The 1,101,529-nt window shown below is 41.5% G+C and overlaps 5 protein-coding genes and 6 long non-coding RNA genes across 29 annotated transcripts; 3 read left to right on the top strand and 8 right to left on the bottom strand.

Moving 5' to 3' along the window:
- The first annotated feature begins 321 nt into the window (after nt 1–321).
- On the top strand, nt 322–49,611 carry CRACR2B (calcium release activated channel regulator 2B). The gene is made up of 18 exons (XM_072985621.2): nt 322–379; nt 13,405–13,655; nt 14,737–14,848; nt 21,045–21,204; nt 21,905–22,051; nt 24,040–24,130; nt 24,307–24,399; nt 26,659–26,846; nt 28,439–28,510; nt 29,231–29,285; nt 39,360–39,442; nt 40,660–40,957; nt 41,628–41,763; nt 43,028–43,109; nt 45,775–45,889; nt 46,707–46,814; nt 47,946–48,022; nt 49,147–49,611. The coding sequence occupies exons 1-18, from the start codon at nt 343–345 to the stop codon at nt 49,232–49,234; spliced, it is 2,193 nt and encodes a 730-aa protein (XP_072841722.2). The 5' UTR covers nt 322–342; the 3' UTR covers nt 49,235–49,611.
- Nucleotides 49,612–63,033: 13,422 nt separating this feature from the next.
- On the top strand, nt 63,034–111,820 carry CD151 (CD151 molecule (Raph blood group)). 6 transcript variants are annotated; one of them, XM_078383663.1, is made up of 10 exons: nt 63,361–63,433; nt 77,276–77,418; nt 89,963–90,064; nt 91,335–91,526; nt 96,562–96,636; nt 99,328–99,348; nt 101,232–101,336; nt 103,427–103,585; nt 105,959–106,045; nt 109,441–111,820. In XM_078383663.1, exons 3-10 carry the CDS (start codon nt 89,981–89,983, stop codon nt 109,498–109,500), a joined length of 783 nt encoding a protein of 260 aa, XP_078239789.1. In that variant the 5' UTR covers nt 63,361–63,433; nt 77,276–77,418; nt 89,963–89,980; the 3' UTR covers nt 109,501–111,820. The 6 variants fall into 6 exon arrangements, with proteins under 6 accessions (XP_078239787.1, XP_020639800.2, XP_078239788.1 ...); XM_078383661.1 differs by lacking the exons at nt 63,361–63,433; nt 77,276–77,418 and adding an exon at nt 63,034–63,173; XM_078383662.1 differs by lacking the exon at nt 77,276–77,418 and having other exon boundaries at nt 63,292–63,433.
- Nucleotides 111,821–177,065: 65,245 nt separating this feature from the next.
- POLR2L (RNA polymerase II, I and III subunit L) lies at nt 177,066–187,743 on the bottom strand. The gene is made up of 3 exons (XM_020784074.3): nt 187,608–187,743; nt 184,890–184,991; nt 177,066–177,780 (listed from the first exon to the last, which is right to left on the bottom strand). Exons 2-3 carry the CDS (start codon nt 184,982–184,984, stop codon nt 177,672–177,674), a joined length of 204 nt encoding a protein of 67 aa, XP_020639733.1. The 5' UTR covers nt 184,985–184,991; nt 187,608–187,743; the 3' UTR covers nt 177,066–177,671.
- Nucleotides 187,744–188,001: 258 nt separating this feature from the next.
- TSPAN4 (tetraspanin 4) lies at nt 188,002–932,386 on the top strand. Of its 9 annotated transcripts, none has more exons than XM_072985627.2 (10): nt 188,002–188,106; nt 334,159–334,236; nt 460,986–461,045; nt 611,842–611,921; nt 809,428–809,619; nt 838,861–838,935; nt 914,148–914,249; nt 919,835–919,966; nt 923,702–923,785; nt 925,557–925,922. In XM_072985627.2, the coding sequence occupies exons 4-10, from the start codon at nt 611,859–611,861 to the stop codon at nt 925,623–925,625; spliced, it is 717 nt and encodes a 238-aa protein (XP_072841728.1). In that variant the 5' UTR covers nt 188,002–188,106; nt 334,159–334,236; nt 460,986–461,045; nt 611,842–611,858; the 3' UTR covers nt 925,626–925,922. The 9 variants fall into 9 exon arrangements, with proteins under 9 accessions (XP_072841728.1, XP_078239794.1, XP_072841727.1 ...); XM_072985626.2 differs by lacking the exon at nt 188,002–188,106 and adding an exon at nt 288,417–288,514; XM_078383668.1 differs by lacking the exon at nt 460,986–461,045 and having other exon boundaries at nt 188,009–188,106.
- Nucleotides 296,699–300,375, bottom strand: LOC144586046 (uncharacterized). The gene is made up of 2 exons (XR_013540750.1): nt 298,134–300,375; nt 296,699–297,536 (listed from the first exon to the last, which is right to left on the bottom strand). It is a non-coding gene; the product is annotated as an uncharacterized LOC144586046 (long non-coding RNA).
- Nucleotides 508,054–524,168, bottom strand: LOC140703081 (uncharacterized). Its single transcript, XR_012082394.2, has 3 exons — nt 524,010–524,168; nt 521,421–521,570; nt 508,054–510,558 (listed from the first exon to the last, which is right to left on the bottom strand). It is a non-coding gene; the product is annotated as an uncharacterized LOC140703081 (long non-coding RNA).
- On the bottom strand, nt 601,867–610,583 carry LOC140703082 (uncharacterized). Its single transcript, XR_012082395.2, has 2 exons — nt 609,985–610,583; nt 601,867–606,822 (listed from the first exon to the last, which is right to left on the bottom strand). It is a non-coding gene; the product is annotated as an uncharacterized LOC140703082 (long non-coding RNA).
- LOC144586047 (uncharacterized) lies at nt 804,405–820,073 on the bottom strand. Its single transcript, XR_013540751.1, has 2 exons — nt 815,686–820,073; nt 804,405–815,621 (listed from the first exon to the last, which is right to left on the bottom strand). It is a non-coding gene; the product is annotated as an uncharacterized LOC144586047 (long non-coding RNA).
- Nucleotides 856,927–912,209, bottom strand: LOC144586049 (uncharacterized). Its single transcript, XR_013540753.1, has 2 exons — nt 898,328–912,209; nt 856,927–858,009 (listed from the first exon to the last, which is right to left on the bottom strand). It is a non-coding gene; the product is annotated as an uncharacterized LOC144586049 (long non-coding RNA).
- Nucleotides 915,201–929,104, bottom strand: LOC144586048 (uncharacterized). The gene is made up of 2 exons (XR_013540752.1): nt 928,836–929,104; nt 915,201–920,398 (listed from the first exon to the last, which is right to left on the bottom strand). It is a non-coding gene; the product is annotated as an uncharacterized LOC144586048 (long non-coding RNA).
- A 28,069-nt stretch (nt 932,387–960,455) lies between the features above and the next one.
- Nucleotides 960,456–1,091,799, bottom strand: CHID1 (chitinase domain containing 1). Of its 6 annotated transcripts, XM_078383669.1 has the most exons (14): nt 1,091,578–1,091,743; nt 1,091,008–1,091,177; nt 1,087,795–1,087,941; nt 1,085,164–1,085,313; nt 1,084,868–1,085,000; nt 1,082,419–1,082,463; nt 1,081,716–1,081,822; nt 1,080,009–1,080,070; nt 1,059,458–1,059,550; nt 1,023,474–1,023,575; nt 1,021,861–1,022,016; nt 961,949–962,029; nt 961,152–961,194; nt 960,456–960,682 (listed from the first exon to the last, which is right to left on the bottom strand). In XM_078383669.1, the coding sequence occupies exons 3-14, from the start codon at nt 1,087,906–1,087,908 to the stop codon at nt 960,584–960,586; spliced, it is 1,185 nt and encodes a 394-aa protein (XP_078239795.1). In that variant the 5' UTR covers nt 1,087,909–1,087,941; nt 1,091,008–1,091,177; nt 1,091,578–1,091,743; the 3' UTR covers nt 960,456–960,583. The 6 variants fall into 6 exon arrangements, with proteins under 6 accessions (XP_078239795.1, XP_072841731.2, XP_072841732.2 ...); XM_072985630.2 differs by lacking the exon at nt 1,091,008–1,091,177 and having other exon boundaries at nt 1,091,675–1,091,799; XM_072985631.2 differs by lacking the exon at nt 1,091,008–1,091,177 and having other exon boundaries at nt 1,091,578–1,091,746.
- Nucleotides 1,091,800–1,101,529: the final 9,730 nt, after the last annotated feature.

Raw genomic sequence — 1,101,529 nt, forward strand, 5'->3', positions numbered from 1 at the left:
GTGTTCCTTGAACTGTTGGAATAAAGGACATAGATGTTGTTTCTCTCTTCTCTTGATAAGGGAACCCAGTTGCTTCAATTCCATGTTGAAAGGCATATCCTCCTGCCCTCTGTCAATTCCATTAAGGAAACATTACAAAAACCTCTGCCATACATCAAAAGGGTCTCTGGCAGGAAATTGAGTTATCTGTGCTTTGATGCTTTGATGCTTCCTTTCAGCTTCAAATAGTAGATGGATGTACACTATAGACATGCTTTTATTATTCATATCTATGGCATTTTAGTATGCAAACTGAGTGGGAGAAATGCTGTGTGTAGTGATTATGATTACATCACAACTCTGATGAATGATGGTCCCTCAAAAATCCAAGTGTTTCCAGGTACGTAGAGTAGTTGTTTTCAACTATTTCCTTAAAGGGCTGGGCAAGATACCCCAAGAAATTCAAAAGCTTGCCTGGTAGGTGAATTTCACTGCAATTAATACCTAGGATGTCTGCGATCTAGGATATACTCCCTTAGGACAGGAGGTTTGACTAAATCTCCTACCCATACTATAGAAACAACAACAGCTTTTATGTGTTGTTGGGAACTTAGTTCATGCAGGCAAGGGTTGGTAACCTTGGATTGCTTCTGTATGGTAGATACTTCTTCAAACTGGGGAAGGGTGTACAGTCAATTGCTTCTATATGGAAAGTCACCTACTGTGCTAGCATAGCATAACAGGGAAAATACTGGGCTGGAATCTGTTCTCTACCCCATCTATTTTTTAAAAAAATAATGTCCAGGGAGTCCTTTTTGTAAAAAAAACAAACAAAAAAGCAAAAAAACCTCTCAACCATATAATCCACTGCCTGGTTTGCTGTTTGTGTGAACAAGGCTTGAATAGCATTGGTTTTCATGACTCATTCTGCCATATAGGGCTCAGAGCCTTTTTCTTTTGCAATGCCACGTGGTGTGGAACAAAAATTCAGAGTGTTGTGCATCCAGGTGCTTTGATGGCTGGTGTAAATGTAAATGGGATAAATATACCTGACTACCCTGCTCAGGGCAAATGTGACATTTCTATGATTTTGGAGTAGCCAAAGAGAAGAATTTGGGTAAGTCGTCTCCAATATCTACATGATTTCCTTGCCAGCACAAGTGACTGTTCTTTGCCATCCTTGTTTCTGGAATTTGAGAATTTATTCCGTGGAGAATAACTAATTGCTGTCACTCTTCCACTGGGGCCATGCCTGATCCCAGTCTGTTTTTTGTGACTGATAGGGAGGTTGCAGCTCTAGAACAGGACGCAGTATGTGCGCAAACACTTTTTCTCTTGTCGCTGAAGCTGGGTGTTCTGGGGGGGGGGTAAAGTCTGTGTATTTTCCAAATATGTTTCTGAGAGTTTGGTTTGTTTCTATATTACTGCTCTAATCATGAATGCCAATCGCTGGTGTGAGCATGGGCCAAATGGCTCATGTTTAGGAAATCCTTATTAATATGGATCATGTACATCTTCTAGAGATCTTGTATTATCTCTGCCATTTGCACAAATAATGTCAGCCCTCAGATATATTGACAGTAAGAGAAAACTTGTAAAAGTGATTAGCTTTGTTTGCAGCAGCTGGTGAAAGATGCAAATTTGGCCAGACTTCATTGGCAAGCAATGTGTTTTGCATATTGTATATATCCCCATGAAAAGTGGTGTGGATTCATGCAAAAAATGAAGATGAAAATGAATACATTGATTCTGTGAGCGCTGAAAGTAAAGTATCCCTTTTTTTGTTTTTTCTTTTAATTGGGCCATTCATTTGTAGTCCTTTAGTCTCTGAAATAGGGTTCAGGAGAAAGTTTTCTTTTCAGCTTTTTGAAGATAAAGCCAGGAAGAGGAAAGATCAAGCTCCTATAAACTCCTGTTCTGAAGAGTAGTAAACCTTGATTCATGCTTAAAACCTTTTGCAAGTCAGAATAGTTGTATTTAGTTGTAATTTTGGCCACTTCCATTCCTGAACTGTGTACCCTTTGCATACTGCTTTTGCTGGTTCTGATGAAAAGAAAAGCCAAAAAGAAGTTCCGATAAATTACTACAGTACTCTTGCTGTGTGTATTCAGGACCAGACTGAGTCCCTGATGAACTCGGACCATTTAACACAATCAGATGATGGAGAAATTTGAAAGGAAAAGGATATGGACACTGACTATTGGTCTACAACCTGATTGTAAACGGCAGCAAAGTCCCTGCAGTTTCATTTAAGAGTAGCAGAGAAAGACAAGCAGTAAAAATGTAAGACTGGTTCCCTTTTTAAAGACTGGACAGAACAGTGTGTTCCAAGATTAATAATAATAGAATACCTTCAAGTCAATTCTAATGGCAAACCCTCCTACGATTTTCTGCCTTGTGAGTAGTACTCAGAAGTGGTTTGGTATTCCCTTCTTCTGGTGATGTTCTGAGGCTGTGCAGCTTGCCTAAGACTTAATAGGCTCGCCCAGCACCTAGGAGGCACAATCACAGGCTATAGCAGAGATTGGAAATGAGTCCAAATCATATGAAACCCAGTTTTCCTAAAAGAGTATTTTCTTGTAGTGTTTTTCAAATATTTGTATGTGAAGGGATTGTTTAAACGCTGGAATGATATGGTCTGCAACTGGAAGCTTAACAAGTTTCATTTTAAATGTCCTGCCTCAGAGTTTGAAAATTTCCTTTTACAAAGGTTGAATTTAATGTATGCTAAGGTTATCCACAACTGAGCAGGATAAGATGATGCTCTGGGATCCAGTATATTCCTGTCATAGGACTTCAGTCTGTCATTATATTTGTAATTCAGATGCCTTCCAAATTCTGCCTCCCACTACCCTCTCTCTGTGGCTCATGTTTACCCTAATTTTGATTCACATTTTTGTATGTGACTCTGCTTATCAGTTGATCAGTACTGTGATATGCAAACCTTGCTCAAAGCTGGTAAAGCTATTATTAGAGATGGGGAAGTGGCCCATCTACTCAAGCATCCTGGCGCTGCCAAGGTCCCACTCTTCCCATCAATTGTGGCAGTAGCTCTGCCATCTCTCTGCTTGGCTGGCCACTCAGCAGCCATGAGGAGAGACTCAGCCTCCCACCCTCAAGCAGGGAGACGGCAGAGCTCCTGCCACAATTGGTGGGAAGAGCAGGATGCTGGCGGTGCCAGGAGGCATGAGTGGACAGGCTGTTTCCAGCGGCCAGACCCACATTAGCTGCAGCTGGGACGGGGACATCCTCATTTCTTGCTATTGTATCATGTGGAAGATATTAAGGGTGTAACCTTTGATAAGACTACCAGCTTCCTATTTAACTTAGAAGTGTGTGTTTCTATTGTACATCTCATGAGATCCCTGATCGTTACAACAATAACAGAAATTTGCAGTATCTAAGTGGTATCTTGCCACACTTCCAGTCTCTTCTGTTACTCTAATGGTTTTCCTAAGAACCCACTGAAGTTATAGTCAAACTTCTGGGCAAACGTATTGTGAAGGAGGAAATAAAATCCCCAAGTTACCTGGGCACTCCTACCCAAGTGCATATTTTTCCTTGTATTTATATATTACCGTTTGTTTTTGCTAGGTAAATATTGTCTTTGAGGGTTGCTTTCGAGACCTGGCAGTGACCAGCTGGGGAAGTTAAGGCCATTAGACAATGCTGCGTAGCTCTCCTGTGAAACCAGTCCCTGAAGAGTTACCTTCCTTGAAATACAACTCCCAGAAGACCTCAGCATAGGCGCTGGGAGACTCTTGAGTTATAGTCAAAAAAGTAACTTTTCTAACCACTAGGTGAACCCATTGAGGAGCTGCTGTGTAGTTGTTACATTTTTGTGGTAAGGTGGCCAGGGGTGACTTTGCCTTGGCTAGCCCTTCTGAGCCCGGCGTTTTTCAGAGTGGACAATCTGTTGACATTTCCAACAGAGAGAGCATGAGACTACGGGCTGCTTCATTTCTGAGCTAGAAGGAAAGCACTAAAAAGTGAGGGCATGCCATTGGGCAATTATAAGACATTGTGAAACAGGGATTGTTGCAATTAACTATCAAAACTACTCCAGGAATATGTGCAAAAAATATTTTTGCAAGGGGCAAAGACAATTAATTCATTGTAAAACCAAGCAAAACTGGTACACATATTCTTCCCACTTCCTTGTTCCTGTGCTGGTTTCTCACACGGGATCACATCATGTAATTCTGTCATTGCCAACCAAGCAAAAAGGGTGCAGCAGCTTGTTCAGCCTATGTGAAAGATGAGATTTCGAGAGTGTTACCTTATGCATGTAAATTCAGTCCTGCTGAATTCAGTGGGGCTTACCCAAAGGTCAGTGACAGAGGACTGATTGCACGTGGATTATTCTAGGCCTAGGGGAGGAATTGCTCCTAGTGACTTAAAGGGCATTGTTAGAACACAGCCTAATGCCAAATGGGTGGATATTTTAGAAACAATAGGAAATCAGCCCAGAGGTCCTTTTACTTCAAGGGACTGCTTACTAACTAGGCAAACAAGTAATTGGAGAAGAGGACACTGAGCAGGAAGAGTCAAGGCCCTGGGTACCCAACACCTGCCACACTGTAAGTTCCTACCAATCCAACAAGCACGTGTTGCTGTGCACATGCATTAGATGACCACAGGGCAAACTCTACCCCTGAAGCAGAATGAAACCACCTGCTGCACTGGCAGTTGCTGAGGGGGCTGGCCTCCCACTGCTTCCTAGTCTTGGGTATCCTAAACCAAGTTGGTGTTATGGAGGGCACTATTTCACTGCAAGTTCTCAGGCAAGATGTCACTTGGCATGCCAACCAGTGTCTTTATATGGGATGAAAGGGTGAGGTGCCACCTTATTCTTTGCTTAGGCAGCCGAATGACTTTGGCTGGCAGTGATTCATCATGGCTCCATTTTGAATATACATATGGTGCATTTTCAATAATTGCTCTGAATGGCCCAGCACACTTAGAACTGCTCTAGGGTAGTTATGAGAATTTAAAAACATACTGGGGAAGCCTTTAGAAACAAGGAGGAGGTTTAATGGCTTTCTTTCTTTCTTTCTTTCTTTCTTTCTTTCTTTCTTTCTTTCTTTCTTTCTTTCTTTCTTTCTGAAAACCCATTAGATTCCTTTCACATACTGTATATTGATTCAAAGATTTCCATGTCTGGTGGTAATTTGCCAATACCACCGTTTGGAGAAAGGACTCTGCATCCATCAGTGTACTTTTTCTGTATTTCTGTCCAAATGTGACTGATAATGTTTGCATATATAGAGCAGAGCCGGCTGGATAGCTTAGTGACACGCACGCACGCGCACGCGCATGCGCACGCGCGCGCGCGCGCGCACACACACACACACACACGGCATAAAAAGATTCAGATTATTTTCTGATAGTTCATAAGCTCACGGACTAAACCAGTCCTCAGCCTCACTTCCCAGTGGAAGAATGAGTGAATAAAGCTGGTTTTTATGATGATTAAGGCTCTGCAACTATTTCAACCAAATCCCAAACCAAATCAAGTTGATTTAGACCAATCTGCTTTGGCTTTGCTTTTGATAGATCCACATTGGATCAGATGGGTCCAATTGCATTCACACTGATCAAAACTGAATTAAGGGGTCCTTGTATAACCTTACAAAGGTGGGGGATAATGTGTGTGCTTAGAAAATGGAAGTTTGTATTGACAGTGGTGAGCAGCAGCTGATGGCCATTGTGGCTGATGGAGTGGAAGGCACAGCAGCCAATGGTGCACACAGCTGGTGCAAAAATGGCTATTTACGTACACATAGAGGCACCCATAGAGAAGAGGCAAGCATTCGCTCGTACAGAAACTTTCTGCCTCCACTAAGGAGGCAAGAAGGGATGAGATGACTGGAGGTTGTCTGAGCCTGACGGGAGGGGGCACCTCACAGCACCACCTCCATCCCTAATGGACAAGCTTGATGGTGGTGGAGGTGGTGCAGGGAAGCATCCTTGCATAAACTCAGAGTGCTTTGGTTTGTCTTGATTGTGAAACTTCTGAGTTGCATATAACACTATCTGTACAGTATATAGTGACAACCCAAAGGAGCCATGGCAGAGCCCACATGTTGTTTGCCAAAGGTCCCAGGTTTTATCCCTGGCTTCTCCAAGTTGGGCTATGAAGGGCTCCTTTGCACACTAACAGTCTGACTCCTTATAAGGCAGCTTCCCACCTTCCTGCCCGTGAGCGCAGGCTGGGAAAGAAGCCTTACTCTCTGGGTGGCTATTACCACAGAATCCAAACCAGGTGGCCTCTGACATGCTTGACTGTTCAAGGCAGGGGTTCATTATACACTGGTTTCTGATCAGATATCCCATAAATGGGAAAAGCCAGAAGATTAATCTCCAGGGTGTGGAGGAGCTGTGGATAAGCCTCACCTGGACAAACCTGACTGTGTTTTGTTATTGCATCTGAATTAAAAGATTAATCTTTTGAGAGGCTTTTAATCTCCCTGAAAGGTTGAGGTTGATACAGGAGCAAGTCCAAGGTGAGTGAGAAGGGTGGCTGTTATTCAAAATCTCTATCCTTCCTGTTTTAATTACATCAGGCATGTCCATGACCTTTTGAAAACCATCTTTTACGGAAGATTATGAATAGGGAGTTTAAAGATTGTCTTAAGCATTGGCCTGCCCTTTATCCTTTTCTCCTGCCTCCTTCCTTCCACCTACACAAACAAAGGCCGGGAAAATATTAAAAATGCCCCTTTCAAACATGGCTTTGAAATCTGGATTTGACTTTACTGGGGAATATTAGTTTGAATAGACTTCGGGTTTTCATCCTCCCCCTAAGCTTCTCCATTCTCTTCTGACTCATGGTGGATAGATGCTGTGGCTCTTTCACGGACAGGACAGTTCTCCGATTGATTGATTAATTAATTAATTGCTGTGCTGACAACAGAACAGAATGCCCCGTACTAAACATCTCCTCTTCTAGAAGGGAGGGGGTGAGAGAGGATGGGCCTCTTCAGATGCAGTAAAGTTGCTGTGCTGTTACTAGGTTCCCATAGTTGTGTTGTTTGTGTTGTAATTCCACACTCTAGATCCGTCGCTTAGGGACTGGCCTTAGGGAGAGTGACGCAACTCTCTCAAGCAGGAGATGCTGGTGTGAGGGCTGGGGGGGGGCAGCAGCAGCAGCTGTTTTTCACAAACCCCTTGTTATCTCTGTTGGTATTTGCCACACAGTTTACCTCAGGGCCCCTAAACTACCCTGCTTCCCCAAAGTATGACAGAGGGCACTATCCCCTTGCAAGTATTAAATTAAGGTTTAGTTGCCAGTACAGTTTGCCTATACCAAAAGCAGCAACATTGCTTGGGGTAGCCTTGCTTAAGGCCCTCCTTAGACCTAGGTTTAAAATCTTTTCAGATTCAGGCTTTTAGATAACAATCTCTCTGCCTCGCTCACAGGAGGTGAACTAGAGATGGTTTTGTTGCTGGAAGGGTGTGCCACTATTTAGCAGTCTTCCTATGTTTTCCCCTGGTTTCTTTGGTTTTTCCGTTGTCATTTTTAAATCACAACGAATACTTTTGAGTTCAAGGCATTCTGAAGCTAGTTATTCTCTCCCTTAGCAGCTTTTCTATAAGAAGAAGAAAGATAAAAGCAGCAATAGGAGAATACAGGAAAGTCACATGTGGCAGACCATATTCTCTAGACCACCACCATACTAAATTCCATGAATGAGCCCATGGTAATGATGATGAATGAGTACATGGTAGGAACTTTCCTAAAGCACTGTGAGATGGCTATCATGAGTGCTTGGTTCTTGATTATTTCTATACTTTTTAAAAACCACAGTATGAAAAATGTATCTATAGAAATATCAACAGAATAAAAAAGGAAACAAAAAAAAAAACCCAAAAATCTTCTTTGGATCCTCTTTAAAATGCTGAGAAAGCAGTTATTCCTTCCTAGGATGGGATATATGTAAATGGTGTGACTGCTAATGTAGGGTATAGACTCTTGGACCCTAATTGTATCTACACTATACAGTGACAACGTTTTGACACCACTGTAATTGTGCTCCAAGAACTCAAGTGATGGAAATCAAGTGCAATGATTTTGTCTCATGGCTGCTTAACGAGTACTGTAATAGTCTGCAGTCATTCTCTTCTATAAAAGATATTGTGTGGGAAACTGAACCAATTTTTGCTTTGATGTCTATAAATTACTTCATGTATAGGCTGATCCCTTTCTTACCATTTGGATGGGCTCTTTAGCAAGTCTAGGTTCAAGAATCAATTTAAATCAGTCACATATATTGTGTGCATCCATCTGTTCAAAACGTGTATAAATAATCGGTGGCGTATGTTTTCAAGTATCAGCTTGAGGATAATTGTATTGTATTTATTTTCATACATATATATTTTTGTGTTGGATACATTTATAGGTACACTGTGTGGTGTAGCAGTTAAGAGTGATAAATTAGTAGATCTGGGTCTGAATTCCTGCTCAACCATGGAAACGCACAGAGGGAAGAGGTCACAAATAAAACCAGTGCTTAAATCTCTCACCTTGAAAATTCTGTTAGAGTCACTGTAAATCAGATGCGACTTGATGGCAGATAACACAAATAAATGTATGCATTAGGAAGATGAACAGAGCATTGCATTATGTTATACATTATATAATCTGATCAGAATAAAATAAGGGGAAGATGGAAACAATGTGCTGAAGAACTACACAAAAGAATACTGACACATGTCTTCAAAGAAAAATCTTTGATGGAGAATGTGCCATTTTTGAAAATGAAGTGAAATCTTATCTCAAAGTAATTGGAATACGCAAATCACTAAGAGTAGATGCTAATGGAATTATTTCAAGCTACAGAGACTGAATCTATTTAAATCTTAAGAATATATTAAACCAACAAAGATGGAAAATAAAACAATGGTCTAAAGATTGGAAATGTTGCCATATATACCCCAGTCCCAAAGAGAAGAAAACAACAAGGACTGCATTAGTTGTAGGACCATTGTGTTTATTTCCTATGGAAGCAAAGTGATACTCAATGTTTTACTGCAAAGATTTTTACCATATATGAGACAAAATCCTCCTCCACCACTTTGCATCTTGTCAGCTGGATGATTTCATCATCCAGGGCCAGTAATATTTAATTTAAATGAATCAAAAGCTTCCTTCCCCCCCCCCCCCCAGTTCCAAGGCTCTCTAGGACTCATTCTTGCCATGAGGAAGCCTTTGGGAGCCTCCTGACTGGGATGGGGGAAGCCCTTAATAGCCAAAAAGCACCATCAAGGTTGGGACAGTGGGCAGCAATTTTTGACTATTAAAGACTCTCCCTGCCCATCCTCCCAAAGGTTTCCCTAGAGTAAAAAGAAGCTAGAGGGAGCCTGGGAATAAGAAACTTTCCATTCATTTAAATTAAATATTCCTGGTACTGAATGATGGTGTCATCTGGCTTGCATGGCTTCAAGTGGTGCAAGAGGATTCATGCAAGAGGATTTTGCATAAATTTAGACCAATAGGATTTTGGCCATGGAATGGGAAATGTCAGCTGCTCAAGCGGGATTCAGAAAAGGAGGAGATACTAGGGGACACATCAAGCCGATTCTGTTTAAATTACATTGGTTACCAGTTGCTGCCCGGGCCCAATTCAAAGTGCTTGTTTTGACATATAAAGCCCTAAAAGGCTTGGGCCCTGGAAACCTGAAGGACCGCCTCCTTCCATATGAACCTACCGGGCAGTTAAGATCTAGCCAGGGGGGCCTTTTGAAAGAGCCATCCCTTAAGGAGTTAAGAGGGATGGCTTGTAGACAGAGGGCCTTTTTGGCAGCTGCCCCAGACTATGGAACGCCATCCCAATTGAGATTCGTCTGGCGTCAACGCTGATGACATTTCGGCACCAGGTCAAAACCTTCCTGTTCCAGAAGGCTTTTAACTGAAATAATATCAACTGTGGGTCCTGGTGTCAATTTTTAGACTATATATTTTAATTGTATTTTAATTGCCTTATGTTTTTATTGTATTTTAATTGTTGTAAGCCACCCAGAGACCTTTGGGTAGTGTGGGCAGCACATAAGTTAAACAAACAAATAAACAAATAAACAAACAAACAAACAAACAAATAATAATAATAAAATGAAATGAAATAAAATAAAATATTATTATATTGTAAATATACATTGGTTACTTGACCATACCAAATAATTTCAAAGGAAATTCAGTTTGTTCTTCATAGATTGCAGCAAAACCTTTAATTATGGAGGTTATGAGAAGCTGTGACTGTTCTGAAAGAAATGGAAGTGCCATGACATTTGATTGCCTGATGTGTGAAATGTGTTCTGGATAAGCAGCTGATGTTAGAATGGAATATGGAAAAATAGGATGATTTCCAAATGGTTCAGGTATCAGGGGAGGTTGCATTTTATCCCGTTTTCTGTTCAATCTGTACACAGAACAAATCATATGGATATATGGATTTGATTCAGATGAAGTGGAATGAAAACTGTTGAAAGAAACACCAACAGTTTAAGATTTGCAGGTGACTCTGTATGACTGCCAGGAAATAGCAATGACTTAAAACAACTACTGATAAGGAAAAAGCAAATGCAAGATGAGCACCACAGTGTATATAATTGTCACTGCTCCTTAACCCTTTATGATCCTCGAAGATTGGTATATACCTACAGTAACAGGATATTTTCTTGTTTGCTCCAGGACTTCCTTATCCCAGTATAATGTATCTAACTACTTGTATCTACAGAAACTGTTTTAATTAATACTGTCAGGATCTGCCAAGATTTCGCTCTGATTTGTTCCACTGATTGATCATCAGTAAATATTGTGACAGTAGGGTGAATACAGCCTGCCACCTTACCTTTGAGTGCTAATCCTCTTCTTCTTCGTAGCATACACAACTAAGGTTTCACACAGGTCTGTCCTGTTATATTTTAAGAGGATCTGAAAAAGTAAACTTTAATGGGCTAGAAAGAGGAACAGATATTACAGGTGCCTGTATCTTCTGCGCTACTCTGTCATTTTCCTTTCCTGACCTTAAATAGTATATGTTGCCACTTCTTAACTCCATTATGAATTCCAGAGATGTTTCTCTCCTTAGGCCTTTGAGTAAAAAAGTGACAATATCTTTCCCATTTGTGCAACAGTGTTCAGAATCATATTGCTTATGCACACTGATGTAAATGTAACACGTAAGTCATAGAAGAGAATTGCTACTGGCTAAGGGCTTGATGCTTGAGCTCCTCATTGCATTCCAGGTCACGTGACTGGCATGTAATAAGTAATATAGCCAGTGACTCCCTAACTAGCAGCAAGTCATCATTGTGATTTACACTATTGCACTTATGCAGGCATATGTGAGCAATAGGATTCTGCCAATGTGTTGTAACAGTTAAGTTACCCAGTTCATGAGCAGTTGGCAAAAAACCTTGGCTTCTATGAATGGCATATGATTCATGGTCTGACATTCTGAGCCTTTGGAACAATTCTGAAAGTTTTGGAATTACCGCACCCACATAAATGTGCTTTACCTCTTTACAAGATGGAATTTCCAAACATCCAGAGACAAAACAATGTATCTATAGCCTAGCCAATGGAAACCTAATCAAGAGAGATTATGTTTTCAAAGAGATGAAGTAAAGTCCCTGGTCTATTTGTGCAATTGGCATTTGCGTTAGTTTTGGCGTCTTGAAATAATATATTATCTTCTGGCACTAAAGCTAATACAAACACTTTTTATCTTCCATTGTATACATGTCATGCAGGATTTATGGGCAGAGTTACATCTAGTAATTTATATCTAGAAGCCTGCAAAATAAAATTCTGCAGAATGTGTGTGTTAAATCATTCTGTACCTAGACTGTATCACAGTTCTCTGCCTGTCTTCTCAGAAGTATGTCCCAGTGAGTTCAATGGTTTTACATCCAGTTTAAGTGTATTTAAGCCTTAATGTGAGTTTTTGGGCTCTGAGCACTTTATGGAAGGAAATCATAAGCAGATCTGAACAAGTCAGGGTAAAAATTTGTGTCATTGTCAGGAATTGAATTCACATTGAACCCCAAAGAGGTTCAATTGAACCCCAAAGAGGGGTATCTTAAGCACAATTTAAAAAACACAAAGAAAATTAAAAATGAGAGTCTACTGTGTTTTTGCTATAGCTTGACCGTTCCATGTGCCATCTCCTCTTAATTTAATGCTGTTTTTAGAATCATAAAATAATGGAGTTGGAAGAGGTCATTGAGACCATCCCCCTGCTCAGTGCAGGAATACAAATCAAAGGATATCTGACAGATGGTTTTCTAATTTTCTCTTGAATGCTTTCCACATTGGAGTGCTCACTACCTCCCAAAGTAATAATAACATCATCTTGAGAACAGTTCTTCCCATGGCAGCACACAGTTGCCAGCAAATAATCTGATTTCACACAAAATAAGTATAAATATTATTGGGGGTGGGGAGGATGAGGAATGGGAATGGTCGTCTGCACATGGTGGTCAAGGGTACTCAGACGTGTTCTTCAAATAATGTGGTCATCCCTACTTTGGTTTTCTCCTTCTGTAAGGGAATGACAACTTTATTTTACTGTTGTACATCTTTTTGCCTTCACTTTATTTTACTTCATTAATAGAGACAGAATATTTTTATTACTTTGTTACATGATTAGCTAGGAGTGTTTAATGAAAATGTGTTTGAGAAGCCATGTAATTGAACATAATAAGTTCAGACTATTCTAAGGCCTGTTGGAAATGTGATAAAGAAATTGGCATGTATTATTATATGTGGTGGGTGTGTAAATTGATTCAGAAATTTTGGAAATTGATTTAAATTTATTTAAATCAATTTATTTAAGGAAATATGTGATATATTTGAAAAAGATATTGAATTTAACTCTAAAATTGCTTTGTTGTCAATTTTTTATAAGATAGAACTTGATCATTGCTCAAAGGAATTGATTTCTAATTTTATGACAAGTGCTAGAATATTAGTAGCTAGATACTGGAAAGACAAACATGATATTAAATTAGAAGACTGGTATAACAAAGTATGGGACGTTGTGTTAAATGACAAATTGACTACTGAACTTAAGATGAAAAAAGGGGAAATAAGTTAAAATATTTTTATGCTATTCGGGGTAGATTTATTGAATTTGTATTAGTGAAAGGAAAGGGGAAAGTCTCTAAGCAACAATCAATACAATTTTGGAAAGGAGGTTTGTAGTAAAAGAATTGCTCCAAAGGGTCGCGTGGGTATGGGGGGTACACTGTGTCTTAGATTGTTAGTAAGTATTTTGTATTGTTGTATTTATATTGGAAAAATAAAAAATATTTTTTAAAAAGGAAAAAAAGGAATGTTTAATGAGAATGTGTTTGAGAAGCCATGTAACTCTATTCAACTGCATTTTTAAAAACAATTAAAGGGTTTATCTTTGAAATTAGATGCTCCCCAGCCCCAGTGCAGAAAGAGTTGTGAAGCCACGGAAAGCCCTGAGCAAGGAGAGCTTTCTGAAATGTCCCATCAAGAAGACAAGGAAGAGGACAAGATACCTTCTGGTGTCTCATCTTCTCCGCCTGCCCTTTGCTTGCATGAAGTGGAAAACATGCAGGTAGAGATGCTGGAGAAGGCCAGGGAGCTCTTCAGACTCTGTGACAAAGAGGAGAAGGGCTTTATTACCAAGCTTGACATGCAGGTAAGTAGAAGAGATGACTCTGCTTCCTGCTTTAGATTGGGCCAAAGGTCTCACTGCACGCCCCTTATTGCTTTGGTTTTTGAACATTGCCAGACTCCATTCAGTGGGTAGGGAAACTTGGGGGCAGGGATCTCAGTGACACCTGCATAAAATCCACATTGATCCCCACCAGAAGGCAATAGTCCAAACTGTTTTCCAAATAAGAAAGGAAGTTCTCTTTCTCCCGAGTTATTGTCCATGAGCTCTGTTGTGCCATTGATGAATTTGGAAAACAGTAGCGCTTTCTGTGGCATCTAAAGTACTAGCAAGTCTTTTAGGGCACTAGCAAACTGACTTCTGCTAATTTTCCTATGGGTTATGTACCATTAAGGTCACGTTGGGATTTGTACCCTGTTCAATTCAGCCTGTTATATGCTAGTTAGAGGAATAGGCTATGTTTATTAAAAAAGAGATGGCTTAGCCATAGTTATTTGGTAATAAATTAAACAGTATTGGATATCATGTGAGTTTTGCCTTCTGGTAGAGATTGATGTAGATTTTGCACAGGTGTCACTGAGACCCCTCCAAGTTTCCCTACTGTTCAAAAATTCCACAAGAGGTCCCACTTTCCCAGCTGTGAGTGGAGACGTCCCTCCACTTTGACCCCTGATCTGGGTTAGACTGGAAGGCACTGTGAAGGTTTGCCAAAGCAAGCAAGTAAGCAGGCAAATAAGTAAACAAGACGTCCAGCTTGGACAGTTGGAATGTGGCCACTTGACAACTTTAGGCACAGTAGAGAAAGTTTGGAAAATGGAATGAGATGAGTTTATTTGTTTACTGATTTGATTTATATACTGTATTGTCTTTCTTCCAAAAGTGGGATTCATGGGGTTTCACAATGAGATTAACTTTTTTTAAAAAGTCCAGATAAAATCATACACATAAATATTAAAGCACAGTTAAGGAACTCATAATGAAATCAATTGAATCAAAAGCAATTAAAAGTATAGTGCCTACTCATGTCTCCACTTCTTCTGTTCGTCACAAACCAATGTCTGGACCTGATCTTCCCTTTCTAATTTGTTTTTCTTTTTGTCCATAGCGGCTGCAAAATGAACTGCCCCTCACGACTGAACAACTAGAAGCTGTTTTTGACAGCCTGGAGCAAGATAATAATGGCTATCTCACCCCAGTGGAGTTCAGTATGGGGCTGGGTAAGAGAAGGATTGGAGTCTAGGGTGTTAGAGATGGTATATGAAAATAATTATGGTAACTATTGTGTAAGATCTATGGAAACCAATGGTGGGGAATGTGTAGTATTCTAAGTGTTGGACTACGAGACCTGGGCAGTATAGCCAATGCTGAGGAATGTTGAGAGTTGTCACTCAGCAACATCTGAAGGGCCACATGTTTCTCATCCCTGATGCAGGCAAAGAGTGCATGGAATTAAGTTTCTCCATCCTAGACTATGTTTAGCTTACATTATGTGGTCATGAACCAAAGTGTAGAGAACTCAGAAGTGTTCCAAGCTTTGTGGCCACAAGATATGAGTGGAGGGAATTCAAACTAGTGAAATATTTATCCATCCCAAATATTTGTGTGGAAGAAGATGGGTTGTGTCTTTTTGCTTGATACAAAAAAACAAAAACAAAAACAAAACACTTTGTGTAAATGCTGTGGACCTTCTGTCTTTGTTGTTAGAAGTTGATTCGAAATCATGGCAGCCATAATATGGTTTTCAAGGTATGTGAGATGTTCAAGGAATGGGTTACCATCGCTAGCCAGTGAATTTCCATAGCCAGGTGGCAATTTGAATTTGTCTACCATACTAGCTACTAAGCCATACTGCCTTTCGTCTTTGCCTCCTTCCTGAGCCTTGACTTCGTGTATCTCTGAGCCTTTTCCACAAGTGCCATTCTCAGGATGGGTGAATTCCTATATACTGTGTCACATTTCATGCTTGTAGGATGTGATTGCCGAACACACAGGTAAGTGAGTAATATTGAGATGGGATCATTGTGTGCAACCAACATATTGCCTTGAATATGCTGATCTCATCTAATTGTGGAAGCTTAGCTGGGCTGGAACTGGTTAGTGTTTGGATGAAAGACCATTATGAGATACTAGAAACTCTCCAGATAGTGCTTGGATATTGTTGTTGTTTAGTCGTGTCCGACTCTTTGTGACCCCATGGACCAGAGCACGCCAATCCCCCCTGTCCTCCACTGCCTCCTGGAGTTGGGTCAAATTCATGTTGGTAGCTTCGATGACACTGTCCAACCATCTCGTCCTCTGTCGTCCCCTTCTCCTCTTGCCCTCTCACTTTCCTAACATCAGGGTCTTTTCCAGGGAGTCTTCTCATGAGATGGCCAAAGTATTGGCCATCCGTCGTACTTTGATCCTGATGACTTTGAGCCCGACCCACGCTCCTACCCAGGGGCCTACAGATTCGACCCGTACTATCGTTGTTGTTACTATCATCCCTATTCCCCTTTGCTGTTGCCTTCTCCCCCTCAGTATCGGTGTTCCGAGGATTGCCCTGCAGGTACTGAGGGCAATTTCTATCCTCCTCCACCACCATGGCCTCATAAGAGGCATCTGCCTCTAGATTATGCTCCTGCGGTCAATGTGAGCTTATCGTCTGGTATTGGACCCTGAGAGCATGCAGGTGGCTCCAGAGCAGCTTCAGTCTCCAGCCCAGACCCCTTCTAGAGGAGATGTAGGTAGGCTGGTAGCCTGAGTTGATACTGTTGCCTACCATCTGCTGCCCGGTTGGGGAGATTTACTGGCCTCAGACGGAGAGGAAGGCTCACCTCCCAATGTTCCCACACCTGGTTCTGATGTCATGGAGAATCATCCTCTCTCTCCATCTGAGGACTATACTTCTTAGTCCCAGCTTATTCTTCACATTGCGAAGGTTTTGGACCTGGCCGTGGAGCAACCTATAGCAAAGAAAGCTTACAAACTATATGAGGATATAGTGACCAGACCCCACCTCTTTGGCTTGGTTTTATACCATCATTATCAGACCTTATGAGAGAGTCTTGGGCTAAACCTTCCTCATCCTATCAGATCCCCAGAAGGGTGGAGAACCTTTATAAGATCTATGGGGAGAATATGGACTTTCTTTTGAAGCATCCTGTCCCAAACTCCTTTGTGATTGATACCACGCAAAATAGGGTAGGAATTGTTCATCTTCAACACCAAACAACAGGAAGGCCACAAGCTGGATGTTATCACCCAATGGATGTATTCTTTGGCCTCCCTCATCCTGAAAATAGCCAACTACTTGGCCCACATGGGGGCCTACTATCTCCACCTATGGAATTCGGTGCCATGCATCCTAGAGGTGGCACTTGAAGATGTCCGGGCTCAGGGCCTGGCTTTTCATCACAAGGCTATGGGCCTGGCTCACCAGGAACGTATTGTGGCTAGGCACATTTTGGATGCGGTCTCTAAACAACTGGCTGCAGACATTTCCCTGTGTCGCCATGCCTGGCTCAGCTCGGCGGGAATTTCTGAGGATGTGAGGGCAAGAATTGAGGACCCGCTGTTTGACGGCATCAGCCAGTTTGATGGGGGAAAAAAGATGAAATTCTTGATAACCTCTTAAAACTTGGTCAGGCCCTGTTCTAGCCAGCACTACCACCCCAGGGGCACCTGGCGCTGACCCTATTCTTCAAGAACCTTCCCAGACACCAGAGACAGCAGCAGACCTCAGGATTTATGTCCTCATCCTCTTGGCAATTTGGCAGGCAGTGCCCCCATCAGCAGGCATGCCGTCCGGACCAGAAGGCCAGGCAAACTCTTTGACACATCTCCTTTACCAGCAGCAGTAGACCCCTCAGTCCGTCTTCCCCCCTTCCTTCACTCGTGGTGCACTTCAGACTCCTGGGTCCTCTCCATTGTAGCCAGGGACAACGCCTTTGAATTTAACACTTCACTTCTCACGGGCCACCTTAAAACTACCGCCCCCTCTCCTCCTTTGGAAGACGAAATATGAGCCCTTCTTCAGAAGGATGCCATTGTCCATCTGCAGCATCCTGATGTTTCACTTGGGTTTTATTCACGATATTTTACAATTCCAAAAAAGGACGGGGGACTTCGTCCCATCCTTGACCTCCGCAATTTGAACTCCTATATCACTCCCTGGCAGTTTTGTATGGTCTCTTTGAATGCCACCATCCAGATGCTTAGGCAAGGTGACTGGTTCACAGTTATAGATCTGAAGGACACCTATTTTCATATCAGCATTCGATCAGATCGCTGCCGGCTTTTTAGATTTTCAGTCAGGGGAGTGACATACGAATTCAAAGCCCTCTCCTCCTTGTCAACCACCCCACGGGTGTTCATGAAGTGCTTAACCTCCATGGCAGCACATTTGCATCTCCAAAGTGTTACCGTTTTTTCTTACTTGGATGACTGGCTGCTGGTAGCGCCATCTGAGGCCCAGGCCAAGCGAGATACAGCACTAACTTTATCTCTGCTATGGACCCTAGGTCTGAAGGTCGATTTGGAGAAGTTGACATTGCATCCCACTCAATGAGATGCTTATATCAGGGCTGTTCTGGATGCTTTGTTGGGTCAAGCCTCACTACCTTTGGGCAGGATTTCAAAGATCCAATTCATGCTACACTCGTTCCTCCAGGAAGCTTGGGAACCAGCCCTTCAAGTTCAGCAGCTGCTTGGCCTCATGCTGTCTAACACAGCCGTGGTACAGCATGCCTCTTTGAAAATGAGGTCGCTTCAAGCGTGGTACCTCTCCCTGTTCACTGTAGTGCTCAATCCTCCAACCAAGCTTCTGCATGTCACTGTTGAACTGGCCACTCAGTTATCCTGGTGCGACCTTCTACCTAATCTGACAGTAAGAAGGTCCTTCGGCCAGTTGCCCCCCACTATTCAACTAACCACGGCTGCCAGCCCAACAGGTTGAGGTGCACACTTGGAGTCCCTCACGATCCATGGTCTTTGGTCCTTGGCAGAAGCACACCTCCACATCAATCATCTTGAGCTCCTGGCAATTACCAAAGCTTTTCGAGCTTTCAAGCGTTTCCTAACCGGTCAAGTGGTCCGGGTTGCAATGGACAATGATAGTATTCTATATCAACAAGCAGGGGGTGCACCCACTCAGTCCCACTGCTCTATGTAGCCATCAATTTCTGGGAGTGGTATTTCGTCCGCCACATCTACCCGGTGGTGGTTCATGTGCCAGCCCGGGGGAATGCCCTGGTGCACCACCTCAGCAGGCTCCAGTCCTGTTCTCATGAATGGACCCTATATGACACCATCTTTCATTGGCTATGCCATTGGTAGGGCACCCTGCAAGGATGTCTTTGCATCATGGGACAACAAGAATTGCAGCCGCTACTGCTCCTGGTCAGTGGTGCGCCAACTCTCCATGGGGGATGCCTTCATGATCGGCTGGTGCTCAGACCTGCTCTACATGTTCCCTCCAATCCTGGTTCTGCAGAGAACCATTATCAAGATCTGGCAGGAAAACGCAAATGTCATCCTCATAGCCCCCTGGTGGCCTTGCCAGCCGTGGTTCTTTGTGCTCTGCGACAGGGCGTCAGAATACATTTGTCTGACATCCATTCTCCACCTGTTGACCCGGGACCACGGCAAAATCTTCCATCCAGCCTTGGACTCTCTCCACCTGACGGCATGGAGGCTTCCCTCTCTATAGCTGAAGTTCTCAGTTATGCGCGTAAGTGCTCCACCTCCTTGACATATGCGTATACAAGTAAGTGGAAAGCTTTCTGCAAGTTTGTGTTGTCCTGCCACTTACCTGTAAGCCCAGCATCCCCAACGCGGTCCTCCAGTTCCTGCTTCACCTGCTTCGGCGTGGTCTCCCACTGGACTCTACAGGTGTATATAGCCGCTATAGTGGCCCATCAGCCACCCTCTTCTCACACAGCCTCTCTTTTTCAACACTCCACCTTGAAACAGTTTTTTGTGGGGGCTGAAGAATATGCACCCAGCCTGTAGGCCTCTCACTCTGCAATGGTCGCTCCTTCTTGTCCTGAATTGAGCGATGAAGCCTCCTTTTGAGCCCTTGGCCACAACATTGGTCCATCTTCTGACCCTGACGACTGCCTTTGTCCTCGCCATCACTTCAGCATGGTGGGCAGGGGAAATAGCGGCCCTGAGAGTGGACCTTTCCTTCCTCAAATTCCATCCTGACAAGGTGACTCTCTACCCAGACCTCTCCATCCTTCCCAAGGTATCGTCTTATTTTCATTCAAACCAGCCAATTGTCCTGCCCACTTTTTCCCCCAGCACCTACCTCACCTCTAGAGTGAACACTGCATTCCCTGGATATTAAATGGGCTCTCTCCTATTATGTTGCTTGCACCTCGCCTTTCCGCACCTCAGAGAGACTCTTTGTGGCCTTCCAAGGCACTTCTAAGGGTGCACCGGTCAGCTCCCAGACCATCTCCAGATGGATCGTTTCTGCCATACACCTCGCATACCAACTGGCTGAGGTACCACTACCAGATACAGTTAAAGCCCACTCGATGAGAGCCATGGCCTCTTCAATGGCATTCCTCAGAGGAGTGGACCTTGCTGACATCTGCAGAACCTCCACCTGGGCTACACTGTCAACCTTTGCATCTCACTACCATCTTGATGTGCAAGCCAAGGCTGAAGCTACAGTGGGTCAGGCTTTCCTGGCCTCTGTTCTCTTGTGACGTCCCTCTTCTGGGTAAGTCAGCTTGCTAGTCACCTATTAGTGTGCATTCACAGAGAACTCTGATTCTTCGAATGGTCATCTGTGAATTCACACTCCCCGCCTTTCCTCCCCGCTGTCCGTCATGTGAGCCTTTCACGTGCTGTGCGGCGGCAGATGGTTCTAAGGAACTGAGGCACTCGGTGCAGGGGGTGGGGTTAAGGGCAGCATGTGGGAGGTCCCGGCACCATGTGCTTGAGCTCTGGAATATTCCAAGGCTGCTACACGCAAGCGCAGATTAACCCATTAGTGTGAATTCACAGATGACCACTCGAAGAACCAGAGTTACAGGTAACTGAGAGGCAGTGGAAGACAGGAGGGCCTGGCGTGCTCTGGTCCATGGGGTCACGAAGAGTCGGACATGACTAAACGACTAAACAACAACCACTTTTTCTGAGCATGTTGCAAGTTCCTTTCTCTCACTGCAGAATAACTACAGCTCAGTGCTCAAACAGGGAGGGGACGGCCCCTTTAGGTCCTCTCCTTTGGACGCTGAATAAAACTGGAAAGAGTAGTTGGAGATGCTGCTTGCAGGCTTCATTAAGGTCCTCCTAGTTTGCCCCTGCCCTGCTCCCAATAAGCCACAAAGCCATGCCTGCAAGTGAGGAGGAAATCCAGTACATTTGGGTTCTGTCCTTCCTGTATTGTAGGCTGATTTCGTACTTTTATTTCTCTCATAGGGAAGTTCATAGGATTTGAGCAATACCAAAGTTCTGGAAGCCTCAGGCATGAGGAGACATTTGAGTCCAGCTGGTCAGATGACTTGGACCAGGCAGATGAGGAGGAGAAGCGGTTTTGCACCTTGCTGGAACAACTTGAAACATCCCAGGTTTTTGAAGAGTAGGTTAGAATTCTCTGGCTTGTGCTGCTTCCTCTTAATCCTGATAACAAACATTGCTGCCATCTTTAATGAACCCACCTTCAGATACACTGCTCTGGTGTTCTGAATTGATGTCACCTTTATTTAGTTCATGGTCTGTTCTCCTGTAATAGAGCTGAGAAGTCCTTAGCGGTCCAAATGATATGGATTTCAATTCTCAGGAGCCACAGATGCCATTGTCATGGATGAGAAACTGTGAAAGTAATGGTATAAAATCTGGGGAAGATGGACCAGCTGGAGGGCCAAAGGTTCTCCATCCTCTGGTGGAAGGTTGCAAGCTACTGTTCATAATGCACTCCACCCCCCCCCCCAATGGTTTCTTAGTGAATGAATGCAAAACCTGAAAATCATGGTGCAGGTTGAACGATGAGAAAGAGAGGATTTGAGCCATTAACTTGATATGGCTAAAAATACAAAAGGAAAAGAAAAAACACATTGAAGAGAGTTTTTGAAACAGAGATTGCATGTTCAGAAAAACCTTGAGCCAAAGGATACAAATCGTTTCTTCAGCCCCTTGACGAATCACTTCTGTTCTTGTTGCCTGAATTTTCCTGGCAATGTGTGTGCACGTGCACGCACTCTCTCAAAAATTAATCGTAGGAATTTATTTTTGAAAACACTATATAAGTATTTAAATTCTGTTGCTTATTTTTCCTCCAGTCAGAGCGAGATCCAGGAATTTTGGGCCCGTCTCCGGAAAGAGCAGCCAGAACTCCTGGCTAGTTTTGAAGAATTCCTCTTCCGCATTTCCTCATACATCAGAGACATACACCAAGAGAAGGAATCCATGGAGCTGGCATTAAAACGGTAGGAAATATAACTGCCTTCACATAACCTTTTATGGCCTGCATTCATTTCCTCAAAGGCAGCCTCATACCTTTTGACTTTCTGTCTCCTTACATTCCTCTCCCCTGTACACTGAGTGCCTGCTGGGCGGTTTATATTACTTTATGGTGGAGAACAGGAGACAGATCATTTTATTAGGGTTGGCAAAGGACATTTTGCTGTCTGAATTAGATCAGTAAAAGGCATTGGCTTCCCTCGTCATCTGCTGAAATCAAGGTGTGCCATACATAAGCCAGCTAATTTATTTAATCATATGAGGTAGGAAAACCTGCAAGATCTTATTCCCCACCTGGCCAAAAAAATAAAAAGTACTAACAAATATAAAAACTAATAATTTGCTGCCTCAGGTGGCCACTTCATTTCACCTAATGATAGATCCAACTCTGCATTTCAGCAAAACGGTTATGACACTGGCTGCTCTTGAATAGTCCTTAAGACCAACAGAAGCTGAGGATGGGATGGAAAGGATGTATAGGCATAAACAGATCTGTGGACTGAGAAGATGGATATGATGGTATCAGCACTGAAAACATTAGTATTAATTTACTATTTAGTACTTACCATTAGAGATGGGGGTATCCGTATACAAATATCCCTCACAGGTGCAGACAGCGAGGGTTTGGCCTCCTGGGGCCAGAATGACCACTCACCGTTCCGCCACTGCCGTGAGCTGCGCAGTCCCTTCCTATCACTCCGTTGCTCGCGATGGATTAGCCACTCCTGGCAGGAGGCGGGATGACGAGCCTCTCTGCCACGTCAAAGAGTGGCTAATCCCCCACGAGCTCTGGAGCAATAAGAAGGGACCATGGAGCTCACGGCAGTGGCGGGAACCCTCCTTATCTGCACCTGTGAGGGGATATTTGTATTCGTATGCAAATACGAATAGCCCCATCTCTACTTACCATCTTTCCCTTGTTTCCTTGTGGTAAGTATGGGAGGTAACAGAAGATTGCTACAGTAAAGGAATTGTTGGATTAAGGTATGGCCTTTTGGAACTGACATCAACATTGATTAGTTAACTTTTTGGTGAAAGACTATAGATTAAAATGTTAACATTCATTCAGAAATGGTGTTCCCATGTCAAGTTTTTCAATATTGAACTTGAAATGGAGCCAAATGGAAACTGACACAATTTATTTGCAGACAAAGTAGATTGAGCCTATTACATTATGGGTATTGTATATATGATCATATTCTTTAAAATGCTATACTTATGGGAAGGTTGCTTAAAGTCTGTCCTGAAACAATATTATGCACACTAATAGCTGCTATCAATGAGTTACTTTTCCAAAAATGCTCTCTATGTAGCAGTTGTTTGAACCCTGCTGGTGTTTTGTAGTGCCAGTAAATTGCTATATCTGCTAGTGTTTCTGAAGACATACTTCATGGTAGTTGTGATGCATGTATTTTTTTCAGTATTGTAGCTATGCATTTTATGTTATTTGATTTGAGCTTCTTAATGTATTGATGTTGTTTTATTTTGTTATTTGTTGTTCTGTCTAGTTGTTGTAAACCACCCAGAGTGGCTTTGGCTGCCACATGAGCTGTGTGTGTGTGTGTGTGTGTGTGTGAATGAATGAATGAATGAATGAATACATGTTAGCAAAAACAACAGAAAGGTTATGGCATCAAAAATATGAACACTTAAATTTAGGTGGATTGCACACTGCTTGTTTAGCTTAACTAATTTTTAGCTTAGTAGGTAGGTGGGAGCTGTATGGAGAGAGAAATTCAAATAGTATGAAGCTACACTTCATGCATTTAATGAAATAAGTTATACACCACAAAAGCTTATGTGAATTAAAATGTGGTGGTCTTCAAGGCACCATAGGACTCTGCTATATTGAAAGAGGGAGGTTTTTCTTTCCTTTTGCTTTCCCTACGCATCTTTTCCTTACTCTTTCTACATGTATTTTTCACTCCCTGTTCTCTTTGCTCTGTGCTTCCAGGAGGGAGGCAGACCATGACAGAGAAATCAGGTGCCTTTATGAAGAAATGGAGCAACAAATTAAAGCTGAAAGGGAACAGCTGCTCTGCCAGGTAAACTTTCCTTCACACTCAGGAATGGGGATCTTGAGGAGGTCACTTACAGCTCAATTACTGAATCATTGAGCCACATCCTGGATTACTCCTGCAAAGTTTCCAAAATCCTGGGGACTTGCTGCTTTGAAGACCCCGGAGGAAGAACATAAAACCCATTCATCTGCTTTTTGCAGGAATCAGTGAGGCATGACAAGAGCAGCCTGCTTCAGAAAGAGCTCCGGAGCAAAGAACAAGAATTTGAGAAATTGCTCTACCATCAGAAAAAGGTGATTTGGGGCTGATCTTTGTACCTCTCACTTGCAAGTAGATTTATCCCTTTCAGTGAGGGGAGAGCTATCAATACTAAAAGCCACAGGTGGCCAAAGTGTGGCCCTCCAGGTGTTTTAGGACAGCTGCTTCCGTAATCCTTCACCATGGACTGTGCTGGCTAGGACCGATAGGAGCTGTGGTCCAGCAGCAGCTGGAGGGCTCTAGACTTTACCCTATGCTGCAGTAAGATGTTGGCTTGAGCCCCACAGGGGAAATGAGTCCACATACAGAGGAGGGGTCCTTGTGTGCACAGCTGATGCAGATGGGCACTGTGCCCATCTGCCCATCTGGATCCCGTTCAGCTGGCTGACCATAACCCATAGATGAACTGCTTCAGGGGATGGCAAGAGGTTTCTTTGTTCTTTCCATTGTACAGGCACCAGAGGAGTGGGCATGAGCTGTTAGGTCAGAGCTAGGACCGCTTTAATCTTCTGAAGATTATGTTCCTTCAAAGTAATCTCTGAGGGAAGTACATACCACCAGTGGTTGGGGACAGCAATCCACAAATAAGCAGAACTCCTCCATCAACTCTCTATCCAGCCAGTTAGCAAGGGAAGGACAGAGCACTGTTCCTAGAGATATGAACTAATCTCTTGCAGAAAGCTTTTAAGATGAGGCCAAGAACTGTAGATCGCCCACAAGGAAAGATTTTTATTGTGTGGGTAGCAAATAATTGCTCTGAGAGGTTCCTTGCCCTGGGTTGGAGATGCCTGTAACTATAAACTCCTGATTGTTCACTGGCTTCCTGAGAATTAAGCGTCTGCATGGCATCGTGCTTCTGACTCTTCTGTACAGATTGGATGCAGCAAGTTTCTTAAAATGTTCCTGTACTGTGCTGTGTCAGGCTCCTTCAAGGTTTGAAGATTTATCTGCGAAGCTTCTTTTGAATTAAACATGCCTAATGTCCTGATTTAACCTCCAAACTCATAAGTTAAGAATATTTCCAACAGCACTCTCAATGTTTTAGTTCCAGCCAGGTGGGTCCATTGCTATCCTGAAAGAGAAGCCTCTCAGCTTCTGTTTATACATCTCATTATCTCAGGGTTACATCCTCCCAAAAGAACGCAAGGAGAGATAAAGCAATGCCCTTTGCTTTATCAGTGTTGCCTGGCTCACTCTTAAGTCAGTATTTGCTCAGGGTTGTTCAAAAGTTAAAGGGCATTTATGTTAGGGTAAAACATCAGAGAGGAGATTAAGCAATCTATATGGAGAGTTTTCTCAATTCATGACTGAGTTTTCCTTATACTCTTAACTCTTCTTCATTGCTGAGGGCGGGAGGAGAAGAGGGATTCTTTCATCCACTTCTGACTTGAGAATGATGAAACCCTTAAATTATGAATTTATTTGATACCCCTGAGCTATTCCTGGTCTCAGTCTTAGTTCCCCAGTCAAACTGTTGGGAGGTGACAGGATGTGACAGGAGTTATGGTGGAAACATCTGGAGACCTCCAGGTTGGAGAAGATTATTCAAAAGGCAATGATTTCAGAGCATGGCAGTAACTAGTTTAAAATCATGGTTTGCTTATCAGTGGAGATTTGGTAAGTCAACTCCTCCATGAGTGCCATTGATTCAAATGGGCCTACTCTTATTACAACCTAACTACATTAAGCAATGGGACAGCAAAACACTGTTTTAACCATGTTTAGGTATAATGGCAATTAAATATTTGGGAGGTCTTGGAACTATAAGTGTAACTGATTACTTCTAAAAAGTAATGTTCTAAGATCTGCAACTAGTCCACTAGAATTGTGGTAGTTATATCTCATGTGTTTCTAGATACTGTATTATGTTGTTTTGCTGGAAGAAGTCTGCTATGGCTCTCCTAGCTTCAAAAGAAAACTTCCAGTTGAGGTGGGTGTTTGCTCCTATGTTCACTTCAAAGGACTGATGGCTCTGGTTGGCTCTAAGCTTGAAACGACGCCTGCTGGCTTATCTGAAGAAAGAACTCTGTATTTGGGAATTTCTGTGTCCTGTAAGACACAGTGTGCTACACTGATAACTTGCCTTGTCTCTGTAAAAGAGGTGTTTTTCTGTGTCCCCTCTGGGAGCTTCTTCTCGTTTTTTTAAATACTTTTACTTTTAATAATGTTTATTCTCCCTCAACACAGCTTGAGGCTGCATTACGATTATGGTTTGTGACCTCTTTGTGCTATTGATTTTAATTATAATTTTTTCTCTCTCTCAACCTCTTCCACACCACACATACATATTCTAGCTGGAACATCAGTTACAGTCCCAGACATCTGAGCAGCTGGAGATGCGGGTACAAAATGAGAGGCTCCGGATTGTGAATGAAAATCTCCTGGACCAGCTGGAGAGAAGCAAGTGGGAGCTGGAGATAGCCCGAAGTCACCTGCAGCAGCTACAGAAAGCAGCCCAGCAGGAGCAGGAGCAGAAGGACAGGCATGTTAGGGTGGGGCTGGAGAACCTGCAGTCAGAAGCATCACTGTATTGTGGCACAGAGCTGGTTTATGCCAGTGACTTAAATGGGTGTGTATCCTGAAATGTGGGAAGTAATTGCTGTGACCTGTGGCTGCCGCAAATGGATACAGTCTGTAAGCACAAGTATCTTCCAGCAGCTTATGAGAGTTCCTGAGTTAGAGCCTTTGCTGTTTTTCTTTCTTTGTCACAATCTAATGGTTGCACAGGGAGTAATACATTTTCCTACCACTAGTAATGAAAATCTGTTCAAGTTATATTCTCTAAAAGGCGCTGAAGAAATTGGCTTGGATAGTAAGCACTGCAGCACTTGAATTTAAAACTCTTGAATTGTCAAAACCTACAGTCCATAGCAGTCCTGGAGCAAAACAGTGCTGGAAATGCCAAGTGTTTACCGTATCTCAAAAGCCATCAACCAGGTTAATGGTTCAAAAGTGTATGACAGCGTTTGAAACAAGTCACAGCTACAGTTCAATTAATCCTGAAATTTGCTTTCTTGGATAGAGTACAAGAAAGAAAAAAAACCTTGGATAGTTTGTTTGTTTTTTTGTACTGGGTTAGCCAAAACCTGTCTTCAGTCATAAATAGACATTTAGCCCTAACGGTTTATATAATAACAGCTAGAGCATGAAAAAGTTACTTTTTTGTAATGTAGCTCCCTGCGACCATGTAGAGCTCATGTACCTTAACTGCTAGTTAAGCCCCTAGACCAAGTTGGATTGTTCCTGTCACCTACCAAGGCAAAGAACCAGTGTTTTCTTTTACACTTCTGTTAGAACTGTGCCCGAGCTAAAGGTTTACTTCACACAGCCCTTGTGAAAGTGTGAATGCTTTTGGTGAAACAGCCTTATTTCCTTTATTGATATTACACAAACCATGTGTCTTAGCACTGGCCAGCAATGTACATGGTATTACTCCTTATGGTTTCTGTTTATAAAATAATTAGGAAGGTTTATAAAGCAAATGCAAATGCAAAAAAATTAAAAATAAAATAAAAACATGAAGCAAAAAGTGGGTTCAGTGAACAGAGAATAAAATACAAGAAAAAGTTTTCAGGGTGCCAATTTTATCAGAATCTCTTTAGCTGGGAACCTCAAGCCCAATCAGCTTGCAGTTTCATTCAAAAACATTCTTGTACACTTCCCAACTGTCATAACACATCCCACATACAATTAATGGGCCCAGGCGCTTAACATGCAAGCAAACCAGTAAACAAATATATGTGCTATACAAAATTGTCATGCACTGTGACTAGTAGGCATTTTGGCAGAAGATTCTTAGAGAGGTTGTCAAACAAGTAATAACTGTTCCAAGCTCTGAACAGTGTTTCAGTAAATAGCGAAAGAGATCTTGTATTAGGCCACTGCAAAGTAGGACCAAAATCTGCCCTTAATATCAGAATCTGCCCCTAAAACTTGTTAATTTATTTAGACAAGACCCCAGACCCCATTGGTGCCAGGAGATTTAGCACTTTGGTCATATTATCAGTATTTTCAAAGGACAAACATATCATCCTTAATTTTCTACGATTTCCTCCTTTCTTCCTGTTAACCCAGGGATGTATTTCGAGTCTCTAAAAACATGCAAAAAGAAAAACAAAGCCTCTTGCGACAACTGGAACTGCTCAGGTGAGGAGACCATCTGCAAGATTCTTTCGATGTCTGTGAGGATATGTTTGTTTGTTTAGTGAGGTAGATATCGGAATAAGGAAGCCCAGATGTTAGTTCAGTTTGGGGACAATTAGATACAATACTAGGTAGCAACAGACCTGCAATTGAATTTCCCACAAAAAGAGAAAAAGAAAAAAAAAGGGAGGGTGGGGCTGAACTGTGTGGCTTTGAATTGAAAGTATGATGCTGGGGCGACACCTCCCCCCATGCTTTTTCTTAGGAAAACCTATTTTTTTTCCTTCCCAGCAGAACAAATAGTATCTTTGAAAGCAGGGGTTTAACCTCGGGGAGAGGGGAGTGAGACAGTGAGAAACAGTTAAATCTTCACTCTGCAATGCTGCAGTCTCAGTCTGAATATGAGAAGGGCAATAAAAACAAGGAAGCAACTTGTACAGTAATTCTCCTACAAGGAAAAGTTACCATGTTTGGGGCTGTTTATCTTTAAAGTTGGGTAAAAATTACGGTAGTGGTACAATGTATCGGAAATAATGCATGATATGAGGAAAGCTGACATAGAGAAGCTTTTCTCCTTTTTATTAATACCAGAAGCTGAGGGTGAATGGTGGACGATTCAGGTCTGAGAAAAAGAAATACTTCTTAACTGTGGAATTTGTCATTAAAATGTTTAAGGTGACTGCCACAAATTACTTATCTGTGTTTCGTTTTCCTCTCGAACAGGGAGATGAACAAGAAGCTGCGAGATGAGCGAGATGCCTTTGAAGCCAAGAAGCTGGTTAGTCTGAGAAAGAAAATCCTAATTCCCAGTCACTTCTCCTTTGCTTGCTGCTGTTGCTGCCATCACCTGGGGTCATTTCATTTCCATGGGGGACATTGACTCAGGTGTCTTGTGTTGCTTAGTTCCTGCTCATGGACATGTTTTGTATCTCTGACTGAGAAAAAAAAACCCCACCTCTGTAGGTATCTCTAAACTGAGAGGAAGCAGGCCATTACAGGGAGCTACTAGAGGTTGCCTGCTCCTGAGGACTGTACAGGAAAGAGTCAGTAACTGTTCATTCCTTGGGCCTGGAGGGCAGGGAGACTCTTTGCCACATTTGAAGCCTCATGCGCTAGGGATGGCATACAGAGGAAGCTTATTTGGATCTCAGTGCTCAAAGCTGCATTGTGGTCATTTAGCTCTGGGAATGCTGTGTGGTATTCTTTTTCCTCCTATCCCTACCTCCGCAAGAACCCATTTCTGCAAGGCCCATGCCTCAAACTGGCCTGTGGACACCAGTTGTGCCTTCCAGTTCTTTCCCCATAGCAGCCTGTCAGCAGGGAGTCCTTCCAGGTTGCAGGTGCTTAATGGGAGAAAGAATTCAACAAGGTGTTGGAGGGCAGATCTATGTGTGTCACTTGGCAGGTCCTACGCCCTCTCCAGTGGCCCCCTTCTGTCTTCAGATGCAGAGGAAGATGCTGTCCCATCATTAGTGCTGAAGTGAGATTCTACTACCAATCATACCAGCTTTGGGGCACAGTGTTGTGACTGGCATCAGAAATGTTTTGGGCTAGCTCTGCTTGTGGATATACTTTGGGTTTCCACTATCACTTAGCCCACCATTTCAAAAATAAAATTATCCCTGTCTGTCTCTTTCTTGGACCTATGCCTGCAATGGGATTCACCTCCCCTTAACAACAAATACGTAGGCATGTACAAGGTGGACTAGGCAATAAGATGTAATGTCTGTAAAATGTACTGTGTAGTAGAGTCCAGTACTGTATAAAAATGTGCCCAAAATGTGAAGGTGAGCCAAAAGGAGACATCTTTGTTTCCACTGAAGGATATGCTTCTTGCTGCTGATTAGCCTGGCTCATGAATGAAGAACAATAATAAAATATAAAAGCAAGGAACTGCTTTTTTTAAAAAAACTAAGAGTTCTAGTCTGTTACTCTGTATAAGAACAAGCTTCAAGCATCTTGTGGAAACTTGGTGATTTATTCGAGCTGCAAAGTAAGCATTTTTGTGTGTATGAAAGGATATTTCCAACGTAATGTATTGTTTTATGTGTGACTGTGTGATGGAGCAATCCTTTGTATATTTGAATGTACCACTCCTCAATTCTGTGATTACAAAGCCTGTGAATGCATCTCCAGATAAACTTCAGTGAGGGGAGACAAATGTGTAACCTTCCCATACACAGCTTGAACATTTTACTTTTGTTTATTTGATTCCCCCCCCTTTATTTGCTATAACTTTCAGAGTGTCCCAAAGGGGATTCTAAGAGTTCTGGTTGAAAACAGCAAGTGCCCAAATGTTGTTCCTATAGTAAATATAGATTGCAAGCTGTCTCTTTTTCTGCTTTTGGGATTTTTCCATGTGATCATAGCCTGCCAGGGCACTGTAATCATCTGCCCATTCAAAACGGGTGCCAAAACATTAAATCCAAGGTTCCTAAAATAGACCTGCTGAAATCAGTGGAGTTTTAAGCTGAGACTAGGAAATTGGGATGTCCCATTCATTTCAATAGGTCTAATTTAGGTACAACTACAGTTGGATTTATCCACAGTTCTTGTGAGCTTAAATCAGGGCATGCCCAGACAAGGGATGAATAGAATCATGCACATGTGAGCTTCAGTAACCTACTCCCAAATCAATGTAATGATCCTTAGAAAATGGTGATACTGTCACATGCTCCCTCTTTGTCCTTGCTCATGGGTTAAACCGAAAACGGTTACGCTGGAATGGCCCAGAGGAAAATAGAGAGAGAATGAAGAAGGGCAACAGTTCTTGGAAGTGCTTGGCAACACCTTGTTATCCACTCTCCTCCCCCCCTCGCCGCCACTTCAGCCCAGCTGCTGCTCTCTTCATTTTGTGAAGTGCTCATTTGTGCACACAATTACATGAGGTATGGCAAAGAGAACTTTGGAAGGAGTAGGACGTTTACTGTCAATGGTCTTAGACTGGGGATCAGCTCCTCTAGCAGCTATTCTTCAGTAATCCAGTGGCAGCTGTCAATAACTTTTAGTTTTGGTGGCTAATTAATGAGCTAAACCCAGTATTTGTCCTCCTTATAGTTGATTCATTGGGCAAAATCCTGTTTTGTAAATTTACACAGTCATAAACTTGATCTAGGCACCAGATATAATTGAAGTTAATTAAAAGCTTCTTATCCTCCCCTGTGCTGCAGGGTCAGAAGCCCAGCAGTCGTAAGATCGAATCCACGCGATGGAATGAGCTCCTGTTGCTTTGTCCCAGCTCCTCGCCAACCTAGCAGTTTGAAAGCATGAAAATGCGAGTAGATAAATAGGTACCACCTTGGTGGGAAGGTAAAACAGCGTTCCCTAGTCACGCTGGCCACGTGACAATGGAAACTGTCTTTGGACAAGCGCTGGCTCTACGGCTTAAAAACAGGATGAACACTGCCCCCTAAAGTTGGACACGACTGGACTAAGAATGTCAAGGGGAACCTTTACCTTTACCTTTATCCTCCCCTTCCAGGTTCTGAGGCTCCTAGGGCTCATTTTGCCCTCAGGAAGCCTTTGGGAGCTTTGGGATGTGGGGAGAAGAAGCCTTTCATAGTCAGAAATTGCTGTCAGATCACCATCATGTAACTGATCCTGTTGTAGCTGCAGAATCAGTCACGCCATGAACAACCTGGCAAAGGATAGAACCACTTGCATGGTTATCATTGGCTGTTGAAATCAGTGGGACTTAAATTAGATATGTCACGAGTAGTTTAAGTTTTATTGATTTCAATCAAACTAACATAACTAATTTCCTTAAGATGCAGCCCATTTTAGTATCTCTTTTATTTTTGTTTGCACCAATTTTACTGCCTTGTGTATTTGCAGTTGGATGCTTCCTTGATCCCGGAAGAGACGCGGTACAAATGTTTTTATAGTAAATAAATGATACATGTGCATAGAATCTGCCCTAAATGAGCTTAACCTTTTATTTCGTGAGCTGGATGCAGCCACAATGTGTATGTGTGTATGTGTTTTAAGCTGAGCTGTCTTCCAAAAGACATGGTTGTTTTTGCTACAGTAACTGAAGCCCCCCCCCCATAGGTACTTTCCTGTAGGAACTCCAGCCGCATGGAAGAAATGGCTATATTGACCATTGCAAATAAATGTTAAAACATTATGATATCTCTAGCTGAAGTACACAAGAGCAGGAAGCCAAGTCAGAAAGGTGAAAAATCAAGATGACAACAACTGGTTTATCTCAACCTATATATCTGTACACCTCTTTGCCTATCAACACACATCCTATTGACACCTGATTGTGTCATCATGTGATATACAAGGATACTTTCACAAAAAGAATACATAGAAAGTATGTTCGGTGAAGAAGGAAATGGATAATGTACAGTTGATGATGCTACTTGGTAAAGAAAAGTGCCTGAAAGTTGTTCCAGCCGCATTAAACAGGAAGTAAAGAAGGAAGAAATGTCTGCTGGTGCAGCAACACACCTGTGATTCACAAAAGCCTCTGTCTAAAAACATTTATGTTTCTTTCACTCTCTCTCTCTTTTCCAAGATTGCAATGCTGGCGCATGAGTCTTTTGCCTCTATTTCTGCAGCTCTTTAAAGCAGTTGACAGCACTAGATAGCTCTTCCAAACTTACCCCCATGACAAGCATCTGTACGCTCTTCTAAACTTCTGCAAATAAGAACAGAGATCTTTGTACCCATTTAAAAAAGGGAGTGCATCAATATGTCCACCACCTACAGTCCAGTAGTCATCTGAGCTGAAGTGAACCAGAGCTTAGCAAAGATATAGAATCATAGAATAATGGATTTGGAAGGGGGCTATAAGGCCATTGGGTCCAACTCCCTGTTCAATGGAGGAATCCAAATCAAAGCAGATCTGACAAGACAGTTGTTTTACTTTCTCTTGAATGCCTCTAGCAGTGAAGTGGTAACCACTTCCCATAGTAATTGGTTCCATTGCTGTACTGCTCTAACAGCTAGGATGTTTTCCCTGATATTCTGCCCAAGTCTGGCTTTCTGTAGCTTGAGCCCATTATTACATGTTCGGAACTATAGCTCCCAGTGTCCGCCAGTGATTCAGGGAGCTGTATGCAAAAGCAGTAGCTTCCCACCTCTGCACTGAACTGACCAGATGTATCTTATGACAGAGTAGGGGTGAATGTTCTTTTCTGGTATGTTGCTGCTCCTCTAAAATGTGCAGTGTTATCATTAATTTTTTTTTTCTTTAATTCAACCCTGGATATATAAGAGAATGGCGGAAAAGTGTGCTGGTCACTTTTATTGTATTTTAATGGATGTTTCCTGGCATACATTATTTGGATACAGCACTGGTGAGCCTTTTGGTGTATAACTTGTCAAATATCTCTCACGGTAGCAGATTTCCAGCTGTGTTGCTTGTTAGCCAAAGAGTCCTGTCTGGTAGCCATTTTTGATCTCATTTCTCTTGTGGTATAATAACAGAACAATAGATGTGCATGGTTTACTAGTTTGACTGTCATTTTGTTGGAAATACCTATTATGTTCTTGCCTGTAGCTTTATTTTAAAAGCTACAGGCTTGTTGAAGCTATTGCAGAAACTGTTGCAAGCATTTTAAGTACAGTATACAAAACCTATTTTAAGTGTATGGCCCAGAGATTGCAACCTTTTAATTAAAAACAAAATCATGTTCGTCCGTTGAATGATACACTGTGGACAGGAGGATTGAGTGGGATGAAATGTTGGAGAGTTTGGTCTGGATTTTTCATATTTAAATTGTTTTTTTAAAGTCATGGGGAGGAGGAGCACGTTGTCCCAGGACTATAGCGTTGGGTGAGAGGAGAGTGCAACTTACCTATAACACAAGTTGCTATCCTCTGAAGAATTACCTGGAAGCAAGCACTGTTGGCCACGGTGGGACTTCTGAATCAGCAGACACAAGCTGCAGGGTCTGTTTCTGCTAATAGGTAAACAGCAGCTTTGTGGGAGATTGGTGACAGACATATGGGAAAGAATTCACCTCTCTTTCCCCAGTTCCCAAGGCCTGCTCCAGTTTCCTTATAGCTGTTTCTAGCAACATGTCTTGAAAAAAGACGAGAAACCTAAACTTTCCTATATTTCATTGTGCAAGGCCTTGAACTGCTGGCTGTAGAATCGCAGGATTAGCACAGGACCATACAATTTGACATGGAAAAATTTAGTTAACTTGGTTAAGAGCTCCAATGCAGCAGATGAGGTTGCACGTCGTGTGTGTGTGTGTTTAGTCGTTTAGTCGTGTCCGACTCTTCGTGACCCCATGGACCAGAGCACGCCAGGCCCTCCTGTCTTCTACTGCCTCCCAGAGTTGTGTCAGGTTCATGTTGGTTGCTTCGCAGACACTGTCCAGCCATCTCATCCTCGGTCGTCCCCTTCTCCTCTTGCCATCACACCTTCCTAACATCAAGGTTTTTTCCAAGGACTCTTTTCTTCTCATGAGATGGCCAAAGTACTGGAGCCTCAGCTTCAGGATCTGTCCTTCCAGTGAGCACTCAGGGTTGATTTCCTTTAGAACTGATAGGTTTGTTCTCCTTGCAGTCCAGGGGATTCTCAAGAGCCTCCTCCAGCACCACAATTCAAAGGCATCAATTCTTCGGCGGTCTGCTTTCTTTATGGTCCAGCTCTCACTTCCATACATCATGACAGGAAAAACCATAGCTTTGACTATTCGGACTTTTGTTGGCAAGGTGATGTCTCTGCTTTTCAAGATGCTGTCAAGATTTGTCATCGCTTTCCTCCCAAGAAGAAGGCGTCTTTTAATTTCAGGGCTGCTGTCTCCATCTGCAGTGATCATGGAGCCCAGGAAGATAAAATTTGACACTGCCTCCATATCTTCCCCTTCTATTTCCCAGGAGGTGATGGGACCGGTGGCCATGATCTTAGTTTTTTTGATGTTGAGTTTCAGACCGTTTTTTGCACTTTCCTCTTTCACTCTCATTACAAGGTTCTTTAATTCCTCCTCACTTTCTGCCATCAGAGTGGTATCATCTGCATATCGGAGGTTGTTGATATTTCTTCCGGCAATCTTAATTCCGGCTTGGGTTTCTTCCAGTCCAGCCTTCCGCATGATGTATTCTGCATATAAGTTAAATAAGATGGGGGACAGTATACAGCCTTGCCGTACTCCTTTCCCAATTTTGAACCACTCAGTTGTTCCATGACCAGTTCTGACTGTTGCTTCCTGTCCCACATATAGGTTTTTCAGGAGACAGATAAAGTGGTCAGGCACTCCCATTTCTTTAAGAACTTGCCATAGTTTGTTGTGGTCCACACAGTCAAAGGCTTTCACTGCATATTCTGTTCCTCCCTGATCATCTACCTTCTTTCTTCTCAATGCTTTGGGGTGAAACTGGACTCCAGCCTACTAGAGCAAAGTGGAGGGCCAATCTGCAGGGAAGGGTGCAGGAAGCATAGTGGTTGCATTGTGATACTCTGGGACCTTTCTAGCCACATTTCCTGGTCTGGCTTCTCCTTTCACAGTCTGAGTGTATACATGGTTCTCCAGACATCCATGAGAAATCGGTAGAAGATTGACGCCTTGGTGGCCAATTTTTGTCATCCTACTTTTCTCAGTCTAGGGGCCCATCATAATCTTAAGGGGGCTGCTACAATCCACAGAGAGGATCCTTCCTTTAACACTGAAAGATATAATGGAAATTTAACATGAAATAGTGAGTGTGTGTTGCTAGATAAGACTTTTTGGTGCCATTATCCTGCCTCATTTGTGGAATTTTTCAAAGACAATTAAGATAACATTGCCTTACAGTTTTAATTCTCACATATTTCTTCACTATTCTTTCCATGTTCCCCACCCTACACACTTACCTTAAAAAAATCTGTGAAGGAGAGAAAACAAAGTGCTCAGTGCCTTTTGATTGTTATGTCATGAAGCTGTCTAACCCCACCTAAAAAGAATTATTTTGCAACATTTGATGGATTAGGTGATGGTGGAGGTAGAGGTCCCATTGTGCAAGGCCTGTCCTACCGTTAGGCAGAGTGAGGCAACCACCTCTAGTGACAGATGCGGTGTATATGGGGTGGGGATGGGGTGGAGTTTCTAGCTTTCTAGCTGTTTTTCATTAATTTTCATTTCCCTTCTGTATATGGCACAAAACCTGTCTTAAATCCCATAAACTAATCTGCTAAACTACATTTGATGGGAAATGCCATCCACTGCCAGTGGCAAAGTAAGATTCAGTTGTCTGGTGTCTGTACTTAGACTGGGGAGTGGGCACCCCTTTGTTCTTCATCTCAGATAGCAAAATGTCACAGCTCTGTCCTGCCATTGTGCCCACAGATTCTTCCTACAAAGGGCCCAGAATGTTAAAAAGCAAACAAATAAACACTCCCTCCAGTGTTCAACATACCATATTTTTCCGTGTATAAGACACCCCCATGTATAAGACGACCCCCACTTTTCTAATCCAAAATTAAGAAATCTAAGTGGGGGTTAGGAAGTGTAGGGGGAAAGGGATAAAAGCTCTGCAGAATCGCTTTGATCCCTGCTTCCCCTCCACTTGTTTTTGTTCTCTCCTCAGCTTACTTCCATGCATAAGACAACCCTCAATTTTTAGTATAAAGATTTTAGACAAAAGTATAGTCGTATATATGGAAAAATACTAGGTTGCTACGGCAACAATCTTTAAATTAATTTTGAAATTCCAACATTTAAAATTGTAGTATAAAAATCTTATTTGTTATTATTTATACTGTCTTTTAATGATGTAAACTACCTTGAGTCCTTTTTAAGGAGAAAAAGTGGGGTAAAATATTTTAAATAAATAAAAAATAGAATTTGTTTATTTTCCTGGGAAAATTTGTTTTTTAAATAAACAAAAAAATTGTTTATTTTTTGGGTGTGTGTGTGTTGTATTGCTATCATGTTCAGAAACAGATTTTTTTGTAGGGTCAATGTTGTAAAGGAGAGTCAGGTTTCAAAATAATTATTATTCCAGCTAATTCTCCCCTTACATTCTTTAAAGAGTTTGCAGGGAGTGTAATCCATGTGATCTGGTCATTTCTGCTCCTTTAATGGTAATCCCACATGCTCTTACGTACTGTCAAGTCACATGTGCTTTAAATGGCGATCCTAATAGGGTTTTCAAGGTATGTGAGATGCTTAAGGATTAATTTTACTACTGCCATTGTGCCAGCACCATAAGGTGCTATAGTGAGTTTGAATTGCCAAGTGGAGATTTGAACCTGGATCTCTCGAGTCGTAGTCTGACACTCTATGCACTACACCAGTGGTCCCCAACCTTGGGCCTCCAGATGTTCTTGGACTTCAACTCCCAGAAATCCTGGCCAGCAGATGTGGTGGTGAAAGCTTCTGGGAGTTGTAGTCCAAGAACATCTGGAGGCCCAAGGTTGGGGACCTCTGCACTACACCACACTGGCCTTCACATGTGGGGAGTTATAAAGTAAATTATCAGGAATAACTTCATGATTTACAAACTAGCATGAGCTGGTATTTTCTCAACCTTCTCACCGATGAGGATTTTCGGGGAAAATATTTGTTACCAAAAACTCAGATTTCAGATAAATGGTTGTGTCTGTGATTGTAGAGGAAGTTGATTCCCCTAGCTTCCCCAGGAGACCTTGCCTCTAACCTATTGTGCTCCCTAGTTAAGTCAACTGAGGTTGACATGGATGATTCAGTGAAGTATTGGATCCATCTCCACGTACATCCCACTCATTGTGGAATCCTGTTACCTCTGTCTCTGGACCTGGTATGTGTTTGTTATAGGCTTTGCAATGTGAGAATGCTGAAGACATTCTATTGTTGTTAGAATGTGAGCCTGTGACCCAGACATCTACAATAAAATATCATGTCCTTTGTTAATCATATTGTTATGTTTCTGTATTCTATTACTGCACTACTATGTTTGTTTCTTTATCATTTATTTAAATGTCAAAATTACAGTGAGCCAATAAAAGCTGGCTAGAATCTGTGATCTGTCTTTGTGCTCATACTCCACTGGATAAAGCATGTTCCTTTTCTGTGTGTTGTCTCCATTTTAGCTGATTATTTTAACAGATGTTTTAAGACAGGGCTGCATTTTAACAAATGCTTTGAGATGGAGCTATGAGTCTGTCTGAGAGGCACGCATGCTAAGAAAATATGCTCAAAAGAAACAACTAATCATTATGCAAATAATATTTAGACCCATTGTGGTTTCCTTCCAATATGGCTAAATATTTTGTATAAACCCAAACAGTTTTCAGCACAATAAATGTTTATTTATTTCTCATCTGTTGTGTATGATTCACGTAGGATTGGGAGTAATGTGATGTTTCTTTTGAAAAAGCATTTTATTTACTGAGCTATATTTTAAATCTGGAAGATTATACTTGTCTGGGGAGTGCCAAAATTGCTATCAGGGCTAACTGGTGCAATATGATCTACTTGAATCTCACAAGTACCTGCTAGATATTTCCCCTAGCAATCATACTAGATCATGCATACAACCACATGTAAACTTATCCCATTTCCTGAACTCTTTCTTCCCCCTCTCCTTTTAAAAAAATATTACTTTTATTTGGGATTGTGCAGCTTCCAATAAACTATCTCATTTATACCACCTAAAAATGGAGTGCATGTGCTGTCTTGTACTCTTCATCTCTGGATGTTATGGATGGGATGGTTTATTGGAAGCTGTGCTGAGGCACTCAGTAGTGGAAAAAGACCCCGTCCAACATAATAAACGGAGCTCTCAAATGCACTGAGAACATCCATTTTGCTGATTTAGAGTAACTGCAAGAGTCTCTACCAAACCAGGGGAGCACAGCTCTTACAAACCTTTGGACAGTTTTTTTCTCAATGATTTGGATGATGATTTCTAATCAGCTCTTTCTAATTTTCAGGCACCTGCTGAGAGAAAATGGCCCTTGCTGAAGAAGGGGTCAGTGGTAGGCAAATACCTAGTGGAGGACAAGCCAGTCAAACGGTTAGATTGGTTGTGTTGTGTTCGTGTTCTTCCACTATGTGGTGTCAGTCCACAGTTGTACAACTGATCTGTCCAGTCAGACTGTTATCTCCATTTCACTCCTTGAACTAAACTGATGTTGGGCACTAACTCTTGGTTGGTTGTTCCTTGTTAAGCAGGACAGTCTATGACAGATGGGGCACTGGTGGTGGCATGGACAGGTTAGGTGAGCCGTGGAGTCTTGTTTTGATCACAGAGTGTTATATCCAGCACACGGGTACACTCCATTGCTTCCTGTTATTAGAAGAAGAAGATAAGACTTCTGTATCTTTCTTAGTTGTATAGGAGAGGGATGTTCTGTAGGTGTGCCTATAACATGATCTTGGGAAATTGAGGGAAGAAGTAAGAGGATAGACCTGGAATTACATACAAACACCATATCATTTAAAACTTGTTGCACAAGATGTTTGTGGCCCGTGGCAGCTCCCTTTGGGATTGTGCCTGAAGGAGCAAAGATAATCTATAAGTGTGGCTAGAGAGGGAACTTCGGTAATCAAGATGGCTGGCCAGAACTCACAGGAATTGCTGCAGTTGTGGTGATGGCTAACACTATCAAGCTGGCCTAAGATGTTTCACAACCTGAAATGAGAAATGGGATGGTGGAAGCTATGAATGGCATGCTTCCACCCCACAAGTCAGCATGAATAGTAGTCAAATCCAGATAACTTGTTCTGGCAAATGAAGTAGAAAATTCTACAAGCACTTCTCCTTTTCTTAGAAATACAAAGACCATTAATTATGTATTAAGTATTTGCTGCTTCATGACACCCCAAATTGGTTGCCTGAGGAGACTTGTCTCACCTTGCCTAATGATAAAGCTGTCTATATATGTAAAGTGTCTGTTCGGGGGGGGGGGGAGGGACACAGTCCTTGCTTCTTTGAGCCTCACTCACAGGTGCACAATTCTGAATGCTCCTTGATGGGGGGGGGGGAGGGAATTGAGCCACAATACCAGCTGCCATACGTTTGTAATGTACAGATGTCTTAAGGAACCCATAGTATGTCTGCTGTTCCTCTTTTCCTCCCTCCTTACATTTAAAGTTGTTTTTTTCTTTGTTTTGGTGTTCATCAGAATATTCATGTTACATGGAATTTTGCGGATAAAGTTTCTTTAAATGTTAGTGGTGTTCGCTTTGACCCTTCTGGACGTTTCTTCCTATCATTGGGCTTGGGCACAGGCAGCTTTTTCCTGGAGATTTTCCTCTAGTTCTCCCAGAAGATGATACTTTGGAAGAACCTACACAGAAAAATGGTAAATTCTTCCTCACTGACGTAGCCAGCTTGAAGGAAGGAAGAGGAATTAATTCATCCATGGAGGAACATGCAGTCCCTAGGAGAACTGAGAGGCAGGAAGCAGCACGAACCAGCAGGAAGTCAAGATCTCTGAAGAGCAACACAAACTGGAGCGAAATGATGCACGAGCCAATTGATCATCTTTTGCCTCCAAAAGGGAGACTTATAGGCAATGACCCTGAGGTGAGTCTAGCCATTAGAGTCAATTTCCTAGTCTAATTAATTGATTTTTTAAAAACTATTGTTCCCAGAATCATTGGTGGCTTCCTGCTTCTTGTAGTGTCCTGTCCCAAACTCAAGCAGGAGCCCACAGGTACAGTTGGGTTAAAGGCTGAATTTTGTTGAAGTTACAGGACCTTCAAAATTTCTTAAAGCATGTCTTGCTTTCAAGGAAGCTTCAAGGGCAGTTTTGGCTTTGGTTTAAAAACTCCAGCTGCTTAGCTTGTGTCCTCTGCTTGAGGGTGGAATGGCCTAGTACATCAGATACTAATGTGTGGTGGGTATTTCTCTCTAACAACATCTGAAGAGCCTTACATTCTCCAACCGGTTGTAGATTGTTAATGCTAATGGCAATTATATTTCCTGTTTATTACTGGCATTTCTCACTGGAATTTTGATCTAAATACAAGAAAACTACCAGCAGAACTTTCTAGAGCTTCCATTTGTTTACCTGCTCAATCTGTTTGACCTAACATTATAAAGTTAGTAGGTGTTTTCTGAAATGGTACTGAATGTTTATTTTGCAACAGCTGATGAAGAATGAGAATGGTTTCAGGGATCCTGAACGTAATAGCCTTTCTTTATAAACCTTTTCTAAAACTTCCCATCTCTGGATTGCTATTTCTGATTTCAGACAAATGAACAAATTGGTTCTTCTCCTGGTCGGGTGTTCAAAGTGGTGTTTCTTGGTAACTCTGGAGTTGGCAAGAGCTCCTTCATCCATCGCTTTTGCTATAATAGATTCCTTGCTGAGATCAACTCCACCATTGGTAAATGAAAGATCTCCAAAATATTGAAGCAAAGGATAGCAGGGTGTGGAGGTAATCTCCAGAGCTTGTTTTAGAAGTAGCTTTATTTATTTCCAGCGAAAGGGAACAGCAAAAAGCAATGCCCAGGTATTCCAAGTGTAAGGCATTTTTATAGCCATTTGTCTACTTATGCACATTTAGGTTGTTTACTTTTAGAGAAAAGTAAAGGCCATTCATGCTCATGGTCAATTCAGTTCTTGTTAAATTTTGTGATTTCTTTATCTTGACTCTCCGAAGGCCTTCAACTGCCCCAATTCACTTTCCCCTTATACATTTCACATAATTTACAGTTGCTTCTGCAGCTGATAGCTGCCCAAGTTAATTTTTCTTACTCAAGGGACGTTTTGAAGATTTTAAATTATCCTTATGCAATTTGTTCGATGTATTCAGAACAGGAATACCTAGGACTGCTTATCCCATTTACTGTGTCAGAATAAACTTGGGCGATTTTAGTCTTCAGTATATCACAGTACGTATACCTTGCTTGAACAAAGGTTACTGAATGTTATTGTTATAGCTAGCATGTTAGTATTGGTATTCCTTTGAAAATTAGTCCATTAATGTTAATATTAGTTTATCTTAATCAATTGTAAATGTTAACAATACTTTTTAATTTTAAAAATCAACCAATTTGCTGACAACTACCCTCCAAAAGCAATTGTTTAAAGGAACATGAAACATAATGTTACTTTTAATTATTTTAATGCTGACAACACTAAAAGTATAATGAATTTTAGGTAAGAAATTAATTCTGTGACCCAGCTGGGAAGCAGACATGGTGGCTAGATGCTATATTGGTACTGTATGTTAAATCTTCTTACTGACCAGTTTGAACTGCCATAATAGATTAGATGTCCTAAGTGCTCTCTGAGCAGACAAGATGTTAGTCCTCAACCTAACTGATGTTTTCTTTCACTCTGTGCAAATTATTAAGTAAGAGCTTTTTTTTAAAAAAAAAAACCAAGCAGCCTTACTGCTGTAAATGGTTTTATGTAGCATTTTTCATATGTGATTTGGCTTTCCAGTCTGCCTTGTGTGTTGTCCTCAAGACAAGCCCCCAAGATAATTGGCTATTATCTGCATCTTACCAATGAGAACGGAGGCTAAAAAAATCTGATTGCCTGAAGCAATCAAAGTGTATTAATATCAGATCAAAGGACAATGCTCCGTCCTCTGGGCCCGGATTCATCCTGAAATCAATGTTTCCTCTTTGTTCTCCTTCCAGGCATTGATTACCAGGTGAAGAGTTTGGTGGTTGACAACACACAAGTGGTTTTGCAGCTATGGGATACTGCAGGGCAGGAAAGGTAAAATAATTTTGTTCTATCTGGTTCAAAGTGTCCTAAAGGCACATAATGGCCAAAATCCTTTTGCACAGCTAAGCTGACAGAATACCAACGGTATAACTTCTGTAGGCAAATTGCCTCCACTTAAGAAATAACCACAGACAGTACCTATTGTTCTCTAAGCTACATGACAGCAGCTTAGAGAACAGCAGATAATATCTATAGTGATTCCTTAGCTTGAGGAAATTTGCCTCCAACCATTACGCCATCTGGTTATGCTGGTATAACTGTGCAAGAGGATTATCTTCAGTGATAGTGAAGATAAAAAAAACAGGCCACAGTCATCTTCCCAGTTGCCAGATCTTTTTTAAAGTCTCCTGGGGCAAATGGTTAGTGTAACATCACATGGCCTAGTACTCTTCCCACACAGAAGACTCTGGAATATGTGGCCACTTCACACATCAGGATGAAGGAGGAGGATGTGCGATCCAAGCCCTGGAGCTAGACTCAAAGAGTTGCCAGTGTGCGTCTGTTCCCTGTGACTTGTGTGCACAGAGATCCCAGCCTCAGACGGATTTCAGGCTCAGGGGGTCTGTGTTTACCCCAGTGATGCTTGGATCTGGTGTCTCCTTTGCTGGCACTACTGACTCTTCAAGTTCTAAGTCTAGGTCCAAGCATTTCACCTTTTAATTGTTATTATTTATTGGTATATTAATAATACAGTCATTTTTATATTCCTCTAGTCATCATAAAAGAATCCCAGAGAGGACATAAAATGCAGTGTATTCCAATTAAAATTCAGTTAAAATACACTACAGCCAGTCAGTATCGGGTATCATATACATTGCCCTTCAACTCTTCTGCTCTCAGATGTCAGCCTACCTTTCATTAACACTAATCTAACTTCTGAGATGAGAACAGAGGATTCTATAGCCTGGATGCCACCACCAAGAAACCCCTAGTATGAGTTCCAGTTATCTGGATTCTATGTCATGATGATATCACCATCATGACACAGGAGTGGGAGGACAATAGACGGAGAGATAGTATTTTCAGTGCATGTACATTTTAAATGGAAGAAAATATGTATATAATGAATATATTTGTTAACTTTTAGGCTATATACTGCATTGCAAGGCTTTATGGTGAGTCATCAAAGGTTGTTTTGACCCAGGCAGATATGAGTAAGCCAAGGAGAAAAACAACATTGATATATGAGAGTTGCTGCTAAATGTCAGAACCATATTTTAATTATTACTATTACTGAGGCCTCTTTTTTAAAACATATTTTCTCCAACTCATTTTAACAGAAAGCCATCTCCCTATAAGGTGAACAAGGCCCTTCCTGCTAGTATTGCCTCTTCTGTCTTCCTGGGTTAAACAGTGCTTTACAAACCTATCCTAGTATTGGTAGGACCTCCACAAATGAGGCGTCTACTGAAAAGCCTAGGGGTTGAGTGATGCTGGGAGTTGTAGTCAAAACAGGTGATGCTTCCAAGCTCTGCTTTCTTGATGATGATGATGATGATGATGATGATGATGATGATGATGATGATGATGATGATGATAATAATAATAATAATAATAATAATAATAATAATAATAATAATAATAATAATAATAATAATAATAATAATAATAATAATAATAATAATAATAATAATAATAATAATAATAAGGGGTGGGGGATGCATTTGACATTTCCAAGCTATGTGTGACAACACTATTTCCCGGAGGGTGGTCTCACAGCAGCAGGATGTAGGCAAGTGACTCTGCAAAGGTTTTACAGAACCAGAGCTTGGGAAAGTTAGTGTGTTTTGAACAATGACTCTCAGCATCCCCCAGCCAGCTTGGCCATCTGACCTGCTAATAGGTGGATTCTGGGAGTTGGAGTCGAACGTATGTTTTCCAAATGGTAACAATAACACCTGCTGAAGTAGCAGCAAACCTTTATTCTAGTTACAGGAAAACAAGGTTAGATTCTTTGTCTCTTCACCCCAGTATTGTTCAATTTGACTAGCAGCGGCTTCCTGGGATGTCACGTAGTAGGCTGCCCCCTGAGCTTTTAAAAAAACCAGAAATGCCAAAACTGAATCTGGGTCTTCCTGCCTCCAAAGCCTCTGTTACGCCCAGAGAGTGAGGGCCCCTCTGTCTGTGATACTTCCAGCTTGGGCATGACGATCATCTCAGGTCTCATGGAGCTGTTTTCTTGATTTTTTTCCAAAGGGCCCACCTGGTGTTTATTTATTTTAATAGCTGTATTTTTAAATAGATAACGTTTCTCCCAAAGTGCTCAAGGTGACTTGCTCACCTTCCTGACTTTGTATTCCCAACAACTGCAAAATGAATACCCAGCTCACGGGGCTGGGAGGGGGGTGGAGGCAATGTGTAGCCTGCATAATTAATGTGTAAACTGCCCGAAGAATGTTTTAAGCGCTATGGGGTGACATATAAGCAACACTTACCCAAGATCACTCTATAAGTTTTATGAGTCAGTGAGGATTAAACCCAATACTCTTATCACTACATCACACTGCCTCACAGGGGAATCTGCCCCATACATCATTTTATGAATGGAGACAGCGATTAGACTTGATAACTGCATGCTACAAACAGTATGAAAACTCTGCAGAACATTGTTATTTTATTAATATTTTCATGGTTCTTGGGTTTTTCTTGGCATTAGGTTCCAGAGTCTCACCAAGCAGTATTTCCGAAAAGTAGATGGCATCCTCGTCATGTATGACATCACGGCTGAGGGTTCCTTCATGGCGGTCCGAAATTGGATGGCATGTGTTCAGGTTAGAAGAGAGTGCAATGAGATGCAGATGTTCTGATGCTTGTGAAACCGTAATATCCTTGTTTTGGTCCTGCAGCCTTTGCAAATGGGCTCTGCTTGTAGGTGGGTGAGCCAAACTCTAGCCTATCAGAGATGGAAAAGAGGACCCCGAGAGGTGTGTAGTGGCAAGACTGGAAAACTGGTCTGCAGTGATGTAGTGGCAGGATGAGCATTCTCTGGTGACCTCCCCACAGCAGGACAACAAAGGAAAATGCTGAGAGTCAGAAATGTTGTAGGGCTTTAGGGTGGAGGTAGCATATCACCCTCTCCAGAATAAAGCAGAGGAGGTGTCCTCAAAGACTCTGCACCACAGAAGAGGAGAGGAAGGAAGCGGACACTAGAAAAAAGAGTTCCCTTTGAGATGAGCTGTATCTGTTTGGCAGATGACTCAACTTCACTAGTCTTTGAGTCAAGTATTGGTTTAATTTTATTTTGGTCACTTGATTGATTAGACTCCTCTTTTGAAGAAAACGTTGATTGCTCATCTTTCCTCTCCCTCAACCTTTTTACTTTGTTGCTCTGTTAGAAGAGGTAAACTACTCAGATAATCAGGTTCCTATGAACACAAATCAAATTGATTTTCCTGAGTTCCCATTTCTCCTTGTTTGAGAACCTTGGTGAACCACCGTTTGAAGCCAATGTGTTCTAACACCTTTTATAGATGTGTCCCCTAACCTTAGTTTGGGACAGAGTGAAGCTCCCCATTAACCTCCTTGTCCTAAAACATGAGAACAGGCTGCTTTGGCACAACATCTTGCAGCTTTGTTCTTGTTGTATAGGAGGGGATTGAAGATGGTGCAGCGGTGTTTCTGCTTGGAAACAAGTTGGATACAGTGGACAAAGAGGAAACCAAAATACCCAGGACTGAAGGGGAAAAGCTGGCAAAGGTACGGTTCTCATGTCATCAGTGTAGTGAAATTAAGACTGATAGTATATTTTTTAAACACTGACTAGACATCATGTTGCTTGCTTATTCATGTTATTTTATTTTTATCCCAACTAACTATTATTAGTCTTGACAACTAATAATAACAAGAATAAAATAGGTAGATTTTTAAAAACATAAAACAGATCAATTAAAATAATTGCTGTTAAAAGCAATTTAAAGAATATTAAAAACTTGTGTAACAGCAGTTTAAAAAGCATCATCCATCTAGACTAATAATAATAAAAGTTAGGTGCCATCAAATTGATTCTGAATTATGGCAGCCCATTCCTAAGCACTGAACATGCATCAGCCAACAGATGGTTTACATTAGTTAATTACGCTGCCTATTACCAGGATTTTCATGTAATCAACACTTTAAAAGTTCATTACTATACTATTGTTACTTTGCAAGTCATTGCATGCATCTGTATCGCTTTTCACTTATTTTCTACTCCCATAATCACAGTATTTGTGTTGTGTATAAAAACTTGTGTAAATGTTGTACTCCATGACTGAAATCCTGTTATTTAGTGTAGTAACATGCAGTAGAGTAGACCTATTGAATCAGTGGAGAATAGATGAATCAACTCCTCTGTAAGTTCCATTGATTCCAATGGGTCTACTCTTGTATCTGAAGAAGTAGATTTTAAATCACAAAATCTCATGCTAAAATAAATAAATATGCTTCTACTCAAAAGATGCCACAATGTTTTTGTATTTATATTTGTTTTGGTTATACAAAACAATGGCATGCTCTGGTCAATGGGGTCACAAAGAGTCGGACATGACTAAACGACTAAACAGCAACAACAACAACAATACAAAACAATGTTTTTAATTATGGAGGGCTTCTTCAGCATGAAGGTTGTTTCAGCATGCAAAACCAAAAAAAATACAAATTTTAAAAATTGTGGCACCTTTTGATTAACAGGATCAGCCCATCTCCCGTCACCTGCAGTTCTTCTAAAAACACAAAAGTTGCCCTTCATGAATAGATGTTTCACTTTACTGATTCTCAAAGAGCACCGCTGTTAGGCTGTTTCAGTGTGCTGTCTGGCTGATTATGACTTTCCTCTCTTTTTTTTTACAGGAATACAAGGCTGTTTTCTATGAGTGCAGTGCAAGGACAGGTTTTAACATCCTGGAGCCTATGCTGCACATGGCCAGGTGTGTTGCAACCGTCCACCATTTAAAAAGGAACAGAAACCCTGCTTCCCCAGCCAGTTGTAGCAAAATGTCCTAAATCTAGACCAATATTAAGAGGGCAATTGGCAGTATTTAGAGGTGATGTTAATCCTCATAGGGTGCCTCTATTCAAAGAATAAGGATCCCTAGGCATGGATGTTCACGTGATCATTTTCTTCCTCTGTGTTTGACATTGCCTAATGTATTTGGAGAGGACTGCCACACTCTAAGTCAGTGACAGAAATTACATCTGTTTGACTGTACTTCCCATCAATCCTTAAAATCATTTATGGTGGCTTGGGCTGTTAGGAGTTGTAGTTCACCACCATCTGGAGGGGCAGATGTTCCCCACCCCTGCAGCAAATGGGAGTTAAATCTGTGCTTCCCCAATTAAGCAGAATTTAGAACTAATATTGTCCAAATCGATGTACTGATACTATTGTGTTAAAGACTTTGAGATGCTGCAGTGCCACACCAAGTCCTCATGAGATAGCATGTGAGTACTGTCTTTCAGTGTCTGGGTTATGGGAAGACAAGGTTTATGATCATCAGCCATTTTATTAAGAAATGAATTGGGTTTAAAGTGATGCACAACCCAAGATTCACACATCTATTCTCGGAGGTAAATCCACCTGAGTTCAGATGTCTGAAGAACTGGACTTGTTCACAAAAGCTTATAGTAAAATACAGTAGTTAGTCTTTAAGGTGCCACATTTTTGTCTTCTTTATTTTTATTTTATTTATTTATTTGCATGACTTGCTCCAATTGATGGCTAAAGCAAATATTTGAGCATCTTCCTGATCTAAAAACTTTAAATCAAAGGGCTTCTCTTTTTCATGTATATAAATATGCAAAAGATACACCCTTTGATTTCAAGATGATACTGTCATATTCACATTAGCAAATCAGAATGCTGAAATACTCACCTTAGGCTACATGGAATGAGCAGAAAGTTACATTTGTGTTCTGAACTGCGAGAGAGTTCAAATGCAGCATGCACCTTTCATTCTAACATTGTGGCTGAAATCCTCTTTGTCCTCCACCCCAACACTTAACCTTCTCTCCCCTTCTTTTCTGATGCTGACCTACCATGTGTTTGTTCCAGACTGCTGGCAGCACATGAGGACAAGCAGAGACAGTGGGCATCATTGCACATGGAGGAATCCAACAAGAAAAAAGGATGCTGTTTGTAGCAGACGGTCATTCAAGAATACATCAGAAAATAAAAAAGAGACCAAGAAACAGACAGAAAAGGCCATCTCTGAGCAAGATTAAGACCGCTGCTGGTGTCACTGTTGAAACTGGAAGAAAATTCAAGTTCTTTCTTCTCAAAAAAACGAGTGACGTGACATGATTCAAAGCTGCAAATCACCCATGTATTTGCTGCCTTGCTCCTGATGTTAAGCTGAATTCTAACTCAGGAACATACGTAGCATTTATCATTTTCTCTGTAAAACAAAATGTTTGTTTAACAAGGTTGTACAAATATGCTCACCAGCACCAGGAAATATAAATGGCCAAACGATTGCACTGGATTCATTTAATAATAAAGAGATCAAATTATTGCAAACCAGCACCCATTTATTTATTTATATGAGTCCAAGGAACTGTTTTACATTGGCTTGTGTTACAGGGCTGCCGATTCAGCCTGGATCTGCCTACTCTGACCGCAAGAGCTCTGCAAGGTCTCAGGCAGAGCCAGCTATGCTACATGTCCAAAGATAATCTGCTGCTTAAAGCAGAGCCCATACAGTGAGCTTAATAGTGCATCCAAGGCTTTTCAAAATGTTAGTCCTGGCATTTGGAGAGAGAGGCTGCATGATTAAGACATCCATTCTGGCTCGTTATCCAGTCAGTCATCACCTCTTAGTGCCACCTGCAATAGATCTTTTCAGCCATCTGCAGGGCAGGGGTGGTGGTATCTCTGTATCCTTTTCAAGGCAGATGCCTGCAATGATTTTAGGGCCTTCTGCCTGAAAAGCCTCTACTTTTCTACCCCTGTGTTATGGGTTCTCTTCAAGGACATATCAGAAGCAGCAAGGCAGGCCCTCAAAAGCCATGCCCAGTGTTTCAGTAAGCAAACATATCCAGCTTCTTAATTGTTTGTTTTCATTTTGAAGAAAACAATGGAACATCTTTGAAAGGTATCCCATAGCTATTTTTACATCAAACTAATCAGTTGAAGCATAATTAATTTACTTCTTTAAAATGGCCAAAAGCTTTGCCCAAAATTTAGTTAAGTTTGACTATGTGTTCGGGGCAACCATGCAAGTAGTTTTTTGTTTGTCTGTTTGTTTTGCATTTGTCACTTGTCTGGCATGTTGTTTGCACAACTAGGGTCTGACTGAGTATACAACCAATAGTAGGCACAATTGTTAGCACTGATTGTGCAATTCCCAGTCCATGGTCATGTAATCCAACAGGATTCTGGCCCTTGCTTATCATAGCAAGTGGATTAGCTGTGAGTCTTGCACTACAGACGTATGCATTAACATGCCATTTGTTTTAAATATGCCTTGCAGACTTTGTCCCAATGAGAAGTACTTCCAGATGAAAGGATTCTAGTGGTATGAGCTGAAAGGGCCTTGTGTAGTGATTACTTCCTTTTGGAGGGATGGGGGAGGAAAGAAGAAGCAGTATGAAAACACTGGAGAGTAACAGAACAGAAAACTACATTTTCTGTTATGGAGACCCCCTAAATTCCATGTATGGGGGAAGGCTAAGGAGCAATTAAAGCCTCACCTCAAAGCATCCGGAGTTAGGATTTAGTCAGCAGGAGTTAAACTCTATGGTTACAATTTTCAGACGAGGATCAGTTCCACTTTCAGATGGGAAATGCAAGCTGAAGCTTCATCAATACGCTGTGCTTTAGCACTAGAAAAAATGTCTTCAGTCAAGTAGACCTTTTTGAAGGTAGGCTGCCCATTGATATCGCAGAATGATAAACAGCAGTGAAGAGATGGGAACTCTGTATGTAACAAATGCAGCATCCTATTATTTTAATTACTCCTAGTGTTGATCTAACAAAAAAAGCCTATGATGCAGGCAAAGTTTAATTTATTTTAATTTAGTTTATTTAATTAAGCATGAACAGAAAGACAATTGTTCTTTTTCAGAAATGAAGACTTTAATGTCGTGTTTTGAGGAGCATTTATACAAAATTTGTTTTCTGATATTTCTACAATGTCTGCAGGCTGTTTGGTATAAACCTGCTAACTGAAGGAGAAATGGTGCAGCATATTTTTCTGTCTAAGCAGACAGAGTTCTACCCCACATCCAAGAAAATTCTCTTTCCTGCAAATGCAATTCAGTGAACCCTTGTTCTTCTGGATAATATACCAACATACACGGACACCTTGCCTCCTTTTATTTGAATGTCTGCTTCTCTGTGTCTCATTACATTTTTTCCTGCAAAACTTGAAACGTAAGTCTCGGCTTGGTGACAAGGATGAAGAATAGCCAGAGACCAACATCCCTGGGCATTTCTGACATGAACAATTTAATATCAAAGGGGGCAGTCATTTCAGAGGACTGCCAATGGCAAAGTTATAGGTCATGTATCGTTCCCATTCACTTCAAAGGCGCTAGCCCACTGACCAAAGAGCCTTTAGTTGTGTGACAAAAGGCTGAATCAATATACAGAAGAAAACAATTTGTCGCCCACTGAGGTCTGAGAATCCGACATCTGAACATTCCCCTAGGGACCATACAGAACTTTACAGATCTCTAGGGAAAAATCAGAAGGCTGTGTTTATCACTGCTGGCATTGATCCCAAAAATGAGTTAATTTCAGAATGAAATCAGACAGTCTTTCCCAATCATATCAATTTTCATCTGGGTATAAAGATATGAGTCTTTTCATTGTTGCAATAATTCGAGGCAACATCAACTGGTCTATTTCTACAAGCGTTATTCACTTACCTTGCTTCTCTGTTCCATAATCACAAATATATTTCAAAGTTTGAAAACTTCAAAAACTTCAAAAACTCTGTCGGAAAAACTATAGGCACAAATGCTTGAAAAATATATAAAAGCTAAATTTAAGTTGCATGCAAATATTTGAGTCAGAATTCAATCCAAAATGCAAGAGCATGTATTTCAAGAGTAAAAAGAACAATCAGAATGTTTCAACTACATTCTAAAAACTGCCTCCTTCCATATGAGCCTACCCGGCAGTTAAGATCTAGCCAGGGGGCCTTTTTGAAAAAGCCGCCCCTCAAGGAGTTAAGAGGGATGGCTTGTAGATAAAGGGCCTTTTCGGCAGCTGCCTCCAGACTATGGAACGCCATCTAAACTGAAATTCATCTGGTGTGATGTTGATGACATTTAAGCACCAGGTCAAAACCTTCCTGTTCCAAAACCTTCCTGTCCCAGAAGGCTTGTAATTGAAATAATATCAACTGTTGGTCCTGATGGCAATTTTTAGAGTATATATTTTAATTGTTTTATTTTTTTACTGTATTTAAATTGTGTAAGCCACCCAGAGACCTTTGGGAAGTGTGAGCAGCATATAAGCTAAATAAATAAATAAATAAATAAATAAATAAATAAATAAATTGATGATGATGATGATGATGATGATGATGATGATGATGATGATGATGATGATGATGATGATAATAATAATAATAATAATAATAATAATAATAATAATAATAATAATAATAATAATAATAATAATAATAATAATAATAATAATAATAATAATAAATAAAATGCAAGAGCTCACAGCTAAAAAAGGCACAATCATAAAGAAAATAACACACCTCTAAATTATCTAAGGCCTTAAAAGTAAGAATTTGTTTTTCTTAATGATTTTCTTAGCCTTTATGTATACTACTGCTGCTGCTGCTATGAGCCACCAATTCTTAGAGACCCTTTTCAGGGCCTTCTAGGTAAAGAGTACTCATAAGTGGTTTACCATTCCCTTCTGCTGGGAGCATCTTGAAACCATGCATCTTGCCCAAGGCCTCACCAGCTGGCTCTACTTGCAGAAGGCTGAATGGGGAATTTAACTCCCAGCCTCTGACTCCATGGCCAGATACCTAAACGACTGAGCCAACTAAGTGTATTACTACACACAGAGAAAATTATTTTAAGTGCTCACCCAGCCAAACCAGTATGAATTTATGGAAGAAAAGCCATGTCTGCTGTGGCTGCCACTATTACATGATGCTGTTCTTTGGTATCTGTGTTCTGGTGTCTGGTGTGTGTTTGTGTGTTGTGGAGTTTCATTGTTTTGTAACATTGTGTTGAAGAAAGGAATATAACATTTTATTTTATTTTTAAAAGGTAAGGTGTATAGACTCTCCCTTATTTTGTATAAATGTCTGTTCACCTTGGCATCACATCCATGTAGCTACGAAGATGTAAGTCAGCTGAACCTTGTTAGTCTTTGAGGTATTTCAGGACACTTCAATCTTTTTTTACTGCATCCTGCTCATGATTAGCACAGCCACCCTGTGGACATTTCAGGAAGGGCATGGGGTGCTTCTTTGCTTTCCCATTGCACCCACCTGCATTCCTGGATTCAGAGCCCACGGCCCTGTCTACAGGTGCAGCAATGGCTAGCAATTCTGCCCACCCCCAGATGTACATTGATGCTCAGTCTCTTCATGATGGTTGTCTGCTGGGACAACATGTAATTCATTTGGTAAAATGAGTTTCACGGTAAGTGCATTTCTTTGAAGCATTGTTACCATTGAGGATTTAAGTCCTGCCTCTTATCCCGATTCATGAGGCAGCTAATGGCATAAAATCACAATTAAAAAAACAGCAATTAAAACAAGCTAGCCTTTTATACTCTTTTGCTATTGGTTTTTATACCCAGACTGAACACATATATCCTGCCCTGAGATCTTTTGATAGTGGGGTGTAAATATTTTACTGAATGAAATTAATAATAAATAGATAAAAGACCAATTTCCTACATATTTGTGTCTTCCTTGCTTCCACATTTGCTATTAATGCAAGTGGCCACCAGGTGGTGGTCTTTTATCTCTAACACTTGCAAGTGTCAGATGTTAGCAAAAGCGGTCAAGTCTTTGCAGACCTTAGTATTTGGCATAAATATATAGAAAGAAGGCACTTGAGATAGCAGTCTTCCCAGCAATTCACCAACATTCCATCATGTTTATGCCATATACTTTTCAATCAAGTTGCCTTTAAGACAACGTTTAACATTGGGCACAACGGAGTCACCTCACTTCCCCTATGGTTTCATTTGTCAGTACTAACTTGACACACAGACCATTCCAAATTTTACAAAAAGATACCTGCATTTGCAGTTTTTTTATTTCTGAGTTCTTTCATTTTGTTTATATGGATTTTATTCATGTTCTATGCTAGGTAATGAGCAATTGGCTACATAGCCCAGGAGAATGACCATCTCAGGTCTCAATAGACAAGCGTCATAAATGGGCAGACATTCCATTTTCAGGATTCTGGTCAGTAAAATGGCACAATGGGCCGTAGAAGGGTGTCCCCCTCAGGAGATTCTCAATAGGATGTTGACCAGTAATTTTGCTGAATATAGGAGTCTATTTTGTTTTTCTTTTAATTAAAATAAAAAGCAAGTGTAGAGACAATTTGAATTGCAGCACAGGACTAGATACAAGGTTTTCACCACCACAGGGGGGCCAGACTAAAAAGACCACAGGAACAAGGTGCCCTGAGTTGTGGGCGGGTGTCCATAAATCCTGCCCACTCAAGCTGGAGATAGTGAGAAGACCTTCTGCCTCCAGGGTTGAGTAGGAGTGTGTGCCTGTTTCTGGTTCAAAATTGCAACACTCAGAATTTGCCTGCCCCCTTGATGGGGAAAGTTAGGCGCATTTGCTGCTGGATACCCATCTCCAGCCTAAGACATGATGCTGTCTGAAGCTAAAGACAGAATGATACCCAACCCAACCACCCACCCACCCACACTCCCCATTTTCCATGCTAAAGGTAGCCAAACTGGCCATTGAAGCTTGTCTGATTATTGACACCGAGCTATGGCAGGGAACCAACTAATAGTGGAGAGAAGAAAACCATGTCTACTGCTTTTTCTTATTGATCTTTCAGTGCTAGGCAAATCCAATGCTATTCCCACCCTCACCACATGTTTTATATTCCAGCCATAGTTTGTATTTTATAATTTGCAATCTGAACTTGTGTTGTGAGCTCACTTTTGTGACGGCTTCAGAGCCTTGGGTTTTGTTTTGTTTTTCCTATTTGCTACCGTGTCGCTGTTTCAGCCTCTGCTTTTGGAAAACATTCATTTATGTTTTTGCCGCTCCATTTTATTGTGAGTCTGCCTTTTGGAGTTACTGGTTTTATTGATTTTACTGTTTGCTTTATTGTGTATGTTGCTCAGGGAGCCTAGGCTAGTGGGCAACTCACAAATTTAATCACCAAAAACAAATCTTTAAACCAAGTAGACATTTGAAAGAGGAAGCCATTCATATATACAGTAGAACTCTCATGCATCTAGGTCAGCTGTGGACTGGGTGAAGTGAAGCCATGCAAATCCACCATTGAAGTACTGGAAAGGTGCTTTTACATGGTGCTTCCTTAATCTCTGGAAGCTAAGAGCCATTGGCTAGATTGTCCAATGAGTTGAAGCATCTGGCCGCAGAATCGGGAGTTTGATTCCCAGAAGATGGGCGAGACTGGGCAAGCCTTGGGCAAATTGTAAGGTCCCAGAGCATGCTAAGAAGGAGGTAATGTTATACCACATCTGAGCACTCTACATGTAGGGAACACTGAGGAGCATCTCTATGAATCGGAATCAACTTGATATCCAATAGTAATAATAATGAATAATAATAGGTAAAATTAATCAGAGCACTGGGCATCAAAATGTCACCCAGGATCCTAAGAACTGACATTTAAAAGGGCCGCTCCATGCTCCCTCTGCCTCTCTTTTAAACAGAAAGCCTTCTTGTATGACATTCAGTGTCTGGCATGATACTTTTAAAAAGTAATCAGCTCATTTACTTGTTACAATGTTTAAAAGTAATGCCTCACTGTTACTTTCAACCATCATAAAAAGTAACTGCTGATATTACTAGTTATGTTACTTGGTATCCTTTTCACCTGTGTTTTTTTTTTAATGGGACGGTAGGGTTGACAAGCAAATCACACAAAACCTGGAAAACTCCTGTCAAAGTCCTCTTCAAAATGCCCTTAAAAGGTAACAACTTCAAAGTCACTAGAAAATGACTCTTGATTGCACCAATAAAGTAACTTCATGTCTACTCTTTATAATACTTTTAAAATGTAACTCTGTTTTGTACCCATTATAACAGCAAAACACCAACTTATGACAAGTAAACAAATATGTGACCTGCTATTTCGCCCAGTGAGAACTTCTGGAAGGACTCCAAGGGTCTACATGTTTGTAACCGATCAGTGATCTAATACAGGCATCATCCAACAGAATCTTTTTGCTCATGCAGGTACAGCTTCCGTTTCTGTTTTCATTCAAGAATGACTCAGACGTCTGTGACACTGTGCCAGCTTTGTTCTGCTGTTTCTAAGGAAGAGGGAAAGCTGTCTGAAGGGTGCGGCATGTTTCCGTGTAAACATTCCGGCGGGTATTTGGAAATGCAGCACTAAAGCAAACGGAATCTGTGGATTTCAAGGCAGCCAGCCACGTTTCCTCTGGGTCTCAATTCCTTCATAATGTCCATACATGGAAGCGTGAGTGTGATTAGGACAGGGGAATTGTCACAAAGAGTTGTCATTTTGTCAACTTTGTCATCTCACCTGTCAGGAAATATGCAATATGTAAAATTACAGGCTAGAACATACCAACAGTACAGGACATAATTCATATTAGCTGAGGGAGGGAAAGATGCACATTTTCAATGCAGCTTCCCCACCACCACCAGTGTGAATGAAAGAGTTCACACTTTCATTTTTATAACCCAATGAAAGCAAGACCAAATTGCACTGTTACAAAGCAAGGATCACAGACAGAGATTTTGCACCAATGGATCACCAGATATCCAGCATTTTGCAATGGAGGCAGGTGCTATGTTCAATTGGAAGTGATCAAATGGTGACTATATTAATGTCTGAACCAACCCTATAAAGCTGTGCTCATGGCAGCTTTGGCTAGAGAACATCTTCTAAGGGCTCTTCCTCTAGTAGATGAACTCTAGGGATGACACCCCAACTGGTCACCTCATAGGATGCTTTCATAATCTCACCGGGGGGGGGGGGGGGATCCACTCAGGTCATTTGCTGGTTTCTGTTTATATGTATATTAATGTCAATACCAGGGATCAACATGGTCAAGCAACTGCCGACTTGCCCAGGCCTCTCAGTTGTGCCAACCGCACAGCTCAGGTGAGGCTTTGTGGGCAAGGGCAGTTTGGAAGGAGCTGCTAAGCCATTTGGCTCAAAGTTTGCAAACTCCATTTACTCTAAATGCTGAGCTGAACCTGGAACCCAAATTAGGCTAGGGGTTATATTTGGGACCATCCAAAATGACAAGTGGCCGGTGCAGAGCAAATGGTGGCTGCACTCCTATGCAGAAAAGAACTTGGAAAAGTTGCTTTTTCTGGAATATAATGCCGAAGGCAGCACTTTATTTATCTCTCCAGCTGTCCCTTGAGAAGTTTTCTCAAAAGGCGGTAGTGCTTCTGAAAGGCTGCCATCTCTGTTCTCAGTCAGAAGTGCTGCCACTGGCTGTCCAGAAAAACACTCTTTTTTGCTGAGGTCTGAGTGATGTGCTGGGAGGAGAAGTGATGCTGGAGGAGAATTTGGAATGTTGTTGTCACGCTATCCCATCCTATACCTTCCTGTGACTTTTACTTTATTCTAGGAATGAGGAATATTTTGTCGGCCTGGGGCAAATTCTACTGTAGAATTTGCCCAAGGAATCTGGAGGTGGGTGGGTGCATTCTGCTAGCATGCAAGACTAAAAGCACAAGGTGGTGCCAAGAGTAGGTAGGGCCAAAGCAAAGCTGGAGGGATCTGACATAATTCTTCCCATTCTGGACATTCTCCAATAAAACATAAAAAGCACAACCCAAAGCAAACGTGATGTTAATAGTGCACTGTTATGCCCACCCCCAGATCTTTGCTACAGTAGAATTTGCCCAAGGCCAACAAAATATTCCTCATCCCTAGAATAAAGTAAACATGGTGGCACTGTTGGCTAAACCACAGAAGCCTGTGCTGCAGGGTAAGAAGACCAAGCAGTCGTAAGATCGAATCCACATGACGGAGTGAGCGCCCATCACTTGTCCCAGCTCCTGCCAACTTAGCGGTTCGAAAGCATGCAAATGCGAGTAGATAAATAGGGACCACCTGAGTGGGAAGGTAACAGTGTCCCTTGTCTAAGTCACACTGGCCATGTGACCACGGAAGATTGTCTTCGGACAAAACGCTGGCTCTACGGCTTGAAAACAGGGATGAGCACCGCCCCCTAGAGTTGAACACGACTGGACAAAAATTGTCAAGGGGAACCTTTACCTTTACCTTTATGCATGTTGACTCAGAAGTAAGCCTCACTGAGGAAGTAAGTTTATTCCTCAGTAAGTGAGTAAAGGGAGGGGTACTGAAGTGTAGTGGATAGCACTAGGATTTGGGACACCTGGGTTCAAATACCCACTTGGCCATGGAAATTGAATGGGGGTAGCCATGGCAAACCATTCGTTGAACATTTTATATACAAGCAGGAAGCACTTGGTGGCACATAACAAGGAAAATAAAGAACTGAAGCTTGAATGCACCTTTTTAATTTAATATGCCAATTTTTAAAAAAGGCATCTAGCACCAGTTGAGGGAATTATTGATAATTATGAGACAGTAGCACGAGTGGAGTATTTATTCCCAATACAAATACGTAGCATCTTCTGTCAGAGTAAATTTTTTTCCTTAGGATTACAGCAGGAAAGGAAAGTCTTATATTGCTCCTCCATGTCTGTTGCAATATCAGAGGATCATCAGATACTCACCCACCCAGCCGGGCACCACACACTGAATGGAAAAACTTAATAGATACTTAAGTCATGTATACTTTAGCCCTCAGTTGTGCTTACGTAAGCCTGCATACATTCCCTCTGGACAGCACAAAATAGGAAAACGATGATTCACTTCCCATTCTAAAAAGAGGCATTCCCAAGGAGGAAGTGGTTTCTCCACAACTATCACACCCTAGCATGCTTTGTGCCTGACAGCATCATTATAGGCAACTGGACACTGAGGTGGGACAGTATCAGTGAGACAGAGCAGAGGCTCATTGGACTTCAATTATGTATTAAAGTGTACTTCTACAAGCAGGTTATTTGTTAATTGGTTGACAGAGGATGAAGGGCTAAAATTGGGCAAATGCTTTTGTGTGTTTATGTTGCTACAGGCCAGTTAAAATCTTCCACAGTCAGCTGTACTGAATTTGTGGGTGTGGAGTCCCAGGATCTTACAGTCAATGTATTTTAGTATTTCATAGTTTAACTCTTGCTTGGATCCTGTGTACTCCTGTACACTCTTTCCTTATTCCCCCCCCCCCCCCCGGCCAGTCTATATACTCAGTTCTTCAACTGGTGGCCCATTAGAAGAGCTGCTCATGAGAAAGATGGATGGCTGAGTTGGTTCCTCTGAACACAGAGATGCATGTAAGGCTGCCACCATCTTTTTGTTTTGTAGGTTCCTTGTATATCATGCAATTGATGCCCTACAAGATGAAGAGCAATTTGTGAAAGCGTAGTACAACATGAATCCTGATGTGAAGTGTGTGGGCTGTGCTTGTTTCTAGTTGTGTGATGAAAACACCAACCAACGTGCACACAAGGAATTAGACAGCTGATTTTATTTATTTATTTATTTATTTATTGGACTTATATACCGCCCCATAGCGCTACAAGCACTCTCCGGGCGGTTTACAATTTTAATTATACAGGCTACACATTCTGCCAGTTTTCCATTATCTTTCTCCCCCTTCATTATCTCTTTGATTCTCTCTCTTTTTTTTTTTTCAATTCAGCACCACACACATCCAGGACATTTTTCAAAAACCCTTTCAGGATCAGACATAATCAGACAGGACAGCTGTGTATCTCTCAGGAGGCAGTTCCACAGGACAGGGAAGACTCAATGTATAAAGGTCTCCAAACCCTGTCTCATCTGTTTGAGCAATAATTGTGCACTATCAAATCAATTCTGATTTACAATCCTTCTCAGGATTTCCTAGGTAAACAGTATTCGGAAATGGTTTACTATTCCCTTCTTGAGGTTGGGGGTTTTCTGTAGGCAAGAATGGGTCTCCCACCAAGAGCTGGGGAGAATGAAGTGTTATTGTCCAAGATGGGCTAGAGATCACTTAAAATGCATGTGAATGGTCTCAGTTGTGGACTGAAAGTGACAACTAGTGAGATTCTGTCATTTTTATTTTCTGGGTCTGTCCTGCAATAGGTTGCTCCTTGGGGATTTGTCTTGCTTTGTTGATTTGTTCCTTAATCATATTGGGTGGTATTGTAATCTGAGGAATGCACTTTGTGGATCCTTGAGTTTTGAGTCTCTATCTCGTGGGTTCAAGCAGATGTGATTATATCTGAGGGTTTGGCTGTAAACAATGGATTTTGGTATGTGTTCAAGATGGAAGCATGCAAGTAAGTATATCAGTTGGTGAGCTTTTAGTACAGTGAGGTGCTGGGATATCCATGTTGCACTTTTACAGTGGTGTCTACAAAATGCACCTGCTGCATAGATTGTTTCAGGGTGAGGTTGATGTTTGGGTGAAAGTTATTGAAATCCTGGTGGGATTTTTGTAGGGATTCCTTTCCATGGGTCCAGATCAGAAAAATGTCATCAATGTACCTTAAATAGAGGAGTGGCTTTTGGGTGCAGTAGTTAAGAAAGTGTTGTTCTAGGTCCACCGTGAATATGTTTGCATATTGTGGGGCTGTTGTGGCCCAGCCCCACATGACCCAGAAAAGGAAATGCACCTGTTGTGTAGATTGTTTCAAGGTGAGGCTGATGTTTGGATGAACCAGAATCGTTTTCCAGGTTGAACTTGCCTTTGTTTCTGAAACATTTATTGATATATTGCATCATTATCCACTTTACTGCCATCATGTTAGTATAATTCCAGAAATTATAAGTATAATTCCAGAAATATCTTGAAGTATAATTCCAGAAAGACCTTTAGGTAGCTATCTTACTTTCTATTAACTCTTATTACAAATATTGGCAAGATTTTAGAGGGGGGGGAAAAAGAGAAAAGGACAAAATATTGTCTAATAGGCACTTCAAAGACTTACACTTTTTTCAGTGTGAGATTTCATGCATCAAAATCCACTTCTTCAGACACTGGACTTTGATCCATGGGAGCTCACACGGTGTAATTCATTCATTTTTTAAAGTGTTACAATATTTTTTCCTTGCCCTTTTCCTTTCCCCCGCTTGCCCCATTCATTTTGCCAACATGCTGAGACAGAATAAGGGTGAGACTGCACAGTGAGAGAAATATGCATTCATTCACTCTGAAGCGGCACCAGGGAATGCAGGTCTGTTCAATTTAAATTGAACTGCAGGCTGTTCCTCTTACAAAACAAGAGTCTTAGGACAGAGGCTTTGCTGAGCACAGTGTGTGGTGGTGCTGCCCTGTGTATGTGTGTGTACGCACATGCATGTGTGTTTTTGTTACACACACACACAGAGACACACAAACCTACAGAAAAATTACTTAACTTTAATATCTAAAATGAAAAAAAAACCCAAAATTGTTAAAGGTGTTCAAACCTTAGTTCAATAATAAATTAAAATGGAGACTTCAATCAAGAAATCAGCCAATTTAGACTAAGAATGACAAGCATAAATTGAAGACTACTTAATTTTACAGTTGTACATGACAGTAACAGTGATTTTATTTTTTTTTAAATCACTGAACTACTGAAAAATATGTTGGTTTATAGTGGATAATGTTCCTTTTAGTTTATGGTGAAAATAAATTTCTCTGCCATGTGCTGTCAAGTCCCCCTTGACTTATAGCAACCCATGACTGAGCAATCTCCAAAATCTCCTGTCCTCAACAGCCAGGCTCAGTTCTCCTAAACTCAAGCCTTACGTTTTCTTTAGGGAGTCAACCCATCTCCTCTTTGAGCTTCCTGTTTTCCTGCAGCCTTCAACCTTTCCTAGCGTTACTGTCTTTTCCAGAGAATCTTGTCTTCTCATGATGTGCCCAAAATAGGACAAGCTCAGTTTCGACATTCTTGCCTCCAGAGATCATCCAGGCTTGATTTGCTCTAGGGTCCACTTGTTCTGTACGCACAGGCCTGGCTAATAATATATGAATGAGAACAGACAAGGCGTGGCCTTTTTCACATTCTCCTTCAGGGCGATTTTTTCACTTATCAACACAAGCCAAGCAATCCCGCCCCCCCTTGGCGGCTTGAAATAAGGAAGAGCTTTATAGTGCTAGCACGGTGTGGTCACTCACGGTACATTTTGGTGGAGGGGAGGTATATAAAAGGGTGGGGTGGGCAAAGCTGGTTTATTATTATTTTTTTCTTATTGCATTTTCTATCACCAGCTAGATCTGCTTCTTGGGCCAAAACCACTTCAACTACGATGCGCTTTGAGGTCCGAGGAGCCTCCATGGGCTGTTCCGCCTCCAGCAGGAACACATCTTGATCTGACCCTACTGAATGTACTCTGTCTTACTAGACCGGGTCACACCTCCTCGACGCGCCCAGTCCTTCCGAAGGGAGAAACCCGAAGAAGAGGAGGAGCCATCTTTCCTTCCCCAGATATCATTCGTGGGTGTCTGGCATGCCGGTGGGCAAACCCCCTTTTTAAAAAGTCTGCTCGACCGTACAAACCCTTTCCCTGAGACCCAAGCCTCCTTCTCGCTTGCTTTCCCCCCTCCATCCCTCCCTCCTTCCCTCCCGGCCTCCCTCTCTTTCTTTTTCTCTTTCGGAGAGGTCATGACCGCCCTCGGCCGCTAGGCGTCCCCGAGCGCGGCGAGCGTGAAAGAGCGGAGTTTCTCCTCCAACAGGGAAAAAAAAACCATTAAAGCCGCTGCCGGAGCCGAGAGCCGCGGGAGGGGGCTTGGGTGTCCGAGGGCCTTCTTCGCTGCTCCGCTTCGGCCCTGAGATATTCCCGGCCCGTCGCGAGGACCACCCGGAGCGGAAGGCGCGGCAGGTAAAGCGGGCGCGGGATGGGCGCCCCCGGGGCCAGGTTTTCTTGGCTCGTGGGCGCGTCCTCCGGGCTGCCGGGTTGGCTGCACGCTGGAGGCGGGGGGGGGGGGGGAAGAGAGAAGGCCACCCAGGGGTGGGCAGGCGGGCAGGCAGGCAGGAAGCGGAGCTACCTGGACCCGCCGCAACAAAGGAAGTCCTCGCCTTCTGCATGGCGGAGCTGAGCCGCGGAGGGAGCACCCGCCCGGTCCCGCGTTTTCATCTGCGGTGAGTTTAGTGAGGGGAAGAAGAGCAAAGAACCAGCCTGGTCTCGAGAGGCCGGCCCCCCGCTTCTTACTTGGGTAGCCCCGCACGTCTTCGGCTTATACACGAGGGAGTTCGATTCCCCCACGGTGCCTCCCTGACGGGACGGACTCGGCGACCCATATAGGGTCCCTTCCGGCTCTGCAGTCCTGAAACTAAGATTATAAAGCGAAGAGGGATGGGTGGGCGGGCTTCGGGACAGCGGACAGAGTGGGACGGTGGATTTTCACAAGGGAAGCGGTCTTCTTTTGGGGCACTAAAGTAACAGAGGGCGCTGGGAGGGCATCTTAAAAGAATTTTCTTGTCGCATGAGCTGTTGCGGCCACCCGGCCAACGGAAACGTCCTGATAACTCGGGGGGGGGGGCATGGCGAGAATGCTGAAGGGGAAGAGGGTGCGGGAAGGTTACGTTTGTTTTGCTTGCAAGGGGAATTTGCCCAGACTTCTGGTGCCCTGTGTGGGTTAAGAGCGCCTTTTGATTTAAGAATCCACGTGGGAGGTTGAAATTCCTTTCTCAGGGTGTGATTCCCGCCCGCTCCCCCACATCCCCCCCCCGGTTCTCTTTCCGTGAAACTGTAACTATATTGCTGTGATTATGGGCTGTCAAATTGCTGTCTATGACTTCCCAAAGGACCTGCGGTCAACAACCCTGCTCAGGTCTTGCAAACAAAAGGCTAGGACGAACCTGCCTCACTCAAGTCTGGTGGGATAGATTAACACGCTTTATTTATTTATTTTTTAAAATACAAACCCTCTTTCTCGCCCTTGTACAAACTTCTGTGGATCCAGGTTTTGCAATATTGATCACAACAACTTCTCATAAACCCTGTAATCTGGGGCATGCTGCTTTTTTGCACAAGTCACAAAAATGTGGAAAATTTTTAAATATTTTAAATTTATATGCATGGGGAGGAGTGCTTTCCTTATCAGCTCTTTGTGGGTGTTTCTACAAGGAGTGAATTGCTTTCCTGTGATGTGTTTGGTTCCTTCCAGTGCTGAGATTAAGAATTTAGCAACATGAAATCCAAATTTTAGATTAATAAATCTGAGACAGACATGTTTGCTTAGGTGGGGTTTAACAATGTGTACAGGCGATTTCAGAGACTTGAAAGACATTGAGATTGTGCTATTTTTGCCCCTCAATCCTATTTGGCAGGTTTTTATATTACTTCAGGACCTTGCAAAATGTGTTGGGCCAGAGTACATGGCATAACAAGATGGAAAATTTGATTATATGAGAAATAGATGACCTACGGTATGACTTTAAAATGTGCTTACAATTTAAAAAAAATTATTAGTTATCAATTGTATATATGCCTTACATCTCCTCCAAGGAGCCCAGGGCATACATCCTCCATCTTGCCGTTTTTGTCCTCACAACCATCCTGTGAGGCAGGCTAGACAGAGGGGGAGCAGCTGCACCAAAGCCACCCAGGAAGCCAAGTATGAGTTTGGCCCTCGGCATCCACAGTCCTTGAACACACTAACCACTAGACTGTGCAGGCTCTCTCTAGAAGCAAGTTGACTTACTTTTGTCAGTCTTCCATCTGCAGGTAACAATTTTTTTTCCACTTTTAGAAACCAGTAGTTGAAACTTTGAAATGTAAAATAAACATTATGGAAGCAAGGCCTTTGAACAACCGAGTTCCCTAATGCTGTTGTCTTTGGTTTCTGTGAACATGGTTTGTGTAATGGCATGGCATTACAATCACAGAAGTCTTTTTTTGCAGCAATCAGAGCTGACAAGTAAAAGGACAGCTAACTAATAGCACTTCTTAGTTATCTATTTAATGTGGGCTTCTTAAACCAGGTAGTTTCTGATTATCCTCCCTCACTCCTCACCAATGTACATGCTGGCTGATGGAAATTATAGCCCAAAACATCTGGGAGAGCATCATGTTGAGGAAGGCTGATCTGATAATGCACTGAAAACATTTGCATCAAGGGAGATAGTCTTTTTGCATGATTTCTCTCTGTCCTTGGTGGTTAGGAGAGAGCATGTATTTTGAGCATAAGTCTTTGTGTGTTCCAGGCTGAAGAGAATGGAACAGGCAGGTCGTCTAGCAAGAGGAGATGCAAAGGGTGGATGAGTTAAGCAAATGCAAGGGAAGAATGAAAAACAAAGTGCAGACCTAAAGCGGCCAATCAGACCTGGAGGCAGTTCTGGAAAGCTGTATCCAGGATCTCCGGAACAAACAAAGCTGAAAGCTGGATGCTATGGAATTTGCTGGCACTGGCTAGAAAGGGCTGCAACCCAACCTTAAAGGTGCAAAGTCCAGTTTTAAACTTGCAAACTATAGGAGAGCCATATTTACCTGTCCAAGATTTTAAATTATGTATCATGGTCTATACTTAGTTTACTGAGGGTTTGGTGGTGGGACATAACACTCAAGAACATATTAGTTTCAGGGCTAGAGTATAAATCTCTGTGGAAGAGTGTGCGGGTGGGTAGTCAAGTTTCTTTGTGAGTTTGGAAGGTTCTGTGCTGCGTTATCCCTATGCAGGATGACATATACCTAACCTACTGGCTGAGTGGGTTTAATCTGACCTAAATTTGAATCAGACTGCAGCCATAATGAATATAGCAGAATAAGTCCCACCCATTTGAATAGAACTTTTCCCCAAATACACCTGCATAGGATTGCAGCATTCTGTCTCTGACACTGACCATTGCCCAGTAGAAAATGTAAATTATAATGCTTGGAAAGAGCACTTTGCTAGGCTGGAAATATTTGCAGCTGGGCTGAAGGTGGCCTGAAATTTGAGTGGCAGGTGAGGAATACAGCTTGACAGAGTTACATTCCCACCTTGGTACGCCATTGTTTCTTCTATGGATTCAAATTCAGATGCCAGTTGTGACAATCTAGACTTCACTTATTGTGTGGTTGAAATATTTTAGCTTTCTGCATTTCAAAGACATCGTGGTTTCTTGGTTGGCTTCTATGTTTACTCATTGATGATTCTCTTCTTGATCAAGAAATTCTTGGTTTCTTACAATAAACCCACAATTCAAGTGTTTCTGTCTTTTTAAATAGTTGCCTCTGTAAAGGCTGTTGATTCTGTGGTGTACGGTAGAACCAAGAACATAGATATCATCTATGTACTAACCCATAATCTATGGTATTTTTCTCACCCTTTCATTTGTTACATCAAAGTTGCTTGGAAGTAATGGAGCAGAGTAGGTGGATGTACATAGGGAGCCTGTACTGTATGCAGTATTCTAAAAAAAGTTTATCCAAAACAAATTCAGTATGTTTTAACAGGAAAGCAGTGCCTGCCATTTTATGCTTCTCATTGCCTTCACCTGGAATGTATAATGAATAGTTTGCTTTTAGCAAATCAAATGTGTAAAGGTAGTACAGTCTATTTTGAAGGGGAAAACAATCAATCAAAAGACTCTACTTCTCCCTCTTGGTCTGAAGTTTTTATTAAAGAATAGATACAGGCTCTCTAGTGGAGTAAACATGTACCTTGTGCCAGCATTTCTGACATACCATTGGCCAAGCTGCATCACAGAGGTGCCAGGAGTGTGTGTGTGTGTGTGTGTGTGTGTGTGTGTGTGTGTGTGTGTGTGTGTGTGTGTGTGTGTGTGTGTGTGTGTGTGTGTGTGTGTGCGCACGCGTATGTGTAGGAGTCACTGTTTCTCATCCTATCTTATTTTTGGTTTGGCACTTTGGGCAAGGAAATATCCAAAAGCCTATTCCTTCAAATGAAGCTGATCTTTAAAAAAAATGATGTGCAAGTGGGTGGGTGACTGAGCAAGGGAAGGAAGAAAGGTTAGAAGCAGTCAAGGGTATTCCCTCTGGAAATGGACAGATTCTGCAGCCCTTGTTGTTGCCAGTGCAGCTGAATGCCTGGGAGGAGCTGCTTTTCCATTCTGGGCCTCCAAAATGCCTGGTCCTCTGACTCAGTAATATTGTTCCCTTTTGTTCTTAAAGGAGACATGTTTCCTGAGAATAGCAGAGTCCACCTTCCACAGTCTGTGCTGGGTGTTGCCTTCAAATAGAGTGTGGGCCTCCTGTAATGGAAACAAAGCCGGCATTGATTTCTGTTCCAGAGGAACTGCTTCTGCTGGCAGAAGTAAACAGTGTTGCTAGACTTGGAAATCTCAGGGAGTTTGCTACAGCAGATGCCATTTAAAATTGTACGTGGCAAGAAGGGGCCCGCCGTTTCTAGTTGACCTCCGAACCTAGCATCTCCTGCAGGAATCCAAACCTGCAGCCATTCCCTTTGGTGGCACATTGCAAAGGTTTTTTTTAACTGTTTGTTGCAATCTTTCCTGCAACAACACCCTTTTCACCTCACAGAAATTTCCAAAGAGGTGGTTGTAGTAGTAGCAAAAAGCAACAAATAGTCTCATGGTACCTTAAAGACTAGGAAGTGTTATTAAGCACAAGATATCATGGACAGTAGCATGTTTCTTCAGATGCATAAAGAAGGAGATGCGTGTGTTTGAAATAATCAGTCCTAGTTCATGAGAACTTAAAACTTGTTCATTTTTGTGATGTGACAAGAATATTTGTTTTTGCTGCAATCATTTAATCTTAGTTCGCTTCATGACAATATCTGGCTGTGTTTTGTCTTTCTACTTCAAATGGGTTCTATTGCTCCCTCTCACTCTCTTCTTAGTTTTAGAGCCCAAATACTACTGATGTCTGATCGACTGTTCTTTCTTCCTGTTCATAACCTTTAAGCAGATGCTTCTCTTTTTATTTCAAGCACATCTTCAGCTTTTCCTCTGGATTGCAGATCTTGTACTAGATTTGTAGAACTAAGGGCTGTTCCAGATAGAACAAAAGTACCACTCTCCAGTTGGTTGCAGGTCTCAAGGAGGAATGGAGGTCACCAGAATTTACATCCCCACTAAATTTGTTAAAACCATCTGTGACAAACCCAGACCTACTGGGATCTGCCACACGTTAACTAAGCTGCCACCAACCATTCCCTATAAGAAGTCACACAGACCAGGGATGGATTTTCAACAAATAAAAGAATAAGGTTTATTTAATACAACACACAGGGAAAATAAAATGCTCAGGTGAATAAGATATAGTAACGTGGCTTAGTCTCATTCATACATGCATACAGTTTGGTTCACACAGAACACTTAACTTGAAGCACAGACCCTGAACCTATCAGTTCTGGCTAACCCACAGACACCTGAACCTATCAGGTTGGTACTCTGACACACAGTAGTACCCTGTCTGACACACAGACTCCCACACCAGCTTCTTCTTCCCAGCTGCTGCTTCTTCACATCCCAGCGTCTAAACTTCTCCACACACGCTTCACATATATATACAGTACAGCCCCTCCTCCTGATGTCCCGCCTTCCACTCCCCATAGGATGGAACTTTCCCTCCAAACCCATGACAGACAGGTAACATCAGTGCTGTATGTAACACCTCCCCTCTTTATAAGTTGTTTTGTAGGGGGAAAGCTAACGTGCTTTTCTCCAAAAAACAACCTGGATCCAAAACATACAAAAACATTTATACAATAATATACAATACCATACTTACTTATACTTACATTCTAAGTTAACCATATCAATTAGGCATTTAACCATTTACCATATACATTACATCCATTTACCTTTATTCATACAAACCCAAATTCAAAAAAAACAGGTACATTTAACCTTTTGTCATCAATATATATACATAGTCCATGTTTCTTTCGCCGTCTTCATTCTTCAGGTCTTCTTGACAAGGCGTCAGCAACACAGTTCACTGACCCTCTGACCACCTTCACTTCAAAGTCATAGTCCTGTAGGTTTAAAGCCCACCTCATAAGTTTGCTATTGTGGGTTTTCATTGTCTTTAACCATTGCAGTGGTGAATGGTCAGTGCACAGAACAAAATGTCTTCCCCAGATGTAAGGCTTGGCCTTCTGGATCGCGTAGACTATGGCCAAACACTCCTTCTCCACGGTTGCCAAATGTCTCTCACCTTTTTGAAGTTTCCTACTCAGGTAGGACACTGGATGCTGGTCACCATTCTCATCCTCCTGGCACAGAACTGCTCCTACCCCGCTGTTAGACGCATCGGTGTAGATGATGAACTCCCGGTCGAAGTCTGGAGCCCGCAGCACTGGATAGTTGATGAGCGCCTGCTTCAACCTCTGGAACGCCTCCTCACAGTCGCTGGTCCACGGGATGCGGTCATCAGCCTTCTTCCTCGTCAGATCGGTCAGCGGAGCCGCAATCTCGCTAAACCTCGGGATGAACTTTCTGTAGTAGCCCACCAACCCAAGAAATGATTTGACTTTTTTCTTGGTGTTGGGTCTGGGCCAATCACGAACAGCTTCTATTTTGGCCTCCAGGGGTTTTATCACTCCTCCCCCTACTATGTGACCCAAGCACTTTACTTCTGGGCTACCCAGCTGCAGTTTGTTTTCTTTGCAGAGCCTAGGCCAAAGCACTCCCTCCCCTGGGTTAAAGTGCCTCTCCCCGGCTTTCTGGTCATCCCAAACTTTCTTTCTGACCTTTTGAGCTTGCAGGGTCTCTGCTGCTAGCTCTAGGTTTCTCTTTAGGTCCTTCCTTAAAGAGTCTATATATGTCACAACGTCTTGTGGGTCATCCTGGGTGATCTGCTCCCAATTTTGTTTGATCAAATCAAGGGGCCCTTTCACCCTTCTCCCAAATAAAAGTTCAAATGGACTGAACCCGGTACTGGCTTGTGGCACTGATCGATAAGCAAACAAAAGGGATTGCAGCTTCTGGTCCCAATTGTTTGGATTCTCTGCCAAGTAAGCCCTAATCATGCGCATTAGAGTCCCATTGAACTTCTCAGTTAACCCATTACTTTCAGGATGATAGGCAGTAGTTTCCTTGTGCTTAATTCCACAGATTTGCCATAAGCGTTTCATGAGCTTTGATGTGAACGATGCGCCCAAATCTGTGATTATTTCTGAGGCAAATCCCATCCGGGACATATACCCCACCAAGGCATCTGCCACTGTGTTAGTTTCAATGTTAGTCAAGGGTATGGCTTCAGGGTACCTCGTGGCATGGTCCACAATGGTGAGAATGAACCTGTTCCCCCTCTTTGTGGCCTTGGGCAAAGGTCCCACTATATCCACCCCTATGCATTTGAACGGAGTGTCAATCACAGGCAAAGGGCACAACTTTGCTTTGGTCCTGTCGCGGCTATTCCCCTGCCTTTGACACACATCACATTGTTTACAGAACTCCCTGATCTGCTTCCCTATGTCAGGCCAGTAAAAATTCTGTGTGATTCTCTGCTGTGTTTTGTTCACCCCTAAGTGTGCAGCAAACATGTCAGAGTGCCCCCTTTGTAAGATCATGGGGCGATACTTTTCAGGTACCACTAGCTGACTTCTGATCCCATCTCCCCCTTTTGAGATATTCCTCAGGGTCTCTCTATATAAAATCCCCTTTTTCTCCAGAAATCTCACTGGGGTTTCAGGTGTTAGCTGGGCGTCAGTCACCTGTTCAAAACACTTTTGGAGAGTGGCGTCTGCCTTTTGCTCTTGTCCAAATCTGCTGTCTGTGGTTAAGGTTTCCACCACAGCTTCTGAACTCCCCCCACCTGCTTCCGTCTCTGGCTCATCATTACCCCCCTGAACTGTCCCCGTGGTGGCTTGTGAGCGTGTAATCACTAGCACCCTTTTCACATGTTCAGCCAGGTCATTTCCCACGAGCACGGCTGCTGGCAGAGTCGATGAAATCGCTAGCCGCCAAACTCCCCTCCAGCCTTGAAAGTTGACAGGTACCTCCGCGACTGGGAGTGAGATTATCTGCCCCTCAATCCCTGCTACCTTTATGCTCTCATTCGGGATTACATACTCCCTAGGAATAATATCTGGATGGCACAGGGTCACCTGGGAACAAGTGTCCCGCAGCCCCCGATACTGATGGCCAAGTATTCCTACGTCCACCCCTGCTGTCTCAAACAACTGAGAATCTGTTCTCACCAACAGGCAGCGCCTGACCTCTACAAGAGGACCATTTTCCTCAGCCTGATCAGCAGATGTAGCTGTTCCAGATTGAGTAGCCATGGCAACAGGCTCCCTCAGTGACAATGAGCCTTGCTCTTTCTGGACACAGAACACAGCTTTTGGCTTGGTTCCACTCGAATCCTGAGGCACCATTCCTTTTAGCTGCTTTAATTTCTCACACTCTGAGATTAGATGGCCCTTTCCCTGACAGAAATAACATTTTCTGGTGTATTTTGATTCTCTCTCATCTTGTTTTGGTTTTCCCTCCAAAATCTGAGGTCTTGGTTTCATGTCTGAGGGCTTCCCTTCACCATGGGCCCCTCCCCCTTGCTGGCTTTTCCCTTTTATTCTCAAATCCAGCTCCTTTTGCTTGGCCTCAAACTCAGCCCTGATCTGTAAAATTTCTTCCTCAGCCCTAGCTTTTATCTCTTTTACTTTTTCTTCAGTCTTATCTCTGATTTCTTTTAATTTAATGTCTTTTTGCTGATTATATTTTTCAAGATCTTGCTCACTTTGTCTGGCCTGAGCCTCATACTTTTCTCTTTCCGCAATTTCTTCAACTGATAAGTTGTTATTTTTCTTATTTAGGAATGTTAATTTTAATTGTGCCATTCTAACTCTGTGTTCCAGTTCCATCTCTTCTATCCTCATGGCCATTCCCCTTTTCTTGGCATCTGCCTCTGCCTGACTGATTTCAGCTCTTTCTCTGGCCTCCCTATCCAATTGTCTCATTCTAAATTCATGCTGTTGGGCTAGGAGCATTTTTCTGAGTTCTAAGGTCTGTTCTCCCGTGCTGTCACCCTGCACTGAGCCCAATTCATCCTCAGAACCTTGGTCTACCTGGGGGTCTTTCACTTCACCCATTTCTGCCATTTGGCTTCGAGTCAAGGGCATACTCCCCCCCAGAACAGGCTGCTTTCCAAAAGTCAAGCCTCAAAATAAAGCGACCACTTTTTTTTTCTTTTGCCTCAGAACCAGCTTTCCCTATAGATTGCTGCTGTCCTTCAGCACTACTTGCAACTGTAGCGAGTTAGAGCCTACCCCCCTCTGCTGGGCCTCTCAGCAGGCAGGCTAAATCACTTCTACTTTACAGTTTTGCCTCAGCTTTTTTCCCGCCAAAAACAGGCTGCCTCAGAGCACCCTAATCTAGTCTCCCCAGTTGGCACGTTCTTCCACTAGCGCACCTCCCCGTGAGGTACACCTAGAAGATTACCTACGCGCCTCAGATTGTCCCTGACTAGACCCCCCTTGCTCTGGGCACACGTGCCAAGGCTTTGCTGGACCACTGGACAACTGGACCAGTCGTATCCCACACGCTGGACACCAATCAATGTGACAAACCCAGACCTACTGGGATCTGCCACACGTTAACTAAGCTGCCACCAACCATTCCCTATAAGAAGTCACACAGACCAGGGATGGATTTTCAACAAATAAAAGAATAAGGTTTATTTAATACAACACACAGGGAAAATAAAATGCTCAGGTGAATAAGATATAGTAACGTGGCTTAGTCTCATTCATACATGCATACAGTTTGGTTCACACAGAACACTTAACTTGAAGCACAGACCCTGAACCTATCAGTTCTGGCTAACCCACAGACACCTGAACCTATCAGGTTGGTACTCTGACACACAGTAGTACCCTGTCTGACACACAGACTCCCACACCAGCTTCTTCTTCCCAGCTGCTGCTTCTTCACATCCCAGCGTCTAAACTTCTCCACACACGCTTCACATATATATACAGTACAGCCCCTCCTCCTGATGTCCCGCCTTCCACTCCCCATAGGATGGAACTTTCCCTCCAAACCCATGACAGACAGGTAACATCAGTGCTGTATGTAACACCATCTTTCCAGAAATGTTTGCCTCTGCGAGATATTTGAAATAGTTCCTTGAAATCCACTTATCTGCTGTGCTGTCTTCTCTGGAGCTGGTTTCAAAAACAAACTTGCAATGAAATAGTAAGGGACATGGTGGTGCTGAGGGTTAAACCACAGAAGCCTCTGTCCTGCAGGGTCCATGCGACAGAGTGAGCTCCCGTTGCTTGTCCCAGCTCTCGCCAACCTAGCAGTTCGAAAGCATGCAAATGCGAGCAGATAATAGGTACCACCTCGGTGGGAAGGAAACATTGTTCTGTGTCTAGTCACGCTGGCCACGTGACCACAGAAACTCTACAGACAAATGCTGGCTCTGTGGGTTGGAGATGGGGATGAGCACCGTGCCCTAGAGTCGGACACGACTGGACTAAATGTCAAGGGGAAACCTAATGAAGTAGTATGCATTAGCATTAAAAGGTTCCAATTAGGAGATGTTCTGATGTGGAAGTGAATTCCATAGGAAGCACAAAACTCTACCCTCTGAACACACAAAATAAGCCACAAAGGCAGCAAGGACTAAAACCACAGGAAAGCATGGATTTTGTCACTCTTTTCATTGTGTCAAATATTATATCATGTAAATGGAGGGGAAAATACCAATCCATGAGGGATAAACCATAGTTGAACTGAGAAACTGTTTGGTGTGAATGAAGGAATTGCATCTCTCACTTCTCTCACACATCTCACACACAAAAAAGCAGAAGAAAAGTCAAATCTGATACAATCCCACACAGAAACCCAAAAATGCACTGGCCAAAATTATTGGCACCCTTAATTTAATACAGTATTTGTTTTGTTCCAACGCAAACTAAAGAACTGAACATGTAAGTACCAAAACATTTGCAACTGGAGCAATTTTCTAAGAGAAGGGTTGCATTTTTTGATAGAATTGTAAGGGTGCCAATACTTTTGGCCATGACTGTAAGGATTTGGATACAGTAACATGTGGAAAGACTGAAATTATTCTTACTTGTGTAGTGAAATGCATGTTCTGTTCTTGTAGCAGAGGTTTCCAGTTTGGAAGAAAGTGATGGTTTGTCATTCTGGGAAAAAAAATTGTCATTCCAGTAGATAGGAAGTCATGTTAGATGGGGTGAGGGTGTGGGAGACAGGCCCACTGAGCAAACAGAAATATGCTTATGCTGTTGAATTCCTCTTCAAATAGAACATTGAGCCCTCTGGGAAGGGGAAACACTGATTTGCTTAAAGGTTCTCAGAAATAGAAAACATTACTTTTTTTTTTACAGCCTTCTTAGCAGTGACCATGATAAATTATTTCCCCCGTTTTATGAATATCTGTGGTTGTGACATTTTGGATAAACAAGTTCCAGACAAATGGTTTCTTAGACAGATTTCTATAACTGGAGAAAAGTATGGATAATAGTTTTTGTTGGCATGCAGGAGCAGACGGCACCTTCATGTAGTCACTCGTCTGCATTCAGAGTCAGCCTGGTGTTCAACTGAGCAGATGTGCTGGTGCGTGATGAAGGGCACCAGAGTTTCAGAAGATCAGGCTATGTTTCATAAACCACCTTGGATCCTTTTAAGGAGAAAGGTGGAGTAAAAATATTTTAAATGTTTCAATGAAGAAATTGAAATAATGAGAGATTTTGTATCTCTTGGTTCAATCATCAATCCAAATAGAGACTGCAGCCAAGAAATCAGAAAACGGAGACAAGGAAGGGTGGCAATGAAGGAATTAGAAAAGATCATCAAGTGTAAGGATGTGTCACTGCAGACTAAGGCCAAGATCATCCACACCCTTATATTTCTGCTCACTTTGTACAATGCAAAAGCTGGACTGTAAAGAAAGCTGACAGGAAAAAAAAATCACTTCGGATGAACTATGTTGTTAGAGGATAATTTTATGGGTACCCTGAACTGCCAGAAAGATGAACAGTCTTTCTGGCAGTCTTTGGGGTCCTAGAGCATGTCAAGCCTGCACTATTTCTGGAGGCAAACATGATGAAACTGAGGCTTTTGTATTTGGTGCACATCTTAAGAACTTAGGCTAGATTTTCTGGAAAAGATAATAATGCTGGGAAAGATGGAAGGCGGGAGAAAAAGAGGAAGACCAAATATGAGATGGGACTGACTCCCCAAAGAAAGCCACAAGCTCGAGTTTACAAAATGTCAAGCAAGGCAGCTGAGGACCAGGGCATTTTGGAGATCACTCACTCATATGATCTACATAAGCCAGAGGTGCCTTGAGAGCGCATAATAAAAGCAACAAAAGCTTTCTTAAGAAGGAGTTAATTGTTAAACATATACAGTCTTATAACTGGTGAAAAGTATATTTTCTTATAAGGGAAGTTATGGAAAAGATTTGGCCAACGAAATGATAAGGACACAATGGATATGTCTATTTTTTTTTTTTTTTAGTTTGTGTGATTTTCCCTTTTCCATGTATCTGAGGTAGAAACAGGACAAGCTGAAGCATCTATTTAATTGAAAGTCATTAAACAGCACAGGCTTGGGAGTGTGGGAGAGCTAATTATCACCTTTCCCAGTTCATGTTACAGCAGGCCCCTTCCGTTGGCCCTGACGATGCTTACATGATTGCACGCTACCTGGCAACATGTGTGCTGCATTTTCCAAATATAAAATACTGCATTTTAAATGCTTAGGAGAATGCAGGATTTTTTGTCTTTTCACAGATATGCATATGTAGATGCATAATGCTAAAGAAAAGGTTTTGTGTGACACTGAGTATGTATATTATGTGGTGGTGGTGGAGAACTGGTCACATGGAAGAGCTCTGGGCCTGATGCTAGCTGGCAGCAGGAGTCTCCACTTTCAGAGCTTTATGCACCTGACCTACAGTGTCTGTTCAGTTGCTACCCTGTTTCCCCAAAAATAAGACCTGACCTGGAAAATAAGCCCTAGTATGATTTTTCAGGATGCTCGTAATATAAGACTTACCCCCCAAAATAAGCCCCAGTTAAGTGGAACCTCGCCCTCCACCATTGTGCAGCAACCAGAAGAAGATGACGACTGTATCTGAATAAATGTCCATTGTTGTACATGAAAAAAATAAAACATCCCCTGAAAATAAGCCCTAATGCATTTTGGAGCAAAACACTTATTTGGGGGGAAACACAGTATATAAATTATATACAGTATATATAAAATTATATATATATAATTTTGTGAACAATGGCTAGATATCACAGGGAGCACTGATAAGAGGTGTTTTACTCCCCCACCAAATGCTAATACTAAAAAAATCACACCATTGTTTATGTCAACGGACTAATGGATTTATTTGTGATTACTGTAGATCTCTTTTGTGGCCTTCTTGAGAATTTTTGCAGATTGCTTTACTATAGTTATGGATTTGCTGTGGGAGTAGCAGCTGGCTTGGTTGTGCAATATTCCAGAGAAGTGTGTTTTTCACGGCTTAGTTGTTCTGCCTTCTCTCCCCGGATCCTTTCCAATATTGGCACCTGGCCAACTGTAAAGTGCTCAGAAACTGCCTTGGCCTTTCTCCTTCTTTGGACTGAACTGATTGCTTTTGATGTTTACTGGCTGCTCTTCAGATCTGTTGAACAAAGATTCCGGTTAGTCTTCCCCAAATGGTGTGTGATGTTGAGAATGTGGGAAGGAGAGAGAGAGAGTGTGTGTATGTGTTTAGCAACAGAGGATGTTAATTTTGGATCTCTAGAGGATTGGTTTCCAGATATGGTTTAGTTGGTGGTCTGTGTTGCTGCTGTAGCAACAGAGAAGGGGAGTGAAGTTCAGTTGGGGAGATCCCACCCCAAGGACTGGCTGCCTGTTCCTAAATATTTTTATTCTGAAGTTAAATCCAGCTCAGTTCACCATGTTTGCACCCAGGTAATGCATGGGAATTGCAGTCCTTAAGGTTGACTAGGGCAGCAATTTCTTCCCCCCCCCCCCTCGAGAATGTTTCCTCCTCCTTCTCTGATGAATGATTGAATTAGATTTCCTCTTTATTAATAGTGACAAGCATGCCTGGATTTCAAGCAAGGAGGGCTGAGAAATTTGAGCAAATCTGTGCACAACTTGCTATAGGAGGGTGTGAAGGAGCAGAAGGGGTAACCCGATGCCTTGAAAAAGGCTGGTGGATTGGCATGCTGCAGTAGGTGAGCATCACCTTTGGAAATTGTGTCTGAGTTGTGTCCTGGGTTAGGTGACTGATATGAACTGCTGTATAGCTTTAGGTATTTGGCTGCAGAGCGTATAGTTGGGAGTTCAATTCCCCATTATGCCTCCTTGACAAATGATGATATTGATGATGATTATCATAGGGTAACCAGATTTACTTCTACAGATAATTCATCTTGCTTTACGTTTGTGTGCAAGATCGTAATTGTCCGTGATTTGGGTGTTGTGGGTGTCCCTTATGGATTTAAATTACAATTGTTTCATACCTCCAGTATTGGATACTTGGTGTAGCCAGTTTTTCACCTGATGGCCAACATTTCAGAATGAGCTTGGCTGTATTTAACTCAATTGATCCTAGGATGGTAGACATGCTGTCTGCCTCCAACAGCTATACAGTGGTGCCTCGCTTAACGGCGATAATCCGTTCCAGGAAAATCGCTGTTAAGCAAAAACGTCGTAAAACAAAAATAAAAAGCCCATTGAAACACATTGAAAACCGTTCAATGAGTTCCAATGGGCTAAAAACTCACTGTCCAGCGAAGATCATACAGGAGCCATTTTCGGTGCCTGTATAGCGAGGAATCTGTCCCTAAGCACAGCGAGGAGCCATTTTAAGCACCCGGTGGCCATTTTGAAAACCTGACGACCAGCTGTAAAGATCGTCGTAATGCAAAGAATCAGTTCCCGAAGCAGGGAACCGGTCATTGCAAAGCGAAATTCCCCCATTTAGACCATCATTTTGTGATCGCAAAAGCATCGTTGTGAAGTGGATTCGTCGTAATGCGGGGTAATCGTAAAGCGGGGCACGACTGTACTCAAAGCTTCAGTGGCTTAGTAGAACCAGCTACAGCATGTGCTTTGCTGAGATGGCCTTCAAGAGCTGAGGTTAAGCATCCCACTGTGACAAAAGAGTAGGAGCGTCTATTTCTCATGGAGCATGTACAGTCACATGAAAATGAAAGTACATACTCTTTGAATTCTATGGTTTTACATATCAGAACATAATAAAAATAATCTGGTCTTTAGCAGGTTGGAAAATTAGGTAAATGCAACCTCAGATGAACAACATGTGACAAACTCCATGTCATGATTTGTTTTTCAAAAATAAAGCAACAATGGAGAAGCCATGGAGGGGGGCATGCACAGGAAGTAGATGTTTTTGATCTTGGTCTTGAGCCATGTAGGGGTTGTCTTAGGGATCCTGCCGGGCTGCTCTGTTCTGTGCTGTGTCTTTGTGAGAATGTGAAATGTGTCCTTGCAAACTAGCAAGAACATCTGTATCCCAATCAGCAAAATCCTAATTGCGCTATAAATTGAGTCAACGTTCTTATTCTTTTCTTTCTCTTCATCATGCCTTCTTTGCTCATCATCAGCTACCCATCCTCTTTCTTTCTGTGTCCTCCTTCTTTGACTTGGAAGTGTTTTAGCTTCCCCTCTATCGCTGAGAGCTCTTCCCTCGCAACAGTCTTTTCTCTCTGTTCATCAGTATCTTCAGGACGTGTTTGTATTTTGCTACACCTGTGATTCACTTTCTCCATTCTTTCTCTTTCCCCATCATTTTCTTTGGTTCATTTCAGTTCTTACATAGTAGTCTTGCAGACAGTCTCCATTAATCATTTTTAGTAGTTAAGACAAAGAACCCCTTTATTTTGTCATGACATGTTATTACAAATTGTTCCAAGTCTTCTCCTGAAATTGGTATTTGATCCAGTGTCAAAAAGGTCTAAAATTGTATTCCCTACCCAAAAAAGCAGCACTACAAAGTACTAAGCTGGGAATCTATAGCAAGAAATTAGCTTTTTAAATTAAATCATTTGCAGCTAGGTAGGGTTCAGTAAGGCTCTGTTCTAGGACTCTGGTCTTGACACTTCTTTCTTTCTTTGCCATTGTTCCCCTACTTTCGTCTCAATGGCTGTTGAAGTGACTTTTGTATATCAATAGGTCAAAGTACTTTTAGAATGAAAGGAGCTTTATTTAATTCGATGATGTCCTGTATAGTGGTGCTTCCATCAATCACCCTTTTAGTGCTGTATTGCAGGCTGCCTTCCTGATAAACACAACAGAGCTGACTGTGTATTTCAAGGGTTCTGTTGCTCTTGCTATAGGATAGTCTTACTAGAGTGCATTTGGCACACACAAAATGTCATCTCTCTCTCTCTCTCTCTAATGCATAGAAAGCTTTGAGAAAAATAAATGTTAAGGTTTTATCCTCAATTGTCTTGATTTTTTTTTTAAAAAAAAAAACTTATATTCTTACTAGCTGAGCAGGGCCCAATGCAGCTGAAGGGTGAATGTGAAATGCATTTCTTATTGTTGCTGCACCATGGCTTGTGTATTTATAGTAGAGGTCAACAATTGGCAGCCCCAGGACTCAGTCTGGCTGGCTGAGGGGTACAATGTGGCCTTCTAGTTTCTAATATGGAAATGAGAGAAAGTAACATCTGTGCCAGCAGGGCCTGCAGGCTGGTCATGTTGATTATAGGAGCAGGACTTTGTTTATAGCCTCCTAATTCCATTAATTAGGACGTTTGATAAGGAATTACCTGCTAATCCAGGAGTTCTGAACAAGGACCATTTCTGGAGCTAGATGTGTTTGTGTGGAATCTTGATGTTCCATCCACTCCACCCTCCCTCAGCAGTGGGTCATTGTTCAATGGCCATCAGGTAGGTTCAGTTGCTCATGGGACAGATCTTGGGGATACCTAGCCTTTATGGGTTTTCCCCCTTATTCTAATCATTGTCATAATCTGAAAACTGCTGAGCAGGAAGGAACCCTATAATCATCAAGCCGAGTCCTGTTGAGGAGGCACCATGGGGAACTGAACTCCCAATGTCTAGCTCTGCAGCCAGATACCTAAACCACTGGGCTATCCAGTAGTTTCTATGCTATCTTCTTGTGCATGGATGGTATCATTTTGACTACATAAAGAATTGCTTTTGTTATATTCAGAGAGTGATAAAGTTTTTTGTCACGCTTACGTATTGATGCTTTAGTAATCCCATGGTTTATGATTTTTGGTGTGTGGTTTTTTTTTTGTTTGTTTGCTTTTATTTTGCTATTTATTATCTTCTTTTGTTATATGTACACTTTTCCTCTTCTTTTCTATCCACTATCACTTGGATTTTGCCACATGTTATTGAAAAGCAAATTGTGTAGGGATGTAAGGGAGCATGATGGACACAAACAGTTCAAGTGAGAGTGCCCATCGTAGTAGGAGCACAGAACTGATGCTTCTAACCTTGAGCTTGTTTGCACCTTTCTGCATGATACCAGGGGATTATTTAGACATATGAACGTCCAGTTTGTAGCATTAGATTATATAATGACACTTTCATTTCTGCATTGTATGAAGTCATCACTTCATACAGTTTTGACGTGCAGCATGTCCTAATTTGAAGGGAGGGAATGACTTGAAGGAAATGAATAATTAAAGTTAACTTATATGTACCCTGAAGCACAGAGTCGTGGTACTGCTTGAATGTGTTTATGTTATAATACTGTATCTTGTGTCTGAACAAGTAGCTGAGCTCACATGTCCCTGTGCATTGACAGTGGCAGCGCGTGTATGCACAAGGTTCCCAGGCATTTCCCTCTGTATGACGGATCAAGTATCAAAAGCATTCTAAGATAATCTCTCAAGGGAAGCTTCTTTCATCGTGCAGATTTGCTCTGGTGGGAAGACGTAATGTGAAAACACTACTGGCCAAGACGTAAAGGGGGAGCAGCAAGATCTTGCATGTCTAGATATGAAAGGGGAATGGTATGAGTTAGCTTTTAAAAAAAAGTATATTGTTGACCTTGTGTGGTGGATGGCGATGGCGATGCCTGGGGCATGTGCATGTCTACAACACAATTTATTTTCTGAGTCACTGGGCTGGTATAAGCTCAGGATTTGTCCTCACAACATGAATCTTCTTCTTTTTTGGAATGCTGTGATAACCAGTTGTCTTACATCATGGCAATGGCGTGTAGTGGCGATTGTTTTTAGTGGTGGTTTATCATTGTCGTCATGTGCCATCAAGTGAATTTTGACTTACAGCAATTCTTTTCAGGGTTTTCCAGTTCGAGAGTCCTCAGAAGTGGTTTGCCATTCCCTCCTTCTGCGGGTGCCCTGGGACTGTGCAGCTGGCCCAAAGCCACTCAGGCTGACCCTTCTCCCAAGTTTGTAGCTACCTTGAAATAAATGGCAATAGCTTACTGGCAACTCCTTGATAGCTATTTAAAACCATGCCCTATAGTTTTATTAATCTTTTTAAAACTGTCTCCCTCTGCAAGAAGCACAGGCATAAAAAAAGATGGAGAGCTCTGTCCACCCCCCCCAAACCTTTCTCTCTAACAAGTATAAATTGATTTCTGAATGTGTTTATTATACACTTGCCAGACTGCTTAATGAATGTGACTGATTTAAACATGTTTATGTCCTATTTTTTCTTAAAGAAAATCAGGACAGTAAACCGTAAACGTAAAGCATTAAAATGATTATTGTAACAATTTTAAAAGTTATATTCCAAATTGAAGTATTTATAAATATCTGCTCTTGTATGTGATTTGTGCACTGATTAATTTGGAGGAAGATTAATTCCTGGTCCTTAGACCAAATCTGGCCTGCAGAAATTCCTTGGTTGCCTTTCCTCAAAGCCTCCCACCCAGGGGAACCTTGTGGACAGACACTTCCTCTGCACATGTTGAGAGGTGTCCCCTTGCCCTGCTCACAAGCTATCTATGACTTCATTCATTAGGGGAGGCAGGCAGGGCAAGCTGGCAGATCTTCATGGCCAGGAGCCAGCTTCAGTCTTGCTCTGCCCTTCATATGTGAGGAAAGAAAAGCATTTGGCTGGTGGTTTGAGAACCGAGTGAACTCCAACCTCATTATTGAGATGTCCTTAAGTACCAGCTAAGAGATACTTGCTCTCCATCTGCCTCCTACACCAGAAAAGAGAGCAGGGAATGAAGTACACCCAGGCAGTACATGTCAGTCCGAATGTATGCACAATTATAGCACTTTGATACCTCAGGATCACCACACCCTTTGGAATCCTGAGATTTTTAGTTTAATGAGGTACTTGGATATTTCTATCAGAGAGCCTACATAGTTAAAGCCAAAAATTCCAAGCAACTCTCCAAATATATTCTATTTAAGTTTTTGGCAGAATACATACAGGGCTGAAAGGGGTTGAGGATCTGTGTGCACAGGTAAGCCACACCCTTGCACAGCACCATGCCCTGCAACATCCTTGACATGTGAAGGTCTGCAGATGATTCTGTAACTTCAGTCAGCTGAAGCTTGTTGTAGAACTTCTGTGATCAGTCCCAGCTCCCACCAACCTAGCGGTTTGAAAGCATGCAAATGGGAGTAGAGAAATAGGGACCACCTCGGTGGGAAGGTAACAGCGTTCCATGTCTATGTCGCACTGGCCATGTGACCACGGAAGATTGTTTTCAGACAAACGCTGGCTCTATGGCTTGGAAACGGGGAAGAGCACCGCCCCCTAGAGTTGAATACGACTTGGACAGAAATTGTCAAGGTTTACCTAATGTCAAGCTTGGCTAAGAAGAAATACTTAAGGACCTGATTTTGGGAATTACATGATTATCTGAGGATGTGACTTAGTGAAGTTGGTGCATGTGTATATTAATTGGCAAGGGGTCCCTCACGTATGAGTTACGGAGCAGTCCAGTTGACAGAGGGCTGGTTCAAAGTCTGTCCTATTTCTCTGCATGTGTGGCCTTAGACGAATTGCTCTCTCTTTACTGTGACCACCTATTTCTTAGTATCCACAAAGGATGAAAACATTCTAAAAGTCAAACATCTGTATAGGCACAATGTATAACATAAAATCCAAATAGTAACTCTTCTCACTACCCATGAGAACTCTTTTAAAGGAGAAAGGTGGAGTAAAGATTTTTTTAAACAAACTAACTTCAGAAGAGGGACCTTAGTTTAGAAGTTTTACCACCCCTTTATGTCTGTGATACTGAATTATTGCACTGCTGCTTCCAGAAACGTTCTCTCTTAACCTTGATCAGCTGGTGAATTAAGACCTCTGTGTTTCATTAGTAAGAGAACTCAACATCAGTAGGTATAATGAGCAGAGCTGGTCTATCTGTTTCGCAGTTTCTGTGGACACAGTTCTGAATAACCAAAAGAGAGAGAGAGAGAGATGATGGCAGGATTTTTGTAGTCATGATGTTAAGGCACCCTTTGTGGTATATATAAACATTCCTCCAGAGGAATCTGCATGTTGCACTTTGCTTGATTTTGTGCTGCCTAGTTGATAACTCAACCTATGTAAGACATGGTAGAATAGATATACTTCTGGAAAGCTCAGTGGTTTAAGTTTGGGAGTTCGATTCCCCATTGTGCCTCCTGGACAGGAACAGGACTCTATAATCCCTAGGGTCCGTTCCAGCTCTACTAAAATGATGATTAATATTTTAAAAGGAAGTACAGATTATCAAGGTGGGGCAACGTTCAGAGCTCCCTTGATTTCCAGACATTTCCCAAGTCCGCTGGAGCGATTTGCCCCTGTCTTGTTTGTTTTAAATGGGGTACCGTCTTGATATAGAATGAGTAGGCTGATCCCTTTGGTGGCAGGACTGGTCTTCCTCAGCATGTGTGTGTGTGTGTGTGTGTGTGTGTGTGTGTGTGTGTGTGTGTGTGTGTGTGTGTGTGTGTGTGTGTGTGTGTGTGTGTGTGTGTGTGTGTGTGTGTGTGTGTTTATTTAAAATGTTTTTACTCTGTCTTTCTCTTTGAAGGGACCAAAGGCAGCTAGACCAGCTTAGAGTAAGCCCAGTTGGTCTTCTTAGTCATCTGTCTCAACTCTGATTTCCTTTCCCCTTGTACCTCAAGCTTGAAGGCAGAGAGCGTGACTCAGGCCTAGAGTTGAGCTGAGGCTTGCATGAAAAGAAGCAGTACCTTCAGCTTCTCAGGAATCAAGGACTGTTGGGGAGAAGGGCAGTGGTGTTTGTCCAGCCTGGAATAGTTTAGATTAAAGAACGAACCACTTCACCTTCTGTAGAAATAGCTTCCCTTTTCTTCCTAGTGCAGAGATGGGCAGAAGAGTGGCCCTCCTTGGACTGCAGCATCACTAATCCTTCACCCTTGGCTGTTGGGAGCTGTAGCCTAACAACACCTGAAGGGCTGCAGTTTTGTCTCTGGGTCCTATTGCCAGCTCTGCCCTCAGCTCCCTTTCCTTCTGCATTTGGAAGCAGGCTGGCGAGATAATTCTCCTTGTCTTCTGATTTCCTCCCCTGGAGCACACTGAACTGCCAAAGGATAAAGGAAGTTTCTCCTTAGGTCCAGAGTTTAAAGATGCGAGTTTCAACCAAACCTCCCCTCTTCTTTTCAGCTAAGTACAGGCTCATTTATGGGTCTGATTGACCCAACCAGATTGGTGCAGTGTTGAGACTCTCTCTCTCTCTCTATGGTATAAGGAGCTGTGTATTAATCTGATCCTGCAAGTGGCAGTTAGCACACACAATCAGTGCATCAGCGCCTTTCCCAATATTGTGCAGGCTTCAGTGGCAAGATCACTGCAGGTTAAATAAGGATAAGGACTGAGAATAAAGCCATTGCACTGTTGCTAGCTGAAGAGTCACCAAGGATATAGCCAATATGCATTCTCAGCTAATATAATTCTTGATACACGAATTAAGTGGGTGTCGTGCCTATTACACAGTCACCTTGATTCCAAAGGAGGAGCGTTTGTTGAGGATATTAAGCTTGTAGTCTTCTGTAGACTTCCTGAGTCGGTAGGCCTAAACTTATGTGCTATCTTTCCACTGTTGTTTGGTAGCGCTGTGAATTGCAGCAAATTTTGCTCTTGCTTGGGTCACTCATGAAATGTTAGGCTAGTCTATGTGCATACTTCACTGTGGTACACATTAGTAGAATTTTCTGCTGAGTGGCATATTCACCATCTCACCCTTTTTGACATGAATGCCAGCTTCAAGTGGGCAAGAAACATAGTGAGCTGTATAAGCCCAATGTGGGTGGGCTTAGTCAGATTTCTAGTGGCTGAGATAAACTTCTCCTCGCCTCTCTTGAGAAAGCAAAATAAAATGTGCTAAACAATATAGTCTTTTGCTTTGTTTGTGTAATTTGTATAGGCTGCACTTCAGAATCTCAGTTTATTTGGCAAATTAACCTTGATGCAAAATTATGGGGTTGGAATTTGGTATAGTTGGATGCACAGGTATAGAGCAAGAAAGCCTGCTTCTAGGAGATGCATTGACATTGCACCTCCACACCAGAATGCTCCCCACCAAAAAAGAATATACATGCAGTGATAATAGTGGGATTTGCATAGGATGTTTAATTTCCTGGAATATTCTTCTCAACCTGCCAATTTAAATGCAAGAACACCCTTTTTTTTTGTTTTTTGTTTTTGTTTTTTTGTTGTTGTTTATACTGTTTCTGGCCAGGACAACTGGAGATTGTAATGATTGTTCTGTGATTCATTGGCCATCAGCCCTGCATAAATCTCCATGCTTCACGAACCTCCTGCTGCTCTCTGCTTACAATAAACAAAACTATAGTCTGATGCATTTAGAAACTTTTATTATAAGAGCAAACATAACATCCTGTGCAATCGTAAGGCATTGGCAGTTGATCATGTGATAAAAGGAACTGGCCAATATATTAGATTAATGTGCATCATTAAAATGTAGAAGAATGAAGGTGTAGCTACTTCGTGTCATGCACACAAATCTAGCCAAGCTATTTATGTCTGGTACGCATGTAGGAATACAATAATTACATTCTATCAAGCCAGTTCTGACTTGTGGCAACACTTTGAAGGGTTTTATAGGTATAAAGTACTGTACTCACAAATGGTGTACCACTCCCTTCTTCTGGGGTGTGTATATGTGTGCTCTTGGACTGTGCAGCTTGTCCAAGACTACATAGGCTCTCTATTCTGAGGGGCACAGAGGGGAATTCAACTCCCAACCTTGGTCTCTACTCATTGAGCCATCCAATCTAGACCCTTTTTAATCTGAAAAGCGAATGTGATTTTGTGGGTAGAGTTATAGACTAGGGTTCAGGAAACATCAGTTCAAAACTCTGCTTGGCCATGAAAATTCAGATGAGGAGAGTAGCCTTGGTAAAACCCACTCCTTGAGCACCTCATACGTTGAAAACCCTATCAGAGCATGATGTTAGATGTGACTTGACGGCACTCGTAATAGTAACAATTGAACAGTTGCCCTTCAACCGAGCAGAGAAAATATCAGATAATTATGAATTCATTCATTTAATTGGGTGGTTTGGTTTTAAGGTGGTAATATAACATTTTGTTGGAGGGACGTGGTGGCGCTGCGGGCTAAACCGCAGAAGCCTTTGTGTGCTGCAGGGTCAGAAGACCAGCCCTCATAAGATTGAATCCACGCGACGGAGTGAGCTCACATTGCTTTGTCCCAGCTCCTCACCATCCTAGCAGTTCGAAAGCATGTAAATGCGAGTAGATAAATAGGTACCATCTCGGTCAAACTGTCAAACCTACAGTTCAATGCATTCCAATGGGGGAAGAAAAAAAATTCACCAAAAATTAACGAAGACTCAGAACAAAGCCAAATTAAGTTTGCAAAGGTTTTACAAGTTGCACTAACAATCCCAAGCATTTAAAACAGTTTTTGAACATTTTAAGACACTTTAAAAATAGTGAAAACGGACATCACAAAACCATTGGAATGCATTGAATAGGCTTCACTGCATTCCAATGGGGGAAACATTGTTTCGCTTAGCGATGTTTCCTATGGCGATTTTCGCTTAAGGACGGTAATCTGTTCCCATTGGAATGGATTAACCGGTTTTCAATGCATTCCAATGGGAAATGGTGTTGCGCTTAGCAATGTTTTCCCATAGCGATGTTTTTTTGGGAACCAATTAACATCATTAAGCGAGGCACCACTGTAGCTGGATACTGTGTACCCTTGGATGGCCTTTACTGCAAATTATCCAACCCATTACACAAGTAGGGACAAACTTTTTTCAGCAGTGGTGATCCATACAGGGGCTGCAAAGAGGGACAAAGTTGTGAGTTTTCTGTGTCTTAGAATGGTGCATAGACGTGGCATCCGTTCATCAAACCCTATTCTTTCCTAGGAAGATGAGAGTAGAAGATGAGGGTTGTGACACATTACAGGAGATAGAAGAAGACAGTGGTGGGCAGGGTGATAGAAAACTGGTGGCAAAGCTATGCTTGCAAATCATTTTCTTGTGCTCTTATATTAAATACCTTGGATCAGGTTAGCTTTAGTAAAGCAGAATACAGTAGTATCTTATACTAAGAAGTAGACAGAATGTGGATCTGGATTTGCTGGTAAGTCTCTGGATGGTTAATCACAAGGATTTCTGACTTCTAGTTATTTAGCAATAGGAGCAACAGAATGTTCTTAGGCATCCTTCAGTCTTGAAAGACTATGGTAACATGCTCTGAATAGAGGTCTTGGAACAGCATCTAGTGTGGCTGAGGAGGCCAATTCAAGAGTGACAATCCCTTCCACACTGAAGACAAATACAAGCTGTCCCCTGTCCAGCTCCCTGATTTTGCTGCTTCCGGGACTGAATAAGCCAAATTATAATGCCATAATGGAGAAAGTTTTGGAGCAGGCGGGAGCAAATTTTTTGTGGAAGGTCTCTGGCCTAGGTCCAGTTCTTGTAGTCAAAACCAAATCCTGGGCACAGGACTTTTTGATTCTGTTGGCAGATGTGGAGCGTGAGGGGTCCATGTGCAGAATGCTTTGCATTTGGCCCAGCCATCTCTGGCTTAAAAATAGTAGGGCTTCTCACTTGTGCAAAGGATTAGTGAATTCTTTCTTGTGCAACTAGTACTAAAAAGGCAACCATCTGTGCAATGGGCTGTTGTGTGTGAAGAAAATGAACAGGATAGTGGAGCGTGGCACCTGTGTTTTGCACCTGGCTCTCGGTGGTGGTAAAATGAATCTCCCTGGCAGTTCTGGAGGGGGAAAACTAGATGGATGCAGAATCTTTCTGTCTATGTTGTCTGAGCTCTTCCTGCAGGTCAAAGTCATGGTCCCCAAAATTACTGTGTGCCTTTCTGCCTCTTGACACTGAGCATCCTAGTGGCGGTTAACTTCTGGTTTGTTTTGTGTTCTACAATGAAGAAAATTTTCCTCAGAATTCAGTTTGTAACCATTCTTCTCAACATTACCACATAAATGAAACTTTCTGAACTCTTACCTTTTCTCCCTAAACAAGAAACTTTTCCGTATTGAAAATGCATGTTTGGATAGATGACATTATGAGAAGTTATAAGGAAACTAATCATCTGTATTTCAGTACTGTTGTCTTCCCATTTTTATTTTTAGATTGTCCTGGAAGTTGTTACAAATGTAAGGTTTTCAAACATAGCACCCATGTTTTCTGACTGACCCTAATTATGACACTACATTTGGACTAGAAACTTAAATCCATGTGTTATGACCAGATGTGTTCCTCATATCTTTGTGTTCTGACAGGTTTCAAACTATTAGGCAACATGTACGTTGCACATTTTGGACAGTTTTCAGTCCAAGATTTCTGGCTTAGTTTTTAGGAACACTTACCTAAAGAACTGTGGTTTTGGGAACTGTCAGTACCTTTTATTTTTAAAACCCTAATTCCCAAGCTTCTGTGTGGAAGAAAAGAACTATGATAGTAAAATTAGTTTATTTTTGTTAGCCCAGAAGTACCCGTATGGTGGCTGATGCCACTATGTAATCCGTTCTGTGGATAAACAAAAGGCTGTTTCTGTTCTAGGAACAGTAAAACCCTCATCTTTTCCAAGCATTAAATAATCCCGCAGGGGAAAAAAACTGAGGGGGAGGTGACACATTTGAGATCCCAAACGGATGCATCTGACCAGTGTGGAAATTTTTCATGATGACTCCTGGTCTGACAGGAAGCCAAGAGAGGAGCCTGGCTGGTCTCTCCCTGATACTATCTTGGATGTATGTTCTCATCCTGTTCCCTTGCTTGTAAAGAACCGCAGCCAACTATGCTGTCACATCTTCTTAAAAAAGAATTGTGTGTGTGTGTAACAGGGTGAAAGAGACAGATTGAGATACATCAGTCCTAGAGATGCGCACGGCTTGGGAAAGTTACTTTTTTAAAAACTAAGGATCCTACAATGCCAGTAGCTGTCCTCGCTGGGATGTTCTAGGAGTTGTAGTAAAAAAAAAATCATAACTTTTTCATGGTCTGGTGGTGGACGTATTTGCTTCCTGGGATCCCTCTCTTCCCATGTCATCTCAGTTCCTAAGGATGCGGTTGCCAAGTGTGGGAGAGTCAAAAGGAAATTCTTTTGTACTGCAAATTCCTGTTTGTCTAGTAAATCCAGGGATTGCTTACTATTTCAAATTCACCACCATCAGGAGAAATATGAACAAGATCAGTTTTTGTGTGTTCAGTCTGACTTCTGGAGGCATACAATTTTAGTTGGTGGTGCTGCATAGTAACTGATAAATAGATTAGATTCTAACAGAATCAATCTCTCCCTGCCCCTTTTGCTTTCCCACAGTTCTGATAAGCTGTGACAATGCGTGAATACAATGAAAACAAAGAGACATGTGGGACCATCTGTCTCAAATACCTGCTCTTCATCTTCAACTTCTTTTTCTGGGTAAGGAGCCAATTCATTCCATTTGTGTCCCTTGTTGCGATAAATTCAGGCTCTGTGTATGGCAAAGAGGCAATTGGGATAGGATTGTTGATCTTCCGTGTGTTTTTAAAGTTAATGATTAATCTCCCCCAAATAAGCTGATGTAAAAGGAGCACCATTCAGACAATTGATGCCCAGTTTCTGATTTCACAAAAAGCATACCTCTCCTAGTGCAGTTTCTTGTTTTATTGCGTTACCCAAGTGAAACATACCCTGCAGATAGAAAACTGGAACCCTGCAGAGAATGTTAGATTAGAACTCTTCTTCCTAATGTCCTAGTTTTAGAGGGATAGAGGAATATTTATTTGATTTTTGAAGTGACAGACATCCAAGAAGGCTAAATTGATTTCCCCCCTCCCCACATACTATGGGTATATTTGGCCTTTATATTATTATTCGTACAGTTCCCATTAAGGGTGACCAGGGAGACTCTTTTCAACATTTCCCCTCCTGTAGCCCTCGGACATGTGCATTCTTTTCTGCCCATGAGCAGTGAAAAGTGAAAAGATGATTGCTTTGGACTTGGGTCCACCCTGAAATTGGCAGAAGCCTCAGTGTCAAGGGATTCCATCGGGGGGCTAGGATGCACCTCAGCTGACAAGGAAATGCAGGGTCCTGCTTGACGAGGGGTTGGGAGACCTCAGGCTCTGCAGCCTGAATCTGTCCTTCTTGGGTTCCCCAGAAGGCCATATCCCTCTCAGCCAGGCTCCATCACTGGGTAGCCTCCCAGTCTCTGTGTGGTTCCCCTCCTCATATTAAAAATTCCCAAGGTCTTTCCTATGGCTTAGCAATTGGCAGCGAGAGCTTCAAGGTAAGATATACTTTGGTTTCGGGTCCCATACTTTGTTTTTTTCCCCCTACCCATTGCTGGAATCTCTCTCTCTCTCTCTCTCTCTCTCTCTCTCTCTCTCTCTCTCTCTCTCTCTCTCACACACACACACACACACACACACACACACACACACACACACACACACACACACACACACACACACACACACACACACACACACACACACACACACACACACACACAGAGAGAGAGAGAGAGAGAGAGAGAGAGAGAGAGAGAGAGAGAGAGAGAGAGAGAAGAATGTCTCTGAAATTGTATCTGGCCCTCAAGATGAAAAATGTTCCCCATCCTTCCACTTGTTATCGCTGTGTTATGTGGGAGGGTGGTGGAGGAAGAGGGAACAAGTTGAATTTTATTCATATTAACTTTCTCTTTAAGCTGGCAGGTGGAGCCGTGATGGCAGTGGGCATCTGGACCCTGGCTGAGAAGAGTGACTACATCAGCCTCCTGCAGTCTAATACATACATGGCAACAGCTTACATCCTGGTGGTGGCCGGTGTTGTTGTCATGATCACTGGCATCCTGGGCTGCTGTGCGACATTCAGAGAGCAGCGGAGCCTGCTGAGGGTGGTGAGTTTCCTCAGAAGTAATAGAAAGCACCTCTGTGACCTCCTGCTATTGTTCAGTCCTGTATGGGCATTTGTGTCTTTGGTGTCCAAAGCGTCTTAAAATGTCATGTTGAGATGGCAGGATGAGACGGCGGTTCTGCTCCTATTAAATTGTCAGTGGGGAAAAGCAGGCATGTTTTTTCCACACAGTGCTGGGAAAAGCGGGGTCTCAAATAGCTTGCTTTGCTTTGGCCTCAGTACATCTACAGCAAACACTACTGAACTGTAAGGTGAAAAGCACGTTGATGATATTTGCACACTGCTTCTCATGGCTAGTGATGAGACCGGAGCTAAGATAGTTTGTAGACCCTACTGCTGTTTTGGCATGCATAGAATAGCCTGTTGTGCTGAAGAGTCCTCTCTTTTCTGTTTCTCTTCTTCCGAGCCAGGAATTACAGATGAAAAAATTGGTACAATGCTTTTTGTTGTTTTGCTGCACAAAATTAATTATTGTCTCTTTGGGGACAAAAGATTCTTTTGTTCCTGTCTTCCCGCCTCTGAGTGGCTGGTTGTGACAGATCTATTGTCTCCTGTCACTTGGACTCGAGTTCAGACGGCCTTAAGCAAATATGCACAACAAATACTTTGTAGTCAGCCAGACTGAGTTAGGTGAAAAGCCATTGCCAACTGTGAGATCAGCCCTATGTCCCCTTTGCAGGAAGGGTAAAGGGCTTCTGTCTGAGCAAATCACAGTTTCTTTCCCTCATGAGATGTGTTATGACTCCAAATAGGCATGATTGTTTGTGAACTCCAGTGGTGAATTAAAGTCAGAGAGCTTATATCTCTCTTGCAGTGTTAGTGCTTCAAAAGCCAGAAGATGTTCCTTTATAAAAATGAGCTGACCTCTGCATTAGCCAGCCTGTGGTCTGGATGCTGTTAGATTGAAGCTCCCTTTATTTGTTTAATCTTGTCTCATTTCTGTGCCACATTTCTCCTGGCGGTGGGACTCCCTTACCATCAATTGGGCTGACTGGGTTGCCTGACCTTGTCTCATCAAATGGTTCAAGTTCAAAAAGGATTTCCCTTTCTCCACCTCGGATTATGTTTTACTACTTCCTCAAACCCCCACTGCTACATCACATGCTGCTCTACCAAGATACAAGACGGTGGTGAATACTTGTGGTCCCTGTTAACTTTTCTTTAGAAGTTACTCCTGGGGGATGATGTTAGTAAAACTGATTAACCTGTCTCCTGATAAAAGAAAAAAAATAGTATTTGGTCTTGTTCTATCTCAGACTCAAAGACTGTGGAGTCTTTGGTCGTCTGTCCAAGCAGGCTGATGGTCTAAGACGTCTGCAGAACGTACGGGGTATGGGGTGAGAGTGGCATAGATTGCCAGCCAGTCTTGACTATGGGAGCACTAAGAAATATTTCAAGCATTTTTATTTAATTCATTTGGTTTTTGGCCTTCAGTAGAATGTGTCTTTCCAGGGCAGCTAAAAAAAAGTCTTATACATACATTCTCTCTTTTTCTCAGCTCAGAATTTGAAAGGCAACTATTTTGCAGAATAAGAACAAAAGCAGAGTAGAAGATTAGGCATAAAGATGATATATTTTAAGACTGGTGCCTAATTCAATGTAGAAACCAGTAAGAACATAAAGAGCCCTTCACCTTATTCTGGGAAGACATAAAGTTGGACACCAGGCAAGCTTCCTTAAGGACTGCATTCCATTGATGGGACACCAAAGCTATGTAGGCCTCAGTCACTCCCCGCTCTTATCGAAGATGGTGGACAGAGGGCCTCTGTAGGTGGTATAAGTATTCAGGCAGGTTGATGTTTCAGAAAGCAAATTCATTGGGTAAAGACATTGCAAACCATGCAGAGCTTTGGAGGGGAGCACTAGCACTTTGAATTATGTTTGGAACCTGATTGGAAGCTGGTAGTGCTTTTTTAAAGCAGTGGTGAGACCTGTTCCTAGAGCCTGGTCCCATTTGGTTTGACACAGAGTAGGCAATTTTCAAGCACTCTTCAAAGGCAGTTACGTATGCAACATATTGTAGGAATCTTACCTGGAGGTCCTCAGTCAGAGTAAATCTGGCCACTCTGTTGCTTTGCTCAGGAGATACCATGCCTGGGATGCCAGGTTGATGTGCTGGAAGGTGCTCTGTGTTAGGGAGACTACTTCTGGCTCTGCTTGAGAAGCTCAGAGACCACCCAGATTTTTGGGGTGGTGTACATTCCCACCCAACATCAAAAAAAACTAAGATCATGGCCACTGGTCCCATCACCTGCTGGGAAATTGAAGGGGAAGATATCGAGGCAGTGACAGATTTTACTTTCTTGGGCTCCATGATCACTGCAGATGGAGACAGCAGCCACGAAATTAAAAGACTCCTGCTTCTTGGGAGGAAAGCGATGACAAACCTTGAAAGCAACTTAAAAAAGCAGAGACATCACCTTGCCAACAAAAGTCTGAATGGTCAAATCTATGGTTTTTCTTGTCGTGATGTATGGAAGTGAGAGCTGGACCATAAAGAAAGCAGACGGCCGAAGAATTGATGCTTTTGAATTGTGGTGCTGGAGGAGGCTCTTGAGAGTCCCCTGGACTGCAAGGAGAACAAACCTATCCATTCTAAAGGAAATCAAGCCTGAGTGCTCATTGGAAGGACAGATCCTGAAGCTGAGGCTCCAATACTTTGGCCATCTCATGAGAAGAGAAGACTCCTTGGAAAAGAACTTGATGTTAGGAAAGTGTGAAGGCAAGAGGAGAAGGGGACGACAGAGGATGAGATGGCTGGACAGTGTCTGCGAAGCAACCAACATGAATTTGACCAAACTCCGGGAGGCAGTGGAAGATAGGAGGGCCTGGCGTGCTCTGGTCCATGGGGTCACAAAGAGTCAGACACGACTAAACGAGACATTCCCATGAAGAACTAGGAGGATGCCACTTCCCTGAACGAATAGACTCTCCATTTTATGAGGAGTGACCTGCCTCCCCTCTTGCCCAGAGACTATATTCAGGAGAAACCGAGAAGGAGCTTCTGATGCAGGAATATCTTTACTATTAAAGAGCAGGGTCACTGATTGCTGCGATGAATTTGTGTGAATATTTCTCCTGTGGGAGGTCAATCATTTGGAGTCACAAATTTTGCCTCCTTGCTTGTTAGATATCTATGTCCTCTTCCCCAAACTGCCTCATAAAGGTCCATCCAGTAATTAAATTCTTCCCCTTTTTAACATTAAAGGAAATGTGTGTTAACTAGTCTTTAGTAAGGACATCGTATATGGATAGAGGAGGGTTAAACCTTCCTGTACATCTGATTTCTATTTCAAAACTTCGCACCTTCATGTGGGTGCAAAAAACTGGTGGAAAAGTGTGACATTTCTAGGTGTTATGTTTCATGGACGTCCATTGCTAGCTGGACACATTAAAAACAGCTATGATAAATTTGCTGGTATGGGGCCTGGTGGAATCCAAAAGATATAGAACCACTTCCTAGTTCAAGTAGTGGAATGATGGTTGTTTGAATACTCTTATTTCTGAAAGGTCTCTTTCTTAGCAGCTTTCACTCATTTTCCCCCCTCATTTGAAGCAGCTGCCTAACAGTTCGGCCTGCAATGAAGACTGTTTTTCTTGTGCTGCTGTAACCACGTTGTTGACTTTTGTTAGGGTGGGAGCTCTCAGAAGCCCAGCTATTCCAAATGCCTCTCCCTGCCCTTAGTAATTAAGCATTCCACTGTCACCTAACAAGCTTGTGATGAGCTTCTAATGATGTCCGTTGAAAAGGTTGCATTTCAAGACAAGTGGCATTGGCAAGAGAGCAGCTGTTGAGGAGGATGGCCACAGTTCATGGGTAGGGCACATGCTTTACATGCTGAAAGTCCAAAGTTCAATCCCCAGGCTGTGCTTTTAAAAGAATTTCATGCAGCAAAGCTGAGAAGGGCCTCTTGCCTTGTCATTTTGAAGAGCCCTTGCCAGTTAGAGGGGATGGTATTTGCCTACATGAGTCTCTATAGAGGAGCTTTATATATTCACTTCATTTTGTTGTTATATCTAACAATATTTGTGCACTGACCACTATATCAGACATGGCTTGTGCAACGTACACTAACCTTGTAATACCAGTGTAGAATGTTATGGAGGAAAGGTAGCAGCAAAGAAAGGTAGAGACTAATTTGGAACATAGTTGAGACCTGTGAAATAATCTTGTTTATTCTGGAGATCTGCAGATTGACATAATGCCCGTATTGTATTTGTTCCCCTTGGTTACACTACAGAAATACTTCCTTTTCCCTGTCCGCTCAATATACAGTATAAACAAAACTGTTGGATCCAATTTGCAAAAAGGCAAGAAAAACAGGAATTCAGTCTTTTTCTAAGCAAGAATAGTAATGTAGAACGTGGTGCAGTCTGTCTTACAGGATGATCTATGTCTGCAAATTCCCATGTACAATTTTTGTCCTTTTAATTCTCCTCTCTTTTGGCAGTTCTCATTCAATAAAGAGCTGTGTTCTAGGAGTATTTATTTATTTAGCTTTTTAAAGGCCTCATTTGGGTAGAGTTGTTGGTAACCTTTCCCCTTCTGCGTACTGCATCTCCCTGAAATAGTCATTTGGGCTGTTCCTATTCAGATCTGACTAGACTAGTTTGAATGAGTGAGTGGAGGTCAAAGGGATTTCCCCACTCGTGACCTGCCTTTTTTTCCTGAAGAGTTCATGGAGTAATTCAATTCAAACAGTAAGAAACATAGAGCAAAATATCTTAATTTTATAGAATGGCTGGAACCCCTGAAATAAATCCGAATAATCCAACAGTTGCATCTTCATTCGAGCTTTGGATCACAGCCGCCATCTCTCTTCTGTCCTGCTCAGTTTTCTGTATCGTTCAGCACTGGCACTTCTTTCTTCTCCCAACACCATATTTTTAGGGAGAGGGAAGTGTGGATTTATTTGTTATCTTTGAGCATTTCTGCATGGCTTTAAGCAGAGTTTCCAAGTTTGTCTTTTGCCAGTGACATTATGTTCTAGTTTAACTGGTTTGTTTTTCTTTTGCAGTATTTCTTTTTGCTGCTGTGCATTTTCCTCCTTGAGATAATTGCTGGAATATTGGCCTACATCTATTACCAGCAGGTAAGAACAGTTATTAACAAGTAGAAGCTCATTGGTAGGACAGGCTGTAGTTTCAATGCTGAATGCACAATAGCTTTCCCCTCTTGCAGGACTTTCCCCAGTGCTCTTCACCAAGATATGAGTACTCAGTTTTCCATCTAGAAAGTTAACTCTGTTCTTCTGCCATGCCTTCTCTCTATGTCCTCAATGCCTCATGCCGATCAGCACTGCCTTCACACTATGACTGTGGAGAGGAGGCCATTAAGAGTGGAGCTCCTCCTTACACTGCCTTGCTTAAGCATGTATGTTGTGCATGCCACCTCCAATAGAAGAGAGTGGTGCATTACATCAAAAGCACAGTCTGACAAAGTGATTGGTATTCTCCACACTGTATATTGAAAGAGGATCATAATTCAGTTGCTGGTGGAGTTTGATAAGGGTCCTTGTCTTCCTATTCCCTTCCCAGTGTTTTCTTTTATATAGAAGAGAAGAGACTTAAAATGTGTTTCACTTCAAGCTACATTTATATGCATTTATGTAGGGCAATTTGCCTAAATAGGTTTGTTTTGTGATATTGCAAATTTTAGTAAATCGAAGCATGAAGAGAGCAGCAAGAACAAAAATCTATGTTTATAGCATATAGTATGATTTTAAAAGCAAAACACAACAAAATGATACTTGCTTGCCAACCACCTTAATATTCTGTGTTTGCCATTTTTAATATAAGCATGAAAACTGATCAGCACTGAGATGATCGGGAGCCAGTTTCATGATCTATGAAAGTACCTTCTAAAAAGGCATCTGACTGGCTGCATCTGTGCTTAGAATACCAATTTCCTGTATGTTGCTCTATTCCCCTTGATAGAGAAGAATGAAATGGAATGACTAACAATCCAATTGCATGTAATGTAGAGTAGTAGCCTAATCATTTTTTCTTACTAGCAAAATGTTATCTGTTTGCATCACTGTGTAATCTGAAAATACCTCCTGCGAAGCCCCAAGATCTCACGGAGGGCAGGAGATGTGATCTAGAATGGATGGCATGGACCTCTTTGAGATCGTTAGTGTTTCATTGTGATTGTGATTCAACTGCAAGTGCACAACTCTGGTCACTCTGTAGGAAGATGTATGTCTGATTATGACAAAACATTAATTCCCTGGGCTTTATCTCAGGCTGTTGGGTTCTAGTCTCCACAGCAAAAAGCAACCTTGGATAGTAATTCAAAGGCGGCAGATTATCCGGGTGGAGCTTGGAACTCTTATCCTCAACATTTCTCTCTGTGTTGGGCCCTTCTGACCCTTTAAACTCAGGTGGAAGACATTAGAATTTCCAGTATCACACATTCTGTCTGATGTTGTCAGCCTATTTTGAGGCCATTACTACCCTCAGATGGGCGGAAATTACAAGTCTGTTAGAACATTTCATGTGTAAGAGACATTTAAGCATGGAAAATGATAGAAGTATCAGCATTAAAATGAGCAAACAATGTTAGAGAATTAATTATACCAATCAAGAGATGTGTAATAGTCCTTGACAAATAAAAAAAAAGTCTTTGACAGCTGGTAGAGGACAACAGGGCTAGGGAACAGGAGTCCGAATCCCCACTGTGGCTCAAGGCAAAAGGATTAGCGGAGATCTCTCTTGGCATGTGTAGCTCATGGGAGTATGTGCCCTGCTACCTGTGCAGCCTTGGGCAAGCCGTATGGTCCCAGAGCACCTCCAGCGGGAGAGACTGGGAAATCACTTCTGATGACTTTCGTAAGTTGGAATCAACTTGACCGCACCTAGTTATTACTATTCCCTGGTGTCAGGCAAGCTTCTCTGGGAGGGAACATGCCACTATTGGGGTGTTGTGGCCAAGGAGACCCGTCTGGCTTCAGTAGACAGAGACATTCAAAGGAAATCCTGTGTCAAAAATCACAATGTGAGGATAACTGTGTGAATGCCCAGCTCCTAATCATATGTTATTTATTTGATCTGTGTCCTGCCTTCATTGTAGTATTCTTGGCATCTTACAGTGAAGCAAAATAATTACAATTAAATCAGAGAATGAGTAAAGACAAAAATTATACGACGAGAAGATCTGATCTTCCAAATATTGTGGCAAGCTGTGTTTACACCGCCAACCAGATGGTGGAGGGTGTGTGAAAGGGGAGGATAGGGGTAGACTGTAAGCCTGTGGCAAGTCCCAAATAGTCAAGCCTGGCTGGGACTGGTAGTGCTTGGCAAAGACATAATAAAAGGCTCGATGAATTCTGCGACCTAGGAGAGGTGCTGTGTTCCAAGGGGTTGCACAAAGTGCATAACATGGAATTAGACACAGTATTGCCCACGTTTCAGTTATAAGAATCAGTTACAAAAATCTGTTACATTGCAAAATCAATAGATTTCAGAATATAATGCACCTGAAAACTGACAGGAGAGTACAATTCAAGAATAGGGAATTTAGTGGCATCATTTTTGAGGGCAACAGGGATGGGGTGATGGCATGCTGAGATTTGAACTCGGGGATGGACGCAGATGGCTGTGTGAATCATCTCTGCATTGCATGCTGCCCCTCCTTTTGCAAGCCCTCCCTTTCCCTCATTCCTGGGGCTCAAAATGTCTTATCTTTTGCGGTGCTTCTTCTTGTTTATTCCCTTGCTGTCTCATCCTCCCAATGTGCATATAAACTGTGTGTTTGTTTTTGCTGCTTTTGTTACACGCTGCAGTTCTTCCCTATGAACCCACAGGTAATTGCTTTTGTTTCTCCTGACAGTTATCTACTGATTGAGTGTCTCTCTTTAATGTTTTGCTTTTGGTGCCAGCATGCTTTTCTCCTCTTGTAGTTATGCTGACGGTTGCCCTCTAAAGCTTCACTCTCTTTCGTCTTCCAGGCTTACATCAAAGAAGTTGTTGACATAAGCAAATGCCCCTCCAGTCCCTGCTACAACAGGCCACCCTGTTATGAAAGTGGCATTTTAAGGATTTGCTTAAATTTGTATTTAATGTATAAAGAAATACATTACCCAGCTTTGTTTTGATTAGGCAATTCTTTTTCTCCAAGTGTCTCTGTGATAAACCTAAGGCTCCCAGGTGAAGTTCCTGGCATTCACCCAATGACACCCAGATGATGGGGGTGAGAAAGTAAGACCCTACGGGTGCTATAAGCAAGGTCATCGGTCTGTCTCCAAATAAGGCAGCTCCTTATTTCTATATCCATTTTAGGAAAAAGCGTATTCACCTTGTTCAGTAATAGTGAAATGCATACCTTGGGAGGGATAGCCTCTAGTTCATGAAGACCCCATAGAATCTCTGTTTCTGAAACCACTGGGGCTAGTGACAGCCTGTCCCACAAACCCAGTTAAGCTGGAGTAGTTGAACCTTGGGCACTTTAGATGTATTTTCTGTAGAAGTAAATCTGATTATCCCCTGACAATCATAATCAACATCATCATTTTAGAACTGTAGAGATGGATGGGGCCCTATGGATCATGGAGTTTAACCCCTGTCAAGGAGGCACAGTGGGGAATCGAGCTCCTAACCTCTGGCTCCACACCCAGTTACCTAAACCACTGAGCCATCCAGTCATTCTCGCAGTTATAACCTTAAATTCAAGCATTCTAGCTCTGTTCAGGCATTGCTTGCCTGAACAGAATCACTATATATAGATGAGAACACCCAGTCGTCCCCCAACTCCATTTCTTTTTCCTAGGAAAGCCTACACATATCAAGAGGCAGATGTTCTGCTTGCATGTAAGGAGTTTCTCCTCTGCAGATACACTGTTTTCCACATGAAAATTTTTTTATTTTATTTATGTAGGTAATACCTGAGTAGCTGGCCAATTAGTTCAGTGAGCTAGAGCAGTGGTCCCCCACCTTTTCCAAACTGTGGACCGGTTGGGGTGGGGGTTGGGTCCGTGGATGGGTGGATGGGGCACATGTGCATGCATGTGTGGGGCACCCATGTGTGCATGTGGGGGGCTGTGTGTATATGCGTGCATGGAGGGGGTGTGGGGGGTGGGAGATCTGTCTCCGTGGCCCAGTTCTGCCAAGGCCACAGCTTGGTACCGGGCTACGGACCAGGGTTGGGGACCCCGGAGCTAGAGAACCAGGAATTGGGAGTTTGGTTCCACACTGTACTTTGTAGGAGGAGAGCCGACCGACATGGTCTTGGGCAAGCTACGTGGTCCTAGAGCACAACCAGAAGAAGGGCAGGGTAAGCCACTGCAGTGTACTCTATGGCAAGAAAACCCTAGAACAGGTTGCCATAAGTCTAAATCAACTTGACACCACACAATGAATTGTTATTGTAATGCTGGAACGTGTGCTCCTGTCTTAGACGGTTTGTAATGTAGAGTGCCTTGTTGCGCGGACATCATTTAAAAGGAACCGTAGGAAATCCTGTTCTAGACTTTTGTTTTTGACTGGGATGGTTATGGGTGGCGATGGAGACATAATTCGTGCTCAATTCGTGTCTTTCAAAATTGGACTTACGATCCACTGACTCACTCTGATTGCCAGTTCACATTGAATGAAAATAGCCTTGGAGCAAAGCTGGTTGCAATGATTACCCAGAGAACTTAATACAAGAAGAGTAGTCTCTGTATTGACTTTTCATCCCCATTCTGTGTAGCTGAATGCAGAGCTGAAGCAAAATCTGAAGGACACAATGACCAAGAAATACCAGAAGGAGGGAGAAGAGGGTGTGACCAGCGCAGTGGACAAGCTGCAGCAGGAGGTAAGTTGAGGAAATTCGGAAGGTTATGGGGGATGTACGATTTTCATTTTTAAAAAAAGTATCTTCTTGAGTCTCTGGAGGCCCACCCCAAGAGATGTAGGAGCCTTCCTCTACTTTCCCAGTTCGGGCAGTGGCATCAACAATCCCACTCTGATCTGAGGTGGAGGTGCTGAGGCTGGGAGGGATGTTAAAGTAAAAGCTCTGCAACATTCTCTCTATGAGCTCACCTGGAGGTGGTGTACTAATTCCTGCAGTTGCAAAGAGATGCCAGTCCTGCTCAAGCGTTAGTCCAGGAGAGGGAATTCCCATTTCTGTTGGGAGGTGCAAGGGCATGTGCGCTAGCTCTGTCTCATGCTCGCCCCCCCCAGTGTTCCCTCTATGCAGTCACAACAGTTCCAACACAACAGGGTGTTTCTATACATACTTTGCTGACCATATTTTGGAACCTCAACATGATACGAAATACATTCAGCTGAAAGCATATAGAAACTTTCATAGGTGTTGGATCTTCCTCCTCAAGATGGACAGGTTGAGGGGGAGTGGGCGAGGATGTTCAGTGCCTCCTCTGCATGCTGGAATTCTCTGTTTTGGCTCTTGGATGTTGCGGAGCTGATGGAAGGTTGCGCTCTTGCTTGTAAGTTGTTCAGAAGAGGAAAGGGAGGACCTCCGTCTCAGGCAGCCGGTTCAGAGAGGCAGAGACAGTGTTTGTCCTCATTTGTCTCCTGAAAATGTACTTGGCACTTCCTCCTCAGTAATTATTCTTACTGCTCTTTTCCTTGTATTGATTAGATTATTCATAATGGACAGAAACCTATTGGTGGTAAGGTTTGCAGAACTTCTTGCAGCTAATTGACAAGGTCATGTACCTACTTGGTCATGTGCCTCATTGTGCAGCCAAGATGACTGTGCACCAGCACTTCACCAGTTAGATTCAGTTAGCCCCATCAGATGCACAGAATTTGTACTAACACCAGTATGATTCTGGCCAATGTTTTAAATCGTTTTTAATATTTAATCATGAATCATTAATACAGTACTTCAAATGGCTTTTGAATTGTTCTGTGTTCAGTTCTAATCCGGCGATCTTACAATAGCAATTAGAAGACAAATATTATAATGTAAACAAATATTTTTTTAAAAAAAAATTGAATGTTTCAGTTTTTGTTTTTCAAAAGATTGCCTTATGTTTACTTTTGATGTACCCTGCTGGGGGGAGGCTCATGATACCAAGAAATATATGCATGTTATAACATGTTGAAAGATAATAAGTTTTCTGGGGAGATTTAAGAAGAGGAGGGAGGCATAAGTACGGTCACGTGGGTAACATGAAACAGTGGCTACTGACGTGCAGTGTGAACCAAGCATAAGAGCCCTGGTTTTCTAGAAATAATGATGTTTGAAGTTAGCTTTACATTTGCAAAACACTTCTAGATCTCTCATTTGGACTGTCTATGGGTCATTACTTTCCCATGCTTTCTGTTTTAGAATATCTGACCAAGAGATGCTGGACAGGGAGTATATTTTTAGTATTGTTGGCCTCATTCCTGAAGCAGGAATTTGTAAAAGAGAAGCATATGGTTAAACTAACAGACAAATTCAGTGATACCTCTTTTTTTCCTCTAAAGGTATTGGCTTTTAAAAAAAGTTTTAAATGGTGTCAGCCATTATACGTTTTTGAAATTTTTATTTTTCTGACTTTCTTAGGGTATATTCAACTCTCTATCCACCCATCTCCTAACTGTGTTGATATATCCACTTTTCTGTCTATGGAGAATTTAAGAACTCTATTTAGAATTGTGTAGGCAATCTGAGTTCTTGCATTGCAGAAGTGCCAGCACAGTCAAATGCACTACTGATAAGAAATGTGCTTAGCTACATATGGTAGCTGCTAAGACCTTCAATAAGCCTCTTGTTTATTGTCTGACTGGCGAGTTGTATTTTGCCTCAGGGAGCATTGAGTAGTACAGGCCAGAGGCAGAGGGAGCAAGATGTATGGTTTTGTCATAAACAAAGGAGTGTTGTAACTTCTTTTGGGGAAAGGAAGGTGCAAATTTGGCTCACCCATATTACATTTTTGTTTGCATGCTCAGTTCAAATGCTGTGGAAGCCACAATTATACAGATTGGAGTGACAGTGATTGGATCAGGTCTGCTGAAGGTAAAGGGAGGAAGGTCCCAGACAGCTGCTGCAAGACAATAACGAAAAATTGCGGTGATAGAGATCATCCTTCAAATATCTACAAAGAAGAGGTAAAAATAAAATCCAAATGTAAGCTGCCTCCCCTACTGACAAGATAAATGGTCAGAAGTACTTTGGTGTTGTTGTTATGTGCTGCCAAATTGCATTCAATGTGTGGTGGCACTGATAGAGTTTTTGATGTCTGTGAGATATTTTAGGAGTAATTTTGCTGTTACCACCACACCCGTAAGTTTCCATGGCTAAGCAAGGATTTTAATCCAGGTCTCCTCAATCTTAGTCTGAGGCTGTATCCAATATACCATGCTGGGTCTCTTATGTACTTTTATCGGTAGTCGTTTCATACAAATCAATGACCAAACAAGGCATCAAATGCAATAAAACTCAGACTGTGGTTCATATTGCATTACTGTGCCTGATGTTGTTGATCTAAATTAGGGGATGGGCAAAATGGCAGCCTTCCAGATGTTGCTGGGTGGCATTTCCCCAACATCCCTAAGCAGTAGTTGTGCACTAGGCTGGGTCTGTTGGAAGCTGTAGTCCACTAACAGGCTAGAACATTAAATAAATATATAAAAAAAGGAAGCATTCAGATTCCTTTGTAGTGATGGCCTAATCCACTTTGACAACCAAGACTGACCTGTGCTGCTGCCATTTTGTTCTTTTTGAGGTTCCAGATATGAAACGGGAGAAATGTGGGCTTGGTACACAATGGATTGAACTTATGAGCCCTAAACATGTTTTGTTTAAAAAGTATCCCCTCTTCCACTCAAAAATGCCTCAAAGGGTTTTTTAACCATAAAATTCCAATTTCCAGCCTATCAGTCTGCAGAGTGTTCTGCCAGAAGAAAATGATGACAAAGCAATCATTTTCATTGGGGCTCAAAGGGGGATTAGATGATATGAGGAGCATGAATAACGTCTGCAGCTCAGCTTGATTTGGTCAGGCAGAGACAGACTTAGTCTTGTGCCTTTGGTCATGCTTGCTAGCTGCTGAACCCAGGTTAAAAAAAATTAAAAATCACAGCTACTTTTTAAAATTGTGCATGAGTGAAGCACTGAGGGGGAAAAAGAAGGGAGACCACACCACTTTCCTCAGTTTTTAGTTTTTTCTTTCCTCAGTTTTCCTGTGCCTCCGTCCAATACCACTCTTTCTCCTCCCCATTGTCTTGCTTTTCTCTTTTTGCATTGTGAGCCTTTGGGGGGCAGGGTCATTTAAAATGTCATTCCAATTGATATTTAAACAACTTTAGACTCTATTTGTTTCTACAAAGTTGGAAGTATCAGTGAAATTTCCTACCCTCTTACATTTCCTTTCATTCTGCTTTTGAAGCTTGACCGGCCCATGATACTGGCTGTTGTTACACTGTTTTCAGACAGTATTTTTTGTTGTTGAAAAGAACTTTGTGGAACATTGTTCCAGAAATATAAGGCAGTCTATAAATATGTAGAGCAGATGAAACCACCATAATCAAGATGATATACTCCAGAGTTCACCTAGAGTAAATGGTGAAAATGGTGTCTCCCAATTTCAGACAATTGCAGTCAATAGAATGGGATGTGGACTGTAACAAATCTTCTGTAGTCACAAATCTTTAAAAAGTTCAATGAGGAGCACGTCATGTTGAGAAGCTGTAGGAGTCAAGGAGGGTATGTCCCAGTGGAGCTTCATTCTGAAGATGGCAGGCTTTGAATTTGCATCTCTTTGCCACTGTCTCTACTAGGTCTTAGTCTGATCCTTGTAAGACCTGCACCCATGTTTCGCTCCTTTGGAATGCTACCATAATGTGAGGATCAATGTTTGTAATGCTGGTGCCACTGTTCTACGCATGTAAGAGCAAGAAGGCCTTGGTTCAAATCCCCAGTGTGCCATGAATTACAGCGGGGGGACCTTGGGGCCGGTCACCCTTTCTCATTCTGACCTACCTCACAGGGTAAGATCAAGTGAGAAGGAAAAATATTACCTATGCAGCACTGAGTTCACAGGTGGAACGATTAATATACATGTAGTTCAAAGATAAGTGCCGAACAGTCTCTCCACCTTACAATAGTTGCCTTGCAGCCCAGCTGTTGCTTCTCTTTCTGCAGTGATCTGGCAAGGCTGAGGAAGGAGCAGGCAGGAAGCCAAAGGCAACATTTTCGAGATGAGGCAGTCAGTTATTAATCTTCCCAAACACTGTGCTTGGCTTCATCTCTTTGTGGTGCCAGCTATTCCAGGTTTAAAGGTGAATGCTGCTGCTCCAGAGAGCCAAGCCTCCAGTTCTGACCAGACAGCATTCTCTTCATGTATACCAGCCTGTATTTATTTATTTTTTGCTGCTTGTGCATCATAATTGATATCAATATGAACATCTTAACAGCAGCAGAAGAAAAAATGCAGGATAAGAATGCATGGTTTAAACTTGAAATTGTCATTTTCTTCCCAGGGTGGTTGCATCACTAAGCTGGAGAACTTTATCCAGGAACACCTGAAAATTATTGGAGCCGTGGGACTTGGCATTGCTTTTGTGCAGGTATGTGCTTTATGGCATGGAAGACTGAATTATGCAAGTGCAAGGCCTGAGGAGACGAGGATATAGCACTTTTCCTGAGTTTATTGTTAGATGGCTGGTTAAGAACTTGTCCCTTCAAGTAGAAAGTACATCGCTGATCTGCAAGCTCTTAACAGCAAAACTGCAGAAGACAGATATGTAATCAACCCCAGAAGAAGAAAAAGAAAATTGTAAACTCCCTTTCCCTCTTTCATAAAAATACCCTGAATGGTGTTTTTTTCTCCAGATGTGGCTGGACAGGAGGTGGGAGTTTCTTAGCAGTTTTACATAGGTTGGCCAGCTGCCAACTACTCTGTTATGCAAGAAAAAAACAACCAGTTTCTATCAGCCATTGTCTGTGTAAATATGGTCTGATTTAAACAGATGTATAGCACTGCAGGATTCTGCAAACATTTTGGTGTGGGAGAAGACCCTGGCAGGAAGGTGTCATAGGTTTTAAACCTTTTAAGGTGGAGTTTATTTGACTCACTGCTGCTTTCTGTGTGTGTGGTTGTTTTTTTTTTAATTTGATCAAGCCAAATCTTGCTGCATCTAAGTGATAAACTTTAGTTTTGGCCCTGCAACCAAAAATGGCAACCTAGATGGCAGGTGATAGCTCTAGCTCAGCAAATACCTGCCCTTGGAGCCAAACTGTGGAGCCAGTTTTAGGCAATGCTAGTATTAGACCCCATATTTATATCTAAGGCCTTTAAAAGGCTCCACTGCAAGAGGGCAATGTTGAAATTGCCTTCCGGTGGCTGCACAAAATCCGCCAGGAAACCAAATCCTCAGTTCTCAAGCATTACGGGACAGAGAGCTTGATATATGAATGAGCTTTCTGTGGCATTATAATGCAGGAAAAAAATGGAAATATAAAGCCCACAGTGGCTGCCAAAATCACTACATCTCAGCTAAAACTGCTGCATGTTCATCCTTTTGAATCACAATAGTAAAGTTGCTCCGGATGCCACTCTAGAAGAAGAAATCTTTACCATTTCCTTTCAGGTGTTTTATTTTTTAACTGTGATTCCACAACCATTTTAACCAAGTCATTTAATAACTATTTCATTTCCCTGAAGTTTTGAGAGCATCTAAGCCAAACAAACAAAAAAACTTCAAGTGCATTTATTGCCACTTATAACCCGCAGAAGACCAGCAGTTGTAAGATTGAATCCATGTGACGGACTGAGCTCCCCTCACTTGTTCCAAATCCTGCCAACCTAGCAGTTCGAAAGCATGTAAAAATGCAAGTAGATAAATAGGTACCACCACAGTGGGAAGGTAACAGCATTCAGTGTCTAGTCACGCTGGCCACGTGACCACAGAAACTGTCTTTGGACAAATGCTGGCTCTACGGCTTGGAAACAGGGATGAGCACTGCGCCCTAGAGTCAGACATGACTGGACTAAATGTCAAGGGGGAGAACCTTTACCTTTATTGCTCTATAATGAATGCACTTAGTTATGTGGCAGATTTTGAGGCATTATTTTGGTTTTGGGCCAATGCCGGAGTGTATTCCTTAGATTTGGGCAAGATACCTGGACAAATTGCCCTCAAAAAGGCTTGAAGGATCTCTCTGACAGCAATGCTCTATTTCTAGGCCATAAACGAGTCCTAGAAATAAATGGCAGCTCTGACCTTGCTTCCCTGTAACCCACAAATACTTAGAGTTGTATTTCTTATGCATGGAAATGTTCCTGCCTCTGTGTGTCTCATTTCAAAGCAAGATATTTCTGTCCACATGATGTGTGGCTGTCATGTTTTCTTGGAATATATTGGTTATCATAAAAGATACCCTAGAAACTTCTCAGAGATCAGTTAAACAAACAGCAGTGCCTATATTCTCTAAATTTATGTGTGTCATTAATCATTAGTGACTTAAAAGGTTGCACTCTCTTTCAGCCTTTTTTGTTGGGAGATGGTTCCTGCCAGTGTGAGTAGATGTTTACAAGCCTGATTCAAACCATAGAGAGATTAGGAAGCAGTAATGGAAGCAATTGTTGCTTCAATATGTGGGTGGATGTGTGTGTGTGTGTGTGTGTATTTGTTCTGCACGTAATTTTACATTTCACCATGAAATTCAGGGACTCTTGATTTATCCCCATTACTGCTCATTGTTGTTTAGTCCTTAAGTCGTGTCTGACTCTTTGTGACCCGATGGACCAGAGCATGCCAGGCCCTCCTGTCTTCCACTGCCTCCCGGAGTTTGGTCAAATTTGGTCAAAAAGTGCTTGTTTTGACACTTCGGTGACACTTCGGTGACATATACTGCTCATACTTTTCACTTAATATGTAAATGGAAGGCCTGGTATCTAATGTTGAGGGGGAAGAAATGTTATGGTTGGGATGCTTCTAAATATTTGTGGTCACTTGGATATGGATGAGTGGGTAAACATTTTGTACTGTTGATTAAGAAAAGGATTGGTGTGGAAAAACAGAAGACACCGGCTCATGTTGTCAGAAGGCATCCTCTAGTGGTAATGCAGTACAACAGCAGCTGTTCAGAGAGGGTTCTAAGCGGCTTCTTTTGCATTTCTAAGCAGCACTGAAAATACCCCACAGTGACTATTACGTCATGAACATTCTAGTTATAATTGCTACTTTGCTGTGGCTGCATGTGCCTCTTTTTTCCTACCCATTCGCAGACTAAATTCTGCAAATGCTCTTTCCCCTTTTGCTAAAAAGAAATGAAATGAAATCTGAATGCTAGAAAAGAGCAACCCTCAAAAACAGTGCCCCTGACCTTTCCACATGCTCTTAGATCTGCTCTCTTGAAACACAGTTCACTCAAGACTGACCCTTTTGTATCGACTTTGTGTATTTGCATGCTCTCTCTCTCTCTCTCTCTCTCTCTCTCTCTCTCTCTCTCTCTCTCTCTCTCTCTCTCTCTCTCTCTCTCTCTCTCTCTCTCTCTCTCTCTCTCTCATATCTATTATGAAAGACAAGGATGCAAGAAGAAATGCCCCTATGGCAATTATTACTGGTTTCCTAGTACAGACTAATTGTGCTCCTGCTCAGTTTGTCCCTTTGCTTTCAGTAAGTCATGAATTGGGAGACGTTGGCATTCTAGACGTGGGAGCCTCCATCAGCCATCCTCAGTCTGGTTCAGAGGCTTGGGGGCTGTGGTCCAAAACATCTAGAGGGCCAAAGGTTTCCTCCATGCTCAAAAGCAAGCCAAGGATTAAATGTGTGGTTCAGACCCTTTCCTCTGCATCCACCCTGGGCGCTCTGCACTTCTGACTTGAAAGCATGGTGTTACTCGAACTGCAGAGGAGCCAAGGTGCTTCCCTTCAGGATCCGGCTGAAGAGGTGCTCAGAATGTTGCCTTAGGGCTGAAATTGTGCCCATGCCTTACCTGTGTTGTGTCTGCCTTCCAGATCTTTGGGATGATCTTCACCTGCTGTTTGTATAGGAGCTTGAAATCAGAACCTTACTAGGAGCTTCAAGACTACCCACCTACTCAACTCCACCACATTTCATCCCATCAACCTACTTTCCGTCTGGCAGCTTGGAAAAATCAGCATTTCAAGGACTTCTGCTACTTCATGAAATTTATTCTTCTATCACCCAGTGTGCCTCTGCCCGAGAGAGCAGCCTTCCCTTTTCATATAAAACAGGGAAGGCCCCGCATTCCTCCCTTTCATTTCTTTGCAGTCCAAAGTAATGGAGTTGTAGAATCCTGTCTGCAGAAAACTTTTACGTGCCAGGCCCAGCGTGCAACCTGAAAGAGAGATCATTCAAGGGCTGCTAGCGGCTCAGAGGTTCCAGGTATGGCCTTTTAATGAATGGCTCTCTGATCTCTGAGGGATGACAACTGGCCACAAGGATGTATGGGGTATATGCAGGTTGCGGGTTTAAATGCTCTCTTCCTGAACCCAGAAACAGTAGCTTTCTGGACCTATGGAAGTTCTGATGACTGTTCTGCCCCATCCTTGAATGGCGCTGTCTCTGCCCACTTCTCCCCCTGCTGGGTTATTATCTCTTCTCTGGTTCTCTTTGTGGATACACTGGAGAGATGGATGGACTTAGGTTAACTAGTCAGCAGCTTCTTCCTCCGGGCCTCCCTTCTCCTTAGAAAGCAGGCCCTCTTAAGAAGAGAGAAGCCTTGTGCCTTTCAAATCAGGTGCCAGAGGGCATTCTCGTGTTCTCTTAATTAGAAGCCTTAGTCTGTCCTTCAAGAAGATGAAACTTTGTGGGTTTCAGTTAAAATGGTTCCCTGCCTATAGAATGCTGTCAAGATAAGCTCACTTTGTGAAGCAGGCACTCTTCACACGAGTTAAAATTCCTTTCCCAGACTGACACCTCATTTAGTTGGGGAGGAAATATGCCACAAGCATTTGTATCCATCTTCAAGGTCTCATTAACCAGTGAGGTGTTATCTGACTGCGAGGAGACCCAGAACTCTCCCCTTTTCTCATTAATTTACTGAGTGTGCTTCATTTAAAAATATATATCGAGCTGGGGAGGGGGTGTCCTTTGTTAAAAATCAGCAGTAATCGATAAAGCAAAGAGCATTATTTGGTGCCTTCAGCACCCACAGTGCCTACTTCCTCTCTTGTAGAGGAGGTTGTCCTAGCAGTAGCTCTTGCTGCTGAATTTGCTAGGCTTCCCATAAGTGCATATGTACTAAAGGTCTTCATGGAACTTGTCCCTGGTCATGGATTTTTTGCCTCTTTATGGGTGCCCAGATCCTATTGGTATAGCTCATGACAAAATGTTTTATGTTTTCCTATTTGACCACAGCCTCAAACATTCTTCAGTTAACACCTGTTCCCATACCTCATTTGTATGTTCAATGCAGCAGCAGCTGGAAGATGGGGAGTTAAAATTTACTTCTCATACTGTTGAGTTGCTGTGATAGCAGCCTGCGTGCTGCCATCCTATTCAGATTCAGTTGTATAAATGATGGTATAACTATTCAGTTGTATAACTGATGCTTCCTTGCCTTTTCAAGACTTAATCTCAAGAGAATTCCTATGGTCTAACACACGTGGTCCCCCCCCCCCCAACCCAGTGTCAGCCTATATGATCTCAATCACAAATCCAAATCTGGCCATCCCTTGCCACCCAATAATTTCTACTGCTGTCTTGATGTGCCTTTCCTCCAGCAGAATATCTGAACGAATGAATGCAATTCCTCTAATAATAGATTAGTTGTTTGCAATTTTTAGCCATGGGTGGACCCTGGCAGGCCAATCCTTCATGTAAACACACTTTCGTAGCATTAATTTCTGCACAGCAGGTTGCGTTTTCACAGGCGTGTTCAAATAGGGGAGTGCCCTTTTGGCTTTGGCCATGAAATTCCAGCCTGTAGAGTGTTTGGAAGGCAACTGTGGAAATAAAAGGGGTGGTAAAGTTTCTGTCATGAGTGCGTATAGAGGTTTATGCAGGAGAGAGATTTTGAGACATTCTGATGGTAGAGGAGGACAGTTATCTCTATTACTGCAAGATAGATAGTGAAATTATTTCTTGATTCCCCCCTACGGTGCTTTCTTTGTGAGAAATGTATTATTAACTAAAAGAGAAACTACTGACTACAACTTCTTGGAACAGTATTTGACTACTGAAGTATACTGCTGAGAGTATGACTTGCTTTCTTTTCCTTCCTCATCCCTAGGGAACCACATTGCGCTGTGGTAAGAGAGGAGCAGTTGTGTCACTTAGCAATCTGTGCCTGCTCTTCTGTTTTCCTCATACAATAACCATCTTTTAAATGCAGTTTGATGTTGCTGGCCAATAAAGCTAATGTTATCTGTATTGTGTTCTCCGTAATTCTGATGTGGTAACGTGGGCAGTTGGGAAACAGTAGAACACATATATATGGAAAAGGTGATCTCCTAATTCACACAATGCAGTCCCACTCTGGAAATAATGTTATAATGAACAGCATTCCCTGTAATGCATTAGTTCTTGTGATACCAAAAGTGTAATAATGTTCATTTTGCAAAAGATTAGCATTGTAACTCTATAAACATAGTACTGAAAATCCTCTTACCTAGTTACACTAGGTAACGTCTGTGGTAATTTCTTGGGGCAGTTTGCTCCCAAAAGTTATGCCATTTGTGTAGCAATAGAAGAGGATTTTGGCCAACTGTTACATTTCCGTTTTGGGAAGCAGGATGCTTTGGGGAACATTCTGAGGCATTTTCCTTCTCAGAATTTAAATCTTTTTTTTAAAAAATTGATGGCTTTTTCAAAAGGACTAAAAAGCTACAATATTACCATTATGCAACAGTAATAAGGTATGCAGCGTGTGCCATAATGAATTCATTTTAAAAATAGCTTTCCAAACCCTGCCTACTTCTCAACTTAAACACATTTGTCTTGATGTAATGAGAACAGGTCACAGCACCACCAACATTGATATGCGTCAGAAGCTTTTGCATTCTAGAAACCCTGTTGGACAGGTGAACCCAGTCTCCATGACTGGGTCATTTGGCAGTCTGTGAAAGTGGAGCTACAGTGCAGCACTGTATTAACTTTTTAAAAAAGTAAAAACAACAGGAAAATCCCCCAACATCTGCCTTGGAGTTGTCATACAGGGGAAAGTACAGTCTTTAATTATTTTTACATGAGTTTTATTTGATTTATATCTCACCTTTTCTCCATAGCGGGATGTAACAAGGATCAGAAAACATTAAATTAAATTTAGGTTAAACTAAATATAAGAGTAAAACAGATACAGATACGAACATGTAAAGAGGAAACAAAGTGTTATTATATGTAATTAAACTGCATTTTAACATGATTCCAAGATTTGAATGAATGAAAAACAATTTAAAGCAAATGCATTAAAAACATATCAGTACAACAGAAGTCCATTAAAGTGCTTTCCTTGAACAGCTAAAGGAAATTATTGGTGGAATTTTTTTTTAAAAAAAAGATTTTGCTTGCTAACAGAAGAACAGGGATAATGTTTATGTGCAATACTTATTAGTTTTCTAGTGATACAGTATGAAGTAGCTCACCTGTTCATTATTATAGCTCATACTTATTAATTTCCTTAGTCAAAAGGTGATGAAGATAGTAACCATATAAAGTGCCGAGACAGTCTTATTTTGTCAGATCAGTTTATGGAAAACAACTGCTAGTCTTGCAACACAATTCACTTGACAGTAAACGAACATCACATAGCAGTTTGTTGTAGATTCCAATCCAAAGTTACCAAAGTACAGTTCAAAGGCTCTTTGAGTCCCCCCCCCCAAGAAATTTCCCAGAAAAGGAAAAAAAGTGAAATGCTATTCCTGGATGCTTCTAGGAACTGTGATAAACCTGTGTCCCCACACCATTTAACTCGCATACGCCCCAAAACCAAGGGGAACAGTGGCCTTCTCGTTTTTAGTCTTCGACAGCTCCAGAGCATCTGAGGAACAGATTAGACAGAATGGTGCACACAGGTGGATGGGAGTGTGCCCAGTTAAATGTAGCAGCATTTGCTTTTCACCAGCCATATGTAGCGTTGTACTGTTAATATGTCTGGGTATGCCCTCAGTGTAGATAGGAAAAGCTGATAGAAATGTGAAAAGTTAGAGGTACGGAGATTTGTGTTCTGGAACTACAATTCCCAGAATTCTCCACAGCATAGATGCCTGAGGAATTCTGAGAGTCACAGTCCAAAAAACATGAATTTGTACACCTCTGCAGAGGACTGAGTTGATGTTACACCCATTTCATGGGAGCACAGAGGATTATTGTAGTCCTTAAAATATTCTTTCTTTTTCCTTTCTCCTCATTGACAATTGTGAGAGGGAGGGGGCGTGGGGTGGGGTGGGGGAAAGACTTGCAATGCTCATGAGCAATTGCACAAACTATTTCCAATAGGAGATTGGAACACTTGTGGGGTCCCATGTCAAGAGACGCTTATCCAGAGTAAGAAATGTGGCACCAAACCTTTGCTTATTAATAAATATGATATTAAATTATATATTCTGTTGGGTAGTGGGACTCGTTAGCCTGGGAAGGCAGCCCATCTAGGAGAAGGAAAACTCCGATTCCAAACCTCCACTGCCTTGTGGCTATGTCTATTGATGGAAAAGGCTTCAGGCATTAACCTCGAGGCAAAAACCGGAGCCAGAGTCCCGGAGGCAGTTCGTGTCATTCTGGTAACTTCTGCGATGTCACTGGAACCAGTTGCATTGGCTCTTGCATTTCCATTGGACTATTTCAGTGATGTGGAGAGGGGGGATTTGCTGCTTGGGTAACAGCCTATCCTCCATATTATTTTACCCAGGCTTCGTGCTCTGGAGTGGACACTCCAGCTTCACATACACTGTCAAAGTCCTCCATATAGAGCATATTACCATAGTCTCTTGAGACTGAAGGATGCCTATGATGATGATTATTCTGTTGAAAGTAGATCAATGCTGTAGATGAAAATCAGCTAGATGGCTGCCAATCTCTCTCTCCGTCTCTGTCTCTCTCTGTGTGTGTGTGTGTGTGTGTGTGTGTGTGTGTGTGTGTGTGCGCGTGCGCGCGCATTCATGCACGCAATGCATGCACCAGCAAGGTGAAACAAACTGCTCAAAACCTTGCTTTTGTAGTTAAGTCATCTGTCTTGCACGACTACTGATCAGTGCCTGATTTTACCACGTGCTCCTGGCTAGGAGATAAGCAGCCACACTGCTTTTGTCCTTTAGACAAACTCTCTGTTTCTGTCTTGAGGTCTACAGTGGAGAGAGGCATCCTTGGGCAAGGGTACCATGGTACAATCTGAATGACCCCTCTGCTCTTGTCGAAAGCCAGACAAGAGGCTGGCCCCTCTCTCCTCCTTGCCTGCCAAGACAACTGCACTAGACACGCTGACTGTCTCCAAACAAATGTGTAAAAACAAACAGGATTGGCTATCAGGGTATTTCTAAGGTGATCCAGGATGAAACAAAGAGCCCAGAGGGTTAAGAGAATAGAGCAACACACTGACAAATCCTTTGTATTATATCTGGCATTCACACACAGCAGTTAGAAAGGGAGAAAGAAAAACTCAAGAAAACCAAAGAGGGCATGTTCTTTGCCTTACGAGAAATGAATCTTATTGACTTTTCATCTCTGAAGTCAGTGGTCAAATCATGAAGGACACAACAGATCTCCATTTGGGATGATTGGCTTTCAAAGCCACTATGGGCTTTCTCCTGACAGCTGGAGGGAAAAACAGAGAGAGAAAATAAAGATAAAACAGAATGCCCAGGTCTGCAAGTCTACTGTGATTGACAGCATTTCTGTCTTGCCTGCACCATTCAGTCTACAATTTGGCCCCCACTTACTGGAACAGGGGCTTTAAAGTGAAATGGAAACAAACAACTGTCGTCATAGACTTTGACCAAGGATTGCATTAACTAGCCCTATTTTGTGCATGCTTTCTTATTTATGCCTGCATATCCACAGTCTGCAGATATTCAGGGCTGCAAATCCTGAACTGAAAGATGAAATCAACAGCATTACTTTGTTTACCCAATTTAGAGTTGTGACTTGTTTACCCCAGAAGTTTGACTACATTACTTACTATACCAGTTCCAGTCCATGGTTTGGAGTAAATACCAGACTTTTTAAAGGGCCAACATGTGCATTAATAGGATTTTTAAAATATATATATGGAGTATGATAAGCATTATGATCAAGATTCTTGTCTTCATAATATCCTTATGAGAAGGGCCAGAGTAATTTTAATTTCACATGCCAGGGGAGGGGTATGAAGCTGAATCAACAGTTTCCTCCCCAAGAACACACACAGCATTGAAACGACATGTGGACTCATGCCTCCCTAGGTTCAAAAGTTCATCCAGAGGTTCCCATTATCGTTGCAAATGTCAAGTGGAAAATTCCATTGGCAATTATGATTCAACTGAATGGATAGTTCAGTGAGTTATTTATTTGTTTGTTTATTCATTAGATTTATATACAGTGGGGTCTTGACTTGAGAACTTAATCTGTATTGGAAGGCGGTTCTCAAGTCAAAAAGTTCTCAGGTCAAATCTGCATTTCCCATAGGAATGGGTTCAGGGAAGGCAGGGAAAAGACAGTCCAGGCAGTACCAGGCAGTCTGAAGGCTGTCTCCCAATCCACTCTCTAAATGCTGGGAGGAGCGAGGAAGCAGACAGGCACCCTTTTCACTGGCCAACAGTTAACTGAAAGTTCAAATTTTGCACTTTCCCTGCCTCCCACGTAGTTTTTTTTCAGTTCTTAACTCAAATCTAAGTATGTAAGTCAAGTCAATATTTTCCTATGAGAGTGGTTCTTAAGTCAAAATGTTCTTAACTCAAGCCGTTCTTAAGTCAAGACCCCACTGTACCACCCATCTAGAACATGTCTACTCTGGGTGGTTTACATATAACATAAAAATAAACTAAGGTAAAATCCAAATTAATCACAGAGTCCAAGATGGGGAAAGGAAGAGAAGAAGAAAGAGAAGAAAAAGAGAAACAAAAAAAAAAGTAGGAGATAGGCTAGGTAATAGTTGGAGGGAAAGCCTGCCTGTATAGCCATGTCTTCAAGTTAGTCTTGAAGGCCCTCAGCAAGGGGGCCAGGTGGATCTCTACAGGCAAGTTGTTCTATAGGCAAGGGGCCACTGCCGAGAAGGCCTGATTTTTAGTTTTTTCCCACCAGACCTCTCTTGGCATTAGGCCCTTCAGCCACCCGGCCTGACTGGAGTGAGTGATACGGATAGAACTGGGCGGAAGAAGGCACTCTGCCAGGTATCAAGGGCCTAAACCGTTAAGGGCTTTATATGCAATGGTTAGCAACTTAAAACCAATGCAGAAGCAGATAGGTAGCCAGTGTAAGGCGGCAAGGGTGGGGGAAATATGGTAAAATCTTTTCATCCCTGTTAATAGCCTGGCTGCTATGTTCTGGACCATCTGGAGCTTCCGCATCAGTCTCAAAGGAAGTAGAGAGTGTTACAGTAGTCTATTCTTGAGACTATGAGCACATGGACCAGCATAATGAGCACCCCCAAGTCTAGATAGGGATGCAGCTGGGCAATCCGCCAAAGATGTAAATGGGCAGACTGAACCACGGACACTATCTGAGTCTCCATGGTAAGCGGTGGGTCAAGATGGACCTCTAGACTGTGAACTGTTTGTGTGAGAGTCACCCGCCCAAAAGAGAGGGAGTTCCCCAAACCACTGACATTGGGGCCACCCACCCGCAAGACCTCCGTCTTATCGGGGTTCAACCTTAGTCCATTAGACTGCATTCATTGTAGAACGGCCTCCAGGCATCACCCAAGGGACGGAATGGCATTCACTGCAAATGGAAAAAAGGAGATGTAGAGCTGGGTGTCATCAGCATATTGGTGACAGGAAGCTCAACATCCAGGGAGATGACCCCCCCAATGGCCTCATATACAGTAGATCTTAAACAGTATTGGGGAGATGATCAAACCCTGTGGGACCCCACAGGGCCGATGACCAAACCCTGCGGGACCACAGGGCTGATACATTCTCCCCAAGCTGAACTCTCTGGAGACTACCCTCCAAGAAGGACCAGAGCCAAGTGAGAGGAAGGCCACCCATCCCCAACTCGGAGAGCCTCTCCAGGAGGACACCGTAGTCAACAGTATCAAAAATGGCTGAGATATCAAGGAGGACGAGCAAGGGCATTTTGCCCCTGTTGGCCTCCCTAAGTAGGTCATCCAGCAGGGTGACCAATGCTGTTTCCATGCCATGGCACAGTCTGAAGCCTGACTGAAATGGATCCAGGACATCAGTTTCATCCAAGAGAGCTTGAAGCTGGTCGGCCACCACCCTCTCAACTACCTTGCTAAGGAAAGAAACATTGGTGACAGGCCTATAATTGCCAATGTTGTCTGCTGCCAAGCTTGGTTTCTTCCTAATGGGTCTAATGAGTGTTTTCTTAACCTCAAGAAGAGACCCATTTATTATTTCAGTAGCCCATTCAGTTATCACCAGCCTGGCAGTTTTGATTAGCCAGGCTGTGCAAGGGTCAAGGGAGGAGGAGGCTCAATAGCGATCAAGATCTTGTCCACCTCTGTGGATGTCACAGGCTGAAACTGAGTAATTCTCAATGGACAAATGGACGTCTCAGCTCAATCCACTGTTTTCAAATAGGGTGCAAGATCCTGGCAGATGAATTCCACTTTTGATTTTAAAAATGCTGCAAATTAGTCACAAGAAATAATAGATGGAGGCCAATCATTGTGGCCAGTTCCGAATAGGTTGCATACTATACGGAAAAAATCTTCCTGCTGATTGGATGCTTCGTTTATCCGAACAATGAAGCAAGCTTTTCTAGCAGCCTCTATCTTAGCAAGGTAGAGGTTAGACGTGACCTTGGCAGTTTTTAAGTTATTTTCCGTTGGGTTCTGCCTCCAGACACTCTCTAGCCTTTTCCTATTCCACTTCATAGCCGACAGCTGCTGGTTAAACCAAGGTGCTGGTCGGGCTCTGCGGTGGAGAGGGCGTTTAGGAGCGATCATGTCTACAGCCCTGGCAGTGGCAGCATACCAGCCATCCACCAGGGCTTTGACAGGAGCACCAGCCAGGTGAGTCGGAATCCTACACATGGTATCCTGGAATCCAGTAGGATCCAATAGCCTGTGAGGGTGGACCATGAAAATAGGTCTCTGCTCCCCACAGGGAGAGAGGGCCACCATAAGATTGCACTTTATCAGGTGGTGGTCCAACCATGAAAAGTGGACCAAATGATGGTCAGTCACCATTGATGCGCCACACTCTCTCTGCTTATGAGAGACGTAAGAGTAAGTACACAATAATAAACAGTAACATAATTAACATAAGCAAAATAAATTAAACACTGTTAATTAAATTAGAATCAATAAAAGTAAGCAAAGCATTAATACAATTTAAATAATTATTGCAACTTAGGGTAGGGTAAACTAGTTCGTATAGTTAAAGAAAAGCCCATCCGCCCACCCCACTAAGTGTAAGTGTATAAGTTTGTTTAAGACGAGTAATTGTTTAATAAAGATGAATAAGGACAAAAGAACCAGAGTGAACTGAAATGGAATGAAATAAAATAGAGTAAAAATAGAAACATTTAAAGCCAGGATGTCCCTCACCCACCCAGGTCTTGTCCTGTTGCAATTGGGCTGTCGATCTTGTGTTTTCCAAGGAGGCTGTTGGAATTAAGTTAATGGGGGCAGTGATTGCAAGTGAAACTTTGTCCGATGATCAGAAGGTGGAATAAAGGTAGCAGGAGAGTTGAAAGAAAATAGGCGCCGTTGTTGCCATTCTCCATGGTGGTAGGTCAGATGAAAAACCCTCACAAAGCATGCCACATGAAGAAGTGAGGGAGAGTGATTTCTATGGCTATTGTTGATGATGGAACCACAGAACTCACAGAGCAAAACATTTGGGAGACTATTAAGTGGATAACAGTGCCGCCGCCTCAGCTCACTCTGCCTCCACCATTGCCACCATTCCCAATGCCGTTTGGAACCATTAACCGCACAGCTGGCATAGTTTTACAATGCAGGGCTCCGATGAGCCTCTCCAACTTCCAACAAGCCACTCAGCCTTTCAGTGCCGGGCTCACCAAGCTTCACGGGGTCGGGTTCTTCCAAGCCTCGCAGTGCAGGGCTCCAAACAAGCCTTGTAGCACCAGGCTCTGCCTCGCAGCATTAGTCCCACCGAGCAAGCTCTCATCCTTGTCCTCCAGAACAGCCTCCAGAACAGCACAGCAACCACTAGGACGCTCACCAGATGAGGGAGACCAAACAGTTCAAAGGAGTAAATGAAGCAAAGCAACCAAAAGAGGTTGAGACAAACAAGGTAAATCAAGATAGAGATCAAGCAAGAATAAAACAAAAGCAAGAGAAAAAGGAAAGAGAACAGACCAAAGTGACAGGAGAAATGCTCCTGCCCGACTATCGGGACGCCATCTTGGACTACATATGCAACATCGCCTTGCATTGTATTGGCTACAGAGCCAGGGGTTGGCTCTGAATAGACCCAACCCAAGCTGCACAGTCCCAGGACACCCCCAGAAGAAGGGAATAGTAAACCACTTCTGAGTGTTTTCTACCTATAAAACCCTGAAAAGGGTCACCAGAAGCCGGAACTGACTTGACAGCACAAGATTATTATTTATTAGGAATAAGGGCCGGAACTGTATACTTATAAAGCTACTGACCCCCATGGTGGTTTAGGTCACTGTTCATAACCTTAAATTGGGAGTAGACAACCTGAGACCTGATCTAGGGTCTGAACTTATTTGGTTCCTGACCAATCTTCAGAAACCCTCTGCAACTTCCAATTGTTCTATCAAAAGAAAAGAGGAAGACCGTTAAACATACCAGACAGAAGAGGAAGTAGAGAAACCAAAGAAATGGTTTGGATGGGGACTTCCCTCCTTTTAGCTTAGGTTCCACCAAGATCTTGGCAATACGGTATTATTTTTTTGGACTACAGCTTCCAGAATCCCTTAGCCAATGTGGCCAGTGACTATGCTGGCCGGGGGCTTGGGGGAGATTTATCCAGAATTACTTATGACAAGGTCTGAACCTGCCCAATACTTGTTTCAGCCATGCCTATTGCTGGCATGCAGTCTCGTTCAGCTTATCCCAAGTGGATTTCTCTTTAGAAGGAAAAGGTTTTCCATTTCTGCCATAAATACAGTACTTGTTTACCTTGATGCTATGATGGGCAGAAGGATGCTTACACTGGTGTCAATAGAGGCTAGTGGCAGTGCAAAGGATTTATGCTGTTTTCTGTTAACCAAAAGAAGGTTAAGGCCATGAGCGATCATTGTTGGCTTTCCTGCAGGTGCTCAGGCGGCATAATCACTGGTGAGGCAATGAGATGCTTTCCCATGCACTGCTCCTGGCAAAGGACTACTTCTCAAAGATTAGCATCCCTTCCTGCCCCAAATGAAGCACTTTTGGCAGCATTTTCCATTTAATCAGTGATAACTACCTTTCCATAACTCTGGTTAATTATGCCATTGCTCTTCCACATGCGGTCATTAACAGAACAGACTGTTGAGCCAACTCATTTTGTTGTGCTTTGTGCTGCCTGTTGTCCAGTGCCAGTGAAATACAGCTGGCACTTTCCCCCTCCTAGCAGATGTATGGATCTTTTTAAAGGACAGGCAGATACTCAACAATTGCAGCTCCTCCTGGCAGAGGCAACACTGAGGTTACAAGAAGTAAAGTAGCACCCATACAACAAAATAAGGCAAGAGCTGCAGCAGCCACAGGCATAGCTGGGTCTCTTACACCAACTTCACCCCACACACACCGTTGAGCCCTTCCTGATACACAGAAAACGTGTGTTGTTCCTTAGTTAACACACTTCAACTTCCATCACAAAGTTTGGAAAGGTAACTTTTGTTTTAAGTAGTCACTCCCGTAATTTGTAACAGACCCCTACTCTGAGTAATAGGTGACTGTAAATGATACAGTTTTAAAAAATTTGGTAACTTGTTGTCCTACTCATTGTTCTAATGTGCTGTGAAGTCGCTTCCAACTCGGCAGCAACCTTATGAGTTAATAACCTCGAAAAGAACTTATTCCACATTATGTACTTAAAAAAAATATATCCTCAACCTTATGGTCAATAAGAGAACACACATAGAAACTGAAAGATTCTACTCTGAATGTATCCAAAAACATCTTTTATCTTTTAAAATTTATTAGTAAATGTTACTCAATACACCCCTTCTTTATGCCCATTCATCACATTATTTGCAAAATGTAACTCTCACCCGCCTTATAAAAAACACCTGATCTGTTGAAGATATGTTAACGGTGACTATTTATTCTGTGTTGTGCTCCTCTGCTTCTCAGCAATTAAGCAGCCATATGCTCCCAAATCTTTTCCCTCAGCCAATAAAGCTGTGATGATCATAGAATCATAGAATATTGAAATGGGGAGAAGCCTAGACCAAATCCAATACCCTGCTCCATGCAGGAATACAGATCAAAGGATATCTGCCAGGTGATTGTCTAAGTTTCTCTTCAATGCCTCCAGTGTTGATGTAATGAATACAGTAATTCCAGATAAATCATTAGCCCTCAGAACCTAGAAGGAAATGAGAAAGGAGCCCCTATCCTCTGGGTATGATGTCTTCCTGTCCTCCCTTAGGAATGCCCACTTTGAACTGCAAGATTTTTCATAGTTTGATTTATCGGCATGAATTAACAGCATTCCTATATGATCTTCTCTATAAATATTTCCTAATTGGGTGGGAAAACCCTTGCAGTATAGCTGTTGTCTATTGTATCTGAATTAAAAACTCAGCATGGAAAACAAACATACCACTAAAACCACATTTGGTTGTTATTTCCCCTATTACATTTGGGAAGTCAATGTCAGTCTCCAAAAAAGTGTAAGTCTCACTGCCCTTAGCTAATACAACAGTATCACTTTCCCACATCCTTGGCTTGTAGCCCAAAGCCAGAAAACTGCCCATTCATTCAAATTCTCTCTTAACATTCTTTGCAAACTCTTTATCTGCCTGCAGATTATGTCGTTCTTAGTCTTCGATGCCAGTACACAGTTTTCACTTCTCTGGAAAAGAATGTACTCCTATTCTGTCCTTGGTCAAAGCCGATGCCTCTGTTGTCCATGGCCCGTGTTCCTTCTAAAACTTCAGGGCTGTTCCCAAGTGCAAATTAAAGGGTGCTAACACCTCATCGAGCAAAATGCAGGATGGTAAAATGTTTTGAAACACAGAAACAAAGCCAGGTTCCTTGCTCTTCAGTTCTGTTAAAGTCAGGCCAGTTGCCAATCTTTTAATCAATAATATCTATCCTATCCTCCGAGTAAGGAAAATGACATTCTTTCTTTAGAGAGGTACTCATGCCTGCTTAGATATTTCCATATTTTAATCTTGGAGTGATTAGATTCCACTGTCAGCCATGCCGGAACAATGATATATCGAGGATAGGGGGCCCCAAGACATCACACTGATGAAGTGCATCCAACATTATACTGCCCTGTGAAAATTTCTCCACCTACTGTAGTGTTCAGAAAGCCTGACTTATTGTGAGGTCACTGTTGGTATCAGAGGAAGGCAAACGGAGGCCCTGCACGGCAACTGCCCTCAGGCCTAGCCAGCATATCCCCTCATCAAGAATGCTGGGAGCCGCAGTCCACTACCATCTCCCTTTAGTGAACCACGTTATGTATTGCAAATATTTCTAGTCATAAAGTCCATGCAATTTCACCCTGTTGAAGGGAAAAATAGGAAAAAGTTCAAACTAAACTTTTTACACATTATTTATACATTTCACCACCTGCAAAGTGGCAACATCAATATAACATTGTTGCTTCAGCCCACATACAGTTTTTTTTACCATTCTGTGACAATACTGTATATGCAGAATTGTTTTATGGGAATAATACCAATGGAATAATGTGTAATACAAAACAATTAATTTAGAAGTGCACTTCTTACATTAAGGAGGAGACTTAGCAAGGTTTAGAGGTGAGCTGGCATGCATAGGAAACTTATTCAAGTTCTCAAATTAGTTCTTCCTCTCAGAACACTTCTGTTTCCTGTAAAATCAAAAATCAAGGCAATAAGAAATGCATAATAACAAAAGACACAACAAGCATATAATCTTTCAGCTCTATCAAAACGTTTTGGACTGCTTATTCCCTCAGAAGGCCTTTCTCGGTTGGCGAATCTCTCTTAATGTGGAAGTAACTGTAACTTTCCCAACAGTATCTCCAGGCAAGAATTCTACTAGTCCCTATCTGAGACTTTGAGCAACTCACAGTGCTTTCACAAGACTTACACTTTTTGGAGACTGACATTGACTTCCCCAAATGTACGTAATAGGGGAAATAACAACCAAATGTGGTTTTAGTCTGTCTGTCTGTCTGTCTGTCTGTCTAAAATATTTATATGCTGCCTTTCTCCTAAAGATTGCCAGGTCTTCTATTTTGGCCCTGTGATTCAGGTTTTGGGGTCTTGGGATCTCAGGCTTTGGACCAGAAATCTCAGAGAGTCAGATCCTACACCAGGTGGCTCATTCTAATGGCAGGTCATTAAGACATGTTCGGAAGCATCCAGGTCTTTTCCCCATTATTTTCTGTGCTCCAGAGCTGCAGCTGCACCCGCTTGCTAAAATCCACACCTTGGCAGCAGGAGGCCCCCCCCCTTCTCATTCTATGCTGCTAAATCCCAGGGAATGGGATGCTGGTAACCTGGCAATCTTAAGTGCGACTGTCCCAGGAATTAGAACAAGCTGTCTAACTGTGATTAGACATCAGCACTGCAAAGGATATTGCATAAATGCAACAGCTAGACCGGTAGTTCCCAACCTTTTTCAAGTCATGCCCCCTTTTATAATACCAAGTAACCTGCGACACCCCTTGCCACATTGGCATAAAAAGGCATTTTTATGAGGTAAAGATATCCCTTCTCAGAAAGCAAAGGCTTCTTTCTCTCCCCAAGGGCCTATTTCTCATACATACGCACACATGCTAACTTTAATATCGTGCTCTGAAAGGTCAAGGAAGAAATCATTAAACAAGGGCTACAACGCATATAAGACAACCCGCGATGCTCCCAGAAAACACTTTCCGACCCCCTTTGGGCATCACGAACTCCAGGCTGAGAAATGCTGAGCTAGACACTGTGCAAATATAGCTTCATGCTCTGTGCCAGTGGGAAGCGGTGTCTGGCCATGAAGGAGAACAAGCAGAAAGGAAAGTTCTGCAGACACCAATGCATGGCCCAAGAGGAGAAGGTGGTGCTGCAACAGGGCAAAGAAGAGCAGGCAGGGTGCCAGGCAAGCTCTGGGAAAATATTGAAGCAGCACAACAAAGGGTCTGCATGCATTCGTTCCTGCAGTCAAAACCCAGTGCAAGTGCCAAGTTCAAGATCACTGAGAGAATATAGCTAAGGACACAAAGGAGACAAGAGGATTATTCAGTTGTGCTCTATTCAGAGAAGCCGTACACACTTCAAGGGGAATACCTTGCTCCTCCTTTCTTTGATGTTGCTTTCCATGTGGAAGGCAAGACGCTACCGAGAAGACATTCCAGGTCACAACTGGGCTTTCCACATGAGCAAGAAGCCTAGAATTTTAACCTCCAGACACACATTCTTTCAAAGCTACTGTACCTGTACAATCAACTTGCAAACATACCCTCATTACGAATCACAAGGGGTGGAGGGGGAAGAGGAAGAAGCTAATTTGCAACTTGCAATGTGGAGGAAACCTTGGCTTGACATAATCAAATGTTTTTAAATATATGTAACGAAGCTCTGCTTCTAATTGTAAAGCTGCCCTGTCATATAGTGTGACTCAAAGAGTGCTACTAGGGAGTGATCCTGGAAGCAGTGTGTAGCTGACTGCTGTCCTCTTCTAGTTCAGTGCTCTGACAATCTCTGTGTGTATATGCATATGTATATGTGCGCTCACACTTGCTTGCATGCACTTGCATCTATTTGAGCCTAGATATTTCTCATAAAGTGGCCAAGGTACTGAATATTTGGTGAAAGCATAATTACTCTCTAAACACCAAGTCATCAAGGCAAACCAATTCCTCCATCCTTCAGTCACAAAAGAAGCAAAAATAGATCAAACACCCATGGAGTCCAGTTTCAGAGATGGGGAAGGGAAAGAGGTGAGGAGGCTATTATCTCAAATGAACTGAAATCACAGAACCAGCGAGGATAGCAGGTCCCCAGGGCGTAGAGTGGATCCGTTCTACAGCCACTCTGGCTTGTTTAGGTAATAAGGATTTTAAAAAAGCTCCATGCTTTGCTGTAGGAATAGCACACCATTTCTCTCTCTCTCTCTCTTTCGCTCTCTCTCTCTCTCTCTCTCTCTCTCCCTCCCTCCCTCCCTCCCTCTCTCTCTCTCACACACACACACACAGAAATGCAGCTATTAGAGGCTACAAGAGCCGCTATTAGGGGTTACAGCTCAACTTTTTCTCTTTCCTAATCACTCTGGTTGCAGACAAAAAAGATCTTTCCCAGCCGGGCACTTTTGAGCAGCAAGGAGCACATTCTCTTGCTGCAATAAAAGATTCCTACTTGGCTGAGATAATGATCTCTCCAATTTAAAGAGTCTTCCTCCCTCTAACCTGCTGCCACCATTCTGTCAGAACACTGGACGAGAAGAACATTTTCCCTTTTGCCTTAAAAACAAGACATTCTTATCTCTTATCAGAAAAAAAATGAAAATACAAAACAAATAAAACAGGCAAAAGCAATGCCACAGCTACCACTTCCTCTCATTGATACGACACATGATTACAAGTGTGGTTCTTTTTTTCATGAGGAGGAGATTCTCAAAGCACATCTGTAGAAGTCATTCAACTCTCCTAAAAATCAATGGGAGCCTTGCTGTTGTTTTGTCTAGAGCAGAGCCTGCTGTGCAAAACTCATGTTTTATTATTTTTGATGCAACTGATGGTGCTGTTGACCTTCTGCTTTGCAAGGGCCATTTCACTGTGCATGGAAAATGCTTCTATCTTCCCTACCTCACTCAGAAACAGGGAGGGAGGATTTATGGCCCTCCAGATGTTACTGGACTGCAGTCCCCATTATTCCTCCCTATTGCCAAAGCTGATGGGAGTCGGAGTCCAATAACGTCTGGAGGGTCTCATGTTGGGGTTTATGGAGAAAGGTAGACATTGGAAAATGTACCTTGGGGGATTAGAGCTGCTGCTCCCAGAATGCTGAGTTTAGATTTACTGGAATGGTTGATTGATAGTTCATGCCAGTTCATTTTTCAACACTTCCCAGTCCCACCTCATCTCACAGGAACCCACACTACACCCCTGCATGAAGAGACAACCAGACATCAGAAAGAAAACTATGTTAGTTGAATCTTTTTCCCCTTCTGAATTTTTTTGTCTATTGATTTTTCTCCTCTGATACAAGAGTGTTCAAATACAAAACTTTCATTCCCACAACCTGAAATGGCCTTGTACTGTCTGTTTTTACTTCTTACTGCTTCTGATTGTGTAACTTGGTTTCTGGATTTTGGATGGAGAGGCCCAGGTTCCTAGTCAACACTATAAAGCTTACCAGGTACCCTTAGGCAAGTCATTCTCAATCCTGCCCTTTTCATGGTTTTTTGTGGGGCTAGATGCTCCTTTCCTATCCTGCATGCAGTTCTTTAAAGGAGAAATGAGCTACAAATGTATAATCAACACATGAAATGGAAGTTTTTTCTACCTTGCACCTGTCCTGCATTGCTGTGTCTTGTTAGGCTCGTGGGACATGCTCTTGTCCTTTCGGACTTTGCTGTCATATCCTAAGAAAGACAGAAAGGAGCTGAGCTGATAAGAAGAGATTAACAACATCAAGGGAAGCTCTGTGGTTCCCAGAAGCAAATTACATAATTAACATATGTTGTTGATACCGTGCTGTTTAAATTATAGCTGTTCACCTGCAAGGGAATTTTAATCCCAGTATTATCATAGATTCCCTCCCTGCCAAGCACCAGGATTGTAAGCAAATGTCAAGACTTGAGTATTGCTTAGTGCTGCTTCAGGAAAAGGCCAGGTGAGACCATGAATCAATTCTTTCTCCTTCCAGATCCCCTGGCTGGAGAATTGCCAGCATTTGGGACAGCTGTTTGGAGATCTGTGTCCATACATTCTGAAGTGGGGATATCGCTCAGTCTGCTGGGCTTTTTTTTCAATTGCCTCTGAACCATTTTGGGATGATTGCATTATTGTTTATCATATTGTATCCTAGTTCTGGTATCCACGAGGAAGGCCAGTCTAAAATTATCTTAAATAGGAAATGATGTCCATCCGTAATTCGACTTATAAAGCCATATACAATTCAGGACTTGATGGTGACCTCACCATGCCTGTTCTCCTCTGGCTTTCCATTTGACAAAGACACAAAGACAGGTTTCCTCGGATACGCAATGAGATAGCCTCCATGTTTCACACATTTCATTTCTGTTTACACACTACACTGAAGACTCTGTGATACTCATGGACACTGTCCTTCATAGTTATTATCAGCATGTTCCTTTCCAGTTCCAGCCAATCCTTTTTCTGTATTGCCTACAGACAAGGTAATACTCTTTCATTATGCATTCTCATGCTGGATGCTGTTATAGAGTACTTTGCATTTACTGTATCTAAATTAAATCGCATCCCATTTATACTCATCCATTTGGCGGAGGTCTCTCCATCACTAAGTGATTCCATTTATCTGCTGTTTTCACAAGCACTTCTTGTCTGATCCACAAATGCGATCGATACGGCAATGTATTTTTTTGCCTCCAAAACCACTAATGAAGATTTTAGAGAGTAATAGTCAGCTTGAGACTGACCAGGTGCCTCTTGGCCTTGATACATCACGCCTGGTTGCAGAGGTGCTCTACATAATTGATTTGTTGATGGTTTGTCAGCTTGCTCTCCAGTCACATCCGACAATATTCTCAAAGGGAACATGCCAGTGATTTGTCACAATTTCAGAGTTAGCAATCTTGAGTCAAGCAGAATGAACCCTTTAAATTTCCTTTTTAGCTGTCCTACCTTACGGCTAGAAGGCTTGACATACAGTTTACAGCCACCTTTTGCTCTTCTTTAAGGGTTGTGAGAACCAGGAGGTTGGTTTTTTCTTGTGAACGTGCATGTAGATCTGCATGACAACAAGGGGTGGGGAATATCACCATGAATGCAAGCAAGCAAGAAAGGAAGGATGCAAAACCTGGTGCCAAAGGAGATGAGTTTAATTGCTAATGATAAGCAGCTGACATGTTCCAAAGTGAAATATTGTTTCTTTTGTGAGCTGAGTTTTTAGAGAAACTCAGCACCAAATGTGTAAGACTTTCCTGCTATATCACTTCCTAAAATGATAAAAAGCTCCCTCCAATCAACTTTCATCAAAAGGAAGTATTTCTTCTTCTGTTTGATTTGTTAGCTGTGTCAGGTTTATTATTTATTTATTTATTTAATTTATATGCCGCCCACTCTACCCAGAGGTCTCTGGGTGGCTTACAACAATTAAAATTAAATACAATAAGAGATAAAATGATTAAAATACAATTAAAATACAATTAAAATTGCCATCAGGACCCACAGTTGATGTTATTTCAATTAAAAGCCTTCTGGAACAGGAAGGTTTCGACCTGGCGCCGAAATGTCATCAACATCGGCGCCAGACGAATTTCAGTTAGGAGGGCGTTCCATAGTCTGGGGGCAGCAGCCAAGAAGGCCCTTTGTCTACAAACCATCCCTCTTACCTCCTTGAGGGACGGCTCTTTCAAAAGGGCCCCCTGGCTAGATCCTAACTGCCGGGTAGGCTCATATGGAAAGAGGCGGTCCTTCAAGTATCCAGGGCCCAAGCCATTTAGGGCTTTATACGTCAGAACAAGCACTTTGAATTGGGCCCAGGCAGCAACTGGTAACCAATGTAACTTATACAGAATCGGCTTGATGTGCTCTCTAGCGGCCCCACCACTCACCAGCCACGCAGCTCGATTCTGGACCAGTTGCAGTCGCCGGACCATCTTCAAAAGCGGCCCCATGTAAAGCACATTGCAGTTGATGAGTTCTACAGTACATTTGGAAGAGGGTTTGCACTACGGGGCCCTATGGCTTGGGAATCAGATTCAATGTTAAGGCAAATGTTTATTTCCTCCTCTTACAACAGTCCTTTTCCAGATAGGCGAGTCTTTCAGCACTGGATGTCTGAGATATCAGAAATGCAAACAGAGCCATATGGACCATTCAATCTTATTGTGAAATACCAAAGGGGAAAGGGGACTCACGCAAGCGGTTGTTTCAATTTTCTGGTTGTCTGTCCTGTGACAGTGTGTGCAACAGGGTGCACAACCAAGTGTGTGGCCTGGATACATCTGACCACTTGACAGATGGCTGGAACAATTGCACGCATCGGTTACACATTTTTCAGTTGGTGCTCTGCAACTGCAAGAAGTTCTTGGCCCTTGTCTTCCAGTCGACCAATTACATGTCAAAAACAAGCTTATTTGCCAAATGTGGATCGAGCCAAACGCGGATTGCCTAATTTGGTTCTAAGACCTTGAGAATGGTAGAAAATTGGAAATAATAATGGTTAATGAGGATAGGGCATTGTAGCAGTCTTCTCATCCAGTTACAGTATTTCCTAAGAGTGCTGCACTGCCTTTGCACAATGCCAAAGGTACAAATGTTTTCACGTGGCATAATCTGCTCTGGCACCCCCTTCTTCTAGAGACAGCTGGAGGCCTCCTGGGAAGAAAGTCTTCTGGCAAGCACTTCTGCCAGCAAGTAAGAAAGATTAAGTTCTGGAAGAAGAGTGACACTAGAAAGTGATGTGGGGAAGGGAAAGAGTGACCTCTTTTGAGCAACTGGCTGCTTTTAGTTAAAGACCAGATCTTCTCATTCCATCCATTTCTCTTCCTTCCCCAAATGTACTACTATTTTGCCACTGCTGAAGAAACAGCAGCAGCGGGTGGCAGAGGAGGCTCTAAGCCCAGTGGAAACCAAACAAATGGGCAATTCAGATCTTTTCACTTGGGACTGTCTTGCACTCTTGAACAAGGTATCCAAAAGCTTACTGGCATTCAGTGTTAACAACTCTGGAAATGACTAGCCCTATCCCCTTCCTTGTGAACTGGATGTTTTGGACAAGAGTCCATTGTTTCCTGATTTTAAAGGCATTGGAAAATCAGAAGGAGGGTCTGATCAGCACTTCACTACTCTTTAGCTATCTTGGCAGGGAAGATAAACCCTTTCCTTGCTGCTCTTGCTTGCCATACTCTGCAGTCTTCATAAACAAACAAACACACACACACACACACACACACACACACACACACACACACACACACACACACACACACACACACACACACACACACACACACAGAGAGAGAGAGAGAGAGAGAGAGAGAGAGAGAGAGAGAGAGAGAGAGAGAGAGAGAGAGACTGCTCTTTAGCCCCTGGACTGCTTTCTTAACCTGCTCGACTAATTTTAACCACACAAATTCACTCTTCTGTCTGTTTCCCCGACTCTTTCCTTACTATTCTTACCCATCCAGCTCTGCCTTTCTGCTCCTCCACTAGTTCTAATCACCAAAATGATCTCTTTCCCACTTGATTCTCTGTATCTCCACTTCCTCATTCTGCCTGCCTAGTTGTGTTTTCATCCCTCACCTTTTACAACTCCTGTGCCTTTACTGCCCCATTCAAATAAAAAGAAAAGGTGATTAGCTTCATCTTCTGGATGGGTGGCAGGCATTGATTGGGTCCAGAATGCAATATCCACTTTGCCCTGCATGGACCTGCTTTTCCCCATCTGCCACAGAGCTGCTGCTTTAGCCTCAGGCAGGGGTCGTCAACCGTGGGCTGGTCCGTGGGCTTCCTTTAACTGGTCCGTGGACACGGATCTCCACCGCCCGCATGCACGCACGGAGGGGGACGTCACGATTGTGGAGGGGCGTGTCATGCTCATGAGTGGGCGTGTTGTGCTTGCAGAGAGGCATGTCGCACTTGTGCACATGTGCACAAGTGCAACACAGCCACCCGCAAGCGCAACACGCCCCCCACTCTCAAAATCTGCCTGGCTTCTAATTTCAGCCCAACCTGGATTGGGAGCAGCAGCAGCAGCACCTACGTGGCGAGCGCGGGGCTTCCTCCCCACCTTGTAGGGGCTGGGTCCTGCCTGCCCCCCCAAAGTGCCCATGTGCCCAGAAGGGGAGCCCTCTCCCTGCCCAGCAGTCTTTTCCCTCAGGGGTTTCTACTACTGGCTTCTACTTTTAGCTCTCACTCTCTTCCCCTCCGCTCTTTGTGGGTCACCTAGCGAGGCTGCTGCTGCTGTCGCCTCATCCCCTCTGCGGCTGAGGTGAAGGAGGGGCCCTGCTCGCAACCTGGCCATGCGCTTCTCCTTCCTCCCGCCTGGCGCTTCTCCACTCCCTGCCCAGATGTGCTGCAGGAACGGGTGATGCCAAGTGAACAGCCTTCTCACACATGCTCACCTCCCCCATCTCCTTTTGCAGTCTGCCGTGGAGAGCTCATGCCCGTCTGTCCATCCTGACAGTCTGTTGCTCGTTCCCTCCCTCTCCCTTCCTTTCTTTTTCCTTTCCTGCTGCTTCTTGTTTGCTGCTGCTACCGGGGCCAAAGAGCTGGGGCTAACAAGGAACAAACAAAAAGCTATCCGGACCAATAATTGATTATTCCTCCTGCACTGCTTCTTCCATTCATTTTACCTTTTACTTGTATGATCAGTGGTAACAATCTGTCACAGATTGCTACAAATACCATCTCTCTCTGCAGCTCTTGGAAACTTCTGTTTAAAATTTATAACGGTCCAACCCTTGGATCTCTAATCCTTCAGGATCAAGAGAAAGAGGAGAGTTTTTTTTCCCTTATGTCCAAATGGGAATGCCACTTATTTGATGTTTTCTGGATAAATCAGCAATGCTGATCATGTGAGCCCTGTCTCTCTGATCATGTGAGCCCTGTCTCGGTAATTCACTTCTTGTGTGATTTTATTTGTTTATTTGTTTATTTGTTTATTTAATTTATATGCCATCCACTCTACCCAGAGGTCTCTGGTCTGTGATAAGAGGCAGAATCAGTAGGAAATCAGTATAATGTCAGGCTTGTGATTATTTTTGTGGATATGCTACATTTGGAGGAGTGGGAGATGGAACTTTGCTAGTGCTTTTGGGATGAACTCTGGAGCTGTTGAAAAAGAATGCAAAAGAGAAAATGTAGAGGAGACATGTAAACTGTCTGGAAAGCATTTGAGAATTGTTGTAGTTAAGATATTCTGCTGTGGTCCCTTGTTGACTATTGACACTTTGGAATATACAATAATACAGTAATTTCCAAAACACTGTAGATTTATTCACATGATATTTTAAAGTTCATGAAATTAATATTCAATGTTTTCCTCCACCACTGTTATTTAATCTCTGTGCACCCACTCCCGAAATACAGCTCCAGAAATACAGAGATGGACTCAAGTGTTGGAGTTAACTAGGAACACACTTAACTGATTTTAACCCCTCTATTGAGGGGTGGGTTTGTGGGGGGCATGTTATAAATGGTGCGAGGGATTGGTTAGGGCTGTTGGGCATGTGGGGCATGGACGGGATGAGGGGAGTGCATAGTGTGATGCATTTTGTCCATGTGGGGCAAGGGAGTCATCATGTGGCATGGTGTGGGATTAGGAGGGGAGGATCTCCTGTAGGGGAGAAGGTGGAGTGTGTATGTAGGAGAGGGGGGTTGGGTGGGTCTAGAGGTGATAGGTTTTTTGAAAAAGTAATAGTACGTCTGAGTATGTGCATATGAAGAACAATGATGTGGGATTGTGGGTTGGAGGAGAAGAGACATGTTATGTCAGTTGCTGGAGGGAGGGAGGTGTGGGGAGGGCAGGCCAATGTGATAGTGGATGAATTCAGATATAGGGATGGGTGTGTGTGAAGATTTGACTAAGGAGTGGGATGGAGACGAAATGTGTGAAGTATATATGGGAGAAAGCAGGTCTGAATAAGACCTCGTGTTCCTCCCTAACATTTATTTACTTCTCCTGCCAACAACCTATTTTGTTGTTTAGTCGTTAAGTCATGTCTGACTATTCGTGACCCCATGGACCAGAGCACGACAGGCCCTCCTGTCTTCCACTGCCTCCTGGAGTTGGGTCAAATTCATGTTTAGCTTCAATGACACTGTCCAACCATCTCATCTTCTGCTGTCCCCTTCTCCTCTTGCCTTCACACTTTCCCAACATCAGGTTTTTTTCCAGGGAGTCTTCTCTTCTCATGAGATGGCCAAAGTATTGGAGCCTCACTTCAGGATCTGTCTTTCCAGTGAGCACTCAAGATTGATTTCCTTTAGAATGGATAGGTTTGTTCTCCTTGCAGTCCAGGGGACTTTCAAGAGTCTCCTCCAGCACCACAATTCAAAAAAGCATAAATTCTTCAGCAGTCAGCCTTCTTTATGGTCCAGCTCTCACTTCCATACATCGCAACAGGAATAACCATAGCTTTGATTATGTGGACCTTTGTTGGCAAGGTGAGGTCTCTGCTTTTCAAGATGATGTCTAGGTATGTCATCGCTTTCCTCCCAGGAAGCAGGCATCTTTTAATTCCGTGGCTGCTATCACCATCTGCAGTGATCACGGAGCCCAAGAAAGTAAAATCTGTCACTACCTGCATATCTTCCCCTTCTATTTGCAAGGAAGTGATGGAACCAGTGGCCATGATCTTAGTTTTTTGATGTTGAGATTCAGAACATTTTATGCACTCTCCTCTTTCACCCTCATTAATAGGCTCTTTAATTCCTCCTCACTTTCTGTCATCAGAATGGTATCATCTGCATATCTCAGGCTGTTGATATTTCTTCCGGCAATCTTAATTCCGGTTTGGGATTCATCCAATTCAGCCTTTTGCATGATGTATTCTGCATATAAGTTAAATAAGCAGGGAGGCAATATACAGCCTTGTCGTACGCCTTTCTCAATTTTGAACCAATCAGTTGTTCCATATCCAGTTCTAAATGTTGCTTCCTGTCCCACATATAGATTTCTCAAGAGATAGATAAGGTGGTCAAGCACTTCATTTCTTTAAGAACTTGCCATAGTTTGTTGTGGTCCACACAGTCAAAGGTTTTTGCGTAGTCAATGAAGCAGAAGTAGATGTTTTTTTGGAACTCTCTAGCTTTCTCCATAATCCAGCGCATGTTAGCAATTTGGTCTGTAGTTCCTCTGCCCCTTCGAAATCCACCTTGTACTTCTGGGAGTTCTCGGTCCACATACTGCTGAAGTCTACCTTGTAGGATTTTGAGCATAACCTTGCTAGCATGTGAAATGAGTGAAATTGTATGGTATTTGGAGCATTCTTTGGCACTGCCCTTCTTTGTGACTGGGATTTAGACTGATCTTTTCCAATCCTCTGGCCACTGCTGAGTTTTCCAAATTTGCTGACATATTGAGTGTAGCACCTTAACAGCGTCATCTTTTAAGATTTTAAATAGTTTGACTGAAATGCCATCACCTCCACTGGCCTTGTTGTTAGCCATGCTTTCTAAGGCCCACTTGACTTCACTCTCCAGGATGTCTGGCTCAAGGTCAGCAACCACACTACAGTGGTGCCGTGACTTTTGACCATAATCCATTCTAGAAGATGTACATAACTCGAAATGGTCGTAAGTTGAAGCACCATTTCCCATAGGAATACATAGAAACCCCATTAATCCATTCTGGCCGGAAAAAACCCCAAAATAAATAAAATCAAAATAAAACACTGGAAGCCCCATAGGAGTGCGCTGGGGCCAAAAACAAACACACCAAAACAAACAAACACAGCCAGCCCCAGTGGAATGCGATGGGGCTGGAAAAAAACATAACTCCCCCACACAGCCAGCCTCAGCTGAATGCTATGGGGCTGGGAAAAGACACTCAACACAAATCCCCCTGAGGCAGCCCCAGCGGAATGTGATGGGACTGGGGGGAAAAACACAACGCACACACACACACAGCCAGCCCCAGCAGAACACCATGGGGCTGGAAAAAAACATTAAAAAAAACCCCCACATACACACAGCCAGCCCGAACATGATGGGGCTCGGAAAAAAGCCACATCAAAACACACACAAAAAATCACAGCACAGGAGGGAAGGCAGTAAAACTGGAAAAAATAAACCAAAATCAGTTTTGATCTCTTACCTGGTCAGTGTCTTGGGCTGTATAAAGAGGGAAGGTGGTAAAAATGCAAAAAAACACACACAAAAAAGAAAAAAAAAGCAAAAAAACAAAAAATAAAATCAGTTTTGATCCCTTACCTGGTCAATGTCTTCACCTGCATAAGGAGGGAAGGTTGTGAAAATGGAAAAAATAAACCAAAATTAGATTCGATCTCTTACCTGGTTGGTATCTTTTTCTGTATAAGGAGGGAAGGTGGTAAAACTGGTAAAAATAAACCAAAATTAGGTTTGATCTCCTACCTGGTTGGTGTCTTTACCTGTATAAGGAGGGAAGGTGGTAAAAATGAAACAAAACAAAACAAAACAAAACAAAATCCAACCAAAATTAGTTTTCATCTCTTACTTTCTCAGTGTCTTTACCTGAATAAGGACGGAAGGCAGTTAAGATGGAAAAAATAAACACAAATTGGTTGTGATTCCTTACCTGGTCAATGTCTTCACCTGCATAAAGAGGGAAGGTTGTGAAAATGGAAAAAATAAACCAAAATTAGATTCGATCTCTTACTTGGTTGGTATCTTGGCCTGTATGAGAAGGGAAGGTAGTAAAAAATAAATAAATCTAAATTGAGTTTTGATGCCTTACATGGTCAGTGCCTAACCATAAGATATGTTGTTTTACCAAGAAGATAGTTATGTGATACGTATTAACATTTGTAAGACACTATCTCTTTAAATTTTGAGCAAGTAATTAACACTATGAATATGGAAATAAATACAAGAGAAATCAACCCAGAAAGAGAACAATTAAGCTGAACAAGTCAATAGATCCTGACATATTAACATATTAAATAAGTAAATATTTCAGACACAATAATCTTTGGAACCCTTCAGACTCGGAAACAATATGTAAAGAGGTCTGTTGTTCATTTCTGAACAACATAAAAAAACTTTTTTCTAATTATGGTTACTAAGGAAGGAGATTCATCATAGGCATCCTTCAGTCTTGAGAGACTATGGTAACATGCTCTGTAGCGAGAAGTGTCCTCTCCAGAGCATGAAGCCTGGGTAAAGTAGTATGGAGGATAGGCTGTTACCCAAACAGCAAATCCACCCTCTCCACGTTGCTGAAATGGTCCAATGGAAAGGCAAGAGCCAATACAACTGGTTCCAGCAACGTCGCAGGAGTTGGCAGAACAACACGAACTGTCTTCGGGACTCCAACTCTGGATTTTGCCTCTAGATTAACTCCTGCAGCCTTTTCCATGAGTGGATATAGCCACAAGGCAATGGAGGTTTGAAATGGGAGTTTTCCTTCTCCTAGGTGGGCTGCCTTCCATGGCTGACAAGCCCCACCTACCCGGCCTGCTCTCTAATAGTGCGGAAGTATGATCCGTCCCTTAAAACTTTCCTGCCTCCCAGGTGCATGCAATGCTAATTGGCTTTCCTATTTACCATATTAGGATCAGAGACAGAGTCAGAAAATTTGAGGATTTCATGCACCGTTAGGTGCGCGGTCCTGGCACACCCTCATTTAAGGAGGGAAAGCCCTACCTCCTAGGCCATGCGGTGTGTGGGGGAAACAAAAGAAATCCCAGCAAAAACAAACTCTTCAGCAAAATGTCCAAGGAAGGAGATTAACGGGATACAATCTAATGAATCCTAGGGATCAAATACACGGATTAATCATTCAGAATGGGCAAATGTTTCAGAAATGAAACATTTCTGTTTCATTTCCAACAACTACACACACCGCTCCACCAGAAAGGGGGTACCCAGAAAAGGCTCCCCACAAATGCTATTCTTTCCCATCTGTGTGGGAAGTCTTTTATTGAAATCCAGCTTACATCTGGCTGCCCCCTAACAAACCCATTTATCTCCATTAAAAAACAACAGCAACCTCTCAAAAGTACCACATCAGCTGGCCTGCCAGACCTCACCAACTTAAACCTACACTACCCAGGCAACGCCTTAATGTAGTTTCCAGAGCTATAAACAAAACAGGAAGCAATCCTATCCATTGATACAGAGTACATCTCTACAAACTATGAACCTGAATGACTGAGAAAATCCATGGTTAAGCCCGGATGAAAGATAAATGTAAGTAATTTTGAAAAGCCAAGGTCTCTCTAACTCACTGCTCCCAATGTACTATGTCGAGGCAGGAAAGCAGCAAGTGGGCAAAGACCAACTGTCAAGAACTTAGAGCACTGTTGCTCCAGCAATCATATGACCTCAGAGGTCATGTGACACCTCTCATTATGTCCTCAGTGATATGTCAATAGTTATTTAAATGTCTCTCACACTCTTAAGCCCAACCAGGCTGCTTGCGGGAGTGAAATAAAAGTCTTGTCCTGTGGATCATAAATACTTCTGCATGGGCTGCTGTCGGGCTGTTTTGTTTTTGTTTTTCTTATAAGCTCATAAATGATAAGTAATATCTCCAAATGAGCATCCATTAACTATCTTAGTTAATGACGTGGAACTATTTACCTATTCCTTTTTAGGTCAATAATCAAGAATGAAATATTAGAAGATGTTGCAGAACTAATTGCCAATCAAAGCACTATTTATGTCAGAACCCTGGTCCAAATTCAGAAAATGTTAGCACTAAAATAAATCTTTCTTTTTCTCATCCTGACTTAGGGCACAATCCTAACTAGCCAGGTTGGCCTTAGGATGGCTGAACCATACTCTCACAATTAAGAGGGAGATGCCTGTTAAAGGTACAGTATGCTATCCCCCCCCCCCGGGTTCATGATTGGGGAGCAATTTGAATCCCTCCCACCCTCGCCTCTTGGCTCATGATTGGTGGGGCCAGCTTGTATCCATTCCAGTGATATCTTGCCCACCCCTACCTCCTGACTGATGATTAGGGCACCAGCCTGTATCCATGCCAGTGTCTTCCCAGCCCCCTCACCCTCATGAGTCATCACATTCACACAGCTTATGACTGGCAAACCATGCATTCCTTCCCACCCTTCCCATCATTATCAATGAAAATAGGGTTTGTGTCCCTCCCTTTTTCCTGCAATATCCTTCCCTAGGAGCATGGCCCTGAGCTACCTTGTCTAATAAAGGAACTTGACTCAGAGTTGTTGTACATAGCATTTTATTGAGCAGGTATCTCTCCTCAGAAGCACCCTTGTATCTTAGACAATGAGTAGACAGATAGCAGAGAGACATGTGCAAAGTGCTTTTGTGTAGCTGTGCTACAGCTGATGTAAAGCTGTCTGACCAGACCGGCTGCAGGACTTGGGCACTTCAGTGGCTGCAGTCACACATGGCTGGGTGCTTTTGGAGCACAGCTGGCTGTTGATTCCAAATCCAGAGCAAGGTGAGTATACCAGCGAAAACCATCCTTGAGCCTCGTCAGGAATTCATTTGGGGATTCTGTGGGTTTTTTTAAACAATCTCTTATACTCTGTGAAGATTTCACAGCCTTTGGTACTCCTAGTTTGAGACCATGAATTACAGCATTTCTTGCTGCTTTCAGCAGGCGGGCCCCAGCAAGCTTATTAGGATTGGGATCAATAACTCGGGTTATGAGGGCTGCTGCTTCAGGCCAATCAACTGTTCCATTGCTATCGGCTATTTGTTGAACCCTATGAGGAGTATACCAAGCGTAGGTTTAAGCAAGAGCCTGGAATTTCTTATCTTCTCTTAGGAGGCTGCTCAGAAAAGTGGTGAGTAGTAATGATGCATTGGATCAAGTCCAGGTACTTCTGAAAGGCCTCTCGATATGGTGGAAGATCTTGTTTCCAGATAAATAAATCAGCAGTGCGGAATGGGGTATGGGCCAGAACTAATTCCTTTCCCATTGGAAGCTTCATTAAGGGGGAACTTTCTCCACAGGTTTAGGTGTAAAGCGATCTGGGGGCGCTCCCTGTGTGGTTTGTTCTCAGGTATTATAACAGAGGGAGAGAGACTTGGTTCTCCTGCCAGCCTCAATTTCTTCCTGCCTTGCCACCCTCTGATAGCCAGCATGCAAGCTGTGCTTGGCTCTGCGTATACGGCAGCCAATCACTCCCACCAAGCTTCACCCTTTTCCCCTTTGCCTGGAGCCCCCTTGTAGTGCTACTCCCTAACCTGCCTTCTGGAGCAGGGGGTCCCTTTGTCCCCTTCTAGATCTGGCACTGCCTTGGTGGGGCCTTCAGAACTGGCTGCTCTTTTAAAAGGGTGACTCTAACATCTGCAGTTTTCCAGCTCCATTTCGCTTTATGTGTGCCGTATTAATATGTATCTCCGCAGCACTTTGGTAGGGAAAACTCCGATACTTTCTGATTAGAAAAGATGTTTCATGAGAGACGCTGCCTAAAGCCTTTTGGTATCTAGTGATATTAAATTCCCTTTGTCAGCTAAATCTGCAATTTTCTCAGAGAAGGCTGTTGGGTCTGCCTGGCACTATCTGTTCTTTATGAACCCAAGTTGCTTATCACTCAGCGCGTTGTTCTTTCATAAGGGCTGACATATTGATTGTCATGCTACATTAGCCTAGCTTGAAAACAGTGGCTTACCACTAGTGAGTGAAATTGACAAGCTGGGTAACAAAAGCACATTTTTCCCAAGCAGAGTGGAGGGAAATGACTCTCCTTGCTTCCCCTGCCCCCGTCTCCCAGCAGGGTGTTGCAAGGCCATCTAAGCCACCTAGGACAAACACATTCGGATAGGCTCGTATCCTGTATATCTTAAATGGAATACCTTGAAGAGCTGTAATTGCATCAGTGCATATAATTCTCCCATCAATACAGATCAGCATTATTTCATTCTGCTGTTGTGTTTATAGCAGCTGAGGCCAATTTTGTATGCAGAGGCCAGCATTTGTGTGATAAGCTTCCCTCTTTGGAGATGGGTTGGTCTTCAGATGGCTGGCATGCAGCCTGCTACTAGTACTCATGGCCTCTTCTGCTTGACAGAATCTGCCAGGGCACAGACTTCCAGAACCCAGACAAACCTCTACAGTATGATGAGACAATAGAGCAGAGCTTGCAAGTAACTAGCTACAAGTAATGCAGTTAAATAAAACTAGTTACTTTCCAGGCAATAAGTAATGGAACAGTTACAAAGTTACAGTAAAAGTAATATGGCAAGTAGTTACAAATTGACTCAAGTACTATGTTCTGGTTATTTGCAAATGCTATTTCAATGACATTCTAAACATTTTAGAGGCACTGTGGCAGGAATCTTTCAGGTTTTATCCATATTCTTATCTATCCTAAGTCTCAAGAGAAGTATTCTTTGGTTTTGTATTTTTGCAAAGATTTGCAAGGTGCAATATCAGATTTGGCCACTGTAGGGAATCTGAGAGTAGTCCCCTGTATTTCTCTGGCTTACCATCAATTACAAGACAATGAATTAACAGATAACACAATGAATTAATTGTGTGTGGTTCTAATGATAATGGCAATGCGACTGTTCAGTCTCCTCATTGAATGCAACGAGTTCCTTTTCCTCTCTAGAAGAGCAGGGTTTTGCTTTCTGTGAGCCAAAATAGGCTTCTAGCCTGCACACAATAACCAAAACAGCAGCGCACATCCGTCCAGGGCGGGATGCAGAAGTAGAGCTTTTATGGGAGAAGCCATGCAGGCTGGGACATCAGAACTGCAGAGATGTGCTGCACTCCACAAAGCTTTCCCCAGTGAAGCCTCATTCCCTTCTCTCCTTTCATGTGTAGGGTGAGAGAAAAGGTTGACCCTCCCTGTGGTTACAAGAGGCAAAGGGCAGCAAAGTAGGTTACACCAAGGGCTACAGTCTAATGTGGTTTGACCCTAAACCTTCTACTCACTGTCTAAGAGAGGTCCTGTTTGTCACTGTTTCAGGACTGGTTTGCTGCTGCACTCTCTCAATGCACGCCTCATGTCCCCCAGGGGTATATACCAAAGAGGAATCTTTGGGGACAGGGTGTGGGTCGTGGGGTTGCTTTGACCCAATATGAACTTGGGTAACAGCCCAGCATGGAGCTGTTTTTTGAAAGGAAGGAGCAAGGATCAAAGTAAAATTCATTCTGAGTCCTGTCCCCACTTTGTATGGCTAAATAGAGAGGGAAAGCAAGCTTGTGTGCAATTGCAACAAGTAGTTGTCCGATGGGAAAAGGAGAAACATTTCTGAACCACTTCCTGATAGTCTCTCCCAATTAGGTGAGACACTTCTAATCTTGCTTCATCTATGTGGCTCTGTCACACTTATCCCAGTCCTTGGTGGAATAATGTTCTTCATTTCCCTTATAATACTAAAATAGAAGCTGTGGGAACCTGTGTGTGTGTGTGTGTGTGTGTGTGTGTGTGTGTGTGTGTGTGTGTGTGTGTGTGTGTGTGTGTGTGTGTGTGTGTGTGTGTGTGTGTGTGTGTGTGTGTGTGTGTGTGTGTGTGTGTGTGTGTGTGTGTGTGTGTGTGTGTGTGTGTGTGTGTGATAAGACCCAGTGGAAGAAACTTCAGATCTTTAAAAAGTTAACATGTTGGACTACACATTCCAAAATCCTGTAACTATCATGACAACTCCTTAAACTGGTTGTGAAATTTTTGGAGCTGTAGTCTGCAGAGAACTAGGGGACTTGTGTGTGCCTCAGGTGTGTAAAGGAAAGGAAGCAATAGGGTTTCTTTGGTGAGTATTTTAACACCAAGTTTTGTTGGTTTGGTTATCTCTACAGCCTAGGCTGCCCTTTAGAGTGCATGAAGAATGGCTTTACGTTGTCCATTTTATGGCCTTTGTAGGCAATGAATACTCAAACCTCTGCCATTTAAATCTGACCACAAAAAAAATGCTGCTGGCATTTTTCTTTAGAATATTTTATTACGTTCAAACAAGCATCAACAATGGATACTGGTGTTGTGACATTAATAACTCTTGTTAAAGTTTACTGATTTAAAAGAACCAAGAATGTTTACTGAATATAGGTTCTTTGCATTGCAGATTTATGCTAGCTGCAGAGGGGACAAGGGCATTGTGCTTTGCTTTGTTTTTAGATGGGAGGGGATTATCTGAAAGGGTTAAATGGCTGTTCTTGGGTATATTTCAGTGTTAGCTGTTAGCATACAGTATGCCAAAATTTGCTTTATGTGGGTCTGACTTTAAAGAAGACCTGGAAATTCAACTGGTACAGAATGCAGCTGATGCATCCTCATTATGACCAAATGGTTAGAAGATATTGCACCAATTCTCTACCAGTTGCACTGGTAGCCAATGTATTTCAGTGTCCAATTCAAAGGACATTGTGTTTGATCTTTAAAACCCTAATAGTGTGGGGGCAAATTATTTGAAAGACCATTTGTGCCAGCACGAACTTCCTTATTTAAGATCATGGTTTTACTCAGCTTGCTGTTAAGATCAGGTAGATTAGTGGGCAGTGGGAAAAGGGCTTTATTTTGTTTATTTTTTAATTTTAATTTTTTTTTTTTTTTTGCAGTGGCCTCTGCCTTTTGGAACTCCTTCTCAAGGGTTATTCAATCCCCCCAATACAGTATTTTAAAAGACTCTAAAAACCCAAAGAAGGGTGTTAATTAGTGTATTTCATTGCATCTAAATGAAAGTGAACATGTTGAGGGTTATTCTACACAAGAAAAAAAAGTAAAAGAAAACTGTTCTGAGCAGAGACTTACAACTGATCCTGCATGAGGCTGCCTTCTTCCTGAAGAGCCAAGTGGAGGATTTGGGAAGTGTTTAGGTATCACCAGGAACTGGCCAAGCTCAGCAGGCATGCTAGCTAACAAGGCTTTATAGCAAGTTGCTCCAGTTTGCCAACACAGCCCAATCTGGAGAGAACAGACATTGCCTCAATGGTTTATCCGCTGGAGAGATAATGGACTGAAACAGGATAATTGCAGTCAGACAACTACAAAGTGTTCTACTCTGGAAATGACAAACTCAGAAGAAACAGAGTGGCTCTAATACTGAGGCAAGATGTGGCATTGGCATTTAGGGGCTACAATGTGAGGTCTGACCAAATAATATCAATCAGACTCTGTGGAAAACTTATCAACATCAGTTGAGGAAAGGCTACAGCATTTGGGGCTCTTTAGTCTAGAGAAAAGGTGGCTGAGGAGGGACGTGATTGAGATGTATAAAATTATGCAGGCGATGGATAAAGTGGATAGAGGGAAGCTCTTTTCCATCCGCCACAATACTAGAACCAGGGGACATTCACCCCAGCATGTTGTTAGTCTGTGGAACCCCTTGCCACAGGATGTGGTGATGGCATCTGGCCTACAGTAGATGCCTTGAAAAGGGGATTGGACAGATTCCTGTAGGAAAAGTCCATCACAGGTTACAACCCATGATGGGAATGTATAATCTCCAGGCTTAAAAGGAAGGTACCTCCAAATGCCAGATGCAGGGGAAGGGTATCAGTAGACAGGTATCTAGTTGTCTCGTGTGCTCACAGAGGCATCTGGTGGGGCCACTGTGAGATACAGGAAGTTGGGCTAGATTGGCTCTTGGCCTGATTCAGCAGGGCTCTTATTTAACATAAGTCTGTGCTTCAACTATACATGCTGAAGAAGATAAACTGTAAGATTTTAAGCAAGTGTTCAAGAGGAAATCGATCACAAACCAAAACAAGACATGCTTATAATCAGAGGTGAGTGGAACACAAAAGTAGGAAACAAAAAAGAACTAAATGCTACTGAAAAATCTGGTCAAGGGATTAGAAACAAAGGAGAATAACTCCTAGAGTTCTGTGAAGCCAATCTGTTTATTGCAAATACATGCAACTGAACAAATGACTGTACACATGGGACATAATCAGATGGTCAATATAGACTACACAAGAAGCTACTGTTAGGACTGAATATGAAGAGACCCCTATAGGTAAAGAGATCAGAAGGGTGTACTTTATCCCCTTATCTGTTCAATCTGTACACAGACAATATCATACATAAAGCCAGGCTAGATTCCGATAAAGGAGGAGTGAAAATTGAGGGGAAGATATCACTAAATTAAGATATGCAGATAACACCCTTTTACTGCCAGGTGACCTGATTGGCATATAACAACAACAAAAATGGTCTCGATCAGAGGCTGACTTTAAAAGATTGTTTAGAAATTCCACCCACTGTATAATGTAGTTGCATGAAGTTTGATGGAATCTAGGTGGTCAGCTCATGTGACACCCGTATTGAACCACTTGCCTTGGTTGCCAGCATGTTTCCAGATGCAATTTAGTGCTCTTAACCTTTACATCCTTAAACAATTTAGAACAGCAGAATTGAAAGAACTCCCTTCACCTGTAACAGCCAGGCTGTACTTTGGAGCAATGAGCAGAACATGTAGAAGGAAAATGGCAAAGAAGATTAGGAATGCAAAGAGAAGCTGAAAAGTAGGATTGAAATGGAACTCACTACTCTATTCCCTTCTTGCCATCTCTGTTTCTTTCTTTATTTCCTGGGGGAAAGGGCCAGTCATTAAAGTCTAGAGAGAGAAAAAGGTTTTCACTGGTAGAAAGGAAGGTCTTTGTGTAGACTGAATTGCCATGGTGGGAAGCTGGGGCGTGGAGTTGTCAGGTTGCAGCAATCGTACCTTACTGCAGTTCCCCCTGAGAACTATCCTTGCCCAGGCAATTCAGGTTTGGGAGAAATTCTGCTGGTACCAATGGATACTCAGTGCTTGGGTAAGAGTTTCTGAGCTGGGTCTCTGTGGCTCATTAGAACAAAGCATCCCTTATCCTGAGACAGGTCATTGGTCCATTTAGCCTACCATTGATGATTGACATTGACTGGCAGTGGCTCTCCAGAGTTTCAGCTATCAGTTTCTGTAGTCCAAGGCGGAGATGCCCTGGACTGAATCAGGGACAACCCTGCATTTGAAGCAGCTGCTTTTACACTAAGTCACACCTCAAATGGCCCCCTGTTATTCATATCTTAACAATTAGTGTGTGATGGATGTGACTTCACTGTCATTCTACCACCATCTGTATCACACTAGGAATAGTTACACTAGGAATTGTGCTGAACCTTGGCAGTTGGATGGTTCAACTACATTGCAATATACTCTCCCAGTTACTCCATATTTAGCACAATACAAATCACTGCATATTTGCAGATGACACAGAATTGGGTGTAATAGCTGATACCTTGAAAGACAAGGACAAAATTCAAAAAGATCTTAATAGGCTTGGGCACTGGGCTGAAAACAATAGAATGAAATATAACAGGGATAACTGCAAAGTTCTGCAGCTGTGGGGGGGAGGGGAATCAAATGCACAGTTAAAAGATGGGGGATACTTGGCTCAGTATTACTACAAATGAGTAAAATCTTGGAATTGCTGTAGATCACAAGCTGAATATGAGCCAACAGTGTGATGTACCTGCAAAAAAAAATGGCTGTGAGTAGCTCCTGTACCCCCCCCAATTACAACACAGCAAGTATTTGCAGAAACAGCCACCCTTATTAGAGCAACCAATTCTATGAAGACTTACAACACCTTCTAGAACTGACACCAAAGAAAGATGTTCTTGTCATTATAGGGGACTGGAATGCTAAAGTAGGGAGTCAAGAGATAATGTAAGTTTGGCCTTGGAGTTCAAAACAAAGCAGGGCAAAGGCTAATAGAGTTTTGTCAAGAGAACAAGCTGGCCATCACAAACACTCTTTTCCAACAACACAAGAGGTGACTCTACACATGGACATCACCAGACGGGCAATACCGAAATCAGATTGATTATATTCTCTGCAGCCAAAGATGGAGAAGCTCTCTACAGTCAGCAAAAACAAGACCTGGATTGTGGCTCTGATCATCAGCTTCTCATAGCAAAATTCAAGCTTAAACTGAAGAGAGTAGGAAAAACCACTGGGCTACTCAGGTATAATCTAAACCAAATCCCTTATGAATGCACAGTGGAAGTGAAGAACAGATTTAAGGAACTAGATTTGGTGGACAGAGTGCCAGAAGAACTATGGATGGAGGCTCGTAACATGGTACAGGAGGCAGCAACAAAAACCATCCCAAAGAAAAGGAAGTGCAAGAAGCAAAGTGGCTGTCCAATGCGATCCCCTGCACTCAATCAACCCAGTTTAATTCAGGCAGTCCCAGGAGGATGGGGGCACAACACAAAGAGCACATGACACAAATCAGTACAATAATATCCTGAGACAGGTCTCAGATTGTTTTAGGCAATGCAGTCATACCCTAATGTTATAGGTCAGTGACCTGTACATTTTCTATTGGGATTGTTCCAAGTCCTTGTGGAAAAGAGATTCAGTGCCTGAAGATTCTCCCATAAAAGGAGTCCCTATAGCATCTTGAGGACAACAAGCTATTCCTTCCCATAACCTTTCAAAAACAAGCAGAGAACAGAAAGAATATGTGAGCAGATCACTGGGCAATTTTCCTGCAAACCCACAGAGAGCTTTTTGCTCCGGCTCTGAGACGATGGGCTTAGACAGGATTGCCAAAAGCAACTGGAAAGTGATTGTGTCTTCAGCAGTTAAGCTTTGGCTCATTAGGTTGCACACTGCAAGTGTGTGATTTTTCTTTAAGTCATATCTAATGCCCAGCTAAAGCTATGCCTCTGGATTAAGGCACTTTGGGAAAAGCTATAAATCTTCATGTCTTCTGCTCCTGGAACTGCCTTAACTTTCTTGCTCTTTGAATTTACACACAGTCTCTCTTTCTCTCCCCCCCCCTTGAAGACAAACCTGAGCTATGCTTTACAGTTGAATCAGTGGCTCAACAAATAGACTAATCATGTAAGCGGCCTGTCCTCCAGCTTCCATTATATATCATTCTCTAGCTTCCTTTGTTGCCTTCTTGGTTTATAGGAGGATGTCAACAGCTAATCCATTGCTTTTTTTCTCTCTCCCCCTCCTGTAGCCCTTAGTACTATCTCTGCCATTCATGCTGCCCCTTTCCACTGTCAGGATAAATGTTTGTGACACAGGTGTTTTTCTTTTTAAAAAACTTTCCTGTATCTTTCCTGATTGAGAACTCCATGGAAAGCTACTTTGGATTATTTTAAAGTCAAGAATCAAGACCCATAACAATTAACACTGGCCTCCACATCCCATGAAATGCAGTGCAAATGAGGCAACTTCTTTATTTGCTTGTCTCATGTTCAAAATGCTGAGAGTAAAATGACACCTCTGTGTGCAAGGCGCATGTATCCCAATGACTGTAGAATGGAAGGGGAGCGGGGACTTTGTGTTTCACTTTTAGACATTTTATTTGTGAGGATGTTGGTACTTCAGGAGCATAGGGTCAAATGAATTCAGCCTTGAAAGAAAGCTGTAATGCTGTATAAAACAGCATGCTACAATGAAAAGATTTCTACAGCTCATCAGTAAAGATGTCAGGGATGCCACCCAATAGGTTCCAGCATAAGTTGTTACTTATGCAGCACATCAAGTGCTTTTGATCTGGGCTGAATACTTCCATTGGGCAGAGTTAGGATTCAGGTGGTGAAGTACAATGAGCAACAAATCATGTATCCCATGGAGTGTGATTCCATGATTACTGATTTCGACAGCTTAACTGGCTAAAACAGCAGGTCGGTGCTCCCCATAGAGATGCCCAGGATGAAATGCTTGTCTCCAGGACCTGACCAGTTACATGGTTAGTTCTGACCCAGCCTTTCCCTCTCTGTCTCGTTTCTGAAGTGAAACACAGGATAGGTGAGGGTGGCCCTTTTCTCTCCAGTGGTGGGAGAACTCAGGCTGCTTCTGTTGGGGTTTTTGCAGCCTCACATGCTGCCTTCAGTAGATTTGACTGGGCTCAGCACTATTCAGCACTAACCTATAATTCATCCCCAGCCTCTGACTTCAAAGAAAGCCCTGCCTCTCTGCTCCATGTTCCTTTTCCTCCTTTTTAGTTTGTTAAAGTCTGTTGTTGAAGGCAGTCATGTTTGCCAGTTTGCCATTCAATTATAAGTAATGAAACCTTTTATTTTTTTTCTACTACTACTGTCTCAGAGTAAGTTATTGATACTATATATGCCACTTAATGAGAAAAAGGGATGAACTACTCTCGGGAATTCTAGCTGCTAAGTGTTTGGGGTGTGCCATTTTCCACATAAACACAATGCATTTTCAATTTACCAGGTCTCTTCAGCTGCCTGATGTGGATCCCCACAAAAAAGATGTCCAAATGCTAACATTGTCTCATAATTTCAGAACAGAAATATCCTGGTTTAGAGGAGGTTGTTCCCCACTAACCCCGAAAGAAGCCAAAATGAGATGTTTACTATATAAAGAGCAATCAACTGTATTCATCTTTAAGTGTGCTTGCTTGCCAGAAGAGAAGGAGTGACCTCTAGATCATTCCAATTAAAAAAAACCATTTCAATTGAGTATTATTCAAATTAAAAACAGCGGTCTCTTGCATTACACAACATCTCTGACATATTAAAAAGTTTGATTGGTTATTTTGCAGAAAGCATGTTTGAAACACCTTTCTGCCGACTTAAAAAAGGAACCCATCGAGCTAGGAACAAAGTGTGCATTTCCATGCTTCTCTTGTGAAGGCTGGCTAAGGCACAACAGCTATTGCCAATCAGGAAGATCAATTAGGCATAAATCCCACAGCTGCCTCTAGAGAGGCCCATTATCCTCATCAGCCAGGCTTGCCCATGGTGCTCAAAAAAGGTTCCCCTGTTTCATTGGTGTTGCTGGCTTGTGGCATGATATCCTGACAGGTGAAATCTGTCTTACCAGCAATGGTCTCTTCTCCAAAGCCCATTCTTTATGTTACAGTAAGGAACTTCCTTTGCACAAACTAATGAAAAAGAAAGGAAGAAAAAAGAATTGTATGGACCTGGTCCCTCCCTTATGTTTATTTACCTATATGGAAATGTATCTGTATCTACATTTACGTAGCTGAGTATTGATTTAAAACTAATTTATTATTTAGATATGCCAATATCTACATTTAATGGCTTTGCTGCTCTCTCACCAATAAATGTTCCCTAAGGCAGATACTACAGAGTAATAAAACAATTTATGCGGTAATAATGATAAAATCAAGCAACACAACATTAAAGCCAACACAAAGCTACTGTAGTCAAGATATTTGCAAGGTATAAAAAGCCTGGGGAGGATATGAGTTTGCTCAGTCCAGTTCTAGAACGGTGGAGCCAGCCCTGACAATACCCTCTGCTTAGCTCAAGCCAGCCTCAGCACTGACAGTGGCATCCAGACCCTGGGATGTAGGGCATTGTAGAGCTCAGACCATTACATGGAAACACACTGCTGAGGAATGCCAGCCAGAAGGAATGACTGCTGTAGGTCGATTCTCTATTTTTCACTTAAAAAAAAGGAGAGATCTGCTTATGAGTTACTTTACATTTCATTGCTGTGGGGAAAGTGAGATATAAATGATTTTTTTTTAAAAAAAGTACATACATATACGTATGTACACCTGGCCTTGATGGATGACCAGTTGTCACACTTCAAAGCAGCTGGCAATTCCAAACTGTATTCAAGGACAGATCTGCTTATGGTGGTCAAATAAACAAGTGCTAGAACATGGAGGAGCTATCTACCCTATACAGCTACCGTCGTTTGATACTACTTTATCTTTTATGGTTATGTGCTGTGGGATAGTGGGGTTTGTAGTTTGATGAGGAACATAGAATTCCCTGTCAGAGAGCTTTAACACCCTCCTATGAAGGACAACATTTTTAGTATCTCACAAAACTCCAGATCCCAGGATGCCACAGTATGGAACCATAGCAGTTAAAGAGGTGTCATGCTGCTGTTAACTGACAGGTGCAGACACTGTTGTAGAGGACTTGCTATCATGTTATTCCCCCACCTACATCTATTTCTACATTGTCCCTGTCAGAGGAGAGTGAGCTGAGGCATATTGGAGTATAAAATTGGAAAAGAGGTTGTGCATTAAATTCAGCAGCACTAGCCTGTTGTTAGTATGTTATGCCAGCAGAACTTCAGTGCCAACAACTGAATTCAGAGAAGCTGCAGTGGCTTGCCAGTCCTTCTGTTCCTCAGCATTTGTCCCAATATGTGAGCCTTGTTCGTCCCAGTATCACTGTGCAAAAAAATAAAATAAAATAAAATAATTAAAAATCCAGTTTTACTATAAGGCTGTGCAATGCCGACTGTAGCTCATGCACACATTAATGAAGTAAAGCCCTTTGAGTTGCATACCATTTTCTGTTTGATTTGCCGATTATAGAACTAGATTATTTTGTTGTACAAATCCGTTGGACAATGCTGAAATGAATTCCACAGTGCTGGAAGCTGAAGTGGAGTGGAGATGCTTAGCCCCTACTAATAGATGTTAGCAAAACCTTTGGGAAAAGAAAAAAAATCTGGCCAGATCTATTCACTAACTGAATTCTACCATCAGAAGCAAGTGAAGACACAAATGTAGATTACAATCCACAGATGGGGAAGATTTGGTCAAAATCCAGAAGCACTGAAGGAGCCAAACCAGGTTTACAGTGGAGAATCCATTGCTTACAATGTCAGACCTCTTCATACTGTTGGATTGCCAGCTGGCAATGCAACACTAAGACAGCAAGCAGATCTTGTGTTCCCCACATGCTTTAAATAAGCTGGATGATAGTTTTGTTTTGTAGCAGGCAGCAGAGAAAGATGATCAAAGGATGGAGGAACAGGCCAGAAGGTGCCAGTGGCTGCATCTGGTGCTCCTGCTTTGGAGTTTTTAATGGGGAAAAGTGTGATCTCAAGGTTAGGTAAAGGTAAAGGTTCCCCTTGACAATTTTTGTCCAGTCGTGTTCGACTCTAGGGGGCGGTGCTCATCCCCATTTCCAAGCCATAGAGCCAGCGCTTTTTCCGAAGACAATCTTCCGTGGTCACATGGCCAGTGCGACTTAGACACGGAACACTGTTACCTTCCCACCGAGGTGGTCCCTATTGATCTACTTGCATTTGCATGCTTTCGAACCGCTAGGTTGGTGGGAGCTGGGACAAGTGATGGGAGCTCACTCCGTCGCATGGATTCGATCTTAGGACTGCTGGTCTTCTGACCCTGCAGCACAGAGGCTTCTGCAGTTTAGCCCACAGCGCCACCACATCCCTTGATCTCAAGGTTGGTAACTGGCAATTTTAACATTCCCTATATTGTTCTGTATTGTAATGAATGTTTGGTTACAAGTAGAGATGGGGTATTTGTATTTGTATTCGGATACGAATATCTCTGCACAGGTAGCAATAACGAGGGTCCAGCCCCATGGGGCCAGATGGTCCATTCACTGATCCACCACTGCTGCGGATGCCGTGATTCTTCCAATGGTTTTGCAAATTGTGATCAGCTAGCCATTCCTGGCAGGAGGTGGGAGGACAAGCCTCACTGCAAGGTTGAAGAGTGGCTTGCAGATCGCGATCTGCAGAGCCATTGGAAGAATTGCAACATCCGCAGCAGTGGTGGATAGGTGAGTAGATCTTCATTATCACCACCCATGTGGGGATATTTGTGTTCATACAATGACTACCCCATCTCTAGGTACAAACTTTGAAATGTTAGCATCTACGCTAACACATTAATGCTTAAGCATTGTTGTAAAATCAATTTGCTAACATTAAAACATCAGTAAAATGCTATGTAATTTGATTCATTGGCTAAAATCCTGTTGTTCAGCATAGTAGGTTGCAATTAGGATAGGCCCATTGAATCCATAGAACTTAATGGAGACAATGATTTCCCCAATCCCTACTGATTCAATAGGCTTGCTCTTACTATGTTAAACAACAGTATTTCCGCCATTGAGTAGTCATTTAGTAAAATCATCAAATTAAAAACTGATCTGCAATTGCTAAAAAGGATAGCAGTGAATTAAAGAGACAAGAATGAATAACCAAAATAGTAATGCCATTTGTGTTAAGGATTAAAATTAAGGATGTGTGTTGCCCTTCTGAATCGCTCTGTGCCTGAATAAGGGCACACAGGTAGTGTTTGCCCTGCGCCCTTCTAGAGGCGCTCCAGTTTGATTCTTGTATGGGTCTGTTCTAGCTTTTATGGGTTACCAGTTCTCTGGGAAGCCATTCCCGTCAATGGGGATGTGCAAACAGCAAGGCCAAAGGACAGACTGAATTGTGTTGGCAGATCCTGCAGAGCTGGGCACTCGTGTTTTTTAATTTTTACTCTTATCACCTTCCTAAGGCAGTCATAGGGAAGAGAATGAGTGAGGCATTTCAAAAAGGCAATTGTCATGAGTTCAGCTGAAGAAGATCTGGAATCTGAGGGGTTAATTACAGCTGAGGAAAATGCTGGCAATTAGAAGCACAGACAGCTGAATTACCACTAGATTCTCCTTCCCCAGTAGCCAGGGTGAGGGCTAAGCTTCAGCAAAGATTCATGATGCGAAGGTCAGAGGATCGCATGAATGCTTCCCATAGGAACATCAAGTTGACCAGCCCTGAGTTTTAGCAGGATGAAGTGTTTAAATGACTGCTGCTGCTATAAAATCTGCACCCAGAGGCTCGGAAGTAACAAGTCAACACTCTGGCTCTCATCCACGCTCCTGCTTATCTTGGACCTTGTTCTCTGGACCCTTGGCTTTGGACTCTGACTTCCAACTATAGTTTGTGTTTTGGCTTTGGCATTTTAATATCTGCTTTGCATCTTCTGGACTTTTGATATTGGACTGGTTTATTGGACTTTGCCTGTTGAAATCCCCTGGGAATGTGACAGCAATGTATAAAGGCTATCATTTCTGTTTCCTGGATCTGAAATTAATGATGCTGAGACGCCACTACATATTTACAAAATTTAATCAATGACTTTATTCCAGATAGGCTGGTTCATCTCTAAGGTAGTATACTCTCCTTCTCCTTTGCCACCAATTCACCAAGTTCCTGAATTTGTCTTTCTATTTCCCCACTTAACCACAATAGTGAATGCTGGTTTTGATACAAATGATCTGTGGATGAGCCACTGTGTCCCATGGATGTCTCTTGGCTCTTTTTCTTCCCTGTGATCACCCCCCAAAATGCACAAACCTCTCTGATTCTGTTTGTTTTTGCATACTTCTCACGGTAAAGGTTGCCCTTGACATTTAGTCCAGTCGTGTCGGACTCTAGGGTGCAATGCTCAACCCTGTCTCCAAGCCGTAGAGCAAGCGTTTGTCCATAGACATTTTCCGTGGTCATGTGGCCTGTGTGACACAGAATGCTCTTACCTTCCCACCGTGGTGGTACCTATTTATCTACTTGCATTTTTTACATGCTTTCGAACTGCTAGGTTGGCAGGAGCTACTTCTCACAAGATATCCCTAATTAGAATATTTGTTTTTTTTTAAAAAAGGTTCAAAATGTTAAAGAGTTAGGGACAACATATTAATTTCAAAAAACTCTTTTAAAGTTGTGCTGTCAAAAAATTGCATTCTTTTGAGTTTGCTGCTTCTCTTCTTTCCTACCATTGTTTGTATTTTCTTATCACCTGGCCTTGGAACTTCTGAGAGAGTAGCAATGACCCATATTTCATTTTCCTACTAGTACAGGAGGGATGTGAGGCTCAATCCCCTCTCAAAGTGGCTTCTTCTAGTGACACTGTAAGGCAATCAATGATATGACTTTAATGCCACTCTTTTAAATATGCATTTGTTTCCTGTAAGCTCTTGAGTATGGCCAAGTCCTTTTTATATTGAAATTCAAGAACTTCATAACTTTTTATGAGGTTTGCTATTTTGGGGGCCACCGTTACTTTATTATGAGCAAAGTACATAACATTTCATGATAGGAAATCATTACAGGTACCACAGAGTTCATTACGACGGCATTTCAGTGTATTAAGAAGAAATCAATAGCACATACTAATATGGCAGCAGGATACCGAGCTGAAGTTATGAATAGTGTGCCTAGAAATAGACACAGTATTCTCTGGGCCTTTGCCTACTTCTTTTCCAATATGTTACCCTATTGTTTTCTCCCAGGTGCTGGGATGGGTTTACATCTATGATCTGACCATTTGTTTCAAGTTGTACCAGCATTCCATCCGGGTTGCCCACTGGTAACCACAATTTCTGGTAAAGTGGTTTAAGTCTGGCAAAAAGGACTCCAAGCTTTGAAAAGCTGCCTTCTGTGCTGCTCCTAGAATTTCTCCACCACCAAAGAAGAAGCTTTACCAAGCTCTGCCAGAACCAAGCTTTGAAACTGCAAGGACCTTCGTACCAACTTTGCTTAACCTGCTTTCTTCTAGATATTTTTTGACAACAATTCCTGTTCTTATCCCCAGTTGGGAACAGTTGTTCTACAGAAACCTTTATTGACCTGGGTATAGGGGAAAATTGTTTACAGTTAAATTCTATACATGTCTTTAAAACTGTCTGCTCAGGTAAGTGCCATTAAATGTGTTAAAGTTATTCCCAAGTAAAATATGTAAGTATTTAAATAATTCATTACAGCAACACATAAGTCACTGAATTATTGATCGATTGCATTTCTATAGCACTTTTCCATCAAAAATGATTCCTTGGTTCAAAAGAAAGTCATTGTAGTACAGCTAAACCCTACAAAACAAGAAATACATCCTTCTTTTAAAAGCAGCAATTAAGCAGTTTAGAAACTCAGAACTAAAAAAAACCCAGGGAGAATGAAAAGACCATTACAAAATATATTATGAGCTGGACAGTGGCAGAGCCTTTGTGACTTGGAAGAGAGTTCCTCAAACAGAAAATTGCCACAGAAAAAAGCCTGCTCCTCAAAGATCTCCAAGTCATCTTAGGGTCAACCTAGATAACACACATACCATGCTTTTTTTACATGAAGTGGTCCCTCAGAGTGCTGAAAGATGTCTGTTTGTCAAAGCATGTGGATTTTTCCAATCTCTCTATGTTCCCTTCATGCGCTTTGTTTCATTGGAAGGGAAAAATGGGCTTAATTTGCTGAAATAGGTAGCTCTGAGGAAATCCTGTTGTGGGAGAGAACGAGAGGACATCGATAAGCACAGTCCATACACATCCACGTTAACAGAGTGATATGCATTCTATAGCCCATAGGCCACAGGTGCCCCCGCCCATTTATAAAACAGCAAAACTTTTTTAAAATCTGTTTTGGGAAGCTTCTAGGAGCAATGCTTTTTCTCCCAGTTTGGTAGAAGACACGCTAAATGACAGTGGGAGCAGTTCTGCTATGTTTCGAAGCCCCTTCAGCACCTCTCTCTTCTCCATTTTTTAAAATATAGTTTCAACTACTAAAAGGCAGAAATAGTTTTTTCTAGTTTTTTTTTTTAAGTTTGTATTTCTATTTTATTTCCATGTTTTCTTGACATGGGAGGGTGGAAGCAGGTGCAGCCCTTGAACTTCAGGGATGGGTGCGCCTGGTCCCCAGGCTTCTGAACATTGACTGCCTATATATACCTGGCCCAGAGTGGCTTTGGAAGAAATCTTTGCTTGTGCACCATGATGTCTCATGCCCAGAGCCTCTGTTCTTCTCCTCACTGGTGAGAAGGGGTTTCAAGAGGCCTTCGTCCATGCTCTGCCTTACCTGGAAAAGAAGCATGAGAGATGGAATGGAGAGGTGGGGAGCAAGGTAGATAGAGAGAGAGGTGGGGGGAGAGAGGGAGGTTGAGATTGGGACAATGATTAATTTGTTGTGCAAAGTAGTGTTGGGGTTTGCACTTTTTGGAAAATTCAACCCCTTTTAAATAAAAGCCCTGCTCCTTGATCTTTGCTTCATGGGATTTCTGTTATTATTCAAGGATGGAAAAAAAAGTCTGCTTGAGGCATTTTAGATATACATTGGATTGAACTTGTAACTGAAAGAGGCTGTGGGGTTGAGCCCTGCACTGAGCTCCAGCATTGATTAGAAATGATTGTGCCAGAGCTCTGATGGGAAGCCTACCGTTGCCTACACCACATGTATGCAAAGGGCTACAATGTTAGGATGCTCCTCCTATTTAAGTGATAGCCCATACTCCTGGTTTTCTGCACATGTCTCTTTTTATGAAGGACACAGGAGATCAAGGAGGTGAAAGAACCAAAATGGCCTTTTTAAAGTGAGGTGAAGGCTAGTGGTAATAATTACAGTCAGCCTCTTGGGTCTATCTCTTGAAGAGAGGGCTACAATATATTGATTATTGATTTAACCTTTATTAGAAGGCAGAATTATCCAAGTGTTCTGACTGATACAGGAGGACCTTTTTTCACCTTGCGTAGTTCACAAATTAGTTCACACTGTTTTGTGATTGGAAACAAAATCAGGTTTTGTTTCCATGTCTGATTTCTCAATAAGGTCTACTTGAATAATGTTTCTGGAACACTAAGAGATTTCCGCTAATGATGAGCTATCTGTAATGTTTAGTTTGGCCCTGTGAGAAATGAATGAGAAGCAATCTACTCATGCCTCCTTTCAGATATGATCTATGCACTGAAAGAGATGACTGAATGAAGTAAATCTAAGTTACTGTATTCACACACACTTTATTTATCTTCCTTTCAACCTATGGAATCATAGGTGCCTTCTTGGCCTATAATCCTATATCAATTTACCTAAGAGGGCCCATCCAAACAAGTTGTGTGGCTTGGATCAATGTGGCTTGGAACCTTTGTCTCTTTCCTCCATTGATCCAGATTTAACTTCTGTACCTGTTGTCAGTTTCTCCCCCCAATGTAAATCAAATAAGGAGTTTCCATACCATTACACTTTCCTTCCTTTCCTCTACCTTCCTCCTCATCTCCCTCCTTGTCTTTCATGCTTCCCTCTCTCCTATCTCCACCCCTTGTCTCTTTCTTTCCGTTGATGTTGCCTGATTTGGTAGTGGGAGTTTCTATTTTGTGAAGAAGCAGGCACTAATTTCCTCCTAACATGGAAAAAAAAGTACACATAGTGTGAAATAGACCTTGGAGTACGTAATTAGCGCTCTCTTTTTCTTTTTAGTAAAACAGTACGTTATATATTGCTCCTACCAAGCATGAGGCAGAAGGTGAAAGACAGCTGTCCTGGGAGGAAAAATCCCACTTCCTCACCACTGTTTAGAGAAGCAGCCCTCCTCCATGCTGGGGAAGGCACTGCCACAGCTGATATAACAGCTGATGTCAGTGGTTCTAATTTTACATGCACCAATGGGACCTGTCCTTGTTTAAGAGAAAGGAATGGACAGGGATAACAGATCTGGAAAAACCTGGACTAAACAACAACAACAACAAAAACAGTTCCAAGTGATGGAAAATAATCTTGCTATGGAAGGAGTTGATTTGAGACTGCAGTAATGGTACATTGTGCATGGATCTGTTGAACTACTGCAAACCAATGGGCAACTGGACTCTCTCTCTTAAACAGGAGCAAACAGAACCTGTGGATAGGCTCTAAGACACGGTGGGGCTTAATTCTGAGAAGGCATGTATAACGTTATACGTACTCTGATTCTAGTAATTATTATTTTCTATTCATGCTGTGCATATTGCAGTAGCATTCTTTACTTAATGGTAACATAGTTCATACACGGATTTGGAAACCTTTCTTTTCTCATGAATTTTATTTACCTGTCTTTTGAGACATAACTACAGTATTTCTACCCAGTGCTGTAACTTAGAAATACAAACAAACATTCTCACCGTACTAGACCCATCTTCTATTCCTTCCTTCCTTCCTCAGTTTCATATTCTGCTAGGAGTAATGCTGCAAGGATAAATAAACAGACTCTGAGATAGTTTTATTGTTGGTTAATTTTGTTTTGTTTTGCTTGAAGAAGAATAATTTAGTGCTAGAAGTTAATTATGATAGTCCTGGAAATTATGCACCATGGAGAAGAGTATCCATTTATCAAGGTTGCACTTACTAACAACGAAACCCTTTTTTTCTGACTCAGCTGACAATAAGAAAAAAATAAATTTACTGATGGCTTGAGCCCTAGGCCTTCTCTGGTAATAATGTGAAGCACTCAAGCCATTATTAGCTTAATGGTTTAATTTAATAGATCTCTCCTGGAGGTAGAATTTATAGTGCAAACAGACAGAGTTAGAAAAAGTAAAGTTAATAATAGCTTGAGCTGCAGAGATCGTTACGGGAATTGGCCTTCAGTGCTAATTATGTTTTGATTTTTAAATTTTAAGAAACACCTCTTGCTTGATTATTTCATGTCACCAGCTTGGATGTTTGGCATTTCATTATCATTTGTTACACTTTCTGAAATGTATTAAAGAGGCAGAGAGCAGCAAGCCCCTCTGGTTAAAATCCACCTGCTTCCCAGTTACGTTTGCATATCACTGTGTAGCATAATATAATAGTTGGTCAGGGAAAGCATAAGCTTTTGATAAAATTATTACAATTTGCTTCTGACTTATTCAGACTAAGAGGAAAAATACAGGTTGCCCTTCCTTCCTGATCAATAAACATACCACATTTCCCCCCCCCCCCCTATATTTTTACAAGCACTGCACCTGTGCCTTTGAAAAGCGATCACAAGAAGCTGCAGCTAGGCTGGCAATGAATAGGGTTGGCATGTAATGATTTTAAACAGCTCTTCTTGCTGGGCCTTTATATACAGGTCCAAATACTGTACAGGCATTTATAAAGTAAATCACGGGTGTGGGCAAACTGCCCCCCTACAAATATTGAATTGCAACTCCCAGCATTCCTGAGATGTGAACTGCCCTGGCTAGGGCTGATGGGATTTGCAGTCCAACCACATCTAATTGTTGCCTGTGGCTGAAGTAGGGCTGCTGACAACTAGTACTGGGTTTAGGGCAGGGAGTGGGAGAGGAGCTCCCACACACACACACACACATATACACCTGCTGCTACCAACTCATCTCAGCTGAGCTTTCCTTCCTGTGTTGAGTAACTCATCACCTGATTTTGGAATGTGACTTCTTCCTTCCAAGCCCTGAGCAGCAGGTATGTTAGTGAGTGATAAAGACTTGCACCTAATAAGTGTATTCTAGCAATAATCAGATGGTGCTGAGAAGTTACAACTGTGAAGCAAGCAAGTGCAAGTACTTTTTAAAAAATTAATTACAGATATACGTACATTTCTCCAAGGCACTCATAGTTCTTCTCTTCCCAACTTTATCTCTATAACAAGCATGGGAGTTGGCTCAGGACTAGAAGAGAGTCAACAGCCCAGGGTCACTTGATGAATTCTCATGACTCAGTGGAGATGAGAATGTGGATCTCAGTCCAAGCCCCAGTCCACAACTCTAGCCACTGAACCACACTGTCTCAAATTTTATCTATTTATTTATTAACTGTATATACCACCCATCTAGAACATGTTTACAGCTTATTGTGTAGATAGTTCTCATAGAAGTGTCAATGTCACTTTAGTGGATGGTGTTTTGGGGGGCATGTTGTCCAAAATATATGGTTATTTTCATACATTTTGGACACTTGGGAAGCTTTCCTTTTTGGGTTTTATTCTTTAAAGATTCCCCATCCTCTACCATCCTATCCACAGAAGCTGTGCTTTCACAAGCAATACTGGGCCAATCTTAACCTGTTAAGTCAAGCTTGGAAACAATACTTTTAAAAACTGCAGCAATTATGGGTAATCTGGAATTTTAAATGTTAAATTTTGTATAGTTTCTAATCTCTAGAACTGCAAAGTTATTGCTACAAATTGCTCATTGTTACGCCTCTACCAGATACATGCACCTCTGCTAGATGTATGCAGCATCACTGATATGGAAAGCCCACTCTAAGCTGGAAGGACCTAAAGTGAGCTTGCCCAATTCTGATAAATAAATCCTCTTGCAGGTAATTATTTAGTGGGGCCACAGAAGAATTAATGAAGAGGTGTTAGCTGGTTATAACATGTAGCTCTTGGGCTCCATTGTATGCTGATGTTGCATGTGTCCCTTCATAGTGGGAGAGATCCTGCTTTTGCTTCCATTTCAAAAGCTATTGTTGATCTTGCTGATCAGGCCAACTGACTAGAGAAACATGAGCTGGTGATGAAATTCGTTCTTTCTCTGGAGGCAGCTGCATTAGAAGGATGAGACGTGAGCTACCTACTGGTGACTTAACCTATAATTAGTAGGGAGACACTGGGAAACATTATTCCTTTGGAAAACACGTCTCAGAATCCAATAACTGGCTGTGGGATTTGAGGAGCTATATTCCAAAAAAGCTTTCCCCATCTTTGTTGGTAGGTTAGGGGAGGTATTGAAAAGACTAGAAGACGTTTGGAGCAATAAACACAACAGTTCTACACAAGTAACACTAACAGTGGGCACAAGCTTAGAAAAGCGAGAGGGAGCTCCAAAAACTGTTCATCAATTCTCATGCAGAATCATCTTGCATGGTGAAGCGCTGTGTAATACAGGCAGAAGAATAATTAGCCAAATACCAGCCAGTCCTGTGGTTAGCAGTTTATTATGTTTGTAATCTGGCCTGCTTTTACATTTTTACAGGATCTTGATGAACAAATCCCATGGCATACTGGCTTTACTATTATGTACCAACTATTATGTATCAACTATTATGCTGATTAAGAGTAGGAAAATATTAGCATCTGTATTTAAATGGACTCTTAGCCATTTGCATCCCTATCCATTTAAATGTTGTTCTGTGGCTCCCCACCCCACCTCCAACATGGTGCTTTTAATTCAAGAGAGTCTTGCTTGTTTTGCAAAGAGAGAGAAAGCAAACAATTAACTATCTGGGGGAGCTGACTGTTGGCAAGAAAACTACTGGTAAAGCCTGCAAGGGAGTTGTTGGCTATTGTGTCAAGGTGACTGATGATGCAATAAGAAGGATCTCAAGGAAAAACCCTAGAAGAATATTTGACATGAGCAGCAGAGCTTTGATTGCAGCAGCTATAGTTTAAAAAAAAGGTTGGATATCTCTGTGAGTTGAAACACTCGGTCAGGAGTTTATTTATTTATTTATTTATTCAATTTTTACCCCGCCCTGCTAGACAATGTCTACTCGGGGCGACTTACAAAGATTAAAACACATTAAAACAACATAAAATACCGAGCATAGTGCAATTATTATAATTAATACTATCCAAGATGGCAAAATTAAGAACCAGAAGAAAAGGAAAGAAAAGACCTTAGGTGACGGGGGGGGGGGGAGGCCTGTCTGAATAACCAAGTTTTTAATTGGTTTTTGAACACACCCAGCGAGGGTGCCAGCCGAATTTCAGCAGGGAGTGTGTTCCACAGCCGAGGGGTGACCGCCGAGAAGGCCCGGTTTCTTGCTTTCTCCTTCCGGGCCTCCCTCGGCGTCAGTCTCCTCAGCCACCCCTGCTGGCTATGTCCGGTGATTCGGGTAGATCTGGGTGGGAGGAGGCGATCTGCCAAATATTGAGGTCCCAAACCGTTTAGGGCTTTATATGTAATCATTAACACTTTGAAGTCGATGAGGAAATGAATAGGTAACCAGTGCAGTGCAGCCAGAGTGAGGGAGATGTGATGAAATTTTCTCACCGCACTAAGAAGCCTGGCTGTTGCATTCTGGACCATCTGAAGTTTCCACATGAGCCTCAAAGGCAGCCCCACGTAGAGTGCATTACAATGGTCTAATCTCGAGATTACGAGCGCATGGACTAGAGGAGTGAGGGCCCCCCGATCAAGATATGGCCGCAGCTGGGCAAACCGCCATAGATTAAAATAGGTGGAGCGGACCACGGACGTCACTTGGGTTTCCATGGTAAGTGCTGGGTCCAGATGTATCCCCAAGCTGCGGACCTCACTCTTTGCGGCAAGGGTCGTCCCTCCAAAAGAAAGGGAGTCACCTATGCCACTGACGGGAGGGCCACCCACCCTCAAGACCTCCGTCTTGTCCGGGTTCAGCCTCAATCCATTTGACTGCCTCTATTCCAGTACGGTCTCCAGGCAGCGCTGGAGGGACTGGACGGCATCCACTGAAGTTGGAGTAAAAGAGATGTAGAGCTGTGTGTCATCAGCGTACTGGTGACACAATGCCCCACACCCTCTGATGACCCCGCCCAGCGGCCTCATGAAGATGTTAAACAGCATTGGGGAGCTAATCGACCCCTGTGGAACCCCACAATTGAGATTCCACGGGGCTGAGACCCTCTCCCCAAGCTGTACTCTCTGGGGGCGGTCCTCCAGGAAGGAGCAGAGCCAGGCAAGTGCAAGGCCGCCAACTCCCAGCTCGGAGAGCCTCCCCAGGAGGATACCGTGGTCAACGGTATCAAAGGCAGCTGAGATGTCGAGGAGGACCAATAAGGACACATTGCCCCCATCGGCCTCCCTCAACAGGTCATCCAGCAGTGCGACCAGTGCCGTCTCTGTACCATAGCACGGCCTGAAGCCCGACTGAAATGGGTCTAGAGCATTGGTTTCGTCTAAGAGCGCCTGAAGCTGATCTGCCACCACCCTCTCAACCACTTTGCTGAGGAAGGAAACACTGGCGACGGGCCTATAATTGCCAATTTCGTCCGCCGCCAGATTTGGTTTCTTCCTAATGGGCCTAATGAGTGTCTCCTTGAGGGCAAGGGGTACCTTGCCCTCCCAGAGAGACTCATTAATTATTGCAGTGGCCCATTCAGTTGCTTTGATTAGCCAGGCCGGGCAAGGGTCGAGAGAAGAAGTGGTGGCCCGACAGCGATCAAGCGCCTTGTCTACCAACTCTGATGTTACAGGCTGAAAAGAATCGAGAATTACCGGGCAGGACGGAGCGCTGGACATCTCTGCTCGATACATTGTATTTAAAAAAGGCGAAAGGTCATGGCGATGGCCTCCACTTTAGATTTTAAAAACGCTGCAAATTGGTCAGGTGAGATGATAGTAGGAGGCCCTTCACCCTGGCCAATTCCGGATAGATCGCAAACTATACCGAAAAGTTCCGCCTGCCGGTTGGAAGCTTCGCTTATCCGGTCAGCAACGTAAGCTCTTCTAGCAGCCTTTACCTTGGCAAGGTAACGGTTAGTTGCGACCCTGACAGCAATCTTATTGTAAGCTGTCGGTTCCTTCCTCCAAGTGCACTCTAGCCGTCTCCTTATTCGCTTCATCGCTCGTAGATCCTGGGTATACCAGGGTCCTGGCCGAGCTCTGCTCCGGAGAGGGTGTTTGGGTGCGATCGTGTCAACAGCCCTAGTGGCGGCGGTGAACCAACCATCAACCAGGACTTCGACAGGAGCGCCAGACAGTGCCGCTGGAATCCCTCTCATGGTATCCTGGAATCTCATTAGATCCAGTAACCTTCGAGGGCAGACCATCAAAATAGGTCCCTGCTCCCTGTGGGGGGGGGGGAAGCGCCATTGCGAGGTTACATTTTATCAGGTAATGGTCTGACCATGACAAGGGAACTGACACAAGGTCAGTCACCATCAGACCACGCTCATTACACTCGGTGGAAAAGACCAGATCAAGCATTTATTTATTTATTTATTTATTTATTTATTTATTTATTTATTTATTTATTTATTTTTATTTTATATCCCGCCTATCTAGTCGATTAAGACCACCCATGTGTGTGGGGCCATTGACATGTTGGGACAAGTTCAAGAAAGCCATGGTTTCCAAGAACTCAAGAGCTGGCCCGGATATCTCCGCCTCCGCATGGATGTTGAAGTCACCCAGGACCAAAAGTGTCGGGGACTCCAACAGTGCCGTGGAGACGAAGTCCGCCAGCTCCAGTAGGGAGGTGGCTGCTTCGCGGAGAGCACGGTAACTCAGCAAGATCCCAATACCATCCCTAGCCCCAATCCACACATGGAGAGCCTCCAGGCCCGGCCTCACAACCGAGGAGCGCCTAGTAACCTCTAGAGATTTTCTATAAACAATGGCAACTATTCCTCATTGTGCCTCTTGGGGAGAAAAGCCAGCCTGTGTGGCTTTAGACAACCCACATGGTTCCAGTGCACTCCCAGAAGAAGGTAGTGTAACCATACCTGGAAACCCCTGAGAAGGGTCGCCATAAATTCACTTGATTTGATGGCACAAAATTGTTGTTTTTAGAGGGTCACTGTCAGTTATAAACAAGGACATTGTGTGGGTAAAGGTGTATTTGAGTAAGGGACTTATAGGTTAGGAAAACAGGACTCGGTTTAAATGGTTCCCTCTGTGCAGTTGTAGCAAAACTGCAAAATCTTGCATCATGAGTCCACTTCTTAGTCTTTAAGAAGTTTTCTTTGCCACATCTTTTCACAGAGAGCAGTCCACTTCTCCAGATGCATGGAGTGTAGCCTCGGTTGATGGGCATCTATTCACACATGTAGGTGGGAGGGAATGTGAAATGTGATAGAAATGCAAACATTTCAGGATGAAATGGTAGAAAAGAACAAAAGGTCTCTTTAGGAGCCAGCATAGCTGTGGTTTTTTGCTGCAACAGATTAAGCCAGCTAGATCTTTGGAAATTCCCTAGAAATTGTGTTCTGATATCAGAAGGTTGCAAAGCTGGGGGTGGGGAAAAGAAGTGGAGTGTAAAGAAATAAGGCAAAGAGAAAGAGGTAAGGGGGGAAACTTTTTTGTGGCCTACAACTCCAGAATCCTATACCAAGCATGAGGCCTGCAGAACGATTTATAAAAGTTGGCAATTGGGGGGTGCTGCAATTTTAGACAAAACAAAATAATATTATTTATTGTTATTATGAAATAATATTATTTATAAATAATTAGAAAGCACTTCCTCAAATCAGGATTGTTTCATCTGTGTAGCCACACTTAGGGAACAATTTTTGTTTTATAATTTTAAAAAAATTATAACGTTTTAGTTGAAGGCAAGAAAATTAACACACATGTACACACTAAAACCCTCCACAATAAAATGTTCTGCAAAGCAGATATTTATGAACGATACCAGTCATTCTTTTCCAAAGGGCAGAGCTGCCTAGCTTATTAAAATACTTGCTGTCGTATTTGGGGTGGGGATAAACACAGGATTTTCTTGCATATATATCTCTAATTCAGCTTTGAGATAGCATTATGATTATATGCAGCATAGTGATGGCATGAGTGGGTGCAAGAAAAATGGGTCAGGCATTGGAAATCTGTGCATTGCCAAGGCAGAAAAAGCTAGACTTTTCCAGGACATTAATGCACAAGCTGAATCCGGTTGCTTCCATTGTAAGTTGTAACTAAAGTAGGCTCACTGAATCAGTGAGGATTTGGTGAGTCATGTCTTCCATAAGTTCCACTGTTTCAGTGGGACTATAGTTGCAATGTGGTATACTCAGCAATGGGATCTGAGCCACAGAGTATATGTTAAAAGCATCTGCTGTTTGGCTAATCAAGGTTTTCACTACCTTGTTATTGCTGGGAGTGATGGAAAAGACTGATATAAGTTCTTTCTTTCTTTCTTTCTTTCTTTCTTTCTTTCTTTCTTTCTTTCTTTCTTCAATTAATTAAAATGTCTCTAACCAGAATCCTACTGATTAGTTACACCGTGTGTTGCATTGGCAAATTGTCACTAGTAGTGCCACTTGTTTCCCTTGTCATCGCAGGCCACCTCCACGGAGTGGTGCACGATGAGGAATACATATGGTGGTTTGTTAACTAGTGACAATTTGCTGCTGCAGCTTATACAGTTGCACTTATACCAACAGAATTAGCCAGTAGGATTCTGGCTTCTATTTTTGAAGGGAACCTGTGGGAAGGATTTGTATCTAATTTTCCCTCATGTCAAAACCCTAACCCAAATCAACCCACCCCAAATAGCTATTGGCTCCACATGGGTAAAGCTGTTTGGGATTTTTTGCCACGTGGCTGAGAACAATGCATGTAAGATCTAGACAGCACTGCGACAGGATGTTGGAAACTAATTGAGGAAAGGGACATGCCTGGAAGTGAGAAACGATCATTTGCTTCAGTAAGGGAAGGGAAGAGCAACGAAGCTGATTGGTATGACCACAAGACAGATTTTTGTGGGCTTATGCAATTTGGGAAGGGCAGTTATGCAAATGCTTTCCCTGGTCTAGGTGAGCTCTCCTTCATGCCACAGGTCACACACTAGATGCGAATTTGGGCATGTGACCACTTGCATGATTGATTGCATGAAGGAGGGAGGGCTCATGGGGAGGGAAAACCATTGCATTGTTTTCTTTGCATGCATAGATTTTCTAGATAGGGTTTTGGTCATCGAATCATAACAGTTAGAAATAACTTAAGAGGTCATACAATCTAACCCTCTGCTCAATGGAGGATGGAAATACAGCCTCCCCGAGAGACCTCTGTCAAACCTCTTTATGAATACCTCTAGTAAAGGAAAGCTCCTCCTCTCCTAAGGCTGACTGTGTCTCTGTTATGTAGCTCCTAGCACTGGGAAATTTCTCCTGTATTTCAGTCAACATCTATTTCCCACATATTAGTTCTTGGCCTTCACTCTACTGTAAAAGTAGCAAAGACTACGTTATCTTTTGCACGACAGTGCTTCAGCCATTTAGAAGCAGCCATGTTTTCTTTCTGGAATATTCTCCAAATGAAACGTCCATCTTGCTGTTCAGAACTTCACTGGTCCACCGAGGGACTGCTTTTCTCCACAAGGCTGAATGAAAGAGATTTCAGAAAATGGTAAAAAAATGTATGATATGACTGTTCAAAAACTGGAGAAAAAAGATTTTCAAAATGAGTTGATTTTGCTGTACCTGTAGCAATTTTTATCAGCACAGTCTGAAATTTGGCACGACTGTAAAGCTCATCATGCAGCTAGCTCCTGGATGCCAAGTTTCATGTTAACAGCTGTTATTTGGAGGCTTATTAGAGATGGAATCACTCTCTTTCTTTCTCTCTGTTGAGGCCTTTGCCTTAGCTATGTGTGTGTTAAGTCTTATTTTAATGAATTCATTTTTTGAACAGTTTCCAATTATATATATAAAATTTAAGATACAGAACTAGATGCGGTATTAGATATTGCCCTGTGTTTTTCTTTAGAGGGACATGTAGAATTCTTTCTGGGTATTTGTGGCTGTGATGTTTTCAGCTACAATCTTTCTTAACTTTTCTGATGGAGAGAGATCTCATCAGACTTTTCAAATTTGCTCAAGGAAGGTCTCAAAGTTTACAGAGGATCAAAAGGTGTTGGCTAGATAGAATTGAAAGTATACACATCCACACTGCTAATGTCCCCAGACAAGCATTTATCGGGTGACTGCTTAGTTTGCTTTATTGTGGGTTGCCGGCAGTATGTCAGGGAGCACCTTTAGTGAGTACAAGGGCAATAAATTATAACATGTTAGCAGAAATGCATATCTTATTTAGCTATTCATAAGGGGCTTATTTTCTATAGCATTTTCTGCAGTGATGGCAGTATTTTAAAATATTGTCTATCCTTTTTGGAGACTTCAGTTTCAGGACTGATCCAGAAAACTGGAGATTAATTATACAGTAAATGGCGCAAATGGCCAGTGGAGGAGGAACAGCTGACTAGGAGAAACACTGGGATTCCGAAGTTACTAGAATACCAAAAAAGGAAAAACAAAGCAAAACAAAACAAAACAAAACAACAAATCACAGATGGCTATTTTGTGGCAAAAGCACTGCAGTTGGAGGAAACGTAGGGGGGACTGCTTTTGTTCTGTCTTGTCAGGTCTGACTTATAGCGACACCAATTTGGTTTTTGAGGTATATGAGTTAGTCAAGGAGTTGTACCATTGCTGCCCAGGACTAGTGAGTTACCCATAGCCAAGCAGGCACCAAAATCAGGCCCTGTCCTGATTTTGGATTTTACCCATGGGACTCTGTGTTTCCTTTGCTGAAAAGCATGGCCACAAACGTTTTCAGAGAAGGCCTGATTTATTTTACAGGGCTTCAAATGGCATTGTTCTTTATGCACAACCTTCTTTTTCCACTGTCTTTCTCCTAATGGAAAAAGTCTGCCAAGGTGAAAAAGATGGACTAGTTGTACATTGCTTTCTGACTGCTTCTATGACTTGTTCTTGGTCTGGGCATGATCGTACTCTGTATCTAAGCCATCGGCTTTCCATTCTAAATGCATTTACTCAAACTTTTTTAAAAAAACACTCACTCTCAAAGATTTCAGACTTTTTTTCTAACCATTGAGCAGGCAAAAGATTACATTTGGCTTTGACAAATTATTCCCCCCCCCTTTTTTTTGCTATGGGGAGCAGCATAATTTCCAGCTTCTTGAACATTCCCTAATTCTCCTCTCTTGGTAGTGGAGAAGGGGAGAAAGACTCAGCAACTTCTAGTACTACGCTGCAAAGGATGATTGCCCATCTCGCAGGAAGAAAAACAGAACCCATGAAATACCTGTCATAGTCTCCATGATATGAGAGAAATGTTATATATACAGAGCAAAAAAAATGTGGTGGGTGACAGATAACAAAGAAGGCAGCAAGCTCTTACTTATGAGATGTGCCTAACTGTCAGCTACAAATGTGGGCTTTATAAAATATAATTTACAAATCCATTGTGTATAGTGAATTCCCTGTATTTTCTGTTGCCAGCCTTTCTGTTGCGCACAAACATCTGCTCATCCCTAAATTTAAAAGCTTTGATCCTTAATTCAAATGGGCAGTTTTAGGGGTAGATACATTAATATACCATTTACAAATGGGGATGGGTAAAACAATTCACCTTTCATGAAGGGATTCCATAGTCATTGGCTTCCTAAGATTTTCTGGGACCAATTTTAGCTTATTGGTCCATATCACATATCTCACCAAGTTGGAATTACAATTGAGAGCCTATGGGCTGAAGCCAGCTCACTGGCGTGGATTATTTACCTCAGCGACCATGTTCTCTCCCTTCCTCAGAACAGGACTTCTTGAGGAAGCTTAGAGGGACAGAGGGAACATGTCACTAGATGGAGGCCTCTTATTAGAATTAGAAGGAATTGTGACATTTTGCAGCAATTTGTTTTTTTCCCCTACCTAATGGATTTTTTTTTCTAAGGGAAAAAGATAGAAGCAGCAGCAGGAAATCACAAGAGGGCTACAAGTGGAAGACATAATCATCTAGGCCTCTCATTAAATGTCATGAGTGAGGCAAGTACAATAATGATGTTTATGATGGCACAATAAAAAGCTTGTATAGAAGCATCTGGAGTCTTGAGCATGAAACCCTCCTTTTTTACAGTTGCAATTTGGGCCTTTTCTTCCCCCTGATAAAGGTGGAATGAAAGTAAGTATGGGAGTCCCTCTACGTTTTATGCTCCAGATGTGCCATTTTTTGCCTTCTCCCCTTTTGAAAAAGATTAGGAGATGAGGGTATGAAATGATGAGTATAGGGATTGGCAGGCCATTTTTAGATCTCTCTGCCCCAAAACTCTATAGAAATGACACTCAGATTAAAACAATTACTGTCAGTTTGGATTCTGAAGACCAGAGCCTTAGAGTTTGGAACAGGTCCTAGAATCTCTCAGCCAGGATGGGCATCCCATACTGAGGGGAATTCTGGGGGGTAGGAGTTAAAAAAAAAAGAGGAACCTTTCAAAGCTCTGCTCCATGATATCTTGCCAAGCATCTTCTTGCATCGGATACTGTTTCGTTGTGTTATTCACATACAACATCTGTATTCTTCCCATACAAGGGGAAGAAGCCCCAATATCCTGCCACTGCAGGAAATTCATGGCTAAAGGAACCCTAATAAATGGCTCCCCAGCCTCTGTTTGAAAACCTCCAGTGCAGAAGTATTTTCCATTTCTGAAGGTCTCTGCTTTACTGTAAAACGGCTCTTATGAGCTGGAAGTTCTTCCTAATATTCAGGCAAAATCTATTTTTTCTAAGTTGAATCTATTAACCTGTCTTACCCTCTGGTGCCACAGAAGACAGACTTGCTTCACCCTTTAGGCGAAAAGTCTTCAAATATTTGAAGGTTATTACCATATCACCGATCCATTTTTCTTCAAGCTAAACATACCCATTTCCCTCAGCCATTCCCCACATGGCTTGGATTTTACACCCTTTATTCATAATAAGCCCCAGAAATTGACACAGAGCTCTAGGAAAGGTCTATAAAAAGCAAAGACAGAATGGTATTGCTGTGTCCTTTCGTCTGCTTACTATATCTCTGTTGATGCAGCATTTGTTTCTCCTGATGCTGTCATCACACTGCGAACTCACATTTTAGTTTGTGGTCTAGCCAGTCCCCCAGAGCCTTCTCAAGTACATTACTGCCAAACCAGTTGTTGTCTATGTTTTTCAGTTTTTCCTGCTTTAATGTAGAAAAATATACTGTACTGTATTTCCCTTTTGTGGAGTAGATGATGTTTAACCCTGTTGCAATTCATTTTGCTTGTTTGGGGTCAGTTTTCCGATTTGTTAAGTCATCCTGAATCCCAGTTTTATCTTCTGAGGTATGAACTACTCTTCTTCACATGGTTGGGATGCTGCTGTTAGAGAGCGGTGAGCAATGTATCCTACTTTATCCTCACAACAACACAGAGAAATACATTAAGCTAGGAGAGACCATGGTTTGCTGAAAGCCAAACTCAGTGCACAAAAAAGCATTTCATATGGCTACTTGTGAGCTCTGGGATTCTTTCCTTGCTATTTTGAGAGAGATTTTGCCAGTACTGTATTTCTGTGTTGGTTGCCCAGCCTGGAAATGCTCTCAAGCCTGCTTGACATGAAAATATCGGACACACATCTGCAAAGAGAATATTATTTACCACCTGCAAGAACTGTATTGCCATGTCCCACACAGTGTCCACATGCTATAGGGATTCCAGAGTCCCTGAGTGGTGTGTACACACAACTAAAAGTGCTTTTCCTGTTGTTATTCGATCAGATGACAAGCTATAAGGGGGATGTCATTCCTCTAATGCAGTGGTTCTTAACGTGGGCAATAATGCCCCCCAGGGGGCGATTTCATTTTTCAGGCGGGCGGTAGAACGAAAAGGGGCGGTGTGGGGGCGAAAGAACAGAAGGGGGCGGTAGGGGGGTGCTGGAGTGAGCCAAACCTGTGCAGACGACTGCAGCTGCAGTGCTGGCAGTAGATCCAGTGCTGCTGCTGCCGCCAGATGATCCAGCTCTTTCTACCTGCCACATCTCGCCTTTCTCCTTTAGGGGAGCACTGAGTGTGGATCGGGTGGAAGGAAAGGGTCTCTTGGGTTCTCATCCTCACCCCGTGAAGCACTGCCTTGCACCCGGGTGGGGAGGTAGACTAGGTAGGTAGGTAGGTAAGATATCATCACCTCCGGGAGGGGGGCGATGATAACTTCCTCAATGGCTCAAGGGGGCGTTTCTTTCAAAAAGGTTAAGAACCACTGCTCTAATGGACACATTTTTATGCCATTTTGCTAATGTAGCTATTGTCACAATATAGATTTTGATTTTTCTCTCAGCAATAAAGCAACCTGTTGTTTGTATCATAATGTGTGAAGCAGCCCTCTGTAGTTATGTGAATGACTTCTACACGCCACAGCTACACAGGGCATAGCTTATGTTTTTCCTTTTGTGAGGCAAGTGAAATTTCATTCCGTTGGACAATTTCAGTTCACAGGACAAAATTTGGTGCCTGCAAGACAACTGTTTTCATTCGATGGTGACGGTAAAATATTCATCGTAAACATGTCCTTCCAGATTTTTCAATGTTTTACAAATTAAAATCCTGACACTGTACAGGAGAGAGTAAACAAATACTGGCAATATATGCTTATTGACAATTCTTGCACCCCTTTAAAAAGAAACAGGAACAGGTCCTTCACACTAATTACTTCCACAGCTTAATTGCTGGAACGGAAGCACTCTCCTATGCCTATTAACATATTTTAAATTCACAGGGTCAAATTCTCTTCTTGGTAGCAAGGAATGATAACATGGACGGATTTATCACACTTCATTTCTCAGGTACACATACTATTAGATGAGTTAATTTTACAGCCCAGACATAAATATGCAGAAAAGTCTTATTTTGCCACGCTGGAGGCCAGCTGTCTCTTGTGACTATATTGACTTCACTAAGAAAAAGTGAATGCCAGCAAAGATGGTGATGCTGCTGCTATCTCTGGCTCACTTTCAAAAGCTGATTCCTGTCTCTCTTGACTCAAACTATCCTTGTTTCTTGTACTCCAAGAGATCTTTCTTGCCAGGGCGCTTTAGTTTTTTGGAAGCTCAACAAATGCTTCCCACTACAGCACAGCTTGTGTCGGGGCAAAGTAAGAACATGTCAACTTGCCTCAGGGATTTTGTCTCAGATATGATTGGGAGAAATATCAGGTCCTACAGCTAGGCAGAAAAAATGAACTGCACAGATATAGGATGGAAGACCCCTGGCTAAACAACAGCACCTGTGAAAGGGATCTAGGAGTCTTGGTAGACCAGAAGATGAACATGAGTCAGCAGTGTGATGCAGCTTCCAAGAAAGTCAATGCAATTCTTGGTTGTATCAATAGGAGTATAGTGTCTAGTTCAAGGGGAAGTGATAGTACCACTCTCTTCTGCTTTGGTCAGATCTCACCTGGAGTATTGTGTCCAGTTCTGGGCACCTCAATTCAAGAAGGATGTTGACAACCTGGAACGTGTCTAAAGGAGGGCGACTAATATGGTCAAAAGTCTGGAAGCATTGTCCTACGAGGAGCAGCTTAGGGAGCTGGGAATGTTTAGCCTTATAAAAAGGTTAAGAGGGGACATGATAGCCATGTTTAAATATTTGAAGGGATGCCATGTTGAGGAAGGTATAGGTTTGTTTTCCATGGCTCCAGACACTAGGACAAGGAGCAATGGTTTCAAACTACAGGAAAAGAGATTCCACCTGCATCTCAGGAAGAACTTCCTGACAGTCAGAGCTGGTCGGCAGTGGAATATGCTGCCTCGGAGTGTGGTGGAGTCTCCTCCTTTGGAGGTTTTTAAGCAGAGGCTGGATGGCCATCTGTCGGGAGTGCTTTGATGGAGTTCCTGCATGGCAGGGCATTGGACTCGATAGCCCCTGTGATCTTTTCCAACTCTGTGATTCTATGATGTCTCCAAGTTTGAGAGGGGATAATACATTTTCACCCCATGGCACATGGCTGCCACCACATCTTCAAAGACACTAATTCAGCTAAATTCAGATTTGCAGGCTTCTCTGTGTCAACTTCCTCCCCAAGGTTCTACATCAGGATCACTATAGTTTGCTGTGCAACCTGACTTGGAAAACTGGTTGTTATTCCTAGACATGGCTTTGCTTCTATACCTGAAAAATAAAGTTTTTGATCTGATTCTGCTCTGGAACTGGTAAGCACAAACTAAAAAGTAGAGGAAATCAGCAGCATATGCAAGGACTAGACGAAGGGACATGTATGAACCTACATTATATTTCTGATGGTCAAACAGTAATGTTTCTATGACGGAACTAGGCAGAGTTGGATGTAACAAGAAATATGGTACAATATCTGTGTTGTTGAAATGTTCTTCTTTAGAGCAATGTGTAAACACAGATATGGTGGCATCACTTCATGTGTTTTCTTGTTTTCCTGCTACCAGTAATTCATTACTTTGGGAAAAACACAAGATGATGATATATCATGTTCGGTATTGTTCTTTATCACTAGACAAATACAGAGCAACAACAGTTCTCTCTTCCCTGTAGCTGCTAGTTCGTCCCTAAAGCTACTGGCTCAGATGAAATCTATTCTACAGAAATGAATGTATTTTTAGTAACAGTTAAGTCTACTATAAACAGTCACTTCAGCTGAAACTCAATTTGAAATTGGGGTGGAAAAACATGTCCTCAAAGCCATCTAGCCATCAAATAATATACGTTGGAGGTGGGCAACATCCAGAATTCTGGGAACTATTTATGCCAGTCCCTGGCTTTTGGAGGGCTACACCCACTGCTGTGACTTCCATATTTTTTTCTTTTTTTAAAAAAAAGGTGTCTTGTGTCTTTAGTGGCCAATTTCTTAAAAATCATTTAAAAATAGCAAGGAACCTTCCAATATGACCCATTTATCTTCAGGGCATAAAGGGACTTGGGAGTCATTCTCCATTCCCAATTTTTGGGGGGTACCCTGGGATGCCACATTCAACTAACAAGCCACATGTTCCTACCCCAGTTAGAAGCTTCTGCTGCTCCCAACAGTGGTTCACAATAATCTGTATGGCAAGAATGGGCAGACTTCAGGATGGTGGAATTTATTTGCTTTTGCTAGAAACCAGAGGTCCAGTAATCAAAATGTTAGGGAAGGGAGTGCAGTGGGCCCAGTTACTCACGGTACATCAGCCATATGCTGCATATACCTGCCTATACAAATGTATAGCCGAGCAAATATGCTGATGGACAAACCTCCAAGTGGTCATTAGAGTTGCACAAAGATCTCAACAAAAGCAACTAAGAGGAACAATATCATGATGGAGATATTGTATATATATATATATGACACTGTGGCTGTTGTGGAGATTTTATTACTGTTGTCATACCTTCCATCTTTCCTTCCTAAATGATCCAATTTCCCTGGTTTGTTTTGGTGCAAAATGGCTGCAGTGGCCACTAAAGGTTGTACATGCAGGTGCAACAATGGTGCCTTCTTTTATCTGCCTGTACTTGCACAGACACAAAACTGACTGGCTTGTACCCATCCTGGTGGGATAAAGGCCGAGTTGTAAAATCAGCAAGGATAAAAACCAGCCCATCTGCTAGGGTTAATGAATGCAGAAAGGAAACTAATATAAAAGTTTGCTGCTTGACTAAAGCTGGCATCCCGGAGCAGGAAAATTATTCCCTGAAGATGGCACTTGGGATGGACAAAAGCAAAGAAGGGTAACTTATGCACTCCAGAAACATATAGCTTGAAACAGAACGTTGTTTTTCCAGGCATTTTCCTAGATAATGTGGCAGGCGTACAACACATAAGCTCTCCAACCAACTGTGAAACACAAATGCCAGAATTAATCACTTAATGCCCTTTGCATTAGGATAAAGCATGTGGTTTAAAATACAACAGAGCACTTTTAAATGAGGAACTGCTGAATGCTGGGGGGGAAAGAGCAATCTCTTGCATCCCAGCAATAAATGAAAAAGGAAGCTTAACTTGTAAAGATTCGTAGAACTGATGAGAATAATAATGGGTAGTAGTTTAATAATGTTCCAAAATCAGCCTTTTATATATATGTAAAAAAAGAAGGAAATTGATAAAACCCAATTAAAGGCAACTTGGCAGAAGCTGACCCCTGTACAGGAGAGGAGAGTCACTCTACAGCTAGCAGTTACAGTAACATGTATTTGCAGCTTGTCTTCCCTATATCTCCTCTTCGCATATATGCAAAGACAACAACAAAGCTGCTACTTCTTATCTAGAGGCCAAACCACACTGAGAGGTCTGATCTGGCCACAGTGACACATGCCCATCTCGGTTGGATGACTGTAACACACTCTATGTGGGGCTGCCTTTGGAAAGTGTTAGGATACTCCGAAGGGTCCAAAATTCTGCAGCCAGATTGTTAACTGGAGCTGGTTAATCTGTTTCCGGGCACAATTCAAACCTACAAAGCCCTAAATAGCTTGGGTCCAAAGAATTTAAAAGACTGCATCTCCCTCTATGAGCCTGCCTGGGCATTGAGATCATCAGGGGAGGCCTTTCTCAGTCCTACCACCCTCGCAGGTGCACTTAATGGAGATACAGGAGAGGGCCTTCTCTGTCGCTGCTCCCAGACTCTGGAATGACCTTCCATGGGAAGCTAGGCTGGAACCATCATTGCTGTCCTTCCACAGACAGGCAGGCCTTTCCTTAATGACCAGTGGTCTGAGAGGGATTTTAAATAGACTGTTGAGTGCTGTTGTTTCAAATGTGTTTTGATATTGATCTTAGTTACCATTTTAATATAGTACTTGTTTAATCCTTTTTAAATACAGCGGTGCCTCGCATTACATTAATTCGTTCCAGCGAAATCGCTGTAGAAAAACATCGTAATGCGAAAATAAAAAGCCCATTGAAACGCCTTGAAACCCCTTCAATGCGTTCCAATGAGCCGGAAACTCACCATCCAGTGAAGATCCTCTATAGGGCGGCCATTTTTGGTGGCTGTCTTGTAGGAATCCATCCCAGAAAACAGCAGGGAGCCTTTTTATTTACCCAGTGGCCATTTTGAAACCGCTGATCAGCTGTCCGAAAATCATCGTTTTGTGAAGAATCGGTTCCCGAAGCAGGGAACCAATCATCACAAAGCGAAAAACCCCTATTCAGACCATCGTTTAAAAGATTATCGTAATGCGGTTTCATCGTAATACAGGGCAATCGTAAAGCGAGGCACCACTGTATTTGTATACTTACTGTTTGAGCTTTAAATATTATTTTAGTAATGTGAGCTGCCTTGGGTCCTTTTGGGGAGAAAGGTGGCATAGAAATATTTTAAATAAATAAATAGTAACTCATATTCTCCCCAAAGTGCTCATGTTATCCCATTTATAATAATTGCACTCAGTTTTCTTCCATGTTGATGTGCTGCAGTATAGATTTGCTTCCCTGAAAGTCATCCGTTCAAGGCACAACTCAGGCCCAAATGCTCCCTTAGCATCTAAGTATTTGGCCCTCACTTTGCATTTCTGAAGCTGTGCCCTCTCAACTTTTAGAGCTTTTACAGCAGCTCAGGAAAACTGACTTCCAGTTTTGCAATGTGACATGTAAGAAGAATGGAAGGAAGAAGAGAGTGTTAGCAATATTCACTGTAGCTCTGACGATATTCCTTCTTTTAGCACACAAGATTGAGTTTGATTGATAATGCCCCTTCCACCATTTTTAAGTCACAGACCTGCTTTTCTAAGCAAAGAAAATCCATCTTCCATTTTTATTATTAGTTTTTCACATGACAACTCATGGCACCTAACGCTCAGCTGGATCTCAAGCCTTTAAGATAACTTCATATCATACAGTAGTGAGGAAGCACATTGCAGAGGTGATTTTCCCTCCTTAACACTGATAGATGCCAGGAATAAACAATCTGGAAGCAGTTAGCATGCCGTTAGCGCTTTCTACTTTCCTGAACGAGACTTAGAATAATAATAATAATAAAATAAATGAAAGGGAAGAGGAAGGACAGACAAACATTCCAATATCCGAAACCAGCTATAGTTGTCAGTTAATTTTTTTTAAAAAATCAACATTTTCAAAATCCACGCATTTCTGCGGAACCTTCACCCCTATTTCAATTAAAACAATAGTCTCCAACTGTGTGCAAGTGGATTGCAGCTTTCAGCAGTTTTCTTTGCAGAGGTTAGTGGTTGGTACAATAGTATGCCCAGATAATAAAATCCCTAATACAGAATGATGTGCATGTGAAACCCTAGCAGTTTACAGCTTGAGGATTTCTAGCAGTACTCTGGCTTGTATGACTCTATAATGCTACACAGTCTTCTAGCCATTTATTTCTCCAGAGGGGCGTAGTTCAGGAGCTTCTCAATCAGATCAACATGGGCAAGCAGCATTCGCCGACAACAGTATCTCTTTAGACCCAGAGCATCCAACGCATCACTAAAAACAAAGAGAAATAGGAGAGGTTTTACAGAACGGCAGCACACTAGGAGCAGAATCCAAGGCCTTGCCCATAAAGCAGGAAAATGAAACATGCAGGGAATGGGGGTCTAGAGCCCCAGTAACACTAGACAGAGGGTCTGAGCTACACCGAGTTTTATTTTATTTTGTTTTTTTTAAGAAAAAGAGAGAATGCAGCTGTAAGTGAGTCTGCCTGGTTTGTATTTCAGTTATTGGTTTTACAGATTTGTTAGTTTTAAAAAAAGTAAAAATGTATCTCAAAACGTACATTGATTACATTTTTAAAAACCACATTTTATTAAAATAAAAATACAAGCAACAAAAAAGGTGATAAAAAAATCTTAATAACTCAAAATCCCATAAACAATACAGCAATACATAATGTGTTCTCCCCTGTGCTGGGACCTTTTGGAAATTTAACAATTTTTCTTCCATTTACAGAGTCCCATTCCCTTGATACAAATGATTATGTGCCAAAACTGCCTTGACTCTTGCAAATGTGCACAACTCTTTCTCTGATAAGAGGTATTTTAGGACAAACCTCTATACTTAATTATTTCATTTATCTCCTTGAACACCAACTGCCAAAATGTCAATATATTCTCACATTCCCTCCACATATATAAGTACGTATTTTCTGACATCCTTTCCAACATAACTTAGAATAATTAGCATCAATTGATTGCACTCATTGCATCTTTACCGTCTGGAATTTCCCCACTTCCTGTTCTCTCCCAGTCCTGAAGAAACATCTTGGCAGTCTGTCTTAATAAAGCATGATAAACCAAGAAATGAAAGTATCCGTTTCTATCATCTCATGTGAGAATGAGAAACCATATTTTTTCCATCACTTCCAAAATATTGTATGTCAGTCTGAACATGAGATTTCTTACTCATAAAAGATTTTTGCACAGATTAAAAAATTTGCACAACATGTGAAAAATTGTGTAAAACCATGGACTTTGCTCCAAGCAAACAAGAAGGATGGGTGAGTTGTTTGTGTGGTCCTAATCAATCAGCAAGATCTTATGTGCTTCCTATGCGTGTCTGCTTTGCTCCATAAAGCGAAAGAAACAAAGTTTTGTGCAGAGCCATTTTGTGCAAAGTATAGGAGCCCCAATGAATAAACTCTCTCAAATCTTTGTCTCATTCTTGTGCCAGAGGGGGCAAGTCTCATGATGCTGAATGAACTCTTGACAGACTGTCTCACCATGTTTAGATAGCTTAGCAGTGATGGCGAACCTATGGCACCCGTGCCACAGCTGGCATGCGAAGCCCTTTCTTCTGGTACGTGACAAACCTTTTGAAGTGGCTGCAGCTGGGATTCCCCCTTTCTCTTCCTGTTCTGGGTCCTTTAACTTCCTGCCCGTCCCCATGATTCCCCCTTTAACTTCCTGCCCGTCCCCATGATTCCCCCTTTAACTTCCTGTCTGTCGCCATGCTTCCTCCTTTTAACTTCCTGTCCATCCCCATGATTCCCCCTGAAACTACCACTTCCTGTTCCGTTTCTGGTCTTCCTGGCGGCACAGCAACCACTGGTTTCTTCCCCACCCACCCATTTTGGGCACTTGAGCTGAAAAAGGTTTGCCTCCACTGGCTTACAGTTTATAAATAAGAATTCATCACCTCCTTATAGTACACATATAATTGCTCCCACTATAAAACCAGAAACCCAAGCAAAGAATGGTTTCTCAGTTTCAGGTAGACATTTTTTTGTGTTTAGACTCCAAAGGAATATGGGACTACATATCTTTGAAACAACCACCTGTGCAGCAGCAGAATAGATTCTTCCAATGTATTAACAAAATATATTTTTAAAAACTTTCTGAATTACCATTTATTCTTCTTTACTCAAGCAGAATTATTTAGAGGCTGCATTTCAAGTACTATGTCCAATTCAGGGTGCCATATATTAAATATGGTATTAAAAATGAATCGTGTAAACATATGGGTTATCAGGATGGCAAAAGGTCTGGAAACCAAGTATTATTTATTTATTTATTTATTTATTTGATTTATACCCCGCCTATCTGGTCCAAACGGACCACTCTAGGCGGCTAACAACCATAAAGATAATATAAACAACGAAGACAGACAATTCTAAAAAAAGAAGGCACTACATTAAATCATATAATATACAAAACAGAAAACAAAAACAAAAGAAAAGGGGGTCAAGAGGAGTATGATGGAAAGGCCTGCCGGAACAACCAAGTCTTCAATTGCTTCTTGAAGGCACCCAGCGAGGGAGACCTGCGGATCACAGGAGGTAAGTTGTTCCAGAGGCGAGGAGCCACCGCCGAGAAGGCCCGATTTCTTGTCTTCTCCTTCCGGGCCTCCCTCGGCGTAAGGCTCCTCAACCTCACCTCCTGGCTCGCACGAGTGACACGGGTAGATCTTGGCGGGAGAAGGCGTTCCGCCAAGTATCGAGGCCCTAAAGTACTATGAGGAACAGTTGAAACAGTTAACTACATTGGTAAAAAAAAGATATGATAGAGCCCTTCAAACAGCTGAAGTGTGTCATGCAGAACAGAGATCAAAATTATTCTCTGTTGCTCCATAAGGGAAGGATAGAGTAGTAATGGCAGAAAAGCAGATTTTGGCTAAATCTCAAGATAAACATCCTAATGGTGAAAAATCTTCACCTGTGGAACAGCATGGCTTAGGATGAGTGAGTTCTTTGCTGCAGACACTGGAGAGCTGCATCCTACAGTACATACAGCAGAGGGTTGGAACTGATGATCCCTAATATTCTAACTCTATGACTGTATTGTATATTTCATGCATCTTTCAAAACCTACTACTTCAAATACACAGATACCATTTCATTTTTACAGCTTATGCAGGGGATAAAGCAAATGGATCCTTGACTAAAGCAGCTTGTAATCTAAATATAGAGAACAGAATCTGAAAAAAGAAACAAAAATATGCAACTGATATAAAAACCAAGAGACTCCAGAAACTAACTAAAGAATTAGCAAAATGGCTGATTACCAAAACATACAACAGAAATGCAGAATAAAGACTTGAGTCTTTATTTATCACCACATGTTAGTAAAGCAGTCCTGAGAGAAAGACAATAAACACTAGGTTCAAAAGGGTCAAAGAGAATCAGCACTAAAAAAATTCAAGAAAGCAGAAGAAATCAACCTGTTAAAAATTCTAGAGGGAGACCAAAGAGGAAATATTAGATGACTGCCAGACTGGCAAGATGTATGGAAGTTTTGTTTCTTTTAAAGAAACAATGATAATATGGTTTACCAGTTGCAATATATACAGCCATCGCAGTGTACATTGTTTATGATGAATGCACATGTGTAGGGAGGGCTTTTGTCCAAGATCATCGTCATGCAGAAAAAAGTGTGACTGACATTCTTCTATTAGGAGAACCCTGTTTGTATGCATGTCAGAGGGAGAATACTTTTTCCTGTGCTGAAACGTCCTCAAGGACAGCACTTCATTTCTTTCCTCCAGCGGTATGTGAGAGAAAATAAAAGTATGCATTCAGTCAACTCTGGGTATGGGCTAAATTTCCTCCTAGTGCCTCTAAACATTAAGGATAGCCTGATTTTCTCTGCCCAGCATGACTATGAGTTTCTTGATCATTCTGGAGCATGTGGTGAAATGTTTGGCAAACGTAATAGTAAGCTGGGTGCTGGAGCTGGAGCGATTCTTGCATTAGGGCACAGTTGATCCTCAAGATCAGACCCTGCTACTCAGCCTCTGTCTTACAAAGGCAGTTCCTCTCGTCTCAGCCCTAACCTTTAAATCAGTGTTCTGTTATTTTCTAGCTTTTAGCAAAGAGTAATTAGCTAGGGCTTGTATAGCAGGGCTGCTGGCCCACTGGACCAACGACATTTAATAGACAAACTGAGATTTTCCAAGATTTATTAAAGCATATTTTGGTATGTAAGGAGAGTACACTCTACACTAGAAAATTCTGCTCATGATTTGTGCCCAGTGGCAGTCACAGGGAGAGTGAACTTCCATTTCCATAATGGGTATCAAGCAATTAACATTCACTTTGTGATGTGGCGACTCAGAGATCAAGTAGGTTAAGGCTGTAAAACAGAAGTAGGGAACCAATGAACATAAGATAAGGTCTCTTGACCTTACAGGCCTCCAGCACAGGCACCAGCATAAATATAAGGTAGAATTCCCCATACAATATATGAGCTCACAAGTTGTTCAACTGATAACAAAGATGAGTCTGTTAAAGGTTTTAATAGCAATTCATTTTTTACAGTGATTTCCATCAATCCCCAATCTGGTTTTTAGAAACTTTATAGATGATACACATTAAGCCAGACTATCAAGTAGAACTGAATGTGCTCTTTATGATTTATCTTCTCATATTCTACCACAGGAGCCATTCTCAACCTTTTTTTTGGCCACAGCCATAAACACAATATGAAAGAAATATAGGCCGAATCAGGATTGTATACGTCACATTATGAACCTTATAAGGGTGTGTGTAAATAATTGTTTCCAGTCTGTATCCCCCTTCAAATGTGCCAGACCTCTCCCAGGGGGCCACATGGCTCCCATTGAGAATGGCTCTGCTAGATGATAGCCTAAAGAAACTCAATGCAAGTAAAAAGAAGCACTTCCAAATGCTACCTAACCTCTGGATACCCAGACAAGCAGATTATTCAGTTTATTTAGCCCAGTTTTTGCAACAAGGAATGATTTTAATAATATCTGACACATAGATCTATTCTGAACGTTGACAGAAAGTGGATAGCGGAAATAGACAGCTCCTAAGAGAAACTCAAATGCGTTGTGTGCTCTTGTGGTTAATGTAAAAAAAAATTAACACAATAAACTGCATGAGAATCAGATTTCTGTTTAAGGTCTACACTCATTCAGGTGATTTATTACAGAAATAATTTACAAGAACATTATATAATCTGAAATTTTATACAGTATATACAGTATACATACACACACACACACAGACACACACACACCCCTCAGTTCTTCATTTGCAATGAAAAGCAGCAGATTTTCACAACAGGTATGATTAGCCTGAAACCAGAAGCAACACCATTAAGGGTAGATGGTAGATACAGCATCAAAGCAAGATATAGACCAGGCTTGTCCAACCTGCGGCCCGATGCAATTTTTTTATTTTTAAAGAAATCCCAAAGTTTCAAGTTACACTGCTGGCGCTTGCGGCCGGAATGCGGCTGGGGCACGTCACAACGGTGGGCGGGGGAGAGGGAAGGGGTGGGAGGGGAGGGGAGAGGGGGGCTGTGTGACTGCATTGTGCCGTCCCTGTCAATAGGGACGGCACCATAAAGCCACTGGAGTCGAAGCTGGCAGCCTCTGCTGTGTGAGATCGCAGCTGTCTGTAAGCGCACTTGGAGCAGGGCTGTGGAGGCCAATGGGTAGGGCTGCCCCACCCCATGCGGCCCAAACCAAATTTATGTGCGGCCCAAACCAAATTTTCATCTTCTAATATGGCCCAGGGAAGGTGAAAGGTTGGACACCCCTGATATAGATTGTCTCCAAATTCTAGCTAAACAAGCATGGAACCATTTCGCAAACCTTTTCTGCTGTATAATTTTTGCTTGATATCATCTGACCCCCACAAGTTATTCACTAGTTACCGTGTTCCCCCGAAAATAAGACAGGCTCGTATATTAATTTTTGTCCAAAAATGCATTAGGTCTTATTTTCAGGGGATGTTTTATTTTAGTTATGTCATCTTCTTCTGGTTGCTGTACAATGGTGGAGGGTGGGGTCGCACTTAACTGGGACTTATTTTTGGGGTAGGGCTTATATTACTGTACAAGCATCCTGAAAAATCATACCAGGGCTTATTTTCAGACTAGGTCTCATTTTCAGGGAAACAGGGTACTAAAATTAGAAAAATAATTCTACACAGCTTCCAAAACATGAATTATACATTATCTATATACAAAATAGCTGTCTGGATAGTTCAGTGAGATGGAGTACCTGGCTCTGTAGCCAGGGGTTTGGAGTTTGATTCCTCACTATGTTTCCTGGAAGAAAAAGAAGAGCCAGCCTGTATGGCCTTGGGCAATCTAAATGGTACCTGTGCCTAAGCACCCCCAGAAAGAATAGTAAACGACTTCTGAGTATTCTGTACCTATAGAACCTTGGAAAGGGTCACCGTAAGTCAAAATCGACTTGATGGCATGTAAAAGGATATATATTTAGCCATTTTTAAAAAAGGAAAACATATAGAAGGAATTAAAACACTGATCTACAAAAACAAACCAAAGAAACTGACAGACCAGCTCCTCCTCCTCCTCTCCTGAGCTATTTCATATTAAAACTGACTATTATAAGAACAAGGATCTAGTTTACTTTTTTCCTCCTTTTTCCTTCCCACATTTCTTTCTTTGTGTCCTGACTTCCCAGCTGTTAGGTCCAGGATAGGGACTATCTCTATTAATTGTACACAGGCTGCTCTGATTTTCAACCAAACAACAAATATAACATTTTAAAGGTTCAGGCCCTATTACAGTTCATAGGCATTGAAAATTCCTTTAACTCACATTTCTCACCATGAAACTCATTAGATGTAGCTAATAACTGTTGACTGTGGCATATTATCTTCCTCAAAATTGGTATTTGAAGTTCTTCCTTTAGTCCTGTTTTAATTCTGTTGTTTGAACAGGGAAGGAGTATATCTCTTGGGCTGACTTTATCTTTCACATACTATAGTTTTATGTTGATAACATTGTTATTTGGGGGGAAAACCCTTACTGCCAATTCACATGATACAAAAAATAATTGTGGGCTATACCTTTCTTTTATATTCTCAGTGTAGTATAGTGGAAAGAGCGATGGACTAGGATTCTAGAGAACAGGGTTTGAATCCTCACTCATCCATGGAAACTCACTGGGGGAATGGAACTAGCAAAGCCACTTCTTAAATACCTCACTCGCCTTGAAAATCTTATTAGGGTTGCTATAAGTCAGTTCTGACTTGACAGCACAGAACACATACACACTCCTTTGTGGCAATAAGCTCAGTGTTTCTGTAAATGCTAATAGGGACTTCTCTTATTTAAAAAAAAGTTGCAAGGACACAAGTGTGCAACAAGAAGAATGCATACCCTTCTGTATATTCTGCTTGCAGAAGGCCAAGATACGCTTCCCATTTGTTTCCAACTATTTTACCACAAGTGAAACATCTCACAGGTATAATCATTTTGCACCTAGGAAAAAGAGGAAAATTAAGCAGAAAGTATGTGAATTGATGGATGTAGAACACAGTCTACCAAGCAAAGCATTTATGCCCTAATAATTTCCAAGGGATTAAAGTGCATTATTTATTTTGTAACTGAAATCATTTTGCCACTTCTGTCCTATAGACTATGAAGAGTTATTTTAATCATATGGATATAGCCCAGGCCTAAATGCAGGATCACTGGAAGCCCCAAGTAACCAGGACCAATGTGCAGTAAATGTCTGAGTGCAATAGGCCTGAGCAGGGTACTGTAGTGTGTCTGCTGACATATTTACTAGTGCTTTAAGGCTATGCACACTTACCTGAGATAGAGCTTTTTAAAATCACACTATATATATTCATAGGCTTATTGAGTACCATATATCAGAAAGGTCAGTATACTGTAAATAATGTAATTGTCACTATTAATTACAGTACATATGGGGGTATTCATATTTGTATACAAATATCCCCCCACAGGTGGAAATAATGAGGGTCCGGCCCCATGGGGCCAGCCTGTCCAATCACCATTCCGCCATAGACGCAAGCTCGGTGGAGCCTTCCTATCACACTGTTATCCGCAATGGATTAGCCACTCTGCAACCTGGCAGAGAGGCTTGTCATCCCACCTCCTGCCAGGAGTGGCTAATAACTCTCATTATCTCCACCTGTGGGACATATTACTATACAAATACCCCCATCTCTACTAGTAATACTTTCTGTATCTAACTTCCCTCTCACCTGTCTACAACCCCAACCATGTAAAATGTTTGCTTGAAATTCTGGACGCTGCGTGCATCTGATGAAGTGCAATGTGAAAGGTTATGCCATAATACATTTGTATTATGCCCATAACAAGTAAAATTAGCAAGGGTTCACTGCATAGCCTTCAAGTTTTAATGCCCAAAATTTTATATCTTTTTAAAGTAAAGACTTGGTTGTTGACCCCATAGTTTGTGAAGAAAAACAGATATCCATTAATGGAAGTAATGACAGTACATCTCATTCTTATGGAAAAGGGCAGATTTTAAAGGAAATTAATTAGTTTTTCTTCCTTTTCAATTTTGATTTGGGATATCTCATTAGGTTCTAGTATGTTTTTCTACATCTGTATGCATTCACATTTTAACAGTTGAATTTTGTTCAATTCATGTGGCAGCTTCAAGCAAGAAGATAAACCATAGATTGCAGGAAACTGAGTATTTTATATATTAGAACAGTTTTAAAACATGTAGCAAAGTTAGCCTCTCTCAGCATCTATAAGAAAAAAAAAATAAAAGTAAAAGGTTTATTTCACTGCAAGCTTTCATGGATTAAAGTTCTATTTCATAAGACAGGTGGAGTGAAATATGCAGCCAGCAACTTTATACAGAAGTATACATTGTAAGAGTTGGGGCTTAATGAAAACAGAAAATGACATTTCAAAGTAACAATAGCATTAGAGTTTTGGACTGTAAACCAATAACGTTCCCTTTGAAAGACATCTGGTAACTTTTAAGGTATTACAATACTTTTGGTTTTTATTCTGGTTCTGCATGAACATCAAAAGACATTGCTTAGGGAAGGTCAGCATGTAGGACTGGGCAACTGTGGTGTCAACAGCCAGAGTGCCCATACTTACGCCACGGATGCCACTACATGGCTATCAATAAAAGCAATTGGGCTATTATGAAGATAGCATAGAAAAATTCAAGACTATGGCAACACATGCATATAACCTTGGGTGAAAAATCCAGAAAAAGGATTTACACACAGGGTGGAGTAGCTTTGCTTTCTTGCAAATATGTGCAAGAAAGCATATTTGCAAGAAAGCATCCTGAGAGACTCTTCCCATCCTGCTTATAATTTTTTTGAACTGTTACCATCTGGCAGAAGATATAGAACAATTAAGACTCGGACCACACGTTTTCTCAATAGTTTTTATCCCAGAGCTATAATTGCAATTAATAATGAGCTTAAAGACCACCAGTAGTGAATAATTAGTTGGATTGTGTTACTTGGCCTCCGGTGTAGATGTTTGTATTTTCAGTGGGGGATTTTTAGTGGGTGGGGAGTGTTTGGGGAATTTTATGTGTGTGCATGTGTCTGGTCTCTGGGTGTCTGTGAATTTCGTTGTATGGGTATACTGTGTATATACTTACAATGACAATAAATTATTATTATATAGTATGTATGTATGTATGTATGTATGTATGTATGTATGTATGTATGTATGTATGTATGTATGTATGTATGTATGTATGTATGCGTGCGCACGTGCGCACACACACAGAATAGAGAGAGGGGTGTGTGTCTACGCACGCACCCTCGGAGGAGCAGATTGGCTTGCTTGTTGCAGACCCATGGGAGAGGGAGGTGAACACCTGCACACCCTCCCGGGAGCTGAAAGCGGCTTAAAGGGTTGGAAGCGGCTTCGCTCGGCTACCCATTTCTCACACAGGGATGGCGGTACGACCAGCCGCGCACCCCTCTCTCCTCCGGCCAGTGCGTCTTTTGAGGTGAGGAGAGACAGAGGCAAAAGGAGGGCGAAACGCCGGAGGGGCTCCTGCTTCCACTCCCGAAAGAAAAGAGGGACCCTTCCGCCTCTGAGCAACAACGGACCCACCTTAGAGACGCCCCGAGTCTCCGGCGTCGCCTCCACGTTTTCCGAACGGCGCTCCCGCCTTTGCGCCCACTTTCAAACACCACGCCCCCCTCACCGGCTGTACCACTCTACATAATAGATAGGGGGGGGAGAGAGATGCAGTTTCTGGTTTCTAGCGTTCACCTTCTTTTCGCCCCGAGTTAAAGTATAACCGAGCTACGCATCTATAAAGCAACGGAGTTGTGCAGTGTAGGTGGGGAAAATATGCTGTTACTTTTTTTTTAAGTGCGTGTTTTTTTTCCACCGGAGTAACACGAAATGGTACGTTCCGCTCACTACGGCGTCGCGGTTGGCTCAAGACAGTTGCGTCGGGCGAGAGCTTCGCGATTCTCGTGCGCGCGGCGTTCGGCGGATTGCAGAGCGCTGGCTTCGGGTAGCAGCAGCAGCAGCAGGGAGGAGCGGAGCAGAGCTTCCTTGGGAAGCAGCAGCAGCGGCGGCGGCAGCGGCAGCTGAGCGTCAGGTAGCGATCTCCGGGTTCGCCTGGCTTTGCCATCGCGCACTTTCTTTGGCGTGACACTTGTTGCAAGAGTTCTTCCGAGGGAGCGCTGGGTTTTTTTTCCCCCAAAGGGAGGAAAGTGTTCCTTCCTCCCCCTCCATTGACATCGGTAAAATATGAATGGAGGGTTAGGAACCCGCGCTGCGGGTTGGAAAGTGCAACTGGTGGGGTTGGAGAGGAAGGCGAGCAAGTTTTCCCTGGATGATGATGATGCGGAGCAACCTCGGGAATTGGAAAAAGAAATATTTTTTTTAAAAAAAGGTGGGGGAGAAAGAAAGCAGCAGGAGGGAAGCGCCGTTTCTTGCCGCGGCGAATTGATGTCGCTTTGCGTCGGGCGCCCGGCGGGTCTGTGGCACCGGCATCACGCCGCGATTTCCCGCCGCGCTGTCCAAACGCGGGCAAGTTCGGCGCAGTTGGCGGGCTGTGCGTTGTTAGGGAGGGGAAAGATGCCTGGAAGGTTGGATGGGTGGGGAGGAAGCCTTTCATTTTTAACAGGGAGTCAGAACCTGTGGAGAAGAAAGAGAGACAATTTGAAGAGACCCAGGGCAGCCTCTGAGTCATTAATCCGAATTGATTCCTTCCTCCCACCTCAGCTCCCTAATAGCTCCCCTGCCTTGGCAGTTCTCAGGAAAACGCCTTTCTGTATTTCTCTGTCTTTTGGTTGTTGGGTTTATTTCGACGGAGGGACTCTTCCCGTCTTCTAATTGCGTGTGAACTTGATGGATCCGGTGCTGGCGGCGCCTGGTGTCACGCGAAAACTTGCCCAAGATAGATTTTGGATCCAGAGGCGCCGCTTTGCAAAACCTCCGGGGGCGGGACGCGAGGCAGCGCAGTTTTTCGGGTGGGGGTGGAAGAGATCGCCTTTTTCCCCGGGGCGGGCGGCTGGCCTCGCACTGTCTTCGCGCTGACGGCTAGGGTCGCAGCCCCCGACCTAGCTAGTGTTGGCTTACTCGAAAGCAGATTCCTATACTGCCAGCTGGATCTCTCCCGGGACGAGTGCCCAGGTTCTGAAACCTGATGGGGCTTGCCTGGGAATATTATTAACACAGACGTTTTTCTCGACATCGGCAGAATCGCAGCCCAGTTGGTGTAGAAGTTCCGCTGATTTCAGTGGGTCTTATTTTCGAGTAAAGAATTTCCGTGTAGAAGATCAAATGGCATACGGTTAAAACAACAACAACAGAACAGCCGGTGCTTATTTTATTTTTTATGCCACTCTCCTTCCAGCGAGCTCCAAGCGTTATAGACAGTCATTCTCCTTTTATCCTCCAAACACGATTGGGAGGTAGATCAGTTTGGAAGGTTTTCACTGCCCCTACCAAAGTGATCTGGTGAAAGCTTTAAGGGTGAGAAACACCTTGAACGTGGACTGGCTCGGAAGTCCCCATAAAAGGAGAATTATTAGTAGCTAAATCATAATTGTTATGGATAATTGCACTGCATAGTTAATGTTTTGTGAGCAGACTGAAGTTGAATCAGTTGTGTGCTGTCAATTGGAAAATAAAGGCGGGGAATCTAGTTTACTGAGGGATCACACAGTCTCAGTAACTGGGATTTATTCATGCTGTATAGTTTGATGATTATAGTCTGGGTTCTTGCTCCACGACCTAGCAGAACTTTTTGGCCGCTCTTACTCTGGCTGAACTGAAAGGGTGTGGTCTGTTTGACTCTTCTTTTTTTTTTCCTTGAGTAACTTTGGCTTGCATCTTTTCTGGCCACATGTTGTGTTGTGGTTCCTTGCCAGTTGTTTTTAAACGGGTGAGATTTATTCACAAGTGTATTTAGAACAAAATGTCCCAGCTTCAGCAGGATTAGTGTGTAATGTTTGTAGGATTGTGTCCAAGGGCAACGTTTTTGCTGGTGAGGAAGAGCTTTCAAGTGGGGGGAGGGAGAGGGGAGGAAGCAGAACAAATGAATATGATACCAGGTTTGTGTTTTGCACGGCTCTGTCCTTTGCCAAACTACTTCTGTGTCTGAGGGAAACACCAAAGGAAAGCCTATCATTTTACTTGATCTCTCTGCTTTGGGTCTCCTGGGTATATTTGGTATTTTGAAACCACTGGGACAGAGTTTGGACGCATTACTTTTTGACTGCAACTCCCATATCTCCTAGCGAGCAGGCTGGCACAGGGAATTTGGGAACTGTAGTTCCTTAAAGTAATATTTCCAAGTTCTGCAGTGGGATTGTTTTGGGTTTTTATTTTACAAATGCTTATCTGGGGTTGTAATCATGTGAAGCACACTCTACTGGCCAAGAGGTCTCCTTGACCAGCGGAGGCTGACCATTAAGGTTCTGGGGGGGAACAGGACACTGCCCCACCTTGGGCCTTGGGCCTTCCTATCCCTAGCCAGCCTGCACCTACCTGTCTCTTTGCCAGCCTTTCTGTGTGAATGCAGGTGGGGAGGGGCAGAGAAAGAAATAAAGAGAATGAATGTGACTATATAAGGCACCTGCTCAGCTTTGAATGTAAGATGTATTCTTCTGCTCCTCTGTTGAGTGTGTGTGTGTGTGTGTGAGAGTGAGTGAGTGAGTGAGTGAGTGAGTGAGTGAGTGAGTGTGTGTGTGTGTGTGTGTGTGTGAGAGAGAGAGAAGGAATATCTCAGGAAATGCTTGCTTGTCTCTCTGTGTGTGAGCGAGCGAGAATACCCACACATACTCCTGGCTTTGTTAATCTCTCCTGGCTCTGCCCACCATTGGTTGCTGTGCCGTCTGCTCCACCAGCCACAATGGGCCCTCATGGCCGCTGCCTTCCCATGAAGGATGTTATTTCTGAGTAAAGATGCAATGGTATTGGGCTGTGTTACTTAGTTGCTACTGCTGTTTGCTACAGGCTTCTTTAAATTGGCATGTTGTTTTCTGGGGGGGAAAGAAAGGTTGGGGTTGGGCACCTTAAGTAAGAAAAGTGAACTCTGTCCTATTAGGTGAATTTCAGTGACATTCCTACTCCCACCCTACTCCAGCTGGTCTACTTTGCCATTCTGGACTCGGTTTGAATCTCTGGTGTATGGGCGTAGCATGGATGAATTGGAGCATCACTGGGAAGAGGAACCTACAGGAGCTTCCCCCTATTTCACCCCTGGAAGGGAGGTGTTGTGGTGGTATTTGCCTTGGATTGAGTGAGAGAGCAGAGATCATTGCTAAACTTTCTGAGAGGTGTATAAAACCAGTAGCTCTGAGAAGTTGCTCTGCACAGACCTAGCCTGCATAGTCAGTGACTGTGGTGATGGGAATTGTAGTCTGGGACTATCCAGAGGCTGGCATGCCTGTTTTCAAGACTCACTTGTTAGCTCGATCAGGAAAAAGTGAATATTTCTCAGCTGTTTTTCCCCAAGCTTAGTGGAGGTTGCTGAGACATTTGGACAACGACTCTTTCCACACCTTCTATCGCTTCCTCTTCACATACACAACGGGAGACCTGCAGCTTGTATGATGAGGGTGGAAGACAGTATACTAAATATGTACTAATTGATAAGCAGGGGATCCAGGAATGTGGGAACTTGTACTCTTCCCGCCTTCCTCTTGTCTAACACATTGTTAACATTCGTAACAACTTCCACAAACATCTTGTTTTCCTGTTATGGAAACCAGGAAGCTAGCCTAGATAGATCTTTGCTTTGATGCAATCGAATTCTTATTTTCTTCATTTGGAAGGGTTTGTCTGATTCCTCATGTTGGAGTATTAGCATCAACAGATCATTAATGCCAGGGATTTCCAAGCTTGGTGTTCTTGGACTGTAACTCCCAGGAGCCTTCACCGCTAGGTATGTTAGCTGGGGTTTCTGGGAGTTGCAGTCCAAAAACACTTGGGTTACTCAAGGTTGGGAACCACTGATTTATTCTATAAGCTTTTGTGGATGGCATGCATGTGTATGAACATTTTGCAGTCATGTACATATATAGCAGATACAAACATAAATCATAAGTTGGCCCTGTAATTTCTGAATGGTGTCAAGAAAGATAAAATAGGCAATTAATAGGCAAAGCATCTGTGACAGTCTTACATCAGTCTTATAGCAAAGATTTGTCCTAGTACTGTTCCTTAGAGGGCCAGAATGACGCTATCCCTGCACAAGGAAGTACCGATATCTGTAAAGCTTGGGGCAGCCTCCAGGTTTGCAAAATGGAGGGGGGCTATTTGGGGAGGAAAGATTATAAAATATAAAAAGGGAGGTGTACAAATTAGACCAGAGGATGGAACAGGTTCAGTTCAGTGGTTACTGTTCACAGAAATCTGTTGTGGAAAGAGACTCTTGCAGAGCAGTGTTTGAGTGTAAACAGAATGAAGTGTCCTAGAAAATGACAAGGCTGCTCTGGATCATAGAGGAGGAACACTCAGCACTGGCAGCTTTTCATTGTAAGTCCCGTCCCGCTTAATGTAACCAAAGGGACCATTCTTTTGTTGTCCAACAGCATTCCCATTTTGCCATGTAGATCATACAGGGAGATAGGAAACAAATGTCTCTGTTTAAGCCTAAGTAGCATGTATACACATAAAATATGTAAAGTAAAATTCCAATTGAGCTATTTCATGCCGTACTCATCCTGTTGCAATCCATTTCTTGGAGAATGGCAAATTTCAGAATAGGAGCAAGATGGTCAGGGTCTAGGAGATACTACTAATGATATTTTATTTTAGGCTTTTGGCATATAATAGCGCTTCCTTAATAAGCGACCGGATCTTAAACTTTTTCTCCTGGGCTGATTGAAAATTGCTGTGTCTCAGCAGACTGCTTTTCTGTTCTGCAAACCAATGCACGTCTACTCGTATTTTAAAACATAATTTTAGGATCAAGATGATTGTCAAAAGCAATGCTTAAAGTGATTGTTAGCCCATGTGGCAATTTTTAAAGGAAAAATTACGCTACTGTATGAACACAGTGACTGGAATTCAGTTGCACACATAACTTGAAGTTGCACCAACCATTGCTAAATTTGCAGAAATGCAGGAGTCATATCCAGAAAACAATTCCACAGGTAGAGTTGTGTGGTTTGTTGCACAATCAGACACACAGACAGCCTGGGCATAACTTCTTGTAAACTTCTGTAGGTGTAACTTTATTCTATGCCAAGTATACAGGGTCTCAGCTAACCTTGTTTGGTCAGACAGCATTGATCTCTGAAATAAGTCAGGTAAGTGCAGGATCAAGTACAGATGTTCCCATCTGTTCCAATTTTTTTTTTTTTTTTTGCAAAACACTAGAGTATTGCTCAGTAGCCAGTTAGCTGGTGATCTACAGACACAGTTTGCGAATCTCTGCCTTAAGCAATTCCTTCTTCAGAACTAACCTTGAAATTGATCACTTGCCAAAGTAGGTATGGAAAAGCCTGGGCCAATTAAAGTCACTTTTTCCATTTTTTTGACCTTTCATTTCTTATATTTGTGTTTATATGTGTTAGTGTTCAGGCTCATCTTCCCCAAACTTAGGCTTGTGCCAGAAGTGTTGGACTAGAGCAGTGGTTCTTAACCTTTGTTGCTCGGATGCTTTTGAACTGCAACTCCCAGAAACTGCAGTCAGGACAGCTGGTGGTGAAGGCTTCTGGGAGTTGCAGTCCAAAACTCCTGAGTAACCCAAGGTTAAGAACCGGTGGATTAGAGTTGCTGTCATCTGGAGGGATTATGGGGGGGTTTCGTCCAACACATCTGGAGCATGCCAGTTAAAAGGGCCAAAGTAAATCAACAGGCTAGCACTGTGATAAGCAGTCAAGAAACCATCCATACATTCTGTTGCCATAACTCAGGCCTGGGAAATCACGGCCTCCCAAATATTATTGGACTCTTAATTATCATTGCTCCTAATAGGGATAGGAAATGCTGAAGACTGAATTTGTTTTAAATATTTTATAACTCTGGGCTAATCTATAATTTCTTGAAGCGGATAATGTCCCATTGCAGCAGTTGTGGAATGGCAGACCTGTTGAATTGTAGGTCGTTGAATGAGCTCTAAAGTAATCAGTGGTGTACTCAGTCATTGTCCAGGGGATCATAGTGTTGCCCTGTGCGGTTTGCACTCTTTCACTGCAGAGGCCGCCTTGGCACTTGCCTGGGGATGGCTTGCTGTTGAATCAGATTTAGATACTGCTGGCAAAGGCAAAAGTTTGTTTGTTTGTTTGTGCCCCACCTTTCTCCTTAACAAGGACCCAGAGCAGCTTACATCATTAAAAGACAGTATTTAAAGCTAACAACAGTGAACATACAAACACAGAAAAAGATCAAATGAATACCATGAATGCTAAAAGACATAAGCAAATCTGAGGAGAGCCAGCATTAAAAAGCCATCACACCCAGTGAGCTCTATCTCTTGCCCTGAACAGGGAAGTTAGATACAGAGCTTTTCCCTCACCCTCTGAATTCAGCTTCTTCTGTAATCCCTTATTCATGGGACAGATGCAGTGCTTATCGCAGCATGAAGTATGAATTAGAAACAAACCAGGGGGAAAATAAGAGAAAATAAATGAAAGGCATGTGGAGGTACTGCTGATGTTCAATAGTTTCTTGGAGTTGTCAAATGAATAGAAGTAGGAGTAAAGAAAGAGACACATAAGCATGATCTTCTTGGTCCATACCTTGGCCTAGTTGTCTCAAACAGGCTTCAGTTTTGTCATCTATGATTGTATGTTAACAACCCAATCAAGTTGCTAAACCCACCTAGAGAAGACCCAAGGAATAAATAGCACTTGTTAATGTAAACATTTAATATACATTGTGTTGATTCACTACAACTACTCTGGTTGAGATTTACAATTTTGTTTAGCTGAAGGGTTGTTATATCATGTATACTCTTAATAGGACCAATTTCTGAGTAGACATGCATGGAACTGGACAGCAGGTCAGGTTTTCAAAGCAGTCCAGAGAAGCCTAAATATATTCCTGTATTAGCTGAAACCTGTGGTTTTCAATTTTACAAACACTTTTTCTACCTGGAAGCCATGTGAAGTAGGAAAGTGGCTATTGGGAGCACTGCATGAAGCCCTTTTAAAGCAGAGCCGGGCTACTGTTCCCATGGGCCAGATCTGGTGCTTGACTTCATTTTATTCTCTTTCCCACCCCCATCCTGCCTATCCATTTTTGATCAAAGGTTAGAGAAATAGCTGTCCCCAGTTTTGCCCCCCCCCCCAATGAACTATTGGAGAGAGTGAGAGACACCCTGCCCTCCATGATTTCTTCCTGGGTATCCTATGTTGGACCTTCTCATTATGAAGCCTTTCTTAGCTCAGTAATGCTAACCTTATTGTTCAGCCTTTCTGGAAGAGCTCCTGTTTGGGACTGGAACTCCCAGAATCTCCCAGCCAGTTAGGAGATGTTGAAAGTTGTTGTTAAAAAAAAAGGAGAGAGAGAAATGTTTCCAGTTTCTTTTGAGCCCGACTTCTTATTAGCCCTGCTATATTTTTTTAAAATTAAAATTAGAGACATTTAGGATGAGAAGGTTTGATCAATAGTTATGTTTCCATGCATGCATGACAAAATTTCATCTTTACATTTCTGCTTATCAAGCTGTTGTTAGAGAGAAAGGGGGATTATTTTTAATTTTTAAAATTCGGCATCTACAGTATACTATATAAGGAATATACATGGGTTATATTGAAAATCAGGGTTTGAACCCATGCTATGAACAGCACCCAAAAGTGCAGAAATTGGTGCCCCTGTTTTAAAGTGGTGGGACTTTGCACATGGCTTACAGGTGGACATTTCAACCCTTTTAGAAACAGGTACATTGGTTGTAGGATCTAAAATGAGTTGCACATTCAACCTGAGTCCTTTTCTAAGGTCGTCTCTTAACAGTTATTCATGTTGTTTCTAAGTAGTACACACGACTATTAACATTCAAGACTTGCACATCCCATTCTTGATTCATTTCCTTGTGTCTAGTCGTCTAGTTAATGTTAGGCTATTGTATCCGTAAAAAGGTCCTGCGCTACCTAGGGCAAACGCCTAGAAATAAAGATTTATTTCTCTCTTTTTTTCTTTCCAGGAGTTGAGAATAAGCAAGCCAAGAAGCTTCTTGCTCCGTGCCAAGTCATCAGACCGATGTTTGTTGCATTTCTGCAAACACTTGAGTGCATACTCAGATTCACTTTCGTGATTTTTTTTTCTGAGTTGGAAGGAGAAGGGAGCAAAGCTCCCACAAGTGCAAATCTGTAGATATACCTGGAGATATAGCTCTCTGGGTTTGAGTCCAGAGGTCATTGTGTTTCGGCACCTATTGAGAGCCAAGAGACTTGAGAGTCCCACTATTATCTCTGCCATTATTGGGCCTCACGTGTACGTAGCACTGCTGCTCCATAGTGTTTCCAATAAGAAACATGGGAAAGATCAAAATCATCTTCCTTTTCTATATTAATTTCTTTTTTAGTGGAAAGGCAGGATATAGACAAAACAAAGAAGTGACCTAATTGTTATGATGCAGATGATGTTCCAGGATATCAGTTCTGATCAAGGTTCCCTCTAAGGTGTGCGACTGATCCTCATGGTGCAGTGGTTAAACTGCTGTACTGCAGCCAAAAAACTGTGCTCACGACCTGGGGTTCAATCCCAGGTAGCGGCTCAAGGTTGACTCAGCCTTCTATCCTTCTGAGGTCGGTAAAATGAGTACCCAGCTCACTGGGGGGGGGGGGGAAGCGGGGGCAAAGTGTAGCCTGCAGAATTAACTTGTAAACCACCCAGAGAGTGCTTGAAGTGCAATGGGGTGGTATATAAGCAGCATGCTTTTTGTATGCCCCTCTGTGCAGGGCTCCTCCTGCTCACACCCACAGTGAACCTTTCCAGCCCCTTTGGTTCTGGTCTTGATGGAACCCCACATGGGGGGAAAATTAGAGGGAATGTTGGTCCTGATGTACCCCTGGCAATCTCATGCAGAAGCTTTCTCTTTTGGGGTAAAGCGAAGCACTGGCTTAGCTTCCATAAAAATGCAGTCCTGCTGGCCACTGCTATTCTAGCATGTCTCTGGAGAGGAAGGAGCTAAGTGATTAGTGGCAACAGTACGGGGCTTGGATTGTGGTGTCAGGTAGCAGGGCCAGGCTGCTGTTGGGTAAAGGTCTGCTACTAGTGCCATACCATACTAGTATCCATTACATATGCATATGAATGTACGAGACCCTTTCTTCCAGTCCTCGGTGGTTAAAGGGTGCTTGGGGTGGAAGTGAAGGGAATCCTGCTTTAACTGTGCTATGCTTTCTGCTAAACAAGACATAAGAAGGAAGTGCCTTTGCAACCCTTTCCAGGGACAAATCGTTCCAGAGATGACCCACTTTGAGGCTTGTGTGCAAAAAGAGAAAGATTGTGGTTGCAGTCAGAGGTTAAAGTGGGGCTTGCTGGAACAGGGTAAAGGTCCATCTAGAGGAGGATCCTGTTCCTCTCTTAGATGGAGCAACATGGGCTGATAGTGGGGTACACACACACACACACACACACACACACACACACACACACACACACACACACACACACACACACACACACACACACACACACACACACACACACACACACACACACACACACACACACACACACACACACACACACACCATCACCACCACCACCACCACACCACACCACCCACACCCCGAGTGCACAAGTGAAGGTTGCCTTTTCTATATCCCCTCCCTGGTTTATTGGAGAGCAGTGCATCATTCCACCACAGTCATTTCTCTCTTGACAGACCTCTGTCCCATAACCAGTTCTTGGACAGTTAAGTCTACCCTGGCTAGGATCTGCTAATTACCAGTTTGATAGATCCATTCTTGTGTTTAAAAACATTGTAACTTTGTCTGTTCTCGGTATCCTCATGTAGCTGCAACACTTCTGAATACAGTATCTGTATGCAGGTAAGAATATCAATAAGAATATCAACTTAAAATATAAATTTAAACAAACAAACAAACAAATAAAGTAGGTGCAGTGTTTTTGACATCTGTGTAACACAATTACGTCTGCTGGAATTCCTTGGCAGTCACCGATCCACTTGTGTATCTCTGCACCCAGCTGACATATGTGTGATTTCTAAGAACCTCATTCAGCATATTCTGGGTCACAGCTTCTGTGCCAAATAGAATGTGAAACGAAGTACTTATCCTAAAACATATCTAGGAAATGGAACTCTGTTCATTGCATTTTGCCACACAGTTGCTAACAGATTTTGTTGAAGTGCCTTTTCTTCTCATTGTACAACTAGGAGTAGAAAAAAGGAAGGGAGGGAGGGAGGGAAGGAAGGAAGGAAGGAAGGAAGGAAGGAAGGAAGGAAGGAAGGAAGGAAGGAAGAGAAAGAAAGAAAGAAAAGAAAGAAAGAGGAAGGAAGGTGTTCCTTGGCCATCCTTGTTATATGTTAGTCTTGTCTGTCTTTTATTAAAGTGCTGGTTTTTCCTATATTAGAATTTCTGCTGCCCCAACATGAGAGCTGCTACAAACCATTACTGCCCTGTGTGTATAAATAATTGTGTCGTAATGCACAGCTTATGTTAATGCATCTTTCGTGACTATTTTTTGAAAACATGGATTATTGACCTGATGTGCAGAAGCTCCAGCCTCAGCATGAACTGTGGAGAAGCACACATTTCCCAAAATAAGCCCTGAGGTTTTGAGATAGTTCAGGCATTATTTGTATTGCTACAAGTGCTGTCTTTAGCTGTGAACAGAATAGAACAAGCATCAACCACGGGAGCAACTGCTATGTACTATGTCTTTGTAAAAAGTGATATGTGCAAACATGTGTCTGGGCGATAACGATCTTAAAATACATGCAGTGTTCTGAAATGATTTTCTTAGAAGTCAGTGTGAAAAGGGAGAGAGAATTTAATGTTCCAGTCCTGAATAGTCTATATAGGGGATAAGTCCAGTTGAATACAGTAGAATTCGTTCTAAGCAGAGAGATAGACAATTGTGCTGTAACGATGTTTCAAGTATTCCTCCTTTTTTAAGTGTGGTGGAAGTCCAAACAATGCTGTAGAATCTACTGTATATACTTGAGTATAAGCCAACGCGAATATAAGCTGAGGCACCCAATTTTGCCACAAAAACTGGGAAAACTTATTGACTTGAGTATAAGCCGAGTAGCAGCAGCTACTGGTAAATTTCAAAAATAAAAATAGATACCAATAAAATTACATTAATTGAGGCATCAGTAGGTTAAATTTTTTTGAAGATACTGCCCTTCTGAGCTGTGAGACACACTTCAGTGCCTGTGGAGGGAGGACTCATACCAGATGCACTGCTCTACTGCTGCGTAACAAGATGGAGGGAGGCGGAGGTGGGAGGAGGAAGGTGAGTACAAAGAATATGCAGAAGGAGGTGGATGGGAGTGTCCTGGAAGCGGAAATGCAGTGTACTTAACCTGGGTCATTGGACCACACACAGAGGCTGCAGGCGCCCGTAGATGAGTGAGGGAGTCCGGAGAACACCTGCACTGCAGGGAACATGTAATTTTGACACTGACTCGAGTATAAGCCGAGGGGGGTGCTTTTTCCAGAAAAACAATGTGCTGAAAAACTAGGCTTATACTCGAGTATATACAGTATTTCCTTTTGCATATGAGAAGGAGAGGGCAGTTGGTGATGTCTTGGTAATATTTGTTCATTTGCAAGTATACAAGCAAAACTTGGTGGAAGTGGATCAACTTCTATGGCAGAGAGCATAGCTGTTAATTTTGTATTAGTTTCCCAAGCAGAACAATTGTGTTCCAATATGTTTTACCTTCTGCCTGCTAACAGCTGCCTTACGACGTCCATGCCCAAATTCATACTGCAAAAACTCCTGGTTTCCTTCTGTAAAATGCAGAGATAGTTGCTTGAAAGAGGACTTTGTTTTTCTAAAATGTTCTAATTTTAATGGAAATGAGAGGTATAAGTGCAGGGAATAAAGAAATCATCTAATGATATAATATCAACTGTGGGTCCTGATGGCAATTTTTAGAGTATATATTTTAATTGTTTTATCTTTTTTACTGTATTTAAATTGTTGTAAGCCGCCCAGAAACCTTTGGGTACTGTGGGCGGCATATAAGTTAAATAAATAAATAAATAAATAAAATAATGATTTGTTATGGCATGATGTGGCATTATGATGTTTCTGCAGGATTCCACCACCGATTGAAGGGTGGAAAACCTTTTGTCTCCTGGATGTTTTGGATTTTAGCTTCCATCAGCTTCACTCAGCTTGGCCACTGGTAAGGGATTATGGAAGTACATGTTAAAAACATCTGGAAGGATAAAGACTCTCAATTAGGGCTCTAGTCTTACTTTACATTCTAAATCTAGAATCATCAAAGGACATTCAGTCCTTATAGATCTCAGTCTTTCATGATGAACAATGTGTATAAGCAGCTCACAGGTTTCCAATTATGTCAATTCATTTCAATTGTTAAAATAGTCCAAACTTTCTATGGCTATCTTCGTCAAGGAAGGCAAAATACCAACTCAAACAAAGCTAACCTTTAATACCTCCAGATACAATCAAAACCAGCTGTGTGGACATTCAGACCCAGCTCCTTCAGATGAACACTAAAGAGTCAAGCCCCCACATTGGGCAACCTGCCAAATCTGTCCAGTTTAATAAATAAAAGGCTTCCAGTGAACACTAAAAGTAACACCACTATCTCTGTTGATGGAATGTGGCTCGAATTTTATCAAGAGAGACTCAATAAACGTTTTATCCCAAAATTGACTGGTTTGGGCCAATACTTGTACCCCATTCCATTGGGGCTGATGACCATATTTGAGACAATGCTCAGCCGGTCCAGATTTTTCAAGCTGTTATAATCTAATATATTGTGAATGTCCAGATATTCTCTCTGTAACAAATCTTCCAGTCTGGCCAATATATGCTTGACCACAGCAACACAATACTTGATAAATGCCTGGGACTCTTGAGTCCCAAAGAGTCTTTAACTGGATGGGCCAATTGTTTGATTTTGTTAGTAGGATGGAAAACAGGTTTGAAATGAAGCTTGTGAGCCAATCTTCCTATCTTTGATGAAACTTGTCTGTGAAAAGAAACAATGACCACTCCTTTTATTTCTTCTTCATCATCTTCCCTTTGTCACACTTTTCTGTTGTTATAACCCAACACCCAATGAATGTCCCTAGTGGAATATTTATTTTCTTTAAAGATGGACCCTAACAATTGGAGCTCATCATAAGAATCTATATCCAGCACCCCATATGCTCTATGAACCAAAGTACAAAAGACCGATCTTTTCTGGTTAGGATGATGCTGACTGAGGGCATTCAGATATTGGTTAATGTGAGTAGCCTTTCTATAGACTTTATGACCTTGTGTCCCATTCAGTCCCTCTGTTGTGCCTGAGTTCTGGCTCATTTGGAAAGTTTGTCAGGCAAAGCTGTACAGTACTTACGTTGGTCATGATATTTAAATTAACGGACACTGCCCTTGTAACTTTATACTTCAGCAGTGTCACTTGAGTCTGATCAAGCTTTTCCTGATTGTCAGAAAACGATATTGATATTGGTGTGACCTGATTGTGTGGATATTTACTGGGGAATAAGTCCTATTGAAGGCCAGCTAGTTGGATAGCTCAGTGAGATTGACCACAGAGCTGGAGTGGGAATTTAATTCCCTACTGTGCCTTGTAGGAGAAGAGCCAGCCTGCATGCTCTTGGGCAATTTGTGTATTTCCAGAGTGCCCCCAGAAGAAGGGAATGGTAAGCCATTTTTGCGTACTGCATGCCTAGGAAACTGGCAATGGTCGCCATTAGTTGGAATTGACTTGACAACATGTAATTGTGATGATGAAGTTTTGTTGAACTCAGTGGGATTTGTTCACTGGTAAGTTCACATACTTAGGCAAAAATCATTGAGAATAATCTTTGCTACATATGATGGCTATTAGTAACCACCTGCCTTTTTCAGTGTCTGATTCATTCACATATGGCCTTTAGTGCGCAATGGAAGGTCCAAGGTTTTCTGCTGCATTATGTTTTAATGTTTTAATGTTTTAATTTAATTTTTAAATCATATATTGTTTAATTTATCTTTTAATATTTAACTTATTGTGTTTTTAAATTGTGTGAATTTTAATGTGAGCCACTTTGGGTCCCATGCTGGGAGAAATGTGGACTAACAACTACAACAACAACAACAACAACAACAACTACTACTACTACTGCTACTGCTACTGCTACTGCTACTGCTACTACTACTACTACTACTACTACTACTACTACTACTACTTTCTGCCGCCCTCTGAGACATGGGAGTACAAGTGACATAATATAAGCATCCAGAACCAATCAGTGATTTAAATCACTCATCAGAAACTCAGTTTAATCATGTGATCTTTTCTCCTAAAAAGTGCTTGCTTGCTTGTTGCAAATTTAATACACATTTTCCACAAGTCCTTTGTCCATATTGACTCTACCAGCGATAATCCTCTATTTATTGAAAGTCTACACTTTCAGAGATCCAGTTAATTACCTAACAGAATGTGAAATGCTTATGTTTCGGTGGGTTGTGAACCACCCAGAAAGTGTTTACACTGATGGGGTGGTATAGAAATTGAAAATTAATTAATTAATTTGCAGAGGGACAGTAGCAAGGGTTGCCATTCTAGAAGAATCTGCATCACTCATGGAAACTATAGAAAGCAATTATGGGAATTTTAGCAGGGTTTCTTAGAATTTCTGACATTGTGGAATCCTGAGAGAGAGAGAGAGAGAGAGCTCCAAAAATAATTTAAGAGTTGGAAAATAGGGATGACCGGGTCTGTTATTTCTCACTTCTATGTACAGTATTGCTGTTAACCGGGCAGTCTATCTGGAGAGACAAGCCCAGTTTGGGAACGTTTGGTGGTACGTATTAGAGTGGCTGACTGGATACCTCAGTGGGCTGGAGCCCTTCAGGAATTTGATTCCCCACTGTGCGTCCTGAGAGAAAGGCCAACCTGTGTGGCCTTGAGCAAGTTGCATGGTTCTGGAGTACTACTAGGAGGAGAAACTGGCAAATTATTTTTCTGTGCTGTATCCTTACAAGGGGAGCTTGCCATAAGTCAGAATCATCTTGATGGCACATAATTACGAATTGTATATTAGACTGAGAATTAAAATGGAAAGGAAGATTAACCTAAATCTAAGGATCTGGGACCTCATAAAATTGAGTATCCAGTTCAACATCTATTGGAATCTATATATTAAACCTTTTTTTAAAAAAAAAATGGATACACTGTTTTCTGCTATAAAATTCATATTCAACTTTCTTTCCTCATGGCACAGTGGTTAAACTGGTGTATTGCAGACAAAACTGCTCATGACATGAGGTTCAATCCCAGGCAGCTCAAGGTTTACTCAGCCTTCCATTCTTCCGAGGTCAGTAAAATTTACCCAGCTAGCTGGGGTGTGTGTGTGCAGCATGTAGTCTGCATAATTTAACTTGTAAACTGCCCGGAGAGTGCTTTAAGTACTAAGGGGCTATATATAAGTAGCACACTTTTTTCTTTTTGGCTTTTGTTCCATGATGGAACCAGTGTAGTGTAATCGATAAAGTGTCAGATTAGGGTTTAGCAGATTTGAGTTCAAATCTCTGCTCAGCCATGGAAACTCTGAGAGTTAATGTCAATGCTTAACCTCTCCTTTCTCATCCTGCATACTCCAAAAACCCTGCTGGAGAAGCCATAAATTGGAAGCAGCTTGGTGGCCCATCATTCCATATGTATTTGAGCTATGAAACACTTGAAATGTAAACTCTAGGGTATGAGGGTGATGCACTGGCTGTCCCTGGTGGGTTGTCTGCCCTCACCCTGCACCCTCTGGTGGACCTGACGGAGACGCTGGCAGCAGGAAAGTGCCGAGAGGGACAATGAGCTCCCAGTTGGGAGGAAGGAAGTGGAGGCCTATGAGGCGCACCTCATCGATGCATGGATACTGTGCTGAGTTGGCAGGTCTTCAACTTAAAGGAGGAGGAAGAGGAGAGGGACTCATTGCCCATGGCAGATTCAGAAGGAACCAACTGGTCAGAGGTGGTGTAGGAACTGGACCCCATATTTTGTGCCCTCAGTGATTGAGAACCCTTGGACTGGGGAAACTGGTCCAGTTCCATCCTGCTAAGAGATGAGAGAGCAGAGAAGGCTTTCATCTGCCTCTGACTCCCTTGTGACCGAGGAGACCCACTGAGCATCCAGGCCCAACCCGAACCCAGAAGAGATGCTGGCAAAGGAAGTGTCAGAAGGAGTGCCTTTGGCAGAAGGATACAGGAGCCTCAAACCAGCTGACCGGTGGCTGGGATGAGAAAGGAAAACTAGACCCCAGCCATGGAGTATGGACAGTACCAGCCCAGTGACAGGAACTCAGACTCGGGCAAGGGCTAACCCTGACTCAGCACCACCCCCACCCCTGCAGACTGTTGGGACTGCGCGTCCCAGGGACCCAAGCAACCCTGGTATCCTGCTCCCCCAGCTTAATAAAGCTGAGTTCCAGCAGCAGCAAGAGCTTGACTTCATGGACCTTATGGGCAATGAAGCTCTTCCTGTTAACCCTACCCTGAGCAAGAGTGATGGTGGTCACATAGGCCTTTTGCTTTTTTGAAAGCACGTTTTAATAAAAAAATAAAACTGGTTTAAATGACAAGCCTATTTATTTATTTAATAATTACTTGGGGGGGGGTTCTTGCATTTTTGCTACTGGGTAGATCACATTTCTTGTTTTCCTTTTTTCTTTCTTGCTCATTAGTATAGTGGTAAGTATTCCTGCCTGTCATGTGGGGGACCGGTGTTTGATTCCCCAATGGAGAGGCTCGTATTCCTTTTTTCTTCCAACATAATCCAGCAACCTTAAGGTGTTTTTTAATCGTGTTCTTCGTTTGAAGGGGAGATATATGTGTCCTTGTCCCTGACATACTTTTGTTGCTTCCACTGCAGGGTGGTGTTGGAGTGTTCCTGTCTTTATTAGTCAATCAACAGCAACTTATGCTTGGGGGGAAAAAACCCTGCCATCATGAAAGTACAGTACCATAAATGTCACTGAGGCGGGGGAGCAAATGTATATGTTCTACCATATGCTTAAGGTAGGAAGGTAGAATAAAAATCATTTTCTGTAGTGGGCAAAATTGCTTTAGGTGTCAGTGCTTCCCCCTGCTGGCAGTTAGCAGGAATTGAATACATTTTGTTCTATAGGTACCTTCCCACTTCCCCATCTTTTCCTTTGTGAGTAAAGAGTGTATGTTGGTAGATATGTACAGCTAAAGTGCTCTGACTTATCTGTTTTTGCCCATTGGCAGGAGATGTAAGTAAGCAAGCTCATTGAGTGTGTGTGTGTGTGTGTGTGTGTGTGTGTGTGTGTGTGTGTGTGTGTGTGTGTGTTTCTTTTGCTTGTGATAGAACAGCAGTGATGAAATAAAGTTCAAAATGACCTCTACTTAATTTTGAAGTGGTTGCAGTCTCTTGTGTTTTCACAAGAATGTTGCTTACGGTTTCATCCTTTCTAGGAAGACAGTCACTTGAGACATAGAGGGGGAGACGTTTGGTGTGTATATACAGTGAAGCCCGCAATTTTTTTTTGGGCTCTCTGCTCTTTCCTGACCCTATAGGGAGGTGTGGAGAGATTAGGGAGAGAAAAAATCCAGAAGAATGTGAGGTGCCTTAAAAATACAGTGTGCTGAAAGTGAAAGAGGTTTCTAGGGATTGGACTGAGACTGAGGGGGAAAATGCATTATTAAAGGTGGTATATCATTATTTTTCTGTAACAAAAACAGAGTTTGCAAAGCTTTATGGGCAGTGTGTGTAGCTTCTCAAGCAGAAAGAGGCTCCTCAAGTGCAAGGCCAAAATGTCTGTGTTCCCCTGAGAGCCACTGCCACGGCCATTTCCTCCCCAACCAGCTCTTCCTCCCTGTTCGTTAAAGGTGTAAAGGCTCAGGGGGAGGCCTCTGATGCCCCACTTAGATGAAGCGTGGACTGGCCATCTCACTTTACAATAGCTTTTAATATTGCAGCACCGAGAACAGGAATAAGAGATTGAGCTGGAATAGAATGGAATGAATAGCCTATTATTCACTAATAAATGCATTAAAGGAAAAAATTGGAAAATGTATGCACCTTCCTGCCCACTACTTGTTTAGGTACCTGAGCTGAAGCTGGAGAGGGAGTAGTTTTTCTTAAGAATAGAGGCACTGTTGCTTGTGGGGTACATGTTCATTCCACTCTCTTTTTACTGGTTTTCCTAAGAAGAACCTGTACAGGGGACAGTCTCCTGCCTCTTAAGTGTCTGTCGGCAGAATTCTGCTTATGAGATGTTTTGACTAGTGGAAATTGGGGGAGGCAGTTTGATGATTCCCCCCCCCCCTCTGTAAGCACAAGCCAGAATTCAAGTGTGCTTTTCATGTACAGCTGGAAATGGTGGAGGAAAGGACAACCAAACTAATATACAGGGTTGGAGCAGCTTTCCTATGGGAGTTAGTTACAAAGTTTGGACTTTTAAAGCTTGGGCCAGAAAGAAACATTATAGATAGCCCATGATTAGAAGATAAACTTTTTATACTGTTGACATTTTATATTTTGCAACACCCAGAGCCCCCAGAATTCTAGCTGAGGTAATTCTAGAAGATTTCTGGATGTTGTAGTTCAGAAAATACGAAAATCTCATCCCTAGTAGTTTGCAGTGGAGTTTGCTTTGTTTTGCAGTTGGTCTTCAGGATTAAACTGTAGGGTCCCTCTGGAGGCTGATTCCTCAAACCAAGAAGACTGCCTGAATCAACTCTCTCCAAAATTAACTTACTATTTGACGTAATTGTGAGCTGACTATAACATTTGCTTCTGCCCTTAAAGAAAAGGGTGGTGTAGAGGAGACAGGATAGAGGTGTATGAAACGACACATGTTTGGAGAAAGTGGATAGAAGACTTTCTCCTTTTCTCCTAATATTAGAACTTAGAATTGGGGCTGAAGTTGAATTAGGAGGAGATTCCAGACAGATCACAGGAAGTACTGCACTACTCAGTGCAGAGTGGATTTCTGCAGTTCAGTGGCACCAAAATTAGCAGTGGCTTTGATCTTAAATGACTTTTCAAAGAGATTACACAGATTCATGGAGGCTGAAACTATCGATGGCAATGAGGCATGATGGATGCATCCTCACCAGTACCAAAGGCAATGCTTCCCTGTTTATAAGTTGCCCAGGAGCAGGAGCAGGAAATGCTGGGTGCCATGACACCCACCTCCTGCTTGGCCACTGGCTAACTACTATAGGAACAGAGGGCTAGACTAGATGAGACAGTGGCCTGATCTAGTATGACTCCTCTTATGGGCTTACGCTTGTCTCTGGCTTTAATAAAGCAAATTTGGAAATGGCTGAAGCAAAACAAATTATGCCCTGGAGTGAGGCTGGAGATGTCACAGTTAATACTTGCTAACTTCATACCCCTGATTTCATTAAATGCAATGCATACAGTTTGCTCCTGGAAAAAAAAAAGTTTGGATAAACTTGTTATGTTAGGTGCGATGGAGAACAGCTGTGGAATAAATGCATATATAATATCCATTGCCAATTTGGAAAGCTACACCAAGACCTTGATTTGTTCAAAAGGGGGAAGGCAGGTGGCAGGCTGTTTATTTTATTTTACAGTTTGTTAATTGCTGTTGCTGATTTAGTTCTCAGCATTAGGCTTGGTAATCGGGGAAGAATTACCTCATTTTTACATGCACCAGCTTTGCTAGTGAGGCCTGAGAGAGGTTTTAGCATATTTTTCCACTGGGCATTAAACACTTGTGTTTGTAAACTTGAGATGCTTCTGTCAGCATTATGAAGCCAGGAGCATGGAACAATTCAAGGTAGACCTAATGTGTGCTGTAGCACATTTCTCTGTGCTGAAACAATTAAATTCCCCAAACTTTTGTACTGTTTTCCACATAGATAGTATTGATAAAGTCTGCTTTTTTGTGGAAACAAAAATATTTCTTGGAAGCTGAATGCAGTACTCATTTGTGAGCAAAAACCCTATATTTAATGCTCTTCAGAATTTTCATAAATCTCTTTTATGATGGTCAAGAGTTGTGCTGTTTGGTAGCCAGTGGGCTACTGGAAGTTGATTTAATATTTGTATCTGCAGAATTACATCCTTTCTTGACTTTTTTGACTTTCTGGACCTGGGATTATAAAAAGGGCTGCAGAGCACACTCAGCCGCCTGTGCATGGCCCTGACACGCAGCTGTGTACTGCACCTGTTGGTTCAAAATGTTGCGCTTGCACTTTTGTCCTTTGCTTCCTAAAATCTCCAAAGAGTTGTACTGAGCAAAGAAATAAATAAATACTGAAATAGTCTATATCACTGAATTTCTGTACCTGGAATGACCAGGAATTATATTCTTTTGCATAATTTTTTAATTTGTGGAAAAGGGAATTGTTCCAAATGCCGTTTCTCTCAGATTTTTATGTTGATCACTTTCTTTATTTAACTTTCTGTTTATTGGTCACACAGCTGATCTGTGGTGTGACACCTGCTCCCTCTGGTGGGTGCCCACTCAGAGACAGTGCCCAGAGAAGGCAGGGCAGGGAAGCTGCTTCCGAGTGGGTGCCCATTGGAGGGGAGGAGGCACCAAAGTGGATCAACTGTGTGGTTCGTGCCCATTTCTACTCGGGAATCCTTCTCCTCTTGTATATCTTGTCGCTTGGTTTATTGCCGATACTGCCTGAGTTTGGAAATAGATTACAGTATCTCCCTGCACCCTCAGTTCTGCTCTAGATTAGGATGGTTCTGTTCCTACTTTGGGGGAATACTTTTGCCAGGATTAGCAAAGCACATGGGGAACATTAGGAAGATAGGAACACTTTTCCTTCCTTCCTTCCTTCCTTCCTTCCTTCCTTCCTTCCTTCCTTCCTTCCTTCCTTCCTTCCTTCCTTCCTTCCTTCCTTCCTTCCTTCCTTCCTTCCCTCCCTCCCTCCCTCCCTCCCTCCCTCCCACCAGGCATAATTTTTCCTTAATAAAAAGCTTAGGGAAAGTACAGTACTGTGTAAATACTGAGTGAAAATAATACAGTACTTGGTTTCCCTTGCTCTCTTGCTTTTGTTCTGTTGTCATCCCAAAGATTTCACTCTCCCGAAGTAGTTACAATGGGTTCCCATAATTTTTCTTTTCTTTTATGAGGGAGGGAAGCCAGAAACATTCAACATGGAACACTGGCTTCTATCTTCCCACTGGATTTATGTGCTCTTGGTTATCCAGTGTTTGTGTGTCTGTGTACCTATGTGTCTGTTTGCTACCTACCTACCTACCTACCTACCTACCTACCTACCTGCCTGCCTGCCTGCCTGCCTGCCTGCCTGCCTGCCTGCCTGCCTGCCTGCCTGCCTGCCTGCCTGCCTGCCTACCTACCAACCAACCAACCAACCAACCAACCAACCAACCAACCAACCAACCAATCAATTTCCTGGGTAAGAGAGAAAATATCAGCAGCACATTAAGCCTTAATTACACATTCAAACATCATGCTAGGACTGAAGAGGCTGCCACTCAGCAATGGAACTGACTGGATGATCTCTAACCTTTTACCATCTCTCAGTCTAATGTATTGTTGTAAAGATAAAAACGTAGTAATCGAAAATCTACTTAATATCAAGGCATGGGTATAGCATCAATTGTACGCCAGTGCAGAACAGTTTTGCCTGTGCCACAGTTTGTCTTAAAAACAAAAACAGTCCTAGGATACTGGATTTGAAAGCTCTGTTTTTTGCACCAGAGTACAAGGAAAGTTAGTAGGAAGATAAAATGGTAAATAGTATCTATCGTACTCCTGTTGCTGCACAGGGTACCACAACATAAATTATAGCTGCAGTGTATGGATACCTGGGGAATCTTGCTGATTCTTGACCCCACCTGCTGGTTGGATCAGAAGTACACCAACCTGGATAATTGTGCAAAGGCTGAAATCTCAATGCCTCCAAGGCAGGCGTAATGTGTTCAGTTCACATAATAGATTAGGGAATGGGCTGGATGGATTGGGGAAAGGAAGGAGACCTTTCTGTAAGGATAATTTTGGTACTGTTTATTGCACTATTGCCGGAGAGAAGGAATGTGAAGCAGATAAATAGGGCTTTTTTAAAAAAGAAAAGCTTGGTTGAAAGAGAGAGGCAGCTCTCTGGGAGATAGAAAGGAATGCTGTTGCTGTTACTGTTGTTATTATTAGAAATCTTTCCATTCTGCCACTCATTTGCATAAATCCCAAAACAAGGCAATCAAACAATTCAATAAAAACACAATGTTACAATCCACAAGAAAGTTCAAAGCATCTCACAGCTGGGGGAAAAAAGCAAAAGTGAGAAGATACTTTCTAAATAAATGCTTGAAACACACTAGCATTTTGGCATCTCTTACTGCAGAGGGCAAACCGTTCTACAAGGTGGGTGCCTTGACAAGAAAAGCTGTCTTCAGGTTGCCATCAAACAGAATGCCATAGGCTGCAGGACGAACGACAGGCTCTAGGTGTGTAGGTGCCTGAGAAGTTAGCTTTGGGAGATGCTACCAGTGTTAATTTAAAAAAATGCTAGCAGAGCATTACTGTGTGTAGATGGTATATCAGGGCAGTGCCCAACCTTAAAATATTTTTTCAGTAATAAAAATGAAGAGAAGGAAGATTTGAGTTGTGTTGCTCACCACAACTAACGGCAAAACATCTGTTTGATCATTTTAGAAAATACCATATAGAAGCTAAGTGTTCAGTCATCTGGACTGAGTAAAAGAACCTCTTTGCAGAATTGGTTTGGAATTGATATCTTGAGCAATTTCTGCCAGACCCTTTTGACATTTATGGCCTTGCATCTTGCAAGGTGCCATCTTGTCTCCAATCCTTTTTGATGTCTGTGTAGAGCTGCTGGGTGAGGTCACTGAGAGATTAGGAGTGAGATGCAGTTTGTATACTACTGACATTTGCTTCTGTTTCTCCATGTGATCTGACTCAGGTGAACTTGCAGAAACATTGAGGCAGCCTCCTGAATCTTTGATCTACCAAAAGAAGCCTGGTAAACCCTAACTCAATTTCAGCGTCCTGGATTTGCGGTGAATAGATGGCATTGAACAGTTTTGCTCCTTGCCTGCAGAATCTGATTTGCAGCTTGAAGGTTTTCTGGGACCTAGCTTTTTCCCTGGAAACTCAAATAGCCTAAGCTCTTCAGGATCTCTTGCATGGGTTTATTCCTAAAGAAGGTGTTCTGGCCACAGTTATTATTGCCTAAATCCAGTTTCTTCTTCTAACTAGAGTAGACCCACATAGTCCATTCCTGAATGGTATGTCAACACTAAGTTCCAGTGATTCAATAGATCTATTCAAGTTGTAATAACCAATTTGATTCAGGACTGTTTATCGAAGAGTTTGAACTAAGAAGTTACAACTAATGCCATTATCTGTAATTAGTTACTTTTTAGCTAACATATATGCAGTGGTTATATGTAAAAAGTAAGATCCAAGTTACCTCTTTTGTGCAGTGACAAGCATTTTGTAGTTACTTCTAAAAATTACTATAAAATGACGTGTTAAGGAATTTTAGAGGCATTTTCAGGACTTTTCTTGAATGTTGTACAGTTCACTTGCTGATTCTTCTCTTCCCCCAAGTAGCAGAAAAATAACAGGCAGTACAGAAGTAGAGTAACAAGTTACTTTTTCAACATTGCAAAAACGAATGACAACAGGTTATTTTTAAAACACTGTAGCAAATAAAGGGAAAAAATTACTTTAAAAATGACTTTCTGGGCTTGGTTAATGTATTTATATACCACTTTCCTTCCAGTTACTCTTCTCCTCACCATTGAATCCTTACAACAACCCTGTGAGGAATGTCTGGCTGAGGGAGTGTCATTGGCCTAAATTCACCCAATGAGTTTCATGACTCAGCAGGGACTTGAACCTGTATCTCCCAAGTCTCCACCCAGCTGAGCTCTAGAAACTTCTTTATAGGATAGCTGCAATGAGTTGGTATGTGCAGTTACTTTGGAAGACAAACTGGTAATTTCAGGCAATGCACAATACACCTGCCAGCATTTTGACTGGTACAGCTCTCTCTCTTCGTGTGTTTTTGTTTGTGTGCATTATATCTCCTATTATTATTTTTTCTAGGCTCTGGGGCATTTTAAACTCTTAACTATCTGCTGTTTTATTCTGCTGATTTTCTTTTAAAAATACTTAATTTGATGTGGTCTTATTTTTCCTGATACTTTAATTGTAGAAACTGCCCTGGAACCAATTATAATGAAAGGCAGTATACTGTATAAATATTTCATATCAATAAGCTTCTCTTGAGGAGTAAACATACAGTCAACAACAGGAAGGCTACAACTTTGATACCTGCTGACAAAATTAATTAGACTAACAGCAAAGTGCAAGTGAACTGTACTTGCAACAGGCCACAGTCTAGGGCAGTGATTTCCAGTCTTGGGTTCCCAATTGCTGGATTTTAGCTCTCAGAAGCCCCAGTCAGCATAGTCAATAGCTAAGCATTCTGGGAGCGATCGTTCAGGAAGTTTGGAGGGGCAGGCTTTACAAACTGCTGGCCTAGAGCTCCATCTAATCTGACTCTTTTATGACCTGCCTTTTCTTCTCAAGGAGTTCAGGGTTTGGATACCTGCATTTGTCCTCAGAAAGCTTTGATTTCTGTCAAGTCAGGATTGGTAGGGGAGAGGTGGATTAAGGATATGAAGGTTGCAGGGCCCAAGCTAAGCTAGAATGGGTGGGCCCTCGCTATTGCCATTCCTAGTGCCCCTTTGGCAGGTGCGTTTTCTTATGTGTTGCTGGCTGGCAGAACGAAGGGTAGCAGCATAGCAGTAGGCTTTCTGGATGCTGAATAGCCTCTAAGCTGGCTTTGGAAGCTTGGATGGCTGCCATTTTTGGAAACCCACATTACAATGTTTTGTAATATTATTGCATTAGAGGACATAACAATTCCAGCTTCCAGCTCTACAATGGAGGTTGGAAGTTAAGCTCTGTTCCAACCAGTTGAATTGCTCCAAGCAGACAAATCAATTGTGAGAAGAGGAGAAGGCTGTGTTTTGGCTGGAAGCCCCGAATGATGGCGGAAGCCCAGTCCTGTTTGGCCTTTGATGTGAGTCCTGGCAGTCCTTCCTGAGCCAGGAAGTATTATTGAATCTGGAGGTAATTTTTATATGCCCAGCGCTTAACTCATCCCCCAGCCCCACTTAATAGGGTTGCTGTGTCTCAGAACACCAGGTAAAATCTCACAAAATTGCTGTGCTTCTCTAAGCCGCCAAGTGGGGAAACATGTTACTTCATTGCAGCTAGTGTCAGATTTCACCGGCTTAGCACAGATCTATTTGTATGTGTGGTGTGCTTGTGTAGGGTCAACAACCAGGAAGGCAGAGAGTGTCAGTGGGTATGTGCACTTGGGCCCGGTGTGCATTTTGAAGCATGGTAGGGAGTTCAGCACAGCTTGTGAGGACTCTTGTTGCTTAAGCTGTGGGGAAAAGTCTCCTGTGAGTTGGAGATGCACCTCCTACAAGTCCAAGCATTTACCCTATTACCAGATCACCCAGCTGTTGTCCATATTTTGGGTCCACTTATTCTTTATGCCCAGTTCTAACCTGGAAGCAGTTCTCCCCCCCCCCAAAAAAAATCCATTGTCTGCCCCGATATTACGACCTTCCTCTTGTTTTGGCCTTGAAATATCAAGCAAATCGATGTTGCTGACTTGGCAACCTTATCACATAATGAAAGGGGCTTTGGTAAATTGGAACCCAGACTGTGATTTTATCTGGTGATAACTCGAGATTATGGATAGATGGCCATTTGAGAAGCTTAGAGCTATACTTCAAAACCCACGTTTCAAGGGTAGGTTGGCATTTGTTTCTGTGTGACATAATTTAGTCTGATTTGTAGGGAGAAAATATAATTTTCACAAGAGCTCCAAAGAATGCCTAATGACAATTTTTACTGATACGTTTGGGCTTTATTTTAAATCAGAGGTGCTACTTTGACTTTTCTGTGGCTAAATTATACTGGGCTGCCTGACATACGCCTTGAAACAGAAAGGCTGCTATTATGCCAGTATGTTGTAGACACAGTGTGACTACAGTGTGCACACATACCAATCCTTGAAGAAGAAGAAGAAGAAGAAGAAGAATTAAAAATGCCTCTCTGAGGCCTCATTTAAATCAATAACACCAAAAGAGTTTTGCTGGCTGCTGTCTCTTTCCCTCTCTGCTTTATGTTGCAATCTCCTCCTCCTGCAGGGCCCGCCTTGGGGTTAACTAAAAGAAAGTAGCTAAGCCTGTCTATTGTGTTGTTCCGCAAAAGGGATAAAGGTGCTTATGAAAATCTATAGTCTTTCCTGTCAGGTGAGGCCTGCACGATGAGCAAGCAGGCCTGGTCTCTTCAAAGCTTAAAGCAGCTCCCTGGATAGCTGTACTGCCAGGCCAACAGGAAAGAGTTCAGTAACAAAAAAGGGGGATGGCACAGAACAACAAATGTATATATAAAATCTCTGCCTAAAGTAGGGAAGGCAAAGGGCAGCACTCCAGAGACTGTTAAACTGTAACGTCCATGAGCCCTGATCCACATAAGGATCGCTTACATATTGAGCTAATAGTACTTCTGCTTTGACTGGTCCTGACCTCTGAAAAGTGTAGTTTGGTGAGGAAAAGTTAGAGTGTTCTAAGAGCTTAGTTTAGCATCCTCCCCAGCTGAGGGTTTCCATGGAAACCCTTTAAATCCATAAACAATCATATAAATACGGGCATAGAAAATATGCAGAGCAATGGAGACACCACAGATCCTTGTGTTCCTTCTTGAGGTAAACATGTTTGTGAAAGACGGATTTGCAGCCTCTTAAAAATTTTTCAGCCTTCCAAGTATTGTTGAACTACTGTTACCTCCATCATTAACAAGGATACCTACCAGTTGGTCAAGGATGATGGGGATGGTATTCCATTGACGTCTTGTGGCCCACACGTTCTCCTCAGCTGACCGTGAGAAAGAGAAGCCAAAAGTTCTGACTGGGTCCAGGTTCCCCTTGTAGGAAGGATGGTGTGGATCAATTTGTATAGAGCGAAGGAGGTGCAGCTGAGCTGCTGTCATTTGCCTGTGCTCTGACAAGGGGCAGGTAGTCCTTTTGCAAGCACAACCAGATCCTGGAATTGGATGAAGTTCCCTTTCATCAACCTTCACTAGAATTTTAATTGCAGCAAAGGTGGGCAAGGGAGAAATCTAGGTGGGGGAGGGGTGGGGTAGACGCCATTTGACCTGAGAGGTCATATGAAGTAAATCTACAGCTGTAAGGTGATCGGAAGGTATTCTCTTAATACTTCCATTCTGTTTTTAGATTTTCATTAAAGGTAAAGTGGTTCTGAGGGCCTGGAGAATGTGCCTGTTAATTTGGGCTTTCAAAATGGGCAGAGCCCTTGGGGGGAAAACAGTGGTTAGGCTTCTGACTGGGAGTTCTAGAAACTCATTTTAAAAAAGTAATTTTCCCCTCAAAATTTTCAAAATGATTTCTGGAACAGAGGGTTCAGGATGAGCTAATATTACTTCTGTGGAAGACAGGATTAGATGAGGGAAGGAGATGGTTGCCCTTCTACAGCCTATCATTTACAGAGAAATTTTTGGAGCCATTTTGAAAATGCATCCTGGCAGCTGTACTCCTTAGCTGCTCAGAGCAGTGAATACTCTTAACGGTAAAGCTGGGGGGAAAAACAGATAAAAAGAATATGGATGGATTGAAAAGCCCTATCTTGGATGGCTGTAAGCGTACTAAACACCTATCCACTCACATGGTGGAACCTGCTCATTTTAGTATCACTTCCCGAAACACCAGTTGTTTGTCTGGACCAATAAATCACATCAGCGTTGCCGGTTTCAACTTTTGCCAGGGTGAGGGATAAGAATCAAAGGGTAAATCATCAAACCAAAAGGGGTTGGACTGAGGCCAGGCTGGCTATGTATCTGGAAGAAATGTGCCTGTGTCATTTTCCTCCATTAGATTTGTTATTTTAGTGGCTGGTTCCTCACCCACCTATCCCTCACTTCTTTTTAGTTTAAGAACAAATAAAAAACAAAAGTCTCAATGCTTCACACAGTATTAATGAGCAGCGCATTGGCTTCTCTTGACAGATTAGGCAACTCACTTTGACTGCCCTTAGGGTGACTGGCTCAGCACAGCGTGGTGGGTTCTCTCTCCTTACGTGTGCATTAAAGTGACATGCTTGGCCTCGCAAGAGATACTGAAGCAATAGCTCTGCAGATCCAGTTAACCACAGGGGTCCTGCGGTTAAAGCACTACTTTTAATATGACCCTTCTCCTTCTCTCATGCTTTCTCCCTCCCTCCTTCTCTTTCTTGAAATGGGGTACTTTCCAGACTCTTCAGGTGTCAGAGCAACTGCTGTGCAGTGCCTGGTAACAGCATTGGAAAAGGTTTTCTATTACAGTGTTTAGGATAAACTATTACATGCTAATGGATAAATAGGAGGAAAGCCCTTAAGCCTGTCCATTTCCTTTATAACTATGGATTTCAGTTCTTTTGTAACTCTTGGTTCTGTGTTTCATTAATGTGCCTCAGCTATAATTTATTTGCAGCACACTGAGTGAGAGGGCCGGTGCAGGTGAGGAGGTCTGCTGACTGAATGGCGTGTGTTGTGCCCAAATATTCCAGAAGAGTTCATGAAGAAGGCTAAAATAGATTTGTGAGGTGTGTTTATCAAAAAATATTAGGGAGTAAATTAATTTAGGGAGTGATAAGGTTTTGTAACGGTTTGGCAAAGGTTTTGTAAAGCTCTTGGGTGTGCAAAGAGCTTCAGACAAAGCAGTATTGTCTTGGGCTTTTAAATTATGGTTTCGGAGGCAGTTATTGTCACATCGTGGAAGCCATTTTACCTCACACCTGTAAACTTTGCTTCACATATTGCCCACCACCACCAAAGCACATGGAAAGTGGGGGAAAGTGATGGGGGTGGAGAATAGGTAATGTGGGGAATTTGCTAAACTGACTTTCCCTTGCTTGATGGCTCCACATATATTGAACTATATATCCCATCTGGGGATATTAAATTCACCACCTCTCATTACGCTGCCTGAAGCTAAACCATAAAATAACCCTTCACTCACTGAAGATGCGTAGTTGCCAAATCTAGCCAAGTTATTTTGGCATACGAGTTGGAAAATGCCACAAGCACTTCCCCTTGTTGCTTGTAGAAAAAAATACAACATTGTCAAAGAAAATAGATATGTTTGTATGCTTTCATGACACCCTGGATTTTGCACCTGAGGCAGCTGTCTTATTTACCTAATGATAGGGCTGGTTTTGTTCGAACATATTCAGAGGCCCCTAGGTTGGGAACACTTTTACTGACATCTTAAAAATCAGTGAGATTCACTTTCTTGTACGGAAGCTTGAAAATTCTGAGAATTATTCCTCTGCCAAAGTAACTTGTTGAATGAAATCAGAAACAGCTAATTTTTCATTTCCCAGGTTTTTTGTTTTGCGGGGAGAATGGTATTTGCAGGTATAAAACAGTGCAAGAGGAGACTGCAACCTATGAAATAGTGAATGGCCACTCATGTAGTGTGCATATTAGCCTTTACTGGGGAAAGACTGGGGCCTGGAGGAGTATCCAAGGGAAGGGGGAGAGCACATACCACCGCATAGCTGTATTTTGGTGCCCCTTAGCTAGATGGTGAAAAATAGGGAAAAAGCATGGAAGTCAAAATATGTGACTGGGTGTTCCAAGCCATGAAGAACTGCAGTCATCACCAGTCATACTTTGGGAATGTGGGGCTTGAGTCAGAGAGTCATTGAGGCTGATAGAACTGTGCATGGCATGTTATTTGGATGGAAAACATGGGCATTTGATGAATGAAACTGCATAGAAACTTCATGATTGCATACTTGGAAGTAAACCTCACAGTGCTAATGTTTCAGAGTGACATGTTTTAAATCTCCTTGCTTTACATAATTCTTGCAGATTGTGTGTGTGTGCATTTTTTTTAAAAAAAATCTTGACTGTCGACAACAGGGTGTGCCATTTCTCTAAGCCCAGTAAAATTAGTGGTATGTGTGGCATGTTGGTACTCTGGGGCTCCTAGGGCAGATGATTAAATCACGTTGCCTGGCACATCAGGGAATAGTTATTTAGGAGTTTGTTCTGAAGGGCAGCCGCTACTTTTTCTGATCTGATATGCAGCTGCGGCTATGCTTTCCTGTGGAGAGTGGGAATAGTAAAATAATGTTCTGAAAAGAAGGTCACATTATAAAAAGCTTTGTGATGATTGAGAACTCCTTTGATAGATTGATGGCTATGAGGAGCTGTGCACTGAAAGTGATTATTTTGAGTTCAATGGCTTTTTTTTATGCCAGTGAAGGATTTGTATATGTGTGTTTAGTTCTGAACAAACATCTGATCAAAGTGTCAGACTTAAATCCTAGATTTTCCTTGCCACTGGCCATCCAAAAACATACGCAAGTATTGCCCCTTGCCTACCAAGATTACTTTTTGCCCCTCTTTTTTTTAGATGAGAAACCCCATCCAGTTTTCAAATATAGAATATTTAAAATTTCCTGAAAATTTCTAGGTTGTACAAATGTATTCATCCCCTCTTGGTTAGTTGTGTGCTAATTGCCATTTTCACTTAATAACCTGAATTTGGAAAATAGGTAGCATCAGTTATCCCAAAATGATAAATTTGTCATAGGAGTCTAGTTCAGGGAGGAGTGAGAATACAGGTGATGCTGAGGGGGCATGAAGGAGGTCAGAGAGAGGTTTTTAAACAACAGCAGCACCCACTCACCCAGTGATGTCCTGTTGTTTTTTTCAGTTCTGATGAAATGGCGGGTCAGGACATTACGGTAATATGCATCTCTTCCAATTTCCTTTATGTCTTTTTCAATCTACCCCTTTCTTTTCTTGACTGGTAAGTGGTCAGAGTTGCATACGCAGCTGACAGGGTATCATCCTCACTTTGTCCACAGGAGTTTGCATCAACTTTGTTTTGGTTGCTGTGCATAAATAGCAAGCATTTTTGTCCCTTGCATTTTACTGATACTTCTGCCATCAAGTGAACTCTCTTCCACTCATTGTGAGTTCTTAACAAGAATACATTTCAAATTGAGGGCCGGGGGGGGGGGGAGTCCTACTGTTAGATAAGTGATGTGGCTGTCCTAGATTTTTCTTTCTGAGAGAATAGCAAATTGTTAGCTGTTTAATTTATCAAGATAATATTTTACTGCTTAGTAAGAGTATTGATATTTGTGAAATTTCTCACAACTCTGTAGAGAAGGAGATGGGTTATTTCTGTTGCAGAGTTTTAAATTGTGGTTAATTTCCTCTAGCTGGGCAGCAGAATCGCAGGGATTCACAGAGAAAAATAGCTTCAAATTCCCCAGAGTAGTCCACCTCTTTTCTCATCAGCTGGCACTTAGAGTCTCAATAACTCACTCTGAGACATTTGAAGTAGAAAGAATAAAAGTTTCATTTACTTGCAATGAACAGATAATAACAGTCTAACAACATGGCTGACTGCAGCAACAGGCCTCAACAGACTCACTGACTTCCAACAAACTCTAGAGACGGGGAAAAAAAACTCTTAGCTGAGAAGCATGGATCTCTTTGAATTCATAGGCAGGAAAGGAACATAGACTGATAGTCAATCCAGCCCAGAAAGATCCCTCCCAACCAAACCTAATAAAGGCAGGTGTGAGGTTGCAATAACTCCAACGATTTTGACCTTGTGCACTTGTAGAAGGGATTGAGTGTGAAAAGAGTGGAGAGGATTCCTTGGTGGTTCCTCGGACTCCTCAGCATATGTGGGCAGTGTGCAGCTCTGGAGCCTATATGGTCATTTTCTCCTCCCCTTTATGGAGATCTTCTCTCCCTGACAGCCTTCACCTTCTATGCTCAGGCCTTGCAGTTGTGGCCTGCTCAAGAAACTGAAAGAGGGAGCTGCTTGGATTGAGTATTTTCTGAGGAAGGATAGGTTTAATCTGTAAGAAGAGAGTAAAATGTAGTATTATAAATCCTGTTACTTAATCAATGGATTTAATCGCCATAACTAAAGGAAATGTTCTGTCTATCAAAACACCCCCTGCCAATTCTCATGTCATGTAATTATCAGATTCAATGATTTTGTTTAAGACCTCATACATTATACAATGGAAAGGGCTTAGTATTGTAATGTAAATGCGGTGTGGTGGGGAGAAATTAATAGTTTTCTGGAATTCTGCAGAAAGCTGGAGAATATGAAAATTTTGGGGTAGCCTTCCTTGAACTAATGTCTTACAGATGTCATGAATTACAACTGGCATCTTCCCTAAACAGCATGGCTGATCTGGGTATAAAAATACATTTAAAGTGTTTAACTTGAAGCTCACCACAGATCTAGGAGAGAGCCACAGATTACCAAGGAACCTGCGCCCGGATAGGGGACCTCTAGTTTCCTGATGTCAGTGGTGTTTTTTCTCCCCACAGTCCTGTGTTTTCTTAGTAACATTAGCATTGTGTTGACTTGTAGTTAGTGCTGTGCCCTGTGTGGATTGTTAATCAATTACCTGTTTCTTCTTCTTCTTCCTTTTTTTAAACTACAGGCTTCAGAGGATGCTGTGACTGTAACTATTTCTGATTATTAGTGCTTTATATCTGGCATTCTTAATACAATATTGCTGCTGAAGTATGATTTTACCCTGGAGAAAGAGGCAATAGGAAATGCCGCCGTCCAAGCTTGTCAATAGCCCAAAGAAGCATTAGGAGGTTGAATGTCAGGTTGCACTGTGGCAGAGTGGCTTTCGTTGGTTCTTCCCTTTCGTGCTTAGGAACCCTATGGGATTTCATCCATAATGTTGAGCTCTTAGTCTTTTCCACATTAAATGTGTATTGGTTTCCTGTTTGTATACATCTTGTCACCCCACAAGATAGTTCTCATGTTGACAAAGATGTTCCAGTCTCTCCACATTTAAAAACAGATATTGGGCAATGCTACTAGAGAGGATATTTGTTGTGCAGCTGCCTTTTGGAAATGCTTAGTGGAGGCCTAGACAATGTTCTCTCCCCTTGATGACATTCCCCCCTCCCTGGTTCCCACTGCTAATTCTCTCTCTCTCTCTCTCTCTCTCTCTCAATCTCTCTCTTTTGCCGTACCAGAGGAAATCTGTCAAAGGAGAGGGAACTGGGGTAATTCAGATTTTATGGATGGTACTGAGAGGTGTCCATCTGGAAGTACCCTGAGTTGAAACCAGGGCTTTTCTTCAGCATTAGGAGGACTCCCTGTATAAAGCTCCCCTCAGGACATTTGAGAGAGTGAGTAAGAAGAGGTGGCAGTGGTACTTTTCTCTGGTTTCCTTCACCCATCAGCATCTCCTTGCCATTTTCCGTGTTGTTTAGCATTACGTGGGTGGATAAGGATCCCTCTAGAGACGATTTGGGAGGAGCACTTGGGCTGAAAGGAGGGGAAAAATCTTTTTACAAATCTTCCTTTAATTAAATTCAGATTTCCTTTTTTTTTAAAAAAATATATATATCTTAAAATGGAAACATTATCAAGTACTGAGTTGAACACTACTTTTTATGTGAGAGAACTGTGGGTGGAAAGATCTGGTTTTTGAGATTTAAGCATTATAAATTACACAATAAGCCATTTGCTGTATTATTATAGGATTACTACTGTATCCAGAGACTAGTGAGCCATTATAGGCACTGGACTCTGGGAGACGCTTTCTTTTCTCTCACCAGGACTATCGACTGGGCCGGTCTTCTGCAACCTGACATTCTCCAGATATTTTGGATTGTAATGCCCATCGTTTCTTGCCATCTTCATGCCGGCGGTCAGATGAGAACAAACATTTCTTACAAACGTTAAATAATAAAAGGGCTTTTAAAATGTTTTGTTGTTTACTGATACAGTATTGATTTTTATTGGGTGTGTGTGTTTGTGTGTGTGCATATTTTAGAGTGTTTTTTTAACAGTTTGTGGCTTAATTTGTTTTTAGTAGTGATGTTAGTGAAACCCGGTATGGTGTAGTGGATAGAGTGATGGACTAGGACTCAGGAGGCCAGAGTTCAGTTCCCTGCTCAGGCATGGAAACTCACTGGAGGTGGAACTGGTAAAGCCATTTCTTAAATTACCTCACTTACCTTGAAAGCCCTATTAGTGTCGCTATAAGTCGGTTCCAACTTGATAACACATAACACAGCGATAGTAGTCACCCTGAATGCAGCTTGGACAGATGGGATAGAAGACAAATTTATTTATATATATATATTTTAAATGTGAGTAGGGAAGGAAAAAAAATACACCTAATATCAACTCTGGTTTGGCTGCACATATAAATTTGCTGTACAAAAGGCACAGGAAGTGACTAGCTGAAGGTTTTGAATTATGTTCCTAGGATGCATAAATGCTCTGGTTAGCTGGATCATAAAAGTGCTTAAGGTGATAGCAGCCAGTTCTTAGACATGCTTTTTCAGAAAATGTGTGTATCTCTAAATGGAGGAAATAGATTTTTTTTTAAAAAAAAAAACCCTCAGTGATCTAAATTAGTATCTTTGCTTGATTATTTAAATTGCCATGATTTTATTTCAAACCAATCTACCACTAACTCAGGAACATATGGAAAAGCCAAGATAATTTTCTGTACAATGTAACCTCCATGTTTAAGGTGTGAGCAACCAGTGGCTTCTTCCCAAGTCTAGGGATGTCTGTCCAGATGTGTTGGACTGCAGCTCCCAGTGTCCGTGCTGGCTGGGAGGTTATGGAAGTTGTAGTTCAGTACATATGAAGAGCAGTAGATTGGGGAAAGCTATCCTAAGTCAAGGATGGGAGAATGGCCCTCCACCTGGCGTGCTTCATCTATAGTTATCTTTGATTATTAAGTGTAGAATAATATATTTGCAAACTTGCCTTATCTGTCTGAAAGTTGTTGTGTATGAAAAGCATAGTTTTGAGGTGAGATTCTATACTTAATGGGAAAATGTTTCCACTGAATAAGAATTATGTCACCTTGTCTCTTCAGTCCCATCTTGGAATATAGCCCCCCCCCCAGCTTTGACCTGTGGCAAACAACAACCACCACCACAACAAACAACTCCTTACTCTTTTCCTAGAAGCTTATAAGAAGGATTTGTATAATCTTTCTAAATTCTTGGTAATATGACTGGTATGTTGCAGTGAAGCCAGTTGAATAAACAAATCAAACAGTTCAGATTTTTCACAGTAACTGAAAAGTTAAGCAATCAAAATATCATTCAAATCTCCTTACATATTTTCGAGCTGTCTGATCTAGATGATGATTTACTTGACTGAAGCATCAACTCTAAAAGCAACAGGTTTAATCGAATGTTCAGCCATACCTGGAAGAGGTCCTTTGCAGGAAAGATGATTTGTTAATCTTGACTAATTTAAGTCCCATTAATTATGATAGGGCCACTCTAAAGAGGACTGTAATTGGATTTAGTCCAGTCATAGTATTTGTATCAAGAGGCTGAGGAGAATGTCACCATCACTAAACACCTTTTATGGGAAAGGTAAAATTAAAATCTGGTTTTAAGGCACAGTTTAAATCTGTTGCTAACAAAATAATCAGTTCTTTGTGTTGCAGTCTTCTGGCCTACAGGGTTGCTTCTTGACATATAGGAAGTAAATGAAAGGAGCAGAGGAGAATTTGGCAGGTAAACTTGTTTTTAGAAGAGTTGAGTGGTTGTGATAATGAAGGCACTAGGTAAAGGTAAAGTTTTCCCTTGACATTTAGTCCAGTCGTCTCTGATTGTAGGATGCGGTGCTCATCCCCGTCTCCAAGCCATAGAGCTGGCGTTTGTCCGTAGACAGTTTCAGTGGTCACGTGGCCAGCATGTGACACAGAACACAGAACACCATTACCTTCCCACCTAGGCGGTACCTATTTATCTACTCACTTTTGCATGCTTTCAAACTGCTAGGTTGGCAAGAGCTGGGACAAGCGACGGGAGCTCACTCCATTGTGTGGACTCGATCTTACGACTGCTGGCCTTCTGACCTTGCAGCACAGAGGCTTCTGCGGTTTTAACCCTCAGTGCCACTACATCCCTGTAAGGAAGGCATTATCAAAGGACAATTCCTTAGTGTTACTTTTTACAGAACTGAATTTTACAATCCTGATTGTCAACCAATATCTAGCAAGATGTTAGCTCTGACTGTTTTGAAAAATACTCTGAAATAGTGCTCCCCTCTTTCTTTGTCTTCTATAAATGGACATTGCTGAAGAAACAAAATGTTTTCTTCCTACTGAGATGACAGATGGGAGGGATGGAGTGGTTGAGTATTTCATTCTTAACATGGACATGAATCCTTTCCTTCTGCCTCAGTTCTGATGAAAGTTCCTTCTTATGCATGCAGCGTGACAGGATCACAGTTGTCTTTAATTAAAGAAGGTGGCGTTTTTGCCCTGACACTGCTAATGGAAAATAGGAGAGTGATGCTACACATGTTTCACTCTGGCCTGGAGACATTTTCAATCCTGCCAGCTGTTCCTCCTTAAACTTGTTTTTGTTCATTTTGGTTTGAAAGGAAATACCCATTTTTCCAAATTATCTGGAATGGGATAGGGAGCTGGTTTGCCATGTGATCTTGACACCAGCTTTATTATTGCCTCCTCTCTTCCTAGTTATGTTGAGCTGTACTGGCAGTCATGAAAAGTGCACAGTAAAAGCCTTAATTAATTCACAGAATTTCCAAGGGAAGCTTTTAAAGGTAGAAATAGAGATGTGTTTCAAATGTGGTGATGTCACGGCCAGAGCCACACAGAATCTCTTAACACATCTAGTTGAAAGGCTCAGCCTAAAATTGTATGTAGATTTTGAGCACTGAATTTTCACTCAGGAATATTTTTTCCTCCACTTCAGTTACTGTGCGTTGATGCATTGTCCAGAAGTTATCTCTGCCACTCTCACTGACATTTCCCCTCCAACTATCATGGATATAGGATACTCTTCTTCCTGCTTTTTACTGATCTCCTTCCCCCATTCCCATGATTGGTACTACTCTGTCTTTATCCTGTTGCAGTCTGCTGAATTCCTTCATAGGTTTTTTTTGTTGTTGCATCTTCTCGCATTTTGCTTCCCAGCTGTTCAGTGCTGTCTCCCTGTTTTTAACAGCCTTTGCATTCTCCACTTGCAAACATTAGAAATACAGATACATATGATAAAGGAGATATTTCCTCACTGTAGAGTGAACGGGCATGCTCATCCATGTCTAAGCGAATGAAAATAATCTTGAATTGGGAGGCATGTGGGAAAGATTGATTCAAGACTCCAGTAATGTCATGTGGATTTATTAAGCTAATTTGAATCAATGGACAGTTGAACTCCCCTATTGAAGAGAGCAAATAGAATGTGTGGATAGGTCCTTTGTATAGGTCTTATGACTTGTTTGTGGGGTTTTTTGACATTGAAAACCACCCACTTCACAGAAATTCACAAAGGTTATATTAAGATAAGACATGTGGCACTGGGATGATGAAGTGTTTCATGGCATGCCTTTATGTGAAAACTAGGAGTGTGAAACCCCATTCTTGCCTCCTTCCCTTTATACAATGGTACCTCAACTTACGAACTTAATCAGTATTGGAACGGTGTTCGTACGTCGAAAAGTTCATAAGTCGAGGCACACATTTCCATAGGAATGCATTGAAAACCATTTAATCCATTCAGGCTGTTTTTCATTCGTATGTTGAGGCGCTGTTCGTAGGTAGAGACATTAGTTCCCATAGGAACTAATGCAAAGCTGGTTAATCCGTACTCTACCACTAGGGGGTGCATTTTTTATTTTTCTTCTTTTGACCTAAGATGAACTTAGGTCAAAAAAAGGGCAGGAAAGATTTTTCTTTTTTTTTGTTCGTAGGTCGAGGTTCCATTCGCAAGTCGAAGCAACTTTTTGTGAACAGAGCCGTTCGTAACTTGAATCATTCTCAAGTGGAGACGTTCATAAGTCAAGGTACCACTGTACTCTCTCCATCCTTTCAGAAGTAGCAACAGCAGTGGTAGCCAAGGTAAAATGATTATGTTTTTCCCAAATTGGTGATACTGTTACCAGGTTTGTCTATCATTTTGATTTTTACAGGTTAACGGAAAAAGTGACACTGAAGAAAATCTGGCCCATTGAAATCTCCAAGTATTTTCCCAGTAAAGAATGTTCTGATTTGTATTGTTGTAGAAAAATGGTAAACAAATACATTTAATAAATATGTGATAGTAGTAATAGTAGTTGTAGTAGTAGTAATAGAAAGAAGAAAAGCTCTTTGTGAGCTAGAGTCCAGCTGTTTATAACTGGAATGATCTGTGCTTTTGGAATCTGATAGTACACAGATGGAAGGTTTCGGCCATCCTGAGACTGTGAGCTGGGGGAAAGGTGTGCATTTGTGTGTAGGATGTGTGTGTTTCAGAGTGACAGACTCCACATAATACTATCTCGAAATGTCAACAAAACAGGCTTAAAAATGGGCAACAGTAGATCAGGACATAAGCTGGATCATTGGAGGAAAAAGAACAGAATTTGACTTGTAATTCTAACTCAGTTGCCTTGGATAGCCAATAATTGGTTTTTAACTATCTGATGAAGTACATTGTGAAGCTATTTGGTCTGCCTTTTACATGTGAAGAAGAGAGAAGAGAGAACTCAAAATTACTTTAAAAGGCAGTTTTTAATCTTTTTAATATATGGGTTATTAGCACACATTCAAGAAACTATACAGTATTGGTAAAATGACCATAATATTTCTTCTTTGATCCTATTAAAGAATGATTTCAAAGGAGCACCTCTTTGCCTAATTATAACAAAGGCAGATGTACCTCTGCTTAATTTGTGTTACTTTTGAACAAAATAACTTAGAGAGTGTGTGATGCAAATATTCTGTTTGTAGTTTTTAACTCTATGTGAGATAAATGAGACAAATGTAACAGAATCCAGAATGCCAAGGTGCTTAATATATTGGCATAAACTTGCATTCCTGCTAGAGAACTTGTGTTTCTTGAAGCCTGGACTTTCATGTTTTGGTCTGTGTTTCATGATTTAAACGGGTAGCTGAAAAAGATACGAGGTTTAGGTATTGCTTATAGTTTCAGAGGCTGTCAAATGAGACCATGTCTTGTTTTATTCTGTTTTGGCAGTATTCATAGAACCATTTTATAGCACTGTATCTATATCAGGGCTTGAAAAAGTTACTTTTCTAAATGGCAGGTCCTACAATCATTCTGTACTGTAGTTTCTATGGACGGAAAAGAGCAGATACGGATTAAATGGTTTTCAATGCATTCCTATGGGAAATGCAGATTCAACATAAGAACTTTTCAACTTGAGAACCACCTTCCAATATGGATTAAGTTCTTAAGTAGAGACCCCACTGTATAGTGAGTGTTTTTCCTAACCTCTGATCTGTATCCAGATGTGGATAGGAGAGACATCCTTCTGTCAATTTAATCAAATAGGAATGTGAAATTGATAAGATTCCCTTCCATTAAAAAAACCTTCTGTTCCTGGCAATTGTAGCGCTAGAAATAAGGAACTCCACACCATGCAGAAGCAGAAGCCAATGAGGTTGCCAGAGATGCAGCACTGATAGCCTCATCGCTTTGCTTAGAAATAAAAAATTCAGCAAACTTTTTTACGGCTTGAAAGGGGGTGTCGAGTCTTTAAAGATGCATACTTGGATGCAGGGAAGGACACACAGAACAGCTGGAGCTGTACATGTGAAGTGTTTCCAAAGCTACCAAAATCTCATATATATGCTGTGTAGTTGTAGTTGACTAGAGGTGCCGTCCTGAAAACTCTCACAGGATTTTAATCTTTTTGAAAGTTGTCCATGTAAGCAGCCAAAGGCTAATGGATTGCAGATGGAACTGTTTGCCCCGTGATCTAATAAGTCTGCATCTTCTAAGGTATGCAAAAAAGACTTTTCAGAGTTTGCTCTGGGGAGACCCCAAAAGATGAAAACCTGCACATCACATTGGAACCCCATGCTGGAAAGGAGGCATTTCCAAGAGATGGGCTGCTTCATAGGGGTGCACCCTGTGGATAGTACTTGGAGATGAAAGAAAAGATGGTAGAAGCTTGAATCAGGAGGAAAAAATATGTTTGTTATTTATTTTTGCTAGAGCACAGAAAAAAAAACAAATGTTGGCACTTATTTGGTGTGGGGGGAAAGCAATTTTGGAATTTAGAAGAAGGGGATTAATTTTGGGGATGAGAAAGTGAGGTCATGAAGATAATTATTTGGGAAAGACAGGAATGTTTCCTGTTGGTATTTATTTATTTATTTATTTATTTAAAACTTTTCTACTTTGCCTTTCTGCCCCAAAAGGGTTCCTTAAAGTGATTTCCAAATGCACACATGTGTACAATATCAAATTATGCAAATCCAGCCAACCATTTCAAACAAATATAAGCAGAGAGCATTAAATACCATCAATTAAACAGCAGCAAGCAGAGAGCATAAAACTGGGTCAGTTAGAAATGAAACTACCAACAGCAGGAGGAAAAAAAACTCAGGGCAAATTAAAAACTTGGCAAATTAAATCTGTTTTCAAAGCCTGCCTAGAACAAAACAAAGGAGAAGGAGCCAGATGAAATTCTCACATGGGAGCAAAGAAGAAGGTAACTGGCTCCTTGTCTAAGGCAGGCAGGCAGACAGGGAGGGCTAGGGCTAGCCTGAAGGCTACTTATTTTAAATTAGAGATGGGTGTGAATTAAAAAATTCACCTTTCCCTCCCCCAAATCACTAATTTGTTGATTTGTATTTGTATGAATCAATGCCCCCTGATGAATATTAATAAATGAATGTTCAGCAATTTTTGAGTCATCAATTTGTTGGGCTATAAAACAGCCCCCCAGGAACCTAGAGACATCAAAATTGCACAGAATCTTCCTTTGACTCTTCTCTACAGTCTCTCCAAGTTTGTTCAAAAATTGGATTTCAGATGTCCAAGTTATACACCCACAAAGAGCACCCCCCAAAAGGTTTCCCCTAGGCACCTAGAACCACCAAAATTACAGAGAAGCTTCCCATGACACTTCTCTTCGTTTGGTGAAGATTTGGTTTCCCCAAGCCAGCTGCGAAGGCCACTTTCCTGGGGGAGACCCACTTTGTGGGTGTGTAAATTGGCCGTCTGAAACCCAGTCTTCACTAAACTTGTGAATCTCTGTGATTCATGAATCAAAATGAATCACCATCTTTCTGATTCATGTCCATCTCTATTCTTAATCCATCCAGACACAGCCTGGATGAAACAGGATGATCTTGCATTTGTAGTTAACCTTTCTTCTGGTGACCTCAGGGGCTCAAGTGAGTCTCCTTCCCACTTTATCCTCACAGCAAGCTTGTAAAGCACAAAGAGTGATAAATGTAAGGCCACTCTGAAGATTGCATGGCTCAGTGGGGAACTAGAACCTGGATTTCCCAGGTTCCCATCCAGCACTCTAATTGCTATATGAGACGGGTCTGTCGGTGTTGTTGGACTGCATCATTGTAGGATTACTTAATATGATTGCCAGGGCTCACGGGAGCCCAATGGATGACTACATATTCCCCATCCTGCTCTACCATCTAATGTAGAGGCAAAATATTTTCCATTTCATTCAGCTGTCATGGCTGATAGCTGTAGATAGGTTTGCCGTCCAGGCTTAAGAAGCTGCCTTAAAGTGTATCAGACCACTGGTCCATCTTGCTCAGTATTGGCTTCTCCAGTCCTCTCCAATGTGTGTCCCTTGTGTTATTTTGGCCCACAACTTCCATCATCTGTAGCCAGTGTGGAAAACAAACATGCTTGTAGCTTGTCCTCATAAAGTGAAAGGTCTTTTGCATCAGACCATGAAAGTTCCATTGAGCCAGCATGACCAAACTTCTATCCTAGAAGGAGCCATTTTGGAAACCAGAATGACATATAAAATAAAATCTGATGTTTGCTTTTCACTGATATGTCATTCAGGTTTCTAAAATGGCACCTTCTAGGACAGTCAGTAGTCTGGTGCCACAAAACATTGCTGACTTCTCTGTTTTTTTGTTTTTTTACTTGTCTGCTTTCGCCTCTGGGTGCATGACATTTTAAATCCAATGAGATGTCTTACAGAGTGAGAACTGGAGTATGAATGTGAATCCTACTTTGGGCCACATTTTGCCTGAATTTAATTGTTCTGGTTGAGAGTCAAAAAGGTGCATGTTTTAGAAAATCCTCAGTTGTCTTTACCGCACCCATCCCTGTCTTCTTTCGCTGACCAGTTCTGGCATCTGCATAGGCATATTTTTGTCTGTGTGGTTCTCTTGTCCCTTTAGCACTAGATGTATTTAGAGGAAAGTAGAAACTTGAAACCATGTAGTACTCAGGTGTTAGCACTTGTGTGTTTTCAAACAGGGTTTCTTCCTGACTTTTCCTGGTACTGGGGAAATGGATATTTGAAATGTAGAATAGATATGTGTAAGCTAAGGAATCACAGTTCATTTACATAATTATCCTGTGCAGTGGTGGCTCGACTTATGAATGTCCCGACATACGACCATTTCAAGTTATGACCAGCTCCGGCCGCAAAATTTTGCTTTGACTTGTGGTCGGAGCTTTGAGTTGCAACCGAAAAAAGGTGGGGAATTCAAATTGCTAACCATTGGTAGGCGAAGAGGCTGCTTCTTTGTATCTCTTTCACCCCAATGGTTAGAGTGTGTGCAATTGGAAGAGCCTTCAGACTGCCTGATAAGGTAAGGTGCAGCTTTCTGCTTTTTAAAAACTGTTCTGGGTGGGTTTTGCAGTGTGGTTTTGGGCTGGGTAGTGGTATTATGTTTCTATGCTGTGATGGGTCTTGGATTTTTTTTTAGTTTTTCCCCCATTTCCGATGGGACTTGGGGGGGTTTGCTTGGTTTTTGGTTCCCCCCATTTCCGATGGGTCTTAGGGGTTTGCTTGCTTTTTGGGGTTTCCTCCCCCATTTCTGATGGGTCTTGGGGGATTTGGTTGCTTTTTGCTTTGCTTTTTTGCATTTCCAATGGGTCTTGCATGGCTTGCTTGCTTTCTGCTTTACTTTTTTTGCATTTCTGATGAGTCTTGGGGGGTTTGCTTGCTTTTTGCTTTGTTTTCTATGCATTTCTGATGGGTCTTGCGCGGTTTGTTTGCTTTCTGCTTTGCTTTTTTTTTGCATTTCCAATGCAAGAGCCTCGTGGCGCAGTAAGAGCCTCGTGGCGCAGTGGTTAAACTTCTGTACTACAGCTAAAACTGTGCTCACAACCCGGGGTTCAATCCCAGGTAGCTGGTTCACAGTTGACTCAGCCTTCTGTCCTTCTGAGGTCGGTAAAATGAGTACCCAGCTTGCTGGGCGGCAATGTGTAGCCTGCCTAATTAACTTGTAAACCGCCCAGAGAGTGCTTGAAGCGCAATGGGGCAGTATATAAGCAGCAAGCAGCATGATGGGTCTTGCATGGTTTGCTTGCTTTCCGCTTTGCTTTTTTGCATTTTCGATGAGTCGTGGGGGGTTTGCTTGCTTTCTACTTTGCTTTTTTTGCATTTCTGATGGGTCTTGCACAGTTTGTTTGCTTTTGTCCCCCCCCCCCCCCCCCGGTTCGGCCAGAACTGATTAATCACGTTTCCAATGGGTCTTGCATTGTGTGTGTTTTTTTTGGTTGTTGGTGATTTTTTTCTTCGGCCGGAACAGATTAATTGCATTTCAGTGCATTCCTATGGGAAATGGTGCTTTGACTTGTGACCATTTCAAGTTACAACCATCTTCCAGAGTGGGTTAACTTTGTAAGTCGAGGTACCACAGTATCTTTTTTGAATGAAGGAGTGTGACTGTCACAGAGGGAGAGGGGAGTGTATCATTACAGATTTGCTGGTCCAGTGGGAAACAGAAAGAACTTTTCGCAGCTGCCATCTGTACATTTCCTTAAATATACACAAAATCTCCTGCCAGATCCTTTAGTCGTGCATAGAGATGTATGGAATGCTGATGGCTTCTGTATTTGTTCCTAAAGCATCTGCCTTTTGCATAAAGCCTGCTACCTGTGAAATAATATTAAGGATTGGTTCAAGGATTTTCATCCACAGGTGTGATTTAGCGGTGTGGCTATGTATAGAGAGCTTATAGAAAGGAATCTTTTCAAACTGGCCTACTATTTAGAAGGTGGCAGGATGTGGTAAGGTGTCAGCCAACAGATTTGTGTGTGCAGGCTAGGCTGTTATGGGTCTATTAAGCTAGCAAGCTAACTGCCCTCAGTTACGATGGAGGATGCATCAGCAGAGCTGAAATATGCTTCAGCTGCTAGTCTGGTCATGGCAAGTTAGTGCTAGTTAGGGAGGTGCCTGAGGCAGCAAAATGTCTTGCAGCTGCCTTGCTTTAGAACTGCAGACCCACACGTGTTTCCTAGGAAAGTACAATGAGAAGAACATTAGATTCCTGCTGACCCCTTGCCCTTCTTTCCGGGAGAAACACCCCCACCAAGCTTCTTCTCCTGTGCAGCTCTAAACAGATAATGATAGCCATGTGTATGGACCCTGACACATGGCTCAATTCCTCATTTTGTTTTTCTAGATTACCCAGAAGAAAAGGTGGCTGGCTCATTTGACTGGCAGTGGAAAGTTGCCTGGCATGTAGACATCTTATCCTCTTGATCTTAAAAGCACCATAGTGGGGAATAATGTTTTTATTTGAGGATGCCTCAATGAGTTTTGCCCATTTAAGGCATGCAATGGACAATGTCTGACATCTAATTTAAAATGTGGGGAGGGAGGGAAGAGGAAAGAGCAGAATGTATTGTTTCTGACATGTCCTGTTTTGCACCCACCAAATTGTTTCCACACTGTGGGTATGTCCCTGTGATACCTCACAGTATTAGATGCGTGTTTTTAGAGAGAGACAAAAGCTGTTGACACAATTTCATTTTCCCATTGTTCCCATGCGCCTTCATCACCAACTGTGCTGGCTGAAGTTTCTGGGAGTTGCAGTCCAAGAACACCTGGGTTACGTAAGATTGGGAGCCACTGCACTACAAGGTGCTGCTGCTGTTTTACTTGGTTGCCATAGATAATGTCCCTCTTGGTGCCTGGTGGCTGCTGTTTCTTAGAGATACAACAGTAAGCTCCAAGGCTTGGCCCATGTATTATGGCATAAATTTCATGGACTAGAGTCGACTTCCTTAGATGTATCGGAGGATATGGCTCTGCTCTGACAAAAATTGACAAGAAACCACTTTAGCTGGCTTTATAAATAAGCCTGCAAAAATTACTAGCCTGCATAAAATAAAATAAAATTTACAAGCTCAATGGAGGCTAGAAGAAGAGAGATTATCTGTGCTATTCTGTGCTTGTGAAGATAGATAGGCTTCCCTCTTCAGCCTAGAAGCCTGGTATTTTTTTTTCTTTTGAGCACAGAGAAGGATAGAGCCCTTTGTCCCTCCACCAGCCAGGAATCCTTCTTGCATGACGTTCAGTGTGTTTGTCTACCTGCACTTCCTTGTTTCTTATGGCTACTAAGATAGTGCCTGCAGTCAATATTGACTTTAAAACTATGAAGCAGGATGGAAATAGATGTTATAGATAGCTCATGATTAGAAGAAGAAAATACTTAAAGACTAATTCTATGTGAATGTCACAGCAGGAACTTCTGTCACCTCCTGGGTTTGGCAGATTTACCTTGCTTTATTTTATTATTGGTCTTTAGAACTTGGGCGTGGGTTTCCTTTGAAGTCTGATTTCAAAAACATGAAGCTCTTTCTGAACCGTGTCTCTCCAACATGAACATGTTTTCATCTCTAAAAAACAGGCATGCAGTAGTGTCTGTTTCTGTCAGCAGTTGGGTCTCAACTGGAGATTTGTGTCTGAAGTACAAAGATGGAAGTGGTTTGAGACAAAGCATCTTGCTTGATTCTGGATCCCAGGTTGCTAGATGTTATGGAGTACACTCAGGCATAGTCTTCTGTCTAGAAGTGGATATTTAACCTCGCTGGGTAGTTTAGGGATCTGGCTACTGAGCCAGAGTTTGGGTGTTCAATTCCCCACTGTGCCTCTTGGAGGTAGAGCCAGCCTGTGAGGCCTTGGACAAACTGCACAGACCCAGGGCACCCCAAGAAGAAGGCAAATCACTTCTGAGCGCCCTCTACCTAGAAAACCCTGAAAAGGGTTGCGATATGTCAGAATTGACTTCACAACACACGCACGCACGCACACACACACACACACACACACACACACACACACACACACACACACACACACACACACACACACACACACACACACACACATCCATAAAAAAGCATGAGAAGAATCTCATCAATTGTTTGGTTTATAGATTGTAAAACTGTAATGAAGACTTCCAGCTGTCCATTTTCTCCCTGTTCTCCTGCCAGGTATTGTAGAGATGGAGGAATAATTCAAGTAGCCACTTACATGCAAACTAGAGATGGGGGTATTCGTATAGGAATATCCCTCCACAGGTAGACACAACGAGGGTCCACTCACCATTCCGCCGCTGACGCAAGCTCAACGGAGACTTCCCATCACACCGTTGTCCTCAGTAGATTAGCCATTCCTGGCAGGAGGTGGGATGACAAACCTCTCTGCCAGGTCACAGAGTGGCTAATCTATACGATTACAAATACCCCCATCTCTGCTCCTTAACAAAGTAAGGGGTGGGTGTATACATAGAAAACCCAGGAAGGGGCTCATCATAAGTTCAAATTGATTTTATGGCTTGTTGTTAGTAACTGACATTTGGCCTGCCAAAACCATTCAGTATTTTATTTCTGATAGATGGTGGTACTCTCTTGATAGATAGCATGCAGCAGGTTCTGTTATTTGACAGCTGCCAGGCAGTTGTATATAGTATCTGACAGGATTCAATAGGAAATTTCCCCTGTAACAAGAGATAAGATGCAACAATCACAGTTTGAGTGTTGGCACCAGAATGTGAATTTTAATGCTAATATTTCCAGTTTAATTCAATTTTTAGTTTTTAAAATGCATTTTGAAGCTTTTTTGCAATTTTAAATGTAATACCTCTAAGTGTGTCCTTCTGGTCTGGAAGCAGGTATGAGGATTTGGCATGAGAGAATGTTCTTTCTGTGTGTCTTGAGTATACTGAGCAATGTCTGTTGTACCCAGTCTGCCCTCTCTTTTAAAAAACAGAGTGGGATAACCAGGTCACCTCATGGTGATCATGTGATCAGAATATACTATACCAGGTGAGACTTGAGAGAAACCATATAGTGGGGATTTCATGGATCTCTATTTCTTTGTTCCACAATTTAAAATTATGGGTTTATATGAAATGTACAAATTAAAATGGTGAAATAGACTATTTTTGATCAGAAATTGACTACTTTAATAGAGTTATCTCAGGTATTTGCTAGATCTTCTTTTGTACACATGGTAGGATATAAATTGCATACACATAAGTTCTGCATTGATTGAATTTCTCCACAGTCACAGAAAATTTGTCCTGTATCCAAGTACCCCATTTTACTTGATTATTCTTTGATTTTCCTACTTTGTTTCAAGTTTATTGACTTCTAGGTGGTTCAGCTAGCCTCTTATCTGGATGACAGACATTCTTCAGCATTCATCCATCTGGCAAGGTGGTTTTTGTTGTTGTTGTTGTTGTTCTCCATAGGTTTAGCTTGAACTCTTCTGGTTTAATATTTAGAGACTGAGATGTGTATAGAAAACTTTCCCTCATTTTTAGCCATCTAGGGGGTTGGTGTCCATTAAGTGGATGAATTTGATGTTCTGTTACTTCATTTCATTCCTTTTTTGCTAGCACATACTTCTGGAGGGGCAGTGTCAGCCAAATAATAGACCTTTTCAGTGGGTGTAGGTTTTAGGCAGCCAGAAATAATGTTGCATGATTCATTAAGAGTTACCCTCACTTGTTTGGCATGTGCTGATTTATGCCATATGGCATGAGCATATTCTGCTATGAAGCAGCTCATGGGCAAAGCTTTTGTTGTTATTGTTTGTGGGTGTGCACCTCAGACCAGCCAGTTTCCTAGTATATTATTTTTGATGGCAATTTTCAGTGTGATGTTTAGACGATGTTGTATTTTTTTCTCTTTTTTCTAAGTTTAATTGATTAAGGTAAAAGTTTCCCTTAACATTTAGTCCAGTCGTGTCTGACTCTAGGGCACAGTGCTCATCCCTGTCTCCAAGCCATAGAGCCAGCGTTTGTCCATAGACAGTTTCTGTGATCAGTTGGCCAGCGCGACTAGACACGGAACACTGTTACCTTCCCACTGTGGTGGTACCTATTTATCTACTCGCATTTTTACATGCTTTCAAACAGCTAGGTTGGCAGGAGCTGGGACAAGCGACGGGAGCGCACTCCATCGTGTGGATTCGATCTTACGACTGCTGGTCTTCTGACCTTGTAGCACAGAGGCTTCTTAATTGATTACTATATGCTTATTTTCATTTTTATATTATTGTGATATTTTTGTGTTTTTTGAGTTTAGTGCTTTATTTTGTTGTAAAACACCCAGAGTGGCCTTGGCAGTATACAAATTAAACAGACAATGTATTTTATAAGTCAGAGTTCGATCCAGAAAGAAACCCAAATTCTTTGGGGTATGGCAGTGTTCCAAAATGTTGTCTTCCTAGCTAACTTGGAGCTTCTTCTCTGCTTCTCTGTTCTTAAAGGAAGGTCTGGAAGGCACAGACCTGTGTTTTTAATGGATTTTGTTTCAACTGGATGTCTTCATAATATAAGGAAAGATCTTCTAATGCAGAGGTTAGCTGGTGCTCAATGGCCTCAGAGGTTTTCCCCTGGATGGTCAAAGCAAGATCATCAGCATAGATGAAACTCCTGGAATATGGGAGTGTTGGTCCATCATTTGTGTACATGTTCAAAAGCAGTAGTGCCATGATGTTATCCTGTGAGAGACTATTCTTTTGATTTCTCCAGTGACTGTGCCTTCCTTGAAATTCAACAAAGAATCTTTGATTTTGAAGTGGAACAATGACCATTTCTATGAGTCCAAGATCTTTAGTAAGGAGGTAGAGCTTTTTGAGCAGCAATTAGTAGACAGTATCATATGCTGCTGTAAGGTCATCAAATGCTGCTCCAATTATTTTATGTGTTTCAAAACCATCGTCTACAGACTGGGTTGGATTTAAGATTTGAGCCTCACAGCTCCTGCCAGGTTTAAAGCCTACTTATAGGGAATATGGCATAATAAAAGCAGCATTTTTGGGGGGGTTTGCATGTTCCCTCATCCCATTTCCCACTTAGCTTCAATTGCTTCCTGGCTACTTCAAATCACAGTTTGCTGTTTCAGCAGCAGCAGCAGCTAAATGGTGGTGTGCCCCTTCCCCTTGTAAAACAGGATCACCCATGGTCAAAAGATGACATAGTTTGAACTGACCTGGTTTCTTCTACTTCAGTGAACATGTCAGTGCCAAAAGAGAAGAGATGGATTTACATTTCAGGTGAACATTTTATGCTTCTGCACTAGTCTTTCCGTATCCCCCAGATCATATAAACAATGTGCTTGAGTAACCCCATAATGAATAATCAGCTTTCGGGCTCCTGCTTGTTTAAGCTGTGTGGCTGCTGATTTTAAATCCAGACACACACACACACACACCCCTTGACATGAAGACCTCTGACTCAATGTGGGTTGCATCTGGAACAAGGCAATTGCTTTTTAAAGCTCCTGGTGTGGCTAGTCCTTCATGCTGAATCTGTCTGTGGCAACTGGAGGAAGTGTTCTGGTGAACTGTTAGCAGAGCACAGAGGAACAGAATGGAGCCATTCTGGTATTTTAGTTTAATTGGAGAGTGGCAGCAGATGCTATATTGAAGTCAGGGGCTGCTTGATTCAGCACTACACACTCCAGGAATGTACAACCTTTCCAAAGGGATGTCTTAATAAATAAATAGATACAGATCTCTCTCATATGCATGTATTTACGTTGATCCTTCTTGTTACAGCATTCTCACCTTATTTTGATTCTAAGTCTATTGTTTTTGTGGTTTTGTGTGTGTGAAAGAGAGAGAGAGAGCACTTTCTCATTTTTTTTCTGCCATGGACTGTGTATAATTTGCTTGGTGCCTTACTGTATCCAAGAGGATCCTGTACACAAGGGCTTGCATGGTGAACAAAACAAAGCGGTGGCATTTGCCAGGGTAGATAAAGCAAGATCAGGATAGAACTCTGATTGCAGTTGCTAGAGTTGTACTTCATCCTCTCATTTACATTCTCTTCCAGAAAGGCAGGCTCATTTCCTATGAGCCATGATAGAGTATGTTGGGTGAGTACTGTTTTTCTCTCTTGGAGCCTGGCTGGATAGTTCTCTTGGAGCCTCTGGATAATCTGATGGCTGATTGTGAGGATCTGTTTGCACAGTGGAGTGCTCCAGGAAAATGTCAGAGAATTTACAATCCGCAACGAGGTATAACAAGAGTAAAAAATAAATAAGGCTGTAAAGTAATTGCTTGCCTTTTTACAACCTGGGACTTCATCCATTGGCCTTGTTGACATTCCATGTGGGGAAAGTTTAGAAGAACTGTGTTTACAATCACCCTCCCACTGAGATGTCTAGAACAGCAGAAAGCAGTGGAAATGGATTGGTTGAAATTACTGAAATTCCTTGTAAGCTTTTTCATGTACTCTGGGAGCTAGCCAACACTGATGCTTGAAAGAGTCTCGGGATGATAGCCCATGGCTTATTTAGCTATAGAAAAACTGGATAAATTCTACGTAGCCTTTTGGCCTGTGCTTAATTATGGTAAGTTTCCTTTGAAAAGCAGCGGGAACCAGTGTGGCTTGCACTGCTCTGTCTGGTCCAGTTTGAAAATAAGAGGCGAGCTTTAGTGTGCCTTAACTGTCTCCAAGATCTTGTTTTATTAATTGATTGTGACTTGAATTCATCATATAGCTTTTGATATGTGATTTACAAATAAATCCATATAATTGAAGCTAAGGCATTGTGCTATGACATCTAAAACAGTGCCTACGTATGCTACTTTAGCCTGCACAACACTGTTGAATCTCATCCGTGCTATAAGGAGTTGGAGTGGGGAGGACTTTGTTAGCCGTTTTATTTTTGTAAAGTTCTGGGAAGCACTAGCTTTGCATTACTCAGATTTTCTCAGGTTAACAATGTCTCCCAGAGGGAAGATGTTTTTCAGTTGTAGAGAGATGTCTAACCAGACAGTGCCATCTGGAAACAGCACTCCTGATCCTTGCTGTTCAGAGCCAGGTAAAAGTTCCTTGATGTCAGCTGTCAGACTTTGCCTTCCGATTTCCAGAGATCATTCTCATGCTTTTTGGAAGAGAAGTTGATGCATATGCAGGTGAATTGTCGGGTCAGGTGGGATTTCAAGTGGAACTTCGGTGTTCACTCAAGTAAAGGCTGCAAATCTCTTCTTTCCTTTCCAGTCTTGCTCCTTAACGAGGTAGCTGGAGAAGGGGCTGGATTTCAGAATACTGCTTAGACTTTGGGATTTGGATAGAACAGAATGGTTGCCACTTGCATGTGGCTTCAGCCCTAAAACAGAACCGTTGGACTTGATGGCCCTCGCATGGATCAGACTACGATTCTCATTGCCCTGTAAAAAGAGGGTCTATTCACTTGAAATATCAGTCTGTGGTGTGATGTGGGGCACTGGGAAAAGGAGGCTTAGAGAACAGTTTGCCCTCAAGTAGAAGGTCTTATTTCTAGGATATGACATGGCAAAGGGTGCCAAGGAAAAAGTTTCAAGCTTGAGCTGGCTGGTTTCTGCATGGCATGAGTCTAGTAAAATATTAGAAGCTTTTGATCTGTATTCCCCACCCCACCCCCACTTAGAATGTACAAGTAAAGACTATTGGTTGCAAGCTAGAAATAAAAAGCTCTTTGGTTATGTTTTCCCTTTAAAACATACCAAAAGGAGGTAGTCACCATCACATGCCTAGGGTTTATATCTGTGGTGTCAAAAGGTTCTTTGTGCTTCTTTTGAGTGATGCAAACTTGTCAGTGATGTTAGAGGAACACATAAACTTGTTGCCTTAGTGGTCTGTCTAGTCCTGTGCTGTGTGTATTCATGGGCTAAAGTTCTCAGTAGCTTCTTTCTAGGTTTGGCTCAAGAGACCCATTAAACTTGAGATGCAAGGATAGAACCTAGGCTAATGCGCAGACATGCGCTTTAACAAGGTGTGACTCTACATCTATTGGTGAAACTGAAGATCACACTTTTTGGATTAGACCTTCCAGAAACCCCACCGCCCTGGTAGCTGGGTAGTTAGGTTGGATGGTGGATTCTGGAAGTTGTAGTCAGACCTGTGCTGATGCAAGAAAACATACATGCTCAACTCAGTAAGCAATACCATATAGCTTCTCCAATATACCCTGTTGGGTTTGTAATCCTTATCGGTGTTACCTAAATTTCATGTTTAAGCTATTAGACAGCAAAACAAAACAGGCCTTCTTTCCCGCCCAGATGGCTGGCTACAAAGTGAAAACCAACATATTGGTTGGAATCCTGTAGTAGGTTGCAACTAGAGTAGGCCCATTAAATCAGTGGGAAGTAGGTGAGTCTATTTCTTCTGTAAGTTTCACTGATTCAATGGGTATCCTCTAGTTATGAGACTTACTACTGGATTTCAGCCTTTAATTGAACAGACTCTTCAGAATTACTTGGAAAGATAGTTTGGTCAAACTAATTTAGTCTGAAAGACTACTCTGTTGTCAGCAGTAAAATTCAAAATAACTTTGTGTGTCTCTTTTGAGTTAGAGCAGCTTTACAAATGAGTTCATTAAAGTCAGTCGGCCATGAGATTCTTCCTGTCCCGCTTCTTCATATTTTTGTGCTGTGACCTTAATCCAGTTAGTATTCACAGTTAGAGCAGGCCCACACTGGATCAGTGGGAATTACCATTCAGCAATTGATTTAATAAGGCTACTCTAGCTGAGGCCAGCGTACTTAATCCATATCTGTGTGGGTTGTCTTTGTGCTGAATGGAAATCTCCCTCTGTTTTTCCCCTCTCACTTCCTCTCTGAGCTGCTGCCTGGTCTTCATTGTTTTGGAGACACTACAGATCACCAATGAGTGGATGAGTCACTATTTGAAAAGTGAAATCAGGGGCAGACTGGCTTGGAAGGGAATTTTTCACTGACATGGACCTTCTCCCACCATCTGTTGTCTCTAATCTGGACCATCTATAAGTGACAGTTTGGGAACAGGATGGTAAAGGACCGCATCTCCCTTTATGAACCTGCTTGTGTGTTGAGATCATCAGGAGATGCCTTTCTCTTGGTTCTGCCTCATTCACAGGTGCATTTTGTTGGGAAATGGAATAAGGCCTTCTCTGTTGCTGCTCTCAGTCTTTGGAACTCCTTCCCACAGGAGGCCAGGCTGGCCCCATCTTTGTTGTCTTTTTGTAAAAAGACAAAACCCTACCAGCACCCAGCCATACCATGCCGTGCCCCCTCTGGAAGCATTGAGATCACTTTGGTTTTGTGATGAATCCAGATCAGCTGTCTCAGTTCCTCCTCCATCCAGCTCCTGTTTTTCTTTAATATTTAATTAATTAATTAATCAATACCCCGCTTATCTGGTCACTAGGTACTATGATCCTGGGAGTTCATAGAAAGAAATTTTCCAGTCTCTGGGTAAGGTTCCAGGCAGAGAAGTGTTAACAATGCACTATGGTGCCATTGCCTGTTCTGGTATCAAATGTTCTTGTTGAGTGCAAAGTGTACTTATCCCCTTGTGCTCCATCACTAGGCTTCCCCATTGTGAGTCCCTAGTGTGCATTATAGAGCCCAGGAGGAGAGGAGGGGGGATATCCATGTTATATGCACCCTGACATCTTGAGCTGGGTGTCCTTTTGTAAGATTCATAGAGTGGTGGTGGTCTGAGGCTGGGTGCTGAGTATTAGTAAATTATGAAATGCAGGAGCTCAAAAGGACAACTGCCTTAACCATCCTTCCAAGAAGAGTCCAAAGCGCAGGCTGGAGTCCATGCTTGTCTCCTAGCGAAATTTTGGAAAGATACAGAGAAACGCATAAAACAATCAATGTTAAAGCCCTAAAATCAAAACATGATGCAATAAAAAATAATGAACAAGGAAATTGCCAAAAAAAGAGAGAGTGCAAACACGATCCTATACATATCCTACCCGCCTCCCAAATACAGTTCAAAAACTGCAACAAATAATATCAGAATCAAACACAACTTGGAATGTTACAATTAAAAACTAACATTGTTTTACTTATTACTCTGAGGCAGGCAGGTTTTCAGTGTTGTTATCCTTGCTGGGCCAGTAAAGTTGTTGGCATGGTCATGTTGGTACCACCTTGACATGGGAAAAACTTGCAGGGTAAAACTATTTGATTCCCTCTAGTGGCCAATGTTTTCATTACATCTTGATTGAAGGAAGGGAGGGAGGGAGGGAGGGAGGGAGGGAGGGAGGATAATAAAAATAATACTCCCAATTGTAGTTCCCTTGGCACTTAGGACTGATTAAAATAGCGGCATAAGCCTTGAACATTTTCAGACAAATTTTCTTTTTAAAACTTTAAAGTGTCTTTAAAAGGAACTTCTGAAAGGAACTGAAAAAGCCAGTTGTTATACTGATTCATTTTGCAACTGCTTGTTGCAATATTTTAGAAATATAACTTAGTTAGATCCTCCTTCCCAGAAGGCAGCTAGTTATAGTATTATGTTACTTGTAACAATTTTTTTTGTATTTTATTTTTTAACAAAGGGTAACAGGAAGGAAAAAGGTATTGAGGTCAAAGGGAAGAGGAGAAACAATGACATACTAATATCCATTCTATACATATTGCCATCTCAAAATTCCAAATTGCTCTTTTTATTATTTTCTGCCTTCCAGTTTTAAGTTCTCATTTTACTGAGCCTCGTGGTGCAGTGGTTAAACTGCTGTACTGCAGCCAAAACTGTGCTCACGACCTGGGGTTCAATCCCATGTAGCTGGCTCAAGGTTGACTCAGCCTTCTATCCTTCTAAACCGCCCAGAAAGTGCTTGAAGTGCTATGGGGCGATATATAAGCAGCACACTTTGCTTTGCTTTTGCTAATGCATGTTCTTCAAGCAATGTCTGATGACTCAAACCATTTGTAGAATAAGTCCCATCTTTCAGTTGCCTTTTGTAGAGGACAGTCCTTCATCACTTCTGATAAAATGTCCATTTCCGCTGTTTCCCGTATGTTCTCTATAAGATCTTGTTTCGGTACCGTTGGACTTTTCCAGTTTTTGGCATAAAGAATTCTAGCTGCAGTGACTATATATATATTGCCTTATCTATATTATCGGGTATCATACTCAATAAAAACAGTTCTGGTGTTAATGGAACCTTACAAAGCAATATTTGTTGCAGCACAGCATGTAGTCTTTCGCTACTCTACATGACCACCACATATGATAATAGCTTCCCACATGTGCTTCACATTTCCAACACACATTTGATACATCTGTATACATCTTCAACAATTTTTCTGGAGTCATATGTCACCTGTAAAACATCTTATATATATTCTCTTTGAAATTAACCAATCTTGTAAGCTTTATATTATTTTGCCATATTTTCAACCATTGATCAATCTCAATATTATGCCCTATGTTTTGTGCCCAACTTGTAACTATTAATGTCCAAGTTGCCAGAGCCCAGTCTCTCCCCTCACCTTCAAGTACTTGCTCTGTTACAGTACTGTACTGACTACATCATAGCCTAGATTTCATTGTGATGAAGGTGTGAGTGGGTCAGATTTCAATGCATGGGTGGGTATTTTTAAATTTCTTTCCTCTCATTGTAGTAAAGAGAAAGCAAAACCTTTGCACTCTTCATGAGGCTGTTGTAAAGTACGTGCTGTCAGAGGGGGTCTGGCAATGGTCTGTAAGGATATCAGATACTGTATAGCATGTGTACTTCTTCCCTTCGCTGTCCCCATTCCATCCTAAACCCCACCTGGTCTTGTATTTCATGCCTTCATAACTTTTGAGGCCCAAATTATGTGCTACAGATAGCCCACATTTAGAAGAGAGAATTTCTGAAATGAAAAGAACATCACAATCACACGTCATATGTTGCAAACTGGCTCTGTCTGATTTGTCGGTCATTAAGAGGTAAACACAGGCTTCATTTGCAAGTCTGATGGCTCTGTCATAAAAGTTTGCCTGATTCATGCTATGCAAACACCATAATGGGTTTCAACTTACAATGCATTCTTAATGTAAAGCTTGGTCCTGAATTGATAGATATTTGTCATGGTAGCAGAGTATCTCATATTCTGCTGTTTGAACATGCTTTTGCCAGAATGTATGATCCCTTTGCTGGTGTATCTTGATTTAAGAAGTATGCCCTGATGATGCACCCCCACACACAGTAATTGGGATTGAAAATACATGAACAGCATACAGATCATCTGATATCCCAGGATGTCTCTAAATTTGCAATCCATATGGAGCAATAGGTGAACCCCAACTTCAAACTGGAGCTATCTGGACTCCTGTCAAGTTCCTGAGTGGGAAGACTGTTTGAGACAAAAGGTAAACCTGTTCCCTGTCAAACGTCAGGCTATGGTGACAGGCAGGACGAACTGGGGATGGTTAACATCTTTCTTAAATGTCAAACTGTCTGTCCCCAAGGTGGGTAGAAAATCAGTGGTGTATGATACTCTACTGAATCATTTCTGGACAGCTTGCTGAACCGCCAGGAAGCTAGAAGGCAAAGAGTCGGCATCCCACATCATTTTATATACGCCATTTTAAAGCCCATGATGTTTGTAATGGTTTGTCATAGAAGAGGGGTAGCACCCTCTTCCCAGCCCTGCTATTCCTTTCTAACAAGTGCTTTCTTTGTTCAATCTGTCATGAGTCTCATATGCATAATAATGTTCAGGATTATTGCAGCCTGACTCTTGGAAATGCAGCATCTCCTTTTTCATGATGCGCCAGCAGGTATACTTATTTCTGGAGGTTGTGGTTGGATTTTTATTTTTTATGACTTAAATCATTTTTTTCTTCTATCCCCTGTCCCACATGTAAAGGGTCATAATATGGCTGTAGATCTCTAAAGTGCGAGGGGTGCCTGATGCTTTTGTTGGGACTGTCTAATATGGCTTCCTATCTGGCAACTCTGAACCTTTGGCGGATCACAGCTGATTTCCCCCTCTCTGCTATGCTCTCCTCATGATCTTTTTGTAACAGTACAAATAAGTCTGTGCTCAGGGAGCTAATCTTTGATTAAGGGAAGGTCTGTCTAGCTGTTGGATAAAAACCAATTTATTTTTTAAAAGGCGATGGTTTTTTTTAAAAAAAATGAAATTGGATTTTAAAGAAATTTTTTATTGGTAAAATGCTTTGAGAAAAGCCCTATGTGATGTTAGCTTTAATTCAGGATGTGTTATAGCTCAGAGGTCTCATTGTGGAATACTGATCATAAATTTTAATTCTATAGTAAGAAACAGTGCATATAGTCTTTTAGTAGGAGGGAATCCAACAATCCCTGGATCAGGGCTTCACTTTACTGAGATCCTATAGGCTTCTATGTAATGTACTTAGGTTAATATTTCTGTCTCCCCTACCACCATGCAGTCTAGTACACAGAAAAAAAAATCAGTTTTCAAACTGGCTTTGTGTCTCCAGAGACTAGCAGCAATGTACAGTGATGAAAAATAACAGTCTTGTTTTCTACTGCTAACTGAGGTTATTCCTGGAGTTATTTTTCACCCCTCTTGACATCCTCATCCTCATTATGTCGGGATGGGAAATCAAGGAGCAGGACTTGCTGTCAAGTCACATTTGAGTCGTACTGGTGACTTGAGTCAGACTCTACTTGAGTCCCCCCCCCCCCCAATGACCTGGTCTCAAGTCATGACTTGTAATCCATCCACACCTCCCTTTTTTTCTGGAGGAAAAAAATGTTTTTAATAGAGACTCAAACTTGGGGTTTGGGACTCAGAAGTAGTTTCCCATTCCCTCCTTCTGGGGGCTCTCTTGAATTGTGCAGTTTGCCCAAGGCCACACAGGCTGACTCTACTCATGGGAGGCACAGTCAGGAATCAAGCTCCCAGTTCTTTGGTTTCTGCATCCAGATACATAAAATACTGAGCTATCCAGGCAGCCTCGACATAATGCAGTTTGGAAATTCTTAGAAGCCCTACTAAAATATCTAGAATTGTTTTCAATAGTCTTCCAAAGATCTTCCTAATTCCTTTAGAGTGGCAAACCCTCACTATTGTCCCTCTACAAATTCATATTGTCAGATCAAGCCCTTATTTTTCTTAAAGTAGACACAAGACACTAATAAGGTCCATGAATATAGGATTTATTGGAGGCAGAATTACTGCAGAAAGGAAGATAGTGAAAAATATGTATTGGGGTATATTAAGCAAAATTACAACTTTTAATATAAAAAAATCACATTAATTAAACTGATTCTTTCTGAAGATTAAAATTGAATCTTTTTGATTTGATTTGTATCTGTTTCTTTCCTTAATGTGTGTGGCATCTCCCTGTCCTCTTTTCCATCTTTTAGCTTTTTTAAAAAGCTCTAACTTTGCAGTAGGTATAAACCTATTTTTCATGGTGCTGCCAGGTTTTTATACGGTGGTTCCCCTGCAATGTACATATGGAGGCTTCCTGTTTCCTTCAGAACAGCGAGGGTGGCTGAAAAGGCTCATTCTCTAAAGTGCCGGTCACACTGAGAGAAGATTTCAAGCCTGTCAGCCTCCGTCTCCCTCCATGACAGTTTCCCTTGAAACTCCTGTTGGCCTCAGCTGGTGCTACAGTTGTCCGTGTGTGTCTTTTTTCCTTTAAAAGAGCTGCTTTCAAGACTGCACAAATGAGAAATCCAGTATCTCACACGTGGTGAGACTTTTGCCACAGAGTTTTATAGTAGGCCATAATGTTCTGTTTAAACCTTTTTAATGACTTTAAAAATTTATTAGGGATAAAAAGACGCTTGCCATTATTTGCAGTGTGTCAAGGGGAAATAGGGGCACCAAGAAGCAAAGTGTCTCGCACAGCAATGTAGGGGATCAGCTAAGATTTAGAAATACTGTGTATATTTATCTTTACCATTTTGGTGTTGACTTACAATGCTGAGAATAGGAATAGGCAGCTGGCAAGGGTCCAGTAGGACCAGGCTCACTGCACTTTTAACTGCTATGAACCTCAACAAACCTCAGCCACTTCCCCTGCGCAAATTTTCACTGTCGCATTGCAGAAATGGAGGTTCACATGGACTCATAAGATGTGGATGAACCAGACAACCTTCTTCTTTCTCCATGTGAGAAGCAATCCAATAGTGCTTCAGGAATGGAAGGATCAGCCGACATAGGATGTTGTTGCCCAGGGGATGCCCAAATAGGCTGATCTGCAAGGCTGCTGGTGATGCTACTTGGTACTGCTTTTGTTTTCATTTCTGACTCTTTGAAGGCACTGTGTTCGGAACTAGTAAAACGACATCGCATTCTGTCAGCATAACTGCAGATTTCTAGCTGTTCCTCAACATTTCTTAATGGCATCTGTGGGGCAATGGCACTCTCAAGCTGATTGCATATGCAAGTGAGCGATGGGATGGTAAGAACAGCAGTGCCATCCCTGCACAGTATACAAGAGGGTGGGGCTTCAGTTCCCGCATCTGAATTCACATTTGGTGATCCTGTAAGTATCTGGCTGAAAGCATTTAAATAGCTGTCTGCTATGGTGCAGAATTTCTGAATGAAGGGAGCTTTGCAAATACATTCAGTGGAATGATTTTACAACCCGCTACCACTGATTTCACATTGGAGGCACACTGTGTGTTGTCAGAGCTGACAAAGAGGTTCTTTTGGATTCAGAGATAATGGACACACCAGTGAAGAAAAAGGTACAAAACTTTATTAACGATACAGTAGAACAGAAAGCATCAGCAGTGAAACAGTAGAGAGGTACCTCACACTCTTTCTGCTCACAAGGTGCCTCTGAAAGAAAGCCGGTGGGCAACCCCTGGAATGAGTTAAATCCACAGCACCTCATGGGATCAAAGTGTGTGCTGAAGTAACTTGAAGGGTGGCATTTCCTTATATCCTTTTTACACCCAAGCAGAAGATGCACCTGTTCATTAAGCATATCAAGGTGCTGCCAACCTTCTGGGTCTTTACATTTCACTAATTGGTACAATGATAACAGAGCATCTCACTAATGATAACAGAACCAGATGTCAAAGGATAGCAGAAATAAACATCAAAGCATGAGCACCCCTTGGAACTGCCTAGTACTTGTAGAAACTCAGAGAATGTCTGGGTAAACAATCTATGCTTTCTCAAATGACCTCTGGACATATATCATCAGGTGGAATTGGTTTCTACCAGTTGGTTCTTTCTTTGAGTTCCTTCTGAGGTCTGTCAGTGTCTGGCAAAAGTTTCAACGTTGGGCACAGAGAGGAATATTGCTGCACATCACACTAAACATCTTCCAGGATGTTGGGAACAGGGCTTTCATATGCATCCATGACATATCCCCAGTTTTAGCCCTCACGTCTTTTTTTTTAAAGCCTGTGCAGAGCTCTAAGCTTTGTTTAATCATGGGAAACCTTGTTTTGTACAAACCATAGTTCACCATCAAACCTGCTCTCCATATCAATGGTTGGGATACTACTTCGATGCCCCAGATATGATTTGTTTCATACGAGGATGTGTCTAATCTGCTCCCCTTGTTTGTGAAGAAAGGGTGAAAGAGAGCATCAGGCTTGCTGCTTCTCTTTTTTGAGCAACACATTATGCCGTTAAAATTAACCCTCAGTGTATTGATTTTTTTCAGGCTGGGGCTCAGGCTATATGCGATGACTTACACACCTTTTGCTTGATCATCTGATTGGGACATTTTGGTCTCCCAGTCACATTTCACTGAATACTCCACCTGGAAATCAGATGCCAGTGAAGGCATTCAGCAGCATCCTCACCTGATCTTTGGTAGATAGAAATGCCATTTTTCAGTCAGCCAAGATGTAATAAATCACTTCTCCCTAGTTTTGGTCCCTTTCAGGTTATATTTGGGCCCAGCAAATATAAGAGATGTATTTCTGCTACCCTGAACCACAACCCTAATTTTATGGCTAACCCTCGATACACTGGAATTCTCATTGGCTTGGGAAAATATCGTGCAAGGCTAGAATGAAAGGGGCTGTTGAAAGCTGTTTTAATTTTTTAATTTTTTAAAAAAGTGAAGCACTAGAAAGCTATTCTGGAAGGTTATTTTTTGTTTAGTTTGATGCCTATTGTTGGAACAAGCTGTTGCAGAAATAATGTTTGCCAGCTGTGATCTCCAAAGATGTCATTTGGGAGTTGTATGTATAAAAATTTCTCTCTCTCTCTCTCTGCAGCCATTGTTTGCATCTTTGTGGTCTCTCCTGCTTATTCTCTTAAAGGTGGCAAAGTACCAGCTTTATTCTAAAGTTTCACTGGTCTAATAATTCAGCTTGTGCTTTCCTACATTGAAAATGAATGGAGTCTTTGAATGGCATTAGATTGACATTCCCCGGGAGATGCTGACTTTCTAATTTGATGGTACAGGCTTAGTATGGGCAAGAGCCATGAACATTCCCCAGTGTGACTCTTTTGAAAGTGTTTGGATTTGGAAACTAAATGAAGGCACATGTGCAGTGACAGTTTCCAGTTCCTTGTGCCCCCCCACTTTGCATGGTGAAACTGGAGTGGGAGATAATTGTTTTTAGAAAGTAAGTGGCAGAATGTGGAGAAACTGGATGCAACCTTGTCCTCTGTGCTGCCACAAAAAACATGTGTGTTACCCAGACTGTCTTTAGCTTTAAAGGAGACCTCATTTGTTGCTATGGCTCTCCCTGCCTGTGTTTTTGGACTCTATTTTTTGGGGCATGCTTGGTTACGGGGGAATTATCACAATGAGTACCTTCCTTTCCAGATTTACTGTTACACCCCTGATGGTTCCAAGATAAGACCATTGAACTGTATCAACCTCGTCAATGACAGTTTCCTCCCATGGCCTTAAGTCATCGGCCTGTACTTGTTCACAGACAGCACCTAGTCTCCTACAGCCACTCAGTAATAACAACAAGCCGTGCGGTAAACAAACACCAGAACTGGGCCCTGTGGCAGACCCAGATGCCAATTCTGCCCTCTATCTTCTCTGACAGTACTATCGCAGAACTGAATAACGTGACCCACAGCATGATCAACTCATCCTTGAATGGGATATATTCTGCCATTTCTCAGGATTGCCCTGCTGCATTCCTTGTAAGGCAAATAGGAGGGGAATCTCTGCACAGAAGAATAAATGGGCACAAATCTGGTGTTTAAAAAAAAAACAGGCAGTAGTCATAAACTGCTTGGAGAAACGTCTCCCAGGATGTGCTGCGTCAGGCCTCAAGGTATCTGTTTTTTAAAAAATGAAATTGGAAGACAGATTTCCATGGGAAACAGCTAAACAAAAATTCATCAAAAGTTTCAGCTCCATGTTCTGTAACTGGAGACTATGAAAGCAATTACAACGGTCAGTGCTCTCTCCATGTCAGTTACCAGTACTGGTTTGCAGTGCCCCATGCCAGGTGTGTAATTTACACCTGCCAGTTAAGGTTGTCTCATGAGATCATTTGCATCAACAGAAACTGATACTGGTGAGTCCAGGAGCTAATTTGGGGATCTGTTAACTGGCTGCACTCCTTGATGCTGCAACACCCCTGAATTTTGGTAGCAAACCTGAAAAAGCCCTTAAGACACCCAGGGAATGTTTGTTTTAATCGGGCTTCCCCAGTTTGCTCAGTAAACCACACATACGCACATGCACATATACAAACAAAAAACTTTTGAAAACAAATGTTTCCTGTTTACTTAGTGGTTTACAGCTCATGGGCTGTACCTTGCATTGCCCTCATCTATAAAGTGCTACAAAATTGTAGTCTTTTTCTGCAGGACACTATTATGGCTACCCTTCTAGAAATTAGAACCTGAGCAGAATATCAACTTCAGTGTTTGCTCGAGGACCTCAAGACTGTGGGAGGGTGTTCCCTCCTTCCCATTCCTGCTTGCTATGGTCACACTTATCAGAGCTGCTATGAACAGTCTCACAAGGACATGCTCTTTAGAAGGAAATGAGGAAGGATAATTTGAAAGTACAAAGTAAGGCAGAGTTGTTGCTGTTCCTGCTGTAAAACCACTTAAAAACAAACAAGGAATCCTCTTAAGTCATTAAAATGTAAACCACGCCATAGAAGTGTAAACCAGAAACAGTAAATCAATAGAACTCCACTAAATTTTACTCTCCTTCATGGATTGCTGCCTTGTCGTGGTGAAAGGGCTTGAGTAATTCAGAGAAGCTATAGGCTATGCCATGCAGGGACACCCAAGACAGACAGGTCATAGTGGAGAGTTCCGACTAAACGTAATCCACCTGGAGTAGGAAATGGCAATGCCACTCCAGTATCTTTGCCAAGCATACCCCATGATCAGAAACAAAAGGCTAAAAAATATGATGCTGGAAGATGGGCCCCTCAGGTCGGAAGGCGTGCAACATGGCCTGCCAGGGCGTGGACTCACCTCCCTCTGTTACCATCTCCACGCAAGAATTGGAGGTTGTTCCTGACTTTGTGTACCTTGATCTGCACCCACACTTGCCAATTCTCGGCACAGTTCAGAGTGTCAGTGGATTCTAGGTGCCCGGTAGATCACTTTCTTCTGTATCAGAACTTGTTAGGACCAGAAGGAGCAGAAGAGCCATTGAAACAATGCACTTGCAGAGGCATAGTACTTACGCGGCCTGTTAAACTTGACAAAAAGTCCCTGTATCCAGCCTTGCCTTTTCAGTGGCTGCAGAACACTTTGCTCCCTGACATTTAGGTGGCTCCCTCTTGGGTTGCCTCTTACTGATCCGTAATTTCCTTTTCATTCTGGCAGGCTCCTGGCTTGTAAAGTTCTGAATTTTATTTGTAAGCTTGTGTTTTTATCCAGGGCTGCTTCTTCCTCTGTTGTGTTTTTGATGGGTTTTGTTTTACGATATTGTGAGCTCACATGATTGTTAGTTGCCATGAGTAGTGCTTAGGAACTAGAAAGGTGGGACAGAAATTTCTCTACAGAAGAAAGTAACAGGTGTAGGTAACTGACCTCATTGGACATAATACAGGGGCATGTTATAATTCTGTCATTCTACAGAATTAGGTAATCAGCTGTTAACATTGTTCCATTTCCTTTTAGTGTATGGTGGTTATGAATTTCTGATTCCATGCTGTTCTGTGTGTGTGTTATGTGCCGACAAATTGGAGCTGACATATAGCAATCCTAAGAGGAAGATGTTTAAGCAGTGGTTTTTAGCAGTGCCACCTCCTCAGTGAGTTTCCATAGCCAGGGGTTTGAACCAAGGTCTCCTGGGTCCTAGTGGATCAGTCTATCTACTATGTCACATTGGGTATCCCCTGTACTACTGCACACATAGGTATTGCTACAAATGCAAAGATGGACAGCCTCCTATTTTTCTTTTTGCATCTCCTATAGACAGGATGGCTGACTTTGTATTGTTGCCCAGTAAGATGTTGCAAAGGAAGGTGGTATGCATGCCCCCAATATCTCAAAAGGCAGAGGGATATCAAATAGTCCCCACAAATCCTGACATAAGAGTGGAAGTCTGGAATACAGTTCAGTTCAACTTTATTAACACTGCAACATAAAAAGGTCTCAATTGGTTGTAGACCTCCAGCCTTCCTCCAGGGTTCAACCTTGTGCCCAGGTCTCAGAGTGGGGAGTGGTTATTTCACCTTACCCTAATGCCCATAGACTATTTATTTGTCTCAAGTATTTTCATTCCACCTTTCTCTTTAAAAATGAGCCAAGATAACTTACATAAGTAAAAGACAATATTTAAAGCTAAAATCAGTAAGTAGATACATAGTTGTTACATGTTGTCAAGTCAGAACCAACTTGTAGTGAAACCAAGGGGGTTTTCAAGACAAGTGAGATATTTAAGGAGTGGCTTTAGCAGTTCCACTCCCCCAGTCAGTTTTCATGGCTGAGTGGGGTTTCAGACACTGTTATCCAGTAGCCTAGTCCTCCCCTCTCTCTACTACACCACACTGGGAATACTAGAAAGGGTCAAATGCCACACTACAACATAGTAAACAAAAACAACACCAAAAAGGCATTCAAAGCAGTAAGGCGCAACAATCCATTTAACAACCCCACTAAGGCAGCCAGTCACTGAGGGAAAGCTTGCTTGAAGAGAAAGGGCTTTGCCTGCTTGTGGAAGGATAGCAAAGACGGGGCCCGCCGGGCCTCTTGTGGGAGGGGGTTCTAAAGTCTGGGAGCAGCAACTGAGATGGGCCTCTCCCATGTCCCTGTCAAATGTACCCGTGAAGATGGTGGAACCAAGAGAAATGCCTCTCCTGATGATCTTATCTCTCAAGCAGGCTCATAATGGGAGGCATAGTCTTTGAGATAGGTTGGACTCAAGCCACATACGGCTTTATAGGTTAGAAGCAGGTCTTTGAATTGTGCCTGGAAACAGGTCAGCAACCAGTGAAACTGCTGTTATTGGGGGGGGGATTTGATCCTTGTAACCAACCTCAGTTGACTATGTATCTGCTTTGGATCCACTGAAGCTTCTGGACACTTTCCATAGGCAGGCCTATATAGAGTTCATTACAGTAATCCAGCTGGGATGTAACAAAGGTATGCGCCTCTCCAGGCATGGGTGCAGCTAGTATAGTAATTTTAATTGAACGAATGCACTCCTGGCCACTGCCAAATTTTGGGCATCCAGGTTCAGAGACTAATCCACAGGAGCACCCTCACGTGCTGCAGACCTGTGTTTTCAGAGGGAGCGTAACCCCATCCAGCACAGGCTGCATCCCTGTTTCTTGATCTGCTTTTCAATTGACCAGGAGCACATCTGTATTGCCTTGATTAAGTTTCAATTTATCCATCCTCATCCAGTCCATTACTAACACCAGCCACTGATCTAGAGTCAAAACAGCTTCCTTGGATTTTGATGGAACAGAGAGAGACAGACCTGGGTGTCATCCGCATACTGATGACACCAAACCCCAAATCTCCAGACAACCTCTTCTAGCAGTTTCATGTAGATGTTAAATAACTGAGGGACCCCACAGGCCTACAGCCAGGGTGGCAAATTACATACTATCTAGCACCACCTGAGTTCTCCCCTCCAGAAACGACCAGAGCCACTGTAAAACTGTGCCTATGGGCCCCATTCCAGAGAGACTAAGCCTTACTATTGTCCTGGCTACATTATGCTGTCAACAGGTCCCAAATGGCTAGCCCACCAGCTTACAGGCATTAGAGTGTTCAAATTCCCTCTGTCTTCTTCACTTCATTCCATTGGAGTGGTGGTCTTTGTTTCTGGGACTTCTTAATTTTAAATTTCAAGATAAGGATGCACAGTTCAAACACTGGAAAGAAATTAAAATTTATAGGATTAGAGATTTATTTATAAGAGGAAAACCAATTTCAATTGGACAGTTAAAGGGGAAAAAACTACTCAAAAACTAATTGTCTTCAGTTAATTCAAATAATTTTTAAACCCAGTTGAATAATACCTCAGGTTCTATCAGAGTGCTCACAATATTAGAAAACAATTGTATAGAAGATGATTTTAATAAAAAAGAGGATTAATCTCAGCAATTTATAAAAACCTTTTTAATGAGCAGTATGGTAATTATATGAGAGTTAAGACAATTTGAGAAACAAACCTAAATATTAATATATCAGAAGAATCTTGGGGAAAAACTATGGACTATGCAGCCTTATAAAATTGGTATTGGCCTGGTCTTGGGAAATGTTATCAGTTTAGAGATGGCCTCTGTGTCTTATAAGCTTCATGAAATTAATAAGGAGATACCAGGCATATGTTAGAGAAATTGTGATTCCAGAGCATCATTGGAACATCTGTGGATCTCCTGTCTGAAGATAAAATCATTCTGGCATGATGTAATAGAGCGGTTTGGTGAGTTAATGCAGCAAAGGGTAGTCCCTAATGAAACTTTATTATTGTTCTCATTATTTACTGGAGATAATAAGAATCTAGTAGATAAAGAGCTGGTAGTGATTCTTGTATGGGCTGCCTGAACATGGAAAAATGCTCAAGGACTTTCCTTCCAAAAATATTTAGATAGAATAAGAGCAATAAGTCTAATGGCAAAATTGACTACTCATTTTAGTCTGCTTAGAGGAGAAATAAAAGAAGATAATTCCATTACAAATTGTCACCCTTTGTTAGTTTTTGGTTTGGAATTGAATAGAGAGGATATTTTGAGAAGATTACTGGAATATTGGCCTGTTGTCTTTTTTTGTTTGTTTGTTTGTTTTTTTTTTGTTTGTTTTTTTTGGACTTATATACCGCCCCATAGCGCTACAAGCACTCTCTGGGCGGTTTACAATTTTAATTATACAGGCTACACATTGCCCCCCCCCCCCAGCAAGCTGGGTACTCATTTTACCGACCTCGGAAGGATGGAAGGCTGAGTCAACCTTGAGCCGGCTACCTGGGATTTGAACCCCAGGTCATGTCACTATAGGAATGGATTGTATAATTTGTACTGGTAAATATATTTCGGAGTATGTGACTGTATTGGTAATTGGATTCGAAAATAAAATGAAACTTGCATTAAAAAAAGTTGTTGGTTGTGCTGCGATTTCACTGTGGTGTCCCTTGGCCAACCAAAACACAAAGCCCGAAGGCTTCTTTGTGTGGTTCTTGTTTGGGCTACTCTGGAACCTCCATTTTAGTCTCTCAGTCGTCGTCTTCTACGTCTACATGTTGTCTGCCACCAGATGCCTTTATCTCTTCTCCACTTTGCCCTCTGACTGTTGCTCTCTGTTCTTTATACCTTTGTTCCCCCTTTCCTCCCTTCTAAACCCTCTAACCCACCTTGCCTTGTCCTTCCACAAACCCCTGAAGTGCCACTGCTTCTGGGAGTTTCCTCATTCTTCAGACACACAGGACAAGCACCTCTTGAAGCTGTATCTTTCTCCTTTTCCATGGCTGGTATGATGACCTGCACATGCTTGCTAATGCTGTATAATCTGTTTTAGTCATGTAGGGTTTCTTTTACATTTTTTTACAAGGATATGGGCAATGGCAAGAAGGTTATACAGGGCCCAAATCCTGTTTGTTTCACCTATGTATGTAACACAAACAGCGAACATTTAGAAGCAAATTGCCTCAAGTGAAGAAATCACCCAAGATGTGACCTGTTGTGTACTGAGCCACATAATTCAGTGTGTAACAGGTCATGCCTGTGATGATGTCTTCACTGGAGGCAATTTACTTCTAAAAGTTATGACATTTGAATTATGCTGGTGTAAAATCCCATGAAGATTTTAGTCATAGACAGGTGGACTGTAGGGGCAACGAGGTAATTAGTTGCTGTGTTGCAGGATTGGACCTTTTTGTGGAGTGGATTGAAAGAAGGATGGATCTTTGTGGGGCATCATAGCTTCTCGGAACTTTCTCTGTCATTTTATCTATCTATCTATCTATCTATCTATCTATCTATCTATCTATCTATCTATCTATCTATCTATCTATCTATCTATCTATCTATCTATCTATCTATCTATCTATCTATCTATCTATCTATCTATCTATCTATCCATCTATCCATCCATCCATCCATCCATCCATCCATCCATCCATCCATCCATCCATCCATCCATCCATCCATCCATCCATCCATCCATCCATCCATCCATCCATCCATCCATCCATCCATCCATCCATCCATCCATCCAAGTATTGCCTACATGTTTTTGATATATTCTCCTTAATGATAAGAACTGGAAGTATGACCCCCAATGAAATGAAAACTAAGAATCACAAGTGCTGGATGATGATCTGCCCCTGTTTGCACATGTGTGTTTTCATCCTCCCACCCACCCCGCCTGCCAGAAATATCCCTCCCTGAGTAGGAAGGCAAGAGAGACACCAGGAATAGTTACAGCTTCTCAGCATTCAGGAAGCAAAATGACACAGAAGTCGCTTCTCCCTTAAGGGTGACAAAAAAAGGGTATATGATCTGTCATCCGGACGCTGCTGTGGAGGTGATCTAGCGTGGCTTTGGGAATATGTGCTTGCTAGGGGAATTATGAAGCTGCAAAGGGTTGGTTGAGCAGTTAAAATAGACAGTTGGTGCTTCTCTTAAACTAAATAGTAATCTCACAATTCTGTAATAGTAATAGTAATATTAGAGCTTGTGATGTATACTATTGGATCAAGTGGAGCCAAGGGAAAAATGACACTGAATGCAGTGTTCTAGAAAATATCTCTTTGTTGAAAGGCTGCACTAATTCACAAGCAAACAAATAATTTAAAAAGTATCCCCCCCCCCCAATTCTCTTGCATGCAGGGCCAGTCCTACTAGTGGGCAAAATATGATCGCTACCTTGACAGCGAAATTCGGATGTCATAAAAGGAATTCAAATTAATAGCTATTTACTTTGTCATTACTATATTTTATTTATTGCCAACAACAAGGAGGAGTGTTTGTGGCACATTCTCCTTCATATACCAAAATACGTTGGCTAGCTTTGGGTACGATGCATGATAGTCTTGCTTGCATACATGTGAAAGTTGTTGGTGAGTTTTAATTCCTCCCCCCGCCCCCAAACTTACTTTCAACCATAGGTGTTTTTTTTATCAGAGGCTATAATTCAGTGCTCTGCTCTGGTAAAGTTGCTTATTATAGACCTGCTCCTTGTAGAGTCAGCGGTGTGGTCTGACACTTTGCTTTATTTCCTTGAAGAGGGTGCTGACCACATCATTCTTGCATATACCATGGATGATGGAAGCTGGCACCTGAGTTGGACACAAAAGGCAGTCTCTCCCCTAGAGAAGCATGTCTTATCATCATTCGATCAAAAATCCGATTTGGGAGAAATTGCTTGCATGGTCTGCAATCCAAATATAAAATACAAAGTTGGGGATCAGCATAGGGAGGAATTACTATCTTGCAGAAAATAATTCTCCAGTCAAATAATGTATTTTTCTTTCTTGCAATATTTTTCTTCCCCGTTTGAGCAACATCACGATCACCTTCTCTTCTCTTTTCTTATTCTTCCACCAGACAGTGGGCAGTAATCATTATTTCTCTGTCTCTCTGTCTCTGTCTCTCTCCTCCTTCTCCTCCTCCTCCTCATGATAAAAACAGGAACAGAGATAGTCATAGCTGTTATAGAAGGTCATGGGTTTACTGCTAGTAGAGGACCTCAACCTGGTAGGTCAAAAGCTAGCTTTACAGGTGCGGGCTTCCCAGTTGTGGCATTTGCTAAAATAATGTTGGAGTGACACCTATGCCAACTGTTCTACATATGTGGAAACAGGACCATGGCAGTGTCATTTATGAGTTGAAAAACTACATGGCATTAGAATGTGAATGTGAGTAGGATTTCTGATTGGAACTACTACTTTCAGAACAATAGATGTGCTGAGGGAGGAGGACCAGACACTACAGAAAGGTATTTCCAGTCCACCGATTTCATCCATAGATTTCAGCTATATAAACACAGGATTTTGAAAATGAAATAACAGCAAGAGTTGTGTTCCATGTTGACTCAGAATTGTGTCCCAAGAAAAGCTAAATCAGAAAACCTCCGAAATGACAAGGGTTAATGTATATTTTCTTCATGAATGGTTTTCCTTAGTTAGAGTGTGTCAGGAGGCTTCATTATGAGTCTAGATGCCCAGCAGGGTCATCTAGGCTAGAATCTGAGTTACCAGATGAAATGTACCTATATCCTTCAGAAATTAATTGTGACATCAGCAGAAGAGAATTTGATACTTCCAGTGGTGGTGGTGGTGAGTGGTGGAGAGGTTCTTGAAAGGCAGCAGCAGAAATGGTGGAGGACCTTTCATTGATGACATTCAAGGTAACTCCTGGTAGTACTGTCCAGAAGGAGACAGTGCAACATTTCTGAATATTTATGCTTCAAGAACATAAAATGAGACGAAATAGTGCTGGAAGATTAGACATTTAAGTCAGATATCAATTAACTACAGGAGAAAAAGCAAAGAATGAGCTGAAAAAGTGTTGTCACTAATGAAGTAAATGGTTTAAATCTCAAAAAATATCTTGTTATTGATGTGTTTGATGGTACTGCTATGACAATAATCTGTCTTTTGGAATTTAACAAATGCCGTCTTCTAATTACATGCTGCTCAATGACATGCTATTGCTTTTTTAGCTCAGTGTTTTCCCAAAGCACAGACTATGACTCAGACAGATGTGGAGTTCAAGTGGAGGGGACAAGATTGCAGTTGGAGATTGATAAACAAATAGTCAAGGAATACCTCACTATGTTGAACAAGTTCAAATTTCCAGGGGCGGATAAACTGCATTCAAGAGTATTGGAGGAGATGACTGAAGAGCTCTCAGAACCACTATTCATTATTTTCTTGAAATCATGGGAAATGAGTGAGATGTCAGATGATGGGAGGAGGGCTAATGTTGTCCCTATCTTCAAAAAGGGCAAAAAGGAGGAACCTGGGAATTGCAGAGCAGTCAGCCTGATATCAATCTCAGGGAAAATTCTGGAACAGATTATAAAGCAGTCACTATGCAAGCACCTAGAAAACAATGCAGTAATAACTAGAAGCCAGCACAGATTTGACAATAACAAATCCTGCCAGACTAATCTAATTTCATTTTTTGATTGGATAACCTCCTTGATAGACAGAGGGAATGTTGTAGACGTGGTATATCTTGACTTCAGTAGATCTTTTGACAAAGTGCCCCATGATATTCTGATTAGTAAACTGAGATGCAGGCTGGATAGAACAACTGTCAGGTGGATACAGTTGGTTACAGAATCGTACTTAGAGGGTGATGATTAATACCTCCTTCTCAAACTGGGTGGAGGAAACAAGTGGGGTACCCTGGGGCTCAGTCTTGGGCCCAGTGCTCTTCAACATTTTTATTAATGACCTGAATCAGGGGTTGCAGGGAATAATAATCAAATTTGTAAATAACACAAAATTGAGTGGAATAGCTAATACCCTGGAAGACAGAAATAAAATTCTAAATGAACTAGACAGGCTTGAGTATTTGGTTGAAAACAACAGAATAAAATTCAACAGGAATAATTGCAAAGTGATGCACGTAAGAAAAGGAAACCAGACATACAGTTACAAGATGGAGGATACAGATATCCCCCAGCAATACTACAAACAATGGAATCATTGAAGATCAGAAGCTGAATATTTGTCAACAGTGTTATGTGGCTACAAAAAGGGTAAATATTATTTTAGGATGCATTAACAGAAGTATAGTCTCCAAATCTGCAAGGTGCTAGTTCCTCTCTATTAGGACTGGTTAGATCTTGCGTACTGTGTCCAGTTCTGGACACCACACTTTCAGAAGGATGCTGACACATTAGAACAAGTTCAGAGGATGCTCAGGGGGCTGGAAGCCAAGCCATATGAGGAAAGACTGAAAGAACTAGGCCTGTTTAGCTGAGGGGAGATATGATAGCACTTTATTGAAAAGCTGTCATACAGAGGAGGAGCAGGATCTGTCCTTCATCATCCCAGGGTGCAGGGCATGCAACAATGGGCTCAAGTTACAGGAAGCCAGATTTCAGTTGAATATCAAGAAAATTTTCTTAACTGTTAAAGCAGTATGACAGTGGAACCAGTTACGTCAGAAGTTGGCGAGTGCTCCAACACTGGAGGCATTCGAAAGAAATTTAGACAACCATCAGGCAGATATCCTTTGATTTGTATTCCTGCATTGAGCAGGGGGTTGGACCCATTGGCCTTATAGGCCTCTTCCATCTTTATGATTTGATGACTTTATATTGCTCAATCCTTTTGCATAGCATTACAAAAGTTGTAATTTTCCGTCTGTTCCTTGCTGGCAAATAAAGAGGACCAAGTGTGATTTTTCAGGAGTTCCTAAGCATGCCAATCCAACATGTGTGCACACTTCCAAGAATGGCCTTTCATTGCTTGCTTGCTTTACACAAGAGGATTTCAACTGCTATCTGTAATAAACAGTTTGATTCTAAAGGTGTTAGATTTCCTGCTTGCATGCTTAGATTATTGTGGCATAACAACAACAACAACAACAACAACAACAACAACAACAACAACAACAACAACAACAACAACAACAACAACAACAACAACAAATGGAAGACCATTCATTCATCATCACTGCAAGGCACCTTTCTTCAGTCTTGGTGAGCATAGTATTCTTGCAAACAAACATTCACTAGCTCTCTGATAAAAACTAAATTTCCTGCTGAATTGGATCTCACATTATGTTCACAGTATTTTGTCATAAGACATAAAACTGCAGGTGGAAACATCCAGGCTTTGACTAGAACTCTTGAGGACAAGCGGCATAAGGTGATACTTTAGGTTTGTCAACAAAATTTGTAAAAATGGCCCGCTCACTGCCTCATACAAGAAGTTAACATCTGCCTTGTGAATATAAGGGCCAATAATGCAATTATTCTATCACAAATATAAAGTGGGAGTAGAGAAAGAGGGCTTTGCGGTGACAGCTGAAAAACCAAGCTAGTTTTAGAACATGGGATCCAAGATACTTAAGGGCCAAATTGGTTCTGATGTTAGCTGCATGAATTGCATGAAGGCAATTAACGTTCCTTTTATTTTCCTCTCCATGTCAGTCTTGCCTTTGGACACCTGAACAGCCTCGGGATTAATAGGAAGGGGTATTTAATTCTCTCCTTGGTGCCCCTCTAGCAGTGTATAATCAGTGCAGAAATGGTGTAGATGTGTAGCATGAAGCTTAATCTTCAAATTAAGAACCATCGCTTCAGAACCACTGCTATCACCTGGTGCTCCACTTACTCCCTAGAAGCCCTGCAGAGTATTCTACCATTTTCCCATGCCTCTGTGCCTAGACTCTCGTTCTTTACTATGAAAAAAGAATGATGATATATTAAGATTTATGTATTTTAAGGCTGAATTATCCCTTGTGGCACTTTTGAATTCTAACCTCTACTGCATTGGCCAAAAAGGAATTGTTTTAATTCCAATAATTGGCCAACAGTTTTTTTTGTGGGTTTTTTTTTTTTTTTGGATAAACAAAATTATCCTGGGAAAAAAATGGCCGCAAGATACTCTTGTTTTGATGGTGCTGCTATTTCTAATAATGTAGAAACAACTAGAAATAGGCAGTTTTTAAATGTTCTGCAATTTCTGGGCACCTATTTAAGGAAAATAAAAAAAAATCTGGGTAGTCAACTTGCCTGAGGTTACATCCAAATGAACACAGTTGGAGTTACTATTGAACAATCATGTGGTGTGTCACTTAGCCAGCTAGCTTCTGAGGGTTACTACTACAATGCATAAAATGCAAGCAGAAAATAGTTATGTTTTATTAGCATCTGATCGGTCATTTGTTATCTCAGTCAGAAGATAACAGACCATCAGGAGTTCTAGGAGGAAGGGCTTTGTCTTATTCAACAAGCACATTATCAGACACTGTTCATGTTTAGAGCTTGCATCTATTGTTTCTTTACACTGCAGTTCTTAAAATGGATGGATCTACATGCAGTACTGAAATGAATTTTATTTCCTTTACATTCCCCTCTTGCAGTGGTACGTTTCTCATTTTAATAACATTTTAAAACTGCCTGGCTTAAGGATTTTCACTTGAAAGATCAGCTGAAAATCCTGGCTTATGTGGAAAATCTATTACATTGAAGATATGATCTAAAATTTCATCAAACTCTTAAGATTTATTGTATCTCATCTGACTCTAGGCATAACTGCAAAGGTAAGAATGATGAAATCTGGAGCCCTGAAGCAAAGGTGGATTTTTTTTAAAAAAAAGAAAGGGGAGAGGGTGGCAGGAAGGATATGGGGTAAAGAAAACAATCTATGCTTGCTAGCTGGAAAACATTTACTTATTTTAAAAATGTCTTAATCACCTACCAACCAAATTAGGAGCCTAAGGCAGTGTACAGAAATGAAATGCAAAGGAATGTAATAACAAAAGAGGGGAGGTTTAGCAGCTTCCTCAGCCTTTCACTCAGCCAGACTGGAATTAATGCTTCTGGGCATGTAGTTTTTGAGATCTGCAGCCTTGGGAGGTAGTTGTGTTGGCAAAGCTTGTTGTCAAGATTCATAATATTTTTACTGACCCTGCTTCAGTTAAGCAAGAAGCAGACCTTTTTTTCTAACATGGAAATAAAGTGATCAAAGGGGGAAGTTACTAGCTTAATTTCTTTGCCTCTAGTTTAAAGAACAGTATTTTTTTTTAAAGTGAAGGGAGCCAACAGCACTGTTGGGTTGGTGCTGAGTTTTTGTACATCCCTGAAAAATTACATTTTAAGTTTCAGAAACACTCATCTGGAGTGTGAATGTGGGAGGATATTCTTAAGAGTGATGGTGAAGCTGAGTAACTGTTTCTGCTCTGTCGTGCTTTGTCTTGGCATAAGACTGGAAGATGAAATCTGATTGCTATTAATCATACCGTATACATTTGTGTGGTGATATTTCATACTCTGCCAATCAATCAAGATTAATATACCTTTCAACATTTAACAGATAGTAATAGGAACACTTTCGTATAATTGGAATCTCTTATGAACCCAACAGATGCGTGTGTGAAGAAAGCTGTATAGCATGAGGTGTCCTCTTAGCCAGGACACCCTTACCTTCTCCCTTGCGGGGCTAGTCCGAAGGGAAGAGCCTGCTCTTTACCCTACCACTGTGGAAATTAAGAATGATAGAGAGTGGCTAACTCAATTCCCCTCATGTAAGGATCCCAATAGTTCTCATGTGGATGACCTGGAAGAACAACCATGTGGCCAGAACATCTTGGTTATTTGACCCAGACATTTTTCTCTGCTCCACCCTCATATTTGATTTGGGTATGGGGTACTTCCAGGGAAGCCTGGCTTGTTGCTCCATTGGTATGAATCACAAAGACAGAACCTGTATAGATACTAAAAGTCTGGGTTGCATAATAATTTTATTCAATTGTTAAAAAGTGAATTATTTAATTTATTTTATTAGATTTCTACCTCGCCCATCTAGACCAAAGGTCTACTCTTAATTTAGTTAATAAAGAGGGCGAGCTTTTGACTTCCTCAGAACTCTTCATTAGTCATGCATTTCATAAATTAGATGATTGTGCATGTGTGTGCACGCGTATGTGTTGAAGAAAAAGCAAAAAGTAAAAAAAAATCAGCCTAGTGGGAGCGGCCATTGTATTTGAAAGCAGACTGCTGACTGAGCAAGTTGGAGATACCATGAGATCTTGCTAATTCTGTGAACAACTTTACTTGAATAGGCTTGTAACCCACCTTGGAGACCTCCATGTTTCAAAAGTAAGATGATGTAAAAATCAGGATGATGCTTGTCTAATCACTGATGGATACACCTTTTCTCCCAACAGCATTCCATGTTTTCTGCCCAAACTGAAAGGCTATAATCAATTCCTCATGAAAGTCTTTAAAATATAAGTCGTTTTACAGCCATGTGGTCCTTCATATGTAGAGGTGTTCCACCTCAAATTCTTTTTGAAATAACACAGTTGGATATCTAAATGCATATTTGGGGTGTGCTCTTGGTTTGCAGTCTCCGGCTCACAAAATCTACATGCCTGTACACCCCCCTCCCCAGCTTTTGAGCTGTTCAACTGTACCATCAGCTTCTACTTCCTATTATTGATTTGCCAAAACGAACAAAAAACAAAGGAGGGGTGCTGTGGTTTTTCCTGGGAGTTGTATCTTTTGGGGGAGGTGCCTTTTATAGAGCCTAATCGGCAGCAAGACTGGGACTCCCAGAAAGCACCACAGCAGCTTTCTTTATTCTTTTCTTTTTCACGAATTAACAACAGGAAGCAAAGCCCAAGAGGTGCAAATAAATAACTCAGAAGTCCTTCAGGGGTGTATGGGGGGAGGAACCTATAAGTTTGCTGATTTAGTGGGTAGTAATTCCTGGAATTATTGGAGAATTACACTAATGTTTTACTGTCTGCTGTACTGAGAAATCAGTAGACACAGCACGAGTCTGATCATTTGACTTGAAGGCATGTCGCTGCCTGCACTACAAAGTCGTAGCAGTTTTTTTTTAATTGTCATGGTTCCATGTTATGGAGTCCAGAGATCTTTAGTATGATGAGGGACTTAGACTTACTTACCAGAGAAACCTAATGGATTCCCCTGGACTGTACAGAGAGTTCCAAGTCTTGCCAAATGATAAATCTCAGGAATCTTTAACACAGTTAACGTGGCTTCAGATTACTGTGATTTTGTACTGTAGATATGCCCTTAAAGACATGTAAAATGTTGTTCCTTAGATAAAGGTAGGTTAGAAAAGTCACAATTGAAATGTTGCTCATTGTTTTATGATATCTGTTTGGTTCTGATAAAGATATTGCCCCGCTGTCATTTTGGAAAGTTCCATTATGGAGCATTAGACTTCACTTTGCTTTCCATAGTACTGTATCTTGTTATAGTTAACACTTAAAATGAGTCTCCTCAACTGCAGCATGTAAAGTGGATGCTGCTGTTATAGTATTCATGGCAGTCAATTTGCTTGGATGTGCACAACTCCTTACAGCTCTGCAAGCTAGAAATGTGGGGGAAGAGACAAGAAAGGTTAAAAATAGCAACTCTATTCCATGTGTATAGTAGCGCCGAGTCAAAAACAGGAGTTAAGTGCGTTGGTTCATATTTTGGGTCAAATGTGATCCCTGAAAGGAAAACATCTGGGAATTATCTTTCCAAAAGGCAAAAAAAAAAAAAGAATGTAACTGATCATAGATAGAAAAAGCATTGCTCCCAGGAAAGCTTACATCTGGAACTTATTTGACTGCAATCCTTATTGGCATTTATCTGAGTGTAAGTTCCATGAAACACAGTGGGATTTTGTGCAGAAATGACTAGAATTGCAGTGTAAATGGTAAGTCATTCCCTGGGAGGGTTTCTATGAGCACAAGAGATTATTTATTTATTCATTGTGTTAGCTTTCCTATAGCTCTCAGGGTAATATAATTACAAAATAAAACACAATAAGGTTTTTTAAAAATACGGTTGATTTCAACAACAAAAACTAAGAGCAGCCAGTTTTGAGCATCAGAGCCAAGAAGTGCTAAAAGTTTGTGAAATAACCACTGAAATAAATAGATACAAATGGGTACATCTGTCTTTGATGCCTAGTTGGAATTTTTTAAAAGCCGTTTCCTTTGAAAATATATGGACAGAAGGAAGTACATTCTTTCCAGTTACCTTTTTCTTTTCTTCTGGTAGAGGTTGACTTTGAGGATCTGGTTCATGTGGCTTGGATTTCCCAGACAGATGGTGCCTTCCTTTGTGATACAGCCAAGCAGGTGCATGGTGGTAAATAGTCCAAAAGGTGTTAAAGAAAAAAAAAGAGCAAAATCATCAGCATCTTCTTTGTCACGAATTGGGAAGTGAAAGCTTATAACCTAGTATAGTATCACAGCAAGCCAAAATTACAATCTAGATAGGAACACTCTCCTCGAGTTCCTATCTAGATTGGCATCTAATATTCTAGTTACTGTCTGAATGAATAGGCAAGAGTGTTGTTTATAGTGATATCGGTCTTATTGTCAAAGCAAAAGATGGTGGTTGAAAATCTTCATGATCTCTAATCAAATAAGACAATTTGGGAGGTACACTCTGCTTCCATGTCTTAAACTCTCGACAAAACGTTCTGGTTTTTTTTTGGTATGAAACTTATTTATATACTGTAATTGAATGCACTGGGAAAGGAAAAAGAAAAACCCATTATGTGACACATGGAATCCATACCTATCTTGTCTTGTCCAACAGATGTACAAAAATGTAGCTACTTAGCTTTTAACCTGGAGGATTGCATGTATTTGGACTAGCCTCTCCTACATTTTTCTCAAGCAAGATTCTGCCATACTGCAGTGAGGGCAGGGTCTCCTTGAGTTTTGAGCTCTCACCTGCTTTCTTAGCAGGTGGAAACACAGGCGCTTTGCAAAGTGGAGTGGAATGCTGAGTCCTGAGCTGAATTTTGTCTCACTTCTTCCCTGCCAGGCAGAAGAACTTTCCCACATCCTGTCTTGACATCATTACCGGTTGCAATTCTCTGCCAGTGGCAGCCAATTATATGGTGCAGTAACCGGGAGACAAAGTGTGCGATAGCTTCAGGACAAGATAAAAGTTTTTGTCCAGTTTTTGGTAAGAAAGTTTTTGTCACTGAACTGTTTTTCACAGCAGCACCAAAGAAAGCCCCTCATCCCTGAAGTGCATCACCAGGGCAACTGTGTCAGACAAGAAACAAAATGAAACAAACACAAAGACATTGTGGCACATTAAAGACTAAATGCTGTATTTTAATGTGAGCTTTTGTGGGTCAAGTCCACTTCCTCAGACATCCGACTGAAATGATAATCATTGATACAATGGCCCCATGATGAAGTGAGGTACAGAAGGACGAAAGGACAATTGCTGGTTAGTATAGTAGACACAAGCTGCAAATTGTGTGAGTCAATGTGGCCTTTCACACTTGGGGGAGGGGGAATGACTTAAAACCTCTGATTGACATTTAGTCCTTTAAAGTGGGTTTCTGTGCCTTTGAAGTCTTGTTCTCTACAAAGTGATAATGGTTTGTTGGTGAAGCAACACCAAGCTATGGATAACAAGAGCAGAGTTGGCACAATTGCTGTATCACTTCACACTGGGAAATGACCCCTAGCATCCTTGCATATTTTACCTTAGCTATTTCCCCTTGAAGGATTGTTTTGTAATGTTTCTTTTCCAGGGTCATGACTTTCTGATCTTGTTAAGTAAGTCTGGGTAGATTGAAATGTTCTGAAACCCATTTCCATGTACTGTATTGCCATTCCTGATGTCTGGTTTATGTCCATTCATTATTTTGTGTAGAGGTTGTCCTGTTTGTTCTATGCAGAGTGTGGAGGGTCATTGTGGACAAAAGGATGGCATAGATCACAGTGGCAGAGGAACAAGTAAATGTGCCCCTGATATTGTGTGTGACTTTGTTGGGGCCTTTACGTGTGTTGCCAGAGTAGATACAAGGACAATGCTGGAAACTGGGTTTTTATTGGGGTTTAGTTCCCATCTCTGTATCAGTGTTGTGTAGGCCATTGTGTGTCAATAGTTGTTTCAGACTGGGGGACTGACTGTACACAAGTATAACTCTGCCACCAAGGACTTGGAAGAATGAAGTATCCTTGTTAATAATGGGTCGAAGATAAGTTAATGATGCATATAAGTGGTCTCAGTTGTGAGCTGAAGGGGACAACTAGTAGTGTTGGGTTGTTTCTCTTCCGAATGTGTCTTGCAGTACATTCTTCTGGGTGTTCATCTTCCCTGGTTAATTTTATCCTTAACCATACTGGAGGGGTATTGTGGTCTAAGGAATGTGTTTTATTGTGCGTTGAGAACTGAAGGAAGGATGTTGTCACATAACTGGAGTCACAGCAGCTCAAGACTGGCCATGAAGTTACTGCTCGACAGGATTTGTTCAGTGGAAAAAAGTACCAACGTGATACAGTTAAACTCATCTTGCTGGAATGACTACAGTTCTCTCATGTGCCACAGGCCATTCTGCATGTCATCTCTGTTCTCTATGTCCATGGTGATTGACAGGTTTTATTAGTGTTTCTGAGCAATATCAACTGGCTGTCCTCCTTCTGAGACTTCTTGAAATATTGGGAGCAAGGCGCTGGTTAAATAATTCTCCTGAATTTGCAATAAAGCTAGTACACTATGAGGCTCATAATGTCTTAGTTGCTGGTCCTGGTGCTGCTGCAGCACACAAATTACAGTACACCTATGCATCCTATGCATAAGCATTTTTGTAAAACAATAGCAGAGGTAGTATAGTGGAGCTGATTCCTTCCAATCTAACTTTTCTTCTTTGTGCCTGATGTCTCAAGTAACTGGACAAGCAAAACTCACATGCAGTTTTATGCCAAGATGGGCAAGGGATGTTAGCATTGGCTCTGTGGGTTGAAGGTCCTTTCTTTGCCCATCACTATTTTATGTTATACACATTCAGACAGGGAAAGAAGGGTTTCTTTTTTGCATGACTTTCATAAATTTCATTTTTTTAAAAAAAGAAAAGGTTGAGAAGTTCTATTGTCTTTCTGTTCTCACAGATTAAATATCTATGGAACTGGTACAAAGGTGGAATTTACGAGCATCATTTTTGCAGATTATTTTTCCTACCGTCCCTTCTAGAAGCCAGACCTGGTCCTTTGCTTTACAAGCCAATCCTACCAGCTATCTCTGGGCTCTCATAGCACAGTAGTTAAACTGCAATACTGCAGCCAAAACTCTGTTCATAACCTGGATTCAATCCCAGGTAGCCAGCTTGAGGTTCACTCACCCTTCAATCCTTCCGAGTGCCCAGCTTGTTGGGGTTGGGCATTTGTAGCCTGCATATTTGAATAGTAAACCACCCAGAAAGTAATTTAAGTGCAGTGGGGTGGTATATATATATGTAGCATGCTTTGCACACTTTGCATTTTTTGCACAAGAAAATTGCTGGCTTTGTTTTACTGGAGCTGTTAAGCAAGTAGCTTTAATATTTCCCATTAAATTAAATGAGGGTACCAGACAGATTTTTTAGCAGAGTGATAAAGTAGACCATTCTTTTTCTGGTGTGTGTATGAAGATGGCATGGAAACAGCAAAAATATAGTTGTCTCGAAAACTCAAGTGTGGGAACATAATGTTTAATGTTTTAAACAGCCTGGTCTGTGCTGTGATTACAAATGAATCCTTTGTATCTCTTACTGTGATACTACCTTCTAAGATCTCAGTTTTTACTAGGTATTACTAATCTTTCTCGATCAGCAGAGTACAATCTTCTCCAAGCCAAAGTCAAATGTGCCCTCAGAAAGTATATACTGGTTTTGGGACTGTACGTATATGCTCATATGCATACACCCATCAACTCACATCAGTTCTTTTCTTCCCTTTGGGAAGGGAGCAGAGAGTCTTCTCTCCCTCTTCTTTCTCCTTAGCTATATGTATGAAGATATCTGGATAAGGGGATGAAGAGCCTTTTCTCTCTATTGCAACCTCCCCCGGCCAAATCCAGGCACAAAGATCACTTCTAGAAACAGCAGGGAATTAACAATTTGTATGAAAACTGGAAGGAATGCCATAGGCAGCAAACTGCATGTGGGTTCACAGGAAACAATTGTCCCTTACACCCACAGATGAAATGATACCACCAGGCTGCTAGTTTTCAAGAACTGATTTTGTTGTTCAGCAAAAAAAAGTTCAATTTTTTTTCTAACTAGAAACTACTCGTCTCATTTGCAAATTTGAGTCCCCATGATAATACACGTATCTCTTCGTTCTGCTTTGTTCATTTCAGAAAAACCACAGTACCATGAATATGTATATCAGATAATTTAGGCCTAGTAATGGGCAAAATCAAGACCATTTGGGGCAGTTGACACCAAGTCTTCCACGGTACCTGTTGAGGGGCAAAGAAGATTGATTGATTGATTGATTGATTGATTGATTGATTGATTGATTGATTGATTGATTCAGTTTGATGTACCACAACCACAAACATTTCACCATGCAAAAACAGAGGGTGTCACATCATTAGTAAAAACTGTATAGAAACAGAAAAAATAATAACAAAATACAGCTCCACTAGGTTCAGAGTGGAAGGCCTCCCTGAGGAGCCATGTCTTTAATTGTCTCTTAAATGTTGCCAGGGAGGCAGCCAGGTGGAGCTCCTCCGGGAGCTGATTCCACAAAGCTCGAGCCACTGCAAAGGAGGCCCTTCCTCTCACAGATTTATGAGCCTCTCTAGAGGTGACTACCTGGAGGAGCCTTGTCTGCAATGACCTGGTGGGTCAGGCAATTGACATTGGGGCAAGATGTTCTGACAGGTAATGTGGACCTAAATCATAGAGGGTTCTGTATGTGAGAGTCAAGACACTAACATAGGTGTGAAGTTGCCTGTTCTTCTCTGTACAGTACTTGGAAAGGACTGTTTCAGTGTGGAAACCCAGTTTTCTTAGGTTCGTTTTGGTTCTGCCATTTCCAGTCTGTCGCCTATTACTGTATGTGATTTCCGAGTAAACTAGTTTTCTGTATGACCAGACTTTCTGATATTCCATCACTTGAAGAGATCGGTAGTTCTTTCCACACTGAAGTTGGGTCAATCAATCAATCAATCAATCAATCAATCAATCAATCAATCAATCAATCAATCAATCAATCAATCAATCAATCAATCAATCAAATCTAACAGGTCCAGGAAAGGCACTGAACTTAGCACCTCTTTCATGCAGGATGTGTGCTCTATCACTGTTACAGCTTGATATTTATTATTAAAATTTAATCATGCTTTGTGCATTCATCTAACTCTTCCTGCTCATTCAGTGGCAGGATCAAGACAAGCATACACACAAATTCATGGGTGATTTCCATATTGCTGTATATGCTGTCTTAAATAGCAAAATCTTCAAAACTAGACAAGACTAAATCTACGTACACCATTAATACTCTGTTTCTCCCTTGTGTTTGGTCTTGATGCTCCAGTGCAAGTGTCCCACTAAAACGAACAGAGAAGGCCAGATGGCCAACCTAATTGATGAAGCAAACTTATTTTCCCTCCTCTTCCTGGGAAACAATTCAGAACGAGATTTAAATCTTAGCTGATTAATTAGCAAGCTGAATGAGCTAATATTTTAGAAACAGAAGAATGTAACTCAAATTATGGTTAGCTGAAATAAATAGATGTGTTTTTGTTAAATGCATTAAGATACTTCGGGCCAAATGACACACAATTGAATAGCATTGTGTGTACTGTTTGTTTTAAGAGGAGATACAGCTGCAGACAACTGCCAATATGTTTGGAACAATGTCAGCTCAAAAGGGCTGTTAAAGCCATTTTATTCCCCTATGCTGTTTTCACAATAAAAAGTGTGACCATACGTATGTTCTGGCTGTCGTTTGGCTCTAGTTGGAAAACACAATATAGCTGTATTTTCCTTCCCACAGGTATGCAGCTTTGGGATGTTTGTCTCTGTGTACATGCTTTTGACAGGAAATCAGCACAAGGGGGAAACATCCTCTCTCCCCACCACCATTCTAAATAATTTGTCAACCCCTTCCCCTCTTGCCAGATGCATTCTGAAAAAACAAAACCCCTGGTATATCTGATCTTTGTTGAATGTAGTGTGTAGTTTGATCTTGAATTTGTATCCTGAGAATGCATGGTTGGCAACAGTGGCATTCTCAAACGGGCTTCTGATCCTGATCATTTTTAACTAGTTGGACAAGGGTTTGGAAGACTCTGTGTACTGCCTTCTTCCTCTTCTTTCCTCTGAAATTTAAGCATTTTTGGCACATGGAGCAAGCACTGCTGTCACCTGCCCGTTCTGCCCTGAGGCCTAGGCATAGGTCCCTGCGAGAAGAAGGTGGCGGAGAATATGATGTCTCCTCCTCAGAAGGCAGAATATGCATTTTGCTGCCACACCAGACAGTGACAGAGGACAACTGTGGTGCCACACTATTCTCTTTTCTTTCTTTAAAAGCATAAACATTCATTTTCTTTGGCAGTGGTGGTGGGGGAAGTGATTTGGGCTATCCCTGTGGAGACGTTCTCTTAAAATGAGTTAGACCAAGAGGTGTCACTGCATGTTTTCCTTATGGTCACCAGTGGAGTCGTGTCTACACCATGTGTTTGAGTATTCAGATACTGTTGCAGTTCCTATCTCTGCCCACTCTTCTTAGCAAAGTGAGAACTTGGGTTTAGTAAAGAATCTTATCCCCTGTGATCTTTCACCAGATGTTTAAGGTGAAGTTGTGCTAATGTTTGGTGAAGATTTAGGTTGAGAGACATCCAACCCCCCTCCAATTGCAACTCCCACCAATTGTTGGAAAATATACTACGGTTGACTTGTGGAGAGCAAATGGTGCTACAGCTATAGCCAACTGTTGGCTGTGTTTTTTTCCGTAGGAGTATCTGTCACGAACATGTGTAGTTCTTTGTTTTCAAGCCCACTTCATTTGATTTATATACTAAAGAAGCTTGTTTTAGCCTGCAAAAGAAATAATGATTTGCAAACATTTAAAATAGTTCCTTCAGAAGCCATTGGAAATATGTGGTATGAGTCATAGAGCAGTAGTGAAAATGGGCCTGTGAGTGGCGGGAGGAGAGAACACTTCACTCCTTGAGCCTCAAAGTATATGAAACTGACAAATGTTGTAGTGATTGGCACAGAGGCTATCCTGGCATGCTTTAAAGCAAAGCAAAGCGTGCTGCTTATATACCGCCCCATAGCGCTTCAAGCATTCTCTGGGCGGTTTATAAGTTAATTATGCACATTGCCCCCCCCCCCCAAGCGAGCTGGGTACTCATTTTACTGATCTCAGAAGGATAGGAGGCTGAGTCAACCTTGAGCCGGCTACCTGGGATTGAACACCAGGTCGTGGGCACAGTTTTGGCTGCAGTACAACGGTTTAACCACTGCACCACGAGGCTCTTTCTGTTGCCAAACTCACAGCATGGTGAAGATTTTGTTTTTGGAAGCTTTTATTTTACCAAGATTTTTAATATAAGCAGCCTGAACAATGTGTTGGCTTCTGAGAAAAGCTGGTGCAATTCATTCCTGAGTCTGCTTATCACTCTGTCTTTGTCTATTACTCTTTGGAAGGCCTTTCTAGTTGTCATGGCAACAGGAGATAGGGACAGAGGAAATTGTAAGCTGGCTTTTACTCCAGTACAATATTGCCAGTGGGCTGAAGCACATCCCAGTCTAGTCTTTTAACCTGGCCAAAAGAGTTTAAGGCATTTTTGTCCAAGGGTTGCTAGGAAGCAGTATCCATTTAGCTGAAGTTTTCAGGACAACTTTGTGGGGATGATTTTGGTCATTGGCAAAGAACAGTGATCATGAAGACCCAAGCAGAGCTTCCGTGGGTGTCCTTTGGCTTGACTGTGCCTCAGGACCACAGTTCAGCTACCGGTACTGGTGCTCGTGTGGGACAAATAATGTCATACGTGGGCTAGAATGAGAGTTTGCCAAGAGTCCAGCAACTCAGAAAGGTTCTTCACGAATCCTGCTAATTCTGCTTTCATACCCATGACATTGTGCCACCATCCATAATGTGGTGGCTGCTGCTTGCCCTCATTCTACGTCCTCTCCCTTGGACATGTTTATTTATTTATTGTATCCAAATATTTCCATTCTGCCTGATAGCTGTCTCAGGCAAGGCGTACCCAATAAAATATATTAAAACAAATTAAAGCAATTTAAAACAATTCAACAATATTGAAACAAGCTTTAATAGCCAGGTTTTAGCTTGGTGGTGTAATGAGGGCAGTATCAATTAGTCTAGAAGATAGAGAGCATTCATCAGCAAGAATGCGATAGTTGAGCAGTCTGTCTTTGGTCTGCTGCTAACAGTGGGAGCCAGAGGAGCAGCCCCCCCCCCCAGCAGTTGGGCAGATACAGAGGGGCCCTGTCAAGTGTTGAATTTCTAAGCCATTTAGGGATTTCAGAATGACAATTATTCAGGATACCAAGTCTCAGTTTGCCTTTGAGATGGCAGCTGCCATGTTAGTTCTCCAGAGGAACTGCTCAGTTATTTAACATTGTATTCTGCTTTAGGGAATGTTATAGGGCAGCGATGGCGAACCTATGGCACGCGTGCCACAGCTGGCACACAGAGCCCTCTCTGTGGGCACACGAGCCATAAGTCACCATCGAGAAACACTTTCCCGTCCTCCAGTCCTGGGTTTTGGCACTCCCCTCTGCTGGTGCAGTGGTCCAGCGGAGGGGTGCAATGGGAGATTGGAGGACCAGTAAGTCTTTATTTGTTATTACTGCCCATTGGGGGTGGGGGTGGGAAACAAGCATTTAATCCTTGCAGTGCAGGAGCAGTTGTTTTTTCTAAACTAAAACCTCAGCATTCGGGTTTTAATTGCAGTATCAGCACTTTGAAATAAATAAGCTGATTTTGTGTTGTAGTTTGGGCACTTGGGCTCAAAAAGGTTCACCAACACTGTTATAGGGTATCTGACCACTGTGGAGCCAAGCCAGCACTTCGTACCAATGGCTGGAGTAAACAAGTGGGGTGAGCAACCGACTGGCAGGACTCACTCTAGACCAGACACGCCAGGTTTGCATTCACTCTTGAGCAGAGACAAAGTAATATGTGGCAGTGGGCAGGAATCCTGGGGGAAATGTTGGTTGTGTGCTATAATTGTCATTGTTGCTTGCTTCTTTAAGATAAAGCCATATACTGTATTATTGATTTAAATACTAGCATTTCTTTGGAATTGAAGGTGAGGCAAAACTTAGTTCTGACCTATGTTGGCTGCTTACTATGTAAGATTAACCAAAATGCTGTACCTGCTTGATGTCAAGTTAGGCATTTCATTTTGAATAATTTTTAACCAGTTTAGTTGTTGCCACAAATGATTATTAGCTTTACTTACATGTGAAAACAGTGGTGCGAGGGAAGAGAATGATAGGTCCCATTGAGAGCAGGACAGGAGAAAGCTGTGGGGTTGGTTATGTTAGGTCTTCCTCAGCCTACAAAAGGTCCTCAGCAGTTGCCTCCACTGTGGTAGCCTTTGATGGCAGGCGTTGTGGAGGTACATGATGTATGGATGCTGCCAGATGCTGCCTTAGGAGCATGATGCTTTGTGCAAACGTTTTTCTGCCAGAACCCAAGTATATTGACATTTGAGAAATGCTGCAAAGCGTTTCTGCTTACCCAGCTGGTTGACATTTAATTGATTTTCATGAACCATTTGACTGGTATTATGGTATTTTATAGTAAGGTATGTTTTTATATTGAGCTGTGGGTTGTTAACTTTTGTTATAAACCACTGCAAGCTTATGTAGAAGGGGCCATAAAAACTTTAATAAATTTGTATGGCTTGCTCAGTTTGGTCCCATCATGTTGGCTTCATTCCTTCATTTCTCTCCATTCCTCTTTGTGGTTCAGCTGTTGCCTTTAGGATTGCTCTCTGCTGAGACGATATCATGCCGTGTTTTCAACAAGCAGCCGCCTAGATCTCCTGTTGTTTCTTTGAGTCTAGACCTGCAGATTGCCCCTGGAATATTAATCCTCCATTGAGCTCAGGGAAATGAACCTTTTTGTATGGGGATGCTGGATGGGTACGCTGAAGTCTGAAAGCAAGCAAGGGCAGTAGCTCGGTGACACAGATGGCACATGCTTTGCACACAAAAAGCCTCAGGGTTCAAGCAATGGGTTCTCTAAGGAAGGTTGGGAAACACATAGTTGGTGTGTCAGTGCTGCTCACCATGGCCAGCTGTCGGCTAGATGAGCCAATGTTCTGAGGCTGGATAAAACAGGATCATTCTGAGAAGGGCTGTTGTTGGCTGGAAAGCTCTTGGTCCCTAAGTCTGAACTCCTTTTCTTTTCTTGGGAGTTTTTAAAAATGAATTTTGCTAGGCAACAAGTCCCAGATCACATGATTGGTAGCAGTGTTGGCTTGGGTAATTCGAAGTTCTGTTGTCTGAAAATCAAATCACTTTTGCAAACTTTCTTTGCTTCCCCTGTCCTTTCCTAAATAATGCCCTATTCCCCGAAAATAAGACAGGGACTTATATTAAATTTTGTTCCAAAAAAACGCAATAGGTCTTATTTTCAAGGGATGTCTTATTTTTTTCATGTACGGCAATCTACATTGATTCAAATACAGTCCTGTCATCTTCTGGTTGCTGCACAATAGTGGAGGCCGGGGTTTCACTCAACTGGGGCTTATTTTTGGGGTAGGGCTTATATTACGAGCATCCTGAAAAATCATACTACGGCTTATTTTCAGGTTAGGTCTTATTTTCAGGGAAACAGGGTAGCAAGTGAGTCTGGCTGCAAGAACACACTTTGCACTTTGTTGATGTGAAAGAAAGAAAAACAGATGTAGGAGTACAGCGATATGATGCACTCCAGGGCCACTTGAACGTGTTTCTTGATGCTGCTCCAGGGAATTTTCACCCACCACTGCAGGGTGGTCTCACCAGTGGTGTTTGGGTTGTCTCGCATGATACTCATCCTCCATATCAGGGGTAGAAGGCAAACAGAGAACATAACGATGTGAATAGCTGTTCCTGCGCTGGCCATGGAGTTGCCATGCAAGCTGTGGACTTACTGTCTGATACTTTATATGTGGATTTGGTTTAAATATTACTTCAATGATCTGTTTGTCAGTGCACCACAGGTGCTCCAACAATGTTCTGATGAATGTACAAAGCTCCTACCCCATCTGGCTATTGTCGAATCTGCATTTATTCATCACATGTACAAGATCAGCTGTGTGGACAGGCATTCTGCAAATATTTGGAACTGCAGTTCCCATAAGCCCCAGCCAGCATAGCCAGTGGTATATGATAATAGGTATTCAAAAACATCTAGTGCGCACTAAGTTGCCTATCCCAGTTTTCCATATCAGGCTCTTCATGCTACTACAGCAGTGGTTGTCAATCGTGGGTAATCCTGGGGTTCTTTGACTGCAATTCCCAGAAGCCTTTACCACCAGCTGTGCTTCCTGGGGTTTCTGGGAGGAAACCCCTGTACTAGAGCATTGTGGGAGTAATTGCAGGGTGTATGCTTGTGTGTCTGTCTGTGTATGTTTGCTTTGGAAAGGTCACCAGATGGTATGGATAGACTGGTGTTTTATGATTAGGATAACATATAATACTGGAAACAATTCTTTTGCAATTTGGCTTTTAGAGAAAAGTTAAGAAAATGCATGGAGATAATTTCTGCCAATCTGCAGCAGTGTGCTCTGAAAGATCTTTCCAGAAGGCCAGGGGCCACTCTTGAAAAAAATGTTGAGTGGGAACAGGAACTTTTTTCCTTTTGTGATCCTAAGTCTTTTGCTCTTTAGGGATTAATGTTAGATCTAGGAGAAAGCACTGCTATATTGTGGACAGATGATTAGATTTACATCCCATAGGCCGAATCCGATGTTAAACACTTCTCCCTTCAACAACGCTGGCATTAGGGGTACCAGAACGCCCCGCCCCCCCCGTTTAGTTAAAAAATCTGTGTTGAACTCTTATGGCCCCAAAAATGTAACTACAAATCATAAACAGTTGATTCACACATGCACGCACACACGCACGTACGCACGCACACACACATCCCAATTCTCTCTATCAAGGTTCTCCTCCAGAGCATTGACAATCTTTTCCATAAAGAACTGTGTGTGATGAGCCTTATGAACCCATGATCTAGAGGCCGAATTAGAGATGTTGAGTTTGGGGGCAAGTAGACCAATTTGATGTCTTCCGTGTTGAACTCGTGGAGTTTTGGGTAACCAGGGGCATAATATTAATTGAATATTTATTTATTGAATATTTATTTGTTTATTTTATTGAAAAAAATCCATATTTAATCAAAACTGTGCTGTTCAGACCCATGCTATTCAAGGGAGAAATGTTCTTAGTACACTGTTAGAAGCGGGGGAGAAACTCCTTAGTATTTAAGCCACACAGCTCTTTTTAGGTATTGTTGTTGGGTGTGAGCAATCAGAATGCAATCCAAGCCTTTGCTTATGTCCTGATGACCAACCATGAAACCATCACAATCATCCTGATGACCAATCACAAACTAATTTTCAGGTTATAGGAGGTCAGAAAAGTTTGTGGGATTATGATCAGACAGCTTTTAAGATGTAAGGAGTTGCTGCTTCTTACAGGAAGCTCTCCGTAATTGAGCCTTCAGGTACCACTGGATTGGTTCTAAATTTGAGCAAACCTTTTCAGACTTCAGTGAGCAGCCACAGCAGGCAGAAACATTGTTTGATTTATCTGTCATTGTTCAAACAAGGGAAAGGTTATGATGTTGACAAAACAAATTAATTGAAACAATTTCTGACCTGTAGATTGATTGCAGTGTGGTACTTTACACTGTGGCTTTACAGCCTGGGTCAGTAATATCAGAGCAGACTTTCTCCAGCTCACAGGAGAGCCGTACCTACCTGGATAAATAATTGATTGCACTAAATGGGTGTGTAAGTTTTTATACAGGCAGCCAAGTATATTGATTTTAAGCTTTTGATCCCAATCAGGTGTCCTCTGGGCAACAACATCACCCTGTTGGTTTTCTCATGACATGAGTAAAGATCTAGTTTAGAAAAGTTAGAAATGGGTATTCAGTTTGAATGAATCTGGAACTGAATGGGGCTGATTTGGAGAGATTTAGTATTTGTCCAAAGCAAAACAAGGCCCGTCATATCATCTTGGAACTAATCTGGTTTCTCCTGGTGCTTCTTGAATGATTTGGAGATACATAGGGATATCACAGTCTATAGGCAAACATTACAACATTTCTTCCCAAGCTTCCCATATGGGGAAGGTGCCAGGCCATGGGGAAGGGGGACTGGAGAGTAGTTTATGTTTCCTCAGAAACTAAAAATGGAAGAAGTTGCTTAGCAGGCCATCACATAAGATATGGGCTGGGGTAAGTGTGGGGCTATGAGATTGCTAAGACGGTGCCCTGATCCTAATAAAATTATCTTGTATCCAGTTTCCCAGTATCAGCAACAAAAGGAAGGTACATAAAACATGAGACAACACAGATGTTGCAAAACCACTGCTCTTTTGCGTATACTTGTGTGTGTAAGACTAGGGTTGCCAGATACATGGGTTCCAAAAGGAGGACATAGAAAGGCAAAAAAGAGGACAGAGGAGGAAGTACTGAATGTTTCATCTGAATCGTTCTGGATTAAACCCGCAATCAATAATACAATTTTATTACAATAGCTGCCAATAAAGGTCTCTTAATGAACCGACCAAGAAACAGTCATGTTAAAAAATAAAAATAAATTCAATTGAGGCTTTTTTCAACATACAAGAAACATTATTTAAACAGCCAATTGTACCCGAACCCACCTCAGCCCGGCTGCGGGATCACCCGGCCACTCGCACTCTGCACAGGCTCAGAGCCAACCTTGCTAGTCTGGACTACCCAAACAAGGCTCTGGCGCAAACAGGGGGAAAGTGGTGCCGGGCAAAGCCGAACGAGGCAGCCTCCCCTCCCCCGAGGGCCATAACTTTGAGGCTCCATGTGGGCTGGGCAGGCATGGTGGATCGCCGAGCAGCCGCGGCAGTGACAGGAGAGGGCAAGGGCTGCGTTCCGATGCTGGTGGCAGGTAACAGGGGGCAGGCGGGCGGGAGGGGGTGGGGAAAGACAGGGGGAGGGGGTCCTTCCACCTCTCCCCTTCCCATCCAAAATTATAACATAAAATATACAAGAGCCTGACATTTTAAAGGTTTTTATCTTTGCCTGCTAGACGGAGGACATTAGGCTAGGGTTGCCTGATGTCTGGCAGCCCTATGTAAGACTAGCATTTGGGAGATGCCTTCTTCAGGAGCAACCTGTGTTAGTAAAACCAGCACTTCTTAATGTACCTGGTCTATCATTGTTTCTGCACTTCTTTACTGCTGCCATTTAAAACTTTGGGACACGTACAATTCACCGACCTATGTATTTAATGCAGGCCTTGTAAAAGTTACTTTTGGGGGACTGCCTCTCTGGGAATGTCCCAGCTCATATGGCTTGCACAGCCAAGCTGGCTTGGAGATTCCAAAAGTTGTAGCTGAAATTTTCACAAGCTTTGATTTAATGTAGTGGGTTCTTTGGATTATCATAGTTATTCCTGGTGGAGATGTGAATTCTGCCATGCCCAGTGGATTCTCCATCAGTCACAATTTTGGGTCAGTTTATTTTTGGTGTTGTTCCTCTTGAAATCCGTTTTCTCATTTCTAACCCTTTGACACTTTTGGTGACAATTTTGTTCAGTTGAATGCTTCCTTCCCTACAAAACGCACATAAGAATGATTGCTTTTATCTTTTCCATCCTAAGAGTAGAAGTCCAGTAACATTGTCTCAGCAGCGTGTCAATTTTTGAATGACTGCTTGAGAACATATTTTGATTGCCGGTTAATGTTTCACCACACAGCTGTCATTCTCCTTTCTTCCACACTTGGATGCTTTCCCTTATCAAGTTATTTCATACATTTATTTTGTTCAGAGGACTGAATAAAGTTGATTTAGATTTCCTGTTCACTGAGGAAACCTTATATCTTGGGAATACGTAGGGGCTTTCTACACTCTGATTTCAATCTACAGTATAATAAAATTCAGTTTCTGGCATTTGTATCTGCACCTCTGTTTACCTGTGAATCTGTCTACCTTGGCTTCATCTCATGCAGGTATCACCAGTGGTACATGGTATTAGAATTGTCTTCACAGAGTTCCACAGAATTCCATACACTGGCCCTAATCTTCCAGGGTTAAAGTTATGTGGGGAGGCCTTACTGATGGAGGAGAATCTTCCCTTCACAGGCTGGTCCCCTGTGTGCAGAAGGCAATGGGGGTGGGCCCACTATGTTTTCCTTCCTTGCGCATCAATGCTAGGAGTCTTCTAGGTGTTGGACGGCACGTGACATAAAGTCCGCGATGCAGCTGCCTTGCTGGTGTCAAACAGCCAGGTTCCCTTATCAATTTCTGGAGGTGGAATCCATTTTTGAATTCACTATCTGTTGCTTTAGCAATAAGGGGGGAAAAAGATGATAATTAAACATGTAATTTGCAAATAAAGAAACAGTTTCCACTGTTCTAGTCTCTTGCTACATGTCAGACCAGCTTTCTCCAACCTGGTGCACTCTAGGTGTTTTGAACTACAACTTCCCCAGTCCCTGGCCCTTGGCTATACTGCTTATAGCTGATGGAAGTTGTAGCCTGAGACATTTGAAAGGAACCCAGGTTGGGGAAAGCTGTGATAAATAGATAAATAAGCATGGGGAAATGAGTTCAAGCCTGACAGTGGCCAAAATCATCTTGAAATTTTATTCTGGATTAAGTGAAATCATGTAAATTGTGGGTGTGAACTGCAGCTAATTAAAAAGCTATCTGATCATGTGCCTAGTTCTATGCCTGATCATGTGACTGTCTTCACTTAGCATGTGTCCACCACCTCATTAATCAGCTGCAATTTTTTACCATAGTTTATGTGATTCCACTTACTCTGGAGTAAAATCTCAATAGCTTAATCTGGAGTAAAATCTCAATAGGATTGTGCCCAGTGAGTGGTAAATTTATTTCTGAAAAAGTAGTTGTTGCAAACAGTTCAGGGAAGTCCCACAATTCCTACTACTACTTTTTCAGTAGTAAATTTGCAACTACCACAGAACTTTTTCAGAAATAAATTTACTACTCACTGGGCACAATCCTATTGAGATTTTTCAGTAGTAAATTTACTACTGAAAAAGTAGTAGTGGCCATTGTGGGACTTCCGTGAACAGTTTGCAACTCACAACAAGAGAGAGTGGGTTCACATGGTTCCATTTACCAACACCTTCCAGGTCTCTGTCACAGGCTGCCCTGAGCAAACCATCTTGCTTAACTGGAATACCACCTGACTTCCTCTTTGTTTGAAAGTACTATAAGCTGCCTTTTGTCTTAAAGGCACATCAACTGGTTCCTTACTTGTTCTCCATTACTTAAAACCTATGGAGAGTAGCTCAGAAGCCCCCTTTTTAAGGCTAGTGGATGTGGGAAGCATTTCTTGCTTCCCTGGCTGCTCCTAAAAGGCTATGTGTGATGGTCATACTTTGGTTATATAGGAGACTCTGGTAACAGCTGGGACATCATTTTATTTGGTTGGACACCAAGAATGCTTCAGTTTTCCGCACATTTCCTTCCTTCCTTCCTTCGTCTTTTAAAAGGCATATGTGAAGAACATGAATTCAATTGTGGCAGTAGGAAATTGATCAATTTTGAATTGTATTAAGGAAGGACTAAGAAAGGAAGAAGAAACAAGCAAGCAAAAAAAAAAACCCGCCCCCAAACACCACAACATGCAAATAGTGCTCCCAGCTGCTTTCTTTGATTGGGATCTTCACCTGATTGAGGAGGGAGAGACAGAAGGGGGTCTGCTGTTTTAATTGGCCTTTTACTGGAGTTCCATGTCAGTCTCTCTACTCCATCTTGATTTCCTAGAGGTGGGAGGATGCCATCCAGACAGCTTGCCTTCTCTTTCTCCAAAGTCCAATTGCCCAAAGAGAAGCTCAGCACAGCATCTTATTTAGACAAAGTGAAACAACAGAAGCCATTGAAGTGGAGCCCACTGCTTCTGCAGGTAAGGTAAAGGTTGTCACGATTTTGGCGACAGTAGAAATACGCAGAATTATTGAAGACACTTACAAGTTCTTCTTTTGTTGCAAGACGGTTGTATTTACAAGTATTTACAGATATTTACAGGCAGGCATGGCAGGAACTCTTTATACAATCGGGCATAATGCATGGCAGCAAGTGGTAGAGGAGGAAGAGAAAGACACAAAGACGCTGTCCACTTATATACATGTACATGGCATTTTTAGTCCAATCAGAAGACAGATGACTTCATCCTTTGCACCTGGTCTTCTTCTGGTTTCAAGACATTGCATCATCTCCAGAGTGATTCAGCATTCTCACATCTGTGCACAATGGCAGCTCATTAATGAAACACTTATACATGTTCAGGCCTACAAAATTTCTATATTCTGACAAAGTTTCCCCTTGACATTTAGTCCAGTCGTGTCCAACTCTAGGGTGCTGTGCTCATCCCCATCTCCAAGCCGTAGAGCCAGCATTTGTCCGTAGACAGTTTCCGTGGTCACGTGGCCAGCATGACTAGACATGGAATGCCGTTACCTTCCCACCGAGGTGGTACCTATTTATCTACTCGCGTTTTTACATGCTTTCGAACTGCTAGGTTCTGGAGGTGGAAAAGAAAGAAAGTGGAAAAGGGAAGGGCCAAGTATATTCTCCTTGTACACCAGTGGTTCCCAGCCTTGGGCCCCCAGATGCTTTTAGACTAAAACTCCCAGAAGCCTCCACCACTAGCTCTGCTGGCCAGGATTTCTGGGAGGTGTAGTCCAAGAACATCTGGGGACTCAAGCAATGTTCCCTCTATGTTACAGGGGTGAACAGATGCACAGCACTGTATTGGTGCCACACACCTCAAGTCAGTGTTGTCGCTCATTTGGTTCCAGTGACACACATAGGATGGGGTTTCTGCTCAGTGCTAGTGGAAATTATAGGGAACATTGGATCCAAGGTTGGGAACTATTGTCCTACACAATATAAACCTATGGGGCTAGTTAGTCACTTGCGTGTCCATCAGCATGACACTATTCAACCTTAACCACTCATCTCTTTTCCTACACCAAATCTAATAGAAGTTGTCATCTTAAAAAATAAAGTATACATAAATATAGAGAGAGACGTACTAAAAAAAATCAGCAGTGATGTTTTGGCTGAGCAGTTAAATCAATTTTTCAGCCATTTTGAGGTGGAAACAGGAACAACCATTATTCCAGCACCTACTGTCTATAATACATCACTAGAATCTACCATCGACAGACAACCACTAGTACTGCAGATTTCAGATGTGAGACACGCTTTCCAGAATATTAACGTTCGAAAGGCTGCTGGACCAGATGGACTCATGGGACGAGTTGTTAGGGGCTGTGCTGCAGAATTACCTGGAGTTTTTACGGATATTTTCAATCTATCCTTGTTGCAGTGTTCTGTCCCCACTTGCCTGAAGACATCTATTATAGTGCCAGTCCCCAAGCAGTCAGCTGTGGTATCTCTCAATGATTATAGACCAGTAGCTTTAACATCTGTTGTTATGAAATGTTTTGAGAGATTGGTGCTGGATTACATTAAGGCTAGTCTTCCACCTTCTTTGGACCCATGGCAATTTGCATACAGGAGAAATAGATCTCTTGATACTGCTGTGTCCATTGTACTCCATACTGTATTGAGCCACTTAGAACAACAGGGAACTTACGCGAGGCTGTTGTTTGTGGATTATAGCTCTGCTTTTAATACCATTCTACCAAATAGGTTGTTTTTTAAAATGATCAACCTGGGATTACCTCAGGAGATCTGCGTGTGGATAAAGGATTTTCTGACAGATAGGCCACAGTCAGTAAGGATGGGATCTCACCATTCTTCTACCCTGGTACTAAGTACAGGAGCTCCCCAGGGCTGTGTGCTAAGTCCCTTCCTCTATTCCCTGTACACACATGATTTCACCCCACTGTATAACACCAATGCAATTATTAAATTTTCAGATGATACGACAGTGGTGGGGCTCATAAATAAGAACAATGAGTCTGCTTGTAGAAAGGAAATACAAAGGTTGATACTTTGGTGTAAAGAAAATCATCTCACACTTAACATCAAAAAAACTAAAGAACTCATAATTGATTTTAGGAGGAAGAGAAATGTACATTTACCACTGTACATAAACGGTGAGGAAGTGGAGAGAGTTGGTAGTTTTAAATTTCTGGGTACTTACATCTCAGAGGACCTCTCATGGACTATAAATGCCAACATGCTAATGAAGAAGGCACAGAAGAGGCTGTATTTCCTGAGAATGCTCGGCAAGTTAAATTTATCTCAGCATTTACTTCTGTCATACTATCGTAGCACCATTGAGAGTGTCCTAACCTATGGCATTCTGGCATGGTTTGGGAGTAGCTCTGTAGCGGACAGAAAAGCTCTACAGAGAACCATTAAAATTGCCCAGAATATCATCGGGCTCCAGCTACCAACCCTGGATGACATCTTCATATCCCGCTGTCTGAGGAAGTCACACAGCATCCTGAGAGACTCTTCCCATCCTGCTTATAACTTTTTTGAACTGTTGCCGTCTGGCAGAAGATATAGAACAATTAAGACTCGGACCACACGTTTTCTCAATAGTTTTTATCCCAGAGCTATAATTGCAATTAATAATGAGCTTAAAGACCACCAGTAGTGAATAATTAGTTGGACTGTGTTACTTGGCCTGCGGTGTAGATGTTTGTATTTTTAGTGGGGGACTTTTAGTGGGTGGGGAGTGTTTGGGGAATTTTATGTGTGTGCATGTGTCTGGTCTCTGGGTGTCTGTGAATTTCGTTGTATGGGTATACTGTGTATATACTTACAATTATTATTATTATTATTATTATTATTATTATTATTATTATTATTATTATTATTATTATTATTATTATTATTATTATTATTATTATTATTATTATTATTATTTATTTATTTATTTATTTATTTATTTATTTATTTATTTATTTATTTATTTATTTATTTATTATTTATCCATTTTCCATTTCTTCTTTGTTATTTTTCTGCTTCACTAGTTGTACAAGAATACCATATCTCAGTACTTGCCACCAGAGAACATGGAGGGAGCTCCCCAAAGAGTGCAAGGACTGTGAACACTTTTATGCATCCCCTGGGCATTGACAACCCTGTTGTTTGAGCCTTCCACTCTTTAAGCACCACTGGATTGATTCTGACATGAATGAAAAATTATCCTAGTTGCCCATTTCATGGCTGGCTCTAGACAGTCCTGTTATTCTGGACATGGCTGAGGCAGAGCTAAGCTTGCTTCTAGACTTTGTCTGAAGGAGAAAATGAGTCAAATGCTTCATGAAGAGGAGCAGTGAGGCAGTAGAACCATACAAGGATAATTAGCATTGTTGGTCACCTGTAACTGTGACAAGGAACATGAGGAGTGAGTGGAGCCACTATGGTGAAGGGGAGAGTTTGGAGAGAGGCCGGCAAGCTCAATAGAGAGTACAGGCAGAGTGCCTCAAGCCTGTAGGCCAGAAGTTAACCATCTCTGTTTTGAAGAGTCACTTTGGAGTGCTCTAAGATTCAGCCTTATCCTTGATGCCCAGTGACATCTGGAATATTTAACAACTTCTGCAGGAGGGAGCTAGCATGCCAGTGACACTTTGCTCAAGCAAAAATTACCTGACCATGGTTGCCTTTATCCTCATCTGTTTGAACTAGTGCTCTTGTGTTGGATTTCAAGACCGCTTGGAAACATTCTCAATTTCAAATACAGCAGCTCAATTGTTGGAACAGTATGTGCATTGAGCATATCATTCCAGTTTTGAAACCATGATGCTTCCAGTCAACCTTCTTATTTTAACTAGAGATGGGTATGCTGGTTTGGCGGTTTGTACCAGTTCCACAGACGACCGAACACGTACCCCGTGGTTCAGTGCACCATCCCTTCCAGATGGTACCCACTTTGAAGCAGTATCCTGGCTTCCCTGCCCCACCTCCTCTGGGCACTGCCTTTGAGTGGGTGCCCACTGGAGGGGATGGGTTGCTATACTGCAGAACACCTGTTTGGCTGTTTGACAAACTAGCGCCTGTCTCTAATCTGCCGATTTCTAATCTCAGTCTTTCAGAAATCTTGGAGAGCTTTGGATCTTGGTACCTTGAGAATCCTTACCTTACACAGGAACCTGCCTAAATAGTGAAGTATTCCTCTAAGGACCTTCTTGAAAATTCCTCCCACCTTCATAGGTAGAGTGGACAGGGACTGGGAAGAAGGTTCTTGTAGTTTTGTGGCATGCTGGTTCTGAAAAGTTCTTCCAGAACCAGGCCAGTCTTTTAAACCCCAGGTAAACACCTTCTTGTTTGCCCTGTTTTTGAAAGAGCTTCAGACCTATTTTCTGTAATATTCAATACGCTACTGCACTCCTTGACTTACCTACTATTTATTGGTTTACTTGTTTATTTTGTCAATTTATGATGCCTTAGTAGGAGTCTTTGGGAGGTTTTTGGGGAGGGAAGACAAAGTACCAAACAATTACCTCAATAAATTTAAAGTACTATGTGTGGTAGTCTGCTGCTTTCAGTTTGCGCGACTGCTAGGTTTCAAGTTCATAAAGCCACATAAAATACCAGGAAATAACGTTTTCAATGTTCAGTGTGTTGCTCAAGATGCATGTACCATGCTTTGAAGTATTGTTCACTTGGCATTCTTAAAGGTCATCCTTTCAGATGAAGATGGTGGATGGGTAATTACCCAACTGAGCACTCTGTTTTAATGACATCTAAAAGAAAAAGCCAGGCTTCTTTCAGAGAGTAGTTCAGAGATCTGGTGTGAGCAGGTAAGTAGGACTGCAGGTTTTGCAAAGTATTTAAAAGCATATCTCAGTTGTGCTTGGAGAAATATGTGAGAAAAATTAATGCATGCAATTGGTTATTTAGATATTCATTTGTTTATCTGTAAAGTGTTTCTGTTTTTTTGGCATTTTTGTTTTTGGTTCTCACCCAAGTTTACAAAATAGAAAATTCAGCAAAATTGAACAGTAACAAAAATAACAGTGTTTTAGTTTAGCCCGGGATACTTGTCTCTTTCAGGGGGACAAGGATACATCTGCATATATTCATCTCTCTGTATGTAAGTTTTATCAGTGGTAGCAATGAAACAGAGTAATAGTTATTTCTTAAAGTTGTTCCTTCTTGAGAAGAACTGGGCATAATTTTGGCTCACCGGAGAAAGCCATGTTCTAACAGTGGTAGGTCATCTATCCCTTTAAGAGACCTGAAGGAAGGGACATGGAGCAGGTGCAGCTTTTCCCACACAGCATCAGGACAAGAAAAGCTGCATCTGTGCCTTCAGTCTCTCTAGGATCTCTTCGGACAGAAAGCCTACAGTAGCTCAACTTCACTTTAAATTGTTTTGTGAAGGTTTGTGTATTTTTCTAAAATAACAAGAGGTAAGCAGATGAGAAGCTGTATTTTCAGGCCAAGCTGATCCAATATGCTAAGCCTACTTTTATAAGGAGAATATGCTAAGCCTACTCTGGAACTGACGTTTTTGTTTTGTAATTTTCAAACTTACATAATAGCCTTTATTAGCATTTATGTTAAAATATCAATGTTTTGGACTCATAGAAACAATATACATGCGTATAAAGTTTCAGTATATTGATTTTTCTGCCGTTTAAAATTGCTGCTTGATAAGATACAGATGTGCTCACAAGAATAAGAAACCATGCATCTGTTGGATTTTTCTGGTTAAATTATCATTGTCTCGGGCATAGAATTTGAAAGGAAGTTGAATATTGCTTGTTTCTGTTGGCAAATAAGTAGTTTTTGCAACTATCCTCCTAAAGGTATAGAAGATTTATTCCTGGTGACTGGTTAACTTGGGAGTACACCCCTTTGAATTCAGTGTCTTGTGTCTGAATAGATACCTATATAACTTTTGTGTGTCAGTGAAATTTATTTTATTCCAGAAAGTTGGCTGCATTAAACTTGTATCTGAAAACACATGAGGGCAATTATTCTGTATACATACAAGCGATGTTTATTAATGAACAGTCAGTGTACCTAATGATGGATGGTGCAGACAATCAATTCTAGTTTCTTATATTACTGCTAGATAGCTTCCTTTGCTGTCAGCAGGAAGTGAGGCTACAAAGAAATAGAGCCAGATTATATGTTATACTCTTTCTACCACCTGCAGTTTGGATAGAATTGTTGCTTTAATCTCCCCCCTCTCTCTCTTTTTTAAAATTTTTATTGGCTTTTTTAATTTAAGTTTTTATTATTAATTACAACAATAATTCAACATAAAAATATTTTACATACACATACTTTAAAAAGTCTACACAGTTAAAAAAAAACTTAAGTAATATTAGCGCACCCACCACTGGGACCAGTAGAGATAGAAATATACTTCTTACGATGTACCATAACCCTTCCAGCATAACATCACGTCATGTTTAGGCAAACAACGTGTTGTGTGCGTGTGTAGCAGCATAGAAATATATAATATAATATGTTGTTGTTTAGTCGTTAAGTCATGTCCAACTTTTCATAATCCCATGGACCAGAGCACACCGGGCCCTCCTGTCTTCCACTGGCTCCAGGAATTTGGTCAAATTCATGCTGGTAGCTTCGGTGACACTGTCCAACCATATCGTCCTCTGTCATGCCCTTCTCCTCTTGCCTTCACATTTTCCCAACATCAGGATCTTTTCCGGGGAGTCTTCTCTTCTCACAAGATGGCCAAAGTATTGGAGCCTCAGCTTCAGGATCTGTCCTTCCAGTGAGCATATAATATAATATAATATTTCTATGTTGCCTTTCTCCTCAAAAGGACCCAAGGCAACTTACATCACTAAAACAGTATTTAAAAGCTAAAATAGTAAGTATACAAATATTTAAAAGGAATTAAACAAGTACTGTATTAAAACGTCGTGAGAATGGTTGATGATTAGATTCCAATAGGTCTCCTGTATGGAGAGTTAGTGCAGGGAAATCGCCCCAGAGGGAGATGATGGCTGCAGTACAGGGATATCTGCAAGTGGGATCTGAATGCCTTAGGAATGGACCTCCACAGATGGGAAACTCTGACATCTGAGCGTTCAGCCTGGAGGCAGGCGGTGCTTCTCCCATTTTGAAGAGACCCTTATCCAGCAGGCCGAGGCAAAGAGGCAGTCCCGAAACCAGCAAAACCAGGGAGCTGGACAGGGGACAGATTGGATTTGTCTTCAGTGAGGAAGGGATTGTCACTCTCGAATTGGCCTTCTCAGCCACACTAGATGCTGTTCCAAGACCTCTATTCAAAGCACATTACCATAGTCTCTCGAGACTGAAGGATGCCTAATCTTAATATTAAAATGGTAACTAAGATCTACATTAAAAGACATTTGAAACAACAGAGCACAACAGTCCATTTAAAGCGCCTCTCAGACCACCAGTCATTAACGAAAAGCTTACCTGAAGAGAAAAGTCTTTACTTGCCTGCGGAAGGACAGCCTAGCTTCTCATGGGAGGAAGTTCCAGAGTCTGGGAGCAGCAACAGAGAAGGCCATCTCTCATGCCCCCACCAAGGGCACCTGTGAGGGTGGTGGGACTGAGGGAAAGGCCTCCTCTGATCATCTTAATGCCCAGGCGGCCTCATAGAGGGAGATGCAGTCTTTTAGATAGCTTGGACTCAAGCCATTTAGGGCATTGTAGGTTAAAAGCAGCTCTTTGAACTGTGCCGGGAAACGGATCAGCAGCCAGTGGAGCTGCTTTAACAGGGATGTTACATGTTCCCTGTAACCAGCCACAGTTAACAGTCTGGCTGTGGAATTTTGGACCTTTTGGACGTTCCAAACACTTTCTAAAGGCAGCCACACATAGAGTGTGTTACAGTCATCCAACCGAGATGTAACTAGGGCATGTGTCACTATGGCCTTTCAGGAAACAGCCACAGCTGGTGCACTAGTTGTAACTGTGCAAATGCCCTCCTGGCCATTGTTGAAACCTGGGCATCCAGGTTGAATCCAAGAGCACCCTCAAGCTGCATGCCTGCATTTTCAATCTTATTCCTTTATCTGGTGTTCGAAGGACCAGGAACACCGCTGTCTTGTCTGGATTAAGTCTCAATTTATTCACCCTCATCTAATCCATTACTGACACCAGACACTGATTTAGAATTGAGACAGCTTCCTTGGATTTAGATGGTGAGGAGAGATAGAGTTGGGTGTCATCAGTGTACTGGTGATACTGAACCCCAAAACTCGGGTCAGCCTCTCCCACTGGTTTCATGTAAATATTAAATAGCATCAGAGACAAAACAGATCCCTGAGAAACGCCAAAGGCCAAGCTGTTGAACAGGAGTAGACCTCTGCTGTCCAGAGTAGACCTTTGGTCTAGATGGGAGAGGTAGAAATCTAATAAAATAAAGGAGTCTCCTAGTACCACCCTCTGGGTTCTCCCTCCAGGAAGGACCGCAGGCACCACAAAACTGTGCCTCCAAGTCCCATCCCAGAGAAACGGCCCAGAAAGATACCATGGTTGATGGTATCGAAGGCCGCTGAGAGGTCCAGCAGAACCAACAGGAACACAGTCCCCCTTTCCCATTCCCAGCATAGGCCATCCACCAAGATGACTAAAGCAGTTTCTGTCCCAATGCCAGACCTGAAGTCAGATTGAAACTCATAATTTTAAAGCATGGTTCAAAAAGTCTTACCATATGTCAACAAACTTATTCTCTTTTAACAATCCCCTTTTACATTTTATATCCCATGTCAACTTATTGTGAACAGCTATTTCCCAAAGTTCACTGTACGATTCAGTTAATTGATATACATACTTCACTTTCCAATTTCTCACAATCATTACTTTAGCAGCTATTACCATAGTTAAAATTGACTCTTTTTTCAGCCCAACCATACTGTTCTTCTTTAAAAATAAACAATAATGCAGCATATTGGGAAACTTCTATGTTTAAATGTAATCTCGCTCCCCATTTTTTAAATACAGTTTTCCAACTTTTCAATACTACTACAAAGTGGTGCTTCAGCCTCTCCACATTTTGTTTTGTACTAAGTTGGGGATATCAGGCTGAAAAAAACAGGAACCCCCTGAGAGTAGTTTGCAGCTGTTTAGCTTGTTTTGTACATTATAAGGCAGCAAATCTGGACACTTACTCTAATACACAAAACGTGCTTATTGGGCTGAGTATCAGGCTAGAAAGCGGGATACGGTGTGGGAGGAAGGAAGGTCCAATCTGGGCACTCAGGGGAGAGGGACTAATCTCTCCTTGAAACATCTCGCACACCTTGAAAACATTAGGGTTGCCGCAAATTGGAAAAGAGTTTGTCTCATAGAATGACAATAGTGAAATTTGGTTTATCGTAATTGCTCACTGCAATCCCTTTTAGTACAGCTACATAATACATTTTTGCCACAAGCACACATTGTGACCCAAGTCCAGTGGATAGTCCCAGTTACAGTAGACTACTTAAATCTATTGTTGTGTCAACGTCTCATTGATTTATGAGCCCACTCTTCATTAGAACTATCAATTTATTCATTCTTTTTTTCCCCTCCAAAGTAAAGGCACTGATGGTGGTTTGCAGAATATTTAAAAGATAAATCCACTGTACACATCAGATTTAGGACTGTATTTTAGGTATTATACTAATATATAAAGTGTTTTTCATTGTGCCTCTAGTAGGGTGTCTATGAAATAACTCACATGACTCTCTGGATCATGTTGATGATGTGTAGGGAATTTCTGATTTAGATATAATCTTAGAATTTAACGCATGCTTGGGGCTCTGAGAAAATTTGCCCAGGACTCCCCCACTTTATGTATTATTGACAGTAAGTGTGAATAACATTAATTTATAGCATGTACATACTAAACTCCTGCTAAGAAAAGTTGCATTAGATATATATTTTTAAATATTGTATTTAATATTTATTATTAAACATGGCTATTGTGTTTTGCATATATTGGTTCCAGAAAGATAACCCTCTTGTTGTGTTATGGCTTCTTGGGGCTGACAAACTGTGTTCTTAATAATTTTTCTTTTACTTATTATTTATAGACTTGATCACTGTAGGTAAGGAGAATGCTTATCAAAAGATAAAGTGACTGAAAGGAAATAATTTCCATTGAAATGTCTACAGTTAGTTAGTGATATTGTTCCTGATATTTTGCTTTATTGTATCTTTCTTCATAGAGTGAAATTACAATCTTTGCGCCAACTGTAGAAATGAATACTTAGCTTGGCCAGGATATACAGCACATAATTAAAGGAAGAAGAGACTTTTATGGGTGTTTCAGTTCAATGAAGTTCTAATCTGTATGTGTGGTGGCCATCCTTTTCTTTTCCTTTCTCCCCCCACCCACTTTTTTCGGAAGCAGGGCACAAGAGTTTCTGTGACCATGCCTTGCAGGTACATAGTTCTATGACTTGTTGACAGTCACAATGTTGTTTTCCTTTATCTTCATAGAAGACTCTTAAACACCTCTCCTATGTCTGCCCTGTCTTTGGTCCTGCAAGAAAGCCACATCTGATGTTACTCTAAATATATGTTTAGCGCTAGTTGTTTGAGTAACTAGCTGGATAGCTTATCTGACTGCAGAGCCAGATGTTGGGAGTTAAGTTCCCCATTGTGTCTCCTGGAAGAAGTCAGGCTGTGTGGCCTTTGGTAAGCTGTACATACAGTCTCAAGATGCTCGCAGTAGAAAGGAATGGCAAGCCACTTCTGAGTACTCTGTACCTAGAAGACCCTGAAAAGGGTCACCATAAGTCAGAATTGACCTGGTGCTACACAGTTGTTATTACGTAGTTGTTTGAGTGTAGTAGAAGCTAGGCAAATAATAGCGATAAAGTAGATATTTGCTTGATCAGTGATTGAGTGAGCAACTGGCTGGTAATCTATTGAAGGCTTCCCAACTGCATAGTGGGAACGAAAGGTAATAATATATAAACTTGTTTATTTTTATTCATGAGTGCATCCTTCATATATCTGAGCTTAACCATTACAGCTGTTGTGATATTAGGAATCCTCTAATTTACAGCCTAATAGAATTTTTGAGCTTCCCGTCCTCCATGTCCAATGTGTGGATTATGTTGAAACAAGAGGCTAAATCCTGGTATTGTGGGGATATTTTAAAGAGTCCAGTGCAGAGCACAGTAGACGTCAAGGCATGTGTGATACAACTCAGTCAGTTTTTTATTAACTCATAGGCCATGGAAAAGACCCTGATGTTGGGAAAGTGCGAGGGCAAGAGGAGAAGGGGACGACAGAGGACGAGATGGTTGGACAGTGTCATCGAAGCTACCAACATGAATTTGACCCAACTCCAGGAGGTAGTGGAAGACAGGAGGTCCTGGCATGCTCTGATCCATGGAGTCATGAAAAGTTGGACACGACTTAACGACTAAACAACAACAACAAATAGGCCCATAACCTTCTCAGCTGTGTAGCTACCACTGGATTCTTCTTCGTGGCCTCTGTGAATGCACACTAATGGGTTAAATCTGCACTTGTGCAGAGGCCTCGGAATATTCTAGAGCTTAAAATAACACTTTTGGCTCCGCCCCCCAGGACCTCATGGTCCGCCCGTCCTAACAGTTACCTCAGTTCCATTTTTTCCGCTGCTGCAGTTAGGTCTCCTGGCTAGAGCTCCGTGAAATTATTGGAAATTCTTGGAAAATATTTGGCTCCTGTTCGATTCTTCATTAAGGAAAGTACAAAGACTTTATTATTTAGGAGGGGAGGTGTGCGTTTTGGCCCTTTGCGAGGGTTTCCCCTCTTTCCCTCTCCCTTCCCCCCCTCCCCCCCCTTGGACTGTTCCCAGGCCTCCAAGGCTTCCTCATCTCCCAGGGTTACTTTTAAAAGCTGCATTGCCTTGGAGAGTCGCACAAAAATCTTTGTGTATGCATCGAAGCGGCCTCTGCGTCCGCAGAACCCGACCCTTTACCTCATATATAACCTAGGGAAAAGAGTAAAGCCTCTAAAACTAAGGCCAAACCCTTAGTTTTATAACCACCAACCCCTCATTCTTCGGCTATTCCTAGCCTGCCACCACAGGTTTCCCCGTCCTTGCCTGTCCTCACTCCTCAGTCTCCTGTTGAGTTTCTTTCCTAGGGCTCTTCACCTCCATCTTCACCGCCGTCGTCGGTCCCGCTTCCTCCTACTCCGGAATTATCCCTGCAACATCCTCTCCGAAAAACAAGAAGGTGAAAGCGAAGCATTTGGTGCCATCTTTAGAGATTCCCGGTCTCCGAGCCACTCGGGACCGAAGGTCTCACCCCACGGGGCTCGACATCTTCGCCCCAATAAAGCGAAGAAGCATGCGCCTAAAGAGGACTTGCGAAAAACAAGAAGGCGAAAACGAAGCATTTCGCGCCATCTTTTAGAGATTCCCGGTCTCCGAGCCACTCGGGACCGAAGGTCTCACCCCACGGGGCTTGACATCTTCGCCCCAATGAAGCTAAAGAGCATGCGCCTAAAGAGGACTTGCAACCGCTCAAGCTTTCTAAGAGCTATTTGAGACGTTGGAGGCAGCAAATGCAAAAGCTGTATTATCCGCGTCTGCTATACAGCCTTGCTGCGGAAACTTCATCCTCTGAGTCCTCCTCGTCCTCATCGGAATCCTCCAATGAGAGTTCGACATTGTCGGTACCATCCTTCCCTGATATCAGGAGGAAGAGGCACCGATCGGTACCGAGGGAACCTCCGTTACTGGAGATGCCCGAACATCGATGGACCTCCCAGGTCCCGATACTCCCGTGGGCTCCGGTACCGAAGAAAGAGATCATCTCCTGATACCAAAAGACATAAGAAGAGATGGTACCATGAAGCCTCCCTGGTACAGGAGGTTAAAACATGCTGGTACCATGCCTTGGTACCAAGCAGAAGGCTAAAACATGCTGGTACCAGGAGGTCAAAACATGCTGGTACCATGCCTTGGTACCAAGCGGAAGGCTAAAACATGCTGGTACCAGGGGATTAAAACATGCTGGTACCATGCCTTGGTACCAAGCGGAAGGCTAAAACATGCTGGTACCAGGGGATTAAAACATGCTGGTACCATGCCTTGGTACCAAGCGGAAGGTTAAAACAGGCTGGTACCAGGAGGTTAAAACATGCTGGTACCATGCCTTGGTACCAAGCGGAAGGCTAAAACTTGCTGGTACCAGGGGATTAAAACATGCTGGTACCATGCCTTGGTACCAAGGGGAAGGTTAAAACATGCTGGTACCAGGAGGTCAAAACATGCTGGTACCATGCCTTGATACCAAGTGGAAGGCTAAAACTTGCTGGTACCAGGAGGTCAAAACATGCTGGTACCATGCCTTGGTACCAAGCGGAAGGCTAAAACTTGCTGGTACCAGGGGATTAAAACATGCTGGTACCATGCCTTGGTACCAAGCGGAAGGCTAAAACTTGCTGGTATCAGGAGGTTAAAACATGCTGGTACCATGCCACGGTACCAAGCGGAAGACTAAAACAATATATGCCCATAAGAAATGCCTGGTACTGAGGAAGTATTCTTAAGGAAGATACTGAATACTGATGATATGAGGAAGGATACTGAAAAAGAAACCAGAAGTCCTTTTTCACTTCTGATGCTCCACTTTCTTCTACTTCCCATGACTCTGACTCTGAATCTTCCGACTCCATGGCACCAGACCACTCCTAACCTGACCCTGCCAGACTCTGATATTTGTGATGGCTTTCCTCCATCCCTCATTTCCGAATTTCATTCATGTTCTAACATGATACAGAGAATCGATAAGGCTCTTGATTTAACAGTACATCAACTGCAAACAGATTCTGATAAGGTTTATGCAGATATTGATGAGGAATCAGTGCCTTCCCTGTGCTTGTCCCTTATCCCATCTTTATTCTGCTTGCTTCAGTAGACCTGGGAAAAGCCCTTCTCTGTCCCTAAAATGTCCAGGCTTGTAGAAAATCTGTACAAGACCTATGGTACCAATACAGATTTTTAACTAGGCATCCTCCTCCTTATGTGGATGTGGACGCCACACAAGCCAGATCACGCTCGAGATCTACTACCACACCAAGCAGCGAGGAGGTTAGAAAGCTCATCTACATGGCAGCTATGGGCGCCTACCATATCAGCCTCTCTAACTGTGCACTACCCTCTCTTCAGGCAGCCCCAGCAGCATTTAATCTGAAAGGGCTTGCTCTCCATTAAGACACCATGTCCCTCACTCAGCAAGAGAGTGTGATAGCGCATCACATTATCGAGGCCACCTCCAAACAACTCATGACTGGGGTAACCTTGCAAAGACACGATTGGCTAAGGTCAGCCAACATTTCTGATTATGTCAGATTTGGAATAGGGGACTTGCTCTTTGATGGCTCTAGGTTATTCGATCCCTAGATGGCCTTCAAAGAATGAGGAAAACAGCATGGTCGTACAACGTTCAGCCTTATAGATCTCAAAAATTCCCATTGATGCATCAGTACTCTTATAGTGTATACAGACCTTATACTTCTCAACGAAGATATCTCCCTCAACAGTTGGCTCAGTACCACAATCCAATCAACGCGACCATCCCCACCATTCCTATAGGAAGTTGACAAAAAAATCCAACAGACACTGTGACTCCCTCCCGCTTACCACCGCTCGATTCTGCGTCACATGTTCAGTATGCTTGCTCCCTTCTTTCTGCATGGACCCACATCACCTCGGATGCCTGGGCTCTTTCCATTGTCACCTATGGGTACACCATAGAGTTTTGGGATACACCGGCTCAGCGGGTGATTTACACTCACTCTTCTGCCACTCTATGAGACAAGGTAAAGATCCTTTTTGGAAAATCAGACATATCTCCTGCCACTCCAGGTGGGGGCAGATCACTACGCCCCATTTTAGACCTAAAGGACCTGATTTTTCTTCATCAGCCAGTGCCGTTTTTGCATGGTGACCTTGGAACATATCCTTCCACTAATTCGACAAGGAGATTGGTTTACTTTGATAGACTTGAGTGACGCCTGCTCCCACATCTCCATCAGAAGTGATCATTGCGAATACCTCCATTCTCTCTAGGAAGGCCCATTTTAGAGTTCAGCGCCTTGCCATTCAGCTCTCGACGGCGCCTCGAGTATTCACATAGGGGCCGTATTGGAATCTTGGCCGGCAAGAGCTTTTCCTTTCCCAGAATGGCATGGTCTAAATTTGTTCCCTGATATGTCGCTCCCCTCCGTTGTCTTGGATCACAGCCCATCAGGCCCAAAATCTTCGGGGACTCATGATTTCCACCACATCTGTCATAAAGCCGGCGAGGCTCAAGAGGCAGTCCCTACAGGCCTGGCATCTGCCCTGTTTAACCCCATGAAAAATACGCCCTACATATGCCTCCAGATTACTCATGAGCTTGCACACCAACCCTGCTGGTAATCAACCCAGAAGACTTGGCCCTGGAAAGACTGTTTGCTCCACTTCTACCTACCTCGAGAATCATGACAGACTCCAGTCTGGTCGGATGGGGACCCCACTGTACCAGTCTTCATATCTACGACACCTGGTCAGTGAAGTAAAACTTTATCTTTTTTAAAAAAATCTGGAATTGCTGGCCATCTTCAAAGCATTTCAGGCGCTCCTAACTCTCAACCTAGGCATGGCTATCCAAGTTACTACGGATAATGCGACAGCAATGTACTACATCAACAAACAGGGAGGCACCCATTCTCTTCCTCTACTGTACCTGACTGTTCAGTTTTGGGAGTAGTGTCTAGAATTCCACATCTTTCTGTCTGTTGTGCACATCTCCGCCCAGGACTTCACATGGGCAGACCATCTGAGCAGGCGAACATACCAAATACACGAGTGATCTCTGGATCATTGCACATTCATCAGAATCTGCAAGAGATTTTTTTTTTGTTCCTCCCTGCCATAGATGCCCTTGCAATTGAGGTGAACAGCTAGTGTGCCATCTATCTTTCACGGCCTGGACTAGGGGTAAACTCCCATGGTGCCCTGGAAGGGCTGCTTCATGTACATGTTCCCTTCAGTGCCTCTCCTACTGTGCATAATAGTGAAGATATGACATGACAATGCCACCGTGATCCTCATAGCTCCATACTGACCCATACGGCTGTGGTTCACAACACTGCTGACAATGTCGTCAGGCTCCCTGAGACCCCCGTCTATTCCTCATCTTCTGACCCAGAATCAAGGGAAAACGTACCGTCCAGGTCTACAAGCTCTTCACCTCATGGCATGGAGAATTCCTCCTCAATAAACTCCATATTATCACACTCCAGGAAGCCCTCTACCAATCAATTCTATTTCTGCAATTGGCTGGCATTTACCAAAATTACTACTCGCTACCCTAAATGAAGAGATTTTCCCGTGGTACGGCAAACCTTTACCCTCCACGGGGCCAGTCTATACCACAGTGGACTCTTCACACTGTCCTGAGTGCCTCTCGCATTCATCGTTTGAGCCACTGACCACAATTGCTGGACATTTGTTGACTTTCAAGGCTATTTCTTAGTTGCAGTTACTTCCAGTAGCACTTCAGGTGGATCCTCCCTTCCTACTTTGCCACCTGGACAAAGTTATACTGTTCCCAGATGTCTCCTTCATACCTAAAGTTTCTACTGAGTTTCATATCAGTCTGCCCACTTTCTTTCCTAACTGCCTACAGATGTAGAGAGGTCTCTTCACCTGCTAGATGTTCGCAGAGCATTATCGTTCTATGTTTGCAGGACTGTTTTTTCCCTCGCAAGTCTAATCGCCTGCGCCCGGTGAACGCTCACTTTACCAGAACTTTGGCTACTTCTACAGCTTTTCCTCAAGGGTGTCCCGCTGTCAGACACCTGCACAGCTGACATTTGGCCCACTCTGTCAGCCTTCATCTTTCACTATTGCCTGAATCTGCGGGCCAAGGAGGATGTCATTTTTGGACGCGCGGTCCTGTCTGCTGTTTTGCCGTGACGTCCCTCCTCCTATCAGAGGCAAGCTTGCTAATCACCCATTAGTGTGCATTCACAGAGGCCACGAAGAAGAAAGAAAGGTTACTTACCTGTAACTCTGGTTCTTCGAGTGGTCCTCTGTGAATTCACACGTCCCGCCCGTCCTCCCCTCTTTCCGTCACGGCTGTCTCACCTTAGAGCAGCAGCGGAATTTGGGGAACTGAGGTAACTGTTAGGACGGGCGGACCATGAGGTCCTGGGGGGCGGAGCCAAAAGTGTTACTTTAAGCTCTAGAATATTCCGAGGCCTCTGCACAAGTGCAGATTTAACCCATTAGTGTGAATTCACAGAGGACCACTCGAACAACCAGAGTTACAGGTAAGTAACCTTTCTTTCTTGTTTAAAAGCTTGACTTTATTTCAGCAACTGCTGACCTCTTAGGTATCTTGTCCAGTAACAACATAATTCATCTTATCATTGCAGATTAACACAAACTTCTAAACAGGGCCATGCCATTTTATAGTAAGAGCAACCTTCTGTCTTATTTTCCACCAATGCTAGGCAGGGCCCTGCCTTGCGTGGGGTGTGTGTGTGTGTGTTTCCAAATGGGCAGCAATACTGGCTATAGGTGCATTGCAGCACTGCGCAGCTGCCCACTCGCACAGCTTTGAGGGAACATTGAGTCAACTGCTTCAAAGCTGAATCTTTCAAAATAAGATGTTTTGGACCCATGTTGCCCTTTGACATGCCATCAGGCTGTATCCTACTGCCATTATTGGTGCCCCTTTCCTTTGGAGGAGGATAATGTGGGTGCCGGAGAAAATGTGTACATCAGAAGCCGGGTTGGAAAAAATAGAGCTGGCAGTGAAAGAGAATCTGAGTACAGCTGCTAGTTCACATTGCACAACTGTGATGAGTACGTATGTGTCTGGGGGTCTGTGTGCTCTGTCAGTGACACTGAGCCGTGTTGGTGACCTTTCCTGCGTTAAACAGGCTCCCAACTCTTCACAGTACCTCTGCTACCAGCTTCATTATTGGTCTTCCATCTGTACCTTTTCTCGTCACTTTTTCAACCAAGAGTCAAACTAGACAAGATGGCAGCTTTGCAGTTAGAAGCTGATGGCACATTTCTTCTCCAGTGGTAAGATTCTTCAGAGCTTCACGCCTCAGGAGCCAGACTTTCAAAGGAAGCCTATATTTATCTTTCAATGACAAATTCAAAAATAAAAGCAATCTAATTTGCAACTTGAGGAATAGAGGGAAGCTCATCCTAGAACAAACATACCTTTTTTTTTTTACTTCTTGAAGAGGTGCTTCTTTGCTGACATAATGAGAATAAATGAAGTGTGAAGGAGGTGACTGGGCTTAAGCCAGGACCTTGCACATTTTTTACAGTCCTTCACCAGCAACGTGCCAGAAGGACCAGAGTTTTCCAAGTAGAACATTTGAAATACGGGGTCTCTTATTCTGGTTTTGAAGGGTGAAGTGAGGCTCTAAACCCACAAGAGCCAGCATCCCTGGGTATTTTATGATATTAGGAATACAGTGGTATAAAGGCTGTATCTCCCTCCCTTTTGTAATGGAAAAAATAGTGGTGTTCATTTTTTGTTTGTTCTCAGGGGAGGTGAAATATTTCCATAAATTCAAAAATTATGGCATAATGGAGACCATTTTACCTGTCAGCCTGCAGTACAGGTTCATCAGTGGAACTTGTAGCACAATTGTGTGACACTCCTAGACAAAAGCAGGAATTGTGCTGCTGTTGGTGAGATGTTTGCTAAAAAAAAGTTTGCACTCCTTTTTCCCCCCTGTGCTGGACTCATTATTGCTCCCCAATTTAGTAGATTAGAGACAACCCATAGTAATGCCCATTTGCTGCACATTTGACAGTAGCATGTGAAATATTCTATGCCTTTTTAAAGGAAGTTTACCAAGAAGATTGGTTGCTTCTGATTTAGATAAATCCGTGCTATACATACTGCCTGGTGATGCCTATATCAAGCTCAGCAGTACATTTCTGCAAGACTCAGATCTAGCAGCAGACTCTGTAAATTAAGTGATTTTCCTCATACAGTAACGTCTCAGCAAGTTCAGTAGCATATGCGTATGTTTTGGTTAAGTGTCAAATATTTCTGCTGTTAAGGATGTCTAAATGCTTTACTGAAGGTAGTACATGCTTGGGTAATTGCAAAACCACTATTGGCATCTAGACCTCATTGTGCTGCCAGAAGAAACCGCCATGTGGAAGAATTAAGATGAAGCAGTTGAGGCTGCATTACGTGCCAGCTCACATCAATCCTGGATGAGGGAGCCAGATTTGAGACTCCTGGTGCATATAACTTCCAAACAGGGAGAATTTTGCAGTGTGAGGGATATTTCAGAAGAGTTAGGTGTTATATAGGGAAAGCCAGTCTTCATATTCTTGGCCATTCTGCATCTTGCCTATGTATACGTAGCCCCAACTGGAGAAGAGCTTGAGTCTTCTTGTTCATCTGTTCCTGAGGACCTAAAAGTTGGATGCACTTCAGCAGACAGTACACATCTGCTGCTGGTAATCAAATGGAAAGCAGTACAGTTCTTTTTTGTACTGTATACTCTTTTTGATTGTTTAGTGTTTTGCTGGCTTATGACAGATGTGCAGTTTTCATATTTAAATAGGATGTCCGTACTGGCTATGTCTAGGCAGATACCTCTGTGATACCTCAAGGTAGACATGATGGCAATAGTACCTTCCAAACAACACCAAGAGGCATGGTGCATCGAAGGTAATGTACAATAATTATGACTACTAGTATCTGTTGATAGCCTCACACTCCATTAATTTGTCTGATCTTCTTTTAAAGCTGTCTAAATTGGTGGCCCTCACTACATCTTGTGGTTAGTGAATATTAGATAGTTGTGTGTTGTGTGAAGCAAGTCCTTTCTTTTAGTGGTATTGTTGAATTCAGTCACCAGGAATCATTGGATGCCTCTATTTAGTTGAATGAATGAATGTTACCCTAGTACTGTATGGCCACTCTCTGTCCCTGTTTCAGTAGCCATTCTTCTCTCTTGTTTTTTCCCTAGCACAGAGGTGGTAGTGGTGGAGATTAAGATTAATTCCTGTTAGTATTAATGCAGGTGTTAATTATGCCAGTTTCTAGTTGGGAATGATAAACATAACTATTCTGCTTTGTATCACTGAGCCTGGCTTCTTCTTTGCAGTCTTAGATCAAGCTTCTCATTCTATTTGAGTTAGGGGTTACCTAAGTTAGGGGTTACATAGGTAGGCTATGTCACTCAGCCCAAGGTCCGAACTGTCATTTGTTTGGCAGCCAGGCAGTGACATGCCACCTAAAACCCCTTGGAGAAAAGCCCACCACCATGCCAAAGAAACTGGCAGTGTGAACTACCACCAGAAAGATGAGCTTATTTTTCTGGCTTATTTACAGAACAGTGCATACATAAAAAAATTGGATACAGTAAGCCAGATCCATATCCAGATTACATAAACATTTGGAATGTTTCTTAACCTTAATTTTCTTGATTCAGTTAGGAAATGTTGTATCAGACTGTGCCTGTTTGATTGACTTCTGGTCAGAAACCGGAAAGTCCTTAGAGTTTTATACTCCCTCAGACTATTGTTTAATTTATGATAAAACCCATCAATTTACATAAAAAGGATTGCTCAAAACAAGATGTAAATGCGAGGTGTAAGCAAGGTGGACCAATTGTAAAATAGATACACGTAATCCACCATCCGGTTTTTGGATGGTGGATTATGACACAGTGTTTTGGTCTAGAAGATCTTTAAAAAGGTAATATTCGGAGGTTCTTATGGTGAAAAACTTGGTGTGGGGTTGCTTGTGATCATGCCACCCCATTCCACATTTTGGCTTTACTATTGAGAGTAACTTAGTTACTGTTTAGGAAGAAACCTCTCTAAGGTACAATACTAGAAGTAGGACATTTTTACAAATGACCATATGCAGAACATAATTCCTAGACCCTGAGGGATAAAACTAAAAAAGTAAATATTGCAAGAATACTGGTTGGGACAAAAATTTATTACTGTAATACAGAGAGTGATAAGCCAGCTGTGTAACCATGTTTTTGGGTGGTGGAGAGCATCAGTTCATTCTCAGATTGCATTTTCAAATAATAAAATAAAATAAAAATATAATCTGTAAACTAGCAGAAGGAAGGGATCTAGTAATGTTTCAGCTGTGTTCCTGCACTGTTATAAGATTTGATACTAAACCTAAGGTTCCTGTATAATGAACTAGTTCTACTTCCCCACATACTCTTACCACCCATTAAGGGTTGTTTTGGATCTTGTTTTGTTCTTGTTTACTGCAAGGTACAGTTGAATACATAATACCCACATCGTGCTCTGTTACGACTCCTGCACAGTTGCACTGATGTTTTCTTCAGGGCTGTTAGATCTCCAAAACAATTGGGAAACATGTGGTGCTTATTAAAGATTTCTCAATAGGTCAGCACCATTAGGGGCTCTCAAAGATGCAAAGATGGAGAATGTGTCAACATGGCTGCCGGATTCGAACAGCATGGAAGCTGGCCACCTTTGGATTAATGCTTTGAGGACATTTTTTAAAAAAATAGTAAAGATCATGCAATGCAGAGCTTTTAAAAAGATTTTTTTAGTGGTGGTTCAGGGAATAAACGAATAGAATTTTCTGCAACTGAATGGGGTTTGTGATAATTTGTGCAGCAAAATGTTTTAAATGTCCAATTCATAGTATTTATTTAACTTACCTTAGGAAGTTTAATTTAAAAAGCTCCTCCTGTTCCAATATACTTCCAGCGTTGTTTCTGTGAATATAAAAATGTCAAAGGTATCACCCACTGTTCCATTTATGTAATCTTAAAGGACCACATGGCCTTTTCCTAATTCTTTGTTGAAATGTGGTTAGGCATGGCTACCTCTAACGCGCTAAAATAGTACTATAAGATTAGTTGTGGTTGAAGAGAATTTGATTTGGTGCAGAACAGTTAAGTTGAAAGGTTGGTGCCTGTGTGACCGAGAGGGAGGACCAGCTCACTTTGTGAACATCACAAAGAGAGCAGTGCTTAAGACAATTGCCATGGCTCAGAGTTGGAAGAGGAGTTGAAGTCAGATGATTCCGAGACAGCTTTGTTACTGGCTCGGAGCATAACTGAGCTCTTGATGTTGAGTCTGATGGTTCGGAATCTGCTGAACCTGATAACCAGGAGACCAAAGCCTGAGAATTAGATCAAGGAATCTCAGACCAGAACTCTTAAAACCTAGGAAAGACCATAGGTTGGAACCACTTCATAAAAAGGAAACCACAGAAAAGGAGAAATGGAACGTACTCTGGTACATTTCCTAAGTTAGCTTCAACTTGCATAAGGGAAACACGGCATCGTATTGAAGCACAGGATTTGCCTTAGAGGAGAGCAGCTGTGATTCCTCAGACAAAGAAAGATGAAAGCTAAGCAAAAATCAGAAATGCTCCCAGTGTTCTAGGAATTGTTGCAATTAGTCGGGGAAAAACAAATATCCAATTGACATATGATAGAAGTGTATGTGATTTCCCTCCTCTGATGTTCACCTCAAAATTTGGTGCTTAGCATTTGAAGGAAAGGGAAGTGAAGGCAAGAACTGAAGTACCTTTTGTCGCATATCCTCCACCTCCTTGTAAGAACTGAGATGGGTGTTTCTGTTTAATGCATTTTCCCTTTGTCATACATTTTTTTAAGCCCAGAATAGAGATAAGTGGCACCTAAGCAAATCTGTCAACCTCTAGGGAGATATGAGAGGTCTGTACCTGTATCGGTAATTATTAATTGTTACATTAATGGTTCATCTCAAGGAGAAACATTATACAAGGGTTAATGACTGGCAACAATGTTAAATGTCCTGTGAGACATCAACATTCATGTTATAACATAGGCTGGAGGAATTAATCATGACTAAACAGTTATTTTGTAATCATTGCTGAAAGCAAATTCATTACTGATGCTGATAAACAGCATGCTACTAATTTGGGTGATGAGTCCAAACTCTATATGCTTCTTTAAGTTTTATAAAATTTGTTCAAGCTGTTGTGCCAATTTGTATTTTTCTCATATGAGGATTTTCTTGAATACTTTTTGAGGAAGTAGATATAAAATCCAGCTGCCTGCCAAGAGCCACTGATTCTCTCTATCATTTCAAGATGCAATTCAAAATGTGTTTAATTCAGGAATGTGGGAGGTTTTCATGCTATGGAAAGGAATATGTATCAGACTGCAGATTCCAATTAAAGTAGCAGTGTGGGTAGCTACGACACATATACATTTAAATGTGTGTTTGCATGTTCATCAGAAAAGCCATCAAGATAAAATTGTGCACACATACTGGAAACGGTGTGTTTTCTATTGCACAAAATTGCCTGTTTATGTAGTTTAGTGGGGCGAAGTAGAATTGTGCAAACAAATAGCAGTGGGGGGAAAAAGCAACACAGCAACGTGTACTAGGCTCAATTATGAAATTAATTTCGGAAATTGTATGGGAACAATGGGAAGGCAAATAAATTAGAACGCTGGATGCAGCAATTCTGTAGAACAACCAACAGAATGGGAGACAGTCCAGTTTTTAGTTTAGACAGAACAGCAGCTATGACTGAGATTATAGTTATGCGCCAATATGCTAGGTCTTTGGTTCTCTTTCCAGCAGTAACTCACACTTCAATCTTTACCATTTAAACTATTTTCCTCATTCAGTGTGGTTACTTGATTAATTTTATTAAAGTCAGCTTCTTATATGGGCTCACTCTGGCCAACAGTTTATTTAAAGCACACATTTGAAATATACAATCAGATACTTGAAGCTACAATTAGCACATACCTAGGACTCGGGAGACCTGTGTTTGAATTCCCACTCAGCCAAAGAAGCTCATTGGGGGTGTGGAACTGGTAAAAGCACTCTTTAAATATCTCACTTACCTTGAGAGCACTATTAGGGTTGTTATAAGTCAGTTCTGACTTGATGGCACATAATGTTGCAAATATTACTAATTAGAAATTAGCTAAAATACAATAGAAACAAATTACAATCAAAGACAAATTACGGTAAACACCTATTCCCAGAAAGTTTGTACGAATACATATGATTTTAACTTGCACGAGAAAAATTAAAATATGGGAATTGATATCTGATGAGAGGGAGAATTCCAAACATTTGGGTGCCACCACTGAGAAAGTCCTGCTCCATGTGACAGCCCATTGAGCCACACAACTCTGGGGCAGCATGAGATTTCATGTGTCAGCAGTACTTTTTCTTTCATTCCTCTTAACAATACAAATGAGAAATCTATTTATTTAAAATACTTTTACCCCACCTTTCTCCTTAAAAAAGAACCAAGGTGGCTTACATCATTAAAAGACAAAGTTTAAAGCTAACAACAGTGATTGCACAAATACTAAGAAGGATCAAACAAAGGACATACCATATTTTTCTGTGTATAAGACTATATTTTTGTATAAAATTTTTAGACTAAAAATTGAGGGTCTTATACATGGAAGTAGGCTGAGGAGAGTACAAAAACAAATGAAGGGGAAAGCAGGAATGAAGTTGTTCCAGCAGGGCTTCTTTCCCTTCCAGTTGCTAATCCTTAGCAAAAGGAAAGCAGGCATCAAAGCGCTGCAGGATCGCTTTGAATCCTGCTTTCCCCTCTGCTTGCTAAGCCCCATGGGGCTTAACAAAAGGGGGGGGAAGAATCAAAGCAGTCCCGTGGCTGTATAAGGGGTAAAGGGATCAAAACGATCATGCAGTTGCGGGATTGCTTTGATCCCTTTCCCCCTACACTTGCTAAGCCCCACTTAGATTTCTTAATTTTGGGTTAGTAAAGTGGGGGGGCGTCTTATACATGGGGGCATCTTATACATGGAAAATACGTTATTTAAAAAAAAATATAAGCAACACTTATGAACAGAAACATGAACAGACATTCTTTGCAGGAGTTTTCCAAATCTGCAAACATTATTCCAGGGTCTTTCTCACAGAAACACAACTGTGTGTAACTACAAAATGTAAGCGCTCCAAATGCCATGCATATGTCCTTAACCATTTAACCAGTGGGCTGGAAATGAGAAAACTGCTAGGAACTTTTTTTCTCTGCTGCCTGTTTGAGCATCTTTCTGAAAACAGAGACTGCTGACTTTCTACGCATTTCCCTGCTGATGTCCAACAGATTTATATTGTAATACAGTAGAAATCTCAGAACCACCTGTGCTGCTAAAATGGCTTCTGAAGATAAAATCTATTATGCCTCTTGAAAGGCCATTTCGGTCCCCAGAGGAAAAAGGCAATTTTGACTTGACTGGGACCTTGTGTATTGATCTTACACAGGAGGTGTTAACAGAAGAGAAAGATTAATCTGAGAATGGAGATGTTCTCTCTGTCTTATGGAACATACCCCAGAATGGTTCTAACAAAGTGAAAAGCTGAATGGTAATTCAGTGTGTGTGTGATTGAAAGACATGAATGTTCGAGGGAACGTGCACTTCATTGTTAAGCCTTTCAAAATGTCAGGTATTCACAGACTTTTTTTTAAGGTTCACAGAGCATTGGGCTGGCAGGCTTAAAATAATTTAATACAAGGATGGGCAACTTTATATGTCACCAGTAGTCTTTAGTTCCCATTTATGAGGTCTGAAATAATCAAATACTGGTGGTGCTTGGATGATCCATGTTCTATAACCAGATCTAACTCAAACAGGACTAACTTAACTGGCAGCAAAGAGAGACCTGTTCAAGCAGAGAAGGGCCAGGCAAAGTAAATTGTCAGCAGCAATTTACAAAGTTTCCCTTTGACTCTTGCAGCCCTAAACAGCAAGCTTACCAAATGCTTTCAAAATCTTAACTCTTATGGTCAGGTCCAAAACCACCTAGGAAATTGCTGAGAAAAGGGAAGATTCATTTATCTATCATCCGCATCATATTCTACTTTCACCTCAAAGATTTCTGCCCCACAGCCCTGCCCCAGATGATTGGTTAAGGCAGAAAGAGGGAAAGGATCAAAGTCCTTGCTTGTCTTGTTCTCACACGTGAGGGTGAGAAGCAGCAAAAATGAGGGGCCAAAGTATTTTGTTGAGTGTTCCCAAGGAGAAAAAAAATAATACTGAAAGCAATTTTTGTGCAGTTTATGTGAAAGTGCACAAAGAATGCTGTAACAAGCGCTTGTGGGCAGAAGAATGTTTTAAGTGACTTGTGCTTGACTGTGAGAATAAAAGAAGTGAGGATTTACATCCACATTCCCCCGTACACTGTTATAATGGAATAATCTTCTGAGGGGTGAAAACATGAGAACATCCTTGTGTTTACTTTCTGAAAACAATAACAAAGCATGCTAAATTCAGAAAGTAGATGCGGGAAATAGTATGCTGTGATAAACAGATGTCTTGCAACAAGAAGCACTTCTTAAAAAGTGCTAAGCATATAATCTAGTTTTACCCTTCAGTTTCTCTTAAAGCTTCAGGTGATCCTGGCCTGTCTGCTTTCTAACCAGACACAGTCTCCGGAATGATCAGATGGGCCATTGTTTGGTTTGGTTTGGGGCTGGACTGGTTTGCTTATTTTTATGGCAACTACACAACCTAAAGGTCATTGCGTACCAGCCCAGCCTTGATAGATGTCTACTTGCCTTTTTTCCCATCCCTTTCAGGGGCTATGTTGTTGGTAGGATCACTCCGTTTTGGTTTGTTCCAGTATGTATGATTGGTGAGGTTAAATGCTGGATGGGGTTACGCTTCCTCTGAAAACAGGCACACAGCTTGAAGGTGTTCCTGGATTCATCTCTGAGCCTGCGTGTCCAGGTTTCAGTGATGACCAGCAGTGCCTTTGCACAGTTAAAACGAGTGTGCCAGCTGCATCCATTTCTTGAAAGGTCTGGCCTGGCCATGGTGACACATGCCCTAGTTACATTTCAGTTGGACTACTGTAACACACTCTGCATGGGGTTTATTCTGGAAACCCCAAAGAGTCCAAACTGCCACAGCCTGATTGTTAACTGTGGCTGGTTACAGGGAACATATAACTCCCCTTTTAAAGCATCTCCACTGGCTGCTGATCCGTTTCCAGGCACAGTTCAAAGTGCTGGTTTTAACCTACAATGGCTTAAAGATCATGCTAAACAAGGTCACTTGAAATGGGGTATGATAGATCCTTGTACTAGGTGCAAGGATCACCCCAAATGACATGCCACAACTTAAAACAACTCTGCATCGTATGATCCAGACTGATTAAGGCTGGGATAATTGGGCTTCATTATAAAAACACTTATCATAATAGTCTCCATCATAAAGACACTAGAGTAGTTTGCTTTCAACCTCCTACAGCAATTCTTGAAAGTCTGTTGCTGCTCATCATGTAATAATCTGCATGCAATCCATTTAAAACATGTCTGTGTACATTCAGTACAACTTGAGGAGCTCTAATTGGTCCCCCATCAATACTAACATTTTTCTTAAAGGGTACACACTTTGCAATCTACATGCACACACACAAACCTTCCCTCCCTTGTCATGGGTGCATGTCCTGCTATCTGTCAAATAGAAATAATTAATCTGGATTTAATAACCATTGGATCAAATTTGGGGCAATTTTACATCTCTGTGTTTAGTCCAAAGAGCCACTCAACAGAGCTTGTAGCCATGATGAAAATGGTATTGTTTGTGGATTTTGTTTTCTTCTGTTAACATTGCTAATCTGGTGAAGAACGTGTGTGTATTTGTTGTCCTCAAAAAGTCTTGCTAAGCTTTCCTTTATTATTTGCATATACTGATTACATTTCTCCTGGGGTTGGTTAGTTTATATCCTGTCTTTCTCCCTTGTGGGAAGAAGTAGAAAGGTCTGCTGGTGATTAAGTGGTTATAGTTTGCTGTGCATAGTTTAAGTAGCATTTCACAGAGAACAGAATGGTTGAAAGGCAATATTTCCCCACTTCATTGGTGCTTCTTTATTTGTGTAGTGTTAGAAAAATTGCCAAAAGGCATGTGTTGTTGCATGCAGCACTACCTCTACTGTTGATTCTTCCTGCAGTGGCTGATGCCATGCATAGGGCTAGCAATTTACTGAAAATTACATCCCACAGTTTAATGAATCTGATTTCAGAGTGGCACTTAAAAGATTGCCACCTTGGCTATTTGCACATATGACCCCATTTAAAAGTGTCTTAGAGCTATAGAAACCTAAAGAGGATGTCTGTAGAAAAAACACAATTTCATTAGACATACTGCCAATGCATTACTATTAGCAGAAATGTAAATAATACTTCAGTGTCATCTTCAAAGACAAAAGGAGCTAGCGATCTGAACAATACTCCCACGATACATTATTGGAAGATGCTTGAGGCAAAAAGCGTAGTTACATATTTCAAGGACTATAACAATTTTAGAAAGCAGCTTGTAGCCCAAATTGTGCTTGTGATGATCGTCATCTCTCTTATCACTAAGAAATCCTATAATTAAATTGGCAAGCCTGTTCTGATCTATGACTTTACTTCTAAGAGTGGAACTTCTGGATAGCTCACAGGTATAAACATCTGGCTGCGGCTGCCAGAGGTTGGGAGTTCAATTTCGCATTGTACCTCCTTGACAGGGGCTGGACTTGATGATCCCTAGGGTCTCTTCCAGCTCCACAGTTCTAAGATGATGATGATGATGATTCCTTAGCTGATAGATGTCAAGAGGATTCAGACTGAGAAATGGCCACTGAGAAACAGGAGGGAGCTATTGGCATGTTTGAGGGAATCCTACATTTACAGAAGTACTCAAGAATAAAAATAAAAACGGAAAACCAAAATAAAAATTTTGGGTGGGGGTGGGGGAGAATTGCAAAGAAATCCTGCTTTCATATAAACACTAGTGATGGGCACAAATTAAAAAAATTAATCTCCAAATTCATTTTAAAAAACACTGATTCATTTTTAGAAAATTTGCTAAGTAAGAGCCTCATGGCGCAGTGGTTAAACTGCTGTACTGCAGCCAAAACTGTGCTCACAAACCAGGGTTCAATCCCAGGTAACTGGCTCAAGGTTGACTCAGCCTTCTATCCTTCTGAGGTTGGTAAAATGAGTACCCTGCTGGTGGGGGTAATGTGTAGCCTACATAATTGATTTGTAAATTGCCCAAATAGTGCTTGAAGTACTATGGGGTGGTATATAAGCCGCATGCTTTGCTTTTTGCTTTTTAATTTATTGATTAGTATTCATATGAATTAATGCCCTGAGGAAACACGAATCAATGAATTTTAGTGATTTTTTGATTTGTTGATTTGTTTGGCTATAACATTCCCCTCAAGGCACCTAGGGACACCAAGATTGCAGAGAAGCTTCCTCGGACACTCCTCTACAATCCTTCCAAATTTGGTGAAGATTTAGTTTCAGATGTTTGAGTTATACACCCACAAAGAGCCCCCTCGGAAAGTTCCCCCAAGAATTTAGAGACACCAAAATACAGAGAAGCTTTCCGTGACTCTCCTCTACAATCCCTCTACGTTTGGTGAAGTTTGAGTTTCCCCAAGCCAGCTGCTAAAGGGCAGTTTCCTGGGGGAACCCAGTTTGTGGGTGTATAACTTGGATGTCTGAAACCCAATCTTCACCAGTCATGGAGGGACTGTAGAGGACAGTCAGCAGAATCTTCTCTGTGATTTTGGTGTCTTTAGGTGCCTGGGGGAACTTTCTTGGGTGGGTTAAACTTGCAGATGTATAACTTGGAAATCCTAAACCCAAATGTCACCAAACTTGTAGGGTTTGTAGAGGAGAACCAGGGAAACCTGTGTAATTTTGATGTGTCTGGGCACCTGCAGTGAGGTGTTTTATAGGGTTTTAAAGTAAAAAATGAATTGGCAAATCAGTTCATCAATTTGTCAGAAAAAATCATAAATTCGTAATTGATGATTTGTCGATCTTGACAAATAATGAATCAAAATGAATCACCATTGCCAATCTCTAATAAACAACAATGAAATGGGTGTGTTTAGTGGACAAAGAATATGTAACACTGGTGAGAAAGATTAAAACTGGGAAGTGTAATGAGGAGTGTTTCAGAAGAGACAATGTGGCAGATCCTTGCAGGATCACTACTGTACTCCCCTCTTGCATGTATATTTGTCTTGCATTTCTACACATACCTTGCTAGCCCTTTCATTTATTTGACTCTTTGAACTGCAGAGCTGGAAGGAACACTTTTGATTCATCGAATTCAGCCCCTGTCAAGAAGGCCTAGTGGGAATTCGAACTCACACAGCTGGAGACCTAAACCATGGAGCTATCCAGCTGTTTATATGGCAGTGTTTAGCCCAAACCAGCAGTTGTAGAAATAATACTTTGTGCAAGCATGTGGCAGTCAATGGTAATAATGGTAATCAATGCGTACTTTCTCTTTCTGATATAGTCCATTGGTAAAGTTAGTAGAAGTTCCACAATTCTTGTTTGCCACTGATATGAATCTGCAAAGTATTATTGCAGTGGAAATTGTACTTTTCCTAACGCTTGACAACAGCTGTCATATCATGCAGATTGCAAGTTCTGATTGTGATCTACTTGACATGTTCTCCGTTACTTACTAGAGAAATGTTTCTATATTTATTAAGGATTAATGAACATAAATTGAATTACATCCCATCAGTGGGACCTTCAGGTCTTAACTAGAATCTTACTCTAGTTGTTTATGCTCCACGAAGCACCCTGAGTTTGCAAACTCTGTTAAGAATATTTTGCGCTGAACTCCATAGTAATTCTTTGAGTTAGTTTCTCACATTCTGAATGTCTTACTGAACCCAATAAATGTTGGTTTGAAATACTGTACGTTAGTTGGAACTATGAGGAGCGATAGAAGGCATCTACTGAAAAGAATGAGCAAATGAATTGTTCATCAGTTCACATTTTTAGAAGACAGAATACTCTAGTGTTCTTATGATGAAGACTATTTCTGACATGTAGAAGTAGGCACAGAGCAGCCAAGCATGGGGAGGGAAGCTTAGTGCTGGTGCAAACTCCCACACTGCTTGAGGCAGGAAAAGAAATGCTGCTACGCCTTGTCCCAGCAGCACTCACTGGAGAGGAGAGGAGACAAGAGGTACTCTCTTCCTTGCTTCTCATCTGTCTTCATAGTCTGACCTCAGCTGACGTTGAGAATAATGATGTGACACTTGAGGTGAACATCCCTCCCCCTGTGCTTCTGCACAGCCCCTGTCTTGGCCAAACTCTCTTTCTCCCCCCAATAATAACTTTAATTTCAAGGTTAAGGTATTATTCCTAGACATGTCTGAGGAGCTGCAGTGAGAATGTCATCACCATTGCCCTCCCCTTCCTCCCACTGCTGGTGAGTGTTGTACCAGAGGGAACTCTTTGGCCAGGGTCATAGAGTCATAGATTTGTAGGAGACCACTGAGGCCATCCAGTCCAACCCCTTCCCATGTGGAAACATCCATCAAAGTACTCCCAACAGTTGGCCATCCAGCCTCTGCTTTAAAACCTCCAAAGAAGAAGACTCCACCACCAGGGAATGCAGACAGCTGACAGCAAAGTCAAATGATGGTGGACCTCAGTTTTCTTATCATCTAGAGCAACTTCCTTAGTAATGGTAACTGGTGGATTGACCATGGGAAAGACACACTTTATTGGGGCCTGAAATAAAGGCAGCAGCTTTGTTTTTGTGAAAGGAAAAAAAACAACAACCCTGAGGTTCAATCAATTGTAGACCAAGCGTAATGGTATTTAGGGGAACTGGTATTGTCCTGTCTCTGCCTCTTGCTTACATCTTGATGGAGCAAATCAGAAGCAACGTTAGAACAGATCAAGCAGCAATCTGCACAGAGGGTCACTGAAATAGGGCCTCCCCTAGAATAGAGACAGTGTAGTACTACAGATCAATGTCTAACTTCGAGAGGGAGAAAGAGGGGCTCATTTCTCACACAATTTCTTCATAGAACTTGCACTTTACTGTTAAGAAGTCAATCTGGGAACAGACTTCAATATCTTTTCCTTGAAATCAGTAGCAATTCAGAACAGGGTTAAATCTTTCTGACATAGGCCGATGCAGGCAAGTATCAGAAACATGTGATTGCAACTGACTTGCATAAAGATGAATTCATGTATCCTACCATTTAATGGTATACTGAATTTTCTCCCCAGATTTTGTGGCAGGTACTGATTGATGCTGAGCAACATGAAGCCGTGCTTTTTATGGCCATTCTGAAAGCATATCCCGTTCTTGTAAAATACTGGAAGGCATTTTGTTTTCATTAGGGTTGTGTGAGTAGGTTTTAACAAGCAAGTATTAACCAAGCAATTTGAAGATATGTTTGAAACACAGCGGAGTGCTCGCAGTACCAATTTAATAGCAGCAATTGTCCCAAAATCTTGGAGCTGTTTCAGTGCAAAAAGGAAAAAAAGAAACTGACGCTGACAATGGAGTGGGCGGCAGTGAGAGAAGCTGGGTGGTACCTGAAGCATCAGTTCCTAGGAACAACATCTGCAGTGTTTATTGGGATAGTCTTACCACTAAGGTTGCATTCCTATGCCGATTTACGTGGCTCTGTGTCATGGAAGTCAGCAGGGTTTGCTCCTAAGGAGACAAATAGATGAGATTGCACTGTTTAGAGGTTCAGGAGCTATTGTACACATGCATATTGGTACAGATTCATTTCCCCATTGGATCGTTTTCAGAACAGTAAATATCCAGTAAATATGAAAAAAGGCTCACAATAATTTTTGGCCCCAAGATTCACATGCGATGCTGAATCGGGGGCTGATCACATATGTGCGCATGAATGAACCCATTTCAGTCATTGATCTTTTTTCTCCACCTCTTCTTCAACTATCCATATGAAGATTTCTATGGAAGGATTTGTTCCATGTTGTCAAAGCAGAATTAGGATTTTCCATACACACTCCCCCCCCTCTTTTTTTAACTGGAAATCAGCAAATTCTTTGATTCTGAGTGATAGTTTTCCAACTCGGCTACCTTAAGCAACATTTTTGACCTTGAACTGTGAACATTGCCCCAACAGTTGTTTTCAAACACCTCAAAACATACTTTGTATCTTTGCTGGAGAATCAGTGCTGCCATTCATTTATATTTTCCAGATTTTTAATTGCTTATGTTGTATTTTCTGCTTTGTGTTTGATTATATTTTTTACTCTACAAGGGAGATGAGCTAGCCTTTTTCCAGTAATCTTTCTCAGTCCTTCCACCCATATTCACTAAGGTAGTTTGTATTCCAAAATTCATGATGTGAGAGTAAAACATGACCAATACAAAAGGCTCAGTTATGCTAATGTGGGGAGCCTCAGATAAGCATGCCTTTTCTTAAAGAACTGTGCCTGCTTCTAAGTTAGCTGGCAAAAGTCAAATCAGAAAGCAAGTTGTTTCTGTGGAGGAAAGTCTATACTCTGGTTCCAGTTCTTGCTATATACCCTGTCAAGTTGGTTCTAACTGTGGCAAACCAGTGAAGTAGTAGCCTCAAAAAGGTCCTATCCTTCACAGCCCTGCTCAGGTCTTGCAAACATAGGTTGTGACTTCCTTTATGGATTGAGTTGTAGAAGTTGTTAGTCTGTGCAAGCATTATAGACAAAAGCAAAATAAAAAAAATTAAAAATAAAAACAAAAATGTGGTGGCACCTTAAAGACTAACTTTTGTGAGCTTTTGTGGACAAGTCCACTTCATCAGCCATAAGCAGAGATAAGGTAAAGGTAAAGCTTCCCCTTGACATTTAGTCCACTTGTGTCCAACTCTAGGGGGCGGTGCTCATCCCCATCTCCAAGCCATAGAGCCAGTATTTGTCTGTAGATAGTTTCTGTGGTCACATGGCCAGCGCGACTAGACACGGAGCGCTATTACCTTCCTACTGTGGTGGTACCTATTTATCTACTTGCATTTACATGCTTTTGAACTGCTAGGTTAGCAGGAACTGGGACAAGTGACAGGAGCTCACTCCGTCTCATGGATTCGATCTTACAACTGCTGGTCTTCTGACCCTGCAGCACAGAGGCGTCTGCGGTTTAACCCACAGCGCCACCACATCCCGATAAAGCGGAGATATAACATGGCAAATATTTATACATGGCATAAATATTTATGGATCCAATAAATGTTTATCAATCCAATCTATCTCATGTTTCCTCTTCCTCATTTCCTGCTGCCTTCAAATTTTCCCAGCATTATTGCTTTTTCCAATGAGTCTTGTCTTCTCATGATGTGCCCAGAATGTGACAACCTCAGATTAGTGTTTTTTTTTCCTTCAGATTTCAGATTTGAATTGATCTGGCACCCGTTTATTTGTCTTTCTGGTGGTCCATGGTATTGTTAAACCTCACTTCCAACATCATATTTCAAATAAATCAGTTTTTTTTTCCGCTGACATTTTTCTTCATTATCTAGCTTTCACAGCCACACAGAGTAATCAGGAATAGCACAGTATGGATGATCTTTGCCCTGTTCTCCAGTGATACATTTCTGGACCTGAGGATCTTTCTAGTTCTTTCAGGGCTCCTCTATCAATTCTCATGTTCTCTTGTTCTTGCAATACTTCTCATACCTCTGTTGTACTGATTGTACAGTCACATGGTATATATACCAGGGTGAATGTGCCACGAACGTTTAGCAGTAACGATTTATTTCTTCCAATTTGAATCATTATGGGTGGCTACACCATGGTACTTAATTTCTCTCTTGCTTCAAAGGACATTCAGCCCCTTGATTTATATATATTTTAAAAAAATATTTATTGATAAATCAATATAATTGGAAGGGGTTTCCATTTGGGAATATGTCCTCTGTTACACTGGCTGCTCCTGCAGATTCGCCTTAGTCCCCACCATTCAGCTTGATCTGCCATTTCCTTCCCCTTTGCAAACCCCCCCCCCCCGGTGACTGTTTCCTTACAATTATGGCAAAAATAGTGTGCCAAAATGCTGGTACTACAGCAATGGTTCAGATTGTTCTGTGGCATACTTTTACCAATGTATCAATGTACTGGCTATGAAAAAAAAAGAGCATGCGACAATAATGGCAGCCACCTTCCTGACTTTGATTCTGAAAAGAAGCAAGGCAAGTCATGCATGCAGGCAATTCTGGTAAGGAATGCACAGATACAACAGAAGTACAAAATAACACAGTCTTTCAAGGGAGTGGAAAATAAATTGCACTGATGGGGAAAATGTTTTGATCTTGACTGAGTGTCATGTAATCGGGGGAGGGTGAAGCAACAATCTAACTGGAGGATATCTAGAGACCATTTCCCTTGTGTGATCAGGGCCTCAGCTTTCTTCTGATTTCTTGGTTTCAGCCTCCATTTAGACTGATGATTGAATCAAGGTAGAGAAAATATTTACATTTCTTTAGTTTTTTAGAATGCAAAGTACCCTTTTGTTGTTATCTTTGGGAGAGGTTTTTTTCTCTCCTCTCCCTCTGTTATTTTTTTCAGTGTCAAAAATTAAATATTGAGCTCCTTGAGACGAGGAGTTTACGTTTACTTACATTACCTTTCTAAAGTATTCATTGATTTATAAATGATAATGCCTCCAGTTATTAGATGAGATGATTACTCTGTGATCATGTATTCTTCCACAGGCCATACTTATGTTGTCTACCGGCAATAATAATTTCTGTGGCATTTTGCTATGTAAATATTCCTGCAAGGGATAGCAGGAGTAATACCTCCATTATATGCACAGATGATCAGAGTGTCTTCCAAATCGTGGCTGGATATATTAGAGATTTTTGTTAATCTTTATGGTTTTTTTCTTGCTCTTATCATATCAACTTCCTGGCTGAGGCTTAATGTGTGTTGAGTAAGTTTCAGAAATGGAAAAGCAAATGAAAAAAAGGCAATGTAACATGTTATTTGCCTGTTACACTGAATTGTTTGAAAGACATTTCTGCTTGCTTTACTCTAGCATTTTATGTACTTATAAATGCCACAGGAAGTACCTTTCTTGTCAACACAATCCATTGAAATTGAGTTTTCTTTTCTTCTTCCCAGCTAATAATGACTTTTTAATTAGTACTGTAAGAGTGTCTGGATTTGCCAGGTGAGATCAAAATTTCTTTGCTTGGGGGTATGCATAAAATAAGCATAGGATGAGAGTCTCTGTATGCAGTAGCCCGTGCTAGACATAGTTAAGGCAAACAGCACAAACAAAATAAAATTTAAAAAGCAAAAAACTAAGCTTTATTATATAATAATAATGTTAAAACTGCAGGGCTGGAAGGGACCCTATGGATCATCCAGTCCAGCCCCTGTCAAGGGGGCACAGTGGGGGAATTGAACTCCCAACTGTACCTAGACTACTGAGTTATCCAGAAGTTGTTTGCCTTTTTGTACTTTCTGATCCACAGGATCGTGATCTGTTAGTCTTAAGCACAAATATGACGAGCTTTCTGCTTCAAGATATAATAGACAGTTTCTATTTATTCAAGAGTGACAGTGATGTTGTCTTTAAACATATTGCACAAGTAGCTCCTTCATATGGTATTTTAAGCAATTGTTTGGGTTAACAAATGTACTTTCAATAATTTTGTCCTAAGATTTTACAGTGGTAGCTTTTTAAATCCAACAAATTGTTTCAGTAATCTGGAATACAGTTTTCAAAGTTTCCTACGGTACAAAAAGCATGTTACATGGTACAATGTTCCACATTTTCATTCTCCGTGATAGTTATGGGTGTGCCACTGTCTACAGAACAGCAACTGCCAGGATGATCTTGCTCCCTCTCTGGATCTCAATGGTTTGGCGAGTTGTTTGATAACTGTTGGACTATCAAAGTGACCAAAGTCCAAGCTTTCCAATGGAATGTGAGATTCTGATAAAGTCATTACCTGTGGCAGGAGCTGTTAGAACATTTGGGTAGCAGCCTAGCACATGGAGGAGAGAGATTCTTCTTTGCTGTCAATAAATGCATGTGCAGTTGATAGTGTGATAACAAACAGAGGTCTTCTTTGGAAACATTTCTTTTTATTAGGCTCCACCATGGCTTTTTGCAGCTGGAGTGATTTCTCTTTGCTTATGAAGTAACTGTAATTCAAAGAAAATGAAGACCGATCCAGTTTTCACTTGATCGTGGTAATAATTCCTGCTTAGGAATGGGATTTCTGATACTGCTTCTAGCTTAATGGTGGTAAAATGGTGCTACATACAGTCCCTTCTCCCAGAATGTGCAACACTCCACAGATGTTTATAATAATGCATCACAAACATCCCAAAGAAAAGGAAATGCAAGAAAGCAAAGTGGCTGTCCAACGAGGCCTTAGAAATAGCAGAGAGGAGAAGGGAAGCAAAATGCAAGGGAGATAGGGAAAGTTACAGAAACTTGAATGCAGACTTCCAAAGAATAGCAAGGAGAGACAAGAGGGCCTTCTTAAATGAACAATGCAAAGAAATAGAGGAAGATAACAGAAAAGGAAAGACCAGAGATCTGTTCAGGAAAATTGGACATATTAGAGGAACATTTTGCGCAAAGATGAACATGATAAAAGACAAAAATGGGAAGGACCTAACAGAAGCAGAAGATGTCAAGACGAGGTGGCAAGAATACACAGAGGAATTATATCAGAAAGATTTGGATATCCCGGACAACCCAGATAGTCTGGTTGCTGACCTAGAGCCAGACATCCTGGAGAGCGAAGTCAAGTGGGCCTTAGAAAGCCTGGCTAACAACAAGGCCAGTGGAGGTGATGGCATTCCAGTTGAACTATTTAAAATCTTGAAAGATGATGCTGTTAAGGTGCTACATTCAATATGCCAGCAAGTTTGGAAAACTCAACAGTGGCCAGAGGATTGGAAAAGATCAGTCTACATCCCAATCCCAAAGAAAGGCAGTGCCAAAGAATGCTCCAACTACCGTACAATTGCACTCATTTCGCACGCTAGCAAGGTTATGCTCAAAATCCTCCAAGGTAGGCTTCAGCAGTATGTGGACCGAGAACTCCCAGAAGTACAAGCTGGATTCCGAAGAGGCAGAGGAACTCGAGACCAAATTGCTAACTTGCGCTGGATTATGGAGAAAGCCAGAGAGTTCCAGAAAAATATCTACTTCTGCTTCATTGACTATGCGAAAGCCTTTGACTGTGTGGACCACAGCAAACTATGGCAAGTTCTTAAAGAAATGGGAGTGCCTGACCACTTTATCTGTCTCCTGAGAAACCTATATGTGGGACAGGAAGCAACAGTTAGAACTGGTCATGGAACAACTGAGTGGTTCAAAATTGGGAAAGGAGTACGACAAGGCTGTATATTGTCCCCCTGCTTATTCAACTTATATGCAGAACACATCATGCGGAAGGCTGGACTGGAAGAAACCCAAGCCGGAATTAAGATTGCCGGAAGAAATATCAACAACCTCCGATATGCAGATGATACCACTCTGATGGCAGAAAGTGAGGAGGAATTAAAGAACCTTGTAATGAGGGTGAAAGAGGAGAGTGCAAAAAACGGCCTGAAACTCAACATCAAAAAAACTAAGATCATGGCCACTGGTCCCATCACCTCCTGGGAAATAGAAGGGGAAGATATGGAGGCAGTGTCAAATTTTATCTTCCTGGGCTCCATGATCACTGCAGATGGAGACAGCAGCCCTGAAATTAAAAGGCGCCTTCTTCTTGGGAGGAAAGCGATGACAAATCTTGACAGCATCTTGAAAAGCAGAGACATCACCTTGCCAACAAAAATCCGAATAGTCAAAGCTATGGTTTTTCCTGTCGTGATGTATGGAAGTGAGAGCTGGACCATAAAGAAAGCAGACCGCCGAAGAATTGATGCCTTTGAACTGTGGTGCTGGAGGAGGCTCTTGAGAATCCCCTGGACTGCAAGGAGAACAAACCTATCAGTTCTAAAGGAAATCAACCCTGAATGCTCACTTGAAGGACAGATCCTGAAGCTGAGGCTCCAGTACTTTGGCCATCTCATGAGAAGAAAAGAGTCCTTGGAAAAAACCTTGATGTTAGGAAGGTGTGATGGCAAGAGGAGAAGGGGACGACCGAGGATGAGATGGCTGGACAGTGTCTGCGAAGCAACCAACATGAACCTGACACAACTCCGGGAGGCAGTAGAAGACAGGAGGGCCTGGCGTGCTCTGGTCCATGGGGTCACGAAGAGTCGGACACGACTAAACGACTAAACACACATCACAAACAAGCCTTTGAAGTGGGAAAATTCTTTTCCTATTTCATGAGCTGGAAAACAGACCCGGTTGAAGTGGTTCTGATATCTGCTCTCAGAACTGTTAATTGTTTACTTTTACCCAAGAAGAACAAAATGAGTGAACATCACTAGGAGGTTCTGCAGCAGTACAGCACAAGCATAGAAACACATTGTGCTTGATTTTATATGAGAGCCTCAACAGGGGGTGTTGGAATGCTCTCTTATTCTGCTCTGGAGTAAGAATAGAATGAATATTGTTCTCCCATTTGCTCATTTGTCTTGTATAGCAGTGGTCCCCAACCTTTTTAATGCCAGGGACCGGTTTTGTTGAAGACCATTCTTCCAAGAACCGGGGTGTGGGGGGGGCTGCTGCCACTGCCATCTGTGAATGGGGGTGTGGGGGGGATGTCTATGCATGGGGGTACTTGTTATGCAGTAGGTTGTTGGAGGATAGCTATGAATCAAACACATTACATGTATTGTGTCCTTTGTCCCCAACCCCCACCCCAGAATATTAGGGCCACACTTTATTAACTTTAATTCTTGTTGTTCCCAAGCGGGGGGGGGGGCGCTATGGTAAAAAACAAAACAAAATAAAAATACGTAAACATAGCAAGTTCCATGCTGGGACTGCAAAAACAAAAACCCACCAAAAAACAAAACACCGACCCTCAATCCTCCCCCCCACAAAACAAAAGCGACCCAATTTTTTTTTTAAATCAGCACCTTACCGGTCCCAAGCCTCCTCAGCCTCCTGGGGACCACCTTTTCTCCCCTGCTTTTTGAAGGGGGGGGGGGGAGAAGGAACTGGCCCTCCAGTGTGTGCCAGCGTGCAGGAGTCCTCCACTCCCCCTTCCATGCCAGCCTGCGGCCGTCGAGGTGCACCTTCCTCCATGCTTTTAAATCCAGAACACGGATCCTGCCTTGCAACACCTCAGGAGTAGTAGTAGTCATAATAGTAGCGGGGACATCGTGCTGAGCTGCGCCCTTGGGCGCCTGCCCTGTGTGCCCAGGCGGCCTCTTGCCTGGCCAAGGTCCCAAGAGGCCAGCGCTACCAGCCTCCGGCCACCTCCAAGCTCCAAAAGGGGGGCCCTGCTGCTGCCCCTCCCCACCCAAGCTGGGCTCTCTCCCAGCAGGGCCGGCGTGGTGTGGCCTGCAGGTGGAAGGGCCGCCCAGGGAGAGCGGAGGGGAGGTGATGGTGTGGAATGGGAGGTCGATGCAGGATTAGGCCTGACACGCTGGGGTTCCCCCTTGCTTCCTCTTCCCACTCCGCCAAGGATCCCAGGGCAACGGGGCGGAGGTGCACCGGGTTCCTCTTCCCCTTCCCAGGGATGGCAACACGGGGGGGGGGGGGAGCCGAGGACGGATCCGCCTCCAAGCTCTGAAGGGGGGGCCCTGCCGCTGCCTCTCCCTGTCCTAGCCAGGCTCTCTCCCAGAAGGGCCGGTATCCTTCATTCCTTCTTCAGGGCAGTGGTGGCCCAGACTCACTTCAGCGTGGGTGGGTGGCCATGCCGCCACCACAAGTGTAGGAGCGAGGCTTGGACAGGAGGCCCCAGAAGGCGGAAGTTCTGCGGACAAGCAGCAGCATCCCATGCGATCCGGCCCGGCCCACATCTTCCCGGGAAGGGTTGGCCAGGCAGAAAGCAGTAGGATCGCTGGCGCTCACTCTTGCCCATCCACTTGCCCTGGGTGGGGTGGCACTGAGCCCTATGGCTGGCTGTTGGCACTTCCCATGCGGACTGCCCCACAAGGGGCATTGGGGGAATGGTTACTACGAGCAAGTGAGACACGCCCACCTATGTGGGTGACATGTCCCCCCCGAGTGGGGGGGAGATCCGTGTCCGTGGCCCAGTTCCAGCCAGCCCGTGGACCGGCAGTGGGCCACGGACCGGGTGTTGATGACCCCTGTTGTATAGAAAACAGCACTCCAAAGGCACGGAGTGGTTCTGTAACCATGGCTGGATCATAGGAAAAATGTTTTTTTGTCCAGCCTATAGCTTTTTTAACAGAGCATAGGTCCATGGTTTAGTTAGCTAAAATAGAATTAACAGCAAATGGGACATAATAGTGCAAAGCTGATATTAGGTAGTGGGGCAAATGCTGGAGAAGTGTGCGGGAGTGTGCAAGGAAGTCTGTTGTAAAACTGTGAATGAAAGCCCCAAGCACTACAGACTCCTTTGCTTCAGGAAACATCCATAGAGTACATTGGTGGACATGCTGCATGCTTTTAAATGTACCCCCTACTCCCACCCTCAAATTCTGTCCCAATGCCAGCAGTTTGTTGGAAACTATTAAGAACCCTGTACCTGGCTGTAACAGAAGGGGAGAATGGCTGTCTATGGACACACTGCCCTTCTGTGCTCTGCCTGTCAGTGTGCTTGCTTCTATGAACAGAGATGTTAACAACAACACTGAGGAAATTATAGTTTTCATGACAGACCTGAGCCTGCCTTCTTGTATCCTTAAACTTTTCCTGTCATTGGAACTCCCACTTATAGTTAGGGAACCAGAGAGGATAAAAATACTAAAAGGCACTTAATACCAAAGGCTTGAGCACTGGCTGTGCTCTTGTGTCTAAATGGAAGGCTAAAAATGTCTAAAGGACACTTTGAATTGGTAGCACACCAGATTTTTATGCCAGTCCTAGAACAGATGTAAGGCAAAATAAGGTTTAGAATTATTTATACATATATGCATTAAAACGTACTGTTTGCAAAGAGTATTCAGTGAGAGGGTCTGAAATGTTAGAGAATACCCGCCTGCATGTTCCTTGCAGGTTCTTTTTGAAGAACAAATTCCTTTTGAAGAATTAGTAATTTTGAATTGTTTCAAGGGAGCCTGGGTTTTCTGGGAGCTTGCCTAGAGTTTCTAATTGTCCACATTAATAATGGCAGATTATTTTCCCTCAAAGATAACTAGTTGTCCTCCATCTTCTCTGATTATTTATGGATCAAATACTGGTACAGATCTGTAGTTCTCCCAGAGTGACAATGAAGTGGAAGAGGCCTAAAGAGCAGCAACCTAAATTTGATTGAGTAGGTGACTCAGAGGCTTAGTCTTCAGCGACACAGAGGGTATTATTTTTAAACAGGGAAATGTTAAAACATGCAGGGAATGTTTTAAGCAGGCAAATACATGTGGAAAGGATTGAGTTTCTGCTGCAATTAATGCTATAAAATGCTGAGATTTTAGTGATTTTTATTTTATTTTTATGAGTCACTAAGACCCAGAGTACCAGTGTTTGGCAGTTTTGCTGGACTGTGAAAAAAAAAATCAGAAAATTACTTAGCAGCCACCCCCACCTTCCGGATTGTCTTAAACCTGTACCTCAGAAGAATAAGCCAGTTTGAACTACACATGTTATTGTTTGAAAGAGTTTAAGTTTTGATGCATCATTGGAGAAGAAAACAATGAGAGAAGTAATTCAGGGTTTCAGGCAGGGGCAAATTACCTTACAATTCATTAGTAATTTCAGGTACACTTCTGAGCTATATCCAAATGTGCAGATGGATCATCACAGACCAATGTTGCTCTTGTTGTACCTAGAGTGCACCTTTTCTTTTTAATGTGTGAGCAGAACAGACGATTTTTAGCAAGAAATGGCAGTGGGCGAGGAGAAAGTAAGTTAATTAAGCAGACTGCCCCCACCCTCCCGGGGTGTGTGTGTATATCTATATATCAGGACCACACACCAGAAAGACCACTGTTAATGACTGTTAATGACCCATGACAATGGGTGGAGAAAGACTGCAGAGATGGGATTATCCCTCACCCCCAGTCCATTGTCCATCTAACAAGTCTATTCAGACCAGGGGGAAGAGAAACTAATGTGGAGGATATATCAGATGTCTCCTCCCAACTCTCCTCAAACTGAAGAAGCTACTTGGATGAGTAGCAAAATGTTTCAACCTAATAAGAAAGAAGTCCAGTTGCCATGACTCAACTTCCAGATAACCTCAGCTGGATGACTGAGAATTTTCACTGGTATATTGGGTGAGATAATACAGTGCTTGGAGGTTTTTCCTCACTGCCAACCCAGCAACACTTTCCCTCTTAAAATGTACATGCATTTATGTGTGTGAACATGTTTGTCCTTATTCTAGTATATATACTGAATTAAGAAATTAAGATTTGTGTCTTCCACTGAACCAACACAGCCTGTGATCGCTCTTCTTGTAAACACAGTCTGTGTCATCATCAGCATGTTTTTATTTCGGCATGTTAAGTGTGATGTTCGTGCGCTCCCAGAGCAGCATCTTCTTGAAACACCATGGATGGAAGGGTAAATAGAATTGGGAAATGTTCCTGCTTCAGCTGTAGAGTGTGAAATGTATAAGGAAGATAGGGTTGGGGTGGGTGGGTCTTGAATATGCCCTGTTGCAAGTGGAACACACAGATAATTTATGAATCAATAAAGATAGCTGTCTGTGAGTTTAGACATTCAGTCTTTTGTCTTGAGTGGAAGTCAATAGTGATGACTCTTCCATCACCATGATGCAGCGGATATTGATGGGATAGGTTAAAGACAGAGACATATTGCATGTCTTAACCTTGTGCTCTAGGACAGAAGGGGAAGAATACTTGAGACAAGGATACTGCTGCTGATCAAATACGCACATTGCTGCAGTCTTCCTCAGCATTTATTTTGTTTAAATCCATGCAAACTCAGTTTCCAGACCCACTGTTTTGCCACCATCTATTGTAGGTAGAAAGATATTCCAAAATTCACAGAGTATCGGTGATAAAAAATCAAAGTAGTCTGGGGCAAGGCTCTGAAAGGCTTGTGTGAGCAGCTACATTTTGAGTTGTTTTCTGAGGCCAAGGAAGAAAAGGGCTAGTTGCACCTCTTTTGGGAGAAAGTTCCATAATGATATGAGTCCTACAGAGAAAGCTTGGTTTTGTGTTGTTGATTTCCAGGCCTCCCTCAGGGTGGCCTCGTGTAACATCCCAGTATATGAGGTGCAGGTGGGGCGGGTTGTTCTGATGAAGAGGCACTCAGACAAGTTGGCACCTGCATTCCAGAAGCTTGGTTAAGATGCTTCATAGTCAGGTGTTGGTATGGAATCTCTCAGTCCTTACCCGAGTTTTGCTCTAACACATGGGAAGGATTTCTATTATGACTGCTTTTGCTAAATGACATTCAGTGAAGCAGTGGATGGCTAGTGGCCTGGTCTTTCCCTTTCCTTCTTCCTCAGTACTATCAAGCAGAAGAGTTGGTCTTTCCTTCTCCACCTCAGGCTGCAAATATGCAGACACATGCATGTGTCAGATCTCTGAGTAGTTTACCTTTTAGGGCTACAGCTCTCAGACTCTCCCAACTAGGGTGGCAAGTTGCTGTGCTGATTGGTGAATTTAGAAGACTGTGATTCCAAAACAAAACAAAACAACAAAAACCCCATAACATTTTAAAACGCTGGTTATATGTTTTGTCTGTGTCTAAGAATTCTTGTTGCTTGCATTAATGGTTATGTACAGTGTGTATTTTTTAACAATCTCATTTTCCACTCATGCAAAGCACACGATTATTTCCTTGCTTTGACTGAGATAACGTGTTACTATAGGTAGATTTGAAGGAAACTAGAATAATGTCAGTCCTGACATTTTGGGGATCATTAGTGCACCTGGTTTCCAACGTTTCAAAAGAAAGCAAGTGTCAGTAGCAATGATGCTGGGGGAAGGGAACCCTGTGGGTTGGATTGCAGAGGAAAGAAGTAAAAAAAGACCCAAATAGGAGATACGTTTAGTTTGCTGTGGTGTGTGTTTTTTTTTTTAAAGAGGAAGCAAGAAGGCAGACAAGGTAGCAAATTGTTTCATTCTGTCTTTTCTAGTATCTTGATCCATGGACAACTGTATTGCTAGTGATGCCTCAGTAATCGGCTTCCAAAATTCAGCTGCCCATGTGAAAATCACCATGTTAAGTTCTAGAAAGTGCCCTGAAATTGAGTCAGTATGTGAGGTAAAAGAGCAGCCAAATGTTGAAGTCTGATGCTGTAAAGTGCCTCGAAGGGGCCTCTTCATTGTCGAGAGTAGCATGTTATAAAAGAAAAAAAGAACAGCATGCAAAGTCACAAAGAATTAATAGAAAAGCACAGGTTTATGCAAGAGTTGTGTAAAGTGAATGTGTCATTGGAGAAACCTGTAAAGGTAACATGAGATACTGCCTACTTGGTTTACTTTTTAATTTCTGTTGTCACAGCTTGTCACAGTAAGTTTTGTGGGCTCCAGTCAGTCGGCAAAAGCTTTTTACAGAAACCAAAACAAACCAAAACAAAAGAATTTGATTTTCTTTCAGGTGCCAAAATACTGTTTTCTTATATCAGTGAAATAGAAAGCTAAGTTAACACTCTTCTTTGCATTATACATTGTTATCCAAATGGTTATACAGAGGGGCTGGGTGGGGGGTGAGTCTGGCGACACAAGAACATATTTCACCTGTTCTCCCTTCACTTAACTGTAAACAACTAAATGATGAGAGTTTGTGAATGGCAAACTGCTTCCAGTCTCCTTAAAGAGAGTGGAGATGTGCAAGGGACGAACTACAGTTCCATCTGGGTTCCCAGAGAGCCCTACATGCTGCCCCAATATTTAGTTTTTGTTTTTGTTTTGCAGAAACAAATATTTTATTCCCCCTGGAGGCCTATAGGAATTATGGATTTTGCTTTAATTTGATTGGATTGAATTGTCAAGGTACTTCTCCTTTTGATTTCTAATTGCTTCTTTCTGCCCGTTTTCAGGCCCAGTTCAGTCTGTGGCTAGAGCTGGAGGTGAAAAGTCTGCTTGCTGTTTTTGGCCACTCCTACCTACCTTATAAGGATAATAATCGCTGAAGTCCTCTAGGTTCTTGTGAGTTGAAATCAAGAATTCTAGTAGAACATGGTCACTCCCGTGCAGCGTTCCCCTTATTGTCAGTTCTTCCACCAAGTAGTTTCTGTTGGTTAGAATGAAGTCAAGCTTCCATGGCAAGAAATCCTAACAAGAAAAGGAATCCAAGAAGGATGGAAGTTTCTAAAATGGAAATTCTAAATGCACTAATACGAACAATTTCAAAAGAAAAAAAGGGGGAGGGAGACAGCAAAAAAGGCTGGTGTAACTTCACAAAGAGCTTTCAGAGTACCTGAAAACAAAACAAAACAAAAACAGACACATATAGGAAGTGGAAGGAAGGCCAGGCCACAAAGGGAGAGTATAGACAAGTATTGCAGGGATCATATTAGAAGGGCAAAAGCTGAGAATGAGCAGAGGCTAGCTAGAGAAACTAAAAGCAACAAAAAAGAATTCTTCAGGTACATGCGTAGCAAAAGACAAAAGAAACAGTGGGTCAGCTACTCGATGGAGATGGGAAAAGGATATCAGAAGACAAAGAAAAGGCAGACGTGCTCTGTTCCTATTTTAGCTCAGTCTTTTCCCAAAGGACTGATTATGACCCTCCAGACAATTGCGAAGTGATTGTTTGGTAGGTATTGATCTCAGGCAATAATAATGACTCCAATGACTCTAAAACATTATTGTCTGTGCATGGCCAAAAAACTGGAAGATGGGAGGAAAGTTGAGGATTATGCATATCTCATATCTAGACTGGAGTACTCAAAACAGCTCATAGTATTTCTACACTTGGCAAGCGATATATTGAAAACCACACATTTAAGACAATACTGATCCACCTGGATCTTTCTGCCTGCCTGCCTGCCATCCTGGCTTTTCCCTTCCTGGGTATATGGTGGTAGATGAGGAGGGTCTTGCAATGTGGGAGAGGACACTTCAGCAGCAGGCACCATACATAGAGGAAAGGTTTTTAAGCAGTTCTGCAGTTAAGGTGGACATGTCAATTTGCAGCCTGTTGTTTTTCTCAAAGCAACATTTATCTTCTTTCAGTCTCAACAGCAAGAAACATGTTCACTGTCTGTGCAACATTGATTTGAACCGTGATTTTATTGTGTAACCACAGAACGAGCATGTATGGCTTGACACAGATAACCTTGGTAGTGTGAATAAGCTCCTGACATCTGTTCAGTTGGCTTCAGTGGGCTTTGTTGCAGAATTTACATTAATTCTATGAAAAGAGTAATCTGTTCTTGGGCCTAACATAGCTTTAAAGGCTGGGATAAAGACTATCCTTCAATCTCCCCATGCCAGAGCCAAATTTAGCCTAGTCTGTTTTTAAGCTAAAACTATTCTCCAAAAGCAGAGAAATACAATCTGCAGATTTATACTAGCAGGTCAGTGGTATTAAGGATGGCATGAACAGGGAGAAGAGGACAGAGAGATCTCTCTTTTTTTGGCATTTCCATCTCCCAAACCTTTTCCTCACTTCTATTAATTTATTTTCTCAAAGGTGTCACTGTGTTATGAGCTGATGTATTTAAAACTGAGAGTTGGTTTCAGCTGATTTCTGCCTTATACGGTGATTCTACTCATGGTATTTAGCACAAAGACTTTACCCTTTCTCTCCAAAAGGGCTTAAGAATTTGCCGGACAGCTTCGTCTTCTCAGGAAACACTCACATTACATTTCGACATGAAATAAAGATAGTTATGGAATAGTTTACTAACCTTTCTTGGTGCTAGTCTGATATATGGGCTGGCAAAACATGGCAGAGACAATACTACAGCTTCATATGATTCAGGTCTCGGAACGTCCTGGTACCAGCTTTTTTATCTTGGTTTCCTGACCCCTTGAGAAATGTTACAATTTAACACTGAAAACTGCTGGTACAAACAGAGCATAATCTGAGTGTAGGGCAATTTGGTGCACTTGACAATTTTATTGAGTAATTAGATTTTTTTCCAACTTGCCTTAACTACCCTTATTAGGTAATTTACTAACTCAAATGTAACAAATATGTCAAGATAATATTTATTATAGCCTTAATTAAAAATACTTATTTGCATTGTTAAAACAACACAATATTAATGGCATGAAAAACAGCATCAAATACAATAGCTGCAAAAAACGTGGAATTACCTAGATGTGTAGTGGACCTTTAGTGGGGGAAAAAGTCCTTATGGTGTACCTAAACGCCAGCTTTCAAATTTCAGCATAAGCAGTCGTTCCAAATAATGCATTTGGGTGGAATGTGTACAACTGCAAGGATATCAGTCTTTTGCGTATTTGGAAAAAGTGCAAGATAGCATGTCAAGTGTAAGCAAAATTCCTCCCTAGTCATTATAAGTAGAGATGGGCCTTTGTGTCAACATGAAAGACTAAAAACACGAAAGAAGCTCTCGTTCATGTAATTAATATTCTTTTATTAACTACCAAATGTGAATTCTCTAAATTACTGGTTTCCAGATGTTCTTGGACTAAAACTCCTAGAAGGCTTCTTCACAAGCATAATGAGAGAGGGGCTGTGTGTGTGTGTGTGTGTGTGTGAGTGAGTGAGTGAGTGAGTGAGTGAGTGAGTGAGTGAGTGAGAGAGAGATCCCCCCATATATGAGAGTGGGGTGGGTGGTTTACCTGTTTGATTGGGTTTATTAAAAAGTGCTATTTGGTTAAAATACTGTGGATTTATTCTGTTAAATTTATGTATTTTGATGGGTGCTTTGGTAAACTGTTCTGTTTGCTTCTTTGGAGGTGGGCAGGCTGGGGGATGGACTCATTCTGTCAATTTGTTTGCACTTGTTGGTTGGGCACAGCTAGGGGCATTTCAGTCTTGTCCTTGGTGTTGTGCTGTAGATTTGGTGAGTGGGTGTCTCTGCTTCCCAGGCCGTGGGGCTTAGCTGTCTTCTCCATTGCCTTTTTTTTCTGTTGTGTTGGTTTACTGCTTCCATCCCTTTTTCCTGTTGGGTCTGTTGTGCTAGATGGGTGGCACTGGATTCACATTGCAGTTTTCTCTTTTCTAATACAGTATTTGGATGTTTTACTGCATTTTAAATTGGTGGGTGAGTGAATGAGGTATAATATGGTCTGTGTGTAGGATTGGTGTTGGTGGGTGCTTGCATTTGGTCTAATTATTTTTCTTACTCATGTATAGTTGCCTGCTTTTTGGAATAGGTTGATTCTCTGTTGCCTTGTCTTTGCTTTTTTTTTTTTTTTGAGTTAATTTCAAATAGTTGTTTAGGGCTTTTGGAGTGCCAGAAAACACAAATCATCAAACACAAGTAGGAAACCTAAAAGAGTCTTTCCCTTTTATGTAAAACAAAAGGACAAGTATACAGAAAATAGAAAAATGAAAGAGACACCTACCCAAAAGAACCTGAAAGAAATGTGAAAAAATTTGATGAGCACATCAGTGTTTATCTGTGTATGCAACATGGTAATATCTCCTCTCTTCTTTTGACTTGTTCCTGTTTTGTGGACCATTGCTGCAGTTTTAGAGTCAAAATAAACATATAGGTAGCAAAGTGTTAGAAGGTTCAGTGATTAGATTCCTCAGAGTTTTCATGCAAGAGCAATCAGCTTTTTTTTTTTTTTAAAGCCCACTTTTTCCTCTTAATGATTCATCACAAAGCAAAACAAATATGCAAGATACTGGGAGATGTGAAAAAACATGCGGTGATACTTGTACATTTTTCAGCAGTTAAAGCATTCTGAATTCTAGCAATATTTTACATGAATCACCTGGTTTGACCCTTAATGCCAATGGTATTACACTAGTGATTTTTGATCGTCCACTTAGAGCTGTTGCTGTATTACCTATGATGCATAAAAACATTTTGATTCTGTTTCTAAAATGAAAATTCAATGACAGAATGGTGTTTTCCATGCTAGGCCCAATTTGCAGATTCAGGCACAATGTAAACTGCTGGTAACACTGAAATCTGAGTTAGGTTGAAAAAGTGGGTTTATTTTAGATACAACGTTCCAGTGATAATAGCAGCACAGGACAGCCAATAGGGTAATGGCAAACTGAAATTGAATGGCTATAAAGCTGGCAGGCAGGGAAATTAGATCATATCCAGTTGTAAGTTAGTTGCATGATCATGTGTTTCTACTGATATTCAGTGATCATTATTTTCCTCAGGGAGTAGCCTTATTTATTTATTTATTTATTTATTTATTTATTTATTTATTTATTTATTTATTTATTTATTTATTTATTCATTCTATTGTTACCACACGTTTCTCCTTAAAAAGAACCCAGGGTGGCTCATATCACTAGAAGACAATATTTAAAGCTAAACATGCTGAGTATACAAATATTAAAAAGGATCAAATATCACATTAAAAAACAGTAAACAAAAGCAACACGAAAACTGCATTCAAAGCAATAAGGCACACCAATCCATTTAAACCCCCCACTCAGGCAGCCAGTCACTGAGGGAAAGCTTGCCTGAAGAAAAAGGCCTTTGCCTGCTTGTGAAAGGTTGTTCTAAAGTCTGGGAGCAGAGAAGGTCCTGTCCCGTGTCCTCATCAGATGCACCTGTGAAAGTGGTGGGACCGAGAGAAAGGCTTCTCCTGATGATTTTAACACGTGGGCAGGCTCATAGAGGGAGACCCAGTCATTGAGATAACTTCGATCCAAGCTATTTGGGCTTTATATCTCTAAGTATGGAATAGAACTTTATTTGTGTTTTGAAACGAGTAAAGCTTAGGATAGCCTTATTTATTTAAAATATTTTAACCCCATCTTTCTCATTAAAAGGGACCCAAGGTGGTTTACATCATTAAAAAGACATATGCCTTAAGAAGCTGTGAACTTCTGATGTGCACATACATTTTGCTCTTTCACTTTAAGATGCAAATTAGAATTCTGCATTTGTTAATTATCCATTCACAAGATAATAAAATTATTCTAAAAGTGGGCGCAAGTAAAAATATCCATAAACCGTAATGTGCACAGCTGCCCTTTTTCTTAGAGTTGCTTTGCCGTGTCTTATAAGAAATATATTGTAGTTCTAGAAAAGGCCTACAAGTAGAGTGGAAAGCAAATTGAAAGACAAGTAAAAACATTAGATGCATCAAAGTGCTGTGTTAGAGAAATAGCTGCAGTGAAATCCTTTATCATTCTTTCATAACCCACTTTCCCCCTTTCTCCCCCCCCTCTCTCAACAGTTGTACAAGAAAAGTCAATTATTATTTTGGACCACTGAGAGCGGTTTCTGACATCAACAAACTCCTGTGCTTGTTCTAGTAAGTTTATACATCTTAATAATTTTAAAAATGGCTGTGGTATTTCTAAATGGAGAAGTTTTCTTACTGCTTAATTTCACCCCCAGTAAACACTCCTTATGCTTTAATTAAACAGTCTGAAAGGACCAGTTGTGGAATTCTAGTTTGCTGCCTTGAATCTCTTAGTTATAATGTGTTCTAGCAGCTTTTAAATTGAGGCCATTTATGTATGGATATGTTTGATCTTTCTTTGAACAAAGCCTGTGTTCATAATGATACCTTTAATCTGAAGAGAGTATTGTCATTCTTTACATGTGATTACCATTCATCTGCATAAAACAGGGGAAAAACTAAGGCAGGTGGGATGGAAACTGAACATTTATGATTAGAAATCACAACCCTTATAGGTATTAAAACAATATTAGACAAAGAAAAAAGAGTGAAACAGTATGGGAATAGTCCTGTTATGACCTTAGTATAGTTGACATTTAATAGATATTTTCCATCCATCATTTCTATTCTATGGAGTAATCTTCAAAATTTGTATGCTTTGATTCCCTTCCCCTCAACCTTTTACTGCTTCTTAGATGTTCTATGAGTTTCAGTGTCTGATCTGTCCTCCTTTGAGAATGCTAAGGAAATAATTTTTTTGAAGACCATATGAAACTGCTCATTGACCTTTGTCAGTCTTCTGATCTCTCCAAACCAGGAAATCCATGGAATATTCACAGCTACTATTAAATAGTAAACCTTTCGAAATGCAGTTTAGTCAGACATTTGTGTCTCTTGTGTTCTATTTCCATCTGAGTTAGTTTCAAAAACACCTGTGAGTTGCAGTGTTCTAGGATTTGAATCCATCAGTGTTCATCTTCCAAACATCTCTGCAATGTAAGGATCAACTATTTTCATTTTATGCCTGGGAGCAGAACCATGGAATATGTAAATCTTAAGATCACCACTCATTCTGCAGGTATAGGAAACAGAAAATCCATCTTTGAAGTTATAGTTCAATCTCCTAAGTGTAGTACAACCCTGCCATATTTGCTGAGAATCTAGAGAGCTTATTTGTGTGCACATAAATGAAGATATGTTTGTTGCAAGAAAGACGTTTGTAGTCCATAGTGTGACTGAACCCTCCTTTGTTACTTGTCATCTGTCCTTTTGTGGTATCCATCTCCAGACAGGTATCATATAATGCAGTAGCTTCTTTAGTTGGAAGCCATATGTCACATTGCTGATTTATGGAAGTTTAAGGACTCATCAGTAATCACCCTCTGAGTACGATTCTGTAGCCGATTGTGTATCCACCTGACCCTTGATCTATCCAGCCCACACCTAGTTAGCTTTTTAATCAGGATATAATGGGGCACTTTGTCAAAAGCTTTGCTGAAGTCAAGATATATTACGTCTAGAGCATTCCCTCTGTCTGTCAGGGGGTGACATGATCAAAAAACGAGATCAAATTAGTTTGGCAGTTTCTTGACAAATCCGTGTTGGCTTCTAGTTATTACTGCTTTGTTTCCTAGGTGCCTGCACAATGACCGCTTTACGATCTGTTCCAGAATTTTTCCTGGGATTGATGTCAGACTGACTGGCCTGTAGTTCCCAGGTTCCTTTTTTTGCCCTTTTTGAAGATAGGGACAACACTGGCCCTCCTCCAATCCTCTGGCACCTCCCCCGTTTCCCAGGATTTTTTTTTAAAAAATGGATAGTGGTTTTTCCTTTCTTTGCTGTCTTTGTTGATGGAAATCCGCACCCCCCTCCCAACTGTGAAATTCAGTTGCTTTGAGCAATTTCCATGGGTAAGGCATCTTTTAACTAGCCCATTAAGGCATATGACAGCAGCTTCCTTCTATCTTTTTCACACCATCATATCACCAGTGATGTTTGATTACTTTGATTATATTGAGAGTGTTGTGGAGCTCATTTGAATTCCACTAAATGCACAGCAGGAAGCGCCAGCCGGTTGGGCAGAATTAGCTAGAAGTTTCCTTTTGTATACCCGCCCCTCACCAAACACTAGCACTTAAAATAACACTCAGGAGGCATTTTTTTGTATAAAAGAAAGAAATCTATATCCTACTCACATAGATAAGCATTCAGAAGGTTTCAGGTAGATACAGAAAGAGAAAAGTAGCAAAACAATGTTCTTCTCCTTGGCCCACATGGCTGGAAAGGTATCCAGGCTCAGAGAGCCAGGGTGGAGGTGTTACATCTTGAAAAGCGTGTGCAAGAATGGTGACCAACAATGGTGGTTCAATCACCTCATGGCCAGGAGGGCCGGAAACAGGGATGGAGCCTCCCTACCCGGGAACAACAAACTCCCACTAATTGGTCAACATGCAAACAAACAAGCAAACAAGTTAGTTTGTGTTGCAGGCCCTTCCCCTTTGAAATTTACATCTAGATTGCTTGACCATCCAACAGATTATGAACCTCATGCCCTTCATAAGTTATTTCCAATTGTGATACAAGTGGTGATTTCTAGAAGATGCCTTAAAAACTAGATTTTGTTTCAAATACTCTGTGAATATCCATAATCTTGGAAATGTTTTTGTTATTAGACATTCTTTTACAACAGGTAACAGCAACTTGCATGTATAACATGGTTTAAACAAAGAAGAAGGAAATGAAGGATAGATTTCCAGATGTCTGGTAAAAAGGGCTCAGCTTAAACTACAACCGGGATACCTAATGTGGTATTGTGGGCAGAGTGATGGACTAGGACTCAGGAGGCCTTCATTTAAATCCCCATTCAGTCATGGAAGCTCACCTGGTGTCAGAACTGGTAAAACCACTCCTTAAACATCTCACTCACCTTGAAAGTCCTGTTAGGGTTGCTATAAGCCAGTTCCTACTTGAAGGCCCATAAGAATGACAAGACTATAACTACAAAATGTACGTTTCACTTTGATCACTGTCGCTAGATCACAAAGTTTATTTGGAGCAGCCAGAAATGTAAGAGGTATTACTGAGAGAAGACAGATTTTAAGAAGACAGCATTGTACTCCTCATGAAATTAAAAGGAATGGAAACCAATATTTTAATAGAGAAACAGGCCAAGTAAATGCAGCTCCTTTGCTGCCAGGATCCTTTCATATGTCCAGGGGAAAAACCCCAGGATGCCAAGATTTTGAAGCTTACTTGAACATGAAGAGTGTGAAAATGTAGATGGCTCATTTTCTGTGCTTCATTTAAAGTCAGATAGTTGCACTTTCCTTGAGTCTGTATTGAACAGAAGTTAATTACCTTGATTTAGAAGAAGATTTGAAAAGGTGCCTGTCTTTTCAGGCAGATAAAACAAAAGTAGGAGCCTTTGCTGTGTATGTTCTTCTTGTTGGCTTTGCCTATGCAGTGTCTTGTATAAATGGAGCTTTTTATTCTTCCCTATTTAATCTCAGAGAGTCTAGACTTTTGTTGTTGCAGAGACATCACTTCCTAAGGAGCATAGATTAAAGCATGCCCATTAATTAAACCTTAGGTCACATAAACATCTGGTCCATAAACAAGGTCAGAAATATTTCCTGTATCAATAAGATAACATTTTCAGTACCCTTAACTTGCTTTCTTTGTTTACTCTGAATGAAATCTTATGACCCTAGGTTATTTAATTGATACATGCAGGAAAAATCTGATTCATTAATCTTTGACAGTACCTTAGAAGTAGAGTTTCATTGTATTTTACATGCAAATATTTTTGATTCCTACATTTCAAGCTAAGAGATTTGATCTTCTAATTTGAAATAAAGGGGAACTGTGTGGTCAATACAAAATAAATTGCAAATGCAAGAAATAAGTGATACCTCTATAGATCACTAAAAATCATTGTGCGGTATGTGAGCTTTCATGGATAAAAACACTTCATCAGGCTAGTACCAGTGGGAAGAACTTAAAAGTCCAAAAGTCCGTGGCAAGATGGATTTTGCCAGGCATGCCTTTCTTAGATGTAAGTCAGGAGAAGTTCAGGAAGTAGAATAGTTGCTATTTTAAGGTTACAGTTGAGGCAGCTGTGAATATCACACCCCAGGTTTTCAAACAAAGAAGCACAGGTCATGCGACATTTGACATTTCTTTGTAACAGACATGTTTCTGCTTGGCTGGGGATTGGGGGGATGTCATAGAAAACTTGAGTCATCCATCTGGGAACTGGGCTGATAATTTAGTGAAATCACTTGTAGCTTTCCTGGCCAAATCTATCCTGCCATGAATTTTTGGACTATTAAGTTCTTCACACTGGTACTAGCCTGATGAAGTGGTGTTTTATCTACAAAAGCTAATTGTATGATGATTCTTTTAGCAATCTGATATAAAGGGATCTTTTAATTTGGTCACCCAGTAAAATAAAAATCAGTTTGTGTATTGATATTGTTGTGGTCTTGGTTTGAATCTTTAATGAGAAGAGGAAGTGAAGAAATTGATAAATTGATCTTGTGTGAAGCTAGATGGTTGTGCATCCTGTTTGTAAGAGTTGCAGAGTCCATAATACATCCATTGTTGTGCATTCTGGTGAGTCATTATTTAATGCTTGCAAACTGACATGATGATCAGAACTGCCTGTTCACCTGCTGAACTTTCTGGGATTGTGCCTGATAATTTAACCATTGCAGGTGCTATTAATGAAGCAGGTTGGTTTTAGAATTATATATTAAGATGCAAGGTCCATGTGTGATAATCAGAATTGCTAAGGCACTTCTGCACATTAAAAACAGAAATTTGATATGTATATAATCCAAGTCACCTTGATTGACAACATGATTACCAGAAAATTTTAAAAGAGGAATTTTTATTTGAGAAACTTGGAGAGGCAAAGAAAATATTTTTCTAAAAAGATTTTTCCCCATATCTGATGTATTCTTAAATACAAAAAAATCCCTACTTCCCTGCCCTCTGCTGAGCACAGGAAGTGATTAATTTGCCTTTTTTTTTGAAGCAACAGAAATAGTTTTTCAGGAGGGATTGGTGCAGCCAACAAAAGCTCCAGGGATTTGTGAGAAATAGCCTTGAGGCCCTCTGAAATTGCTCACCTCTGCTTGCAGGCCTATTCATGTATTCATGCATTCCGTGGAGGTTGTATGGGTTTCAAACTGTTGTGGGACTGTGGTGCATATACAAGCCCTTCCCTCATAGCTCCTAAATGTACTGTCTTCAGTCCCAACATTCATGCATTTGCTGTGAAAGTCTGAAACAGGATTTTGAGTGTGTTCGACTGATGGATGTGCATAGATTCCTCCCAGAACCCTGTTAACTGGTATTTCCAGTCACAGGGAATGGCTTTTAAATTCTCTTTTCAGAGTCTTGTATTAAATGCATGAAGGAACTAACACATGCCCTTCTTCGATTCAGTGTTGGAGGCACTGCTTTGCATGCAGAAGCGCTAAATTTAACCACTTGTCATTCCAGTTTCATGAATTACAAGATGTAGGTCTGGAAATACTACCCCACACCCCATCATAGCTGAGACTCTGGAAAGCTGCTGCTAGTTAGAGGTCTATATATTGAGCTGAATGGACTCATTGATTTTTGTAGTGTTCTCTTGTTCTGAAATACAACTAGAGAGTCCTTTGTTAATATTAAAACAATTAGTTTCGTATTGCATCTTTGAGTCCTTGAAGAAAACAGAGCTGAAAAGCATAAAACACCTTCTGTCACTTCTTGTTTCTCTCCTTGAATTCACTCAGTCTTTGCTATTTTCTCCTGGAGGTAATACTGGCCCACTGTTTTGGAGTGGGCTTAACTTGAGTGTTTTTAGATAACGATGTCTCTGTTTTCAGCTTCTGAGAGAAGCACAAAAATTGACAGCTGTGTTTTGCATATGCCTGCCTAGTGAGGCACCAGAAAAAGCAACACCCCACGTCTGTGGTCACATTGGACTTAGATGTTGTTCATGCCAGCAGACCTTAATGAAGCTCTTGCAATTGATTAGAATTCAGGCGCCTTCTGGCTTGTCAGGCATATTGATCCTCCAAGTGAGGGGGAAGTACGTACTGAGAGAAAATAGGGTTTAGAAAATGTGGAAAGCTATAGTATTTCATACACTTTTAGATTACCCAATAATTGGAGTTCTCTGAGAGATTTATAAGTAAATTAAATACTTATACAGAAAATACAAATCTAAAACAATGATGAAATAGCATATATGAAAGTCAGGATAAAGCCTGCGGCAAAGATTAAAAGCACTACATCACTCAAACCCAAAGAAAAAACACCAAGAAAAGCAAAACAGTACAAATCTTTAAAAATATTTTAAACTTTTTTTTTAAAAAAAGTTGGGGAGCTCTTCCCTTGCCATTAAAAAAGATAATAACATGACTGTTATCTGGAAAGCATTTTTCGGACATGGTGCCACCACTGAAAGGGCCTCCTGTTTTGCAGCCATTTCCTTCACTTCAGGTTTTGAGGCACACCTTGGATAATTGGCCTTGAAGGCTTGGGAGGTAGATGTGGAAGGAGATGTTTCTCAAGGTAACCCGCGGCCAAACTGTTTAAAAATGAAAGACAGCAGTTCGAGATGGTCATTGGAATAAACTGAAAACCAGTGAAAATGGCAAAAGTGCTATTTTATTATGATTTTATTAACCAAGTCTTAATTAACAATCTGTGTGTGTTCAGTTGTTTAGTCGTGTCCGACTCTTCGTGACCCCATGGACCAGAGCACGCCAGGCCCTCCTATCCTCCACCGCCTCCCGGAGTTGTGTCAAATTCATGTTGGTTGCTTCGATGACACTGTCCAACCATCCCATCCTCGGTCGTCCCCTTCTCCTCTTGCCTTCACACTTTCCCAACATCAAAATCTTTTCCAGGAGTCTTCTCTTCTCATGAGATGGCCAAAGTACTGGAGCCTCAGCTTCAGGATCTGTCATTCCAATGAGCACTCGGGGTTGATTTCCTTTAGAATTGATAGGTTTGTTCTCTTTGCAGTCCAGGGAACTCTCAAGAGTCTCCTCCAGCACCACAATTCAAAGACATCAATTCTTCGGCGGTCAGCTTTCTTTATGGTCCAGCTCTCACTTCCATACAACACTACAGGAAAAACCATAGCTTTGACTATTCGGACTTTTGTTGGCAAGGTGATGTCTCTGCTTTTTAAGATGCTGTCAAGGTTTGTCATTGCTTTCCTCCCAAGAAGCAGGCGTCTTTTAATTTCGGGGCTGCTGTCTCCATCTGCAGTGATCATGGAGCCCAAGAAAGTAAAATCTGTCACTGCCTCCATATCTTCCCCTTCTATTTCCCAGGAGGTGATGGGACCAGTGGCCATGATCTTAGTTTTTTTGATGTTGAGTTTCAGACCGTTTTTGGCACTCTCATCTTTCACCCTCATTACAAGGTTCTTTAGTTCCTCCTCACTTTCCGCCATCAGAGTGGTATCATCTGCATATCGGAGGTTGTTGATATTTCTTCCGGCAATTTTAATTCCAGCTTGGGATTCCTCCAGTCCAGCCTTCCGCATGATGTATTCTGCATATAAGTTAAATAAGCAGGGTGACAATATACAGCCTTGTCGTACTCCTTTCCCAATTTTGAACCAATCCGTTGTTCCATATCCAGTTCTAACTGTTGCTTCCTGTCCCACATATAGGTTTCTCAGGACATGGATAAGGTGGTCAGGCACGCCCATTTCTTTTAGGACTTGCCATAGTTTGCTGTGGTCCACACAGTCAAAGGCTTTCGCATAGTCAATGAAGCAGAAGTAGATGTTTTTCTGGAACTCTCTGGCTTTCTCCATAATCCAGCGCATGTTGGCAATTTGGTCTCGAGTTCCTCTTCCCCTTCAGAATCCCGCTTGTACTTCTGGGAGTTCTCGGTCCACATACTGCTGAAGCCTACCTTGTATGATTTTGAGCATAACCTTGCTGGCGTGTGAGATGAATGCAATTGTCCGGTAGTTGGAGCATTCTTTGGCACTTCCCTTCTTTGGTATTGGGATGTAGACTGATCTTTTCTAGTCCTCTGGCCACTGTTGAGTTTTCCAAACTTGTTGGCGTATTAAATATAGCACCTTAACAACATCATCCTTTAGGATTTTAAATAGTTCGACTGGAATGCCATCACCTCCACTGGCCTTGTTGTTAGCCAGGCTTTCTAAGGCCCACTTGACCTCACTCTCCAGGATGTCTGGCTCAAGGTCAGCAAACACACTATCTGGGTTGTCTGGGACATCTAGATCTTTCTGGTATAATTCCTCTGTGTATTCTTGCCACCTCTTCTTGATGTCTTCTGCTTCTGTGAGGTTCCTCCCATTTTTGTCTTTTATCATGTCCATCTTTGCACAAAATTTTCCTCTAATATCTCCAATTTTCCTGAACAGATCTCTGGTTTTTCCTTTTCTGTTATTTTCCTCTATTTCTTTGCATTGTTCATTTAAGAAGGCCCTCTTGTCTCTCCTTGCTATTCTTTGGAAGTCTGCATTCAATTTTCTGTAACTTTCCCTATCTCCCCTGCATTTTGTTTCCCTTCTCTTCTCTGCTATTTGTAAGGCCTCATTGGACAGCCACTTTGCTTTCTTGCATTTCCTTTTCTTTGGGATGGTTTTTGTTGCTGCCTCCTGTACAATGTTACGAGCCTCTATCCAAAGTTCTTCAGGCACTCTGTCCACCAAATCTAGTTCCTTAAATCTGTTCTTCACTTCTACTGTGTATTCGTAAGGGATTTGGTTTAGATTATACCTGAGTGGCCCAGTGGTTTTTCCTACTCTCTTCAGTTTAAGCTTGAATTTTGCTATGAGAAGCTGATGATCAGAGCCACAATCAGCTCCAGGTCTTGGTTTTGCTGACTGTATAGAGCTTCTCCATCTTTGGCTGCAGAGAATATAATCAATCTGATTTTGATATTGCCCATCTGGTGATTTTCATGTGTAGAGTTGCCTCTTGTGTTGTTGGAAAAGGGTGTTTGTGATGACCAGCTTGTTCTCTTGACAAAACTCTATTAGCCTTTGCCCTGCTTCGTTTCGAACTCCAAGGCCAAACTTCCCTGTTGTTCCTTTTATCTCTTGACTCCCTACCTTAGCATTCCAGTCCCCCAGAATGAGAAGAACATCCTTCTTCGGTGTCAGTTCTAGAAGGTGTAAATCTTCATAAAATTGTTCAATTTCAGTCTCCTCATCAATGGAGATTGGTGCATAAACTTGGATTATTGTGATGTTGAAAGGTCTGCCTTGGATACGTATTGACATCATTCTATCATTTTTGAGATTATATCCCATTACGGCTTTTCCCACTCTTTTGTTGACTATGAGGGCTACTCCATTCCTTCTACGGGATTCTTGCCCACAATAGTAGACATGATAATCATCTGAGTTGAAATCACCCATTCCCATCCATTTTAGTTCACTGATGCCCAGAATGTCGATGTTTATTCTTGCCATCTCCTGTTTGACCACCTCCAGTTTCCCAAGGTTCATAGATCTTACATTCCAGGTTCCTATGCAGTATTTTTCTTTCCAGCATCGGACTTTCCTTTCACTTCCAGGCACGTCCACAGCTGAGCGTCCTTTCGGCTTTGGCCCATCCACTTCATCAGCTCTGGAGCTACTTGTACTTGTCCTCCGCTCTTCCTCAGTAGCATGTTGGACGCCTTTTGACCTGAGGGTCCCATCTTCCAGCGTCATATCTTTTAGCCTTTTGTTTCTGATCATGGGGCATTCTTGGCAAAGATACTGGAGTGGAATTGCTGGTTCCTACCCCAGGTGGATTGCGTTTAGTCGGAACTCTCCACTATGACCTATCTGTCTTTGGTGTCCCTGCACGGCATAGCCCATAGCTTCTCTGAGTTACTCAAGCCCCCTCGCCACGACAAGGCAGCAATCCATGAAGGGAATTAACAATCTAGCTCATGTTTTTTTGTACTAGATAGTATTTCTGGGCAGTTTTCAAAGGAAGCCCCATATATTGCAGTAGTCCAAATGAGAGATTATCTGAGTGGGAATAACTGTCGTAAAGCTAGCATTGTCATGTGGAGAATGTAGCTGCTATATCACCTTGAACTGCTGAAAACCTTTTTGAGCCCCTGAGGCCACCTGAGCTTCTAGTAACAATGATGGCTCCAAGAGCCCCTGCACCCTCACCCCCCCCCCCCAAATTGTGAACTTGATCATTTCAGTGGAATTCCAGAATAAGATAAGCACCTTTTTTTTAACTGAACGGGCAAGCCACCTCAGACACTGTCTTCATTTTTCAGTGTACTGACCCTTATCCAGGTTATTACTTTGCCCGACCATTGGTTTAAAACATTAGCTGCCTCACTTTTATTAATGGAAAACTGAGGTAATGTCAGGTGCTATTTGCATATTGGTGACCCCTCAACTGATATCCTCATATCAACTGATAACATCTCCCCTTAAATTCATTTTGATGTTGAAAAACAAGGGGAAATAAAATGAGGTCCCAAGGAATCCTGTAGCATAACTGCCACAGGGCAGAAGAGTAATTCTCCAGCACTGTGTCCATAGATAATAATTCCTTCTGAATTCGTGTAGATAAAGGTAAGGATGGTGGGTAATATGAAGTCCCTGAAGTACTCTACAGGGCAGAATCCTTAGCGTTACATTTTGGAATCAATTATCAACAGCAGACCCGAGCCAGTGTAGACATGCTCCCATATCCCAGCTTGGGCAGCCTAAAAAATAAACTGTGGTTGGTAGAAATGAATGTTTTTGAGAGATTCAAAAATGGTGATGCTTGCCTTAACGCTCTTGTAGCCTAGGCCATCTCACAAAGCAACCAAGGCCATTTCTACTCCCGTACCAGATTTGAAGCTGGATTGCAGTGCATTTAGCAAACCGGTTTCATCCCAGAGTTGATGAACTTAATTTTAGAAGCTTTTTAAAGAAATGAACATGGAGTTTTGAAAAGTAAGGAGGAGAGTTGGAAGCTTAGAAGATATCTGTAAGGGGTGGAGGAATGAGAGCAGTTCTCAATATGACTAGCCAAATAATCTCCATGAACAAATTCCATTTAAATGTAAATTACCTAAAGTGATGGTTTTTGGAAGTATTGTCAGAAAGAGCACAATCATTTCAACTCCTCAGTTCAGATACATGATTCAGGCATCAGCACATAGCTAAAAATGATTCGCAGACTCCCTTCCACCTACTATGAGGTTCTTTGCATTGGGCTTTTCCAAGCTCATCCCTAGAGCAATGCCTTGGGGTGCTGACAGGTGCGATGCGTGCTTCAGTTGCCATGGCCCTGTTGGTGCCAATTAGAATCCCAGTGACTGGCATATATCATACCTGCAGTGCTCTGTGCTTTCTCGTTGAGTTGCCACCCATTTGGAGCCCTTCTCTTCTCTTGTGACCTTTCTCAGATCTCTGAACCTCACAAAGAGCTGTTGGGACATAAGAAAATATTAGATTTCCTGCATTTCATTTTCAGTAGAAAGCCCAGACAGAATGCTTCCTTCAGGCTGAAGAAGAGAAAAGTAGACAGGTGTATTGGGAAGAGGGAAGAAACAGGTTCTTAGATGCTTCCAGTGACACTTAATAAAGACTCAATTGGCTATCTGTTCTGCTTGTGTGAATGAGTGCAATTGAGTTTTGTTTCAGTGGTGCTCGGCAGCTCATGTGTGACACTTCACCCACAGAATTGTTGACAGTCTCATTTTAGAGATAAATCTAGTTGTAGATTTTAGTTTTCTAAATCTGCTTTCTCTGTCTGTAAAATACGTTTGGCTAGATTCTTCACATGTTGGTCAAACCTCAGGCCGACAGAAGTTGGTGGGGCTTACATTAGTCATATTGCAACAATCTGAATTTGATTAAATCATAACCAATTTATTTTGACTCAGTAACATTTAATTAATTTCTTAGAGGTTGCAGCTAGTTCACCTTGCCAGGATTTTGAGCTTAGTTTAGGGTGAAATTGCTTTAAAGAAATCATGTAACAGTTTGCATTGCCCCTTTCCTAATCTTAACAAGATGCTGCGTAATAACATCACCTGTATCTCCTATTTAGTTCATGGTCTAATAAAGCAAATAGTTATCCTATTCTTGCATCTTTGTCTCACTTTTGCTTGATTAATTCAATTTTTTGTTGGAATGACATCTGCAATTATTAACTCACATTTTCACTCATTGCCAGCTTGGCACATAGCACATTCTAATTATTTTCTGTTGAACTGATTGCAAAAACTGGCTACTTTTACTAACTGTGCTTATTTTTGTAGAAGATATAGTCATAATTTTTTCTGAGGATAATTTGGCATTTCTCTAGTGAGTCTTCTTCATGGATGTATATGCAGACTATTAAATGTAACATTTTCAGTGTCAATGGATTCAAGCTGCAAACATGCAGACTGCTGAACAAACCACGCAGTTACTTTTGTGTGAGCGGTTCCTGACTCTGGTGCCACCTGAGCTTAAAATTACCTTACTAGAAAAGCATTTGCCTAATGTTCACTTAGCTGGCTTTGGCCGCGGATGAACTTTGGGCGTTTCGTAAAGATGACAAGCAAAAAGCCAAGCCAACCTTAGAAGCCGCTAAAAGGTCATTAGAATTTAAAAAGGCAGTGAGTGACGCCAGGAGGCCAGCCATTTTGGGTCCCCCTTTGAAGTGTTATTTGTGTGCCTAAAACCCCAGCCAAGACGCCAATCCCTGCGTGCACACGGCAGATGCCCAGGCTGAAATTCCTCAGTTACTTGGAGGAAGTTGGAGGCCCTCCCAGCGATGAGAGACTCCCACCAGAAGGAATCCTAGCAGCATACTCAGTCTACCAGGCTTCACCAGCAGCAGCCTCCCAACAAGGAGGTAGTCCCTTACAAGACCAGAGGTGAAGGACTAGTTTATGCCCCTCTTGTCCTGATAAATGTGAGCTATAAGGGTTGGACTGGCCAAATCTATGCCCTAGTGCAGTGGTGGCAAACCTTTTTGGGCTTGTGTGCCCAAACTGGAAAAAAACAATCATTGGGTGCCATGCTGTTGCCATAGTGGCAGCGGAACCAGAAGTGGCGGTGGTGGAACAGGGAACGGTGGTTGAAGGGGGAATCCTGGCACAGAGTGCCTCAAGACCCCACTCTGGATCCACTGCCAGCACCAGCTGCTCCAGATCCATCTGCCAAAGCTGCAGCCGCCTTCTCAGGTTTGGCTCTGTGTGTGTGTGTGTGTGTGTGTGTGTGTGTGTGTGTGTGTGTGTGTGTGTGTGTGTGTGTGTGTGTGAGAGAGAGAGATAGATAGAGAGAGAGAGAGAGAGAGAGAGAGTAGCGATCTGGTGACTTATGGCTTGCGTGCCAGCAGAAAGGTCTCCATGTGCCAGCTGTGGCAAGCGTGCCATAGGTTCGCCATCTCTGCCCTAGTGTATAGCCAGAGTTCCCCTTCATTTTAATTGGGAATGACTTAGAATTTGAGGTATTCAAGAAACAAAAGGAGCCTGCAATTAATGTAATTATCCGCTTGCAAGCCAAGTTGCTTCTGCGTCCCCTCAGTGACGTTTCAGAGGCGCAGTATACCAATCCACTCAGGTGGAGTCAAAGTCTACCCGCACTAACTTCACAGGAACAACTAGTAGGCTTAACAGATGACTCAGAGCCCCCTTAGACAGAGCAGCCCCTCCTTTCTAAACCAGTTTTGCCAGCTGAAAAGAAACCTCCATTGCCCGAGTAACTGCAAGCTGTTCCTTCATGCATTGACAGCTCAGAAGGGGGCTAGATTGTACAGATGAGTTCAAAAGACTCCAAGAAGAGGACCCTTCTTTAACAGCCCTATGTTCACAGGCTGACCAGCCGCAATTGCTGAGTTGAGACAAGCCCATAAGTTATTTTTTCTGGGGCCAAAATGGTCTGCTGTATTGCCAATTTGATCAAGATTCTAGAGTGGATGTAGAACCATGCAAACAACTAGTTGTGCCTCAAGAGTACAGACAGCGGGTCTTAGAATTGGCACACAATTCCCCTTTCTCAGGACATCAGGGATGTAAAAAAGACTTTGCAGAGAATTACTCAGCATTACTGGCCAAATGTAGCGAAAAATGTGAAAGACTTTGTTTCTTCCTGTGACATATGCCACAGAGTGGGGCACCAAACTGATAAAACTAAAGCAAGTTCAACCAACTCCTGTTGTAGGTGAAGTTTTTAACTGCCTTCAAATTGACATTTTGGGACCTTTCTTGCCTTCTAAATCACAGAAACATTATCACATTTGTCTGTCAAGCCAGCCGGTGGGTTGAGGCTTACCCTATCGCCACCATCTCTGCGAATTCCATTGCTAAAGTGTTTCTGGAAATTTGTGCAAGGATTGGAATTGCATCTGTGTTAATTTATGACAGAGGTGGTGCTTTTAGAAGTGAGATGATGAGAAAAGTCTGTGAAATTAGTAAAACAAAAATGAATTTCAGCATCGCGTATCATCCAGTATCTCACGGGTTGGTAGAGTGCACTCAGCAGACACTGCTCAAGATGATTAAAACTTTTGTTCAGGAATTTGAGAGGGGATGGGACGAAGTTCTCCCTCTGTTCCTCCTGGCTTACCGAAGCGCATCTCATGAGGCCTTAGGCAGACTGAGGCCAAGTGAGGTAGTGTATGGAAAAAATTTGCATGGACCTTTGGATTTGTTGAGAGCTGGCTGGGAAGGTGCTATCCAGTTCAGTGCCTTTTGCTGATTTTGTGTATAATTTTACAACTGAAGCTGAAAGCTATTCAGGAAATGGCTGAAGAAAATATCCAGCACACCCAGGCTAAGCAAAATTATTTTCATGGTCTTAAATCAAGGCACAGAGAATTTGAAGTAGGAGACTCTGGTCTCATCTTAAACCCACTTAGACCAAATAAACTGGAGTTTTCCTGGGAAGGCCCAGGCAAAGTTTTGTAACATATTGGAACTGTGAATTATCTTGTCCAAATACCTGGTTCTGGGAGAAAGCCCACCATTTATCATGCCAACAGTCTGAAACCCTATCAGAACAGAGCAGCTGTAATTCTGAGGTGTCAAGCTGCTTGTGTTAGACTGGAACAGGGGCCTATGGACATTTTGTCTGATTTGGAATGTGCTGGAAATTGGCTGGACAATTTTGTTCTTTCAGGTACTCCCTAACAATTTTTAGCCCTGATTTTGCCACACACATGTCTCACATTGTGTTGTATAAATTACAAAATGCTGGTCTGATAGTCAAAGCAAGTGTCAGTGGATAAAAGGGAAGGTTTTGTATTTGGGTCATTTGACTGGGCAGGGGGAAATTCAACCCTTGGAGGCCAAGATAGACACCATTCAGAAGTGGCCTATTCCTACTTCAAAGAAACAAGTTCAATCATTTTTAGGCCTGGTTGGTTACTATAGAAAATTCATTCCTAATTTCAGTTATTTGGCTACACCTTTGACAGAGCTTACTAAAAAAAGGATGCCTATCAAGATAAATTGGACACAGGAGGCTTTTGATGCTTTGAAAGCTAATATTGTTTCTGCTCCTATTTTGAAATCACCTGATTTTGACAAGCCTTTTGTGTTGCAGACTGATGCTTCTGATTGGGGATTAAGGGCTGTGTTGTTGCAAAAAGGGGATGATGGGATTTGTCATCCAATTTCTTATTTCAGTAAGAAGTTAGCGCCCTGTGAAAGAAATTACTCTGTATTGGAAAAAGAAGCCTATTCTATTGTTTGGTCACTTCAGCATTTATGCCCATACCTTTGGGGACGCAGATTTATCCTGAAAACTGACCATTGTGCGTTAGTCTGGTTGCAAAAGATGAAATCTCATAACCAAAAGTTGTTGCGTTGGAGTTTAAATTTACAGGATTTTGATTTTGAGGTTCAGCACATTCCTGGGAAGCTGAATGTTGTCACAGACAGCCTGTCCAGGATGCACTGTGGAATTTCTGATGTGGCAGATGTTTGAAGAAGTTTTTTATGATTTAATGGTTTCTGAGCATAACCAGAGTGTGATTCTGTTTTACTACTAACACGACTGTTTTCTATTTTTCAGAATCCAAGAAATGCTTAACCCCAGAGTTCTATATTCAAATGTTGCTGTTAGAACTTTTTTTACCTCAATGCTTTGCTGAGTAGTCTCTATACAGGAAAGCCTGGAGAGGGTCACCACAAGTCTAAATCAGCTTGGCTTATTTTGGGAAACCTGGTTCAAAACCCTTTTGTGTAAAAGTATGTAAACTAAGTGTCTACCAGGATGAATGGACTCAGAGTGACAATAGAGGATTGTGCCAGGACTATTTGGGACACCTCCATTGGGGCAGATAAAAGAGAACTAAAGTGTAAAATAGTATTAGGTATTTAAGAAACAAGCAAGTGTTTTGTGGTAATTTGAAGGCTTACAGTAAAATGGCACAGGTTTTTAGGGAATGTATCCCATTGTATAAAGGTGTTAATCTTTAATAGTGCAGTCCTATACATATCTACTCCAAAGCAAGTCCTGTTGACTTCAGGAAAGTGTATATAAGGTAGCAGCCTAAGGTACCAAAAAATTCTCTTACTCCTATCCTGCACAATTTCTTACTCAAAATATTAACAGAGTTACCCTGTCTGGAAATTATTCACTGACAATTTTATTTAAAACAATTTCACTTCTTTTCTGGCATTAAAATTAGTTTTTCTGAGCAAACGGAAGAAGCAAAAACAAAACAAAAACCTTCACCTATTGTCTTTTCCCCAATTACCATGATTTTTGAGAAGGCTTTGAGAAGCTTTATCAATCCAATCCATCTCTTTATATCTTTGGGGTTTTTTTTGCAGATTCCTTGATGTTCTCACAAATCCCTTAACTTGAATTCCTGAGACCTGTAATTCATTGTTACAGTGACGTTGTTGTCTTTTATCCATCTCTTTCTAACATGATTTACTGATAAAAAAGGTTTGGGTTGAATGATTGTGAAAAATTTTGGTATTGCTTGAACGAGTATCATATGACAAACATTTTGTTTATTGGAGAAGTAGCTTTTCTTTTCTCATGACAGTGTCTCTCAAATCCCTCCTTTATCTCTGAAACTCCTTGAAGCTGAAATTCTTGATTTCAGCCCAGCTATAAGCTTTATTGTAGATTCTCTGATTTGGAACTACATGTGTTTCCACGTAAAAATAACTACCTGCACCAGCAATTCAAATACTTGTGTTCCATATACAGCCATGTGAAAAAAGAAAGTACACTCTTGGTTGTTGTGGGTTTTTCGGACTCTTTGGCCGTGTTCTGAAGATTGTTCTTCCTAACGTTTCGCCAGTCTCTGTGGCCGGCATCTTCAGAGGATAGCAGTCTGAAGACCAGAGCACAGAGTGCTATCCTCTGAAGATGCCGGCCACAGAAACTGGCGAAACGTTAGGAAGAACAATCTTCAGAACACGGCCAAAGAGTCCGAAAAACCCACAACAACCACTAGATCCCGGCCATGAAAGCCTTCGCGAATATAAAGTACACTCTTTTTGAATTCTGATTTTACTATTAGGACATAATAACAACCTAGTCTTTAAGCAGGTCTGAAAATTAGGTAGATACAAATGAACAATAACATGACATATTATACAGTGTCGTGATTTATTTAACAAAATATGTAGATGATTTTTGTTATGTCCCAATACATACAACCATAGAATTTGTTGTACAATTTATTAAACATTAGTGTATCTACAGTAATTTAAGCTTCCTTTCACTAGCTGTACACAGTTATGAGAGGAGTGATAATACCAATGCATTTATTTCATTATTAGGAATGATCATAGCATGTAACCTCCTTCATGGAGGCTGCCTTGTTGTAGCGAAGGGGCTTGAGTAATTCAGAGAAGCTATGGGCTATGCCATTCAGGGGCACCCAAGACCGACAGGTTATAATGGAGAGTTCTGACTAAACGCGATCCACCTGGAGCAGGAACTAGCAAGCCACTCCAGTATCTTTGCCAGTAAAACCCCATGAACAGAAACAAAAGGCTAAAAGATATGACGCTGGATGATGGGCCCCTCAGGCCGGAAGGCATCCAACATGCTACTGAAGAAGAGCGGAGGTCAAGGACAAGTAGCTCCAGTGCTAATGAAGTAGTTGGGCCAAAGCTGAAAGGACGCTCAGCTGTGGACATGCCTGGAAGTGAAAGGAAAATCTGATGCTGCAAAGAAAAATACTGCATAGGAACCTGGAATGTAAGATCTATGAACCTTGGTAAGTTGGATGTGGTCAAACAGGAGATGGCAAAAATAAACATTGACATCCTGGGCATCAGTGAACTAAAATGGATGAGAATGGGCAAATTCAATTCAGACGATTATCATATCTACTATTGTGGGCAAGAATCCCGTAGAAGAAATGAAGTAGCCCTCTTAGTCAACAAAAGAGTGGGAAAAGATGTACTGGGATATAATCTCAAAAACGATAGAATGATTTCAATACGAATCCAAGGCAGTAGTTTCAACATCACAGTCATCCATGTTTATGCACCAACCATCAATGCCGAAGAGGATGAAATTGACCAATTCTATGAAGACCTACAATACCTTCTAGAACTGACACCAAAGAAAGATGTTCTTGTCATTATAAGGGATTGGAATGCTAAAGTAGGGAGTCAAGAGATAAAAGGAACAACAGGTAAGTTTGGCCTTGGAGTTCAAAATTAAGCAGGGCAAAGGCTAATAGAGTTTTGTCAAGAGAACAAGCTGGTCATCATAGACACTGTTTTCCAGCAACACAAGAGACAATTCTACATATCGACATCATCAGATGGGCAGTACCGAAATCAGATTGATTATATTCTCTGCAGCCAAAGATGGAGAAGCTCTATGCAGTCAGCAGAAACAAGACCTGGAGCTGATTGTGGCTGTGATCATCAGCTTCTCATAGCAAAATTCAAGCTTAAACTGAAAAAATTAGGAAAAACCACTGGGCTTGTCAGGTATATTATAAATCAAATCCCTTATGAATACACAGTGGAAGTGAAGAACAGATTTAAGGAACTAGATTTGGTGGACAGAGTGCCTGAAGAACTATGAATGGAAGCTTGTAACAGTGTACAAGAGGCAGCAACAAAAAACATCCCAAAGAAAAGGAAATGCAAGAAAGCAAAGAGACTGTCCAATGAGGCCTTACAAACAGTAGAGTAGAGAAGGGAAACAAAATGCAAGGGAGATAGGGAAAGTTACAGAAAATTGAATGTGGATTTCCAAAGAATAGCAAAAAGAGACAAGAGGACCTTCTTAAATGAACAGTGCAAAGAAATAAAGGAAAATAATAGAAAGGGGAAAACCTGAGATCTGTTCAAAAAAATTTGAGATATTCAAGGGACATTTTGTGCAAAGATGGACATGATAAAGGACAAAAATGGGAGGAACCTCACAGAAGGAGAAGACATCAAGAAGAGGTGGCAAGAATACACAGAGGAATTATACCAGAAAGATCTAGATGTCCCCGACAACCCAGATAGTGTGTTTGCTGACCTTGAGCCAGACATCCTGGAGAGTGAAGTCAAGTGAGCCTTAGAAAGCCTGGCTAACAACAAGGCCAGTGGAGGTGATGGCATTCCAGTTGAACTATTTAAAATCCTAAAGGATGATGCTGTTAAGGTGCTATACTCAATATGCCAGCAAGTTTGGAAAACTCAGCAGTGGCCAGAGGATTGGAAAAGATCAGTCTACGTCCCAATCCCAAAGAAGGGCAGTACCAAAGAATGCTTCAAATACAATACAATTGCACTCATTTCACACGCTAGCAAGGTTGTGCTCAAAATCCTCCAAGGTAGGCTTCAGCACTATGTGGACCGAGAACTCCGAGAAGTACAAGCTGGATTTCGAAGGGGCAGAGGAACTAGAGACCAAATTGCTAACATGCACTGGATTATGAAGAAAGCCAATGAGTTCCAGAAAAACATCTACTTCTGCTTCATTGACTACGCAAAAGCCTTTGACTGTGTGGACCACAACAAACTATGGCAAGTCCTTAAAGAAATGGGAGTGCCTGACCACCTTATCTATCTCTTGAGAAATCTATATGTAGGACAGGAAGCAACAGTTAGAACTGGATATGGAACAACGGATTGGTTCAAAATTGGGAAAGGCGTACGACAAGGCTGTATATTGTCTCCCTGCTTATTTAACTTATATGCAGAATACGTTATGCAAAAGGCTGGACTGGAGGAATCCCAAGATGGAATTAAGATTGCTGGAAGAAATATCAGGAACCTCAGATATGCAGATGATACCACTCTGATGGCAGAAATTGAGGAGGACTTAAAGAATCTCTTAATGAGGGTGAAAGAGGAGAATGCAAAAAATGGTCTGAAGCTCAACATCAAAAAAACTAAGATCATGGCCACTGGCCCCATCACCTCCTGGGAAATAGAAGGGGAAGATATGGAGGCAGTGACAGATTTTACTTTCTCGGGCTTCATGATCACTGCAGATGGTGCTTCTTGGGAGGAAAGCAATGACAAACCTAGACAGCATCTTAAAAATGGAGACATCAACTTGCCAATAAAGGTCGGCATAGTCAAAGCTATGGTTTTTTCAGTTGCAATGTATGGAAGTGAGAGCTGGACCATAAAGAAGGCTGACAGCCATAGAATGGATGCTTTTGAATGATGGTGCTGGAGGAGACTCGTGAGAGTCCCCTGGACTGCAAAGAGAACAAACCTATCAATTTTGAAGGAAATCAACCCTGAGTGCTCACTGGAAGGACAGATCCTGAAGCTGAGGCTCCAATGCTTTGGCCATCTCTTGAGAAGAGAAGACTCCCTGGAAAAGACCCTGAAAATGTGAAGGCAAGAGGAGAAGGGGACGACAGAGGAAGAGATGTTTGGACAGTGTCATCAAAGCTACCAACATGAATTTGACTCAACTCTGGTCGATAGTGGAAGACAGGAGGGCCTGGAGTGCTCTGGTCCATAGGGTCACGAATAGTTGGACAGGACTTAACAACTAAACAACAACAAGAACAACAGTATGTAACATCAAAAGCAAAGTATGCATGTGTGTGATTAAGAAAACAACAACACAGAAAATGTTACAACTTGAAATACAGTGATTTAACTCAAGAGATAATGCCACCTCAAGCAAAAACTTTAATAACACTTCCTGAAAATTTTCTGGATCTGGTGAACCTTTAGGAAGAAGCACTATGCAGTACTTTACTATGGATCAGCCATATTAATTCCTTTTCTCTATTGTATTTGAGTACTTTCTCATTAGAGCTAGGAAGTGGCTGAGGATAGGCTTATTAAAATTGGATACAGACGAGATAGAGGAATTAAAATTTTCAGATTTTGTGAAACAGAATGTTACATTGGTACAGGTTAGACTTCAGTAATCATAGACAAATAGAGTTTACCTTAACCATCAAGATCTAACTGGTACTTGAAATCTTTCTCATCAAGTCCTTCTAGAGAGAAAACTCTCTGCTTTTGTTTTATTGAATGAGGGTATTTTCAGAAAAGGTTTCTATTGTGCAGTTTTCCTGCCACATTCCAAGAATTTGATTGAGGGGCATCTAGGTTCTGACATTATTATTTTCCACTCATAACATTCTCATGTTTTCTCATAGGTTTTTCTTCTAACAAAAAATCCATTGTGGAGGGAAAGATTGAATAGCCACCCAATATCTTTTGATTGGTAGAGTTAAGAATGCTCTGTCTTGAAGTAGCTTAGACTCTGGAAGCATAATATTGATTCATTTATTTGATTTTCTCCCAGAACTGGGGCTCAAAGTGGCTCATGGCATAATTAAAAGAAATCTTGATTGCAATTTCTAAAATATATAATGGTATGTATATATTATGTATATACATACTAATATACTGTGTATATGATTTCCAGTGTAGTGTAGTGGATAGAGTGATTAACTAAGATCCTGGAGAACAAGGTTCAAATCCCCACTCAGCCATGGAAACTCACTGGGAGAGAGGAACTGGTAAAACCAATCTTTAAATATCTCACCTTGAAAGTCCTATTAGAATTACTACGAGTCAGTTCTGATTTAATGACACATCACACACACACACACACACACACACACACACACAAATGTATATACGCTACACACTAAAAGCATTTTTTTGCTCCTATTTCTTTGTCCACAAAAATAATGTGTTTTTGGATCAGTGGCTTTTCCATTGGGGGATGGGTTTCAGACTTCCTCCAAAGCACAGTAACCCTCTCCCCAATTAAAAAATAATAATGGCAAGTCCAGAAGAAGAGAATGATAAACCACTTCTAACTAGTCTGTACCAAGAAAATCCTGAAAATAGTCACTATAAAACAGAATCTACTTGATGTTCTTGCTGCTGCTGCTGCTATTATTGCTACCATACTATCATAAGTTGGCTCTCTCTGGAAAGTCAGGGAAATAGAAATTGGTCAGGGAGAATCAGGAGGACTGGTCAGAAGTCAGGAAAAATCAGTGAAATTGAAAGATAAACTTGCAGGGAAGATTTTTGACAAGAGGACAATCTTTTCTTGTGGCAGTTGGTGTACAGAAGTAGCAGAATACAAGCACACTCCAATTCCTTTCCTTTCTCTCGACATTTCCAGATCCACTTCTGTTGCCCTGGCAATTAGCCTACTGCCCTTGTTGAGCTCTTTCCCTGCATGATTTGCAAGGTCAGTTGTAGCTTTTGCAACAGTTTGAATGTTTAGAGCAACATAAAGACTTCAAACATTTAGCTGTTTTCATCCCTGGCTGCTAGTATTTATGTTTAGCTTACATTCAAAGATAAACATGTGTTGGGGTCATGTTTGTGTATGGAATGCTGGGTTTGCCTCTTCCTAAATCCAGAACTAATTTGCAGATTCATTTGATATTACTGGATTTCACAGGCAACCATCATTAACCCCTCCACTATGCAACGTAAAGTTGGTAAATGGGATTGGTTGTTTCTGCTTGAGTTTTACAGAGAACCATTTATCTTGCCCTCTTCCGTGACCTCCTCCATGCTTCGAGATGACAATTGTATGTTTCTCCTAGATTGCACAAATGATATACAAGCATTTGAATTCCACCTCCTTTCCTGCTGCTCATTACACTTTCTGGAACCTAGAATTTAGGTATCAAACAGGTGCTTTTTGTATGCAGGAAAAAAAGTGTTCTTTATTGTAGGTTAGAGAGGATTAAAGCAGAGCCATCTTCATGTAGCTATAGGCAAACATTTGCAAGAAAACACAAAACTCATCAGAGAGAAAAGTTTTTCACTCATGGTCAGGGAAATACAAGCAAGGTATATTTATACCTTCCATTTTTTTGATAAAGCTTTGAATAAGGTTGTTCAAAAGGGACAGATGAGTTTAGTGGTTAATTTTTACAATGAATACAGTCATAAAGTTTCTACATATGATCTAAACAGTGTTTTTTTTTTCCAAATGGCTGTTGCTTGACGTCTCAAAATGGCATGACTTTGGTATCACTTGAAAAATTATTATTACCTGTTAGTATGGTTGGCCAAATGTAAATCACCTTTTCCTGAAAGAAATGAAGGTAATGAAATGAAAAGAAACAGAAGAACCTGAAAGAAGCAATGAAATGAATGGAAAAGAGAAGAAAAAATGGTTGACTTTAGAACTTGTAGCCTTCATGGATCTTTTAAAACAAGGTTGCAGACAGTGAAATGGGACATTAATTCAATCCTGGGCAACATGTATTATCTGTTCAAAGATTTCCCAGCGGGGAGGGAGTCATACACTGCTATGACTGGAAGCACAAAATTTCCTCAGAGGTTTTGCTTCCCTAGGTGGTTAAAGAGTGTTAAATGCCTTGATAGGGGTGTTGCTGTTCGTGACCACATCAAGAAGTTTGTGGAAGAAGCAAAACTGCTCCTCAGTAAACCAGCAAGATGCATATAATTGGCAATGGAAGATCCAATCATGAAGTGCAAAATGGGTTTCATGAAAACTATTGATGGGTATTATCAGCTGTTTCTGCAGCAGTTTCAGACAGAAACTATTGGTTCCTTTCTGGTAGGAAGAGTTTTATAATTTAATCCAGATGCTAATGAGCGATTGTATAAAATCCAAAAAGTTGTAAAATGTGTCTCCTGGTTCCCATTCTAACAATTGACATGAAACTGTTTGAGAACTTGCTTGACAGAAGCAAGGTTGATACTGGCATCTCCAGCAAAGAATCTGCTGAAAAAAAACAAACCAAGAGAATGTCAGGTGGCCAAGTCTTAGGATGCTAAACTATGGCAGCTAAACTGTTGCTGAAAAGTTGATTGAGTGAAGTCCTTTGCAGTTTGGTTGGTTCATGGCTTATTAACATTAATTCTACTGTCACTATATATCAGCTAAATTTTGGAATGTCCAGAATTGGGTCTGTACTTACAGCTCTACAGGCAGTAAAATGAGTCAATGGGGGGGGGGAATCAAGGTAAAAAAACACTGCTTTAACCACAGCTGGCCACGATGTGTTCAAAGCTCACTTTTCAAGTGTATGTTGTGTACCAAAATGATGAAGCTGGACTGAATACATTTTGTAGTGGCAGTTGTATTCTAGTGGCCAACAAGAGAGTCTCAGACTTGGGGAATGTTGTCAAAATGTGCCCTTTCCTGTCTCATGGAAATACTTCTGTCGAAAGTGGGTTTTCAGCTAGTAAGTCAATGTTAACAGAGGGTTTTTATGAAGAAACGGTTGTCTGGAAACATCTGGAGGGCTCAAATCTATTGTAATTGATAGGAATGCATTGCAGAGAGGCAGACATGCTCATATGTGCTAAACAGAACACTTGGAGGATAAATACTACAAGCAACAAGAAGCTCAGAACATCATGGAACTGCTAAAAAAGACAGAAGAAATCAAGACTGAAGAGGAAGCGAGTGATCAGAAATTAAAAGAGCTGCAAAACAAAAAGAAAACTGTCAACATGATAGCTTTGTATCTTAAATATTTAATTAGAAAAAGAACACTTGTACTCTAATGTCTATCTTGATTTTGTATTGCATTCTCAAATCTATGACTTTTGTAATGTGGTTTCAGTTACCACTTTGAACAGAAAATTCAAGGAAATTTGTTTTTATTTAATTTCTATTGTTCCTTTAAATTGAGACCAGAAATGATACGTTGCTTGTTATCGTTCAGAGAGTACATAAATTGAAGTTTCTATCCTGGTGTAATGTTTAATGCAATTTCAAAACAGATGTTTCTGCAGATAATAATGTTTAAAGAGGCTCATATTAAATCTCTTGACAAATGTTTTTGCATTTGAGATTTCAGTAGCCTTAGAGTAGACAAAAGTTGGTCAGGGGAACAGAATTCATGGCAGTGCTGATTGTCTTTTGCCTCTGGCAGTCATGGGAGACTGCACAATGGCTTTGAGAGCTGCATGTGGCCTGCAGATCACACATTCCTCACCCTGATCTAGAGAATCTCATTCTAGAATACTCGGAGCTGAGAGGTTACAAAACACTCCAAGACCTTACCCAATAATAGAATTCTATGCTGGTGTTCCAGTTTGCACTGATTGTAATACTATGTTTCTGGTATGGCAGCCATATGTTTGTTGATAATTAAAAGAGTCTTAATTTTCTTAAAAGCCACTTCTCTATATCCCTCTGTGAACTGCAGTGACAGAATGCTGATAATGCAATTGTATGTATCAAAGGCATGTTCTGTAGTAAATAGTACTTCCTTTTCTCAAATTCACCAGATCCAGAACATTTTCAGGAAATGTTATTGAAACTACTCTTCTATTTGGAATTACACTGCTTGTAAGTTATTTCAGTTGAGAAAATCTTCCACTCTTATCTTCCACTTTTCTACTTTGGTTTGGATACAACATTCTTTCAGTATTTCTAATGCTGAAATACTGTAAATGGATGAATTAGTATTGCCAGCCCTCTGATAACTTTGTACAGCCAGTGACAGCAAGACTGATTTGGATGAAATGGTTTAATAAACTGAACAGTACAATTTTCATAAATATGCAGCATGTTCTGTATTCTATTCTTTTGCAATGGCCAACTTCTCAGTTAAGAAAAAAATATCAATTACTAATGAATGGAAACAAGCTTTATGTCTTCTCCTAGAACATCTGCCATTCCAATTGATTATGCAAAGGTTATAAATAAATATTTTAAACATATTTTGTTCATGCAGCAGTGATATTAAGATGAATGATAAATTGCCTTAGACTAGAAAGTGTACTCTCTCTCAGTGTCAAGATGGATTATAATCTTAAAGGTGACCTGCTTGAAATAAAATGTGTTGGCTTTATGCGTTTGTTCTGTTTTGTATAAACATAACCTTTGAATTTATTTGCCTTTTATCTTGCAAAATTCAAATAATGTCATATCTGCAGAGTCCTGCAAGTATCTGAAGAACTAATTCAAGAGAAAAGATGCCAGCACATGAGTTAGAGATTATTCACATATTCTTAAAATGTAGAATATACATTTTTATATATTTCTTCCTCAGTGTGATCTTCAGATTCCTACAGACAGGCAGTAGTTTTTAAGAGAAATGATTACAGTATGGTAGGGGGATAAGTACTTGTATTGTATAACCCACCCACCCCCATCCTGTTGTCATTCTTGATCAGACTGGCCTGCAGATTTTTGGACCAGTATCAAAAATTGTAAATCTGTTAATTAGGAAGAAGGAGCACACTATATTCTAATTAACTAATAATATATTATATATTTATTATATTATAGACCCCCATTGTTTGAGTGCCAAAAATACCACTCACAGTGATTATCTTCTCCAAATTGTTCTCAGCCTTCAGAGGGAAACTTTGACTGTTTCTCTCTGTTCCAGGTTATTTTCTACTTATAGCTGGGAAGAAGATTATTCTGAGCATAGACCTGCTTTTTTCTGATTATGAAATACCACATTTATCTGTTTAGAAATATTGTTCACCATCTAAAGGTCCTACAGACCATAGTTGTCCAAGCAGGTGGGGTGTGTACAGTGGGGTCTCTACTTAAGAACTTAATCCGTATTGGAAGGTGGTTCTCAAGTTGAAAAGTTCTTATGTTGAATCTGTATTTCCCATAGGAATGCATTGAAAACCATTTAATCCGTATCTGCTCTTTTCCATCCATAGAAACTACAGTGGAACCTCTACTTAAGAACTTAATCCGTTTTGGAATGGTGTTTTTAAGTTGAAACGTTCTTAAGTTGAAGCAAAATTTCCCATAGGAATGGACTGAAAACCAATTAATCTGTTCTGGCTGTTTTTTGTTATGTAGAGGTGCGTTCGTACATTGAAGCATTAGTTCCCATAGTAACTAATGCAAAGCTGGTTAATACGTACTCTACCACTAGGGGGAGATTTTTTTTTTTAACCTAAGATGACCTAAGGTTAAAAAAAGAGCAGGAAAGTTTTTTTCCCTGTTCTTATCTTGGATTTCTGTTCTCAAGTAGAAGCAAAATTTAGCAAATGGAGCTGTTCTTAAGTTGGATTGTTCTTAAGTAGGGACGTTCTTAAGTAGAGACCCCACTGTATTGGGCAATCCTTAAATATTTTGCCTTATATCCCTTGAACAGTGTTTACCAACTCCTGTTGAGTCATGGCTCCCTTGATTCCATCCTGGAGCCTCCTCAATGCAAAAAGGGCACTGGTGCTGCCATCACCACCTCATCTCCTGCACAGGTGGGCATCAGGGGACATGGGCGCAGCTCACCACAGGGTCTGTGCCTAGGCATGGGCAGGGCATTGGGAACAATCTTGGCCAGCAGGCAGGGAGACCCACCACCCAAGGAGAGGGAGGCAATGACAACGGAGAAGATTCCATGGTGCCCCTGGCTGAGTTCCGTGGTGCACTGGGGCACTGAAGCACACAGTTTGGGAACCACTGCCCTCGAGTCTAGAAAACTTTTTTGTGCTGGAAGGATTGACTAAGGATCAGCTAAAACAATAAATGCTATTATTTACATTTACTTTCCTTTAACAAAGGTAAAGGTTCCCCTTGACAATTTTTGTCCAGTTGTGTTCGACTCTAGGGGGCGGTGCTCATCCCTGTTTCCAAGCCATAGAGTCTGTGTTTTGTCCGAAGACAATCTTCTGTGGTCACGTGGCCAGTGCGACTTAGACACGGAATGCTGTTACCTTCCCACCGAGGTGGTCCTTATTTATCTACTCGCATTTGCATGCTTTCGAACCACTGGGTTGGCGGGAGCTGGGACAAGCGACGGGCGCTCACTCCATCACGTGGATTCGATCTTACAGCTGAAGAGCTACAGACCTTACAGCACAGAGGCTTCTGTGGTTTCACCCGCAGTGCCACCACGTCTTACACATGTGTAGTAACAACCAATGTTACAATAGATTTCATGGGAATTTTGAAACTTAAAACAACTTAAAATGGCTAGCTTGGAAAACTTCTAAAATAACAAAATACAAACTCAAAAGAAGCAAAATCGCATGGCTGAGAGAATGCTGAAATTCAGGCTGCACTGCAAAGGTCTGCAATACTTCAGCAGACTATTTATAGAGGTACTGCTACAATAAGAAAGAAAGAGTCTCCTTCTTCCCATGTACGCACAGAGTGTTGAAACTCCAGCTGGAACAATGTGGGGATGTTCCTTGAGAGATAGCAAAAAAAGACAAAACCTCAATAACATATACAAGCTTGCCTCCCTGTAAAACCATAAAAATCACCAAAATAGTTTTAAAAAATTTAAAACATTAACATTATGAAGGATGCAGGTTAAAAACAGCATTGTGGGAGTAGGTTAAACATCAAATGCCTCTTTAAAAAGATGTGTTTTTACTCACATGAGTTGGCCCATGATTAATAAAGGGCCAACTCAGTTGCAAGTTCAGTTCTGCAGGCTGCGAACAAATATCAGTATCATCCTTGAAATACTTTTGTTACTTTAAAAGTTCTCCAAGCTAGCGATTTTAAAAACTGTTGTTTTTTAAAGTGGCCTGGCAGGGAGTGACTAAGTTCATAGTGTCATTTTAGTTTGTTTTCAGAAATGTAGTGAGTCACTTCTATTTTCACTTCAGGTAGGAAGGATTAATATCAGAATCTAGTTGGATACTGGAGTCTGTGTTAAATCTATCACAGATGGGAAAGTTATATTACAGCATTTTTTGCATTTCCCTGAAAGATTGGTACGAAAGAGATGAAACCCCATCCTGTCCCTTTTCTGGTTAATTATTTTAGTTTTTCTATATGAAGTGTGTATAGTTATTTTCTTTTCATATGCTGTTTCCAAAGGGTTTTTATCAAGTTATTGTTTTCGAAATTCCTGTGTATGTGAATGGCATTTGGATCGGGCTCAAATTATTATCTGCAAGTCTATGATTGATACATGACTCCATGCACAGCATAAGTGTTTGAGTCCTTCTGGTGTTTGGGATGTGGTGGCGCTGCGGGTTAAACCACAGAAGCCTCTGTGCTGCAAGGTCAAAAGACCAGCAGTCGTAAGATTGAATCCACGCGACGGAGTGAGCTCCCGTTACTTGTTCCAGCTCCTGCCAACCTAGCAGTTCGAAAGCATGTAAATGCGAGTAGATAAATAGGTACCACCATGGTGGGAAGGTAATAGAGCTCCGTGTCTAGTTGCGCTGGCCATGTGACCATGGAAACTGTCTATGGACGAACGCTGGCTCTACGGCTTGGAAACAGGGATGAGCACCGTGCCCTAGAGTCGAACATAACTGGACTAAATGTCAAGGGGAACTTTTACCTAGTGTTTGGATAATTTTAGATCCATCATTTGTGGGGGAAGATAAACCTTTAACTCCAGTGGTGTCTGGGAGGTGAGAGCAAATGAGAAAAGTGCTTTTCCTTCCAACTTGTGATTGGTTTCGACCATTTTACTTACTGTGGTCAATTGGACTTGTTTCTCATTGCATGTATGATAGACATGGCCTTAAACCTGGAAGTTAAAAAACAAGAGGCTTCACCTTTCATGTTTTTGTTAGAGGGTCAGTGATGAAGGATGAGAGTGCATGTTTTTCACAGGGAAAAATGATTTCAGTGCTATTAGTATTCATTCTCACACTCGCACTCTCTCACACACATGGATGCATACAGATGATTGTTAATTTTTTTGGCAGAGTGAATAATGGGAAAAGCTGTGATTCCCTTAGAGAACATGAAACAAACAAGCATTTATTGGAAGTGAACATGAAAAGCTATATTGGAGGCACTGTATATAGCTTTGTTTATATGCACAAGGCAGAACAAGTTGGAGGAGTTACCTGCATTTGATATATGCTGGCAAAATTAGAGGAACTGAAAATGCAATTTTGATATTAGCCATATGTTCCCATAATTTAGCCATGTGATAGGCAAACTGCTTTATTTTGCTAGGTTTCTTAATATGGTTTGGTTCGTTTATTTGGAAAGTGAAGTATGGATTTGAGAAATGGCAGAAAAGTAGGCATTTAGGAAAGGAGAAAACCTTGTCCGTTGCTCTTACTGCAGGGCTGTCCAAGGAAATACAAAGACTCAGGAAAGCTTGGTGGGACTGTCTCTCCATGTTTATCTTGACTTTGAGCCTGGCTCAAACCTCTTCTGCTTGTGTACTTGATCAGTAGGGACCTTTCCCAGTGTCCCCTGGGAAATTTCTAAGTACATCTAGTATACATTTAAGCACCTGGCAACATATCTTTCCTTTTTGAAAATGGCAACGTGCTGCATTTCCATTTAACTTCATGTCTTTAAAACATGAGTAAATTGGTTAGCAATTGCATCTGTAATCTGAGAACTCATGCTTTAAGTATATTCATGGATTTTTTTTTTAAATAGCAAAATACGTCAGCTGAGATATGAAGCTGTTTTGAGGAAAAGATTGAGTTTTCCTGACAGTATTACTTTTAAGTTAGTAATACACTCATATAGCAATAGAATTTCCATTACACCCATATGAACCTGTTCTTTTCAGACCTCCTGTTTTGAACGACGTTTTCTCATATTGCCTTGCCTGCAGGGAGGTGGTAGTCTCTTGCAGAGTGTTCTAAGTATGCCGTACCCAGGTAATGTGGTGGGACTGGCCAGACCAGTTGTCCCTCATGTCCTTCTGTGTAAAGGGATAGTGGTTGGTCCAACAGCTATGAAATGCTGTTCCATAGTAAGGGAGCTTAAAAGGGCTATGAAGGCTTCTTTTTCATAGTTGTTGATATAACTAGAAATGGCTTCTGTGGATCAAAACAGCTTTACTATAGTAGCCATGCACCTTTTGGATGTGCCTATGTGTCTATTGTATCTTATATTATCCCACTTGTGTACATTGCATTGTACATATGTTTTCAGAGTGTGGTGCTCTAAAAAGTGACATTGAGAAACAAACAAACAAACAGGTTCATCACTTCCGTGAAGCTGTAGAATGCAGTAGTACTAGGTAAGCCATCTTTTTTAGGCTATTGTTTGTCATTACAGTATTGATTTTGAAAAGCACTATGGAACTTCTGGTGGTTCTTCTTCGTGGTCTCTGTGAACGCACACTAATGGGTTAATCTGCGCCTGCGCAAAGCAGCCTCGGAACTTTCCAGAGCTCAAGCACATGGTGCTGGGACCTCCCTCACGCTGGCTATAGCCCCGCCCCTGGCAAAAAGTGCCTCAGTTCCTTTCTTGCCACCACTGCAGCAGCTTCTTCTAGGAATTTCCATGCATTTGCAAACTTCTTACCTTACCTTCTCTTTGATCTCCCTGGCTTCGTTTTCGACCGTTGACCATTCTTCTTTGCCATGAGTCTTTGCCTAAATGAATAAAAATGGACTGTTAGTTGTATTAACCAGCTGCAGAGTTGATGGCCTCGCCAGGCCTCTTCAAGAGGTGCTTACTTTGTTTCAGGGAAGAACACCAACTGGCCTTAGATACATTTTGTAAAATGCTTTACCAAGCCGGCCCTGAAACTGAGGCTTCAACACCTGCTCTCCTTTCTTCGGGAGAAGTCCCTCTCTCCATCTCAGGGAGCCTCCATATATCACCTGCAGGTTCAGCAACAGCCCTCAGTTGTGGGATCTCCACCTGCCTCTAAGGGCCAAGGGGGTGCTAAGATGGCGGCCAAATCTAAGACATCCTCCTTGGGCTCGAGGTCGACCGCCATGGCATTGACACCTAAGCTGCTCTCGATATTGATCCCGAGGAAAAAGAGGGCTCCAAAATCAGCACAGGCAGCAGACACATCAGCACCAATGCTGGAGGCATCCCAGTGACATTCGGTATGCCTCAGCTTGTCTTCGGGGGATGAGGACATGCTGCCACCGGTGCTGGAGGCCCCGCCATCCTCGTATGTCAGTGATTATCCTGACTGGGTAACACGTCTCTCCAGGTGGCATAGGCTAGCCCGTGATCATCTCAGGGCTCGATTATGCAGCAGGCTTCCATCTCGCCACCGGAATCTATACAAGTAGAGGCGCCGTGAAAGAGAACCCACAAGGCTAGGCATTTGGAGCTGCCTGTGGATCCTGAGCCTTACAGGCCCCCATTGATGCCGGCTCGTGATCCTACTTGCTATGCAAGGTGGTATTATTATGACTACCCTCTGTATTTGGGATCAGAGGATTTTGGGCCCAATCTGCGACTTTACTCAAGGGCCTACAGATATGACCCGTACCATCAGTATCAATGTTATTGGCCCTATTTGCCTTCTCTCTCTCTGTCTTCCCCTCAGCACTCACGGTTCAACGACTACCATGCAGGGGCTGATGGTGATTTTTATCTTCTGCTTACACCTTGGCCCTGCAAGAGGCATCTGCCTCTAGACCTTGCTACTGCTGAGGATGCTAAGCAGCTATCTTGACTGTTGTTGGACCCAGATCGCGACAGACAATACAATGGCAGTATTTTATAGCAACAAACAGGGGGCACCCACTCAATCCAGATGCTCTACCTTGCTGTCGATCTCTGGGAGTGGTGCTTCATCCACTACATCTACCCAGTGGTAGTCTATGTGACAGCCGAGGGGAATGCTTTGACAGACCAGCTCAGCAGACTCCAGTACTGTTCCCATGAGTGGACCATAGGCAGCACCAGCTTTCATCAACTCTGCCATGGATGGGACACTCCTTAGCTGAATGTCTTTACATCTCTACACAACAGGAAGTGCAGGAGTTACTGCTCCAGGGCTGGAGTAGGCCACCTCTTTCGGGGGGTGCCTTTATGATAAGTTAGACCTCAGGCCTGCTCTACATGTTTCCTCCCATTCTCCTTCTAAAGAGAAACATTATAAAGATCTGTTAAGACAACGCAAAAAACCATCCTTATAGCCCCCTGGTGGCCCTGCCAGCCACTGTTCTCAGGCTCCATGACATGGCATCAGATTATGTCTGGCTGGCATCCGTTCCCCTTCCGTTGACTCAGAACCAAGGCAAGATCTTCCATCTGGATCTCGATTCTCTCCACCTGACGGTGTGGAGGTTTACCCGTTTATAACAGAGGTTTTCAGTTTTGTGTGTAAGCGCTTCACCTCCTTGTCTTATGCCTATAAGTGGAAATCTTTCTGCAACGTTACGATGTCTCATCAGTGACCTGTCAGCCCAACAACCTTCAACACAGTCCTTCAATTTCTGCTTCACTTGTTTCAGCATGATCTTTCCACTTGACCTTAAGTGTATACAGTGGTGTCTCGCTTAACTAGCGCACCATTTAACGACAAATCCGCATAGCGACGCGTTTTTTGCGATCGCTAATGCGATCGCATTGTGATGTTTTAGGTGGCAAAACATTGCATTGTGATGATCGGTAAGCGTTTCGCTTGCCAATCTTCGCATTGCAATGTTAGAGAAACAGCTGATCAGTGGTTCCAAAATGGCCACCGGGTGCAGAAAATGGCCGCTCACAGTGTTTTCGCGCCCTGACCTCGCTTACCGAGGCGGCGAAAATGGCAGCCGGATGTGGAATCTTCGCTTACCGGTGAATTTCCCCCCCATAGGAAAGGTTCCTATGGGGTTTTCCTTTCCGTATAGCGATGTTTCCGGATAGCGACGTTAATCCTGGAACGGATGAATATCGCTATGCGGGGCACCACTGTATACGGCTGCTATAGTGGCCCATCAACCTTCTTCTTCTTATGCAGTTACCCCACCTTGAAACAATTTTTGCGAGGACTAAGGAATGTGCGACCAGCCTACAGGCCTCTCATGCCACAGTGGTCGCTCCAGCTTGTCCTGAATCAGCTTATGAATCCTCAATTTGAACCCTTAGCTTCAGCATCAGACTGCCTTTTGACCTTGAAGACCATGTTTACCTCGGCTCAAAGGGCAGGAGATGTGGCTGCCTTAAGGGTGGACCCTCTCTTCCTCCAGTTTCACCCTGACAAGGTGACCCTATACCCGGATCTCTCCTTCCTTCCCAAGGTGTCATCGTATTTTCATTTGAGCCATCCAGTTGTGCTGCCCTTCTTTTTCCCAGCACTTACCTCACCACTAGAGAGAGTGTTACACTCCTTAGACATTAAGTGGGCTCTCTCTTATTATAGTCATCGTACTGCCATCTTCCGCACATTGAAGGGACTCTTTGTAGCCTTCCATGGCCCCTCTAAAGGGGCACCAGCCACCTCTCAGACCATCCCCAGATGGATTGTGGCGGCCATATGCCTTGCGTACCAGCTGGCTCAGGCTCCTCTCCCAGACACAGTTAAGGCTCACTCAAAAAGAGTGGTAGCCTCTTCAGCTGATTTCTTCGAGGGGTGAACATAGCGGACATGTATAGAGCTGCCACATGGGCCATGCTATCCACCTTCATGTGCCACTACTGTCTTGATGTCTGGGCCAAGTCTGAGGGTGCGGTGGGTCATGCTGTCCTGGTTTCTGTGCTCCCGTGATGTCCCTCTTCCGGGTAAGTCAGCTTGGTAGTCACCCATTAGTGTGCATTCACAAAGACTGTGAAGAAGATAAAGAAGTTACTTGCCTGTAACTCCGGTTCTTCAAGTGGTCATCTGTGAACTCACACTCCCCACCCTTCCTCCCCGCTGTCTGTCACAGGTGCTATTTGCATGCTGTGGAGCGGCAGCGGTTCAAAGGAACTGAGGCACTTGGTGCAGGGGGCAAGGTTAAGGGCAGTGTGAGGGAGGTCCCAGTACCATGTGCTTGAGCTCTGAAAAGTTCCGAAGCTGCTCTGCGCAGGTGCAGATTAACCCATTAGTGTGCATTCACAGATGACCACTCAAAGAACCAGAGTTACAGGTAAGTAACCTCTTTTTCCTATGTCTTTCCAGAACACAGTTTGATTGTGACAGATATCCCTCTAATTACCTACCTGAAAAACCTTCCCATTCTTCAAATATCTCTGTCTAATTATTTCTTTTCCCAGTCTGTTTCCCTTTTTTATGTCTCTCCTTTCTCATTCATAAAATCTGCCAAAAATATCACATCATGGTCAAATATATCACATCATTTAATCACTTGAGTTTCTCAAGTGATTAAATGGTTTATTGCTTATAATATTGACATCTGGTATAAGAAGTTGGCACCTTCTAGGTTTTTGTCCAGGAGGGTTTAAAGTGTTTTTCTTTTTCAGGTTCTTTTTTTTTTTAGCTAAGTATCAGCTTTATGATTAAGCTTGAAAACGTTCCACCCCTTATTAGAAATATGGTGCTTCTCACAAATTCAAATTCCCCATTCAGAATTATTATTAATTTCCAAAATCCTGTTTATACATTTTGTTTTTAATCAGCATGGCTTACCAAACACAAGGAGCACAAAGTCTCATGAGTACACAGTCTGGACAACCTCTTTTCTTGTCCTACATTGTTTCCATGTGACAAACATCTTGTCTGAATCATTATAGACCCATTTTCCAATTTGGTGTGCTGCCATAAGCCTCTGTAATGCACACTGAGCCAGTGAGATGCCAAATTACCATTGTTCTGCTTGTAATAAATGAGCCAAAGTGCCATAGGAATGCTACGGACCAGACTCGGGGGGGGGGGAGGCGCATATATCTGATTTACATAATAGTAGTGTGTATTAATCTTTAAATACGCTACACTAATGGCACCTTTTGTGAAGGTGTGAAATGGGCAGTTTCTTCTTCTGTATTTGAGTTAAAGATAGATCATGCAGTGGGACATCCAAATTCATGGAAGTAGTGGCAGCTGCTGCTTTTTAGTGACCTGAGTGTAAATTGAATGGTAAATTAGCTGTATATTTGTAAATTCCCATATGAATGGTAAGTTGACCTTGACGTTTCTTCACTCACAGGGTACCTTAAGGTTTTTGAAACAGTGTCTGCTTTTTAAGAGAGTAGAGCAGTCCTGCAAATAAGGATGTGATCAGTTGGCAATTTAGCTCACCTCTTGGATTGCCTGTGGCAAAGTCTGGTTCAATTTATTTTATGGCCACCAGACAATGTACAGGAGATCATGAACCAGCCCAACCCCTTTCTGTGGCCAATCTGGACCTTTTTGGTCCAGGGACAGGGCTACTCTTTGTTTAGAGTTGGACTGCAGTGATCAAAACTAGATTACGTTTGCATGGAAGAGCCACTTTAAAGACCACACCGAGTGAGATGATGCTTTCCAGTGCAATCCTAGTAATCTGGAATGAGTAATCTGCAAGTGCTACTTATTCCACACTGTTTTACACTGATTCACCATCCTGAATGTGCTTATCTGACTAGTTTGTGATCTAAAACAAAGAGAAAATCTTTTGTAAGCATCCAGTTGACTGGGCAAGTGGTTATTTATGAATTAAAAGATCAAAGTTAACTGGAAAGTTATGGCTTTTACTTTCTCTTCTATCAGGATGGACAAAATGCTGGTCCAGGACAGCTTCCAGGATTCCTGTGCTGCCTAATAGCCCCAGCCCATCTCCCCACCATTCCTTCTCTCTCCCCCCTCCCATTTTACCTAATAAGGCCCCTCATACCTTCTTAGGGGGACAATCCAGGGGACAATCTCATGTTCTCACTGACATCTCTGGAGTGCCCCCCCCTCAACTGAGAGTGTTTTGGAACCAAAGGATGAAGAAAAGGATATGTCTGAACAGTCGGATGGGAGCATAGTGAAATTGTCTCTGTATCACCTGGAGGATGTTGTTGTTTAGTTGTTAAGTCGTGTCTGACTCTTCGTGACCCCATGGAGAAGTATACAGGGATTTTAAAAGGTGAAATGGAAACAAATGGGGAAAGTAAAATGAAATAATTGAGGAGATGCAGCGGGCATAGGGATGGGAGTCTAGCTGTGGGTTTATGCATCCCACGGATCTCTTGAATTGCTTATCTCTGTATTGTATGGTACTTGTGTGTGTGTGTGCGTGTGTGTGTGTGTGTGTGAGAGAGAGAGAGACACACAGAGAAATTATTGTATGCTATGTGCTGTCAAGTGGCTTCTGGCAGCCTTTGCAGGATTTTTGAGGGAAGTGAAATGTTCAAGGAGTGTTTTTCACAGTGCCACCCCTCCCATGAGTTTCCATGACCACATGGAGATTTGAACCCCAGGTCTCTTGGTTCCTAGTCTGACAATCTATCTACCACACTACATTGGCTTTTGATTATATATTACAGGATTATTTTGACTGTTTTCATATATGAATTGAATGCACTTCAAATGTATAGTTCCATTTTATGCTCAGTGTTATTTAATATTTGTGTGAGGCCATTGGAAGTAGTCATCAGGAGATTTGGAATGAAGAGTCATCAGAGTGCTGATGCTTCCTAGCTCTCTTTCTTTGCAACATCTAAGACGCTTTCTTTTCCTTTGTACAGTGGGGTCTTGACTTGAGAACTTAATCCATATTGGAAGGCGGTTCTCAAGTCAAAAAGTTCTCAGGTCAAATCTGCATTTCCCATAGGAATGCATTGAAAACCATTTGATCCGTATCTGCTCTTTTCCGTCCATAGAAACTAATGGGAAGCTGCTATTCTGCCTTCGACCACTAGAGGGGGATATTTTGTTTCTTTTTTTCTTAGGTCAAGAAAGGTTCAGGGAAGGCAGGGAAAATACAGTCCAGGCAGTACAGTACCAGGCAGTCTGAAGACTGTCTCCCAATCCACCCTCTAAACGCTGGGAGGAGTGAGGAAGCAGACAGGCACCCTTTTCACTGGCCAACAGTTAACTGAAAGTTCAAATTTTGCACTTTCCCTGCCTCCCACGTGGTTTTTTTTCCAGTTCTTAACTCAAATCTAAGTACTTAAGTCAAGTCAATATTTTCCTATCAGAGTGGTTCTTAAGTCAAAATGTTCTTAACTCGAGTCGTTCTTAAGTCAAGACCCCACTGTAATCATATTTGCTCTTTGGAGTTATCTGAAAAGAAACAATACTGAGAGATAATTCGGAGCAGAATGTTTAGCATGGTGGTGGCACGCTCTTCCCTCTGATTATCGGCACATTCGAACAATCTCCGTTCTTTCAATAATTTTGAAATTGTTGAGTTCTAGTGAAAATTTGTGCATTTTTTCAGAGTCTTCTTTGAGTAGTCCAATTTATATTTTAAGGACACATTAAATAATGCATTTTAATTCTGTGGAGAGGTATATGGTTTAATTATGTGGAAAGGTATATGATTATTATTATGATTGCTTACTACTTGGAAATCTTCAGTTCTCAGGCATTTATAAATATAAATAATTTATAAATATTTTCAAACAAAATAAAAAATATGCAAACATATTTCTAGATATTAAAAAATATTGAACATGCTAAAGCTAATGAGGCAATGAGGTCCAAAATACAGTATCTGAGATGAATACAGTATAGGCAATACAACTTGTTCCTGGGTTTCACGTGGATGCCACTTTTTGGCATATTTAACACCATGATCAAGCATGATCACACACCAGAATCTATGGTAATGATAAAACTAAAATGTTTGTTTCAGGAGTTGCTAAAATCAAATTCATGGCAGGATTAACAAGAGTAGGTAGAAGGTAGGCCATACTTTTTTTTAAAACCCACCAAACCTTCCTTAATCCAGTGTAAATCTGACTGGTCGTCCTATTGGGCGCTGGATAGGAATTTTTGACCTGCTACCTTAATTGGCATATGTGGTCATGGGGATTTTTCACTTATCCCACACTGGCGTGGGGTTGCGTGTTGCCCCTAAACAGTAATGTTTACTGTGTTAATATCTTAGGTCACGCGGCAGGTAGTGTGGAAGGAAATGGAATCAGCGAATGGCCATAGAGTACAATGCAGGGGATAGCATGTCCAGCCTCAAGGTACTGTGGATCATGAAATGAATTAGACCCAGTCCTTTTAACTGAAAATTATGATTAGTGGTCTGAAGCATAGATTAGGACAATCATTGGGGTGGGAGAAGGTGGTACTACAAAACTCCTAATCCCTAAATGCAGTTGTTTAGAGATGCTGTTGTGATGGTGAGGATGAAGATACTTATTTGGAATTGAAGGAGGGAAGGGAAGTCAATGGTCATTTGTATCATCGGTTGCCATTTATGCAACTCATGTGGTGATGTGTGAGTTTGACAGTGCTTCTCAGCACCACTGACACCTTTAGCTATCTTCATCTCTGTTCATTCAACCATGTTTTCTTCCCTTTCTGATAAAAAATGAAGAGGTAAATTTTTTCCCCTGAAGAAAGCTACATGCTACCACTGTTGCCACTGCCATGCTGTCCAGTCTGAACTGTGCAAAGTCTGGACCCAGGCCAAGGTGAAGGTTCAAATGTAGGATGGTTCTCTCGAATGGTGGCGTAAAGGTCGCACTAGGTGGGTCTGAGCCTGACATGTGCTTAGGATAAATGGTAAGCATACTTCATAACTGGGCTCTCTTACCACAGTTATGTTTTGCTTTAATTGGCAAGACTTTCTGAATATGTATTCTTGTTTTCTGAATTAAAAACACATCAAGGAACTACAGGGTTTCCCATTTGTTTGTTTTTAAAGTTCACCAGATAATACTGGTTAATATGCTCCTGAGTTTTGAGATAGTTCTTGCTATCCTGTTTTGGTTTGAGAAGGTGTTACTAATTCATACTATCTCTTTAGCCTAGAATACTTTTGTATATTTTGTCTCTTTCCACTTTGGCGGTTTTTAGCCCAAGGTATTTTCCTCAGTGGGACTTCAAAGAGAAGGGGATGAAGACAGAACAAAATGCAGTAATAGGGATTGCCACTAGTTGTCACTCTATTACCATTTAAAAGATGAAATATGTTTGTGAGAGAATGCATGCAGCTGCCCTGGACGGTAACAGGCAGCATTGTTTTTATGTTTGGAATATAGAAAGTATTGTGTTCAGAATCTTCCAACTGCTGCTGACTTGTGACTGTGATATTTACTTCAATTCCTAAGTGTGTGAGAGTGTGTATACATTTTAAAAAACAATCTTCTTCTTTTGTTGTCAATCTAGTGGACCATATATATGGTCTATTTCAACAAAACTTTCCAATAGATAAGGTAAAAACTATTTAGCATATTTTAATATATTTGACACAGTTTTAAAATGTCAATTGTGAGAATAGCTTTTATATTCAGGAAGATTAAGAAGACAATCAAGAAAGTGGAAAAAATATGTGGGTTAAGCAATGAAGGCGAGACAGACAGACAGCATGGGACTTTTAAGATAATTCTGTTTGAGGTGGGATTGGAGGAGAGCTTCAGTTAAGCAAATAGGTTTGGACAGTAAATCTATTAAGATAAATGTAATAGGATGCCTGTCAAACTGCTGTGTCCTTATGGACTTAGGGATGTTTATAAAGCCCACTGACCCAGCAAGCTGCTACATCAGACTTTTTTAAAGACTTGTAAAAAGGTGGGAAGCTTGAGTGCATGGAAACTTTGATGAAGACTTAATCTAAATGCTGGTTATGGGAGACCCCACTCATTTCAGTTTCTATTTCAGAGCATACATCCCCAAATATTTATGCCTATTATTACTACTGTGGCTTTAACAACAGCTGCTTCCTGAGTGTTTGAGAGATACTTCACAATGTTGTTATGTGCCATCAAACCAGAACTGACTATAGCAGCCCTAATAGGGCTTTCAAGGTAAGTGAGATGTTAAAGGAGTGGTTTTACCAGTTCCACTCCCTCAGTGATCTACCACTGCTGAGCAGGGATTCAAACCCAGGCCTGAGATTCCTAGTCCCTCACTCTATCCACAGTATCACACTGGGCATCCTATACTTAATATCCTTTAAATATTAGAAAAGTTCTTGCGCCAGCTGGACACAAACAAATTTTCAAAGGATATGCTTGCATGGATCCTGGCTCCTTTCTGTAGTTTCATCTCAATAAGTATGTTGGGTTCAAGAAAAGTGTATCCTTCTAAAACATATTAAGTTATCCAGCTGCTACAAAATCCTTTTACTATCATGAACCTGCATTTTAGCCATTCATATTTGTTGTATGTGTAATATGTATACTGGAGATTGCCACACCAAGACCTTGATTGTGGTTAAGAGATATACCTTCACAAAATAGGAAGTATGCATCAAAAGTAAATAATGAAAATAGACTGTGAAGGATTTAAAAACAACAGCCAGGTATGGCTTCTGTGTATGTGTGGTGGATATTGCTTAGGAAGCCTGCCAGTGGTGGGAGCTCCAGTACTACTTCCTAGAGATGAAAAACTGTCGCTAAACAACAAAATATAACAGCAACTACAAACACAGCCTTGAAAATTATCCTTGATGCACTTATTAAGGTGTGTGTTAATGGAGGCAACTGTCAGCCACTGTTCCATTGGGTGGACAGTGTTTATTGTTAGTGCTATATATTTCTATAGTGTTTGCATTAAGAAGGCACTGTGCATAAATCACATAGGACAGAGGTGCTTTACTCAGGCTTGTAATTTAAAGATTATTCATAAGAAATGGGAAATGAAAGGAAGAGTTAGAAAATAAGCTGTTCAGTTTGGCAATGCCAGAGATAAGTGTTGTCCGTGTATTGTTGAAGCCAGATTGATACTCATACTGAGGTGGCACCACTCTTCTATGCCCTCCTCCTTCTGGTGAGGGTCAGGGGCCAGAGTGGGTGCTGGCCTTTGCTCCTGCCTTTGCAGAGCAGGTGCTGGTTGGAAGATGACGCTGAAGTATCACTTTCAAGGATCATTTACACAGAGTTTACAGACTATTAACCTATGTGAAACTGAAGGAGCGGCTGGAGTGTAGTGGATAGAGTGTTGAACTAAGGCAAACCATTGAGATCTCCACTCAGGCAGAGGGCTCACTGGGTGATTGTGTGAAGTGGCAAAACATTTACACCGAGGAGCTCCTTAGGGGAGCACAAGATTTTAAAGAATCCAACAGAGTAAATCAGGACAGTGTCTGTCATGGCAGGGATAACAGAGCAGAATAGGGACAATGTGAAAAGATACATATGTAAGTAAAGTGTAAGTAAAGTATATGCTTGTGTGTGAGAGAGGAGAAGAGGCAGGCATATGGTACAAGCAGCAAAATGGCGACTCTGGTTGCTTCCAAAGGCTGAGCTGATGTAGCAAGTAGTGACTGTAGGGCTAAAATGAGATTACAGAGACAGTTTGCACTAATCTGTTGTAAGAGGACACTGTGGGAAAGTCGTGTTTCCTACATATCAGGCTCTAATATCCGTGTTCTGGCAGAGCTTCTCCCCAGAAGACTAAAATGGCCGTTGTTATGTATGCACGTATTTGGATTCTGCATTGTGACTGATATGCTCAGAGGGACCCAGGACAGCTATAAACTTCAGTGGGCATGTTAAAGCCATGTCCTTAAGAGAGAACCAGAGCAGCGAAAGCGAATGCTTGCTGTTGGACTTGTTTCCCTTTTCCTCTTGTCTTTGTCCACAGGAGAGTGGGAAAAGGATGGGCCTGCAGAGTTGTGAGAAAGCTGTTGCGCATGATGATGTTTCACGCAGCTGCCAAGAGCGTCTGAAAGGTTCTTAGTACAGAATGCTGGTCCAGACACATGCAGCACTTGTGCTCTGTTGCCCCCCCAGTGCCTGGGCTTGTGGAACAGGCACAGAGAAAGAAGCCCTTTACCAGTGAATGCAGCTGACGGCTTTATGATGGTGCTACACTTGAGAAGTATCAGCCTCTTTAGTTTAAAGCCTGTTCTGGATCTGGGGCTTGGAAGTTTCTCAAGCCTGTATCTTTGGTGGGTAAGGAATCTACCCTCAAGAGAAATTGTTTTGGCTCAACAGGTTTGGAGATCGATTGGCAGTCAGAACAGTTCTTCCGTGCAAGCTCTGGAGGGTAACTGTTTCTGTATGTAGTCGCTGCCTTGTTGATGGGTGCATCTTTCTCCATATCCTGAGTGTAGATGCAGAAAGAGGGAGGATGAAGGCAGATATTTTAATCTGTTTAATACTGAATTGTCTTCCGCACTGGTGAACAAAACAGTGTGGTTTGCAAAGCTAAGCACTTGCCAGAATTCATCTGAAAGCCAATAATACAGTTTATTCTGCTCTTTTACAGGTTGCTTTCTGTTAAAAATGTACGCTGCTTTACTCATAAATCTGTCACAAAATTCCTTTGTTTTCTTTTTCTCGTGACATTTTTACTGCTTGCCATTTACTGCACCAACACTGATTTTTTTGGTTTTTGCATTTTCAGAGAAAATCAGAATTAAAAAAAAATTCCAGTGGGAAATTGCAGTGAGAAATTAAAGAATCATAAAACCTTAAAATGACTTTCTAAGGAAAGAAAGAGCCAGAGGCCCTGACTCTTAATTGTCTTTAAATTCTTGGCACATAATTAAATCATAATATATATTTTAGAAGCTTGTTCCACAATGGATTTTTCCTTCAAGTAGTATCCACTGCTTTGACAAAGCAGTTTTACTATGCCAGTGAATGTCATTTGCACTAGAGTTTCCTGGAATCAACAGTTGTACAGCTCTTGACCACTAGTACTGTCCCTGGAAATGCTTTTCAGTGCTTCTATGTTCCTAAGATGTCAAAATTAAAAAGAGGCCCATGCACCTCTGTTTCTGGTGAGTACAGTCTTATACTCATGACTGAAGAGATGAGTTTTCAACTGTCAGTGGAAGGGAGGGGGCCAACCTAACCCCTCAAAGGAGAGCATTCTGCAACCCGGGAGCAGCCACAGGCTTTTAATAATCCTAACCAAATTCTGATTTTTAATATTACATTTGTTTTTCAAATTTTAATTTTTTAAAAATAATTCAATGCATTTGAATTACTATTTCCATGTGGTATTTTGCAGTGTGGTGTTAACAATCACAACTTTACAACTCTTTGACCAAACATCCCCAGATTTGGTACAGAGCAAGACCAGGTGGTCAAGTACTATTATAGCACATTTGGTGCTGATCTGAAACCCCCTTGAAAGTGGTTTTTGTTGAGCTGCCCCTCTTTTAGTAATAGCTTACAAAATGTTGTTTGACACTGCTGCACAATATCATATTTATTGTTCCAGGAACTCTTTTTATGGGGATAACCAGCCACTATCTCACAAAACAGGTCTTATTACAAATTTGTCAATAGAAAGTAATAAACAATGACTGGATCAGTATGCAGTAAAAGAGCTATCTATTAGCTTTCTATCCCTATGCATACGCACGCATGCCATTAACTAAACTGTTATCATGTCACAGTTGTCAGAGCTGGGCCAACATATGGGCTTTAGAGGTACAGAAGCAATTGACTTTATGTTTTGGAGCTGTGATTGTTGCATCCCTGTGATTAGCTCTCTTATAAATAACATTGTCTGCACATAAACATTGGACTAGAGTCCATGTGGATGATGTCACTACTTCCTATTGTCATTAGTCCAGTGTGGCATAGAAGCACATTGCATACGTAGATAAAACAAAGATTCTTATGCATATTAAAGGCTGTTTTATTTGACATAGGTTTTCATGGACTATATTCTACTTCTTAAATTGTATTTAAGGTGCCACAGGACTTTCTGTTAGGTTTGCTACAATAGGCATCAGAGGACTGTGTTCTTTGCCCCACTGGAAATTATTGCAAAGGTAATGTATAAGCTTAGTGGTTTAGATATCTGGCTAAGCCAGGAGCCAGAGGTTGGGCGTTTGATTCTCCACTGTGCCTCCTTGACAAGGGCTGGACTGATCCATAGCATCCCTTCCAGCTTTTCAGTTCTAAGATGATGATGATGATTAAACAGGACAGACCCCACAGAGTTTTGAATGATGGGATGAATGTAGTGGATGTGAAGTCAAATAGAAGCCTAAAGAGATGGAGGAGGTGTGTCAGAGAAGGCGAAAAGACAGACCAGTGAGAACACTAAGGAGAGTGAAAGGATGTAGTTGATAAATATGTGGTTAAGTATGAAGGTGAAAGCCAAGAGTGCACAGGAGGAGGAGGAGCACTTGAAATGTATGTATGTGAGTGGCCCACAGTGACATTGATGAGCAGGAATGGTGTTGCTATGGTTGTTTGGATGTAAATTCGCAACAACAAGCTATTGGTTCTTAGCCATTTATAGCTTATTTAGATGGAAATGAGGGTCAGGTCTGTGAGTTCCCCTTTATCTGAAACCACTACTCCTGGGCACCCTTGGCTTTCATTTTCCGAGTGTGTGATCTGTGCTGTTAAGTTGAAATTGACTTATACATCACTTATAAGTGATGTATTTTACTAGTGCCACTCTCTCAGTAAATTTCCATGGCCAAGTAGGGATTCAAACCCTGTTATCCGGAGTCCTAGTCCGTCACTGTATCCACTATACCATACTGGGAATCAAGTGTAGTGTCCTTTAATAAGTTCAATGTTTAATTTTAAACAATACATTTAAGAAAGTTCAATGTTTTCCCATTACATCTGAAAAGGGAAATACTTCTAGAGTTAATTTATTACCTAGGATTAGAGATGGGGATGTTCATGTTTGTAAAGCAGGGAGATGGCAGAGCTGCTGCCACAATTGGTGGGAAGAGCGGGACCTTGGCAGCGCTGGAATGCGTGAGTGGTTGGGCTGGTCTTGGGGGCTGGACCCGCATTAGGTGTAGCTAGGACGAGAATATTCGTATTTGCTTATGACTACGGATATCCCCATCTCTATCTAGCATATGAAACCATGGTCTGATCCTGGTTTGAGATTGCAGTTAACTAATACTTGCTGTTCAAATGCTATTGTGGGGAATTATAGTTTATGATGTCAAGATTGAAACACTGAGATCAATGTCTTGGGGAGGGGGTTGGGGTTCAGAACTCCCACTACTGTCCCCAGCAGTCTTCACAGTACTATTGAGTGAAATACTTCTCAGTGATTTTGGCAAACCAGAAGCAAAAGAAAAGTAAAACAAACAATCCCACAAAATGTTGTGTTCCTCTATTGATGAAGCATTCATATTTCAGAGGCTTTCCTTCAGAAACTTCTTAACTGTTAGAGCTGTATGACAATGGAACCAATTACCTTGGGAGGTGGTGAGCCCTCCAACGCTGGAGGCATTCAAGATAAAATTAGACAACCATCTGTCAGATACGAGTATATACTGATCTGGATTCCTGCTTTGGCCAGGGAGTTGAACTTGATGGCCTTTCGGGCCCCTTCCAACTCCATTATTCTGTGATTCTCTCAATGAATCACACTGTCTGGAATAGTGCACAGATTCTCATCAAGCCCCTGTAAATGCTGTGAATCTCAACATTTACCCTCAGGAATTAGCAGTCGATTTATTGTGTCTCATAATTGTGTTTGCAGTCATTTGAAGGCACAAGAAATTATTTGGAGTCTATGACTGGAGTTATTCAGAGTAACTGTTTAAAACACTAGGCCTTTGGGAACTGTGTTGATTAAGAAAGGAGTGCCAGATGTCTCAGGTATGCTAGGTGTCAAGAAGGGATTAATTAATATTTTGAACAAATATTAATTTTCACTGCACAAGTTGCAGGCTTCACTTAACAAAGGTTAGAAGCCACTGCCAACATGCTTGATGAGAAACTACGAGAAAAAAGTGACCCTTTTTTTTGGTGTTGCTCCTTAAATCAGTTTTTCTTAATCGTGTACAGTAGTGCCTCCACTTACAGTGGACCCTCTACTTGAATTAATCTGTATTGGAACGGTGGCTGCAGGTCGAAAAGTCTGTAGGTCGAGTCTCCATTGACCTACAATGCACTGAAAACCAATTAATCCGTAACCGGCCATTTTTGTTCCGTTCTGGTTTTTTTCTGGTCTGTAAGTCGATTCTCTGGCTGCAAGTCGAACCTAAATTTTGCAGCCAGAGAAGTCTGTAACTCGAAAAGTCTGTAAGTCGAGCCATCTGTAAGTTGAGGGTCCACTGTATGAACATCCCGACATATGACCATTTCGAGTTACGACCAGCTCTGGGTGCAAAATTTTGCTTCTACTTGCGACCAGAGCTTCCAGTTACAACCAGAAGAAGGCAGGGGGGAAAGACGGGAAATTCAAATTGCTAACCGTTGGTGGTGAAGAAGCTGCTTCTTTGTAGCTCTTTTGCCCCAGCAGTTGGAGAGTGTGTGATCGGAGAAGGCTTCGGACTGCCTGATAAGGTGCTGCTTTCTACTTGTTAAAAACTGTTCTGGGTAGGTTTTGCAGCATGGTTTTGGGCTGGGTGGTGGGATTATGTTTCTATGTTGTGATGGGTCTTGCAGGATTTCTTTGATTTCTGCTTTTTTTTTTTTTGCATTTCCAAAAGGTCTTGCACAGTTTGTTTGCTTTCCGCTTTGCTTTTTTTGCATTTCCGAAGCGTATGTGAAGATTAAGGGAGTTTAAGAGTGTGTAGAGAGAAAGAGATAGTGTAATAGAGAGTGTAGTTTGGGAAATTTAGATGTGATTAACTACAAAAGATATTATGAATCAATCTATGTAATCAATAAACTAAAGTTTTATTTAAAAGAACTTGAAGTGTGGACCTGAATCTTTCTGAAGTAATGGTGATGTAGAGATCACCTGGTGGCAGCAAGTGTAAAAGGAGAGTGTGTTTGCCTTCGTGTGATCTGAGGCTTGAAGGTCAAGCAAAGGGGCACGAGGGCGGACGCCACAATGTTGCTTTGACTTACGACCATTTTGAGTTACGACCAGAGTTCCGGAACCAATTAAGTTCGTAAATTGAGGCACCTCTGTCCTGGGAATGTGATTACCAAGTCTTCTAACCTGTTGCACAGCATTACTTTTTCTCTCACCAGTTTCTTGCTTGGAAATCATGAATCAAGCTTTATTCTTCAACCTCAGAAATATAAAACAACCATGTTTGTCCTAAGATACACTGTGCTGTACATTTGTGTATGTGTGTATGTACACTTATAGAATTGTGTGTGTGTGTGTGTGTGTGTGTGTGTGTGTGTGTGTGTGTATGTATAGATCCCCCACAGACTTATACAAATATATGCGTGCAAGTATTTATGTGCATTTGTCCACAGAACTTTGCACCAACCTTGTTGATCATTCAGCACCCAAGACTTATTGTTGGGAGGCCTCATAAAAATTGTAACATGGCTCACCTTCCACAACCCCTTTTCCCATGTATACAGCCAGATCTGCTTGAACCCATAAGGTGGAAATTGTCTGTTTGGGGACTTAAATTATACTTTGTGCACACTGGTGAATCCAGGTTTAAGCTAATTTTTCTGGCCAGTGGAAACCTAAGCGAAATTGTTGTTAGTGTTGCTTTCAGGTTTCAGACTTGGAATAACAGTGAATTTCTGAGAAGGTCTATGGAGCTGCTGAGCAAGAAGAGGAAAGAAGAAAAGGGAGAGTCTGATCATATATTGCATTTGGGGATTTGAAGGCAGAGGTAGTATAGGGGAATACTACTCTCTGACCCCATAAGACTTTGGTCTGTGGCTTTATTGCAGTATGGATCACACATTTCCAAGGTTATCTTCAATAATAAAGACAAGAAATATAAGTTTAAAATTAGATATGTGATTACCTGGGTGCTAGTTGGCACAAGATAAAGCAGCTAAATAAACATTTGGATGTGTGTCTTTATTCAAGTAGGTCATTCAAGGGCAGAGTGGAATTTTCTCTTACTGCATAATAGTAGCTTTACAACTACTGGTCCTGCTGCCATATCAGGACCACCACCAGCAATCTGGTGGCAATTTTCCAAATTTAAAGTTTTCCTCCACCACCCTGAGGTCCCTAAAGACTTCTTCATCGCAAAATGGATCCTTAGGGGTCCTTGGAACCTGAATAGGAAGATTAGAAATTTTGAAAAGAAATTAAAATAAACATTAATGGTGCTAGGAAATGAAATCATAACATTCACATAGCATGGTTGAACTAACTGGATTTCAGCCATTGTGTACATTGTAGTAATAGAGCATTAATAACTAAAATACCTATTCTGTCTGGTTATAAATTACCTTTTATGTAGAAATGAATACTTGATAAGTGATTTAAGATGAATCTTAATTATGCACAGGGGTATATATATGTTTGTTGAAACTATGCATATCCATCATTAGAGAAAAGTAGTCATTCAGTTAATTTTCTCTTGTTTTTCTAGAACCACAGAGTTATTTTGTAAGATGCCATCTTAAAGTCCAATCATGCTCCCCCTGCCGTCCCCCAAGTAAAAACATTAGAAAGCTGGAGATTCCATATGACAGTATGTTTTTTGTACTCGTAAACTGAGGTTGCAGTTTCTGGACTAATCCCTCACTCTTTAAAAAAATTGATTCTCTAGCAGAGCCTTTTGGCTTAATTCATATAGGGAAGAGTGTAGGTGACCAAGTATGCTAAGATTTGGAGAAAGAGCGTATGTTAAATCAAAACAAGATGAAGAACATGTCAGCGAAATGGAGTATCACTGGGAGATAATTTCCCTGTTGCTAGATAAAGGCTATTATAAATCCTCAATGCTTTTAAGTGATATTGGATATGTGAAATCTGTGACAGTGTTCTTTCAAAGATGGCTTCTTTCCCTGTTTCACTAAATGACAGGTTACATTTGTATTCAATTCATCTCATGAATAGGAGTGCTCCCTAGGAAGCCTGCCCAGGATGTCTTTGATTCACTATATCTTGAGAAAGGTTGAAAACAAACTTCATTTAGTGACAATCTGATGATGTAAAGTGTATTTTTCAGCACTGGTTTGAATTCCTGTAAGAATACAATTAATTAGCATTTTGTTGGTTTTACTCTCAGTGATTTATAAAACTGTTGCTTGGTTATATTGTTCTAGAGATGGCAGGGATATTTTCCATCATTCATACATCAACTTACTAGTGGGACTTTATTTTATCCTGCATTATTTAGAACTGTGCACGCTTTTTAAATAGGACATTGGCAGACTGGATTTAGTCCCTGAACTGAAAAGTCAGAGTCAGTACATTCTGGAAACTCTTTGGGCAAAAATATGTGAAAGAACTGGGGCCATCCCTAAGAAGGCCCTGTTATGTACCCTTCCCCCCCTGAAAACTATACAAAATGTTCTTTGTAAATGTCAAATGGTAAATAGGTCTCTGTGAAAGGGAGGACACTAGAACTGAACAAATTACTTTATTGCAAAAGCTAATTACTTTATTGCACAGTTGATACAGAATAGGTAATGTCTTTTCACCAAATACCCCTTAGGAAGCTGATGCACCTCATTGTCCATTCTATGCAACTTTGGATTATACTATTAAGTAATCATCCAAAATGTGGGGTTTAAGTACAGTAGATGATTATTGATAGATGACTGAGCTGACAAAAAGTTGAAGCTTAATGTTAAGATGGAACTGAAAAGGTGCTTGGTTGCAGGCAGATGCTAGCTGGGATGACAGGAGTACAGCAAGCTGCTGTGTAAGAGATGGCAAGATCCATCAGCAGTGGACAATCCAATGTTTGTACCTTATGGATAGGGAGAGGATCAGTCACCAAGCTTTCTGCCTTGTTCAGATTGTGTTTCAGTCCATTAAAGACAAGAAACTTGATGAAAATGGCCAGCTGTTAGTTCACAATGGATGCTACAGCTCAGTAGTCTGAGAAAAATAGAAAATGACTAATTCCTTGTACATCACTGATAAAGAGGAACTTTGTGGGACATTGCAAAATAGAACATTTAAGGAAGGATCAAAAACAAAAATTTCCACCAAGTTATCCTTGATGCAGCTCTTGTTACTCATACCATCTTTATGTAAGAAGGTACTTATCTGTTTACAGCATCTTTTCTGCTAAAAGACACAAATTTGTATCTGTCTGATTACTTTCCCCATTAAATCAAGAAAAAGTAATGTAGTCTATAATTTAAATATAAATTACAAATCAGATGTCTCTCTTAAGAAAAAAAAACATACTACCTTTCACTTCCATTTTGGAATTCACTATAATTTTTGTTATAGATTTTAATCCCATTATATCTACTATCTCTTTAAAATTCAGTTGTGAACTTCAAGCGTTCAAACTCTCCTGAATAAGTAGACATTCTACTTTGACATTCTGTTCTTGAAACACCCCCTCCTTTACCCAGGGTGCAACTAGATGGCTGAATTTTCCCAGGCCGCTTTGGGCTGGATCATCCAAAACAGTGTCACCTTCAGGTGCAGTATGACATCTGGGTTGATCCCTGTATCCACATGTGAGGATTGGGTCATTTCAGAGCAGGAATCCACACTGCACTTCAAACAATTCTATTTGAAAGAAAGAAAAGAGATTCCCCTCCTGTCTCCTCCTCCACTGGGAAGCAGGGGAAAGCTTTCTGTTTTTGTTTTTTTTAAATTACCTCCAAGTGGCACAGCATTGCATTTACTTGCCAAGAAACTGGTTCATTGCTGCCTTACGAGGGCTTAAAACAAACAAATAAATTTTTTGGGGCATCCTCTCTGTCTCCCTCTGCAAAGGAGTGGGAGAAAACGTTCAATTTCCCAAGATCATCTAGCAGCTTAAGCAAAGTAACAGCTTAAGCTCTTTGCTTTGATTCAGTCCTAGAAGTCATTTATGTTGGAACTGAACTAAAACAAGTGATCCTACTTGTACCAAAACCACGTGGTTGTGCACATACACACACACACGAATTAGGCCCTGAGAGGGTCCCCAAAATTGCAGGTAGGCACGAATCAGGATGGATCTGAATCAGCCAGCACATTGTGTGGTCACTGGGAAAAGGAACAAACCAGTGCATACCCAAATTGCACAATTAATGCCTTTCTGATTGCACCCTCAGTCAGTATGTTTTCTGCAAATGCTGTCGCAATTCACAGTCTTCTGTTAATGTGGTTCCCTCATTTTGCAAACTTGTGATTTGCCCATTTCTAGGTACAGTATTATTTATTTACTAACTTGGTTGCTTATTTTATTACATTTTTATACAGACTTTGAACCAAGAAATAGCGTTGAAAGTGGCTGGCCAACATCATTAAAAGCAAAAGAAATTAGACTGTAAAACTACTAAAGTACAGCAATATTCAGAACCATAAAATCATCACATCACATGGTAAACATCAAAGCAATTTCAAAGGGCAGTCTGTAAATACTGTATGTGTTTTCACACCATTCCTGCAAGCAGAGAAAGTGAGAATTAATTGCAGTTCTGGGGGGAGTGCATTCTGTAATGTAAGCATCTGCCTGTCAAGCAGTTGATGCTGTCAGTATTTTCAACAGGGCCTCTCCTGAAGATCTTATCATCCAAGCACATTGATAATTTGACAGTTGACCTCTTGAATAGCCAGATCCCAATCTGATTAATAAAGTACTGTACTGTATGTGGGTTGATATCTTTGTTGGCTGTAACAAGCATGGAACTAATATTATGGAAGCAGCTCAGCAGTTTGGTGAGTTGATGGAGGACTGCCACACAACCAGTGTCTTGCTCAATAGCTTCTAGTACTTCAGCTTTGTGTGAGGTGAACACTGGCCATGGAGTGGTTACAGAAGATATTTGTAGTAATAAGCTTGTAAGCTAATGCTTGTACAAAAAACAGTACTGCAGCTTAAAGACATTTATAAAGAACAAGCTTCTATGGATTAGATTCTGTTTCTTCAGAATTGTGTAGTCTTCAGGTGGCAATAGTGTCACATATATATAAAGGTGTGTGAAGGAATGAGGGTCATCCCCCCTCAATTCAACTGACATATAAATGTTTTCCAAATAAATAAACAAACTATATTCACATCAATATTTTTGATGACCAAATCATCTTTGCATTCCTAAGCTTAACTCCTGTCATGGGACAAGGAACTGTAATTTGCATTCATCCCTAAATGAAATGTCTTGATAAATGGAAGTACTGTAGTTTTGTGTTGGGTTCTTTGGAATTTAGGATTAAAGCTTATGAGGACGAATAGACTACTGTTCTCTTGTAGTAAGTCTGTGGCAATCTTGAACTAGGAACATCACTTTCTAGTTGCTGTGGGAATTCTCTATTCCAGTCATTTTATTGAGCATACTATGGTGAAGTATTATTTCTGTGTTTTTTGGTCATTACTATACATTGATCATCTTGTAAACAACGGGAGATTAATTATACAGAAAGTACAGACTTATTTTATTGATAATTTATGTGAAATAGTTGTTGATTTCTTTGGATTAGATATTGTATGGGAACTTTACACTTTGTGTCACATATGTCCTTTATGACCTTGTATAAATTCCTTGAAGCAACTTTCCGTAAATGAAATTCATTTTAAGCTGACTTAATCATGTTGATAATTAGGGGGAAAATTGCCTGTGATTTGTGAATCATGCCAAGTAGCACTCAATGTCTTGCTTTCTCATTCATGAAATGGTGAGTGACATGTTTTTAACAGGTGAATTGTCAGTATTAATGAGTGTAGGTGCTGTTCTTGGATGCTGTAGTGTGGTGGCCATCTGTGCATCTAGATGGATGATATGGTGCTCTTGAATCAATAATTGAGAGCTGGCAAGGAAAAACCCTATTCCTGAATGGTATCGGTGTGCTAAAGTGTAAGAGAAATAGGAACAAGCTCTTTAGTGTTATTTCCTGTTACACACAAGTAACCCCTGGCCTACAGGCTGCCAGATAGTTTCTGTGCCAGGCTCAACATATTGTTTTTACATTGTAAGGCTCTGAATAAGTCGAGGCCAGGTTATTTGAGCTGCCTCCCATGTCACTTTAGCTGGTGGGAGCAATAGCCCTGATTACTGTGCTGTGGCTTGGTCTTCTCCATTATAGTGGAGACTGGTCTTCTCCATTATGGCACTTATTACATGGAATGGCCTCCCAGTTGTCATCTGTGAGCTGCAAATGCACAATATTTCTTGTGCTAATCAAAGACTTGTTTCTACAGCCAGGTATTTTGCTGACTGCTAATCTACTCATTTACTCTAGTTATTGTAATTATTTTTTTTACTGTTTTGTCACCTGATTTTAATGTAGCTTCCCATTTTTTAAGGGTGCAAAATACTTTGGCTGAACAGAATTTTACAGAACATTTATTTAGCATTTTTGCTCAAGTTGGTTTGAGTGGTTCAGTTATATGGTGTCAGAGCAGCTTGAATGCCTAGCATTACACAGCCTGGTATGGGCTGGTAGAGCTTCTCCTATCTTTTACTTAGCAAAGGACAGCCCTGTAATCTTTCCCAGAGTCCAGATGTTTTTTCATTCTCTACATAAGAGTCAGTTTTGTTAATCACGCTCAGACTGATGCCTTTGCTCTTAAATCTAGATGAAGACCTATTACAAGGTTTGTCTGCTGGTTTCATTAGCATCTACTTTCTGTTCGAGGCACAACCTCTCCCCCCCTCCCCACGCACACTTCTTTCTTGAAAGCAGCAACCATGTTAACAGGTCAGTTGCCAGCTCATTTTTATATTTATCATCAGTCTGTATTGGTGAATGAGTCAACAGTGACTCTTGGTGGCTAAACATGTTCAGTGCTGTTAGTTTAATAGCACACAACTGCCTGCCTTTGCACGTGCCACATGCAAAAAGTTTTGCTCCACTTGGCTACCTAAAAACAGTGCAGGGGTTTGTTTTTGAGTCTGAAAGTGAGAACATGTTCTCATCATGAAGCAGGCTCTTTAAATTAGTGATATAAATGATATATGTGTGGATATGGTTATTACTGCTTTTATTTAAATAGTCCAGCTGCTAATTTCAACATAGTTTGTAATAACTGTGGGCTCATAGCCAGATCTGTTCAGTTTAAAATGTTCACTACTGCATAAAAAAAGAGAAATTACATCAGTGTCCTGTTTTTGCTCATCCAATTCTCTCCCATGATCAGAAGATGTTTTTAAAGCCCACATTTGACATTAGCATCATTTATAATATAGTCTTAAGAATGATGATGAAAGTCATTTTTTATTCACTTATGTGCTTAAATTTTCTGGGCTGTGCCTCACAATAGGTTTAAAGGAATCACCACCTGTTTATGTTTTAGCAAAACAATCTGTTTCTCCCTGTTTATGTCTGTTTATGTTTTTAATTGTAAAAATGAGTTGACAGGAATGTGTTTTTCTGGCACCTAATTTCTGCCTTACTTTCTGGCCAAATTATATACAGTATCTTCATGCCTTCCTTGTTTTGTCACCAGCTGCTCTTCATAACTGATTGACAGGATATTTCCACAAACTAAATGAAGCTTTCTCAAAGTCCAGAGTCCTATTGGATATTTATGCCACTATAAGTGCGATGATGTAAATTGCAACAGGGTATCTCCTCACGTTATAGCAAGTGGTTGCTTGCATTTCTCATTGTGTGCCAGTCATGTGACTTGGTTCACTATGAGAAATACAAGTGGAAACTAACTGATGAGCAACACGTAGGATTTTGTTGGTGTAAATATACAGCGCTGGTGTAAATAAACTGGTGTAAATAAATTGTAAGATTCTGGCCAATGTTTAAGATGATATAATTGTCATTATCAAGAGCTGCATGATAAGCTCATAAAGACCTGATCCTTTCTTGCTGTCTCAGATTCCCAAACATTTGCATGTAAATAAAGGTAGCTCAGTGAGTTGGAACACTTGGCTGCAGATCCAGGGGTCAGGAATTTGATTCCGCACTGTGCCTTTTAGGAAAAAAAGCTAGCTTTTGTGGTGTTGGGCAAGCTAAACGATCCCAGGGTGCCTCAAGAAGAAGGGAATGGTAAACCACTTCTGAATACTCTATACCTAGAAAATCCTAGAAAGGGTCAACTTGATAGTACATAATTATTAATTAATGTTCCTTTGCGTAATATATTTTGCTGCATAAGCTCGTAAAGGTAAAGGTTCCCCTTGACATTTAGTCCAGTCGTGTCTGACTCTAGTGGGCGGTGCTCAACCCCGTTTCCAAGCGGTAGAGCCAGGGTTTGTCCGAAGACAGTTTCTGTGGTCACGTGGCCAGCGCGACTAGACATGGAACGCTGTTACCTTCCCACCATGGTGGTACCTATTTATCTACTTGCATTTTTACATGCTTTCGAACTGCTAGGTTGGTAGGAGCTGGGACAAGTGATGGGAGCTCAATCCGTTGCGTGTATTCGATCTTATTGTGACAAACCCAGACCTACTGGGATCTGCCACACTTTAACTAGGCTGCCACCAACCATTCCCTATAAGAAGTCACACAGACCAGGGATGGATTTTTAACCAATAAAAGAACAAGGTTTATTTAAATCACACACAGGGAAAATAAAATGATCAACTGAATAAGATATAGTAACGTGGCTTAGTTTCACTCATACATACACACAGTTTGGTTCACACAGAACCCTTAACTTGAAGCACAGACCCTGAACCTATCAGTTCTGGCTAACCAACAGACACCTGAACCTATCAGGTTGGTACTCTGACACACAGTAGTACCCTGTCTGACACACAGACTCCCACACCAGCTTCTTCTTCCCAGCTGCTGCTTCTTCTCCCAGCGTCTGCTAGCATCTCTACACACGCTCCACATATATATACAGTACAGCCCCTCCTCCTGATGTCCCGCCTTCCACTCCCCATAGGATGGAACTTTCCCTCCAAACCCATGACAGACAGGTAACATCAGTGCTGTATGTAACACCTCCCCTCTTTATAAGTTGTTTTGTAGGGGGAAAGCTAAGGTGCTTTTTCCCAAAAAACAACCTGAATAAAACACACAACAGCAGTTATACATACCATATCATACTTACTTATACTTACATTCTAAGTTAACCATAGCAATTAGGCATTTAAACATTTACCATATACATTACATCAATTTACCTTTATTCATACAAACCAAGTTCAAAAAACAGGTACATTTAACTTTTTGTCATCAATATATATACATAGTCCATGTTTCTTTCGCCGTCTTCATTCTTCAGGTCTTCTTGACAAGGCGTCAGCAACACAGTTCACTGACCCTCTGACCACCTTCACTTCAAAGTCATAGTCCTGTAGGTTTAAAGCCCACCTCATAAGTTTGCTATTGTGGGTTTTCATTGTCTTTAACCATTGCAGTGGTGAATGGTCAGTGCACAGAACAAAATGTCTTCCCCAGATGTAAGGCTTGGCCTTCTGGATCGCGTAGACTATGGCCAGACACTCCTTCTCCACGGTTGCCAAATGTCTCTCACCTTTCTGGAGTTTCCTACTCAGGTAGGACACTGGATGCTGGTCACCATTCTCATCCTCCTGGCACAGAACTGCTCCTACCCCGCTGTTAGACGCATCGGTGTAGATGATGAACTCCCGGTCGAAGTCTGGAGCACGCAGCACTGGATACTGGACGAGCGCCTCCTTCAACCTCTGGAACGCCGCCTCACAGTCGCGGGTCCACGGGATGCGGTCATCAGTCTTCTTCCTCGTCAGATCGGTCAGCGGAGCCGCAATCTCGCTAAACCTCGGGATGAACTTTCTGTAGTAGCCCACCAACCCAAGAAATGATTTGACTTTTTTCTTGGTGCTGGGTCTGGGCCAATCACGAACAGCTTCTATTTTGGCCTCCAGGGGTTTTATCACTCCTCCCCCTACCATGTGACCCAAGTATTTTATTTCTGGGCTACCCAGCTGCAGTTTGTTCTCTTTGCAGGGCCTGGGCCAAAGCACTCCCTCCCCTGGGTCAAAGTGCCTCTCACTGGCTCTCTGGTCATCCTAAGCTTTCTTTCTGACCTTTTGAGCTTGCAGGGTCTCTGCTGCTAGCTCTAGGTTTCTCTTTAGGTCCTTCCTTAAAGAGTCTCTATATGTCACAACGTCTTGTGGGTCATCCTGGGTGATCTGCTCCCAATTTTGTTTGATCAAATCAAGGGGCCCTTTCACCCTTCTCCCAAATAAAAGTTCAAATGGACTGAACCCGGTACTGGCTTGTGGCACTGATCGATAAGCAAATAAAAGGGATTGCAGCTTCTGGTCCCAATTGTTTGGATTCTCTGCCAAGTAAGCCCTAATCATGCGCATTAGAGTCCCATTGAACTTCTCAGTTAACCCATTACTTTCAGGATGATAGGCAGTGGTTTCCTTGTGCTTAATTCCACAGATTTGCCATAACCGTTTCATGAGCTTCGATGTGAACGATGCTCCCAAATCTGTGATTATTTCTGAGGCAAATCCCATCCTGGACATATACCCCACCAAGGCATCTGCCACTGTGTTAGTTTCAATGTTAGTCAAGGGTATGGCTTCAGGGTACCTCGTGGCATGGTCCACAATGGTGAGAATGAACCTGTTCCCCCTCTTTGTGGCCTTGGGCAAAGGTCCCACAATATCCACCCCTATGCATTTGAACGGAGTGTCAATCACAGGCAAAGGGCACAACTTTGCTTTGGTCCTGTCGCGGTTATTCCCCTGCCTTTGACACACATCACATTGTTTACAGAACTCTTTGATCTGCTTCCCTATTTCAGGCCAGTAAAAATTCTGTGTGATTCTCTGCTGTGTTTTGTTCACCCCTAAGTGCGCAGCAAACATGTCAGAGTGCCCCCTTTGTAAGATCATGGGGCGATACTTTTCAGGTACCACTAGCTGACTTCGGATCCCATCTCCCCCTTTTGAGATATTCCTCAGGGTCTCTCTATACAAAATCCCCTTTTTCTCCAGAAATCTCACTGGGGTTTCAGGTGTTAGCTAGGCGTCAGTCACCTGTTCAAAACACTTTTGGAGAGTGGCGTCTGCCTTTTGCTCCTGTCCAAATCTGCTGTCTGTGGTTAAGGTTTCCACCACAGCTTCTGAACTCCCCTCTGCTTCCGTCTCTGGCTCATCATTACCCCCCTGAACTGTCCCCGTGGTGGCTTGTGAACGTGTAATCACTAGCACCCTTTTCACATGTTCAGCCAGGTCATTTCCCACGAGCACGGCTGCTGGCAGAGTCGATGAAATTGCTAGCCGCCAAACTCCCCTCCAGCCTTGAAAGTTCACAGGTACCTCCGTGACTGGCAGTGAGATTACCTGCCCCTCAATCCCTGCCACCTTCATGCTCTCATTTGGGATTACATACTCCCTAGGAATAATATCTGGATGGCACAGGGTCACCTGGGAACAAGTGTCCCGCAGCCCCCTATACTGATGGTCAAGTATTCCTACGTCCACCCCTGCTGTTTCAAACAACTGAGAATCTGTTCTCACCAGTAAGCATCGCTTGACCTCCACAAGAGGACCATTTTCCTCAGCCTGATCAGCAGATGTCACTGTTCCAGATTGAGTAGCCATGGCAACAGGCTCCCTCAGTGACAATGAGCCTTGCTCTTTCTGGACACAGAACACAGCTTTTGGCTTGGTTCCACTCGAATCCTGAGGCACCATTCCTTTTAGCTGCTTTAATTTCTCACACTCTGAGATTAGATGGCCCTTTCCCTGACAGAAATAACATTTTCTGCTATATTTTGAGTCTTTCTCATCTTGTTTTGGTTTTCCCTCCAAAATCTGAGGTCTTGGTTTCATGTCTGAGGGCTTCCCTTCACCATGGGCCCCTCCCCCTTGCTGGCTTTTCCCTGGTCCCTGAGAGTACTTGCTGTAGGTTTCTTTAGGTTTCCCCATAGCTTTCCCCTCCCCCAAGGGCTTTCTTATCTGGTAAATAAAATCTGCGATCTCTGCTGCTTCGGCCACAGATTTTGGTTTCCTTTCCCTCACCTGGAATTTCAGTTCCCCATGCAGGACTGAATAGAACTGTTCCAGCGCTATTAAGTCTTTGAGCTGCTGAAAGGTTTCTGTCCCCTCCTGAGATAGCCATTTCTCAAGCAGCCTCACCAATTGGGCCCCCACTTGGGTAAAAGTCTGCTCTGGTTTCTTTGTGAGGGACCTGAATCTTTGCCTCAGCTGTTCCGCATTTATCCCATGTCTTGCAAACACCAGTTTTTTAAACTCTGCAAAATCTCTCATCAGTTCCTGTGGCATCTCTGAATAAACCTCAGCCAGGCTACCACTGATTAAAGATCGCATGATGGTCATCTTCTCAGTTTCCCTCACTGAGAAGTCCACAAATGCTCTTTCCACTAAGGAAAAGAACACCTCAGGACAATCTCCCTTGTGGTACACAGGGAATTTCTTCAGGTCAGCCTTAGACAATTGGCCTCCCTCAGAATCCCTATTGTTATTATTGTTCTGATTCATCAGTTCCAATTTTCTTAATTCAAACGCCATTTTCTCTCTCTGCAATTCCATTTCAAATTGTCTTTGTTTCTCCCTTTCCCTTTCCTCCCTTTTTTCTCTCTCTAATCTTTCCTCCATTTCAAATTGCCTCATCCTCAGTTCATGCTGTTGGGCTATGAGCAATTTTCTGAGTTCTGGGTTCTGCTCTCCTGTGCTGTCACCTTGCACTGAGCCAAATTCATCCTCAGAACCTTGGTCTACCTGGGGGTCTTTCACTTCACCCATTTCTGCCATTTGGCTTCGAGTCAAGGGCATAATCCCCCCCCAGCACAGGCTGCTTCAAAAAGTCAAGCCTCAAAATAAAACGACCACTTTTTTTTTTCCTTTTGCCTCAGAACCAGCTTTCCCTATAGATTGCTGCTGTCCTTCAGCACTACTTGCAACAGTTGCGAGCTAGAGTCTACCCCCCTCTGCTGGGCCTCTCAGCAGACAAGCTAGCTCACTGCTATTTCACAGTTTTGCCTCAGCTTTTTCCCGCCAAAACAGGCTGCCTCAGAGCTCCCTAATCTAGCCCCCAATCTGAGGTTACACGTTCTTCTACTAGTGCACCCCCCCGTGAGGCACACCTAGAAGATTACCTACGCGCTCTCAGATTGTCCCTGACTAGACCCCCCTTGCTCTGGGCACACTTGCCAAGGCTTTGCTGGACCGCTGGACAACTGGACCAGTCGTATCCCACACGCTGGACACCAATCAATGTGACAAACCCAGACCTACTGGGATCTGCCACACGTTAACTAGGCTGCCACCAACCATTCCCTATAAGAAGTCACACAGACCAGGGATGGATTTTTAACCAATAAAAGAACAAGGTTTATTTAAATCACACACAGGGGAAATAAAATGATCAACTGAATAAGATATAGTAACGTGGCTTAGTTTCACTCATACATACACACAGTTTGGTTCACACAGAACCCTTAACTTGAAGCACAGACCCTGAACCTATCAGTTCTGGCTAACCAACAGACACCTGAACCTATCAGGTTGGTACTCTGACACACAGTAGTACCCTGTCTGACACACAGACTCCCACACCAGCTTCTTCTTCCCAGCTGCTGCTTCTTCTCCCAGCGTCTGCTAGCATCTCTACACACGCTCCACATATATATACAGTACAGCCCCTCCTCCTGATGTCCCGCCTTCCACTCCCCATAGGATGGAACTTTCCCTCCAAACCCATGACAGACAGGTAACATCAGTGCTGTATGTAACACTTATGACTGCTGGTCTTCCAACCTTGCAGCACAGAGGCTTCTGCGGTTTAACCCGCAGCACCACCACTCTTGTTTTGGAGAAAACCATGTACCTGCTAATATGTGAATGGTGAATGAAATACCTCTTTTCTTTCAAGTACACATTTGAGAAAGCTGGCAAAACCTCAGTGGAACTGAAATCCTGGGATTTCACTGGAACTTGCTATGCAGATAATGAGAAAGATCTACTCTTAAATCACGTCTTTTCAGACGATGTTCTTGGCTTTTACTACCAATAGCTCTCATGCAAGTTAGATTTGGGACTGGCACATCTGAACATTCTTTCTCCTCTGTGCTTTGGCTTGCTTCTGTACTGTGATTGCTATGAATGCAATCCTGAATGCATTTACGGTGTGTGTGGGTGTTGTTATACTTATGTGCCGAATTTCTATTTCTGCCACTTCCATTGCCACTAAAACATTTTGCCTCATTTCTGGAAAATGTTCAGGCTCTGTCAAACCTCTGCCTTCCAAAAAGCAGTAGGGATCGGGTAAAACATGGGAAGCAACACCTCACAATTCTTCTCCTCTGTGAACCTACTGAAGGCCCTGTTGATTCCTATAAGTGACTATGCTCTTGGAATGGACTTGAGCTTGGATAGTGTTTAATAGAGATTACAGGCTTGCGTCATCTCTTTGAATATGGTATGAATAATCACCCATTAATTAAAATTTAGATATGAGGCAAAAACATTGGAAACATTCCCCCCCCCCTGAAATGTTTGTGTGCATTTACACTGGAGATGTTTGAATATCTCTGTGTTGGAACTTTTTTGGTGGGTGGGGGAGAGGAGTGCTGTAGACCTAAGGTATGTCCACTGCCAAGACACATTTAGGTAATCTGTACCACTCCCTCTCTGTAAAACTGAGCTACAGGAAAACATAAGTCATGCTGGAAGAAATCATAATGTGGTTTGGGAAGACCAAATGGAAGGAAGTAAACAATTGGATTGTCCTCTGTCACTGTAATCATCCTCTGTCACTAGGATTGCCAAAGGACACTGGTCCATGGCTCTCTTGTTGGTGAGTCTGGCTCAAAGCAGGCTTTGATGTGCATGTCAGATCTCTCTGGGGGAGTTCCTGCCTGCCTGAGGGTATGGCAGTTGGTTCTAAGGGATAAATCTCCATTAAGGAATCAATCCGTTCACCTGAGAAACACTTCAAAGTGTTAGCAGTAATGGCAGATACTCAATGCATCTGTAACTCCAAGATTTGGTCTGTACAAAGATGCCTGAGAAAACATCATCATCATCATAGAACTGCAGAGCTGGAAGAGATTTTATGGTTCACCACGTCCCTTTTATTGAGTCCAGCCCCTGTCAAAGAGGCACAGTGGGGAATTAAATGTCCAACTTCTGGTTCCGCAGCCAGATACCTAAACCACTGAGCTATCCATCATGCAGGACAAGAAGGGAAAAGGCAGCATCTTCATGTCAGGAGTAAACTCCATCTCTCCAGATTGGGTCTGTCTACACAAGAGTAGAGTATATTCAGGTAACAGCTTGAGTTAGGAATAAGTAAGATTTAGTTTAGCAAGCACTTTCTTATTTTCCAAAGTGTGTGCATTCTTTAAAAAGATCCTAGATTGATTTTATAATATATGATTTATTTCTATTTTACCAAGAAGCTTTTGAGTAACTTTCACCTTTTTGTTCTTTGTAACCTTTGTATCCTTTTTTTAAAAAGTATTTCTTTTCTTTTTAATAAAGTACATAAAATCCTATCCAGGTGTTTGTTGAATTTTGTGTGCAGAGAAAATATGTGTACTAATTTCTAGTATCTTGACCATTTGCTAAGCTGCATGGGTTTGAGGCAAGAAGAATGTGTGTGGGGATGATGGCAGATAATGTAGCACTGATGGGTAATACTTCTTAAATGGCGCAACCACAGAAGGGGGGGGTTGTGTGCCAGGGAGTGGAGATGTTCCAAGTTGAGCTCGATCGGTTCTCTTGCTCCTTGCACCCCTCCCCCTTGGGTTTCCTCATCTCCAGATGGAAAAGTGCTGAGGCACTCCCAAACTCTGGACAAACTGTCCTAGAAGTTTCATGTATATGTTAAATAGTGTGGGGGACAGAATTGAACCTTGAGAGACCACTAGGTTAATGGCCAGATGTATGAGTCCCCAGGCCCTCCATAGGCATCAGGAAATTGAAAGGCTCTGTGGCTGTCACAGAGTCCACACCGGGCTAATTGAACACAAAATGTTATTCCTTAAGTATATACAATTGAATCTAGCAGTCTTCCTGGTCACTTCCCTTTAGTATAAATGCCTCCCGCAGTCCCACCTGTCCAACTAGGGTGATTCCCTTCACCTTCCAGTCCAGTGGTTCCCAACCTTGGGTAACCCAGATGTTCTTGGGCTTCTCCTCCCAGAAGCCTTCATCACTATCTGTGCTGGCCAGGATTTCTGGGAGTTGTAGTCCAAAAACGCCTGGGTTATGCAAGGTTTTGAACCAAAGTTCTAGTCCATTGTTTGGGATCAGTTCGGAGGCTGGGCAATGGTAGATTGTGGTCCCTTAGCGATTCTTTTTCTGTTTCTCTTGTACTCAGAGCCTCTTTTTCAGCTGACAGAGATGCTGGAACTGGCACTGCCTCCACCAGCACCACGGCTGAGCAGGGTTTGGCATGGGCAGCTCAGCAGGATCAGCAGCTGGTTCCTGCTTGGGGATCGCCAACAATCCATGCCCTACTCCAGCTTTTTTTTTAATAAAAAAATATTTCTTGAAGAATATTTGGCTCAGCCCTCATAAAAGCTGATAAAGCTGAATTATGGCCCATATTTTTCTTCTAAACCATGACAAGGCACTGAGCTTTCTTCTGAACATTAAATCCACAGCATAGTCTTCCTGTATAAAACTAATTTGTTTGACGCCTCTGTGGCAAATGAGGCCATTAGGATTACATTCTGAGTAGGAAAGGCCCTTGTTGTAGCTTTGTTGTTTTGGGAGTTGTCACATCTACCAGATCAGTGAGTGAAAGTTCTTTTATATCTGCCAGTTTTCTTTCTTGATCCCTGCATTAAAAAAAAGATTCTGAGAAGGGGAATTTCAAAAGTCATGGAAGGTTGCATTGCATTTAATTCATGTGAATTCCCTACAGTAGCGCTAGATTTATTGTTTCTGGGTTCTCACGGAGAGAGTGTAAGTCAGAGCAAGGTTGCAGAAGACAAATAAATCAATTTGTGACACTGGGATTTATGGTCCACCACGTAAAACAGAATGGGAACCATGATTTATATATTTATTTACTTTAATAAATTTTAAAAAATAAAGTGTGGCATTATTTATTGTTGGCTATGGCAGTGAACAATGACAGTTCAATTTGTTTTTGTCTGTGTGGTCGACATGTCTTTCCCTGGAAGAAGGTCTTGAGCGGTGGGCAGTAGTTTATGAATACAGAGTGTCTGCTCATTGGTCTGTTTCTGAAAATGGCATGTTCAGGACTTAGAACAAGAAGATTGAGGTTTGTACACAAGCTCAGATAGCATCCATTGACAAGTGGTCTGTTAGAATGGATAACCATGTTTGCCGTCTTTCCTTCTGCACTGTCTCTCCAGGCTGGGAATAAGATAAAATGGTTTCTTAGGCACTTCTGTTATCTTTCCTAACCTTTCTTTTCTTAGCAATGGCATTGGATTTCAAATGATACTGCTGGTTAACATGAGACTGATAAACTGAAAAAGCAGGTGAAAAGACTGACACCGCCCCAGCTTCCTCTGTTATGAATTTTTGTCATCCATCATTTTGGCCCCGTCCAGTGAGTCTGCAGTGGCGTTTTACCACTCTTGCTCACTGAAATAGCTACCCACCAAAACGAAGAACATTTGTAGAGTGAGGGGCTAATCATTTGGCACTTAGTCAAATCATGAGCTCACTTGAGCTCCAGTGGACTTGGGGCGCTAAAGGAGAGGTTTTCATTAGAGGTTTGAGTAGCATATTCAACAGAGAGCCTCCAGATTTGTTTGATGATGTGCAAAAAAAAAAGGTACAAAATCTGAGCAGCACTGTTAAGCTACTGTAGATGTTTCTGCAACAAGGACTGGCTGCAATTGCTAATGGCTCCAAAATAAAACTATATTTTCAAGCCATTAGCCTTGGAAGTGTACCGGATTATACTCATGTTGAGGTGCTTCTTCCAGACAGGCTTCAAGCTGCTGAAATCTGTATGTGTAATTAAAATGCACATACTTCCCGGATTTATCCCTTCCTCCAATAATGTATCCCTTTGGTAAATTTAGACCATGTATCATTTGGGTGTGTGTGTGTGTGGAACTTTAATACTTTTGTAGAACATTGTGTACTTTAATGGACTATAGATAATATAAATATTGAAAATAGTTAAAGCCAGCTCTTAAACCAAAGGCAACCACTTCTTACCGGAGTAATGAAAAGAGAAAATCCCCTCCTGAGTTTTTCCCCATTTCTTTCCACAACCTGTAAAAAGTATTTCTCCTTGGGGTATGTTTACAGAGAGATAATACAGTGTAATGTAGAGCTCTCACAGGCCTCCAAATGCTAATACTTGCTGACATGGTTCAATGACTAGCTGTGCAGATAAAATTCTAAGTCTTCTCCTGCATTGAGAAGAAGCAATAGGGGAACTGTAGCTGTCAATTAGCAACCAAAAGGTCTAGACTGATACTTGGAGAATAGATGAGGTTCTGGAAGGGGCTTCCTTTGACTCTGATTCCTATTAAATGGCTACGATGTGGGCATCATTGTTTCGTTATGTGTTTAAATTTTCCTCATTTGTTTGCCACTCAAATTCACATGGCAGTTTACTAGGAGGATAAACGCGTATTTAGAATACACACAGTGAAATAGTCCAAATATTTGCTATGTCTATCCAGGCATAACATTACTTTTTTTTCCCCTGCCCACCCCTTTTTGTTACATTTATACCACACTTTCTTTCCAGTGAGCTCAAGGTAGCATACAGTACTTGGTTCTCCTCCTCCTCAATTTATTATCAAAATAAAGCCTGCTTCTTTCTGCAGAGCATTCAGGGCAGAAACACAGCAACTAGTCTTATGGCCTGGACAGTCTTTGTGTCTACTAGTCACCACCATCCTTCTTTATTACGGTTGCAGACCAGCAAGATTATAAAAAAGACAGAACTAGGCAAGTAAGTGGAAGGATGTCAGTTCTTCCACATTATTAGCTGTGCAAAAAGCTGGGGTGTGTGAATGCAATATTATAGTGTGTCCGTTTCTGCTGTAATGAAGACTTGCCATTCCATTTGAGGACCTGTGTTATATAAAGATTAAACACTGAAATTATTTTTAAAAATACAAATGAGGAATAAATTTTGAGTGTGAATTTACTTTTGGACAGTGAAAAGAAATGCTAAGAAAAAAGTGCTTTTGAGGATGTGCAATGTGTTTCCCCATTATTATTGGTTTGACAGGAAAGGGAACCACTGAACATTGTTTGCTTAAGCAAAATTAATTGGTGGGGGCCTTTGTGGAAATCATAAGCTAAGGAAATAATTAAATAGATAGCATTATCATATGGCAATTCTTGTGATGGACCTTTTTGCATGTCAGAGGCAAACAAATGAATTTTCTTGTGAATGCAGCAATTTTATGTTGAAGTAATTGTAATATAGATGAATTTTAAAGGAGACACTGGTTGTCCTTGTTGGTTTGAGTTTTGAAAAGCCTTCCTAGATTGTACCGGCCCTCCTGTTAGTGATAGTTTTACCTTCACAGTTGTGTGTTCCTTTTCCACAGGCAAAATTGCTGAGACGGAACAGGAATTAAGGCACTACATACTTCACTGAAAATATGTCACAAGGACCCACTTATTTCAGCTCCCATCAGTCTAATCCCATTTGTGTTTACTGAGGATTATATCCCACAGAATTCATTAGAACATGCTTCCAAATACATTTATTCAGGATTGCTGATTCACTTCTGTGTAATATTTTAGTGCCAGTTTCTTCAAGGTTATTATGTTGTTCTTTCTCATGACAAGTATCACTTCAAAGTTCATTGCTACGGAAAAAAAAACACCCACTGTGAAGTTGTACTTTCCCCAAGTAAAACATTTGCCTCTGGAGTAGTTTTCCTTTCATGTCCTTATCTGCTATCTGTGCAACTTTTGTCTTTGCAAAGTGATGCCAGTGACAACTGAACAGCCACTGGAGTGGCATTTTGTTAATCTTTCTGCTAGAGGCAGGCTCGCTACTCACTCCTTTGAGTAAAAGAAAAATGATGATAGCATTTGTCTGGGAGAAAAACTAAATTTCATGCTTCTGCAGGTTTCTTTCTGGTAATGTGTTTTCTTGCCTGTTTAGACTGTGAATGTGAACAAATACCTAAGAGGCCCACTTTCCCCAAAAGGGGGGTGGATTAAAACATATGTGTGTGCGCACATGCACACACACACTCATGCACTGTTTTTCCACAAAAAATGTTTCAGTAGATTGGGTGGATAATTATGATAATTGTCCTGCTGGTATTTTCCTGAGTTTTCCTGGCTTTTATACCCATGCAGGTTCTTCTTTAAAATCATAATGAATCTGCCTTTTGTACTTTTGAAAGCCAATGTGGAAATGATTTCTTCTCTGTAAACTTTGGATGCTCACTTGAGAGTACCTGATAGCAGAAGGATGAGGGACGGATCAGAGTGGGTGGACATAATGAAACTTATTGAAAAGACAGGTCAAAAATATCAATGGCAAGGCTATTGAAATGGAAAGGTTGTATTTGAAATAGATAACTTGTTTTCCCATCCATTGAGCATTAAGGTCCAGGGGCCTGGAAGGTATTGTGTGTTTACCTAATTGGATTTTAAGAACAGAAATGTTGAAGGCTGGCCAGAATTACAATTGTAATGATTAATCAATGTCTGATAATCCAAGGTATGGGCAAAATCTTGTTGACAAAGATATGCTGATGTAAACTGAATCTGGCTGCCAGAAATGATTAAATTAACTGAAAACTTCTCCTCCCCTTGTCTTAGGCTCCAACGTTCCCTAGGATTCCTTTTTTCCCTGGGGAAGCCTTTGGAAGCCTCAGGAATGGAGCCTTTAATAATAATAATAATAATAATAATAATAATAATAATAATAATAATAATAATAAGGCAGTCCTAATCCCAGTGCAGCTATCTGATGACTATGTGAAATCCTGTTTGTGTTGTTACAGAGAAACTCAGAAACGGTGTGCCTTTCTGTTCACTCAGTTTTTGTCTCATCTCTTACTAGCATTATTATGGCTTGTTGAGTAAAAAAAAATCTACTTGTTCTGAGAAAAGCAGGAAGAGCAATAAACTTGGAGATTACCAAGAATGAGAGTTTGCAATGGTAGCAGCAGACCTGTTACCTACAGGGGCTCTTTGCTGATTCATTTACAAAGAGGTGCCTTCAGGGAATTCAACATACATCTAGAGGCCCATTTAATTATCAAGTCAGCACTCGATTTATGATTGGATACCTTAACATTGGCTACTTCAGGGACTTGGTTGGAAAGATGAGCAAATCCTGAAGCTTCCTCACCCCAGATAGAACAGTTAGTAAATCAGGTAGGTACTCTCTATATTTGGTTGTTTATAATGAGCAGATAAATAAATTGACAGAAAATTAACACATCTCTGAGGATTGTCCTGACTTGGTTCTCAAGCCCAGTCAATTTATTCCCCACCCACCTTTGCACTCTGTGCTCTACTGTGCTGCCTAGACCATTTTACAAGGGCTCATTTATTTTCTTTTATTCTGTATTCATTTCTTTCCTTGCATACTTGTTATACACATATATCTTGCTTTAGTTTCACTGAGTTCAAGGCTTAGGATTCTCCTCAGTCATTAATTTATCTTCATCATAACCCTGTGGAGATAAAACTTTCTTCATACTGCATGCGAATGTGAATGACTGTTAACACTTTCCCCTTCTGCTCAGTGTTGTTTTCCTGTGTTTTTCAGGCACTGCAAATGAAATAATCTGTCTTTTGATTTCAAAGAGGACTTAAATATGGTTAACAGTCTTCTTTTATATTCTTGGAGATGAGGGGTTTTTTTGCCACAAACAATGCATTTATTCTTCTTATGAAGTGCTAGATAGCTTGAGAGGAGAGGCTAAAAAATTCATCCCATCTTAATCTTCTGCCCTTTTTGGTTGTGAGAATATTCCATCAGGGTGTTCCATGTGATAGGAAAATTGGTAGATGTGACTTGAAGTACCTGTTGAAGAGAGAGAGAGAGAGAGAGCTGGGATTTTTCCTGTACTTTCTACAATAACTTCTCTAATGTTTTGCTAAAGAAATCTGCATCAAAGTGGTCAAAGAGTTGTTGGATCTGTATAGACCAATGGCTCCCAGGCTGTGATGCTCATGCACTTTTGAATGATACTTCTGAGAAGGCCTGGCCCTTGTCTATGTGGGAGCTGTGCTATGTATACACATATGCCCTCTGGAGAAGGCATAGCAACAAATAGCAACGTTTGAGAACTAAAACATCATTCTTTTTATTTTTAAACCATTCATCTTTAAGTATTATATTTATTTTTAAGTGTTAGTGCTAACACATTAAAATCAGCACATTATTTTCAAAGTCAGGGATAGTTATGGTAAAAAAGAATTTGTAGTGTTGATTATTCATAGTTATCCTTGGGCTATTTCCTCTTTCTCCAAATACCTGTTTCCTTTTTCTTCTCTTTCCTTTTTTCATTTTTTGGATCCTCATTTTGGCCACACCTCTGTAAAAATGGCCTTTGTTTTCCTTTCATCATTACACACACACACACACACACACACACACACACACACACACACACACGAGGGTTCATGTGCATATGTGAGTTGAAAATGCATGTTAATAGTATATCAGGCCAAAAAAAAAAAAAAATAAAGAAGACAAAAATATTGTGGCACCTTAAAGACTAACTTCTATATTTTAATGTGAGCTTTTGTAGACAAGTCCATGTCCTCAAACAGAGAGTGGGACTACATTGTAAACATTTATTCATCTATAAAATGGCCCCAAATCAGAGATTGTAGTGATTATTTATGCTAGCACAGACTAACACAGCTATCTCTTCTAAAACTACAACATGTTAATAGTGTTGCTGGGATGTCACTCCTTCTTTGTCCAATGTGACATGTAGGCATCCTTCAGTCTCGCAAGACTATGGTAATGTAGAGGCTATGGTAATCTCTGAATAGAGGTCTTGGAACAGCATCTAGTGTGGCTGAGAAGGCCAATTCGAGAGTGACAATCCCTTCCACACTGAAGACAAATACGACTGTCCCCTGTCCAGCTCCCTAATTTTGCTGCTTTCGAAACTGCCTCTTTGCCTCGGCCTGCTGGACAAGGGTCTCTTCAAACTGGGAGAGGCCGTGATGCACCGCCTGCCTCCAGGCTGAACACTCAGATGTCAAGGTTTCCCATCTGTTGAGGTCCATTTCCAAGGCCTTCAGATCCCGCTTGCAGGTAGCCTTGTATCGCAGCTGTGGTCTCCCTTTGACGCGCTTTCCCTGCACTAATTCTCCATACAGGAATCCAGCCGTCAGCCATTCTCACGACATGCCCGAGCCAATGTAGACTTTGCTGTTTCCATAATGTATACATGCTAAAAATTCCAGCTCGTTCTAGGACTACTCTATTTGGAACTTTATCCTGCCAGGTGATGCCAAAAATGCGTCAGAGACAACGCATATGGAACGTTTCCTGCTTCCTGTCCTGCTGTGCACAAATGGTCCAGGACTCACTGCAGTACAGGAGTGTTACTGAGAGGTCAGTCCCTCTCTGTCCAATGGGACTTGGTCCCTAGGTAATTGTTGCATAGGACTGCTGCTTTGGTTTTGGTAAATTCTGTTGTCTCCCCATCAATAAGGAAATACTATGGCTTGGTATGCTAGGAGTTAATGAGGTAATGTTGGCATTGTGGCCAGTGTTGTCTTGCTGTTAGCGGTTAGAACCCTGACTCAATGGGATTTATGTAAATATTGACTTAAAATTCCATCAGTTTATTCTTACCTGAGGCTAACAATAGGACACTGACCCAAATGTGCTATGTTTATTTCTTGCTCCTCTTCTGAAGTATCAGGGGAATGGTGCCTGCTGCAGTGTAATCTTTCATCAAACTGGTTGTATCAAAAATATAGAATAATATGGCTAAATAAAAACAAGTTTGAAAAGAAGATCACTATGTTTGCATCATAGTGCATTAAAAGGGGTTTGTGTGAAACAATGGAATATTCAAGAGCACATGTACATCAGGTGAAGATGCATTGTATGGCAGAATGTTTGATAGCAATCCATGTAATTAATCCATGCAATTTTGAACACATATTTCTTCTCTAATACACAGCAGATAGCTGCTAAGAACATGATAGGAAAGAATAAAATTAGCCTTGCTTGACATCCATATGCAATGATTGCAATCACAGATTAGTCCATGGCATACATGTGTGTGATCTGCAAATGCCGGGGGAATGGTGGTCTTGGCTGTTGTGCATTGGGATTCAAAACTGGACTTCCAGATGTTGCAGATGGATGATCTGCAGTGATGAACTGAAGCCCTTGAGATACAAGGCTGAGTAGACTAGAGTGACCTTAACTGACATAAGAAAGAAGCCTTGTCTGTCTGAGAGGGGATATTCAGTTTGTCAACCTCTGTCATGTGATTCAAGAAAACAAGGACTCGGGAGAGTGTTCCCAGGTACAAGTTGGCATTCTGGGAAACAGTTATGTGAATACTCTGCCAAGCATCTAGTCTTAATCTGTAGCTTTAAAAGTATGAAGTGTTGCCTAACAGCTTGTTTTAGCAGGGGTAAGCCTGCACATTATTTACTTATACAGCTTGTGTTTTATTGCTCCTTTGCCTGGCACTTCTCTAAAACTCAGAAATTAGAAATCTATTTGTGAATGATGAAGTGAAAGTTTGTTTTTAAAGGAAGTTAAATGGCAAAGCCTTTCTTACTGACCATACTGATCCAGTCTAATCTGTCTAACACAACTAAAAGTGGTTAATAGCTATTTGATACAATTTTACCATAGTTAAACAAACAAAATTATAAAAATGTTTCTTTATCCTTACAAAAATAGATTTCAGTATGCTTATACCCCATATATTTTTCCAAACGCTTGTACTTATGTATTTTCCCAAATCATATTTCTACGATTTTTAAAGCAAATCACATTGATCCTCTGTCTCCAATAATATTTTATAAATTTTACTGGTCATCCCTTTCATTACCTTATTTTCATCTACACTTTCCTTTTGTAGTACAATTTCCACTTCTTCAAATTTCAAATGTTCCGTGCATTTAACATTTTGTTTTACTTGGTCTTTCGTCCATTGCTTTAATTGGATAAGATTAAAGCAAGCTATTCTCTCTATTACAGTATTCCTTTTTTAAAATTTGCTCTTTATTCCCTGATTTTTCTAACCAATCTTTTATCCTAATAGGTTGTTTCCTTCTTAATAATTTCTCCATATTTCATTCCAAATTCCTTGGAATTTCTCCAACTCTAACACTCAATTTATTTTTATTTCTTTCTTTAAAATATTTTTATCCCAGCTTTCTTAAAAAGAACCCAAAGCTACCAGACGTAATGGAGAAATAGATGAGATTTTTCTATACCTGTTCCAAATGAAAAGCATATTTTTAAGAAAGAGCTTTGTTGTTGTTGTTTTTTAAACTATGCTCTTATGTTGCATATAAATGTGATTCTTGTGATTCCACCTTCAACCATATTATTTTACAAAAATTGGGGCTTGAGTTGCAGGTCAGACTTAAGTCACATCAGTGACTCAACTAGCGTTCCCCCCCCCAAAAAAAAAGACTTGGACGCAACTCACAACTCCGAACCTACCCATCCCTCCCTTTTGTCTTATGAAAAAAGCTTTTTTAAAAAATATGGACTTGGACTTTGTACCAAAAACTTGGAGTTAGACCCAAAGACTTGCCAATATCCTTGTTGATGTATTGGACTGAGATATAATATCAAGTGAATATCTTATTTGATTGGCTATATAATATACCTTAAATTAGAAAATGTCAAACCCCCCCCATTTTTGAATTTTATATCATTTTAAAAATTAATCCTTGCTTTTTTATCTCTTTAAAAAAATTATCAATTATGTTTTGTCAGTCTTTTAACTCTTTTTCAATTATCTTTATCGGTAATGTCGTAAGTAAAAAATTATCTGAGGTAAAATCTTCATTTTGCATACTGCCATTCTATCAAACCATGAAAGTCCAATTTTCTAAAATCATCTAACTTTTAATTTCTTGCTTCAATTTTTTTAAAATTTCCTCTTTCAATCTTTCTAAATTAATTGGAATATTTATACCTAACTAATTTATAGACTTGCAGATATTGATATGCTATTTTTGAATATTAATATCATTTTTATAATTATCTCTCTTTCATCCTTATTGTAATTAAGCATAATTTCTGATTTATGCCAGTTTGTCTGTAACCCCATTATATCTCCAAATTCTTTTAAATGTGTTTTTACCCTGTCCGTAATCATTAATGGATTTTCTTTTGCTTATAATTACATTATTGATAATGGAATCCATTTTTTCAAGGACTAACTGATTTCACAGGCTGAAAAATTAATTATCTAGAGGTGTGTCCCTCACCAATTAGATTTCAGAATTGAACCTCTATTTCTCTTCAAATAGCCATCCACAAAATAAAACACGACTAAATCCATGATATGAAGTTGTGACAGCCTTATCCAGATGTTTTTGGCACTTTGGAAAGCAGTTCTTTAAAAAACATGTTAAGTATGATGTCTGGTTTTAGCGAACATTGTGAGGTTTTGCTAGCTTTTTAAAAAAAGTTCATATACTTCAGCTGAATTTCAGTGAAATTCAGGTAAAACTGTCTTCAAAATTATGCCCCTTAGTAGCAAGCAGTCTTTTAGATTTTTCTTACCACAGCTGTTCAGGGGAGGTACAATGTGAAAACAAAACAAAAGAAGACAATGTGCCTTCTCCTGGAGGTTCATTAAGGCATGGGAGAAGAGATTTAAGATGGCAATGGTCAAATCTTGCCATTTGACAGGCAGTTTCAGATTGCATGCTGACCTTTCAAATTGGCTGTTCCATAGTGTAACAGAGTAGGCTGCAATTTCATTTCTTTTAATAAGGTGGGTTTCTAGCTTTGTCGTGGAGGTGACTTAAGGCAGAGCATGTCACATCTTGCATTTTAAGCTACTAGCATCCAGTCCAGGAAAAGAAGTATCTTAGAACTGACAATTGACTTTAAGACATATGTGGGTCTGTACAGTAAACGTCTTTGTCTATAAATCCAGATATAATCACAGAGGCATAGCAACTGGTCCCCTGGAACTTGTAGTAGTCCATATATCTTCATTTCCTGCTTTTGCATTTAATTTGTTTTTATACCCAGAAATTGTGTCAGGGTACATGCACATGTTGTTTATAATGAACTTAATAGAAAATTAAGTGCCTTCTCTACCTTGGGTAGTAAATCGGAAGAAATATTTTGTTGTTGTTACAGGCTGTCATGTGGCTTCCAACTTATAGTGACTCTAATAGAGTTTATGAGATGTGAGATGTTTAAATGTGAGATGGTTTTCTATTTCTGCTCTTCAGTGAGTTTCCATGGCCATGTAAACAATGGAAAAATCAGGGATGTGATTCAGCAAGGGGGTGGATATAGAATGATAGCCTTGAATAAGCAGCTCTCTTTCCTATACTGTTTCAGAATCACTGTATAGAGCTGCATATAATACTAGAGTGCTGTATGCATGGCTGTTGAACTGATATTCTGTGCTGTCTGCAGTGCCCACTTACTGGGCAGAAGGTGACCTTCCTTGTGTCCTCCTTCAGTACCTGACAGACCTGATAATTTGTCCAGTAAGGGAAGTGGTGTCTTTGTATACACTAGCAGCTGAAGAGTCACCTACTGTATCCAGAATTCTCCGGACTAGCATTAAGTATCACATTAGAATATAAATTATGGACATGGACACTGCCATCTTGAAATAAGACAGTAGGAGTGGTTTTGTGATAGGAAATGCCTTCAGGCACAGTGGTTCTGAGAAGCCTCATCTAGTCTCCGTTTCCTTTGTTGTTTTCCCTTACATGCCTTCATGCTCATCTTTAGATTGGACTATTGGTCCTTCAAGCCAGCATCGCTTCAGAAGGCCCTTTAATTAGAGTTCAACCCATTCAGTAGGCCTAGTCCTCCATTGCCCCTCTTTTTTCAGCAAGAATTTGTTTTTTCAAACTATTAACAAACTCCTTGGGCAAGGGAGGTGGTAGAGTATGCCATTTTTGTTGAGCCAAACAAGTGTGAATTATCTTTTTTGGGCGTATCCTGCACTTTGCACTAGAGGACCTTTGTCCACACCTGAGATGATATTCATAATATGTGCCTAAAATCAGTTCTGAATGGGAGTAGGAAACAGGGGGGGAATAAAAGAGCTATAGAGGTTTGTTGTAGGATAACCTGGATCACAGGGACAGCATTTTCCAGTGACCTGATTATGAAAGCCTTGCTGAAGAACTAACTTATTCTTCTTTCGTTATTTACTCAACTAACACATGGTAGCTGACAGAAGCAATCATACCAAAGGAAAATGTATTTGTGCATATACATACTTTGGAGCCTGTAATCATGCAATAGGTAGATCAAATACTGTATGTTGAATTTACATGGCTCACCGCTTAATGCAAGCTCTTGTTTTCTTCTTTGCTGCTACTGCGAATTCAGGTTCTCCATGACAGAGCTTAGATGTATGCAGTACTTTCCCTACAGGATGTTAGTTTACATCTGGAATAGTTGCTGTTTCTTCCCATATACTAAAAGTAGAAAGTAGTTCATTACTTTCTTGCTGTTTCCTCCCCCCTGATTTAGTAAACTGTTTCTAGCCATTTATACATGCCTCCAGATTTTCCATGGCTCTGTGTGTGTGTGTGTGTGTGTGTGTGTGTGTGTGTGTGTGTGTGTGTGTGTGTGTGTGTGTGGAAGAGACCCACAGGTCCAGATAGAAGGGCAAAGCTTCTTTTTAACACAACATTAACTAAGTAAAGTAAGTCCAAACTATTCTAGTCATGGAAGTCTTCCTTTGAGCCATCTATGTCAGCATGATTCTGGGAAGCACTTATGTCCAAAGTTGGACAGTGGTTACTTCACCCTCCTTTCTGAGTCTCTGAAGGCTTAAAAGTGTCCTTGCCAATTTCTTCTGCTTTGGGAGGAAGATATCATGCATTGGATGGTCTGCTCACCAGCTTCAAATTGTCAGGGGCAATTGAACTATCATAGGTGTGTCATAGTACATGTCACCGGGATGAGATCAATGGGAGATTGCTGGAGCTATGGCATCCCTTGGTCAGCTGGAACTTGAAGATTGCAGAACTTTTCAGTTCAGTCTGGGGTTGGATCAGCGTTTCCACCCAGATCATCCTCTTCCTCCTCAAGTGCATGTTCCCATCAGTCCTCCCCCTTTCTCTCTTCCTTATTATACCCTCAAGGTCTCCTTCCTCACTTATCGATTTGCATTTCACCTTGAGCCTCATTTGTTCTAGATGATTCTTCCCTGTTTGGACATTCAGGGTTAGCCTCTCCTGTTGCTTCGTCATCCTCTAGCTCCATAGGTGACTCTGGTGGGTTTGTCAGCTTCAATGTATGTGGTGTAGCCTTGGGCACATATCTGTTGAGGATGATTGGGGTATAAGGCATGGTAGCTAGCCCTCTGAGACCTCTTCAAACAGTTGTTTAGGGAACAATAAGCTTACAACAAACTAGATAAATAGAACATTTACCTGTTAGTAAAGCAATCAGGAAGTAAACTGCAATAAACATTTATGGTATAAGCCCCAAGAAACTGTTTTTCCAAGGCTTTGGAGTGTGAGCAGCTTATTTCTAAAGCAGTCTGTCAGTACATATATTTTGTCAGTACGTATATTTTGTCAATTAACTGTGATTTCTCTAGGTGGTGATTTAATCTACGTAATTGATTTAAAAGTTCAATGCTCGTTTCAAATATTTCAAAAAGAGAGAGAAAATACCCATCCTTCAATAGATTAGTTCTGTTGAATCAATGCACAACTAATGGGAATTGGTCATTATGGCAACACATCAATAATTTATATTATAAATATATGCTGACCAGAACTTATTCTCAAAAATGTCTAAAAACATAAGGCAATAGCTGAAATCCCATTGATTGTTGGGGAGAGATAGCATAGCTTGCTGTGACTAACTGTGGCTCATTGACAAGGTGCATGCAGGGCATGGGATCAGGTCCATGAGCAGTTTTGCAAGAGAGAGGACTGGCCATAAATGAGGATGATGATCGTGATGTGCTGTCATGTCAATTCAGACTTATGGTGATCCTTCTAGGCTTTTCTAGGTGTAGAGAATACTCAAGTAGGTTTACCATTTCCTTCTTCTGTGGGTGCCCTGGGACAGCTGGCCCAAAGCCACCCAGGCAGGCCCTTCTCCTGGGATGCGCACTTGGAGACTGAATTCCCAACCTCTGGAACCACAGCTAGACACCTAACTCTCTGAGCTTTCCAGCAAGATCCAAACACATCTAGCCACAGCAAATTATGCAACCCTCCCCCGCAAACATTGTTAGGATTCCGACTCATATTAATTACTAGCAGTTTAATTATACCTAGGTGCTTAGTATATTTATGCATTAACAAGAGATTCTTCTTTGTGGTCTCTGTGAATCCCACCTTGGGTGATCCGCAATGCATGGAGCCTCATCGGAACCTTCTAGGGCTTCTGTGGTGAGCAAAAAACACTTTCGTGTAGCCCCCTCCCCGCCCCCATATATAGGTTGGTGCCAAGGCTCTCTCCTTAGTTCTTTTCAATCGCCGTGTTGAGAGCCTCATTCGACTTGTGTTTTCAGTTTCCATGAGTTTGTCTCTAAGAGAAAAGAAAAAAAATCATAAGAAACCCCTTTTTTCATTGCTTTGCTTTATTTATCTTAACTCCCTTTCCAGTTTTTCCCCTAACTGGCCTTGGTCTTTGAGCCTTGGTCTCTTCACCACTGATGACCTCTAAAGGACCTTTTAAACATTGCATCTCCTACAGTAATGAGAGCCGGCTCTCCAACAGCCACACTAAGTCCCTTTTCTGCCTCAGAGAGGCCCACCAAACTACGACTTGTACTAATTGCAAGGAATTCAGGAGTGTTCTTGGTGGTGTTCACCTTGGCAAGATGAACCAGTGAGCTTATCAGCTGTTCACTCCAACTATCCTCACCTCCAGTTTAACCTGGAGAAGGTCTGTCTCTTTTTGAATGTCTCCTTCCTCCCAAAAGTGGCCTCGCATTTCCATCTCTCTCAGCCCATTGTCCTACCATCTTTCCCCCCCCTCCCCGTCCACTCCACAGGAGCGGATCCTGCACACTCTGGACATATGACATGTTCTTGCCTTCCACATGGCTGCCCCTCAGGCAGTCACCATGCGTTTTCATCAGCTGCCAAGCCCTTTCTAAAGGCCTTCAGGTCTCTTCTCAGTGCATATCTAAATGGGCTGCCTCAACCATTTGCCTGGCTTACCAACTGGCCCATGTCCCAGTTCTGACCCCTCTTTGGCCCCATTCTACCAGGGCCTTGGCAGCCTCTATGGCTTTCCTCAAGGACATTCTGCTGTTGGACATTTGCACAGGTGCTACTTGGTCACAACCGTCTACCTTCGTGACCAACTACCACCTAGAGTTTTGGTAAAAGAACAATGCTTCCTTCAAATGGGCTATACTTTCCCCTGACACCCTCCATCCAGGTAAGTCAGCTTGCTAGTCACTCTAAGTGTGATTTGCAGAGGCCACAAAAAAGGAGGACAGGTTACCTACCTGCAACAGTGGTTCTTCAAGTTGTCTTCTCTGAAGTCACACATCTCACTCATCTTCCCCTCTCTTGTCACATCCATACTTTCAGCAGAGGTTGACTTGAACTGAGGGGAGAGCCTTGGCACCAAGGTATATATAGGGGGTGGGACCTACATGAATCTGTTTTTTGCTCGCCGCAGAAGCTCTAGAAGGTTCTGATTATGCTCTGCACATGCACAGATCATCCTAAGTGTGATCCACAGAGGACCATTCAAAGAACCACTGTTACAGGTGAGTAACCTGTTCTTCTTTAAAATATTCCACAAATTCATGATAACCTTTTTTGTAATGTTTATGTTTGTAATTTATATGTTTATATTATTTTATTTTAAAGTATTTTTTTACACATTGCCAATTCACAACCTGTATACTAAGTGACCTTACCTTGGATATTGAGATATTGAGGGTGTCATGAAGAAATGTGGCCATTGGAGCAGCCATTAACTCCGGCAGTGGGAACACCAAGATACCTGAATGTGATTAATAAGTGCTGTAACCATAATCTCTGATCAAGCTGATTATTTTCTAATTCCCTCTATTAACTGAATGAATGCTGTTAGATTTAGTGATTTATTTTCTGTTTCTAATGCAGAAGCAGCACATCCAAATAACCAAAGCCTTATTACAAGACTTCTAATTTTTGTTTCTGTGATTGAAACACAGTGTAGGAGGAAGAAATACATAGTGGACTCTTGACATGACTGGACTTCTCGTAATGCAACACAAATTAAGACTTCTATTTTGTCACTGAGATTGAAATTATCCAGAAAGAGTTGAAATACGTATAGGACTATGTGGGTTCTAGACCTTGAACTTCAGAGATACCAGTTAAAGATTCAACCTATACATCATCACATTTTGGGCAGAAGATGATATATTGAAAACAGTCAGATCACCATGGGAGCCTCTTAACAGAATGGAATATGTGGCATTGCCTTGTTCATTGAAAATAATTACTTTTTAGACTACTCATAACTTCACAGGCAACATGACTACTGACTTACTTGATTGTGGGAATGGCTGTCCCCACCCCCCAAATAAATAAATTAAATAACTTTATTACTCTGATCTTGTATGTCAAAAAAGTATGTGCATGCATAATCTTGAATTATGTGCCTAGAATGTTCAGTTTCTTTTAACAGATTCAGCATGAAGAGGACTTGTGTCAGCATTGCTGTTGTTACTTTGTAGACTGATAACTGAAATTGTTCACAGCCTAATAGTCTTGTTCCTTTATTAAAAAGCCATTGACACTTTGTCCATTATCTATATAACCCCCCCCCCCATTTATAAATGGGAACATGTATAGATAAGATAGTCATATAGCATCACTCTAATGTGTGATGAAGTGGACTTAATCCACGAAAGCTCACATTAAAATATAGCAGTTAGGCTTTGAGGTGCCACAATGTTTCTGTCTCTTGGTTTCGTTTTTGTTTTGTTTTGTTGTCTGAAATTCATACACTGTACAGCCATAAACAGAATACAACCTTTATTTCACTCATCGTTTCAAGGAACTGTCTTCTAAAGTATCATCTGTTATTATGGTATTTCTTTCCCCTGACATTCATTCTCTCTCTCACTCTCCTGCTCTACTTTTCTTTTTGCTTGAAGGAGGAAAATTATTGGTGTTTTCAAAAGAGAAAATAAATGAAACAAACAAAGTTTGGCAGCTCTAGAAATCAGTTTTCTGTATTATTCAGTTGTGTGCTGAAAAGCCAGAGGAGTTCATTTATACATCCGCACACTCCACAGTTTAGATGTTTCATTAATTCTGTGCTTGTATAGGTAATACTGTGATAGACACATAAAAGTAATATAAGATTTGGGTCACCAAAGAAAAGCACTGTTCGTATAAAATTGACTTGAATATTTTATACTCTGTTTATTCAGAACTAAGTGGGTCCTTCATTCTTCTTATGGTGTTTATGGGGTTTTTTTTTAAACAAAAAAGTGTGGTATTTCTTTATTTCCATTTATTTTATATTATTTATATGTTGCCTTTCTCCACCTAGGGGACGAGAGGTGGCTCACACCAATTAAAATGGTACAAGGATAACAGGTTTAAAATACTATACAGAAGAAGCAGTTTCTTACTCTTTCTAGCTCCAGCTCACATTTGATTCAAGCCAATCCCTCATGGACTCTTCACCTATGTACTGAACAATAATGCAGAAGCCGTGTCTCTTCACATTTGTTAATGTAATAATTGAAGGGGGGAATGTCTGCACATGAAAGTTAGGGACCATAATTATTAATTCCCCCCCCCCATCAGAACTTTCATGGATTACAGTCCACTTCCTCAGCTGCACTGAGCATCCTAGTTGGGTCCCATAGGGTCCATGCACACTGAATACATGGTAATGGGGTGGGAACCCAATGAGACAGGAGAATGAGGTGACACTGTTCTTGGACTCTCAAAGTGAGAACAGCATTCTTGACACCCTGTTCAAAGTCTGGATTCCTCAGGCACCCTATTAATAGAGTCTGCTTCATAGGAGAGCCTTCTGCTTCTCTTTGCAAACAGTATAGTTACATATTATAGTATGGATTGCCATTTCTTAAGACTCATGGGATAAGGATAATCAGCATGTGATCGAGCTCATGTCGGAGGTTGTGTGATAGAAAGGGGATGCAGTGTACTGGTTTCCTACCTTCCTGGGGGCAGGGTCATTGTTTGTCTAGAAGAAGAGATGTGACATGCAGAGAAAGTAGTTGCCTGCCTGCACATAAGTGAAGCAATAAATCAGATTTCAATTAAGGTTGCTGTGTGCATTCAGATTAGTCAGTCTCCCTGCCTTGTCCTGAAGGTTGATGCCAGTTTTAGGGGACAGTGGAAGTGGTAACTTGAGAGGACCCTAGGCTAACTTTAGTTGATGGAGATCAGGCTAATAAGGATCAGAGACAAATCTAAGGAGGTACAGGATACTAAGACTACCCCTCCACCCTTAACACACTTGATCAGAGTTGGCTCTCGTTATTATTTGAATGGGAGACTACTAGGTGGTATCAGGGATTTCCAGATAGGGGAAAAAAGCCCTGTAAAGTTGCTGATTGTCCACAGCAGATTCAGTGTGGGGGCTTCGTAAAGTCAAAACTGCCTCTGAGGATCCATGTCAAACAAGAATCAAGATGGCACCAATAAGTCTTTACGGTGAGTGATGTGGAGTAAGGAATTCGATTGCATATTTTCACACTCTTCTTCCTCATTCCAAATCCTACTGACAGGAGCTTCCATATAGGACATTTCTGATAAAGTACAATGACAGGTATTTCTGCACTTTAATCAAAAGGTAAACAGAGTCTAGTGGCTGCCCAGGTATAAATTGTGGTCAATGGTCTAAACATCCTTTTCTAGATCAAAATAAATGGTGTGCCATTTTCAATGAAATGCCTCAAACTGCACAGTAATTTTCCAGCACAGTATATTTAATATTATTGTGGATGTCTCTGATAGCAGCATGGCATTCCTGCATTTGTTCTGCTTTATGCTACTAAAAGGCCTTTCAGCGTAATTGCTTAATGCAGGTTTGATGACACTCCTTCCTATTTGTTCAGGTTTATTGAATTAAAATAAAAAGCATTTAGTGGACAATCTGTGATAAGTTTCTTTCGTTGCTCGTGATGTGGATTCTTAGGGTGTGTATTACATCATACGATGCATAAATTCCTTGTAATGACAGGGTTTTTAAGGTAATATGGTAATGAACTTTTTAAAATTTATTATAGTATTATGAATTTATGCTGTTGTGTTTTTGTACATGGATAAATACTGCTGTAGAAGGAGGTTACATTTTAAAACAGCAGAGAAGCAACAGGAAGAATGTTGGACAAATAAGAGTAGGAAAGGAAGAATGTGGAATAAAGTTATACAAATGCAAGAGCAGGTGATACCTCTATAGAGCACTAAAAAAAATCATCATACAGTATGCGAGCTTTCATGAATCAAGACCACTTTGTCAGGCTTGTAAGAGTCTGAAGAACTTAAAATCCAAAAGTTGATGGCAAGATGGATTTCACCAAGCACATCTTTCTTAAATGTAAGTCATAATGTTATATGTACTTAAAGCTTTGTTGCAGCTTGAAAAACATATGAACGATTCCAACCTAGAAATGTCATTGAGAGTTTTGTAGCAAGTTCATAGTAATCAATATAATGACTACTTTATTATGTGGGATACCCAGTGTGATGTAGTTTATTTTGGTGGCTCGGATGTCAGACTCTGGGCCAGATTTATCAGTGAGGTAGCTGGTATAACATTAACCTCACTGTTGTTTTCCTATAACACTCTTGATAATGAAGGAGACAGATGGAATTTTTAAATGTTGCCTTATTACTGTTTCCACCCTTCACTATAAAGGCATTTGCTGACAGCAGCACCCATTGTGGCAGAAAGCACATGTGATATGTAGTTGTACAGCTGCCTATCAAGAGCTTCAACAGCAAACAGTCAGAAATGGTCAAAAGATTTGGGAGCTCATCTGATTGATTTTTAACAAATCTGTTCTTAAATCCAAGGGTGACCTCCTCCGCACTGCTCTAAAAAGAATATCCAATAGCCTCTAGAAAGATGCTCTATCTTTCTCTAAGGCAATGCTTAAGATTCTTGCTTGTTTGACACAGTGGGGAGGAAATGTGTGTATGTGTGCATGGCTGTCCTTGTACTTACATTTTGTGCAGAAATGCTATTAGACTGGATTACGAGAGATATCTTTTGCACACAGTTGAAATAGACAAGGAACAGTGGGAATTCATTGTAATGCAGTACTCGGCATCCATCATTCATGCTTTGACTTGAAATTTCATACATAATGCAAAAAGTACAAGTACCAGTACAAACTCCAACAGCAATATAAGTTCCTTCTCACAATAAATCATCCCATCTCATATTCCTGTTGGAGACCCCTGTTCTTCATAAAGTTGGTAAAGGTGATTCCCATCCCTCTTGCACTTTCAGGGGTGGGGGAACGAGTTTAATCCATAACATGGCACAAGGTCAGCGGCACTTAACAGCCCCAAGGTGCTTATGCAGGATGCTGCTGAACTGGAGTGACTTAGGTTGCCCCTCGAGATGCCCAGCTAATGCTTTTCAACAACAATCTGAGTCTGGGTAAAATTTGCTGACCAAATTTTAAAATTAAGGGAAAATAAAGAGAGATACACTTCCTACTATATCAAAACAAGAACACGAGGGGCCTGGATAAACATTTGGATATATGTAGGTATCTTTGTATTCGGAAAGATGTTACTTGTTCAATTTCTGTCTGGGTTTACATGCAGCTAGACAGATTTTAGCCTTTAGTAGTCTTAATCAGATATATGGAGGAGCAGATGGCTGAAGAACAGAAGAGAAGGGAGACAAAGGAGATCCATGCCTCCTCATTGTTAAGGATTATTCTATGTGTGGAGGGGGTGGCTCATACTTTTTGTATGTGTGTGTATGTACACATGTCTAATATGAAAAAAAAAACATTGGTGAGAACAATGTGGTTGTAATATTAATGACCTAATGGTGGCTGCAGCAGTTGTAGGATAAAATGATCCACTAAATTTTCCAAAAAATAACAACTGAAGTCCTGCTTCCAGACAGGAGGTAAAATCTGCCCTGATTTGGGATGGCAATTAAAAGGTCAGTGATTAGCCATAGGAAGTTGGATTTGAGGGCTGATCTCCATCTGGAATGCTTATGCTTGGTTCCAGTGCTTGAAAACACACAGCAGGGGAGCATGATTATCCAGGAGGGCAAGGATAAGCCATATTGTAAGGCTTCTGAATCTGGGCACAATCCTAGTGCCTTTTCTCAAGATTTCAGAGGGCACGTGAAGGTGAGGCTAGTATAGCTCAAGAACTCTTAAAAGTTCCCTCTGCCCCCGTTAGATTCCATATTGAACTTCATTCGTAGAAGTTTCATTTATAGCCTACAGTGTGATGGATTCCGATAGTTTATTTAGTTGTGCTGAATGGGTTCTCTATTAGGTTGACCATTCATATCAGTGTGTAACTTCAGATGAATGGGATGCGGCATATCTCTATACAATTCAGTCTTACTGGAGGAAGAAGCTGCGTGTACATCAGAGGGCTTGCTTCACATTTAGCTGTATTGCTTCTGGTTATTGGTTATCACAATGTAATTCAAGGACAAACACAAGACATGATATAAAAAAATAGATATATGACACATGGACCACTTAAACAAGAAATACATGAAGACTCACTTAAAGAAGAAATACGAGCAGTGGATTGGGAAAGGTGGATTGGAGGTTGGGAACTGATAGGATAAAGGAAATAGAAACACAAGCCACAATAAACACTGACATGCCATTAAATCCCGACAAAGCTCTTTCGAAAACATTCCTGCTGCTAATAGAGAAAAAGTAAAAGCCCAATAAATGGGAGGGTAACTAACTCACCATCTTGCTCCACAAGCACAGTGAGCAGAGAATACTGGTGAGATTTTTGCCGCCACTGGGAACCTAGAGGTCCATTAATAAAACCCAGCTACCCCTCCCTGTGACCTGGCATTTTTCCTTATCCAGTGTTGTTTTGCAGCATTTTGGAGACACATGGTTTGGCTTTCTTTTACTGCAGTTTGATGTTCGGCTTGCCACATTGGTATAAATTGCTACAGATACCAATTTGATTTGAACCAACCCACTCTGTATTAGTCTAAATGGTCATGGTTCAGTTCAGGATTTGCTATGTGCCCAGACTGGTTGCACAGCCCTAATTATTACCATTTCTGGTTCTTGCTGGATGGGGGAGCTATTATTTCTACACATAATAATCATAGTTAGCACATAATCTGAACATTTCTGTAAAAAAAGCAATGATGTAGAGAGAAAGCAGATAGTTGCACATGCCCTAGTTTGTACATGTCATCTGAAGGAAAGTAATGTGTCAAGGAAAACAAAATTAAAAAGAGAACACCTTTCAGTGACAATAACCTTTTGAAACAGGAGTGCCATTTTGAAAACTGGAAGGAACCAGTTACAGGTTATCTACTTCGGGTGGCATGATATTCCATGGTTAGCCCTCCAGTTACCATTTGTTCTGCAAAACACAGCTTTTGAAGATAGCTGTTAAGTAAATTGTACAAGAGTAGTAAACAATCAGCCATAATCACTCTGGCCATAATTGAGAGGCGACCAACATCTCCCCATCACATGACTTTAGGAGTACCTTGAGAGAGCGCTAAATAAGGGGCTGAAACTGTATCTTGTACAGTCTCCAATATCTTAATATTTTCCAGCACTCAAATGTCTCACCCTTCATATAATACTTGCTGCATGAATTGCTGGGCCCACCACATTCTCTGCCTTTGCCCCATAAGATCTGAAAGATGTGAAATGGGGCCTGTGAGAACTTTGCCTGGTACCCGTTTATTGGAAAGGAGATGGATTCCAGGAGGCGGGTTGGTGAAAATAGACTCCGTGTATATGGACAGCCTTCACTTGTTTTATTTAAAGGCCATTTAATTGACCACCTATGTGTTGTCAAGTGCCTACCAAAACTATTACTTCATTTGGAGTAACTAATACAAAGACACTCTTGAGAGCAGTAAGCCCCAAACTTTTAAAATAGCTTTCACAGACCGACTAGGATAACTGAAAGTAGTGCTGTATTGGCACATGAGAGGGCCAGTGTTTTATAGTTATGAATGGGGAAGGGGAATGTGAACTGGTGTCTAATAAGTTATTTACTACATTTTTATATAGATATTAAGGAGAATGAGTAATAACAGTTAGATCTGCAGAACACCACAGCCTTTTATGCTGTTTTCATTGTTTTTACTTCTCCATTTATGGTGTGTGTGTGTGTGTGTGTGTGTGTGTGTGAGAGAGAGAGAGAGAGAGGGGGGGTACAGGTTTATAGATGTTTTGGAATTGCCTTGGGAACCAAAGTTGGAAGATAGAATATGAATATTTAAAATAAATGTATTTTTAAAATAACCATGTGTCGTGGTGTACTCTTAGATTTGTTTTGGAATGTAATGAATGGCTTAACATCACCACCGAACACTTATTTCCAAGAGAGCAATTGCCTATAAACACTTATTTCCAAGTAGATTTTGTTAGGATTGCACCATCTTTTGCAGTTTGTCTCGTAAATGCTCCCTGTCTATAAAATCAGAGACTGATGTAAAATCAACAATGTACAATTCTCTGTAGAGTCTTTGGTGATTTGGGCTGTTTAATCTTCTAAAATAAAACCGTGGTCTATGTGATATCTCTGTGTTTGAAAACCAGCCTATTTTGTAAATTGTATTCCAAGTTGGTTAATGAAGAACTGAAGATATAGATGAGATAGACAAGAAACTTCAAATTCTTAAGGTTTAACTTCTTTTTCTTTCTCATACAATCTCTTTACATTAGGAAGACCATAAAACCGGTGTAACTAAACTGGTTCAAATAGATAATTATCTTACCCAAAGAGATCTTGCACACTTTGAAATGTTCCTCCTAATAGAGTTTGAATTTGTCCCAAGGCTTAGTCAAATTGTTCATTCTAATAGCACATGGGGTTGTTACTTTTTTTCAAGCTGGTCTTGCTCCTGCATTTCAAAAATAGCCCATGGAAGAAATGAAGCAAATGAGAAACTCTTCTTGCCATGGTGATAGAGGCTACAAAAAGTGTCACTTGCAACTGGATTTTGGTAGCTTCTTGGAATAGGTTACAATAAATGAACTGGCCTAATCAGTTACAGTAACTTGGTGTTTGGTATGCAGTTTGGCATGTCAGGTGACTCCAAACCCTTTATATTGGGGGTGGTTACTTGTTGATTTGATGTTGCTGGCCTAGCAAAAGATACCAGACATGGTTGTTTTGCAAAATTTAGGTATCTGCTAGAAGGATTTCCTGAAAAATTGCAATTGAGTCATTATCACTGACATTTGTTAAAGGAAGTAGGCAGAAATTGAAGACAAAACAAGAGCTGTGAACAAAATGCAGCAATTATCATCAGTATACTTTAATACTATTTCTTGGGAGAGTTTTATGGATTATAGAAATGTGTTAGGGATAATTAATTGCTTTCTTGCATTTAAATCATTTAAGAGATATGTATATGTAGCAGAATAAAGCTTTCTAGGTTTCAAAATGGGGACATTATTGTGGAGTGCTTTTTCATCCTACCCCACCCTCATTCCCTGCAAAAAGAGAACTTGTATTTTTTCTTTACAAGGAGGGAAAGTTGCAAAAAAGAAAAGAAAAGAAAAAGATTTGCTTACTTTCAATTTAATGTAGTACAGTCCACGCTGCAGTTGTCATACTGGAGAATGAGTAAGTATTTGTTTTGGCATTGCTGTGTGTAATTTCAATCTGTCAGCCAGAGCTGAGTGAAGGGGTGAGAGAGGTAAAGGCAGAGCTAGAGATCACAGCAGTATAACGGAGCTAAATTTCTGTTTCTAAGCAAGAACTGTTTTCTTTTTCATCAGAATTTTTTTTAACAGTGGAAAAAAATGTTTTAGCCTTCTTTACATTAGTATTTAGTAACTATTTCTATTAGAAAAGGAGGGTAGCCAGATACCATTTGATTTATTGTATGCTTATTGAGTTGAAGTGCTGTTGAAGTGCTGAAGTGCTGTAAGGAGATCATGCTGAAGTCCCTGCTGAAGTGCTGAAGTGCTGTAAGGAGATCATCATCACCGAACTGTATGAAGTCTTTTGTCTCTGCTGGAGGGAAGGTGGAGTCCCACAGGACATGAAGGATGCAAACATCGTCACATTGTACAAGAACAAAGACAACGGGTGACTGCAATAACTACCGTGGCATCTCTCTTCTTAGCGTTGTAGGGAAGCTGCTTGCCCGTGTTGTGCTGAAGAGGCTCCAGGTTCTTGCAGACAGAGTCTATCCAGAATCACAGTGTGGATTCCGAGCTAATAGATCCACCACTGACATGGTATTCTCCCTCCGACAGCTGCAGGAGAAATGCAGGGAACAACAACAGCCACTCTTAGTGGCCTTCATAGACCTTACAAAAGCATTTGATCTGGTTAGCAGGGATGGCCTTTTTAAAATACTTCCCAAGATTGGATGTCCACCCCGTCTCCTTAACATCATCAGATCCTTCCATGAGGGAATGAAAGGCACTGTGGTTTTTGACGGCTCAACATCAGACCCCTTTGACATCCGAAGCGGAGTGAAACAGGGCTGTGTCCTCGCACCAACACTTTTTGGGATCTTTTTTGCTGTCATGCTGAAGCATGCCTTTGGAACTGCAACCGAGGGTGTTTATCTCCGGACTAGATCAGACGGAAAGCTCTTTAATCTCTCTAGATTGAGAGCGAAGACCAAAGTCCAGCTGAAATGCATGCGGGACTTCCTCTTCGCAGATGATGCAGCCATTGTTGCCCACTCTGCTCAAGACCTCCAACAACTCATAAATCGATTCAGCAAGGCCTGCCAAGACTTTGGACTAACAATCAGCCTGAAGAAAACACAAGTCATGGGCCAGGGTGTGGACTCACCTCCTTCTATTACCATCTCCACACAAGAATTGGAGGTTGTTCATGACTTTGTGTACCTGGGCTCAACCATCTCTGACACCCTGTAGTGTAGTGAGTCCTGGACCATTTGTGCACGGCAGGAGAGGAAGCTGAACACCTTCCATATGCGTTGCCTCCGACGTATTTTTGGTATCACCTGGCAGGACAAAGTTCCAAACAGAGTAGTCCTAGAACGAGCTGGAATTTTCAGCATGAACACATTACTGAAACGGCGACGTCTACGTTGGCTTGGGCACGTTGTGAGAATGGCTGATGGTCGGATTCCAAAGGATCTCCTATATGGAGAATTAGTGCAGGGAAATCGCCCCAGAGGGAGACCACAGCTGCGATACAAGGATATCTGCAAGCGAGATCTGAAGGCCTTAGGAATGGACCTCAACAGATGGGAAACCCTGACATCTGAGTGTTCAGCCTGGAGGCATGCATTGCATCACGGCCTCTCCCAATCTGAAGAGACCCTTGCCCAGCAGGCTGAGGCAAAGAGGAAGTCACAAAAGCAGCAAAACCAGGGAGCTGGACAGGGGACAGATTGGATTTGTCTTCAGTGTGGAAGAGACTGTCACTCTCGAATCGGCCTCTTCAGCCACACTAGGCGCTGTTCCAAGTCCTCCATACAGAGCACGGTACCATAGTCTTTCGAGACTGAAGGATGCCTAACTAACATTGAGTTGAAGAAGAGTCCCCATGGGTTTAACCTGCTAATTTCCAGATATGAAATCCCACTGGGTCAGGCAGCATTTGTGGCAATTTCCTTTTAAGCCCCTATCCCCCCAGGCCTTCCCGAGGTTCTCACTCTTCTTCTTTCTTCACTGCCACCAGGTATTGCTGCCTTGATACCATTTAATCAAGGAGACATGCATGCTTTTAATACTTAAGTCATTTATTGGATCAGGGAAGTTAATACATGATTAATATTCAGTAGGTAAATCACAGGTTGCTAATCACTTGTATTTGAATCAGTTCTACTTTAACTTTAAAACTCTATTGACTCTGTTCTATTCAGTGTTCTTACAGATCTCTAATTCACTCTTAGTTCACTTTTAAGTTTCACACTATCTCTCACTCACAGAATCTCTCTCCTCAGGCTCTGAACACCAGCCTTTATATCTAGCTTCCTCCCCCCTTGGCTGCGCCTTCCATCCACTCATTGGCTCCTTCTCCATTGTTCTGCTGTGATGGACAGGTGAGGGCAGGGCTGTTCACTACAACAGTGGTTCTTAACCGTTGTTACTCAGGTGTTTTTGAACTGCAACCCCAGCCAGCAGAGCTGATGGTGAAGGCTTCTGGGAGTTGCAGTCCAGAAACATCTGAGTAACAAAGGTTAAGAACCAGTGCGCTACAGTATTAAAGTGGGATGAGTCTTAGATTAGGATCGGTGAGATGGATTCAGTCCCTTCCTTGCTCAGCTGTGAAGCTCATTCCTTGGTCTACTTTATAAACTTCTCAGCTTGGAATAATAGAATGGAGAGGGAAGTAACTTTGTATACCTTGATGGAGAGAGTTGAATATAAAACAAACAATCAAATAACAGCTCTGTTTCATTCAGTTTGTCAAGCAATCAGATAAAGGACTAATGCTAATATCCTGTTAAGTCATGAAAATGCTCATAAATTATTACTTACTTGCTTATTTACTTACCTACTTACTCCCAATAAGGGGACTCACAAAAGTAGGTGTGGAGAGTGTTTTATACTTTACAAGGGGATGTGTAAAAGGGAAATAATATAGGGAAAGTGTCCCACGACAGAATACAAAACAAACAATGATGTGTTTGTAGTAACAACTTTGCCTAGACCTGCCTGTATCTAAAGAATTGCTGCTAGCGCTAGATTAACCTGTCTAAATGCCAAGATTATCTTTAGAGGCCATCCCCAGGAACCCTTGCTTTTATGTGAATTCCATCCTGTTCTGTCCTCCACCTATCATCCTGGAAGTTTTTGAATTACTGCAAAGAGAAGCATTCTGAACACATGGGCAAAATCCTGTTGGTGTGTGCCTTTGCACTTGGATTGGGCACTGAAAACATTGAATTGTTGTTACTCAGGGGAAGTTTCCTCTACTCCTCTTCTTGGTTCTGAGGCTCCCTAAGTCTGCCTTTTGCCCTGGGAAAGCCTCTGAGAATCTTGACCTGTCTATTGAAGACTGCCATAGTTTAAAAAAAGAGTCATCACTAGAACACTGGTGGTATTTCCAATTCTGATAACAGCATCTCAACATATATTTTCTACTCTTCACCCCCACTTCATAATGCTGAGGTTCTCTAGGGCAAAAGGAAGCCCTGAATTGCCTCAGAACCTTAAATGGTGTGTGTGAGTGTGTGAGAACACTTAAAATCATAGTTTAGTATTAACTTCTTTTATGGACTTGTGCTAATCCCTTTTCTGAGGATGCACAGCACTGTGACTTGTGTTTTATTTCTTAAGGAGTAATAATTTTATATGTGCACGGGGAAACTGCATAGAGTTATGTCAAATTCCACATTACTGACATCTGATATAAGACAGAGAGAGGCAGACATTCTGAAAGCATGTCAGTGTATTGACCTGCTTCTTTCCTTTAATGGTTTAGAAATACGTTTCTCTCTCCAACTAATAGTTGGTTGAATACAATAATAATGGGATTTGTGGCAGGTAAATATGCCAGTTCAATTTATTTGCAAAATGGTATGTAGGAAAAAATTGATGGGGGTGGATGATGCAGTTTTGATCCTGGAGTACAAGAATGTCTTGATCATTGCCATCTCTTTGCAGCCAACTGCTAGTTAAAACTAAAAAAAGTCTTGGTAAAAATAGATTTGCACTCAAAGCAGTATTTTAATCCTGCTTTGTGAAAAAAAAATGGCAGAAATGACAGATGGAATGCACAAAGTATTTTTGCCACAAAGGCAGCTACTGCTATTGTCACCTACTGTGTTCCTCTTGAGAAGAGGAACTTCAGTTCTGTGGGATTCAAAGCCATTTTTGAATGGCTCTTGCTAGGAAATGATGGCTCTGAATGTAAATACCTCTTTGTTTTTTTTTCAGCATCCGGGGCTGCTACCACCACCAATCTTCTTTGCTACCACTTTTTGAATCATATCTCTGTCCTCACATTTTGCTGCTGTTATGGATGATTTCACCTTAGGTTTTGCAGGCAGGATACATTTTTCCTCTCTTTGAATACTGGCCGTAATTGAAGCAAACAAGAAAGGTTTGTAAGAACTATGCAGTTAGATCAAAGCAGAGTTTCTGGCACAAGTTTGGGTGTTTTGCATGTTAAGTGAAGATAAGCGTGACAGTTTTATTGTACGAATTGCAGTATAGCTTGTGTATAGGATACTGTTGTGCACATGTATAATATGCTAGGCAATTTAAAGATTTTGGTGAACAAACATTTCTGGATCAGTCAAGATGAAATAACTAGCTAATAAGTAGCAAAGTTTGGTTGAATGCATGTCTTCAACTCACTGACATGTTTAACTTATTACAAAACAGCCAGATATGAAACTGCGCTGTTTTTACTTGATGCCCTTGAATTTTCAACTAATGTTGCCATATGGCCTGGATAGCCAAAATCTCTGGGATTTTGTGTTTGCCAGCTTGAAGCTGTTTATCTATCCTTGCTACATATTTTAATTCCAGCCAAATGGACAACTTCCCTTACCTTTATGTAGGTAGACTGCAACCTGCTGTTTTGTGAGCAAATGAGAGGTATCGCAGTAGCCAAGCAAATCAGCACAAGACCCTGTATTGCCACAAGCCTAATACAACATTAGTATACAAACAGTGTAGATCAGAGTACACAGAGGAAGCAAACTATATAACAATTTAGGTACTGTGATATTACAATTTTGGGTGGCTGTCCGACATTGTAGTCCATCTGTATAAGAGCTGGGCAATTGGTTGCCCTTCAGATAATAGGCACAATCCACTGCAACTCTTGTCCAACCTAGCCAGCTTAGTTAATGGTGGGGAATGATGGGAGATATGAACCTTGCAACATCTGGAGGACCACATGTTGCCCATTCATGACAGGTATTATGGCTTTGTGCTTAATTTCTAACAGGTGGAAGAAAATACTTCTCAGTCACACATCAGAAATATTTAAGAAAGAAGCAGTCATATTCACTGGAAAGTAAATCCAGTAGGAGCCAGGGATGGCAGGGTTAAAACCCTGGGACTTTATATGTTTGTTTGTTTGTTTGTTTATTTATTTATTTATTTATACCCCGCCCATCTGGCCTAAAAGGCCACTCTGTAGCAGACACCATGATATAATCTGTCATCTGCCCAGGTTTTGCTGTTGCCTCTGACTTTAGCTGCAATCCTCATTGTAACTGGAATTTTTTTTTAAAAAAGATTTTCCTAGGAGCAGTATAATGTTGCAGTCTGTCACTATTGTAATGCAATGTATTTGAGGGTGGTTTGATTTTGAATGGGCAATTTAGAGCTATTAACTTTACTAAAGACCTCCTTCTCAACTGTTGATGTGCACTGATCTAATGGCCTGGGTATTCTCTTTATGGGGCAGAGTGGCTCTTGGGACTGCCACAAGGTGCACCTGCCCTCCCAAATGGATTTTTACACTATAGAGTATATTCCATTGAAATGAGTGGGAATTCCAAGTAAGTGTGGTTAAAACTCAGACTTAAATATCTAGAAACTAGCTCCCAGCACTTTCAAATATTGTGACTAGGCTTCTTTTCTGCTGGCTGTTACATTTGCTCATCTGCTGCATTTGAAACATCCACTTTGCCACATTTTTTCACTGCATGCTTTTGCAGCATTGTCAAAGAAGAAAACTGAGCAGAACAAATCTCTTTGATGACATGAACCAGAATGGTTGGGTGGAAGTACGGTTTCACTGTTCCATTCTCAGCCTCCTGTGATAGCGAGGAACAGACAAAGCAATTGGCAGAAAAAACTAGGGAGGTAAATCTTTATTTTGTTTCTGCAGATAAAAATGAACTATAAAATGAAATGAAATGAAAAATTCAAAAATATTTCTCCCTGGCTGAGATTATGAGATTTTTTGGTACATTTTTTTAAAAATTGGATTCTTCTGTGAAAAAAAAATGTGGAAGTGCTTTTTGAGCAACAAACTTTTTGTTCTTATGCAAAAGACAGATTTTTGTTACTTCTGCTGCTCCTAATTAAAACATACTCTTGTCTTTGCACCAGCAAAAAAATCTGACAGTAGTCAACAGTTTTATTTTAACAGAGTGTCTTCATATTTTAAGACACCATAATTCACTGAGAGTGGGAAAAAATTATATCCTTAGACAATGAACAAAAATGTGCTTATTTTCCATAGAAAATAGATATCGTAATATGCTGTCTGGATTTGGGGAACTGAGTCATCTCAATTTTTACATTCAACAGGTGACCAAATACAGACAATTCCACAGATATGTGGAAGTAAAAGTTGTACCTTCCAAATATTTGTGAGTGTTTTGGGGGCTTCAGATCCATGTAGAAACAAAGGAGAGCAGCCTTTGAGAAAAGATGTTCAGCAATCTTTAGTACACATTCTAAAATTGCTCTTTTTTATTGGAGTTTCAATAATTAATCATGTTTTGGCATTTTGTCATGGATTATACTTCTAATGGTTTTGTTTACATTGCCACCCTGTTCCCCAAGAGATTTGTTGTTCATCCTCTTTTCTGCAGCAGACAAATGTCAAGGCAAGTTAAAGTGGCATTTTGCTTTAAATCGCTCAGCACAGTCTTATTATACATGTTTACCTAAAATTAACCATCACTGAATTCAGGGGGACCTACTCCAGAGTAATTGTGTGTTTAGGACTTTAGCCTTACTAGACAGAAGCAGGGGCATTTCCAGCTTGACCTTTTCTGACTGAAGAACATGTTTGGAGTTGACAGTATCAATGTGTCCCCAGTGTTTATTGCCCTGTTTGAAAAGCTCGGCTGTCTTGTCTTCCAGTCTCAATGCTCTGTTGCTGTCACCACTGTTGCCCTACTACTAAGCGGTATTTAACAGTCAGGACTTTGGGATCTGTTTCCCATTGAATTAAAATCAATATGTAGTGTGTACATTAGGAATGTGCGTTCTAATGATTTTCTCTGTTTTTGACACTTTTGCAGCCTGATCAATATACACAGCTGCAAACATTTGAAAATAGGTATTGATATGCATGGTATGTGTTCAGACACTTACATTTACCTGGGCTAGGAATCTGTTTTTAATGTCTCATAAGTTAAGTTGTGATTTGGACACAACACCTGGAAGACTATATACTGAAGCATGAATTTGTACAATCATGTAAAAACATGGATCCAACATACGGAACCTCATGGGTCCACATGATTTTTCTACAGGATCTTCCCCAAACCACTATCCAGTCATACAACCAATGTGTACCCACAAACTACAACACGGGAATCATGGGTCATTGCTGTAGGAATCCCTGTCCTGCCTCCTCATCTGAGTGGGCAGCTTCTGTAGGAGGTGGAGAAGGGAAGTCTGTGCTCCTGTTGTGGCTGGACGATCCTGGAAGAGCGGGAGAAAAGCAGTATGCACTGGCTGGTGAATGGAGAAGCTGGCAAGGGTGGGGGAAGTGAATGCATGGGTCTTGTGGTGCCACACCAATGAAATGGCATGAACCTCCAAATTAATGTCCATCTTCAGTGTGTATGTTTCTCCTCTGTATGTGTTGTGCATACTCACAACTTCGCTTCATCATTTCAATAAGTTCAAAACAGCCCTTCAAAATATTTTGGCACAGAGAGGTTATAGCCATATCTAAGCAATTCTCATTTCTGTCTTCTCCCAGTAACCATAGTACAACTCATATGCTCATCTTCTGGAATTCTCTACCATTGGGTAATTCTATATCAGGTAAATTTTTGACTGGATTTATGGGTAGCGTATGTATATTGAAATTCCTGTTTAAAAAAGCCAGGAAATTCAGTTCTTCAAAAAAACTTATTGAAAAACAGACCTTATTTTTGAAGATCTTCCAGGATGCTCTTCTCTCAGTCTCTCAGCCCCAGTGTATGGTCACCCAGCCCCCGAACCCCCTGCCAATTTCACCGTAGAATCTACAGTACTGTCTTAGACAGTTGAAATTCTACTCATAAAAACAACAGTTATTTTGTGCTTTCTGTCTCCTCAATTCAAAAATTCTGTGTGAAAAACAACAGTATTCTTGCATGAGCACCAAATCCATTGAGTCAAATATTTTGACTCCATCTCCAAGAATCCTCAACCAGCGTAGCCAGTAATATAAAATTACAGGTATTATAACTTCCAATACACATGGAGAGCCAAAAGCCTCCCACTCCTGAACTAACTAATAAATGTAACATTAATATCTGTGCCAATGACATGATGATGAAGTTATAACATAACTACTTGACATTTAGCACTTCGAAGGAGGTTTCAAGTCACATGATCCCTGGGAAGAAGTAGTTGATGGTTAAGCTAAAGAAAGATGAATGGTATCTGCTTATGGGTATCCTTAAGAAACACAACATTTGTGATTCTTTGAATGTGTTTTATAACAAAACAGGCAACCTCTGAGAGGCTGAGAACCCTTCTTTCCCACCCACCTCCAGTGTTTGGTGGGCTACACCACAGCCTCTCAATTTTTCATATCTCCCAGAAATCTTGGGAGAACCATTTGTCATTTAAATGCAGCACATGCACCTTGGCTAGTCAGAAATAGGAAGTGACAGGCTGGTCACTTCCAGGTTCTAAGAAATGCGCACTCTGGATAAATGAGGCCTAAAGACAAAATTATATTTCAATGGCATATTTCATCCCTTGTAGATTTAATGATGAAATCTTTTTTGGATTTGGGAACCACACATTGAGCTGGAGAGACTGAGAGAAGGGCCTTAGTGCAGATCTTAAAAAGTGGATAGATTGAATGTGTTTCAATATCATGTTAAGTAATGCACATAGGAGCAAAAAATCAAAACTTAATTTATCAGTTGATCGGTTCTGAGCGGCCTGTGATGGATCAGGAAAGAGATCTTGATGTGCTGGTGGACATCTCGGTGAAAGTGTCAACCAGTGTGCAGCGGCAGTGAAGAAGGCCAATTCCATGCTAGGCCTCATCAAAAAGGGGATTGAAAATATAACAGTCAAGATTGTAATGCCATTGTACAAAATGCTGGTAAGGCCGCTCCTGGAGTATTGTGTACATTTCTAGTAGCTGCTCCTCGAAAAAGACGTAGTGGAACAGGAAAAGGTGCAGAAGAGAGTGACTAAAATGATGACTGGGCTGGGGCACCTCCCTTATGAGGAAAGGCTACAGCGTTTGGGGCTCTTTAGTCTATAGAAAAGGCCCCGGGGGGGGGGACATGATTGAGATGTCTAAAATTATGCAGGGAGTGGATAAAGTGGATAGAGGGAAGCTCTTTTCCCTCTCATGCATTACCAGAATCAGGGGACATCCACTCCACTTGGGAGTGTTAGGAGAGTGAGAACAGACAAAAGAAAATATTTCTTTACCCAACAACATGTTAGTTTGTGGAACTCCATCAATGGTGATGACATCTGGCCTAGATGCCTTTAAAAAGGGATTGGACTGATTCCTGGAGGAAAAGTCCATTGCAGGTTACAAGCCATGATGGGGATGTATAATCTCCAGGCTTAAAAGGAAGGTACCTCCAAATGCCAGATGCAGGGGAGGGGTATCAGGAGGCAGTCTCGTGTGCTCCCCGAGGCATCCGGTGGGGCTGCTGTGAGATACAGGAAGGTAGACTAGATGGGCCCTTGGCCTGATCCAGCAGGGCTTTTCTTACGTTCTTACGTTCCTACGATGTCATCAGCACACTGGTGGTACCAGACCACAGAATTCTGGACAGCCAGAATTAGATCATTAAATTGATCGATTGATAGTATGGAGAATAATGAAACCGTAACACACTCCACAGGTCAAGGTGTTGAACAGGAGTCCCCCAGCCCCACTACCACTCAGAAAGCGACACCACACACCATCTCTCACCCAAACACAAATAAATTGTCAGGGCTGTTTTTCAACAAGTGTGAATGGTAGTAAGCAGAAGAGGGTATCCTGTAGACCAGGCTTGTCCAACCTGCAGCCTGAGGGCCGCATGTGGCCCAGGTCAGCTCGTAATGTGGCCCAGTACAATTTTTTATTTTAAAAGAAATTCCAAAGTTTCAAGTTACACTGCTGGCGCTTGCGGCCGGAATGTGGTCGGGGCATGTCACAACAGTAGAGGGGGAGAGAGGGAAGGAAGGAAGGAGTGGGAGGGGAGGGGACAGGGGGGCTGCATGACTGCATTGCGCCATCCCCGTCAATAGGTGGACACCCTCCTGGCCCCATAAAGCCACCAGAGTTGAAGCTGGCAGCCTCTGCTGTCTTGAGATCGCAGCTGTCGGTAAGCGTGCTTGGAGCAGGGCTGCGGAGGACGGCTAGGGCTGCCCCCCCATGCGGCCCAAACCAAATGTATGTGCGGCCCAAACCAAATTTTCATCTTCTAATGTGGCCCAGGGAAGGTTGGACACCCCTGCTGTAGACCATCTTGACTGCTGCCATTGGTGTTGTCAACTTTCAGTCTGCCTTTTGCCATGCAAAGCTTGGCATCTTTTTACCTTCTGGCAATGTGGACACAATATTTTGCAGCCATATTGGGCCATTTCCTGGCTTTTTGAATTCTGATTTGGCTTACAGAAGCACAATATACCACATTCATCAGCTGGATGTTTTTTGTAGAATTGAATATGTATTGCTTCTGAAGGGGGGGCAGGAGCCTCTCTTCATCCTCCGATTCAGTGTCCAGTCCACCAACAGCTACAGCTTCAGGCTTTGGGACCTTCAGGAACTGCACAGGAAGCTCTGGAGCGTTCTGGTTAATGCTTTGTGGGATGGGGCAGGGTATATACTAACTCTTCCACATCTTGGCTGGATGGCCCACTGTACAAACTGGACCTTGATCTCATGTCCTCATCTTTCCTTGAACCACAAATGATTTCTGTTTGCCTTTTGTGTGATATAAAGCTGGGAAGCCATTTTAGTTCTGTGATGTCCCTTTAGATGTAAATCCTATTAGATTCAGTGAGATTTTCTCCCAGAAAACTATGAATAAGATAACAGCCTAAATCTCTCAGCTGAACAATAGCAAGATATGTAGAGAATTCTTGTATTTGCCTGGGCATGAATAGGATTCTCTGTGCGATTAAGAATCTGGAAAGAAACGGATTTCCTAAACAGACTGAGAATTCTGCTCATGTTCAAGTGAACACTTAAGTTTAGAACTTACTTATGGATCTTGATGTTCAACATGACACAGTCAGGAAACTCAGATATTGGGGCAAGTGCAGGGATAGGAGTGGCAGCTGTTTTCCTGGTCCCATCTGTAGTTCATTCAATCTTATATTCATAAGAATGCATTCAGAGATCTTCATCTGTATAGTAACAGCTAAACGGTAGAGTTCCATTGTTTACTCAGCTCTTTTGATAAATGCTATTCTTAGCCTGTTCTATAAAAGGTGTTTTAAAATTCTGTAAGATAAATTGTTTCTCATAGTTTACCATGTATAAAGATATAGAAACTAAAGATATAGTTTCACATTATCCAGTACTATTTGTGTCTTTTATTTCAGTGGTCCCCAATCTTGGGCCTCCAGATGTTCTTGGACTTCAACTCCCAGAAATCCTGGCCAGCAGAGGTGGTGGTGAAAGCTTCTGGGAGCTGTAGTCCAAGAACATCTGGAGGCCCCAGGTTGGGGACTGCTGTTTTATTTAGTACAGTGGATTTTGTCAAGCAAATTTGAAGACATATAACACTGCATGATCTCTGTAGTTTGGCGGTAAAATAGAAAGATGTGTGAATTATATGATTGAGACCTGTAACTTACAGTATGTCACAGAAGTGAGTATACCCCCTCACATTTCATAAATATTTTAGTATATCTTTTCATGTGACAACACTGAAGAAATGACACTTGGCTGCAAAGTAAAGCAGTGAGTATCTCCTTCATGGATTGCTGCCTTGTTGTGGTGAAAGGGCTTGAGTAGCTCAGGGAAGCTATGGGCTATGCCGTGCAGGGCCACCCAAGACGGACAGGACATAGTGAAGAGTTCCGACTAAACACAATCCACCTGGAGTAGGAACTGGCAAGGCCACTCCAGTATCTTTGCCAAGAACACCCCATGAACAGAAACAAAAGGCTAAAAGATATGATGCTGGAAGATAGGACCCTCAGGTTGGAAGGCGTCCAATGTGTTACTGAGGAAGAGCGGAGGACAAGTACAAGTACATGAAGTGGTTGGGCCAAAGCTGAAAGGACGCTCAGCTGTGGACGTGCCTGGAAGTGAAAGGAGGCTGCAAAGAAAAATACTGCATAGAAACCTGGAATGTAAGGTCTATGAACCTTGGTAAGCTGGATGTGGTCAAAAGGAGATGGCAAGAATAAACATTGACATCCTGGACGTCAGCAAACTAAAATGGACAGGAATGGGCGAATTCAATTCAGATGATAGTCATAACTACTATTGTGGGCAAGAATCCCGCAGAAGGAATGGAGTAGCCCTCATAGTCAACAAAAGAGTGGGAAAAGCTGTAATGGGATATAATCTCAAAAATGATAGAATGATGTCAATACGAATCCAAGGCAGACCTTTCAACTTCACAGTAATCCAAGTTTATGCACTAACCACCAATGCTGAGGAGACTGAAACTGAACAATTTTATGAAGACTTACAACACCTTCTAGAACTGACACCAAAGAAAGATGTTCTTCTCATTCTAGGGGACTGGAATGCCAAAGTAGGGAGTCAAGAGATAAAAGGAACAACAGGGAAGTTTGGCCTTGGAGTTCAAAATGAAGCAGGGCAAAGGCTAATAGAGTTTTGTCAAGAGAACAAGCTGGTCATCACAAACACTCTTTTCCAAAAACGCAAGAGGCGACTCTACACATGGACATCACTAGATGGGCAATATTGAAATCAGATTGATTATATTCTCTGCAGCCAAAGATGGAGAAGCTCTATACAGTCAGCAAAAACAAGACCTGGAGGTGATTGTGGCTCTGATCATCAGCTTCTCATAGCAAAATTCAAGCTTAAACTGAAGAGAGTATGAAAAACCACTGGGCTAGTCAGGTATAATCTAAACCACATCCCTTATGAATACACAGTGGAAGTGAAGAACAGATTTAAGGAACCAGATTTGGTGGACAGAGTGCCTGAAGAACTTTGGATGGAAGCTCGTAACATTGAAGAGGAGGCAGCAACAAAAACCATCCCAAAGAAAAGGAAATGCAAGAAAGCAAAGTGGCTGTCCAACGAGGCCTTAGAAATAGCAGAGAGGAGAAGGGAAGCAAAATGCAAGGGAGATAGGGAAAGTTACAGAAAATTGAATGCAGACTTCCACAGAATAGCAAGGAGAGACAAGAGGGCCTTCTTAAATGAACAATGTAAAGAAATAGAGAAAAATACCAGAAAAGGAAAAACCAGAGATCTGTTCAGGAAAATTGGAGATATTAGAGGAACATTTTGTGCAAAGATGAACATGATAAAGGACAAAAATGGGAGAGACCTCACAGAAGGAGAAGACATCAAGAAGAGGTGGCAATAATACACAGAAGAATTGTACCAGAAAGATTTGGTTATCCAAGACTACCCAGATAATGTGGTTGCTGACCTTGAGCCAGACATCCTGGAGAGTGAAGTCAAGTGGGCCTTAGAAAGCATGTCTAACAACAAGGCCAGTGGAGGTGATAGCATTCCAGTTGAACTATTTAAAATCTTAAAAGATAACGCTGTTATCTTGTGCTACATTGAGTATGCCAGCAAGTTTGGAAAACTCAGCAGTGGCCAGAGAACTGGAAAAGGTCAGTCTACATTCCAATCCCAAAGAAGGGCAGTGCTAAAGAATGCTCCAACTACCGTACAATTGCACTCATTTCCCACACTAGCAAGGTTATGCTCAAAATCCTCCAAGGTAGGCTTCAGCAGTATGTGGACCGAGAACTCCCAGAAGTACAAGCTGGATTCCGAAGAGGCAGAGGAACTAGAGACCAAATTGCAAACATGTACTGGACTATAGAGAAAGCCAGAAAGTTCCAGAAAAACATCTACTTCTGCTTCATTGACTACACAAAAGCCTTTGACTGTGTGGACCACAACAAACTATGGCAAGTCCTTAAAGAAATGGGAGTGCCTCACCACCTTATCTATCTCCTGAGAAACCTATACGTGGGACAGGAAGCAACAGTTAGAACTGGATATGGGACAGAATTGGGAAAGGAGTATGACAAGGCTGTATATTGTCCCCCTGCTTATTCAGCTTATATGCAGAATACATCATGCGAAAGGCTGGACTGGAGGAATCCCAAGCCGGAATCAAGATTGCCGGAAGAAATATCAACAACCTCCGATATGCAGATGATACCACTCTGATGGCAGAAAGTGAGGAGGAATTAAGGAACCTTGCAATGAGGGTGAAAGAGGAGAGTGAAAAAAACGGTGTGAAGCTCAACCTCCAAAAAAGTAAAATAATGGCCACTGGTCCCATCACCTCCTGGCAAATAGAAGGGGAAGATATGGAGGCAGTGACAAATTTCACTTTCTTGGGCTCCATGATCACTGCAGATGGAGACAGCAGCCCCGAAATTAAAAGACGCCTTCTTCTTGGGAGGAAAGCGATGACAAACCTTGACAGCATTCTAAAAAGCAGAGACATCACCTTGCCAACAAAATTCCGCATAGTCAAAGCTATGGTTTTTCCTGTTGTGATGTATGGAAGTGAGACCTGGACCATAAAGAAAGCAGACCGCCGAAGAATTGATGCTTTTGAATTGTGATGTTGGAGGAGGCTCCTGAGAGTCCCCTGGACTGCAAGGAAAACAAACCTATCAATTCTAAGGGAAATCAACCCTGAGTGCTCACTGGAAGGACAGATTCTGAAGCTGAGGCTCCAATACTTTGGCCATCACATGAGAAGAGAAGACTCCTTGGAAAAGAACTTGATGTTAGGAAAGTGTGACCGCAAGAGGAGAAGGGGATGACAGAGGATGAGATGGTTGGACAGGGTCACCGAAGCGACCAACATGAATTTGACCCAACTACAGGAGGCAGTGGAGGACAGGAGGGCCTGGTGTACTCTGGTCCATGGGGTCACGAAGAGTCGGACACAACTTACTGACGAAATGAAACGATACAGCTTGTATAACAGTGTAAATGTGCTGTCCCTCTCAAACAAACATGTGGCTTTTTGGCTTGCACTGCCAATTTGTGCAGAACTTGTACATTTGTGCAAAAATTAATCTTAAATACCTGGCCCTTCTACTCATATTTAGATTTGCCCAGTTGTCACCGTAAGAGACTGTGCAACCAAGAAGTCACAGAACGACACTGGATGGAAATGCCTTGTTAGAAAGGCTTCATTTGAGGAATTTTCCATTTTTTTAAATAAATTCTTGAATGGACAACAGCTCTCAAAATTGGGTCTTAATACCCTCTCCTGGAGTGTTGTAAAACAAATCAGATTTCACTGGATTTAATGGTGAGCACAAATCTGGTGATCAAAATAGAACCCACACACCGCTTTAAGCAGACCTGCTGCTTGGTTTTGCAAACCAGCCAAGAGCCCTGATTCCCCTATTCCTTCCCACCCATCCTTCAAGACAGTTTAATCTCAGTTTTTGAGTGCAAAGAACCACCATTTGGGAGACAAAATGAGAAAGAGGCCAAGAGTGAGATTTGAAATGTAGACATGTGAAGGCAGTCTTTTGCCGCATCTGGTTTGGGCCTCAAGGAGACAAGGTGCGGAAGGAGCGTGTTTGCTGTCTGTTAAGAGTGTCAAGCGCCAGGAGTGCCCAGCTGTCTGCCTTCTCCTGTGTTCGTCTTCAGTGTTTCTAAATAAGCCCAGCTATTTAAAAAATGGCTTAAGTCTCTTGTGATCTCTCCTTCTAAAGGAAACCAAACCTGAGGCAAGGCTTCCTATAGACTCATTGCTTTCATCACTTTGGAAAGTGAGAAGGGCCTAATAATGCAGAGAGCAATATGAGTCATTCTTGCGCCATTCTTTCCTTTCCCCTTTCCTGGTTTTCATTTAGGTTACACACAGATTACTTTTCTCTCCTGAATCAGAGAATAAGTGACTCTTGTAGGATAGTTGTGAAGCGAGACACATATATTAGTGCTAGACAGACAACTGTTCTTAGTGTAAGAACAAGCTGTGAACTGAATTCATGCCTGCGGCATGAGGAACGAATGAGGGAAAGGTGGCCCTCAGTAGTTTGCCCGGGGTTCCTCATAAATTTCAAAGAGGCATCTTCCCCTCTCCCTCTCTTAGCAACCCAGGACCATTAGATGTTGTGTTGGTGAAGGTGATAGGAAAGGAAAGAAGACATTTCCCTGAACCTGGATGTTTAATGAGCTGTCAGTCAATCAACTGGAGGTTAGTTGTATCTCCAAGCTATTAGCGTTGCGCTCCAGTGGGTCGTGTTGTAAAATGCTTCCAGTTTATTGTTTAAAAAGTGCAGGTAAAGATAAAGGTAAAGGTTCCCCTTGACAATTTTTGTCCAGTCGTGTCCGACTCTAGGGGGCGGGGCTCATCCCGCTCTTCAAGCCATAGAACCAGCGTTTGTCCGAAGACAATCTTTCCGTGGTCACATGGCCAGTGTGATTTAGACACGGAACGCTGTTTACCTTCCCACCGAGATGGTCCCTATTTATCTACTCGCATTTGCATGCTTTCGAACCGCTAGGTTGGCGGGAGCTGGGACAAGCAACGGGCGCTCACTCCGTCGCGTGGATTCGATCTTACGACTGCTTGGTCTTCTGACCCTGCAGCACAGGCTTCTGCGGTTTAGCCCACAGCGCCACCACGTCCCCATATAAAAAGTACAGATACTGTAATTTTTTTCTGTAAAAAAAGTTTGAATTACGAACTCCAAAGTAACATCTATATACACTGGTAGCTTCGCATGCTGATTCTGTTGTCGTTAAGGAAACAATTGTATAATCTATGTGTCTTTTCTTGAATACTTGGAGTGACCACAAACGGCCTCTTGAGAGCCTTTATGTCTTACAGGAGCTGGATACTACCAGAGACTACTCAGGTAGTGAACCATGAGAGGTGCTTATTTTGCTAATCATTGTCATGCTCTCATTGCCATATTCTCCTCATTGCACTAACTGTTGTAACATTTTCTGCCAACCATATTCTGTACATTAGAGACTCCTGCTTGTTACACCAGAGAGGAGAGAAAAGCATCCAAAATGTCCTGCTGAGCACTAGAGTGGAAGTTGCTTCTGGGCTTCCTTGCTGCTCTTGAGCCCCTACATGCAGAATAGCCAGCCCTAGACTTACCTGTGAGTGGTTCTTGCATTATTAAACCTACAGTCAGAACCGACAGGAGATATATATCAGCCTGGCAGAATTTGCAGTGCTTTATGCCAAAGGCAGCCCCGTGACCTGCCAGTTGCTTCCCCTATCCCATTTTTTGTAGGTATCAAAATTGGGGAGGGGGGAGATTTGTCAAGCCCCTGACAGACCACCACTGTACATGACTGCTGTTCTGCATGTACTTAGGGGATTGGTTTACATCTCCATTCTGTCATTGAAGGAGAAGTTATAAATGGGCTGTGTTCAGGAGCTGTAGATATTGATATGCAGGGGGACAGCTTTTCTGAAGTTGGTTAGATTTCTGTTGCAAAGTGGTGTTGAAAAGCAAAGGACAATAAGTTATTCATTAAAAATGGAAGCATCTGGACCAAAGAGACAGCCATTGTGTTTGCTGGTTGCTGATGATATTTTAAGGAATGCTTTGAAGTAGTAATGATAGCAAGGCTGTGGCCATTGGATTGGCAGAAAGCCTTACAACAGGATACGTTCACCCAGATGCAACCAGAGGGTGCATGCCTTATTTCCCAGCATGACAGCTCTTCCAGCAGGCTGTCAAGAGTGTTCTTCTGCTGGGAAGGAAAGCATTAGGTTGTGTTTCTAACAGGAAAGCTAGTGGAATTTTGGAAGTGCTGGATTATTCATTTTTGGAGGCCGCTATGGGAGAACAAGTTCTCCCTAGATGGTTTCAGGGAGACAACAAAGTCCTTCAGACCTGGGGGTTTCTGTAGCTAACTACAGTTCCTAGTTTAGGCCTCACAGCAAACTACAATTAGTTGATCATGAAAGCCAGTAATTTTGGGCTCTTATTTGCATCCACGGTAGAGAAAGGGAATAAGCTCATGCCTGCAGATCTTGGCCTACCTCCAAACACAGTTAAGGATGGCACAAAGTGGAGTGTGGGTACTTGACAAACTGCACATTGCTGGGATAGTGGCAGCTTGAGAAAAAGCTTGAAAAGAATAAAGCCTCGTGAAGAATCTTTAAACCGATTGTGGAAAAGCCTTTAGTCTTTACAATCCATTTCCTGGCCTTCAATCTGTTTCTGATCTGTGGATTTGCCTTAGAAAGAATCCCAGTTGACACTTTCTGTCATGTCATGTTTATCCGCCTTTAACCCATCTCTTCTTAATGACAGTCATTCTTCATTTGCCTAATAATGAAGTAAGGATTACTAACCTTATTATCAAAGGTCAAGTCTGGGAGGCTTTTAAAAAAGTTATATTGTGTTTGTTTATTGTACAGTAGGGGTTTCTTGCAGGAAGAAATTTTTGTTGAAATTTCTAGGTGCTCTTACAAGAGTATACTATAATAATGTTTCCTGAACCATGAGAGGTTTTTTTTTTTACTATCAGTATTTCACCAAGCTCATTTAATGTACATCTGACTACATTATGACCATAAAAACATTGCTGTTTTGGCTAGAGATTTTGTGTTTGTATTATTAATAGTTTTGTAATGAGGTTTTGCAAAATTCATTGCGCAATTGATCAAGTTACAACTTAAAATGTCTCTAACAAAGTATACCAGTGAACAGCAATCACTGCTAATTACATGATGGCTTTCCATTAAGCTGGATGTAATTAATGAGGCTTTGGAAATTACTATGGAGAGGAAGCTGTACAGGCTCCAAATGAAAATTGCAATGCAATTATTGGATGAAAACTTCAGAAGTCTTATGGTTCTGTTGGACCTCTCAAGCAAACAGCTACTCCTGCAGTAGTTTAGGTCACACAGTATAGCATGTATGAAAGTCGCTATATTGATATGTTGCCACAATTTGTATAAGATCCAAAATTGGCCTGTGGTATGGTCTCAGTGGAAAATAGAAAATGCATAGCTAGTAAAGGTGTTCTCAATTTTTTTTACATCATAATGAATTAATAATGTCTGTGTATAATGACTGATCGGACTATATCATGGATCCTTTCTGTGCATCCATTTTTTGTACAAGTAATGAAATGTAATTCAACAATATCGTTACTCCGAAAATGTAGGTAAAGGTAAAGGTTCCCCTTGACAATTTTTGTCCAGTCGTGTTTGACTCTAGGGGGCGGTGCTCATCCTCGTTTCCAAGCCATAGAGCCAGTGTTTGTCCGAAGACAATCTTCCGTGGTCACATGGCCAGTGCGACTTAGACACGGAACGCTGTTACCTTCCCACCGAAGTGGTCCCTATTTATCTACTTGCATTTGCATGCTTTCGAACTGCTAGGTTGGCGGGAGCTAGGACAAGCGACGGGCGCTCACTCTGTCGCGTGGATTCGATCTTACGACTGCTTGGTCTTCTGACCCTGCAGCACAGGCTTCTGCGGTTTAGCCCGCAGCGCCACCAAATGTAGAGGAACCATAAAAGAATATGTATTACCTTTGCTTTCAAGTGATCAAGTAAATGTTTGGTCTTAAATGGATCATATTATGCCCTCTTTCTTTCTTTCTTTCTTTCTTTTTTTGCTTTCCCAGAAAGTAATTATTTCCTAGCACTGTCTGTTTGTTTTGTTAACACTTCCCATTTTTTAAAAAAAACATTATGATTACAACACTCATAAATCTAATCAACTTAGCATCCCCTATCAGCCTTCTCTCTTCTCCTTTCGGCTGTACCCTCCTGTGTAACATCTTAAATTGGAAACAGATAGAGAGAGCTGTTCCACTGCCCTTGTAGATGCCAAGGTCCAGTGTAAGACTGCTCCAACTCTGCAAAGAGATAAGATTCCTTTGAAGTTCAGGAAACTCTCTCATTGACCAGTGATTTTAATGTCATATAATCTTCTTGTGAGGGCAAAACTACATTTTCTATGCCATTCAAAAGCCATTAATTGCTTCCCTAATTCTTCTTCTCTTCAATCATATACGGTATTTTTCTTTTAAAGAGATATTATATCCACTGGAATGTAGCATGGGTATTTTCATTTAACGTTCACATAGAACTGCTGGATAACTCAGTGGATCTGGCTGCAGACCTACAAGTTGGGAGTTCGATTCCCCATTGTGCCTCCTTGAGAGGGGCTGGACTCAATGATCGATAGGGTCCCTTCCAGCTCTGCAGTTCTAAGATGGTGGTGGTGAAAGCAGATGGAATATTTCAAAGAAACATGCACTTTGTGATACATCATAGTTAATAGCAGGACTGTTGGGGACAAGTGTTGCCCACATACCATCTTATGAACAAAATCCTTTTGTGTAACTTTGTGCACAGTGCAACCTGGATGGGGCACTGGAAACATTTAACTTAGACTACTTAAAAGCTTCGTATCCTTAGTTTCAGCCTCAGAAGCTTCCCCAGGCTCCCTTTGGCCCTAGGGAAATCTTTGAAAGCCTTGCAGTGGGAGAGGGGGCAGAGTCAAAAGTCAAAAATCCATGACTGTCCCAGTTCAGCTGTCAATTCTGGCTTTTAAAATCTACCCCCCACGCCACACACACCCATATCCTGAGGCTTTCAAAGACTTCTCCAGGGCAAAAGGAAGCCCAAGGAAGCCCCAGAACCTAAAACAGAGGGAGAGGAAGCTTTTAATTAGTGTAAATTAAACATTTTCAGTATCTGATTCAGACAGTGAAAAGTTACCAACAGAAATTCTCAAAGGCTTTCATGGCCAGGATCTGATGGTTGTTGTGGGTTTTTCGGGTTGTTTGGCCGTGTTCTTAAGGTTTTTCTTCCTAACGTTTCGCCAGTCTCTGTGGCTAGCATCTTCTGGCGAAACGTTAGAAAGAAAAACCTTAAGAACACGGCCAAACAACCTGGGAAACCCACAACAACCATTACCAACAGAAAGTTGCCCTGTGTGTTATCAGCATTACCTACCACGACCACAATGCTAAGAAGTGCTGAAAGCTATGCTCTTGTACAAATGCATTCTCCATGTTTTTTGTGCACAGACTATACAAGAGCCTGTTATTTTTAAGGTAGTGAACAGTTCTTTAGATTCCACAAGGGACACCTAAAATGTGGTAAAAGTTGGACTTGAGGAAAAACATGCCATTTATAATAACTTCCTTGCTGTGGGCACATGATAAGCCAATCATGCTCTCTTGTGTGACTTTTCTTTCCCTTCCTCTGAAATGCTTTATCTTTACGTCTTCTTTGGCAGGAAATTTCTAAGGGTATCTGAGGACAGAAGACCTGAAGTAGACATGCCCCTTATGGCCCTAATCTAGCTGACCTGTTTTTGTGCACCAAATGCTTATGAGCCAGATGTTAGCTCCTATACAAAGACAGTCTATGTGACTAACTGGAAATACTGAGGAACCTGTAGCCTAAGTCCTAGGAACAAGCAGTAAAATTGCCAAGATATTAGTCAGGATCTGTACATAAATCAAAATCTTGCTAGGTCAACAGTACAGACAGGGAACAAACAAAGGTGTATCACAGAGCTGTCTAAGGGTGCGATTACACATCAAAATACTTCTAAGTTTGTGTTAGGTTTAGCACACTTGAAAATGATCAAAAATACCTATACAGCTAAGAACACATTTTTTGGCTGGGAATTTTTCTTTTTCTAGAAACTGAGGTATTTTAAACAGCCTCAAGAGGGTTTGTTTTAACTCAGTTTTGGACACAAATTATTTTGAATCATTTTGAATAATTCTGGCATGTGTGCTTGCCTGTGTCAGAGTAAATTGTGTCTGTAAGGTAAAGGTAAAGTTTCCCCTCGACATTTAGTCTAGTTGTGTCCGACTCTAGGGCATGGTGCTCATCCCCGTTTCCAAGCCATACAGCCAGTGTGTGTCTGAAGACAGTTTCCATGGTCACGTGGCCAGTGCGACTAGACATGGAACGCCGTTACCTTCCCACTGAGGTGATACCTATTTATCTACTCGCATTTTTACATCCTTTCAAACTGCTAGGTTGGCAGGAAAATTGTGTCTGCAGAGTTTGTCAAATAATGGATGCCAGGATCACAGGTTTTGGGCTGCAGGGAAACTGTGCAATCCAGTCTTTAATTTTTTAAAAAATCTGTAATGCTGAACTAGTGCTGTCTCAGTTTGAAAGAATTGAACGAATTGAAATTAAAATTGAAACAAATATTTAAAATAATTTCACCGGTGGACAGTAGGGAGTTGCTGTGACAGGCAGCGCGAGGTGGGCATGTACAGGACAAAGCCTCAAATGCAATGAGTTTGCACAGCCCAAAACCTTTGATCCTGGCATCCATTACTTGAAAAAGCATCAAATGCAACAAGTCTGTGGTGCTCCCTGCCCTCATACTGGCTGCCTCTTACAGCCACTGTTGGTGTTATTTTTAATATTTGTTTTATATTTCTCATTTCTTTCAAACTGGGGTAGCTCAAGTTCAGCATTATGGACATCTGACTGCAAGTTTTCTCCACAGCCCAAGCCCATAATCTTGGCATCCATTACTTGACAACATTGCAGAGTCAAACACACATGCCAGGACGAGTGTAGGTGGGCACAGGACAAAGCCTCAAATGCAAAGATTTTAAAAGTCCATGTAATTCCCTCAACCAATATACAACGCAGCTTAAAAACAAGTCTTCCCAAGATGACAAACACACTACCCCCAAACCCATGTAGCTACCATGTGGCTTTAAACTGAATTAAGAAAAACCAGATTCATCACTCAGTTTATTTCAATAGCGTAACTCCTCTGTGAATCAAGTTGTTTGGAAATCTATCGGTCAAGGGAACAAGGACTGAAAGTTGGAAAGCCAGAAACCAAGATTATTTTTGAGCACAACATGGGTGTTTGGTTTCTTCCTAAAAATCTGTATGCAGCATGCATACGCCACTTATACCAGCTGTCATTGATCATTTATTCACAACTGTTGGAATGTTTTTGCTGCAGGTGCTTGATCTTTCTGTTTTGCCAGAGATTTGGTGGGAATCTTCCTCCAGGGCTTCATCTCTCTCTGGAGGGAGTGTGTCTTCTCTGGGTAGGCCAGGTTCTGCCTCAAGGGTCCCCTGGGCAAGAATTGCTAGTTGGGGCTCCCAGTTCAACCCTAAAAAACCTACAACTGAGATGTGTCCTCCTCTGCAGAGGGATGTGTCAGGTAAGTCACGACACCACCTTGGACAGCCATCTGAGAGGTTAGGATTCTACTATTGTCACTTCTGACAATATGGCTTCTCAAACTCTTTCTGTTCTTAAGGCAAACACTTTGTGTTGTGCACCAGAGATAATGGGAATTTTGTACTTGAATTTCTTGCATGGTAACACAGGCACTGGACTGTTCCATTCAGTAGAATTACCTTTACATTCTATAAAGAGCTCCTCAAGCTCTTTATCACTCTTGCTTTTATATAATTCATTTCTCTAATGGATTTCTTCTTTTCTCCCATTCTTCCTAATCTGACAATATTATTCTTGTTGTTGTTTAGTTGTTAAGTTTGTGACCCCATGGACCAGAGCATGCTAGGCCCTCCTGTCTTCCACTGCCTCCCGGAGTTTGGTCACATTCATGATGGTAGCTTCGATGACACTGTCCAACCATCTCATCCTGTGTCGTCCTCTTCTCCTCTTCACATTTCCCCAACATTCCCTTTTCCAGGGAGTCTTCTCTTCTCATGAGATGGTCAAAGTACTGGAGCCTCAGCTTCAGGATCTGTCCTTCCAGTGAGCACTCAGGGTTGATTTCCTTCAGAATGGATAGGTTTGATCTCCTCGCAGGCCAGGGGACTCTCAAGAGTCTCCTCCAGCACCACAATTCAAAAGCATCAATTCTTAGGCAGTCAGCCTTCTTTATGGTCCAGCTGTCACTTCCATACATCACTACAATATTCTTAGCCATCATTATTTCCTGATCTGATACTTTTATCGAGTCCTGTATAGCGGTGGTCCCCCAACTTGGGCCTCCAGATGTTCTTGGACTACAACTCCCAGAAGCCTTCACCACCACCTCTGCTGGCCAGGATTTCTGGGAGTTGAAGTCCAAGAACATCTGGAGGCCCAAGGTTGGAGACCACTGCTGTATAGGATCAGCTCAGTAGAAGCTCCTTTGTATTTTTTAAAAGAAAAGGTAGGCATGATGGTAGTTCTACAACATTCTCTTTGTTGTGTACAAGCCATATCTTAGAATACAAAATATCGGCAACAACCTGAACTTCTCAGTAGAAACTGATTTTTGAAGTTGGCCCTGTAGATCATTTTTCATCTAATTTCAGGAAACTTGTGTGTGTGTGTTTAGTCGTTTAGTCGTGTCCGACTCTTCGTGACCCCATGGACCAGAGCACGCCAGGCCCTTCTGTCTTCCACTGCCTCCCGGAGTTGTGTCAGGTTCATGTTGGTTGCTTCGCAGACACTGTCCAGCCATCTCATCCTGCCATCTCATCTCATCAGGAAACTTAGTGGAACATAATGCTTGTCTGAATCACCGTGTCCTGAAAGAGTTAAACCACTTCTTTTGTACAGCTTCAGACAGACTGTTAGCCTTTAAGTATCTTGTCTTTGAGGATTAGTCTAGATTGTAATAGTCTATTATTGATGACTTTGGTCACCCTAGCTTAATTCTTTAAACAGCAATGGTAATTCCCGCATATAAAATGCTAGCTAGTGTGTCAGTATAATTTTTATATTTTGCTTTGAAAAGGATTTCTGTCTGTACTAGTCAAGTGGAAAGAGATACATGTGGTAATACCTCTGTTGTGATTGGAGAAAGTGTATCTAATTCTTGTTTGTTTCTGAAGCTAATTGCATTGTGGAAGATGTTAAGGAGCGTTGACCCATACGCTACTCAGTTTTCTTACCAGGGTTTAATATGTCTCTAATGCACTTGATTATATTACCCCTTCTATCCCTCTTTGTGATTATATCACACTATTGCAATTGCTTCATGATCAGTTGGACTGATAATTTGCAATATCTTGTGAAGTAAGTGATGGGCAACTGAAGCTCAGATAGTGGATGCACCCAAATGAGACATTTACTACAGAAACTATTTTTTTTTTCTTTTATGGAAATTTATAGGAAGGAAGACTACACAACAGTATCTTAATTTTGGAGTCCTCCTGTGTATTGCTACGCTATCTTGTGATCCCTACTTCCACGTCATACTAGACAAAATCCATTAAAGAAAAAGAATGGAATCACTTCATAATGCTTTCTTCATTGTGTGCAGTAAGAACTTCCAGATTGAATGCTTCCTCCCAGGATTGTTGAAGAATGGGTGTGTGTGTCTCTGGCACCTGGTTTTTGCTGATTTCTCAAAGCTGGCTTGTAGATGGAAGATACTTAGCTTTTCATCTAAGTACTGTACTGTATTTCCCCAAACTCAGTGGCTGTGGAAGGCAACTGGCTTCCATGCCATGCTGTGGCAGTGTCTGCATACCTGTAACTCAACTGGGTAAAAGGCCCCTGGTTGAATATCAAGATGGTTGGAGGAGTGGTGTCCAGTTGCTCACCCTACTCAACCTCCTAAGAGCGACCAGGAAGACTGGTCTTCTCCTTGCAGTGCTTATGCCCAGATAGGTGGTACACATCTAAGATACTCATTCCTTCATTCCATTCCAACCTCAGTTCTTATAGTGCAGTGTGGAAGGCTCTACTCTGGGGTTGATCTTAGTCTCAGCCCTTTCTTGGGAACATCAAATAGTGGTTGTGGCTAGGACAGCCTTCAATCTGCTTCAGCCAATTACCCAGTTATGCACTTACATTGACGGGGGTCGTAGATGACATTGGTCCATGTGCTGGTGATCTTAGAGACTATTAGAATGTTTTTTAAGTAGAGCTCCCCTTGAAGCTGACTTGGAGACCTCAACAACTACAGAATGTGATAGCCAGGTTGCAAAGTTCGAACATATCTCCCCAGTTCTGGCCCAGCTGCACTGGCTTTCTGTGCCTTTCTGAGCCAGATTCAAGGTATTGGCACTAACATATACAGCGGTGCCTTGCATTACGAGCGCTCTGTTTGATGATGAAATCACTTTACGTCGATCGCAAAATGATGTTCCCTATGGGGGAATTTCGCTTTGCGATGATCGGTTCTCTGTTTCGGTAACCGATCATCGCAAAGCGATGATTTTCGCACAGCTGATCGGCGGCTTCAAAATGGCTACCCAGTTAAAAAAAATGGCCGCCCGCTGTTTTCTGGCATGGATTCCTCGCTACACGGGCAGCAAAAATGGCCGCACTATGGAGGATCTTCGCTGGACGGTGAGTTTGAAGCCCCTAGGAATGCATTAATCGGGTTTTAATGCGTTTCTATGGGCTTTTTAAAATTGCATGACGACGTTTTCGTCTGCCCCGGCACCAAGTGCCTCAGTTCCGTATCTGCCGCCACTGTTGCAGCATCTCGGTTCGGAGTTCCCGTGTTCATATTTTTTTCCTTCAATCTAATACTTATTTGGACCTCCTGATATTTCGACCTTAGACTGTTGTACATTTCCTTCAAATTTGTGAGTTTAACAAAAGTGAAAAACTGTGTTGTTTGTTTGTTCGTTTGAACGAGTTGTTTATGGCCGCTTCAGACCTTTTCAAGCGTTGTTCCACCTGCCTGAATAAGATTCCTTTATCGGACGGCCATTCCCAGTGCTTGTTTTGCTTGGGGAAAGAACACCAACCAGCCTTGTGTGTGGTCTGTAAGGGCTTCACCAAGCCAGCACAGAAGCTAAGGCTCCAATGCCTTCGCTTCTTTCTGCGGGAGAAGTCTCTGTGCCCGGCTTGGGACTCGGCCATGGACCCATTGCAGGCTCCTTCTGCTAAGGCCCCTTCGTCTGCTGGCCCTTCGCCTAAGGGGGCAAAAAAGGTGAAAAAAAGCATCATCCTTGGGTTCAAGGTCGACTGCCTCGGCATCGGTATCAAAGCTTCATTTGGCCTTGATACAGAAGAAGAAGGCACTGAAGTCATCTAGGCTCTTGGCTGAGGCTCTTCCTTCGCCACTGCCTCCAGCCCACTCCCGGTGTGATTTAGTATGCCTCAGCATACCATCAGGTGATGAGGACATACCTCCCCTGAAGCTGGTGTCAGCGCCATTGCCAGGCAGACACCTCGGCTGAGGTGCAGCTAGTGGCATAGGCCAGCCTATAGTGGCTCTATAGTGGCTGAGGCACTAAAAAAGATGGGACAAAAGACCAAGCACCTAGAGCCTGAGATGTACCAATGCCGACAGCCTCTGCCAGAAGGTTATCTTCCCCCCCCCCCTCGAGACTATCCTAGACCTCACTGGGAGGACTATCAGCAATACTGTGAACCCAAGGACTTCAACTTCCATCCTCGTCAATACCCGGCACCTTATGAGCTTGAGTTCTACCATTGAGGCCGACGGTGGCCGCACTGCAATGGGGGTATTCACCTTCATCCTCACCCCCTCGATACCATAAGTACTCTGGCACCTACTGCTATCTTGAGGATGACCTCTTGCAGGACCCGCCGCCACAAAGGTTGCCTAAGTGGCCAACTCCGGAGGAATTCTTACCAAAGGCCTATTTGAAGAGACACCGTTTGACATCGATCTGGGCTCACCGATCTCGTCCAGATCTGGCTCCTGCTCCACCACCCTCCCTGGAGATGCCTTCACCAGGGCCAGAGAGGGAAGCAATGGATGGTTGTGATTTCCATCTCGACCCATATTGACTGGATCGGGCTCAAGTCCTATCCCCGTCTCCAGACCAGGATGAAGAATTTGAATCTGATTCTGAGGCCTCGGTCATGGGTGTCAAGAAGGACTCTCCACCTAACATATCTACTCTTGCTTTGGATGTGGCAGAAAGCCACCCTCCATCCCCCTCAAAGGACTATACGGCCTACTTACACCTAATTCACAGGATTGCATAGGTGATGGACCTGGCAGTTGAGCAACCTGCAGCTGAGGAGGTGGACAAGGTTTATGAGGACATTACTCAGGACCAGACCCTTCTTCTCCACCTTGGCTTTATCTCCTCACTCCTGAAGCTAGTTAAGGAGTCCTGGAACAAGCCCTCCACATCTCATCAGATCCCTAGGATGGTAGGAGACCTATATAAGACACATGGTAGTGCCATTGATTTTCTCTTCAAGCATCCCCTTCCCAACTCCTTTGTTGTGGATGCCACACAAAACAGAGCCAGAAACTGGTTGGCGTCCACACCCAACAACAGGCAGAGTAGGAAACTGGACATCCTGGGACATCAAGTCTATTCCTTGGCATCCTTTATTCTCAGGGTAGCAAACTATTCAGCAGTATTGGGTACCTACCATTGCCATTTATGGAACACTGCCTCGCCAGCTTTACAAGCCACCCCAGAAAACCTCAGGGCTTCAGGTCTCACATGCCATCAGGAGGCTATGGCTCTGGAGTAGCAGGAAAGGATAGCCACCAGGCACATAGTGGATGAAGCATCCAAACAAATTACCACACCGGTGACTCTGCGTCCTCATACTTATCTGCGTTCGGCTGGAATCTCTGAGGATGCGAGGTCCAGGATTGAGGACCTCCCCTTTGACGGGGTAGGTCTCTTCGACGATAAGACTGACGAGATCCAGTACAACTTGCTCAATCTATACCAGCCAGGAGAGTCACTCAAGTCCTATACCAGCCAGGAAAGTCGCTCAAAGAACATTTGGCGATGGTCCTATCCTTACCGGTATCCTGACCACCAAAGGCCACAAAGCTCCGGGTTCTCTTCAGGTCTGTATCGCCACCCAAACCAGAAGCTCAGACAGGGCCTTTAACTCCTTTGGCCCATCAGCATCAGTTCACACCTTGGTTCATTTGGCTCCTTTTCTTCCCACCTGGCAATCCATCACTTCTGACACATGGGTACTCACCATCATAGCCAAGGGCTACGCTATCGAGTTTGATTCTCCACCTTCCATAGAGCTATTCAGGGACACTAGCTGCTCGCCTCCATTAGAGGCGGAAGTGGCCTCCTTGCTTCAGAAGGATGTGATTGTTCAGGTTCACAACACGGATTTCGTACTTAGCTTTTCCCCCCGCTACTTCGTTATCCTGAAGAAGGATGAGGGACTCCGTCCCATCTTGGACCTCCATTCCTTGAATTCCTATATCACACCCGAATGCTTTAGGATGGTCTCCTTTGATAGCACCATCCAGATATTAAGACATGGAAATTGGTTTTCAGTCATAGACCTCAAGGATGCCTATTTCCATATCACCATTCTGCCTGAACATCACCACTATTTGAGGTTCTCCCTCCAGGGGGTGATCTATGAATTAAAAGCACTCTCCTTTGGGCTATTCACTGCCCCACGGGTATTCACGAAGTGTTTAGCCCCCCGGTGGCGGCCTATTTGCGTCTGCACGGTACGGTGTTCCCTTACCTGGACGACTGGTTGCTGGTGCATCATCCTGCGCACAATCGGAGGAAGATATAGCCTTCACCTTGTCCGTTTTGTCTACTGTTGGGACTCCAGGTCAATCAAGAGAAGTCGACCCTATGACCCACCCAGAGGGTACCTTACATTGGTGCGATACTGGATGCCACTTGCTGCCAGGCCTTCCTCCCGGAAGACAGGATATTGAAGATCTGGCTAATGGTGGCATCCTTCCTGCCAGACACCAGGTTATCAGCTCATCAAGCACAGTGCCTGTTAGTCCTTATGGCTTCCACCACAGCAGTGGTCCAGCACGCCAGGCTGAAGATGAGATCACTTTACGACCAGCTACTGGACCCTCCATCCAAACTGCTTGTGGTCATGGCCGAGCTAGTGTCACAGTTGACATGGTGGACCTTCTGGCCAAACTTGTTGGTGGGGCAATCCTTTGGTCCCCTGGCCCCAAGGGTACAGGTAACCACAGATGCCAGCCTGACAGGCTGGGGTGCACACTTAGGAAGCCAGAGGGTACACGGCCTCTGGTCATCGGATGAGATCCTGCTACATATCAAACATCTGGAACTCTTGGTGATCTCCAAAGCCTTTCAGGTGTTTGAATGATTGCTGGTCAGACGGGTAGTCCAGGTGGCATCAGACAACACCACAGCAGTTTACTGCCTCAACAAGCAGGGTGGCATGCACTCCCTCTCCCTGCTGTACCTGGCAATCCAGTTCTGGGAGTGGTGCTACTCCCGCCACATCTATCTGGTAGCGGTACATGTAGCGTTGAAAGAGAATAGATTAGCACATCAGCTGAGCAGACTCCAGGATTGCACTTACGAATGGTCATTGGACAACTAAATTTTCCTCTCACTTTGTTGTCATTGGGGCACACCTCAACTGGATGTATTGACCTCCATAGACAACAGGAAGTGTGCCCTTTACTGCTCCAGGGCGGGAATCGGCCATCGCTTGGTGGGCGATGCATTCATGACAGTGTGGTCTGGGGGGCTCCTTTATATGTTCCCACCCATACCACTGGTTCAGAAGGCTATCATCAAGGTATGACAGGAAGGGGCGAACGTTATCTTTGTTGCCCCTTGGTGGCCTCGCCAACTGTGATTCTCCACCCTGCATCAAGATGCGATGGACTATGTTCGACTTCCAGGGCTCCCTCATCTCCTCTCCCTGCACCAGGGCAGGACATTCCACCCAGACCTGGAGTCCCTGCATCTGACAGCTTGGAGGCTGCGCCCATGATAGCTGATGTCTAGGGTCATGCAGGCAGGCACTTGACAACACTCACGTACTCCTACAAGTGGAAGGTTTTCTCCACATTTGCCTCCACACACCACTTCCCCACACAACCTACCTCGTTGGATGCAGTCCTTCAATTTCTCCTCCTTCTCTTCTGGCGGGGCCTGGCGCACTCCACTTTCAAGGAGTATATAGCTGCTATAGTTACACATCAGCAACCATCTTCAGAGGCAGCAAGCCTTTTCCACCATCCCATCCTCAAGCAGTTCCTGTGGGACCTGAAGAAACTGCACCCAGCCCACAAGACCCCCAACTCCACAGTGGTCCCTCCAACTTGTATTTAACAAGCTCATAGGTCCGCCTTTTGAACCTCTGCCTAACGCATCAGAGAACTTACACTAAAGACAGCCTTCCTTCTGGCTATTACAGCTGAGCTGGTGAACTCAGAGTCGACCCTCTCTTCCTTCAATTTCACCCTGATAAGGTGCCACTCTACCTGGACCTCTCTTTTGTACCTAAGAGCCACCTATTTTCACCTAAACCAGCTGATAGTTCTACCGACCTTTTTCCCTGCTCCAGCATCTCATCTAGAATGGTCCCTGCGCTCCCTGGACATCAAGAGGGCACTTTCCTATTATGTCTCCTGCTCTGCGTCTTTCCGCGTGTCAAATCACCTTTTTGTCTCTTTCCAAGGGTGCTCAAGGGCATCCCTGGTCACATGACAGTTTCTCATTGAATAGTTTCCACTATCCACCTAGCATATGAACTGGCCCACACACCACTGCCGTGCACCGTGAGGGCTCATTCGACCAGGGCTGTTGCATCCTCCACAGCTTTCCTTAGAGGAGTTGACCTGGCAGACATCTGTAGAGCAGCTACGTGGGCCACGCCGTCCACCTTTGCAGCCCACCATCACTTGGATGTTCGTGCCAAAGCAGAGCTGCTGTGGGCCGGGCTGTCCTGGCATCTGTACTCTCATGATGTCCCTCCACCTGTAAGTCAACTTGCTCGTCACCCATTCATGTGCATTCACAGAGACCACGAAAAAGAAAAAGAGGTTACTTACCTGTAACTCTGGTTCTTTGAGTGGTTATCTGTGAATTCACACTTCCCACCCTTCCTCCCCACAGTCCATCACGTGTGCCTTGTTGCATGCTGCGCAGTGGCAGACAGTTCTGTAGAACTGAGGCACTTGGTGCCAGGGCGGGATTATGGGTAGCACGTGGGAGGTCCCAGCACCATATACTTCAGCTCTAGAAGATTCCGAGGCTGCTCTGCGCAGGTGCAGATTAACCCATTAGTGTGAATTCACAGATGACCACTCAAAGAAACAGACTTACAGGTAAGTAACCTCTTTTTCTCAGTAGTGGCCCCACAGCTTTAGAACAGTCTCCTGATAGAAATCCATCAGACCCCCTCCCTCCCAACCTTCCAGTAGATATTAAAAAACATTTTCTTTGAAGAAGCCTTTAGAGACACCCCTCCCACTGCATTAATCATTGGCAGTGCTTTTCCTTGTTTGCTGTAAGTGTGGCTCATTGGATTTTGTCGGATTTGGGGTTTAGTCTGATAGGGGTAGCAGGATGGTTTATTTGGCTTAGTGACTTAGATTAACTGCCCAGAGTAGTGCTTGACACTAAATTTGGCTGTATATAAATTACTGAAAATAAGTAAAGAAATAAATGTCTGGGTGGGGCTGAAAAAAATGTGATGCTGAAGAAAGTCAGGATAAGCCTCATTGTTGCCATCCAAATCCTAAGCTGAATATTTATTTTGGGACACTTTCACATTTTGTAGCTGAGATCATATTCCGTACATTATTAGACAAAAAATGGTGTTTGCCTTTGTGAGTGTGCAATGCTAGAAATGGAAATAGTATTCCTGAATGATGCCATTTATAATGATACACATGTTAGGAGGGCCGTCTTTTAGTTTTGATGTGCTCCTATGCACTTTGTGTTTTTGGCTTTGTTCTAGTCTGATGCAGTGTGTTAATCCTGTTGATATGGGGGGCAGAGAGGCATAAAAAAACAAATTTCCCATCACAAGAGAGAACTGAATGTATCATTCAGTGTTTCATTTCCCCTTCAGTACCGGTTCAATATTAATGTATTACTGACTGATTTGCAATACTGTATTATGTACACTTACCTATAGTAATTTCTTGGTTGTGTATTGCCTGGTATGCAGAATATTGATCCCTCCTTGTAATGATCAATGCACAAAGGCTGCCTTGTGCTCATGCCCAAACCAGTTCAAGCTGGTTTGCAACCAACTATAGGCCTGATGTTTAGGTCTGTGTATTCCCCTATGAAATCATAAAATTTTGTGCCAAGAGAACCTGGTTGTGTTCTTTGGGAACATCTTGTTCTTGCATCCATTTTCAAAACTGGCAGTTTATGCATGCTCTGGCTGAAATAGAAAGGTGATTTCTAACAGAGCCTCGTGGCGCAGTGGTTAAATTGCTGTACTGCAGCTAAAACTGTGCTCACAACCCGGGGTTCAAATCCCAGGTAGCTGGCTCAAGGTTGCCTCAGCTTTCTATCCTTCCAAGGTCGCTAAAATGAGTATCCAGCTTGCTGGGGGGGGGGCAATGTGTAGCCTGCATAATTAACTTGTAAACCGCCCAGAGAGTGCTTGAAGCACTATGGGGCGGTATATAAGCAGCATGCTTTCCTTTGCTTTAATATTTTAAAAAAGAATGGAAACAATCCAATTTATTTAAAATTGTCTGCACTGGTTAACAGTTGCTTTTTCGCCAGTGTTTGCTTGCATAGTCATTTTTCTCTCAATTTTTGTATAGTCTTGCTTTGTGCTTTTATCTGAAGTACCACATTCTTTATTCAGAGTAACTTTCTATATCCACAGTTTCTTCTGTATTAATGTTTCCAATCTTAGTACAAATGTGCTATAGAATTCTAGTTTTGGGATTTGTTTGGATATTTAAAGCCTAATGTGAGGCTAAAGTTTCATAACCCCCATGACTGGAAAAGGGAGATGATAATAACATAACAGAAGCCTCTGTGCTGCAGGGTCAGAAGACCGCAGTGGTAAGATCGAATCCATGCGACGGAGTGAGCTCCTGTCGCTTGTCCCAGCTCCTGCCAACCTAGCAGTTTGAAAGCATGTAAAAATGTAAGTAGATAAATAGGTACCACCTCGGTGGGAAGGTAATGGCATTCTGTGTCTAGTCACGTAACCACGGAAACTGTCTTTGGACAAACGCTGGCTGTACAGCTTGGAAACGGGGATGAGTACCGCCCCCTAGAGTCGGACATGACTGGACTAAATGTCAAGGGAAACCTTGACCTTTACCTTACTTAATGATGGGTGATCAGGGAATGTTGGTGTTATAGGAGCTGTAGTTTAGCTGGTTCAAGTACTGTACAGTTGAACAACTACAATAGAACAATCATGCAGGGAAAAGTTTGACGATAATAGGAAGACCAAATATGAGACGGATTGACTCCATAAAGGAAGTCATATCCTTGAGTCTAAAAGAGCTGAGCAGGGCGGTTGAAGACAGAACATTTTGGAGATTGCTCATTCATAGGGTCAGAGGTGATTTGATGGCATGTTACAACAACGGAAGCTGTAATGAGTTTGAATGAATGCATGTGTATCCCATTTTATGCCAGAGCATAACATGAAACCCATAACATACTTGTGTATTTTCCACCACCTTTCTATGCTTTCAAACACGTTATTCTCCACCAGTAAAAAAACCACTGTCTTCCTATCTCCAGTATCTTCTAGTCAAATGGTAGCTGCATGAACAATGGTAGAATGTTCAATGGAAAGAGTCTCTGAAGGACAACAATAGTGTATTTCCTTTACTCTGCACTGGAAAGATAAGTAGAATAAGGTCTCTCTTGATTATTTGATTAGCCTGACAAAGGCGTACATATCTACAGGTATTATAAAAATGGAACATGTTAAAGTTATGGGTTTCAAGAACAAAATGACGAGGATAGTAAAAAAAAAAAAGCACAATTTCACAGCATATGTGAACTTCAGCATTATTTTCCATCAAATTAGATGCAATCAAAGGTGAAAATAGATGTCTCTAGGAAAGAGAGCACAACCTTTCAGCCAGTTACAATCTCTTCCACTTTTAAGGTGACAGTGGGGAAAAGTTCTTTCAAATGAATTAAGAGCTGTGCGTTATTTATTCATTTAAAACATTTATCGGAAGTTCTTTGTCAGTGAGCTCTATAAAGCTGTTCAATGATAATTATAATGAAAAGGATTCACTTGTATTTCAAATGATAGTTGCACTGGATGCAACTAGAGTATAGGTATGTCTACATACCATGATTTGATACTGTTTAACTCTTGTGGCTCTGTCCTGAGGAATCCTGGAGAATATGATTTGTTGAAGCGTTTAGAATTCCTTCTATTTATTTATTTATTTTATTTATTTATTTAATTTATATGCCGCCCACACTACCCAAAGGTCTCTGGGCGGCAGAGAGCTCTCACACTGTAGTTGAAAGGAGTGTTATGCAAAATTCCTAGCTGAAAATTCTAAATATTTCACTACAAATCCCATGATTCAGTAGTAGTAAGTTCTCTGTGACAGCTCATTCAGATCACAGGTCACCATCTTTGAGTGCTTTACCAAGGACTTCCTCACTTAATAAGTCCAATTTCAGGACTGTTGTTTACCTTTAATTAAACTTTTACCTGGTCTGAAATCCAAATAGCTGAGAGGATACTATGCCTTTAGTAAGTTGCCTGTACTCTTTTTTTTTTAATTTATTATTTTTAAACTACTAGGAATGGGGTAGGGAATACAAAAGGTAAAAGGGAGTGCAGGGAATGGGAAAAGGGTTTTGAGGATAGGAGAACACAGAGTATACAATCATCCACTCTATTAAGTATGCATGCCTCTGATCCATTCATTTTCCAGTACAAAAAAATCTTTGTATTCTTTATAAATATATATATCTGTGTACTATTTGATTATCCTCTAAATATCAGCTTATATTCATATTTTGATTTAAGTCTAAGTAATTCCAACTCTATCAAGAAATCGAGACCAATTATAAAATACATCCCCTCTTTCATTTTCCTTTTGTCTTGGACATATCAGCCTGTCTGGAAAGCTGTCCATTTCTGGCACTTCCCATATTTTCTCAGTACAGTACCTTTCTCTTGTTTCTGTGCCTCTATTTTCTTCCCATTTTGGGGAGATAAGATTAAATCCAGGACAGTAGTATGATTTTTGAAATCACCTTTTCTGAGTAGTATAACTGGGTATCCCACGTGATAACTTCTAGTCTCATCTATGTTACCTACCATGTTACCTGGCATCTCTCTCAATACAAACTGTTCTGGAGTTTCAATTTCATTCAGTTGCTGTTTAGCCTCTGATGGTTTCCCCTTCATCAGGTCTTCTATCTGTCTAAGTTTCTGATTTATCTGCTGAAATCCTATTATTGTCATTTGCATGGTAACCAGCCATTCTTTGTCTGGCAACATTCCCACTAGATATGTCCTCCCCCTCCTTGCCCAGAAATTATAACAGTATTCTCAGAATCCATATAGTCCAGCCAAAGGAGGGTCCAAAGTAAGCATCAAACAGGGGACCAATCTCTTGTAAAAAGAAAAGCCGTCGTAGTCCTGTAATAACTCCAGATCTAATTTTCTTTGGTCCCCTGTCTGTTCTGTTGAGTTCCTCTCACTGATGAGCTGATAGTTTACTGTCCGTTTCCCAGGGCTTATTCTTCCTTCCAAAACCAAAGACACTCCTGTTATCAAAGTCCCATTCGACTGGCTTCTCCCACTCAAAAGCCTGTGCCTCCTGCTCCTTTATTTTCAAAGTCCACTCAGCTAGTAAGGAAAGTCCAGATTGCACAGCATTGACAAGATTTCAGTCCCTGTTGAGTGATATTTCCTCTGGGATTCTTTTCCAGAAACACAAAATTTTTCTCGCAGTGAAATGACCTTGGCCAGCTTGCTAATTATACACTTGCTATTTATCAGACAGTTTGCTTTGAGAGAAAAAAACAAGCTGGCATGCCGGTTCGCCGCTTCCTCTCTCCTTTTGGTCAGGTATTTTGACATTAGTTTCTTCAATATATTAAAGAGGTTATTCATAAATCAAAGGCTTACTTTGCTGTTTTTCTGTTCTCCTTCCTTGGGAAGCTGGGGGTGGAGTTTTCTCACAGCTTTCTGCCATAAGATATGGCTCCCGTCTCCAGTCTGTGCATGGGTGGATTTTCAGAGGGAAGAAAGACCCGGTTGCTGCCAAATCTTCTACCTTCTGGGCTCACCATCTGCTTGGGGGTACCTCTCCTGGCCCCCCTTCCATTCCCCCCTTTCTAGAGGGACGGCAGGCCGGGCGGTTCCAGTTTTTCCCCGGAGCTGTTCACCGGGTACTGCTGGCTTCACTGCAGTCAAGCTCCACCCCCTCAAGCTCTGCCTGTACTCTGAGATCATCTGTTGATGCTCTTCTGTTGGAAGGGAGATGGTGGTCTACGCAGTTCACTCCATGGCTAGATTATGGTAGAGATAAGATTCCTGAAAAGATTCACTGGGTGAAGTGCCTAACTTGGAGGCTAGGAGAGAACTGCATCTATTGAAATATGAAGCTGCAATTAGGAGGAAGTGGTGTACTGTGGCATTCTCTATGAAAACACCCATACCCTTGTTTGCTTAAGGTTGAAGTAATGAGAAGAGCAATACAATACTGTTGCACATGCTATTAAATAATTAACTGGCTAGAGGAATGAACCGTGCTTCTTATTCCTTTCCCCCTCCCTACTGAAGCCCAAAACAGAGACAGTGGTAAAAATAAAGCCATATGTTCGTTTGGTGATGTGTTTATGAAAGATTCTTTAATCACATGTCATTCTTCTTCCTTGTGAGGGTGACCACAGCCTTATTATAATTGAAGATTCCCCCTTCCTCAACATTACTCCCATACATATATTTGAATTTCAGAAAACAGGTGTAATCTCTGCATTCATTGGAAAAATTACTAGCAAGCAAATTATTGCAGGTACTGTATTTTCCCCGACCCATTCCTCTCTGAGAAAAACAATACTAGTATTTCGTTCCCAAGATTGACTTAGTTCACTTTCATTCACTGTTGCTCACCTAACTTTGAGTTTTCATAGTTGTCTATGCAAAGGGAAAAAAGCAAATGATGCCAGTCTGGCCGTACTGATCTTGCCAGTGGCCAGTTGGACCTTGAGTCCCTGCTTTCCTGCTGTATCCTCCAGGCAGTCTGACAGCTATACTTGTTAAAGGACAGACTAGTGAATTTGTATTTGCTTCTCTTTTTTCAGAGAACCTGCGCAGCTCCTGCTATAGTAGATTTGAGCTAGCTTGGTGCAGCCACAAAACAGGTACTTAACGTATTTCTTTAAATTATACCAAAAGTATAAAAGGCTTTATTTTCTTATATACTGTACTTCAGTAATCATTATGATTTTTCTTAAAAGGAGAGAGCAATATGATTTTAAAAAGAAAAAAGAAAGTTGCTCTGCATTGTTCTGGAATCTGTTCAGAATTAGCAAAGGTAAACCACATACTTTATCTTATATGCTCCAGGTAGAAGCCTGTTGCCAAGATCCAACCCATACTGAGAGTGGAAAGCCATTCTACGGATGGGCTTTTCAGCCAGGGTCTGGGCAGAGGATGTACAGTAGAGCAGTTGTTTAAAAGGAGGCCTTAAAAGAGGTCCATGAGAAAAAGAGAACGGGATGTGGGGAAAAATATAATAGATCAGGACGGGATAGTATGAAGGGAAAACATTTCAGCACCATGTTCCAGACCAGAACAGTACTTTTCAGTAATACTGTAAGCATCACCTGCAAATGTGTTTGTGCTCTTACAGCACCAGTGTCTGTGAAAACAGTAGTTTTCTGAGTGCCAGAAATGTTAAAATGCTGCTGTTAAAATCCCAGGAGTCCTTTCAAGATCTTGATTTTATTTTTTTATTTTTACTATAGTGTGAGTTAAGGCCACCTTGCAGGCTATTAAAGGCAGAAGTTGCTCCATTTTATAGTTCCTTGCTTTTTTAGTGCTTAAATTCTCTTAATTTTATGTCTCAAGTTTATGCCTCTGTAGTTAATAGAGGTTTGTTTTGTTTTGTTTTTGCCGAAACAGCTTTGACACATTTTAATAGGCTATATCTACACTCAGGTCTGCCATAAAGGTGTGTGTGAGAGAGCACAGGAATGCATACTTATGTTGCAGTTCAATACTCTCGGTTAAATTGAAGAAAAAGAAAAAAATATCCTTACATCTACCATTCTAGGATCAGGTTACAAAAAGAAACAGAAGCTCTCTTCCCTGCATGTTTCTCCAAAAGAGACTCATACCGTAGTGGCCTTCTTTCTGTCCATTGGACAGTGGCGGTATGAATAAGGGCACCAGTACTCAGCTCTGACCTGTAGGGAATTCGGGGCCCACGTCTTCTTAGGTTTATTTATTCACAGGTGTAGTGTGTGAGAAGTCTGCAGTAACAGGCAGATAAATGGCAGCTGATTTGGAAATGGCAAAATCTCCTTTGCCCAAATCCTGATTCTGGAATATGTCTGCACTCCGTGCCCTCTACCTAACTGCTGCTTTGTTGTATCTTACTGTTATCACCCTCTAGATCTTGTGCCAAGCTCTGCGGCGTGGATTAGGCACTTGGCTGCGATTCAGCCATTGCTTTATGTCTTCCATGTATCCTTCCTGTCACTGAAAAAGAAGCTTTCCTGAATGGTTGCGCCGACTTGCTCTGTTGCTTTGTAACCTTGTATAAATTGTACTTCCAGACTTGCTGCTAACGCAGCAAATCTTTTTGTTGCCCTGAGTTGTACATAAGCCCTTAGAGAGCTTTCGCTGCAGTCAAAGTGATTTTCTTTTACATACCTTTCCCGGGTGTCACATGGATGAATTAGCTAATGTTTGTGAAGTACACGGAAGGGAGGAAAGGTCTCTGCAAGTGCTAAGCAGCATTATTACATAACATGCAATTAAATCTGGCTGTGTCTTACAAAGCCCACTTCATGTGAAGAATTATGTATTTCAAGTTAATACATTTCAGAAGAATTGTATTCCGTTCAATATGCTGTACGTAAGTGGTCTGCGTCGAGATCTCCTGTGTTCCCCATTGTTCCTCTGAGTTTCTGTTAATTGCAGTATTTGCAATTTAAATATTTATGTGTTAGAAGGCCAGAATTGCTAGGTGATGTACAGGCACTGTTCAAACAGCCAGCCAGTGCATGCATTAATATCTGAAGACGTAGCTGCATTGTGAGGAATTCTTCATGGGTACAATTCACCAAAGTGAAAAGAGTAAATGGAGTCAAAGATGTTGGTACAGGGGCTGGTTTCATATTCTGCATGATCATCAAGTCACAACCTGTAGAAGTGATTATTTAACAACCCTTCTGCACAAGTCTGTCAACCAACCACATATATTCCTGGCCTGCTTCTCCCTTGGTTGTGTCATCCCTCTCTACTGGAGCAAGCGGCACTACAGTAGTGCTCCACAGCAGACAGGAGAAGTGTAGGGCAGAACAAGATATGGCATCCACCTTTGCTGCAGTTGCGCTATCTAGAAACAAATGACTCTCTGGGTGGCAGTCTAGCAGTCACAGTTTCCTTCTTTACATATTACCGGGAAGTCTGTACCCACAAATGTCTGCATGATCGTAATGTACATGAAGGAAAACAAGGCTCACTGGAGGCAGCTGTCCCCCTCCCATTCTCTCTCTTTCTCTCTCATCTGTAGTTTAGCTTCCAAAGAGAAAAGCACATGTCATATGAACTGCTCTGAAAAAGTGATTCCCGTTTTTAAGCAAATTCAAAGGTCTTGTTGCCGATCAGGTGGTTGGTAGAGATGGGGGTATTCGTATCCGTATACAAATATCCCTGCACAGGTGGTGTCAACGAGGGTCCAGCCTCATGGGGCTGGACAGTCCACGCACCGATCCACCATGGACGCAGACGGCACGATTCTTCCAATGGCTCCACAGCGCGCGATCCGCTCGCCACTCTTTGACCTTACAGCGAGGCTTATCCTCCCGCCTCCTACCAGGAGTGGTGAGTGGCTCACGCTCTGCGGAGCCATTCGTACAATTGTGCCATCCACGTCCAATCAGTGAGTGGATCATCCGGCCCCATGGGGCTGGACCCTCGTTAACGCCACCGGTGCTGAGATATTCATATTCATATACGAATACCCCCATCTCTAGTGGTGAGCTTTATAGTGATAGCTGAATCTTGTAAATATCTAAATAACTAAATATCATGAACTACATACAGTTTTCATAGAGATGATGTCCACAACACCATTCCTGTATAGGGGAAGGGGCACTTGGTATGCATAGCCAGATGTGTGGCTAAGAGAACATGGTAACTGTGTCTGAGTTTGCTGCTTAAACATAGTTGAGCCCCCTCAGATCATTATTTTATCTTGGAATTTCAGTTTGCCTTTGTAGCCAGAAGGAAAAAGGATATTTTGTGGTGAAGATCTTACTTCTTATTGATTATTGCTCTCCAGTGAGATTGCACTTTCCTCTACCCTGTCATTCACTAGATCTTTGTGTGCAGAATGTGAGAGGGGCTGTCAATAGCAAGGAGTGTGTCTGTATGTGTGTTAAAAACAATATTTGTATGTGTGTGTGTGTGTGTGTGTGTGTGTGTGTGTGTGTGTGTGTGTGTGTGTGTGTGTGTGCGCGCGCGCGCGCACGTGCGCAAGGGAAACCCAATGCCAGTTTACGCACAAAAGAGAGAGACAGGTAGACAGCACTTTTTTTCTCCTGTCCAGAGTTCCTGATGTTTCCAAAGGAAGGTGGGTTTGCAAGGTTCAGTAGAAGTTTGGTATTATTTCAGGGATCAGCTGTGCCGTAAACTAAGCTCAGAAGCTGTTGTTCCTAAACTAAAAAATATCTGGTAAGAAGGAGAAGAAACCACAGTGTCAGCTCAGTGCTAGGTAAATAATATATACAGCCGCCTAGAGTGGACAAGTTGCCCAGATAGGCGGGGTATAAATCAAATAAATAAGTAAATAAGTAAACAAACAAACAAACAAACAAACAAACAAACAAACAATTATTATTATTATTATTATTATTATTATTATTATTATTATTATTATTATTATTATTATTATTATTATTAATAATAATAATAATAATAATAATAATAATAATAATAATAATAATAATAATAATAATAATAATAATAATAATAATAATAATAATAATAATAATAATAATAATTCTTATTCTTATTCTTATTCTTATTATGGGATGACAGACCAAATAGCTCTTGGCCGAGGTACTAGGCAAGGTTGTCCTCTCTCTCCAGTTCTGTTTTGCCTGGTTATTGAAATGTTGGCAAATGTAATTAGGAACGATGATTTAATTGAAGGTATAGGAGAAAAGAAGATAAAGATTAATTTATTTGCGGATGATTCCTTATTGACAGTGAAAAACCCGTTAGAATGTATAGATAAAATTAAAACACACTTAGAAAAATTTGGAAAAATAACCGGATTAAACATAAACTGGCAAAAATCTGACTTAATGTTGTTTAATTATAGTAGAATAGAACAAGAAAAGTTTACTGAAAAACATGATTTTAAAATATGTAAAACAATTAAATACTTAGGAATAGATTTAGCGAAAAATATTCAAAAGATAAAGGATTATAATTATAACAAACTAAAGGAAGTAATTAATAAGAAACTACAAGAATATGATAAGTTCAAATTATCTTGGTTTGGAAAGATTGCATTGGTAAAAATGAAAATTTTACCAAAAATTAATTTTCTATTCAGAATGTTACCAATGCAGTTAACAGAGGATGAGTTGAAATATTGGCAAGGAATAGTTAACAAATATTGTAATGGAGGGAAGAAATCTAGAATAAATAAAAAGTATTGGTATAAAACAACAAAAAAAGGTGGTATAGGTTTACCAAATATAAGAAACTATTATTTAGCTAACCAACTGAGGTTTATTGGTGAAATTATATATAATCCGGAAAGGTTAATTTGGTGGGAAATGGAATCATCAGAATTACAAGGAAATATAGAAAAATATTTATTTGCTAAAGGTAAGAAAGACAAAATAAGTCAAGTTAATAATCCCTTTTTAAAGACACTGTTAAATATATGGTATAAGTATAAAAAGAATTTATGTTCATCATACTCTCCATTTAGATTAGTGACAGAAATAGAAGATTTTCCTACCAATATGAAGGTGTATATGGATTTATTTAAAGAAGAAAAAGTGATTAGACTGAAAGATTGGCTGTATAAAATGAGATCGATAGATCAAATGAAACAAGTATTTCAAAACAAGACTATTTCATGGTTGAACTATGTACAACTGGAAAGATGGACTAAGGAATGGGCAAATAAATATAATAAAGGTAGAGAACACACAAAATTTGAGCAATTTTTATTCTCATATGAGGACATTCAGATGACTGATTCAGTAAAAGGTACAGTGAGTAAAATTTATTCACTTCTTAATTTAGAGGAAGAAGAAAGTGAGAAAGAAGGATTGAAATTGGTGTGGGAACAAGATATTGGGAAAAAGAATAAATGAAGAAGAATGGAGGAGGATATGGAAAATGAGGATTTTAAGATTGATGTCAGTAAGAATAAAGGAAAATTTTTTTAAACTTAGTTTAAGATGGTATTTAACACCAGTAAAATTAAACAAAATCAACACCAGTCATCCGAATGTCTGCTGGAAATGTGAGAAAGAAGTTGGTACATACTTTCATATGTGGTGGGAATGTGAAAAGGTACAAAGTTTCTGGAGACAAATTTTTAAAGAATTAAGTTGTATCTGTGGAAAAGATATAGAATGTAAGGCTGAGATTGCTTTGTTATCAATATATGAGAATGTGGAATATGACAAAATGATTAAAGAATTGATAACTAATTTAATAACAGCAGCTAGATTGATTATTGCTAGACAGTGGAAATTAAAGACTGAATTACAAATTGAAGAATGGTATAAAGAAATATGGAATATAGCATTAAATGATAAATTAACTTGTAATTTAAAGATGAAGAAAGGAGAGTTGAAAAAGAATAATTTTTATGTAATATGGGGCAAATTTTTGGAATATGTGTTAATAAGGGGAAAAGGGAGAGCTCCAAATCAAGAATCTATGCAGTTCTGGAGAGGAGGACAATAGAAGAAGAAGAATGAGAAGAAGAAGAAAAAGAAGAATATGGCAAGAGGTCCCGTATATGGTGGTGGGGAACACTGTTATTGTGTTGTAAGTGTATATGTTTTATGTATATGATTTTTTTGTTATAGTTATAAATAAATAAAAAAATATATTAAAAAAAAAAGAATAAGAATAAGAATAAGAATAAGAATAAGAATAAGAATAAGAATAAGAATAAGAATAAGAATAAGAATAATGGGAAGTAAGGCCTCAGTAGGCTTTTACTATTTTTGTGCTGTCTTGGGTTCAAATGTATTTCACCTTGCATTATGCTTGTGATAGAAATTACGGTAGTGGGATTTTCTAGCTGTCCCTTTGGAAACAGTTCACTGAGACTGCCCATCTTCTGCTATCACTGCCCATTCAGCTGCTTGTCTGTTCAAACAGAATTTCTAGGGTACTCAAGCTGCTCGCAGCAGTAGCCAATAGATCCTTTTGCTAGCATTTTCCACACACATAATCTGCACAGGGGGCTGTTGCCAGAAAGCTGTAAAATCCTGAAATCTCTTAAGGCAGAGCACCATTATAACTATGTCTTATACCTCTGTGTCTTCCAAAGCTAAATCTATAGAGCTGTTTTAATGTTCCTCTCTGAGCATCAAACTAGACAAGATGCCAACTTTACAGTTTTTGCCTCACACAATAAAATTGCTTCAAACCTGAAAGCCTGAGCAAGCAGACTTGCAAATGAAGTCTATCTCGTGAATGACCAATCAGAGAGGATGAGAGAGAGAGATCACAACAGTAGTAATTTGTAGCTTTAAATAAACATTCTCAAAGTCTTCTTTTTTCAGAATTTTGGGAATATAAATAAACAAAAAAGTAGTGGTATCCAGTAAAGCTGCAGGCGCCTAGTTTTGTGCAGACTTCTCTGTTTGAGGCATGGTGTTCAGACAGGAAGATGGGCCAGACTGTAGATTGATATGAATCGTTCAAGTTCTCACTAGAAATTTCATGTGCAATTACATGCCACTTGTTTTTGCGCATAAGATATGGCACTGTTTCAACAGCATATATTCCCGTTTTGTTTTTGAAATACCGTACTTTTTTCCTTTCGCCCATCCGCCTCATTTCAGTTTCTTCCTTTACTCCTTTTAACTTCCCAGTGGGTATGTATTGTACTGTTGCATCTTTGTTCAGATAACTTTTGTATTCTCTTTCTCCCATTGTGGATGCCTACATGTCTTTGTCTGACTCTGCATTTGTGGAACAGTGAAAGAAGTGAAGATTGGATTAGGCAGAAATGGGCTTCATGTTCCGTCATGTATTCTTGAAGTGTGTGCATGAGTGAGAAAGACAGAAATTTCTCTGCAGCACTAACCCTCCTCACCCTCATATTCATTTCTGTATTTTGGTTATAAAGCTGGAGTGTTGTGGGGTGAGGGGAATGCCCTTTGATTTTGAATTGTGTTCTTTGGGGTGTTAGGTGTTTTGGGGGGAAAGGATAGAAGGTTAAGACATATAGCATTTTAAAAAGCTAGTTTGTTGCATGATAACAATGAATGTACATTTCATTATTTGCATATTTAGTATGTGCAGAGGAAAGGGAAAACCACCTCAGGAACTGGAAGGTAATGCATAAAACAGGAAGTAAGTACTTGGAATTCAGGAATATCTTATTTTGACGATTATTTATTTTTTTTTAGAGAAAAAAAAACAGTTTAGAGGTTTGGAGCTTTAATTTAGAAGGCCTATATGACACATCTAGGTAAGAAGGTCTACTTGAATTTACTGAATAAGCTAAGAAATAGACCCTGCGCATGCACAAAAGTCCTGTTTGTTATTACCCATTCTGCCACTGAACCACAAGTCATCAAAAGTGCTAACTTACTGAAACACCTGCAGTGTTGTGAATATGAAGGAAGACTCTTTACACCAGATTTTCTTTTCTGCTTTTGGTTGTAGTGACTTTTTAGTTTTAATTCTGAAAACACATTTGCTATGCAAACTTGATTCCCTCAAAAGGTTAGCACTACAAATACCATCATTTACAGAAAGCATTATGGGGGCTCTAAGTAGTTGTAGTCCAACACAAATAGAATACCAGGTGGTGGAAGGTTCTTGTTCTGGAATCTCAGCTCCAAGCTGGCAATTAACAAAAGGCCATCCACCCGGTTTCATTTATCTGCAGTCTGTATTAAAGCTGAACTAAATGCCATTTCTTTGGCTTCTTTCTCAGGCAGATCCTTAATGCTAGACAGACTCTTATCCAAGAGATATGTATTTCACAATCCTTATTAATGATCCATTGATTGTTATGGTCAAATCTACCAGCAATGTATGAAAGCTTAAATACCAGATCTGTTTTCCTTGGCTATCTCTCCTTATATCTGTCCAAACAGTGCAGTGGAGCTGTAGAAGGTTTTTAGATTTTATTTTGTATTATTTGTGCTGTTACATGTTAAAGTGAAAGTTACAGAACTGGAATTCATTCTGAAGATGTTGCCTTACATTTTAAACCCCCCACCCACCCGAGTGTGAAGCCTCTTTCACTGATTTGGTCTCTATGGCTTTCAAAATATGAACAGCAGTTTTAATCATTAGCTACAAAAAATGTGGGGGAGCTCTTTTAATTCATAGTTACCCACATAATATTTACAAGTTGACGCCATTTTAGTTATCACTGCTGTACTGCAACTGTGCAGGTTTATTCCATGGCAGAATGCCTATTGTGGTATAGTGAAGTCTGACTGTTATACATGTCTCTGCCTACAGTATATACTTTCTCAGGATGTGCTGTTATCAAATCTTTATGTGCTATTCAGACATTGTTATTTCTGTTATGAATGACTACATTTTTTCTGCAGGTATAGTTTTTAGGAAGAGCAAACATGATTGCCTGCAATCACCTACTGGGTATATTATAACTAAAAGCAAAAGAAGAGAAAAGAACAAATAAAACAAAAAAAATGTGGTGGTACCTTAAAGACGGTTATATTTTAATGTGAGCTTTCGTGGGCAAGTCCACTTCCTCGGATATAAAAGAGAAGTATAACATGGCAAATATTTATACCTGGCATGAAAATATAAATATCATGGTTGGTTGGTAAGAAAGTCTGTGGTTATTGAACAGGGTGATAGCCTCTTTGATATACAGATAGATAGATTCCATTGGAGCTTATGCTATAAAGGATGCAAGAACCTCTGTCATGAATAACAATGGTAGAATAACATTAATGTTAATTATACTGAGGAGACTGGTCTTTTACAGTTGCTGATGACTTATTAGCTGCCCACATCACATTGCTGCCCACATAACTGACTGGGTCCTGGTAAGCAATGCCATCAGCTCACAGTAGAAAAGATTCATGAGCTGTGAAGTCTGTGAGGAACACAACTTTCTACTCCAGACCAAGGTTCCCTCTAAGATGGGTGCAAGTGCTCACGTGCGCTCCTCTGCCTACCTCCGTTCAGCTGTCTTCCTCCTCCACGCAGCAATTGTGTTAGGTTTTGGTTGTGACAGAACACTGCATGTGGGGGGAGGGCGGAGTCACACACATGTGCAGGGGCAAAGTGACATGCCAGAGAGACAGAGCCCCACCCAGGGGAGGTAAAAGTTAGAGGGTACGTTGCTCCAGACTATCCTGGATACTGTCTGCTACTCTAGAAAGCGATGCACAGTGGCTTGGCTGGATCTTGCCGGTGCCTGGCTCCACAACTACCTCTTTGAGACTCTTGCTGAATTTAGTATGCCCAAGGACTTCCTGGGACTAGTCTGCAAACTGTATGGTGGCTGCTTCACCATCATAAGAGTGATGATTAAAGAAGATTGAGAGCGAAACTGAAGATGTCTGCATAAGGGTGGGGAGTTAAACCAAGGATGCCCAGTAAGTCTCATAATATTCAACATGGCCATGGAGCTACTCCTTCAGTACATTGCCAATAGCCCAGAGGCTTCCCACTCTACAATCAGAGATTCAGCTTACTGGCCTATACAGACAACCTAGTTCTCACTGCTGAGACTGTGTAGGACTTACAGGAAGTGCTCAACACCATCTCCACCATTGCTGACTGGATGGGCCTAAAATTAAATGCCATGGAATGTGTGTCTCTTCACGTTGATGGGAGGGGTTGCAAAGACCGAGTTCTCCACTCTGTGTTCATCATCCAAGGGGAACCTTTGACCTACATAGCTGGGAAGGAGACATTCAAGCATCTTGAAACACCTACGGGCTCCCAAGTCAACAGACCCCTGAGGCCAGTGTGGTATAGTGGATAAAGTGATGGACTAGGACTCTGGAGAAAATAGTTTGAATCCCTGCTCAGCCAAGGAAACTCATTGGGGAGAATAGAACTGGAAAAACCACTCCTTAAATATCTCACTTACTTTAAAAGCCCTACTAGGGTTGCTACAAGTCAGTTCTGTTTGGTTAGAATTAAATAAAAGGTGGAGCCAGAACTTAAAGGTCGAGAGCCAGGCACGAGTTTCCAGCAATAGCAATCCAGTTTCCATGCATATTGCAGCATAGGGGACACAGTTAGGTAATCCGAGTATTTTCCTCAGGAAAAAGGATTGTAAGCCTTTAGCGGTGTGATCGAAGGCTTTGATCCATATAGGAGCACCATATAAGAGTTGGGAGCAAGATTTCGCATTGAAAGTTCTTAGGGCCATAGGGACATATTGGTTTCCTTTCAGATAGAAAAAACGGGCAATAGCCGAGGAACTAGTTCTTGCCACTGATAGAGCGCACTTGCAGTGGGTTACCCAGCTCCCATTATAGGAGAAGTTAATCCCCAGGTATTTGACTGATTTGACCTGCTCAATAGTGTTTCCCTTTATTGACCATGAGAGTTGTTTCCATGACTTAGAAAAAAATAAAATCTTTGTTTTCCCGTGATTCAAAGTTAGCTCATTAACATTGAGGTAAATCATAGTTTGGCATAATAAATGCTTCAATCCAATTTGGGAACATGACAGTACAACAGCATCATCCACGTATAAAAGGATGGGGATATGGCGGTGAGCAAGTTTCAGGGCGTGCCCGTTGATTGTATGTAAAGCTGGGGCTAGATCATTTAAAAATAGATTGAAAAGTGCCGGAGCAAGGATACAGCCCTGTTTCACACCCTTACAAATTGGAATTTCCAGAGTTAAATTCCCCTGAAGATCATACCTGACTTGGCAACTAGTGTGTGTGTATAGGGAAAGCAATCTGGGATCTATATTCAACCTAGCCAACTTGGCCCAAAGCAACTCTCTCGGGATTGAGTCAAAAGCTGCCTTGAGGTCCAAAAAGGCAGCGAAGAGTTTATTTTGATATTTCCCACTATATTTAGAAGCTAAGTGTGTTAAGACAGCACAATGGTCAAGGGTGGACTTGCCATGACGAAACCCTATTTGTTCTGGGCCTGTTACGTGTTGTTAGCCAGTCTTCTAATTTTGCTAAAAGAAGTTTAGCGTAGAGCTTACCAACGATTGATAGAAGACTGATCGGCCGATAATTCTCGGGGAGTGAGGGGTTGCCCTTTTTATAGACAGGCACTATGATAGCATTGGTCCATGTCTTGGGCATTATTCCAGTTCTGTTTACAGGGCTGCCAAAGGGGGAGCCCATCATTCTGGGTGGAACTTCAGTAGTTCTGGAATAACTGCGTCGGAGCCAGGAGCCTTTTTAGATTTAAGTTGTGAGATCAATGTAATAATATCCTCAGGAGATACTGGTGGTCACTCAGGGTGTTCGCCGATATCGGTTTCAGGGGGAGTGGAGAAGTTTACTCCATCGCTACCAAAAAGGTTTATGAAGTATGAGTACCAGATCTGGGGGAGATTGTTATTGGTTGGTGAGGTTTCCCCTGCAAATCCCCGAAGATTAGTGCCCCAAATTTCCCGCTATCATTGGACCTGGAAACTTGGATTAAGCACTCCCATTGGTCCTAGCGACCTGAAGTTTCTTGGCCTTACATCTGATAGTTGATGTTTAAAAATAAAATAATCTTTGGGTAGACTGGGCATGTTGTGGCACCTATAACAGTGGAGGATGGAGTGAAGGGTGGCCTTCAAACGAACACATTCTCTGTTACGGCAAGGATTATATTTAGATTTGCTTTTTAGAGACTGTGGAAGAAGGAAGATTAAGCAAGGAGATAAGGTTGGAAACGAGATTATTATAAGCAGGAATGACTTCCTTGGGGTTTGTGAGAGACATAAGGATAAAACGTAGATTCTCAAGTGGTTGCTCAGTGATTATTAACTGAGCTTTTACAGCAAGGTTACGTGACCAATTAAGTCTGGGCAAGGACCCTGTGGACATATCTGCTATTGCACAGACTGAATTACCATCGGGAAATAGTGGATTGTCAAATATAAAAACCAAGTGATCACTCTCAGGACAATGGTCAATGTAAAAATGCTTTAGATTATCTTTAAAAGACGGGGGAATTAAAATGTAGTCTAAAACACTGCAACTTTGGGTTGATGCAAAGGTAACTTCTCCCGGGGAATCTCTAACGGAGGAATAATTTAGCACTTGTTTATCAAATTGGATACAAAACTTGGCAAGTTGGATACCAGCCTGGTTAGTATGTATATCTTTAGAAATCCTGCCTGACCTAAAAAACCAAGGGAGGGAAACATTAGGGTTTAGATCCAAGGCACCCAAAAGATCCCGGTCATTTTCGTCAATTCTAGCATTAAAATCTCCAAGTAAAATGATGTCTGTTGTGGGAAAAAGGTGTTCAAGATGCTCAAGATATGTGGACAGATGCTCCCAAAGAAGACATAACGAAGCTTTGTTGTGGGAGGGGGGGGAAGGTAAATGTTAACAACAATAAACACAAGGCTGCCCTTTTTATAATAGCCCTCGAGCAAGATTTTTAGAACCATTGCTCTCTGGCTATCAAGGTCGCTCTGATAATGCCAAGGTCTGCTTTTTTAGTCCAGGGGAAAATTAACCATGTCACCACCTATGTTGCTTGCTTTTTACAAACTGTGATTCAAATTAGAGAGGCTATCTCCCAGGTATAGTCCATGGTCGCACCACTTTCTCTAATTTTAATTTGGTCATGGTTTTATTACTCTCCACAGTTTTTCTATTGGTCTTATAAAGCATTCTGTACTTTCCAATGCCAATAAAGGTTTGTTTGTATGTATGTATGTATGTATGTATGTATGTATGTATGTATGTATGTATGTATGTATGTATGTATGTATGTATGTATGTATGTATGTATGTATGTATGTATGTATGTATGTATGTATGTATGTATGTATGTATGTATGTATGTATGTATGTAAAGTCAGTTCTGACTTGATGGCACAGAGACAGTGACCTATTAGGGACAGTCCATGTTTTTTTTTAAAGCAGCTTGGGATGATAATTGAATTGAGCTGTGGTATGTTGACACTTTGCCATTATTAGGGCTTTTTCATAACATCAAGAGTACCTGGACTTGTTTCTGATTCATATCTTAAATTAAGGGCTAATCCACAATAGTACATTTGTTCTCAGTTATATGCCTGATCCAGTAGTTATGTTATTGGTATTTCTGCCACCATCTCTACAATGTTCAGCTTTTCTTGGTAAATAGAGTAACAGAATCAGTGATTTTATGCTGTTCTGTACCATCAAAGAAACTGGGTTATTTTCCCTTGCTTTGTTCAAGAGGGAGAGTTTAGAGCTGTTGAGCTACTTACTGGAGTTTATTGCTGCTATTAGAATACTGCAGTTCAGTGGTTCCCAACCTTGGCTCCCTAGATGTTCTTGGACTGCAACTCCCAGAAATCCTTACCCAGCACGGCTAGTGGTGAAGGCTTCTGGAAGTTTTAGTCCAAGAACATTTGGGGACCCAAGGTTGAGAACCATTGCTGTAGGTGGAAACTTTCAAATGCACCTTTGGTTGATGTGAATTCTAGTCAGCAGTATGATGCTCCCTGTCTTCATGACCAAGTAAGCAAAAGAGTGTTGAGAAAACTCCCACCCCCCCCATGTGAAAGAGCCCTTACTTCCTTGATTCAAGCTAGCAAGACATTTCAGATTACCCATTCTGAATAATTTTCTAGTCCTATTCTCCTCTAAGTACCTGAGGTAATGAGTTCATTTATGTTTGAGTCTTTGTTATCCCAACAAAAGAAAAAGCTTTTTTTAAAAACCTTGGAAGAACTGTTTGATCATCCATACAACTCAGAGATGAAAGCAAGTCATGTATCTATTGCAAAAAAAAATAGCTGATAAAACTGGCTTTCTTTTCACCTTTGGAAATTCCGCTACAGATTTGCTAACAGACTCTCAGAACCAAGTTGAAAGCTGTCTATTAGAGTGAGGTCAGATGGGATGGAGGTTCTATTGACTATTGGGCTTCTAGGAATTGCAGATTGTGACCAAAGTTCCTGAAGTGAAGGTCTCTGTAGAATTGCAGGGAAGAAACCACTTAGCTACTCTGGCAATCAAAATGTCAGTTTGTTCTCTGTTCTTTCAGCTTCGCTGGGTTGGAAAGCCACAAAAGGCTGCCATCACTTCCTTACGTAGCCACCTGTGTAGAGAGAAGGGGAGCACAGCCAGCCACGTACAGGGAGTCCAGTTCTTATTTTGCAGAAGGCAGCTAAGGAAAAAGTGTGCTGGTGGACTTTCTGTTGAAGACACATAAATAAGCACAAGGATGATTGATCCATCTCAGTGTATGTCAATCTTCCTAGTACATCAGATTGTATACTGAGAAACCTCTGCTTGTCAACATGGGATGGTAAAGAAGATTGTGCAATAAAGAAGATTGTGGGGCATGTTATAGATCAATGATGGAGAACTTCTGGTTTATGAATGCTTTGCTTGCTTATAAGGAAATGTCCAAATTGTGAAGAACTTGGGTATGTCTGTGTCCGCTTGGCATTGGTTTCATGTACTCTATCTTTGACCCCTTTCCTTGCTCTTAACTTGGAATGTGATCCCAGACACACTTCCTAAGTTGGATTTCCTCCTCTAGGCCAAAAAGGTTTTCTGTTCACTAGTTCAACAAGGAGTTTAGTCAATATCTATTGGACCTTGGTGTCACCCTTTAGGAACTATCTGTGTTCAGTAATATGCCCAGCACTCTCCTAATACTGTGCATTGTATGCTGTGGCCAGCAGTGGTGGGCAACTCGAGTTTTCCCTTCAGTTTTTTGTTCAGGTTTCATGTGTACCTGCCTTCTTCTTGAAGAACACCACACAAGCTTTCAAGGAACTCAGACACCTCCTGGCACAGATTCTGAAAAACAAAGATGTAGTGAACCGAAAGAGTGCTTTCACTAAGATAGTGGATTCTTGAAAAAAGGTCATGTATTTCAAGTAGCCATTTTTAAATAACTGAAACTGAATTGCATATTGAAGATTGCAATCATTTTTAGAAAACACAAAATCAGACTTTTTAAAAGCATAAATGTAAGCTCACAATAATGGAATTGTATGCTGTAAGGCACAGATGAAGTTGCTTTCAAGAGCAGCTGCAAACTCAAGCAAAGAATCTTCGCCTACCTCCCTTGGTTTCGATATCTGCAAATCTAAAGCAGAACAGACTTTATGTCATTCTGCCATCAAGCGACATAGAATCTGAATAGCTTTGAAGAGATGTTATCCAGCCAGGAATTACATTTCTGAGGTTTCTATAAATTAGCGAGCACATAAGGCTGATGGAAAGACACACACACACCCCAAATACTAGCAGATGGCCAAAATGTATGGACCTCTAGGTGTTATAGCAGAATATTACCTAGGAAATTGCAATCCTCTCCTGTTACCACCTTCACATTGAATGTCAGAGATCTGGCCCTCAGGATAATGACAAGGTGACACTGGTTGCTTGATATTCTCTGCCTTTCTGAATGTTAAATGTGCTCCACTGGCATCCAGAGGGGCCTCAAGAGATAGCTTTTTTCAGTGTCTTTAAATTTGCTCATCCGAGGTGAAACTCTTACAATTTATCAAAACCATTACAAGTACATTATTCCTTCTTCTTTTTTCTGTTCAGTAACATCATTAGATGTAAAAGTAACATTATTTGCTGTTCAGCAACATCATTAAAACAAAGGCAGAAGCCGTTTATGAAGAAAAAAGTGGTTTGGAAAAGCAAAAATAGTTTGCTGTTCAGTCACATTGTTAAAGTAAAAGCATCAGCCTCTACTTTCTCTTGGGAGGCTCACTTGTTTATGGTGGCAACATTTTTCATCACTAAAAGAAAAAAAAGGGAAAGGAAAAAAAGTGCCAAATCTTCATATATTGTGGTGTGGGAGTTTCTAAGCTCTGACAGAATTTCTTTAACAAAGAATTCTAGTTATGGGGACATCATTTTGGAAACATGATGGCCTTTCATTGCTTCTTGCAGGCAAAACAGAATGGACATTCCAGGCCTCAAAGGTTTAACAGCATTTTATGATGTACTTGGCATAAAATGCCCATTTTTGTAATGTGCTAGCTGTGCAACAGGGTGGACATCTGTCTTTGAGCTACATCCCTGATTTAAACTTCTTATTGCATTCACTGATTTCTGTACTGTTTTTTTCTGCCTTTTGTATTTCTTAGTACTTTCAAGAAATCCTCTTCAGTTGATTTCTTCCCTCTACCTCCATTGCTTAATTTTATTCTGGTTGCCTTCCCTGAGAATAAGGTCTTTTTTGGTTTTTTAATGCAAGTTCCTAACGGACGTGAAAGCATCAGGCATCTTTTTCCAACCTGGTATACTCCCTCTGGCTATAGGATTATGGGAGCTACAGCCCAATGCATCTGGAATGTACCATGTATGGGAAAGCTGCGGTAAGAGAGAGTTTTAAATGCAAACATTGTCTCCTATAAACATCCAGATTGCAGCCTACTTTTGCTCCCCCTTCCCTCAAAATAATAAAAAAGTGTGTGTTGCACTTATGTGTTCTCATATGGAACAAGGGATCTTACATAGTTACTGCAAAATTAGGCTACATTTTTTGTTGGCCATCCTGAAAATGCTTTGATGGACTTAATTTTTTTGCAGAGTGAGGACATGCATTAACCTTCATCTCAACAGGATTTGAAAATGGTCTCATTAAAGAGGCTTGAGCATCTAAAATTTCCAGCTACTTTTGATGAGTTAGACCTCACTAAAAGCATCAGTTTTCATTACCGAAGTAATCAATCCAAGTTGAGCTCCTGTTTGAGTTAATGGAGATATAAACTAGTTGATTTTAGAAAACTGAGACCATCACCCCTTGTTTATCATTCCAGCTTGGCTATTTTGGAAATTAAAGAGGACATTTTGCGTCTCCACAGGACCAGTCCTCCTGTTATAGTGGGGGTGGGATGATTGCTTCAGGTTGAAATGTGCTCAGAGTGCTAAACCTGGCCTTCTCACCTCAGGATGGTCATGACCAGCTATTTTGTGGAAAGGGAGCAAAAGGCAGTGCTTTCACTGCTGCCATTGCTGCCCTCAGATAAAGATACAAAGGGGAAGAAGTAGCATAGCATGAGCAGGGCCACAGGGGCGGTTGCCCTGGGTGGAGAATTCTTGGCAGCATAAAATTTCAGGTCTGCCACAGAGCCATTGGGTGAAGCAGAGCCAAGGCTAGATTAAGCCCCTTATTGGCCCTGAGCACTTAAAAGGATTTGGTGCGCCCATATATATGTAATTCAAAATATAAACAATAATAAACCATAAAACAAAATTTTATTTATCAAAATTAAACAAAACTTACCATAAGAGGGAAAATAATGTTTATTTTTGTATACTTCCACTGTTATGTTTGAAAAGTTTTCTCCTACTTTTTTAAATTGCAAAATCTTTGATCAGATCCTAAAAACTAATCTTATGTAACACATCTGCTTCTATACTTAACAGAGATAAGGCATCCAGCCTGCCTTGTTGCATAGTTGTTCTGATGGGATTTTTAATATACTTCAAATGAGAAAATGAACACTCAGCTGAGCAATTTGTGACCATTAATGTCAAAAATATACGAAAACCAATACCTACATTTGGAAGGGCATACTCAATATTGTTTTCTACCATTGCAGTGGAGCCTTGACTTATGAACTTAATCCGTATTGGAATGGCATTCGTAAATCAAAATGTTCGTAAGTCAAAGCACCATTTTGCATAGGAATGCATTGAAACCCCATTAATCTGTTCCAGCTGAAGAAAAAATACCCCCCCAAAATAAAAATTAAAAACACAGTATGCAAGCCTCTGGGGCTGCAAAAAACAAAACAAAACGCACACAAAACTCCACCAGCCCAATCCCACCCTGCAAAAGCCACCCAAAACAGTAAAAAGCAGCACACTTACCTCCTCACGAAGCCTCCCAGCTACGATCAGCCACCCGGGGCCCACCGCTGCTGAAACCACCATCGGCGGGGAGCCATCTGGTAGCTCACCCAGCCTTCCCTGCAGCCGTGTGGCCCCCCCGCCACCGAAACCACCGTCGGTGGGTAGCCATCTGGTAGCTCACCCGGCCTTCCTCTGCCGAAGGGAAGGAAGAAGCGCAGGGAGGCAGGAGCAGTGGGGACGGAGCCGGTGTGGGGAGGCAGGAGCACGGGGAGGCAGGAGCACGGGGAGGCAGGAGCAGTGGAGATGGAGCCAGCAGTGGGAGAGCCCGGTTGGGAGGCTATTGGAATTTCCTGGGCTCCTGCCTCCCCGCGCTGGCTCCATCCCCGCTGCTCACTTCGTAGCCGGACTCTGGTAACAAATGGAAAAAGGCAAGGAAACTCCCCACTGCCGCTGCCACTTCTTTGTCACCAACAGTACATTTAAATATCTCGCCCCCTTTCCTGCCTTTTTCCATTTGTAACTCAAAGCTCCATTCACAAGTCAAAGCGAAATTTTGCGAACGGAGCTGTTCGTAAGTCAAATTGTTTGCAGTTCAAGGCATTCATAAGTGAAGGCACCACTTGTTTTTACATTTTTCATTGCACTGAACTTATGGCACACATATGAATGAAACTGCTGAAGCTCAGCTGAGAAATTACTGTTGAAGTCCTTTGGGTAAGCATCAATCAGCTTTTGACAGCACTGAGAATATTTTTCAATGTTAGTAGATGATGAAGTGACATCATGTGGCACATCACTTAGAAAATAAAATCTCTTTGCTATTTCTTTACAGTGGTGCCTCGACTTATGAACTTAATCTGTAACAGAATGGTGTTCGTAAGTCGAAAAGTCCGTAAGTTGAACCCGCATTTCCCATGGGAATGCATTGAAAACCATTTAATCCGTACCACTACGGGGAGAATTTTTTTAAAAACCTAAAATAACTTAAGGTTAAAAGGGCAGGAAAGGAGGGAGGGAGGGAACAAATACCTTTTAAACAAAACACCTTTAAAACCAAGCAGCTTTAAACCAAACCAAGCACCTTTTAAACTAATTTTTACATTTTAAATTACAGTACTAGACAGTCCAAAGTCCATTTCCCACTTTTCCCACATTTTTTGTCCGTAGGTCGAAGCTCTGTTCGCAAGTCAAAGCAAAATTGTGTGAACTGAGCTGTTCACAAGTCGAACTGTTCATATGTAGGGTAGTTCGTAAGTCAAGGCACCACTGTATATATCTCTGCTTTTCATCTCAGTTTCAAGTTTGTCAACAATTGTGTAAAAGGTGATGATACGGAATGTATATATGGCATTCAGATATATTTCTGGTGCATCTCCATCATTGGGTACCTTTTTTCTGATATGTTTGCAAGTTGTAGCTGTCTTGTGATCAACATCTGGTAGCATTTCCTTTGCAGCTGCTTCACATCTTTCAAATTCATCTCGTGAAGTGCACAGTCGGTCAGCTAATGATGCGTATAGATCTGCACATGTTTCCAAGTTCACATCCTCATTTTGTAGAACTTGGCTTACTCTGTGAAAATTCTGCAAGATCTCATTCAAAAAATTCAACATAAAAACAAATTCTAGCTCTTGCTTCTTGTCTGGAATATTATTTGCTTCTCTTCTAGCATCTCCCTTTTGTGACTGGTCTTCAGCGATATATTCTAATGCTTCTAAAATTTTAAGGAAAGATTTCAAAATTGCTGCTGTTGCCATAGAATGTGCCTCCCATCTGGTATCAGAGAGGGATTTTAAGACATTTTCATTTCCAATTCAACCTTTAAGAATTTTCTACCAGCAGCTTCACGCTGAAAAAAAGGTATAGAGTAACTGCACTGTAGAGAAGAAATTAACTGCCTCTTGACAGCAGTCAACAGCATTTCGGCCTACCAGATTTAGTGAATTAGCCACACAGGGCACATATATAGCAAACTTGTTCATTCTAAAAAAAATTGGTGCATCCCCTTATAACGCCCAGATATGTTAGCAGCATTGCCATAAGACTGAACCCTACATTTTGAAAAGTTTAGCCTACAAACTTCACACAAGTACTGCAACACCTGATTTGTCATTTCCTCACCAGTATGGCCTTTCATTTCCAGAAAGGTTAAAAAGCATTCAATAGCTTGTCCATCTTTTAAGTACCTGAGTACAAAACTGATCGATATGTGATAGATCTGGTGTTGAACCAACTGACAAACTAAAATACAGTGGCGCCTTACATAGCGATTGCTCCATTTAGCGATGAAATCGCTTTGCGACACATTTTTTGCGATTGCAAAAGCAATCGCTTAGCAATGTTCCTTATGGGGGAAATTTCCCTTTGCGATGATTGGTTCCCTGCTTTGGGAACTGAGCATCGCAAAGTGACGATTTTAAAACAGCTGATCGGTGGTTTCAAAATGGCCACCGGGTAAACAAAATGGCTGCCCGCTGTTTTCTGGGACGGATTCCTCGCTTAATAGCCACCGAAAATGGCCACGCTATGGAGGATCTTCGCTGAATGGTGAGTTTTAAGCCCATAGGAATGCATTAATCAGGTTTTAATGTGTTTCTACGGGCTTTTTAATATTGCATTGCAACATTTTCGTTCTGCAGCGAATTTTGTGGAACGAATTAACGTCGCAATGTGAGGCACCATTGTAACAAGATTTTACTTCATCAACGATGAGTGCATGGACCTTTTGGGCCATTAGTTGAATGAATTCCTCACAGGTGGTTTTGGACAGGTAAGAAGGATTTCCTTTGCCTGAATTTCCATATTTCTAAATGTGACCTGCTAAAAATGGATCAACTGGCTTATAAGTTCAGGCAGCCCTAAAAAATTCCCATTTTGCAATGACCCAAACCTTTCTTCTGTTCCTTGAAAAGCCAAACCATGTTCAGCTAATGTACAAATAACAGCTATTACATGCCTCAAGACATATTCCCAGTAATCACACTCTTCCTGAATTTGTTTCTCCAACTGTTGCCCCAACCCCACACCTTGTCTGTGAGTTAAGCATGTTAACATAGAGCAGGGGTCTCAAACATGCAGCCCGGGGGCCATTTGCAACCCGCCGGATGATAGTTTGTGGCCCCCGCCTTGCCTGCCCCCCCGAAGCACCCACATGTCCTCTGCTATCAAGAGTCAAAAAAGCCTCACCTCTCTCGCCAGCTTCTCCTTTGGCAAGGCGATTCTGTGAGGGTTTTAAAAAAATTTTATGTCCTGCCCTCCCCCTGGCTAGGCGGTTGCTGGCGCTCCCTCCCTTCTCCGCTTCTTCGGCCTCCTGCTGCTGCTGGTGGTAGTGAAGAAGGAGCTGGAGGGGGTCGTGGCTGGTGATGAGGGCTCACGCACCCCTCCTCCTCCTTGGAGCCCCAGCCAGGCTAAGGAAACACCTGGGCAGCTTCCTCGGGCTCTTGCTCTGCTTGGCAGAAAATCTGATGCGGTCCAGCCTCACCCAGACTCTGCCTCCAGCAGCCCCCAGGTAAAATGAGTTTGAGACCCATGGCATGGAGTCTCAGTGAGTAGTGCGTTTTTCATGATTATCTATTATAGTATTTGTAAAGTGAGATCAGTAAAAGTGAGATCAGTAATGAGGCATGTGCTATAAACCTGCTTGTGACACCTCAGTGATTCTAACATCATCATATTTTGATTCTGAAGTGATCAAAGTGGTATTCACTGTGTTTGTGTCCACTTCTGATGATGGAGATTGGTTTTGACCTCTATCTTTACTATTATTATTATTATTTTTACTTCCACGGAGGTCATGTTTTTGTTTGAGTATGTCTGTGTTCCCCCCCCCTTCAGCCGTTGTACAGATTGTATACAAATTTCACAGACTGCGTACAGTTTTCCCTGCTTTTATTTATTTATTTATTTATTTATTTATCTATCTCTCTATCTATCTATCTATCTATCTATCTATCTATCTATCTATCTATCTATCTATCTATCTATCTATCTATCTATCTATCTATCTATCTATCTATCTATCTATCTATTTATTTATTTATTTATTTATTAGATTTTTATCCCCCACCTTCTAGGCAAAGTCTACTCAGGGCAGCTTACATAAAATCATTCATAAAACAATATACATATACAGTTAAAACTATATTTATGGGGGTGGAGAAATTTTCCCCTTCAATTTCATGAACCTTGGCGGACGTCTATATTCTCTGAGAGCTCTTGTTATTATTGTATATATCTGTATGTAATTTTTTTCCCCATGGCTGCACCATTTGCAGTATTGCGCCATATGGCCCATGGTAAATTCGGCTATGGAAAATTTCTGTGGTGCCCCCTCTTTCCTTGATGCCCCTAAGCATGTGCTTATTGTGCTTAATGGTTAATCCACCCCCAAGCGGAGTGCACAGTGAGTGAGAAAGCCTCCCCTCTTCTGGCTGTGACTGTCAGGACTGGGGTGTTGCCAGAACCCTGCAACTTTAGTGCAGGCAGGATCAGTCCCATCTCTCTGGGGAGAATTGCTCTAAAGATGCAGGACTGGGCCCTTTCCCTGCAGCTGTTGCCCAACAACTCAGGAGTGCCACCTGGGGAAGCTGAGGACTGGGCTATATAAGAACAGGCCTTCTTTGCAGGTCTTTGCCTCAGCAATGAAGGTTTCTGGCTGTGCTGATGGTCCTGCCTGCTTAGTCCTGTCTTGCCTGCCAGCCTCCTTGTTCCTGCCCTGCCCTGCCCTGCCCTGCCCTGCCTGCCTGGTTGTTCCTTCCTTTCCTCTCCTGCATCCCTAGACCCTGCTGCCTTGATATGGTTCTTCCTGGCTTTGACCCCTGGACTGTCTGACCACAATTTGCATCATCCTTCCACCCAGCTGCCGTTTGGACTCGAAACCCCAGCTGGTTGGTGTTACATAACAGCACTGATGTTACCTGTCTGTCATGGGTTTGGAGGGAAAGTTCCATCCTATGGGGAGTGGAAGGCGGGACATCAGGAGGAGGGGCTGTACTGTATAAATATGTGATGCCTGTGTGGTGAAGGGAGATGCTGAGACAGACACTGTGAGACACTGGGTGGTGACGAAGCAGCAGCTGGGGAAGAAGAAGCTGTTGTGGGAGTCTGTGTGTCTGACAGGGTACTACTGTGTGTCAGAGTACCAACCTGAAAGGTTCAGGTGTCGGTGGGTTAGCCAGAACTGATGGGTTCAGGGTCTGTGCTTTAAGTTAAAGGTTCTAGGTGAACCAAACTGTATGCTTGTGTGTGTGAGAATAAGCCACGTTACTTTATTTTATTCACCTGATTGTTTTATTTACCCTGTTTGTATTTAAAATAAACCTTATTCTTTTATTGTTTAAAAATCCATCCCTGGTCTGTGTGACTTATTATAGGGAATGGTTGGTGGCAGCTTAGTGTAACTGTGTGACAGATCCCGGTAGGTCTGGGTTTGTCACATTGATTGGTGTCCAGCGTGTGGGATACGACTGGTCCAGTTGTCCAGCGGTCCAGCAAAGCCTTGGCAAGTGTGCCCAGAGCAAGGGGGGTCTAGTCAGGGACAGTTTGAGGCGCGTAGGTAATCTTCTAGGTGTACCTCACGGGGAGGTGCGCTAGTAGAAGAACGTGCCAACTGGGGAGACTTAGATTAAGGTGCTCTGAGGCAGCCTAGTTTTGGCGGGAAAACGCTGAGGAAAAACTGCGTAGCAACAGTGATCTAGCTTGCCAGCTGAGAGGCCCAGCAGAGGGGGGTAGGCTCTGACTCGATACTGTTGCAAATTTAGTGCTGAAGAACAGCAGCAATCTCTAGGGAGAGAGCTGGTTCTGAGGCAAGAAGGGAAAAAAGTGGTCGTTTTATTTTGAGGCTTGACTTTTTAAAGCAGCCTGTTCTGAGGGGGGGTATGCCCTTGACTCGAAGCCAAGTAGCAGACATGAGTGAAGTGAAAGACCCCCAGATTGACCAAGGTTCTGAGGATGAATTTGGCTCAGTGCAAGGTGACAGCACAGGAGAGCAGGACCCAGAACTCAGGAAAATACTCCTAGCCCAACAGCATGAACTGAGGGTGAGGGAAATGGAGGAAAGATTAGAGAGAGAAAGAAGGGAGGAAAGGGAGAAACAAAGGCAATTTGAACTAGAGAGAGAGAGAGAGAAAATTGCTCTGGAAAAAGAAAGAATGGTGTTTGAATTAAGAAAACTGGAACTAATGAACCAGAACAATAATAATAATAGGGATTCTGAGGGAGGCCAACTGTCTAAGGCTGACCTGAAGAAATTCCCTGTGTACCACAAGGGAGATTGTCCTGAGGTGTTCTTTTCCTTAGTGGAAAGAGCGTTTGTGGACTTCTCAGTGAGGGAAACTGAGAAGATGACCATCATGCGATCTTTAATCAGTGGTAGCCTGGCTGAGGTTTATGCCGAGATGCCTGAGGAATTGATGAAAGATTTTGCAGAGTTTAAAAAACTGGTGTTTGCAAGACATGGGATAAATGCAGAGCAGCTGAGACAAAGATTCAGGTCCCTTACCAAGAAGCCAGAACAGACTTTTACCCAAGTGGGGGCCCAATTGGTGAGGCTGCTTGAGAAATGGCTATCGCAGGAGGGAATAGAGACCTATGAGCAGCTTAAAGACTTGATAGCCCTGGAACAGTTCTATTCAATCCTGCAGGGGGAATTGAAATTCCAGGTGAGGGAAAGGAAACCGAAATCTGTGGCAGCAGCCGCAGAGATTGCAGATTTTATTTCCCAAATAAGAAAGCCCTTGGGTGAGGGGAAATCTGTAGGTAAACCCAAAGAAACCTACAGCAAGTACTCTCAGGGACCAGGGAAAAGCCAGCAAGGGGGAGGGGCCCATGGTGAAGGGAAGCCCTCAGACATGAAACCAAGACCTCAGACTTTGGAGGGAAAGCCAAAACAAGATGAGAGAGAATCAAAATACGCCAGAAAATGTTATTTCTGTCAGGGAAAGGGTCATCTAATCTCAGAGTGTCAGAAATTAAAGCAGCTAAAAGGAATGGTGCCTCAGAATGCTAGTGGGACCAAGCCAAAAGCTGTGTTCTGTGTCCAGAAGGAGCAAAGCTCATTGTCACAGAGGGAGCCTGTTGCCATGACTACTCAGTCTGGAACAGCTACCTCTGCTGATCAGGCTGAGGAAAATGGTCCTCTTATGGAGGTGAAGCGCTGCTTGCTGATAAAAACAGATTCTCAGTTGTTTGAGACAGCAGGGGTGGACGTAGGAATACTTGACCGTCAGTATAGGGGACTGCGGGACACTTGTTCCCAGGTAACCCTGTGCCATCCAGATATCATCCCTAGGGAGTTTATAATCCCAAATGAGAGCATGAAGGTGGCAGGGATTGAGGGGCAGATAATCTCTCTGCCAGTAGCAGAGGTACCTGTCAACTTTCAAGGCTGGAGGGGAGATTGGCGGATAGCGATTTCATCGACTCTGCCAGCAGCCGTGCTCGTGGGAAATGACCTGGCTGAACATGTGAAACGGGTGCTAGTGATTACACGCTCACAAGCCACCACAGGGACAGTTCAGGGGGGTAATGATGAGCCAGAGACGGAAGCAGGTGGGGGGAGTTCAGAAGCTGTGGTGGAAACCTTAACCACAGACAGCAGATTTGGACAGGAGCAAAAGGCAGACGCCACTCTCCAAAAGTGTTTTGAACAGGTGACTGACGCCCAGCTAACACCTGAAACCCCAGTGAGATTTCTGGAGAAAAAGGGGATTTTATATAGAGAAACCCTGAGGAATATCTCAAAAGGGGGAGATGGGATCAGAAGTCAGCTGGTGGTACCTGAAAAGTATCGCCCTATGATCTTACAAAGGGGTCACTCTGACATGTTTGCTGCGCACTTAGGAGTGAACAAGACACAGCAGAGAATCACACAGAATTTCTACTGGCCTGACATAGGGAAGCAGATCAGGGAGTTCTGTAAACAATGTGATGTGTGTCAAAGGCAGGGGAATAACCGCGACAGGACCAAAGCAAAGTTGTGCCCTTTGCCTGTGATTGACACTCCGTTCAAATGCATAGGGGTGGATATAGTGGGACCTTTGCCCAAGGCCACAAAGAGGGGGAACAGGTTCATCCTAACAATTGTGGACCATGCCACAAGGTATCCTGAAGCCATACCCTTGACTAACATTGAGACTAACACAGTGGCCGATGCTTTGGTGGGGTATATGTCCAGGATGGGATTTGCCTCAGAGATAATCACAGATTTGGGAGCATCGTTCACATCAAAGCTCATGAAACGCTTATGGCAGATCTGTGGAATTAAGCACAAGGAAACCACTGCCTATCATCCTGAAAGTAATGGGTTAACTGAGAAGTTCAATGGGACTCTAATGCGCATGATTAGGGCTTACTTGGCAGAGAATCCAAACAATTGGGACCAGAAGCTGCAATCCCTTTTGTTTGCTTATCGATCAGTGCCACAAGCCAGTACCGGGTTTAGTCCATTTGAACTTCTATTTGGGAGACGGGTGAAAGGGCCCCTTGATTTGATCAAACAAAATTGGGAGCAGATCACCCAGGATGACCCACAAGACGTTGTGACTTACATAGACACCTTGATGAATGACCTAAAGCGAAATCTAGAGCTGGCAGCAGAAAACCTGCAAGCTCAGAAGGTCAGACAGAAAACATGGTATGACCACAAAGCTAGAGAGAGGCACTTTGACCCAGGGGAGGAAGTGCTTTGGCTTAGGCCCTGCAGAGAGAATAAACTGCAGCTCAAATGGGCAGGACCATATAGGGTCATTTCCAAGATGTCAGACCTGAACTACCTAATAGAGCAGGAGGAGAACCAAGCAAGGAGGGTGGTTCATGTGAATGCACTAAAACCCTACTACAGAGGGGAACAGAGGGTTTTATTCGCGATAAAAGCAGCTGAGAGTGAGGAAGCTGAATTGCCCTTCTGGGAGGGTAGAGGGGAAGTAAAATACAACCCAGAGGAGGTAAAGATCAGTCCTGCACTCACCCAAGACCAGCAGCAAGAACTAAAAATGCTGCTTAGTAAATATCAACAGGTGTTTTCCAACAAGCCGGGGATAGTGAAGGGAGTGATGCATCGGATCCACACAGGGGATGCACCCCCGCAGGCAGTATCCCCATACCGAGTAACGGGACCCTATAGGGACAAGGTGCGGAAGGAGCTGGACGAGATGCTTAGGGAGAACATAATCGTCCCATCTTCTAGTCCTTGGTCCTCTCCGATAGTCCTTGTGGACAAGCCTGATGGGAGCATTAGGTTTTGTGTTGATTACAGGAAATTAAACCGTGTAACCACTCCTGATGCCTACCCAATGCCCAGGCTAGACAACCTGATTGAAACCATAGGGGGTTGTCGGTTCATCTCATCATTGGACCTGGTAAAGGGATATTGGCAATTAAGAATTGATCCCAGGGATCAAGAAAAGACTGCCTTTTGCAGCCCTTTTGGTCTCTATGAGTTTCGAGTCCTGAGCTTTGGTCTCAGAAATGCACCAGCCACATTCCAAAGGCTGATGGACCAGACCTTGGCAGGGCTCAGTGACTTTACAGTGGCCTACATTGACGACATAGGGATCTTCAGTAATACCTGGGAAGATCACCTGATACACCTGGAGTTAGTGCTGCAGAGGTTAAGTGCAGCAGGGCTAACAGTAAAGGCCAGCAAGTGTCAGCTGGGTAGCCCAGAAATAAAATACTTGGGTCACATGGTAGGGGGAGGAGTGATAAAACCCCTGGAGGCCAAAATAGAAGCTGTTCGTGATTGGCCTAGACCCAACACCAAGAAAAAAGTCAAATCATTTCTTGGGTTGGTGGGCTACTACAGAAAGTTCATCCCGAGGTTTAGCGAGATGGCGGCTCCGCTGACCGATCTGACGAGGAAGAAGGCTGATGACCGCATCCCGTGGACCAGCGACTGTGAGGCGGCGTTCCAGAGGTTGAAGGAGGCGCTAATCAACTATCCAGTCCTGCGGGCTCCAGACTTCGACCGGGAGTTCATCATCTACACAGATGCGTCTAACAGCGGGGTAGGAGCAGTTCTGTGCCAGGAGGATGAGAATGGTGACCAGCATCCAGTGTCCTACCTGAGTAGGAAACTTCAAAAAGGTGAGAGACATTTGGCAACCGTGGAGAAGGAGTGTTTGGCCATAGTCTACGCGATCCAGAAGGCCAAGCCTTACATCTGGGGAAGACATTTTATTCTGTGTACTGACCATTCACCATTGCAATGGTTAAAGACAATGAAAACCCACAATAGCAAACTTATGAGGTGGGCTTTAAACCTACAGGACTATGACTTTGAAGTGAAGGTGGTCAGAGGGTCAGTGAACTGTGTTGCTGACGCCTTATCAAGAAGACCTGAAGACTGAAGACGGCGAAAGAACATGGACTATATGTATATAATGAAAACAAAAAGTTAAAATGTACCTGGTTTTAAATTGGTTTGTATTAATAAAGGTAAATTGATGTAATGTATATGGTAAATGTTTAAATGCCTATTTGAAATGTTTAACTTAGAATGTAAGTAAGTATAATATGGTAGGTATAATTGGTGTTGTGTGTTTTATACAGGTTGTTTTTTGGGAAAAAGCACCTTAGCTTTCCCCCTACAAAACAACTTATAAAGAGGGGAGGTGTTACATAACAGCACTGATGTTACCTGTCTGTCATGGGTTTGGAGGGAAAGTTCCATCCTATGGGGAGTGGAAGGCGGGACATCAGGAGGAGGGGCTGTACTGTATAAATATGTGATGCCTGTGTGGTGAAGGGAGATGCTGAGACAGACACTGTGAGACACTGGGTGGTGACGAAGCAGCAGCTGGGGAAGAAGAAGCTGTTGTGGGAGTCTGTGTGTCTGACAGGGTACTACTGTGTGTCAGAGTACCAACCTGAAAGGTTCAGGTGTCTGTGGGTTAGCCAGAACTGATGGGTTCAGGGTCTGTGCTTTAAGTTAAAGGTTCTAGGTGAACCAAACTGTATGCTTGTGTGTGTGAGAATAAGCCACGTTACTTTATTTTATTCACCTGATTGTTTTATTTACCCTGTTTGTATTTAAAATAAACCTTATTCTTTTATTGTTTAAAAATCCATCCCTGGTCTGTGTGACTTATTATAGGGAATGGTTGGTGGCAGCTTAGTGTAACTGTGTGACAGATCCCGGTAGGTCTGGGTTTGTCACATTGATGGTTGGTCTCTGCTTGGGCTGTGGGGTTGGTTCTACCTTGTTCCTGTGATCTTGCTCTGGACTGGGTCCTGGTGCCTCTTCTACTGAGCCATGACAGTGACTGCCCTGTTTGCTCTGTTTCCATCTACTGGGTGGCAGCAGTGGGGTTTGCCAATGGCTGAATGGACCTGCCTTCTTGGAGAGGTTAGCCTGGAGGGCAAAGGGAGGCCTGGAGCTGCCTGGCCTCCCTCCCCCAGCATAAACAAAGTGGGTGGGTGGACCATGTGGAGAGGGTGGTGTGGGAGGGGGCTCTGCTGGTGCCAGCCCCCTCTTCTGTCACTTTCCAAGGCAGCCTCAAGAAGGTGCAATACTTGCCTTGCCCCTGGTCCTGGCAATCTATTCTGTACCACATCAGAAGCTGCCTGGTGATGACAGAAGTGGCAACGTAATAACTGTGGAGGAGGTGGCAGCAGCTAAATATCATTTCTAAAATGGATGTCTGACTCTGAATGTCTTTAAAGACAAAGCACTACAGGTGGAGAGAATAGAGAAAAATCCTCTCCCATGGCACAGGTGATTTCCTACACCAGAGCCCTCAAAGTTCCTTTACTCTTAAGATCTCTGACCCAGTAGTCTTTGGTGTGAAGCATATGACCACGCAGCTGCTGATTCTAGGAGTGGAATATTCAGAAATATCCAGAATTCACCAAATAATGCCACATTCAGATAGTTCTAAATAGATCTAGATCTAAATTTGGTGGTTTCTTAATATCTGTATAATAATGTCTAATACTGTATTTGGAATCCCGTTTATTCCTACAGACTAGAAAGCAAAAGGCTAGGTTTTTGCTTGCTAGAGGAAGAAACCAAAGTGTACGTTATTTCTCAGGTATTCTGGAGTGACTTCTTGAGAAATGAAACTTAAAGACACTCTGACACCCATGATAGTGGGGGCAGATAACTCACTATCTCCTGATTGGAGTTGTTAATGGGTTTCCCAAGGGAGGGGTGGCTAGGATGAGAACAAAACTTATAAATGATGTCTGTCTGCACCAATGAAATTTAGAAGTAGGTGCAGAGACCAGAAGGTCGACGCCAATTGGTTTTTTCCAATTTAAAGGTGGGTATAGCTCCTTATATAGAGATGTGGTGGTTAAACCACAGAAGCCTCTGTGCTGCAAGGTCAGAAGACCTGAAGTCATAAGATCGAATCCATGAGATGGAGTGAGCCCCCGTCACTTGTTCCCAGCTCCCACTAACCTAACAGTTCAAAAGCATGTAGAAATGCGAGTAGATAAATAGGTACTACAATGGTGGGAAGGTAGCTGTGTCCTGTGTCTAGTCACGCTGGCCACTTGACCATGGAAGATTGTCTTTGGACAAACGCTAGTTCTATGGGTTGGAAACGGAGATGAGCAGTGCCGCCTGGAGTTGGACACAACTGGACAAATTGTCAAAGGGAACCTTCACCTATAGCTCTTTATAAATCCCCTGAGGTCTGGGTAGCATTGAGGGGTTACACAGAGTCGGAAGAAACTATTAGTATTATTCATAGCACCGCAAACGGCATTACCAGCAATTTTAGAGTGCAAGCCCGTCACTCCTGCAAGAGCAGGAAAAAACTTGTGGGACACTTGTCATGACAAGCATGGCAGGGGCCTATACTCCAAAGGAAAGACATGGGAGAGGCATACATTTGGGAGCCCTGCAAGCCAAAAGAGACCTATCCCTTTGTCTTAGTGGGCTGGGAAGGACTCTGTTTGGGAAGGTCTGGCCAAGGTGGCTGTGGGATTGCTTCCTTGTCCACCAACTAGTGTGCCCAGTGAGACTGTGTTCTCTCGGGCAGGGAACATGGTTCCATTGTCATACCTGCTCAAACAGTTGTGAATTTTTTTCCTGATATTCAGCCTAAATCTGGCTTCCTGTATTATGTGTCCCACACTCTGGGGTGATCAAGAACAGGTCCTGCACATCCTCTGTATGACTACCTTTCAGGTATTTGAAAAGTGCTATCGTATCTCCTCTCAGCGTTCTTTTCTCAAGGCTAAATATATTGTGCTCACTCTCTCAACTGTGCTGTGCCTCCCATGCTGTTGGCACAGTTCCCACTCACCATAGGCTACGTGTTGCTCCAGTCTGCCTGCCAGTGCTGCCCAGGTTATTTCTCCGCTCCCCGGTGCCACCTGTCCTCTGCTTCCCCAGTGCTGCTGGCAATTCCTGCTGGGATTCCCACCATTCAGGGTTCACTCAGTATGTCCATTTCCGATTATATAGACACTGCTAACTGTTGGAGTGCATTCTTTTTGTTTGGCACAATCACTGGGAAGGTGTCACTGGTCACCAGTTAATCCTCTAAGAATGTCTTGCCTGTTTGGGGTTTTTTAAAAGGGCAAAATAATGACTACGTAGTACTCATATGGACTGTAACGGAATTTTGGATATCTGGAATACTGAATTTTTTAAATTTTGAATCAAGGGCTTTAATTGCAAATTCCCAACCTGAATTCTGAATCCAAATTTTGGGCTAGTGCACACCGCTAGCTGATTCCTCGTACATCACAGCTGCCATTGCCTGCTCATTTCCCAGGATGTACCTCCTGCTGTGGGTGAGGGGTGGGAGGTGATCATATATCAGATTAACAATTGTCTGTGCTTTTTGAGTGTGTGATTACAGTTGTGTTTAGATGTCTTTCCATGGCAATGGAAACCTGTTTTGTATCTGAGTGTAATTACTTTATGACACTGACCCAGGAAGTGAGACAGGAGTTTGTTAAATTGGCAAATCACAACATGCTTTTATTCTATTGGCTATTTAAATAAATAGTTTCCCCACTGGAAATACATAGTGTGATTTCTATTCCGTCCTGTCCAAATTAGTCACTTCAAATGACCTGTCCTCAGTTCTCATTGCTTCAGAAAGAGCAAGTGCATAATTAATTCCCCTTGTTTCAATATATTAAAAACTGCAGGTTTATATAACAAAAACAAAACATAGCAGGTTGGTATGGCAGAGTGAGCAAAGGAAGTAGTCCCTTCCTGATATCTTAACTGAGATATTAACCCATTAGGTGGGCTTAGATGGGCAGCTGTCTTCCCCTCCCATCACCCCAAGTACAATATAAAGATTATTGATCGTGCTGGCATAGCTAACAGATTTACTGTAAAGGTGGTTGAGATAATATATGCAAAGTGCTTTGGGCACATATTATCTCCTGAGTGGTTCTCTCCCTCCCCAACATTTTTATTAGTACCGTAATCCTCTTTTGATAGATAATGCCTTATAGAATGCTTTGGAGCATATAATGGCCCCTGGTTCTCAGTGCTGCATGCATGCTCAGACTCCACTAAGAACTTAGGGTTACAAATGTTTGAGTTATAAGTCCAGAGTATTGGGCATGTAGAATGATCTCAAGCTTGGGTTATGACATTGTTTAGGAGATGATGGTGCACCATTTAAAAAAAAAACAAAAAACTTCTGAGTGCCATTGGAAAAGCTAAGGTGAATGAATACTTGTGCCAGAAATGGAAAAGGTCTTGCTGAGGAGCAACATGTAGCCCCACAAAGCTATTTTTTCTGGCCTTTGAAAACCAAATTTGCAAGAAAAGAGAGGCAATTTTCCACTCCTGAAAGCCTTTGGGTGTGATAATCTTCAATATAATGGGATACATCACCCAAAATCACCCCAGCCACAAATCCACAAAAGCAAAGCCAAAAGTAGGTTTCGGGCAACATTCAGTCCTGAATGCTAGTAATTTTTAGTTGTTATCAGGACTGACGTGAACACCATTAAATCCTAAATGCAGAAGATCAGCCTCCCACTGACTTATGTGGAGAGGTAGGTGCAACAAAGGGAAGATAACTTTGACAGCTTTCCAAGTGAATGGTCCCAATGAATAAATGCAGTAGAAATCCAACAAGGACGGGCAACAGAGTTTTGAAAGTAACTTTTAAAAGTTACTTTTTACAATTAGAGTATTAGGTTCATAAAAGAAGTATGAATTTGAATTTCCAGCGCTTTCTCCCTGCCTTTTTGCCTTCGGAGGTTTCAAATGGCTTTCTCCGATGTCAGGGGGAAAGCCGTTTGAGACCTCTGAAGGCGCCGATCATGGCGTTCGCAAAAAAATGGCATTGACTTGCCAATGGAGCCTTGACCTCGTTCATAGGTCGAGGCTCCGTTCGCAAGTCGATGCCAATTTTTGCGAATGGAGCCATTCATAAATCAAAAAAGTTCGTATGTAGGGACGTTTGTAAGTCAAGGTCCCACTCTAGTTACTATATAAAATGCAAGTAAAGTAATAAGAATGCAGCCTTCTAAAGAAGGAAAGTAACTAAAACACATTTCAAAAAGGTGATATTTTTCCTTATACATTTTAATATAAATTAGTTATACCTTAATAATTGTAGAACAGAATAGATTGCAAGTAACTTGTTAGTTGTGACCAGTTGCTTTGTGAAAAGTATCCCCTATACTGCACAGAATGTAGCATGGTTAGCTCAGTGGTTTATGCATCTGGCTGCAGAGCCAGAGATAAAGAATTCAGTTCCCCACTGTGCCTCCCTGAGAGGGGCTGGACTTGATGATCCATAGGGTCCCTTCCAGTTTTGCAGTTCTGTGATGGTGGTGATGTGCCAGCTTTTACCACCTTCACTGCCATCTGTTTTAATATATCTTGCTGGTTATTATATTTGTTTGAATGTATGTGTTATTTTTTTTTATTGTGTCTTTATATTGTGCTGTTTATTTTGTTGTTAGCTGTCCAGAGTGGCTTGGTTGCCAGATGGTGCCGGGTACAAATCCAATAAATAATTACTAATAAATAAATAAATTTGGAATGGAGTATAGATTCCAAAAGCTTGTGATTTCATAAGGAAGGAGCACGCCACAAAAAGGCTAAGGAAAGAATTTTTGTGAGGATGTAAGATTTTAATATAGCTGTTCTTAATGTTATATTTAAATTGCTTTTTCCAAGCTCTCCCAATTGTAGATACTTTCTACCTTTAAAATAAAATATAAGATGTATTTCATTGCTTGCTGCTTAAAGTGTAGCTTTTTACATTTCTCACCGAAGTAGCTTGTAGGTTATAATGACAGAATTCTTTATTCACAGTCAAGTACTGGCAATTTTAGTTTCTAGCTGTTGTATTCTCCCTGTGTCCTATTGTGCTCAATACACTGGATGGTGTAGAAACTGCAGTATAAATCCTTGACTTGGCAACTGAAATTCCATCCAATTATCTTGCTGACTGGTCTTTATTACACTTCATCTGGTTTTCTGATTTCATTTCAGATCTGCTGACATCTGTCTGCAAGCAACAGTGGCATGCATAGATATTTATAGATATATAGATAGATGCACATGTATGTATGCATAATAAATACATATGCCACTATGATCAATTGTGGGGTATAATACTACCTATCATTGTACAGGAAGCAAGCTACTGTTGCTGCTACCTTTGTGGCACCACATCTTCAAGATGGCTAAAATAAATGGGGGGAAAGTGCGACAAATTAATTCAGAGTGCATGTGTTCCTGTAATCATTCAGAAGTAAACGGGTTGACTTGACAAGCTCAATTTTGAAAACAATTTCTCTCAGGGTGGAGAAAGGTAACAAGTGAGGAATCCTACAAGAAGGCTCAATTTACTATATGTCAGGCCCATATTGTTAATTTTCAGCAAAAAGACCTCATTTTTCAGTGCCAAAATTTTTATCGAAGCTGTGACTTGAGTTACATGGGTTGTGAAGGTGGAAAAGGAAGAGCCCTATGAATTCTGGCCTGGGCTTCTCTTTTCCTTTTGTGTAATGTTTCTTTTTTGTAAAATGTTTCTCTTCTCCAACTTACCTTGAGAAGCATAAACAAGATTTTTCCAAACTGGTGTTTGCTGCATGCAGCTTATTAGCTTTCCTGGAGGGTAGAAACATTGTTCAACCTTGCCATAGATGTACATGGGGCTGTAGTTTTTGAATAAAGTTTTTCTTTCATAATACAGTGTTGCCCCGCATAGCGACGATAATCCGTTCAGCAAAAATCGCTGCAAAGCGATTTCGTCACTATGCGGTTTAAAAAAGCCCATAGGAATGCATTGAAACCCCTTCAATGCGTTCCTATGGGCTTAAAACTCACCGTTAAGTGAAAATCCTCCATACGGCGGCTATCTTCGCTGCCCGGTAAGTGAGGAATCTGGGCGAAAACACAGCGGGCGGCCATTTTTTTTACCCGGCAGCCATTTTGGAACCGCCAATCAGCTGTTGGAAAATCATCGCTATGCGATGATTGGTATGCGAAACAGGGTACCAGTCTTCGCAAAGCAATTTTTTCCTATCTAAACCATCGCAATGCGATTGCAAAAGCGATCATAAAAAATTCGTTGCTGTGCGAATTCATTGTTAAACGGGGCGCCCGTTAAGCGAGGCACCACTGTAATTTTGTTTGGAATATCTTCAGATTTCACAAAAGAGCTTGCCAAGTTTTTGCATTGCAACTGAAAGCTGGTTCTCATGTAACCTTTCATGTAATGTACTGTACATGGTAATAAGAGGAAGTTGTCAGGACTGCTAATTCGGATATAATTATTTAAAATCGGGTAAGTAACCATCACTCAGCTTGATTTCCTCCTGGAGTGAAAACAATCTCTGTCTCTGCAAATTGATGCCTCAGGTTTCTCTTCTCTGTACTGGAAGCCTTTTGCTTATTCAAAGGCTCTGCCTGCTGGCAAAAGGGCAATAGGGAGGGAGCCAACCTGGCCTCTCTTGGCAGGGAGCTCCATAGTTGGGTCACAAGTTACTGAGAATGCTTTTTTGTGTGTCCTCTGAGGACTGAGTAAGCCTCAGAGAAGGCCCTTCTTCAAAGATCTTATAGCCCAGGAAGGCTTGTAGTAAAGATGTGGCCCTTTAGATAGTTTGGATGATGCCTCAGAATATAGATTAGAAAGATCTTCAGTGAATGATGACCTACTCTTAGATGATGAGGTCAGCTAATTATATCTCTAGGCCATAATATATTCAAGACTAGCCCTAAATGTGTGCAGTAGTTCCATCTAGGGAAGGTTTTAATGCACTGAAAGTCCTGTTGTACTCTTATTGTCAAATTCTTAAGTATTTGAGGTAAGCTGTCATGCCTTGCCCCTCCTGTATTTTTAATATCCTTTATCTTGTAGGCCATTGCTTGCTCAGGCCTTATACGTCAGTTTTTCCATAAAGAGAAATGATTAAATCTGGCAGCAGAGGTGAAGGAAGAGCTGTGTAAGCTGACAGAGCTAGGCTGATATATAAAAACACCTCCATGCCTCATAAACTTAGGCTTATTATTAGTAGAGTGAGTTAGATCATACAGTGTCAGATGGTGAGTTTGAGAGTCATTACACTTTAATTCTTTTTTCCTTTGCATAAAGGACAAAATGCATCAAAAGCAAGTTTTTAATATGTTTTAAAAAAGGAAGAAGAGTGTCTTTTTCAAGATTGCTTTTGAGAATAAGTATTAATGTACACATTTCAACCTCATATGGTAAGAGTAGAAACCAAAAGGTGGTTCTGTGAAATAAAACCCAAAGTGCTTCAGTAAAAATGAGAGAGAGTGTGAGTAATAGTGTATTAATGTAGCCACTTTCTCTTCACAGCACAGGCACGTGTGTATATCAGTTGTATATCAGGCAGAAATTCAAGAGGTGTAGCATTTGTCTTGGAAATGGAAAGAGCTTCCTATTTTAAATTTTGCCTGTAATACAACCGTTGAAGCTTTGTATCCATCATGTATAGACTTTGCTAGGGAAAAAAAAAGTGCTATCTATGAGGTTGAGGGGGGACGTGGTGGCGCTGTGGGCTAAACTGCAGAAGCCTGTGCTGCAGGGTCAGAAGACCAAGCAGTCGTAAGATTGAATCCACGCGAGGGAGTGAGCGCCCATCGCTTGTCCCAGCTCCCGCCAACCTAGCGGTTCGAAAGCATGCAAATGCAAGTAGATAAATAGGGACCACCTCGGTGGGAAGGTAACAGCGTTCCGTGTCTAAGTCGCACTGGCCATGTGACCACGGAAGATTGTCTTCGGACAAAACGCTGGCTCTATGGCTTGGAAACGGGGATGAGCACCACCCCCTAGAGTCGAACATGACTGGACAAAATTGTCAAGGGGAACCCTTACCTTTACCTTTATGAGGTTGAGGGGAGAGTGTTGTCAGGCTGGCTTATGGCTCCATTGGGGTTTCTGGGGGGGGTTTCCTTTGCCAGCCCCTACCATAGATAAAGGCTGCCCATGTGGCATCGGAAACTGGCTTGCTTGCTGAGTTTTTGGCTTCTCAAGAACTTTACAAATTTTTCATATGTACAAGTGATTTGTTACAATTTTGACACTGCTTCATAAAATATATCTCATAAGTCTCTAACCTTGCCTGAATATAGCAGGAGAGAGCTTGCCTGATTTATTGGGGGAAAGCCCTAAGCTATAGATGACATTAGCAGTGAAAATGTCAAGCTCCATGGTATGTAGTACATAAGTGTGCTGTAATTTCACTGTGTTTAATATTATGGAACAATAACCATGGCTTGTATGCTTCTACTCAGTTATTTTATAACACTGAAGGCTTGTCTACGTGCTATGTTTGCCATGCAGAGATTTCTAGTAACAGCTTCTACATTATGGCTTAGACTACTAATGGAATGCATAGTGTTCTGTTGTACATTTTAGACCTTTGTTTGCAATATTACAGGGATTATGTTTGTTTATTATCTTACATAGAGCTGACAGTAATGTGAGGGAAGGGTTGTGCCCACTGGTCCTGCCTTACCCTCGCATCTATGGATTGTGGGCCATATCTGTAGAAAGGAACCTGTTTTATGGATATACCTGCTCTGTGATGTGGCTCCCCACCTTGGGTAATCATGGTGTTCTTGGACTGCAATTCCCAGAAACCCTAGTGAGCACAAATGACTTCTGGGAATCGCAGTCGAAGAAAACCTGGGTTACCCAAGGTTGAGAACCACTGCTCTAAACAATAAAGGTTATAAACGGGTTGGAGAGGAGGGGGCTAACCTTGTAGAACAAGCTGTCTTCTATACCTGTGTCACCCAAACATATGTCTGCGACATGGAATGCAACAAAAGTGGCAGGAAGATGGCAAGTTGGCCGCTTCCAGCTCTGTCTATGATCTTCATTGCTAATGTAATACTCTCAACACAGCTTGGTAGCTTCGCCTGCATAAGCTTTATGTTTATTTCATATGGCTTTTTCAAAGAACAGAAAAAAGGGGGGTTATTCCAATACAGTGTCACTGACAGGAGTAAGAGAATTCTGAAGTTGGTGGTTACTGGAGGCTAGGAAACCGTTCCTTATGTATATTGCCTGCCTGCCTAGCTAGCTAGCTAGCTAGCTAGCTAGATAGCTAGCTAGCTAGCTAGCTAGCTAGCTAGATAGCTAGATAGCTAGATAGATAGATAGATAGATAGATAGATAGATAGATAGATAGATAGATAGATAGAGATCGATCGCTCGATCGATCGATCGATCGATCGATCGATCGATCGATCGATAGATAGATAGTGGATTTGGAGACAGTCTTCAGACTGCCTGGTACTGCCTGGTACTGCCTGGTACAGTGCTGTACGGACTGTATTTTTATTTTTTGGCTTTTTAAAATTTTTGATTTTTGGATTTTTAAAAGGTTTTCCCTCCCTCCTTTGCTGCCCCCTTTCCCCCCAAAAGGTGCTTGTATTGACTTGTGCTTTTCAAGGTGAACTCTTGTCTGAAAGGTGCTTGGTTTTCCCCAGAAGCCACTTGTCTTGGCTGAAAAGGTGCTTTTCAAGGTGTTCTGTTGAAAAGGTGTCTGTTCCCTCCTTCCCTCCCTGTTTTCTTTCCTTTTTTTAAAACCTAAGGCATCTTAGGTTAAAAGGAAAAAAGAAAAAATTCTGCCCCTAGTGGTAGGAACGGATTAACCAGCTTTGCATTAGTTCCTATGGAAATTAATGATTCGAGTTACAAATTGCCCCTCGACCTAAGAACCAAAAACAGCCGGAACAGATTAATTGGTTTTCAGTGCATTCCCATGGGAAATGCTGATTCGACTTATGAATTTTTCAACTTACAAACTTCCTTCCGGAACGGATTAAGTTTATAAGTCGAGGGTTGACTGTAGAGCCCTAAACGGCTTGGGCCCTGGATACCTGAAGGACCGCCTCCTTCTATATGAACCTACCCAGCAGGTAAGATCTAGCCAGGGGGCCCTCCTGAAATAGCCATCCCTCAAGGAGGTAGTAGGGATGGCTTGTAGACAAAGGGCCTTTTTGGTGCCTGCCCGCAGACTATGGACCACCATCCCAATTGAGATTCGTCTGGTACCGACATTGATGACGTTTCAGTGCCAGGTCAAAACCTTCTTATTCCAGAAGGCTTTTAATTGAAATAATATCAGCTGTGGGTCCTAATGGTGATTTTTAGAGTATATATTTTAATTGCATTTTAATTGTTTTGTCTTTTTATTGTATTTTAAATGTTGTAAGCAACCCAGAGAACTTTGGGTAGTGTGGGGGGCATAGAAGTTAAATAAATAAATAAATAAATAATAAATTTATACCCCACTAGATGACCCTGATGATTGTGGTTCTCAAAATACAAAAAAAGTTGCCTGTTCCTGGTTCACAGTAACAGTAAATTAATGGAAATTATGCTAATACGTGTCTTAATTTAATTATAATGAGTTTCCAGATAGTATTTCTTAATAGGATTCATGTAGGAAAATGTAGATCCAAGTTGGCTCAGAATGTGTGCAAAAAGCCCATGTGGACGGATCTGCGTATTCATTTTCTGCGTATTAATTATGGTAAAAGCCCATGTGGATGGATCTGACTGCATTAATCTGTGGGAAAGATCCAAGGCCCTTCCCTAGTGTGGTAGTATTCTGCTCTCATTACATTTGCTATTTCCTGCCCCTTATATAGAAAGACTGGCATTATATCAGTTATGGGTTCCCCTCCTGCACTTAATATTTTAGTAATTCAGTAAGTTGGACCACTTGGCTAAGAGTCAGGAGATCCAGACTCCAGTGTACCTTGTAGAAGAGCCAGCATGTGTGGCCTTCAGGTACACAAATTCCCAAAGCACCTCCATAAAGAAGGAATGGTAAAGCACTTCTTGAGTACTTTCATGCCTAGCAAGTTCTGAGAAGGATTGCCACGAGTCAGAATTGGCTTGATTGCACACAGTTGCTATTTTATTTGAGTCTCATTGTAAGCACCATGAGAAATGCCAAAACATTTCACACAACAATGTTTAGTTAATACAATTAATCAGGTATTTTCATCAGTTCTGTTTGTACTTTGTTCTTCTAATTGACTTGCAAGCAGCACCTTGTGAAACTTATCTTCCCTATCTTAATTGTGACATGTATTGTTGCAAGGAGTTAAATTTAATCAGTGCTTGATTGTTTGTTTCCTCTTATTGCAAGGGAAAGTCTGAGAGACCTCCCCTGCCTTACAAAGGAAGAAGCTGATGGGCTGGATAGGAACCCAAAATAACACCTTTCCACACTTCAGTGCAGAGAGAGATATTTACCAGATGAAGCAAGGCTGCTTCTTTCATACAAATTCTGTGGCATGTGAGCTGTTACAAAAGTAAGCAGGTGGGAGGGCTTGATCTTAAATCATCCACACATTGTTTTAGGATATAAAGTGGTGCCTTGCTTAATGAGAATAATCTGTTCCAGCGAAATAGCTGTAGAGCGAAATCCTCGTTAAGCGAAAGAAAAAATCCCATTGAAACACATTGAAAACCTGTTCAATGTGTTCCAATGGGCTGAAAAACTCACCGTCCAGCGAAGATCCTCCATAGGGGCGGCCATTTCAGTGCCTGTATAGTGAGGAATCCATCTAAAAACACAGCGGGGAGCCATTTTACACAGCGGGCGGCCATTTTACACAGCGGGCGGCCATTTTGAAGCCACCGATCAGCTGTTTTAAAAATGTCATAATGCGAAGAATCGGTTCTTGAAGCAGGGAACCGATTGTCAGGAAGCGAATTTTGCCTATTCAAACATCGTTTTGCGATTGCAAAAGCAATTGCGAAACAGTCATCGTATAGCAGTTTCATCATTTAATGAGGCAATCGTTAAGCGAGGCACCACTAATATAAGCTGGAAGCAATAAATGAGCTTCATCAGCTATAACACTTCACTTGGGAAAGGGCATAGGTTTAGTGAGAGCTGGAAAGTTAGAAACTTCTGGTCCTTCATATTGGACAGTATTAGTTCTCATGGTAAATTTAAAGCCGGAGGCATCCTGTCCTACCATATGGGTTCCTTTGTTATGGGAGAACAAAGAGCCAACCAAGAAGAAAAAGAAAGGAATTTATTATCTTTCCTCTTCCTTAGTTTTGTGGGATCTTGTGTAATGAAAAGATAGTAATCTTGAAAGCTTATCACACTTTTGTCTGCGTGTGTTTTGATTGACCTCATAAAGATATCATCCCACTATGGATTGTGACATTCGTTTTGTGCCAGCACAACTATCCTTGCTTTATGCTAGTTCTGCAAAGAGGCTGCCAGCAGGGAAGCAATAAGATTCTATCTGTTCTGCCCCACTAACAAAGGTCTTAGAACTAGGTGTAAGACAAATGGCGCTTAGCCGTGTATGTAGAGGCGATGCATACAACTGGGGACGGATAATGCTCTGATGTATTGCAGTATTTGTAATGGCGTGTGTTGTGTGTTTAGTCGTTTAGTCGTGTCCGACTCTTCGTGACCCCATGGACCAGAGCACGCCAGGCCCTCCTGTCTTCTACTGCCTCCCAGAGTTGTGTCAGGTTCATGTTGGTTGCTTTGCAGACACTGTCCAGCCATCTCATCCTCGGTCGTCCCCTTCTCCTCTTGCCATCACACCTTCCTAACATCAAGGTTTTTTCCAAGGACTCTTTTCTTCTCATGAGATGGCCAAAGTACTGGAGCCTCAGCTTCAGGATCTGTCCTTCAAGTGAGCATTCAGGGTTGATTTCCTTTAGAATTGATAGGTTTGTTCTCCTTGCAGTCCAGGGGATTCTCAAGAGCCTCCTCCAGCACCACAATTCAAAGGCATCAATTCTTCGGCGGTCTGCTTTCTTTATGGTCCAGCTCTCACATTTGTAATGGCAGGTACTAATATTTACATTGTTTAATTGTTTATTAAAGCCCAACAAAAATTCAAACTATCAGTGCTAACAAACAAGAGGCATATGAGTTCTGAGAGAAGGTAGCCTAGATTCATAAGCATTTAACATGTAGATCACTACTCACTATGGACAATAAAACAGGTAGCAATAGCCAGAGTATAGGAAATTAAACAGTAGCTGTAGGCACATGTACTACTGCCTTGCTGAGTTTTTTTTTTCCTGGGCTTTCTTTTTGTCTCCTGAGCACATGGCATGGGGGTGGGGCCTAGGGGTGGGACTTCCTGATTTAAAAGAGCGTGTCCCAGGACCCTGGACCCTTTCCCCTAGGAAGCTGGGCTGAGGGCGAAGGCCAGGTCTGTTTGCATGGATGCCTTGCTGAGTTTTTTTTTTCCTGGGCTTTCTTTTTGTCTCCTGAGCACATGGCATGGGGGTGGGGCCTAGGGGTGGGACTTCCTGATTTAAAAGAGCGTGTCCCAGGACCCTGGACCCTTTCCCCTAGGAAGCTGGGCCTTAATATGGTAAATAGGAAAGCCAATGAGATTTGCATAATCCGGGTAGTCAGGAAAGTTTTAAGGATCAGATCATACTTTTGCACTATTAAAGAGCAGGCCGGGTACGTGGGGCTCGTCAGCCATGGAAGGCAGCCCATCTAGGAGAAGGAAAACTCCAATTTCAAACCTCCACTGCCTTGTGGCTATATCCACTCATGGAAAAGGCTTCAGGAGTTAACCTAGAGGCAAAATCCGGAGCTGGAGTCCCGAAGGCAGAATGTGTCGTTCTGCCAACTCCTGCGACATTGCTGGAACCAGTTGTATTGGCTCTTGCCTTTCCATTGGACCATTTCAGCAATGTGGAGAGGGGGGATCTGCTGCTTGGGTAACAGCCTATCCTCCATATTACCTTACCCGGGCTTCATGCTCTGGAGAGGGCACTCCTCGATTCAGAGCATGTTACCATAGTCTCTCGAGACTGAAGGATGCCTATGTAAAAATGTGTAGGCACATGGAATCATAAAGTAATAGAATTATGCAGGTGGAAGAGAGAAGCATCAAGATGAACCCCTTGCTGGAGTGGCCCTGACAGATGGCCATCCAACCTCTATGTAAAATCTTCCAGTGAAGGAGAGGCTACCTTCTTCTAAAGCAGTCCATTCCTCTGTTGAACAACTCTTCCTGTTAAGTTCATCCTAATGTTTAGTCTTAGTCTTCTCCCAGTTTGAATCAATTATTTTGGTTCTAAACTCTGGAGCTGCAGAAAGCAAACTTGCTCCATCTTTCATGTACCAGCCCTTCAGATATTTGAACATAGTTGTCATGTCACCTCAGTCTTCTATTCTCCGGGCTAAACCTACTCAGATCCACCAACCATTCTATCATCTTGCTTGCCCTCCTCTGTCATGTTCCAGCTGGTTGATACTCTTCTTAAACAATGGTGCTCAGAAATGGACAAAGTATTCTAGGTGAGATCTGATTGAATTGAAGAGATTGGTACAATAAGCCATAGTAAATTCACGGAAAACTGGAAGCCATTATTAAAATATGCCGATAAAATGGAGACATGTGGTTTGAAAAGAGACTTAGATTGTTGGTCAATTTTTAAAAAAAGGTGATGGGTAAAGGTATATATATGTGATTTGGAGAAAAGTGGGGAATAGTTTTGTATTTAATATTTGTAAAATGTTCGATTGTCTTTTCATTCTTTAGAAATAATAAAAAAAAGAGATTGGTACAATTGCTTCCCTTGATCTGGATGCAGCTCATGAATTGACACCCCCCACTGCTGCATAACACTATAGATTCATTATTAGTTTGTAGTTTGGTATGAACCCTGTATCATTTTCACATGTACTACTGCCAGACCAGTTGTTACCCATCCTGTATTTGCATACCTGATTTTTCTTGTCTAAATGTGGATCTTTTTCTTCTTTGTTTTGGCCCAGTTCCCCAATCTGTTTAGGGTACCTTGAATCCTGATTCTGTCTTCTGAAGTAGTCAATATCCCTCCAAGTTGGATGTAATCTGAAAATTTGATGGGCTTTTAGGGATGGGACTTTCAGAATTGTATAAACTTCCAGGTGTTGCCTAGAATCCCCATGCAGAGTTTTTGGGACTGGGGGAGGAGAAACCAGAAGGCAAACAAGATAGAAATCTTTCTGTCACCAGCGTCTGCTTCAGCAGGAAAGAAGAAGGGGATGCTGCTCTTTTCCCAGTGCTGCATGGGAAAGGGTAGTCTTGCTACCCATCAGACTCTATAGGGAGAGCTTGTCTTAAGAGAGGTGAATGAAAAAGAGCAGGAAATTGGGGAGGGAACTGGGGAGTGGAACAACGTGTGCCATGCAGCCCACTCTGTGCTTTCTAAGGGACCCTATATGCATTGCGCACAGAGGACAATGCCGTCCTTTTATCAGCACTTGGGAACCTAGATTTAGCTGTGACATTCTGTATGTAGAACTGGAGAGGAGTGGTTATTTTGTCATTTGCCTCAGGCAGGAAAATACCTTGGGCTGGCTCTGGATCAGTTTGGCTGGAACTGATGTGGTGGAGGCTTGTGTTTTGTGGGTACATAGATTTTTCATTATGTGAAATGAAGTGTATCAGTTCCCCCTGACTAAAACTGGGCTTGTGAGGATAAAGACATCTCTGACTGAAATACTGTAGTTATATCCTGTCTTACATGAGAGAGCAGCCTGAATCTCAAAGTATACAGAAAAGGGAACGAGTTTTATTTATTTATTTATTGTACTCATTCACCCTTCCTGCTTGGTTCAGAATTACCAGTACAACAAGGGGAAAGGTGCAAAATAATATAAGCCTTGCGGGGTTGAGGGAAAGAACCAGGAAGCTCTGGCAGCAAATGGAATAGACTATTTTTCAGCTAGCTCTGCATAAACAGTAAAAGGAGACATAAAGAAGTTTTCAGCGTGAGGCAGGCTCATAATATAAAAACAAACCATCAAATTTTAGTGGCAGCTAAAATAAAGACTGTAGCATTGGTGGGGTTTGTGGGGAGAGAGGGACAGATTCATGGAAATATCTTTAATACAAGTACAGTATATATTTGTTGAGTACGCTTTTGTTACTGAACACTCAAAGCTACATCGAACGAGTACTACTTCACTTATATCTTTAATAACAGTGTTGCTAAACTTCGTGATTGTAAAGGGCAGGGGGACGGTGTGGCCTAGAGGCAGATATGATTAAACCAGAGCATGGAAATGATAGGATTGATTATTTAAAAAATAATCATATTGATGTAAAAATAGTAATAACATTTTAAATATTTAATTAGTTATGCCAGTTGCTGAGACAATGTGATGAAGAGGACAGAATATCAGTTTAGGACTTATACAATCTGGGTTCAGTTCCCCACTTGACCATGGTAAATTGAGTTGTGGAGTGGCAATAGTAAACCACTCCTTGAACATTTCATATTCATCGAATGTCCTGTTAGAACCACTCTAATTAGAGGGTGAGGGATGTGGTGGCACTGTGGGTTAAACTGCAGAAACCAGTGGGCTGCAAGGTCGAAAGACCAGCCGTTCGAATCCACACGTCGGAGTGAACTCCCGTTGCTTGTCCCAGCTCCTGCCAACCTAGCAGTTCGAAAGCACATATAAATGTGAGTACCGTGTTTGCCGGCGTACAAGACGACTTTTTTGGCCCAAAAAACATGCCCCCAAGTGGGGGGGTCATCTGGTGCACTTCATTTGGGCCAGGAAGGAGCCGCCGCCGGGGTGGAAGGCAGGCGGGCAGTCAGTCAGTCAGTCGGGATGGAGGCATTCGCTCGCCCACCACCCGCCAGCTTCTCCTCTTCCTCTTCCTCCTCCTCCCACTGCCCACCCAGCCTCTTCCCCTCTTCCTCGCCCTCACGCTGCTTGAGCCAGCTGGCACGCGTGCACTCACCCGCCACCCGCCCGCTTCCCCTCTTCCTCCTCCTCCTCCTCCTCCTCCCACTGCCCACCCAGCCTCTTCCCCTCTTCCTCGCCCTCTCGCTGCTTGAGCCAGCTGGCATGCGCGCGCTGGCCTGCCACCTGCCCACTTCCCCTCTTCCTCCTCCTCCTCCTCCCACCGCCCACCCAGCCTCTTCCCCTCTTCCTTGCCCTCTCGCTGCTTGGGTCAGCTGGTGTGTGTGCGCTCTTCCCCTCTTCCTCGCCCTCCTCCCCACCAGCCATGAACTTCCAGGGCGGTCCTGTGGCAGAGCCCCGGGCAGCCACTGCCGCCGCCACCACAGCAAAGCTGTCCACTCTATATTTTGAGTGGAAATGTTGGGGGGTCGTCTTATACGGCCAATCGCCTTGTACAGTGGCAAATACGGTAGATAAATAGGTACCACCATGGTGGGAAGGTAACAGCATTCTGTGTCTAGTCGCGCTGGCCACGTGACCATGGAAGATTATCTGTAGACAAAACGCTGGCTCTATGGCTTGGAAATGAGAATGAACACCACCCCGTAGAGTCAGACACGACTGGACAAATTGTCAAGGGGAACCTTTACCTTTACCTAATTAGAGGGAGACTTGACAGCACATAAGAATGAATGCTAATTTCTATTAATGCATCAGTAACATGCTAATTTTAAATGTTAAAAGTTGATTAAAATTGCTAAAAATAGCCAAGCTCCAACTTGTCCAAATTATTTTCCCCAAAATAATGAAATATATCAACTTAACAATGAATTGATACTCATTGATATACAAGTTAACATAATTGATGTTTAATGTTGTTCATGAAAGAATACTTTTTTACAATAATTTCTGAAAATATTACTGAATTAATTTTTTTTTATTTTTTTTTTTAAAAAAAAAACATTTCCAAGCTCTATATTGACTCTTCCTTCAGTGTCATAACCGAAATTTGATTCACACATACTATAGGAGTTCTCCCATTGCATCATTTGAATCATGCATACTAGGCTTGGATTGACTTTTGATTAATCTTGTAGTATGAAAAAAGACCAGTGACTTTCCACTCATTTGTGTTTCACAGTTCATGTGGCTAGAAGCCCAGGCTTGTCACAGAGTGACAATTTCACAGGGAATCACAGCAAATCACAGCTCTCAGATGAGTTTACCTGTACGTTTGTATCACAATTCCCACTTAACATTTGCAGATTTGCAAAAAAGATTTGCAGACTTAATAATTATGGGTGAACCTCTTTAAAGAAATAGAAATTGCATTTTTTAAAAGTCCTGATTTGAAGCCTTGCAGGCATTCTACTATTGGTCTGTAGGTGAACATGCTAAAAGAAAAGATGAAGTTATGAGACATAGAAAAATTAAATATTTATTTGATTGCTTCTGTCTGCCTTGTAATGATTACTGTGTGGCAGGGCCTGGTGCCCACTGTGGTTGGTGGAGCAGAAGGCACAATAGAGCTGGATGAGGCCAAGGGGCAAAACTGGTTATTTATTCACATGCCCACAGGCAAGCAAGTCACTTACAAATAGTAGTTCTGATTAATGGGAGGAGGACTGTTTGTGTGTGTATGTTTAATACCATAAAACTTTTAGAAAACAGCAGAGACTTCACCTTGCATCTGGAGAATACTAAGAAAGGAACTGGGTGAGCGAGCATGGCTTTGGATGCTCATGGAGGGTTTTTCCCTCTATAAATTTGTTTGCCACCCTGAAATAGAGGCCATGCTAATCATTCCAGTTTTAATACACATGTCATCAATGCACGCATGAATGCTGCACTTTTGAACTTCTGTGTTACAGCTCCCCATGGTTTCTCAATTTTAATTAAGCAAATTTCCAACTGTTTTAATTGCAACTAGGAGATGACAGTTGTCTTTCCCAGCTGCCAGCAGAGTCCATCTATTGAAAATCAGATGCAATTTGATCTCTGTCTCAGCTGTAAACTTTAAAAAAAATCTGCACCATGAGCCTACATCTATTTCCTTGTTGGCATGGGTTCATTATGTGGGCATGGCATGCTTTGCTGTTGATCCTGTATTAAGTCATGCAGAAGTAACGTGCTTAGTGTAAAATACAGTTCAGGTATGTGGCTTGGCAATTAGGTGTGCTGATTAAACCAGTATTTGGCTTCCAATGGCCACTTGCAGAACAAAGCACACTAAATCCAAGATACACAGATGAGGAACAGCATATGCTGTGACAAGCAGCTCTCACCATTTGAGAGAAGAATTTTAATATATATACCGTATTTTTTGCACCATAAGACACACTTTTTCCCCACAAAACGGGGGGGTGGAAAGTCTGTGTGTCTTATGGAGCGAAGAAAACAGATTATATTTTCCTGTTTTCTTCTCCTAAAAAATTGGTGCGTCTTATGGAAAGGTGCGTCTTATGGAGCGAAAAATACGGGTATATCATCCAACTCAACCCACAGAGGCACCTAGAAGTAGTATATATAGACATTGAAGTACAAAACTGTTTCCCTGAAGAAACAGCACAAATCTCAGAGGGAAAAAGGATATAACTCAGTATTTATCAATAAACACAAATTGGATGGATCTGCTGCAGCAAGCTGTATCTGTCTAAAATTGATTAACTGCGTCTTCAGAATTTGCAGATCAGAGTAAATCTGATGTTCTGTTAAGCTTGAATAATTAATTTACTGTTTTACTTCTGGTTGTAGTTGACCATGTGTACATTTTGCAGCTTCACATATGTATTGCATGAAGTTGGTTGGCAGAATTAAAATTTTAGAATCTACCACTATTGTAGATGAAGTTCTTATTGAATGCTAGGGAAATCCTTGCTTGTCTTGTCCTCATGTATGAGACCACGAAGGTGTAAAATTCTGCTCCTTTTCCCTGAGAGAGAACAAGGTGTTCTTTTGGAACCGTTAACAAAAGAAGAGAACCAGAATAAGAATAGTTTCCCCCCAAATTAAGCAAAGATGCACTTTAACAAAGATGAAGCAAATTGTGCAAAAATGGTGATGGCTGTCGTTTTGTTACATGTTCTTTTAAGAATCAGAGACATTAGAGGGTGTATTTTTTTCTGTTTCAACAATCAGCCAGCTGTTCTATGGTGGCTTTGTATGTGTATATGTTTACTTTGTTTCTGAAAGGCAAAAGACATTGCTTTTGTGCATACAGTTAGTGTAAATTACAGAGACACTGCAAGGGGGGAAAAATTAGTGTTCCTTGTCTTGCTCTTCCCAGGAGGCAAAGAACCTCACCAGGCTTGAAAATTCCTCATTCAGATGTCTTGCAGTGAGTGGAGGCAACCTAGTAAACAAGAGCAAAAAATTTAGTCAGTGTTCTTCACCTTCCTATTACTACATATAGAACTGCATCCTGTAGTTCAACAATGTAAGACGTACTTTTTCAGAATTAGGGCTTTAGAATTTAAAAACATTTGTCTTAAAATGTTGACCTAACACTAATCCACAATGTAAAATGTTACCTGTACTCAGAGGAGGACTGTGGATGAAAATATAGGACAAATTATGTGCCAATGGGAGGGTGGGTAGAGTGATGACAGACCAGGTCTTACAAGACATGATTCCAAACCCTTGTTTGGCATCTAGCAGAGTGGCATTTGGTAAAACCACTCCTTAAGTATCTCTCATCACTTGAAAACCCTATTAGGGTTGCCATAAATCTGATGCAGCTTGATGGCACATAACAACAAGCACTCAATAACAGTGAAAACAATATGTTAAACTGTGGAATGTGTTAATTGCTTATGTGGGACAGATGTTAAGGCAATTGCAATTCTTTGATTTTTTTTTTAATGTGCAGCTGAATTTTAAAGTTCCTTAATAATTCTTGTACTGGTTTCTTTAAAATCTCATTAATAGGCAAATGGCTGAAATATTTTGTGTGCACATGCATGCGCCCAGCCAACCTGTTAGTGTGGATGTATTGGCAGTTTTGAAGGCTGAGTAGCGTCCTAAATATGTAATACTTCTGTAACAAAAGTGAATCTCACTATGTTGAATTTTCTGTCAAGAATGGCATTATTCTGAATTGCAAGGCATATCATGTGATATCTGAGAGCATCTCTGTATCTTTTCTACCAAAGGAGTTTTATTTACAGAAGCAGAACACAGTCCATTAATATATGTCTAATCTTGCCTAGAAAGCTCGGAGTTATAGTAGTCCTCTGCATCTCCTACTGTGCTCTACAATGGGCTTCCAGATGGCTTTCCTATAGATTTTCAAAGGCTGAGCTTTCTGAAGCAAAAATGATGGCCATGTATTGCTCCCAACACTTGCAAATGGAATCAGAGTATAATAGTGTAACAGTTCTAAGTGGTTACTTAAAATTTTCACAGTTGTGTGCTTTTATCTCGGCAGCCTGGGTCTTAAAATGCAAATGATACGTCTTTCTACAAACTGCTCTGGCCTATCATCGTCATGTTTCCTTTTATCAGCTCATTTTGCAGATGAAATAGACTAATTGATTTTTCACCAGTTTACATCACTAGTGGGTTTAGCCCCCTGCCACCATTTGATCCGTTCTGTCCAGCTCCCTTACCATGGCCATTACCCGTTTATTGATGGATGGAATGCGGGCTGGAAATGTACACAGGAGCCTCGGGGTTAACGAGGGGTGAGACTGGTGTGTTGCTGACATCACCCACCAAGTATCACGCCCAGGGCATTTTGAATTGCTATGAATGTCACATGCAGCGAACCCAGCTGGGAGCAATTCCATCCCTTTCTGGTAGCTGAGGCATGCGTTCCTCCCCGACGAGAGAATGCTTGACCTGTCCATGCTCTTGCGGCTTTCCAGTCTGCCTCTCGGGCTTTCCCCCTTGAACTCTTTTCTTCACTGCAGGGTCCTTTGCTTTCAGAGACTCCCTCTCTTTAGCTTCTCCTGGTTTTCATTTCAGCTCCTGTCACCCACTGGTGTTGTGGTTTCCTAATAGATTCAGCAAGGCTTGTTTGTTAGGGCCAACCAAGGCGTCAGCTCACAGAGCTGGCTGCTGAGAGCTTGTTGAATGATGTTAAAATGTGAGCAGCTTCACTAATTGGCATTTCTTTTCCATTTTGTGTTCTCCAAGTGAACAGTGATGACGGATTATCCCTAAAAGATGTCAGAGGAAAATTAAACAGCAGGCATCTTCCTCCCTTAAATCTGGGTGCAAAAACACATCAGCTCTGTTCTCTTGTTGTGAATGCTTGACTCCTATTAGCTTTAATGGAAGTAAACTGTGCACACATCTCCCTAAGGCACGTGTTTGGAACACAATGTGCTCTCTAACTCCTGGGTGTTACAAACCCTTATCTCCCATTTCCATATTGATGGTAACAGAAAGAAACACAGCCGTAGAGGGAAACTGATACCTTTCCTGAAGGGCTTGTTCTTCCCTCCCTCCCGCCTCCACCTCTTCGCCTTGCTACAGCTCATGTCTCCTCCTTTTATAATGAGGGAACAAGAGAAAAGCATGCTACATATCAGCCTGCTGAGAGGAGAGAATATATTACTCCTGTGTGATATGACCATCTTCCAGGTTTTATCTTCTGGTGAGGAAGGCCTGTTAGACAACCTGCAAATTCCAGATACCCCCTTGCCATTTCTTTGGATCTGGTGACAGCTCTTAAATTATGGAAAGCTTTGAGAAATTAAACTTAAAAATGTTTTTAAAAATAACAGTTGTATTCTACTGGCTCTCAATAAATTAAGAGAATAAAAAAGGAGCTCCTTGTTCCAACCTACTGAAGGCAATTCTACTTGATTCATAATAACTGTATGTCCTTCCTTTGCCGGAAATATCATTCACTTTTATTGCAGCTGAATTAGTTTTCCAGTGTGCGTCTTTGTGAATTCCTATGTGTGAGAGTTCTTACCCATTTTCCCAAAAATTCTGGTGCTTGTGTTGAAACTGGATTGACAGTTTAATTTACACACTCCAATATGCTGCTGGTTCCAAGTCTTTGACAGGCTGACTTTGTTTTTCTTCACATCATGCCTCCTCCATTCTTATAGGACTTTGCGTGTGCTTGGAGTCCTTAAGTGGCTTAAACTTTTGCTCCTTCTGTTGCAGTATGAAAACTACTGGCAGAACAATATTGGCCAATTCTCCTTCAGAAGATGGTACTTGACATTTTTTCCAGATGGGCAAGAGTGTAGTAACAGTGTCATTGCAGTTTGGTGTGTCTTTAGTTGTATTTTACCAAGATAAGTGAAAGCCCTTCAGCGCTGCTTGGAGGCTGTGCTGCAACGGATGCAGGAAAATGGGCTGAGGCTGAACCTGGACAAGATGGAGGTCCTGAGGGTGGGTGGCCCCACCATCAGCGGTCTGGGAAACTCACATTGGGGGTGTGTGACTCTTACTGCAAAGAGTGACGCTCACAGCTTGGGGATCCATCTGCACCCGGCACTCACCATGGAAACTCGGGTGGTGTCAGTGGTCTGTACCACCTTTTTTCATCTTTGGCAGATAGCCCAGCTGCATCCCTATCTTGATGTTGGGGCACGCACCACTTTGGTACATGTGCTCGTAATCTCGAGATTAGACCACTGTAATGTGCTCTACATGGGGCTACCTTTGAGGCTGATGTGGAAACTCCAAATGGTGCAAAACGCGGTGGCCAGACTCCTTAGTGGAGTGAGAAAATATCACCATATCTCTCCTACTCTGGCCGCATTGCATTGGCTGCCCATTTGGTTGACTTCAAAGTTTTAATGCTTACATACAAAGCCCTAAATGGTTTAGGGCCTCGACACTTGGTGGAACGCCTACTCCCACCAAAATCTACCTGTATCACCCGATCTAGTCAGGAGGTGAGGCTGAGGAGCCTGACGCCGAGGGAGGTCCGGAAGGAAAAAACAAGAAACCGGGCCTTCTCGGTGGTTGCTCCTCACCTCTGGAATAATCTTCCTCCTGAGATCCGTGTGCCTCCGTCGCTGGGCATTTTAAAAAGCCAATTGAAAACCTGGCTGCTTAGGCAGGCGTTCCCTCCAGTTACTATTTGATTTATTTCTTATTTTTTCCATCTTGAATAATTTGATTATTGATGTTTATAATGTTATTTTCATAATGTTTTATTATACGTGTTGGAAGCCACCCAGAGTAGTCAATTGACTAGATAGGCGGGTTATGCCTGTATGTACGTACGTACGTACGTACGTACGTATGTACGAACCAACCAACCAACCAACCAACCAACCAACCAACCAACCAACCAACCAACCAACCAACCAACCAACCAACCAACCAACCAACAAACAAACAAACAAACAAACAAGGAGATTGAGAAATAGATAGTTGTCAGATGGGACAGGATAGAGGACAGAGGGAAATTATTACATTGCTACTTCTGGGCTGCCCAGGAGAGCTTTATATGAGAGGACATGACTGGACCATTTTTAAAAATGTAGATCAGAGTACTCTTCAGAAAATGTGGATCCAGAAAGTATTCACCCAGTAGTTCTGCTTTTGCCTCCAGTGGCCTGTCCTTTGCCTGCCTGGCTAAACACTGTTGTGAAACGGGACACATTGACAGGCATGCAATCAGCTTGATGAAGGAAAGCCCATGGAAGGAGAAATCACTGCACCCTTTCTCTTAGTTATATGTTTTCCGGTGATAGGATCCTGGCCATTGACCTCCTGTCAAATGATTATCCCTATAATTTGCTCTTTGGGAGAGATTTATATTATATATGGGTTTTATTAGTTTTTAAACTTTTGTATGACAGTTTTGAATCTTTCTTTAGAAGTGTTTTAGGAAATATAACAGACTACAAGATTAATTAAATTAAATGACTTCTCTGCTATCACTTGGACTCAGCCTCATGCAGAATTCTCATCTGAACACCCCCCCCCCCCCCAATATCCTTTTACTCTTGGATGAATGTTCACATCGCCTGAATATGTCAGTGTTTTGCAAATATTTTTCTGGCAGCATCATATCCTAATCCAGCGCTATAGCTGGCCAAGCTCTGGTATTCCCGTGTGCTGACTGCTGGTAGCTATCAGTGACAGTCTTTCCAATTACAGCCTCTCTCTAATATTCTCACCCTGGTGGCAAGGCTAGCCATTTTCTCCTCAGTCCTGCGGCCTGACAAAGCATTTCCAAGTCCTCCCATTCCCAGGTATCAATCACTTCTTCTTTTTCTAACGTTAAAGCTCACGCTCATGTTATGCAGCTGCCTGTTGTCAGGAGGACTGTGTGTTGACAAAGAAGATGCCTCACGAGAGAAATCTGTTTGCTTTTGCAGCTCCCAGCTTTCTGAAGGGAAGGGCAGTGTTGGCTGTCACGAGGGAAATGAATATTGCCGCCTCTCCCTCTCTGAAGTAAACAAAGGAGGAAAAATCCATTTTTTTCTCTTTCAAATTCGACTGCTTCTTTCTTCCCCCAACAGTCCCATATCACTTTGTGTCTTGTTTCCAATTTGTGTTTTCAGAAGTTCGTCGCAATATTAGTCTAGCATACGTGTCTGTACAGATAAACATGTCGTGGTTTCATAGAAAATGCAAGACTTTTTAAAACTTGGATACCAACGGCAGAGACAGGCTATATGAATATTTTGGAAGCCAGAGCATCACTTCTGTAGCAAGCCCCAGCACTTTCCTCACTGCTAGCCCACATCTGACCTCCTTTCTTGTTTTATTTCTTTACTCTAGTACTTTCAGAAAGTACTTCTGCCTCACTAGGAAACCTTTAAAGCCCTAGTAAGCATGCATGCAAGCAAAAGGTATACATATTTACAAAATAAAATTATACAATTCTTTTGTGGTATGAAAAGTCATTTCCTGAGATATCATGCAAAACTGAAAATCCCTATTTTTGTGCATATTTAAAACCAGTGTCTGAACATCCTCTCATAGATACCAGTGGGTCTGAGGGACAATGAGGAACCAGTCTCCTAACTGTTGCCAAGGATTGGGCCCCACGGTTTCCATGGGGAAACTGTGGGAGAGATTGTTGGGAGTGAACTCAGGCCTAGAGATGGGGAAGGGCCACAGCTCATTTTCTATCAGGCCCATGACACCGATCCTCTCTAGGAAAGGCAAAACCAAATTTTGCCCAGAATCCAGAGGAACTTGGAGAGACATATGTCTCTTTTCATGCACTGTTTGAGCTGGACACTGCAAAGAATTAGATCCAGGCAGGTCAACCAGACTGGCTCTGTCTGTCAGACAGAGGGTGGAAGCCAATATTGTGTGAGCCAAAGTTGCCTTGTGCAAGGGGTCTTTCTTCCTCTTTCCTCCACTCTGCAATCTTCCATGACTACAGCTGCTTCCAGAGTAGCCAGAGTGAAGACTGCTGAGGTTACTGGTGGCAGTCCTGAGGCAGCCTATCTTTAGTGTGGTGGTTCCGTTTTTCAAATGATGATTCCCAGCCCCATCATCATCATTATTTAGAAGTGTATTCAATGTCCAGGCTCTGAGATGGGGTGGGGATTCTTTTCAGCCACACCCTTCACAGAGGCATGCTTGCTTGGGACCTGGGAAAGGCTTCGCCAGTGCCTGCTCCCTGTTGGAAATTCCTTCCAAGAAGGACAAGGCTGACCCCCTCCTTGGGGTCCTTCCACTAACAGCCAAATGCATTCTTCATATGAGGTTTTGGCAGAGCTTATGGAGCAGATGCCTTACCAAATCCCTACTGAAGAGCTGGAAGGAACTGTGTGGATCATTGAGTCCAGCCCCTGTCAAGGAGGCACAGTGGGGAATTGAACTTCCAACTTCTAGGTCTGTAGCCAGGTGCCTAAACCACTGAGCTATCCAGCTTGTTGATTAATAATAATACAATGTCATCTCATTTCTGACCTGTGGTGATCCTTTTCAGGCTTTTCTGGTAGAGAACACTCATTTTACAGTTTACCATTCCCTCTTTCCGGGGCAACTTGGGACTGTGCAGCTTCCCCAAGGTCACACAGGCTAGCTATACCCACAGGAGGCACAGTCGGGGATTGAACTCCCAACCTCTGGCTCTGCAGCCAGGTAGCTAAACCACTGAGCTGTCCAGTCAGCTGTATTATTAGGTGCAATTATACTGATATATATCAGTGCATACGGCATCTTTTTTTTTTGCATTAATTTATATCTATCCCTGGGAAGTAATACTATTTACAATATAGTAGTAGTTCTTAGTAATTATAGTTTCTGACATGCAGATCTGTTAATTTAGGACTGGTTGTGACTGTTTGGGTACATCAAGCAGTTTTCAGAATGATTAGCATAGTGAAGACTCTGCACACTTCTCCTTTCCCAGGAACTTGATACCAGTGGATATTTTTAGACATATCTTAACAAATTATAGATTACAACCTTCCTCCCTCTTGAGGAAAACTCCTTTTAGGGTTAGTTGCCAAGGTGTAGGACCACATTGCAGCTGGTCAGTGCTGATGCAATTAACATGATTTCTTTTGCATGTGGTCAGATCAAAAGATGAATTTTTTTACCATCTGCTTTGGAAATTTTGCCATTATGCGCTAAATCTCTGTGAACTTCATTTTGTTAGCTGACTAGATCTGAACTGAATATGACATAGATCTTAGAACTGCATACAGCTGGAAAGCACCCTATGGATCATCAAGTCTAACCACTGTCAAGGAGCGACATTGGAGAAATGAACTCAGAACCTCTGCCTCTCCGGCCAGATGCCTAAACCACTGAGCATCAGTTAACTGCTTCATAAAGACTGTTAATAGACATGGGCACTTTGTATTCATTTCCCAGGGGAAACAAATAAAAACCCAATGCTGCCCCGCAGAATCAGATGAGCTACTTACTGGGCTCTGCGCAGTGTTCAGCTCTGTCGTTGTCGTAGTTGTGTAGTTGGAAGCAGCTTGGCCAGCCCTTCCCTGCCTCTCTGTGCCGCCAACCACTCATTGGCTGTGCAGGGAGGCTCACCATCCTGCGTCTGCACCACAGTGGTTGGATGTGCTGCTGCTGTTTGTATTCAGTTTCCCCAGAGAAACAAATGAGAAGTGCCCATGTCTAACTGTTGAAACTGTCATAAAGCCTGTTACTCTTAATGTCATGGTTTTCCCATCTCAATTGTATGGATGCCTCTGATATCATGGAATTATAGAATTATGGAGTTGAATAAGACCATTAAGTTCAACCCCTTGCTCAGTGCAGAAATCCACATTAAAGTACCTGAGAGATGGTTGTCTGACTTTGACTTGAATGCTTCCAGCATTGAAGTGCTCATCACCTCCCAAGGTAATTGGTTCCATTGTCATACTGCTCTAACAGTTAGGATGTTTTTTCCCAATTCAACTGAAATCTGGCTTCCCATAATTTTAGCCCATTATTATGTGTCCTGCACTCTGGGATAATAGTTCCTGCCCCTTCTCTGTACAATAATCTTTCAAGTATTTGAAAAGTCCTGTCTTATCTCCCATTAGTCTTCTTTTCTCATGACTAAATATGTCCAGTTCTTTCATTTTTTCCTCATTGAGATTGGTTTCTAGTTCCATGACCATTCTTGTTGCCCTCCTCCACACTTTTTCCTGCTTTTCAGCATCCTTCTTAAAGTGCAGTGTACAAAATTGGACACATTACTCAAGATGAGGCCCAAGTCATGCTGAATAGATGGGAACTAGTACTTCATGGGATTTGGAGACTGTACTTCTCTCAGTGCAACCTAAAATAGCATTTGCCTTTTTTGAAGTCACTTTGGACAATTTAGCTTGTGACCTACAACAATTCTAAGATCCTTCTCTCTTGTAATATAATGGGTAAGGTATTTTTCATCTTAACTATACATTTGTTCCCCCCCATAGGTGTTGAACTTTGCACATATCCCTATTAAATTTCATTCCATCTTTTAGAGCCCTGCGCTTGAGCCTATCAGAATCTTTTCAGATTTTGTTTCTGTCTTACAGGGTATTAGCTATTCCACCCAATGTTGAAATAAAGTCAAAAAGTGTAAAGTTTCCAAACAGTTTCAGATATCACAGAAACAGTCAAAATTCTGTGGACAAATAAAAGGTTTGAGGCAAACAATTTCAGAACAGTTCTCACAAGAAAAGAGAAAGCTAGTTATCCTAAGCTAATACATACTGACAGAACTTCAGCATAGTCCCAGAGTGCAAGTCAGGCAGCAGATAAGCATAGCAGTCTTTTTGAGATACTAGGCTAAAACTAAGTAGTTTCCCTCTCATCACTCCACTTTCTTGACTCTTCTAGGGCAGTGGTTCTTAACCTTTGTTACTCGGATGTTTTTGAACTGCAACTCCCAGAAACCCCAGTCAGGACAGCTGGTGGTGAAGGCTTCTGGGAGTTGCAGTCCAAAACTCCTGAGTAACCCAAGGTTAAGAACCAGTGTTCTAGGGGATACATCAGTCAGGAATCAAATCACCCTGAACTTTCTTGAAGAAGAGAGGAACTTCTCACAAGCAACTTCTTTTGCCCACCTTTTTCTTCAGCTGAAACCATTCTTTGCTAAAAAGCTCTGTACGTGTACTAAAGAGTGAGTTGTGGCCCTACAGATGCCTTTCTCACAGTGATAAGGCACAGATGGTATGATCTCCCAATTAATGAACATCCCCCCCCCCAAGCATGCTCATCCCAGGCATGAACTATTAGGCCTGTGTTGTAAATGGGCAACCAAAACCATGATCCCGTTTTCCAGTGTCTTGACATCATGCATAATTGCTAAACGCAGGGATGGGCTACTTTATTTCTACTTGAACTGGGATAGGAGCATAAGATACATATAAAAGTGGACTTTAAAAGAAAAAGGCTGTATCACTAGCCAACTAAACCTCATCTGTCATTCCTGTGGTTAATCCATGGTGTGAAAATGGCCTGGAGTTTTCTAATTAGTTATCAAATGGAAGTTGCTCAATTAAAAGTTCTTCAGAGTTTTGCATTCACTCTTACATTTTTCTTGGAAATGAACTTGACCAGGTTGTTTAAGTAAATTAGAAGTTTCTTAATTGATGCAGTTAATAAACCAAAAGTGACTCTGCAGTGTGGTAAAAAGTGTTTCTTTAATTGCCATCACTATTCATTATGGTTTTATTGAGGGTAGGAAGGATGCATCCAGGTCAACTTGCCCCCAAAGAAAACTTTCCCACCACACATAGAATGAGGATGAGAATTAATAAAAGTTTGCCAAATTTACTAAATATTGAGGATGGTTGACCTGAAAAATTATGGCCTAACTTTTAAAGTTTCAGCGAAATCACCTGCCACAGAAATAGTGTTTCTGGAGATGACACGTTTCATCATAGGCATGCTAAGATAAGAATGCAAAACTTTACTCATTCATGAGTTGCATGCCCAATTCAGAGAGTCTTGGATGGACAGTTCTGAGTCAAAGAATTTGTTTCTGTAGAGGAGGCAGCTCATTTGTCTGTCCTGTTGGGAGCAAATAAACACGGTTGAGGTCATACCTCTGGCTGACATGTGCTGCTTAAAGAAAAGCAGCCACTCTAATAAAGAAAACCCATTAGCAGGACAGAGAGGTGATTGCTTTGAAAGCCTGTTCTGCATTCACTATTTGCATATGAGAACGTCACTTCTGCAACTTCTGATCATAGGAACAGCACGTCTCATTACTTTCCCAACATTATGGCTGGAACCCTTTATACCGTCTGCCAGTTTTAGGGGAGCGACTTATGTGTATGTGAGCAGCACCTGTAACTTTGGGAGAATGCTTAAGTTACCTGGTTTATGGGGGGGGTGAGATGCCTCCTACAGAACATCAATTGTATTGGGCAAGGTCTGCCAATGGAACAAACCCAAGTGATTAGTCATTATGCATGCCCTTTACCAACTGAAATATTTTCCACAGGTATGTGTGCTGCTCACACATTCCCACAGATATGTAAAAATAGCTGGGCCCTCATTTCATTTCATTTTTTTGTCACCATGTGTCTCTTGTCTTCGTTTGGTTTGATTTTTTTCCTTTTGTTATGTTTTTTGTTGTGCTAGATTGTCTTGCTCTGGGTGTTATGGTTAGGGTTTACTTATTTTGTTATGTTCACTGCCTGGAGTAATGCTCATCACTAACTGGGTGGTATAGAAATCAAATCAAGCAAACAAACAATAGCATGCATTGAATGACCATAAAAAGTGGCCTTGGAAGCCAGATGGGTGGTATACAAATAAAATAAAATACAAATAGCCATGCAGACACAGAGAAAAAGATGTAGTGGTCATGAAGTATTCACATACATTCAGAGTTAGTGTCCTTGTTGTCCCATAGAGTAGACCCAGTATGCCCTTAGGAACCAATTGCTACTTCTGTAGCATCTAAGAAGCTCCATCTGGATATCTCTTTTTCTGCTTTCCCAGGATCTCTGCAGTTGACAGATAAGATGGGATCTGTGTAGAGATCCAAGAAATTATGTGAAAATTCGGTTGACTTTGACTGCAAGATATTCTTAGCAAGATATGGAAAATGTTGATGTAAGTGTTTCAGCATACTGCCCTGTGACTTCTTTGCTACGCTGTAGGCCATTAGACCATTATTTATATAGAACGCTTGGTATCCAGGCACTATAGCACATTCACTAGTGCAGCCAAGCACCTAGACTACATTTCCCTTTTTCTTTGAAAATGGACACACTGTATGGCTGGGGCTGATGGTAGTTGTCCTTAAAAATACTGTATCTTGAGGACTCCCTGTGGGGAAAGCTGTTCTGGAATTGGTCTTTAGTATTTCTTTGTGGTTTTAGGGGTGAGTTGTGTTGTAATGTAGTTATATTGTACTGCAGTATAGTTGTACCACACTTAGTTATGTTGTACTGTAATATTTTGATCTTAAGATACATAAACCATGTGTGAGCACAGACAAATGCCCAGCCTCCTGCTGTGTAAATAGAAGGCACAGAGAGCCTTGGGGGGGGGGGAATCAGTTTTTATCGCTTCTCATCATAGTCTTTGATTTCTCCATCCTCATTGCAGATGTGTGAGATGAAGGATTCAGTGATATCAGACTTACATGAGAGTAGTGTTAATGCATAGAGAAGCTGTATTCACAATAATTCATTTTGCTATGTTGCAAAGATATATTTCTCAAAGTTTAGGAGAAGGTTTGGACTTTCTTTCCTGGCTTCAGGCAATGGTGCAGTTCTGCTGGATCCCATCAGAATCATCCACCTCCTTCATCCTGCAGTCCCATGTGCTTCTCATAGCCTTGTTCCAGGGGCAGAGAGATGCTGGAGCAAAGTGTTTTGGAAGTGAGGCAGCCACGTGAGAATCACCAGAAGAAATTCCTGTTCCCAGTTCTAGTGGATACTGAAGTATTCTGTTGGATCTTGGCCTGAGTTTACTGTGCGGTTAAAAATTAACAAGTCAGTTTTTTTCAAGAAATGACAAACAAAAGAAAGCCACACAATATACATGTCTCCTATTCCATGAGCGAAATAGTGTGCCAAGTATGAAGAAACAGAATCAGCAGGGAAATACACCTTTTGTTCTACAGTATTGAGAGGATAATAAAATGAAACTTTAAAAATAATTAAGAATGTCCCTTTAGTATCTGTGCAATAGCAAGTTAGCAGGTAGGGCTGCAGTTCTTTTGTGTGTTTGTGAGAGAAGGAGATGCCTATGATAATCAGATTCAGAATATGATGATGGATTAATGTATTAAGTATCAAAAGAGAGAGAGAAAGAGAAAGAGAGACGGATCAAAGTTAGCGGAGTTCCACAGCCAATAGCGGGTATAGTCTCTTTTCATTATCTTGGTGCAGGCGTGATAAATGCATTTTTTTCTGTATTACACAGTCTCTTTTCCCAAGAGTTCCCGCAGGAAAATTGTTTCTTTTTCTGTAATATACAGAGTCATGAGAGAAGAGGGGTAGATTAATGTGGGATTACTGCTGGTTTAGCATGGCTGAATGGATGACGTGTGGAAGCAGTTGAGAGGTGTGCAGTATTTTATAATGCCTCCTTGACTAGTTGTGCAACAAATTTTATATACAGAGATTTTTTACAATATTCTCTGGGCCAGATTATCCTGAAGGGAATAGCCCCTGAATCTTATGGGTATTTAAATCAAAAGGAGCTGAAAGGGAAGAAAGGAGCCTTTGGCAAAATGGGGGTGTGGGTTGGGGAGAGCTCTTGACTCATTTCTTCTTCATCCTAAGAATAATTCCAACAGCCTTACTATTGTTTATACGAGAAATTTATTCTTCCAATTGAAGAATATCTGGGCGGCCCGTGGTTCCCTGTGCCTACCGTATGTGTACTTTCTAGCTCCTACTCTCAATTTCCCAGGGGAAAAAAAAAAGCAAACAATCTAGGAATGGAATACTTAATATAAACTCACTCTTAACTCATCTAAGTGTCAGGTTAAGAATACAAAATAGGGAATTAAAACCTTGCTTTTTGCTTTGTAGTTCTTCAGCTTGAAGTATACCTCAGATGCAGTCTGAAATCTTTGAGCCTTTCCTAAAAGCTAGTAAAGTGCTACTTCATGTACCTTTGCATGGTCATGAGCCAGCTTCTCTGTCTGGGCAGGATGGTTAATGACCTGCCTGCCTATTTGGCAACCTCACTTAGCTTTGTGGACTACACAGTACATTGTTTCTGAAACATTTCTCTCCCCCTTTCTTTCCAGTTTCTTGTTGAATAGTTTTTAAGGTCTGTTTAAAGTTCTACTTTTCATACACAGCAGAAGTAGAGAGACTAGCATTGGAGAACAGCCTCAGGTTCCTCAGATAATTCCCCCCCCCCTTTTCATTAGCTGGCACTTAACAGTGTCCATAACTCATTCTGAGGCATTAGTAGTAGAAAGAATAAAAATGTTTCATTACTTACGGTTGGGAACAGCAGACTGACAACTGACTTCCAACAGATAAGAGAAGGAAGGGAACCCTTAGCAGAGAGATGGGGCTCTCTCTGAATTCTGAGACAGGAACAGCCAGTTAGTGCTAGGTAGACTGACAGTCACCCCAGCCCAGAAAAGGTCCCCCCCCACCAGTCAAACAAACTATAGCCAGCATGTGAAGTTGTAAAAACTCCAACATTTCTGTCATCAGAGGGTAGGTGACAGATCATCAACAGGTTGGGCAATACAGAGCTACTTGATGAAGGGCGAAACATATCTTATGTTTGTGAATTTTTCAGTGGGCTAATAAAGGTATCATTTGTTCTTGCTTTTGGATAGTGTACAAGGATTGCATGGGGGTGGGGGTGCTGAATTATAACACAGTGCAGGTTATCCTAGATTTAAAATTGCAGGCATATCCCCACGCTATATGTTTATCATTTTGATAACTCAGTTTTTCCAGTTTCAGTTTTTGCAATACAAGTGATCAGTGTAAGCTTTCAGAAATATTCAGGTTAGCCATATCTGCATTACAGTAATACTGAAGAACAAGAGAAAGACCCATTCTTTGGAAGAGAAAAAAAAAAGCAAATAGCAAGGTTTTTTCCATAAACCGTCGGAAATCATATCATAGGAAGACTGTATGGAAAATGAGCACAGAAATGAGATTCCTTGTCACCTACTGCAGGTTTTTCTGTGACTCAAGATACATATTGCAAGTCACACACATTTTTAGAGCTCTGCCCTTTCAGTTGGCTATGGAAGCCTTATTTATTCTTCCAGTTTCCTCTTGTATCTGAGCTCATCTGTAGGAATTTGTTACACAGCGATATGTGGGACTGAGAGCATGAGTGAATGTGTCATTTGTAATAAACACACCACTAAATCAACATACAGAGTTACAGGTCCCCAAAGGCCATCCCAATATTTCAGCCACTTTTGCCTTCTCAGACATCATTGAGCCATCACACCAAACTATGATTAATGATGACTCCACAGATTATCTGAATTTCTACTGCTGTGACTGCACAACTTGAAGCCAACTCTAGTGACTTAGGATGCTAAGAGTAGGGAAATGAAATTGAGTAAATAGCTTTAAACCATAGTTTGGTGTTTAAACTATGGTTAGTGCAAACCATGTTGGAAAGACTTTTGATTATGGAAGAAACTCTACTGAAGAGTCTTCTTCTAAGTTGTGGTGATGTAGTTGCTCTACCACATTAAATCATTAAAGCAATACACACACAGTGTAGCTATCCCTTTAAAGTTAAAGTTGGTGAACATCTATAATGTTCATGGTTCTTTCACCTCCTGGTTGAGCTTCCTTCCTGGACTTCATAAAACTTTAAATTAGAAATTACATAGATGCTTATTTGATTTTTATCATCACCGGATTGTGTTGGCTGGGCAATGAATCATAAAGAGTTAGAAGCTGAACCAGTGAAAATCATCACTCCCCTTTCTGTGAGGAGTAGGGTCTGCTTACCCTTCAACAAACAGAAGAGCTGCTTTACATCCGAACCATTATTCACAAGTTAATGGATGTGAGGGCATGAAGAAACACTTGAGTTACTCTACAGAATGTGAGCAATAAGTTGCGAAAATGTTTGTCTAGGAATCAAGTGTAAAAATAATTTGAGATGTTAAATATTTTCTAACAAAATGTCACAGGCAGGACAGATGGCAAATATCTGTGAATTTCTTAATAAAATTTTGTAATTCTATAAAGAAGATGGTACAGATTGGTAAATAAACTCCTTTAATTGGTCCAAAATCTCCCAGCTGGAACAAAATGGAACCATGATAATGTTTTCTTCAGGAAGCTGCTATTTCAGCTGTTTTGAGACCCTGATTAAAACAGAGCCAGGGCTACGGATGCTATAACATTAATAGCTGTGGCAGATTCTGTGAAAATAGCTGTTAAATGGGGAGTAAAAAGCTTTCCACACTGCCAAAAGTGTAATAAAAATGGAACTGTCAAGTATATAATGTTGTTGGCCAGAATGAGTGTGACTTTACAATTTTCCAAAGCATTGGGTTTATTTGATGTATGAGATACGAGTATTGTAAGAGGTTAATACGGAGCCTTGACTGGGGAGAATTAAAAAGTGAAAGTGCACATGGTAAGAAGTTTTTACTTATTTTGTGAACTGGAGATTCCTTGGTTGTGCCTTAGTTGCCATTGCACAGTTCTGTCATGCCATCCCTATTGTCTGTCTGAAGAAGACAGTTGGCTTGCAAATGATCACATTTACCATGGTGGTTTCTTTTGCACACAGACATCTGCAGCACTTTGCCACCTGATGAAAACTGGTTATTTACGTATGCTGGTCTGTTGTTTTTCTTGTGTGCCACCAAGTCACCTCATACTTGTGGCAACCCTATGAATAAGCGACCTTCAAAATGTCCCGTGCTCATCAGGTCTGCTCACCAAATACAAATTGAAGGTTATGGCTTCCTTTAGTGACTCAAACCATCTCATATTTAGTCTTCCTCTTTTCCTGCTGCCCTCAACTCTTCCCAACATTATTGTCTTTTCTAGAGAATCTTTTCTTATACATTGGCTGAAATAAAACAGCCTTAGCTTCAACATTTTTGCCTCCAAAGATACTTTAGGTTTGATTTGATCTAGGACCCACTTCTTCATCTTTCTGGCAGTCCAGTGAATCCTCCAGCACCATATTTCAGACAACTTATTGTATTTTTTCCCTTTCAGCCTTCTTTACTGTCCAGCTTTCACATCCATACATAGTGACTGGGAATACAATAGTGTAGAAGATCTTGGCATTGGTCTCCAGTGACACATCTTTACACTTGATCTTCCCTCGCTTCACCATTGCCGCCCTGCTCAGTCTTCTGATTTCTTAGCTACAGTCTCCATTTGGATTGATGATTGAACTAAAGGATATAAAATATTTAACAATTCCAATTTCTTCGTGCTGTTTATTGAGTTTTCATCCACCCATGCCTGAGGACAATGGTTACCTGAAACAATTATAACTTAAAATATGTCAAACATACCGTATTTTTCGCACCATAAGACACACTTTTCCCCCACAAAACAGGGGGGTGGAAAGTCTGTGCGTCTTATGGAGCAAAGAAAACAGATTATATTTTCCTGTTTTCTTCTCCTAAAAAATTGGTGCGTCTTATGGAAAGGTGCGTCTTATGGAGCGAAAAATACGGTAATTCATAGAATAATGTACTTCAATCATCAGTTTAACTCCAGCCTACAAAACTTAACAGAATGGCTTTCTGGTCCTTCCAGAAAGTTTCTGGGATCTGAGGAAGGGAGGTGCCCAGTTCTCTGCATGTGCATGATGTTCAAGCACATATACTGACACAGTATGAAGGACATATAGTCACTCTGAGGTATTATAATGATGTCCAGTTCTAGTTGCTGGGAATACCTATGGTGTCCGGAAATCAAAAGATGCAAATGCCAGAGTTCTTGAGCAAGAGGCTTTCATCTTAATATATATATATTTATTTTTATAGGTATTGGGCATGCTGAATATCCACCTTAGCTATCAGTACCCTTAAAATTGATATTACAGTATCTGGTGACTGTGCCAAGACTGTAATCAGGTGTGGGAATGGAAAAATGGCCCTCATTCTTGTGGAGTGACAACTTGGGCACAGCGTTTTCAATGGCTTATTAAACATCAGATGCCCAGTCAAGGGTTTTCCTTGTAAAGAATCCTACCAAATGCATGTTTTTAATCCTATGTTAGCAATAGGACAACAGATGATTCTTAGCTTTTCTTGACTTTTAATTAACAGAGAACCTGCTTGCTGCTCATTCCTGCGGCAGGAATATGATTCCATTTTCATATCTTTTTATTTGTTGTTGTTGTTCTTAAGTCGCGTCTCCATGGACCCCATGGACCAGAGCACGCCAGACCCTCCTGTCTTCCACTGCTTCATCACGGCCTGCTGAATGATGGCCATGGAAAAACATGGGGGAGGGGGCGATGTCAAATCCATGGGCTCCACCCCCACAAAGCAGCACAACCACAACAGAGCCTTGGCTGAGGAGAAAGATGGGATTAGCTTTTGATTAGCTCACTTTAATTTTCCTAAGGCTTATAAAAGGATGATGAGAGCACAGTACTCCCATGGTTGGAACTCTGCTCCCTATCAGCCTTCTGTAACAATTATGCTAAGTGAATAACACTGATCCATGCTATGGCTATCATCATCTGCCCTGCTGTCTGCCTGCTCATTTATTGGGTAGAGGTGTTATGCTTTGGTGGGAGATTAAGAAATTGGACACGGCATGGGCAAATGTTTGTAAAATTAGGGGGAGTGGTTATAGTATGTCAATCCTATGTACTCCTGCTTTGGAATATTCCATTGAAACCAATGGTTAACAATGTGCTTTTGAATGATTTTTTTTTCTTTTCTGAAGGAACATGGGCCTCAGATAAACACATACGTAACAGTTCCGTTAGTTTCTTGTCACTTATATTTAGAGACTGGTTTTCATTATCAGCAAATGTGGCAAAATCTATCCTGTAAGACCAGGTGTCTTTTAAAGAATGGAGATGCAAATGTCATTTCTTTGAAATTTCCTAATTCTGGCGTATATCCAGGAAAGTACTTAAGGGGCCATCTATTATGCATTCAAGGGGGAATAAAGTGTATAACAAAGCTATAAGAAATGAATTACATATGATTGATTTAAAACTGACAAAGGAATACTGAAACAATAGACTTTAAAGGATGACACACTTTATAGATAGCCCTGAATAGCTCATTGAGTTAGGTATCTAGATTGAAAGTTTGATTCCCTGCTGTGTCTCTGTGGAAGCGAGCAATTCTGCTTGGGCAAGCTGCACAATCCCAGGATACCCCCAGAAGAAGGGAGTTGTCAACCATTGCTGAGTACAGTATTTTTTATCTAGTCTAGACTGTGAAATTTGTAGCAATCTAGTTCACAGTCTAGTCAAAAGGTTCTTATCTTCAGTGCAATCTATTTTATCTTTCAATGATCCTTCTGTTCATACTGGCGATGTTTATTCTCCTGTAAGAAGGGACCGCTCAAGTCTTTGGCTCTCTGTTTTACTCACAAGTAAACTTGCTTGGTTCATTTACATGTACGTTTGCCTGGTTTACTCACTAGCAAGGAGGCAGCTATGGAAGATGGCAGCAAGGGGAAAAGCTTATAGTGGCAGTATTGGTAGGAGGGAAAACATTGGAGTGGACTTTGGAAAGATGGAAGGGAGAACCTCCCATTTCCCATCTTTCTCCTCAGCCAAGGCTCTGTTGTGGTTGTGCTGCCTTGTGGGGGTGGAGCCCATGGATTTGACATCGACCCCTTCCCCATGTTTTTCCATGGCCATCATTCAGCAGGCCGTGATGACTTTTCTTTTCTTGTTAAATAAAGTTAGAGGTACATCAAAACAACTATCCATCAAATTAGTATGGTATACATATTGTACCTAAAAATACCTCCAATAAATTAGAATTGTGGTGTGTCAGCTATGGGGGTATTTAAAATAAGAAGATGAAAATTTAGGAGGGGATTTCTCCATCCTTCCTTTTAATGTTACAACTCACCTAATACATCATAGGGTTATCACCTCAGATAATGCCACCCACAGCTGTATTTGGGTGTGAAATAACCATCTGCACAGGCGACACAGTGGGATAATTAGAAGCCTGTTGAATCGTGCAAAAAATAAAAATAAAAATCAGAAGCCCATTCACTGTTCCAGAAAGGAGTGGGATGGCTCTAAAAATGGGAGGGATGGAGTGTGCCAAGTCAAAGCATGTGTAGACACTGCTATTTGGTTTGAACCAAACTGTACCAAAAGTGTTCCAAATAATAATGTACATACCCATCTGGTCAGGCCCATATTCTCAGAATGGCATTATGATGTTCTTAAAATAACTACGTTGGTTGAATCCAGAGTACTGGCCTGTAGCATTGTTGAACTGTTGATGTTCAACAGTTGTCTGAAGAAGGAATTGAATATGGGTTACTTGGAAGTGCTTTGCTTTCCAGCAAAAATGCCCTTTCCTATGTCAGGCTTCTTTTTATGTCTGCACTGGCAGGTTTCATCCTGAAAATTTTCTTGCTAATATTAATGGGAAGACTCCTGTTTGTAAGTTTAGCCTGTGTTGTCTTCCCACCTGTCATAGCTGAGAAATTAATTCTGAATTGCTTGCACTTGCCCATATTTAGGGTTCAGCTCTAACTATTTGAGGTGGCTGAGGTCCAACCGAGGGGGCAGGAGATCAGCTAAAGCTGTTATGAATCCAAGTTCCTCCCAGTTTAGGAATGTTGGGAATTGTATAGGATTACCATCTTAACTAGAGGTGGGCACGACTTAAGTCGTGCTGTGTCATATGAAGCTGTCAGCGCAGCGCCCCCACCCCGGGAGGTGGGAAGGGGATTCTGCCCACACAGCCCATGAGTAGTGGGAGGGAGGGAAGGCCAGCCCAAGCACTTGCCCAGACTGGAGTACTGCCAGAGAAAGAGGACTCCTTCCAAGGTGTGCCATGGATGGTGAGTGCACCAGGGGGTTGGGGGACAGTCCATGTGGCACCTGTGGTGCTCCGCTGACAGCTTCGTATGACACTGCACAACTTGTTCTATCCATGTGCTAGCCATGTTGCTTGTGGGCTTGGCATGTAAGAATTATGGATGTGGTGCAACATAGCTCCTCACTCATTCTGCCCCTTGTCCTCTCTTTTATTGCCTCTTCTGTGGACTGATTTTAGCTTGCAAAGCTGTTGTGCAGTCGCACTAACAGATCCAGTTGCACTAGCAAATCTCTTAAGTTCAGTCAGTACAAAGGGTTTCTGCTGGCACATGGGCATTGGGCTGGCACAAAAGGCTTTTACCTGTTCCAAACCCTATTACACTGAGTACAGTACATCTATGAGTGGGGATTTTACTGGTGTCAGATTCTTTTGTCTGCATCTGTTCTAAATTTCTTTCCACCACTTCTTTTCTTTCTATTATGATGAAGCAGTGTTCCTTCTCAACAATACAGTAAATCATGGAGAGGATGAATTGTGAAGAACAATAATATAACAACACAGTTGTGTGAAACAAAAGGTGTTTATGCAGTTTATCACTTATGTTCCAGCTGTGTTGAGCAGGAAAACAGTATAGTAGGTGGAATACACAAATAGGAGACTTCAAATTTATAAGAACAGTTGGTCTGACAAGCCTCAGTAGCAATTTTCCTGTCCACATTAGATAGGTCCATGTTGTATTTGAATTTGAATTAAAATTAAATGATACCTTATGGACATTTGGGCTCAAAAAAATGGCACCAAGATGGTATGGGAGAAATCTCAATACCATGACTCTTGTGGTTTTAATGTATAGTAGATGAACAAATTATGGTAATTTCAGATCAAAAGCCTAGTGTAGAAACAACCTTGGATTAGTGCATTGGACCGTCTGTAGCCTGTATCATAAGTTTATAAACTTTTAAAAGTAAAAAATAGAATAAAGTGTAACTTTTAAAAAACAGATTCACCCCCCCCAAAAAAATGACACTCCATTTTTCAGACAAATCATGAAGTCAGATCTCGATGCATGCTCTGGTTTGTCAGTAGGTTGAGCCCATCAGCAAGATTCAGGAAGATTTTCAGTGTACAAGGTGTGTGCTTTAAACTCCCTAACTGTTTGTTATGCTAACCCATTGACACATGGAAATTCTCACGGGGTTGGAATATATTCCACAAATCTCTCAATACAAGTTGTATAGCCTAGTGAACAGAGGATTAAATATGCAGGTTGCTCAAAACTATACATCAATTGAACACTGGAAGGAAGAGAGAGAATAACAACAAATATACATGAGTGGGAGTTTTGCTCAATAAGAAAAACCTGCAGATAAGGGTATGTAATTGCAAATTCACAGGCGGTTGTCATGGTTTTTTTTTTTTTTTTTTTTTTTGGCTGCAGTGCGATCAACTGTGCAACTAACTTTGCAGCTAAAGGCATACCAGGCCCATGACTGCCCACCAGCAAAATACCGTTCACAATCTGGATAATTGCCTTATATGATCGTGTAACGTGTTGCACGATCATATAAGGCAATTATCCAGATTGTGAACGGTATTTTGCTGGTGGGCAGTCATGGGCCTGGTATGCCTTTAGCTGCAAAGTTAGTTGCACAGTTGATCGCACTGCAGCCAAAAAAAAAAAAAAAAAACCATGACAACCGCCTGTGAATTTGCAATTACATACCCTTATCTGCAGGTTTTTCTTATTGAGCAAAACTCCCACTCATGTATATTTGTTGTTATTCTCTCTCTTCCTTTGTAACACAAGAGCTCCCTTCATGGATTGCTGCCTTGTCGTGGCGAGGGGGCTTGAGTAACTCAGAGAAGCTATAGGCTGTGCCGTGCAGGGCCACCCAAGACGGACAGGTCATAGTGGAGAGTTCTGACTAAACGCAATCCACCTGGGGTAGGAACCGGCAATTCCACTCCAGTATCTTTGCCAAGAATGCCCCATGATCAGAAACAAAAGGCTAAAAGATATGACGCTGGAAGATGGGACCCTCAGGTCAAAAGGCGTCCAACATGCTACTGAGGGAGAGCGGAGGACAAGTACAAGTAGCTCCAGAGCTGATGAAGTGGATGGGCCAAAGCCGAAAGGACGCTCAGCTGTGGACGTGCCTGGAAGTGAAAGGAAAGTCCGATGCTGGAAAGAAAAATACTGCATAGGAACCTGGAATGTAAGATCTATGAACCTTGGGAAGCTGGAGGTGGTCAGACAGGAGATGGCAAGAATAAACATCGACATTCTGGGCATCAGTGAACTAAAATGGATGGGAATGGGTGATTTCAACTCAGATGATTATCATGTCTACTATTGTGGGCAAGAATCCCGTAGAAGGAATGGAGTAGCCCTCACAGTCAACAAAAGAGTGGGAAAAGCTGTAATGGGATATAATCTCAAAAATGATTGAATGATGTCAATACGTATCCAAGGCAGACCTTTCAACATCACAATAATCCAAGTTTATGCACCAACCTCCATTGCTGAGGAGACTGAAATTGAACAATTTTATGAAGAGTTACAACACCTTCTAGAACTGACACCGAAGAAGGATGTTCTTCTCATTCTGGGGGACTGGAATGCTAAGGTAGGGAGTCAAGAGATAAAAGGAACAACAGGGAAGTTTGGCCTTGGAGTTCAAAACGAAGCAGGGCAAAGGCTAATAGAGTTTTGTCAAGAGAACAAGCTGGTCATCACAAACACCCTTTTCCAACAACACAAGAGGGGACTCTACACATGAAAATCACCAGATGGGCAACATCGAAATCAGATTGACTATATTCTCTGCAGTCAGTCAGCAAAAACAAGACCTGGAGCTGATTGTGGCTCTGATCATCAGCTTCTCATAGCAAAATTCAAGCTTAAACTGAAGAGAGTAGGAAAAACCACTGGGCCACTCAGGTATAATCTAAACCAAATCCCTTACAAATACACAGTGGAAGTGAAGAACAGATTTAAGGAACTAGATTTGGTGGACAGAGTGCCTGAAGAACTTTGGATGGAGGCTCGTAACATTGTACAGGAGGCAGCAACAAAAACCATCCCAAAGAAAAGAAAATGCAAGAAAACAAAGTGGCTGTCCAACGAGTTCTTACAAATAGCAGAAAAGAGAAGGGAAACAAAATGCAGGGGAGATAGGGAAAGTTACAGAAAATTGAATGCAGACTTCCAAAGAATAGCAAGGAGAGACAAGAGGGCCTTCTTAAATGAACAATGTAAAGAAATAGAGGAAAATAACCGAAAAGGAAAAACCAGAGATCTGTTCAGGAAAATTGGAGATATTAGAGGAAAATTTTGTGCAAAGATGGACATGATAAAAGACAAAAATGGAAGGGACCTCACAGAAGCAGAAGACATCAAGAAGAGGTGGCAAGAATACACAGAGGAATTATATCAAAAAGTTTTGGATATCCCGGACAACCCAGACAATATAGTTGCTGACCTAGAGCCAGACATCCTGGAGAGTGAGGTCAAGTGGGCCTTAGAAAGCCTGGCTAAGAACAAGGCCAGTGGAGGTGATGGCATTCCAGTTGAACTATTTAAAATCTTAAAGGATGATGCTGTTAAGGTGCTACATTCAATATGCCAACAAGTTTGGAAAACTCAACAGTGGCCAGAGGACTGGAAAAGATCAGTCTACATCCCAATACCAAAGAAGGGCAGTGCCAAAGAATGCTCCAACTACCGGACAATTGCACTCATCTCACATGCCGGCAAGGTTATGCTCAAAATCATACAAGGTAGGCTTCAGCACTATGTGGACCGAGAACTCGCAGAAGTACAAGCAGGATTCCGAAGGGGCAGAGGAACTCGAGACCAAATTGCCAACATGCGCTGGATTATGGAGAAAACCAGAGAGTTCCAGAAAAACATCTACTTCTGCTTCATTGACTATGCAAAAGCCTTTGACTGTGTGGACCACAGCAAACTATGGCAAGTCCTAAAAAAAATGGGCGTGCCTGACCACCTTATCCATCTCCTGAGAAACCTATATGTGGGACAGGAAGCAACAGTTAGAACTGGATATGGAACAACGGATTGGTTCAAAATGGGGAAAGGAGTACGACAAGGCTGTATATTGTCACCCTGCTTATTTAACTTATATGCAGAATACATCATGCGGAAGGCTGGACTGGAGAAATCCCAAAACGGAATTAAGATTGCCGGAAGAAATATCAACAACCTCAGATATGCAGATGATACCACTCTGATGGCGGAAAGTGAGGAGGAACTAAAGAACCTTGTAATGAGGGTGAAAGAGGAGAGTGCAAAAAACGGTCTGAAACTCAACATCAAAAAAACTAAGATCATGACCACTGGTCCCATCACCTCCTGGCAAACAGAAGGGGAAGATATGGAGGCAGTGACAGATTTTACTTTCTTGGGCTCCATTATCACTGCAGATGGAGACAGCAGCCCCGAAATTAAAAGACACCTTCTTCTTGGGAGGAAAGCAATGACAAACCTTGACAGCATCTTAAAAAGCAGAGACATCACCTTGCCAACAAAAGTCCGAATAGTCAAAGCTATGGTTTTTCCTGTAGTGTTGTATGGAAGTGAGAGCTGGACCATAAAGAAAGCTGACCGCCGAAGAATTGATGCCTTTGAATTGTGGTGCTGGAGGAGACTCTTGAGAGTTCCCTGGACTGCAAAGAGAACAAACCTATCAATTCTAAAGGAAATCAACCCCGAGTGCTCATTGGAAGGACAGATCCTGAAGCTGAGGCTCCAGTACTTTGGCCATCTCATGAGAAGAGAAGACTCCTTGGAAAAGACTTTGATGTTGGGAAAGTGTGAAGGCAAGAGGAGAAGGGGACGACCGAGGATGAGATGGTTGGACAGTGTCATCGAAGCAATCAACATGAATTTGACACAACTCCGGGAGGCGGTGGAAGATAGGAGGGCCTGGCGTGCTCTGGTCCATGGGGTCACGAAGAGTCGGACACGACTAAACGACTGAACAAACAACACAAGAGCTGAAATCCTGCTATTTAGCGTAGTAAATTGCAACTAGAGTAAGCTCACTGAATCAATAGAACTTTTGGAAGGGTTGACTCACCAAATCTCCACTGATTCAATGTGTCTATTCTAGTTATGATTTACTATGTCAAACAAGAGAATTTCAGCCAACAGGAATCTAGCTTTTGTCTTTAAACACGCTGTTCAAAAGACAATTAGATGGATCTGCAGAAATAAAAGTGATTTGTTTTACTCTTGCTTACTGCCACAGCTTGCATTACAATTCCATTTAGTGAAGACCAACTTGCAACATCTATATTATGGTCTAGTGGAGGCAGAGAGCAGCCCTTACACAGCAACCCTCCTGTACCTACCAGTTTATCAGCCAAGAAATCCTGCTGGGAATTTACACATTAATAGATGAGGATGTGGGAGACTGTTCCCTTCAGTAGCAACCATCATATGATTTATTTATTCTTCTTGGTGGGAGACTGTGGCTGCTGCCATTTTAACTACCCAAACTACAGAAAGAAATAAATTTCCACTTCTCACTAGCAGCAGACAAGAAGTTCTCAGGAGAGAGGATTAAAGAAGGATCTCTGTGATTTACACCTCACAGAAGATTGAATAGGAATGATTAATTTCCTAGCATGTGGCACTGCACGAGGAACAAGCAGAAGACCAAAGAGAGAGAGAGAGAGAATGAGAGAGAGAGAGAGAGAGAGAGGAAGTTAAACCCTTCTAGAGGCTTAGCTAGTTGATTGTGATATTGAATTTCATGGGCAGCAGCCTATTTCACCAAATGCAAGAAATGTGTTAACAATGGTGGGAGTGGATAGGTGGGAAGGCTGAATGCCTACAGGCATTGTTTTATTTTCTTGGATTGTTTGCAAGTGATTTGTAACAATTTTAAATTAATCTATTGATTTCATCTCTTTTGAGATCACTAGACACACAGAGAAATATGAATACTTTAATCGATAGTCTAAATGACATCTCAACAGAGGTTTTAGCAGAGCCACATTCTTGTTGTTCATCTTTCCCATATTACTGGGAGGTTCAACCACAATGCCATTCATATGTTATTTTTCTTAGAACATTCTACTTGAAGTGAGGACTCCCTGGTAGTTCTCTGGCTGAAGAAACCTTTTGGTTCCAGAGGAGTGTGTAAGTAAGAAGCTTGGAGGCAGCCATAACAGAATTCTTCTAAGAGTCAAATTTAGATAATCTTCTGGCATGTATGCTTTGATTGTATTTCTGCATTGAGCAGGGGGTTGGGCTTGATGGCTTTGTAGGTCCCTTCCAGCTTCACTTTTCTATGATTCTATGAATGTGCCGCAATAATTAAATTGCAAATGCATCCATAGACTTAAAAAGTCCTGGGGGGGGGGGTGATCTGCAAGTCCAGTAGCATGGGTATTTCACTAACAATTTTTGGTTTTTGCAAAAATTGTGGTTAAGAAACAGTAATCTTAATGCTTTGTTATTGTTACAGTATTTGCATTTAAGACATGTATTTTTTCCACGAAATAATTTTGCTCAGAAATGCCTTGCATTTTGCAAGAAAAAAAGAGAAATGATTATTTTTAACACAGAATGCAAAATTTTCATGAAAAACAAGCAAATACAGTTTCACTTTCTTGTAGGAACAGAAAATTTCACAAGAAGCTGCTATTCTGACAAGGTGCCATGGTGTATTATGATACTTTTTGGGGAGGGGGAACATTTTTTAAAAAAAATATTCATTACATCCTTAGTGCAGAATAATAGTAGTGAAAGTCTGTGCCAAAGTGACTGGATGGGCTTCTGGGCAGGCAGTTGCTTATCTATAGTACATGCTGATAATTGAAGTTCCCTGAACAAGTGAAAAGCATGGGTGAAATATACTGTATATAGACACTTGTGATCTTCCTATTATGAAAGCTTTCTTGCTGAGATCATTGGAGTGGATCAAGCAAAACTACTAAGAACTGGAGGGTCCACATTTATATGCAAAGCTCCAGTTTGTATTGAACATTACAGTGCATGTGATTTGATACAGAATGATAAAACATTAGCATTTTGCAACATAAGCATTTTGAATTTTCAAAGAGAAGGGGAATGTTTAGTATTAGTTTTCTGGTTTTATTGAATATTTCCTGCTGAAACAGAATTACCTGTGGCATTTTGGGAGCATGGGATGGAGGGGAGTTACAGTCCTATTCCTTACCTATAGCCGGCTGTTAGAAACAATGTAAACATATTCAATTCTGCTTCTGCTTTTTGCGTGATTAGGTCAGACATCTGTGGATATTGCCCCCCCCCCACACACACATATTATGGGCTTGGGTCGTAAAGTCCTGCTTCCCTGGAGATAGTGCACACCAGGTCTCCAGTATTGTAAAGAAGGCAAAAGGATTTGAATGATGTCTTGAGGCAGTTTTGTCCAGGGCTTGCACTGCTATTATGTCTTAGTAAATACTGTGTTCTTGAAAGTAGCTTCTGATTACAGATATTGTAAAACCTGTGTACAGTATATTCTTTCTTCCCCGTTTTGGGAATCTGGGAGAAGTACAAGAGGTAGGCTCCATGGCTGCAGTCACATTCGAAAGTGTAGGTAACAATATGAAAGGAGCATTGTGTATGGAAAAGGGGATTAGAAAATAATTACAGTGGGGTCTTGACTTGAGAACTTAATCCGTATTGGAAGGCGGTTCTCAAGTCAAAAAGTTCTCAGGTCAAATCTGCATTTCCCATAGGAATGCATTGAGAACCATTTGATCCGTATCTGCTCTTTTCCGTCCATAGAAACTAATGGAAAGCTGCTATTCCGCCTTCGACCACCAGAGGGGAATATTTTGTTTCTTTTTTTCTTAGGTCAAGAAAGGTTCAGGGAAGGCAGGGAAAATACAGTCCAGGCAGTACAGTACCAGGCAGTCCGAAGACTGTCTCCCAATCCACTCTCTAAACGCTGGGAGGAGTGAGGAAGCAGACAGGCACCCTTTCCACTGGCCAACAGTTAACTGAAAGTTCAAATTTTGCACTTTCCCTGCCTCCCACGTGGTTTTTTTTCAGTTCTTAACTCAAATCTAAGTACTTAAGTCAAGTCAATATTTTCCTATGAGAGTGGTTCTTAAGTCAAAATGTTCTTAACTCAAGCCGTTCTTAAGTCAAGACCCCACTGTAGTTGAAAAACGTAAAATCAACTTGCATGGCTTTTCTCTTTCCCTATCATTTAATCCTTTATTCCTGAGAAAGTGAAAATAGATGCAGTTAAATATTCATAACAGCTCTACCTTAGATAGGTTTACTTAAAAATAAAATGTACATTGTTTAATAAGCTTTCCTTCCTAACATTCAGCAGGAGAGCCTTGCTTTTTTTAACTATTCTGTATATTTAGAGGTAAAATCTCAGAGGATATTGTCAAACAGTCTCAAGCTGCAGCACTGTTACCCATAGCCACTTTTACAAGTGCGCCTCTGGGAGCACACAAGACAACTAGATACCTGTCTCCTGATCCCTCTCCCCTGCATCTGGCATTTTGAAGTACTTTTCTTTTAAGCCTGCAGATTATACATCCCCATCATGGCTTGCAACCAGCGATGGACTTTTCCTCCAGGAATCTGACCAGTCCCCTTTTAAAGGCATCTTGGCCAGATGCCATCACCACATCCTGTGGCAAGGAGTACCACAAACTTAACAACACGTTGGGTAACGAAATATTTTCTTTTGTCTGTTCTCAGTCTCCCAACACTCAGTTGGGGTGGATGTCCCCTGGTTCTAGCATTGCGCGAGGGGGAAAATAGCTTCCCTCTATCTACTTTATTCATCCCCTGAATAATTTTAGACATCTCAATCATGTCCCCCCTCAGGCACCTTTTCTCTAGACTAAAGAGCTCCAAACGCGGTAGCCTTTCCTCATAAAGCAGGTGCCCCACCCCAGTCATGATTTTAGTCACTCTCTTCTGCACCTTTTCCAGTTGAACTATATGTTTTTTGAGGAGCAGCTATCACAACTGTATGCAGTACTCCAAATGCAGTCTTACCAGCATTTTATACAATGGCGTTACAATGTTGGCTGTTTTATTTTCAATCCCCTTTGTAATGAGGCCTAGCATGGAATAGGGCTTCTTCCCTGCCGCCGCACACTGGGTTGACACTTTCATCGAGCTGTCCACCCCTGCACACCAGGATCTCCTTCTTGATCCATCACAGACAGATCAGAATCCATCAGCTGATAACTAAAGTTTGGATTTTTTGCCCCAATGTGCATTACTTTACATTTTCTTATATTGAAACACATTTGCTATTTGGCCGTCCATTCTCCCAGTTTGGAGAGATCCTTCTGGTGCTCTTCACAATCCCTTCTGGTCTTCAGCGCATGGAAAAGTTTTGTGCCATCTGCAAACTTGGCCACCTCACTGTTTATCCCTGTCTCCAGGTCATTTATGAACCTCACTAGTGGGAAAGCTGTAGAGGAGGCTTCAAGTTCAATGTGATAAACAGAAGTGACAAGTGACCTCTATGAAAGAAGTCAAACTTTTGAATACTTTTGAGTGTCTTCTATGCTGCAGTAATAGCACAGCAGCAAATAAAATAAGGTAAATGATGAAAAATAAAGTAAAACTTGAAATATATGCTATTTTTCATTTCTTATGTTACACTTTCTGTTTGCACAATAAGACTTACTGGCTGAAATTTATGCTGTGCATGCTGGGTGGTGGCACTACCCAGTGACGGATATATTTAATTAAAAAAATTAAAAATGTCCTAACCCAACCGCCCAAAGATTCCTTTTGCCCTTCTAAAGATTTATTGCTGCTGGAGGTCCTGCTACCAGATCAGGGCAGCCAGCAGCAATCCAGAGGTTATTTTCTGATATTAAAGACTTCCTCTCCCTGTTCTGAGGCTCCCAAAGGTGAAAGGGATCCCTAGGAAGTCTTGGAACCTGGAAGGGGTGAGGGGAGCAATAGGAGGTGGTTAATTAAATTAAATTAAAGATATCCATCACTGGATGCTGACATCATCTGGTTGATGTGGCATAATTTTATGCCAGCAGGATTTGTGCATGTGTAGTCAGCATGCACATAAGTAGCAGAAGGAAGGGGAAAAGAAAATATTTAATATGGTAAAAAAGCTACACAGAAAAGTAGTGTGTGAAAAGGCAACCTGTTTGCAACTCAGATTGAAATACAAGCCAAACAATAAAACTGGGGTGGAGGAGGATAAGGGAGGTCCCACTATCGGGCAAAACTAAATTTCTGCCACTAAACAACAACATTAAGGGTTGAAACAGTCATTAGGAGTAGCCATGACAAAAGTTCCTAATTAATGAAAATATCTGAGTGCTACATTTTGAGCTTCTCTTACCTCCAGGATGTTGCAGATTAGCTTGCTTTGTTTGGTGACTGGTTTTCATGATTTAAACTGAGTCCACAAACAGGAAAAGATTGCCTCAGCCACCTTTCTGCAACATGGGTTTTGGCAATAATTATGGGTTATTTCTAACATTTGGTTCTGACCTGAAACACACACACAGAAAATGCATCCTACCTAGACAGGATGGCTGAGGGATTGCTGAACTGACATTAACCTGTGTAAGGTCGTGCTGAATCTGAACTCTTCCCAGCCTATGGATGCTGGAAATTATTTAGGACTGCCTTTACATGGGCTTATCTTTAGAACATTGTAATGGCTATCAGTCTTGGCTGAGTAGGGTGTGGGTCTGGCATAACTCATCTTCTTCCCCGCTCCTCCTCTTCTCCACCTTCCCTCCTTTTTTTCTTTCTTCCTTTACTTTTCTGCTGGCTGATCCTTGTGTTTATCTTTGACTGTATCTTTGAGTTTGGATTCTCTTGCCTCTCATTCAGATAAGGCTACAACAACAAGACCAGATTGAGAAATCATTAGGAAAAGAGAACTGAAAATTGGGTGCTGGTAGGATGAGAGGAAAAGAAAGAGAAGGAAGCTCTTGTTTCCACGGTTCTTCAGATACACTGATCAGCCACAACATTAAAGCCATGTGCCTAATATTGTGCAGGTCCCCCTCATGCTGCCAAAACAACTCTGATGGGTAGAGGCATGGACTCCACAAGACTTCTGAACACGTCCTGTGATATATGGCACCAAGACATTAGCAGTAGGTCCTTACAGTTCAGCAGGTTGCAAGGTGGGACCTCCATGGATCGGATTTGATGTTCCATCACATCCCATAGATGCTCCATTGGACTGAGATCTAAGGAATTTGGAGGCCAAGGCAACATCTTGAACTCTTTGTCATGTTCCTCAAGCCCTTCCTGAACAAGTGTTGCAGTGTGGCAGGGTGCATCATTCTGATGAAAGAGGCCACTGGCATGAGGGAACACCGTTGTAAGTGGTCTGCAACAATCTCTAGGCAGGTTGTATGTGTCAAAGTGACATCCACATTAATGCCAGGACTCAGGGTTTCCCAGCAGAACATTGCCAAGAGCATAACATTGCCTCCATCATCCTGTCTTCTTCCCATAGTGTCTCCTGCTGCCATTTCTTCTCCTGGTAAAACACACAGTCATCCACCTGATCTAAAAAAAAGCATGTTTCATCAGACTAGGCAAGCTTCTTCCACTGTTCCATGGTCCAATTCTGACACTCACATCCCAATTGTAGGTGCTTTTGGTAGTGGACAATAGTCATCATGGACACTGACTGGTCTGCAGCTATGGAACCCCATATGCAGCAAACTGTGATGCAATGTTCTGACACCTTTCTATCATAACTGGCATTATGCTTTTCAGCAATTTGAGCTACAGTAGCTCTTCTGTGTGATTGGAGGAGATGGGCTAGCCTTCACTTCCCACATGCATCAATAAGCCTTGGGCACCCACAGTCTTGATGCCAGTTCACCAGTTGCCCTTCCTTGCACCACTTTTGGTAGGTACTGACCGCTGCATACTGGAAACACCCCACAAGTCCTGCTGTTTTGGAGATGCTCTGAGCCAGTCATCTAGCCATCTCTATTTGGTCCATGTTGAAATCACTCAGATCTTTTCATTTGCCCATATTTTCTGCTTCCAGCACATGAAATCTGAGAACTGACTGTTCACTTGCTGCCTAATATATCCCAGTCCTTGACAGGTTCCATTGTAATGATATAATCAATACTATTCACTTCTGTCTGTGGTTTTAATGTCGTGGCTGATCAGTGTGTGTTCTGCTGTTAGCAGGGTTGCACAGCAGGAGAGGAGGGATTGAATAAATACATTTTACCAGCCCTTCTCTAAGGGAGTATAACTGGTGATGGTGTTGAGATTCTTACTCCCGACTGAAAACTAAAACTGTCAGTGAGCAAAGCTTAGCTCTTGGCCTCCCAGTCTCCCTTTCCCCACCCTGGCACTTTCCTTAAATGATGCTGCTGGAGCCAGTCTAGTGTTTTACTCTGAGGTGGCTAGAAGTCCTTATAGCCTGTCTGTTTAAGACAAGATCAGTCTGGACCCAATTAAGGTTGATCTGACCTAGTCCAGCTTGATGTGTATTGGCCCAGTTTGGGTCAGAATGGACTGAAGTGGTTGCATTTTTTTTTACTGCAAACATTCACAGAAGAGTAGAATTTAAAAGTGTTTTATTTTAAAATTATTAGAATAGGGTTTAATGTACTGTATATGGTCATATTAAAGGTACACATGAATTTTTGTCTCTGTATAAATATATTGTCAAGGAAAATTATAGGCCTGAGCAGAATGGAGTATATTAATGAGAATCCATAGTGATCAGGTGTGTTAAAACTGAGTCAGGATGACTCAGCAGTACTGATGCAACTCATGGATGGTGCAACTCAGGGATGATGCAATGTGTGATCTGATTGGTCCTGAATATGTATATATGTGTTAGTTGTACAGTCCATTGTATCTTCCTGCTTGAAGATCACTTCTACACGTTATGCTGCCAGAATGCTGTAAATACTGCTGTAAATACACATTGCTGAAGGAAATGCTGCTGGACTGTGTGTGAGTTATTTCTGGACTGCCTGGACTGCGAATCACTCTGCTAAAAACACACTTTGCGCTAAGAAACGCTGACACATATACTCAAAGGTTTTATTGAATTTCAAAAATAGTTTTATATTGCATACTTATTAATGAAAATATTTCATGAAGGAGGCCTGGGTCTATAACACTCTAGGGATTTTAGCAAATATTATTACATTTTTAAAATGCGACTGCTGCAGAATTTCTTCCCCTATGCAACCGAAATGATGGGTTTTTTTGTGGTCCCTGGAGTTGGATCCTTTTTTCCTGCACACCATGTGTGTATCTGCTGATAAGAATTCATGATTGTATTGGCCTTTCAGAGATAATACTGAATTCTAGGGAAATGGTCTTGTTTCCAGCCCTGTGCATTTTTGTGGGCATGACTTCTTCAGAGATTGCAGTATCCTATCTAGTAGGTACTGTAATATATTAATTGTATGTTACTTTGTAATACACAAAGCTGCATTTTATTTGTTAGGCTAATTGGCCAGAATATTTGGCTGATGTGTCATCAGTGGGAGCTTTAAGATGGGGAACGGTGTCCTGACAGAGATTTCCCATGTGTATTTTTAAGGATGTAGCCATCAAAGATTGGTGGAAGTGACACTGCTCCCATTAATGAAAGTGTGTGTGTCTGTCTCTGTGTGTGTGTGTGTGTGTGTGTGTGTGTGTCTGTATATGTGTGTGTGTGTGTGTGTGTGTGTGTGTGTGTGTGTGTGTGTGTGTGTGTGTGTGTGTGTGTGTGTGTGTGTGTGAGAGAGAGAGAGAGAGAGAGAGAGAGACTAGTGGACCAGCCAGTCCAGAACAACTAGGCCATGACAGAGCAGAAGTAAGGTCAAAGTTAGCAACAAAGTCAAAGACTATCTAAAATACAAATCAGGACAAAGATCAAGTCCGAAGGCCTAAATCCAAGGGGAAGGGGACTGAGGGAAGGGAGCTGGATAACTGAGGGAACTGTAAAACAAGCCCTGAGAGCTGGCCCACAGATCTTTTTTTTTTCTGTAGCTACAATGAGAGATTTTCAGGTCATAATAATTTAGACCACCAAAAAGTCCACCTGTAGGCTAGCTGTGGCAACTAAGGAATGATCCCCTTTTTTTGGCACTCATTTGTATCCCTTTATTTTTGAAGACTCTGTACTCTTCAGGTGATCATTGTTGCCTCTGAAGGCTGGTCAAGGTTATGTAATATTGTTATATCAAACAAATACAGTAAATTTATTGTCATTGTTAGTATATACATAGTATACACATACAACAAAATTCAGACAGACACCCAGAGACCAGACCCACTATCTCCTGTAACCCTACATTATTTTAAATATGATAGACTCTGCAGAGTTCAGCTGATATTTTCTAAATAATTAAAAGCCACTACTACATCACTTGTTGTTTAATTAAGTCAGTGTCTGACTCTTGGTGACCCCATGGACCAGAGCATGCCAGGCCCTCCTGTCTTCCACTGCCTTCCAGAGTTTGTCCAAATTCATGTTGGTAGTATTCTCGAAGGCTTTCATGGCTGGGATCAGATGGTTGTTGTGGGTTTTTCGGGCTCTTTGGCCGTGTTGGTAGCTTCAATGACACTCGTCCTCTGTTGTCCCCTTCTCCTCTTGCCCTCACACTTTCCTAACATCAAGGTCTATTCCAAGGAGTCTTTTCTTCTCATGAGATGGCCAAAGTATTGGAGCCTCAGCTTCCGGATCTGTCCTTCCAGTGAGCACTCAGGGTTGATTTCCTTTAGAATTGATAGATTTGTTCTCTTTGCAGTCCAGGGGACTCTCAATAGTCTCCTCCAACACCACAATTCAAAAGCATAAATTCTTTGGTGGTTAGCTTTCTTTATGGTCCACCTCTCACTTCCATACATCGCTACTGGAAAAACCATAGCTTTGACTATGCGGACCTTTGTCGGCAAAGTGATGTTTCTGCTTTTTAAGATGCTGTCGAGGTTTGTCATTGCTTTCCTCCCAAGAAGCAGGAGTCTTTTAATTTCGTGGCTGCTGTCTCCATCTGCAGTTATCACGGAGCCCAAGAAAGTAAAATCTGTCACTGCCTCCATATCTTTCCCTTCTATTTGCCATGAAGTGATGGAGCCAGTGGCCATGCTCTTTTTTTTTATGTTGAGCTTCAGACCATTTTTTGCACTCTCCTCTTTCACCCTCATAAAGAGGTTCTTTAATTCCTCCTCACTTTCTGCCATCAGAGTGGTATCATCCGCATATCAGATGTTGTTGATATTTCTTCCGGCAATCTTAATTCCGGCTTGGGATTCCTCCAGTCCAGCCTTTCGCATGATGTATTCTGCATATAAGTTAAATAAGCAGGGAGACAATATACAGCCTTGTCGTACTCCTTTCCCAATTTTTAACCAATCAGTTGTTCCATATCCAGTTCTAACTGTTGCTCCCACATACAGATTTCTCGGGAATTAGATAAGGTGGTCAGGCACTCCCATTTCTTTAAGAACTTGCCATAGTTTGTTGTGGTTCACACAGTGAAAGGCTTTTGTGTAGTCAACAACACTAGGTTTTTTTTAAAAAAATATTTTCCCTCGTCAACACCTAATTTCCCATTAATTTAATGTTTCCTGAAACTTGTACATCTAGTCTGTTTCTTTAAGTTCACCAGACTATTTATGGTGAATTGTATGATTCAGTCAGTGGCCAAAATCCTTTTGCACAGGTACACAATACATGTAAGGATTGGAAGCAATTTGCCCTAAGTTAGGAAATCTCCATAGGCATTACCCACTGCATGCCAAGTTGTGTTACCCAGTATGGGACAGATAATAGCACAGAGCTCTTTTAATTTCCAGTACTTTGTCTCCAACTGTTACACTTTTTGCATAACTGCAAACTGGATTTCAGCCAGAGGATCATGGCTAGTTAAAATCTATTATATCTGACCAAGAACAAACTTTGCACTTACATGGGATATGCTTGTTCTTGGGTCTCTCCTTCCCATCTATTTCTTCCATATGGTATAATACAATGAAAGACTGACAGGTTTTGTTAAACAACTGTTTCCTTTTACACTCAGAACAGGAAACTCATTTAATTTCTCTTTGGAAGTTGCAATTTAAAACCAGATCTATAAGCGGAGGAGAGGGATAAGGACAGAGTGTGCAGCCTTGTTCTCAACTGAACAAACCACAGGCTATTGTTAGTGGCTCCCAAATGTGAGATCTGAGGTGTCTTTGGAATGTAAACCTTAGAAGCCCTGACTCCATGAAGGCTGGTGACTCTGATTCTCTCTCTCTCTCTCTCTCTCTTACTACACTTTGTGGTTGGTTTAGGTTGTACTTTATAGGTGGTACCCAAGCAGCTAATTCTTTTTTTGGGAGCAGGGCAAGATTGGGTCTGCTGGTTTATTGAGTTGAAGTCTATGTCTGAACAAGCCCATTGATTGCAACCTTGCCGTTCCTTTTTCCCTCTTTTTACAACTTAATGGTGCAAGTGGTATATATTCTGAAAAGCATTGTCCTTTTTTTATTGTTCTTGCATATGAACTTGAAGAAGTGAACACCTGAAGATCACATGCACATATGAAATTGATTTTATTGTTTGTTGTTGGAACTTGCTCTGCCAAAAATTATTTCTTCAGATTCTGTTCTGAGTTCAAGATGCCAATAATGACTTTCAAACCTTTAAATAGCTCGGGGCCTAGACATTTGAGAGAGGGGCCTCTCCTCATATGTGCCTGCATGATCATCAAGATCTGCTATGGGGGCTTCTCTTGAGCGATGCATAATATCTGGAGACACAGGAGAGTAGCTGTAGAGGCCGGTTGTGGGATGCCATTCCATTGCAGGCCTGACTGATGCTGACATAGCCTTTATTTTGGTGTTACAATAAAACCTGGTTGTTTACCACCATGCATTTAGCACCAATCGAGCTTGACAGATGGGTTCCAAATCCTTTGGTCTGTTGGTTTTTTCCCCTCTGTATTGTTAGGCTGCTCAAAGTGTTCTGAAATGTTTAAGGTTTTTTTAAAAGTACTTAAATTCTTTCACATTATTGTAATGTGATTTTATTAATGCACTCTGCCTTTAAATTAATAGGGTAGGTCTGAAATACTTTAATAAATAAACAATAATTACTGTGTAGGGTGAAAATAAAGAAATGTGTATATTACATTTGTCACTACTTTTTAAAAAAACACCTATATCCAAATTTTATTTTCTCTTGATAATGTTAGGATGTGAGCTCATCTTTTTTTCTTTTCCCTGCAAGCCACTCCACATTTTCACAGCTTCAGGGAATGCCAGAAAAGTATAGATATTCTGAAACACACCCTTACTAGTCAGGGATGGTTTTATCTTTAGAAACCTTTATAGAACAGAGAGGCAGCGGCTGCTCGAGAGTAAAAATAGTTCTGAGTTTTCAATGGCTGCATTCCTGACTGGAGCCTGAAACCATGAATCAGGGACTCAGCGCTCAGACCGTGCAAGACTGGTCGAGGGAGCTGTGCTTCAGAAGAGAGGAACGAAACTGGACTTCTGGCTGCAATGAGTCTACCCACAGCTTCGGTAATTGTTTGGGATGGGCCCGTCTTGCTTGTGCAGCCCCAGTCAGGTACTGTGCCTATGGTGTTATCTTGGCTCATTTTGGCTCTAGTTGGTACCACAGGGCTATAAAACCAGCAGTGATGGGAGTCAGAACTGTGGGGAATGCTGGGATTTATTCCCCCCCCTCCTTTCTCTCCTTCAGGTTCAGTTGGGACTTTGTGGTTGCAGTGGTAACACTGCCAGAAATGCAGACTACTGTGTGTTGGGCAAAGTTTTAGTTACATCTTCTGACCGCTTGCTCTACTTTGCTCATATTGTGAGTCCACGTTTCACTGTCCTTTATGCTACATTATTATGCAGAATCTGGTTACTGGAATTCACAGAGATTCTGAATAGTCCTCGCTCTACTAGATACATCAAGAAAGGACAGTTTTGAGCAAGAGTATTAGTTAAAGCGTGGTGGTCCGGTTTGTAAATGCATTTCAGTGGGATGTAGCAGTCCAGATTTGGTCCTAGTTTCAAAATTATGAGCAGCAGGGGTGGCTTAATGTGCAGAGTCATTGGTTCTCCCTTTTGGAATATATAAATGCAACTTACCATGCATGTATGTGTATACAAGAATGCTAGAGTTGTATACAGTAATTTAGAAATTGGAAGTTCTGTAACCAATCATATTCTGTCTGGTATTAACAAATGGATGTTAAACAGGTTAGCTGCCAGATAGATAGAAAAAGAAATGAACATTATTCAGTTAGTTGTCTGTTAGAGATCTCTATTAGAAGTGTAGTCTGTATACTGCAGTCTGCTTGTCTGTTACTATGTCTGTTAAGAAGACTAGTTACATACTTGTGCTTGACAGACTTATAAAAGTTTTATAAGTCTGTCAAGCACAAGTCTGTAACTAGTCCAGATGTTTCAAATGTTTTATTCTGCATATATGTTTTACAGTAAGCGTTCTTAAAGTTTTTACCAAGACTGTGTGAATATTATTTTCACATAAGGCTGGCCCTGGTGAGCTACATCTGAACTGGAACACAATATTCATACTATGTGTTTTTTAATACTACACGTGGCCCGCTGTGTACAAGCTCTCATACATTTTTCAGTAACCCCCATTGCACCTGCCACATATATTAAATTGTGTGTTTCCCCTCTGTCTTCGAAGCAACATGTTCCACCATGAGAGAAATTGCAGCAACTACCCTTCTCATCATACCTTGTTTCTGAGGACCTCCTCAGAACTGGCATTCTCATACAATAGCATGCACAACTTCAGAGGCAAGAGGGCAAAAAAAAAAAGAAAGCAATTTCATGTGTGTATAGTAATGGCAGTTATCCTGAGTCTGTATTAAGCAACAGAGGATTGGGGTGTTTGCTGTCCCCAGTGCCCTGCCGCCTGAAGTAACATCCTCAGTACCCCTGTTGATAAGGCTGGCCCTGGTGAACAACATTGAAACAGGGAAATATAATGAAAATGTCGAGTGACTGCAATGTAGAAAACATGAGACTAGACAGTAAAATTTCCAGTAATGATTTGCTGGATAACAGAAGACTGTGTTTAAGTTGTAGTTTTGTATCAAAGACTTGGGTGCCCTTACTTGTGCACTTAGGTCTCATAACTAAGCTGTCTTTAATGGGTGAATTTTAGGAATTGTTGACAATTCAGAGAAGAGCCTTGACAAATTTGAAAGGAATAAGGATATTGAAAAGGGGATCTGCAAAGATGTTATGGTAGAAGAGCAGCCAAAGAAAACAAATCCTAAAACAGTTGGAGAAACCTGGGTAAAACCCGATATCTCAATATTGATCCAGTGGCTAGGTAGCTGGTTTAGGTATCTGGCTGCAGAGCCAGAGTTGAGAGTTCAGTACCCCATTGTGCCTTGTAGGAAAACAGTCAGCCATGGGCAAGCTGCACAGTGCCAGGGCATCACTAGAAGAAGGGAATGGTGAACCACTTTTGAGTATTCTCTACCTAGAACATCATGTGGAGGGTTGTCATAAGCCAGAATCAGCATGACAGCTTGCAATTATTACTATTATTGATCCATTGAACTAGCATTACCAATATAGAGGAGAGCAGTTTATGCCATATCCATTTAAAGGAAATATGACAAAATAAATAGATTTAAATTTGGAAAGTTAGATCTAGTTTGAGTGCTGGAAAGAATCTCCCTGACCAGGTTTAGCCTGCTGAGAGTCTCTGTGCTGATGCCAGCCACTGCCAGGCACAGAGATAAAATTCATGCAATCTTGTTCAATGATCCAGAAAGTGTTTTTTTTCTTATGAGTCCATGATGACATGCCCTGCAGGACTGGCAGCGTGGACTCTATCCTTTATTTCCCTGGTTGCCTATATTGTCTGAAAACTAGAACAAGCAGGTTGGCAGGATTCTATTAGATCTTGCATGCACCACACTGATATTTGGCACTGCCATCACAATCTGCCATTATGTGAGGGTAGAAGCATAGGATAAACTCCAGTAGAAGAGACTATGTGTGAGGGACAGATCTGTGATTTTCTGTAGTGCAGAAATACGTTCAGTCCTCAAAACAAACACATATATGAATTGCAACAGAGACAATTTATGGAGCATTGAGCATACAGAATCAGGGACGACTGGTCACTTGCCAACCCTGAAGATGGCTCCTACTTCAGAATGGCTGATACATTATATGGCAGTTCCATGGGTCTGCTACTTGTTGATTTGTGCTTTTTTGTTTTTATTGATCGTCTGAAGGCAGTGCAGTCATGGCAACAATGTATGTTAACATAACTTTACTGACACATGATATTTCCATTGCTTTCCTCTTTTAGAAATAGGAATCTGACAGAGCATTGCAGAGATAGGGGTTAAGAATCTTCCACACAGCAGTTCTGTTGAAGGGCAGAGATGATGATGTGCTTCCCCCCCCTTCCCAGTGACACTGTTGTTCTACCCAAGAATTTTATCGAGAATCCCATGACACGCGAAGCTTTGGTAGTTGCAGTGTGGGTGTTTCACCTGTCCCAGAGTATTCCTATTAATATCTAAATTGGAAAGAGTGGGTGGTGGCTGTGGAATTTGTTCATTGTTTTCTAGACACCATTAGTACTGTGTACCATCAGCGTCTGTAGAAGCTTGCTCAGATACCAGATGCCACAACATTTCCACAGAAAACTGCAATACACTACATCTTCTCATCTTTCCAGCAGTCTTGTCAACCAATAGTATATTGTCAATTTTGTAGAATAGTAGTGGCACATGCTTATTTTTGAGCACAAAAATAATTCAGCAGTTCCTCCATTTTACATAGCCAGATGTTTGAAAGTGTCACACATACAGTGCCAGTGGCAGCAACAACTCTCAAGCCAAGGTCGTGGATATAGTGGTAAGGCTAGAAATATTATTCAGCTTGTCTTCTAACCTTAGGATCTACAATCCAAAAGGTTAACTTTTCCATTATGTTCTGCCTCCCAAAAGGCATTCTGTATACATTATAGTTGGACAACCAGAGGGTCTTCAAGCTGTGACCAAAGCACATTCATTGTGTCAACCTCTTGCCATCACCAGTAAATTTTTAAAAATAACAAGATACAGTTATTTCCATCCATACTGATATTTAACCACGTAGTTTATAAAAAACTGAGGGTAAAAAAAATCAAAACCAACAAGAAAGTCCCAATATAACACAGCTAAAGGCTCTTCAGTTCAATGTATTCACGAAGGCTTTCACGGCCGGGATCTAATGGTTGTTGTGGGTTTTTCGGGCTCTTTGGCCATGTTCTGAAGGTTGTTCCTCCTAACGTTTCGCCAGTCTCTGTGACTGGTGTCTTCAGAGGACAGCACTCTGTGCTCTGGTGTAGTTTGCTTGGGAGTTGAGTATTTATGGCTGTGAGATAGGCTTTTGTCCTTTTCAGGAGATGGGTGATTAGGGTGTCTTGTTGTGGGTGTATTGTTGTGATAAGGAAGAGAGATTATCTGTCACTGTGATTGATGGGTGTCATTAGCTGGTCTTTTGTGTGTAGTGATCCCCGGTCCTTGTGGCTGGGTAGAGTTTGTTGACCTTTTGCACACTGTATTTTTGAGAGCTGGAAGCCAAGTTTTGTTGAGTTTCAAACTTTCCTTCTTTTTGTTGAAGTTCTGCTGGTGCTTGTGGATTTCAATGGCTTCCCTGTGCAATCTGACATAATGATTGCTGGTGTTGTCCAGTATTTCAGTATTTTGAAATAGAATTTCATGTCCAGCTTGTTTTAGGGCATGTTCAGCAACTGCAGATTTTTCTAGTTGTTTTAGTCTGCAGTGTCTCTAATGTTCTTTGATTCTGGTGTGGATGCTTCATTTTGTGGTTCCAATATACACCTGGCCACAACTGCAATGTACAGTGGTACCTTGACTTGAGAACGTCCCTACATAAGAACGATTCGAATTAAGAATAGCTCCATTCGAATAAAGTTGTTTCAACTTGAGAACGGAGCCTCGACTTAAAAACCAAAAAAGAGAGGAAAAAAACACTTTTCCTGCCCTTTTTTTGACCTAACTTCATCTTAGGTCAAAAGAAGAAGAAAAAATAAAAATCGCCCCCTAGTGGTAGATACGGATTAACCAGCTTTGCATTAGTTCCTATGGCAACTAATGCTTTGACTTAAGAACAGCACCTTGACTTAAGAACAAAAAACAGCCGGAATTGATTAAATGGTTTTCAATGCATTCCTATGGGAAATGGTGCTTCGACCTAAGAATGCAGTCCCAATACGGATTAAGTTCTTAAGTCAAGGTACCACTGTATCCGGTATATTCCTACAGTGGTGAGGGGGTCCCTTCTGTCCTTTGCTGACCATAACATTTGTTGTATTTTTGTGGTGGGTTTGAATAATGTTTGTAGGTTGTGTTTTTTCAAAAGTTTCTCCATGCAGTCTGTGACCCCTTTGATGTATGGCAGAAATACTTTATTTGTGGGTGGCTGTTTTTCTTCTTCAGTTTGTTGCTTTCTTGGTTTGATGGCTCTTGTGATTTCATTTTTGGAGTAGCCATTTGCCTGTAGGGCCCAATTCAGATGGTTCAGTTCAGTGCTGAGAAACTGAGCTTCACGGTTCTGATTTGCCCGGTCTACCAGTGTTTTGATTATGCCTCTTTGTTGCTGTGGGTGGTGGTTGGAGTTTTTGTATAGGTACTGGTCTGTGTGGGTGGGTTTTCTGTAGACCTTGTGTCCCTGTCGGAGGTCAGTTTTGCGTACGACCATGACATCTAAGAACAGGAGTTGGTCCTCTATTTCTTTTTCCATGGTGAATTGTATATTTGGATGGATGGTGTTGAGATGGTTGAGAAAGTCTTCCAGTTTTTCTTCACCATGGCTCCAGATTGCAAAGGTGTCATCCACATATTGGAACCAGACTGTGGGTGTGAGGGGTGAACTCTTCAGTTCACTTGATTTAAATGCATTTAATCCTGTTCTATATTATGGCTGATAAATAAAACAAATTCTTATCAAAACTCTAGAATATACTTTATCAAGTTGTTGGAAAGACTGCATAAAAAGTAAGACATTATCTCCACAGGTGGTAGTCTTGTGACAATATTTTCCAAAAGAAGTAGTCTTCCAGGCAATTAGACAAATACTATAATTAGAGGTAAATGAAAAGCCTCATAAGCACCTTATTAGGTTGTTTTAAAGAATCTGTACCAGATAAATATAAGTAATTAGTGGTTAATTTTTTAGTAGTAGTTAAAATGTGAAGTATTTGTTGCTATTGCCATGCTTCATCAACAAAACAATCTGGAATATTTAGTGCTTTATTGGGGCCTAGGTAAACATGGTGAAGGGGTAAATATCCCAGACATCTCTATTGTATATTTGGGTGGATGCTGTTGAGGTTTCCCCCTTCATGGCTAACAGTGGCGTCACTGCTGCTGCTGCTGCTGCTGCTGCTGCTGCTGCTGCTGCTGCTGCTGCTGCTGCTGCTGCTGTTGTTGTTGTTGTTGTTGTTGTTATGATTTGGCTTAGAGCTGTAGTGCAGGACAGAAAGTTAATTGCAGTCCAAATACCCTACCCCATAGCAACTTTTAACCCCCCCCTCACTTAGTGATGTTTTCATGTGTTTCAGAAATCACTCCTAATCCTGAGCACCACTGGTTTAGAAACATAAGGATTTTTTGTAACCACCTGTCAAGGTAAATGTACAGGCCTGAGGAGAATAAGGTGTATTATGAGCAGCCATAATGAACAGGTGTGCTGTAATGCTGAATCACAATGACTCATGAAGTGTTGACTCATGTATGATGCAATGTCTATCGTGATTGGACACAGCCAGATGTATGTAAGTATACATGTGTGCTCTGTACAGTAGATGTATCTTCTTCCTGATGAGTGTCATAATGTTATGCTGCTGGTCTACATTTCTGTATATATCTTGTAAATACATGTCTGGTGCTGGAGAAGCTGCTTGTGTGTGTGTGATTCATTTTACCACCTGGACTAGAAGTCACTCTGCTGAATTCTGCTGAATTTCTGTGTATTTGTGCTAACACCACCTGCTATTTGTTTGTAACTCCTGTTTTAATTTCCCGAGCTATACTTAAATATTAATTGTCATTGTCTTCACCTGTCATGTAAAACATCCTTCCCCATGCTCTGGCCCCATTCTGGACCCCTCCTTCCATTTCCTAGGCTGCTCTTTGGATGAAGTCGAAACAGACTTGGATGCAGTCATGTATGAGCCCTTCCAGTCCTTAGGACATGATGCAGACACCTAACCAGGGAGTGTTTCAGGCTTGAAATGCCTTTAAGACCTGCACCTATCACACACACCACACTCCAGAGCTCTTTTGTAACCTGAGTGGCTGGAATTTTGATGTTGATATAGTGTTTGATGACAGAGTGCTTTTTCACCTCTTATCCTTCAAAGCACTGAATGAAGAACAGCTTGCGACAGTGCTGCATGTGTGCCTTTTAAAGTGCTGCATCTTGTGTAGCCATTATAAGATGGAGGGCAGCAGTGTGGGATAGTCACCACTGCAACAAAAGCTCTCTCTCTTCCCTCCCTCCATCTGACACACCACATACAGACTGGGTAGTCTCCTGTTATCTGTTTGAGCGGCCCCAGGACTATATAGTACTGTGCAAAGGGAAAAAGTACTAGGGGTTTATATCGAATTGTGACGTAGAAAAGGCCCTGCTGTATTCAAGGCCTAACCAAAAGCCAAAATTACTGTGAATGCTTTCATTTACACAAAACTTTATTTGCTTTTGGTGTGTATCAAATAAACCTGGCTGAATAGCTCAGATGATTTAGGTACCTGGCTGTGAAACCAAAAGTTGATAGTTTGATCCCCCGCTATGCCTCCAGAGAGAAAACGCCTGCCTGTATAGTCTTGAGCAAGCTGCACCGTCCTAGGATATCTCTAGAAAAAGGGAACGGAACCACTTCTGTGTATTCTCTATTTAGAAAACCCTGGAAAGGATTACCATAATTCAAAATTGACGGTACACAGTTATTTTAATTAGGCACCAAATGCAAGAAGTAGCAAAGCAGAAGCATATTTACTTAACTAGTATTATGCCTCATAAGGGTCACTGTGAATTCATCACAAAGCTTCATTAAGGAAAATGTTTTGTTTTATCTAAATGAGTGTAGTTATCTTTAATGCTTGCTTTATTAAGAACCCACAGCAGTACTGTTGCTGAGCACTTTCCCCCTTTGTCCTTGGAAAGCCAGGAGTCTTCTTGCCAACACTGATTTAGTTTCCTTGAAGCTATTTCAGATAACATGCTGCTTTAACATACAAAGTGCCAGTTAAATTCCTATCTTGGGTCAAACAAATCTATGAAGTACCACTCTGTTTTTTATAGCTAGAGGTGGAGATCCTTCACTGACTCCTAAGTTAGTGTTTACTTCTAACATTGTCTTGTAAAGCCATATCCTCCAGCATTTCCCAGATGAAAACAGGGTGTTGTGTTTTTTTAAATTGTCTTCTTAAAAGACCCCTCTTCTCCCCAGATCTTACACATTGTGAAAGTATCCCTTTGCCTATTGTTCCCCATTTTTGTACAGCTTCTTGTTTTCTGAACCAGGAGTGTCAGTTGACTGACTGTAACAGTTACCTTAAAGCTGCGTTTCATATCTATTCTCTCTCTCTCTTTCCTTTTTGGCCTCAAGGCTGAAAAACAGCATATATGGGAGAAATGATGTTCTACTGACTGCTGTGTGATGCAACCCATTGCTGGCAGCAGAGGTGCTGAAGAGCAGGGGATGCTTCTGTGAGTGTGTGTGTTGTCTCATCTAGTTTGAACACATGTCAGTCCCAAGCATCTCACCCTCTCCCGTCCCACCTCACTGTTTTGAGACATGTGCTCTTTCATCTATTTTCAGCCACCATTTCCAGTGTAAAACTCTGTTATGGATTATGAGCTAAGGAACCCATCATGTGAGATGTATGCGCTCATCGTTGCATTTTCTGCCCGCGCAGCTTTGTCATAGCTAATAGCTAAAGAGTCTTACTCTGGCAACGGATGGGGGTGGGGTTGAAAGCAACAAAATCTTCATTCTCATTATGGGCAGCTTTATCTGCTAGAGTGTGAGTTAATGGAATATTAAGTGTAGAAGATGAGCTTTACTTGAAAGTGAATAATGAGTGGGAATTGTGAACAAAAGTCTATTGCATTTCTAAAGTTGTAAGCAGAACTGAAAGTTAATGCCATTATGAAGAAAGTTCAGCTGGGAATCTATCAAACAAAGATGCTTGGTAATCGTTCTAGCTTCAGTAATATAAGGCCACATAAAGGATTTGCTTGGAAATCCGAGTGTCATAAATACAGATGGCAGGTACTAAAACAAATTGTCTCGTAAAGAGATGCTATAAGGCAAGAAGAGGGAACACAAAGTCCTGCAGTTTGTGGTCCGATGTGAGACTGGAGCAGAAGTAGCCAAATCTCCCCAATCTCTCTTCCTACTTTTTCTAGAGCAATATTGGAATTGTGTGGGAAAAAATAAATCTGTGTATCTATGTGAAGTGAAAGAGATCCACCTACTGTATTTATGTTATGGGGTTATCACATGACTGAACTGTGATGCATCACTATCATGTCATATCACAAAATTTGGGTAAATTAGCTACGACTGTTATCCTTGCCTTCAGGGTTTCTCCTCCTCCCATTCCTTCCCACTCCACTATCTATTGGCTGGGTGATGTGAAGCAAATTGTATGCCATACACGTCTATCCGGAGGGCTTCTCTAAAATTAAGTTAAAATATTGTTCCTTGGCTGACTGGATCTGATTCTATGATTCTGGCTATTAACATTTCCAAAAGACAGAAACTAGGTATATATTTCCCTTTGAATAGTTTTATGCTTCTTCCTATTGCTTTTTCCTGCCTTTTACTACTGGACCTGTATAAAAGCCTGTGAAACCCAACCTGTCTCCCTTCCAGCTCCATGTTTAGCAGGAGGAGGGGGAGAGAAGCCTTCCCTCTTACAAAGATCCCCTGCCCAAACCAGCCATCAGTTTAGTTGGAGGAAGGAGAGGTAGAATGATTAAATGACACCCTCTGTCATGGGACCTGTGAACTGGAGGTGGGGAGGTACTTTTGTCCCAGTCCCCCTGTTATTACTCTTTGGTGTGCTATGAGATAGAGTGGCTTGGTTTTAGCTGAGCCTTTCTTTTTCTGCCATTCAAATGACCATCCCTGTCATTTGAAAGGCAGCATCCGTGTATGTGTGTTTGGAAAGGATGGAGAGAAACACTGAGCTTTCCTTCCTTCCTTCCTTCCCTCTGTTTTCCTTTCTTTTCCCTGAAGGAAAGAAAGAAGCAAATTTTTGTTCTTTCAGCTAACAATATATGCAATAGAGACTGCTGATGGGGCGTGCATAAGAATACTTGCCCTCCCTATGAAGCTTCGTTTTTTGCTATAATTAAGGATGCTAAGTTGGTCATCAGCTTCCAATATCCAGGCCTCGCATTCTGTATTTAAACCCAGAAGTTGTGCAGCTGGGATAAATTAAACCGAAAGTACATTTTTCATTTCTTTGGAAATATTTCTAACATACTTAGGTGATTATGTGATAGAGAATGAAATCTAGGAGGCATCCGAAGGAGATTCCCTTGTAATGATGGATGATAATTGACTGTATAATGAATTTTCCCCCAGAAACAAGCATAAACAGTAGCATTTCTATGATGGTTCTTGTGCACCTCTGCCTGCCTCCGCACAGCTATCTTCCCCCTCCACGCAGCGATTGCCTTAGGTTCCGGTTGCAACAGAACCTTGCATGTGGATGTGTGTGTGTGTGTAGTTGTGCACATGTGCAGGAGCAAAGTTGTGCATATGAGAGGCAAAGCCCTGCCTAGCAGAGCTGGAAATTAGAATATGTTGATTTCCAGATATCCTAATTGACTGCTGTAGGAAATGGTGCTGGCGGAGACTCTTTAGAGTCTCCTGGACTGCAAAGAGAACAAACCTATCCATTTTGAAAGAAATCAACCCTGAGTGCTCTCTGGAAGGACAGATCCTGAAGCTGGGGCTCCAATACGTTGGCAATCTCATGAGAAGAGAAGACTCTCTGGAAAAGACCCTGATGTTGGGAAAATATGAAGGGCAAGAGGAGAAGGGGAGGACAGAAGACGAGATGGTTGGACAGTGTCACTGAAGCTACCAACACGGCCAAAGAGCCCGAAAAACCCACAACAACCATCAGATCCTGGCCGTGAAAGCCTTCAAGAATACTACCAACATGAATTTGACCAAACTCCGGAAGGCAGTGGAAGACAGGAGGGCCTGGCGTGCTCTGGTCCATGAGGTCACGAAGAGTCGGACACGACTTAACGACTAAACAACAAAAGGACAGATCAGAAGGGAAATGAGTAGGCACTTGTGGAATTGAGCTCAAGTGGTACTGTCCAGAAGCAAGTGGAGGATATGAGCATGGCAGAGCCAATTAGCAACAGTGGCCACATTTGTTACAAATTTAATTTCTAGACAATATAAAGAGGGAATATAATATGGGGGGGGGAAATCTAAGGAATTTCAGCACAGTCATATATGACAAAAAGAAGAAATTTTTCCTGGCCAATAAAAAAATTAAGGAATTTAGGAAAAAAGGAATTTGAAAATAACAATTGAGAGGGTCAGATTTCTTCAAAGTGCTTGGGAGCCACTTCTGATCAGTACAATCGAGGCTCAGCTAGAATACATTGAGAAAGGTAAGACACAGCCTAGAAGGCTGCCAGCGCAATCAGCAACTCATGTGAAGGGAAGGATTTCATGAGGAAATTTGCCTTTAGAAACTCGAAGTTTTGCCTAAATGAGGTGAAGAAAAAGGGACATAGTTCTTGAACAGTTCAGGATGCAAAAAAGGATTTGGGAAAATACATTGCTAGCAGTGTCAAAGTCTGCTGTACTGGATTCTTTAAACCCTGTGGATATATGGTCAAATTTATGAATTCTAACAGTCTGGCCACTACATTTTGGACCTGCTGAAGTTTCTGTAGTTTTTCCAATGGCAGCCCTAGGTAGAGATCATGACAGTAGTCTATTTTTGATATTGTTGTTGTTGTTGTTGTTTAGTCGTTTAGTCGTGTCCAACTCTTCGTGACCCCATGGACCAGAGCAGGCCAGGCCCTCCTGTCTTCCACTGCCACCCAGAGTTGGGTCAAATTAATGTTGATCACTTCGATGACACTGTCCAACCATCTCATCCTCTGTCGTCCCCTTCTCCTCTTGCCTTCACACTTTCCTAACATCAAGTTATTTTCCAAGGAGTCTTCTCTTCTCATGAGATAGCCAAAGTATTGGAGCCTGAGCTTCAGGATCTGTCCTTCCAGTGAGCACTCAGGGTTGATTTCCTTTAGAATTGATAGGTTTGTTCTCCTTGCAGTCCAGGGGAATCTCAAGAGCCTCCCTCAGCGCCACAGTTCAAAGGCATCAATTCTTTGGCGGTCAGCTTTCTTTATGGTCCAGCTCTGGTTTTTATACATCACTACAGAAAAAACCATAGCTTTGACTATTTAGACTTTTGTTGGCAAGGTGATGCCTCTGCTTTTTAAGATGGTGTCAAGGATTGTCATCGCTTTCCTCCCAAGAAGCAAGTATCTTTTAATTTGGGGGGTGCTGTCACCATCTGAAGTGATCATGGAGCCCAAGAAAGTGAAATCTGTCACTGCCTCCATATCTTCCCCTTCTATTTGCCAGGAGATGATGGGACCAGTGGCCATTATTTTAGTTTTTTTGATGTTGAGCTTCAGACCGTTTTTTGCACTCTCCTCTTTCACCCTCATTACAAGGTTCCTTAATTCCTCCTCACTTTCTGCCATCAGAATGGTATCATCTGCATATCGGAGGTTGTTGATATTTCTTCCGTCAATCTTAATTCCGTTTTGGGATTTCTCCAGTCCAGCCTTTCGCATGATGTATTCTGCATATAAGTTAAATAAGCAGGGGGACTATATACAGCCTTGTCGTACTACTTTCCCAATTTTGAACCAATCAGTGTTTCTGTATCCAGTTCTAACTGTTGCTTCCTGTCCCACGTATAGGTTTCTCAGGAGATGGATAAGGTGGTCAGGCATGCCCATTTCTTTAAGGACTTGCCATAGTTTGCTGTGGTCCACACAGTCAAAGGCTTTTGCATAGTCAATGAAACAGAAGTACTGTAGATGTTTTTCTGGAACTCTCTGGCTTTCCCCATAATCCAGCGCGTGTTAGCAATTTGGTCTCGAGTTCCTCTGCCCCTTCGAAATCCCGCTTGCACTTCTGGGAGTTCTCGATCCACATACTGCTGAAGCCTACCTTGAAGGATTTTGAGCATAACCTTGCTAGCGTGTGAAATGAGTGCGATTGTCCGGTAGTTGGAGCATTCTTTGGCACTGCCCTTCTTTGGGATTGGGATGTAGACTGATCTTTTCCAGTCCTCTGGCCACTGTTGAGTTTTCCAAACTTGTTGGCATACTGAATGTAGCACTTTAATTTTTGATATTACCAATGTGAGCATCACCTGCAAATGAAGAAAAGGAGAGATAGAGCTGCATATCATCAGCATATTGGTAACAGTGAACCCTAAATCTCCTTACAACTTCTTCCAGCAGTTTCATGTAGATATGTAAAAGCCCATAACAGAGGTCCCAAGGGATGGTGGTCTTTGTGTAGGCAACTGGTTGGCCATTGTGGGAATGTAATGCTACACCAAATGTGCTACTGGTCTGATTCATTTCTCACAGCATTTCTCATATTTATATGATTTCAGAGCCCTGGTAAAACAACCCTCTGCAATTAATGATTAGAGATACCATTGACAAGGCCACATGCCATCCCCTCCAGTATTTTCCTTATGTTTAAAATTGGGGCGGACATGTCTGTATCTCCTCTGTTGGCATTGAAATGTAAACAGTTATTCAAGAGTGTTAAAATTCAGGGCTGCTTCAGAGGAACCCCATTTCCATTTGAATGTCTTCCAAATCTGGCTGAATCAATCTGGCTTTGTTTTGGATGCAGGGTTCATCCAAGCCAAAACACACTCATACTCGGGACCCATGTGGTTTGAGTTTGTAGTGGCTGCTATGCCTAATAAAAAAAAAAAGAGAAACTCAAACCTGAAGACCTTGCTGACAGAGAGGTAAAGCCACTGGTCTTTAAACAGGGTGTGGGTGTGCGCTCATTTGTCATCACCTATGCCTTTACTTTTATTCTCAAAAGGATGGCAGATGGTCCCCAATTCACAAGTGAATTTGTACTCTTGTCTTTACAAGATGAGGCATCTCACATTCAATCTGTGCTGTGAGCTACAGGAGAGACACCTTTCTGTTCATATACTGTACATATCGCTCACCAAGCAGAGTTGAAAAGTTCATCTTCCTTCTTCCTGTCAGGATGTTATCTGTCCTTCTGAACCTTCAGTATAATTACCGCCCCCCCCCCCACATTTCAGACTCCATCTCTCCCAGCTAAACTCACTTTTGATTGCAGCTTGCTTCCCTTCCAACAGTTGCAGCCGTACAGCAAGGTGTCCTTTGAGCTCCTTCGAAGTCACTCTAGCATTGTTCAGCTGTCTGGAAGTGGCACCTGCTGCTAAGGCTACAGATGCACAAGGTGAACTAAAAGGCATCTGTCTATATAACAGACGGCATGACCACAGATACGCAGTATAACAAGTCTTCTGCATTTCTGTTCCCATCTGTCAGATGCTTTTCAACATGAATTTTATACTTTCAGAAGGTTGAATGAAATAGTCCTGCAGAAATCTCATCTCAGTAATGAAATGAAATGAGAAAGAAAGGGGTTTTTTTTGCCCATTTCATTAACATAACAGCCAACTTCAGTTATTAACTTCTGCGTGGAAATATGCCACACTGCAAACAATATATTTTAGCACATACTATACATAATTTAATATACCACTCTCCCTCTGCAGAAAAAAAAAAGCATGATGGGGAAATGTTCTTGCTAGAGTAGCAAACAGAATGGTATGTAATTATCCTAGAGATAGTGAGCCTCAGTTGTTTCATGTTATGTTGGTTAGTGGACGTCAGTTGATCTGGAATATGGAACAGAACAAACTGTGCTATCCATCAACAGGGGTGGGCAAAATGCGGCCTTCCAGATGTTGCTGAACTGCAACTCCCATAATTCTTAGCCCACACAGCCAATAGTGAGGAGATTTGGGCCTGGCCCATACAGTGGGGAATGTTGGGATTTGCAGTTCAGGAACATCTGGAGGGCCACACTTTGCCCAGGTCTGATCTGACAGGATGCTTCTGTTGATTGAACTGGTTCTATTGGTAGAAACAAGAAAATCCTCCCCTGCTAAACTTTACTGTGGATCCCAAAACTACCCTGGAGAGCTGCAATGACAACCTCAGAGGGCCAGTTTTCAAATGCAGAAAGTTGCAGGAGGCAACAGTAGAAAGTTCCACTATACTATTGTATGATGGTAATAACATAGAAGGAGACTAGGCTGATGCTACTGTGAACTGCCAAGTCATTTCTGACTGTGGCAACCCCAGGAATTACTGACGTCCTAAAGATCCTGTCATTAAAAGCTCTGTTCACGTCTTGCAAATGAAAGGCCATGGTTCCTTTACTGACACAATCTATCTCACGCTCAGTCTTCCTCTTTTTTCTGCCTGCAAATTTCCTAGCATTATCCTCGTGGCACAGTGGTTAAACTGCTGTACTGCAGCCAAAACTGTTCTCACGACCTGGGGTTCAATCCCAGGTAGCCGGCTCAAGGCTCACTCAGCCTTCTATCCTTCTGAGGTCGGTAAACATAGAATTGTAATCCTGCTTTTGCACTTTATTCTTTTAGCTTTCTTAATAGTAGTCTCATGCCATTGCTTCTTTCTACCAGTATGTACAGTAATAAGATGTCCCCTGCATATTTTAAATTATTGGTGTTTCTTCCTTCCTTCACCTCAATTTAATCCAGCTTTCCATATAATATATTCTACATTTAATTGAATAGATAGGAAAATAAAGTACAATCTTGGCTGACGCATCCTTCAGTGAGAAGCCATTCTGTTTTCTCCATAGTTCTAACACCAGTCTTGTGTAAGTTACAGATCAAGAAACTTGTATGTTGCAGCACGCCCGTTTCTTTTCTAATGATCCATGATGCACACAGTCAAAGGCTTTACTGTAGACTAAAACACAAATTGGTTTTGTTCTGAAATGGCTTCAGTAGCCAAAATATACTTACAATGTGACCTCTAGTGCCCCTTCCTTTTCTGAATTCAGGCTGAATATCTAGCATTCCTCACTCCCTATAATATACAAACCTTTTCTTGTAAAATCTTGGATATCCATTTGCAAACAAAGCTCCCATGCAGACAAATTGTTGCAATCTTCCATGTCGATTTTTTTTTTAGACTAGAATGTATATTAAATGTTTCCAGTTTGTGGGCCATTGTTGTGTCCTCCATCTTGTGGCATATTCCCATTAAGATTTTGATAAAATCTGCTTCTGCACCTTGAAATGGCTTTATTGGTACCCCATCTATTTCTCCTGATTTGTTTCTTCCCAATATTTTGAGGGCAGCTTTCACTTTGGTTTCTAAATTGCAGATTCTTCATCAATAATTTGTTAAAGGAAACTCAGTCCTGTATTTCTTCTGTATTGTTTCTCAGTGTACCATTTCCATATTCTTTTTATTTTATCATGATCAAATGGTATATTTTCTCTGTTGATCTTTCAACATCACTGATCTTGTTTTAAATTTTCCTTTGATTTCTTGACCTTCTGGAAGACATATTTTGCTCCTCACCCCCTTTGTTGTTGTTCTTTCCCTTTGCAATGATTACTATTATGCAACAGTTCTCCTTGTCCCTATGTAATAGTTGCTGAAAAGTTGCATCAGATTTCTGAACATATTTCTGTCATCTTTTAATTTTGCTTCTTATTTGTTCCTAATAATGTTAAGAGTTTTATCAGTCATCCACTGAGACTTTTCTTTTCTGTTAGCTGGAGGAATGGTCTCTTCCCCCCCCCCCCAATACTTTGATTACATTTCTGGTTTCAATCCACAGTTCTACTGGTTCGTGTACTACTGATATTAGTAGCATGTGTCTGTTATTTACATGGTCTTGAAATCTTTAGAAATGTTACTTAAATTTTGGCACTATGGTTGTTTTATTGGTCATCTTCAACTTTTTCTTTTCTTTCCGTTTTTCTCTTTTTGTGTGTGTGGTATTAACAATTCCTAGTACAACAAGTTTGTTGTAGTCTGCTCCTGGTCTTGTAGCGGGGAGAACACAGCTTCTTCATCTTCTACTTCTAATTATATAAGCTATTTGATTTCTATATTATACTTGTCCACACATAAAATTATCTGTTTAGTTGGTTAAAGCATATACTTGCAATGAACAGTTTGATTGACTTCACAGAATCGTATGTCACTTTCTCATTTTATTTCTAACTCCAAGGCCAAGTCCTCAAAATACTATTATTTCTACTTCTGCGTATGAGTTATGTATGATTATTAACCTCCCCCAGAAAACCCACATAATTTTTTTGATTTTTCCTTCTTTAGCATCTGTAGCTGGAACATAGGTTATGTTGATAGGCTTTCCATGAAGTCTGACTGATATTTTTTTGTTAGGCTTTGTGTTTCAGCTCCAAATGCTTGTGGTACATCATGTTTTGCTGTTATAGCCACCTCCTTTATTCTTAGTTAGTCATTTCAAGAGTAAAAGCATTTTGTAATTACCTGATTGAAAATTCTGTACTCTACTCCAATTTGACTCACTCGCACCAAGTATTGTGATATTTTAACATGCAATTTCTTTTTTGAGCTTAGCTTGATTCCTACTTCTAACAGTTAAATGTGTTGTAATTCTTCAGACTTTCACATCTGCCACATTGGCAGCTAAATGACCTTTGGGCTTAAGAATAGAACTACTTGTATGTATCCTTAGCTCCTCCTTGCTGATTGAGTGCCTTCCAAACTCGGAGTTCCATCTCCCAGCACTACCTCCTATTTTATTTTGGATTTTCTCATCATTGGGTTTTTGAGGTATAAGGCATTCAGAAGTGTTTTACCATCACCTCCTCTATGTTGTACTAACAGGAGTAGACTTGCATATCACAGGTTTCACCTTCTGTTATTTCTGCTACCCTTCTCCACCCCCGTTTCAATTGGAACTATCAATTATCTTCTTCCAGTGCAACCATCAGTTCCTAATGAGGATGGATGGTATCTTTGTCTCGTGTCACAGCTTTGCCCCTTCTCCGGTAGGCAACCCTGTTAGGAATCTAGATTCGTAATGAAGTCTGGTCTCTTGATGAGATTGCACTCTGTGTGCCTGACACACTCAAAGTCTCTCACCCCATTAAGGTGTGCACCGAAGAGTGAGAGAATCCAGGTACATCAGACCAAGAGTCTATTTAACCCAACATTTTATTCATTTAGTGGCCAATCATTTGCAATCAGAAAGAACATTTGTGCTTCCCAGCAACTGATACACAGAAGCATGCTGCCTGTGGTACTGTCAGATGTATATATTTATAATGTCTGGTAGCCACTGATACACCCATCTTCCATGATTTTTTAAATGTCTTTTAAAATCTGCCCGAGTTGGCAGCCATCTTTGCTTCGGGCAACAAATTGTGTCATTCAGCAGTGTAGAGTGTGCCAACCTTCAGCTTTAGTGGGTGTCCCTAGGTTCGAGCAGTATTAGCAGAAATGTTCTTGCGTACCTACTTTCTCTTTACACATACATACTTTTTCTCACTCTCCTTACGAGTCACATCCCATCGCAAACTGATCTCTGCCAGATCTTGTTGTTGGAGACAACTGAGATAAAACATAAATAATAATCTTTATCTAGTTCTCTTAGGAAAAGGGTAAACGGGACACCCTAAGAAAACAATGAAAGTACTAAAACTACATTACAAAACAAACCAAACTGTAAAGGGAATTATAGGCGGCGGCATCTCAGGCAATGGCCACAAACTCAGGCAAGCACACACGGTCTCTGCCTCACTCTGTCAGTCAGCGCCATCAAAGGGTGAAGGGGAGGGAGAGAGACAAAGCTTTATAGAGCCCCATTGATTATAAGGGACAGGTGAGGTCTTTAAGGATATTAACCCACAGTGGGTAGAATGTTACATCTTGCAATATATCAATACTTGTAACCTGTCATTGTAAGAAAATTGTTCCAGCCTCTTGTTCATTTTAATTGTCCTTTTGTGCATTTTTCCCAACTTTGTGGTATTCCTTTTCAGGACCAGTGAACATACATTGCCTTTTTTATAGTAGCATGCCCTGGATCAGAATTTTCAACAAGTTACTACCATAAACCCAAGTGCCCTTTCTTTGTTTATCACAGCCATCTCTGACCTCCATCAGCATTCACATGAGCTTAGGATTTCCCTTTACAAGTATGCCTCATCTTTCCTTTCCTTATGACAAATCTGCTTTGGTACCAATACAGATTCTTAAGGAAACCCATTCTTTACATTTTTCCATTATGATAACTATCAATTTATTCCCTCTCATTCCAATACAGCTAAAGTTACTGGAAGACTTTGATAAATGTCTTTATCAAAAGCTTTCTAAAAGTCCATGCAGTATCCACCGGATAAGTGTGAATGGAATCTGATATTTAAATGTCATGTATGGGGTGAGAAGAATCCAAAGGTCTGACATGAGAAATATGAAGTAAAAGGGTTTTAGGGAAGGGGAGAATACACAGCCATTAAAATCCCAGTCTCTTCGCAGCCTCTTGAAATTGCAGCTTAAATTTAGTACCATTTCAGTGTTCAGAATAATCTTTTATATGACTTTGAGCAGAAGCTACTTTTCCTCTGTGGTTGTGGAGAATATTGCCATTTAAAGAGATGTCAGCATTTCTGAGCAACTAGAAATTGAGGTGTTCTGAAGTTCAGAGCCCAGAATGGCAACGGCTGTGTAGAGTACTGAGGTATATTGAAGGGGGAAAATGTTTTTCTCTCTTTTCTTCAAATATCTGTTTCTAGTCTCAGCAGTGAGTTACGTTTTAAAGCGACTGTTGACGGACACAATTTGGGAGGAACAGATTTCCTGTGGTCTGACAGACATATTCTGTGAGCCCCTCACAACTCCTACTGCAGATATTCTTGTTTAGTAAATATATACAAAAGATTTTATCAGCACATTTTGTACCCCAGCCAAATTTGAACTATTTGTATTTAAAGCTTTACATGAGTGAGGACCCAGACTCACGAAAGAATGAAACCAGTGACAAATTTATTTTATTTTTCCAATAAAGAGTGTGAGAACCCCCCCCTCCATCCCTCCACCATGACAGGACAAGCACTTACAGGAGTAAGGTGTTTCCTTGGAGCAACATAACTTCCTAATGAGCCCACTCGGCTGAACAATAAATTAAAAAATTTCTAGGGTGGCAGGGAGTTGACTTCTTTTACTGGGAAGAGCAGAGCCCCACCTCCTCTACCAGTTCCAGAACCCCATGCCGATGGGCTAAATATGGAGTGCTATGACATGGGCCCTGGAGCAGTGTAGCGTCGGCTCCTTCCCCTGCTACTCCTCTGTAGTCATCACTGGCAGCAGTTGCACCATAGGTGCAATACCTCTTCCTGGAGGCACAGCCAAAATCTGTCCTGACGTGGCTAGGTTCGCCAAGTAATGAGATGCAGAGGGAGGAGATAGAAGAGAAGTAGTGGCTGAATGGCATTGGGTATGCTGACTGGGGAGCCTTTGCTTCTTGCCCCTGCTGCTTCCTTTGCCAGCAGCGTGCTTCTCTCTGGTTCTCCAGCCTTCTTGCCTCTTGTCTCCTTGCCTTGTCTCAGCATACCCATGCTGCCTCCTTAGGAGGCACCAGGAACTTTTCCCGCCTGGTGTCCAGATATCGGTGATGGATACACTGCCAGCTGGCCATTAAGCATTCTGGTAACACCTCTTGGATCTTGAACACCTCCCAATCAACAGTGACCGCCCATCAGTCCACTTTGCTCTCCTCCTTAACTCTCCACCCTGTAGCCTCCAATGTGTCATTTGCGTCCCTGCCAGCAATGCTTGTGGCTTGATGCCTGCCCTCTTCGATTACATGTGGGTTCAGAGGCAGTCGTATCTGTTGGGGACAAATAGGTGATGGCTACCTTTATTGTGCCTTGCTTCCTGGGAGACCTGGCTGAGCACTGTGGGAGGTGCCATGCTGAACCAGATGAATCTTCAGCTGACCCACAAAGGTGCATCATGTATTTTTAAGCAAGCATGTGGACTTGGTATTGCTTACCATAGATCAGTCAGGTCTTAAAAGATTATGAAGATACAGACTCTTTTGCCTTGTAAATTGATATATATCATCAATCCTCAAAAAGGTCCAATCAGACTTTACAATAACCACATTAAGGTGCGCAATTGCCACTGCTAGAAGAGAGAGAGATAGGAATGAGGCGCAAAGCTTTTATCCTACCAGCTCTTTCAGCGGGGGAAACACGACTTTAATCTGTCAACTGCATTCATCTCCCTAGGATTTTCTTCCACACCTAAGAGTTAATGAAAAAGTTTGAGCAATTAGTTTGATACAGAGTTTATTGTGTCAGGTTTTCTAGTCAGTTTCAGATGGCTCTGTCAGATTACAGACCTTGTGCTGGTTCTCACTTGTGTAATTGTTCTTGAATGGCAGCAGCATCGTGATATTTATATGCGCAGGGCCTATGCGTCAAACTCTACAGACAAATTGTAAACATGATGCTTTTCGACAGAGCTGCGGCATTTTCATAAGCAATCAACTTTTTCCAAATGTGTTGGACAACAGCACTTACAATATTTTATTTTAATATTGTTGTTAGCTGCCCAGAGTAGACTTCAATCTAAATGGGTGGGATATTAAATAAATAAATAAATAAATAAATAAATAAATAAATAAATAAATAAATAAATAAATAAATAAATAAATAAATAAATAAATAAATAAATAAATAAATAAATAAATAAAATTATCCTTTGCTGTCAAGACCCTCTGAGGAAGGCTGGAAGAAAGCCCCATCCAATTGAGGCAGAGCTTATATCTGAGGAAACAGGCAGAGCCTTGTACAATAAGATTTCTTGAATTAATCCATAGGCTTAACTGTGAAACCAGTTCACCTATGTAATGGTGAATCTTTAAATGACTCAGAACAAGTGTTTTGTGTTTTGTTTCTGCTATTTTAAATAAATTCAGTGTTTCCCCTCTTTGCCCTTTTTTCTACCTTTTCCCCATCAAACAGAGCAATTTTTTAAAAACATAGAAAGGCAAATGTACAAGAATACACTAATAGCATTTTCTCGTGTTGGGATTTTTCTTCTTCTCATGTCTGTCAATTGTTGTTGTTATTTTAAACTTCCTTTGACAACACTATCTCTGGCCTTGGCAGCTGGTGGAGATCAGAAGGCTCTGGGATGCAGCAAAGGGGGAATAGCGCTCAGCTGAGGAGCTGTCGGGCCACCTTCAAAAATGCAGGCAGGGCCTTTTTCCTCAGAGACATTTACATAGCTGAGAGGCAGCTGCCACAGCACTTGGCCTTCCCATGGACACATAACTCCTGCAGAAATGTGTCAGTGTGGGGGAAAACCACAGCCCTGTTTTTCACACCAAACATTTGGTGGGGCAATTTTTGCTCTCTGTGTGTGATTCGTATGTACAGTAAATGTTACCCTCCTGAGTGTCGGTTCTGTTGCTGGAAATCCTGCAAATATCAGAAGCGAGTCGGAGGAAAGTGCCTCGTAGAGACTTCCAGTGAGCTCATGCTTCAACTTTTTTTTTAAAAAAATTACAGTGTGGGAACTGGCTCTGAGATATTAAAATACAGGTATGCTGGAAATTGTTAATTTTAATTTCTGTTATGTAGCATAGCAGCTTCTTTAGAAAGGTGGCACTTGGTTATTTGCAGCCCATGCCTGATGAGTCTTTGCCTTAGATAAAAATGTCAATAAATACAAAACGGCAGCAACATAGTGAGGAGGGTTTCCCCCTTGATCTCTCAGCAGGCCCCTGTTTCATGCTTTCTTTGACCCGCCACATTTCTGTTGGTGGCAGATGAGCTACTGCTCAAATGAGCTTGCTGTCTTTCTAGGCTGAGGTGATCTCGCTCACAGTCCCCTGTGAAATGCCACTGGCTGCACTTTGCCAGATTGGTCTCCTGGCAGCAGATGTCTGAGAGCAGATTACTTTGTCCTTGGTCTTAGTTCCACCTGCCAAGGTTCTTTCTGATTGCCAGAATAACATTGCATGAGGGAGATAACCCATCCTTCCTGAACAGCAATTCAGGCTGTCATTGACTGGGAAACACTCCAAGGGCAAAGGAACCACAAGTGTGTCTAACCTAATGCTGGCAGTTCTTTCTCTTTCTCTCTCACCTTCCCCCCCCCTCTTTTTTTTTTCCAGAAGGGACAACAGGGAACTATTGGAAGGACTCATCCTTCATGCTTTCCAGTCTTCCTCCATTCATTTGTACGAATCTGTTTCTCTCGAGTTGGCAACTCATCCTTACACAGCCTACCAGGCATGTGAATTATGGGGTCTTACTAAGGTCTGGCTCCTAGTAAAGAGGCTGCAATGGACTTCCAGTTATAGGGCACAAACTGTGACATCCAGCAAAACACAAAGTACAAGTGGCCACAGTCGTCATGGTGATTTTGTTTGCAGCACTTGAATTGCATAGCTCAACATGGTCAATTTTTGCTAACTAATGACATGCTGGCCACATTACTAGAGGCATACCTTTTGCACAATTCAGGACTCAGCATGTAATGCAACTGGCACCTCATTAGTTAGCAATAATTTGGCTTGGTTGGGTTATGCATTTTTACACCTGCATTTGTAAATCACAAACTAGATTCTGTTCAGTGTGTTGGAAGGCTTCGGGATTCTCTTCTGGAGCTGAAAACAGCGCTGACTGACAGGCAGTATGCAGTCTCTTAGTTGGCTAAGCCTCGTCGAAATGCTAGGAGCTTGGCTTTTGCATTATTCAAGGCAATCCTGGAATATTAGGTTTAGAAATTAATGTATTCATTTAATAGTTAGAAATCCAAAAATTAATTCATCCTTATTGAGGAATAGAAGTGAAAACCTTTAGCTTGTTGAGTTAGTGTTATCAGTTTGTTATTTAAATTGTTAGCTTTGAAATACACCGTGAGATATATAGGATTCCTTCAATGCTGACTAGAGATAGGCACAAACCAGCACAATGGTGGTTTGTGATGGTTCATCTGTGTCCAGGAACCACAAACCGTGGTGAATTTTTAAAATAAATTACTAGTTCATGGTTCCTTTGGTTCGTGCCCCTTGCTCTTTGCCCCTGCTGCCCCATTCCTTTGTTTTGTTTTGTTTTACAAAATGCAGTTTTAATTGGCAATAATGGGATGCAATGTTTCTGCTTCTCCCAAGATTAGGCCAGCCCTCTTTACTTCTGAGTGTGTGTTTTCCCAGACTTTACTGAACTATTATTCACCTGTCCATGCTGAAATATTCAACCTAATGAGCACTGGCTTTCCCCTGCCTGTTCCTTTCTCCTCAGTAGACACAGTAACATTTATGCTGTAAATGTTTTATTTCATTATGACCTATGTTTTTCACTCATTTTTATCTGGGGTCTGAGCTCCTGCTTTTTTCTGTAGCATTGTTAAACCATGCTACGATACCACTTAGGATTGGCAACTGTCATGTGTTGCGCATAAGGCTGTTAGAAAACGTCAGTTAGTTCAACATTTGGTTGTCTGCCTACAATAATATTTTAGTTAGGTTGAAAACATTAAGATGGTGGGCAGCTATATTCTCAAATTGTGCTTTACACTGTCCCTGCTAGCTTAGTAAAAATGTTTTTGAACGAGAGTGCAGGTCATTGGGAATGGGTCCATGACCCTTATTGTGGGAGTATTCATACTGGGCCAAGCAGTAAACTCTTCAGTTAAGGAAAGGCCTGAGAATTACATTGCCTTGCTTTTGCTGTCTCCTGTAAAAAAAAAACGGGTGAATTAGAATATGTCTTTTGAGTGGGAATGTATATTCTTTAAAATAATGTGTGTTTAAAATAGATACATCTGTATGTGTGTGTGTTTGTGTGTTTTTCTATCTGGAAACAGAGGTAGTTGCAATAACACACACACACACACACACACACACACACAGAGGAGCATCTTTAGGATGAACAAATTTTAATTGTGTGCAGTGTTTTCTAGACTTCACCTTACACACTTCAGGTGCATCTGATGAACTGAGTTGCAGTCCATGAATGCTTATGCCAAAAAAACCCAAAAACTTGATAGTCGTGAAAGTACCACAAGATCTTGCTTTAGATATATAATGCAGAAAAGCCCTCTGTTATTACTTCCCATTATTTGCTTGCCTCCATTCAAGTGCGTATAAAAGAATTTGGTTCCATAGCAGGAATATTATCCCTTCAGGAATTTATAGACATATATATCATGCTCAGTTTTGCAGTTACATATTCGTTTATGTACAACTAATATTTTTTAAATCTGCATGTGAATATTGCTAACAGTAGTGTCATTTAGGCTGGAAGCCTGACAGACATCGGAATGGTGCTGCCAAGGCCAGGCGCTGATGGGAGCAGATGCAGTGGCAACAAGCTGGGAAGTGAAGCAGTGGGAATACTGCAAAGATAACAAAGGTCTGCCTTGCAGACCTGCACATGCTGACAAATTCAAGCTGTCTTTAGGATTCTAATCAATATAGTATCAAAGAATAATATTTCAAGGCTGTTCAGAACATACTGAGCTAACACACGCTCATGCCCGTTTGCTCCTCATAAAGAAGTGAGCAGCTCATTGGTCTTGCCCTAAGGGATTTTTCCCTCCTGTGTAGTACTTTTGAAAAGAAGAATATAATCAAATAGCAGTGAATGCTAGCACAGGTTGGCTAAAATGCCATCTCGGAAGCTCCCAAATGGCCTCTTTCTTATCATTGCCAGGCTCCATCTGTCTTCTTTGTGAGGCCTTTCATCTCGGCTTCCAATCTCCTGGGTCAAACAACCACTTTACAAGGAGCATGCATTGGAATCAACACTGAAAAGACATTGAAAATGATACACAGCTCCCAGGGCAACGCTGAAGCATATGTAGCAGCACAAAATGTTGCCTGCCACTACGTGGGCTTGTATCAGCTAAACAGCACATTCTTTCTCTCTGATAGTGTTCAAATAGCCCCCAACCGAGTTGTGTATTACTCTGGATCAGAGCTGAAGAGTTTGTGGAAGATTATAAGCCTCGATTCTCTGAAGCAACTCAGCTTTAGAAATCAGTATTCAGGTAGCATTTGATGCTATAAGCTCATTTGATTTCTGAGTGTTTCTGAAAAATACAACTTTGATGTCTTGTGAAATGGAAAGTTAAGACATGGAGGTATCCAGAATGAGTCACCTTTTTTCAAATACCGACATACATCACCTGCCTCCTCAGCTACACGGAGCTGAAGGGAAAGTTTCAAGCTAAATATTTAGCTACAAGTACAAATGAGATACATAGAGAGAGCTAAGGCAATATTGAAGAGTACCAACACATCCCCAACCCCACATACTGTCATTCTCCCTTTGTAAAACAGCTTTGGGAGGAGGCAGTTTCACAAGAAAGGTATGATGAGGAGGAACATAGTGAAGAATAGGACCATATGGGCTGAGCAGCCCCTGCCATGTCCTTACTTTAAGACCTAGGAACTGAGAATTAATTTGAGCACCTCTCCTCATTGCACCATGATTCACTGTCATTTCACCTGGGAAGAAAGGTAAAACCTATGTATATTGATGTTAGAAGTAGTATGTTAAGATTTATTTTTATTTTATTTTTATTTTTTGCTTATAATCAAAAGACAAAAAAAATTCAGAAAATACTCAGGTTATTTGCTGTTGCAGAATTATTTATTTCTTCAGATATTTCAGAAGTCCATACTGGAATGAAGTTGTCCACATAAGAAAGGCAACAGAATATACTGGAGTCACAGATTTACTATTCCTTGGTTTTGGAATAAATGGGCTCTGGACACATGAAGCATATATTTATTCCGAGAAGTGAATAACTTCTGAGAAGGTTCTGGTGACACAGAAAACATTGGATGGGAGAGGAGATGTTTAGGGTGTTCCTTTCCTTCATGAAGTCTCTTTGCCTTCCTCTTGGTAGCTCTGCTTTTAGTGTGTCATAAAGATATTGTAGAGATAATGTGTGGAAAAAAGCTAGTGATTACAAAATGGGGAAGGACTAATACAGACAACAGACCTATTTAAAAAGTCCAACTCTGGATTCCAGTTCAGTTGTTATTTTCCTCTGTCTCATCCTCAGGTTGCAAGCAGACTGATGAAGAGGAGCTACCTCAGTGATTTGTCTTCAGCAAAGCTGAAGCTAAAGTTAAACTCATAGGCAGAGGTAGTTGGTACAGGATCAGAGTTGGACAAAAGCAATTGATGTCAGAGTGATGCCTCTCTATTTGGCCTGGATGCTAGCAGAAAGGGGAGAGGGAGCACCAGTTGTTCTATTTGTTGATGTCTGAGAATGGCTGATTCTGCTTCTAAAACCTTTTGTATTCTCAGGCATGCTTGAATTTAGCTAACTTGCAGCAGTAACTCATTTTATTCAGACACATGATATTGCTGGTACTTTTTTTTTAATCCACTGGCCTCTTTGGTCTTTGTTGTATTTTATAACCTACATTTGGATGGAGTGGAAGTGGGATGTGAAATAAAAGAATATTGAATTCCATGGTGGAGTTTTCTAATTGTTCACAGTAGAGTGTGGTGCTCTGATTAGTGAAATCCTGAGGTGAGGGGAATTGGAAAGAATACAGTGGTTCCTATCTGCTGTTATTGTTCATGATTGTTGATGTGCCCCTTCCATGTGGGAGGCCTGAGATAATTGCCTCCCATTTTTTCCCACCCACCAGCAACAAAACAGTGAAAACACTTGCTATGCATACGGATCCCTGCAGTTTATTCCTAGAGACCCCAGAGAGCTACTGGTAGGCAAAATCCATTCCTGGTTGCAGATGGTGCCCTGGATTCAAGGTATCTTTCATGGTGTCATAAAAGCTTCTTCCACACGGCTTTCCCCCCTTCTTTTGGACTATGAAAGATATACTGGTAGGCAGAGTAGATAGTCCTTGTAAAGCAGCTAAATGGATCTAACCTAGAGCAACATCCTGTGCTCTTAGCCATTGGTACTTTCCTCCTGTAATTCTTCCTTCCATCCTTAGTCAGTGGTCAAGATCTGTATGTGCAAACAGAAGGCATTCTCAGCAGCACTTTCTGAGATTTTAGAGAAGAAATGAAGATAACAGTATGAACTTTGCTGGTGAAAAAAAAGGGAAAAAAATCCAGTGCACTGGCAGGAACCATTTCTTGTGATTCATTGTCATGTGTGACAGAATATGTACAGTAACCTTATCAGCACAAGGTACATTTTTAGTTTGTTTGGCATATTCTCAAGCTGATTAAAATTTTCAATAATTGTAATCCATGTCCATTTCAACCTGACACACACAGGCCATGCTTTGCAGAACTGTTGAGAGTGGGACAATTGTATGCCACTTGTATTTCTCTTGTTTTACCAACATTCTCTTGGTGAAAGGCAAATAGTACATGAGTGCCCGGTGATGCATGGCTTCTGATATGTGAAGGTGCCAATTTCCCCTTCTTATTTTCTTGTCAGAAAACAAATGCCTTCCTAGTGTAATGTTAATGGCTACTGATTATAGGTCCTAACTGATGGAATGGTGAAGGTCAAGTTAATTTCCCTCAGCAAACAAAGTATGCCATGGGTTTCCAGGGCAACCAGTGCTACACCCCCCATGCTGTCCAAAACAGACTATGAAATATAAATAAATTAAAAGATCATATGAAGCAATTCATAAAAATGTCAAAGCCTGTGTAGGATCCAAAAGCAAACATCCCACAAGCTTTTCACTGTTGCGTGCAGGTGGCGTTAAAGTGATGTATGGATTCTCAATCATTGCCACATAATGTCTAAGAAATTATAGTCTGAGCCCCCCAAGTGGTTAAAAAAGCAGACATGAATGATCAGGCACTGCTTCCTTTTATAGCAAGTCAAAAGAATGGGGATCAGTTGGGCACCAATGTATATGCTGTTAAAATTACGGGATATAGTCATAGCTTAAACTTCTCATATAGAAGAACTGGGGAAAACTAAATGCTGAATGGTTTATCCAGTATGAAGATTAAGCTGCTCCTGAACAGTCAACTGGAGTCATGAGAAGTGGCACTGAGTGGAACAGATGTCCTTCCCTCTCCCTTTCTCGTCTGTGCTACATTGCTCATTTTGCTGCTTGATTCGTTGAGTCCCCTTGGCCAAAATGGCTGATAGTAGCATAGGGGTAAAAGTAACTGGTAAAAATTAATCATTATAGCAACAAAGGTAATGGTGTTTACCAGTCTTAATGTTTCTTTTAAAACGGCATCATGAGTCTACTAGACGAATCCTTCAGCAAGAGTTTAATTGGAACCTTCTGAACTTGACACGAGGGAGGACCTGCAGGGTTCCTGGGGGCCCTGGACTTTCATGAACTCCTAGAAGAAGGTGATTCTGCTTGTGAGCCAAGCGAGAAGCTGCGGCACTTCCCAGCCCACAAGAATGCTGTAGGATAAAGGCACCAGCCCAGCCAGACGTGCTTGGCTGTAGGGAAAAACCCCTTAGTAGGAGAAGCCTCCTGAGGAGTGGGATGGGGCAGGGGCTTCTTGAGGGAAAACTCCCAGCCTCGGTTTATCTCAATCTGATCATTCAACCCCTGCCAGTTTCTATACGTGCTCTGAGCTGCACAGTCTTTCCCTCCAAAGCCAGCTTGCCTCAAAACAGGGCACCCAGAGGGTAGTTTTTGTACCCTCTGTACCTTGGAAAGTAAAATGTTGCAGATAACGTCTCTACTTGTAACATGTTACTTTCAGACTACAGAAACATAGAGGCCCAGGGCTTGGAGGTACAGTATTTTAAAATGCTAACAGTCTCCAGAAAGATCAGCTTCAGAGAAAGAAAATGGCTGTCACTTTTGTAGTTAAAGCCGAGGTGGTAAACACATTGTGTCTCTTTATGGAAAGCTAGAAGGTTCTGCCTTGCTGTGTATCTTTCGAGCTGAGCAAAGAGTGCTGCTGATTTTTAGCAAGGACTTAATTCTGTCCTTGAAATTTAATGATTGTGCCCCAGAGAATCAGGATTCCACTTATCCCTTGCATAGGTACTAAAGGGAATGGGGTCGATGTGGCAGAAGGGAATCGTTCCCTCTGATGCAAGAATCAGGCTTTTTGTGTGTGTATACCTCACACATGGGAACCTCACTGATGTGAATGTGTCTCTTGGGAGTGTTTGTACAGTGTGCCCCTCCACCAGTAATTGCTACAGTGCCCTTTTCCTTAACAGCTCAGGATTGATTCTTACTGCACTGCCCCCTTAGGAATACCATCATTCTTCTCCCCACAAGTGCATTTTTACATTGAGGATTGTATTGAAAATGATCTCATTCTGCCTACTCTTTTTTTATATATCAAGAACACCTTTATTTGTGTATTCTAACAGTATTATAAATATTCACAAGTTAGCATTGCTGTCCATGTGTAAAGTATTCATGGTCTCTTTCCGAGCTGCTCCTTTTGAGCTGCGCTATTGATTGTCTATTGCCAGAAGCTGTAGGAACAACAGACATCCTTTCCACTCCCAACTCACAAACAGTGGGGGAAACACAGCTGCTGATCTAAGACATTGCTTGTTCGTGTGTGAGAGAGAAGGGACAAGCCTGATACCATTCTTTCCCGGAGCAGCTGCAGCACAAGCCAGAGGCATCCTGTGGAAGGGAAATGTGGCAGTGATGGGCAATGTGATGATTTCTGCTTGCCATGACATTCCCACTTTAGACTGTGTTACCACCTGAAAGAATGGAATGGGGAGAAACTTCCAATCTACGTCTGATAGGCAAGAATTGGTGGCAGTGAGAATGGGGATGTATTTGCCTTCATACATTGAGGTTGCTTGAAACACAATGGATTGCTTGCTGTGTGAGGGGAAAGGTAGTCCATTGTGTAGGGTGTGCTGTATTTTTAAAGAGATGAGCATATTATTATCACAACCTTTCTGTAAAAATACTCCCAATCTCCCAGACTGTATCAGCAAGAAGATATCTTGCTATATCTCTTCCCCCCCCCCCCCATAAAGGTAGCCAGCAGTGGGCCTACTTTTGCAAGTCTTAGAGAAGCATGCAGGGAGCGAGTGATTCCTCTGCCAGATAAGGTCTTCCTTCTTGTGCTGAAACTTTCTGCTTTGGTGCATTTGGTCCAGTAGCAGGTATTGTGCTTCTGTTGGGTAGGAAAACTGGCCCTCTTCTTTGTAGTTTGTGCAACCATTGCATGGGGTCAGCCGCTGCAGGTGGGGAAAGATTTGTTTATTAAAATCCTGGATCTTTATATCCATGGAGAATCATTACAGGGAGCCATCTCAATCAGTGGAGTGTCAAGGATGGCCGCTGCGTCCCTTCCCTTCCCCTTTGCCACTGCTTGTGCCAGTCTTGGTGCCTCACCTCCATGCTTCCTTGCTATTGCTATTGCCACCTCTCCATGCTTCTGCTTTCCTGCTATGTGCCTTCCCAGTGAAGAGGTACTGGCTCTTTTGCAGTTCTGGGAAGCAAGCATAAAGGGAAGCTACTTCTTTGCATGCTGGAGATGTTTGAGGCAAAGCCAAGCAGAAACACAAAGATGATAAGGTGGGGGGGCAGTGGTGAAAAAAGGGATGTGGGGGGGAGCATTAAATGTCAGGTGGGCATGGCATCACTTCCCCTACCTCAGGCAGGAAAGGCATGGACGAACTCTGGCAGTCCTTCAAGTAACTTTGTCCCAGAATTCTAAGGGCTTTAAAGTTAAGTAAAATATAAATCAAGTGTTATCCTTCTGTAATGTCACATCAGTGCATTCCTTTGTTGGCACACTATTGAACTGTGTGCTATTGGGACAAATGCCAAAGGGATTAATTTATGTTTGATAGAAGGTGAGATGGCAGGCCAGGCCTGCTGTGAATTCAAGATAGAAGATAGTACTAAATAAATATGCTGGCCTTTAAAATAAAACTGTTGAAAGTGAGTTATGATGTGATGACCAGTGTGGTCTGCTCTAAAAGAAATAATACGGACTTTATCCGGGATTATGAGAAGTGACCAGAGACTTTGAGTTCTTCAATTGAGTATTTGTAATTGGAAAAGTTAAGTTCAACAATAAACTCCATTTGAAAAAGTTAGTAGATTGGTAAATCATGCTCACATGACACAGCATCCCTGAGATGGAATTTCTGTGAATGCGTCTTGTTTCTGTTAAGTATACTCCTTGAGCTGCTTTATGGAGTGATGCAGGAATTTTCCTCCTAGGTGTGTTGATGGGCATATCTGTCATGATTTGCACAGCACATTATGATAATGTAACGCGACCGCACATCTCACTTGGAGACAACTGCTGCAGGAATTATCTCTTGTGAAAGACATGATTTGAATGGAGAACACATCCTGGATGAAGGTCATTTGAAAACAGATGTGATTGTATCCAGAGGTGCATTCCTATTGTTAAGATAGCACAGAAGAAACATTTTGTGTTTTGCTGTGACCAAGCTGTCTAGGTATGTTGGTAACTCAGCTATGCTTGTACCTCTGGATGTACGTACTAAATATCTGTTGTGAGAATTGTTCGTAAGTTGTGGCCACCTGTTCACATTAACTGGCTCTATGTGGACTATCATTCTTATATTGCCTTCTTAGATTAATAATATTTGTGGTCTTGTATGATTTGTGCTTTCATATGTCATTTGTGAATATGGCTTGACACACTGGAGGGAACAAAATGTCTCTGAAAGCCAACTATTGATTTATACATATCAGAAGCACACAGAATGCTGAAGGATGCAGTTTAGTGGCTTTCCCTCCATATATCTATGATCTTCCATAACACCCACTAATGTGATCTGCTTTGCCTCTGGGTTATAATGGACTGCACCCCTGTGGCAAATCACTCTATTTGTTGAAATGTGGAAACCATGCTAGTACATCTTGTACTGCTGGGCCTATTTTGTGTCTCTTTCTAGCTCTCTGATAGGTAATGTAAGGCCTGTGAACTGGATCCAGGTCACTAATGCCTCCCCCCAGGAATAACTGGTTCAGGGATATCTCTTTACACAGCAGAAATATAAAGATATTTGGGCTGAGGAAAGAATCTTGACCTCAATGACTTCAAGAATATTCAGAAACTTATTCTTAGATTAGGGATTCTGGGAGATGCAGTGAAAAAAAAAGGGGGATTTCCCAAGTTCTGGTCAGGGATATATCTTAAGGGATATATCTCCCCTGGCACAGAATGGAAGCTTACTAAACCTTACTTAAGGCCAAACTACCTGATCCTCCTCCCCCCTCCTTTGTCTCAGACAAAGGGAAGTTTGAAGTGGCTGCTGGCAAACTGGCTATTAGCTTCTGCTTAGATGTCCTTCTCTCTGCCCTCAACAACAGCAGCTTCTCCTCCTCCTTCCTTTCTCTGAGTTGCCTTCCCCCTATTCTATCTGTGCTGCCCAAGTCATGGCTTGCCCCCAGCAATCTGCCCCCTTAGCCTATTCCATGAGATAAATGACTTATTTGCAGCCCCAGCTATTATTTCAGGTAATTGATTCTCACACTATTGATTTTGTCTGTCTTTTGGGAAGCTTATAGTAAAATTCCTTCTAGTGCCAAGGAGTTTCTTCCTCTCCTTTGCTGTGCACGCGAGGATATTAAACAGGGAGCCTGTCAATAAGAATGCAAATAGCATCTTAAGAAGCAAAGAGGAGTGAAGAAAATCTGAGAAGTAAACCTGATAAGTAGTTAAGGAATTGCTACTTAGAAGGAAAAGAAGAGATAGTTTACTTTACTGCTGTGTGCCCCTCCAACCAGAGTGGATAAAAATCAATGTGTTTTTTTTAAACAAAATCAAATTCATGTAAATCACAATTTAAATAATAATTTAAATTTGAAAAATCAATGTTTAATTTAAATCATTAAAAAACCCATTAAAAATTAAATAATGATTTAAATCAAATCCTCCTGGCCTCTAGCCTATTCTGCCTATAGCACTCTGTTTCTGCTATACATTGTTAGGTAGATGGATATTTTGGCATGGATATTGGGGTAGATATTCTGCAGTTCTTTCAAAGACATTATTGAACAGCAAATCTAAGAGTTGTTTTCTTTAGTAATCTAATAAATATGGTAGCAGTGCTTTTCTGAGTATCATGACAGTTTCCCATAAGGTTAGGTGTATCCGTCTGCTGCTACAAAAGCTGCCAAACTTTGTAGCAATTTGGCAAGTGTGCATATTTGTTCTGCATTTTTAAGCAAACCAACCTAAAATCAGAATACAGTACAAAGAATCATGTACTGGGGAACATTGTATGCACAAATGTAAACAATGTTAGACTAATGTGAAAGTTGTGGATAACTTATACCTAAGACAGAATACTTCTGAAACTAATAGAAAAGGAAATTAGTAGAGAGAAATGCAAAATTCTACACCTACAGGGGGGAAAATACACACACATTTAGAAGATGGGGGGTACTTGGCCCAGTAATATGACAAGTGAGAAAGATCTTGGAATTGTTGTAGATCTCAATCTGAATATGATCCAACAGTATGATGTGACCATAAAAAAAGGTAGATGCTATTTTAAACTCTAACAGAAGAAGAGCTTCAAAGTGATAATTTCCCTCTTTTGAGGACTGGTTAGGCCTCATATTGAGTACTGTGTCCAGTTCTGGACACCACACTTTAAGAAGGATGCCAGCAGATTGGATCAAGTTCAAAGGAGGGCAACAAGGATGATCAGGTGAACTGGAAACTTAGCTCTGATAGGAGACTGGAAGAACGGGGCATGTTTAGCCTTGAGAAAAGAAGGCTAGGGGGTGGGAAGAGATAAGATCCTTGAAAGATTGTCATACAGAGGAGGGGCAGCATTAGTTTCTGATCATCCCAGAGTGCAGGACATGGAGGTATACCTGGTGAGAACAGAAGACAGGGCTTTCTTGGTGCCTCTCCAAAGTTGTCAAACTCTTTTGCCAAGAAAGCTTCCTTCATATCCTTGTTCTAACAAGCAAAATTGCCTCTTTGGGCAGCCTTTTAGTAAGTAATTGGCAGCCAAGGAGAAAGGCTGCCAAGGAGAAAGATATACCTTTTATCTTTTAAAATATGTTTTATAATTGTTTTTAATCTTATAATTTATTGTATTTTGAAGTTTCTGAACATTTCTCTTTTAGATATTTTGTAAACTGTTTTGGATCTCTTTTTGGAAGAAAAGTGGGGTATAAATAAAATGGATGGATGAATAACAGATTTAAAGCAGCATGAATTACAGAGAATTTTGGGGGTGGGTGGGCGGGAGGGGTTACCACACTTTTAGAAGGTATCTCACTTCCATTTTGAAAAGAAAAATATTCCATAAGACAATAATTCTCCCTCACCTCCTTCAAGATTTTCTATCCATAATACCCAATGAAACTTGAACAACCTTCATGAATGTTGCTCACTATGATTTAGGAAGTTTTACATTATCCCAGGGCCTGGCCAGTTTTTAGACATATAGGTCTGTGTTAGCCATATCTGAAAATAGATTGTATGCATCATACTCTGACATTTTCTTTTGTATACCACAAGGTCCTTTTGGTATGCATGAAGCATTTATTTTAGTCTCCACTGGAACCTTCATAAACAATGCTAATACAGTATACATCCTTCATAAGGGATGCCAATAAATTCTTTGTTCAAGCTATTTGAAGTCAGAGTCCACATGGGAGCACTGTGCACTGAAAGTGGTCAGCAAATAATTCTTGCAGCTTATGGTAATAGTAGTTCCTTGGAAAGAGGCATTTCATGTTTGCATATGTGGGTATATACTTATATTTGTGTACCATATTTCTTAAACTAACTGTTGTGTCCCTCATTTATTTATTTATTTATTTATTTATTTATTTATTTATTTATTTATTTATTTATTTATTTATTTATTTATTTATTTATTTATCTATTTATTTATTTATTTATTTATTTATTTATTTATTTATTTAAACAAACCATTTTCACCCCACCTTTCTCCTTAAAAGCACCCAAAACAGCTTGCAACAATTAAAAGACAATATTTAAAAGCTAAAACAGTAAGCATACAAATATTTAAAAAGAATTAAAAAGTTTAAAAAAATCAATACTAAAAACACATTTAAAAACAAAAGAACACTACAGTCCATTAAAAATAAAAATATAAATATATAAAATCCTCTCAGGCCTCCAGTCACTAAGGGAAAGACGGCCTGAAGAGAGAGGTCTTTGCCTTAGCTTTCCTTTGGGTTGGTTGCTGTCTGGCCTCACATTTTAAACTGTAGCTTCTGTTCTGAGCCAACAAGTGAGGAATGGTGGCCTGACTGGGCTACAGGTACCTGGAGATGGATGCTGCATTTACTGACTCTGGTACGGTAGTCAAGAGCTAAGGTGTAACAAGCCATAAGGAATGAAGCTGTGTTCCTGTGAAGCCACATGCTCTTTCCAATAAATTCTTTTCCACCAGGTTGATTTTACAGATAGAGCTCCTGGTACCAGAAATGTAAAGGCTCTCAGTTTACTTTGCCAATAAAAATGGGCTGTTCATACCATTTCAAATCTCTATTCATTGAATCCGAGGGAATTTAGAATGGGAAGTTTCTTCTGCTTCAGCTGGTGTCCTGGCCAAATGCAAAATAATGTTAAGAGTGATTGTCAACATATAATTGCTGTTATAGCAAAGCCATAAAACACTGTAATTAAGGCTGTTAGTTGTTACAAGAGCAATTAACAGTAAAGCTGACCTTCCATTCTGGATTGGAGTTTGTTGGCACCAGCTAATATGGTTGAAATGTGGCTGAGTGCCATTTCTACTTGGCAATTTGCCTTTCTGAAGGCATACTGAATTAGGTTCTGCTAATACCAAAGATTCCTTGGGGCATATTTGTTGTCTGACCTATCGTAGGTTTCTCCTGTGATCCAGACACAACTGTTATGCCTCCCTCCAACAAGGTCCTTCTGCATCTGAAGTGACATACATGTATTTCCTGCCATGCAGAGTTTGCCATGGAAGTGTGCAACACATTCAATGGTGAAATGACTTCCTTAAAATGCACTGCATCTGGTCAGTAGCAGATTGGAGCTGTTTAGAAACAAGAGCCAAGAAGCTTGACTTTCATTTTTTTGTATGTTTCTTGCCTTTTTCTGGCATGTGTAAACTTGGCTGTCTCTTTTCCTGCATTATAATCGGATTTATCCAGTTGGCCCCATGGATGTCTAAATGATTCAGACAATTTTTAAAGGAGCAAATGGGATTCCTGTTTGTGCACTGTTTCATTCATGGTGCAGTTGGAGATAGTGTACTGAAGGCTGAGTAAGAATGTTCCCCTCCTTCACCACTCCATTCACAGTCAGTGAAACTGAAGAGACAGTCACAGGTTCAAACTGGATGATACCGTTAGCACTCCACTGGAAGCAGAGCTTCTTTAAGAGTTAAACTATGACTGTTTATCCTATTATGAACTTCCCTTGCCTCACATGTTGCAGACAAGCTGTCTTTTGTTTTGCAGCTGGTGATGCTGAATAGCTCAATGGTTTAGGTCTCTGTCTGCAAACCCAGAGTTTGAGAGTTCAGTTCCCCACTGTGCCTTCTTGACAGGGGCTGGACTCAAGGATCCATAGGGTCCCTTCCAGCTCTGGAGTTCTAAAACATTATTTGTCTCATGACAAATAAGAGGACCAGTGGTTTCAAGCCTGGTTGCTCAGGCACACTGCTTTGAAAGAATTGTGTACCTGGTGAGAAAATAGTATCATAGCAAGAAATACCCATTTATCTTAAAGTGTAATTTTAACTCAGAATTGGAGGAGGAGCATTTGAGGGCTGGGGGTTTAGCTTGTACAGTGGTGCCTCGCTTGACGAGGATAATTCGTTCCATTGAAAGCGCTGTTAAGCGAAATCCTCGTGAAGCGAAACGAAAAAGCCCATTGAAATGCATTGAAACTGGTTCAATGTGTTCCAGTGGGCGAAATACCTCTGTGTCCAGTGAAGATACTCCATAGGGCGGCCATTTTCAGTGCCTGCAAAGCGAGGAATCCATCCTGAAAACACAGCAGGGAGTCATTTTGCACAGCGGGCGGGCATTTTAGAGCTGCCGATCAGCTGTTTCAAAATCGTTGTTTAGCGAAAAATCAGTTCCCGAAGTAGGGAACCGATCATCGATAAGCAATTTTTTACCATTAAAACATCATTTTGCAATCGCAAACGCGATTGCAAAAACTAATTGTCAAGTGGTTTCATTGTTTAATGAGGTAATCGTTAAGCGAGGCACCACTGTATTGGTGATAGTGGTGGTAGCAGTAGTAATGGCATCAGCATCTTTCCTTCTGTTTGCCCTCTCTTTAAGTTTTTTTGCTGTTGCAGATAATATGTGTGGCTGCTGCCTGAGCTTGGAGAACCCTTCCCCCATAGTGATGTGAAGCCCCCCTCCCAGTCACACAAGGTATGAGCAACTAAAAGTCATCTTATAATGGAAAAACTCTAGTAAAGTTAACAATTGTGTTCAGTGCACAGTGAAGATGATAATAAAGCTGGCCTTGGCAGCAGAATCTATCTTGGACCCATTACTGCTCAGGAAGAAACAGTAAAACATAAAAGCAGCCTTTTCTAATGCAACAAGCATGCACTGTGTGTATGAATTGTAAGCTGAAGATAACAGTGTGAGGTGACCTCTGGAACAACTTGGCTCCTTGCCTTCAAGAAAGAAGGACCTGAACTTGGCCAGAGATGCTGTTGCAGAGAAGGAGAATAATTCACAGCCCAGCAGTGGATCACCTGAGATTCATTGGCATCCATTGTAGCAGGATAATATGAGCAGTTGCTTTGAAGTTGGCTTAAGACCAAAGCCTGTTAAGCCAATGGGCAGAGAGCAAAAAGAATAATTTGCCCTCAGTACCAGTACAAGCTGCAGGATTCAAGCTTTAGCATTATGAAGTGGAACCTTCCCAAGGGACAGGAGCAGTGATCTGCATTTAGTCAGCTGTTTATATTTTCCACAGAATAAAGTTGCAGCATAGACTTGTATGCTTTTCTCATGTAACAAAATCTCTCTCTCTCTTTCTCTCTCTTTCTCTCTCTCTCTCACACACACACACACAGAGAGAGAAGCAACATGATGCTGTCTGCCACATATACACACTCTCAGAGTAAAGTGATTAGATGTGTTTGGATACTATAGTATAGACAAGTCATTGGAAAGAACTCCCTTTGAATCCTTCGCATTACAGATGCACAAGAGTATAGCTATGTTATTGTGCAGCAGAACAAATTAATATTCTACAGGGCAATTCTAAAAATGGGTGCAGCCCGAACAAAAAAAAATGTTAATTTTAAACTCTGCTTCATACTCTGCCTCTCTAGAGTGATGCCGTACAATTATGTCTGCCAGGGACACAGAGGTCTGGAGGAGTTTTGCTGATGGCACTGGTGCCATTTTCCCATTCTGTTTCATCCAGAGTACAGTTTTGGAAGAGGGCTGAATTTTCAGTTCAGAATTGCAAAACTGTAAATGCAATTCCTGTTGAGGAAACATGCCTCCCCCCAAGATTCTTTTCTGCAGCCGGCACTTGTAGTGTCATTTCCCCATTAGAGGTAAAGCAATATGCTTCTACAGTGGTGTCTCGCTTAACGGGCGCTCCGCTTAGCGATGAAATTGCTTAGCGATGACTTTTTTGGAGCATTTTTGAGCTTCATTTAGTGATGGTCCCTATGGGCAATTTTCACTTAGCGATGGTTGGGACCATGCTTCGCATAGCGATTAAACTTTGGGTCCCCTGTTTCACTTAACGATGGTTTAAACAGCCTCGTGTTTGCTGTTTTTTTAATGTTCTTCTGTTATTTATAAAGTTAAAGTTTACTGTTTAAAATGTTTGAAATCATAAAGTGCACTTAATAAACCCTTTTGACTTTGTTCTGACTCTTTTTTAATTTGTTCTTGTATTTTTCCCCCATTGAGATGCATTGAATAGGTTTCAATGCATTTCAGTTGGGGAACCGTGTTTCGCTTAGTGATGTTTCTTATGGCGATTTTCATTTAAGGATGGCAATTCATTCCTATTGGAATGGATTATCCAGTTTTCAATGCATTTCAATGGGAAACCGCATTTCGCTTAGCGATGCAGTGATTTTTTCGGAACAAATTAACATTGCTAAGCAAGGCACCACTGTATCCTGTTCTGCTGCGCCTTGAGTCCCACCTAATCAGCTCCAGTCAGGTGGAAGCAGAGTTGTTTGAAGCAGAATTCAGGACCCTGGAAAGCTCCTAGTGAGCCCTGCTGGCTGAGGTATGGCATAAATTTGCCTCAGACAAGTTGTTCTTTGTGAGTACAGTACAGTACTTGTAAAGGCAGACAGGCCCACTGAAGAGCTGACTGTGTTCCCCAAAGAGCTTTAATCAGACTGAATGCTGAGGTTTTTATATATCTGGAGGAGGCATCTAGAGTCTTGTTCTTTAAATCAGAAGATGATGGGGGGGCTACAGAAAGAGGAGAAAGTATGGAAAGTGTTCCCTCGAGAAAAAAGATTTGAACTTGAGTCTTCTTCATGGCATGCTGGGGCCCAAGGATCAGTTTCTTTGAGAAGTCCACAGTAGGACAAAATGCATCCACAGCTGAAAGCATGCACAAATGTTTCTGCCTTACAGTTTCCCTGCCTAAAGGGAAATCACTTCACGGTTAGACAGGGAATGGTAGAGGATGTGGCACTTTTTAATTCTCATTGAGGGCTTAGTATGCCCTCACTAGGTATAATAATCCAGAAAGTCTCAACTCCTGTTAGTGCAATCAACAGGATTGTCCTCTGCCTCTACTGTAGTTTAAAAATAGCTTAGCACAAGGAGGCAACAAAGCCCAGCTGTAGCTTCCAAGCCCCGTTGCCATATGTGTTGCAGGATAGCTGGAAATACTGGTAGAGGCATGTTGATACCGCCTGAAGCTGTCTGTTCAAAGGGCAGGAAGAAAATGCCTATGACCTGAGGGACCTAAGCACTGTGCGAACAACAACTTCTAATGCAAATTCCCACAGCCACAATAGCATTGAATAATTTACAAGCTATCTATGGGAGGGAACGTTTGCATTAAGCATTAATTAGATTTCTGGAGATTTTCAGAGGCACAGAGGACCATGTGGCTTTATAGCTCTTACCAAAAGCATTCAAAGTTTTGTGCCTAGTTTCCATTTCAGCATCTGAAATAGTCCCCATTACCATAAATCCAAATGTCTGTGATTCAGATATTTTGGCAGGTTTTTGTAAGTTGTAGAATGAGTTTTTAAAAATTGAAAAATGGTGTGGATATTGACAAAAACTAGTAAAGTGTGAAATCATCTATTATATTTCAGTTCTGTACATATTATCCCTGAAAAGACGCTGAGAATCTGTTAATTCAAATACAAAATGCCGATGATTTCCTTGAAATTTATCTTCTTTTAATTGTGAAGATTGCCATATCAAAGATTGCTTGCAGCTGCTTACAGACATCAAAGGGAGTCAGGTTAAAACAAGTGTAGTAGATGGTCTGGATATCAATATGTTATTTGTGCTTGTTTTTCCTATGGTTCCACTGCAGTACATTTATGCTGTGGTTATTTTTAATTTCTTCAAAAATTTAATGATAGCTGGGACCTGTCTGGTGATTCTCAGGTTTCAGAATTGTCCCCATAATTGACTCTGGTATTGGTATGGAGGTTTTTGAATTGCTTGTATACTTGTTTGTTTTAAACTTGTTGTATACTTGTTTGCTTGTTTTATGGCTATGTTTGATGTTTTTACATATTACAGAGATTGTGTGGATCTGGTTTGTCCACTTCTCTGTATGATAGGTCTAAGGACTATAAATAGAGTTGATTGATTACAAGGTGGCTTGTAAGGAGATCATCACCCCACTGTTTAAAGAAAAAAAAATAGACTTATGTTTCTTGATATAGACCCCAAGATCACTTATCAAATAGTCAGATTTTGTATGGTCTTGGAAATTCCATGTTAACTAGATACTAGATTTTAAATTGTGTTTTTTTTATGAAGTACCTGAAATTTTGAACTGTTATGGTATCTAGATACTAGATTTCAAATGGTTTTTTAATGTCAAATGTTTTTACAAGGTATTTGAAATTTTGGAAACTGTAAGTGCCTATGTTTCCCCCCCACCCCCGTGTGATTGGTCTAAGGACCGTAACAATAAACTGTACTAGCTGTGTTATTTCAATGATAGAATCACTATAAATTGCTTTTGATTACATGTTCAACTGGAAGTTAGAATAATGAATGTCATACTCATTCACATCTTCGTTAAATACTTTACAGTATTCGACCTCATTTTCATCAGTCCACTCAACAAACAATTACAGCAGATTGCTCAATTTCCCAAATAATTCACATTAAAATCCTTTAAAAAATATACAACCTGTTTGATTTTCCATTAATGGCCAAGAACCTGTTGCTTAGCATAGTAAGTCAAAAGTAGAGTAGACCCCATTCAATCAATGGGGATTTGGTGAATCATCTCCTTCATAAGTTTTATTGATTCAGTGGATTTACTCTGCTTGCTAGTTATTGTGCTAGGTAGCAGGATTTCAGCCAATGTGTGCATTTACCTGTAAGAAAAATGGCTGTATAAAAAGCTGTTATTCCTCTGTGGAGTAGAGTATTCAAGGTAACAACCAAGGGCAAATATATTTTGTAAAGAAAATGCCTATGTAAGAAAATATTATGCAGGATTCAAGAGAGAGAAGAGGAATGGCTTTTGATATACTGTTCCAGAAACAGAAAGAGCAGACATGTGGCCCATCCATAGAAGCAGTTATGGTTTAAGTAATATTTTCGGTAACAAATCAAAAGTAAGTCAAGTTTTTGAATTCTTCAGAACTTCTTTGCAGAGTTCAAATGCTCAACTTATTTATAACTTTTGACTGAGCCAATACAGATATTATCTAATTCAGAGCTTAAATCAAAAAATGTCTTACTTTTGAAAATGACTAAAATATAAAGGTGTGTACCAGCTTCAAATATCCATGAACATTAAGTACATGTCTCTAAAACTTAGTGGCTGACATGTAAGAAGGATCAATTTCCTCTAGCTTTCTGCCTCTGCTGTGCTGAAAAAGGGGAGTCTGCATATGCTGTCATTATTGCTAAAGATATTTCCCTGAAGTCCATTAGCTACGGTGTGAAAATTGCCTCCCTCTGGCACTTGCTGCTAATGGATATTGAACACACAGCACAACACAATCTACTTTCTAAAGAGAGGCTAGTTTGCTAGCTGTGGGTAAAAGGATTTGTAGTGCAACACATCTGATTGGCATTGTGTTCAGGAAGACTGCTTAAGAATGAGCATCACAAAGAGTATAGGGAGTTCTGATGCGGAGAAGGGCTTTAGTCCTCAGTGCAAGTGTTGGTGCAACACAAGATCACAGAGGAATGGTTGCTGACTTGAAGAAGGCAAAAGCTGAATATATATGGAATCCTGTTTGAGAGTTCAGGGATAAAGTGAAGGAGACAGTCCACAAAGCAACTCTGTTGCCTGGAGTGCAATGAATTACCCCAGAATTTTAAAAAATGACAATTATGTGCCATCAAGTCAATTCCAACTTATGGTGATTCTTTTCCAGGGCATTTTAGGTCTATGGAGTACAGTACTCAGATGTAGGTTACTAGGGCCTTCTCTAGAGGTGCTCTGCGACTGCACAGGTTGCCTAAGGCTACACAAGCTGGCTCTTCTCTTGGGAGAAGAGAGTCAGTGGGGAACCAGATTACTGACAGCAGGTTCTGCAGCCAGGTGCACAACTTGCTGAGCTATCCAGTGAGCTGATACTAGAATTAAATGGTTCAGAATTCACTGAAGGAATGTATTTGTTAATTTCGATACAGCTCTGCATGGAAAGATGTAATTTGACTATGGGAGAGCAGGACTGAGGCCCCCTAAAGGGGAGAAAGTGTTGTTATTAATTCCATCTTCCATGGGATAGATTTTAACACTGTGGGCCTCTGCAGGTCTCCTTCTGAATGATCTGCACCCACCACTTCAAGATACCATCTGCATCTTTTTGGGAAGGTTTCTGCTTTATTATTTAAGCTTGAGTCAACTCCATCCCAAGTGCCCACTCACCGCATGATAACACAGTTGTAGTATTTCTTCAAATGTGCCTGCATTGTGGCTCATTTGCTTTTTGAGTGCTGTTTCTAATATTGCTGTCTCCTTCTTACATTCTTTAGAAGAGAGAGAAAAGAGCAAGAGGCTATAAAATAGCTACAGACTTAACTTGTACATTCAGATACTGTACATGATACTTATTGTATGGCCATGGTTATACTGTTGTTTGTTAATTTTTTCACAAGAACAGATGGGCACCCTGTGTGCTGTGATAATAATCAGATGATTTCACTTCCCTCAAGGTTATATTGACTTATTTTCCTATCTGTAAATGTATTAATAAAGAGAACAGAAATCTACAGAAATCACTTCAAACCAATGTTGTAGATTGATTTTTATACTTGCAATACACTGGCCAGCTGATAATGTTTTCCAGCAACACATTTCTCTCTAAGGTATCAAAAGATAGCTGTAACTCAGGGAGGAATGTCAAGCAAGAAGAACTGGATGTCCAGGGTTGCTGGATGGGTTTCACACTATATAAAAGGTCTAATATAACCCCCTCCCCTGTCATACTAGGTTGTATTCTTTAAAGCTGGGCGGCTTCCTTCCTTCAAGTAGTTTACTTGCTGGACCCAAGTGATGATTCTGCCTGAATGGTACAGAACACATAAAAGTCAGCCACTCCTGTGATCCAAATATCATCATCATAAAACTCAAGAGTGGGTTAAGGTAATTGTTTACAGGTCAAGGTAATGCTGAGGGAGGAACTACTTCTAGAAGTTAATTCACAGAAGAATGCCAACTGACTTTTTAAACACTAGATAACATGACTTAACTTTTTAGGAGATTCTGGCACGTTGGAATGACGCATGTGCCTGTGAGCATACAACTCAACATAACTGGATCAATGTGTTTGTCAAGTATTTAATGAGCTGTGTTCGACACACAAGCTAGGATGTTCATAAGATCTATTTTGTGTGCCAGGACCTACTGGAAACATTAGCTTGACTTCATCACTTAATGTAAAATGAACTCATCTTGATTTACTAGACCTGGCAAGAATGTTTGCTCAATCTTGGCTATGTACCTAAATCTCCCAAATATTAATAATTCTGACTTATAGTGACCCTGTTTAGGGTTTCCTAGGTAAAGAGCATTCCCTTCTTCTGGAGGTACCATGGGATATTGTAGCTTGCTCAAGGCCACACAGGTTGGTTCTTCTCTGTGGAGGAACAATGGGGAATTGAACTCCCATCTTCTGGCTTCACAGCCAGATACCTAGCTCACTAACCTGTCCCATTGTAATATATTCAGACCTGCCTTTGACCATTTTTCTCAGTGTGTATGGCCTGCCCTTCTGGATGGCCAGCATAAGAATTCATTTGGCAAAGAATAAAAATAGGTTTTTGTCCTCTCTGGAAAAAACAAAATACCAACACATTGACTCTGATTCCTGAGTTGCTGCCATCCAGAGTGCAGTCTTTTAGATTATGTTTTTGTTGTTGAAGCTGTGTTACAGAAAATTAGTGTTGACACAGAGTACTTTTTATTTAATTTGTAATAAAAGGGAGTCTTTCAGCCCCCATAAATGCTTGGCCACTATTGCTGCAGAGTGCTTTGCTTTTTTAAAGTTCCTGCTTACATGCAGGCAGCATCTCAGTCTCATTGAGAAACTAGATGCAGTGTTCCAACAAATGTTTTCCTTTGCTACAGTTTTGTTTGCTAGACAAGGGCTTTAATGAGACAGATAAATAAAATGAAATGGTAGGTAGGGTGGCTTATGGTAGCTCCTATTTGTGCCTGGCCTAAAACAAAGGGCAAACACAGAAAGCAAAAAGTATTTTCCCCAAGAACAATAATACCTGAAGAGACACCTGAAGATAACTAAGAGACACAGCTAATTCTAAGCACAGAACATTTTCTCTCACCATAATACTCAAGAGTCATTTTAGATGTCCAAATTGGTCTGAAACACTCCAGACTGTTTCATGGTGCTCTCAAATTGAATCTGGGTGTTGGCTTTGTACAGGACTGCCTACAGATTGAGCTAAATAGAGCTGACTTAGTTCAGAATGTGGAGTTCAACCAAAGCCGGAATACAACCCTAGTAAATAAAATCTAATTAGGCAATTACATCTGTTAGTTTAGTAATTTGCTTGTGGGAAAAAGACAATCCCCAAATTACCAGGTTAATGTGGAGTATGTGGAGCTATCTTCTGAAAAGTCTTCAGCAATTTCATTGGCTCTGTAACAGGCAACTGGAGTCCCGAAGGCAGCATGTGTCGTTCTGCCAACTCCTGCGACATTGCTGGAACCAGTTGTATTGGCACTTGCCTTTCCATTGGACCAATTCAGCAATGTGGAGAGGGGGGATCTGCTGCTTGGGTAACAGCCTATCCTCCATATTACCTTACCCGGGCTTCATGCTCTGGAGAGGACACTCCTCGATTCAGAGCATGTTACCATAGTCTCTCGAGACTGAAGGGTGCCTATGCTAACCAAGCAATAGTCACCTAATGCAAACTTAAAGAGCCATTTAATATGAAATTAATAGTTAAAGTTTTGCCCCCTTGAATTAAAAAGTAAAGGAATTTGATATTTGAGTTTATAAATAATTAGCTCAATTTTTGACCATTTTCTACCAACCTTCTCATCTGTGATTACAGAGTGCCCTTTATTTCTAATGATTTCTAGGAAGGGTGATAGAAAAGTTATTTTAAACAATACCAAGCAAAGATCTGGACCATTTAGGGCATTGTTGAGAGACCATATTTTGTTCTGGTGTGGTGGGATTCACCTTACAGCCTTCAGTGCATAGACAGAATTAGACACATTTTCTGAGATCAGTGGATCCCCCCACCAAAGAGCTGGGTGGTGTTTCTCTACACAGTGCTTTAGCTGGGACCTAAATTTGCTCTTCATTCCCTTTCCTCCCAGGCCTCATCCCCTGTAAACAAACTGCAAGCATAAACTGAGTCCTGGCCTTAGCATTCAGCCACATAAGATGACTGCATATGGCTCATGCTGCTTCCTTTTTTTTTCCTGTATGGAAAGGGGCGGGGGAGCAAACCTGCTCTCAGTTGGTGCTTTCAGGAATTGACTGAATCCTGATTTATCTAATTCCTTCAAAGATGGGCTGAGAGGATGGCTGGTTTCACTCCTCCACCTTCTGTCCACTGGCTACTGGCAAACACTACCTGATAAAGTAGATGAGGACTCTTTTCTGTCTTGAGTAAGTGACTTGGGATAACTAGAACTCTCCTGACTAGCCAGGAGGGGGACTTTGTGTGGAATGTTTATATACCAGATTTGGCCTATAGTCTAGAAGTGATCTTCCTCTGATTGGGCACTTTAAAGGTTAAAGCCAGCACCCCTGAATTGAGCTACAATCATAGAATAAAGGGATCTATGAGGCCATCAAGTCCAAACCCCTGCTGAATAAAGGAATGCAAATCAAAGGATATTTGCCAGGTTGTTGTCCAAATTTCCCTTGAATGCCTCCAGTATTGAAACACTCACCACGTCTCGAGGTAACTGATTCCAGTGCTGTACTGCTCTTACAGGAAGTTTTTCCTGATATTCAACCAAAATCTGGCTTCCTGTAACTTGAGCCCATTATTGCGTATCTTGCACTCTGGGATGATCAAGAACAGATCCTGCCCCTCCTCTGTATGACAGCCTTTCAAGAATTTGAAAAGTGCTATCATATTTTGAGAGTCCCCTGGATTGCGAAGGAGGGCCTGGCATGCTCTGGTCTATGGGGTCATGAAGAGTCAGACACGACTTAATGATTAAACAACAACAACATAATCATATCTCCACTCAGTTGTCTTTTCTCAAGGCTAAACATGCCCAGTTCCTTCAGTCTTTCCTCATAGGGCTTGGTTTCCAACCTCCTGATAATCTTTGTTGCCCTCCTCTGAACTTGTTCCAATTTGTCAGCGTCCTTTTTGAAGTGTGGTGTCTAGAACTAGACACTGTACTCAAGATGAGGCTTAACCAGTGCCAAATAGAGGGGAACTAGTACTTCATGGGATTTGGAGATTATACCTCTGTTAATGCAGCATAAAATACCATTAGCCTTTTTGCAGCCTCATCACACTGTTGGCTCATATTCAGCTTGTGATCTACAATAATTCCAAGGCCTTTCTCGCTTGTAGTATTGCTGAGCCAAGTATCCCCCATCTTGTAACTGTGTGCAAGAAATATGCACACGGTTACAAGATGGGGGATACCTGGCTCAGAAATATGCAGGCAACCAGTGAATGTGGTTCAGGACCAATGTTTTACATGCTACTGGCAGTTTAAACTCATAAACAGATTAGCAGCCAAATTTTGAAACAGTCTGGAACTGCAGACTGCCTTCAAGGGCATGTGTAGCAAATTATAATGATTCAATCTGAAAATCATCAGAGGATAAATAACAGTAACTGGAACCTTGTTTTCTTCTGCTAGTTAATAAGGCTCCCATTAAAGGAGGCCATTGACTCACCCAAATCAGAGGAAGGTGGGTTAGGAGATACAAGGACATCCGCAAATGGGATCTGAAGGCCTTAGGAATGGACCTCAACAGATGGGAAACCTTGACGTCTGAGCGTTCAGCCTGGAGGCAGGCGGTGCATCATGGCCTCTCCCAATTTGAAGAGACACTTGTACAGCAGGCTGAGACAAAGAGGCAGTCCTGAAGCAAGCAAAACCAGGGAGCTGGACAGGGGACAGATTGTATTTGTCTTCAATGTGGAAGAAATTGTCACTCTCGAATTGCCCTTCTCAGCCACACAAGACACTGTTCCAAGACCTCCATACAGAGCACGTTACCATAGTCTCTCGAGACTGAAGGATGCCTACTACTACTAGAGGGGTTAGGAGAAATAGATCAGCAGTTCAAATTCAATGTTAAAGAGTCAAATATATGTCTGAGTGGCAGTTCAGTAACAGTATAACCCTTTCATGCTCAATTTCCCATCTCTTGCCTGGATCTAAAGAAAAAGAGAAATAATTAAGTTGACAATAGCATGCTGGAGGTTGTTGTTTTTTAGTCGTTAAGTCGTGTCCAACTCTTTGTGACCCCATGGACCAGAGCACACCAGGCCCTCCTGTCTTCCACTGCCTCCTGGAGTTGGGTCAAATTCATATTGGTCGCTTTGGTGACACTGTCCAACCATCTCATTCTCTGTCGTCCCCTTCTCCTCTTGCCTTCACACTTTCCCAACATCAGAGTCTTTTCCAGGGAGTCTTCTCTTCTCATGAGATAGCCAAAGTACTGGAGCCTCAGCTTCAGGATCTGTCCTTCCAGTGAGCACTCAGGGTTGATTTCTTTCAAAATGGATAGGTTTGTTCTCTTTGCAATCCAGGGGACTCTCAAGAATCCCCTCCAGCACCACAATTCAAAAGCATCAATTCTTTGGTGGCCAGCCTTCTTTATGTTCTAGCTCTGACTTCCATACATTGCTACTGGAAAAACCATAGCTTTGAATATGCGGACCTTTGTTGGCAAGGTGATGTCTCTGCTTTTTAAGATGTTGTCTAGTTACCACACTCCAAAGCTCCTGTTTATTTTATCCATTGCAGATGATACAATAGCATAAAGCACAGAAGTGAACCTGAAGAAATCTAGATCAGTGGTTTCCAACCTTGGTGAACCCAAGTGTTCCTGGACTGCAGCTCCCAAAACCCCTGGCCAGCACAGATGGTGGTGAAGGCTTTGGGGAACTGCAGTCCAAGAACAGCTGGGTTGCCCAAGGTTGATCCAGAAGATAGCTCTCATAGGGTGTAATACTGGTATTCCAGAGTATATTTTTTAAAAAGTAACACTAATGCCTCATTTCTCTAATAAATCATCCCAAACAATTTACAATATTATGCCTAAATGTATGTTAATTTCATTGGGCTTTTTTTCAGCATCCATGTCTAAATGTTACATCAATACATTATTTTCATTCATAATGAATGTTGCTCTGCTCCTGCACCCTTTATTTACCATCGTTTATCTTCCACTGGAGTTTCTTAATGCCAGTATCATTGATTTCAATGTTGATGGATTAAGCTTTATGATGGGATTAAAGGAAATAAACTTTGAAGCTGCAAAGGCTTCTGCATATCTGGCTACCTAATGCTCAACGAACCTTCTTGGCAAAAGGGGAGGTGGAGTCTGGAGCATAAGGGAAAAGATTGATACCTTGCCTTGTAAGGTATCTGAAGCTGTAGGTCTTCAACATTCTGCTGTTTTCAGGTTCAGAGAACTTCAAAGGTGGCTTACTGTCTGTTGGGGACAGAGGAAGGAAGAACAAGATTCTTTGCTCTCCATCATTTTGGCTTTGTTGACTGGATGAGACGCCTCAACATATCTGACAGATGGGCCAAGTTCCTCACCCTCTGCTTAGAGAGAAATTCAGTTCAAGAGCAGTGGGAAATCTTAGTCAGTTATTGCAGGTGTGGAGAAGAAAGTAATGATTCCTCATTCTCACTGCTGACGCGGACAACTGAGGTTTTGCATTCCTTGATTTGGGGGAGTGCTTTGGGGGACATGGTGGCGCTGTGGGCTAAACCGCAGAAGCCTGTGCTGCAGGGTCAGAAGACCAAGCAGTCATAAGATTGAATCCACGTGACAGAATGAGCGCCCGTTGCTTGTCCCAGCTCCCGCCAACCTAGCGGTTCGAAAGCATGCAAATGCGAGTAGATAAATAGGTACCATCTCGGTGGGAAGGTAAACAGCGTTCCGTGTCTAAGTCGCACTGGCCATGTGACCACGGAAAGATTGTCTTCGGACAAACGCTGGCTCTATGGCTTGAAGAGCGGGATGAGCGCCGCCCCCTAGAGTCGGACACGACTGGACAAAAATTGTCAAGGGAAACCTTTACCTTTACCTTTTGGGGAAATAATTTACACAAGCTTGGGATTTGTCTGTGCAAATTAACATTGACTAGGGAATATTTGTAGATCTTCCAGTCCCATAAGTCTCATAGACTCATCCCCCAGGCAGATCTCTGGGTCTAAAAGAGGAGAAACCGGAAGGCAAAAAAAAGAGAGGTTTTTCTAGTGCCATTGTCTGCTTCGTTCCATGTGGTTCAGCTGGAAAGAAGATAATGCCACCTCAGTTGCTCTGTTTCCTGGAAGTTGCCTCACTGCTCTATGGGGGAGTAGTTCAGTAACAGCACCCCCCCCCAGTCTAAAGAGTAGTGAGGCTACCCTACGAATAGACAGCTGGGCCAATTCCCAGGTAGCATTGAGGCTGAGGAAGCATTTTCTTCTGTTTTGCAACAGAGACACATGAAGAGAAGCACAATATGGAGGTAGAAAGGCATCTATCTCTTTTGCCTTCTGGTCTTAACTCTTTTAGTCCCAGAAGTCTGATTTACAGTGGACCCTCTACTTAAGGAATTAATCCGTATTGGAACGGTGGCTGCAAGTCGAAAAGTCTGTAGGTCAAATCTCCATTGACCTACAGTGCATTGAAAACCGATTAATCCCATAACTGGCAGTTTTTATTCTATTTTTGTTCCATTTTCGTTTTTTTCTGGTCTCTAAGTCGATTCTCCGGCTGCAAGTCGAATCTAAATTCTGCAGCCAGAGAAGTCTGTAACTCGAAAAGTCTTTAAGTCGAGCCGTCTGTAAGTCGAGGGTCCACTGTACAGATTCCATGTGACTGCTGGGACTGAAAGTGCTAGAACTCTGAAAATCCCACCCCTAACATTAACCCTATCTGTCGATCTACTTTCTTGTTCTTTTTTTGTCTGATGGATTCCCTGTTAGGGCCTCATTCCTTCTGTTCTTCACCTGCGAGCTTTCTAGCTCTTTACTCACCGCTGAAGGTCAAGATAGTATCATTCATGCTTTTGAAAAGGAGACAGCATATAGTAGTCCTGTATTCTCCAGCAGGCACCACTGTTTTTTAAAAAACTGCAGTTCTGGCAGCAGTCACTTTTGCTGCGTAGCCAGGGGGATTAGCAGCTGAGGATGGATTGGCATGAACAGCAGCACCTCCTCCTTCTTCATTCCCTTCACCTGAAGGGTGAAAGGGTGGCCTGTTCTATTCTTGGAATTCTCAAGAGGCAAAAGAAGTCCTGTCTGTGTGTTCAGCCAGTAGAAGGGCAATGTGTGAACTGAGGTAGAGTCAGATGAAAGGGCCCTCTGAAGTTTTAAAAGGGACACCTTGTTACACCTCTTCTCATAGGTCTCAGGGCTGGTTGTAGCAGACATGTTTCATTACTTGCCGACTTCAGCTTTGGTTAGTGGATGTGTGAAAGAATTGTTACAGATCAGATATCCAGATGGCAGCTTTTGTCACTATTGAAATATGAGACAGAATAATTTGTCTGTTCAAGGATTGATAAGATATATAAAATTTTGGTGTAACATTGACAACTGAGAGAATTTTGGAAAATGCCCTTTCCCACAGTTTCTTTCTCATTCCTCCTCTTCTTCTTCTTTTAAAAAATGTTTGTTCATATAATTGTATACTATATGTCATTTGGGTATCATAAGGTCATAATGATAGGGGTTTATAAGGGGGAAAGATCATTCAAGAGGAATCATGGTTCATAATCCATGTAAACATCCAGCTTACATTATTGCATCGTAATAGTGACCCAAATCTTGTTGAGTAAATTATGCCTGCATAAGAGTGATGGCATCATTGGCAGGGGGGAGATTGCTGGTAATTAAAGGGCTTCTGCTTCAGTTCTAGAACTCACACAGCTCAATAGCAACTCACCTGCAATCACACTCATTGTAAGGAAATTGGGTGAGTGCCAGGATCAACGAACACACTGCTTAATTTAACAGTCTTTAACAATCTCATTGTCACCACTACCAAATGATGTCCTCACCACCACCACCACCAGCACCAGCACCGATTGCTGGTAATCAAAGAGTTCAGGCTTTGATCCTGGCATTCATCTGAATTGCCTGCAATAAGACTGTGGGATAGGTGAGATGGGTGAGCCCTGCAGTCAGAGCAGGAACTCTTTAATTACCTGGAGTCTCTGCCTGCTGGTGATGCCATTACACCTGCACAGGTGTAATTTATTCAGCAGGATCAGTGGGGTAAATGGGATTTGAATTCTTCTTCATATAAAAGGAGCAGAATTGCTAAAAGAAAATCCATTTTAAAAACAAAAACTATGTGATGTCTTGCCTATGAAAGTCCAAAGGTGTATCTATCCTGCATCTAGATCCTGAGATATAAATGGTGATGAGAATGTTGATGTTTTAAGAAGGTCAAGAGCTAGGTGGTGTACTTTGTTTTGAGAGCTGTGTGGTGTAACTGTTATCATTTATCCGGGATTTCATTCAATAGTTACAGCATTGTAGTGTAGCATAGTAGTTACAGTATTTAACTGGGATGTAACTAAATACAGGTTCTAATCTCCACTGAGCTGTGAAACGTTCTGGGTGGTCCTGGGACAGTCACACACATTCAACTTGACATACTTCACAGGGTTGTTGTCATGAGGATAAAATGGGGAGGAGAGGCATGTACACTACCTTTAGTTCACTGGAGAGAAGAAGGGAAATAAATGCCACTATTAAATAAATAAATGCCATAGAACTCCTTTGCCTGCAAGACTTATACTTTGCAATGGGATCCATCCCTGTTTTTGTCCAGTATCAAACAAAAGATTGTTTCCACTGCCTCTTTAGTTAACTGTTGCACTTCTGACTGAAGTGGGCCGAACTGTTGCACAGTGGCTCTCTTGGGTCTCCTGTCAGTTCCACACTGTTGGCAGACCAACAAACAAAACTCACCTTCGAGTTGCCATTTGAGCATTCCCTCCTTCCCACCCCCGCCCCCCCAATTTCTGAACACAACCATATCTATCACCTGCGTGTTCAGCTTTTCCTGTTCTGGAAGAGGTCTGTTTTTATCCTCTTTCTCATACATCCAAGGAATCAGATTACTTTCTCTCATCCAATGTTTGCCAATTTAAACATTAAGGGGGCTTAAATGGTTGGCAGTGTAAACCTTAGATTAAAAAAGGTGGTGAATCACAAAGCTGAACAGGCACCTGGAAGGAAGACCTGGCACAGTTACTTCACTTTCTAATATTTGCATGTTTCTTCTTCAAAGGAATCTGTCATCCTTATATCCCTTCTATATTCGTCTTAATCATATTGTTTCCACCTTCACTTCATTTTATCCTAGTCAGACAGTATGCTCCTCTTGGTCTTTCAGCATCCTTATTGCAGAGTTAACTTTACCTTTGATTTCTTGGAAGTTATGGAAGAGATAACTTGTTTTTCCTCTTTTGACCTTCTGTTCTATTTCTTTGCACTGGTCATTGTAATAGTTCTCTTTGACTCTACATGACAGTCACTGAAAAATTGCAGTTTCAATTCTGACCCTTTTTATGTCATCTTTTACTTTTATTTCTTGCCTGGAATTCCAGGTGTTTCTTACATTGTCCATCTAGGTTTTTCCTTTCTTTTGACTAATGGAATAGTCTTTTTGCATTCTTCAACATCTCCTGGTTTCAATCTACAGTTCCTCTGGTTCATGGTCAATTGAGTTTAATAATGTGAGTCTATTTGTTATTTGGACTTTAAATTAATCAACAATGTTATTGAAATTATATTTTGGTACTATGATTCTTTTAGTGTTCTTTTTCAGCTTTACTCTAATGTTTTGGTATTAGCCATTGATGGTCAGTATTGCAATTTGCTCCTGATCTTGTTTTGGCAGAGAGGGCATCTTGTTCATCTGCTATGGTGATAAAGTCTATTTTATTCCTATATTGGCCATCTGGTAGTGTCTACATATGCAGAGTTGCTTGAAGGAGTATTTGCAATAAATAGATTGTTGGTGTCATAGAATTCTATGAGTTGTTCTTCTGCTTCATTTCTGACTCCTAGGCCAAATTCTCCAAGAACATTTGGTTCTCCCTTGTCTCATATCTTTGCGTTACAGCCGGTTACAGTATGTTTGCCCACATATCTTTGCTTTGGTGTGGAATCCACTTTCTCCTGGACAGTTGGATAAAGGTTTTCAGTTTCTTCTTCAATTGGATCATAGATTTGAATGATGGTTATGCAGATAGGCTTTCTTGGAAGTCTGATTGATATTATTCAGTCAGAATTTGCGTTACAGTCCCTAACTGCTTGTGTTAGATTCACATGGTTTCTTCTGTGTTTGTCATTTGCAGAGTTAAACACTTTTTTCTGTCTTACAGAAAATGTCCTTTCCCAGCTCTCTTTCATTTGCTCTCATCAGGTATTGTGATACTCAAACATTCAGTTTCCTGCATTACACTTTCCAGTTTACCTTGATTCATATTTGTCATGTTCCATACATGTGTCATGCAGCATCAGAATTTCCCTTCACCTCTGCACATTGGCTATTAGATGTCCTTTTGGCTTTAATGTAGTTGCTTCATTAGTTACAGTGCTATTTCTACATGTCCTTTGCCTTTCTCCAGTAGTTGACTGAGTGCCATCTGACCTAGGAATCACATCTTTCAGCACTGTCTCTTCTTTCATTTTCGCTTGTCTCATCATAGAGTTTTCAAGGTGAGAAATATTTAACAGTTGTTTGTCATTGCCTTTTTTCTGCACAACACTAACAAAAGTGAGCATGAGTGTCTCTGTAAGATCTTTTGCTAGTGTCACCTTCCATTAATGCTGTTGCCCAGTAGCTGTCTTCCAGGGGGGTTATCTGATCCCATCATCTTTGGAACTACCAATTCTCCTCTGCTGATGTGGCTGTTAATCCTAAAGAAGGTTACTACATCTCATTCTGATGTCTCAGCTTTGATTAGGAGTCCAGACTTATAAAGGAGCCTGTCTTCCTGATGGCGTTGCTCTTGGCTTCTTTGACGCACTCAGATGCCCTCACCATGGAATGTTGTTAAAAAGAACCCCATTGACTGTAAGCATCCAGCATGAATGCTTATTCCCTGAAACAAATGCTGGTTGCTGGGCAAGAAAAACACTCGTGCCTGAAGCTGGAGGGGAGACAGAGTCATCCACACTGATGCTTTAGCAGCCCCCTTCCCTGACTGAACTGTGGATGTAATGGGGGATTCTTCTAAGCATTTGCACCCAGTTTGCCTGCTCAGTATTAGCCAGAAAAAATCATCTAGAAGATTTCTTGATGTAGCAGAGGACAAAGAAAGGACCAGGTGGCATGCTTAAAATAATTTGTTAGGAGGTTTGTTGTTGTTAGGTGACCCTATGAATGACCTGTGATGACCCTATGAATGAGTGATCTCCAAAATGTCCTTTCCTCAATGGCCCTTTTCAGCTCTTGTAAGCTCAAGCCTGTGGCTTCCTTTAGGGATTCAGTCCATCTTGTATTTGGTCTTCCTCTTTTCCTGCTGACTTCTACCTTTCCTACCATTATTGTCTTTTCCAGAGAATCCTATCTTCTCATGATGTGTCCAATGTAGGACAGCCCCAATTTCAACATTTTTGCTTCCAGAGATAGCTCCAGCTTGATTTGATCTAGGGCACACTTGTTTGTTTTTCTGGCCATCCAGAAAGTGTGCTGCTTGTATACTTAAAGCACTCTCTGGGCAGTTTACAATCTAATTATACAGGCTTCAAATTGTCACACACACACCCGCCCCCACAAGCTGGGTATTCATAATAATGACCTTGGAAGGCTGAGTCAAACTTGTGTGAACTGTCAGAATCCACTGGGATCAAATGCTGACCATGGTTTTGACTGCAGTAATACAGTTTAGCTGCTGCAGCATGAGGCTCTTTATTCACAAAACTCCTCCAACAACATGTTTCAAACAAACTGTTTTTTTTTCCTGACAGCTTTCTTAACAGTCCAGGTTTCACATCCACACATGATAATTGGAAATAAAAGAGTGTGGATGATCTTGATCTTGGTCTCCAGTGACACATCCTTACATTTGATAATCTTCTCCCATTCCTTCATTGCTGCTCTTCTTAGACTCAATCTTCTGAGTACTTGGTTGCAGTTTCTATTTGGATTGTTGATGATTGAACCAAAGTATACAAAATCTCTATTTCAGTTTCTTCATTATCAGTGCTAAAGTTATGTAGTTCTTCTGCAGTCTTGATTTTTGTCTTTTTAACGTTCAGGTGCAGTCTTACTTTGGCACTTTCTTCTTATGTCATTTTCCCTAGAAGTTGTTCCAGCCATTGCTGCTTTCTGTACGTAAGATGGTGTCTTCTACATATATGTATTGGACTGGGAGAGATAGGAGACTCAGACCTTTGTACTTTGTCGCTGCCTCTGTATTAACACTTACCTTCATAGAAGGTCTATGTGGTACAACAGGCACACACGTTTCTGCTTTCAACCAAATAGGGTTTTTTTTTGTTGACAAAAATATGACAACTTAGCCAGAGTGAACTAGGAGAAGGATGAGAAGAGAAAAGATGAAATAAAATTACAGGGGGAAAACAAGAAGAAAAATATGAGGTTTAGGATATGTTTTAAAAAGGAAGGGAAGAAAGGTAGGTTTCTAGCCAGGCAAGAATTATCCTACACATACAGCAACTGTGTTCTTCTACATAACATCTGAAACTAAGTTTGCAGACATATATTAGAACTGTTGCACACGAACACAGAAAAATTATGTCAGGAGGACAGTATTTGGAGTTGAGAGGCAGTGGGTTATATGCTGCTCTTAACCACTTCTCCACCATCCACTTTATTGATCCAGAGCTATTCCCCCAGGCAGTATTTTTCCCAAGGTTGCCAAGTTTGTGTTTTTTTCTCTCTAAACAATTTAATATCAGACTCAAAATTTCTCAAGGAATGCTGTCTAAGAACTAAGTACTCTCTCATGCATTAGTGCTTTCTTGCTTGTATGTAGTATAGTGTATATAGCACATGCAGTGGGTGGGCAGTTTATATATACCGTTTTACATTTCTTGGACCAAATCCTTTACAAGCACTGACCCTTGACATTTTCTTCCAAATCAGTGCATGACATAAATCAACGGAAAGCTAGAGAAGTCTGCATATGGAAGCTTGTGTTTCTTACCCCACCCAAAACAAACAAATAAACAAAAACATGTATTTTTTCATGAAGATCCTTTTCCCCCCTTTCATAGGAATAGCTTCAGAGATGTCACAGAGGGAAAAAAACTCCTGCTGTGTTCTGAAGGTATTCTGGTTGAGAGATAAGGCACATCAAGGAAAGAGAAATAGTGGATTGCATGCTGGGAGCCTGGCTTGTCTCTCCCCCCCCCCCACCACAATACAGGTGGATTGTTTTTTAGGTTAACGTTGAATAGTATTTTAATATCTGTCTTTCAAGATATTTCTACTAAAGCACTGGACTAGTTTATATTAAACACTCTTCTGAGGCTTTATGTTAAAAACCTATTATAGTTTGGAATATTTTCAGCATGCTTCAGCATGCATCAGAATCACATATTTTGAGCTCACAGTTATAGGCAAGCTCTTTAGTGAAGTAAACAACATGACAAAAATGTTTTTTTAAAAATTAAGAGCAATAACTTCTGCTGATGCTGCCACCAAGGGTAATTGTTAAAAGTTACTTTCCAAAGAGGATTTTCTGCAAGGAGACTAATGGCCTCTTCAACTGAACCACTATTCTGTTCAAAGACATTTCCATTATATGCTGTAACAGGGATTGATCAATCCTTAAGGGAACTGGAGCTGATGTGATTTTGTTTTTATTGTTAACTTTTCTTTATAGGATTTCCCATGTGATTTAGCTATTTTCCACCTAGCACTAAAGCTGATTATATGTTCAGCATGTATTTTCAGGAGTTTCTTCTTCTAGTGGTGAAGGACATCTGGTTGTCATAACACTTGGTTTTCCTCAACTACTGTATACATTTTGTACTTAGCTTGCTTTATTTTGTAATTGGTCATTGGAAGGTAAACACAGGTTTAATTTGCAAGTCTGATTGGTGGGGATATTCTACAGAGAGAGAGAGAGGGAGAGAGCAAGGGAGAGAGGGAGAGAGAGAAGAGTCCAGTCATGCAAATACTTTGCTTTACTTTGTACAGTAGCAAGGTTACAGAACCATTTTTAAAGAAGTCTTGATTTCAAGAGTCTGCCACTTGCTTGTCTTTCTTGTGTTCTTCTGTAGATTTAGGTCTGGGCAAGCATTTTTCTTAACACTTGTGAAAACATCCAACATTTGTTCAGAATAACTTTCTTTAACAGCTTCACACTTGAAATCTAAGCAGTGTAACACTATGTTTCTTCCATGTCCTCCATTTGCAGCAGAGTTAGTTTTTAAATCAACCTATTTTAAAGACAAATTGATATGTACAATAAAAATTATTACAAAGTTCTGTAGGATCACTACATTTAGATTCTGGCATTGTATTGTTTGAATTCCATTCTTCCCCCTTTTGTCATCTCAAGACTCCTTGAGAATGACTTACTATCTCAAGGCACCATCCTTTCAGGAAGTTTGTGCCAATTCTTGTGCTTGATTGAATGCTTTGTAGTTGACAGTGGCAGCAACTGTTTCTTATGTATGTTTGAATTTCTGATGCTTTGAGTTTCAGCTGGTCTCCCAAGCTAGAAGATATTTCAGCATGCATGATATACAGCATATAAATTCTTTTGCCACTGTAACTGGTAGCTGGAGAAACACTGGCATATCTAACTAAGAGATACTTCGGAGCAAAAGTTTATTCTCAAACATATCACCTCTCTTTCTTATCCTTCATTCTTTCTGTTATTCATATTGCTTATGAGGATGGGGTGTTTACTTCTTAAAAGGGAATTTACAAAGTTTGAGTTTCACTCTTTGGAAAGAAGTATGAGTGATATCTTTATGTTTTAAAATCAGGCTAGCTTTCAAGTCTTGTAGGATTCTTCATCAGTTGGGCATTGTAAATGGTGTGGGGCAGAGGAGGGGAAAGGTTTGGTCAGATATTAAGAATAGGCTCTTATAGCTTAAAATACAGTTCTGAAATGAAGGCTACCCATCTTGTAGAATCAGCTGAGTACAAGGTTTGACCTGGATGGTAGTGCTGTAGATTTCATTATTTTTCTCTGCCTACAAAGGGCTGCAAATCACTCATCTTTCCCATTGTCTTAAATCTGAGCATTCTGTTTGGCTGACAACCCCTTGTCTATGGAGGTGGACAATGACAATGACATCTATATCTGCCCCCCCAGCCTGTGGTGCAAACTGGTACATCAGCTCATTCTATAAAGTTGAAGCTTCTGTTTTAGAAATTCACTTTACAAGATCCTGGTCTTAACATGTGGCTGAGAAATAGGGATCTTTTCAGGTTTTTTAAATTTCCGGTCCAAGACTGGTGTGAATTATGTGACTATCAATGGCACAGAGCAGTGGTTCCCAACCTTGGGTAATCCAGATGTTCTTGGACTGCAACTCCCAGAAACCCCAGCCAGCACAGCTAGTGATGAAAGCTTCTGGGAGCTGCAGTCTAAAACCACCTGGGTTACTTAAGACTGGGAACCATTGGCATAGAGTACTGAGAACAATTAAAACAATTGGCAGCCAAGAGTAATGGTTAAATCTTAGTCAGCTATACCACGAGCTCTTCTTTCAGTATACAGTTGGAAAATCTTGCTCAGACACTTCTAGAGGAGTTTTCTTAGCCAGCCTCTATTTCAGGATCAAACTATGTGCCTTTGAGTATTATCTGACTGGCAGGAGCAGCTGCTATGGCTTTTTCTATTTGCTTTTTCCATCCTTTCTGCTCTGATTTTGTTTCCTCTTTCTTTACCAGAATTTATTCTTGACAAATTAGTTCACTGCTGTTCACTGTCCACCCCCATAGCAGCAGCAGCTGCCTGTGATTCTCTCTACTTGTTGCTTTTGCTATCAGATTCAATTCTGTCTTCCTGTTTAACTCTAAAACTCAAACCTTGGAAATACAATATTAAAACACACTAAAAAAAAATCAAACATGTTCTTATATATGAAACAGTGTTTTTATATGAAATTTTAAAGCTATATGTAGACTCACCAGGATGTTTGTGGCATTTTAAACTAATCAAAGCTGGCCAGGAATGCCAAGTTTTTGAACCCAATGAGCATGACTTCTTTTGTGTGATATTTCTGTCTCACATATTCATCTCAAGATAGCACAAATATATGGAGCCATAAGTTGGAAGTTCAATTCCCCAGTGTGCCTCCCTGGCAGGGGCTAGACTCGATAGTCCATAGGGTCCCTCCCAGCTATGCAGTTCTAAGATTATGGGTATCATAGTGTATGTTTGTGATTGCAAATGAATATGAGTTACAGAAAGGAAAAACAGATGATTGTTACAGATTTCTTATTGTTCAAGTAAGTAGATGAGGTCATTCATCAAGGGTGACCTTGATGCAATGGGTTGTGATATCATCTATTCTAAACTTTCTCTATTTTTCTTTTTAAGTAGAATTTTTTTTCCTGTAAGTTTCTTCAAGAAATATGATTCAGACAAGAATTTTGCTTTCATTTTGCATGTAGTCTTTCTGCAGGAAGGAGTTTAAATTGTTAGCCAGTTAATTCTTCTGCTTGACTTCTGATATATTGCAAGTGCTATGTGCACTGTGAAAGTGATCCCTCATCCTGAGGGGCAGCAGGGTACCATCAGACTACAGACTGTACTTATTCAGTACCAGTCACAGGCAAAACCTTGCACTTGGAGTTCAACCAAAGCTCCTCTGTATTTGAAAGAAGCCAGCATTTGCGGGTGGTGCTACAAAGTCACAGATTCCCAGGTAAAGGTAATGGGTTGGCATAAAGTCAGGCGAAAAACAGCACTCAAGAGGCATAGTGTTAGCAAAACATCTTGACTGGAAGAGTTAGCCATTAAAGTAAGCAAAGCAAAGGGGAAATATTGAGTGATAGTCTGCCCACATTAGTGCATAGAGGACCAGGAAGAGAAAGCTATTTGTAGCATTGTCAAATCAAGATTTAAAGGAAGACATAAGCTGGAGCCTGAAAGAAAATCCTGTGCTTGTGTGTTATTTTTAATGTTATCTCCCCTTCCATTTGATTTTCTACAATCATTGTATTGCAATCTTAGTACTCCAAAAACATACTCCATCTTCTGAAGAGAGATCTTAATGCATCTCAGGCTTTCCTGAAGCACCAATAATAGCATTGCTTATTATGAAATTAAAACAATTTACAAGCTGTATTCTTGTGGTAATGCAGTCTAACATTGAGTTTCTGTTTCAATGATATTTCCTAGTGCTTGTGACCACAGGACAATCTTTCCTGCTCTGTAAGCATAAAACTCCTCCTGCTTGTGCTCCTAATAGTAGAGGTAATAGTTGAGGAAACCGCTTTCCCCCCACCAGGTTCAGTTTGATGGTAACATGAAGGTCCCCACACCTATAAATTGTGAATCGACCTGCTTTGCGATGGTATCTTGCAGGGTGGGAGGGAAGTGGTTCTGGTAAAAACCACTCCTTAAATATCCCACTTACCTTGAAAGCCCTATTAGGGCGGCTGTTGTTATGTCGATTCCGACTTGACAGCACAAACAGCCAATACAATCTGGAGTCCCTTTTGGCTATATAACAGAGGGGACACATCCACCCATTGTTTTATCTGCTCTTAAAACAAGAGAGGGAAACACAGACGTCCCCACCGTCGGGAATCACAGCTGCAGCAACAGCAGCAGCAGCCCGGACGTCTCAGATAAAAAAATAATAATGTAATAATAAAAAAGCGGGGGGGGGGGAGGGATGAGGAGCAGCCTCTTCAAAAAGGGCCGGAGTTCTTCCTCTCATACGAGGGCAATGCCCGCCTTTGCTTTTGCCGGAGCGATCCCTCTGCAACCCCCTCCCCCGGGGTCCTTCCTAGGGGACTGTCAATCCAGGGAGCCAGTGTTCTCTGGCATGATTAAATCAGGGACGCCGCCGCGCACCTGCTGAAGCGGGACTGCCCCCTCCCTTGGGGGGGGGGGAAGAGCTCCGGGTGGAATCGCGGGCAGGCCCGGTCGTTTTCTCCCGGTGGACGCTGATTGGCTCCAAGCGGCTCGTGCTGGGTTTGCCCGCGGAGCAAAAGCAGCTGAGCGGAGTGGCGCGTGGGGTTCGCGCGCGCTGAAATGTTAAAGAAGGCAAAATGGGAGGGAGGGGGCCCGCCGTGTAGTGCGAGAGTCAATTTGATTGGCCGGGGGCGGCGAGGCGGGGGGGGGGGAAAGCAAGCACGAGCGGGTGAGAGTGCTGAGCCGGCATTCCTGGGCTGCCTGCCCGGAGCCGAGCTCCTTTCTCTCTCTCTCTCTCCTGCTGCCTCTCGCCTCCGACGCAGGCAGAACGCGCGCGCGGGGAGACGGCGTGGTTAGCAGCGCAGAGGCAGGGAGTGAGTGAGAGCGAGCGAGCATGACCGGATCGGAAGCTGAGCGGAGGGCAAGCGCGGCGAATGAAGCCCCGAGTCCCCTGGCCGGACCCTGCGATCGCCTTTCCCGGCGCGAGGGGAGGCGGGGACCCGCTTAAAGGGAGCCGAGCCTTTCCTGGGCAGCGCCATGTGTGCCAGAGGAGCCCGATCCCGGAGCTACTTGGTGTTTGGATAATCTCTGCTCTCAGCCTCTGTCCAGCATCCCTGGCCGTGGAGGGACAAGGCGGAGTTGCGGTTTTTACAAGGCACTCGGGATTTTTTAAAAAAACAAGACCACTCATCTCACTGGCTTCCTCGCTCCCTCTCGTTTAACAAAGCCAAAACCAGAATAAGTTTACCTGGGTACAGGATCTTTCCCTCTCGCCCCGTCTTTTTGAGAGGAGGGGGGTTGTGACACCAAAGTAAATGTTTTCCGTGCAGGAGAGACTTCCCCGCAAGTAGGCACGCTGGTGCCCCAACTTCTGGCTGGGCAGGCTCCAGTTCGCCAACTGGCTGCTGTTTTTGCAGCACACTTTTACTCCTGGACAGGATGGCAGGCAAAAGGACAGCTGGCCGAAAGCAATAAGGGGTGTGTGTGGGGGGGACGGGGAGGCATAGAAGGAAACTGGCTGCAAGTTGCCCCTCCCGGTAAAATATCCAAACCTGCAAATATTGTTGTCCCTCATAACTGTTGAACACTTTTGACGTCACGATGCGCAGATCTAGCACGGATGAATCGACATACCACAGGAGCCCTTCTTTGGACAGCAAGGATTACAGTTTCCCAAATGGCGCCTTCCGTCGCTACAGTAGCATGTATGGCGGCCAGTTTGGAGCCGCGAACAACTCTTTTTTTGGATTCCACACCAACCCTGGCCCTAAGGCCACCAAGGCTAAATACACCTCCCCCAAGGGGAACAAGTATGTGGTCTTTTACTTGGATCTCTCCTTTATTTTCCTTCTAGAACTGAAGAGGTGCAGCATGGCTCACAACTGCCTGCAGTGCATTAAGTACCTCATGTTTGTCTTCAATCTTCTCTTCTGGGTGAGTATGTCTGCGAGTGTAGGATTATTTCTTCTGTTGGCTCACACTGTCCAGAGATCGCTTTTCTCCAGATGTTTGGACAAGAATGGAAAACAGAGCAGTTGTTCCTGCGATGCAGAATAACTTGGCGGAATAAGGTGGCAGAATTCTGGACAATACCACTGCAAGCTGCAGAGATGGGGAAGTTCACTATAGTCCATTCGTCTTTTGCATGGGGGCAAAAAGTATGTCATTTGTATAGGACACTCTTACACCAGGGGAAAAAAAGTTTGGTGTAATCTGGTGATTTACTCCATGTTGGGAGCTTTTTATGTGGAAGATAAGATTGAAAAATATGTTATTCCTACCCTCATTTGCAAGTGGTACAGTTCAGCACGATGCTATCCCAACCTACCACTTCATTCTGCATAATGTGTTACACGGCCCTCAGTCTGGCTTTTGCCACCTAACTTGCTTATTGAGTTGTAATGGGCCAAAAATACAGATTTCTTTTTCACCACTTCTATTTGTCTTTGTTCCTTATCAGTCATGCTAAAATGCAGGTGCATTTAGATGGTGCTATGATTTTTTTAATATAAAAACAAGGAGCTTGTTGTTCTATCTAGCCTTCTGTATGTTGATGCAGTAATTGCTTTACAGGTTCAGTAAGTTGCGTTCACACCTGAGTTCCATAGGGTTTGCACAGGTTTTCTCTTTTGGTTTTAAAAGCAGTTCTTCACATGGAATATTGAGCTGGTGGTTTATTTTTGTTCTGTGACCTGGAATTATTTGAATCTATGAGTTCATTGCTGACATGTGCATGATAAAGTGGCCACCTGTGCTGGAGGATTTCATCAATAATGGTGAACTTAAAGCTGGAATAAAGTAGGTTATCAGGCTAGCACATGGTTGTCTACTGCAAAGAAAGACTTCCTGGGCAGAAGATGTATTGTGTATCCCAATGAGGCCTTTCTAGCCCTGTCAAAAACAGTCAGGTTTCTTTTATTCTCCTAACAGTATATGAAAGGCATGTTTCTTCTGTCTAAAGTTGCCTGATGCAGTTCTTTGCTTTGAAAGGCAGTATTAGCGGGAAATCATGAGTAGTCCTGATACATTTTCCTCCTGAAAGAACATAACAAGTTTTTAAAAAGTAACTGGAATTGCCTTGTAGCTGTTTCAATCTTGTGTTAAAGCATTCTGGCTGCGGAGAATATGATACAGTTTGTTAACTTTCAGGTGTAACATGTTTGTTTTATATTGTGCAGACGGTGCATGTGGAAAATCAGGTTCCTTTCAGTAGCTGAACAGTATTTGTACTGAAGTATCTGTTTGCCTGGAAATACTATGCAAAAATAAATTCATTTGATACTAACACACACACACACACACACACACACACACACACAGAGAGAGAGAGAGAGAGAGAGAGAGAGAGAGAGAGAGAAATCTACAGTTACACCTGAATATTATCCCAATGGCCCAACCAGGTTCTCTTCACTTTTCCTTCTCTTGTCATGAACAGACATTTCAAACAATCAGAAATGAGATTAAATAAAGGGGGTGGGAAGAAAGCAACAGTTGTGGCTTGAAGGGGGTTGGGAAATAGAGTTTGGTAGCACTTTAAAAAGGTTGGAGTGGGCTTGACCCACCAACCTTCTTTATTCAAAATGTTTCCCCCTCCTCTCATTAGTTTCTCAGTGTTTATAACTAAGTATTTGTATATCTAGCTCTGACGGTGTTTCTGGGGGAAGTTCTGAAACTCAAGGAGGGAAGCTCTGGATAAGCGGATAGAATGTATCCGTCAGGCGAGTCTGTCGTCTACAGTAGCTCCTGATTCTCTTACACTGCTGGGACCCTGCATATTCCATTGTGCTTACCCTAAAGCTTTCTGGGAGGCTCCCTTGTCTTTTTAAGCCCTATGCTTCTCGAAGGCTTTTGTCTACTTCAGACTGGTGGCATAGTTGAGCCACCCAACTGAAATGTATATGCAGAAGCAAATTTAGATAGTTGGTATGTATAGCCATTCTTTAAAATGATGTATGCAAGAATATTTCAACGACATTCTCTGCAAATTCTCTCCATTCATCCTGCATATGCATATCTTTCAAAAAAGAATTACAGCCTGGAACGTGCATGTACTTAAAATGGGAAGACAGAAGAAGAGTTTTCTTGGAGTATTCATAACAGAATACTATTGCAGGCTTCCCAAAAATTGAGAATCAGAGGTGGTTTTGCTGTTGCATCCTCTTTTTCTCAAGGTCTTGGTCTGTAGGTTGCAAGAATTATCAATTCTCTGTGTCCCAAGACAGGGTATAAATGCAAATATTTATGATGCTAATACACAGTTACATACCCCATGTGATGTAATAGACAGAATGATAGACAAGGACTCAGTAGACCTGGGTTCAAATCTCTCTTTGGTCATAGAAGCTCAGTGGAGGTGTGTTGAACTGGTGAAACCACTCCTAAAATATCTCACCTACCTTGAAACCCAGAGTTGCTATAAATCAGTTCTGACTTGATGACATATGATACACACAATGCGTAGCTGAAAAAAGTAATGTACCTGGAATTAGTAAGTATTATAATGGCTCTACTTTTGTTAGTGCAAACACATCCGGGCTTATAAGATTCAGTGTCACTATGTTTAAGAATCTTGTGTTCTCAAATGTGTTCCTGGCTGATCCTATTAATGTATTCTTTTTGTTAACTGAACTCAGGTTTGGATGCCATAAAGCCATTTACATCCATTTAAGCAGATTTTTAAGGCTCAGACAGATGCTATAGCTCTAGTTCTTCCATGCTCCTTGATACTTCTGATTTTCATCATATCTGTCATTTAGGGAAGATTGTACAGTACACCTTCTTGTTTCACATCAGCAATTAGTCTTCTTCTACATCTAAATAGGGATGAGAAGACATTTGGCCAATGTCCTAGTTGCAGTTGAGACAGTCTGCATTGACACAACCACACAGTGTGCCAAGATTTCTCCAACCTCCATGAAGGATCTCACATATGGGTGACACTTGAGATAATAATTCCTTTTTTCCATGGTGGTTTGTAAAACTTGCACAAAACATCTCTACCGTCTTTTATCTTTGTGAAACGAAGCATGTACGTTGAGACAAACAATGCTTCTGCTCCTAACCATCCAACAAAGGAGCAATCACCAGCATTTTAAATTTTGTGCATTTACCGAAATGCACAAAAATTCATTCTTGCAGATGCACACATTCTCTGAAACCACACACACACAGAGGGGGGGGTGTCTTGCATCCTGAAGGCAAGGAGGAAAAAACTGTTCTTCTTGTTTAGCTCATAAGAACAAATAAGGTCAGGATTTGTATTGATATACTTACATACCCACACTCTTTCTACCTGCAAATAATCTTTGCTGTAAAATTCATCTGTAAACTAAGTGTAACATGTAAATCAAAACCTTTACATTGTACCAAAAGTACTCATGTCCTTTAAAAAAGACATGGTTGGTTGGCTCCCATTGATAGTATTGTTACTAAAAATAGAGACTTGATCACATCATATAAAATGTTTGAATTGAACATTTGTTCTCCAATTCAAACATTTGTTCTTCAAACAATCACATGGCAACCAAAAGTTCTTTGATGAGCCAAGGAGTTCCTTGAAGCAAAACAAAATTTCTAGGCAATGGATCTGTGAGGTTTTGTTTTTGTTGTTGTTTTGTGGATTTTTTTGGAGTGATGATTAGTGATTCTTTTTTTAAAAGAAATGTTTAGAAGATGGTCAGAACTAGAGAGGTAAATCCTTGCCAGTCTCATCATTACAAGTGTAAGAGTGAGCAATTACATCAGCCTTCTCCATAATAAGGATGGCAAAGAGTTTCCTGACACTCTACATATTTCTCACTTTGGCAAGAAGAATCTTTTGCACAAAAATGTAGCTTTTTGCCTGAAATTGTCCAATTTACCATAGTGGATGGATTGCCCCAAACCATGCTGTCTTTTATTTAAGAATTTGAAGCACTAGATGAGTTGATTGCATGTTTTTAAACAACCAGTAGGATCCTCTGTGCTTTCTGTCTTAATGTGTGTAATTTGTGAGGTGTGTTTCTCAAGGGAGATTGACACTACAGATATTTTAGGTAATCAGAGGTCTTATGGGGGGGGGGGAAACAGCACCTTGTCTCACTTTGGGCTGGAGATGAGGAATCTTGCTAGGTTTTATAATTATTTGTATACTTTTTTATATCCTGATGAGACAGCCTAGATTGTTGAAAGCAAGACATTTGGTATTCCCCAGTCAAAGACACCCAGGCAAAATGTGTTCCTGGAAAATAGCAGCCAACCGAAAAGGGGACCTGTAATTTGTAGGGAATGTTTCCTCACTCATCCTAATAGCTTGAGTGTGACGTGCCCAGGGGGACAGGCAACACACCATTTTGACTAGAGTTGTAAATCTAGAGGTGTCTCAGTCCCACAGCTTCCTGTGGGATTTTTTTTGTCTTTTTCTTTCCCTTCCCTGTGATTTTCTGGCCAGTGAAATGTCCTTAGTTTCTTCTCCCCCAAATCTAGTGCACCATTCTTTAGATACTACACAGGAATTGATAGTATCGGATGCAGTATCCTCATCTGCTCCTGTCAATTTCAGTTGTGTTGCTGACTACTGTTACCCTATGAACCTGAGCAGTGTTAACAGTCTGAAATTGATAAGAGCAGCAAAAATAGAGAAGAAATTCTGTGGAGGATAACACTTCAAGCACAAGCAGTGGCAGTAATGTCAAATATAATCTTGCTTAGGAAATTGGCAAGACTGGGGAAAAAAACCAGTACCCAGCATTTCTCCCAGCTGCTGTTCCAGGAAATCTCTCTGTCTCCACAAGAATTCTCCACTGGTACAAAATGTCAAAAGTTGTCAGGATCAAAAAAGCTGCTAAGTACTCATTCCAACCCTACTCCTGCCACCAGAATGCTTCTCTTACAAAGCCTATCATATATACCTGAGGAGTAAGGCTGTGGTTGGAAATCATGCTGTTTTGCCATTTAGCACCTCTGTTTTCTCTAAATACATATTGTAATACCATACAGTTTGACCACGTTATATCTTGTTTTGAATCCTACTTCTTGCTTGTTATATACAGTATATTGATACTGCTTTGAGGTCTCCTGTATAAGTTTGTATTTTGGAATATATTTTTCTGCAAAGTTTCAAAACTCTATATCAAATTGCCAACAGAATTTGTTGTCAAATTGCTTTGTTGTGGAACATTGACTGAATTGTGGACTTTGTAGTCCTCATTGTACAGAACAAATTAAATGGTGTGTGTGTGTGTGTGTGTGTGTGTGTCTACTTGTGTGCATATAGCTTACAGATGTACAGTATCCAGAGGCACTTTTGTATGTGAAGATTTTGAGTCTACAGAGTGGCATCTCAGGTTTAAAACAAACAATAAAAGTCATGTTACTGTAGGTTAATGCTGGACAGATTAATGCTTGGGCAGATTAAAGGATAGAGCAGTGACAAAAACTCTAGAAGCAGTTGGCGAGAACCTAGTTCGGGTAAGGGTGGTTCAAAACAAGGTCTTTCCTGGGCAAAGCCAATGAGTATTATCTGTCCCAGGAGACTAGGATAGAAAGTGAGGAGGTGGAAACCGGGTAACAAATCAAAGAAGTTGGGGTAGAATGTAGCAGCATATGAGGAAACTAAGCAAGGCTAAGGGCACAGCTCCACAGGAAGGAAAATGGTTGATCCACTGTGATTTGCACCTGTGGAAACTAGGGTTTGCTAAGTGAAATTGCTGTAGCATCTACATCTGCAAGAGCCATCGGAGGCAGTGGCAGAAAGTTTAGTTTTCACTGAGCTCTAACAGCAGAAGCTGCCGTAACAAGGTACTAACAAGTGCTGATTGGCAATCCCCTCCTAATATTTCTCCTATGTACAGTATTCTAGTGAAAGCTGGTTCTAGCATTGATGTGATGTGGAATCTTTTTCTTTTTTAAAAAAATAAATGGTTCAGCAATGAGGGGCCCTCGGTTGAGGGCAACGGACACTTCCACAAGTACTCCTTTGCTGTGGATCTGATGGTCACACTGGCAGAAAACAGACAAAAGCAATGTCAACATGATTGTAGCAAATTTAAACCACTCCCACTGGTTGAATTGTTTTAAAATTATTCTCTACTCAAAAAAGAAGATTCCACACCAGGCTTCCCTACATTCCGTTTTATGTTGTGGAGTCACTGGGTTTTAATTTGAATTTGGCAATACCCAATCAGCATAAATTGCCAGGTCAATGGCCAGTGTAGTCACTGCCTAGGTTAGTTTTAACCAAAGAACAAGCCTGGGTGAAAGGTTGCTATAACCAAACTAATTCAGGGAAGATGAATGACATACTTGGAGATGTGCATATGTCTGAGACTGAGGAAGGAGAATAAAGCATCTTTCCCTTCAAATCCTCATGTCAGAGGCAGCTCACCACCAGATATGCCATTATTCTCATTACAGAGGTTTTCTGCTCTCTGTGTTGGAGATATTTTTAGAGATGCTGATGGTCACTAAAATTATCATAATACATTCAGTATCGTAGAACAATACAAGCTATGCCACTGGGTAGGAAAGAAGTTTGCCAGTTTCTGTCTTGCTCCTTCTGTTATTTCTTTCTTGCTGAAGGTGACAAAAAGTGACAATTATACAAGTACAGCAATGTGGTTACTCTGATGCTTGTTAATAGAGATTTTACACCTGTGTTGAAGGTACGTAGAGTTGTGTACATGTTTAGGACTAGAAATAGAAATATTCTAGTCCAGTGACTTGCTGCATTTTAAATTTTGAGTTTAAAAGCCTTATAATTTAAGACACTATGAGTCTCTCACTATATTTTGAAACAACGATGTTACTCAATGAAATTTGATCTGTGTAGTACTCCCATAATTTAGCCATCTAACAGGCTCCACACAGATTATGGACAAGATTCAAATAACTGGCTTGCTCACCTAAATTATTTATGTTATATCTTAAAATATAAACTTATTTAAGTGCTCTTCAGCACACATGGAGGTGAGCAAATTCACACACGCTAGTTCTTTTCCCCGTCTGTCACTGTTTTCATTGCCCTTCCTTGTTGGAGTCTCTCCTTGTGAGCAGAACCCTGAAAAAGGTGAATTTAAAATCTCAGAGAAAATGTCCATGAGCAGAGGGGGGGGGGCTCTGTGTGAGAGTCCTCTTCTGCATTTAGACAGTACATAGAGCAGTGGATGTGTCTGGAGGAAGCTAGCTTCTTTCTGTGTGTTATTTTCGGACACAAATTACTGACTTCAACCCTGGACCAAATGTGGGTCATACCTTCCATGTGCTGATCTGCACGTCTGCACAGTAGGGCCCCCTTGTCCACAGGATCCGTACCCACTAATTCACTTATCCACGGACTGAAAATATTTTAAAAAAAAAAACAGGAAAAAAAATACTATTTTCACATATATTATCAGAACCAGCCACTAGAGGGAACAATCCTATGAATGAAAAATACATAGCATGAACTTTGGTACCCTCTAGAGTGCCTAGTTCTGGCAATGCATGTGAAAAATTTTATTTCTGGATTTTTTCCTTTTACCATGCACTTTCTCTGTCTGTATATGTATAGCATTCACTATTATCCATGGGGGACTTGGAACCAAACCCCAGTGGATATGGGGGTCATACTGTGTATTTGGAAGTACTTGTCAACTATCAGTGACTGTTAAATGACTTTTCACACCAGCAATAAGATTTCTCTGTTCCTGCCAAGGACTGTGAATGGAAAACCTTCACTATGCTGGGTCTTTTGTGAACATAGCTAAAACTTAGAAATGTGTGTTATCTATGTATGGTGGTTCAGGTATCTGGCTGCAGAGCCAGAAGTTGGGATTTGATTCCCCACTCTGCTTCCAGGGAGAAGAACCAGCCTGTGTGGCCTTGGGCAAGCTGCACAATCCAAGAACACTCCCAGAAGAAGGGAGTAGTAAACCGCTTCTATGTATTCTCTACCTAGAAAACCCAGGAAAGGGTTGTTGTAAGTCAGAATCTACATGCAATTAAAATAAAAAAAAATAGATAAGAATAGAACACCTAATATTATATTTGTATGTGAGCATGATTGTGTGTGTGTGTGTGAGAGAGAGAGAGAGAAAGAAAACAAGCATTTGAAAATGTAATTGTTGGGTATTTACTCAGCTCTTGATTGGATTTCCGTGTTCAGAAACTGCGCTATTCATTTAAAAAAAAACAATTTAAGAACTTCAATGAACTTTTTTTTCTCATGCTGTAAAGTGGTCTGTTTTTGATCTTGCATGGCACCACCTGCTGCATACTTAGGCATTGTTTTGGATAAATAAGAAGCTTGCTTTCATCCCATCTGTCTTCAGAACAGACCATCTAATTTCCATGTAAATACTGTAATTCTCTCTCTTTCCACAAGCACACATAAATATTTTTTGTTGAGAAAGTAGCGTTTAATTACAGTAATGTGTTAACACAGTGATATGTTAGCCACAGGAACTTTTAAGCAACATAAATTGTGTCTGTCAAGCACATCACTGTGCATGTAACACTGAAATAAGAACAGTGTATTAAGTTTGGTTGAACATTTACCATATACGTCAGCAAGTATGCATTGTAAGTTGTAGACAATGATGTACAATACCATTACAGTTAAATAAGGCTCTGCAGAATCAGGAGAAGGAGATTATATATTTAGTGGATGCAGTCAGCAACTTTCAACTGTTAACACTTACATAGTAGGTTGCAGTGATAAAGCAACAGATCTTTGCTTCTGCGTAAATAAAGTGTGCCTTTGATATAGCCAGCCAACCTCAAAAGCCAGTTTCCTAACATGTTGACACACTATGTTGGGGATAAGAACCTTGTTCCAAGGATGTTTCTGTAGCCCTTAGAATTTAGCATCCACTTCAGTAGATTCACCTCAAAGGCAGCTCTATATAATTTCTCATATTTACACCTATGAGGAAGGTAAAATGCTGCACTGGGAACTCCTGGTATATCAGATCCTGTCATCAACATGTCTTGCTGCTTAGGCCACTTCACAGATATGCGGCAAGAGAGACGGGATGCAGCATGTTTTCCTGTATAAGATGCAAGGAGATGCAGGACCCATTTGCAGGGGCTCTTCTGTGTTGTAGAGGCCCCTGTGGAAATGTGTTGTTTCTCTCTTAATTCAGTACACACAGAGGAGGAAGTATCTTCCATCACTGTGATAGGTGATGTGGCTCTCCCTCCCCGTGGGGAGCAAGGACCTGTTTTAATGGTTTGCCCTCAAAAGTTATTGGATCCTTTAGGATTCCAGGATACCATGAGAGGGATTCTGGCTGTTTTGACTGGCACGCCTGTCAAGGCTCTGGTTGATAGCTGGCTGGCTGCTCCCACCAGGGCTGTTGACACGATCACACCTAAACACCCTCTCCAGCGCAGAGATCACCTTTTGCCCTGGTTTAATCCAGAGCTGCAATCAATGAAACGAAATAGGAGAAGGCTAGAGTGCATATGGAGGTGGAACCCAATGGAAAATAATCAAATAGCTGTCAGGATCGCGACTAACCTCTACCAATCTAAGGTAAAGGCTGCTAGTCGATCTTACTTCATTGTCTGGATAAGCAAAGCCTCCAACCAGCAGGCGCAACTTTTCCATATAGTTTGCAATCTATCCTGAGTTGGTCATAGTGACTGGCCTCCCACTACCATCTCACCTGACCAATTTGCAGTCTTTTCAAAATCTAAAAGTGGAGGCCATCCACTGGGATCTTACCCCCTGTTTGAAAACAGTGGATCGAGCTGAGACGTCCAGCGCTCTGTCTTGCCTGATAAGACTTAATGACTTTCAGCATGTGACATCCCACATGGTGGAAAGAATGCTTGACCACTGTCGTGCCACCACCTCCTCCCTTGACCCTTGCCCGGCCTGGCTAATCAAAGTAGCCAGGCCTATAACATCTGAATGGGCTATGGCATTATTAATGGGTCTCTCATCAGTGGTCTGGGAAATTCCCTTTCCTTGGGGGTGTGTGACTCTTACCACCAAGAGTGAGGTTCGCAGCTTGGGTGTACATCTAGACCTGACGCACACCATGGAGACCCAGGTGTCGACAGTGGTCCGTTCCGCACATTTCCACCTTTGGCGGATTGCCCAGCTGCATCCATATCTTGATGTGGGGACGTTCACCATTTTGGTCCATGCACTCGTAGTCTCAAGATTAGACTACTGTAATGCGCTCTACGTGGGGCTGCCTTTGAGACTGATGCAGAAACTTCAGATGGTACAAAATGCAGTGGCCAGACTTCTTACAGGTGTTAAAAGGTACCAACATATTTTCCCCACGCTGGCCGCCTTACATTAGCTGCCCATTCATTTCCGTGCTGATTTCAAATTTCTTATGATTACATATAAAGCCTTAAATGGTTTAGGACCTCGATATCTGGCAGAGCACCTTCTCCCACCCAGTTCTGTCACTTGTTCCAGCCAGGCCGGGCGGTTGAGGGGGCCTAACGCTGTGGGAGGTCCAGGGGAAAGGACGAGGAATAGGGCCTTCTCAGCAGTGGCCCCTCACCTTTGGAACAACTTGCCAGTGGAGATCCACCTGGCTCCCTCTCTGGGTCTTTTCAAGAATAGACTTAAAACCTGACTATTTGAGTAGGCTTTCCCTCATGCCATGACTTAATTTTCTTATACTTCGCCATCTTGGACCTATAACATATGTTCTTGGTTTTATTGTTTTTAAATTTGTAAACCACCCAGAGTAGACCTTTGGTCTAGATGGGAGGGATAGAAATCAGGTAGGTAGGTAGGTAGGTAGGTAGGTAGGTAGGTTAGGTAGGTAGGTAGGTAGGTAGGTAGGTAGGTAGGTAGGTAGGTAGGTAGGTAGGTAGGTAGGTAGGTAGGTAGGTAGGTAGGTAGGTAGGTAGGTAGGTAGGTAGGTAGATGAGAATGTGTAAAAGGTTACATTGCAAGATATACACTGGTTCTTTTTCTATACACACATAGCCATTAACATAGCAAAAATTGCATACCTTGTTCTCCTGCAATAAAAAAAAACTTGATCCTAGAGAGCTCCAGATTCTACAGCACTAGACTTAAGCTGAGAACTGGAGTGCTGACTCTGCTTCCAGTGAAGGGGACTAATATGAAATTCCATAGTCATTTGATTTGTAAAGGCTACCTAGAACTTAGTTCTGAGCAAGCCATACAAAAACACTACAGAATGCTGCCCGTGTTCCACTAGAACAAATATGCAGAACTGCAAGTAGAGCCTGTGGGTAGAGCCAAGTACATTAACCAATGTTGCTTGTCTGGTCTCTTGTCATTTTCTGTCTTGAGAGCAGCTGGAATAAATAGGAAGGTGTGTGAGATTTTGTCCTTTTGCATCTCTTAAGATGGCATGCTTAGCTGATACCCTTATTAGAATTTGTGTTGAAATGTCAAAGACAAGCGCCTTAATCTCTGAAAACGGAGAGGCAATCCAAGGTAAGCTTAACTAGTCTAAAACTGAGATCTGGCTGGCTGCTGAATGGATCAAGAATCCAGTCCTTGGTGTGCTGAGTGACCTCCCCCTGGACATAACCACTGGGTGGTGGTAGAGAGACGTCACTTAGGCTGTGAGAGGCCTCAAGTGGAAAGAAGCAGATAAATCTGAGAGAGCATGGCTCACGTTGCATATGTTAACACTTCTCTAACTGGACTTTGTTCTCTTCAGTCCTCTGCATGCATGTGGATAGTTTTCTTAACCAACCAAGGGACTTTCCTCTGGAAACCTCCACAATACGTCTTATTTATTAGTATGTCTAATCAACCTGCAACAAGCTTGGTTTATTTACGTCCCCATGAAATGTAAGTACAGTGGTGCCTCGCTTGACGAGGATAATTCATTCAATTCAAATCGCTGTTAAGCGAAATCCTTGTCAAGCGAAACGAAAAAGCCCACTGAAATGCATTGAAAACCGGTTCAGTGCGTTCCAGTGGGCGGAATACCTAGTGTCCAGCAAAGATCCTCCATAGGGTGGCCATTTTCCGGTGCCTGTAATGTGAGGAATCCATCCTAAAGCTCAGCGGGGGAGCCATTTTGCACAGCAGGGGGCCATTTTGAAACCCAACAATCAGCTGTTTTTGATCCTCGTTAAGTGAAAAATCGGTTCCCAAAGCAGGGAACCGATCAACATTAAGCGAAAAAAGCCAATTCAGTCGTTGTTTAATCATCAAGCGATTTTCTCATCTAACGGGGTAATCGTCAAGCAAGGCACCACTGTAATTAAGCGAAGTTAAAAAGCTGGTGGAACCTTGTTAACACTAATATTATTTTTTACATAACTTAGTTATTCATTTGCCTTGTGTTTGATGCTGGGTTGTTGGCTTTTGCGTTTTGTTTTAAGAATGAAGAAAGCCTATCCTCAAGGCAGAATTAGAGAGAGAGCTTCCCATACAGAACCTGATGGTGGTGTGTGCTTTTGGATATTGTTCCCTTTGCACATGCATATATGTTCTGTGGGTTTGTAGGGTCTCTCTGTGATAGAGAGCAATTAAGACCAATAGAATTTTTCCTGCCAGAAATGTAGAGTACTAAAAGTTTTTATTTATGGTGTAAGACAAACCAGTCAGTAAAAATGAACCATGGAACAGCAACTGAATGGTAACGTTTCTTGCGGTTTCATGATCCCTAGATCTCATCGTGGATTTTATTGGATGAGTGCAACTAAAATGGGGGGGGGATACTGCACCAGCCTGTTTGCCATATAAATGTTTGTACTCTTGACGGTACACAGGTCGCTTTTATGTATATTTGTTTATTTTCCAACTGGAGAAAGTAGGCGATTAGGAGACCTACACATTTATTCTGGACCCCTGTTTAAATATAGGACCAACCATAAGTCAATCAGTCAAATTCAGATTGATTTATTATGACCGTAAATCACTGATGCCTGAATAGGGGAACCAAGGCTTAAGCATGAAATTGAGAAATCATCATCTTAGAACTGCAGAGCTGAAAGGGATCCTATAGTTGATTGAGTCTAGCCGCTGTCATAGAGACACAGGGAGGAAATGAACTTCCAGCCTTGGGCTCTGCAGCCAGATAAACTACTAAGCTATTCAGCAGTTCTACAAAAATTTGTATTTTTTAAAAAAAGTTGAAATATCTGTGTTAATGTACCCCCTTTCAAACAGTTAGCATACTGGGGTACTAGGAGACCACTGAGAATGAGACATTTCAGTGTCTAGTGATCAGAATAGAAGACACAGATTCTGCCTCAAAACATCAGCACGGAGGTATGAGAAGTAAGATTTCCAGGAACATAGCTAGGTTGGGACAATGCAAGGGACTATGAATGTCCTACTTTATGATGTATTGTGAAGAGAATTGGTCTTACTGGTGTTTCTTGAGAACTGTAGCCATGAAACATACGTCTCTGTTGCTTGATTAATATAATGGGGGATGGGATGGGGGTTGTGAATTCCTGGAAAAATTACTCTGTCTCAAATTAGTGATTAAAGGAAAAGTTAAAATTCAGTAAGTACAAGCATTGTATACCCAGATCTGAGTTCTTTTTTTTTAAATAACCTTATGTGGAGGAGAACAAGGAGAAAGATGGAAGCAGACGAGGAGGAATTAAGGTAGAAACTGGATGATATTCTGTTACAGCCATTGTAATTCCTAGGAGGATGTCATCATGAAAAAGTGCTCCCATAACTCTCTCGAAGCTGATGCTAGGTATCTGTGAGCATAGCTCACTTCAAACACCACAGTTTTTAATTGCTTGTCACAAACCATGGCTTCTCCTGTATGGAAAGAAAAGAGCAATTGTGTGAACAGTGTCCAAGCTCTCTCCTATCTTGTTTGTGTAACACATGAAAAATGGTATCTCTATGTCCTGTATATTATTTTTTTCAGCAGCAGTAGATGGCATTGTGAACTGAGCCACTGTTGCTTAGACATTACCAAGGCTGGGTCTGAAAAGCAGGTGCTGTTTTCTTCTGGGAAAGATAGCAGCTGAAAACCAATGCAAAATAAATAAATAGTTGTAAAAAGACCCTAAGTGTTTTTCCTTCTGGAAATATGTTGGAAACATGGAGATGAGTTGGATGAAGTGCAACAGTATTTTTATGATGTTGTTTTATGTCAGACATAAGCGGTGCTGCTGCAAATGGCTTAGGGCAGAATCATAGTACAAACACGATTTGAGCTGTTGGCTAAACCAGTGAATACCCCAGACATCGTACCTAGGGGCTAGATGTGAAAAATCCTGCCATTTCCTAAAAAACACACTTGACCTATTTCTGAAAATTCTGCTGTTAACAGAGTGTGAGTGGGTGAAGTGGGTGGGTGGGTGAAGCAATCCATCCATCCATCCATCCATCCATCCATCCATCCATCCATCCATCCATCCATCCATCCATCCATCCATCCATCCATCCATCCATCCATCCATCCATCCATCCATCCATCACCAACTAACCAGACAAGGAACCAGAAAAGTGCTGTAGACCTTCCATATAGATATGCAGGTAAAAGACTTGCCACCAGGGATATCAATGTGACACCTGCACTCAGGCAGAGGGCTCCTATTTGTTGCCTCTGGTATGTTGTTCTGTGGGCTGACATTACTTAGTCCTGTGATGCCTGTTTGTACGTTGCCCAGGTTGGGGGGAGGGATTACTTGCTCTAGAAACAGTTATTTTAAAATAACTATCTAGTTACCTTTGCCAGTGTAAATGCCATTTTCTATAAACAGAACATCTGTAATTCATATTTTTCCCGGCAGTTTCATTAATGGATGAACTGCTAAATTCAAAACTCAGTACATAAGCAATTGCCTGTGAAAAATGCTGCTGTGGCATTTGAAGGAATAGGGCATCGTTTCAAGGTCTGCTGCATTTTAAGGAGCTGACCCTAGTTTTATGAAAACCTCTAAAAAGTGGCTGGGCTTATAGCCACGTGTGCCAGTTAATGTGGAGGCTGGAGCAGTGTGAAAGTGTACCTGGTCCTGTAGGAGTAATAAAGGCCTGGATGACTTTGGGGAGACCCTGGAATTCAGGCACAGAGCACATGTTAGGAATACAAGAGGGATCTTTTTAATTCAGATCAAGCTGTTTCACCATTCCTGCATTGCAGGCCTTTCCAAAATTTACCCAGCCTGACCACTCCTTCTAGGCCAAGCTCAGCCCTGTGGTACTGCCCGTTTTAAAAGCTGATAGCTGTGGATCTAAAAGATGTCAGCCTGAGAATCTGGAGAGAATCTGGGATATTTTCTTATGACATAACAAAACGTTATGGATGGTGGAGAAGCTGTATAGTTGTTAGGACAGTCTCCAGCTGATGGAAATAATAACAAACTGATTCTGTGACCTTGTCCACTTCTAATGTTGATAGTAGTGATTTAAAGCCATCTGCATGACTGAGCTTTCTTGCCCCACAAATCTTCCTTCAAACAGTTTTCCCTGCCCTTTCCTATGTAAACATCATGAACTTCTTTTAAAGTAAAGGTAAAGGTTCCCCTTGACAATTTGTCCAGTCATGTCCGACTCTAAGGGGCGATGCTCATCTCTGTTTCCAACCCATAGAGCCAGCGTTTGTCCCAAGACAGTCTTCCACGGTCACATGGCCAGCGTGACTAGACACAGGACACCGTTACCTTCCCACCATGGTGGTACCTATTTATCTACTCGCATTTTGCATTTTGCGTGCTTTCGAACCACTAGATTGGCGGGAACTGGGACAAGCAGCGGGGGCTCACTCCATTGCATGGATTCGATCTTATGACTGCAGGTCTTCTCACCTTGCAGCACAGAGGCTTCTGTGGTTTAACCCACAGCGCCACCACGTCACTTCTTTTAAAGAAAGCCTTATTTTATTATTTTAATTATGAGTCAATGCTGTGTCCTCGTAAGCTAATTGGAAATAGCAAGGAGTATTACTCCATTATATCTTAAGGCAGATTGGTGCCAGCCACACATGGTGCACCCAGGCCAATTAAGGTGGCAGAGGAAATTGTGCAAGAGAGGAGGGTGACTGGGGAACCTGCCCAGGGTTCTCCAACCCACAACTTTCAGGTTCATGTTTGCACTAGACTAGAGGACTTTATGACAGTGCCATCCTAACTCATTGGTTGGAGCTGCAACAGAGAGAGTAAATACAAAAGCATCTAAGTGGCTCATTGGGCATGATCCAGCCAGCTTTAATCCGTTTTATACAGATTTGTTTCAGTGAGAGAGTTAGCCAAGCACAGACATATGTACTATGGACATCAGTGACACCCATATCTTAAAATATACTTTTATGTAGTTTCATCTTTGATTTGTTTGGTGTTATTATGTGCACTGGAATTCTGGGGGACCTAAATGGGTGCTGTTTTGGAGATTTGTGATCAGGATCTCCTGCCCTGTGAGGGCAAAATAGTGCTCTCCCATGTGCTTGAGTGTGTGTGTATTGGGAAGGAGAAGTGGCAGGAGGAAAAGATGCTGCTTTCCTAATTTGCAGCTACAGTTCCGTTGGTGTCTTGGAAAACTGTGATATGATGTGGCAATACCTTCCTACGATTTTGACCTTTGGAAAGCTGTGAGGAAACCCCTCCTGGAGCTTCCCACAGGCTACATTTCCTGGAGAGTTAGAAGAGAGAGGGCATAATTTTTTTTGGGGGGGGGAACAGTAAGTCATGTTTAAAGGAATGGAGGAAACTACCAGTGGTTAACAGTAGATTTCCAGTTCATTCTGTATTATATGATTATAAGACAGAGACATAAACTCATGTCTGCTAATAAAGTCAGTGGTGTGTTGGGGTACAGTCAGAGAGAGTCAAGCCTCCTTTTGTACAGGATTGCCTTACTGACTCCTCTCAAAGTTAGAACCAGAGCAGATATGAGATTGACAGAAGGACTGAGAAGAATACTGTCTTTTATGATATTTGATGCTGCAGAATGCATTACATGGAGATGAATGCATATATCTCGTGTTGACTGACCCAGAGTCTCCGTAAAGAATGTTCTCTTGAAGAGATTTCAGTCTCCAAAGCTTTTTCATTTATTATTGTAAACTTTGATCAGACACTGTTCATCTGATTATAAGCTGAAAGATTTCATGGTTCGGAACTGTGGTTTGGGAAAGAGGGCAGGGCGCATGGAGAATAACAGTAGCAGACTCACAGGGCCACTTCTAGAGGCTTTGCTAAGAGCCCAGCTGTGTTGGACTTCTCTTTCAGCCGCTTCCATTGAATCTGATCGTTATAGCAACGGCGCAACTTTTAAGAACTGGTGACTGAGTTTTGCTTTCTTCCTTTCCCTCCGATTTCCCATTTCTCCTTCTCTTCTGTCTTTTCATCTCTTAAGCTTGTTGGCAGGAGCTGTCTTGGTTTACCCGTCTTATGTGAGACATTCTGGGAGCTTTTCATGTGAACAGTGAAATAAACATGCTTTTTGTAGACAGACGGACAAGACACAACCAGACTGTAGCCCTAGAAAGTATTGATGTTTTCATATTTTGGTGTGAAGTAACAGTTCTCCAGGGCTGCAATCCTGGGGCCTGTTGTTACATAACAGCACTGATGTTACCTGTCTGTCATGGGTTTGGAGGGAAAGTTCCATCCTATGGGGAGTGGAAGGCGGGACATCAGGAGGAGGGGCTGTACTGTATAAATATGTGATGCCTGTGTGGTGAAGAGGAGATGCTGAGACAGACACTGTGAGACACTGGGTTGTGACGAAGCAGCAGCTGGGAAGAAGAAGCTGTTGTGGGAGTCTGTGTGTCAGACAGGGTACTACTGTGTGTCAGAGTACCAACCTGATAGGTTCAGGTGTCTGTTGGTTAGCCAGAACTGATAGGTTCAGGGTCTGTGCTTTAAGTTAAGGGTTCTGGGTGAACCAAACTGTATGCTTGTATGAGTGAGAATAAGCCACGTTACTTTATCCTATTCACCTGATTGTTTATTTTTCCCTGTTTGTATTTAAAATAAACCTTATTCTTTTTATTGTTTAAAATCCATCCCTGGTCTGTGTGACTTCTTAAAGGGAATGGTTGGTGGCAGCTTAGTGTAACTGTGTGACATATCCCAGTAGGTCTGGGTTTGTCACATTGATTGGTGTCCAGCGTGTGGGATACGACTGGTCCAGTTGTCCAGTGGTCCAGCAAAGCCTTGGCAAGTGTGCCCAGAGCAAGGGGGGTCTAGTCAGGGACAGTCTGAGGCGCGTAGGTAATCTTCTAGGTGTACCTCACGGGGAGGTGCGCTAGTAGAAGAACGTGCCAACTGGGGAGACTTAGATTAAGGTGCTCTGAGGCGGCCTAGTTTTGGCGGGAAAAAGCTGAGGAAAAACTGCGTAGCAACAGCGAGCTAGCTTGCCAGCTGAGAGGCCCAGCAGAGGGGGGTAGGCTCTGACTTGATACTGTTGCAAGTTAGTGCTGAAGAACAGCAGCAATCTCTGGGGAGAGCTGGTTCTGAGGCAAAAAGAAAAAAAGTGGTCGTTTTATTCTGAGGCTTGACTTTTTAAAGCAGCCTGTCCTGAGGGGGGATTATGCCCTTGACTCGAAGCCAAGTGGCAGACATGAGTGAAGTGAAAGACCCCCAGATTGACCAAGGTTCTGAGGATGAATTTGGCTCAGTGCAAGGTGACAGCACAGGAGAGCAAGACCCAGAACTCAGAAAAATACTCATAGCCCAACAGCATGAACTGAGGGTGAGGGAAATGGAGGAAAGGGAAAGAGAGAAACAGCGGCAATTTGAATTAGAGAGAGAGAGAATGGCGTTTGAATTAAAGAGATTGGAACTGATGAACCAGAACAATAATAATAATAGGGATTCTGAGGGGGGCCAACTGTCTAAGGCTGACCTGAAGAAATTCCCTGTGTACCACAAGGGAGATTGTCCCGAGGTGTTCTTTTCCTTAGTGGAAAGAGCGTTTGTGGACTTCTCAGTGAGGGAAACTGAGAAGATGACCATCATGCGGTCTTTAATCAGTGGTAGCCTGGCTGAGGTTTATGCCGAGATGCCTGAGGAACGGATGAAAGATTTCGCAGAGTTTAAAAAACTGGTGTTTGCAAGACATGGGATAAATGCAGAGCAGCTGAGACAAAGATTCAGGTCCCTTACCAAGAAGCCAGAACAGACTTTTACCCAAGTGGGGGCCCAATTGGTGAGGCTGCTTGAGAAATGGCTGTCGCAGGAGGGAACAGAGACCTATGAACAGCTTAAAGACTTGATAGCCCTGGAACAGTTCTATTCAGTCCTGCATGGGGAATTGAAATTCCAGGTGAGGGAAAGGAAACCGAAATCTGCGGCAGCAGCCGCAGAGATCGCGGATTTTATCTCCCAAATAAGAAAGCCCTTGGGTGAGGGGAAATCTGTAGGTAAACCCAAAGAAACCTACAGCAAGTACTCTCAGGGACCAGGGAAAAGCCAGCAAGGGGGAGGGGCCCATGGTGAAGGGAAGCCCTCAGGCATGAAACCAAGCCCTCAGAATTTGGAGGGAAAACCCAAACAAGAGGAGAGAGAATCAAAATACACCAGAAAATGCTATTTCTGTCAGGGAAAGGGTCATCTGATCTCAGAGTGTGAGAAATTAAAGCAGCTAAAAGGAATGGTGCCTCAGAATGCTAGTGGGACCAAGCCAAAAGCTGTGTTCTGTGTCCAGAAAGAGCAAGGCTCAGTGTCACAGAGGGAGCCGGTTGCCATGACTACTCAGTCTGGAACAGCTACCTCTGCTGATCAGGCTGAGGAAAATGGTCCTCTTGTGGAGGTAAAGCGCTGCTTGCTGATAAAAACAGATTCTCAGTTGTTTGAGACAGCCGGGGTGGACGTAGGAATACTTGACCGTCAGTGTAGGGGGCTGCGGGACACTTGTTCCCAGGTAACCCTGTGCCATCCAGATATTATTCCCCGGGAGTTTATAATCCCAAATGAGAGCATAAAGGTAGCAGGTATTGAGGGGCAGGTAATCTCTCTGCCAGTAGCAGAGGTACCTGTCAACTTTCAAGGCTGGAGGGGAGATTGGCGGATAGCAATTTCATCGACTCTGCCAGCAGCCGTGCTCGTGGGAAATGACCTGGCTGAACATGTGAAACGGGTGCTAGTGATTACACGCTCACAAGCCACCACGGGGACAGTTCAGGGGGGTAATGATGAGCCAGAGACGGAAGCAGAGGGGAGTTCAGAAGCGGTGGTGGAAACCTTAACCACAGACAGCAGATTTGGACAGGAGCAAAAGGCAGACGCCACTCTCCAAAAGTGTTTTGAACAGGTGACTGACGCCCAGCTAACACCTGAAACCCCAGTGAGATTTCTGGAGAAAAAGGGGATTTTATATAGAGAGACCCTGAGGAATATCTCAAAAGGGGGAGATGGGATCAGAAGTCAGCTGGTGGTACCTGAAAAGTATCGCCCCATGATCTTACAAAGGGGTCACTCTGACATGTTTGCTGCACACTTAGGGGTGAAAGGGCCCCTTGATTTGATCAAGCAAGATTGGGAGCAGATCACCCAGGATGACCCACAAGACGTTGTGACATACATAGACACCTTGATGAATGACCTAAGGAGAAATCTAGAGCTGGCAGCAGAAAACCTGCAAGCTCAGAAGGTCAGACAGAAAACATGGTATGACCACAAAGCTAGAGAGAGGCACTTTGACCCAGGGGAGGAAGTGCTTTGGCTTAGGCCCTGCAGAGAGAATAAACTGCAGCTCAAATGGGCAGGACCATATAGGGTCATTTCCAAGATGTCAGACCTGAACTACCTAATAGAGCAAGAGGAGAACCAAGCAAGGAGGGTGGTTCACGTGAATGCCCTAAAACCCTACTACAGAGGGGAACAGAGGGTTTTATTCGCGATAAAAGCAGCTGAGAGTGAGGAAGCTGAATTACCCTTCTGGGAGGGTAGAGGGGAAGTAAAATACAACCCAGAGGAGGTAAAGATCAGTCCTGCACTCACCCAAGACCAGCAGCAAGAACTAAAAATGCTGCTTAGCAAATATCAACAGGTGTTTTCCAACAAGCCGGGGATAGTGAAGGGAGTGATGCATCGGATCCACACAGGGGATGCACCCCCGCAGGCAGTATCCCCATACCGAGTAACGGGACCCTATAGGGACAAGGTGCGGAAGGAGCTGGACGAGATGCTGAGGGAGAACATAATCGTCCCCTCTTCTAGTCCTTGGTCCTCTCCGATAGTCCTTGTGGACAAGCCTGATGGGAGCATTAGGTTTTGTGTTGATTACAGGAAATTAAACCGTGTAACCACTCCTGATGCCTACCCAATGCCCAGGCTAGACAACCTGATTGAAACCATAGGGGGTTGTCGGTTCATCTCATCATTGGACCTGGTAAAGGGATATTGGCAATTAAGAATTGATCCCAGGGATCAAGAAAAAACTGCCTTTTGCAGCCCTTTTGGTCTCTATGAGTTTCGAGTCCTGAGCTTTGGTCTCAGAAATGCACCAGCCACATTCCAAAGGCTGATGGACCAGACCTTGGCAGGGCTCAGTGACTTTACAGTGGCCTACATTGATGACATAGGGATCTTCAGTAATACCTGGGAAGATCACCTGATACACCTGGAGTTAGTGCTGCAGAGGTTAAGTGCAGCAGGGCTAACAGTAAAGGCCAGCAAGTGTCAGCTGGGTAGCCCAGAAATAAAATACTTAGGTCACATGGTAGGGGGAGGAATGATAAAACCCCTGGAGGCCAAAATAGAAGCTGTTCGAGATTGGCCTAGACCCACCACCAAGAGAAAAGTCAAATCATTTCTTGGGTTGGTGGGCTACTACAGAAAGTTCATCCCGAGGTTTAGCGAGATTGCGGCTCCGCTGACCGATCTGACGAGGAAGAAGACTGATGACCGCATCCCGTGGACCAGCGACTGTGAGGCGGCGTTCCAGAGGTTGAAGGAGGCGTTAATCAACTATCCTGTCCTGCGTGCTCCAGACTTCGACCGGGAGTTCATCATCTACACCGATGCGTCTAACAGCGGGGTAGGAGCAGTTCTGTGCCAGGAGGATGAGAATGGTGACCAGCATCCAGTGTCCTACCTGAGTAGGAAACTTCGAAAAGGTGAGAGACATTTGGCAACCGTGGAGAAGGAGTGTTTGGCCATAGTCTACGCGATCCAGAAGGCCAAGCCTTACATCTGGGGAAGACATTTTGTTCTGTGTACTGACCATTCACCATTGCAATGGTTAAAGACTATGAAAACCCACAATAGCAAACTTATGAGGTGGGCTTTGAACTTACAGGACTATGACTTTGAAGTGAAGGTGGTCAGAGGGTCAGTGAACTGTGTTGCTGACGCCTTATCAAGAAGACCTGAAGACTGAAGACGGCGAAAGAACATGGACTATATGTATATAATGAAGACAAAAAGTTAAAATGTACCTGGTTTTAAATTGGTTTGTATTAATAAAGGTAAAATTGATGTAATGCATATGGTAAATGTTTGAAATGCCTATTTGCTATGTTTAACTTGGAGTGTAAGTATATGTAAGTATTATAGGGTATGTATAACTGTTGTTGTATGTTTTATACAGGTTGTTTTTTTGGTGAAAAGCACCTTAGCTTTCCCCCTACAAAACAACTTATAAAGAGGGGAGGTGTTACATAACAGCACTGATGTTACCTGTCTGTCATGGGTTTGGAGGGAAAGTTCCATCCTATGGGGAGTGGAAGGCGGGACATCAGGAGGAGGGGCTGTACTGTATAAATATGTGATGCCTGTGTGGTGAAGAGGAGATGCTGAGACAGACACTGTGAGACACTGGGTTGTGACGAAGCAGCAGCTGGGAAGAAGAAGCTGTTGTGGGAGTCTGTGTGTCAGACAGGGTACTACTGTGTGTCAGAGTACCAACCTGATAGGTTCAGGTGTCTGTTGGTTAGCCAGAACTGATAGGTTCAGGGTCTGTGCTTTAAGTTAAGGGTTCTGGGTGAACCAAACTGTATGCTTGTATGAGTGAGAATAAGCCACGTTACTTTATCCTATTCACCTGATTGTTTATTTTTCCCTGTTTGTATTTAAAATAAACCTTATTCTTTTTATTGTTTAAAATCCATCCCTGGTCTGTGTGACTTCTTAAAGGGAATGGTTGGTGGCAGCTTAGTGTAACTGTGTGACATATCCCAGTAGGTCTGGGTTTGTCACACTGTCTCTTTGAAATCAGCTGGACTCTCTTTTCCAAAACTGAACACAGAATTAGAGTTCAGAAGGCATTCAAATTCTAACCATTCCCTCCATCTATAAAGTGGACTAACCCAAATTGTAAAGCAGTGCTCTGAAAAGACAAAATGATGTTGCACACACTATAAACTTTGGTGAGCCGTTTGCAAATTGACAACTGGAGGGAAATATAAAAATGACGGTGGCATTACTACAAAGCTGTGTGCGCTTGAAAGAAATGATGGAAATGTTTTATTCACACACCCCTCCTGCTTTGCCTCTTCAGTGATGTAGCAACACCTCTTTTATCAAAGCCAGCAGCCATGGAGGAATCATTGCCTGATGGTGATCTTGGAGCTGTAAATAGCATTAGTGAAGTCAGTTGGGGGGGGGCACAGAAAAGTGCTTCTCTAGGGCTTTTTCTTTTTCTTTTTGAAAGTAGAAGCAGTGACCTTGTCTGCCAAACTGCTGAAGTAAATGTGCATATGATTAGCTGATTGGATTGGCAGAAAGTGAAGCATTTGCTTAACTCTCTCCTTGCAATCAGTGAGTTTTAAAGTTAAAAGTGTTAGGTTTTTTTTTTCCAGGAGACTTATGCTTACAGAGTTTAAAGAAGTGATTTCAGGTTTTTTTTAATGAACTTCTGTGATCTGCAGCATGAGTATGTAGTTTAAATACCACCGATCACTTTAGAAGTTCCCCCAGCAGACCACTTTCAAGGGCTGAACGGTGTTCAGATTTGATGGGTGACTGGTTGCAACAAGCATGGAATGGCCATTCTGCCCCTTGCCCATTCTCCAGTGTGTGCTAAGAGAGAAGCAGAGGAGAAAAGGAAGGGCTTAAGCTCTCCCCTATCAGGGGTTTTTAAGATGCCTTTTGTGTTGGGTTTATGTCTATCTCATGTATATTGGTCTGGAACTGTATAGAGGGCAAAGCACTGGGGAGGGGTTAAGATAATCTAGCCAGTGGGGAAAGGGTTAAGCACTCCACTTGCTTCTATTCCATCTCTTGCTTCAAAATACTCCCACCCAAGAGCACACCCAAGTGTAATATGGCTTTTAAGTACTGTCTTTGAAATGACAGATTGTTAAGATGATCTTTGTGGTCCTAGATGCTGGAGCTACTTAAGAGCGGGGAATCGAGACTTCATCATGATTAGGCATATTTCTGCAAGATGTCCTTCATCTGGGATAAATTTCACATCTCAGACAAAATGACTATTCATGATCTATCTTTCATGGAACGACGGCGAAGCCTGGTGAAAGAGAGACTAATCCCTTGCATTATGAATTTCCGATTTTTACAACTCTGCGCCATGCCTTTGCTTAATGCAGTCTCTCACCTATTAAATGAGGAGATCTATGCTCTGTAGAGACAGAGCTAGAACTTGAGAGAAATGAGGACATGGCAAAATTGTACAGATGTGAGAACTTTTAAAGTGGCATTGAGAAAGGTCAAGGACATTATCGTTATCCTAACAACCACATGAAGATCTTGTTTTAGCAGTGTATAAATGAATTATAAAAATATTTTTAAATGACTCTAAAAATAGTGAAGTCGGATGTTGAGTAACAATGTCTGTCTAACTCAAACTAGAGGTGCTGTAAGTAAACAAAAAGCATGAAGTATGCCTGAGTAAAACCAATTTTTGTGAAAGAAGAAAGATCCCCAATACTCTGTACTGAGTATGCTCACTAGCTGGAGAGGGATGAGCATCTGTACAGGGCAGTTGTAGGGAATGAATGCATTTGTTGTGGGTTCCACTTGTATGTTATTTAATGAGCAGATAAATGGCAAAGGTTAGGTCTTTCCATTCTAAACATGGTTAGATAGTTCTTCATTTTGCCTTCCTTTTTCTAAATAGTCACAATATTTCCCAATGGAGGGAGTTGCTCCTGCCCTCATGGACAGAAGGATGGAAAGTGAAGCCTTTGTATCCCCCATGTGATCCTACAATGTAGGAGACCCAAAGAGCAGCCCAGCCTTGGGCTTGCTTTGACTCCTTGATGGCTGAGTGTTCAGTTTGTACCATGTTTTCTGGAAACTCCCTGGAGAGTGATCCTGCACTCACACGTACCTTCTGCTTGGTCTCTTTGTGAACAGAACGCTGGACTAAATAGGCATTTGATCAGACTAGAGTCTTTCCGCCTTGTCCCTCATCTTGCAACCATAGTGAAACCACATATCCCCTTCCGTCTTGCCATCCCTCCATTATTTGCTGACAGCTTGCTTGTTAAAATACCACCTCTCCCTCTGCCTTCCTTCCTTGAGCTGCTATTCCTTAGCTGCCCACTCATTTTGCCTCCCCAGCAAAATTATTCTTGCATATCCAAAAAGTGATCTCATTGCATGAAAGTCTTCCATTGCTGTTTCACACACAATTGCTCTTTCCTCCCATGTTCACCTTCTCTTCTCTTTTCTCGACTTCTTTTGAAATTTTCTTCCCCTTCCCCTTCTCTTGGATGCCTGCTTCTTCGGGTTGTTCTGTGTTCTTTCAGCTGCCTTGCCTCTGAGATTGCAACCTGTAGCTTTGCTGTTTTTGCAATTCTCTTCCCGCTCTGCTCTTGCCTTGTCATGGTTCCCTCTATACTTTTAGGGGTTTCATGAGGTTGAAGACTCAGTGGAAAGGAAAATCATCTTCTCACAGCATCCCCATGTTCAAAGAGGACTCATAAAGTTTCAGATGCTGCTTCAATTGCTGGCTAGTTGGAATAGCTATGAATATTCAGTGATATCACAGCTGTTCATAGTTGCAGTCTTGCACTTTTATATCGCACTTGGAGGAGAGCTGGGCAATTATATAGTATCTTTATTTTTTAAACCCTTCTCTAAAAGGCATGTTCTCTTGGAAGTTCTCTAGGGCTCCAGTCAAATGCACACTTACCTGGGAGCTGGTCTTACCCTGAGTTAAGTATGTCTGGGGTCACACTGTTAAGAGTTGCTTGAGCTTTCTGTTTTCCAAATGTTGCAGTCATTGAGGAAAACCAGATCTCAGTTACTGCACTTTTAACAACTAATCCTGTCTGTGTTTTCTCTGATAGTTTAGGAGTAAAAGTTGCTTGTTCATTGAATAACTGAAGTATCAACTCCTTGCCTTAGTTTACATTACAAATTTAGATAATCTGCTCTTTCCAAATCCACATGCAAGATATAATAAAGATATCCTTCACTATTTGCACTTTGCTGTGAGTGTATATGTGGAGATGTATTAGTAAAAAGTCCTCACATAAATATATTCATTGAAATAAGACACAGGCTGTAGGTGATATGAAGGGGAGAAATGTGTGAAGTGATTCATGTGAACATGTATGCAGGCCTCCCCCCACTCTCGAAAGAACCGAGCAACACTACAGGCTGGGAAAAGGAAAAATGGTGAGAAATAGAATTGACATCAGGTTCATCCCCCCTTTGTCTTGGTCAGATTCTCTGCTTTCCTTTGTTGCTATGTTGCTATATGTCTGATTAAATTAGGAGGCGTATGCTTTTAAAATTATATTCCTTAATATATTTTGACAGTCACTTTTGTGTGAGTCATGGTGCCTATGACACATTGTATCAACCTGTAACAAGGACTTTAATCTCTCTGTCAAGCAGGTCAGAGTAAGCAGGATAAACAGCCTCTTTGCTTTACTTGATCTGGTTCAGATAATTTAGAAGCAGTAGTACAACTCTGAAATTATGGGTTGGAAAACTTTGTTTAAAAAGTGTTTCAATGGAACACTGAATTTTTGAGTCCAGTTTTGGCAGGCAAGGGGTTGAAATACAGTTCTCTCTCTCTCTCTCTCTCTCTCTCAAACTTGTGGTGACATGACAGGTCAGTATCCAACCTGTCATCTTCTGGGTGCTTGTTAAAATCCTGACAGGTGCAATTGGTCAGCTTTGGTTGCTATAGACAATAAGAAGCAGGGGAATATTCTAAGAGCTGAGATACCAAAGAGCAGATAAACAGAACACTGGTTTTATTGTGCTTTAAAATCTAATGTTTTCTAAACCACTCTCCTGAGGGACAGATTTATGATTTGGACCTTGAGTGTCGCTGTTTGCAAAGTTCTCAGATATTTGCAGATTTTTAAAGTGAGAGAGGCTTTATTGAACTGTGTACCAAATCCTTGCACGATGCACATTTTGCTGACATTGGCATGCAAAACATTTTCTCTGCTTTCAAATATTACATTGTAAATATAGACACTGTTGCTGTGCCAGCCTGTAGATGATGATGTTAAAAAAAATTCCTGATCTTAGTATTCCCCAAGAATCAGCATTGCCCCTGATGCAAATAAAACAGTGGGTTTGTGCTGCGAAACAGTTCCTCCAGCCATCCAGCCCCTCCTCAATTTCCTACCTGAAATGAGATAGTGACCCTCAAGAAACACCTTGGCAAACTGAAATTGCTTGACTTTCCTTACCTTGTTAAAGTTACTGTAGATGATCTAAATCATTCCAGGGGGAAATGCATACTTTTTAGTGATGCAGGAACATTGCCTTTGAAAATTACGTGGCTGCTGGGATCCTTTTTTCTTTTCTTTTGTTCACAGAGTCGTAGAATAACTGAATCGGAAAGGGCCTATAAGGCCATTGGGTCCAACCCCCTGCTCAGTGCAGGAATGCAAATCAAAGGATATCTGCCAGGTGGTTGTCTAAGTTTCTCTTAAATGCCTCCAGGGTTGGAGTGCTGTTCTTCGTCTTCTACTGTTCTTCCCTCTCTTTTCCAAAGTATGAGAAAGTGTAGCAAGCACATTGTACAACAAATGCAAGAAGTTTCGACAATTTCAAAATAGCGTTTTTGGGGGAGGGGCTTATTTTGCAAATTGATTTTTCAGTGGAAGGCCACATTAGGGATCAGAAAATACTTTTCAGACTGACCTCATGTGAGTTGCTCTTGACTTTCCCCTGAAGAATAATGTTTTGCTTGTTTGTGTCAGCCTGAAATATTTTATTATCACTTTGCTGCAGGTTTGAGAGAGGCTTCTTAGATTGATCATCTTTCTGCTCAGTGCTTCCTGCATAATGCAACACCTGTAACTACTTTCAGCTAGAAGTGGAGGGGGAGCATATGTTTATGTGCAGATAAATAGGATGGACAGAGAGTGTCAGAAAAAGTTCATTTTGGAGTGTCTTGAATGATGGGGAATACTTGTTTGGCTAGCATTTTAATGCAAACCAACCTAAATTACACTTCCTGAACAAATAAGCAAACCACAGTGACTTTCAGTATATCCAATACTCACAATTTTCTGAGTTTTGTGAGGCTGTTCTCCAAGTGGAAAATATGTACCAACATTTTTATATTAGGAGAAAGGGGCATAAATATACAGCTATTAGTGAAAAGAACTTACAAAATATAGTTACATTAGGCATACTTACTTGTCAAAATGGGTAGATAGGTAGAAATTCCATCCAAAAATTATATCTGGTGGGAGAAATGAGCATCTAAAGCACACATGTTTTTGCACAGACTTTTGACAAATCCACAAACCAGTGTGGAAATAGACAAAAACATAATTAAGACTGAAAAAATGAGAAACTGAACAAAACTGGGGTTAGAAAGATTTGTCTGCTTCAGGTGATAGATTCTTGGCTTGCTTTCGTAGTTGGTTAATATTTTGACTATCTCATTTAATCAGTGAAAAGCCCGCTAATCAAATGGTTGAAATATGGCCTGAGGAAAATCTTAACAGATGCCTTCCATGTTAAATAAGGAGCTTGCACAGTATGTTTGAATCATAGTTCACTCTCCCTATTTTATGGTACTAGAGTAGTGCATTATGTTTGTCTTATGTTTTGTAATTAGCAGGTGGAACAGATGGGGAACTCTCTCTCCAAAGTTATGTGCCATTAAAATAAACTCTAGTGTGTTTGTTATGTACGGCGCAGTGCAGGGTAGTTATCTTGTTGGAAATGGAGTTGTAGTTGCAGGGGTGGACTGTGCAGAGTGCAGTGCTATTTCCCCACATGAATGGGTTCTCTCAGTTTGGACTCTCTGCCCTTGTATGAACTGGCAAAGTGACAGTGGGAACCAGTGAACAAACATAAAAATGGATTACAACCCTTTGCCATGGCAAAGGCTTGTGAACTGCACTGCTCTCCAGTCACTCTTGTTGCTTCTGCAACATGGCTGCTGATGTTTGTCAAGCCTTCATAGGGAATTATGCTTTTTTTAAACCACTGCAACCTGCTTGTTCACCACAGAACTGTTTCTCTCTATCCACACTCCTCCCTTCGACCTGAAAATGAGAGGGATTCCTCCGTTTAAGATATTGGAAATCTGCTACTTCAAGACTGCTTGTCCTCCATTATGCAACTGGCACAGAAAAGGATGGGAAAGAGGTCTCCCGCCTTGAACGGCCTGGTTGCTTGCACTCAAAGAGGTTCCTTATTCACTGGAAATTGTTTCAGGCCACCATGATTTAAAGCGTCAATGACAGCATATTAAGAAGAGAAGAGAAAACTAATCTCAGAATTCACTAACGAGAGCCAAGAGGAAAATTAAAACTACCCCAAAAAGCCAACAAACAAATGTTAAGATCAATAACAAACTGAAAGAAATTCAGTTCACCAGCTCAATAAAAGCTTTGAGAGGAAGCCAACGTGAATGAATGAGTCTTTGGGGCTCTGAGGATGGTGCCTAATTCACCTCCAGTTGGCAATAAATTCCAGAGGTGTGGAACTACTTCTGAGAAAACCTTGATAGCTGCATGCTGAAATCAAATATCTGTTTGCCATTTCTTAGACTCAGAGCTGCAGAGAGAGATGCTGTTCTCATGGGTGGCAATCCATCTTCGGTTAATTTTGAGTGCATAGTTCGAATATAGCATTTAGCGTTTGTGTGATGCTGTAGAGAAGAAAAATAACAACTGGAGATTTCACCCTGGAATCTTCTTTCTTGTATGCTTCCTTGAGGAATGAAATTTTCTGTTAGTGTTTGGATATTCATAACTCTTCAAACTGTGAAGCCATGTATACAGGGATGTGCATTAAAGTAGGTGATTTCTATCACCACTGGAAAAAACTTTGCAAAAGCTGTGGAGAACTTCTACACCAGACTAGCAATGCAGTCTTACATATATCTATTGAGAAGTAAGTCCTGTTATAGTCAAAGGGAAATTACTGTCTAGTAAGTGGAGATGCAAAGTCTTGAACCGACAGCTCACATACAACTGCATTGTGGGCCACTAAACAATAAAGTGGTACTTCTCCTTTGGTGTTGTATGGTACCTGGTGCTGGATGACAACATTCCTGAAATGATCTCCATTCATAATTGTGTTTGTGTGTGTGTGTAACTTAAAACCCTCAACATCCCAGAATAACAAAATAAAAATCATAAACAGGAGCCCCAAGCAGATCAGTTAGAAAAACCACCAGGGACAAGAACCCTTATTAGGCTAGTCTCTTTAACACTTTATGTCCTTTGATTATAAATGGTTACCCCATGACTCAGTCATTGCTGTGCCATGTATCCTTTTATTCTTGTACAAACAGAATAACATCAAGACCATATTTCATTATTTGCCTTTAGGTGCTAATTGAGTTTGTTTGTTTGTAAGGACAGGACTCAATGATCCATAAAGTCCAGCTCTGCAGTTCTATGTTGATGATGATGATGATGATGATGATGATGATGATTTATTTACTTATTTATTTATTTAGCTGGCCTGATAAGTGAGTGCTTTAGGCATCTGGCTGCAGAGCCAGAGGTTAGGAGTTTGATTTCCCACTGTGCTTTGTAGGAAAAAAGGCAGCCTACATAGCCTCAGGCAAGCTGCACAGTCCCAGGGTGCCCCCAGAAGAAGGGAATGGTAAATCAATTTTGAATATGCTCTACCTGGAAAACCCTGAAAAGAGTCACCATAAGTCAGAATTGACTTAACAGCACATGATTGTTCATTCATTCGTTCACTCATTCATTCATTCAGTATATACCACCCCATAATGCAAACACTCTCTGGGTGGCTGACAACATGAAAAATCATTAAAATCAACAGAACAATATATAATATGCAATAAATACCATAAAATAACTAAAACACTGTCACTAGCTAAAAACCTACATTTAAAAATAAGTAATTTAGGCAAATTTGGACATTTCTGGTCAGTAATTAAAAGCACAGGGTTTATCAAGAGACCATTGTTATAACCGGATTTTAACACTACAGTCTTGGAAGACTAGGTTTCTTTGTGTGTGTTATGCACAACAGAGCTATGTGATTAAGCAGCAAAGAAACAATCTGTACCTTATCCACTGTGTGAGGCTTCAGAGGTAACACAGACTCTTGGTATAAATTGGTTTTGTAGAAAAAAGATATATGTCTATAGAAGGAATTTATGACAGGCATGGGAAGGAACTGACAATTTTTCAAAGCCAGATGTGGTGTGAATATGTCTATGTGATTGAATATGGAACACAAACAACAATACCATATGAAAGAAATATCAGAGTGCAGGATTCACCCATGTTTGTGGAGAATATTACCATCCCCATACAATGCATAATTTCTTCGAAACATCTAGTTCAGATAGACATCTTGATTGTTAGCTTGAAGATCTGAGTACAGGCTCTTAACTATTCAGCAGCAAGGAGATAGCACTCTGCCTTCATTTAGTGTTTACTATATTTCAGGCCCCTGGCCATGGTGCTGAAAACAGGCTCCAGGTTTGAGCCTTAACACAAGTGAACAGACTACAGTGGCGAAAGCATCACATCACTGTCTCGTATGCAAGGTGAACTTCATGGTTTCTATGGACCATGAGAGCCCCTCCGTTCCTATCTTTAAAAAATTGCTCCAAGGCACAGAAGAAGGGGAACACTCCTTTTTCTCAGTACATCACTGGGAAAATAATTTTCCCTTATATTTTGTTCTCAGAGGTGTTAAGACCCAAATAAATAAGCATTCAAGGTGAATACCAAATACAAAATACTACAGAACTATTATTAATGGCTACGTTTTCACTTGCATTTTAAGCTGGCTTCTTTTTTGTTCATATTACTGCTTCACTGGGGAGCAAAGCCGTGGCATTTCTCTCTGCTTTAGATCTAAAAAACGAAAAACATATTGGCCGTGCTCATGTTGTTCATTTTTCTGTAGCCTCTCCTGGTGATGGGGTGTGTGCACATATACAGATGACATGCATTTGCACGCATTGTGTTTGAAGATGCAGACTTTGATCCATGATAGATCACACTGAAATAAATCTATCAATCTTTGAAGTGTCAAAATATTTTGCCTTTCTCTCAATGCCCCCCCCCCCAAATTCTGCCAATATGCCAAGACAGATTGTAAGAGCTACTTCTTGGAAAAAAGAAAAATAGTGGCTGTACCCCATTTTCCTTTGCACTGAGTAATGGAATATGATGGCTGCCATAGGACATACTCTTCCTGATTCTACCAGAAAGAGAGTAGCTACAGTCTCAAAAGCTTGCATTATCTCTTGAAAGAATCCCCAGGGAAATAGAAATAAGCTACTGTTCTAAAAGGGTCAGGTTCTCAGTGCACAGATAGTATTACCTTCAGTAATAAGGTGCCAGCTGCACCTCCATAAAGAAGGGGAAATTCTGTATTTAGACAGAGAAACAAAAGATCAATATACAAATTCTGAGTGATGCCAACTGAATTTGCTTGCATTTTTAAATGTATAATGTCCTGCCATCATAAGGTTCAGGCAACTAAAATCAATAAAAGGATTGAATGTACATAGTAAGGCTAGCTCTGCTCTACAACAAGGCTTTGGACAGTGAACTCTGGATTGCTCATAATGGTGCAGAAAAAAATGCTATGGTCTTTCTTGAAATAATATGAAAAAGCTAATAACACCACAGAACATTCAGGATATTGAACTATGAAACATGCAAATGGAGCTGTGTGACCATTATGAGAGCCATGCAACGTTTCTGGAGAACTTCACAATTATCTTTATTGCAAATGTGATGTGAGGAGAGAGAGAAAAAACGGTCCATAGGGACAATTTCCCAAGAGGTAGCTGGTTATTTTGTTTCAACATGTATAATAAAAGCAGAAGATTCTTTCGTAAATTGCAGTCCCCCTCCTGTATACATGGCATACCATATTTAATCCACAGAGTTATATACAAAATGAATATGTTTACAGAGTAGGACCAAGTCCAAAGGATGCTCTTCTGAGAGTTAATTCACTGTACTTCCAAATTACACATGTGTTATAGGAGGGAAGGGGAAAGGAACCAATGATGGTTGGGAGTTACACATAGCCAAGATGCTAAAGGCAAAATTCCTGAGAGAAAGAAACCAGTGTGGCTCCATAAGGAGTTTTCAAATGAGCTAATATTTAAAAGGAAGAAATGGAAGGAGGGACAGTTCACCAAGGATGTGTACCATGTGTGTAGCCAGTAATTGTAGACAAAAGATTAGGGAGGCTAAAGGTCAAAATGAGCTCAAACTCAGAAGAGAGTTTAAAAACAACAAAAAAGGATTTTTCAGCATTTCTCAAAGCTAGAGGAAGAATGAAAAGACAGTAGATCTGTTTCATAGAGGGAATGGAGAAATACAGATGGGGAAGGGCAGAAGGTTTAGAAACTAAGTTCTATGAGGAACAATTAAGGGAAAGGAGAAGTAACCTAGAGAAGATTAATATGTAAGGGATGGAAGGTGGAGCAAGTTTGTTTTCTCTAGCACCAGAGGGTAGGACTCGAAGTAATGGGTTAAAATCAAGAGAAGGGGGATTTCACCTAAACATTAGGAATGGCTTGTTGAGAACAAGAGCTGTTTGCCAGTGGAATGGGCTGCTCCAGATAGTGCTGGTCTTGCCGTCATTGGAGATTTTAAAACAGAGAATAGACGGCTACTTGCCAGGGATGCTTTAGCTGTGTGTTTCCTGCTTCAGTAGGAAGTTGGACTCAGTGACCCTTTGGGATTCCTTCCAGCTCAGCAATTCTGTGATTGCATGATTATTTTGAAATCAGTGCACCTGTAAGTTCCATCTCCTGCTCAGCAATTCAACAGGTCTTCCTTTTGAGTGATTCAGTTGTTCAAAGCAGAATCCTTCCAAAGTTAAGTGGCTACCAATTTAAGTCATTTCAAGGTGAAGCAGCACTTAGCTTTGGTCCATTAAAACAGTTGCACTTAAACCAAATTTGAAACTTTGGTTGAATTGAATTCTCCACAGTTCTCTAAGCTTCTGGGTTATTTTCTTCTTAGATTTTTTTTAAAAAAATCTATATTTTTTCAGTTTCACAAGTGAAGCTGCTTCATAAGGGAAAGATTTCTATAGTGTAGTTGAAAAGTAATGGAGATAATTCCTTCTCTACCCACAGTTTATCATTTGTGACTTATTCCCATATCTTCTCTCTGCCATAAAGTTTTGGTTCCTGTTACCCTGCAAACACATTGTTTGAGCTGGGCAATAGGTTGCATTTTGAAACTCAGAATCAATAAACGGAAATTGGATTAGATTTCCCTTCCTTGCCATTTTTTCCTTTGTAAGTTCTGCTCTTATATATACTTTGGTTTTTTTAAAACAAAGGAAATACACTGCTTTACGTGTTTGAGGATACAGCATCTAATTAGCCCCATAGTGACCAAACCAAACCCTTGCTTAAGGAAAGCAGAGAAAGGGTAGCTTTTTTGGTAAGTTAATGGGTAGAACAACAGTTATTGTCTGGGTATGGAAACGTTAAGGCCTATAAAGTAGTTGAGAAATTGTTGAAAGCAATTTGAATCTGTGTTAAGGAGAAGTGGTGTGTTGTTGTTTCTGGTTTTTGTTATTCTCTAAATAATCTGTGATGTGAAAACTGTGAGAAGGGTGTGGTAAGCAGTGCATTTCTTCCTGCTGTCTTATAAGCAGGTGCAATAGGTGTATTATATTTCATTTATTTTATTTGTGTCCTACTGTTTCTCCAATGAGCTTGGGGGGTGGACTTTCACATTTTGCTTTCCTATTTGCTTTGAACTTCTAAGGCAATTTAGGATGAGATGTTGGTAACCCCTGGTCACCTGATGAGATTTATGACTGAATGTAGATTTCAACTCGGGTTTTCTGGTTGAGGCTAAGTGCTCTGTTGACTCCATCACACTTTCACTTTAGTTGGTTGATACAAAGTGAAGCCCTGGTGAAGATATGTCTGTGTTAAGTGGAAGAAGTGAATTATGTATTTTTGATGCTCTGCTCATAGAGGTAGGTGAGACCTGGAAACCATTTTTGATTCAGGTCTTGTCATATCACTTGATTCAGCCCTAGGTCCTGATAGGTTGGATGATATCACAGAGGATGGGGCCCTTCTTGTCCCATCTCTTTCTCAGGTGCTGGACCATAAGACAATCATGAAAGACCATCCTTTGGCTGCTCTGGCCAAATGAGTTACAAGATGGGGAATACTTAGCTCAGTAATACAAGTGAGAAGGATCTTAGAATTATCATAAGCTGAATATGAGTCAACAATGCAATGTGGTTGCAAAAAAAAATCAGTTTTAGGCTGCAATAACAGAAGTGCAGTCTCCAAATCTTGTGAAGCACTAGTTTCCTTCTGTTCAGCACTGGTTAAACCTCATCTTGAGTATTGTGACCAGTTCCGGACAACGCTCTTTAAGAAGGATTCAGACAAACTGTAACAAGTTCAGAGGAGGGCAGCAAGGATGATCAGGGGACTGGAATCCAAGCCCTGTGAGAAAAGACAGAAAGAACTGGGCATGTTTAGCCTTGAGAAAAGAAGACTAAGCGGAGATATGATAGCACTTTTCAATACTTGAAAGGCCTGTCTTACAGATGAGGAGGAAGATCTTTTCTCAGTGCAGGGCATGTAATAATGGGCTCAAGTTACAGGAGGCCAGATTTTAGTTGAATATCAGGAAAAACTTCCTAACTGTTAGAGCAATATGGCAATGGAACCAATTACCTACGGAGGTAGTTTACGTTCTAATGCTGGAGACATTCAACAGAAAGTTAGACATCTGTCAAATCTGCTTTGATTTTGATTCCTGCATTGAGCAGGGATTTGGAGTCAGTGGTCTTCTAGGCCCCTTCTAGCTCAATTATTTCATGATTTTATGATTCTAACACAAGAATTGTCAACCAGTTTGAGAATGATGGCTAACAGCAAGCCAACTTGTTGGGGATTGTTTCAGACAGCTTCTCTTCGTGATGTCTGTGTTTGATCTTTGTTTTTAAGAGAAGTCAGTCCTGTTTCAAAATTCCTCTCAACAGGATTTGTGCTCAGAGAAGAGTTTGAAGATGAGATCTTAACTAATTCATTTGATCAGCCCAGGCTGTGAGCATCTGAATTTCTTTGATTTTTGTGCACGCATCAATCAGTTTGTCGGTGAGGTGGTCAAAACAGCCTGTGATGCATAGCTTGCATGTACTTGAATGCATTCTCCTTGGTTGTGTGAACAGACACAGTTCTGTGCCTCATTAAATTCATTAAATTCATTTACGAGGCCTGAGCAGGTGTGGCAATGCTCAAGAATCAATATTCCTCTGCACTTCTCCTGCCAGAATTCATTTTATTTGGCTCCAGTTCAAGCAAAGTGTAATGTTGACCTAGTCTGAAGGGGAAAGATATATAATTAATCTTCAAGTTTGCTTCCCCACCTTCCATCCCCTTGTGATGTTCCAAGCCTTTCATGAAAGCAAACTATTCACATTTGGGTTAAGAATCAAATGGAAAGGCTATTTTGCTTGAGGATTTAGCTGCAGGAAAAAGAGAGGGGTAGGTTTTATTTAATCAGGCCACTCATCTTGAATAGGTGCAGGATTGTACATGAACTAACAGCAAGACTCAAGCATGTATTAATTGTGTCATTCTCCTACCCTCTTTCTCCTTAATTGGAAATTTCCTTATTGTTATGATTAATAAGGCTACCCGGAGAACAGTGTTAACCTGTGTCCATCTGATTTGTAATCTTTTAGTACTGCTGACAGGATGGCTGCCCACTGTATCAATTGCTCACATTATGTGGACTTTCTCCCAAGGGAAAGTACCAGTGAAGCGAGAATAAAGTAGGATTTCCCTGAGGAGAAAGTCCCAGAGGATTTTCAGAATTGGCTGCAACAGGAGTGCAACGCTGCCCCTGGGACCGCACCAGACCATCGTGCCTACACCCAGAAGGAGCCAAAGACCATCTGCCGGCCATTAAGAGCCTCGTGGCGCAGTGGTTAAAACGCTGTACTGCAGCTAAAACTGTGCTCACGACCTGGGGTTCAAATCCCAGGTAGCCGGCTCAAGGTTGACTCAGCCTTCCATCCTTCCGAGGTCGGTAAAATGAGTACCCAGCTTGCTGGGGGGGCAATGTGTAGCCTTTATAATTAAAATTGTAAACCGCCCGGAGAGTGCTTGTAGCGCTATGGGGCGGTATATAAATCCAATAAATAAATAAATAAAATAAATAAACCGATGGCATTGGGATGAAAGAATATGGGGAACGTTAGGTTGTAAAGCACAAGATTGGCTTTGTGTATTTTAATACAGTTTGGCACATGTAATGCAGATTGGTACCTTAACTCTCCAGGGCCAGAGTCCTGGTAGTGATTTACATGTGTGTAAGTTCAATTGAAAAACTCACTTATGACGTATTGCTGTTAACTAATGAGGCACTACTCGTTGTGAACTTGGGTACACACTTTGTATCATGACCAACACTTTGTTAGTGGCAATTGGCTTCAGTGAGTTATACAGTTAAACTTATGCAGGTGCAAATCACCAACACATTCTGACCAATGTGAAATTTCTGAGCAACCTATGTTGTTACAGAGCGATCATGTCTTTGCTATTCCATCTTGGTAATCCTCTCTTTAAATTAATTGTTTTAAATTGAAATTGTAATTGTAATTTTATGATTTTATATATTTTTATACTGTTCTGTTTTATTTTGTAAGCCGCCCCGAGTAGACATGGTCTAGAGGGGCGGGGTAAAAATCAAATAAATCAAATAAATAAATAAATAAATTGCTACAAAGGGATTAAAGACCATATGGCACTAGTGTCTATAGTAAGACTTGATGGTCCATTCTAAAACTTTGATCACCTACCAGACACATAAAAGCTCTATCAGTATTCAGTAATTGTCTCTTAGGCAAGATCTCCAAATAGAAACAAACCTTGTGCTTTCAGAAGTGGGAATGAATGCCTCTCAATTCCAGTGTGTATTATTCGCTGTATTCTGCCACCTGTTCTTGGTAGTTACCAAGAGCTCATTCAGTCTGCAAACTCCCTGTTGGGACTTAGTCTGACTGCAGATCTCAGATCTACATCATATGTCCTTCTTTTGGGATTTCCTTTTCTCTTTCTCACCTTCTAATTTTTGTACTATCTCAATTGAGGAAGGGTGCTGGAAGATTTGAAACCTTGTACATTTTAGTGGCCTCTTAGTTGGTCTTAATAGAGGCATTATCTGACTATGACTTTAAGGCTCTTTTACTGTAACTGTTCAGCAAGCTTGTCATGATAAACTAAGGACTGTACTCAGTGATTTCCTTTTCCCATTGTTAAGAATCAAGTTTGTTTAATCATACATTTTTGTTCTGAAATAAAGTTAAAGCAAGAAAGAGAATCTTTCAGAAAAATACAATAATTCTTTCTGGTGTTTGTGTTTACTTTTGTTTCAAAATTTTTAAAAAATATGATTCAACAAACCTTCCCAAAAATGGATGTTGTAGGTTTTTCAGGCTGTTTGGCCATGTTCAGAAGGTTTTTCTTCCTAACGTTTCTCCAGTCTCTGTGGCTGGCATCTTCAGAGGACAGGAGTTAAAACTCTGTCTGTGTTCTGGTGTAGGATAGTTGAGTGTTTGTAGCTGTAGGATCAGCTTGTGGGAACACAGTCAAACAGCCTAAAAAACCTACAACAACCATTGGATCCCAGCCATGAAAGTCTTCGAGAGTACATTCTTCCCACAAATGCCAAATATATGCACACATTTACCATTAATTAGTTCTACCAAGATAAGTGCATTTCCCTACTTTTTGTTTGAAAAAGAACCTTTTGAAGCTTTCAATTTTTTTTCTTTTAAAACTTAGACACCCCCGGTACTTGTCCTACTTTGTGTGCCATGTATGAATGAGTTAATTTTTGCATTTTCCAAACAAGCTCCCCAATTGCTACTCCATCCTCTCCCTCTTCAAATGTATCACTGTGTTCCCTGCCCTTGGGTATAAGCAACTTTCCTCACAAAGGGTTTGCATCAAAAGAGTATATATAAATTAATTATTTGGAGAATACTTAGCCCGGTTCCTTAAAACCATCCTTTTTTGCTCCCAGACCTGTTAACCTTGCTGTTTTGTACAGAAATAAATATCAACCCACTATGCATTCTTATCCATTCCTGTACCATTGTGGAGCCCTTTATCTCTAAGAAGCTTACTTTAACTTCTGTAGGATGTAGGGTGATTGTGTTAACTTTCATTTGTCTAGTAGATTCTTATTTGACTTTAGAAATTACTTTATTATTTGTAACATTGTGTATCTTCTGGCTTCATAAATATACCTCTCTAGGGCATTGTTGCCTATTGATGTATGCCATGCAGTCATGTACTTTTCAGTTCAAAAGTAATTTTCTGCAACTTCATTTAAGTAGTTGCTACAATATGAAGATATAACTTGAAATGGAAATGAGAATGCCCCCTGGCCAGTGAAACTAACACACGGCTTGGTACCACGTAAAGAGTTTCACCAAAACTATGCTGTCTTTCTCCATTTCTAGTCTTCTTGTATGCTGGGAATGAATCAAAGCATGTAGACATTTTTCTTTGGCTTTGAAGGAGCCAATATACTTGTGCTTGATTACAGAACTAGTACAGATCAAACAGTATTAATGCACATAAGTTGGATCCTGAACATGTTTCTTATAGAAAGAAGATGTTAGCTTGAGAGCAAGGTGATTTAGGGTCAGCTGCTATTTGTTGCTGCCAGTTATCATATGTAACTCTTAAGCCTTCTGCATGTGTCCTGTGTATGTATTTGCTGCTGCAGTACAGATGGACTCAGAGACCAAGCTTCCACATCTCTGTTCATGCATCAAACTTGAATTGAGGCCTGTCGTTGTCTCTTAGGTTAAAGTATCACACTGACTAGTTGTGAGGACCAGTGGGGCATGGCTGTCCTGCATGCCTTAGAAGGATGGTGGTGTAAAAGTACAAATGGTTTATTTAATCTATAAATCAAGCCCAGCATAGATTTTCGACTTCTGTTCAACTGTTTTGTTCAGGGAACAAGGAATAGTCAAGTGGCACAGTTGTTTTCCTGGTCAAATCATCTTCAAGAGGTACATCTGGTGTGAAGGAACCCTGTTGCTTATTGTTCTGAAGTGAACAGGACATTCTCCATTCCATGTGGTCAGCCATCCTGAATAAACAACTGGTCAGTTCTCCAAAGATGACTTGCAGGTTGGTCTCTAAATGGAGATGCAAAACAGAAGGAACACGGAAGGAGAATGGAGGCTTGCAACCTCATTGGTAAGCCATGACAGTATGTTTTAAGAGGGATTTGTTTCCAACTGAAAAACTGTGAGAGAGCATATTCCTCTTGTTCATCTGTCCTCTTACAAAGAATGATAGACCCAATTCTGCTGTTCTTGCTTTTAGGGGTTTGCATGGGCCTGTCAGCTGATAATAGCCTAAGCAACTGCTTCACCGTCTCAAATGTAGGGCCCTTATGGGAACTCAGTAGCCCTTTTCAGGTGTTAGAAACACAGATAAAATAATTGCACTTGCTTCCATCTGAACAGCTATAAACCTTCTTGCGCTGGGCCATAATTAGCTTGCTGTCAGTTCAGCCCCCTTATTTTTGGATTGACTACTCCGGTATTTATTTGTCTTTTGGTTGGTCCTCTAATCTGTTTACTTAAATTGCATAACTGAGTGAATGGCTTTTACATCAAAACAAAACAAAGCATTGGTTAAGATTTACGGTAAAGAAAATAGACAATGACCTTTGTTCACTGCTTTTGTAAATTTGTAGAAAATTACAAGTTCAGCCTTGACTGGGATATGATGATCAAAAAAAAACTCCAAAAGAAGCCTTATGTTAAATACATAGAACAGAATTTAATAATTATCATATCTTGGGACTAAATAAATGTTGGAGTGGGTATTTATGCATTTCAGGCCGGCTATTAAATGCATTTTGAACATCCCGCTTTGTGAGAACGAATGTGGAGAGTTAGAACCCAAACCCAAGTTGAACCAGGCAGTGGATCTTTCGAGACCCTTCAAGTGTATCGGAAGCAAGGGTGATAAATAACTGTGGGCATTTGGAAAAGTGCAACCTGGTCTCCTAATGGAGTAAGCTTCCAACCAAAAGAATATGAAACAGATGCTTTGGGTAGACAGGGCATTTTTCATCTGAAGAAAGCTCCTCCGAGGAAGAACAAACTCAATGATGGAATCTAATTAACTAAGGCATAAGAGAGAAACTCAAAACTCTTCTTGAGTGGAATCATTTACTGGCAATTTGATTTGAAATCATGTTGCTTGCGACGGCTGATTGGCTTTTCTCCTCCCTCCCCCCCACCCTTTCTAAAAGGCTCCTGAACAAAGAAATGCACCTCATGGTTTTCTGGCATCATTTGTAGCTCTTTCAAATTTGTTTTTCCCTGTCACTCTGTAATGAGCAACAAACTAGACTGACGTTAAAACCCAGCTTAATGAGTGATTGCTTTTTAAACTGCAGTTGCCCTGGATTTTGAGAACTTTCCTATTACCTTTTTTCTTCTCATATAGAAGTTAGTTGTAGGATATAGAGTGGGGTGTTGTGTGGCAACCAACATCCCTGCAAGCAGAACCTGTGTCTCATCTGCCCTGCCCTACAGTCCTCAGTGCCCCTCATGCTCCTTTATCTTGGTTGAAAACAAAATATTGCACCTCCTTCAGTAAGTCATGTGGAGACTTCATCTGAATATGTTTTTTTTCCTATTCTGTAGACATACTGTCATGACATTATTGCCACCTTCCTGCTGAGTTCTTTCCCTCTCTTTCCTTGGTTGGTGGCAGGTTGTTTGTTTGCTTGTTTGCTGTTGATGTGTTCAGTTGCTTGCTAAGTATGCGTTCAGAAAGAAAGCGGCATAGACAAGTCTGTAATTTCAAGCAACTGTCAGTAAATAAATGTTTTCATCTTTTCTCTTATTAATGGCTCAGAGTGAGTTACTGAGACTGCAAATGCCACTTCATGAGAAAAGGGTGGACTATCTGGGGAATTTCTAGCTAGTCTCATTTGTGGGGGTCTGTACTTCTACTATGTAACAAAAAGGAATTGGATTAGAAATTCAAAATGCTGCAACTTGTTATTAGTGCTAACATAATAACTGTTTTAAACGCTGAGATATAAGAATGGAGTTTGGTATGCAGTCAGTTGAAGACAGAAAACTACACTGCTTTTATTCAGAAACTGAAGATCAAAGCTAATATGTAGTCTCTATTAGTACAAATAGAGGACTGTTTCCTGTTTCATTTGAGATGATCACCTGAGATGAAGGGTTGTATATCTGCCACATTATTGTTCCTCTCAAGGAATTAACAGGAAACATCAGTTTCTTAAAACTCATGAGGTGGATTTTAGAATTTACCCCCCACACACACACCTCAAACACCCCAATTGCAAAGTAAAAAAACAGAATAATAATTTTATAAACATTGAAACCCCCCAAACAATACCCCAATACTCTGTCTTCTGCCTCTCTTAAATATGGACAAGGAAGCTAATACATTGAGGGACATTATTATTGACTAAATATTTTCTGATTACTATCTTTCTAATTGCTTCTGCCTTGTTCGATATTACAGTAGATATTGATAACTCAGTGGTAGAGCTCCTACTTTGAGAGGAGAAAGTCACTGGTGCAGTCCCAACCACCTCTGCTTTAAAGGATCTCAGGGTAATAGGACCGGGTCCGATGAGATAACTGTCCACTTAGAGAGGATGGAGTAGATAATAGGAATGGAAGTAAAGTTAGTCCTTTCCCAGTGTGTTACAGAAACTTAACTAGAACACAGCCTACTCCCCACCCCCTTCCTCTCCCTACCTTAGACCCCCTGCCCCCACCTCTGCAACACCCCCTTACTATAATTGTTGCTGCCACTGCTGAGGTCTCCATCAGGCCTCCACAGCCACAGCCTGTAGAAAGGGAAACTGGCTGCCCTTTGCAAAGATGGTGGCTGAGGCTTCATTGTCTTGACACAGCTTTAGTTAATGTACTGGCTGTGCATGTTTCGGAGGAAAGGCAGATCTTTCCTCAGTCATAGTTGAATTGGAGAGGCCCAGTCATCCAGGCTGTTTATGTATTGTGGAACGCCCTACCCCATGAGGCTCATCTGGCATGAATTCTATTGTCTTTTAGGCAGAATTTGGAAAAGGTACTTCTTGGAGTGTGGTTGCCAGAGTCTCCCATATGATGTGTCCATGCTGCTGGGTGTGTGTGTTTGGTGTATGGATATTATAGTCCAACCGATTTGTTTGTTTATTCTATGTATATACCACCCCATTGGTTCAAGCACTACTCCTGGCAGTTCACAAAATTAAAACTTAAAATGCTCAAAACCCCACAATAGCAACAACAACAAAATGCATTCAAAAACTATATGATGCTGCACAGACAGTAATTAAACCATAAACATTTGTCTATTGTGTGCTATCTAGTTGATTCTGACTTATGATCCTTTCCAGGGTTTCGAGGTAGAGAAATACACAAAAGTGGTTTACTATTCCCTCCTTCTGGGGGCATCCTGTGAAGTAACCCTATAAAATCTAGAATTTTTTCCCCTAATTGATAGCATCCGGGAGATTCAGTTATTAAAGAAAGCTCCAAATAGTTCTGTCTTTACCAATTTTTAAAATATAAAGTGGGAAGGAGTCCGGCATATCTCTATTGACATTTTGTTCCAGAGGCTAGGGGCCACAACTGAAAAGGCATAATTCCTTATATTGGTCTTTTTGTGTTTGAAAAGTGGCCTCCCTTGGTGTAGCCACATTTAACAGCACAGAGTAAGGACATAAGTGGAACAGGCGGCTGATTTCTGGGAGACATGTTTCAATGGGTATTGAAGTCCTTAAACCAATACCAGCACCTTGAATTAAGCACAAAAGCCAATGAAGGAGAGCCAGGACTGGGGATATATGATCACATTTACTAAGCCTGGTAATCAGTTTGACCGCTACATTTCGGACCTGCCAAAGTATCCATACTGTTTTGAAGGGCAGCCTTATATGGAGAGCATTACAGCAGTCTATTTTTGAGTTAATGCTAGGCATTTCTTAGCAAGGTAGAGGTGCAACTGGGCAACTAAAGTTGATAGAAGGCACCCTTGGGCATGGCAGATATTTGAACCTCCATAAAGAGTGCTGAATCCAGCTGTTATTTTAAATATTTGATTAAAATTTTCATTTGCTTTTGTTTTTTCTCTCTGCAAAAGTTCTACATAAATGAATTAGATGTTCCAAGTGGAACAGATGCAAAATATGGTAATTGATAATTTAACTGGAGATGGGAAATTCAGAGTGTGTAACTCTGATGTTGTACTAGCTTCATTCATTCCTGTTTTGTTGGTGGGGCCAATTGGTACTTTACATGAGTCTCCTTATGTGTAGAGATTGAAAGGTGAGGGGAGGTTCATGTCCCACCACCATCAGGGAGCAGTGCATATGAAGTATGGAACTTTCAGCCTCTGGAGATTTTTCTGATACCTCTCTTTTATCATGTCTTATGATTTGAAGCAAATGTGAAGTGTTGCACCAGATTTTTGTCCTAGATGACCACTGAGTAATCACTCCACCCTCACTTAGATTTTAAATGTAGCTTTTTCACATTTGATACACAACTGTTTTGCAATTTTAATATTACCTGATTATGTTAAAGGCTTTAAAATGTTAGTCATCTTGGGCCATCACAGCTATCACAGCAATAAGAGAGATAAATAAATGCTATCAATAAACGTCTGGAGTCATTAGTTCCCCCCCCCATGTCATCTGTTCAAACTATTAAGACCTGGATAAATTCAAAGCAATGTTTCTCACTGAAACATGTTCTGTCTTTACCACTGGGCTCTTGAAAATGTAAGATTCTTATGGCAAAGGCTTACATTTTAAATGTAAAGCTTCAGATTACATTCTTCTTGCTGGTTTTTGAAATTATCTAAAGAAGAATACTTCTACAGAAGTAGACACAGAAAGTATTACATTAGCCAAATGTTCAAAAGTAGCAGGCATTCTATACTTATCAGAAGTGTCCTTGCTGTAAAGCTGTTGAGATACGTCATTGTGTAAGGCAAGACTTTATGAGTAGAAAACTTCTTCCAGAAAATCTTCTTTGATACTTCAGTGATTTCTCAGAAAAATAAAATGAAATAAAAAGAAAAGAAAATGCTATCTACGATGTGCTACATTTTCCCCTCCTTTGTAGTACACATCACTTTCAAGTGGGTGCAGACTCTGTACAGCTTCTTTGGCTGCTCCTATATGTCAGTCACTGAACAAAATCCTATTGAGAGAAAACTCTGCAGGTAAAGGTAATCATGTAAGTGGTTTTCCTTTCTGGCTTCACATCCATCGTGCAACCAGGTGCTCAATCATTTATGTGAACACTGCATGCAGGAGAGTATAGTGGGTGAATAGCCAGAGGGGTAGTAGCACTGGTGCAATGGGCCATCCACAGTTGCATAAGGCACTAAGATGCTAGTCTGTAGAGCTTGTTTTAGTATCTGCAAACATAAACAAAGTTGCTTCTACATTGGTTCTACAGAAAGCTCACCAAATTTTAAAAAAATGGTGACTTGATTTGACTTCTGTTATGTATTTCAGGGATCTTGCATGATCTTTTTATTTCAACATTGCTTAACTGTTGACTCAAAGATATTTTTTTTTAGTAGAGATGTTTTGTCCAGTGAATTGTTTATGAACGTTTTTCACATGTAGAGTTGAAAAGGAATCTTTACAGTAGGGATTGACATGTATTGTTTAATCAGTTTGGTGCTATGTCTGTTTACTATGTGTTTGTAGATGTGAGGATTAGTTTTGTCCCCATAATATTCTTAATATTCCACGCTGACAGGGATGCATACCAATGTAGTTTTAATCAACACAAGCCATGAGCTTTGTTTGTAATTGGAAAATACAGCTAATAATTTTCTTGAGGCTGATGAAAGATTTTTTTTTCTAAAGACACTAATTAATAGTAAATGTCAGAGCAATGTTCCATGGGGTTGTATTCTCCTTCTTTTTTTAAAACATAAAAATATTTTCTATAAGGATAAGTGTTCCATGTTGCTGGGGACTTTTGGTGCCAACAATTTGCTTAAGAATGTTGGTATGAAGACATGAATGCCCATTAGTATCCTTTATTCAAGCATACCATTACAGATGGATAAGTTGAAGTTACTAAGAAGAGATTCACATCACTGCTTTTATCCCATGGTATGGAAGAGTTTTGGGATTATCCAACAATGCTCTGTTGGAACTTGGTCTTGTAAGATGGTCTGAAATGCACCCAGCTTCCAAAACACACAAATGGCAAGCATAATAAATCTTGCATGAAATGTTGGCCTAGAGTGAAATTCAGTTAGAACCTTTCATTCTAGTCAGCTCTTACTGAGTTGGAATGACTGAATGTCGGAAGCAATGTATTTGTGAAAATGCAATTTAAGGCAAAGAATTAAAATCACAGAGATGGAAGAGATCAAATAGCCTATATGTTTTTTTTTTTTACTGTTCACTTTTTTTCAAGGTTAAATGTACTACAGTTGTTCATACATTGTCCTCTAAACTGAAAAGAATCTATAAAGAAAATAATTAGATGCCTTATTTATTTATTTATTTATTTATTTGATTTATATCCCGCTCATCTGGTCAGATTGACCACTCTCATAGTGAAGTCTCAAGTGTCTGAAAGAAATGAAGAAATACCAGAGATAAGATTTTAGATTTCTTGGACTACAGATCTCCACTCTTGGAGTTCTACCCAGTAAACGGATATCTAAATATGGCTCATCTGGCACAAAGGCCTCAACTAAAAGGCTTTGAGGCTGAGCTTAAATCCACCCAGTGTTTGTGTTCCTACTGTGGTGCCAGCTGGGAGTTTTCTTTCTGAGCAAGCAGCTGAGCAGGCAGCTAGATGAAGCTAGGCGTAGCTCAGCCTCAAAGTCTTCCAATTAAGACCTCTGTTCCAGATGAGCCATATGTAGGTGTCTCTCTGTCAGGTTGAATTTCCAGAATGGAGAATTACAGGTGTGTGTCCTGTAAATCTCAAAATCCCATCCCTAGAAATAAAATGTATCAGGGCAATGAGCTGGAGGGAGAAATTGCTCACCATCCTTAAGCATGATGTGATGTGAGCAAACCTGGACTCGTTGTCGTTTAGTCATTCAGTCGTGTCCGACTCTTCGTGACCCCATGGACCAGAGCATGCCAGGCCCTCCTGTCTTCCACTGCCTCCTGGAGTTGTGTCAAATTCATGTTGGTTGTTTTGATGACACTGTCCAACCATCTCATCCTCTGTCGTCCCCTTCTCCTCTTGCCTTCATAGTTTCCCAACATCAGGGTCTTTTCCAAGGAGTCTTCTCTTCTCATGAGATGGCCAAAGTACTGGAGCCTCAGCTTCAGGATCTGTCCTTCCAGTGAGCACTCAGGGTTGATTTCCTTTAGAATTGATAGGTTTGTTCTCCTTGCAGTCCAGGGGACTCTCAAGATCCTCCTCCAGCACCACAGTTCTAAAGCATCAATTGTTCGGCGGTCAGCTTTCTTTATGGTCCAGCTCTCATTTCCATACATCACTACAGGAAAAACCATAGCTTTGACTACTCAGACTTTTGTTGGCAAGGTGATGTCTCTGATTTTTAAGATGGTGTCAAGGATTTTCATCACTTTCCTCCCAAGAAGCAAGTGTCTTTTAATTTGGAGGCTGTTGATATTTCTTCTGGCAATCTTAATTACAACTTGGGATTCCTCCAGTCCAGCCTTTTGCATGATGTATTCTGCATATAAGTTAAATAAGCAGGGAGACAATACACAGCCTTGTCGTACTCCTTTCCCAATTTTGAACCAATCAGTTGTTCCATATCCAGTTCTAACTCTTGCTTCCTGTCCCATGTATAGGTTTCTCAGGAGACAGATAAGGTGGTGAGGCACTCCCATTTCTTTAAGGACTTGCCATAGTTTGCTGTGGTCCACACAGTCAAAGGCTTTTGCATAGTCAATGAAGCAGAAGTAGATATTTTTCTGGAACTCTCCGGCTTTCTCTATAATCCAGCGCATGTTAGCAATTTGGTCTCTGGTTCCTCTGCCCCTTCGGAATCCAGCTTGTACTTCTGGGAGTTCTCGGTCCACATACTGCTGAAGCCTACCTTGGAGGATTTTGAGCATAACCTTGCTAGTGTGTGAAATGAGTGCAATTGTACGATAGTTGGAGCATTCTTTGGCACTGCCCTTCTTAGGGATTGGGATGTAAACTGATCTTTTCCAGTCCTCTGGCCACTGTTGAGTTTTCCAAACTTGCTGGCATATTGAATGTAGCACCTTAACAGCATCATCTTTTAAGATTTTAAATAGTTCAACTGGAATGCCATCACCTCCACTGGCCTTGTTGTTAGCCAAGCTTTCTAAGGCCCGGCTAACAACAAAGCCAGTGGAGGTGATGGCATTCCGGTTGGACTATTTAAAATCTTAAAAGATGACGCTATTAAGGTGCTACTTACTCTGGTCTACTTACTCTTAAAAGAAACTTTTATGGGGTGGTTCATGAGTTCATCTCCATATCCAATGTTTTCTTCTCTTAAAGTCTGGGTGGAAAGGATGAGAGTGTTTTGCAGGGTAGAAATCTTTATCTGAGACCTCAAAAATATGAAATAAAATAATAGAAATAATCTTGTCTTCTATAACTATATATTCTAGTTGAAGCCATTGACATAGATGGTTTTGCAGCTGTCCTAAAGCTGAGAATTTTGTTGTCAGTACCTGAAAAAGATGTGCTCCCCCTGAACCTTGCATGTCCCCCAACGTACAATAAACCCAAGATGTAGTCAATCTCAGCTTCTCTTTATGTGTTTCCCTCTGCCAACCATTTCCCCTTCAGAGGCTGTGGTGTTCAACTTCAGGATATGTAAGTGGCATACTGCAAACGAATGTTTCTTTTTGGGGGGGGAACTGATTGGTAGGATTGAGCAAGAATGAAAAAAATCTTGACAATCAGCTTTTCTCTCTGGTTGCTGTACAGAAAAAGGAACAGGGGGGAAACCCCACATGCATTCGGTGAAATTAGAACAAGTTAGAATTATTCGATGGGCTGCATTGTCTGCTAACTGTGGGAAGATGTGGCCTGTTCATATGGACCAAATAAAGGTATCTGCTTCGATTCTATTCTTCCAGGTATCATTAATCACATTCCAATGTCATCTTTGCCAGCCGGCTCAGACATTATTAAAAACCACTCCGAAATGAATTAAACTACACCGAGCCAAAAATTTCCTGGTTCATCTAACAATATGCCCTACTTCCACTTCTCACCAACAGCTGTCCTTCTACTATTTAATTAAAATTCTATTGCCCCCTCCCCCTAGATTTCATTTAATTTTCATACCACCGTTTTGAAGCTTGTAAAGGGAAAGAGTGTTATTTGTTGATTCTCTGCGAATCCCAGTGGCTTTGATGAAACTGCTGTCAAGGTCTGATGTATGCTGGAAAGTTTTCCAGTCTCTCTTTGTGCCTTCTGAAACTTTCAAACCCCTGTAAAGATCAGGGGGATAGTTAATGAAGTCTCACATACGTTAAATGTAACATTCAGGGATTAAACGGATGCTTTGTGGTTTGCTGCTGTGTTATGTGAAAGTGAAATGACTGCCAATGTTGTTGTCGCCCGTGTGCTAATTGGCTACTGCCCCCCCCCCTTTTAAAGTTATTTTCATCAGTTATTAGGCTTATGTTCTGTGTTGGTTTGAATCAATGTAACACTGGTGACTTCAGAAAATGTTTAGTTTGCCTCAAAATCTAGGCTGAATTCTTTCAGCAGTGCACAGATGTCTGAAAAAATCTTAGTTTGGTGAGCTTCCATGGGTGTTGCAAACTGCAGAGCATTGCAGCATGGAAACTATAAATGTACTTTAGTGCTCCTGTTGAGACTCTGCACTTCTTAGGAATCACTATTCAGACTTGTGAGCTGCTCTTTCCTTTCTGCTAAATTCTAGTTTGATAGAAGATCCAGAGTGCATGCCACATTTTATTTCACGATCAAAATGCAGATGCAGTGTTTCTTCATCTTTTAATGTTTAGAACAGCCAGTTATGTTCTTACACTCTACATCTCCTTCCTCACTCAAGCTCCTATGGTATCCAGTCCTTTTCATCTCAAAGTGTCCCTTCTCTTTTCTACTATAACTATAGGTGGCATTAGGTCTCCACTGAGGTAGGCACTAATTTTAAAACAGAATTAGAAACAAACTTCTTATTGTCTAATTATAAATAGTGGGGCTTCTCCATTAAGGGCAAGTAGGATGCTGTCTTATCTCAGACTTGATTTGCCCCCAGCCAGCCTACTCCTGTTTGTCTCCTTAACCAGTGGTAGAAGGTCCCCTTATGTGTGTGTATGTCTATGTATACCTGCCCCCCGTGTGTGTGTGTGTGTGTGTGTGTGTGTGTGTGTGTGTGTGTGTGTGTGTGTGTGTGTGTGTGTGTGTGTGTGTGTGTGTGTGTGTGTGTGTGTGTGTGTGTGTGTGTGTGTGTGTGTGTGTGTGTGTGTGTGTGTGAGAGAGAGAGAGAGAGAGAGAGAGAGAGAGAGAGAGAGAGAGAGAGAGAATATTTTGCTCCTGGCTCTACCCACTAGCGGTTGTTGGACTTCCACCCACCCATCCCCACCAGTCACAGTGGTTAGAAGCTGCCTTTGCAATGTATGGTTGCTAGTTCATCTTGTTGTTGCTTTACTATTTAGCATGAAAACGGACTGGATCAAACATTTCTTTACTTAGATAATTTTTTTATCTGCTTTTCAGACAAAAAGTCTCCTAGAGGAGCAATAAAGGATAGTGCCTCCCTCTGCTAGCAATCTGAAAAGACCCAACCCATTGAAGAAGGAGATGGGGGAAGCGGGGATGAGGGCAGTGGGTTGTCCCCAGTAGGGCTAGTGGAATGGTCCTCTTTCCGCTTCACCTCCTGTGGCTATAGCCTGCTATATTGGCTGCTAATGGTAATATTTTAAAATGGGGACTAAAATACTCCTTGACCCCTAGTCTAATGTAATTTGTCATTTCGCCCCATCATTTTGGACACAAAGTAAGACTTGATGTGGACTACTCCTATAACATTTAACTAATTTAACTTAATATAGAGTAGATTAACATTTTATTTTCCTGCATACAAACAAGGGGAAGCATGGGGTGTTGGAAAATGCTGGCAAGCTTGAAGGGTGCTCTTGGTGGACCAGTGGATGGACTGGATTTCATTTTAAGAACTGAATCAGCCAGTTGCTTGTTTACAGGGGTCTCCTGACCATTGACCCACCATGTCTTTCCCTTTCTCAGTTTGTGGGTACTGATGCTTATTAAACCTTCGGTGTGAAATATGCGATGTGTTCTAATATACAGTAGTCTTTTTGCCACTCTACAAATGGGAGAAACAGCAGTGCAGGCAGAGTAACATCCTCTGAAATCATTTCAGCAAGCCTAATGAGTGTAGAATGACTTTGCTTTCCATCATCATGCTTCTGATATAAACAAGTAGTAACAAGTAGGCTGTAAGGCATATGGAAATGTCAGAATATTATTACCTTAAACAGTTTTCTCGCAGTGAAATGATCTTTCTCTTCTGCATCATTTGTGCGACAGGAAGGTTCACATTATGTTGACAGTCTATATTTTCTGGCTCCCAAACCTGGAAGAGGAAGTCATATGAAAGGTTGTTACTTTTGAATCTCAGAATTTGTGACCTCAGCAGGCTTTATGAATGGCACTTTTGTTTCCCTGTGAATGAAATATGGATTGCAAGTAATGATGTCATATACCGTTGTCACCCCCTTCCCTCGTGTAGAAGACATGAAACTGGTCCCAATTTGCTCCCAGAGTTTCTTAGGTTTTTCTTCTTCAGTTGGCAAATGGCTTTAAGGGTTAGACAGCCATTTGTTAAGTATAAGAATATTTTTCAAATCCTGAAACATTTGTTTTGATGAACAAGTCATGAGAATGAAGTGGGGGCTTCTGGGTGAAACTAAGACTTTTTTTTCCATTCTTTCCCGTTGGGTCTCCATATTTCTTTCACAACAACCCACTGGGGCCGAAGTTCACTCCACTGTCATGAGCTCCATGGAGAGAGAAGAAAATATTTTTGTAGATCTATAGGACAATATTTCAGTCTGGCACCAAATCATGGGGAATTGGGAATACGTTCTATAATCACCCACACCCTGAAAGTGGACCATTTCCTTCATCTTGCATGCTAGGAAGTCTCAGGACATAAACATACACCCTACAATTCTAATTCCGAAAACAAGCAAACAAAGCAAAAGACCCAAGTGTGCTAAATTGTTGGAGCCTCCTTTAGTTTCCTTCTCCTTTGACATAAAGAACAGAAGGAATCATGCCAGACATATTCTGATTTGGCTTCCTGATCCTCACAGACCTTGAAAGAAGAGACCAAGTTCACACCCAGGAGGTTTAGCCTGTTATGGAGGTAGTGGCAGCAATACCTGTCCACATCACAAAGAGGGAAGTGGACAGAGCAAGGCAGAGCAAATATGAGTCTTTTTGTTGTGGGAAAATGGAACGTATACTTTAAAAAGAGGGTGTGGAGGGAAGGAAGAGAAACCCAAAGAAAATTCCGAGTCCCTCTTCTCTTCACGTTCAGGAGAGAAGAGAGTACAGATCCCTTCAGCTTTTTGCTTCTGTGGCATGATACGTTGGGGAGAACAGGGACCAGTACTGCTGCCATTGAATGATATGAGCGTCAAGAAGGACATCCTGGTATTTGGCACGGGAAGTCAATAGCCAAGAGGTCAATAGCAGCCCAGCAGCCGCACTCTTCTGGCTCAGGTTGCCACCTTCCCCAACTCCTCACCTGAGGACTAGTGGCCTTAGTCTGCCTAATGTGAAGGTTGGTCTTGTCATATTCATCTATAAACTTAATTCACATGTAGGCTTAATTTATTATTATTTGATTGTTTCCAAAATAATTTCTGGTGCTATTATGAGGTAGCTTTGGAGGCCTTCCCTTCTCTCTTTTCTCTCTCTCTCTTTGCTTCATGTGTAAAAGCTTAAGTTCTGAAAACATATACACAGAAAACTAAGACAATGAATATGCAATGCTGTGCAATGATATTTACATTTAGTTCAGCTTTGAAAAGCAAAACAATGGGCTACAATGTTGACCTATGTTTTCTACATGAATTTTTGATACTGTTGACAAATTCCTAGCCTTTGTATTCATCCAAAGACAAGATCAGAGACAAGGGCTGGAACTCTATGCTTGCCTTAAACTGGTGTCAATGCAAAGCAACTTTTGTCGCTTCATGTGATTTACACCTTACTCTGATTCAATACAGTGTGCTTTGAGTGCCATTTTAAAGCACAGTAAGATTTCAGCTGGGCAGGGAGCCCTTCCTCTTCTTCAAGGCATGCTCGGTCAGCAGGTGGGTGAGTGGTGGCCGTGGCAGTGGTTGAGGTGTTTTTGAGGGCCAAAGAGGCCCCCACTGCTGCCGCCACTGCTGACCCCAATATTCACTCCCCAGCTGCCATTGTCCAGCACCCACTCACCGTCTGAACAAACAAGCCCTGCAGAGAAGGAAGGGTAGCCTGGTCCATGTACACCTAAAATAGAGCCACTGAAGGTGACTCCTGGGCAAGAAGAGGGTTGCTGCGTGGGTAATGTTGGTCAGCTAGGATTGTTCTTGTCTGGGGAGGGAGTGGTGGCTCAATTTTTGCCACATTAGAAAAAGACATGTGATCAGAGTGTTTCTGCTCCAGTTTGCAGATAACCTTCAGTTTAAAAGATTATTACGGGTTATCTGCAAGATATAGTTCCAAACGGGATTTCTATAATCATAACAAAATTATGGCATAATTTAAAAAAAGGAAGTTAGGGTTTTGAGAACCACTTATTAGGATGCCACCTATTGAAAGTGCCAGGTGCCTTGCTGGTCAGTGAATGAGAGAAGCCACTGTGGGGGATAGGAAAGAAAATGAAAAGTCTATATTTCAAAGCAAACAGAAAAACTGTTAATAATCTCTGGGTAATTCTGTCTTTGTTCTGCTTGAATAATAATGGGGGGATGGGATAGAATTATCTTAGAATTCCCTATTGCTTTTGTCTTTCAGAAAAATGCATTTAGTGTGATTTCCATCCTTTTTTCATATGCTTTCATTGTAAAAAACAAAAACCATTTAATTCTATGCTTGCTGAAATCTTCTTTACCCTTAGAATGCAAATGGTTTTAAGCATATGATTGCTAATAGTATTCCTACTAGCCATTCATTGGCAAAACCAACCTTTCAAGTACACAGGACCAGAGTATGCAGCTGTCAAGGATTGAGCTGTGGAATGAGACCCAGCTGTGTACACCAAAGTACAATAAACAAGACCCTCTTCAGAAACTCTCGGATAATCCCGTTGCTGTCATCACACTTTTCAGCCTTCTCCAAGTTTATACAGTTAGAGTAGATGAGCCTTCAGAAGCATTTTTAAGCTTGGCTTTGCTTGGCAAAGTAAGGCAAAAACACAGACAAATGCTGTAAGAGTGACAGTTCTGATGGCAATTACAGGATTCCCCTCAAACTTTCAAATTAGGTTGCTTTCTAGAACCACTGTGCATTTACATTACTGTGGTTTCCAGGTGGCGGCTGCAGGTTTATACTTTGTCAGCTTTTTGGAACAGACAAAATCATTATCCTCATCTTAGAATTGCAGAACTGGAAATGACCCTAGAGATCATCAAGACCAACTCCTGCCAAGGAGAGACAGTGGAAAATTGAACTCCCAACCTCTGGCTTTGCAGTCAGATACCTAAACCACTGAGCTATAATCTCTAGCGTTGTATTCAGACAACAGGAAGAGAACTTCATCAACATATAAGGTTATCACCAGGATAGCTCATACTTGTAAGAGCTCAATAGGACTGCTAATGATAAGATAATTTGGAGGTCACCCATCCATACAGTTGTCATGGGTTGGAAGCAGCTTGATGGCACATAAAAGCGATAGGAAAGCTCAGGGAAATATAAGAGCTCCATCTTCAATATAAGTATTTCCTTCCCTCAAAACTTCCTGTTGTGTTGCATTCATCCTGTCTATCTCTGGCTCCATACCACCTCGGGTGTGCCTCTCCACCACCCTAGGTTTAGTGTTGTGAACTGTCCCAGATTAAACTTACTTACTTACTTACTTACTTACTTACTTACTTACTTACTTACTTACTTACTTACTTACTTACTTACTTACTTACTTACTTACTTTATTTATTTATTTATTTATTTATTTATTTATTTATTTATTTATTTATTTAACTTATGCCGCCCACTCTACCCAAAGGTATCTGGGTGGCTTAAAAAAAGGTAAAGGTTACAACAATTAAAATACAATTAAAATACAATAAAAAGATAAAACACTTAAAATACAATTAAAATAGATAAACTAGTTGTTAAAAGGGATTGATTGATTGATTGATTGATTGATTGATTGATTGATTGATTGATTGATTGATTGATTGATTGATTGATTGATTGATTTTACAATTCACCTGTTTGAGGACTCATTGATTACTGGATCACCTAGTGGATTTTCTCCACACTTTAGATGCTACAGCTTGCAAACTTTTAGACCAGCCCTTATGCTTGAATGGCTGTCTTCCTAAGGACCCCTATTTCCTGTGTTCTAGTCTGACAAACTGTCATGAATGTAATCTAGCACAGATTTTACAGCATCCCTGTTCTATTTCAGCTCTCAATTTTATAGTGGATCTTCAGGTGGTCTTGCCACTGGGCCTCAACCTCCACTATGGGTCTCTTGAGTTGTTGATTATCACAATATTCAACATGTGAACTTCTGACATTAATCTGTTTGGAGGCAAAAGAAACACAGAAACTTTTGCTGCTATATTCCAAGCATTCAGATTTGCTTGCTTTCATAACTACAAACTTCTGTTCATGCAATTCTTGTGTAGCTGTCTGTGCTCCAATAGATTAGTTCCTCATGCCTTCCTCTTCAAATCATTTCCAATTTTTATCTAAATCAGCTTTTAAATGTCCCCCGTGCAATATTTTTCTTTCTGTGAACTCTTCACACTTTGTGTATCTAATCTTTCTTTCTTAGCCAACTCTGAATCAGTCTGTCTTGAGATAAAAGGAAACTGCTTTCCTAACAATGATCTTTCCTAGATACTTCCTATCCAATCTAGTTCACCCTGGTTGTCTTAGAAATACTCTTGATTCCCAGCAGAATGGCTGAATCCCTGAAATTCATTAAAACAAATTAATCTTTTGGATTAACAACATGCCTCATTGCTTTTGTCCTGCCTTGACTAACAACTTTTGACAAGCAAATTATTGGGTCGGTAGCCCTTGCAAGATGTAGTGAATTTAGGAAATTGGCAACAGCTTCAAAAGGCAAACAGCTTATTGTCATGAGAAACATGGCAGATTTGCAGGAAAGCTGAACCCAATTATCCGTACCCTCTGTGGGTAATGCCAAGCTGTTGGAGGCTAATTGTGTGAAGTTTGGGCCAATTTATCAAGACATTTTGTATATTTCTAAACAAAGCTTTTCCCCTATGGCTTTTCTACTCTGAAATGCAATTCCATGTTTTATTATTTAGTGCTGTTCTTGTTTTAATTACTCTGCTCTGACTGAATTGACTGGCTTGGGACTGATGAATTAATAGCTCGGAATTGCATATTACCACTTTTTTTTTCTGGGAAGGGTGTGTTACCAAATAGTTGGCATCCACGCTTGTCCTTAAGAGAGAGATCAACACCATCGAAGCACTGATTAAAAGCCATTGCAAAACACATTGAAACCTTGTTTAGGCTATCTTTATGCTATGGATTCTGTGGTTGGGTGCAGGATTCTTGTGACTTGAGGCTGAGAGCTAGCTTAATAGCCTACATGGATTTCACATTTTTCTTTCTTTCATGATCACTGAGAAAACGTCCTCTGAAGTTTTGCAGGTTTATACCGATTAAGAAATCCCTAGAAAATGGCATGTTTTTTTCCCCAGTTGCCTTTCCTATTTTTTCTAACTCTTCTCTTCCAGTTCTTTCTGTTTGTATATGTTTTGTTCAGGCACATTTGCATTGACATTTTATATTTCTTTAATTATAATACACCGATGGTACTTTTTAAAAGTTAGCGTTCTTATCTGGGGGAGGGGAGGAGAGGCTCCCTGTGACAGTTGTTGGGGCCACAGAGACTGTGTGCTATGAAACATCTGCTGCTGCTTGCTTGATGCTGTTGGCTTCTTCTTCCCTGAAGAGCTTTGACCTGCTGGACCAACACCTCTTTGCAGGGGTAGGTTTCCGTCTGCTAGGCTTTGAGGTCAGCTGTTTTGTAGCTGTAGTGTACATCATACCTCATTCTGACGTGTGCCACCTGTGTGGGACTGAAGCCACAGTTGGTGTGGAGATGGGTCCGTGGCTAGCAGGGTCACTTCTTTAGTGGATGATACCAAAGGGAAGATGCCTCTTTAGGAAAGTCATTTTGAGGGAGATGTGAGAAGACAGCCAGAAACCCAGTTTATATGAGGGGAGGAGGAAGTGTTAAGCTTTTTTCTCTCTTCCATCCCTGACTTTGTTTATTGCTAGACCTGTTCTTGAGAGGATCGTACTTTGCTAGGAGAGGGATGTGTATTTTCAAAAACAGGAGGGTTTTAAGGGAAGCGGAGAGCAGCCATCGCAACTATAGAGGGCTGTGTAAGAAGTGGAGTAGGGATATACCAATGCCATCTGCATTTACTCCCATAAGTATGGAAGCTTATAATGAAATGTTACATAAAGGTGTGTGCATCGTTATAAAAGAACCACCTGCATCTTGTAACAATGGGGGGGGGGTCCTTAGTTGACATACAATTAATATTTAATATTATTTTGAAGTTGGGCTTGCTGTCAAGCAAGATGGCCGTATAATTTGTCTCTGCACCAATCCAGCAAGCCTCTGTCAACAAAATAATGGGTATTTGAGCACATTTCTCTTGGTAAGGTACAAGAGAATCTGAATAACTCAGCAAAATAATATATTGATTTAAGACTGGAACACAAAATATATCCTACAGAATCAGATCCTATTAGCACTTGAGAATAGGTCAGTGGCTAGGAGGGCCTGCTGGAAGGTGGACTAACTGCAGGAGTTCTGGACAGATTTAGTGCTGGGCTACACAGTTGACCTAGCGCCCCTTGGAATTAAAATAAAAGAGATATCAGCAAAACTGGAGGATTTAAATAATATAGCAACATGACACTTTAAACTTGGCCTTGATAGAACAGCGAAACATGAAGAAATTAAACATGGCAATGAGGGAGCAAACCTCAAGGTAGAAGCTAAAAAAATGGGAATTGAAATAAGTGCCAAGGGTTTTTAGAAATTGCCACTGCTTTTTTTCCTAGCAGAGAAAGAAGTTTTGCTTGGCTGATCAGTGGTTCTCAGACTGGGATTCCCAGATGTTCTTGGGTTGCAGTTCCCAGAAGCCTTCATCACTTGCTGTGCTGGCCAGGATTTCTGGGAGTTGCAATCCAAGAACATCTGGGGACCCAAGTTTGAGGACCACTGGGCTAGATCGGGTTGAGCAAAGTGCGGTTCTCCAGATGTCATTGAACTGCAACTCCTAACATTCTTCGTGATCATCTATAGTGGCTACGGTTGATGGAATTTATATTCCAGCAGTATCTGGAGACTATACTGTGTGTACTTTCAGTTTAGACTCTGAAATTAGTTTAATATATGATGACAAAGAAGGAAGACACTGCTTCTGAATTCCAGGACTGTTAATGAAGGCAACGCCTAAAGATTTATAGTTGGATCCAGAAGTTGCTTGGCACCCATTGTGCCCCTGCCCCCCAATTTCCCTTGTCACCTTTGCAGTATAATTCATCCCATTCACCAACCCTTATCTCCAGGTATATCATCTCCAGGTAAGAGGGTCTACCAAATGGAGGAGAAGGCAGATTCAGTCATCTTCCATCAGCACAGTTGTGTGTGCCTCAAGCAGCAATACCATAGTTAGTTTCTGAGGTTTTCAAAACGGGGGGGGGGGATGTCTTTTTAGGAAACCCTAGCACTTATTTCAAGACCAAGTCTTCAGTGGTTGTACTGAGGGATACTGCAAAGACACAAAAACCTTCAACCATCCACTTAAAAGCCTGAGAAAGAAACATCAAGAATAGCTGGAAATTCCCTTCGAAAGTGATAATGTAATTCAAGGAAAGTTTTGGGCAGTGGCAGAAAAATTGCATTTGCAGTTTTTTGGGACAACTAGATGTGACTGCCTTGGAACTCCCTTCAAGTCAGGAGGGTGATAGAGTACTACCCTCTAGCTCTTCTCCACAGTGGTGTATATTTCTTGGCAGCATATTTTCTCTAGGGCTTCCCTTCAGCTGCCGTCACTTTCTATAGTAGAAATCCAGCTGAAAGAGAAGAGTCTGGAACCACTGGACTTTTGGGAGGCTGGTCATAGGAGAGAAGGATCTTTCATTGCTTGCTTGCTTGTTTATTTATTTATATATTTAATATAATTTGTAGGCAGCCTTTCTCCCAGTGAGAAAAGCCAACATTAAAACAAGCAAAATTTAAAACAGAAATTGCATATTAAAATCAATTAAACAATAACCACAACATTGATGAAAAACAATTAAAGCACTGCTTTTCCATGCTTCCTTTTTTGTTTTTGAAACTGAACCCCAGCTTTCTCTTTAAATAAGGAATTCTGTGTTTAAATACTGTACATGGAACTGATATGGTTGCATGAGAAGCAGCTTGTGCACTCAGAGAATGCTTCAGCCTAATACGCTGGTCACATGCCATGTCCTGTATATACCATGACTAACTTTACCCTAATATCCCAGCTAGTGAGTGCAGCTTCCCCAAAGGTTTTTGGGAGAATTGGCTGGATTTACTATATTCTTGCTGCAGGTTCTTTGTTGCTAGTGCAAGTCTAAGTGTGGAGTCCCACAGGGGCTAAACATCACCCAATTGCTGTTTAATATCTATATGAGGCCCCTGGGGGAGGTCATCAGGAGTTCTGGAACTGTGTGACACCAGTATGTGGATGACGCCAAGCTCTATCTCTCCTTCCATCCTTCTGCGGTGGATGCCGTCCCATCTCTTGATGGCTGCATGGATGCTATGCTCAGGTGGATGAGAGACAACAGACTGAGGCTGAACCCGGGCAAGACAGAGATCCTGCAGGTGGGTGCCCCTAGTGTGTGCAGTTTGAGGGCCTCTCGTTTGGTGGACCTGCTCTCTCCACTAAGGGTAGGGTTTGCAATCTGGGCGTACTTCTGGACCCAGCACTGTCAGTGGAGTCCCTGGTAGCATCTGTGGTCTATGCGGCTTTTTTACACCCGAGGTGAATCGCCCGGCTGCATCCCTACCTTGATGCTGGGCCCCTTACCAAGCTGGTCCACACAATGATAGTCTCAAGATTAGACTACTGTAATGCTCTTTATGTGAGGCTACTCATGAGGCTGATATGGAAACTCCAGCAGCTCCAGAACAGAGTGGCCACGTTGTTGAGCAGAGTGAAGTAATACCATCATATCTCCCCTACCTGGGCCACCTTGTACTGGTTACCAGTTTGTTTCTGTGCCAGCTTCAAGGTGATGCCCCTGACATACAAGGCCCTAAATGGTTTGGGACCTTGATACCTGGCAGAACACCTCCATCCAGTGAGATCTGCCTGACGTACTCAGTCTTCCACACGGTTGAGGACGGTTGAGATCATTGACCCAAGAAAAGACCAGAAAACGGGCTTTCTTGATGATCCACCCGCACCTCTGGAATAATCTCCTGTCCAAAATCCACCTGGCCCCTTCACGGGGAACTTTCAAATGATCCTTGAAAACATGGCTTTTCAGGCAGACTCTCCCAGAAATCATGATAGCACAGTGGCATTTTCAGCACTTATTTATGTCCCATCATCCTGTCTTTTAAATTAGTGGTAGTTATTTGATTTTTTTTGTCTTTGTGATTGGTATGTGTAATTTTTGATTTTTGTATAACCATTATGTCAGAGTGGCCTTGGCAGCCAGATGGGATGGATGGAGGGAGGGAGGGAGGGAAGGAAGGAAGGAAATGTTTTCTTTTCTTATTTGGCCGAAGTTTGTCCCTCTTCATAGTAGCCAGGCTTATACTCTGAGAACTTTTTTCATTATATAAGTGTGTATCAAATCAGGACTCTAGATGGGCACAAATTAATTCAGCCCACTCTGAGGAAAATCGTCAGGACAGCTCCATAAGTGCCGTGTATTCCTCCCCCACTCCCCCCCCCCCGAGCTGGCTGGTCCACTTACAGTCTGTCACACACCACCCCAGGTTCTCATTCTCTAGTGGCTGGCCAGTCTAGGAAAGAACTTGATCTTTCCTGCCTCCTCTGGCAGCTTCCCACTCGGGCAAGGAGGTGAGAGAGGGATTCTGCCTGTGCAGCTGTTGGCGGAGGTGGGGAAGGGAAGACTGAGCAACTCCCCAGACTGGACAGCTGCCAGAGAAGGAGGACCCCAGCAGTGTGCCACAGATTGTAAGTGGGCCAGCCAGCCAAGTGGGTGGGACGTGCGGCACCAAAGGTGCACATTACTAACCATATTGTTGTTAATTATGACAGAGCTGTTTTATAGTTGTGCTGGTCCAGTGGAACATTCTAAGACAGAATGTGAACCTCTTAATTTCCAAGTCTTGTGTCTGGGCCTGGAAAACTGAACATTTTCCTTTTAATGTCATAATTATACTTTGAATGAATAACAGGGCCTGATGGCACTACAAGTCTAATCATCTATGTTTCTGCACAGGGTGCTGTTACAGTACAATAATGACTTTGCACTAGTTTGCTCTGTGTGACGTTGATTGAATGTTGCAGGTGGCAATTTAGCATTTATATTGATTTTTTCCAACCAACGTGATTTAATGCTGCACAGCGGAATCATTTCAAATAGGAGCTACGGAAAAAAAAGTCTAAAAATGATACAAAATGGCAGTGGTTGCACAGAACTTCTTGATAAGAAATTGACTGTTGGGAATGAAAGATATCAGTATTAGAATAGTAATCAGTTTATTTTTAAATACCAGCATGTGGCAAGAACTTATAACAAGTCTGTAATTCACAAAAGAAGACCAGCTGCACATTAAGAAGCCCTGGCCTTATTGAACTTAAATGTGTGATGATGATGTGCTGTCAAGTCAATTCTCACTTATGGTCACCCCCTTGCAGGGTTTTCTTGGTACAGTACTCAGAAGTGGTTTACCATTCTCTTCTTCCGGAGGCTCCCTGGGACTTGGCCAAGTTATACAGGGGGGGCTCCTCTCTCAGGAGTCACAGGGGGGAAATGAGCTCCCAACCTCTGGCTCCACAGTGAGATATCTAACCACTGAGCTGTCCGGCCAGCTGAGCATATGATAATGCAGAATATATGAGATTCATCAACCATATTTATAAATGAAATTGAGGGCAAAAAGCTATAGGAGCTGTTATGCCCCTGATCAGAGGGGGATAGTATTGTGAAATTTACAAACATAATCTTGTGGTTCCTCTTGTCCTAAAGGAGAGATATGCAAAACATATAGCAAAAACAGACTGATTCTCCCATATCTAATATTAGTACAATCATTTGAGTTTCCCAAATGATACCCAGTGTGGTGTAGTGGATAGAGTGACAGACTAGGACTCTGGAGAACCAGGGTTCGAATCCCCACTTAGCCATAGAGACTCATTGGTGGTGTGAAACTGGTAAAACCATTCCTTAAATATCTCACTTACCTTGAAAGCCTTAGTAAGGGAAGGATTTCTATGACATGTTGTATATTTTTTCTGCAACCTGTGTTTGAGCTTATGGATGGGTTTGACCACGTTTATGAGTAATCTGGTGAGAAGGTCCGGATTCATGTTTGAACTTGCTTATGGGTCCAAATGTAAGTTGCAGAGAAAATGGGAAATGTCACGGAAATCTTTTTGGTACTTATTGGGGTTTGGATAAGTCAGTTTTTGACTTGACAGCACATAACTAACTAGGCTTCAGCAGGACATGATTAACTGAGCCAGAACACAGACCTTCAGTTCCATCTGCTCAGATGCAGGAAATGGAATTCTTCTTTATGCTGTGTTATCTTAAAAAGTCAAGGTCATGAACTATCCTCTTCAATAAATGCAAGAAGAAAAGGAAGACAGAGGAAGTGAAAGTATTTTTTATCTGTGGAAATGTAGGTAGCAAAGAATGCAAGACTGCTTCTAAAGTATACAAGAATTATTAAGTTTTCACAAATGTGCATTTAATTTGTAATTTATTGGACTTTAGCAGATTATCGCTGCACGAGAATGCAGTGATGTTACTGTGCAACAGACCAAATTGGCATTCTGCAAGGCAATTCTAAAACTGGGGCAACCAAAGCAAAACTTTATAATTTTGGAACTGGACTTTGGTATAGATGTAGTAGACAATCTGCTCTTGCTCTATGACAAATTTAGGGAAATTTGCATAAAGGGTTTTTGTATTATGATTTTTAAAATTCTGTTTTACTTCCCATCATGTAGACTTAAAACAGATATAATAAATTGAGAAGACCAGCTTAGCTTATTTTGAAAGAGGATGTTTGGCTCCACCCATTTTTTTTAATTTGGAAGGAATCCAAGCTGCATGGGGCAAAATATTGATCCTCAAAAAAAGGTATTTCAAAGGGTACCTTTGTTGTAAACTGAGCATGTATGGAACAGACCTACAAGCAAGAGGTTCTAAGTAACACATTGTTGCAACTTCATAGGTCAGGAAGAGAGGTGTTTGGATGGCAATAAAAGGTCATAGAAACAGTCAAAATACATGTTTTCTTTGAAGAGTAAAAAAACAAACAAACAAAAACCAGACCAGGCTTGCTTTAAAGAACGTAATGGAGTGACAATCCTCCAGAAAGGAACATTTTACCATGCATCTTCAGGAAATTAACACACACTTTTCTAAGGCATATTCCAAGTATTTCTGCATTACAAAAGCACAGAGCAGTTGGTTTTGTCCCAGCCCTGAGTGCTTTCAGTAAATACTCTCTCAAGATTTCCGAGACCAGGCCCCTGACACAAGTCTTCAAAGGGAAAAGCTCCAAGTCTGGGGCAATCTGAACTTTTGAACCTGTCAGTCAGTACCCAATTAGCTGACTTTCAGGAAGAGAATTTTTAAATGCAATATTGACTAAAGAAGCATTGATGTGCGGAAGAGGATTCTGTGTCTAGCTGTTAAAATATTGTAAATTGATATTTTTTAAAAAACAGAGAAGAAATATTCGGACACTCACTCATTTAAGCTGTGAAATTACTGTTTTTGTGTGTGTTGTGCCTGGGGACAGTCTTGATGTTAGCAGAGCTTTGGTGCCTATATCCTGCCATAGTTTCAAATATCCCACCTACTGTATCTTGTATAGTGACAAGATGGGTGGAATAGTGGAAAATATGACAAAGTATAGGCAATTCTCTGGTAATTGAGAAAAAAAAACATAAAAGATATGATGTGCCATCAAGTCACACCTCCAGAATGTCACGTAACTAATAGCTCTGCTCAGATTTTGGAAAGAAATATCTCATATTAGAAATATCTCTCTCTTCCTGTTGCCCCCTCTTTCCTAGCAATATTGTCTTTTCCAATAAGTTTTGCTGAGGTCTTGTAAACTAACAGCTGTGGCTTCTCTTGAGACAATCTGTCTCATATTAGGTTTTCTTCTCTTCCTACTGCACCCCCACTCCACTTTCCCCAGTGATACTGTTTTTTCTGATCATTTCTGTAGTCTCATTATATGTGCATTTTAGGATAGCCTCAGTTTACTCATTTTGCTCTAGTGAGAGTTCAGGTTTGATTTGATTGAACACCCAAGTTTTCTGCCTTTCTTACTGTCTATGATATCTGTAAAGCTCACCTCCAAAACCACATTTCAATTGAGTTGCATTGTCCCAATCATTCATTATCTTTATTTCAAATAAACTGGATCATTTTGACCTTGGTTTCCAGTGATAATTTTTGCTAACTCCCAGCTTCCTCCCTTTTAAAAATTTCGAAATGCAAGGGGATATGTTTTGGAAAACACACACACAACGTGTTTGTATAGCTTTTGGTCTGATGTAGCTTTTCTTTCTTTAGTTGCCTGTGCCAAGGAAAGGGTTTGGAAATTGGAACATAGCTTTCTAGTCTGCATTCTGCAGAGTGGGCATGACAACATTAGTTTATCTGATAGGTTAAAGGGAGCATGTTTCTGCATCATATGTGTTGTGTTCACTCACACGTTTGCTTCACTGTTTCATAAAGTCCAAAAAGATCCTTTCAAAATATTTTGGCAGAGGGACTACAGCTACATCCTAGCTATTCTTGCTTCTGTCCTCTCCCAACAACCATAGTACAGATCATGTGCTCATCTCCTGGAATCCTCTGGCACTGGGTAATTCTACATGAGGAATGCTTCTGTGTATTGTATGTCTGTTTTAAAAATCGAAGGAATTCAGTTCTTTTAAAAAAAAAACTTCTGGTTTATGAGTGTTGGATATTGTGTTCTGTATCCACGAATCAGAATGCCAGGAAATAGCCCAATATCACTGCACAACATTGTGCCTGTGTTGCCAGCGGGAGAAAGGATGCCAAACTTTACATAGCAAAGGGCAGCCTGAATGTTGACAACACCAATGACAGCCGTCAAGATGGTCTACAGGATACTTTCTTGTTCTCAGTATCATTTACACTTGTTGAAAAATAGCCATGACAATTGATTTGTGTTTGGGTAAGAAGTGGTTAATTGGTGAAAAAAAAGGAGTCAGCTTACTGGATTTTCCTTTGCTTGGTGTCACTTTATGAATCATGGACACAGAAGCACAATAACTCACATTCATAAACTGGAGGTTTTTGGAAGAACTAAATAGTATATGAAGCAAGTAATACCACGAAGCAGAAGAGCTTATTCATTCAACAGTTTCTCTTAGAACTAAATTAATTTCTGCAGCAACTTCATTATAGTCATCCCTTTCAAGTGTGACAAATATATGTGATGTGGTTTGCAGACTGTTATTGAAGGAAGGAGGATTTTGTGCATCCAGGAGAGAGAGATGAAAACAGTTTTTGTTTCATACTATTGTCATTTGGCATTAGGGATTCTGCACCTGGACACAACCTGGACAGGGATGTTCTGAAGGGTTTAATATGTTCCTTCCAGCTATAATCTGACTGACAGTCTTCTTTGGAATGTATCAATTGCCATCATTTCATTCATACATTTCCACACATTTCTTTTTCTTCACCATTGCATCATACTTCTTTTTTTAAAAAAAAAAATCTGTTCTAGTGGGCTGGGAGGGAGGCTTTAGAACAGTGTTTCTGAAACATAGGGCACCAGATGTTCTTTGACTACAAATCCAAGAAGTCCAAGCCAAAACAGCCAGTGTTGAGTGCTTCTTGAAGATGTAGTAAAATACAGTTTGGGGTTCCAAGTGTAGAAATCACTGCACTGGAGGAACGTGAAAAAGTGAGAAGAGCAAGAGAATGGGAGAAAAAAGAGAGAGAGACTGGCTGCTTGGGTTCATGGAAACCTGTGTGAGATCAGAGCATAACCTAATTGAAATAAATTTCCGAGCAGTGTTGAATCCCACCAGAGTAATTAATCTCACTGCCATTTTTTTAAAAAAATGTAATTATTTCAATTATTCAAAGTACATTGATACACCAACTTGGTGATGCCTTATTATTTTATTTATTTATTTAATTGTTTTGCTGAGTTTCTTTTAAGATGGAACTTAGCCTCAGAACTTGTTTTGAATGCCACGGAAATGAGGTTACAGTAATAGTGAGCCAACCTTGAATGCAAGATACTGTACTTGTTCATCACAGATGTCAGATGGTAGGATTTCTCAATAACTAAATTGCTGCACTATTGTGTTACATCACATTACATAATGTTATTGTACTGCATTTATTGTACAGTTCTGTATTGTAATATATTGGATGAAATTCTGTTAAACTTGGTGCAGCATAAAGTTATGTCTGCAGAAATTCATAGGGAGTTATACCCAGGCACTCCGCATGTCTGATTGCACTATTGGGACAAATGATGCACAATTGATTACACAACTGATTGCAAACTGGTTGAGTACCTGCACCCTGCTTCTGTATATGAATCCCCCCTTGGTGCAGTTTTTTCAATACAATGGCCAGTTTGATCTTTGTCCTTGCCAGCTGCTGAAAAATTTTCAAGTGCTCATGAGATACTTTCTCTTGTCGTCTCAGTGATTGCACTAAGAGGTGGTGAAAATGAGAAATGTGTAATGGGATGTGACCTCCCTGTGCACTTTTTCAGCAGCTGCTGTATAATATGTAACTGTGGCGGAATGCCCAAGTCACGCCTGTCCATCATATGGAGCTCTAGGGCAGGAGCCTATGGCAGGACAGGGCAGAGTGAGGAGAACAGTTGGAGACTGTGGAGAGAGAGAAGAGTTTTGAAGGGTTAAGACACAGATTGGAAAGTTGGTGTGTGTTAGAGAATAGAGTGGTCGTATAGACCAGATGGGCGGGATACAAATCAAATCAGATAGATAGATAGATAGATAGATAGATAGATAGATAGATAGATAGATAGATAGATAGATAGATAGATAGATAGATAGATAGATAGATAGATAGATAGATAGATAGATAGATAGATAGATAGATAAGAGATAAGAGATAAGAGATAAGAGATAAGAGATAAGAGTAATAGAAAATAGATAGACAGTCATAAAATATTGTTACAGTGGTTAATGTGAATGAATACAAACAAGCAAACGTGTAATCCTATCCAAGTTTAATGATTGAACAATAAAAGAACATCTATGACTTTACTGCTGTGATTTACCAATCAAACAATAAATAAAGCTGTTATATTTGGCAGCCCATGTCTAAGAAACATATTTAGTACAGTGTGGATAAAGATCCACTGGTGCCAGCGTGTAAAGGGAGAAAATAGTACATTGTGTTCGAAGGTGGACCTGTGTTTGAGGGAAAACAAACAGGGGACACTGGGGGGACACAACAGTAACTAATTAGTTTCATTAAATAAAAGAGTGCTGCTGATGCATCTGGAACCAAAGTATTCTTTTTTCCCCATTTTTGGAGTATGTGAAACACTGCTGGGGCAGAACTAAAAGAGACTCTTTTTGGAGCCATTTCGCTAGAGCCAGTTGTTTGGAAGATAAGGGGCTGATGGTAGAATCCTCTCCTGTTCTCTTGCACCCTTAAAGCCAGAGATGAATTTGTTGATGAAAAGATTGCCCCTGCATTTAATTTTGTAGTGGAAGGGATTTTTAAGAACACTTTGATTTCTTCTACAAGTCAGGCTTAGTTGAACTCTGCTTGATATTCCTCAGACAAACAGAATAGTCCTGATGGATCAAAAGGCCATCTAACCCAGTGTCCTGGGTCTTCCAGCATCCATATTGTTCTGCAGCAACCCATATTCCTTGTGGTGTGCAAAACATGAACAGAGGAAAGATTTTCTCTTTTCATCATAATAGTACAACTTTGGGTCACACACTAAATTTGAATGGTGAAAGATTCAAAACAGATAAAAAGACATACATCTTTGCAGGCATATTCTTAAACCATGGCATTTGCTGAGGCTAAGGTAGTCATGGCCACCAATTTTAAAAGGAGGTTGGACAAATTCATGGAGGTTGAGAATATAAGTACCTAGAGCCACAACAGCTGTATATTCCCTCTGTATGTAGATATAACCCTGAGAAGCTCATGCTGAAGAATATGACCAAATGGTGCTGGTGCACATTTCCTGCTTATGGTGCATCGTCTTAAATTGTCTAGAGGTCCTTGTAAGGTAGGTGAAACTCCCAGAATGGAAAATGAAGGCATTTTTAGTCCAGAAAATACAACAAACCCATTCCAAATGGTAGGTGTGGGTTTGATTCATGAATAAATGTATCTACTGTGAATCTGGCTTATTATTTCATTAAGTCATCCACATTTGTGAAGGTCACCATACTTTAGAGCTATAAATTAATAATGTATTGTATGAAGAAGTGCATCTAGAATATCAAGATAAATGTGTTCACATTAAGAGTTCCGTGCAAGACTAGGATTATTTCAAGATGGGGTGGAGAGACTATTTTCAATACACATTTTGGTTAGTACACTAAATCAGGTAAATTGGTGCTGCAAGGGATGGAAGTGGAGATTATTTCTGAGATTTCAACCTGGATATTGTAAAAATACTAGTCAAGGAGAGCCAGAGCAGATGGGACCTAGTTTGAAAGAGAATAGCATGAAGGATATGTTCCAGAAAAGAACTATGGTTCTAGTTTGAATGAAAAATCATAGCCTTTCTCTAGAAATAGGATCTGACTCGTTTAGTCTCCCTGCTGAGAACTTGCATTTCATGCTGAAGAGGTTTGTGCTATTAATGGTGTGAAGTGTGGAAAAACTGCATTGCTGACTTTGGGGAAATGGTGTCTCCTCTTCACTCAGCTGTGAGAAACATGTAATGTCATTTCCCTCTCTGAAATCAGCATTTTAAGGTTTCATTGGGAACAGTGAAGACTTGTGATGTGCTCAGCAGCTCCTCATCAGCCAGTGTCTTCTCCCTTGCCCCTTGTGTTTGTCTCTACTGAAGATATTCAGCATCAGGCATGGGGGTAGTGTGAAGTTACACAGGGGTTGTGGGGGGCAATAGGACAAGACTTGAGGTTGAGATAGATTACCCAGTCACTTACCAACGTACAGAAACAAGGAGGTGTGTGATCCCTCTATCTTCTCCACTTTAGTGGAGAATACCAATTGGGATCATTATTCCTAAGAACCAGGAGTTTAAACACTGCCTCCCTACTGCCACTTCAATCAAATTTGCACGAAGCCTTGTGGTGCAGTGGTTAAACTGCTGTATTGCAGCTAAAACTGTGCTCATGACCTGGGGTTCAAATCCCAGGTAGCCAGCTCAAGGTTGACTCAGCCTTCTATCCTTCCGAGGTCGGTAAAATGAGTACCCAGCTTGCTGGGGGGGGGGGCAATGTGTAGCCTGCATAATTAAATTGTAAACCGCCCAGAGAGTCCTTGAAGCGCTATGGGGCGGTATATAAGTCCAAAAAACAAACAAACAAACAAACAAAAAACCCCTCTCCAGCTGCCTTTCAGTTAAACATGTGCACATGTAACGCCTGCACACCAACACATGCCCCTACACACTTGGGTGCGCACACCCTATTGAATTGCTGCTTTGGATGTCATATTCTGTGTCAGGTCTAATCTGGCCTTTGGTCTCATTTACTTGGACAAAGGAAAGGTTTATCTTGCCCTGCAGCACAATAGGAGGTTAGGTTAACATTTTCAGATGTACCTGCCAAGAAATAGCCCACTCATTCAGCATTTATTGTTCTAATTCTAATCCTGGTGGGAAACAGGCAATTGGATTCAGAAGCTCTAGCAGTTTATCACTTCCACATTTTAAAAATATGAATGTTTTTAATCCTTAGAAAAATGGACAGATTGTCTTTGTTTGAGAATTGGAATGTGTGTGAGCGTATCTCTGTGTATGTTGCTGTCTCATTTATCCAAATAGGTTAAAACTAACAGTAAACTAAATTCTGCTTGGCGAGTTAAGCCGTATTGCCCACACAGCTTCCTTCTGAACAACTAAACTCGTCCCTGTAATCTCAAAATGATTGCTGCACTGTTCATAAGATTTTGCTTTTATGTCCCAAACCTGTTTGGAATAAAAGTCCAGCTGATTCTGTGGTATTTATTTTCAAATAAATGGCTTAGAGTCGTTCCACATGCTGGCCAAAATCTTCTTGCATAGTTGTACTGGCATAATTCATAATGGTGTAACTTGGGGAGGTTAACTTCTCCAAGTTAAGAGATCACCATAGATGTGGTCGTTTGTGTCAGGGTGTAATATATAATGTTTACAGATATTTCTTAACCTGAGGGAGTTTGCCTCCAAATGTTGTGCTACACTGGCATAACTATGCATGAGAATTTTGACCATTATCTTTGTGATAACAAGAACTAGCTGAGACATGGCTTCTTACAACACCATTTAGATAATGTTACACTTTTTTTATTACATGTGCATTCCCCCCCCCATGCCAGCTTTACCTCCTTTTTCCAGAGAGGCCTCATTGGTATGGTTAAGAATTGTGCTGGGACTTCCCCACATGATTAGGAGTTCACGGCATAGTGTGGGAAAGGACATTGTAGCAGTAGCTCCTTACGAAGGTAACACCAAAATAGCTTCATTTCTGTGGTGAATGTGGGAACCTGATATTCACATTGCACTCCAGACCTAAAAAAAAAATCAGTGACGTTGCAACTACATCACAGTTTCTATACATAAAATTTTTTTAACAGTTTTTGTACAAAAAAAGGCCTTCATAAGCACCTGCACTTCTGGTTTTTAATCACTGTTGCAATCAAAGGCGGCCTTGGATTTTATGCTCATAATAGAAGGACATGACCGACAGAGAGAAGAGCCATTTCATGGGTTTTGAGCACTGGAAACATACCAGTCTAATGGAAACCAACATGCGCGCACACTGAACTTAATGGACTAGGAGACTTTTAAATTGGAATGTCATTTAACATGTTTGGAAAGCAGCAGTAACTTGGGTCTCAAGAGGTTCTCTGCATTACAGTCCAAGTCATTAGTGAAAATGATAAATAGCACTACCAGTAAGAACTATCCTAGGAGCTTTGTTCAGTCTAGTGCTGTTTATCCTTAAATAATCTGTACAAGCTAATGCTGGCCACTGTGTTTTACCTATAGCAAAATTAAAATTTGTGCAGATAACGTCTCTGGCACTGAAGTTACAGTAACCAAATCTTGGATAAAGATAAGAGCTTTTATTTGCTCTCCGACTCCTGGAACTTAGTTCCTCATGGATTGCTTGTGAGGTTCTCTGTAAGCCACCCATGCTCTTGTCTTGTGTGAAAGAGCTACACGTGTCGACTAAAATGGGATACCAAGAAAATGGAGAGTTTGTACCCAAATCTTCCCTTTCCTCCATAACTTCCCCTGACATCACCACCTTATATGTTTTCTTGTCACCAGCCAGCACAAGCATCTGTATGTAGGAGTAATTTGGACTGTATATTGTGAAGTGGGAAGGAAATTGCTCAGCATGAGACCTTGTTTTCAGTGGCAGCCCCTAGTAATTTATAATTATACTGTAAGAAGCAACATTCTAGCAGAGGATTATCTTGTCTGTTGGTTTTTCTTCTGTGTGGGACTAGTTAGATTGACATCCTCCTGTAAAACATGGCTTCTCTAAACTGCAGCTGCTTTTAGAGGAAGATCTTTTTTGCTGGGAGCTTCAAGTAAGAAATCTCCCAGGTAATGTCTTCCTTGACCCTTGAGAGAGCTAAGATTCCACTCTGAGAGAACCACAAGTGGGCAAAGGGGCACCCCTCAAGCACAAGTTAATCAGCCAATATAAAAGCTCTACAAATGTTAATTTCAATTGAATTTAGCATTTTATGCCTTTTGCTAATTTATCATGGTTTCCAGGGAAATTACACATTGAATTAAAATGTGTATTTTCACCTCTTTTCTGAAGTTCAGGTATTATGATGAGACGGTATTGAGATAAAACTCATTTTGTTCTTCTAAAGAATACAGAACTTGCATATTGAAATAGCTGTAGGTTGTTTTGTGAGTGTATACACTTGGGATGCCAAACCTGTTCTGTTTTGTCCCATTCTCCCCACCAAGCAGGCTTCATCTCGCCACTGGGCCAGCTATTGAGTTCTTGGAAACCATGGCTTCCTTGGACATGTCCCAATATATCAGTGGTCCCACTGACATGGCTGTTCATAAGCTGGACCTGGTGTTTTCACTGATTTCAGCAGTGACCCAAAGGTGACCGACCATGTGTTGGTTCCCTTGTCATGGTCAGATCACCACCTGAAAAAATGCAGCCTTTCAGTGGTTGAAACACTTTCACTGTGACTAATCCCAGACAAACTGCAAACAATCCTGAATAATTTAGCCTGATGGTTTTTAGCTTTGCTTAATTGGGGAGCAAAGTAGGATCTCCTTGTGGCTTTCACCTTGGCTAGATAGATATTCGGCATGATTTTTGCAGCCTTTAAATTGGAGTACTGCCTCCAAATGCTCTCCAGCTTCATCCTATCTTGCTTCATCTCCCAAGGTTGCTGATTGTACCATGAGGCAGAATGGGCTCAACATTGGAGGGGGTGTTTGGGTGTGATTGTGTCAACAGCTCTGGTAGCAGCTTCATACCATCCTTCAACCAAAGCTTTGACAGGAGTGCCAGCCAGATCACCCAGTACCCCATGCATTGCATCTTGGAAACCAATTGGATCCAATAGCATGCAGGGGCACACAATCTTAATGGGTCTCATCTCTCCATGGGCCATTGGAGGCTCATTAGGCCTATCCGTAAAAAAAAAAAAATCTTCGGGCAGACAATATTAACAACTATAAACATGTCACTAATGTTCCACTCTTAAGCAAGCTGGTGGAGAGAGTAGTGGTCAATCAGCTGCAGGCACTCCCGGAGGAGACAAATGCCCTCCAGCTGTTCACTAAACCAATCTGGGTTCAGGCTGTGTCATGGCATGGAGACAGCATTGGTTGTGCTGCAAGATGACCTCTTGAGAGAGACTGACAGAGGCAAAACGTCCCTGCTGGTCCTCTTCAATCTCACAGCAGCCTTTGATACTGTTAACCACAGTATCCTCCTGGGGAGGCTCTTCGGGTTGGGGATTAGTGGGCTGGCTTTGTTCTGGCTCCATCCATTCCTGGAGGACTGTCCTCAGAGAGTGCAGTTTGGATTCCACCCCTTGGACTCTTAATTGTGGAGTCCCGTAGGGTAGTGGTTCTTAACCTTGGGTTACTTAGGGGTTTTTGAACTGCAACTCCCAGAAACCCCAGCAAGCACAGCTAGTGGTGAAGGCTTCTGGGAGTTGCAGTCCAAAAACACCTGAGTAACCCAAGGTTAAGAACCACTGCCGTAGGGGTTGTTCATCTCCCCATTGCTGTTTAATATCTATTATGAGGCCCATGTGGGAGGTCATCAGGAGTTTTGGAGCTTCATGTCACCAATATGCAGATGACACCCATCTCTCTCCTTCTGTCCTGCTGCAGTGGATGCCATCCTTTTCTTTGAGTGCTGCCTGGATGCCGTGCTGGGATGGATGAGGGATAATAGACTGAGACTGAACCTGAACAAGATGGAGATCATGCGAGCGGGTGACCCTAGTGTCTCTGGGCTGGTAGCCTCCCAATTATTTGGGGAGGCTACTCTTTCTGTGAAGGATGAGGTTTGCACTCTGTGTGTACTTCTTGACCCTGTGCTCTCAATGGGGTCTCAGGTAGCATTGGTGGTCCGGGCAGTTTTTTTTCCTTCTAAGGCGGATTGCCCAGTTGCGTCCCTCCCTTGATGCTGGTCCACACACTGATAGTCTCAAGATTAGACTACTGTAATGCTTTTTATGTGGGGCTACCCATGAGGCTTCTATGGAACAGGTCCAGAACGTGGTGGCCAGATTGTTGACTGGGGTGAGGAAATACCAACATATATCTCCCACACTGGCCATTTTGCATAGGTTACCTGTTTGTTTTCATGCCACCTTCAAGGTGATGATTCTGACATACAAGGCCCTAAATGGTTTGGGACCTTGATACCTGACAGAACACCTCCTCCTGATGATATTTGCCCGACCAATTAGCTCTTCCCAGGTGGGGCGGTTGAGGATACTGACCCCAAGAGAGGCCTGGAAACAGAAAACTAGAAACTGGGCCTTCTCGGCAGTTGCTCCTCATCTCTGGAATGATATCCCACCTGAAATCCACCTGGCCCTCTCACTGGGAACTTTTAAATGATCCTTGAAGACATAGCTCTTTGGGTAGGCCTTCCCAGAATTTACACCTGAATAACACAGCTGCACTTTCTAGTGTTTACTTCATTCTGCCATCTTGCCTTCCAAATTGTGATTTGTTTGTTGATTTTATTTTCTCTGTATGTTTGATTTTGATTCTGATTTTGTGTTTGACTTTATATAATTATGTATTATATTGGTAATTGAATGTTTTATCTTTGCTCTGATTTATTTGATGGTGTTTTATATTTTATGTGTTATTGTCCCATTGAGTGTGAACCACCCAGAGTGGACTTGTAGTCAGATGGGCAAAATAGAAATTGAATGAATGAACGAACGAATGAATAATTCCTTTTTTTTTTTTTTTTTTTTTTACAAATCCCTTTATTTTGAGAAGATTCCTCTTTTAAAATCTAATGTGGCTCTGTGGGGCTTCCTTGGCAAATTTCTGTTTACATACAAATTAAATTTGTTAGCACTCTGCCTGCTCTTTCAGTTCTGTTCAACCACAGTTACATCTCACTCCAGATCCTGGGAGTCACCTAGGAAGTATGTCCAGGGTTGTCTACCCTCAGGTGTTTCTACAACCAGCAGATGTGAGGTACAGGCATATAAATTATATAGAAATTTGCTTTGATCCAACACATATTTATCTAGTCAGTGTGTGAATGTACTTCAAGTTATCTTTGATTACAACACATTCACCTCACTGGTTTCTTTAGCTCAAGATCACTCAGAGCATTTTGGGCAGGTGGATGATAGCATGTCCCCATTACTAAACCTGACACACTTCTTATAGTTGAGAGGCTGTCTTCTGAGAAGTAGAGCAATTCAGTTCCTTTTTTGTTCCAGCTGACCTTCAGACTACTGATACATAATGAGTTCAGAGACTTCTTCCACCACTTTTATCTATTTCTATGATAGTCTCATTTTTTTACTTCACCACCTATGTATTCTTAACTAAAAACTTCTTACACAAACTGATGTCCTCTGTAATCTAAACCTCATTTGATAAAATATGTGATGGTAATTGGCAGTGTACCCATAGCACACCAATTGATAGCTGCAGCTGTTCATCGATGATGTTGTATTGAGAATCAGCCTTGAGTGGGCCCTGTGTGAGGAAACTTCAGTGGAGGAACCTATCTTCTGACAGCTCCCTTTACTGAAACATTGCTTTATATTTTTTTACTCCCCATTTCCTGCACTGTTGCCTTTGTCTACATCTAGCTGTTCATTTTCCAACCCATCCCTTTCATGAAAAGGAATAATTAAATTTAGCAGCTTTGGGACGTATCTGAAGACCCTTTGATTCAAAACCCTGAGATGGCCATGCATGTTGCTGTAGATCTGTGGTAGAGCACATGGTTCAGTTGCAAAAATTTAGAGAGTTTAGTGCTCAATATCTCATGATACAGCTGGGGAAGATTTCTGCCTGCAATCCCAGAGAGCCACTGTCACCAGAGACAACACTGAGGGACATAGGAGAATTGATAGGTCCACTTGGAATAAAGTTCCTTCCTGTGTTCCTGGTTTAGGTTCATAGTTACCTGTTCAGAGCTTGTACTTTGTGAACTTTTTCTGTCATGAATAGAAAATCAGCTGATCTGTAATGGTGGCAGGTGAAGTAGGGACAGAAGGAATGTGTTTAAATGCATTCCAGTATGTAGGCTTCCATTTCAAAACTGTGTTTGGCAAGAAAGGGGGGCAACAGTGAACCATAACAATCATGTTTTCCTCAAACCTTTGAGCAAGTTAATGAGAACATTGTTTTGTGCAAAATTAATTATTTATTTAAGAGCATTTCCATACTGCTTTTCATTTAGAAACTCCAAAGGCTTTACAAATAACAAATGAAATTGGTAGTGTGTTGTTACTTTTATAATTTATTACATGGATTAATGGGGACCTTTTGATGACCTGAAGGCATTTTTAATTTGTTTTCCAACTCTGTTTTAATTATTTAATCTAATCCGAATAGAGAACACATGACTGTATTATGGTTGCAAAAAGCCCTGTGGGGTCTCCTTGTTTTGCCCTGTTGGGCTAAAGATGAAAAGATTGTGTCCTTGCTCCTGTTTGTGATCAAACAGATGTATGGCTCAGCCATGGAGGACTTTTAAATATATTGAATGGGGAAGCTCTTGTAAGCCTGGGTTGAGCATCTGCATCAGAGGGATGATCTTTACCCAGCCTTGTCTGATCATGATAATGAATGTAAAGATTGCTATTTGACCTCTAGTGTTGAACTTCATCATCCTTGGAATGAATCAATTTCTTTTGTGGCATTCCCTAAGAGTATGAGAAGTGTATTTAAAATTAATTATGTAGTTATGGAAATAACTCTTCATTTTAAATGAGGAATACATTTTCCAGTGTTGCTCGTGGCATTTTAAACTACTAGAGAACTGGGAAAGTTTATGTGAAGAAGATATTTTGTATGTTTTTTTTTTTTAATTCATCTCTTTCAAAGTTGATGATGGAATGACCAGAGAAACCTTGGCATTTTTGTTTGGCTTAAGTTTGTTTGGTGGCACTTTTAGTGACAACAGACCATGAAGCTGCAGGACAAAGCAAAGCATGAGCCCAGCACTTGGCCTGTTTGGTACTCATTTCGTTAGGAACACAATGTAATTTAACTATACCTTTGTAGCCAGAAAAAAAATGAATTACCATATTTTTCGCTCCATAAGACACACCTTTCCATAAGATGCACCAATTTTTTAGGAGAAGAAAACAGGAAAATATAATCTGTTTTCTTCGCTCCATAAGACGCACAGAGTTTCCACCCCCCCTGCTTTGTGGGAAAAAAGTGCGTCTTATGGTGCGAAAAATACGGTAATTGCAAGTACTGTTTGGCCAGAATCCTGTTGCTGATTTCTACTTGTGTAAGAGAAATTGCTTAAGATTTGGCGACAAAACATCACCCATTAAAAAGGTGCAGGTTGTATCCCTGGGTTTGTGTATACTCACATGATTGGGCATGTGTCTAGGAGAGCAAGAGCATTTTGTTACTCAGAGGTGCTTTGCCTCCAAGACTTACACAATTTCCCTTATGAAACCATAAATCACTGTTGCATTCTAGCTGTAACTCTGGCAGTAGATCTGTAGTTTCTGACAGCAGTGTCTCATCATTTGCAGTACAACATACAACAGCTTGTATTGAGAAGTTTTACTTTCGAATCGACGTCCATTGGTATAAAAGTTTTGTCGACATGTTGATCTATGATACTGTGCCTATAGTGTCTCTTGGTGTTGCAATTTGTATGCACAGAAGAATTTACCATAAAACAAGAGGTGTGTGTAACCACTTTTGATTAATTATGTATGTTTTTGAGTTCAATCTCCTCTCTGCACACCACCCAGCAGGAGCTAATATGCATGGACATCGTTGTAACAACAGCCACAATGATAAATAGTGATAATAATGGCTGTTAATGACAACTATTAGTATTGCATTGACTTCTTGGCTGCCTCTTGTTCTTCCCCATCAATTAGTTTACTGCTTGAAATGTTACCTGTGTTTCTTTTTCATTTTATCAAGGTCCTGCTTTTGCCAAGTGTGTCTAGCATATCTTAAATATATTGTATCTTACACTAATGCTATTGCTTCAGATACTTCTAGGAATCTGCTGTTAACTGTCTTGTAGATTTTAAATTGGAAGATTGATATTTTCTGGTATGTTCTGTATGGATGTGTCTGTGGTTGGTTTTGTTGGTGTTTTTTAATAATTTATTATGGATCGTGGTGAGAACAAAAAAACTGTGTTTATGAAGATTTGTCTCTTCTTCTCCTTTAAAAACAAGGTACTTCAAATATCATAATGGAGAAAGGGCAGTACTGTGGCCTGCTGGGAGGGGTTCTTTCTATTTAAAGTCTCATCAACGGGTTCTTGAAAGGTAGTTGGTGATACAGAAGTACCGCTTTTCATTAATCGGGAAAAGAAATGGGCACTGAATTTTGCTTTGGATATGTTTCTTAGATGCTTTTTCATTTTCCCTTTGTCATGAAAAAGGGAAAATGAACTCTAGATACAATTGTTCAGAAACCCATTCCATTGTTATTGGATTTTTTCCATGTTAAGGAACATTAGTCATCCTGGGAAGTCTGTTTTTCATATCATAATTCAAACTGAACACTATTTTTGGTTTTTCCAACTTTTGTAGAAGTGATACAGTCTTGAAGAAGTGGGATCAAGAAGCTGACGGATGTAATGAAGGTCAAGATACAGCAGGGCATGGGAAGAGAGGGAACTTTAAAGTAGGACTGAATATAATGGATGGAAGCCCATGTAAGGTGGTGTGTGGCCCTCCAGGTGTTATTGGACTGCAACTGGAGCTGGGTATGAACTGTGGTTTGGTGGTTCAGCCAGTTCAGTGCGGTGTCCACATAGGCGCCACACACTTCCCTCCCTTGCCTCCCCTGGGCAATCGCCCATGCACTGGCAGGAGCGAGTGCTTCCCTGCCCCCACCTCCTCTGAGTGGACAATAAGTGGTGAAAAATTGTCGGTTGCTAGAGATTTTTCACTCCTATGAAAGAGTGAAAATTGCAGCAATTTTTTTCCAGTAGCTACAGGAATATTGTTGTTGTTGTTTTTTAAAGCCTTGCATTTTGCATTTAAAATATTGTATTTTGGACAGAATAAACAAAACATAAGATTTTTTGGGGGAGGAGCCAAACACTGATGTGAATTTTGTTGTGTTGGTGTTGAAATCTGCCACAGGGATTGGCGAATCCTCAACAGGCTGTCTCCCCATGGTGAGACAACCTGTTCTGAACAAAATCTTGGCAATCCCTGAGGCCAAGACACGAAGAGAAACTGCGCAGAACAGAACAAAACGGAAGGTGAAAGGGACAGATGAATTGCTAAGATGCCGTCAAATTTTTAAGGAGACACTGAACATAGACCTTATGCTGCTCGCCTGAAGGATGTAGAAGGCTGTGGAAAACTGAATTGGCCATGCATTATTACTGCTTGAGGGTCTTCGTTTCAAATGATAGCTTACAAAATTAGGAGACGATCAGGTTGATGAGCTGAAGATGTACAGTGTTTAATTTGCCAATATTATGAAGTGGCTCTCACCATAAGCACCTTCACAATATTGTCAAATTGACAGAAGGCTGCTGTGGACCATCTTAAGATGCGTATACTATTCAGATGTGAGGATTGTACCAAATGGTATACTGGACCTCCAAATTACCCTCACAAGCCTGCTCCAATTGCCATGTGTAGGCAGCCCCCCAACTCTTAAATGAGTCTCTGCTGTTGCTTTTTCTTGCATTGAGGCTGCATGGAATATAAAATCAAATGTAGTTCTTCTTGCATAATTTGCTTTAACAATACCGTATATAATTTATAGGGATATTTATACTTTTGATGAAATTTCTGTGGAGGTCAGAGAATTTGTGACCCTTTGAGTGTTACTAAACAACAATACCCGTCCTATTTCCCCCTTAGCCAAGCTTCTGGATTTAGTAGGAGTGTCAGTGCAGCAGTATCTGGAGATCAGAGTTTCCCAGGCATGATGTTGAGACTTAGATTTCAGGAATTTTTGTGTGTTTGGGGGGGCAAGACTTAGTGGATGAGTTGAATCCAGAGGCTTTTTGCGGCCTTGGCTATCTCTAGATAATTTCAGCTGTTTAAAGTGGCATTTATTTCATTTTCAACCCATGGAAGGAGATGGTTTATTCTTACATCTCACTTTATGAGTTAAAGATATCTTCTGTAATAAATTTGTACAGCAGAAGGAACATTTAATACACCCTAACTTTTAAATTTTGATAGCTCTTTCTTCGGGTGAGAACTGTTTTTGTTAAGGGTGTATGTGCAATCATTGCAATGATAAAATGACTTTTTAACGAAGAAAGAAGAACTAAGTGCCTCAACTCTGAAAATCAATACCAAATCTCAAATCCCATCAGCAAACACGCAAGGGTCTTCTGTTGCTCAAATCCCCTTTATTTTCACCTTTAATGAGGTAGAAAGTTTCTCATTTGACATACTGTGCCCTGGCCTTTTCACAATAATTGACCTGGACCATTGGGCCATGCCTTAATAAATCTCCTGTTTAAGAGGATGGGAAGAGAAAGAAGAATATATTTGTAGTGTTAGAAGAGGTAACCGTGTCAGTCTGTGCAAGCATATCGGGCAAAATTTGTTCTTGAACTTGTTAAATTTGATTCCCTTTTAGAATTTCACAGTTCTCTTTTTCCATTTTTTATCCCCCCAGCTGTATTCCAGTGTAGTATCATGTAACAGATTTTGCTGTCTGCTGCCTACACTGTATTTTCAGTATGTCACTTGGCTTTGATTCTGTCTTACAATTGGGCATTTACTAAGCACCCAGAAGCAAGGATGGACTTAGCTGTCAATTTCAAGTTCCTTTCATGCTGATTCTGCACCTGTGTGCAGTTTTTTTACATTTGGTTATAGATCTCTGCTTTTTGAACATTTTTCTTGATATACTATATGCAGAACTCTAATCAAGTTCATCTGATATACAGTGGTGCCACGCATAACGAGTGATTCAATTAACGACGAATCCGCATAGCGATGCGTTTTTTGCGATCGCAAATGCGATCGCATAACAATGTTTTAGATGGTAAAACATGGCTTTGCAGTGATTGGTAAACGTTCCGCTTACCGATTTTCGCATAGCAATGTTTTTTCTAGCAGCTGATCGGCGGTTCCAAAATGGCCACCGGGTAAGGAAAATGGCCGCCCGCAGTGTTTTCGCACCCTTTCCTCGCTTACCGGGCAGCAAAAATGGCGGCCGCATGGAGGATTTCTGGATAACGGTGAGTTTTTTGCCCATAGGAACGCATTAAACGCTTTTTTGCCCCGCATAGTGACGAATCCGGATACCGACGATTTTTTTGGAACAGATTATCGTCACTATGCGGGTCACCACTGTACATTTCTTTGCCTGACATACAAATTTCTCTGTGCATTTCTCCCCCTACCCCAATTTACTCATTTCTATGTGCAATTTTTAGATCAGGAACTGCATCATAAAATTCTGAGAAATATGACTATCAATGGAAAATGGCATTCCTGTTTGTACATGTATTTAAATAATGCAGCTATGCTAAGTTCTTATTACAGTAATAAGTGAACAAAATTCTGCCATGTCCCTCTGTAGAAACCAAAAAACTCAGAATGCCAACTTCATTTCAGGAACCTTTCATATTTTGTAGTCTTCATATCCTTGTTGTTTACTCAAGAGTTTGGAAACTTTGTTTTTTTCTCCAGACACAGACACACAGACAGACAGATAGACAGACAGACAGACAGACAGACAGACAGACAGACAGACACACACACACACACACACACACACACACACACACACACACACAGAAAATAAACTCGCCTGGGATTTCACATCTTGTGTCATAAAAGAAAAACAAAGAAAGAATCAAGGACTTCCTGAGATACTTGATGCCACACACTGCCTTTATTCATCAAGGTCCCCTTGAATATTGGTGTTCAGACTTCTGTATCATTAAAAAGAATGTGCACATATGTGTGTGAAAAGGAGATGTAAATTTCATGATATGGCCATGTTCTGCTCTCTGTAACTATGCTTTCATGATAGCCTTCAGCTATCTTATCCTTGTTATAAGATGTAAAATGTTACATAAAGCGGTTGCTCATTGTAGCTGGACCTGACAAATTGTACGGCCAGAGCTGACGCCTGTCTTTTGCACAGATTATTTTGTAAATGAGTATCTGTGAAATTCAGAGTTTTAAATAGGACACAGGTATTGGAGCCTACACAGTTACCAAGAGTTTCCGAGTGTGTTTGTTTCCTTCAATCTTTTCATGCTTGTGGTTTTGCTTGGTTTGTCCTACTTGAGGCGTTTGGTGGAGAGTTTTGTTTGCAGTCTGCTGAGCGGTGAAGAAAATAGCACTTTGTTTGTACTCTGTTGGTCAGAGGGGATCGCCACATGAATGGCAGCCATTATGTTGCTCTTCAAATTTAGCCAAGCAGTGTTTGTTTCGACAGGGTAAAAGGGCACAATAGTAATCATGGTTTAAATTGCAGACCCCTATAAAGACAATGTTCTTGATTAGGGATTCTGGATTTTTTATCCCATAATTCTCCTTTCTGGGAGTCCCACTTGTAGGAGCCATTACTTACAGACACCTAAATTATGCTCACCTAGAGAAAAGGCCCAGTAACAATGGGGGCAGCTTCTTTTTTTGAACAGGAAGATAGGCCTGCCCGAGGCATCATGCCTTTTGGGTGTTTACTGGGCCTGCTCTTCAGGTGAGCATAGATTGGGTGTCCGTAAGGTCAGGTTCCTGCAGGTAGGGCTGTCAAAATGGAGAATTACAGGATTTGTAGCATTAGAGATGCATCCTTTTAGAAAGGACATAAATCAAATGAAGTTCTTTGACTGGTATATAAACAAGGCAAGACTTGGGAAGTAGTGAAGGTACAGGTAGGGAAGGAGAAGGATCATGTTGATGGCAATGGCATGCATATACATGTATCAATTGTCCTGGACAATAAAATACCACTTTCTTAACTATGTAGCATGGTGCAGGGTTGCAGCATACCTGGTTTTGTGTATGCAGGCGATGAAATAATTTTCAGCATAGGTCCCTTGAGTTCTATGACTGATAACTTACAGATAAATCAGTGTGCAGGTGCCAGCATGATATGGTGTGATGGGATTAGGGCTTTAAGTAAAATAACTCACAGTATCTATCCTTTTCTGAGGCTAAATATCACATTGCCCTTTTACAGAAAGCTATCATTTTGGCGTCTGTCATTTCTTTCTTCTGAGAGATATCAGCTGTTAGTTTGAAAGACTGAAGGTCTCACAGAGGGCACATACAGTCTGTCTTGAATTAAAAGACCATAGTCTGACCTGGTAAGTATGCTGTTCACACCAAAGTTAAGAAAATTGCAGTAGAGAGCAGAGTGATGGAAGAAAAAAAATGTAATGGTTATTTTCAACTCTTTTGCTTTCCTCTTCAGATAGAAGTAGGGTCTTTGGTTCAGTATTTTCAGCAACACATTTTATGTGCCTTTCAAACGTGCTTTACCCTATTTTAAGGTGTAGGTTTTTCAGTTGCTGGGTGTCAGGTGGGTTTTCTGAACCTGAACAAAGTGCCTTTGTGCTGATGATGTAAGGAACTGTCTATTTGCTTTTCAGACAGTATGTCCACTATTCTGCAGATATTTTGTAAAAGCCATGGAATAAGAGAGCCAGTGTGGTGTAGTAGATAGAATATTGGACTTGGACTCAAATGACATAGTTTTAAATGCTGCTTTGCCATGGAAAGTCACTAGGAAGGATGACAATAGCAGATCACTCCTTGAACATCTCACTGTAGTAAGTTACCATACGTTGGCACATAACAACAATGGAATAAAGGTTATTTAACCAGCACATGAAAGGAGTCATGCAGTTACATGAGGATCACACATTTTATCTCATTTTTCTGTGCCATAAATGTTTGTGTAATGTGGGAGAGTATCATTGTTAATTTTCTGTATCAATAACTCTGTCTGCTGCTTATCCTCAAGTCAATCAATATGTAACCATCTCAACTTGTACTTGCACAGGTGGGCATTTCCCTGTGGCTGGATCAAGCACTGTGTTGACATTGGTTGACTGAGAAAACCATACAAAGCAGGTGAATCATATGGAAAATTCCACTATCAGCACTGTACAGTATATGGGCCACTGATGCTATATGTCTGCACATAGTTCATTTGTTCTGTGTGATCATATAAGCTAAGCATTGGTGTGTCTGGTTCCTTGTAGCTTGGTGCAGAGTGTAGTTCCCACATTTCTCCAAATTCTGCAATGCAGTTCTTCAGTGGAGAAAAATGTGTAGGTCAGGATAAGCTATGTAAGAAAAAGACCTGTGTATTGGAGGAAGTGCCTGCAACAATGCAAATTTAAGGGGAAATTGTGCAATTGTGCGTAGGTTTTCATTGTGGCATTTCAAATAAAATATAAGATGGTACAGAAACAGAAAGTGGGAAAAACCTTATGCTTTAAAAATGTGAATGGTGTAGAAAGCAAATCAGATCTATCTCTGTGGTACTCTTTCACTGCATTTTCAGTTTTCCTCTCTTCAATGCAACTGTTACCTGCAGAATCACCCCTGGTTTTGGTCTTATATGTTATCTTCCAGCTTTATATAGGAATCCAAATCCATGTACAAAAGTTATCTGAGTACAGCAAAGGGGAGCAAACTGCAGCTCATGGATCATACATTGCCTCCTTAGGATCCCTTTCTATCCCTTCAGCACTCTTGATGCCAGCAGTAGAATTTCTAAAATATTTGGGTCTCAAACGGCCAATCACATCCTTTAGTTAGTCATATGATGTCAAGTGAGAACTAGTTGGTAGTAACCCTGATGGGGATTTCAAGGTGAGTGAGATGTTTAAGGAGTAGTTTTCCCAGTCCCACTCCCCCAGTGAGTTTCCATGGCCAATTGGGGATTCAGATCCCAGTCTCCTAGTCGGTCACTCTGTCTCCTACCCCACAATGGTACACATGCTCTAGGGGGCAGAATTTGCCATTTGAGACCATCCCACCCTCACTTCATTTAGACTTGCAGATATCTCTTTTCAGAACCAGTAGGGACAGGTGCTCTTCTTCATGGCAATGGCAGATGTTGCCTCCAGGATTCTGGAACTTGCCTAAATCCTGTGACAGTTTCTGACTATGGCACAGCCTCCACATATATATCTAGTATTGTTGCTATTTTAAAAAACAAATGGCTGCATTGATCATCTTTCCAAAACCAATATTTAAGATGTGGTACGCTGTACATCCTATGTCTGTTTTCCATAATTCAGCAACGTCCTTGTGCTGCAAAAAAGAAGGGTGACTTTTAGCTGCAACTTTAGTGAATGTTGCAGTTCTTGAGGGCAATATATGTAATTTAAACACAATGGTTGATGTTTTTGTTTTAGTTATCAGTGAACTAGCTATACAGGAAACATATTAACACTGAAGAGAAATAAAACATAGTTCATTTAAATGTATACAGTACTTGGATATCTTCTTAATTTTTAAAAAAGAGGAAAAAGAAAGCTGGCAGAAATTAGAAAATACATTCCAGTTATTGCAAGGAACAGTCTCGAGATTAAACTAATTCATAGACATAATGGCACAAGTCACTTGAGAGACCATAGTAATACTTTGGCCATCTCATGAGAAGAGAAGACTCCTTGGAAAAGCCCCTGATGTTGCAAAAGAGTGAAGGCAAGAGGAGAAGGGGACGACAGAGGACGAGATGGTTGGACAGGGTCATCAAAGCTACCAACATGAATTTAATCAAACTCCGGGAGGCAGTGGAAGACAGGAGGGCCTGGCGTGCTCTGGTCCATGGGGTCACAAAGAGTCAGATATGACTTAACAACTAAACAACAACAAGTAATAAATTAAATACATTAAATAAATTAAATGTTCCATATTATGCACACCTGAAATATCCTATTAGAGATCAAAACAATTGTAAATACTATGTGGTTTATGAATGTAGTATGTACAGGCTACAAGGTGTATTAATCTTTCTTGTGCACAGTAGCCACCACCACCTCTGATGTTGCATCTTTTACACAGCATAAAAGAATGTATTTCTAAGTCATTTATACTGTTTTTATTAAAATGAACATGAGATTTTTCTGAAAATGATGAAGTAGTCATTGAAGTGGCATCTGTTGTTTACTTGAATTATGAGCAAGTAAATCCACTTAGCTCCATAGAAATCACAGTTCTGACAAAAGAAGAGTTTTTGCTGGCCAAAAATGTATTGGAAAAACACAGCAACCCAAGTGAGTTTCTAGAAATTTACCAGCAAAGTGTGGCCTTTTCAGATCCATATCAGGTTTTGGCTGCTGCAAAAGCTTTTGCCTGCAGCACAGCCATCTGTGAGTCAATATTTTCATTTCTAACTCAGATCAGCAACCACAGGGTATTTCAGGGACTCGTCAACATTTAGTAAAGTTGATTTATGCTGCGTTTGAAAAAGAAAGAACAACTAACCGTACCTCTGATAAAATTTTAGATGAAAAAAAATGAAAGCTACAACTTTTATAAAGTATTTTTTAGGTTTTATGCATATTTCTCTACATATATGATACTGGGAATTTATCATTCAAATAATGTTTCAGTATGGTTGCATGTGCTTTTGCTCTGTGTCTAAATTCATTTCGTTTTTATTTTTCTTTATTGGCGTTGTGTGATACAAGATTAAAACTGAACATTTCAACAAACAATATCTACACCCATTTTTAACTTTATAGTTATACCATATACTGCAACAAAGTGCAGGGTAGGAAGACACCGTGAGTTTAGCAGCCGTGTGCGTTCAGCAGCAGGGCGAGGAAGCCAGGGTCCCAAATACTGCCTGTCACTTCCCTTGAGAAGAGGTTTGGCAAGCTCTAAGCAAAAATCAGCATGCAGTCAGTCAGACAGCAGTGCGTTGAGGGCTATTCCATGTTTTGCACCAAGTGTCATATATGTATGGCTACAAGTGGGATCTTGACTTACGAATGGCCCGAGTTATGAACATTTTGACTTACGAACCGCTCTCATAGGAAAATATTGACTTGACTTACGTACTTAGATTTGAGTTACGAACTGAAAAAAACTGAAAAAAACCACGTGGGAGGCAGGGAAAGTGCAAAATTTGAACTTTCAGTTAACTGTTGGCCAGTGAAAAGGGTCCTTGTCTGCTTCCTCGCTCCTCCCAGCGTTTAGAGAGTGGATTGGGAGACAGTCTTCGGACTGCCTGGTACTGCCTGGACTGTATTTTCCCTGCCTTCCCTGAACCTTTCTTGACCTAAGAAAAAAAGAAACAAAATATCCCCCTCTAGTGGTCGAAGGCAGAATAGCAGCTTCCCATTAGTTTCTATGGACGGAAAAGAGCAGATACGGATCAAATGGTTTTCAATGCATTCCTATGGGAAATGCAGATTTGACTTGAGAACATTTTGACTTGAGAACCACCTTCCAATACGGATTAAGTTCTCAAGTCAAGACCCCACTGTATAGGAATCCAAATCCATGTACAAAAGTTATCCGAGTACAGCAAAGGAGAGCAAACTGCAGCTCGTGGATCATACATTGCCTCCTTAGGATCCCTATCCCTTCAGCACTCTTGACGCCAGCAGTAGAATTTCTAAAATATTTGGGTCTCAAGTCAAGACCCCACTGTATATGCCTCATGGGCAAAAGTCATGGGTGTGTGTTCATTGCATGGAGCTCCAGGAACTCAGGGAACAGATTTACTCTTGTGAGGTCTTGGTTGCAGACTGGGAGAAGCAGAAACAGGGAGAGAGGGACCACAGTGAGACTTCCAGGGACTTTCAGGCATTGTCCCACCCACAGACGAGCAGCTCCTCAACTGCTGGGATTGGAAGGCTGGAGGACCCCAATCTGGACAAGAGGGAAACCATCTCCTGGGGGGGACCCCTTCTTCAGATGACGGCCCTGTATCCAGTTGCACTGAGGATACTCGTCGTGGGGAGGAGGGAAGGGGGCTTCTGGTAGTGAGTGATTTGACTGTCAGGAACATAGAGCAAGGGGCCTGTGACAGTTGTGAGGACCGCATGGTGACTTGCCTGCCTGGTGCAGAGGTTATGGACATCACATCTCTTCTGGATAGGCTGGTAGAGAGTGCTGGGGACGAGGGAGTGGAGGTGCATGTCGGCACCAACAGGGTGGGAAAATGTAGCTGCGAGGTCCTGGAGGCCATATTTAGGTGGTTAGGGAGGATGTTCATAGGTAGCATTCTCAGAAGTGCTACCTATTCCACATGCAGGGCCAGCTGGGCAAGTGGAACTCAGGGGTCTCAACACGTGGATGAGATAGATGGTGGTGTCAGGGGGAAAGGTTTAGATTCATTAGGCACTGGGGAACATTTTGGGACAAGCTGGGCCTGTACAAGATGGATGGACTTTACGTGAACAAACACAGAACCAGACTGCTGGCACACAACATTTAAAAGGTGGCAGAGCAACTTTTAAACCAAATCCCAGAGGAAAGTCGACAGGAGCTGAGCGTCATCCAGTCTGGGACTCCTCATCACTGTGGAATGAAGGTGGAGAAGGTAGAGAACCACAAAGTGATGACAGTGCAGGAATTAGGACTGGGAGCATGATGGGACGTGATTGTTGGTACACTGGAATGAGAAGCTGTGGGAAAAAAAGAAACAAACAAGCAGCCCTTCTTGGGGGACCCTGTATGCAGGGGCTTTTATGACCAAAGCATCCAAGCAAAGATGGGAAAGCTGGAACATGTGGTGGGTAGGGATAACATTGATATAGTGGCTATAACAGAAACCTGGTGGAATTCGGAAAATCAATGGGACACCGCAATCTCAGGCTATAAACTCTATAGGAGGGATAGGGAGGGGTGTCTTGGAGGAGGGGTGTCCATCTATGTCAAAGAAGGGGAAGAATCCAGCAGAATGGAGATGGACGGCAGGTCTGACTCCATCATAGGATCACTGTGGATTAAACTACCAGGCCCAAGGAGTGACGTGATAGTGGGAGGTGGTGCTATCATTCTCCAAATCAAGAACTTGAGGGGCTGTGAAATGAGACAAATCAGGGAAGTGTCCAAGAGGGGCAGGATTGTAATCATGGGGGACTTCAATTATTCTCACCTAGACTGGGTCAATGCATGCTTGGGTCAAGAAAGACAGACCGGGTTTCTTGACATGCTAAATGACTATGCATTGGAGCAACTTTCATTGGAGCCCACCAGAGGACAGATGACTCTGGATTTAATATTGTGTGGTACTCAGGACCTGATTAGGGATGTGAATGTCACTGAGGGAATAGTGACCATGCTGCGATCTCTTTCGCCAGGCATGTTGGGGGGAGACTGTCCCTCAAATCTGACACAAACCCCCTTGATTTCTGAAGGGTGGACTTTCCTCAGATGAGGAAACTAGTTAGAAAGAAGTTGAAAGGGAAGGTAAAAAGAATCCAGTCTCTCCAGAGTGCATGGAGCCTGTTTAAAACAACTGTAGTAGAGGGCCAGCTGAAGTGTATAGCGCAAAGAAAGAAGTGCTCAACTAAGTCCAAGAGGGTGCCGGCATGGTTAATGAGTGGAGTTAGAGAGACTTTAAAGGGCAAGGAGAGGTCCTTCTGTAAATGGGAATCTGTCTCAAATGTGGAAAAGAAAAAGAACACAAACTCTGGCAAAAGAAATGTAAGAAGATGATACAGAAGGAAGACTTTGAGGAATGTATGGCCAGGAATAATAAAAGCTTCTTTAAACATGTTAGAAGCAGGAAACCTGCCAGAAAAGCGACAGGCCCTCTGGATGATGAGGGAGATAAAGGGGAAGTAAAGGGGGACTTGGAGATTGCAGAGAAATTACTGTAAATGAGTTCTTTACATCTGTCTTCAGAACAGAAGACCTTGGGCAGATTCCGCTGCCTGAACGGTCCCTCCTGATTAATAAATTAAATCAGATACAGGTTAAAAGAGAGGATGTTGTAGACCTAATTGATAAATTGAAGATCAGTAAGTTACCAGGTCCAGATGGCATTCACCCAACGGTTATTAAGGAATTGAAGAATGAAGTTGCTGATCTCTTAACTAAAATATACAACTTGTCCCTTAAAATAGCCACAGTGCCAGAGGACTGGAGGATAACGCATGTCGCGCCAATCTTTAAAAAGAAAAGGAGGGGGGATCCGGGAAACTACAGGCTGGTTAGCCTAACATCTGTTCCAGGAAAGATGATGGAAAGCCTCATCCAAGATAAAATCTTAAATCACATAGAAGAACAAGCCTTGCTGAGGGAAAACCAGCATGGCTTCTGTAAGGGTAAGTCTTGCCTCACAAACCTCTTAGAATTCTTTGAAAAGGTCAGCAGGCATGTGGATGTAGGCAAATTTGTAGATATTGTCTATCTGGATTTTCAGAAAGCGTTTGATGGGGTCCCTCAACGAAGGCTACTAAGAAAACTCCACAGGGCAGGTCATTTTATGGATTGAGAATTGGTTGAGAACCAGGAAACAGAAAGTAGGTGTCAATGGGCAATTTTCACAATGGAGAGAGGTGAAAAGTGGTGAACCTCAGAGGGATCTGTCCCGGGACTGGTGCTTTTCAACCTGGTCATAAATGACCTGGGGACAGGGATAAGCAGTGAGGCAGCCATGTTTGCACATGACACAAAACTTTTCTGGGTGGTGAGGACCAGAAGAGATTGTGAAGAGCTCTAGAAGGATCTCTCTAAACTGGGAGAATAGGTGGCAAAATGGCAAATGTGTTTCAGTATAAGAAAATGTAAAGTAATGCACATTGGGGCAAAAAAGTCAAAACTTTATTTATCAGCTAATGGGTTCTGAGCTGTATGTGATAGATCAGGGAAGAGATCTTGGTGTGCTGGTGGTCAGTTTGATGAAAGTGTCAACCTAGTGTGCAGTGACAGTGAAGAAGGCCAATTCCTTGCTAGGTATCATGAAAAAAGGGTTGAAAATAAACCAGCCAACATTATAATGCCATTGTACAAAACACTGGTAAGGCTGCACCTGGAGTATTGTGTACAGTTCTAGTCACCGCACCTCAGAAAAGGCATAGTGGAATAGGAAAAGGTGCAGAAGAGAGCAACTAAAATGATGGCTGGGCTGGGGCACCTTATGAGGAAAGATTACAATGTTTGGGGCTCTTTAGTCTAGAGAAAAGGCCCCTGAGGAGGGATATGATTGAGATGTATAAAATTATTCAGGGGATGAAGGGAAGCACTTTTCCCTCTCATGCAATACCAGAACCTGGGGATAGCCACCCAAACTGAGTGTTGGGAGAGTGAGAACAGACAAAAGAAAATATTTCTTGACCCAGCATGTTGTTAGTCATGTTGTTAGTCTGTGGAACTCCTTGCTACAGGATTTGGTGATGGCATCTCACCTAGATGCCTTTAAAAGGGGATTGGACAGATTTCTGAAGAAAAAGCCCGTCACAAGTTACAAGCCACGTTGGGAATGTATAATCTTCAGGCTCAAAAGGAAATAACCTCCAAATGCCAGATGCAGGGGAGTGGTATCAGGAGACAATTATCTAGTTGTCTCATGTGCTCCCAGAGGCATGTGGTGGGGCCATGGTGAGATACAGGAAGCTGGACTAGATGGGCCCTCAGCCTGATCCAGCAGGGCTCTTCTTATGTATATAACTACTAGTACTAGTTCTTCTCTATTTGGCACTGGTCAGGTGTCATGTGGAATACTATATCTGATTCTGGACACTGTACTTGAAGAAGGATGCAAACAAAATGAAACAGGTTTAGGAGAGGGCAACAAGAATTATCAGGGGGCTGGAAACCAAGCCCTCTGATGAAAGACTGGAAGAAATGGGCATGCATAGCCTTAAGAAAAGAAGACTGAGGAAAGATATGATAGCACTCTTCAAATACCTGAAAGACTATGACACAAAGGAAGGGAGGGACCTCCTCTCAGTCACTCCAGATTACAGGATGTGTAATCATGGGCTCAAGTTACAGGAAGCCAGATTTCATCTGAATATGAGAAAAAACATCCTAACTGCTAGAGCAGTACAACAATGAACCAGTTAAATGTATTCTCGAAGAACCAGTTACCTCGGGAGGTGGTAAATGCTCCAACACTGTAGACATTCAAGACATTCAAGAAAAATCTGTCAGATATACTTTAATTTGGATTCCTGCAATGAGCACGGGTTTGGATTTGATGGCTTTATAAACCCTTTCTGGCTTCATTATTCTATGATTCTTTGTTTTGTTTGTTTGTTTGTTTTACATCTTTTGGTATTCTCTTGGTCACTGTATACTAAATGTCTTTTTTTATGAAACAAAATTTTCCCCATCACTTAATTCCTGTTTTTCATACTAAATTTTCTGTTAACTTGATCTTTATATAGCCCATTATGTATATTAACATGCTATTGGCACAGAAGAAGAGGGTGAGCATGGTTTTTTTTTCTTCCTGACCTTCCTGTCCTCCCCACAAGTGAGCTCAGTCAGTGAAGGGGTTTGTAGGCATTAAGTGGTTCCTCCTCAAAAGAAGAATTACCACCTAGAAATGTGGTTGCTCCATCTAACAAGACAAGCCAGTTATAAGGTTAGCTGGTCCTATATATCTCTTATTATGAAGACAAGGAATGAAATTATAGGAATATTTTCTTTGTTTCATAAGAAGGAAAGCCTTTAAGAATACAGCAAACAAAGAGATACCAATCAATATAAAACAAACAAAAAGGTTTAAGGCATACTTAAAGCAAATGGACCTAAACTACACCTCCTTTTTTAAAGATGTTGGATCTGTGGAGAAGAGAAGTTGCTGTCTTTACTTTTGCTCCAATTTGCACTGGGGCTTCATAGTCCCTTGGTCAACACAGTCTGCAGCAGAAATGATCAAGCTTGCTCTTCTGTGCACACAGTAATTGCCAGTGTACAACCAAACTGTTTGCTGATTGACAGGAAATATCAATTTCAACAGATACCTTGAACTTTGAAAACAATTTCCACACCTTCCCAAAAGCAGTGGCATGATTTCTGCCAGAGACATGTGTTAGAGACAGTTTGGGACATTGCCCCTCCTAGCTAGAGGGGTGATCTCTCTCTCTCTCTCTCTCTCTCTCTCTCTCTCTCTCTCTCTCTCTCTCTCTCTCCCTCCCCCCCCATCCTTTTTTTAAGGCAGCAAAAATTGAGCTCCAGAGCAAAATCTCTCTGTAATGAGGACACAGTGGCACTTTGTGATGTGTATTTTAAGGCATGGAATTTGGAAAAGTCTCAAAATGAATTTAAGTCTCCCATATTTCCAATTTAGCACAGCAAATGTTGCATAGTTTAGGTTTATGTAGGTGCTCTGTTAGTCTCTTGGAAGTTATTCAATGGCAATTTTGTACGGCTTTGGAAAGGACCTTGTGAATACATCATCTCTTTTTCAAGGTTTCAGAGGTCCTTAGATGCTCAGTAAACATGTACAATTTGTGCATGAGATAGGGAGAAAATGAGTTCTATATTTAGAGTTCTCATAACATAGATTCAGAGAATATCATGAAAATATTATAGCCTGTGGTGCTTTTTATGCCTTCTGGGCAGAATGTTAGTCAATCTGAATCTGACCTGCAGCTTTTGGGATTGCTTCTTTCTTTCTTTCTTTCTTTCTTTCTTTCTTTCTTTCTTTCTTTCTTTCTTTCTTTCTTTCTTTCTTTCTTTCTTTCTTTCTTTCGTACAGTAAAATTCCCCCAACTCTAAAGATGTGTAAAACATAACACAAGCCAAAATGTTTCTTCAAATTAGGAAGGGAAAAAGTTACAACTTTCTAGAGTTAATTAATAACAATCAGTCCCCTGAGTTCAAGAATGTTGGATTCAGATTTGCGGTGTGCACTCATATTTAAAAGGTATGCAAAGGCATTTTAATCAAAACCCTCACTCCCTTTTTGTGATTGGTTTTGGCGTCCCTTGAGCATAATCCTGTGCTCGGGTGCTTCATCTTTCTGTGCTGCATTCCCTGTATTTGGGATGCAAGTGGGCAAACAAAGCAGACCAAGTTCTCTGCAAATGGCTTTCTGGTGTCTATCCAGTTGGAAGAGCCTTGTGCTGATTATTGGCTCATTGAGTAATGGCATTTAGCCTGGGCGGAGGGAAGAAGGCAGTTTTATTGGCCCTGGCTCCCCGTAAAGGCTGTGCCTCTGCATATTAGGGCAGCCATTTACATCTTCCAAGCTAGGTTTTACCCTTTGTAGTAAAGAGATTATATGTGCACATTTTAACATAACTGACATGTTGGAAAATGAATGTGTTGGTGGCAGTGGTGCTGAGGAGAATATGAATGGGCTGCATGCATCCTCTGGAGTGGGTGCAATCTACACTCTAGCAGTACTTCAGTCTAGATGGGAAGTATTATAGTGCATTGGAATCAACAAAGTAATAAGCAGGGTGGTTTATCTGGGGGCAGAGTTCATTGCAGGGTGAGAAAGGCAACGGGAAGCCAAGCATCATTTTCAAATGCTTTCACAATAGAATTCCTTTCTGAACAAGGTAGGGAATGGCAGCTCTCACTAAAGGTTAGGCCTTCTGAGAAAGAAAATAAACATGAGAGAATATTCTGCAGTTGAAAAGATGAGAAAGGAATTTAGAGGCATAATGTGCAAAGGAAGACATTATGAATCTTGGCTTTTATCATCATCATTGTCGTAGAATTGCAGAACTGGAAAGGGGCCGTATGGATCATTGAGTCTAGTCCCTGTCAAGGAGACATAGTGAGGAATTGAACTCCCAACCTCTGGCTTAGCAGCTAGATACGTAAACCACGGAGTTATTTCCTAATCTTAGAGAAAAGATTGAAAGAAAAAGGGTTCCACTTTTAAAATATCTGAAATGATGCTCTGCCAAAGAGGGAAATCAGCCTCTCAGACTTAAAAAATAAAAACAATAAAACTAGGGTCTCTTTTGCCAAAAGCAAAAGATCTGAGATGAAATGCAGCAAATACGTATGAGAAGGATGTTTCATAGTTGTTTTCCTACCTTCAAGCAAGGAGGTACACTGAAACAAAGTTCTGGCATATCCTTTCCTAATATATTTTTAAAGGAGCTTGGTGAAGATTTGTTATGAAGTAACCTGAATCATACAAAAAGAACTAAGAAGGTTGTGTGGTCCCCAAGATTACACAAATGTACAAGTGGATGATACCTTTTGTAATACTGTACTACTAAAAGTTAAACAAATCACAAGTTTTCATGGATAAAATTCCACTTCTTCAGGCTTAACACAACTCCCCCATGGATGGTGCACAAAAATTGTAGAGAAAAATTCAGAAATTGATGGTACATGTCTGTGGGCGGTGATGCAAATCCCCTTGAGACTGCTGTCATGAGCAGCTTTATAGTCTGGTTGGAATTTTTATGCCCTTTATAACATTACAATATAGTCCGATTCTCACTATATGTGTATAATTGGGTCACCTGGTACTAAATAATACCCATTTACTTATGGCACCTAGCTTTCACACATAAACACAGAACTATTAAGATCACAATAATTGCTACAGAATTGTCAAACAACAGCTGAAAGCACAAATAAAGTAACTGAGTGTTCTTAGCGACACTATCACTGTGGCTATCACTAAGTGGCCAAAATCCTGTTGTGAAAAACAATGCACACAAGGTTTCGGCATAGATTAAACTTCTGGAGTATGGGAATGCTGGTTGATCATCTGTGTAAATGTTAAAAAGTAATGTTGCCAGGACACTACCCTGTGGGAGACCATTCCTTTGATTCTTCCAACGACCATGCCTCCCTTGAAAATCAGCAAAGAATCGTTCATTTTGAAGTAGAACAGTGACTATTTCTGTTAGTTCACAGTCTTTAGTAAGGAGGTTTTGCTTTTTGAGCAGCAGTTGATGGTGGACAGTATCATATGCTGCTGTAAGTCTGACAAATGCTGCTCAATTTATGTGTTTCTAAAACATCATCTACATGCTGGGTAAGGGTTAAGATTCGAGTCATACAGCTCTTTGCAGGTCTAAAGCCTGACTGTTCTGGATGATGTGCTTTCTGGATGAAAACAGGAATATCTTCCTTGCAGGAATGGGGGAAATAGTTCATAATGGAGAAGAAAAAGTAGAAATTTCCTTTGACAGCTCCTACCCTAGTTAATGGCTGGTGGTAATCCAGAGCAGTGAAGAAGATGTCTTCCTCTGATGCTTTACTGCTGTGCTTTAGTGGCACCTAGGGAGGCCAGAATGGTCTGCAATCCTGCAAGCCAATCCTGCAGAGGCAATTTAAAAAAACTGAGGACAGAAAAAACATGTCGAGACATTGTGAGATGCAGGATGATCTGCGGGCAGTTTCTCAAACATGTGCTTTGATTATCCCTTGCCTTTTCATTTGTTCTAATATTGATTGTTTGCAATACAAATCTTAAGAGCAAACGGTTGCTTTGTAAGCTTTGTGGGGTTGTGGAATGTTTATAACATTCCTGGTTTTGGAAGTAAGTTTAGAAATAATTTTGCTCACTTATTTTTTCGACTCTGGAAGTGAATTTATTAAATTGGGGAACAGTTATACCAAAGACACATCGCTCTGTAAGTGACAAACTACACCAGTAGGAATAACTAGGAAACTGTAGCTATGCTCTTGTGCAGGGAGGCGTGCAAATAACCATTTTGGAGACTGGTGCTTCCCTTTTTGAGCTCCACATTAAGACAGAAATCAGTTTTAAACAAACCTTATTTCTTCTGTCTTGTGTCATCTCTGTAGGGGGGAAAACACTGCTCATTCCAGCAAGCTCTGTTCCCTGCAAAACTTTATATATGCTCATTTATATTTGTTGATGCAGATTTCAAAGTATAATTTAGACATTCAGAACAACTTGCTGCAGTGGGAGAGACTGCACCTTGAGGGCCAAAAATCAACAGAAGTATCAGAATGAAGGAAATACTCCTGTACCGGAAGGAGAGGAAGGGCAATGGCACTGAAGGTATAGGAAAAGCTCCTGCTGCTTATAGCTTCTACAGTGAGGAAAAGCTGGAAGGAGGAGCCAACAATAATTGCTTTTCTCTTTTGTGAAGAACTGGAAGGAAAGCTTTGTGAGTGAATAAGAAACAGTGGCATAATCCTCTTCAAATAATCTTGGAAATAAATGGATTGCTATGATTGGGTTTAGCACAACTTTATCCTCTTTTTGACTCAAGGAGGGTTCCCCCTCCCATGCCCTTTTTGTTTTTATCCCATAGTTTTTTCTGTTTCTTTCCTGTAAAATCTCTTGCCTTCTGTTTCCCCTGAGCAGCTGCTCTGTATCCTTCTCGTGTGTTTTTCTTTCCTTCCTTGACCAACCCACCTTGTTTCCACTTAGGGCCAAAGCACACCCTCGTAGAAATCCATGAGGTGTGCTTTGTCCCTCGGCCTGTGTGTGTTCTTCATTTCTTGGGTTGTTTCCCCCCATCTACTCTACCCGTTTGTTGATCAGGTTGCTTCAGCCATGTCTGCTCTTCACCCACCAAGAATTCTTTAGCACTGCTGGGTATGGTTTGCAGGTTCCCATCTAGGCAGATACATTTTCATTTACTTTGTTCTTATGGATGAAAACAAATTAAATATATAGCTTTAATTCCCTGCTGGGAAACATAATGAAAGCCTCTATTGGAGGGGTGGGCTTTTATAGTCAAAAATAATAATAATCATGGAATCTGTTTCTTTTTTTGTACAAAGAACTTGCATTTTGCAGGAAGGACGTATTTTATGCAAAATAACCTCTCATTCTGATCAAAGGAGAAAATAAAGATCCTGGTCTTGTTGCTCCCATGCAGGAACAAAGAGTTTTTCACTGCTTGCTTTTATTGAGATATTTCAATCTGTTCAGACACCTTTTGTGAGTATTCAGTTACATCTTGTGTGCAACAGCCCTATGAAACAACAAGCATGGGTATCAAGGGCCACAAAAACTTGCAGCTACCACCAGAAAACAAAGGCAACACCTCTGATGCCATAGCTAAGGGAGGCTGAGACAACAAGTGCTGCTGGAAAAGCAACAAAATAAAATTAGTTTACCTAAACACCATATAATGCAGTGTTTTTAGGAGGACATCTTTGGAAATCTTTCAAATTCCAGAACCTAAAAGCTTTCAATGAAGAAGAGTAAACCTCAATTGCCCTGGTCAATGATTCAGTGGCCAGAATCCTACTGGTTAGTTACAGAGGCAAGACAGTGGTAGACATTAAATAGCCGCTGCTTCGCAAGTAGCCACTTGTATCCATCACTGGGCACCAATTCATGTGAGTGGCACACAACAAAGGATACCACCAGCAACTTATTCACTAGGAGAAGTTTGCTGCTATAGTTTATACCACTTATACCAGCATAAGCCATGACTAGAATTCTGCTAATATGTGTAGTAAGGAAAGACTGTCGGATATTCTAAAGTTTGGCCAAGCTTGTGGAAGATTTTCAACCCAGCTAAAGAAGCGGAGGTGTGCATGCATGCACACTGATACATGTCATTCTATATCTGAATGTAAGCTACTTATTAGTGACATGTGCTAAGGACAAGGGCCACTACAGAATGTAAGTGTAATAATGTCTTCCGCCCTAGTTGTTTAAGAAAGGCAGAAGAACAGTGTTGGCTTTATAAATGTTGATGCTCTTAGCATTATTTTTGCATCTTTTTTTCAGAGATGTAGTCTTGACATGAACAGTAACATACTGGCTAAAATTCTGTTACACAGTTCTATTTTTGCAACAGCAATGATGTCATCAGCAGTTGAACATCACTACTGATTACAGGCTTAACTTGGCAATTTCAGGGTGCATGTGACTTCATCGTTTTATGTATGAGTTCTGTGCACCCAAACTCACCTTTAATCAACAGCAGTTTTCTTTTAATCAGTGGTGATTGGCTACTGTGAATGATGTAATCGCTGGTGTGAATATAGAGATGCGTAACAGGATTTCAGCCATTAATTAGTAAGCTAGTCACAGCTAAGTACATAATCACTGTAATCTTTCCAGCAGGCAACATTTATATTTTGTAACACCGTTGTATGGTGTTACTTCTTTTAGTCAGTTTTTTAATTAGCACTGGAACACTTTTCTAGCTATGTATTTTAAAACATTTTACAAGAAATACCGCTTAGATTAGGTTTATAGCACTATAATGCTAATTCCAAAAAACAGAGAAAACATATCAGTTGGTGTCATTAGAAATGTGTTTTTAAACACTTCCAATTTATATTTCTAGTCCTTTAAAAAAATTTGAAGTATTAGCTAAATTGTACTTATATGAAATAATGTTAAGCACTTCCAATCTAAACATTAATCCAACGCAAATGTTAAATGTTCGTTTGCCCTTTGATAAGTACAGCTTAATAATCAGGCTTAAGTGAATGTCATTTACCTGAATTGTACCTCTGCCTTTTCCACTCATGCAATTAGACTTTGTGACTAAGCCCACATTTACCTTCCAATGAGCAATCACAAAACAACGCGCACTGAAAGGCTGGCGATGAAGCCAGGAGAGCTTGAGGTGGTGTTCTCCCACCAATAAAAGGAGCATTGCTTCTAAATATTGCTAAATGTATCATCCAGTTTGACCCTCTGCCCGCTGCACATCCAGAAAGATGTGCAAAAATCCTGATAGTGCAGAAAGTCAATTTCTCATTCTGTTTCTAGCCCACACTTGAAGAGTAATGGTTCATCACAGGAGCTGTCTAGAAGCAGCTGAAATGACTTTGCCTGAGTTTTTAGTCAATTGAATTGGGGAGTTTGGCCAGAAAGGCTTTGTCATATCACCCCACTGCCTTGATCTCAGCTGGAGGGCACTGATGTGCTCAAAGTCTGTGTTTGATGGCATCAGGTGAGACATAGGCATCTGTGAAGCAACCTGCAGCTTTAACAACTATTTTAGAACTCTACACGGTTCTTGAAAGGGGCCATTGTGCAGGACACATGCATACACATTTCTCATTTCTGAAGATACATATTTCTACTTCAAAGCGTAGCCATATCAGACCTCAAGTGCTCCTGATTTTGCTTCTTTGATCCACTTGTATTACCTTTGCAGACTGTCCAAGTGACACACCGTGAGAAGTGCATTCTCTTTCCTGAGTCTTCCAAATGTTTTGCTCATGACTAAGGATGAGATTCTCTTCCTCAAGACTTTCCTATTTCACCTGGAATTTAAAGTGGTGCTGTTGTGAAAGAAACCCGGAATGCCTCAGTGGGAAAAGAATGACACATTAATAGGATTAGATCAGCAGTTTTAAGTGCTTTGGTATTTTATTGGACTGTACCATGAAGTAGATGCATTAATGCCGATCAGCGCTTTGTATTTATCCTTGGGTTTTATGGGGGTTATCAACAAAGCAATGTGTTACAAGCTCCATTGGTCTGAATCAGCATGTCAGTGCATTAGTGGCCCATGTAAATGCTTAGATTACAGCATCCTACAAGATGATTGGTGTGTTTTCTATAGATCACTCATCCCTCTGCTCTTCTTCCTTCTTGCTTTGAAGCAAAGTTCTGAATTTGATGGATGTTGATTATCAAAGGCAGTTGCTATTTAAAACCATTGCACTTGGCTTTAAAAAAGGGAGTAGAAGAGAAAGTAGTGACTGATTTCAATTCCTCCTTTTCTGAGCTAAATGTGTGAAAGTGTAAAATTTTATTTGTAAAATTGTTGAGATATTTCACAGTTAACCATCATTATAGGTGGCCTAAGCTTGCAATGGACAGCTATTTATCTTTGTCTGGTTTTCAGTTTAGTATTAACATTTCTCATTACATCGACAAATATGGGTTCCCCATATTCATTTTCCTGAATAATAAAAATAGAGGAGGGAATGCTCAGGGGAGAAATGAGAGAATGGGGGCAGTGGCAGTGGCATGGAAGAGTGGTGTCACCCCACTGAGTCAGCCACCTAGTAGGTGCCATGAGAACCTGTGTAGGAGAGGGGAGGAGGACATGACTGCTGATCTGCCTTCCTGGTTTAGTTACTGCCTGTCACTGTTCTAGCTGGGGACACATATTTGTAATGAGTGAATGTGGCCCCAAAGGAGGAAAGGTACAGAGGGGAGAGTAGGAAGAAGCTATTTATGCTGCTGAAAGTGGAGGAAAGTACAGAAGGGGGGCATAACCAAGGGAATCAGGAAAGAAAGAGGGTCCTAGTGATTTCCAAACTGTGGCCTAACTCAAATATGTTCTCTCTCTCTCTCTCTCTTTTTTTTTTGGCCATTGTTGCATCATTGCAGTACACACAGTAATCTCACAGAGCTATTTTCAGGTGGTCAAGAACCTGTCATGCTCTGACCAGGGGAATGTGGACCATCTGATAGCCTACTGAGCAGAATTTGTAAGGAGCTTTGTATATAAAGTAACTCAGATTTCCTTTGACTTTGATTCTATTTTAAGGCTAGATAGGGGCCCTCCATTCCCCAAGCCTAACTGAACCCGTCAACAGTCAGAATCCGATACTCTGGAGGCCCCCACCAACCCAATTTCGAACCCCCACTCTCTCTCAAAGTGAGAGAAGTTTCTACTATCCCCAGATTATGCATGCAAGAGAATGCCTTCTAGAATAGTATAAATATGTGTATGATTGAATTATACAATGAATATGCGTTGGGTAATGTTAAAAATCTCTATGAAATATATGTAATAAGGATAGTATGGGACACGCAGGTGTTGTAGTGCACTGGTTCTTAACCTTGGGTTACTCAGGAGTTTTGGACTGCAACTCCCAGAAGCCTTCACCACCAGCTGTGCTGACTGAGGTTTCTGGGAGTTGCAGTTCAAAAGCATCTGAGTAACAAAGGTTAAGAACCACTGCTGTAGTGGATTGAGAGATGGACTGGTACTCAGGAGGCCTGGGTTCAAATCAATATTCCCTCTAATTTTCCAGAGCACAGGGTGGGGGCCATTTGCAACTGGAAGCAAATGGGTAGCAACACTAGCTCAGCTGCATGGTCTCGATGCATGAGGGGCACAGCTTAGACAGAATGTTGGTTTGTATCCCTGCTCAGCCATGGACGCTCACTGGGGTTACCTGATAAAACTACTCCTTGAATATTGCACTTACCTTGAAAGCCCTATTGGGTTCACTATAAGTTGATTCCAGCTTGATGACACATAACATAATGTAGAGGATGGTATGAAAATAAACACATTCAGAGAGTATATCATGTAGGGAAAAAGAACAAAGTATGGGATGGGGCAGAAATGTAGAGAGGATTCAGAGAAACACCATGGAATCAACTGCGACCGTTTTTCACAGTGGCTCCAGCTCTCGTTGTTGTTATTAAAGCTTTCCAACCAATTGAAAATACTATAGGCACACCTGTTCCATAATGTGTGCTACCATACTTTTGACCCAATGTGTTGTGAGTGTGGGAAAATCCTGCCCAAGGCTGCTATCTGTTATCTGTTTGAGTGATGTGCACACACTCCTGGCAGGAGCAGCGGCTCCCAGCGGTCGGGGTGACGTCTCATTCCGCCTTTCTGCTTAGAGTTAGGGCATCAGATCAAAGGGTTTCTCCAACCAATCCTAGTGGCAATTAGGTAACTAGTATCCTATCTGAATTCTCATGACATTCTATGTAATTGTGCTAAGTTAATAAAAAGAGTTCTCAAGGCGTTGCCTTGAGGCTCCGCTGGCTCGGACATCTGCTTGTCAACTTCTTTACACTTTCTCTGAAGGCTAATTGCCTTCCCTTTGTTCCATGATCATCTACAGTGAATTTAAATTAAATTCTTCTTTAAATTTTCTTCCAACTCGGACAACTCACCTGGCTGCTGTGTGTCACAGAAACACATCTTAGATGATGAATAGGGTTACTTTCTTGACGTGTGGTACTTGTCACATTTTAATGATTCCCCCAAAGACAAATACCCCATTCAGTCCTTAGCTTCAATATCAGCTTGGAAGGATTCCCAGAATTCACACCTCAATCTTAACTATATTCATATGCATGAAAAATAAAATATATAAATATTGTTGCTCTGGACTCGTTTGCATGACCACCCTTTCAATTACTGCTTCTTAAAATGATAAATAAAAAGGAATGTGGGGCATGAAAGAGAGCCAGCCCTACATTCATTAGTAGAAGGAGATAATCTCTTTTGTTATCTTCCTGCAATCTTGACTAAATAGGGCATAAATAAAGATGTTTCTCTGCACCTTATTTTAAACCATAGCAATGAAGCCCATGACTGCCAGGTTCTAGGGAACAAACCAGAATCTTTTCCAATCACACAAAGAATACATTTCCTCTGCTCAAAACCATTTTAAGAGGCCACCTGCCTTTAGAGGGGTTCTTGTCAAATCTTATTATTGTTATTCTCCAGTAAATTGACCTTTAAAACCAGAGCAGCCATTGTTATAAAACTCTTTAAAGAGTTGAGGCTTCTCACCAGGTTACCTCTGAATCTTATCAAACAGCTAGTCTTGAAAGAAATGTACTTTGAAGTGTGTGTATGTGTAATCAGAAGCTTAATTATTCTGGTCAGTTTCTATGGAATTTTGTCAAGAGTATCTTATAACTTCTGATGGAGACAAGAGATTGCTGACCTCTATAAAAATAGTTACGTTTGGTGGTATGTCTGTAGTGTGCATATGTGTGTCAGCATGGATGGGAAAAAAAGTTTAGCCTTGCTTGAAATAAGACCAACAAAGAAAAAGAAACATAGAGATGCTGTTGTAGGACCTTCAAAGAGATTTGCATCTTTTATTGTAAGTACGAAATAATTATTCAAAATTTAAATGAATGAAGTTAAAGGCAATGTGGACTAGATCTATTCCTAAAGTTTAGATTTGGAAATTAAATATTTTCATGTATAAAATTGTGAACAGCATCTGTTATAGAACAAATGAATGTTAGACTCAAAGCAGAGAGACCTGGGATCAAATCACAACTCAGCTTTGCATCTCAAAGACTTTGGTCTTGCAAAAATGGTTCATAGCCAGTAAACATATAGTTGTCTAGCTGGTGAGATTAGTGTGAGATCGGGAATGTTTCTTGACCTCACAGACAGCTTGTGGTCTGAGGAGGACACAGCACATCCCTTCCTTATTTGGGGTGGAGTGTGTCTCCTGCTCAGACCATGAGCTACACTTACTTGATTCGTTGTGGCCTAGATCAGTGGTTCTTAACCTTGAGTTAAACATGTGTTTTTGGACTGCAACTCCCAGAAGCCTTCACCACCAGCTGTGCTGGCTGGGGTTTCTGGGAGTTGCAGTTCAAAAACACCTCAGTAACCTAGGTTAAGAACCACTGGCCTAGATACATATCAGAGGGTATGTCTTTGAGTGGTATGGCTTTTTCCTGCAGGGTTCTCCCTTGAGCAGAATTCGCTGGTAGCAGAGGTCAATATCTCCAACTGCAGTTCCTCAAGTTGGTATATAGTTCTGCAACGGCAGAAATAAAAAGCCAATTTTCCAACAAGAAGGACTTTTACATGTCTACGGGCACTTTGTTATGATGTTTATTGTTATGGTGAGTTGTTGGGCAGATGGAATGAACAGTTAGGAGAAACACCAAGTGTCCAAATTGAGTGTTCATCTATGGCACGCAAAGTTGGTGGTGGGGGGTGACATGCCATACTTGTAGAAGGTGGTGGAGTTGACGTTAAATTCTTACTAGTTGTCACAGAAACTGGGTGTTCCATCCCAGACTACTTCAGTGTCCCACCATTCCTATGTCTGTACCTCTATCAGAGAACCACTGCCTTAGGTTGTAACTGAAGACCTGATGTAATGATTCTTGCCACAAGGTTACCTTGGAGGAAGCAAGTAACTTTCTCCAAGCCTAACTAATCACATAGAGTTTTGGCAGGTAAAATGGGGTGACTCCATGTTGCCCACCTTAACGTTCCGGAAAGAAAGAGAACAATTTCTCTGGAATGTAGTAAGAAACAATGTACAATTGTTCATCGTGATTCAATATTTTGGTTATTTAGGTGGAAATTATGAATATGAAATAGCAGTCCAAGTTGTGACGGAGTTCGTTTTTCCTAGCTGCTTAAGATAAATGGCTCATAAAGCATGACATGTCAGTGCATAGTGTATTTACAGAGGAACACTGCTTTTTGAACACATAAGTGCGATAATATATACTAACTCCCTTTTCACAATTTATGCTCACAACTTTTAAAGCATAAATCAGGAAAACTATGCCAGTACGTATGAGCAAAACCAATGACAGTTCAGAGGTCTTTTGACTGTAGAATCTATATTCAAAAAGCCTTTAATCTTACTGTTTCCATTTGAAAAAAAATCTTTGTTGAATTACTCAGAGTCAAAATAAACAACTGATGTATATTTATTAAATTATGTACCTCTAGAAATAGTGGTAGCAGTACAGATATTCTTTAAGAGGCCCCTGTTTAAAAAATACACACTCACTAAAGTAGGATTAGTTGTGCTGAAATAAACAAAGCATGGATATTAATAGCTTTATAGATGGTTATTTTCTCCTCAGTCATAATCTGAAGGCCAGCACTCCACTCCTGAGTCATTAGCTCACAGAACACACACAGTTATAAAATGGTACCCAGTGGTATGTACTGGAGTGTCCTCATTAGCGAAACTGTTGTAAATCATACCCTTCTTGTTTTTCATGCCTTCTTTTAGCTTCTTATTTCAATGTTACCATATGGTGGTGCCTCGATTTATGACCATAATCCGCTCCAGAACATGGACGTAACTCGAAATGGTCGTAAGGCGAAGCACCATTTCCCGTTGAAATGCATTGGAACTCGATTAATCCATTCCAGAAGAAGAAGAAAAACAAAAAATAAAAAATAAAAATAAATAAAAATAAAACTCTGCAAGCCCCATAGGAACACGCTGGGATTTGGGGTTGGGGAAAAAAAAACCACAAAAATTAACAACGGAGCAAGCCCTGAAGGCACTGGGGTTTAAAAACAAAACAAAACAAAAAATAAGCAATGGAGCAAGCCCCATTGGAAGGTGCTGGGGCTGCAACCCCCCCAAAAAAACAAAAAATAAACAGAGCAAGCCTCGAAGACCCTGGGGCTTAAAAACAAAACAAAGTAACAACACAGCACAGAAACATAATCCCCCAGCCTCAACCCACCCTGCAAAATCCACCCAGGAAAGTTTTTAAAAAGCAGAAAGCAGTACCTTACCTTACCCACCAGTCCCAAGTCTCCCTGCAAACAAACACACTCTCACTCATAAGCAGAAGCCAGGCAGTCCCAAGCCTTCTACGATGCACTCACTCTAACCATTGGGGCGAAAGAGCTACAAAGAAGCAGCTTCTTTGCCTACCAACGGTTAGCAAATTTGAATTCCCCACCTGGAAGTCCCTGCAAGGGAAGCATGCAAGGCCCATCGGAAATGGGAAAAAACACTCCAGAAAGCAACCAAACCTCCAATGACCCATCGGAAATGGGGGGGGGGGAACTCCAAAAAGCAACCAAACCCCCCAAGACCCATTGGAAATGGGGGGAAACCCCCAAAAACAAACAACCCCCCAAGACCCATTGGAAATGGGGAACCCCCCCAAAAGCAACCAAACCACCCAAGACCCATCAGAAATGGGGGGAAAAACAAAAAGCAACCAAACCCCCCAAGACCCATTGGAAATGGGGGGAAACCCCCAAAAACAAACAACCCCCCAAGACCCGTTGGAAATGGGGAACCCCCCCAAAAGCAACCAAACCACCCAAGACCCATCAGAAATGGGGGAAAAAACAAAAAGCAACCAAACCCCCCAAGACCCATTGGAAATGGGAAAAAACCCCAAAAGCAACAAAATCCCCCAAGACACATCACAAATGGGGGAAAAACCAACCAACCAACAAACCCCCCAAGACCCATCACAGCACAGAAACATAACCCCCCCAGCCCAAAATCATGCTGCAAAAGCACCCAGAACACTTTTTAAAAAGCGGAAAGCTACACCTTACCTTACCAGGCAGCCTCCTCTGATTGCACACTCTCTAACTGCTGGGGCGAAAGCTACAAAGCTATAAAGATGCAGCCTTGTTGCCACCTACAGTTAGAAATTTAAATTTCCCACCTTTTTCCCCTGCTTTTTTGTGTTCCTAACTGGAAGCTCTGGCCACAAGTCGAAGAAAAATTTTGCAGCCGGAGCTGGTCATAACTCAAAATGGTCGTATGTCAGGACTTTCGTAAGTCGAGGCACCACTGTATATTATTTATTCTATTAGTTACGTACATTTTATACCTTGCTTTTTCTGAGAAGAGCTCAATGTAGCTTTCCTCTTTCCAACTTTATCCTCACAATAACACTCTGAAGAACAAGGCAGGCGGAAAGACAGTGTTTAGCCCATAGTTACCCCATGGGTTTCTGTAGCTAATTGATGAATAGAATCTGAATCTGTGACGCCCTAATCTGAAACTGCAACCACTGCACCATCACACAGGCCTTCAACAAAGTATTTTCTTTAGAAGTTTACCTTAGTACCTCAGAAGGGCCAAGAAGGAGTATGGGAAAAGGATGGCAGCTCTTTGTCTTTCCTCTCTTTAGCAAGTAGTGTCCCCTTTCTCTCATGAGATACAAGGCTCAGATGTGGAAAGAGCCAAACAGCAGTGCCAGGAAGGTTTGCTAACTCTTTTCAGCTCAGAAAAGTGGTATGTACATCCTTGCAGGACTTCTTTGAAACTTTAATTCTTGTTGAGCTGTTATGTAGCTTCTTGTAGAATAACATCTTGGTCCCCTAAAGATGAAGCTGTACTCTAAACCGCTTTAGCAGTCACATCCATAAGAACATAAGAGCCCTGCTGGATCAGGCCAAGGGCCCATCTAGACCAGCTTCCTGTATCTCACAGTAGCCCCACCAGATGCCTCTGGGAGCACACAAGACAACTAGCTACCTGTCTCCTGATACCCCTCCCCTGCATCTGGCATTTGGAGGTACCTTCCTTTTAAGCCTGGAGATTATACATCCCCATCACAGCTTGCAACATGTGATGGACTTTTCCTCCAGGAATCTGTCCAATCTCCTTTTAAAAGCATCTAGGCCAGATGCCATCACCACATCCTATGGCAAGGTGTTCCAAAGACTAACAACATGCTGGGTAAAGAAATGTTCTCTTTTGTCTGTTCTCACTGTTTCAACACTCGGTGGAGTGGATGTACCCTGGTTCTGGTATTGTGTGAGAAGAAAAAGAGCTTTCCTCTATCCAATTTATCCATCCCCTGCATAATTTTATAAGTCTCAATCATGTCCCCCCTCAGGCGCCTTTAAACAAAAGAACCCCAAACGCTGTAGCCTTTCCTTATAAGAAAGGTGCCCTTCAATCCCTTTTTAAATTATGCCTAGCATGGAATTGGCCTTCTTCACTGCCGCTGCACACTGGTTGACACTTTCATCGAGCTGTCCACCAGCACACCAAGATCTCTTTCCTGATCCATCACAGACAGCTCAGAACCCATTAGCTGATAAAGTTTTAGTTTTGCCCCAATTTTGTGCATTACTTTACATTTTTTTTACACTGAAATGCATTTTCCATCTTGCCACCTATTCTCCTAGTTTAGAGAGATCCTTCTGGAGCTATTCACAATCCCTTCTGGCCTTCACCACCCAGAAAAGTTTTGTGTCATCTGCAAACATTCCCATCGCACTGCTTATCCCTGTTTCCAGGCCATTTATGAACAGGCTGAAAGTTCCAGTCCCAGGACAGATCCCTGAGGCACACTGCTCTTCACCTCTCTCCTTTGCAAAAATTGACCATTGACACCTACTGTCTGTTTCCTGGTTCCCAGAGAAAGGGCAAGTAATATTGGAGGTGGCTGCCTGATACAGATATTAGTTGAGAATTATCTTTCTCTAACATTGAGATGAAGAGTGCTGACTTCATGGGAAAACTATATTGTGAAAAGAAAATTATAGTAACATTGGTTATTAAGACAATTACCAGGACCTATGCAGTACTCTGTCAACTCTGTCTCCTGTGAGTAGAGCCAGCCTATGTGGCCTTGGGGAAGCTGCACAGTCCCAAGGCACCCTCAGAAGAAGGTGATGGTAAACCACTTCTGAATATAGTCTACCTGGAAAACCCTGAAAAAGGCTGCTATAAGTCAGAATTGACTTGATGGCACATATTTACCATATTTTTCCGTGTATAAGACAATACTTTTGTCTAAAATCTTTATACTAAAAATTGAGGGTCATCTTATACATGGATGTAAGCTGAGGAGAGAACAAAAACAAGTGGAGGGGAAAGCAGGGATTAAAGCAATCCTGCAGCGCTTTGATATCTGCTTTCCCCTCCTTTTGCTAAAGCTTGGCAAGTGGAGGGGGAAAGCAGGAATCAAAGCGCTGCAGGATTGTTTTGATCCCTGCTTTCCCCCTGCACTTGCTAAGTCCCACTGGGCTTAGCAAAAGGAGGGGGGAAAGGATCAAAGCAATCCTGTGGCTGAGGGTGAAAGGGATCAAAGCAGTTGTGGAGCTGTGAGATTGCTTTGATCCCTTTCCCGCTCCTTTTGTGAAGTACTACTTAGATTTCTTAATTTTGGGTTGGAAAACTGGTGTGTGTGTGTTATACATGGAAAAATACAGTATTTATTATTTAGGCTAGTGGAGAAACTGCAAGCATGACTTGATGTTGCAGGTAAAGTCCAACATCCAGTCACTTCATTGAACCTGATTACAAGTGGATTAAACACCTGTACCAGAAACAATGTGTGTATTTCCATATTTAGCTGGCTAAGCTTATTACTATGCGTATATATGGAAATAAAGAGTTTACTTTTTGAAAGAACCGATGTCAAGTCCATCTTCATTAGATGTAACCTTATCAAAATAAACAAACAAAGGGAGCTACTCCTGATCATGAGTAAAAGGATCACTTATGTCAGATCATTTGGAGGTCGGAGAACGTGATTTCCATCATACTTAATTTTTGTTTTGACAAGAAGCAAAACAAACAAACAAAAAAACCCCCACTTGATTCATGAGTGCCTAAGACACACAAGGTGCAGCTGATGGGAGGTGAAAATTTGTCACCAGGAGAAGATGTTGCTAAGAGAGGATTATTATGCACGGCATCAGTTAGCATTAATGCTGATGCTTAATAGAATTAATAACTGTATATCTCGATAAGATTACCAGAACATAAATTTCAGGTCAATTAATAGTCTAATTAGTAGATATGCAGAATTTATAGCAGTTCCTGCCATGTGATTATGTCATAAAACTACTGGCCTTATCAAAAGGAAGGCAGATGTAGGTTCAGTAAAGTGTTTGCCTCTAAATATTAATTAAGCCAGTCACTTTTACTTTTGCAAATAAGATTTTCAGCAAAGATACAAATTTGCAAAATTACCTGTGTTTTAAGGGAGGGACACATCCTTGTTTTTCCACTTAAACTTCATGTGAAATGTCCTCCTGAAGGCTGGTTGGAAGATAGGAAGGAAAAAAAATGAATGGAGTCAGTTATCTAACTAATCTAACATACATGCAGTATGATCAGCAGTTAGTAGCCAAGTAGATTCAATGGTAATTGTATGTTTTTTCAAAGAATGTGTTTTGAGTGCTGTGGTTGATATTACAGTGGGTGTCTCATTTTCTACGTATTTTCCTGATGCAGATCACAGAATGCTAAGGGAAAAACAGGGAGATGTCATAAGAAACCTTCCACACACTTTGTAAACTCAATTGTGCCTTTTTCTTGATTAACATTAGACATGGGGGTGAATAGAGAAACGAATCATGATATTCAACGAATATTGATGATTCATCAGATATTTGTTGCTTCTTATTCTTGAGGTCCAGAGACCCTGATGAATACAAAGCAACGAATAGAACCCTTTTATATTCGTCCCTTTGTCTATCAGGCTCCCCCCATCTTCCTATGCCCAGGTGGTATAGAAAGAAAAGGGAGGGGGGACCCACGCGATCTCCCAGCCCCACTGCCTTTGGAAAACAGTCTATACCACATGGGCATAGGAAGAGAAGGGAAGGGGGACCCAAGCGTTCCCCCAGCTCTGCTGCCTTTGCAAAGACAGTGGGGCTGGGGAATTGTCTGTGTCCCACTTTGATCCCTTTCCTCCTCTTCCTGTGCCCGTGTGGCATAGGAAAGCTGTGGGGGATGGGGCTTCTTCTTCCTCTTTTAAGATAAACCCATGGGCTGTCAAAGAAAAAAAAAACCCAACAAACCAATGAATTGATTTGTGGTTCATTGGTATACTTTGGGGGGGGGCTATCCTTGGCTCATGGGTCATCATTTTGGCGCTTGGTCCCCATCTCTAATTAACTTGCATAAGACAGAAGCAAGTCAAGCATTTGTTGAGCCTTCCAGGTCAGGCCTATCGTGTCTTGTTCCAGACACAGCAGAAGAAGGCAGTGCAGACCGTGGAGCACCTTGGAGAGCTCTGGGGGAACATCTGGCTCCACCAAGATCAGAAATTCAGCTCATTGCTTGTTTACCTCTTGCAAAAGCATGCAGATTTTAAAATCTCGATCAAAATTTTAGGTCCCCCCTTCCTCCAAATTGGTGGAATTAGAAATACGCCTCTGGCTTGAAGGCTACCACTCTTGGTCTTTTCAGAGCAGGCTGCTGCACACATGCTCTGATGGTTGAAAAATCATTAATTTGAAGGAAGCTGTTGACAATGTGGCTCTTCAGAGAGGTGTTTCCATGCAACCCCACCAGATGCACATGCCTCTTGCTTTGCCTCTTACCTGGAATGTTTCATCTTTTGCTTTAGGTTGTGTTTAACGTTTATTTCATCTGTTCATGCACTAAATTATTTTCTCTCACTCTTTTTATTTTATTATGTTGTAAACTGCCCAGATTAGTGTCTTGCTATAACAGGGTGGTATATAAGTTAGATAGACTGAAGAGACCCTTGTCCAGCAGGCCGAGGCAAAGAGGCAGTCCCGAAACCAGCAAAATCAGGGAGCTGGACAGGGGACAGGCTGTATTTGCCTTCAGTGTGAAAGGGATTGTTACTCTCGTATTGGCCTTCTCAGCCACACTAGATGTTGTTCCAAGTCCTCCATACAGAGCACGTTACCATAGTCTCTCGAGACTGAAGGATGCCTACTTCAGATAGATCTTGGAGGAAGCTATGCTGTCCCAGCCCTACAGTTAGGCTCAGGGAGGGGCTTGCAGTGTTGCTTTAAGATCATGGGTCTTGGGCACAGTATTCTCAAGCTCTGGGGTATGTGGTTGTCCAGCGGGTCTTGGAACAGGTGTCTCCTCTGCTGACATTGCTGGTTTCTTAACTGCTGATGACTAAGCCACTTCTGGACCTCTGGGACATGACATGACCCCCCTCAGATGCAATTGCAAAATTACCTTAGTTGATTCCTCTCCCTGTGATTTAACTACACAATAGAGCACCTGAACAGGATTAACATGTCCCATTTGTCTGGACCCACAAACCTTGCTGTCCCTGTGTAATCTAAAGGGATTTTCTTGAGTGAAACTATTGGAAGCCCTCCATCAAATCTTTGCAGCAACAGCTCAGGTGGGTTCTGATGGCATATCATCCCGATACTCCTGCATTGCAGGTGCAAGCTTTTGTACAATATGTGAACATGCTTTTCATGTCTCCCTTTGCATCTGAAGAACTGAGATAACGCACCCTTATTTCAGAGTTGTCTTAGGGTCTAATGTTGCATTGCAGCTAGATGACAGAGCAACAAGAGCAAAAGGGTTTCCATAAGGAGCAAAATGAAAGTGGATTCTATATATATAATTTAACAAATTATACATACAGTATATAGCCTATATAGCTGATATGAATATCTGTACTGTCTGCATTTGACTGGTGTTTTCTGATTTTGTATTATGATCATAACTACTTTAATGCTCTGGAATGAAGAGTGCAGAATTTAAGTGTAATACTTATATAAAATGATGCAAACACCTGTCTGGCACAATCTGAAGGTCTCTGTGATATTTGCATCACTTTGGCACAAAATAAACTCTTTTATTCATGTATTTTGCCAGAAATATGAGGAAAAGGAATAGGAAGCTGGCAGGGTCGACAAGGGAGTTAGTTTCACCAGCAGAATTATCACATGGCTTTACTTCCTAAGAATATGCTTTCTTTGAACCTCATCATCCAGTGGCAGTTAACAGCAAGTATCCCATATCTCTGCAGAAGAAATGTAAACCTGCCTTTCTCTGGCTGGGAGCATCTGCGTGCAAATACACAACAGAAGGGTTGAACCAGACTGCTATTTAATCCATTCCAGTTGGCATGCCAGATGGAAATATTTGTCCATTTCCTACCATCTCCTTTTGCCTTCTGTTGCCAAGTTATCAATATTTTCCTTCCCTTTGACATTATAATTTCCCAGTGTTACACCTTACTATGGAAAATACTCCATTGTATATTATCAGCATGAGTTTTTTAAAAAAGCAATAAACAAATGTTCTCTGTGATACAGTGTGGTCATTAGCCATCTGTGTTTCCTTTGCTAATAGGAAACTGCAAAATGCCCAAGCAGAAGACTTCAGTTGGCATTGAACAAGGGCCTGTACATTCAGCCATGATTCTAAGCCCATCTGATATATCCCTTCTTCAGTTTTGCTACGTTTTTGTCCTGTAGTATTCTTCACATTCACAGCACTGTTCAGGACGAATGAAAGGACAAAGGCATACCTTAGGCTCCTAATCTAAAAGACACAATATAAAAATGAAAAGGGGCTGGGATAGAAGAGGTAAACAAGGAAATGCACGTGTTGAAAATTTCTAGGTGGAGTGGCCCCTAATGGTTTTAAGGGGTATCATTCCAGTAGTGAGGGTCTTGGCCCGATTTCAATGACTTCTCCCAACTACAGAGGACTTGTTGAATCAATTACATTTATCTAAGTGTTGGCCCACTGTGTAGTAGCTGATTCAAAGTCTGGTCTAGTCAGGACTAGCAGTTGGGTTTAGATGTGGGAGCAGTGGAATCGAGCAAGTGATCATTGTTGGCTCGTCTCTCTCTGTCTTGCAGCAGATTGAAAGGTTGCTGGGAGAGTTTGGGGAAGGTAGAGTAAAGCACAGGGGCAGCCCAAGCTCTCCTGCCACCATTTGGTGATACTCACTCCTGACTCCTACTTTGCAAAGGATAGGATGTGGTTGTGCCCCACTGCCCATCTAAGAACTGAAAAGTTCATAAGGAGGACATCTGCTTCCTGCCCAATGAGGAGAAGGGGGACAGGGCCACAGCAGCCACATATCCCACCATCACATTTGGCTCCTGCTATGTAAAACCAGGTCAGAAGGCAACCAACATGCTACTGAGAAAGAGTGGAGGACAAGGATAAGCAGCTCCAGAGCTAATGAGGTGGTTGGGCCAAATCTGAAAGGACGATCAGTTGTGGATGTGCCTAGAAGTGAAAGGAAAGTCCGATGCTGCAAAGAAAAATACTGCATAGGAATCTGGAATGTAAGATCGATGAACCTTGGTAAGCTAGATGTGGTCAAACAGGAGGTGGCAAGAATAAACATTGACATCCTGGGGGACAGTGAACTAAAATGGACGGGAGTGGGCAAATTCAATTCAGATGATTATCATACCTACTACTGTGGGCAAGAATCATGTAGAAAAAATGAAGTGGCTTCAACAGTACAGTCGTGCTTCGCTTTACGATTGCCCTATATAATGACAAAGCCGCTTAATGATGCCTTTTTTGTGATTGCAAAAGCGATCACAAAACGATGCATCCTATGGGCAAAATCCGCTGTGCGATGATCGGTTCCCTGCTTTGGGAGCTGATTTTTCGCATTACAAGGATCAGCGAACAGCTGATCGTCGGGTTCCAAAATGGCCACTGACTGAAGAAAGTGGCCTGCCGCTGTTTTCTAGGACAGATTCCTCGCTAGACAGGCACTGAAAATGGCCGCTGTATGGAGGATTTTCACTGGATTTTTCACTGAGTTTTTAGCCCATTGGAATGCATTAACCAGGTTTTAATGCGTTTCAATTAGTTTTTTATTTTCGCTTTACGATGTTTTCATGCTACAACAATTTCTCTGGAACGAATTAACATAGTTAAAGGAGGCACCACTCTATGTGGATTGAGAACTCCTAGAAGAACAAACTGGATTTTGAGGAGACCTAGAGACCTAATTGCTAGCATGCACTGGGTTATGGAGAAAGCCAGAGTGTTCCAGAAAAACATCTACTTCTGCTTCATTGACTATGCAAAAGCCATTGACTGTATGGACCACAGGAAACTAGGGCAAGTCCTTAAAGAAATGGGAGTGCCTGACCACCTTACCTATCTCCTGAGAAGCCTATATGTGCGACAGGAAGCAACAGTTAGAACTGGATATGGAACAACAGATTGGTTCAAAATTGGGAAAGGAGTACGACAAGGCTGTATATTGTCCCCCAGCTTATTTAACTTATATGCAGAATACATCATGCGGAAGCTGGACTGGAGGAATCCCAAGCCGGAATTAAGATTGCCGGAAGAAATATCAACAACCTCCGATATGCAGATGATACCACTCTGATGGCAGAAAGTGAGGAGGAATTAAAGAACCTTGTAATTAGGGTGACAGAGGAGAGTGCAAAAAACGGTCTGAAACTCAACATCAAAAAAACTAAGATCATGGCCACTGATCCCATCACCTCCTGGCAAACAGAAGGGGAAAATAAGGAGGCAGTGACAGATTTTACCTTCTTGGGCTCCATGATCAGTGCAGATGGTGACAGCAGCCATGAAATCAAAAGACACATGCTTCTTTGGAGGAAAGTGATGACAATCCTTGACAGCATCTTAAAAAGCAGAGACATCATCTTGCCGACAAAGGTCTGCATAGTCAAAGCTATGGTTTTTCGAGCAGTGATGTATGGAAGTGAGAGCTGGACCATAAGGAAGGCTGACCGCCGAAGAATTGATGCTGTTGAATTGTGGTGCTGGGGGAGACTCTAGAGATCCCTCGGGACTGCAAGGAGAACAAACCTATCAATTCTGAAGGAAATCAAGCCTGAGTGCTCACTGGAGGGACAGATCCTGAAACTGAGGCTCCAATACTTTGGCCATCTCATGAGAAAAGAAGACTCCCTGCAAAAGAACCTTATGTTGGGAAAGTGTGAAGGAAAGAGGACAAGGGGATGACAGAGGATGAGATGGTTGGACAGTGTCATTGAAGCATAATTTGACCCTCCTGGAAGACCGTAGGGCCTGGCGTGCTCTGGTCCATGGGGTCACGAAAAGTTGGACATGACTTAATGACTAAACAACAACAAAATGTAAAACCAACTGAGTACTGGGTCCTCAGGGGTATTTGGAAGTCAGAGTTTCTAGAAGATGACCAGTGATGTTCCCTGTTCTTTATTATTCCCAGGTACGTGTCAAGTACTCAATTGAATGTAACATAAGACCCACCTCAGATCAAATGCAATGTAAAGACCAAACTTGCTAATTTTGAAAGAGAATGGTTAGTCCCAGCCACTTTTTTTTTTTAATTTGAAAGGTATCCAGGCTTCAGGGAGTGTAATACAGGCTCTGAGAAAAGCTCTTTCAAAGGGGACACACTCTTACTTTCTTATGTGTGTTGACTATATTACTGACTTTCAAAATGTCCTACTATTAGCAGCTCTGCTCAGATCTTGCAAACCAACAGCATCTTATATTAAGTTGTTCTTTCTTCCTATTGCCCCTCCTTCCTAGCATTATTTTCTTTTTCAGTAAGTTCTGCTTAGATCTTGCAAACTCACAGCTGTGGGTTCCTCTGCTGAGTCTACCCATCTCATGTAAGGTCTTCCTCTTTTCCTATTGCTTCACCCTGCTTTTCACAGCTATGTAGTCTGACCACTTTTTTATTTCCATCATTATGCTAGGATAGAATCAGTTTACTCATTTAGCTCTACTGAGAGCTCAGGCTTGACATGGCTGACCATCCACTTTTCTGCTTTTCTGGCTGTCTTTGGTATCTGTACAGCTCTCCTCCAACACCACATTTCAAATGAGTTGAATCCATGATTCAAAACACCAGGAAATGACTCAATATTGTGCCCACTTTGCTAACAGGAAAAAGGATGCCAAACTTCACATAGCCATGTCATATTGCTAGCTACAGTGTATATGTTTTTGTTTTGTGCACTCTCTTGACCTAATTATGTGCAGTGTTATAATGATGGACATGATTTAATACAAGGGGAAGAGCACTTTACTAAGACATAAACTATACTGAAGTATTATTCAGTGCCCTCGTAGTGGTTCTTTACATTTAGTTTACAAACAAGAAGCCATCTGAAAATAGAAGCTATTAGGAGCAGGAACATTGAGGTAGTAATAGTCATATTGTAACTTTTCAGCATGGATTATTAAACATTAGTACATTATAGTGCCGATAGCTTTGCTCACTTTCATTAGAGAGCTTTCTTTTGAGCTTGTTGGGTAATTCATTCCTTGTCAGCAGCCCGATTGTTGTCATTGCTGGCACTCTGATTGCATGAGCAATTAATTGCATTATGTATTGTTAAACTGTTATGTTGGCAGTACCAGCAGACAAGAAGAATACAATGGAACACTTTCTGGTTCTCTCTAGTGATAAATTCTGATGTTGTACCTTACAACTATTTCCAAAAATACAATGTAATACAATAACGTTTGAAAGGGAAAAAATGTTATTACATTAAAAAAGTCATTTTATAATTATTTGTTACCTTACTATACCTGAAACTTACTAAATGCTTGTTAATATAACTTGTTACTAGCTAGAGGTAAGTATGCTCTGTTTAAAACACAGTTAGACAAATCAAATAGTGCCACCTTATCACCCTGAACTCTTTGTCATTTGGCTGGATGAAGTTACTGTCTTAGGCAGCAGGACCAGCAAATGAAGATGAATGATTTTTTAAAAAGATGGCAGCTCCTAGATCTCAACCAGAATTTCCCCAGTCAGAATTCTGGGAACTGCAGCTAAAAAACAAACGTCTACTGAACAATTTTCATTACATACATGTGAGCCTCTGCCACCATTATTTGCTTTTCAGGAAGAAGGAAATAGCCCCAGTGGCACTTAGGAGTAGCAAGTCTGCATGGAAGCCTCAAGGGTTGATCAACGGTGCTTTCTGGATTATGATTTTTTTTTTGGCTGCAACTCCTAGGATCCAAAAGTCACTCCCTGAAAGCAAATTTACTGCCGCCGCCACACTGCCACCCAATGTACCTGCTCACACGAGCTGTCTTTTCATTCCATTAATAACAAGAGGACACTCTGAAGGGTAGCCAGAAAAACTACTCCTGCCCTAGCCAATTTTTGGGGTCATCTCCCGTTATGCAGGGAGAGTTTTTGGAGAGCATTAACTGAAGAAAGTGGCAACACTGGAGGGGAGAGATGTAAAAATGTAATTGCTTCCAAAACAATGACTTGCTGGTGGGTTTTGTCATTCCATTATGAAAATGACCAATACAGTAGTCCTGAGAACTGTACGGTATTATAGTAGGTGAGGGTAATATTAACCTTAACAAATACATAAAACATACACAGTGTGCATAGAAGCTCAATCTTCTACTTATGAATGAAACTTGAGGCCTTTTCATTATTCCTTGATTAATATTAGGAAACAGCTGCTGTTGCCCTAGTCCAGTGATGGCGAACCTATGGCATGCGTGCCACAGCTGGCACACAGAGCCCTCTGTGTGGGCACTTGAGCCATAAGTCGTCATCGAGAAATACTTACCCGTCCTCCGATCCCGGATTTCGGCACTCCCCTCTGCTGGTGCAGTGGTCCAGCGGAGGGGTAAATGGTGACCATTACCGGTCTAGCCCAATGGGGGATTGGAAGACCAGTAAGTATTTATTTGTTAATAGCGCCCATAGGAAAAGAAAAAAGAAAAAAAACACAAGCATTTAACCCTTGCAGTGCAGGAGCAGTTGTTTTTTCTAAACTAAAACCTCAGCATTTGGGTTTTATTTGCAGTATCGGCACTTTGAAATAAATAAGTTGATTTTGTGTTGCAGTTTGGGCACTCAGGCTCAAAAAGGTTCACCATCAGTGGACTAGCCACTCAGAGGCAGTCACTGCCCCCAAGCAGCAGATTTTGCAGTACCAGTGTATTTTTACCATCTATCCATGGCATGGATCCACATGAATTTTAACGTATGCTCATCTCCAAATCATTGCCCATCTCCATTTCCTCGTTTGTGGCACTGGCGTGAGAGGTTGGACTGGAAACTTCTTTGAAGTGCCATATTTTCTCCCCACTTGTACTCTGCAAGAACCTGTCCATGGAATGGTCATGGTGTTGATGATGAAGATGGGGCTTTCCAGGTCTCAAAGAATGGGCTGCAGTGCCAGGAAATGGCTGGACTCCCCCGAATCTCCAGGCCAGGCAAACAAATGTTAGGAGCAGTGGTGGAAGGGAAGGAGCGAGTCTCGTTTATTGTTAGGGGTGGCCATAGTGTTTGGGTACCCAGCTCCAACCCTCTCTGAATGGCACCAGGGCTCACTGGCTTCCTGTGTCTGTCCAACACGACACATAATGTACTTGCTTACGAGCTTAGACGGGGAACCCACAATGCCTAGCTCACTCCCTCATCCATGCATGGAGAAATATTATGTTCCCAATTCCTGTGACATCACAAGGCCCCACACGATGACTTCACAAAGACCCACCCCACGCATTGGGCCCAGGTATAATGAGAGGATGGGGATGATAATCCCATGGGAGCCCCTGACAAACAAGACAACACTTTAAAACCATTCTGGAAAATTCTTTTATTGGTTTTGGAAAAGAGGCAAAACAGGTATCCTCAGCAGAGACAACGGCCTGGTTCAGCTCCAGAAAGATGCCTGCCTTCTGGTCCCTCGCATCCCCCTGGAGAAGAGGAAGCTTCGGGCCCTGCAAGAAAGAGAGAAAACAACAACAACTAAGGGGTGAGCTCATCCACTGCCGCCAACCGGCTTCAACCCAGGCGTATCCACCGACCAATGTTCTGGCAACTTCATCCTGAAGTTCCGCCTGCCAACATCCACTGGCTTCCACCAGGAATACTGTATCCACCCGTTCATCTCTTCTACTCCGCTTCTGAAGCCAGCCTCCGCCAGCTTCTGAATACCTGGGTCACACATACGCCCCAGCAACATCCCCATGGAATGCTAGCCAGCCCATTCACTCACACATTCACACACACACACACACACACACACACATACACCAGCCGCCACCCTCCGACACACACACACACACACACCATCACTCCACCAACCATTCACACACATGCCCGGGCTTCCATCCACCAATATCCACCAAGCTTCCGCCAGCTGGTTTCAGGAGGCTGACGTCCCCCGGCTTCATCCGTCAAGCTATGCCGGCCTCCTTCTTGCCACCTCAGCCAGCTTCCACAGGAAGATTCCACCAGCTTCTGTCTGCCAACATCCACTGACTTCCCCCTGGTCCATCATCGACATCAGCCAGCTTCAAGCCATGGATCTCCACCAGCCTCGAGCTGTTAACTAGCAAACCCACTTAGCAAGTTCACCTGCTTTCGCAAGAGATGTTGCCTTGGACAGAAGGGCTGGGTCCCCTGCAGCCGCTGCTGCTCTCTCTGCCAGACTGCCCTCTGCCCACTGGCCTCCCCTCTGGTCTCCTGCCCTGCCCAGCAAGCCCCTTTTATCTGCCAGCAGAGAGGTGGGGCCCCTGTGAGGTCACAAAGACCAAGGAGAGTAGGGTTAGGTTCCCAAGGCAGGAGCAGCACCCTCAGGATTGGCTGAGTCCTGAAGATGATGTCACCAGTCCCTCTGATCATGTGATTCACCCACAAAAGCTTGCATTTTGCAGGATTTCTTTTTAAATTTTGTTTTTTATTAGTGGCCTAATAAAAGGGAGCCTGAAACCATACTGGGTATTGTTATTGCTGAAGAATACATAGCATGGTCTCTTGCTCCCTTGGTTGGCCAGTTCTGGTGATATACTGTAGGTGAAAATACATATTCTTGGATTTTGCTCTTTTACCATGCTAGTTATTATTATAGTGTTCACTACTATCCACAGTTTTAATTGTTGGCACTTTGAAATAAATAAGTTGATTTTGTGTTGTAGTTTGGGCACTCAGGCTTAAAAAGGTTCACCCTCACTGCCCTAGTCAGTAATTTTAGGGATTAGTTGTAGCCTGGAATCTCTGGTTGGCTGGCCCTGATCTAGAGGAATAGCGTTAAAGACTGGCAAACAGACTGTAATGAAAGTTGAGGGCTGCCAACAGTGATGATAAATATATGCAGCAACTTGAAGAAAAGTGTTAACAGGGATCCTACCTAGTATATGGGGTCTTTTCCTTACCATTGTGCCAAGATACATTAAAACAAATGAATTGAAACAAACTGTTCACAACATTTTGCTGGAGATGTGGGTAATTCTTATAATACTGTAAGAACAGCTACATAGTGCTTTGACTATGAGTGAAATACATAAACTCCAAGTTTACTGCAAATAAGCAAAAGGAGGCCAATGAAGTGCACAGTATCAGGACTGCTTCTCCTTGGAAACTCAATCCATTGAATGACAGTACAAGATTGCAGAATGTAGGAAGACCTTGTTCTAAGTTTGAGACAGGCAAAACACCAATCCTGAAGTCATCTCACTAGATACCTTCCCACCATTTTGTGGAGCCACTACCGTGGCAGCAAATGGATGAAGGGCAAGGCCCAGAGCTGGTGGGAGAGAGTGTGGTACAGGTAATGTTATCTAAAGACAACAAGAAAGGAAGGTAGAAAAGCCATTTGTGAAGAGAAGCTCAGACTGATGCTCTCCCATCCAGATGTGCCGCTAATGTACTTAAATATGCTTCCATCTTCTCTCCATTTGGTGTGCATTTGATTAATCTAATTTTTAATCACAACAAGCAATTAGAATAGACCCATGGAATGGACAAGACTTCTTAAGTCAGACAGATGTAAGTCCCATGGATTCAGTGTCTGACCAAGCTGAATTTAGCCCATAGTATTTTTCTTGCCACAGCTGGCAAATGAAGATGGGTGGTCACCATGAACAAGATGGGCTACAGACAACTTTGTAGCACCATGTTTTACAAGCCCCTGTCTTCAGGCCCCAGGGAGTAACAGCAGAAGAGACAACCCGATGTGTTTAATGTCCTGCATAAGTTGAGGACCCAATTTGTACAGATACACCAAGAGTTCTGAAGTAATGAATTACAAGTAAGATAGTTACTTGTAACAAATTATTTTGGTACCAACGGCACAAGGGACTTACATTTCAAAACTATTTAATGTGTGGGAAAGAAATCACTTCATTGATCTAATGAGTTCTAGTAAGTTTTTTAAAAAAATTCTTAGAGTATTTTTAGAGGCACTTTATCCTCAGTTATTGTTAAGGCAGTTCAAAGTAACACAAAAGTAGCAAATAATACAATGAATTCATTTTTTTATATTGCATTAAGCAGTGGAAGAATTTACTTTTCAAGCACACTTAGAGGAACTAATTATTTTCAAAAAAAATAGTTGTCAAGATTGTGGACATTCATTAGGAGCTTTGCCCAGGCATCATCTGTTTGTTACATCTCCGGCACAAACTGGCTAATCCAAGATGCCCTGCTGTGAGTCAAACTGGACAATATGGTTAACACATATTTAGAACAGATGCTTCTTCGACAAATGAAAAACAAAGTCTGTTATAGCACATCATTTTTCTCACTTACTTTATCTTGCATTTAGCCTAATTTGATTGTGATTGGTAACTGGAAAGTAAATCTCTGAGAAAATATTATTGCATTAAGATAAGCAGGTTAATTGTAAGACATATAAATTCTCTTTAGTGTTTAATTGACCCTCAAACATCAAAGTTTTATTTCTTTCTTTGTTTAAAATATTCTTAGTATGCCTTTCTCCTTAAAAAGGACCCAAGGCAGCTTACACCATTGAACGACAGTATTTAAAACTGAAAATAATGAATATACAATGGTGGTTTACATCATTAAAAGACAATATTTAAAGCTTGGAACAATGAGTATAAAGCAAAGCATGCTGCTTATATACCGCCCTATAGCAGCACTTAAAGCACTCTCTGAGCAGTTTGCAAATTAATTATGTGGGCTACACATTGCCCCCCTCTGCCACCCCCTCATTTTACTGACCTTGAAAGGACAGAAGGCTGAGTCAGCCTTGAACCAGCTATCTGGAATTGAACCCTGGGTTGTGAGCAGTTTTGGCTGCAGTACAGCAGTTTAAGCACTGTGCCACAAGGCTTCTTATAAAAAGGGTATACAGTGGTGCCTCGACTTACAAACTTAATTGGTTCAGGAAGATGGTTGTAACTTGAAATGGTCATAAGTCGAAGCCCCATTCCCATTGGAATGCATTGAAACACAATTAATCCATTCTGGACGAAGGGGAAAAAATCACCACCCCAAAAACTCATTGCAAGACCAGTCGGAAACATGATTAATCCCTTCCAGCAAAAGGGGGGGAGAGAAAAGCAATCAACTGTGCAAGATCAATTGCAAATGCAAACAAGACAAAGCAAAAAGCAATCAAGTGTGCAAGACCTAATGCAAAGAAAACAAACCAAAAACCAATCAACCATGCAAGACCCATTGCAAATGCAAACAAGACAAAGCAAAAAACAATCAAGCAAATTGTGCAAGATCGGAAATGGGGGGGGGACTAAAAAGCAAACAAACTCCCCAAATCCCATCAGAAATGGGAGGAAATTTTTAAAAGGCAAGGAAACCCCCCAAGACCCATCGGACATGGGGGGAAAATCCAAAAAGCAACCAAACCCCTCAAGACCCATCGGAAATGGGGGGGGACAAAAAACAAACAAATGCCCCAAGACCCATCACAGCACAGAAACATAACCCCCTCAGTTCAAAACCACACTGTAAAAACACCCAACACAGTTTTTATAAAGCAGAAAACAGCACCTTACCTTACAAGGCAGCCCAAAGCCTCCCTGCAAACACACGCACGTGCTTTCAGAAGCAGAACGATGCAGTCCCAAGCCTCCGATGACAACGCATACTCTCTAACTGCTGGGGCAAAAGAGCTACAAAGAAGCAGCCTGATCACCACCTACAGTTAGAAATTTGAATTTCCCGCCTTTTCCCCTGCCTTTTTCTGTTTGTAAGTGGAAGCTCCTGTCGCAAGTAGAAGCCAGATTTTGCGGCCAGAGCTGGTCGTAACTCGAAATGGTCGTAAGTTCGCAAGTCGAGGCACTACTGTAGTACAAAAAGGTAGCTTACATCATTAAAATACAATATTAAAGCTAAAAACAATAAGTAAATTTCCTGCCAACCTAGCAGTCCTGCCAACCTAGCAGTCCTGCCAACCTAGCAGTTCGAAAGCATGCAAATGTGAGTAGATAAATAGGTACCACCTCAGTGGGAAGGTAACAGTGTTCCATGTCTAGTCGTGCTGGCCATATGACCACGGAAACTGTCTTCGGACAAACTCTGGCTCTGTGGCTTGGAAACGGGGATGAGCACTGCACCCTAGAGTTGGACATGACTGGACTAAATGTCAAGGGGAACCTTTACCTTTACCTATGCTATCCATGTTCCAAGTGCCTTATGAAACACCACTGATTTCCTGAAGAAACTACAGTCTGTTATGGAATAACCGAATTTTTACTATCAGATTTTTATTATTAAATTTTGTTCTAACCTCACCATCTATGGATCCATCCTCAGTGGTGTGTACTGTCTATATCTCAAATTCTGAAATAGACTTCATATATGTGATGGATGCAAGAAAGCTTGATAGTAATCTACAGAACCTTGTGTTATAATACATTTTGTTAGTCTTTAACAAAGGCCTTTAAGGTGCAACATGACTCTTTTGGGGTTGTGGTTGTTTTAATATGGTGACTCTTAAGTATTGGTAGAATAGCAGAATTAAGTCTTACCTCTATAAAGCAATTAAATATGGTGGTTTCTTGCTGTGTTTTGTTCATCAGATGGTAATCCTATTTGATTTACTGAATATTGAAATCCAACAGTACTGGTTGTCAAATAATAGAAATGGGAACAGCATTAAGGCAGGAGTGCATGATTTAAATCCCTAGCTGGAATCCTCTTACCCAATGCAAGTGTGTAAGGACAATTGTTCAAAGAAAGTTCCCTGATTCTGAATTGCCAATCCAGTACCTGGTCTTCCCAAATGTTGCAATCAACTGCATAGCTGTTTATATGACTGGAAATTTAGGAAACAAGGAAGGTGCTTGAATGATTATAGATACATTTTTTCTTCATTTGAAGTTTGGGTCCAATCTAGAAGACACCTCCATTGCAAGGGCACTGCTGTTCACTGCCATGTTGGAGAAAAAGTCCATATTTCTAGTGTTTATATTGATTATACTCAGCATTAAAAAAAAAAACTTGTGCCCACTTCACCAGTGTACTGGAACACACATAGGTATTTAAATTACAATTGAAATATGTTTGTGCCGTTACTGCGAGCAGTCAAAAATATGACACCCTATCTAGGAATATGTTATGTAAGATCCTAGAACACAGGTCTGAATTTCAGGCACAGTTGTACCCATTGGGGCAATTAACGACTCAAGCTGCCTCCTGCCTTCTCTGTTGCTGCTCCCAGACTCTGGAACTCCCCCTGGAGGCCAGGCTGACTCCGTGTTTGCTGTCCATCTGAAAACAAAGTCCTTTCTCTTCAGGCAGGCTTTCCCTTAGTGACAGACTGAGAGAGGTTTTTAAAAGGATTGTTGTGCCTTGTTGCTTTGAAAATGTTTTTGGTGTTGGTTTTGTTTTACCATTTTAGTGTGGTATTACATACATTGCAGTTTCCAATACCAGCATCCTCTGTGGCGCTGAAATATGCCCGGAGCCTACTTGTTCCATTATGTGCTGCTTGGCACTTTAGAAGTGTGCCATCAGATAAATGCCTAAAACACTTGCATAGGTGGACTCTCTCAAGAAAAGTAGTTGTATGTGTGTTTGTTGCTGTAAATCAGTTATGTAAATCAGTTATATGAAGCAAAATCCATTAAATTATATTTGGGGCAGGGATCAATTCTGTTTATTCACCAGGATTCTTCGTTGCAGTGTGTACTTGAAATTTCCAGCATCGCAGAGAGAAATCCTTTGAAAATCAATCTCTCTAATAGTACAACCAGGTTAAAATAGCTTTGACACCATGCTTTAACAAAAATTGAGATACAGTTCTGATATCCTCTTGATTAACAACCCACTCTTCCATTGTGCTTAATGCATTTGGCTCTGTCGTATGGAAATGGAAGCATAATGTCTTTAATAGCTCCATAGATGGCTGAAATGAAGTGTGCAATAGGTTCTTATCATATTGTAAAGTCAGTTTTCTTCTCCCTGAAGCACAAATAATTAAAATAATGCAGAAGGCTCTGAGCAGCTTTGCAATGGCAGAGTAGCTTTGCATGCATAAAGGGAGTAAAAAAAAGATGATTGTTAGTAGAGGAAATTGACTGGAGCAGCACTAGACTTAAAAAAACAATATGATGGTTTTTATTTACATACATACACAGAGGAGGAGAGAGATGAAAATAATAACAACAAAAACACTAGTGAATTTGGTATGTGTACGGTAATAATTGGATAATAACTGGCCAGAAAAGATCTCTTGTGTCATGTCTTTACATCATGGCAAAGCTGCCTTGGAAATCCAAGGAGTGTACTTTTAGAAAAAAGATATGCACTTATTGCCACAAGTTTGAAATTTGTGTCTCTTGCCAACCTGACAAATAGCACAAGTACTTGCCATTTTAGGTGTGAGTAGACATCCTACACTAGTAGGAGACCGGGATTCAAATCCCTCCTCAGCCATGGAAATTCACTGCGGATTGTAATGATAAACCATTTCTTGGCTGTCTTGGATATCTTGAAACTCCTACTGAGGTTGTCATAAGTTTAAAGTAGAAGAATGAAAGTAGCAACAGGTACTGTATTAGAATCCAAAATGATTGTAAAGACTCAATGTATCACTATTTTAGCCCCTGCTAAGGTTGTAAAAATAATTTCAGTGGGAACCTTAGCACTGTAGGAACCAAGGAGAAGATAATATATCTCTGATTGTAATCATATTAAATTTGAAAGTGATTTCTCAAAAACATACCATTTTGTTCATTTTTAGCTACCCAAGTTTTACAAAAGATGTTTACATCTGTGATGTTGTTTCAAATATTTCAGTATCTTTGATGGAGATTGATGGAAACAGACTTACTCATCACCATCTTTAAGTAAACATTATAATGGAGCTCATACTATCATGGAAGCACAATGAAAAATGGGAATCATAAACTGTAAATTTCATCAAAGGTTTTCCTGCCAGAAAAAACCCTGAGCAAAGATTATGAAGCAGATATTTTTTGTTGTATAATGATGATGATGATAATGATGATGATGATGATAATAATGATAATGATGATGATGATGATGATGATGATGATGATGATGATGATGATGATAATAATAATAATAATAATAATAATAATAATAATAATAATAATAATAATAATAATAATAATAATAATAATAATAATAATAATAATAATAATAATAATAATAATAATAATAATAATAATAAAAAACAGCAAACTTGTGGCGTTCTTTAATTCAGTTCGGCAATCATCATGGAACTATTATTCAGTTGGTCACACAATGCAGAATCCTGGCTCTGTTATTGGAAATAATTTACTAACCTGATACTTTGTTGTCAGCTAGGCAAGCCCAGGAAGAGTAGTTTCTCCAAGGTCTTGGTCTAATGGTACAGGCCCACAGCTTGACCCTTACACCCTCAGACCCATGGAGAATGAGAGAGAGGGAAAGAAGGAAAGAACAGGGAAAGAAGGTGTGCGTTGCCTGATTTTTATCAAGCAGTTAGTTTCAGACAAGGAATTCAAGAGCGAAGGTTGGGCAGTCCAAGTAAGCCGGCCAAGTTAAATAAAAATCCAACCAGGAAAAAAGGTAGAAGATAACATGGTACTGACCGAATTGGCAAATGTTTAGGAAGCAGGGCTTTGCTGTCAACATTCTGAATAAGCACAGGGAGTGTGCTCAGTGGTTTTGCTAGCCTCCAACTCAGTCTTTTGTAGCTAAGCAGGACTGTAACCTAACCCAGGATTCAACTATCAGCTTTCCAGCATCATCTCTTTCAGGGGGAGTCCTCTCTCTCCAGAAAAGCAAAGTGTGCTGCTTATATACTGCCCCATGGTGCTTCAAGCACTCTCTGGGCGGTTTACAAGTTAATTACTCAGGCTACACATTGCCGCTGCCCCAGCGAGCTGGGTACTCATTTTACTGACCTCGGAAGACCCCTACTGTATCTCAGCCTCTCCCTTGCTGATGAGAAGTGCAGTGAATTCCCTCCCATCTTGCATGTCCCTTTAACCATTACTGTCCTGAGCTGGGAGAAAGCCCCCATCTCCCCCTCTGACTCCAGCCCTGGGCCCCAGGCAGAATCCACAAAGGTCAGAGGTTGCCTGTTTCTCTGTGCTCTCCATCCCTGGAGGCTCTCCTCTTCATCTGATGAAGACTACTCTAGCAAGGTTATAACACTGTCATATGGGGATTTGGCAACCTGTGTCCCCACAGCCACAAGCAGGCCTTATCTTGAACTTTTGTCTAATTTCAAATGCCTTCTGCCAGCTGTTAGTTGGGCCTCTGCAAGAGCAGTCCATCCGTTCAGTAGCAACTAGTGGTGGGTGTTGAGAGAGAAGAGGTAGCAGGCAGAAAGGCAAGGTGGCAGAAAAATATGTATGGCTGTCTTATTCTGCTCAGTGAGTGAGAATGGGAGAGTTTGCCTCCTGGGAGGAGAGCCAGCCAGTGTGGTCTTGAGCAAGCTGCACAGTCCAAGAGCGCCCTCAGAAGAAGGGAAAAGTTGACCACTTCTAAGTACTCTCTACTTGGAAAACCTTTAAGAGGGTCACCATAAGCTAGAATCAATGTGAGAGTGCATCATCGTGTCTTATTTTAGGCTCTTCTTCTGCCTGCTGTCACTCTACATATAATCCAGATGCTGCCCAAAAGGATCTTAATCTTTCTTGTGGTAGAATTATTGACAAAAATGTGAATTTAGAATGGTACCATTAAATTTCAGTATGCTAGCTAGTCGACACAGACTACTACGTAGATCAGCTTTTTATGCATGATAAACTACGATGTGAATCAAAAGACCCTCTGGCTTACACATTGGACTGTGTAGGAAGATAACTTTCTCTATCCAATTTGCTCTTTCCGTTCCTATAAACAATAACATCTTAGTGTTCTCCTTCCCATCCTGTTCTCCCTGTGTACTCCAGTCTTTGATCCATGATTCACTTCATGCTATTCTTTCTTCTTAGGAAAGCTAGCTTTTCTGTCCAAAGTATAATTTTAAGGGATTTTCTGTTGTTCTAATACTGTGATGAATAAATAAGCACATTTTCCCTTTTTCTTGCTGTATGCTGAAAGATATTAAAGGACTAATAATGAATAAATACCTGAAGATGTAGCACTTCCAGATCAAATGCCCTGTTGCACGCCAGAATAATGTTGTAACCTTCAGTCCGCTATCTGTAAAATGGGGATGATAGCTATTCGCCATCTCACATAATTGTGAAAATGGTGCACACTAGAAGATGATGAGAATCTGTAGAAATAGCTCAGAAGCCACTTGCCTTAAAGTAATGCCATTGGAAGTGACCACTCTACACCAGAGAATGCAATTTTCAGGTTTATGGCTTCTCTTGTAACAGGGGCCGAATGAGTAACACTTGATGGAATTACAGAACGATTGCAATCATTGAAGTTGAAAGTAAACTCAGACAGTGAAGTGGGTTTTTGAATTGTATATCTTGAAAAGCAGCATAAGGAGATGAAATGCTGTAGTGGTTCATACACTGAGATGACATTGAAAAGTGTCTTGTTTTGAAATGTCCGGTTCCCGAGATTCTAAAGCTTCATTTTCCTTCCAGTTGCAGTTTGACAGATGACTCCATCTTCAAACTTGCATTCCCCCAATCAGTTTTACTTTCTGACTTGTTTTCATCCTACCAGTCAATAACTGTGGGCACTGTTTTTGGATTTCAGATATTTCAAGTATCACTATCGTGCTACTGACGAGGACCTAATTCAGGCATAAGGAACATCCAGCAGTGAGGCTGCATCCAGACCTCCTAGGGTCCGGAACCAGGGCTCTGAGCTTCCTGAGCTGGCAGTTGTTCCCCTGGCACTACTGACAAATGCCCTCTGAGTTTCCCTTCTTAAACAATTAAAATGCTTCTACAAATGTTTAGTTACTGGCGATAAGAGATACAGTAGAAGCTGAAATATTCTTGCCAAGAACTCCTCCAGAACTGAATTCCAACCATTGTCTGAAAGAGATTCCTTTGATCTAGTTCTTTATCATTAGAATTTTAACTACTTTTCTCTATCTCTCTTTCACACATTCATTCACACACACACCCTCTGCAGCCTCCCTTACTCCTCAAGGCCATCTTCTGTCTCTCTCCTGCCATTTTTGAAATGGTACCCAACATTCTCCTCTTGGCTTCAAAGCACTATTCCCAAAGTAGTTTCATGGTTCATCAGAAAGGCAATCAAAGCCTTTGAGTTGTGTGCCCCCTTTGTCTGTTTTGGAGGGTCTGAACCATGTCATGTTCTCCTGCTGCTCCACCCCCCAAAAAATAGGTTTCCCTTGCAAAACAAATTTAAAAAACCCCAAAACAGGTAAAATGCTGCTCCTGGACACCTCCAGGAGTTGTGAATTATTTTAGAAATATCCATAGAAGTATTAAAATGCCTGTTTTAAACATCTATTTAGGGTTTAACTGGACAATACCTTTAAGCATTACCCTTTGGATGTCACACAGAGACTGATGTCCTCTGGTCTTTGAGAATGTTCTTAATGCCTCAGGAACCAAAGCAGGTAGGACTCATATATGAAGTATCATCCACTAGTACTTATAATAATTAATCACACACCATTAAGTCAATTCTGACTTACAACAACTCTTTCCAGAATTTTCTAAGGGCATAATGTACTCAGCAGTGGTTTGCCATTCCCTTCAGGGGGTGCTATAAGACTGTACATAGTTGGCTGTTCTTCCTGAAAGCACAGTGGTGTATTAGACTACTAACATCTGCGGACAGATACCTAACTCACCGAGCTATGCAAAATGACTAATAAATAGAATGGCAATTAACAGAATGCTTATATTTTTCTTGGATTGTAATGCATGAAGACTCAGGGGTGTTGTTCCATTGGCACATATACTATCCGGCTGATCCCGCTCCTTTGATGTTCTTATTTTGACCTTGTAAGTTACCTACGAGTCACTAACCTAATTCCTATTGCTGAAAACAGAATAGCTGTACTCCAGTTTAGTAGACTGCCATGCACAGTGTGCATCAATTAGGTGATCAATAAAGAATTAATTCAGATACAGCCTTGCTCCACACACCCGCAAGCCTTATCATGGAGAAAGAAGATCCTTTCAAAGTGAAGTAACATCACATCCACTTAGGGAAGAAACTTATCTTTCCAAGTATCATCAGCAATAGCTTCACTTACATTATGCTTAAATACTTCTCTTTGTCCTAGGGTAAATGCATTGTATGAAATCTTGTTAAGATAATCAGATACCGTGTGCCTGTGATTATTGGCTCAAGAACTATTGACACGAGACATTAATGATTTAGAGGCATTCTGTGAACAAAACAGAGAGATCCTTCACAAATGCCTGCTATGCTGTCTGTAGGTCCTCCCCCCCGACTATTTCAGTAACAACATTAAAACAGAATTGTTGAACATTCAGATAAAGTTTTTTTTTAAAATTAAGAATTAACTTAAAACAAAGCTGCATCAGTCTTTATCATCTAGTTGGCCTTCCTGAATGCCAGACTACAAGTTGTCTTGGGAACCATATGAGGAAACACACAAATTGGTTGTATTCTATTTTTCGACATTGTGGAAAGCTCAGAAAGGGAAAGAGAAGGAAACTACAGTGGACCCTCTACTTAGGGAATTAATCCGTATTGGAATGGTGGCTGTAGGTCGAAAAGTCTGTAGGTCAAGTCTCCATTGACCTACAATGCATTGAAAACTGATTAATCCATAACCGGCCGTTTTTGTTCCGTTTTTGTTCCATTTTTTTCCCGGTCTGTAGGTTGATTCTCCGGCTGCAAGTCGAACCTAAATTTTGCAGCCAGAGAAGTCTGTAACTCGGAAAGTCTGTAAGTGGAGCCGTCTGTAAGTGGAGGGTCCACTGTAGAGTGAAATACTGAGATCCAATCTGATGTAAGGGTATTAATTTTTGAGTGAAGGTGGTTATTCTGGTTTTAATAATAATTGTGTACCATCAAGTCAACTCTGACTTATGGTGACCCCCTCCAGAGTTTTCCAGATAGAGAGTTCTCAGAAGTGCTTTACCATTCCTTTCTTCTGGGATTGCCCTGGGATTGTGCAGCTTGCCCAAGGCTACACAGGCAGGCTTTTCTTCCAGAAAGCAGAGTGGGGAATTGAATTCCAAACCAGATACCTAACACACTGAGCCATCCAGCCAGCTATTCTGGTTTTAGGAACCCCCAAATAATAGTATTTGGGAACCTACCTGCTTGTTGTGCCTTTGCTTATACTGTAAGGTCTACTTTGACTGAATTGAACAAGGATTTTCTCTGTAGGAGCTTTCACTGAATAGTTCCTTTGCATATATTGAGAGAGTTGTTGCTGTTACTGTAGCTTTCTATAGTAGTAGAATATTTTCTTTAATAGTAATTTGCCCCTCTGAGAATGTCAGGGGCATCATCTGTGTGCCTTCCAAGAACAGCAGATTGTCTAATTCCCTCCATTTGGTAATAAATATGACACGATTAAGGAAAGAAAGGGGGGCTTTTTTAAACTGTCACTAAGACAGATTTCAGCTGTACCGCAACTCCATTTAAGCATTTCGCACTCAAAGTATATTTTAAAACCTTATTCAAGAAGAGGGAGTGAGAAAGACAGGAGCATCAGATGTGGGAGTATAAAATTGCTAGTGCGCAATATGCTAGGGTATCCCTCTTGGCTGCCAGTGGTAGCATATTTCATTCCGACGGCAGCATTTCTTGGTGCTGACTCTTTAAAAAAACATGCCCTGGAAATGAGTGCGTAGATATTATTAGGCAAATGAGAATTTGTTTCTGAATGAGAAAGCAGGATTGCTTTTTTATAAGTATCTTGAAGTGGAAGAAGTATAATAACCGTGATCTAGATGCTTTGAAGCACACACATGGGTTTAAAAGTACATGACAGTCTTGTGTGAGCTCTGAGGCTTTGGCTGATTCCAGAAGGCAGTGGGGTGGGAAATGGGCAGGACCTCAAAGCCTGACAGAGGATCTACAGCTCAAAGGATGCTACCATTTCAAGAATTAAAGAACAGGAAAAATGAGGCAAGGAGAGGGAGAGAGGAAGGGCAAAGAACAAAATGTTGCGGCGCCTTAAAGTCTGACAGGTTTACTTCAGTGTGAGCCTTCATGGATCCAAATTTGATTTTGATCCATGACAACTCATACCAAAACAAATGTGTTAATCCTTAAGTACCATAACATTTAGGGACGTGGTGGCATTGTGGGTTAAACCACAGAAGCCTCTGTGCTGCAACGTCAGAAGACCAGCAGTCATAAGATCTAATTCATGTGATGGATTGAGCCCCCGTTGCTTTGTCCCAACCTAGCAGTTTGAAAGCATGTACAAATGTGAATAGATAAATAGGTACCACCTTGGTGGGAAGGTAACGGTGTTTCATGTCTAGTCGCGCTAGCCACGTGACCACGGAAACTCTCTTTGGACAAACGCTGGCTCTACGGCTTGGAGATGGGGATGAGCACCGCCCCCTAGAGTCAGACATGACTGGACTAAATGTCAAGGGGAACCTTTACCTTTTACCATAACATTTTGTTCCTTGCTTCCTCCCCTCCCTTTTTAATTTTTTTTCTGTTTAGCTTTGTCAATATACATAGACATCAACTCAGCTACTTCTTTGGAAAGCTTCATTTTTAGAGTATCACATAAGAACAGATACAGGATAGGAGCATTTCTATTTGCCAGTCCTACATTTTCCAGGAGGGGAAGCTCTTTGAAGGTGTCACAACTGGAGGGGGGTTCTAAAATCCAGGAGCCAGTGACTCTAGCAGGAGTTGCCTCAGACATTTTAGAATCAAGGGAATGATATACAGTGGTGCCTCGCATAACGAGTACACCGTTTAACGACAAATTCACATAGCGATCAATTTTTGGGGATCGCTAATGCGATCACATACCGATGGTTCAATGGGCAAAAATCGCTTTGCGACGATCGGTAAGCGTTTCACTTACCGATCTTCACATTGCGATGTCAGGGGAACAGCTGTTCGGTGGTTCCAAAATGGCCGCCAGAAGACCCAAAATGGCCACGCGCAGCGTTTTCGCGCCCTGCCCTTGCTTACCGAGGGCGCGAAAATGCCTGCGCTATGGAGGAACATCGCTGAACGGTGAGTTTGGGGCCCACTGAAACGCATGCGTTCCAATGGGTTTTTCTATTCCATTTAGCGATGTTTCTGAATAGCGATGGTTAATCTGGAACGGATTAACCTCGCTATGCGGGGCACCACTGTATATGCACACAGCTGTTAGTCATGTGCAGAACAGTTCCTATAAAAGAAAGCAGGGCAATAACACCTGTATTTTACAGCTGATGTAATAGCTTTTTTTTTTTGCAAACTTCACTAAGGCAGATGAGTGCAGGATTGTCTTTCAATTATAAATTCAGTAACAATAATTTAAATAATGAAGAGCTGTTTTTTTTTTTCTTCACATCATGTATCGCCATCGTTCTCCAGGTGATAGCAGGAGAAGTCAGGGACTAAGCTAGTGCCTTTCTGATTCCACTTTTGACTACCAATTTCTTCAAGCTTTCTACCAAATTAACAGCAGTCCTATACCCATTCTGACCGCATTGGGACTTTCTTTTGTGTAGGCATGAAAAAGATTGCACAGAAAAATGCTCAGAAAAAAAGATTCCCTAATGCATTTATTGAGCTGGCTGGAAAAGTCAGTGGTTTAGGTATCTGAGCGAGTACAATTCTGTATTCTGCCTACTATGAGTACAGCTAGTACATGCAGTACATGTGTGGCCTTGGGCAAGCTACAAAGTCCCAGGATGCCCCTGCAAGAAGGGAATGGTAAATTACTTCTGCATATTCTCTAGCTAGGAAACCTTGAATAGGGTCACCATAAGTCAAAATTGACTTGTCAGCATCTATTAAGCTGATTGCATAGCTCAGTGGTTTAGGTATCTGGCTGTGGAGCCAGAAACTGAAGGCCTGATTCCCCACTGTGCATCCCAGAAGAGCCAGCCTATGTGGTCTTGGGCAACTTGTGAGGGTGTCCCCAGAAGAATGGTAAACCACTTCTGAGTATTCTCTATCTGGAGAAACCCTGAAAAAGTGTAGTCGTAAGTCAGAATTGACTTGATGGCATTTGATCTTTACTATTAATGCTCTTATTGGCATATAGGTTTTGCCAGATTGACCCAAACCCTATTTAGTTCAGCATTCTGTCCACACTGTGGCCAACTGCTTACCTGTAGAAGATCAGGAAGCAGCACATTTGTGCAATAGAACCCTGTTCTACTGCACAACTGGTATACAGGATGCAACTGGTATAAAGGAGGGAATAGTGAGTCACCAGGACGAGCTGTTAGCTTAGCTCCATGAACTTGTCCAGTCTTCTGTCAGAGCCATTCAAATTGGTGATCATCATTGCATTTTTAAATAATTAGTTCCATTAATTTAGCCATGCACAGTATGAAGGCTCATTTTTTGCTTTCTGTCATGAATCTCCTGTCATTCAAATTAATGATGATCCTTAATTGTATGAGGGTTGGATGGACTCAATTGACTCATAATGTGGTAATAAACTCAGTTATAAAGTGACAAAAACAAATGAAATTTCAAAATGTCCTCATTCATGTGTTATCTATTAATATAATGCTCACTTACTGCAATATACTGCTCCCAGTGTAAGACCAGTTTCTTCATTTGATCATCTGGGAATTCCATGTTTATAATGTGTGACTTTCAAATCCTGTTTCATGTGTGGGGGGGAGTAGGAGTGGCAGGACTGGGGGGGGTGAGAGCTAGAAGTTGGGTTTAGCAGCCGTGTACACTTGAGTTATGCAGTGATTGCAAATATCGTCTTTCATTGTTGTAAGCTGTTGTGGGTCCTTTTCTAAGAAAAAGGTGGAATATTTTAAATAAATAAATAAATAAATAAATAAATAAATAAATAAATAAATAAATAAATAAATAAATAAATAAATAAATAAATAAATAAATAAATAATGTCATCCACAAGTGTTTAAACAACCCTCAATATTGTAATCATTCCTGATCATTGAGTTATTCCAGCCTCTTGATGACTGAGGATACCTGTTCTCCTTGTCTCCCAGATTTATGGTATCTTCTTCAGGTAGGATGATCAGAAATTCACACAATATGCCAAATGTGTGCAAGCTGTATGTTGTATAACTTTGGTAGTCATGGTGGTTTTGTTAATGAGTTATCTTGCTAATTATGCTCAACATGGAATTTGCCCCTCCTTTTTTTCAGCAGTCAAATGCTGGATCCACATTGCCATCAAGCTGTCCAGCAGAATTCCAAGAACATTTTCTTGATCAGCCACTGCCAGTTTATATCTTGTTCATCTACATGTGGAATCAGGATATTTTCCCCCTCCTGTTTGCATCATGTTTATCCTAGGCATCAAATCCCAAACATCCAAACTACCATGCCTTTTAAATCAAGCCAAAGTAATTGTCCAATAATTGAAATTATAGGGGGTGCTAGAGTGTTGTTGTTGTTTTTACAAGATCTCTTTTATTTGTGTATTGTCTCTGTGCAGAACTAATTCTTTTGAGAAACAAGGCACACATGCATGGCAAGCACAGAGTGACTGGCTGATTCAGCCCCTCTAGTATCCTTATCCTTAAGACCATGTGAAAAAATAGCAGCCAAAAAAAATGCTGGTCTGTTCAATCTCATGCAGGAATGAAACATCCTGCAATGATTGACATTTTTTCCACACTGTATCTTGCTATGTCCAGACACTCCTTTTCATGGACAGCAAATATCCTTAGGAAACCCTTGTCCAAAGCTAACCCTTGTCCAAAGCCTTTGAGAAGGGGAAGGGGGCTGCACAGAAACTGAGATGTCTTCTTCAGAGACACGCCTACATTATAGTTTATTGTAACCTTAAAGTTACCTGAGGGGAATAATGGTAGAGTTATATTCGCGAAGGCTTTCACAGCCGGGATCTAATGGTTGTTCTGGCTTTTTCGGGCTCTTTGGCCGTGTTCTGAAGGTTGTTCTTCTTGAACAACCTATTTACACCAGAGTACAGGTTGCTGTCCTCTGAAGATGCCGGCCACAGAGACTGGCGAAATGTCAGGAAGAACAACGTTCAGAACACGGCCAAAGAGCCCAAAAAACCCAGAATAACCAATGGTAGAGTTGGTTAAAATATCTCTCGAGATGGAAGAAAGCACTTTTGTTTAAAAAGTTGTGCTGTCTTAATTTGTGAAGGCAAAAGGCCAATTAAGACTGACAGTTTAAGTGTCTGCATAATAATAAATGAAATGCATATTTTTGTGACCATTCCTCTTTTCCTCCCAACCCCTGTTGGGACATAACATTCAAATGCCCTTGTTGCGGTTGATGTTCTTACAGACTCTTGGAGAGCTTCCAACTTTTTAAATTACCTCAGCTATAATTTATCCTGCTTTTGATGTTCTTCCCTACCATATATCTAAAGTCCTCAACTTTTTTCCCTTTGCTCTTTAAGTCTATAATTTACCTAGCAAAATATTTTTAAAGCAGTCAAAACTTACCTTTAAAACTAGTTCCCTTTTTATTATCTATATGAATAAAATATGATGTGCAGTAAGTTGGGGCCGGGGGGGGGGGTGTTGGTAAGGAAGAGCAACTCATTTCATGAGCATTTTCCAGTAATTTAAAATTGTAACAGACGCAATTTTCTCCCATCTGTGTTCAGTGCAATTTATATGAAAGCCAGACTGTCAGAAGGGTATAAAGGATTTATCAAATCACAATAAATCGTAAAAATGAGCCACAAAAATATTACAGGCCAAACATGACTTGAGCAAAAGTCGGAGTACACCAAATGGTCAATGACCAGGAGCTGCAGGACCTGATATTCACATCTCTGATTGGGCTTTCTGGGCACTGTCTGACCAATCACAGCATGGCTAATAATAGTTATACAGCAGCTGGGCCTTATTGCCTTCCAAATGATTGTGCAGCTGCAATTTGCTTGGGTATTGCCTGAGGTCATGCAGGAAAGATGATGGTTCTGTTGCTTGATCCTGTCTCAGTCTGGGATCACCTGTGGAGTCACTTTTGAGACCCAAAGGGATACAAAATTAAAGGCAGCATTTCACATTTCACTATGCCAGCATTTACCCCATATGTAGCTCTACTATCACTGCCCTCAGGATTCTGAATCCATCCTTAGCCAGGTGCTTCCCAACACGACATATGTCTCAGCTGGTTGAAGGCTTTTGTTTTTGTTTATTAAGCTAAATCGAGGCAGCCTGTGGCCCCCTTAACATTCAGGTGTCATCTTCAGGTTTCATGAGGAGCCTCATTTTTATGGCCGAGTTTTATGTAGAGAAATGGAGTGTAGAGGAGAGCTATGCACGTTAAGGAGCCCAATGAATAATGCATGAGGCACAGCAGTCAGGCAGCAGCGGTGCCTTTTTACGAGCAAAAGAGAGCGATATTAACAATTTACACCGCGCTTCAGCTCTTATTTTTCATAAGGAAGCAATCACACTGGCGGTCCTAGAGATGAACACTGTGTGTTGCTCCTCCTCCAGGCTCCTCGGGGGGGGGGGTTCTAAAGAGATCTGGCAACAGGGAACAGAAGACCACTTTGAGCACCATACAGGGCCAGAATATAGGAAGAGAGAAAGCAGCAGTTTTGTCAGGCATTTGACTACTCCACAGAAGAGCACTGAGACTGATGCCAAGCTGCCAGATCTATGCCTTTCCTTGTGAGCTGTATAATGGAGATGTAAGGCCACCACGCAAACCGGTGTGCTGATTAGGTTAGTACAGGAGTCAAACCCATAAGGAAAAGATTGGGAGAAGTGAGTGTGGGCAACCACGCCAGCTCGTTAGTTGATGTGATGGGTCAGGGGACCAAAAAGAAAAAAGGGAAAAAAAGGCAACTGATTCCAGAAAACTTCCCTGCCAGATAGGCTTGTGTGTCCAATTGCCAACAGCTCCTGGCTCCTTTAGTATTCATGTTTATTTGAGGGAAGGGAGAGGTAAGAAGATACTTCCTTTTGGCAATGAAGACAAAAGGAAAGCTTTATTACCAGAATAAGTCACCCAAATGCTCTCCAACCATTGTGAAATTTGAGGGCATTTCATTCCCATTTGGCTGTGTTATCTGATGTTTTCTATGGACACCAAGTTGGGCACAAAAATAAAGTGTTTTTCTCATGCCAATCATATTAGTAGACTTCGAGTCCTGGCAACTTTGTGTAATAGTCATGAGATCTGATGATTTGGAGCACCCGAAAATATTGGGGGTGGGAGTGGATTATAGGTGCTTGCATTTATATCTAGTCCTACGAATGATAGATTGATTTTGTGATGTGTTGATTTCCGCAGCAAACCATGTGTTCTAAAATACAGCCCTTTAACTGAACTCAAAGGAATTTGAGTTCAGTTAAAGGGCTGTATTTTAGAACACATGGCACAGTAATTTATAGCACAGTAATTTGTCCAGTCAGATTTTTAAGAGATTCCATCAATATTGTACTATTGCTGGTTTGCTCAGCTATTTAAACCCACCTTCTGCCTGGTTCTGTCCCATTTACTTTCCCTCAGGAAAAAGGAAATCTACAGCTGAATGTGTGTCTGAATGTATATCCATGTGTACATGAGCTTGGTGTGACATGCACCCAGTTTTCTGTTAAGAAGAGGGCTGCCCGTAAACTTGCCTTCGGATGCCCTACCCATAGTTCTTACATTTGGAGGTGTGTTCAGTTGCCAGTTCACATTTGAAGTTGTTAAGATGGACAATGGCAGAAGAATATGTTGTGGAAGTAAAGAAACAGCTTTTGCAGATCACTGGAACTGTATGGAAAATTTCAAATAAAAGAGGCGATGATATAATATTGATCTGTTAATATATTGAATGAATGGGGAATTTGAATCACAAGGGCAACATATAATCCAATTATGGAGAGACTCATTTAACAGTTTCCTTATCTCCCATGGTTCATTAAGTTCCAGTTGAATGCTCACGAGAATTCCCATGCTGAAGGAAGTAACAACTTCTGTACATTCCCCATTGTGATATCTACCCACAACCTAGTGCCCTCTGAATCTTTTAGCATAGTTCCTATCATCCTTAGCCTTTCTGACTGGGGCTGATGGGAAATGAAGTCCAACCACATATGGTGGGCACCATATTGGAAAGAAACAGGGCCTTTACTATGGTTGCTCCAAGACAGCTAAACTGTTTTACCAAAAGAAACCAGATTAGCTCCCTCTTTTCTGACTTCCTGTGAGGAGTGCAGATTCACTTTAAGGTATGTACTGACATGGCTTCCAAAAACTGGAGAGTGGACTTTCTTTTGTGGTGTATTTCAATTTTTAAAAAAACATTATTTTAAAACAGCTAATTTTATACTGTTTTTGAATAAATACCTGATATGTATTAAATATTTTTTTTTAAAAAAAAACTGGTATCATTTATTTGGAATTTTATAGATGTGGTAGATAGCTTGAAAATGTTTATTTCAGTCCTACTTCCTTTCCTTTCTCAAGGAAAAACATTGGATGGGAGGAGAGTCGCCGACCTGTTCCTCATTCGGTGACCGAATATCTCCATGAGAAATACAGCCACAAGTTGTAACTTTTAGGCTGTGATTGTCATTTCGATCAGGCTAAGAAACAATCTGTAATTGTGAGGATATAAAACAGAACATTTACACTAACATGTATATTAAGTCCTTGCCCTCAACTTTCTCCACCTCACTTGTGAGAGCAATATATTGGCACTGTCTTAATCTCTTTGATTCACAGAAAACCTCTGAATAGCGCCCTGTGTATAGAAGGCATTCTGCCTTAACCAGTGAGAAAACATAAGTGCACTACAGCATATGGGACATTGTGATTACGAATAGTTACAACCCAAATGTTTCTTCACGGATCCAGCTGCCAAGTCTGCCTTGCTTGAAAAAGGATGTTAGTACCTATCAACTATTTGGGATGAGAATTGGCCCAGCTCCTGTTGTATGGATCAGGACTTTTAGGTTTATTTATCTGTCTTGCATATTCAGCGTAGCATCCTATTAAAATGGCGATTAGAGTTATTGTCAAGCATTTACCAATCTTCATCTAATTAGAGTGTTTTATGGTCTGTGCATTGCCAAAACCATTGGTTCAGCATATAAAACACCTCCTGCACATAAAACATAAAACTACACTATTGCTGTATTTCCAACATGGACTCACTGAAATGTGCCAGTTTATGTTTACTGCAGCATGTATCTGTGAAGAATCAAGCCATTCTTCTTAAATCCAAATGGTAAATTGAATATTGTTTCCTAATTGTTTTCTTTTGGGTGAAATGTCTTCATAATGTAATCACATGTACTCCCAGTGGGGGCATACAGAGCTGAATTACGAAGTTCAACCTATCTTCAGTTTTCACTTCTTAAGCCTGCCATAACTCAATTATACGTATTTCTTTGGAGATTATTAAGACTAAGGTGGTGAGAGAGCTACAGTGGACCCTCTACTTAAGGAATTAATCCGTATTGGAATGGTGGCTGCAAGTCGAAAAGTCTGTAAGTCGAATCTCCATTGACCTACAATGCACTGAAAACCGATTAATCCCATAACCAGTGGTTTTTATTCTATTTTTATTCCATTTTGGGTTTTTTCTGGTCTGTAAGTCGATTCTCTGGCTGCAAGTCGAATCTAAATTTTACAGCCAGAGAAGTCTGTAACTCGAAAAGTCTGTAAGTCGAGCCGTCTGTAAGTCGAGGGTCCACTGTAACTTAAAGCACCAGATAACAGGGCTTCTGAATTCTTCCCCACACCAAGACATTTTCATATGTTTTTTGGTCTCTCTGACATGGAAAAGAGTTCCAGTACTGTGAAAAGAGTAATATGTAAAGAGAGCTGTGTGGCTGGCCTTAAATGAGAGACACTCTCAAATGAGAGAAGTCTCGAGACTTGTCAGTGTCAGAATGTTTATGTACGTGTATGTGTGTGTACATCTTCCATAAGGCTTAAGGATGTGAAGAATACTCCCAAGTTTCTTTGTTCTTCTTGATTTAGGCTGTCTTGATGAGATACCTCAGTGAGATATTTTCAAGCCCTATGAAATTCCTTATCTCTAGGCAAGAGTGAGAAAGAGGACTTACGGTAGTTTTTTTTCTCATCAGTGTGTCAATAATATGTGCAAATTTTCTCTCTGTAAAACTGGTCTCCTTTCATACTGAAAATTAAACCACACAGACACTGCCCATGTACCCATGTATGTTCCTGTGTGTGTGTGCGTGCATGCATGCACGCACACACACACAAGCACATACACAGAGAGAGCACAGCACCACACAGCACAGAAGGACTGCTTACCATCACCCCCTCTAATCTTTAAAAGTTCATGTAGTAAAGCAGCAGCCATCATAATTTTGTGCAGCTTGGGCTACCTGCATTAAAGCTGTTATTTTCCATTCAAACTTGATATGCACAATTTTGCTTAATTTGCACAAGAATTGTTCTTGTTTTCCTTCCTGCCTCTTGGTGAGACTTATCACGAAATATATATCACTCTCCTGAGAGGCAAGGAGAATAATTTTTCTGTTTGTTATCTTTGCATACAAGGACATTGTGAAGGAGGATTTACATTCCTACTACAGACACAAACTATTCAATGTGAATACAAATAAGTTACCTGTGGTAGCCTACCATAGTGTACATGTTACCAACCACTTGGTAAACAATTTCTCTGTACTATCCTGTCAACTAGCTTTGCAAATGTTACCATTTTCCTCCTCCCTGTGGAGTCATGATCTGAGTTCAGACTTCCCACGGCAAGCCTGTTCCTGGTCTTGCTGTGCTTCTTTCCAACATTTTGAAATTATAGCATTTAGGTGTTGGGCTGGCAGAGTCAAATGTTAATGAGGCATAGCGTCAGCATGTATTATAGTTATCATAGACCACAATGCTTCTGTTTAAACATGAACATGTAATAGTTCAAGCTCAAGTTTGTTGTACTAGCTAAAAGCCAAAATGCTTTATGGAATTTTGATCTGGGGTCTGAATCAGAACAACCTACATCACCTTGAGGCAGGACAGAACAGGTTTCTGAAAGACATCCTCACGGCACCCCAGGGGACTCTGGCAGCTTTTCTTAGAACAGAGACAGGCATGGTGCTCATTAAAGCCAGGGCAACTCTAGCTATATTCTCCTACTATAAGAGGGTGATGGATATGTCCAATCACTGTCTACCTCAATGTTGTATGGTAGAGCAATGGAAGAGTGGTGGCTGGGCAACTTCACTTCAAACCCTACTAAAATCTAAATCCCTCTCCACGGACATTCTTTGTTTTTTTCTGGGGTTAAAAGAATGTTGAGGGACTGGATCTACAAATTGGATAATGACCAGGACTTAGCCTTAATAGACTCTTCAAATTTCTCTCACTGGTACCATCTACTGAAGACAAACCACTCAAGGGCGCAATACTTACATACACTTACTTTTGCCTCCTTGAGAATCGCATTCACGGAACTCCATTTTCAAACCATGCTAACCGCTGGCAGGTACATGAATGCCCCTAAGCATCTAAGGCTATGCATTTGCAGAGCAGGTGAGATAGAGAGTGTTGTCCACTACTTACTCCACTGTCAGCTCTATCAAAACCCTAAAGAAAAGTTTTCCTGGGTAACATTTTGGCTGGCCTATAGGAGGAAAGCCCTCAGATAAAGGTGGTCAGTTTACTTTCGGACTGTGACTCATATGTTACATACAGAACAGCGTTGTTTGCAAAAGCAGCCAGAAATATTTGCGCTAATTTCCTGAGAGCCATCACAATTAATTGTGTGGGACACTCCCAGATATGAAGGGTCTCTTATTATTTTATATGTCTGTGATTATGGACATGTAATATGTTCCCATTCCTTCTCATTATAAATGTTACCAGTACTACAGTAAAGGCCCAGGGTCTCCTTATTACACTATCTGAGTGGTCTAAGAGCTTGGAAATATACTGAGTGATCCTCCTTGAGAAGCAAAATATGCACAAGGTAATTCATAAGGAAATTCTGTATCTCCAGGCAAGAGTGAGGGGCTGTCTTGATGAGATAATCGATGTGGCATTTTCAAGCCCTGTCCGTAGTAAATTTGAAACATCAGGTTCCCTTGAAAGCCATCTGTGATTCACGTCCTTCCCATACAACTATTTTCCCAGTGTCTGAAAAGATGGCTTCTCCCATCTGACTGCTTGAGGTCTGGTGTCAACAGAAGGAGACATGATATAGTAGTTTTCTAATACCAATGATGGTGCTGGATGAATTCAAGAAATTGTAGATAATTCTTGTTGAGCAATATGAATCCATTGACTCCAAGCTGACAGAAGAGAAGGTGCCTTCTCAAAACATCCCCTTGTTGCAATGCTGTGACTTCTTCAATACAGACTTAAATTTTAAACAAAAAGTCCTTTCTGTGATGAACTTTCCCCTGCTTCCCTTTGCTGTTAGTCACAGATACGAAACAGATGCTGCAACAGAGCCTGTCTAGAAATGGACATGGGCCTGAAAAAATGGTGGTTTGGTATGGTTCATGGTTTGTGGTTAGCCACAAACCATAAACCAACTGGAAAACTGAAGTAGTTTGCTTTTTAGTTTGTGCCCAGTGGGGGGGGGGGGATGCCTGTTCCGCTCACATTGCCACTGTCATCATGGCATGACTTGCTTTTTGCAGCCCAGGCACTGTCTCAGAGCATGTGCCTAAGCCCCAGCTGATCACTCTGATCAGCTGGGAGCCAGACACATGCACAGAAGACAGCAGCCTGGTTCCTGGAAGGGAAGCTGGTCTGACAAAGATGGCAGTGGTGGAGGTAGATGCAGCAGCAGAGGCAGGAAGACCAGGTAGGAAGGCAATGGGGGCAGTGGAAAGAGACAAGCAGGCATCCATTTTAACAAAGCAAAATGAAGTGCCAAGGGGAAAATAGTTCAGCTCTCTGTTTTACTTTGGCAAAACAAGATCCCTGAACTGTGTCACAGACCAAACCATGAACCAGCCTGATTTGTTGGTTTTTCTGGTTTGTGGTTCAGTTCGTGCCCATTTCTAATCCTGTCTATCCAGTGAATAACCAGTTTAATGCTAGACAGTGTATATCATCTTCTAAAGTGTTTACACATGTTGTATGAAAGATTTGTATAGCTCCTTTATCACTTTCCCTTTTCTTCCTTTGTTTTTTTTTGGGGGGGGGGCTACACAGAGCAACAGAGTTTTCCATGGGTGCTCCCCACATGTTGTTGTCCAGCTCTGTTGCCTGGATATCCCAAAGTTTAAATGTATGGGTCTGAATTAATCAAATAGACCCCAACTAAAGTTGGTCCGTTGAATCATACAGAAGAGATGATTCACCATTCAGCAGTAGATCTGATAGGTCTTTTCTAGTTGGGATTATCAATTGGATTTGGTTCATGGATGTAACAGATGAGAACTCCAGACAGCTAATGCTAGTTTTCTTTCTTTTTTTAAATTGAAAATTGCTTATACACTAAAGAAAGTAACTAATCCTTTGAGTATCATACTGTGGCAAACTGATGGACATACAGAGACAGCTACAACATATAGGATATGCTTTCTTGATTCATTAGCAAAAAGCCCTTTCCGTTTGTAAGATAACACAATGTTTACATATAGCCGTTTCCACTGTTTGTCTCTCCTGACCTCTCCTTCAGAGCTAATTATCATATTTTCCAGAAGAAGCTTACTGAGGTGAGAGATTTTCCTTCCACATTAATAAGTACTATCTCTAATTCTTCAGTTACCACTTTATTAAATTTCTGCCACTTATTTTCTTTCTGATATAGATTGATAGCTGCTCTGCTGTAGGTTGAACAAAATAAAAAGTGCTTTACAGAGTAGGCCAGCCATAAAGTATCCAACACATTATGTACTCTGTTGTTGTTTAAGTCAAAGAACATTAGCTGCCAATGTATTTTATATTGAAAAGAAACTTGCTTTCTTCAAATTAATTTTCACAATTTTAAGCAGAGCAAAACCTTTACCCTGAGGCGTATTTCAGAAAAGAGAAGAACCATCCAACATTTCATGGTTGCCATAGAATATCTAGGTTTATCTCAAAAACTTTTCAGGCATCCTCCAATGCCTTTAATTTAGTCAGGATCAGTGTCTTGATCTCTAATAGAACTGCCAAGAAACAGTAAGAGAGCCAAGCTGCCATATGCCTATTATGCAGCCTGACTGGGTCCAGCCAATAGTCCTTTCAGCCCAGAATCCTCCTGAGATTACCCCATTCCATATGTAGTAGAGAAAGTGTAACATGGAACAGGACAATAATAAACAATAGCAAACTTTCCCTGTATAGTTCACACAATGCTTCTGGCAGCCTTAGATTTAAGGATTGTAGCTTTTGAGCATTGCTAAATTTCATGAATTCCTGTAGTCATGTCCAAAAATCTGTTTGCAGTATGGGATGTAGTATTACATGTTAATAATTAATAAATTAATATTAACCACATTCTCTCAAGTAGATGTTGACTTATGATGACTCTTCAGGGGTTGTCTAGGTAGAGAATACACAAAAGTGGTATACCATTTCCTTTTTCAGGGGGTGTCCTAGGATTATGCATCTTGCCCACAGCTGCTTAGGCTGGGTCTTCTTCCAGGAAGCACAGGGCGGAATCAATCTTTCAACATCAAAGCAGATCGTTCTGTTAAATTTTTATTGCTAAAATTTTAATCTACTCCCCCGGATAAGGTGAACTAGAAGTTCAATCAATCGATGATTCAGTCATTTGTCCAATTCTCTCTACTTTTTCTATTATGTAAAAGCAGAGAGAAAATCACATTCACTCTTAGGAATTAATAAAATGGGACATCCCCCCCCCCCCAAATTCTTGTACTTGACCTCCCTGAAGTTGAATTGAAGATCCCCAGAGCACTACTGGGAAGTAGAGCCAAATGATCCTCATTTCCTGGCACTAATGACATTGCACAGATTGCAGTCACAGTGAGCATTTCATCTTTTTGGCTGTTCTTCCTCCATGTATCACCTCATGCATGCCATGGTATAAAGCATCAGTACTGTATTGTTCTAGATTGCTGGCCTGGTACCAGAAGCCTTGTACTATCTAACTTAGGTGGCACGTTTCAGTTTTGTTAGGTCATGTTCACAAAGGTTGTGGCAAGGGCAAGGATAAATGCATCAAGTCAAGAGGGTCAGTACTGCAGATAACTTCAAGTGGGGCAGAAAGAGAGACAGAAATGTCTGTAGATTACTCTAATGATGAATTAGACCAGAATGAGGAACAGAATCAGTCTGAAGCTCAAATAGAACACAGTCCGGAAAAGTTACTTTTTCTTCTTCCCAGATTTCTCAACATGCATGGCCAGTGGCTGAAGGATTTTGGGAATTATCATCTATGAATGTATCTTCTTCAAGTTCTGAATATCAAAATGGGCACATGTCTTACTGCTGGGCACTTTATCTCTTAAGGTAGTGGTTCCCAACCTTGGGTAATCCAGGTGTTCCTGGACTGCATCCCCCAGAAACCCTTGCCAGCACAACTGGTGGTCAAGGCTTCTAAGAATTGCAGTCCAAGAACACCTGGGTTGCCCAAGGTTGGGAACCACTGTTTAATGAGGTGCCAGCCTGTTTTAGCAGTTCTTTTGAGCTGTTTGGAAGGGTCTTTTGGTGATTCTCTTGCAGCTGAAGCCTCCTCCTTATACCTGAGCAGGTTGGTCTAGATGTGGGGTCTTGATGCAGCAGGTGTGCCTCCTGATTAACAAGGAATCTGCACCCTCTGGATCACTGGGTGCTTTAAATAGCTTGTTGTCACTCCAGTTCTTTCTACTGCTGTGCTGACATTATGGTTCTAGCAGCAGGATTGGCTCCATGAGGAACTGAGGTATGCAGAACATGGAATCAGGTCACAGAACTAAAGCTTTTCTTGCTTTCTGCCTTTTGCGTACTGAAATATTATGGTGCCTGGCAAATGCAAATGCTGTGCTATAAGCATTTGAAGAACATCTTGGAGTGTACACAACCTAACTTCATCTACACAAACTCACCTGCCTTTCCCTTTCCCCACCCACTGAGACCCTCTCGCCCACCATGAGACAGAATAGAGAGGGCAGATAAAGATTTCTTGGTAAAAAATAACGGTGTTGATTTCTTATGATGTTGTACTAACTATAGAAGGAACCCTCAAGAAACACATTCCGAAACTCCATGCTGAATATCTAATTGAGCTGCTGCAGAGCAATAACAGCATTATATTTAGAAATAAGAGTGCTGCAAGTAAGGTTCCAAAACAATACCCCGGGGCAGCAACCCTGAGATAATTAAGGTAAGCCTACTTTCTACTTAGAAAGCTGTTTACCAATTTGCAGTGGAAAATATATTGTGCACAAAATAGTCACAGTGCCAGGCTTTGGATTCTTACTGGATGTGACTTGAGTACAGGAACATTTTAAAGCATTCATGCCTCTGTTTTCTTTGTTTGTGTGCTCTGTCCACGTTACACTAAAAAATCTGGATCCTAAAATGTAAAACCTGACATAAAAGACTGCTACTCCAATATCTCCCACCCACGCCATAAGACTTGGAATTTCATAGGTTCTTGAACTCAGTGAGAAACCGAGAAGAAAACATCCCCTTTCTCCCCATAGTGACATTTCTTCCCCCTGAGAAATCTTGCTAGAAATTCTGCCGGATTTCTTGGATGTTTCATGGTCATTTTTCGTAGAAGAAATACTAATTTGTGCAGCATTCGTATGATTTCTGTGCAGAGTGGCATCTTTGCTGCACAAGATGCTCTAGAAGAAGCATTCAGCTGCACAGAATGTGGCTTTTTCACAACAGGTGAAAAAAGGAAGTTGGGGGGGAAGTAACCTGGAGTCTTGTTTCTCTGAGAAGGTAGGAAATCTTGCTGGTTCTGAGGAGGTCTTGCCAAGAAGTCTCGGCTTGCCAAGCCTTGAAATGAGAACTAGCATTGGGAGACCTCTCTTGCTTCCTGGTCCATATAGAGAATGTCATTCTTGGTCCTGGTAATGAGTGTTGATGTGCTAATTTTCCCCACACCTCCTCTACAAAGTCATGGCATTCTTCTTTTTTAAAACATGTTATTAGTTTTTCAATATATCTACATTCAATTCATGCTTGTTAAATATCGTGTTACAGGGGCTCCTTATAATTATTTGTGTTTTGTGTCTTGGTGTCTACTTTGTTGTCCCTTCAAAATTTATACATTTTTTTAAACATTTAAATTATTCATGTCTGCATTTTAGTTTACAATATTGGCTACTGTCATAATATTGCTCTCATAATATACAATGTTCTCAAAATCTTCTAATAACATACCTAATAAAAGTAAAAGAAATGAGCCTCGTGGCGCAGTGGTTAAAACGCTGTACTGCAAGCTAAAACTGTGCTCACGACCTGGGGTTCAAATCCCAGGTAGCCGGCTCAAGGTCGACTCAGCCTTCCATCCTTCCGAGGTCGGTAAAATGAGTACCCAGCTTGCTGGGGGGGCAATGTGTAGCCTGTATAATTAAAAATTGTAAACCGCCCGGAGAGTGCTTGTAGCGCTATGGGGCGGTATATAAGTCCAATAAATAAATAAATAAATAATAATAACGGTTTAAAATATATATAATTTTGAGGTGATTTAATTGAGCAACTTTGTATTTTTATACTAATAACTAAGTAGGTTTCTAATACATAATAGATACTATCTAAAGCATTTTATAAAGATTTTCTTTATATAATTGTTTAGCCATTTCTATCTCCACATTTTCTAGCATGTCTATATCAATATCATATCTAATGTATGTTCGTTAAGTACTATTTGTTTTACCTTATCCGTATATCTAGCTTCAGTTTACCTTAAGAACCACCATATTATGCCTTTACCCTGATTAGTGATCCTTTATTTCAGTTTAATTCCCTTTTCTAATATATAGGATATGCCCCCTTACAATTCCAGAAGTTAGGTATATACATACTTTCAACGTTGAAGGCCATCTTAATTTTTTTCCCTTTTCATCTTTCTAAGTAACTCCTTTTCTTTTTTGTTTTTTCCCAATTCTTATTTCTGTCTCTCTAAAAATTCTGCTGTCCCTTGTACCATCTGAGATCATTTTATACACTCGATCTATCTCCAATAGATCTTCCAGGCTCTTTTTAATTAGTTCTGCTGGTTCTCTCCCCTTATCTTCCCTTAGCATACCTAAACCTCTCTTTAGCTCCAGAGATAGAATTAGATCTCCTAGATTTTCTCTTCTGATTTCCTCCAGCCCCTCCTTTGATTGGAATACATCATCCACCACCCTCTCATTTCCTTGCTCATTATTCCCTGTCTCCTGTTGATTATAGTCCTCCTTTAATTGTTCCTTGAATAATTTCGCCTCTTTATTGTGGGATCTCACTATTTCTAAAATTACTTTAAGGGTAGAATTTGTTTCATCCCAAATTTTTCCTGGCATTATGTCCCAGATATCAAATAATTATATTCCAAGTGAAAGTTGTCCAGATGCTTAAAGTAATCAGTCCAATTCCATCAATACTTGCTTCCATAGGTCCACTTTAATAGATTGGTCATCTTTAGGGTTAAACTTGAATCCAGTCTCAGATGTACAGGGTTTTCCCTGCCTAAAGGCTCAAGGACACTTGCTCACCAAATAGTTCACTTGATGTTTGTATTCATGGCCTGATGTCTTTTGTAATCCAGCCCCAAAGGCAATCAATTCCAGTATTAATTCTGTCTTGGACTGTGTTGCAGTCAAGTTCAGAATCCAATATATAATTTAAAAGTTCCACTTTGGTTGGATTAGGTGCTCTAGGGTTAATTTATCTCTAATTCAGTCCAGTCCTCGAAAACAAAAGGAATCCCAAAGCTCCAAAGAGTGTTCAAAGTCATTGTTCTAGGTTTTTTGCCAGCACTTTAGATAACTGTAGCCATAACATAAACAAGTTTAGTTTCCCAGAGTTGTTGGCAATGATGGTTTTAAGAGAAAGATTCTTAAGTTTCTAACCACAAAATTGTTGGTGTAAATTTGCAGAGTTTTGTCCCAGTCCAGTTGAATCACACATATAAAGACAGCTTCTTCCAACACCAAGTATATTTACAATATATACAGAACTTTTTGTAGTACAACCGGCAGCATGACATTCATCAGAAGAGATCCTACATCTTCTCCACATGTCCACACACATATGCACAATCTACATATAGCCAATCATTGAGGACATTGCATCACCCCAGATACTACTTCATTTAATACAAATTCTGCATGATTCAGCATTTTGCACACCTGCCAAATATGGCTCCTAATTATTATAGGCCTTGTTCTGCCTCAGTGTGGAAATTATCCTTGACAAAAGTAATACCAAACTTACTTCCTTGAAGTATAATTAAATGTCTAATTAATGTCCAATTTATTTTCTTTTTATCTCTTTGCGTCTCTTTCCTCACTCCAGATTCACCACTGCTCTATGAGTGGTGGGGATAGGAGACACTTTCTGTTATAGGGATTGTCTCATCCAGGGATAGTCATAAAGCAGTAGAGTTAAAAAAATTATCACCCAGTGGTAACATGATGTTAATTAGCTGGTTTATCGCTTCTCCATTGCCAGCTGCAAACAAGCTATTTCAGCTGCTTGTTTCTGCCCACTGGTTGATAGGTGAGTTTCCCAGGTCAAAACGGGAGTAACCACCATCCCCCCCATGATCAACAAGCTTCTCCCCCATTTCGCCACATCTTTGGGGTGGTTTTAACCCCTGGGGGGTCTCGAACAGGTCAGAATTCAGCTCAGGGGATGGAGCTCCGTCCTCCTGCTACTTTCTCATTGCAGGATCAAGCTGGAAGTCAAAGTCATGGCATTCTTATCTAGCACCACAGCTAATGACTAAGATGCCAGAAATATTATGGATCTCTAGATTTTGGATTGCATCTCCCATCAGCCTTTGCAAGAATAGCCACTGGTGAGGAATGCTGGGAGCTGCAGTCCATCAACATTCAGAGTGTTGTCTTCTGGCTACCCCTGCCTTATTTTGACATTGTGGAAACTATATCATTATAGATTCAGCAATCTGAATTTATAGACACAGCTAAGGAATGAATTGCTGTAATATGTGTTCCTCCTATCAAGTATATAAGATCATTTCTGTCTCAGATATTCCAGACAATCTTGGCTTATTTAATCTACTTGTGTGTGGATTTAGCTTTCACCTTTTCAATTAGAATAATAATATGCAAGCTTGATTCCTTTGCAAATAAGCAGGTCTCGGTTTTACATCTGCATTGTGAGCCGTACTGCATTCTTAAGATATATGGAGTGTGAATAAATGGTGTGCAGTGTGCATTTTCCTCATATGAGTCTGTGTGTGGATCACCCTGTCTCATGTTATTGATAGTGGCGGGAGATGGTACAGACCTGCTCCTCCACTTAAAGGATAGATTTGGCTGGCTGAATTTATGAACAGGTGTATCACGTCCAAAGATATGAAAAGTCACTCCATCCATCTGCCAGCCTCTCCTCCAGTGTAATGCTGGCCACAGCATGCCACTGCCAGAGAGCAGGTGCAACCGTATCAACAGAATCAACAGAAAGCCAAGGCAAACACTGCCAGGACAGATAAAAATACCTTAGCGATTAAAGGCTATTATATATATTATAAATTAAATTCCTTATTCACAGTATGTGAATAGTTCCAGTTGACTGTCACATCACCAGTTTTCTGCTCTGTTTGCCAGGATATGAGATTGCATGCAAAATCTTCCTCATTGTCAACATCGTTGTCATCATCTGGTGAAGCAGAAGCACAGATCAAAAGTTATGGTTTCTCGTTTCCTAACTCTGGTGGCTGAAAATGGGAATGGGTGCTTATACTGTGCTTATTTATGTTGAATCTAATTCCCACATACAGCTCTGTGTACATATAGAGGCTCATGTTATGTGAAATGGTATGAGGAAGATTATCACCCTTCAGATCAATAAGTGCAGTGTAACACAAGAAGCATGATAGAAGCATCCAGAGTCGTACTTTCACACTCGTTTTGAAAAGCTGTTCCTTGGTTTTCATTTCAGATGGCCTTAATGATAAGACTGTGTTCCTTTATCTAGTATGTAATACAGTAGTGCCTCGCTTGACAATGATAATCCATTCCAGCAAAATTGCTGTAGAATGAAATCGTCGTCAAGCGAAAGTAAAAAGCCCATTGAAATGCACTGAAAACCATTCAATGCGTTCCAGTGGGTGAAATGCCTCACCGTCCAGAGAAGATCCTCCATTTTCTGGTGCCTGTATAGCAAGGAATCCGTCCTTAACACATCGGGAAGCCATTTTGCACAGCGGGCATCCATTTTGAGAGCCACCGATCAGCTGTTTTTAGATCATCGTTTAGCGAAAAATCGGTTCCTGAAGCAGGGAACCGATCGTCATCAAGCGGATTTCCCTTATTTAAACATTTAAACATCATTTAAACATCATTAAGTGGATTCGTCGTGGAGCAGGGTAATCGTTAAGCGGGGCGCCACTTGTACTTTGATTCTATTTGGCTTGTTTATATAATTAAAGTCAGGATGATCTTGCCATCAAAGGCAAGCCAGGTAAATTTTAAAATGTTAGCTAAGAATCCAGGCTGTATCAACACCAGCTCTCTTAAGAGCCTGTCATGATTTTTAATTTCTCCTTCCTCCAGGTAGGTGCAGTCATATACTAATGTAAGAGACAGACTACATGCAGCTTTGTGGCATAGTCTCCCTTAGAATCAATTTGTGAGCTATTAGAGTGGAGATGTGTGACCCTCGTCCAGCCATCATTATCTGCTCCGCTGATGTTTTGATTTTCATTTGAGTGAGATAGACTTGCTGTAACCTTTATTTCCATTGGGCCAAAAATCTTGAGATCTTGAGACGGGCGTGAGATGAACCTTTTGCCTTCTTAATAATTATATCAGAAAATGGAAGTGATTTGTTTTTTCTTTTAAAAAAAGTGCATTGGCATGAAATGTTTAAAACGTTAGCTTTATAGAGAGGGAAACACCGATTTCTCAGCAAACGATCTGGTCTTCAGTAAAGCAAACAAGGACATTTGCTCCCATACAGCAGGTGCAGAATCCAGGTGTAGCTGAGGATGCACTGGAGTGTTGAACTCTGCATGTTCCTTCCTTGTCGAGTTCTCTGTCTAGCAGCCATTTCTGTTGAGGGGGTGCTTTAATTTATTCAACTTTACTACTTCACACAGTCACCAACTAGAATGTAATGTTAAATATATTGGGAAACTTGTTTTCTGAGAAAACACTCTGATACAACCTTGGGGAAACAGACTGGGTTTATTTTTTTAATAAAATTTCCTACACCTCGTATACAGTATGTAATAAATTAAAGTATGTCCAAACTAATGATGGAAATAATATTTTAGAGATTTCTTGTTCCCATTGATTTAGCTCTACTGCACACAAGAAAATACCCCAATGAGGAATTTTCAAGCCCCGCAAGATTTCTCATTTCCAGCACCAGAGTTTGTGTGTGTGAGAGAAGAAATGCTTCTCTGCCCGTTGAGGTTTTTCCAAGTTTGGTGAAATACTTCTGGGGAAATCTAGGTAAAACTGCTGTCTTTCCCTAGACAGTGAACACAAAAGGATGAGCTGATTGTTTGAAAAGATGGAAAGAACCTATCTGATGTTTCAGATTTTTAGAAGTTTATGCAAGTAAGCAGCAGCTATCACAGTTCTGAGCATGTTGAACAATCATCACAAAACCACTTGCCATCTCACAAGTAAAAGAGGGGAAAATGCAAATTCTGTGTCTTTGTGAGGATGAGACCAGCAAGGGTGTCCCTAGTCCAGACGCAGCCTGAAGTGGAACTCTCTAAACACAGAATGCTGTTGAATGCTGAACAAAGAAGCAGGAGAATGAGTTCATGCCAAGGGAAGCCAGCCCATACTGTTGGGTGCTTTTTAGCATTTCTGTTGGCCAAAGTGTAAGGACGAATGTGTTTGCCTCTCCTTTAACCTCACAACTATCAAGACTTTGACAAAGATAATGACTAAATCCAAAGCCTTCTGTCCTTCTCAGTAGTTTTGTGATTGAACAGGAAAGCACTATGTGCCTTTTCAGTCTAGATCTTAGTGTGGGAGCTCCTGCTGGCTTGAAGGAAAGCAAGCAGTACTTCTCCATTTTGAAGTGTGTGGGTGGGTTTCATATGAAACAGGGTAATCCTTAATCCATGGTATTTTGCAGAAGGTCTGGAGAGTCCTTCTTGTGGGTGTAGTGACCGCTACCAACCTTTTTGCTCTCTCCCAAAACTTCTCAGCTTCCACATTCACATGCGCAAAAGAGAGGTTAAAAACAGATTGACAATACAAGCAGTTTAGTAATACATTTGTGTTGGAAGAAACTCAGAACTGCAAGACAGGAGGCTCAAGAATGGATGATATAAACTCAGCTTGAGCTCATCTACTCCTATCTTTACACCAGGTTCTAACATCTTGAACATTATTAAACTTTAAAAAGGAAGGAAGACTAGTTGGTTATATCTCGCTATTTTTCTTATTGTTACATATGTCCTGTCCTCAGCAGTTCTGCTCAGCTCTTGTAAACTGAAACCTGAGGTTTCTTTAGGGAAACAATCCATCTTGTATTTGGTCTTCCTCTTTCCTGTTCCCTTCAACCTTTCCTAGCATTATCATCTTTTCCAGAGAATCCCACTGTCACAATTCCACATGGCCCCTGCTTGTTTCACCAAACAAAGAACTCACACTACATGCCCCTCAGCTGCCATCAGTTGATTACATCAACATTTTTGGTGTTGTTTAGTCATTAAGTCGTGTCCGACTCTTGGTGACCCCATGGACCAGAGCACACCAGGCCCTCCTGTCTTCCACTGCCTCCCAGAGTTGGTAGCTTCAATGACACTGTCCAACCATCTTGTCCTCTGTTGTCCCCTTCTCCTCTTGCCTTCACACTTTCCCAACATCAGGGTCTTTCCGAGGGAGTCTTCCCTTCTCATGAGACGTCAACATTACCTATTATTAATAATCAAAGTCCAGGCCATATGTCATTTTAAAAGAACCAAATAGAAATTATTTATTGTTACAGATGTTGACAGGACAAGCAATGTTGTTAACTCTTAAACAAACATTCTCCTTTATCCGCTCTCAACCACCATTTTCCCACGCAAACCCCAAAAACCTCTTCAACTCTCTCTAATGAAACTCCCTATCTAAACTCCCCCTCCCCCTGCTGAGACTCTTATATCTCATGCCTCCGCTCCTCCAGCACTGCCATTGGTCTATACAGATATCATATGAATATTCATGACCTGGGCAGACACCACACCCACCTTCTCATGAAATGCCCAAAGTAGGGTAGCCTCAGTTTCATCATTTTTTTACCTCCAGAGTTGGTGTGTGAATAGGTTTATAAGTCACAGCTTATTTTGTTCCTGAAAGTCTGCATGAAAATTTTTGGTTTTCTCCCTGCTGAATGCAATTGTGAGAGGATTTGGCTTTGTTTTGTTTTGTATTTGGCCCTTAAGCTTTCAGAAGTGTTTTTTGCACAGAAGAATGCTACCAGAGCACAGAGTGCTGTCCTCTGAAGATGCTGGCTGCAGAGACTGGCGAAACGTCAGGAAGAATAACCTTCAGAACACGGCCAAAGAGCCCGAAAAACCCAGAACAACCATTTAGCCAACAGCTGAAACAACCAATGCTATTTTTCATAGAAAACCTTGTGTTTTGCACAGTGAACTGTATTTATGCAAAGTACAAGATTATTGGTGTGAAATACAGAGCTTTCACGCAGAACCTATCATCTTTTTGTAAATGCTGCTGCTGACAAAAACCTGTGAATGGTCCTTTCATATTTAGTGTACAGCTCATGCAGCATTTGAAATAGGGAAAACTGGGTTCTAAGCTCTTATGATTGTAGCTTCCCTGCACTCACTTCTCTCTCTCTCTGTCTCTCTCTGTCTCTCTCCCTGGTTTATAGCCCACTGTTCTCTCGAAGAGGGCCTTGGGGCAGCACACAGCAACATTAAGAACAGCTATAGATAAACTCACATATTAATTATATCAATATAATCACATATAATTCAATATTACAGCATAATTGAATTTGAAATAATTTTAACCGGGTGCCAGTAACAGTCAGTTACTTGCCAAAAGCTGAGTCTTGGCAACACTCTTTTTGAAAAGAAAAATTGGAAGGAAACCAGGAAGAAGACACCCCACTGATCAGACCCATCATAGGCATCCTTCAGTCTCAAGAGACTATGGTAACGTGCTGTGTATGGAGGACTTGGAACAGTGTCTAGTGTTTTGACGCTATACGTGAAGCTGGAGTGTCCTCTCCAGGGCACAAAGCCTGGGTAAAATAATATGGAGGATAGGCTGTTACCCAAGCAGCAAATCCCCCCTCTCCACATCACTGAAATAGTCCAATAGAAAGATAAGAGCCAATACAACTGGTTTCAGCGATGTCGCAGGAGTTGACAGAATGACACGAACTGCCTCCGGGACTCCGGCTCTGGATTTTGCCTCGAGGTTAACTCCAGAAGCCTTTTCCATCAGACCCAATAGACTGGATAATGATCATGTGATAATCTCTATTGTGTCTCTATTTGCATCCTTTTATAAAGGTTAAAACGCTGGCAGCTTATTCCTTAAATTTAGCGGAAAACATTTGTATGTGATATTTCTTCACATCCCTCATTAAGTATTCTGTTGATTTGAAGCTGAGGAGAAGAAGTACTTTCCTAAAATTCATGGGCAAACAATCACAAATTCATGGATTAATTTCTTATGAGTCAAAAAGAGTCATTAATATGAAATAAAGCTTCAAAGAGTCGTTTCGAAAAAATGGATCATTTTAAGTCTGAGGTGATATCCTAGAAATAGTATTAACTTGCTTTCTCAGTATTTTAAAGTTCTCATTTCAAAGCTTATACCTTCCTGTTATATTAGGGATGACCACGGGTAAATGTGGGTCTACTAGTTGAAGTTTAGATGATTTGCATAGATTGGCAAGATTTTCTGACTGTCACCTATCTAACACTAACACTAACTAAAAGCAATATGCTTTTTTAAAAAGTAGGTCGTTGGAGAAGGATACAGGGACCAAAATTGGATTTACATATAGAAAAATTTTTAGTTTTGTTTCTGGTACCAATAATTCTTTCCTGGGCTGATCATATGTTCCTATGGTGCTCTAGCTACCTGACATTTTAAAAGAAACAGTACAATTTTTGTGCTTTTCCCTAATTATCTTTAACTAGCGAGCTCTTCTGCTAACAATTTCCTTAACTTTTCATCCTCTGTGAGATATAGGGGGATAAACAAGAATTAAAGGTAAGCAGATAAAGAGGTTACTAAAATGTATTGCATAGAATACAAAGTTGAGCAAGGTGATAACATAGAAGAAACTCTAGGTTTGCTGAAATGACCATGTATATCTCACAGAGGCTTCTGAAAAGTCAGCAAAGCAATAGGAAGGGAGAGAGGGAGGGAACATATGGATTAAATGGCTGTATTTTGCAAACCATAACAAATCATTACAGCAGAAAATCTAAACTGTATGGATTTGTCTTGTTCTTGAATTTGTTATTCTAGTAGGCAGCAAATAAAACCTGGTTTTGAATGAATTTATTATCTTTCTGTCTGCTATTCTTCAGGCATTAATAAACAGAATATGCAAAGTTCCAGACCCAATAGTGTCAGTCTAATACAGCTCACTAGAGAAGAGTATCAAGTGATAAATGAAAAGTACCTTTGCTGCTATTGACATAATTTGTGATATGAAAATCTGAACAAGAAACAGCTATATATAAATGAAATCCACATGTTCATGGGGTTTGAAATACCGATTGTTGAAAGACAGACAATAAACACTTTTATTTTACGCTCTGTTGCACAGCACTATATAGTCTATAGAGCTCACCAGATTTTTATTCAACAAATTTATCAGGGAAGAATGCAGAAAAGAATTTCCATAATCAAAAGAAAGTTAAATACAGTACTTCCTCTAAATCACTATTAACATGTTGACAACCAGTGCTACCATTTTTCCATGTAATTTATCCCCCTTTCTTGCTTGTTTCTTTATTTCAATTTTGCTGAGTCTTATTTTTCCTTTTGTACATCTGTTCTATTAATGCCTTGAAGGCTATTGTATTGGTTAGCAATAATTTCTGAATTAATTAAATTTTTCTATGGTACATTGTTGTTTGCAGTGCTCATCCTTTTAGCATTTCCAAAGAATGCATCCATCAATACCAATGTTACAAAGCAGTGATGAATTTATCTTGGGAGGGCATGTGTGGAATGAGAAACAACAAATAAAGATAAGAGGCTAAAACAGAGCTAGAAAAATCAAAGGAACCCTGGATGTATGGATTGAATAAAAACGTAGTGCCAGAATTTGAAATGGTTTTCAGCTCTTTGCATGTCAAGTACATAAAAACATGATAAATCTCTTATACATTTGGGATCAGTAGCTTTAAAGAAACGAGGAGATTTCTGACTGCTTTTCCAACTCAAACTTGAGATGAAGACAGGCTGCCGGATCAAAGTACTTACCCAACAAAATGCACGCTCAGAATAATTTTTGAATCCTAAAAAATCAACAGCTTCAGTTGGGAAAAGCCAGGAGTGGGACTAGTGATTGGGGTATAAAATATCCCCATCACTCAATCCCAGCATGTTGCCCTTCTTCCATAATTTAGCTATGAAAATCCTACCCCAGTCCTGACACTAGTGCCCTGCCATCTATTAGTCTTCTGACCTAAGTCTCAGCACTCCCCCTCATTCCCTTCTGACATGCCTCTGGTTGCTCTCTTAAATCTCTCACATGCTCAAGGAGTGGTGGCCCCATACCACCAGTCCAACTCTCTTTGTCACTGAGCACTCCAGTCATTTGTGTCACCTGTCTCTAAGTTCCCTCTTCCATTGATTCAAAGACCACCTCCGTACATTAAGCACTTTCCTTCTTGGCTCCAAAAGCTGCCGAGCCTCAGATGACTCTTCCTTCATACACAACATTATCTACCTGTACTGCCATTCTAATAAAAAGAGAAAAGAGGCTGTAGCTCTGGCCTCTATTAGCTTTGGTTGGAAGGGCACTCCCATTGTTTTTCTAACTGCCTCACATTTGTTAGCTTTGAAGATAGTTTGATAATTGGGGTGGAGGCCCTGCTGGTGACCCTAAAGTACAGCCATGGCCAAAACATTGCACCCTTGCAATTCTATCAGAAAATGCAACCATTCTCTCAGAAAATTTTGCAATTGCAAATGTTTCGGTACTCACATGTTCATTTCTTTGGTTTGCTTTGGAACAACACACACACACAAAAAAAAACCAGAGAAGAAAAGTCAAATGTGATACAGTCCCACACAGAAACCCAAAAATGCACTGTCCATAATTATTGGCACCCTGTCTAAATTTTAAGAAATAATTGCTTTTCAAGCATGTGATGCTCCTTTAATTTGTATTTAGACACACCTGTTGCAAGTAAGAGGTGTGGTCAATATAGTAATCACAGTTGCAACCAGTTAAGATGGAGAAAATTTGACTCAACCTTTGTGTTGTGTGTGACACTGAGCATGGAGAAAAGAATGAAGTGTAAAGAGTTGTCTGTGGATTTGAGAGAAAGAATTGTGGGGAAACATCAACAATCTCAAGGCTACAAGTCCATCTCCAGAGATCTTAATGTTCCTGTGCCCACTGTGTGCAATATCATCAAGAGGTTTACAGCCCATGGCACTGTAACTAACCTCCCTGGACATGGATGGAAGAGTAAAATTACATAAAAATTACAATGAAGGGTTGTTTGAATGGTGGATACAGAACCCAGATTAACATCCCAACAAATTCAAACTGATCTGCAGACACAGGGTACAACAGAGTCAACTCACACTATCCATCGCCATCTGGATGAAAATGGATGAAAAGCTATGGTAGAAGACCCAGGAGGACACCACTGCTGGCACAAAGGCAATATAAAGCAAGACTGGAGTATGCCAAAACTTATGTGACAAATCCACAATCCTTCTGGGAGAACGTACTGTGGCCAGATGAGACAAAAGTAGAGCTTTTTGGTCAAGGACATCATGGCACTGTTTACAGAAAAAGAAATGAGGCATTCAAAGAAAAGAACACAGTCCCTACACTCAAACATGGTGGAAGTTAAGACGTTTTGGGGTTGCTTTGCTGCTTCTGGCACTGGATGCCTTGACTATGTGAATGGTGTCATGAACCCCAAAGAATTGTGGGGCTCAACACAGTGGCCAGTGTCAGAAAGCTGCATCTCCGCCAGAGGTCATGGGTCTTCCAGCAGAACAATGACCTGAAACACACTTCAAAAAGCACTCAGAAATAGTTACAAATGAAGCACTGGAGAGTTCTGAAATGGCCCGCAATGAGTCCAGATCTGAATCCCATAGAACACCTGTGGAGAGAGATCAAAACAGCAGCCGGGAGAAGGCATCCTTCAAATTTGAAGGCTCCAGAGCAGTTTGCAAAAGAAGTCATTTCTTAGTCGTTTAGTCATTTAGTCGTGTCCGACTCTTCATGACCCCATGGACCAGAGCACGCCAGGCCCTCCTGCCTTCCACTGCCTCCCGGAGTTGTGTCAAATTCATGTTGGTTGCTTTGAAGAGTGGTCCAAAATTCCAGTAGAGAAATGTAGGAAACTCATTCATGGTTACAGGAAGTGATTGATTTCAGTTATTTTTTTCCAAAGGGGGTGCTAACAAATATTAAGTTAAGGGTGCCAATAATTTTGGCCAGTGCATTTTTGTGTTTCCGTGTGGGATTGTGTCAGATTTGACTTTTCTTCTCTGTTTTTTGGGGTGGTTCCAACGCAAACCAAAGAAATGAACATGTGAGTACCACAACATTTGCAACTGCAACAATTTTCTGAGAGAAGGGTTGCATTTTCTGACAGAATTGCAAGGGTGCCAGTATTTGTGGCCATGACTGTACATGACAAGGCTGTCAATCTTTATGTTTGATAACCATGGACAACAATAACATCCTCCTTTTCCAGAGTCATAAATTCTTTAAAGCTCTGCTGCAGAAGGTTAAACAGTGATTGCTCTCTGCTTCATTTTATTACTTGCTAGAACTACATTAGAAGAATTGGTTTATACTGTTGCCTGAGAAATGAATTATCTCTGTGGTCCCCCATGGATAAAATTTCACAAAATCTTACCTTCTGTTGCTTTTTAACTTACCTTTTTCACCTGTGCATTGTAACCCAATATTTTAGACACTGAGCATCCTAGTTTCCTATAGAAATGTTCCCATATGCCTGTTAACTTATCAGTGCCTGCAATTCTACTAATATTACCCAGGAGTGGCACAGTTCTGGAAAGTCTTTACAAACTACCAGTACAATACCACTTCGTCCTGTTTGGAAGATTAGGTATGGTCGGCTGCTGCGGTGTTAAAATGCAGAAATGTTTCACCAGGAGTCCCCCTTCTCAGAAGGAATTTTTCTGGTAAATGTGCACAAGTGTGCACTTGAGAAAAACTGTGATAGTTCTAGTGGCACAAAAACTCCAAGTGAGGAGATTCTAATGGTAGTAATAGAACTAAATTATAAGTAAAAACATATAGCTTTAAACTGGCATATAATTTTAAATCTGTTGTGTTCTTTTTAAGTGTACACTCAACTGTTTTCCTTGGTTTTTATGGTAGGTTTGTTTTTACTTGATTTAATGATGTTGTGGTTACATTTGTTTTACTTGTTTTACTGTTTTACTGTTTTATGAAAATAGTAAGTCACCTTGAGCACTACTTCATAGTGAAAAAGCAAGGTCTGCAGGTGGTTTATCTCATCTCAATTAGGAGGTATGTGGTGTTTCGTCTTCCCTTGATCTTCTCAACCTTGCTCCTTACCTCGGTGCCAGGCAGAGCAAGCTTAGGACAACAATCCCATGAGAACATTTCAGTAGTTTAAATCCAACTGCACAATAAACTTAGCAGACTCCATCTTTGTATGACTACAAGTCCCAGTTTCCTTCTAATTCCTCACAAGGTCTAATACTAATAACTCTGCAAAAGGAAAAAATTCTGCTATTAATAGAGGGGCAATCCCACTGTTAGTGCATTATTTTGGAATTATGGACTGGAAGTAAAATAATATTGATGATTTAAATAGGAAAACCCAAGTTCTCCTGTCAAAATACTGGTGCAATCATCGAAAAGCATGTATGGAGCAGCTTCATTCACCATAGAACGGAGTGGACATAGGCTTGTTGACATCAGGAATCCGTGTATTGGTTGAATAGTTGCATTTTATAACTACTTCCATGTTGCCACAGTTCCATTTCATCAGATGATAGTAGAAAACAGTAAAAGGTTAACAGTATTATCACTTGAAAGTGTGAACCAACCTACATTAATGAAAGTCACACAGCACAGAGATGTATGGCTTGACAGCAGCTCAGTTACCGCCTGGATGATAATATTGATGAGCAACAATTGAACCTGCAGCTTAAAGTAGGTCATCATCACACTGAAACTGCAGGATCCACATGCGCAGTTCAAGACCAAATTATTCACACTAGATGCCATGAAGAAATAATTGGGAAGGAATGTGTAAATGATATATGGAGGTCCTGTCACAAATTTTAAAAAAACAATTCATCTTTATTTTTTTCAGAGAGTCGTATAATTTAAAATTATGACATATATGAAATATAGGTAACATTTAAAGCAAATTGAAGTGTTAAAATAGACTATTTTTGATCAGAAGCTGGATAATTCGTTATCTTGGCCACTTGCTAAATCTTCTTTTGCACACATAGTGGGGAATACATTGCATACACGTTAATGCTGATTGATTGAATCTCTCCGTATTCACAAAAATATTGTCCTGTATCCAGGTAGCCCCATTTTACGTAATTAGTCTTCGATCTTCCTACTTGGCTTTGAAATCTATTAAGTGACTTCTATGTGGTCCACCCAGAGTTTTATCCTGGTAAGAGACACTCTTCAGCATTCATTCATCCATTCGGCAAGGTGTGTTATTTTTGTTCTCCATAGGTTTAGCCTGGCATCTTCTGGTTTAATATTTAGAGCTTGAGATCTGTGTAGAAAGTTTTTCTTGATTTTAGCTGTTTGGTGTCTAGGGGGTTTGGTGTTCATGAAGTGGATGGGCTTGGTGCTGTAGTACCTTATTTTGTTCATAATTGCTGGCACCTCTCAATGTACTTCTGCAGTACATTGCCAGCTAAGTAATAGACTTTTTCAATGGGGGTAGGTTTCAGGCAGCCAGTAATAATCCTGTATGGCTCATTAAAAGCAACATCTGATAGTTTGGCATGTGCCTGTGGCACTAGCATATTCCACTGCACATGAAGAAAGCTGTTCTTATTGTTTGTGGATGTGCACCCCAGTCTCTCCCAACCAGTTTCCTAAATAGGTTATTTCTGGTGGCAACTTTTTGTTTGGTGTTCAGTGTTTTTTGTAGGTCAGGATTCAATCCAGGTTGACATCTGACTTTAGGGAAGGGCAGTGCTCCAAGATTTTGGAACAGTTCATCATGTAATATCTGGATGCCCTAATCTGGGGTCAACAGATCACATGCACAGGCATAACCAAGTTGTAAAGATCATGTTTCAGCTGTTGGCTAAATGGTTGTTCTGGGTTTTTCGGGCTCTTTGGCCGTGTTCTGAAGGTTGTTCTTCCTAACATTTCACCAGTCTCTGTGGCCAGCATCTTCAGAGGACAGCAACCTGTGCTCTGTGTTGGCTGAATCTTTTGAATTACCCACATCTTTTTCTCTATATTATAAACTCAAGTAGCCTTGAGCTTTAGAAAAATAACCTACAGTACTGTATAGAGACAAGCAAGTTGTTATGGTTAAAACAGTTGATCTTTGTAAGCTTCAGGATAAGCAACAAAGAAAATGTATCTTTTGACGTTGGAGTTCCATCAAAAAGCACCTCAAAACTACAGAATGCAAAAAATGCAAAGTACCAAACATTAAGGCAAGAAATGAAAAGAATGTGGAAGCAAGATCAGGTCTTCCACTTCCCCAAACTAATTTCAGCAGAGTCATTTGAAACTTTTTGGCTACTAATTTAAAACAATTGCCAATAACTGACAATTTGCTTCCTAAAATTGCAAATGGGTAACTTATAAACATGTTATTTCACCCTTCAGTTTTTATGACTTGACTCCTAATGTTTAGGCTTGACCCTTTAGTCCACCTCCATGCACCTGCAATTCTGAGAAATAAAAGTAAAATGAGGAGGAGGAGACCTCTATAAGCCAACCAAAAAATCTGTAATTGGTGTGCAGAGGCACACAGAAATGCAGAAAATGTTGTGAACACTGTCTCTGCCTCATGTGAAATGTTAAAAGGAAGCAGCATTGTGTGAGGGGTGGAATCCTAGTACACAATGTGATGACTGCAAGGACTTAAGGACAGCATTTTCTCCCCTTCTAGTTGTCCTGTCCCCTGTGCTGCTTACTTTTAACATTTCACTTCTGAAAAGAACAATGTTCCCCAAAGTTTGTGCATTTTGTGTGCCTCTGCATATTTAACTGTGCTTTTTGTGGTTTGGTAGATAAAAGTGTCACCTCAATATAAAGTTTGGAAGCAGATGAAACAGAAGGACCCATGTTCTCTCTAAAACAACAAAAGAAGCAAAAAAATCCTTTCTTGGACCAATCCCAAAAAGCTGCCCCCCTCCAAAAAACAAAAACAAAAAAATGAAAACAAAAAACAAAACAAAAACAGAGTACCTGACCTGAGCATTTGTGGTCCTGACTCTGAAATGTTGAAATTATTTTCACTTACAGTTGCTTACCATACTCTTGATTATCACTACAAGCCCAGTACAGTGGACCCTCGACTTACAGATGGCTCGACTTACAGAATTTTCGAGTTACAGACTTCTCTGGCTGCAAAATTTAGATTCGACTTGCAGCCGGAGAATCGACCTACAGACCAGAAAAAAACCCAAAATGGTACAAAAACAGAATAAAAACTGCCAGTTATGGGATTAATCAGTTTTCAATGCATTTTAAGTCAATGGAGATTCGACCTACAGACTTTTCGACTTGCAGCCACCGTTCCAATAGGGATTAATTCCGTAAGTAGAGGGTCCACTGTAGTGTACAACCAATAAAAAGGAGGCAGTTTCCCCCCCAGCTCCCTCTCTGACAGAGTACATCAAGAGGCTCACTTCATGCTGCTTCATTGTCTCATCTTAACTAGTCCCAGTGCAAGTTTATGTTAGCTTTGTAAAACTGCCCAAGATTTACAAGTCATGGTAATTCTGCCGCTGGCATTTGTCTTTTACATTTTCCAACACTCTGAGGAGGAACAGGCTATCATTTATACTCAAAGTCTAGGGAAAAATTGACTTTCATGGAGGTTAAATGTGCTGAACTTTTATCACTGTTCCTCTGAGGTCCTTGCAGGAATGCTTGTCTTTTATTCCCTACAAGGTCAGCGCAACTCATGTAATTTTTAAAAATGTTTTTGAAGATGTTGGCTTGTACTCTCTTATCATTTTAGTAATTTAGTATTAAGGTATTTCTGAATCGCCTTTCCATCGGGAAATTACTGCCAAGGTGAAACACTGTGACAATTTTGAAACAGCAGAATAACGCTGTAATGCAACAAATGTAAGAACAGGGTAAAAACTATATTTATAACAGAGCAAATCCATATAAAAATGACTGAAAAGCCACATAGGAAAAAAAATAAAATTAAATGAAGAAGAAGACCTAATCAAACCTCTCTTAAGGTAGGGATTTCTTTGCCAGCACAAAGAACACCCTATCACCTGTTCCCAGTACCAAGCTCGTCTTCGTGGTGGGATACAGAGATGGCCCACAAAAGCAGATCTTAAATATGATAGAAGGATACCTTTCAGATATCCTAGAGCCAATCAATTTAGGGCTTGGCAGTGGAGCCAGATGTTGGGAGTTTGATTCACCATTGTGCCTGATGGGAGAAGAGCCAGCCTGTGTACCCTTGGACAAGTTGTGCGGTCCAGGGCAAAAGGAAGTAAATGGTAAACCGTTTCTCTGTATGCCTAGGAAAACTTGGAAGGGGTTACCAGAGGTCAAGATTGAGTTGTCAGCATGCAGTTATGAGGAGGAGGTAAGAATCAGCACCATGGAGAGCAAAATAACAGTCACGCTGTTACGCTTTATTTTCCATTGAGTAAAATGAGAATTATAAATTTAATTGGGCAGATCTTTCTATCACAATTAATAATGTGGTATTTTAAAATCACTATAGCTCAGGAATAGACATTTCTGAGAAATCTTAAAAGTAGGAAGGGCCTAGTAACCCTGGGTGGTCTGAATTATTTGTTGGAGTCCAACTGCTCAGAATAACTCAAGCAGCTGATTTGCACATCTTTTCAAGAGAGGCTTAAGTTTCAAATAGCTTTCTGTCTTAAGAGCAGCAAGGCAGTCTGAGGATTAAGGAACTGGTCATGCTGGAATGAGCAAAGCTTGGAAGTCCTCTCAAGGTTGAATGTGCACCGTGCTTTCTTTTGCCAGCTCACAGGAGATGACCATCTGTGAGACCTCATCCACCAAACACTTGATGAACCATTGTGCTAGTTCAACAGCAGGACTTTCCGCTTCAGTACAGAAAGGAATCTTTAAGTATCCAAGCAACTTCTGCAAAGCATTGTGGGGGGGACCTTGAGATGTCCCATATCAGAATTAACAATATGGTGCCCTTTGTGTATAATTTCCACGTATTCTTTTGGTTCGTATATAGTTTGCATTCTCATATTTAAATTTTACTCACAAGATACCTATTTGGAATGGATTTTTTTTTTTGCAGTTGCCTTCCATTTTTATTTTTATCTTTTAAGTTGAAATGTGTACTTAAAAGCAGTGGTTAGGGATTTATGTCAAATTGCACCTTTGGCCTGTGGGGTGCGCTTTAGTTATGCATAACAATGCATACTGTCCTGGGAATAAGCTCTATTTGACACAGTGGGACTTGCTGCTAAATAAACCTGAATAAAATTAGCTTCCAACAGCTTATCTTACATTTACAAGCCTAGTTGACCTCCCTGCCAAAAGACGTCTGTGAAGATAGGGGACACCTCCTGCACACTGTGATCTGCAACATCGTATCCAGGATATCGTTCTTGTACTGTCTAGCAGATTTACCCCAGCAGTGGCACACAATGCCATGCAGACGCATCACCACATCAAACTGTTATACCAAGATACATGTGGATGAGCTAAAAATCAAGTTGGAGCTGACTGTTTTAAACACCATCTTAAACGTATTCAGATGTCTGCACTAGTGTCAGCCGTCACACCACATAAAGCAGTAACAGAGGTCTTGGCAGAATAGCCTAGTGCCATGTTTTGCACATGGTTCCATTTGGAAGCTACGGTCATGTGGAAAAGAAAGTACACCCTCTTTGAGTTCTATCATTTTACATATCAGGACATAATAAAAATCATCTGGTCCTTAGCAGGTCTGAAAATTAGGAAAATACAACCTCAGGCATATTGCACAGTGTCATGATTTATGGAACAAAAAGAAAGCCAACCAGCTATTGCCTGCAGTTGCATTTCCATTTAGAGACATCTATTTGCATGTTTGCAAGTAGAAGGGACGTGGTGGCGCTGCGGGCTAAACCGCAGAAGCCTGTGCTGCAGGGTCAGAAGACCAAGCAGTCGTAAGATTGAATCCACGCAATGGAGTGAGCTCCCGTCGCTTGTCCCAGCTCCCGCCAACCTAGCGGTTTGAAAACATGCAAATACAAGTAGATCAATAGGGACCACCTCGGTGGGAAGGTAAAAGCGTTCCGTGTCTAAGTCGCACTGGCCATGTGACCACGGAGGATTGTCTTCGGACAAAACGCTGGCTCTGTGGCTTGGAAATGAGAATGAGCACCACCCCCTAGAGTCGAACACGACTGGACAAAAACTATCAAGGGGAACCTTTACCTTTACCTAAGTAGAAGTAAAAGGTGTGTGCAATATGATTTTGAAAGCTTGAGGAAGAGACTCCTCCCAAAAATGGAGTCTGTTGCTTTCTGTGGACAAGTGGCTCAGATTAATTGGTATGGGAGAGTCTACATGCAGTTCCTAAGGGGAATGACCCCTTCCCTTGTTGCTTTTGTACTGGGAAGCTTTCTTTCATCCTCCGTTATGTTTGGAGTGCCTGTTAACAGTTATACAGCCTTTACCCAGGGTCACCCTGGGAAGATTCCTTCCCCCCTCCTTCTCTGAGCAACCCAGACAGAATGCTGCAGCGGTTGCTCCACAGGGGACCCTTCAAGTCATTTGAAGGTGAGCTATTAGAAGGAAGTCAGAGGAGTAACAGCTTGCTATCCCCTTTGCTGCGCTTTGCCTCTTAAATAGTTAATGTGATACGAAGGGAGCTCTCAGAAGGTTCCTCCTTTCTCCAATATCCTTTGCTGCAGGCACTTACCATGCACTTTCACTGAGCATTAGGTTCTCAAAGGGTCATTAATTAGAAACAGTTTCTTTATGGCCAAGTTACCAATTTAACAGTGCCTCAAGGAGGAGCACGTTCTGTTGAATTAAGGGGAATACCTTGCTTACCTCTCCGTAGAGATGTCTTTCCACTGGTTATAATTATGAAAAAGGGATCCCTCCAATCACCCACTTGGGGATTCTGAACGGATGCCACCGACGACGGTGGGTAGACCCCAGTTGCTGCCGGCAGGCATCCGCTGCAGTGTGGAGTTCCTTACACGGGGAAAGTACCGCTGACTCCTCATCACAGCACAGTCCCCAGATCATAGGAGTGGAAGCCATTCACAGCCTGGGGACATTGATGTTAGAGGCACAGAGTGCAAAATGGCTCTTCCCCCATGTGGCAACACCTTCAGGTTGATCTAGGGCAACCTCCCGTTGTTATGTCTGTCTCAGTTTCATGATGAGCAATAGTAAGTAGTGAAATCAGGGGGGCGTAATGGCAACAGTGTTCTCAATTGCCAGAAAAAGAGCAGTGGGTGGGAATAATTTTTCTTTTTGTTGAAAAGGTGAGAGGGAAAGAGTCACACTGTGCCTGGCAAGGAAAGAGTGAGTCTTTGCATTGTCCCAGAGGGCTGGTAATCCAGATGACAAACATTAATGATGTAAGGCAAGAAAGAATGAATGAAAAGCAGTCCTGCTCCTTTGAATATATCGAAGAGGAAAGAGAGGGTGAAAATCCAAATTGCATTCCACCCCTTTCCCACCTCATTCTTGTCCTTCCTGTGTGCTTTCTCATTTTTCAGTCTCTCCCTCCCTCCCTCCCTCCCTCCCTCCCTCACACACAGACACAGACACAGACACACAGACACAGACACAGACACAGACACAGACACAGACACAGACACAGACACACACACACACACACACACACACACACACACACACACACACACACACACACACACACACACACACACACACACACACACACACACACACACACACACACGGACTGCCCAGCAAGGTAGCAGCTTGCCTGAATCTCCTTGTGTGTGGTGGGTTCCCAAGATAAGATGGAACTATTGGCAACAAGTGGTGACAGGATGTCTTCTCAATCATCCCAGAGTGCAGGACATGCAACAATGGGTTCAGGTTACAGGAAGCCAGATATCGGTTGAATATCAGGAAAAACTGTTAAAGCAGTACGACAATGTAATCAGTTACCTCAAGAGGTGGTGAGTGCTCCAACACTGGAGGCATTCAAGAGAAACGTAGACAACCACCTGGCAGATACCCTTGGATTTGTATTCCTGCACTGAGCAGGGGGTTGGACTTGATGGCCTTATAGGCCCCTTTCAACTTCGTTATTCTATGATTCTATGAATTCAACCAAATCTTTCCCATTCTTCAATTCTTCTTGTATTGACTATTTGCTGTAGCATCAAACAATTTAAAGTTTTGTTCAGTTTGTTCCTGGGGCATTATTGCTCTGGAGAACTAGAACAAGTGGTTTCTGGAGCCATCATTGTTTGCAAGTGTGCTATGCCTGTGTGGATAACACAGCTTCGTAATTTATTATTATATTCTGATTCTGATAGGCAGCAACAGTGAGTACACAGAAATGTTCTGTAATAAGGGCCATACTGTAGATGTTACTCAGTGTATTCAGACAGGAAATGCATTTATTTAATTTATAAAGGCATAGTAATTTTATGTTGCTTAATTAAAGTAGCACTGAAAAGTTTATATAATATTTATTTCTCCCCGGAATGCTGTTTCCATCAGGGAAATACCATTCCATTTTAGACAGGAATCATCCTACACTATTGAAATTTTCAGAAATCTAGCTTTCCTTCCCCATGCTCCCCATACCAGACTGCAATGGAAAGTGTGTAAATAAAATTGGCAGACATAAAATTGCAATAAAGTACAGCTGCTCCATGAATTTCTAATGTGAGGAAGAGTAATAAAAAGCTATAAATTTAATGTCAGTCATGCCCCTTTATCAGGCCGTGTATGCAGTGTGTACATAGAGTAATGCGAGGAAGGAGTTAAGGTGTCATGCATATTCACTTCATGGGCAGCATGATATGGTTTCTTCTCAAAAGCACACCTAATGCCAACACGTATTTGTGGCTTACAAAAAAAAGCATACAGTTACTAGATCCATTCTTAGACTTTGGGGAACTATGGGACAGATATACTCCCAGATTCTCTGACCTCCAGCTGGGATGGTCTTTGAATGACTTGCAAAATGCAGCAGAATCCTCTGTAACAGTGGTGACACAGGAGACAGGAAAGCAGTTTTATCTGTTGGTTTTTGTGGTGGTGGTGGGTGGGTTTTTTTGGGGAGGGGAGATTTTTCCACCCTCTCATAAAAGAAATATCTACCCCATATTCCCATCTGCTTTCATTTCAGTGAGTCCATAAACTAAATTGAGTCTTGACAGCTGTATTGAGGTTGTTCAAGGGTGAGCTCAGCTCAGCTCAGATCATAAGCAGCTCTGTATTAGAATGTTGATTTCCTTATTTTTCTTGTATGCCTAAATTGGCACTCTGCTTCTCTAACTGACGCAGCTAGCCGCTTCAAACAGGTTTTTTAAAAAATTACCTCAGGATTCAAGCTCTGTTTCCATCCAGGAAATGCATGAATGATAAATTGAAGAGAATGGAATGTATGGAAAACCAACTTGAGATAAGTAAACAAGGAGAGGCTAAAATGAATATGAAGTGAAATATTGGCAATGTCTGGCTCCCATGGAAGTTCAGCCAACTTTGACGGAAAAGAAATAGGTAGATCCTGAAAGTACTGTATCTTGATTCAGGCTATAGCATAATATCTAGTTGGCCTAGACTTGCTTGACAGAGTTACCAAAACTCCTTGTAAATCCAACATAGTGTTTCCCAGGGTAGCTTCAGAAATATAACTCATGTTGTGTATCCAAGTGAGAGAATACCAGACCATGTGCCATCCCATCCCTTAGGAAAAATGTCAACTTGTACTTTAAACATGAGATTGAACAAATTATGGATAAAGAACAGGCCACAGCTTTGATTGATTGTAGCAGAATAGTATTGGTGCAGCATGAAGAAGTGGATGCCTGCGCCAGGATATCTGTCTGCCATCTTATGACCCTTGTGGTGCCACCAACAGTTGGTCACCTGGGTTGGGTATAGCAAGACCACTAGGTGGGGGAACCCATTGGGTGGGGCTGCATCCACCCTTCTGAGCAGGGCACACCTCTACCAAGACCCTCAACCCCATGATCTCAACCTGGGATATAACCATTGCTCATCTCCCTCGCCTCATATCCATTCCCAGTGAAGAAGATACACATTCTGAATCACATATATCCCACAATGGTTATATCTTATCTACTCACAATTGTTCCTTTCACACAAAGGAGGGGAGGGAAGGAAAAGTTCCAACAACAATTACCTGTGAGAGCTCGCAGCACTCTTTAAATACCTGCATGGCAGATGAGGGTGAAAACTGCTCCCTTCAAGTCCACCACACAGCCTACATGCTGCCTCCAGCCAGCCAGCACTCCCCATGGGCTTATTGTTGAAACTTTGGTGGCCTCTGATTGGATCACCTAAGATCCCTTCTCCTAATTCAAGCTACCACAAAGCTCCCTGATTGTAGCAACATGGTGGCAGCAGCTCCAGGCATGCAACAGGCCACACTGCTCTCCAAACCAAAGCCCTAGATAGGATGGAGACTGAGGGACCTGGTCTGTGATAGCTTGGGATTCATCCAGTCCAGCCTTTTGCATGATGTATTCTGCATATTAGTTAAATAAGCAGGGAGACAATGCACAGCCTTGTGATACTCCTTTCCCAATTTTGAACCAATCAGTTGTTCCATATCCTGTTCTAACTGTTGCTTTCTGTCCCACGTATAGATTTCTTAGGAGACAACAGATAAGGTGGTCAGGCACTCCCATTTCTTTAAGGACTTGCCATAGTTTGCTGTGGTCCACACAGTCAAAGGCTTCTGCATAGTCAATGAAGCAGAAGTAGATGTTTTTCTGGAACTCCCTGGATTTCTCCACAATCCAGCGCATGTTAGCAATTTGGTCTCCAGTTCCTCTGCCCCTTCGAAATCCAGCTTGTACTTCTGGGAGTTCTCAGTCCACATACTGCTGAAGCCTACCTTGGAGGATTTTGAGCATAATCTTGCTAGCCTGTGAAATGAGTGTCCACATAGAGCTTTCAATTTCCTCTGCCCCTGCTGTTTTGTATATCTCAATGAGTCTCTGAAGAGACTTTATGGGGAGCAGCAGTGGGAAAAAGGAAAGAGAAAGCTCAGGGATACAAGCCTGTTTTGTGCTCACATAGTATCACTCTTGGAGTTTACTTGTTTTTGGCCTTCACTGCCTCTGGAGTCATGAATAAAGAGAGTGTGGCATGCCTTCTGTGTTCATGAACAGACAAATATTTCTGAAGACGGAAGGTTGTTTAGTGTCTTGTAGTACAGCTAGTACATAGTTTGCTTAGGTTGTGAACTGGAAAAGGAAGAGGCAAATACACCCCCAAACTCTGTTGAAGACCCTGTGGTGCTGGATCTTTCAGACTAGACTCAATTCCCTGCTTAGCTACAAAGCTTCTTGAAAAGCCTTGAGCACATCACACATCCCTTCACCTACCTCTAGGCTCTATGTATGTTGTGTTGAATTGGCATATGGGATAGATGTCTGACAAATAAAACGAGTGTACCATTTTGTACTCTAATGCAAATTAATTATTTTGGTTACTTTCCCTTTTGGTCAATTCTTGACAAATTGGAGAAAACGTGGAATTGATTCTGAACTTTTCTTGACTTCCTTGTGAATTTCAAAGAGATCAGACAGTGCCTTTTGTGAAATGTTATTGCAGTATGATTATTGTTTGTAAGCCTCCTATTGATCAAGTCAATCAATGCCACATGCTGCAGGGATACCTCATGCCCACAAGCTGGGAAGGTTGCACATTGTTTGCAGAATGTGTTAAAATAAGCCCCAAAGAATTGTTTGTCTGAAAAGGGAAAGTTTGTCCTCCTACAGTGACTTATTAAAAGACCAACAGCAACTGATTCCTATCAATATTTTTATTTTCAGGATATCAATGTTATTTATGCTTAACGGTATTTAAACAAATCTTGTTTCAGCATCCTAAGCATGTACATTCTAATAAGGAAAGCATGTTTGTGTGTTTGGAGTGGAATCCCTGTAACTGGTTCCTTGAAATGCTGGTTAAAACTATTACATTGGTTTCACGGGAATTCTGTTTATTGTCATCATTAATTAACATTTGAAATAATGAAGTGGTGGGAAAACTTTGTCCCATCTCCTTAGCTGGCCTTTTTCTCTTGAAGCATTTCTTATGCATTGAAGACAAGAGTGTGAATATGCTTTCCTCTCTTGACCTCTCTGTGCGCTGGGTGATGTGAAAGAGTGGAGCTGATCCTTCCCTGAACTGCTGGGCCAGCCAGTGTCTTTGCCAGCGATGAGTTTTGCCTGTCCTACAATTTCTCCATTTGGGAGGGATGCAATACGGAGAAGCCACTAACTGAGCTAGGTGACCTCAAGGAGTGCTTCTGCAAACAGCCAGTTCAGTTGGGATCTTGCTAGGCCTGCCCCATACCTTTCCCCAGCAAGGGCAACCTAAAATAGCTTTGATCTCAAATTTTTCTCCATGCATCCAAAGAACTTCCACTCAGGAAAGAAAGTTATGCCATGGAAAGGGTTATTTTGCAAATGGAAGCTTTTTCCATTCATGGCATAAAATGTTTGGCTGCAAGTCAATTATAATTTGCATTCCTGAATAGCATGCATTGTACATGCTAGCACACATGCCTTTTAAAAAAAACACCCTTAGTCTTTCTATATCGTATAGCACTGTAAAGCTACCTATACTTACATTGCCTTAGAACTCTACAGTAACCTCCATAAAATATTATCCTGCCAGGCAAGTTACTGAACGTTGATGTTGTTTAATGATTCAGGGAATAGCCTGCCACTTTTTCAAACCTACCCTGCAAAGGCCTTTTAAATTTCATTTAAATTTAAAGGAACCAAGTATCATGAATTAAGCTAAAACAAGAACCAACATGATCCAGGTGGAAAACCCCCAAAGTTGATATCGTAACCCATCTGTAAACTATAAAAGCGCAAATTAAGGGTGGCAGTACTGTATATTTTCTGCAAGTATACATTTCAGTACCAAGGACAGCAGATCAGAATCTTGTCTTGTAAACACATCTTTCATTCAGAAATCTGTGGCTTGTTTTGGTGATTTAAAAAAAAATAAAAAAGCTATTTATATACTCCTTATTATTACACTGCCAAAGATCCTTCTGTAGTTGTTCTGTCCTTAAAAGATAATATAGGCTGACCAAATGAAATGTCTTAGGTCGTATTAGGTTATCTTCTTCATGATACTACTGTTTGTGCATTTCACCTTTTCCAGGCTTTTTTCTATAAGAATTTATTCCATCCTTCTAGTATGTTACCTTTGCTGTCAAACTATTTTAAGATACACACACTGTCTGTTTTCTTGGTTGGTAGCTGTGGTAGTTGGATGTAACAAAAACAACAAACAATCTTGTGACACCTTTATTTTATTTGGGCAGAGCTTTTGCAAATATTTGGAATACAGTGTAATTGAGGAAGTGGGCTCTGGTCACAAAAGGTCATGCTAAACACAACTTGTTCATGTGAAAGGTGCCATAAAAAGCATGAAGGTGGGCACTTTGTTATTCTGACAATGGCATGGGTGTAGTAGACGAAGAATTATTAAGCTACCAAAAGTGATCTCTTACAGTGGTGCCCCGCTTGATGATGACCCCACTTGATGATGAAATTGCTTTACGATGACTTTTTTGCGATTGCTATAGCGATCACAAAAATGATGTTTCTATGGGGTTTTTTTTGCTTTACGATGAATAGTTCCCTGTTTTGGAAACCGTTTTTTCGCTAGACGATGATTAGAAACAGCTGATCTGTGGTTTGCAAAATGGCTCCCCGCTGTTTTCCAGACCGATTGTTCGCAAGACAGGGATCCCAAAATGGCTGCCCTATGGAGGATCTTTGCTGGACGATCAGGTATTTCCCCCATTGGAATGCATTGACCGGTTTTCAATGCATTCCAATGGGTTTTTTTCCCACTTGACGACGATTTCGCTTAACAGCGATTTTAACGGAACACATTATCGTTGTCAAGCAGGGCACCACTGTAATGATAAACCACACTCAATAGTAATAGAGTTTTTGCATCTAACAATAAGAGCTGTGTATACGTATAAAATAGATGCAGTTGCCACAACATCCAATATTGCCATAGACAAAAATTGAGTGGGAAGAGAGAGAGACCAAGTGAACTAGAACATTAAACTGTGAATAATCTCTATATTTTACAGATCTTAAATATTATTTTTGTTTCTTGCTGAATGAAACTTTGGGCGAATAGTAATGCCAGAAAAAAAATACTTTAAAAGAAAATAAGCCATCTCTGTTTTAAACTAAGATGGTCAACTATATTTGCACAACGACAACCTTAGAACTGCAGAGCTGGACACGGACTCTATGGATCACAGAGTCAAGCTCCTGTCAAGAAATCACAGTGGGGAATTGAGCTCCCAGCCCCTGGCTCTGCCTAAACCCCTCAGCTCTCCAGCAGTTTTATACTACAAAGTAGCCACCTTTATTTTAAACAAAAGAATATGTTCCAGCATGTTTTTTGTATGTTTCTTTTTTCCAAAAAAAGTTGACTCTTGGGGTCTTCTATAAGGAATAAGAGTTTCAGAGTATTGCCAATAGCCTGTCATTTCAGACTGACATTTCAAAGCCTCACTTGACCAGCTTGATTCAGAACTTGTAAACCCAACCTTCCCCTGATTATATTGATTTAATTCATGGCCAATCCCATCTGCATTTTATAAATGAAATTTGAGGAATAGATGACTTTCTATTTGTCATGGTTTAAAAATGGAATATGAAGCAGATGCATCATTTTCCCTCATGTTTCCTTCCTCTTCTTTTTTTTTCTCTTAGATATGTATTCACTGTACATTGTCAGTGGAAAATTGCCTATCACTCTGCTCAAAATCCCAGTTTCATTTTAATTAAAGTTTGAGAATATGCAAGTTTAGATGCAGTGACATTGTTAATCATCAGCTTCAGAGTATACTAATTCCAGAGAGGAAAGCATGTTAGTCTGTTGTAGGAAGAACAACAACAAGTCTCCAGGAATCTTAAAGGCAAACAGATTTGTTGAAGTGTAGGTATTTGTGGCTTGGAACATCTGGCATGAAGTGGCACTTAGTCCATGAAAACCCAAGCTACAATAAATCTGCAAGTCCTTAAGCTTCCAACAGAAAGTCTCTGTGCTGCTTCTCATACTGTCATGTGTTATTTAACTCTTTTGCTACTATAATATTGCCTCTCCCCAGCATTTTGCTACTAGTTGGATGGGATAAAAATGAAAGCCAACGACACAGTGGCAGTACAATCACAGTGACAGATGATCTTGCCCCCTTATCACAACACCCACAACAAAAAACACCTTAATCACAGGAAACACCTAATCTCCCCAAAAGAACAAAACCATCATCCCACAGCTACCAATATTCAACAGTCCCACACAGACTGAATTCTAGCTCCTGTCCTCTGAAGCTGCCAGCCACAGAGAATGGTGAAACATTAGGAAGAAAAACCTCCAGAACATGGCCAAGCAGTCTGAAAAACCCACAACAACCAAATAATCAGGCTGTTGGTGTATTTTTCTTACCACTATCTACTCTGACTGCTATGGGTTCTGGAGGATCTCAACCACTTCCCATTTCAGGTCTCCTTGAGTTCCAGGGGTTGAACCTAGGGCCTTCAGCATACAAAGCATGTGCTCCAGTGTTGTAGTATGGCACCTCCCTGTTGAACATAATCTTTAGTAGTGTCACAAGCAGAAATAGCTTTGTCCATTAATGAAGCAATAAGACTGGACCAATAGTGATGATGTTTTATCTTCACTGTTTCATAAATTCTTTTCTGTGTTTCATCAGTTACACAAGTAAAATACCAATGTGAGTTAAATAAATACTTATGTTTGTAGTTAAGACAGTAGCCAATTTTAATATATGCATTACCCCACATTTGTGTCATCAACATGTCTAGAACAATATACAGTACAAAAGAAGGCTACCAAGGCTGAAGACCACAGCATAGAAAGCTACTCTCTAAATTGATTATAAGTGTTTTCAGAGTTTTTAATTACTGTTGTAGTTACAATTTAAAAAGTAACTTTTTCCCAATTCTTCAAAAGTAATTGATTTTTTAAAAAGCATCAAAATACTACAAAGCTGGTGGAAAACATCCCCTTCTTTCCACCTGAGTGTTGTGTCAACAGCCATGATAGAGGTTGCAACACAATCTAGAGCAATAACCAGCACTTCTGCTGTGAGATATTCTTCCTTTGTCATTTGGTGATGCTAGAACCTCGTAACTGTATAAGTAACTAAAAAATTACTGTTAGACTTCAAAATGAGTAACATTATTCCTCATTACTTTACACCTGTAATGCAATGTAGCCATGTATTTGTTGTGGTGAAAGATAATTACGGTAATTACAACTAATGAATTCAAAATTCTGCCCACAGCCCAGGATCTATATATCTGTGCTTTCCACCAATATGCTCTTCTCTGTCTTTTAGCTTGTATGAGGAGTTTGTAAAAAGCTTAGAGGTTGATTTAATTTCTGCTGTTGTATTGAAAATAATAGGTGATGAGTGAGACTCTTAACAAGTTCAAAACCTGCGGTACAAACCTTAGTGTCTCTGTCCCTCAGGTCCTTCTGTATTTTCTTCCATTTCTGCTCCTGTTTGGAGAAGATGAGAAGCAAAAGACTTATTTCACTCTTTTTGCTGCTATCAGTTCAAAGGAAATAGGATATCTCAGCTCTTCCTTTTCCAACCAAGCTGAATGAGGAAGAAGCCTGGATTGGGGTATGGAGATGGCAAATATAATCCAAGACAGTTCTGCCATTTCTTACTTTTTCCAAATGACATCAGAGTAGGGTTTCTACGTCAGGTCAGAAAGTCTGACACCTGAACAATTTCCTCAGGGTCCTATAGACCTTATAGATCTCTTGGGGGAAAAAATTAGAAGCCCCTGTTTGTTACAGCTGGCATTTCTCCCATCTAGGCTTAATTCCAGAATGAAACCAGACAACCATTTCCAACCATATCAAAATTCATTTGGGTATCAAGGTAAAGTAAGTAGTCCCATTATCGGAGTGATTCCAGGCAACATTTAGCTTGTCTATTTCTACAAGCTTTGTTTAGCTACCTTGCTTCTATTTTCCATATGCACAAAATGAAATACAAAAAGTAAAAATTCAAAATGCATTGAAAACATTCGAACAGCTATGAGGAAAACCTGTAGACACCAATGCTTAAAAAGAAATCAATTCTTGTGACTTGCGAAAAGCTGCAGGTACGATTTCCAATTTTTTTCAACTGTGAAAAGATGCCAATAAGAAATAATTCAAAACCAGGCAGAAATTAATTTAGAAAAAAATCTATTTGTAAAATACTGTACATCATTAAAAGGTAAAAAAGCACTATAACTTTAAGCAGTCTTTAGTCTTTAAGCATATTGCTGGGCACATATGAACAATATTCTAAGTGCTTATCCAGCCAAGCCTATAGAGGAAATCTATGATGTTTTTGCTGATGCTATTCTACTACATGTTGCTCCTATTTGATATCTGGTGCCCAGTATCAGTGTTGTCAGTATCCAGTGTGTGTGGCATAGGCAGTGTCGTGTATATCTTGTCTCCCTCTATTTATATTTCTCTCAGATGTTTATATTTTCCTTCAACTGTAAACACCTGAATTTTGCCAATGTAGTACATTACTGATTTGTATAAACAGTCAGAAGATGCTGAACGGAAATTTCTGTTGCTTCAACTGGGGTGGCAAAGTACATCTCTACAAATTATGACCCTTTAAGGGTTCTGGAAGTTTAGTCATGGCAACAGTCTGAGACTCAGAGCCGACGGAAGTATCTGGTCATTCCTTAAATGGTGTGTCTGAAATGTTCAAAAGGATTTTTAGTAAACACCATGTACCCATGCTTTTCAAACCCACAAACACATTAAGGCAGAGACTCGTTTACTCAAGAGACCAGACACCAAAACAGAACACGAGCAATATAGTATATGTGGTCCAATGCAAAGAGGAGTGTTCGGACCGTTACATTGGAGAAACTAAACAGCCACTAAACAGGAGAATGGCCCAAAACAGGAGGGGCAACAGTTCAAGACCACAATCAGCAATGTTCCTTCATTTGAAAGACAAATGACGCTCATTCGATGACCAAGATGTACTCATTTTGGACCAAGAAGATAAGTGGTTTGAGAAGATAGGTGGTGTCCTTCCCCAAAACATTTCAACATAATAAGAAAGAAGTTCAGTGGCCATGACTCAACTTTCAGATAACCTCACCTGGATAACTGAGAATCTTCACAAACTCTAGGAGTTAATTTGCTCAATTGTTTTATATTTTCTTCCGAATGTTATGCATTTCTTATAATTTCTTTATATCCACACTTAAATGTTAAGTCATTATGAAAGGGATCCCTTTGTGAGGAAATGTTATTATACATTGACCTTCCTTTCAGAATTGGCTGGAGAGCTGATTGTTTTGCAGTGACTTTTAGTAAACTGCTGTTCAAACCTCATTTGTACAACACAATCTACGTTTTGAGGGCTGCATTTTTACAGTCCGCTTCACTACATTCAAAATTTCAAATCTTGACAGTTCTATACCACTTGAGATCTTTCTTGCCAGAATACTGGGCATTTTGACCTAGTGTGGTTGAATGAGTTGATTATAAAATGAGTCCCCCACCACTACCTTGAAACGTATCTTAAGAAGGTTTATGAAAGTTAAATGTATTATATGCATTCATAAGCAGAATAGATTTCAAGATAAAAACTGCAGCAGATGCTACCTCGAATAAATTCAATGACATCTGGAAAATAGGGCAAGGCAACAGCTTTGAGACAGATCCATTTTACTGCACTGTCACTAGTATCCTGTGAGGGACATGTTGGCAAGACACAGATCTAGAGTTGTGAGCCAAAGTTAGTCTCAGAAACAAAGCCCTCAGGCAAGAGCACATATAAAATTGAGTTCTTAAGCAAATCCAGCACGGTTTGCAGTGCAGTAGCTCAGTATCTGTAGGCAATGGTCTGTTGGAACACAGTTCCAGTTCTCCAAGATCAAAAGGAAATTATGTGAGATAGACAGAAAAGGTTTCTGCAGAACAGGCAGGAGAAAAAGACAGACAAATGAGCAACCTGAAGATATGAAGCAGTAGCTCCACCACTGAAGAAACATGGACTTCTGGTACAAAGCCTGATAAGAGTTCCCAGAAGGCTTGCAAACTGATGCCAGCGGTTAATTGAATTGCAGTTAGTCTACAAACAGCAGGTGGGAATTACGAACTAAAACAAATGGGGCAGAAGAAAGTTCAGCCATGTTGCTCCCAGGACCTGCTGCTTCCTGAGTCACTGCTGCATCTCAGCTGATCATTAGGGGGCAAAAAAAGGCATGGTCTTAGAATGTCTTGCAAATAATATATGTCAGTGCCACAGGAAACTGCAGACGGCACCTTCTGTCCTGTTGTCCTAGCTCTCACATTCACAAGTCCATTGGCAGTCCATCTGGCCCTCACATGTAAGGAAGGGAGCAGGCTGAGGGCCAATAAAATACTGCAGCAATTCTACAGCCGTGTCAGCAAGCATAACAAATATTTGTGCAGGCTAAAGTTTTTGCAATGAAGTTGGCTTGTTCCTCGGTGCAATTCCAAATTGCTGGTTTACAATCTCAAGAGTCGCAATCAGACCTACAGATTGGAGCTTTTTGTTTTCAAACTAATTTTTCAAGCAGATAACAAGAATGTGGGACGACAGGCTGAACAATTAGATTCAAACAGCTTTTAATTTTTAATCACCACACACTGTTTATCATCTTCAGAGCTGTGAGGAGTGGCAGCTGTAATTCCCTGTGATTTACTCGGTCCCCTACAGCTGAAAACTCATTCATTTCCTCCGGGTTATAGCAGATCCTGATGCAGTGGGACAAAGGAGGAATAAATGACACTAGGACAAAATGTAGAACTGTTAAAAGGAAAATACAGTGAGCAATAGATTTTGTTGTAAACGAATACCATGAGACCTATCAAGGCGAAGCAGCTGTTGTGTGATGTGTTATTACCCATGGCAGTATAGCCTGGGTGCCAGGAGGGCTTGCCATTACTTTGAAAAAGAAGTTCAATGTGGCTTGGAAGCGAAATAAGAAGTAGAAAAAGCACAGTTGGTGAGGAATGGATTATCTTGTTTCAGTTTGGCACAGCATACAGTGGCAGCTTGCAAGTGACTTTTCAGCTATTTGACTAGGATTTACTAACACTGTACTTACTTACTTACTTACTTACTTACTTACTTACTTACTTACTTACTTACTTACTTACTTACTTACTTACTTAGGTAAAGGTAAAGGTTCCCCTTGACAATTTTTGTCCAGTCGTGTTCGACTCTAGGGGGCGGTGCTCATCCCCGTTTCCAAGCCATAGAGCCAGCGTTTGTCCAAAGACAATCTTCCGTGGTCACATGGCCAGTGCAACTTAAGACACGGAACACTGTTACCTTTCCACTGAGGTGGTCCCTATTTATCTACTTGCATTTGCATGCTTTCGAACCGCTAGGTTGGTGGGAGCTGGGACAAAGCAACGGGAGCTTATTCCGTCGCGTGGATTCGATCTTATGACTGCTGGTCTTCTGACCCTGCAGCACAGGCTTCTGCGGTTTAGCCCGCAGCGCCACCACGTCCCTTCTTTCTTTCTTTCTTTCTTTCTTTCTTTCTTTCTTTCTTTCTTTCTTTCTTTCTTTCTTTCTTTCTTTCTTTCTTTCTTTCTTTCTTTCTTTCTTACTTACTTACTTACTTACTTACTTACTTACTTACTTATTTATAATTCACTTTTCCCACTGTTTATACGATCGTTTGCCTGCAAAGATATCAGACACTAAATACAAATTAAAAATGAAAGTCAGAGACACATTGGGTTAAAAGGGCCCTACTGTGGAACTTCTAGAAGGTCCACCATCCAAAGGCTTTCATAAACAAATGCCCCTGGCTAAAATTCAGATGGGAGGGATATAAATGCATCTAAAGCATTCCATATTTGGGCAACAAAGAAATGGCCCTTTACCTTCCAGGATAGTTTCACTTCCCAAAATGAGCGAACGTGAAGATGAAACCTTGACAGCATATCAGCTGATAGAAAAGCTCAGATTGTAAAGTCTAGTCCAAAGCTGAGTTGAATCGTGTGATTAGAGTGTTGACCAGGATTTGGGAGCCTTTGGATTGCTAACTCTACTTGGTCCTGACGTACACTGGGTGCCCTTGGGCCAGTCACGCTCCTTCTCCTCCAGGCTGACCTGCCTCATAGGGTTGCTGGGAGGAGCAAATGGAGAGAAGGAGAGCCTTGAGCTCTCTGAAGGAAAGCTAGAATGTAAATGTAATAAATCCAAGTCATTAAGTCAAGTACAGAGCAGTTGACAATGCCACTTTAGTATGATTTACAGCACCCATGACTTTGTGCTTTTTATGGGCGCACACACCATACCACATTTGTCAGGATGTGTTTTCTTAATAACAGCTGAGGAAAAACAGGACAGCCGTCCAGTGCAGGAGATGTGGAAAGGAATATGGGCATTCGCTGGTCCCTTCTCTGATTGAAGTGAAAATTCATTCTCCACTGGCTATGTTTCCCTGTTTCCTTTAACTTTTCTCTCAGCAGATAATGTAAAAAGAAGCAATACAGTGGCTGCTAGCAAGGGTTTTGTTTTAAAACAGCTCCTGCACAGTTCTACTTTTGGACTCAAACTGTCTTTGCCTTCCTCAGTCCAGATTCTCCTTCAGTCTGGCCTGTGTAAGGGCCTTTAGCTTTTCCTTCCCTCCTCATGGAGAAAAATTCCCTGGCTCCCAGTTTGTCCCTGACATTTGTCAGACTTCACAGTCAGACTTCTTCTCCTCCCCCTTCTGTTCAAGAGCTCTGTTGGTTCTTCCCACTGGCTCTGCTATGGTGCAGACTCAGAAATATATACCCAGCTCTCACTACAAAACACTTTAGGCTAGAGGCAAATTTTACCAGGATGCCTTCTTTCCTCATTTCCGTCACAAGTAGCACAGTGCAATTAATAAATATACCATCATTCTTGCCCAGTGATGGGCAACATCAAAAACATTTGGGGCAGCTGACACCAAGTTTTCCACAGTACATGTTGAAGGGCACAAAGTACACCTAGGTGTGAAGTTGCCTCTTCTTCTCCATACTCACAGCAGACTATCAGTGTGCTTTTCTAAGACTCAGTTTGGTTCTACCAGTTTTGATCCATAGCCTATTAAGTAGCTTTCAAGGAACCTGGTTCTCCATGTTGCTATGGGCTAAACATCTCTGAGATTCCATCCCTTTTAAGAGGTGGCTGGTTCTTTCTTTCTATGGTAGAGTCCTGAAAGGGAGTTATCTCTTTGGATTAAATGTGAACCTTGTCTTCTTGCATCAGTTAAGAGAGGTTCTACTCCCCGGGAGCTGTCTGACTGAGCAGCAACTGTGAGATCATTAGCATAAATACAGCTTTTGATGCTTTGACACCAAGACTTTCTTTTCAGTTAGGAGCAGTCTTCAATACTATGAATTTGATTCTTGACTTCCTTGGCCAAAAGGAAGGAAGGAAGGAAGGAAGGAAGGAAGGAAGGAAGGAAGGAAGGAAGGAAGGAAGGAAGGAAGGAAGGAAGGAAGGAAGGAAGGAAGGAAGGAAGGAAGGAAGGAAGGAAGGAAGGAAGGAAGGAAGGAAGGAATTGTTCTACTGTCCAACTTCGGTGTTAACACACACAACGTCTGTAGAAGAGTCACTTTTCTTTGATGAATACAAAACTAGGCAAGCTTGCACAAATCCTTATGGCCATTCTTTAAAAAGAAGCAATTTGGCTTAGATATTGAATACATCTGAGAGAGGAGTATGCAAATCCCCTCTTCATCTTTGCTAGGGACAGGGACAGTTTAACTATTGGGACTTAAGGAGATTTAATTCTCTCATATGTACAAAATGAAAAAAAAATGATTTCAGCAGGGTCAGAGGAAAAGAGTTGTTTGGTTGATTTTTTTTCCTGATCTCTGTACTCTCTGTCCTTAGGAAATAGGTTGGTATCAAACAAATATTGCTGGGGAGCAATGAATACTTTCATTCTGGACAGTTTCCCAAACCTTATGATGCTTAGACTCCCCAGTAAGTCTTGCCCCTGAATTAGCAAGAATCCTCCATTTTCTGATTGACTGATTGATTGCTTTTTCACTGACTGTTCTACACAGAAAAAAGTCACATTGTGTACAGATTAATGCTCTTTTCATTGAAACCCACACAGGAAAGATACCACAATACTTCTGAGAAATCCTGTGATATTTTCTGCAAGATTTATTGGGGGTGGGAGGGAATTGTGCAAACAGGTTACAGGAGGGCGAGAAAAAGGAAATGGTATTTATTGCAGGTCTTCAGCAGGAATAAAATGAATGAATGAATTTTCTTCTTCTTTTTAGTTTTTTATCTGGGAAACAACACTAGTTTCTCACACTTAACATCATGGCTGCCCTAAAGCTACTGTCTTAAACCCTCCCTAGTGAATATAGGAGAACTTAATTTATGATCCAGCTGCAATGATCATAAAGCTTCTAATCTTCCAAATATTCCCTGTCCATTCTTCATGTTTCAAAAAAAAAATCCACTTTGGAAGACTTCCTTTCATTTCAGTTTATCGTCCCCTCAGGGACACATATCCCACAAGAATTATGGGAAGGATTGGGAAATTAAAAGGGTTTGGGACTAGGTGAGTTCACATGTATATGCAAATTGGAGCAGGCCATGGGATTAGTGCAGCATACTTAAAATAGCCCTGGAGATACCATTGTCAATTCATCTTTCTTTTCCCTATTCCTCCCTCCAGGGCACCTTTATTTGGGTCATTCATAGGCAACATGCAAGGATTTGGGATGATTTTCCTTGCTCTGCTCTTTGCTTCCATTTCAGTAATACAATTAGTATCATGGACAAAGTGCTCTGGAAGTGGTACTGACAAATGTCAGACAAAAACAAAATTTTAAAAAAAGATAAATATTTTGTGGCACTTTTAAGACGGCTATATTTCAATGCGAGTGTTCGTAGGTGAAGTCTACTTTCTAGGACAGAAAATGAATGTTTGTTTCAGAAACACGTATACTGCCAGACTCTGGACAGCTGACAATAAAGAAACAAACCCCAATAACCTACCAGAATCCATTAAGATATGAACTGAAAAACAACAGACATCAAAATGATTCTAACCTAACACCAAAACTTAAACTTAAAGCTTACATTTAAATCTTAAAAGATGGCAGAACCAGATGACTGTGTTACATTAAAAAACTCAGAGGAGGATGTCTTTGAAAGTGTTGTTCAAAATCAAAGTTTTTAATACCTTCTTGGAAGATGGGAGGGAGGAGGTTGGGCGAAACTCTAACAGGAGCCCATTCCACATGGAAGGTGCCATGACTGAGATGACTTGATTGCCTCTCTTGGCATGGCAAGTAAAAAGTAGTTTCATTAAGAATGAGAAAGGAATAAAACAGGGATGTATACTGGGATGGCTGCCCTGTTATTCAACCTTTATATAAATGACCTAGCAACTCAGTTAAATATTCCAGAACATCATCTCCCTAAATTGGCAAGCAAACATATTGCTATGCGGATGATGCAATGCTTCTCTCAAGGACACCAATAGGACTTAAGAGAATGCTGTGGACACTTTCTAAATACAGTGGTGCCTCGCATGACGACGTTAATTCATTCCGCAAAAATCGCTGTCGAACGAAAACGTCGCCATGCGATTTTAAAAAGCCCATAGAAATGCATTAAAATCCAATTAATGCGTTCCTATGGGCTTAAAACTCACCATCCAGCGAAGATTCTCCATAGTGTGGCCATTTTCGCTGCCCGTACAGCGAGGAATCCGTGCCAGAAAACAGCGGGCGGCCATGTTTTTCACCCAGTGGCCATTTTGAAACTGCCGATCAGCTGGCTGAAAATCGTCGCTTTGCGAGGATCAGTTACCGAAACTGGGAACCGATCATCGCAAAGCGAAATTCCCCCATAGGGAACATCATTTTGCGATTGCTTTTGCAATCGCAAAATCTTCAACGTAATGCGATTTCATCATCAAACGGAGCGCTTGTAAAGCGAGGCACCACTGTATTGCCAACAAAACCAATTGGAGATAAATTATGATAAAACAAAGGTAATATTCTTTGCTAATAGACCAAAGAGGCATACAGTGGTGCCTCGCAAGACAAATGCCTCGCCCAACAAAAAATTCACAAGACGAAAGCATCTTGGGAGTGTTTTTGTGACTCGCAAGAGGAAAAAATTTTCATCTTGCGAGGTATGGTTTCCCATAGGAATGCATTGAAGTTTAATTAATGTGTTCCTATAGGTGAAAAAATTGGCGGGGGACCTCTGAAAGCCGCGTAGGCTCCCTGCCTCCCCGCCTCTCAGCTGTTCGGCACTGGGTCTCAGAGGCTTCCTGGGGCTTGCCCAGCATGGAAAAAGGCAGGAGAAAAAGGTGCTTTCCCCCTGCCTTTTTCATTGCTGGGCAAGCCCCAGGAAGCCTCTGAAAGCGGCACTTGCCATGGGGGGGCGCCCCCCGTGGCCACCACTGCTTTCAGAGGTCTCCCACCAGTCCTCCCTGCACCATTGGAGGACTGGCGGGGGACCTCTGGAAGTGATGGTGGCTCCCCGCCCCCCTGCCTCTCAGCTGTTCGGTGCTGCCGCTTTCAGAGGTCCCCCGCCAGTCCACCCAGCACCATCACAATGCCACTTGTGCCTCCTCATATATGTTCCCTTCAGGAGCTTTTCAGATAAACTAGCCTAAGACCATCTTCACTTTCACTTAGAAGGCTACAGGTGGGGTGGGAGGAAATGCATTTTTAGGATACCAAATCATTTTGCGCTCAAAATACAATGGTTGCAGTTCTCTGAAAGAAAACTGTTCCTTACCAAGAGATTGTGGACAAAGTTTAACTAATGATTTTAATAGAAAATATTTGGGGGGGATCTCCCCAGTCATAGAATGAACTATGTCTCTTGGTACTTTCGAAGGAGAGGGTTTTATAGCAAGCGAGTATCTTTGAGTGAGCAGCTCTGATTTTTATTTTAAAAACTGTCAGTGCATATAGTGAGCTTCAGGAGGTAGAGGAACGACTATATAGACTTATGAGAAGCAGAATGAGGCCAGCTAGTGTTACAAATGTTATTCATATCATGCCACTGGGAAAAAAATACTATAACTTTTTAAAAGTACTTTATTTTATGGTTGCTGTGGGTTTTTTGGGCTCTTTGGCCGTGTTCTGGACAAAGGACAGCACTCTGTGCTCTGAAGATGCCGGCCACAGAGACTGGCGAAATGTCAGGAAGAACAACCTTCAGAACATGGCTAAAGAGCCCGAAAAACCCATACCATTAGATCCCAGCCGTGAAAGCCTTCGCAAATACTTTATTTTACTTGGTAGTCAAAATCATTGTAGAATGTGCTCATACAAAATTGTGTAAAAAATTTTTACAGCTTAGTATTCTTTAACTAGAGTGCTTAAGTAGATGTAAAATGCAGCTCAAAATAAGAAAAAATCCATACGTCCCCAACACCCTATGTATAATGCATATCCAGGATTAACTAGGGTTTTATAGTGTTGTTGCAGGAAGGCGTACGTACAGCTAAATGTGCAGGGACTGCACTGTGTGAGGGGTCCTAATTTGTTAACATACCTGACAGCCATTGATTTGATGCATTTGCCAAACAATAAAAGCAATAAAAATCATTTAGGGGCACCCAAAACCATTAAAATGAACAATGAAACAATTTCTGGCATTGTATTATACAACACATTCAGCGCTAAAGCCTCCAATTGAATGCTTTTATTAGAAACAGCTTGGGATTACTTTATAATAGTGCAAAATCAATTGAAGTATATGCATTTTAGGTTTGAGTAATTTATTTTCTCACCTGTTTGAATCACCAAGAAGTTCTGATTCCACCAGTCGTTCCCTTAGCCCACCTCTGTATGTGTAGATGTGCATGCATGTGTGTAAAGGACTGAAGTCACTGTGTCTTTCATATATACTATAGAATCTATAGCTATACTACAGAATCTATCTGGCTGGATAGCTCAGTGGTTTGGGTATCTGGCTGCAGAACTAGAGGTTGGGAGTTCCAGGTTTCTACTGTGCATCCCAGAAGAGCCAGCCTGTGCCAGCTGCACAATTCCAGGAAGCTCCCGAGAAGAAGGGAAGGCTAAACAACTACTGAATATAGTGGTGCCTCACTTAATGTTTACCTCGTTAAACAACGAATCTGCTTGATGGTGAGATTTTTGCACTCGCTTTTGCACTCGCGAAATGATGCTTCTTTTGGAGCCAATCACATTTGCAGAGTACAGAATCTGAGTGTCAGTAGAAAAGTCCAGCGGTACCGATAAAAAATAATGAACTCTGTGTTAAATTATAAAACTGTATATAAGCACATAATAAGAGCTATAATGGATCACATTATGTAGTCCAACATTTTGTTTGCACATTGGTGAAACAGCTGCATAGCGGACGTCTACAAGCAGGGCATGAAAACATGAATACAACAGCATCTTCCCAACTCACATTTTCCAACAATGGGTATTTAGTTAGAGCATGCTGCCTCTTACGCTGGCAGTGATATATAGTCATCCTGACCAGAAGACCCTGAGGACCTTCACCCCCATGAATTCATCTAATCCCCCTTTAAAGCTGTCCACATTGGCAGCAAAGCTACATCTTGTGGCAGTGAATTCTGTTGTTTAACTATGCCCTTTATAAAAAAAATATACTTTTTTATCTGTCCTGAATCTCCTACCATTCATTTATGTTGGATGGTTCATGGTTCTTTTCTTATGGCTAAGGGTTTCACCCTATGTGGTTTCTCTTCACTTTTTCTAATTGTGTACACCTCAATCATGCCCCCTGCTTACCTGTCTTTTTCCTTTGCAAAAAATGTAGCCTTTCCTCCTAGAAAAGTTGTTCCAGTCCTTTGATCAAACAGTAAGCAATTTTTGCAAATTCAGAATATGTGAAAAACGTTGCCATCAGCTGAACCTGCTAGTATGTTTTTCAAAGAAAAATCCAGCACTGCTAAAACGAGGGCCCTCTCTGGCCTCTCAGCTTCCCCAGAGCAGCCCAGAAAAAGAGCTACTTACACAAATATCCTTGTTATCTTATCCCTCTAGGATCTAACCAGGGAATAAGGCTGAGGGAGGCGCATGGTGGTGATTGTGGTTGTGGCTGTGGCTGTGTGTCTATCGTAATTGTGTAGGGTAGAGGAGATGTCAGAAATAATTACTCGATACCAGCATTCAGAACCTGCTGCATTTTAATTCAAGGTGGGATAAATGCTGCTGTCATTAGGAAGCTAGCTGAAGATGTCACCTGTGATAAACAGGGTCTGTTTCACACGCTTCTTACAAAATCGATACAGGCTTGGTACTTATTCGCTAATATATCAGACCATCTCTACATTCACCTGTTTTTTGTCACTCTTTTGTTTCAGTAATTAGTGTCTCCTTTCACTACGACAATTTTGGGGCCTTCCAGAGGATGGTAAAGTTATCAAAACCAGCCCTGTTTGTAGCTTTGTTTTCTCATGGCAGCAAGCTCCGAAAACTGTCAGGAATCATTGTTTCATCACTCTTTCATTACCTGTTTGGCACAGCAAACAAGGAATAGTATGGAATTGTAAGGGACTGGGTGAACACCACATTAATAATGAAGTGTTCCCTATAAGCAGGCAAACAGAAGTCAACAGAGAAACTTTTGAAGGGGTACGTAGGGTGCAGCTACACATGATAAAATGGGAATGGATCCACTGGAAATTCATATCTGGAAAGTCAGATTTTCCTGGGTTAATTTGTTTCAGCGAAACACAGGAGTCAGCAGAAAGAGGGGACGAAACCAACCTTGGTTGCAGGTTGATAACCATCTGAATCCTCTCCTTCCCACATCCAGTGCCCGGGTTTACTTATTTCCCTCTTCTCTTCCCATTCTCTCTCTCTCTCTCTCTCTCTCTCTCTCTCTCTCTTTTCCCTTTAAAGACTTACTGTTCTAGTGCTAGGACAATTAAGTGACCTCTCTCTCTCTCTCTCTCTCTCTCTCTCTCTGTGTCTGTGTGTGTGTGTGTGTGTGTGTGTGTGTGTGTGTGTGTGTGTGTGTGTGTGTGTGTGTGTGTGTGTGTGAGAGAGAGAGAGAGAGAGAGAGAGAGAGAGAGAGAGAAGCAAGGAATCAGCAAAGAGAAAGGAGGAAGTTTTGAATTCAGCCTTTTCCCAACTTGTTAAAGTAATTCTGCTCTGCTACCCAGATTTGCTGGAGGCACAGTTACAGCAGAGGTACCTTCATTTGCACACTCTGTCAAGTCCTTGTTATTTTCCTCCCATTTAGCTACCTAGCTATCCTAACACTAGATTAGCAAGCTTTTACAATTAAGGGGAATAAAGAAAGAAACAGAGAAAGGGAAAATAGAAACAACCCCAGGCACCAGGTGTGGGGAGAAGAAAATTCAAAGGACATACAGTTTATCTACTGACCTGCCTCTGCCACTGATGCTGGTGTCAGGTGGAATGACTTTAAATGCAATGGCTCCAGACCCCTCCACACCAGCTCACATGATCACACTGGCGGAACTAATGCAAATGCATTCAATTCCACAAAAGTAGAAACCCCAGCAGTAGAGGGGAAAAAACACAGATTGGGGTGGGAGAACTCCAGGCTGATTCACATTGCTTTTTCAAGTAGTCAACAGAAAATAAAGGAAATCAGATAATGGTTGTTGTGGGTTTTTCAGGCTCTTTGACCATATTCTGAAGGTTGTTCGTCCTCACGTTTCGCCAGTCTCTGTGGCTGGCATCTTCAGAGGACAGGAGCAGGAACTCTGTGCTCACAGAGCACGGACAGAGTTCCTACTTCTGTCCTCTGAAGAGGCCACAGAGACTGGTGAAACGTCAGGAAGTACAACCTTCAAAACACGGTCAAAGAGCCCGAAAAACCCACAACAACCATCAGATCCTCGCCATGAAAGCCTTTGAGAATACATCAAATCAGATAAAATATGCAATATAAATATTTTAAGTCAGAAGAAAGCATATTGGATGAAACCCGGTTCTATTTCTATGGCCAAAATAACCGCAGAAAGCCACACTCTTCTGAGAAAGCCCAAAAAGTAAAGTGGTAGATTTCCTCAAAGCAGAGCAACACAGAGATATCTATCTGTGGACATGGAGTATCCTGAGCAGAGACTACCATCTGAGAAGAAGCCATGCTGTTCACTAATCTTCTCGTTCTCCTAAATCTTGAAGGATAATATCAGGAAAGGGCAACTCTTTTCTTAGGTCAGTAATTAGGGAAACAGCTATAGTTTAGTGGGAGAACACATTTTGTACATCTCCGGGAACTTGAGATAAAGCTAGGAAACACCCCTTGCTGAAACCTTGGAGAACTGCTGATGGTCAGTGTAGAGACACAGCACCTTGCTCCAAGCAGGGGCCCTATAGCATGTTGTTGTAAAGTCTTTTCTCAGAGCAAAATCTTGCGAGGATGGAGCAAGAGCGCCTGTAGGGGACTACCAATCATGCTTTTGTCGTTGTTATGTGACATCAAGTTTCCAGTTTATGGCAACCCTATGAAGTAGTGATCTCCGAAAGGTCCTGTCCATAAGAGTCTTACTCACGTGTTGCAAACTTCCTTCATTGAGTCAATTCATCTCATATCTGATCCTCTTTCTTTTCTGCCATCAGCTTTTTCCTAGCATTATTATCTTTTCCTGTGAGTCTTGTGCTGCATTCAAAGTGCAGTATCCTAAGATTAGTCATTTTTTGCTTCGAAAGAAAGTTCAGACTTGATTTAATCTAGCATCCACTTGTTTGCCTTCCAGGGGAAGATAGGCACAGCCCATTGTTTAAGAGAAGATCTAGAGGGAAATGTTGCCTGCACTCTGCAAAAGTACACTTTAGGCTTCAAAACAAAGCATAAATTCAAACCAGGAATAAAGGATGATGGCTATCTTTTTATTGAAAATAACTGAATACTTAAAACTATGTGTGAAATTATCTCTATATAATAAAGCCATATCTTCTCTTCTTTTTTTAGTGCTTGATCTTGAACCAACCTTTATTTTTTACAGCATTTCTACCTACGCTCTGCTTACAGTACTCCAAGATCACCTGCCATATTGTGGCCTCTTGGGTCTTTAGCCTTCCCCTCTCATCTTTTTGCATTTCAAGACGTCTGCATTTTCAAACCACATCATGTGTAGTGACCAGGTGTCTGGCTGCGGAGCCAGAGCGTGGGAGTCTGATTCCACACTCTGCCTTCTTGACAGGGGTTGGACTCACTGATCCGTAGAGTCCCCTCCAGCCATGCAGTTCTAAGATTAGTATGTCATTTTGGCTTTCAACAGCTAAACTAAGAACACGGCTGTTTATGGATCTAGCCATAGGCCTAGACGACCAGATGGTGAATGTGGCAAGGAGTGGTTCTGCATAGCTTATAGTAATGCACCAAGTGCTCCCATCCCTAAAGAAAACAGATTTGGCCCTGGAGGCACATATTTTGGTTATCTCATGCCCAGTCCACTGCATTGCACTGATTGTGTGTATAAGGCCTGCCATTAAGGAGAATCTGGAAATTTCGGTTTGTTTACATGCAGCAGCTAGGCTGCTGAATGGAGCTGGCTGTCAGGAGCAATGCTGAAACAGCTAAACTGGCTCCCAGTTTGTTCTGAATGGTAACTCAGATGGCTGCTTTAGTTTTTCGACCTGGGGGGGAGAGAAATCTGCCTTTTTCATTGTGATCCGGCTCACTTATTGCAATAATCAACAAAGGTCCTGTGGTGCTCCCCCCCATATGCACTTTACATCTGGGATGTGAAAGAGTAACTGGGATGAGGAAGAAAAGCTTTCTGGTGGCCTTGCTTTGGGACTCCTTGCCCCTAAAGGTCTACTTTACTCATGGTCTTCTATTAGAGGCTAAAGCTCTCCCTTTCTTCTGAAAGTGTATTTTGTTGTATTTGAACTGTTCATCACCTTCGCCTTTAAAAATTGGCTGGATTTGAACCTCTTAAAATTCAGAAATAAACATAAAATAAATATGGGTGAAATTCGTCATTCAGTTAACCTGAGCCCAGGTATTTAGGGTGTTAAAACATAGCAACAAGCATTTTCCAATTGTGCCTAGGACAAGACATTATCAATACTTTTTCTGGCCCATTTTGGGCCAGCTTAATCTTTTGGACCCTCTGAAATCTAATTTAGATAGTTATATTGCAGCATAAGATATAGAACTCTCTATTACAATGTAAGTGGGACACATTTACAATTTGTGAAAATTACTCGTATTCAATAAAATTCCTGTAATTAGCTTTAATTTGCAATCGCTGATGCTGGTTAGCAGTATTCATAGATTCTGCTGTATAAATCTGTTTTTAATCTTTTAAAGGTTGATTTGTATTACAGTATTTATAATTTTAAACATACTCATGTGTACACTGGGCAGTTGTGCAAATTAAGAACTAATACTGTTATTAATTAGACATGTGATATTAGTATTCATATCCCCGGGGATACAAATGCACATGTCGACACCACAAGTGGCTGGGGAAAATGGACCCTTCCTCCACCCCCGAACTGGCAGGTCCACTTACCGCTCGCTGCACAGTGCATGCAGCCAGCATCGTTCTTGTTGCACCGGTCTGAGAAGCAACCCAGCCAACACTTCCCCATCTCCCTGCACAGCCGACCACTCTGGTGAGGAGGCCGAATGACTTCCTGCTCAACTCTTGAGAGGTCGGCTGCGCGGGGAGGTGGGGAAGTGCTGGCTGGGCTGCTTCCCAGATTGGCATGGTGAGAACGAAGCTAGTGTGCACACCATGCAGCAAACAGTAAGTGGATCTGCCGGTTGTGGGGAGGGTCCAGTTTCCCCAGGCACATGTGGTGCCAGTATTCATGTCACCAGAGATATGAATACAAATATCCCATGTCTGTTAGTAATTATTACTGTTAGCCAAATCCAAGCCTCTACCCCCTAATAAATTTCTTTTAGACCAAGATGCTGCTTACTGTTCTGAAGGAGTTTAGCCTTCTCCATGCTTCTTTTTGTTCGTTCTAGCAGAGAAGGATTGCAGGGCCAGGTGATCCCCGTCTTTGTTACAGTTTCAGAGTAATTATGCACTTGAGAGAATAATTTTTTTGGACTAGAGTTCCCAAACTGTCCTAGCCAGCACAGCCACTGGTTGTAGTTCGGAAAAGCAACTTTGTCAAGCTTTGCACACAGCCTCTGCACCTGCCAGTGTGGCTCAATCGCTGCCTGTGATAGTCACATCTGCTTTGATTTCCATCTGTCCTTCTGGAACCACCACCACCCTCTCGCCCTTGACTGGGACTGAAAGTTAGGACACCCCTTTCTATCTTTCTGATTTCTAGGGAGGGAAATCTATAGTCTATGGAACTCTGCAGCACAAGACAAACACATGCCATGGGTCAAGGTAAAGGTGATAAACGGTGAGAGAGCTGCAAGCTCTTCTTTCCTTACACAGACGCACTCCAAATTTCCAATATCTGAACAGCCTAAATTATTCTGTGGATCCTTTTTCGTCTCCAGCTATAACTGAAATTCATTAGCTCTCTCAGCGTGTGCATATCCTTTAAGCGAAATATGTCAGTTTGAGCAAAGGCACTCTGTTGAAATCCTTGAACTTAATTTGCAATCCCAGCTGTGCGGCAGGCTTTCTTCTTGCGAGGCTGGTCCAAGGGATTTCAATCTCTTGCCATAGAAAGGAAGAGCAGAGCCCTTCTGGTGCTTCCTGCTCCTTCCCTCCCCCATTTCCCCACCTCATGCGAAGGCTTACAGTTTCAGAAACACTCACTATGTCAGCCGCGACACCGTCTTCATGTCAGTTGCAACTGTGTGTGTCATCGTTTCTACATGATGTTCTGAGCCACGTGCATGGGATGTTTTCACTGCACAGAAATAGACATCATTATAAGAATCATCACAGCTTTATTGTGAACTTCATGAATATTACTGCTTCTGCTAATGATTATGATGATGGATAGTGGGTAGTGATGATTAACATAATAGCTTTCTTGGCTGTGTGACTATCTCATCTTGTTTCTGTTTGTTTTTTTTTCTAGCTGGGAGGCTGCGGGATCCTTGGAGTCGGCATCTGGCTAGCTGTAACTCAAGGGAACTTTGCCACTCTCTCTTCTTCCTTCCCTTCGCTGTCAGCTGCCAACCTGCTGATCATCACAGGGACTTTTGTAATGATCATTGGCTTTGTGGGGTGCATAGGAGCAATCAAAGAGAACAAGTGCCTCCTGCTCAGTGTGAGTATAAAGCAAGCTCTATCTACTATTTCTGTGTTTCCTATAAGGTAACATTTCCTGCTCTTTTTTTAACCTTAGGTCATCTTAGGTTAAAAAAATTTCTCCCCCTAGTGGTAGAGTACGTATTAACCAGCTTTGCATTAGTTCCTATGGGAACTAATGCTTCAATGTATGAACACACCTCTATATAACAAAAAAACAGCCAGAACGGATTAATTGGTTTTCAGTCCATTCCTATGGGAAATTTTGCTTCAACTTATGAACGTTTCAACTTAAGAACACCATTTCAAAACGGATTAAGTTCTTAAGCAGAGGTTCCACTGTAGTTTCTATGGACAGAAAAGAGCAGATACGGATTAAATGGTTTTCAATGCATTCCTATGGGAAATGCAGATTCAACATAAGAACTTTTCAACTTGAGAACCACCTTCCAATACGGATTAAGTTCTTAAGTAGAGACCCCACTGTATTAATTTCCAACATATTCTTAACATTAGATATAGCAAGCCCTAATGGCTAAATGCCTATATGAATGGTAGAAAAATACACATGAATGTAAGACACTAGTTGTGTATAATATAGGATGGCTGAAATCCAGTAATGTCACAACTAAAGTAGGCATGTTGAATGATTGGTGGCTTTGGGATTCAACTGTGCAAGTTCCATTAATTCAGTGGGCCTGCTTTAGATGCGACTGACTACTAACTTTGAGCCAATAGTTAGGATTAACCTATCATGGATAAATGAGATAGCTGCAGATATGCATCTAGAGTAGCCACCAAGCTGACAAAATGGCAACTTAAACCAAATCTATTGGACTTTAAACTAGATAATGCAACGTTTAAAGGCTCATAACTTTTAAGATGCAAGCATTAATCTAATCAGCTTCCCTCTTTTTAAAAAGAAAAGAAAATCTACCTTTGGTGTCAGAGCTTGCTGAATAGCTGAATGCACTGGAGCGTGGGAGTTTAATACCCCATGTGCCTCCTGGGAGAAAAGCTATCCTGTGTGGACTTGGGCAAACTGCATAGACCCAGGGCACCACCAGAATGAAGGACTGCACTTTTAGTGTTTGTATGTATAAGTTTGTATGTATAAAAACCTTGCCATAATTGACTTCATGGCAGATAATTATTATTCCTTTTGGCAACAAGCATAACCTGCAGTCCATAGAGAGCTTTCTAGCATTATGTAGTTTATTTTGCCACTGGGATTAGTTTAAAAATCATAATGAATTTCTGTACTTTGATGGGGGAAAATATACTCTCCATCAGATGGATCTCCTTTCTCTTCATTACCTAGGCAGCTCTGATTCGGCCCAATTAAACTCATGCAGTGTTACTTCTTGATATAACTGAGTTTGATCCTTTGTCCCATCTCTCAAGAAAATGACACAAATAAGTTTTTAAAAATGCTCCTAGATCTGTTCAGTCAGCTTGGTGAGGTTATATAAACAGAGATAATTTTGAAGTCTCTGTGTGGAGATTATTCCTATAATTCAGATTTGTAGGGTCTTTTAAAGAAGGTATCTTAGAGGGGACTATTCATTCATTTGCTGCAAAGAACTAAGGTTCCGTATAGATACCCTATAGTGCTTTTCAAATATGCTTCAAGGCAGATTTTGTTAAAATTACTTTTTATCTTGCAACTCACAGAACCATAGTCACAATGCTGACTGGAATATTTGGCAAAGTACTGTATACTCAAAATTCCAAGTGGGAATACTACTGTGATACAGTGGATAGAGTGGCAAACTAGGAGAAGGCCTGAGGTAAAATCCCCCTTCAGCCATTAAAACTTACTGAGTGTTGGTTAAACCTTAGTTATATCACTAATTTGAAGCTCTGTTAGGATTGCTATAAGTCAGTTCCAATTTGACAGGACATAATTTGTTGTTTAGTCATTAAGTCATGTCCAACTCTTCATGACCCCATGAACCAGAGCACACCAGGCCCTCCTGTCTTCCACTGCTTCCTGGAGTTTGGTCAAATTCATGGTGGTAGCTTCGATGATACCATCCATCCATCTCATCCTCTGTCGTCCCCTTCTCCTCTTGCCTTCACACTTTCCCAACATCAGGGTCTCTTCCAGGGAGTCTTCTCTTCTCATGAGATGGCCAAAGTATTGGAGCCTCAGCTTCAGGATCTGTCCTAGTAGTAAAAAAAAAAGTGATTTTACTAAGCTCATCCCTCAGATTCTTTAGATACCCATCAGAGTTCCTTAGTAAAATGGCATTTGTGACTGTATCTCCACTGAAATCTTGCAAACCTAAATTAGTCATGATTAATTCATCCTGTTGATTGAATGAGAACAAAGCCTAGCTGAACGTAACTCGAATCCTGCCTGATGTTGTATTCTAGGAAAGTATTTTTTAAAAAACCCTCTGCCTTTCTGGCCTACATTGAAAGTTTCCCTTCTCTTAAAAAGGAAAAGAAAAGAAATGTAGCTTGCAATGGAAATGGAAGGAGGAAAATAAAATTTGAGTAGAATGTATTTAGCGTATCAACCAATGTAGGAGAAAGTTTGAGCTATTTTGTTATGTTGGATTTAGAGATCAAAAGAATTATTTTCTGGGAAATGGGAAAGATTGGGCCAGATCTGGCTAAGGGCCACTCTTCTATTCTCTGTTGTGGAGTTATATGGTTGTGTTGTTATGTTCATAATGCATTTCAAAAGCATCTGGAATTAAGGAAATACAGTTTTCTGGGAATATTTTTAGACACATTTTTTAAAAAATTCTGATTTGGACCCAGTTCTAGTGTATAGTGAGGGAACAGATTTCCTCCCTCTCTGATCAAGCTGCCCCTCAAGTCTCACATGTCTGAAATACCTCCTTGTCTTTTGAAGAGGCAGGGAAGAGAATAGAACCGAATGCTACTTTTCATTCCAGAGCAGTCATTCACGTTAAATCATTCCAGTCAGCACAATTTAGAGCAGGCTGAAAGCTAAAGATGAGAGGCTGAAGAAAGTCAGCTTTAAGGCAATTTTGTTCTCATTGTTTCTTGATTTTCTTGAAGTATGGCACACCTTAAATTGAACTTTGCCATATCTGAGAGAAGAGCTGTCATCTTCTCCTCCTGTGCCTAGTGTGCTACATTTGTATGAGAATGTTGCTTTCACATCAGTGTGGTGTATGTGCTTCTGGTACAACAGAAATAATTCCAAGAAATTACTAGGGGTACACATAAACAGATTCCTGTAACCCAGTTGCATAGATATTATCATGCAAGTCCAAAGGAAGCCTCCGTGCAGGGCATAAGCCTACTGTTGTAAGTACATGATAGCAAATATGGTATAATGGAGACAGTATTGGATCAAGCATCAGGCAATCTGGGTTCCAATCCTTGCTTAGCCATGGGAACTCAATGGTAAATTATGACTTGAACATCTTGCATAGCTTAAAAACCCTACTCGGTTTGCCAGTGTGATACAGTGGATAGAGTGACAGACTAGGACTCCAGAGAAATCTCCACGTGGTCACAAAAACTCACTGGGAGAGTAAAACTAGTAAAAGTGTTCCTTAAATATCCAACTTACCTTGAAAGTCTTCTTAGGGATGCTAAGTCAGTCCTGACTTGGGGACACAGAACACATACACAGGTTTGCCGCAAGTTGGAATTGATTTGACAATACATAACACACACATATGTGTACAGTATATAAGCTACATAGAAGTAGCTTTTGAATATGATGCAGGTGTGCTGGAATTGTGTCTTTCAAACCCTAACATGATTTCCAGCTAGAGTGATGTATCACCTGTGACATGTAGTTTAGTCTTGATTGGAGGCCATGCTAACTGCGGCTGACCGTTTTACTCCAGCCTCTTCCAAGGAGTTCACGTTGACACATATGAGGACATCTGCTTGATCCTTGCAAGTCCGTGAGGTCAATCAGATTGAGAGATGCTGATGTACCCACTGTCACATAGTAAACATGGCTAAATGGGGATTTGGGTCTTCCAAGCCAAAATGCAGCATCTGATGTGCCGCATGCCCTTGGTGGCAGTCTTGTTTAGTTAATGACAGATCCCCATTCTTAACTAGACACTTCCCGACCCATTCATCACAAGCAATGGAGTTCTTGTTTTCATACCATTATAGCATTGAGATGGGGACTTGTCAGCCATCTAGTCTAGCCTTTTCCTTGATGCAAGACAGCCAAGCTGGAGCCACTCCATGAGGTGGCTGTCCAGCTTCTGTTTGAAATCCCAGGTATGGGAGAGCTCTCTCCTCTACCCGCTATGACTGGTTACATGATTGAGCTGTTTATTTGTCCACTAGGTCAAGCCACCTCAATAGCCCTAGTCAATTATTTAATGCATGATCGGAGCCCACACACAATAAGAAAGTGTGGTAGCTCTTCCACTTCTGTTGTCAACTCAGTCACAAATACAAAATAGTCTGAAGATAAGGGAGCTGCCTGTTACAGAGCAACCATTCCAAGTGAAACAGAATCCCAGTTTGGGGGGGGGGCAGGCTGGAGGGTTGAGGGTTGTGGCTGTCATGGAGAAGCTAGTTGTATAAAACCAGCCTCCTTCTCTTGAAACAGTTTTGCTATTAAGATTAAAATTAGAATGGAGGGGGTGGAGCTAACGCACATCGTGTGTGGACTCCACATGCAAAATAAATGACTGGATAGGGCTCATATGTCTGGCTTGTAGCATGCTCCTTCAGTATTTATTCTTGTATAGCCAATTAAAAATGTAATGAGTTGTGGCACCTGAGAGACAGGCCAATTTATTTCAGCATGAGGTTTCATAGATCACAATCTCTTCCTCAGACACATGTATTTCATGTCAGCCCCTATTTAACAATCAAGGAGTTTCCATGGTTTAGATTTTTAGGTATATCTCAAGCTTGAAGTCTCATGAATGGGTTTTTAGTTAGCTGCTTTTAAAAAAGATGTGCACATTTCATAGGCTACCGATACGAGACATATCTATAGAGGGAGTATAAGAAATGAATATTCTTGGGAAAGACACCTGAGAAGCATTCTGTTTCCATTACTGTGCTTTACAGAAGAACTGACATCTCAAAGTCTACCAGGGGTAGGAGATTAGTTTAGTAACTTGTTAAAAAATGTAAGAGAAAATGATCAGAGGCTATCCTGGGAATGATTTTCTGTCAATATCTTTTTCAAACAAGATATTAATCCTTGTCTAGTGTTTCAGCTTCTGTTGCCTTAATGACTTCAGGCTGAAGCCCCAGGAAGGGGAAAAAACAGTTATATCTACAACTTAACTGGAACCCAACACCTGCAAAGCATAAGCTCAATGGCAGAGCATAGATTCAGTGGTACCTCGCTAGACAACGACCCCGTTAAATGACAAATCTTCATAATGATGACTTTTTGCGATTGCTATAGTGATTCACAAAACAGTTATTCCAATGGGTGATTTTCACTTGATGTTTTGGTCCGTGCTTCGTGGACCATTTATTCACAGGACAACTATTTCTACAGCTGATCGGCAGCTTCGCAAAATGGCTGCCCTATGTTTTCGGGACCCATGCTTTGCAGGATAGCTATTTTTACAGCTGATCAGCACTTTGCAAAATGGCTGCCCTATGGGCAATCTTCGCAAAATGACAAGGTATTTTCCCCATTGGAATGCATTAAACGGGTTTCAGTTCATTCCAATGGGGAAATGGTTTTCGCATGACGATGATTTAGCTAAACAGCAATTTCTATGGAATGGATTATCTTTGTCATGCGGGGGTATATCTGTGAAGAATCTCAGTCATCCAGGTGAGGTTATCTGGAAGTTGAGTCATGGCGACTGGACTTCGTATTAGGTGGAAACCTTTCATTACTCATTCAAGTAGCTTCTTCATTCTGAGAAGAGTTGGTAGGAGACACCTGAACTATTCCCCACATTGGTTTCACTTCCCCCTGATCTGAATAGGTTTGTTAGATCAGTGGTTCTTAACCTTTTTGAAAGAAACGCCCCCTTGAGCCATTGAGTAAGTTATCATCGCCCCCTCCCTGAGGTGATGATATCTTACCTACCTACCTACCTACCTACCTACCTACCTACCTACCTACCTACCTACCTACCTACCTACCTACCTACCTACCTACCTACCTACCTACCTACCTACCTACCTACCTACCTAGTCTCCCTCCCCACCTGGGTGCGAGGCAGTGCTTCACAGGGCAAGGATGAGGACCCAAGAGACCCTTTCCTTCCACCCGATCCACACTCAGTGCTCCCTTAAAGGAGACGTGGCAGGTAGAAAGAGCTGGATCATCTGGCAGCGGCAGCAGCACTGGATCTACTGCCAGCACTGCGGCTGCAGTCGCCTTCACAGGTTTGGCTCGCTCCAGCGCCCCCCTACCACCCCCTTCTGTACTTTCGCCCCCACACCGCCCCTTTTCGTTCTACCGCCCCCCTGAAAAATGAAATCACCCCCTGGGGGGCATTATTGCCCACGTTAAGAACCACTGTGTTAGATGAACAAAGGACTGGGAATGAGTGAAATCCCACTTCTGCAGTCCTTCTCCACCTATTGTCATGGGTCGTTAATGGTCATTAACAATGGTTAAAACGCTATACTGCAGCCAAAACCATGCTCACAACCTGGGGTTCAATTCCAGGTAGCCGGCTCAAGGCTGACAGCCTTCTATCCTTCCGAGGTCGGTAAAATAAGTACCCAGCTCGCTGGGAGGGCAAAGTGTAGCTTGCATAATTAACTTGTAAACCGCCCAGAGAGTGCTTGAAACACTATGGGGTGGTATATAAGCAGCATGCTTTTCTTTGCTTTGCTTTGGTCTTTCTGGTGGGTGTGGTCCTGATCTTTCTGGGGATAGATGGAAGGGCAGCCTGATAAATGGGAGACAGATTGCATCTAAGGCCTCCACCCCTCTTGAGTGAGGGATTTTCTACATGCACTTTTATGGCCTCGTGTACTCTGAGGTGAGTGAAGAGCTTTACTCCAAGAGTGCTGTTCTCCAAGAAGAGTGGAGAACTGAAGAGTAGGACTTCCGTTTTGATTTCTTCTATCCTGAAGAGATCTAGAGGTGGAAACTGGAGAATAGATCCTGCTCAACACTTCTCCTCCTCCTCCTTCTTTGCCTTTGATATCAGCAATTGATAAAGCAATTCTTTAGGATACTGTAGCTGTGGATTTCCTTTTCGTCGGTTTTGCTGTGCTGCAGCAATGCACAGGTGGGAGAATTTTGTGTTAAACGTTGTGCCCCTTTCTTTTCAGTGTGTCAAGTTTATATGTAAGAAGAATTAGCTGTGCCCCACTTCTTGACTATACAGTGACTTTGCTCATAGTGGTGTCCCAACACTTCTTTGCCTTTTCCTGTCTATTATTTCCGCCGTATAGACAGCCCTGTTGAAGTGGCATCCTGGATACCACTGAAGAATCACATTCCATTTCTTGCACCCATGTTGAGTTAGAGTTGTTGATTTCCCTTCCACAGGATGGCTAGTGTTGGGCATGGAGTGGGAAATACATAATTCAAAGCCCTGCTCAGCCATGATGCTCACTTTCACACATTGTTGTCTTATATCACAACCCATCTCAACTTTGTTATGAGGCCAAAGATTTCATATTTGAAATCTACTTCCTTGATCTCACAAAAAACAGCATCATGACTCTTCCACTAATTCCCATCTTAACCTAGTCATAGTCATAGTAGTACTTCTCTCTGTTGAGAGAAGTACCACTTCTCTCTGTTGAGAGAAGTACCACTTCTCTGTTGTCTCAGTTTCACTACTGGAACATAAACCCTTCTGTGTTCTTATCATCCATATGTTAGTTGTTTTATGAGATCCATCCTTGTGGCCGTGAATCTCTTCAGGAGCATCACACCGTTTTTTTGACTGAGGCCAGAATGTTAGCTTCATTCTGCTGTAGAAGAAATGGCGACAGTGAAGCTTCAGAAATTACTTAAGAGTATATCTAAATGGTAGTTGTGAACATTTTCCTTAAAAAATACCTTAGTGATAGTTGTTGTGGACTGTTTACTGTATCTATTACACAGAAAGAAAGGCTCTCTTTGCCCATGCTTTTTCCTCTTTAGATCTTCACCCTTGGAGCTGTGGCTGTTGGCATATATGAAAAATGACCCTAGTGCTGCTGAGTTTGGTTACCTTAGACTATGCTAACTGGTAGCAGCTGTTCAAAGTTTTAGAAGAGACTTAATGCCTACCTGCAGATGCCACAGATTTAACTTGGTGCTTTTTGCATGCCAAGTTTGCGCCCTCCCCTAAGCTATGGTCAGTGAAGAAAGAACAAACCACTTTCTATGGATAATTACACATGGACCTTCTCGTTGCATGGCAATTGAAGTGTACTAATTGACCCGCTCATTATCTAGATTCTTTCCATACTTCCTCTTCTTCTGCTTTCTCCATTTAGAGAGGCAATTGTCTGAAGCTCATTTTTCACAGCGCAGACAAAGCAAGAAGCATCCCCCCATGTTCTTCTCATTTGTTTTAATTAGTAGACTGAGTCATGGTTGAAGGCTCAAACAAGGAGATGTAAATTAAGATATAAAACCCAAGAGTTCATGTTTTCTCCCCCTTTTCAGCTTCTCTTACCCTATTTTCTCTGATCAGAATAATACATGGCGACCTCAAAAGTTTGAGGATTTGAAGTGCAGTTCTAATTGTCAGCCGTATTGTTAGAAGTCTGAGTTGGTAACATCTTGTACAATGTGTGGTACATTTGAGGATCAACTGTTTGTTATTTCAGAGGGAAGAACAGAGTGTCCAAAAATGAAAAAATCCTTGGGAAAAATTGAGTGGGTATTAACTGTTCATTTTTTTTAATAGGCTACTCACCACCCTCTTGGTAGTTTCTGAAAGTCATCTACCTGCCATAAATGCTTTATGCTTGAACAAAGAGCTGATTCCTGTATAATTATCTCTGGTTTCATTATCTGGGGAAAGCCAAGCAGGCAATTATGATCTGCAACCTTTAGCTTGTAAACTCCACTACCCATTGGTGAAAAACCCAGCAGCATCTTGGAAGAATTTCTCTGGAAAGACCAGTCCCTTGTTGGCATAATTTCTAAGTCCAGAATTGCAAAATGATGCAACCAGGTCAGAGATCATAATGGCCAGTTTCTTGAACCTTTCACTTCCTGATTCAGAGGAGCATAGTTTATCTCTGTGCAAAAATCCAGAACCTCTTTTCCCCAAGTGTTTTCTTTGATATATATATTACTTGCTGTGAAGTGTTGTATACTTATTACTTCCTTTCAAGCTTGGCTTTATCATTGACTCTAGCATATAATCAAGGCAATTTGCAGCATCAAGACTGGTGTTTTTCCATACTTTTCATGAAAAAGCATTGAGGTTTTTAAAGCTTTCATTAACGTATAGGTGATAAGCCATCTTCCTCTTGCTTAGCATCTGGTCCTCTAAATCTTGTTTCTGCAACAAGGTATCCTTCTAAAGTTCTTTGAAATGGCTTGTTGGAGCAGGTATCCTGCCCAAATCTGATACTCACTTCTTTGCTGTAGTGGAGTAGAACCTAAAGCCTTTGATTTCCTGGTTTAGTTATATTGCCCTGAATGCTTGGGATGGAAGAAAGATCTCCTCTTGCATACAGAAGCAGATGGTGCAACACTTGTAATCTCATTCAGATCACACTTTCAGACAGCTGACCTGCAGACTCTTCCCATCCAGGGGAGGGCTTGTCCTAAGGGATGATGCTAATGCTAGTTCTCTCTTGTTTTTTTTTTAAGTCTACTATTCTATGCTCTGGCTTAACTAGAAAAAAACTGTGTTGAGCTTGTTTCGGAACATGACAGAGAGCTGTGGCTTTGATATTCTATGACATTTTATTGACTAGAACCTGTTTCCTTCCAAAAGTCATTAAAATGTTGGAAATACTATAAAATGCCAATTAAATTTACAATCTGACATAGAGTACATGGAACCACGTCTCCATTTCTAGTTATACAAACCAATTATAGCACATGATTCATGTTAGAAGCTCCAGTGAAGAGGTTTAGATTTGCTAACTTAAGAAAAAGATCTCAGTTTATCAGCCATTTGCATTTTAGAAACACTGGATTGCCTTTATTAACTGGTAGAACATGATATAGAGCTTATGCTGTAGCATCTTCTCTAGTGTGCAAGGCTCATAAGACCAATTATGTATTTCTAACCTGGTCTGATGGTCCCCTGCTATTTTCTAATCTCCAACCACCAGCCACACTGTGCTTAGCCTTTGGCAGTGCACAAATATTTCATATTGGTCTGACAAAGACATGTATCATTCTCACTGAATTATTGTGGTTAGGTTTCAAACATGCAAGACATGATGAAGTAAACCTGTCTAAACCCTATTTTGTCATACTCCAGGTGGAGACCTTACATAGTTTGGCGGCAGACGAAATTAGCAATTATAGGCCCGTCGCCAATGTTTCTTTCATGAGCAAAGTGGTTGAGAGGGTGGTGGCCGATCAGCTCCAGGCTCACCTGGACGAAACAGATGCCCTGGATCCATTTCAGTCGGGCTTCAGGCTGTGCCACGGTACTGAGACGGCATTGGTCGCCCTGTACAATGACCTGTTGAGGGAGGCCAACAGGGGCAAAATCTCCCTGCTGGTCCTCCTCGACATCTCGACGGCCTTTGATACCGTCGACCACGGTATCCTCCTGGGGAGGCTCTCTGAGTTGGGAATTGGTGGCTCGGCACTTGCCTGGCTCTGTTCCTTCTTGGGGGACCGTCCCCAGAGCGTTCAGCTTGGGGAGAGCGCCTCGGCCCCGTGGAGTCTCAATTGTGGGGTTCCACAGGGGTCGATTATCTCCCCAATGCTGTTTAACATCTATATGAGGCCGCTGGGTGGGGTCATTAGGGGATGTGGGGCTTCGTGTCATCAATATGCCGATGACACCCAGCTCTACATCTCCTTTTCACCAACTGCAGGTGATGCTGTCCTTTCCCTTCAGCGTTGCCTGGGGGCCGTACTGCAATGGATGCAGGAGAACGGACTGAGGCTGAATCCGGATAAGACGGAAGTTCTGAGGGTGGGTGCCCCCGTGGTAGGTGGCTTGGGTGGCTCTCTCACATTTGGGGGGACCACCTTGGCCTCAAAGAGTGGGGTCCGCAGCCTCGGCATATATTTGGACCCGACGCTCACCATGGAAACTCAGGTGGCATCGGTAGTCCGCACCGCATTTTTCCATCTTTGGCGGATTGCCCGGCTGCGACCCTATCTCGACATGGGGGCGCTCACTACCTTGGTGCATGCGCTCGTAATCTCAAGATTGGATCACTGTAACGCGCTCTACGTGGGGCTGCCTTTGAGGCTGACACAGAAACTTCAGGTGGTGCGGAATGCGGCGGCCAGGCTCCTTACATTAGTGAGAAAATATCAACACATCTCTCCAACGCTGGCCGCATTGCATTGGCTGTCCATCTGTTTCCGTGTCAACTTCAAAGTTTTAATGCTTACTTATAAGGCCCTAAACGGTTTAGGACCTCGATATTTGGCGGAACGCCTCCTCCCACCAAGGTCTACCCGGATCACCCGCGTGAGTCAGGAGGTGAGGCTGAGGAGCCTGACGCCGAGAGAGGCCCGGAAGGAGAAGACACGAAACCGGGCCTTCTCGGTGGTGGCTCCTCGCCTCTGGAACAATCTCCCTCTGCCGATTCGCACGGCCCCCATGCTGGGCACCTTTAAAACCCAATTAAAAACATGGCTGTTTATTCAGGCCTTCCCTCCAGCCAACTCTTGATTTTTTCTTACTTTTCCTTTTTATTTTTACTGCTGTTCTTGTTTGATTATTATGTATTTGTCTATGTTTTATTATTTGATTTTATATTTGGAAGCCGCCTAGAGTGTTCCGGTGGGCCAGATAGGCGGGGTATAAATAAATAAATAAATAAATAAATAAATAAATAAATAAATAAATAAATAAATAAATAAATAAATAAATAAATAAATAATGGCTGAAATCCTGTTGGTGGAGCTGTGCTGTGAGAGGACGATGCCATCAGCTGCAGCCATGCTGTGGCCATTTGGGGGCAATAAAAAGCTTCCTAGAATACACACACACACACACACACACACACACAGAGAGAGAGAGAGAGAGAGAGAGAGAGAGAGAGAGCATGATTCAAGGATCACTGTGAATTCCTTTCATCCTGGGGCAGCCTCCAGGAGCCATAGAACAGTAGGGGAAATGATTTCAAGATGGAACATCACAGCTGCTGATCCTGAATGTGAGACTCAGACTGGCAGTGGTGATTTTCCAGCTTTGAATCATTTCCCCTTCCATTCTGCAGCTCCCAAAAGCTACCCTAGGCCAAAGGGAATTCCTAGGTATCTGAGAGGAGAGGTTCTAGGGAGTTTTATATTGACTTGAAACAGCTGCAGTACAGCCACAGCTAGTGGTGTCACCCTCGTTGCACAGCATGAATCTGCGAGACAAGATTCCAGCCCTTGAATAATGCTTACCGATCATCATTATCATCACTGTTGTCATCATCATCCCTATACACAGAAAGATGGAATTCTAGGGAGGAAAATGGTTCATGTGCTTAAAATTACAATCAGCCCTTTTTCACACTATCTAGTTTTCATACCTGCAAAACTTGTCTTATTGTTTGTTAGAATGAATGGATGGATGACTGAGCCATCTGCAGGGAAGGTGAGTGTTCAGGAAGTAAAGTAGCTTAATTTTTTATTCCCATTTTAGTTTCAGACATTTAAGAAAAAGTTTTTATTTTATTTGGTTTTTTTTTAAAAGTTCCCAACTACTTCCCATGAATAAAAATTATCCCCTTTATCAGATTGTCTTTCTGGAAGTTTGTCATCACCAAACAGTGACAGCAAACTCTTCAGTGAGTTCTGATTATTAGAGAACTAACTGTCAGTTAAGGATGTAATGAATAATCACAAATGTTCTCCTTCTCAACTGCTAATTGAAATATCCCCTTTAAAAAATGGAACACTGCTGCCGTTATATGAAAGCAAACAAATAGGCACATTTTTTTCATCACCAGCAGCATAGGCAAGCCCCCTGGGTTTTGCACAAAAATGTTCATTTTGCATTGACTTTTTTTACTTTTTGCATGTAATAGATTTTCTACAAAAAAATATAGATTTTGGTGCAAACCCCTCTTCTATAATTTTTTAGTAAGAGAGATGCAAAACACACACACAAAAAAATTTTTTTTGCACAACCCCCTTTGACTCTTACCCAGCAGGAAAATAGCTTTTGACATGGTCTAGAGGGGCGGGGTAAAAATCAAATTAATTAATTAATTAATTTGTTTCCAGAAAGAACAAAAATGGAAAGACTTGTGTTCCTTTTGGCCCAGACTAGAATGGTGTCACCCATTTCATAAAAAGCATGGGTGTACAGTGCTGCTTGCCTGTCTTCCTGCCTGCCTGAGAAGAGAAATTTACATATGAGTAGAAATGTGGGCCTGTGGACTACTGTACTTTCTCTTTTAGGTGGAAACATTGGCATGAGTCTTAAGAGGCATCTTGATTGTGGATTCTTACCGTACCGCCTACCCAATCTACTATTTTGCACCAAGCTTTGCCTCATGGATCTTAGACTTGTGAAACAAAACAGTGAAAATCCAACAAGTCAGAAGTCTTCGCACAACTAATTTAGCATTGTGTGTGTCACATAAGTTGTCAGTGAAATGGAAACATGTAGAGAATGCAGAATACATGTCTGTCTAAGTTTAATTTGGAGGACAGAGAACAATGTATTAGTAATATTGGGCAAAAAGAAAAAAATAAAGAAGACAAAAACATTGTGATACCTTAAAGACTAATTGTTAAATTTTAATGTGAGCTTTCATGAACAAATCTGAGGAACTGATCTCATCCGTTAAAGCTCACATTAAAATATAGCAGTTAGTTTTCAAGGTATCTCAATTTATTTATTTATTTATTTTTTATTTTTATTTTGTTTCTGTCTGATATGTGAGCACATATTAACAGGTTGCTTCTTCTAACACTATTGTGTGTGTTCTGTGCCATCAAATTGGAACTACAGTGGTGCCTCACTAGACAATGATAATCCGTTCCACTGAAATCGCTGTTTAGCGAAATCATTGTCTAGCGAAAAGCATTTCCCCATTGGAATGCATTGAAACCTGTTTAATGTGTTCCAGTGGGGAAGAATCGTCGTTGTCTAGCGAAGATCGGCCATAGGAAAGCCGCTTTGCAAACCGCCGGTCAGCTGTTTAAATCGCTGTCTTGCGAAGCTTAGGTCCCCGAAAACACCTGTTTGTGAGCACGGAGGGAGCTGTCAAAATCGTCATCTAGCGAAAATTGGTTTGCGAAGCAGAGACCAAACAATGTCCAGCGAAATTCCCCCATAGGAATCACTGTTTTGCGAATTGCTAAAGTGATCGCAAAAAGCCAATGTCTAGCGAAAAAACTGTCATGCGGGGTAATTGTCTAGCAAGGCACCACTGTAACTTAGAGCGACCCTAATGAAGCTTTCAAGGTAATTGAGATATTTAAGGAGTGGTTTTACCAGTTCCTCCCCCCAGTGAGTTTCTATGGTCAAGTCCATCAGTCTATCCACTACATCACACTGGGAATCCCCCAAATCTAAAATTACTAGTGTAGTAGTAAGTTACAGAGTGGGTTGCTTTGTTTCCCTTCCTTTGTTCCTAGCACAGAAGGGTCGCTAAAAACACACCAGGACAGTGATTTTTAGCTTTCAAGAACTCTCTCAGCAACCTCCTCCAGATACCATCTTACCTACTGAAAACATTTGTGGTGAAATATGTCCCCTTGCAAAAAAAAAAAAAAAATCTTCCTTATGATGTTCTGTTGGAATTTCTCCTTTGCATTTGGGATTGTGTTGTCTCAGAGCATAAATCTTTCTTATTTCACCAGCCAGCAGTCCTACCAAACCATAGCAAGGCTCATTTTTATTCCCCTCATTTATTTGTTGGGTTGGCGAGCTCACTTAAAAGCAGCTGTAAGGATTTTTAGTGGTCTATACCTTGTGTCTGCCTAGTCTTCATTGTCCTTTAGTCTATTCCACTTTATAACCTGTACATAAAGGTTGGCTGAACTCGGGCCTCTGGGATTAATTATTTCCATAGATCATGAGACAAGACTTTTGCAAAGGATGGATGGTAGGGAAATTAACCAAGTTGGAAGTGACTGTATGCATGGCTTGAGGTTTAGTTATTCAGTGCGTATGAAGATGGCTTGTAGCGTCTCAGGCTATTAGTCTATATAGAGTTTTTAAAGTTACTTTTTTGTGCTAGAGCATCCGGAATGTCTCCAGGTAGAAAGACCAGTCGTAGTTAGGGGATTCTGCAGCCCAGACAAGTAACTTCTTCAAGCTGTGATCAATCTAGTGGCAGAATTATTTCCCATTTCTCCTCTGAGAAATCCCTTTTGTGGGAGATGCCTGGAGTTTCATAGAAACAAATACTTGGAGGAGCTGTGGCAACCACAATAAATGATGTACCTGTGTGAAATCAGATACTGTATTATGGAATCATAGTAAGAAGGGGCATGGGGGGTGGGGAAGCAAGGGCCAAACATAAGAGTGTGGCAGTGATAAAACAAATGTTTTGTTTTTATTCTTAACTTGAAAAAGCATGCCAGAAGTACAGGAGACATGTAGTTATAGATTTGTTTGCACAGATAAGTCTTTAATTTGTCCATGTATCCATCTTTGTCTTATTCCCAGAATAGATATAGATTTAGATATTGTTATGTGCCACTTGCGTGTCTCCAGATTATTTCACTAACCTAAGGCCCACATCACGTTCCCTTTTACTGTGCCACCAGTTGATCTCTGTCAACAATATGTACTTAGAAAGACTGAGGTCCATACTGCGTGTAAACTTTAACAAAACAGGTTTATTGGATACAGTTCACATAAATAGGTTCCTAAAAGACTTTAAAATATTCAGTAGATTCATATTAACTTATTCCACATTTAACTCTCTCTAAATTTCACACTCTCAACTGCTTCCCTTAACTCCTGAGTCTCTTCTAACACTCTTCACACTCTCTCACCTACTAACTGCTCTTATTTGCCTTACCCCTCCCTTCTAGTTTCTCTGGCTCCACCTCCCAACAACTCCCATTGGTGCATGCAAATAACCTCATACATGAGCAAAGGCAGGGTGATCGCTACAGATATAGATATAGATATATTCCTTGGCACAAGAGCAGTTTTTCCAAAGACCAAAAGAAATCAATATGGCTGCTACTAAGTAATCATCACTTTAGAATGCAATCTTAGACACATTCTAGATGTGACCTTAATTATGTCCCATTTATGATAGGTTTTCAAGCTGTATAATTCATGTTGCAGAGATTGGAAAAGTTACTTTTTTAAAACTAAAGTACAGTGGTGCCCTGCATAGCAACGTTAATCCATTCTGGATTAATCGTCGCTATGCAGAAACATCACTAAACGGAACGGAAAAAGCCATAGGAACGCATTAAACGAAGTCGTTCAGCAAATTTCCTCCATAATGCCGCCATTTTCACGCCCTCGGTAAGTGAGGGCAGGGTGCGAAAACACTTGCGGTGGCCATTTTGGGCACATGGCGGCCATTTTGGAACCGCCGATCAGCTGTTTAAAAAAACATCGCAATGCGAAGATCGGTAAGCAAAACAAAAATAGATTGCTATGCGAATTCGTCGCTAAACAGTGCGCTCGTTATGCGAGGCACCACTGTACTTCTTTCAACTAAAACTCCTAGAAATCCAAGCCATTGTAGCCAGAGTCAATGCCACCTGGGAGGGGAGGCTTTCTGGGAATTTTAGATCAAAGTAAAATCAGTTCTCATGCAACACGTGCAGCACACCATATTTACAGCAGCTTGCCCAGCGCCTCCCATCAGTGGCGGCCACTGGTGGGAGCAGTGAATCTTGGAAGGTGTCCTGCACATAATGTTAGTTTGTAAACATGTCTGTCAGAGACAGGTGGATGTGACTAATGAAGAAATAGCTCATACATGGAAAGGAAAGCCCTGCGCCAGCTGTAAAAGAGATGAGACCAACTTTCTATTGCCTCTTGGCTTTCAGGATTTTTTAGTACCTGAACTGGAGACGGAACAGATTCTTAAATGAATGTGTTTGACGCAGCAAGGACACATCAACGAAGCACCAGATACTTTAGACAGCATTTCAAAATCTGGCTAAAAGGCTATCAATGTGGCTGTTGCTGAAAAACAAAGCAAAACTGTGGCATGGGAGTTGTGCCCACATTTATAGCCCTTAGATTGGCACTCTTGCCACATCTCCCTATCCAAGTCCTGTTTTTATCTTGCCAACATATTTACAGTATTTATCTTGAGTCACACTCAGTTGAATATAATGGGAAACAATAGGTGAAATCTTGTTTATGTAAGTTCTACAACATGAGACTGATGGCATCATCACCCAAGGCAATGATGATGATGATGATGATGATGATGATGATGATGATGATGATGATGATGATGATGATGATGATTTTCACCTCTGTCATGGAGCTGCTATGGTTCCCATCCCTTTCATCATTGGGAGCAGCTGTGATTTTCAGTAATTAAATATTCCTCCTCCTGTCCCTCAGCCCCAACAGATACCCAGTGATGACAGAGATTACTTGGAACCTGTATAGGCTTTGTGTCAGGAGGGGGAAATGTTTAAGGGTTATTATTATTTTTAATTACCCTTGGTGATGATGTCAGCACCCTTATGCTGTGGAATTTACATGAACAGGATTTCAGCCGCTGTGTGAAGGCTCTCTTAGACAAATTGTGTTGATTTTGCATGTGTGTGTATAAAAATTCCTGTTGACCTTTTTAAGAGCTTTAGAATTTGTCTTAAATTTCAGTGCAGCTCCAGGGAGAAAACCACTGGGATGCTACATGTAGTAGGAGAAGGGAGCAGAATTTCATAGTCAATGTGGTGTCTTAATTTACCAGTTTTTTTCTTCACCTCTTTAATGGTTTGTTGACCTTCCTACTCTCCCCTCCTTTTGTAATCTCTATGTTTTACAAAATCTCTGATAACCTTTTAAAGTCAAACTCACATAATTAATTCTGTATTTTATTTTCATGTGAATCAGTTGCCAAACAAACTGTAATTATGTTAAGGGCAATTCCTAAGCTAACCTCTGTCATGATTTTGCCATAGAGCAGGGCTGGTAAGAAGGCAGATAGGGATTTACCAGTGCATTTCTGACTGATTCCCAGTACATGGGCAATAGTTTCTGATTCCCAATTTTCTAATTGTACAGCAATTCAAGAGCTTCTCCTATCCTACCCCTCCCACCCTATTAGGTTCTGAACAAGCACAAGCTTAGGGATATGTGAAGTTTTTGTGAACTTGGTTCATGGATCAATCACAAATTCATAAACTGAACAGGTCTATTTATTTAAAATATTTATATGCCACTTTTCTTCTAAGGATCCAAGGTGGCTTGCAGTATTAAAAGAAACAAAGTTAATAGCTAAATAATAAATTATTACAATATTTAAAAAGCAGTAAGCAAGTATTATACTCTGCCCATTCAGTGACAAGCCACTACTCTGGCCAGTTTCCAGAAAATAACAAAAATATACAGCATTTTCAAAAAAGAACATATATATATACACTGTATAAACCTTTGGCAAATCATAGGCCAACATAAACTTACTACAAAATTAATATTACAAAGGAGTCAGGTTGTGAAGGCCTGGGTAAAAAGCCAGGTTTTAACTTGCTTTCAAAAGCTCAGAAGGGTGGGGACCAATTGCACCTCCAGAGGGAAGGAGTCCCATGGTGAGGTGGCCACTACCAAGAAGGCCCGGCTTCTCTTTGCCAGAAACAGGACATTATTTGTCAATCTGTTATGGGTATTTGCAACACTGAAGAATTCTTAATTTAGTTCTATGTGAAGCATTAGCTGTAGGCAGTAAAATCTTGAAGCATACTCTGGGGGGTCAGTGATGATGATCTAGAAGTGGAAGTGTGCTTCACTATTAAGGTCAAAGCTAAATCTTCAGAATTTAGTCAAGTGAAACTGAAGATAAGCCTCTTGGGAACAAATGTAGTAAAGTTAGAGAACACTTTGGAAATGATGGGAAATGAAAATTTCCCTGCCAGATATTTTGTCTTTCATTTTATCATGGAAATTCAGATGTCGACAGACTTGGCTTTCACTCATTAATGAAGAATTTTTAAAATGTTCAGATTTTTAAAAACCATTAACGCTTTGAAGGTCTGAAACGGAATAGCTTTGTAAGTGCTGTTGATAGTAATATCTAGAAAATTATATGGAAGTTGAGTCATGGCCACCAGACCACTTTCTTGTTGCTACTGATCCAAGTAGCTTCTTCAGTCTGAGAAGAGTTGGTAGGAGACCTCTGAGATACTCATCTGATCTTCAAAATGTACTCATTTTGGACCATGAAGATAGGTGATGTGAGACAGGGGTCAGGGAAGCCATAGATGTGCATATAGAAAATACCTCACTCAGCAGGGGTGGAGGCCTTAGTCTGTCACCCATTTATCAGGTTGCCCTTTCATCGGTCCCCAGAAAGATCAACCAGAAAGGCCACTGTTAACGACTGTTAAAGACCCATGACAATGGGTGGAGAAGGACTTCAGAAATGGGATTATCCCTCACCCCCAGTCCTTTGTCTTTCTAAGGAGACAATTTAGACCAGGGGGAAGTGAAAACAACCTGAAGGATATATGGGGGATCTCTCACCAACTCTCCTCAGACTGAAGAAGCTACTTGGATGAGTAGCAAAATGTTTCAACCTTAAAAGAAAGAAGTCCAGTGGCCATGACCCAGCTTCCAGGTAACCTCTCCTGGATGACTGAGAATCTTCACAGATATATCTAGAAAATCGTTTTTAGTCAGGCTCTTGTTCTTTATTTCTTTCTATGCATCTTTGTTCTGGAGGACTCTTACTGTACTGACCTCTTCCTTTTTTTAAAAATTACTGGCATAAACCTGTCAGATAAGTACAGTGGCATAAGTGCAACGGTGTAAATTGCAACTGTGAATTGCTGTTAGTGAACAAGTCTCTGCTTGTATCCTTCATCACATGCCATTTGCATGAACTGGTGCACAATGAGGGATACAAGTGATAACTCATTAACTAGGAGCAATTTGTGGCTATAGCTTACACCACTGCACCCACCAATAGGATTCCAGTCAATGAAAGTTAACTTGTATTAATAAGACTCAGTTGAAGGAAGTGCTGAGAAGCGTGTTGATATCCCAGTCTCTAAAGTCCATTTGTAGTGTGCAGTAGAGATGAAAGCATGGTAGAACATCAGTCTGCTAACCACTTGCTTTCTGGGTGCTGAGGTGTCTCTGCTGCTCTCCTGCCCTTGCTGCTGTTCCTCTCTCTCTCTCCCTCTCCCGCCCTCTCTCTCCCCCCTCCCCCCCCCCTCTTTCTCTCTGGAGGTGCGAGGAACTGATATTGTTCCCAGAGCACTGGAATGTAAGTCAGTAGTCCTTGGCTTTTTGTTGCGTGTATTTCTGCTTTCTTGGTTCTTGAATTGCACATCTGTATCTGCTTGCGATCTTTACAGAAGTGTTATTCTCCTTGTATAATTGTTCTGTTTTGTTCATTTTTGTAATTGGATTGTGTTCATTTATTTAGATTTGTATTTCACTTTTCTTTCATAAGTACCACAAAGTGGTTTACAACAAGAATAATTACAGTAGAAGTCCAGAGAAAGCAAAAATATACACATGTATACACACGACTTAGGGACGTGGTGGCGCTGTGGGCTAAACCGCAGAAGCCTGTGCTGCAGGGTCAGAAGACCAAGCAGTCATAAGATCAAATCCATGCAACGGAGTGAGCGCCCGTCGCTTGTCCCAGCTCCCGCCAACCTAGCGGTTCGAAAACAGGCAAAATGCAAGTAGATAAATAGGGACCACCTCGGTGGGAAGGTAACAGCGTTCCGTGTCTAAGTCGCACTGGCCATGTGACCACAAAAGATTGTCTTCGGACAAAACGCTGGCTCTATGGCTTGGAAACGTGGATGAGCACCGCCCCCTAGAGTCGAACATGACTGGACAAAAATTGTCAAGGGGAACCTTTACCTTTACTTATACACACGACTTACATCTTCACTGCTGAGAATTCAAAAGAACCTACTCTAACACATGTATTTTAACTAAATGCCTGATGTGCAGTTTTAAGTTGCAAGGTGTTACTGAAACCTGTTCTAGTTCCATGTTCTTGAGAGAAATCCCATATACATCAGATCTGATGCTCTGGTTAATGTACAATCTAATTCTATGTGGCAGAAAATCCTGATGTCTCTCCCCCCCCCTTTGGGATTAGCCTATCACAGACCTTTTAATGCTGTGAGTCTGTGTTTACAAAGTAGAGTGGCCATGAGAGAAAGGAGAGAGGGTGATGGCAGCAGTGTGGATTGGGGCAGGAAGAGGAAGGGAGATGGAGTTTGAATGGGGAGCTGGCTAGTGTGGGATATAGGCAAAGGAGCAATAAGGAAAGGAATACAAATACAGTATAAGATAATATTTGATGGTCAACCTGCCGACCACTGGACATGTTGTGTACAACCTGGCAAATACAGTTGGATGGTTTTCTCATTCTGTCACTTCCTGAGTCTGTTTACTCAGGGTATCTATGGAGCTCTAGCCACTCACCAGCAAAGCACAGGAAAAACCACAAACCTATACTTTGGTGGAATTTCCTTATATCTTTTAGGAGCCCCAGGGTGGCTTCTGGAAAAAAGCAACACTTTGGGGCATATGAACCCCAGGCAAGTAAGAAATGGACATAGGATGGTACATGTTTATTCAAAGTAAATCCCATTGAATTATTTCAGGTTAGCCACACATTAAATGGCAATAGGACTGGAGTTTGGATTCTCAGTTTCTAGAGGATTTATGTTTAACGGTATCTATCCCTAACTGCCTTCTCCTCTCTCTCTCTCTCTCTCTCTCTCTCATCATTCATGATGATCTGGTCTCTTTAAACATAAAGTATTTACTTCTAGACATATCCTTAGTTCTCCCTCAATATGCTTGCATAATTTGATTGGCTTTTACACTGAGAGACAATCTAACTGAAATGGGTTTAACATATGTTAGCATATGTTAGCATCCTGTTGTTCTACCCTTTCTTACTGATTTTGATCAGTTCTGGGTTGGCTCTCCCAAATCTACTTAGAATTCTAGAAGAGCTCTTGGAAATCTGAAGCGATTTCCTTTTGTGACTTTTGTGGTTCCCAACCTTGGGTTTCCAGATGTACTTGAACTATTCCTCGCCTCTGGAATAACCTTCCTCCAGCGATTCGTGCGGCCCCTACGCTGGGCATATTTAAGAGTCAACTAAAAACATGGTTATATGTTCAGGCCTTCCCTCCTGTCAATACTTAATTTCCTTTCTCTTTCCATTTATTATTTGTTTTATTATATGTGGTGTTGTTTATCTGAAAAAAATTTATGCTTCACTGTATACTTTTTATGGAAGCTGCTCAGAGTGGTCGATTGATCAGATGAGCGGGATATAAATAAATAAATAAATAAATAAATAAATAAATAAATAAATAAATAAATAAATAAATAAATAAATAAATAAATAAATAAATAAATAAATAAATAAATAAATAAATAAAACTCCCAGAAATCCTGGCCAGCATACCTACTGGTGAAGGCTTCTAGGAGTTTCAGTCCGAGAACATCTGGGAACCCAAGGTTGGGAACCACTGTTCTAAAGCCTTACCAAATAGCTTTTGGTTATGTATGCATTTGCTTATAGTTATTTCTCCTCCTCCTCCTAGGATAGCAGGGGAAGAACAAGAAAATGCTGTTTTAACTGCTGCTTTGTTCCTCATCACACATTGCTTCTATGGAAATGAAATTGGTATGCTTAACAAAAGAAGTCCCTAGAGAACAAGCAAAATGACTAGAGAGGCAACAAATGAGCAAAACAGCACATTCACTGCAGAACCAGACCAGCAGAAATAAGCAAGACTCAAATATTAAATTTATGTCCATTTTAAAAGGTGAATGTTTAAACATCTGATTATGTCACCTTTGCTTATAACCTCCCCAATGCTGAATGTACCAGAAAAGAATTCTCCTCATTCCATTACACATACTGTATACCTCTTTGGCAGCCTCAAGGGAGAACTTAAAACTGTGAAACTCATATTCTTATCCCTCTTTGCCCGTTCTGCACATCCTTCTCTGCCCAAGTTCATTTTTCCTATACATTATGTTTTCAATATAATTTTTTAGGAAATAAAAGTAGAAGATGTTTACATACTACATAATTATGAAGAAATGAGAAGCAGTGCAAATGTATGTCATGGTCTACAACTAAGGAGACCTGGGTGTGAAACTGGCTGGATACCTACAGTAACTCAGTGACTGCAGACCAGAGGATGGGAGTTCAATTCCCCACTCTGCTCCCTGTGAGTAGAGCCAGCCTGTGTGGCCTTGGGCTAGCTGCACAGTCCCATGGTGCCCCCAGAAGGTACACTACTTCTGTGTATTCTGGAAATGGAAAACCCTGGCATGTCTTACGCCATGTCAGAATTGCCTTAGCAGCACATGATTATTATTATTATAAAGCTTATTTTTGGTCTGTTACCCATCTTGTAGTCTGACCTACTTCACATGGTGGTGTTAATGAAAAATGGACAAGAGAGTAGAGATGTAGAGATGGGCACAAACCAAAAAATGAACCAGGAAATTTGCTGAAAATTTGCTGAAAATTGCTGGTTAATTGGTTTGGATTGGTTCTGAACTGAAGAACCTGAACTGACCTGAAGGAGGAAGGAAGGGTCAAAGCCATATATTTCCATTGTGGCAGTGTCTCTCATTAGGCATAAGGCAATGGCTGACTTGATTACTGTCAAGAACTTTATGAATGCAGTCAACAGAAAGCTGAGGTGAAGCTACCTGTAGAAAATTATTCAGAGGCTTGATAGACAAAAACAACTTACTATTTGCGGCTATTTAGCAGTCCGTGATTTTCAGTTTTGTCTTCTTCACTATAGGTGAAAGGGCTGCATGCCCTAGATTAAGCACTCTCAGTGATGGATAACTTTGATAGCTAGATGTGATGGAACACTCCAACTGTCCTCAGAAGGCCATTTGCCTTGGTCAGGTGCTCCCCCCCCCCGCCCTCAGAGGGTGACCCAACAGCATGTAGGGCAAGAGTCAGGCCCCATGTTGGAAGAAGGAGACAAAGGTTGATGCGTTGCTCCTGGGTGTGTGTGTACAAGACTGATCTGAGTTGGCCTTAAAGGAGGAAGAGGAGGGAAAAGAAAAGGAGAAGGAAGGGGTTCAGGCTTGTCTTGTAATGCAGAGGGGTAGAGCGGGCAGAGGTTGTGGAAAATGAGTTCCCATCTTCTCTGCCCTTGGGGAGGACTGGTCACTGGAGATTCAGAATCCCTGGACTGGGAAAGGGGGTTCAGTTCCAGCACAGGGAGGTGTGATACTCTTCATTGTTCATTGTTCAATGACCAAGCACTCCTTGGAAACCGAAATGACCCACCTGAGGGAACCTCCAATGGCCCAGAATTATCAATCCTCCTTAAAAGATGTCAGCTGGCTAGGATAAGCATTGAAAACTGGACCCCAGCCACAGACTAGGTAATTGTTCTGGCCTGATGACTGAGACTTCAGCCGGGTTGTGAACTGAAGACAATGGTCAAAGAGGCCCTCCATGCCACCCCTAACAGAGGCAGGTGAAGGTTTCTGGGAGTCGCAGTCCAAGAACACCAGGTTACCAAAGGTTGAGAACCCGCGATTTAGAACAGTAATAGAACAGTAGCTGGGCTACTTCCATGATTGGCATGGCACGAAGAACTATGGCCACATGTGCAAGTACAAATGTACCGTCTCCACTCATCATTAAAGCCTCATTCACCCAATTGTGTGGATGGGGAAATGCAGCACAGTGTACATGTTCAGAAGAAAATTCTGTAAAGGGACACTCTTGTATGTGCAGGGTTGTCTAGAATATGGAGGGCAACATGCATAGAACAAAGACATGAGAGCAGGGATGGGGCCGGTAGGACTGGCTTTCCTGTGCCTTTTCAGATTCATGTGGACAGAACACTTAGATTTGGTTTAGGATTGGACTGTGAATATGTCTGCCTGTTTAATTTAATTATTTTGCAGCAATGTGTTACAAAATTCAGTTTATTTTACTTTTAGGTTGAAAGGTGCTGAAAGCAGCCCTTTCCTTTTCCAAAAGCCACATATGAGGGAGAGAGTTGGTACGTGCACGTACATAAAGAATGAACCCCTTACCAGGGCTAATTGGCCAAATGTCACAGCAACATTGGTTAATGGAGTATCAATGGGACAGCAAGTAGAGTTGTCCATGAAAAATGTCAAGAATGTCTTACACACAAAGGGACGTGTGTCGCCTTTCATTTTGTGTAACATGTGGGGGTTCTAACCTGTTTCATCAAATGAGACAAGCGACAGTCAATGAACACTTTTGCCAAAAAGAAAATTTTTAAACTGGTTAATTTTTAAGGTACCACAAAATTCTTTCTTCTTTTTGCTGCAACCGACTGACACAACTACCTACTTCTTGTTTGTTTGTGTCAGAAGCACCACAGTACAATTAATAAATACATCAAGCAGTTTTCACCCAGTAATGGGTAGCCTCAAGAGCACTTGGGACGACTGACATCAAGTCTTCCATGGTACATGTCCAGGGCCACAGAGTACACCCTGACAGAGGTGTGAAGTTGCCTCTTCTTCACTTTTGCAAATGCCTGCATCAGTGGAAGAAACTCATTTTCCTAGGTTTACTTTGGTTCTGCCAACTTCACTCCATAGCCTATTAAGTGACTTCCCAGTAACCCAGTTCTCTGTGTGGTTGGGGCCTAGATTTTCCTGAATTTCCATTCCTTTGAAGAGGTAGGTGGGTAGTTCTTTCATTCCTCATTATCTTCCTGTCATTTTCTACTGTTCCTTCAAGATTCCAAGATGTAAGGCATGTATTTGAATCTTAGCAGGGTTGGATTTAAGTTGATTTCTACCCTGATATGCACCAAGTTTTTCTAATGCATCTACCATCTGAAAGCTATCTAACTGTCTAAGCTATCTAACTGTCTGAGAAACAAGTGGGAAATCATCAGCGTAAATTGAACTTTCAGTGCCTCGAGGAAGTGATTGGTCATTGGTGCTGATACTGAACAAAATAGGAGCCAGTACACTGCCCTGGGGTAGACGATTCTTTGGAGTCCTTCATCGGCCTGCATTGTCCTTGAAAGTTGATGAAAAATTGGTGATTTTGCAAAAGGGTTTCTATTACTTTAATTAACTTTATAATCCTTGGTTAGATTATAGAGTTTTGGCAGTACTATTTGGTGATGAACAGTATCATATACAGCCGAGAAGTTAACAAAGGCTGCCTGTGATCTTCTTGGCTTCAAAGCCATCCTCAATGGGGTTCATTAAGTGTTGAATTTGTGCTGTACAATCCTTCCTAGGGCTAAAGACAGCATTTTGTGGGCTGAAGAGAGGCCTCACTATTTCCATTAGATAGTTAAGAATAATTATTTCCAGGGCTTGATGATAAGAACAATGTAGTGAGATCAGACCTTAGGTTTTTGTTTTGTTTTGTTTTTTGATCTATGGGTTTGTGAGGGGGTTGCGTCTGGAACCCTGAACGGGCTGTCTGACGTCAGGTGGGCACTGGAACTGGAGGGAAGGAGGATGAACTTCTAGAGAAGGAGGGAGGGCTGGGCTTTGGAGGGCAGCTGGGGGCCATGAAACTGGAAGACGTTGAGGGGGGCGGGGAAAACAAGATTGGGGTCAAAGGAAGCAAAAACTGGGGATTTACAGTGAGAGGAGTCCTGGGGTTATGCCATGTAAAAGCCTGTGCTTGCCTACTTGTTATATCTGCCAGAGAGACCCATGGCTGGAGGCCTTAGTGGAGTTGTGCATTCCTAATGTGTCGCTGCGGGCTAAACCGCAGAAGCCTTTGTGTGCTGCAGGGTCAGAAGACCAGCAGTTGTAAGCTTGAATCTACGCGATGGAGTGAGCTCCCGTCGCTTTGTCCCAACTCCTCGCCAACCTAGCAGTTCGAAAGCATGTAAATGTGACTAGATAAATAGGTACGATCTCGGTGGGAAGGTAAACAGTGTTCCGAATCTAAGTCGTGCTGGCCACGTGACAACAGAAACTGTCTTCGGACAAACGCTGGCTCTATGGCTTGGAAACGGGGATGAGCACCGCCCCCTAGAGTCAAACACGACTAACTAACATGTCAAGGGGAACCTTTTTTTAAAGGCACAGCAGAGGTCTTTGGCAATGCCACCTGGAACTGCCAACAGCTACTTGCCATGCCAGAGCCATAGCTGAGGACCACTCCTGACCCAGACTCCAGCCCTGACACAGAAAAGGTGCTACAGATGCCAGCAATAGCACCAACAGGAGTGTCTGTAGCATCTTCGGGAGGTGTCAGTCTCAACCTGAGGCTCTACAAACCTTCTCTGTGGGGTCGCCAGGTACACCTTTAAGAACTCTTGGCCACTCTCCATTTTCTTTTCAACCCAGTCTCAGTGAAAGCAGCTGGAGGCAATGGGGTCACCAAGCCTAGCAGGTGGGCTATGATGAACTCGGTCCCTTAGGAACTGGACATGTGGAGAAGGGATTGGCATTTTAAAAGCTTGGCTGTACCCCCTGAAACCCATTCAATAAAAATGTTGCTTCAACTTCTAGTCTGGATCCCAGTGATATATGGACAAAGGTTGCCCACCACTCTGACACTTGATGGGGGGGCAATGGGGCTCACTGGGTTGTTTACCGGGTTTCAAAATATCAGTCACTCATGACTTTCTCCAAATTTTTGGACACCTGTCAGAGTCAAGACAACTAAAAAAGAAATTAATGAGCCCCCCTTTTTAGTTACTTTTTCAAAATATTTTCTCTCTTCTACTCGGATATCATCTAGGCCTCCTACCTTCCCATTTTTTCAGGTACACATAGCTTTTTTACAGTTAACTGAAGCTGAATGGCTTTGTAAGGTCATTGGTATCCAGTTGCTTGTTTCTTGCTTCAAATTTAAGTTCTAAATTCTTATGGCAATATTCAGATCTGCCATTAATGAGACATTTGCATGAGAAGGGCTTTTACGTGGGTCATTGTTCAGCTGCTTTAATAATCTCCAGGCCTTTTGACTGTTTCTTGACATGTTTATTTTTTTCCATGAGTTTTATCCAATTATCTCTTTTAGCTTCTGAAACCAAAGAAAACAATTGTTGCCCAGTCAAAAGGGTATATTTGTTCAAATGACTTTGCTCAAATAGTAAAAATAATTATTCCATTTAGATAATAATTATTTCTGATGTTAGTTCTTGGAAGCAGTTGTTTTTGCATCCTCAGAGTATCTATAATTGGGATGATCTTTTCATTGACTTGATGAAATTGTCATAGGCCTCATGGATTGGACAGATGTTTGGTATAATTCCATCCAATGTTATACTGAACTTTTGCCAGTCCTCTTTTTAAAAACATCTTCTGTTGGACTATAGGTTCACCAGCACATATGAAGTCCAAGTTATAACCATATTGCCATTTTCTGCTCTTGAAAGATGGGGAAAGTTTGCTATTGTGAATAAGGGCTAGTTGGGTAGTCATCACCATTAGTGATGGCTGTACTAGATCCTCTGCATGTTTGGAACTTCAGTTTCATTCCTCATTTCCTCAGCCTATTTCCATGTATCTGTCTCCCCTCAGAGTAAATGAGAGCGAGCATAGGTATTGTTGTCATTACCTTGGTGACTTTGGTCTAATTCCTATCAGACTACAGATGGAACATGCATCTCTGAATACTTCTTCATTAAAAAAAATGTTTCTGCCATATTAGCTGTCAAGAAGAATGTTTCTAGCATGAGGGTTTCCGTGACATATTCTCTCTCTCTCTCTCTCTCTCTCTCTCTCTCTCTCTCTCTCTCTCTCTCTCTCTCTCTCTCTCTCTCTCTCTCTCTCTCTCTCTCTATCTATCTATCTATCTATCTATCTATCGAGAGAGAGAGAGAGAGAGAGAGAGAGAGAGAGGAACTCACTTGACTATGGGTTGCTCCATGCCAGTATATATATATATACTGGCATGGAGCAACCCATAGTCAAGTGAAGTGAGCTCCTACCTGCATTGGAAGCAGTGTCACCCAGACACAAGCTAATGCCCCGAGAAGAAACTAAACCTGAGTGAGAACAGTCTTTTTGTGGAAAGATGTATGCATTGTTCAGCATCAGGAGGATGAAACCGATTTCTGATGTTTCTGGGCTTTTGTTTTTCTCCCCCACCCCTCTTCTCTTGACAGTTTTTTATCATGCTGTTAATTGTGTTTGTGCTCGAGCTCACCGTTGTGATTCTCTTCTTCGTCTATACTGACAAGGTACGTCAAAAGATTTTCTTCCCCTCATCTCTTCCTTTCAGCACATTTGTATGCCCCTTCCCTCATAAATTAATCATAAAGCCCTTGCCTTGACATGCATATCAAGTTTTCTTCAGACATCCCCTTTCAGGAAAAGTGCATCCAGAATACAAAAATACTCCTCCACAACATGAGCTCTTTCTGTCTCTATCTGTCTCTGTCTCTCTCTCTCTCTGGTTCATTTCCAATCCAAGGTCAGACATATTAGCAACACAATGACTATTTTGATACAGAGGATTTTTAATCAGGAAAAGGCTGATGAAAGCTCATGCTCTAAAAGGCAAATAGTAATGACATTAGGAAGTTCATTAGTAAGGGTATGTCACTGTGAAAGTCCTAAGTTGGACATTGTGGAGATTCATGAAGAGATGTGAAATTGAAAAGCTGGATATTATGAATATTTGTGTCAGAGAAGGCTACTTTGCTGATGCTACTAGGACAACTACATATCTGAGACCAGCCCTCATTTTGTAGTGAAACCTATGTTTTATAACTGCCATTGCCACTCTTTGTCAGTCTGTCTTTCCTTTTTCTTCTTTTTATCATCTCTTCCATTTTTTCCTTCACGTTTCCTGTTTCAGCCAAGGCAGATGGAATAAAGTGAGCAGTTGTGTTATGGTTTTTTCTCTCTTCTTTCTGGCGTTTCTTGCAAATAATAGTGTTCAACATCCTATCTTCCACCTATTGATTTTATTGAGTGTTTCATATTTTTACGTCATAAGGCATTTTCCAGTTGAACAGTATATACTTTTTAAAAATATTAGTAAAGAGTGGTAGTAACAGCAGCAACAACAGTGGGTTTGAAATTTTAGGAAGCAGAAGTACAGTGATTACAACACATCCCATCTCTTGCTAGTCATATTTTGTGTGTAATAGGATAACAATTGTTACTTTTCATTTATTAGGTTTTAAATCCTCTCACACAGCTCTCTATGGCTTTCTTGTTTTATAACTGAAAGGCAAAGATTTATATTACTCCCCCCCTCCAAACTAAGTAAAGCGAGTGTATTCTAGAGTGATTCATTTGAAAAACTCCAACTAGTTCACATTGTCAAAGTGCAAAGACTTCACTGTTCTGATTTATGTTAGGATCCAGGGTGGCTTAAAACTACCACCGCCACCACTGTTACTACTGGTCATGAAGCATAAGCCAAGAGGAATTAGAAGAGGCAGGTTATAAAAATTTAGAGTTGCCGTGCAAGCTGATTCATGTTGTCAATGATCATCTTAAACTGCTCATGAGACGTAATGGCTTATGAATTAGTTGTAACCTCTTAAGAAGGAGGTTGCTACATAATGGAAGACAGATTAATGAAGGGATCTGTATAGAAGGTCATAGTATTCCAGGAAGAAGAAAAGAAAAGCTAGCATCACAGTCGGTGTGCTGAAGAGAGGAAAAGGTGTGAAGATCATTATAATGTTGTTGCATGAATCAGTGACTGTGTGGAGAAGAAACTGGGAGCAAAATATGGTGGTGCCCCTTTTGCTCCCAATCTCACTCAGCCTCTGTAAATGGGCAAAGATAATTATTAGGAGAGCATGGCTGAAAAGACATCACTGGAATAGTTTGAGAAATGAAAGGTTAAGAGGCTATGTCTGTAAAAAAAAACAATTTAAGTAATAAGCTACACAGAAGAAAAGCAATAGATGGGAGTGGGAAAATTTGCTGTTAAACTTTATATATTGGTGGTCTTTTATGGTGTTTGGCACCATATTAAAGGCTCAGATCCAACACTTCAGCATCCGGCACCAGCAAAATTGAGACCTCCTTTCTGGTCACTCCTGATGTAGTCTCCCTTGCAACAAGACCCTGCTCTTCAGCCTTTCCCAGTCCTTTCAATCAGGTGTTTGGGGGTACACATGAATGGGGCTGCAAGATGGGGGAGGGGGAATCACATATTCTGGCAGAAATGGCAGTATCTAACAGAGCTATGTCAGAGAATCTGAGCTATACTCAGAGCTTGGAAACATTATGTACAAAGCTCTTAGTATTACTTCTTTTGCTGTTGAAAAACAATGCAATATGTCATTGATTAGTAATGCGTTGGTGATGCATTGCTTTTAAATTTATTTAAACAAATAATTAGAATATAAAACATGTCAAGAAATTCCTCATTAAATGCAGCAGACAGATAACAAATCACCTTGCCCATTTGTTTTATGTGATTGTCTATAGAATTCTGGCCTTAATATGATGAACAATGGGGAAGGATTAAATGGAAACATGGATCAGCACACACCTCTTCTAGAGCTGTGTTGGAAGGCCAAAGGTATAAGACAACATGATAGTCATAAGAAAAATTAGGTTAGAATTTCCCCAATGCAAACACACCAGCTGTAAATAGTGAAACACAGAGAATATCAGATTGCAGTCAACTAAAGAAAAGAGCCTGCTTATGCTATTTTCTAAGCTACTACACTGGGCCATATGCTACATGTTGCATAGTGCTATAAGAAGTAGTAATTTTAAAGACTAGAACCTCATATCCTTCAGAGTTACATAGTCGCAGTGATGTACACCTTCCGTGTCCCCTCTCCCTAGCATGCTTTCCCTCAGGCGTCTGATGTTCCAATGGTTAAGAAATCAGACATGTGAGCGGTTGTGGGGAGAGAAGCCTGTAGAAGGGCTAAAAACACTGCACAACTAATTGTGGTTTTTCCTTCAGTTGGATTGTGGTCAAAATGTTTAAATTCAATGGCTGTTTTAATATACTGTAATGATATGGTTAATTGAGTTCTGAACATTATAACTTACGTACGTGCTTCAGCATATTTTTTAAAATGTTTTGTAATCTGCCTTGCGTCTTAGGTCTAGAAAAAGTCAGGAAGCTAAGCCGATGAGAAATTATAAATCTGTCTCTAGCCTTCTTAGCATATCATGGAATGTGGACTTCAGGGAGCATAGCTGAAGACAACCCATCATGGGATGTGGTGGCACAGATCTGTGAAATCACATAATGGCATAATCTGTTTAAGGATATAGGGAAGAGGAAAACAAATATCAACCCTCACTGCAACTTGATGCTTGTTTTTGTCCTTCACAATGGAAACACAGATGTGCCAGAATAAAACAAAGGCCAGTTTACAAAGGTACCAATGATCAGCTTTTCTATAATTGACACATTGCTTCTCCAATCAGAAAAAGGATTTGATTATTGTACTGACATTGATCTCTTTATTAAACTGTAACTTGTAGTTTTCTGTGTGGAATTGTGTTTATATTGTTATTTTGTATATATGAAGGAGCTTTCAGTCACCTGAACCCACACTTAGAGGCAAAATGTAGTGATATTTCCTAGAAATAAAACTACTATCCCCATGAGCAATAAATCTGAACCTTCTTCCAGGGCAGCCATTCTCAATGGGGGCCATATAGCCCCCTGAGGAGCCCAGGCACAGTTGAAGGGGCCAGAGACCAGAAACAATCTTCACACACCACCTTATCAGGTTTGTTATGTGACTTAAACAATCCTGATTTGGCCTGTCTTTCATATTGTGTTTATGGGCATGGCCAGAAAAAGGCTGAGAATTCTTTACTTCCAGATGGTATTAAATAGATGGAATTCTAGGGTGCTGGTATCTAGAAGGTATTCCAATAATTACAGTGCCCATCCTCAGCAAGATACAGTATATGTCCCTTTCTGAGTGGAAAAAATAAATCAAGATTTCCCTCTAAGAGACTTCATACCATGAAAAATGTTTCCTCATACATACAATGTTTAATATTCTTTGTCCCAATATACTATTGACAGGGGGGGGGGGAGAAAAGTATTGTTTGCTCCCTCTTATAAAAAATTGGAACTAATCATGAAGAGTCAAATCATGAAGATTTCCCCTCCAGTCGATCTCACTGCAGTATCTTTAAATGTTTCGAAGATTATATCACACACACACATATCCTAATACTTAGAATGGTATTGGCAACATATCCAAAGCAGCCAGCATTCAGTTTGTCACTGTCTTTGGCCAGAACAAGAGATTTTATTAATATACTGTATGCTGTAGCCTCTCCTCAAATGAACAAAAGGGCTGGAATACTTTCTAAGAAGGCAGTGGGTATTATCTGCATGCAGAAATCAGAACAAGAATCTCTCACACATACTTTCAGACACACGTACACGCACACATGTATACATACACTAAAGGCCACTGGACTTTTATTAAAAATATTCTCATTAGTGCCACTGGGAGCTTAGATGCCCAGCTCCATTGGTGGCGCAATGATATCAGAGCTGGGAAATGTAAGTTTTGTTTTGTTTTGCTTTGTTTTGTATAACTCCCAGAATCTCCCAGCCAGCAGAGTGTTTCCAAACTGACATTTCCAAACTCTGAGTAAGATTTTGTTCTGCTCTTGCAAGGAAATGAAAAAATAAGCTTCTTGATGGTTCCCCATTAAAAATCCTTCCCTGCATTTCTAATAAAAAATCATGCACCTTCCGGTCAATTCTGACTCATGGCAACCCTCTTTAAGGTTTTCTCGATAGAGAATACTCAGAAGTATTCTGAGTATTCTCTATCTGGAGGCATTCTGGGACGGTTCAGCTTACTCAAGGCCACACAGGCTGGCTCTTTTGGGATGCGCAGTGGGGATTTGAATTCCCAAATTCTGGCTCCACAGCCAGATATGTAACATTGAGCTATCTGGCCAGCTACCTTGCATTCCCACTTGTAACTAAAGGAAGAATAAGGCCCATAGCTATACAAGTGATGTGTGATATATTATGTGTTATATGTTATGTAAATGTCTAATATTGCCCTCAGAGGGCTCCTGTGTACTGAATATGTCTGCAGATGTGTCTGCTATGAAAAGATGGTACCTCTTGACTCGATTAGGTTATGTGCGGACCTCTTTTATAGAGAGAAATAATGATGTGTTTTTCCCCTGTGACATTTGAAAAAGATAAGCAGAAGATCCACAATGTTCCCTGTCTTCGCTTATTACTTTATCTTTCATAAAATAAATGCAATGGTTTGGTTCCACATCAAAATAAAAAGTGACCTCATTATCAGTTGCCATTTCCACTCTGGGACAAAGTTTTAAAAGAATTATTTCTGTTTCCAAAAGAATTGTTTCTGGCTTTCTAAAAGAAGAGCGATGTCAGGTTTTTGGCAGCCCTTGAGCCAAGATTAATATACCTGAACCTTATATGATAGTTATATGAATTCTAAAAATAAAACTATCGCATGAGTGAAAAAAAAACACCTGATGCTTGCTGTTTTGCAGTAATGTTACCTATGGATGATTTTGCTACTTCACCTCTTCAGGGAAAATCTGTGCTTTAATCCTTGTTCTGCAGTCTGTGCAGAAACCGTGTTAAACTAGATCAGCAAATGATGGAGGTGTGGGCGAGTCTCCCTTTCATATATATATATATATATACCTTTTCCCCCTTACAAGACAGGCATGGCGTGCCAAGGAGTATGAAAACTCTCAGTGACCCCTTCCCAAAGATGACTCTCTCTCTCTCTTTTTTTTTTCCATTAGGGAATTTGCTACAATGGTTTTAATATTTCCTAAAGTAAGGGAGTGTGTTTTTTAAAAAACAAAGAATCAGATCAATGTTGTAGCATGTCCAGTACTGACAATCATGGCAGCCAGTCAGCTCTTATGGGTCATAGAAGGGTCCCTTTTACTTAAAACCCATTAGCTGGAAATTCTGGAAACCGATGGACAGCCCCATGCTTTCACTGCCGGTCAGCTGGTCCTGAGCAAATGGTTTCCCTAAAAATAAAGCAGAATTGTCTGTGGCAGTCTGATTCTTCAGAAAATTGTAAGGCAACTAGGTACAGCTTACAAGACAGGCAAAACATATATTTCTGTTTTGTTACCTATCTCTGTGTGGTCTTCTTGAAGTCTGAATTTATGAACAAAATTCATACATAGGTGCAACTGCTTTTCTTGAAGCAGGGAGAGTGGTTGGACTACAACTTCCAGAGTCCCCCAGTCAGTGTGGCCAGTGGAAGATGAAAGTTGATTGATTGATTGATTGATTGAATTTGTATCCCACCCATTTAGACAGCGTCTACTCTGAGCAGCTCACAATAAAATGGAATAAAAACAATCAAATAATATCAGTTTAACAACAGTAAGAAAATCATTGAAGGAAAAAAGGGATAAATCAGATGGTGACCGGAAGAAAGGCCTGCCTGAATAGCCAGGTCTTAAGTTGGCTTTTGAAAATGCCCAGCAAAGGGGCCAAGTGAATCTCAGAGGGGAGATTATTCCAGAGGCGGGGAGCCACTGCCGAGAAGGCTGGGTTTCTTGTTTTTTTATTTCCAGGCCTCTCGGCGTTAGGCTCCTCAGCTGCCTCTCCTGGCTAGAGTGAGTGTTATAAGTAGATCTAGGTGGGAGGAGGCGTTCTGCCAGGTATCAAGGTCCTAAACCATTTAGGGCTTTATATGTGATCATTTACACTTTGAAATCAATGCGGAAACAAACAGGCAGCATATGCTAAGTGGCCAGAGTGGGAGAAATATGCTGATGTCTTCTTGTCCCACTAAGAAGTCTGGCCGCCGCATTCTGCACCATTTGAAGCTTCCGCAGCAATCTCAAAGGTAGCCCCACGTAAAGCACATTGCAGTGGTCTAATCTCGAGATTACAAGTGCATGGACCAAAGTGGTGAGCGCCCCAACATCAAGATACGGATGCAGCTGGGCAATCTGCCACAGATGGAAATAGGCGGAGTGGACCACAGACGCCACCTGGGTTTCCATGGTGAGCATGAATGAATCCTCAAGGTGCGAACCTCACTCTTTGCAGTGAGAGTCACCCCCCCCAAAAAAGAGAGGGAGTTTCTGAAACTGCCAGTGATGGGGCCACCCACCCTCCATCCTGTCTGGGTTCAGCCTCAACCCATTCTCTTGCATCCATTGCAGTACAGCCTCCAGACAGCGCTGAAGGGACAGAACAGCATCCACTGAAGTAAGTGAAAAGGAGAAGTAGAGCTGTGTGTCATCAGCATATTGATGACACGATGCCCCACATCCCCCGATGACCCCACCCAGCAGCCTCATACAGATATTAAACAGCATTGGGGAGCTAATCGAGCCCTGTGGAACCCCACAATTGAGGCTCCATGGGGCCGAAAATCTCTCCCCAAGCTGTACATCGAAGGACGGTCCTCCAAGAAGGATGGGAGCCAGGCAAGTGCCAATTCTAGTTCAAAAACCTTTTCTAATCTCTTTGCATGGGTGAAAAACCATAGGCCTCCAAGATGTTGTTGGGCTGTGTTATGATTGGCTGTTGAACAGACACTGCAGTCCAGACTCAAAGAGACACTGGTAGCAGCATGTTTAGAATGGGCAGAAGCCTGTTGTGTGGGCACAGTTATTTTTGCACCAGCATAACCCTCTTCTGCTGTACTGGCTGAGACTGCCTGTCAGAAGAGCCAAGAAAGAGACCGAGGATGGGAGGAGTGAGGGAGAAGTGGAGTCTTCCTTTGCTAAAGCTCCTTCAGCCTATATTAGCAGCTTCTCTGCCAGCACAAAATTAGCCCAAGATTAGGATAGCCCTAAATAACTTCCAGCATCCCTAGGTGGGAGGGGTTTGCATCCAGCACATCATCAACTGGCCTTTTGTCAGCTTAGATAGTTTCAGCACTAGTCAGCATAATGTAATGGTGGGATAAGCTGGGAATTGTACTTATATTTGGGTATGGGTCACAGTTGCCGATACCTGGTGTTTAAAAAATTATTGTGCTTTCTTCTCACTCACAACTACATTTATTCTCTCATCCACTTCCTCTTTTTTTTCCTGCTATCAACCCATATCAAATTGTAAATTGTTAAGACCTTGGACCAAACCATCCAGGATCCTTACGACCATTGGCCATCGTGCCTGGGGCCTTCAGGAACTGAAGTTCAACAACACCTGTGCCTCCTTGATGAGGCTGGACTCAGTGATCCATAGGGTTCCTTTCAGCTCTGGAGTTTTAAGATGATGAGGATGAGGATGAGGATGATGAAGAAGAAGAAGAAGAAGAAGAAGAAGAAGAAGAAGAAGAAGAAGAAGAAGAAGAAGAAGAAGAAGAAGAAGAAGAAGAAGAAGACCTAAGCATCCATGTTTGTGGTGGGGATTGGGGACAGCGGTGGCTAATAACATCTCAGTATACCATACTTTTGCAGTTTTTTGTTATGAGTATTTTCCAGCCCCCAAACACAATTAAGACATTAAAGGATTTTATGCATGAAATTGCTTTTTAAAAAAATGACCAGAATCCCATTTGCTTACACCATCATGAGCACTGGCCCCCACCTGCAAGCTCAGCTTTGTACATCAGACATCTGACTGGTTGAAAAATCAGGTGCACAGCCAGCTGCACAACTGTTTGAATAAAGTGGGACTGGGAGAATGCGGGGAAATACTGTGTGACTGCTCTTGCATGCACACTTTTTCTGTGTTTAGATTTTGACCAGTGTTTGAGGAAATCCTACGCCCCTTTCCATTCAGGCAGGAGTGGGCAAAGTGTGACTTTCCAGATGTTTGTAGTTCTCCCGCTTTCTCACCGTTGGCTATGATGCCTGGGGCTGGTAGGAAGTGCTAGCTGAGAACATATGGAGAGCTGTACTTTGCCCCTTGGACACTTCCTCGCATTGTGTAGGACAACTTTGGTTTCCTGTCATATAGGTGTTTTGACACAGAACTGCAGCCAGAAGTGGTACGCTCATGAGACACTAGTGTTTGCCAGCATATGTTTGCTGAACACCTTATATTGTAGGGGCCTATATTCATTAGCAAACAGCACCTAAATTAGCTTGTAGGTTCAGCTTGTGAAAATTGGAGTGGTTAACAGAGCATGCTAACCATTTATTTTAGGAAAATAAGAAAGCTAATGTTTATTAAAGAAATAAATTGAGACAGGAAAAATAACAAGAATTATCTATAGTTTAAGTGAAAATGCAGGGAACCATGGGTACTTCTCTCTCCTTCTGATGACAAAATCAAGATCTCTCCTCTATTCTTTCCCAGACGGGATTGAGAAGGAAATGTGAGAAGGAAAGAATATGATAATAGTAACTCTAAGAATCTCAGGGTGTGATCAGATGGGCATGTTCCTAGTTGGGACTGGCTAGTCCACTCCTTTTTTTAGCAACCACACAAAGTACATGTTATTGCAAATCAGTCCACCCATGATTGATGCCTACTGTGTCAGGGGCTACTGTGGTTTTTATGGGGGGTGGGGGTAGGATTGCTCTGTTTTGATTCAGTTCCACCATGTGTGATTATTGAGAGTGAATCAAAATGGCTGACTGGCTGTCCTTTTGGTGAAGCCACTTAACAATCTCGGGAAATGGAAGCTTCCATTCCACTTGCCTGGGGTGGCAAAGAGAGACAAAACATTCAATTTCTTTTTAATTATTGCTAATTGACATAACACATCAATGATGCTTTGAAAGGGCTCACTGACATTTAGCAACAATATAAGAAATGCAAAAATTTCTCTCCCTTGCCCTTCAAAGGTGAGTGGAAAGGAAGTTTTCCATTCCTCAAGACTGTTCAGAAATTTCACCAAAGGGACAGCCAACCAGGCACTTATTGAACATTAGAGCAAAGGAAAGAAGATCTTGAGTGTGATGAACAGGGTTGCTTGAGGTGCGCTGTCATCAATCCTTGCGTGTGGATGCAAGGATCAGCCCCAATGATATACCACACCTTAAGCAGCCCTGTTTATCACAATCAAGACCAATTCAGGTTGGGATAACTTAGCTGTCTAGTTGCACCTTCAGCCTAGGTTGTAGGAAATTAACCGTAGGTCAGAACAGGTGAAGAAAAGTCTACGAAACCAATACATAGATGTTCTTTTCCTTCTACTCCTCCCCAAACAAAGACTTGTACATTCTTCAGTATAAGCTGAGTTGCAGCCACTCACCTCCAACACTAATTATGCCAAGAGAAAACCATTATTTTTTGTAGATGAAAATCCATGGGGTGTGGTGATCCCTCATTTCACTCTCCCCAACTTCACTCTATTACAAGTCTTCTCCACACCTTCCCATTTGAAGCAGAAGAGTTGAGTGTAACATTTTCAGAGTCGCGAGGATTAATTATAGGCACACAGTTTTCAGAGTGTTGACTCTGTAAATAACATATCAGTAGTAACTTACACTGCCCTTCCGCTTCTAACATCTGTATTTATATTTCTATTATGGATGCTCTCCCAGAGCCAAAAATAAAGATCAGATTTACTGGCTTTTGCAGCGTAATTTATCATTCCCCCAATAGGCTTATGTATTCAGGTGTCCCCCATTCTTCTGATTTATGCAGAGAAGTTTGGTGATGTTATTTAACAGCAGAAAACTGAGAATGATAAAGCCAGAATCACTTTAAAGAAAAAAAGTTTCTTCTATAAATTACTCGGGATACAGTATATGATACATATTATTGCTTGTTGTGGTTGGAACTGACATTTTGTAAAGGAACGTGAGGGAGTTGGAAGGCCATCAGAAAAGAGAAAAAATGTGGTCCCTTTGCAAAATCCAAAACCATGGATAAGTGAAACCTTTGTTAGGGATATATCCAGAATATCAAAACAGGCACTGAAGAGTGCATAGGGAAGTTCTGAGGATTCCTTATGGCAGAACTGGATACTAGTTCGGCAAATGTACACTCCCACAAGATAAAATAAGAAAGTGGAGTGGGACTGGGAGACTAATGGCTAAAGACGGACAGGAGGGAAAGCAGCTTCAGCCCTGTTAAACCTCCTGCAAATGCCTCCATCCCTAGGCAACTTATTCTTTGTCTCAGTTATTCCCAGTTTCAAACCACTGGGTGCCAGTGTAACCATCAGTTGGGCAGTCACCCACACACGATTCTTTCCTGTGTCAGCTGACTCCAAAGTGGTTCCTTCCAGATGCACTCGTTCCTGGCTGTGAATATAATCAAACATCTCTACAGAGCACCAAACTGGGGGAAGCTGTCATACATCATTCCCCCATCAGCATAATATTATTTCACTAATATGTGTCCCCCTGATTATGATTTAAAATACCCCTCTGACTTCGATTTCATTAAGCAAGCACTGGAAAGGTACAAAGCCTGAGTCCTGAATCTGAAACGTTTGCAACGTTTTAAGTACATGTGACATTTTGTTTAAGCTCTACATGGAAGTAGCCTCTGGCATTAGGGAGGCAAAGGAAATGTACGATGCAGCATTTTCTGACTCAGAAGCTGAACTGAGCACAATCCTTTTGAGGAGTGGTGATCAAGAACTAGACCCTGATAAAGTACAATAAGAGAAGGCATGCTGCCTCCGGGGACATGGCCTGAATTTCCAATTGCTCAAAGCTTGAACCAGTGACAAAGTGAAAGTAGCCCATAGTGTTCTGAGTAGTGATTGGCTGGATGTGTGTTTCCTAAAATCCAAGACTGTGGTTGTGATGGACCAGCTACAGTGGCCTCAAAAAACAATTTTGATTGGATATGGACATAGTTTACTCCTACATTTTTTCAAAATCTGAAATTTTTCTTCCAATTTATAACAAAATATTCAGATTTCAGTATGTTCTTGTTGAAAATGAACAGAACTCAAGTCTCTCCAATCTGCACTTGCCAAACAACAAAAGTAAACTCAAGGAGCACCACAATCACAATTAAGCATATATAATTACAAAGCAAAACTCTGTCTCAGTGAATTTGTCATTTTTGCTGTGTCTCATTTTTGATTATTTATGATTGTGAGTCCATGAAATCTCATTTATCAAGACATTTCCAAATTAGGGTTAGGGTACATAGTACATGGGACCCATAAACCTTACTCATCTTTTCAGTTGTCAGTGGCAATTCCTATGATCTGAGGCTTCTTAACGCAAGATAAAGAACTGATGAGTGGTGTTGCAGAGCAAATCAGCAATAAACATTTTACATAATATATGCATACATTTTATTTAATGAATAAATAATATAATTCTATCAGTAGTTTTCCCACAGAGCATACTTTTGCTGCTGTACACATTAATATTTGTAATTCAAGATTCCCTCTCAATAAAAGTACACTCAAGAAGGAGAAATAATTTGTTCCCTCAATGTATTAGGCCAAAGTTACCTTGCTGTCAAGCCAGTTCTGACCTACCCTTTTCCAGAAGTGGTTTACCATGCCCTTCTTCTCAGGCCATCCTGGGACTATGCAGCTTGCCCAAGGCCACACAGGCTGGCTCTTCTGGGTTGCACAGTGGGAATTGAACTCCCAACCTCTGTGCCACAGCCAGATACCTACCCCACTGAATTATCCAGCTGGCTAATAATAATCATGTGCTGTCAAGTCAACTGACATATGGTGAACCTTTTTAGGGTTTTCCATGCAGAGAGTACTCAAACGTTTGCCATTCCCTTCTTCTTAGGGCATCCTGGGGTTATGCAGTTTGTCCAGGATTACTCAGGCTGACTCTTCTCTTGGGAGGCACAGTGGGTAATTGAACTACCAACATCTGTCTCTGCAATCAAATAAAGTTAGCTGTTAATTGTCCAACCAGCTAAAGTCAACTTAGAAACTTTTTGCATATGCTTCTGATGTAGAATGATGCAGAGTGGAGGACTGTGGTAACAGAGTAGATGCACTGACTGTTTCATCCTCAACCCTCAGCCTTGGAAGAGAAGAACAAGTAGTGGCCGTTGCTGCTAGGTATGGAGTTTTTGGTGGTTTTTTTGGGCTACATCCCTTCTGGGTGTTTATCACGTTCCTGGGGGTTACAACAGCAGAGCCCGATAAGCCAGTCCAAAGTCAGGAATTCAGGGAATGCAGAGCCGATATCCAAATACCAAAGCCAATTCACACAACTTGGTCCAGGGTCAGAGTCCAAAGCCAAAATGCACAACGTAGTCCAGGGTTAGAGTCCAGAGCCAGGAGTCCAGAGAACATGGTTCAAGGTTGTCAGGAGCATGGATGCAAGCCAGAGGCTTCACTTGTTGCTTCCACAGATTTTCAGCCGTCTGAGAGCTGTTTATATAGTAAAACAGCCCCTTGAACTGCTGGAAGCCTTTTCATCCTATCAGTACTCAGGGCTAGTTGATTGGATGTTTCTGCGGGCATCCTTCAAGTGATCCTCTGACCTTCTGGTCATAAGTCTTCCCCGAAGCCTGGCCCTCAGCCTGTCTACTGGGGGAGGAGAATCTGGAGGCGATTCAGGTGTTTATATTTCTAATTGCTCAGCATTCTCCTCAGCCACGGTTAACCCTTCAGGTTCCAGATCTTTGGCTGCACTCATGACAGTGTTCCAGCTGACAGACCTGTGCTTACAGACATGTAAACGTGGCTTACACAGAGAACAGGCCTAGCTGGGAAAGCTTTGATGTTTAGCATAGGCCTAGCTCTGCCCTGTTCAGGAAGGAAACTGCCAGCTAGCAGAGGGGGCAGCTTTGTCTTTGCATAAGAGGCTAGGATGAAGCTAGGTCTATGTTAAGCCTTGAAATCATACCAGCTAGGCCTTTTCGCCATCTGAGCCACATGCAGGTTTGGACCACATGTAAGTCGAGTGAAACACCCAGAAGAGACAATTATAGGATTTGTAGTGCAAAAAAAACAAAACCCACCAAAATGCCATGATTAATGGCCATGCCTGCCTAGGAATTAGGTCCAGTGGGAGCTGCTCCCTTTTGTTTGGTCAAGAACAGTGCAGACTGATTGCCCCTCCTTGAGTCGAGGGAGAATCTCAAGGAAGAAGCTTTAGAGTGTAGGGGGGGGGGCTTCACTGCTGCTGCATACATGAAGTGGCTGGGCACTTGCAAGGGGCCTATTTGTGGGGCTGACCTAGGTTTTTCACAGCCACACACATGCCTCAGTTGTGAGGGAACGGCATGTCAGCTGGTGAAGGTAAAGGAGGATGAGTAGCTGAGGAAAACTAAAAACAGTAGCTGTCACTTCCAGTTTTGAAAAAAGATCCTCCCTGGGCCAGAAACATCCCAGAGCCCCCCCCCCCAAAAAAACATAGGGATATTACTTTCTAATGTATTTTCTAAACCATGGGAGTACAGCCCTCCAAGCCACAAATGGATTCATCTGTAGCCCCTGGATGTAAAGAAATTGACTGCACCAACTTCATCAGCTGTTTTATTTATGAGTTTTAATACCTTTCAGTGTTTTATAGCTATAACCATTCCCCTGCTGAGAATTTCTCATCTGTTCCTGTGGAAAAGTTCTGTGGAAGATGCAGATAGCACCTTAATGGTTGGCAACGCATATTACATTGTTTGTAATGCTATTATTTTCCCTTGCTGTCAATCCAGTTTTAGGTATCACTTGACTGTGCTGCTTTTGATCTTTAATGCTGTCCTGGCTTGGAACCTCAGAACTGGAAGGATTGACTCTTCCTGCCTGAGGCCGTTCTTTGAGTACTGTCACCAAGTGAGCTGTTGAGGTGTCTAAAAATGAAGAGGGATTTAAAGTGATGGATCCTGACTGTAGAACACCCACCAAAAAGCTCTTAGAAGGGGCCTACTTTACTGTCTTTTCAGCAACAGGCAAATAACCTTTTAGTATCCCAAGCCTTTAAAGTAATATAGTGAAGGTTTTAGCATTGTTGACATGAACACTTTGCTCTCCATCCGTTTTGACGCATTCTTGGTTTTAATTCATGTTTTACATAACACGATTTATTGTGTTGTGTTTTAAATGTGTTAGATTTATTCTAAAAGGCACACAAAGAATGTCTTGTTCTAAGGAGGCAGATACATAACAGAAACAAGTGAGTAAATCATAAGGAGAAACAGCCAGCAGGGGATTAGAATACACTGCACAACCTTCTGCCTCATCCCTGCCTATTAATGGTCCTGGACGACCTAAACAGGAAATTATTTTGGGGCAAGTGTCTCTTGAGCTAGATATGCTGGCAGTGAACCTGTGACCTGGTCGGCAAAGGATGAAGATAACCATAGGTCTGAGCAACATATGGATACTTAAAAAGCTGGCTGGAGTATTTTGGGGAAGAAATTTTAGAATTGCCTTCTTCAGTTTTTAAAAATGCCCATGTTTAAAATTGCCCATCAAAATCGTAGGAAGCCATGTTGTTATGTGTGGTCAAGTGCATTTCCAGCTTACTGTAACCCCAAGAGGGTTTTCAAGGTATGTGAGATATTGAAGGAGAGGTTTACCATTGTCACATATAGTGAGTTTCAATGGCTCCATAAGGAACCGAACCCAGATCTCTTGCATCATTGTCCAACACTCTATACAGTATAGTACGCCACCCTGGCTCAAAAAACTATGACTGTCCCTTTTCCTGGGCAGTAGTTGCAAGGATGCTTACTGAACAATGAAGAACAATGTGCATGCCTATGGACTTTTTTGATAGTAGCATCCCAGTTAATATGGATTAACTTCTGTTCCAGATGTAGTTCTTTTCTCCCTATCTGTCTCTCCTTCTTGCAATTCTAGGGATAGAGAAGAAGCTGATATGCAAGGAGAAAATGCTATTTTTTCTGGTGGCTACACCATCTTAATGCATATTGCTTTTGACAGCCAACCAAGCCTAGCACATATTCAGTTCCTCATTTGTTCACTGTTGCCTGCTGTCGCTCAAACCAGCTTCTTGATTGGGATCCTCCATGCACCAATTTCTCCTACTTCTGCTTTTACTACACCTTCAGGTTCAAATTTTTTATTCACTGTTCTAGAATTCTCTAGTTTTAGCCACCCATTCCTTTTTCCTGTCTTCATGGGATCATGGAATATATTAGTTAGAAGGTGTTCCAAGGATCATGTAGTACAATGAGAAATCTATAGCTAAGACATCGCTAACAGATGGTCATCTTGTGTAGAGGCTAGTAAAGCAAGGGTTTAGATCAGGCTTGTCCAACCTGCAGCCTGAGGGCCGCATGTGGCCCAGGTCAGCTCGTAATGCGGCCCAGTGCAATTTTTTATTTTTAAAGAAATTCCGAAGTTTCAAGTTACACTGCCGGCGCTTGTGGCCGGAATGTGGCCGGGGCATGTCACAACAGTAGAGGGGGAGAGAGGGAAGGAAGGAAGGAGGGGGAGGGGAGGGGACAGGGGGGCCGCGTGACTGCATTGTGCCATCCCCGTCAATAAGTGGACCCCTTCTCGGCCCCATAAAGCTGCCAGAGTTGAAGCTGGCAGCCTCTGCTGTCTGAGATTGCAGCTGCCGGTAAGCGCGCTTGGAGCAGGGCTGCGGAGGACGGCTAGGGCTGCCCCCCCATGCGGCCCAAACCAAATGTATGTGCGTCCCAAACCAAATTTTCATCTTCTAATGTGGCCCAGGGAAGGTGAAAGGTTGGACACCCCTGGTTTAGATGATGCTACTGTTAGATGGATTTACAGCAGATTGATACTTGAAATGTGCTCAGTGTTCTTCACCAACTTGGAGATCAGTGATAAGTGGGATGCTGTGGAGCTCTGCTTTGGGCCCAGTATTGTTCAACATCTGTATCAATGACAGGGTGAAAGAGTACAGGGGATGCACATCGCTTTTGTGCATGATACCAAGGTGAGAAGGTTTGTTATATAGAATCAGGATTCAAGGCGACCTTAACAGATTAGAGAAGTGGCCCAAAACAAAGATAATTAGGTTCAATAGGAAGAAATTTGAAGTTCTATTTTTAGGCAGGTAAAAAAATTACATGCAGCAAAATAGGCTGAAAATGATCCAGAGGGTTTAGTAGACCACAAGCTAAACATGAATCAACACTGTGATGTAGGAGAAGAAAAAAAATGAATGGAAATTTAGGCTGTATCAACATAAACATGGTGTCCATATCGGTGTGCCACTCTGTTCTGCATTGGTTTAAACTCACCTGGAAACCTAGGTCCAGTTTGGAAGGCCATGGTTGAAAAGGAATATTAGCAAGCAATTACTATGGTAAAGGACCTGGAATCCAAGCCTTGTAAGAAACAGGTGAGGCAACTGTGTGTGATTAATACAGAGAAGAAAGATGATGAGAATATTGATATGAGATATGAAAGGATTGGATGGGGTGGTATAGGCTAGAATACTAGACTATCCAGCAATTGTGATGTGATATGATAACTATCTTCAAGTATCTGAATGGTGGCCAGATGGCAGACAGAGCAAGCTTGTTTTCTGCTGAGTTCCAGAGAGCAGAACATAAACCAGTGGTTTCAAATTAGATTTCAGCTAAAATAAGGAAGAGCTTTCTAACGGCAAAAGCTCTCCAGCAGTGGACAGAACCCTGCAGCACCTTGTTTGCCACTTGTCTCCAAGATGATGATTATGAACAACTGCCGAATACTTCCTGAGTATCTTTTCACTGCTTGAATTTCCTCAGTGTCCTGTCCTATCCCTGGAATAATAATAATAATAATAATAATAATAATAATAATAATAATAATAATAATAATAATAATAATAATAATAATAATAATAATAATAATAATAATAATAATAATAATAATAATAATAATAATAATAGTTTTCCCAATCTGTGACTAGGGTTATAAATCCTCACTTGTTCTTGATGAAATACTGCTACCTTCCTCTGCTCAGTGGCAAGGGAGGTAAGGAACATTTGGTCTCCAGGGTGCGCTGGTCTGTCGTTATGTTCTTCCTTGCTTCATTTCTTCATGTTGCCATGCTTTCTTCGAAATACTAGTATTGCTTCTTCATCATCATTATTGTCATCGTTGTCATCATCATCATCATCGTCATTCATTTTTATATGATTTCTTTCTATTAACTTTCTTAAACTTCAGTTTTGTTTGGGTGTTAAAAAGTGGTTGACACATTTGTGTATTTCACCCATGCATTTTCTCTTATATTTTCTTGCACAATGCATGCTTTTGCCCACACACTCAAAATTAAATGGTTAGGCCCCAAAGCACAAAACAGCTAACACGAAAAGAAATTTCCATAGACTGGTGAAGTAAATTAATAACAGGCAGAATCAGCTATGGGAGGTAGGGGGCTGGGGAGAGATGCATGAAATGAAAAGGAATGATTAGGAGTGTGTATTGAAACAGACAGCACATTTTTTATTCATTCTAGGAACATTTTTGAAGTGTCACTATGTATTTAAGCCAACATTATGTGTTGACAGTAAGCTAACTGTGTAACAGTTTTACATATACAAAATGGAGCAAAAACGAATGTTCACATTGTGTGTCTTGTGTGTGAGCCTGTGAATAAAAGCCATCCTCTCACATTTGACAGCTGCCAATGAAAATATAATATACTCCAAACACAGCACTCGAATGCCCTGCTGGTTGAAGCCACTATTCTTCTTCTCAGAAGTCGGCAGGGCAGTCCCATGCATGTCCTTCAAATGCCAGCTTTTTGCTTGAGTTATCAGCCACATTCAATCAATAATAAATGTGTAATCAGAAAGCTACATGAATAAGCTACATACCTTATGAGTGTGACATAAATTCATGGTACAGCCCTGCAACAGACTACAGCTCAAGATCCTCCCACTTTTTTTCATCATGCAGAAAAAGAGAGGAATTGGCATTCTGTCCACTTCAGGGAATCTCTGCTTGTTTTGCTTGGGGAAACTTGGCTAGTTCATTCCTTTGGTTAGTGCTTAATCTGTGATCATGAAGGGAGAAAACACCTCCTTAACGAACCTATAGGGTATTAAGGGTACCTGTAGAATTATTCTTAACTGCATTGGTTAGTTAGACAATTGTGATCGGGTTCGTTTGAAATGTGAGGCTGTTCCTCGCTTTTTGTGGGAAATAACGACAGAGGTTTGTCAGTCATATTTTCAACTTTGATTTTATTAACTCTTAATTTCTCAACAACTATTTCTACTGGATCAAAACATGATATGTCTGGTAATGGGCCATGATATGTCTGATAACTAGGTGAGGCCAACTCTCTGGAAAAGTCTGGTTAACTCATTGGGGTGCTGGGCCAAAATGCTTGTTGTCAGAGAGTTTCCATAGAGGGGCTCCTCACCACACAGATGGTGCCGCAGCATGGGTGTCTCGCCCAGTCTCCTTCTTTAGGTGGTCTGTTGAATGTAGAATCAGGTCTTATTACCTTCTTGCCTTGTCCCAGGCCCCATGGAAAGACGACGACGGTCCACTCCTGAGTCTCATACTCTGTCTCTCCTTCTCTCTTTGGCTCTGGGTCTGGCAATACAACTCCAACCTTTAGGTTCATAAAGTCCTTTAAGAGTCCCCGCGCTTTCTCATAATCCATCTCCAGTTTAACTCTCCCTTCCTTCCTCCGTATTCCCTCGTCTTCCAACCAGCTAACGAACCTCCTCTCCCCTTGGACATTTATACTCTCCTCCCAAACTGACAGCTTTTGCTCCTCCCTTTTTCCTTCCTCTCCTTCCTCCACTAGGGAGATTTCTACCTTCCCTTTCATCTCTTCTATCGGGGTTTCCTTTTCCATTGGCACCTCTGTTCTACAGCTCCCTTTTTCCTCTTTAACTACTTTGATTGTTGAGGACAGCTCACTGTGCTTCAACTGTCCTTCACAATAATATTGCCTCTTTTTCTTTGTTTCTTTGTTCAATGATCTGAATATTAATAAATCAGCTTAAAATTAGAAAATGGAGATGCTCTGACTCTGAGTTCTGCTTAAATAAGGGTCAGGTCAAACTCAACTTGCCTTAACTCTCTATCGATGCTTCAAGTCGAGAAACATAACTGAAGACAATACACTACTACGACTACTTGGTGGAGACAATGAGGGATTTATTACACTTATGTCTTGTAAAATATTTTGAGTATTTTTCTTTCTGTTTTGGAAAACACGTAGTATACTTCTGTGTTTCAGTGTAAATAATTTTGCTCCATCTTTTTTTATGCCAGTTTTTAATTGGCAAGAAGCAGTATGACAAACTAATTTGTAGTAAAGTCATGTGAAAAAGAAAGTATCCCCTCTTTGAATCATGTTTTTGCGTATCAGGATATAATAAAAGTAATCTGGTCCTTAGGAGGTCTGAACATTATTTTTCTTCCTTGAGTTATGACATCTTGGTAATATGCTGTTTAGAAATAAGTGCTAAAACTGTGTCTTAGATAATTTCTCTATTAGTCATATTGTTGTGTTTTATCCATATAAGCCACACCGAGGAGAGAATGTCTGGGGGGGGGGCAGGGTAAAAGTCTAATAATAAATAAAAATAAAATAAATAAACATTAGATAAATACAACCTCAGATGAACAATACCACATGACATATTATACTATGCTTTGATTTTGTTTACAAAAATTAAGCTGAAATGGAGAAGACATTTATGAAAAACGAAGTACACTTGATAGTTCAATGGCTTGTGGAAACACATTTAGTGACAATAACTTGAAGTCATCATTTTCTGCATGACTTCATCAGTTTCTCACATCGTGGTGGAGGAATGTTGGTCCCCTCTTCTTCACAATGTTGCTTCTGTTCATTGAAGTTTGCGAGCATTTTTTTTTAATGCAGAGCTCTCTGAAGGTCCCATCACAACATTTCAATTATATTGAGATCTGGACTTTGACTGGGCCATTGCAACACCTTGATTTTTTTTCTTTTTCAGGCCTTCTGTTGTTGATTTGCTGGTGGGCTTGGAATCATTGTCCTGTTGCATGGCCCAATTTTAGCCAAGCATTAGTTATTTGACATATGGCCTCACATTTGACTCTAGAATACTTTGGTATACAGAGGAGTTCAACTCAGTGACTGAAAGTGCCCAGTTCCTGTGGCTGCAAAACAAGCTCAAATCAGCACCCCTCCACCACCAGGCTTGGCAGTTGGTATGAGGTGTTTGTGCTGATGTGCTGTGTTTGGTTTTTGCCAAACATGGCACTGTGCATTATGGACAAACATCTCCAGTTTGGTTCCAGAAGTATTGTGGTTTGTCTAGATGCAACTCTGCAAACCTAAACCATGCTGCCATGTTCTTTTTAGAGAGAAGAGGCTTTCTCCTGGCAACCCTTCCAAACCAACCATATTTGTTCAGTCTTTTTCTAATTGAACTGTCATTAACTTTAACATTTGACATGCTAACTGAAGCCTGTAGAGTCTGAGTTGTAACTCTTGGATTTTTTGCAATGTCTCTGAGCATTGCGCAGTCTGACCTCAGGTTGAATTTGCTTGGGCATCCACTCCTGGGAAGATTGGCAAGTGTCTTGAACATTTTACACTTGTGAATAATCACAATTACTTCTTTACGATCATTGCTGATGTGTTTCCTCTTGACACTGTGTTAACCCACAACTGAAAAACGCCAGCAACTATAGAGGTGGGAACACTTTCAGATGAACAATTACTCAAGGGCATTTGGTTAGCGGCACCTGCCTGCTACTTAGTCTCTTAATTCCTATGGAAGCAGTAAGGGTGTACGGTACTTAGCTTTTCACACATGGCTTCTCCATTTTGGCTTTACTTTTCGTTACATAAATCCCAATAAGGTGTAATATGTCATGTGCTGTTGTTCAACTGAGGTTGTATTTATTTAATTTTCAGACCTGCTAAAGACCAGGTGATTTTATTATGTCCTGATACATAAAACCATAGAATTAAAAGAGGGTGCACTGTCTTCTTCACATAAAAAGAATCTGGGGGATATTTGGTTTCCTATCACACTCTTCCTTTGTATTCTGGTGGGTGTGTTTAGTTTCTTTTGCATGTGACCGTAGCAGGTGTCACCATGTGTAGGAAGAGATGCCCTCTTCCCATTCATCTCCTCACTTGTACCTTCAGTATGCCCAGATGTTTTGCAACTTTTATTTCAGAGCAATGACTTCATCACACAACAGACAAATTCTGCTATTTTCTGCTTAATCTCAATATACCATACATTTCAAGTCTACTATCATTCTATATTCTTGGCATGAACTGTGTGTGCTGTCAGTATGAGAGAGCAGTAAAATGACATGAAAAACACAATGAACTCTGGACACATAACTCAAGACCCCAGTGTAACGTTCTAATATCATAATAGGTTTGATTTATTGTACGCCTTTTCTGATGCTGTGATGACATGATATTAACATGGAAGGGAAGCATAGCATTATCATTAATTATCACAATCCCTTCCCTCTCTTCTCTTGGCCAGTGTGTGCATAAAGAAGTTGTTTGTTTGTTTAAAATAATTCAAACTCGCCTTGCTCCTTTAAAAGGACCCAAGGTGACTTACAACAATATTTAGCTTAGTGTCAGTGAATATACAGTACTAAAAGGATCAATGAGGGGAAGCTCTGCTGCTGTGGGAATGGCTTCACCAGTCAATTCTGTTCACAATCCAACAGTGGAGTGGCACACATCACACCAATGTGGAGCAAGTCATAAGAGCAAAGGAGGAGGGAAGAGCAAGAGTGCTGTGGAAGGGTCATGCAGTACGTTGTGCTGAAACCATAAGGGAAAGAAACTAATATATAGTGAAAAGCCACATCGTAACAACTGCATCTGTTATCCCTCTTTTTCTCCATAAGTGCAACTTGACAGATTTTAATTAAGGTTGAAAAGAATACTTGCTGAATTCTTTGTCCTCATTTATCTAATCTATCTTGACATTGTAAGACGGACAGATCTTCAAGCTCCATTAGCAAGCACAGAAGGAGGAACTGATTGTTTGAAACAATGTTTCCAACCTTTTTTGAGTTGCACCCCGTTTTTATAATAGCCAAGTAACCTGCAACCTCTCACCCCAACATTGGTTGTTTTTGTTGTTGTTGTTAGATTTGGCACATCTTCCTATAAAAATAATTTGGGACCATCCCTGTAGGTCTGATGTTTCCAGCAGCAGGTGCTACCACCGCCCACTCTCCCAACACAAACTATCCAATACTTCCCAGACAACTCCTGCTGTCGCTGCCTCCAACACTGCTGCCTCTCTGATAACAGCCCAAAGGACCAGACCTTACCATCATGGGTGGCCTTTAAGAGGGACAGGCCACAAACAGTGCCACTCTCCACCTTCTTTCTCCCGGCTCCAACTAGCTGCAGAAGAGCGACTGAAGCAGTAGCAGCAGCACCGCCAAAACGCTTTCCTTTCCTTTCCCTTTCCTCCTTGTTCTTCCTTCCCAGGCCAGTAGAAAAGGAAAAAAGGGGGGGAGGGGAAAGAAAACTAGAAAGGGAGAGTTCAGTGAGAACATGGGGGAGGGGGTGGCAGGGATGGGTCCTTTGGGGAAATGCTGGCTGCTCTCCCTTTGAAAACATTTTTTAAATTATTTTTGCATACAATAATATACATTAAATTAAATTTTAAAAGAAATAAAAAGAAAAATCAAAGTATCATACATCCAGTGCTTCCCCAAGATATTCCACCAAGCAATTAACTTATTCATTACAATTTTGTTTCTTAAGCTGGTTCATAAGGCTCGAGCCCTGCGCCCTCCGCTCTGGAGCAGTACTGTTGGGGTTTGCCCATGCCTTTGCACCATGCCATGTTGGGTTGTACATCATGAGCCATGGTGACAACCCCACCACCACCACCACCACCAGAAAACACTTTGCAACCCTCTTGGGGACCCCAATGGTTTAAAAAAGATTCAAAGAACCTATCTGTTGCTTCAGATATTTGGGAATCCATGAAGTAAAGCAGTAGCTGTTAGAGTATTTTACATGTTATGCTGTTTCCTCAAGTTATGAAGTTTGCATTGAGTGGAGACTGCCAGAAAATATCTCTTCCTTTTGCTGGTCAGGGAGGAAATAACTAGGCAATTCCTTGTCTGAAAGGATGAAATAAGTAGGGATTTGCATTCCTAATTTGAATTACACGTCTTCAGATTTAGAAGAATCTGTTTTATGGCGGCAGGAATAAATTCAAGAAGGAAATGTCTAAGGATGGGGAAAGAATTTGCATTCACCAGGGCATTTTTTTTCTTTCCTTCAGGTTTTACAAAACATTGTTTGTGCAACTGTTGGCAAATGCAACATTTGACCATTAGAAGGAAACATTTCACAGCCAATTCTCCCCTTTCAAATCAAATGTGGATAACTCAAGTTGTAAATGTTTGCAAAATATACACAAAGAAACTTCAGTCAATAGAGAAAACGGGTACAAAAAAGGTGTGCTACAAAAATGTGCACATTAGGAAGAGTGCAAAACACAGGTAGATTTCCATGCAGTCTGCTTCCCCAGGTCTCACAACCTGGTATTAAAGAAGGACAGACAGACAGACAGACAGACAGACAGACAGACAGACAGACAGAAAGAAAGAAAGAAAGAAAGAAAGAAAGAAAGAAAGAAAGAAAGAAAGAAAGAAAGAAAGAAAGAAAGAAAGAAGGAAAGAAAGAAAGAAAGAAAGAAAGAAAGAAAGAAAGAAAGAGAGAAAGAAAGAAAGAAAGAAAGAAAGAAAAAGAAAGAAAGAAAGAAAGAAGAGACAACATCTGTTACATGCACAACAGCATTGAGGCTGAAGGCTTATTTACATTTGCCCTGCAATAAGCTCCATTCTAAATGGATTCAATTTTAAATTATGTGGCTGTTTGAAACACTGTTTGCATTTTCACCTGGGAGATGGCCGACGACAGCTGTTCCTGTGTGGGGTTGTGTGTTTGGGTCTCTCCCCCCCCCCCCCAAAAAAAGCAAGCATAGAGACAGGTCAGTAGTAAATCCTTGTCTCTCCAATCAGCTTCCTCATCCTTCACTTCCCTACTGCCTGCCTTTATGGTAGGAATGAGGTGCATCCTAGGGTGTCTTCTGGTTGGGATGTGCTTCTCTCTCTCCCTTTCTCTCCCTGCAGTCCTCCCCTTCAGTCTCTCTTTCTCTCTCCACACATGTCTGCATTCATACTCCTCCTACCTGAGGAGCCCGGGGAAAGTGCTTGGCTTCCCCTTTCCCCCTCCTTTGCTCCAAAGTGGTGGATGATTCTTGGCAGCTGGAGCTCACCAAAGGGATGAGGTTTCACCCCCAACTCCCATTCCCCTCTGCCTACATGGCTACCCACCCTCCGTCCCTCCCTATGTGGACCTAGCACACATTAAAAGCTGCGCAAAAGTTTCCTGGGCAGAAACGCCCCAAAATGCAGCAACCGGCCATTGTTGTTGCCTGCTGTTCAAGTCCTTCCTTTCTCTCTGTCTCCTGGAGATGAGCAAAAGCATTTTTAAAGCAACAGAAGCAGCCCAGCTGTTTACAAACAAGTTTGCCAGGACTTCTTCCCTCCATCCTGCCGCCTCTCCTACTGCCTCTTCTCCTACTACTCTTCTGGTTATCCCAAGGTACAGTTTGCACTGCCAGGGGTGGACCTATGCAAAAATGAATAAAACAGATCATTTCACAAGTGTACTATTTTAAACAGCCCTCTAGCACAGGGATCTCCAAACTTTTCACAGTGAGGGCAGCATAATATATTTTACATATTTTTGAGGGCCAAAGGAATGTGCACATACACACGCATGCACACTCTCCTGTCCCACGTATGCACACATGCACACACAGAGATAAAAAGGCAAGATGGGCTGGGTGTGGCCTGCGGGCTGTACTTTGGAGACCTCTCCTCTAGCAGAACAGTATTTCAGCTTGTGTTCCACCTATAAAACATACTTCTTTGGCAAAGTAATCCAGACTTGTGTTTTGTAATGGAGACACTCTTTTAAACATCATTTGAAAGTAAATGCGATTTAAATCATGCTTCTTTTGCCTGTATAATCAAGGCCTGAGAGATGTTCCTATCCCTAGAAATGTCTCTCAGCCCTTTCTGTCCCACAAGAAAGATGGGAATCTGCCTTTTGTTATGTAAGCCTGTGTGGTGACATGAGATGCTCCTTTGGCTTCCTATCTGCATACTTGCTTACTGGTGTGATCGTTCAGCTGATGATCTCCTGTATGTTTAGATGTGTTTAAAAAAAAAGCACAAAATACTAGGCCACTCCTACTTAAAGGCCAGAATGTAGTATAGGTTAGAATAACAATGTTTGTAGATCATGGGGGTGAGGAGACAAGGAAGAGGCACACCAAAACAATAAAGGAACAAGTTCAGGCAGGTGGGGACCATCTGAATAAATCCTAGTAACCCTGGTGAAATGAACGAACATGTTCATGGGTGTCCTCAATTTATTTTTTAAAAGAGATATGGAGATGGGTAGGAATTTGAAAGGTGTTTCCAAAGACGTATTTCAATGCCCTCCTTCATGGATTGCTGCCTTGTCGTGGCGAAGGGGCTTGAGTAACTCAGAGAAGCTATGGGCTATGCCGTGCAGGGACACCCAAGACGGACAGGACATAGTGGAGAGTTCCGACTAAATGCAATCCACCTGGAGTAGGAAATGGCAAGCCACTCCAGTATCTTTGCCAAGAACGCCCCATGATCAGAAACAAAAGGCTAAAAGATATGACGCTGGAAGATGGGCCCCTCAGGTCGGAAGGCGTCCAACATGCTACTGGGGAAGAGTGGAGGACAAGTACAAGTAGCTCCAGAGCTAATGAAGTGGTTGGGCCAAAGCCGAAAGGACGCTCAGCTGTGGACGTGCCTGGAAGTGAAAGGAAAGTCCAATGCTGTAAAGAAAAATACTGCATAGGAACCTGGAATGTAAGATCTATGAACCTTGGGAAGCTGGAGGTGGTCAAACAGGAGATGGCAAGAATAAACATTGACATCCTGGGCATCAGTGAACTAAAATGGACAGGAATGGGCGAATTCAGCTCAGATGATTATCATATCTACTACTGTGGGCAAGAATCCCGTAGAAGGAATGGAGTAGCCCTCATAGTCAACAAAAGAGTGGGAAAAGCTGTAATGGGATACAATCTCAAAAATGATAGAATGATGTCAATACGAATCCAAGGCAGACCATTCAACATCACAATAATCCAAGTTTATGCACCAACCACCATTGCTGAGGAGACTGAAATTGAACAATTCTGTGAAGATTTACAACACCTTCTAGAACTGACACCAAAGAAAGATGTCCTTCTCATTCTAGGGGACTGGAATGCTAAAGTAGGGAGCCAAGAGATAAAAGGAACAACAGGGAAGTTTGGCCTTGGAGTTCAGAACAAAGCAGGACAAAGGCTAATAGAGTTTTGTCAAGAGAATAAGCTGGTCATCACAAACACTCTTTTCCAACAACACAAGAGGCGACTCTATACATGGAAATCACCAGATAGGCAATATCGAAATCAGATTGATTATATTCTCTGCAGCCAAAGATGGAGAAGCTCTGTACAGTCAGCAAAAACAAGACCTGGAGCTGACTGCGGTTCTGATCATCAGCTTCTCATAGCAAAATTTAAGCTTAGACTGAAGAGAGTAGGAAAAACCACTGGGCCACTCAGGTATAATCTAAACCAAATCCCTTATGAATACACAGTGGAAGTAAAGAACAGATTTAAGGAACTAGATTTGGTGGACAGAGTGCCTGAAGAACTTTGGATAGAGGCTCGTAACATTGTCCAGGAGGCAGCAACAAAAAACCATTCCAAAGAAAAGGAAATGCAAGAAAGCAAAGTGGCTGTCCAACGAGGCCTTAGAAATAGCAGAGAGGAGAAGGGAAGCAAAATGCAAGGGAGATAGGGAAAGTTACAGAAACTTGAATGCAGACTTCCAAAGAATAGCAAGGAGAGACAAGAGGGCCTTCTTAAATGAACAATGCAAAGAAATAGAGGAAGATAACAGAAAAGGAAAGACCAGAGATCTGTTCAGGAAAATTGGAGATATTAGAGGAACATTTTGCGCAAAGATGAACATGATAAAAGACAAAAATGGGAGGGACCTAACAGAAGCAGAAGACGTCAAGAAGAGGTGGCAAGAATACACAGAGGAATTATATCAGAAAGATTTGGATATCCCGGACAACCCAGACAATGTAGTTGCTGACCTTGAGCCAGATATCCTGGAGAGCGAAGTCAAGTGGGCCTTAGAAAGCCTGGCTAACAACAAGGCCAGTGGAGGTGATGGCATTCCAGTTGAACTATTTAAAATCTTGAAAGATGATGCTGTTAAGGTGCTACATTCAATATGCCAGCAAGTTTGGAAAACTCAACAGTGGCCAGAGGATTGGAAAAGATCAGTCTACATCCCAATCCCAAAGAAAGGCTGTGCCAAAGAATGCTCCAACTACCGCACAATTGCACTCATTTCACACGCTAGCAAGGTTATGCTCAAAATCCTCCAAGGTAGGCTTCAGCAGTATGTGGACCGAGAACTCCCAGAAGTACAAGCTGGATTCCGAAGAGGCAGAGGAACTCGAGACCAAATTGCTAACTTGCGCTGGATTATGGAGAAAGCCAGAGAGTTCCAGAAAAATATCTACTTCTGCTTCATTGACTATGCGAAAGCCTTTGACTGTGTGGACCACAGCAAACTATGGCAAGTTCTTAAAGAAATGGGAGTGCCTGACCACTTTATCTGTCTCCTGAGAAACCTATATGTGGGACAGGAAGCAACAGTCAGAACTGGTCATGGAACAACTGAGTTGTTCAAAATTGGGAAAGGAGTACAGCAAGGCTTTATACTGTCCCCCAGCTTATTTAACTTGTATGCAGAATACATCAGGCGGAAGGCTGGACTGGAAGAAGCCCAAGCCGGAATTAAGATTGCCGGAAGAAATATCAACAACCTCCGATATGCAGATGATACCACTCTGATGGCAGAAAGTGAGGAGGAATTAAAGAACCTTGTAATGAGAGTGAAAGAGGAGAGTGCAAAAAACGGTCTGAAACTCAACATCAAAAAACCTAAGATCATGGCCACTGGTCCCATCACCTCCTGGGAAATAGAAGGGGAAGATATGGAGGTAGTGTCAAATTTTATCTTCCTGGGCTCCATGATCACTGCAGATGGAGACAGCAGCCCCGAAATTAAAAGACGCCTTCTTCTTGGGAGGAAAGCGATGACAAATCTTGACAGCATCTTGAAAAGCAGAGACATCACCTTGCCAACAAAAGTCCGAATAGTCAAAGCTATGGTTTTTCCTGTCGTGATGTGTGGAAGTGAGAGCTGGACCATAAAGAAAGCTGACCGCCGAAGAATTGATGCCTTTGAATTGTGGTGCTGGAGGAGGCTCTTGAGAATCCCCTGGACTGCAAGGAGAACAAACCTATCAGTTCTAAAGGAAATCAACCCTGAGTGCTCACTGGAAGGACAGATCCTGAAGCTGAGGCTCCAGTACTTTGGCCATCTCATGAGAAGAAAAGAGTCCTTGGAAAAAACCCTGATGTTAGGAAGGTGTGACGGCAAGAGGAGAAGGGGACGACCGAGGATGAGATGGCTGGACAGTGTCTGCGAAGCAACCAACATGAACCTGACACAACTCCGGGAGGCAGTAGAAGACAGGAGGGCCTGGCGTGCTCTGGTGCATGGGGTCACGAAGAGTCAGACACGACTAAACGACTAAACGCACGCGTTTCAATGCCAGAAAAAGATACGGACTTGCATCCCTCGTGCCACAGTGGTTAAACAGCAGTACTGCAGTCAAAACCCTGCTCATGACCTGAGTTCGATCCTGGTGGGCTCAGGTAGCCATCTCAGGGTTCACTCAGCTTTCCATCCTTCCAAGGTCAGTAAGTTGAGGAGTACCTAGTCCACGTGGAGAGGGCAATGGGTAGCCTGCATCATTAAATTTTAAACCTCCCAAAGAGTGCTTTAAGCTCTATGGGGTGGTTATATATGGAGCTCCCTTTTCTTTGCTTTCCTTTAAAATTATTGGGACATTAATTTCGATCAGTTTGCCTCATTGCTCAGTGAGATTTGTAGGTATTATTTTTAAAAGAGGAATAGTTAGGTATTGCATGAGTTCCAGATTTTCATTGCTCTGATTGGTCCTTACGTAGCAGGGAGATTACATTTTCCCAGCACTCAGACTGCAGTGCTTATCAATATAAAAACATAACTTCCCCACTTCATCTTGCATCCAGTTCTGGTCATGCACGAATGATTTTCCTTGACCAGTCACCAGGCCCATTGCAATTTCAGCATAAAAGAACAGCATGCGAGGAATCAAAGAAAGTGGTAATAGGTGCAATCTATAAAATTTTGATTTACATAACTTGTTCTTATACTTGCTGGCTGAAGACCAAATCTAGTAATAGCTCTTGTAATATATATTTGCTTGACATTTAAAGAGCTAAGGAACATGTGAAAAAGTTTGCCCAGCCTGCTAAAGTTTTGTGAAGAAGGCTTCGCTCTGAAGTTTGTGTAATTCACAAAACAGTAATAGACCACTTCTACTGAATTCTGAATACGTAGTTGACTTTCACAGCAAGTATTATTCAGGCAGCAAACCTCCACTCCTTAATTGTATGGGAGTAAGCCTCATTGAACTCAATTTTATTCTGATTAGACATTTATAGGATTGCTCTGTAAGTCTCCCATGAAACACTAAAGTGGTTTAGGGATGGAAATCTTTGGGGGGAAAAATCATTGTTTTCACGTTACTGGGAGAGATTCTTAGTGTATCTGTGCATTTATCTGATTTCAAGACTTCTCCTGACAAAAAATTAATGGAAGGGATTTTTTAATGCCTTTTAATGCAAAAAACTTTTCCATTATTTTTTTTAAATGCTCTATTTTGTATGAAAACATTTCTCTGCTAATGCTGCTGATGAAGTAGCCATGGTCTTCTCTTAATTAATTCACTTTGAATGATCAAATTTCCATATCCTGAGCATCAAGATGATGATAATATTTTTGTGTATTTCAAAAATTCACACATCACCAAAAAAGATATAGATGAATAGACCCTTTTGAAAAAAGGTATGCAAACTTCCTACATATCAAATAATCAGTGCAGAAGATATATATGTAAATGTGAAAAAAAATGCTTTATTCAGTTGATGACTTGTTTGAAGAAAATGTGTGCATTTGAAAAGGTACACACAAGAATGTGTATGAGATCTCCTGTGTAGATTAAGAAAAAACAAATTCTCAATCCGATGCAGAAATATTACAAATGTTACAGATTTTAACACTGGGAAAATGAAAACATGAGTTAAAGCCAACCTGGCATGTATAACTAAAACCTGAGTGGGAAGGGAAGCAGGTCAGAAAAGTGGGAAGCCTTTGTTGCTATAGTCCACTGAGTTCCATTAGTATCTGTAGGATCTCTGTCCTGTTATGCCTGGGTTTGGAGTGTCTTTATCTCATGCTGGACCCTTGGACAGAAAGGGACTGGTGTATCTCTCCTCTCCCTGACCCAATACACTCCCTGCCATTATTGACAGAATACATCCCTGCTGTTATGTTCAGGTCCCCCAAGACTTTTGCTTCTGGGGGACTTCAACATACATGCAGAGATACAGTTGTCTGGAGCAGGTCTGAAGTAAATGGCTGCCATGGTCCTGTCCCAATATTCCATGGGGCCCACACATGTCACAGGTCACACCCTAGATTTGTTTTTCTATGTCAGGACAGATGTTGTACTGTTCGTTTAATGCGATTTGATGTGGTGTGAACTGCCCAGAGAGTGTTTGCAGTAACGGGGAAGTACAGTATACAAATTGAGATAAATAAAGAAATAATAAATTGACTCAGCAGTTTGGCCCATCCTTGATCTCAGCCTCTGGCTTACAGGCTTACTTTCTGAAATTTGCAGCCCATGGGGCAGTTGTTAACGTTTGTACTAAAGCTTTATACTTTGGGGCTTCAAACTGTAGTGAAGAGCAAAGGAACCAAAAAGAGGTTCCTTCCCCTGTGGTTGGGTCTTTCTTATTTCCTAGACCAATTCCCATTGCTGTGCATCTTGCAAGGATAGTGGGTTTTTTTGTTCAGTGATGTAGCACTTATCTCTCGTGTTGGTGCTAATTTTGACTCCTTTTCGCTTTCACCTCCTGCTGTTTCATTTGCAGAATGGGTGTTAAAATGGGGCTGGGAGACTATTCGCACTGAACTAGGGAGTTGTGCGGGTTTAATGGTAAGGAAAAAAAACATGTGAGTCTCCCACTACCCTCATCACCCAACCATTGGAAAAGCCATTAGCCAGCACATGGCTCCTAGTTCATTCTAAGGCCATGCTCCAAGCCACTGAAGTGCACATAATCAGCTTTTATTAAACCCTGTTTCTGGGCTTGTAAATCACTTTAAGATTCCCAGTTGGAAGATCCTCCAGGAGTACAAATTGGCTTATCAAGTTACGTAACCTGGGAAATTATTTAAATTAGAAGAACTGGTGAAAAACTAAGGCACTGAACCATTTCGGGAGAAAAAAAGGAGGAATTGATGTTCCAACCTCCAGAGATTAATGAAAGAGAGTCATGAAATATGTCAGTGAAAAGCTCTTATGGTCTAGAAACTGACGTCACCTTAGTCTTCCACACATTAGTTTTTCCTCCAAATTTGTTTTTTAAAAAAACCCAAAAACACTGCGGTTGGACTATAATTACTGAAGGACTATTTAAATGCAGCTTTTCAGTGGAGACGGGGTGAAAGTAGGGCTGCCATTCGATGGCACAGAAGGAAAGAGCAACGCTGCTGTTTCCTTCCAGGACCGTCGTCTTGATGAATATTGCAGTCAGCAGCGAAAGAGCATCTGATATGTTTTAACAAAGCCATGTAAAAGACTTTCCAAGGGCAGAGCAGCCAGAAGCGGAGAGGGGCAAAAACATAAATTGTTTTTCCTTGCAGGAGGGGGAGCAAGAGAAGAAAACAGATGGAAAATATATGCCACGAGCTGCCAAATGTATTGAAAAGATCACTTAGTCTTTAAGTAAATGTCAGCTCAAAACCTTCCTGCTGCTACTGCCAGTGGCATGGACCATTCAGCCATCCATGTCCAATACAATAGTCAGGAATGCACTCAGTGGCAAGCTCTCTCATTGCTGGTGGAGGTTACAGCTTTGTTTGACGCTGATTTATGTACAAGGAGCAGAGGCAACCTTTTCCCAAAGACTTTTGTTATCTTAGATGAAGACAGAAAGTTGACGGGGGAGGGCGTTAATATTTTTCAAATGGGTGATCCTGTTCCCTCTCCTCTCTTCTGTAAAGTGTCAGTTTTGCACACACGAGATAATTACAAGTCTGAAATGGGAGTGATGGATTGTTTCCTGTTCTTCAGAACTAGTAAACAGCATCTGTATGGCATCCATTATCGGTTGTCTCCTGAGTACAAAATCATTGTCCCACTATATATCACTAGTCAGTCATTATGGCTTACACTTTACGGGTTATTTAACTTCGACACCATCTACTTCTACATGAACGTTTCTGATTCAGAGCTTGCAAGTAAGGAATCACAAGTAACATAGTTTCTTACTAACAAATTACTTTTGGGAACAAAAATGATAGAAGGAAGTTACATGTAAAAAAGAAAATGACATTGGATTGAAAGTACTCTTTGGGTGTAATGGATAATTGATTCTAGTTACTTTTAAATATTATTTTTAAAGGTCCTTGTGACGTGTGCCATGACGTCACCTGCCTGTCTTGGCTAAGGCTGGAGTTTCCTGGCCTATGGCAGGGCAGGAGGTGGGTCTTAAAGGGGTGGAGTTTGTGTATATAAGGGGGGTGTGCAAAGAGGGAAAAGAGGTTGTTGTTGGGGAATTAGAGAGTGAGAGGGTTAGATATAGGTTAGGTGATTAAGTAACTGTGTGTTAGGTAACCAAGAACTGTGCAGGGTGAAGGTCTGATAAATATAGTATAACAAGTGATTCTTTTATTCATTGATTTACATTTTATTTTTGTATACAATAAAACATCATTTTTATTTTAAAATCCATACATAGTCTGAAGTGTCAGGTTTATGTGTGGTTGGTGGCAGCGAAGTACTGTGTGTGTGTGAAGGATCGTGACCTGTCATCTCTTGTGGTGACGTAGGAGGAGGTGGCAGTCGCGACAAAACTGGTGCCAGCGTGTGGGATACGAGTTGTCCAGTTGCCCAGTTGCCCAGAAAAGCCTTGGCTAGTGTGACCAGAGCAAAAGGATTTCAGTTAGGTGCACCTGACCTGAAGTGGGGTGTGGGTAACTCTCTAGGATTTGTCTCCAGGGGGGAGCAGATCTAGTAGAGAGGCACCTAAACTTCAGAGTGAGGGAACTGACTTATGAGCTCTAGAAGGTCCATTTTGTGAGGGAGATTGACCCAAAGTAGGAGGCTGTTGTGACTTGGTCTGAGAGTCCAGAGTTGGGAGAACTCGGAAGGGACAGACAGACCAAGGGCAGCGAAGATTTGGGATCTCTCTAGTGAACTACAGAACCTGAGAGAGGGTGAAGCTGTGGTGGATTTTGAAGTAGAGCCAAGGGCAGAAAATTAAAGTAGCTCTAAATCTGGCAAGAGGCCCAGTGAAGGGGCAGAAGCCATTAGAGACTACAGTAACAAGCCTAGCCATATCTGTTGGTATACCCTGTTGAAGAGTGTCAGACCTTAGCACAGGAAAGGAAAAAGTGACGTTTTAAACAGAGGCTTGAAAATAGAAAAGAGCCTTCTGTGTGATTAAAATGCCTCTCACGCACAGTCAAATGGCAGAAGTGAGTGAACAAAGAGACCAAGCAATGTCAGACTGGTCTGGGGATGAGTCAAATGGTGAGGGAAGAGTTGCCTCAGTGCAGGAAGAAGCTAATGGTGAACAGTTATCAGAAATTAAGAAAATTCAATTAGCCCAGGAACACGAATTTAGATTAAGGGCCCTAGAAAAAGAGGAAAGAGAAAAAGAGAGACAAATAGAAAAGGAGGAAAGAATAGAAAGGGAAAGAATTGCTCTGGAGAGAGAGCGAATGGCTTTTGAACTTAGGAAATTGGAATTACTGAACCAAAACAACAACAACAACAGAGATTCTGGTACTGAACCAAGCCAGTTATCAAAATCAGATTTGAAGAAATTTCCTACATATAAACAGGGGGATTGTCCTGAAAACTTCCTTAAAATCTTTGAACGAAGTTGTGCTGATTTTTCTGTGAGGGAAACAGAGAAAATGATAATTTTGAGGTCTCTCCTGAGTGGAAAAATGGCTGATGTGTATGCTGATATGCCAGTTGAGCTCAGTAAAGATTATTCAGAGTTCAAAAAAATGGTTTACAATCGGTTTGGCATTAATTCAGAACATCTTAGGCAGAAGTTCAGAAAACTTACTAAAAGATCAGATGAATCTTATACCCAACTTGGTTTTAACTTAGAAAAGTGTTTAGATCGGTGGCTTGAACAGGAGAATGTAAAAACCTTTCAGGAATTGAAAAATGTTGTGGGCCTGGAGCAGTTTTATTCCTTACTCCATGGGGAACTTAAATATTTAGTTCAAGAACGAAAACCAACTGATGTTAGAAACGCTGCACAAATAGCTGATTTTATTTCTCAAATAAGGGGTCCTAGTTGTTATGAGGGGAGAGGTGTGAGGAAAACATGGGACCCAAAGTTCTCTAAGGAACAAGCACAGAGACAGACTAAAGTAGGCGGCCATTTTAGTGAAAAGCCCTCAGAACAGGGCCAGCACAGTAAACAAGTTTTGGAGGGAAAAGAGAAACTTGAAAGATTTGATGGGAAAAGCTCATGGGGGGAGAGAATCTGCTTCATTTGCAAAAAGAAAGGCCACATTGCTGCACAATGTTTTAATACAAGGCAAAATAAAGAAATTCCACCTCAGAAAGTTAATGTAAAAGAAGCAAAGGCTGTATTTTGTGTTCAGAGTAAACCTCAAGCTTCTTCTAGTGATAGCTCTGTTGTCATGGAAACCCAGGCAGAGGCAGTTAGGAGCTCTGAATTGGATACATTGAAGGAGCTACCTCTCGCTGAAGTTGTCCACTGTTATTACATAGAGACCAATGGTGCTTTATTGGAATCTGCTGGGGACAGGATAAAAGTCTTTGAAAATGACTATTCAGCTTTGAGAGACACCTGTTCTCAAATTTCTATTTGCCACTCAGACATAGTACCACAAAGTTGTATGATTGCTGACCAAACTCTATCTGTGAAAGGGATTGGGTCAGAACTAGTTTCATTACCTGTAGCTGATTTGAAAATTGAATATCAAGGTTGGAAGGGATTGTGGAGAGTGGGGGTGTCTTCTGAGATTCCTACCCCTTTTCTTATTGGTAATGACTTAACAAAGCATGTCAAGAGTGCCCTGGTGGTAACACGTGCACAATCAGTACAAAGTGAAGCCAGTAATGAGACTGACTCTCAAGAGCCAGAGAAATTTGTACCACAACCTGAGGCATTCTCAGTTGAAATACCTCAGAAAAGCCTCTTTGTCAAGGAACAAACAGCAGACCCCACCTTAAAAGACTGTTTTGCAAAGGTGACTGATAAAGATTTATCACCTGAGTGCCCTGAACGTTTTATTATTAAGGGTGGTTTACTGTATAGGGAAAAACTGAATAATATTTCAAAAGGGGGGCCTGAAGTTAAGAGACAGTTGGTGGTGCCTGAGAAATATCGCCCTATGATTCTGGAAAAGGGACATGCAGACATTTTCTCAGCTCATATGGGGATCAACAAGACCAAACAAAGAATAGCCCAAAACTTTTACTGGCCTGATATGGGTAAACATATTAAGAGTTTCTGTCAAAGATGCCATATTTGTCAGAGACAGGGCTCTAACTGTGATAAAACTAGAGCAAAACTATGCCCATTACCAGTGATTTCAACTCCTTTTACACGTCTAGGGGTGGATATCATAGGTCCATTGCCCAATGCCACTAAGCGGGGGAACAGATTTATTTTAACTATAGTAGACCATGCTACGAGATATCCAGAAGCGATCCCATTACGTAATATAGAGACCCAGACTGTAGCAGAAGCCTTAGTGAATTACATGAGTAGGATGGGTTTTCCTTCTGAGATAATCACAGATTTAGGAACCTCTTTTACATCCAGACTAATGAAGAGGTTATGGCAAATTTGTGGGATTAAACACCTGGAAACCTCCCCTTATCACCCAGAAAGCAACGGGTTAACAGAAAGATTTAATGGAACTCTTATAAGAATGATCAGAGCATATTTACAAGAGAATCCAAATAACTGGGACCAAAAGTTACAGCTGCTCCTTTATGCTTATAGATCAGTACCCCAGGAGAGCACTGGCTTCAGTCCCTTTGAATTGTTATTTGGAAGGCAAGTGAGGGGACCGCTAGATTTGATCAAGCAAAATTGGGAGCAATGCTTTGAGGATGATCCACAAAACGTGGTAGCTTATATTGACTCCCTAATGAATTGCCTAAAGCGGAATATGGATTTAGCTGTGGAAAACTTAACCACTAAAAAGGCCAAACAAAAGCAATGGTATGACCGAAAGGCAAGAGAACGTCAGTTCAACCCAGGAGATGATGTTCTCAGGCTGAGGCCCATAAAAGGGAACAAGTTACAACTTAAATGGGATGGTCCTTACAGAGTGGTTGAGAAAATGAGTGACCTCAATTATATTATTGAGGACGAGGAAGGTTCAGGCAGGAGAGTTGTTCATATAAATGCCCTGAAGCCTTATTACAGAGAGACCAACCATGTGCTGTTTGCCATGAAAGCTGCTGGCAAGGAGGAGCCTGAATTACCCTTTTGGGAAGGGAGAGGGCAGCAAAAATATAATCCACAGGATGTGCAGATCAGCCCTACCCTATCCACTGAACAACATAATAGTCTTTTAGCACTAGTGACAAGATATCGTGAAGTTTTCTCAAGCAAACCTGGTGTGGCCAAGGGTGTGTTACACAAGATTGACACAGGGAATGCTTCCCCTCAATCTGTAACTCCATATAGAGTGACAGGGCCATATGTAGAGAAAGTTAGGAAGGAACTGGATGAAATGCTAAAGGATCAGATTATTGTACCTTCTTCTAGTGCTTGGTCAGCCCCGATAGTTTTGGTGGACAAGCCGGACGGCAGTGTGAGGTTCTGCGTAGATTACAGAAAGCTAAACGCAGTAACCAAACCTGACGCATATCCTATGCCCAGGCTTGATGACCTCTTAGAAACCATTGGGGGGTGTAGGTACATCTCTTGCTTAGACCTAGTTAAAGGTTTCTGGCAAGTGAGAATTGATCCTCAGGACCAAGAGAAAACCGCATTTTGCAGTCCATTTGGCCTGTTTGAGTTCCGGGTCCTCAGTTTTGGCCTGAGAAACTCACCAGCAACATTTCAAAGGCTCATGGACCATACTCTGAAAGGGCTTAGTGACTTCACAGTAGCTTATATCGATGACATAGGGGTCTTTAGCAACACCTGGCAAGATCACCTACATCATCTAGAGTTAGTGCTACAAAGATTGAAAGATGCTGGCTTAACCGTTAAAGCTAGTAAGTGTCAGCTAGGTAACTCAGAGATGAAGTACCTAGGTCACATAGTGGGAGGAGGCCTAATCAAACCTTTAGAGGCCAAGGTAGAAGCAATCCTGAATTGGCCCAGACCTACCACTAAAAAGAAAGTGAGGTCCTTTCTAGGTCTGGCAGGGTATTACAGAAGGTTTATACCCGGTTTCAGTGAGATTGCTGCACCTTTATCAGACCTGACAAAGAAGCAGAGCAGCAACAGCGTTTCCTGGTCGGAAGAGTGCGAGATGGCGTTTGGACAGCTGAAAGATGCTCTAACCAACCATCCAGTGCTGCATGCTCCTGACTTCAACAGAGAGTTCATCATCTACACAGATGCGTCTAATGCCGGTGTGGGAGCGGTACTGTGCCAACAGGATGACAGCGGAGACCAACATCCAGTGGCGTACCTGAGCAAGAAGTTGCTTCCCAGGGAGAAGAATCTTTCTACCATCGAGAAAGAGTGTTTGGCGATCATCTTTGCGATCCGGAAGCTGAAGGCTTACGTCTGGGGACGACATTTTACCTTGTGCACTGATCACTCACCTCTATCGTGGTTGCGGACTATGAAATCACAGAACAGTAAACTGATGAGGTGGGCGCTTCTTTTGCAGGACTATGATTTCGAGGTTAAGGTGGTCAGAGGGACTATAAACTGTGTGGCTGACGCCTTATCCAGAAGACCGGAAGACGACATCTAAAGGACTTATGGACTCTGTGTATGGTATATGGCAATGTAAAGTGTTTGGAAAGTTATGTATTGTGTTATGATAAATGTTTTGCATTGCATGTTTTTATTTACCTGTATGGAGGAAGTGTAAGTATATTTGTAGTTGTGTTAAACTGTGTAATAAATGTAATGCTTTATGTTTGTTGCAGTTGTTTTGGGGAAAAAGCACCTTAGCTTTCCCCCACAAAACAACTTATTAAAGGGGGAAGGTATGTGACGTGTGCCATGACGTCACCTGCCTGTCTTGGCTAAGGCTGGAGTTTCCTGGCCTATGGCAGGGCAGGAGGTGGGTCTTAAAGGGGTGGAGTTTGTGTATATAAGGGGGGTGTGCAAAGAGGGAAAAGAGGTTGTTGTTGGGGAATTAGAGAGTGAGAGGGTTAGATATAGGTTAGGTGATTAAGTAACTGTGTGTTAGGTAACCAAGAACTGTGCAGGGTGAAGGTCTGATAAATATAGTATAACAAGTGATTCTTTTATTCATTGATTTACATTTTATTTTTGTATACAATAAAACATCATTTTTATTTTAAAATCCATACATAGTCTGAAGTGTCAGGTTTATGTGTGGTTGGTGGCAGCGAAGTACTGTGTGTGTGTGAAGGATCGTGACCTGTCATCTCTTGTGGTGACGTAGGAGGAGGTGGCAGTCGCGACAGTCCTTTTAAAGGCATTTTTATAAACATGGTTTTTTAAATTAATCTTATGCTTTTTAATTTAAAATGTTAAGATAATAATACAGAACAAACAAGTAAAAAACATAAAATAATTGTTTGTTTTGTTTGTTTGTTTATTATCGATTGTTCTTATAAATACCTGGAATGGTCCATACTATGCATAGTTTCTATTTCTCTGCTGCTTCTGCAAAGGGGAATTCACAAATTCTTTGAATGGGCAGATAGCTCTCTTGCTTTTAACAAGGCAATCTCTGGCATGCCCAACTGCAACCAGGAAGTCACCTGAGCAAATGTAATGTGCTCCAATGTTTGTAAGCTGGATCCTGCCCATAGTGAGTATAAAATAATGGTTTATGATATTTCATGGTATTAAAAATAACTGAAACATTCAACATCGAAAACCAGATGAATTGTATTCATTTATTCATTTTGCTCTATAGATCTACATTTTAGGACAGTGTAGCTTATCATCATCCTCATCATGTACGGTCAAGTCAGTTCTGATTTACAATGATCCTATATCAGGGGCCTTCCAGATGCAGAATACTCAGAAGTGGTTTATCATTCCCTTCTTCAGGTGCATCCAGGGACTGTGCAGTTCCCCTAAGGCCATGCAGACTGACCCTTCTGGCATGCCAAGTGGAGAACTGAACTCCCGACCTCTGGCCCTAGACCTAGATACCTAAACCATCGAGGTATCCGGCCAGCTAGTTTATGAAAATTTGACATTTAGATGACGGAAGGTTGGTTACCTGGACAATACTGGACAGTGGGATAAACAATGTTTTATAAATTGCCTGATTTGTCAGCATCTCTGATATCTGCCTTCATAGTCATACATGAAGGAAATGAGGATGTTAGACAAGGGAAGAGCAGTATGTTTCCCTTCAGATGTTGTTGGATTATAATATGCATCATCCCTCACCACTAGCTCCACTGATTATTGCTGATGGAAGTTGCATTGCTGTAAAATGTGGAGGGTCCTGCTTTGTGCTTGAATGGAACTGCTGAGCAGTCATGGGTAGGATAAAGTGTGATTTTGACAGTAAGACGAGTTCAGCGTTTAAGTCTAGAGAGGTAGTTGACCTTCTCTTGCTGGAGGCTGCAAACATGCTGTACTGAGCTGCGAATTGGGCTGTATGATTGTTCTTGGCTTTTAGCTTGTTCATTGTGTGCATGTATTCTGCAGGGATGGAAGGAACATCATGCCAAAACATCAGCACAATCGAAAAGAAAGCAGCAGAATGGTAATTTATGTCACTACACTGATGGCTGAATGAGGTTTTGTTTCTACACACTCCCCACGAAGTAGGGACCAAAAAAAACCAACAGTATGATTAACATTCGCATTAGTCAGCTGCAGGAAATACAACATAATCCCGTGGCAGCTCAAAAAGAAAAAGAAAGATGTTTCATGCATCTAGCAAAGTAGGCTCTGTTGTAAAAAAAAAAAAAGCTAACATCACAATAAATTGTCAGTTTTGAGGTAGGACTGCTGTTTTAATTAGAGTGCAATTTAAAAGTTCAAAAGATACAGGACAACATAGCAGGTAGAAAAATGTTTTTTTAGAAAATGCTTATCACTTCTATGCCAGTGCCTTGCTTTGAGCAGAGTTAGGTTCCAGCATTTGATTTTCTTAGCACACAGCCTTCCTCCTAAGGCTGTGTGCATTAGGAGGAATATCCAATGGTTAGCATGGGGACATCTATGATTTCCATGGCAATGCCCTCCCAGGAAAATCATAATGTGGTTGAGCCAAAGAAGAGACCCAGGAGTGTGTGTACACCCAAGGGGGGGGGGGGTTGAACTGGAGATAAGGCATACCCTTTACATTATAAGTGCACCGACCATCTGAGTAAGGGACGGAGGGAGGGCGTTTGACCCATTTATGAGTAGCCAAACCCAAACCGTTGCAAAAACTTTAACTTTACAGTTTTCTTTATATTGTTTTCAAGGCACAGCTAGAAAAGGAATGGAAGCTTGGGTGTTGGGAAGTCTACCCTCAATCCACAATGCTCATTTGTTACATTAATATTGTCTACACCAACAGCACCATAGACTGACATGCTGAAATGATGGCATGAGATTGAAAGCTAGGCTCTCCTGGGAGAGCTCCAGTGAGGATTCTCTACTTATTCCTCATTAGTCCTGAGCCAGGCTGTTCTATGAATCCTGTCACCTTGGCAGCAAAAGATCTTCTTTTTCCTTTGCTGTCGGTGGGGAAATGAATTGTGCACGCATTAGAAATTCAGGAAGGCAGACGACTGCAATTAATTTTCTTAAAGTTTTTTATATATTTAGTTTGGAGACAGGAGGGGCAGGGAGTGGATCAGGCTTCTAACTATTAAGAATCTGAAAATACTGTCTTACGCATTTTTATTATTTTGTTCTTAAGATGAAAAAATTGTCTTTAAAAAATGTGACCCCCTCCCAAATTTAATTTCTTTAGCTTTTTTTTTTAAAGAACAAGGAGCTGAGGAAGGCAGTAGTATAATGTGCTACAAATACCAAGATTTCCATTTTAGATTTCTTTGACATCTACAAAGACATGGGTAACTATTTAAAATACAGTAGGCACAAATAATTGATTAGAAATGTGGGGGGGAGGGGAGTCTCCTCTGCTCTGATAGTTAATTAGCTGCTCACTCCAGCATCATGTTTGGGCCCATGGATTCAGCTTAACCTTATCATGGGCATATTCTTAAGAAATTTGTTTTTTCTGAAACGTTTTGGGTTTGTGAATAAAATAGAGTTTTTTATAGGGGGTAAATTTCTCCACCTTGGGTATGTATTTACTTTGTTTCCCCCTTGTTTTCATTGGCAGGAGTCTGTCCTAACTTGATATTCTCCAGATTATCCAGATGTTTTGGGCTATAATGTCCATTATCTACATCTAGCAGGATTGGTCTGACAGAGGATGATAAGAGCTGACGTATAACAGATGTGGAGGATGTTGAGTTGGGAGGACTAGCTTAATAAGTCAGACCATTGGTGCACCAACTAAATTACTATTTTAACTGAGGGATCTTAAGAAGATCTCTAGTAGAATGCTAGAATAATAAGCTGAAATCTACTAGTAAGTTGCAAGTAGAGTAGGATCATTGAATCAATGGAACTTATATAAGTGTTGACTTACCATATCTACACTGATTCAATGGGCATACTGTAGTTGCAACTTACTACTGGAATTCAGCCACATAATTGTACAACAAGAAGGTGCGCACGCACACCAGGATCATTGTTCTCAACTTGCTGGTGGGATGAAGTGGGATAAAATTTCTCTGAAATATGGCTATCTAGCATATGTTCAGAAACCTCCAATGAGGAAGAGCTCACTGCCTTCTGAGGCATCCCATTCTATCGTCAAACAGCTCTTATTGTGAGGAAGTTATTTCAGAAGTTTAGTCAAAATCTATTTTCTTGTATTTAAATACATTGCTTTGAAGTCACTGCTATATTTTCCAGCCAGCTTCACTCCTTAAGGATGTTTGACATATCACCTCTTAGCTTTGTCTTTTCCAGAATAAAGAGATCCAGATCCATCAAACAGACTAAACATATCTGGCTCCAATCTTCATAGGGCTTAGTTTCCAAAACTTTTACCATCTTGGTTGCCTTTCATTGCACATGTCTCATCTTGGTGATAGTTTTAAATTATGGTGCTGAGAACTGAACAAGGTACTGTATTCCTCGTAAGGTCTGAGACATCCTGTCAGGTCCATAAACTGCTTCCTCTGCTTCTCCTGAGGAAGGCGTCATCTATCACCAGCATCACACTCCTGCTCCCCTGGGAAGCAGCAGGATCCTTCACAGCTACTTTTGTGCTTTTTGCTGACAGCTATCTCTCTTCCAGCAGATCAGAATTGCTGCCAGTGGGGAGTGCTTGAGTCTACTGACCTTTTTCCTAGTTTCTTAGAATCACTGCTATCCTTGGTGAGGGGCTGATATCACCTCTATGGATGCAAAGACACAGCATGCTTCTTGATAGCTCTGCTTCTCTGTATTATAGTCCTCCAAATGCTTGCTTTCTGCGCTTAGCATTCTTTTCCCTTCCTACAGGCATCTTTTCTCTTCCAGGACAGTCTGCTCAGCGGTATCTAGAGATACTTCCTTTTTCCAAAGGATACCAAAGTCTAGACATGTGGGTGTCCAGCTTCTGTATTTCCTTTTCTAATAGGTCAACCAACTTACAGTTACTGCAGATATAGATTACTGCAACATCAGGCTGGAAAACATGCTACAGGTGATGCAAATCACTACAAGAGTTCTTTCGAAGTCCATCTCTCTTGTCCTATGCAGGTTCTCAGGTACAGTAACACTCCTAGCCTCTTCTTCAAACTTCCCCACTAAATGCCCACAGAAACCATTTCTGTTCACATGCTTCCAAAGAAAGTCAGTACATGCTGTGACCAGGCAGATGCTAGAGAGACACTCACTTCCTCTCAGCGGCAGCCCACCTCATAGTTCCATGTTCTTTGAGCAGAGCAAATGGCTGCAATCAAATAAAGAGCGCTACATACATAAGTGAACCTCCAAACAGCTCAAAGAATCAGCCTTAAGCCACACAGCCTCATCCTGTCTTGTCTCTTCTGCCAATCCCATGAAAACCACTTCTTGCTCAAACCTCTTCATGAGCTTGCAGGAACTCAGAGTACAACTACAGATCTGACAGCTGCTAACCCCTCACCCAACTAAATACTTACATCACTGGTGCCTGCCATCCTTTTAAGTGCCTGCTTACAGAGGGAACCAGAGACCATCTGCCGGCCACAGCCCACTGTGTGAGAGGCAGTGGAACTGTGGTTGGGCCCCTGTTGGATGCCAGCTTTTTCTCAAGGGAGCTGGCTCAGCCTTTCCCTGTGCCTGCAGGATCAGGCACTGCTGCTCCCGGCTGCCTCATCCACCCCTCACAACATGAGCTACATGGCTGGGAGGGAGAGAAGGGGCTTTAGAAAAGTTTTATTTTATATATGTTTTAAATGTTTTTAAATTGTTATTAATTGCCATCAATTAAGAAGAGACCCACAGCGGATCTAATGGAACAGGAAGGGGGGAGGGCGTTGGAGGGGGCAGCCATTGAGGTGGTGCTGGGTCGGGGAAGGAATGGCGGTGGGGGTAGGACATGCCCGCGTAGGAGAAGAGAGGTTAGATATCTTACATCTATCCCCTCTTCTAGTCCTGCCCCCAACCAGATGGTATCAGGCAACCATATCAGCAAACCCTCGAGCCACACGGTGCTGTTGATGAACACCAGGTCAGTACAAAATAAAACTGCCCTCATCCATGATGTAATTCTGGATGAGGGTGCTGACCTGGCATGCATTACTGAGACCTGGGTGGGAGAGGAGGGTGGTGTTCCCCTCTCCCAGTTGTGTCCGCCTGGGTACTCGGTCCAGCACCAAGGTTGCTCGGAGGGTCGGGGAGGGGGAGTTGCTATAGTCTATAGGAGTTCTATCTCCTTGACCAGGCTTCCTGTCCCTTTGAGAGGAGGTCTCGAGGGCCTGTATTGTGTGTTGGGCTCGCGAGACATGTTAGGGATTCTGTTGGTGTACCGCCCACCCTGCTGCGTACCAACAGTCTCCCTGCTTGAGCTGATGGAGGTAGTCTCGGACCTGGTGTTGAGGACTCCCAGGTTGTTGGTGCGGGGGGACTTCAACATCCATGCCGAGGCTGCCTTGACTGGGGCGGCTCAGGACTTCATGGCCGCCATGACAACCATAGGGCTGTCTCAATGTGTCATCGGCCCGACGCATGAGAAGGGCCACACCTTGGAATTGGTTTTCTCAACGGGACTGGAAGATGGTGGTTTGGATGTGCAGGGGCTGGTCGTGACCCCATTGTCATGGTCAGACCACTTCCTGGTCAAGTTCAGTCTATTAGCTTCTTCTTCCCTCTGCAAGGGTGGGGGATCTATTAAGATGATCCGCCCTCGGAGACTAATGGATCCAGATGGATTCCTGAATGCTCTGGGGGATTATCTGTCTGATATGGTCGGTGCTCCTGTCGAAGCTCAGGTCACCCTATGGAATAGGGAGATGACCCGGGCGGTTGACACGATTGCGCCTAAGCGCCCTCTCCCTGCTCGCCGAGCCCAGACAGCTCCTTGGTATACTTCTGAACTGTGGGCGATGAAGCGAGAGGGGAGACGGCTGGAGCGCAGGTGGAGGAAATCCAGCTGGGAGTCCAATCGAACACGACTTAGAGCCCATTATCGGGCCTATTTCGTGGCAATACGGCTGGCGAAACGGCAATATTTCTCCAGCCGTATTGCTTCCTCAGAATGTCATCCAGCAGAGCTCTTTCGGTTGGTCCGGGATCTTCTTCAACCGGGAAATCCGGTGGAGGTCCCGGACTGCTCATCAGCTTGCTGTGATGAGTTTGCCATACATTTTGAGGGAAAAATCACTCAGATTCGCAGTGGGTTGGACTCCACAGTTACTGCAGAATCAGAGGATGTGTCCAGTGTACTGTGCTTAGGTCCAGTATTAATGGATGAGTTTCAATTGTTGAGACCTGATGATGTGGACAGGGTGCTTGGATCTGTCCGTTCTACCACCACTCCGCTCGACCCTTGCCCATCCTGGCTAATTGGAAGATCAGCCAGGGGGGTTCGCACCTGGGTCCAGGAGGCTGTGAACGCCTCTCTGAGAGAAGGAGTGGCCCCTACCGCCTTGAAAGAGGCGGTAATTCGACCACTCCTTAAAAAGCCTAACCTGGACCCAAGGCTGGTGATCAACTACCGACCAGTGGCGAACCTCCCTTATTTGGGCAAGGTGTTGGAGCGGGTTGTGGCCGGGCAACTCCAGGCGCTGCTGGATGAAACGGATTTTCTGGATCCATTTCAATTGGGTTTCAGCCGGGTTTTGGTACAGAGACTGCCTTGGTCGCCCTGTACGATGACCTTTGCCGGGAGAGAGACAGGGGGAGTGTGACCCTGTTGATACTCCTGGACCTCTCAGCGGCTTTCCACACCATCGACCATGGTGTCCTTCTGGATAGGCTGGCTGGGTTGGGAGTTGGGGGCACCGTTTCACGGTGGTTCTGCTCCTTCCTGGCTGACCGTGTCCACAGGGTTGTGCTGGGGGACAGTTGCTCTGCCCCATGGCAGTTATGTCATGGGGTTCCTCAGGGCTCAATACTGTCCCCCATGCTGTTCAACATCTACATGAAACCGCTGGGAGAGGTCATCAGGAGGTTTGGGCTGAGGAGTCAGCAATATGCTGACGATACTCAGCTCTACCTCTCGTTTTCCACCAATCCACGTGAGGCAGTTTCTGTGCTGAACTCGTGTCTGGACCTGATAATGAACTGGATGAGGGTTAATAAATTGAAACTCAATCCAGACAAGACGGAAGTGCTGTTAGTGGGTGCTTCACCGGACAGGCTGGAGGGCCATTTCCCCGCCCTGAATGGGGTTACACTCCCCCTAAGGGACAGGGTCCGCAGCTTGGGGGTGCTCCTGGACCCCAATCTAACACTGGAAGCCCAGGTGGACTCGGTGGCCAGGGGCGCCTTCCTTCGGCTGCAGAAATTATACCAGCTACGGCCCTACCTGGACGAGCGGAGTCTCATGACAGTCACACATGCACTGGTAACATCCCGCATAGATTACTGCAATGCGCTTTACGTGGGGCTGCCTTTGAAGACGGTCCGGCAACTGCAACTGGTCCAGAATCGAGCTGCGCGGCTGGTGAGTGGTGCAGCCGCCAGGGAACATATCAAGCCGATTCTGTATAAGTTACATTGGCTACCAGTTGCTGCCCGGGCCCAATTCAAAGTGCTTGTTTTGACATATAAAGCCCTAAACGGCTTGGGCCCTGGATACCTGAAGGACCGCCTCCTTCCATATGAACCTACCTGGCAGTTAAGATCTAACCCAGGGGGCCCTTTTGAAAGAGCCGTCCCTTAAGGAGGTAAGAGGGACGGTTTGTAGACAAAGGGCCTTTTCGGCAGTTGCCCCCAGACTATGGAATGCCCTCCCGACTGAGATTCGTCTGGCGCCGACGCTGATGACATTTCGGCGCCAGGTCAAAACCTTCCTGTTCCAGAAGGCTTTTAATTGAAATAATATTAGCTGTGGGTCTGATGGCAATTTTAATTGTATTTTAATTGTATTTTAATTATTTTTTACTGTATTGAATTTTAATTATTGTAAGCCGCCCAGAGACCTCTGGGTAGTGTGGGCGGCATATAAATTGAATAAATAAATAAATAAATAAATAAATAAATAAATAAATAAATAAATAAATAAATAAATAAATAAATAAATAAATAAATAAATAAATAAATAAAAAGTGGACAGGTCAGAGACCCCAGAAGATGTGCTAATTCAATATCTAATCTCAATTAAAGCTGACCCATAGAATGAACGGGACTTCTTAAGTAAACACAGCCATAAGGCCTATTGATTCAAAGCTAATCCATGTTAGATTCAGCTATTCGTGTTGAATCTAACACAGTTTTAGCTTGTTGCCTGCTATTTGGTGATCCTTCTCCACAGCTGAGTATTGAGGTCAGATGATGGATGGGAACTCTTTTCCAAAGACGTTGCCTTAATACAGGGCCTGACATTCACAATCATTGGCCACAGCCCTGGTAAAGCTGACTGCTGAAACCTGCTCTGTGACATAACCCACCAAAAAGAGTTTTAGAACCATTACTTCAAGCAGCAGTGGGTCTAAATCCTTTTTTAATTTTATACAGTATTTTTATACCCCAGAGTTATGCTGCTTGGGAGAAAAGTGTCAGCTAGACACAGCTGTTTGAGGTTATTAAGAACTTGTCCACCATTTCACCACATAAGGTCACGAAGGCCCCTTGAGACAGTAGAGGGGGTGGTGCAGTTTACATGACACAAGTACTGTATAGCATCACAGAGACATTGGAACCTATCCCATAGTGAGTCAAGCCATTGGTTCGTCTGCATCAGTGCTCTTGATGATGACACTGACTGGCAGTGGCTTTCTGGGATTTCAGTGAGAATTATTTCTTAGCTTTAGCTGCAACTGTGAGGATCTGAAGCTGAGACCTTCTTAATGGAAAACATACACTTTGCCAATGATCTACAGCTCTTCACTATCTTGAACACCATTCCCTCCCCCCGAGACCACTAGTCTGGTTTATTTCATTTTTTTATTATTAATTGGAGAAGTTAAACAAACACTATGTAAAATATGCTTCCCCTGCAAGTTTTATAGTGTTGTTTTTTTTAAAAAAATGGAAACTTCGCTTTTTCTGAATTAAGATTTTAAATGTATTATAGGAATATTCTTCTCTTGTTTCTTAAAAACCTTTGAGGTTGGGTTTTTTTTAACCCTTTAAGTTCAAAAGGCCAACCAATTGATATCACTAGTAAATCTGACTCCTGAGCCTTCATATGCTGGAAGCTGTGGATATGTGCACCTGGTTTGATCATAATACTGAGTAGTACTTTTCCTCTGGAAACATGAAGAGAGCATCATTTGGCTGCATTCTGGCCAGTGCTTCTATGTAGCTCTCCCTATTGCCAAGCAATGGACTGCATAATTTCTTCCCATGTGGAGCATTTTCAGGTTATGCTCTGCAAACAGCTCCTCATTTGACCAGTGACTGTTTGCTGGGCATCAGCTGTGAAACTGCTCCACAGATATATCGGTCTTCATTTAGTTCAGCTTGTTTTCAGTGCCTCAACAGTAGTGGTATTAAAGTTTAAACACACAGCTACTGAGAGTGCAGCAGTCAGTTGTTGTTATTGTTGTTGTTCCTTTTTTAAAGGAAGAGCTCAGACCTAAAGCAGGTTTTACCTAAGCCGCTCTACAAGGTAGAGCTAAGGGAGTTCAATGACAAGAGGTAAGGAGGTTCAAACTGAGCTCATTGGAAATTGATGGCATGCTCTGAATGTGTTTGGGAAAAGTAGCTTTCTCTTTCTTCCTTTATTAGTATGAAATACAGTACTGTGTTCCACTTTCTCCCCTAAAGTCAGTACTGGTGAGTTCTCCCAGTTCTGATTGCCCTGTCAGGGCCTTGCATAGAAGGCCCCTCAGCAGGCATCCATGCTTATGTGAATGTTGGCATGGGTGAGCCAGCTTTGTTGGCTAGGAGAGGGAGGATTCTGGGAGTTGTATTCCAAAGAAGTGACATTTCCAAACACTGGTGTGAGGCAATTATGCAATGTCAGGGGGAGGGGCAACAGTGCAGCCACACATCCCCTTCATCATGTGGAGAAGGCATATGCCTCTGTCTGTCTCTATGAAAAGGCTACTCCTCACCTTGTGAGTTCAAGGTGCTGCTAGCCCATTTCAAACATAGCAGACATTGCCTGATCCTGGAAGTTAAAAGGAGAGTGGGGCCTCATTGGTATTTGGATGGGAGACCACTCAGGAATGTGAGGTAAAATATTAAAGAAAATCTGGAGTTAAGGACTAGGAAAGGATCCTGCCTGAAGCCCTGGTAAGCTGCTGTTGACAATACTGGGCTAGGTAGACCAAAAGCATTACTCAGCAGCTTCTTGAAGACTGCTTCTTACATTCTTATATTGCCTGTATTTAAAGGATTATGGCTTTCCAATGCATGTGGTATTTAGACATACATGGTTGTAGAATGTGGGAATGTATAAGCAGGCGTTATAGGATTTCTGTTTAAGAAATTAAAAATGTCTCTAATGGCGGTAATTCTATGCACGGGTTCCTACTAATCAGAGTTTGCATATGAGGACTGCAATTATCGCATGACAGACGGCCTTCTGAAGCCCCGTCTGTCATCTTCTCTCAAAGGCCTTTGTCAGGACCTGCCAAAACCATTTACTGTGTAAGGGGAAAGTTTCTCCATTTATTCATCTCTGTGTTACTTTTTTGCTGCCATTTTGTTGTGGTATTAATAATCTGTTTTTAGATCATGTAGATTAGAGTTTGCGTTTCTGCGTTAATTAAAATATTTATGTCTTGGGAATGCCAAAGTGACAGACAAGAAACATTCAGAAGCAATTCATCCTTAAGACAATAAAACGCAAGCAACAGTAGAACAAAAATAAATAAATCTCAGGGATGGGAAGCAGGTAAATAAAAATTACCATGTCGTGTTCTGGTTAAAAGCCTGTCAGAATTAATATTTGCAGCTGGCACTGTTGTGTGCCAGACCTGGAAAATCCCCTCCCCTGCATCACTCTTGCCCTTACCTCTGATGTTGGTGGGACAGGCAAAAGGTGCCTCCTTAGGTGACTAGAATGGACAAGCTGAGTCAGGTGGATAGGGATAGATTACCGCAAGCATCCTGGTTCCACAGAATTGAAGGTTTTACAGGTGATGAACCTCCCCAGGCCAGACTGATTTCAGATCTGACCACGAAGGAAGGTGAAGGTAAAGGGAGTGCTCAGGAGACAGCAAGTGTCATTTCAGAGGCGCAATGATGGATACCAGACCAGCTTACAAATAAAATTGCCCTCATATCATGGAATATAAATGGATGGATCGGACTCTCCCAGGACCCTGAATCAAGAAAGTATCTTTCCTCCAAGGACATGGTATTGATGCAAGAAACTTGGGTCCAGGAAAAGGTGTCAATCAATGGTTTTCATTCACGCTCCATCAGTGTAACTAATGATGCAAGGGAGGCTTAGGAGTGTTGATTGCCACATCCCTGTGTGTAAACACAAAGCTACTGCCATCCTTCAAACAACACACAATGGCCATCCTTGTCCAATTTGAACATTGGGATTTGCTGATAATAAATGTGTATTTACCCAATCAAAAGAAGAAATCACAGACTCTGGCAATATGGACAGAATTGGAGGCTTATGTAGCAGAACTGCTTCATTCTTATCCCAACACATATGTGGTTCTGGGAGGGGACTTCAAAGCCTGTATGGGCCCTCACGATCAAGCCCTATACTCTCAGCATAAAGCATACCCTCCTACACCTGGCTTAAATAGACTTCCATTTAATCGGCAATCTAAAGATAGGAAAGCAAATTATGCTGGCCTCCTCCTACGTCAAATGACCACCAGGCTTAACATGCACATTCTAAATGGTGCATATGGGAATGATTACCTCGCTGAATTCACCTACCTGGCAGGAACTAGAATGAGCCAAATAGACTGTCTAATCATTTCATCAAATTTAATTCCATTACTGGAGAATCTGGAAGTACAGTAGCCCCCAAATTCCAAAGCGAATATCTTCCTGTCTCACTAATTATGAAAAACCCTTTTCCTTATCTAAGAAGCGACAATCTATATCCACTCATTATACTGTCTGAGGGGGGAACATACTGTCAGGCCAAATGAACCCCAAAGTTGGACCTGGATCTATGGACCTCACTTGCATCTGACAACATGCAAAGCATTAGGACATCTATAATGCACACGACCAACCCGTTGGAAATTTATGAGGAGCTGATCTGTGAGTTGAAACAGTCTGTTACTGGCAAAGCAAAAGTGACCCAACAATGGCACTACCCAACTTCGAAGCCATGGTTTGATAAAGAATGCATACTAGCTAAGAAAGTCTTACAGAGCACCTACCAAGCCTATAAATTAAGTTCTGACCTGAAAGTGGCCCAAATACTTCTGAAAGAGAAAAAAAAATCTATAAAAAGCTTCTAGCGCAAAAGAAAAAAAAAGAGGCCCATAAAGAAAATTGGGAAAAATTGATCCAAACAGCAAAATCTAAGGATTTGACCCAGTTCTGGTGGCTGATAAAGATTTCTCCAACCTCTGGGCCAACAGTTCCAGATTGTTATATCCATCCAGAGACATGGGAGAAGCACTTCTGAGATTTATATAAAGACGCAGATGTGGCCCAGCTGAAATGGAATAGCACATTTGAAGATGCTCCACCATGGAAACCAGTGTCAGCTTCTGAAATATACAATTTAATAGCCCAGATGAAAATGGGAAAAGTCCCTGGAGAAGATCTGATTCCTCCAGAGGCAATAAAAAATAAGCTAGAATTTTGGGCTCCAGTTCTAGCATTGTTATCCACATTTGTTTGTTTGTTTGTTTGTTTGTTTGTTTGTTTGTTTGTTTGTTTGTTTATACACTGCCCATCTAGAACATGTATACTCTGGGTGGTTAATTGATACTACTGAACGAATACCAGAAAACTGGGGATTTGCTATCATAGACCCCATATTCAAGAAGGGAAAGAGAGATGATCCTGCAAACTACAGGCCTTTTAGTCTCCTTAGCACAATTTGTAAATTATATACCAGGCACTTACACGTCAAATTTAAAGATTAGCTGGAGCAGGATAAAATACTTGCAGAAGAGCAGGCAGGCTTCAGGGAAGGTCGATCTATCATTGACCAATGCTTGATATTACAGTATCTTATTGAAAAATATACTTCTGATAAAGAACTTCACTCCATGTAGCCTTTATAGATCTCAAGGCAGCTTTTGACTCAATATCAAGGGTCAAATTATGGAAGAAATTAGAGGCCTCTAATATTGACAGGCGTCTGCTTCAACTTATTCAGGTTCTCCATAGAAATATCTCACTTAAGATGTAGTGCTCACGGCCATCTTACTAATGCCATTCAAACCCAAAAAGGAGTCAAACAAGTCTGCTTTCTAGCTCCACTTTCATTTAACTTTTACGTTGATTATATGGTGGACCAGTTAAAAATATTGACTTTCATCCCCCTAAAATCACAGGGAGGCATATAACAACATTACTATATGCTGATAATGCAGCTATCATCTCTAGGATCTCAATTGGGCTTAGAAGAGCATTGTGAAGGTTGTCTATATATTGTGAGCAGGAAGACCTGATAATTCATTTTCAAAAAACAGAAATCATGTCTTTTGCCAAAAGGCCAATAATGCAAACATAGATGATAAATCAGCACAGAATTCATCAGATCCACCAATTTAAATATTTAGGTGTCATTTTCCAGTCTAGGAAAGCACATGATGATTATGTGGCATCAAATGCCCAGAGAAGTTCTACTTCAGTATTACAATTTATGAGAACAAAGGGGGCCCATCAGATTCCCTCAGCCATCAAACTGTTCCGTGCAAAAGCAGTAGCCCAGCTAGGGTATGGCTTCCAATTAGGCCCCTTCCCAAGTATTACAGCCCTAGAATGTGTACAATCAAAATTCCTGAAGACAATATTAGGAGTCCCCAGGGATGTCGCCAACATAAAACTAAGATAGGAAACTGGTCAAATTAAAATCGAAGCCAGGATATGGATTGCAGTTCTCATTTACTGGCTCAGACAGTCTTATTGCACCACTGACCCTGCAAGACACCTTTAAGTGAAAACGGGTCCAGTTAGTTGAACCAAAAATAGCCTCTTTGGGTCTCTCTAGGTTGACTCTGTTAACTATAGGAATGGAACAGGTGAAGAAAATCATTAAGCAATGTCTTGAGAAGAACATCGAGAGACAAAATGATTTAAGCAGTGCCCCAGAATTCTATCTTAGGGATGGCAGCTTATAGAAGGTCACAGCAGCACCTTATTTTGCCCAGTTCGAGCAGCCCAGGTATAGAAGGGCATTTACTCTGGCCCAGCTGAACGCACTACCTTTAGCAGTGCAGGAGGGATGGTATAAAAATACCCCCTGGGCAGAGCGCCTTTGCCCATGTGGAATGGAGCAGATAGAAACAACTGAACATGTCCTGTTGTGGTGTACATATTATAAGGGCGTACGTGAAGAACTTGTTTCCCCTTTGACTGGCTGACTTCCCAGCTGTACAGAGCAACAATGTATGCATGTGCTGCTGTCTGACTCCAATCCTATGTTTACACATAGTGTTGCTAAATTTCTTACTGCTGCAATGGGCATTAGAAAAAGGATCCTAAAAGTAGATGGGCTTCTGTAGTTAGAGCATGGTTTGCTAGACATTTTGGAATTGCTTCAGGGGAGATGTTTTGATACTGTTGTTGTTCACCTCAGAACCGACTATTGCTTTGCATTTGATCCCAATATTTTTACATATCTCTGTATATTTATATACTTCTGATGTTTTATTTGTGACTGGTCTTTTGACCATAATAAAGTTTTATCAGGTGATGAACCAAGTCTGGGAGCTCTGCCTGGAAACAGACAGGGAGCAAGTAAAGATGGTTTACATCTTGGTTTCACTTTGGTGGCTTGGTGATTGTCCTCCAATAAAGTGGGGTTTAATATTTTCTAGAAGCGCTTTACACAACACCAGTGGAGGCAATTTTAAATTGGTTGGAAGTTCTGCCTGTTTATGTATGTATGCCTCACTTTTCTTTTCTTTTTCTTTTCTTTTCTTTCTTTCTTTTTTTCTTTCTTTCTTTCTTTCTTTTTTTGGAAGCATACAGAATCGCCTTAAATATCGCATTAAAATATTTGTGATCTTCCCGAGTAACAGTGAGGAAACAGGGAGACCTTTTTGCAGCCATCCTCCTACCTTTCCATCTTATTTCATCACAAGCCACACTCCATTAGTGTTCTAATGTTTCTATCAATAAATGATGGATTTGCCAATGGTGGCTTAAGTTTAAAATTACTTGCGCAAGCTTAATGAAGCCGGCAAATCAGGAATTATATTTCAAAGAAATTGCCTGTGACAGTTAAAAACTACAGGGCCAAAGTAATTTCAAGGGTGGCACTTTCTTAATCTCCTCTCCTTTTTGTAGAGCGTTATGAATTGGGTAAAGCCAGAGGTGCCTCTGCAGGTATTGCTCTTAACCTTTGTGAAGGATTTTTGAAATCATTTCTTACTCTTCCAGGTTTGGGATTTACTCTCGGTGTGGCGGGAGAGGTAACTCTTTCTCCTGAGATGAATCACACTTGCATGTAGCACCTGAAAATGATTTCACCTCACCAATGATTACACTTCCAGTTTGTGTATTTATGCAGACAAGAGGGTAGAGGAGGGGGGCACCTGGTTGGTGTAAAATTGGCGATGAAAGTGTCACAGTGGCAAGGGCTGACAAAAGTGAGTGTGATGGGTTCAGGTTTCTTTCAAGATGTCAGAGGGGAGATGTTCCCCTTGGTCCAGCAAATGGAGCAATATTAAAATGTCTATTACTCTTATGCCAGCTTCAAGTCTTTTTTTTTAAATAGAAAAATTAGCAATTTAAATAGTGGTGAAGTGACAAACATGGCAAGCATTTGAATTAGTGCTATATCAGTTTAGCCCATTTATCAATTTAGCATATATTGCTAAACTAAGAGGGGGGGAAATCTAAAAAAACAATTTATGAATTGCAGTTGTAATTCATAACAGTGCAAGCAGAAGCTAGGCAAAAGTATTATGTCCCACTCTGTGCATCATCAGTGATATCATCTAGACATGCACAGCACTGCCCCAAAGAACTCATACAAGCAACTGCGCAAGCCAAAAACAAGTCAAAATAATGCAACTGGAAAATGATACAAAAAACCAAAAGCCCTCCTGGCCAAACAAACTGTCCTGCATACTCATGTTGAAAGACTGGATCTACTCAGAGTTAACACAAATGTTGTACAGTCAGTGGGACTGACAAACAGTGGGACAAATACCTATCTACTCAGCCCCTCAAAAGTGGTTAGTATCATAATCAATGACAAGAGGGTTCAACACTAAAGTATGCACTGCTGGATGCAATGACCATTCTTGCCTCTAATCAAAAAGGCCTTGGCTAATGGTGGGTCACAGAGGCTGTTGTTTGAGGACCTCAGCAACTGATCAAATGTTAAAATGTGGGGCCAGAGCCCCGCGTCAAGACCAAGTATTTATTACAGTATAAGACTATTTGACAGAACCAAATGCCTTTTCTGTGTCCAGGGGGAGAATCGCCATAAGGTTTTGTCGCATCTATACTTTTTATGAGAATGATTCTATTTTATATTGCTCATTGTCTGGCAAATGTGCATGGAATTAATCCTGCTTGATATTCAGGGCAGGTCTGAACAGAAGAGTGTGAGCCACTAATATTTGAAATATTTGTTTTACTTTTTCGAATGCCCATGAGTCCTGAATATTTTCATCTTTTTAGATTCCTCTCTCCCCCCCCCCCCCTTGCTTCATCTACTGCTCCGTTTGGGATAAATCTTCCTGAGACTATTGTGTGCTTTGGAGTAATCTTTGGAATAGGCACAGAGCCCTGGAAAACTTTTATTTGGCTGTCAAGTGAACAGATTCCATCTTTTCTAGCAGAAGGAATGATGAGGTTTTGGTAGCTGTGCTGGTCGTTTTGTTTTAACACCTCTTTTTCCATGCCAGAGGTCTGTTATGTTCCATTACCTTGTTTTAGGTTTGCTTTTTAAGTACACAGGAGCGCTTGCTAAATCCTCCCAGCAAATACCATTTCTGAGGCACTGCTGTCATTTTTTAAAAAAACTTCCTTTTATTTTGTTCTTGTTGAAAGGTAGGCAGTTCAATTAAGAATTCAGAGTACACCAGAACCTGCTATTTCTTAATTTACAAGGTAGTCTCTAATCAAAGACTTAAAGGCAGCTGAACCCAAATCTCTGGCGGGACTGACAGAAGGAGGGGTTTCAAAATGATGAGACACAGAAAAGTACATACTGTATTCATTCACACAATTACTGCTGCTTTCTCCTGATGCTTACCAGTTCAAGAAACACTGTCTCAAAGAAATGGATGTGGCCTATAGCAGAAGAAGAAATAGGTACAATGCTGTAAATTCAGGGAATACAATAGAGCCTTGAGAAAATGAAGTGGCTCTGATCTTCCAGAAGGGAGTTCGGAGACTGGAAACAAAGTGAGACTGCAAATATAGCCACTCCACATTTCTCTGAAGTTCCAAATAATGGACCCTTAAAATTTTTAACATCAGTATATGATTTATGGGCCATAAGCTGGACCATAAAGAAAGCAGACCGCCGAAGAATTGATGCCTTTGAATTGTGGTGCTGGAGGAGGCTCTTGAGAGTCCCCTGGACTGCAAGGAGAACAAACCTATCAATTCTAAAGGAAATCAACCCTGAGTGCTCACTGGAAGGACAGATCCTGAAGCTGAGGCTCCAGTACTTTGGCCATCTCATGAGAAGAGAAGACTCCCTGGAAAAGACCCTGATGTTGGGAAGTGTGACGGCAAGAGGAGAAGGTGATGACAGAGGATGAGATGGCTGGACAGTGTCTGTGAAGCAACCAACATGAATTTGACGCAACTACTGGAGGCAGTGGAAGATAGGAGGGCCTGGCGTGCTCTGGTCCATGGGGTCACGAAGAGTCGGACACGACTAAACTACCAAACAACAATGACAATGATGATTTATGGATTTCTTGAGCTGGTAGTATCAGCGTATTGTCAGAATAACTGGTTATTTTTTTACCCATGGATTAGGCAACCTTGTATGCTTGGTTCGGTTTGCACTGTTCTTTGCTTAGAATTGTAGAATTTGCTATACTTAAGTAAGTTGTGTTGTCTTGAGTACTTTTCATTCTGGCATCTTATATTGCCAAATAATTATTTTTATCAAGACTGCCAAATGCAATGCTGCTGTCTTTAAAGAATGCAATAAACCATGCTTTTCAGGAGAGAATGAACAGAAACAGGTGAAAACAAAGTCTGAGGTTATTTGTATAGCACCATAAACAGAGGTGTCCCTAATTCCTTTATCTTTCAGGACTGATCTACCTTTTTGTGGGAGTCTCTGTTCATTCTAGTGAATGATGAGATTACTCTCCACTTGGGACAGAGGCCATTTCTGAATAGCCTTGATCATAATTGACAGCGGCTTGGTCTGCCTGAATTGCCACCAGGAGCCATTCAATGCAGTTTCTCTTGTCTTGTGCCTGAATAGGATAAGCAGGTGGACATTCTGGCCATAAAATCTGGCATTAGGAGAATATAATTTTTTTAACTGAACCAGCATTCTTTTCTCCCCCTTTCCATATAGCAAATGCATTATGTGTTTCACCACAGCAGAATACGTTAATGTAACAGGTTGACTTTGTCCCTAATGCTAAATGTATTTGATTTTATGTATATCCCAACAAAGTCCACTTTGGTTATTATAGAATATTATAGGTGTACAAAAACAACTGCGGTCTTCCACCAGTGTTGGTGTTATTATGTGCCACCAAGTCACTTCCAACTTAAATTGATCATATGAATTCATGACTTCTGAAAGATCCTATCAACTCCTACTCAGGTCTTGCAAACTCAAAATTGTGACTTCCTTCACTATTTGTTCCATGTTCAGCAAAACCAATGGTGAAGATAAATGGAAGATGCACTCTAGCATCATTTGGAAGGCTATGTGTTCTCCATCCCAGGAGGAAGGTCTCAATGGCACACATTTTTCATCATCTCCCCAGGAGCATTCACAAGCCAGTCTTCCAGAGCAGGTTTGGAGGGACATGGAGGATTTCAAGAGAAGGAGACCGAATCAATACCTGACGGTCTCTTTCCTAGTATTCCTTGAACAGAACTCTGCTGCTGAGAAATCTGGATGCAATCCTTATGTTTATGAAATATTAATCTTCACTTATTTATTTTTCTCTTACTATCCTATTTACCCTGTTATCCAGCAGAAAGGAAAGACATAAATACTGCCTGAGAGCTTTCTGACATAGCTTTGGATTAGCACACATTTTGTCAGTGAGGGGTGAAAATAAATGTGCACAGGAATATGTAGAATGTCAGAACATCCTTTTTCAAAAGAGGTGACCCTGGAGTCAGAATCCATCTGTTGCTTATGTGCAGCTTAAATGTGATTAAATTTTCTATGCAACGTAGTACACACTTTCCAGGAGCACTGAAGGATATGAAAATCATCCAGTTAAAATTTTTGTATGGATGAGTAAATAAGTAAGGCTTTGCAAGGGTTCAGCTTCCTTGAAAAGCATTAAATTATCAACCTGTTCATGAAACACCTACCAATCTGTGCTCATTTTAAAAAGGAAAAACAAATCCTCCATAAATTTTTGGCAGGCAAAAGTGAGAGACAGACCTGGGACATGGCAAAAGCAGAAATAAGCTCCCCCCCCCCGGTCCTGTTTTCTGAGCCGTTTAACATTGTACCCCACTATACACACCTTTCTGACTGATGAGCTGGAATCTACAAGGCATACGCCTCTGTTTCTGGGTGAGAGTAGCCATGCCTCGTGTCTTTCTTTTCTGCCAGTTTTCCAGCTTCTCCAGATGGTCCTCAAGATTTCCAATCTGCTAGAGTTGGTGTAGATCATACAAAAATCTGTTTGCCTACAAGATGGCTGAGGGTGCTTTTAAAAGAATAAAAAATAAAAATGAACCTTGGCACCCCAGGATGAAGAACAGAGAAGATATATTACTAATATTCAGAAGTGACCCAGAAACAGCTGAACAGTTTATTTCCAGCTGTCTAGACTCTTGCTGAATAGACTTGCCTGTCTTCTGTGGCTTAACGAAAGCAGAGTTGAGGAAACTGCATAAAACCCTCACCACAATAGGAAAAGAGGTAGTACTTTAACAACAGTTTTCAAGCCACGCATATACAGTCCTGCCCCGCTGGACAATTACCCTGTTTAACGACAAATCTGCTCAACGTTGAAGTTTTTGCGATCACAAAAGCGATCGCAAAACAATGTTTAGATTGGGTTTTTTTGTTTGATGATGATTGGTTCCCTATTTCGGGAACCGATTTTTCGCTTTACGACGATCAGCAAACAGCTGATTGTCGGGTTTCAAAATAGCCACCGGATTTCAAAATGGCCCCCCACTGTTTTCTAGGACAGATTCCTTGCTATATAGGCACTGAAAATGGCCGCCGTATAGAGGATTTTCACTGGACGAGCAGGTATTCGGCCCATTGGAACGCATTGAACTGTTTTTCAATGCCTTTCAATGGTTTTTTTTTTTATTTCGCTTGACAATGTTTTCGCTCTACAGCAATTTCGCTGGAACGAATTAACATCATCAAGCGAGGCACCACTGTAAAGTCTTCCCATTCTGAGTCCCCTTCCAAAACCTATAAACTCTAAAGATGAGATATTTGTTAACTTTGCAGTGTTGTGTACTGGCACAAGGAGGCTAGACTTCCTTTATCCCTAGATTACATTCAGGTGCAGAAAAACATCAGCAGTTTTCAGGAGACTAAATTAGGACTCAAAGGACAATTCCTCTCCTCGTCAATAGGCATCCCCAGCTCAGGCAAGACAGCAGCTCCACCACTATCCCCTATTTTACTACAATGTAGCAAATGCTGCAATGTAGCAAAATAAGTGTGTGCCCTGTCTTACAGATGACTGTTCCAGGACAGTCTTGTAAAGGTCATCCTTCCCTTTGAAGGGCTGTTCCATCCAAGGTTGGTTGGAAGATAAAAAGCATCAGAATATAGAGCAGTGACCGAAGAGTGGGCTCAACAGGTATACAGGTCACCTAGTCATTGTGGTGAGATATGCTGTGTTTGATTCACATGCTAATATATAAATTAGCATATGCAAATATTACACATATTTGTCCCTACTTTCTTAGTCTTGAACTAGTTTCTCTTTTTGGCTGATGCATAAGTAGCCATTGTACACACAGTGGACCCCCCACAGTGGTAAAGAGGGAGAGCCAGGAAACCCTTTTTGGTGCTCAGGTACACATCAGCAGCCTGGTAGGGTAACCTTGCAGTATTAGGCTTGACTATTTTCTAGAAATGCAGGGAAAAAGAATTCAGTTAAATTGTTGCACTGAGTTTTTGTTTAAACTACAGGTTGCATACTTCCTCTCTCTTTCAAGATAGCAGATTGGTGTCCCGTATGTGTCTTCCGAAAGATTTTGCAAGTGGTCACTGCATGTGGTTTATCTCTGTCCACCCCCCACTTTGCTGGCTTTTGTATGAGGTCCGTAAACGCTGTGCCATCTTTTGTATGATGAGCATGAACTCAAGCCTGTCTTCCTGCAGGATCACCTGTGGTAGAGATCTGAATCTTAAGTCTGTGACAAATGCAGACTTTGATAACTAATCTCATGGGCTGCTTGTTTGCATTGATGTTCTGATAGAATTACAAATGGGGCTGGCAACTCTTCATCTTGGAGGATGTCTTGTCTGTGGTTTCTGTGCTGCCTGCTGCTTCCTCCTCTGATGTATTTTGGGGAATGAAGCCAATGCTTGAGGAAATTCAGTTGTGCTTAGCTAGCAGCCATAAATTAATGCATGTCAGGGCTGGAATATAAGCTTCCTGGCTCACTTCCTTGTGTAATGGTTTGGTGTTTCTCCTTCTCTAGTTTCATAAACCTCTCAGCAGTGCAGTGTGTTTTTTATTTTTTTGAAAGAGATCATTGGGGTATGAGTATTCTCATGGCATTAGCTTTTTCTCCTTTTTCATCTTCCCTTACTTTTTTCAATCAAATGATGTGTTTCTTCCCATGTCCTCCAGTGGGACGTGCTCTCAGGCTCAGCGTGTGTAGGACTGCAGCCTAAGTTGTATGTTGTCCAGTTTCATCTGTTGTGCAAATAATTCAGCATTGCTGCTTTCTTTCTCAGAAGGTCAGATAAAATTTGCTTATCTGTGTGTTTGGTCTTCATCAACCTAGGTATTTATGGATGCTCACCTTCTATTATCTGTGATGATAGAAGGTAATGATAGAAGGCACATTTTCCTTTTTTATAACATGAACCATTTGTCAATTCTAAGGAAAGAGTACTACTAGGGTCCTTTGTATTTCACTGAATGTGAGTGTGTTTGTGTTTTGTGTGTGTGTGTTTGCACATGCTTGTCTTGGTCATGGTGTTTTTGTCACAACAGAAAATCTTAAAACCACCTTTCTACATGCCTTATAACATCATTCCTTTCTTTAAGGTAGCATTTTCATGATAAATAGGATTGCTTGCGGTTTCTATTTTTAAAGTACTTTTTCTTTGCTTCAGTGGTTTCTTAGGTTTTTGTTTTTGTTTTTTGCCAACAGGAATAGCAATTGGAACACAATACAGTACAACCATTTCAACTAAAGTTGCAAACATTCTACTCTTCTTTGATGCCATTAAGAGATCCTTTCTTGAAGCCTCTTGTCATCATGAAGCAACTGTTCTTTTTTCCACTCACTTTGTCCTAAATAATTTCTAGCTAACATTAATCTCTTTGTCATCCCATGTTTAATAGGTTTCCATCAAATTACTTTTTAATCATTTTGCTTGCTTGCTTGCTTGCTTGCTTGCTTGCTTGCTTGCTTGCTTGCTTGCTTGCTTGCTTGCTTGCTTGCTTGCTTGCTTGCTTGCTTGCTTGCTTGCTTGCTTGCTTGCTTGCAGATATTGTTTCCCTATTTGGTTTAAGTGAGAGTCATTGTGGTGTAGTGGACAGAGGGTTGGACTCGGACTTGGGAAATAAGGATTGAAAACCTAGCTCAGCCATGGAATATCACTGGAGAGGGGACAGGTAGCAATAGTAGAGCATTCCTTGAACATCATATATACCTCAAAAACCCTGTTAGGGACACTGTAAGTTGCAATTGTCTGCATGGCAAAAAAAAAAAAAATTAAAGATAATGTGGCTCTTTTGTATTATGTATTATCTGTAAGGCTTTGCTTATGCAGATTGTTAACCATATGGGAAAGGTGACATGGCATCCCCTATAGCAACCAAGGCAGTTAAAAAAATCCTACAATCTCTGCATTCCCAAAGATGTCCTCACTACAGGCTTCAAGAGATGAGCATGGTACTGTCTTAACCTCATAAAATCAGGACTGAACTTCTATATTACTCTCAGAGACTGACTAGAGGGGCAGTTTGTCTGCTGTTTGCCGTCCACTGCACAGTTTCCTCCTAAATATGGTGATCCAGTGACATCTCTGGACATATGCTAGAATTAACCAATATGTACCCAGGGTGGTCCTACCTTTCTGCCCAGTATCAGAGGCTTCTATTTTTTTATTTTTTTGATGCAAGTAAGATTGCTGTCTTTTGGTCCATTTCAAGAACATGTGATCACTGGAACAAACCAAAAGCCTTCCTTTTTTGATTTAGCGATATTGTGAATTGGTTTAATAGAGCCATTGCAGGGTACTGGCTAATTTAACATTTCCTCTGCTCCATTAGAGCAGCAAAAATGCACTGCATCTACTATAGTTTTTTTTAAAAAAATGTTTTCTTTCCCCTGTCTTAAAGGACGAGCTGAGAAACTGCCTCAGCTCTGAATCTGCTGCCATGGCAGTTTCATGACAGGCCCTTTGAGACAAAGGAAAGAAGTGTATTTGTGTATTAGGTATGTTATTAGGCTGCAGCAGGCTCTTGACTAGACCTTTAAGAGAATCATTACCTAATACTGTACAGTTCTGTTAAAGATCACCTATACTGTGATACACATAGCTAACACACATACACTTTTAAAAGTGGATTATATAGGGTCATTTGAAGTCCATATGCCATTTGGATGTAAGGATCCAAATGAAATACCAGATCTCCTGGGGACTCTATTAACCTACTCCAACCAGCTCCAATCCAACTGTGTAGATAAACCCTCTTTTTAAACAACAGGTGGCATACTGTATGTATTCAATTCTACCTCCGTTTTCTTTTTTTATGGAACAAACATGAAATTACTCTTTCACTAAGAAGAACATGTTATGTTGACCAAAGTCCTCGTAGTTATATGTGTAACTCAGTTGACACAGATCTTGGTGAACTGTGGAGAGTTAAGAAGTCAGCATGCAACAGTCCACCTTCTTTAACACAATGCCAGCTTGTGTTGAAGAACGCCTGAAGAAAACACAAGTCATGGGCCAGGGCGTGGACTCACCTCCCTCTATTATCATCTCCACACAAGAATTGGGGGTTGTTCATGACTTTGTGTACCTTGGCTCAACAAACTCTGACACCCTCTCCCTAGATGTCGAGCTGAATAAACGCATTGGCAAAGCAGCTACCATGTTCTCTAGACTCACAAAGAAAGTATGGCTCAATAAGAAGCTGATGGCATATACCAAGATCCAGTTCTACAGAGCCTGTGTCCTGAGTACACTCCTGTATTGCAGTGAGTTCTGGACCCTTTGTGCACGGCAAGAGAGGAAGCTGAACACCTTCCATATGCGTAGTCTCCGATGCATTTTTTGTATCACCTGGCAGGACAAAGTTCCAAATAGAGAACAAACTGGAACTTTTAGCATGTATACATTACTGAAACAATGACATCTACGTTGGCTTGGTCATGTTGTGAGAATGGCTGGTGGTCAGATTCCAAAAGATCTCCTGTATGGAGAATTAGTGCAGGGAAATCGCCCCACAGGGAGACCACAGCTGCGATACAAGGATATCTGCAAGCAGGTTCTGAAGGCCTTAGGAATGGACCTTAACAGATGGGAAACCTTGACATCTGAGTGTTCAGCCTGGAGGCAGGTGGTGCATCATGGTCTCTCCCAATTTGAACAGACCCTTGTCCAGCAGGCTGAGGCAAAGAGGAAGTCACAAAGGAAGCAAAACCAGGGAGCTGGACAGGGGACAGATTGGATTTGTCTCCAGTGTGGAAGGGATTGTCACTCTCGAATTGGCCTCCTCAGCCACACTAGACGCTGTTCCAAGTCCTCCATACAGAGCACATTACCATAGTGTCTTGAGACTGAAGGATGCCTTATCTAATCTAATCTAATCTAATCTAATCTAATCTAATCTAATCTAATCTAATCTAATCTAATCTAATCTAATCTAATCTAATTTAAAGAACAGTCTTCATGTGGGTTCAGATATTCTGTGCTATGTACAAAAGGCAGCAAAGCTGGTACCCCCACTTCCAGTCAGGTACCATTTGACTACAGTTGCACAGGTGGGAGAAAAGAGGCACATTGCTCTGTCCTGAAACACTTGTTATTATTAATTTACGTGTTCTAAAGTTGAGCATGACATCAAAATAAGTCTTCTGAATTTACTGTAGTGAGCCTGAAAGAGAGACCTCAAGGGATGTTACCGTTTCATTTGTCATCTCAGCACAGATAATATCTTGAACCAGCTTGCTATGGCTTGATTTTTTTTAACTTTTAATTTTTAGTTTTGTACACTTCAGTGAATACTATGGAACTAGGTTATCTATTTGGCTCTGTCCTTTCTTGGTTGTCAAAACATGTCCAGTGCGTACTTCATCCAATGTGCCAGGTTGGAACAAACCATCAGAAAGCGCCTATTTAGTATTACACTTTATTATGTGCCAGTGAAGAACAGGTCCCACCGTATATTAGACAAAGGGAACAGTAGAGATGAGGTCACTGGTGAAAAAAGAACAATAATTCAGGAAGAGGGCAGTGCATTCTTCCTGAATTTTGTGTTTACTTTGACCACTGTAGAACTAGATTAGTTTACAAAGTCTGGAGACCTATATGAGGTAAAAAAAAGGTGTTGCCTTTTCAGTCATCAGACTGTATTTCCCCCCTCAATGTATACATTTTCATCTATTCACTTTTATATTAGTTAAATGAGTTGTACTGATAATTCACATCCCATTGAACAGCTCTGTGGGTATCCATATCTACTGACAGTTTTCTTCTGCTGTCTGATTGGCATTTACTGCTACTGATTATTATATCTCAATGCTTCTCTTCTACTCAGTTTGAAATCATATAGTGGTTATTAGGTTTAACAATGAAAATGATGACTTCCCATGTTGATTTGCTCCTCTCTCATAAAGCCTTTGTGATAGCTAATTGAAATTGTACTTTTATTGACATGTGTACTCTAGGTTGTTGGGTTTCTTATTCTTTTGGTAAAATAAGTTAATACCGGGTTGGTTGTTGTGGGTTTTTCGGGCTGTTTGGCTGTGTTCTTGAGTTTTTTCTTCCTAACATTTTGCCAGTCTTGGTGGCCGGCATCTTCAGAGGACAGGAGTCAGAACTCTATCTGTACTCTGTTACAGTTTGTTGGATAGTTGAGTTTTTATAGCTGTGGGACCCACTTTTGTTCATTTCAGGTGATTGGGTGATTATGGTGATCAGTGTGTTTTTGTTGTAGGTGTATTGTTCTGATAAAAGGGAGAGATGATCTGCCACTATGATTGAAGGGTGTCATTAGCTGGTCTTTTGTGTGCAGTGATCACTGGTCCTTGTGGCTGGGTAGAGTTCGTTGACCTTTTGCACGCTGTATTTTTCAGTGCTGGGAGCCAGACTTTGTTGAGTTTTAGACTTTCTTCTTTTTTGTTGAAGCTCTGCTGGTAGTTGTGGATTTCAGTGGCTTCCCTGTGCAGTCTAATATGATGACTGCTGGTATTGTCCAGTACTTCAGTATTTTGAAATAGAATTTCATGTCCAACTTGTTTTGGGGCATGTTCAGCTAATGCCGATTTTTCCAGTTGTTTTAGTCTGCAGTGTCTCTCATGTTCTTTGATTCTGGTGTGGATGCTGCATTTTGTGGTTCCAATATATACCTGGCCACAACTGCAAGGTATCCGGTATACTCCTCCAGTGGTGAAGGAGTCCCTTTTGTCCTTTACTGACCGTAACATTTGTTGAATTTTTGTGGTGGGCCTGAGTACTGTTTGTAGGTTGTGTTTTTTCAAAAGTTTCCCCATTCGGTCTGTGATCTGTTTGATTTATGGCAGAAAAACTTTATTTGTGGGTGGATGTTAGGACAGATTAAAGCTTCTGGTTGTGGAAGCATCATCTTATTCTACACTTTTGGAAAATATATTTAATATCAGCTGCTGTTCAATCTGTATCATTTGTAAGAATTTGGGGGAGGCATGTCCTAAACGATACCATTTCACTACTTAATTGTATGGCTTTATGTCTTTAAAATATGATAACGGTAGTGCAAGTGATCCTAAAGGCTATTTTTTAAACCAAAAATTCGTTTTGTTTGGCATTGGTCAAAGCTCGCAGGTTGACTCATAAAAATTTTTTCACTCTAAATCTATGACCTAAGAAACTAACATGCATGCTTAAGAGAGAAACATGCACACTCATTAGGTATTTGTTGTTAATCCTTAAGGAAGTTCAGCAGTACAAGAACAGGCATGTTTAATGTTGTGACTGACTGGTGGAAGTTCCACCCTAATTAATGAATTATGGTCCCAACCATAAAGCCTGTCTTCAAACATTGTGTGTTTCCTAGTATTGGCTGTGCAGCCTCTACTCTACCAATTAGAGGAAGCCAAAGGTGTGGGTATTGCATCCGTTTTGCATCAGTAATCAGTAAACCTGAAAGGAGATGAATTTTTCCTCTCAGCGAAAGGAGTGTTTTGATAAGACAATATACACACTTGCATGAAAGTGGAAGTAAAGTGATCTGCTCTCTCGGTTATGTGAGGAAATTGAATGAGCACTGTAAACACAATAAACTTTGTAATGATTTGGCATTTTAAATCAAATAACAAAAGCAACAACAACAATGATAATGCAAACTCAGCCTAAACTGGATGCTACAGAAATGTATGTTTGTGAGTTCCACTCACAAATAAACTGTCATAGTAGACAGCAGCCGTAGAAAACAAATCCCTAAAATTCTCTCTTAGTTTGGTACATGCCCGGTACCAAATCTCAAAACATCTCAATCTTCCTCTTGTCCAAGGATCCAAGGTTCAAGGAAGATAGTTCTGGGGACAAAATCTTCAAGACTCTAAGAATGCAAGGAAAGGTAGAGATGACCACTGCGAAGATTTGCCCCTCCAAATACAAGGATTGACTTTTTGTTACCTACAGGGCCAGACTTCTGCTCCAAGGGCACAGAAGCTCCTTTCTGGTTCATCTCTTTCTCTTTCTAAAAGGAGCCTTTACAATCATCTCTCCTTCCTAAGCACTACCCCTCCCTGGATTGAATCAAGTAGCCAGCCCATAGGGGGTTACAAAAACATTCCTGAAGACAAAAAGGTATGCTGTTACTACAGTTTTGATTGTTCCAGATTTCTTCTAACACTGGATTGATGGAAGTAGAAAGTAGCTACCAAAGTCTGATCTATCACCAAAGAATTTACTTCTTTTCAGATGGAGAAGAGGTGATAAAAGAATTTAGAAACTGGGAGTTGTAATCCAAAAAGCAACATTTGGGTTTCAGCTCAGACTGTGCTAGAATTGCAACACAGATTAGCAGTGATAAAGTTATGGCCTATCAATTGTCTGTCTTCCACTACAGCTTGTTAGCCCAGATATAGTCCTGGAGAGATAGCCTGTGTCTGGAAGAGGAACATTAATGTCTCTCTGCAACATTAACATGCCTTCCCCTCTAATTATGGGCTAAGTGTAATTTCTGTTTCTCGCCTGAATCTCACCAGAGCTACTGCTGGCATAGTGCTTCCAATGTTGAGGCTTCACTAGCAATGGAGGGTTTGTGAGGCACCAGACTTCCATGTTATTTCCCCTTGTCTGGAAATTTGTTTACATACAAAATGACTTCTTGCGTAAAATGTATTCCATGTCCTAATTAGACTGTATTGGCCTGTGAATGTCTGTGGAGTGTAATACCCATTCCAAATGACTAAGGGTTTGTGGGGGTTGTTGTTCGCTTTGTTACTAGTGGTGTAACTGTCAAACTGAAAATGGAGATGCTCATCATGGCAGTCCTCATAAGCATTCCCTCTCCAGGAAAGTCCAGTAATGCTGTGTTGGACCATATCAACCAATGAGGAATAATTCTTTTGTAAGCTCTCTTAATTTGCCATTAAAGACTAAAGCACACTCAAATAATTTGTGTTATAGCAGAGATGACTTGCAGGAATTTGTTGTTCTTGGGAAAAAAATAACCCACCAGTTTCTGTGAGGATTGCAGCTGAGTTCAGAAGGAACAGGGGGACTGAGGGGAGAGCAGGTCAGTCTCCACTACTGAGAAGGTCCTAGTGCTTTGATCCTGCAACCCCTGGCTCCACTTAGGTGAGTCCTAAGATGACGACGACGACGACGACAACAACAACAACAACAACAACAACAACAACAACAACAAAACCTCTTTCTGTTTATTCAAGCTGGGGGAGGGAATTTGTGTAGAGACAATCACATGAGCCTCCTAGACCAATCCTAGGAAAGGATGGAAGTGGTGTATTGATAAAGTCTGCCAATTTTGGCAGACCCTGCAGGCCAAAATCTTTCCTTTTATGTTCAAGGTAGTAAGGAATGTTCACATAGGAGCTGCAGTTTCTGGGCATGTGGATGGACTCTCTGCACATCCCATCCTATGACACCCACAGGATTAAGATTTGGGCATTGTAGTTGGTCTACAGATCATAAATCACCCATTAAGTAAGGATTTCTACAATTTGATATACAATATCTAGACTGTAATACTGACAATCATTTTGATAATTGAATCATTGGTTTGTCTGTTCAGTGGTGGAGCTGCTGTGGGAAAAACTGTAAGATGACTCTTGACTGTATTCGCGAAGGCTTTCACGGCCAGGATCTAATGGTTGTTGTGGGTTTTTCGAGCTCTTTGGCGGTGTTCTGAAGGTTGTTCTTCCTGACGTTTTGCCAGTCTTTGAGTGCTGTCCTCTGAAGATGCTAAGACTTCCCTTTGGTTGTTGGCATACTAAGTCAATGAAATGTATTAATTTCATGCCTATTCAGGTTTGAAGGTTTAGTTTGAAATGCTTTCATCTGAAAAAACTGCCCCTAGTTGATCAGAAGTCAAGACACCACAATGTGGGGGGTAGATTAGAAGAGAAATCTAGAGGTGCACCATTGAGAAGAAGCCAATTAAAATGACAAAATCTTTAGAATCTGTGTTTATTTATGCAGTGGAAGACTGTGTTCTAATTTATCCACTGGAAGCCTACTGTTAAGCCTCAAATGTATTTAGATCTGGGCCTAAATGAGCCTGCTTTCTTGCTATTTTTTAATGTCCAGAACTCTATGCAGCCTCCATCCTAAAATGAGGCTCTGTGAATCTTTCACCTTCATGGCAAGTTCATACACTGAATAATGTCCCACACCAGTATTAAGCTGTCCTCATCTGGTAGTACAATCAATCACATTTTTTCCCAGAAGGAAGTAGGGCTCCTGCAAATGACCTTATAGATTAGGTGTTCTCTATTTACATTCAATTTTCAGCTCTGCGCTATCTGTAGAGAATGATTATCAAGGCATGAAATTAGAAGTTTCACCCAGTGGGAAACAATTGGATATTTTGTCATTTCTTTACAGCTTCTTCTCCCTTGTTAGTGGGAGGAGGGAAGCAATCATCAGAAAGGTCAGAAATATTTACTTACCAATATTGAGACACTGCCTAGGCAGCTTTCTTTGGTATGAAATAATTGCTGCTTGAGATCTCAGTAATTGGAGGGTGGGTGAGGGGAATGTGATCGTGCTGGAGGAAGGAGCAGTGGGGCCTGAAATTAGAATTTCAGTCCACAGGTGGGAATCCATGAGAATGCTGCTTTGGGGTACAGCTGACAGGGAGGGGATAGAAACCAGGTCCATTAACCCCAGCTGGACAGTAGCAATAATATCACTGAATAACTCTCTCTCTCTCGCTCGTGTTTTTGAAGTGTTCTAAGATGTTGCCATACAAAGAGCTATGGTCCTGGTTATGATTTCACACTGGGGAGAAATGTGGGTTTGTATCATGCAGGGTCAGTGTCAGGCTCAAAGGAGAAGGATTGGGGGGGGGAGTCTCTGTGGTGTTGCTGCACCCTCTGCACTTTTCCCTGCCACCAGCTAATTGTATTTCCGTACATCTTTGTCCACACAGAGGCAACTGTTCAGATAGTCAGTTCCCCATTGCCCAGGTCTGTTAACGACGCATGTGCTCCCAGAGACCATTGTGTTTATGTGACACAATGTGTGAATGGAACAATACCCTCTCATCAAGACTGCAGGAAGAACACATCAGCTCTCTTCTGTAGACATAGTCTCCGAGTCCCCTACATTACCATATGAGATAGTCATGGCACCTCCAGCTCACACACTTTTCAGACCACAGGATGGGGCTTCTTGCTCCATCTTTTTATTTTATTTTATTTTATCTGGAAGGCATTTCACAGTGTTTTTAATATTTCCCCTTAAATATATAACAACTGGCCACAGAAGGCAGAGCTCTGTTTCCCACTGTGTCTTAATGCCAATCAGATCATCCTGGCTTTTCCTCAAGTCCAGATTCACATGTTATTTACCTTCCATCCACTCTAGTTGAAGAATATGTTGATGCCAGTGGGGTTAGAGAGAATTCAGTGGTGTAAACCTCTGTGTGTTGCCTGTCTGGAACTACTTGTTGTCTTCCCAGCAGTTATTGAGAAAGGTTTCCCGCTTTCTCAAATACAACATCATGCATCTGACAAGTTTCAGAAAGTGTTTCCTCTCAGGTATTCTAGATCCCTGATAGTAATTGATTGGACCCTAGCGTAGCTTCCTGTGAATTGGAGGAAATCCATCTGTCCATGGAAAACTTTTCATGCAACGAAAGTCCTGCTGACACAGGAAGTGGTGGTTTTTGCTGATACCTCATTCCGCTTTGGGCGGTTCTCCAGAACAGAATTTTGCAGGACACAAGTGGGTATGAGGAACACAAAAGTCATCACTTCCCTCACTTCAGACAGAAGGCACATCTTGTGAGTGAAGCTTTGTTCAGGGGATGCTCCCATCTGTGGGAGAGAAGTTTGGATGCAAGCTACAGTGTTATTGTTTAGTTTAGTTTTTTTCAAGACCTCTCTGTGTAGAAGGTCCAGTCGTTATTGCACTTTACGCTAGATAGCCAGTGCATGAACTGAGGTAGGTTTTTTAAAAATTCTGCATCTGAATATAAATATTCAGAGAAATATTGGTCATACTGGGCACTGGATCCTTTGGTTCCTTTTCATTTTTTGTTTTACTCTATTTCACAGTAATTTTAAAACAGTTTGACATGTACATTTGAGACAGAAAGAGTGAGAATATAATTGTTAGGACAAAAAATGACCATATTGGTGAGACAAAGAAGTCCTTATTTATTCCTGGAAGTCTAAAACTACAGGCATTGTATAATCATAGGCTTCAGGTTTAGACATCTTCTACCCATGTAGAGCAGATTGTTTCATTTTTTATTAAAATTTATAGAACTTCCTCACTTCACTGTTGATTCCCTTTCTGCTTATAAAGATTTTAAAGAAAGTATGATTAGCATAGCCGGCTGGATAGCTCGGTGGTTTAGGTATTTTATTTATTTAAAAAAATTATCTCACTTTTTTATTTTAAAAGGGCCGAATATAGCTTACAACAATTAAAAGACAGTAGTTAAGTTAGTAACAGTGAGGATACAATACTGAAAGGGTCACTGAATACAATATCAAAAAACATAAGCAACATCCAAATACATTCATAGTCAGGTACAACAATATATCTTTTAAAAAAAAACCCCACTCAGCAGCCATTCGCTCAGGGAAAGCTTGTCTGAAGAGAAAAGTCTTTGCCTGCTTGTGGAAGGACAGCAAAGATGGGGCCAGCTTGGCTTCCTGTCGGAGAGAGTTCCGAAGTCTGGGAGCAGCAACTGAGCGAGCTTTCTCTCCTGTGTCTCCACCAAATGCACCTGTGAAGGTGGTGGATCCGAGGAAGGCCTCTCGTGATGATCTTAACACTCGAGCAGGCTCATAAAAGGAGATTCAGTCCTTGAGATAGCTTGGGTCCAAGCCATTTAGGGCTTTATTAGAACCAGCACTTTGAATTCTGCCTGGAAACGAATCAGCAGCCAGTGGAGCTGCTGTAACAGGGGAGTTGTCTGATCCCTGTGTCCAGCTCCAGTTAGCAATCTGGATGCTGCAGTTTGGACCCATTGAAGTTTCCTGACAGTTTCCATAGGCCATGTAGAGTGTGTTACAATCATCCAGCTGGGATGTAACTAAGGCATGTCTCTCACTGCAGAGCCAGAGGCTGGGAGTTCAATTCCCCACTGTGCCTCCTGAGAGAAGAGCCAGCCTGTGTGGCCTTGGGCCAGCTGCACAGTCCCAGGATGCCCCCCCAGAAGAAGGGAAGGCTAAAACACTAAGTCAGAATTGATTTGACAGCACATTATTATTATTATTATTATTATTATTATTATTATTATTATTATTATTATTATTATTATTATTATTATTATTATTATTATTATTATTATTATTATTATTATTATTATTATTATTATTATTATTATTATTGGCATTAGTGGGTGTTTACTGTGGAATCTTGTTTCATATTGTAATATATAATTTTTTGTAACTTTCTGAAAGGGAGACATTTCCATCCTTTCATTCTGTGACTCTGTAGGAACAATGTGGTGCAGATATGGAGAAGGGGAAGACTTTTAACCCTTTCCTCTGGCTCATTTTCTGCCAAAATTTACGCTTAACAGGGGGAGGGAGAGAATTTAATCTCCTCCCCTATTGGGGAAAAAAGCAGCTGATAGTTAAATAGGGTGGGTTGAAGAAAAGAGACCACCTCATGGGCCTTCTAAGAAAAATGGCACTTCACACAACAACTTTCTGTTAAGAACATAAGCGGGGAAATTGCATGTCACATGTAGTTTTTCCTTGAAATGCTAGGCCTCAGGCCAGCAACTGGTATAACTACTAAATCTTCATACAGAAGAAATAAGCCATGCAATATACATGTATCATCGTGGGCTATAGTGGGAAAGAGATCATAGTGGTCAGATTAACACCAATGTCCATTCATATGCATTGCCATGTACTGCCAGCCAGGTTAACTATTTATTACTCTTGGGGTCCGACCCTAGGAAATGGTGAGGATCTCCCCGATTCTCTCACCTTTGTTTTTGGCTTCTATTATGCAAGCTGCACATTAGTGATTCTCTTACATGATACAATGTGGAGCAGCAATGCATGGTTAAGCAATCTATTATGGTAAATGAGAAAATGTGTTGTGTCACACCTGAGCGAGCAAAATATTCCTCTCGACCCTTCAGGCATTCTATAAGTGTTGACTTAGGGTTATTAAAAATTACTGATCTGAACCAGGGGGGACAAAGATTACATTAAGTAGGGCAACATCTGAATTTCAGTCAGAGAGATGATTGTGTGCAACTGTGTACAATGGCTTGCAGAACTGACTGAAACAAAAGCTGCCCTGGCATTTTGCATTTCCTGGTGTTTGCAGCTTAGACACGTCTCTGTTTTTCAGCTGGCTCTGCCTGCTCCACATTAATTTGCAGGTATAGTGTAGATTGGAATAGTGATCTCCTACTGGGAAACCAAGTTTTCTCAGGCATTAAGAATCATTTGCAAGTTGTTTTAATTTTCCAGCTATAATGTGTAGTTGACTAAGTAGATGCCTTCAGTTTTCTGCAATCCTCTTTTTATTATATTATATTATATTATATTATATTATATTATATTATATTATATTATATTATATTATATTATATCTCCTAGAGTTCACTTTATGGATGCCATATATTTTGCTATCAACCAACTTTGTTCCCAAATGAGATGAGTGCACTGTTCATGCAGAAGTCAGTCAATGTTTTGATCCTCCTCAAAAACCGTTTCTGGACAAAATAATTAGCAAAGAGAACTGTACAAATCAAAAAGGGCAGGTATTATCCTTTCAAAGCTGCCTTTTAAGAAGAGACAAAAGCCCCATCACAACAACCAGAAATGAACCCATGCATTTTAAATACAGAGGAAGACCCCCCCAAACTCTGAGTGTTGTGAATTAACACATGGATGAACGGCTTAGCTAAAAACAGCAGAGAGCCTTGTATTACTTTAGACACTAACAAGGCTCTTAATTGTTTTTGCCACTGTAGAGTAACACCACTAGCCCTCTGCAGGTTGTTCTAATTTGCCCCAGTTATGCTTATGTCGGGCATAGAGGTTGTTAGATTCAGCAGTAGTGTGGGAAGAGGAAAACACACTGCCCTGATGCATTGGGCTTTTTTAAAAATGCTACAATTATACATGTCCCACTTTCAATGCAATCATCCAAGGCCTCCTAGGGGAAACTCAGCTGAACAGTATCATTTTGGAGATTTCATGTCTAGCATACTTATGTGCAAATGTTATGTGCTTGCTTTGCAGATTGATAAGTATGCTCAGCGAGATCTGAAGAAAGGGCTTCATTTGTATGGAACGGATGGAAATATTGGCCTAACTAATGCATGGAGCATCATACAAACAGATGTAAGTTTTACAGTTCCGTTGTTCTTCTTTCATCAATCAAAACACACACATCTGTCTTGCCTTGAATTTCCAGCACAGTGAGAGGGATTTCTATTTGGTTTCTACATGCTTTCTTTTGTTCTTTTTCCCCCCCAATCGGGACTTCCCAAAAGGAAGTGGCCCACTGGTTAAGAGTCCTTTTTCCTGTTGCAAAATCTACTTAGAGCTTCTGATTTACTTTGCATCTTAAGGACTTACTTCCAATTGCTTGGTACTTTACATCATGTATGGCGCATATTGAAAAGCGTTTGCCCTTGTTATTATTTTTTTCTTCAATATATAATCTGCAACACATTGTCATTTATTATATTATATTATATTATATTATATTATATTATATTATATTATATTATATTATATTATATTATATTATATTATATGACAATGAATCCCATGAAACAGTTACCAGGCTACTACAAGTTATATTCACCATGACTTGGATTTACTGTGAGTATTTTGGAGAATGAAATATTAGGTACAAAGGCTTTTTGACTGATCCTTATGGACAGATGCATTGGCCAAAGTCCTACCGGTTTTCACATTGTAAATTGAAAATGGCCTAAATTGCCTCTGTGTCATTACACCAGCTGCCTGTCACATACCCAAGTCATTCACTTGGTTGTGCACTTAGGCACACAGGGCCAGAAAATTATGAAAAGAACTTGCACAATTTCCTTTTTCACACACAGTGCTTCACAGTAGGACTCCGTTCACTGAGTCTATTTGCATGTGTGCCTATTCTTAGCAGCATGACCAATGAAAATGCATACGAATAGAACAAAACCCACCCATCTGAGATCCTGAGTTCCCTCACAGGGAGAAAGGTACAGTAGCCTAGAAAGGAAGCAAATAAATTATAAACTCATAGTCACAATTATGTTACAGTTTGGAGGCAATAATCAGATACTATTATTTTAGTGATCCAGATATTACCTATCTTTGTTTTAGGAAACTATACAAAATCAGTCATTTGGTATGTTGTGCATTTTCATACAACTTAAACGTATGAATTCCTTATCTGTCTCTTCAGTATTTAAGGCATTTAAGATTTCACTTATCTATTTCTTCTTTCTTTACCTTTCTCTCTGCTGATAGTCTTATTCCTCCTCACAGATTAAGCATGTCTGTAAGAAAAATTGTGTGACGTCAAGTCAATTCTGATGTACAGCAACTCTTTCCAGAGTTTTCTAGGTATAGAATAATCAGAAATGGTTTACCATTCCCTTCTTCTGGGGAGTGCTCTGGGACTGGACGGCTTGCTCAAGGCTACACAGGCTGGCTCATCTCAGCCTGAACTCCACAGCCAGAAACCTAACTCACTGAGCTATCCAGCCAGCTTCCTTCATGCAAACATACAAGCATGTCTACATAGAGATAAAACAGTTATGGTAGTGCACCTGAAGTCCCAAACTGTGGAGCTCAAAGTTCCCAGATCAGAACTTTCATAGTTCCCAGATCAGAACTTTTTCTATTGGGAAATCTTGAAAAAGTCACTTTTTAAGATTGTAATTCCTATAAATATTCTGTGAATTGTAGCCGAAACAGTAGCATCTCCAAGCTCTCTTTGCAGGGGTATAAGGACATACCACCTGTTTTGCACCAAAGGCTGATTACAAATAACGAGCTATTTGTAATTAATTCCTGTTTTTGAAAATGACCTACAATGCAGTTGCAATTTGCCTTCATTTTTGATAACAATAAAAACAACATTCCCTGGCAACAGGCACTGATTTTTTTAGGCTGTCTGAGCTATTCTGTGCCCTCCCTTGATGTTTGTAATTGGTCCAGATTTACTTCAATTAGTTCCTGTGTTTAAATATTCCGTTTGTGCTCAACAAAAGAGGAGAGGTTTGTCATAATCCCAGTGGCTTGCTCGTTCTCCAGCTTGAGTAGATAAACTGTCTGCCAAAATTCCTCTTGTACATTTCAGTGAATGTGCTTTCCCAGTCCTAAATTGCTTTGACGTATTGTTTCACACACACAGGGGCTGCCATTAATTTTATGAATAATGAACGAAGAAGAAATTGGGAGGTACTGAAGAGTTTGTGTATTCAGTCAGTTTAAAGAAAGAGTGCAAAGATCAGCAACCCATTCAGATCACGGAGAAAGTAGAATACAGATCCCCTTAGGCTGCATTACAGTCATAATAAGATTAATTTGCAGGAGCAAGAACCTCTCCTCCCCACCCCCCTTACAAAAATTAAGAACCAGATTTTGAAATATTGTTGATTCTGTCTGATGTCCCTCTGTTGGTACTGCAGGCTTTGCATGTGGATCTCAATGGAAAACACCTATTGCTCTAGGTAGTAACAAATCGACAACTAGTGCTTCCTTTCTTTTCAGAGATTTTTATTGGAGGCAAGAGCATCCAGCACCAAATTCCTAAATAACTAAGGGCTAACATCTTGTTGGAGACTGCAGAAGTTTTAATGCCCTGATAGTATAAGATTCCATGTTGTCATCATCATCTTGTTATGCAAGCTAGAGACTGACCTATTGAAATAAATGGTGCTTCACACACAAGCTCAGCAAAGCTCCCAACTGTTAGTCCAACAGATGAAGAACATACAGCCTAGGGATTAAACATGATCAGATTAATAATTCCTCCCACTACCACCCCAATTTTCTTCATCTTTAAAACAAGTCTTCCTGAAGTCCACCTTTGTGGCAATCAAATGCTTGAATTACAACAATTGTTCTCTTCATACATGCCACAAGTCCCCCATCCATGGACAACTGATGGGGTATATAAATTATCACACCTTGTTGTTCCATCAGGTGGCGCTGAGATACTTGCAGATAAATTAAACCCAAGGCTGGATTTTGAACTATGGCACCTTCTTCCCTCAATAGAATTGTGCTGTCTGAAATAATGATGGCTCCCATCTTTTTGCCACACATTAGCTCAAAATAAGCCAAGATACCCCAGTTAGTTTGAGGCTCAATTTGAAGATTAGAACTGAGCACTGATTCCTTTTGTACCTGTTCATACTTTCTCAATTCTGTGCTGTTCAGTGGTTTGTACTGGGAAAAAAAACCAAAAAGCATAACATTTTTGTTGTTTTCCAATATGTGTTTTAGAAGAAATAATATTCTCCTTAGAATCGGATCATATTCAAATAAACAGGTGTGAGTGGTTTTGTGCCAGGCAGATTTCAACCGAAACTGTGCCACATAAACTCGGGGCCACAGGAGGTACTTGTGCCATGATTCAGACCAGCCACATGATGTCCACATAAATCTGGAGGCTCTGCCAGACACTTGATCCTCGTCCTGACCATCTGCTGAATCACAAATGACAATAGATATGGGTTCTAAATATACGATAGAGCAGTGGTCAGGGAACAGGGGTAAATTAACCCAAATGGGGTAAAAATGAAAATCCTGGGTGTAATGAGGATGAGAAGAGCCCCAGTATTGATGCTCTCATATCCAAGATGAAGCAACATCATTTCTCCAAACTCTGAAGTTTTCAAGTAAGGTGAAGCTTTCAAAGTAATTTTGAATAGAGTCAATAAGATTTTGAATTCAAATAATGAACGATTTCCTTCCTTTCAAATCAAAGTGGTAATGTCGGCGTATATACATTTTTTTTGGGGGGGGGGGTAAAAGGTAAAAAAATTCCCTGATCCCTGCGATAGAGAAAGGCAGTTCATTTGGTTGCTTCAGAAGGGGTTGGAAGTTTTTGTTTTATTTATTAAGAGTTTGCTCCACATTAGAAAAATACTCAAGTTATTTCCAAAATCACTAAACAGAGGCATAGAGCAGCTTAACTTGTTCCTCATTCCCTCTGATTTACAGGCAAAGGAACACTAGATCAATTTGACAAGGGCAATTTCATTTAGCAGATTTGTATGGTCCACAGATAAATAACTAGTCACTTCAAATATTCTTGGTGTATTATGTCATGGGAGCTGAACTGGGGAGTAATGCAGCAAAGCACAGTAGATGCTGCTAATTAAATGAAGATCTTTTGGACCCTTGGCTGAGATATCTTGAGAGTAAGTAATAAACAACATTTGTTTGTCCAAGCTGTACAGTGTCCAGGATTCCATTTCACCTTTTCAGAGTACCTGCACAAAACCAAACCAACACATAAACTCTTCGAGCAAATTTTCTGCCTCTTTAACCTGAGCTATGAATCACTTGCCTTCATGACACACTCCAGTGTTCATCCACATGCTGAGCAGGTACAATGCAAGAGATACAAATCATAGTTTACTACTGTGCTATCTGGAAAAAGTTTGTTGCCTGCAATCTCAGCTCCCAGATCATGAATATCTGTATTATGGAATGTCAAAGACCATTTCAAGGCAGAGCATGTGTGACTCGGAAGCCACTCATCTTTACAAAATATAATAAAGCATGTTTCACTGCTGTAATCATTTCGTTTGCTGCTCATTTTTCCTAGTGGTACTAGTATACTCCAAAAATAATGCCACTGTTGACAGTCTAGTGTCTGATGACAAACAGCTTGCTGAGTCATGATTTCCCGCCTTTAAATCCCTGGCACAAAAATAGCAGGGAAAGAATTGTTTTCCTTATTGTTTTCCCCTTCACCAATGTCATTTTAGTTGTCTTTGCTTTTGCTACAAAATGCACAGTTCTCAGCAACTACACTTTAATAGACTTTAGTTTCTACCTGGAGAGTCACTTTCAAGCCCCCAAGACTTAAGTAGCATGGGATGGTCTTTCCTACGGCTTGAGGGAATTACTTCCTCCCCCCAACTCTCCAAGCCCAGTGGAGGGATTGGAAGGAATTCTGATCTAGCAGGGCCCTGGCTTCTGGTATAGGAAAACATCCCTCCTTATCTGTAGTTCCTGTCCTAACTGTCCTGCCTGAGGAAGAGAAGGGGCGTATCTAGAAGCATGTTGCTCTTCCCCGCATGTAATAAATATGGTGTTTGTGAGTGACTGTCTTGCTCTCATGCCACACCGTACCTAGAGAGGACAGGGCTCCCTTGCTACCCTTGGCTGGGCTGCTTTGATATCACAGCCAGTAGCTGGGCATTTGGAGCCAGGAAGTTGTGGGAGGTGTTAGAATTCTGAGACTTTTCCAGGAAAGTGGTGTAGCTCTGTTAATCTGTAGCAAGAAATTTCTAAAACAACGAAGAGTCTTGTGGCATTTTAAAGGCTCACATGTGCTTTTTGCTTTTTTCCTGGCATGTGCTTTCAGGAATTGCCAGCTGTTTATATCTGATAAAGTGAACTGCAGCCCACAAAAGCTTAAGCCATTAGAAACACATGAGTCATTACAGTGCCACAAGCCTTTTCATTGTTTTAGAATTCTAAGGTTAATCAGCGCATTGTGTAAAATTGAAACTGATCAATAGTCATTAAATGAACACATTTGTTGAAGAGAAGTAAGCAAAGTCATTCATCTGTCAGATGATGGTGGAATATTCCCATAATGGAGGATTCAGGAAATGTGCCTACTGGAATCCTCTGGGTTCCTTTGCTGTGCTAGACCCACCAGAGTCTGCCCTTCTGTCAGTGTTTAGGTTGCTGCATGCTCTTACGTGTCACACTGGCTTCCTCCCTTCCAGTTCAGATGCTGTGGCGTGTCAAACTACACTGACTGGTTTGAAGTATACAATACCACACGCGTGCCAGATTCCTGCTGCTTGGAATTCAGTGAGAACTGTGGTCTCCATTCCCCAGGGACCTGGTGGAAAGCTGTGAGTAGTTCATTTTCAATCTTATGTCAAAGTCAACTGACCTAGAATTGTACAGATTCCAAAGGAGAAAAGGAAATAGTTGTACCTCTACCTAATCGTGTTGTTTCCTCTTGGGGCATGACCTAGCATCTATCAAAAAGACCATGCTGACACAGCCTGTCAAATGTGTGTGATTCCTTCACACACACACACACACACACACACACACACAACCACAGGAAGAGAAGGCTTTTTGCTAACAAGGTAGAATATAAGAGGTTCACCTTTAAAGGGTGGAAGGGGCAACAAAAACACAGAAAGGGCACAAGAACATGAGCTAAGGCCAGAGTGCAGGATTAATGCAAGATTTCTGGTCCTGTCCATCATGACTTTTTTCCACCATTTCCTTGATCATCCGTAACAACAAAGGGTTCTTGAAACAGCTCTAGCTTTCTGAAAGGAAAAGAGACATAACACTTAAACTAGTGCTGAGCTGAATGTTTTCTTCAGGTTAAGTTTCTGCCTTGAATTAATGACCGGGGAAGCATTTTCCTCCCACAAAGTCCTTCAACCTGTCCCTTTCACTACTATCACAGTCCCATCCACCCATCCTTTTTTTACAACTTTTGCTTTAAAGGCCATTTCTTCTCTCTGCATCACTCATCAAGTGGAGAAACGATCCCATACTGAATACGATAATGTCACAATTTAATGCAGGTAATAAAAGGTATCTTTCTGCTGACATCACAAAAAAGTAAATGAAGCCCATTAGGGTATAGGAAGTGTTTTCTTCAATGATCACATAATGCCAGCTAACTGGGTATATTCAGTGGATCGAACGGTTTCTCATTTTTTGGTACCAATTTCTGAAAAATCAACCAGAAAGAGTGCTGCTTCCTTCTCACTCTGGCTTAGTCTTTTTGGGGGGGATAGCGATCTGCCTCTTGTTTAAAGTGTGTGTGTGGGGGGGGTGGCTTGTGAAACAGCTGAGACGATGCCTTGTCCCAAAAGGTCAGCCAGTACACACTCCCCATTCTCCAGTTCTATGCTCTTTAGAGGTTTGGATCAACATTAATTTGAAGTGGGAACAATACACCATTTGTTTTAAAGTACTTTTAAACAGCAAACTACATTGAACATGCCAGAATATGGCCTTTTAAACACTGAAACCCTATGCTTACCTGCTTAAAAGCAAGTTCCATTGAATTCTACCAGACTGATCAGGTAAAGGGGCACAGGGGTGCAGCCTTACTGTCTCACAGTCTCTGTACATCAGCTGCCACACAATAGCTGCAACTGGAAAATGCCCAGTATCATGGCGTCTAGCATTGCATGTGCATCATGACATAAGTCATGGTTTCATTAGTTATCCATCCTATCCCTTTTACTCATATTGCCATTCTTTGGTTTTCCTCCCTACACGTGTTTCTTCTTCCAGTGTCAACTTTGGTTTCAGAAAAATCCCCCCATTTGTATAAGGTTAGATCCAGAAATGCCATTCCAGAAATGGGAAATCTTGCTTTGTTGGCAGGAAGAAAAAAAAAGGATATAGCAAAAGCACCCTGCAGAGGGAAATGAATCAGAGGACAATTTTCACCTAGTCATTCTCTTCCCACTGGAGGCCCCCCCCTCCCATAATTTTGCACACTGTTTGTGGAGGCTCTTCAGAGCACCTTAGGTGGAGACATAGAGACACATATGGGTGGAGAATTTCCTGTGAATTCTGGAGATTGCATAGATTCATCCAGAGTGCAGAGTGGAACAAGGAACCTCTAACTTGTGGGCCCAATTTGATATGCGGAGAGTCCAAATCCAGCCTGCTAGAGGTTGCCTGTTTGCCTCTCCCATAGGAATAACTGAGAGTTCCTGCTGTCTTCATCCAGAGCGATTGCAATGTGGAGGGGAATCTTCATGGTTATCTCCAGTATTTGATCACAGATAACAAGGACTCTCCTTCCAGGCTTGTGCTTCCTTCAGTTTCAAGTAGCCCTGTTAGGAAGCCAGGCTTTTTTCACCTTCCTCACTCAGGAAAGGGAAGAAAGCCACTTAGCCAGCACCTATAAAGCTGTTTGAGTCCCAGCCTCAGGCCTTGGCCAGCTCTCCAGGCATCTGGCTGAGGGAATGCAGCTTTGTTCCCCACCACTTTCCCATGCAAGGGAGGTGACCAGGAAACAAAGTGATGGAGCTGGCATTTGGGCAGCCTGCACCTGCCTCTGTCTCCTTGCCCTCGCCTTCCACAAAGTGACTCACCTGGTGCTTGGGAGAACCAGTCAAGTTCCACGAGTGTGACCTGAACAAGGTGGTTTGACTCTCTAGCTATCTTCGCTACTTAGTGAAAGTGAGAGAGGAGGAAGGATGGCTCCCTGATTGCAGTGCCAGCTTCAAAGCTCCAGTCAGAGCTTTGGCCTGAGTTTATGAACCATAGAATCATAGAATGGTGACGTTGGAAGGGGCCTATAAGGCCATCAGTTCCAACCTCCTACTCGATGCAGAATGTCAGGGGTGTGTGCATCCATGCTTCCAAACTGCTTTACTGTCCAAGGATCTGGGTAGTTAGAAGCTAGTTGTCAAGGACCATTACAGAACCACTGATAGTGACATAATTGGCATGCATAGGTTTCCAGAACTAGCTCTTGGAGGCATGAGCTGTCTTACAGGAAAGAGGTTTATCTCTTTTTCTGGAAAATATTCTTGCAAGTCCAGTTGTGTCTTGTGGTAGCCAGCTAGGAACTCAGGCATTTGGCATGTTCTGAATGTGGCTCAAGGTTTGCTCTTTGGGAGGACTGGACCAAAAATCGTGCTCTACCAGGAAGGTTCATTGGGTCAAGAGGGCATCTTGTCCAAAATATGTCGCAGCCCTTTTTTTTTTTTAAATCCCTGAGGATAAAATAGAAGTCTAATGTTATAACAATGACAGATAAATAACTACTTTTTGTCAAACACTGCCTTGACTAACAATCCTACTAGGAGACGGATCAGTGCTCAGGATTGCTAGATCAGCAGCATGACCAAATGTTATTTTTCATTTCATGGACACCCCAATGACCATGCAAACCATTCTGTCAATGAAACTATTTTGGCTTGAGCAGCAACTGCCTTATACTGTATATTTTCCGTGTATAAAATGACACTTTTTTACTTAAATAATTAGACAAACAATTGAGGATTGTTTTATACATGGAAGGCAGCCGCTTTCCCTGCCTTTTGCAAAGCCACAGGGTAAAGCAGCCGTGAAAGGGCGGCACGCTGGCACCCCTTTGATCCTGTAGCAGCCATGAAAGGGCTTCAGGACCAAAGGGGTGCGAGTACACACATTTTCAAATTTTATAATTTGGGGGATGGAAAAGGGGGGGGTCGTCTTATAAACAGAGAAATACAGTAATTGCCTTTCTACATCCTTTTACTTGCCTCTGCTTTAAAAAATAGAAATCCCTGTTGCAACTGGATATGGAATGAGTTGATTCACATCAGCTAAAGTGCAGAGAGCACTTCTTATTATTCCGGTTATTGTATCTTGCCTGCAGCATCCATCCACTTGACCTTCAGATATACAGTCTTTCTGAGCCCTTAACAATCCAACTTCATTGCAAACTAGCCTTCGGGCATATTTTGCAGCTTCACTGGCATGCTGAAATCTGAGAGACCTCAGATTACCCAGTTTGATCAGACTTTACAGTTTCTATGTGTGCCTCTTGACTGTCTGTTTCTGGGTAAATAAACCCTTCTCTCTCTTTTCCTCTTTCTCTCTCTTTAAAGCCTTGTTATGAAACAGTGAAAATATGGCTCCAGGAAAATCTGTTAGCAGTGGGAATTTTTGGATTGTGTACAGCATTGGTTCAGGTATATTTTTATCTTGTTTTTCGAGCTCTTTATTATATACTAGTACAGTAAAGAATTATGTTTTCAGAATTTTTCTTTCTATCTCGTATGTTTTGCCTAATGATAGCACAATCCTAACATTGATAACTCAGAACTCAATCCCTAAATGCCTAAAATGTCAGAAGCATATACCTTCTTTTGCATATACGTCTTTGCAAAAGTTACATTAAAGTTTGTCGTCGTCGTTTAGTCATGTCCGACTCTTCGTGACCCCATGGACCAGAGCACGCCAGTTTGTACTGTAGTATTATTAATGCTGAATACTTTCTTCTTCTTAATATGCACATATGAACCCATGCATCTGCTATTTATGTATTCATTTTTAAAACCTTGTTTTAATTGCTTACATTTAGGACCAAATAGAACCCTTTACTGCACAAGATTGAAAATCACCAAGCAACCTTTTATACATGTTACTTTATCATTAAAAGATGCAATTCAAGCAAAATGAAAGCAAAATTCAGATCAAATGCACAATCCATGGCTGATTACTGGCACTTGGTTCATCCTTGGTCTACAGAGAAATATTTGGCCGCTAGAGCAATTAAGTAGATGTAATTTCCGGGGATTGGGCCAGATATAGATGGATATACTTTAAGACCCTGATTTTAGTGTGATTTCAACAGCCTTTGATTCCATTAACAACTAATGCATTTTACTTAACTAGTTCATGGGCAAGTTAAATGGACTGTAGCTCACTTCCAGATCCATCCGATGAAGTTGCTGGCTATAGTCCATGAAAGTTTTTCTTTTTTTGGTGCAACAGACTAATATGGCTACTGCCCTTGAAACCAGACTTCAATATGATTAGTTTTTCACTAGATTTTGTCTAAGTGTTGAAAGGTGAGTTACCAGTTCAATATAAAGCAGAAAGGTGTTGGAGAATAGCTGAAAACTCTTTAACAATGGGAGATTCTGTGCAATGGCTCAGTGTAAATGATCCATTATTTGGAAATAAGATAGTCAGCTGACTGAAATGCTTTACTTGATCAGTGCTCTGTCTCTTTTATTTTAAAAGTGTGATCGTGTCAGCAGAATTCAAGGTGTCTTGAAACAAATACTATTATTTATTGTTAAAAAGAATACCTACCTCTACAAATGTTCGCATTCCCATTACATTAACATAGCCAAACCAAATTAGCATCTGTTCCTAAGTTATAGCTGAGCAATTAAAATCAGCTATTTCCAATTACAGCTGATCCTACAGGAATTAAAAGATCCTAGGGGACATTCTCCTGCATAAACTGTGCAGCTCTTGTTCATTTCAGGGGAGGGGGCTTGTGCAGAAAAAAATATCTTAGTCGACTGGAAATATGTATCCAGTAGCCTAGTTTATCAATGATGTTTCTATAATACAAGAGTTATCTATGGTGCCAGAGCAAAGAATTATCTATTGCGTGCAACTTTTCAGTAGAACTGTGAATAAAAATATAAGACTGGTTTCTACCTCTTTCTTGCTGGTTGCAAAGAAATTCATCACTGCTTCCATTCTATAGCTTTTAGGTTTTTCATGTTGGAAGATTTTATTCATGAGCAGAACACATGATGCAGAACTATATTTCATTTGAAGTCATATATCTGGTGGCCTGTAACTCTTATTTCCCAATAATGATGCTGTGTTCCCTGTGTTGAATTCATTATCTGTCCTGAGTCAATAGTATAAAAATGCAATGTGTAAAAAGAATTTAAGTTTATGCTGTTTAAACTTGATTATGCTTTTTTGTGTCTACAGATTCTTGGACTGACGTTTGCAATGACCATGTACTGTCAGGTTGTCAAGGCAGATACCTACTGTGCATAAAAATCACACTGAATGTCCATCTGCATTGGCTTGCCCTCTCTACAACATGGAAGAGGACTCTTCTTCATGCTCAATCGTAATTTTTTTCTATGTAAAATAAACTGTGTAATCCTCTTTGGAAATTTTGTGAATCACCCTATTTCATCACCACCATCCGAAAGGAACTGTCAAGGAACTCAGACTTGCTTAGACAGAAGAAAATATTATTTCTAAATAACAAGAAAGAAAGAAAGAAAGAAAGAAAGAAAGAAAGAAAGAAAGAAAGAAAGAAAGAAAGAAAGAAAGAAAGAAAGAAAGGTCCCTTTTTGCACAGATTGTGGTACCTGTGAAGAGGCTGATTTGAAATACATCTATATATCTATAGATAGCCATGTATCTATATAGATATATAAATATGTTTCATTTATTTCTCTTTACTTCTGGTGAATAGAGGTTTCCAAGCATCATGCATCCACCAAGTTCCTGAAAACACAGAGGGCAAATAATTTGTCAAGACCAGTGAAGAGAATGCATCCTTTTACTACAGCTTGTCTTTATAGACCAGCTAATGAAACAGTTCGGTTCTGAACTCTCAAGATTTTACCGTAGGATATATTTGGGGAAAGGTTGTGGTCTCTCTAAAGAAGTGGTGTCCATGTCCTGCTTTCTGAAATCAGGTTTATAATGAAAAGAGGGACCTAACCTGGACCTGCATTTATATCTGTCAGCAGAAACTGGGTTCTGTCTTACACATTACACTAATAATAATATGCAAATGATGATGTGGGAAAATCGACAGAAAGTATATAGATATATACTGAGCATTCTAAATTAAAGTGAAGTAGTCTAGCAGATGCCTAAAGAAGCAGGAAAACTCACCACTTAAGTTTCCTGGGACCACATATTCAGAAGGAAATAATAAAATATCACATTGGGCACAGAAATATAGTCAATTAGCGAACAGGCAATTATTTCTGATTGATGTCTTATTTGGTAAACAATAAGCTGTAGTTATCTTTCTATAACATATTTTCAATATTTTTTTCACCTCACCTTTGCCCTATTCATTTTCAGAATAGAAGCAATCAGCTACCTGCACTGATGTACCTTTTCATTCATCTAGTCTGTGATAATTTCATCTTTGTATGGGTGCACTTCTGAGGTCTAGGAAAATATCCAGATACAGACCTGTTTAATGCTTTTGTTTGTAACTGCTGTTTAAATGATCCTAGCTGGCTAGCTCAGCCAGAGGTTGACAGTTGATTCCCCACTGTGCCTTCTGGGAGAAGAGCCAGGCTATGTGACCTTGGGCAAGCTGCACAGTCCTAGGGCACCCCTAAGAAGAAGGGAACAGGAAGCCACCTTAGTGTGCCCTGCAACTAGAAAACCCGGGAAAGGGTCATCATAAGTTGGAATTAACTTGATGGTGTTTAATGATTACTATTATTATAGGAAGAGCAAGAAAATGTGCATAATTTCCCTACCAACACACACACAGAGAGATGATATATAGGCACTCGTTTTTCAGTTTCAGTTGCCTGTATTAATTTAAACTGAAGAAAATGTAAGCCTTTAAAGCTTTAGTACATCCACATACTTTTCTGTTTATTAAAGACACAGGCTACCAGAGATGCCAAAGTAGGCAACAATACTTTGTGGAAATTCTACTTGCCCTTACTTGCCCTTTCCATGCTATTCATGGAATGTTGGATCAGCTTTATGCTAATAAACTGCATTATGTGGTATATTGATGAGCAAAAATAACACTATGACAGAATGTCTGTTAACCTGTGCACTGGTAAGAATTAATGAATAGATGAATGTGGGATGCTGATTAGATTACGATCAGAATAGGACAGACATGTGCAAGTTCCAAGAGGAACAATGTGCTATTAAATCTATGGCCGTGACCTAAGCCCAATTGTTAGTTAATGCTATGCTCTTGTCACACACAACATCCAAGTAAACCCAGAGGCTGGCTGCAAAGCCAACATGATTGCCCAGATCAAACTAGTGGGCATATCCATGGAATTCCCTGCCTGGTTAATTCTGCCCTCAGCAGCTGATGGGCTTGAATCCAGACCTTCTCGGTATCTCTGTCCTTTAATAAAGTTCATAATGCTATTCTGTCCCAAATGGAGAACCTGAAGTCTACAGGTTATGCAAATTAACTTCTGCTATGCCATCTGTAAACACTGACTATTGGTGGGGAGCCTTTCAGGTTCAAGTAGTATAGTAGGGTTTTGTTGTTGTTTATTTGTTTGTATTTGGTTTTTTTTTTTTTTTTGACCTTCATTGACTTCATGGCTACAAAGTCTTTCATGGCTAAATGAGTTTTCAACATTCACAACATTCTGAGGAGCTTTCAGGACCAAGACTGGGTCTTTGCCACCACAGAAAACCATTTGACCAGCTCAGATATTTCTATCAGCAAAAGTTACTTTTCTATTGTTAGAAGATTCTACCAGCATCCTGCTTCCATCAGGCAGCTGCACATAAGGTGCACACAGAAAAGCAGATGGGAAAGACTATTCAGCTGTGGATCCATCTCCCCACAACATGGATTCTAACATCAAGTACATATTCATTGTAATACAACAGTAAGATGGGATATATAGTACATATACTATTGTAAGGGCCTGTCTTTTTAACTGTCATGGGTTTCCCCAGAGATCTCTATAGTTGTTGCATCAGCTAAAGAGACATGTTTCATAAATCCCTAGTATGCCTTCACCCCCCCAAAAAAAACTATGGGATGAAGAGATACTAGATAATTAGCAATTGTCATTAGATAATTACTAATATCATTTAAATGTGCGATAACCTTACTGTAAATCTTGGAACATTTGCAACTCCTTGCCGCAAACCCTGATGATATACAAATGGCTGCAAAACAAATTTGCCTCTACGTTTCCTCTCCCAGTTCTATGTTAAAACTAACTTTCTTAGCTTCTTTTGTGCACAAGTGTTACTGCTGGCCCTGCAGCTGGGCAGTAAAATCAATGAATCATTAACTGTAGGTGCCTGTGGCCCAAAACCCTATTCATTCAAGCTAAAACATATCAGCTAACATATTGAAGCATGTGTAAAGAGCCACAGGCCTAATGAGAAACACCCATAATGATGAGACAATACAAGAATGCCTGAGGGGAAGAATGAGGAACTGAATTTATCCCAATTCCCTACCAAGGACCCTACGTTTTTTCACTGGACATTGTCCTTACTGCTTACCTATGCCAGCTTTGAGTAATTCTGCCTTTCAAAGCAATAGCTGACACATTCTATTTCTTCTGTGGTGTAGATGCTTCCCTTCTCCTGCTTCTCTTAACATACAAAAAGCCGGCAACCTTGGGAGTTCCGTGGCTGTTAGTTGTCATGCTTCATTACTGCTGTGGGCCTCACGAGCATTCCTGTTGACAGCTTGTGGATTCCCATCTCCGTAGAGCAGAATAATGGAGTGATGAACACATTAATAAAACATTGTTTCTAAAAAAAAAAAAGTTTAAAAACAGATTAAATCTATTTGTGGAGATCTCCACCATTAAAAATTAACAACAGCAGCCCTTGTGGCTCAGAAGATAAGAGTGCCGAAGTTGTGTTACAGAAGAGAATCGAGGGCCCCACAAGAGTTCTCAGTTAATCATTTTACAGTATTGTCACCAAAGGGAAAGTAGCTAGCAGTACCAAACATCTTGCATTTTAATGCTCCCGTCTTCTGAATTCTGCAGCACCACTAAAGTGGATGCCACCATGCTAGTCAACCATTGCTTGGAGATTTTAATGAACAGCCCTGCAGTTCTTCCTATGACTCAATAACATTCATTACTTAGAGACAGGACTGCCATTTATTTTCTTCACCAACATCAGCAAGAAGACTGGTGGGCAGCTTCAGGCTTGTCGGGTCTACCTTGTGGTTTTATTTTGTTTCTTATTTTACCAGCTCAACCGCCGATCAACCAACCAGCCAAGTAAAAAAGGCATGCATTTAGAATCTTTTCACATAACAGTCCTTTTCATGTTAGCCAAAAGATTTTTCTCTTTCAGCAGCCTAATTTCACAAAAGAAGCCATTTTGTTTTTCAGTTGACAACTGGGAGTTTGAAACTCCTGAGCATCAATCACTCAAGAGACTTCCCAGCAGATTCCAACCTACCTTTTGCCCATCCCTCATACGGGCAAAATAATCCACTACTCAGAAAGCAGTGCTACTCATAAAGTGCACTGTCTTTTTACTATATAGGCAGCCTGATATTAGCCAGACTAGATTCAGATGCTCCTTTGACGGCTCAAGAAGCTTGGCTGTACTGCTAGGCCCTACTGGATGGATACAGGATGGATACTTGTAGTGCTACCTTATACAGTGGGGTCTCTACTTAAGAACTTAATCCGTATTGGAAGGTGGTTCTCAGGTTGAAAAGTTCTTATGTTGAATCTGCATTTCCCATAGGAATGCATTGAAAACCATTTAATCTGTATCTTCTCTTTTCCGTCCATAGAAACTACGTAATGTGCAAATTTGAAATAATTAAACAACTTCTGAGATGCTGGTGAAGGGAGAAATTATTGGGCAGGCCACTAAAGAAAACAGAATGGACAGCAAGAGGTGGTCCATGTCAGTGAAATTATTTGCTCAAGAGAATAAAACACTGCCAACCTTGGTGCTAAAGCAAATACTGGCCGCTTGTGACACAGAAACTAATTGAGCTATTAAAAAGGAGCTCAGACAACCCCAGTCACAAAGCTAGGTACCAGTAGCTTGACATGTACTGCAAAAGACTCTCCATATATTCATATACGCCATTAGCCAGTCTACATGGGACCTTGACAGTATTATTATTATTATTATTATTATTATTATTATTGTAGATGGAGACAATTCAGTTCATGCATACACACCTCTCTTGCTGATGAGTCCACAATAAGCAGCACCGAGTTTCTAATAACTTCTTTTACACGTGACCCACTCTTCTAGTTTGTTGGCTACTCAGTGTGTGTGCATTCAGAACAGCATGGAAGAAGCCAGTGCCATTGTTTTTCTATGTTCTAAGCACAGGGCTTTTAAATGTACAAAATGACCAAAGCCATTTAGGGGACAAGAGTTAAGTCTGCCCCTAAATATATAGGTTTGGATCCTTGGTGCTTCATTTTTGGTACGTGGCCCAAGGGCCTATTGTAATCCTATTGAAATCAATGCAAATTAGGATGTGGAGTTTACATTTCTGTCTATCACTTGTTGCGATTGTGTTGTCTTGTGTCTACTATGAATATACTTAATAACAATGTGTATTATAATATACTGTAAAATAACTACTGATAGCTACCCAGATTTGTTATCTATGGTGTGGGGAGGAGAGGAGAAGGAATATTCAGCTCCCTACACCACAGAATTAACAACAAATTTCTGATCTATGAGTACTTTCTATAACGCTTGCTTTCTTTCCATTGTATCGCCACAATAGTTGCACATAACTGCAACAAAAGTGAATTTGCCACAGATGGTATGGAACAATGTGCACCTTATAAATAGGAGCATAAAGGCTTCTTTAGAACATTGTGCAATAGTGAGTCGAAGGTTCTCAGGCCAAGACCTAGGGGTTAGGGCTATCTATATGTAATGGAAGAGGGATGGGCATCCCAGAAAGATAGTGCTGTGTGGTTCAGGTCATAGCTGCGATATAACTGTGACACAAAGAGAAAGACAGCAGTAGAACTGGGTGTTATGTTGAGATTCAAGCTTTTTAAATAAATAGCTTGTAGGTTGATATTATGCATGTTGGTTCAGAAGTAAGTCCCACTGAATTCAGTGGAACTTATTCCAAAAACAAACAAACTGTGCAGAGGATTATGGCCTTTGGAGTTTAAGGTCCATATTGCATATTATGTGAGGCAAAAGGACTGCTTTAGATGCAACATGTGGTCACGTGCATTGTCCACCATTCACAATGATGATGGTTTTCTTTAAAAAGCAACAGCAGACAAACCTTGGTGGGAGAGGAAACAGAGCATCTGTCCCTTTCCTTCTTGTGTGGCTGCTTTGTTTCTCCTAAAATCAAGAAGTTTCCCAACTGCTTTTTATCTCACAAGGAAACTCTACTTTCTATTTATAACAGGAAACGGGACCTTAGGGGTATAAAGTTTAGCAGAAAACACACACACCTGAACAGAGAGACATAAGCCCTTGTCCATTGTGAGTTCCTCCATCCAAACTCAACAATCTACCATGGCCGTTTTGCATAACAAACAAACAACCATCTGAAGCATGGATCTCCGCTTCACATCCAGTTTGGGTCTGCAGCAGCCTTGTCTCCTGGATGACGGCGTACTGCACCCAAAGAGGTTTACTGGGCAAGTCCCATCCAACATCTGTTTGCAAACAAGCTTCTCACATTTATCTGCACATGACATTTTAACATGTGTGCTTAACACACTGCCTCAACATATTATGTGAGAAGATAATATGGACCTCAAAACACAATGTGCGAAACAGCCCCAAAGTCCCACAGGTGATGTGAAATCTTTGAGCTCCTTGGCGCTTATATCCTACACTTTTGTAAAGGTTGCCCTCTGTTTTCCAAAACATTTAGAATTAAGTAGCTCTGTTTCATTTCAGGCTCCATTTGCATTATATACTTTTTTCAGTGTTACCTGTTCCTGTAGCTTTCCTTGGTTTCCTTGGATATTCAGCAACAAAAAGGAATGGTCTATTTTCATGCACCTCATAGGAAGAAAAAAGAAGCTATACATTATTTTTTAAAGAACTGATTAAACATTCTTTAAAATTTATTGTGGAGTGTGTTTTGAATTTTTAAATATGCATGCATAAAATAATACCATATACTGTTGTTTCTTTTTTAAAAACCAAGTTTTTCTTATGCAGAGTACAATATACAACAATTTCCCTCATTTTCTAGGTGGTTACTGCTACTTGGCGGTGGGAAAGGAGCAGTGGGGAGATAAGAAGAATAGCCAGCATCGTTCTGTGCAACACCCAGTAATTTTACAAAATATAACCACAAATTCAACGTCATGACTTTACTGCAGAAAGGAAATTGCCTGGACATTAATTTATCTAATACCCTATGAATGAAATTTGTTTACAACTCCCCTTGCCTGGACCAAGTAGTGGCTCTGGTATAATAACACAATTGCTAATTGCAACCAAATGTTAAAGGATTGCTAATTTTAATATGCTCTTATGTGAACTTTCCCATAAACTAAGTGTAATCCTGTTGTATAATTTTGTGCCATGTAACTTGGATTGGATCCTACCTCCCATTACTTGTGCTGGCTAGGTGTGATGGAAGTTGCATCCCAACAACATCTGGAGTGCTGTAAGTTGCCCATCTCTGGCTTACACAAAGCAGATGAGACATTGGTGGCTAATACGTCAAGGTCCAGTGGTCCCTCTGCCTCCACAAGGTTTACTCCTGTCAATATGGCATCATGAATCAAGCACATCAGACATTAGCAAACAGAAGTTCACAGTAATGTTGTGGGGGGCACTTTGTCTTGCAGTTGTGAAGTTCTCACCTTTGAGGGTCATAAAACAACCAGTTTTTCTGCTGTTGCTACAAGCATCTAAATTCTGCTAAGTATCTGTAGATGAATTCACAAGTACAACTTCATCAACTCCCATGGAAACAGGACAAGGAGTTAGGCATAATAGAAGTGGTGCATGTGTGGGGTTTTTTTAAAAAGTTAAATAACTTGCTCCAAAGAAACTGTGGCAAAATGTGGTACTTCTTTACAGGGAAAGATGGGAAGTTGCAAGTCAACCACGAAGTGCAAGGGAAACAAGGGCAGAACCCAAGATCCAGTGATTCCTCATACAAACAGCAGTAGCTGGTCCACAGACATCTCCCTTGACTGTGAGAATGTTAGTCCTCATCTAGCTGGGGGATTCTAGGAGTTGTAGTCTTAAAAAGGAATACTGTCAATCTTTGTTCATACCACCAGCCTAACAACAACAAAAACACCTTAGCAATCGGAATCCAAGAATGCCCTGCCAATCTGCAGTATTGATTAATTGAATGGTCCATCATCCTGTTTAAAGGAAGAGATATTGCTGCAAATAAACAGAAATAATAGATGACACTTCTGCTGTTATTGCTGATGGTGCAAAAGGATTTTTTTTCATTTTGTTTTAGTCAGCTCTCCCACTGATGCTACCGTTTCCCCTCAATGGTTTTACAGTGCATTAAATGCAAAATTGAAATTTAAATTGAAAATACCAGCACGTCACATAAATATATGCATAGTAATCCTGTGGCGGCATAGAGGAGAATTTTCATTTAATTGTTCCAAGAACTATATTGGCAGTGCTGGGTTCATTTATTCTGGAATGCATCATTTACTATCTGGTGGCAACCCCGGCAAACTTACTCTTAAAAACAGGAAGACCTGTCCAAAAATTAGATTTAAATACATTAAGAGGGAACTTGCTTTGAGCAAAAACACTTGTGTTTTCAGTGTTCCTCACACCTCTCTAGAGACATCTCAGCATAGAATTTAGCCTTTATTTTCTTAGTGTTATAGGTAGTGGGTGGTCCTATTTATTTTAAAGTGCCAGAAACAGTTTTATTTATCTTCTCTTCATTCTTTCTTAATTCACTGATTCAGTTTCCAAAACACCACTTAATACATGTGGTATTAAGGTATTGTGAGGTAAAGGAATTAGTGTTAATACATGCCTGGGATGACTGGATGTCCTCACAGGGATACTGTACCTCAGTTCCCACACTGCAAACAGATAAAGATGCCTAGAAATTGAAGCCACAATGAATATTCATAAAGCATTAAAAAAGAGAGAGAGGAATCCCTTGAGGAGCTGCAGAGCGACAGTGCCTAAGCATATTTACAGATTATCACTGGGGGCTGTTAAAGCCTGCTGTATGTTTCCATTAATCCACAGAGCTGCTAGCCCAATTGCACATTGGCTTGCGCTCTGTGTAACAATAGAAAGCTTATTAAATATTAAGGCTTTAATCTTAAGTACCTCTGGGTGATGGAAGAGTCCTAAACATTGCAAAGGCAGACATCATTTTCTGAGCACAAAGAAGCAATCTCCCAGAGAGATGCTTAGGAGCATATAACTAAGGAGTCAGTCGGTCAGTCCATCAATCAAACAAATTTAAAAATAATTTATTTGCTTAAACCCGGGTCAAAGAAGCCTACACAGGATGCATCAGCCTAGTGATTAGTGAAATTGCTAACATGTGACTGTTAATGCCAGCAGTTCACAATGCTCCTTCCTCTAGAGCAGTGGTGTCGAACTGTTGCCCTCCAGATGTTCTTGGCCTTCAACTCCCAGAAGCCTTCACCACCACCTCTGCTGGCCAGGATTTCTGGGAGTTGAAGGCCAAGAACATCTGGAGGGCCACAGTTTGACACCACTGCTCTAGAGCAATGGTTCCCAACCTTCGATCCCCAGATGTTCTTGGACCAAGCATTGGAGAAGCCTTCACCTCTCCCCACCCCCAAAGTTCTCCATTCTTGAATTAAAGGAGGACAGTTTGATACCATTTCTAATTTTCGATAATTAAATCTCAATTATGTCATACTGCCTCTAGTGGTTATGTCAATCTGAGGCCTATGTCATAGGAATCAGGATATTTGTTTTTAGTGGCAGTGATAGGAGGTTTTGGAGTGGAGCCAGCCTCATGACAGGGAGAATTTCACTGATTACACTGATCACTCCTAAAAAAGAAAAATTGCTCGGTAATTTACACTGGCTTTTTACATTCAGTGGGAGACACGGGTGTTCCCCCGCATTTAATTAGGCATATCTCAGCCTTGCCTTCCCCCTAGTAAATGTACATTTGTGAACAAAATACTATACCACTCACTCATTTTTGCAAGAAAACAGAGCAAGTTAATATGCAAGAGTGGCAACTACAAGTATTTTAATTTTGAACAAACAAATGTCATACACTCCGTCTTTAAAGATTATTAATATCTCATATCTCTGTATTCCACCACATATGTCTGAAGAAGTGGGTGAAGCTCTGTTATAAAATATAACAGTTAATTTTTAAGGCGCTACAACATTTTTGTCTTTTTGATTTTTGTTTTTTGCTTAATATTAAGAGTTGCTCTTATCCCCCATACTTTTTAGTGGGGATTGCGATTCCATGTAAATTGACATGAAAAATCCTTCCATTCTGTATATGGATCTTAATTGTGCATCGATACTCCTTCTGGGCAATTCCCACCCTCAAACCACTCCAAATTGCTTTCATAAAGCAGCCCCGTTAAAACATTCATTGACAGAATCACATGTTACGTATGTAAGCCATAGAAAAATAATTACTTTGATAACCTAGCACTGTGGAACAACCTACTACACATTAATTGAAATGAGATAACGTTTCTTTATTGGCATCTTGACTACTGAACTATTTTACAATCTACATTCAAGAACAGCCAAATCAAATTTGCTTTGCCATCTCTCTGTACAAGGTTGGCGAGAACTTTCTTTCATAATGAAATTTCCCTTATCATTTCAGATCTTGATGTCTAACTTCATCCTGGCACGGATAAATTGAAAGCACTCTGTTCAAATTTAAGTGGGCAGCATTTATCAAGGAGATAAAGATCCAATGTTTTAACACCTTTGACAGCTGATGGGAGTAGACACAAAATAGAATTAACCCTTCATGATGCTCTTCACCTACAACCAGGAACACACATGGCAGTTGGCAAAGGGGCCAACTGTCAGATCATATGCAACCAAATCCACAGATGAATTTTTTTTAATTGCATCCTCAGGTTCATTTTTTAAACTGCACAGCCTCAGATTCATTCTTAAATATTTTAAATGATTTTAACATGACTTCAAGGAGACAGAGGACAATAATGAAACCCTGGAATTTACCAGGTGCCATGCAGTTGCCATGATAAAAATCTGGCAGCAGCCACTGCACTAAAATTTCACAAGGATAGTGGAAGAGAGCTGTTCTCACCATAGGATCCCATAACTTTCTGGGAAGGGGGATTACAGTACTACCAATGATTGTCCACATTGCAGTTTGCTGATGGTGCTAGTTGAGAGGCAGCAGCCCCTCAAAAGGACCTGAGGGGACCACACGTTGCCCAATCCACTACAGTTTAAATTTCCATGAATATCAAACCCCAGGTTTAAAATGAAATTGAACCTTAAATGAACTTTGATGTAGAAAGGATGACAGAGAGAATGAATGACTAAATGAATTAGTTTCTTAATACTTAGCAGGGGGACCTGACCACGTAGAAGATATAGCCAAGCCACAAAAATTACCAGCTTCCAAGAGGATACAAAAAGCTGTGGCAACCAGAGAAAGCCATTCTAAGATGACAAGCAGAGGTATCTAAAGTGTTGTTCAAGTAAAATGATGCATAGGATATCCTATAGAGAAATCCTGTTGGGTTGTATTTCTCCTGGTCTGTGAGAAAGAGCATACAACTGTGAAATGTGAAAGAACAAGAAAGTTGAACAGTAACCAAGAGAGACTATAATGTGGGCATTGAGCTGAAACACTGCCAATGGCAGGGCATTTTAAAGGTTACTCGTTCATAGAGTTACCATGGGTCAGAGATGACTTGATGGCACATAGCAGCAGCAGCAAAGAGTAAAGTGGCTTTCCTTCCCAGGGAGGGACGCCAGGTGAATGCCCTACACACTTGTGGGAAACTCTTCAAGATAATTGTAGTTCAGAAGACTTCTGCAGATTAAGCTGAACAGAATTTCATGTCTGTTTTATTGCTTCTGTCAGGTATGAGCAACTTGTGCCCCCTGATGTTGTTGCACTGCAGCTCCCATCACTCCAATGAGCAGAGCCAGAGGTCGAGGATCATGGGAATTGTAGTTCTTTTTTTTAACCTCGGAGGATTTTGACATCCATGCAGAAGCATATGTTGTTAGAGCAGCTTTGGAGTTCATTAATTCCATGGTGCTCATAAGTGCACTCTTCATTGCAGAGCCCGACCCTCACCATGGCTTACGGATGAGCTGAGGGCAATGAAGCAATTATGAAGATGGATAAGGGAAAAGCTCTCAGAATGCAATCTGGCTACAGTCAGGGAGGTGTCCAGCAAATACTGTACTTGAATGTAGATGATCAAAAGAGGCTACAATACCAAATTGATTAACATGGCCTACAACCAGGGACATGGTGGTGCTGCGGGTTAAACCGCAGAAGCCTCTGTGCTGCAAGGTCAGAAGACCAGCCGTCGTAAGATTGAATTCACGCAACGGAGTGAGCTCCCGTCGCTTGTCCCAGCTCCCGCCAACCTAGCAGTTCTAAAGCATATAAATGTGAGAGATAAATAGGTACCACCACGGTGGGAAGGTAATGGCATTCCTTGTCTAGTCGCACTGGCCACGTGACCACAGAAACTGTCTACGGACAAACGCTGGCTCTATGGCTTGGAAACGGGGATGAGCACCGCATCCTAGAGTCAGACATGAGTGGACTAAATGTCAAGCAGAACATTACAACCAGCAGTCGGAACTCTTTCAAGTTGTCTGCCTGATAGCTGTAAAAACTACAACCATGCTTACAGAATTGCAACAGATTAACAGCCCATTTCATGTCCAAGGTTGAATGGATCCATTGAAACCTCAACTCCTTATTTTTTCTTAGTAGATCTAATTGAGGTGCCCAGCGCATTATCTAGTCAGGTTTTATGGGATCAGTTTCAATCAGTAAGACCTGAGGATGTAGACAAGGCACTTGCATGCTGTAAGGCTGCTACCTCTTTTTTTGGATCCCAGCTCATCTTGGCTATTAAAATCTGCCAAGGATACAATGATCAAATGGACCACCCATGTCATCAATGCTTCTCTTCAGGAAAGCCATGTGCCCTAATTTGGGAGAAGATGATTTGAATAACTGCAGGTCTATCTCAAATATTCCTTTTGGGGGCACGTTAATCAAGAGAATGGTAGCTGATTAGCTGCAGGTACTCTTGGAAGAAACTGATAGTCTGGATCCATTTCAGTCAGGGTGTAGGCTATGGCATGGTGCTGCAATAGCACTGGTTGCCCTGTAAGACAGTCTCCTAAGGGAGGCAGTGAGCAGGAATATAATCCTGATAGTCCTCCTGGATCTTTCTGCAATCTTTGATCATTATATCCTTCTGGGAAGACTATTAAGTTTAGGGATTGAAGGCTCTGTTCTCAGCTGGTTCTGTTCCTTCCTTGATGGCTGATCTCAGATGGTACAGCTTGGGGATGATGTCTCTACCCCTTAGGACCTCTGCTATGGGGTCCCACAGGGGTCAACCATCCCAATGCTTTTTAATATCTTGTTGTTATTTAGTTGTTTAATTGTGTCCGACTCTTCGTGACCCCCATGGACCAGAGCATGCTGGGCTCTCCTGTCTTCCACTACCTCCCAGAGTTTGGTCAGATTCATGTTGGTAGTTTTGATGACACTGTCCAACCATTTCATCCTCTGTCATCCCCTTCTCCTTTTGCCTTCACACTTTCCCAACATCAGGGTCTTTTCCAGGGATTTGAATATTTAGATGAAGCCATTTACAGAAAACAGCATGGAAACCAGCTAGCTGTTCTATCTGCTCCTCTCAAACCATGTTGCTAAAAGTGGCTACACTGAGGGAGGCCAAAAAGTTTATGATAAGGAATCAGGCCTTTGGTAGTGGCCTCCAGTTTCTGGAGCAGGTTTCCAACTGAGATATGCCAGGCTTCTTCCCTCAAATAATTCTAAGCTGCTTTCAACATCTGAGTCTCCAGGATTTTTTTTCCTCTTTTCCTTTTGTATGAATTTTATAATTGTATATTGTCATATTCTTTGAATGTATGTTGTTATGTAGAGTTTTAACTTTTAACCCATAAACCATCCAGAGGAGTGCTTGCACTAACTGGACTGTATATGGAAGGAAGGAAGGGCTCCCAGTTGCACAGCCTGGCTTATGCATTGTATCTGAAGTTTTGAGAAGGCTTTAACGTATGGCTGTTGTTGTTTTTTTAAGTGATTGTTTTCATAAAAGCCACCCTGTAGATCCTTTGGAGCTGCATCACATGATATACAGCCCAATAAATTAAATCCTGTTTTACATGGTAGAAAGCTTACTCATGTCTACTGCATCTGGATTTAATGGAAGTTAGAAGAATGATGTCAGAAATCTACATTTCAGTAGATTGTTCAACTAAACATGTGCAGCCTGCTTTCATAAAATATAACTAGGCAACGAGCTTGGTAACATGCACAGGTTTAAATTGTGTTTCTTAATGTAGTAAGTCACAACTAGAGTAGGCCCATTGAATCCATGGAGGTTTGGTGAGCGAACTCCTTCATAAGTTCCAGGGATTCAAATCGGCTGACTCAAGTTGCAACTTACTGCACTCACCAGATTTTCAGCCAGTAAAACAGCACTACTGAAATGAAGCAAAAGGCAGGATGATTCATTTTTCATTGTGTCACCAATCAGCTAAACCTTTCAAGCATGAGTCTTGATTATATCACACTAAGGCACACAAACATAAGTGTTATTATAGGCCAATTATTCAGATGTTTTTGAACCAGTTATGGTCTTTGACTTTATGACCCCATGCAGCCATTAATTTATCTAGCTGATTGCACATACTGTGCATAAAAATCATTTCCAGGTTATTTTCTCTCTCTTCTGCATTCACTTGCTGCAGAACCTGGAAACCCTTCCTTTATTATACAAGGGCTAAAAATCCTATACTGTAGTTACATGAGTATAACTCAACATTATGCCAGCAGCAAATTTATGTAGGCACAATTTGCATTATCCTGCACAAACAGGCTTTCGACCAACACACAAATCACTGCCTATCACTTTCCAGTATACTGAGCCTAGGGGCAATCCAACTTTCCCGTTAAGAATATCAGAGTCAGTCTAGTCCCATATTTCATTCACACAGTGGCTACTCAGTTGTTTGTGGGAAATCCATGAGCAAGACATGAGTATACCGACATCTTCTGGCTTGTGCTGCCTAATAGCTGCCCTACCATCTTTTGTGTACTAGTGGAAGGACAGACCTTGAAGCTGAGGTTTCAATACTTTGGCCATCTCATGAGAAGACTCCCTGGAAAAGATCTTAATTTTAGGAAAATGTGAAGGCAAGAGGAGAAGGGGATGACAGAGGATGAGATGGTTGGACAGTGCAATTGAAGCTACCAACATGAATTTGACCCAACTCCGGGAGGCAGTGGAAGGCAGGAGGGCCTGGCATGCTCTGGTCCATGAGTTCACGAAGAGTCGGACATGACTCAATGACTAGCCAGTGATCGCCCCATCATTCATTTGTACAATTCCTTTTAAAAAAGAGTTCAGGTTGCTACATCTCACAGCAGAGATTCAACAGTTCAGTATACTTTATCTTGAAGCTGTACTTGTATCTGTCCTGAATTTCCCACCGTTTGGCTGCAGTGAGTGAACTCAAGTTCCAATGTTACAAAAGGGTGAAAAATGTCCTATTAACTTTCTCTACTCTGTGCGTGATTTTATGGATCTCTGATGCATCTCCACTTACTTGCCATTTTTCTAAATAACCCCCACCCCAAAAACCCTGATAATTTAACTAGACTAGGAGTTTCACTAGTCTCTTCAACTGCTTGGTTGCCCTTTATATACATTTCCTGGCTTGATGATGACCTTTTTTAGGTGCAGTGACCATAACCAAGTATGGCTGCACCTTATATTTGTAAAGCCAGTATGATATGGGCAGCTTTGCTTCCCATTTTTTAATTATGCCCAACATACCATTTGCTGACCATGTTAAAAACCAGCAGTCCTACTGGAGATTCCTGGAAAAATCAACTGCTCTCACCCTTCCTTTGTGAGAGCTGACCATTCCCACCTCCCACCTTAGCTAGCTTTTAATCCACAGGCTCTCTTCTTCTGTTCCTCGACTGCCAAGTCTGCTTGGGGACTTTTGGACTTTTTTTACCTCTGCCGACAGCCTTTTTTAACTCACAGAAACAATCATATCTCATCATTCTTGTTCATATGTTTACTGATGGTTGCAAAGACTTGACAGCTACTAAGAGAGCACTTGCATGGCAGACACTGAGATTATTCCTTTTCAACAAGACCTTTCATTTTATCTGCTTGACAATATTACATTTAATAAATGATGTGCCATCAGTCTACCTGGACCTGGACAGATGATGAACTAATGGAGTGGTGATTCTTCAGATTTTTCCTAGACACCCCTCCCCCCCTTTAAAAATAACTACTCTCTCTCTCTAGTCCTTCAGTACAGAGGCTGACCTTAGGGACAAGTTACTCGTTTTACTTCAATTTCACACCACAGAGCACTTAAAGAACTCAAGGATGGAAGAATACTATCTAGATCTGAGCATTTAGTTGTTTTAAAGGTAGGACTTCCAATCTTGTCAATGTTACCAGCCTCTATTCCTCATTTCCCCCTCCTAAACACATCCGTTCAGGTACAAATATCAGCCCTATATCTTTTACAGTGAAGATTAATGAAAAGAATAGATTTAGTTCCACTGTAATCATTTTATCCTCCTTTGTTATTGCTGCATGCCATCCACGTTTCTGACTTATGATGACTCTGTGAAACAGCGACCTTCACAGAGTTCTATCATCAAGAACCCTGCTCAGTTCTTACAAAAATCAAAGAATGTGGTTTCCTTTATTGAGTCAACCCATCTCTTCTTTGGTCTTCCTTTTTTCCTGCTGCCTTCTATTGTTCCCAGCAGTATTTTTCTTTTCATGATCTGCCTGAAGTATGACAGCCTCAGTTTAGTGGTTTTTGCTCCTAGGGAGAGCTCAGACATCATTTGATTGAGAACCCACATTTTTGTCTTCCTGGTAGTCTGTGATAACTACAAAGTTATCCTCCAGCATCACATTTCAAATGGATCATTTTTTTTTCTGTCAGCTCTCTTCACTGTCCAGCTTTTACATAATCACACAGTAATCAGGAATACAGTGGTGTAGATCGGTGGTTCCTAACCTTTGTTACTCGGATGTTTTTGAACTGCAACTCCCAGAAACCCCAGCCAGCACAGTTGGTGGTGAAGGCTTCTGGGAGTTGCAGTCCAAAACTTCTGAGTAACCCAAGGTTAAGAACCAGTGGTGTAGATAATCTCCACCCTGATCTCCAGTGACACCTTGATTGCCCTGAGGATGTTTTCTAGTTCTTCCAGAGCGGTCCTTCCAAGTCTCAATCTTCTTCTGATTTGGCTAAAGTCTCCATTTGGACTGATGACTGAACTGACATACAGAAAATCTTGTAAGAATTTCAATGTCTTCATTGCTGACAGTAAAGTTAGGTAATTGTTTTGTAGATATGTTTTTGGTCCTCTTACCATTCAACCACAATCCTGATTTTGTTTGTTTGTTTAGTTTCATCAAGAGTCATTCCAGATCATTTCTGCTTTCTGCCAGTAAAATGGAGTATTTCTGCCATACATCAAAGAGATCATGGACCGCATGGGGAAACTTTTGAAAAAACACAACCTACAAACAGTACTCAGGCCCACCACAAAAATACAACAAGTGTTACGGTCAGCAAAGGACAAAAGGGACCCCCTCACCACTGCAGGAGTATGCCAGATAACTTGCAATTGTGGACAGGTATACATTGGAACCACAAAATGCAGCATCCACACCAGGATCAAAGAACATGAGAGACACTGCAGACTAAAACAACTGGAAAAATCGGCAGTAGCTGAACATGCCCTAAAACAAGCTGGACATGAAATTCTATTTCAAAATACTGAAGTACTGGACAACAACAGCAATCATTATGTTAGACTGCACAGGGGAGCCATTGAAATCCACAAACACAATGATTAAAAAGTTCAAACACCAGCAGAGCTTCAACAAAAAAGAAGAAAGTCTAAAACTCAACAAAGCCTGGCTCCCAGCACTGAAAAATACAGCCTGCAAAAGATTAACGAACTCTACCCAGCCACAAGGACCAGTGATCACTGCATACAAAATACCAGCTAATGACACCCATCAATCACAGTGACAGATCCCCTCTTTCGCTTATCACAACAATACACCCATAACAAAAAACACCTTGATCGCCATAATCACCCAATCTCTTGAAAAGGACAAAAAGCTGATCCCACAGTTACTCCACTATCCCAGACACTACACCAGAACACAGACAAGAGTTCTAACTCCTGTCCTCTGAAGATGCCAGCTACAGAGACTGGTGAAATGTTAGGAAGAAAAACCTTTGGAACACGACCAAATAGCCCAAAAAAACTACAACAACCATTGGATCCCGGCCATGAAATCCTTCAAGAATATATTTTAATATTCTTTTACATTTTTAAAAGATGCTAGATAACTATTAACTTCTTGCATTAAAACCGATTTTTAATGAGAATAGAAATACAATCAAGGAATTCAGCATAATTAATAGGCAGGGTTCTTTTAAAATTTCATTTATTACATTTGTACCCTGGCTTTCTACCAAATAATACATTTACCTAACAATTACAATAAACACTTTCCTTCCAAATAGCCAAATACTGTCTTTCACATATCAGTTTCTGTAAGATGAGCTGTATGTAGTTCTTTGTTCTTCAGAATACTGTTCCTGCTACTACCTTGTCAAATATTTGAATCTTTATGTGTTCACTGAAAGTAGGCCCAGATTAAACAACCAGCATATTCCCTTCACCTCAGGAAGTTTGATTAGAATTCAAAGTCTGGAATTCTCCAAGTTGTGGAAGTAGCTTTGCCTTCACCCTCCTGTAAAAAGACTCCCCTGCCCTCAGAATGGACTGGCAGCTATTCCAAACCAGCAATAGCAGCTACATAGTATTTGAAAAAAAAATCAGCAGAACACAATGTTAAAGTAATACGTTAGCTCCAATTAAAAATTGTGACCTGCGAAGAGTTTACTTTGTTACTATTTTTGTTTTGTATTTTCTAAATTTTTGGTTGTACGACAGTGGCTATGTGCCCCCCCCGCAAAAAAAATTGTAAGAAAAGTGGGGGGAACCAAAACAAAACCCCCAAAGCAACCAGCGTGCATTTCTACAATGTTTTATCCCTTGTTTTCCTTTGGATAAAAATAATTTTAAGTGTTGAACACACAATGCTCACTCACAGTGCAGGTGTTCTGTAAGACCAAGGGAAGACCTGGCATAATTTAAGTGCTCTGTTTTCCCTCATGATAAATATTACAGTATCCCATTGATAATTCCTTCTACAAGGATGTATAGCATTTACACCAAAAGGAGGAATTGACATTGAGAAGTGCTTGTGAAGACAATGGCTAAGGCAAAGGGCAGTCATACAAAATCTCCGCTCTCTGCTCACTCTCAGCAGCTGGAAAAAATACCACTGTGGGTAATCAGATGTAGCTCAGTGATGAAGCACATCTTTCCCATCACTAAGATGCCAGGCATTACTAGGGAGGAAGACCCTGTCAGGAACCCTGATGAGCTGGTGCCTGTCATTGTAGAAGTAACCCTGAAGTAACTCTGTTCCTAAACATCCTGGATTTTGGTTACATGACTGATGTTTGAAGAAAATCTTTGTTTCTTAGAAACACATCTCTACATTTCAAGCCACACATTTTTTTTAAAAAAATGACAAGCTGCCAATCAAAAATATTAGCAGTCCTAACTTCCGAGTACGTGGGCTGCAGTTCAAGAAAAACAGCCAAATGACAATCAATTTATGCAACGGGAGGTAGCCAAGTTGGCACCTTTATCAGGGTTTTCCACTGATGTATTCCGCTGAGACAATCCTGCGTCACCTACTCCTGTACTCATTTCTTTGACAACTGTAGTAACTTAAGATGCAGCAACTTTCCTTTGTCATCCAATTGGAATTCATCATTGAGTTGAAATGAGTGTTTGTAATCGAAGCAAAATGTCAAAACTGACCCAGCACTAATGAAGATAGTGATGGGATTCTACAGGCAAATTTCCTCATTAATGATCATGGCATTTCACATAGCTACAAAACAGCTGGTGAAGATGACATGACTCAGAGGTATCAATCCATCACATTGTCACCTCACTCGATGCTCATACTTCATTACTGATATTCCATTATGGTAGCTCCTATAAATACACAGCTTTGTGCCAAGAATTTTGTAACAAAAGAACAGGAAAATAGTCAAAGCAAGAGTTGGAATATAGCAGCTGCTGCTATCTCAGAATTCCTATGTGGAAATAGTTATCATGAAAGAAAATACACAGTTATGGAAAACACAGCATTACAGGAGTGTAGTCTAAAATTAGGAAACATTTTGGTTGCGACAACTATGTTTTTTTTTTCTTAGTGGAAAAACAAACCATCAGGTCTTTGAGTGAAGGCAGTGGCAGCCAATAGAAAGACCACTGGTTGAATTACAAAACTGCCTAACTCTAGATATCCAGTGTACCACCTATTCCCACAAGGTCTGCCGAAACCCCTCTTGACGTAACAGCCACAACCCCTACACCATAGCTCTAAATCCCCCTTAACCTGAACCCCCATTCCATGTAAGCAGGTTGTCTTGACAAACTATCTCTCATACCCTGCATTTATAGAGTTCGTGACTCCTCAACGTTCTTTTCGATCACACAGATTTTTAACATTGTATTCCTGCAGGACTTTCTTCCATGGCCCCGACAGGACCTGCAAGATTTCCTTCAGCATCAGAGAAAGAAACTTTCAACAGACCTTCTTTTTTCTCTCTCTCTCCCTTTCTGGTGATAGTGCCACTGATGGCAATCAATAACATATAATATAGCAATATATTGCCACTGATAGCAATCAATAGTAATATATAACAATAATATATCCTGCCAAACAGCAAAACAAAATGCAGTCAAAAGGGGGGAAAAGCCCACAAAAAAGGTTTTTGGGAGGGAGCATCTTCCATGTTTCTCGAAGGATTGCTGTCAAAACCAGCTGATTTCCCCATGATCTTAGGGAGAGGGCAGTAAGCCTGTGAAGGATGGCAATGATTCTTCCATAGGATTTAAGGAATCACGCGTAGGATTTTGCAGAAAGAAACTGAAGACAGTTTGTTGGCAGAAAAATCATAGAAAGAGAAGGGGGGGGGGGAGACAGAAAATCCCATAGAGCACTGCATCCCAACAGCTATACTTTTTGACAGAGTGAGATACCCTCTCAGACAATAGATGCAGGGGGGCCTGGAGAGTTGCAGAGAGATACTGACAAAGAGAACTGTATGTACCACACAGCCTGCTCACTAAGCTAGCTTGCAGCCCTCTGAATAGTGGGAGATGCAGTCCCGTCAACAGGGCCGAATCTCACTTCACCTGCAAGTTAAGAGTGGAGGCACCACATTTGTTCTTTGCCTCAAGCAGAAAAAGGTCTTGAACATACCTTGAGCCTGTGGCAAGGAACAGCTGTTGTTCTTCACCAACGTCACTCCCACAAAGCCTATTCTATGTGCTTCCTCATCTGAAGTGGTGACCAAGTGTACGTTTCACAACTCTTGCCTCCTGTGCTTCTAAGTTAAAAGGGAAAAAGAAGGGACACTGAGCTGCACCCAGTGGCCAGCGAGAGAAGGGCGCTGTCCAGGTTGTCTACTAAAGTTCATAAAATATCCTGTGACAGGTGTTTGAGCAGAAGTACCTCCAACAGCAGCAACAGATAAGCTTACATTATAAGCAAAGCCCCTTATTCTTAAGACCAGGGGAAGAATTTATTCCCTATTTTAAAATTCATTTATAAAGGGTCTTCTACCAGCACTGTTCCCAAGCCGCTAAGAGATATCTATTAGACATTACAGGTAACATTTCAAAGGAAAGAATCATTAATTCTATATAGATAAGGATGAAAAGAAAAGATGAACAGCTATAATAAAAAATGTGGAAGCTTTTATCTGCTGTTACCCAAGCCCTAGGGCTAAAAGTAAGCTGCCGCCACTGCTTACATAAATCCTGCTTAAATTCAAAATGTGGCTGAAAGTTCTTTTTTTCCGGAGCACCTTCCAGCTAACATTCAGCCTTTTCCTTCCCTCGTTGCATAAGAGGCGCCAACGTTTAATTTTCTTTTTCACATATCAACAATCTGCTGGTTTGATCAGTGGGCCACCAATGCTACAGGGTGAGCCCTCCATACCTAAATTCAGAAGCAAACTGATCAAAACTTCCCAAAGTGATGAAACCTGTTCAAGCAAATGCCTATATGACTACTGGTTCTGCTCGTTTAGTCATTTAGTCGTGTCGGACTCTTTGTGACCCCATGGACCAGAGCACGCCAGGCCCTCCTATCTTCCACTGCCTCCCGGAGTTGGGTCAGATTCATGTCGGTTGCTTCGGTGACTGGTTATGCTACTGATGTGCATATATAAGGCTGTAGCTCTTGACAAGAGAGTCAAAGATGTCAAAAGAAACCCCTTGCTTTCCTTAACAAAATGAAACAGAACACACCACTCTTGTTTGAAGACCTCCTTTTTGATTTTGGAATGCACACAATTAGCACGCAATGAGATACAGTCATGTGCATCCTGGAATTGAAAAAGATGTCTTTAATCAGTATGGCTCTGCTGCTGACAATTACATCGTTCCCACAGCACAGGTAGACTACACCCAAGAATATTTTGGATTTTTAAAAAATAAAGCTGTTTCAAGTCTACTTTTATATTATGTTATTTATTTTTAATAATTTGTAGCTGTCTGTTTTAAATTCCTCTGGAAATATTGGTGAGCTAAAACAATCAAATCAACAAACATTGTGGTCTTCATATTGAGGCAGGAAGCGGACATTGGGAGACCTGTTTACCTCAGGTTACCTACTGCATTCATAGAAAAGGTAAGATCTGAACCAAAGACATTTCTGTTCAGAGCACAATCTCTCAGATCCTCTTGTTGCCCCAAATCCTTTTTGTTCCCCTGGCACAGGTGAAAAAGAACAAAGGCATTTCAACTACTTCAATCGTCTGGAGTCTAAACTGGTTAAGTCTCAAGATGCTCATGTCATTGGGAAGGAAAGAAGCTCTCAAGATGAGCAAGGAATATAACTGTGCTCTGTATTTTGTCGTTGGCATCTGCCAAAAGGGACGTGGGTGACAGGATGATAAAATTCTGGGAACTCCCTGAGAACTTGGGCGAGCCCCTGCCAGGAAGAGCAAAGAAGCTAGATGGATCCATGATCTGACTCACTAAAAGACAGCTTTGTATTCCTTTTCCAGTCCGTTTCATTGCTACCCTCCCCACTTACGGAAGAAAATATTTTATTTCTGCCATAGGTTTTTTGGCTCCGCAACTGTTTTGTCCTTCCTTAAATGCTTTACTGTTAAGACAGGCAATTTGGAGCAGCCTAATAACTGTATCGAGCACAGCTGCATTCTTGCAATGCATTTTGCCAGACAGATGATGCTCATATAATTTATATTTAACTCTACAAACTGCTCTATCATCTTAAGATTTACTGCTAGCATAAAGCATTTTAATTATTTCAGCAAACAGTACAGGATTCCCATATTCTGCCATGCCACTGATAGTCCTTCATCTTCATAATTTTAAGTGGATGGAAAATAATGAAAGGCACATAGCTTTCTCCTTCCCTGCTATGTTATTTATCACTCTCTCTAAAAGTGAATGCACTTATCAGTTTTGGAGGAAAACAGGCAATTGTTCCCAAATGGTACAGGAACTCTCTATTTAAAAAATTGTAATTGTGAATAAAAATAAAAATGTTTCAAATGAACTAGAAAGACACTAAGGGTTATCAGTCCAACTTTCTGCCAAAGCAGAAAATTAACAGCTAAAACATACCTCACAAGAACCCTTCTGACCTCTTTGTAAAACTTCCACTGTCTAATACCATTTACTGTCAAAAAATTCCAATTAACTTCGTTCTTGTAATTTGAACCCATTACTTTGGGTCCTACCCTCTGGAACTACAGAAAACAAGCTTGAGCCACCTTCCCTGTGGCATCCCTTCAGATAAGTAAAGATGGCTATCATATCGCGTCTGAGTCTTCTCCTCTCCAAGAGAAACAGGACAAGGTTCCTCAAATTTTCTTCCTACGGTTTGGTTTCCAAAACTTTTACCATCTTGGTTGCCCTCCTCTGGACATGTTCCAACCTCTCAAAGTCCTTTTTAAGCTGTGGGTGCCCAGAACTGGACACATTACTACAGGTGAGGTCTGACCAAAGCAGAATACTTTGTACTAATATTTCCTTGATCTGGATGCAACACTTCTATTCATGAAGCTTAGTATTACATTCATTTTTGCTATGACATCACATGGCTGGCTCAAGTTTAGGTTGCAGCCTAGAACCTTATCACACTGCCAAGCAAACTGACACCCATATTATATTTGTGCGTCTGATTTTAACTCACCAAACTATAAAACTCAATAATTTTCCCTGTTGAAACTCATTTTGTTTGTTTTGGTGAAGTCCTCCAATCTGTTAAGGCCATCTTAAATCCTTATTCTCTCTGCCTTCCCCTCCCAGTTTAGTGACATCTTCAGATTTGATAAGCATCCCCTCCACACTGAATCCAAGTAGTTTATACAGGTGTTGAGCAACACTAGGCCTAGGACAAAACCATGTGGTACCCCACTTGCTAGTTTTCTCCAAGATGATGAGAATCCATTGATGAGCACTATTTGAGTAGTAGCTATAAATCCATCTAAGAGCAGCACTGTTTGGCTCACATTCTATCATCTTGGCCACAAGGATATCATAAAGAATATTGTCAAAAGCTCTGCTAAAATCAAAATCCACTACATTCACAGCACGTCTTTCTTCCTGTGACTCCACCAATTTATACTGGTAGACAGATATCTGTCTGGCATGCCTTCTTTTCTTTTTTTTGAGAAGTCCATGCCGGCCCGTAGAAATCACGGTACGCTTTTTTCATGCTCACAGATTGACAGTTTAATTACCCACTCCAGAACCTTTTCTGTTATCAATGTCAAGTTGACCAATAGATGTCCAGATCTTCCTTTTTGCTCTTTTTGAAGATGGAACCAACATGTTTGCCCTTAGTCTTCAGGGACCTCAGAAGTTCTCCAAGAATTCTCATAATACATATGCATTCCAAAGGTATATAATAATCTTGGATGCAGTTCATCTGGCTCAGGAGACTTTGATTCATTAAAAGTAGCCACATGTTTCCATACCAAATATGTATTTAGATTGGGCAGCAGTCTCTTTTTCTTCTTTACATCACTAGGTTGGGCAGTGTTTTTCTTTTGGGAGAAGACAGAAACAAAGTAGGTTTAGCAGTTCTGACTTCTCCCTAATGGTCCTTAATATTTTTCCATCCTCTTCATACTATGGACCTACCATTTTCTTCCTCCTCCTCTTTTTTCGAGCACAGGTGAAAAACTCTTGTTGTTTCTGACCAACCTTGAAAATCATTAGAAAAGTAATCATTTGACTCATATATCCATATGTGCAAGGGGAGGCAGGGGTAGGTAGTAAACTTTATATTGCAGCTGATGAACTCCCAGAATAGGCAAAGAATGATTCTAATTAAAAACCAGTTACCAAAGAAAAAACTTACAAAATTTTACACACATGGCCTTAAATAACAAATCTTTATGGCTGTATCCCAAATAAAATTTGTCCTATATGAAAACTGGGGGGGGGGGGGGAGAGGGAGAGAGAGAGGGAGAGTAAAACAGTAAATTCTAGGACTGTTTAAAGCAGGTGTGCTTCCTGCAATTCTTTTTTTTAAATCAAACATCCTTCTTGGTTAAAAAGTCTGGAGAACTATATAAACACTTTTTTTGTCAGTGGGCAAGCTTGTATTCTTATAATTCGGAAGTAGCAGTTGGTATCTCAAAAGGTTCCAACAGAAGAAGAGCACAAACCAAATTGCACTTAATTTGATAGCAGTTTTACATTTTAGTTGGTCAACCGAATTACAACCAAGTCCTTATATGGTATTGATCCACAAATGTATTGATGCTTCCTTTTCAGCTATCAATAGAGACACTCTTTGCACGCACGTTTGAGAAACCAAAGGAAGTACAAATAAATGACTGAGGTGTACGTCATCTAAAGTGTACACATGACAAATGATATTGATACAGCCAGATCATGAGATGCAAAAAGAAGGGGAAGCAATGGATGTAAACATCCCAAATGTAATAGGAAAATCAGTACCTAGTGAACACTCAATCTGCAAAGTAGCAAATTAAAAACAGAGCAAATTTCAAGCTGCAGTAACATAAAATCAGAATTTATATGAAATGAACACCACCTAGATTGAAAGCAGTCAAATTTCGTATGTACAGTCATTGCCACACATATATTGGCACCCTTGCAATTCTGTCAGAAAATGCAACCCTTCTCTCAGAAAATTTTGCAGTTGTAAATGTTTCGGTATTCACATGCTCATTTCTTTGGTTTGTGTTGGAACAACACACACACAAAAAAGAGAAGAAAAGTCAAATCTGATACAATCCCACACAGAAACCCAAAAATGCACTGGCCAAAATTATTGGCACCCTCTCTAAATTGTAAGAAATAATTGCTTTTCAAGCATGTGATGCTCCTTTAATTTGTATTTAGACACACCTGTTGCAAGTAAGAGGTGTGGGCAATATAGTAATCACAGTTGCAACCAGTTAAGATGGAGAAAATTTGACTCAACCTTTGTGTTGTGTGTGACACTGAGCATGGAGAAAAGAATGAGTGTAAAGAGTTGTCTGTGGATTTGAGAGGAAGAATTGTGGAAAAACACTGACAATCTCAAGGCTACAAGTCCATCTCCAGAGATCTTAATGTTCCCGTGCCCACTGTGTGCAGTATCATCAAGAGGTTTACAGCCCATGGCACTGTAACTAACCTCCCTGGACATGGACGGAAGAGTAAAATTACTGAAAAATTATAATGAAGGGTTGTTAGAATGGTGGATACAGAACCCAGATTAACTTCCCAACAAATTCAAGCTGATCTGCAGACACAGGGTACAACAGGGTCAGCTCGCACTATCCGTTGCCATCTGAATGAAAAGGGATGCTATGGCAGGAGACCCAGGAGGACACCACTGCTGACACAAAGGCAAAAAGCAAGACTGAAGTATGCCAAAACTTATATGATGTGACAAAACCACAATCTTTCTGGTAGAATGTACTGTGGACAGATGAGACAAAAGTAGAGCTTTTTGGTTAAGGACATCATGGCACTGTTTACAGAAAAAGAAATGAGGCATTCAAAGAAAAGAACACAGTCCCTACAGTCCAACATGGTGGAGGTTCAAATATGTTTTGGGGTTGCTTTGCTGCTTCTGGCACTGGATGCCTTGACTGTGTGAATACAGTGGGGTCTCGACTTAAGAACTTAATCCGTATTGGAAGGCAGTTCTCAGGTCGAAAAGTTCTTAAGTCGAATCTGCATTTCCCATAGGAATGCATTGAAAACCATTTAATCCGTATCTGCTCTTTTCGTCCATAGAAACTAATGGGAAGCTGCTATTCCGCCTACTGCCACTAGAGGGAGATATTTTTTTCTTTTTTCCTTTTAACCTAAGATGACTTAGCTTTAAAAAAAAAGGGAAAAAAAGAGTTCGTAACTCGAATCTAAGTTCGTAAGTCGAGTCCATATATTCCTATGAGAGCGGTTCGTAAGTCGAAACGTTCGTATGTCGAGCCGTTCGTAAGTCGAGACCCCACTGTAGTATCATGAAATCTGATGATTATCAAAGAATTGTGGGGTGCAACATAGTGGCCAGTGTCAGAAAGCTGCATCTCCACCAGAGGTCATGGGTCTTCCAGCAGGACAATGACCTGAAACACACTTCAAAAAGCACTTGAAATGGTTACAAAATGCTGGAGAGTTGTGAAATGGCCTGCACTGAGTCCAGATCTGAATCCCATTTGGAGATATCTCAAAACAGCAGTTGGGAGAAGGCCTCCTTCAAATCTGAAGGCCCTGGAGCCGTTTGCAAAGGAAGAGTGGTCCAAAATTCCAGTAGAGAGGTGTAAGAAACTAATTAAATGCTGTAAGCCACCCAGAGACCTTTGGGTAGTGTGGGCGGCATATTAAATAAATAAATAAATAAATAAATAAATAAATAAATAAATAAATAAATAATTCATGGTACAGGAAGTGATTGATTTTAGTTATTTTTTCCAAAGGCAGTGCTACCAAATATTAAGTTAAGGGTGCCGAAACTTTTGGCCAGTGCATTCTGTGTGGGACTGTTTCAGATTTGACTTTTCTCCTCTGTTTTTTGGGTTGTTCCAACACAAACCAAAGAAATGAACATATAATTATGAAAACATTTGCATTTTTAAATTAGGCATCTTCAGTCTCGAGAGACTATGGTAACATACTCTGAATAGTGGTCTTGGAACAGCATCTCGTGTGGCTGAGAAGGCGAATTCGAGAGCAACAATCCGTTCCACACTGAAGACAAATACAATCTGTCCATTGTCCAGCTCCCTTATTTTGCTGCTTTTGGAATTGCCTCTTTGCCTCGGCCTGCTGGACAAGGGTCTCTTCAAATTGGGAGAGGCCATGATGCACCGCCTGCCTCCAGGCTGAATGCTCAGATGTCAAGGTTTCCCATCTGTTGAGGTCCATTCCTAAGGCCTTCAGATTCTGTTTGCAGATATCATTGCATCGCAGTTGCGGCCTCCCTCTGGGGCGTTTTCCCTGCAATAATTCTACATACAGGGGATCCTTTGGAATCCAACCATCAGCCATCCTCACAAATGGAAGAACTACAAACATTTGCAACTGCAACAATTTTCTGAAAGAAGGGTTGCATTTTCTGACAGAATTGCAAGGGTGCCAATATTTTTGGCCATGACTGTACTAACAGTAAAGCATTCTATGAATGCTGAACCTAATGCAGCCAAAATAGTTCAGCTGGTTTGGAAGAACTACAAGATTTGTAGGTGTACACAAAAACAGACATTAAAAAAACCACAAAATAGTCCAATGGTGCTGAGCATGGACAGTAAACACCAAAATGGCTTTCAGGAAGTAAAGAGGACAACCTCAGAGAGAATGGAGAAAATACAGAGTGTCACAGCAAAGAATGAGGTTGGCTGGAAACATATGCACTTTGTGTTGTTACATTTTGGTGCAGGTCCCATTTATCATGCCACATAGAGATACAATCAGTAGTACCCTGGTTTACAAAATTAATGCATTATATGGAATGTTATGTAAAGCAAAAATTTCATAAACTGGAACGCAGATTGCCATAAGAACAGGGGCGGCACTATGGCAATGCATCGTGGGGAAACTTTCTTCGCAAACCAAAAAAAAAAACCCGGAGAAAAAACGTAAATGGAGGCATTGTTTTCAACGGATTTCTGTTTGTACTCTGAAAATGACGTTAACCAAGGCGTTCGTAAATCGAGGTACTACTGTAAATGAATATAGCAGGTAACATTTATTTTCTTCAAAGGAGTGATTTTAAAAGTACAAAGATTAAGGGGAATTCCAAAACAACTTTTGCCCAATTTTTCAGATGCATGCTGTACCCAATTATGAATAAAGTTAAGTTTTTTAAATTACAAATTGCAGAAGATAATAGATATTCTTATAAGCACCACCACCAATACCCAGTGTTGCCTCTTTCTGAAGTCTCTCTCTGCATTCTCAACAGATATTTCATTCTACACATTTTGCCAGAAAAAGCTCCAGAAAATATGGTGCAGCACAGAAACGTCAAACTGTCCGACGAAGTTTGACTTCCCAGGAAACAAGGGTGATAATAACAGTGCAGCCACCACCAAACAGCATTGGAGATCATACTTGTGATGCCATCCTTGTGAAAACAGATGCTTCCAAAAAGGACACACTGTTGCAAAGGGAGCTCTTGTTTCTTCCAGGAGAGCCATTCTAGCATGCCGATGGTTCAAAACAAATAACTGCCTTTCATTGCCCATGAGAGGTAGTGCATGCTAGAGCATCTTTAGCTAAAGGTGCTTGAAAAAAAGAATTCATGCAGTTCAATAAGAAACTCTAAAGCCTTAGGTTAAGCATCAAAGGGATATAAACCACAGCAGAATTTAAATAGTCTAAGATTTATTAGTACTTCCATCCCACCAAGTTTCAAGCTGCCTCTTTCCTTAGATCTCTGGCTGTTCCAGTGATGAAACCAATCTTGAAGACAGGTAAAACAGTCTCCTCTAAGAGCGTCTGTATTGTAACTGAAACCACCCATTTGCGCACTATAGCAAATTTGCCACTCTGTATCTCAGTGTTTCTCAGATCCTCTGTTTCAGTTTCTTGAGAAGGGATCTGGCTTTCTTATCTGGGATCAGAATTGCTACCTAAAGCTCTTAAACAGAATAGTGCTGCTTCCAAAGGGATCTTGTGATTTATTGTTAGAGAGATTACAGGAGACAGAAAGCTAGTTCTGAGGCCTGCAAACTATCAGCAATACTGCTCTGGAAGGCAGACACTGGATTTTCTCAAAGTAGCTCGGTCTATCTGCTTTGACTCCACCTAGACTCAATATGTCCCGTCTCTCAAATAATTCAAATTTGAAACTAACACCTGGCATTTAACCTCATCTTCCAACAGAAACCTTGTGCCATCCCTGGAACTTCCCATTGCTCAGGGAAATATAACACGTGTAACTTTAGTGTCAAAAGTGGGACGGGTAGGGCTGACCGAGAGTAGAGGATCTTCTGGAAGAATTCCTAGTCCAAATGAGTTGATGTTCCAGCATCTTGAAGCAAGGAGGGGAAGCATCCTCCCAATAGCAAAGCCAGCAACAAGTGGAACTTTCTGTGATTTAATGAGACATATCTGAGGATGCAGAAGTCTTCCAACTGCAGCACGGTCTTGACGCCAAGAGGCAAGAACTTGTTTTATTCAGACACTTTGGGGAATGAAGCTTGTGCCAAAAACCTCACTGCAAGGTGCCTGAAAAGCAGCTAAGATGTGTACACTAAGGTGTTGTACAGCCGACACCTCAAAAAACCAAAGCATTTGTTTCCTCCTGAGCCTTCTGGTCACTAGGACAAGAGCAACAGGCTGGAAGAAAAGTACCATAAATGGAAATAGTGTCTGCAGGAGTTGGAACAAGAGGATGTATGCTTCACACTAGAAGTGAGTGCTATAGGAGAAAATAACTTGCAACCTGAAAGTGAGGAGCCACTCATAGACTTTTCACTCCAGCACAGATGGCAGGAGAAAGTGTAAGCTGGGATCCAAGAGCTAGCCAAGTACTAGAGACACAGGCCAGAATCCTGTTAGTTTTGCCTGCTGGCAGATAAGAAATCAGCGTAGCCTTTTGCTATTACATACTTGTCATGTGACTCACTATGCAATAGCGAATGCCTATGCTAACTTAACCTGTGGCAATTCACTAATAAAAGTTAGGCTGATGTAGCATGTGTAAGTTTACTGTGAAAAGTGGGATGTGTAGGGCTGACCGAGAGTAGAGGATCTTACGGAAGCATTCCTAGTCCGAATGAAGTTGCTTTACTTTGCTTTGAAGTACACATATAGTGGGATTTCAGTCACAAGTAGGGAAACATTTAATTACAGGCTTGTTTGCCTCAAAGGAACCTCATAAAGCATCAGTTCCAGAGACAAGCTCCAGCGGCACAAATAAACAGTGTGTTATAGAGGTGAGAGATTGTTGTCTGCCTCAGTTTAGGACCGCAAGGTGTAAAGTGGTCTGGATGATGAGCAGAAAGGGGGAGAGGAACTTTGGTCATCCACATTGAGAAGACTGGTCTGGCTCATCCTTAATTTTAGATTTTTGTATGGTTATTCATATCTATGGTTCTCATTATTGTCTGTAGTGTTACTGTATTGTCTTTGAAACATACTTGTTATTGAGGATTTGTGAGAGCTGGCTTTGTGTAAACTGCTCAGGGCAATATATGGGGTGATATATAAAATGGATGGATGGATGGATAATGTGTCTCCCAACAAAGGTTGGGCACAGAGAGCCATTTCTAGGATTGCAGAGGAAGAAAGAGAGACAATACGGCTAGAAATTTTGGTTAATCTGCATGAGAAAATGCTTTGTGACAGCAAAAAGGACACAGCTTCTTTAAAAATGGGGGTGAGGTAAAAGTGCTTTTGGAACTGTTTATTAAGGAAAGGATCTGTGGGTGACATCAGGCACCTATATCTCAACAGCATGGCAGTTTGGATTTTTAGAACTGTCACGGAAATGTGAATTTGCACAGGATTATAACTAGAGATGGGAGGATTCATATACGAATATGAATATTTCTATGCAGCTGAACTTAATGAGGGTCTGGCCCCTGGGGGCTGGACCATCCACTCATGCATCTGGCAGCAGTGGCAGCCTCGCTCATCCTTCCAATCACTCCCGGAGCCCCACTGTCTTCCTGCTCGAATGGCCACTCGGCAGCCGTGCAGAGAGACTTATCCTCTCTCCCCCTGCCTGGAGTGGCTAGCCGAGCGGAAAGAGAGCAGGGCTCCAGGGGTGACTGGAAGGATGAGCGAGGCTGCCACCACCACTGCCAAACGTGTGAGTGGATGGTCCAGCCACAGGGACCCACATTGTCCAGCTGCGTGGGGATATTCGTATACAAATACCCCCATCTCTAATTATAACTGCTGAAATTTCATAACTGTGTGTTTTGGGATACTAAGGGAACGTGTATGTGTGTGTGTGTGTTTTCCACTATTGCTGCACAAGTGAAGCACTGTAAGAATGGGGCACTTCTTAGGTGACTGACATTCAGTGATGTTGTAAAATATAACCCTGCTTGTCTAACCTGTCAGTGAAATATTGTCTTAGAAATCAAAACTGTCAGTTTCTGGTTTGAAGAAATATTTTTACTTCTTTCTGTACTGGGAGGGAGGGGTTTGGAAACATATGGAAGCTTTGGAAAACCTTATATCCTAAATTTTGTGTAACTTATATATCAGACAAGAAACAAAACAAGAGACAAAAACATTGGAACTTTAAGGCATTTTGCTATACGTTAATGTCAGCTTTCATGGATAGAGTCCACTTCCTTTGACATAAGAATTAGACTATATGGCATTATTAATGTCATAATGATTGATATTCTTAGATCATTACTAAGTGTAAAATGGCAAACTAATTCACACAGTTTGCCACTTGTGTCAACTATGCTATTCAAAGTCTGGTAGCCTATTCCTTTACTAACTAACCATTGTCATTTTATTCATTATCTCATTCTTATGTCTTAGGAAGTGGACTAGATTCATGAATGCTCACATTAAAATATTGCTGTTACAGATGCCACAACATTTTAGACTCCTGTGTTTTTTTGTTTGTGTTTTGTTGTTGCATATCTGACATGCTTGCACAGACTAACACGGCTACTACTTTGAAAACTACTAATATATATGGACTGGAAATCCTAAGCACAATAGGTTGAAGGATTATGTGGATGCTCAGGAAATAACATTCTATTTTATATTCTCAGGGTCTTTATTGACCTGCTCATTTATTCTTTCCTTTACGTGAAAAGACTTATCCTTAAAACACTGAAGACAGCATCTGCCTGAGAAAGGCTAAGGTTATGGAATTTCTATCAGACTGCTGTGAATGAGTCTGGATTTGTACAGAAAAGGATTAATGGGTCTGAACGACTGCCTTAAATTCTTTACTTTAAGTCACTAATATAGCTGCCAGCCACACATGTTGTGGAAATCAGAAGTAATTACCCCAGAATTACTAGAAAATACTCAGAGACACTTGTGATACGTTAAGAAGAACCACCTTCAGAACACAGCCAAAGAGCCCGAAAAACCCACAACAACACTTGTGATAGTTGTGACTCATGTGGGAGAAGATACTTTTCTCTGTTCTTGCTTATATTATCTGAGTTGGGTAAAGAAACAACAGAAGATGATATAGTGAGATGTGGTATGCTATTTTTGAGCTCTAGAAAGCATACAGATGTCTCTGCAGAATCTGAAGTGAGATAGTAGATTTGTGGATACAAATTTAAATTGTGTATCTCCCTCTATGCCTAATTTGTATTATTTGTTAACATATTCAAATGCATAAAAATATGTAACTCTCCAGTGGTTCCTCCTTCCATGTTTGTCACATATAAAAATACAACAGTTTCTCCTCTCTCCACATTTATAATATTTAAATAACTTATCATTTAGCCTTGAACCTAATTAAACCAATAGCCTATAAACAAAATGGAAAATATACATAATTATAAGACTTGGTTCAACCATTATCGTGTGGAGTTGTGTGAGTCAACAAGTGCAAAAGAACTGTAAAAGTGGTTTTAGTTAGTTATGTGCCATCAGGCTGGGAACAACATCCCTTATAGGGCTTTCAAGATAAGCAAGATATTTAAGAAGTGGTTTTAACAGTTCCACTCCCCCATTGACTTTCCATGGCCGAGTAGGGATTTAAATTCTGGTCTCCAGAGTCCCAGTCTGCCACTCTATCCACTGCAACACACTGAGTACCCAAAAGATTAAACTACAATCTTAGGGTCATCTGGAGAAGTCTATAAATAAGATAAAAATGATACAAGACTCACATTTGCTGTGTAGACAGAACAAGAGGCCTTTGATTTAACTTTAAAGTAAACCTGCTGCTTAACTCTGATTTCATGACTAAATAAATATTTGCTGCTTTCTGCATTAACGTTTAGATTTAATGACAGCTAAATTGGTTTTGGTGCAATTGAAATGCCTGCAAGCCTTTAAGCTGCCGAAGGTTCCATTCATGTTAGGCATTCCATTTTTGAACACTGCAGTCCTTGTGCACATGGAAATATTTCTCACCGAACTCTTATGAATACTACAGGATCAGTTCATACATTATGAATTACTTTTAAACATCAGAATGTTTTTTAAAATCACTTTTTTAAAAATTAAGAACTCTTACCTTCTCTTACCGTATTCAACTCTCCAGTCACTTTACTGGCAGACTGGTGTTCGCAGCTTCCCCTGCTCTATAATTAATTGCCCATCTCCATGCATTACATAAAACACAGTAATTGAAAAGGAGGCTCTTTATTGCAAAAGAATGTGAATCTGATTCCATATAAATTACATTAGCCCCCTCCAAAATAAATTTCTGCATCCCCCACCGGGCTCCAGTTGATGAAGATGGAAATGTCTTATTTTAAAACAAGTCATAAAAATAATCTAGGCCTTGGCCCAGTTCCCAGATGGCTATTCCTGTGCCCAATTCCTTTGCAAGCTCCAGACGCAGTTGGATAGACTGCAAAACAGATGAGAAAATTATGGATAATTACTTTTTTATACATTAGAAATTAACTGGTGCTGGAAGACTGTTGCAAGGTTGTATAGATGCAAAAAATCAAGTAAAAGAGAAAGCCTTCGTTTTATTTTTTAAATTTCCAGGAGAAGACAGCTTTATTAGTCTTCAGCAGCAAAAATGGGCACCTTAAAGACAAACAGATTGCAAGTGGCATCAACGTTTTAGCTTGTTCATCTGGTGCCATTTTATTTCAGAAGAAGCTATTGAACTAAATAATTGCTAATTAATTTTAACTAAGTATTCTGACAATTTGACAAACAAAGAATGTAACGCTAGGTGACCCAGTTCATTCAAGTAATAGAGTATCTGTCTATAAAATAAGGTCACATGTTCAGTACAACTCAAGTGCGGCTTTTGGGCCACGCTGCTCAGTATTATAGTTTCAAAATAAAAGTACAGATATATGTACCTTTAAAGTTGGGTAGAAGACTGCATGCTTGCCTCCTTTATTTCTGCAAAACATAACAGAGAAAGAAAATAAGAGAGAGAGAGAGAGAGAGAGAGAGAGAGAGAGAGAGAGAGAGAAGCTAGGGAAATGGATAATATTATGAAAGAGATAACTTATCCATTTGCTTCCAGATCTGTTCTTTCCCAGAGAACTGGAGTGGACAGGGAGAGCAGGGTATGATTGGATTGCTCATACAATAAAATAATTAAATTCAAAGAAAAAAATCAACACACTATGCCAGAAATAGCTGCAATCTGAAACAGGTCATATAATCATATAATTATCCCACAACAGTTACACACTATGTTTTATAAGTGCTCATTGATGAACTCAGTATTTCAGATGTAAATGTATACAGAATGTATCAATAGATGGCTGATGTTTAATTTCCACTAGCACTAAAACAAAATTAATTGCTTTGGGTTCATTTGAATAATACTATGTAGATTGCTATAAAAATCAATATTTTCATAATTAAGACTTGTTTGATGGTCTTATTTTTGTTAAGAAGTGAGTGCTTGCTTAATACATAAGTAACACAATTCTACTGATCTAATTTTACTTACTGTAAGATCTCATTTCACTGGTAACTCTTCAAAGAAATTACTATAGTTTCAGACAGTTTGTTTTGTTAAAAATAACCAATATTTTTTCTGTTCCCTGAAGGAGGAGAAAAGTGGGAGCAGCTTCCCTCCTGAATTTAATTCTCCATTCACTGGGTTAAGTAAAGAAGGAAAGCATTAATGGTTGAAACTCACTTTTTGTATTCAAAATAATGTTCAGCTATTTGTTCATCCCAAACCAGCTTAGGTTTATGCTCCTTTAAGATTTCTATATACCTGTAAAAAAAAGTTAAGGAGGGGGGAAACAGTATTCATACTTTAGAATTCAAAATTCCTTTCCAGAAGTCATACTGAAATAAATTTGCATCTATTTCTTATTCCCCCAAATACATATAGTATATCCCATATATCCTTGTAGAACAACATTAATCACATACTTTAACCATTACATTTGCTAAGCATGCAATCCACATATTTATAGAAATGGAGTTGCTGCACAAATTCATAAAGCACAGAGCTAGTTGGCTCACTTTTTAAAGAATTGTTGCCTCTTATTGTAAACAGGTGTATTGCAGTATGACATAATCATTTTTTCCTTTTAATTTCACCAGATGGTCACGTGGCCAACACGACTAGACAAGGAACACCATTACCTTCCCACCGAGGTGGTACCTATTTATCTACTCGCATTTGCATGCTTTTGAACTGCTAGGTTGGCAGGAGCTGGGACAAGTGATGGGAGCTCACTCCATCGTGTGGATTCGAACTTATGACTGCTGGTCTTCTGACCTTGCAGCACAGAGGCTTCTGCGGTTTAACCCGCAGCGCCACCATGTCCTGTTGTACATTTATGTAAATGGCATTATGTTTAGATGCAAATTGCTGTAAGTTAAGAAATCTCCATAGACATTATCTGCTGCATGTAGAGTCGTGGAAATTGGCTTCCAAAAGTTACATCATTTACATAACTGCACCACAGGATTACAGCTATTATTTCAACCAGATTTTATAAAAACTGTTCCTTATCATTATCATTCTCCATAAACAATCAGATCGTATATATTTTTAACAACACTCAATACTCATATCTTGCTTTTCAAAGCTGGACAGCATGGTGGCATTTCAGCACATTTCTATGTACATTCATTCCAGTTCAATATGAAGTAATACATTTACCTGTGATCTTTACTAACGGACATCTTATGAATGCACTTTGTCCAGTTACAGCAAAACCTAATGGAAGAACTCTTCTCTCTTTCTACTTCCCTTCTGTAAGTACTTCTCTCCACGGCATTGTTGTTCTAAGAGGCTGACCTCAATACTTTGCCCCTCTATATTGTTAAAAGCATCCTATAGCAAATTTCTTTTGACAATGAACAGCACTTGGCTATGTTAAAATTTACCAGGGTCAATTCTCATGGTTTGGTTGCTTCCTCAGAAATCTTACCAACAACTTTTCCCCCCTAATAGAATTACCCTCAGACCACAAATATGAATTCTGCTTCAGTGTTTGTGGTATCCTGAGCTCAAGTACCAGTGAATTATAAACGTTAATATGCCTTCAAATCCTAATCCTAAACTATGTGTACATGTAGACTCTCTCAAACATGTACACATGGATACAGCAGCCCTTGCAAAACATAAAAACAGAAAGCACAAGAAGGTGGAAATCTGTTATGTAGTTCCAGAAGCCATGACGAGCATGGTAAATTACAGCCTTCTTCTCTGCCTTAGGGGTGGGAAGAGAACATGTATTGTCCCCAACCTGTACTTTGGAGGCATGTAAGACACTGAAACACAACATGACTACAGGGAGCACGTGTGCTCTTCCTACAGCCCCAAAATTAAGAGGAAGGCTAAGATGATATTTTCACTTTATTTTGAGTGCAGCACTCAAATAAGCACATCCTTCCTTTCTAGAGCTGAAGAATAAGGTGTGATTTGTTGTTTTAGTGCCACACATCCAAACGAGCTGGATAGCCATGGAGTGGAGTGGGAAACCCCAGACTTTTTTTTAGACTGTGTTTACACTGGATATCACTGTTGGGAGTTTCACATACTGCCTGTGATTTGATTTGAGTGACTGAGAAAGACTTTTCTGGGCTGGGGTGACTATCACTCTGTCTAGCACTAACCAATCGTTGCTTCCGGTCTCTGAATTCAAATAGAGTTCCGCCTCTTTGCTGAGTGTTCTTTTCCCCTCTCTTTAGTCTGCTGAAGTCTGTTGAGTTATTTGCTCATTACAGTTCTGTTCACAATTGTAAGTAATGAAACATTTTTATTCTTTCTGGTACAAGTGTCTCAGAGTGAGTTAATGAAGACTGTAAGTGCCAGTTAATGAGAAAGGGGTGGACTCTGGGGAACTTGAAGCTATTCTACTCTGTGGATCTCTGTACTTCCACGGTGTAGCAAAGGGAATTTTATCCAGAACAACAGCCAGTGAAACACCAGACCAGTGAATTACAGACTTCTGTTTTGCTTGGTTGAGGAGATGAGAGGCTGTTTCCTACATTTGAAATGTGGTTCCGAGACCTGGTGAAATTCAGCACATCTGAAGGAAAATTCCCAAACTTCTTTGCAGATCTGAGATGGAAAACATGTTGTCATCATGTGTACTTCCAAGATATGTGTAGCATTCTGAAAGCACACAATGACTGCAGAAACTGGTTGTTGTAGGTTTTTCTGGCTGTTTTCTGGAAGTTTTTCTTCCTAATGTTTCGCCAGTCTCTGTGGCCGACATCTTCAGAGGACAGCAATTAGAACTCTGTGTGTGTTTTGGTGTAGTGTGTGGGATAGTTGATCTGTCACTGTGTCATTGCACACAAAAAACTAGCTAACGATACCCATCAATCACAGTTATATATCACCTCTTTCCTTCAAGCAGCTCAAGGTTGCATACAGTTGGTCCTCTTCCTCATTTTTATCTTCATAACAACCTCATGAGGTTACTTTGGGTGAGAGTATGTGAATACTACAAGGTTAGGCAGAAGCTTCATGGATAAGTATAGATTTGACACCAGTTTTGCCCAGTGTTTGCATTCTAACACTGTAATCAACACTACCACTGCTACACTCCAGTTTCTCCAGGTTGCATTAAGAAAGTGGGGTTACTTACCTGTAACCATGGTTCTTCAAGTGGTCATTCTGTGAATTCACACAAAAGGGTTAAATCAGCGCCAGCGATGATCCTCTCGGAATGTTCTAGAGCTAAAAGAAACAAAGTTGTAGATTAGGTACACTGCGCATGCTCCTCCCACCCAGCCTCAGTTCCATTTATCCGCCACCAGAAGCAGCCATAAAGCTGAACAAGAGAATCATAAAATCAGTGACGGACAGTGGGGAGGCAGGGTGGGATTGTGTGAATTCACAGAATGACCACTTGAAGAACCATGGTTACAGGTAAGTAACCCCACTTTCTTCATCGTGGTCTTCTGTGAATGCACACAAAAGGGTGACTAGCTAGCTGACTCACCGGATGGAGGGACGTCACTGAAGAACTGATGTCAGCACCGCTCTCCCGAAGGAAGCCTCCTTCTTAGCTCTCACATCCAATCTGTAGTGGTCGACAAACGTAGAGATGTTAGACCATGTGGCCGTTCTACAGATATCGGGTACATCAATGCCACGTAAGAGAGCTGTAGATGAGGCAACTGCCCTGGTGGAATGGGCTTTGAGTCCTTCAGGAGGGTCTTTATGCAGGAGCTCATAGGCCAGTGAGATGGTAGACACAAGCCATCTCGATAGGGTCGACGGTGACGCTGGTAACCCTTTCTTACAACCAAAGTAGCACAAAAAGAGTCTGTTAGATAAACGGTACTCCTTAGACCTGAAGACATAAAAGGCAAGTGCCCGCCGAACGTCCAGAGTATGGAGCATGCGCTCCGTGTCATTAGAAGGATTCGGGAACAACGTCGGTAGAATAATAGGTTGATTGAGGTGGAAATGGGACACCACCTTGGGAAGAAAGGAGACATCGGTATGGAGGACCACCTTCTCCCTGAAAAACTGTAAAAAGGGCTGATCCACTCTGAGAGCAGCCAGTTCACTAACACGGCGCGCAGAGGTAATAGCCACTAGAAAAAGGGTTTTAAGTGCCAGAAGCTTCAAGTCACAGTGCGCCATGGGTTCAAAGGGTGGTCGCGTGAGGGCGCGAAGAACCAACTGCAAAGACCACTGAGGGACAGGAGGTCGAACAGGTGGTCGTAAGTTTGCCAACCCCTTCAGAAATGCCTTAACAGTCGGGTGAGAAAAAAGACGAGAAGCCGACGAACCACGAGGTTGAAATGAAACAACCGCTGCGATATAAACCTTCAAAGTGGGAATGGAGAGGTTGAAGTCAAAGAGATAACGTAGAAATTGGAGCAGGGTAGATAAGGTTGTCGGAGACGGAACTAACCCTCTAGAAGCCGTAAACTTTAGGAAACTTCGCCATTTGTAGGTATACAGCCTCATGGTCGATGGTTTCTTAGACATGGCTAATACCTCCTGGATTTGCGGGATATCCTCCACGCGTGGAGATGCAGCGTGTCCAGATCCGGATGGAGCATCTTGCCTGCATGTTGTGTCAGAAGCTCCGGAAAAAGAGGAAGTGGGAGAACATCTGTGGACATCCGCGACAATGTGTGGAACCACGGTTGACGGGGCCAAAAGGGTGCTATCAGAATGGCCTCCACCGCCTCGTCCCTGATCTTGACTAATGTTCTTTGAATAAGAGGAAAGGGTGGAAACAGGTATACGAGACCGACGTCCCAGCTGACCATGAACGCGTCTCCCAACGACCCCGCACCCCTGCCCGCTCTGGAGGCGTAAGCGGGACACTTTCGGTTGTGCATTGTTGCAAAAACATCCATGACTGGAGTGCCCCAACGTTGGCAAATGTGTTGGAAGATCGTGTTGTCTAGTTGCCACTCGTGCATCTGGCTGGTACGGCGGCTGAGATTGTCCGCCATTGTGTTGTCCTCCGAGGCAATATGTATCGCCACGGGGAAGACATGATGGCGGTAGCACCACTCCCAAAACATCACGGTGATGAGAAGTAGCGACTGTGAATGCGTGCCCCCTTGTTTGTTCACATAGTACAAGGCCGTGGTGTTGTCCGTGACTACTTGGACACCCCGACCTTGTACCAGAGGTAGAAACGTCTTGAAAGCCTTGAAAATGGCTAGGATTTCCAAGTGGTTGATGTGCAGTATCTTCTCCTGCGCTGTCCATAGGGAATGTATCTTGTGAGGACCACAGTGCGCACCCCAGCCGATGGGGCTCGCATCTGTGGTCACCTGTACCGACAGCCGGAGCGGTTGAAATGGGCGTCCTATTGCCAAATGTGGAATGAAACCCCACCATCGGAGTTGTCGAGCTAATTCCGGGGTGACTGGAAGCCGTTTGTGCTGACAGTCCGTCTCTGGGTTGAATTGTGACAGAAACCACGCTTGCAGGGACCTGAGTTTCAATCTGGCGTGAGCCAGTCCTGGGGTCGTTGAGGCCATCAGACCGAGGAGATGCTGGGCGTGTTTTGCTGTGACTGTTGCCCCGGGTTGAAACTGCCGGATTGCCTTGCGTATTTTTTGTATGCGCTCTGGTGGTAGAAAGATGCGTCCTCTTCTGGCATCTATCCTCGCCCCGATGTAGTTGACAACCCGAGATGGGACTAGGTGAGACTTTTTGATGTTCACGGTGAGACCTAGGCCGCGTAGAACATGTAGTACATATGTTTTGTCTTTCAGAGCGCGGCGTCTGGATGTGGAGACTATTAACCAATCGTCTATGTACGGGAATACTTGAACACCGTTTAGACGTAAGAACGCTGCTACGGGCGCCATACATTTGGTAAAGGTTCTGGGAGCCGTGGCTAGGCCGAAGGGGAGGGCCAGATACTGGTAAATGGTGTCGTGAAAAAGGAATCTGAGGTACTTGCGATGGAAGGGATGTATCGTTATATGAAAATAGGCATCCTTTAAGTCTATGACGAGAAACCAACTGTCTTTTTTCAACAGGTGGATTATCGATTCCAAGGTGACCATGCGGAACCTTCGTGGATGGAGGTAAGTATTTAGTTTTCTCAAGTCCAAGATTGGTCTGATGCCTTTGTCCTTCTTGGGGACGGCGAAATATCTTGAATAAAAGCCGTCTTTGATGTCTGAAACGGGAACTCTTTGAATAGCATTTTTCCGTAGCAGGGAAAAAACCTCTTCTTCTAGGACAGGATCTGATGATGTAGAGAGAACCTGCCCTAGAGGAGGCGATTTTATAAACTCCAAAAGATAACCGAATTGAACGATGTTTAATACCCAAGAGTCTCTTGTAATAGCTAACCAATTCTGGAGATAAGGAGAAAGCCTTGTTCCGTGTTGTGTTGGGACTGAGATGACTGGGTCAAAGGTACTGTTTTGATTTTTTCGCAGGTTGTTTGAACCCCTGACGACGCTGAGAATGCTGAGGACGGTAAGTATTGGAAGATGAAGCAGTAGTGGCAGACCTAGTTTGAGCCTGTCCCTTGAATTGCTTGTACTGTGAGCCTTGGAAGTACTGATTGTAAGGCTTCTTCCAGTGGTATCTGTTATATTTAGGCTGAGGCTGTATATAGTATGATTTGGCAGTCTTTTTTGCTTTATGCAGTTCCTCAAGGTATAGATCAGTTTTGTCACTGAAAAGTCCCGAAGCGTCAAAAGGCAGATTTTCTACTTTCGCCTTGACATCATCTAGTATGTTGGCTTCTCTAAGCCAAGCATGACGGCGAAGAGTGACAGCAGACATCAAAATCCTAGCCGCAGCCTCGACAGAATGTTTTGTAGCTATACGCAGATGCTTAGAGACAGTTTGGGCCTCTTCATAAGTGTTGAGAAAGTCCTGTCTAGCGTCCTCAGGTATCATCCGCAGCCCAGGCAAGACTTTAAGCCAGAGCTGCTTCTGATACGCTCCTAGTGCAGTCTGGTAGTTGGCAACTCGTAAAATAAAGGCGATAAGCGAATAAACTTTTCTGCCAAGCACCTCTAGTTTTTTGCCTTCCTTATTAGTGGGAGTGACGTGTGATCTCCCCGTCGGTTTAGTGCAACTAGTTTCCACTATCAAGGAATTGGGAATAGGATGTTTAAGGAGGAACCTGGTGTCTTCTCCTGAAATCCTATAAAGATTATCCGTACGTCGAGACAAAGAGGGAGTGTTAGATGGTTGCTCCCAGAATTCTTTAATTATATTGGTCAGAGCAGAGAGGTAAGACAAAGTAGGTGGAGGGGAGCGCTCACTATTGATGTCTCCAAATATGAGGTCCTCTTCAACTACAGAGGGCGCATCCACTTGAAGCTTGAGCACCTTAGCCAACCTGGAAAGCATCTGTGAATATGAGGAGAAATCCTCTGATGGTGAGGAGGCATGAGGGTCACCAGTGTCAGAGCCTACCTCCTCACCGATTGGCAGCTCCCCTTTATCATCCGGAGGGTGAGGCTCGTCCTCCGACTCAGAGCAAGTATCAGAAAAAAGAGCATCGTCCTCAGAGGAGGGAGAACGCCTCCGTTTTCGTGGTGGTGGTTGAGGTCGCGAGGGCTCCCTAACTGGTTGCTGAGGAGTAAATGGTGCAGAAGGAATGAGAGCCGAGGCATCCTTAATGTGCTCTGAAAGATTAGATGGTAACGGGGGTGGCTCGGCGTCGAGACGATGTCGACATCGATGCCGCCGCGGCGGAGGTGAAGAGGATGAGGATGATGAAGTACAAGCATGCCTTGCCCTCCTTCGACGTCGACGCCTGTCCTGTGATGTCGAGGAGGAGGTAGAGGTGTACCTCCGACGATGTCGGCGTCGACGCCTCCTCGGCGGGGAAGAGGAAGATGAGGAATCCTCCGAAGAGGATCTCCGTCGACGTCGAGAACGCCTGTCGGGAGACCGACACCGGCGTTTCGCAATGTGCTTCCTCTTGCGCGAGCGCTTCCTCGGCGACGACCTCCGTGTCGATGCCGATGAGGAGGAATGAGCCAACGACGCCCGCCCGGTAGATACAGGGCTATGGCGCGGAGACACCAAGCTTGCGGTAGCACAAGCAAGCTGGCGAGGCGTCGGGGACAAAGCCCGAGGAACATCCAGTGGCTCAGCCTGTCTAGGAGGTAGCGAGATCGGTACCTCCGACAGGGATTCTCTGTCTCTTAGAGACTCCTCCAAAATAGGGGACGGAATAGGAGCAGGAGCAGATAGCAATTGCTCGGTTGCCCCCAGCTCTTTAACCGCCTTTTTCTTCTGTTGCTTCGCAGGTTTGGACGCCGCGGTTTTGGAGGATGGTGCCTTTTTCTTTGAAGGTTTGTCCCCAAGCTTATTTAGAGCCTTGGTGCAGGATTGACCTAGGCTGGTAGAAGTCGATGGGGTAGCGGCGGAAGTAGGGAGCTCCATAGATGATGGTTGTGAAGCAGCCAGGGCAGCGTCCCAAAGATGGTATTTCAAGCGCTGCTGGCGTGCACGAAGGGCAGGTTTTGTGAAAGCCCTACAGTGCTTGCAATCCTGGGGGGAATGCGCCTCCCCCAAACAAAAAAGGCACTTTTCGTGTCTGTCCTGAAAGGGGAGCTTGCGATTGCAGTCCACGCAGCGACTAAACGGGCCAGACGGGGACATAAGCTGCAAGCGAAATCCGCCGCACCCAGGAGACCGTTGGTAAAGGCGGGAAAAACCCGATTCGCCACAACCAGGGAAAAAACCAGTGCCAAGTCCGAATAAACAGTCCGTATCAGGATAGGAGAGGTTAGAATAGCCGATAGTCGTACAGGATCAAAAAACCGAAGGTCAAAAGCCGAAAAAAGTCCAAGAATAAGAAAATATATCAGAGCTCTAGCCGAAAGGAACCACTTCGCCGAGCGGAGAAATGGAACTGAGGCTGGGTGGGAGGAGCATGCGCAGTGTACCTAATCTACAACTTTGTTTCTTTTAGCTCTAGAACATTCCGAGAGGATCATCGCTGGCGCTGATTTAACCCTTTTGTGTGCATTCACAGAAGACCACGATGAAGAATCCAATTTTCTATTCACATTTGTATAACAGAAATTTCTCTATTCTTAATCACATTCAAACCAATCAACCTTAAAAGTACATATTCAACTAGAAGACTTTTCTTTCAGGTGCTACAGATAGTGAACTGATTTCCCTAAAATAATAATCAGCCTTGTTCATCTTGAAATTTCAATCTACACTATGTATAACTATGCAAGCAAAAATGGAAAACTGTCTTTACTGAATTGGAAGTATTCTTCAAAAATGTAATTCTAAAGAGAATCACTGAGGTTACCTGCTTAAAGTCTGATTTTTGGGCCCTTTATTCTAACAACTGCCAAGCCAGGATTTATAATACATTTATATTCTGACACACTCCCAACAGAAATGTTGAAACCCAAACAACAGCTATTAAAAATGCAGGACTGAATGCTATCATTTTCCCTGCAAGTATTCCTGAAAAACTCAGCCATCATGATGTTACATGCAGGCAACCTCACATTACTCATGGATAAAAAGCACACAAGTTTGTATCGCCTTACTTACTAAACACAAATGGTAATATGCTTTTTTGTTTGTTTGTTTATAACCTGCCCTTTTTCTCAAAAAAAAAAAAAACCAAACAAACCCCCAAGGCGGCTTTCATCATTAAGAGAGAATATTTAAAGCTAAAAACAATAAATAGACAAATACTAAAAAGGGTCAAATAACACACTACAGCATGGTAAACAAAAAAAGACCTCCCCCCCAAAAAAAAATATTCAATGCAGGAAGGCACAACAATCTATTTAACAGCCCCACTCAGGCAGCTAGTCACCGAGGGAACACTTGCCTGAAGAGAAAGGTCTTTGCCTGCTTGCAGAAAGACAGCAAAGATGGGGCCAACCTGGCCTCTTGTGGGAGGGAGTTCCAAAGTCTGGGAGGAGCAACAGAGAAGGCCCTCTCCCATATCCCCACTAAATGCCTCTGAAGGTGGTGGTGCTGTGCACAGAATTTCTCACTGTGACTGTACATTACAACAACCATACCCTTCCTCCCCAAGATGACAAAATGAGATGATACAAGCTATTTCTTTCAGAGAAGAGCATTCACAATGTTTTCCCGGAGGACATGGTCCTCCTGCCTTTCTCAGGTCTTGAAAACAAGTCATCGCTATAACCCCATCTCTAATTTGCAGAAGTCTGTGTTTACCAAACAGGAAAATGGCTCTTTAGAAAGTATGACCGAAGAACAGCCCTGGCCAAATTTCAGTCCCATGTTGAGACAACATGTTGTGTATATTGGGAAGGGCCACAGCCAGAAGAGGTCACTAAGAGTGCTCTTTGGTCCTGACAAGGTTTACTCAAATCTAAGTATCGATTCCTTCTGTAGAACTTTACCTTAGCAATTCAAACCAAAGGTAGACGAGGTGGTACCTTTATTTAGATCACTACAAATCACTACAATTCAATGAAATATTTGGTCAATAAAATTCACTTCCACAGGCACAGGGTAGAAAAATTATGAATAAAAGTCCCAAATGGTCATGGCAGGGATCTGCCATGCTGGAACCTTAGCAACTGTGAGCCTCCTCAGTGAGAAATTTAAATGGGTTAGCTGTGTTAGTTGCTCACAAGCTTGCAGCTACACATGAAACTCACATTGGTATGGGAATGGCATTTCTAGGTGGCTATGAGCGTCATTATTACCATTACCGCAAAGCCAGTGTTTTTGGAAGACAATAAGAAAAAAGTACTGGACTACTAACTGGCAGAGCTTCAAAGCAATGTAAGTAAGTGTTGTATATGTGTGGGCATGTGCGTGAAATTTTCCTAAGCTGATGAGATGAGCGGAAAGGTCTTTCTGATAAGAGCAGAAGGGGGCTATACGGAAGGAACTTCTATACAGCTGACTACAGAAAGCAGTTAAACAACTGAAAGATAATATCTAAATGAAAAAGAGAACCAAGGTAACACATTCTAAGGATCAGCATTACCTTTAGTAGACCAGTAAACTATGAAAAGACAAGCTTTGGAACTCTTATATGGCATAAGACTTGGGTTTAAGGCAAATTTTTCAAAAAGTGCTGCTCTGATTAAGAAATCTTCTTCTTCAGATAATTACTGCCAAAATCAGGGTTCAACTTCTCACAGCTTCTTTGTCTTGATTTGGTGTTGGTGAATATCAGGTCATTTTTTAAAGGGCTTTCCTCCATTATAGTTGGTTCAGGGCCAGTCTTGGCATCTGGAGTGCCCACTATTTCAGATTCTGTCTTGGGCAAATTGCACAGTCCCAGACTGCCATCAGAAGGAGTGACTGTAAAACCACTTCAGAGTGTTTTACACCTAGAAGACGCTATGTGGATTGCTGGAAGCTGGAATTGACTCAATGACACATAATAATTATTATGTGCATATGCTTACACAGATCATACCATGGTGGCAGTCACTATTAATTATCCCTACATACCTGTCACATTGCTGATACTCTAATCTTTACAGATGTAGAAGAATTTGACACATTTATTAGACCACTAAAAATCAAACAATGAATGCAAGCTTTTAGTGGATTACAAACCCACTCTTCAGGCAAGTACCAGTAAGTTGTGAGCAGTGCAGAAAAATTATAAATGAATGTTCCCAAAATTAATGCAAAACCTGCTAGGCATAAGGTGAGTTTAAAGCTAGTTACAGGCAGGCTGTGGGGGTTTGGTATAACACTTCACCCGGGTACCATGTTGCTGGAAATTTACACTCAGTATTCAGCCAGAGGCCTTAATTATTAGTTGTCTAAGAAAGGTGTCACTTTCTTCTACATTTGTATTGTGTAATGACCACCTGGCTACTTTTGGATTTTTTTTTAAACTCTAACTTGGTAACTGGATTCTGAAAATATATGGCTTCTTTGATGGGCACTGACTTGTCCTAGCTTTGACTTCAGACACACTGATTTACTTTTCTACATTTCTAGTGAATACTGTTAAGGACAGAGAACTATCAAAAATGGGACACTTTTCTTTACATTCCTTGTGTCAAATCTGTGGCCCCTAAGAAAAATGCTAATCCAGCAGTCCCATCAAGTGGAACACACTGATACGCTTAACCATGAAAAGCAAGGTCCCCAAGAGAAAACATGTATGATTTATGGCAAGCACTGTTCTGATAAGAAATACTTCTGCTGGGATGTGAAAAATGCTATGGCTCTGAAACATTCTAGAGGGGAGTGATCAATAATTGTGCAAGAAAGAATTTATTGCACATGGCTTCAATTTTCAACAATGATTTTGAAGACAAATATGTTAGGCCAACAGAAATGGTAGAATGTGCAGGTCCATAATTTAAACTCTGAATTCAGTATGTGGTTTTTTTTCAGCAACCTGCTTCTGAATTGTCACTCTATCTACTTTAAGGACCAATTCTGGAAGAAAAGTTGGGGAAGTGATATCACAGCACCAACACACTTGTATTAAATCACCAACGGTATCGTTTTATATTATCTTGGCTTACCACAAAGAACAATGGTATTGTAGTTTAATGAGCATCCATAGGCTTCACTGGGTTAACCTGCACCTGCTTTGTGTGTCTTCAGTTGAAAAGTGATATATAATATCACTGGGGCTACTTCAGTAGTCAAAAGCTGACTCATGTGGTGCTTCTCAGTGGAGAGTAAATCCTGCTTCTTCTACTTTGGATTCTTTAGCATCTACCCAACAAAAGCATGTTCCTCCCGAATTATATTTAAATAGTACTATTGGAAATGATGGGTGTAAATAAATGTTTTGCAAGAGATCCCTAACTTCAAAAAGGCTCTTGGGACTTTGTGCTAAGAAATGCCACAGTGCATGGCTTTTCAGTTAGCAAATAAACACATTTTGAGAGCAAAATCAACAACCACACCATGCACTTATGAAGCAAGTAAATAATTCAGAAGTCATATTAAAAAACAAAACAAAACAGAAGGTCTACCGTGTCCTATCCAGCACTGTGTACTTAAGTACAAGTATTTAAGAAGCATTAACATTTTGATGAAAGCAGCAATCACATGCAAACCCCGTTATGTTTAAATAAACATTTTAAGACTCACAGATAGCTTGATGCTGAATGTAGCATTAAAACATTTCAAGTAAACATTTCTGAATTTCTTCTGTTTCCAACAGAATACAAGCTCCTTTTAAAATTTAGGAGTTTTAAAGAACGCTGGTATACTGCTTTGTGCAGGAGCTTCACCCAAGGAAAACAAAAGATACAACTGTTTCTCTCTGTACAGTTCTCAGGAAGAGAAAAACTAAAGTACAGTAACTGAGATCTAAATTGCTGGAAGCTTGCTGGACCCTCTTGGATTGAAACCACAATCTCTCCCTCACTCGCCATGCGAAGAAAATATAGAGAAAAAACGAATGCTATTCTAAAATAATGTGATAATATATCCAGTGCTTACAAAGTTCACATGTATGCTTTTAAGTTAAAAACCCACATACGTTAAAAATATAAATCCCTCATTAAACCACACTTACTCCTAAACTAAAATATAATTCCCCTCATAAATGATACAATGAATTAACAATTTTTATTTATTTATTTATTTTATATCTATGCAACCCATTTAGTGGAAGTCCACTACTCTTGACAGTTCACATCTAAATAAAAGATGACCCAACCCCTGATCAAAAAAAAGTGATTACTGTAAATATGTATGCAAATACAGTTAAAGAAAACTGCTACAGCAAGAACTGGACAAAATGGATTGAATACAAGCCTATGTTTCTTAAGCCATCACCAAATGTAATCCTACTGTTATCCCCTGCTACTGTCACTTCCTTTACTACTACCTTGCCCATCTCTGATCATAACTCTAAGGTAAAAATGTCTGCATTCCCTACATTAACACACATGATTCTTCTGCTAATGTCTTTCATTCTTTCTTGCCCCTTTTGAGATTTTTGCATCTTCAAACCGCCCCCTCTCCCTCCCCACCCCACCTCTCATCTCTGCTCAGACCTGGTGTCTGTTTTCTGTCTTCCTGGTTTTTACAACAGGACTGTAAAACCACCATAGGGCTAATTACTGCATGTAACCAATGAACATTTAGAATATGAAAATGATATTTCATATAGATTTCATTTAATTTCATTCTGTCTCTTAACATCTGACGAAGTGGACATCCTCATGAAAGCTTAAATTAAAAAATAACAGTCTTTAAGGTGCCATACGTTTTTGTCTTTTGTTTTGCTTCTTTGGAATTTGCCTGGTATAGATAAATTTAGTACATGGGTTCGCTTGCTATATTCCATTTCCAGTTACTTTTCTGCCAAAACACACACACACACACACACACACACAAACCACAAATTGCAATTTCCCTTTCAAGTTATTTGCCTCAATTGTTCATTAAGTGTTGTTTTGTTATCTTTAACACCACTCTATATCTGCATATAATCTCAGGGATTTGTGTTCTGTTATTTATAACCCAAGACCACAGTTTCTTTTTTCCCCCCTTTTCTTCCAAGCATTTGCTAGAAAGTAGAATTTTTTCTGCAGTTTACCCAGTGTAAAATTTGAAAGGTCACTTTTTAAAACAAGTCTGGCTTTGATAGTTTAATCCACCATGACAAAGTAAGACCTTAGCTTTTTAAGAAGTCAGTGCACAGCCTGGACATATTTGCTGCAAACCACAGAAAATACCTTTCCTGTCAGATAGCTAATAAGTCAACGGTAGAGCAATTTACTTTGCTGAAGCAACCCTAGAATCAAATGATCTTATTTTTTTACACACACACACACACACACACACACAAATACCAGTACATGGGAGATGATATACGGAGTGTATTCCTTTGTAAGCACAGGCTTCTTTACTTAAGATGAAATTGACTTTAAATTGTTGAGTGCTCTCTTTGCTAATCAAACTAAAAAGGATAGCCACATGTGGTAAAAGGTGTCCCCCCCCCCCGTTAGGTCATCCATCTCAGTTTCTCTCCAAGGTTCAACTCAGTTTGTGAGAGAATATTCCTATATGAATCAGATTCACTTCTAGATTTCAGAATGCTTCATTAGATGTGATAGGCTACACTGGCATATTTGGGGACATGGCAACATTGAGAGCATTTGGTGGGGACAGGAGAGAGGGCCTTCTCTGTCACTGCTTCCAGACTCTGCAACAGTCACTGTTTTCCACTTTTGACTTTTTTTTGAAGATCAATATATCATACCCTGAAGCCTGGATTCTTTCCAAATTAAAAAAGCAAGTGGGGCCAATCATTGTTTTTCAAGATAAACAAAACTGGTGTTTTCAATTTGTTTGAGCTATTTTTAATCTGGGGATGTTTAAGTTTGTTTTTTTCTGTGTGTGTGTGTGTGTGTGTGTGTGTGTGTGTGTGTAAAACAGCTTTACTTAAAAAAAAAAGACATAACCCGAGGACCCTTTGCCCACACGTCCCCAAACTAGGCACAGAACAAAAAATTTGTTTGCTACAAATGTGTCAGATTTAGTGTTGATCCAAAGTACAGTTTCAAAGTTATTTTTTTTTTGTTTCAGCTGCCTCTATTTTTAGAAGAACTGCCTTGCAGAATGTTTTGCTCCGATGCACAACATCACTGCACTCTTTTGCGATGATAATTCCAAATTCTGTGAAGAGCTGAACTGTAGAATTTCCTGCCACAAAGCAATAGCAATGACCACACACCTGGAAAGCTTTAAAACAGGTATGGGCAACCTGAGGCTATTGGGAGCTACAAGTCATGTGGGACATTCTCTCCAATACCAGAACCACGTTTGGATGCTAGTGGTTAATCACCAGAATGCTGGACTGTAGTTCCTCACAAGGCTTCAAATGTTGCCAAACTCAGCTTAAATTTACTAAACTTGCATTTTTTAAGTACATGGGTGGTGGTGGGGAATGTCCTTCACAGTTCCATTTGAACTACTACTTACATCTAGAATCTGGACAAGAAATGATGAAATGTCTAGAAAACAGCTGCAAATGAGACAACAATGCAACAAAGTATCTTTTCTGTTATGACCTGATATTTCCTGGGGATAGGTAAATGTGCCTTTAAGACTCAGGAAATATAGGTTTGAATCCCCCACCCAAATTTATTTATTTTATTTATTATGATCAATGACCAGGAAGATTTAAAAAACTTTATATAGAGAAAATCACGTAATATCAGAGACAATGGACAAGAGGGGTGGCATTTGTAAAAAAACCCACTGATTAAAAATCTCACCTTGGAAATTCTATTACAGTCACTATGTCAGATGCAATTTGATGGCACATAACACGCATCAACTTGCCTTTTCCCAAGATTTCTTCAGAAAAGCTGTTAAGTAATGAGGCCATTACATGCTGTGTACAGTGTAATCTACTCATCAACACCTGAAACTCAAGAATCACCTGGAGGTGGGGTGGGCCAACATCTTGAAGGTACGTAATCCTGAAAGGGCCTATATTTTGCAGCTAATTTCCTCCATTTATTTGTTCATCCACCCAAAGACCCAAGGAGAACAAATAGCAAACTATCTTCTCTTCAGTTGAACCAGTAGCTTATAGAACAGACAGATCTATTCTATCATTTCTGCTACCAATGTCCCCTGGTGGCACAGTGGCTACATGAAAATCCAGTGGCCAAAAGTAGCCTTCAAGATTTTATGGTTGAAGGGGAGCACTGCTTATTATTTATTTATTTATTTATTTATTCAAACTACAGCATTCTTGCCCTGCCTTTCTCCTTAATGAGCCTTTCCTGCCCTGCCTCCAGCTTTGATTCAGTGCATCCACATTTTAGGAATCCATTTCACTCCTAGAGAAAGTGATATGACTACTCTTTCATTTGAAAAAAAATGACTTTGAAACATTCAAAGTTAAATTGTAATGGTTTCAAAGGCAGAGTTACTCAAATTTAATTCTTACAGATTAGACACAGTAGGATTTATCAGTTGAATTTGGACCAGATTATTAAAAAATGTTCATTCTACGAATTAAAGTCCCAGCCGAAACCGGTGACAATATATCTGTATAATAAATTCATACTGACAATACTGGCTCAGCAGGTATTTTCCCTCCTGTGTATCAATACAAAATCACTTGTCAGATAAGAAAGTAAATCTTTTTCTTCTCACAGTTCTGCTGAAAATGGCTCACATTGGAAAAAAAATCAAGAGAAGTTCACTTGGCTAATCCATATATACATAAAAGGCCAAACTTGATGAGTCACAAGAGATCTATGATCAGATTTCACTAGAAGGCAAAAAGAGGTAAATCTCTTTGATTTCGGCACTAGAAGAAATAATCTGAAATGTCAACACATCATTCCCCTGGTGCATTTCAACATCTATATAAATGTGGTTGGGCAAGTGATTCAGGGATGTGGAGCATGCTGAGGACATCTTCCCCCCCTTTTCTTTCTTTCTTTCTTTCTTTCTTTCTTTCTTTGAGAAGGGCCATCTGAGCTGGGTGAAATTGTAAAAGAGGCAAACCAGGGCTAGAGTTAGTAATGACGGAGTAATTAGTAAAGAGAAAGTGAAAGCTGACCAAAGATAAGCCAAGCAGATTTTTTTCCACTTTTCAGTCAAAGGCATTCAGCATTTCTACACTGCCTCTGAAAGGAGAGGTTTGCTGGCTGGAGATAACTCTTTGATCTAGCTTTGTCACTAGAAGCTCTGAAGAGCTCAATGGCTTGCATTGCCTTTCACCATATTTGGCTGAGTCACTTGCTGCAACTGTTTGTGGACAGAGACAGTCTGGCCACGTTGACGCACTTTGTTAATTCACAGAGTCTTAAAAAGATTTGAAGGGGATCCTAAAGGTCATTGAGTCCAAGTCTATCGCTAAAGCATCTCTGAGAGTTGGCTATCTAACTTTGGCTAAAAGGCATCTAATGAAGATGAGTCCACTGCACTGTTGAGTAGCTCTTATTGTTTAAGAATTCTTCTGGATGTTTAGGCAAAATCTCCTTTCTTAAAATTTTGAATCCACTACTTTGGTCCTACAGAAAACAAACATGTGATCTATTAAGACAGCTAGATCCTTCTCACATATGCTACTGCAAAGCCAGCTATCACTCATCAAATATTTGCTACTCTGTTCTTAAATACCTAAATGTATTTAGTCCAGTCGTGTCCGACTCTTGGGGGCGGTACTCATCCCTGTTTCCAAGCCATAGAGCCAGTGTTTGTCCACAGACAGTTTCCGTGGTCATGTGGCTAGGGCAACTAGACACAGAACGCCATTACCTTCTCACCGAGGTGGAACCTATTTATCTACTTGCATTTACATGCTTTCGAACTGTTAGGTTGGCAGGAGCTGGGACAAAGTGACGGGAGATCACTCTGTCGCGTGGATTCGATCTTACCACTGCTAGTCTTCTGACCTTGCAGCACAGAGGCTTCTGCGGTTTAACGCGCAGCATCACCACGTCCCTGTGTCTAAAGTATTAGCTACCCCTTCAATTTTGATGCCATTTGCAAATGTGACCACCATCCTCCCATGTCCTCATCCACATAGTTTATAAAGACATAGCAATAACCCAACAATGGGGGAAGGGGAGCCTAATTTTTCCTTCTTCTTTTGTGCTAACACAAAAGTTCATCAACTTTGGGCCCAGGACAAACCCCTCTGGCACTCCACTTGACACTTACCTCAACCTCCTATTCTTGGCACCCAGAAATTATCCAAGTGGGTAAATCAATATTTTGGTATGGTGAACACACTCTCGGTACAACACGTTGAGCAGCTACCAATGTATCATCTAGCTAGCATTTTACGGCTGCAAGAATAGCACAAGGGACTTTGCCGGAAGCCCTCCTCAGTGGATGACTGTGATGGGTTTTTTGCAGGCTTGCCCTTGACATCCTGAAAGCTCCAAATGGTGTAGACTGTTGCCACCAAAATTGTAATTGGTTGTGCAGTTGCTTTTAAAGTCCTATATATCTTGGGACCCAAATATCAATCTGCTTTTGTGTTAAGATCACTTGCCAACACCCCACTGGGAGGGACTTCCATTGCTAGAGGATTAGAAGACAGGCCATTCAGTAGTAGGTACGATAAGTCATTAGCTCTACTCCCTGAATTGCCTGGCTCTGCTTCAGTCAACCACTGTTTTGAACCTGCCTCTGGAAGGTGCATTTCAAAATTTCTATCGAACCAATAGCTTTCATAAACCTGAAATTGGCACTTCTCCCTCCCGAAACAGGAAGGTTGCCACCTTTTTGGCACAAGGAACAACCTCCTATTTTTGGCACCCAGAAATTATGCAAGTGGGAACACTCACTTCAGAAGCAATAAGCAGTGATTATTTGGTTTTTAAAAAGCTTCTCTGTGTAATCGATTTTAAAAATGAAAATAATGGAAGAATAGCTCCCTCTGGTGCATGAGTGCTGCAATCAATAAGGCAGTTTGAAAAAAACCAAGAAAACAGAACGAGTACTGTACATTATCATTTCAACTGAGTACACATGAAAAGTTCAGAAGGATATACATCATTTATCCTTCATCTCCAGTAAACAAATTCTAGCCCAGCTTTATAAGAACACCCTTTGCAAGTTCAAACTCTTCAGCAATGGCAATGATTCTTCTAAGTCAATATTACTACTGGAAGAACACACAGCATTGACTGTAATTGGGATGTTCACCTGCCCAGTTGTATGTACTCTGACTGCAAGTAGCCCTGTTAGATTTTAAACCAAGTTAATGCGCAGGACTGGGCTGCAAGTTCTTCCTAAGAAGTAAAATGCTCTTTCCAAACTTGCCATCTTGAAAAAAACAAGGCTCATATTGTGTGTTAAAACAGCACCCCTCCCTATGTATTACTGGATGTTTAAGAACTTAGATAATAAATTATATTGGTGCAAGAAGGGAGCAGGGGAGAAATCTTAGCAATATCTATTTGCAAAGTCAATGTCTGTTTTTTGATGTTTTTTTTCCCCTTTCCTTTTTTAAAAAGCGTTTCCGAGTCTTTACTTATTAATTCATGAATACAGAGTGCCTTCTAACAAAATAATGCAGAATATTTTAATTAGAAGTGTTACCCCAATGAATTAGAATGGAAGATGGGGAAATATACAGCACTTCCTACAAGTCTCAAAGCTAAAAGTGGCTCAAGGCAGGAAAAGCTTTCCTTTAACACACCAAGACAATTCAACCGTATATGGCAGGGTTACTGCTAAACAAAAGTTTCTGACTCAGAATGCTTAATTGCTACCAGGTTTTTACACTAGAATCTCTGCAGAGATGAAATCTCCATGACCTGCTAAGTGGAGAAATTACAAATAATAATAATAATAATAATGAATGCACAAGTATGCGTCCTGCTCAGTCTGTTCTTCTTACTACATGAAAAGGCTTCTTTGTACTGCATTGGGGAAAGGGGAAGAAATTTGACAAGCAGAATGTATTTTGTAGCCTAAAATTGAACACTTACACAGAAATAGCCACAGGCTGATTTTCAAACAGTTGTAAGATCAAGCCATGACAACATTATGAACATTAAAATTGGCTTGCTCCAATCCAAGGTCTCAAATCCTACATTCAACTGCAGATTCCCAGATGTCCACGAACAGAGATGGTCACCCCATGGCTATTTTCCACATGACAATGAGTTACACTGACTCTGAATACAGAGAGTGGATTCAGATCTCCCTCCTTTAACCATTAGGAAACTTATTGCCTGTAAAGGAGTGTAATTCTTTTTAAAGCATTACACCAGAAATTTCTGTTTTCTAAAAATATGGAATATTACATCCTAGAGCAAAATCTGCAAAGGTAACACTGTTCCCCTTTAGAATTTGTGTCCTTGCAAGGGAAAGATGCATCCTCTATTACAGGAATATACTGTATATAAAATATGTAACTCTCAACATTAATCTGAGACTCAATGTGAAACTGGTTCAATTTCCATTCCATTTTCATCACTGTTCATATCAAGCACAGAACAGATTCATAATCCAGAAGGGCACCTAACCAATGACATCATCACTCCTCCACAGGCATAACTTTCATGGGAGGACAGAGAATTTTTGGCTTCTGGGATTCCAAAACACAATTTTGAAACATAAATTACGTTTTAGAATTTCAGAACTGGACTCTAGGAATAGGTCAAAAATTGAGGGGAGGAGTTTACAGTCCTCTGTTCCTGTCTCGATTTCCCCTTCCTCCTCACTTAAATGTTTCAATAGGGGTAAAAATGGCCATCACTGAATGATCAATGGATCGATCTCTATTTAAAAAAAGGTTATTTCTTGAATTGTAAGATTATAAGGAAGTTCCTGGAAATAACATCCAGAGGTTTCAGCCAAGAGCAGAGAAAACTTTTTTTCTGTGGCTTTCCTTATCTTAGGATGTAACCCAAGAGCAAGTACCAGATCAGAGGGACCTTTGGCATGATGATCCCCTACCTGTTGGGCCTCTAGAGAAATGGAAATAGCTTTGCACTGTATCTTCGCACTAAGCAAATGAGTTTCCAAGAGAAAAAGACACAGCACCTTTCATTTGCAGAAGTAAGCTTAGAATAATTGAACTCTGCCACTTGAACCTAACTAATCGGTTGTTCTAGTTACTATACTTCCAAATACATTTTAATAACATTATGCAATTAACTTGTGTGATAAGCACTAATAACTCTCATGACTTGTGCATCCCAGAGAAATTAGAGGCTAATGAACCTTGTAGCTGATTTATCACATGTGGTAACTAAGTCCAAAACTTAGGCAGTCACCAGAAATGGATTACTGTTTAATTAATGCAAAACATCACAAAGGTATTACCGGTGATGAAAATGTAGCAAATTGTATGTTGTCTGGAATTTATGTATTAATTGACTCAAGATCGCTTCAGGAAAAATAAAATTATTATAGAACAAGCATGTTACTTGTTATAATTCTATGCAGACTACTTGGAATTACAGAGGAAGGTCCTTAATCATGTGTTTTAGCATTCTCAAATGTACTTTATAAGCACTGTCTAATTAATACTCTCTAAACTCCCATTTTCCTGATGAGAAAATAGGACAAGGTCCTTAATTATTTGCTCAAGGTTAGCAAGGAGTTGCCAATTAACATGTGCAATGGATCTCTCTTAGGAATTTCATTATTTTAATCAAAGTACAAAAGATATTTCCATCTGCAGTGCCTTTTGATCTTGACTTAATTTCCCCCTTTAGTTTTGATTTTGTAATACACATGCTAAGAAAATAATTAGGGCTATTCCATCATAAGGACTTTCACTGTTGAGCATGTTTACTACATGCTAAAATCAAGTAAACTTCATCATAGAATGTTTGGCAAAAGAAAGAGAAAGAAAAATCCCAAAATATCATAGCCCGTTAACGATTAATAATTCTACCTCAATGTGAGCTTTTATGGCTCGGAGTCCACTTCCTCAGACACTGGAGAGCAAATATATCAAGCGGTGTCCTTCTTATGCAGCGAGTCTAAACCTTTTCTTAGAATATCCAGTTCATTATTTGCACTCCAGTGACTGATGAAGAGTTTGACCCATGAAAGCACACACAAAACAAAAATGTTAGTCTTTAAAGCGCTACTTTGTTTTTCTTTTCTTTTTGCCATAATGTTGAGACAGACTAAAGGTTTCTCTCTTTTAAAAAAAATTCCTTTGCTATAGCATGCACCTGTAATTTTAGGAGACATTTATTTATTTATTTATTTATTTATTTATTTATTTATTTATTTATTTATTTATTTATTTATTTATTTATTTATTTATTTATTTATTTATTTATACATACATACTAATTTTTACATTGTGATCATTAATTGCCATCAATTAAGAGAGACCCACAATGGATTTGAGGGAACAGGAAGGGGGGTGGGCGTTGGAGGGGGCAGCCATTGAGGTGGTGCTGGGTAGAAGGAATGGCAGTGGGGGTAGAACATGCCCACGTAGGAGAAGAGAGGTTAGATTTACCTTATATCTATCCCCTCTTCTAGTCCTACCTCCAACCAGATGGTATCAGGTGATCATATTAGCAAACCCTTGAGCCACACGGTGCTGTTGATGAACGCCAGGTCAGTACAAAATAAGACTGCCCTCACCCATGATGTAATTCTGGATGAGGCTGCTGACCTGGCGTGCATTACCGAGACCTGGGTGGGAGAGGAGGGTGGTGTCCCCCTCTCCCAGCTGTGTCCGCCTGGGTACTCAGTCCAGCACCAATGTCGTTCGGAGGGTTGGGGAGGGGGAGTTGCTATAGTCTATAGGAGTTCTATCTTTTTAACCAGGCTTCCTATCCCTTTGAGAGGAGGTCTTGAGGGCCTGTATTGTGTGTTGGGCTTGCGAGACAGATTAGGGATTCTGCTGGGTACCGCCCACCCTGCTGCGTACCAACGGTTTCCGTGCCTGAGCTGACGGAGGTAGTCTCAGACCTGGTGTTGAGGACTCCCAGGCTGTTGGTGCTGGGGGACCTCAAAATTCACACTGAGGCTGCCTTGACTAGGACGGCTCAGGACTTCATGGCCGCCATGACAACCATGGGGCTGTCTCAATGTGTCATCGGCCCGACACATGAGAAGGGCCATACCTTGGACCTGGTTTTCTCAACGGGACTGGAAGATGGTGGTCTGGATGTGGAGGGGCTAGTTGTGACCCCATTGTCATGGTCAGACCACTTCCTGGTCAAGTTTAGTCTATTAGCTTCTTCTCCCCTCTGCAAGGGTGGGGGATCCATTAAGATGATCCACCCTCGGAGACTAATGGATCCAGATGGTTTCCTGAATGCTCTGGGGGATTATCCATCTGAAATGTTTGGCGCTCCTGTCGAAGCTCAGCTCACCCTATGGAATAGGGAGATGACTCGGACAGTTGACACGATTGCGCCTAAGCGCCCTCTCCCTGCACGTAGAGCCCAGACAGCTCCCTGGTATACTTCTGAACTGCGGGTCATGAAGCGAGAGGGGAGATGCCTGAAGCGCAGGTGGAGGAAATCCCACTGGGAGTCCTATCGAACACGACTTAGAGCCCATTATCGGGCCTATTTCGTGGCAATACAGCTGGCGAAACGGCAATATTTTTTCAGCCGTATCACTTCCTCAGAATGTCATCCAGCAGAGCCCTTTCGGGTGGTCCGGGATCTTCTTCAACCGGGAAATCCGGTGGAGGTCCCGGACTGCTTATCAGCTCGCTGTGATGAGTTTGCCATCCATTTTGAGAGAAAAATTGTTCAGATTCGTAGTGGGTTGGACTCCACAGTTACTGCAGAATCAGAGGATGTGTCCAGTGTACTGTGCTTAGGTCAAGTATTAATGGATGAGTTTCAATTGTTGAGACCCGAGGATGTGGACAGGGTGCTTGGATCTGTCCGTTCTACTACCACTCCGCTCAACCTTGCCCATCCTGGCTAATTGAAAGATCTGCCAGGGGGGTTCGCACCTGGGTCCAGGAGGCCGTGAATGCCTCTTTGAGAGAGGGAGTGGTCCCTACCACCTTGAAAGAGGCAGTAGTTCGTCCACTCCTTAAAAAGCCTAACCTGGACTCAAGGTTAGTGGTTAACTACCGACCAGTAGGAAACCTCCCTTATTTGGGCAAAGTGTTGGAGCGGGTTGTGGCTGGGCAACTCCAGGAGCTGCTGGATGAAACGGATTTTCTGGATCCATTTCAATCGGGTTTCAGGCTTGGTTTTGGTATAGAGACTGCCTTGGTCGCCCTGTATGATGACCTTTGCAGGGAGAGAGACAGGCGGAGTGTGACGCTGTTGATACTCCTGGACCTCTCAGTGGCTTTCAACACCATCAACCATGGTGTTCTTCTGGATAGGCTGGCTGGGTTGGGAGTTGGGGGCACCGCTTTACGGTGGTTCTGCTCCTTCCTGGCTGGCCGTATTCAGAGGGTGGTGCTGGAGGACAGTTGCTCTGTCCCGTGGCGTTTATGTCATGGGGTTCCTCAGGGCTCAATACTGTCCCCCATGCTGTTTAACATCTACATGAAACCGCTGGAAGAGGTCATCAGGAGGTTTGGGCCGAGAAGTCAGCAATATGCTGACGATACTCAGCTCTACCTCTCGTTTTCCACCAATCCAGGTGAGGCGGTTTCTGTGCTGAACTCGTGTCTGGACCTGATAATAGACTGGATGACGGTTAATAAATTGAAACTCAATCCAGACAAGACGGAAGTGCTGTTAGTGGGTGCTTCGCCGGACAGGTTGGAGGGCCATTTCCCTGCCCTGAATGGGGTTACACTCCCCCTAAGGGACAAGGTCCGCAGCTTGGGGGTGCTCCTGGACCCCAATCTAACACTGGAAGCCCAGGTGGACTCGGTGTCCAGAGGCGCCTTCCTTCAGCTGCAGAAATTATACCAGCTATGGCCCTACCTGGACGAGCGGAGTCTCATGACAGTTACACACACACTGGTAACATCTCACATAGATTACTGCAATGCACTCTACGTGGGGCTGCCTTTGAAGACGGTCCAGCGACTGCAGCTGGTCCAGAATTGAGCTGCACGGCTGGTGAATGGTGGTGCCACTAGGGAACATATCGAGCCAATTCTGTTTAAGTTACATTGGCTACCAGTTGCTGCCCAAGCCCAATTCAAAGTGCTTGTTTTGATGTATAAAGCCCTAAACAGCTTGGGCCCTGGATACCTGAAGGACTGCCTCATTCCATATGAACCTACCGGGCAGTTAGGATCTAACCAGGGGGCCATGGCCATTTTGAAAGAGCCGTCCCTTAAGGAGATAAGAGGGAGGGCATGTAGAGAAAGGGCCTTTTCGGCAGCTTCCCCCAGACTATGAAGTGCCCTCCCGACTGAGATTCGTCTGGCGCCGATGCTAATGATATTTTGGTGCCAGGTCAAAACCTTCCTGTTCCAGAAGGCTTTTAACTGAAATAATATCAGCTATGGGTCTGATGGCAATTTTTAGAATATACATTTTAATTGCATTTTAATTATTTTGCCATTTTATTTTGCCTTTTTATTGTATTTTAAATGCTGTAAGCTGCCCAGAGACCTTCGGGTAGTGTGGGTGGCATATAAGTTAAATAAATAAATAAATAAATAAATAAATAAATAAATAAATAAATAAATAAATAAATAAATAAATAAATAAATAAATAAATGAATGAATGAATGAATGAATGAATGAATGAATGAATGAATGAATGATATGTCACATTAAAGATAATTTTGCACAAGTTGGACTGTTTTTCTAATGATTCAAAACATCACCAAAATATTTACACATTGTCTCTATATTTTGTTTCTTGTCATATTTATTGAGACGACCAACACTGTAACCACTGAAGAATTTGCATTCAATTTTCATGATCAAATGTCCCTGAAGTATTACACATTTTACTGTTATCTGTACTTTGTTTTAATGTGAAGATGCTGTGGTTATCTGTCATTACAGATACTGCTGAGAAAGCATCCAGCTCATCCCCTGTCCTGTCAATCCTTTCGGGAAGATACAGTTACTAAATTAATTTTTGAAAACTTTCCTTACGTGCCTCCACTTACGAATGTCCCTACTTATGACCATTTCGAGTTAGAGGCAGCTCCAGCCGCAAAATTTTGCTTCTACTTGCAACTGAAGCTTCCACTTATGAACAGAAAAAGGCAGGGAAAAAAGACAGGAAATTCAAATTGCTAACTGTAGGTGGCGACGAGGCTGCTTCTTTGTAGCCCTTGCACCCCAGCAATTAGAGTGTGTGCTTGGGATTGCCTCCTTCTGCTTCTGAGAGTGTATGTGTGTGTGTTTGCAGGGAGGCTTCGGGTTGCCTTGTAAATTAAGGTGCTATCTTCTCCTTTTTAAAAACTGTTCTGGGTATTTTTGCAGTGTGGTTTTGAGCTGGGGGGTTATGTTTCTGTGCTGTTCTGGGTCTTGGGGGGGTTGTTTTTTTGGGTTCCCCCCATTTCTGATGGGTCTTTGGTTTTTTTGTTTGTTTGTTTTTTGGTTCGATTGATTGCATTTCCAATTAGTCTTGCAGTGATTTTTTTGGTCATTTTTTTCCTTTGGCTGGAATGGATTAATTGCATTTCAATGCACTCCCATGGGAAATGGTGCTTCGACCTACAACCATTTTGAGTTAAGTCCATTTTCTGGAATGGATTATGGTTGTAAGTGGAGGTGCCACTGTATTTGAATGGCGCCATATATAAGGGACAATACTTTAAGATACAATAAAAAATGAAACACAAGACAGAGCCTAAAACGTTATAGTCAAAAGCTGTATAGAATAATAAAACAAAAGTGAACAGATCTCCAATTACTGCATAAGTTTCCAGTAAGAGCTTGATGCTGCTACAGATATGAAGGACCACTAACACAAAGACTTTTCTGGTTTGAATTTGTTCCCAGCATTTCCACTTTGTTTTTGTTGGGTTTTTTCCATCCATCAAAAATGGACAGACATCTATCTGATCTTGGAGCTTGACATTCCAATCCAGTCAAGAGTAATAATAATAATAATAATAATAATAATAATAATAATAATAATAATAATAATAATAATAATAATAATAATAATAATAATAATAATAATAATAATAATAATAATAATAGTTCTGTGATCACATTTAAATATACTTCTTCAGCAAAACACTATGGAATCTTTGTCTGAAAGCACAATCCTAAGAAAACCTCCAGTCTTATTTTCCTGTAAGCTACACAAGTCATAGTGATCCGCTCCTACCATGTACATCAATTAGTGAGAATGTCCATGAAATATGGTGTGTGTTCTGCTGAATGGTTGTAATTCAAAGTAGTTATTTTCTCTTTGTGGAGCCTGTCTTGTTCGACATGTGCACAGATGTCCCCTTCTGTGTGGGTGGAGAGATAAGATCCTGTGTAAAGATACGCATAGTTCCTGAACCTATTATTTTCACATAGGTTGGAGCCGCCGCCACCACAGCTAACATTATTATTAAATTCAACTGAGGAATAAATGGCAGATTAGAAAGGAAATTCCAAAGTAACAAAAATATAATTTTTGAAGGAACCAGTAACAAGTGTTACTGCTGTCTTCAAAACCTATGTGCCTATGTGCTATTCTCCGTAAACCCCAATGATTATTCTGAAACTAAAAATTAATTAACCAAATTAATAGAACTAATTCAGTGAATTAAATGTTTTTATTATTCTCCCAATGTAAAACAAATCAGTTTTCACAAGGATTTTTCCAGTTACTAGAAACACACATTCAAGCTGCTTTCACTAATTCTACATCTTCAACTTCACTAGTCCCTTTACACAGCAAAAGAGCACTATTAATGGATTAAATGGCATAATACAACTTATTATATCCCAGTTTTTGAGCCCCACTTGGAGAGAAATGCAAGATCCAATGCAATAAATATTGCCAATCTGTTTCAAAACAGAAATCCCAACATTTTTGTACAGTATTCATAAACAAGACCAGATTATATGATCAATATCTGTATCTGGTACCCTACAGCTCCAGTAATTAGAACTAACTCCTGCATAAATATTACCCAACCATCACAGAATCAAATACCATCTACTGTACACGGTAAAACTCCCAAATCTGGAAATTTATATGTTCAATTACATTCTGACCCAATGTAATTGAACATACAGGCTTCCAGATTCATTTGAACTGTCTGAAAATATATACTTCTCAAAGTTAATTCTCCGTTTAATCTGATAGATATTAAGAGTTCAAAATTTCCTAACAGCATGTAGAAGTTACTCAATACATTTATTTGATAATTCCCTTAAAAAGTACCGTATCTCAACGAATTCCATACACTGTCTTAAAGAACTGTACAGACACGAATCATGAGAGACTTAGTGCCGATGGAATAAAGTATCTTTTTCACCCTGCGTAGTTAAAATATGGACTTGGCTTCCATAAGATGCAATAATGGCTACCAACTTAGATCATTTTAAAGGGGTATTAGACAAACTGATGGAGCAGGAGACTTTCAGAAGCTATGAGTCATGATGGCTATACATCTTGTTTGAGAGGAAACAATCCTCCCGAAACCAGTTGCTAGGGAACATGAGCAGGTTGAAACTATTGCTCTCATGTTTTTCATGTGGGCTTCCTCCTGCCATTTAGTCACTGTGGGAACAGGAAGCTGGAATATCCAGGCCTCCAGTCTGATCAAGCAGAATTCCTCTCATGGAAAAGTTACGGCATCAAAATCCTGTTCTGTAATATAAAAAAAATCCCTGTGGAAAATCCTTCAGTGCTTTACTTGGAAGCAATATGCTTTTTACTGCATTGTGTTAAAAAAGGAACTAGGCAAGGTAAATGCCCTTCACATAAAACGTATTATCTCAGAGATTAAAAGAAGGGCAACCTGCGCCTCTATGGTTTATAAGGTTATGAAGTTTGGACTGTACACATACATGACTCCACTTTCACAGCATGGTCTCTCCCTCCCTCTAGTGGCCAGTTCTGGTAGTACATGTGAAAATAGGGTTTTTTGGGGGGGGGATTTTTTCTTTTAATATTTTTAGGCCGTGGATAAGTGAAACACGGATGCTGATCCCGTAGATATGGAGGCCCTTACTGTACTGGGCATGCTATGCAGGTTTTCATTTTAATATTGAGAAAGCCCTCCCTGCATCACATTTGGGAGAGTGGAAAAACAAGCTAAAAAGTCAAATGCATAAAGATGGGGTAGATTTTTTTTCCGCTGAGTTTTCATTTCCAATTTTAGATACACAGCTTCTTCATGTTCCTTAAAGAATAACCTATTTCATGTGAAGTTGGATGTTGAGTGTACAGCCCAAAGAAAGGAAAATTAAGACTGGGCATTTGAAGCCCAATTACAAAGCTTCAAAAACTGCCCCAAGAAAATCTTAACATGGTTGTTGTGGGTTTTCCGGGCTCTTTGGGCGTATTCTGAAGGTTGTTCTTCCTAACGTTTTGCCAGTCTCTGTGGCCGGCATCTTCAGAGGACAGCACTGAAGAACAACCTTCAGAACATGGCCAAAGAGCCTGAAAAACCCACAACAGCCATTAGATCCCAGCCGTGAAAGCCTTCGCGAATACAAAATCTTAACACTTTGAATGCCCAATTCCAGCTTGATTCCTTAATTCAAAACTGAATATATCAAAGGAAGGTTGGCAGTCAACTGAAAACAACTTTGAACAATACCAGCTACTTGGAACATTTCAGGCAGGCTTCCATTTCAGAGAAGAAACTGCTTTGGTGGCCTGGTGAGGTTATCTTTGCTGGCAGAAAGACTGAGCAGATGCGGCCACATTATTCTCTTATATCTCTCAGCAATTACCATCAGCCGTAGTATCCTACTCTAGAAAGTGGGTGGGCTGAGAACTGAAGACAGTGATTCTGTTCTTAGGCAGCGATTCAATTCCAGAAGTGGATGAGGTGGAATTGTTCATCTCAGCTACACAAATTTCATTTTGGTGTTTGTTAGGGCCCTGATTTGTTCATGGTGCATTTTAATAATTATTTAAGACCTAGGGAAGATGTTGTCCAGAGGGATACAGTGAAGTGTCATCAGTATGCAGGTGACACTTAGTTCTGTTCTCCCCTTTAAGTACAGATGAGGCAGTGATTAATCGGAGCACTAGGACTCAGTAATGGGCTTGCTAAGGCCCAATACACTATGACTCAAGCCAGACAAGATAAAGATGCTGTCAGTAGGTGATTTCTGTGGCTGGTTGAATGGTACAGATTTGTAACAATGAGGGAGGAAAGAGTAGATTTATAGCTTAGGGGGTGCCCATGGATCCAGTTTTCGTCCTTCAGACCCAAGGGCCTCCATATTAGGAAGTGTGTTTTATTAGTTTTGTAAGAGCTATATCTCGCAACTCTACCTCAGCAGATGGCTTATATATACTTAGCTATACACTGATAGAATCATGCTTGGGGGTGTCCACTGTATTATACATCAGGGCTGCATCTGAAGATGATGCAGAAATATTATGAGGCCCAAAACAGAATGGCAAGGCTATTCACAAGGATTGTTTTGAACAGGTTCATTCCGTTACTGCATCAATTGTACTGATTGAAGTATGAGTCTTGAAAAACCACATGTAAAAGCAATTATTAAGTTCACCTGAGGAATAAATATAGATCTTGAAAGCCTCAAATGGTTTAGAATGAGTCTTTTTAATTAACCATCTTCTCCTATCCCCATTATATATTTATTCAGGCATCAGATGACGATTTTTCTCTTCCAGCATGATTTTTATCTTCAACTTGTTGCTTTTGATGCTAGTATCAGTGCTTACTTTTTAATTCCACGCACTGCAAGTGACTATAAGTTTTGGGTAGAAAAAAGGAGGACCTTGGAGTACAGATAGTTTTTTCATCACTCCTTCCTGGTAAATGTCAGGACCCAGGAATGGAGGCAAGAATACTGGAAATGAATGACTGGCTAGGGTAGTGCCTTACAGAAGTTGGAAAGAACATGTTTCTTGGGATTCATGCAAATCTGGTCCAAAGGGCTTTAAAATGAATCCTAAAGGGGAGGGAGATCATGTTCTAGAACACTGGTTCTTAACCTTGGGTTACTCAGGAGTTTTGGACTGCAACTCCCAGAAGCCTTCACCACCAACTGTGCTGGCTGGGGTTTCTGAGAGTTGCAGTTCAAAAACATCCGAGTAACAAAGGTTAAGAACCACTGTTCTAGAAGACATAGAGACACCACACACTTGGGACAGGAGTTTTGGTGATGCACTAGAAATTGGAGTAGTGGATCAGGATTTCATTAATGGATGGGGAAAGTCAATAAAGAAGCAGCTGTAGGGCATCACCCTTTAGTCCAAAGGCCATCTCTATATCATTGTATTGTGTATGGGAAACAAACAAAATGAGGAACTTTTGACACAAGGTGGCAAGTATGTTATAATAAGCACTATGAAAAACTGGTAGAGAGACACCCATGTTAATCTAATTTTATCTCCCCCAGCCCCACCCAACATGCTATTTTTCCCCGAGTCACACATTTAATAGTAATGCATCAGATATACGTAATGTACTCTGATTTCAGTAAGGCTTTTGACAAGGTCTGTCATTATATTCTTGTGACAAAGCTGGTGTAATGTGAGCGAGATGCTGCTTCTTTTAAGAGTGATTTGTAGCTGGTTGAAGGGCAGTACCCAAAGACTGATCATCAACAGCCCCTTGTCATCCTGGAGAAGAGACAAGTGGGATGTCATAGGGTTCTATCCTGCACCTAGTGTTCAACATCTTTATACATGATTTGGATGAAGACATGGAATTGATAGGTAATAATCAGATCTCAAGTTGAAGTTAACATATTGGAGAACTGGTCCAAAACAAACAATATGAGTTTCAACATGCATTTTACAAAAGAAAGTAACTTGAAAGCCAATATTGAAGAAAAGGCATTTCTCACACATTTCAAATGTTTGGGTACGTACACTCATTTTTCACCTGCTAACGATGTTCTCCATGGCACATGCTTGCCAAATGTGTTACTATGTTATTGTGACAAGCATCCTATGCATTAGACAACTTTGTACTGCCTCAGCTCAGAAGACTGATAATAGGATCACTTCAAATTGCCTATTCATCCCTATAAAAATGTCAGATTGTTCTCCATTACTAACAGCTAGTAACTGGCTTGCCTCAGCTTTTGCTCTTGGGTATTTTTTTTTCCCCAAAATGATCTAGTGGTTTTCTATTGCTGCCTCAAACTAATAGACTTATGTCTTATGGCCGTTCTTAGAATTTTTGTTCTTCACTGAATTTCACTTGTTTGTAGCTGAAGTATTGAATTCAAATGACATATATTACTGAATGTTTTTCAAATGATCTTTTTCAGGTTTTGCAAAATTTGCATTAAATAATTAATATAAACTCCCTGTAAGACTTTATGAACACATTTTGAATCCATCCCCCCCACCACTCAATGAAGCACAGAAGCATGTCACTCCCCTATCCATCTCCTATACTCCTAACAGCCACATGGTGGTAACTTTTGGGAGACCCTGATGCTTCCTGGTTATGATTCAGCATGCTATGCAGGTTTTTATTTTAATATTGAGAAAGCCTTCCCTGCATCACATTTGGGAGAGTAGAAAAACAAGCTAAAAAATCAAATGCATAAAAATGGGGTAGCATTTTTTTTCCGCTGAGGTTTTATCTCCAATTTTAGATACACAGCTTTTTCATGTTCCTTACAGAATAACCTATTTCATGTGAAGTTGGATGTTGAGTGTACAGCCCAAAGAAAGGATTCAGCATGCTCATATCCAAACTCATCCATAGGGTATTTTGCAGCTTGTTACAGTTTATTAGCCATCACAGATTATCAGTAAAAACTGTTTAATTGGATAATTACTACAGCTGTTACTGTTAGTGGTGCTTAAGATTCTTGTAGCATGCACAAACTGAGACAAAATGGAAACAGCTCCCGAAAGCCTCTTATCAGCCAGATCAGTGGTATTGCTTTTACATGTGGTTTTGTAGGAAATTTTCATTCACACATGCTTCTATTTATTATGGAAGGGATAAATTATGGATGCTGGCATAACCTGTGGCTATAACAGTTGGCCATGTGTTTGTGAAATACTGTACATTTCTTGGTTAATGACTGAAACTTTCAATACTGTCTCAATAGCGAGGAAACAGCCAGATCTCCCTTGATTGCTCTGAATAAAATAAACCTATCAGAGTTGGGAGCAGAGGCATAAGTTCCCTTTCCCCAGTTAAAGATCATGTATTTTAGGGTGGGGAAAAGAAAGCTCCAGTTTTGAGTCCGAGATAGAAAAAAAATCAATGTTTGAGTTGTGGAGGACAATCTCCTTGGCAATGTGATGTGGGTCAGAGGTTTGCTGCATTTTCCTTCCTGGTACTTTATTGTAACCAGACAGGTCAAAACGAGCTATGCCATTTCTGTGATATCAAAAATAGGTTCATTACCTGGCTAGGAAAAGGTATAATTTCTCTTAACACATAAGAGAAGACATGAAGAAAAAGAGGCAGGAGGCTTGTGGAAATGAAGCTGTGGACAATGAAGAGTACGGTGTCATAGAAAAGAAATGAGGGAGTGGATGACACACTGCCATCATTATTTGCAGGATTTCTGATCTACTACTACAAGAGTTTATAGAAATCCTCCCAAATATGTCATTTAATCTGCCTCTTCATCCTAGAAACAAAATTAGCAACATCCAAGGTTAGTTTCTTTCATTCCTGTTTTTATGTTTTTAGTTCCTCTTTTGGAGAGATTCAAGCCATTTTTTCCCATAGTTGCTCCTTACTGAAAACACACATTAGCATTCTCTCCTCTGCCCAAGCTTGATTATCTTCTGAGCTAAAATAATGATATACTTAAAGGTTTACAAAGAGAACTGTAGTATCTCATTACTCAGATGCATGTTGACAATCTGAGCTGAAAATGAATATATTCATGATGCTTTGCAACATCTTAATCCATATTAATAAAAGCAGCAACATATGGACTGCAATACAGTTTATGAGATTATTACATCATATTACACAGAAACAAATCATTAGGAAAGCAGCATTTCAAGGAAATTAGCAGGCAAAAATAAAATACCTCATTTTAAATGTATATTCTACTGAACTTACAAATATCTTACTCTAACAATGCATTTAAGTACCATATCCTCAACACTGACAAAGTTCAACTACAGTGGGGTCTTGACTTGAGAACTTAATCCATATTGGAAGGCGGTTCTCAAGTCAAAAAGTCTGTAGGTCAAGTCTCCATTGACCTACAGTGCATTGAAAACCGATTAATCCCATAACAGGCCGTTTTTGTTCCATTTTGGTTTTTTTCTGGTCTGTAAGTCAATTCTCAGGCTGCAAGTCAAACCTAAATTTTGCGGCCAGAGAAGTCTGTAACTCAAAAAGTCTGTAAGTCAAGCCGTCTGTAAGTCAAGGGTCCACTGTACTAACAACACAGGTAGAGGAGGAAGATGCCAACAGATTGGGGAACATATGAACCCAAGTCTATGCTATGCTATGCTTATGTTAAGCGCAATATGCAAATTCAGTCATTAGATTCTGTCATTTACAGATACTCAAGAGTAAGTATCTGTAAATATGATCATAAGATTATGGTCATATTTAAAACAGACACATTGTTGAAGATTCTCTGGAATAACCTAATAAATTTCTAGTTCTCTTCCATTCATTTAGTGAGGGGGGGGGGAAGTGAAAATGATTCTGCCTCTGTCTCCCTACATACAGTATATTGATAGCAAATACCCTCTATATGTTTTTAGGAAACACGGGTATCTGCTGACTATTATCCAAGAACTTAATCTTCACCATCTGCATTTGATATCCGCAGATTTTGTGGTAATAGTCAGAATTTGAAAGGATCAGATACAATAGTCGCTCCTTGAGGAGACTGTATAGAGGGACCGGTCATTAATCACAGAATAGCAATTGGTATGTGACCACCAACTTGCAGCAAATAGTTATGCACTTCATTTGTATATGCAAACAGGTGAAATTTTGGGTTTGATGTCAAAAGTGATTTTGCTACACACACACTTTCTGCAATGCAAATTAACAGTATTTTTCCCCATAAAAATCTGAATTGGGGAATTTGAGAATTCCTCCAATAGGAATACTATGAAATGTCACTCCTGTTGTTGAAGCAGTAAAGGATAACCAAAAGCAAACCCCATATGCCATCACCATCACATATTTCAGATTGCAGTATGTTTTAAAGCAGGGGTGTCCAACCTTTCACCTTCTCTGGGCCACATTAGAAGATGAAAATTTGGTTGGAGCCGCACATGAATTTGGTTTGGGCCACATGGGGGGGGCAACCCTAACCATCCTCCGCAGCCCCGCTCCAAGCGCGCTTACTGGCAGCTGTGATCTCAGACAGCAGAGGCTGCCAGCTTTGACTCCAGTGGCTTTATGGGGCCAGGAGGGGATCCACCTATTGACGGGGATGGCACAATGCAGTCATACAGCCCCCCCTCCCCTCCACTCCTGCTCCTTCCTTCCTTCCCTCTCTCCGCCCCTACCGTTGTGACGTGCCCCAGCCGCATTCCGGCCGCAAGCACTGGCAGTGTAACTTGAAACTTTGGAATTTCTTTTAAAATAAAAAATTGCACTGGGCCGCATTATGAGCCGACCTGGGCCGCATGCGGCCCTCGGGCCGCAGGTTGGACAAGCCTGTTTTAAAGAGCTCTGCAAGTAATTCACTCAGATATATATTTTGGTGCTCTTATCTTCTCTAGTAAAGGTAAAGGTTCCCCTTGACAATTTTTGTCCAGTCGTGTCCGACTCTAGGGGGCGGCGCTCATCCCGCTCTTCAAGCCATAGAGCCAGCGTTTGTCCGAAGACAATCTTTCCGTGGTCACATGGCCAGTGTGATTTAGACACGGAACGCTGTTTACCTTCCCACCGAGGTGGTCCCTATTTATCTACTCGCATTTGCATGCTTTCGAACCGCTAGGTTGGCGGGAGCTGGGACAAGCGACGGGTGCTCATTCCGTTGCGTGGATTCGATCTTATGACTGCCGGATCTTCTGACCCTGCAGCATAGGCTTCTGCGGTTTAGCCCACAGCGCCACCACGTCCCTTTATCTTCTTCTCTATTATTTGCTAATTAAGAATTATTTGCTAATTAAGAAATAGTTGGTCATCTATTTAATACGATGGTAGCTATTTACTTCAAAGGTTCAGATAAATTGCATCAGAGGACACTTTATCTGGATATACAGTTACAACAGCAGCAAATGTGCCTGTAAATATAGGCAGAATTATCACTCATCTGTATGCATGAAAATTAAGGCCTGTAAATTTCAATGCTGAATATTACTCAGTGAGCAGGCTTCACAGACTGATGAACATAATTTCCATAATGAATCAGGGGCAAACAAAAAATCAAACAGAACATTCTTATAAACAAGAGAGAAATAAATTAACAGAGATACTCTACAAATCTCAAGAGATACAGTACTCAAACTTTTGTTGGGAAACTATTTTGCAGAAGACTAGCACAAGAGTGATTGCAGCCAACGATGGGGGCCAACTTTTGCAACTCCAAATGACACGCATGGGATCAACAAACAGCATACATAATACCGTATTTTTTGTGTATAAGACGTTCCCATGTATAAGACACCCCCCTTTTCTAACACAAAATTAAGAAATCTAAGTGGGGCTTAGCAAGTGTAGGGGGAAAGGGATCAAAGCAATCCCATGACTACATGATTGTTTTGATCCCTTTCCCCCTTATACAACCATGGGATTGCTTTGATCCTTTCCCCCTCTTTTTGCTAAGTCCCATGGGACTTAGCAAGCAAAGGGGAAAGCAGGGATCAAAGGAATCCTGCAGTGCTTTGATCCTGGCTTTCCTTTTGCTAAGGGACGTGGTGGCGCTGCAAGCAAAACCACAGAAGCCTGTGCTGCAGGGTCAGAAGACCAAGCAGTCGTAAGATTGAATCCACGGGACGGAGTGAGCGCCTGTCGCTTGTCCCAGCTCCCGCCAACCTAGTGGTTTGAAAGCATGCAAATGCAAGTAGATAAATAGGGACCACGGTAACAGCGTTCCGTGTCTAAGTCGCACTGGCCATGTGACCACGGAAGATTGTCTTCGGACAAACGCTGGCTCTATGGCTTGGAAACAGGGATGAGCACCGCCCCCTAGAGTCGAACACGACTGGACAACAATTGTCAAGGGGAACCTTTACCTTTACTTTCCTTTTGCTAAGGCTTAGCAAGTGGAGGAGAAAACAGGGATCAAAACCCTGCAGGATCACTTTGATCCCTGCTTTCCCCTCCACTTGTTTTTTCTCTATCCTCCGCTTACTTCCGTCTATAAGACGACCCTCAAGTTTTAGTCTAAAGATTTTAGACAAAAGTATAGTCTTATACATAGAAAAATAGGGTATATCATATAAAGTATTGCTGTAATGTTTGGGGACAGAGTGGAATTCACAGGTTAATCTGTAATAAATTCCCTTCAGATGTGTGACATTTAAAGGAATAAATGTTATATAGGCACTAATGATCATCATCATCTAGAATTGCGAAGGAAACTATTGATCATTGAATTCAGTCCGTGCCAAGGAAGCACAGTGGGAACAGAACTCCCAACTTCTGGCTCTGCAGCTAGATACTTATACTACTGAGCTATCCAGCAATGCTGACACAACCTTTCATACAGAGGCATTGCTGCATGCCAGTACATTCCTACAAGCCAGTTTTATGTCACAATCTCTGTAGCATCAAGTTTAGTTTTAATGGGTTGTCCAAATGGGGATGGGGAGAGATAGACTGTAGCAGAAGAAAAGCACAAAATAATGAGACATCACCGACCACCCAGGACTTGCACAATAACATATTCCCTCACGAATCCAGGCACAGTATCACTAACTGTGAGAATTTCAAATTAGAAATTTAAGATCTTATGGGGATGTACCTTTAGATAGGGTCCCAATTGAAAGACTAATGAAAAGACAGTGATTCTTACAATTGGAGGTAAATAATAACCTTTCCCTCCTTCCCTTCTTTTAAAAAGATCAGTTGACCGAATGATTTTTTGAGTCCTTGATTGCTGTGATTCCCTGAGGACTCCCAGGTCGCATCTAAGTGGATGTTTGTGTGTGTGCAACATGCCCACAATGCATAATAGCCACTTTATATCTTATGCAAATAAAATCATGTTGATAAATGGGGAAGGATGTTCCCTCATGATTGATTAGGTCAGTACAAATGGTAAAGAAGGCAGACCAAGGGGACCAAGGCAGACAGACAGAATCTGCCTTATCTGCAAAAAACATCTGTGTATGAGAGAAACAATTTGGAGAGCTCTGAGGGCTCCTGGGAGAAGGCACTGAGATATTATGGGAACACAACCATTACCAAAATAATGAACTCCAACTGTGTTACTCTCCAAAAGCCAGGGTTTTGTAGAGGAAGTCACACAATGCAAAAAGCTCAGTAGTAGCAAACTCAGAAGCATGCGGCACCACAGTCTGCCTATTAGCTTAGTGGAAAGGGCAGCTTAAGGAGAAAAGGGAGACATGGGTTTTAAGTCCCATCATATGACCTTCACAAAGCAAAGACCAACTGTGCATGGTCCTGAAAAAAACAGTCACAGGAACAGAAGCTGCCCTCTTCACTCGAGGAAGTGCACAACTACCGATACATACAGAATTACATGAAGGAATCCTAACCCCCAACATGCACTCCTCCTCCCCTTCCTTATCTGTGTAGACTCAATCACCCAGCCCAATACTAGAGAAGAATTACTAAGCATTGTACCTCTGCCAAACTTTGTCTGTCCCACCACAGATGCTGTATCTAAGAAGACCAAACGTGAACTACTATTTAGAGTTGTTTTTAGTAATTTGCTTCACTGCCTCATTCATATGTATGCCAACAATTCTGTAAAAGAGATTTTTCTTCTTTCCTTTTCATTCAGCTGCTGAATCCAAAACCATTGTGGATCGTTGCGATAGGCAAGTTCTATTACAGCAGATAACACAACGAAGAAGAATGTTGTGAAAATCATAGCAGCTGTACAGGGTTACTGCTCAACTATAACTGCTTTAAATACGGGCCATCATGATTAAAACAGAATTGTTGATTTTTCTGATCTCTGAAAGGACCAAACAGAATGCTGACTTAAAAAGCAGGTCTTCAAGGTTCGATTAATATCCCCATTCTTAACACGATCAACTTTGTGTAAATATTATCAAAGACTGAGGATATGAATATCTCAATTTTGCTGAATTTCTTAAAATCTCATTTGAGTTTCTTTCCCACCATCTTTTGTATTAGGAATCTGACACTGCTCTAAATTTGCAAACACAATCAAAAAGCAAAATATGTTAACTTCTTAGACTCCAAGTGGACTTTTTTATGTAGGCTTGATCAGTTACAGGTTACATTCATGGGTTAAGCAGATGACCTTCCTACACAGTTTTCTGAGTTAGACACTGAAACACAAATAAATGTTAAAGATGCACTATTGCCAAATTGACACCAACACCCTGTTTGACTGGGTGCAAGAGAATGCTCCAGTAGAGTCGAAATCTACTTGGCAGACTGGGTTATATGAACCAGACATCCTAGAAGAAAATGAACAGTGTTTAGAGAAGAAATGCATAAATTTAAACTAAGCGGAAAAGAGAACAAAATGAAAATATACACTTCCCTAGACTACTATAGCCACACCTAGGCACTTGTTTTCATTGGACATGCTGCAATTTGTGGAAACTCTGTGCTTGGGAATACAATTATTATAACTGGAACAAACGTTGCTGTGTAATTTTGTGCCAGTATTCACTTTAATTTCTCCAACAGTCAACCTCATTACTGCTGGATTTGTGCATCTCATTATGATGCTGACACTGGCATTTGAGTGTGATTAGTGCTGAATTTACAGATTCATTCTGATTTAGCATCTTTAATGCTGTTAATTAAACAATGAAATGTAAAAACTGTTATGACATTTTAATTATCTGAATGCAATAGTATTTGCATATTTTCATTTAAAAATATATATACATCTTCTAGGATCAGTTGCTGGATCAGCTACAAGCTACTGATTAATCTATGCTAGAAATCAACTTTCCTTAGCCTGATAATCAGGGAAAATGAAGGAAACTGGGCACAATATGTTTACTACCAACTCATCCAAAACAAGATCAGTTCAGAGCATACACACAAACAATCTTCTATTTGGATCAGGAAAAAGCAGTTGAAAAGTCCCATTGAATTTTGAGACCAAAACAAAATTGGCTACAATTTAGAACAGCGATGGCGAACCTATGGCACGTGTGCCACAGCTGGCAGGCAGAGCCTTTTCTACAGGCACGTGAGCCATAAGTAACCTGATAACTATTCTCCCCCACAGCCAAACCTGAGGAGGCAGCTATAGCTGTGGTGCTGGCGCTTCAATAGGTGGTGGGCCAGGATCTGGAGCAGCTGGCGCTGGCGGCAGATCTGGAGTGCGGTCTTGAGGCACCTCCGTGTACAGGATTCCCCCTTCCACCACCACTTCTGGTTCCGCCACCACCGCCCACTGTACATTTTCCCCCCAGTTTGGGCACTCGGGCCCAAAAAGGTTTGCCATAACTGATCTAGAACTTCTAAGAAGAACAGAAGCTTATCTTACCCAGCCAGCAGTATTGCAAGAAACAGGTTTAGCTTTTCACCTCTAGGCATACATGTCTAAAGTAAATTCATTCCTAAACATGGTTGTTGTGGGTTGTTCAGAACACGGCCAAAGAACCCAAAAAACCCTCAACAACCATCAGATCCCGGCCGTGAACTCCTTCGAGAATACATTCCTAAATACATTCTAAGGTGTGCCTTACAAATGTACACTTTTTAGAAACAAACAAAGGTTCCAAATGCATGCTTCTACTTTCCTTCACATGAACCATTGGCCTGCCATTCCCTCTTACCACATACTGTGTTTTCCATGTATAAGATGCCCCGATGTATAAAATGACCCCTACTTTTCTAATCCCAAATTAGAAAATTTAATTGCTGCTTTCCCCACCACTTCCTAAGCTTGCAGTTTAGCAGGAGGAGGAGGAAAGCAGGGATCAAAGGACTGCAGGATCACTCTGATTACTGCTTTCCCCGCCACTTCCTAAGCCCCACGGAGCTTAGCAAGTTGAGGGGGAAAGCAGCGATCAAAGTGCAGCATGATCACTTTGATCCCTTCTCCCCTCCACTTGTTTTTGTTCTCTCCTCAGCTTACATTCGTGTATAAGATGACCCTCAATTTTTAGTCTAAAGATTTTGACAAAAGTATCATCTTATACACGGAAAAATATGGTATGTACACTGAGCTTTGGGACAATTTGCAGCAATATTTTAAAAAATGCCAGCTACACCTGTGGCCCAGCTTCCATCAATGGTTAAGTCACTTTATCTATTCAAGCAGAACTCCCCTCTCCCTTGACACACAACCCACTCTAGCGATGCCATTTTACTAATTTACGAGCAACAATGCATTGCCTCTGAAACCACTTCCTGCTAATAACCTTAAGAGAGTACTTTTTGAAGAAAGAACACTAGGCATTTAACAAACATGTCCACTTAACTTGAGAAATCTTTCACATTTCTCATAAAAAAAGTTTTAAGGAAACAGAAGGAGGTGTATTTTTTTAATTTAAGAGATGGGAATGACATAATGGAGAACACAATTCGATTTACATTCGTTCAGGCGCACTGAGGAAGAGTAAAGAGGTGTGTGCGTGCAGCCTCACATCTTTAAAATTTCATGCCTTTTATAATCTTAGACAATGTCAGAGGGAACAGGAGATTTTAAGGGAGATGCAGCTGTGAATAGCTATGAAAAATAAAATAGTCTATAAAGTTTTTGACAGCTTCCCGCCTTGAAGAATTATGCCAGCAGAAACCACCCAATATTTTAAAGCAGAGGTTCCTCTCCTCCTGCATCTGATGTGTCAAATAAGTTCTGCAGTACTTATTCAGCAAACCTGTAAATAACGATAATACAATATTATTACTGCTTTATTCTTCACTGGAGCACAGTCTGAATAATATGCCACTGTCACTTTACAATGCAACGGCAGTATAAAAGAACTCAAAAGTTTAGTTCTTATATTCCAGGGCTTAGAAAAGTATTGTTAATTTTTTTTATTCGAGCTCTCAAATACAGCTTTTAATAAATCTCCTGGATTTTTTTTAAAGAAACAAAATATATTTAACTGCATCTAAATAATTAGCCAGATTTAATTGAAAAATACTACTAAATACCCTATTGGAAGGACAATCATTAAAGTTTGGAGATTTGAAATCATATCTTCTTGTTGCTGTTTTAAAAGAAAGCAGGCAGATTTGGGCTCCCCCCCCCCAAAAAAAGAATTCAACAACGAACCACCAAAAATTATTCTAGTCTTGAAGAAGAAAATACCTAAAGATCTATGAAAATTTTTTGAACAGCAATGGAAATATACTAGTAACTCCCACCTTATGTGCCCTTCACAGTGAAACCATAAAAACCTTCTCCACTGTGCTCAATAGGAAGTATAGTTTTATCTCCCAAATAATAAATACTAGAAATGCCTAACTCAGATAGAAACCAGTCAGAGAGGATGGCTTCTGAAATTATTACCTTACAGTTACCCTGAATCACCATCAGAAAAAAAGAATAAAAGCAAACTTAAATGCACATAAAGATGTTCCTTTTCAGAGCACAAAGTTAAAAAAAACACTTAAAAAACCCCAAAATGCCTTTTCCAAACTTTTGATTTCTTCTTCTAGGCTGTATACATTCTTTTTTCTTAGCCCATTTTCTGTCACATTTTATTCAACCCTATCTGCTACCAAGTATATCCTTGCTAGCTCCCGTATTTCATTGGTGCATATTTCTGATGTGCCTGAAAGTGTAGCCCATTGAGAATGTTGCCCCCAAACTACATGAGGATGCAGGAGGACTGTGCTATGCAGTCCTGCACCCAACACAGTGCATATTAACAAGCCATCATTATGCTAAGTACCTGACCATGTGAAACCCTCTATATCTGCAGCCAATCAATGTCTGAGCTATACAAATGGCTGCCAGATGGCACGGCTAGTTGGCACACTATAAAGACTAATAGACACAGCCCTGCTGATTTAATGTTATCTTCATCTTAATGGAAGGAAAGAAAGCACAGTATCTATTCTTAAAATGTTGATATACCTTTGATGTCTATGGTGAACATCTGGTCTTTGTTCTTTCACTTCAGTTTGCAGTGGACTTAAGAGGTTTTGCTTCCACTGGTACTAAGGCTAATTATTGGGTCTATTGACTAGAAATAAAGATTAAACAGGAGACTGGGTAACTAGAACGAAAATCTTTAGACACTCATGTTCACCTTATAGTATCTCTGTTGGTGGCAGTCAGCAAGGAAAAGTGCTCTTTGTTAAATAAAAGACTAGACAGATCGTGCACAGAGGAAGTGAATTCCACGATTCTACAGGAGAGAGTTACAATGGGAAATCAATCATCTTCAACTTCTTCAAGAAAGCCCTCAAAATCATTCATAATCCCAACAGTTCACATATGAAAACTCAGAATTTACTTTAAAATGGTTTAAACATCACTGTATCCTAAAATAAATCCAGTAAGTCTAGTGTTCTGAGAAGGCCAGTTCGAGAGTGACAATCCTTTCCACACTGAAGACAAATACAATCTGTCCCCTCTCCAGCTTCCTGATTTTGCTGGTTTCAGGATTGCCTCTTTGCCTCGGCCTGCTGAACAAGTGTCTCTTCAAAATAGGAGAGGCCGTCATGCACTGCCTGCCTCCAGGCTGAATGCTCAGAGGTCAGGGTTTCCCATCTGTTGAGGTCCATTCCTAAGGCATTCAGATCCTGCTCGCAGATATCCTTGTATCACAGCTGTGGTCTCTCTTTAGGGTGTTTTCCCTGCACTAATTCTCCATACAGGAGATCTTTTGGAATCTGACCATCAGCCATTCTCAGGACATAATGTATTTATTTATTTATTTGACTTCCATACTAACCATCTGGCTGCCAAGGCCACTCTGGGCAGTTTACAACTAAAAAACAGATAAACAATAAAACAAAACAATAAACACAATAACAACCAAAATTAAACATCAAATAAGCATAGACTAACATCACAAAGAGTCAGACACAACTAAACGACTAAACAACAACAACATCATAAGTAAAAACTAAAAATAATTAGGATAATTTAAAGGCAAGGCAAATGGATAGTATAAAACTATCTCTTCAAAAAGCAAAATATATAAAATTATTAAAAAATAATCAAAATAATGCTGATGAATTCCAGGAAACAAATGTTGGGGAAAATCAGATTATGTGAAGTACCCAAGAACACAATCCAATAAAATGTTTGAAAAGATTGCCTGCTAATAGGGCACATTATGGCTCATTATGAAGCATCAACAACTGGTAGGTATTTGGAAGGTTACTGCCATCACTCAACATTCCATCTCCATATTTAAAAACCTGCCATCCATGCAGTGTAAAGCAAAATATATTTCAATTCTTCAGAAAACATCCAGGTTATGAATGTGGGATATTGTGCTTCGGTGACCACAAAACAATAAGAAATTGCCTGATATTGGTACACAGTATCATGTCCACTTTGCCAGCAGACAAAAGTATGTAAAGAGCAGACTGAATGTTGTCAACACAATTGGCAGTCGTCTAGATGGTCTACAGGATAGCCCCATTACCATTCTCGCTTGTCAAAAAACAACCCTGACAATTGCTTTGTGTTGGGTGAAAACTAGTTAACTGATGAGAAAAGGAGTCAGCTTCTGGGATGTTCCTTTGCTTGGTGTCACTTTGTGAATGGCAGTGAATACAAGAGTCTTGTAGATTATCTTGACTGCTGCCATTGGTGCTATAAACATTCAGGCTGCTTTTTTCTATGTAAAGCTCAGCATCCTTTTTCCTGCTGAAAATGAAGGCATCATTATTGGGCCATTAACTAATGCTTGAATCATATTAAAACTCATCTGAGTATCAAAGTATAAATAAAGGTCCTGCATTTTAAGAATGTAACTTAACACACTCTTTTGGTTCTTTTTTAAAAAATAAACATAAAATACACAAACCAAAATACAATTAAACTGTGTTCCCCACCACCATAGACGGGACCTCTTGCGATAATCTTCCTCCATCTACATTCTTCTTCTTCTTTTATTGTCCTTTTCTCCAGAACTGCATTGATTCTTGATTTGGAGCTTTCCCTTTTCCTCTTGTTAACACATATTCCAAAAATCTGCCCCATATTTCATAAAAATTATTCTTTTACAACTCTCCTTTCTTAACCTTCAAATTACAAGTTGGCTTATCATTTATAGCTATATTCCATATTTCATTGTACCATTCATCCATTCGAAATTCAGGTTTTGATTTCCATTGCCTAGCTATTATGAGTCTAGCTGCTGTTAATAAATTAGTTATCAATTCTTTAGTCATGTTATCATACTCTACATTCTCAAACATTGATAATAAAGCAATCTCATGCTTAAATTCTATATCTTTTTCACATATGTCATTTAATTTTTTAAAAATTAGTTTCCAAAATCTTTGTACTTTTTCACATTCCCACCACATATGAAAGTATGTACCAATTTCCTTCTCACATTTCCAACAGACATTCAGATAAGTAGCATTAATTTTATTTAATTTTGTCGGTGTTAAATACCATCTTAGACCCAGTTTTTTAAAAAAATTATCTTATTCTCACTGACAAAAATTTTAAAACCCTTATTTTCCATATCTTCCTCCATTCTTCCTCATTTATTCTTTTTCCAAAGTCTTGTTCCCACACTAACTTCACTCCTTCTTTCTCACTTTCTTCTTCTTCTTCTTCTAAGTCAAGCAGGAATCCATAAATTTTACTCACTGTACCCCTTACTGAATCAGTAATCTGGATATCTTCATATGATAATAAAATTGTTCATACTTCGTGTATTCACTACTTTTGTTATATTTCTTTACCCATTCATTAGTCCATCTTTCTAACTGTATATAATTCAACCATGGGATATTCTTATTCTGAAGGATTTGTTTCATTTGCTCTATCAATCTCATTTTATACAACCAATCTTTCAATCTAATCACTTTTTTTCTTTAAATAATTCTATATACACTTTCATATCGACAGGAAGAGTCTTGTTTCAGTCACTAATCCTAGTGGAGAGTTTAATGAACATGCATTCTTTCTCTATTTATACCATATGTTTAATATTGTCTTTAAAATGGGTTATTAATTTCACTTATTTTATATTTCTTAACCATACCAAATACAGTGGTGCCCCGCTTGATGACGATAATCCATTCCAGGAAAATCACTCTTAAGCGAAATCATCGTCTTCAATGCATTCCAATGGGGAAAAAAAACCATTGGAATGCATTGAAAACCGGTCAATGCATTCCAATGGGGGAAAAAACATTGGAATGCATTGAAAACCGGTCAATACATTCCAATGGAGAAATAGCTCATCGTCCAGCGAGGATTGTCCATAGAGAACCACTGATCAACTGTTTAAAAATGCTGACTTCTGAAGCAGGGGTCCAGAAAGCAGCCATTCTGAGATGGGAGGGAAGCCATTTTATGAAGGGAAGCCATTTTGCGGAGCCGGAAAAACTGTCGTTTAGCGAACAAACGGTTTGCGAAGCAGGCTCCTAATTGACGTCAAGCAAAAAAAAAAACCCCATTGGAACCATTGTTTTGCGATCGCAATAGTGATCGGAAAAAAAAACTCATCGTAAAGCGATTTCGACGTCATGTGGGTAAACGTCAAGTGGGGCACCACTGTAAGTATTTTTCAATATCTACCTGTAATTTTGATGATTCCATTTTCCACCAAAGTACCCTTTCTGGGTTATATATAATTTCTCCAATAAACCTCAACTGATTAGCCAAATAATATTTTTATATATATTTGGTAAACCTATACCACCTTTTTGTTGTTGTTTTATACCAATACTTTATATTTATTCTGGTTCTCTTCCCTTCATTACAATATTTGTTAATCATTCCTTGCCAAAATTTCAAATCATCCTCTGTTAACAGTATTGGTAACATTCTAAATAAAAAAATTAATTTTGGTAAAATTTTCATTTTTATCAATGCAATCCTTCCAAACCAAGAAAATTTAAAATTATTATATCCCTGTAATTTTTAATTACCTTCTTTAATTTATAATAATTATATTCCTTCATTTTTTTTTTTACTAAATCTATACCTAAATATTTAACTCTTTTGGTTCTTTTTATATTTTGTTCCTATATGTGGAAGTATTTACTTACAACATAAGTTTTAACCCATGTAACTTTTTACAAGTTGCAAGGAAGAATTTAAAGCATTTGTGCCTGCAGCTTTTCTCATAACTGTAAGATTTTCTTTATTACATTTTGACTGGTTATTTTCTGAAAGTAATTTTATACATATGGAACACAGAAGCAGTGTAGAGCAATAAAGCTTGTAGAAACAGACAAACTTATGTTGCCTGGAATCACTGCAACATTAGAAAAACTTATATTTGATAGATCAATATAATTGTGATTGTTTGATTTAATTCTAGAGTTAACCCTTAATTGAGATAAATGCCAGCTGTGATTAATACAAGATTCTGATTTTTTTTTCTCTAGAAGATCCCACAAAATCAGTGCACGATCTGTACTATGATCATTGGGAGACGACATTAGCAAAAACAGCTAGGATTTGACTGTAGTTCCTGTATGCCAAAATATTTGAAAGAGCTATTTTGGACTTAAGGAAATGGTGAAAAAAAGGTGCAAGTGCAACACATGCAATGGAGAAATACACACACCCTTTAACCTCTCGGATAAACTAATGTTGCCATACCCACTCTGCAGAATGCAGACCAGAAAACCACGTTCTAATTTCCAAACCCTTTCTTTGAGTTAGACAAGCTGAGGAAGAAAGGCTATATCGGACCAAAAGCTCTATGGACTAGTTGTGTGCATGATTTCCAAAAGATGTCCCTAGAGAGAGGTTGGAGTTAATAAAGAATGTCATTGGAAATCAAGATCAAAATCATCCATACTATGTGAAAGATGAAGAATGGAACAAAAATCAACTCATTTGAAATATGATGTTGGACAGATACCAAAGATATCCAGAAAAGTTAAAGGTATGATCTGTTTAATTCTAGGGTTGTCTATTTCGGAATGTGGTGTGGGGACTGTTTTACATTTTTAAAAAATCATACCCTGAAAATCCTTTGTCGAAACTTTCCCAGATTTGCCATAGTTGCAAGAGCAGACTGTCTGCTCCATCTGTACATTTGGTGCTGCTCTGAAGCCGCCCCTTTTTTAGTTTAGGCTGCCCCAATTTTTAGAATTGCCTTGTAGAATGTTGATTTGCTTCCTGCACAACGACATAGATGCTCTGTTATGCAGGTGTTATGCATTATTTTGTTCCACTATCACAGTTTTTCAGTTAGCAGCTCTAGTAGTCAGCTGCTAAGCAATCTACGAGGAATGACTACAGTCTACACAACAGTTTCAACTTTCCTTGGCAAGTGTCTGCATCTGGTATTTGGAGAAAATGTTTGAATGCCATCAAAAATGGCTATGATGGGTCCATAATATCCACAAAATAGCTGTCACAATAAGGCATGGCCTGTCACAAAATGTCCAATTTTATAAAAGACAAAATGGTAAGAAACAAGAAACTTCCTCAAGATCCTAACTACAAGGCAGTGGTTGAGCTCTAAGTATTCAAATGCAAATTTTTTGTAATGAAAACCATGTTTCCTTTTCTTCTCTCACTTCACAGAAGTCAAACTGATGAAGCTAAAGAACAAGTCATCAGTCTAGGGAACTAGGCAGAAGGCAGAAGTTGGTGTCCTAAGCCAAAGCACGTATCTAACTCAAATGTGACATTGGGAGACACAAAGGAGCCTTCAAGAAGAATGTGGATGTATTCAGACGCAACAACAGCACCTGTTGGTGATTCGTCTACTCAAGAAACAGTAGCCTGAGCTTGTAGAAAAGCCACTGGATCAGACTGTTTCAGTGGAGGCCAGGAGTACATTTGCAGAGTTAAATGTTAACACACCAGCTACACACATTCTTGAGGATGTCTGATCTGACTGGCTGTTGTGTGCAAACATTTGCACAATGTCCAAATCTCAGTTTTTCCTAATTATATGCCATCTGGATTACTGCAACACACTCTACATGGGGCTGTTTATGAAGGCTGTTTGGGACCTTCAGCTGGTCCAAAATGCTGCAGCCAGTCTGAGAGCTAGGGCCAGTCACAGTACCATCTAACATCCATTCACTACCCTGTTTTCCCGAAAATAAGACCTAACCTGAAAATAAGCCCTAGTATGATTATTCAGGATGCTCGTAATATAAGCCCTCCCCCCAAAATAAGCCCGTAAAGTGAAACCCCGCCCTCCACCATTGTGCAGCAACCAGAAGGTGACATGATTGTATTTGAATAAATGCAGATTGTTGTACATGAAAAAAAATAAAACATCTTCAATAAAACATCTATTTTTGTGGAAACATGGTAGTTACTGATCTGGTTCCAGGTACCATTCAAAATGTACCATTATGACCGTTAAAGCCTTATAAAACTTGGGTTCAAGTCATCTAAAAGCCCAAATTCTACCATATAAACCTGTTCAGGTTTTATGAACTGCAGTAGAGATCTTTCTCTCTTAGCCCTGCCACCTACAAAGGTGCATTTGGCAAGAATGCAAAACAGGCGGCTATTCTCCAATAATAATACTCCCCGCCTAGGAAAGTTAGTTTAGCCATCCCCTTAATGTCCTTTTGATGAGGCACAAAAACCAACTTCTTTAGGCAGCTGATTGATAAGGACAGGGGGTTCTGAAGGAGGCTGCCCTTTGACTTGTACTTTTTTTAAAAAAAATACTGTATTTAAAAAGTTTTTAATTATTCTCTGTGAAGGACTGAAATCGTATTTAATTATAAATATTACAGACACTTTTCATATTTAAAATGTATAATTTTAACAGTTATTTTAAAACAATTGTACTGTAGGCCACAATGGGTCCTCATTTCTAGAAGAAAGGTGGGAAATGGAAAAATAAAGATAGATGAGTAGAGGCCAGTCCTGCCCTTTGGAATACAGTAGTCTCAGCTGCCCAGTTATAAAAACTTTTCAGGGACAAGACAGTCAGCATCAACACAAGGAGAAATACTTGTGCATTGCAACTTAATTCCATTTTGTTTCCTGGAAACTTAGCCACACCTCCTAGCAGTGGCATACAGTATTAAGAAGTGTTTTATGGATTACTCTGACTTGAAAAAACTATTTATAATCCAGGGAAAGAGTGTTGTGGGATGGAGGAATAAGGGAAATTTGTGACCTACAATATACCTGTGTGAAAGGAATCAATACACTGCAGCCTCTCAGTTTGAACCCTGTTTTGTTGGAAAAAAAGGAAGCACTAATGCAAATGTTGAAAAAAAATCAAACTTTTTATGTCCTTCTGAATTAAAGATTTCCAATTCTAGCTTTAATGTGAATCAAAATTAACGAGCGTAGTTTCTCAGTGCCTGTAAGCCACATGAATTTGCTTTTTACTGCACTTATATATGGTAATTAAAATTGGTCAGATCGAGCAACCACTTATTAGAAGTGATAATAAATGAAGTTATTTTTCAAAATGCTGTGTGAGCTAATCTGTAGCAATCTAGCATGCAAACATGGAAGAGCTGAAAGGCACTGAAGTAGCAAGTAAGTTAATAACAGCTAACAGAATCTTGGTGCCACCTTGAACAGTTTCTTTAAAGGTGATGAATAGGGAAGATGAAATCACAACCACTGCATCCAGCAGCAGCCAGGAAACTAAATTGTAGAAAGGGTATTTTAGACATCAGACAACAAACAAAACAGCATTGACTGATTCACACTCAGCAGTTTGGTTGTAACAATAGTGGTAGTCTTAAGTAAAACTGTACAGCAAGATACACTCTCACTGCATCCTCTGAATTCTAGCTGGAAGAAATAAGAGAAGCAAAGATACCCAGCAATGTCTCCCTTGACCTTCAAACAGCCAGTGAAGGGGGATCTATTAACTAAACTCTAAATTATCTGTATTCTACTTGCTGCTTTGTCAGTTTTGTGATCAGTGATATTTGCATGAATGGACCTCAACAGATGGGAAACCTTAACATTTGAGCATTCAGAATGGAGGCAGGTGGTGCAGCATGGCCTCTCCCAATTTGAAGAGACACTTGTTCAGCAGGCCAAGGCAAAGAGGCAGTCCTGAAACCAGCAAAATCAGGGAGCTGGACAGGGGACAGATTGTATTTGTCTTCAGTGTGGAAGGGATTGTCACTCTCAAATTGGCCTTCTCAGCCACACTAGACATTGTTCCAAGTCCTCCATACAGAGCACGTTACCATAGTCTCTCGAGACTGAAGGATGCCTGCTAAAGTTGGTTTGCTGTCTAACTCTTCCAAGACAGGCAGGCACTCAATGTTATTTAGTGCCTCTTCGATTACTACATTCTTTCTGGAATATAGCTCAGAGTAGTGCTGCACCCAGCGGTCCATCTGCTGTGTTTGGTCCTGGATGATCACACCTGTGGCAGACTTCAAGGGAGCAGATTTCTTCTGTATTGGACCTAAAGCCTGCTTGACACCATCATACTTTCTTTTGATGTTACCTGTGTCTGCTGCTATCTGTATCTGAGAGCAGAGCTGAAGCCAATAATCGATGGAACATCTCCTCCACTATTCTTTGATCATGAGTCTTGCTGATGTCAATACGTAGTCTTCCTTCCTTTTGTGTGTGATACAATCTCTTTGTTCACAGTTTTATTCTATTACACACTAGGGAGTGATCAGTATCACAATCAGTGCTCTGGTAACTTTGTTTGATCGTAATACTAGGAAAGCTAGAACATCTAGTGAGGATCGAATTGAGCTGATGCCAATGCTTTGATCTTGGATGTCTCCAGGAAAATGTGTTAAAGCTTTGTATTAAAGAACATGTTGCTGACACAAAGACCACAATAACAGCAAAACTCCAGCAAGCGTTGGTCATTTTTGTTCATCTTCCCAATGCCAATATGGCCTAGACAAGTGGGCCAAGAATTGTGATCAGCACCAACTCTAACATTATTGATTGATTGATTGATTGATTGATTGATTGATTGATTGATTGATTGATTGATTGATTGATTGATTGATTGATTGGACTTATATACCGCCCCATAGCGCTACAAGCACTCTCCGGGCAGTTTACAATTTTTAATTATACAGGCTACACATTGCCCCCCCAGCAAGCTGGGTACTCATTTTACCGACCTCGGAAGGATGGAAGGCTGAGTCAACCTTGAGCCGGCTACCTGGGATTTGAACCCCAGGTCGTGAGCACAGTTTTAGCTGCAGTACAGCGTTTTAACCACTGCGCCACGAGGCTCTTATAAACATTAAATTCTCTGAGAATGAACGGTGGCTTTCTCTCGGGGACTTTTTTGATAGTAGCTGCCAGATCGTCATAGAATTTGTCTTTGACTTCTGTTGTGGACAACAGTATTGGTACATATGCAAGAGGTACATATAAAGAGGGTGACCAGTCCTGCTGATGAGTGGAGCTGCAGAGAGAGGGTTCTTTCACTCCCCACAGTAGGTGGAACAATGCATCTCAGCAGAGTATTTCTGACCACAAAGCCAACATCATATTCCCTGGTCTCATTCAATGGTTTTCCTTTCCAGAAGAATGAGCTTTTTTTCTTTGACAGATCCCGTGTCTGGTAATCTCGTCTCTTGCGACAATCTGGAGTCTACTCAGTTCCATGTTGACGACAGCTGTCTTGTGCACCTCATCTATTTCCTGCAGGTCATTAGAAAATCCAGGGATCATTGTCCGAACATTCCAGGTGCCCAACTTCGAGTCAGACAAACCTATGAGTCAGACAAGCAGAAAACCACCATTTCTGCTCTGTGAACAATCCACAGTGAGTTTCCTTTGTTCCCCTGATCTCATTTCCTCTCCCCTTCTTTATGCTCTGATACCCTCCTGTACCATGGTGACAGTTAATTGAGGTAGTTGCAGAAATTAAGGATGCAACAAATACTCTGTATTTTTTTAATCCTAATGATCCTTGACATTTTGCCCCAGCAGGGAATCCCTCCAGGAGTTCCATGGAGATCAAGGAATTTCCCAGAGCAGCAGTAGAAGAAATACTGAATGCTGTTTTGTTGTCTTGCTCTTCTGCTTTGAAAACTAGAGGGCAGGGGAAATAGCTAAATAAATAATCATAAATTTAAAATGCAATGTGGTGAAATAAAATATTATAACAACAGAATCTCAGAATACAGGAAGAGTCAGTAAAAGCAACAACAACCATGAGTATTACTGGAGTATGTTTGTCTTTGCAAAATGAGGGGCATCACAGACTTCATTGTTTGCTCTTCTGTTCTCAACAGCCAAGTAATCGACCACAATGACTGATATTCTAGTTAACATTCACTATTTGCTTGCATATTAGTAGTTAAGATTTGTCTGTTCTATAATGAATGGCATTAACGCCTGTGCAATAACTAAAGAAGTACATGAAGGACTTGTGGGAAGAAACTGAAGATATTTTGCTCATTGAGATATCATGGGGAAGAGAAGAAAAGAGAAGGAAAATCCTATGAAAAGCTATCTGACTGAGAAACATCTACATTTGCATCCATAGTGGGGAATCTTGGCAGCAGTTGCTGAATTGTGGCAATAGTGGCACAGGAAACGTGGCAGCACTGCAGCCCATCGTGCACTCCCATTATCCACCATAGTGTAAATTAAGGCCAGTGACAACAAGCCAGGATGTTTATGTTACATTTCAATCGGGCTCATATAATCAGTCAATTGCAGCCAAATCCTATTTCCCAAACAGAATACAGTAAGCCCATTGACTCAATGGAGTTCACATAAGTGTTGACTTATGTGTTGACTAGATTCTCAGAAAAGTCATCTTGCTTTTCAAATTCAATTAGAGACTGGAGCCCTCTATGTGAACTCAGTTGTTAGCAGCCATTTACATCCTCCTGTAACAATCTAGTTGGTGGTCTATGATGTAAACAGTGGTACTAACAAATTTATAAACAAACATTTGTTTTCTTTAATATGCAGTGAATAAATATTATTCATTAATAATATAAGTCCATTTTGTAAGCATTTGGAAAGCTCTGCAGGAAACACAATATAAAATTTAGAAGTCCCACAAGATTTATTTTAGGAACATGAGAATGGGATCTTGAAACAATTGATAAGGATACAGCAAACATTCTCAGACTGTTGCATGTTTCATCCTGTAGGTGCAGAACCTCATATTTAAAGGAGGGGAAGGGTCCTTAAGCAAGTGGAATCTTTCACCTTGCCACCAGTGAAACTGGTGGACTCTCCCAGGTCCCCACATCATTTTTGGAAAATGCTCCTCCTTTGCCCAAATATCTCAAATCAATTGGAAAAAACATATAGCTCTCTCATGTAATAATTTATATACATCTCATTTCATAAATAGGCATGACGGAATGGTATCATTTTGTCACTGTATGACAGGGTCACAGATACAGCAGTTCTGATAAGTGACTTTTTTAAAAATAGTTGCCTTAATTTGAACTAAACCTTGGCTAAAGAGCCAACCACATCAGTAATACCCATTCATGCCCTCCTACTCAAGCAAAGAAAGGGGGAAAAACTCTTTAAACCTCAGTTCACTCTAACTTGATGCTAATAAAATCTCTGAAATAATTCCTAAGCATTCAGCCAAAATGTCGACAATTAGGAGCTGAGCGCTAACATGTGCCATAAGGGCAAGTGTCTGCTGAAACTTTAGTTGTTGTACACATACCCGGTTTGTGTTTCATTTGAACAGGGGAAAAGCAAAGGCACAAAACACAGGTAGTGTATCTTGGACAGGGAGCCAGACAGAAGGGTCTGGAACTGGACCAAGCAACCAACTACTATTAAATAGCTCACTAGGTGACCTTGCCTTAGTCATTCTCCCTCTCCTATTCTAACCTTCCTGGTTGTCATGAAGGTAAAGTGAGAGAATAATGTATGTTGTCTTGATCTCACAGGAAGAAAGACAAAATGCACATTTAATAATTTAGTATTGGTAGTCGCAGAAGCAGCAGACATTCCTACAATGTGACTTAATCACAAGAGCTCTTCCAGCATATTCAACACCATTAATTTTAAAAAGATTATTTAGCAATGAGAAACAGCAAAGAAAGGCCTGCAGTTTGTTACACACCAGCAAGCACACCAAACAAAATACCGTATTTTTCCATCTATAAGACACTACTTTTTCCTAAAATCATTACCCTAAAAATTGAGGGACATCTTTTATACAGAAGTAAGCTGAGACCGCTGAAGAGAGAACAAGACAACACTGTACCTTCCCTCTCTAAACAATCTTGCTTCAGCCACGAGGCTTAGTGTCCTCCAATCACGAGCCTTATGGAACTGACGTCAGCTAATCCTGAACAAACCAATTGGAACACACCTCCTCGGAGGCGGAGCCTGTAGGCTCAAGATTCAACAGAGACTCAAAATGTCCGATATTCTGAGCTTGGAGGCTGAATCCTCAAACTAAGTTTTCTTAATTTTTAGGTTAGAAAATTGGGGGGGGGGCTGTCTTATAAATGGGGGCATGTTATAAACAGAAAAATATGGTAGTCATTAGGCAGGTTCTAGTTCTGTATACATCTTGCCTCCCAGACCTTGGCAATACATGAATTCAAAACCCACCACAGCTCTTAAGAGTAATGGTGAAAATTTAAAAAGTGCAATCCAGACATCCAACCCCACATATACACACATGGCTGAAAGCCAAGCAGAGAAATATTATCTCATGAATCACGTGACTCAGATGATAGATCTGGAGAGGTGGCAAATTGTACATGCTCCTCTGCCCTTATCATACAGAGAGCTAACGATCATCCTCCCAACCATATTTTCCCTCCAGTAGCAGTGGTGTGAACATCTACTGCCATTCCACCAATGGAACATGAGAGAAGGAAAACAGCTAGCAGGGCTTGATGAAACCCACAAAGTTTCTGAGAAAGGCACCCCTTTGCAATGGAACTTTAAACAATTATTTGCTGCCAACACAAAAGAGCAGCAGTGGGAGAGACAGCAGACATGTCCACCTCACACACAATACATTGCTGTGACCAAGGACTCCCCAAAGGGAGAACAGGAATGGTTAAGATCACCCACAGTGTTGCCACATTACAAAACAAATGCCTCACAGCAATGGCAGGTAGCAGCAATGGGGAAGGAAGAGGCAGATCCTCCTGCCTCTGACAGTGTAGCATTCTGTGCCAGCCCATCTGAGAAAAGTTAATGTCTTTAGGATGATATTGTTGAGATTTCAGATCATTGCCAAAATGAGATTTTTTTTCCCTGTGATTCGCTACTCTACAGTGCTGCCACAAACAGTCCTTGCCTACTGCATCCACTGCCCTCATCTATGCCATCTGCTGTACTACAGTACAGCAATATTCTGCGCCTTCTTACTGTCTGCCAGAATTGTCAATGGGGCTGCTGAAGTCTGCCAGTTGCTGCTACTGGATCAGCTGTAGCTAGCCAAAATCTCACCCACAGCAGTAGCGAGGCACGCCACGTACCTCACCGCATAAGGCTGAAACCAAGAAATGAATGTAAAGGTGGACGAGCAACACTCTGCCTAGCTAGCTGTCCTAGTGAAGCCTCCTTGAAGAGCACAATCCTCAACATGTCTGATCAAAGTTCCACTGAGTTCAGTCAAAGCACAGGACAGAGCACCGAAGTGCCACCTTACTCTTAAATGAAAGCATTCCATGATATTGTTCTTACACTTCTTAATACATTACATCATTTTGAGAGATAATTTGCACCTGTCCCAGTTGCACTTCAAGACTCGTGACTTTCTTCCCAAAGATATACTGCTGAAATAAGCCACGCCTAATCATTCTATAGGTATATCCCATAGGCCTCCCAAAGAGGCATCTTCCAAAGATGAGACAGCAACCATCCTTCTAATATGCCATAACTTTCAGGGAAGCTCTCACTTCTAGCTGCTCCAAGTATCACATTTTATTACTAATTATTTATAGCATGGCAGGCAGCCAACATAGTTCTCGGTGGAATTTTACGCCCTTAACACAGTTTGCAAGGAATCCTCTTTTGTCTTTGAACAGAAGAATTCAATGCCAAGTCCTTTAGATTTTCCAACAAATAGCAAACATTTTTCAGTGTGTACATCATCTTAGAAGACCCTCTTAGGATGATTTTAAAATACTGAAGGGTATATATGATCTTGTGGTAAGTCTTGAATGTATTTCAAATGCCCTCACCAGCCAAAAAACCCCACAAATATAGTATATTTGCAACTGTACTGAAGTTCACCTACAGTGTTTTTGGCTTGCTTTCCTCTTAGCTACAAAAGGAAAACACTTACACTGTTTCCTACTTATCCTTTAAGTTAAACAGTTCACTGGATGACTTTCGTCAAACCTACAAAACATTCTGTCAAACAAGGATCATAGAATCATATAACAAAGCAACAACAAAGTCTTCATACTCATTTAAGAGTACTATAATAGGTTTATTTCAGTGGAAGCTCTCGTGGATAGTGGATTGTATTCTATGAAGAGATGAGGGGGTCACTATCAGCACCCTTGGTGGGTCATCTGCCTTCATCCCACACCCACAGGAGGCTTTGTTGTAAGATGGAACCCCTGAGCCTCAGGCGGGCACAGATGCAGGCAGCAGGCCCTAGGCAGAAAGGAGGAGATGGAAACAGATGATGGGACCCAGATGAGGAAGAAGATGGAAGGACACAGGCAGCAGAGCACTGACATGGATAAAGGAGGGGAAGACAGAGGAGGCAGAAGGTTGGACAGAGACAGAGTCAACTAGGAGCACTGAGATGGAAGAAAAGGCAGTGTGAGGCAAGTTGGCCAAGGAACTGGATTCCATCTTTTGTGCACTGGCATCATGGACTATACATATGTAGAGGACTGCTGGCCTGGGTGCTGGTGGAAGTCCCACTGTCTAAAGAAAGAAAGTGTGGAAGGGTAGCTTCCATTGTGAGGACCTCAGGGTTACCTCCTTGCCTCACTCGTGACTAGGAGTCTTGACATCTGGCAGAGCATCTGTCCCACAATGTGAACCCAGAACAGGCACTCAAGGGAGGAGAGACAAAAGAAGTGGCAATAATATCTTCAGGAGGGACCAGGGACACATGCATATTACAGCTGTCAGTACAAGACATGTTTATGGGATGTTGAGTAGCATCAGACTGTTTTAAAGCCCCAGTGCCACCACCAGATGGTTGATTCCTTTACCCCAGTGATAGCAACTTAAGGTTGGGCGTGGGCTGAGATGCCCGAGGGGCTAATGAAGGAAACTCAGCCCCCTGAGGAAGCTTTGTGGTGCGGTGGTTAAACTGCTGTACTGCAGCTAACACTGTGCTCACAACCGAGGGTTCAATCCCAGGTAGCCGGCTCAAGGTTGACTCAGCCTTCTATCCTTCTGAGGTTGGTAAAATAAGTACCCAGCTCATTTTTCTGGGGGGGGGGGCAATGTGTAGCCTGCATAATTAACTTGTAAACCACCTAGAGAGTGCTTGAAGCGCTATGGTTGGTATATAAGCAGCACACTTTGCTTTGCTTTGACAGGTTGGGAGGCAACTGGCAGTTTCTTTGTCCCCTGTCCCCCCAATGCTAATAAAATGAAGTTCAAGTAGCTCTAGGAGTCCCAGATGGATGGAGGTCATGTCTGAGGAGATACCATACCACAAGACTTTGTGTTGGTTGCACACATTAAGATGCCCCTGTGGTGAAGCATCCCAGCATTTTGATCACATCATTACAGGTTATTTATCTGCTGCAGTGGTGTCAGGTCTTTCCAAACTTAATGCAATTTGTTCCTGAATGATCTTTATGTGCGTAGAAGAAACACAAAACACTGGTGTACTGAAGAGTGAGTCTGGCGAGGAAAACTGTCAACACACAGGAGAACCCAAGGCAAGGATGCTGACAGAAAAAACTGAACAGGGTAGGAGTGGTATGGGAAAGGGGTGAACTCACTGAAAGAGAGAAATAAAATAGGTGTGTGGGGGGGAATGGGCACAGCAGGCACAGGGTTAAAGGGGAGAAACCAAGGGTAGAAAGAACCTCACCCAGTTTCTGTGGATGAAATAAGATAAACAGGAGGGCTTGAAAGAGGTGGCAAAGGATGCTGAAACCTAGGGACCTATGGACTAAAGAGGACAAGGTGGCTGAAGAGGCCAGCGTCAGGTGTGGTGAAAAGGACAACCGGTTGTCACAACGACTCAAAACTAAGCAGCAGAATCTGTAACTTTGAGAGAGAATGGGCCAAATCGGTTATGACAAAAAGTGGTTTCTTTCTCTTTCCTTAGTTTGATCACAAATGAAGTTAAAGGTAAGAGTAAAAAGAGAAAGCATTGGAGGGAGGTAATTAACCCTCTGCCTCCCGCATCTTACTTCCCATTGCCCCCCACTGTCCACGGTTTCAGCCATTTTTCTCCAGTCCTGGCTACCTGTTGGCTTCAGAGCAAGGCAAAGTAGAATAATGGCTGAAGCAAGTGGAGAAGCAGCAAGAGAGGAGTCAGAGGGAAAGGTTGACTGCTCTATCCCCACCCAAACATGAGATGTGAAATGACCGCTCCATCTAATCCTTTAGTATTAAGCAAGTATGTTGATGTATGAAGTCAAGACAGTAAAAATAATGATTTTTTATGCAACTCTCTAGAAACCTTGCCTGTTACCAATGATTGGTTCCCCCGAAGCACTGAGTGCTGAGTAGTCCATGCCATAGAAATTCAGGCCCAGGAGGAGTTTGCTTCTCCATTTGGATTCTGGGTCCAGCATCTGAACACATGCTTGCATCCAAGGTAGAGGAGAATTAGGACCTGGCCTGCAGAAAGAGCAAAGAAATGGTTTATCTATACACACATATGGATGCACAGTAGTATGGCACTCATCACGTCTATAGCTTTTTTCAGTGGCATTGAACTGTGCAATTTTGTACTGAATTTTTCAAGCATACAGCCTTCAGTTATTTAAAATAAAATTATTTTTATAAAAGGCTTTTGCTCAATCCTGGACAGTTTGTTTCTTTTGTAACATTTTTCCTGTCTCTGTTTCACCCTGCCCATTGCTGGCTAGAGGCATCTGAAATGTTAAAAGCCCTAAAGAAGAAGAGAGCACATTCTATGTAATGAGGAATTCTGTTTGTACTTTGCTTTGACAAGCTATTGCATGATTTCTCTTATCTGGTGTACACACTTCAGACTGACAGATATAACAACATATGAACACTTAAGACAACATTTGATAAAGCAGAAAGAAAATGTTTTGTCTACTTCTGTCAGAACCAACTTAATGTAAAGAGAGAGTAAAGTAAATGCGGGATTACATTCTTAGCTGTCCAGTCTAGGCATCACATGAGATAGGGGTTTTAGAGATCTGCCTGCCCATGTGAAAATGGGCAAAAACATCAATATATGCAAGACAACAAGAACAGCAATCACTTGCCAGGAAATCATTGGTCTTCATTAATGTTTACATAAATTGATGTAGCTAATTGCAGCTAACTGAAGAGATGCCATGGTATGCCTCAGCTTTGCATGTCCAGTCCCACCTGACTGTGCAACCAAGATGCAGCCTGGCACTCTATCAATTAGCTGCAATTAGCCACAATACATTACGCAAAACATATGTAAAAACCTGTAGGGGTTTAGCCAGTATATTTACTGTGCATTCAAGTCAGTATTCTGACTGTTTCAACATGCTTCTTAATACATACTGCTCAACTGAATCAGTGCCTATTTATAATTATTTTTATTCTGCCTTTCCACTGTTCAATCTTCAAGGATTGCTCAAGTCACTAATTTTTTAAAAAAACACCAATTACCATAAAACCTATTTAGCACACTGAAATATAAAAAAGAAACAATTAATGAAAACATGCCAGCACAAGGAAACATTGAACTGTTAAACCAGCTAATATTTATGGCCCTGGTATTAGTCAAGTATCTTACGTTCCACAGTGGTAATAAAGACCAATTCTCTTCAAAATGAATTGGCAGAAGTGTAATTTAAACAAGACAAGTCTCAGGCACACCATAGTGAGCTTGTTGGGATTTAGTTCCAAGCAAAAATGTTAAGATTTGGGCTGCAACCTAGGAAGGGCTGTACTGTCCTAGAAACAAACATTTAAAATGAATGCCCACACATTTTCAGCTATAACCCACAATCATCCCACTGCTTTCATGGGGTAATAATTGGAATTGATACGAGCTCCAGATGTGCAGCTGTGGTTCAGCATGCCTAGTTCAGCTATGATACACTTTTCTGTTTTTACTGCCTTACCGTTGTGGAGCCGAATAATCATATGTCATCAGGCTGAAGCTGTCCACTACTGGAGCGAGGAGATCAAATTCTTTCTTCGTGAATGTTCCCAACTGGTTGGTTCTTTTGAAGAAGAAAAAACCACACAAAGAGAAATATTGTTATTATTTATTTATATAGCAACATCCATGTACAAGATCAGTTATCCCTACCCCAAAGAGCTCACAATCTATATGTTGACCACATGGGAGGAGAAAGGAAACACAAATAGAGCAAATATGGGGGAAATTCATGGTTGTTTCATTTGCATTAGCTTAGATTTTGTCCCAGGACATGGACCTAGCATGTTCTGACACAGCCTTCACAGAAAAGTTGGGAACTGAAAGAAAGGACATAATCTTTTCATCTGATGAAATCTGCATCCAAAAATTGGAATCCTGTAGCCTCTTTTCAAATGGTAGACTTCTAATTGCTTTGGGTAGGTGGGGCTTGAATATTTTTAGGAAAACAGATGTGCAAGAAAATTGGCTTATAAAGTAAAGTAATGGCTGGTATACAGTGGTTCCTCGCATTACGTTAATTCGTTCCAGCGAAATCACTGTAAAATGAAAAAATCATAATGCGAAAATAAAAAGCCCATTGAAACACATTAAAAACCGTTTAATGAGTTCCAATGGGCTGGAAACTCACCGTCCAGCGAAGATCCTCCATAGGGCGGCCATTTTTGGTGGCTGTCTTGCGAGGAATCTGTCCCAGAAAACAGCGGGGAGCCATTTTATTTACCCTGCGGCCATTCTGAAACCGCCGATCAGCTGTTCTAAAATCGTCATTTTGCAAAGAATCGGTTCCCAAAGCAGGGAACCGATTATTGCAAAGTGAAAAAACCCCATTCAGACCATTGTTTTGCAATCGCAATTGCCCCACATTAGATCTTCGTAATGAGGTTTCGTCGTAATGCGGGGCAATCATAAAGCGAGGCACCACTGTACTACACTCTAAGCTTGATTACTCAGGAAAAAAATCAGAAGACCTTACTCGAGCATTTCATTTATACTACGTCCTGGTTCTGTACAGTGGTGCCTCGCTTAACGCGCGCCTCGCTGAGCGATGAAATCGCTTAACGAGGGGCTCTGGGCCATCGCTGGAGCATTCGCTCAACGATGGCCCCTATGGTGTTTTTTCGCTTTGCGATATTCGCTAAGCGATTCGCTTAGTGAATATCACATAACGAAGCGGGGGAGAACAGCTGATCGGCGGTTCCAAAATGGCCATCGGAAGGTCCGCACCGCATTTTCGCGCCCTGCCCTCGCTTACCGAGGGCGCGAAAATGGCGGCGCTATGGAGGAACATCGCTTAACGGTGAGTTTTAAAGCCACAGGAACACATTGAACGAAGTTCAATGCATTTCTATGGCTTTTTAAATTCCGTTTAGCGATGTTTCGCTATAGCGAAGGTTAATCCAGAACGGATTAACCTCGCTATGAGAGGCAACACTGTATATGGGTAGTGAAGCATCTGCTTTTTGATGGTATCATGACTCCCTGACAATGATGCTTAAAACTCTGGTGACATTGAACTGCCCTCAGCACCAGCACTTTGATGGTGGCTGTAGATTTATTATCAGACCATGAGATACATTTCATTAATATTTTTATTAATACATTAATAACATTAATAACATAAGATATTCAGCAGTTCATCTAAGTTTACAAATGCAATAAAAATAATATATGACCTTGATTGTTTAGTCCCAATTTATGAGTCCAATCAAACACTGGCCTTTGACAGACTAGAAGAGTAAAACTAAAACATTGGAACCCTGCTGTTGTTCTTATGTGCCATCAATGAATGAGTAGTCTCTAAAATGTCCCGTCTTCAACTGCCCTGCCCTGCTCTTGTAAACTTGAGTCTGCGGCTTCCTTTAGGGAGTCAGTTCATCTCATATTTGGTCTTCCTCTTCTCCTGCTGCTTTCCACCTTTCCCAGCTTTATTGTTTTATTCCAGAAAATCCTACCTTCTCATGATCTGCCCAAAGTAGGAAAGCCTCAATATCATCATTTTTATCTCCAGAGATATTTCAGGTTTGATTTGATCTAGGCCCCACTTGTTACTCTTTGCAGCAGTCTAGGGTACGCACAAAGCTCTCCTCCAGCACCACATTTCAATCAAATTATTTATCGCCTGTCAGCTTTCTGTGCTGTCAAGCTTTCACACCTGTACATACTGAGAGATAAAAGAACGTGACTGACCTTGGCCTTGGTCTCCAGTGACACACCCTTACACAGGATGATCTTTTCTCGCTCTTTCATTAACTGCCCTTCCTAGTCTCAGATTTCTTCTGATTTCTTGGCTGCAATTTCTATTTGGATTGATGTTTGAACCAATGTATACAAAGTCTCTACGGTGGTGCCTCACAAGATGAACGCCTCGCGGGATGAAAAACCCGCAAGATGAATGTTTTGCAATCGCTATGGTGCCTCGCAAGACGGCTTCTTCTATGGCTGTGCTTCGCAAGACAATTTTTTCCCCAAGACCAATGCCTCGCAAGATGAAAAAATTTCATTCGTCTTGCGAGGTTCCCATAGGAATGGACTGCAGTGCATTCCTATGGGAAACTGCTTTTTGCAAAACAATTTTTCACAAGACAGCGCTACTCGCGGAACGAATTACATTCGTCTTGCGAAGCACTACTGTATTTCAATTTTTTTCATTGCCAGTGCTAAAGTTCTATCATTCTTCTGTAGTCATGATTTTTGTCTTCCTAATGTTCAGCTGCAGACCTGCTTTGACATTTTTTTCTTTCATTTTCCTAAAATTCATTTCAAGTCATTGCTGCTTTCTGCCAGTAACATGGTATCATCTGCATCTCCTAAATTACTGGTATTTCTTCCACCAGTTTTCACTCCTAGTAGTTTTCCACATCAGTTCCGTGTACAGATTGGACAAACTAGGACGACAATGGGTAAAAAAGTTGCCTGTGAAGTCCCAAACTTGTCCTTCTGAATCTCCCCTGCTATTAGTTTTTTAAAATGATTCAGGCTATTTACCAATCAGCCATTTCTAGCAGTGCCATGGTGCTCATCCAGCTTGGTAAAATCCCACTGACACATTGCTAGGCACATCCAGAATAATACACAGTACTGTCCTGTAAGGAGGAGTCATCAGAGTCCCACGCTTCACCTCAAGAATGCTGTATCCTATCAAGGACAAAGCCTCACGGGTTGGCTGTCCATTTCCAAGGCAGATCTTCCTACAAGTCATTCCCCAACGTCTCACTGCAGGGTTGCATTTTGCAGGCAGCTTGTGGGGGGAACAGTGAGAGATGGGAAAGAGATGAGCTTGCCAACAGTTATATAGGAGACACTGAATAACAGGCTTTAGACAAATGGCCTGACTGACTTTGTGCACTCAGAACACTACTCACTCCTATGGGACCCTGGACACTTCTGTTTATGGGCCATGATGGACCATGCAGGATTTCACCATCTTTGGAGAAAGCACTATTAATGAGGGATGACTCCGGGAGGTGGAACTCTTATACCCTGATAATAAGTATACTTACTTGCAAGAAAGTCATATTAATTTTGAGTGTGTTCAAAGTGCTTAATATGCCAAGCCATTTCTAACACATAAACGATGTGTTCTTAAAATTCAGCTTTTTTTGAAAAAAAGAAAAACCGATGTTTAATGTATCCAACTACATTCAGGATGTGTTCAGGGTGATAAAATGTAAAAAAGACCAGAATATAAGCAAGGTGGAAACTTTTCAACTGAATATGGGGAGAATCTGAAATTGACATTAAATTAAATTGATATAAAGCACACCTATCATAATATTGGTTTTCATAAACATATTTGAATTTTTTAATCTCTTTAACTAAGAGCTCTGACACTGAAATTTTTAAGCAGCTTTAAAAATAGATCTACAGTGGACCCTCTACTTACAGAATTAATCCGTATTGGAATGGTGGCTGCAAGTAGAAAAGTCTGTAGGTCGAGTCTCCATTGACCTACAATGCATTGAAAACCGATTAATCCCGTAACTGGCCGTTTTTGTTCCATTTTGGTTTTTTTCTGGTCTGTAGGTCGATTCTCCGGCTGCAAGTCAAACCTAAATTTTGCGGCCAGAGAAGTCTGTAACTCAAAAAGTCTGTAAGTCGAGCCACCTGTAAGTCGAAGGTCCACTGTACAACTGAAAAGGTTTGCTAGAGTGGTACCTTGCTAAACGATGACCCTGCTAAATGATGAATCCACATAACAACATTTTGAGATTGCTATAGTGATTCGCAAAACAGTCATTCCTATGGGGGATTTTCACTGGATGTCGATTAGGTCCATGCTTCGCTAACCGTTTGTTTGCAAGACAATTTTTTTGGCTTCGCAAAATGGCTGCCCTGTGTTTTCCAGACCCATGTTTCGCAGGGCAGCCATTTTTACAGCTGATCGGCACTCTCAAAATGGCTTCCCTATGGGCGATCTTCGGTGGACGACAAGGTATTTTCCCCATCGGAACGCATTAAACCGGGTTTCAATGTATTCCAATGGGGAAAGGGTTTTCGCACGACGACGATTTCGCTAAACAGCTATTTTCACGGGACGGATTGTAGTCATCATGTGTGGCACCACTGTATAGTTCTTGTTTTCAGTGAGGCTACAAGATTCTTTAGAAACAAAATTCTACTTTTAAAAAGGTAGTTTCAACAATTATTAAGGCTGCAATTCTAAGCATAATCTGAAGCGGATAACCACTATAAACAGTGGAACATACTACTGGACAAACATGAATAGGGCTGTAACCACCACCCTTTCCAGTGCTGTCCAGACCGAGAATACTCAGACATGATTTACCACTCCCTTCTTCTGGGGGCACTTTGGGACCACGCTGGTTGCCTAATGCTACACAGACTAGCTCTATTCCACAGACACAGTGGAGAATCCAACTCCTAACCTCTACAGCCAAGCACCCAAATCAGTGAAATACCCAGCCAGCTATGCTGGATATTTTGTTTCTTGGATAAAAGACTTATTATTACCTATTATTTATCCTGGATAAAACAACATCTGCGGAAAGAGGCAAATAAGTACATGTGGGATCAATACCTGCAGTTTCACTTCTTTGTCACAACCCTGTATAAAACGTACAAAGGCACCCCCTTGTGGCCTTTGTCCTGTTTCCTTTTGGACTTTGTCCTGCCCCCTTGCATGTTGTATACAGGGTGGTTTCAGGCATCCATGGTAAATCATGGAACTGGTCAACTGCATATACAGGGGTCCTACTAGCACAAAGAACCAAATAAGAACATTGATTAGAATATTAATTATCTCTACTTACAGAAAGAGGGTAATTTGTCCACTTGCTCAAATTATTGGAAAATAGTTTAAAGCCAGGATAGGTAATTTGAAATTCCACAGATATTTTGGACTATAGCCCCCGTATACCGCAGCCAGCAAAGCCAGTGGTCAGAGAAAATGAGAATTAAAGTTGAAAACATCTGAAGGCACATCTGGTAATGAACCACTGTTGTACAGTAAGGATGAATTTAGAAAATCCATTGAAATTTCTTTATTCATATCACAGTATTGTACAATTTAAAGTTATGGACATATATAAAATACACCTCTCCCTTGAATTGCATGGGTCTGAGCAGCACAGTTTTGGTGATACACTTATCCCTTTTCAATAAATAAATAAATATTTGCATGCATACTTAGCCCATGGCTACCCAGAAACCCATGGATTCAATCCCAATGGTGCTGAACATCTCTAATTCAGTCTCTAGATCATGGGGGTCACAAAGACCTTTAAGGCTCATTACAGACAGTACTGATGAAAAGGATTATCAATGCTATGTAAGAGAACTCCAAGAGACAGAAATGTTCTCTCTCTCTCTCTCTGTACATGTATGTGTGAATCAACTGTTTATGCTTTGTAAAGTTTTGGGGGCCATAAGAGTTATACATGGATTTTGAACTACATGAGGCTCTGGCACCCCTAACCTCGGCATTGTCAAAGGAAGAAATGTATAGTTAAAAATTAAGAACAAATTAAATAATTGCCATTTGTGGTCCTAAAATGAATGCTGGGTCATTTTGCTCTTCAGAAAGATGCAGTGCAACTCTGCTGAATGTGAAGGATTGGCCAGCTGTACGCTCTTGCCCAGGGGCTGACAGAGTATGTTTGCAATGCTTTTCCACTCTCTAGGGAGTCTGATTATTAATACAATGATACTGATTATTTATACAATGTACAAATTGCCTTTTCTATTTTAATCCTTTTGTCAAAACTTAAAACCAGTTATTCTGAAGTTAAATGGGAGACATTTCTTCAAAATTACAGTAGGCCTGGAAATAGATCAAAAAGTTTTAAAAATTGGTAATTTAAACCAAGTTAGTATGCATTTTTGGTACTTATGCTTATACAACATAAATAATTGTGGGAGGTGGCCCTAGTGAGTTTATAGTAATCTGAGCTTGTGGCTTTTAAACCATGTTCCAAGCCTGGATACTGAAAAACATGAAACCACTATTTTAATAGTAAATGCTATACATAGCATGGTCTCTGGCTCCCTCTAGTGTCCAGTTCTGGTAACTTCATTGTTAAAAACATATATTTAGGGGATCTTTTTCTTTTAAAATTTTTATATTTTCAGACTGTGGGTAAGTGAATCAGTGGATAGTGATCCTGAAGATAAAGGGATTCTACTGTGTTTAGAGCAAAATGTCCAGGAAGCTAGGACATGCAGTTCCTACCAGGTAGATTGAAAAGCGGCTGAAATAGCCCCTGGAGGTGCTGTTTATAGGATCATAGAAAGCAAGTTTGGACCAATTTTAAAATAAAGAAAACATGGCACAAACTGTGTTTTCCTAGACTTTGGAGAGAAGTGTATCTTTAACTGAAAGAAAATGGTTTTACAGCTCTGGTTTTGTGTTCGGGAAGTTAGATTCCTTCTAACTTAAATCTTTTAACAATATAGATACTGAAAGATTTGAATATTATTGTATATAATATATAAAACTACTCCATGCTCAAATGGACCAAGCTTCTGTTGCACTAATGGACAAATACAAAGGGAGGATATTTCAAAAACTAAAGTGATCACAAGATAATTTGTAAATGCAAAAATATTATGTATTGAAGATGTCTTAAAAATCATTAATTGCCTTTCCTTACTAAAGTGTTTAAAAAGAGTACAAGAAAGCTCTTTGAATTCACAAATTTAATGTTCTCCATTAATAGTTAAAGAGAGGTACCTTGATTGTATGGATATTCCTCTCTACAGCAAACAACAGTTGAACAAGGAAGATTTCAGTACAGAAAACAGCAGGTTGGGTTTTCTCACACACACTCACTCACAAACACAAACACATACAATGTCCTGCAGCCATGATATAATTACCAGCCTTACCAGCTGTGTTTTGCTCTTTAAAAGGGGTAGGGGAAGAGATTCCATTTATAGGCCTTCAGTGGCAGGGCCAGCCCAAGACAGTTTGCTCCCCAAGGAAGAAGGGGAAAACAGTGGTCCCAAAGGCATAATAAAAAAATCACAGTACCCCAAAATAACCAGATTATTTGGGCACCTGCCAGGAAATCTCACTTATGTTTGTTCCCATTCCTCACAGAATAGACCAGTGGTTCTTAACGTGGGCGATAATGCCCCCCAGGGGGCGATTTAATTTTTCAGGGGGGCGGTAGAACGAAAAAGGGCGGTGTGGGGGCGCTGGAGCAGAAGGGGGGCAGTAGGGGGGCGCTGGAGCAAGCCAAACCTGTTCCTCCAATCTTAATTTAGTTTCGGAGTTTTCGTCTTGAAATTTTTAGTTCCTGCATTGTGGTTTGTTTTTATGCCCTTTTTATATTTCTTTTTGCGTCTTAAAATTCGCTTGCAACTAAATCATTAAATGTTACTTTTTGGGGGCATTTCATTTTCTTGGAATTGAATTTTGTTGTCAGGGGTCATTTGATTTAAGTGTCATAAATAAATAAATAAATAAATAAATAAATAAATAAATAAATAAATAAATAAATAAATAAGATATCATCACCGTGAGGAGGGGGGCGATGATAACTTCCTCAATGGCTCAAGGGGGCGTTTCTTTCAAAAAGGTTAAGAACCACTGGAATAGACCATTATAATTCATTCATTCATTCATTCATTCATTCATTCATTCATTCATTCATTCATTCATTCATTCATTCATTCTCCCAGTCCCCATTAGTGTCACAGCACTATTCTGTGCAGGTTACAACTCATAAAATATCAAAACAAAAATGATCCAGTGAGGAGGCGGTGGGCCTACAACTAGCCATCACCTTTTCTGACCAACTGGGCAATGTGGGAGATGGGGCAGCAACGGTCACCCCTGCATCAGCTAAACTGCCGGTGGACTCAAGGTAGGCATCAATGGCCTCAATTTTTGTTCTTAAAAAAGGCTGCAAACTGATCGCTGGTCAATTGATTAATCATTTACTGTCTTTTTCTGACAAGAATCAGTTGCCTGAGACAGGCATCTTATTTCATCTGAAAGTAGTAGGCCTGGCCTGCTGTTTGATACTTATTCCCACTGACCTCAGTAGGAATAAGGCCAAATCTAAATGCATGGAAACAAAAGTTACAGTGCTAACAAGTACCATCTTCATATAGCATCTCAGGTACAAGTTTAGGAGGAGGGTACCACTCTGTTTAGAAATTAGTAGGTCTCACTTAAAGAGGTAGAAAGCTGCATTGTTATCTGCCAAACAGTGCAAAGAGAAATCTAGAAATCCAGCCATGTTAGCTTAAATTTAAAAATAAACAAACCACAATGCCCACTGCATTTAGAAAAGCAACAAACGGGGTTGTGGCATAAGCTTTCATCTTGACAGATACACAGTGTTGTCCCCCCAAAATTGTTACTAAAGAGATCACAATCTTCTACTACGGTTGGACAGCAGAATGAAGAATCTGGGCACCCATCCTAAGCACCTCCAAAGACATGGAGCACCAAGAGGGAGAGAGTGTGGAAGGATGCCCTGGGCTGACTCCAAACACATAGACATGAGATATACGTACACACTGCTTTGTCATGTTACACTACAAGGATAAAACCTAACCACAAAAAGGCCTAAGTACTTCCCAGCTGACAGGAAAATGTCCAGACTCCAGAGTTTACAGATGGCTATAGGATAAAACATTTTTATATCTCCGATTTCCAAAGATGTCTTAGAAGGCTTTTCTCCTAAACACATTCAAAATATAGACTGAGATACAGACAGAATAAAGAAATATTGAGAAACTGAAATATATATATGAGAAGTTTTAGCAAAACCGAATTGTCACCTAGTCAAGGCTCTACACATTATCTTATAAGCTAAAACCACCCACGTGCTTAATGGAATACTTGAATCACTGTCTCCTTGTTGAGGGGAAAAAGAGTATGTGCCAACTATAAATAATATATCTGAGTGACATTTTTTCCGTCAGGTCAGCAAGCCCTTTAACAAAGATTACAATGGCAACAAAGGCAGTTTACCTCTTTCGGGGCTTAATGTCTCGGTGACACTTTCATTTTGCGGTATGCTGCAGCTACCTCATGTTCCAAGAACCAATAATTTAGTTGTCATATTAAAGGGCAGCCCTTTCCCAACAGACGTTTGTGCATAAATTAAAAGCAGTCATCCTTTCTGGGACCAGTTGCAGCCATCAGTCGTCACAGCAGTTATCCAGCATTTGATGCACATTTAAATTGCAAACACAGAATGTATAAAATGAAGGACATCAGTTATGCTAAAGTAAACTAAATGCCTAGAAGCAAAACCATTTCTTTCCCCAATTTTAGCAAAATGCATTTACAATAAATATATTGCCATTATCTGCACCAGGGGAGGGGGAAAGAAATATCATTTTCTTTTATCATGCACTTCCTTTTATTGTGCATTGTAACACTTTGCATAGACTACAAGAGAATGGCATTTTAATGAATCTGGGATGCAACTGTTTGAAGCCAAGCAAAAGAGTTTAGTAAGCAGCTTATGATCCAAGTAATTCTTCAACACCAAATAAATTATTAATTGCATTAATTACTTAGGAGTCAAGCGTTAACTACTGTAAATTTTCTCCCCAGGCGGAAAAGGCAGAGCACTATCACTACATGCAAGTGCAGTGATGCTATTGTGCAGCAGAGCAAATCAACATTCGTCAAAGTAATTTTTAAAATGGGGGCAGCAAACAAAAAAAAATTATAACTCTGAAAACAAAATTCAGATTACCACCAAATTTGGCACAGATATAGCAGTCCACTCTTGCTATGTGCTAATCAAACAAACTGAAAAGACTCATCTTGCTTGTCTTGGAAAAGAATGGTTGGCCCCACCTACTTTTTAAATTGGGAAAGAATCCTGGCTGCAGGGGCTAAAATACTGATCTTCGAAAAAGACCTTTCAAAAGGGTAAAAAATGACTTTGTTATAAACTGGGTATACACGGAACATCCTTAGCAGCAAAAGTCTTCCAAAGTAGATAGGTTGTTGCAGCTTTCTGGCATGAGAAGGGAAATGTTTGGAGGGCATTGAAAAGTAACATAAGCAGTCAGAAGATAGCTTTTCTTTGGAGTACAAAACGTTTGCTTTGAATATTTCAAATAGTCCAAAACAGCACTTCAAAAATATTTTGCCACAGAGGAACTACAGCCACATCCCAACTGTTCTTACTTCTGGCCTCTCACAGCAGCCATAGAATAAGATCATGTGCGCATCTTTCTGTTGCCAGCAGGCAAAAAGATGCCAAGCTTTACTCAGCAAAGGGCACTCTGAATGTTGACAACATCAAAGGCAGCAGACAAGACTATCTACAGGATACCCTCTTGGGTTCACTACTATTCACACTTGTCAAAAACCAGTCCTGACAATTGCTTTGTGCTTCGGTGAGAAGTGGTTAATTGATGAAAAAGGAATCAGCTGCTGGGATCTCCCCTTGTTTATTGTCACTTATGAATGGTAGTGAACACAAGAGGGCAACCACTGCTGTAGGTCATCTTGGTCTGGTGGTACTGTCAACATTCAAATTCCTTTGCTGTGCAATACCTGGTATTCTTTTTCACACTGGCAATTGGGGCATTTCCTGGCATTCTGATCCTTGTATACAGAAATATACTATCTCGCATTCATAATCCAGAGATATCTTGAAGAATTAAATTTTCAGTAATCAATAATTTATCTGATAAATTTGAGTTAAATCCCAACCAGGAACTTCAAGATCCTACCTAGCTTATTTAGGAGAGAGTTAGGACTGGATGTTGTCATGTTAAAGAGAGAGGCAGATGCCCTGAATGTGCTGTATGGAGAAAGCCAAGATATTTAATTAAAGAAACAAATAGAAATGCAGACAAACAGTTCACAGGCTTGCTTAATAATGGATCTATCAAGATAACATTATCAATAAAAGAACACTACACTAGTGCCTTGAGTTGCAAACTTAATTCATTCCAGGATGATGGTTGTAACTCAAGTTGGTTGTAACTCAAAGCACCATTTCCCATAGGAATACATTGAAATGTGATTAATTTATTCCGGCTGTTTTTAAGGGTTAAAGAAAGGGCAGGAAAGGAGTGAGGGAGGAAAAAATGGGGAAAAGAGGAAAGAAGGAAGGTCATCACTGGGGTACCCCTCAGACAAAGGTTTGTGCTTTTAGGCACAAAAAGAGAGAGGATAGAGAGAGAGAAGACGGGGGGAAGAGTTTGGAGTCTAAAACAAAACAAAACAAAAAACTCCATTCGAGCAGGAACTAAAAATGCTACACTGCAAGACCCATCAAAGCACAGAAACATAACCCCCCCCCCCAAATCAAACAAACCTGTTCCAGCATCACCAGGCAGCCTGAAGCCGCTCTCTGAACACATACTCTCTAACCACTGGGGCGAAGGAGCTACAAAGAAGCAGCCTCTTTGCAGACCAATGGTTAGTAGTTTAAATTCCCCGCCTTTTCCCCTACCTTTTTTCTGATCGTATCTCAAAGCTCCAGTCGCAAGTCAAAGCAAAATTTTGTGACGAGCTGGTCATAATTCAATTTTGTCACAAGTCAAGACGGTCATAAGTCAAGGCACCACAATGCAAAACTGGTTAATCCACCCACTAGGGGGAGACTTTTTTAAAAACTTAAGATGACCTCTAAGGTTAAAAAAGGGCAGGAAAGGAGAGAGGGAACAATGGGGAAAAGAGGCCTTTCTCTGGTTGTATCTCGAAGTGCCGGTTGCAAGTCAAAGCAAAATGCTGCAACTGGAGGTGGTTGTAACTTGAATTGGTTGCAAGTCAAAACAGTTGTAAGCTGAGGTGCCACTCTATAGGTGTTTGTTCACTTCAATGTTTTAAACAGATTAAAAGCCAACTATGGATGATGGAGTTGTTCAAATGCATCTTTAAATGAGTTTATTAGATCAACCCTCTCAGCATTTTTACTTTTCATTCAGTTCTCTTGCTTATTCTTGACTCAGTCAGCAGGCAGCAGCTGATTTTTAAATGCAGATTTCTCTTTTTCCACTGTTCTCTACAATTAAAACTCCTGATTCCCAAATCTAAAAATATTTTCAAAATAGACACATCCCCCACCTAAAAAGGTTGTTTAACACTGCAGTCCTATGACTGCTTACACAGGAATTAGTCTCATGGAAATTAGCAGGCTTTCTTGTGCTGTGAAGACATTACACTTGTACCATATTCCTAAAGATAAGAAATATATTTAGGAATATGGTTCAAGGGTAATTTCTCCACAGCATTTTCTATAGTACATCATTATGGCAGCAGCATTACTCAAGAGAATAGCAGTAGAGAAGATGCAATATAGCTCTGTGACAGAGCACACAATAGAGCTCATGAAAAGTATATTGAAAAAAGCTCCCAGACGCGAGTCTTGACGTCTGAAGCTGGCAGTGCTTTTTTCGAACTGCAACATTTGGCAAGACCTCTCTCCCTGCGATCTAAGATCACCGCTAGTCAGAGCAAACACAGATGAACAGAGGGTAGGACCCAGCAGAAGGCAGCATGGTGCATTTTTAATGCTGCTGGCTCAACCTTGATAGCATCAGGCAATGCCATGTGTTCAAAACTGTACAAAAATATTTCAATAACAATAGTAGGCAGGAATACTATTGATGATTTAACAAATTCTCTCTTTTGGACAACACAATCATTCAAATATCAAAATGAAGATTTTTTCATAGAAAAAAATGCTGAAGATTTTGAAGGATGGATAAGGCAATCAGATGTACCAGAGGTTGAGAGCTATGCTGGCAGTAGCGTCACTACCTGAAGGGTCTCCCAAGCCAGATAAGTCTCAGCTGAGAAGCCAGACCAACTCTATCCACCAACCATCAATTATGATGAGAAGAAACAAACTGAAATCCATGCCAGATCAGTCATCGCCCAGGTCAACAAGGACCACATTCTTGTAAGTTGTACACAATGTGTAGACCGAATAGGCAGAATTCTATTAATGCAACATATAATGCCACCTAGTTCTGGTAATGGAAACATCCATATGTCATTTAAGAATTTTTGATACAGATACCAGTGACTAATACTTAAGTCTGTTGTACATGACACTCTTGCACCACGAGTGCCAGCTCAGAAGCAGCACAGAGCATGGTCATTCAGCAGAACTGGGGAGTCATGCTTAAGTTACATCTGTTAGGTTTTAAATAAGAGCCTCCTCTCAAGTTATCTATCATTGGAACTTTGAGAAATCCACCAAAAAGAATGTGTTTGTTTTTTAACCCTGTCTTCAGCTAAAATCCAAAACCTGGAATCACATTTAACCTGACTTTAAGTAGCACAAGTCATTCAGAGTAAAAACAGTGGATAAGGAGCAACTTTTCATAGAACCCAACCATTGATTCCTACAGCCAAGTTCTTCCTTTCATGCCAAAGGCAGCTCTTCAAGATGACAAGCAGGGGCTTTTTTCCAGGCAAAATGCCAGGGGCTGCGCCAGAAGCCTTCCACAAGCAAAATTGGTACTTCATTACTGAGCTTCAGGGGAAGTCATGACCCTGTTGAGCAGATGTGGCCTTTCTTGTTCTTCAGATTGCAAAGCTGCTCCTTATTCTTAGGTATCCATAAATTTAACATTCATAAAAGAGGTGCAGGAAATCAATAGCACAAACTAAACCCTATGCCTATGTTTTCTTTGTGCCACATTTATCAGTACCTGCTGAACATCAGGAGCCATTGTATATCTGTCCAATAATTACAGAAAAGCACTGATACATCAAAACAACAACAAAAACAGCCTAGAATGATTTTGTTGTTGTTTATCTGACTTTCAAAAGCCATCAACAGACAGCATTGCTGACGCTCATCTCATTAAAACTGAGAGAAGCCCACAATCTGATAAGCATTATTTGCTGAGGCTGCATAGCTTTAATGTGCTTTCTTCAAAGGTGGAAGATACACAAAAGGTAAAGGCAAAAGACAGCTGCTGAATTGAAACTTTACTAAAGACTTGTCCTGCAAGTGCTTTGGTTTTGTTTTAAAAAGCACAAAGATGGACAGTTTTGCAGCTTAATCAATAAGCTCTCCACAAATGCTTTTGTACAGCGCAGACAGCAACTATAGTCATGCTGGAGCAATGCAACTTTAATCAGGCACACAGACTGCACATTTTATCCATTCACATGCCTTCATGCTGAATCAGTAACCACTGTAAAAACACAGCAATTATCTTTGCAATAGATCAGCTTCAAATATATCTGTAATGACAGTACATTTCTGCATGCTAAGATCGGGGATAGACGGCATGGGAGACATGCTGATTTACATCTTCAGCACTTACTTGTACATGCTATTGACAACAGAATGCTGGGGCCCATAGATAATTTGTCTGCCCACAATTACAATTATAAAGAGTTGGGCTGTGGCTACGGTCCCTCTGTGCTAAAATATTTTGAAGGGCGAGGACATGACCAATATGGTGCTGAAAGCAGATGTGCATCATTAAGCTCCCTCTTGTTTTGTAGGAATGTTGAAAATTGTACTCCTTGAGCTATTATCAAAAGTGCAGTTACTTGCCTAAACTAAATGAAATTTCAGCAAGAATTTAAAAGGCTATATGGAAAAGAAACCAAAGATTAGTTCTGTCGGTGTGCTTGGCTTCAACAGCTTGGGAATGGTGTTTTCTAAGCTGGAGTATACCTTACCTTATCTTGCACTCCTCATATAAAAGAGACAGAAATTTCTTTTTTGTGTCATTAACCCCAGTGGATAACTATAAAATTTTAGAAAGCCTGGAACCACCAACGTGTGACTTTAGCTGGGAACTTAGCTTCTTGTGAAACGGTTCTTACAAAACAGGCATGTAAAAAGCTGACCTTCTCCCCTTCCATATCAGATCTTCCTCAAGGGAAAAGAATCAGACAAACTAAAATCTTGTCCTATCTATAAATAAGGAGAGAAGGAAAGAAGAGGACTTAAACAAATATGTTAGCCTCCTGACTGGACTATAAATACAAGAAAAGGACTTGACATTGATCTGAGGGAACTGAAAGAAAGTGAATTCCAAGCAACAGACTTGGCAACTGAAATTACCCAGACTGAATCAGAAGTAAGCTTAACTCCTGAAAGTTAGAAAAGCTCCAATTCTGCTTTTCCAGCTGGCATATCTGCACCAGTCCTAGAAAGTGCCCTTATTCAACATGATGAGGAAAGAATTTCCAACGTGACTTCAAACTCATTCTGTACGCTAAAATCTTTAGAAGAAAGTGTTCACACTCCAGCTTCATGCTCCAACGTAGCTCCAGGAGATACAGCTACACTCCAGGGAAATCTGACTTCTAAGAAGACCACTGTGGAAAAGTAGTTGTTTTCTATAACCAAAAATTTAAATTTAACTAAGGAATTCCTGAAAGAAAAGCTATGGCTTGCTAATCACTCTAGGAGAGTTTTATTAAAAAGATTAGAGGCCTCCATTTCCAAAAGAAAGCAATACTAGAAGCAAAGCGGAGTTAAAGGAGAAGGAGAAAACCAACACAGTCCTAGGCTGCATCAACAGGGGGATAGCATCAAGATAATGGGAAGTGATAATATCACTCTATACCACGCTGGTGAGGCCGCACTTGGAGTGCTGTGTCCAGTTCTGGTCACCACAATCCAAAAAGGATGGTGAGGCCCTGGAATGGGTGCAGAGAAGAGCAACAAAGATGATAAGGGGACTGGAGGCTAAATCCTATGAAAAACTAAAAGAACAAGGTATGTTTAGCTTAACAAAGAAAAGACTGAGGGGAAACATGATAGCAGTCTTCGTATCTGAAGGGTTGCCACAGGGAGGAGGCCATCGATTTATTCTCCATGTGCCTGAGGATAGGAAAAGAAACAATGGGTGAAAACTTGTCAGAGGGAGATCCAACCTGGAAATAGGGAGGAATTTCCTGACGGTGAGAACCATTAAGCAGTGGAACAGCTTGCCTCCCGATATTGTGGGTGCCCCATCGCTGGAAGTTTTCCAGAAAAGATTGGAGAGCCATCTGTCTGAGATGATATGAGGTCTCCTGCCTTGGGGTTGGACTAGAAAACCTCTAAGGTCCCTTCCAACCCTACAACAATTCTGATTCTAAACACTGACCTCAAAAGTGAAGAAGAAAGGGAAAAAACTAGCAAAGAGCTGAAGAAGAAAAGCAGAAGGGAAGCTCCTAAGAAAAAAAGTAAAAACTTTCAGTCTTCCCAGAAGGGTTCAAACTTAACAAAACAGAAGAGAGCCTACCTTAAAAGACTGTTCAGTCTTCTGGAGCTCTCACCTAAGAAGGTCTCTAGACCTTGCAACTGAGAGACAGGAAATATGTAGCTCTAAAGAATCTGGTAATCTGTTCCTACAACTGAGAAAAATGAATTACAGCCATCCATTAATGCAATACAAGACCCAGAACAATACACAAGAGTTGAACAAGCACAACCAAAGTATACACTACAAGTGGTTGATAAACATCAAAGCAAAACTAAGCTAAAAATACCATAGAAATGGGACCTGGTATTAAATGGACAGAAGCTAGTCTTTTAAAATCTTCCAAAACCTAAAGGCTTGCTTTCTCTTCTACAACACAAAACCCACTTTCTGGAACTACTGAGTAAAGTAGTCCCACACCTCCTCAATATCAATGATGTCCTACCTATCTTATGATTATTACTCTCCACATTGTGGTGACATCTGGCAGCTGGGTGAATGTTAAGAAACTATATGGGAATAGGAATAAATTTCTTAATGTGGGTCTGATAGTGACTAGGCTCTTTGAAAATAATACTCCAATTCAAGGTTCCCTTTAAGGTGTGTCGCTGCACAAGGGCAGATTACTCTGCCTCCTCCATGGAGCAGGGTATAAACACAGCTGCAGCAGATGAAGTATAAAACCCTTGGTTTCCTGACCACAGTTATTTTATCCGATAAAAGGTCTTGGGTCTTCTCTGGTAGGCCCGGTTTAAACCCCCCCCCCCAGGTTAGAATACTTCACCTGATGTTGGTATCATGCCTCCATATCTTGTTCACAGGAGCTGTGACTTCTGGCAAAGGGTGATTTTCTTGAGGGGAAAGTATAAAGGCAACTGCAACAAAGGCAGTAAAATAGATTTGTCTTCCTCACCCCACTTGTTTTGTGGGAGGAAAGGTCTCGGATCTTTTCCTCTTTTTTGTTTTTAGAAGTTCTAGCCAAGCTGTTTTCCATAATGACTCAACCCAAGAAACAAATAGCTCTGGCCACAAAATTTTGAATCTACTTGCCAACAGAACTCCTGGTAGGCCCTGTCTAATCCCCTGCGAAAGCGGCCTCCGTCTCCGAAGGACTCCCTGGCCTTCCCTGCCATCTATTTCAGTCCCCAAACTGTTAGAATACTTTACCTGATGTTGGTATCATTTGAGCTGCCTCAAAGGACTCTGGGAATCGCAGCCCCACCTCAAGCCCAGAGAAAAATATTGCAGGCAGTCAGGGAACTTCTTTACTCCTGCGGCGCAGGAGGAGGAAGGAGAGGTGGGGTGGTTCCGGATCATTCACCATTGTTCTTGTTTCCTGGTGATTCCCTTGGTGGGGTATAAACACAGCTGCAACACCTGAAGTATAGAACCCTTGGTTTCTTGACCCCAGTTGTTTTATCTGACGAAAGGTCTTGGGTCTTCTCTGGTAGGCCCAATCTAACACACACACACACACAGGAAAGCTGCCTCCACCTCCGGAGGACTCCCTGGCCTTCCTTGCCACCTATTTCAGTCCCCAAACTGTTAGAATACTTTACCTGGTAATGGTGTTATGCCTCTGAATCTTTTCCCTCTTTGGAGTTGTCATCAATTGCCAGCCGTGCTGGTGATTTCGGTTGAGAGATACAAATGCGGCATAAGCAGCAGGTTAGAATGAACTTCCCCACCCTGGATCTCTTGCTCGAGGAAACGTCTTCTGAGGTCTTTTCCTCTCTCTTTTTTGGTTATGCTGACAGCGAGCCTCTGCTGCTTTCCAGACTCCTGTCTCTTGAGGACAACATGGCTCTACCTCAGAGAGGGGCAAAAAGTCTCTGCTGGACAAGATATTTATAAAGGTGATGAACTACATCACAAAGTGGGATGACAAAGTTTGGTCAAGATATTGTTACCCGGCAGGCCAAACATGGGAGGCCTGCCTTGTTTTCCTTACTGGTAGCAAATTGGAAACAAGGACACAAGTATACAGAAAGCAGTTGTCTTTGTTTGGGAACCATCGTTTTAAAAATTCTTTGGACTATTGGGTCCAAAGCCTGGAAGGCAGCCCATCTGGGAGAAGGAAAACTCTGATTTCAAACCTCCACTGCCTTGTGGCTATATCCACTGATGGAAAAGGCTTCAGGCGTTAACCTCGAGGCAAAATCCAGAGCCAGAGTTCCAGAGGCAGTTGCTGTCATTCTGTCAACTCCTGTGACATTGCTGAAATCAGTTGTATTGGCTCTTGCCTTTCCATTGGACTATTTCAGTGATGTGGAGAGGGGGGATTTGCTGCTTGGGTAGCCTCCATATTATTTTACCCAGGCTTCGTGCACTAGAGAGGACACACCAGCTTCGCGTACAGCATCAAAACACTAGACGCTGTTCCAAGTCCTCCATACAGAGCACGTTACCATTGTGTCTCGAGACTGAAGGATGCCTATGAACATCCCAGCAGACATTTGGGAACAGTGTTTTTTCTAATCTATTTCAAGATGTTAAAGAGCTTTCAACAGATGGCTTCCCCACCGTAGACCTAAATGACACTCCTTTATGGAAGCCAGTTACACAGACTGAAATAAAGTCCCTGATCAGTTATTGTATCAAATCAGGTAATGCTCTGGGAATAGATACTATTCTCCCAGAAATATTAAAGGCTCATGAAGGCCAATGGGATCCTTTGCTGGCAAATCTGATTGCACATATTGATTCAGATAAATTACCTGCTGCCTGGTCGCAGGCTACAGTAAAATCTCTTTTTAAGAAAGGAGATAGAGATCCATCAAATTATAGGCACATCAGCTTACTTTTGGTTGTGGGCAAGTTGTATGCCAGCTATTTAAATCAAAAGCTAGCCTCTTGGATAGAGGATCAAAATATTTTGGAAAATGAGCAGGCAGGCTTTAGAAAGAGCAGATCAACAAGAGACCACAGCATCATCTTAAACCATCTAGTTGAGAAATACATGGCCTCTTATGGCAATAGTCTGTTCACTGCATTTATAGACCTAAAATCTGCCTTTGATTCTATACCAAGAGACAAATTATGTCTAAAGTTGTTTCATACTTCTATAGATAAGAGACTTCTCTCTCTTATCAAATGCCTTTACCAGGGTAACATGCTAGAGGGGAACTTGACAAAATCTATTTCAGCCACTAGAGGGGTTTGTGAAGGCTGTATATTGGCCCCCACATTATTCAATCTCTATCTAAAGTATTGAATTGGGAGTCGTCTTGCACCAGATTTTCATCCATCCAGTTTGGCAGAGAACAAATACCCCTTACTCTTGTATGCGAATGATGCAGTCCTGTTGTCATAATCAAAAATAGGCCTTAAATGCCTAATACATGTATTATGACTTACTGTAAGAACAACCAGCTGATCATAAATATTAGCAAAACAAAAATAATGGCCTTTAAAAGACATGTAGCATTAAAAAGTGGACAATCAATGGTCAATATACTGATCAAGCTAAACAATTTAAATATCTGGGCATTTGGTTTCACCATACTCTCTCCTGATTTCCTCATAGATGGTCTGTGTGGCATTCGCCCAGGTCATGAATATTCATATGCTATTTGCATAGATCAATGGGAGGTCTGGAGGGGCAGAGTCACGAGGTATAAGAGACTCAAGCAGGAGGAGGAGAAGTTTGGATAGGGTTCTAGAGATGGAGTTTTAGAGATAGCGAGTTTGAGGGAGAGTTGAAAGGTTTGGTGTAGTTTTGGTGGGAGAATGGTGGTTGAGGGTAGATAAAGAAGAATGTTTGTTTAAGAGATAACATTGCTTGTTCTGTCAACATCTGTATCAATAAACAATTTCTATTTGGTTCTTTTAAAATGACATATGGCCTGGACTTTGATTATTAATAATAGATATTGTTGATGAAATCAACAGCTGAGGGGTACATCATGTGAGCTCTTTGGTGAAAAAATCAGGGGACATGTGGAATCGTGACAGTCTGCAATACAGGCAACTCAGAATATTTAGAATTTTCACTGAAATATGAATGAAACATTTTTAAGATCTATCCTTGGAATGCCAAGATGTGTCCCTGCAGCAGATTTATGGCTTGAGACAGGTATTTCATCACTGGAATGCACGGTCTGACTGCATGCCTTCAGATAGTGGATTAAAGTTATATACACTGACAATTCTGCAGGATATCTGCATCTTCCGCAGAAGGATGTGTAAACTAGCTCCTGGTTAAAAAAAAATCCGAATGAATTGCATCTGTTAGGTCTATCTGTGGACTCTCTCCATGCCCATGAGCTCAAGACAGTTAAGACTATCTTAGAAAAGCAGATTAAAGATATTGATTTTCAATATTCCATATCAAATGCCCACAACAAACTATTCACCTTTGCATTCTGGCTTAAACTTTAATTTCACCAAAGTGTTAAGTATCTGGAAAATCTGGCCATCCCAGAATACCAGCAGGTTTTTTCAAGAGCCAGATTCAACTGCCTTCCATCTGCAGTTTTAGAGGGACATCATTATTACGTATCATGTGTAAATTGATTATGCCCCTGTAGTGACAAAGAAATTGAAACACTGGAACATGTCCTTTTCATGAGCAATTTGTACAGGGATGACCATACCAGACTCCTTAACAAGAGGTTTCCCAGGCAGGACCTTGGATTGGTATCCAAAATGTTTTTTAGCTGACATGAACAAGTCCAGTTCAGAACTAGTGGCGAAGTTTCTTGTTTCTGCACAAAGAACATGTAAGATGCTTCCTGCCTCTGTTTTATAATATTTGCTATTTTTGGTTATGTCCATGCAATTTTAAACTGCTTCTAATATTCTTAATCCATTTTTTGGGTCTGTGACCGTATAATAAAAGACTGATTGGTTGAATTATAAAGCAAGCAACTAGCTATGACTATGGTATGAAAAGTGGAAGGGGTAGAGTGTGACGATGTTAGCCAGTGTGTTCAAACACAATACCACTTGAACAAAATGTGCTGTAAACCAAAAAGGAGGATTTATTGCTTTATAACAAATCACAGCCAAAAAAAAAAATCACTTGTAAACAACATTTGTTTCTAAACTAGGCCAAAAGCAAACTACAATTCTCTGAAACAGCTTTTTACCAAGTAAACTTTACTGGAACACAAGTGACTACATGTTTTGAATCTATTAAGAAACAGGAGTTCTTTTCTATGCCATACAAATAGAGGGAGATCATCATAAGCTTCTGGCTATTTATTGCCAATGTGCATGTTCTAAAGAAGCTTGAAAAGCAAGTGTTTAAACTGAAATTGCTGGCAATAAACAACTGAGTAAGTCTCGTATATCAACATCTGCCAGACAGTGCCTTCTTTGGGGGACAACTCATGTACAGCAGGCAGAAGATATTTGATTGTTATCTCATTGTGGTGCAACATGAGTTTCTGGTAACCCACCACAGAACTCTTATCTTTTCCACTGAAAACTATGGAACATGTTCAAAACCAGAATTGTCAATAAAGTTAAAACAAAGGGCTGTATATGCTGCAATCAGAACAGTAAATTCACTGATGCATGAAAGTACTGTCCATTGGTCTTATATTATTTATACTGGAAATTCTTTCAATTGGTCTGACGCCAGTAAGATTGCAAATTTCCTTCAAATGCCATTTCTCATGGCAATCTACAATATAAATCCATTCAGGCAATTAGCGATTGTGCAAGTGCATTCTCTTTTAGAAAAAATGTAACCAGATGCTCTCTTTCCTGTAAAAATAAGAGATGCAGGGCTCTTCATTTGGGCTACAGCAGGACATCAAAGTGTTAAAAGCCAATCTTAAATTTGCAATTTACTCTGAGGGGGGGGAAACATGTTCCCATAAGTGCTAACTGCATGCATGGCATTCACAATCTAATTTGAAAAAAGGGAAAGGGGAAAAAAGGGGAGAAATCAATCAACACACACACAGAAAAACACACCCTTAGGCAGAAAGATTTCTACTACATGTAGAAGTGTTGTCAGGAATGTATAGCTTAACATCCCATAAATCAGGTAGTTGGTATGTTTTTTTTTTTTGAAGCATTAGAAGTGATATTATTTTAGTACCTTCCCCGTTTAATAATATTCTATTTGAAAAGAACCATGGTGAAACAATGAAAACATAACAGGTTCATTAAGGCAAAGAATACCTTCAGAGTAAAAAATGCAAACATTATGTGTCTGTGTGAACATCACAAGAACACTGCTTCAAGATGTCTTCTACATAATGTACTCAGGACAGGAAACTACAGGGAATGCATATGTTACATGTCTATGAATGGACTCTATTCAGCAACATCAGTCAACACATTTCAGAAATCTAAAACCACCATTTTCAGCCTGCTTAGAATAAAAATCACTTACAGAGTTATCTGCAAAAGAAGTCGGGGTGTGTGTGTGTTCCACTTAAGCTTCTTCACTTTAGTGACTTTGAACTGCTTCTCAAACTTCCGCAGAAACCCCTGCTTACTATCCATAATTAAGCCAAAGCTCAGTGAAATAAAGGGGACAAATCGAATTCCTCTCATTCCCCATCAAGCTCACTGGATGCAGGGAAGTACACATGTGTTTGCCCTCTCTGCTCTCCCCAGTGTTCCATGCCTGTCTTCACCTTCCCTGACTAGCCAAACAGGACCAGGATATCCCTGAACATGGCCTGTGAATGTTATCTTCAGAGTTATGTGTATCCCAGTGAGTTCAGGTCAATGGGTACAGGAGTACAGCCTTAACTGGTTTGCATGGATTTTAATCCGGGCATCTCATTTCCAAACTCACCAGTACCCAGTACACTGAGCAAAGCCATTGCTTCATTTCTCAGACTACATTAACGCTACACTTCCATGCCATTTATAGAAAATTCTGGTAAGGAATTACTCCAAATATGTCCGTATCTACCTCCTGAAGTTATGTAGAAGTTAGCAGTACTTAATACAGCAGCCACTAATGCAGACCTGGGCAAAGTGCGGCCCTCCAGATGTTCCTGAACTGCAAATCCCAACATTCCTCACTGTGTGGGCTAGGCCCAAATCTCCTCACACTATTGGCTGTGTGGGCTAGGCCCAAATCTCCTCACTATTGGCTGTGTGGGCTAGGAATTATGGGAGTTACAGTTCAGCAACATCTGGAGGGCCGCATTTTGCCCACCCCCGCACTAATGGATCACCTGACCCCTATGCCAACCCACAGGGGGTTGAAGCACCAAAAGGAGCAGCAGCAGCACATCTTGTATTAAATGTTCTATATGTACTAAGCAAAGCCAAGTTCCCCTTCTTCTTCTCTTGAACATTCATTCACATAATCCTGCACCCCTTTTTATAAATTCAAATAACTTAATCAGTCTGAATAGTCTTTACCCCAGAAGACAATCCACCTTTTCTGCTTCCATCAAGAAGCAGAAAAGGTGGATTCACTTCTGGGATGAAGAGCCAGAAGCCTATCTCACTGAGCTATTCGGACCACAGTTTGTGCTTATCTCTGAAACCAAAGTAAGGTTTTTCGGTAAGCCCAACAAGCCATAGAAAGTTTTTATGAAATGTTAGTGGGTATTTTGCGACAGACAAAAAAGAACTGCTACACTACCGCTTTTAATAGTCCAGAAAATATTACCCTTTTATTGTTTGTCTGCAAGTGGATTCTCCCTTGAGGATAATAAAAACCCTTATAAAAGGAATACAGCTAACCTGCCTTCATCTGTAAGGTTATTTATGACATACACCAAGGTGAAAGATTTTCATGTCCTTGCTTTCTAAATAAACAAATCCTCAACCCATTCTGAGTGTTATTACCTGGTATAAATCCCCCAAAGTAGATCTCAATTTCTTGGAATTACTGAGATGAATTGTAGACTCCTTTCAACAAGTTCTTGTCCAAGTCTCCCCTCCTAAGAAGCCATCTGCTGTATCAGGTACTCAACATTTTCAAGTGGGCATTTTTTTTTACTGGACCAGCCCCACATGTAAAAGCACAGGTGGATTCCAGTAATTATTCTTCAAGAAATCAAAGGGACAATATATAACCTTCTTCAGAGACACACTGGGCTCTGGCGTATCTATGCAAATGGCATAACCTCTGGAGGCAAACCGCTCCAAGTTAACAAATCACTGTTGATATTATCAGTTGCACACCAAGTCACAGAACTTACAGAATGTCTGTAGTGATTTCTTAACTTAAGGTAATTCGCCTCCAAAAGATACAGCGTCTGTGTTACGCTAGGTAAGAGGATTTGGTCTGAAGCTCAACATCAAAAAAACAAAACAAAACAAAACAAAACAAAACAAAACCCAAGATCATGGCCACTGGTCCCATCACCTCCTGGCAAATCGAAGGGGAAGATATGGAAGCAGTGACAGATTTTACTTTCCTGGGATCTATGATCACTGCAGATGGTGACAGCAGCCATGAAATTAAAAGACGCCTGCTTCTTGGGAGGAAAGTGATGACAAACCTCGACAGCATCTTAAAAAGCAGAGACATCACCTTGCCAACAAAAGTCTGCATAGTCAAAGCTATGGTTTTTCCATTAGCGATGTATGGAAGTGAGAGCTGGACCATAAAGAAAGCTGACCGCCAAAGAATTGATGCTTTTGAATTGTGATGCTGGAGGAGACTCTTGAGAGTCCCCTGGACTGCAAGGAGAACAAACCTATCCATTTTGAAAGAAATCAATCCAGAGTGCTCTCTGGGAGGACAGATCCTGAAGCTGAGGCTCCAATACTGGAAAAGACCCTGATGTTGGGAAAGTGTGAAGGCAAGAGAAGAAGGGGACGACAGAGGACGAGATGGTTGGACAGTGTCTGCGAAGCTACCAACATGAATTTGACCCAGCTCTGGGAGGCAGTGGAAGACAGGAGGGCCTGGCGTGCTCTGGTCCGTGGGGTCACAGAGTCGGACACGACATAACAACTAAACAAAAAACCCAGTCAAGGTTTTCTGTAGCTACTAGAACTAAGATACTGAGGACTCATATGACATGTACAGCTGGTTCACACACGTATATTAATCACTGGCTGATTACAGCCATTATGAATTAACTACCGCAGACACAATCCCAAGCTGTTCACTGGACAATGCTCACTTTTTTGGCTAGAATCACTTAGTATCCAATGACAAGTAATTTGCAGGGATTTCCACCCAATCGTTAGGCAGTGCAGGATCTAAAGACTTTTTGCTCAATCTCTGCTTGCTTTCAGCAAGATCGGAACTCTCATTCTTAGGCATCAGGTCAAAGAACCACACAGAAGTCCTTGCCAAGTAAAGACCAAGATCCATGAGAAGGCACTTAAGACTATGACACGTTGCACTAAGCGACAGAACTTTGTTTTGTTTTACAATGTACTGCAATACGTTAACTACTGAAACCTCAGCAGTCTCATGGTTGCCTCTATCACAGCATATTTAATAGCATACATCTCTGCTTAGTTTCAGAAGATCATGAAAAGCAGCCTAATGAATAAAGCATAAAAGATTAAAGGGCCGAACAGCCCTTTGACATTCTTTCTCTGATCTACATTATACATGACTAAGCTCTGGGTAATGAATCCGGTCAATGCAGGCTTAACAGCTACAAAATAGTGACCAATATGGACCAATTAGACATCAAACGGCACATTATTTTTCTAGGAATCAATGTTCAGTTAGCCCTAAAAAGGGGACCATGATCAGCTGAAACACTTTGATGAGATTCAGCACCATTCTGCTAACCAACACCAATGGCATCATCATGCTGTGAAAATGGGAAGGTTTACTGTTCTTCTAACAAGGGATGGTGTGGCGTTCACCCTTGTGGCACCTGCGTGTTTTTTGCCCTCACAAAGGCTCACGTCGCGTTTTCCTCTCGTTGCCACCAGTGGATTACCTCAATCAACAATATAACTGACGTTTGTCGGAACACTCGTCTTGGGACTACAAACAGTACTTATTTATTGAATGGAAGCAGATTTGATAATAACAGAATTTCCTCAGATAAACACTGTCCGCAAGCAAATCATTAACAGTTCTCTCAGTACATACTTTTATCTTGCAATATCATTACCACCTTCTCTACCTATTTTCTTAACCAGCCTTCTCACTCATATCTGTTCCTTCTCTCTCTGACTAACCAACTTTTCTCTCTATCTGGATCTTATCCCAATCTCTTATCTGCATCTCTATCTGTATCTCTATCTGACTCCTCCTTCTCCTGCAAGCCTTCATATATCTGCTGACTCCGCCTTTCCAGTCTCATAGGCTAATGCAAATTAGCTCATAACTATGAATGACATGAGTGACATGGGGCGATCGTCACAGATAGCAACCACAATAGTCACAGAACTGGACTTAGAAATTCCAGTGACTGGAATTCTCTTTGTCTTTGCTTAACAAAATGCTGTGTCTGTGTCTGTGTAAAGTTTCTGGGTGGTGCATCCAAAAATGAGGACTGCACAACTTGTTTACACTCAGTTGTCGAAGGTAAAGGTTCCCCTTGACATTTAGTCCAGATGTGTCTAACTCTAGGGGGCAGTGCTCATCCCCGTTTCTAAGCCATAGAGCCAGCGTTTGTCCAAAGACAATCTTCCGTGGTCACATGGCCAGTGTGACTTAGACATGGAACGCTGTTACCTTCCCACCGTGATGGTACCTATTTATCTATTTATCTATTTGGATTTACATGCTTTCAAACGGCTAGGTTGGCAGGAGCTGGGACAAGCGACGGGAGATCATTCCGACGTGTAGATTCGATCTTACGACTGCTGGTCTTCTGACCTTGCAGCACACAGAATTCTGCAGTTTAACCAGTAGCGCTACCAGGTCCCACCCATCCTTTGCTTAGAAGAGAGTCACTTTCTGCTCTCTCGACTGTAATAACTGGTCTCCCTTACTGACATGTGGTCACCTTCATGTTTCATAATCTCATGGAGACATAAGAATTGAAAGAAAACACAGGCAGAAGGACTTGTCCATGAATGTTCACATTAAAATACAGCAATTAGTCTTTAAAAACCGGTTTTTGGACCCACCCCTTTTTTGTATCTTTCCTCTTTTTCTCTGTATTTTTTTTTTTGCTCTTTTTCTACACTGAGTAAAAATGCAAAATAAACATTGAGAAAAGAAGAACTTCTAAATGGCTACAAAGTAAACAATAAGCTGTATGAACATCAGAAATGGTGATTAAACAAAAATTACTGCTAATGCTGAAAGACTTGGCTTACGAATTATCCAAGGAAAATGGAGGGAGACCCAATTATCATGTCAAACTTAGCCTTGTATCTTTCATCTGATCAACTGCAATAAGTAAACAGCACTAGCAACTCTGCTCACCTCATCATACACAACGGCAGCACCAGTGTCATCTCATTCCCTTCCCACCTATCATCGAAACTTATTTCATCACATTTAAATTCTTTTCCATGTTCCCACCCCATCCCACAAATCACAGTGTTTCTCTGGGGGGAGCAATTCATCAAAACTTGTTCTACTACCTCATAAGTTCCTATGCCCTTTTCTCTGAAGTTATACTCTGTACCACCACCCAGCTGCTTTCAGGGCCAGATTTTCCCCTCTTCTTTTTATTTGAGAAGTCGGCATATCACATTCATTTTTACACTTCAGATAAATGAGCCATCAGCACCCCTGACAGTCTGTTCAAGGCTACAATTGACTGATGAAAGCAGAAACCGGGCACTGACTTGCAAGGGGCCTTTCTAGCCACAGGAAGTATACATGCCAAAACCTTACAACATAACATTTGTTATTTTCGGAACACTTGTACCTAACTAATCTGCCTTACAGGATCAGGATAGCCAGCTCAGGGAGAAGGATGGAACTCTCTTTTTCTCACAGTAGATGAGAATATCCTGTAGAACCAAAGCCAAAGTCATTTAAACACATGAGCACAACTCAAGTCTGCCTGGAAGCCCCCTCCCTAAAAAGGACATTTTTTTCCTTTTTTTTTCTCTCTTTCAGCTCAATAGCATTTTCTAAAGCATTCTGTACCATCTGCCGTCCAAAGAAATAAGTGGTGTAGGACACAAAATAGCACACCAACAAATAAAGAGGCACAGAATATTCCAGGGTTTAGACACCACTTTACAAAAGTTCAGAGTGGTGCAGTGGAATCATGCTAGGATTCAGAAGACTTATGTTCAAATCCCTGCTTGGCCACAGAAATTTACTGTAGGCTGGCAATGGCAAAACCACTACTTAATCTCATGCATCTTGAGAAATCTTGCCAATATCCCCATAATAGAAGCTCTGTAGATACATAAATCTTAGGGGGAAAAATACAAGTTTTGGAGTTGCCTGGAACGATTGCAACAAAGAAAATATTTATACTTAAGATACCCAGATGAATTTTGAGATGCTTGTCTATGATTATCATTGTGGTACTCACCCTTTACTGGGATATTATCAGCTGTGATGAGCCTAGAAAGCTCTTGTCAGCTATAAACAAAATACAGGCTTCTGTGATTTTGCCCTGTAAGTCTGCTTTTAGGTTGTCTTGTAAGGAAGATCATACCTTCTGGCAAGAGCTAACAATGAGTGTCTAGTGACAAAGATGAGCCCAAGAGAACCCTCAAATTTTACACATGTTCTTTCAGAGAGAATGCAGCTCTATCCAGAACTGAGTATACATTAGTTTCCTTGACCCACAAACAACCATCTCATGCGACCTTCACCTTTGTTGGGATTCAATTTCTATTTATATCTCCATCCCATCAACTACCACTTCCAGGAAGCAGTCCGACACCTCACTCAACTCAGATGACATGGAGAAAGAGCACCAGGTGTCATCAATATGCTCCAAAACTGTATCAGACCAAATCCTTCAGTGATCTCGCACAACACTCTCCAATAACAATAATAACAATAATAACAACAACAATAATCATCATCATGATCATCTTTGAACTGCAGAGCTGGAAGGGATCCTATGGATCATCGAGTCCAGCCCGTCAAGGAGGCACAGTGGGGAATTGAATTCACAACCTCTGGCCCCACAGCCAGATGCCTAAGCCATATTGTTACGAGTGAGCATGGGATAACAAGATGGAATTCCATAGGATTCCACCCATAAAATGCCCCAGAGTCAAGCAGAAATCCCTCAATACCACTTTCTAAAATCAGTTATGCAGATACAAGAAAGCGTTGTATCATCAGCTTTTCCATCCCAATGTTAACATACAGTGGACCCTCTGCTTATGGAATTAATCCATATTGGAACGGTGGCTGCAGGTCGAAAACTCTGTAGGTCGAGTCTCCATTGACCTACAATGCATTGAAAACCGATTAATCCGTAACCGGCCATTTTTGTTCCGTTTTTTTTCCATTTTGGTTTTTTTCTGGTCTGTAGGTTGATTCTCTGGCTGCAAGTCGAACCTAAATTTTGCGGCCAGAGAAGTCTGTAACTTGAAAAGTCTGTAAGTTGAGGGTCCACTGTACAGTTTTACTGGCAACAGTCTCATACCAGCTGAGACATCAGTTGATGTACACAAACTAATAATGGCTCAACATTCCACTGGGGGAAAAAAGATAGTTGACTGTCAAGGGCCTGCTGGAAAATGTAGAAGTTGGGGGTTTTTTGCGCACCAAGATGTCTATTCTGTACATAGACAATTGGCACTCAAAAAAAAGGAGGTAACTGCTTGCATCCAGACATACATGTTTTCTAGATAGAATGTCTTCTGTTTTTCTGGCTCAGTGGAGGCCCTACTGACAGGTTCTAGTTGCAGTTGAAATGCTAGAACAGAGAAATAGATTTACCACCTCACCCGCTGTTTATGGGAAGTGGCCTGCAGACATAAAATAAACTGGTATGTATGCATGTAAGACTACTTACTCCACAGAGCTGTTGTGAGATGACAAACACCACAAAACCCTTCAATCAGCAAAGCACAGAAATTCTGCATTTTACAGACAAAAAAATTAAAGGATATGGGTGTTGGCCCAAGAAGACAACTGAAAGAAACATTTCTTATTCAGCATGAATCTAAACATGCATTTCTTATGTCCAACGTCAATGGCATATCCAGTCCACACACTGGAGACTTTTGTTAATATGCTGATTAATAATGTGGTACAGCAGTTAGTGCTGGACTGGGACCAAAAAAATCCAGGTTTTAAGGCCCACTGAGACGTGAAATTATTTGTTTGACTTTGGGCCTCTGTCACCCTGACATAACTCCCAAAGTTCTTCTGGGGAAACTATGGGATGGGGAACATACATACCACCTTAAGCTCCTTAAAAGGTAAGATGGAAAGAAAAGGCAAGAGAAAGAAAGATTTAAAAAAAAACTTGAATACTTTCATGAAATCTCATAAAAATAGTGGTACAGAGAGATGCAATTTGATACATTTCCCAGATCATCATTTTATTCCTTAAATGTTTGGCATCTCTAGCCACTTGCAATTTTCCTTAAACACAGCATTTTGCAAAGTAGTAGTAGTAGTAGTAGTAGTAGTAGTAGTAGTAGTAGTAGTAGTAGTAGTAGTAGTAGTAATAATAATAATAATAATAATAATAATAATAATAATAATAATAATAATAATAATAATAATAATAATAATAATTGAACTGAATGTGTATGTCAGCATTTACATCTTCAAAAAAAGCATTTAACAGTGTTCTTTTTCTTTTAAAAAAATTTATCAGGACAAAACACAAAATCAGCACTGTTTTAGCCACTGGGGATCCAGCTCAAAAGAAAAATATTTTTTCAGAATATTACCTTATCAGGCTTCCCTCAGACATGGCATCTACAAATGTTATTCAAGTCTTTGCAGTATCTTTTTCCACGCCTTTTGCTGAAATGGTTGATTAAATCTACTTCAACTTCAACATATGAAGGATATTAGATTATTAAATGCACACTTTCAATCATTTGTAAAGGTTAGTCTCAACTTGACTCTAAAATGACAGTGAATAAAGATGAAATAGTATTAAACATGCCAATGAAAAGAATATTTCAGCAGGAGCTCAGTTATTCTATGAATCTAATTTGCCATATACTGCCAATGTGGCATTTTTTAAAAAAATCAAAGAGATAAAGTTTGTTTGATGAATTCCACCTAAGAAGCAAGAAGAACTCCTTTTAAGATCGACAACTGAACCCCATTTCAAAATGCTGGGTGTGATGAGAGTGTTTTCCTACGACAGTAAGAATCTTAGTATTGTGTCCCGTGTAGCACCAGCAGGTATGCTTTGCTGAACAACCCCATAAGCAAAAGTTACAGGTTTTGGTCCCAAAGAGATTTACAGAACCAGACTTCAAAACAACTGAATACCCAACAGGGGGTCATAAATCATTGCACTGCAAAGTGTAACCAAACATCACTGCCTCTTAGAGTCTTTCATGAAAGTTATACCATGTATCCCTGTATTATCACATCTGAAAAAGTGGGCAATGTTCCAAAAAAGCTTACATTAAAATGTAGCAGTTAGTCTTTAAAGTGCCACAATGGCTCTTTGGTGCATTTTGTGTGAGGTGTGCATGTGTGTGTATGCTTTGTTTTGCTTTTGCTTTGTTTTGTGTTTCTTATTGAAATACTAGCATAGACTACCTTGGCTACAGCTCCAAAACTAGACAGATTAAGCGTACTGTTCTGTACTCTTTAGGGAGTAGGTCAACAAATAAGAATGATTTTCTTTGTATTTATTTTTAAAATGTATACAACTATTTAAAACCAGTTAGGAATCATAACTTAATCTCCAGGTGACCATGTTTCATTTTTAAATTGACATCAAGAGCCATCACTCGAGCCATCACAACTCAGCCGCGAATCCCCAGACTCTAAATGGAATGTCAGAGTCCAAGTATGTGGTCAAACAATAGTCTTGTAGTGCTGTTCCAACAGCCACCAAATGGAGGAAAGAAAACATACCTCTATGGCATGACCACAACATGATACTGCAAGCTCCAAGAGGCCCATTTTTGCCACTTCCCGTTTCCAGAAATTGTTACCACACTGGAGTTCAATTTTGAAACTTACAACCATTAAACTATTCATACTTTCTTCTATATAACTGGGCAAAACTGATAGACTGAAACTCAAATTAGATTGTCACAATGCTTTCTGCTAGTCTTAAACATTAGAACATTGAAGACTAGCTGGAAGTTCCCCACCTTTTAGTGTAACACATATAGATTCAACTGCTCTGCACATGCTAGAGACCAAGAAGCTGCTCATGGCACCCCAAGAACTAGATTTTTATATACACATGTGCAAAAGGCTCCTTCTTCATAACAACAGTTGACTGAGGGGCTACAAAAGGGGAAAAAAGTAACTTTATTTGAGCAAATTGGTCTGCTATTGCCCATTAAGAGATATACCTGTTAGCTACCCCAGAGAAAGCAATGCTACATAACCTGATAAAACAGTCAACAGAGCACAAGAATCTTTAGTCTACTTTCTACTTAACATTCAAAAAATATAAGTGTATTTTATAGTATCTATTGTTTGCAGCAATTATTCTAAATCTAGAAAGGAATGCATTAGCTTTGTGAGAAGCTTTGTTATAATAATGACTGATAATGTAGCAGCTACAAATGTGCTTAAGAGCATTCAGTTGCTTTCCTAATAGACTACATTTAGCAAGCAGGCACAATCTGCTTTAAATCTAAATTAAGCAGATCAAGACCCCAGATACTTGAGCCTGATGCTCTTACTTAGCATCTACTGGGCCTGCTCACATGGTGCTCCTGGTCCATGAAGGCTATGATGCAAGAAACAGGTTAACAAGTACTGAGCCCAACATTTTCAAAAGCATACCATGAAAATATAGCACAGGGAAGAGCAAATGCTCTAGAATAAACCACAACATGAAACACTGTCTAACTACTACATGATGTATGAACTAAAGCGCAAATTTCAATGCCTAAATCTTTAATCCAAAACTTGTGCAAGCCAAAAACAAGACAGGGCCAGGGCTATCACAAGTAGCAGAGGACAGTGGTTGTACACATACAGAAGCAAAGGTCAATGAAGTATGAAACAGGAGAAGATTAGCAATTCAACCCATATCAACAGGATCTGAACACACTTCACCTCTGGAAAAAGTTCAACATGTGCATAATTACTTTCATATCAAACCTAATGTTACTGTTTTAGCAACATAAACGCTTCCCTCACAACTTTGCATTTTTCTTTTTGTTGTTTATTCGTTAACTCGTTATTCGTGACCCCATGGACCAGAGCACATCAGGCCCTCCTGTCTTCCACTGCCTCCCGGAGTTGGGTCAAATTCCTGTTGGTAGCTTCAATGACACTGTCCAACCATCTTGACCTCTGTTGTCCCCTGCTCCTCTTGCCCTTCCACTTTCCCAACATTAGGGTCTTTTCCAGGGAGTCTTCTCATGAGATGGCCAACGTATTGGAGCCTCAGCTTCAGGATCTGTCCTTCCAGTGAGCACTCAGGGTTGATTTCCTTCAGAATGGATAGGTTTATTCTCTTTGCAGTCCAGGGGATTCTCAGTAGAATGCATTATTCTACTTATTTACAAAATTCTATACTCTAAGAGGTTGTTTTGCATAAGTAAAATTGTGACTGAATTCTACACTAAAAAGAGGTACAAGATACTGTGTCTTACACACTACAACCCACAGAAACAACACCTCTTCCCATTGTGCTCCTCTCATCAACAGATTAGCACTCATTGGATGCAGAAATGCCTCTCAGACTTGAATACTATATGACTGGCATACTGTACCTGTCTACAGTTTGTGCAAGGATTATTTCTGGAAAATATGAAAATGAACAGGGAGATAATATGAGTTCCATCCATCTCCTGGGTCTATTTCCACAAGAAGGACAATCTGAAGAAGGGATAGCCTAGTACAAAAGAGTCTCTACACATTGTGAACCCCCAACTTCATGATATTTCATATATAGCAGAAACGTTTTAAACACCAATTCACTCATTCCAAAAATGAAATTTTTTCATGATAATGTTTTTAGTGGTTCATCAAGATTTCTAATTTCTCCACCTGAAAAACTGGCCATGAAAATTTCGGGGGAAACTGAAAGGTTCAGATCAAAATTCTTTTATTTCTTGGCTTTGTGCAAGGGTATATTCACTACCCCCCCTTGCATAGGGAGCCCCTATTGCTTTCAGTGAGGTGAACGCTAGCTTCCCAAACTTCAAACTGGAATGCTATCCCCATGTGGACATTACACACTGCATTCCCATGCAGGGCATCTATTTGTTATTTATTTATTTAAAATATTTATACCCTGACATTCTCAAGAGGACTCAATATGGCTTACGAAAGCAACTAATATAAAAACTAGAAGGGGAGGGAGAAATAAACAACCAAAAACCAAATAAGGCAAAAAATAAAATAAAAAAAAACCTGCCTAACTCTTAGGCAGCCAATAACTGAAAAGAACCTTGTCTGAAGAGAACAGTCTTTCCCTGCCTGTGGAAGGACAGTAAACAGGGGACTAGTCTGACTTCCAGACTTTCACATCTGTACCCATAGCCTTGTATTGTGCCTTACATCAGCACTATCACCACAAATTCGAGCTGCGCTATTGTACTGTCAACTATTAAACGCTGAATTATACAGTAGATCACCATCTTTAACATGCAATGCCAGTCAGTGTTCATAATCATTCAGTAGAAAACATAGCTACAAAGGCCTAACTTTCCACATGCAGAAGCAACATTGCCTCTTTGCTGATGAAATAAAATTAGGCATAAGCTATGCACTTCTGTTGGAGATGTTTAATAAAAGCTGATCAGCACCAGGGAAGACAACAAACATACAAACTGGATTCACGATATGCTACACAACTGGCAAATTCAGAGAAGTCTCCCTCAAATGATTCAGCACTAGTGAGAGCAGTTCCTTTGATGCACTGCTAGACAACCGTTCCCTGTGGGCTAGTAGCAACCGACACTACATGACTGACATGTACAAAAGGCAAAGTAAGAATGGCCTCTTTTAATATGGGTAGGGTACATTCTTAGTCCTCTTCCTCCTCCTTTATTGTATTTTAACATGGAGAATTCGGAGAGCTCTTGCATCCAACAAATATTATTTTATCCAGCTGTTTCTAGAGTTGTGTTAATTACTTCTTAAATGCCAAAGTCCAGTGCACAAGGTCTTATATTCTTGAGATATTCATTGCCCCAAGAGATTAAATCCTAACACAACCTTATTTTGCAAGCCAGAGACCAGTAATGGTCTCCTCCACTTTTTCAAGGTGCTGAGCCTGATATTTTTCTCCTAGGACACAATGTGAACATTTGCTCTACACTTGGGGCTGCATATGTTCTGGGTTTCCCACAACAACCAACTCAAACATCTTGAACAAAGCAGGAAAGAGACTCATCTGAAATTTCTTTTGGAAAAAAAAATACACTTACCCTGGCATGACAGCAGGAGGGATGACAAGGATTAGCTTAAGTCTTGCTTGATGCAAAGCTTCAGAGAGGTGAGTAAGCAAGTGAATGAGACCCCTGTAATACAAACATGGATTAGTTCTACAAATGAAAAAAATCACAGTCACACTCCTGATTTTAAAATTCTCAGTTACTACCTATATTTGAATTAGGACATTCTTCCAAAATCAAGCACTTGACCCTGTATCCACTATCTACCCTTGAAGCAGGGTTTGGCAGCAAAAGGCAGAGCATAGGTGAGAAGAAGCCACATTTTCCACCATCTTTAATGGTTCCTTTCCTATTTGCGTCTCTGGGACAAGCAAACTCAACTAGCCCATGTCTTACCACTTAGACTTAATGTCCATGACTTCCTCAGAATCCCAGTGATCTTATTCTTGTGTTTGAGAAGGATCAGGATTGTTTGCAAGACCCTCAGCAGAAAAGAGCAAGCTCAGCTTGAACTCTCCTCTTCTTGAAACTGTGACCCCTTTATGGTGCTAAGGAGGGAAGACAGATTCGTTCTTTTTCATCTAGCACTTGACATCTATGTAAGAAGTGTGCAGTCCCACCATCCCCCTCAGCATAGTTACCTAGAACATGACTGTTTGGGTACCCTCCATTACATTGCAACACCTCATGAGTTGCCAACAACCACTCCGATTTTACCAGCAAAGACAGCAAGACAACAAATCTCAGAAAAATCATTGCCCTACTTTCTTCTGTTGCAGTCAAGGACATCTAAATCTGCAGTAGCCTGAGTGCAATGACCTATCATCATATTGTTGTTGTTGTTGTTGTTTAGTTGTTAAGTCATGTCTGACTCTTCGTGACCCCATGGACCAGAGCACGCCAGGCCCTCCTGTCTTCCACTGCCTCCTGGAGTTGAGTCAAATTCATGTTGGTAGCTTTGAAGACACTGTCCAACCGTTTCATCCTCTGTCGTCCCCTTCTCCTCTTGCCTTCACACTTTCCCAACAGCAGGGGCTTTTCCAGGGAGTCTTTTCTTCTCATGAGATGGCCAAAGTATTGGAGCCTCAGCTTCAAGATCTGTCCTTCCAGTGAGCACTCAGGGTTGATTTCCTTCAGAATGGAGGTTTGATCTCCTTGCAGTCCAGGGGACTCTCACGAGTCTCCTCCAGCACCGCAATTCAAAAGTATCAATTTTTCAGCAGTCAGCTTTCTTTATGGTCCAGCTCTCAATTCCATTCATCACTACTGGGAAACCATAGCTTTGACTATGTGGACCTTTGTCGGCAAGGTGATGTCGCTGCTTTTTAAGATGCTGTTTAGGTTTGTCATCACTTTCCTCCCAAGAAGCAGGTGTCTTTTAATTTCTGGCTGCTGTCACCATCTGCAGTTATAATGGAGCCCAAGAAAGTAAAATCTGTTACTGCCTCCATATCTTCCCCTTCGATTTGCCAGGAGGGGATGGGATCAGTGGCCATGATCTTAGTTTTTTTGATGTTGAGCATCAGACCATTTTTGCGCTCTCCTCTTTCACCCTCATTAAGAAGTTCTTTAATTCCTCCTCACTTTCTGCCATCAGAGTGGTGTCATCTGCATATCGGAGGTTGTTGATATTTCTTCTGGCAATCTTAATTCCTGCTTGGGATTCCTCCAGTCCGGCCTTTTGCATGATGTATTCTGCATATAAGTTAAATAAGTAGGGAGACAATATACAGCCTTGTCCTACTCCTTTCCCAATTTTGAAACAATCAGTGTTTCCATATCCAGTTCTAACTGTTGCTTCCTGTCCCACACATAGATTTCTTAGGAGATGGATAAGGTGGTCAGGCACGCCCATTTCTTTAAGGACTTGCCATAGTTTGCTGTGGTCCACACAGTCAAAGGCTTTTGCGTAGTCAATGAAGCAGAAGTAGATGTTTTTCTGGAACTCTCTGGCTTTCTCCATAATCTAGCAAAGTGCTCCCCAACCTTGGGCCTCCAGATGTTCTTGGACTTCAACTCCCAGAAATCCTGGCCAGCAGAGGTGGTGGTGAAGGCTTCTGGGAGTTGTAGTCCAAGAACATCTGGAGGCCCAAGGTTGGGGACCACTGATCTAGCACATGTTAGCAATTTGGTCTCTAGTTACTCCGCCCCTTCGAAATCCAACTTGTACTTCTGGGAGTTCTCGGTCCACATATGGCTGAAGCCTACCTTGTAGGATTTTGAGCATAACCTTGCTAGTATGTGAAATGAGTGCAATTGTATGGTAGTTGGAGCATTCTTTGGCACTGCCCTTCTTTTAAGATTTTAAATAGTTCAGCTTGAATGCCATCCCCAGTGGTTTTTCCTACTTTCTTCAGCTTAAGCTTGAGTTTTGCTATAAGAAGCTGATGATCAGAGCCACAATCAGCTCCAGGTCTTGTTTTTGCTAACTGTATAGAGCTTCTCCATCTTTGGCTGCAGAGAATATCTGATTTCGGTATTGCCCATCTGTAGAGTCACCTCTAGTGTTGTTGGAAAAGAGTGTTTGTGATGACCAGCTTGTTCTCTTGACAAAACTCTATTACCCTTTGCCCTGCTTCATTTTGAACTCCAAGGCCAAACTTGCCTGTTGTTCTTTTTATTTCTTGACTCCCTACTTTAACATTCAAGTCCCCTATAATGAGGAGAACACCTTTCTTTGGTCTCAGTTGTTCGAGAAGGTGTTGTAAGAATTGATTAATTTCAGCCTCTTCAGCATCGGTGGTTGTTGCATAAACTTTGATTACTGTGATGTTGAAAGGTCTGATTTAGACTTGTATTGAAATCATTCTATGATTTGAGATTGTATCCCAGTACAGCTTTTCCCACTCATCATCATATAGGAAAAAGTGTTATCATAATTGACAGAAAAGGATGAAGGTGAGATCATTTTCAGCAGTTGTGGCGAGAGAAGAGTTTGGATAATCATTTTAAGAAAAATGAGTTTAATTGCGTATGTCAAAGCCATACAGAAGGAAGCAATGGCAAGATGTTGAAATCACTACTCTGCTATAGATGGTTTTGGCATCTAACTATCTAAGATTGGGTACGGAACAGAGTAAACCAGCTATTTACTTGTAGGGGTTTTTCAAGAGAATAATTGTGTTATGGTACACTACAGCAAAACCAACAATGAGTCTCATGACTTCTTAAAAGGTAACAGAGTTTTATTTGGCATAAGTTTTCTCAACTGTCACCTATTTCTACAACCTCAACATCCTTAATGCACAAAATGACAACATCACTCTGCCTCTGCCTGAGCTCAGCTGGCTGTGTTTCTCCTGGACCCTTCATTTTCTCTTGCAAAATTGAAAAAGATGCCATGCAGTATTATACTGTGTAAATAAATATGCATAGAAACACATACTAAGCAAGAGGAAAAGGTAGGACCAACTAGTTAGACGTCTCTGCTCGTATCCCAACACTAATGGGGTTGGCAACAGAGAACACCTCCTCTCTACCAGCATCAGCCACAGAGAGATCTTGGCCTGCACCTTCTGTGAGGACATCTATCAATGTGAGAGTTTTGTTACCCAACTTGTATTTTACAGTTTTACCTGATTTGTGGCAAAGGTGGGATACGGATGGCAGTTGCTTCTGCAAGAAAAGCTGCCAGGAAGATTTAAGTACTGGCGGCCTAACGTGTCAAGCCATCTGTCTGGCCTAAGAGCACTTCATGACAATTCAAGGGATTAGTGGTTAATGCTTAGGCTTCATTTGAGCGTGCTTCCATTTGTCACCATAAATAGGCCATGTAAATCAAGCACGCCTGCACTCGACCATCCCCAAACAACCCTAGCTGAAAGCCCATTTTAAAACATCCTATAAATTATATTCCTGCTCATCTCAACAGTAGTCTTTACTGCACGAGGGCCATATTTTCCCGTATTATCACTGTCAACTTGGGAGGAAAGGGAAGGAAAAATACACTTTGCATTTGTAGGAAGTACAAAGAGCCAGGAGCAAACCATCTTCATTTCAGAACATCATTAAATATTCACTGCATACATTGGCATCATCAAATTTAAATTCACAGGTCCTCTAAGGCACAGACTACTTTGAGAATCTATCCTGAGCCAATTAAGGCTTAAAAAAAATCTTTCTGGCCACAGTATCTCTAATAATGCCATATGTCTACATATGCAATGCTGGATTTGCCCTTTTTTGCTCCTTCTTTCTTCTTCTAATTCATTAATCATATTTTCAGACACTATGGAGCTGCTCTGTTCTACTAGAACCTGCTAATCCTGCTGACCTTGCCCAAAAGTTTATCTCAGCACCCAGTACTGGTCACATGCCCTTAAGAGTCACCCCTTCACTATAACTAGGAGTCACGTTTGATGGCCACTCTTCCCCCCAAAATCAGAGATTCTCCCATGGGAATTAAAATATGATCACCAAAATGAAGTCATCCTTAGAGATAAACAATATGAAAGATTAAAGCCACAGTTTTAAAAAGGCATCTCAGTTCAAGAATGAGTTATTGATGGTTGTCCTTCCACTGCTCTAGGCGATACCTAGGAAGAAAGCAACTCACACTAAGCCTTTGATTAATAGGTTAAATTTCCAAGGCTCAGACTGAAGTAATGATGTGCCAACAAGTTTTGTTCTTTTACTCCCACAGTTAATAAGATACCTGAAGGTCAAATGCAGATGTAGCTGCAGCTCACAGTCAAAGCAACTCTTCAACTGTGTGAAGGTGGCACCATCTACTGTCTAATATCAGCCTAAACAAAGAAGTAACAGTGTCTTCCTCTGCTTGGAGTCAAGCTTAATATTGATCCAGGGCCTCATTAATGTCCTGAATTGTAAGGAGGCAGAAATGGTAAATCAAAGACAACTATAAATATTTGCAAGGGATATTTGGTAACAATCAGGACACCACTCTTTAACTCTTCCAACCCAAATATAGTTCTGGAAATAGAACACATTTCAAAAGCGTGTAGCAGTTAGTATTTAAGGTGCCACGCCTTTTTTGTCTTCCTTATTTTTTTATTTGTATTTTGTTTTTGCCATATATACTTCAAAAGCAAGGTAGGGATAATCTGGCATTCATGCAGAATGAGCACAACGTAATAGGAACTTCACCTGTCCTATGTCCACCAAAGGAGCTAAGAAAATACAAGTGTAAGCAAAAGGCAGAGAAAGCAGAGACTGGTTTTCACAGCCATAGTTCTATCTTAGCTTAATAAAAACACCACAGCTACCATTCAAAGTGAGAAAAAAGTTCTGAGTGAGCAGAGGATTCAATCATCATCATCATTTTAGAAGTGAAGAGCTGAAAGGGACCCTACAGGTCATCAGCCCCTGTCAAGTAGGGACAGTGGAGCATCAAAATCCCAACCTCTGGCATTCAACAGTTCATGATGCACCCTCATTCAAGGGTATATAAATGGGAATGATCTTCCCATTCTGCTCTGAATATGGAGACCTCATTTGTTACTTAGGAAGTACAAGCTCCTATGTAATTAAGTGAGAACTTACAAATATTGTAGATACTTTTCAATCAGCATATACAATAGGAATCCCTACAACTGCTCTGAATTAGGATTCCTTCCTTGTACTTACTGTATTTGCTGGCGTATAAGACTACTTTTTTGCCCTGAAAAACATGCCTCCAAGTCGGGGGGGTCGTCTTATACACCAGGTGCACTTCAGTTGGTAGAGACATAGCTGCCCGTAGTGGCCTTCCAATGCTTGCCCGGTGCCCATAGTAGCCTCCTGATGCCTGCCCACCTCATTCTACATACCGTCCAGTATCACGCGGTATCCAGTGCAGCTGTGGCAAGCATCAGCAGCGAGACAGGGGTGCCAGCCTTTTCGACGTGACTGGCCCGTTCTGCTCGGCGGGAAGTAGTGCCACTCTGGCCCGCCCCTTGTCTATGCAGAGCTCACACATGCGCACTAGTGCTGATCACAGGGAGATGCAGGGGCAGGCCGGAGGTGCTGCGGTCGCACTGCGGCTGTACAATGGTGACAATGAATAGCACCTTTCATTTGCTGTGTGGAAGGTGTGTGGAAGAGGGGGTAGTCTTATACCGCAAGTATATAACAACTCTATATTTTGAGTGGAAATGTTGGGGGGTCGCCTTATATGCCCAGTCGTCTTATACGCCGGCAAATATGGTAAATCTCCTTCCCTCTAAGGAGCCTTGTCCTCTTCCAAATCCCACCATTCTGCATTCAAAATCTGTTTTGCACATTGCTGAGGAGTTATTATCCTGAATCAGCAGACCTTAATGGCAGAAAAGATTCAGTGGATGTTTTAGCTACACATCCTTCTCCCCAGGCTCACATCATTTGTAGGTCAGCAGTACTTGCACCCAGAGTTGAACTCCATTCCTTTCACCTCACTTGATATAACGACTGCTATTACTTATGGGAGCACTTATCCCAGATTAAAAGCAGCAAATCATCAGAACCTAATTAACCAGTGCTTCTTCCTCCCTTTCAAATCACTGCAACCTGATTAAGATCATCAACATATAAATGCAGATACCAAAAAAAAGAACAGCAGGACAGACCTATGATGATTTTATAGCCTTTCTTTGTAACTTGCCAAGGGAAAAGAAAGATTTACAAGGGCCAAAAAGATGGCTATTACAATATTGCCACCATGTGGACAGAGCATGAACACAGAGACAAATTCCAAGCAGCAGAATACACTTCACATACCTTATGTGACATAGTTTTTTTATAAAACATAGTTTTTTAATAAAAGACATAATTTTCTTCCAAAGATTCTCATTTATACGTATATCAATGTATTCTCAAGTATATGTATATAAATAAGAATGCCAGAAAGATCACCTTAATAAGGGCATTCCACAGACTGTAAATGGCTACAGAGAAGGTCCTTTCGTTCTCGCATTTCTGGGAGGCCATGCTGTGGCAGATGGCACCCTGGCGAGAGCGCCTCAGAGAATACTCTTACCAGCCTGCAACAAACATGTGGCCAAAGATGCTTTTTAAACATACTAGACGCAAGCTACTGAAAGGCACCTCTTCAAATGTACTGTTTCCCCGAAAATAACACTGGGTCTTATATTAATTTTTGCTCCAAAAACACACTAGGGCTTATTTTCAGGGAGTGTTTTTTTTTCATGTACAACAATCTGCATTTATTCAAATACAGTCATTTTCTAGTTACTGCACAATGGTGGAGAGCAGGGTTTCACTTAACTGGGGCTTATTTTTGAGGTAGGGCTTATATTACAAGCATCCTGAAAAATCATACTCGGGCTTATTTTGAGGTTAGGTCTTATTTTCAGGGAAACGGGGTAGCTCCATGCACTGGAAAAAAAAACAGACAGGGGGTCACCTGTATAATAAAAACAAGGCTGCTTATACTCAGGTCGATTGTGGCTGATAAAAAATTAAAAGAAACCATTCTGTGCTACCAAGAATGGCTCCTGGGCCTCCAGCAACCAAAGTGGGTTTACAGCAACCTCTAGACTACAAACCTGCACCTTCCAGGAAAGTACATTATGTACAACAGGTTCAGCATACAGTGGTGACTCGCTTAACGACGATAATCCATTCCAGGAAAATCGCCATTAAGCGAAACCATCATAAAGCGAAATTAAAAACCCCACTGAAATGCACTGAAACCCATTCAATGCGTTCCAATGGGGTAAAAACACACCGTCCAGCGAAGATCCTTCATACGGCAGCCATTTTCGCTGCCTGTATAGTGAGGAATCCGTTCCTAAGCACAGCGGGGAGCCATTTTAAGCACCCGGTGGCCATTTTGAATACCCGATGGTCAGCTGTTTTTGATCGTCGTAAGGCGAAAATAGGTTCCCAAAGCAGGGAACCAATCGTCGCTAAGTGAAATTCCCCCATTTAGACCATTGTTTTGCGATTGCAATTGCAATCGCAAAAAGACCATCATAAAGCAGATTCATCGTAATGTGGGGCAATCGTTAAGTGAGGCACCACTGTACTGAGGCACACATGTCAGTGAAGAGGCATAAAAAAAGATTCCACTCCACTCTCCAGTTCCAAGCTAAAGCAGAAGGTAGAGATTGATTCTGTATTTTCACAAGCAAATCAAGTTACTCATACAGTGGACCCTCAACTTACAGACGGCTCAACTTACAGACTTTTCGAGTTACAGACTTCTCTGGCTGCAAAATTTAGGTTCGACTTGCAGCTGGAGAATCGACCTACAGACCAGAAAAAAAAAACAAAAATAATGGAACAAAAATGGCCGGTTACGGGATTAATTGGTTTTCAATGCATTGTAGGTCAATGGAGACTCGACCTACAGACTTTTCGACCTGCAGCCACCGTTCCAATACGGATTAATTCCGTAACTAGAGGGTCCACTGTAGGAGGCAAAATGTGATGCAAACAGTCGATAATACATCACAAGGTCTAGGATCTCTTGGTCCTGTCAGTATGTCTGAGATTGGGACAACTGTGATGCTAAGGCAGACTGGGAGAAGTACATTTTGCACTAGCTGCTGTGTTTTGAAGGTAGGATACTAAAGTGTGAGAAGTTTCTTCATTTCTTTATGCAAAATAATAACTAATTCCCTCCCCACCCCCAGCACATCCACTCACCAGCCAGTATATACTGCTCTGTCCTTCTTGGTTGCATAATCTTCCAATTCAGGCAGGAGCCCGGATTTCCTTTCTCCGCCTCCTCCAGCAGCTGGCTATTCAAAGGCAGTGCTGCAGGAATCCCTGCCCCGCATCCTCATCTGAGTGGCCAGACGTTTCGTTTCATCGTTTAGTCGTGTCCGACTCTTCGTGACCGTATAGACCAGAGCACGCCAGGCCCTCCTATCTTCCACTGCCTCCCGGAGTTGGGTCAGATTCATGTTGGTTGCTTCGGTGACGCTGTCCAACCATCTCATCCTCTGTCGTCCCCTTCTCCTCTTGCCTTCACACTTTCCCAACATTAAGGTCTTTTCTAGGGAGTCTTCTCTTCTCATGAGATGGCCAAAGTATTGGAGCCTCAGCTTCAGGATCTGTCCTTCCAGTGAACACTCAGGGTTGATTTCCTTTAGAATTGATAGGTTTGTTCTCCTTGCAGTCCAGGGGACTCTCAAGAGTCTCCTCCAGCACCACAATTCACAGGCATCAATTCTTCGGCGGTCAGCTTTCTTTATGGTCCAGCTCTCACTTCCATACATTGTTACATACAGCACTGATGTTACCTGTCTGTCATGGGTTTGGAGGGAAAGTTCCATCCTATGGGGAGTGGAAGGCGGGACATCAGGAGGAGGGGCTGTACTGTATATATATGTGGAGCGTGTGTGGAAGGGAGAAGAAGCAGCAGCTGGGAAGAAGAAGCTGGTGTGGAGTCTGTGTGTCAGACAGGGTACTACTGTGTGTCAGTCAGTACCAACCTGATAGGTTCAGGTGTCTGTATGGTTAGCCAGAACTGATAGGTTCAGGGTCTGTGCTTCAAGTTAAGTGTTCTGTGTGAACCAAACTATGTGCATGTATGAATGAGACTAAGCCACGTTACTATATCTTATTCACCTGATCATTTTATTTTCCCTGTGTGTTGTTTTAAATAAACCTTATTCTTTTATTTGTTGAAAATCCATCCCTAGTCTGTGTGACTTCTTATAGGGAATGGTTGGTGGCAGCTTAGTGAAAGTGTGGCAGATCCCAGTAGGTCTGGGTTTGTCACATTGATTGGTGTCCAGCGTGTGGGATACGACTGGTCCAGTTGTCCAGTGGTCCAGCAAAGCCTTGGCAAGAGTGCCCAGAGCAAGGGGGGTCTAGTCAGGGACAATCTGAGAGCGCGTAGGTAATCTTCTAGGTGTGCCTCACGGGGGGGTGCACTAGTAGAAGAACGTGTAACCTCAGATTGGGGGCTAGATTAGGGAGCTCTGAGGCAACCTGGTTTTGGCGGGAAAAAAGCTGAGGCAAAACTGTGAAATAGCAGTGAGCTAGCTTGTCTGCTGAGAGGCCTAGCAGAGGGGGGTGGACTCCGGCTGGCTACAGTTGCAAGTTAGTGCTGAAGAACAGCAGCAATCTATAGAGAAAGCTGGTTCTGAGGCAAAAGAAAAAAAAAGTGGTTGTTTTATTTTGAGGCTTGACTTTTGAAAGCAGCCTGTTCTGGGGGGGGGGATTATGCCCTTGACTCGAAGCCAAATGGCAGAAATGGGTGAAGTGAAAGACCCCCAGGTTGACCAAGGTTCTGAGGATGAATTTGGCTCAGTGCAGGGTGACAGCACGGGAGAACAAAACCCAGAACTCAGAAAAATACTCCTAGCCCAACAGCATGAACTGAGGGTGAGGGAAATGGAGGAAAGATTAGAGAGAGAAAGAAGGGAAGAAAGGGAAAGGCAATTTGAAATGGAGCAAAGGGAAAGAGAGAAACAGAGGCAATTTGAATTGGAATTGCAGAGAGAGAAAATGGCGTTTGAATTAAGGAAATTGGAACTGATGAATCAGAACAGTAATAACAATAGGGATTCTGAGGGAGGCCAATTGTCTAAAGCTGACCTGAAGAAATTCCCTGTGTACCACAAGGGAGATTGTCCTGAGGTGTTCTTTTCCCTAGTGGAAAGAGCGTTTGTGGACTTCTCAGTAAGGGAAACTGAGAAGATGACCATCATGCGATCTTTAATCAGTGGCAGCCTTGCTGAGGTTTATTCAGAGATGCCACAGGAACTGATGAAAGATTTTGCAGAGTTTAAAAAACTGGTGTTTGCAAGACATGGGATAAATGCGGAACAGCTGAGGCAAAGATTCAGGTCAATCACCAAGAAACCAGAGCAGACTTTTACCCAAGTGGGGGCCCAATTGGTGAGGCTGCTAGAGAAATGGCTATCTCAGGAGGGGACAGAGACCTTTCAGCAGCTCAAAGACTTGATAGCGCTGGAACAGTTCTATTCAGTCCTGCATGGGGAACTGAAATTCCAGGTGAGGGAAAGGAAACCGAAATCTGTGGCAGAAGCAGCCGAGATCGCAGATTTTATTTCCCAAATAAGAAAGCCCTTGGGTGAGGGGAAAGCGATGGGGAAACCTAAAGAAACCTACAGCAAGTACTCTCAGGGACCAGGGAAAAGCCAGCAAGGGGGAGGGGCCCATGGTGAAGGGAAGCCCTCAGACATGAAACCAAGACCTCAGATTTTGGAGGGAAAACCAAAACAGGATGAGAAAGACTCAAAATATAGCAGAAAATGTTACTTCTGTCAGGGAAAGGGCCATCTAATCTCAGAGTGTGAGAAATTAAAGCAGCTAAAAGGAATTGTGCCTCAGGAGTTGAGTGGAACCAAGCCAAAAGCTGTGTTCTGTGTCCAGAAAGAGCAAGGCTCATTGTCACTGAGGGAGCCTGTTGCCATGGCTACTCAATCTGGAACAAGTACATCTGCTGATCAGGCTGAGGAAAATGGTCCTCTTGTGGAGGTCAAGCGATGCTTGCTCGTGAGAACAGATTCTCAGTTGTTTGAGACAGCAGGGGTGGACGTAGGAATACTTGACCATCAGTATCGGGGGCTGCGGGACACTTGTTCCCAGGTGACCCTGTGCCATCCAGATATTATTCCTAGGGAGTATGTAATCCCAAATGAGAGCATGAAGGTGGCAGGGATTGAGGGGCAGGTAATCTCACTGCCAGTAGCGGAGGTACCTGTGAACTTTCAAGGCTGGAGGGGAGTTTGGCGGCTAGCGATTTCATCGACTCTGCCAGCAGCCGTGCTCGTGGGAAATGACCTGGCTGAACATGTGAAACGGGTGCTAGTGATTACACGTTCACAAGCCACCACGGGGACAGTTCAGGGGGGTAATGATGAGCCCGAGACGGAAGCAGGTGGGGGGAGTTCAGAAGCTGTGGTGGAAACCTTAACCACAGACAGCAGATTTGGACAAGAGCAAAAGGCAGACGCCACTCTCCAAAAGTGTTTTGAACAGGTGACTGACGCCCAGCTAGCACCTGAAACCCCAGTGAGATTTCTAGAGAAAAGGGGGATTTTGTATAGAGAGACCCTGAGGAATATCTCAAAAGGGGGAGATGGGATCAGAAGTCAGCTAGTGGTACCTGAAAAGTATCGCCCCATGATCTTACAAAGGGGGCACTCTGACATGTTTGCTGCGCACTTAGGGGTGAACAAGACACAGCAGAGAATCACACAGAATTTTTACTGGCCTGACATAGGGAAGCAGATCAGGGAGTTCTGTAAACGATGTGATGTGTGTCAAAGGCAGGGGAATAGCCGCGACAGGACCAAAGCAAAGTTGTGCCCTTTGCCTGTGATTGACACTCCGTTCAAATGCATAGGGGTGGATATTGTGGGACCTTTGCCCAAGGCCACAAAGAGGGGGAACAGGTTCATTCTCACCATTGTGGACCATGCCACGAGGTACCCTGAAGCCATACCCTTGACTAACATTGAAACTAACACAGTGGCAGATGCCTTGGTGGGGTATATGTCCAGGATGGGATTTGCCTCAGAAATAATCACAGATTTGGGCGCCTCGTTCACATCAAAGCTCATGAAACGCTTATGGCAAATCTGTGGAATTAAACACAAGGAAACCACTGCCTATCACCCTGAAAGTAATGGGTTAACGGAAAAGTTCAATGGGACTCTGATGCGCATGATTAGGGCTTACTTGGCAGAGAATCCAAACAATTGGGACCAGAAGCTGCAATCCCTTTTGTTTGCTTATCGATCAGTGCCACAAGCCAGTACCGGGTTCAGCCCGTTTGAACTTTTATTTGGGAGAAGGGTGAAAGGGCCCCTTGATTTGATCAAACAAAATTGGGAGCAGATCACCCAGGATGACCCACAAGACGTTGTGACATATATAGACTCTTTAAGGAATGACCTAAAGAGAAACCTAGAGCTAGCAGCAGAGACCCTGCAAGCTCAAAAGGTCAGAAAGAAAACTTGGGATGACCAGGAAGGCAGAGAGAGGCACTTTGACCCAGGGGAGGAAGTGCTTTGGCCTAGGCTCTGCAAAGAGAACAAACTGCAGCTGGGTAGCCCAGAAATAAAATACTTGGGTCATATGGTAGGGGGAGGAGTGATAAAACCCCTAGAGGCCAAGATAGAAGCAGTTCGTGATTGGCCCAGACCCAACACCAAGAAAAAAGTCAAATCATTTCTTGGGTTGGTGGGCTACTACAGAAAGTTCATCCCGAGGTTTAGCGAGATTGCGGCTCCGCTGACCGATCTGACGAGGAAGAAGGCTGATGACCGCATCCCGTGGACCAGCGACTGTGAGGAGGCGTTCCAGAGGTTGAAGCAGGCGCTCATCAACTATCCAGTGCTGCGTGCTCCAGACTTCGACCGGGAGTTCATCATCTACACCGATGCGTCTAACAGCGGGGTAGGAGCAGTTCTTTGCCAGGAGGATGAGAATGGTGACCAGCATCCAGTGTCCTACCTGAGTAGGAAACTCCAGAAAGGTGAGAGACATTTGGCAACCGTGGAGAAGGAGTGTCTGGCCATAGTCTACGCGATCCAGAAGGCCAAGCCTTACATCTGGGGAAGACATTTTGTTCTGTGCACTGACCATTCACCACTGCAATGGTTAAAGACAATGAAAACCCACAATAGCAAACTTATGAGGTGGGCTTTAAACTTGCAGGACTATGACTTTGAAGTGAAGGTGGTCAGAGGGTCAGTGAACTGTGTTGCTGACGCCTTTTCAAGAAGACCCGAAGAATGAAGACGGCGAAAGAAACATGGACTATGTATATATTGATGACAAAAAGTTAAATGTACCTGTTTTTTGAACTTGGTTTGTATGAATAAAGGTAACTTGATGTAATGTATATGGTAAATGTTTAAATGCCTAAATTGATATGGTTAACTTAGAATGTAAGTATAAGTAAGTATGATATTGTATGTATAACTGTTTTTGTGTGTTTTATCCAGGTTGTTTTTTGGTGAAAAGCACCTTAGCTTTCCCCCTACAAAACAACTTATAAAGAGGGGAGGTGTTACATACAGCACTGATGTTACCTGTCTGTCATGGGTTTGGAGGGAAAGTTCCATCCTATGGGGAGTGGAAGGCGGGACATCAGGAGGAGGGGCTGTACTGTATATATATGTGGAGCGTGTGTGGAAGGGAGAAGAAGCAGCAGCTGGGAAGAAGAAGCTGGTGTGGGAGTCTGTGTGTCAGACAGGGTACTACTGTGTGTCAGTCAGTACCAACCTGATAGGTTCAGGTGTCTGTATGGTTAGCCAGAACTGATAGGTTCAGGGTCTGTGCTTCAAGTTAAGTGTTCTGTGTGAACCAAACTGTGTGCATGTATGAATGAGACTAAGCCACGTTACTATATCTTATTCACCTGATCATTTTATTTTCCCTGTGTGTTGTTTTAAATAAACCTTATTCTTTTATTTGTTGAAAATCCATCCCTAGTCTGTGTGACTTCTTATAGGGAATGGTTGGTGGCAGCTTAGTGAAAGTGTGGCAGATCCCAGTAGGTCTGGGTTTGTCCCTTTCTAGGGAGTCTTCTCTTCTCATGAGATGGCCAAAGTATTGGAGCCTCAGCTTCAGGATCTGTCCTTCCAGTGAACACTCAGGGTTGATTTCCTTTAGAATTGATAGGTTTGTTCTCCTTGCAGTCCAGGGGACTCTCAAGAGTCTCCTCCAGCACCACAATTCACAGGCATCAATTCTTCGGTGGTCAGCTTTCTTTATGGTCCAGCTCTCACTTCCATACATCACTACAGGAAAAACCATAGCTTTGACTATTCGGACTTTTGTTGGCAAGGTGATGTCTCTGCTTTTTAAGATGCTGTCAAGGTTTGTCATCGCTTTCCTCCCAAGAAGCAGGCGTCTTCTAATTTCGTGGCTGCTGACTCCATCTGCAGTGATTATGGAGCCCAAGAAAGTAAAATCTGTCACTGCCTCCATATCTTCCCCTTCTATTTCCCAGGAGGTGATGGGACCAGTGGCCATGATCTTAGTTTTTTTGATGTTGAGTTTCAGACCGTTTTTTGCACTCTCCTCTTTCACCCTCATGACAAGGTTCTTTAGTTCCTCCTCACTTTCTGCCATCAGAGTGGTATCATCTGCATATGGGAGGTTGTTGATATTTCTTCCGGCAATCTTAATTCCTGCTTGGGATTCCTCCAGTCCAGCCTTCCGCATGATGTATTCTGCATATAAATTAAATAAGCTGGGGGACAATATACAGCCTTGTCGTACTCCTTTCCCAATTTTGAACCAATCAGTTGTTCCATATCCACTTCTAACTGTTGCTTCCTGTCCCACATATAGGTTTCTCAGGAGATGGATAAGGTGGTCAGGCACGCCCATTTCTTTAAGGACTTGCCATAGTTTGCTGTGGTCCACACAGTCAAAGGCTTTTGCATAATCAATGAAGCAGAAGTAGATGTTTTTCTGGAACTCTCTGGCTTTCTCCATAATCCAGCGCATGTTAGCAATTTGGTCTCGAGTTCCTCTGCCCCTTCGGAATCCCGCTTGTACTTCTGGGAGTTCTCGGTCCACATATTGCTGAAGCCTACCTTGTAGGATTTTGAGCATAACCTTGCTAGTGTGTGAGATGAGTGCAATTGTGCGGTAGTTGGAGCATTCTTTGGCACTTCCCTTCTTTGGAATTGGGATGTAAACTGATCTTTTCCAGTCCTCTGGCCACTGCTGAGTTTTCCAAACTTGCTGGCATATTGAATGTAGCATCTTAACAGCATCATCTTTTAAGATTTTAAATAGTTCAGCTGGAATGCCATTACCTCCATTGGCCTTGTTGTTAGCCAGGCTTTCTAAGGCCCACTTGACTTCACTCTCCAGGATGTCTGGCTCTAGGTCAGCAACTACATTGTCTGGGTTGTCTGGGATATCCAAATCTTTCTGATATAATTCCTCTGTGTATTCTTGCCACCTCTTCTTGATGTCTTCTGCTTCTGTGAGGTCCCTTCCATTTTTGTCCTTTATCATGTCCATCTTTGCACAGAAGGTTCCTCTGATATCTCCAATTTTCCTGAACAGATCTCTGGTTTTTCCTTTTCTGTTATTTTCCTCTATATCTTTGCATTGTTCATTTAAGAAGGCTCTCTTGTCTCTCCTTGCTATTCTTTGGAAGTCTGCATTCAATTTTCTGTAACTTTCCCTATCTCCCCTGCATTTTGTTTCCCTTCTCCTTTCTGCTATTTGTAAGGCTTCCTTGGACAGCCACTTTGCTTTCTTGCATGTCCACCAAATCGAGTTCCTTAAATCTGTTCTTCACTTCCACTGTGTATTCATAAGGGATTTGATTTAGATTATACCTGAGTAGCCCAGTGGTTTTTCCTACTCTCTTCAGTTTAAGCTTGAATTTTGCTATGAAAAGCTGATGATCAGAGCCACAATCAGCTCCAGGTCTTGTTTTTGCTGACTGTACAGAGCTTCTCCATCTTTGGCTGCAGAGGATATAATCAATCTGATTTCGATATTGCCCATCTGGTGATTTCCATGTGTAGAGTCGCCTCTTGTGTTGTTGGAAGAGTGTTTGTGATGACCGGCTTGTTCTCTTGGCAAAACTCTATTAGCCTTTGCCCTGCTTCATTTTGAACTCCAAGGCCAAACTCCCCTGTTGTTCCTTTTATCTCTTGACTCCCTACTTTGGCATTCCAGTCACCTAGAATGAGAAGAACATCTTTCTTTGGTGCCTGTTCTAGAAGGTGTTGTAAATCTTCATAAAATTGTTCAATTTCAGTCTCCTCAGCAATGGAGGTTGGTGCATAAACTTGGATTATTGTGATGTTGAAAGGTCTGCCTTGGATTCGTATTGACATCATTGAGTGGCCAGACAACTTGTGACAAAGGGGCACAAATGCTCATTTCTAGTCATGACCTATAAAGCCTTAACAGTTTAGGACCTTGATATCTGTCAGAAAGTCTCTGCCACAAAACAGCTACGCATCCCACCCACTCTTTTGCAGTCTGTGATGTTAAAAATGGTGACACTGAAGGAGGTCAAGAGTGCTTTTTCAGTTGTCGCCCCTTCCCTTAGGAATAAACTTCAAACAGAGGCTTGTCAGGCTCCTTCCCTCACCATGTTTAAGAAATTATTTAAAGCCTTTTATTAACTAGCTGAGATGTTCAAATCTATTGTAATCCATTTAATTTTACTGAAAATTAAGTTTTAATTAGATGCTAAAACTTTTATCTATTTTATATCTTTACTTTTGGGTATTTGTTGTTTTTATATGTGTTTTATTGTATTACAAACTGCGCAGAGAATGTGTGCACCATATATGGGGCAGTGGAAGGAAGGAAGGATTGACTGACAGGTAGCATGGAAAAATGGAAAAAATGCTCAGTAAATCCAGTAATTTTGCTTCCTTTCTCACTGTCATCTTACTTCACTCTCCTTTTGCACATTACAATCTGGCTACAGTAGTTCGTTGGTTTTAACAAAACAGCTACAGTATGTCATCAAAGAAAGCCTAGGTGTTACAATCAAAGCCGTTACCAAGATAAAAATTAATCCCTTGATTGCTCTTGTCCACCCGTTTCAAGGCACCAAAAGCCTGTCACTTTGCTTGAAAGAGTAAGATTTGTGGTTTCTGAATGTTTTTTTCACCTGCCTGAGAAAGCAATGCCTTAAGTAAGGTGTACTCACTTTGCCATGATGTGGTTCTTAAATATGACAGTAGGATTTCCTCCAGATTGTAGCATTCTCGGTAGCTATTTTCAGTGAAAGTGAGAAGTGGATGAATTAAGTCAATGCAGGTAGATCACACACACAATTTCTTTAACTGAAGTGTGATGCATTGCCTTCAGAAGGGAAAAACTACTGATTGAGGGGTTGACTACCCATGTTGTTGATATGACATGGTTCAGGCTTTTGGCCTGTGCTTCTATAGTCAGGGGTTGCACATGTTGGTTGGCAACTTTTGTGTTGGCCAGAATCTGGACAGCTCAATGATTTGGGTCCCTGGCTGCAAAGGTAGAAGTTGGGGGTTCAATTCCCCACAGTGACTCCTTTACAGGGGCTAGACTTGATGATCCATGGGCTCTGCAATTTTAAGGTTATTATTATTATCATGCACCTGCACATCTTGGAAATAAGCTTTGCTGTGTTCAGTGGGGCTTATTCCTGGGGAAGTGTGTGTAGGATTGGAACCTAGGTCCCTACCTTTGCATACTGTACTCTGTAGCAGGCAGAGAATAATTCCTTCTTTTTTTCTCCCTCCACAGCTCTTTGGCCGTGTTCTGAAGGTTGTTCTTCATAATGTTTCGCCAGTCTCTGTGGCCGGCATCTTCAGAGAACAGCACTCTGTGCTCTGGTGCAGTTTGTTTGGGAGTTGAGTATTTATGGCTTGTGAGAGCAGCTTTTGTCCTTTGCAGGAGATGGGCGATTATGGTGATCAGTGTGTTTTTGTTGTGGGTGTATTGCTGTGATAAGAAGAGATTATCTGTCACTGTGACTGATGGGTGTTGTTAGTTGGTCTTCTGTGTGTAGTGATCACCGGTCCTTGTGGCTGGCTAGAGTTCATTGACGTTTTGCACGCTGTATTTTTCAGTGCTGGGAGCCAAGTTTTGTTGAGTTTCAAACTTTCTTCTTTTTTGTTGAAGTCCTGCTGATGTTTGTGGATTTCAATGGCTTCCCTGTGCAGTCTAACGTAATGATTGCAGGTGTTGTCCAGTATTTCAGTATTTTGAAATAGAATTTCATGTCTAGCTTGTTTTAGGGCATGTTCAGCTACTGCTGATTTTTCTGGTTGTTTTAGTCTGCAGTGTCTCTAATGTTCTTTGATTCTGGTGTGGATGCTTCATTTTGTGGTTCCAATATATACCTGGCCACAACTGCAAGGTATCCGGTATACTCCTGCAGTTGTGTCTGGCCTTTTAAATGGCTGTTTTTCTGCTGACCTGTTTTCCCAAAGAAAAGAAAAGACCTACCATTTCCTATGTCTCTCTTCCTTGTGACCTGTTAATATTTCTCTCTTGAGAGTGACTTTTATAAACCCCCCCCCCTCAGGCCATGTATTCCAGTCTACCCCATTGTCAGCTATCTAGATTTGAAATCAGCCTGTCCTGTCAATATGTTTTCTAAATAAATATTACTCTTTTCCTTTAAAGTTCAGCTTCTGCCTGGTTTATAACTGCAGAGAGCAGAGAAACAACATTGGTTTAAATGCCCACAGGAACCATTTCTGTAGCCACTCGGCTAATACAAAGGGATCCTATAACAGGGGTCCCTCCAAAATAGTAACAGTTGTTTTGGGTACAGTGCTGCCTCGACTTATAAACTTAATTGGTTCCAGAACTCCGGTCGTAACTTGAAATGGTCGTAAGTCAAAGCACCATTTCTCATAGGAATGCATTAAAATGCAATTAATCTGTTCTGGCCAAAGGGAAAAAAATCATCAAAATAAAATCACTGCAAGATCCATCGGAAATGCGATTAATCCCTTCTGGCCGAAGGGGGGGGAGAAAAGCAAATGAAGTGTGCAAGACCCAACAGAAATGCAAAAAAGGCAAAGCAGAAAGCAAGCAAAGCATCCAAGACCCATCAGAAATGCAAAGAAAGCAAAGCAGAGAACAAGCGAAGCATCCAAGATCCATCGGAAATGCAAAGAAAGCAAAGCAAAAAGCAAGCAAACCCTCCAAGACCCATTGGAAAGGGGGGACCCAAAAAGCAAAGAAACCCCCAAGACCCATCAGAAATGAAAAAACAAACAACCCCCCCCCCAAGAACTATCACAGTGCGGAAACATAACCCCCCAGCCCAAAACCACACTGCAAAACCCACCCAGAACAGTTTTTAAAAACCAGAAAGCAGCACCTTACCTTACCAGGTAGTCTGAAGTCTCCTCCGATTGCACTCACTCTAACCATTGGAGTGAAAGAGCTACAAAGAAGCAGCCTCTTCCCCTACCAACAGTTAGCAATTTGAATTTCCCGCCTTTTTTCCTTGCCTTTTTCTGTTCGCAAATGGTAGCTCCGGCCGCAAGTCAAAGCAAAATTTTGCAGCCGGAGCTGGTTGTATCTCGAAATGGTCGTAAGTTGGGACATTCATAAATCAAAGCACCACTTACTCTATTCTCTACTTTCATGGGAAAAGAAATATGCTACTACAGTCCGCACCTCCCACTAGTGAGCAGATCTTTTCCTCCAAGCCAGCTGCCCCAGTGCCCTCTGTTGTTGGTACCTGCCTGGATCCTTCTTCCCTGACTGGTCCCAAGGTGCCCATACCAGGCTACTGGGGGCTTGCTGATAAGTGCCACGGGCTCTGACGGGGTGAGCCCACTCTGGTTAGCCACCCTGACCATGCCCCACTCCGTAACTTGAGAAAATCAAGGCCATGTGGAAGGTACCCACACCTCAATTTCTTTCTGGACCAGTGTCACCCCAATTTCCAGAAGCCACAGTTGTGGGTTTCTACAATGCAGCTTAATTTTTCTTATATTTATTACAAAACACACTGAAGAAGTTCCCACACCTCTATGAAGTATGACTGAAAACAACTCAGTGGCATGCACTCTGGAGACCATTACTTACTTGCATTATGTTCTTTAGCCCGTTTACTCTGAGATGAGTCCCAATGCTTATAATGAAACTAGCTCCAATGTATGAAATGCTTACAATTGTTCACAGGGCTTGAGTGGTTTGATAGACACATATAACTTACGTTTGTTTTTGATTTCCCAGCTGACTCCAAACTTCAATCACAAATCCATCAAAGTTTTCACTCTGGAATAATGAAAATATTAGTAGTATTCAATAAATAGATAAATATCATGGAAGCTACAATTTTATTTCAATCATGTCCTAAGTTTTAGATCCTTGTTTCACATGAAACTTTTGTCAGTGGAGTTTCAGTAATGTCTTTATTTTTTTTAACTGCTATTTATTCCAGATAGCTCACTAAATACCCATCGTTATCTTATTCTAAAGCTTATTATTGCTGCATTAGTTTTATCCTACACCATCTTCAACCCTAGCAAACAACATATTTATACACTTTACTAAATGCACACCAATGGCTTTTACACACAACTCTGCTCCTCATGTGTGGAATGCATTATATTACAGTGGTGCCTCGCTTAACGAGCGCCCGTTTAACGATGAATCCGCATAGCGATGGAGTATTTGCGATTACAAAAGCAATCGCATTGCGATGTTTTAAATGGGGGGAAATCGCTTTGCGATGATCGTGGGGAAGCGCTTCCCCACGATCGTCCCAAAGGCCCCGCCGAAAGAGAGCCTGAAGCACAGCTGCGAAGCTGGCTTCCCCACGATCTTTGTAAACACCCGCCCATCAGCTGTGCTTCGGGCTGGCTCTGAGAGAGCCGGCCCGAAGCACAGCTGATGGGAGGGGGGGTTTGCAAAGATGACGGGGAAGCCAGCTTCGCAAACCCCCTGCCGACTTCGGCATGCGCACCTGCTCTCTCTCCCCCCCCTCGCAACTCCAGCCTGGGCAGGGAGACCCTAGCCTCAGTCTCCCCGCCCAGGCTGGACCTGCAAGGGGTGGAGAGAGAGAGAGAGAGTGGAGGGTTTGCGAAGCTGGCTTCCCCGCGATCTTTGCAAACACCCCCCATCAGCTGTGCTTCGGGCTGGCTCTGAGAGAGCCAGCCCGAAGCTCAGCTGATGGGAAGTGGTTTGCAAAGATTGCGGGGAAGCCAGCTTTGCAAACCCCCTGCCAACTTTAGCACTCTCTCTCTCTCTCCCCCCCCCCTCGCAACTCCAGCCTGGGTAGGGAGACCCTGGCCTCAGTCTCCCTGCCCAGGCTGGACCTGCAAGGGGTGGAGAGAGAGAGAGACGAACAGCTGATCGGCGGTTCCAAAATGGCTGCCCGCTGTGTTGCCTCGCTTTAGAGGCACCGAAAATGGTGGCCGGATGGAGGATTTTCACTTAAAGGTGAGTTTTTTCCCCATAGGAACACATTAAACGTGTTTTAATGCGTTCCTATGGGGGTTTTTGCCCCACATAGCGACAATTCCTTACAGCGATGATTTTTTTTTGGAACGGATTATCGCCGCTATGCAGGGCACCACTGTATTACGATGCCTTATGCCACTATATTTAGAAAATAGCATTCTCATCTGTATTTACAGTTAAAAATGACTGAATGTTCAAGTGCAGAATTTAGCCTAGATATTGTATTTTACACATACTGTAAAGGGACTAAACCTCTGGGGCAGCAACCACTCATTCGCAAGCAGACTTCCACAATAAATGAATCAAGTTTCATTTGTTTATTTCGGATATGATGCTAGGATTGCCAATTTAAAGGCAGATGGTGTGATTTATGTCTGTAACAATATAGGCTGACCATATATCACATAGACATTTGGGACTGTATGATTTCTTTCCATTTGTGTTGGTATGATTTTACCTTGGCAACTTGAATCATATTGCTTGAAAGTTCTTCTATCTCATCCTCACTGCTAAACACACTCTCAAAGTCCTGGTACGTCCAGCCTTCAAACAAAATCCGTGGCACTAAGATTAAAAAACACACAGAGAGAACCAAAACCACAGAAATAGCTGTTATTTTCTCACACCATCAGGAGAGCAGCCATGATTTAAATTACCGTAGTGCCATGAGAACATACTCCCTTGACACCTACATCCACTCTTTCCCTTCTCACATCTTCCACAGCTCTTTTGATGTTTATCAATGTATTGTTTCTTCTTTACAAATATAGCAAAATTATGGGAAACATCTCTTTCCACTACACTTAAAATCTAAAGTGGACTTCCACACGGCAGCCATTGTGCACAAGAAGCATTGGCCAAACATAACTAAATAATAATAATCTTAGAACTGCTGAGTGGGAAGGGACCCTTCAGATCATCATGTCCAGCCCTTGTGAAGGAAGCATAGCAAGGAATCGAACTCCTAACCTTTGGCTCCGCAGCCAGATGCCTAAGCCATTGAGCTACGAAGTCACACTGGGTCAAACCAAAAGCTTATCTAGCCCAACACAGTGGTCTAAATTAAATCCATAAGAAAGACTGAGGAGTGGGGAGGAGACAGCTTAGGAGTTTATCAATGATATAATCCCCAATATGAAAATAATGAATTCCAAAGTTACCTATTTTGATGTTTTTGGCATTCTTTTTGACTTCTTTCATCCAACCTGTTACAAGAATATGTAGATTAAATAAGGAGATGCCCTAACAAAAAGGACTATAAAAACAAGCCTGCCTTTTAAGATTTTCCACTCTGTGCCTGTCAAAGAAACATGGACAAGATGAACCACCATATAGAAACAACTTGACTATACATAAATGAAAATGGGTAATAGCTTCAACTGCAACATAAAGCACAGGTGCTTGCCCTCGTGAAATTATGTTTGTTTCCTGATCAGGCAAAAAGGAACATACAGTGGTGCCTCGCTTTACGATCACTCAGTTTAACGACGAAATTGCATTATGATTAACTTTTTGCTAGCCCAACATGATGTTTACTATGGAGGAATTTCGCTTTGCGATGATCGGTTCCCTCCTTCGGGAACGGATTCTTCGCAAAACGATGACTTTCCTCCAGCTGATCGGTGGTTTCAAAATGGCCATCGGGTAAACAAAATGGCCCCTCACTGTTTTCTGGGACAGATTCCTCGCTGCACAGGTAGTTAAAATGGCCGCCCTATGGAGGATCTTCGCTGGACGGTGAGTTTCCAGCCCATCGGAACACATTAAACGGGTTTTAATGCGTTTCTATGGGCTTTTTAATTTTGCTTTATGATGTTTTCGTTCTACAGCAATTTTGCTGGAACGAATTAACGTCGTAATGCGAGGCACCACTGTATTAACACCTTAATGTTTTGAAATCATTTGAAGCCACTAGCATAGGAAGACTCCTTAGAGCCCTAGCCTCCCACCATCTACTAGACAAGATCTGTTGCAGCTAGGATGCTCTAACTGTAATATTTCATGTGTGGTGCACAAACTGAGTACCTGCATGACATAATTCACTATGCCCTTTGTGAGCAAAGAGTGACTCAGTCTCATTACTTTCAGTATACACTCATGCGTATGATCTGTATTTTCAGGATGGATTTGCTTTCCATTTTAACTTGCAAAACATAATTCCCCACCCCGCTGGGTGTTGCACACAAGTAGTACACAAGTGTGGTATGTTACATGACCACGTTAGCTAATGGTGACAAACCCAATCAAATTCTGTAAATGCCCCAACATTCAGAAATACATTGATGTCTCCACTCGTGAGTGAATGTCAGGAAATATATTCACTTTAACACAAGGACAGACAACTTCAGTAAATCTAGAGACCAATTGTCCACACTCAGCACCCTTCAGGGGCTGCATGGACCACAAACAATTCAAAAACCAAACAAAGAACAAGGAAAATAAAATAAACAGGGAGTCTCTAATAGTCCTTCTGGTTTTGAAAACAGGCATTTCTGATATCAAACATGCGGGTGGGGGTGGTCTGTAACCTACTTAAAAGGTGAACTGAGATTATTCTTGGCTTCCAGGAACAGTGATTAACTTTTCCCAGGGGAAAACCTCATCAAATGAAGTCAGACTCAGTAGCCTAAACTTTACCTATCGCTGCTCTAACAGAAAATTCAGTTGGTTGGGCATTCATAGGACTGGAGGCAAAAGAAGACCATGGACAAACATGCAGAAGATACTAGGATACTGAAGTCCAAGGTACACAGAACTATACCACACTTATTTAAAACCACACCAAAACAGAGCAAAATATTATGAGTAGATTCCCAAAACAACCCAATAAGGACCAAACAAAGTAGCTTCAGAAACGAGGGATTTTGAGTGTCAGTTAAGAAAGAAACTGGAAAAAGTGGGAAATGAACCTGCCTGATGAAGTCTACTTAGCTTAAAATATCCTCAGTAGGGAAGCAATCTCTGCTAATATCCTGCTAGTAAGTAAAGGCACTGTGAAATATTTTGTTGCGGACACAATTTGTCTAATGCCTGATTTCTGAACTTTCTCTGAATCAGTGGAAGCTTAGATTTCTTGCACGAATGTACAGTTTGACATTCTGGACACACACATGCTCCCCTCCATCATACAGTATTTACTACCTATTTCAAATGTCTGATGAGGGAGGATTTGGCCTATAAAAAGAGGGATCAAGGAATGTACAAATATCCAAATATCCACTGGCTAGAATCCCACTGGGTATTTACACACACGCACACAAACAAAAGGAATCACAGACATCGCCATGGCCAATTGACAAGGGGCTGATCATGTCAGCTCTATGTCATACCACACACTGACATACACCTAGTACCTTCCAATTAACTTTGGCAACTTCCATAATTCCTCTTGCATGGACATAAATATCCGATAAGATTTTGACCACTGTCCTCTACAGAACTCACCCAGATATATCGCCTACTTTGTCATGTTTTCTGCCACCCACGATCTTACCATTAATGACAATCCAGCACATTTAGACAGGGCACATTAACTTTACAATAAAGACAAACTGCTTAAGCACAAGACAGAGATCATCTAGCAGAAGACGCCAAGTACAGAATGACAACCTTGGTCAGCATCATGGAGCCCTGTCACCTGGAACCGCTCCTTGCCCCTTCTTTTCACCTGAAGCCAGACTGGAGAAATTGTTGTAAATTTGTTTCCGAATATTTTTGCAATATCATAGCCATGGCTGTTCCACTACAAAAGGACAAAGAAAATATATGAGAATAAGACCTGCCTAATGTATTACACAAATTTTGACTGGTATGAAAGGAAGAAAAGACTGGATCAAATATTCTCAAATCCAAAACAGCATTTCCATTTCCCATTCTTCCCAAATGTTCATTTTTACAGTACTTACAGGTGTAACATAGCCCAGAGAATCTCCGGAGAAATAGCGCTCTCGTGATTTCTTAGCACAGTAGCTTTTGTGTTCCAAGATAATGTCTTTCGCCTTTGAATCCGTAAGCACAAGACCACGGTCTTGCACTGTTTTATCTGAATGGTGAGTCTGCCAAAAATCAATAATTTTACAGTTTACAGAATCCATACACACAGAACACAATGACAGACAGTAGCATAAATAGCTTTTGATATGGGCTATTAGCTGGGAGAGTTAAAGGAAACCTCCATGACCAATATGCTCAGAAAAAACAAAAGAATTATGCTGAAAAGGGACTAAGAAATTAAGAGAGAGAAATACAGGTGTAAAAAAAACAAAAAAAAAACTGCTTCTGAACACTCATTTACAGCTTATTTATTTATTTATTTATTTATTTATTTATTTATTTATTGTCCCGCCTATCCGCTTATTTTAGGTAACACAGCAATCAAGCCTGAAAGTTAACATTACCTTAAAATAAAGCACACAAAAGGCAAAATAGGCAAAATCACTTCTCATAATAAGCCCTTTGTGATGAATGTCCACATCACTCCTGTCACTCATAGCTGGAGCCCAGTTGCATTAGCCTATGAGAGGACTGGAGGGGTGGGATCATTCAGTCAGTGAGTTGGAGGAGAGTGCAAGGTGTGAAGGAGAGAGGTTGAAGAGCAAAGAGAGATAGTCAGAGAAATAGAGAGAACTGATATTAATAAAGATAAACTGGTTAAAGTGAATAAATAAAGCAAATGGTGGTTGTGTGTGTAACAAAATATACGAAGTTTCAATGATTTTTGATTCTATACAATGATTAAAGAAATCTATGATTCAGATTCAACCTAATATTTTTAATAAACAAGTTATGTTGGCTGCAAGTGTCTGGTTAAAGTCTTTTATAGTGTGGATAGGGGAAATCCACTGGTGGCAGCGAAGGAAAGTGAGAACGTTGCCAGAGTGAACCCTTGGTTTTGGGGAAAAAAGCAGGAGACAATGGGTGAGCATCACACCCTTATCTATACGAAATACCATTTGAAGTACAGTGGTGCATCGCTATGGGAAAACATCGCTAAGCGAAACACCATTTCCCATAGGAATACATTGAAAAAACCGGATAATCCTTTCCAATGGGAACGGATTACCGTCCTTAAGCGAAAATCGCCATAGGAAACATCGCTAAGCGAAATGCGGTTCCCTCATTGGAATGCATTGAATAGGTTTCAATGCATTTCAATGGTTTTGACAGGTCCATTTTTGCTATTTTTAAAGTGTCTTAAAATGTTCAAAACTGTTTAAAATACTTGGAATCGTTAGTGCACCCTTTAAAACCTTTGCAAACTTAATATGGCTTTGTTTTGAGTCTTCGTTAATTTTTGGTGAATTTTTTCTCCCCCCATTGAAATGCATTGAACTGTAGGTTTGACAGCTGTCAATGCATTCCAATGGGGGGGGGGGGGGGAATTCACCAAAAATTAACGAAGACTCAGAACAAAGCCAAATTAAGTTTGCAAAGGTTTTACAGGGTGCACTAACGATTCCAAGCATTTTAAACAGTTTTTGAACATTTTAAGACACTTTAAAAATAGCAAAAACGGACATCACTAAGCAAAACAGGGGGACCCAAACTGTCATCGCTATGCAAGGCATGGTCCCAAACGTCGCTATGCGAAATTCCCCCATTGGAAACATCGCTAAACGGAGCGCAAGATCACTCCTAAAACCTCATCGCTAAGTGCATACATTGTTAAACAAGGCAATCGCTAAGCGAGGCACCACTGTATTTCTACTATGCAAATTACATTGGTAGCTAATGATGTCTGAAGAACTCAGATCTCTTTCACTACATGCAGAGAAGCCACAACTAAAAGTGGCTGCTACCTTACATACCTAGTGCTGTAGTTTTCACCCCCATACAGTTCCTCAACCTCTGCTGCTGTGCAATGATGTGAACTATTCCTTTCTTTTAAATAATGAGAGTTTATCAAAAATATAGAAACACACATTTCACAGAAAAAGAACAAGGATAAAGCTGTGTAGTCCCCAAGATTACACAAACACAGGGGTCGGCAATGCCTTTTATTGGACCACTATAAAATCATACAAATTGCAAGCTTTCATGGAGAAAATCCGACTTTCTCAGGCTCACCACAACCCTTTGCGCAAAAAAAAATGTACACAAAAGTCCAACAATTGATGTTACTCAGTTGAGAGGTGAACCCAGTTATCCTGAGGCTGTGTTCTCAAGAATCTTTGCAGTATGAATTCACAGATCTGCATTCAGTGCAAGCATGGAATTCTAATTCAAGAATGGTTCATATTACCAGTGGGGAAAGACACATTTAAATCACCAATTTAAACCTTGTTTCCATGTTTTAACTTATTTCCTGAATAAACATGAATCAAAATTGGTTGTTGCAGCTTTTCTCCAATTCAGGAACAGCTGCTCTACAGGTGTATTTGCTCAGAAATAAAAGAAGATATTTTGAAACTAATGGCTTTGTGTTAATTGTTCTTCATATGCATATGACCAGGTCAGAGTACACAATCCTAACAATATTTGATAAGAATCTTGACATCAACAGTTAAGTCACTGGGAGTAAAAAAATGTTTTCAGACCTTTTCCTCCAGTGTTTTTGAGGCAGCTTTTTTTGTATCTGTCTTCGACAATGTAGCATCAACCACCTGAGAAGCCAGGGCAAAAACGACAAGTGTGGTGCAGACACATCTCATGGCAGTTTTAGCTATTCTGGTTGCCTCTAAATTCTGTGGGAAAAAAGAGAATAAGAGACGTTTGGGTGGCTGTATACCTCTTTTGAGTTAGTAAGATTCATTTTTGGCAAGAGGGTGAATGAGTGTACTTGAGAGGGGCCTGTAGACTGAGCAGCAGACCAAATACCTGGACTAGGTGCCAAAGTATATCTCAGCTAACACTGTGGGAAAGATCTTAGCCAGGCAAAGTAAAAAACAATGGCTAGACGAGGGTTGGGCAAAGTGTCACCCTTTAGATGCTGTTAGACTTCGACTCCAAGCATGGCTCACCAGTGGTTGTCCTACCGAGGACTCAAGGAGAATGGCAGTCCAACAATATTTGTTGGGTTGGCTTTGCCCATCCCTGAGCCAGACAAAACAGTTCTATCACAGTTTTATAAATGTTCAATTGAAATGCTACTTCATGGGAGGCTGAAATCCTGTTGCATAATGTAGTAACTTGTAACTAGTGTAGGCCAATTGAATCAGTGGGGATTTTGTGGGTCAACTCCTCCAGAAGCTCCATTGATTCAATGGGCCTGCTCTAGTTGTAAATCACTACACTAAGCAACAGGATTTCAGCCACTGTTTGCCAGTGCTCGGGAAGTATATTTGTCTGCTACTCCCATGTTATTTAAAACAGTGACCGAATCATGTATTTTCTGTGAAGTGAAATACTCCTAAATAGAGATGGGGGTATTTGTATACAAATACAGTATGAATATCCCACCTACAGGTAGGGGAAACTCACCATTCCGCCATAGACGTGCACTCAGTGGAGCCATTGTCCTTAATGATTAGCCACTCCTGGAAGGAGGCAGAATGACAAGCCTCTCTGCGAGGTGGCAGAGTGACTAATCCATTGCAAACAAGGGCGCAATAGGAAGGCTCTGCCGAGCATGCATCTGTGGTGGAATGGTAAGTGGACAGTGGGCCCCATGGGGCCAGACCCTCATTATTTCTACCCGTGAGGGGGATATTTGTATCTGAATGCCCCCATCTCTATTCCTAAATGATTTTGTGAAACACTTGCATTAAGTACCTCTCAAACAGAACCATTCAGACAAACTATTAGAGATCTATTCCAAAGTGTTTACATTTTAATTTATCCAAAGCAAATTAAGACCTGTTGTAGTAAATTCAGAGGACATTACTCTGGGAACCCCAGAACCCTCCTGAATGTAGCCTGTATTACCTGAAGCAGCTAATAAATAAAAGAGGCTGGCTTCTGGAACAAGTTGTCTTGCCATGCTTCTTTCTACTGAACTGTACAACTTCACAAAACTCCCCAATCATCTTTATCAGGCTTTTCCAGAGGAAAAAAAAACAGGCCAGGATGTATGCCTACCAGAACTATAATTGTATTGGAAAGCGTCAGAATTGATCATGTCCATCTAGACGCAGTGCCTCCTATAGCAGAAACATCCATGTAACCTTAAAACTCTCCACTACAATCTTAATTACAAACAGTATATCACCATCATGCGCTGTCAAGTCAATTATGGTGAACCTGCTTCAGGGTTTTCCAAGTACAGTAGAGAATACTCAGAAGTGGTTTAGCCTTCCCTTTTCTGGTAGTGTCCTGGGAGTGTGCAGCTGGCTCTTTCTTAAAAAGAAACAGCTTCTGGAAGGGACACACATTATTCAAGCATTGAAAACATCACTCATCTGCTTAAAAAAACACCTAAGGCTAAAATCCTAAAACACTTCCAGGAAGTGAAGACTTGCAACAACGGGACACTTAAGATTGTGCTGCAACAGATTTATTGTAGTATAAGCTTTAATGGCTTTAAGTCCAGGATGCTGTCAATAAATCTATCATGCTTTAAGCTGCATAAGACTGATGTTTTGGTTGCCATAGTAGACTAACCCAGTCAGTCTTTTGGAAGTAAAACACCCACTAGAGACATCAGGTATTATCTGACATACAGCTACAGCCTTTAATCAAACAACCAGTTTGTGTAATTAAAACTTTTTCATTAGGAAAGAGCCACTGGACCAGTCAGAAGATTTTTGTTTAGAACAAAATCTCTCTGATACTACTTACAAAACTGTAGATCTCAAGCATTATCATAGAAGAAGTATTCTCTCTTGTACAGAAATGCCTCTTCCATGATATCTGCTGAGACATATGCCCACACCTTGTAAAAACAACAGTATCCTGTTTCCTTTAGAACAATTATTTTTTGTACTGTATATGAAAATATATGTGTCCCTTTTCCCATGGGAAGGAGTTCTATCAGCAAAAGATCACACCTGCCCCAGATTTCCCCCTTACATGGGCTAAAAGCTACAGTATGAAGAAATGACATCACTTTCAACTGTAGCAGGTCCTGAAACTGAGCAAGCCAGTGGTAAAATGGACGCAACTTTGCTTGTGCTGGATCCAAAGTTACTCCATTCCTCCGAGAAGCACATGAGACAGCTGTTAGCTATGTCAGCCAGATGCTGACCTAGTTAATTTCTTTCTGCTGCTTTCAGACAGGAGTGGACATTGCAAATTACAAACATCTGTGAGCCAGCAAGCTTAAAGCTACCTCCTCCCTTGTTATTGCAGCCTGGACAGTTTTTGGAAATAGCAGACAATCTGCCAGTTTACTCCCTAACTCTCAACATCATTCTTTAACAGTCCAAGACTTAAGGCAGTAACAGTTTGGCGGTTTAGCTCCATACTGGGCAAAGTGTAGCCCAACCTTCACTGTTGGGGTGTACCTCCAGAATTCCTCACCCTGGCCCCTGCCAGTTAGACAGATGAGAGTTTGCAATAAAACAGCCTTGAAGAGCTGTATTTTGCCTACCCTGGCTTAGCATTATTTCATAGCCAGACCCTGACAACCAGGAGAAATAGAAAATAATAATCAATTAGCTGGATCACAGTGGCCTTCTGATTTCCTCCTGCAAGATCTACTGTGCCCTGCCTAATGGCACAATGTTGTTGAGCATTCTTCCACAGAGAGCTATACCATTACAGTGCGTTTTATACATGCCTACTTCGAAGCATGACCCACTGAGTCTAGTGGCATCTACTCCTAGATAAGTACTGTAGGTATAGGATCACCATCAACCTGCCGGGACACTCACGTGGCGCTTCCTCCTCTATCCTCGCCGATGAATGGGGAGGGCGTATGGGGTTGAACCCTCCCTTACTTCGTCATTGCAAGGACCATACTGAGGATTGCTGGTAATTCTTTCTGAATTATTAACCCGCATTGTGATCCGTGCTATGGAGCAGTTCAATTGAAGCCAGGCATCTGGGAGGAGGCGGAAAACACCCACGCGAGAAAATCAAGACGGAAACTGGCAGAAAGGCTAAAACGGGTTTTTAAGGGATGGGTCCTCTAACATGGGGTTACTAACCACCCCCAACCCTGAGTTTTCCTGGCCAAGCGGTGAGTTGAACCTATGTTTTCGGAGACGATGCTATAGCTACCACACCGGCTGGCTACGGATCCGTAAATATCTAGATACAGACAACACCCCCACACACACCTTACCCCCAAAGCCAAAGAAGGAAAAGAAACGCGGGGGACAGAACCACAGGAAAACTTCCTTCCTCTCTTTTGATTATTGCAGCTTTCAGTCCACCAAGCAGATAGAACGAATCACAGCACACGGGATACCACATACATACGTGCGTGCACACACACACACCTAACTCCGTTTAATTGCGACACGTTGCAGCAACAGGGGCGGGGGGAGAAAGAAGAGAAAGTTGATGGCGGGTACTCTTGAAACCCCCGCCTCGCACCTTGCCAGATTGACCCGACCTCCTTTTCCCACTGCAAACACCGGATCTTCCTCCCTCGGAAGTGAAAGCAGCGGCTTGGGAGGGAGCCGGCGCACGCCTTTTAAAGGCGCCCCGGAGGTTTCTTATCCTGACGGTAAACACGTGTGTCTAGTCCTTTGAAACTGACAAGTGAAGACAGGGAGGAACGAGAGAGTCTTATCCTCGGGTGCGGTAGAGAAAAGTCTGGCCCTTCAGGGATTGTCGGACTACAACTCCCATTAGTCCTAGGCAGCTTTTTAGTCAAGGCGAAAGTCTATGGAAATTGCAGTCCAACCAAACTGGGCAGCCCGATTTTGCTCGCTCTTGTCTTTCTATGACAAGAGAAAGGCACACTTATCGTCTGAAGAAGGACTGCTCCGCGTTTGCATGCACAGAGTCAGGGATCATGATAAGAATCTTAATGTCGGGTATACAAATAAGGGGGGGGGGAATTTCTATGACATTTCAAATTTAAGTCTTGGGCAGCAAACACAGGTATGCATAGTTTACAGGGGACCAATGAGTGGCACTCGTGCAGAAGAATTGCACCTTGTGACGAATGCCCACGTCATTCCTGTCACTCATAGCTGGAGCTCAGTTGCATGAGCCTATGAGAGGACTGGAGGGGTGGGATCACTCAGTCAGACAGAGAAGGAGAGTGTGAGGTGTGAAGGAGAGAGGTTGAAGATTTAAAGAGAGATTGATAGAGAGAACTGATATTAATATAAGCTGGTTAAAGTGAATAAAGCAAATAGTGACTGAGTGTGTAACAAAATATACGAGGTTTCAATGATTTTGACTCTATACAATGATTAAAGAACATCTGTGATTCAGATTCAACCTAATATTTTTTAATAAACAAGTTCTGTTGGCAGCAAGTGTCTCGTTAAAGCCTTTTACAGTGTGGATAGGAGAAATCTACTGATGGCAGCGAAGGAAAGAGAGAACTTCACCAGAGTGAACCTTTGGTTTGGGGGAAACAAGCAGGGGACACTGGGCGAACGTCACACACGTCCATAACATAAGGTTCATAAATCTTTCCTTCACTGGGAGTTTTGAGTAAGATCGCATCCATAAGGCGTAGGAGCCCCATTTGATGTTCAGCAGTTCCTACTGATTTCATTAGAAGTCTCTTCCAGTAATACCCAGTGCGACACAGTGGACAGAGTGACAGACTAGGATTCAGGAGGCCTGGGTTCAAATCCATGCTCGGCTGTGGAAACTCTAGATGAAGTTTGGCAGTGGTAAAACCACATCTTAATCTCTCACTTACCTTGAAAGCCCAGTTAGAGTCACTGCAAGTCACATCACATGGGATTTGGCTGTACCTAAGTAAGGCTGATGCCCTGTGTAGACCAAGAGCAGAGAAAGTGTGGCCCTACAGATGTTACTGGACTGCAGCTCTCCTAGAATCGTGGAACGGTAGAGCTAAAGGAACTCCAAAGGTCAGTGAGCCCAGTTCCCTGCAGAAGACCCACCACTAAAGCAACCTTGACAACTGGCTATGCTAGATAAGGCTGATGGAAATCAGAGCCCAACAACTTCTAGAGCACCATATGTCTATCTTTCCCTTTTATACCCACGTATCTGGACATAAACTCCACTGTAATCAATGGGGCTGATTTCTGAGTTGATGCCTATGCAGTTGTAAAGTAAATACCCAAAAGCTTGTAGTGTAGAACACCAGACTGCTAACTCCAGCTGGTCATAGGGATCACATAACCCCTTATTACAGCAGCTCCACTGGCTGCTGATCCAGTTCCAGTCACAATTCAAAGTGCTGGTTTTAACCTATAAAGCTCTAAACGGCTTGGGTCCAAGCTATCTAAAAGACCACATCTCCCTCAATGGGCCTGTCCAGGTACAGTGGGCCCTTGACTTACAGACGGCTTGACTTACAGACTTTTTGAGTTACAGACTTCTCTGGCCGCAAAATTTAGGTTTGACTTGCAGCCTGAGAATTGACTTACAGACCAGAAAAAAACCAAAATGGAACAAAAACGGCCTGTTACGGGATTAATCGGTTTCCAATGCACTGTAGGTCAATGGAGACTTGACCTACAGACTTTTTGACTTGAGAACCGCCTTCCAATACGGATTAAGTTCTCAAGTCAAGACCCCACTGTATTAAGATAATCAGGGGAGGCCTTTGTCTCAATCCCATCACCTTCACTGGTGCGGGACACGGGAGAAGGCTTTCTCTGTTGCTTCTCCCAGACGTTGGAACTCCCTCCCACAGGAGACCAGACTGGGCCCATCTTTGCTGTCCTTCGGCAATCAGGCAAAGACCTGTCTCTTCAGGCAAGCCTTCCCTCAGTGACTGGCTCCCTGAGTGGAGGGCTTTAATGACTGCTTTGAATATGTTTTGGTGTTGCTTATGTCTTTCAGTGTGGTATTTGTTTGATCCTTTTTACTCACTGTTGTTAGCTTTAATATTGTCTTTTAATGATGTAAACTGCTTTGGGTCCTTTTTTAAGGAGAAAGGCAGAGTAGAAAAATTTTAAATAAATAAATAATTGTTCAGATAGGAGGTACATGTCACGACAGTTTGCTCCCATGGGAGGCAATCAGCATCTCTTCTGGGAAAGTTTCTTCACCTCCGTGCAGAAGTCGGAAATCCCCTCTACTCAAGAGTAGGACTTTGGCAAAGACCACCGTTTTGCAAGGCCTGGGGTCCTGCCTTTTAGTTTCATTGAGGGAAGAAGACATTCCCCCTGTAATTTTAAAAACCTAGAATCCCTTTTTTTTTTTTTTAGTGAGTACAGGCTAGATTTTCTTTAAATTTTTTCCCTGTAGCTTTATCTTCAAGTTATGGTGCCTCCTCAAGATGTAAGGGAGAACTGAGTTCCTGGTTTACAGGGGAGACAACAGGCTTAGTCAGGTTCTCCCATAAATGTTGTGGAGTTATAATACATACATTGTGGAAATTATATCCTTTCTCAGGGGAAAAAGCAGAGGAATGCAATCTTTGAATTCTATTTTATGCCCAGCCATCTGTTTCATGGGCAGAACTTGGGATGCCTTCCCCCCCCCCCAAAAAAATCTTTTCCATTGTTTGTTCCAGAACCACCAACCAAAGTACCTTATTACTGTAATAATTCTATCCCTACCCTGGAGATGTGTTCCATTACTCATTACGTAACTCATTTTTTTAAAAGAAAACCTAGTTAATATCAGTGAAAAAAAAGAGAAAGTGTTTGATATCAGCGAGAGGCACTAGTCATGCAATACAGATGTTAACTTTTTCCTCTGCCCTGTATCTAAACAGGTCTGTCAACAGGAGCCCATCCCCATGCTGATTCTGACGTCACATGCCTTGCCAGTGTCATGGCATTATTACCTAGAGACACCCTGTTTCCTGGTTCTGTGAGCCAAGGTGGCTTGGCATTGCTTTACAACCTAGTCACACTTCAAACAGAGGCTCAGAAATGAATTGTGCTCTTACTTGCCCATCTCTACCTTCCCACACCATGCTCAGCTTGGCGATGAACTTCTGTGCTGCTCTTCCCCTCTGCTGTCAATGGCAGCTCTCTTCTTCCACTTCACAAGGAGATCCACCCCCCTCCCAAGGAATGCTGAGGCTGTCAGGTGGAGTTCAACCTCATAAATACCAGCAATGCAGGCTTTGGTTTTTGGCTGACTGCAGATTCCATTGTTTTAGGTGATGGCTTCCAGTGCTCCATTAATGGGAAGGGCTGTCGCAGATCAATCACACAAGGATTTTCAACATTACAGTCAGGAATTTAGCTCAATATAGGATTTTTGCAAAAGCAAAGGACATGTCCTTTGAGAATATGGGCGTTGAATGAAATGGGATGTCTTCACCACAGTGAAACGAGTACATTCAAGTACATCTCACATTAAACAGTTTGCTTCCTTTATCAAAATATACACGGCATACCAAACAGTGGGAGGTAGATGGGGCTTCCTCCCTTGGTCATAGCTGCAGCTGATAGGATCTGCAATTAAGACATTTTCAATCAATGTCTGTGTTATGTGCCCTTAGGTATAAGCTGACATATAGTATCCATAATAGGGCTTTCAAGATAAGTGAGGTATTTAAGGACTAGTTTTAGTAGTTCTACCTCCCCGCACCCCAACATACACATACACCAGTGAGTTTCCTCAGCGGAGTGAGATTCTGATCCAGGTCTTCTGAGTCCTAGCCCAGCACTGTGCCCGCTACATGATACTGGGCATTGTCTTGAATCTACCAGCCTACAATGGGGCAGGTTCAGTGCTTTGCTTTTTTTTTAAATCACAGAGCCTTGTATTATTCTCTCCCCTACTGCACTTTAAACTTCCCATTGTCATTCTTCTCCTTTAATAAATTGGTTGTGTTGTTGTTTTTTGCCATTATTTTGACTTTTTGGGTGGCTTTTGGAATATCTGGGGTGCTCACTTTACCAGGTTGTTTTCTGGCATCTTAAATAAAATTTCAAGTGAGGTATTTCCTCAGCCAGCAGAGGGTTGTTTATTTTAACACAGACGTAAAATCAATTAATTTTTCATTTGTTTGGCATATGTAGATACCTCTGTTGGTACAAACTGTATCTGTTGCCTTGCACTGGCAACCTCCCACAGCCTTGCACTGGCTGTCTTAATTTTATTTTTAGGTTTTGTTTCCAAAGGGGATGTGGATAATCTGACATGATGGGAAATTTACGAGGCAGGGAAAAGCACTCCCTCCTGCTTTAAAAAGTGAAGAATCTCCTCATATTTTAAATTTCTCTGTTCGGTTTCACTTTGTAAAGGCAGAGGGAGTGCTTCCCCTCTTTCTTTCTGTGCTGGCTCCATGTCAGATTATGACTAGCCCTCTTGGAATCATCATCATCATCATCATCATCATCATCATCATCATCATCATCATCATCATCATCATCATCATCATATGGCAGCCAGCAGACAGTGCAGGATGAAGCCTCAAATGCAACACAACCTTAAGTCCCCCCACCCTAATTTTGCAGCCAATGCAGGCATCAAAAGTGGAGCAAGGCACCAACCTACCTACCCACTCTTCAAGAGTCTGGTGGAAGTGGCACAAAGGTTGTGGGTGGCCAAGGGAGTGTGGGTGGCTGGGCGACCAGAGGGGAAGGGGACATGAAGGGCCACGATTCAGGCACAGGGTGGCAGAACAAAGGGGAGGAGCAAGGCAGGCAGAGAAAGTGAGGAAGGGGTTGTCAAGACACAAGAAGGTGAAGCAACATTAAAGTGTACATTCCCAAACCAATTTTAATTACCAGAAATACGTACATCAAATTAATTTGAGTCAAAGTGAATGCATCTACCAATTTAAATACCACTTGACTTTACATCAATATAAAGAGAAAAACTCAGACCTGGAATCAATGCACAATGGCTGTGTGATCAAGCCCTGCATCTGCTTTCTTGAGATTGAGTCTTCCTGAACTCTCAACCCTCTTCTTTGGGGATGCTTTTACTTTAATATCGCAGAGGCCAAACCACTGAGTATGATATAGTGTTCTTTAGAAGTAAGTGCTCTAGACTAAAATCCTTGCTCTTGGACAAACTAAATGGTTCAGAAAAGATGTTTGCAACCCTCTTCCACTCTTTTTCTTCTTAAGAAAAGCAGATGCTGGAGAGTGAGAATATCATTACAGGAGCATCAGGGAGAATAGCTTACCGCTCTCCCTTGTGGCCATCTTTTTCTTGCTCAAAATCCTGTAAAAACATATTTCTATTCTTCAGGAAATATACAGTATTTTTCTCTCAGTTCAGTCCCATATTTTGTATGATAAATGCCCTACTTCTTTAAGTGGTGCATTATCAGTCGATGTTCACCAGCTTCAGTTTCTTCTTTGCTTATTGCCAGGATGTTTAAGTAATCAACACCTTTATGAACATTCAAGGTGTTGATTACCTATTATTGATTACCTGTTGATTATCTGTGTTAATAATGCCTTTGTCACATTGATAGTACACTACTAGTGTTAATAATGCAATACTAATCTTCTGTATCCCATTTCACTTGTTCTACACTCTCACAATCATATACTGTACTACCTATATGAATCTGTCGCTTATTGTAGTTCATGTCTCTATATTCCATGAAAAGCCACACTAAATCGGTTTGTGTCTGAATAAGGGCACACAGATTAGTGCCCAGCAACTTCCTTCATCCTTTTAGAGACACACTGACCCAGTTGTTGTCCAGATCTATCTTGACACTTGTGTGTTTCTGGATCTCTGTGGAAAAACCCATTCCTGTAAATGGGCAATGGCAATGGCTATGAGTTGGAGTAGAAAGGGGTTACACAGCACTGTCAGAATTATTTATGGCAGAATTATTTTGCCATTTCTAGTCTAAACAACATAAGAAAAGGAAAAGCAGGAGACAGCTGTTATGAACTCTGACAGTGATGCCAACAGAGCAACAGCAAAATTAAAACCAAAGCATGAATAAGAAAGATGGGAACTCTAAATCCACACAAGAAGACAGGCCTTCATCTGAGCACACACACACTAAGCACAAGTGATATAACTAAGGCTAAAATCCTGCTTGCTTTTTCCACATGCACAATGAAGACACAGTTGATCTTTTTCACCATCTGCACAAGGGGGCATTCACTATCCCCCTACAGATGCATAAGCCTAAGTGTTTTCAATACGGCTATCTCCAGGTGGTATAACTACAAGCTGAGGATCCCTAGCGTTGTTACACAGCACTTTCCCTGTGCAGTGTTTAAGATCTGTTATTGTTAACAAGATTCTGTCCTAAGTTTTAAAAAGAAGAGAACAAAAGAAAAGAAAAGAAAAAAGAAAAGAAAAACAGTGTAAAGCTTAGGCAACACCCTACTCCTATGAAAATCCCTCACTTTGCATGGCAGGTAAAAAAGAAGCTGAGATTGTTTGCCCAGCACCACAACATTTTTGTCTTCTATATTTTTTATTTTTCTTTTGTTTTTGCCTGATATGCTAGCACAGACTAACATGGCTGCCTCTTCTAAAACCTCTACTATAGGCATGTGAGAGAGAAATATTTGGCTCAGTGGGGTAGGAGTTGAACATCTCAACTTCCTTCTTTGGAGCCACCAAGAAAGGAAGAAAAGATTGGGTCAAATATTCTCAAATCCAAACCAACCTTTCCATTTCCATTTAACACTCTTCCCAAATGTTCATTTTAACAATACTTACAGATGTAATGTAGCCCAAAGTAACTCCTGAGAAATAGCGCTCTCATGATTTCTTAGCACAGTAGCTTTTGTGTTCCAATTTATTTATTTATTTATTTATTTATTGCATTTATACCCCACCCATCTAGTCAATTGACTACTCTTGGCAGCTTCCAACATATCTCAAGATTATGAGTGCATGTACCAAAGTGGCGTGTGCCCCAACATCAAGATAGGGACGCAGCTGGGCTATCCGCCAAAGATGAAAAAAGGTGGCATGGACCACTGATGCCCCCTGAGTTCCCATGGTGAGCGCCGGGTCCAGGTGGATCCCCACGCTGCAAACCTCACTCTTTGCGGTAAGAATCACCCCCCACAATGTGAGAGAGTTTCCCAGACCGCTGGTGGTGGGGCCACCCACCCTCAGGACCTCCGTCTTGTCCGGATTCAGCCTCAGCCCATTTTCCTGCATCCATTGCAGCACAGACTCCAAGCAGCACTGAAGGGACAGAACAGCATCCTTTGTAATTGGTGAAAAGGAGATGTAGAGCTGAGTGTCATCAGTGTACTGATGACACGAGGCCCCGCACCCCCTGATGGCCCCACCCAGCAGCCTCATGTAGATGTTAAACAGCATTGGGGAGATGATCGAACCCTGCGGAACCGCACAATGGAGGCTCCACGGGGCCGATACCCTCTCCCCAAGCTGTACTCACTGAGGACAGTCCCCAAGGAAGGATCGGAGCCAGGCAAACGCCAGGCCACCAATTCCTTACTCGCAGAGCCTCCTCAGGAGGATACCGTGGTCAATGGTATCAAAAGCCTCCAAGATATTGAGGAGGACCAACAGGGATGTTTTACCCCTGTCAGCCTCTCTCAATAGGTCATCATACAGGGTGACCAATGCTGTTTCTGTACCATGACGTGGCCTGAAACCCGACTGGAATGGATCCAGGGCATTTGTTTCATCCAAATGAGCCCGAAGCTGATCGGCCACCACCCTCTCCACCCTTTTGCTAATGAAAGAAACGTTGGCGGCAGGCCTATAATTGCCAATTTCATCTGCAGCCAAACTAGGTTTCTTCCTTATGGGTCTAATGAGTGTTTCCTTGAGGGCAGGAGATACCCTGCCCTCAAGGAAAGACCCATTAATTATTGCTGTGGCCCATTCAGTTGTTATAGGACTGGCTGGTTTGATTAGCCAGGCCGGGCAAGGGTCACAGGATGAGTTGGTGGCCTGACAGCAATCAAGCACTTTGTCCACAATATCTGGCGTCACAGGCTGAAAGAGATCAAGAATCACTGGGCAAGGTGGAGCGCTGGACATCTCTGCTCGACTCACTGTGTCCAAAAAAGGAGAGAGCTCCCAGCGGATGGCCTCCACTTTAGCTTTAAAAAATGCTGCAAATTGGTCCGGTGAGATACTAGGGGGAGGCCTGTCATTTAGAACAATTCTGGATAGGTTATGCACTATACGGAAGAGCTCTGCCTGCTGGTTTGAAGCCTCGCTTATCCGGTTAGCAAGATGTATTCAGCTAGCAGCCTTTACCTTGGCCAGGTAGTCACGGCCCTGACAGCTATCCAATTTTAATCCGTCTGGTTCTTTCTCCACTTACACTCTAGCCTTCTCCTAGTTTGCTTCATCGCTCATAGGTCCTGATTAAACCAGGACGCAGGCCGAGCTCTGTGTTGGAGAGGGCACTTAGGAGCAATCATGTCTACAGCCCTGGTAGTGTTACCGGCCAAATGTGAATTCAGGTTAGACCAGTGCTGGGTTCGAGTTCTCTGGCAAGGACCACAAGCTAAGGCACAAGACAGCTGAACAAGCCAATTTTATTTAAGTACAAAAGTACAAAAGTTCAGCTGGGCCTCCCATCTTAAAGGCAGGGGGAGACCCAGAACAAAGAGTGAGCCTATGCTTTATAATGGTTACAGACAAAGAGCCGTAAAAGTACTACATTGCTATTGGTTATCTGTATCCCAACTTTTGGATCTCAGCCGTGATTGGACTTCAGGTGTTTCTGCAGTTGACCTATTGGTCATCTGTACCCCAACCTTGGATCTTGCTCCTCATTGGATCTGAGATGCTAACTTAGCCAATCAGAAGTCAGAAGAAAATATCAATTTTATGCCCTGATGTTTCTTTGACCTGTGCCCAAGATGCGCCTGAAAGTCTGGGGAAAATTCCCCTTATCTATTGATATGTTTATGTTGCATTACCTGGGCCCCAGTATATGGCCTTCAGGAACAGTAACTCTCCCTAGTGGTGTCAAAATATAGATGGTTGTTTTCCTCTCTTACACATTCCAAAGTGGCCAGCTGTCTCTTAAACTGCTGCTCCCTTGAAGGAAGAAAAGTTGCTTTGTTATTGTAAGTGAAGCCTAAATGTTATCTCATTGCAGTGTGAAAAAACTATGTCTAGCATATGACCACCCACTTGGGTGGGGCCGTTGACATGTTGGGACATTTTCAAGGAAGCCATGGTTTCCAAGAACTCAACAGCTAGCCCAGAAGTCTCTGCCTCAGCATGAATGTTGAAGTCACCCAAAACCAATAGCTTTGGGGACCTCAACAGTGCTGTGGAGACAAAGTCCGCCAGCTCCGGTAAGGAGGTGGGTGGGTCGCGGAGAGCGCGGTAACCCAGCAAGATCCCAATACCATCCCTGGCCACTATCAACACACGGAAGCCCTCCAGACCTGGATT

The sequence above is a fragment of the Pogona vitticeps genome, chromosome 1 (genome assembly GCF_051106095.1).
Source record: "Pogona vitticeps strain Pit_001003342236 chromosome 1, PviZW2.1, whole genome shotgun sequence".
Classification (NCBI taxonomy): domain Eukaryota; kingdom Metazoa; phylum Chordata; class Lepidosauria; order Squamata; family Agamidae; genus Pogona; species Pogona vitticeps.

Bases quoted from the DNA above. Each gene is read 5' to 3' on its own strand.
- CHID1 (XM_072985630.2), bottom strand. From the start codon at position 1,087,908: ATGAGATGTGTCTGCACCACACTTGTCGTTTTTGCCCTGGCTTCTCAG. The intron at 1,085,314-1,087,794 runs GTCTGAAAACAT...GATTTTTGGCAG, and splicing joins CAAAAACACTGGAGGAAAAG to ACTCACCATTCAGATAAAAC. The intron at 1,082,464-1,084,867 runs GTTGTCATTCTG...TTCTTGTAACAG, and splicing joins GCTCCATGATGCTGACCAAG to GTTGGATGAAAGAAGTCAAA.
- CRACR2B (XM_072985621.2), top strand. From the start codon at position 343: ATGAATGATGGTCCCTCAAAAATCCAAGTGTTTCCAG. The intron at 22,052-24,039 runs GTAGGAAATATA...CTGTGCTTCCAG, and splicing joins ATGGAGCTGGCATTAAAACG to GAGGGAGGCAGACCATGACA. The intron at 45,890-46,706 runs GTTAGAAGAGAG...CTTGTTGTATAG, and splicing joins ATTGGATGGCATGTGTTCAG to GAGGGGATTGAAGATGGTGC.
- POLR2L (XM_020784074.3), bottom strand. From the start codon at position 184,984: ATGATTATACCTGTGAGATGTTTCACTTGTGGTAAAATAGTTGGAAAC. The intron at 177,781-184,889 runs GTATGCATTCTT...CTTTGTTTTTAG, and splicing joins CAAGCAGAATATACAGAAGG to TGATGCGTTGGATGCTCTGG.
- CD151 (XM_078383661.1), top strand. From the start codon at position 89,981: ATGCGTGAATACAATGAAAACAAAGAGACATGTGGGACCATCTGTCTC. The intron at 90,065-91,334 runs GTAAGGAGCCAA...TTTCTCTTTAAG, and splicing joins TCTTCAACTTCTTTTTCTGG to CTGGCAGGTGGAGCCGTGAT. The intron at 106,046-109,440 runs GTATGTGCTTTA...TCTGCCTTCCAG, and splicing joins TTGGCATTGCTTTTGTGCAG to ATCTTTGGGATGATCTTCAC.
- TSPAN4 (XM_072985623.2), top strand. From the start codon at position 611,589: ATGCGCAGATCTAGCACGGATGAATCGACATACCACAGGAGCCCTTCT. The intron at 919,967-923,701 runs GTGAGTAGTTCA...CTCTCTTTAAAG, and splicing joins CAGGGACCTGGTGGAAAGCT to CCTTGTTATGAAACAGTGAA. The intron at 923,786-925,556 runs GTATATTTTTAT...TTGTGTCTACAG, and splicing joins TGTGTACAGCATTGGTTCAG to ATTCTTGGACTGACGTTTGC.